This window comes from Dromiciops gliroides, chromosome 3, assembly GCF_019393635.1.
Source record: "Dromiciops gliroides isolate mDroGli1 chromosome 3, mDroGli1.pri, whole genome shotgun sequence".
Classification (NCBI taxonomy): Eukaryota; Metazoa; Chordata; class Mammalia; order Microbiotheria; family Microbiotheriidae; genus Dromiciops; species Dromiciops gliroides.
The window spans coordinates 478904516-480057948 of NC_057863.1; the positions used below are offsets into that span (position 1 = coordinate 478904516).

The 1153433-nt window shown below is 39.4% G+C and overlaps 6 protein-coding genes, 2 non-coding genes and 1 pseudogene across 11 annotated transcripts; 4 read left to right on the forward strand and 5 right to left on the reverse strand.

Annotated features, from left to right (window-relative positions):
* The first annotated feature begins 170593 nt into the window (after positions 1 to 170593).
* Positions 170594 to 176205, forward strand: LOC122747803 (annotated as a pseudogene).
* Positions 176206 to 180191: 3986 nt separating this feature from the next.
* LOC122749501 (60S acidic ribosomal protein P0-like) lies at positions 180192 to 181161 on the reverse strand. Its single transcript, XM_043995903.1, has one exon. The coding sequence runs from the start codon at positions 181143 to 181145 to the stop codon at positions 180192 to 180194; it is 954 nt and encodes a 317-aa protein (XP_043851838.1). The 5' UTR covers positions 181146 to 181161.
* Positions 181162 to 206405: 25244 nt separating this feature from the next.
* On the forward strand, positions 206406 to 284068 carry SLC7A1 (solute carrier family 7 member 1). 2 transcript variants are annotated; one of them, XM_043995879.1, is made up of 12 exons: positions 206406 to 206512; positions 249812 to 250196; positions 252320 to 252475; positions 254847 to 255021; positions 262876 to 263000; positions 266883 to 267105; positions 267870 to 268009; positions 270866 to 270968; positions 273377 to 273591; positions 274770 to 274936; positions 276201 to 276309; positions 278495 to 284068. In XM_043995879.1, exons 2-12 carry the CDS (start codon positions 249827 to 249829, stop codon positions 278596 to 278598), a joined length of 1887 nt encoding a protein of 628 aa, XP_043851814.1. In that variant the 5' UTR covers positions 206406 to 206512; positions 249812 to 249826; the 3' UTR covers positions 278599 to 284068. The 2 variants fall into 2 exon arrangements, with proteins under 2 accessions (XP_043851814.1, XP_043851815.1); XM_043995880.1 differs by lacking the exon at positions 206406 to 206512 and adding an exon at positions 218531 to 218653.
* Positions 271847 to 271953, reverse strand: LOC122752108. The gene has a single exon (XR_006355908.1). It is a non-coding gene; the product is annotated as a U6 spliceosomal RNA (small nuclear RNA).
* Positions 284069 to 290191: 6123 nt separating the features above from the next.
* MTUS2 (microtubule associated scaffold protein 2) lies at positions 290192 to 969973 on the reverse strand. 3 transcript variants are annotated; one of them, XM_043996073.1, is made up of 16 exons: positions 969673 to 969973; positions 949606 to 949683; positions 746965 to 749507; positions 742832 to 743072; positions 706073 to 706270; positions 523825 to 523986; positions 489391 to 489489; positions 474826 to 475037; positions 386590 to 386656; positions 335739 to 335953; positions 324710 to 324815; positions 308473 to 308546; positions 300862 to 300960; positions 296279 to 296398; positions 294482 to 294579; positions 290192 to 292403 (listed from the first exon to the last, which is right to left on the reverse strand). In XM_043996073.1, exons 3-16 carry the CDS (start codon positions 749263 to 749265, stop codon positions 292193 to 292195), a joined length of 4203 nt encoding a protein of 1400 aa, XP_043852008.1. In that variant the 5' UTR covers positions 749266 to 749507; positions 949606 to 949683; positions 969673 to 969973; the 3' UTR covers positions 290192 to 292192. The 3 variants fall into 3 exon arrangements, with proteins under 3 accessions (XP_043852008.1, XP_043852009.1, XP_043852010.1); XM_043996074.1 differs by lacking the exon at positions 949606 to 949683; XM_043996075.1 differs by lacking the exons at positions 474826 to 475037; positions 489391 to 489489; positions 523825 to 523986; ... (3 more) ...; positions 949606 to 949683; positions 969673 to 969973 and adding an exon at positions 406888 to 407321.
* LOC122752147 lies at positions 867707 to 867813 on the reverse strand. The gene has a single exon (XR_006355943.1). It is a non-coding gene; the product is annotated as a U6 spliceosomal RNA (small nuclear RNA).
* A 92459-nt stretch (positions 969974 to 1062432) lies between the features above and the next one.
* Positions 1062433 to 1062783, forward strand: LOC122749993 (40S ribosomal protein S26-like). Its single transcript, XM_043996623.1, has one exon. It carries the CDS (start codon positions 1062433 to 1062435, stop codon positions 1062760 to 1062762), a length of 330 nt encoding a protein of 109 aa, XP_043852558.1. The 3' UTR covers positions 1062763 to 1062783.
* A 1302-nt stretch (positions 1062784 to 1064085) lies between these two features.
* On the forward strand, positions 1064086 to 1082330 carry SLC46A3 (solute carrier family 46 member 3). Its single transcript, XM_043998690.1, is given in 14 exon segments — positions 1064086 to 1065010; positions 1065515 to 1065698; positions 1065701 to 1065730; positions 1070105 to 1070269; positions 1070271 to 1070330; positions 1070332 to 1070355; positions 1070357 to 1070398; positions 1070400 to 1070591; positions 1070593 to 1070637; positions 1070639 to 1070671; positions 1070673 to 1070988; positions 1072235 to 1072318; positions 1079080 to 1079236; positions 1081976 to 1082330. Coding segments are annotated over 13 exon segments (1392 nt in total). The 5' UTR covers positions 1064086 to 1065010; positions 1065515 to 1065536; the 3' UTR covers positions 1082058 to 1082330.
* Positions 1082331 to 1087079: 4749 nt separating this feature from the next.
* LOC122747804 (proteasome maturation protein) lies at positions 1087080 to 1101190 on the reverse strand. Its single transcript, XM_043993630.1, is given in 8 exon segments — positions 1087080 to 1089382; positions 1090984 to 1091077; positions 1095987 to 1096053; positions 1096055 to 1096086; positions 1099088 to 1099150; positions 1099900 to 1099925; positions 1099928 to 1100000; positions 1101128 to 1101190. Coding segments are annotated over 8 exon segments (486 nt in total). The 3' UTR covers positions 1087080 to 1089314.
* Between the last annotated feature and the right edge of the window lie 52243 nt (positions 1101191 to 1153433).

Sequence of the window (1153433 nt, forward strand, 5' to 3'; positions counted from 1 at the left end):
TATATAAATTTTCAGTGCAGCATCCCTAACCATCTGGCCTTTGCTCAAAGAATTCTAGTCATATGGCACTTGCCACTTCCAAAGACAGCCCACTCTCTTTTGGAGCTTCTCTGCTTCATATAGTAAGCAAAAACAGGTTTTTAATATTCACTCATTGGTTCTGTTTCTGACTTCAGGAGCCAAGAAAAAAACGAAAGCTATACCTTCTTTTCATTCTCATTGATAACATGCTAATTATCTTAGTCGCTGCAATAGCCTTCTAGTTAACCTTTTTTTTATGCCAGGATTTCTCCTAATTCATCTGATCTTACTTAAATATTGCATTCATCATTACATCACTTTTTTTTCTCAGTAATAGTTGGTGGCTTTGTGTTTCTTGTCTCATCAAATCTAAATTCCTTTACTTTATTTAAAAGTTCTTTATAATCTATCCTTACCTTAAGGATCCAACTTAATTTTTCACTTCTTCCAAACATGCATCTTTCACTAGTTTTATCAGTCTTCCCACTGTCTCCCAACCGTGTTATACCCATTTCTTCATCTGTGCCTTTGCTCATCTCATTTCCCTTGCCTGGAAAGTCCTCTTTTTTCCCTTTTCCCTATCTAAATCCTACCTATCTGTCGGGCCTTCCCTAACTACCCTAGTTTTATATACATAATTAACAACTCACCTTTCTATCACATTTGGTGATTTGTAAAGCATTCTCATAAGTAGTGGAACTATTATTGTCTCCATCTGATAGATGAGAAACTTGAGTTTCCGAAAGCTTAAGTGGCTTGCTAATAGTCACTCATCTGTTAAGTTATCCAAGTCTAGATTTATACCTTGGTCTAGTGATTCCAGGATGAGTATTCTTTCCACAATTCATTGTTGCACATAATAGAAAAAGCTATGAACTGAGAGACTTAGAAGATCTGGTTCAAAGTAAAAAGTCTGCCATCCCGTGATTATGGAAACTTAAGTCAAATAACCATCTCTTCATTTATGAAATGAAAGGGTTGTATTAGTTTATCTCAATGGTTCCTTCAAAACTAAAATTCTGTGACTCTGTGATAAGTCACTTCTTGATTCAAGAGTGAACTATTGTGCTCATGAATGCACATTCATTTTAAATTCTACAACACCTCTATTTCCTAATACCTTTCCCTCAAAGTTGACAGGGCATACATGGAATTGTTTATTTGAAGTGCTAGGAACTAACCCTCTATAAGCTGGCATAGTGAGCAATTAAATGCTGAAGAATGGAATTTTTTTTTTCTAATATGATAATTCTCCTTAGAGAGAGGTCATTTCTTTATGGATGAAATAAACAACTTGCATGTGTTCAATTGCCCAGAGTACCCATCGGGACCTTCCTTTGGAAAGCTAACACTACTACTACTGAACCAGTCCTAGCCTGATTGGTGACACTCCAAACCCAGCTTTTTGCACACATTCCATGGGAGGCTGATTACCAGGCCCAGAGGAAACCACACACAAACTATACTGGCAAACCCCACACTAAGAAACAATTGCCTTTTGAAACTTTGAGGGAAACATTTCTTTGGCAGAAACATTAAGTCATTGGGTTAAAGCTTAAATAGCTCTTTATTTCAATATGTTGATAATTTAATGACTCTGTGATCTCATCAATGTGGGCACTCCATCCCCCAGGTCAGTTTGAAACTCATCCACAGTTCCTCATCTCTTGGAATTCTTGTCCACGTTCTTTCTTACATCCTCTGTGTCCAACACCAGAGGGCAATGTGGGTGTCAGCCAAACCAAGTTGCCTGTTCTTTTCTATTAGGATCTCAGAGCAGCTGGTTACCTTTCACCTTACGTTCTGCCTCTGCATGGTCGGTACTTACTTCTTAATTCTGAGTCAAGGTGTCTCTTTGGCTGTCCACCAATCAAATCACTCATTTGACCCCACTCACTTGCAATTCCTATTCCCTTATGTTCCTCGTACCAGCTTCAATCACTGGTATCCAGTGTTGTTATTTTAAAAAATCATTTAATCAAAAATGGTAAAATAAACATAAGGATGTTAATATCAACACATTAGCCCTATGCTAATCCTAAAATGAGACATCCATTCAACACTGTTCCAACCTACTCAAACAGCAGGGAGGGCAAAACCCCACAAATTAACTCCCAAATGGGAGCTTAGCCAAAAGGTTCCTACTTGTGAAATGGGCGATCATGAGAGACTGCACAGAAGGAATGCATGAACTATAGGGCAACTGGTGTCTATCTCAAAATAGGAATGCACTAGTATGAATGGGAAAGCAATGGGAGTAACTTCCACTTCCCCCACCACTGTTTGTAGTTTTTCCATTTCTCTGCATTAGTCACCTCTGTCTCTCCCTCCCTCTCTTTCAAAACCCCAAGGCCCTAGCATTGATCTATGCTTTAAGGCTCACCTTCATTAGAAAGCATTGTCTGATACTTAAAGGCACCTAGGTCAGAACACACTGGAGTCCTGTGTTAGGGAAATCAGTAAGTACACCATGATTCATCTTCTTTCTGTCCCTTCCTTTACAAAAGGCTGCTTCCTTGGAGACAGCATTGCTATCACCTTGTCCCCACAAGTCCTTCAACTTGGGAGGAATATAGCTATACCACTGCAACATCCACCCCTCAAGCATACATCTTAAGCACCATCATTTACTATATAATATAGCCAGCTTCATGGCATAGTGGACATGATTATATGTAATACTGTGTACTCCCATGTTAATCTTTGTTAGCTCTTTAAGCATGAGTTGTGCTTCACATATGTCACTTATCTGATTCTCCATCACTCTTTCTCCTCATTCACCAGAAAATTTGACTAACTCCCCAAAGGGCAATAGATAGCTGCAATGTATTGTTTTTATATTTTCTTGACCACTTTCTGGAATGATTTTACAAACTAGCAAGTTGTTCCATTCTTCAGTTACTTGGGATAGAATGGCTTGCCATCCCCTGCACAATGTCCCCTGCACAGTACATGAAGACACTGTCCCACCATAGTTTTTGACATTGAACTTCAATATCTTGTCATTGGTTGCCTTTTTCACAGCTTTTCTGAGATGGGGCCAGGGACCAGTTCTAATTGGTTTCAGCAGAGCTGATTGTCAAATTTCCAATGTGAATATTTATCACTTGTAAATCAGCAAATGCTACAAATCAGGACTTGGTTTATTGTTTTGTTAATTGTCTAGGCCAGAAGTCAGCAAGCTCCAGCCCTAGGGCCAAATTCAGACCACATCTTAATTTAGTATGACCCTTGATCTTAGAACAGTTTTTACATCTTAAAATAAATTTTATTGTACTTAAAAATGTAAAAATCTTTCTTGTCTCTTGGGCCAAACAATTCAGATTAAACTTGAATGGATATCTCCCCCACTCCCCTCACAGAGGTGGTTGGTAAACATTTTTTTTTTTTTGCGGGGCAATGGGGGTTAAGTGACTTGCCCAGGGTCACACAGCTAGTAAGTGTCAAGTGTCTGAGGCTGGATTTGAACTCAGGTACTCCTGAATCCAAGGCCGATGCTTTATCCACTGTGCCACCTAGCTGCCCCGGTTGGTAAACATTTACAAGCACATCCCTGACTGGGGCCATACCAGGGTGATGGGCCTTCAGAGCTGACCAGTTGTGAGATGTATCAGCTGAGTCGCCATGATTTTTCCATCCTCTAAGTCTTCAAAGCACAAATCAATAGATAACTGTGGTTCTTGCCTAAACATCAACAAGTATGGAGGTCAAGTCTGTAGAATCATTCTTGGTAGCATCATATGTATGCATTAAGAATGTCAGTCAATCAATAATCAACAAGAATTTTTAAGTACTTACTATGGGCTAGGCACTATGTTAAATCCTGAGAATACAAAGAGAGACCAAAACATGCTCCCTGCCCCTAAGGAATTCACATTTTAATGGGAAAAACAACCTGCAAGTAACTATGTACATCCAAGATATGAGTATAGAGTAGATGGAAAGCCATATTAGAGGGGAGGAATTAGTGGTGGCCAAGGGTGGGTGGAGTTGAAAGTGTTGAAAGAAGCCAAGGAATATCCAAAATTGATTTTACTGAATCTTCTGCTCAGGCTTCAGTTTCTCCAGCAAGTCTTTAAAATGTGTCAGGTGCCCCAGAGCTTCCATGGACCATACACTTAAATTTCTTGAATACTGCTAGACAGATAAAGACCATTTTCTCCTCATCTTTCTCTTCCATGAAATCTGCTGGCCCTCATTGCATAGGTCCAAAATGGAAAACTGCTGGCTTTTGTGCTAAAAACAGCCTAGGACATCTTGAACTCGTGACTTAGTGTATTGGTCCACACTAGTTCTCCTGTTTAGTGCATGGTATCTTAGACACACTGGGATCTTCCCAGTCTAGTTCCATGTCACCACTGTGGAAGAGGCATATGGACTGGACAACTCAGTGGATTTTCCTTCAGATCATCCCTGACGTCTTCCCACTCAGATAAGGGAAAATCTTCAAGATGATTCATGAGAAGATCAAGAATGGATAAGTTTTGTTACTCCTTGGGCACACTTCCCATCCTATTCATGTAGCAAGAACATGCCAGTCTTTGAAATGAGTTTCTTTCACAAAAGATCTTTGTAGTTACCAAGTGCCTGAGTGACCAAAGTTAAAATTCCCTGGAGGTGGAGAAGTCAAGGAGGAGAAATTAGTGCCTTTCTACCTTTGCCATCATCACTGTTAGCTGTGTTCCTATAAATTTTAGTGCAAAAGCACCGGATTGTCAGGTTGTGTGGCTATTGAGGCCCAGTTCACTGCCCACAGTAATTCTTCCAATATTTAGAACAGACCCGATCAGTGCCAACATGCCAAAGCCACAGTGTTAAGTCAATCAACCAGCAGTTATTAAGTATCTACTAGGTGCCAGGCACTGTTCTAGGAGCTGAGGATATAAATAAAATTTGAAAAAAATAGTCTCATTTCAGGAGCTCACATCCAAAGGGGGGAGACCACACGTAAAAGGCTATTTCCAAACAAGATATGGACAAGGTAATTTGTGGATGATCGCCCAAGGGAAGGCGTTAGCCTTAAGGGAGATGGATTTTAGTTAGGATTTGAAGGAATCGGGGACGGCATGAAACAGAAGTGAGGAAGGGGAGAATTCAAGGCATGAAGGACAGCAGGGAAAATACATGAAATGACTTGTACAAGTAGGGGCCTGGAGGCCAGTATCACTAGATCACAGAGTATGTGGGGGGTGAGATATAAGAAGACTGAAAAGGTAGGAGGAAGCCAGGTTATAAAGGGTCTTAAGAGGGAAACAGAGTTGTTTTTTCAGGGTTCCCAAATTTTTATTTTTAAGCTACTTTTAATTTTCCCCCAGTTACATGTAAAAGCAATTTTTCATATTTTTTTAAGTTTTGAGTTCCAAATTCTCTCCCTCCTTCTCTCCCATCACCCTTCCCTGAGATGGTAAGCAATCTGATATGGATTACACATGTTCAATCATGTAAAAAATTTCAACATTTTGTGTTCTGATACCCATGACTTCCTCAAGGAACTTCAAGCTCTTACTGATAAAGGTACAGGTAGTCCTCACGCAGCCCACAGAAACCTAACCACTTGCGCAGTAGACATAGCTTTTGCAAATGTTTCTCAGAATGACCAGAATACATTTTACTGCTTGAGACCTGCTGTCCAGTGAGGCTTGATGCTCTCAGTCTACAATCTTCAGGATCACTGCTATGAGCCCAGGTGGGAAGGAGCCAGATAAGGCTTCAGTGCAGCTCAGTCTAGAGTGTGGAGTCCTCATTTCCTAAAACCAGGCTGGTCCCATTTAGCTTCAGATAAAGTAACCCCTGATTCTCCTCCTGAGTAGTTATTTTGAATGGAATTTCTCTTTCTAACCTCTCCTGCTGGGTTTTGTTAGTAATATAAAAAAAGGCTGATGATTTCATATCATGTACTGAGCTCAGTAATATTTTGATTATTCTTGGGTTGAATTCTTGGGATTTTCTAAGTAAATAATCAAGTTATCTGTAAAAGGGATTTCCTTCTTCCTTGACTTCTTTTCTCTTTTATTGTTGCTATAGCTATTATTTCTAGCACTATATCAAATAAGACATCTTGCCTTTATCCTTCATCTTTTGTGAAAGTGTCTATTAGAGGTTCTTAACCTAGGATCTGTGAGCTTGAAAAATGATTTGATAACTATATTTCAGCAGAATTGGCTTCCTCTGTAAACCTATAGGCAGCTAGGTGGAGTCAGGGAGACTTGAGTTTCAATCCAGCCTCAAAAACTTGCTAGTTGTGTAACCCCAGGTAGGTCACTTAAGCTCTATCTACCATAGTATCCTGAACTATAAAATGGAAATAATAATAGCACTTATTTCCCAGGTTTGTTGTGAGGATCAAAAGAGATGATATTTTAAAGTACTTAGCAAAGTGCCTGCCATATACAAGGTTCTTAGTAAATGCTCGCTCCCTTCCCTTGTTCCCTATAAGTATTTTATTTTATGTATCTAAAAACAGTATTTGGAGAAGGGATCATGAGACTGTCTATGACACAAAAAAGGTTAAGGACCCATTACACAACCAAGTCTTGGAAAAGGGTTTTTATTTCTATTTTTATTTTATTTCTATTTATTTTTATTTATTTATTTATTTATTTATTTCTATTTCTATTTATTTTATTTTATTTATATATTTTATTTATTTTATTTTATTTCTATGCTTTTTAGTGTTGTTAAGATAAATAACTATTGTGTTTTATTGAGTGCTTTTTCTGTGTCTGTTAATATAATCATGTGTTTTAAAATTATTTTATTTTTAATGCTTCTATCATTTATAGTTATCCTGATGTTGAATCATACATTCATTCCTTTTATGAATCCAATGTAATGATGAGTCTTTTTTTTCTTTTAGTGAGGCAATTGGGGTTAAGTGTTGCCCAGGGTCACACAGCTAGTAAGTGTGTGTTAAGTGTCTGAGGCCGGATTTGAACTCAGGTACTCCTGACTCCAGGGCCGGTGCTCTATCCACTGCACCACCTAGCTGCCCCATGATGAGTCATTTTTAACCATAGCTTTTTGTTAGTATTTTATTCAACATAGTTACATGAATATTCATAAGAGATATTGGTCTTCACTTTTCTTTTAATGCTTTCCATCTTCCAGTTTGATCAAGGACATTAAAAACAACCTACAATTTCTTAGTTTTGTTTATTATCTGAATAGTCGTTTTTGCTTTCAGGCTGGTTTATCTTTCCTTTGATTTTCTGGATTGTTATTTTTATGTATTTCGAAGGATTGTTAACATTTTAATTTTCTTGGTTTTTTTCCAGTTACATGCACAATTCATTGATCTTTTCTTTTTTTAAAGCATTAATTATGAACTGGAAAAATCACCAACAAACATGAATGTTTCCCTATATAAAAAGACAAGAAAAAGAATTTTATATGAAACTGTGAATCTATCATAAGCACCTTGTTTTTATACATACATATACATATACACATACATATGTATGTACACATATACACAGTACGCATACACATGCACACATACACATACATATATATGTTCAATTTAATGGGGAATACCAATGTTGCCTAGCTTGTCTCTGTCTGCTTAACTTATTCCTGCTAACTTTCATGTATTTTAAAATTTCATGGATTCTTTTTCTTCTTTTTTTCATCATTAACCCTAGACCCTGAGCTACCCCCAAATAAAAGCACTCCCTTGTAACAAATGAATATCCTCGAGCAAAGCAAATTTACATTAAATTGGTTGCTGTTTTCTCTCTGTCTCTCCATCACTCTATTGCTTTCTCTTTAGGGCTCCCTATTCCAGCCAGCATAGGGATCCTAATGATGATTGGTATGTAAGCTTTATTTAATCTGTTCTGTTTTTCCCACCTGGGATGATTTCCTTCTCTTTTGGTGGCCTGGTGACCCTCTGCTGCCAGGGGTTTACCAGATTCAGTATAGATGCCCAATATGCTTTTACCCAACTGCAGCTCAGAATCCTGAACCTAAATGGTGCATCAGTCTTAACCTCCCCCCCTGTAGTAGGGATTATAGGCATGCACCACCATGCCCAGCTCTGTTTTATTCTGCACCTACACTGGAGAGATTTCTGGTAGATAGACCAATTAGGAAGAGGAGATTGCAGTAAGCTAGGGCTGATAGTTATGTAAGCAGAGATAAGGGGGATTTGTATTTAGAAGAAGTCATTTAGACATACTAGTCATTGCAGTACATGTTGAATCAATAAGCAAATGAATAAATGTTGAATAATGGAAGTAGATCAAGTTTTTCAAATCTAAGTAGGCTAATTATGAGTGCATCCAGAAGTCAGACAGACCCAAGTCAAAATAAGGCCTTTAGTCTTAGATTTTAAACCAAAATGGGCTAGGATGCAGTGTGGTAGGTTCAGATTTACACATTTAGTAGGAAATTTTTAGTGAAAGTCGTAAATGGCAAAAGCAATTTTGTTTTCAGACCCTCATTGCCCCCTATCCCACTCCAAATACTCTTTCGCATCAAGCTGGCATGTTTTGGAGAAAAAAACAAAACAAAACAAAGCATATGGAAACAGTGATGATTGCATCATCTTGCCTGACTAGGAGCCACATATCTGAGAAGTACATCAATGTACACATACACACCACTGAAGAATGCGACCAGAACCTAAGCCTGGGACCAGATTTGTATTAATGAAATAGAAGTACCCACACCAACACAGGCTGCTTTCTCCTAGCATGTGCACTTCATGGCCTCATTTAAATGGACTTCTGAGTTATTAATATTTGACTGCCTGGGAAGTTAATTGGATCCCACCAGCTAAGGCTTCTTATGAGCTCTGATGCAGGCCCTTACAGACCAGCACGGTTCACAGGAGAGGAAATGGGGGAGTCATTCTGTTTTACTTTTAAAATGGAAGCTTGGATCAGATTGATTTCTTTTAAATGGAAACAAAAAAACACAATTTCTAAGCTAATTATGTTCTACATGCAATTTATGTTAAGGTGGGTGATAGACCTGGCTTGAAAGCCTGCTGTGGCTTCTTCCCACTGCCTTTGAAAAATTCCCCTTGGATTCCTTTTTTGTTTGTGTTTTAAAACAGTCTTGGGGGGTGATATGGTTTCATTCTATTATCCAATCATTTCATTTAACAATAATTCTGAGAGCAAACTCAATTGAATGTTTTGCCTATTCGAGCCAATTGTCGATTGTTTCCATGGCCTAAAAAAAGAACAATACTACATCACCAAGTAAAACAGGGGCTTATTAAGATGTCTTCACGTTTTATCACAAAATCAATTGAAGACAAACAGCCTATTAAGGGTTATGGTGCAATTTAATATTAAGTAACCTTTAAATAGTTGTGAGAGCATACAAAAAGAGTTACCTAATGCTGGGTAAATTTTAAATAGTTCTTGGCAACACCTGTACTATCAATTAAAATGTGATGCTCATCTTTATTTATTTAACACTTCATCAACACGAAAGCATAAAGAATTTGTCTCAATACCTCTAACCTCCGGCCTTCCTGATGTCTGCTGGAGGTGAGAAAGGCAGTACTGGAAGTTAAGAATCCAACAGGATATAGCAAGTTGATGAGAAAGTTGGCATGAAGCATCTAGACATTTGAACCCTTCCTAGTAGTAGTTGTCATTGGAGTAGTGTTCCATTCCCAGCTAAATGAATGAATGAAGAAACATTTATTAAGCAGCTGTTATATGCCAGACACTGTGATAGTCATGGCAGATATGCCTGTTTAAGTAAATAGTGTTTGGAGGTGCTTTCTAATTCTAAGAAGGTGTTTTTGTTTGCTTGTTTGAAATTGTGATTCCTTTGGTGGTTCAACCCAACTCCTTGGTCCTGCACCAAAGTAGACTGGCATTTCTATATACTTTTAGGTTTGCAAATAATTTTGCACGCATTATCTCATTTGATCAGGTGAGAACACTTTTTTTTTCTTTCTGTTTTTTTTTCCCCAGGGCAATGATGGTTAAGTGACTTGCCCAGGGTCACACAGCTAGTAAGTGTCAAGTGTCTGAGGCCAGATTTGAACTCAGGTCCTCCTGAATCCAGGGCCAGTGCTCTATCAACTGCACCACCTAGCTTCCCCCTGGTGAGGACACTTTTAATTGAATCAAGCCAAGTCACTAAATCAGGTGTGGAAAATCTGTAATTAATTTGGAAGCAATGAAAGCCATTGGGTAAAATAACATGATGCTACTCAGGATGCAAAATGAGATTGGCTCAATTGACTCAATCATACCCTCTGGGTCTGAATAAAATGAGAAATCAGTTCAGAAGCCAAGCGTTTGAGTGACAGGACAGCTTAAGAGGTAGAAGCAATTCTAGCCAAGACCGTGAGAGGAAGTGACTTGAGGAGAGGAGCCTCCCTGTCCTCTTCCCTTGATCAGAGGATGAATTTGTGAACTTCAGGCCAGAAAGGTCATGATAGTGCTAATAGTGTCCCCAGCAGGAAGCTAAACCATGCCTAAGAGGAATTTCATGAAGGCCTCATGGAGGGGAGAAAAGACCCTTCAGGAACTGTGAGTAATCCTCTTTCCATCATATACTATTAAATGCCAGTCCCATTTTCCCTAGGACTCTGTCTATACTTGGGGCATCTAGGTGGCCAAGTGGATAGAGGGCTGGGCCTGGAGTCAGGAAGACATCTTCCTGAGTTCAAATCTGGCCTCACACTTACGAGCTCATGACCCTGGCCAAGTCCCTTAACCCTATTTACCTCAGTTTCCTCATCTGTAAAATGAGCTGGGTAAGAAAATGGCAAAGTCCTCCAATATCTTTGCCAAGAAAACCCCAAATGGAATCATGAAGAGTTGGACACGACTGAACTTGTTGGAGAGTGTACCCCTGGTTTTTTTGAAGGTAGGTAGGAGGAATGTTTCATATCAATTTTTCTTACTATATCAGCTTAATAAATGCTTTTTTTTAAAAAAAAAAAGCTCATTAAATCTTGTTGGCTCATTAATAGCCATTAACAATCAATGGGGAAAATATACTTGGACATATAGAACTAAGTTTCTTCAGCCAATGCCAACAAGTAGTGCCATTTCATTCATCTTCAGTCTTTCCAAATTGATTGAGGACTTTCCTTACTTTGATTCCATATTCTTACTGGATTACTGTGTATGTCTTGTTAGTTTTTTTCAAGAGGAATGGGCTGATTCCACACACCCCTTATCCACTGAAGGTGCTTCTGTAAATTAGACTAAAAGAAGGAAGAAGTCTTTGATTAATTTGGTTTTATATATATATATATATATATATATATATATATATATATATAAAATTTGGTTATAATTTGGTCTTGGGCTTAAAAAAGATAAAAGAAGAATCCTTCCAGGGAGTAGGGAAGGAGGCATTAAATGGTTTTGGGAAAATGATTCCTAGGGTACAACATGTAAGTGACTATTGTTCTCTCTGGTGAATCGGAATGCTACCTGAATTTAGCTAGTGGGTTTTATCTAATTGTGATTTTTTTCTTTTGTTGGAAATACCATAAATTGTCATTCCAAAATGGCTCAAGTCAGAGAGGGTATTCCAAAGACTTTGTCAAATAGAATTAGTTGGTCACTAAACAAGCATAGGACAGTTTGGTGGTGAAGCGGATGACATGTTGGGCCTAAAGTTGAGAAGACTCATCACATGCTTACTAGCTGTGTGACCCTGGGCAAGTCACTAAACACTGTTTGCCTCAGTTTCTCAACTGTAAAATGAGCGGGAAAAGGAAACAGCAAACCACTCTAGCATCTCTGCCAAGAAAACCTCAACTTGGAGCCACAAAGAGTCAGACACAATCAAAGTGACTGAATAACAAAAATCCTAGTAGATTTAGCTAAGTTGGGCAGTGCATAGAACTCAGGACCTGGAGTTAGGAAATCCTGCCTCAGATACTTACTAGCTATGTGACTGGGCAAGTCATTTAACCCCTTCCTTGCCTCAGTTTCCTCATCTATTAAAAATGGTGATAATAACAGCACCTACCCCCCAGGTTTGTTGTGAAGATCAGATGAGATAGTTGTAAAGCACATAACAAAGTGCCTGGCACAGAGTGTTATACAAATGTTAGTTGTTGTCGCTATTGATGAGAAGCAACAGGAGCTGGGGAAAGTCTCAGCATCACCCTGATTTTTATATACTCCAATCCAGGAAAAGGGCATGTGGCTGAAGTGCCAAGCTCTCAGAGAGTGGGCCACCTTCTATCCCCAAGCTCTACAGTTTTCTGGGCAGCCAAGATCATCTTATTGCCTAAGGGTTGTAGTTAATGAGGTCTTTGGGGAAATCATCTGCTCTCCTTAGTTGGAGCACCATCTCTACACAGATGGCTACCAGATCTAGCATTCCTCATGAATCCCACATCACCAATAGCCTACTGAACATTTCCAATCAGTGTCCTGTAGGTGTGTCAGCCTCAACATGGCCTCAACAAAATTCACCCTCTTCCTCCCAAAGCTGAGCTCTCATTCTCCCTAATCCAATCACTTAATGAATCTTTCAATTTCTACTTCCACAACATTTTCCCACTCATACCACAACCAACCTGGGTTGGGCCTGATTACTTATTGCAATAGACTCCTCATAGACTTTCCTATTTCAAATCTCTCCCCCCTCCAATCTATCCTCTCTACAATAAGCTGAGATTTTCCTAAAGCACAAGTTGGACCATATTACTCACTCAATAAATGCCTTAAAAATCAAGAACAAACTCCTCTGTTTGGCATTTAAAGGTCTTAACAACCTGGCCTGAACTTAACTTTCCAGCTTTATTATATATTATCCCTCTTCATACACTTCACAGTCCACCAATTAACATCCTTACTTTTGCTTATTTTTAAATATTTTATCTGTACTTATAGAGGTAAATTTGTCTTTCCCTCATAAAATATAGGCTCTTTGAGGGTAAGGATTGTTTTATTTTTGTCTTTAAATTTACATCCTTGGGGTAGCTAAGTGGTGCAGTGGATAGAGCACTGGCCCTGGAGTCAGGAGGACCTGAGTTCAAATCCGGCCTCAGACACTTAACACTTACTAGCTGTGTGACCCTGGGCAAGTCACTTAACCCCAATTGCCTCACTAAAAAAAATAATAAAAAATAAAATAAAAAAATTTATATCCTTAAGTTCCTGATGGATGATTGACATTTAATAAATGCTTGATTGATCCATCAGTCAACTAATTTACAAGATTTTCTGACCTATTATGTCCTTGACCTTGTATTTGCTACCTCCCTTTTGGCTGCCTTCTTAACCTCCTTTCTATCCCAGCCACCATTCAGCTCTTTTCCTAGTACCTTTGCTTCCTGAGCATCCCTACCTTCACATGGGTGGGGGTGGGGTGGTTGAGAGCAGAGAGGTGGGGAAAGATGGAGTGTAGTTTAATCTGCAGTCCAAGACATGGGTCCATTGTTCCATAAAACAGTAGATGACAAAGTCAGGATGATACATTTACTGAGTTGTTGCTGCTGCTCAGTCATGTAAGACTCTTTGTGACCAAAACTTCATGACCTCATTTGGGTTTTCTTGGCAAAAATACTGGAGTGCTTTGCTATTTCCTTCTCCAGCTCATTTTACAGATGAGGAAACTGAGACAAACAGCACTGCCCAGGGATACACAGCTAGTAAGTATCTGAGGCCAGATTTGAACTCAGGAAGATGGGTCTTCCTGATTCCAAGCCCAGTGCTCTATCCACTGGACCACCTGGCTGCCTCCGTTGTCTAAGTAGTGAATATCTATTCCAATGGAAGGCTCAGTACACCCTAACTTTAGTCTAGAAAGACAGCCTACTTCAGAGTTTACAAAAGTGTTCATTTTGTAAGATGGGAAAGTCTATTTTTTCTTTTCTCTAAAGGAAGCATTCAAATAATAGCCAACTCTATCACATGTTGATGATACACTTTCTTTAATTATCTGCAGTAAAATTTTAATTCCAAGATGTATCCCTGAAATCCAGTATCCTTCTGGGTGGCCCCTCCTCAGCGTCTGTGGGTATTGCATAAGAAATTCAAATGACTTCAGCATTAGTCCAAGCAAAATACAATGAAGAATGTTGATATGCTAAAAATAAAAATAAAAAGGACAAAAAACCTCTGCATCTACTTCAAGGTCAATTATAAGGATCTTGTATTGCCCATGCCCCAGGCCTCCTCTCCTAATAGGAGTAATATAGAGAATTGACTGGAATTAAGCAACAACATGCTGTCCAGGATGACTTGTGTGTGAGAAGTGGCTTAATAGGTCCCATTTAGGATGTGGAGGATAAAGAAATTGGGGTTCTTGACTGACAATGAAGAATAACAGAGGAAGCTTGAGTAAAATGCAGTGGAGACCATGAAATATTAAGAGAGCAGAGGAAAGTTTCTACCATATGTTATGGATTCTCTGTAAAGGAAAGAAGATCTAGTGGAGAAATTGTATAGGGACCGAGCAGGTAAAGATGGCTGCTTGTCTGTAGTTGGCAGAGGCATTGGCCACACTGATGATAGAATGGGCCCCCACCTATGGCTCAAAATAACATTGATAAATAATCAAGAGTTAACTTCAATTTTTTTTTCACCTCTTAGTAGTATTTTATTTTCCAAATACATGCAAGGATAATTTTCAACATTCTTTTTCTTGTGTGTGTTTTTTTGTTTTGTTTTGTTTTGTGGGGCAATGAGGGTTAAGTAACTTGTCCAGGGTCACACAGCTAGTAAGTGTCAAGTGTCTGAGGTCGTATTTGAACTTAGGTCCTCCTGAATCCAGGGCCAGTGCTTTATCCACTTTGCCACCTAGCTGCCCCTCAACATTCATTTTTTTCCCTTTTTTTGTGGGGCATTGAGGGTTAAGTGATGTTAAGGGTTAAAATTCTAGCTAAACTGTCTAAAATATCTAATGAGTGGTCGCCAATCAATTACAAGCTTTAGCAAGAGTTAGACTTTTAAGCATTTATTAAGGAGAATAAGAATTTGGTAAAGAGAGAGAGAAAGGCCTAGATTCCTATCTATTAAAGGGAGAGCACATTTCTAGCTCCCTTCTCCGCCAGTGTCCTCAGGAAAGACCCCAGAGTCAGCGCCAGTCTCTTCCTTCCTCCTCCCACTAGTCCGCGTCACTTCCTCCCGCCAAAGAAAAGACTCCTGGTCTTGCCCTCAAAGACCTTCGCTTCATGGGCAGAACTCTTCTACAGTAAGTATCCAGCAGGTGGCGTCATTCCAGTCGTTACAGTGACTTGCTCAGGGTCACACAGCTACTAAGTGTCTAGTGTCTGAGGTCAGATTTGAACTCAGATCTTCCTGAATCCAGGGCTGATGCTTTATCTACTGCACCATCTAGATGTACCCAAAATTTCATTTTTTTTTTTTGGTGAGGCAATTGGGGTTAAGTGACTTGCCCAGGGTCACACAGCTAGTAAGTGTTAAGTGTCTGAGGCCGGATTTGAACTCAGGTCCTCCTGACTCCAGGGCTGGTGGCTCTATCTACTGTGCCACCTAGCTGCCCCTCAACATTCATTTTTGTAAGATTTTGACTTCCAAATTTTTCTCCCTCCATCTCTTCCCTCCCTCTCCCCCAGACAGTAAGCAATCTGATACAGGTTATACATTACAATTATAATAAATATATTTCCATATTAGTCATGTTGTGAGAGAAGAATCAGAACAAAAGGGAAAAGCCATGAGAAAGAAAAAAACAAAGTGAAAATAGTATGCTTCAATCTGCTTTCAGACTCCATAGTTCTTTCTCTACATGTGGAGAGCATTTTCTATTAGGAGTCTTTTGGAATTGTCTTGGATCATTGCTTTACTGAGAAGAGCTAAGTCCATTGTAGTTGATCATTGCACTATATTAACTTCTGTATGATGTGCCTTGACATACAGCTTCTAGCCTCCAGTAAGGTGACTATTAAGTTGACAGGTGTTCAAAGCAAATCCTTACACTTCTGGAAAAGAGGAAAGTGATAAGGCAGCTCAAAATCATGCTGGACAGAGTTGGACCCACCTACTATACTTACTAGCTATGTGACACCAAGACAGTCATTTAACATGTCTGCCTCAGTTTCTCCAGCTGTAATATGGGAGGAGGAGAATAATAATAGCATCTCCTAAGGGTTGTTATGATGATAAAATGAGTATATGTAAAATGCTTTATAATCTTTAAAGCATTATATAAATGCTATTATTGTGACTCATAGATATGTATATGTATATCTATTTAAAGAGTGAATATATATTTTAGGAGAGGTGGATTCAAATCCAGCCTCTGATCCTCAGTGGCCCTGGATACCTGTAGGTTTGTTGGAGGGCTCAGAGCACTTAACTCCCACCTTGGAGGCTACCAGATACCGGTGACTTCCAGTAACCTGTGTGACTTTGGGAAAGTCACTTAACTTCCCTGGGCCTCAGGCTCTTAATCTATAAAATGAGGAGGTTGGATTAGATGAGTTTTGAGATACTCCCAACTTCTAGATCTAGCATGCATTGGACAAGAAATGAAAAGTCCAAGGTTCAGTCCCAGCTTTTCTGCTCACAAGCTGTGCGATCATAGGTAAGTCACTGAACCTCCTTTTTCTCATCTGTAGAATGATTGACTGAAAAAGCATTTATTAAGTGCCTACTGCTTGTTGAGGGCTGTACTACTGCAGTGAATACAAATATAAAAGTAAAAACAATTCCTGCCCTTAAAGGACCTTACATTGTATCAAGAAAAACAACACATACAAGGGAGTGATGGCCAGGGAAGGGCACTTTGGTGGAGAAGTCTCAGAGATGGTAAGTGGAGCTATTAGGGTAATAGATCGATACACTCCATCCAAGAACAATGGCAAGGCTGATCTGATCAGGGTTCATGGTTCTTGGCTCCAGAACTTGAGGAGGAGGAAGAGGAAGGTGTTCAGTGGCTAGACAACTGGAGAAGTTTTGATGGAGATGGCTCAAAGGACGAAATGAAGAAGAAGGGCTTTCTTGAAGTAGTATTCTGGGAGGAGGGGGGTGGTTACCAGTCAGCAGAGGGTACAGATCTGAACTTCTTTTGGGGCATGGTTTCTGGTGTGGGCTGGGAAACAGGTTGTAGAGGGAGCCATTGGAGAGGAGGGATTAAATAAAACTCTTGCCCAACTTACAAGGTTGTTTTAAGGGGGAAAAATGAGATAATGTTAGGAAAAGGAAGTTGTATGTTGTAATAGGCTGTGCAAAATTATGATTAATAATAGCATATATAGCACTTTTAGGCCTGTAAAGTTAGATGTGTGTATGTGTGTAAATGTGTGCATGTGTGCATGTGTGTGCATACATGTGCATGCTCATTTGATTTTCACATTTGATTAGCACCTTGGGAGGCAGGTGCTATTATTCTTATTCTCATTTTACAGCTGAGGAAACTGGGGCTGAGAGAGAGTGAGTGACTTGCCCAGGGACAAACAGCTAAGTATATATTCCTGATTCCAAGTCCAGTCCTTTATGCATTTTGCCACCTAGCTGCTGTTATTGTTGCCATTCACCGCCCCCCCCCCATGCCCCCATCTCTTCTGGTTGGCCTCCTTCCCAAATGATAGTGGGTCTTATCAGATTGTCAGAGATCATAGGCATAGGGGCAGGAAAAGAGAACTATTTAGCCTTGACTCCTGTCCTTCAGAGCAGTTCAAAGGCAGCTGCTCTTGAGTTTTTTCGTCACGTTTTGAGGGGGAGTAGACACACGAGACATGAAAATTGTAAAAAAAGGATCTCAGTTCAAGAGAATTCTGCTACATAATTGAAAATAAGGCAAAATTGTGAGGGTGAGATTGTTCTGAGTGTTTTGATTTTGCAGAATTTACTTTCCTTAAAGTTAGCACATTATAGGAAACTGCCTAAGTAGGAATATTGACTTTATAAAATATAGCTCTATTTTTAAAAAAAGCTTCCAGAGCTTTGCTTTATCTCTTGGGATTGTTTTATTTTGTACTTGCCCTCCAAAACTGCCTGGAAAGAAAACATCTGGAGAAGGGAAGGGAAGGGAAGGGAAAAGGAATTATCATCCAGGGCTGCTTCTCTGACACGGATTTTAAAAGATTCCAGCTCTTGCGTAACCAAAGAAGAGTGGAAATTGGATATTTGGAAAGAAGTTAGAAAGAGATGAAATCAGATGCAGTAGACGTAGGCTAGTTCTCATTTCACCAGCCAATTTCCTTGACATTTTCCTCTCCAGACCAGCCAGCTTGTCCTTATTTGTAACAGGGTCAAAGCACAAAGATGGAATGATGTCCTTGGCTGACTTTGCAGGAACATAGGGTAAGGACTGTTCTAGCTCTAGTAATGTTGGTTCCACAAACAGGGTGGGACAACTAGGCCTTTGACCCAGGAGGCCAAAATATAAAGAGTGCTGACAGCACTGATGTTCATTCAGTCAGAGAGAAGCAACTGAGCTTAGCATTGTTAGCAAGAAAAAATATGATAGAAATTACAGACAGTGCGAGCATTCTCTCTGAAGCTCTACTCCTTCCCCATGACAGAGCAATTTCCATATGTTGTGGGCAGAAGGGGAGGGGAGGCTCTGCCTCTCCAGCCCCTCAATCAATTTTTCCTCATTTACTTGAGGGTGCTTCTTGCACTCTTTGTACCCAGACATTCAGGGAAGCTTGTCCCAGGGAAAAAAAAATGCAAGTGATAGGTCTGATTAATGCTATTCTGTGGATAATAGGCATCTGACCTGACTATCCCTCCCCCATGCCCATCATCAAGATGAAAAACAAAAAAGAGGAGAGAGAGATTTTCAAGAGAACAGAGAATTTTATCTCCTTCTTCTTTAGCCTTTGGGTCCCATTAACTCTCATCATTTCCCCCACTCTCAGCTACTTTAGGCCAGCCACTAGCCATTCAAGTGTGTTCATTCCCATTAGTTCATTTACTAATGTAGAGTGAAACCTTCCTAGGAAGTTCCCACTTAGAAGATTTTCCCAGGTCATATCTTTATATTTCAGCCCTTGTCTCAACCATCTGCTGTCTCTCATTTGCCTTCTGTTCATCTTTACATGGGGTTGTCCTGTCTCTAGAAGCATTAAAGAAAAACTCTTTTGGCAAAACCTGGTCTTGGCAAGTGAAGTGGAGGAAGCTTTTCTTATAGGTTTGAAGAATTCACAGATGATGGGTGATCTTTGTACACAGCAGCCAAAAAACCAAATTGTTTATGTTCTTTTCAAATACCAGTATAAATTTCCTGGCAATAACAAAATTCTGTACAAAATAGAAAAAACACTAATAATTTATAAATGTCATAAATAGCAGATGGAAAGGGATATATTTATTTTTTTAAAATAAAAAATAAGTATACTGCAAAATGGAAAATTTTTAAAGACTGTGGCCATATTTTCTTAGTGAAAATTGATATGAGTGAGTTCAAAGCCTTTTCAGGCTTTGCTGGCCATATTGACACATGATAATCCAGCGATGTGCTTGGGTGATAGAAGACCAATGGCCTTGTCCCTATGGGCATAACTTTGTCTGTCTTTTTCCTGCAACTAATCTATATTGTAGAATAGAATAAATTGGTCAAAAAGCATCTCTGTGTGAGGTGTTGTGTTAAGTTCTGGGAATGCAAAGAAAGTCAAAAGACAGTCCCTGCCCTCAATAATCTTATACTCTGTGATGAAATAATGGGATTTAGCAGATACTCAAAGACCCACCTGGAGATTAATCTAAACTGATTGAATCAAGTGAGAGTGATTGACTGCTGATTAGCCTACTTCGAGTTAACTGGATTGTAATCACACCTGGCTAGCCCTTAAGAAACTATTGTTCTCAGAAGCTAGACTATGAACTCAACTTGAGAACACCTTCAAAACCAATGGATTTGGATGACACCAACCAGTCAGCTTGAAGCAGTGTGTAAGGACCGCCTCTGCTCCAGACCTATAAAAAGCTTCCACATGCAGTTTGAGGGGAGTTCATGGTTGAAGCAGGCTCATGGCAGAGGACTTGAGGAATAACCCAACCAGGCTGGAACTCCAGGCTAGATAGGCCTTTTCTTAACTTTCTGAACTCCATGGGAATACCTGTATGCTTTAATAAATGTTTAATGCCCAAAGACTGGTGCTAAAGCTTCTAATTTAAGGCGATCACACAATATAGATTTTAAACATCACAACTCCAACAGGGGAGACAACAAGCAAACAAGCTATACATACAGGGTAAATCGAAGTGATGAACAGAGGGAAGGCATTAGAATTAAGAGGGATCGAGAAAGGCTTTCTGTACAAGGTGGGATTGTGTTTGTTGTTGTTGTTTTGTCCTTTGTTCTTTTGGGGGGGGGCAATGAGGGTTAAGTGACTTTCCCAGGGTCACACAGCTAGTAAGTGTCAAGTGTCTGAGGCCAGATTTGAACTCAGGTCCTCCTGAATCCAGAGTTGGTGCTCTATCCACTGGGCCATCCAGCTGCCCCTTGTCCTTCATTCTTGAAGAGGACCATAACATCAGGGTGATGTCATGACTTGCAGTGAATTGGATGTAAATGAGGGAGAATCTGTGCAAGGTCACCAACCTCACTCCTTACTCCAGAGCCATATGAGTATACAGGATGACTGGAGACAGCCCCAGATATCTAAGGTAATTGGGACTTACAGCTAGTAAGTGTCTGAGGTGAGATATGAATTAAAGTCCTCCCAACTTCAGTGCTCTATCCACTGCACCATCTCACTGCCCCACAAGGTGGAATTTTAGCTGGTATTTGAAAGATACCAGTCAGTGGAGATGAGTAGAAATAGTATTCCAGGCATGAAGAGTGACCAGAGAAAATGCCCAGAGCTGAGAAATGAAGTATCTTGTTCATGTAACAGCAAGGAGGCTAGTGTCACTGCTTCAAAGAATATGTGGTGAGGGAGCAGCTAGGTGGCTCAGTGGATAAGGTGCTGGCCCTGGATTCAGGAGGACCTGAGTACAAATATGGCCTCAGACACTTGACATTTACTAGCTGTGTGACCCTGGGCAAGTCACTTAACCCTCATTGCCCCGCAAAAAAAAAAAAAAAGGTGGGGAAAACAGACAACAACAACAAAAAAAGAATATGTGGTGAGTGCAGTGTGAGGTGTAAGAAGACTGGTATGGTAGGAAGAGGAAGGTTATGAGGGTTTCTGAATATGAAAGAAAGGAGTCAGTATTTGACCCTGGAGGTAAGAGGGAACCCCTGGAGTTTATTGAGCAGAAGGTGAGATGGCTGATTGGAAGATGCACTTGAGTGGGAAGAGATATGTGGCAGACAGGCCCATCAATAAGTTATTATAAAAGTCCAGGTGTGAAGTGATGAGGGCCTACAACTGGGTGGTTGCAGTATTTGAGGAGAGAAGGAGGTGGATTCAAGAGAAAACCTGAAATTGACAGACATTAGCAACAGATTGAATATGCTGGGGGGTCAGGGGTGGGGGTGAGAGACAGTGAATTATTGAGGACGATACTGTGTGAGTCTATTGAGCTGGGGGGATGGTGATATCCTCTATAATGATAAGGAAATTTGAAAGGTTGAGAGGGTTTTGGGGAAAGATAATAAGTTCAGTTGTAGACATGTTGAGTTTAAGATGTCTACTGTACATCCAGTTTGGAGTGTCTGAAAGACAGTTGAAGATGTGAAACTGGAGGTCAGGGATGGGCATATTTGATAATTATTGCATTGTGATGATAATTAAATCTATGGAATATGATGACATCACCTGATGACATCACCAAGTGAAATAGTGTTAGCATAGAGTAAAGAAAAGGTCCCAGGACAGAGCTCAGTAAGACAGCTATAGTTAGTGAACATGACTTAGGTGAGAGGATTCAGCAAAGAAGACAGAGAAGGAATAGGAGAATCAGGAGAGAGTTAGTGTCCTAAAAACCCAAAGAGAAGAAAGTATCAAGAAGAGGGTGATCAACAGTATCAAAGGCTACAGAGAGAGTAAGAATGACAATTGGTAAAAGGATGTTGGATTTGGCAAGATCATTTGTAACTTTGAAGAAAGCAATCTTAGTGGAGTGATGAGTTTGGAAACCAGATTGTAAAGTGTTAAAAAGAGATTGAGGGGCAGCTAGGTGGCACAGTGGATAGAGCACCGGCCCTGGAGTCAGGAATACCTGAGTTCAAATCCGGCCTCAGACACTTAACACTTACTAGCTGTGTGATCCTGGGCAAGTCACTTAACCCCAATTGCCTCACTAAACAAAACAAAACAAACAAACAAAAAAAGAGATTGAGATTAGAGGAAATGGAGTCACCTGTTGTAGATGGCCTTGTTTAGGAGTTTGGCCACAAAGGACAGAAGTATATGGCAATAGTTAGCAATGATGGAAGGATCAAGCAAGGGTTTTTTGAGGATGGGGAGGCATTTTTATAGGCAGTAGAGAAGGAGCCAAGTGTACAGCAAGAGATTAAAGATAAGTAATAGAAATTGGCAGAGGGTGACAGAGGAAACAGTCTGTTAAAGGAGATGGAATGGAATGGAATTGCTTGTTCAGGTAGAGGAGATTACTTTGGCAAGTAGTGGAGCCACCTTTTCATTTGAGACAGGTGAATGTGGAAATAGTGGTAGGAAGTGTCTGAGTGATACGAAATGAAGAGGAGGACAAAAGAGGGAGCTCTCAGTGAATGGCCTCAGTTTTTCCATAAGATATAATTAAAGGTTCTCAACTAAGAAGGTGGGGAGAAGAGGAGCCATGGGAATTTTGAGGAAGAATGAAAAAGATTTGGAAGAGCCATTGTGGAACGTGGGATGAGTTGATAAGGGAGGTATAGGAGGATTGCCTAGCAGTGGTGAGAGCCCAGGTAAACCACTGTGTAACATCAATTTATAGTGGACTCAGTCAAAATAGTTACATGATTTTTGTCAGTTCCTGAAGCAACATGACTACAACAGAATAGAACAGAATAAACAGAGTTAAAAGGCTAGAGGATCACAAACCTTAAAGCTATTTAGTAGTAATTGGGCAAATGACCCTTATATGGATAATGCCCAGCTATAGTCTAACCTTCAATATAAAAAGTATATGCATTGTTCACTGTGAATGAGCTAGAGGCAAGTTGATGGCGACTCTGAGCCTAGAGACCAGGAAGTTTAGTCAAAAGAAAGACAGACTTGCTAGTTGGATAGGGAGATATGTCTCTTCTATTTGTCCTAAAGGGTTTGTGACCAGTGACTGAGAATCTTTTGAAAAGGATCAGTGATCTCATAGCCAGAATTCTGAAAGGAAAAAAAATAGATTACTCCATAAATGAAAAAACTCAGAGGGTGTTTTCCCTGTTACATCTATTGCCAGTCCAGGTTTGGAGTGATTGCTTTTGTGATTGAGCTACAAAAGTCTCTGGCTTTGAAATAAAATAAAATGGCAGAGATAGTCCAATAGTCAATGACCTTGGATGAAGCCAGAAACTATAAGCAGTGAGAAGTTCCCTAGCCTTATATCCAATGATCATTGGAAGCTACATGTCCATTATCCTGCAGATCAGTGTCCAGTGGGGTAGCATTTAGAGGAACAGTAAGGTAGCAGGCACATAGGCACTTGGGCAATGACCTCCCCCCAAAATAGAAGTGCTTTGGTCTGAGGCACAAATATGCCTTAGTCACATGTATTCCTTATATGTGTGGCTTTCCAGGAATATTCCCTATGTGTATGTATTCCTTCCACTGAAGGTGCATGTATCTGTGACAGAGTATTCCCAAGAGTCTGCTGGAAGTAGCTCGTAAGGTACAAAGCCAAGTGCCGAATTTTCAGTATGAACATTTATACCTTGGAAATCCCCAGTGATATAGATCAGGGCTTGATTTATTATTTGATTGATTGTTTAGACTTAAGAAAGTAATGGAGAAAATGTTAATGATGCAGATTAAATTTAAAAGTATATCTTAGTTATAAGGATCAAATGAGATAATATATGTAAAGTACTTCCCAAACTTTAAAACACGAACTATTTCTTTAAGTTGCAGAAAATTTATTGGTCTATGTTGATTGATAAAGGGAATTTTTTACCAGGCATTTCCTATACCTATGAAATAACAAGGAAAAAAATCTTAGGGTAGCAAGTTGTTACCAGAGAAATATGTTATAGATTTAGAGGGGAAAAAATGAAATAATTAAATTCATATAGAGGAACAAAAGATCAAGAATCTCAAGGGTAATAATGGGTTTTGTGACTTGCCCAGAGTCACATAGCTAGTAAGTGTCAAGTATCTGAGGCTGGATTTGAACTCGGGTCCTCCTGAATGCAGGGCTGGTACTTTATCCATTGTGCCACCTAGATGCCCCTCAAGGGTAATAATGAATCAAAAAGTAGAGATTCTATCAGTACCATATCTTAAACTATTTTATGAAGTGGTAATTATTAAAAATTTATTTGACATCCACTTTTTTAAAAAAAGTGGAAAAGATTAGGTACCCATCTTACAGAAGCAAACACAAGTAAAATAATGTTTGATAAAACCCTCAACCAGGTACTAGGGGAAGGGCTCATTATTTGGCAAAAAGTACTAAGAAGACTGGATAGCAGGCTGGCAGAAATTAGATTTAGAACAGTACTTCATACCATATAGCAAGATAAGCTCTAAATGGATGGAATACTTAATACTATAAAAGGACACCTTATAAACAAATTAGAGGAGCAAACAATTACCTTTCGGATTTTGGGATAGCAATTTTTCATGACTAAACATGTGATAGAATAATATAAGATAAAAGATAATTTTTATGATATAAAATTAAATTTTTTCCCACAAATATGTCATTAAAATGAGAAGGAGAATAGGTAAATGGGGGATCTTTGCAGCAAGTTTCTTTTATAGAGCTCTCATATCCAAGATATATTAAGAACTAATTCCTCAATAAATAAATGGTCAAAGGATATGAACAGGCAGTTTTCAGAGGAAATCCAATCTATCCATGAACATGAAAAAATGTTCTAAATTGCTAATAATTAGAGAAATCCAATTAAAATAATGTTGAGGCTCCACTTTACACCCCTCAGACTAGCAAAGATGACAGAAGAGGAAAATGGCAAATATGGGAGGGAGGGGCTGTGGGAAAATGGGTACACTAGTGTGTTACTGAAGGAAGTTCTAGCAATTCTCAAAATCAATATGATAATTATTTGCAGAAAGTTACCAAACTGTGTATATCTTTTGGCCAGTGATTGGTGTATACCTCAAAAGAACCAAAGAAAGAAGAAAGGGATCTATATGTGCAAAATATTTATAGCAGCAACTTTGAAAGACTTTAGAACTCTGATCAATGCAATAATCACCCAGTAAGTCTGAAAGAATAAAGATGAAACAGGTCCCTCCCTCATCTCCTGCCAAAGAGGTAATGAACTTAGAATACAGAAAAACATACATTTTTAGGTATGACCAATGTGGAAATGTGTTTTGCTAGACTATGCTTGTATGTATCGAGGGCTTTCTTTTTCTTTTTAAAAATTTACTCAATGGAGGGGGGTGGGACAGATTAATAAAAGGAAAAAAAAGTAAGTATAAGTAGCAATGCCATCTTTTTAAAATTTGTACCAAAACCAAATCTCTCTATGCATTACTATTATGATGAAGGCATTTGTTATAAATATCTATGGGTATTATATTATGTTTATTTTATATTTGGTTTGTATGTTGCTAAAATTATAATACATTCTAAAAAGTTAGCAAGTTGTAGCTATTATGAACTTAAATTTTCCCTCACAAATATTGTGTGTTGTTTAGTCCAATTATGCATGAGTGGGACTACATGTGGGATGTGTTACTCAGTGTTTGGACGATGAATAAAAGACTCATTCACTTAGGTTAGCATTTGAATTTATAGTAAGATTTTTATTCTTCCATGTAATTACTACATAGCAATTATGGATTTAAATATTTAGATATGATGAACATCCTAGATAGGTGGCTATATAACATTTGGTAGGGTCGTTTTAATTTATTTTTTTCTGAATCTCAGTTTTTGGCCTTTTTAATAATATTTTATTCCCCTCCAATACATGTAAAAAAATTTTAACATTCATCATTTTTCTTTTAAAGTTTTGAGTTCCAAATTCCATCTCTCCTTCCCTCACCTCTCTCTCTTCCTGAGATGGTAGGCAATCTGATATAAGTTGTACATATGCCATCTTTTTCTTCCTTCCTTCCTTCCTTCCTTCCTTCCTTCCTTCCTTCCTTCCTTCCTTCCTTCCTTCCTTCCTTCCTTCCTTCCTTCCTTCCTTCCTCCCTTCCCTTCCCTTCCCTTCCCTTCCCTTCCTCCCTTCCCTCCTCCCTTCCTTCTTCCCCCACCTTCCTTCCCTTCCTTTCTTCTTTGAGTCTTCTTGCACTAATTTTTTTCTTAATTTAAAAAATAACACTAAAGGTTGGTTCCTAAATGTTGGGGTTGACTTTTTCTAGCTACTGTAGTTTTTTTGTTGTTTTTTGTTTTTTATTAATTTTTTGTTTGTTTGTTTTGTGTGTTTTTTTTGCGGGGCAGTGGGGGTTAAGTGATTTGCCCAAGGTCACACAGCTAGTAAGTGTCAAGTGTCTGAGGTCGAATTTGAACTCAGGAACTCCTGAATCCAGGGCTGGAGCTTTATCCACTGCGACACCTAGCCGCCCCTACTGTAGGTTTTTAAACTGGCATCATTTGACTGGATAATTCACTTCAGCTGCATGTTTGCAGGACTATTCTTTCTGATATTTGGGATTCTGATTACAGGTTGTGGTTTTAACTGTTTGGCTTATTGCAGATGATCCACTGGGCACCACACTAATTTCCACTGAGTTGTGGCCTAGGCTCCTAGCTCCTTCCACAGGATCGTAAAATCTAAGCCAGCCTTGTAGGTCATCTTGTCTAGCTTCCCCCTCCCCACTGCCCCCATTTTATAGATAAAGACACTGAAGCCCAGATAGGATAAGTGACTTGCCTAATGTCACATAAGTAGTAAATAGTGGGTGTGAGATTTGAATTCAAGTCCTCTGGCTCCAAATAAGGTATTTTTTCCCCTGTGCCACTCTACTTTGCCTCACTATTTTTTTGGGTGGGGGCAGGGCAATGAGGGTTAAGTGACTTGCCCAGGATCACATAGCTAGTAAGTGTCAAGTGTCTGAGGCTGGATTTGAACTCAGGTCCTCCTGAATCCAGGGCTGATGCTTTATCTACTGCACCACCTAGCTGCCCCCTTGCCTCACTATTTTTTATTAAACTGCTCACTTCTTTTTTTCCCCCTAAGCAGTTTTTCTTCTACCACCCTCCACCTGCCTTTTCATTCTCTTTTTAAAGCTTTGCCACTTCTATAACCATGTTATTTATTAGCTAATGATATTTATATATACATAATTTACATAATATTGGTTTTTGTTATTTGGCCCCAACCCCATATTTTTGAGGCACACACCATGTTACTGTTCTGCTTTTATCTTCCTTACTCTGAGGACTTCAAGTAATTTTTAAAAATTAACATTATTTCTACAAGTCCATTCTATTTTTTTTTGTCTAAACCTTTAATTTTAAGTCTGAGTAACTCCCAATGTGGAAACTCCCTCTACCAAAGCAGATTGGCAACTTCCCTGAAACCTCTAGTCTTAGTGGGAAGATGCACTGCCCAACCTCATATAGCAAGTCCATATCAAAAGCAAGATATGAACAAAGATCTTATGTCTCAATTATTATCTCTCATTCAAATTCTATCAGAAGAAAATATAATAAATAAAATATTTCTTTCTTCATATAAAAACTGAACATTTAAAAAGCTCTGGTCCTTTGTAAAAATCTGTATTTTACTGTCTTTATTTTGCTATGTCTTGCTCTTAGGAGGCATTTTTAAAATATTGGTTGTTTCTTATTGCAAACAAGATATAACAAACTCCTGCTTCCTTAGCAATGGAAAAGTCTATTCTGCTACCATTGGGACAGTATTTTGAAACTAACATTCAAGTTCTCTTCAATTAATTAGTTTTCTGCATCATACTGTGGGAAGAGTAAATTGATCAAAGTGATAGCAAACAGCAGAATTGTGCATTTTAGATGATTGCATTCCATTTAACTGCACAGATATTGGATTTTCTTCTTGATGTGAAGAAAAGTATCTTTATTGGGCTATCATTTTTTTAAGGGAACATTGCAGTTTAATGTTAGAGATGCTACGGATTCTCTCATTAAATGTCTAACCATAGCAGGTAGATATGTTCCTTAATTTTTAGCTAAAATATTTGAAGTCCTTATATATAGTGAGCCTAAACAAATGTCATTAAAATAAATCAAGACATTTTATATTTTAATATTCTCTAGCATAGTAGTGAAGAACTTTCCTTTTTTCCCCACAAGAAAGACAAAAATTACTCCAAGGAAACTTCTGTCAGGGAGCTAGGGCAACCTATGATGGACAGTGAAAATGATAGGTACAATTAAAAAATATTGTTTTCCCCAAAATGCATGAACCACTTTAAGCCATGAAGAACAGTTGATTTCCCAGAGAGATAAGAAATGTCTAATTCAACTATTAACCTGCTTACTTTCCATTATCAAAATCACTTTCCAATTTGTCCTTATTTATTTTTAAATTTTATGTTCCTTTTTTTATAGCAGAGAGACTTTGCTATTCTTTTTAAATTCCAATTCTCTCCCTTTTCCTCTCCCTCACTCATCCAACGAAAAGGCAAAAAAAACCCCACAGTCCCATTACAAATATGTATAGTCATGTAAAACAAATTTCCACATTAGCCATGTTCCCCAAAAAAGCAAGAAAAATAAAAAATGCTTCAATCTGCACTCACAGCCCACCAGTTCTCTATCTGGGGGTGAATAGCATGTTTCTTCATAAAGTCCTTTGAAATTGGGGCCCATTCTTGTGTTGATCAGAGTTACTAAGTATTTTCGAAGTTGATTGTCTTCACATTATTTCTGTTACTGTGTAGATTGTTCTCCTGGTTCTGCTCACTCTGCATCAGTTGATACAACTCTTCCCATAATTTGTCATTGTTTAAGTGAACATACAAAAACATTACTTTGAGATCTACCCAATTTTAAAAATGTCAATTAAATTTGAATTTTGGATATTCATTGTAAATACATTTATTTGGTAGCATTACATCGTGTGTGGTGAGTCAGTTTCAGAATCCAAAAGATGCGGGTTCTGATACATGCTGGCTTTGTGATCTTTGGTAAAGTACTTAACTACTCAATGCCCCAAGTAAAGCTCTAAGAGTTACTGATCTGCACTGATTCTGTTCAGTCATTTTTCAGTTGTGTCTTCATGACCCCATTTGGGGTTTTCTTGGTAAGGGTACTGGAGTGGTTTGCCATTTGCTTCTCCAACTCATTTTACAGATGAGGAAACTGAGGCAAATGGGTCAAGTGACTTGCCCAGGATCACACAACTGGTGTCTGAGGCAGGATTTGAACTTGGAAAGAGGAATATTCCTGACTCCAGGCCTAGTACTCTCTCCACTATAACTCTGATCTGCATTAGAACAATGAAATCACAAATTCAGTCTAAAACAAAAGCAAACAAAAAACCTGAAACTTAAAATGTGCATGACACAATTATATTAGGGGAGAAAAAATGCATGAGAAGTCTTCCTGGAATTTACTTGTGTGGATACATTTGCACTGGTTTTCAGTTGGGGTTTTGAAAAATTTCTGGAACTGGAGTCAGAACTTGGATTCAAAGTCCAGATTCTCCACTTTCTACCTAGGCTCTGTAAAAATCAACAATGTGATGTGGCCAGCAAAAAATGAATGTGATTTTGGGGCTCCCTCCCCATGCCTAGAATGCTCTTCTTCCTCTCCCCTGCCTTGTAGCTCCTTACTTCTCCAAGACTTAGCTTCTACATGTTTTTCATGACTCCCTTCATAAAGGTTCTCTCCCTTCTGAACTATGATGTATTAATTTTCATTTCTTCTGTATGTACTTATCCATGTACATGTTGTCTCCCCTAATAGAATATAAGCTCCCCGAGGGCAAGGGTTACTTCATTTTTGTTTTCATATCACTAGCACCTAGCATAGCGCATGATAGGTGCTTAATAAATGATTACTGATTGATTACATGGCCTCTGAGCTTTCTTCTAGCTCTCAGTCTATGATCTCACAAAATTAGGAGACAAATAAGTCAAAGAGCTGCTATTAAATTATTATTTTTTTGTTTTTGTTTTTGTTTTGCTTTTTTTGCTTTTGTTTTTTTTTTGTTTTTTTTGGTGAGGCAATTGGGGTTAAGTGACTTGCCTAGGGTCATACAGCTAGTAAGTGTCAAGTGTCTGAGGCCAGATTTGAACTCGAATCCTCCTGAATCCAGGGCTGGTGCTTTATCCACTGTGCCACCTAGCTGCCCCTGGATTTGTAAATTATTATTGTAAAAGGCAGGTAATAAGCCATGGTTAAGTGCTAACATTATTCCCAAGGGGAGGGTGCAGTGCTTTGGTTAATGGTGAGTGAATCAGAGAGTGAATTCAGGCCAAGTAGAGTTAGGGAATGTTTCCTTACTTCCTCTATTTATTCTGAAAAGGTTTCATGGAGTTTAGTGAGACTTTGATTTTAAACAAAACAGAAAAGTCCATCTTGGTACATCACAAGTAAGAAACTAGACCTGGCTCCTACCTGAAATTGGGACAAATAGAAAAACCTGCTAACAGACAACCTCTCTGATTTAACAAGAGACTTGATCCCCCAAAGTGATGAGGGGAAAATAGAGTCAATCACAGAGTATGAAATAATGATAGTGCTTCCCACTGCCATTCACCACAGTTAACACAGGCTGGATCTTCTTTTTTTTCTAGGTAATTAATAATCAACTTATTAATTATGACTAGCAAATAATAAATTGAGGTCAGTGGCCCTCTTAGAAACCAAAGACAAACCTTAGGGTCCTCTGAATGCTTAAATACTCTTAGAAAAGTGGGTGTTCCTTCTGAACACCACCTCCTTCAATATGCCTTCCCTTCTATTAGCCCCACCTCTCTTTTCTTTCCCCTTTTCCTTCCTACTTTTGCCCTCCCTTCTATCAGCACCTCACCCCTATTTTTTGCCTTTTCCCCTTTTACTTCTTTATCAGGTAAGAGAAATTTTTGTACCCAACTGAGTATGTATGTTATTCCCTCCTTGAGCCAAATCAAATGAAAGTAAAGTTGAAACAATGCTCACCTCTCTCTTCTTTCCCTTTATTGTAATAGGTCTTTTGTGCCTCTTCAGTGATATAATTTACACCTTTTTGCCTCCCTTTTCCAGTATAATCCTTTTTATAATCCCTTAGGTTTTGGGGTTTTTTTTGGTATGATCACATTCAAGTCAACTTATACCCACACTGTCTGTCTATATATACTCCTTCTATCTGCGCTAATAGAGATATAGTTTTCAAGAGTTCCCATGTAGGGAACCTTATTTAATAACATGTTGTGTTTTGTTTTTTCCTTATTGAATAACATGTTTTGTTTTGTTTTTTCCTCTTTTACCTTTTTATGCTTCTCTTGAGTCTTGTATTTGAAGATTGAATTTTCTGTTCAGTTCTGGACTTTTCATCAGGAAATTTTTTAAGTCCCCTATTTCCCCTGAAAGATTGCGATCAGTTTTGCTGGGTAGTAGATTCTTGGTTGCAATCCAAGCTCCTTTGCCCTCTGGAATATCATATTCCAAGCCCTCTGATCCTTTAATGTTGAAGCTTCCAGGTCCTGTCTAATCCCCTTTTTATTTAAATTATTTCTTTCTGGCTGCCTACAGTATTTTCTTCTTCACTTGATAATTCTGGAATTTGACTACAATATTCCTGGGAGTTTTCCTTTTGGGGTCTCTTTCAGGAGGTGATTGGTGAATTTTTTTAGTGACTTTTAGTGACTTTTTCCCTCTAGTTTTAAGACATTAGAGCAGTTCTCCTTGATAATTTCCTGAAATATTCTGCCCAGCCTCTTTTTTTTTTTTATCATGGTCCTCTGGTAGTTCAATAATCCTTTAATTGTCCTTTTTGGATCTGTTCAATAATCCTTTAATTGTCCTTTCTGGATCTGTTTTCCAGGTTTGTTGTTTTTTCCAATGAAATACTTTGTTTTCTTCTATTTTTACATTCTTTTGATTCTGCTTTACTGCTTCCTGATGTCTTCCCCTGAGTCATTAGCTTCCATTTGCCATTCTTAAGGAATTTACGTCTCCATAATCAACTCACTATTCCATTCACTATGGAGGCTTTTCTAAACCTTTTCATCCCTCTTGAAACCTTTTTATAAGTGCTCCCCGCTATTCTCTCAGCTGAGAACCTTGCTTCACAATTCACTGAAAAACTTGAGATCATTCACCAAAAGCTCTCCCCCCTTCCTCCTCTCCTCTTCCTCTCCTCCTCCTATCCTTCATCTCCCCTCCACCTCCTCTCCCCTCCCCCTTCCCCCACTATCTCCTCCTTTACCCTTGCCTGTCATGAAGATATAGCCCTTCTCATTGTCAAACCCTTCTATATGCAAAAGTGAGCCCATTCTTTTCTATCCTTTCCAGTTGATTGATCCTACTATCATCCCCAAGTTCTTATCTTCAATCTCTCCCTCTCTACTGGCTGCTTCCCTGTCATCCACAAACACATACATGTTTCCTCTATCCTCAAAAAAAAATCCTCATTTGATCCATTTATCCTTGCCACTTATCATCTTATATATCTCCTCCCTTTTGTGCCTAAATTCTCTTAATGCAAATGCCTTCCCTCTGTTATCTCCAGTTTGTTCTGCATATTTTTGTATATAGTTGTTTGTATGTTTCCCCACACACACACACACACCCATAGGCTATGAGATCCTTGAGAGCAGGGACTATTTTTTGCCTTCTTTTTATCCCCACTGTTCAGCACAGTGCCTAGCATATTGTTGTTGTTCAATTGTTCAATCATGTGGATTCTTCATGGCTCCATGGCCCCTCTGCTATGACAAGGCAGTGATTAGGGGTGGGAGGAAATTAATGACTATGCTTTGGAGTTTATCATGAAATCAGTTTTGAACCCAAAAAACTACAAGTACCCAGCACTCCCACCTCCCTCTTGGATCACCCTTTGAGAGATACTCATTTTTAATTCTTTGGAATCTGTACTGGTTCATGACTTACAGCCACATAACACCAGTGGAATGTTAGAATTAAAAGGATAGGCCTTCACTTCAGGGAAATTTTGGAGTCATCAAAGGAACTCTGCCATTCCCAAGGATCTATTGATCACTAGAGGGTAGAACTCTTGGCAAGACCTTGCTGGTATTGGAAAGTCTACCATTTTCTTCAATTCAAGGCCGTGTTGTAGGTAGGTCACATAATAGCGGTGTAATGAACTCTCAGGAAACCAAGATCTGGTATCTTGTCCCTTTGAAGGAAGACCACCCTGGACAAGAAAAGTTGTTGACTCTCTGTGTGTGTGTGTGTGTGTTTTCAGGTAAGTTGTATTTATTCTGTAACTTTAACAGACATGTCATCTCATCAGTGTGCATTTTCCCCTCACCAAAATTCTAGAATGCGACCTCAAAAGCCATCCAGTCCAATTCATGCCCTTTGTAAGACATACCCAGTAAGGCCTTTGCTTGAAGATGTCCAGGGAAATGGAAGCCACTGTTTTGCAAAGCAGCTTGTTCTACTTTGAGATGATGGCTCTGACCCCTAAGAAATTGTTCTTTTTTTCCTTTCCTTAAATCAAGATGAAATTGGATTCTGCAATTTCCTTCAAGGGACAGGAAAACAACAGAGAGTCTACATGCTCAAGGACCTTACATTATTCTGATGGTAAAGAAGGTAGTGAATTTAGCAATGATAATCATAGCTAACATTTATGTAGCACTTTAAAGTTTACAAAACATGTTGCATATATTATCTCATTTGGAAAGATAGTAGGAGAGGACCTAGCTACTTTCAATGAACTCATAACACCCACCACAGAAAACTTGCATACCAGAATATATAAAGAACCAACAAACATAGTGGTTGAGTCACTATCAGTAGTAACCTTTGAAAAATCAGAAAATAAGAAAGATGAAACAGAGCTGAGAATAGGCAAATGTGGTCCCAATTGCTGCAAAAAAGAAGAGAATGGATTTCTCTATCAGTCATAGAATCTCAGAGACCACTTAGTTTTGGGGGTTTTGTTTGTTTGTTTGTTTTTTGGTGAGGCAATTGGGGTTAAGTGACTTGCCCAGGGTCACACAGCTAGTAAGTGTCAAGTGTCTGAGGCCGGATTTGAACTCAGGTACTCCTGACTCCAGGGTCCATGCTCTATCCACTGCACCACCTAGCTGCCCCTCAGAGACCACTTAGGATGACTTATTTGAATAAGAATCCTTTCTACAACTTACCCAACAAGTATGCTATGTACATATATATATATATATATTCTTAAATGTAGCGGTAGTCTCTCTCCCATTAGAATGTCAAGGCAGCTAGGTGGCATAGTGGACAGAGTACTGGGCCAGGAACACCCAAGTTCAAATCTGTCCTCAGATTCTACTAGTATGACTCTGGGCAAGTCACTTGACCACTGTCTCAGTTTCCTCAACTGTAAAGCAGCAATGTCATCATGAAGATCTGATGAAATATTTGTAAATTACTTAGCACATGCTAAGTAAATGCTTGTTCCCTTCCCCCAGGATGTTAACTCTTGGGGAGTAGAAATTGTTGTAGTCTTAGGCCTTATCTCTCAAGTACTTGGCACATATTAGGTCTTTAATAAACGCTTATCCACCTTTCCTCAAATACCTTTACTGAAGGGGAACTCACTTCTTTTTTTTTCATTTCTCTTCTTTTCTTTTCTTTTCTTTTTTTTTTTAGTAAGGCAATTGGGGTTAAGTGACTTGCCCAGGGTCACACAGCTAGTAAGTGTTAAGTGTCTGAGGCCGGATTTGAACTCAGGTCCTCCTGAATCCAGGGCCGGTGCTCTATCCACTTTGCCACCCAGCTGCCCCAGAACTCACTTCTTCTTAAGGCAGCAAATTGTGCTTTTAGATAGTTCTCTTTGTTAGGAAATCTTCCCATATATTGAGCTGACATTGGCCTCTACAATCTCCATCCATCTCTTGTAGTTGTGCCGTCTATACAATTGATGCAAATCCCCTTGCTCCAGTATTTAGGAGCTGTTGTGTAGCTTTAGGAGGTTCCCCACTGGAGAGGAGCATCTCCAAGCTTAGCTAGATTATTGCCTTAAGTAACTGAAACAATCTGCTGCTAGTCCTCTTCTCAATGCCTCCACAGCTTGGTAGGACCTGTCAGACCTTGCCCTCCTCCAGTGAAGCCTTCAAACACCTAGGATTGCTTGGGGCATTGGAGGAGGACTTTAGAGGAAATACTTATATTTCTGTTGGAGGGGGAATGCTCAACCAACTCTTTTTCCAAAACACTCTTTGGACAAAGCCATGAAGGCTCTCTCACATATTCCGGGAAGGCACTTGGGCTTGTCACCAATGGCAGTAGATTGCATGTTGAGCTGTGCTCAAGAACACTGTGTCCTTATGCCAGACTCCCAGCACTGGAATTGCCAGGGGTTTGATTTAGGAAGGCTTGCGCTGATGATGTGGTTTGGCTGCACTGCAACCCCACTGATGACACTGCTGTGGGTTCTCCTTCTCTGGAAATAGTCTTGAATAAGCTTCAGTCAAATCAGGAGGCAAAACAGTGTTGCTAGTCCCACACACCTCAAATCTAAATAGAAGATGAAGCAAACAGGAGGTAGGGAGATGCAGGATTTGGGAGAAGGTGAAGTGGGAGGGAATGTAGAGAGAGGCTGCAATCACTTTGAAATGGTAATCTTTCTTCAATAAGGAGAATTGTCTGCTTCAAATAATGGATTATAAAACAGTATTTTTTAAACTAAGTTTTATTTTTTCATTTTTTTTCTCTCCCTATCCCTTACCATTGGGGGGAAAAACAGAAAAAACTCATAGCAAATATTCAGCCAAGAAAAACAAATTCCCACATTGACTACATCCAAAAAAATCCGTCTCCTTTTGCACCCTGAGTCCATCACTCCTCTGTCAGGAGGTGGGTAGTGTGTTTCATCATCTGCTCCTCTGGAATCAACATTGTTTATCACATTGATCAGAGTTCTTAAGGTTTTCAAAGTTGTTTGAAAAAATCATTAATTCTACATCAAATAAATACTTATTAAGCAATTATGCTAGAAGGGAAAGAGCATAAAAAAGTGCAAAAAGTCAGAAGTCAGAGCTAACAGACCTGGGATCAAGTCTTATATTTTCTATCGGAGACCAACTCTGATAGCTGTGGGACCATAGGCAAATCACTTAACCTACCTGAGTCTGTTTCCTTATTGCTTAAGGGGGATAATAATGTTGCTGTTATTTACTCTTGTGAGAAAAGTGCTTTTTAAAGTCATAAATCACTCTGTGGATGAATGACCAAAAATTTATCAAATGTTCGTCATATACCAGCCACTGTGGTCAGCACTGAGGATTCAAATGTTGTTGTTGTCCTTCATTAGGAAAGAGGACTAATGACACCATGAGGGTGATGTATTGACTTGTTCATGAATTGGATGGAGTCAGGCAGAGCTGCATAAGGTGATCAGCCTCCCTCATTCAAATGTAGCTAATTGAAACAAGCTACAGGGACCCAGGGCACATACAGGGTTTATAGATAGATATGGCGAGCACATAGCTTGCATAGTGGATAGAATGCTGGGCCTGGAATCAGAAAGAATCACCTTCCTCAGATGAAATCTGGCCTCACACACTGACTAGCTGTGTGACCCTGGGCAAGTCATTTAACCCTGTTTGCCTCAGTTTCTTCATCTGTAAAATGAGCTGGAGAAGGAAATGGCAAAACTGCTCTAGCATTTCTTCCAAGAAAACAATCAAATGGGGTCATGAAGAGACAGACATGCCTGAAACGACTCAATGACAACAAGTGATCTATCTACACACACACATATATATGTATACACATACATATATACATATATGTGTGTGGAGAGTAGGGAAACAGCTGTGACTAAGTGAAATCTTTCACTCTCCTATCTTCAGGAAGGGAATTGGACTAGATGTTAGCAACCATGGGATACAGGGCTCTTTGGGATTCAAAGATAAGATAAAAGCCACTCTCCCTGGTCACTCCAGATATGTAGCAGTCCCACTGCAGACCATGAAGAAAACAACTTAATCTCTGCCAGTTTAACTTTCCTTCCTTCAGATGCTTCCATACACAAAAGACTACTGTGAATAGTGAACACAGTGAAGCAGTTATTGGAGAAGTTATACAGATTAGAGAACAGAATCCTCAAGGGATTTGGGAGTGAGATAGAATCTAAGTTCAATCAAGAAAAAAAAATCTTACCTTAGAACTATACTCTTAGCATTTTCTGGAGGTATAGATGCTGGGAGTCAAGGGATATTTTGGAATACTACCTTTCTCCATATGCCCAGGGCTCCAGGGAGGACTCCCATCTACCATTCTAATTCTGTACCATACTTCTCCTTCTCTCTTCTCCTCTGTCTCTTTCAAATTCCACTTTTGCCCTGTAAGTCTCTCAGCCAATCAGGAGTTATATCTACCTTCACGTATACTGTGTCAAGGAATTACTCAAGCACATCTAGATAGAATGGGGTTACATAAACATAAAAAGTGAGACAGAACACACCTTCAAGCAATTTGTATTCTGTTGGGAGCAGCCAATATATAGAGTGTAGTGTTGGCTAGGGCAAGATATCCTGGGAAGAGGGCTGGATATGATGTGAAAAATGACCTTAATTGGAGCTGGCCAGATGTAATGCACTAGGTAGCTTTGTATTCATTCAGTGACCAATCAAGATGGCTCAGCCACAATGGGGAGTTCCAAAATTGGGCAGATTAGCTTCCCCAAGGATTGGAGATATGGTTTCTAGAGGTCTGGTCCAGAGGGTGCTGGTCCAAGTGGGGAGAAATAAAGCAACAGAGCTTGGACAGAAGGCAAAATGGCTTGGATTGATGACTAGGTGGGACTTGAGTATTGATGTGATGATGATCATTGCAGGAAAAAATAGCTAAAGATATGTTCTATTTATATAAGTTTCCAGGCGGATATTACAGATAGTAAATGCTATCAGACTTAAAAGAAGGAAGAAATTGCTTTAGGCTAGAATGTTCAAGAAGACTTCAAGGAAAAGGTAGTATTTGAGCGAGGCCTTGAAGGATTGATAGGATCTGGATAGGCAGAGAAGAGTAAGGGCATTCTGAGTAGAAGAAATGGTGTGAGTACAGGTTTAGAAGCAAAGAAATATAAGGTAATTTGGAGGGATAGTGAATAAACCAGGTTGGCTAAAGCAGATGGTTTGTATGAGATAAATGGGTGTGTGGTCAGAATGGTATATTGAGTTTAGGTCAAGGAATGACTTGAATGTCAGAATAAGAAGTTTTAATTTTATCCCATAGGCTCTGGAGCAGGAAATTACATGATGGAAGTGGTATTTTAATAAGATTAATCTAGAAGGGAGAGAGAGGAAATACCGGAGGTAGGAGACCATTAAGATGTCATGGTAGTAAAAATATTAAAATAATTTTAAAAAGATGATGTGGTAATTGTCCAGGTGAAAGTTGACACTAGGGTGGTAGCAGTAACAATGAAAAAGAAGGGATGAAATTGACCTAGTAGATAATGGTGGCAAAGGAAAGAGAGGAGTCCATGATGACTGTGGTTTTAAGGGTGAATGACTGGGCAGATGGAAGAGCCATTAACAGAAATAGCAAAGTCAAGGATAGAGCATAGTGACCTGGAATGGTATTGGCCTGTCCTACTTAGAGGAAGTAGTTCAAACCTGCATGCTGGGACAATGCCAAGTAGAATGTACCATCAGGCCTGATCTTGGATCTGTTCCACACTTTCAAACCAGAGATATCTAATTGGAAGGTCACATGCATGCTTGTATCTATAGTGAGCATGACATGCTTTTAGCCTCTCCACTTATATCACCCCACAATGAGCATTTATTAAGTACCACCTATCTAGCACTGTGCTAGGGGCTGGAGGAGATAGTTTAGAAAAGATAGACCCTTTGACCCAGCAATACTAGTACTAGGTCTGTATCCCAAAGAGATCATAAAAAAGGGAAAAGGACCCACATGTATAAAAATATTTATAGCAGCTCTTCTTGTGGTGGCAAAGAATTGGAAATTGAGGGGATGCCCATCCATTGGGGAATGGTTGAACAAGTTGTGGTATATGAATCTACTGGAATATTATTGTGCTGTAAGAAATGATGAGCAGGCAGATTTCAGAGAAACCTGAAAAGACTTACATGAAATGATGCTGAGTGAAGTGAGCAGAACCAGAAGAATCTTGTACACAGTAACAGCAACATAGTGTGACGATCTACTGTGATAGACTTAGCTCTTCTCAGCCATACAATGATCCACCACAGATACAAAAGACTCATAATGGAAAATGCTCTCCATATCCAGAAAAAGAACTATGGGGTCTGAATGCAGATTTAAGCAAACTATTTTCACTTTTTGTTGTTGTTTTTTTCTTTCTTGTGGTTTTTCCCTTTTGTTCTGATTCTTTTCTCACAACATGACTATTGTGGAAATATGTTTAACATGATTGTAATGTATTACCTATATCAGATTGCTTGCTATTTTAGGGAAGGGGAGAGAGGGAGAAAAATTTGGAACTCAAAATCTTACGAAAATGAATGTTGAAAACTATCTTTACATATAATTAGGAAAAAATAAAATACTATTAAGTGAAAAAAACCTAATAATCAAAAAAGAAAAGAAAAGATAGTCCTTTTCATCATGGAATGTAAAGATTTGCTGGGGATATTGACAGGGCAGAGATGACACCAACAGACATCATTTAAATATATATTACACTAGAAAATTACAAAATAAAATGTTACGGTACATCTAAAGAGAAAGATCATTATTAACTGGGGTCAGGATGCAAGTTAGCACCCTGATTAGAGATTAAGAAAATTTTCACAGAGGAGATGGCATCTAAATTGTCCTTTCAAGGATGAGTATTCATTGAATAGCAAGAGTAGCAGGGAGAATGTTCCAGACATAGAGAAGAGTGTGGGGGGAAAAGCACAGATGAGTAAGAGTCCAGTGTGTGTTCAGGGGCAGAGAAGAGCTAGTTTTAGCTAGAGCAAAGAATACATGAAGGGGAGTGAAATGAAACTAGGCCAGAAACATAGGATGGTATCAGATCAAGGACCTTAGTCAATCAATTATTTAATTAAGAAGCATTTGTTAAGTATCTGTTAGGTACTCGGGCATTTTTCTAAGTTGTTGTTGTTTGTCCTTCATTCTTAAAGAGGACCATGAAATTGAGGTAACGTCATGACTTGCACCGAATTAGATTTAAGCGAGGCAGGGCTGTGCAAAGTCTCACCCTTCCCTCCAGAGCCATCTGAGTCCAGTGGTAAGATATACATCAGAATCACTGGAGGTGATCCCAGGTTAAGTGACTTGCCCAAGGTCACACATCTAACAGTGTCAAGTGAATGGGGTCAGATTTGAACTCAGGTCCTCCTGACTCAAGAGCCAGTGCTCTATCACTAGTGGTGCCACCTAGCTGCCCCACTTTTCTAAGTGTTGGGAATACAAAGGCAGAAACAAACAAAGAAACAGACACACAAAAACCTGTCCCTGCCCTAGAAGTGCTTATATTCTACTTGGGAAGACAACATTCATATATAAAAGTATATACCAAATATATGTTACCCAAAACCCAAGACACCCTCTTTTTACAAGGGACCTTAGCTCTTAGCTCACAAGGCCCCAGATTTATCCTTGGAGTGATATCTTTAGTCCTTAAAAATAGGGGTAAGTGTATCAGATTTTCTTTCTTTTTAGGTAAGATATGTGTGGAAACTAATGTAAAAAGTGGTAGTGTGAATCGATATTATCATGGTGGCAGTGGGAATTGAGATAAGAAGATGGATGTGTAAAAAAAAAGAGGTAGAATTGACAGAGATGAAAGTGAGGTCTAATGTGTTCAGAATGACTTGGATAAATGACATGCTGTATCAAATCTGAAGATAACTCCAAAGTGTTGAAATTACCCAATACACCAGGCGACAGAATCAGGAATCAAAAGAATCTTGCCAAAATAAAACATTGGGTAAGATCTAATGATATGAAATTTAATTGGTGTAAATGTAGAGTTATCTTTGGGATTAGAAAGAAATCAACTTCACAAAATGGTGGAAGGATGGTCAGACAGCAATTTGTTTGAAAAAGATCTTGAAATTTTAATGGCCTGCCTGCTCATATGAATCAACAATACTATATGGGGCAATCAAAAAAGTGACTGTAATAGCTTCATTAAGAGAAACAAAGTGTTCAAGACTAAGGCGGTGATGTTTTCACTGTATTCTGTCTTGATCAGATTACTGAATAGTAATTAGGTTCATTTCTGGGTGTTATATTTTTACAAGGACATGGATAAACTAAGGAGGATCAGGAAGGAGACAACCAACGATAAAGGGCTTTGAGTTCAGGTCCTATAGAGATCAGATGAAGGAACTGGAAATATTTAACCTGGAGAAGAGGAAATTTGTGGGGTGGGGAAAGAAGGGACATGATAGCTACTTTCAAGTATTTGAAGGGTTGCCAGGTGGTTGTGGGAATAGAGTTTGACTCTAAAGGATAGAACTAAGGGAAATAGGTAGAAGTTGTAAAGAGGCAAATTAGGTTTGATATCAGGAAAGCAAAATTCCTAACAATTAGAGTTGTTAAATAATGGAGTGTGATGCTTGACTGCCTCTAGAGGTAGTAGGTTTCACTCACTAGGGGTCTTTAAACAAAGGAAGGATGATCAATTGTTTGGTGTGTTATGGTGAGGATTCTTTTTCCCATGTGGGTTGGCCTAGGCAGCAGCTGAAGTTCTGTCTAACTCTGAAATTAATCAATTCTTTGATTGATTCAGGGAGTGGTCTTAGGGGCCTGACTCAAAGATCTGTGGATCCAGGTAGGGAAGGACTCCGAGTATGTTTCATCCCAAAATCTCAAATCCTGCCCATCTTTGAAGGATGCCAGTTCAAGTTTAACCTCTTCTGTGAAGCCTTTGCTGATAACTTGAGGCCCCTTCCCTACTGCCCAACCTTCTCTGAACTCTCATTGTATTCATTGTAGAGACTGCTACTATACCACTCAGTAATTTTGTCCTTGTTCTCTAAAAATGGTTTACATTTTCCCCTGTCCCTACAATGCCCAGAAAAGTTTGGGGCACATAGAAATGCTTTATGTGTTGGATGTTTTATTGATAACCTCCTTTCCATATACCACAAGGGGGCTCTCCACCCCACATGCCATCTCCACTCTCCATTGGTTACATGATCCCACTCTATTACAAGGACAAGAATCAGACTTATAAGAGCATGTGCTGTAGCAAAAGATACTTTGGCATCATTGAGTTTGTTTTTGTCCCCATCATGATTTAAAATTCTATGTTCTCTACTCAGCTGTACAATCGATCTTCCTAAAGAGGAAGTTGGACCATGTCACCACCCCCCCCCCCATTCAATCAATTTTTCGTGGTTCCCTATTGCTTCCAGAGCAAATGTAAAGTTATCTATTTGGCTTTTAAAGCCTTCATAACCTTTCCCCTTCTTAAGTTGTATCTTTACAACTTATTCACCCCTATATATCTGCAATCCAGTGACACTGGACACCTTGCTGTTCCTTGAACATTCCATTGCCTAACTCCAATTGTTTTCACTGACTGTCTGCTTCCTGTGCCTGCAACTTACTCTCTCTCCTCATCTCTGCCTCTGGCTTCCCTGGTTTTGTTCAAGACTCAACTAAAGTCTCACCTTCTTCATGAAGCCTTTCCTGATCCCCCTTAATGTTAGCACTTCCCCTCTGTGTACATAGTTGCTTGCATAACCTTTTCTGAACCATCCTCCCCACCCCCCTAATACTGGTGAGTTCCAGGAGAGCAGGGACTACCTTTTTCTTTTGTATACCCAGTGCTTAATAACACAGTGCCCAGCACATAGTTGGTGGCTTGGTGGTTGTCCTTTGTTCTCAAAGAGGACCAAAATGACATCACTATGTTACAGTCAAGGAACATTATGTCTGACTGTGGTTGATCAGACCAATATGAGCTTGCAAGGTTCTACCACAGGTCAGGCACAGAATAATCCATATGAACATTTGGGATGAATTCTCTAAATTTGTGCATCCTTTGAGCTACTTCAATTCTGCTTTGCTCATAGAGCACAGTGTGGGTACACCATGCTGAGCGTTCTTTTGCCAGCATCTCCCTTGTCACTTGATCATTTCCAAAGTTCTTCTGGGACATAGTAGACACTTAATAAATTCTAGTTGACTGACTGAAGTCTATAACATTGAAGTCTATACTATGGTTCTCACTTTAGATATAAAAATTGCCTTAATAAAGCCTTGCATATATTTTCCTTTACCAATCTCAAAGCACTATTACAGACATATTCTCATCTGTCCCTCAAAACAACTCTATGAGATAGATAGGTAAAATATAAACGATCCCATTTTACAGATGAAGAAATTGAGCTTAAAAGGAGTTAAACATGAGTTAAAGTAATACAGATAGTAAGTATGAGTCAGGATTGGAACCCAGGTCTGCGAAGTTGTGATTTAGACTTGTTTCTATTACACCAGACCACCTACTCTGAAAGAGAGCTTAGATTTTGATATATTTTTGTATCCCATTGTCATAGATTTAGAACTCAGAAGCCATTTAGTATGAACTCCTTACTTTATGGATGAAGAAGCTGTTGCTCAGGGAGGTTTTCACTTGTCCAAGGATCACAAGGGCAGTCATCGGCAGAGCTGGGGCTTGAACCAATCGATGTCCTCTAATTCCAAATCCAGTCTTCTTCCCATGGCACCGAACCCTCTTGGGTAAGGCCAAAGGAGCTCGGCCTCACACTCTATTCTTCTAGGCAGCAAATGGTGCTAAAGTAAGGTTCCCGAGGCCCCTGCTCCTGTCACTACCACAAATACCCTTCCTTCCCTCCACCTTATTATAACTGTAAGACTTTATTGCCCACTGAACACATTCAAAATAGAGGCGTTAAATGAGGCTCTCACCAAAAGGAACCTTACTTTAAGGGAGACTTTCTTACTGGTGTGGATTCAATAATTTGCCTTTAAATGGATGGCATTTGCCAGGAGCCACAGGGGAGTTTTAGATACCCAGATTGAAATGTGCTTTGTTTGGTTGTTAGACCAGCAGGAGAGGTCAAGAGGAGACCAATCAATGGTAGTGACAGGTGGTTAAGCACAAATAGTAGCGACAAGAAGTCAGCTTGGAAATCCTCCTCCACGCTGCTTCTGATCACAACTTCAATCAATTAGTCACATTGAATGGAATTGCCATTCATTCACAGAAATAACTAAAGTCACGATGTTCCTTATTTTGGGAGAAAACTGATGGGCTGGGAACTGGGACACCCAGGTTTTAATCACCACTTAGCCTGACTCCATCTTCTATACTAAAACTACATCTGTACCTGACCCCAATCCCTAGCCTTCTTCTGGAAAGATTCAATCAATCAAACAAAATGTATGTAGAATATCAAATGCTTTGGTGTCCCTTAACCCACATTCAGGGAATCAGTGGATTTGGGGATGGAGGGGACATTCGAGGTCATTAAGTCTAATCCTCAGGCTTTATAGATAAGGAAGCAGGGGCCGAGAGAGGCAAAATGACAGATAGTGAGGGGTCTGATACCTGAACCCCCATCTTCTGACTCCAAACCCATTGTTTTTGCAGCTATACCACAGCTCTCTCCTCTGGGGTGCGTATTGTTTGGAATTTGTCTATGTATATGCAGCACTTCTGTGTTTTCAGATGTTACCCCGAGCTCTGTGGATGTGGGGGCCTCAGCCTCATGAGAGAAGTAAAGTCTTTCATTAGACAAACATCTGTTAAGTGTTCACAATGTATAGTGAGATCATAGGATGAGTAGTTGGAAAGAACCCTAGAGATCATCTAATCCAAATCCCTCATTTAACAGCTGAGGAAACTGAGTCAGGGTTTGAACCTGGGCCTTCTGACTCTAATTCCAATAGCTTTCCCTACTATCTCGTCCTGCCTATAAATGAGGGAGAGACAGTCCTGCATTGGGTTCAATGCAGGAAATATAGGACAGGATCCCTAGTAGTATTCATGAGTACTTTCTAGCTCCCATTAAATAACATCTCTCAATATACTTTCAGGTCTATCAACAATTTCTAGGGAGAACTAGCTCTTGCTGGGACAGATTTTTGCCCAGGTTCTACAAGGGGTTGGCTCCTTCTACCTGGTTCTTCCCTCTTATCCTCTTTCTGTCCCCAGCAGGAGCTGGGGAGACAACTCCACCTTCTGCGTGGTTTCTGTAGTAGAGCAGTCACTGGGTCCTACACCCCAAGGGCTGACTCTTCCACTTCACCAGTTGCAGCATGTCCTGGGGACCAAATGACCCAACCGACTCCTCCTTTCATCCAGCCCAGATGGAGAGCTAATCAACGAAGCCACGTACCCAAGTCATTAATAGGTTTGGATTAGTCTAAGCATGAGCTGGATGGATGGTTGTCATCGTTGTGGTATTTTTTTCAGTTTAAATACTTTCCAAAAATCTCTCTACCCAAATGAGATGACACAGCCAAATGGGACACACAAATAAAACCTCTGGATTTGCAAAAGCAGCTGGAAGAAGTTGGCCTCACCTTCAGTAACAGCAGCATCAGGGTTGAATACAGCAGCAGAACTGGGCAGGGTGGGTGTGCTATATGTTAAATTTAATACTCACTTTAAAACAAACCCAAGCAGTACATAATAAAGATTCATGGTTTCAGAAACAATTTTCCTTTTCTGTTTTTCTTTAAACAGTCAAACCCCAAGATATGCCCACTGGGGTTATGACAGCTGCATTTGAGGGAGAGTTTCATTCACTCTTCCTAATTCAGTTTTCTGGCCTTTCTTAGAATTGATGAGAACCGTTTTGTATTTCCTGTTCCTAATGGAGCAGCTGAGCTTCAGGAGAGCTTGTGGCTTGCTGGTTTATAACTGTGATAAACTCATGCCTCATGCCCCCTAAAATGAAAAAAAAGTCACAGTGACTCCTTTACTTCACCTCTCTTTCTATGTCAACTTATTTTGGTGAGTAGGGCATATCATCTGCATTGATTTTTTAGTCTTTACTGTAATGGCATGGTGGGGTTTTTTTTAAACATCAAAGACTTAATTATATAAGCATCAAGTATCACCAGGTGTTAAATGGATATAAGTTTGAGAGCTCTGATGCTCAGGAACAGAATTCTGTCCCTTTGAAATGAATGGAAATCATATTTTTGATATAAGAATTCAACTGAGGAGATTTTTTTTCAGGAACAAATTACACTGGGCAGGCTGTATATTAAAATAGATCTGTTTGTTGATGTGGGTTAAATTCATAATAAAAAAAGTTTGAAAAAATGTCTTTAAAAGCTATTGCTGAGGAGTGGAGAGAAGATGGCATTTAATGAAAAGAATACTGTGCAGACCTGGATTCAGGTTTCAGCTCATCCACTAACCAGCTGTGTGACCTTGTATAAGTCATTCAGATTCCCTAGATTTTCCTCTGTCAAATAACCAGACAGAAGTCAATGATCTCTAAGTTTTCTAATCTTTTAACATTCTGTGATTCTAGGAAAGGAGAAGGTCAAGGGACTAGAGAGTTTCTACCTTTGGAGAACATCCTTTATCTGGGATCAGTTTATTAGTAGAAACTGGTACCTTGAAAAAAACTAAAGGAAAAGTGAGTGCTGGCCCGAGGGAGAACTAGGTGAAGGGCTGGTTTACCAGGGAAAGGGGGGTGGGAAAGAAATCACAGTCCTTGGTACTCAGGCCCCTGTGTGAGGCCTGAGTCAATTACAGGCAGCTCTTCACCCACCACTCCACACCATATGGACTTGCAGTCTGTTCTTCTCCCTTGCCAATCTCTGATCAGTGAGTGGTTCTCTGGGGCACTCTGGGTAAAGGGACAGTGAGGACAAAGGGATCATGCTTCAGGCTTGGCCTGTACCTTCCCATTTCTCCTTGCTTATGAAACATTAGAACTGAAGAAGCTGTCTCCCTCCCTTGTGTACAAGCTGAGATAGTGTCTTCCCTGTGTCAATAAAACCTTCTGGGCTCCTCAAGTCTCGGAACCTTCCGGAAAGGCTTCTAAGGAAGTCAAGGAAAATTCACTCAATGAAGCTAAATCTCAAAAGGTCATGGTCAAGATAAGGCCTCAGAGGGAACTCTTGAGAGGCCCTTTCTTTGCATGTTAGTCAATCAACAAGCATTTAATCAAGGACCTATTATGCGCTGGACAATGTGCTAAGTGCTGGAGATAGCAGAAAACCAAAAAATACAGTCCCTTTCGCCAAGGATGGCATCCTCATGGGACAGTCAATATGCAAATAGTTATGTACATATAAGATGTGTACAGTATAAATGGAGGTAGTCTCAGAGGAAAGGAACTAGCAGTGAGGGGAGGAGGGAATCAGGAAGGGCCACTTTCAGAAATTGGGGTTTGAAGGAAGGTGGGGAATGGAGTGGGGGTGGGCTGCTATGTGACTCAGTGTGGCTAGAGCCCTGCACTAACTGTGTGACCCTGGACAAATCACTTAACCTTGGTTTGCCTTAATCCACTGGAGAAGGAAATGGCAAACCACTTCAGTATCTTTGCCAAAAACAAAAACCAAAAAACCTCCCATGGACAGTATGGTTCATGGGGTCATGAAGAGTCAAACAGGACGGATCGATGGAACAACAACAAGGGAATGCAGGAGGTAGGAATGAGGAGGAAGAGCCAATGCAAAGGCAGATTGTTGAGAGGTGGTGTCTGGTGTGGGTAGAACAGCAAAGAAGCCAGTGGAACTGTAGATTATGTGGGAGGGAGTTGCGTAGGAAGGGGACAAGTTGTAAAAGGCTACAATACAGAGGATTTTATGTTTGCTCCTGGAGGCAATAGAGAGCCATTGGATTTGATTAAGTGGAGTGGGAGGGGGGAAAGGAGCATTGGGGTAACACACTCTTTAGGAAAAATAGTGTGTAGCTGATTGAGCCATGGAAAGACCCAGAGAATTATTCAGTAGCCCCAAAATAAGAGGCAGATCTCTCAATGGACAGGAGTGAGTGTTGGTATTTTTCCCCCCAAATGGCACAAATGCTTGTTCTACAGGAACTCTGATGAAGTAGTTTCCAACCAGTTTTCCTTCCTTTAACAGACTATTAGAGTGACTCTCTCCAATTTCCTAGTGATCACCACAAGCATTTCCTGTGTTCTTGTTTCTGGTTTTAGATGACTCGGGAGGTGAAGAGGATGATAAATTATATTTGTCATGAAATGTAACTAAAATGAGATAAAAGTTATAAAGTGCTTAGCACAGTGCCTGGCACATAGTAGTTGCTGTGTAAATCTTTACTCTCTTCCTCTCTCCTATACATACATATACATATATACACATACATACACATACACATACACATCTTTCTGTATCTAGCATTAAGGAACTATTGCTGGGTCCAAGGACCTGGGGCACTGTACTTACTTCCTCAAATCAAATGAGATAATATTTGTAAAGTGCTTAGCATAATACCCAGCACATAGTAGGTGTTTTGTAAATGCTTATTCCTTTCCTCTCCCCTATTTGTATAGCTTTATGTATTTTTATTAAGGAACTATTCCTTGGGCCCAGGTGGCTGGAGCCCTGCACATACTTCCCTAAATCAAATCAAACAAATGAACTACAGTATTTGTAAAGTGCTTAGCACGGTGCCTGGGACATAATAGGAACTTAGTAATTTTTTTTTCTTTTTCTTCCCACCCCCTCCCCCATCCTCCCCATTTAAAGGACTCCCTCTGCTCTGGACCCAGGCATATGGTCTAGCTGGGGTTCAATCCTAGAAGAGCCTGGCTTCTAATGAGTGGAAGGCTAGGATCCCTTTTATCATACCCATTGGCTCAGTATTTTCCCTACCCTGGCTCCCTTGGGAAGATTTGCTTATAGCTGAGGCTCATGTCCAGGTGTTCTCAAATCTAACAGTAAAAAGACACTCAGTGTACAATGTAAGTCAAGTATGGGACAGTTATTTATTTTCTATGAAAAAGAAATGCTAAAGGACAGAAAACAAAACAATTTAAAACAAGATCCAAGAACTTATATTATCACAGTTATTAGTCTCCCTATGTAGGCTGATAATTAAAAATCATCAGACCATAAAGTAGTTTGCAGGACTGCTGAGCAGGCATTTTATATTTCACCTTGACTCTGTGCTGTCCAAACTGTCTAGACCTATTAAAGTGGGTCAGGTTTGTATCAATCTTCTTGTGATTTTTCTTCTCCAAGAACAATGGAGTAGTTGATTGGGAGTTCCCCCTTTGTTGCCAGGTAGTTCCAATTAAGAGGATCCAAGACCCTCAGAAGTTTGAGCTCATAAGAGCTCAAGAAGTGGCTCCAGTGAGTGATAGGGTAAACCACTTCTCCTTTTGTTGTTGCTATTGTTTCAGTTGTATCTAATTGGCTCTTTGTGACCCCATTTGGGGTTTTCTTGGCAAAGATATTGGAGTAGTTTGCCATTTCCTTCTCCAGCTTATTTTACAGATGAGGAAACTGAGCCAAATAGGGTTAAGTGTCTTGCCCAGAGTCATACAGCTAGTAAGTATCTAAGACCAGATTGGAACTCAGGAATATGAGCCTTCCTGACTTCAAGCCCAGCACTGTATCCATTATGCCACCTAGTTGCCCCTACTCCTCCCTTACCCCTCATGGAAAAGAGCTCTAAACAGTCCTTGTATCATTTGAAGTTAGAAGAAAAAAAAAGAGAACATTAAGGATGAGGTCCTTTCCTTTTAAATATCCAATGAATCATCAGCTCTTCTTGCTCAATTATCTCAAAGTATAAGTCATTCAGCATCAACTCAGGGGGCATATTAATTTCCACGTGGTCAGCTGGTACCCAGCAGGTCAACTTTGAGCATTGTTCATGGAATAATCCTCATATCAAGGAAAATCAAGGATATCTTATGATGGATGGGTAAGCTTGCTGGAGAGCACATACACTGGAAGGGTAAAACCAGAATGGGCATATCTGCAATGTGAAGAAAGACCCCACAGAATATATTACCTTTCTAAGGTGGCTGTAGCCTGGCTTATAAAACCATTGTCCCAGGGAAGCCCTTCCCAAGTTTCTCTATAGCAGCAATTTAAAAACAATGGTTGGGGGCAGCTAGGTGGTACAGTGGATAGAGCACCAGCCCTGGAGTCAGGAGGACCTGAGTTCAAATTCGGCCTCAGACACTTGACACTTACTAGCTGTGTGACCCTGGGCAAGTCACTTAACCCCAATTGCTTCACACAGGCACACACAAAGAAAACAACTCCCCCCAAAACAAACAGAAACTATGGCCCAGGGACCCCTAAAAGTCCCCAAGACCCTTTCACAGTGTCTGTGAGGCCAAAACTATTTTAATAATAATACTAAGATGGGGCAGCTAGGTGGCGCAGTGGATAGAGCACCAGCCCTGGATTCAGGAGGACCTGAGTTCAAATCTGGCCTCAGACACTTAACACTTAACTAGCTGTGTGACCCTGGGCAAGTCATTTAACCCCAATAGCCTCAAAAATAAAATAAAAATAAAATAATAATACTAAGATGTTTTCATTTTGACCACAATAAATATTGATAGACATAATACACATAATAAAAATTCTTGGGAGGGGATACTCAATAATTTTTAAGAGTGTAAAGGGATCTTCAGATTAAAATGCTTGAGAATCACTCTTCTACAGCATTTCAATGTAGACTCAGTTTCTTCGAGCAATGTTTAAGACAGTGCCTGGTATTTTGGATATGTCAGCAGACTCTACCCAGATGAATATTCTACTGGATAGCCTGAGGCTGAGCAAAGTTTGCTTCTTGTCCATTACCATTATAGGAGTAGTCTGTAAATCTTCTTGGCTTGTAGGCAACTGTGCCTTTTCTAACATAGAAAAAGATATATTTTGACTATCCGGTGTTGAAATCTACTAAATCTGTCTATGACATAATTAGTTGGGAAGGAGTTGAAAGACAAAGTGGGAGTAGTAGATGTAAATATGAGAAAAGGTGCCATGAGATGAAACCAGATAGATGAGCACAAACTCAAAATATGTATAAACAGAAATTGTCGGCAGGACCAGTGGAGAGTATTTATATAAGTTGTCTGAGACAGATATTCTGGAGGCTGGCTCCTGGTTCTAGGAGGAGCTGACTCATCACATCTCATTTGAGAGGCAACATAGTGAAGAGGAAAGAGTTATAACATCTGAATTTGCATCGTAACACAATCACTCATTAGCTGTGTGAGGAAGAGTCAGTAGGGCACAGTGGGTAAAGGACTGGAATTATAGTCAGAAAGATACAGGCTCAAATGAAATCTACCAGTTAGGAATCCTTTAAGTCACTTCCCATTTCTTAGCCATAATTTCTTTATTTGTACGATAAGAGGGTTGGATAAGATGATACTTAAAGACACCTCAGGTTCTAATATTCTAGGAGTCTTCCAATTCACCCCTTTGGGTCTCACTTTCCTTATAGTTAAAATGGGATAAAAATCAACCACTAAACATGTATTAAGCACCTACTATGTGCTAGGTCCAGTGCTAAGTGTTAGGGACACAAAAAGAGGCAAAAGCCCTCAAGGAGCTTATAAAATTCCATAATTAGCTGCCTTGGGCGGGGGGGAGGCAGCTAGGTGGCACAGTGGATAAAGCAGCAGCCCTGGATTCAGGAGGACCTGAGTTCAAATTTGACCTCAGACACTTGACACTTACTAGCTGTGTGACCCTGAGCAAGTCACTTAACCCTCATTGCCCCCCCCGCCCCCAAAAAAGAGAGACAATAAGCCAAGGATTTTTTAGTCTTCAGCTTTGCCAGTTGTTTGACCTTGAGCAAGTCACTTGACCCTTGGGATTATTTAAAAGGATCAAATGAGACAATTTATAAGAAAATGATGTCTTACTATAAAGCCCTATGTCAATCAGCCAATTAATAGTGTTTATTAAGGACTGACTACATGCCAGACACTATGCTAAAGTGCTGAGAAGGAAAAAAAAAAGGCAAAAACAGGCCCACCTTCATGGAATTCACATTCTAATCTGGGAGAAAACATAAATCAGAATATACAAGATAAATACAGAGTAAGCTATGGAAAGTAACCTTAGAAGGGATGGTGCCAACATCTGGGGTAGATCAAGAAAGCTGGGAATGGTGCTTAGACTGAGTTTAAAAGGAAGCTAGCAATTCCAAGAGCCAGAGGTGGGAAGGGAGAACATTCAAGGCTGGGGACCAACTAGTCAGAGCAAAGGCAAGAAGAGAAATGGAATGTTGTGTGCTAGACTTCAACTAGTCAATTAAGATCCCATTCTTTTTACACAAAGGTCACCCCAGATAGTCTCTGGTAGAGGGCTCCAGGAGTCTGTGCTGGATCATGTGCTGTTTACTATTTTATCATAAGATGAACTTTAAGGATAAATGTAAAGTTTTACATTAGGGTTCGAAAGATCAGTTTCACCCGTACAAGATGGGGGAATTATAGCTTGATCATTGTTCTCTGAAAAATAAAGATCTAGAGGTTTTAGTGGAACCCAACCTCAATAGTCAGCCATGTGATTTGGCAGCCAAAAAAAAGCTACCAGGCAAGGGAGTTAGCATTTATATAGCATCTATTGTGTACCAGGTACTGTGCTAAACACTTTTAGAAATATTATCTCTGGGACAGCTAGATGGTGCAGTGGATAGAGCACTGGCCCTGGATTCAGGAGGTCCTGAGTTCAGATCCGGCCTCAGACACTTAACACTTACTAGCTGTGTGACCCTGGGCAAGTCACTTAACCCCAATTGCCTCACTAAAAAAAAAAAAAGAAAGAAAAGAAATATTATCTCATTTGATCCTCACAACAACCCTGGGAGGTAGTGCTATTATGATCCCAATTTTGCAGTTGATGAAACTAAGACAAACAGAGGTTAAGTTACTTGCCCAAGGTCACAAAACTAGCAAGTATATGAAGATATATTTGAACTCAGGTCTTCCTGACTGGATGCCTAATGTTCTATCCACTGTGGGACCAGCTGCCTATTGAAAATGTAGGCTGACTGGTAGGTCTATATCCCAAAGTCATAAAAAAAAGGAAAAGAACTTATTTGTACAAAAATATTTATATTTTTGTGGTGTCTAAGAATTGCAAATCAAAGGGATGCCCATTAATTGAGGGATAGCTGAACAAGCTGTGGTATATGAGCTGTGGTATATGATTATGATGGAATATTATTGTGCCATAAGAAATGACAAGAAGAATGATTTCAGAAAAACCTAGAAAGACTTATATGAACTGATACAAAGTGAAATGAACAGAAGCAGAACATTGTGCACAGTGACGACAATATTGTCTGATGAAAAACTCTGAATGACTTTGCTATTCTCAGCAATACAATGATCCAAGACAATCCCAAAGGACTCATGCTGAAGCATATCATCCGCCTCCAGAGAAAAAAACTGATATTTTAAAAATAGACCTTTAGGAGACAAGAAAGCTAAACTGTGGGGCCAAACTCAGGAATAGCTTTGTTTTCTTTCAGAGAAAGTTAATCCCTAAGGATTATGGGAAAAGGAAAGGCCTGGGAGAATGTTGTTGATGGGGAGAAAGAAGCTATCAAAGGAATTCTGGTAAATGTTAATAATCACTGAGGATAGGATTGATCAATCAATCAAACATGCTTAAAAATAAGAAATTGTAGGTTGCATTGGGAGGTATAGAGGAAGAATTAAGTAATAGTTCTGTCTTCTTTGCCCTAGTCAGACCACATCTGGAGTATTAAATTGAATTCTGGCCACCACATTATAGGAAGACTAACAATTAGCTAGCGAACCTACAAAGAAGATAATGAAATGATGAGACTGATGTAGAGCCTTGAGATGATGCCATAGGTAAATTGGTTGAAGAGTTTAGCCAGGAGAAAAGATTTAATCATTGATGGCATGCAGCTCCAATGCCAGCACTGTCTTGGTTCAGGTTGGATTGTTGGTGGGAAATAGGTACTTGGGAGTCATTGAATGGTTAACAAAAGGAGTCAGGCTTCCTGTTGGAGGGAGCATCTGAGCTGTACCTAAAAGGGAGGAAGAGATTCTAAGATGTTTAATGTGATCCACCTCCAGATAGAGAGGTGATGGACTAGAATGCAGATTGAAGCAATGCTAGGGGGATTTGGCTAATGTGGGAATTTGTTTTGCTTGACTACAAATATCTGTAATGGACTTTTTTATTCTTGCGTTTTCAGTGAGGGAAAGAGGAGATGAGGAGGGAATTCAGAACTGAAAATAAAATTTAATTTTAATTTTTTTTGTTGGGCTATGAGGGTTAAGTGACTTGCCTAGGGCCACACAACTAGTAAGTTTCAAGTGTCTGAGGTCGAATTTGAACTCAGGTCCTCCAGACTCCAGGGCTGGTGATTTATCCACTGCACCACTTAGTTGCCCCCTAAAAATATTTTTAAAATGTTTCCTCTCCACATAGAAACTTATCATCAGGTTAGGATATGGTAAAGGATATTTCAGAAATTCACCAAGTCTGAGAGGTTGTAACTGTCCATGCATAGGACTTTTTAAAAATTGACCTTTAGGAAACAAGAAAGCTGAATTGTGGGGCCAAACTCGGGAACAACTTTGTCTTCTTTTAGAGAAAATGAATCCCTAAGGATTATGGGAAGAGAGGCCTGGGAGAATGTTGATGGAAAGAAAGAAGCTATCAAGGGAATTCTGATAAATGTTAGTACTATCACTGAGGATATGATTGGTCAATCAATCAATCAATCAATCAACAAAGCATTATTAAACGAATAATGTGTGCCAGGCATTGCATCTTCAAGTATTTGAAAGGTGATGTGGAAGAGGGATTAGACTTGTTTTGTTCAATGGTTCCATTGCACAGAATAAGGAACAGAGGAAGAAAGATTTAGGCTTGATGGAAAGAAGATCTTTCTGACAATTGGAATGTTCAGGAAAAGTGGAACAGTCTGCCTCTGGAAGTAGTAGGTTCCTCCTCACTAACAGGCTTTAGGCAAAGGCTGAATGACCACTTGTGGGGTTCTTGTGGAGGGGGCTCTGGTTCAGGTACCAAATGGATTTTAAAAGCTCCTGAAATCCCTTCCAGCTCTGCAGTTCTGCATTCCCACAGAAATGGCAAACCTGTCCTCTTGGTCCAGGATGCATTTTCACTTTGGCTCTACCCCCTGAAAATCCTTCACTTCCTTTTGGTACCGCTCAGGTACTACCTCCAACAGGAAGCCTTCCCTGACTCATCCAGCTATTAGTGCCCTGTCCTTCAAATCAGCTTGCACTAGTTCTTTTTGTGGTGGCAAAGAATTGGAAACTGAGGGGATGCCTATCAATTAGGGAATGGCTGAACATGTTGCGGTATATGATTATGATGGAATACTATTGTGCTATAAGAAAAGATGAGCAAGAAGATTTCAGAAAAAAACCTGGAAAGACTTACAGGAACTGATGCTGAGTGAAGTGAGAAGAACCAGGAGAATATTGTACATAGTAACAGCAGCATTTTACAATTATCAACTATGGATGACTTAACTCTTCTCAGCAATACAATAATCCACGACAATACTAAAAGTCTCAAGGTGGAAAATGCTCTCAAAAAAAGAAAAGAAAAGAAAAGAGAAGAAAAGAGAAAAGAAAAGAAAAGAGAAGAGAAGAAAAGAGAAAAGGAAAGGAAAGGAAAGGAAAAGAAAAGAAAAGAAAGAAAGAAAGAAAGAAAGAAAAACATGCTCTTCACATTCAGAGTGTGATTGAAGCATACTATTTACTCTCCCCCCCCCCATGGTTTTTGCCCTTTTTTTAGTTTCTTTTTTTTTTTAACAACATGACTAATGTGGAAATATTTTTACCATGATTGCACATGTGTAACCTATATCAGATTGCTTGCAGTCTAGGGGAGGGAAAAGGAAGGGGGGGGCAGAGAAAAAATTGTAAGTCAAAATCTAATTTTAAAAATCAGTGTTGAAAACTATCTTTACATGTAATTGGGAAAAAAATGTTATTTACAAAAAAAATGACAAATTAGCTTGTATTCACTTATCTGTGTGAATGTTCTATTTCCAGCCTCTCATCCTGTCCTGCTTCATTTCCCCTGCCCCCAACTTCCCTCCCTAATATACTTACTCTCCTTAAGGGCAGAAGTTGTTTCATTTTTGACTTTGTGTCCCAAGTGCCTGAACGTGCCTTGGACTTAATAGGCACTCAGTAAATATTTATTGAATTGAATAGAAGGATGATGTCTTTGGCTTGATGGTAGGGAAAGTTTCCTCCTTTAATTAAAAAAAGAACCAAAAATGTTTTGCTGCAGTAAAGCAACTCGGTGATTAAACCAGTCAGTCAAATACAAGCGGCTTGTGCTTATTGCTCCAGAGAAATTGTTTAAAAGGGTGCTGTCAAACAGACGGTACCTTTTAATTGAATTTGCGGGGTGGGTAGAAGAACTCAGTCAGGGGGGTGGCTAGGTGGCGCAGTGGATTAGGCACTGGCCCTGGATTCAGGAGTACCTCAGTTCAAATCCGGCCTCAGACACTTACTAGCTGTGTGACACTGGGCAAGTCACTTAACCGCCATTGCCCCGCAAAAAAGAAAGAAAGAAAGAAAGAAAGAAAGAAAAAAGAAAAGAAGAACAACAACAACTCAGGCAAAAAGCCAAGCAGTTAACTAAAAATTGTCAGGTGAGATCTTTTCTTTCTCCTCATCCTGGCTTGAAGACAGCCTGAGGACTCATGTATATGGAAAGCCCTGAGTAGGGGATTTCCAGTTAGAAAACTGAGGATCTTGTAGGGGGTGGCTTCCTGAGGAAATTGCCCTCGGGTGAATGCTGGGAAGCTCAAGAATCAAGCTGGGTGGAGAGTTTGGACGTGAATTGGAAGTTTGGACGTGAATTGGAAGGAGGGGACCACATAGTGCTATGCTGAAAGGAACGCCTAAAGAGCAAGGGCAATTTGGCAGGTCACTGGATCTACAGAGATCCATCAGAGACTAAGGAAGAAGGTGAAAGGGAGGGAGGGCTGCCATTCCATTCATGTTACTGGGACCTTTCTAAAATGAATTCTGTTATTTTGGAAGGAATTTGACCAAAGGAAGGTCATCTGAGCTCTTAGGATGCGTGGCTATAACCATCCTATTTTGTTAAAAAGCTTGGACACAAATCCTTCCTCTATTATTCACTTAAACCTTTTCTATAGTTATTGCTTTGGAAGCCCAATGCTTCCAAGGACATGGAGGGTCCTGAGTGAAGCATGGGCCATAGTCTGACATTTCCAGGACAGACTTGATTAGAGCAAGGAGCCACAGAGATTGTTATTAAAGTGAAAGCTTCAAGACTGTTCTCAGGTCATTTGTTAATACAATGGGAACTACTTGAGGGCAAGAATTGTTTCATTTTTGCTTTTGAGTCTAGTACCCTTTCTGCTACATAATAAATATTTCATACACGCTTGTTGAATTGACTGAAGAGAGGTCTGATGGTTCAACTGACACATGAGTTACACTTGAGTTACAAAAAAAACCTTTCTCCTCTTCCTCTCCCTCTCCGTCTGCCTTTCTCTGTCTCTCTCCTCATCTTCCTGTGTGTCTCCGTCTCTCTCCTTCTGTATCTGTCTCTGTCTCCCTCTTTCTTTCCATCTCTGTCTCCCTTTGTTTCTATTTCTGTCTGTCTGTATCTCTCTGTCTCTGTTTATGTCTTTGTCTCTCTGTCTCTCTTGCCCCCTCTCTCCCTCTGCCCTTTGCTTTATTTCCATCTCTTTCTTTCTCTATGTCTCCTTCTTGGTTTCTCTTTCTTTGTCTCTTTCTCCCCTGTATTTCTCTCCATCTCTGTCTCCCTCTCTGTCTCTATTTCTATGTCTGTCTGTATCTCTCTGTCTCTCTCTTTGTCTGTCTCTCCCCCCTTTCCCTCTTCCTTTCTATCTCTGTCTCTTTCTTTTTCTTTCTCTCCCTGTCTTTCTGTTTCTCTCTCTTTTTCTTTGTCTCTCTCTCCTGCCTTTATCTCTGTCTCCCCGTCTCTCTTTCTTTCTGTCTGTCTCCCTTTGTCTTTCTCTCCATCTCTGTTTCTCTCTCTCTCTCTCTCTCTCTCTCTCTCTCTCTCTCTCTCTCTCTCTCTTTCTCTCTCTCTCTCTCTCTGTCTATGTCTCTCATACTCTTGCTTTTGGGCTCTTTCTCTCTTCACAGTACAAATATGAGGCTTTCCCCAAGATTAACAAGAGCCTGGGAGTGACAGGCACAGTGAGAGATGACCCCCCCCCCACCAGGTGCACTTAATGGCACAACAGTACATAACGACATTGGCCTTTGCAGACTTGTTGTGCAGTATCTCTAGTTAAGCCCCTCTGAGCTTTGAGGTGACTGCACATAGTTCATGTTAGTCTACCCACATTTGTCATGACAGCTTTGTTTTCTGGTTTTGCTTTTCTTTTGGATTCTGCTCCCCTCACAGTCAAATTCTGTGCTTTCAAAATTAAATTTACAACTGCTAGTCCTTGCTCATCTAGTTGAAGGGAAATTATTCTTATTTCACTCATAAATTATGATCACTCCCCATTCTACAAACAGCATGAGAAGCATATGACAAAACAGTCTCCAAGGAGAAAAAACAGCAATCAATTTAAAGAGGTTCTTTGGAGATTTGGATTAGAGCTTGGGGAAGGGAAAGGCTTTTTTGATGAGGGTTCAGGGATTTTTTTGATAATTTTCATTAAACAAAACTGCACTAGGAGGGGGCAGCTAGGTGGCACAGTGGATAAAGCACTGGCCCTGGATTCAGGAGGACCTGAGTTCAAATCAGGCCTCAAACACTTGACACTTACTAGCTGTGTGACCCTGGGCAAGTCACTTAATCCCCATTGCCCTGCAAACCCCCCCCAAAAAAAACCCCAAAAAACACAACACCTGCACATTTCCCCTGGGGAAATACTAATTGAGGCAAATGGTAGGAGTAGTGATGACTTGCCCAAAATCCAGGGGTTAAGCTGGTAAATATTTAACAACCAGCTCTTGGGGTGTGTGTGTGTTTGCAGGACATGGAGTAAATGCTCACACCAATCATTTAACAACAGACTCTTGAGAACTGACAAGATTATACCTCATCAGTAGCAAAGCTTGGATTTGAACTCAAGTCCTCTGAATCCAAATCTAATACCCCATTACTTCATTTTACATATGTGGAAACTGAGGCTGAGAGAGGAAAAGGTACTTCCTCTGGACCACACAGCTAGTAGAGTTGGGATATCTAGCAGAGCTCGATGCTTGTCTTTAGGTATTTGAAGGTCTGCCAGTCAAATGGAAGAAGGATTAGACTTGTATTTGTCCCTGAGGAAAGAGAAGTGATAACTGTAGGTAGGAGCAAAGAGACAAATTGGGGCTTGAAGTAACCACAGAGCTTACCTAGTATCCCCAAATGGGCCAGGGCCTGTGTCAGGAGGGAGTAAATTTGCTTTCCCATCACTGGAGGCCCTTAAGTAGTCTTTTTTATTTCCTTGCAGGACAATGAGGGTTAAGTGACTTACCCAGGGTCACACAGCCAGTACGTGTCAAGTGTTTGAGGCTGGATTTGAACTCAGGTCCTCCTGAATCCAGGGCCGGTGCTTTATCCACTGCGTCAACTAGCTGTCCCTGCTCTTAAGCAAAGTCTTGTCATGTACCTACATCTCAGAGGGGATAGATGTTTGACTCAATGGCCTCTGAAGCCCCTTCTAATACTCATTTTTTTGTTTTGTTTGCAGGACAATGGGGGTTAAGTGACTTGCCCAGGGTCACACAGCTAGTAAGTGTCAAGTGTCTGAGGCTGGATTTGAACTCAGGTACTCCTGAATCCAAGGCTGGTGCTTTATCCACTGCACCACCTAGCTGTCCCCCAAAGCCCCCTCCAATGCTAAGATTCTGCAGCCACCTCCAAATCATGAGGAGGTATCAGAGAAGGACTTCGAAGGAAAACCAGGCAAGAACTTAAAGCATCAGAAGAGAAAGAAGACTAGAAACAAGAAGTCCAGCCTGGGCAAGCAGAAGTGGGGATGAGGGAACAGGGAACAGGAACATTCAGACCATGGGGATCATCACCCTAGAAGAGGGAACAGTGTGATCCTCTTCCTTCCAGGGTTGGCCATCCCCTGAGAGCCCACAGAGATGGGCTCCATGGTTGGGGTTAGCCTAGGGGCAGTGTTTATACCATGGACTGGCTAAGCATGGAGCAAAGTATGAGGATAGTGGAGGAGAAAACATCCCCTTAATCCTTGTGGCCCCATGACAGGGCTCTGCTTACATGTGGGTAACTATTTACTTCCTTCTGTAGCACTGTTCTTCCAATGAGCTCAAGGCACTTCATAAATATTGAGCACAACAGGCTGATAAGAAAAGGTGAGTTGATCACTTTGGGGACCTGTGGTAGCATCCTGAAGCCCCTGTGGTCTGTTTAACCAACTAATTTAGAGAAGACAACCCTTCCCTAATGGTTCCCTGCTACTACATCCTTGCAAATTTGTTACTTTACCATGGAAAGGAATTGAAAAGCATTTATTAATCAATCTGTACAAGGCATAGCACTAAGTACTTGGGATACAAGTAGAAAAGAGAGACAGGCCTTGCTCTAAAGATCACATTCTAACTGGGGGAGACAACACAGAAAGGAGGGTTCAGCTACAGGATGGATGGAAAGTCCTAGTGACTCTTAGGGTCTGATTGGCAAAGCAATAGGGCTGATGGTGAGGACCTATTGATCTCAGAGGGAGCTGTGGTAGGGCAGATGGATGGTCCCCAACCAATGACTCCAAGGGATAGTGGGACCAAGGATTGGAGTGGGACACCGAGCTAACTCAGGCAGTGGTGGAAATGGGGGAGGGGAGTTGTGATCTATGTAGTAGGGGGTGTTCAGGAGGGCTAGCACCTCTCATGTGAGAGCTTGTCCAGCCCTTTTCATGGCTGCTCATCCATCTTTGCCATCCACCCAATTCTCACCTGTGCCTCCAAGAAATTGCAGCATGGGCAATGATCACACTTCAGTAAAAGCATCTTGGAAGCTGGGCTAAATCAGGTTCAGGATAACTGATAGGCTTTAAACCCATTGGTGAGTTAGGAGGACGACTACCCCAAGAATGTGAAGACATCCCCCTGCAGAGTGGGTGGATGAGAACAATTTGTTCCAATGGCCATGAAGGCAGCTAAAGAAGGTACTTGGGAGGGCAGCTAGGTGTTGCAGTGGATAAAGCACCAGCCCTGTATTCAGGTGGACCTGAGTTCAAATCTGGCATCAGACACTTGACACATACTAGCTGTGTGACCCTGGGCAAGTCACTTAACCCTCATTGCCCCACAAAAAAAAAAAAAAAAAGAAGCTGCTTGGAGCTCTTAGAGTTTGGTCAGATATTGAAGATGCCAAGATCCTCCACCACATCCTGAGCCATCACCAATTGTCCTGACTTTCGTCCTGCCACTAGACTTTGATGACTTGAAGAGTTTGATGAGAGGCTGATGATTTTGTGCAACTCTGCCTCACTTAAATCCAATTCACACAGGAGTCAAGTGACATCATGGAGTGATGTCACTCTTTGAAAACAAGGATGAACAACAACAACAATAATAACTAGCATTTATATAATGCTTTACAAATCTTTTCTCATTTGATCCTTACAATCTTATAAAATGCATGCTATTATTATCCCCATTTTACAGTTGAGGAGACTGAGGCTGAGGGAAGTTAGGTGACTTGCCCAGAGTCATACAACTAGTAGACACCTGAGGCTGGATTCAAACTCAGGTCTTCCTGACTCCTGGTCCCAGGCTCTATACACTGCATAAAAACTAAACAAAACAAAGCAGTCCCAAACAAACAAAAGAAACAGAAATGTTTGGAAGTTGGAAGTTGAAAAAGTTGGAAAAAGTTACAAATTTGAGGCAACTAGGTGGCACAGTGGATAGAGCACTGGCCCTGGATTCAGGAGGAACTGAGTTCAAATCCGGCTTCAGACACTGAACAATTACTAGCTGTGTGACCCTGGGCAAGTCACTTAACCCCAATTGCCTCACCAACTTAATTAATTAATTAAATTTTATTTTTTAAAAAGTTACAAATTTGAGGTGATGGGGGAGTGTAATTCAGACATACCAATCAACCTTTGCAAAAGTATGGAGATGGGAGATGGAATGTTGAGTTTGGGGAACAGCTAATGGGAGGGCAGTAGGTCAATCAGGGAAGAAGTGGGACAGTAGGGAGGGTGCAGGTGGTGTGTTCGGGACACTCAGCCAGGTAGCAGTAGATACATGAAGATTCTCTTGGATCTGAGCTTGAAGCTCCACTCAATGTAATTCATTAGCAAACGCTACATCACAGACCCCATAATGACTGAACAAGTCACCACAGCTCCAAAAAATAAGCCATTTACCCCCTTCTAACCAGAAGTCTGAGGCCCATTATTACCTGAATTATCCAAATCACCTTCTTGAGGTCCATGCCTAGGCTAGTTCTCTCAGATGGTTAGAACAGGGTGTTAGCAAGACTCAAGTCCTAAATTTAATTCCCATATGCTTTAATTAGCTCTTCATGGAAGAAAACCTCTACTGCCACAGGCAGAAGCCTTAAAGTCTGCCACCCAAATCACAGATGCAGAGAAAGCAGTGGGGAAAGTTTGCCGCAGTTGATTGTTCCTGTCCACATGCCCTGGGCACCAACAGTGCATTATTACAAAGCCTTATGGGAAAAAGCAGCTTTGTACAGTTCTAGTTTGCATTTTGAAAGAGATGCTCAGCAATACTTTATTGGAAGTGTCCCACTATCCCTGCCCACAAAACTCCTGAGTGAGGCTGAACCAGACTAAAATTTAGTTCCTATCTAATTTTGATGTGTTCTTGTATTAAAAGAAAGAAAGAAAGAAAGAAAGAAAGAAAGAAAGAAAGAAAGAAAGAAAGAAAGAAAGAAAGAAAGAAAGAAAGAAAGAAAGAAAGAAAGAAAGAAAGAAAGAAAGAAAGAAAGAAGGGAGAAAGAAATCTATAAAGATGTGTGGTTTTCTAAGCCAATTTGCAGGATGCAGGAATCCTTATGTATAGTTTAGTGGCCCCTGTTTCTATTTGAGTCTGATAACACTGCTTTAGAACATTCAGAGGGGGAAGCTAGGTAATGTAGTGGATAAAGCACCGGCCCTGGATCCAGTAGGGCTTGAGTTCAAATCCAGCCTCAGACACTTGACACTTACTAGCTGTGTGACCTTGGGCAAGTCACTTAACCCTCATTGCCCTACCAACAAACAAACAAACAAATGAATGAAAGAATGAATGAATGAGTAAATAAATGAAAGGATGAACAAATAGACAGATGATAGATAAAAGAATGAATAAATAAATAGATAAACAAGTAAGTAATTAAGTTAAAAAAATAGAGGATAGAGTTGGTACCATCTATGGATTCTATGAATTGAACGAGGCTGGTTTATTCCAGTTACCAATTTCTGAGGAGTACCCGTTTTCCTCTTTGCTCTGTTCTTTCTTTGATATGGAGTCTTTGCTCACACTGTCTGTCTTCCCTTCCCCCAAACAAATATTCAGACAAGGAAAAGAGAACATTCTACTACATCAGTTTTTAAACTGGAGGTGGATGGGGAACATTTTTCTGGTCTCTCCATCAGGGATATTACTTCCCAGTGAGGCACCAGGAACACACAGCACACGCTTCTGAAAGGATGTATTTCAGGGCAGATTCCTGGGCTGAGTGTCTCCCCTGCAATAAGGGACAGCAGCCAACAGCTTTAGAGAAGAAGACTATAATCTTTCCCTGATATGACAATAATAGCTCAGATGAAATATTGTTCATTCTTTTATGTTGTACACTCTAAATAGTTTTCTTCTGAGGTAAGTATTGCCAATATTGGGAAATCTAGGTGGTCCAGTAGATACAGTGCTGGGCCTGGAGTCAGGAAGTCTCCTCTTCCTGAGTTCAAATCTGGCCTTAGACACTTACTAGCTGTGAGACCCTGGGCAAGTCACTTAACCCCCATTGCCCCGAAAAAAAAAAAAAGAAAAGAAACACCCCCATGGGCTCACAGATAGTCACACATGACTGAATAACAAAAACCTGCCAATATCAACCAAGTCACAAGCATTTGCCAAAAGACTGTATCATGTAGTTTCACATATAATCATCTTTTTTATTGTAGTATGTTATGGAAATATTTTATCCCATAAATTAAAAATAAAATTTAAAAAAGGACTATATCCCAGGTGCTGTGCTCATTACTGGGGATATGAGCACAAAAGCAAATAATCCCTGACCTCAAGGAAATTAATTTTTAGAGGCAGATACATGGTCTACCACTGAAGAATCATTGCTGAAGGCAGAAGGACTGGGCACATAGAGTTAGTGTTGGAGGCATTTCAGAGAACATCAATTTGTGCCCCCCCCCTTATTTTATAGCTAAGGAAACAGTCTCAGGGAGATGAAAAGCTTATCTGACATTAAAGAATTCCTTCTGGGGCACAGGAGCCAGGGTGCTATGCCCAATTCGTGTTCTTTGCCTGGGTCCTGTTCTAGGGAGCCTTCCTCTAATGAGAGGAGTTAGGTTCCCCATCTTCATTTCTTCTGCTCATTAATTCCCCTCTCCCCACTCTTTGCCCTAAGGATGAATTTTCTCATAGTTTAGTCGATGGCTTATGTCCAGGATTTCCTCTAAAAGGGAGAATAAAATGGTATTCAGACTACAGTAAGAATCAGGTATGAGACAAGTTATTAATAAATAACTTAAAAGAAATACCAAATACAAAATACAGCACACATTAATAACTTCTGGTACGCATCTGCTGGTAAAACAACCAGACCTGAGAGATCCTTCTTATCAGCGGCTGGCCTTTCCAAGAGCACTAGAATAACTGTTGGGAACTCCTCTCCTACTGTCTTTTGTCACTAAGCTGTTGCATCCCAGGACCCCCGGATTTCTTGAATTTAGAAGACTACCTCAAAACCTGAACAAATCCATATTGGGTTAGATAAAATAAACATAAACAAGGCATCCCAAATTCAAAGTTAATCTTGCCTAAGGCAGGACATGTGCCTATATAGCATGAATGGATGGATGAATGGCTGGTTGGCTGGCTAGATAGATGGATGGATGCGTGCATGCATATATGCATATATGCATGTGCATATATACACATACATACACACACACACATACACATATATTTAACATATGCTCATGGTCACCTGGGATCCAGAGTGGGGGTGAGGGCAAGCCATCCCTTTGCCCACTCCCTTCTCCAGAATCAGCTCAAAACAGTTTTGATACATCATAGCTAAAAGAAGAGAAGCTGGGAAAGGGGGGAGGTGGATTATTTGTTTTTATATATCCACCCAATCATTAGCTCTTCCAATTGCCTGCTTTAGGTCAACCATGTGGGAACTTTTGGTCATGTGTAACTCAGGGCTACAGGGTCTGCCCTTTGAGATGATGGAGGAACCTCCATTGGTTGATCAAAACCAGGAAGGATAACTCTGAGCATATGCCACTGAATGGCTTCTATAGTCCAATTTAACCTTATACATAAGTATTTGTTTTTTGGTCATTTCAGCTTTGTCTGAATGGTGTCTGACACCATTTGGCTTCTTCTTGGCAAAGATATTAGAGCGGTTTTCCATTTCCTTCTCTGGCTCATTTTACAGATGAGGAAACTGAGGCAAACAAGGTTCAGTGACTTGACCAGTGTCACACAGCTAGTAAGTGTCTGAGGCCAGAGTTGAATTCAGGAAGAGGAGTCTGCCTGACTTCCAGGCCCAGTGCTCTTTTGAGCCAACTAGCTGCCCTTTACATAAGTATACAAAAAGCATATGCTAAGTAGATATAATATAACATTGGGGTAGAAGACATTCATTTTGGAGGTAGCTGGTGGCACAATGTATAGAGTGCTGAGCTTGGAGTTAAAGAGACCAGAGTTCAAATCCAGCTCAGACACTTACTAGCTGTGTGACCCTGGGGAAGTCACTCAACCTCTGATGAGGATCAAATTATATAACAACCAAAAAAAGTGCTTAGTTCAGTGCCTGACACATAGTAGGTGTTATATAAATGCTTTTTTCTTCCCTTCTTTTCTACCTACTTCAAAGATAAGGAAACTGAGGCTTAGAAAAGTAAAATGACTTGTTCTCAGTCACACTGCTAACAAGTAGAAAATATGGTCCTTAAATTCAAATCACTAGACTGCAATATTGGTACAGTGTCATGACCTAAAGTCTCTTCACCATCCTAGATGTCCCCTCTAGGGCATTCTTCCCTACCTTCTTCTACAAAATGTGGTGCTCTGGATGAAACACAGTGTTCAGACTGGTACAGGGGACAGCAGAGCTACCAACTGCCTAGTCCTGGACACCATGCCTGCCTCTCCAAGCAGCCCATGATTGTATTAGCATTTGGGGGCTTCCTTATCACAGTGGTGACTCATGTGGCCCTTACAATCCACTAAAACCACCAGATCTTTATAGATGAACTGTCATCTAGGGGGCAGTTAAATAGAATATAGAGTATTGGGCCTAGAATCAAGAAGACCTGGATTCAAATATGAACTCAGATACTTACTAGCTGTGTTATTGTTTGTTGTCATTCATTCATGTCCACTTGGAGTTTTCTTAGTAAAAATATTGTAATGGTTTGCCATTTCCTTCTCCAGCTCATTTTATAGATGAGGAACTGAAGCTAACAGGGTGAAGTGACTTACTCAGGGTCACCCAGCTAATAAGTGTCTGAGGCCAGATTTGAACTCAGGAAGATGAGTCTTCCTGACTCCAGGCATGGAACTCTATCCTACCCTACTAGCTGTGTGGCCCTGGTTAAATTATGATCTCCATCTGCCTAAATTTACCCAACTCTAAAATGGGAATGATAAAAGCATCTACCTCCCAGGGTTGTCATGAGGATCAAATGAGATCAAATTTGTAAAGCTCTTAGCATAGTGCCTGGCATAGTAGATACTAGATAAATGGATGTTCTCTTCTAATTCCCCACCCCTTCCCATCTTGCCCTACCTTCCCTATCTTAAAACCTATGAAGAGGATTTTTTTTAATCCAAGTGTAAGACTTGAATCTATAATAGCAGCACATTCTATATTTTAGACTCTGACTTGATGAGAAGGAAAAAGTGAAATACTTTTTTCTCCCTTAGGGCTTTTTCTTCCATTTTAAATGATAAGTTACTGAAAATCCTTGGGAACTCCTTATCAGCTATTGTTTTCATAGACTCCTGAGGAGCTAAGTCATAGGAGGTAGAGTAGAGGGTAATAAGAGCTCTGTATTAGTCCCAAAGTTCCTGGCTTCTCAACTTTCTGGCTTCTATTTGCAGTTGAGAAAAGCAAAAAAAAAAAAAAAACCCACCACCCTCCCAAAACAAAAAAAAAAAGGTTTTGAAGTTTGTGAGTAAGCCTGAAACCAAGGAGGAAGGCAGGTTAGTGGGCACAACCTTTGCTCTGTGCCAAGTAGGAAGTTAAAAACACAAACCAAATGGAAACTCTTGTAGAGTGCTCTGAATGGCATATGGCCTGTTGTGGGTGGCTAGTTACAACCTTACCCGTGCTATCTTAATCCTCTGCTGGGACCAGTTAGCCTTACTCTTCTTCCAAGCAATACACCTGACCCTCAGTCTCTTTGACCAGTCTCTTTGAAAATGTGTTGTCAGTGTTCAGTCGTGTCTGACTCTTTGTGATCCTATTTGGGTTTTCTTGGCAAAGATGCTGGAGTGGTTTACCATTTCCTTCTCCAGCTCACTTTGCAGATGAGGAAACTGAGAAAAATGTGTATCCTGCTCATAAAAAAGGATTTTTTGAGAGGGTGGATAAGCATTACTCCTCTTAGCATCACTATTTCCAGAGATGGTACCACCTTCCTCCTAGTCACCCAAGGTCAAAATCTTAGTCACCTTTAATTCTTCCCTTTCTATTACCCCCTCCTTCATCCTCCACATCTAATCTAATCTGAGTTCTATTTAATCTGTCTATTAAATATCTTTCAAATCTTCCCTCTCTTTTCTACTCACACTGCTACCAGTCTAGTCCAAGTCATCTCTGTAACTTCACTTGTATAGCCTCCTTCATTGGTCTCCTTTCCTCAATCTATTCTGGCATTTAGTGGATAGAGCACTGGGCCTAGAATCAGGAAAACAAGTTCAAATCCAGCCTCACACACTTATTAACCATGTAACTAACCTCTGTTTGCCTTAGTTTCAACTGACTTTAAATCAGTGAAAATAATAGCACTTATCTCACAGGTTTGTTGTTTGGATGAAAAGAGACAATATTTGCAAAGCACCTAGCATTGTTGTTCTTGTTTGTCTTTTGTTCTCAAAGAAGACCATGATATCAGGGGGATGTCATGATTTGCACTGAATTAGATTTAAGTGAGGGAGGGCTATAGAAGGTCACCAACCTCACTCTCTCCTCCAGAGCCATTTGGGCCCAGTGGCCAGATATATATCACAACAACTGGAGATGGCCCCAGATGTTCAAGGCAATTGGGGTTAAGTGACTTGCCTAGGGTCACACAGCTACTACTGTTAAGTGTCTGAGGCCAGATTTGAACTCAGGTCCTCCTGACTCCAGGGCCAGTACTCTATCCACTGAACCACCTAGCTGCCCCCAAGCACCTAGCATAGTGTCTGGAACATAGCAGACACTTAATCCTCCCTCCCTCCCTTCCTTCCTTTCTCTCTTCCCTCTCCTTCCTTCCACCCTTTCTTACCCCTTCTCCCTCCCTTCCTTCTTTTCCCCCTCCCTTACCTCCCCCCTTCCCTTCCTTCCTTCCCCTCTTCCCTTCCTTCTTTCCCCTTCTCCTTTCCTTCCTTCCTTCCTTCCTTCCTTCCTTCCTTCCTTCCTTCCTTCCTTCCTTCCTTCCTTCCTTCCTTCCTTCCTTCCTTCCTTCCTTCCTTCCTTCCTTCCTTCCTTCCTTCTGTGATGAAATAATGGGATTTAGCAGATACTCAAAGACCCCACCTGGAGATTAATCTAGACTGATTGAATCAAGTGAGAGTGATTGACTGCTGATTAAGCCTACTTCAAGTTAATTGGATTGTAATCACACCTGACTATCCCTTAAGAAGGTATTGTTCTCAGAAGCTAGACTGTGAACTCAACTTGAGAACACTTTCAAAACCAATGGATTTGGAGGACAGCAACCAATCAGCTTGAAGCAGTGTTTAAGGACCGCCTCTGTTCCAGACCTATAAAAAACTTCCACAATCAGCTTGCTGGAGAGATCGTGATTGAAGCAGGCTTGTGGCAGAGGACTTGAGGAAGAACCAGACCAGGCTGGAACTCTAGGCTAAACAGGCTTTTTTCTTAACTTTCTGAACTCCATGGGAATATCTGTATGCTTTAATAAATGTTTAATGCCCAAGGACTGGTGCTAAAGCTTCTAATTTAAGGTGACCACAATATAGATTTTAAACATCACACTTCCTTCCTTCCTTTCTTCCTGCCACTTTAAAGCATTCTACTCCCCTTCATGTACTCTATGTCCCAGACAAACAACTCCAACCATTCCCCATCTCATTGATCCTTTCCAAGTCCCATGCCTTGGCGTCTACTGTCTTCTGTGCCTGGAATGGTTTTCCACTACTCTTTTTGCCTGGTGAAATCTCCCCCTTTCTTTAAAGCCTAGCTCAAGTTCCTCCTCCATGAAGCCTGTCTGGATTCCTCCCCCTCCTCACAGAAGTCAATTCACTATTTTTTTTTTAAATTTTGTTTTCCAAATTACATGTAAAAGCAAATTTTGACATCAATTTTTTTTAAACTTTGTGTTTCAACTTCTCTTCCTCCCTCCTTCCCACCCTCCACCCCAAGAACTCAAGCAATTCAATAAAAATTATATGTGAATAGTCATAGAAAACATTTCTACATTAGCTAGGTTGTGAGAGAAAACAGATAAAAACAAAACTTCAGATTAAGGAATTGTCAAAAAATAAAAGTGTTTCAGTCTGTTTTCAGATACCATTAGTTCTTTCTATGTAGATGGATTGCAATTTTCATAAGTTCTTCAGAGTTATATTGGACCATTGCCTTGCTGAAAATAACCACATGCTTCCCAGCAAATCATCTTACACTAATGCTGTTATTTTGTATACAGTACATTTCTCTCTGCTTCAATTCATGTGGGTCTTTCCAGGTTTTTCTGATAGCATCCTGTTTATTATAACTTTTATATTGTACCTTAAATTTGACAAAGAATTTTCTTCACAATAGCCCAGCAGAGTAGGTACCATATGTTTTGACATTGTAGTCAATCATCATAACTATTTCCCTCCATCTTATTCCCTTCCAAAGATATTTACTCTATTTTCTTTTTTATTTTGCCCTATTGCTCCTCAAAAGCATTTTGCTACTGCTGGCCCTCACCTATTCTACCCTCCCTTTATTCAGCCTTCCCTCCTTATCCTCTTCCCCTCCTACTTTCCTGTAGGGTTAAATAGATTACTCCTCCCAATTGTGTGTGTGTGTGTGTGTTATTCCCTCCTTGAGCCCACTCTGATGAGGTTAAGGTCTTTGAGCTAATTCTGTTTTCTAAATTTTTCTTCCTCCCTCCCTCCTCAACTCTCCCTATGAAATCAAGCAATTCAATATATGTCATACATGTGCTATTATGCAGAACATCTTCACCTTCCTCTAAAGTGTTTTGCTTTTTACAGCTCTCTCCCCCAAACTTCCCTTCCCTTCTTCTTCTCTTCTCCCCCTCCCCCATCTCCTTCCCCTTCCACTTTTCCTCAGGGCAAAAATATATTACTATACTCAATTAAGTATGTATGTTATTCCCTCTTTGAGCCAATTCTGATGATATTAAGGTTCACTCACTCCCCCACTCCTTCCCCGTCTTCCCCTCCCCTCCATAATCTTTTTTTTTGTTTCCTATGTGAGCTATGTATGGGATAGGTGGACTTGAGTCAGTTCAGATTCTGAGGATCATGTCTGGAAAGTACCCAGCCCCTAGTCCCTGTTATAGTCAGATCATTTTGTTCATGTTCTATTCCATAGATTATAATAGAAATCATGTATCTTGCCTTATTGAACCTGATGTACCTTGGTACCCCTTCCCCCCTCCCACCCTGCCTACATTCCAAACCCCCAGTCCTTGTTATGGGTTAGTTATGCTGTTGCTACAACACACCTCATGACCAGGCAGGAGAAGATGTCTCCTGTTAGTGCTAAAGTGGACCCCACCCAGATACTACCTCCCCTTTTGCATTCCTAAGTCCTAACTTACCCTGGTACCAGCTCCTGGTACCATCACTCCCTTCTTCCCCCTTGCCCCTCCTCACCCGGGTGGAATGGTTTAGAGGGGTTTCACCCCTCCTGTGGTTTCACCCTTTCCCCCTCCCTTGGTTTGACCTTTTCCCTCTCCCCTTTCCCCCAGCTCTTGGACATAGATGAGCATACATTCATACCCTGATCATGAGCTGAACACACACTCTGGGTGAGACAGGATTAGATGTTAGATTGTGAGCTCACTCTATACATGAGGGAACCCCCCAAAAAAAACCTTCAATAAAAACCCAACTCATGAGTCCATTACTGTGCTCCTCATCTCTTCCTTGAGGTAAACTGAGGCAGTTTGTCCCAAACAGCTACCTCTTCCCAGTTCACCTCTCCCCTCCCCCCTCCCCCAGTCTATTCCTCCTACTCCTCAATCTTATTTTAAAGACGTCATCATGGGTTAGCTAGGTGACACAGTGGACAAAGCACCAGCCCTGGGCCCAGGAGGCCCAGAGCCCAAATACGGCCCCAGATATAAGACAACCCACCCTGTTTGCTCCACAAAGAACAAGGATACACAAGAAATAAATGCTTTATAAATGCCATCCTTTCATATTCAGTTCAGACCTATGTCCTCTGTGTATTCCTTACTGAAAAAGTTCTTACAAGTTGGAAGTATTATTTTCTCATGTATGAATGTAAACAGTTTAACCTTTTAATGTCCCTTGTGATTTTTTTTCCTGTTTACCTTTTTATGATTCTCCAGGGTCTTGTATTTGAAAGTCAGATTTTCTATTCAGTTCAGGTCTTTTCATCACAAATGCCTGAAAGTCCATTTTTTCATTGAAGTTACATTTTTTCCTCTGAAAGATTATACTCAGTTTTTCTGGGTACATGATTCTTGGATGTAGTCCCAGTTCCTTTGCCCTCTGGAATATCATATTCCATGCCCTCCAGTCCTTTAATGTAGATGCTGCTAGATCTTATTTTATCCTTGTTGGAGCTCCACCAGTATTTTAATTCCTTTCTTTCTAGCTGCTTGCAATATTTTCTCCTTGACCTAGGAGTTCTGGAATTTGGCTACAATATTCCTGGAGGTTTTTCTTTGGGGATATCTTTCAGGAGGTGATCAGTGGATTCTTTCAATTTCTATTTTAGCTTCTGCTTCTAGAATATCAGGGCAATTTTCCCTGAAAATCTCTTGGAGGATGGTGTCTAAACTCTTATTTTGGTCATGGTTTTCAGGTAGTCCAATGATTTTCAAATGATCTCTCCTGGATTTATTTTCCAGGTCAGCTGTTTTTTCAAGGAGATATTTCACATTACCCTCTGTTTTTTCATTCAGTTGGATTTGCTTTACTATGTCTTGGTTGCTCATAAAGTCACTAGCTTCCATTTGTTCAATTCTAATTCTTAAGCAATAATTTTCATCATACAGCTTGTTTTATCTCCTTTTCCATTTGACTTTTCAAACTGTTGACGTTTTTCTCATGACTCTCCTGCATCACTTTCATTTCTCTTTCCATTCTTTCCCCTCTCTCTCAATATCTTCCTTCTATCTCTTCTACTTTCTCTTCAAAGTCCCTTTTGAGAGCTTCCATGGCCTGAGACCAGTTCATATTTTTCTTGGACACTTCTGACGTAGGGGTCCTGAGATTGTTATCCTGTTCTGAGGGTGCACCTTGATCTTCCTCGTCGCTGAAGAAACTTTCTATAATTCTGAACTTCCTTTGCTTGCTTGCTCGTCTTGTTGTCTTTTACTTAACTTTTAACACCCTACGGTGGGGGGGGGGGTGCTGCTTCTAGGCTACACTACTGTCTCCAGCTTCAGAGGGTCTCAGGTGTTTTTGCTTGAGGGAGGGCAGGTTTTTCTCTCACCTGGCCTGTTCTCTAGTCCAAAGATAACCTCATACCTACTTACTAAACAACCAACCAGCAAAGCTTTCTGTGGTGTGGTTCTTAGCTTTGATGAGCCAGCGTCCCTCCTCCACCTGGGCCTCCTGCCACTCAGGATTTCTTCCTGGTTCCTCACTGGGGTGGGACAGCCAAATTCCTCCCTAGGTCCTGCTGGTACCCCTGCACTTCCCCCCCCCCCCGCTTCCCCCCTGGCCAGCCGTTCAGCCCTCTCACCCGACCACAAGCTCAGTTCCAGAGGATGCTGGTGCTACAGTTGATTCAGAGGCTCAGGGGTTAAGTTCCTCTGGTGCCGTGTGCCTGGGGTCTCTGTCGGCATGATTGTGGGGTTGGACTTTACTTGTAGCCTAGCACAGTCCCCTTTAATCTATTTATGGCTGGAAAATAATCTCAGCCCATATTTTGGTGGGTTTTTCTGCTCATGGGGTTCTTTTATTGCTGTTTTGGGGTAATTGTATTAGGAGCTCTGTGTGTTTAATGTCTTTCCTCCACCATCTTGGCTTCACCCCAGTCAATTCACTATTTATCAAGCACCTACTATGTGCTAGCACTGGACTAAGTACTAGAGATAGAGAGAGGAAGAGCAGTCCATCTCTGTGCTCTCGACCTTTTCATGTCATTTTGTTTGGGCCTCACTAATGCGCTTACCATAGGATAATTCCTGTGTAATTATAAGTGGTAAACTTGGCCCTGGAGAAGAAATGGGAAAATGCACTCTACCCCCTTCCTCCTTTGCAGAGAGGACTATAGGTGTAGAACTCTGCAGAGACTTGCACAGGCTTGGTGGATGTGTTGAGCTCCTCCCCCTCCCATACACCCCCCCCCATCTCTTATGCTTTGCCATATATAAAAGATAATTCTCTGGGCAGGGAGGGAGAGAAGGGAAATATTTAAACACTAAGGTAATTTAAAAACAAAGGTATCTCTAAAACATTTGAGCATGTTATAGCTTCTATTATTATGAGTTTAAGTTCCTTGAGGATAGGGACTTTGCCTTGTACTATCTTGTTCCCTACCACCTAGTTCAGAGCATTGTACACATCAAGTACTAATAAATGTACAATTCGATAGAAAAGCATTAAGTGCCTAATATAGGCTGGGCATTAGGTAGCTGCTAAGGCAAGATGAAAAGCACCAGCCTCTATCCTTCAGAACTTCATCTCCTAGAGGCAGGCTGAGCAACAGTGAGGGAAGGGGGAACATAGAGATACACAACTTCCTGATGGGCAAATAGATTGTTTTACACACACACACACACACACACACACACACACACACACACACACACACACACACAATCTCTATTTTACTTTGACTTCCCATTATACTAATGCAAAAACTGAGGTATACACCCCCCACCCCTACCCCCACCCTCTCATATATATATGTGTGTGTGTGTGTATGCATGTATATATATATGGGATATATGTGTATGTATGTGCATATATGTATTTATGTGTGTCCATGTGTATGTGTAAGCACACACCCTTACATATTTGTTGGTATTGTTCAGTTGTTTTTATAGTTGTGTCAAACTCCTTGTGACCCCATTTGGGGTTTTTTTGGCATGGAGTGACTTGCCATTTCCTTTTCTAGCTTATTTTATAAATGAGGAAACTGAGGCCAACAAGATTGTGACTTGGCTAGGGTCACATAGCTAGTACATGTCTGAGGTCAGGTTTGAACTTAAGAAAATGAGTCTTCCTGACATCAGGCCCAGGACTCTATCCACTAGGCCACTTAGCTGCATATAAATACATATGTAATACATAAATACACAGTGTGTACACACACACAAACATATATGTGTACATAAGCACACCTTTACATGTATACACACATGTGTGTGTGCATGTGTACATGTGTGTATCCGAGCTTCAGTTTCCACATATACATCCATACCTACAAACACATACACACAGAACCAATCAGGTCTAGCCATGCTGACTTTATTGATGTTCTACAAACGTGACATTCCATCTCCCATCTCTGTCTTTGCATTGGCTGTCCCCCTTACCTGGAACACACTCCTTCCTCGCCTTCACCCCAAAGAATCCTTTTTCTCTCTAAGATTCAAGTTCTGCCTTTCCTGACCTCTACTCCCAGCTGCTAATACTCCCCCCTAAAAATTGCCCTTCATTTATTTCCCATTTATTCTGTGTCTGCTTACATAAGTACAAGTCATCTCTCCAAGAGTATGTTGTTGTAAACCCCTTGAGGACAGGCACTGTTTCTGCCTCTCATGCCGGCACATTGTAAATACTTAATAAATGCTTGTTGATCGATAGGTCGATTTAAAGAACAGCAACCCTAGGACTTGACCCCAAAGGAGCTCATCCCTTCAAAAGAAGCCATTCTCACCACACTCATGAACAAGATGATCCTCACCAAAATCACAGGATCTTAGAGGTGGAAGGGAACTCAGAGGTCATCTAATGCAAGCCATACCTTTAAAAAAAATTCCAGGCAACTAATCATCCAACCTCTGTTTGACAATTCCAGATGAAGCCAAACCCATTACATTTGGAGACACCCCATTCCCCTTTTGTATTACTCTAATTACTGGAAAGTTTCCCCTTAAATCAAGTCTAAATCTGCCTCTACAACTTCCACCTTTTGGTCTTTGTTATGCCCTGGGCCAGATAGAACAAGTCTCATCCACCAGACAGCCTCTCAGATACTTGAAGGCAGGTATCATTGTGTGCTGTTTAAGTCTTGTCCCCAGGCTAAACATCCCAAATTTCTCCACCCAATCTTTGAATAAGTTTCCAGGCCCTTTGCCATCTGTCATCCCTGCCACCACATTTGTTACAGTTTGTCTAAATCCTTGTTAAAATATGGCCCCCAGAGATGAATATGATACTCCAGGTGAAGGCAGATGAGGGAAGGGTTCAGTAGGCACCCTGAACCAGCTGTGTTCTGGACACTAGGCCTCTCTTAATGTACCCTAGGTCTTTTGGGGTTCTATCTCGCAATGTCTCAATGACTTATGGAAAGACATTCCTGATACTGCTAGGTTTTCCTCTCTAGGTATTATTCTCAGCTAATAAAAACCAGAGGAACTTGGTGGAGAAAGCTAGAACTCCTTGGGGGAGAGAATAAGATCAGATTAAATTGAACAATAATATCTTTTTTCTCCCCTAAAGGAGGCAGATTGGTGTAGTGGATAGAGCAATGGACTTTGAGTCAAGAGTTCTGATTCTAGCTGTGTGACCTCACAGGGTTGCTTCAAGGACAGGGAGCTAGGTTACAAGTACTCCATAAACCTGAGAGTACTGTAGCTATGTGTTAGGAGAACAAAAGCTCACATTTACATAGCTCTTTAAGCTTTGTAAAAGTCTTCATTTATATTTATGATTTCATTTGATCTTCAGGACAGCTCAGTGAAGTAGTTTATTCCCATTTTACTAATCAGGAAACTGAGTAGCAGAGCTTTTGAATGATTTTCCCAGGGTTTCAGAGGCAGAATTTTACCCTGACCAAGTGAGTTCAACCCCTTCATTTTATAGATGAGGCAACTGAGGCACAGTGGCATTAAGTGACTTGACTAGGGTCACACTTACAAGTATTTGAGGCAAAATTTGAATGCAGATCATCCAAGCCCAGGGATCCATGCTGTACCATACACAAATGCTATGCTGCATCTTAGGAGACTACCCAATCGATCATGGCCAATTGGCGTCTTAGGTCTCTAAACATAGACCACTTCCCCCTCCCATTTCCTTAAATTATTATTCTTCACTCTTTTTCAATGTATTTCATCATTTGAAATGGTTTTTTTTCTTAGTCACTCATACATAGAGGATGCTTCTTCATGATGAAGTTTGTCTGAGACGCAAATTGGGCTTTCCATTTGGGAATAAGGAAGCTATTAGCAAACTGGTTGCCTCCAGTGTCCTCAGACTGTCTGGAGAGATTGCCCTTTATTGCTTTCTGGTGTGCAGTTTTTTCAGTGAGCCCTGAACAGAAATGAATCTATTTCTGACAAAATACTCTAGCAGGGAATATAGAAGGTTGGACATGAGGTCTGGTAATAGCAGCTGGTATTTAGGGAAGGACCGGGGAAATAAAACAGGCCAGATCTACATGGACTCGGGTCTGCCTGACTACAGCACCCAGAAAATGTTTTATTCCTTGACTTGGAGCTTTCCAGCCCATCACAAAAAGTTCATTGTGCTCTTATTGAATACTAGGAAATCCAATTTAATAAGCATTTGTGAAATGCCTACTAAGTGTAGAGCACTGGCAAAGAAAAGAGAAAGAAGTATTGGAAGTGTTTCCTGCCTTCAAGAACCTACAGTTTCAATAAGGAGTCAAGTCATAAATTTATGGAGCATTTGACTAATATTACAAGACGGTATAATGCATGAAAGAGACATTGAGTCCCATGGGAATTTAGTAGTGGGAGAGATACCCGTAGACTAGAGTGGTTGGGTAGACAAAGTGGTATAGTGGAAAGAATCAGGAATCACTGAAACATAGATTTAAAATAGGAAGGGCCTGTGGTAGTCATTGAGTCCAACCTCGTCATGTTACAGATGAGGTAACTGAGGGACAGAGAGGTTAAGAGATTCACCCCAAGTCACAATACTTGCATTAAGTAGGAGAGCTGAGATTCAAGTCTAGGTCTTCTGACTCCAAATTTCACATTGTACCATATTGCCTGAGTTCAAATCCTGGATCTGATACTAATGAACTATGTGACCCTGGGAGAATGACTTTATCCCTCTGTGCCTCAGTTTTATTCAACCTGAAGTGGTTAGAGAGAGGCCATAGTCTGAGACTTTGAAAACATCTCCCTCTGGAGGGTGAGGTCATATCCATTGACACTTCATTGAGAGGACCGAGGACATTTTCCACCATTGTATGTGTTGACCCAATCATACCTCCCTGAAGATGAGTTATCGAGTGTCGTTTGCTGGGGGTGATTTGATTGGCTCAGACAGTTGTGATGAGGAGCTACCTCTTTGTAAAAGACTTGTACCATGAAGCCTGCTCTGGCCTAGTCCATGGAAATCCAGAGAGATCTGTGCACACATCACAGACCAGACACCTGGATCAGAACAATTGTCATTGTTATCATAGAAAACCTTTGAGGAACAGATGGGATGGCAACTGAGACTTGAAGGAGGGTTAGGGCATTCTGGGTAAAAGAAATAGCAGAGACTTTGTTGGGCACTAGGGAACCATTAAGGAAGTTTGAGCAGGGGAGTGACATGATCAGACCTGTGTATTAGATACCTATAATTGAAAGTACTATGAAGAATGAATGGGGGCTGGGTGGGGGGAGGCCTAACTTAGGGAGACTGGTTAAGAGGACACAGTCATATTCCAAGTGGGAGGTAATGAGGATCTGAGCTAGGGAGATGGCAATGGTAACAGATGCAAGACACATGAAGAACCACAGAAGAGCTCTTGCCAGAGTTATACCCTAGAAAGCTTCTCTTGTTCTAGGAGTGGCTTCACTTATAAAGGCAGGAAATGATTCAGCAAGGAGGTAAGGAGGCATAATTGGCTTTATAAGATTGTCTGCCCAAGTGAATAACCCCTGAGGAGTCCCCACGCCTTAGAGGAGTGTCTTATGCCTTTAGGATGAGTGCTTTTGATTGGGAAGGGGGAAGAATTGGGGACCACAGGTCTGGGTAATTTTTATTGACAGGGTCTAGTCAAGACACGTATTGCTCAATTAAAGAGAAGGCTGGTTTGCCTGCATGCCCAGGAGCCAGGATTCCATAGGTCTTAGTTTTCCCATCAGCTTCAATTCTCTTGACAGCTCACGTGGTCTCTCCTTTCGTTTCCTTGGCTCTAAGATGATCCCGACAGGTCCTGCCCCTCTGTCCCCAACCCCCCACTGGTCCTCTGAGTGACATGAGGAAGATTATGTGTTTGATCTTTCCAAAATTCTTTTAAGACCCATGCACAGAAAGTGCTGAGGATTAATATAATCACAAGTGATACTGTATCTTACAATTCCATTGCTCTTTTGAGAAACTTCAAGAGGTTTTTTTTGTTGTTGTTGTTGGTTTTTTTAAGTGAGGCAATTGGGGTTAAGTGACTTGCCCAAGGTCACACAGCTAGTAAGTGTTAAGTGTCTGAGGCCGAATTTGAACTCAGGTACTCCTGATTCCAGGACTGGTGCTCTATCCACTGTGCCACCTAGCTGCCCCGAAACTTCAAGAGTTTTACAGTAGGTAGAGAGAGCTTTCTCTAACAGTATAGTTCAATAGACAATTTCCTAACTGATTCCTAACTGTAGTGTCATACAAGGTCAGTCCCAGGACCTGAGTACCAATAACATCTGTGCAATATTCAGTTATAACCATCCCCCTTTAAGTGCCACCTTCTCCACAGGAAGCCTTTCTGATCCTCCCAGATGTCAGTGCCTTCTCTTTTCTGTCTCCCACAAATTATTTAGACATAATTTATATGTTTTTATAATGTACATATTGTCTCCCTTAGTAGAATGTAAGCTCCTTGAAGACAGGGGCTATTTCATTTTTGTCTTAGTATCTCCACAACCCTACACAATACCTGCCACACAGTAGGTACTTAATAACTGTTTGTTGATTGATTGTTTTTTAAAAATAATAAACATTTATTTATAGTTTTGAGTTCCAATCTTTATCCCTCCTTCCCTCCCTTCCTCCCCTTCCCAGGCGGTAAGCATGTTGATTGATTGTTGATGGGATCTCTGGATTCCATGTGTGCTCATAGGGCAGGAAGTTGTGCTTCCCCTGAGAGATTTTATTTTGCTCCATTTTCTATAACAAAAAGGGAGCTTTTACTGGTTTATATGCAATGTCTGGTGATAAGTAAAATTTATCAAAGTGTACAGCCTTTCATCCCTTGTCCCATCTCTGGAGACCAGTTTGGTTCCAGTATATTCCTGGACCATATTTTTTTTTTTTTTGCCATGGAGCCCTAAAAGACAAGATTAGCTTGGTATTGCCCTCAGGAAATCAGATCCATTCTAATGTTCAGGTATCTGCAGGGCCATAATGTCTTTCCTCATTTATCCCCTCAGAAGAGGCAAACTGAAGTTGGAGGTGGGTTTTGGAAGTAGGGAACATTCCACCTTTTTTATTCTCCAATAAGGAGCTAGTAACTGGATATGTCCCACCCAGGCGCCTACCTACCCCCAACCTCCAAATGCAGGTACCATTCTGCCCTGCCGTAACCATCCTGAGAAATTTTCTCACTGCCTAGACATGTATCCAATTCCTATATACTTTTTCCCTGAAGAATCCCTTCCCACCCACTTCTGGTTCCTCCTTCTCCTGGAGTTTGGGTCAGTTCCAAGTCTGCCCTAGGGATTTGGGTCCATGTTTGGGTGAGGGATGAGGGAAGTTAGACAGAGGCTCCAGGGAAATGGCATGAGATCTAAGATTAACCCAGTTTCTAAGAGCTAGGCTGAACCTCCATAACTTCTTTGTCAAGAGAGAACATCCCAAAGGCCTGGAATTTCATACACAGGAAGATTCCATATTTCTCCAAGAAAAGGTTTAATCCAGTCCAAAAAAAAGTTTTGGCTTCATTTTTAGTGTATTTTTTAGCCCATTAAGAATCAAATTAAGTTTTTTTGATAATTTTTTTTTTTGCGGGGCAATGAGGGTTAAGTGACTTGCCCAGGGTCTCACAGCTAGTGTCAAGTGTCTAAGGCCAGATTTGAACTCAGGTCCTCCTGAATCCATGGCCCGTGCTTTATTCACTGTGCCACCTACCTGCCCCTAAACTCAAATTAGTTTATTTGTGTTTTTCAACATTCATTATGGAATGCTAAATGGTTTCTTTTGTTTGCATGTGTCACATGGAAATGAGCTAAGCAGAACAGGGAAGAGTACTGAGCCATCATGATCCCAAACATCTCAGAATCATAGACAGAGGCTATCCAGTCCAATCTGTGCTTGAACAGAAGAAGAATCTCTTCTCTAATACCAAGAGATTCTGGTAGAAGATGTAAGGGATTCAGACAGGTCCATGAAATAACTAACCAGTGCTTTCTCCATGTAACACTCAGAGATTCATTCAGCTACCTGGAAAAAAAAGCAAGTCCCACATGTGTATGCTGTTCTATTTGTTCGATTGTACATAAATATTCAAGTCAACAAGTATTTATTAAGTACCTACTATTTTTGTTTGGTTTTTGGGGTGGGTTTTTTTTTGCAGGGCAATGACGGTTAAGTGACTTGCCCAGGGTCACACGGCTAGTAAGTGTCAAGTGACTGAAGCTGAATTTGAACTCAGGTCCTCCTGAATCCAGGGCCTGTGCTTTATCCACTGTACCACCTAGCTGCCCCCTTAAGTACCTGCTATTTACCAAACACCATGATAAGCACTGGAGGTAAAAAAAAAAAGAAAGGGGGGAAAAGGCAGTCCCTGGCCTCAAGGAGTTATCAGTCAAATGGGGGAAACAATATACAAACTACCATGTTGTCCAAACAAGATGGAGCCAAGGCATGTTAGAGTTAATCTCAGAAAGTGCTTAATTTACAGACTGTCTGGGAGAAGCTTCCTGTGGAAGGTGGGTCTTTAACTGATACTCTCACATACCAAAAAGGTATTTCAAGGGTTAGATGTTTCTGAAAACAGAAGATTCTATAGTGTTGTGCAAAATTGTCTTCTCCTTGTTAAGAATTTACAAGAACTAAACCTGACTAGATGTAACCTGAGTTAACGCAAAGTCTCCGTACACTTGTTTAACAGACTAGGGAGGGGGAATCCACAACCTCCTGAGGCTCACGCTGCTTTGACACAGCTCTCATTGGTAGCAAACTTTTCTTTCATCAAATCTTGAAATAGAATAACCTAAGAAATAGATTCCCAGTTCCCAAAATATGGACCACAAAATAGTACTGGGACTCATGCCTATACTGGATTTTTTTTTTCTATTAAGGGTTTTTTTTCCTATTAAATCTGATTTTCCTATGCTGCTTTAGAAGTGGAAGAAGCAATGAACTGATTACAGAAAACATGACTTGTAATTACTCTAATGATATCGGCCTTAAGCCATTCTTGTTGTCTCTTGTGTTTAGTTTTTCAGCTTCATTCTACAAGAGCGTTATTCACTGCTCAAAAAGCTGATTGTTGTATTGAGGTTAAATGTCACCAAGTGGGAACAGTACACCAGAGCCACGTGGCCCTAAGAATGAGAATAAAATCATAGATATATTTGGCTTGAAGTTCCATAGTAAGCCTCTCTGTTTTCATCCACTTAATCTTGAATCTTAAATAAAACAGTAATTCTTTATTGATACCTATAATTAGACAAACATTAACTAATCTTTTTTTTTTTTTTTTTGGTGAGGCAATTGGGGTTAAGTGACTTGCCCAGGGTCACACAGCTAGTAAGTGTCAAGTGTCTGAGGCCAGATTTGAACTCAGGTCTTCCTGACTCCAGGGCCTGTGCTTTATCCACTGCGCCGCCTAGCTGCCCCTCAACTAATCATAATTGTTAAGTGAATAGAATGCTGGATGTGGAGTCAGGAAGACCTGAACTCAAACCTGTCTCAAGCACTTAGTTGTGGGACCTTGGGCAACTTTCTTTACCTTTCAACTTCAGTTTCCTCATTTGTAAAATGGAAATAAAGCACAGTGAGAAAGGGTCTCAGCTGGAAGAGAAGACAAAGATGCCCGTCTGGTATGAAGCAGGAAGGCCATTTATTATGATTTTGCAAGAAAGGGCACACACTTTCAAAGAAGCTGTGCACCCTAAGCTGGGCACAGCAAGCTTTTATTCCATGCCCTAATTCAAATTTCCCTCCCTCGCTTCTCCACTGGCTGAATACTCCAAGAGCCCACTCTTCTTGACACTCCTACTTCATACAACCTCCCTGCTATGTTCCCCCTCCTGTGTCATACAACGCATGTCTCATTATAATGTTAAATCTCCACCCAGGGGTATGTTGGGTAATATGTATGAGGTTCATGAATGCTCATCAAGCAGTCGAAGTCAGGGTTTAAGGTCAGTTGAGGGACACTGAAAGACTTGTTTGAGTCCATTTGGGAGGTCTTCTTCTTTCCTTTGGGGGCAATCCTTGACTATATGGAATTCACTGGGTCAACATTCTTATCTTCCTGTTCTTTTTATGATATTGAGGAAGACACAATATACTCATTTCTCTCAGCACCTACCCCATAGGTTTGTTGTGAGGCTCTAACTAAGCAAATGTGCAAAGCACTTTGCAAACCTTAGAGGGTTTTATCTCTTATAGCTGTTAGCGTGTAATTAAAGATGCGATTTTAGAGCAGCTTGCAGAAATAAATACATGCGGTTCAATTCAGTACCTTTCTAACTAATCCTTGGTTTTTCCTATATCCCTCAACCCTGATTTTTTACTTCCTTCTTTTTCATTTATCCTCAACCTCTGAAGTGGCTCTGATTCAACTTGCTGCTTCTAGACAGCTTATTTGCCGAGGGCCCCCAGCTCTCTGTTTCAGACACAGATGGTCCATTCACCCAGTGCAGGCTGTTTTTAAGATAATCAGAGGAGATTTAAACTTCATTTTGGAAACTCCTTGCTCTTGCACTTGCTGCCTCTATTCTATATACATGTGGAGGAAGAGAGAAGACAAAGAGACGGTTCTACGGGGCATCTTGTTGCTAAAGCAGGCGTATGTGGTATCCAGGTTCTCTCCCATCCTGGCAGGTTCTGTGGCTTTTTTTTTTGTTTGTTTAAAGAATTCCAATTTTCTTTTTCTCACCCAGCTCTCAAGTTGGGAACTTGTTCAAACTTGATTTGCATACAAGAATTCCTACTTGTCTAATATCCCCTTAGTACCAGCAGTCAGTCACTTGAGATACTTATCTTAAAGGGCCTTTTCTATTCTTACACAGAACATTTAGAACAAATTTGAAACAAGGTCCTTAAAGGGAAACTTAATCTAGTTTCCCTGGAAGTAGGAAAAAATATATATATATGTGTGTGTGTGTGTGTGTGTGTGTGTATGTGTATATATGTATGTATATATGTGTGTGTATTTGTATATATGTTTGTATATATGTATGTATATATGTATATATGTGTGTGCATGCATTATATATGTATATATATAATACTTAGAGGGGTTTTTGTTATGTTTTTGCTCATAAAACAAGTGGAATTTTGAAGAAAGGATTCTATAACTTGACTGACAATGAGATTCATTTGCCCATCATATAACTAATCATCACAAGCCAATCTTAAATCAATTAACAACAAATGGGGCAGCTAGGTGGCGAAGTGGATAGAGCACCGGCCCTGGAGTCAGGAATACCCGAGTTCAAATCCGGCCTGACACTTAACACTTACTAGCTGTGTGACCCTGGGCAAGTCACTTAACCCCAATTGCCTCACTAAAAAAAAAAAAAAAAAGAACAACAAATGAGCAACAACTGTGTAATACCTTCATGCACACCTAATCCCTAGCAGTTAATGGTGTTGAAGGTTTGGGATTTTATCCTCCTCGAAGATCAGTGAAACCCTAGCAATCATGTAAACTCCTTGGGGAAAAGAGTAAAAAAAATCTTTGCAGCCTCAGCTCCTAGCATCATATATCGCAATAATAGGTGTCTAATATATATTTGTTTAATTGAAGTGATACTGCCATTTTGCAGAGTCTCATACTACTCTAGATTTCTCCAGTGTAATTCATAGGATTGTAGGCTCCTAGATCTAAAGATGGAGGGGCCCTTAGGGTTCATTTAAACCAACCCTTTCCTTTTACCAGGGAAGTTGAACAACTTGCTCAATATTACATAGTAACCTAGTGTAGAATTTGAATCCAGATTTTCTTACTCCAGAGCCAGTGCTCTTCCCACTGTTACCATACCAACTTGCATATTATACCATGTAGCTGGGAATTATCTGCATAATTTTGCTTCCCTACCCTTTGTGGAATTGTTGGAGACTTTGGGCTACTTGGATAATTCCATTTGGTCTTTTAATGGAGGTAATTGAAGAGAAAATGGGGGTACTGGGTCAATTTCAGAAAAGAGAAAGTGTTCTATCTGGTAAAAAATCCACCAGGGAGAGTGGGAAGATTTTATGAACCCTTTATCCTTTCCCAAGAATTCTCACAGGATTCCTGTCTCTGAACTAGTCAAAGATTTGTATCAGGTCATCTATGATGCAGCTCCTAGGCCCAAGTTAATAATCACAGATCTGTGTTGTTCTCAGTTTTTATCTATATGCAACACATACTAGAATTGGGGAAGGTTCTCTCAAGTGGGATCTAACTAGGGACTACGAGTGAAGGTCTATCTTAATGTACTTTGAGTGAGGTTCAGGATCCCAGTAGGAGAGATGGCAATCTCACATATATGCCACTAATGTTTTCAGGGAAAGATCTTGGGGCCACATGTTTGGGGCAGACTCTTAGTCCTGAGAGAAGGGGGTAGGTAGAAATTATCATAGAGCATAGGTAGGGGGCATATACGTATTCCCTTTTCTCCCTGGACCCAATGATTTCCTCATATACCTGTTTGGTTTTCATATTTAAATGCTTCCCTTGGTTTCTGTTTAGTATCAGTCCTGGTTAACAATTGATGCTTCTAAAGAGAAAAGTGGCATGGCTGGATGACAGAGAACCACAAGACAAAACATAGCACAAGGCAAGAGGCAGCAGAGAGAAAGTGAAGGGAACAAGCTTTATTGAGAAGAAATACTAACAATAAGGGATGGTTCTGTAGGATGAAAATAGGTGAATTCTACTAGGTTCCTGGGTAGAATTAGATGCCTAAAACCTGCAAAGCCTCATGGGTTTTTATAGGGTTCTTATTTGAGCCAAATAGAATTAGTCATTGGGTAGAAGGTGTAGCTTTAGGAACTGGTGTTGATTCATGTTGAAGGGAAAGTCTGGGTAATTGTCAACTTATTCAAACTCCACAGAAATAGGAAGAGGAGTTTTTGGAACCCTAACTTTGATGGGTTGAGTCAGGAGATTTGTGTCTTGGGGAGGCTTCCGACTTCCTTATAAGTTGACATACTGCTGACTTTGCAATGTGTCTGGCAGTATTCTGAGTAGAAAGCCCCCCTTTTTTGAGTACTACACAATGGCAAAATTCTGTGCCTTTTGGAAGCAGGTTATACTTAGGCTAAGCCTTCTTCAAACATGTATGGTTTGTTGTCCTGGATTATTGGTCCATCTGTTGATTGTGTAGACGATCCTCCCGGGGCAATAATGTATCTCTGGGGTTCTCATAAGGTTCCAATGATCTCAAGTGTCTTTATACAAATGCCCAGAGTTAGGCACCAAACATGAAGAATGAGAGTTCCTAAAGCAAGGGGGCAAATGTGACCTCATATAGCTATCACTAAGACATAGTGAGATGAAAGCTAGGTCTGGACTATGGATATTGATGTGTATAATGTGTGTGTATGATGTTCTTTATTCAAACCAAACAGGATAGGTAAAAGGGGATAGGTGGGACACCATTGTATACTAAGAAGATATATTAATATAAGAAAATCCAGGAACAAGAAGGGGAAGAATGATAGAGAATATTTGAGTAAAGGTCAAAGGAAGGAGAAACAGAAGTGATTTTGTCATTGGAATATACTAGAAACCTCATAGGCAGAAAGAGAAAATACATTCGAAATTTGGTGGGGCAGCTAGGTGGCGCAGTGGATAAAGCACTGGCCCCGGATTCAGGAGGACCTGAGTTCAAATCTGGCCTCAGACACTTGACACTTTCTAGCTGGGTGACCCTGGGTAAGTCACTTAACCCCCATTGCCCCACAAAAAACAACAACAACAACAACAACAAAAACAAAAAAATAAATTTGGGAAATAGTTCATTAGAGGCATGATATAAATAGTGATAGGGCATTTCAACTTTCCATCTCTCCCTCCTTCTCTTTTTTGAGTTCTTTCTCATTTTTTCTGTCTCTCTCTGTGTCTTTGTCTTTTTCTGACTCTGACTCTGTCTCTGTCTCTTTCTATCTCTGAATCTGTCCGTTTCTCCCAGTAGCAGAGTAACTAAGTAACTTGACTTACCTTAGTGATAATTTCATTTTAGAGTCATCAACAAAGGAAAATTCTATTCTGAATCTGATTTTCACTGGCAAGGAGGAAATTTTTGCTTGTATGGAAATTATGGAAACTTAGGAGGGGGAGAGTGACCTTTCCATTGCAGAGCTTGTGATATATTGGAGGAAATCTGGGGATAGTCTGATACACAGCCTAAATTTTGGAAAAGCAGATTTCAAAGAGTTCAGAGGAAATATAGGAAGATTCACTGTAATAGAAAACTTAAAGAAAAGTCAGATCATGAGGAATGGAAGATGATCAAGAATGAAGTTCTGAAGACACAGAGGGAAACAATTCCAATCAGGAGGAAATGAGATTTGTCTGAAAGACCAGTGTAGATGCACAAGGAGCTCATCACCCAACTTAGATTTTTTAAAAATATACTGAAGATGGAAGAAAGCCCAGGTAACAAAAGATGAATATAAAACCAAAGCATGATCCTGTTTAAAAAAAGTGAGGAATGCAAAAATTCAGATTAGGTCAAGGCTGTCAAGGAAAACTAAAAACAACAAAAAAGGGCTTTATAAAAGCTATCTTTTCTGGGGTAGATAAGGTGATGATAACTGGCAGCAGAGAGAAGACAGATGTGTTCAGTTTTTATTTCATTTCTGTATTCTCTGCAAAGAAGAATGGTCGTTTATACCTGAAATGATAGAACAAAAATGACTAAAGGAAATTGATGCCCAAGATAAGTGAGAAGATAAGGAGGACATCTAACTTTCCAGTGCTTACCACAGTGCCTGACACATAGTAGGTGCTTAATAAATGTTTTTTTGATTGATTAATTGATTGATGCATTTGAGTTATGTTCCCCAGATGAACTTTTTGGGTCCTTAAGGAACAATCAGATATAATTATTGAGTCAATGTCAGTGATTTTAATGGTCATAAAAATGGGAGAGGTGCCCAAGATTAGAAAAGTGAAAGTAGTGTCCTGATTTTCAGGGAAAGAGAGAATCTTCAGACTTTAGATTAGTGAGCTTGTCTTTGACTCTTGGCACAATTCCAGGTAGAATCATGATGGTTGGTGAACATCTAAAAAGGGAAGTAGTCATTACACAAAGCCAACATGGCTTCTTAAAGAACAGGTCATGCCAAACTAACCTAACATCCCTTGATGAGAGGAATACTATGACATAGTTTGCCTATGCTTCTGTAAATTTGTTGATAAAGTATCTCTCACATTCTTGTGGGGAAGATGCTATAGATTAAATGATAATGGAGTCAGCCAGATTCAGAACTGGTTGGGTGGTTGGATTCAAAAGATAGTTGGGAATGACTTAATGTCACTATGATAGAAGTGGAATAAACCATGGAGTTGTGTTTGGCCCCTTCCCTGTTTTAATCAGTGACTTGGATGAAGACACAGTATACTCATATTATGTGCAAATGACACAAAGCCGAGGATAGCTAAAACAGTGGATGGCAAAGTAAAGAACCCAAAAGATTTTGACATGTTACTGCATTGCGCTAAATATAATGAGATTAAATTTAATAGGGAAAAATGTAGTCTTGCACTAAAAAATGAGCTTCACAAGCATAAGATGTCAGAAGTATGGATAGACAACTTTTGTTTTTCGTTGTTGTTTTTTAAAGATGCTGGGCTTTTGGTGGACTGCAAATTCAATGAGTCAGCAGTATGATGTAGCAGTCCCCAAAAAGGTAATTTGATCTTGGGCTTCATCAAGAGAGTCAGAACTTCACAGAATAGTGAGATGATGGTCCCACTTTGTGCTGCCCTCATCAAATCTCATATCTAATATTATATTCATGCCATTGATAAACTTGAAAATGTTCAGAGGGCAACTGGGATGGTGAACTATCTTGAGTTTATGTCATATGTGCTAAAAATGAATATTTGATCCAAACATCAAAGCATTAAAAAGCTATATTCATGCTAGCTATTATACTCCTTCATATGGTTGTTAAAAAGTTTGTATTTCTTTTGAGAAATGTTTGTTCTTCTCATTTGATAATTTATCTATTGGAGAATGACTTCCAGTTTTATACATTTGTATTAGTGGTCTTTATATCGATGCTGGGTTCTTACCAGAGTCTGCAAAGATTTGGTGCAAAGATTGTTTTCACATTTGATCCTTTTTATCCTAGATGTGTTAGTTTTGTTTATCTAAAAAAAATTTCAATTTCATATAATAAAAATTGTTTATTTTATCTTTTCGTGGTTATTTCTGTCTTTTATTTTGTTAAGAATTAATCCCATAGCCATGTGAAGGGTACTACTGATAGATGTGTCTATGTACTTGAAAGTTACTGGTATTCAATAACCAGTTTAGTCAGTTTCATCTAGTCAATGAATGCAATATTCTCCTGATCACAATCAGTTTAGCAAACTTCATCTAATCCCAGTATGTAAGGTTAGCAAACCTCCCTAATTACAATGACCTTGATATTGATAAGGGAGGACAACTGAGCTTTGAGGTATTACTAATTGTTAGCCAAAGGAGCTGGCTTCTGGGCATGCCTTGAGTACACAGAATGGCCGCACCAGAGCTGGCTGGGTGGATACACCACTGTTTTGTTCTCACTTCCAGTGCCCTGATCCTCTGATTCACAAAGGTTTCAGATGTTTTAGAATTCAGATAAGTATTAAATAAACGTTGTGGAACTTTATTGTCTCTATATATCTAGGTGATCTGTTTTGGCAGCCCAAGTAAGGAACTGTTGCTGCCAAAACAAATAGTCAGGGGCAGCTAGGTGGCGCAGTGGATAAAGCACCTGCCCTGGATTCAGGAGTTCCTGAGTTCAAATCCGACCTTAGACACTTGAAACTTACTGGCTATGTGACCCTGGGCAAGTCACTTAACCCCCATTGCCCCACAAAAAAAAAAAATTGGTCAGACCCATCCATTTAATCCAGGGTCCAAATGAAGCCTCTCTCCATTGGCAATTCAGGTTCAAATACAGGGTGGGCCAAAAATCCTGAAGGGGTTCCAATATTTTATAACTCCTTTATTTTTAATTTAAAATACCATAGCATCATATACAGTATGTATGGGAAATGAATTTACATTATGTGTGAAAGATCAAATCTCATAATGACAAATAAGAAAGAAAAAAATTTTAAAGTTATTTAAGAAAAATACAAAAGAAGGCAGTCTAGCAGTACCAGATCTCAAACTATATTATAAAGTGGTAATTATCAAAACAATCTGTTACTGGCTGAGAAAGAGAGAGGTAGATCAGTGGAATAGGATAGAAATTACACTATAGTAAATAACTATAGTAATCTAGTATATGATAAACCCAAAGATCCAGACTTTTGGAACAAAAACTCATTATTTGATAAGAACTGCTGGGAAAACTAGAAAAAAGTATGGCAGAAACTAGGTATAGACCAACATCTCACACCGTATATTAAAATAAGGTCAAAATAGGTACATGATTTACACATAAAGGATGGTAACATAAGCAAATTAAGAGATCATGGAATACTTTATCTGTCATTTATGGGCAGGGGAAAAATTTAGAATCAAAGAATATAGAGAAAGCAAAACAAAATGTAAAATAGATCGTTTTGATTATATAAAACAAAAAGTTGTTAAAACATTGTGACTTTTGGCCCACCCTGTATTTAATTTCTTTTTTAAGCCATGTTTTGTAACAAAGTTAAAAAATAATAAACAGTTTGGTAAAAACAGAAATATATCAACTATATCAAAAAGTTTATGCAAAATTCCATATCCATAGTCTCTCACCTCTGCAGTGAAGGAAGGGAAGTATATTTTCCCACCTCTTCTACAGGGAGAACTTCCAATTATACAAAACTCAACATTGTTTTGTTTTGTTTTTTCTTTCTGTTTACATTTCTATAGACATTATATATGCTGTTTTCCTAGTTCTGTTTGCTATGTTGAGCATCAATTCATATGTCTTCCTGTGCTTTTCTAAAATCTTTATAGTCATTGTTTCTTAGAGAGCAGAATAGTGCATCCATGCATCACAATTTGTTTAGCCATTCCCTGATTGAAGGGAACACTCTATTTACTGGGGGGGAAAAGCGCTATGAATCTTTTAGCAAACATGAGAGTTTTCTGTCTTTTTTTTTTAACCTCTTCAGGGCATATGCACTGAAGTCTCTGAGGCAAAATGTAAAATCCCTAATTAGCAGTCCTGCAAACTACTTTATGTTCCCTCATTTATAATGAGATTTAAGTTCCAGCTTTCCAGCAGATCCTAATAGTAGTTTTAAGTTAATCAATGAGTTCAGTTTTAGGTCATTTCTTTAATGGAAACCACGAGTCTTTTATGTTTAACATAAATTGTATGTCTCACAGCTAATTCATATGGTACATTAAGAAATATTTTTACACCCTTGCCTCATACTCTTTTGGGGGGAAGCACTTGACATGAACCATAGCTTATGTTGTAAGTAAATTTGTCCTCAGGACACCAGGTTAGAGAAGTGTATAGACTCCCCTATAAATTGAAACATGTGAGAACAGGGATCTTAAAGTCAAACTCCCTAGAACTGAACGAGGTCTAAACTGTGTGCTTGGGTACCTGAGCACCTTGATATTATTAACAAAAATTTCATAGTTGGGTTAAAAAAAACCCCAATAGCTGTAGAAGTACAGGACATAGCTAGCAGTCATTCATGTGGGGGAAAAAGGTCTGGGGCTTTTTGTAGACTGCAAGATCAATGTGGGATATTAGGCTTCAATAATAGAGAGAAGGGAAAAAAGTGTCTCCTATGTGCCAGGTTTTGTGCTAAAGATTTTATAAATATTATCTTATTTGATCTTCAGAACAACTATTCTCATTTTACAGATGAGGAAACTGAGGCAAAGAGGCTAAATTACTTGCCCAGGGTCTTACAGCTATTGTCTGAGGTCAGATTTGAACTCAGGTCTTCCTGAGTCCAGGGCCAGGGCTCTTTCTAACCACCATGCCACCAACTGCCTCTAATAGAATTGTAGTAATAACAAGAGAGGTGATGGATTTGCTGTTCTTTGCCTTGGTCAAAAAACAAATAGAATATTGTGTCCCACTGTGGGTTCCACATTTTAGAAGAGACATGAGTTAACTGTATCATATTTAGAGGACAGCAACAATAATGAAATGATGACTCTAAACCCTGCAAAGATTAAGGAGATTAGTATAGAGAAGAGAAACCTTGTCCGGGTAGCACGTGACAAATGCCTTTGAATATTTATAATATTACATATTTTTTTGGTGAGGCAGTTGGGGTTAACTGACTTGCCCAGGGTCACACAGCTAGTAAGTGTTAAGTGTCTGAGGCCAGATTTGAACTCAGGTCCTCCTGAATCCAGGGCTAGTGCTTTATCCACTGTGCCATCTAGCTGCCCCTGCCTTTGAATATTTAAAGAGTTGTCAAGTAGGATTCCATTTGCTCCATTTAACCCCAATGGGCAAAATTAAAACAGTGGGTACAAATTACAGGAAGAAAGATTTAAACAAAACATAAGGAAAAACTCCTAATGATTAAAGCTATTGAGAAGTAGAATGGGTTAATTTAAGGCCTAGTGAGTTCCCTGTTATAAGCAGTCTTCCAGACAAGACTAGATGAACACTTTGGGGGCATTGATGTACATGAAATTCCTGATAGGGATAAGAGATGGAAAAGATAACTCCTTCCACCTCTACAATTTGATGATTCTCAGAAGAAAAGTACTAGAAAAATTAAAATTATTTCTATTAAATGGATGTTGAACCTCAAATCACCAGGTTCTCTCCCCAAACCCTAGTAAAATCCTTCCAGTCTCACCACTAGGGAGTAGAGGGAGGCTTAATAAATAAAATAAGGCTTCAAAAATGATGCTGTGGATTCAGTAGAGGATGGCTTTTACTCAAGGATTCATAGAGACAACAACCCTAAAGACATCACCATATCTTCTGATTCTTAGAGCCTGGAAGGTATAGATATCATAAAATGGAGGCCAAAAGCCCCCTGAGATCTAAAGCCTGTTAAGGCAGCAACATTTTACCTTTCCTGGAAGTCATAAACCAGGGTCAAAAGACAACACTGTACAGAAACTCAATACCATCTAAGAGCTATCTGTATACGTCGCCTTCTTTAGAGAGCTCCCATCTGTTGGATTCTGAGCTCAGGATTGCATTGGTCTTGCTCTCTGGCTATCTGATGCCTCCATCTTCACTCCTTTATTTCCATGCTTGCCTTATGTGCTTTGATGAAGTGCTTAACTTTATTTTCTCCTATCTTACATCTTTACTTGCCCTCACTCTTGGCTTAACTCCCACCAGCTTAAACCCATTCTCATCTGACCAAATGATGACCTAGGACCCAGAATTTACCAACCAGCATGGTGGAGTGGGAAGTGTTCGATTTGGAGTCACAGAACCTAAGTTCATATCCAAGCTTTGCTCCTTACTACTTGTATGACTTTATACAAGTCACTTTACTCCCTCCTTACCCATCCCTCCCCCCACCCTCACCCCCCAAGCTTCAGTTTCTCAATCAATAAAATGAGAGGGTTGGACTACATGACCTCAAAAGCCCATCCCAAACTTAAATCTATGAACTACCATGAGACCTTTGTCCCAGTCTCTTGTGCTTTGGCCTCTGCCATGTTTCTGAATCACAATTACAACCATATGCTTGCCAACCCCTCCCATTCAGCCTGGCCAGACAAGCCCGCGGCTCCACCCAGGGAAGCTAAGGCCAACTGGGTTCATTCTGGGCACTCACCCACAATGATCCTTTCCCTGTTCTTTTAGCTGACTCTGTATAATGGCATCTGAGTAGCCATACCCTGAAGAGAGTTACCTTTATGCAGTTGAGAATACAACAGGTCCCTGAGATTTATAGCTTGGATCCATACCCTATTAAAAACTAGCACAGAGCTTAGACTGAGCACATGAAAGGCGAAGTCTCTTGTCTTTCCAGCCTTCAGATCATCCCAGCTTAGGTCATGCTGCTTCTAACTGTCCTCAGTTCTCTCTCCCACACAAATGAAACCTAGAGACTACTGTGCAAGTGCAGAGGGTATGGGCAATCTGTTACCCCAGGTTGGAATCTCGGGAGTTTCACCCTGCTGCAAGAATGAAGAGAATCAGGGGCAGCTAGGTGGCGCAGTGGATAAAGCACTGGCCTTAGGGATTCAGGAGGACCTGAGTGCAAATCTGACCTCAGACATTTGACGCTTACTAGCTGTGTGACCCTGGGCAAGTCACTTAACTGTCATTGCCCTGCAAAAAAAAAAAAAAAAGAATGAAGAGAATGGGTGATGAATGACTCAGGAAAGAATATAGGGGATGAAGAAAGAATTCTCTCTATCATCTGGGGCTATGAAAACATATGGATGCTGTTCATGAAGCACCCCTCACCACCACCAGCAGCATCACTCCTAACATCATGCCAAGGCAGGACCTTGCCTGGCTGGAACTGTTGTAATAGCCTCCAAACCGTTCCCCCTGCCTCGATTCTCTCCCTTCTCCATCTATATCCATAAGCCACCAAAATGCCATTCCTAAAACGCAGTATGACCATATCACTCTGCTGCTTAAAAAGCTCTAGTTGGCGCAGCTAGGTGACACAGTGGATGAAGCACTGGCCCTGGATTCAGGAAGACCTGAGTTCAAATCTGATCTCAGAGACTAACACTTAACTAGCTTTGTGACCTGGGGCAAGTCACTTGACCCTCATTGCCCCGAAGGGGAAAAAAAAAAAGCTCTAGGAATGACAAGAAGGATGACTTGAGAAAGACCTGGAAAGACATATATGAAACGATATATAGTGAATTGAGCAGAACCAAGAAAACATTATGCACAGAGACAGCAATACTGTTTGATGAAGAACTATGAATGATTTTTTGACTTTTCTCAACAATACAATGATCCAAGACAACCCCAAAGGACTATTGATGAAAGATACAATCCCCCTCCAAAGAAAGAACTGATATTGATGAAACAGACTGAAGTATGTTATTTTTTACTTTCTTTCATTTTTTCCCTTTTAATCAAGTTTTCTTGTACAAAATGACAAATATGGTAATACTTTGCATTATCATACATACCCATATCTGATTGCTTGCCACTTCAGGAAGGGGGGAGGGGAAAGAGGGATAAAATTGGAACCTCAAACTATAAATAAAAATGTTTGTTACATTCTTTTAAAAAGCTCTAAGGTATGCTTATATCCTTTATAAGAAGGGTTCTTAGCCTTTTTCATTTTGTTTATTGCCCTTTGACAATCTGGTGAAATCTATAGACCTATTCTCAGAAAAATCTTTTTAAATGCACAAAACACATAGAAAACAAATTACACTTAAATAGCTTTCAAATATATATATATATTTGTGTGTATATGTTTTATAGATATAAATTACGTATATATAAAACAATTGGATATCTGTATATATACACATACATATATATATATTAAAAACCCCAAAAAGTTCACAGACCTCAGGTTAAGAACCTTTTGTCTAGACTAAAACATAAACAGCCCTTCATTATCTGACTCCAGTCTACCTTTCTAGGCTTATTAAATGTTATTCCTCTTCACACACTCAACAAATGGTTTCTTTGCTGTTCCTCATATGCAACATCCCTTCTCCAAGTCTTTGTAGAGGCACGCCTGGTATGTACTCCCTCTTTTCTTCAGGCCCTTAGGATATAGTTTTCTTCAAAATTCAGCTCAAGCACCTCCAATTACATAAATTACTTTCTGATCCTCTCAGCTGTTAGTGCCTTCCCCAACTCCCAAAATTACTTTATATTTACTTGTTTTGTATATTTTATATTTTCTTATATGTATGCATGGTATTTCTCCAAATGTAATGTAAGCTCTTTGAGGGCAAGTACTATTTATGTCTTTATATCCCCATAGCACAGTACCTGGTATATGATAGGTACTTAAATGCTTATTTATTAATTGATCCGAACTGCTTCTTCCCATTCTCCATGCACCCCATACATGGAATGTTTCTTTTGTAGGACATCACTTTCCTTTCAAGGTAGTCCCCATGTTCATTTGAACTTTATTTCACTTTGAGTGATTTGCAATAGACCCTAGCAAAGCTCCTTTGCATCTGCCTGGTACCAAGAGAAATACAAAATCTTTTGTAGCTATTTTTCCCCCTAGAAGGGTGTAATTTTCCTCATCATTCTTAGTGAAGATGGAAACAACACTTCCTTTTACTCAATTCAATGAGATGAATATGACCTCATAGGCACATCTCAGACTTACTAGAATATGGCCCACTAAGCTCCCTTAAGAACAAGTCACACTAGACTAATCATATTTCCTCTTGACAGGATTACAAAGCTGGGGATGCGATAGCTACAGACTATTTAGCTTTTTAGCAAAGCATTTGATAAGGTTCCTTTTGCTAACCTGAAAAAAATAGAAATCTAGGTTAAATGATAAAACAATTAGGCAATTTAGAATTTCTTGAATGGCTGGGCCCAAAGAGTTAGTGGTTAACCATTAGTGGTTAATCATCAGATCTATTAATGGTTTGATGTCAACTTGAAAGGAAGTCTCTAGCAGAATGCCCCCGACATCTGTGCTTCTTAACATTTTTAATCAATGACTTCTATAAAGGCTTATTAAGTCTGTGCTTACTATAAGTACTTATTACATTTGTAGGTAACTTAAAACTGTGCTTATTCAATTTGTAGATGACTTAAAACTGGGAAGGATAACTAACACAGTAGATGATAGACAGGATCCAAAAAGATATTGACAGGCTAGAATATTGGACCAAACTGAGTAAGACAAAGTTTAAGAGAAAACAAATAAAATCTCACACAAGTTTTGAAAAAATTAACTTTGCAAGTATAAGATAGGGGAGCTGTGACTAGAGAACAATTCATGTGAAAAAAGATCTAGGCAAGGGTGGGAACAGTGTGTGGGTCTAGTCAACTAAAGGTTTGGTATGAATTAACTGCTGGTTTGGAAGCCAAGAAAATGATCACAATCTTCATCTGCTTTAAGAGAAGCATAGTATCTGAATCAGACCACATCAGAAGTGTTAGGGCCAAGAAGTTTCAGGAAGAACTAAGGGGCCATTGTAAAGATAGAGAGCTGGCTTTGAGATGAAGAAGGCCTGCATTCAAGTTCCACATTTTATCACACTGAATATAGGATAACACAAGATCTAGCAGCTTCTACATTAAAGGATCGGAGGGCATGGAATATGATATTGCAGAGGGCAAAGGAATTGGGATTACAATCATCATACTGAATAGGTCATGTCATAAGTAAATCACTTAATTTCTCAGTACCCTAGGCAAGGGCAGCTCAAGAGGTATAGGGGTTAAAGTGCCAGACACTAGCTGTAGGACCCTGGGCAAGTCACTTAAGCCTATTTGCCTTGGGGCTTTTTTAATCATCTGTAAAATGAACTGGAGAATGAAATGGCAAACCACTCCAGTATCTTTGCCAAGAAAACACCAAATGGGGCCACAGAGTTGAAGACGACTGAAAAATAACTGAACAATAAAAGTGATGAGGAGTTCACGCTCTCCTCCCAGTCAATCAGACACTTCGTGGGAGAGGGAGGTAACTCTTTCTTCTGAATTTAGGGAATTGCACCTGTTTGCTTTCTTCCTCCCAACTCGGAAAACCCCTCATATTTCCTCCAATTAGAAATCAGATGACCGGGGGCAGCTAGGTGGCGCAGTGGATAAAGCACCTGGATTCAGGAGTACCTGAGTTCAAATGCAGCCTCAGACACTTGACACATACTAGCTGTGTGACCCTGGGCAAGTCACTTAACCCCCATTGCCCTGAAAAAAAAAAAAAAAAAAAGAAAAGAAAAAGAAAAAAAAGAAATCAGATGACCTAATTTTGTATCATGGTTCACATCCTGTTAATTGTTTTCTTTTTTCTTTTCTTTCTTTTTTTTTTTTTTTTTTTTGGTGAGGCAATTGGGGTTAAGTGACTTGCCCAGGGTCACACAGCTAGTAAGTGTCAAGTGTCTGAGGCCAGATTTGAACTCAGGTCCTCCTGACTCCAGGGTCAGTGCTCTATCCACTGCGCCACCTAGATGCCCAGTTGTTTTCTTTTAATGCATAAAATCTGTCTCCTTCTGTTCTGGTGGTCTGGTGGCAAGCTGTATTATGTATTTGGCATGCATTGCTTAATAAATCTTAATACATCAACAAGCCTGGAAACTCAAACCTTCACTTCCTTAACTATTTCAGATTTCACCAACCACACTCCCTTTGTAACACCTCTTCAATGCAACCTTCTCTCCTCTGATGCTGCTGCCACACTGGTGGAGGCCCCTATCACCTGTGTCTAGACTAGTGCAATAGCCTTCTGATTGTTCTCCCTGCCTCCAGCCTCTCCTCCCTCTAGTGCATCTTCCATTCAGCTTTTAAATCAATCTTCCTCAGAGATAGCTCTGACCATGTCACCCCATCTATACACTCTGTGATCTAGTGACAACTGGTTTTATGGCTGCTTCTCCAACAAGTCAGTCCATCTTCTGACCCCAGGCGTTTTCTCTGCTCTGTCCCCCATGCTTGAAATGCTCTCCCCTCCTCATCTCCACCTCTTGGCTTCCCTGACTTTCTTTAAGTCCCAGCTAAAAGCCTACTTTTTTGTGGGGCAATGAGGGTTAAGTGACTTGCCCAGGGTCACACAGCTAGTAAGTGTCAGGTGTCTGAGGCCAGATATTGAACTCAGGTCCTCCTGAATCTAGGGCTGCTGCTTTATCCACTGCGCCACCTAGCTGCCCCCTAAAAGCCTCCTTTCTGCAAAAAGCCTTTTCCTATTTCCAATATTGTTCATATCTTCCTTCTAAAACTATCTACTATTTATCTCATATGTATCCTTTTTGTACATAGTTGTTTGCATGTTGTCTCTTCCTTTAGGCTGTGAGCTCCTTGATAGCAAGGGACTGTGGTTTGCCTTTCTTTCTGTCCTCAGCACTTTAGCACAGTATCTGGAACATAGTAGGCCCTTAACTAGTGCTTGTTGAGCTGACTAGATCTAGTCCTTCATCCTCATTTTTCAAATGAGGAAATTGAGGCCCAGAGAGGCTAAATGATTTGCCTTAGGTCACACAGGTAATAAGTAGGTGAGGCAGGATTCCAACCCAAGTCCTCTGACTTTTAAATCAAGTATACTTGACACTTAACCACACTACCTCCCAGTATAGGTTAGCATCAATTAATCAAGAACAAGACGAGCCAGACTAAACTAATAACTATTTTAAAAAGATAGTTATTAGACTAATGGATCAGGGAGATTGCTGTGGCAGGATCATAAACAGATGGGATCATCATAAGTGATGCCAAAAATGAAACAGAACTACTCAACCCTTGTTTTGTATCTGTTTTTTCTACCCAGAGAATAATCCTCAGGAAACTGAATCCCAATTTAATTTTGGAGCACATTGTAATGTATGGAGCCATTACTGTTGTTTGTCCTTTGTTCTCAAAGAGGACCATGACATCAGGGTGATGTCATGACTTGTAGTAAATTGGATTTAAGTGAGGGAGGGCTGTGCAAGGTCACCAGCTTCATTCTTTCCTCCAGAGCCATCTGGGTCCAGTAGCAAGATAGACATTAGGATGACTGGAGATACACTATAAGTGTACCTAGATTTTTAGCAAGATATTTGACAAAGTTTCCCATGATACCCTTGTGGACAATAAAGATGTAGATGAAAAAGATGATAGTCTATTTGGGTAGATTTGAAACTAGTTTAATAATAGGAACCAAAGAAGGATATTTCACAACATAGAGGGAGGTATATAGTGAAATAGCATAGGGTATTCTCCTTGTCCTTACTGTGTTCATCATTTGGGTGAGATGAAGGCACAGATGGAGAATCAAATTTTGGCTAATATGAGTCTGGGAAAGGTCACAACTCATTCAATGATAGAATCAGGATCAGGAGATACTCGTACTAGCTCAAGGTGAGGACACATTCATTTTCAGCAAAAAGACAAATAGAACAGCATAGCAAAATAAATGACAAGAACTATTTCCCTTATCCTTACCAGGTTATGCGTTCTCTATGGTTATCATGCTGCTAGTGATGGTGAACACCATACTGGGATGATAGGATCATAGATTTGGAGTTCAAAGAATAATTAGAAGTCATCTAATACAACTTCTGGGAAGTGAAGGCAAGAAAGTTCTCAAATCTAGTCTTGGATGTGTACTCAGATCCTTTGAATTCAAGGCAGCTAGGTGACAGAGTAGATAGAGTGTTAGGCATGGAGTCAGGAAGACTCGAAATCAAATGTGGCCTCAGACACTTACTAGCTGTGTGACCCTGGGTAAGTCACTTAACCCTGTTTGCCTTAGTTTCCTTCTCTGCAAATGAGCTGGAGAAGGAAATGGCAAACCACTGCAGTATCATTGCCAAGAAAACCCCAAGTGGGGTCACAAAGAGTAGAACACAAGTGAAAACAACTGAGCAACAACAATTTTTGAATTCAAAGCCAGAACACTTTCTGCTGTACCATGATGCTAATGTCAAGTAAGTCAGCCAAATCTTTTTCTCCCTTTATAGTTTTCATTAATTTCCTCTTAGATGTAGATCTCTGATGATATTGGAGGATTGGTTCCTTTTAGAGCAGTCTCCCCAGTAATATGATCAGTTTGAAGTATATGAGGAAGGAGAGTGATAGAAAGTAAGGGAAGAAGAAAAAAGAAGAAAGGAGGGAAGGAAGGAAGGAAGGAAAAAACTCCTTTTAAGAGTAATTTCTTTTTGGGAGCTTCATTCAAACTGTAGTTCTCAACTCAGAGAGAAATCTCCTACTGCTGGCTTAGTTCCTTTTGAACTGGGGAATTACTGAAGTTTCTATGCTGTTTAAAACTCCCAGAGGTGTAGTTAGTTTGTTTGGTCAGTCAATCATGCCTTTTCCCTTCTTGACTGAATCCATATTGTTTTCCCAACTAAACCACTGGCTTTGGTTTTTCTAGGATCCATGATTCCATCAGTGTGGATGTAGTACCCCCAAAACTATCATCGAAGCAAATTGTAACAATACTAAAACTTGGTAATAAGTCTTCAAAAGTTATTCCAGGATATATGTGACAAGGGAAGAAATATAGATGGCCATGCATGTGGGGAACTTGTGTGGCTAGATACATGTCTAGGGCACACATATGAGAAGGAACATGAATGATCTGGGAAACTATGCCTCATATAACAGAGCCACCCCTTCTGATGATGTTACTGCATTATTCTCTGCCACTCTCTGCTCTACTGAGTCACTATTTGTTGATTGTCAACTGCAATTCTGGCTCTTTACTGCCACTGCCTTCCACTAACTACCTCAGCTAGTCTTCAGCTGTAACATAGCTAGGTGGCACAGTGGATACAGTGCTGGGCAAATCATTTGACCTCCATCTATCTTAGTTTCCTTATCTATAAAATAGTAGCACCTACTTCCCAGAATTTTTGCGAAGACAAAAGAAGACACTTATAAAGAACTTTCTAAATCTTAAAGTGCTAAATAAATGCTTGTTCATCATCATGATATTATTATTATTTTCAATAGTAATAATAATCATATAGCTTCTTCCCTAGAGAGAGAAGTCTAGGCCCAAGCCTTTCTCTAGCCATTTTATGATGCCTGATCCAACCAACTATGCCTAACTACCTAGCTGGAGAAACCCTTAAACATTTTTATGTCTGACTTTTAAGTTATTTTTTTACTGCTGTTGCTTGGGGTTCCTCAGTCTAAGGTCTTGTTTGAATTTTAATTCCTATAATACTACCTGGTCTCTAGCTTGGTTCCCCTTCAAACTCTCCCAGGGATGCTACTTAGCAAAACTTCTGCAAAGGAGCAGGTTAGTTTAACCCAAAAAATATCCCTGGGTACCATGAAAAATCAGTTTAAGAGCAATGGAAAAAGGGTGGCCAGAGCTTGTGAATCTCCTTTACTTTCCCCTGTTAAGGCTAAAATTCTAGCTAGTCTGTCTAAAATATCTGAGTGGTCGCCAATAAATTATAAGCTTTAGCAAGAGTTAGGCTTTTAAGCATTTATTAAGGAGAATAAGAATTTGGTAAAGAGAGAGAGAAAGGCCTACATTCATCTATCTATTAAAGGGAGAGAGCATTTCTAGCTCCACTCTCCGCCAGAGTCCACAGGACAGAGAGCGAGTCAGAGCACCAGGCTCCCCCTTCTTCCTCCCACAAACAAACATCACTTCCTGATGCCAAAGAAAAGACACACGGTCTTACCCTCAAAGACCTTCACCTCATAGCAGAGCTTTTCTACAGTAAGTCTCCAGCAGGTGGCGTCATTCTAATCGTTACATCCCCAACAACCAAACTAACTATTTTCCCTTCACATATTTTGTCTGTGATCAGTCATATTGTCAACTTGTGAAAGCAAAGATCAAAATCAAATTAGAAGAAAGGATAAAGGAGGGAACGTATGGCCAACCACGGCCAACAGGATGGAGTACATGGCCAACATCATTAGACTCAACTGAGCTCAGAGCAGCCACTGAGGTGGAGATGGGAAGGTACCACTGGGGCAGTTCTGAGGTAAGAGGCTCATCTGGAATAGGCTGACCATAGCCCACAGAGAAGATGGATGCAGCAGCAGGAACAGGCCTGTATCCTACTGCCAGATAAGATAGTTTCTAGATAACTGACAACACAACCTGTTCAATAGCATATTTGGGGGAAGTCCTGGAATAGAGACAAGTTGAAAACTCCTGGCCTCTAATGTGGATTTGGGAGTGTCAGATGTGGGTATTCAGGAATCATTTGCTGAATTTGGAACTCTGAAAAAGGCAGCTGTACTTTATGATTGGTTTAGATGGCACTGAGGAACAGCAGGTGTGCATTTTGAGTGAAAAGCAGATGTTCTGAAGGATATGGAATAGCATAATGATGTCCCCTGGGAGGACAGCACTGTGACTTTTCAATACATGATGTCACATATAAATACATGGTGAAGACCTACACAGAGTGTAAGCAGACATGAGATGACTAGAAGTCATGACAATGGAAGTTCTGGTAATGGAAACAGCACTTAGGCAGTGACAAAGGGAATCAAGGATGAGGCAGAGGAACTGGAAAAATTACAAAACTGCCTCATTTGGCAAAAGAAGAAGATGAACAAATGGAAACTTATGATGCAGGATGGACACTAGTAGAGCCAGAAACCTAATCCTGGAATGCACTAAGAGCCAGAAAACTCATTCTTTACCAGCCTGTTGGATGGGGGAGTAGGTGACTATGGAACCCATAACAATGGTGGATTTGTTCCTTTTATGTTTATAAATTATATTTAAATGTTTTAAGTTCTGAAACAACTATTTTGTACCATTTTTCCTTTGCAGTGAAATTTTAGTAGTTGCTTTTGTAGGGGAAATCACATTAATATCTTTACCATAATAAGATAGAATGTATATTGTTATAGGGCATGCAGTTACAACAGCTTCAATGGGATCTATCCAAACAAGTTGGTGAAACTTCAAAAAATAGGATTCAATCAATAGACAAGTACCTACTACATGCAAGGCATTGTAACACCAAGATAAAGAATGAAACAATCCTAACTCTCAAGGGGCTTACATTTTAAAAAGGTAAATAACATGTAACTATTTAAGTATATGTAGAACAAGGATAAAGAGAATAAATTTAAGGTAATCAGGGATGAAAGGTAGTAGCAATTCAGGTGATTTGGAAAACTTGAATGTAGAAGGTATTGCTTGAGCTGCTTCTTGAAGAAAGAGAGTGAGTCAGAGGTGAGGGGGAGATGCGCTCTAGGCATGAGGAGGAGCCAGTCCCAAGGATCAAGAGTCTTGCCATATGTGGGGAACAAGGAGATCTGAAGGAATTATGAAATATTTAGGCTAAAAGTGAGGGTGTAGATTTTTCTTCTTATATACTCCATTATCCTTGCATGTCTTAAAATTAGGAAGGAAGGGCACTTGATGTGTGAATAAAATGACAGTAGCACTAAAATCTCTGATGAGGGCACCAGTCCCTTTTCCCTCTAAAACTTTCTGGAGCCAGCTTATCCCAGTGTTCAAAACTGGTCCTTATACTACAGGGCAATGAATCTCTGGGGAGTCTAGTTACCTGGGTAACACTCCCTATTGTGATGAGTAAAATCTAATGTGTAGTCGCCTTATTCCTGTCCCAATTGTAGGGAAAACTAGCTAGGGTTTACTGAGAAATCAGAAGCTTTTTTTTTTTTTTTAGTGAGGCAATTGGGGTTAAGTGACTTTCCCAGGGTCACACAGCTAGTAAGTGTTAAGTGTCTGAGGTCAGATTTGAACTCAGGTACTCCTGAATTCAGGGCCGGTGCTCTATCAACTGCGCCACCTAGCTGCCCCGAAATTAGAAGCTTTAGCACCAAGTTTGGCATTAAGCATTTATTAGTGAAAAAGAGAACACCTGGGTCAAAAAGGCAGGAAAAGACCTATCTAACCTAGCATCCTCCACTTCACCCACCAACAGCCTGAACTGAGAACCGAACTGAGAGAGGGAACAGCACTTCCTGCCTCCCCTGGAAGAGGCCATCCTTACACACTGCTTCAAGCTGATTGGTTAGCATCACCCAAATCCATTGCTTCACTGGACTTGAGGGTGGTCTTGTTGTTGAGTTCAAAGTCCTCAGCTTCTGAAAACAATACCCTCTTGAGGGCTGGCCAGGTGTGGTTTCAATTTAATTAACTTTAAGTGGGTTAATCAGCCAAGTCAATCACAAGAGTCAGTCTCACTTAATTCAATCAATCTATTTTTTAAAAAATTCAATCAATCTAAATCAATTTCCTCTGGTTGGGGTCTTTGGGCATTGACAAAAAGCCCATTATTTCTTACACTATGCTGGTGTATGCTCCTGGGAAAGTGTCACATAGAGAACATACTGTATTAACCAAAGTTCTTAACAGGACCCACACTGTGTTACAAGGTCATATAGTCCTTAACCCCCCTTCAAAGTCTTTCCCCCGTTTTCAGGAGGGCCTGTGCTAGAGGCTCAAAGATCTTAAAACCATGGCTGCATAAAGCCAATATTGGCTGTATTCTTGCTACTAGGAAAACTATGAAAGTAATGGTTAGTCTGGGGCTCCCCCCTTTCCCTGCTTCAGCTCAGTCATCCAGTGAAAAGAAGGCATACTGAAAGAATATCCAAATTATCACCATCAATCCCATTGTGAGATTCCCCTAACCAGATTCTCCAACCAGAAAGTTCTTAAGCTGGTAACTTACTGGAAATGGGTAAAGGAACAGATATTGACACCAATAATAACCATGTTTAATATCAGATATAAAGCAGTCACTACAACATGGAGACCAAGGGAGAATACAAGTTGCCTTCATTAACAAATGCTTCCTTGGTCTCCTTGCCAGGTAGAGATAAGTTAGCCTTAGATAGAATTGTTTTAAAATATAAACTCATTTGCAAAACCTTACAAAAGATGGTGGTAAAAATTATAAGCAGTACCACTTCATAAAACAAAAGGATGCAATAGAACAGGTGTAGAAGAAGCTTGCTGAGAGTCCCAATCAAGTCAGATTATCCTGGCATCATTTGAAAGAAGCTAGAAAAAGAACCCATAACAGATGAAAAATAGAAGAGATCTGTCAGCATTTTCTTTTCATCAGTAATGACAATGGAGCAACCATGTTTGGATCCTAACATCTCAATCCACAATGTTGAACAAGAGGAAGAGAAACCAGACTGAGGAACCATGTCACTAAAGCAGATAAAGGCAGGAAGAGCAACCAGAGAAAACCAACTATAAGCAAGGGAGACTAATGCTTGAAGAAACCCAGTTCTCAGGGTATTGAGGGGCTGGTTCTCATGATATCTGAAATAAGGGAAAGTACTGAATGATTGTTGAAAATCATGGAGGATATTCAATCAAAAAGGGCAATCAAGCAGATTAAAAACTACTGAACTATATGTCTACTTTTTTCCTAAATCTTCTTGAGAATGACCTACTCAACCATCAAGAGTATTTTTATGAAAATACAAGAGAGGAATAGGCAGTCTTCTGAAAATGTGTAATCTATAGAAGAACATATCTTTATATTCATATGATTAAAGGGTACAGAGGACATGAAACCCCCTTATATTTTTTTCTTTTACTATGAAAAAAAATTGATTCTCTAATTTATAACAAAAAGTAAAATTAAAGACTATTATCCAGCAAAGTATCTCTCATGCCTAAGTTAAGATCATATAATATTCACTGGATGAAATAAGAGGTAGTTTTGATTAATTATCCTCTTATCAAGACCAGATGAAGTATAAAGTTAGGAGAACTGTATACATCAAAGGTATTTGCCACTCTTGTGAAAGATGTCTAACACAGAGTCCAAATGCAGAGGAATCCCTTACAGATGGTAAGATGTGCTAAATGTTCTTGTTTATAGATACTATAGTTATAAGTACATCAGTCCTTAGAAAATTATAAAGCTGCCTACATGAAATGTCAACCCAAAAGAATTCTGCCCAACCACCCCCACAGAAGAAGCCAAGTGGCTCTACAATGCCCATTGTGCAGAGTATGTAATAGCCCACTAAATTGGTCCCTTCAGATTGTACATAATATATCTTGGTTTGTGTGTGTATTATTGGGTACAGAACTGAACAAAAGGAAAAGAGAAGGCTGGGTTACATTTGGGAAACTAGGCAGCACTTTAAATTACCCCAGATTTCTCTGTGAAACAATAGCCCATCTTTGTTTATTTGTTTGCAGGGTTTTTTTTGGTGAGGCAATTGGGGTTAAGTGACTTGCCCAGGGTCACACAGCTAGTAAGTGTCAAGTGTCTGACTCCAGATTTGAACTCAGGTCCTCCTGAATCCAGGGCCAGTGCTCTATCCACTGCACCACCTAGCTGCCCCAATAGCCCATCTTTTTAACACCAATCTTCTTTGGGTGATACTTTATGGCTGTGAATCATAGAATACCACTTGAAGAATGAAAATTTTGAATCACCTAAAGGGCAATGGGAAAAGGCAGCTTGGTGGTATAGTGGATAGACTGCTGGGCCAAGAGTCAGGAAGACTCATCTGCATGAGTTCAAATCCAGCCCCAGACACTTACGACTGTGTGACTCTGGGCAAGGCCACTTAACCCGATTGGCCTCAGTTTCCTCCATCTACAAAATGAGCTGGAGATGGAAATGGCAAACTATTCCAGTATCTTAGCAAGAAAACTCCACATGGGGTCACAAACAGGCAAACATGACTGAAAATGACTGAATAACAATAAAAAGGGCAATGGAAAGATGTTGGGCAAGTATATAACTAGTTTGCATCATTTTACCAACAATGACTTGCACATGAAGTGATGTAAAAAATACAATGTAAATGCAACAAATCATATTGCATCAACTTATTAAAGTTAAAGCCACAGCCTTCCTTCCTGTTAACAATCTATAAACTAAAAAAATGGAAAGTTATGTACTATCGGTTACAGCCACCCTGTGAGGTAGTTCTGCTGAACTATTTCGGGGGAATGTACTTTGTTGAGTGAAGTGGTGTTGTTGGAAAATGTCTCATTTTTTAAAGTATCCATAAAAGAACAATTTAAGAGCAAAAGACATTAATAAAATGAATCTTTTTAGAAAATATATTTTCTGAGAGAATTATAAATGGAAAAGGAGATGAGATGGTTTTATATCTCAAGAACAAGGAAAAAGAGATAGCCCATATACTGTACTGGCCTCCCAGCTGTTCCATGAACAAGACACTCCATCTCTCAGGTCTGGGCTTTTTCTCTAGTCTTCCCCCATGCCTGGAACCCTCTTCTTCCTTGACTCTGCCTCCTGGCTTCTCCAGCTTCCTTTAAATATCAACAAAATTCCCACTTTTTATAGGAAGCCTTTCCCAACTCCTCTTAATTCTAGTTCCTTTCCCCTATTAATTACTTCCTAGATATTCTTTATATAGCTTGTTTGTACATATTGGTCTATTTTTGTCTCCCCCATTAGATTATGAGTTCCTTAAGGGTAGTGACTATCTTTGCCTGTTTATGTATGCTCAGAACTTGGAACATAGTAGGTGCTTCATAAATGTTTACTGACTTCCTGACTGATACCCATTTAACATTGAGAGACCCACAGAGAGAGAGGGAGGGAGAGGGAGAGGGGAGGAGGGAGAGGAGAGGGAGAGGAGAGGGAGAGGGGAGAGGGAGGAGGGGGAGAGAAGAGAGAGAGAGAGAGAGAGAGAGAGAGAGAGAGAGAGAGAGAGAGAGAGAGAGAGAGAGAGAGAGAGAGAGAGAGAAATCTATAAGCCCCTGGGAATTTGAATGTGCCTCCTTTGGAGTATTTCAGGGAAAATATGGATAAGAACTAGGTAGTATGGTGGGACTGAGGGCCAGACTTGGAGTCAGGAAAACCTGAGTTCAAATGTAGCCTTAGATACCTACTCCGTGTCTGACCCTGGACTAATGACTCATTTAACCTCTCTTAGCCTCAGTTTCCTTATTTGTCCTCACTGTCCCCTTATGGGGATAATAAAAGCACTTACTTCTTCCTAAGGTTGTAGTGAGGATTAAATTAAATGAAATGTATAAGGGCTTTGCAAACCTTACAGTGTGATAGAATATAGACAGTAACTTATGGTTGGTTTTGTTGTTTTTATTATAGGATTTAAAGGCTTGAATGGGGTTGTGATTTGTACCATGGAAGTTGAGGGACTCATGTCAATGAGATCACAAATGCATTGAAGTATAATTTAATACTTCAGAGCATTAGCATCAAATTTTCTTCTAGGACCATTAGTCACATCACATGTTCTAAGGTTGTTGTCCTTCACTCTCAACGAGGACCATGATGACATCACTGTGTTGGAGTTAAGGTACAGTGTGTCCACTGTGGCTGATCAGACCAATAGGAGCTCTGAAGGTTCTACCACAGGTTGGGCACAAATCGTCCACATGAATATTCAGGATGGAACATGTTCTGTAACAGTGTTCCATGGGAACAGTGAAAGATAAGGTTGCAGGAGACTCACAGGATCTCAGAAATAGAAGGGGTATCAGAAGTCATCTAGTACAAACCCATATTGGAACAAGAATTCCCTATACAACATCTCCATCCAACCTTGGCTTCAAGACCTCAGGTGAAGGGAAAACACAATCTCCCCTTCCCCTGGGTGATCCTTTCCAACTGTGGATTGTTCTAATGATTAGGAAACAATTAGATAAGACTAAGAAGCTTAGCTTTTATCTATTGGTAGTGGAGAGCTATGGGAAATCTGTGAGCCAAGTATGTGACATGATAAAAATACTGTGGAACAAAAGTTAGCGTTAACATTAGGAGGCAGTATAGTACAGTAAATGGGCAGCTGGGTGGTGCAGGGGAGAGTGCCAGGCCTGAAGCCAGGAGGAGTCATCTCCCTGAATTCAAATCTGGCCTCAGACACTTAGTAGCTGTGTAATCCAGGGCCCTGTTTGCCTCAGTTTCCTCATCTGTAAAATGAGATCAAGAAGGAAATGGCAAACCACTCCAGTATCTTTGCTAGGAAAATCTCCTGGGGGGGGGGCAGCTAGGTGGTGCAGTGGATAAAGCACCAGCCCTGGATTCAGGAGGACCTGAGTTCAACTCTGACCTCAGACACTTGACACTTACTAGCTGTGTGACCCTGGGCAAGTCACTTAACCCTCATTGCCCCACAAAATAAATAAATAAACAACAACAAAAAAAAAAACAACAAACAAATAAATGAATGAATGAAAAGAAAATCTCCTACAGGGTCATAAAGAATTGGAAATGACTGAACAGCAACAATGGCAAAGCAAAAAGAGATGTCAATGGAGATAGGTTGTTGTTCAGTCGTTTAGTCATGTTCAACACTCAGTAACCCCAACTGGGGTTTTCTTGGCAAGGGATACTAGAGGAGTTTGCCATTTCCTTCTCCAGCTCATTGTACAGATGAGAAAACTGAGACAAACGGGGGTAAGGGTCACACAAGATTAAGAGTCTAAGGCCAGATTTGAACTCATGAAGATGACTCTTCCTGACTCCAGGCCCCGCACTCTATCCACTGCACCACCTAACTGCCCCTGCGCTACCTAGCTGGAGTCAGAGGACATGCGTTCAAATCCTACCTTCGACACTTGTCCAAATTGGGCAAGTCACCAAGCCTTCCTAGGGCTCAGATTCCTCGTCTTTAATGTGAAGGGGAAGGTAGAACAAGATGACCTATGCAGTCCCTTCCAGTGCTGGATCTATAAACCTCTGGGTTATCACTGGAACAAAGCTGTCTTGATAACTTGAATGTTATTCTGGAAATAGCATATGGCTTCGACTCATAACCTCTCTGAGAGAATTCCAAACTGTGGATCACCCATAGGATCACAGAGAGGTCACAAATAGGCCATTGTAGATCATAGATGTGGATTCGCATGCATGAAGAGTCATAACAGATATTGCCAAAAAATGCAAAGAGATCAAGAAGAAATTTCCTGGCACATTGAGTGGACCCCAGGAGAGGACATGCAAGAAGATGTGGACAAGACCCAAATAGGATGAGAAGCTTTTAATGGACTGAAATGAATAATCCCAATGATGAGATCATGGATTCATTGTAGTGTTAAAGTAACATTAGCCTGGACAGATAAACAGAATCCAATGCATTTTATACTCATACATGCACATTAGTTAGTACATGACACCTATTTGTAGGTGTCCTCACACTATTCCAGAGAGGTGGATGCCCTAGGATTTCTAAATGTGAGACAGAGAAATGCTAGGTCAGCAGCCCAGGAGCACTCGGGCAAGATACCTGCACTTTCTATGCATCTTTTTCCTTTCCTTTCCTTTCCTTTCTTGTTTATTTGTTGTATTTTGTGGGGGAGTGAGGGTTAAGTGACTTGCCTGGGGTGACGCACCTCAGAAGTGTCGAGTGTTTGAGGTCACATTTGAACTCAGGCCCACCTGAATCCAGGGCCAGTGCTTTATCCACTGCACCACCTAGCTGCCCCCTCTAGGCATCTTTCTATTAGCTTCTAGTCTGATTCTGTTCCTTGAATCTAGTCTCTGTGTTGCTAATAAGAGTTTTGACTCATCTAGGTCTGGAAGGACTGTTCAATAGAATGTAGTTTTTGCTTTTCAATTAAAAAGAAAAGAGAAGGGCAGCTAGGTGGCGCAGTGGATAAAGCACTGGTCCTGGATTCAGGGGAACCTGAGTTCAAATCTGACCCCAGATACTTGACACTTACTAGCTGTGTGACCCTGGGCAAGTCACTTAACCCCAATTGCCCTGCAGAGAGAGAGAGAGAAGAAACCAGCAGCTTTTTTATGCTAACTTTTTTTTCCCCATACAGGCAGCTCAGAGCAATATTTTCTGACTAGACATATTGGACTAACTATACCCAAACTTGTACACCTCAGTAAGAACTCATTAATGGGGCACTTTAATAGCTCACCACTCAGATTGTGCCTCAGCTGAGGCTAATTAATAATTAATAGCATTGGGGCAGCTAGGTGGTGAAGTAGATAAAACACCAGCCCTGGATTCAGAAGGACCTGAGTTCAAATCAAACCTCAGACACTTGACACTTACTAGCTGTGTGACCATTGTCAAGTCACTTAACTCTCATTGCCCTGCAAAAAAAAAAAAAACCCAAAACCAAAATAAAATAAAAATAATTAATAGCATTTCTCTTTTTAGAAAACAATAGGAATGAAATTCAAAAGCTAAATGGAACAAAGACAAAGTTTGGAGCCGCTCAACAAATGTGGTAACAAGCCCTGTGATTGGCTAAGGAGGTCAGAGTGAAATATGCTAAGTTGGAATAAGAGGAGGTGAGTTTGAATCTCAGCTCTACTACTCACTACCTGTCTGACTGGGCAAATTCCTTCACTTCCTTGAAACTCACTTACCTCTTCTGTGAAATTGGGGAATTGGACAAGATGATCGCCGAGGTCCCTTTCATCTTGAAATCTATGATTCTAGGATTATATGAGGTGATAAAAATAGCTATTCCCCTCTAAAAAAAAAGGAATGAACAATCTTAAGACTGTGACCAAATGAATCATGTCCAGTGACCTCTTTTTCCTATGCCAATCTGCTCTTCCCTTACCTGAAGTTCTAAGAGCTCCCATCTTAGATTCTCTTCCAGAAGTGAATCAATTCTGAAGGGTATAAAAAAAAGGGGAGAGACAGAAGGAGAGAAGTAAATGGTTCATAGTCAGAATATCTGGGTTGCTTCAGGCAACTGGACCTGTCACAACAGTGCTGCTAATAACCAATCAGAAGACCCTCGAGGCCCGAGCTTTAATAACTACCTAAGATGAAGTAAGAATAAATATTTCTGCATAATTTAAAATTAGTATATATTCACAATCTTCTCCATCAACTTTGTTATTTACAGTTTGGAATTCTTACAGTGGTGTCTTTCACGCTGGGGAGAGGTAATAACTGCATCTATTTTTAGAAGAGAGCTTCAGTGTCTTCCACCAGAAACATACCGACCAACTCAGAAAAGGGGAAGGGGAAAAGATGGGTGAAATTTATGTTGTGGAGCAGAAAAAGGAATTCATTTTTACGAATTCATTTTTAATACAAGCAAGAAGACAAGACAGTGGTTGTAGGTTCCCAGCTTTATTTTCTGTGATTTGTAGATCAATTCTTTTCAGGACATTGCCAATTACCTAACTGATGGAATCTTGAAGTTGTATGTCAGACCACAGAGTTCTAAACATTTAATACTGCAAGAATTTATATTAGAGGTTAGATTATGATGTGACTATATCTGTAGACCACTGAACTGTACCAACAAGGAGATATTCAGGGGAGAGGGGAGAAAAAAAGACTGTCTGGTTAGGGATGGAGACTGGAGAGTCAGTAACTGAATATTATAAGCTCTAAAAATACATGCTAAGTAACCACTGTGTCAGAAAATAATACACCACAGAGTTAGGTTTCCCACTTGCAAAATGAAAAAAGGACTCTTCTTGTTCTCTGTTCTGGTGACTATTATCTTTCTCAAAAACCTTCACACTCTGGGGATTCAAGGACTCAGGAGTCTGACAGAGGATTAATCTTAGCCTTTTGCATCTAGGTCATTCATGTGAATGGGATTCAGAAACTTTTATCATACAGCAGTATGCTTTGTTTCTTCCTGAGTCAGCATGGTGGTTTGTGTCTCAAAAGTCCTCAGTTTTGAAGATGCCCAGAGCAAAACACCCAATCTCTATCCTCTTCACATTTGATGCTATTGTTAATTAATGGAAAGTCCACAACTAGGTATTGATCTAGCAATTTTGATATGAGTGGGGTTGGGAATGAGGTGGGAGAGGAGAGGACAAGCACTGGGAAACTGGCCCTCTAATTAATTTTGTAATTTTGATGTGAAGATAATGCACGGAGTAATTAAGTAACTATGAAGTAGCTATAGCAGCTAGGTGGCATAGTGGATAGAACACTGGGCCTGAAGTCAGGAAGGCCTGAATTCAAATCCAGCCTCAGACATTCCCTAGCTACATGACTCTGGCCAAGTCACTTAGTTTCTTTTTGCCTCCATTTTCTCAACTGAAAAATGGGGATAATAATAGCACCTCCTTCCCAGGATTGTTGTGAGAGTCAATTGAGTAAAGCATTTAGCATGGTGCCTGGCACATTTTTTGTTGTTGTTTAGTTGTGTTTGACTCTTTGTGGCCTTGTGGACCATAGCATGCCAGACCTTTCCATCCTCCATTATCTCTTTTTTCTTTTGTCTTCAGTCTTTCTCAACAGCAAGGTCTTTTTCCAATGAGTCCCGTCTTCTTATGATGCAGCCAGAAGTATTTAACTTTCAGTTTGAGTATTTGACCTTCCAGTGAATAGCCTGAATTAGTTTCTTTAAGTATTGACTGATTTGACTTCCTTGCCCTCCAAAGGACTCTCACAATTCTTCTCCAGCACCACATTCAAAAGCATCAGTTCTGTAGCACTCAGCTTTCCTTATAGTCCAACTCTCATGACCAAACATTGCTCCTGGGGAAACCATAGTTTTGACTATACAGACCTTTGCTGGTAAGGCGATGTCTCTGAATTTTAATATACTGTCCAGATTTGACATAGCTTTCTTTCTAAGGAGCAAACGTCTTTTAATTTCATGGCTACAGTTGCCATCTGAAGTGATCTTTGAGCCCAAGAATATAAAATCTGACACTGCTTCCAAACAGTAGGTGCTATATAGATGCTTTGTTTGTTGTTGTTCAGTTGTTTAAATCATGTTTGACTCTTCCTGACTCCATTTGGGATTTTTGTGGCAAAGATAATGGAGTGGTTTGCCATTTTCCTCTCCAACTCATTTTACAGATAAGGAAATCGAGGCCAACAGGGCTAAGTGGCTTGCCCAGGGTCACACAGCTAGAGAGTGTCTGAGGTCAGATTTTAACTTAGGACTTCCTGATTCCAGGTCCAGCACTCGATTTACTGTGCCACCTAGCTGCCCTTCATATAGATACTAGCTGTTATTATCATTATAGTTATCATCATCACCATCATTATTATCATCACATTATCACCATCATTACAAATTCAGTTGAATGGGGGGAGAGGGGTTAAGTTACTTCAATGATTAACAGATATTAAACAATTCTTGGCATAGGAATGTGACAGAATATTAATTTTTATAAGAAAAAACATAATCAATATAGAAAATCCTGAAAAGACCTACACAAAATGATACAAAGTGATGTAAGAAGAATCAGGAAGATAATGTACATAAAGGCTACAACTATGTAAAGGGAAATGGCAGCAACCAAAAACCAGCCCACACTGAATTGTAAATTTTTTAAAAACTTGATACAAAGAAAAGATACAAAAAAGACATCTCCCTTCTCTCTCCTTCCCTCTCCCCTCACCCCAACTCCTTTACAAAATCAGGGTTTATGGATGTGCAACCTTCCATATAATATATATTTTTTTCAAACGTGTTAATTAATTTTTCTGAATTTCCTATCTTACCTTCCTCTTTAAAAAGTGGTTCTTTGGAACTTTTGGGTGCCAGAATGGTGAAGTGAGGCATTAAATACTGGAGCCCTCCCAAATTCCTCTCTAAATAACCTTTAAAAGCACCCCAGAACCAATTTAGGTATGGGGGAAGCAGCTTACCAACACAGTAAGAAAGGTTTGTCTCACTGGAGTGAGAGGGAAGCATGGGGGTGGGAGGGAGCAAGCAACAGTGGCAAAACACACCCCAGGGGGCTGGCAGTGAGGCTCTGAGCCCTGGGGCAAGCCCCAGCAAGGCCCCCTCCCAGTGGTAGCCACTAGTGAGGCTATGTCCCTATTGCTGGCCATTAATAGGACCCAGTTCCCCCACCCCCACCTTATCAACCAGCAGTAAGACCCCATATACAAAGCAAGCCAGCAGCAAGGCTCTGCCCCTGGTATAAGCAAGCAGTGAGCCCTCCCTCCAGTAAAAGTCAGAAAATAGGCCCCACAGCCCAGTGCAAGCTAGCAGCAAGGTTCCAAGCCCTGACACAAGAAGTTTAGCACAGTGCAGGAGCAGAGCACAACTCTTACATAAAAGTACAAAGTCACAAAATAGGCAGAATAATGAGCAAAAAGAAAGAACTTGACTAGAAAAGTTACTATGGTTACAGGGAGGATCAAGGAACCAACTTAAAACAGAAGAACGATATCAAAGTGGCCACATGTAAATTCTCAAATAAATAAATAAATAAATAAACTGTTTCAGGCCCCAAAAGACTGGAAAAGCTAAAAAGGATTTTGAATAGCAAATAAGAAAAAATAGGGGGAAAATTGGGGAAAATATTGAAAGGTAATACAAAAGAAACATGAAAAAAGTCAACAGCTTTGCAAAAAGAAACAAAAATGGAAAAAGATATTTAAAAATTCACTGAGAAAACAACTCCTTAAAAGGTAGAATTGGCCAAATGGAAAAGGAGGGTACAAAAATTCACCAAAGAAAATGACTCCTTAAAATAGTAGATTTAGCCAAAGGAAAAGGTGGTATAAAAGCTCACTGGAGAAATTAATTCCTTAAAAATTAGAATTGGACAAGTGAAAGCTAATGATTCCATGAGACACCAAGAAGTGATAAAACAAAATAAAAAATAGAAGAAAAATTTGAAATTTCTCTTGGAAAAACAACTTACATGGGAAAATAGACCCAGGAGAGATAATGTAAAGAATCATTAGACTACCTGAAGCCATGATCAAGAAAAAGAACCTGGGTATCATATTTCAAGAGTTATCAAGGAAACTGTCCTGATAACCTAGAACCAGAGGGCAAAATAGAAATTGAAAGATTCTACAGATAACCACCTGAAAAAAGATCCCCAAATGAAAACTCTAAGGCATATTATAGTCAAATTCCCAGCGCTCACCAGGTCAAGATATAACAAGCAGCCAAAAAGAAACAATTCACAATATTACCGAGCCACAGTCAGGATACACCAGGATTAGTGTTTTCTACATTAAAGAACCAACAGGCCTGGAATGTGATATTCTTGGGAGGCAAAAAAGCTAGAATGACAGAAAAAAAAACCTGAGCTTACTCCATGGGGGGGGCGGAATGGGTATTGAGTAAAATAGAGGACTTTTAAGCATTCTAATTAAAGGACCAGAACAGAATAAAATTTTTGATTTTCAAATACAAGACTGAAAGAAAGATTAAAAGGTAAATAAGAAGCAAGAACGAGAAAACAAGAGATTCAATACAGTTCATCTGTTTATATACCTTCAGGAAAGATGATATCTGTAACTCTTAAGGACTTTATCTCTATAAGGAAAATTAGAAGGACACTAAATAGACAAAGGTTGTGAGAGTGAGTTGCTAAGATGGGATCGATATCCTCAACAATGCCCAACAATTAATGAGTGAGAAAGAAGATTACACTGGAGAAGAAGAAAGGGGAGATAAAAGGAGGTAAATTATCTCACATAAAAGAGGTAAGAAAAGAGCTATTATGGTGGAGGGGAAGATGGGGGTGGGTGGGCAATACTTAAACTTTATTCTCATTAGATTAATTTAGAGAGGGAATAACATAAACACTCAGTTGGATATTGAAATCTATCTTACCCTATAGGAAAATAAAAAGGATGGGAATAAGAGAAGAGGGTCGGGGGAGAGACTGATAGAAGGGAGGTCAAGTTGGGAGAGGCAATGGTCAGAAGTAAAACCAATTATGAGGAGGGACATGGTGAAAGGTAAGAGAAAGAGAAGGATAAACAATGGAAAAAATGGAATTCAGGGAAATATGCTATTATTTATAAATGTTAATGGAATAACTCACCCATAAAATGGAAGCAGATAGCAGAATGGATTAACAACCAGAATCTTACAATATGCTGTCTACAAAAAACACATTTGAAGCAGAGAGACACCAGACAGAGTAATAGGTAAGGGACTGTAGCAGAACCCTATTATGCTTCAGCTGATGTAAGAAAAAAGCAGGGTTAGCAATCATGATCTCAGACAAAGCAAAAGAAAAAATAGATCTAATTAACAAAAGCTAAAGAAGGAAACTATATCATGCTTGAAAGGTACCACAGACAAGAAATATCAATACTAAACATAAGCACCAAATGCCATAGATCTAAGTTTTAAAGAAGTTCAATGAGCTATGGGAGGAAATAGACAGCAAAACAATACTAGTAGAGGAAGTCAACTTTCCCCTCTCAGAATGAGTTGAATCTGACCAAAATATAAACAAAAAAGAAGTTAAGGAGATGAACAGAATTTAGAAAAGTTAGAAAAATGTTCAAAGAAAATGAACAGTTTTCAGATGAAGAAATCAAAGCTATTCTATAATCATATGAAAAAATGCTTTAAATTATTATTTATTAGAGAAATGCAAATTAAAACAACTCTGAGGTACCACCTAACACCTATCATATTGGCTAATATGATAACCAAAGACAATATGAGAAATGTGGAAGGGGGATGGGGAAAAACTGGGACCACTAATGCACTGTTGGTTGAGTTGTGAACTGATCCAACCACTCTGGAGAGCACATTGGAACTATGCCCAAAGGGCTATTGAACTGTGCAAATTCTTTGATTCAGAAATATCACCACTAGGTCTGTATCCCAAAGAGATAAAAAAAAAAAGGGAGGAGCAGTGGGGGGGGAGAATATATTTGTACAAAAATATTTGTAGGAGCTCTTCTTGTGGTGGCAAAGATTGGAAAATGAGGGGGATGGTCATCAACTGGAGAATGACTGAACAAGTTGTGTGATATAATTGCAATGGAATATTATTGTGCTTTAAGAAGTGAAAAAGAGGATAATTTCAGAAAAAACTTGGGAAAGACTAATATGAACTGATACAAAGTGAAGTGGAAAAACCAGGAGAACATTGTACAACAGTAACAGCAATAGTGTATGATGAACAACTGTAAATGACTTAGTTCTTCTCAGCCATACAACAATCCAAGACAATTCCAAAGGACTCATGGTGAAAAAATGCGTCACCCTCTAAAGAAAGAACTGATACTTCCTGAATACAGGTGGAAGTTTCCTTCCTTCCTTCCTTTCACAAAATGACTAATATGGACATGTATTACATAATCATATATGCTTTTAGGTGGGGTTATGAGGGCTAAGTGACTTGCCCAGGGTCACCAGCTAGTAAGTGTCAAATGTTGGAGGTCAGATTGACCATCAGGTCCTCCTGAATCCTGAGTGGGCGCTTTAATCCACTGTGCCACCTAGCTGCCCACCAATGATCATACATGTATAACCTATATCAGATCTCTTACTATCTCAGGAAGGGGTGAGGGATAGAATTTGGAACTCAAATTTTATAATAAAGAAGGTTAAAATTATTTTTACATGTAACTAGGAAAGGAAATAAATACTATTTTTTAAAAAACAATTCTATATTTTAAAGGATGGCTCTCTGGGAGTGGGATAGGAGGAATGCAGAGGGGAACTTTAGATGAATAAAAACAAAGATATCAATTAGAATTAGAATGCATTTTTAAAAATAATCCTTAGATTGGTAACTTGCAATTTTTAATTAATTATTGTTCTTACTAAGGAGTTGCAAAGCTCCTAGTTAGTATTTCTAAGCTTTTTGAGGAATGCACCTTTTAAATTTTTGTGCCTAGTAAATTTCTTTAATGCCCTCTGGGCAAAACTCCTACTCATCCTTGCAAGAATTACAGTTCTGCCCTAACTAAGGATTCTAGGTGGTCTGTACTAGAGTTGGTAAATTTTTCTCTTCCTGGCTAGGGGCAGCGCTGGGGAGTTCTCAGCTTCCTTCATTTACCCCTCCTACAAACATGTCTGGGGAAGTAGCCCCAAGTAATTCTATTGGGTTTTTTTTTTTAGCCCCAAGTAATTTTAATAACTCCTTCTAGTTGGGCTTCGGAAAGCCTGAGGGTTAAATAGAGAAAAAGATGAAGGTTTCGTTAGGCATCTAGGCTTATGGGAACAAATGGCATGAGTATGAAGCACACATTGCTCACTGTTGATTCCTGGTCTTTCCTTTGTGACTTTGAGTCAAACTGGTCAGTGAATAAGTATTTATGGTGTTCCAGGCACTGTGCCAAGTGCTGGGAATACAGTACCTGCTCTAGTGCACCTCACAACCTAATAGGGCAGAAAACAAGCAAACCAAGATGTACAAGCGAGCTATATACAGGATAAATAGAAAATAAGTAATGGAGGGAAGACATCAGAATTATGGTTAGGAGTAACAGAGAAAACTCAGATTTACCTATGAGCTTTCCAAGCTAGGTGGTAGGGGCAGCCAGGTGGCACAGGCATTCAGGTGGTACAGTGGATGGAGCACTGAGCTTGGAATCAGGAAGACTCATGTTTATGAGTTCAATTCTAGCTTCAGACACTTACTAGCTGTGTGACCCTTGGGCAAGTCACTTCACACTGTTTGCCTCAGTTTCCTCATCTGTAAAATGAGCTGGAGAAGGAAACAATGCAAAACACTCCAGGATCTTTGCTAAGAAAACCCCACAGAGGGTCATGAAGAGTTAGATATGACTGAAAAACAGGTGAACAGCTTTCCTAGCCCATCTAACTGACTAGCAGCTATGGGGAAACCTAAGTAGAATTCTCCCTGGTCCTTGAAATATGGCGCTGTATATTCACTAAGGTTCTGCCCCTGCACCCATTTCTATGACACATGTCACATTTCTTCCTTGTGCCTCTTCAAATATCACTCTAACAATTGCAATACTATTGTCCAGGTCATCTTGCCCCATGACTGTTTATCCTCATTATCCTATCATTGACGCAGTGGAATAATCTTGGCTGTACCCAGGCCAGGCCTTAGGGAACAGATTCTTCCATTGTTCTAGGAAGTTTGCTTGTATGTCAAATGTCCTGAGTCCCTGTTGGTTTAGCACTCCTGTGGCTTTCTGAAACCTTCTATTGATCTTTGATAACTCCTTTTGTATTGATCTCTCCACCCTGTCTTCCTTCTCATAGCAATCCTCAACTCCCATCCTCTATTCCTTGAGATAAATTGCTAAGGGAAATATTGAGGCTATAGACCACTTAATGACACTAGCAATCTCCCTGAAGTACATATACCTTTAAGACCACAGAGTCCCATACTTGGGCATGGATCAGCTACTGCTTCCAACCCCTCTCATTATTGTTTTCTTCCTTCATTTTTTTTTTAAGTGAGGCAATTGGGGTTAAGTGACTTGCCCAGGGACACACAGCTAGTAAGTGTTAAGTGTCTGAGGCTGAATTTGAACTCAGGTCCTCCTGACTCCAGAGCTGGTGCTCTAGCCACTGCGCCACCTAGCTGCCCCTCTTACTTCAAATTTTAACTCTAGCTCCTATACTGTCTGGATCATTGGAGGAAATGGGATGTGAAGTTAGGAATTTGACAATAACCTAATCTTGTATCATATATGGAGCCCTAGTCAAGGATGAGGATCATGTTTGTGTTTCGGACTGCTAAGTAAACTCAAATGTGAATTTAAGGTCTTTGGAAACAATTTGTAAGAGAGACTTTAGAGTCTGACCTGGTGATCTACTCTTCCTGAAATGGTGAGGATGCCAATGGAACACTCAAGATGTCTACCTGTTGTTCTTTATCCTCATTGAATGATCACCCCTTCTTTTCTTCCTAGTACCCATTTTCTTGGTAGCAATTTTTGTTTCTGTTCTACTCTGAAGTCCCTCATTAGTTATATGTTGCAGCCTACTGTGATGAAATAATGGGATTTTAGCAGATACTCAAAGACCCACCTGTAGATTAATCTATACTGATTGAATCAAGTGAGAGTGATTGACTGCTGATTAAGCCTACTTCAAGTTAATTGGATTGTAATCACACCTGGCTATCCCTTAAGAAGGTATTGTTCTCAGAAACTAGACTGTGAACTCAACTTGAGAACACCTTCAAAGACAATGGATTTGGATGACGCCAACCAATCACCTTGAAGCGGGGTGTAAGGACCGCCTCTGTTCCAGATGTATAAAAAAGCTTCCACAAACAGCTTGCGAGAGAGAGTTCCTGATCAAAGCAGGTTTATGGAGGAGGACTTGAGGAAGAACCCAACCAGGCTGGAACTCTAGGCTAGGTAGGACTTCTTTTTCTTAACTCCTTGTGAATACCTCTATGCTTTAATAAATGTTTAATGCCTAAAGACTGGTACTGAAGCTTTTTTTAATTTTTGGTGACCACAATTAAGATTTTAAACATCACACTACTCATATACACTATGCATCTTCCCAATACCCTCTGTGGGATATTAATTTTTAATTCTTCAGAGACTACTGTGTTCTATTTCTTGCAGCCATATAACACTATAGAATGTTGATATTAATAATATGGGCCTCATTTTATAGGAAAAGCTTGGGGTCATTAAAGTATATTTGCAATATTTTTAAGGCAATTTACCCCTTCTTCTCCTGTGTAATTCTCAACTCAATTCAATTCCCATTTGTATGACCTTCTCAACTATACCTACTGACAGACAAGCTCAATAAATGGATATATGCATGTCATAATCTTTGCAATAGGCATCCACTCAGTCTTTCTTGTGTGAATAGCTATGTCACACTCTTTTGAATGGCTATGGATTCCTTCCAGGAAGCTCTGAAATGTTTCAGTGCTTGATCAATCAGCAGTGTCATCTGTAAACAATATATAGCTTATAGTCTTATTATCTTTTTCCACATATAGGAAGTAAACGCAGATAAGTTTCAAAGGTTTTCTAGTACTTATATTCTATAAATATGTAACTAGTTTCTTACCAGCTGTAAAATCTTTTCTTGATCCATATGTCCAAAGTTATTATATAAAGCTTCTATGGACATAGAGCAACATATCTTGGGTGCCACTAACTGCTTCCTGAAAATGATATATATTTTCTTTTTCTTTTCTTTTCATGGGGCAATTGGGGTTAAGTGACTTGCCCAGAGTCACACAGCTAGTAAGTGTCATGTGTCTGAGACTGGATTTGAACTCAGGTCATCCTGAATCCAGGGCTGGTGCTCTATCCACTGCGCCACCTAGCTGCCCCAAAATGATATATATTTTCAAAATTTTATTTAATTCAGAAAGAAAAAAATTAATTGAAATTTTAACCAGGGACAATGCCTGTTATCTACGATGAAGGGCAAGGCTGGTGAATTTCTTGAGCTTAGGAGTTGAGTTGTAGTGAGCTAGGCCAATCAGGTGTACATTAATATAGTAAACTCCCAGGAGTTGTATATCTAACTCTTCATGACCCTCTGTGGGGTTTTCTTGGCAAAGACCCTGGAGTGTTTTGCATTGTTTCCTTTTCCAGCTCATTTTACAGATGAGGAAACTGAGGCAAATAGTGTGAAGTGACTTGCCCAAGGGTCACACAGCTAGTAAGTGTCTGAAGCTAGACTTGAACTCATAAACATGAGTCTTCCTGATTCCAAGCCCAGTGCTCTATCCACTGTACCATCTGAATGCCTGTGCCACCTGGCTGCCCCTACCACCTAGCTTGGAAAGCTCATAGGTAAATCTGAGATTTCTCTGTATTACTCCTAACCATAATTCTAGTGTCTTCCATCTGTTACTTATTTCCTATTTATCTTGTATATAGCTCACTTGTACCTCTTAGTTTTCTTGTTGCCTGCCCTATTAGGTTGTGAAGTGCACTAAAGCAGGTACTGTATTCCCAGCATTTAGCACGGTGCCTGGAACACAATAAATGCTTATTCACTGACCAATTTGACTCAATATTATCACATTTGACTCTCATAACAACACTAGGAGGTAATTACTATACAAGCCAAGACAGCGTAAAACCCCTGTGTTGATCAGAGTGAGATTGGGACTATAAGTAGTCTACTGCACTATGAGCAGTCCTACAGCAATTACTTCTCAGTGTTACTGTGAGAGTCAAATGTGATAATATTTGTGAAGCATTTAGCACAGTGTCTGGCACATAGTAGGAATTTAATAAATGTTTGTTCCCTTCCCCTACTTTCAGCCAGGATAACATAGGAAGACAATAGAAAAAGAAGTAGAGAAGGAGGTGGAAGAAGTGAAATATGTTAAATTTATTATATACTAAAAAAAAAAAAAAAACCCAAACCCAAATTGTACATAATAGAGATTCATGGCTTTACGTATAACTCTTTTTTTATCTTTTCTATTTTGTATATAGAAGTGTTTTCTTTTTTGTTGTTTATTTAATTCAAAATATTTTTAAAGAATGGGTAGGCCCCCGAAATAGAACTTTTCCTGATTACCACAACTTGCAATGAGGGGAGATGAATTAGCTTACTAGCCATCTCGTTACCCTTTTGTTTAATTCTCATCTTTATAAGGTTTTCCCCTACCTCCTAGCTAAATTTTCTTCTTTGTAACTTCTACCCATTGCTCCTAGATTTGCTCTCTGTAGTTAACCAGATCAAGCCTCTACCACATGACTTCCCTTCCTATACTTGAAGATAGCTCTCATGTATCTTTTAAGTCTTCTTCAGATTAAACAGCCCCATTTCCTTCAACAGTAGGTGGATCTAGATAAATAGTTCTTATCTCCACATATATTTTCTTTTCAGCTTAAAGGATCAGAGTGAGACTCACATAGAGAATGAAGTAACAGAATTTTAAAGCATGGAGCAAGGAGAGATGGAGATCAAATGATATTTAATACTTCTACCAGCTTTGCAGTTTTATAACTCTGAGTCATTATTATGAACATTGTCACAATGAAAATCTTTGTATAACAAAATCACTTTCAAGGCTCTAACCAATGTCCCAATTTCTAAAGCCATAATAACATTTCTGAACAATAATATGGAGAGATGTTTGAAGTTCCTTGTAAAGAGACCTGTAGTTTATTTAATTGGTTGTCGTGGACTGCGGATGGGGGTCAAGAATATACCAAAATCAGGGGCAGCTAGGTGGCATAGTGGATAGCGCACCGGCCCTGGAGTCAGGAGTACCTGAGTTCAAATCCGGCCTCAGACACTTAACACTTACTAGCTGTGTGACCCTGGGCAAGTCACTTAAACCCAATTGCCTCACACACAAAAAAAAAAAAGAAAAAAGAAAAGAAAAGAAAGAAAAAAGAATATACCAAAATCTTTTATGTGGGCCAGGCTCTTTAGGTAAGCAAGTCACTCTCAGAGTGGATTAGAAACATGTGAATTATATAAAACCAAAATGTGTTTCTTAAAAGTCTAGAAATCAAGTCTTTTTTAAAACTAATTCAGTGTATCAAGGAATAACACTATATATAGGAGTCCCATAGTAAAACTTTTAATGCAATAAAAAGGGTTTTTCAAAAAATTATAAAGTGAATAATCACACCAAAAATTAGGGTGTAATTTGGACAGTGGTTTTAGAAATTTAGATTTTCATGAATTGGATTTTCTTGGCGTTGAATGCATCGAATTCTTTTAAGTCATTAAATAACCCTTTTTTGCACTTACTATGTGCGTAAGACTGTGTTAAGCAATAAGGATACAAAAAGAAGAATATTATAATGCCTATTCAAGGAGCTCATATTTTAATGAGAGAGACAACACAAGTAGGAGGTTTCAGCAGAAAGTCAGATGGAAAGGCCAATGGTCCTTAGGTTTCAGTGGCATAGAAGATGGCAATGCATATTCTGTTAATGTAATTTTAATCAATGAAATGGGGACAGGAGAGTAGAATGAGATAAGGCTAGAGAAGTGGGGTCTCATCAGATTGTCATGAGCTAGGCAAAGATCAAACTTTGCTTGGTAGGTAGTAGGATGCCGTCAGAGACTTTTGAACAGGAGTGTCATGACCTAACGTTAAGAAGGTAAGTATGAGAGCAATGTAAATGGTTCTTCAGACCAGGGAGAAGCTGAGGAGGAAAGATTCTCTTGTAATATTCCAGGTGACTGGTAATGCAGACTTGTACTGGTTGGCTGCGGAATTCGAAGTAAGGGGTGGAAAGGAGAGATAATTCAGGGGCAGCCTCAGCAGAGCTTGGTACTTGGATATGAGGAGCAAAGCAGAAAGAGGAAAGAGTCAAGGATTTTGAACATTTTTGAGTAGATGAGTGACGATGCCATTGTGATAAATAATGGTGTCAGAGGCTGTGAAGGAAAGATATTAAGCTCAGTTGTGAACATTTTGAGTTTGAGATACCAGGGATATATCAAAGTAGAGATGTCTTGGGTATTTTGAGATGACCTGGGGAGAATATGTGGAGAGAAGAGCAGAGGGCTAAAGGACCAACCCTTGGGGAGTACTCACCATGGGACTGGAACAAGAAGCCAGTAGCTGAGGAAGGAATCATTGGAGACACAAGAATAGAATCAGGGCATCTTGGAAACTAAAAGAAGAGAGAATATCTAGAAGAAGAAGGTACTCCAATAACCTCAGATACTGAAGAGAAATCCAGAAAGATGATGACTAGAAACAAAAATTCCAATGGATTTGGCAATTAAGAAGTTATTGTTGGGGGCAGCTAGGTGGTGCAGTGGATAAAGCACCGGCCCTGGATTCAGGAGTACCTGAGTTCAAATCCGGCCTCAGACTCTTGACACTTACTAGCTGTGTGACTCTGGGCAAGTCACTTAACCCCCATTGCCCTGCAAAAAAACAAAAAACAAACAAAAAAAGAAGTTATTGTTGGCCTTTAGGATAGTGGTGGAGCTGAAATTCAGATTTCAAGGCATTAAGAGGCAGGATAGTGAAGGTTTTAGCTACAGACAACTTTTTCCCTAGAAGTCTGACAGAAAAAAGGAAGAGAGTAACGGGAGGAAAGCTAGCTGAAGTCAAAGTCTACTTTCCAAACTCCTGGAAAGAGGAGACTCTCCAGTTCAATCCAGTCCACTCTTCTCTAAATATCATCAGGTAACATTCTTCCTAGACAGAAGAGGGGGTGGAATCATGAATCACAATTGCAGGGAAATTTGGCTTAGTTCTATGTTAAATTGTTTGCCACCAAATTTTAGAATGCCTATAAAAATTCATTCATCTCTCCATCCATCCATCCATCCATCCATCCATCCATCCATCCATCCATCCAGCTAGCTAGCTAGCTTTTTAAAGAAGTTTAAGTAAAAATGTTGGCTTTCTTCTAAGCACTGTGTAACATGTAGCTAACTATCCCTCCAGGGAAATATTGGAGGAAAAGTGAACTGAGAAAATGGGAAAATCAATGGGAGTCTGAATGAATTAGTTTCATTGTCATTTTGGTCCTACCATCCACTGTCAGTAACCTAATTCTGTACTGCATGTAGGCTTAGCATATGGACAAGTCAGTGGGAGTGTATAGCCCGAATCAGTGGTGGGATGGTGGCCTAGAGACTATGACGCTACAGTGAATATAGATGGCCAAGCGGAAATGGATACCACTGGTTTGATGTTTTCATCTCTGTCCGAAAGAAATAAATGAAACTAGGGGAAAATGCACTCTGAGAACTGTGACATAGAAAAACCAGGAGGCAACTGGGAAAGAAAAGAAAATGACAGAGAAGGGAGAGAATCAACAGAGAGGGAAATGATATTTTTTAGAGAGAAAGATAACAAATAGAAGGATATAGGGTAGGGAGAAGCTAGGTAGCGCAGTGGATAGAGTGCTGGGCCTGGAGTAAGGAGAATCTGAGTTCAAATTCAGCCTCAAACACTTACTAGCTGTGTGACCCTGGACAAGTCACTTAACCTCTGTCTGCTTCCTTCAGTTTCTTCAAACATAAAATAGAGATAATAATAGCACCTACCTCCTAGGGTTGTTGTGAAGATCAAGTGAGATAATATTTGTAAAGCACTTATCACATTACTTGGAACTTAGTAGGCACTTAATAAATGCTTGTTCCCTTCCCTTTCCCTGGTATTCTATTCCTTATACATCTTCATCTCTGCTCTCCATGTTTTTATACTGGTTTCCCGTCCCGTATGCCTGAAATGCATTTCCTTTCTCATCTTCATTTATCAGATTTCCTGGTTTCCTTCAAAACTCGTTTCAATCACCATTTTCTATATAAGACTTTTCCTGATCTTCCAGTCACTAGTACCTGCCACCATCACTTTGTCCCTATTGTATATAGGCTATCTCAAAAGCCGTTTTAAAAAATTTTATTTGTGCTATATAACTATATTTTATAAAGCAGTTTTAAATTTTAATAACTTCAGAGGTAGGAATGCTACAAAATACAAATGTGTCATTTGAAAGTTGTATTATTTAAATATCATTTATACTTAGTTTTGTGAATTTTGATCAATACATTTTACGTTTTAATTTTAACAAGATGGAGAACTTTGTCATTATGCATTGCACGTGCAACAATTTCTGGATGGCACTTTCTCAGACCCGTGGATTGGTAGAATAAGTCTTATTGCTTGGCCACCCCGGTTACCTGATTTGTCTCCATTACACTATTCTCTTCATAGTCAAAACCTCATTCTTTGAATGATCTTAAAGCTCAAATCCTTTCATTCACTGGGAAGCAGCTGATGAGAATTTTTGCAAAGTTTGAAGATAGACTCAAGTGATGTATGTAGCATGACAATAGTTATGTTGGTTGAAAAAGAAACCTACCAGTATTTTTTAAAATGAAATAATGTTTCAAAGTTTATTTTTGTAAGCTTATAGCATTTGTACTTTTCAGGTTATTAAGGCTTAAAATTGCAATAAGACTTTTGAGACATATTATATATACTTTTATGTCTCTATATCACATGCTAATACTTCTCAGGAGCCAGGATGGTTTTTGCTTTTATTTTCTTAAGCCCAGTCCCTAGAATATACTTTTTGTTCAATCAATTCAGTCATGTCTGACTCTTCATGACCCCATTTAGAGTTTTCTTGTCAAGGATCCTGGACTGGTTTGCCATTTCTTTCTTCAGCTCATTTTACAGATGAGGAAACTGAGACCAACAGGGTTAAGTGACTTGCCCAAGGTCACACAGCTAGTAAGTATCTGAGGTTAGATTTTAATTCAGCTCTTCCCAACTTTGGGGCAGTGCTCTTTCCACTGCACCACCTAGTTGCCCCTAGAACATACTAGGTACCTAATAAATACTGCTTGTTTGATCAATTGCGCACCCAGAATATTTCAAATTAACCTCTTTGGGCATCCAGCCCAGGTCAAATTCCATAAGAGCCTTCATTTTTCCTAAGTTGGTCAACCTTAGTCAACCCCAGACCTTCACCCACTCTTCTCACAATCCTTCCTTCACTGATTCTCTCTCTCCTTCTTCTAGGCAATTTCTTCCTTTCACCCATCCCTTACTGCCATCTAATTGGGGCTACCTTGCTCTCTTCCTATTGCCTTTTCCCCATCCCTAGGCTATCATTTACTCCTACAAATCTACAATAAAAATTAAAATGTAGGGGCAGCTGGTGGCACAGTGGATAAAGCACCAGCCCTGGATTCAGGAGGACCTGAGTTCAAATCCAGCCTCAGACACTTGACACTTACTGGCTGTGTGACCCTGGGCAAGTCACTTAACCCTCATTGCCCAACAAAAACAAACAAACAAAAATGTATAGCTACACAATATGGCTCTGGCCTACAGCCAAAACTGAGCATACAAGATACAACCAAGGAGAAGGAATCATCTCACTCTTCTGTTTGAGTTTCCTCTTTAGTGAGGTTTAGGTCCAGTGAAGGGAAGAATTACTCACCAGACAAAGATGGTACACATGGTCACTAACACAGGAGTTTATCTCTACCTCATCCCCTCCAACTTCTATAGGGAACACTAGAAGCCTCTGTAAAGGTGGAGCTGGGTAGTCTAGACATAAGAAAAACTGTTGATCTTTTCTCTTCAAGCCTTGGTCATACCCCATTGGCACTGGGCCTTTGCACACACGGAAAAACTCCTTTGCAAATGTGGGTAAGAGCAGGAATTTGCTACCCCCTCTTCATACCTCTATTATCACCCTGCGGCTTTTCTGTATCACGGTTATATACAGAAAATCTTGAACTTTCTTTGTTGTGACTGGAACAGGATGATGAGTACCAAAAGTCTTGGAGGGGGATCAAGGATGATGAAGGCCATGATGGGCAGTAGAGACAGATTTAGGAATAGTCAGAAGGAGAGAGCCTGAGTTTTAAAACTCCAAGGGAGCTTATGTTTAGCAAAGGAGTTAAGAGCAAGTATGGAAGTGGCAACAAAGACAAAGCAGTCAGGAAAGATGATTCAATTACAGATGGTTGGCCCAGAGCTTAGGGAACCTGGCCTAGCAAATGGACTAAAACATGTGCTGATGGACAGTCTTTATTCTCAGCCCTGCTAGTCATTCCCCTTTTCATTCATACTGCCCCAAACTTGCATGGTTTCTTTTTGGGGGGAGGGGGTGAGGCAATTGAGGTGAAGTGACTTTCCCAGGGTCACACAGCTAGTAAGTGTCAAGTGTCTGAGGTCGGATTTGAACTCAGATCCTCCTGAATCCAGAGCCAGTGATCTCTATCTACTGCACCACCTAGCTGCCCCCACTTGCATGGTTTCTTAAAGGCATGTGGTTCTCCCACTCCTCCCACCACAACCTTATTACTTAACAAATTCCCAATCTCCTTCCCCAAATAATCACCACCCTCCTTGCTTCCTCTGGATTTCCTGGCATTTGTATTCCCTGTATCTTTTGTTTTAATTCATTTTTTGTGTTTCCTTTTTCACACTTCCCCCTTGCTGGTAGAAGAGGAGAGAATGAAGAGGGGTAGGCATCAAAGCAGGAATAGAAAAGGATTTGAATTTAGCATCCTCACTTTCATCTCTCCCAGTCTGCCCCAGAGCATCCCTAAAAAAATAAAAAATAAAAAGTCTTTCTAGTTACTTGCTTCTCCAAAAAGCATTATTTCTCTATTGTGAAAGAATGCAAATCCTCAGGCAGATTGTCTCTGCCATTTTGTAACATTTGAGAAAATACTTCCTTCCTTTAACAAGAATAATTAAGAATTGAGTAGATTACCTAGAATGAGGTTAACAAACTCCAAAGTACCCAGTAGGTGTTCCCTAACTGTAGTTAACTGACCTATAGATTAACTATGGATATATTATTTTTTTCTCTTTTCCCCATGGCCATGGATGATCAAACATTGGCTCTCTTGCAATTCTTGCATTTTGCAGTATGTACATCATTGAAAAAGATCTAATCATCTCTTCCACCGAGAGGTAGATTGTGCCCCTGTTGATGGATCGATACTATAACTTTCCACTGTAAATCAAGAGAGCAGAAACTACTCTTCAATGAAATCTTTGTTCCTTTATTAAGACTGAAAACTGGTATTCTCCCAGCACATTATTTTTTATGTACCTGTAAGCACAGAGCATGATGGATGTTTCTTTGGGAATTAATGTTGTAATTAAAGAATTTATCCCTTATAGATTCTCTTGCTGGTGGCTGCAGGGTATATTTCATCTACTTTTCTCTACAGAATTGATGAACCTTCAGCCTTGTTGCTGTACAATAAAGAATGCTCACAAAAATTAGTTGTAAATAAGAACTATACCTTGAGCCAAGCTTCCTGTCAAATAAGGAGAATACTATGTAGGTAATGCAAAACCTTATTTTCCTGCCAAACTTTCTCTTTTTGAAATGGAAGTTAAATGTATGTTTGGTAAGTTTATAACTATGAAGGTTGGCACTAAGTATTTTTAAAGCAATGTGTAGAATGTATTATATGCTTTTAAAATATCTTAATATATTTTATTTTATATTTTAAAATATTTTATTTTTCCCAATTACATGCAAAAACAATTCTAACATTCTTTTAAAAAGTTTTGAGTTCCAAATTATAGTAAAAACAATCTGATACTGGCTAAGAAATAGAGTGGTGGATCAGTGGAAATACAAAGATATAAGCATTTTGGACAAAAACTTGTTATTTGACAAAAACTACTGGGAAAACTAAAACAGTATGGCAGAAACTAACTATAGAGCAACTTCTCACAAGTATACCAAGAGAAGGTCAAAAATGGGTACATGATTTAGACATAAAGTATGATACCATAAGCATATTAGGAGAGTATGGAATAGTTTACCTGTCAGTCAAACCTATGAATAAGGTAGAAAAATGTGGAAAAGAGATCCAAGGGTAAAGCCTTCTTGAAGCATTCCTCTTATTAGTGTCCTGGACCACCACCCCCTCAACCTTTGATAACCAGATCCCTGAGACCATCATGGAGACTGAAGAAAGTCAGCTATAGAAAAAAGGTGGGAGCCCAGAAAAGTGGGATGGGTAAAGATAGACCAATTTACAACGACCATTCGGAAGGTCCCTGAAGCAGTATCCCAGCTTGTCATCCTCACCCTCTGAAGGCCACAGACCTTGTATGACCCTGAGGATCCAAGAGAACAGAGAACAAACAATGATGATTGAGGAAAGGACACGACAGTACTGGGCTCTCAAAAGAAAAAGGACTGACAATAAGAAATATGTTTTCAGCAAGGACACCATGGAAAATCAGCAGAGTGATTGATAAAGATGGACAAAACCTGACTGAGGATGAAAAATAAACATTAAAAGAAAAGAAAGGTGGCAAAAAAGTGGTTTATCCCTAAATATTGCTCTCTCATAAAGAGTTTTCCAAAAATGGGAGAGTAGGTATGTACACTGATAGCAGGCATTTACTCTGATAGTTTCTTTTCTTACACTTTCTTCATTAAATGTCTTCAGAAAGACTTTGCTTAGTTGAATGTCTTACAGAGTTTCCTTTAAACTGGCCAGATCTTCCATTGTTTCTATCTACTTTCAAGTCAAGTTGACACAAATTTATTAAAGACTTACCTATGTCAGACACTGTGCTAAGCACTTCTTGCAAAGAGCTCACTGTCTAGTAGGGAAGAAAGTATGCAAATAATTATATTCAAAAAAGATATATACAGGATAAAGTATAGAGAATTTCCAAAGGCAGGCACCAACATTTAGAAAGATCAAAAAAACCTTTGTGCTAAAGATGGCATTTTAGCTGAGACTTCAGATTTTATCTGAAGACTTGCTTTATGAGAAAACATTGCTCATACTTGTCCACCATCCTTTGTAAAGTTTTACAAATCCGTTTATGGTTGAAACCAGAGTTGGTTTTGGCAACTACCTTTCCATCTGGCAATTAAGTCATATGCTTGCTGACAAAAGTGAGGGGTTTTTTGCAATTAATATACATTGGTTAAATCTCTGCACAAAATTATTATAATCAGTGTCATTTCTATTGTCTGGTTTACATTTTCCCATATTTATTTTAAAATGCGTTTAAATCATTCAGGATTGAGCTCTTTCAATTACACACACACACACACACACACTATGTGTGTGTATGTATGTATACATATATAAAGTAAAAAGTAAAAACTAGATGGAAGAATGATGATGAAAAATATATATACATATACATATATATTTCTCCTCATTGTTCTTCCTCCTAGCTTTTTTTTTTTTACTAATTTTGGTATTAATTCTGACAAATTAATGGTCTGTCTATACATAGCTGATTTATGAATAACCCCCACATCAATAACAAGCCTTTTCTTGTCTGTTAATTTTTTTTTAACTTTTTGCAATTTGGAGCTTGTCATGTACAGTGCTTGCCAAGTCTTTCCTCCAAAAAAGTGTTCATGATATTAAGGAGGAAGACTTCAATGTAATCTAAAACTCTTAAGCACCTTTCATTCCTTATTTCTCAAGCATGATTTCCCATATATTTTCCCCCATCTTCACTACATTTGCATAGAAATCACCAACTACAAAGAGCCTATGCTGATTTAATTTGGAGGATCTTATTAAATTCTTCATAGAACTATTCTACCTCTTCATCCGTAGCAACTAATATTGGTATTTTTTTCCTGGTGAATTTTGAGAAAATACTTATTAATCTCAAAAAATATGATGTCTAAATAACCATGAAAATGTTGCCTTTAACCAAAGAGAAAACCTACTTTTTTTGGATTCCTTTCTTTGTATCTCTAAGTAGTACCTGAGAGCCACCCTTCCATTTATCTGCAACTTATTTCTTTTGGCATTGTTTATAGCAAGAATGTCAAGATGATATGATTCAGCTCCTCCAGCAATATATCCACTTCTTGGTTATTTGGACATGGACCTCACATTTAAAATACCAACAGTCAAATTAATGTATATAAACTGTCTAAAAACTGTGATTCTTATATATCTGCCCATCATTGCAGAAGTAGATAGAAGCTACACTGGCCTCAGGAACATTTTGTACTTTTCTTTGTTTCATGGGTTACTGTGACCCAAATTTCATCTCAAATTGGTCAGCTTTACTACCATAATTACATAGATTCATCTTCAGAAAACAGATAATACATTGTCAGAATCTGTGAGAGCTTATGATTCTCTGGCATAGCCTTTGAGAATCTTGGATTATCTCCATGCCATGATGAAGTAAAAAAGTAAGATTTTGTAGAAGAAGGTGAAGGTTTCATAAATAATTCAACAAGACTCCCTGAAATGATAATGAAGCAATTTTAAGGACATTCAATAAGGTTCAGAAGAGCAACCAAAAGATTAAATGAAAACATTAGACTTCTGGGTCACATGAGCAACAAAATGGAGGATTAGATACTTTCTCTTATCCCCATGATCTCTCAAACCTCTCCAAAACAAAATTATGCACCAAAGATAAAGCAATTTCATCTGTCTTCATGGTCTAGGACACCCAAAATTCAAAAGAAGGTTGAAAAAAAGCAAATAAATCAAAAATCCATTAATTGATGCTCACTGACCCTGAGCTCACTCAGAAATTCTCCCTTCCCTCCCATACTACTGGCAGTAAGATCGCACTAACATAATCAAAATCAAAACAGAGACTTACAATAAAACCTAACTCCATACCTCATTCCCCTGCTCTTTCTAGGGCAAGGGAGATTCTGGCTCTGGGATGTGGGAATTTACCCTGACTGTGACAGGAAACCCCAGGAGGCTATAGCCCCTAAGGAACAAAAGCCTGCCAGGCTACAACCCTATAGCACCAGTGCTGCAAAGCTCTAAATGGCTGCTGCCAGGGTGGATAACATGTAGCAGCAGCAGAGCTGGGAACTGGATCAACAACCCTGTAATGCCAGCAGAGTCAGTGCTGGTCCAGACAACACTGTAGCACCAGAACTTCAAAATTCTGTGATATCAGTGCTGGGCCAAAGAACTAAGGAATAGAGGAAGTAGGATAAGACACCAGGACAGGAAACTCTGTTTGGGGTGGGAGGGAGGGAGGGTTGTGGGTATGTGTTGCATTCTACCAATCCTGAGGGAAAGAACTCAGCATTTGTGAGAAAATAATGGGATTTGGCAAATACTCAAAGGCCCCAACTGGAGATAAATCTAAACTGATTGAATTAAGTGAGACTGATTGACTTTGCTGATTAGCCTACTTTAAGTTAATTAGATTGTAACCACACCTGGCTGGCCCTTAAGGAGGTATTGTTCTCAGAAGCTAAAGACTTTGAACTCAACTTAAGACCACCTTCAAGTCCAGTGAACCAATGGATTTGGATGACACCTACCAATCAGCTTGAAGCAATGTGTAAGGACTGCTTCTGCTCCAGACCTATAAAAAGCTTCCGCATGCAGTTTGAAGAGAGTTCATGGTTGAAGCAGGCTCATGGCAGAGGACTTGAGGAACAACTAGACCAGACTGGAACTCTAAGCTAGATGGGCCTTTTCTTAATTCCATGTGGTTTTTTTTTCTAATACCTAGTATGCTTTAATAAATGCTTAATGCCCCAAAACTGCTAAAGCTTCTAATTTAAGGTGACCACTCATTAGATTTTAGACATCATAGCTAGAATTTTAGCCCCTTACACATTCAACTGATGCCAGCTCTCACCACCTAAAAGTCAGTTGGGGCAGAGACCTAAATTGATGAACCATGAATTGCTCAGTGTGGGAAGGGACTGGGACATTTTGAAATCCAGCCCAAAAAGTAACTACATGTAGAGGGGAAGGAATCAGAAAGTTAATGATAGGGAAAATAACGGAAGAAAAAGACTGAAATTATCAAAGATTTTAGGAAGAAGAAAATTCAAAGATATTGAACAAAAGCAAATAAATCAATAGGAAAAAACAGGGAAAATAGAAGGAAATATGATGCCTGGATTTAGTGAATGCGTTTAGGTATCTATACATATATACTGCAGAAAAGTGGGGGAGGGAATGATCCATCACTTGAGAGATAGAGGACCCTATGGAATTTGAAGATAACATGGGATCATAACATAATGTTCCTGAGTTCTTCAAAAGAGAAATAAGAATTATAAAAGTAGAATTTATGGTCTGCACCACAAAAATAATAGGCAGAATTTAAAAAAAACCAAACAAACCTGGAATCTGCAATGATAAGCCTTGCTAAAGAAACAAAATAGAGAACAGTGGATTGAAAATGCAAATGTACAGAAATGAACAATAATCTAGAAGTAAAAACACCCAATAACACTAAAAGAATATGTGCCCACTATGCAAGCAAAAAAAAAGGCAAAGACAGGATGTGTGGAGACAATCTAAGGATCATAACATCAAAACACAAAAAGCAATAATTGAAAGGGAAATCCCATTCTTAAAATACCTAAAATATCTGGTAACTACCCTCCCAAAGCACTTAAAGACTTAGATAGATTCAATTACAAAGGGATGTTTAAAAAAAAAAAAACAAAATTCAATAGCTAGAGGAATAATCAGTGCTGATGGCTAGGCCATGACAATATAATGAAAACGACAATACTCCCCAAACTAATTTACACTTTTTATGCTATACTACTCAAATTACCAAAGGAATACTTTACAGAACTTCATAAAATGATAACTATATTCTTTTGGAAACAAGAAAGATTTAAAACATCAAGGGAAATGATAAAAAGAAGTAAGGATGAAGCATTAAGTTTGTACAATGGAATAGAGGTCCTGGAGTCAGGAAGACTCATCTTCCTGAATTCAAATTTGCTCTCAGATACTTGCTAGTTGTGTGACCCCGGGCAAGTCACTTAACCCTGTTTTCCTCAGTTTCCTCATTTGTAAAATGAGCTGTAGAAGGAAATGGCAAACCACTCCAATATCTTTGCCAAGAAAGCCTCAGCTGGGGTCATGAAAAAGTCAGACATGACTGAAAATGACTGAACAACAACAAAACGATGAAGGAGGTATAGCACTTCCAGACATCAAACTATATTATAAAGCAGCAATCATCAAAACCATTTAGTGTTGGCTAAAAAATAGAGAGATAGATCAAAGGAATAGACTAGACAAGGGAGATTTGGAAATAATAGAAATCAACAATCCAATGTTTAATAAAGTGGAAAACATAAAATTACCCAGGGAAAGACTCTATTTTATAAAAACTCCTAGGAAAACTGGAAAGTAGTATGGCAAAAGTAAGACTTAGACTGACACCTTATACCACATTACACAATATATTCTAAATGGATACATGATCTTAATATTAAAGATTATGCTATAAAAAATTAGGAGAGACCAAATCCAAGGGAAAAAAAAGAACTGCGGAGTATAGATGCTGAATGAACCATACTATTTCTTTTGTTTTGGGTGCGGTTGTTTTTTTCTATTTTGAGGTTTTTCATCAGTGCTCTGATTTTTTCTCTTATAACATGACTAATGCAGAAATAGGATTAATGTTATTATGTGTATATGTGTATATATGTATATATGTATATATGTGTATATATGAGTGTATATATATATGTGTGTATACACACACATGCATATATATATATATATATATATATATATATATATATATATATATATATATATAAATAACCTATATCAGATTACCTGCTGTCTAGGGGAGGGGGAAGGGAGGGGAGGGAGGGAGAAAAATCTGAAATTGTAAAGCTTGTATAAACAAAAGATGAGAACTATCTTTACATGTAATGGAAAAAAATAAAATACTTTATTAATTTAAAAAATTAGGAGAGAAACAGATCTATGAGTAGAACATATTTTCTGAACCAGACAAGAGGTAGAGGCAATTACAGTTTTGAATACATGAAACAGAAAATCTGCACAGACAACATTAATGCAGCTAACATAAGAAGGGAAGTGATCAAATGGGGGAAAATCTTTCTATCAAAATTTTTTAAATGAATGAACAAAGGATATGAACAAGCAATTCTCAAAAGAATTGCAAAATATTCATAACCACACTAAAAGATGTTATAGGTCATTAATAATAAGAGAAATGCAGATCAAAATAACCCTCATCCCCACAAATTGGCAAAAATAACCAAAAATTGCATCATTGTTGGAGGAGTTGGAGAAGAATAGGCACATTAATACATTGTTGATGGATCTATGAAATGGTAAAAACATTTTGGGAAGCAATTGGAATTAGGCAAATACATTGACTAAATTTTCCATACCTTTTGAACCAGAGACTCCATTACTGGGTATATACCCCTAGAAAGTCATTTTTTTGTCATTAATCAGAAGAAAGTCACCTTATACTCTAAAATATTTATAGCAGCACTTTTTGTGATAGTTGAGAATTGGAAACAAATAGATACCCATCAACTGGAGAATGGCTAAACAAATTATGGCACATGAATGTAATGGACTATTACTGTTGCTGTAAGAAATTATGTGTGTGATGAATATGGAGAAGCAGAAAATTGGTGTAAACTGATACAGAGTGAAATAAGCAGCATCAAGAAAACAATATGTAAAATGACTACAACAAAGTAAATGGAAAGAACAACAAATATATAAAAAACCCAAAGGTAAATGTTATAAAATTATAAAGCAGAACTTGTATGAAGACAGATAAGATGACACCCACATCCTACCTCTTTGTGGAAGTGGAAAGTCCACAAGTGTTACACACTGCTCATGTTTTCAGACTTCTTCAGCATATCAATTATTATACTAACTTGGTTTTCTTCTCTTAAAAAGCTATTTGCCATATGATATGGCTCTGTGGGAGGGCAGGGGGAGGGGAGGAACACTTGGGACAACTATGGTGACATAAAGTATGGCAATTATCAATAAAAACTTTTTTAAAGACAAAGCATACATTAAGTTTCTGAGTCATCAGAATTTTCTAAAACCTTAAGATCCTTTTATCTTGTACAGAAGCATTCATTTGATCTATTAAATCACTTCAATTCAGTAACAATTTTAATCTTTGTGATAACTTTCTCACTTGATTTTTTTATTTTCTTCTCATAGTCTCTGCATTTCAATAATTCTATTAATTTCTATGGAGTCAAAAATGCTTTATGTCAACTTAATTCAGGTTAAACAAATAATTTTATATAAATCTAAAAAGGAAGGATTGAGAGCAACACAAGAAGACTCACGTGGACCAATGCAAAGTGAAGTAAGCAGCACCAGCAAAAAAAAGTATAAAAATGTATTTTTAAAGTGTCTTATAAACTGTAAAGCACTTTATAAATACTAATTGATATTCCCAATGCTGTTAATTTCTATTGAACTTAAAAAGGTAACGTTCACACACTAACATCAGCTATTATAATAAAATAACGTAAAAAAAGAACATTATAACAAGACTAAATGTACAATTTTAGTGATCAAGGTTGGGCTCAATATTTTAAAAAAATATTCTTCCCTCCTTTCATTGAAGAATTGAGGGACTGTGAATATAGAATATTTCATATGCTTGACTGGTTTTTTATCTTTGTTATAAGGCAAAGTTTTTCAGGGAGGGAACAGGGAGACATATGTTTGGAAATGAATGTGATACAATTCATAATAGACTAGAAATAACTAATGCACTAAAAATTTTAATAGAAACAAACAGTAGGAGGCTCTGTCTTAATTAGACAGCAAAATATTATTCTGAACTTAGATCCCTCTAACAGCACCAAAAGTTGACAATCAGCAGGTTCTACAATATTAGCTTGAACACATACCACAAATATTCAGTTTCCCCCTCTTAGAAGATATATTTGTTGAAAATTAATCAGAGCCAGCTAGGTGGTGCAGTGGATAAAGCACCAGCCCTGGATTCAGGAGGACCTGAGTTCAAGTCCAACCTCAGACACTTGACACTTACTAAGTGTGTGACCCTGGGCAAGTCACTTAACCCTCATTGCCCAGAAAAAAAAAAAGAAAGAAAGTTAATCATACACATTAGCTCAACAGTAGGAGCAAAAGATATCAAGATAACTTTAAGAAGAGGAAGAAAGGTAAGCTGTGGTTAGATGGTGCTAGATTGTGCCAAGTTTTATAATAAGCTGAGGAATTTGCATTTCACCGCAGAGGTAAGAAGGAGCCACTGATGATTCTTGAGCAGAGAAACAGCACGGGAAGACTAGCTTGGAAGATTATTTTAGCAGTTGTATGGAGAATGAATGTGAAGGAGAAACCGAAAGCTACAAGTACAGTTAGGAAGCTACTGCAATAGTCAAAGGAAGAAGTGTTAAGGGCCTATATCAAATTGGTGGTGGTCTGGGTGTATGGAGCAAAGGCTACCATCCTAAAAGATGCTGCAGAAATAGAATTGACAAGACTTGGCAACTGAATATGATTGGGGGTGAGGTGGAGAAGGCAAGCCTCTTCTAATGATTATCAATCTATGATTCCTTCCAAGTGTGTGATTCCTTGTGCAGGAAGAAAATTTATTTTTAGCTCCATTTTATAAATAGAGACTTTTAAAGGGCCAGAAAAAAAAAATGTGATTTACTTGAGTGCCCACTAGTTAATGGGAAAATCCAAGCTAAAATTTAGAAACCCTATCTTCCAAGTAAGATCTCTTTCCACTAGACCATTTTATGTCTAATGCTAAAAAGAAGCATAATTTAAAGATAACTAACCAGCCTCTACTGGAAAATGCCCAACAACACTGATATGAATACATAACACTCCAGTTAGATGCCACGGAGAAAGCCTATTTCTTTCCCTATTGAAGCAATGTTCTCTCCTATTGAACTCACATGTTCCCTAATGAGGACTAAATCACAGACCCCAAAATTTGGGGACTAGCCATATGGGAAATCTACAACCCAGATTTTCCCAGGGACCATGTGATGATAGGACTGGATAGCTGTTATATAGAAGAAGGATTAGCCTTGCTTTGCTTAGTCCCAGAGGACAGAACTAGGAACAGTGGGGTAGAAGTTGCAAAAGAAAGAATCTTATGAACAATCATTTATCAAAAAATGGGATGGAGGCTCAGGAAGCAGTATATTTGGTTCCCCTAACCCCTTTACCTAAAGTCTTCTGGTAAAAGCTGGATAACCACTTTAAGGATATGATGCTATTTGGGTGTGATATCTAGAAGTGTTTATTTGAGTCCCAATTTCTGGTTTCTTTCTTCTTATCCCCAGACTCCAGTACTTAAATGTATCTATCACTTAGGTGGTGCAGCGGATACAGTACCAAGCCTGGAGTCAGGAAGATCTGAGTTCAAATTTAACCTCAGGTATTTCCTAGCTATGTGACTATGGGTAAATCATTTAACCTCTGCTTCAGAGTTTCTTCAGCTATAAAATGGGGATAATAATAGTTACTACCTCCCAGGGTTATTATGAGGATCAAATGAGCTAAAAATTACGAAGTGTTTAGTATAGTGCCTGGCACATAATAAGTACTATATAGGCATTATAATAATTATTATTATCATCTCATTGATGTGGACATTCTTATCAATGATGCATATTACAACCCAGCTGTATTTGTCCATCTGGTGCCTCTCATTTTCATGTAGCTCCTCTTCTCTGACACTGCACCATGGCCCCTGTAGAAGTAAAAGGGCATGGCATTTTGACTTGCCTATTTTTTTAAAGGACTTGCCTACAGGTCAGACAGTCAGGCAACAAATAGTTAGGTACATATTATGTCATAGATACAGTACCAGTTGCCAGGAATACAAAGAAAGACGAAAAAGATGAAGACGGAGAAGGAGAAGGAGAAGGAGAAGGAGAAGGAGAAGGAGAAGGAGAAGGAGAAGGAGAAGGAGAAGGAGAAGGAGAAGGAGAAGGAGAAGGAGAAGGAGAAGGAGAAGGAGAAGGAGAAGGAGAAGGAGAAGGAGAAGGAGAAGGAGAAGAAAGAAAGAAAGAAAGAAAGAAAGAAAGAAAGAAAGAAAGGAAGGAAGAAAGGAAGAAAGAAAGAAAGAAAGAAGAAAGTCCCAGCTCTGTGACCCTGAACAAGTCAATTAACCTCTGGTTGACTTAATCTACTGGAGAAGAAACTGGTAAATCACTTCAATATCTTTGCCAAGAAAACCCCATGGACAGTATTGGTATGCTATGGTCCAGGGACTCATAAAGAGTTGGACACGACTGAATAGCAACACCAAAAACGTTGTGTATATGTCTATATGCCTGTATATCTGTATATGTACATAAGTGTATATATGCATACATACAATATGTATATTTGCTGCATAAATTGTGTGTATACAATATATAATCTATATGTGTGTATCTGCACATGTATACATATACATTATTGTTGTTGTTCAGTCATGTCTGACTCTTCATGACCCCATGGACTATATAAATCTGACATTTTGACTTTTTTTTTTAGTGAGACAATTGGGTTTAAGTGACTTGCCCAGGGTCACACAGCTAGTAAGTGTTAAGTGTCTGAGGCCAAATTTGAACTCAGGTACTCCTGACTCCAGGTCTGGTACTCTATCCACTGCGCCACCTAGCTGCCCCATTTTGACATTTTAATTACCTTTTTCTTAAAGGAGTTGCCTATGAGTTAGTCAGACAATAAATATTTATTAAGTGCTTACTATTTGGTAAGTATAGTGCTAATTGCCAGGGATACAAAGAAAGACCAAAAAAGTCCATATATACCAGGTATATCTGTGTATATGCAAATAAATATATGTATAAATTATGTAGATAACATACATACAATTTACTTAGCATATTACATATTATATGCATATGCATTGTGTACATATGTATTGCATGCATGCATATATGGTACATGTATGGTAAGTTGCCTACTATTGCCTTCTCCCATTATCTGGTATGTCTTGTCATTCTCCCAAAAAACAGCTGCTTGAGGACAGAGACCGCTTCGTTTTTGTGATTTTGCATAACGGCATGATTTATGTTTGGTTTTGGCTGGAGCTGAGCAAGTGAATAAAGTGAAGGTTCAGTGATCTGCTGTAGTTCCTTTTTGTCTTCCTCACAGCAGACCCTTAGGACCTCCCAGAATCCTCAGGCCAGACTAGTCGGAAATACTTTTTTCTTACATGATCTTTCTGTTTGTCAAAACTTTTTGAATCAAGAAATGCTGAGAACAGACAAAATAAATAAAAGAGAGCCTTCCAACCATTTTGGGGGGCTGCAGTTAAGTTCCAAGAGCAGATCGTGTCTCCTTCAAGCTCCAGCATTGCTTCAAGTGAGGCCCAGCTACACTGGTGAAGCACAGATGTCTGGACCCATTAGAACAAAACTCATTGTCATTTCCAGTTTGCAGAAGGCCCCTCAGCCAGCCATTATAGTGTGATATACTTGCCACAACTCCAAAGGATAATTGTTCACTTTATCCCAAAGGATCAACTAAGTATATACCCAGTGGATTGGCAGCTCACATTATAATAAATTCTTTAGATTTTTCACTTGGAGACAATAACTCAGGAAATGCAGAGAATGCTTTACTTTTTGAACTGTGAGAAGCAGTCTGATGAACTAGTGTGGATGGTGTTTGATGGAGTATCTTTTTGAGGGGGAAGGGTAAATTCCCTCTGAAGCTAAGCTAAGCCCAAACTTTATCTGTTTCAACTTGATTCAACTAACAGATACAAGGATGAAAACTAAAACCATATGTGCCTTCATTCAGTCATTTCGGTCATGTCTGACCCTTCATGACCCCACTTGGGGTTTTCTTGGCAAGGATACTGGAGTGGTTTGCCATTTCCTTCTCCAGCTCATTTTACAGATGAGGAAACTGAGGCAAACAGGGTTAAATGACTTGCCCAGGGTCACACAGATAGTAAATGTCTGAGGCCAGATTTGAACTCAGGTCCTCCTGACTCCAGGCTTGGCACTCTATCCACTGTACCACCTAGTTGCCCCATTTCTGCCTTAAAGGAGTTTTTATTGTATCAGAAAAATATTAGTTTGGCAACCTTGAAGCATTCTATAAATGTGAGCTCTTCTTATTCCAATAGAATGAAAGGTTCTTGAGCACAGGGATTGCCAGACTGCAGTCTATTTCCTTCCAGTACCCAAGTTAGTGCTTGGCACAATTGGGAAGAGTTTATGGAGGAAGTTCCCAAGGAGGAAATTCTCCTTACCAAAGTCAATTTGCAACTGTCATGCAATTTATAGTCTTAGAAATTTGCCTATAGCATTAAGAGGTTAAGTCATTAATCAAGAAGCATTTACTAATAACCTACTAGCTGCCAAGCACTATATTAGGTGGGGGAGGTTTCAAAGACTAAGAATAAAATAATCCTGATAACACCTCTCAGGGAAGACAATATGTGCATATGTAAGACTATACTGTACAGAACAAGGTCGAGTGTCTTCATCCAGACTGACAGAGTCAGGAAATGACAAAGGCAGGACCAGGATGCCCCTGTATGGCTCGTGTTGTTTTATTGCTCTTACTCAGTTGTATCTGGCTCTCCATGACCCCATTTGGGGGTTTCTTGGCAGACATACTGAAGTGGTTTGCCATTTCCTTCTCCAATAGCTTAAGGCAAACAGGTTAATTGATTTGCCCAGAATCACACAGCTAGTGAGTTTCTGAGGCTGGATTGAAACTCAGGTCTTCCTGACTCTAGGTCCAGTGCTCTATCTACTGGACTACCTAGCTGCCCTTGTGACTCATAGTAGGAGCTTAATAAATTCTTATTTACTGATCATCATTATTGCAATTATGAGACAAAGAGCATATAGACAGGTTACCATAGAACAAGGCAGGGAAGATAAAGACAAAAGGGAGATCTGACAGAAAGATCTATGAAAATTTGAAGAGGAAGAAAAAGAACAATTGGTCCCATGGAGAACCTGACACCTAAGCTGAGCCTTGAAAGAAAAGGGTCAAATTCTTAATGTCAATCTACCTGTTTCTCCAGTTGTTGTGGCTCAGTTGCTTTTCAGTCACATCTGACTCTTTCTCATCCCATTTGAAGTTTTCTTGGCACCGATACTAGAGTGCTTTGCCATTTCCTTCTCCAGCTCATTTTATAGATGAGAAAATTGAGGCAAACAGGGTGAAGTGACTTGCCTTGGTATCTAAAATTGGATATGAACTCAGGTCTTTCTGACCCCAGCTCTGCAGCTCTATACACTGTACCACCTAGCTGCCCATTCCTCCCCCTGACGAACACCCCACCCATATCGGACCAACCCTGAAGTCTTTTCTCATGGGATCAGAGATGATGGTGTAAAGGACCTTTGAGGGCATCTTGTCATTTTAGAAGATGAGGCTGTCAAGTCCAATCAATAAGCATTTTTATTAAGCATTTACATTATATGCCAGACACTGGGCTAAGGCCTTGGGATGCAAAGAAAAGTAAAACAAAACAAAAAATAAAAACAAAAAATGCAGTCCCTACCCTCAAGGAGTTCACAGTCTAATGAGGGAAACAGCATGCAAAGAACTATATATGAACAAACTAAAGACAGAATAAATTGGAGATGGTCTCAGAGGGAAGGTATTAACATAAAAAGGGACAGGAAAGACTTCCTACAGAAGGTAGGATTTTGGCTGGGACCTGCAGAAACCCAGGGAAGCCAAAAAGAAGAGATGAGGAGGGAGAGTATTCTGGGTATGGGAGACAGCCAGGGAAAATTCATGGAGTCACAGGAGTGAGCATTTTGTTTGAGGAACAGCAAGGAGGGCTCCAATGTTACTAAATGTTAGCGTGTATGGAGAGTAGAGGGTAAGGAGTAAGGAATGAGAAGATTGTAAAGGTGGGAAGGGACTAAGCTATGAAGGGCTTTAAAAGCCAGAGGATTTCCTATTCAATACTGGAGGTATTAGGAAACCACTGGAGTTTACTGACCATGGAAGTGACAAGGTCAAACCTGCGCTTTAGGAAAAATCACTTTGATAGCTAAGAGGACGGTGGACTGGATTGAGGAAAGACGAGGCAGGGAGGCTAACCAGAAGGCTACTGCAATAGTCCAGGTGTGAGGGGATGAGGGCCTGCACTGGAGTGGTGGCAGTGTCAGAAGAGAGAAAGAACTATACAGAAGCAATGTTGTGAAGGTAGAAAAGATAGGACTTGGGGCAGCTAGGTAGTGCAGTGGATAGAGCACCGGCCCTGGATTCAGGAGGACCTGAGTTCAGATATGGCCTCAGACACTTAACACTTACTATCTGTGTCACCCTGGGCAAGTCACTTAACCCCAATTGCCTCAGCAAAAAAAAAAAAGATAGGACTTGGAGAATGATGGGATATAGGGTGAGGACAAAGAGTGAGAAGAAATGAGGAGTTAAAGATGGCTCCTAGGATTCAAGTCTGGGTGAGTGATAGCATGATGGTGCCCTTCATGGTAATAGGGAAGTTAGGAAGAGGGGAGTGTTAGAGGTAAAGAAGAGTTCAGTTTTGGATATGTTGATTTTAAGATATCTACAGCAGGGGGCAGCCAGGTGGTGCAGTGGATAGAGCACCGGCCCTGGATTCAGGAGGACCTGAGTTCAAATCCAGCCTCAGACACAATACTTACTAGCTGTGTGATCCTGGGCAAGTCACTTAACCCTCATTGCCCTGTCCCGCCCCCCCAAAAAAAGCTATCTACAGCAGTTCCTTAAACTTTTTCCACTTGCGACCCTTTTTCACCCAAGAAATTTTTACACAGCCCAAGGTATATAGGTATATAAAATAGGTATACATAACCTTTTACTGTGGCCAAATTTTTCATGACCCCTACATTCAGTTACATGGCCCCATATGGGGTCAAGACCCACAGTTTAAGGAGCGAGGATTTATAGGACATACGTGGCAGGTAGGTGGCACAGTGGATAGAATTCTGGGCCTGGAGTCAAGAAGAATTATTTTCCTCAGTTCAAATTTGGCCTCAGATACTTACTAGCTCTATGACCATGGTCACTTCACCCTGTTTGCCTCAGTTTTCTCATCTGTAAAATGAGCTGGAGAAGGAAATGGCAAACTACGCTAGTATCTCTGCCAAGAAAACCCCAAATAGAATCACAGAGTCAGACATGACTGAAAAAGACTGGATAACAATTTACTAAGATAGGACAGTCAAAACAGCAGTTTCAAATCTTCCTCCCATATGCCTCGGGCATGTTCTCCCACCACTACATAATAGTGCCCTTTCCAACTGAATCAAGAAAACTTTCCACACTTCATAAAGAGATCCAGATAGAGTGTTAATACATTTTTCCCACCACTGGGCTTAAGATTTTATTGGTATAGAGAGTTCTCAGATGAGGAAACTTCCTCCGCCAATGCAGGTTGGCACCTTCTCAGCAATTTATAGTTTCAGAGAGTTGCCTAGAGCACTAAGGGGTAAGGCTCAGGGCCCTGAAACAAGTAGGTCAAGGTCAGTCTTGAACCCAGCATTTCCTCGGGGTGAGGCAAGTTTTTTCTTTTTTTCTTTTCTTTTTTTTTTTTTTTTTTTTTTGGTGAGGCAATTGGGGTTAAGTGACTTGCCCAGGGTCATACAACTAGTAACTGTTAAGTGTCTGAGGCCAGACTCAAACTCAGGTCCTCCTGACTCCAGGACCGGTGCTCTATCTACTGCACCACCCAGCTGCCCCAAGGCAAGATTTCTACCCACTCCATCACCCTGCTTAGTATTTCATTATCTTGCACTTACTTTATATAACTACATATTGAGCTTGGGGATTCGTCAAGGACTGACTTCCCCCCCAAACACTTCTCCATCTATAAATTTTCTTCCTGGAAATAATTTAGTTCTTTGAAAGATGGAAAGTCTATGATTACACCAAAGAATGCCAGCTATCTTGATGCAACTTAATATTTCTGCTCTAAATCTATAAATCTACAATCCTTATCACAGGTTTCCCCCCCCCATTAAAAGTCTTCAATCATTCACATTCCTTTGAAAATCAAGTTAGTCCTGTTTGTAACGATTGGAATAACGCCACCTGCTGGATACTAACTGTAGAAGAGTTCTGCCCATGAAGCGAAGGTCTTTGAGGGCAAGACCAGGAGTCTTTTCTTCAGGAGTCAGGAAGTGACGCGGACTAGTGGGAGGAGGAAGGAAGAGACTGGCGCTCAGTCTCGCGCTCTTTTTCCTTGGGACTCTGGTGGAGAGCGGAGCTAGAAATGTGCTCTCCCTTTAATAGCTAGGAATTTAGGCCTTTTTCTCTCTCTTTACCAAATTCTTATTCTCCTTAATAAATGCTTAAAAGTCTAACTCTTGCTAAAGCTTATAATTTATTGGCGACCACTCATTAGATATTTTAGACAGTTTAGCTAGAATTTTAGCCCTTAACATGTTTGTAGTTGGATAAGTAACAAGTGTATGCACAGAATGATCCCTGTGCAAAGACTTAGTCAAATTTTTTTTTAAAAGTCAACAAAACATGAATGTTTTTCCTATAACCAATCTAGGTCAGTGGATTGTAGCAGCCGCATGTCATATAGGAATCTAAAAACCCCTCACCAATCCAAGTCACCAGACACTAAGCTATAGGCACTAAGAATTAGGACTTTGTCTGCATGCCTACAATAGAGATTCCAGTGGCCAGAGAGAGACAGAGGGGGAGACAGACAGACAGACAGAGACAGAGGGACAGAGACAGAGACAGAGAGAGAGAGAGAGAGAGAGAGAGAGAGAGAGAGAGAGAGAGAGAGAAAGAGAAAAAAAGACAGACATTCACAGACAGAGAGACAGAGAGGGACAGAGGCAGAGACACACACAGAAGAAGAGATAGAGATAAAGAGATAGACAGAGAAACAGAGAGAGAGAGACAGACATGGGGAGAGATAGACAGACAGAGACACAGAGAGAAACAGAGATAGAGAATGAGAGAGAGAGACAAAGACAGAGACATTCACAGAAAGACAGAGACAGACAGACAGACAGGGAGGGACAGAAGCAGAGACACACACAGAGGAAGAGATAGATAGAGACAAAGAGATAGACACAGAGAAACAAAGAGAGACAGACAGACACAGAGAGAGATGGACAGACATAGGGATAGACAGACAGACATAGGGAGAGATAGACAGACACAGGGAGAGACAGACAGACAGAGACACAGAAACAGAGAGAGAATGAGATACACACAGAGGAATTTTTAAAGAACCCAAAGTACAAAGACGTTTTTATTCATCAGAGAAAAAAGGAGAAGCATGCAATGAATGCAGTATGCTTCTCAGCTTAACAGGTGCCTGGCTATTCTCAAGTGCCTCTGTACAATATGTTACTTTCCAAAAGAACATGGATTCATTCAAGTCCAGCTAATTATAATTCTGCGATCGCCATTAAGATTTTTCTCAAGGTTTCACTCTCTGCAAGGCCATTTATGTGAAACAACGTTCAGTGAGCAGTTCTCTTAAACAATCCTTCCTCAAGTTCAAATTATTTAATTACCCTGCTTAATTTCATCCTTGCTTCATTCTTTAAAACCTCTAATTCTCTTTGGTACCCATTGTCATTGAGTGAGAATCCCATACCAGAAACCTACACAAGAGATGAAGAGATATATATGAAGATACAGATTGGGGAAGCCATCTAGGTGAAGCCACATCAGGCAGAATACAAATTGGGCACCAGAGGGGGATACTTTTTTTTAATCATAAAAGTATTTTATTATTTTCCAGTTACATGTAAAGATAATTTTCAACATTTATTTTCATAAGATTTTTAGTTCTAGGGGCAGCTGGGTGGTGCAGAGGATAGAGCACCCGCCTTGGAGTCAGGAGGACCTGAGTTCAAATCCGGCCTCAGACACTTAACATTTACTAGCTGTGTGACCCTGGGCAAGTCACTTAACCCCAATTGCCTCACCAAAAAACAAACAAAAACAAAAACAACAAAAAAAGATTTTTTTAATTCTAAATTTTTCTCCCTCCCTCCTCCCCCAGACAGAAAGCAATCTGATATAGGTTATATATGTACAATCACATTAAACATATTTCCACATTAGTCATGTTGTGAAAGAAGAATCAGAACAAAAGGGAAAAACCTCAAAAAAGAAGAAACAAAAGCAAAACAAAAGTAGAAACAGTATGGTTCAATCTTCATTTAGAATCCACAGTTCTTTTTTTTCTGGATGTTGAGAACTTTTTCCATCATGAGTTCTTTGGAATTGTCTTGGATCATTGCATTGCTGAGAAGAGCCAAGTCTATCACACAATGTTACTGTTACTGTTGACAATGTTCTCCTGGTTCTGCTCACTTCTCTCAACATCAGTCCACTTAAGTCTTGGGGGATACTTTTAATAATAAGTTTTCTAAATGCACTCATTTAGATGACACAAAAATCCAACTCTTCCCGATATGCAGAAAATGACTTTGTGATAAATTGAGTCTCATGTCTCTTTTCTTCTAGAGAATAGTGCCATGTCCCATGGTGAGTAGAAAAGGAAAGGATTTTCCAATCTTGCCTATGTGGCACAAGTGTCTTGTCTTGGGTCTGAGTGGTAATAGCCAGACTGAGAAAAGGAAAAGAAAAAGGGATTTGTACTGACCTTTCAATGACCTAGATACTTCAGGAAATACTTAACTTTTTTCCATTTGCATAATGAGCATATTAAGCTTGATTCTTTCCTGGGTCCTTCTGATTGGAGAAGCTGCTTCTTCTATTCTCATGATGTTGTTGATTAGTTTCAGTCCTTCTGAGTCTTTGTGACTCCAATTGGGGTTTTCTTGGCAAAGATACTGGAGTGGTTTGTCATTTCCTTCTCCAACTTACTTTACAGATGAGGAAACTGAGGCAAACAGGGTTAAGTGACTTGCCCAGGGTCACACAACTAATAAATGTCTGAAGTTGGATTTGAACTCAGATCTTCCTGACTCCAGATCCAGCACTTTATCCACTGTGCAATGTAGGGGCCCCTCTCATGACACTGATTCCTACTTAATTGCTTTCATTCACTCACCTCGGATACTTTGGCTGGCCAGTAGGCCAGTAGGAACGTGAAAGAGCCAGGAATAAGCATTACAGAAGCTCCACAGGGATGCTAGTCCCTTATAATAAGACTGTAAATGTGGATTTGGTTCATTTCTCTGGAATGCTCTCTCACCTCACTTGGTTTCCTAGGCTTCCTTCAAGACTCAGCTCAGATTTCTAGGAAATCTTTCCTGGTTGTCCAGCCTTCTCCACTGCTGCTGCTTTCTCTCCCAGATTACCTTTCATTTAACTGTATTTATCTTGAATATACAGTTGTTGGTTTTTAAAATGTTATCTTCTCCCATTAGAATATGAGCTTCTCCAGGTCAGGGACCATGATTTATTTATTTATTCATTTATTCATTTATTTATTTATCTATCTATCTATTTATTTAATTAATTTTTGTTTTATTTATTTATTATTTATTTATGCTATCTCCAACACTTAGTGCTGTGCCTGGCACATTGTAGTCATTCAATAAAGACTCATTGACCAAAGTGCTGTCAATTTGTTGGTGACTGAATGGTGATTATACAGAATCTTAATGGTCCAGTCATTTATAGATGGTATAAACATACATTGTAGTACTACCCCCTAGCTTTAAAAAAAATTATCAATATATTTTGGTTTTATATTACAAACTTTACAAGCTCCTTCTACTTCTTGAGAGGTTTCTTATACCAAAGTAAAGCAACTAAGTAAAACTAATCATCTGAAAGCACATATAGCATTCTACATCTGTAGTATCTCCCTCCCCATACCTTTCTATTTTTAAAAATTAACTAAAATCTATTTTCTCTACTTTACAGTCCCTGCCACATTTGAGGGAAAATCCCAAATTCTTTTTAATAAACATGCATAGTCAAGCAAAACAAATTCCCTCAATTGGCTGAATCCAAATATATATGTGTGTGTGTAATTTTATATTTGTATATGTACATGTATACATATATAACTTTATATTTATATTTATATATATATATATATATACACACACACACACACACACACACATAAAATTCTTCACCCTAAATCTATCATCTCTCTGTCATGGATAGCATGTTTCATCAGTAGTTTCTTCTATGGTCTTAGGGGAAGAAGGAAAAGGGGATAAATAATGAAGTTCAGAAAAATGTGGAACAACAGGAAAAAGAGAAAGGGAAGGAAGGAAGGAAGGAAGGAAGGAAGGAAGGAAGGAAGGAAGGAAGGAAGGAAGGAAGGAAGGAAGGAAGGAAGGAAGGAAGGAAGGAAGGAAGGAAGGAAGGAAGAAAGGAAGGAAGGAGGGAGGGAAGGAAGGAAGGAGGGAGGGAAGGAAGGAAGGAGGGAAGGAAGGAAAGAAAAAAAGAGGGAGGGAGAGAGGAAAGAAGAAAAGAGGGAGGGAGAGAGGAGGGAAGGAAGGAAGAAAAGAGAAAGGGAAAGAGGAAGAAAAGAGGGAGGGAGGGAAGGATGGAAGGAAGGAAGGAAGCAAGGAAGGGAAGAGAAAGAAAGAGAGAGAATGAAAAAAAAGCTCATAGTGATATTACAGTGTAATGGCTATTTTGTAGACAGGGAGGTCCACAGTATATGTCTGAAGACAGCAAGAAGGAAGGGAGATTTTTGTGATACTATACATACATACATATACACACACACACACATACATATACATACATACATGTCTTTGGTTTTTCTTTATGGCTGACCCAATAAATAATTTACAAGTCAGTAAAAAAAAAAATCAAAGAAACTGCCACAATCTCAGCCTAGAGCAGTTAAATATCTAATGTTTAGATATTCATGTGGAAGTTCCATAGACCCTGCAAACTTACCTCCAAGGGAACAAGGGCTACTCTGTGTCCCCCTTGCAAAGCTCTAGAACTCTATAGCTACCGGAGAGGGGGGAAAAATACATGACGGCAGCATTGGATCTACTCCTCCAAATAATCTAGGGAAACCTTCAGTGGGCTATGCTATTCAATAGAGTACAAAGACTCAGACTCTACTGTTCTCTCCCTCTAGGTAAAGTGGAGACTTACTCATAGGGCCCTGAGGAAGCTACCGACAGGAGAAGTTTGTAGTACAGGCATCATGGTGCATTGCGAAGAGTTCCTAGGCTTGAGTCAGAACAGAGCTATTGCTAGAGAAGAGGACTTGGAATTTTGAGGGCATCAATACCGCTTGAATTTGTTCAGTTTACTATTTAGTATTCTGCTGGAGACAAAGACAAAAAGGAATCAATCCCGATCCTTGAGGAGTTTACAATCTGGCCAGGGTGACCGTGTGTGTGTGTGTGTGTGTGTGTGTGTGTGTGTGTGTGTGTGTGTGTGTGTGTGTGTGTGTGTGCATATGCAAATATATGTAAATATGTACAATGCTGATATAAGGTGATTTTTTTTGGGGGGGGGGGGACACTAGCATCTGTGAATCACAACATTCTTCATGTAGAAGGTGGCACTTGGGCTGAGCCTTGAAGGAAACAGAGAATTCCAACAGACAGAGATGAAGGGCTTTACAGGCATGGAGGATAGTGCCAAGCACAGAGACAGGCAATGGCAAACCATGTATGAGGACCACTATGGTCAGTTTGCCTGAACTGTAATGTGTAATAAGGCTGGAGACATAGGTTGGGGCTAGGTTGTGAAGAGCTTTAAATGTCAAATGGAGGAATTTATCTTTGGGCCTAGAGGTAATAAGGAACCACTGAAGTTTACTCAGTAGTAGACTGACACGGTAAGACCTTTGCTTCAGGAAAAGCACTTTGGTGGCTATGTGGAGGAAGGATTGAAGTGGGAAAAGACTTGAGTCAGGTCATAGTTCAAGTGAGAGATGATGAGGAAATAAACATGTAAATGAAGAGAGCAGCATAGATTCAGGGGATATGATAGAGCTAGAAATAAGATTTGGCAACTGGTTAGATATGGGAAAAGTCTTAGGGTGAGGAGCTGAGGATCATACTGAAGTTGTAAACATGGGTACCTAGAAGGATAGTGGTGCCCCACACAGAAATAGGGAAGATCACCAAGTTCACCTTGTTGTAGAGGGCAATGTACTGGACTTGGAGTCAGAAATACCTGAATTTGAATCTTGCCTCAGATACTTAGCTTGTGACCCTAGGTAAATAATTTAACCTTTTTGAGACTCGATTTTCTCATCTGTAAAATGGGGATGATAGTATCTCTCTCCCTTAAAGAGTTATTGTGAGAATCAAATGAGATTATACAGTGATACAGAAAGCATCTGCAAATCTTCAAGCACTACACAAATGCTAGCTATTATTAGGGGGAGAGGAAGGGAATAAGCATTTATATATCACCTACTATGTGCCAGGCTCTCTGCTAAGCATTTTACAAATATTATCTCACTTGATATCAGTGTTGTTAATAATAATATACAGGGGCAGCTAGGTGGCACAATGGATAGAGCACCGGCCCTGGAGTCAGGAGTACCTGAGTTCAAATCTGGCCTCAGACACTTAACACTTACTAGCTGTGTGACCTTGGGCAAGTCACTTAACCCCAATTGCCTCACTAAAAAAATAAATAATAATAATAATAATATACATTCCTTGACCCCAAAGAAATATCACATGAGAAAAACAAGTTCATTTTATTTGCTAAGTCAAATTATACCTGTGTGCCCACACTCCGTATAATCTCTGAGTTCAGAAAGATCATTTTGGTGGGCTATATGTTGGTAAATATCTATACATACGCACAAGGTCCAATTAACCTACACGCATTTAGGTGTTTTTCATTTGGGAACTTTATACATAACTACTAAGTTTCAAGAGGATGTCAACACCTTCCCGGGCTACAAAAGCTTCTCCCCAAATTCCTTTGGGATTTGGACACTTGGCAGGATGGATTGTTAAGGGAGATAGACATCCAAAGGCAGATCTTGATTTATTTCATCTCCTTCCTTCCCTTTTCCCACTCCTATGCCCCATCACCCAGCCCTCATTCTGTCTCTAATGGAAATCCAAAGGATCGCTAATGGTACTGGCGATAGATTGGCAATTTGCTATCTTTGAAAGTGGCTTCCCCAGACAAGGATAAGAAGCATCTGCTGGGGAAGGGGGGGTGGGGGGTGGGCAGCAGGGATGGCAAACCATAAATGAGATCTCCAACAGCTTCATTCATTACAGAGACTCAATTCAGTGCTTCATATTCAAAATATCACCATGAGTCCTGAGTTGGGGGGAAGGAGAGAGAGGAGCAGAGAGGGGAATAAGTCCCTCTTCCTGTTAACAACCTTTCTTTGCCTAGCAGCAAACAACACTAAGAAAACATTCTCCCTCTACCTCATTGTTATTGAACAGGAGTTTTGTTAACATTAGAACGTTGTCTAAATGTCAGTTGTATTATCACAATCAGAATCAGCACCTAAAAGTCAATATGATGGTTCACTGATTCTATCATAAATACTTATTAAATATCTATGGACAAAGCCAGAGCAGTGAGTGGATTAAAAGAAGCACACAGGGTGGTTTGTTTTGGGTTTTGTTTTTTTAATTTATACAGACTTCTAAAAATGAAAACTTCCTCTGAATTGTGAAGATGTATTACAGTATACTCAGTAATAAGTATTTACTTTTGTAGGGAAAAAATTGATTTGAGTCTAACAAATCCATCCAAATTTGACATGTATCATATATTTAGCAATTTAGCAATATTTTAATGTCATTAATATTATATGGTAGTTATATGGTTTTATTTTAAATCACTTAAATTTAAAGTTACAGTGACCAAGCAAAATCAAAATCCCATGGTATGACTTTTCATTATTAATTTTAAAATATTATCAGACAAGAGGAACTATTCTTTTTTGTGAACTAGGGCTCAAATAAAACTCTCCAGAATGTCTGGTTTATATAATTATTCTTTCTTGCAGAATTCAAAACATAATTTTGGGGAGGGAGGAGAAATTTTTGTGGGGGGAAATAGCTATAATTAGCAACCTACCTTTAAATTTAATAAGATAAAAATTTAATAGAAGGCAACTAGTTAGGGACAGCTAGATGGCACAGTGGTTAAAGCACCGGCCCTGGATTCAGGAGGACCTGAGTTCAAATCCGGCCTCAGACACTTGACACTTACTAGCTGTGTGACCCTAGGCAAGTCACTTAACCCCCATTGCCTGCAAAAAACAAACGAACAAAAAATAAGGTAACTAGTTCATAATATCATAGGTTTAGAATGAGAAGGAACTATAGAGGCCAGCACCCCCATTTTTCAGATGAAGAACTGAGGCCCAGAGAGGTTAGGCGATTTGCCCAAGGTCACATAGGATAGTAAGTGACAGAGGGGGAAATATGAATCCAGTTCTCCAAATCCAGCACTCTTTTCACTGTATTGTTGTAAAGAGAGTCATGAAATGGAGGTGGGTTGATTTTTTCATTAACATTATATTTTCACTTTTCAATGTCCTTTGTTAGTGACAACAATATTGTAAGGATGATCGTCTTGTGAAAGACTTAGTTACTTTGATCAAAACAATGATCTGAGACAATTCCAAAGAACCAGTGGTGAAAAAAGCTGTTAAGCTCCTGAGAGAGAACTGATGAACTCTGAGTGCAGATAGAAGCATGCTTTTTTTTTTTTTTACTTTATTTTTTCTTGGTTGTTGGAGGGGCAGGGCAATGAGGGTTAAGTGACTTGCTCAGGGTCACACAGCAAATAAGTGTCAAGTGTCTGAGGCCAGATTTTAACTCAGGTCCTCCAGAATCCAGGGCTGGTGCTTTATCCACTGTGCCACCTAGATGCCCCCATTTTTCTTGTTTTTTTGTGTGTTTTCATTTTCTTTTGCAACATGGCTATGATGGAAATGTTTTGCATGACTTCACATGTATAATTGATATCACATTGTTTACCTTCTCAACAGATGGAAGAGAGGCAAGAGGAAAGAGAATTTGGAACTCAACATTTTAAAAAATGAATGCTAAATTTTTTTCTACATGTAATTGGGAGATAGTTAATGAAATAAATAAAAAATGTTTTAAAATACCCTGTGTGTTTCTTTTCCATAATTGTACAGAAACATATTTTTTTACTTAAAACTAACCCTGCATCATCTGGAAACATTACATATCCAGTGGTGTGCTGGTAAATGTTTAACAAGGCCTCCAAAAAATTCAGGAACACTTTAAAGTTTAATCTGAATTATTAACGTTTTTTCCATCACTTTCTCAAGTCTAGAAAATCAACAAAACAAGAAATCAAGCCCTTATCTTTAGCATTTGCAAATTTCCAAGTTGGAAATGCTCAAATTTAGCAATTAGGTCTCATTAGTGAGTATGTACTGGCTCCAGCACAAGCCTAGAGTTTTCAGAATAGCCTGCCATTCACAGAATTTTAGAGCTATGAAAGCACTCATGATCACTGAATCAGAATCACTGCATTGTAAAAGTAAAAGAAGCCCCAGAAACAATCTAGTTCAATGCACACCTGTGCAGGATTTTTTAAAAATCTAATATCATGGAGGGCAGCTAGGGGGAGCAGTGGATAAAGCACTGGCCCTGGATTCAGGAGGACCTGAGTTCAAATCCAGCCTCACACACTTGACACTTACTAGCTGTGTGACCATGGGCAAGTCACTTAAACCCCATTGCCCTGCCCCCCCAAAATCTAATATCATGACCTTGGGAAAGTCACTTAACCCTCATTGCCCCATAAAAAAAATCTAATATCTCCCCAAATGATAACAACGATGATAACAGGTAGGAGAGCTTGGGTTTCTAGAGGAGGCAGGAGGAAGAAGAAGAGCATCATGACAAACCAGTCCAGTTTTATTGCATGATTAAAATGTAGAGTATCTATTTGGTTTAGGGGACAAAACTTTGAAAAGAACACACACACACACACACACACACATGTGAAAGGGGTGGCAAAGAGTTTCCAAATGGCACTAGTGACCTCATACCAGGAGACTTGACTTAAGAACATAGACTTAGCCAGAAGGAACATCTTAACACTTTATTTGGCTAAGGAAGCAAAAGGGAGGAGGGGACTCCAAAGGAATATAGTGGGCAACACCCAAAGGAAGAGTAGTAGGCCTAGAGTTTGTGGTTCTTCGTGAACAGTGGACATAGAGTCAAAAGGCCAAAATCTGAGTCCGAATTCAGCCACTTACTAGCCATGTGGCAAGTCACTCCACCTTCTTGAGACTCATTTTCCTCATCTATAAAATGCAAATAATAAATACTTGGACTACTTCACAATATGGTGGTGAGGATCAAATGAGATCACAGAATCAGAGATCAAGACATGAACTCATTTTAAAAATATTGATAACTTCATTTTAATGTAGTCACTGTTGTGAAAATTTCTAAGTCACAGGGTTAGATGAAGAAAAACCAAAGTCTCCAAGCCAAAGAAAATAGGTTTATTGAGGGAGGGATCCTGTCTCACAATAAAGCCAGTCTCAGGTCTAGGACCCAAAGACCCCCAGCCTCAGGATCCACGGATATTTACATGCAATGACTCCTCCCACAATTTAGCACAATCCAAGTGGTACATATACAATAGGTATGGAATAAAGAGAAAGAAACCACCAGTCAGATATCAGCATAGTCACTTGCCATCTTACATACTTTACTTAAAATAGCCCTGTTACTAAGTAACAGGCTCATAACTTAGGAGACCATGTCTTGGAATGCATCTTTGCCATCTTGGATGAAGCCTCTCTTGCCCCATTCTTCTGAGTTGTTTTCTGTTGTCAAGGATTTCCACCATATTGCTTTAAACATGACTTTCCAACTTCTCCCCAGCTCTGATTTGTCCCTATTACTATTTTTGGTATTTGACCTTTAAGCTGATTGGTAGCTATACCTAACCACAATTGGAAGTCAGATAGAAAGATGCTATGTAAGTGATGGAGTAGATAAGTTGGCAATATAGCATTTGTATTTGCTCTACCAATATCTATCTTACTTATTTCATTATTATTTGCTTAAGCTACTAAAGAATATCTAAATATTTTTAAATTGAAGTTTGTAGTCTATAAACTGATTAGTACCATAGTTAAATCACTTATATCTAAGGGGTGAGGAAAATCTCACTCACATTATTTTCCTTTTTAATCCTATGCATTTAATTTTATGCATTAAAAAACGTTATTTTGGGGCAGCTAGGTGGTGCAGTGTATAAAGCACTGGCCCTGGATTCAGGTGGACCTGAGTTCAAATCCGGCCTCAGACACTTGACACTTACTAGCTGTGTGACCCTGGGCAAGTCACTTAACCCTCATTGCCCCCAAAACCAAAACAAAACAAAAAACCCTGTTATTTTCTAAGAAAGGGTTCTTGGGTTTTGCCAAGTTCCCAAAAAGTCTGTGGTGCATGCAAAAAATTATGAATCCCTGATCTAGAACTAAATGGAACCTCATAAGGGTTCTAGTTAAGCTACCTTATTTAGCAAATGAACAAACAGGTCTGGGGGTGGGGCGGAATGATGGATTTAAATTATAAAGTACTACATAAATATGAGCTCTTCTTCTTGTTGCTTCATCATGACTGCACCTATCCTCTTCCTCCAAGAAATGTAAACCCATCACCCTTGAAGATAGGAATTTCTCTACACAACCTCAGACCCTAAGACAGAACAAGATTTCATTACTAGGTGGAGGCATAATGATGAAAAATAGTTCTCATGTAGATTGTCTTACTAGTGACAAGGCTTTCCTCCCAAGAGGAGGAGATAGAGCACAGTTTTTTTTTAATTTCCTGCAATTACATGTAAAAACAAATTCTAATATTTGTTTTTAAGTTTTGAGTTTCAAATTCTATTCCTCCCTTCCTTCTCCTCCCCCATCCATGTGTAATAATATAAAACATTTCCACATTAGTCTTTTTCAGGGGGGAAAACCTTGAACAAAACAAAAAAAGAAAGTGAAAAATAGTATGCTTTAATCTGTATTCCGACACCATCAATTCTTTCTCTGGAGACAGATAGCATTTTTCATCATAAATTTTTTGGGATTGTCTTGGATCATTGTATTGCTGAGAATAGCTGAGTCATTCAAAGTTGTTTATCATATAATATTTCTGTTATGATATAAAATGTTCTCCTGGTTCTGCTCACTTTATCTTGTACCAGTTCATGTAAGTCTTTCCAGGTTTTTCTGAAATCATTCTGCTTGTTATTTCTTATGGCACAATAAATTTCCACTAAAATTACATACTGCAGTTTGTTTAGTCATTCTCCAATTGAAGGGCATCCCTTTGATTTCCAATTCTTAGCCACCACAAAAAAAGAACTATTGTAAATATTTTGGTAGAAATAGATTATTTTCCCTTTTGAAAAAAATCTCTTTGGGATACAGACCTAGCAGTGGTATTTTTGAATCAAAGGGTATGCAGTGTTTGACAACTTTTGGGGCATAGTTTCAAATTGCTCTCCAAAATGGTTGAATCAGTTCACAACTCCACCAATAGGGCCTTAATGTCCCAATTTTCCCACATCCCCTCTAATATTTATCATTTTTCTTTTCTGTCACATAAGCCAATCTGATAGGTGTGAGGTGGTACCTCAGAGTTGTTTAATTTGCATTTCTCTAACCGATAGTAATTTAGAGCTTTTTTTTCTTATGACTACAAATAATTTTTATTTCTTCCTATGAAGAAATGTTCATATTCTTTGACCATTTATCAATTGGAGAATGACTTGTATTCTTATTAATTTGACTATACACACACACACACACATACTCATATTTGAGAAATGAAACCTTTATTAGAGATACTTGCTGTCAAAATTTCCCCCTTTCCTGCTTTCCTTCTAATTTTGCTTGCATTGGTTTTGTTTGTGCAAAAACTGTTTAAATTTTATATAATCAGAATTACCCAATTTACATTTTGTAATGCTCTCTATTACATTTCATAATACTCTCTATGAAGCACCTATTTTCATGGAGAAAGAAACTGAGTATGAGAGAGGTTGAGTCTTGCTTAAGATCTCTTCATAAGTCAGTATCAGAGCTAGGATTCAATACCTAGTCTTCTGTTACCAAATGTAGTGAACTTTGCGGGTCACATGCTGTCTCTCAGCAGCCTTTTTCTTCTTGCAAGGCTAAGTCCCAGGATTTGCTCACTAGTGCCCCTACTGGTTTTTTAGTGCCATCACTGCTCCAACTTCTCTACCACTCAGCAAAGGTCATGAGAAAAGACTCAGCTACTCTTCCTTTTCTAGTTCCCTTCTCCCTGAAAATAGCAAACAACCTTCTTGAGTTTTTGTTTTAAAGGGAATACTGTCTGAGACCATAGGAATATGTATACAGGAGCATACAACAACAAATCAAAAGAGGACCTTACAAACTGAAAATAATACTGAGTGAATCCTTATCTTGCATGCCCTCTACATTTACTCTTCTTAACTCTCTTTTCCTTGCACCCTGACTCCCTTTCTGTCTATTCTTGACTTTGCTGCTGCCTCAACTCTAGGTAGCTCTCTATGTGGTAAAGTTAACTCTAAATGTCTTCAACCCCTAGCAACACTTAGCACACTGCCTGGGGCAGATACCTCTTACCTGCACTCCCCTAGTTCTCTCCTCATGAGCTCCAGAACGACTAGGAGAAAACCAACACAATTGAAATGAGCATAGAGAAGCATAGGCGTTGTCCAAGGTACCAAGATTCAGGGGATTGCACTTCTTCCCCACATGAGGGTTACCCTATCTCACTCCAACCACTCAGTATTGCCAACCCCATTCCCCAGGGTTTCCCTAGGGCCAACAAACCTCTTTAACAGGTATGCCTTCCCACCAGAGCCTCTCACCTGGAGACCTGAGTCACCTGGAGCACCTTGAATCAGTGTAGTGCACTGCAGAGTCAGTTTGCACCAGCTGCTATCCCCACCCCAAATATAACCTCATAGAAAACTCAATCTCAGTCTTCCTATCTTCTTCTGCCTTTTCAGTGTGCCCACTAGAACCCTCCCATCTTATGAGTAAGAGATAACTTCAGCTCACATTACTTCTGTTTTCAGGTGCTCTCTGAAACCTAGCTTTCTCCATAAGACTCACCCCTCACAATACCCTTTCCAGGGCCAACTGGCCCTTCTCTCACATCTCTGGATACACAGGGGCAGGAGGAGGATGCTGGCCTATTCCCTTAATCCTCAATGACCCTTTCAGACCCTATCTCTGCTACTATTACATAATAATAATAATAACTGGGACAGCTAGGTGGCGCAGTGGATAGAGCACCAACCCTGGATTCAGGAGAACCTGAGTTCAAATCAGGCCTCAGACACTTAACACTTACTAGCTGTGTGACCCTGGACAAGTCACTTAACCCCAATTGCCTCACCAAAATAATAATAATAACTAACACATATATCTTCTTAAAGTTTGCAAAGTGCTTTACACATATTACCTCAATGAATGCTCACAATGACTCTGTAAGGTAGGTGATAATTTTATCCCAATTTACATATAAGGAAATTGCAATTGAGTGAGATTAAGTGAGTTGCTTAGGGTCACACAGCAAGTAAGTGTCTGAGGCTGGATTTGAACTCTGCTCTTTCTGACTCTGAGTCCAGCAAGGACATAGTACAGTGGATAAAATACTGATCCTGGAGTCAGGAAGGCTTGAATTCAAATCCAGTCTCAAACACTTCCAACTGTGGAACCCTGAAGAAGTCACTTAACTTCTAACTGTCTCAGTTTCTTCAACTATAAAATGGGGATAATAATGGTACCTAACTTCCAGGGTTGTTGTGAGTTTCAAATGAGATGATACTTGTAAAACATTTAGCACAGTGTCTGGCACATAGTAGACAACAAATATTTGTTTCCTTCCTTCTTTTAACATGTAGCTACCCCACACTTATTCCTTTAAATGCGCTCCATTCAGTCCAAATCCTTGTTGCTGTCATCCATAGATGTCCATGTCATTTTACTCCTCAATAAGTTCAGTACCTGATTCAACCTCTTTTTTCCCTACCTCAACCCTGATCCCTTTCAAGCACTCAGGCCTCCTACTTTCTCAGCCTCCTTAATTCCTATGATATCTTTCTTCAGTCTTTTTCAACTATGTGCTTGGAATAATCATTACTTAAATGTCCTACTCCCATCTTTCTCAATTGAAATTGGTCCCAGGTTCTGGTATTCTTATAGGTCTTCAAACAACAGGTCCCCTGGCCTTACTAGACTGAATAGCAATGGGCAGGAAGAGCATTGTGCCAGAGCGTCCAGAGCTTTGGAGCTGGGTGAGAAAGTCATAGAACAGGCTCATCTTGGAGCCAAAAGGGAAGGGGAAGGCAGTTAGCATTGCTATAGTACCTGCTTTGTCTCAGGCACTGTGCTGAGGGCTTTGCAGAAGTAGGCATATCTAGAGTGTGCTTATTCCCTTTTCCTGCCCCTTTCGCTCTAAGGTAAGCCTATCTTCAGACCTAATGCTTTTCTTGGTTGTTTTTGTTGAGTTCTTTTTTCAGTTGTGTCTGACTCTTTGTGACCCCATTTGGGGTTTTCTTGGCAAAGATAATGGAGTGGTTTGCCATTTCCTTCTCCAATTCATTGTTTATATTGAGGAGTAGAAGCAAAGAGGAACTGAAGCTATGTGACTTGTCTAAGGCCACATAGTTAAGTAAATGTCTGAGGCCAGATTTGAACTCATGAAGATGAGTCTTCCTATGGCACTTTTTTTTTTTTGGTGGGGCAATGAGCGTTAAGTGACTTGCCCAAGGTCACACAGCTAGTAAGTGCCAAGTGTCTGAGGCTGGATTTGAACTCAGGTCCTCCTGAATCCAAGGCCAGTGCTTTATCCACTGTGCCACCTAGCTGCCTAAGATGAGTCTTCCTGACTATGGGCCCAGGACTCTACCCACTATGCCACCTAACTGCCCTTTTGCCTCTCTTAACCTGCTCTAAAGATCTTGGTTGATCTGGTGCTAGAAAATCTCAAGTTGCTTCTTCCTCTTTTCTCTCCCTAGTGGTTGTTCTCTCTCATGGAAATTCTGGTAGCCAGAAGTTGCCACTACCTTTCAAAGTAAAAATAATAATATCAGTGATAATCAAAACACCCAACATTTATGTAATACCTACTATGTGCCAGGCATTACACTAAGTACTGTACAAATGGTATCTCATTTAATCCTCACAAGGACCCTGGAAGGTAGGTAAATATAGTAAGTATATAAGTATAATAGAATTGTCTCCTCTGCCTGCTGCATGAACTGGCCATTGTTTCGGGTGGCTAGGTTGCCATGAATTAGGTTTAGGGTTGCCAGCAAGGGCAGGATGGTGGGTAGAGCCCAGCAATTTATGTGAGAAACTGAAGATGAATTAAGTGTGCAAGTTAAAGAACCTTGGTCAACAATAGCTGGAATTTATTTGTTTGTTTATTTTGTGAAGCAATGGGTGTATTTAAGTGACTTGCCCAGGGTCACACAGCTAGTAAGTGTTAAGTGTCTGAGTCCAGATTTGAACTCAGGTCCTCCTGAATCCAGGGCAGTGCTCTATCCACTGCACTACCTAGCTGCCCCAAGTAAAGTGAACTCAAGCTCACATTTTTTTTTTTTGGTGAGGCAATTGGGGTTAAGTGACTTGCCCAGGGTCACACAGCTAGTAAGTGTTAAGTGTCTGAGATCGGGTTTCAACTCAGGTCCTCCTGAATCCAGGACCAGTGCTTTATCCACTGCGCCACCTAGCTGCCCCAATAGCTGGTATTTATATAGCACTTTAAAGTTGTGAAGCGCTTTACATACATTATCTCATTTGATTTTCACAATAATCCCATAAGAGATATGCTATTATTGTCTCCATTTGACAAAGGAGGAAATAGACTAAGAAAGGTTAAGTGACTTACCTATGGTCATACAGTTAATAAGTATATGAGGCAGGATTTAAATTCAGGTCTTCCTGACTCCAAGTACAGTATTCTATCCATTGTACTACCTAGCTTCTTTAAATCACTCTGCTTCACTGGACCTTGGTTTCCTATCTGTAAAATGAGGGAATTGGACTAGATGATCTCTAAAGTCTCTTCTGGGTCTAAATTCTATGGCCCCTGACCTCTCTGGGACTTAGTTTCCTGCACCTGTAAAATAAAGGGAATTTAACTAGATGATTACTTGCCTTGTAACTCTGAATCTTATTTTCCTGAAATGACCTATATAGTTTAGTGTAGTATAAAGAGCAACGGACTTGGCAACTAATAAAATAAAGAAAAATACCAAATAGCCCTCAGTCCTGAGCAGTCCTCTTCTGCTTCTGAAGTGATTGTAGAGCAGTAGAAGAAACGTGTGAGTATGAACCACATGATTTTTAGACCATCCATCCATTTTAATTTGTCTCTCATGACTCTAAATTGAGGTCCTTGCAGGCTTAGATTATATCTACTCTTAGCGTTCCCACAATAAATGAAGAGAGAAAAGAGCTTCAGTTAAATGGAAGGAGAGATCATAGGTAGTCCTTGAAGACAAGTCAAGCGATTGTCATGTCAGGGGAAAGTGAGAAACACTTCCATGTAGCACATACAGAGGAGGGCAGGGACAAGAGTTTCACAAGCTGGTCGGATATGTATAGGTGCAAACTGGTATCATTGGGAGTACACAGTCGAAACCATTGAGATTTACAGATACATTTGAGTGTTCTTGTTTTTATTTTATCAAACTTATGCTTTCATCAGGTCTATAGCTCGATCCCAGTGAGGAACATCCTCCACCATATTACAATTATTCCCTCCTGAAATTCTCTTATTACTGAGAGTGGTGAGCCACAGAAAGAAAAGACTAGCCAACTCAAACTTAAGGTCAGTCTCTGGAAAGTATTCTCCATCTTCTTTTTGCCACTGCAACCTCTGTCTTTTCATCTATCTCTCCAATTCTCCTCTTCATAGAACTTTCCCAAGAAATGCCAAAAACTTTCACTAGAGTGGAAAACTCTACCTTTCAGTTCTGATCCTCCAATAGTCCAATAGCTTTCTCTCTGCCCAATCAAATAGATAAATCCAACTCCAAGGTACATAGTAACTCAGATCTCCTCATAATACAATCCGGAAGGATTCTTCTAGTTATAACCTTGCTCAAAAACTTTATTTCCGTTTACTCTAACATGACTTACACATATTGCATATGAAGCAGTATTTTCAGGTAGAAGTGCTGTTGAATTCAGAGGACCCATGTTCAAATTCTCACTCTGATTTTTATCCCTGTTTGAATTTGGGCAAATCATTGAACTTTTCTCGACCCTCTTCCACATTTATAAGATGAGGGGCTTTGGCAGAACAACTTATACAACATTGTTCAAACAGACAACTCTGCAAGACTTAAGAACTCTGATTAATACAATAATCAACCATGATTCCATGATTCCTGGATGGATCATGAATCATGCTACCTACCCATTACTGACAGAAAGATACGGACTCAAGGTGCAGAGTAAGAGAGACAGTTTTAGAAAAGGCCAGTGCAAGATTTCATGTGTGTGACCTAACCACATTTGTTATAACGGTTTTCTTTTTCTTTTAAAAAAAAATGGGTTGGGGAGGTGGGAAAGAGAGAAATAAATGATTATTGGTTGAAAAAGTAAAATAAAATTTACGTTAAAATTTTTAAAATAGAGTTAGACTAGATGACCTAAAATTCCCATCTACATACTAAATCTACACATCTACAAGATCATGTAAACTCTTTTTAGATGAAGGTGTGATCGCATTTCATGATCCCTGTTTTCCTCTAATAATTCATCCTGGAATTTTGAGAGGCATGAAAGTTAAGGTAACTGGCCTACAGTTGTTGAAACCTCCATATTTTCCTTCATTTTGAAAATCTAGACATTTGCCTTTTCTCTATCCTTCAGTATCTCTCCCATTCTATGGGATCTGTCATATTCTGCTCTCCCCAAATCTAAGGAGCAGGTTTAAAATATGACCAGTTTTCTTTCTTCTCAGTCACACATCTTAACAGGCAATAATAACTTGGTTAATTTCAATATACCCCTGTTTTTATTGGGACATCACGCCAGTGGGCATTATTACTTGTGTGTGTGTGTGTGTGTGTGTGTGTGTGTGTGTGTGTGTGTGTGTTTCCCCCATGAGTCTAAGTGTTTCATTTGGCTGGAATGAGAAAGACTTTCACAAATTTACAATTGCAGTTTGCAACCTGAGTAGGAGTAGGAAACTGTTATTTGCCCCCTTTGGAATGCCACAGTAATTATAAACAGGAAAGGTCCTGACTGCAGTTTTTCCATTGGTTACATTTCCATTGGGACAGTTGTCAGCGAAAATCTCAATTAGGTGGAGAAGAAAAAATATCATGTCTTGGCACTGTGCTGAATGGACAGTCTGTTGGCCCTACAAGGTGTGGAGAGGAATTTGAAATACATGACTTAGATATTATTTGAGCAACATCAGGGTAAAGTATATTACTCAATCACTCAGTGACTGTAGCTTCAAATTTTTCTTTTATGAGGAAGGATCTTTTTACCCCAATATGTGGATTGGCAACTCATTCACACAGTCAGACTAGGACTGTGTCCCATTAATGGGACCAAGAGATTTGGCCTCTGGAGACAAGCACTGATGTCAGTGCTACACATTTTGTCACAGTGGTCCTCAACTGAGTGGGACTATTACCCAACAGCATGATGCTATTTCCAATAGATTCATTAAAGCTATCAAATGGACCAAGAAAACCCAAAATTTGAATAAATTCAACAATTCTAGGACTAGGAAAGGCCTTAAGGGTCAGATTTAATCATCTTGGACACTAAGAACTGCATGGGCACTAACAGAGACATTACCATACCCTTTGAAAATAAATACTCTGCCTTCCAAACATTCAGGGCTGGCACAGTTGAGAAATAGCAAATACTTTGTCAGCATCTGTCTCAAGAAGGCTATAAGGCAATGAGTTGATAATGGGGACCACAGGAAGATGGAACCCAGCTAATGAATGACATTGTGTTATCTAAATTAAAAATCAGTCCAAAGCACAATAACTTGATGAAGAAGTTCATGGAACATCATATGGAACAGGGATGGATATGTGGGACATAAAACAGGAATTAGGCAGTACTCAGTATGAGCTCTTGAGAAGAATATAGTGAAAAGTGATAGTCTGTTAATCTATATGTAATGTCCCATAATGTTTCTTTATGATCTATTTTAAAATTAAATTGGACATATGTAATAATGTTCTTTAGATTTTATATTCACTTTTACTATTATCAGATATTTAACTATTTATCCCTGTAAGATTTAATATGGGATCAAAACTACCTTTAAGTCTATTTATGTAAATATTCATTGTCCTGTGGCCTTACCATGACACTCAGTTAGCTCAGTTACCTCTGAGGGAGGAAAGAACCAAGAAATTCAATTCAGTCCAACAAACACTTTTTAAAGACTGTGCTAAGTTCTGCTAAAATATGAAGTCACAGACTGAGACCCTATTGCCTGCTTACATGGTATAACTAATGGTGACCTGACTAGGCATGGGATGTCCTGCATAAATTATACTTAAGGCTTCACATAGTAGCTTTGGTGGAATTTGTGAGGAAATTTACAGCTAGTGGTAGTAGTAGTAGCTAGTAGTAGTAGTGCTTCCTTGAATATGGCATAAGATGGAATGTGATTTTATAAACTAATTTATCACCTTCACAAAGAAAATTAACTTGCTCCTAGGTTCCTAACAACTACCATCTACCCCTAGCATTATTTATTTACTTGTTTGTTTGTTTATTGGTGAGGCAATTGGGGCTAAGTGCACTTGCCAGTGTTAAGTGTCTGAGGCCCCGAACTTGAACTCGGGTCCTCCTGACTCCAGGGCTGGTGCTCTATTCACTACACCATCTAGTTGCCCCTACCCCCTACTATTTTCTAAAGAAGTTCGTTCACTTTCGTGGGAATCCATACAAATTGTATGTACTTCCTTAGTTCTGCTGCCCTTCCCCCTGAGCGTCTCCCCACTTTATCCTGTTGTATGTTGTTTGTACTGCTTTCCCCATTCAACCATGAGCTACTTGAAAGCTGGGGACTAGGTTTTGTTATGGTTTATTTTTTTTTTGCCTTTCATTGTATATCCAGTGCTTATTCTGAAGCCTAGTACACAGTAGGTGCTTAACAAATACTTACGGACTGCCTGAGATGGGGACGCAGAGTATACTGTCAAATTTCAGAGAGGACTTCAAAAAAGGAGTTATAAACAACTATTTACCATCAGGAAGATATTAAATCATATCTAGACAGTAACACAGCATGCTCGGAGCAAGGCAAAACTTGGTTCCTGAACATGGGGTACCCAGCTGACACTTCAGCAAAAAGCTTTGGATTTGGAGAGAGACTTTGAAGTACAAAGGGAAAGTATTCAGATGCAAAGTAGACATTCCCCACCCTAGAAAGAGCAGGCTCTTAAATAGCTCAATTGCATATGAAGGGGCCAGGGAGATTAAGAGCTTCCTTTGAGGCCCAGGCTGCATTCATACCTTTGACCCTTTCACTATTCAACTACTTTAGATTCAAAAAGGAGCTTGGGATAGGAACCAACCCGACTGAATTTAGATTGAAAGCAAGAGGCCAAGGTAGAGTACCCTCTCTGAGGGGAGGAGCTTTTAAACCAGAAAGGGTTTTAAAAAGGGCACCTCAGCCCTCAGCGTGCCCAAACAACTGTACCTCCAGGAGAGGTCAAAGAGAAGTTACTTCTGAAGACCCTGCCCTGTCTCAAAGAGTACTCTAGTACCCCAGCTAAAAGAGAGTGAAGTACTTCCCAGGCAAGCAGTTGCTGAAAGATGAAAAAAGACCAGGGCTAATTGACCATCAAAGAGCAAAGCCAAGGAATTCTAGCAAATATGCCATTGTCCTGAGATAAGCCAAGTGACCCTCCCTGCTTACTTTCTCCTCCTAGGAAGATGATGTCCAAAATGCTCATGGATCAAGGATAAAATAATCATAACTTCAATTTTTCCCCTTTAAAATTAAAAATAGGGGCACCTAGGTGGCCGTAGTGGATAGAGCATCAGCCCTGGATTCAGGAGGACTGAGTTCAAATCCCAGCCTCAGACACTTAACACCTTACTAGCTGTGTGACCCTGGGCAAGTCACTTTACCCCAATTGCCCTCACTAAAATAAATAAATAAATAAAGATTTTTTTTAAAAATTTAAATAAATGTTATTTTAATTGCCATTGATAAGTACGTTAACCAATATATACACAAATCAAGATTAGGAGAAACCCAAAGATTGTAGATTGTTGTTACATGTGACCAGAAGCTTCTGTGATTTCTTCATCGCTTTAAAAAACTAACTTTAAACAGCAGTAGTAATAAACATTATCCTGATTTTCATGTCCTTTTCGGTGTTTTAATGTGGCTTTTAATGGTTCCACAGCTGGGCAGCTAGGTGGCACAGTGGATAGAGCACCAGCCCTGGATTCAGGAGGACCTGAGTTCAAATCCAGCCTCAGACACTTAACACTTACCAGCTGTGTGACCCTGGGCAAGTCACTTAACCCCAATTGCCTCACTAAAAATAAATAAATAAATATATTTTTTTAAATTTAAATAAATGTTATTTTAATTTCCATTGATAAGTACGTCTAACCAATATATACACAAATCAAGATTAGGAAGAAACCCAAAGATTGTAGATTGTTGTACATGTGACCGAAGCTTTCTGTGATTTCTTCATCACCTTTAAAAAAATAACTTTAACCGAGAGTAGTAATAAAATTATCCTTGATTTTCATGTCCTTTTCGGTTTTTTAAATGTGGCTTTTAATGGTTCACAGCTGGGCAGCTAGGTGGCACAGTGGATAAAGCACTGGTCCTGGATTCAGGAGGACTGAGTTCAAATCCAGCCTCAGACACTTGACACTTACTAGTTGTGTGATCCTGGGCAAGTCATTTACCCTCACTGCCCTGAAAGAAAAAAAAAAAAATAGTTCACAGCTTTCCACATAACATCCTTGCTTTACTTAGGTAGTCAAAGGATCATTATCACCATTTTGCAAAGAAGGAAAATGAGGCTTTAGAAAGGCTAAGGGATTTACAGCAAATGGCGCCCTTGAGACTTGAACAATATGCTATGAAGGTGGAACAGTAGGCAGCCAGGTGATACCATAGTGCACAGAGCGCTGGGCCTAGAGTCAGGACCACCTGAGTACAAAATTTGGACTCAAACACTTCCCAGGTGAGTGACCCTGGACAAGTCACTTAACTTCAGTCTCAATCTTCTAAACTGTAAAATGGGAATAATGATACCACCTATCTTCTAGGGTTGTTGTGAAGATCAAAAGAGTTAACATTTGTAAATCACTAGCATGCAGTAGGCATTTAATAAATGCTTGCCTTCTACTTCTAACGAACACCAAATGGCAGACAATGCCAGTACTGCAGGGAGAGCTGGAGGCTCTGGGGGCCCCAGAGTTGGAGGCTGAGGGGGCTCCCGAGGTGGCTTCAGAAGTGGGGGGCCAAGGTTGAGGGCAGGGCCACAGGCGAGGGGTCCAAGGAGGAAAGGCCGAAGATAGGATTGGGTTCCTGTCACCAAGCTGGGCCGCCTCATCAAGGACATGAAGATCAAGTCTTTGGAGGAGATCTATCTTTTCCTCCCTTCCCAAAAAGGAATCTGAGATCATAGATTTCTTCCTGGGGTCTTCACTGAAGGATGAGGTTCTAAAGATCAAGCCTGTTCAAAAACAAACTAGAGCTGGACAACGTACCAGGTTCAAGGCTTTTGTGGCCATTGGCGACTACAATGGCCATGTTGGCTTGGGTGTCGAGTGCTCCAAGGAAGTAGCCACAGCTATTCGTGTGCTTTCATTCTGGCCAAGCTGTCCATTGCTCCTGTGAGATGTGGCTACTGGGGGAACAAGACTGGCAAGCCTCACACAGTGCCCTGCAAGGTCACTGGGCGCTGTGGATCGGTTTTGGTGCGCCTGATCCCCGCCCCTCGAGGTACTGGCATTGTCTCAGCTCCTGTGCCTAAGAAGCTCCTGATGATGGCTGGAATTGATGACTGCTACACTTCTGCAAGGAGCTGTACTGTCACTGTGGGCAACTTTGCTAAAGCTTCCTTCCATACCATCTCCAAAACACACAGCTACCTAATCCCAGACCTGTGGAAGGAGGACTGTGTTTACTAAGTCTCCCTATCAGGAATTCACAGATCATCTTGTGAAGACTCACAACTCAGATGTCTGTCCAGAGGGACCCAGGCAGTTGCTGTGGCAACCACATACGATTTTTTTTTTAATAAACAATGAATAAACTGAACCATGCCTGCTTAAAACAAAAACAAAAACAAAACAAAACAAACAAAAACAAACAAACAACTCTTGTTTCCTTCCCCCCTTTTCCCTATGTTTGAGATCCTAAATGGCATGGAATGAATGAAAGGGACTCACATCTATCAAGGTTCTAGAGGTTGTATTGTTACTCAGTTGTTTCAGTTGCATCTGACCCTTCATGATCCCAAGGCAATGGGCTGGCTTGCCATTTCCTTCTAGAGCTCATTTTACAGAAACACTTAACAAGGTTAGGTGACTTGCCCAGGGTCACACAGCTATTAAGTGTCTGAGGCTGTATTTGAACACAGTTCTTCCTGACTCCAGTCCTGCAGCTCTACCCACTGTACTACCTGGTCCTAGGGCATTTTTCAGAGATTGAGAGCAGGAGGCTTGCTCTGTGTTTAGAGTGTCTTTTGGGTGAGCCTCATTCCGTATGAGAGTGGCATGAGACTACAGCACTAACACTGATGCTAAGTTCAGCCCAGTGCACCAAGAGAGAATGACCACTTCCATCATCTGCTGACACAGGAGGCTTAGAATAATACAAGATCTCAAGGTGTAGGGAACCAGGGTGGTAGAAGACTTGAACAGAAAGGGACCCACAATTGCTCTGGGGCCTGAGCCTCAGGGGGGAAGCAAGCGTTAGAGCAGCAGTTCTGAACATGCATTTCATGAATCTGTTGCTTTTAAAAAATTATATTTTGCTCACCACATTTCAATAGAATGTAACTTCGTTTTTAATCTTATATGACTCTGTTTTCCCCTTTCTTTTCATGACAATATGCTCCTCCTGGCTCTCTTCCTACCTATAGGACCTTTCCTTCTCGATCTCCTTTGCTAAATCTTCATCCAGGTCACTCTAGATAACCTTGGGTGTCCCACAGGGCACTCACCTGGGCCCTGGGAAATAGTGTTATTACAACATACTATTTCATTTGGTGATCTCAACAGCTCCAGAGGATTCAATTATTATCTCCATGCTGAAGACAGATAGATGGCTTGGTAGATAGAGCCCAGGGCCTGAAGTCAGGAAGACTCATCTTCCTGAGTTTAAATCTGGTCTCAGACACTTACCAGCTGTGTGACCCTGGGCAAGTCACTTAACTCTGTTTGCCTCAGTTTCCTCATCTGTCAAATGAGTTGGAGAAGGAAATGGTAAACCACTCTAGTATCTTTGCCAAGAAAACCCCAAATGGAGTCACGAAGTCAGACATGACTGAAAAATTACTAAACAACAATAACAATTACCTTCACCGCTTACTTTCATCCTCATTTATTTTTCTCTTCTGATTAGAATAAATAGTAACTTCTTCCTCCTTTCCATTCCATCCACTACTGTGTATGTGTGTATACATACACTACATGTATATATATGTATGTATTACACATGTATATACACATACCCACACATACCACACATATGTATATGTGTGCGCTATACACATGCAGTATATGCATATATGTGTGTCTATTATTACATGTGTATATATGTATATAACATAAAATTTCCCAGGCCCTGAGAGTTTGGCTGTTTATATTCCCTTGTTGATCTTTAGAGAATGGTAAGCATTTGTTCATCTCTCAACTATTTCAAATTGTTGAAACTCATCTACTTTTTTAGATCTCTCTCTCCTCTTCTGCTTGCCATTTCAATTAGTCTACTCAGTTCTGGGTCTCTCAACATGTATATTTTGGATTTTATCTGTCCTATTAAAGGTCTATTGGTTATTTTCTTCCCTCTAGGATTAGGCTAAATTTTGTAAGATGCTCATTTGGGCTCTTTTTTTTTTCCTTTTACCTTATGGTATATCAAATTTCAGATTCCCTATTCCTTCCTTATATTTGCTGTATAATTCTGTGTGAATATGAGAGTTCTTTGGTATGTCATTGGTATCTTTCTGACTACTTGCAGTATTTTTTCTTTGACCTGAAAGCTCTGATATTTGGTATCCTCATTTCTCTATATGTTAAATTTGGAGTTTATTTCGAGTGATTTCCTATAAATCCCATGGAAAATTGCCCTCTATTTCCAGTGGTGGTTGTGGCACATGACCTGTTACATCAAGGCCAGTTCCAGCCATCCTTCCTTTTCCTCCCTCCTCCATCTTCTCTGCAGCTGCCCTGCTATTGTGCGCATACTCTCAACTCTATTTTTTTTTGTTTTGTATTTTTTTTTGTTCTGAAACAATAAACAATCAATACTGCCATTGTTACTGGAACGAGTGTGTCAATGTGATCTCCTGTGACTCCACTCACAATTCCTGTAACTTTCCAAAGCAAAATACCTATTTTCCCGGCTGCCATTCCCCTATATTTGATGTCACCTAGTAGGTTTGGCAAACCACTCCAGCATCTTTGCCAAGAGAACTCCATGGACATGAGAAGTTGGACACAACTGAACAACAACAACAATTGTAATATAAGATCCTTGAAGGCACAAACTGGTTTTGTTTTGTATTTGTATCCTTACTATTTCCTTTTTGAGATTTGTTTTCTTTATTCTGTTTTTTGTAACCCTATAGTTCCTTCAAACTTTCATCCTATGTCTCTTCTCCCTTTTGCAGTCAAATTTCTAGAAAAAGTCTTTTAGACTTCTTGCATTTCCTCCCTTCCCATTCACTTTTTAGCCCCTTGGATTCTGGCTTCTGACATGACTGTCGTTGTGTGTTGTGTTCAGTTATTTCAGTCCTGTCTGACTTTTCATGACCCCATTTGGGGTTTTCTTGGCAAAGATCACAGAGTGGTTTGCCATTTCCTTTTTCAGGTCATTTTACAGATTAGGAAACTGAGGCACACGGGGTTAAGTGACTTGCTTGGGGTTGTACAGCTACTAAGTAGCTGAGGCCAGATTTTAACTCAGGTCTTCCTAATTCCAGGCCTAGCACTTTATCTACTGTGCCAACCTAACTGCCCTTCTGACATGACGACTTGGTTGAAATTGAACTCTCTGGTGGATCAGCAGACTAGAATAGGTAGAAATTACACTAAAGTAAATGACTATAATAATCCATTTTATGATAAACCCAAAGTTGCAAGCTTTTGGAACAAAAACTCATTATTTGACAAAAACTGTTGGGAAAACCGGAAACTAGTATGCCAAAAACTAGGTATAGACCAACATCTCATACCATATACTAAAACAAAGTCAAAATGAGTATATGATTTACATATAAAGGGTGATACCATAAGCAATTTGAGAGAGCATGGAAACTGCCAGATTTATGAGCAGAGGAAGAATTTAGGACTAAAGAAGATATAAAGAACAAAACAAAATGTAAAATAGCATTTTGATTATATAAAATTTAAAAGTTTTTTCACAAACAAAACTAATGTATCCAAGATAAACAAGGGAAGCAGAAAACTGGGGAAAATTTTTGAAACAAGTATTTCTAATAAAGGCCTCATTTCTCAATTATATAGAGAACTGAGTCAAATTTATAAAAATGCAAGTCATTCCCCAATTGATAAACGGTCAAAGGATATGAACAGGTAGTTTTTCGATAAAGAAATCAAAGCTATTTACAATCATGAAAAAATGCTCTAGATTCCTATTGATCAGAGAAATGGAAATTAAAACAACTCTGAGATATCACCTCACACCTATCAGAGTGGCAAATATAACAAAAAAGGAAAATATTGGATGTTGGAAGGGATATGGGAAAACTGGGATGCTAATCCACTGTTGGTGGAGTTTTGAAAAGATCTAACCATTCTGGAGAGCAATTTGAAAATATGGCCAAAGGGTTACAGAACTGTGAATACCCTTTGATCCAACAACACCACTGCGAGGTTTATATCTCAAAGACATCCTCCAAAAGAGAAAAAGACCTATTTGTACAAAAATATTTATAGCAGCAGCAGTTCTTTTTGTGGAGGCTAAGAATTGGAAATCAAAGACATGTCGATCAATTGGGGAATGACTAAACAAGCTGTGGTATATGATGGTGATGGAATATTGTTGTGCTATAAGAAATGACAAGCAGGATGATTTCAGAAAGGCCTGGAAAGACTCGTATGAACTGATGTATAGTGAAGTGAGCAGAACCAAAAGAACATTGTGCACAGAGACAGCAATATTGTTTAATGAAGAACTGTGAATGACAGCTATTCTCAGCAATTCAATGATCCAAGCCAATCCCAAAGGACTAATGATGAAACATACTATCCACCTCCAAAGAAAGAACTGATATTGATTGAACACAGAATGAAGCATGGCGTTTCTCACTTTCATTTTTTTCTTTTATTCAAGTTTTCTTGTACAAAATTACTAATATGGTAATGTTTCACATAATCATACATGTATGATCTATATCTGATTGCTTACCACCTTAGGGAGAGCAATGAGGGAAGGAGGAATAAAATTTTGAACTCGAAACTATAAATAAAAAATGTTTATTATTAAAAAAAAAAAAGAAATTGAACTCTGCAGTTAACAGTAACTTCTGAACTGCTAAATCCAAAGAACTATTCTCAGTCCTCATTCTAGTTAACATCTTTGCAACTTTTGACCCTGTGCTCTTGTATATTCTATTCTCCCTTGTCTTTTGGGAAACTATTCTTAGTTGTCATCCTATCTGTCAGACTATTCCTACTCAACATCCTTTGTCATCTCCCACCTACTAAGCATCTTATCACCAAGAATTTGCTTTGTTTTTCTCCTTACACTCTCACTTTTTGTGCTCTTAAAAACTCCTACAGGTTCAATGATCAGCTCTATACAGATCAATCAGTCAGTGTTTTTAAACTGTCTACGATGTGCCATGCACTGTGCAAAACACTTGGGATACAAAAAGAGGCAAAAGACAGTCACTTCCCTCAAGGAGTTCACAATCTGATGGGGGAATAGTGTGCAAACAAGTACATACAAACAAGCTATATACAGAATAAGTAGGAAATAATTAACAGAGGAAAGGCACTAGATTAATAACTATTGGGAAAAAAAACTTCCTATAAAAGACAAGAATTTAGTTGGGACTTAAAGAAAGCCAGACAAACCAGTAGGCAGAGTTGAGGAGCAAGGATATTCCAGGCATGGGGGACAGCCAAGAGAAAATGCCCAGAGCTGAGAGACAGAATATCTTGTTTGTGTAGAGGTAAGGAAGTCGGTGTCATTGAATCAAAGCATATGTAGTGGGGAATAAGGTATAGGAAAACTGGAGGGGGCAGCTAGGTGGCACAGTGGATAAAGCACCAGCTCTGGATTCAGGAAGATCTGAGTTCAAATCCGGCCTCAGACACTTGACACTAGCTGTGTAACCCTGGGCAAGTCATTTAACCCTCATTGCCTCGCCAAAAAAAAAAAAAAGAAAAGAAAAGAAGAAAAAAAGAAAGAAAGAAAGAAAGAAAGAAAGAAAGAAAGAAAGAAAGAAAGAAAGAAAGAAAAGGAAAAGGAAAAAAAAGAAAACTGGAAAGGCAGGAATGAATTAGGTTAATGAAGTGCTTTGAGTGCCCAACAGGGAAGACAATATCTGATACTGGAGATGATTGGGAGCCACTGGAGTTTATTGAGGAAGCTGGTGACGTAGTTAGACCTGTACTTAAGGAGAATCACTTTGGTGGCTGAATGGATTAAATTGGGGAGAGACTTGAGGCAGGCAGACCCATCAATAGGCTATGGCAATAATCCAAGCATGAGGTGATGAAGGCTTGCACCAGAGTGTTGGCAGTATCAGAGGCGAGAAGGGGGCATATTTGAGAGATGTTGCAAAAATTAATTCTATGGGGGGCAGCTAGGTGGCACTAGCTGTGTGACCCTGGGCAAGTCACTTAACCCCCATTGCCCTGCAAAAAAAAAAAAATGAATTCTATAGGCCTTGGTAATAGATATGAGTGGGGGGAGGGTAAGAGACTGTAAGGAGTCAAGGATGACTTCTAGGTTGTGAGCCCGAGGGACTGGGAGGATGGTGTTACCCTCTACATTAACAGAGAAGGTAGGGGGAAGGACAGTTATGGGGGAAAGATAATGAGTTCCATTTTGGTCATGTTGATTTTAATAGGGGTTCTGCCCATCTGTACAGGCAGCTGGATATGTGAGATCGGATGTCAGCAAAGAGGTTGGAGCAGCATAGGTAGATAATGAGAATCAATAGCGGAGAGAGTAATTAAATCCATGGGAGCTGATGAGATCACCAAGTGAAGTAGTATAGAGAGAGAAGAGAAGAGGACCCAAGGACAGAACCCTGAGGGACACCTATGATTAAAGGCTCTAGATGAGGATCCAGCAAAGGAGCCTGAGAAGGAGCTGTCAAATAGGTAGGAGGAGAACCAGGAGAGAGGAGTTCCAAAAACCCAGAGAAAAGAGAGTATCACACAGGAGAGGGAGATCCACAATGTCGAAAGCTGCAGAGATCTCAAAGAGAATAAGGGTGAAAGGGCCTTGAATTTGGCAACTAAGGCGTTGTTAGTAACTTTGGAGAGAGAAGTTTCCGTTGAATGATAAGCTAGGAAGACAGATTATAAGAATTAAGAAAGTAAGAGGATACTGGGGCAGCTTGGTGGCTCAGTGGATAAAGCACTGGCCTTGGATTCAGGAGTACCTGAGTTCAAATCTGGCCTCAGACACTTGACACTAGCTGTGTGACCCTGGGCAAGTCACTTAACCCTCATTGCCCTGTAAAAATAAAAAATTATAAAAAAAAAAAAAGAAAGAAAGTAAGAGGAAAGTGGAGGCACCTACTGTAGACAAACTTTTCAAGGAGTTTAGCTATGAAGGGGAGAAGAAAAAAGACAGTGAGGATGAAAGGATCAAGTAAGGGTTTTGGGTTTTTTTTAAGGACGAGGAGGACTTGGTCATATTTGTAGGCAGTATGGAAGGAGCCAGTGGACGAGGAGAGACAGAAAATAAGTGATAGAGTGGGGATGGCAGAGGAGGAAATCTGTTGGAGGAGATGGGATGAAATGGGATCCCTTGAGCAGGTACAGGGGTTGGCTTTGGTAAGGAGGAAGGGCACCTCATCCTGTGACACAGGGGTGAAGGAGGAGATAGTGGCAGAAGGCATATGAATGATAGGAGATGGGGAAGAGGGGAGAAGAGGTGAATGACTTCAATTTTTTTTCCTGTAAGACATGAGGCAATGTTCTTGACTGAGAGGGTGGGAGTAGGGAGAACATCGAGAGGTTTGAGAAGGGATGAAAAGGTTTAGAAGAGCCTCTGAGGAGAGTGGGATAGTAAATTGCTAAGGAAGGTGTAGAAGGATTGGTAGTAGCGATGAAGTGAAGTGTTATAACATAAATCGATAGTGGACTCAGTCAGAATGTTTGTATGATTTTCTCCACTTTTGTTCCACTGCACATGTTATAGGAGTGAAGATAGCCAATGATGGGAGTGATCTGAGGTTGTGACTTGGCAGATGACTCTTGACAGATGACATATATATGTACACACACCATACACATGTATACACAGACACATATATACATACAAGTATGAGTGTGTATGTAAGAAGCTGGAGTTCAATAGAGACATAAGAGTTGGATAGGGGATAGATAGATATCCAAACTTCTGCCTGCTGGACATCTCTACCTTTACGTCCCATAAGAATTTCAAACTCAACTTATCGAAAAAAGAAGTCTTGGTTTTTCTTCCTATATCCATCTCTCCTCTAAACTTCCCTATTTCTGTTTTGGGCACCACTATCTTTCTAGTCACCCAGGTTCATGACCTTGAAGTCATCCTTGACTCTTCACTCTTCCTCACAACCCACATTCAATCAATTGCCCAGTCTTGTTGATTGTCCCTCCCCAATATCTCTCACATCCATTCCCCTCTCTTCATCCACAACCACCACAACTAATTCAAGCCCTTATCTCCTATCTCCTAGAATTTTTTTTAAGTGAGGCAATTGGGGTTAAGTGACTTGCCCAGGGTCACACAGCTAGTAAGTGTTAAGTGTCTAAGGCCGGATTTGAACCCAGGTCCTCCTGACTCCAGGGCCGGTGCTCTATCCACTGTGCCACCTAGCTGCCCCTCCTGGAATTTTTTAATAACCTCCTGACTAAATCTTCCTCCATCCAATATCTCCCTTCTCCAATCTGACCTCCACACAGCTGCCAAATGAGAGTCCTAAAGCTCAGTTAGCCATATTACTCCTCTTCTCAAGAAGTTTTATGGACTCTTCCCCACAGCCTAAAATACAAACTCCTCTGTTTGGCATTTAAAGACCCGCCCCCCATAATGAATCCTATCTACTTTTCCATATTTTTTTCATTCCCCCCGCTATCATATACTCTATGTTCTAGCCCAAGCTAACTTCCTTTGAACTTGATATGCTATCTTCTTCTCCGTGGTTCTTTTTTTGTTTTTGTTTGTTGGTTTTGGAAGCAATTGGGAAGTTAAGTGACTTGCCCAGGGTTGTGCAGCAACATCAACAGTTTGAGCCTTAGACCTCAAGACCAATTAAGTCTCTCTCTCTCTCTCTCTCTCTCTCTCTCTCTCTCTCTCTCTCTCTCTCTCTCTCTCTCTCGGTGGGGCAATGAGGGTTAAGTGACTTGCCCAGGATCACACAGCTAGTAAGTGTCAAGTGTCTGAGGCTAGATTTGAACTCAGGTCTTCCTGAATTCAGGGCCAGTGCTTTATCCACTGCACCACTTAGCTGCCCCCAAGACCAATTAAGTCCTTTTTTTTTTCAGAGAAATGAGCACTTTTATTTCTTTGTTTCACAAATAAACTGGCTGAAATAGTTGTTTTCCACGGGCTAATCAACCAGACCAAATCCCATATCTTCATCAGACTCCTCCGACTCTTCCTTAGCTTCCATCTTAGCTGGAACAACAGCCACAGGCGCAGCAGCCGCTGGGGCAGCAGCTGCAGGGATGGCCATGGAAAAAGCTGAAGGGTCAGCCAGGAAGGCTTTCGCCTTTTCACCAAGTGGGAAGGTGTAGTCAGTCTCCACAGCTACAGCCAAGACCGGCTTGTACCCATTGACGATAGAGTAGGGGACTGATGCAACAGTTGGGTAGCCAATATGCAGACAGACGCTGGCAACATTGCGGACACCCTCTAAGAACTGAAGGGGTAGAGTTTCCTCCATGATGTCCAGCACTTCAGGGTTGTAGATGCTGCCATTGTCAAACACCTGCTGAATGATCAGCCCAAAGGAGAATGGGGAGATGTTCAGCATGTTCGACAAGGTGGCCTCGCTGGCACCCACTTTGCCTCTAGTCTTAATCAGCTGCACGTCACACAAGATTTCAATAGTGCCCCTGGAAATCTTGGTGGTGACGCCCAGCGCCTGGAAGAAGGAAGTCTTCTCGGGCCCCAGACCAGTGTTCTGGGCTGGCACGGTGACATCACATGGGGTAATGGCACCAGCATGGGCAGCAGCTGGCACCTTATTGGCCAGAAGCATATCCCTGATCTCTGTCAGGTCTTCCTTGGTGAACACATAGCCCACATTCCCCCGGATATGAGGCAGCAGTTTCTCCAGGGCAGGGTTGTTCTCCAGATGCCCACGAATGGCTTTGCACATCATGGTGTTTTTTCCCATCAATACTATGGCCTTCCCACGGAGGAACATTCGGATCTGCTGCATCTGTTTGGAGCCCACATTGTCTGCTCCCACAATGAAGCATTTTGGATAATCATCCAAAAGTTGGATGATCTTGAGGAAGTAATTTGACTTCCAGGTAGCCCTGTCTTCCCTGGGCATCTTGAAGGTGCTTCAGGGATTGCTACTCGGGTTTAAAGACAATGTCACTGGCACAAGGACGCCTGGAGAGAGAGAGCCCAATTAAGTCTTAAAGATGATTTCATGACTTTCATTACAAAACTATTCTGTCATATGTGAAGGAGATATTGCTCTTATGATCCACGCTAACCCCCTTCCCCCAGGACAATATAAGCTCCTTGAAGGCAGGATCTATGGGATTAATAGATGACCACGTTCTGTCCTTGGTGTCAATAACATATATGGAGAGAAGAGTTAAAATATTTATGATGTTTAACTCCATAAGATAATCAGGTAATTAGAGATCAGTCCTACTTTGTCTCAGCTTGAACCTCTCCTTTTGTTGTTGTTCAGTCGTTTCAGTCACATCTGACTCTTTGTGACCCCATTTGGTATTTTCCTGGCAAAGATACTGGAGTAGTTTGCCATTTCTTTCTCCAGCTTATTTTACAGATGAGGAAACTGAGGCAAGCAGGATGAAGTGACTTGCCCAGGAACACACAGCTAGTAAGTGACTTAGGTCAGATTTGAACTCAGGAAGAGGAGTCTTCCTGACTCCAGACCCAGCCCTCTATCCACTATGCCACCTAGCTGCCCTTGAACTTCTGTAGGAATATGTTATAATCTTTACCAGGTCAGTATATGGCTGACATTGCCTTCTCACAAAGTTTATTTTGCTTTACTCAATGGGAATTAAAACCCATGAGATGTGCAATAGGTCTATATCTCATTTCTGGTACTAGTATAGGTGATAAAAAAACCATATCAGAAGTTGCCACCTCTAAGCTAAAAGGCCCATAATAATTGGTCTGGGCCAGTGCCAGCATTGCCTGGAAATCTTTCTTGTTCCAGAAAATAGCCTGAGTATTCTCAGAGGTACACACCCATCTGCCACTGCTACTATTTTTTTTAGGTTATATGCTTGACTTTTAAAAAGTCTCTGAAGAAACCAGTTCTACCTGAATATGGAAGAACTGTCTCCAATATAGGTGGTAGTAGGTTTCCTATAATGGTCACGTACTATTGATCTGGAGATTTTCCTTCAGGGTCTACTTAGGAGACTTAAAATGTAATTGTGAAGAGACCAAAACATAATCTTCTCATATTATATCTTCTAGGTATTCCCAGAGGCAGCTAGGTATCTCTAGAGTGCTGGATCTGGAATCAGAAAGACTTGAGTTTAAATCCAGCCTCAAATACTACTTACTAGCTATGTGGTACTGGATAAGTCCCTTAACTTCTATTTACCTTGGTTTCCTCAAGGGCAAAATGGGAATAATAATATCACTTGCCTTGCAGTGTTGTTGTGGAGATAAAATGAAATATTTGTAAAGCATTTAGTACAGTGCCTGGCACATAGTAAGCACTTGATAAATGCTTCTTTCCTTTCATTCCTTCCCTCCTTCCCTCCATCCTTCCCTCCTTCTCTCCCTCCCTCCTTGCTTCCTTCCTTCCTCCCCTTCCTCCCTCCCTCCTTGTTTCCTTCCTTCCTCTCTCCCTTTCTTCTTTCATTCCTTCCTTCCTTCTCTCCCTCCCTCCTCGCTTCTTTCCTTCCTTCCTTCCTTCCTTCCTTCCTTCCTTCCTTCCTTCCTTCCTTCCCCTTTCCCTTCCCTCCTTCTTTCTTTCTTCCCTTCCTTCCTTCCTTCCTTCCCCTTTCCCTTCCCTCCTTCTTTCTTTCTTCCCTTCCTTCCTTCCTTCCTTCCTTCCTTCCTTCCTTCCTTCCTTCCTTCCTTCCTTCCTTCCTTCCTTCCTTCCTTCCTTCCATCCTTCCTTCTTTCTTCCCTTCCTGCATTCTTTTCTGCCTTCTAGCGTCCAGCTTCCTTTACCAAGTCCAAATGATTAATGCTCTGTAGTTCTAAAGATTAGCATTTTACATGCTAACAAAAACGGAAGAAATTCATCTATACACTGAATTGTAAGATTCAGGTATAGAAAGTTACACAAAGCATTTTCATGTGTTTATGAAAAACCGCAGGAATATTACAGAGCTGTGCTAGCCCCAATAAAAGACAAAACTATTTTATCTTCAAACATAAAAGTAAATTTTTTCTTGGCAACTTGGGTACAGGGAACCAACTCTCTTCAAAATCCATTGGTGAGAGGGGGGGAGTTTTTAATACGTAGTTATATATGTATATATACATAAATAATACATACATACACATATATACATGCATGCACACATATTATATAAAAGACCATTTGGGCATCTCTGATTATGCTTGCCAATCACTCAGGCTAAGAAGCTGCTCCCATTCTATGTGAATTGACCATTCTTTGAAAGATTTAAGAATCAGTGGCCCCAAACTAGACCTGATCTCCTTTCTCCAGGCCACCAATAAACTCATCAAATTGGAGGTGCTAATATTGAGCACTTTTTGCATTACTGAGGATTTAATGGTAGATACCTTGGTAAAGCCCTGTCTCTCATAGGTAGTCATATTGTTAAGTGATAAGCTGGGACAATCTACTGCGGCACATGTGTATGTAAACAAAGACCCCAAATCCATTGGGGTGGGACTCTCCTTATTGGTGAAAAGCAATGTCCTGTTCCTGTATAAGGGGTTGGAGTGCACTTGGTGAGAGTCAGAAAGAGGGAGAGCTGGTTTCTTGACTCTTTGGGGATTTCTGGCTTCCAGCTCAGAGAATGAACAATGGCAACCCTACAATGGGTTGTTGAGAGGAGAAAAAGACTTCAAGAAGAAACTGGCAATCTTTATTATGTCCCTCTCCCCAGCTTGCTGCACTAGAGACTTTGGGGAATTTTCCCTTTGGGGGAGATCTGGTACTTTCTCTTGGTTAAGCTGAGTGCCATTGTTTCTAAGGGCAGGGCTCTTTCTGTATTATCTGGTATAAATATCATGTGTATACTTTCTCTGATTTCTGTTTTTCTTTCTGTTTCTATAAATAGTCTTTGTTTGTTTGTTTGTTTTGCTATTTATTCTGTGTGTCCATTGTGGAATTGGTATTTTGTGGGGAAGAAGTCAAGTCTTGGATAGAGAGCTTGTGTTCTTCCATTCCCTATTTGTTTTGTGTTTTCCCCCCCTGAGGGCAATGAAGGTTAAGAGACTTGCCCAGGGTCACACAACAAGTAAGTGTCAAGTGTCTGAGGCTGGATTTGACCTCAGGTCCTCCTGCATCCAGGGCCAGTGTTCTATCCACTGTGCCACCTAGCTGCCCTTCCATTCCCTATTAATGAGTGTAACTTGAACCTAAAAACTGTATCCCCTATACTAAAAATATTTAATGGAACAATGATATAGAATTTTATCCCAGTACCACCCTCTTTGAGGAGAATAGAATGGCCAACCTCTGCCCTCCATCTTGCTTTTCTTCCTGGCAGGAATTAAAGTGTTCTCTTAGAGAGAATTTCTTTGCTATTTGCTATGCGTGTTCATTATGGAACTGGTATTTGGTGGGAAGGAAGTCAAGCCTTGGATATAAATCTTGTAGTCTCCTTTTCTCCTTTAATTAATAGCTATCAGAATTTAGCTTGAATTTGAAAACTACATTCCGTATACTAACAATATTTAAGGAAGCAGATAGATAGAATTTCTCCCACACTTCTGAGGATAACAGAATGGTCAGCCTCTACCCTCCACCTCCTGCTTCCCCTCCTGGTAGGAATAAAAGTTTCCCTTGGAAAAGAGTAAGGGGACAAAGTGCTAGGGATATATCCATTCTGGCTTCCCTGTGAGTCAAATCAATCAAGGCAGATTTTCATTACACATATATACAGCCAGAGTCTGGCTAGAGTCCTATAATAGACCCCTGATGTTTTCTTGCTAGAGATCTAATTTCTTCCTTTCTTGGCTGGCTAATTCCTACATTTTATAAGATCAAAGACTATATCATTCCCACTACCCAATTAGAGTCAATATTGTTTTCATTCTTAAACATATCCTTTGATGTGTAGGACTGAGTCTCGAAACAATAACTTTTATGGACTGTATCTTGACCTGTGTCTGAAATAGGTCTATGATTGCTCCAAGGAAGGTACTACATCCAGGTACAGTATAGAAGATGTCAGGTGTGGGAGTGGGTGGGAGGGGGCTTGATGGGAGCCTGAGGCACATTACAATTGCCTTCCCACTTTGCAAACCCTAGCTGCCCTTCCAGAATATCAGCACAAATGTGACAAAAGAGGAAAATGACAAATGTTGGAGGGGTTGTAGGAAAACAGGTACACTAGTACTATGCAATTGGTAAAACAATGAATTGGTCTAGATGTTCTGTAAAGCAATTTGGAACTATGCCTAGAAAGTTACTAAACTTTGCATACCCTTTGACCTAGCTCAACCACTAATACCCACAAAGAAATGGAAGAAAGAGGAATATATGTACAAAACTACATGTAGTCATTCTTTTTTATGGTAGCCCCAAATTGAAAACTAAGGAGGTGTCTTCTAATTAGGGAATGGTTAAACAAACTCTGGTATATAAATATAAAGAAATATTATTGTGCCATAAGAAATAATAAAATGGGCAGCTTCAGAGGAAACTTGGGAAGTCTTCTATGAACTGATGCAGAGTAAATAAGCAGAACTAGGACTATTTAGCCAATGGCAGCAACATTATTAAGAAAAACAACTTTGAAAAATTGTAGACTTCTGACCAATGCAATGATAAACCACAAATCTGAAAGAATGCAGACAAAACTTATTCACTCACTTCCTGACAGAGGAGAATCTAAAATGCTGTAAGAGACATACGTTTTTGGACATGGTTAATGTGGGAATTTGTTTGGCCAGACTACCTATATATATTGAAGGCTTAATTGTCAGGTTTGTGTTTTTTATTTGCTCAATGAGGAAGAGGAATGAGAGGGGTGGATTAATAAAAAATGCTTCTTAATAGAAAAAAGAAAAACAAAGAAACAAAAAGAACACACAGGTCATAACTTCATCCATTTTGATTCCAATGTTCATCCAAGTAAGATGAGGAAAGAATAAATACAGCAGAGACAGATAAATAATAGCACCATGCATTCATGGACACACAGTAACTGGGTAGAAGAACCACCCATAAGCTTACCAGTATTTCCTTCTCCCCACTAGAAAGTTGCCAAGGAGAGAGAGCAGGGAGATTACATCTGATTGTGAATTTTATGTATGTGCTCATTTCTAGATCCTCAGCTAATTAAAAGTCTTTCTTTTTAAGATCATTACGTAGTAAGCTGACAGGAAACATTCAGAGAATACTTGCCTGTGTTATGAATAGAAGAGGTAAAGGCCAACTCTACATTATGCTCTTCCAGCATCAGGTTTACCAAACCTGGGCACATGGCACATGGGTTGATACGAGGCAGGGTATATTCCTCCTTCTTTAAGGCTTTGCCCCTCACTGTCCATCCTCTCATTATACTACAAAGAAAGAAAAGAGTATCTCTCCACTTCAGTTATCAAGGAAGATGAAATATTCCTAAAAGAATGAAACAAAAATAAAAGGTAATCAATGTGAAAAACGGCAGAAAAAGGAATTTAAGCATCGAAGGAAAAACCTACCTGTTCCCAGCTATTCCACCTGTGTGAGCTACCTGTGTGGGCTACAGTTTCCTCATCTATAAAAAAAGAGGGTTGGACTAGATGGCCAAATCTGTCATACTTTGGTCATATGTCAGGAGGTGGGTAGGGAGAAGAATGTCATACAGAGAAGGGGAAGAATATGAATGTCTGAAAACTTAGGCCTGAAAATAAGTAAGTGCTAAAAACAAACAAACAAAAAAACAAACAAACAAAAAGAAAGGGCGGCTAGGTGGCGCAGTGGATAGAGCACTGGCCCTGGAGTCAGGAGTACCTGAGTTTAAATCCGGCCTCAGACAATTAACACTTACTAGCTGTGTGACCCTGGGCAAGTCACTTAACCCCAATTGCCTCACTAAAAACAAAAACCAAAACAAATAAGTAAGTGCTTCTTCCTGATGAGAGGGAACAGAATCACCTGAAAATGAAGCAACCATATGTCTTCCAGAGAATGATAATGTGATTCTGCTGGTGTTTTCAAGTGAGAGATCATGCTGTCAGAGTCAGAGGGACAGCAGGTGACATTGTAGACTGCCCGCTAAGGGATACTGAGGCAACTATCTGCCACACTGATGCCCTCCTCAGGTATTTATTCAGGATGTGACAGAGAACCTCCCAAGACTCACCAAAATAAATTACACCTACCCAATTCTGATCAGTGATATGACTATAGAGCATGCAAATAGCGAGAGCCTACAAGGCATGGCTAAAGATTATGAAGACTTGGACAGGAAGCCGAGGACCTTGAGAGAAACAGGTGGTGTTTAAGAGGAAGTCTGATTTGGGAGTTGAACAGCTGGCTAAGAAAATGATGTCTGAGAATGAGATTGGGATATTTGGACCATTGCTTGAAACATAGGAATCACAGATTCTTCAGCCAGAGATGGATTGCATCTTACAGAATCACAGATTTTTTCATAGTTGAAAGGAACTGAGCAGTCAACTCCAAATGGTATTACCCACAATGACATAGTTGTCACCAAGCTTCTGTTAAAGAACTCTAGTGAGGGAGCAGCTAGGTGTCACAGTGGATAAAACACTGCCACTGGATTCAGGAGGACCTGAGTTCAAATCCAGCCTCAGACACTTGACATGTACTAGCTGTGTGACCCTGGGCAAGTCACTTAACCCTCATTGCCCGCCAAAAAAAAAAAAAAAGGGTATCTAGGGCAGCTAGGTGGCACAGTGGATAAAGCGCTGGCCCTGGATTCAGAAGGACCTGAGTTCAACAGACACTTGACACTTACTAGCTGTGTGACCCTGGGCAAGTCACTTAAACCTCATTGCCCTGGAGAAAAAAGTATTATATATATATATATATATATATATATATATATATATATATATATATATAATAGAGAGAGAGACACACAGAGACAGAGAGACCTCTAGTGAAGGGAAAGACACTACTTCTCAAGGCACTCCATTCTATTTTTGTAAAACTATAATTGCAAGGAAGGGTTTTTTTGACACCAAGCCCAAATTTATCTCTTTTCAACATCTACATATTGCTTCTGAATTTCTGCCATTAGAAAGTCCAATAAAAATATATCTTCTTCTAGTCACACAAATCTAATGAAAAGGGCTTTAAACTGAAAAAGAAGAAAAATGGAGAAAACTGTCTACATATGCCCACCAAACTAGAGAGATGTTTTTTTTTTTTTTTTTAAGTAGCTACAATGTAGGGAGAACAATGGTGAAGGCACCAGCAATTCACAGGGGGCAAAATTCAAGAAAAGAGGTGGCAACAAAATCCATGTCCTTCGCTATCTACATACAAATTCACAAAGTGTGGGTAACAAATAAAAACATGGACGTTCCATTCAATCTTCCACCTTACTGTCAAATTGATGTTAATATATGTACGTTGGACCAGGTCTATCCTCTGCTCGAAAAATTCTTATATCTCCTTTTTGTCTTTGGGATAAAATACAAGAATCTGCTGTATTTAAATCCCTTCAAATTCTTGCTCCAGCATATCTTTCCAATAGGATTACACAGTATTCTCCCTCTTGTATTCTATGTCCTAGCCAAACTGCTATTCCTTCAAATAATATTCCATCTCCTATATGCTTTGTTTGTAATTTCTGTAAAGCTCTTATTCTTTACCTCTGCCTCTTGGAGTTCCTGCCTCCATTCAAGTCTCAACTTAGGTGCCAGCTGCTACAAGAAGCCTTTCCTGATTCCTCCAGCTGTTACTGCTTCCCTCTCCTCATAACTTTGAGTATATATGTACATATATACACATATACAAATATGTGTGTATGTATATGTGTATGCAGACTTATAGGTCTATCTATCCATCTATCTATCTATCCACCCATCCATCTATCTATCTATCTATCCTTCCATCCATCCATCCATCCATCCATCTATCTATCTATGGAAATAGAAGTCACCATGAGCTAGTATGTATTTCAAGACAGGTTTTGCCAGGCATAACCTGTATCTAATATACACACATATACATATACACACAAGTATATATACATATGTGTACATATATGGATTCTAAATCTATATACAATATATGCATATATGTATATGTGTATACAAACACACATACAATCATCACCACTGGGCAGTAAGTCTTCAAAACAGGTTAGGACAGGTATAATCTAATGTGATTTTTTTCTAACAAGGAGATGTGACTGGTAGATAGGGGAATGCTATAGCTATAATTGTAAGCTGATGAAAACCCGTCTGACTGGTATGGCCTCAGCCCCCAGGATGCATCTATGCTAAGGTTCAGATGACCAAGAGACTGGGCATTGCTTTCCCACCTCCCCAACCATTCACTTGCTGTGACAGAGAGTTAAATTTCTGGTTCTCTACTATTACTCTTCATTCCTTATTGGGCAACTCAAAAATACTCTGATTTCAGTGGTTTGTACCTCTCCTGGTCCCTTGCTCCATGTTTGATGGGGCAGCCTCCCATTAGTTCCAGGTCAACACTTGGTCTATAACTTGATATAAGTTTGAGACCTAAGTGTCTTGGGGACTATGGATCAGGGTGTGTGGCCTGTTTTCCATGTCTGAGCCACTAGTTTTCTGGTAGAGCTTGGAACAGTGTGATGGGGGTTCAGGGACACCTTGTCCCTGTTGGCATTGCCTCCTTCCTGTGACTACCATCCCTGTGTGGCAGCATTGATCTTTAGGAACAGTTCCTTCCCCTTTTGCCCTAAAATAGTTTACATAGATCTTAGCAGAGCATTTGAAAAGATTTCTCATTCTATCTTGTGGAAAAAATGGAAAAACGTGAGCTAGAAAACTATAATTAGCTGAATCCTAAAGGACACAAAGTTAAGAGATACAGTTAGTAACTTGATATTAGAATGAAGACCTAAAAAGATCTTGACAGATCAGAACATGGGGCTCAGTCTAATCCAGTGAAATTTTATACTGATAAATATAAATTACACTGATGTTGACAAAATTGGCTTCACAAGGCCAAGATGCAAGAGGCACTTCTAGACAGCAGTTCATCTGAAAAAGATCTAGAGATTTTAATGAACTTTAAGGTCATGTGTAAACAGTATGATATAGGAGTCCAAAAAAATCTAATATAACCTTAATTTTCATTGTGAAGTATTTCATATAGGGCTAAAGAGGTAATAATCCTACTTGTCTTGAAATTGTGTTCTGTGTGCCATGTTTGAGAAAGGTCATTGAAAGACGGAGAGTGTCCAAAGGAAAACAACCAAGATACCATATAAGGAACAATAGATATTTAGTCTGGAGAAGACTTTGGGTGGGAAGTGTTTTCTTCTAGTATTTGAAGGGCTATAAAGAGAAATAAAAATTAGACTTATTCTGCTTAACAGAATTCTGCATGGAAGATGCAGAGTGGCAGATTTAGGACTGCTCAAAGGCAAAAACTTCCTAAGGATTATAGCTACCAAAAAGTGGAATGGCCTGCCTGGAAGTGGCTCCCCACTCACAGGAAAGCTTTTAAAAAATATATCTAGGGGGCGGCTAGGTGGCGCAGAGGATAGAGCACCGGCCCTGGAGTCAGGAGTACCTGAGTTCAAATCCGACCTCAGACACTTAACACTTACTAGCTGTGTGACCCTGGGCAAGTCACTTAACCCTCATTGCCCTGAAAAAAAAATATATATATATACTGGGGCAGCTAGATGGAGCAGTGGATAGAGCACCGGCCCTGGAGTCAGGAGTACCTGAGTTCAAATCCGACCTCAGACACTTAACACTTACTAGCTGTGTGACCTGGGCAAGTCACTTAACCTCAATTGCCTCACTAATATATATATGTATGTGTATATGTATATGTATATGTGTATATGTATATATATACTCCTTTCTTTCACTTTGTCAAAACAATTATTTTATTGATTTTAAAAATTATAGCTGTGGGGCAGCTAGGTGGCACAGTAGATAAAGCACCAGCCCTAGATTCAGGAGGACCTGAGTTCAAATTTGACCTCAGACACTTGACATGTACTAACTATGTGACCCTAGGCAGGTCACTTAACCCCAATTGCCTCACCAGAAAAAAAAATTAATAGCTGTTACTCCCCAAACTGTCTCCCCTCCGCAACCCCCACATACCATTGATATTGAACGTTTCCTGCTAACATAAGTGAAGTTAAGCAAAACAAAGCAACACACTGACTATGTCTGAAAACATATTCCTCAGAGAACTGAGTCAAATTTATAAGAATGCAAGTCATTCCCCAATTGATAAATAGTCAAAGGATGTGATCAGGCAGTTTTCCAAAAAAGAAATCAAAGCTATCTATAGTCATATGAAAAAAAAATGCTCTAAATCACTATTGATTAGAGAAATGCAAATTAAAACAACTCTGAGGTATCACCTCACTACTACCAGATTGGCTAACAAGACAAAAAAGGAAAATGATAAGTGTTGGAGGGGATGTGGGAAAGCTGGAACACTAATGCACTGTTGGTGGAGTTGTGAACTGATCCAACCATTCTGGAGAACAATTTGGAACTATGCCCAAAGAACTATAAAACTGTGCATGCCCTTTATCCCACAATACCACTTCTAGATCTATATCCCAAAGACATAAAAAGGGTTTAGAGCAGCTCTTTTTTTGTGGTGGCTGAGAATTGGAAACTGAAGGGGTGCCCATCAATTGGGGAATAGCTAAACAAGTTGTGATATGATTGTGATAGAATATTATTGTGTTATAAGAAACGACAAGAAGGATCATTTCACAAAACCTGGAAAGACTTATGTGAACTGATACAAAGTGAAGTGAGCAGAACCAAAAGAACGTTGTACACAGTAACAGCAACATTATATGATGAAGAATTGTGAATGACTTAGCTATTCTCAGCAATGAGATTATCTAAGATAAACTCAAAGGACTAATGATGAAGCTTACTGCCTCCAGAGAATGAACTGATACTGACTGAACACAGACTGAAGCATGCTATTTTCACTTTCTTTCATTCTTTTTAAAAATTTGAATCTTGTACAAAATGACTAATATGGAAATGTTTTACATGATTGCACATGTATAGCCTATATCTGATTGCTTATATCTGATTGTCTTAGAGATGGAGGAGATGAGAGAGGAAGGGAAGGAGAGATAGAATGTAGAACTCAAAATTTTTTTAAAAATGTTAAAATTGTTTTAACATGTAATTGGGGGAAAATAAATATTATATATGATTTATATATGTATATATATTACAATTATATATACAAACATAAAAAGCGTCAATAAAACATTAAAGCATTTTTTTAAACCATGAAAAAAAAAATACATGCCTCATCTTGTGCTGCTAGTCACCACCTATCTGCCTGAGGGAGAGAGATTTCTTTCAACACCAATACTCTGGAATCAAGATCCATTGCATAGAACAATTCTGACTTTCATTTTTTCTTTACTATATATACATGATTGTACACATATGTAAACTGCTCTCTAGGATCCTCTTACTTTTCTCAACTTTCCCATGTTTTTTCTGAATTCTCCACATTCTTGGGGGGGGGCAATGAGGTTTAAGTGACTTGCCCAGGGTCACACAGCTAGTAAGTGTCAAGTGTCTGTTGAACTCAGGTCCTCCTGAATCCAGGGCCAGTGCTTTATCCACTGTGCCACCTAGCTGTCCCACATTCTTCCTTAAAGTTCAATAATATTCTATTACAGTCCTAGATCACAATTTTTAGCACATACTTTAATTGATGAGTACGCACTTTGTCTGTATTTTTCTTTGGCTACATTTTCCTAACCTCTCCCATCCAATTAATTGCCAGATCTTGTTGACATAGCATTTTTTGCATCTGTCCACTTCTTTCCACTCACCCAGTTATATCTGTGATTCAGATGCTCAACATCTCCCTCACCTGGAATGTTGTATTTCTAATTGATTTTCTTGCCTTCAGTTTCTTCCCCTTTCCAATGTATACTTCATACAGATTCCAAAATGTAAACATGAATCTTACTATTGTGACAGGTGAAAGATAAAGTGACTAAAGAAACAAGGGTTCAAGGTTCTGAGCATAAGATTTATTAAACAATGCATGCCAATTGCCCAGCAAATCAGGACCTGTAACATTTCTTAGCTTCGACATTGGACCCCAAATATAGAATGAGACAGATTTTTATACATTGAAAAACATTCATCAAATAAGGCCAATTAATTAAAAGGAAACAGTTAAACAGGATACAACATTAGGTAATCTGAGTTCTAATTGGAGGAAAGATTAGGGACTTTCCAAGCTGGGAGGGAGAGTAAACAGGTGAATTTCCCTGAAATCAAAAAAAGGGGTGTCCCACTCACCGCAGGTGTCTGTGAGCAATCAAAGGCACATGGAAAAATAACCGATTGATCAGCATGGGGCCAGTTTTCAGATAAGACATATGAGTTGTTTGGGATGTATAATTGTACGAAAACTCCTTGCATCAAACTTAAGATCTGACTGAATTTCTGGTCAGCACAACCTAGGTCCTTGGTTAAGGGTCTCTAAGCAAGAGGTAGAGGTGGTCCCGCTTCCCAGACATGCAGGGCTAGGTTCAAACAATGCAATAAAGTTTTCTCCCAATTCCCACAACTGAATAAAGTTTTTTTTTTCCCACAAGAAAGAAATCGGACTAGACCTATAATTGAATAGAAAGGGAACTGAGCTAGCTCCAGAATTGTCATAAGATGGAGTCAGTGGGGTTCATTCATTCCCACTACTGCTTGCTACTCCAATCCCTTCAATTCCTTCACTGTCACTCAAGAAGTTCCTATGACTCTCATTGCCCCAGGATCAATTTTTTCTGTTTGGTCTTTGAAGCTCTTCACAATCTAACCCCAGCCTTTCTTTTCAGACTTGCCATACATTACTCATTACTCTCTTTCCATATTCCTGGAATATTGATTACATGAAGGAAAGTAATGTACAATAATAAGTGACTGGAATATTCCAGGCAAACTGAACTATAGAATATGTGAAACAGAGTAATGTGTAATTTATACATCATTGAAAGTTTCCGGTCATACTGGAATATGTGAAATAGAGTCATGCACAATAAATCTGGAAAGAATTTTACAATATGCAATAAGATCTGGAAAGAACTGAAATATTCTAGTCATGCTGAAATATCGACTATGTTAATGGCCATCTAAAGTGATGTATAATGTGCAAACCCTGTTTTCTATACATAGCACTTCAAGGCTTATTTCCATGTACAGACAGTCCCCCTTGCTATGTGGGAATATACTCTAGGTGGTCAAGGTTCAGCTTGAGTACTACCTCCTGATCCCTAGAGATCACTGGTATCTGAAATCTACACATTATTTTTGTTTTTGTTTTATTTTTCTGAGTACACGTTTTATCCATGGCAGACTATGAGGATTGTTTCCTTAGGCATGTGTAGAAAGTGCCCCAGGGATCCTCTTTGGTCCCAGGACACACTCTGGGCAAGGAGTTCCTATAGCTCACCTTGGCATACCACCTGGACACACTTGTGACTATTTTGGTTTTTTCTTTATATACACAGTGCCTAGTATGGTATGTGGCACATAGTAGGAATGGCGAATGCTTCTCGAATGAGTATATAATGTTTTTGTATATATGAGATATTCCCTTTGCCTAAAAGGTCTTTTACTTTCTTGGGAATATATTCCCTTTAGTGATATCACTGGAAGATTATGTAGAGCCTACTGATGTTCTTGTATGTATTTCCAAATTATCTGACAAAATCATTTAACCAATTACAACTCCCTTAACAGTGCATTAGTGTGCCTGTCTTCACATAAGCTCTCCAACTTTTATCATTTTCATCTTTGTTATTTTTATCAATCTGATGAGTATGAGGTGAAACTGTAGATAGTTTTTAATTCCTCTTATTTTTTTCAATAAATCACAAAAGTATTTTTATTATTTTCCAGTTACATGTAAAATAGTTTTCAACATTTGTTTTCATAAGTTTAAAAAAAAATTTTAAAGCAGGGCAATGAGGGTTAAGTGACTTGCCCAGGGTCACACAGCTAGTAAGTGTCAAGTGTCTGAGGCCGGATTTGAACTCAGGTCCTCCCGAATCCAGGGCTGGTGCTTTATCCACTGCACCACCTAGCTTCCCATAAGATCTTTAATTCCAAGTTTTTTTTCTCCTTCCCTCCCTTCCTTCCCCCTCCCCAAGACAGAAAGCAATTTAATATAGGTTATATATGTACAATCACATTAAACATAGTTCTGCATTAGTCATGTTGTGAAAGAAGAATCAAAACAAAAGGGAAAAACCTCAAAAAAGAAAAAGAATAAAAACAAAAAAGTAGAAACAATATGGTTCAATCTTCATTCAGATTCCATCAGTTCTTTTTTCTGGATGTGGAAAACATTTTCCATCATGAGTTCTTTGGAATTGTCTTGGATCACTGCACTGCTGAGAAGAGCCAAATCTATCACAGCTGATCATCACACAATGTTGCTGTTACTGTGTACAATGTTCTCTTGGTTCTGCTTACTCACTCAGCATCAGTCCACTTAAGTCTTTCCAGGTTTTTCTGAAATCTGCCTGTTCATCCTTTTTTTTTTCTTTTTTCTTTTCTTTTCTTTTTGTTTTTTCGGGGCAATGAGGGTTAAGTGACTTGCCCATGGTCACACAGCTAGTAAATGTCAAGTGTTTGAGGCTAGATTTGAACTCAGGTACTCCTGAATCCAGGGATGGTTCTTTATCCACTGTACCACCTCACTGCCTTCTGTTTTTCATTTCTTACAGCACAATAATGGTATTCCATTACATTCATATACCACAACTTGTTCAGCCATTACCCAATAGATGGGCATTCCCTCGATTTCCAATTATTTGCCACCACAAAGAGAGTTGCTTTTAATTTTCTCTTATTATTAGTGATTTGGAGTTATTGTTGTTCAGTTGTTTACCGTTGTATCTGACTCTTCATGTCTCTATTTGCCATTTTCTGGGCAAAGATCCTGGAGTGGTTTGCCATTTTCTTCTCCAGCTCATTTTACAGATAAAGAAACTGAGGCAAACAAGGTTAAGTAACTTGCCCAGGGTCACATAGCTAGTAAGTATCTGAGGTCAGTCTGGGCCTTTTTTATTTGTCATTCTCCCCTCCCCATTTCATTGAAGTTTTTAATGTTGGCATTTATTAGGTGCAAGAAATTCGATAAACTTCCCTTATGTGTGTGTGTATATATGTGTGGGTGTATACATATATATGTTTATATATCAACTAAGCCTGAAATTCCATTAAAATTCATCAATATGTGTTTTTTAAAAGTTAGGAAACTTCCATTCCCCATAATGATCACTCATGTTTCTTTGTCAATCAATCAGCAATCACCTACTATGTGCCAAGCTCTGGGGATACAAATACACTGAATAAAACAGTCCCTACTCATAAGGAATTTAAATTCCAGTGGGATGGACAACAAGCACGTAATTAAATACTGAATAAACATAGAGAAAAGAAATACAAATTAATTAACTACAGGCAGTTTTGGAAGTAAAGACACTGGCATTGGTAGTTGGGGACATCAGGAAAGGCTTCTTCTAAAAGCTAGGGCTTAAGCTGTATCTTGAAAGAAAAGAAGGCTTCTCTTGATGGACGTGAAAAGAGAGTAACCACATTCTAGGCATGGCAGATAGCCAGAGATGGGAGAGCAGAGATGGGAAGTGGAGTGTTGGTTGTGGGGATAGCTTGCCTAGATTGCTGCATTAGAGAGGATTGAATAACTCTAAAGCTGGAAAGATAAGTTGCGTCCAGGTTGTGAAAGACTTTACTATCTAAACGGAAGTTTGTATCTTATACAAAAAAGTGATAGGGAGAGTTTGCCTAGGGGAGTGATGTGATTAGATCTATACTTACCCAGTCACTTTGGCAGCCCAGGAAGAATGGCCTGGAGGCGAAAGACTTGGGAGGGAGATCAATTAAGTGTCCATTGTAATGAAGCTAGAGGTGATAAGGGCCAGAACTAATTAGGAACCTACCATCTTAAGGTGGTAGTTTTATGAGTAAAAGGGGGGTGAAAAGTGATTTTGTGGAGCTAGAAATGGTAAGATTCAGTAAGCTTCTAATTAGCCACTGGACTGACAGTAACACCTTTATTTTAAATATCATCCTAATTCTAAGACATTTCTGAGAGATAACTAAAATGACAATTTCCACATGCTCTCTAACCTGTCTCCGTTTAAAGAAAGTTTGGGGTAACATTTACAGGCATCAAAGAAAGAAAATCAAGATGTAGCAATATAATTCTGGCTTAATATTCTAAATAGATGAGCAACCTTATTTTTTCTGGACCATTTTCCTACAGAAATCAATAGGTTCCCTCCCACACATCTGTATGGATACTTTATTTTTAGATAGGAGATAGTGAGTATGCCTCCCTGAAAATGAATAGGATATCTGCCATGAAGTGAATCCTTGTCTAATACCTTGAGAAGATAACCCCTAGATCTAGACCAGAAGTACTTTAGTTGTTGCATATTGCCATCTTTAAAACTTTTGTTCTGCCCTACTTCAAACTTGGAAGTAAGGAAAGGGATTTTATTAGGCCAGAGGGAAATCTTATTTTATACTGATTTTCAGTTTTACAAATAAGGAATTTTTAAAAATACGCTCTCATATTTTAAACCTGGGACACTCAAAGAAGCATGGTGCTGTCCACAAAAATAGGGAAATTTAGAAGAGGAGTGTGTTGTGGTGGGTTTGGGATTCTGTTTTGGACGTGTTGAATTTGAAATGTTTTACAATGTCAGTTGAATCTAAAATATTTTAAAAATTTGAAATGTCCAATAAGCAATAGGTTATATGGGCCCAAAGTTCAGAGAAATAATGAAGATGGTTAAGATAATTAATTGAACCCATGGGAAGTGACAAAAATACCAAGAGAAAGAGTATACACACATACATACATACATATACACAATACATATATCTATACATTCATACATATATATAGATGTCTATATATTTACATACATATATATGGAGAGAGAAAAAAAGACAGGGAAGAAGGGAGGGGGAGAGAGAGAGAGAGAGTGTAGGGAGCGCAGGGAGAGCCTTGGGGAACACCAGCAGTTAGGGGACATATTATGATTGATGAACCAGGAAAGGAGATTGATATGGAGTGATTAGGCAGGTAAGGAGAGAACTACAAGTGGGTGGTATCACAAATGGTCGGACCAGAGAGAAAATTCAGTAATTAAGAAAGAGGTCATTGGTTGAGATCATGGTTTAATTCCTTAATCAACTATCAAGTGATTTATAATCATTTAGCACAATACCTGGTCCATCGCAGGCTCCTAATAAATGATTGTTCTCTTTCCCTTTCCCTTTTCCTTCCTAAGATAAAATAAGTAACAAAGTCATTGAATATACTATTTGTTAAACAATTAAATCTTTGATAGACATAGACATTTATTTCCAATATTTTATCTGTGAGAATGACTAGTCACTTCAAAACCTCACTGTTCCTTCAGACGACTTGTCTTCACTTTTGAGAACAGTCCCACACCACTTAGTTTATTTGGTATAACAAATAATTTGTCAGAAAAATATTTGCCAGAATCCTCAAGATAAAGTTTATAAATTTCATAAAGAATGTCTTCTTCAACCTTTTTCTCTGTCAGTAAACCAATCAATTTATTAAGTGCCTACTATGTGCCAGGCACTATACTAAGAGCTGAGCAAACAAAAAAGAGGCAAAAGATAGATAGTTCCTGCCCTCAAGGAGCTTACAGTCTAAATGAAGAGATAACATTCCAACAAATATACACAAAACAAGGTAGATACAGAATAAGTAGGATATAATTAAGAAGATTTGGGAAAGGCTTCCTGTAAAAGATAAGATGGACTTTAAAGGAAGCCAGGGAGGACAATAAATGTAGTTAAGCAGGGAAAGTGTTCCATGTTTGGGGAGCAGGTGGTGTGGAAGCCAGAGAAAATGCACCTTATTCAGTATCTCTCTAACCATGACAGGAAAATAGGCTCTTTACCGATGACTTCATTAAATTGTAATGATTACTCTCCAAGCTTCTCTGTGCTTAAAAGAGCCTGCAATAGTTTCTACAGTTTCCAGAGAAGTGGCATTTTGAAACAGAGCAGAAGAGGAGTGGACAGCTTTTTTTTTTTTAATTAATAAAGTATTTTTTCCCGTTACATGTAAAGATAGTTCTCAACTTTTGTTTATACAAGCTTTCAAATTTCAGGTTTTTCTCCCTCCCTCCCCTCCCTTCCCCCTCCCCTAGACAGCAGGTAATCTGATATAGGTTATATATATATATATATATACACACACACACATATATATATACACACACACACATAATAACATTAAACATATTTCTGCATTAGTCATGTTATAAGAGAAAAATCAGAGCAATGACAAAAAACCTCAAAATAGAAAAACATCAGCACCAAAACCAAAAGAAATAGTATGGTTCCTTCAGCATCTACTCCACAGTTCTTTTTTTTTTTTTTCCCCTGGATTTGGAGATCCTCTTCTATCATGAATTCCCTGGAACTCTTCTGTACCATTGCATTGGTGAGAAGAATATAGTCCATCACAGTAGATCAACACTCAATGCTGATGATACTGTGTACAATGTTCTTCGGTTCTGCTCATCTCACTCATCATCAACGAGTGGGTAGCTTTCAGGCATTTGGTGTTGCATTTGCTTATCTAGGTCAGAACACTTGCAAACATCAGGACTCGTTTGACAAAAATGATGGGATGGGGCAGCTAGGTGGCATAGTGGGTAAAGTACCAGCCCTGGATTCAGGAGGACCTGAGTTCAAATCCGGCCTCAGACACTTGACACTTACTAGCTGTGTGACCCTGGGCAGGTCACTTAACCCCCATTGCCCTGCAAAAACAAAACAAACAAATAATAAAAATGATTTTTAAAAAATGATGGGGAAATTTAGAAGTTGCTAAATTAAATACAAAAACTTCATAGGGTTTACCTGCAGGATAGTTCATCCATCCCTAAGAAGGCAGTGTTTAACTCCATCCAAACTAAAGTTCAAGTGAAATTTAGAGAAATTCAGGATTTGGGGCTCAGTAAGAAGGCAGATGATATTGAGTTTTATGCTGATAGTAACCATCCAAAGTGCTTTTATGATACCTTGAAGGCTATTTATAGGCCAAGGACAAATGGTGCATCCCAGCTACTCAGTGCTGATGGAGCCACATTGATTAGTGACAAGGACATAACCTGGAGAGATGGGCTGAACCTTCCAACAGACCATCATCAATCAATGCTGAAGACATTGACCATTTACCTCAGGTTGAAGCCAACACCTCTCTAGACAAATTTCCAACTGAAGAAGAGGTTTTAAATGCCATTAGGCTCCTCTCCAATGGCAAAGCACCTAGTGCTGATTCTATTCCAGATGAAATTTACAAGGTCTGGGGTTCATTGCTCATATAAAAAAATGACTGAATTTTTTTTGGCTTATATGGCAAGAGGAAGTTATTCCCCAGGAGTTCAAGGATGCCTCCATTGTCCATCTCTATAAAGGTAAATAGATTGTCTTGTGCTGGAAAGATTCTTGCCAGAGTCCTTTTTAATCTTCACCTAGAATTATGGTCATCTACCTGAGAGCCATTGTGGCTTCAGAAAGGGCCAGGGAACAGTCAATATGCTGTTTGCTGCCTGGCAACTTGAGGAGAAATGCCAGGAACTAAACAGAGATTTGTGTACAACATTTTTATACTTGATCAAGCTCTTTGATTCTGTTAGTCATGAGGGCTTATGGAAAATGTGTCTAACTTTGACTGCCTGGAGAAGTTCATCGGTAGTGTATGTCAATTTCATGATGACATGCTTGCCTGCGAAATACTCTCGTGCTTTCCCAGTCTCCAATGGAGTAAAACAAGGCTGTGTGCTTGATGCTGTGCTTTTTAGCATGATGTTTTCAGCCATGTTGTCAACTGCCTTCAGTGAAGATGCACATGGCATCAAGGTCAGCTACCACCACACTGAAAGTAAATTCTTCAACTTGAAAAGGCTACAAGCCAAGACTAAAGTGTAGGGAGTGTTTGTGTACTATTTTTTGTTTGTAGATGATTGTGCACTCAATGCAGCCTCTGAAGCTGAGATGCAACAAAGTATAGACCAATTTTGGTCTAACAGTTAACACCAAGAAAACACAGGTGCTTCATCAGCCAGCACCATACCATCCATATGTGGAACCATCAGTTACAGCAAATGGAGAAGTTTTGAATGCTGTGGATAAGTTCACTTACCTTGGCAGTACACTTTCCAGGGATGTACACATTGAAAATGAGGTTGACTCACACATTGCCAGAGCTAGCTCAGCATTTGGGAGGCTCTGAAGGAAAGTGTGGGAGAGAAGAAGTATTAGACTGACTACCAAACTGAAGGTCTACAGAGATGTGCTGACCTCATTGTTGTATGTCTGTGAAACTTGGACAGTGCACCAGCGCCATGCCAGGAAACTGAATCACTTTCATTTGAATTGCCTTAGGAAGATTCTGAAGATCATCTGGCAGCATAAAATACCAGATACTGAGGTCTTCTATTGAGCTAAACTGCTAAGCATTCAAACTTTAGTGCAGAGAGCGCAACTCTGATGGGCTGGCCACGTTGTTCGAATGCCAAAACGTATGCTTGCCTAAAAGACTATTTTATGGAGAACTCGCAGAAGGCAAGCGTTCACATGGTAGTCAGAAAAAGCAATATGACGACACTCTCAAGGTATCTCTTAAGAACTTTTGAATTGATTGCATGACATGGGAGACACTGGCACAGGACCACCCAGCATGACATGCCCTCATCCAAAAAGGTGCTATGTTCTATAAGCAAAGCAGAATTGAAATAGCTCAAAAGAAACACGAGATGCACACATTTAGAGAATCCAACCCAAATGTTCACACAGATAATTTGTGCCAGACCTGTGGTGGAGCATTCCAAGTTCATATTGGTCCGATCAGCCACAGTTGGACACACTGTAACTTGACTCTAACATAGTGATGTCATTTTGGTCCTTTTCGAGAATGAAGGACAATAGCCAACCAACATGTACGGGAATAAGGTGTAAGAGAACTTGAAAGGAAAAAGTAGGAGGAGCTTATGAAGAATTTTGAACATCAAACAGCAGTCTGTATTTGATCCTGGAGGAGTGTGTGTGTGTGTGTGTGTGTGTGAGAGAGAGAGAGAGAGAGAGAGAGAGAGAGAGAGAGAGAGAGAGAGAGAGAGAGAGAGAGAGATGGATATCACTTTAGAAGCTGAATGGAAGATGGTTTGGAGAAGGGAAAGACTTGAGGCGCACAGACTTTTGCAATAATCCAGGCCTAAGGTGATGAGGGCCCTCACTAGAGGTGGCAATGTTAGAAGAGAAAAGCAGGTATGCTTGAGAGATGTTACAGAGGTGAAATTGACAGGCCTTGGCAACAGATCGGATATGAGGGGTGAGAGGCAATAAGGGTCAAAGATGACTCCTAGGTTGTGAGCCTGAGCAAGTGGGAGGATGGTGTTGCTGTCTCTAATAATAGGGAAGGTAGGAGTTGGGGAGGGTCTAGGGGGACAGATAATGAATTCCAGTTTGGACATACTGAGTTTAATACTGTTCGAGACGTCTGAAAGGCAATTGAATATGTTTGAGGGTTGCGGCAGAGAGTGTGGGGCAGGGTAGGTGGATTTGACAGTCATCACAGTAAAGATGGTAATTAAATCCGGGGGAGCTGATGATGTCATCAAATGAAATAGTATAGAGGGAGAAGAGAGGAGGGTCCAGTACAGAATGCTGAGGGATACCTATGGTTAAAGGCCCTGATCTGGAGGAATAGACAGCAAAGGAACCTGAAAAGGAACAGTCAAATAGGTAGGAGGAGAAATGGGAGAGAGTGGTATCCCAAAAACCTGGAGGGAAGAGAGTATACGAAATAATTCGTTTGGACCTTTAATCTATTCTAATTAGTATTAAATAGTTTGATATTTTACATCAATCACATAGGGATAGATAGCTTCTTATAGAGGGCCTCAAACTTTAATGGACTATTCAGTACTTGTTTCCTAGTTATGAAGCTCACTTGTGCAATCACAAAAATGCTGACAAGATATCTCCATCCTATTTTACTCAAATCCAAAGTCCAAACCCAGCATGGGTGGGATGCCCTGATGCTTTGGAAAATCCCCCAAGTTATTTCTCTACCTCCAGACCACTCTCTCTTATCCAACATGAGCAGGTGACCATCTTATCACCATCTGATGACCACTTAGTCAGTGGAGATGTCCCATGCTTTGCCCAATCCAAGACCCCTCTACTGACATACCATTTCTAGCTGATGCATCATTTTTTGGCTTGCAATGCAAGATCTATCAACCAATGGGATTCTTATTTTGTATAGCCTCCTTAGAATGTTCAGGTATCAAATCTGGTATCAAGTCTTATAAAAATAAGGCCCTGGGAGAAGGGGGCATCTCAGATCATGAGGAAGATTTGAGACCAACTTCATTAAAAGGGACTATGGACCCTTTAACAAAGTGTCATTGGCTCAGAGCTCTACCTCAGTGGTTTTCTTGTAGGTTGGGCAATTATAATCCCCACAAGAGTATCAAGGAGGAGAGGGCAATCAACAGTGTCAAAAGTTTCAGAGAAGTCAAGGAGAATGAGAAAAGGCCCTTGGATTTATCAACTTAGAGGCCATAAGTAACTTTTTTGTTTGTTTGTTTGTTTTGGTGAGGCAATTGGGGTTAAGTGACTTGCCCAGGGTCACACAGCTAGTAAGTGTCAAGGTTCTGAGGCTAGATTTGAACTCAGGTCCTTCTGAATCCAGGGCCAGTGCTCTAGCCACTGCGCCACCTAGCTGCCCCAGAAGTAACTTTTTTTGGGGGGGCGGGGATAAGTAACTTTTGAAAGAGAAGTTTCAGTGGAATGATAAGGTAGGAAGCCAGATTTTAAGGGATTAAGAAGACAGTGAAGAGAGAAAGTGGAGGCATCTATTGTAGATAGCCTTTTTGAAGATGCAAAGGGCAGAAGAGATAAAGGAAAGGAACGAATAGGTGAAGGACTTTCCCCCCAGGGGATATGGGTATGTTTGTAGGAAATGAGCCAGTAGACAGGGAGAGATTGAAAATAAATGATAGAGTGGTGATGACAGAAGGGGCAATCTATTGGAGGAGACAAGGCTTCATAGTGTGAGACATGGGTCAAAGAGGAGAAAGTGGCAGAAGGCATCTGAGTGATAGGAGATGGGGAATAAGAGAGAAGAGGGAGTTTAATATTCATGGTTTCATTTTTTTCTGTAAGAGATGAGGCAAGAGAGTAGGGGGAGGGAGAGCTTGGGAGTTTTGAGGGGGGATAAAGAGGAAAGTGGGATAGTAAATTGATAAGGGAGGTAAAGTAGAATTGCCTAGCACTAGTGAGGGCCCAGTTAAAGTTATGTAACATAAATATGTAGTGTACTCAGTCAGAGTGATCGCATGATTTTCTACACCTTTATTCAGCAGCATTTGTGTAGAAGTAAAGGCGACAAACTGTGGGGTTGATCCAAGGCTGAGGTTTGGCTGGACGATATGTTTTTGTTTTTGTTTTTTTGTTTTCTGCGGGGCAATGGGGGTTAAGTGACTTGCCCAGGGTCACACAGCTAGTAAGTGTCAAGTGTCCGAGGCCGGATTTGAACTCAGGTACTCCTGAATCCAGGGCCGGTGCTGGCTGGACAAAATGATAAGGGAACCAGGGATTCAAAGAGAGGACAGTGTAGAGCTGAATTGATTTACCAAGGGGTCAAGCTTGGGAAAATAGAAGAGTGCCTAGTGCAGAGGAGATGGCTTGGAAGTGTATGTAATAGTGAAGTGACTGGAAGTCACAGCCCAGAGGAAGAGTAGGGTTTTGTAAGGGAAGGCAGGGGGAGGGAGGGAGGGAGGGAGGGAGAGAGAGAGAGAGAGAGCCAGTAGGTTTATGATGAAATAAGGAAATTTCAGAAATCTTGAACACAGAGGTAGTACATTTATGAGTGATGCCAAGATCTTGATCTTGGTGGTATCACCAAAAAAGATGGTATCACCATCTTTGTGCAGGGCTGAAGTTGAGTATAGGAATAGCTTATGGGGGAGGTGAGTGAGTTGAAGAACTGAGTAGTTAAGGTATTTGAAAAAGAATCCCTTTGTATGCAGAAGTCCCCTAGTATGAGGGCAGGAACTGGGGAAGACCTCAAACTTGGTCCCTGCATTCAGTCAGCTCCGGAATCTAATGAGAGGCAGCACTGTCTGGCATAGGCACCTTATTCTGCTGAAAGCAGAATGAAATACCTCTTTAAAAAGGGACGCTGGGAGTGCATGGTTTGTGCTGCCTGATGGGATACAAAAATGCCGTTCTCTCTTAGTATCAATTAACCAAGTAATTATTAGTCACCTCTATGTGCCGGGCACTGCGCTAGGCACCGGGGGCACGAGGACAAATACTGAGGCTGGTATAGAGGTGAAACCAATAGCCTGGCAGTGCCCAGGCCTTCGGTCTCCACAATTGTCATTGCTGCACACCGTTCCTGACGGTTGTGCGCAGGGACGTGCAAAGCCAGGAGTTTACTTACTCCCTTTTAAAAGGGGTCGCGTGGGAGAAGGGGCATATGCAACTTCGTGGCGCGGCAGAGCATGTTGCTGCCGAGCCAGCTCGGCCTCTCCTGGGGATAGTGGGCAGCAGGCCGGGCTCGGGACTCCTCTTTCCGGGGCCCGGGCGCGCTGTCCGCTCCCGCAGGATCCAGGGAAACCGGAGCGTAGAGGAGAGACTCTGGGGAGGGGGCGAGAAGACGTGGGCGGAGCCCGCGTCTTGGGCTAGCGGGCGCAGGGGGCAAGTGCCAGAGTAGCAGCCTGGGCTTGATGTGCGTCTCCGGGTGGAGATCAGAGAAGATGCGGGCCCCGCCCCCGCCCCCGCCCGGCGGCCTCCCTCTTCCATCTTTCCCTCCCTTCCTCTGGGGCTCCCCTCTTCATTCTCTCGTCCAGCTTCTCATTGGCTGGCGGGCGTGCCAGCCTGCAGCCGGGGCTGCTGTGTGTGGCGGGCTGAGCCTGCGCGCGTCTCGGAAGCCCGGCCCCTAACTCTTTTCATTCACAGTAGAGCGGGGCGACGGAGAGGCGGTGCCTAAGAGCTCGAGGTGTAAAGAAGGGGAGCCCGGGAGGACGGAGTGAGACGCGCCAACGGCCGGAGCGCAACGCAGTTCCACTCGCAGCACAGGCAGCCGCAGCTCGCCCTCCGGGCCAGCATCCTCCTCGGGACACCGGTCAGGGGCGCGCACCTTCCTCCGGGGCCCCCAGTGACAGGCCCCAGCGGCGACACCTCCAGCCCTCCCTCGGCCCCGGCGCGCCGCATCCCACCTCCAGTCAGGCCGGCTCCTTTGACAGCCTCCCAGCCCCGGTGAGTGCGCGGTGCCCCCGTCCTTCTCTCAGGCTGCTCCCCAGCCGGGGGTCACCTTGGTTGGGTGCCCAGGCACCGGCTGGGCTAGGGGATGGAGGAGAGCGCGCGTGTCGGAGCCGGAAGGGCTCCCCGTCCGGCGCCAGGGGCTTTCGCATCCTCCCGAGAGAGGAGCTGGGCGGTGGGACGGTTTCGGAACCGGAGGGGCTTGGGTCTGGGAGTCGGGGTCCGGGGCCGGCGGGGATGTGCGCGCGAGTGCTGGCTCCACATGCTGCTCTGTCTACGCCGCGGAGTCCATTTTGCCTCCTTAAAGGAGCAGCGTGGTGTATGATGCAATATTTATACTAAGGAAGCGTGGAGAGGCGGGCTCGTCACTGACACCCCAACTCCTTCCCTCGTTCCTTCTGCCCGGGGACCCCCGCAGCCGGGATGCTGGGCCGGGGGTGGGCACCGACGCTGGGCTTAACAGGTTAAAGGCATCACTGGGTTGGTGTGGCCCTCGGGAGGGACCTTCCCTTACATGGCGCTCTGAACGGTTAGCCACCCTGCCACGAGGCCGGGGGATGTGTCACCCAGCCCGGCGCTGCTTTCTTGGATCCCATTTCCTCCCTTTATTCTCCCCCTCCAGCCACCCGGGGCTATCCCGAATCAGGTGGGCGGCCTTCCGGAGCTGCTCCATACGGGTCCAAAGCCAGCTGTGGCTGCATCTGTAGCCACCGCATGCACCTGGTCACTAACCCGAGGTCGCCCTCCGCCCCTCTCCATTTTGTTCTGTCCAGGAATATCTTCCTAGGTGGGCTGGTGGACTCTCTAATTTATGACTCACAAAGGCCTATCTAGTTCTGACTTAGGGACTGATGCGGGGTAGGGGTAAGGAGTCTATTTCCAAGTTCAAGAATCATCTTCATTTTCTTTTTTGCCTAATAAAACTTCACAGACTCAAGTTAGATTATGATTAAAAAACCTGCGTGCGTATAGGAATGGTTACCAAAATGATGGCTGCTATTACTGCTACTGTGTACAATTTTACTCTCTTCCCTTTTTCAGTGTGTGTGAAAGGTCGGAGTTGTTTAACTTTACTTGATTAGGGCTTTGGAAAGTAGTAAAAGCCTGTCAGTTGAGTTTGTTTTCCATGCGTAGGTATAGGAGAAGGTTACCCTGTTTTCCACTGTATTTTTACCACTGGAATGACACATAAGGTAGCTCTCACTTATTTTCCTTTTCGTATTGTTTCATGTGGAACTTTAATTAATCTTTCATTTTATCTTAAAACATCTAGCCCAATCTAGCCCAGTGTATTTACTTAAATAATTGCAACTGTGCTCTATTCCCATGACATTTTCAGTTGGTCTCAGTGGAAAATAGCATTCATCTTTGTGGAAACACACCCTTTTGTCATTAAAACAAAAGAGCTTAAAGAATTGACGTTCCAGACCAGAAACTTGTTAGGCAAAAAGGGCTAAATCAAACAAAATGTTTTAAAGTTGAATCTGACGCAAGGTTATATTTATCTATTTTAAAATATAAGGTTCAATTTGCAAATTAATCTAGGAAATTGTAATTGGAAATGCAATAATCATGGTACAAAAAGACATAGGAGAGGGTTTTATCTGAAAGTAGAACAGAGTGATATTTATTAAATGCCTCTCAAGCACATGCTTGAGAGAAACAAACACAGAAAACAAACTTGAAGACAGGTCTCTGACTTAGGAGTTTGAATTCTAGGACAGATAGATGTTAACTATTTCTAAAGAGGGATATCTACCCAGTGGGCACTTTAATTCATGTCTTTCTTGATATGAATTAATATCTGTAATTTCTTAAACCAAGTACATTGACCCATTTTTAGGATTCCAGAGTTTTAAGTGTACCATTTCTATACCATTCAATTCATCAGATGTCCTAGAAAGAATATGGGCTTATTTAGTTCAGTCAAGAGTTTGAAAAAGGAAGTGCCCCTACCTAACAGGAAGGTGAATCTCTTATCCGTGGGCCCTTTCCCTAATTTTAATCTTTAGATTTTGTGTTAACCTGTAACACAATAGAAAATGATGATGTTAGAGACAATGAGAAACTCACTCCAGTCCGAGGGCCACATTTAATATCTCCTTTATATTAGAGCTTAACGTTTTTTCAGGCTTATTTCCTATCTTTGAGGAAGGTCAGCCATATCTAGCTTACATTCCTTGCAGTCCAGCAGACAGTTAGTTATGTCCTACTGTATGTTGGGCACAGTGTTAGGGACTAGGGGGTTTGGAGGTGGAGATGAAGTCTTCATTCTAGGAGAGCTGGAATTGTTTTCAAAACCCAGGCCTTTTTCCTCCAAGGCTAGCTTTCTTTAATGCACATGCTACTTGTTCTGACCATTTAAGATAGAAGTCAGTGACACCCACTCGTTATTCTAGTCACACCTTTTCCCCTTCAGTCTCTTCCCAAGGATGACCTTGGCCCCGGGGAATGTGTCTTTTTTTTGACATTTTATCTCCATTGCTTAGCACTGTGCTTGGCATATGGTAGGTACTTATTCAATAATGCTTATTAATTGATCCAGCAGAGTCAGATAAGAGTAGTTATGGTAAAAAGACCTGAGTTCCAGTCAGAATTTTAACACTTGCCATTCCATTTATCAAGTATTTAAGAGTCTACTCTGTTCTGTGATGTCGGCTGGGTAGCACAGTGGAGAGAATGCCGGGCCTGGACTCAGGAAGACTCTTCCTGAGTTCAAATCTGGCCTCAGACTCTTACTAGCTTTGTGACCCTGGGCAAGTCACCTAACTCTGTTTACCTTGGTTTCCTCATCTATAAAATGAGCTGGAGAAGGAAATGGCAAATCACTCCAGTTTCTTTGCCAGGAAAACCCTAAATGGGGTCATAAAGAGTAGGACTCGATTGAAACAACTGAACAACAATCTTCTGTGATGAATGTTTATAGCATGTACTATGGATAATAGGTTTTGAGCTAGAGGTTAAACTTAGAGGTCATTTGCCCCTTAATTTTACAGATGGAGAATATGAGGCTTAGAGATATGAGAATATATATATTCCCACGTACACATATATATGTATATGTATATGTATATGTATATGACTTGCCTTAAGGTCACATGAAGAATAAATGGAATCTGAACCTTGGTTTTCAAACTCAGTCCGGCTTCTGTTCAATATTGATTAAATACCTAGTGTTTGCTAGTTCTAAGGCTATAGAGACAAAAATGAAGTAGTTCCTACCTTCAGTGTGCTTACATTCTATTGAGAAAAGTAACTTGTTGACAATATACGTATGTATATATATATACATACACATATACAAGATAAATGTAATCCCCTGTATTACCAGTAGAGGGCCCCAGTCACCTCCTTTGTTACAACTATGACTACCATTAGGAGACAAGGATCTTGGTGGGGGCAAAGATGAGGTAGTGGAGAGGAACCTTTGAGAAGGACTTTGGTTGAATATGAGACCATCTTAGTCATCAGCATATAAAACACTTTAATCTGTCACTTTTCCTGAGGTGGGAGGGCTGGATAACCTCTTCCCTGGTCTTTGCTGTGGATTGCCTCTGCATTCGCCTAGCTTTCCTGATCTCTCATGTTAGACCTGGGAGCTTTTCTTCATTGGCAGGCTGGACATTTCCCCCTTCTCCTATGATTCCCCATAGGATTGACAGTAGTTATGTCTAAACCTTGTACTGTGGCTCTTGCTCCCTAGAGTTGTTCACTGGGGCCAGAGATTATGGCAGGCAGTGCCCCATGGCTTAGCAGGGCAGTCCCCTATTTAGGACATGTATAGTAAAGAACTCTGTCCCTTACTACTGACAGTATGAACAGTCGTAAGTTCTGAAGCACAGCTTTTTAGTCTCCTGCATTTGAGATTTTAGTATATTCCTTCTTTAATGGCATCATATATTATCTATCTTTCTACCTACCTATCTATCATCTAGCCATCTATCTATCTATTCATTCGTTTTTATTTGTTCATTCATTCATTTATTTATTTTGTTTGTTTTTTGAGACAGTCAGGACCACACAGCTAGTAAATGTCTGAGGCTGTATGTGAACTCAGGTCCTTCTGACTCCAGGGCCAGTGCCACTGATGGCATCCTATTTTAAATTATCTAACTTCCAGGTTAGGATAATATTTGCTTAGTTATTTAGCTTTCATGGAGGTTTTTTTTCCCCTGGTAGGTAACAGTAACAATATAATCAAATACTTAGGGATTTGTGATTTCCTAGATTTTGATGTTCTCTCCAACTATGCAGATTGCAACTCATCCATGCTTGCCTATACTGTGGTAACCTTGATTATATTCATTTATATATCCCACAGTAGATCTACCTTGCTTTGAAGAGACATCCTTGCTTTTTCTTGACATTTTCAGGATATGAGTGGGAGCACTCCTGTGGAACACCTTTCATCCTTTTCACCTGCCAGGGCATCAGCCCATTTTCTTTACCTATCATACTTTTTTTACTTTGTGATGAAAAAATAGCAGTACAGAATAATGACTCAATATGTTGTAGTGTATAACTGCTGTCTGTCTGTGGACTTTGTAAGATAGGTAAATAGTGCAGGGATCACTTACAATTGAGGAAAGTGAGGTGTCCAAGAAATTAAACAACAACCATAGTCATCCTGCTTGAAGTTACTGGAACATTGTACTCTTGGGACTGAAACTCAGGTCTTTCTTTGGGGACCTTCTTTTTATCTTACTATTTCCTTATTTCCCCCCTAGTGTTGCAAGAGGTCTTTTTTTAAAAAAATCACATCAGAATCCTAATTTGAAAAAGAAATATTTAATATATTTTATGACCAATGAGTCTTTGGGGAGATTTGCAGGTTGGTAGAAATCTTTTTTTTTTTCCTTGCTCTTGCCTGTAAAGCATTAGTTTACCTGTGGCAGTATTTGCAAGGTTGTGTTTACTTGATTCCTTATTGTTATGAGTATTTCACCGTGGCAACATGCTCACTGTAGGAAAGATTTGCTGTACAAACTAATAAACTTGATTGTAAAGCTTGCCTGGTGAAAGCTTAGAAAAAACTTTGTTAGTTGATTGTTTATAAAGTTAATGACATGGCTTTTTTTGAGCCTGAAAAATTCTACTTTTGATGAATACATAAAATGTAGAGTTAGAGCTTTGTAACTGAATGATAATTATCATAATTGAAAGAAGATGAATTGTGAAGATTTCAGTGTTAATGGTTACCAATCCTTTTGAAATGGCTGACTTCTGCGTGTGAGAAACAATGAAAAGTAAGATTTGAGTGGAAAAAAACATGTCATTAGAAGTCATTGAATCTCAGTGTTGGTAGGGACCTCAGAGATCATAGTCCAGCATCCCTAAGGTCAAAACTATTTTCATCATAATATTAGGATGTTTTAATTTCTAATATGGTAATTATCGATGACTATAAACCACATAAGAGCTCTTTGGGGGAGGGATCCTTAATAATTTTTAAGAATGTAAAGGCATTTGAAAAATTTGAGAACCCTGATCTAGTCCAGTCCATACCTGTACAAGAAACATTGTCTGGGGGCAACTAGGTGGGGCAGTGGATAAAGCACCAGCCCTGGATTCAGGAGGACCTGAGTTCAAATCTGGTCTCAGACACTTGATAATCACTAGCTGTGTGACCCTGGGCAAGTCACTTAACCCTCACTGCCCCTCAAAAAAAAAAAATCATTCACAAGAAACATTGTCTACAGCATTCCTGAGATAGTCATCATCCTGCTTTTGCCTGAAGGTCCACAGTGAGGAGGAGCCCCCCCAGCTTTGGAGGTAACCACTTCCATTTATGGAGAGTAAATTGCTAGAGAAAATTTTTCCTTTCATCACATTTAAATTCCTACTATCACTAACTATGACTCTTTGCTCCTACCTAGTTCCATCCTCTGCCGACAAGCAGAATTAAGATAATCCCCCTTTTGCCTGACAATCCTTCAGATATTCAAAGATAGTTATCACATTTCCCTGAGTTTCTGTTCTCCCAGGTTCTTTCAACTGATATTTAGTCAGTATGATCTCAAGGCCTTTAAACATTCCCATCTCCCTCAAGATACACTCCATTTTATCAAGGTGAGGCTCAGAAAGGGGAATAACTTCTTCCAACTTTACATATCTGGGGTTGGGGAGGGGGGTGTCTGGCTTTTTATCAAAATAAAAACTCTGCTGCTTGTCATTTAGACCATTCATCATGTGGCTCCAATCTGGCTTTCTGAATTTATTTTCCATTCTCACTGCCTGATGTACTTCTCCATTCCAGCAAAACTGGTGTACTTGCTATCTCCCATGCAAGACATCCTATCTCCAGTCTACATGCCTTCATATAGGTTGCCCCAGGGGCAGCTAGGTGGCACAGTGGATAAAGCACTGGCCCTGGATTCAGGAGGACCTGAGTTCAAATCCGACCTCAGACACTTGACACTTACCAGCTGTGTGACCCTGGGCAAGTCACTTAACCCCATTTGCCTCACACATACATATAGGTTGTCCTCTGTGCCTAGAATATTCTCTTCAACCGTTTTGCATAGTTTTTAGTGAAATCTTCCCTACCCCTCATTATTTTGTATTTACTTGTATGCATGTATTCCTAGGGGTAGGCATATTGTAGGTGCTGTTCTTCATGAATTGTAGAATTCCCGACTTTGCCCTCTTTTACTCAGTAGCTTCAAGACATTTGGAATGATTTTCTGAAAGAATTTTCTCATTTGGATTTAGTCTTAACTAGTCTAATATTTAATTTAAGATCTTTATTTTGGTAGTATGGGACAGAGATGTGAAACACTCAGTGGGCATTGATGCTGCTTGAAACACTCCGAAGTGCAGCTTGAGCAAAATTAAAATGTAATTGTAAATATTTAACAAAATAAATAGAGTAGAACATAGATAATGTCAATATGTGGTTTTCTTAGTCAATATCCTACCTCAGTGATCCTTATATATGGTTTATTTCTATTTGAGTTTGATACCACTCACTGGTTGTAGGGGACCCTGGATGTTTAAATTTCCTCCACTGATGCTGAATAATAACTCATTTCAGTCAGTAAGCATTTATTTGCGATGTACCTGTAACTGCACTAAACTGTAGGGATAAGAAGAAAGGGAAAAAGACAGCCTCTGCCCATTAGAACCTCACAATCTAATGGGGGAGAGAAACATGAAGACAACTACATACCGACAAGCTATATTCAGGATAAATAGGAAAGAGTAAATGGAAGGATGGCCACACTATAATTAAGAGAATTAAGGGATTGGGAAAGGCTTCCTGTAGAAGGTGGGATTTTAGCTAGGATCTAGAATCTTAGGGCATTGCTTGGGGGACATGGAGAGTTAAAAGTGATTTTGCCTGGGGCAGCTAGGTCACGCAGTGGATAGAGCACTGGCCCTGGAGTCAGGAGGACCAGAGTTCGGTCCGGCCTCAGACACTTAACACTTACTAGCTGTGTGACCCTGGGCAAGTCACTTAACCCCAATTGCCTCACCAAAAAAAAAAAAAAAGTGATTCAGCCTCCTATGTGTCAGATGTAGGGATCCAGGTCTTTCTGACTCCAAGGCCAATCATCTCTTCCCTAAGCCAATGACCTCTTGATTCATTTATCAGGTATATTTTAAAGAATCTTAACATACAATATAAGGAATGAAGATATCAGTGAAATATGAGTTCCTTGAAAGAGGCTTAAATATTTCCAAGATAAACTCTGTAAAATCTAATTCCATCCAAACTCACAAGCCTGATAAGGATAAACTGCAGTATAGGAGACTCATTGTTTGATCAAGGAGATCACAGATCAAACCCCCCAAAAAACCTATAGAGGGCAGCCTTCTACATAATTACTTGAACTCAGAAGACAGCTGACTCAGCCTTTGCACAGTAGATCAGCTCTGTGTGCTGCCCCTTTGACTTTGTATTGCTTAGATTGAATAGCCACATGTTTATGTATTTGGGAGGAGGATGGTGGTGGTGGAACAGATTTAGAGAAAAATGGCCACAAAAAAATCTTGCTGAACTTCTGCATAAAAAGTGTGCTCAATCAAAAGTTGCTGATTTACCATGTGGACACCTGGTTGTTGATCTGGTTTTTCTGCAGTGGTTCTCGCAGACAGGGACACGGTTTTCTGAGTTGTCAAGGAGGTCTGGAGCTGATGACTGTGTAGACTGGGGGAATGAGTCTCTGCTTCCTTTGGTCATAAGCTGTGACTTATTTTCTCCTAATCCCAAAGGACCTATAACCTACTATGTAGAGTGGCAGAAGGGGAAAAAAATCAATAATAAGTCTTTGTTACCATTAGCTAGTCCCATGGATTCTGTAGGATTGTGGGTTTTTCAGGGTGGCCACATTACAGGCATACTCCACCTAATACTGTTAACTGGTTCCTTAAAAAGGGTTATGTAGGGGGCAGCTAGGTGGCTCAGTGGATAGAGCACCGGCCCTGGAGTCAGGAGTACCTGAGTTCAAATCTGGCCTCAGACACTTAACACACACTTACTAGCTGTGTGACCCTGGGCAAGTCACTTAACCCCAATTGCCTCACTAAAAAAAAAAAGGTTATGTAGTATTATTATTGTATTAACATCATTAGGTAAAATAATCACAACTCTGTAAGAACAGTTTTATCAATGGGTGATTGGCTGACATTAACAGCAGGGTTTCTTGACTCCAGTGGTATTTGGCTAATACTTCACTCTGCCATTGTTAACAATAATGTAGGGTTGATTAGGTTATGGGAGAGATTTTTAACTGGGGGCACACAGAGCCACAAGGGTCCATGGGTAGATTTCAGGGATCCATGTTTATTTTCACTAACTCTAATTGAAATTTAGCATTTCCTTCAATTATTTGAAAACAGTATTCTCTAGGTTTTGAGGGATTCTGAAAGGGGTCTAGGACACGAAAAACATTGAGAGCACCTGCATTAATCAGGTATTCCTTGTGTGTATGGAATAGTAAGGTCCTGTAATATTGTTTGCTTAGTGATTTGCTTATACCTACAAAGATTATAGAATATTTTCACTGGCTATTTTCAAACTAAAATTTTACACATATATGTATATAGATATAGATATATACATATACATAATTTATGCATGTTAGGTAGATAGATAGGTAGATGCATGCATACTCCAATACCATGATAGATCCCTGATCTCTTGACTTGGGTACTCTCATAGGGTCTTTTTTTTTTTTTTTTTTTTGCAGGGCAGTGAGGTTTAAGTGACTTGCCCAGGGTCACACAACTAGTAAGTGTCTGAGGCCAGATCTGAATTCAGGCCCTCCTGAATCCGGGGCTGGTGCTCTATCCACTGTGTCACCTAGCTGCCCCTCTCAAAGGGTCTTTTAATGAAAGTGCTTTGTCAATGTTTAAAGTGACAGAGAGTCACCACTGTGAGAAAAGCTCTTTCCTCCATTTTTTTTCCCTCTCCAACCTGATATCACTATTGAATATCCTAGAGAGCTTTAATTTGGCTGTTCATATCCTTCTAAATAATAACTCATATTTGTATATTGCTTTAAGGACTTGTGAAGAAACTTCCCATTTGCCAGCCTTGTGAGGTAGGTAGGACAAGCATATATTCTCATTTTACAGATAAGGGATCTGAGAGAGGGTAAGTGACATGTTCATGATGATGCAAGTGCGTGTTGGAGCCAAGATTCAAACCCAGGTCTTTTGACTTAAGCCTTTCTAAGTCAACACCATCCTTCTGAGTAGCATGGTGAATTGTCATCATTGGACACTGTATTGTTTGGAAACCTTAGAAGTGTGCTAGCACATTTGGAAAGCAAACACATGAAGGTCAGAACTCTTGTTAGCTCTGAAAGGACAGATGAAAATTCTCTACGCATCTCTGCTTCTCCAGAACGGACTTAAGCATGATGACGAAGTCAGTTGCTTTTGACGTGGAGTCTGTGACCCAGTCTCTCCCAGCCACTATTTGTGACAGATGAGCTTTTGCAAACGAGGCTTGGCTGATGTGCATTAACCAGTGAACATGCCTCGGGGGCCTTTGCGGGGCAGGATGATGGCAGAGCAGTGAGAGATGACTCAGGATTCAGAGCTAGAAGGGACTCCTCCACTCCAACCTTCTCATTTTATAGATGAAGAACCTGAATGAAGCCTGGAGAAATGAAGTGATGTCTAATGTTAAAAAGCAGAAAGCAGTGGAGTTTGCAATCAGAGCCAGTTCTCTGCCTCCAGATCCAGTGCTGTACTGGATTTCCCCGCTATACTGTACAGTTTCTCAAAGGCCCTCTTTCCCTAGTGCCCTAATACAGAGCTCAGCCACATAAGATGCTTGGTGGAAGATGAGAAGAACCTTCTTCCGTGGAGTGCCTTTCCTCAGTTCCAGGAATAGAGATAGGGGCCTAGTGCTGTTTTATACTTATTGTGACGGTTTCTTTATTCTGTGGGTTTCTCTTCTTTCTTCCTCTGTGCACCAAAGAGAGTAACTCAACCGGCTTTTCCTGGACATTTTGTCAGTGTTTAACTTTCAGGGAAGCAAGAGCGTAGAGCGGCCTTTTCCAAGTGAATTATTCCATGGAATTTGTGAACTTGAAGTATTTTGATAGGAATACAGATAGGATTTTGAACCAAGATTTTACTGGTCTGGGAGCCACAGAATTCCAGTGTGGGTTGGCACCTTCTCTGCAATTTAGGAGCCTTAGGGAGGTGCCTACAGCACTAAGAGTTTGTAAGTTACCCAGGGTCATGCGGCTGGCATATGGCAGACTTTTGTGCCTTTCTAAGTTTATCTGGCTCTATCCACCATCCCCAGGCTTTGAGATATTTTGATGGAACCCATACGTGCGCATCTATGGAACCTCTGAGGATAAAATGGGCCTGGAGAAATTTGAGGAGAAAAGCAGGAAACTAAATCTATTTCCAAAGTGGAAATAAAGAGTTTTTGCCTGTAATTGGGGGAAAAATAAAATATTAAATCATTTAAAAATAAAAATCAAAGTGGAAAAATAATATTATAATATCTTTAATCTTTAACAATTTAATGTATAATTTAATAGTTTGAAGGGGATATTCCCACTAATCGAATTTTTCTCTTGGGATCCCTATTCTAGTACAGGATGGATGCATTTTGGGAAATGCTGGTAGTTTATTAGAGGTTCTAGTACTTTTAAAGACCTTCAAAATGTTATACAATGCTCTCTTGCTTGTTTTTACAACTCTTTATCTTTAGAATATAAGGCAGGTGTGAAATAGGAGGATAGAGAAAAACTCAATTCACTTACAGTCACTTGAGTCATTTGAATGACAATCCAATTAGTAGCTTATGCAAAGTGTTTTGCAAACCTTAAGCTCTATATAAATGCTAGGGATCCCTACGTCTTGGATAATCAAGAATTAAATCAGAAAAACTTGGGGTCAAATCCTGCCTCTGACATATACTAGCTGTGTGACCTTGGGCAAACCACTTTATCTCTTAGTTTTGCTGATCTGCATCAGCGGAGGGAGTTTTCACATTAGGAATTCTCCATACTTATTAAATCACTGGTTGGAAACAGATTTTCTGCCACCCCCCCCCTCCAAAAAACAAACAAACAAACAAACAAACAAAAACCCAACCCACCGGACTAGAAGTCAATGTAATGGTTCTTTAGATAAACCAGTTTGGTTTGTGGATTAGGGAATGTATATTATCAGGAGATCAGTTCTCAGGCAGCAAAGGAATTGTAGCTTAAAGCATTTTTTCCCCATCTTTGATGCTTCTGTTTCCTTTGCTGCAATTCTTCATGTGTGGGAAGTGCTTCCACAGCCATGGATCAAAAGCAAAAAATACTATGATGTTACTTCTTTTCTTCTCTCACCCGCTACACCTTCACCTTGAATGAATTGGCCTGACACGGGCACCTTATGTAGCCTCCCAGAATTTGTACACCCTACTGAGCCATACAGCTCTTAACCTGGAAGGGACACGTGTATGTTGGTACTTTCTTCAAAGAAACACTTTGAAGTGCAAACATTTCCTTTCCAAAAAGAAGGGAAATTGAAAATAAAACTTCTTGTTCCGTAGAGACAATGTGCTCTTGGATCAAAGGAGCTTATAAATGGACACTCAGGATTTCGGCCTTGAAATAGGTGTGACTGACCCAGTGTCCACGGATCTTGAGGAACACATTGGGATCTCTGAGTCTGGTGAGAGCGTACTTTGATTTCTAACAAGATCATAGGGTAGTATTTGGGCTATGCCATTAAAATCACATCTAACACTTTATCTAACTGGTACTTTCTTCTGAGTTTTAATCTTTTGATATGCATTTAGGGAAAATGTTTAAGCCAATAGTAGTGCTTTTGTAGGGATGAGAAGAATAATAGTATGCTTAATTTATGCATTAATGTTGCTTTGTACATCTCCCTTTGGGATTAATTCTGTGCTTTGGTTAATCAAATACGCTATGCAATCAGTGAATACTTAGCTGTGTCCTTTTGGGGTGTTATTATCCTTGATAGATAGTGACATTGGGTTCTAAGAGGGCTGAGGAACTTTCCATTAGCAGGTATGTTAACACAAGAAATCAGATTGAAACTTGGTTCACCTGCCAATAGTGTGAAGTCTCCATGGAGACTTTGTCTTTAGCAATAGAACATTATATTTTGCTCTTCTACATTCTATATTATTATTATTATTATTCAATACATTCTATATTATTGCCCTGAAGTTATTTCAGCTACCCAGAAATATTTTCTTTAGTTTAAAAAAGGTAAGATCTCCTTTTCAAATAATGCTGACGTATGGCAAAATGTCCAGTCTAGCTAGAGGTTAGATTTCCTATTGGGAAGGATAGATTCAACATTATGTAGGATGTCGTTTTTATTGAATGCCTTCATTATTACCAACTTCTCAGATTGTCTTTGCATATTCTCTACCTCTCTCTATAAATATACCTCTATTTTGTGTCCATAGTGCTTTATACCCAGGAGGCATTTAATACCTGCTTGTTGATTGGTCGTCAGTGGTATAGCTATGCTCTATTGGATCTATATACTAATACTGCTCAGTAGCATTATAGGAGGTATATCTGCTTGTTTTGAGGTATGGGCCAGGGGTTTGTTGGTATGTGTTGCTATTGTTCTGATGTGAGTGTGACTAGCACTAATAAATGCCTAAACTTTCAGACTCATTCACTGGCAGCATCAACTGCCAAAACTCATAACAGTTCATTGGAAAAATTAGGCTTGAGCCGAGAATAAGTTCAAATAAAAAAGTTGGTAACAAGCTAATAGAGATCTAAAGCAGAAGGGACCTCAGAAGCTATCTAGATCAATTCCCTCAATTTACAGATAAGGAAACTCAGGCCCATAGAGTTTAAGTGACTGGCCCAAGGTCACACGGAAGAGTCAGGGTTTGAACCAGATTCTCGGACTCCAGGGCTACTGCTTTCCATCTTATACCATATTGCCTCTATTGTGTGTGGGGGGGGGGGAAGGGGGGGAGGTTCTCTCTGCTTAAAGTTTCTACAGGGTAAGAATTCTCAGATAAGTATTTTGTGACCTTCAGGCAAAAATCCTCACAACTTAACCTTCCTGTTATCTACTGAAATCAGTAATTATTTCCACAAATGTCATTGTCAGGCTTATATAGCATGCCCTATTTTAAATTACCTCTGTTATCTGACTTTAGTTTACCCCCTTCTACACTGTTGTAGAGGACATCACTGGTCAGAGACCTGCTTTTTGAGATTCTGAGGTGCTTATGTATGGCAATTTTAAGTGACTCAAATCTTTTTTTTTTTTTAACTTTTCTTAGGCTTAATTCACTCAGTTTAGATGTAAGTGGACTCAGTCTCACAGTTCATCCCCTTTGTGAAAGAAGGTACAGGAAAAGAAATCTCACTAAGTGAACCGTAGTTGGTAGAATCTTCATTTGTTAGATTAATATTCAATCAGTCAGCTAGCTTACGTTTATGAAGCACCTATTATATATCAGACACTGCTAAGTTCTGATCAGTGGAAAGAATATTTGTATATTACCTGTAATAATAATAATAATAGATAAAGGGCAATGTGGAATAGCGGATTGAGTGCTGGACTGAGATAGAAAGACTTGGTTGAAATCCTGCCTCATGAGCCCTGTGACTTTGGACAGGATCACTCTAACTTTCCCAAGCATCCGTTTTCCTCATCTATAAGCTGAGGTTAGTAGTGGCTGCCCAAAGGCTTGTTGTGAGGTTTAAATGAGATGATTTTTATAAAGCATTTTGCAAGCATTAAAATACTAGTGTCCTCAAAATCTTGGTGCAGTTTTAAGCTAGTAAAGTTTAGCTTTAGCTTTAATCAATCAGTCAGTTAATTAAAACACTATGCAGGGTGTTCTGAAAGTCTTAGTACAGTTTTACGATTCTAAATCTTAGCTTTAGTTGCAAGAAAGAAATAAATGAAAACACCATGCTGGGTATTCTGAAATGTCTTCATCTTTATGTAGTTTCAAGTTATTAACCCTAAAGCTAAGCTTCAATAGTTTGACACGCTGAATCTACGTTGATACTGAATATCGAGTCCAAGTAAGTTGAAGATTTCATTATTCTGGGTAGCAGTTAGTGAGTTAAATTTTGTCTTCCTTGATAAAATACTCCATAGTGGACATTTATATTGGTAAATCATTTGGGAATAATTTTTAGTGAATAAGGCCACAATGATACTACAAAGAAGGGCAAAAGATAAATGGCTTAGTTCATTGAAACAATGTACTTTTCATTGGAAAACAGTGTTTCATAGTGAGAATTCCATCATGCTTCATTCACAGTAGTCCCGGAATGAACAAGATTGAACACAAAAGTGATAGAAATACCTTACCCTTGTTTGAAGCAAGAGTGACTTGTAATGACAAAGTAATTCCTTATTAATCCTCAGCTTTTAAAATCTCAGCACAGAGCTTTGGGGGATACTTGGAGCAGACCCATCATCTCTTTTTTGAGTAATCAGTACATATATAAATTTAGAAATGGAGCACCTCTTTTGTTTCACACTAGCCAAATTCTTGAGGTCCTCAACCACAAGGTGTGTTCATATACTACTGATAAGCCTTAGTCCTTTCTGAGCCTAAAAGGGGGCTGCTTTTTCTCCTTTTCTATAAATACTTAAAACTTCCTTCCAAAAGCTATGTGCTACTTGGTTAGGGTAACACTGTGGATGGGATGGGGTAGAGTGGGGTGGGGTGGTAAATTGGCAGGGGAGAGCAGAGTATAATTTTATGAAGGTGTAGAATCAGAGATTTCAGAACCTAGTTTGTTCATCTGGAGGGCACAGTGTAGGTAATCCAAAAATAATAATGGAGAAATGCAGAGTGGAAGAACCAAAATAATTGAATTATTTATGGACAGAGTTCAGGTTTCAGACACTTTTACTACCCATGTAGCCCCTAACCTCTCTGTCCTTAAGTTTTTGCATTTGTAAAATGAGGACGTTGATTTCAGTGGCCTCTAAGGTCCTTCCTCTGAATTTCTGATATTATGATTACGTAGCCAATCTTTCAGCCAGATTGGACTGTTAGCTCTTGCTTTCTGTCTCATTACGCCAGCCCCAAGCATCTATACCAGAATTGTCCCATGGTTTTTAAGGGCCAGTTCAGCTGCCACCCTCCTCCCTAAAGTGCCTTCTCTCCTCCTCCCTGATGAAGTCTCCTTGATTTTAGAACATTTTGCGTATTTACTTTGCCTCTTTCAGGCTGTTTTCTAGCTATCTTACTAATCCTCCCCCGCCTCCAATATAACATACTATTTTCTGGTAAACTCCTAGAGGCTGGGAACTATTGTTGCTCATTTTTGAATCCTCAGCCCTTAGCACCGTGCTTTTCACATAGTATTGGATTAGATATGCTTATTGAATTGGATTTTAAAAGCATTGGTGCCCAACAGTATGAACCCTGGTCTTCAGTGAGGTAAAGTAAGGTATAAAGCCCCCAGGCCTCAGTGTTGTGCAGACTACCTCACACATAGTAGGCTATTAAATTTTTATTGACTAACGTGGTGTGCCTTTAAATTTCACTCCCTTCTAGGTCAAAGCTTTGAGACCAGAGGAGGGATCAAAGATTGAAAAATTCAGTATGTGCAAGTAAGGGTGTTTCCATTATTGCGTTTTAAAGGCAAGTTTACCTTGTATAACATCAGTGTGAAGTGAAGCTGCTGGTTTTGATAAGGTGCAAAGTAGAAAAAAAACTGCTTTAAAACAGCAGAAAGACCAACATTACCTCAATCACACGTGCATTTTTATATTAAGAGAGCAACAAGGTGGATTGGCCTTTTACTCCTTTCCAGATTAATCAGTTCTAACCAAGACTTCTCAATTCACAGGAATACCTATGAATTCTATCACTGTGATTATGTTTTTTCACCTTCTGATTTGATATAGTAAAAATAAGGCAGGAATTACAAAGTGGGGCTATAAATACAGGTTTAATGTGATTAGTCACTTTCCCCATTTAATATGTTTATGTAATCAATCAACGAGTAAATAGTAAGCTCTTTCCATGGGCCAAGCACTGTGCCTAAACTTTAGGAAGCATGTTATACTTTGTGCATTTATGTCATCTGTAGTCTGATAACTTGGGTTTGTTTCTGTAAAATGTTGGGCACCTATTCCATTCTAGAGAATGTAGCTCCTTATAACATTGCTATGGGCAAAAGCAACTATTATTAGATTAAGTCATTGATAAGGTCCATTGATAACATTGTATCAGTCTATGAGACTTCATTTCATTTTGAAAATTATACAGTACCTTGTCCAGGAATAAACCCGTAGTAATTGTGAGGATTTCCCATACTTAACATTTTTATATTTCCATTTTCTTAACAATTATATTTCCTCATTCTCCCAGACAATCTGGAATATCAGTTGTAAATCCCTAGTTTGGATTGTTACGGTAATTCTGTTGTTGGGAGCCTAATTCCAGAAGCTTTATAATCACTCATCACTTTAGCAAAGAAGTAAAGCATGGAGTAAGCAGATAACTTTGAGCTGTTCAGTGATGCAGACAGATGGGTAAACTAAGAAATTTGGAGAAACATAGGTCTCAGTCAGGAGAAAGAGCTTAGTAAGTTGCATTGACTATGTCCAGGTAAGAGGACAGTCTCTATCCAAAGGAGCAGAATAGTTTTTTCAGCAAAGAAAATTAAAGCAAATTAGTGATTATAGATAGGTAGTATGAGCCAGTTTATAGAACATTACTCTGAGTCAGGAGATTTGGATTTCAGTCCTTTGCCATTAACTAGTTCTGCACTTGACTTGTTAATTTTGACCTCCTCCTTCATTGGAACAATGATTCCTTATCAATAAAATGAAGGAACTGAATTAGATGTAACAGAGAAGTCCCTTCCATTTCTGTTTTTTGGTTTTTGTTTTTTGGTTTTTTTTGGTGGGGCAATGGGGATTAAGTGACTTGCCCAGGGTCACACAGCTAGTACTTGTCAAGTGTCTGAGGCTGGATTCGACCTCAGGTCCTCCTGAATCCAGGGCCGTGCTTTATCCACTGCATCACCTAACTGCCCCTCTTCCATTTCTAAGGTCTATGATTCTATTCTGTGGTTATAAGAGTGACAAAGCAAAGTGGCTGTCTGGGGAGAAAGTAGGAGACTTTTTGTTTTCTTTCCTTTGTTGTATTAAAGAAGTATCTTATTGATGTTTTTTGTGATTTATTTTTATGTTGATATCATGCCCAACAAATGCCTCCTCTCTCATTAGTACATTTAAGGAAACAAAAGGATATTTGCCATGTCTGAATACATGTATCTCATTACATGTGTTGATCAGTCATTTTCAGTCGTGTCTGACTCTTTGTGATCCTTTTTCTTGGCAAAGATACTTGTGGTTTGCCATTTCTTTCTCCAGCTCATTTTACAGGTGAGGAAACTGAGGTAAACAGGGTGAAGTAACTTGCCCAGAGTCACACAGCTAGTAAACATCTGAGGCTGGATTTGAACTCAGGTGTTCCTGACTCCAGGTCTGGTACTCTAGCCACTGTGCCACCTACCTGCATGTGCTACCAAAAGAAGGGGGTATGATTTGTCATTAATCCAGTTCAATTGAATAAACATTTATTGAGTGCCTACTGTATGCTTGATTTATACTGCAGATATGAAATCAAAAGGGAAGTCTCAGTCCTCAAGGAGTCACCAGGACATGAATACAGATTGCTTCTTCGTTAGATTGTAAACTCCTGGAGGGCAGAGAATGTCTTTTGCCTCTTTTTTTAATCCCCCAAGTTAAGCATAGTGTCTGGAACATAGTAGGCACTTAATAAATGTTCAATGATTGATTAACAGGAACCATATATAAAACAAATACATTTCTGGAGATCAGGGAAAGGGAAGGTCATTATTTCCCTAGTCAGGATTGCTCATTATTGTCTTAATCTGCATACTGTTTTTGGTGTTGTTTTCCTTTGTATTATTGTGGTTGTGTAGATTACTTTCTTATGTTGTTGTTCTGTTCTGAATCCTCACATAAGTCTTTCCAAATTTCTAAGAATTCTTCATTTGTTGAGTTTTATGGTGGAAAAAAGCATTCATTCAGACAGTGTTAGCTAGGGTAATTACAGAAATGTTCATTAAGAGCTCTACATTTGTTGATCTCAGCACAGAAATGAAAGAAAATTAAAGGAGAGTCTTGCACAGAACCACCTGTTACCAAAACAAAAAAGTACCAACCAACTCGTGGAGTGATGCAGGATAAATGCCCCTCTGAATGAAATCTGCTTAATGTGACTTAGGGAAGAAGGGTGCATTTGGGGGACAGTTTTATCGTCTGCAGAAACACAAATGGGCATGTTCCCCTCTGGTGGAAATGTTTGTCCACAGAGAAGGGAAAGAGACATATTTAAAAAGGAATGCCTGTTTCCTACTGTTAAGCATGGTGGAAGTAGCGTCCTGGTGTGCGTAGTGTCTCTCTTCTGAAGGTGTTGGTATCTTGGGATAGTTACGAGAGAACTTTTGGCATCAAAATGATCTCACCAGGGAGGAAGCTTGGGAGAGGTTATTTTTTCAACTGGACTATCCAACACACACACACACACACACACACACACACACACATCAAAATGTATACAAGCTTTATCAAAGGAAAAAAGAATTAGGTATTGTCTATGGTGGCTTGAATTTAAGCCATCGAATTCAGCCATCATCAAGGACAATTGAAGCTGTGTGTTGTGATATTTGGAAAGAGCTGCTGTCTTCTGTTTTGAAATGTCTGCTTCAAATGTTTTTACTCTCTCCTTGGCCCTGCCCCCTCTAGGCAGACACCCTTTTCCCTAAGCAGATAACAGAAATGTGAAAGGTGAAAGATCTGTTTCCTTGGCTGCTCCCAGTTGCCCCACGGATAAGAAAGGACTTATGGTTGACCTTTTTATTGCTGCTTAAGCAAAAAGCACATGTTGGGAAAGTAATCCTTTCATCCAGATATAGGAACATTCTCTAAGTTAGACCTTTAATTGGTGCCGGGTACCTAATGCCAAGGATATTTTTGTTAATTGAAGGGCTGCTTTCTTTGAATATTGATGGAGTGTCCGCAGGCATTGAATGCCAAAAGGCACAGAATGGAATCCTGATCATTGACCTTGCCGTCTCAGTAATAGATAGACCACTGTGTTCTTCTTAAAGAGGGATAGCAGGAAAGAACAGAATGTTCCAGATCCTGATTTTTCTGATTTCTGCTCCTCTCCTCCGAGCCCCCTCCACTTGCAAAAATGCTCATAGGACTTCAAAGACACTCAAGATAGCAATGACCTGCAGATAAGATACATTGACCTTGAAACTTAATCAGCATATCATCCCTAGGTAAGGGATTTCTTTTCTTAGATTTGTTCTTCATGTTATAATTCTGGAGAGGAAACATTGGACTGAATTCTTTTAATCCATGTCCTAGGGCATAGTTGTGTGTATGTGCGTGCATGCCTGTGTGTATTTACATATTGAAGTATGCATGAATACTCCAATACCACAATAGATCCCTGATCTCCTTGACTTGGGTACTCTCTTGATCAATTTCCATCACAGCCCCAAGAAAGAAAAAAAGAAAAAATCTGAATTTATTTATATTTTTATTTGGACCATATCTCTCATTTTATTGGATCAGAGAACTCCCCTGCCAGTTGTAATTGATACTACTTCATCATATTGTAGTCTGAGAGAGTTATCTGGGTAACTGAGAAGTTAAATGATTTGCCCAAAGTCCCAACAGTCAGAATGGTTCAAAAGTATCTTTCTGACTCCTGGCTAGCTCTTTATTTCATGATTCCTCACCCCTCTCCCTTCCCACGCTGCCTCTCCTAAATATGGTATGGTTTTGTTTATGAGTGATCATAGATTTTAAAGTTGATAGAAACTTTATTTTTAGAAGTAATTGGGGATAAACGACTTGTCCAGGGTTACACAGCTGAATGTGTAAGTATCTGAGGTGGGATCTGAATTCAGGTCTTCCTGACTCCATGGCGAGTGCTCTCTCCACAGCACCACCTAGCTGCCCCTGCTAGGAACTTTAAATGCCATTTAGGACAACCCTTTAATTTTCTAGACAAGAAAGCCTAAATGCCCTGCACTAGTAGTTAGAAATAGAAAATAAAGACAAGACTTGAGCTCATTGTCCTATGACTTTAAAGCCAGTTCAGTACTGTATACATATGTACTATTTTAGATCGGCCGCAATATTTGGTTGGGGCCAATTGATATTTTCCCCCTGGAATGCCTATTTTTTTTTCCTCAATTTGGGGATGTATCCTGTATTTGGAAGTGTGCTGTGTGTAATTCAGCATACATACACACATGTATACAATACATAAATGCATCATAAATTGTGTTATAAGTGGCATATAATTAGCTGTCATTGAGTTTGCTTGAAGTTTTTCTAGAAGACAATGTAAATCTATAAAATAGTTGAGTTTTTTTGGTTGTTGTTGTTTTGTTTTTTTTGTGGGGCTATGAGGGTTAAGTGACTTGGCCAGGGTTATACAGCTAGTAACTATCAAGTGTCTGAGCTAGAATTTGAATTCAGGTCCTCCTGAAACCAGGCCTGGTGCTTTATCCACTGTGCCACCTAGCTGCCTCCCAAATAGTTGAGTTTTAAAGCTGAAGTATAAGTGGTGTTTGTTTTTTTAAATCTACTATTTATGTAGAACATCTGATAAGGGCTTTATTATAGTAGGAGAAACATTTAGTCTACCGCTATGAAATAAGTAACTAGTGCTCTTACCTTTTCATAGAATGTCAGGGTTGGCAGGGATCTAAGAGGCCCAGCCCATTCTGGAATAAGAAATTACCTTTACCCCTAGACTTGACAGGGCTCATTTTGTCTTTGCATGAAGACAACCTCTGTAAGGGGGAATACATTATTACTTCTGATGCAGCTGATTCTAGTATTAGGCCACTTATTGTTAGGGGGCTTTCCCTTAGAGACCCAGATCTTCCTTTCTGTAAGCTTCTATTCTTTGGTTCTAATTCTGCCCTCTGTGGCCAAGCCCATGAACCCCGAATTCCCTCTTTCACATTCTAGCCCATGAAATAACCTAAAGCAACCACATATTTTTCAGATAACCTACTGTCTGGTTTTGCCTCTTCCATCTTTTACTAGTGAAGTTGATGTTTTTAATCCAAATATTAAACTATATTTATTCCCTTTTAAATTTCTTCTCCAAGTTGGCCCAAGGGGTCTAGTCTGTCAAGGAATTTTAAATACTGGCTCAAGTATTCAGTGTATACTTCCAAGCTTTGTGTCATCTACAGATTTGATAAGCATTCAATCTATGCCTTTCTCCAAATAATAGACAGAATATTAGTTTAAGCCAAGCAGAGATCCCTAGGGTGCTCCATAAAAGAACTTACAAACTGATATTGCATCTACTTTTTGGATCTGGCCATCGAAATAGTATCAGGACTACTAGTTGTGTGTTCCATCGTCTGACCCTATCTTTGTCAAATGCTTTGGTGAGATCTAGGTTAAACTTTCTATTGTTGTTGCTCAGTAGTGTCTGACTCCTTGTGACTCCATGCATCTTAGCATGCCAGTTCTGTCTATGGGTTTTTCTAGGCAAAGATACTCGAGTGGTTTGCCATTTCCTTCTCCAGTGGATTAAGGCAAACAGAGGCTAAGTGACTTGCCCAGGGTCACACAACTAGTAAGGGTCTGAGGCCACATTTGAATTTGGGTCTTTATCACTCCAGGCCCAGCCCTCTATCTGCTGAGTGCCTAGCTGCCTCTATATTATCTATAGCAGTTCCTTGATCTACCAGTCTTGTAGTCCTGTAAAAAAAAAAAAATGAAGTGAGACATTGTTGATGAAATCAAGCTGGCTCTTTCTTATCATTGCTTTATTTTCTAGGTGTTCACTAACAATTCCTTTAGAATTTTATCCTGGATTAAAGATAAATCTACTTGTCTTTCAAGAGATCCATTCTCTGCCCTTTTTGAAAACATAGACAGTATTTCCCTCTATTTTCCATGATCAGAAATCCAGGCCCAGTATCAGTAGCTCAGCAATCACCTCTGTTAAGATGTACCCAAGGATTTAGTCCCTCTGCTCCTGGTAGTTTGAAATCATCTAGGTGAGATAGGTTCCTTCCCACTATTGAAGAGTCAGACAACAAAAATGATAAGAATTGTTATGAGGCTCAAATGAAATGTATGGAAATTTTGAAGCCTTACAGAATAATAGAAATGTTAATCATACTTAGAGGTAGAAGGAACTTTCCAGAAATCTCCAACCTCCCCATTTTATAGATTAGGGAGCTGAGGCCAAGACAGAGGAAATTTTATCTCAGCTTATACTGGTGACAGATCTAGGACCAGAAGGGAAGTTTCTGGAGTCTCAGTCTACCACTCCACACACTGTGTCACAAGGTATTTGGAGGATGTATGGAGAGAGCTGGACTCCTTGGGGGTGTTAAGTCCTTGGAGCATTTCTCAGTTTGGACAGGTTTTCCGTCACTCCCTTTCTCAGATTAGCTGTTTAATAAGGACGTTTCAATTAGCCTTCAGTTTGGCTAATTCTTTTTCCGTTTATGAAATTTAAGATGGAGCTTTTTCTGCAGAATGGAGACACATTGATGCAGGTGTGCTAAAAAAAAAAAAAAGCTACGTTGAAGAATATCCCTCATCTCCCCCCTCTCCCCTTAGAGAATGTAGGCTTTTTTTCAAAAATATCTTTTTCCTTTTCAAAGTTAACTATTGTTGTGATAAGGTGGCCCTGGGATTTCTGCCAGGACAGATCAAAGGAAATTGGCACAGGGTGGAATAATCATTGTATGCATAAAAAGAAAATCATTGTATTCCTAGATGTTTATTTGATTTAGAGCTCCTGTGATGAAATGAAAACTGGGTCTGCACACATGGACATTTAAATGATTTTTGATCTGGATTTAGGTGTAGAAGTGACATGGTTTCTTTCTTGAGGCAACTGTGGTGTTGTGGATAGACATTTTCTTATGAGCCTCAAAATAGCCCTATGGCGTACCACAACTACTCTTACCCCATTTTACAGGTGAAGAAACTGAAACTGAGAGATTAATTGATTTGCTCATGGTGGTCATCTCTATCTAAGAGGAAAGATTTGAATCCAGGTCTTCCCAAAGCCAATGCTAGTTGCTTGTCTCTGCCTTAACATGTGAGGCTTGGTTTCTTTAGCAGATGCAGTAATCCTTCTGCTATTTTCCTCACAGGGTTATCAGGAGCAAATGAGTTGCTATCTGTTAGTGCTTTGTAAATCATAAAGCATGGTGTAAATGTGAGCTATTTCCGTCTTTGTTCACCGACTTGTCATATGTTTGATGTTGGAGTAACAGGTGGCTTTCATTTCTTCCTTTGGCTCAAGCGTGATGCATTGATCTTGAAAACTGGTTTAAAGAGGAAGGTAACTGAACATTATTGCATATGTCCATTCTCCAGGGTGATGATTTAGTTCAGAATTAAGTAAATCTCTATCACACCATTAAGTCCTCTAGACTAAGAAAAACAAAGCATAGTTAGAAAGCAGGTCATGGCAGCCATCTGAACTGAGGATGCCTTCAGAGTTCCATTTGTACTAGATAAGATAACTGGATGCAGAGCTTAGTGGGTAGATGACTGACCTTGGCAACTAGAAGGTTCATGTCCCGTCTCTGCAACCTACAGCTATGTGACCGTGGGCAGCTCATTGTTACAGACAACTCTTGGTTTTGTGGATTACAGGGCAGTTACTGATGTACTTCATTGGAGAGTTCCCACCCACATCAGGAATTCCCTAAACTGATAGAATCACAGGCCTAAATATTTTTTTGTTCCATTTCTTTAAGGTACTTTCTTTTTTTAAATGTAATTAACATTTTTTATTAATAATTTTGGGTTTCAATTTTTATCACTCCTTTCCTCCCTCCCCTCCCCTCTCTCTAAGGTGGCAAGTAATCAGATATGGGTTAAACATGTATGATTATGTAAATAAAACACTACCATATTTGTCATTTTGTAGAAGAAAACTTGATTAAAAGCAAAAAAATGAAAGAAGGTGAAAAATAGCATGCTTCAGTCTGTTCCAGCGATATCAATGGATAGTATGTTTCATCATTAGTCCTTTGGGATTGTCTTGGATTGTTGTATTGTTGAGAATAGTCAAACAATATTGCTGTCTCTGTGCACAATGTTCTTTTGGTTCTGTTCACTTCACTATACGTCATTTCATATATGTCTTTCCAAGGTCTAAATCTTAAACAAAATAAAACACATAGTCCGTCTCCCCCTCCCCCCCAAAATCAGAGGATCTTCCAGAAGTCCACCTCCCATCCTCTCCAGCCAGGGAAAGGGAAGGGCCCAGGGACAGGGGGTGCTGAAGAGGTGAGGGTTTTCAAGTTGATTTCATCTTACCAAATGATGTTTCTGAACTTGAGTCCAAGAAAGTAGCCCAATGGGAAATGGAATTCCATTTGCTATAATTTTAAAGATTTTATTGATCTTTCTATTTATCACTGTTACATTCCAGTAATTACTCTCTAACAATCCCTTCCCCCCTCAAAAAAAATCTTCCCTTATAACAAGTTCAATTAAGCAAAACAAATCCTCATATTGGCCATTTCTGAAAACGTGTTCTTCATTTCTGGCAAGAGACAGTAAGCAAGCTTCACCTCTCAAGGCAAATTTGGCTGCCGCTTTGATCAAAGGTGTCCTTGAGTGATGTTTACATTAACTTGCTGTCATGGAATAAGTTGTTCTCCTGGTTTTGCTCATTTTGCTCTACATATTTTCATATAAGTCCAAGTTTCTCTGGTTTTTTTATTCCTCTTTCCTAAGTGAATGATAACATTCTATTACATTCATATACCACACATTGTTTAGGTATTCCCCAATTGATGGGCATCCCCTTCCCTTTCATCTCTCTGTGCAAATTTTTCTTTTCATGAGCCCTACCTTACAACCAAAGTAGGGGCAATTGCTATTCTCTAAACTGCCCCTCAGTTTTCCCCCTTTCTTTCTTTGCTTAGGCCCATCCCCTTTGCTTGAAGTGCTTTCCCCAATCTCTTGACTGTGGAAATTCCACTATCCCTTCACCGTAGCTCAAATGCATTTTCTCCATGAAATCTCTCTTGATTTCTCTAACCAAGAGAAATCTATTTTTTCTGAGTTTCCCCAGAACTGTGACTTCTCATTGTATTACATAGTTATGTTCATATTGGTGCTTAATAACAGGAACAGTCAGGTGGGAGAAGCCTTAGCTTTCATTTCATGGCCTTCAGAGCATTATTCCAGCTTAGCCTATATAGAACTAAACACATGGTTTCTCTTCCCTACTCGGTTGTCAGTCCCTTGGGGGTCTTATTTACGAGCAGTGCCCGGTAGATGCTCAGCCACTCTATTGAATGAATGTCTATCTTGGGCTCTGGCCCTAATAGCAAGTCTTTTTCTCTTCTGTCTTGGTATTTGCTGAGCAGCTTATCCCGGGTTTGTGTTCTTAAAGGACTTAACAGTTTTGAGGCTAATTCTTCTGCCTGTCAGTAGCTGCCATCAAGAATCTGACAAGTAGTCCACTTGGAGAGACTTCAGTAGCTATGGTGACATTGGCCATTATGCCACCTGCCATCTTTATAGATGACATTACAGTTTGACCTTTACTTTGTAAATTTTTTTCCCTTGCAGAGATATTTTATGCGTCAAGGCCAACAGAGAAAAATAAAAGAAAAGTAGGCAGAAGTGTAAGTTAAAAGGCAGGAAATAAGACGGACAACAGGAGAAAAAAAAACAGACCTTGAAATTATCCTTTAATCATTTGTTTCTAAAGACATAAAATGGTACATGGAAAACAAACATTTCCAGTCAATGTATACACAATTTAGTAAAATAAATAATATAGCTTTGTAGGCTAATGGGTCCTTGAGTTGAGGAAGAAAGCAAACTTCTGTGTCTAGCCTTCTTTTTCACCCTCAGTTCAGAACATAGGAAGTCAGGAAGGGGGGGAGGACTGTAGGTAAAATCAAAACCTTTCTTTTTCAAAAGCCAAAATTAATTCTTATGTTCAAGCTGTACCCTGAAGTTTTCCAGTTTAGTGGATCAAAATAGTGCTTAGGATGGATTAATAATGGTAAATGTAATAGTCTATAGTTACAAATTAATGTTGAAAATGCAGTTATTTATTTGTTCCTTTCAAGCATCATCACCACTTTACACAGGATGATGAAACTGAGCTTCAGAGAGATTACATGACTTGCCTAAAGCCATACACCCAAGTTCATGGGAGATCTGGAGCTTGAACCCTTGGTTGTGACCCAAGGAACTGGGTAAAACAAGTTAAATTCTAGTTTAGTTTCATGGTATTTGTAGGTCTCTTTCTTTTTCCCCTAGCCTCTGCCCTCAGTTCCTCTTAAGTAGAAGAGGCTCACAATTCTCCCCTTTTTAAAGAATTGCTAGGGAGTTACTAAGGTTGGAATTGGGTCTTAGATAAACTGTCCTCTAGTGCTCTGCAAACATTAAATATTTGGTTAATGTTTGTTGAATGAATAAATCGAGGGAGAAATTGTGAAGGATCTCTTAAACTTGTAATGTTACCCATATTCTTTGTTGTGTTTCTATTAGAAGTAATGAGGCTCCATTTATTTCACAGAATAAATTGGTAAATTTCCAAAATGATGTGCAACAATGCAAATGTTTTTCGAGAATCAGATAATTCAATCAATTAGTCAAACAACAAGCATTTATTAAGTGTTACTATGTGCCACATGCTATATTTAGGTGCTTATTCCATAATTCTCTAATTAAATACTATGATCAATTTTTGGGGGGAGGGGAACAATAAAGGTGTTTTGACAGGATACATGTTTGAACCTTTTTACTCTAGGGACCTTTTGTGAATAAGATGTGGTTTAAGAACAATAAATAAAGATGAGGTTGATTGTTTCTGGACAAGAGAGCCCAGAAGCTGGAACTGCAAGAAAAAGCCAGAAATATATACAAAATAGCTATCATAAAACTCTAGGAAGTCTTTTGTATTTGGGAAGGGGAATTTATATTTTTAAAATTTTCTTCCAAGCAGATGGTTGGTTGATTGGTTAACATTTGTGACCCCTTGGCCCACAGCACAGGATGGTACATTTCACTGTAGGGAAATGCTTTTCAGAATTCTTCTGAGTCTGTACTGCTTGAGGATTAGGAAATGCAGTGTTAGGGAATACAGGTGTCAAATCAGCAGCCCTGGTGTACGGCCAACAGCATAACCCAACCAGATTAAAATATAGTTTGGAAATATTTAACAGAAAAAATAAAACTGTAATAGGGCATAGATAATGTTAATAGCTGGTTCTCTGTCCGTAGGTGGCCTGCAGAGAACCTCGTGTATGGTTTGTAGCCCTCATTTCCATTCATCCAAAGCATTAAGCAAAAATAATTCCTTTCTGAGAAACTTTGTGGGAGTTAGGACACTTAAGGTGTTATCTGCCCAAATTCTATTCAGAGTATCTGATCTCAAAGAATCTTTTCAATTTTACATCCTGGTACTTAACTATACCAACCCTTTGTGGCTAGGCTGGTTTCCTCAAGTCCTGTGAACACACCATGCCCATAGCATCTTCTAAGCTCCTTTCGTCATTCTCCATTCACACATTCATGCGGCAAATATTTCTTGAGTGCTATGTGCAAGGCTTGAAATGTTTCCTCCATTCTAACACAATTGTTCCCTGATGACTCTAGCCCAACCCACATCTCTCTGTCCTCTTCAATACATCTACAATTTTTGTTTATACTACTTATCTTGGTGCCCGATATATTTCTTACCACAGCCTACCACCACCCCTTTAAGATTGTGAGCTTATTGCAGGCAATGGTTTATTTTGCACCTCTCTTAGAACAATGGTGCTATCTTCATCCATTAGTTGTGATCCTTCTGCCTTGCAAGTCCTCCTGTTTCACCACCATAATCAAAAAGTTGAGGCAGTTCTATGTTCTCTCTCTCTCTCTCTCTCTCTCTCTCTCTCTCTCTCTCTCTCTCTCCCTCTCTCCCTCTCTCTCTCTCTCCCTCTCTCCACACATAGATATACATGTATGTTTACATGCACATATATGTATATATACAGATGCATATATGTGCATCTAACAAATACATGCTATTACTATACCTCATAGTAATCATTAGATATTTATTACAATCTATATTATCTGTATACTAAATACACACATAGTTCTATGTATCTGTGTATCTCTCAAGTTGTGCTAGGCCTGGGGAAACAGACAATAACAAAATAATTGCTTCCCTTCAAGAACCTCACGTTCTGCTAGAGCTGCTTTTGCATTCCAAAATGCCTTCTTTTTCTTGGCTATCCCTTTACCTTCCACTTTTCTGTGTGATGCCGGTGAAACCAGTTTCAAAATTTGATATCACAGTGAGCCCCAGTGGATTTATCCTTAGATAAATAGAGTTTAGAGTTGGAGATGACCTTAGAGTTCATCTACTCATTTTGTAGCTTGAGGAAACTGAGGCTTAGAGAAGTGATTTGTTTAAAGTCCTTCAGGGGGTAAAGGATTCATTCCAGGTCCATTGTTCTTTTCTTTGAACTTGTCTTCCAAGCATCCAAGGGAGCAAGTGCCTTCAAGTGCTTAATTTAACATATTATTTTAATGGAGCCTAAGGAAAGTGGCTGAACTAGTACTATAACTTTAATAAAGCCAAAACTTTTGAACCTGAAGGCAGAGAACTAGATCGGAATACAGACATAGCAATGGACCAGTACAGCCCGTGAAGTTCTAAGTTCTTTTAACATACACATCCTTTCTGTTAGGTATAGGTGATGTTTTATTCTGCAGTATCTGACGCGCTTATGGAATAAAGATCACTTGAGCTAGTAATTAGTGTTCATTTGCTTTCCTTTTGGCCTATAAGAATGCTTTTTATGAAGTCCAATGACTGCTATGGAATTTTCAAAATTCCATTTCTGCCAAAGAATATTTGTTGAACTCAGTATTCTTATAAAAAGATAGATGTTTCTAAACACATCATTTAGATTTTTCTTCTGTATGTCTTTAAAAGACAAAGGTAGGGGGCAGGTAGGTGGCACAGTGGATTAAGCACCGGCCCTGGATTCAGGAGGACCTGAGTTCAAATCCAGCCTCAGACACTTGACCCTTACTAGCTGTGTGACCTTGGGCAAGTCACTTAACCCTCACTGCCCCGCAAAAAAAAAAAAACAAAACAAAACTGAAAAAGACACAAGTAGGCTGCTGTGGTTTATTATTATTATCATATTCAACTGAATTAAATTTGATGACTGTTTATTTAGAAATCATTTGGAGAAAATAGAACTCCTGAGACTAATGCAGTATTTTTTTTTCAGGTAATTTGGACTGGGCTATTATTTTTTCTTAGTCTTAAGATGTGAAAGATATTTATCTCATTAGAATGGCAGGACATCACAACCCTAGAATTAATTCACCAAAGTGCTTGTGGAAGTCTGGGAGAGATGTTTGGGAATACCATTCATTTTATTTATGAGAAAATTAACTTAATTTCCCTGGTTTTCATTACTCTGCACTTGTAGAGTAAATTTGGAGGTCTAAGGAATTAAAATAAAGCAATTGAAAGATTCCTGGATTAAAGAAAAGCAGGGGGCTATTTTATTTATTTGGTATACATTGTGGTCTCTCTCCAGTTCAGATAGTTTAACGTTAGTTGGTCCATTATTGGTCCATTACCATTGATGTAGCACTTTAAGGTTTGCAAAACACTTTACCAATATTATATGCTTTGATCTCCACAACAATCTTGGGAGTTGCTGTTATTATCCCTTTTTATAATTGAGGAAATTGAGGTAAACAGGTTAAATGACTTGCCCAGGGTCACACATGTAGATACTTATCCAAGGTCTGATGTGAGTTCAGGTCTTCCTGACTCCTGGAGTTCCAGTAATTCCAAATTATTTCACTTCTTAAAGCATTCCCATATACTAAAGACAAGCAAATGAAACCTAATTAATAGCATGAGTGACACCTAGCTGTAAATTAGGTACTTTAAAGCAAGTAAGTTATCTAGCATATAAGCTTTTCTTTATATTTATACTGCCCCAAAGATCCAAATATTTTATTTTGTGAAACACACAAGGCCAGCGTTGACCCTTTTGTCAGATAAACTATCCAGTGCCCTGAATTCAGCTATTACTAAGATGTATAGAATGACCAGACCCATCATGATTCAGACTTTTATACACCATGCTTGTATGTGCTATTAAAAAAAAAAAAAGAATGCTAGACAGCATACTTGACTTCATGATTGGGAGCATAAAGAGAATATAGATTCTGTAGCCATATGAAAAAATGTTCTCAATCATTATTGATTAGATAAATTAAAATTAAAACTACTCTGAGGTACCTCACACCTATCAGAATGAATAATATGACAAAAAAGGAAAATAATAAATGTTGGAGAAGATGTGGGAAAATTAGAACACTAATGAATTGTTGTTGGAGTTGTGAATTGATCCAGCCATTCTGGAGAGCAATTTGGAACTATGTCCAAGAGATGATAATATGCCAATACCTCTACTAGGTCTATATCCCAAAGAGATCATAAAACAGGGGGAAGGGTCCTCGTACAAAAATATCTATAGTTGCTCTTTTTGTGGTAGCAAAGAACTGGAAATTGAGGGGATGCCCATCAGTTGGGGAATGGCTGAACAAGTTGTAATATATGAATGTAATGAAATACTATTGAGCTGTAAGAAATGATGAACAGACAGATTTCAGAAAATCCTGGAAACACTTGGTGAGTGAAGCAAACAGAACCAGGAGAACATTGTACACAGTAACAGCAACATTATGTGATGATCAACTGTAATGGACTTGGCTCTTCTCAGCAATTCAGTGATCCAGGACAATGCCAAAAGACTTATGATGGAAAATGCTCTCCACATCCAGATAAAGAACTAAGGAGTCTGAATGCAGATTGAAGAACACTATTTTCACTTTTTGTTTTTTGTTTGTTTGTTTCTTCTTTCTTGTGTCTTTTCCCTTTTGTTCTGATTCTTCTCAGAACATGACTAATGTGGAAATATGTTTAACATGATTGTACTGTATAACCCATATCAGACTGCTTGCTATCTTGGGGAGGGGGGAGGGAAGAGAGGAAGGAGAAAAGTTTGGAATTCAAAATCTTACAAAAATGAATTTTGAAAACTGTCTTTATATGTAATTGGAAAATGAATAAAATGCTATTTTTAAAAGAGAGAATTATAGATAAATGAAATCTAAAACTAGTTGTTAGCTCTAATTTTAGCTCTTTGATATACTGTTTCCTGCCAAACTTCACTAATCTAAAGATGACCACCTTCAGAGCCTTTGGGACTTACTGACATACAGTGACAACTAGTTCTCTTCTCTAAATCTTGTGATGATTTTGTGTTAACATTTTGTGGGGGGTTGGGGGGGAGACAGGGACAAAGGTTTATGGTCTGTTTAAGTCTCCTGAAAGGACTTTAAAAATTGCCTCTCATCAAAATTACCCATTTCAGTCTGATGCCACCCAACTCCATTCCATGTCACGGTTAAATTTACACAAAAATGTGCACAAAACTGCCTTTTTATGCCTTTGGAATTCCTCTTATTACACACAGGAGATGCTGGTCTGTTCTTTCCTGTGATCAGCCATTCAGTGATCAGATACTGCTTTAATTGACCATGCTCTTCAAATTCCTCAGAGGAATTTCAGGAATTCAGGCAAATACAATCTTGCTCTTCTGCAGAATAAATTTACTAGGAGAAAGACAGCACATGGCACTACAGAAGCAGAAAGAAAGGTTTTATGTTTGTAGAACAATCCTTGTTAGAAAAACAAGTCCTAGTTGTTATTATACTGTAAGTTCTTTTACTATAGCGCTTTAAGGTTAACAAAGAATTTTCTTCATTGATACCCTGGGAGGTAGGTAATAATATTGGTATACTGATTATACAGATGAGGAAATGGGAGCTTTGAAAAATTGGTCACTTTCTCATGATCACAGAGTAATTGATAGATAAGTATTCTATCATAGATCTAGAATAGACCTAGGCATCTGGGTAGCACCGTGGATAGAGTGCCGGACTTGGAGTCAGGAAGACCTGAGTTCATATGCTGCCTAGACACTTATTATCTATGTGTCACAGAACAAGTCACTTAACTTCTGCCTCATTTTTTTAATCTGTAAAATGGAGATAATAATAGTACTTACATCCCAAATGAGATATTTGTAAAAGACTTTCTATACTTTAAAGCACTGTATAAATTAATGCTAGCTATTATTGTTATTAGACTCCATCTACATCCAGTGTTCTTTCTGCTTCATATAAAGCCCTAATAAAAAAGGCAGATGAGGAGTGGTTCTGTTTACTGACTTTGTCCCATTGGGTGACTTTATCATTTTTCAAACTTAAGCTAAGAAAGTCAGTGGTATGAAATTTAAATGTTTAACATTTGGACAAATTTCTGACTTTTGTGGATACCTACAAAAGATGATTCTAAAAATGGTGGGGAGTCTGCCCTAAAATGTGGTATTTCCTGCTTATGAGGATAAAGTTTCAGGATTATTTATGACTGGTATTTTGAGTCTAATCTGCATGACATAAGCCACATAGATAATTTCCATGGTAACACTGGGTGTGTGTTGCGTATATCTCAAGGCTAATTGATAGAATAACATAGACAGGAAAAAAATCATAGGAAAATATGGCATGTAACAGTATTTTCTTACACAACCTGTTTTGTCCATTGAGCTGCTACGCATAGGGTTCAAAGCATTAAGGATTTCCAGCCCTCTATCCCCACCCTGCAATACTCACATTTTAAAGAAACTTGTTTAAATGATGCTAAGCTTCTCCTTGAAAAAAAGGCCTTTAGTGTTTTTGTTTTTGTTTTTCCTCTGATGGTGGTGTATACCTTTTGAGTCAGGGAACACTCCAGTCACCTAAGAACTGAAGAGGAGTATCACCCCAAAATTGAGATTGAGCCATGGAGAAGAGCATAGTAGGCCTAAGAAGGCAGCAAGGCTTGACAAACAAGGGATCTGGAAGATACAGAGTCAAGGGTGCTAGTAAAAAAATGTGTGATCTTGAAAGAAGATGGACTAGTCACTTGGCAAGAGCAAGGGATAACGATGTATACATCTTATGTGTTCCCCTGGCTACTTGCAATGTGAAGGGTCCTCAGAGTCAGGCCCCTGCCATTATGGGTTCATCGATAATCTGTAGTGAATTTATGGTAAGATTTGGATGCAGTGGATAAAGCTCCGGCCCTGGATTCAGGAGGACCTGAGTTCAAATCTGGCCTCTTGACACTTACTAGCAATGTGACCTTGGGCAAGTCACTTAACCCTCATTTCCCTGCCTTAAAAAAAGGCAGTTATCTGCCTAAATGAAATACCATAAAAAAAAGTGTTTTGCAAACTTATAAGCACTTTGTAAATGCCAGGTATGATGATGATGATGGCCGTGATTATGATTATGCCAAAACCACCTACTCTGTGCTGTGCTCTTATCCCCACTTATCTAGCAAAACCAGTGCCTTTTCCAGTCAAACCATTAGTTCCACTCCTTCCTCCAAGGCCTATCACCCAGCAGAAAGTGAGCCCTCCTTCCTTCTTTATTGCCTATACCACTCATATAGTCTGTAGTTCTTTTTTTGTGTGCCTTATCTCCCCAACCAGATTGTAAGAGGAAAGAGTGTATTGTAAGAATAAAGAATATATCTTAGTATTTTATTTGTGCCTCCTCACCTTGTCCACTCTCCCCCCTTCCGGCCCCCCTCCCAAATGTAGCATAGTACCTCATCTTACATAGTCAGCTATCAGTTAAAAAAAGAAGTCAGTCCTCAATTTGTGAATGAGTGTTGTTCTAACTCATTTGTTTGGAATATGCAATGCATTTTTCTCTAGGGGTAATATTATAAAAAGGTAGTTATCTGATAAAGCACCGGCCCTGGATTCAGGAGGACCTGAGTTCAAATCTGGCCTCTTGACACTTACTAGCAGTGTGACCTTGGGCAAGTCACTTAACCCTCATTTCCCTGCCTTAAAAAAAGGCAGTTATCTGCCTAAATGAAATACCATAAAAAAGTGTTTTGCAAACTTATAAGCACTTTGTAAATGCCAGGTATGATGATGATGATGGCTGTGATTATGATTATTATTACTACTCTGGGTAGCAAAATAAGTAGACTCAATAAGGCAGACTGAATTTGGGTTTCTAGAGTTTCTTCCCTTTCTCCTAGGCCAGAGGGTTAGATTTAGGCTTTTTGGGAGGCAGACTTCCATGACCCAGTGCTCTCCTATTATCTTAATCCTCTCACTAAGTCTCCTAGTCTTGTCTTAACTCTCAAATGTTCAGCATTTAAAAATTACCTATAGTTCTCCATCTCTAGACCACCCCCACTCCCCTTACCCCAAACAAAATTCTCATTTTCTTAGTGAAACATCACAGGGAGGTTTTAGGAGGAAAACAATCTAATTAAACAAATTTGCACTATTTGACGAACAGTGTATTTAGTTTTCTTAGAGGTGTGTACAAAAATTATGGTTATTAATTCAAATTAATCTAATTAATAGAATGCCAGACACTATAGTGCAACCAAATAAAGAGGCTGGGAAAGACATTTAAGGGGATAGGAGTTGCAACCACTGGGGCTGCCGTGCCTTGGGAGTGTGTCCCTTAGCCTTTTCCCTGTGTTCCAGCACCTTTGCTTATGAATTCAGATTCTTTAAAAGCTCCCAAGAATTTTCAGGGGGGCAGGGAGAGCCAGGGACTTTGGGAACCTTTAAGTTGGATGCTTTTAAATTGGGAGCTGCTCAATGAATTAAAGTGAATTAATATCAAGTGTTGGTGTTATGAAAAAAAATTCCCATGGGTTTTGAATGATCATCTCTTTCCATATGACTGTTCATCTTGCTCAGTGTTGAAGTGGTCATTCTAAAGAGTATAAAAAATATTCACTAGGAAGCAGGTTGCTTGTTGCTTGAGGTCTTCAAATACATGTTGGCTATTAAAGAGTAGATCCCTGTTCAGATAGGTGACTTCTCTTTCAATTTTGAGATTCATTGAAAACAGAGTAGAGCTATTAGTGGACAGATTCAGTAATGTTTTAGGCTGTCCAGATGAAACCTTCAATATGGAGCTTATCTTGTGAAAACAGTTCTTTTAGGATGCTCTTCCTGTTCAGATGTCTGTCTAATGAAATTGTATTTGAAAGTAAATTAGACGTGTCATCTTTGTCCTGCCATTGGTGTTTGCCAAATGCCTTTATTGATTTGGGACTCAGAGATTTCAAATCAAGGCATTTTAGGAACCTATTAAAGCATGGGATTGTGAGTTTCCTTGGTAATATTCCTTAAAAATTAAACATGTTTCAAAAGATGTGGACTTGGAGAGTTAAATACCATGTGGAACAGGCTTTTCTTTCTGTCATGCAAGTATTTCTATCCTCTACTGTAGTCTGAGGATCTCTCAGTTGTTCAGGAGAGATCATGAGTCTGTAGAGTAAGAGCTGGAAAGCGTCCTTAAAGACCCTTTAGTTTATAGGTGTGTAGTATCAGTTGAGCTCTCTAAGGAGAGCTGGATGAGAACCGAGAGCCCCAATCCTCTCACTTTAAAAATGAGGAACCAACTGACGCTCAAAGATGTCGAGTGACTTGTTCAAGCAGTTTTTGCCAGAGTCAGGATTTGGACCTAAGAACTAATTCCAAATCTAGATTTTTTAAAAAATTTTTTTATTTTTTGGTACTTCCTCTACTACTTCATCACATTTCTTTTACTGAGCACAAGCTAACCTAAATGGTGGGGGGGGGTGGGGAAGGGGGGTAGCTAGGTGAATAGAACATGGGGCTTGGAATCAGGAAGACTCGTTTTCATGAGTTCAAATCCAGCCTCAGATACTTATTAGCTATGGGACCCTGGGAAAGTCACTTAACCCTGTTTTCCTCAGTTTTCTCATAAGTAAGATAAACTGGAGAAGGAAATGCCAAATCACTTCAATATTTTTGCCAAGAAAGTCCCAAAATGGTGTCATGAAAAATTGGACATGACAGAAATGACTCATCAATAACAAAAACATAAGTGGGAAGTGCATTTGTGCTTTATCAGGGTTTCTTTATTTTAAGGGTTAGTACTGGTGGAGTAGGGGCTTTCTCATTTTTGTGAGTGGGGTCTAGATTGTGTGAACAAGGCCTGACAGACAGGTGGACAAAGCTAAAGAGCGTTTGTGTTGTCAGGATACAGCAAAGCTATGTTTAATTGATGCTGCTGTGATGTGTTAGTGGATCCCATATTTTATCATTGGGGAACTCATCAGAATCTTCAACTAATTATAATCTTTTTTTTGTTTTGTTTTTGCAGGGCAGTGAGGGTTAAGTGACTTGTCCAGGGTCACACAGCTAGTAAATGTGTCAAGTGTCTGAGGTTGGATTTGAACTCAGGTCCTCCTGAATCCAAAGCTGGTGCTTTATTCACTGTGCCATCTAGCTGCCCCCTAATTAGAATCTTTTGTCTGTTTTCTCCTGCTGTTTTGAGCAGGAGGCAAATGACAAAATTAATAATTGGTGTTGGGGGAGAAGAAGAGTAAGAACAAAACAACTTCCAGTTTGGAAATAGCCTCAGCCATTATTCTGTCTCATTAAAGGTCCACAGTACTGAACAGCGAGAATTAGTGTTTAGAATCATGGCCTTGAGGTATTTAGGTATTAGGATTCTCAGGCGCGAGAGGACCATTTCAATTGTCACTATCATTAATGTTAGCAACAAATTATAAAATGTTACCTCTGTTCAACCATTAGGGTGTATGTGTGTGTGGGGGGGCGGTGTTGTCTTTGTACAGGAATTTTGATTTCACTAGCATAGAGAATTCCTAATGAGGAAACTCCCTCTATTCATGCAACATGGCACCTGCTTCTGCAACTTATATATAGTCTTAGAGTTGCATGAGGTGGCTTGCCAAGAAGGACATATATGTCAGTATATGTCAGAGTATATAAATATAAATACTTATTATAGCTAACCAAAGCAGAATCTTTCTTAGGGGAAAGTTATGCCGTTGCTGCCCAAGGCACTTGAAGCTCTGTCCCCGTTCCAACTTTGTCTGGTACATTAAGTGTTACTCAAGCATTTTGTAAATTTTCTAAGAAATGGATCATTTTGTTGAATTATTTGAATCCCCCTAGAATAATTTTTAATCAATCCCTTCCCACTATGTGCCAGGCTTGTGAAAGGTTCACTCAGAGCAGCTGGTGAGCCATCATCTGTGCTACAGAGAGGCCAGCTCAGGATCAATGACATCATGATACTTCAAAAAGGAAGGAAAGAAGAAAGGAAGGAAGGAAGGGAAAGGAAGGAAGGAAGGAAGAAAGAAAGAAAGGAAGGAAGAAAGGAAGGAGGAAAGGAAGAAAGAAAGAAAAAGTAAATGAAGTCTGGAAACAGTATATGCAGTGTTCCACCAAGAAAGGGAGGAGAGGAGATGAGAGGAGAGATGGGGGGGGGGTGCAGACCTGGAAACATTATGTGTAGTGTTTATACCCATAGTTTCCTGCCTCTGGAAAAAAGAAAGGTTGGTGCATTTTTTTCTCATCTCTTCTTTGGCCTCAAGCTCACCCACAGTAATTACAAAGAATTGTTTCATTTCTTTGTTCCTTATTTACATTGTTCTAGTCACTTGTATACATTGTTTTCCTTAATCTGCTTACTTTACTGTGTCGCTTTCCTATGCTTTTCTGATTTCTTCACCATCATAATTTCTTACAGTAATATTAAGGTTAATTTTATAACACAATTTATTTAGTTGTCTGATAGAGGAGCACTCAAATTATTTTCATATTTTTGTTATATTTTGGTGTATATGAGACCTTTCTGTCTTTGATCTCTTTGGGGTATATGTCTAGCAGTGGAATTCTTTGGGTTATAGGATCATTTTCTTTTAATAAATCCAAATTCCAAATAATTCCAAGTTGCTTTCCAGAAGGTTTGGGATCAACTTACAGCTCTACCAACAGTGTTTCTACAGTATTTCCTACATTGACTATTTTCTTTTTGTCAGTTTGCTGGGTATGAGAGTAAACCTCAGTAATTTGGTTGTGTATTTTTTTAAATATAGGGAATGGGAGCAATATTTAATATTTTTCTATTTTTCCTTGAACTGTTTTCATATCCTTTGACCTCTTAGCCATTGAGGAATGGATTTGTTCTTATAGATCTGTGTTATTTTCCTATATGCCTTGGAGAGAAGACTTTTTTCAAAGAGTTATTGAAAAGTTCTCCCCTCCTACTCTTTCGATAGCTTCTGTCTTTATGCCTACTGCCTCGATGCACTTTAAAAAAAAACCAACATTTGTAGAGTATACAAAAGGCAGTTTGATAGTACAGTGGATGGAGCACTAGGCCTGGAGTCAGAAAGACCTGAGTTCAAATGTGACCTCAGACATTTTCCAGCTGTGTGACTCTGCACAAGTCACAGCGACCCTGTTTGCCTCGGTTTCCTCATGTGTAAAATGAGCTGAAGAAGGAAATGGTAAACCACATCAGTATCTTTGCCCAAATGGGATCACAAAGAGTCGAACACAGCTGAAACGACTGAACAAAAGTATACAGAAAAATACAAGACAGGTTTTAAGTCTAATTGGAAGGAATTACATTCTGATTGGAGGAGAAATAGTTAGCTCATAGCATTATAGAATTTAATGGTAGAGGAAGGGACAGTTTGAACATCATTTGCAGATATTCTGAAGATCATTCTGGCTTCTGCTGGAATGTCCACGAATCGTGGAAAAGCTTGATTGTCATCAGCTTCTGCCAGGTGAGGAGGGGTGAAAGCAGGCCAGTCAGCTACCTTTCACATTCCTAAACCCAGTTACTCAGGAGCTTTGCCTCACTGAACCAACTCTATAAAGGAAAGCATTGTTTTCTACACATCGCCCCCCCCCCCCACAAAGGCATTTATAAACTAATAACAGCTTTTCTCTCTGATAAGCCATTGAGGGTGGTATCCTTTATGACAGGGAGGAAAGAGAAGATAAAAACTTGCCAATGAAAAATGCATACTATTTTGCAGTTATTAAAAGGTAGAGTGCTTTCCATCATTTCAACCCTATCTTCACCACCACCTTTATAGGGAGCCTTTAAAATTGGACAAATGAGATAGGCTTTGTATTTGAAATCCTGATCATGAAGCCACTTTGCTTTTTGTTTTTTTCTTTCTTTATTTTATTCCTCCTCTAGCTTTACAGTGGCACTTAGGTCAATTCTGAATCAAAAGTTTATGGAGGGGGGCAGCTAAGTGGTGCAGTGGATAGAGCACTGGCCCTGGATTCAGGAGGACCTGAGTTCAAATCCGACCTCAGACACTTGACACTTACTAGCTGTGTGACCCTGGGCAAGTCACTTAACCCCCATTGCCTCACCAAAAAAAAGTTGTTGAGAAGATAGATTGAGGATGTTCTCTTCAGGCAAGCATGCATTCACTCTTTAATTTTAGAGAAGGTTTTTCTGAGAAGAAAAACAAGGAAGGAGTTGAGAATGGAATGGCATTCTCAACATCATCCCATAATCAGAATTATTGTAATGTTTTTGTTTTTTTCTAGATTCACGGAAAGGGGTAGGTTTGTACTTCATATAAGATCATAGGCTTAGAGCTATAGTGGACCTTAGAGGTCATCAAATTTGACCTTCTCATTTGAACTTGGGGGCTGAGGTGATTTGCCAATAGTTGCAAATAGTTGACCTGAGATTTCAAACAAATTGTATTATCTTTCTCCTGAACCCTGCTATCTCCCATTGATGATTTTATTATAGAAAAAAAAAACAGGTTTGAAGTTGGAAGAAATAAAAAGTCTACCATTGTATAAATTTGTTCCAGAAAAGAAAGGGTAACTTAATTATTTATATAATTGTTTCAGAATATTTCGGCAGCTTTCTATCTAAAAGCACAAGAGAAGGAAGTCTTCCCGTACACCTGACATAGAAAGTAGAACAATTAGGCCATTGTGAACACAGGGAAGTACTTTCATTGTATTTATTGTTTTGGAATCTAACTTTTTTGGAGCCTGAGCGTGCACGTGTGTGCATGTGTGTATGTGTTGTGTGTGTGTGTGAAGTATGGCGAGACCTGAAATTTTAAGTGAGACAAACTACTGTGGATATTAAACTCTCAGTTCCATGATCATAGTATTTTTCTTCAAAAATAATCCTGGGGCTTAGCTCTTAACTTTTAGTGAAGACCTTAGTTCTATAGACAACCCAACAATGGACATCTTGGCTAGAATTTATCATAATTTTGTTTTGATATGTTGTAATATTATGTAATATGTAAAATTACATAGCAGCATTTACTATAGTATATATGTGTGTGTATACTTACATAAAAATACAGTTCACTTTCTGTGAACTGTGAGGCAATTAGGGTTAGGTATCTTGTGAAGGGTCACACAGCTAATAAGTATCTGAGGCTAGATTTGAATTCAGGTCCTTCTGACTCCAGGGCCAGTGTATTCACTGTACCACCCAGCTGCCCCTCAAGATATTCTAATTATATGGGTGCATATGTTTCACAAAACACTTTCCTTATAACATTTCTGTGAGGCAGACAGTGCAGGTACCATTTAACAGATGAGGGACCTGAAGTAAAGTTATATCAAATCAGTTAGACTTCAGATCCAGTCAGTTCTCCTGATTCAAAGTTCAACCCTCTTTCCATTGTTATAATTACTCTTCTGAAAGTGCAAGTATTACAAAAATAGTAATAAAACATAGACTGACAGTTAATTTATCTTCCTGCCCCCAGGATAATGATCAAATAATAAAGCTTTGTGTTTGTTTCATACTTTACAAGGTGCTTTTCCATCTCATTTGATCTGTACTAGGAGCTCTGTCTGGTAGTCAGGACAGTTACTTCCATTTTACAGAGGAGGAAGTTGAGGCTCAGCTGAGGCCGAGAGAAGGGAAATACCCACCTTGACCAAGATTTTGACTTGCTCAAGATGGTAAGTGGCAGAATCAGGACTAGAATCCAGATTGGCCAAATTCCTGATGCAAGACTCTTTAACTATTCCAGAGTTCTGACATCCATGTATATTTTTCTGATGTGCATTTTTAAGGATTGTTCTTGAATTGAATGGGACTCTGTGTACCTATTAAAAAGAAATGGAATGGGGGCAGCTAGATGGCGCAGTGGTTAAAGCACCGGCCCTGGATTCAGGAGTACCTGAGTTCAAATCCGGCCTCAGACACTTGACACTTACTAGCTGTGTGACCCTGGGCAAGTCACTTAACCCCCATTGCCTAAAAAAAAAAAAAAAAAAAAAAAAAGAAATGGAATAAAACAAACAAACAAAAAAACAAAATGGGGGCGGCTAGGCGGCGCAGTGGATAAAGCACCGGCCCTGGATTCAGGAGTACCTGAGTTCAAATCTGACCTCAGACACTTGACACTTACTAGCTGTGTGACCCTGGGCAAGTCACTTAACCCCCATTGCCCTGCAAAAATTAAAAAAAAAGAAAAATAATTAAAAAAAAAAAGAAATGGACTGCATCTGTGTGGTCACAGCTGACTTTCCAAAGAATGCTTTTCTTCCCATTATCTTTGAAAGATCCTTTTTTGTGTGTATTTAGTTTATGTTATCTACAGACACACCCCTCCCTTTTTTTTTTTTTTAGCAATGGAAAAAACAATTTAAGGCTCTCTCATTTTATACATTTTCCTAGTTATGCAGGATAGTAGTAATAGCTACCATTTATATCATGCTTTAAGGTCTGCAAAGAGCTTTATACATATTGTCTTACTGTGTCAAAGTGAAAGTGTCATTGATACCCCAAATTTATATTTTTATATTTAACTGTCAGACACGTCAGATTCAATTCATCAAACCTTTTAAACTTCTATGTGTGGCCCATGGTACTAGATGCCTTCTTCTCCCTACCTCATACTCCCCAAAACTTACATTCTGTTGGGGAGTTCTTCTACCTCCTGGTAAGGCCCCCTTCAGTTTTGTAGAGGGGGAGCCTAGAAGTGGCATTGGGGAGCAAAGAGTATTCCAACTCCCTCAGCTGGAGGGGATAGGTATGAATAAATGTGCAATCAGTGATATCATCAAGAGGGAGCCAGTTCTCAGTGAGTACAAGATGAAGGAGGATGTGAGAAAGGAAAAGCAAGTTTGTTACCTGTAGTATACAAGGCATTTGAGAGGGCACAGTGGAACGAGTGGGTAGCTTTAAATTGGGACAGTGTGGAGGAGGGTGATGGAAATAAGGGATCTGTCAGTGGGGGCATAGTGAACTGGATCTGAATGATAGGCATTCAGAATCACTGGGATGGGGTGGGTATGATGGGATGGAGGTATGTTAATAAGTAAGGAATAAGTTCAGGTAAGTTATTGTTTACAGGTGAGAAAACTCAGGCAAATAGGGTGAAGCAACTTGTTCAGGGTCATCCAGTAAGTGTCCGAGGCCAGACTTGAACTCAGGAAGAAGAGTCTTTCTGACTCCAGGCCCAGCTCTCTGTCCACTGCAGCACCCAGCTGCCCTTGAATTCATCAGTGTAGAGAGCTATAGCGAAGAAACTTCTTTACCAATGAGGATTGGCTCCTGCTTTGCAACTGATTATAGGGTCATAGATCCGGAGTTAGAAGAGACCTCAGGTCATAGTCTAGAAGGGAGAGCTGCCCTGGGGAGCTGAGAACTTATGGGTTGTATGGCTTGGCCTGAATCATACAGCCAGGATGTTAAAATGGGATTTGAAGAAAGCTCCCCCTGATTCTGAGATCGGCTCTCGGGCCATCGTACCATAGGCTGACTCTCATTATTGTCCATCACATGGACAAAACTTTGGTGATAATAGTATCCCTTTCTCTCTTTTTTTTTTTTTCTCACCAGATTTGAACAGTAACCATGGGTTGCAAAGTATTCCTCAATTTTGGACAACAGCTGCTTCGGCGAAAAGTTGTTGACTGCAGCCGAGAGCAGAGTCGACTGTCCCGCTGCTTGAATACTTTTGATTTGGTAGCTCTTGGTGTGGGCAGCACGCTTGGAGCAGGTGTCTATGTATTGGCTGGAGCTGTGGCCCGGAAGAATGCTGGCCCTTCCATCGTTATCTCTTTCCTAATTGCTGCATTGGCCTCCGTGTTGGCAGGACTGTGTTATGGAGAGTTTGGTGCTAGGGTTCCAAAGACTGGTTCTGCTTACCTCTACAGCTATGTCACTGTGGGCGAGCTCTGGGCTTTCATCACCGGCTGGAACTTAATTCTCTCCTACATCATTGGTAAGTCGTTTTAGAACCAGAGCTACAAGAGAGTTGCTTTCAGTTTTGTGCTTTAGCCAGAGACCTGTCTCTTCCTCCAATTTACTAACATCTCACCCTTTCTACTCTTGGGGTGGGGCTACCCTGTCTTTGATTTTAACTATTGCAATGTTAGACTTGGAGAAGATGGAAATCACCATGTTGTCTTACACCTTCCCATATGTGTAGCAATCCAGGAAAACTTTACTGGGTAACTAAGATTCTTACTAATTTGGTCAGCACAGTATAAATTGAGCTTTTCTGTTTTCTTCCTGATCCTGTTAAAATTAAAATAAGATAGGAAGGGCTGGGTGGGTCACAGGTAGTGCACTTTGGTATGTCAAGGGAGTACAGGACTTAGCCCCTCCTCTCAGTCTGCAGGTGAGCAGGCTACTGCTTTCCCAAAGGCCCAGCTGGTGGGCAGGTCAGAGGAACATCAGTTCTGTGCCTGCAGTCTCTGTTGATAGCCAAAACACACTTGATTCTTCTAAGTTTAAAATGAAAACTAGTGACAGAGGACATTTCTAAAAAGTTAAACATTAAAAATTTCTTGCCTTAAATAAATAGATTCAACAAGCCAAAGCATGCCAAACTTTATAAACATGGCTATATGCAATGGACCATTATATCTCCAGAGGTGTTTTCAGGTGGGGAGAGGCAAGAAAAATATTTATTGTGAAGTGTCTGCTCTTTCTTGGCCAACACATGAAAAAAAACAAAACCCAGCCTTAGCTACTAAAAACAGCAAAAGGTAACATATTCAGGAAAGGACTTGTGATTTTATTGATATAGGTTACTCCCAGGTGAGGAAACTCCACTCATCAATGCAGATCAGCATTGTCTCTGAAGCCTTGTCTCACAGAGCACTGAGAAAGTTATATATCTTGCCTGGCATGAGAGACAGACAGAGAGAGAGAGAGAGAGAGAGAGAGAGAGAGAGAGAGAGAGAGAGAGAGAGAGTCAGAAACAGAGAAAGACAGAGAGACCAGGACAGAGAGAGACACAGAGATAGAGAGAGAGAGTGTGTGTGTATGTATGTTCCAGGGTCTGAGGCTAAATTTCTACCCACTATGCCACTGTCACCTCATAATCCAGTATTATAAAACCTTCAGTTCGGTATTGTAATTTTGAAAGTTCAAACAATAGACTGAAAAGAATTCCTAGCATTGGGAAAATTGGAATGAGATCTCTTTGTGTGGATGTGGGGAATATTGTTTAGTTGGGTTATGGCTTTGGAAGATAATATTTATAACAAGTTTTTCATAGGTCCAAAGTATTATGAAATCTCTAATTAATTTTAAAACATTAAGCAATTGAGGGATATTTCTCATTTGTATACTTCTATTAATTCATATGATGGTTATCAGATCTGCCTTTGAAAACGAAGGGCACTCTGGGTTAAGATTTTAATTTAAAGAATCTTCTTTTGGAAAAAACAACAAAGACTTTATTGGTGGATACAGGGAACAAAAGGCAACTTCCATATTTATTTGGCACCCAGTGCTGCTCTATTTATGTGCCTGTCCTTATTGTAAAATGGTGTAAGAAGACTATCTGGGGAGCTGTCTCCATCAGCACATTTCAAGTCCACTGTTTGAAACTTGAGTTGGGTGGGACATACAGGAATCTCTTACAAGTTCAGTGGGGTGAGTAGCATCTTAGAAAGTTGTTAACCTTTCTGTGAATAAAGCAGAGTTAGTGTTCAGAGTACTCTTCTGCAACACTGAATGTGATGGGCCAGTCTCCTTAGGAAAGGTTGAGACCTTTAGATAGATGACCCTGCCATCTTCTTTTTTCTGCAGATCAATGTTTACGTTATGGATACTTCTCACAAATGAGATTTGTGAAGTTGGCATCCTGGATGGACTGTCAGCAGATCCAGGAAATGGAGCCTGCTACTAGCTATTCCAAGGACACACAATTGCCTAGAACCATTAGCTGGACTCTCTACTCTTCCCTGTCAGTGTTCTGTTGGCTGGTCCCTGCCTACCATCCAAATGGGTGCACTTGATGGCATCAGCTGCATTTCCTGCATTGTTCTCAGAGATGAATGCTAAGTGCGTTATTTTCTATGAACTTTCTTTGGTGATTATGTTTCTTGACAGGTACCTCAAGTGTAGCAAGAGCGTGGAGTGCAACGTTTGATGAATTGATAGGCAAACCTATTGGGGATTTCTCCCGAACGCATATGTCTCTGAATACTCCTGGATTAGCTGAATACCCAGACATATTTTCTGTAATTATCATTCTGATTCTAACAGGTAAATGACTACATTAAAAAAATAATAATCTTGGGTAGCTGTTTATGTAACAAGCCCCTCTAGTATTTTTGTTATATTAGCAGCAAAAAGCAAAAATCTTCATTTATTTGGAACTGGGCTTCTGACTCAGTAAAGTTTTATTATTTTTTTTTTTTGGTTAATTGTAAATGTGGACTGACTTATTTAATAGCTGTAGGCCCTAATTTTACTGGTGAGCAGAGTCCGTGAGAGGCTGAGTAACTTGCCTTAGGTCACACAGCTCCAGATTAGAGCCCAGGTCCCATCTTTACAATCCCTCATGTTAGATGAGAAGCTACGTGTTGGATGAAGCTGTTTGTGGCGTAGGATTTCTTCAGCAAACATTTTTGTTTAGGTGACAGAAATGGGATACAAATTACTTAGTAGAACTCTGCCTGGTAAGTAAAATTGTCGAGCCTGGTGATCTTGCCAGTTGATAGAGTTTGCCAGCCAGCAAAATGTGGAGCAATATGGGAGGACTGTGGAATTTGCTCAAGAATTCCTGTTTATTTAATGGAAATATTGGTTTGTTTTGTACCCAACAACTATCAAAACATAGCTTTAAAAAGAAGAAATGTGCTAAATATTAGTCTTGGTCACAGAATTAAAAAAAGATATTTCTGGAAAACACAGCTTGTCTGACACATAAAATCTTCAGACATCTTTAACCACCCGCATGGGAGATTTTCCTCTATGTAGTTTACCTGAGAAAGGAAGAGATTGGCAAACTGATTTATGTGATCTAAATGCCAAGTCAGAAGGCAAGATGGGTCTCATTTAAGGCCCACAAAGTTTAGCTGGGTTTTAAGCCACTATTTTGCTATCAAAGAATTGAAGTCATATATCATCTGCCACTTTCAGTGGCTTAGCTAATAGATCAGCCCCAAATCTCAGAAAGGTTGGAACTTGGGAGGTTTAATTTTCTTTTTTTTTTGGTGGGGCATTGAGGGTTAAGTGACTCACCCAGGGTCACACAGCTCCTAAGTGTTAAGTGTCTGAGGCCAGATTTGAACTCAGGTCCTCCTGAATCCAGGGCTGGTGCTTTATCCACTGCGCCATCTAGCTGCCCCCGGAAGATTTTAATTTTAACCTTGTAAACTTAAGAGGTAAGTAACATTGAAGAGAATGTTGTATAGGAAAATAGAGTTGTTTTCTTCAGCTCACCTTTTAGGGTTGTCGTGAGGGTAAACGTGAGACATTTGTAAAGTACTTAGTGTATGTCTGGCATGCAGTAGGAGCTATATAAATGCCAGCCATACTAATAATAAAAATGATAATGATAAGAAGAATACTTATTATCCTGTTATATCCTAACATTTTTCATCCTCTCCATGCTTTACTTTGTATATGGCCATCTAGGTGGGATAGTGAATAGAGCACTAGCCCTGAAGGTAGGAAGACCTGAGTTCAAATTTCACCTCAGACACTTAGTAGCTGTGTGACCCTGGGCAAGTCACTTAACCCCAGTTGCCTTAAACATCCAGGGCCATCTCCGCTGGTCTTGATGTATAGCTTGCCATTGGATCCAGATGGCTCTGTAGGAGAGAGTGAGGTTGGTGACCTTGCATAGCCCTCTGTCATTTAAATCCAATTCACTGCAAGTCATGACATCACTCCCATGTTTTGTTCCTCTTTGAGAATGAAGGACAAACAACAACTACTTTGCATATTTAAATCAAATAAACTATATAGATGTGGCTAAATTTTGAAAAACTAAAAAATGTTGTTAGAGGACACTTCAGAATTTGGTGGGAGAGGGGGAGGTTCAGGACATTTATTTACTTCCCTAAACTCTGGCTCACAGGGTTATTGTTAGGATATATGCCATTAGAAGACCCGGATTGTAGTTCCAGCCCTGGCACCTTATTAGCTCTGATCATAGATCCTTGCCAACTCTAAATCTGTTTCTTCCTCCCTAAAAAGGAAGGTAGGCAATGTGAAGCAGTGAAAAGAGTATTGGATTTGGGGGACCTGGTTTCGAATCCCAGTCCATTCATTTGGTCTTGAGCAAGTCACTTAAACTCTCTCTGGCTTGAGTTTATCTGTAAAATGAGAAGATGGGACTAGGACTCTGGGTCCCTTCCAGGTCTGAATCTGTGAACTAACGTAGAGGCTTGTCGTGACAATCAAGTGAGATAATGAAAGTTTTGTTTAGTTTTGTTTTTAAAGCAGGAATCTATAAAACCAATGAACAACATTTTAAGTGCATCCTCCATGCCTGGCACAATGTTAGGTAGGCCCCAATACAAAGAACAAAACAATGCCTGTTTTCAAGGAACTTATAAAGGATTGTTTGCTTGATGAAAATTTTATCTTTTAAATTTCATATTTTTTTTTTTGTGCATTTTCCCAGCGCTTTTAACTTTCGGCGTGAAAGAATCAGCCATGGTTAACAAAGTTTTCACTTGTATCAATGTTCTCGTCCTGGGCTTTGTAATGGTGTCAGGCTTTGTGAAGGGATCCATGAAAAACTGGCAGCTTACCAAAGAAGATATAGTGAATGCTTCTGACAATATCTGTTTGAACAAGTAAGTGGTAGGGTTTTGGGAGGCATGTGCACATGTACAGACAGCTCATTTTTCAGATGCGAGTCAAATTTAGGCTCATTTTAACATATTTAACAACACCCTGCTCATGGTATCTCACGCCATGAAACACATTCTTTTTTAAATCTAATTTTAATGAGTTCTATCAATATTCTTTTCCATAATTAAGTAGTCCAAAGGTATTTTTCATCATGTTTGGAATGTATTTTGGGTATATTATTCATTAAAATTGGGTATAACTTTGTAAATTCACACAGTGGTATTTGGAGAGTTAATTCCCCTTTAAATTTTAATATTGTGCAGGTTCACCACATGACCTCTGTTCCCTTTTAAACCTCCACAATAATTATTTCAATCTTAACTTCAGCTTCTTATTTCGGTACCCTGCTTCATTATTGATTCCATCCAGTTTGAGTTAACAGTGTAAAGACAATAGGGATGAATGGTGTACGGGGACAAAAGAAAAAGGAGGGCTTTCTTGAGACATGAATTGTCCTTTTTCATCCAATAAGGCACTCTAAGTACTAGGTGTGTATATATACATATATATGCATATACATATACATACAGACGTACACATACATGTATATATGCATGTATGTATAATATATGTATATGTGTGTATACATGTGTATATATAATATGTATTTCCCCCCAATTACATATAAATACAATTTTTATCATTCTTTTTTTAATTTATGAGTTCCAAATTCTATCCATCATTTCTTCTCTTCCCCCCTCCCCTGAGACAGTAAACAATCTGATAAAGGTTACAGAAAAACATGAGAGAGTCTTTTTCTTCTTTTAAAAGTTATTCATTTTTCATATCCTTTTTAGATTCTTAATAATTATTTGTTGAATGAATAGATGAGTGTCTGATTGTTTGGCTGGGGGCTTTTTGTATGAGTGCCTAATTAAAATTAAAGGAATAACTGTCCTTAGTAAAAACAAGATGCTACTAAAAGAAATACATACTTAACATGGTTCACGTTTCAAATAATATCTTTCTTAGACCTACTTCTACCACAGAAAAAAGTGGCATTCTCGGGCGGCTAGGTGGCACAGTAGATAGAACACTGGCCCTGAAATCAGGAGGACCTGAGTTCAAATCCGGCCTCAGACACTTAACACTTACTAGCTGTGTGACCCTGGGCAAGTCACTTAACCCCAATTGCCTCACCAAAAAAAAGGGGGGGAGGGGCATTCTTTCCTTGGTGGTATTCATGCCAAATATAATGGTAGCCCTTCATTCTCCCACACATTAATACAGAGCGGAGGCAAGCCAATCAGAAGTATGCTTTGAAGGAATAAAGATTGAAAAAGTTTGTAGTAAATATTTCTACTTGGTATCCATGGGACATAGTGAAATGCAAAGCCTCTCTCCTGATCACCATTGCCTATATACTGTTTGACTTTTGTACGTGTCAGTAGATTTTTGTTGTAGTTTCAGTTGTGTCGGACTCTTTGTGGCCCCATTTGGAGTTTTCATGGCAAAGATACTGGAATAGTTTGCCATGTCCTTCTCCAGCTCATTTTACAGAGGACATAACTTTGGCAAAGAGGGTTCAGTGACTTGCTCTGGGTCACATAGTAAGTGTCTGAGGCTGGATTTGAGTTCAGGTCTTCCTGACTCCACATCTGGTGCCATGCGCCACCTACCTGCTTGTCAGGAGATTACTTGTTCCTTGTCTATGTTAAAACTGTAAATGCCTGGAGCTATCTTGGGATCTGTCAGTTTGCATGGCATCACCTTTAGCTTTATCAATGTCTGGCACAGCCCTGCCTTGCTTCAGTCCAGTTCAGTGCAAGTCACGATATCACCTCCTGATGTCATGGTCCTCTTCGAGAATGCAGGACAAACAGCAGTAACAATATCAATATTAACGGTTAGCTTGTGAATCTTTTTGCCATTCAGCACAGCTTTGCCCACTCCTCACCCACCCAGGAAAGTGCAATCCAATTAACAATTTAATTTTTAATAAGCATTCCTCCTCTTCATGTTCCAGCATTGATCATTTAGCCAAGCTAATTGGTCAAGGGAAGCATTTCTCAAACTCTGGGATTTCTGTGATAGCCAGGGCTCCTCATTGCCCTCTGGCCGTATTTCTGTCAGGTGCTCAGATGAAACTACTTTGTTAAAGATAGTTCTTCTGTATTGTAGTTTCAAATTTTATCAACAACTGTATTATAGATATTTTGTAGCCGTATAGTAGATCTCTGCTCCTGCCTACCGCCCCACCACCCCGCCTCGGCCCTCCCCAGTTATTCAGTGTAGCCCTGAATTGAGTGACAATTTTAAGTTCAAATCAAATGAGTTACAGGAGCTGCAGAGAGGAGTTGGATGTGGAATGAAATCTGTGTTTTATTGACGTTATTCCAAACACAGAGATTTTTCCTACCTCTCTCAATGAGAGAATGATATTTCTTGCTTTCCATGGAAGGAGGAGGAATTGCTACGATAGCATTACTGTGTTTCTATCAATTTGCACCACTTTTTTTTTTCAATCTACACACTTTTCTCCATTTCTTTTGACATCATATTCATTTCTGAATAGGTCACGTCCCTCTTCTCTCCCTGGCTAGCCATACTTTGTAACAATGAAAGAAAGGCATGTGTGTGTGTGTGTGGGGGGGGTGCGCACACGTGAGAGAGAGAGATAGAGACAGAGAGAGGAGCAATTCAGCAGAGCTATTATCAGGGGATTTGACACTATATACTGTGTTCCATACCCATATTCCCTCACCTTTGCCAATGATAGGACAGAGATATACTTTTTTATCTCTTCTTGCTATTCTGTGAACATGCCATGTCCCACATACCTGGAATGCTCTTCCTTTTCACCTTCACTTCTTAAAATCTGTGGCTTTTTTTCAAGATTGGTTTCAGATGCTATCCTTTGCAGGAGACCTTTTTCTCATCATCTCTTCTCTCCCCACCATGCTATATAACCTTTTCCTTCTAAGTTTATCTTCCATCCACTCTGTATTATCTTGTATGTACCATTTATTTACATATTCTCTTTCCCATTTGAATGTGAGCTCCTTGAGGGCAGGGACTATATTTGCCTCTTTTGGGTATCCACAGAGTTGAGCACCTTGCCGGGCACCTAATGAATGGCTAATAAATGCTTGTTGATTGATTGATTAATCCTGTGGTCAACTGTCAATTAAATGGGGAGAGTGTGAGATAAGCAAGCTTTGAACTATGTATCATTGTTGCTTCTATTTGAATGTGAGAAAGAGGGACCAATGGTTCTACCAGTTTCAGTGAGATTTAGAAACAGGTCAGTGTCAGTGTCAGTGTCAGTGTCAGCCAGGGGACCAGGGATGGAGCATGTTTCACCCCTTCATCTTTCAGGTGGCTTCTGGCACTGTTCAATGCAAGCAGGATGGCAACCAGTCATTCTTAGGAGAGCCCTTAGTGGTTAAAGAAACCAAATTTTACTTAATAAATTACTTTTTCTCTTCCCCTTTCAGAGAACATATTTAGCAGAGTACAGATGAATGAGCCCCGCAAAACAGAAATAGAGTTGATATTGAATATAAGCTTTTTTAGCGCGTGCCCTTTTTTTAATCCTTTGCCTTCATAGTTTCAGCATAGTTCTTTTTTGGGGGGGGGCAATGAGGGTTAAGTGACTTGCCCAGGGTCACACAGCTAGTAAGTGTCAAGTGTCTGAAGCTGGATTTGAACTCAGGTCCTCCTGAATCCAGGGTCAGTGCTTTATCTACTGTACCACCTCAGCATAGTTCTTAACCTGAGGTCTGTGGGCTTCATTTAAAAAAAAAAAATCTTTTGGTAACTGTATTTCACTAAAATTGGTTTCCTTTTTAGTCCTTTATATTTCATTTTTGCATTTAAAAACATGATTCTGAGAAGGAGTCCGTAGACTTTACTAGACTCACCAAGGGGTCCATGATACCCCTCCTCTTAAATTCAAGAAAGATTCCCATCCAGAAAATAAACAAGGTATCTCTTTGCTGAGGGCAACACTTTTTCTTCAGACTTGATGTGGTTTCTTTCATCTTAAACCAAACTGAGGGGGATTTCTGGGATTTAAAAAACAAAACAATACAAAACAAAAAACTAAATACACAGACCCCAGGTTATGAACTCTTGTAGACGTTTGATTCTATGATATTGAGACTAGAAATAAGATGGCCTTTTGTGTTCCTTGTTGAGCCAGCCTTATCATTTTATAGTGACAGCCCTTGCTCCTGGGTGAGTGTAACAGTGAGCTAGATTTCTCCTACTTTCACAGCATGATTTCCTCAAAGACACTGAATTGTTGGGTGAGAGGAGGCAGCACGAATATTGGTTTATGTTAACTTCTGGAGGTGGGGGCAGGAGGGAGAAGGAGAGGGACCTGTGTTTCCTAGAACCTTAATTGACCCTCAAAACCCTTTCCTGACTTATATATCAAACACATTCTTGAATCTTTCTTCCTTTCCCCCTTTCTTTTAGTTATAGTCAGCCACCTGACCACCCAGAGTGAGGCCTAAAGAAATTCCTTTTGCTCCAGCTTCCAGACTTAGTGCTAATTTCCTGTGCCCATCCCTTTCCCACACTTTGATCTTCCTCAAGACTCCAGTTTATCTAGCAGGAGTTTTTAACCTTGTTTTTTTAAAAAATATTTTGATAACTATTTCAGTATAACTGGTTTCCTGTGTAATCCTATGTATTTTATTTTATGCATTTAAAAAACATTCTGAGAAGTTTTGCTGGACGTACAAAGGGTTTTCTGACACAAAAGCTTAAGGAACCTCGCATCCTAGATGGACCCAGCTTAGAACTTATATCAGTCTTCTCTTCTCCCTCATTTAGTGTTCTTAGTGCCCTTGTTCTTTTCTTTTCACTGAAGATAAAAGTCACAGAACTCTTCTTGGTTTCTTATGCCTGGAGAGCATTCATATCAAACCCACCAAAAGCAGTCTTTCTTTATTTAATCAAAACTACCACCTTCATCACTTGGTGGAAGAAAGGAAGGGTGTGATTGCAGAGCATCCTTGCAGCTCCTGCTGTCCCCTGCCTGACTTGGCAATTATGGGAACATTGGAGTACAGAGAGCCTTTGTTAACAGATTTTCCTACTGTCTCATCATTTCTGTATGCATACGTGAGGCTGAAAGTCTCCTTCTATAAGGAGACTTCCGCAGAAATGCCTCTTGACTTTCTAAGTAAGTCCCTCTTCCTTTTGTACATGCTCTCATTCCTGAGTATTATCCCTGGCAAAATCCTATGTTTGATTTCTTTTTAATTGTTTAGCCTCCTTGTCTTTGTTTTTATCATAGGTTATTTTGTAATGGAATCCAGCACTCCAGGGTGTGCATTCCTTAGCCTTTTGTGTGCACCAAGGGTGTGTCAAGGCAATTGAGGCTTGGCCTTTGGGTCTCAGAAGGTGTGTATATGTTGGCTGAGGAACTAGACACCCCCTGCTGTGTGGTCTTGCTTACTTATTCTCTGGTTCTGAGTATCCCATGATACTCACTCTGCCTTAGCCCCCAAATCCATCTTTTTTTTTCCTTCCCCAAATCCATCTCTTGCCAAGTTTGGTCATCGTCTCTTGCATCCATTCCACTTTCTTTCAGTTTCCACCACCATTTTGCTTCATACATGGATTAATGCTATAGCCCAATTATTGGGTCATCTCTTTATTTTAGTCATAATCCTAAGGAAGGTCAAGTTTTAATGAAATGCTTTCCTCTGCAGCCATCACATAGGCACATCTCAGTTCTCACTCTGTCTTGTACTGAAGTTAAACTACATATGACCGGTGATTTAGAAATGTTTGAATTGAACTGTTGAAAAATACTCAAATTTATAAACTTTGACCCCAAATTCTAGTACTTTAAAGGCTATTAAAAAACAAAAACCCTATTCCTTTGTGGATGTAGTTATTCAAAAAGGAATCAAAGAGCAATTTGGATATCCCTGGGAAAGCTTCCTAAACCAGAGTAATCTTTGTAAACCAGTTTATTAGTCCTGTTAAAAGCAAAGTTCATGAAACTGTGTGGACATGGCTTTAAATATGTTCATAGTATCATGTTATATGATTAAATGACCCTTTGTCATATGGTAGTTGTTTAGTTATTTCAGTCGTGTCTGACTCTTTATGACCCCATATGGGCTTTTCTTTTCTTTTCTTTTTTTTTTTTTAGTGAGGCAATTGGGGTTAAGTGACTTGCCCAGGGTCACACAGCTAGTAAGTGTGTGTTAAGTGTCTGAGGCCGGATTTGAACTCAGGTACTCCTGACTCCAGGGCCGGTGCTCTATCCTCTGCGCCACCTAGCTGCCCCATATGGGCTTTTCTTGGCAAAGATACTGCAGTGGTTTGCCATTTTCTTCTCCAGCTCATTTTTAGATGAAGAAACTGAGGCAGTGTTAAATGACTTGCCCAGGGTCACACAGCTAGTACGTGTCTGAAGCCAAATTTGAACTCGGGTCTTCCTGACTCCAGGCCCGGCACTCTATCCACTGCATCACCGAGCTGCCCCTATGATAGTTAAGTATGACCTTAAAGATAATTCTCTTAAGAGCAGGGACTGTTTGAGATTACTTCCCAATTACACTGTATGTATTTTGCATGTACCTGATTATTTATGTAATGTCTCCCCCATTAGAAAATGAGCTCCTGGGGCAGCTAGGTGGCGCAGTGGATAAAGTACTGGCCCTGAATTCAAGAGGACCTGAGTTCAAATCCAGCCTCAGACACTTGACACTTACTAGCTGTGTGACCCTGGGCAAGTCACTTAATCCTCATTGCCCCACAAAAAACAACAACAACAAAAAATGAGCCCCTAGAGGACTAGGATCAAGTTTTTGCCTTTCTTTTTATCCTCAGCACTTATTCCAGGGCTTTAATAACTGCTACTTGACTTAATGACCAGCTGAAAAGATGATAAGATGGCTTTGGGGAAGGTGGTTGACAAAATACTCAACTTATGTCTACTGAGTCTATGGGGTGGAAGCAGATGCAGGTGGTTTATTTGAACCATTATGAAGCAAAGTTTAAAATAACCTTCCCTTACTCCCTGCCCCAAAGCAAAATGAGTCTACTTCTGGATAGCCAAGGGAGCAAAACATACTGGGTAACCTCCTGGTGGAGTGGAAACCCCAAGGCTTCTAAAAAGATCAGCCCAGTGCCAGCTTGGAACAAAAGCAGGGCAGGAATTAATGACGACTGACTATGTCTCAGGCAAACCGGAGAGGTCAGATAAAAACAGGAGGGGACTGTAGAATACTGTTTCTTGCAAGACCACAGAAGAAAAGAAAATTAATTCTGTACTGAATTGGACACCCATTTTAAATCCAGAAGTTCTTCCAGTCAAAATACATATGGCTAGACTTAAGATTCACTTGGCTTATTACTTAGACAGAAAACACTTTGTGGTTGTCCTTAAAGGAGATCTTGGAGTGGGGGGGAGGTCAGTTAGGAGGACTGGTCTGCTTCTGGGAGCCAGCACATGCCACCAGCTCCAGAGGAAGAGAAGCAAGCTTCTCTTGTCAAGGATAATGGGAAGGAGCTGTGGGGATCAAATGTGTGCTTTCATCTGTGAGTGTTGATGCCCTCCCTCTTTCTTATATGTGATCTTATCACAGAGCCCCTGCTTTCTCTCTTAAGTGACAGGCAGCCTGGACATGGCATCAGGAAGAGTTGGGTTCAGGCCCAAGCTCTGACAATGAAAGCCCTTTAGAAATGTTACATATTATTATTTAAGTGTTCTGAAACCCCTGAATATGGTAGTGAGCTTGATAACTATTCTGGGTTATTGCTTTGTAAAAGCAGTTGAAACATGTAGATTGAAACTTACGTAATGTTTCTCCTTTTTCCCCCTCTAGTGAAACAATAAGTGACAGCTCCATTGGTACTGGTGGTTTTATGCCCTTTGGATTTGGGGGTGTCCTATCGGGTGCAGCCACCTGCTTTTATGCTTTTGTAGGATTTGATTGCATTGCAACCACAGGTAAGCAGATGGGCTTGGACATTGTGCCCTCGGGCTGTTTTGGGAACTAATGGTTTCTGTGACCTTCTGATTTGTCAATCCTCACCTAATTTTATACCTGAATGATAATTTGGCTCTCAGTTAATATGCTTAAAACCATTCTTGTGCACCTCAGTAAATTTGAGGGTTGCAGTTTGCTGTTTATTTATTTCCTTGATCTCTAGTTCAGCTGACAAAAAGAAAACCTCTTATCATTAGCAGAACCAATAATATTGAAAGTCAGTCACATAATCTGATTTTGATTCCTGAGACCTGTAAGTACCTAGCACTTAGATATGTATAATTTAGTGGAAGTATGACAAGTTACATAGAGTTTTCCCTCTGCTAAAGCTTGTAACACTTTTCCTTTCCTGTCTTGAATTGCTTCTCACTCACTACAGATGCTGAAGCTACATCATGCTATTCTAGACTTTGTATTTCTTCTCAGCAATTGTCTTTGGGTTCCCAAAATCCCAAGGGAAAAAAATCTTATTACTGGTACTAAAAGTCTTAACTGAGATCTTTCTCAATATTTTCATTCTCAAATGACAAGGTTTACATTCATTAAATTGAAATTGAATCATTAATAAACTTCAGATAACACGAAAGGTCAACCAATGACTATTCAATGTCCTGAATTAGACTGCTCCCAAACCACAAATACACATTGGGTACCTACCCTTATAAAAGGCACTGTGGTGCTGTAAAAGGTAGAAAATGCAAAGAAATGTAGGACCACTTCCTACCCTTACAGTCTAGTTGGAGATCATATAACTGTTGGGTCAGCATTATAGACCAGAAGTACTGTAGCAGGTCAAAAGAGAGATGGGCATGATCAGAGAGACTTCATGAAAAATGTGGAATCGGGCCTTTGGGGAGTTAAGGGAGTTAATAAGCATTTACTAAACACCTGCTCTGTCTTTACAAATGGTATCTGATTTGATCCCCACCACAACTCTGGGAGAGAGGTGTTATCATTCCCATTTTATATTTATGGACACTGAGGTAGACAGATGTTAAGTGGCTTGCCCAGCATCCCACAGCTAAAAACTTTCTGAAGTCCAATTTGAACTCAGGTCTTCCCGACTTCCTTCCTTCGAGTTCTCTATCCACTGTGCCACCTAGTTGTGTCTGGTCGGATTTATGAAAGGTAAGAGGAGAAGGGAGAGCACCGAGCTGCTAATATTCGTTCCTGCCTCGAATAGCAGGCTCAATAGAAGTTTGGCTTTTATCTTGTAGGTGATGGGGAACAGTTCTTGAGCGTGGGGTCACACATACAAAAGTGTTTTAGTGAGACTTAATGGCCGTGAGGGTGGCCATTCTGGTCTGCATGTGCCTGATCTCAGAAGCAGAGCAGAAATGGGCCCAGGTAGTTCTGGGCTGGGAGTGAGTGTGTCCTTGCTGCTCTGGGCCAAAAATGAGAGAGTAATCTGGTGCCTGCTTCTTGGTCTTAATCGGGCCTGATTTGTTTTCTTGCATTGTAATGAATAAAAAATATGAAGGAGTACACTTCAGTGCTGTATGAAATGACAAAACACCTGTGTGAGGCTTCTTTGCTCAGGCTGCAGAGCTGTCTGCTTACTCATTATGTTGAGTCACTGAATGAGATGGACTCCTCGCAGTAATGGGAGCTCCCGTGGGTCCAAAACACCCAGCCTGGGAACCATGGCCATAGATAGACATGATATAAGCACAGTCTCCTACTAGCTTAGCAAAGTGCCTGATACATCATAGGGGCTTAATAAATCTTGATGGATCAATTGATTAAGAAAGACCGAGCCTGGAGGCAGGGACACATTAGGGATGCTAGGCTCCTCCAGTTGTCTAGATATGAGGCTGCAGGACCTTAGCCAAGGTTCAGGAAAGACACACTGTTAATAGTTAATATTATTCATATTGATCTATACTATAATAACATGTAATTATTAAGAATTCATAGTACTGGAGAGTTTACAGGGCCCAGTGATTGGCTGTGAGAGAAGAATGACTCCGTGGTTAACTCTAGGAATCGTGTTACCACAAATAAGGAAATTCAGGGTTAGGAATCCATTGAAGGGAAAAATGAGGTTTTAACTGTAACAGGTTTGAGATATCCAGCTGTATAGAGTTGCAGCAAGAAGTTGGTAATGTGGGACTGAAGCTCAAGAGATAGAGTTGCTGGATTTGGGAATTGATGGATAGAGTTGCTTATTGAAGCCATGCAAGCTACTTGGAAGAGATCATAGCTCAGAAGGAGCCAATGATCTCTTAGTGGGAGGGAGAAGAAAGTGCAGTCTTATTCTAGCGCTTAAGGAAATGGAGATGAAGAGGTTCGTGAAGCGGTAGGTGTATATGGAGTACATATGGAGGTGTTATAAATCATGTAGTCAGTGGACAGAGTGCCAGCCCTGGAGTCAGGAGAACTTGAGTTCAAATCTTGCTTCAGACACTTACTAGCTGTATGACCCTGGGCAAGGCACTCAACCTTGTTTGCCTCAGTTTCTTCATCTTTGAAATGAGCTGGAGAAGAAAATGGCAAACCATTCCAGTATCTTTGCCAAGAAAACCCCAAGTGGGGTGACAAGGGGTTAGAGACAACTGAAATGACTCAGCAACAAAAAATAATTTTTATAAATGACAAACCTGGGACCTTGAGGGATTGGAGTGGCTTTACTGGGTCTCGTGGATTTAGCAGCAGAACTCAGACAGGAACTCATGTCCCCCGGCTGCTGTTCGTACTCTTTAGGCTCTCCCCTCCCTTTTCAAGAAGGCGATGGGTGAATGCTAAGTTACACAGAGGTCAGGGAAGGATAAATGCTGAGAAGTTCCTTTGGATTTGGTAAATGGGATTCACCAATAGCCTTGGAAAGAGCAGTTTCAAATTACAAAGCAGAAGCCAGCTTCCAGGGTATAAAAAGAAGACCTTAGTGCAGAAGAGGAAGGATGGTGTCATATATATTGTCTGTCTTATAGGTAAGGGTGGCTTAGTGGAGGTCCTTGTGTGTAGTCCTCCAACTTATATAGAAGAGATCTTTTCATGTTTGAAAGCCTTGTGAAGGCCTGGTGAATAGAGAGTTGTCCATAGCCAGGAAGATAGAAGTCCAAGCCTTGCCCTTCATTCATGCTGGCTGGGTGACCCTGGGTAAGTCACCTACCTTCCCAGTGTTCCCAGACACATCACTTCCATGTTATTTAAGACTAGAAATTGCAGAAGAGTTGGAAATCTCTGTTTGTGGAGGGGATTTCCTTACTGAGAATTTAGGTTCCCAGTCCAATGAAATCACAGGAAGAGTCTGAGAGGCTTAGTCTGTTGTTACTGTCAGTAACTACTTTGGGAGTCTCTTTGCCTGAATTTGTGAATTCAGTTGATCAGACTAGGATGTGACCACATAGAAGCTGAGCCTGGACTTAGGAAATAAGAGTCTCAGTCTTGGCTCTGACACTAGCTTAGGCAACTGTACAGTGGAAACAACAATGGATTCCAGTCTGGAGGATCTGGATTCCTGTCTTGTGATCTGTGTGAATTTTGGAAACTCACCTTTGTTGGCTTTAGTTTCCTAACCTATAAATGAAGGGGTTGGACAAAATGATTAGTAAGGTTCCTTCTAGCTCTAAATCCATGATCATCTTACCACTAACCTTTTCTGAACTTCAGTTTACCCATCTGAAAAATTTGGCCAATCCCAAGAGAATTTGGATAATGTCCTCTTCACTGGGTTATAAGGAATATACTTTGTGAACCTTAGAAAAGTAGTCTCCAAAATGTGTGAGTTATTATTTGATCCATCTTTGATTTACCTTTGAAGGTCAACATGTTAAAAGTTTGATACTTTGGGCTGTGATATCCTTTCTTTGTGGCGTATTTCTTTCTTTCTTTTTTAATAGGTGAAGAAGTAAAGAATCCCCAAAAAGCTATCCCTGTGGGAATTGTAGCATCCCTCTTGATCTGCTTTGTGGCTTATTTTGGGGTATCAGCTGCTCTTACGCTCATGATGCCTTACTTCTGCCTGGATGTGAATAGCCCATTGCCTGATGCATTTAAGCACGTAGGCTGGGAAGGGGCAAAGTATGCTGTAGCTGTTGGCTCTCTCTGTGCTCTTTCCACAAGGTGAGTTTTGATTTAGTTTAAAATGATTTTAAAAAACATATGGAATTGCCTGTAAGTGAAAATTGCATCTAGACCTAAATGCTAGTAGTCTATGTCAGATTATTCCAGTTATTCAACAATGAGTCACATGTATTGACTTTTTGTCTGACTGTTCTTGAAGGTTGTATCAGAAAGCAAGGCTCTGTCAGATTTTATGAAACTATGGAGACTTTGAATTTGAGGCTGATCTGTTAGTTGAGGGACTGCCTAGGTAGGTTTGGAGACATTCACAAGGTTCGCTACATGGTAATAAACATCTTGGCCATGAAAACTCTGAAAGACCATTTTGAAAAATGTTGTGATGTGCCTCAGAAGAAGTGGTAAAATACTGGATTGTTTATTTACTTTGTTGAATTTTCTGTTTTACCCATACTTAAAAGAGAGTCATACTTATGACTCAGAGTTGGGGGTTAAGAGATGATGGGAGGGGCAGCTAGATGGCGCAGTGGTTAAAGCACCGGCCCTGGATTCAGGAGTACCTGAGTTCAAATCCAGCCTCAGACACTTGACACTTACTAGCTGTGTGACTTTGGGCAAGTCACTTAACCCCCATTGCCTAAAAAAAAAAAAAAAAAAAAAAAAAAAAAAAAGAGATGATGGGAGGGAAATGGATCAATTATCAGGGCTATGTTCTGTGTCTTTGTTTATAATACTATTGCTTTATTCTTGATGAGCTTATATAATTCTAGCCTGATGAATTTTGCCTTTTTTCATCTCATGTCTAGTCTTTTAGGTTCCATGTTTCCCATGCCTCGAGTCATTTATGCAATGGCTGAAGATGGATTACTGTTTAAATTTTTAGCCAAAGTCAGTGAAAGGACCAAAACTCCAATTATAGCAACATTAACTTCTGGTGCCATTGCTGGTAAGAATTAGAAAAAACTCTACGAGAGAGTAAAAACCAGTGGTATGTTTATTTTCAAAACAAACATCTTGTACCTCATGGTCAGGCAGAATTTTTCTCACAGTTGAAACTAAGTCCACAGAAATGAGACTTTCTTTTGTGAGAATCATCAGAGTTTGACTATTTTTCACTGTTCAATCTGGAGAACCCAAAACACATTTTTTTTCCTCTGAAACCATTCACCTCTACCCTTAGTTGATTCCATGTTGATCTTTTAGCCAGGTGATTTCTTCTTTAACTGTACGGACCAGACATTTGATTTATGTGTATTATAGACTATGAACTCATTGAAGAAAAGGATATTTGCCCTTTGGAACTATTGTTTTGTAATAGGTGCCAAATGTATTTCTGGGGATGTGGACAGTAAGAGGTCATCTCAGTTTAGGAAGTATTATTTTTGAAGTTGTCTTGGCTCAGAACTTGTAAGTCATTTCAGATTCCATTAAGAAGAATCTGCTTAAATCAAAACAGGAAGGAAACTTGACAGATACAAGAAGATAGGAAATCTGGACTTCTCATGTCAGTTTTCTGCAAAATTTGAAAGTGATGATGCCTGCAGTTGTAGTGATATGTTGAGTCTTTAATAATAAACAATATAAAACACTAAAATGAATGAGTTATTTACCAAAATATTGTCAATATTGGCATGTCTGCTATTTACAGGATTTATTTATGTAAGAATACCAATCTATGATTCAGTTAACACCTTGATCTCATTCTTTTTAACTCTTTTATTTGTGGTCAGGTGTAGGTTTTCAGGGATAGATTACAGAAATGGATGAGATGGATAGAAACGTTAAGGGATGTACCAGTTAACTTAAAGAATTGTTTGATTAGAAATGGAAGAAGAGACATTGCTATTTTGCTTTATTTGGAGAGTACTTAATTTGGTCATATGTACAATTTTTTGGATTAGGCTTAATTTTCTTCTTGTGAAGAGGGAAATAAGGGAAAAGTTTTATTGGGAAGTTGTAAAACATGCCATTCACCAAAACAGTTATGTTGTTCTGTTCTGTTTTGTTTTTTTCTGGTCAGCATTTGTTGATTTCATAGTTCTTAGAGTATGAATTTAGGCATTTGTGGTATGTTTAACTTGGCAATAGTTTTAACAACACAGAAGACCATTTGTAATCCTTTTGTTGCTACTAGTAGTAAGTCTTAGGGAGTTACCCTAATTTCTAGTTCTGTCTCTGTCATTTAAATAGTTGTGTGACTTTAGACAAGTCATTTTATCTCACTGGGCTTCTTTATCTGTAAAATGAATATATCGAACTTGGAGATTACTAAGGTCTTTTACTAATCTCCAATTTGCTTCACTATTTTTGGCCAATTGATCAAGAAGTTTTGTTGAAAAGGGATGGTTTACTCTGTTTCCTCCCATATGAAATGGGGCAAATCATACTTTCCAGCCATCTCATGAGTCTGTTTTATGCATCAAATGGCATAATATATGTAAGGTATTCTGCAGAACTTAAAGTGCCTTATAAATGCCAGCTATTACTATTCATACTCCATTTCATATGCCAGTGAGGTAACGTGTGTGTTTTGACAATCTAATTCGTCGGGTCACTGTCAATAGCCAACCCAAACCATTCATACCAAAACTAAAATAAAGTAAATGCTTCAAAAAAAAGAAAAAGAAAAGGGATGGTTTAATTTTATTTTTTAAGTTGCATTTTGTGGTTTCTTTAAATGTATAACTATAATGCCCATTTTTAAAAATGCATACTACTTAAAATATATGTATGTGTATCAAGTTTTCAAATAACTTTAAACCCATTCTTTTACAAATTTCGTAAAGTTGATAGGCTTTATTAGAAATTTGGCTTTTCATTTGGACCACTGTCTTTTCAATATTCTGCCAATGTTCTATGTGTAGGAGACATTAATACAAGTCCCCAAAGACTTGAAGACTTGAAAATGCATACTGCACAGAGACACATGGTGTCCAGGCTGCAATACATGAGCAGTGAGGGACTTAGGGAGATATCAGGGGGCTGACTGCCCAAGAGCTCCATTAGAATCCTTGGGATGTCAAGGGAAATTGAGGTTTGGTTGTACCCCCTGTGCGGAGCAGAGAACACAGTGAACATCGGAGGATGGAGACAAGAGTTGTACAGAATGGACAGGCATGGCTGGGCTTTGATGTGCATTATCAGGAATACTCAAATTGAGATGATGGGTCTGAGTGTTTTCATGAGCCCTGCCTTCCTATAGACCTTTCTGAGAACTTCTTCTAGGAATATATGTAGAGTTTAATTTAGACCCTTAAGTCCCAGTGTTTCTAGGGAACTGTATACTTATCCTCAGGTAGATTTGTGATCTCGTCAATGATCCATACCCACAATTTGCAATTCTTGTCCTTGTCCCCCTTTTTTAAACACAAGAGGGAGGATCCATTAAGTATTTTGAGGGAGCTTCCTCAGTTTCCCCTGATATCTTAAGACATCTACCTTAGTGGAGTACATAGGCTGTTCATCAAATATCTTTTCAAGTTAAACTGGAATAAAGGATACTATTGAAGAAACTGATGGTGGTACCGTGTAACTTTAGGCTTTCCTTAGGTAAAAATCACAAGCTAGTGATTATCCTGAACCATGGCTGACTTTTTAGTTTGGCAGTTTGTAATATAGCTTCTGGTCTTTCTGGTGGTTATGGATTGTTCTAAAAACAGCTCACAGAGAGACAGAACAGGTTCTGTCCCATTTGAGTTCTTTGAGTAGGAAGTCAGGTCTTTGTGGCAAAGCGGGATGGATGGTGGTTTTAACAGCCCATATCTCCAACTTCATCAAATGCTGCTTTCTACTCCCCTTCCAGCTGTGATGGCCTTTCTTTTTGACCTGAAAGACCTGGTTGACCTGATGTCCATTGGAACCCTCCTAGCATATTCTTTGGTGGCAGCCTGCGTGTTGGTTTTACGGTATGAATTTTTTTCTTTTCTTTTTAGTATCACAGAACACATAAAGACAACCTGATTTCTAAGCTGAGTAGGAAGGGTGGGCTTTCTAACAACTGGAAATTAGACAGTGACAAAAATTCATGACAAAGTTAAATAATAATTCCAGTCATGTGGCAAGAATGATGGATAGTTGGCCATATGCTCCATTGGAATTCCCTTGATTTCAAGAAAAAATGAGGAAGGCCCTCAGAACTCTGGGTGGAACATGATGGCAAGCTTAGCAGGCATGGACAAAAGTTTCACAGAATGGGCAAACTGGATGACTTGTGATCTGCATCACTGGGGTCTTGCCCACATCAGCGAGGTCACAGATCTATTTGAGTATTGTATAACAACTGGAATTATTACTTACCTCTGTCATGAGTTTTTGTCACTGTCTAATTTCCAGTTGTTAGTATTTTTTAAAGACAAAAAAAGAGGAAAATTCAGCACAATTTATCAATACATTGAAGAGTTCTGAAAACATGTGCAATGGGCAACACCTATAGACTTTTCACTTCCCTAACAGGGTGTTCTCTCATATCTCTTCATTCAAATCATGCTTGATCTTTACAATTTTACTATATTCACTTTTTTTTTAAAGATAATTCTTTTGGGGGCGGGGGTAGGGCAATGAGGGTTAAGTGACTTGCCCAGGGTCACACAGCTAGGGTAAAGTGTCTGAGGCTGGATTTAAACTCATGTCCTCCTGAATCCAAGGCCAGTGCTTTATCCACTGCGCTACCTAGCTGCCCCCACTATATTCACTTTTGATATTTTTGGTGTGGTTGTTCTTTCCATTTACATTGTTGACATTATTGTATATATCATTTTCTTGGCTCTACTTACTTCATTTTTTAAAAAATATGGAACGCTTCAAAAATTTGCATGTCATCCCTGTACAGGGGTCATGCTAATCTTCTCTGTATTGTTCCAATTTTAGTATATGTGCTGCCAAAGCAAGCACTGCTTACTTCATTTTGCATCAGTTCATATAGATCTTTCCATGTGCCATTTTTATCCCATACATCATTTTTTTACACCATAGTAATATTCCATTATATCCATTTATCACACTTTGTTTAGCCATTCCCTAATTGATGGCCATCCACTTTGTTTTAAATTCTTTGCTTTTACAAAAAAGTGCTGCTATAAATAATTTGGTGTTTTGAGAGACTTTTATCAAGAGTTTCCTTGGGGTAATGGAACCCAGTAATGGAGTTTCTGGTTCAAATGGAAACTTAGTCTCTGTTGCTTTCCAAAATGGTTGTACCATTTCACAGCTTCAACAATGCCTTAGTGCGCCTATCATCACACAACCCTCATCATTACCTTTTTTTTTTTAATCATTTTTGCCACATTGAAGGGTAACAAACTTTGGGGCTGTTTTGATTTGCATTTCTCTTATTAGTGATTTGGAGCATTCTCTTATGGGGTTGTACATACTTTGCAATTCTTTTGAATTGTTCATATCTTTTGGCTTTTAATGATAATAATGATAATAGCTAACATTTATTAACCTACTATCTGCCAGTTGCTTTGCAATTATTATCTCCATTTTATAGTTGAGGAAACTGAGGTGAATAGAGATTAAGTGATTTGCCCAGGATCACACAGCTAATAAGTGTCCGAGGCTGTATTTGAACTCTTGGTCATCTTGACTTCTAGCCCAGTGCTCTATTCACCGTGCCACCTAGTCTTATATATTTATTAATTGCTTATATATCTTAGATACCAAACCCTTAGAGAAATTTGATTTTTTAAAAAGATCCCCCCCACAATTCAACCACTTCCTTTATTTCAGGAGCATTAATTTTTTTCTGTACAGAAACTGCAGTTTCATGTTATCAGTTATCTATTTTTATAATTTTTATTTTGTAATCTAGTAATTGACTGTTTCTTGTTTTGTTAAAAATGCATCTCTTATCCATAGCTGTATATGATCAACTTCTCTTCAAATTTGTTATAGTATGCCAACTTTTATATCATATAATATCTTCAATATTAAGGTAGAATATAGTGTAAGGTATTGGTCTAGGATTAAGGATTGAAAATTGTTTTTATAAATATTCTCATTTTATCCTAGCAAAAGCCCTGGGATGACAATGCTATTACTACCCACACTTATAGATGACGAAACTGAGATTGAGAGAGGTCAAGTGAGTTGCCCAGAGTCATAGTAAGTTTTGAGGCCAGATTCGAACTCATGTTTTCCTGACTCCATATTCAGCACTCTATCCAGTACACCATCTCACAGCTTGGTCTTAAGAGCTAGGAGAATAAAGTAATTTTTATGGCATTTTGGTTGTTAAAGAGTTGAAACTCATTTTTCCCCTTTGACCTAATTACAGAAAGAAGGTCATGGCAGTAACAGTGTGATTCTTTTGTAGGTACCAACCAGAGCAGCCTAACTTAGTATACCAGATGGCCAGAACAACAGAGGAATTGGATCTTGTGGATCAGAATGAAGGAGTGAGCACTAGTGATTCTCAAACAGGATTTTTGCCAGTGGAGAAATGTTCTCTAAAAGCCATATTATGTCCAAAGAATGAAGAGCCTTCAAAATTCTCTGGGTTTATTGTGAACGTCTCAACCAGCCTCATAGGTAATCTCTTTACATAAGGCACCGACACTGTTTGATAAGAGTAGGTGATGACAACTCCCTTCTCTAGGTTGTCAGGGAGCCTTTTCTGTGAGGTGACTAGTGTGGGAGTGTCCAGGAAATGGAAGCTTAGAGAGTTGCAGTTGCTTGCCTGCCCATGTTCACACAACTCCTAAGTGTCAGAGCAGGAACTCAAAGCTAAGTTTTCTTTTTTTTTTTTATGTATAAGGTATTTTATTTTTTCCGTTACATGTAAAGATAGTTCTCAACTTTTGTTTATACATGCTTTACAATTTCAGATTTTTCTCCCTCCCTCCCCTCCCTCCCCCCTCCCCTAGACAGCAGGTAATCTGATATAGGTTATATCTATATATCTCTATACATATACATATAGATATATATATATATACACACACATATATATATACACATAATAACATTAATCCTATTTCTGCACTAATCCTGTTACAAGAGAAAAAATCAGAGCAGTGATGCAAAACCTCAAAATAGAAAAAAAAACCAACAGCACCCAAAACAAAAGAAATAATATGGTTCAATCAGCATCTATACTCCACAGTTCTTTCTTTCTTTTTCTTTCTTGGATTTGGAGATCCTCTTCTATCATGAGTTCCCTGGAACTCTTCTGTACCATTGCATTGGTGAGAAGAATATAGTCCATCACAGTAGGTCAACACTCAATGTTGATGATACTGTGTACAATGTTCTTCTGGTTCTGCTCATCTCACTCATCATCAGGTCACGTAAGACCCTCTAGGTTTCTCTGAACTCTTCCTGCTCATCATTTCTTACAAAGCTAAGTTTTCTGACCCATGAGTCCTGTGCTTTCCTCCACCCAGTACCAGGCTGCATCTCAGTAAGCTTTGTGAGCACTTGTGACCTCCCTTTCAGTATTTTACTTTGTCAGATCTGAAGGGTAATGAGAAGGCACCTTGGTGCCTGCCTAAGGTGGTGATGATTTTGGTGCAGGATTTTAATAGTCATATTAAGAGAGCAAAATGAAAAAAAAAGTTTGAAAAAAATGAAAAGAAATAAAAGAAAAAAACATGCCTTGCCTACCAGCAAGAAGCGTTTCTTCTTCAGGGAGGTTGAGGATGTCTGATCTTGGTCTCTGAGAGCCGAGCAAAGGGTTAAACACCTGCCTCCCATTCCGTTCTCTTCAGGGATTCTTATTGTCATCTTCTGCATCGTCACTGTCCTGGCTAAAAAGGAACTTGAGCAGGTGACCCCATGGGTGATCACTGTCCTTGTCGTCTCAGTTTTCTTATGCTCTGTCATCACCATCCTGATCTGGAGACAGCCCGAGAGCAAAACCAAACTCTCATTTAAGGTAAGCACGTGTTTCCAGGTATGTTCTGCAGAAAGATTCTTTGGAAGATCAGTGACTGTGGGAACTACTCTCTGCTCTGTGTACTCTGCTAGGAGTATTTTCAACTCTGGTGATCTCTGCTAGCCATTTTGAGGGTGAACGACAGTTTTGATATTGGGAACCAAGTGGGTGCAAACTAGCCTACTTATACAACCATATCTACTGGCTCGCTGGCTCCAACCATCTTCCTGGTCCCCATCCCAGCCAGCCAGCCTTCCAGGCTATCTCACCATCTGCTTGCTTCCATGGGAACCCCTTCTCCTTTATTTTCTATATCCTCTCTTACCTCCTCCTACAAAACTCCCTTTACTGGTCATCTCTCTCCTATATGTGTTGCCCTATTAGAATATAAGTTCTATGAAGGCAAGGACTTTCTCTCTCTAAAATAGATATATTAAAAAAATATGTGTATATATACATATAGATGCATATTAAAATATATGTGTTCATACACATACATGCACATTACATGTACACATGTACATGCCTATACATACATGTACATACAGGTATGTGTATATGTGTGCATATGCATGGATGAGTGTACATGTGGATAGATGGATGGAAGGATGGATCCCTAGCACTTAACACAGTGTCTGCCATCTAGCAAGCATGTAATAGAAGGTAATTCTTTCTCTTGTATTCATTAGTGGATGTGGACTTCTTTGGTGCTGTGAGCACTAAGCCTGTTAACAAGGTCCTGGTAAGAGGCAGGAGACAGTTCTTGCGGTCTTTGGGAGTCGTGTAGTGGATATGTAGGGGTCCCCTGTTAGGAGGCTGGTAGAGATCATTATCGCCCATAGCACCACAGGCAATCAGCTGGAAAAGGTCTCAGGCCATTCTAATCTATACTTAAAAATAAGCGCACCCTTTACACCAGACCCCCACGGTCATTCAGCCTTTGCTTGAAGACTTCTGTTGAGGAAGCCAGTACCTAGCAAGGCAGTGCAGTCCAATATCGGATGCATTTAATTGCTAGGAATCTTTTCTTACGTTAAGCCTTTCTTTCAGCAAATGTAGGAATTGGGGCCCAGAGTTAATATGAAGTCTGAGGGCCAAATTCTCAGCTGTGGCATGCACCCTTGTAGAATAATATAGGCATTTTCTTCCCTTCTCCCAGTTCTAGACTGTTCCCTTTGTAGGCAGTCCCCTTGGGAATGTGGGTGTCTCCAGGCCCTGCAGGTGTTCAGAGTCAGTTCTTTAACCTAACCTTGTTTCTTTGCAGGTTCCCTTCTTGCCATTACTTCCGATTTTGAGTATTTTTGTGAACGTTTATCTTATGATGCAGCTGGATGGTGGTACCTGGCTTCGGTTTGCTGTATGGATGTTGATAGGTAGGTGGGAATCCTGGGATGCCTTTCTGCCCCATAGACTTCCCTTTGTTATGTTAAACATCTTTTATTTCTTTCCCCTTTCCCTCTTTCAGGCAGCTGAGCCCTCTTGAATACTTTCTACTTCTTTGTCCCAAGGCCCCTAATGCTACATTGCTATTTCTATCCTCTGCTATATTTAGCAAGAAATTTGATTTATTAGAGGCTTCCCACTTCCCATATTTCATAATAAAATTTAAAAAAAGATTTAGCAATTGTCTCTAAAGAAAATAAATTTCTAGTGGGTTTTTCTTATGGGATACTTTGCATTTTATAACCCAGGCCACTTATCTCAGTTGCTAATGAGGCCAAGGTTATGAGCTTGAACTACATACAAGCTGGTGAGTTTCACTTAGAAGAGAAACATTTCCATGGGACTGTACCCAGAATCCCAGACAACTTATTTGACAAATAGAGGTTGTGGCCACAAAGGGAACTTGTGAGAAACTTGATAATTTGCTACAAACCCTATCATCTGTCGGGGGAGTGCAGGGGGGTGGGGTGGGGAGATGGTGGCCCTGAATGCCAGGCCCCTCCTGTTGGGAGTGACCACAATGACTTCATGTGAGGTGCTATAAAGTGGAGGTGGCTCTTAGGTACTGGGGTATCCCCCCTCCTTATCCCATCGTGGGTGAAGTCACAGCTTAGAGCTATTCAGACACTTGCTTAAGAAGCTGCGGGTGGTCAGTGGCACTCATAGAGACAAGGAGCACCATTACCCTAATGCTACTTAGTAATTTAGGTACTGCATTGGTCAAAAGAATGGTAATGTTAAAACCAAGCTGTTTTCTGTTTGTTGTTTTTGTGGCCCAGGCCAGGTTTCATCATCATCTCTCCCATAGCCTAGAATATATATGCTAGAGTAGGACCTCTCAACTCTAGCTTGATTTTAGCAAGGGGCATTTGCCTGCCCTCTGATCCTTTTCAATCTGGCCCAGCAGTCACTGATTCTCACAGTACAGTCAGGAGAGCCATTTAATATTTCTTCATAAATTGGCATAGCTCCCAGTTCCCCAAGTGAATGAGGAAGGCTCACTTTGTTGAATACCACAGGATGGCCTACTTTTTACAGCCTTAGACCCAGGAGGACTTGAATTCAAGTCCCACTTGAAACATCATCTTTGTGACCCTTGGAAAGTCAGTGTCCTAGGGGACTCTCTGAATTTGAGTTCTGATTTGCAAGAGTAGAGGATTGTTCCCTATGTGAAATCATCAAGTCCAGACCACACCCCTTTTTGCCCCCCCCAAAAAAGATGCTTAGGTGAAGATCTTGTGGTCCCCCAACCCCATAAATAAAAGCATTGGCTCAGTATCCCAAGATGAAACCATCCTGTACCCTGGAGTTTCCTACGAGGGCCTTTTTTGTCCTTAGTTATAAACAGACCTGTAGCTCCTCTGAAGTGAAGCAGCTGGCTACCAAGTCTGCATGGGGAGGACAGCAGCAGGGGCTGCAGGCCTTGACAGATTAGGGAGGTAGAGCGAGGGCATTCACGGCGGGGAGCCTGCTGCTGGGAGCCACATAGCCGTCCAGTAAAATATAGCCCTCGAGGGCGGGGGCGGTTTTGCCTTTGCCTTTATATCCCCAGCATGTAGCAGTGCTGACCACATAGGAGGCCCTTAAGAAATGCCTGAGAAACTGAAGGGAAGAGTCTTTGAGTTCGCCATAGCACCTTGCATATCGTGCTGTTTAATACCATTTAGTATGATGATGTCTCCAAGTGCTCTGAATCTGATTTTAACCAGAGAAATCCGTCATGGTGTGTGTCAGTGTATGCCCCTATTTGAACATTGATTTTTCCTCTTTTAGTTTTATTGGTGCCTTTTGTTTTCCTATCACATTCCTTTCCATATATAGCCTTCCCTTGTACCAAAGATCAAAAATGCAATAACATTTATTTTTTCCAAATATAGTAACCCAGTCCTGGTTGGCCTTGGCCACCTGGAAGACTTACATCTGCATAACCCTGAATTAAATGCTATGCAGATGTCCCTTTAGTGAGCCCATTGTCTGGTTTTGAACAGGGGTAGAACCTGGCTGGGCTCTTTACTGGGGCTAAGCAGCCTGAATCCCCCAGGATTCAGATTCTAGGTTCCAGTGTGTTAATGCTATTTCCTTTCCCTTTTCTTCTTCATCCTCACTCCTCAACAGGTTTCTTCATTTATTTTGGCTATGGTCTATGGCACAGTGAAGAGGCATCCCTGGCGGCTGGTACAGCAAGAACACCAGACAACAGTTCGGACCACTGCAAATGATCCACAGAGCCCTGAACTGTGACGGGGACAGCCACCCCCTTTAGAGAAGAACAGCTTTTGCCTCCATGACTCAGAAACAAGAAAAAACACATGTGTGCCACCCTTCCCCCCTTCCCTGCCCCTCTGCGCCTGCCCTCCCCCCAATACTAACCACAAGGTGCAATTACTTGAGTTGTGTTCTCCCCTTGAAGCTCACTTTACCCTAGAGATGAAACTCCAAGGAATACAGTGGCCCTCTGGTCCCCCTAGACAGGTTATTGCCTGGGCCACTTGGCTGGATGCTGGCTTTGTTTCCTTCTCCCCCTTTGCCTTTCTTCAAGTCAGAAGGAAGCCTCCCCTCCCCTGCTCTGTAGTCAGGGCGACCATGCCATTGGCAGAATGGAGGTCTTTTCTTTGGCTTCACCTCATGAGTTAGCATCTTCCTCCTCGGATTTCATATCAGAACTTGAAAATGCCTCATCTCCATACGTTCAGTGCCCTGTTTTGTAGTTGAGAATGTTGGGTTATAAGCTGCGTGCTGCGCCACAAGAAGGGTTTTTTCCCCTCAGAAACGGGTCCATCCTGGCAGCTAAACTGTAGCTGTTAATTTAGGAGGTAGGAGAGAAAAACTTGGGCATGCTCTTTGTGACCCACTTCTCTTTTTCCTCCTCCCTTTTTCTTCAAGAAAGATCTGCACCAGCTCATCTCTGGTCCTGTTTGCCCAGTTAGCCCCCTTGTCCATCCCTATTCGTGCCTCTGTCACTGCGGTGGAAGATGTATTAGTCACAATTCCCATTGCAAGGACTGTGGTGGTATCATGAATGGCTGAAGTGCAGATATGTACTCTGACTTCCTACTTGGGATGTGTCAGAAGTGAAATGACCAAAGTCAAGATCATCATTGGACCTGCTTCTCATTGACTGGGCTTGGCTTTGAACCATCCTGTAGGAATGTTCCTGGTTGATCTTTGAAGATATCTACCTGAATCAGGGAGGTGTGGGAGCCTTTTTTGACTCTTCACTGACCCTGAATCATGTGGCTGTCTTCTGCTGAGCTCTTTGATGGATGTCTCTAAGTTATTGGGATATCACGTTGAATGAGCGGCAGCTTCAAATTAACGCAGCTCACCATTATTATTATTATTTTTTTTTTGCAGGGGGGTGGGGGGAGGTGGTGGTGGTGATATATAACTATTCACCTGAATTTCTCTTAAATATTTTCTTATAAGTCCCAGGTGGCTGTACTGATTTTTAAGCAGATTAAGACAGATTTCGGCTTAAAGAAATTTAACGCTTTCCATTTATAATTTTATTCTGTATCAGAGGTAAACCCAAGGAGAAATTGATGAGGGTGAGAATCCAGCATGGCTGTACTCACACTAGATGAGCAATTCACTTCTGGACCCCTTTTTATTTACTTGGCTCTTGTGTCTATATTGAGTTACTGACTGCTCGCCACCAAGTTGAGTCTGTCCATAAAGTTGAACATCATCCTGGATGGACAGACCAGTTTTGGAGATGGAGATGTCCCAAGAGCTTAAAGTTATATACCATTCTGCATTGTTGGAGTTGGGGGGGGGGTCTAATTTATACCCAAGTGACTTGGGCTTATATGAGAGCTAACTCGCCTGCATGTGTGGGTTCAGTTTGTTTCTTCTTACATGTGCCAACCTCCTGGGTCTCAAGTGTTGTCTCCAAGAGTCAAATTGGCTATTGCAGAACTGGTATTCCTGCTTAGTGTAGGAACTCAGACTTGATTCACATTTAGGGAAGGAATACACCAACCCACCAAGGGGCATGTTGGAGTTCTTGTCTAGTGCTGCTGCTGCAAGGTTTGGAGCAAATCAATCCCTTCCTGTGCGTCAGGTGTGGGCAGCTCAGGCAGCACTTCATTCCCTTTAATGTAACTTGGCTGCTGAGGGTTGTTTCAGTGTATTTACCTCCAAGAGGCAAAGAAAAAGGTCAATCATTTGTGTCATAGCCAGGCAACATGGAAAGTAGGGGGAAATCCAAACTTTTTTTACCCTTTTCTCCCCTATTTAAAGATAACAATTAGACCCATAATTTTATTGGTATAGATAAGTCCTAGATGAGGATACTCCCTCTCCCAGTGCAAGTTGACACCTCCTCTGCAGCTTAGTGATTTGCCCATAATGCCAGGGGGAGAAGCGACTCGCTGAGGATCAGTCCAGCCAGTATGGGTCAGAGGGAGGACTCAAATCCTCTCTTCCTGGCTCAGAAGTCTTCATTCACTATGTTTTCCTTCCTTTCCTTCCCCCATTTCCCTTTAGGAGCCTTTTTATAAGGCTAGAAGGCTAGAAAGATGCCACAAGGAGCCTTGGACTATGGAGAGTTGTCCCCCATTTGTTGGTCTTTGGTGTATGTAAATATGGATGCCAACAAACCCCTATGGTGGTTGTCTTGCCTGGATAATGGATCTGCCCTAAATATCCAAGACAAGACAAGTAAAGTAAATGGGGAATCCCCCTCCCCCTCCCATTACACTGTTTATATTGAATATTCTTGGCAAATCCTAGATTTCCAAAGGAAAAAAAATCAATTTATGTACCTCTGGTGCTATAAAATAATTCTGATAAATCATCAACTTTTTTTTTTTTGGTTAGGTATTTAATATCTGTTGTCTTTTTGGAACTGGTCAAAGGTTCCCTTTTCTCGTAATGTATTTTGAGAAAATGGAAGCAGTAAGAAGAAAAGGTTTGGGATGGACAATTTCACTTACATTTCTCTTTTTGGCAGAAATTGTACTGCAGGTCGAGCCCTTGTTGACTATATTTAGAGTCGACAATCCACTTCTCTCTCATGAATACCCATTGTCCCCACATTTCAAAAAAGTGAGAAAGTATATTTTATTTCTCTTCAAATTTTCCTTGGAGAACAAATTCATTGAGGATTACTCTTTTTTCCCTTCCCTGTGCCTTAAAGCCTTAGTCAGAAATATGTAGGGGCTCAGAGAAAATGAAGGGACCCTTATTATACCAATCTCCCTTTTTCATTCAGAAGAGTTACCATGTAAATAGACCGCATTGTCACTGTACATTTTTTAGGGAATATTTTGTATAGCTAGCTGCTTGAGTTTTATTTCCCACTGGATAAAGGAAAGAGGAACTGAGAAGTGTTAGCTCAGTTTGGCCAGGGACAGGGCCTCTTCTGGTTACATACTTTTCCATCCCCTCCCACCACCCAGTATCTTTCTTTGTTGAAGAGACCATGAAAACAACCATTTAAAATACCTTGAATCTCTTTCCACAGGAATTTTAGTACCCTAGTCATTGCTTAGTCATTCTTTTCCTCCCTAATTTAGCCTTTGGCTATAGTAGAGAGATCCTTTGGGGAACAATATATGTGCTTTCATCTGTGTACATAGCCAATAATTATGTTCCAGTCTCTATTGCATACTTTGGAAAGACCCATTTAGACTGGTAAGAGCTGCTTCCTTCCTTCCCTGATCCCCACCCCATCCCACCCTTTTGCATGTTTTACTTCACTGAACACCTAATATCATTAATTTAAAAAACAACAACTTATATCCCCCTCCCCTTCAGTGACAGAAAAACAGCCACGGCTGACTGCATTTTATAGTCCTAGGGGGGTATGTCCATGGAGTCTTTGCTTGAAGACAGGGAGTGTTTCATTCTTTTGTTTGTATCCCCATTGGTTAGTACAGTACCTGCTGCATAGTTTGTATTTAACAAATGTCATTTGTCTTGAACTTTCATGAATGATCTTAGCATTCTTACTATTTGATGCTTTGAAGCAAAGCAAAGAATAAAAGAATCGGTTTTATTTATTGGTTTTATTGTTGGGCACAAGTAGACTCAACCTGACAAAGAAGACCATATGGTCTTGGGATCTGATGCCAAAATAACAGATTAGGGTTATAGGTGTTGCTAGATGTGTGCAATAGATTCACTCTGGAAGATGATCTGTTAACTTGCCCCATGGGAGAGTAAGTCTTCCTCACTTGAACACTTTGTTTTTGTTTTTGTTTTTTTGCATCGAAGCATCATTATTCACAATCTATAAAAAACTGCCCACCTCTTATCACTAAAAAAGTATCAACTGATAGACATCATGGAACCAAGGGTGTGGGGCACTGTGAGAGACTCTGTCTTTCTTTTTTTTTTAGGGCAAGTGGGAGGAGTTGTAGTTAGTATTTATGGGCAACAGGAACAATGTGCCCTTCAGTCTCCCTAAGCACCTATGAAGATAAAATGACTTGTGTATAGGTTGTGTATATTACTGATGTATGTAAGTGATGTAGAAAATTGCTACTTAAAATGGAATATAAGTATATATTATAAATAAAATTGTTCATTTGCTGCAGGAAAAGGGGCATTTAGGTAGAAGGCACTTGATGGGGAACAGGAAATGTGCGTTTTACCTGAGTTTTTGTTGGATTTGTTTTTAATTTTTCCTTTAAATACTATATTGATCCAACGGTGCAAGAAACCAACTCTGTATCTCATCACTACAGACATAAAAAAATGCCTATTGGACTTTTAAGGCAAAAAAAGGTCAACTGAGTTGTCACTATATTCAGGGATCTTCAGGAGAGAGATGATTGATTACCTATCTGTGAGTGGCAATCACATCAGGCAAAAAAGCTAGGAGGCATTTATCATCAAGTTTTCCTGCCATGCCTTTGGATATCTAAAAGATACTACCTCCCTTGTTTCCCAGGAGTCTGAATCCTCCATCTTTGATTTGCTTTCTGTGGAACTGGTAGTTTCAAAACCAGCCAGTCTGGGAAACAAACGTGATAAAAGACCTTGCCAGTTAAAAAGTCCAAACCAAAATTTCCTCAGGGTATTAGCACTTGGCCTAGCCACCAGGAAGCAGGGCAAGTGTAAGAAGCATCAGGACTTCGACTGATTTTGCTTCCTTGATGACATAGAGAGTTTTAAGTTGAGACTTGTTCTTTCCGGCTGAGAAATTAACAATCTGGATTTAAAGTTTAAACAATTTCCTGCCTAAGTTGTGCCTTTTAGCTTGAAGATTTTTAAGGAGCACAAAGGATGATGACAGTAAGGCTTGGTTTATTATCAAACCTATATTAAACTTATGTGGTCCCTTCAGTAAAGTTTCCTTTTACTGAAAGGAAAGAATTGTTGAATTTTAATTATATATAATGTATATATTTTTTTGCTTGTTCAATGTCCTATTTTTCTAATAACTTCTTAAATTTGTGATGAGATTTTAATTCTGATACTAAATGTAAATCAAGTTGGTTTTGGCTGTTCTTTAGTTTGTCTAGTTGTTTTTTTAAAAGCTATGTAAGTGTAGGCCATCACTTTTTTTTTAAATGTGAAAACTGGCCCTTCTGGGGGGTGCTGACCTTTCACAGTGACAACACTTTACAAGGATTAATCCTCTTCTCACCTGTTATCCTCCCTTACTTGTAAAAATCCAATTCTTGTGGCACAGCATTAAATGTGGCTTCCCAATGCTAATAAATGATGGCTGTTGTTTCACTTGTGTCTCCTTTCTAGTCAATGTGATCTTAAGAAACCTAATAGCATTTATAAAGCTTGGCCCAAGCTGGACATTATCAGGGGTGTTCTCTGTGTGTTATATATGTGATTATATACATTACACGTATGATTAGGTGGCCCAGTGGCTAGAGGCTTGGACATGGAGTTGGGGAGACCTGAGTTCCAATTTGGCCTCAGATACTAGTGTGACACTGGTCAAGTAACCTAACCTGTCTGCCTCACTTTCCTCTTCTGTAAAAAATGGGGATAGTAACATCACCCACCTTCCAGAGTTATTGTGAGAATAAAATGATAAAACAACTTATAAAGCTCTAAATAAATACTGGTACTAAATTTGTAAAACTTTAAAGTACCAAATATTAGCTATTAAGTCAGAAAACCGCCCCCCTCCCCTGAAATTGCCCTGGTTTTTCTGAATCATTGAAATATGCCCCACTTAGGCTTCCCAGTTTCTTGGAGGGAGGTTCATTTAGCTGTAGCTTCCCAAGGTTGGGGTCTTAATCAAACACTGTTAATGCTAATTGTTCATTTACTCAAAATGTCCCCTTCCCGTGCCTGACTCTGGCAAAGGTAGTTTGCTCGAGTGGGGTTTCCTGAGGTCACCCTCTGTTGTTCATCATGTAAGATCAGCCTGTGTCAGTGGTTTGAGCCCAAAGCAGAATGAACCTGATTTTAACTTGTTTCCTTGTTTCAACCACTGCTACTTCTCTTCCCGCTACTGCTTTGGTCTCCAGCATACTCTCTCTGGTCTCACCAGATATTTTCACCTAAGTATACAACAAAGACAAAGATAAGAAACATTCTGCTTTCATGAAATGGAAAAGAGCAGTGAATTTGGAACTAGGTTGAGTTGGGTTCAAATCCTGTTTCTCCCGCTCCTTTCCTGTCCCAGATTCTTGGCAAGCTGGCTCCTAATCAGCTGGCAGTACCGAGTTCCCAGTTAGTGGTTTGCCTGAAGTGGTGGGCATGGCATGATTTGGGCCCGCCTACCGGCTCTGGGTTAAAACTCTCACAAGGCTTTTCCCTTGCAAAAAAAAAAAAAAAATCATTCATAATTACAGCTTTTGCGAAGCAGTGGATGTTGATTCCTACGAAGGTGGGAATAAACATCTGAAACCAGGAGATCCTTAGATTTCAAGTGTCTGCTACTTACTGGGCAACCATAGGCTGGGTGTGCTGCTTCTGCTGGGTGAGTTTTTTGCCTTACCTTCCTGGGTCTCAGGCCTCTGTGGTACTTTCCCAAGGTCTCTCCACCATGCTTTCTGCTCCCTGGCTATCATCCTCATCCTCTCCCACCAGAACCTTGGATTGTCCTTTGGCTTTCTGGTAACAGATGAGATTGTGCTTTCTCTTGCTGGGGATTCAGGCAGCCACACCATTGCCTACTGTACTTGCGAGATCTTTTCCCATCTTCTCCCCCCCCCCAAGTGTTTATCTCTCCCATTAGAAGGTAAACTCCTTGAGGGCAGGGATTGTCTTGAGCACAGTACCTGGCATACAGTAAGTGCTTAATCAATGTTTCATCTCTGAAGCTCTTTTTTTTTTTTCCAAATGGGATAATACTGAGCACTAGATGCTTCATAAGGGTTATAAGATGAAAGTTGTAGTGATTTAAGCCAATTACTCCTAAAGGTCAGCTGACTGGCAGCAGGAAATTGCCGGTATGTTTTCTAAATTGTCCAGCCATGCTGTAGACAGACAGACACTCAAGCACACACACACGCACGTGCACACTAGGTACTCTCAAAGAGACTGAAGAAAGTACAGTGCGGCGACCCAGCCATTTGCATGCTTCCGTCCCATTGGCATTGGAGCATGTGTTTATTATCAGGAATATATTACACTTATCTGTACATCAAGACTCAATACAAACTCTTCGTGTAATTTGTCAACCACATATTAATCAGACTGAGTAACTCAGATGGTGTGGAAAAAAAACCCCAACCCTTTACATAGGGATGTGCAATGTGTCCACAGGACACAAATGCATTCAGTGCAGAGACATCAAATACCTGATTTTCATTTTTTACTTCCCACCCTTTCCCCCCCTCCCCAAAGTGAAACCGATCATTTCTATGCACCTGATGACATTTTCAGTCATCGGTGAGCTTGGTGTGAAAGGCAGGAACTATTTTTACCTAAAACTCAGCTATTAAAAAAAAAAAAACTGGGGGGGGGCAGAGGGAGGGGTCACTTGTCTGCAACATCCTGCAGCCCAATGAGGAATTTAATTAGGAAGTTAAAAAGGAGAAAGAATCTCCACCCTATGCTCCTGAACTCAAGGATATTCCATTGGTTCCTTAAGCATTCAAGGAGTCAGTCAGGTCTACGTTGGATTCTTTCTGAGGAAGACAGTTGTTGGTGAGTGGGGTGGAACCAATGGATCGAAGATCTGGAGCATTGGGGACCTGACCCCAAAGACTGCTTTGGATGGAGACCAGAAAACAAGCATGTGGTTACAATCCTATAGACAACAGTGCCATCCAGTGGCCTAAGTGGGCTGTGACCCTTTCCTTTGCAGGCAGCCTGAATGCCTAATAGAGGGGCTTTTGGAATCGATAAACAACACAAGCCCAGCCATCGGTGGACAAAATGGATATTTGAGAAGCCAGCCCTACTTGGAGCATTCAGTCCTTCAGCGATGCCTGTCAGATCCAAAGCCATGTTGAGCTTCTGACATTCAGGGTGATGGCATGAGCTCTGACGGGCCCTTTCATGACCCAGGCCATTTGTCTGCCTCACAGGCTCTGGGCCCGATGACACTCCCCAGCTATTGCCAGTTTAGTAGCATTCAGTGGACGTGGCGTGTTGTGTGGGGAAGGGTGGGAAATAGATCGATGTTGCCTATTAACTTCTGCATGGAATAGTAAGGTCTGGCCAGGCTAACCCTCTATGCAAGAGGCCACAGTGACAGGCAAAGGAAGCTTAGGGCGCCACGTGCCGACATTTACAATGAATCATTTCACACCTCTCATTCCCGGCACTTGTCTAATCCTCATAGACTCAGGGCTTTGCAAGGGGCGGAATGGTTACCTATTTTTATGAAGGGGGAAAGAAGAAATATTTTTCCATAGGTGTTTGTTTTTTTCCCTTGCTAAAAGTATTGAGAACATGGCAAGAGTAAAGCAAAGACCAGACAGTCCATCCAGGCTAGCAGCCAAGAGACATTTAAATAAAATAGAGTGTTAAGCATATGGATAATGGACTTGTTTTCAGTTTGTATGGCTGTCCAAGGCTAATGGGATGGAATGCAGTTTATATATCAGGAAAACAAGATAGTGGCAGGCTGGGGCTTCACCAATAAATGTCAGGAGCCTTCAAAACTTCAAAGAAGTCCTGGGAATCCCTGAGTCCAGTACTGCAGGATAGCAAACACTGGTGTAGTGGGGAGAGCAAAAGTCTGGCTGCATGATGGATGGGGTAAATCATCTTCTACCTCCCAGGTCCATCCCCGGTTGCTCTTTTTAAATCTAATGTGACATGAGGAGGGAAGGAAAAGCTACAGATCAGAAAAGTCTATGGTTGGGTTCCAGGTTGTGTTTAAAAACTTTTCTGGGGTCATTCTCCTTCAGGAAGTGGAGTCAACTTTTTGTTATGGAAGACAAGAGAGGTGTGCATAGTCTGGAGCATGGGATGATTCTGAAAGCATTTAAGTTTGGCTTGGAAATGTTTGGACCCATGTGTTGTTTAGAACAATAACATAACACGTTCTTAGAACTGACTTCGATTAAAATAGCGGAAAAACATTAGATATGATGAAAAAGCAGTTCGGAAGCTGTTCACTTGTCTCAGCCTAAATTGTTTTCTATTCCCATGTAACCTTCTCCATCTGGAGACTGACCATCTCCTCTTTTGAACAAACACATGCTGCCAACTTAAGTAGAGATGACTTTTTTTAGTCCTTACTGGGGAGATGATTGAGTATGTGTGTTCCCAAGGGTCTTGGAGGCTCTATGCTCAAGAGGACTCCATAAAGAATAGAATTAGCCTGGCTAATGATCAGTAAAGTGTCTAGGTGTGTTTTTAGAGCAATTAAGGAAATATCAATCAAATTGAAAGCAAAATTCACCACTGAGGATAATCCAGTGTTGACTATACAAACAAATGTAGTCCTGATTCCACTTTATAATGCTTGCTAAAAGTATGTTCCTTTTATCTGAGCAGATGAGAGGGTCAGATAAGCCTTCAGGAATTCGGAAGAAAGCTACTGACCAATGAGTTCGTTTAATACATCCTGAGGGGTCACCTGTTTTGCCCACTTACCAAATCTGTCTTAAGGAAATTGGTTTTTCCTAAAGATAATATAAAAAGTTATCCCCTGTAAATTCACACCCCTGCAAAAACAAAAGAGGAATCCTTCAGAAATAACAAGAAGCTTTAGGCATATCTCCTGGCATTGGGTAGCTTTCCTACACTCTATACAGTTTTGGGGATGGCCAAACGGAAGAATTTGGTTGACATGGAGGGAGCCCTACCTTAGGGGGTAAGTAGAAATATAGATGTTCCTTCTGGGTTCACAGATGATGTTCCTGACAATGAATCTCAGGAGGAATTAAAACTTCCACCTTGCAAGTGTTTACATTTTTTAACCCTGAGGGAAGTAGTCTGACATTTGACTCATAAAACTGTGGTTGGCAGAGTCCCTTAGCTCTCACTAAGCCCTTGATCGGGAATGGGGTCTCTGTGACCAGTCGCTAGGAGCTGCTGTTACTCTGAACACCACATCACTCCCTTTGCCAGAGAAAGGGAGCAGCTGCCAATAGGCCAGCTTCCTGCTTGGCCTGTGGACTGGAAGCCTTCCTCCTCCAAGGGCAGTCTGCTGAGTCAAGAGGTATGTACAGAAGGAAGTTCAGGAGGTTCAGTTTGAAAACAGATTGTGTTAAAAACATCCAACTGCAGAAATTTGCCATGAATCTCCCTTTGCTCCTTTTCTATTGATGTACAATTTCTCTCACTCTGATTGACCAGGACACAGCCCATCCTGAACTTCCCTGAGCAGAACAACTCTGCTCTCCAGAGTATACGAGTTGCCTACAGTGGAACCCATGATCTTGATGGAAATAGAGACTAGGAAATCTTACCCTGCAGAGGTGAGATTTCAGGGGGCGAATTAGGAGAATAAGTTGGTAGAAACAGCACAAGTTCCCATGCAAAAATAGCTCCTTCCTTATTCCTAAAACACTATTTCTCAAGATTAGTTTTATAACACCTAAGTCAGGGGAGGGGTCTTTATCTCAAGGGGCATTATAAGATCCCCACAGGAAAGTTTCAATTCTCTTTAAGTGCTATAGAGTACTTTTAGGAAAGATAGGGACAATGTCATAAAATCTAACAATAATAGGATGCCACAAATCCCACAAAGGTCCCTTGGGAATCGCTACCTCTGCATGTGCATGTGCAGGTAGACACACCCACACACACCCACTTCTTGGGGTTGAGCTTTCATATATAGGCTTACTGATCAGTTAGAGCCCCTTCTCAAGTTTGGCAAAGGGGTCTGAGGTAATCAGAAATGGACCTGGTTGGTGGAGGGAAGTGAGAAGGATGTTCTCTTGAGTATATCAGAGATAGTAGGTAGATTATAAGCCAGAGCTACTCTTCAATTCACCAAGCTGCCTTGCGCAGGACAGGGAATGAAGAGTTCTGGATAGATGAGAGGAAAGGAGTGAGAAGAGGGTTTTTCATTTTCAGGGAGGCCTGAGTTCTCCATGGGCTAGTTGGGGGAACAACTGTTGCTTACATGTCTTTCAACAGAGGCGAGGGGAAGGATGAGCACCGTGACAGAAGGGGGACGACAAAGCCCAGGCCACATCTGTCTCACAAAGCTGGCCAAAGTCAGGTCGGTCCAAAGCTCTCGTAGGTCCGCTAAGGGATTTTGTTCTAACACAGCTACCACTCTTTACTGTAACGTTCTAACACACTGCATCATCACGTAACCTAACCTAATACTGAAATACGTATTGCCTGGGAAGCTGTATTTAGCAAGTGCAAAGTGGAAGCTGCTGTAATAAGGAACTATGCTTGGGGATGTGCGAGTACCTGCAGGTTGTACTTGCTAAGTAAATTACATCTAGTCATGTGTTGCCAAACTCTTAGTCAATATGGCATGATCTATTCTAACTGAATGCCCAACATACTCGGTATCACAGCATCATGCAAAGCCACTAAAAGAAAAACAAATGCTTCTTAAACTTTAACTTAATTTTCATGTCCTGGAATAGGCAAGAGATGTTTGGGGATCTGATGAAAACTCTCTGGGCCAGGGTCCCACAGCTGCCCCCTACATCTACCTGTACCAGACGTGTCTGCTAGCAGCAAGTCTACACCCAACTGTGTGTGCGAGGCCTGTGGAGCACCCTGACATCTCTCCCTGCGCCTTTTCTCGGCTTCCTTTTTCTCTGAACCTGTCTTCTTTGGGCACCAATGTTCTCGACTCAAGCTTGCCCAGATCTGGGCATAGGGAGAAGACTCTGGGAATGGGGGAAGGGGGACATATAGGGCCCTTGCCACAAACACAAAACAATGGCATCACCACCACGACCACCACCATCATCATAACATCTGTCAAAACTAATTTTTTTTCCTTTTGTAAGCCATGCTCCTAATCTGCCACAATACCACAGAACACTTTTCACGTTCTATTCTATCATCCCAGATACAAACACCAGGACAGGCAGGTGGCCTAACCTGGCCCACTTGGGCAAATAACAGAGAATGAATGGTCATCTCTGGTTGTTAATTTTGTGGTTCCCTCTGGTAGAACTGGCCAGGTCAATGTGGGGAATGACCACCATCAACTGCTTTGCAGGTTCATTACCAAATAAGATGTAGCAGTATCTGTGGGTCCCCACGTGATGATCTAGCAAAGCTTGGGGTTGGATCCATCTGGGTTGGCCAGTTCTCAGGAAATCGCTAACACTCCCCCTCCCCACCAGCAGTCCAGACATAGGTAGTTAGGATAGTGGCCTCTAGCATTGGGGAGATGGGGGGGGGGTAAAATAGCATTATGTAGTTTATCCATCTTCAAGCATCTCTCCAGAGGATTGTGGGAAGCTGGAACAAATCAAATCAAAAGGCCGGGACCAGCCTGTGCACTTTGTTCTAAGGGAAACGTCGATTCTGGGAGAAGCTTGTGGAGATGGGAGCCCAAAATGTCTTGGTCCCCTCTGTGGTCTCTCATCTTCATTCTGGAAGAACCACAGCATTTCTCTGAATGCATTCTAGCTTGCTGATTGCTTCTGAAATGTCATTGAGAAACAAAGCAAAGACTTGTGTTTAGGAGAATAATATGAGTCACTGTCATGAAAAACATCTGAGAACCCGCTACAACCCCTCAGGGTTTCTTGCTGCGGTCCCTCATCAACTCACAGCAAGGATAATAATAATTAAAAATCTGCAAATGGAATAATAGTGACCTCATAACAAGTGGAATAAGAAGCTGATTGTGGTGAAGGCAGTTACCATATCACAAATCGCTGGTGTTCATGTTAAATAGGGTTACCACTTGGTGGTTGGCTGAAGGCGCTTCTTCTTCTTTTTTTTTTCTTTTTCTATTTCGGGTAGAAATATTCCTGGGAGGCTAGACAGAAATGCATCTAATTGAGTTATAATTCTTAGGCACAAGTTAGAAAACTGCTGACTATCATTAAAATATATCAGCACTTAGCGGTATAAAAAAATGCAATTCAGAACAGCTGCAAGGATATCCGTACACACGTCTAGAGATACGCGGGCGATGGTGTGGTACATACATGGGGGTCTATTCCAAAACCGAACCATTTGTAACTAACCTGAAATATTGCAGTGAAAGTCCACCTTTGAAGGCTAATCAGTCTAAAGAGCTTTCTGTCTTTTGGCTCTAACTATAGTTAAGGAAAAAAAGAAAGAAAGAAAGAAAGAAAGAAAAAAGTTTGCACGCCAGACTACAAGGGGTACACTTTTCGAGGACATTGGAGTGCCAAGACCAAAAACTTCGTACACCGGAGCCGTCTAGGACACAGGAAAGGCTGCTGCCAAGCATGCAGGCAGTAGCGGACCTCAGGTCTCAATCACCTACTCTGATGAATACTCTCTTGGGATGAAAACCTTGAGTGCGCGGCGCTGTCATCTCGGGGCCGTGCTCATCTTGGCTGGCGACGGAGGTCCCGAGGAAGAGCGGTAAATGGGGGACGTGGGGGAGAGTTTAATGGGGCTGGTGGGGTCCCCGGTTTGGAGTTTCCAAAGCAGCTCCTCATTGGTTCTACTTAGCCTTTTCTTCTCCTTTGTTTCTTTTTCCACGTACTCCTGGAGGTTAGCATTTTCCTCTGACAACTGTCTGGATAGGACAAACAATAAGAGGTAAAGAAATATATCCATAATAATATAAACAATAGGAAAAAGCTGTAACACTAACATCTATGGGGCAGCTAGGTGGCGCCATAGAGCACGGGGGGGGGGGGGGGAGGAGTAGTCAGGAAGACTCATCTTCATGAGTTCAAATGTGGTCTTAGACATTTCCTAGCTGTGTGACCCTGGGCAAGTCACTTAATCCTGTTTGCCCCAGTTTCTTCATCTGTAAAATGAGCTGGAGGAGGAGATGGCAAATGACTCCAGCATCTCTGCCAAGAAAACCCCACATAGGGTCAAAAAGAGTTGGACAACATGGAACAACAACAAAACGCCAACATCAGTGATATAAAGCAAAGGTCAACCCATGGCAAGGGAAAGCATGGATAATAATCCAAAGCCATGGATTCTCTAAAATGTTCCTTGAAACATTTGCTTTCCTTTCTTCCTCTCAAGCCTCTTACTAGAAATACCAACAAAGTAGGTTAATGAAGTCTAGGATCTCCCCTAACATTTACTCTCTTGTTCCCTATGTCAGCAGAGGTGCTAATAATCACTTGTCTAATTAGTGAAAATAATAAAAGCAACTTGCATTGGCCCCATTTATTCAGTGCCCGTCAAGCAGCTGTTTGTGGTTCTTCCTATTTATTTTTATATGTGGGTTGGGAGGGGCAGGCATTACTCTCCTTTTCTAGAGGATGATATTAAGGCACACCGAGACCTACTACCTAAGTGACTGCAGGTGAGCCTGTGTGGGCTGAAGCCTGGGCAGGCAACAGGACTGCCCAAGTCTTCTTTCTCAAAACACAAACCAATGTTTCTTGGAGCTTCCAAGGGTGGTAAATGGGCACACTGTGGCTTCTCACAGGCTCCCAGATAGAAGGTCTCCGGGTACGGAAAGAAAATACACAAGTCATTACCAGACCCGGTCCTGGGTTTCTATCAGACTCAGATGAAGAGATGTCAGTTCTCTGACAGATTCCCAACTCAAGCTCCTTTGCCAGACTGACTTAGGTTTGGGGAGATAGGAGATCAGGGTTCCAGGTTGGGGTGGAAGATCTGGCACATGCCCCAGACTCTGGCTGGGAAGGTGCATCCTCCCCTAGCTGGCTCATCAGGACACAAAGGGCAGTGCTTGATCAGAGGGCTGAGCAGCATGAACTGGGACCCTACTGTATCTATCCAGGCCAGGGCAAGAACACAGACAGATGTGGTGGGAAGAGGGGAGAGGATGTGCCAGCAAAGGACAGGGTAGAGAACAGTGACAGACCAGGAAATGACTGTGAGAGGGGAAACTGGAGGCAGGGAGCTCTCTGATTTGAATATGGGAGGGGCAGGGAGGGTGGAGAACAACATTCTTGTGCACTCTTGAACAGGGTGCATTCCACCCCTAGGCTTCTCCAGGGAACTGGGACTGTGTGCCAGGACTATTTCCATGCCCGTGAGCCAAATGCGCCATTCTGGTCATTTGAAACCAGTGTTAACTCTAGCCTGCATGGAAAGCTGCCAACTTCCCTGTTCCCCTCAGCTGGGCATGCTCCCTCCCTCCTCCTCCCTCCTCTTCCTTCTCAGAGTGTTCTGTGTCCATCTTGAGACTTGGGAAGCAACCTGGCACAATGAGAGTGATGGATTTAGAATCTGGAAGCCCTGGGTTCCAATCCCAGCAGATGGGAAAAAGCAAGAACCAGACACAGAGATAGCCTCCTCATGGAGAAGCTCTTGCAGTTTGGCTAGGGAGGACTAAGGGGGAAGGTGGGAGCAAGTAGCAGATCCTGAAAGCCAACTGAAAGAGGTAAAGAAGCAAGCCGGTGGGCATCCGGCATTTATTTATTCTTTTATTACAAATAGTAAATGTCTGAGGCCACATTTGAACTCAGGTCCTCCTGACTCCAGGGCCAGTGCTCTATTTATCCACTCTGCCACCTAGCTGCTGCCCATTTATTAAGCACCTACTGTATGCTAAGCACTATGCTGGGGCTGGGGATACCAACATAAAAACCTAAATTGCTTCTGCCCTCAATGGGTTTACATTCATTCAGGAGATTAGAGGTTCTCAAACCTACACACCTTGTGACAACAGTGTTCTGGTCAATTCTTGCTTTGAGGTCCTCATTTTGCTGTTGAAGCACTTGGATCTTTTCTTCTAGGATGATGTTCTTTTCAGCCTGTAAAGAATGAAGAGCTCACTGGTGATATGTCCTAGTTAGAGCCACCTGTATAGAAATGGTGACATCACTGGCACACGCTCATCATGGACAATACCTTTCCCAAGAAGGAGGGATTGATCAAATTTCTCTTTCTTTCTTTTTTTTTATTTTTGGAGGTATGTAACGATTGGAATGACGCCACCTGCTGGAGACTTACTGTAGAAGAGTTCCACCCATGAAGCGAAGGTCTTTGAGGGCAAGACCAGGAGTCTTTTCTTTGGCGTCAGGAAGTGACGTGGGCTAGTGGGAGGAGGAAGGAAGAGACTGGCGCTCAGTCTTGCGCTCTTCCCTTTGGACTCTGGTGGAGAGCAGAGCTAGAAATGTGCTCTCCCTTTAATAGATAGGAATCTAGGCCTTTTTCTCTCTCTTTACCAAATTCTTATTCTCCTTAATAAATGCTTAAAAGTCTAACTCTTGCTAAAGCTTATAATTTATTGGCGACCACTCAGATATTTTAGACAGTTTAGCTAGAATTTTAGCCCTTAACAGGTACTTGGGGTGAATGACTTGTCCATGGTCACACAGCTAGTAGGTGTATGAGGTCAGATTCAAACTCAGGTCCTCCTGACTCTAGGGCCAGTGCTCCATTCACTGTTCCATCCAGTTGCCCCCCCCCTCCCCTTCACATTTCTAATATCATGTCTTGAAGGTCTAAGACCTTCAAAGGTGGGAGACAGGCACAGATCACTACCTCCCAAAGCAGCCCAACTTTGGATAATTCTAATTGTTAGAAAGTTTGTCCTAGGAGGCAGTTTAGTAGATAGAGTAGCAAGACCTGAAGCCAGGAAGACCTGTGTTCAAAGCCAGTCCCTGACTCTTATGAACTGTGCGACGCTTGACCTCTGTTTACCTCAGTTTTCTCCACTATAAAATGGGGATAATAGTAATGCCTACTTTCATGGGGTTGCTGTGGGGATCAAATGAGATAATATTTGTAAAAGCTAGTTATTTCCTCCTCTTCTCCTTGCCCTTCTTTACCCAGTCGCCTTTGGTTCTGCCCCTGGGTCCAGACAGAACAAATCTACTCCCTCTTCCCCTTGAGGATCCTTGAAGTACCTGAGAACAGCTATCATTCCACACTCCCCCATTTCCCCCGCTCCAGTCTTCTCTTTTCAAGGCTAAAAACCCTCAGTTTCTTCAATGGATCCTCCTATGGCAGACTCAAGCCCTTCTCTCTTCTGGCTGCCTTCCACCGGACGCTGTAGCTTATCCACATCCTTCTTATCCAGTCACAGCCAGAACTGAAAGCAATGCTTCCCATGAGTCAGATAAGGGCAGAGTCAACGGGATAGGTACTTCTCTATTCCTAGAAGCCATGCCCTTCTTAATGCCATCCAAGAGTGCATGTTTTTGTGGCTGTCTCATCATGCGACTGACTCACATCAAGTTTACGTTCCTCCTCCCCAACCAAACCCATAGATTTTCTTTTGGAACAAACGAGCCGTGACCATGTGTCCCCTGCCCTGTACTTGGGAAGGTGATTTTCAATCTGGAAGATCCTGAGGGCTGAGAAGCACTGTAGAAACACGGCCACTCAATTTCCTTAGGACAGTGCCCAGTGCAGAATCCCTCGCCTAATACCGCTAGCTGACGACCTCAATGAAGATCACAGAAAATGGAACAAGGTAGGCTCTCCTGGGTGGAGGGAAGGACTGACCAGCTTTTCCAGCTCGATGATCTTCTTTTCCTGTTGGTGGATCTGTTGATTCTTCATCTCTAGTACTTGCTTCAGACTGTTCATGTCTTCTTCCAAGTGCTGGTAGGGAGCTAGAGCAACCTACAGAAAGCAGGAAAAGAAGCAATGATGTTGTTACGGCTCTTAATGGTATGAGTCGGCTTCATGGATTCAGCAAATCCCAGGCCTCTGTGGTAAGCCTTCCCATAGGGACAAACTAGGGACTAGACTTGGGATTTTACTGGAAGAAGGAATTCCTGAGTGAAGAAATTGCCTCTATCTCTATAAGCTGGCATCTTCTCTACAGCTCATATGCTAGAGATTGCCCAGAACGGTGGTGTCAAACTTGAACAGAGATAATGACTGTCATATGTATGGATCCCTGAGACCTGAATATTAGCTTTAAGAAGGAATGTTACCTATGTTTTATTGTATTTTCATTTGTTTTGTTAAATTTTTCCCAATTGCATTTTTTTTTTGGTGGGGCAATGGGGGTTAAGTGACTTGCCCAGGGTCACACAGCTAGTAAGTGTCAAGTGTCTGAGGCCAGATTTGAACTCAGGTACTCCTGAATCCAGGGCCAGTGCTTTATCCACTGCACCACCTAGCCGCCCCCTCCAATTGCATTTTAATATGGTTCCTGGAACACTGCTGACTGTATATTTGATACCCCTGGCCCAGAGGTTAAGTGACTTGCCCAGGGTCATACAGCCAGTATGTATCAGAGATGGGACTTTTCTGGCTTCAAGGTCAGCTCTGCATTAACTATTTGTTAATGCATATTTGTGTGGACACTGAGACAGAGGAGAAGTGATGTATGGAGTCCTGAACCCTCCTATAATTCACTCCTCTTTGGGAAATCTTAAGGAAAATATTTATTGCTCTGCTGGAAATAGGAGACAAAGGGCCATGGATTTGGAATTGGTAGGAACCATAGAGACAATCAAGTCCAACTTCCTCTTTTCTCAGATGAGGAACTTGAGGCCCAGAGAGAGTGGGTGACTCGCCAATGGTCACCTAGCTAGAAAGTGTGAGAGATAGGATTTGAACTCAGATCTTCTGGACTCCACCTCTAGCATGTTTTCTATTTCACCACATTGCCTCTCAAGCAACTGTATGGGTAGGGAAATTAGTTTGTCCATTCATTCATTCACATTAATCCAACAAGCATTTATTAATTGTCTACCCTGTGCCCAGCATTGTGCTGAGCACTGGGAACACAAAGATGAGCACAAAGGAATCCTTACCCTAAAAGAATATACATTCTATTAACGTGAAACAACATATACACAGAGAAGTAAGGAATAGACAGGGGCCGGATCTTCAATTTCATTGGTCTGGGCAAATTCCCAGGGGAGGAAAGTCTATGCACTTTTTAAGTAGGCACCTTCTCTGCAACTTAGTGGCTTAGAGAGCTGCCTGGAGCAGCAGTGTCAACCTCAGCTAGAAATGGGGACTACCAGTCTGTACATCAGGGTCCTTGCTGCTCCACAAGGACTCAGTTTTGTTTTTTTTTGGTTTTTTTGTTTTTTGTTTTTGTTGTTTTTTTTTTTGCGGGGCAATGGGGGTTAAGTGACTTGCCCATGGTCACACAGCTAGTAAGTGTCAAGTGTCTGAGGCCGGATTTTTGAACTCAGGTACTCCTGAATCCAGGGCCGGTGCTTTATCTACTGCGCCATCTAGCTGCCCCCAGGACTCAGTTTTAAAATAGAATGCTCCCCAGGTTTTATTGTGCCTTTATTTGTTGTGTTAAACAGTTCTCAATTACATCTTAGTCAGGTCCTACCATCCTCAGGAGTGTGCCCAGAGTACTGAGAGTCAGAAAGATACAGGAAGAGTCTGAGGCAGGCCTGGGACCCAGACCTTTCTTGTTCCGAAGCCTTCTCTCCCCCCATTACCTACAATACCATGCTGCCCTTCACAGACAAGTAAATAGGAAGTTCTTTCTGGTGTCGGAGCAGGCAGGGAGGGCACTAGTAACCAGGGAGGAAATGTTTTAGTTTTATAAATGACTTACAAAATTCAAGAAGCAACTCTTTTGAAATAGACTGTGCAAATAGTGTGACTTACGCAACTTCAATGGCTTTTTCAGGGGCCAATCCTTTCCTGAGAATAGAAGAAGTCCCTGGCTTTGTCTTATTGTGCATGACTGAGAGCCACTGCCTTTTAAGGGACAGTTACCTTCTTCTATAATTTTCAGAAATGGGATCTAATTCTATTGTTCTCCTCCCCAGTGCTCCATATTCCAGCCAGATTAACCTACCTGCCATTACCTGTAAGCCACATTCCACCTCCCATCTCTGTATTTTTGTACAATCTGCATTCTTTCTTTTAAAAATTCTGAACTTGACTTCACCTACAATGAATATTTTTTAATGCAAAGTAAAACAGCAAAAGAAGACATTGCAAGAAGCAGCAAACCTCCTTGGGTGTAGTTATGACTATGACTTTCATCCAGTCAACTCCCTACATGACTTCCAAGCTCAGTTCAAGTGCTGCCTCTCCTGAACTCATTTGTCACTTGTACATCCACCCCCCGGACATTTCTTTTCATCTCCTGTCTGCTGAGGGTACCGGCAGTTTTCCGGTTACCCAGTTCCCAACCTCAGCATTATCCTCAGCTCTTCAGTCTGTCTCACTTCTCACATCCAGTCAGTTGTCAGGTTTTGCAGACTCCACAACATCCTTGCATCCATTCATCTCTCCCACAGACCACTGCAACAGCCTCCCAGCTGGCTTCCCTTCCTTGGTCGCTCCCCTCTCTAACCCATCCTCCACAGAGCTGCCAAAGTCATATTCTGAAGGCACAGGTCTAAGTCACTCTCTTGTTCAAGCTGCTCCTTTGACTCCCTGTTACCTCGAGGACAAAATACAAACTGCTGTATGGCATTTCAAAGCCATCATAGCAAGCTCCAACCTACTTCTCCAGGCTTATTACTCTCCTTCAGACACTCTGTGGTTCAGCCAGACTGGCCTTCTTGTTGCTGCTCCTACATGGCTTTTCATTTCCCATCTCCATGCCTTTGCACGGACTTTGCCGCATGCTTGGAGTGCCCTCCCTCTTTACATCTCTCCCTTCAAAGCTCAGCTCAAACAGGACTTCCTCCATGAGGCTGCCCCCCCAGCCTCCTTTTCCATCCCTCCCCCTCTACCTTGTACTTTGCATACACTTAGGCCCCGTAATCCCCACCTACCCCATTAAAGGTAAGCTCCTGGAGTCCTTCATAGGGATAGCACCTCCCTTTTAGCCTGCACTTATTTTATAGGAACGTAGTTGTTTGCATGCTGTCTCCTCCATTGGAAAAATGAGTCACTCTAGGACAGGGATCTGTTTTTTTTTTACTTTCTTTAACCCTCAGGCTAAGCACAGTGCCAAGTACACAACAAGAGGTTAATAAATGCATATTTGTTGACTGACTTAAGCGTAAGGACAATTGGATTCTGGCCTTTGCATCCCCAGTGCCTCGCACACAGTAGGTATCAAGAATGCTTGATGATGGACTGTGCTGTAGATATTTTGCATTTACTTTTTTTTGTTTACTTATCTTCTCTCTCTAAAAGAATAAAAGACATGTATAACCTATAACAAGTTGCTTACTGCTTTGGGGAGCGGGGAAGAAAAAGGAGGGAGGGGAATTTAGAACTCAAAATTCTAAAAAAAAAATGAATGTTAAAAATTGTCTTTACATGTCATTGGGAAAAAATAAGATACTAGTAAAAACATAAAAGAATGCAAGTCTCCTGCTTGTCTCTGTGTTCCCAGTGCCTGGCATAGTGACTGGCTCATAGTAGGCACTCAAGAAATGCTCACCAAATGAAGGCATGACCCTACAAGGGAAAATTCAGAGATCACCCCAAAGAGCATCTTGCCTAGAGATGTTCAGTCTAGCTCCCCTCTGACAAATGGAATACATGGAGTGAATGCAATCAAAACCATCGCTTGCTTTTAATGCTCAATCAGCACACAGCAGGAAAGCCTTGCCATCAAGGTCCTACCTGACCCAGATGAAGACACCATGATTATGAAATTAGAGAGTAACAAAGAGAGAAAGTTTCAAGGAAAACAGGAATTGAAAAAATGGAATGCAAGAGATTTTGCCTGATTTTCTAGGAATGTGGCCCCAAACTCACCTGTGCATTCAGCAAGTGTGGCTTCCCTGTCCCACCCTGAGCCAGAAGTGGGTGGAGAGGGACAGGGGGGTATGGGAGATGAGCACCAGCAGGGCCCTAGTTACTCTTCTGACTGTCACAGAAGCTTAATGGTACTGGATGGGTAGGTAAGTGGATTGTGGCAAGGCTGACACTAAGACTGATGATACCCAGCTGCCAAGTGTCACTGAGGATAGAACTACATCCAGAGAGCTCAGAGGGTTGGGACTCGCTGTCACTTTGACAAGGAATCAACTCAGAGTCTTTTTCTTTAGTGAAAATAGGGGCCCTGGCAGCTGCTCACAGAAGATGGGGGGCGGGCAGGGCCGGCCCGGAGGAAGATGAACCGAAATCTGCCCTTCCGTTGCCCACGGGGGACCCAAGTAATATCTGGGCATTGGCAGGCTGCTGCTTACCTCCAGCTGCTCCTCAGTGTTTCTTCTCAAAGCCTCCTCAAATCGCTTAGCTCGGTCCCGGAGAGAGTGACTCTGGAACGTGAGAGTGTCCACCTGGTCCTGTAGTTCACATATAAACAAGAACAAGGGAGAAGAGGAGGGAAAGGTCAGCTGGGTGTTGGTGGACAGGGCCAAAGGTCAAAGAGAGCATCTTGGAGGTGGCCCCTTAGAGAAGAAAGCAGGTGGATCTTCTGGTAACAAATAATGCTGTATGTGGGGCAGCTAGGTGGCACAGTGGATAGAGTACTGGCCCTGAACTCATCAGGACCTGAGCTCAAATCTCACCTCAGACACTTAGTAGCTGTGTGACCCTGGGCAAGTCACTTAACCCCAATTTCTTTAAACATCCGGGGCCATCTTCAGTTGTCCTGATCTAAATCTTGCCACTGGACCCAGATGGCTCTGGAGGAGAGAGTGAGGCTGGTGACCTTGCATAGCCCTGCCTTACTTAAAGCCAATTCACTGCAAGTCATAACATCACCTCCTGATGTCATGGTCCTCTTTGAGAATGAAGGACAAACAATAATAATACTGTATGTATGTGCACATGTGCTTTAATTGGAATTTTCTATGTGAGAAAAGAGCTGTGTGGTCAGTGAAGTGCTATACATCACATGAACTCTTTTTATTCCACGGTGGTATAGACAATTCTGAGAGGTATATAGACAATAAAGTGCTGAGCTTGGAGTCAAGAAGATCTGGGTTCAAATATTGCTTCAGACATAAGCTGAGTGTCCCTAGGCAAGTCAATTAGCCAATATGAGCCTCAGGTTCCTTGTTTGAAACTAGGCGGCATAATGGATAGAGTTCTGGACTTGCTCTCACAGATCCAGCGCCAGAAGGGACCTCAAGAGCTTATGCAGGCCAACCTCCTCATTTTATCAGTGACAAAACTGAGGCCCAGAGCACTTAAGTGATTTAACCAAGGCAGTAAGGGGCAAAGGCACAATTTGAACCAAAGTCATGTGATTCAAGAGCTCTAACTATCATGCTACCTCACAAAGATCTGTGTTCAGATCCCACCACAGACACTGCTAGCTATGTGATTCTGGGCAATCCACTTAGCTTTTCTCAGCTTCAGTTTCCTCATCTCTAAAATGGGATAATAGTATCTTCCTTCCAGGGTTATTATATCAGATAAGATCATCTATGGAAAGCTCTTCATAAACCTTATGGAAATGTGAGCCTTCATCATGATCATTATTCATATTACAAAAACAGAGTCCAAAAAAAGTACATCTCACCATCTGTCTGTCTGTCTGATGCCCTGATCTGGGGGTTAAAGATAGAATCCTTCCTCACCAACAGTTGGAGAAGATGTTCTCAACAGTGTCATGTACCCAAGGACCACAATAAACTTTTATAGGTGATGAAAATGACTTTTCATGGAGCCAAGTATCATCTCCATGTCCCAGCAGCCTCCTCTTGCTCTAACTAGGCAGCAGAGGGCACCACCAGTCTGAAGTCTGAGGGACCACCCAGCTCCTGGTGTCAGAAGTGTCTGTCTCTACCTTTGTGGAATCACAGAAGGAGACACCTCACACACAGTTTGTCTGTACCTCGACTGTGGGGCATGGTGACAACTAAACTATCTCCAACACATGAGAAGTCTTCCTCATCTGAAAGCCCTTGCTTGGTGACTTATTCTACCAGGGGATAGCCTTCACTGTCCAGGGAGATTCGTTCTCACATCTCCTGGTGACGACATAACTGCTGGAATAATAACAACGATGATTATAACACCACCATGACAGCAATTGAAGGCTCTGCAAAACTACAATCATGCTCTCATTTGGTCCTCACATCTCCCCGAGCTAGCTGCTGTAATTATTACCCCCATTTGACACAAGAAACAGAGGCTCAGAGCTGTTCAGTAGATTTCCTAGAGTCACACAGCAAATAAGCACATGAAGAAACATTTCAACCCAGGTCACCCTGACAGGTCCAATGTGCTCTCCAGGGGTAGCTAGGTGGTGCAGTAGATAGAGCACCGGCCCTGGAGTCAGGAGTACCTGAGTTCAAATCTGGCCTCACACACTTGACACTTGCTAGCTGTGTGACCCTGGGCAAGTCACTTAACCCCAATTGCCTCACCAAAAAAACAGACAAAAAAAACCATAGTCAACCAATGTGCTCTCCATTATATCAAGCTGCCTTAGGATAAAAAAAGTCCATGCTGATACTATACCTCACTGTTCACAACAGTCCAATAAAGTAGGGAGTACAAGTGTTACCGTTCCCATTTTACAAATGAGAAAACCAAAACTCAGAACAGTCAGTGAACTGTGTTGTCTGAGGACCAGTATTGGGACCTGGATTCAAAACCAGATTGTCTAATTCCAAGGTCAGTTCTCTTCCTGGGATAGCATAGGGTTATAGGTCATCTAGGCCATGGTAGAGAAGGGGAAGTTGAGGATCAGGAAGGTGGTTATTGTTCATTTGTTTCAGCTGTGACTAACTCTTCATGACCCCATCGGGGGTTTTTCTGGGCAAAGATACTGCTTGGCCATTTCCTTCTCCAGCTCATTTTACAGATGAGGAACTGAGGCAAACAGAGTTAAGTGACTTGTCCAGGGTCACACAGCTAGTGTCAGAAGTCACATTTTAATTCAGGTCTTTCTTACTCCAGGTTCAGCACTCTATCCACTTCACTACAGGAAGGTTAAATGTATTTAAATACAGTTTCAAGTGTGTGTGTGTATGGGGAAGAAATTGGGAACATACATGTGAAAATCATTACCCAATTTTCCCAGGCTCCCAAGGGAATTGCAGCGATCTTGTCATACTAACCATCCCCCATCCCCATCCCCATCCCCCCACCCCACCCCGGGGCCCAGTCCTACACAGTAGCAAGGCTGTTGCAGACCCTTGGAAGGGGGAAGGAGGTAAGATAGCTTCTCCCCCTCCTTTAGCCTTGCCATTCACTTAAAAACTTGTGCTTGGCCCCTAACTACCCTGTGACAGGGCTTTAAAAAGGAAGCGACAGAGGTGTTCCCATTACTTCTCTTGGCGCCACTGAAAAGCAGAGAGAAGGTCTTGCTGTACAGAACACTGGAGATCCTGGGCCCGAAAGCTCTGACTGTTTCAGGCTTACTTTTGCTCTTGCTTCAGAACTGAGCAGGGTGTGGTGTGACCTTCCTTGGTGTGTCAAATACCCTCTAGGCCAAGAAGGATGAGGACCCCCTCCTCCCTACAGCACATGTGTCCTGGCCCCAACAGACACCCCATGTCTTCTTTTCTTTTTTCCTCCCATTAATTCCATTTCATTTTCCACAACAAAAGGCCCACGAGGGCATTAAATGCAAACGCAAACACAAACACATTAGGGCAGTATTATTGTCTATGGGATTTTACGCACACATGAGCTGGGAAATGTAAATTATGGCCCATGGCAACTCTGGCTGGGCCCCCCCTCCCCCGGCCTCCAGAGCACATGTATCATCATGCTGCTACCTTCTCAAATATGACTATAAAAATGCCTATCCTCTCCACGTGGCTCCAGCATTAAACTTACTCGGGGTAAACAAAGGAAGAGTATTTTTTCCCCAAAGGCTTATCGCACCCTTCACCTGAAACATTAGGGATGGAATCTATCTGCCTAGTCCCCCCATTTTCTAGCCCCCATCTGGGAAGCTGACAAAGCATCGGTAAGATAAGATAGAATGGCCTCAGGCTGCTACCATCCAGGGGGCTTCTGAGCTAGTGAAGAAAACAACTGTGTTAATTTGCCCATCCAGCTGCCAGCTTACCCCAGTCCCCTTTCCTCCAAGGGTGGCAGGGGGATCTCTGGTCCTTGCTCCTCCTCTCAGGGTCTACTCGATGAAAGTGAAGGAGGGCACAGAAAGTGTCTTGTCAAAACCTGATATCTTTCTTAGTATCTGTGACAGTGCTCTGTGCACAGTAGGTATTTGGTAAATGGAGGTTGAATTTCACAACAAATAATCTAATTCTAAGAGGGCAAATTGGGTGAAGTCCAACTTTGACAGAGATTTTAAAACTACAATGCATCAATTCCCAATTTTTTTTGCCCTAATGGTAGAAATCCAGTGTCATAGATAATGCAAAATAATTTATATTTGTGTTTTGATGTGCTGGTTAGTTGGTTGTCAGGCAGCAGATCTGTCTTCCTGATTAAAGTCTGGCTAGAGCTAAAATTCAGATTTGTCTGTGTTCTCCGAGGACATACATAAGTAGAGGGCTGAGACTGACCAGAGGAGTGTTAGATGGGGGAAGGAAAGGGGAGAATCTTGGGATTAATTCATTTTCTCAAGATAATCTCCAAATTGGACAGTTTTCTGTAGAGACACGTTATGGAATCGGAATGTGGATCAGTAGCCAATTCGCTATAACAGTTTCTCATTTTAGGATTTGTTAGTTATCAGCGTATCTGATGGCTGACGATGCTAACTGTGGTTCCATGATCTTACACTTCTTTCTGACCAGGACAGTGAACATACATTTCCCCCCACCAATGTAAGTCAACAGTGGAAAATAAGCCACTTATTCTCTAGTAATAAATTTTTGATTATGGCTGCCATTTAATAGTGCGTTGAGGCTCTGCAATTTACTTTGCACACATTATTTTATAGGATCTTTATAACAACTAGGTGATGTAGGTACTGCAGGTATTATTATTTCCATTTTACACATGAGGAAACTGAGGCTCAGATGGGCTAAGTGACTTGCCCATGACCACAGAGTAAACAAGTCTGCTAGGAGGCAGGATTTGAACGCTGGCAGAGTAGAAAATAAATTAACTCTGGAGCCAGAGGACCTAGGTTCAAATCCTACCCCCAATGCTAAATATTTGTGGGGCCTTAATAAATATCTGTTGGGTGCCATCAACTCACTGGCCTTGAGTTCCCTTATGAATGAAGGGCTTGGCTAGAGGTGGCCCCTTCTGGCTCTCCTCCTCTGAGCCTATGAGTCTAGGTCTCATCTGATTGTAAGGTCATTGACATTCTTTGTATCACATCGCATTCGTGGAGAAAAAGAACATGTTGTATAAGGCATTAAGGGCCTAGTAGAAACCACAGCACAATTCTAAGACTTGGGTGCACCTTTTCTTTTTGTGGAGGGAGGGAGAAGATGCAGTCTTAATTTCATCTAAGTGGGGCATTCCTGGTTTTAATATAACCTCCACTGTTGCAGAGTTGGGCCCTAGAGAGGCTAAGTGACTTGCCTGGAGTCAGGAAGACTCATCTTCCTGAGTTCAAATCTGGCCTCAGACACTTACTAGCTGTGTGACCTTGGACAAGTCATTGACCTGGTTTGCCTCAGTTTCTTCATCTATAAAATGAGCTGGAGAAGGAAAAGGCAAGCCACTCTACTCTTTACCAAGAGAACCCCAAATGGGGTCACGAAGAGTCAGAATCGACCGAAACCACTGAACAACAATAAAACTATGTGACAGGAACTGTGCTAAGCACTTTGCAAATATTATCTCATTTGATTTTCACAACAACCCTGTGAGGTAGATGTTGTTATTATCCCCATTACACAGATGAGCCTCTCCCCCCTTCCATTTACTCACTTGAATAAAGTACTCTCTTTGCTAAACTGTCCCAGCTGGCCCTAAACAACCTAAAAAAGGTTATTCTATTACACAGCTCACAACTGAGTTTTCTGTCTTTGCTGAACATACAGGAGGGATGTGAGGAATAACAGGAAAAATAGCTATGTGGGCCAGAAAGAGAGGGCGACCTTGGCTGACTCTTTTTGGTCTCAGCAGGGCTAGGTCTCGAGAGAAAGCAAACACTCTGAATAGCTGCTGATTCAGTGAGGAGTTGTGAGCAAAGAGGGGAAGCTATTTTCCAACATCTCATAACAGCAAACACCTCTGGCTGGTGCCAACGGAATAAAGAGCCTGCTAGAAGTGATGAAGCAAAAACCGCAACCCTCTTAAATGGTTCTCACAGCAAATCCCTCTTATTGGCTGTGTGATACTCTCGGTTTTTCTCCCACCTCTGACCATGTCTACTCTGTTCTCTTCTGCTCTGTCTCCTCCTCCTTCTTCCCCCTAGGTAAGTGGGGCATCCTCAAAGCTCTGTCCTCAGCTCTCTTCCATTTTCTCTTTCAAACTAGTGTCCCTTGGCTCTAGGCGACTTGTCCATTCCTGTCACTCCAATGGTCACCTCTAGACTAGTAGCTCCCTCATCTCTGTCTCTATCTTTCCATTGCCAACTGAACATTTTATCAGATTACAGACTTTCACAGTTGGAGCAACCTCAGTGACCAGTTAGGCCAACATATATACCCAAAGAAGTATATGATCAATGTATCTGGCAAGTGGCCAGCCATCCAGTCTTTTCTTGAAGACTACCAGTGAGGGGAGAGCTCACTATCTCCTGAGAAGTCTAGTCCATTTTAAAATGTTTTACTATACATTTCAAACTCAACCCATCTAGAACCAAACACATCTCCCTGACTAAGTCAGCTTCCTCTCTGTATCTCTCCATGTCTAGTACGCTTCTATAACCCAGGCTTAAAACTTTTGATTCACGGGCAGCTAGGTGGTGCAGTGTATAGAGTACTGGCCTTGGATTCAGGAGGACCTGAGTTCAAATCCAGCCGCAGACACTTGACACTTACTAGCTGTGTGACCCTGGGCAAGTCACTTAACCCCCACTGCCCTGCCAAAAAAGTAATAAAATAAAATATAACATCCCCCCCCACCAAAGCAGCCATCTATCCCCTTTAAAAAAACAAAAAACCCCAAAACTTTTGATTCATCCATGACTCTTCTCTTTCCTTTTCCTTCAATATCCAGTTAATCATCAGTTCCTACTAACTTTTCCTTTCTATAGGATTTCTAATCTAGAACCAGATGGGTCATCAGATGTAATATAGTTTAACTGCTTCATTTTATAGATGAAGAAAATGAAGTCCAGGTTGCACTGCTGGTAATTCAGCAGAATCAGGATTGAAACTCAGGTGTTTTGATTCCATATCCTCCACCACTGCTATCATCTGAGCTAGTTTCTAATCAACTCAGACCTAGTGCAGTAGTGTCCTCATTAATTCTCTGTATCTAATGTCCCCTGTCCAATCCATTCTATGCTACATAGTGCTGCCAAGATTAATCTTACAGAAACATCACTTTCACTTCTCATTGCCCACTGGATACAATGGACATTTTTTAGCCTATCATTTGGGATCTTTCACAATTGGACTTCTACTCACCCCTCTTAATGTTGTCTGGCCACGCTTCCCCCTTTCTATCACTCCCATAGACATCCCCAAATTGTTCAGTTTACACATCATGCCTTAAACTCTTCTTGAGCACTTTAACATTCAGAAATCATGTCTTCCTCTGAATGCCCCTGACAGTTACTGCTTATTCTACACACTTAGCATTTTGCATATGCTCTATTTGATGACATTCTAGTACCACCCATACTATTTTCCCAAGTAGGCTAGGAGTTCCTTAAAGGGAAGGGACTTAATGTCTCTTTGTATCTCCTTTGCCTAGCACAGTGGCCCTATATCCTGTGGATGCTCACTAAGTGTTTGATGATGGTAACGATGCTGACACTTCCCCAGCTGCAGTAAGAAGATAATGAAAGTATTAACCTGGAGTGACAACCGCAGTTTTTCAAAACTGTCTTCCAATTCCTTCTTTTCAAGCTCATGGGCAGACATCAGTTCTAGGGAGAAGAAAAAAACACATTGTTAAATTGGTCTCCTGCCTGATATTGACAAAAACCTTAGGAAAAGGGGTAGCTTCTTTCTCACTCAAGTCAGGATGCCACTGCCTCTATACAAGTGAGCCCAATATTCATGAGAATAGGCACTGGGAGCCTAGCTCGGGGCACAGGGCCATAACACTGGAAGGGCCTGAAGAAGTCCCAGAGTCCAACTCTGTCATTCTATAGGTCAGAGAGATTCCGTGACTGACCCAAAGTCACAAAGGTAGGTAGAAGTCAAGTGACTTGCACAAAGTCCCAATGGCAGAGCAGGGATCCCAATCCAGGGCCACTGACTCAAGCACCTTTCCACGGTACCCTGCTGTCTCCATCCTCATAACATTACATATCATTACCGTGTTATGTGACTTGGGGCAGCTAGGTGGAGCAGTAGATAGAGCACCGGCCCTGGAGTCAGGAGGACCTGAGTTCAAATATGACCTCAGACACTTAATACTAGCTGTGTGACTCTGGGCAAGTCACTTAACCCCAATTGCCTCACAAAAACAAAAACAAAACACAAAAAAACCCCACTAAAAAAAACATGTTATGTGACTTGTCTTTGCAATGCTGTTCCCTTCCACAACAGACCACCTGACAGCCCTTCTCTGAAGAAAAAGAGAAGAAAAAAATCCACATTCACTGTCATAGTCAGAGATGGCCCAGGTCTATGATGGACTAGCCAAATGGTTTAGCTTTTCTTTCCCAATTTCTAATTGCCTTTTTCTTCCTGGGACAGAAGAACTCTGAAGAGTGACTCTCCTCAAAATGCTGAAAGACAACAGCACTCTGATCAATGTGGCGATTGCTCTTGACTTCAGGGGACCAGTAGCAAAGCACACCTCCCTCCTCTTAGTAGACAGGTGACAGATCACAGGTACAAAATGAGGTGTACGTGATCATATATAGCCAGTGGATTGGTTTTGTTACAAAGGAAGGTTCTGGAGGCTGTGATTGATCGAGGGGTGGGATAGCAATCTCATTTATTAAAGAACAAAAGAAAAAAAAATCCTCCTACTGAGGAAAAGGAATTGTTTTAAGGTCAGAGAGGCTGCCAGAAAACAGAGGGATGGTTAGGACCACAAAGTGGGTAATCACCCTACTCAAGCAAAGATTCAATTTTAAGATGCTTCTACCGGGAAAAGGACCAGCTGAACCCTCTTTATGGTGTTTGGAACAATTGTTCTCAGTGGGTCAGTGTCAACACAGCAATAATTTGTAGGAGCTAGGCAGAAAGTAATGTCACGTAAATGTTATTAAGAAGATGGGGGGCCATTTTCCCCCAGACGGGAAGAGTCTCATTAGTCAGGGTTCAGCCTATCTCATTCTGACTATGCAAGCAATTTGTTTTCATGTTCTAACTGATGAGAGGAGAGCTCTCATTAATCAGTTCAGACCCTATGCTCAGAGCAGGCTACTGCCGAGGAGCAGCTATTAATTACATTTCTTCCTAGCATGGTCTGCAATTAAGAAGAACTCTGAGGTTTTACATGAATCTGACTAAAGCTGAAGGAAGTCCTGTGTCCAGAAGAGCAGTCACAAAGTGGATTGGAAAGAGAGTGGATTTACACTTAGGGGAAGAAATCAGCTATCATGAGTTCTCAGTATGTTTCACAGGCATCCCTTTCTGGTGTTTGGAAACAGGCATTGAGGAGTATCAATTCCCAGATGATGGGTTGTAGCTAATATCATACATATTGACTTGACAACATATATAAGTCAATGGCCTTGGATAGTGTGACAGAAGAAAGAACTGTTATTGGTCACAATGGAGCTGTTGGCTATATACTGGGACCCATCAATGATGACCATCCAAATGAGAACCCAGAAACAAATGAGCTGCAGTCAGGCCTGTCACATTGTTCCAGATTTGTCTTTTCAGAAAACCACTTCACAACAAGGCATTTTCAAATTAATCCAAAGCCCCTGCTGAAAAGAAGACCTCTTGTTTCTTCCTTCTAACCCAATACCAAATATCTGTGTGCCCTTCCATGTCTTTCTGTGTTTGGGTGCTATACCACACCACTTCACCACCTAACATGGTATTCTGACACACTCTTCTATTTCTGCCTCAAAATAGCTGTTTTTTTCACTCCACAGAGAATATGTCTAAAATCGAGAGCTCCCTTTCTAGTGGTTTGGAAAGGAAGGAGAGCAATAGCAGTTGGGAGGACCAGGAAGGACTTGATGCAGAAGATGTTGCTTGAGCTGCATCTTAAAGGAAGGGAGGACTCTAAGAGGTGGAGGTGAAGAGAGAATGCATTCCAGGTATAGAGATGGCCAGTGAAAAAGCAAGGCAATGGGACACAAAGTGCTGTGTATGAGAAACAGAGAGGACAGTTTGGCTAGATCACAGGAATGGTTTTGGAAAGATATGTTGACTCTGGGTTGCATAAGGCTTTAAAAGCTAAGCAGAAATGTGTATAATACCTTAGAGGCAACAGGAAGACACTAGAATTGATTGAACTTGCAAGGTCATATGCAAGTTTAACAAAAATCACTTTGGCAACAGTGTATAGGGTAGACTAAGGAGACTATCTAGGTGCTGTTGTAATAATCAAGGAGAAAGGTGATAAGGGCCTGAACAAAGACAGTAACTGTACAAGTAGAGATAAGGGCTTGGATATGAGAGGTTGTGAAAATTCGAAGGGTAGATCTGGCAAATTATAGGATATATGGGTTGTGAGAGAATGAACAGTTTGGGGTGATGCCTAGGTTAGGACCATAGGTGACTGGAGGATGATAGTGCCTTTGACAGAGATAGGGAACTCTGAAAGAGGAGAGGATTTAGATGGAAAGATGAGTTATGTTTTGAACATGTTGATTTTGAGGTGTCTCCTCGACATCCAGGATGAAATATCTGATAGGCAATTGATGATGTGGTACTGAAGCTGAAGGAAAGAGACTGGGGCTTGATATATGGATTTGGGAGTTATCTGTATAGAGATGATAGTCAAATCCATGGGAGATGACAATGACGATGACGACAATGACGACGACGATGATGACAGAGAAAGAAGGCATAGCATAGAACCTTGGGAACACCTGCATTTAGGGGTCATAAATATGGCCAGCCAGCATGAGAATGAGGAGTGGTCAGTCATGTAGAATAATCAAGAGAGAGTGGTGCCACACAAACCCAGAAAGGAAAATATCCAGAAGGAATGGTTGGTCAACCATCGCAAATGCCAATCATGGCAGATCAAGAAGAATTAGGACAGAGAGAAGACCATCATACTTGGCAATAAAGACATATTTGGAGAAGCCAGTTTCAGCTGAGTAATGAACTCATTAAGTCAAATTGCAGTCAAGGAATGAATGAGAGGAGAGGAAACAGAAGCAACAAGTGAAAATAGCTTTTTCAAGGAATTTGGCTGAGAAAAGGAGGAGAGATGTAAGACTGTAATTTGAGCGGATGACCAGATCCAGTGAAAGTATTTTAAGAGTAGGGGAGATGGGGGCAGCCAAATGGCACAGTGGAAAGGGCACAGGCCCTGGATTCAGGAGGACCTGAGTTCACATCCGGCCTCAGACACTTGACACTTACTAGCTGTGTGACTTTGAGTGAGTCACTTAACCCTCATTGCCCTGCAAAAAAAAGAGTAGGGAGAACTGGGCATATTTGAAGTCAATATAGAAGTAACTGGAGATAGGGAGAGGAAGAAGATTATAGAGAGATAGGATATGATTGATGATGTCATCTACTGGAGAAGACAGGAGGAATGGAAGCAAGTGAACATGTAGAGGGGTTGGCCATGGCATACAGGGTTATCTCTTTGTCAGAGACTGGAAGAGAGAGAATGGAAAGAGAAGACACTCACATCAGATGTTCTCAAATTTCTCAGTAAAGTAAGAGCCAAGGTCCTTAGCTGAGAGACAGTGGGGAATAGGAAGGCACGCTTTGAAATAGCTCTTGAGGGGAATGAGATAAGGAATTATTTAAAGAGGAGTAAAAGGACTTCCTTGTTGCAGTTAGGGCTCAGCTGAGGTTAGATAACATGCGTTTGTAATGTACCAGTCAGCATGGTTGTGAGATTTCTTCCAGCAGCATTCAGAGGCCCATGAAAAGAAGTAGAGAAGGCAGATGGTGGAAGTAATCCACAGCTGTGTTTTGGCAGATTTGTGCTAACACGACAAAGAGGCGAGGAATTCAAGATCAGATGACGGTGTAAAGTTGAAATGCCTAACAATTGAGATGGGGAGGAAAGTGAAGTTAGAACAGGGGAAATGATCTAAGAAATGACTGAGGGTTTAGAGATCTTGATGAAGGCAAAAAATATGTTTGGGATGTGTGAGGCATAGGGGGAAGTGGAATGATAGAAAGTTATAGTCCAATAGGGGAATATCACCATTTCTAATTAAAAAATGGAAGTTGAGTTAAGTCAAACCAATAAGTATTTATTCAGCATTTACTTAAGCAAGTAATTAAGTACTTACTAAGCATTTATAGGAACTATTCTAAATGCTAGGGATACAAATACAAGCAAAAAAGAAGACGATTTTGTCTTCAGAGAGCTTTCATTATAATGGGTGTGGTAAAAAGTGAAAGTTTTTAACAGTCAGTTAGGATAACTGAAGGATGCCAGTTTTTGAAGGACCACCCTTTCGGGGAGGAGACCTTGACGAATGGCCCATGCGTCTGCTAAGCACTCCACTTCCGGGGTGCGAGCTTAAAGGCAAGGAGAGAACGGAAGTGATGTCTTTTTCTCTCCTCGCCCGCTGGCTTGCTCTGCACACACAGACGCTGACTCAGGTTCGACATTGTGGTCCTTGGTGATCAGCCTGGTCCTCCATAACAGCACGTGCTTGACGCAGTTCTCAGCCTCAGAGGTGGTTTTGGATTTTGGTGAGTTCTATACGGAATATAGACTAAGCTTAGATCTAAGACTATTTATTTGTATTTCTACTTTCCTATCTCTCTAATAAACATCACCTTGTTTTGTTGGCTAATTAATTCCCAAACAATAAAAAGCTCTAACTAAAGCTCAGAAGCTTCTTTCACTTACTGGTCTGGGAGATATATAAGGGAAAGGTTAAAGGGGAGTTTAATGCTCTTGTATCCAATTTTTTTTTTAAAGTGAGGCAATTAGGGTTAAGTGACTTGCCCAGGGTCACACAGCTAGTAAGTGTTAAGTGTCTGAGGCCAGATTTGAACTCAGGTCCTCCTGACTCCAGGGCCGGTGCTCTATCCATTGCGCCACCTACCTGCCCTCTTGTATCCAATTTTAAATCTCACATGGGGGAGTTGAAAACAGGGGGAAGGATGACTGATTTTAGGCCCTTCCTCTAAAAGGAGGTTTCAGGATGAACTCACTAGTGGGAGAAGAGGACTTGTAGGGGTCAAGGGAGAAGGCAGCTGAGGCATGGTGATGATGAGGCACAGAAGTAGATCACTAGTGGGTCACAGTGAGATCTAGTGTGTGACCATCCCGATAGTTGAGGCAGAGTGAAGGAGTAAGTCATAGGATTTATAGAGACTGAGGAATTGGGAGCTGAGAGAGTTTGAGAGGACATTTCTAAAGTACTCTTTTCTCTATACCATCTTGGTAAATATCTTTGCTAAAAGCAAACTGAGATTACTACCTGATAGCAAGTGGGGAGTATAATGATGGGGGCTTGTGAGTAAAGTACTAACCACAAAGTGATCAAAGAAAGGGGTAAAAGGAGCCATATGTCTAAAAATATTTATAGCAGCTCCTTTCATAGTAACCTATAACTGGAAACTAAGGGTTTGCCCATCTATTAAGGAATGGCAAACCAACTGTACTATATGAATGTAATGGAATGTTATTGTACCATGAGAAATGATAAAAATGGATTGCTTTAAAGGAATCTTAACTCTATGAGCTAATGTAAAGAACAGGCTTAGCAATTCATTGGTTTTAAAAGATTTTATAGAATAGTTTAGGCTCTTTACATGCTGTCTCTCACCCTACCTTCATAAAAGGTCTATTCACTTCCTTTTCTAATCCTTACCCTATGTTTATTTCCTCAATAATGCCTCATATACTTCTTCTTCTTCTTCTTTTGGTGGGGCAATGTGGTTTAAGTGACTTGTCCAGGGTCACACAGCTAGTGAGTATCAAGTGTCAAAGGTCACATTTGAACTCAGGTCTTCCTGAATCCAGGGACGGTGCTTTATCCACTGTGCCACCTAGCTGCCCCTCATATAGTACTTCTTAAGCCTAGGTCATCAATGGAATAGGCAACTTCCCTCTAGGACCTATCATGTGATTCTGGCATGTACCTAGGAAGGCTGTGTGACCCTGGGCAAGTCACTTAACCCTAACTGTCCTGCAAAATAAAACAAAACCTGTTGTCATCATTAAGAACAACAGAGACACCCTTTTTGGACTCAACATCATGGTCCTGGCTGTGTTCATAGAAAAGTTAAGAAAACAAGTATGGGAAAGGCTGGCGGTCTAGAGAATGAGTATACAGAGAAGTTAGTGCAGGTGGCTTTGTTAATTGTGAGGGGGACTGAGAGACAGATTTTTACCTTCTCTGGAGAAGAAGAAGATATACACATACATACACATATATATGACCATATTATTAAAAGAAAAAAGATGACCAATACTATATAAGTAATTGCTAACCTATATGCCTAATTTTCCATTTTTTTCTGAGAAAAATCTATACATACATTGGGAGCACCCAAGATGAGGGTATTTGAAGGGAATAGGCTGTCATAGATGGTATTCTATTGTAAAACATAACATCGGGGGCAGCTAGGTGGCACAGTGGATAAAGCACTGGCTTTGGATTCAGGAGGACCTGAGTTCAAATCCAGCCTCAGACACTTGACACTCACTAGCTGTGTGACCCTGGGCAAATCACTTAACCCTCATTGCCCTGCAAAAACAAAAAATCAAAAAAAAACCATGTCAACATCATCACTCACTAGCATGTATATAACACAAGGTTTGCAGTGCACTTTACAAATATTATTTTATTTTATCTCAACTCTGCCAGGTCAATGCTATTAACTATTCTCATTTTACAGATGAGAAAACTAAGGCAAACAGTGGCCCAGAGTTGCACAGCTAAGTTAAGTGATTCAGGATTTGAACTCAGGTCTTCCTGACTCCATGTCCACCACTCTATTCACTATACCACCCTGCATCTTTATTGTTACACAACTGCCTGAAAGATGTAGAGAGAACATACACTCCCCCAGTGTTTACTATTTATTATAATTTTTAAAAATTATTTATAGAGCAAAATATTGCCTTAAGGATTCTCCTTTCATGAGTTATCTTCCTTGCATCCATTAAAATTGTTTCCTTGAAAGATAACAGGGGTAACTTTTTTGATAAACCTCTGGTAATTTATATCAAGCAAGACAAAAAAAGCCCAGAGGGATGTTTGTTAAGCGCTGTCATGAAGGAGATTCAGTATACAGTGCAAGAGGAATTCCCTTTGGAGAAGGAAGAATATCTAGAGGTCTTCTAGATGTCCCTGTTTATGGACAACTTTGTGTTAATTGCATCAAGCCATCAAATATTATCAATCTCATCTAGGAGACTGCAATTAGACAGTTTAGTCTAATTAGCCACGTAGGAAAAACCAAGCAGAGAAAGAATCCCTATAGTCCAAATGGACTATTCAGTTGGATTCACAACCTATAGAGCTTATCCAATTGATTGAACAGGCATCACAACTGGACAATGCTATAGGACCATATTGAACTGAAGAGTGGCCTAAAGTGCCTTGTAATATGGTGCACTTATTAAGTAGCCACCAGCTTCTCCTTTAAACAAAGGCCCATCTTTAAATGCTAATACTTACCCCAGAGCTAATGAATGGTGGACACTCATGGAATACTCCTGTCTCTACGGAATTGAAGATGAAAATCATTCAAAGGTCAATGGTGGGGATGAGCAGACTGAAACACGTTATAAGTAAGGGATGATAAAGGTAAAACGGGATAAAGGATGTCAACAGAGAAATGAAAAAGAAGAGGTGCTAGCCATGTGGCAATAGAAAGGGATCACCATCAGAAGAACCCTTATATTTCACTAGCATCCTAGCAAGGTAAAGAAAGAGTGACAAAGAAAACATATTAGTTGTACCTGTTTATGTTCTAAGAATATCCTTACAGAAGAATTCAGTCTGATTTGTGGATGTTGGGAAATATAAAATCTTTTTGGATATTAGCCTTCCATATCTACTACTAAAGTATTAAGCTCATGACTCATTGTATCATAGAGATGACTCAGTTTTGCCAAGACTATCCCAATGACAAGGCTGACCTTTTTATGCCAACTTGGAAAATCTTGGTCATAACATTGCTTGTCTGAGGTCCAGCACAGCTAACTTCAGAAAAGCTGAAATTAGAAGATCAGTCTCTAAGTGGTGTATTTTTTTCCCTCATGATAACCACTTAAACAGTTTACTAAGGCATGTTCTTTATAGGTGGATGGGGGTTATCCCATAGGGAAGAAATGACTCATCTTTAAAGTATTGAAATAATTATCAATGTAGGAACAAACTGATCCTAATTGTAGAACTAATACCCTTAGAAAGAGGCCTCATAAAAATTAATAGCTTAGCTTCTTTCTGAGGACTTTGTCGAGCCAACTTAAAAATGTAGGGAAAAATACAACCTTTCCCTCAGATTTTATACAGATAGAAAAAAAAAACCTTAACATTTCAGAGGTCCATGAAAAATGACAAGTATTTTAAAATTGGATTTGACTGAAAATGTCAGACACATGATATACTTCTGAAAATTGACTAGGAAAAAAAACTTAAAATATTAATTGCTAAAAATACAAATGTGAAGTTGCCTCTTCGTCTTTTAGGTTACAAGAAAGGGTACTTTTGGATGAAGTTACTTAGGTTTAAACTTTTGTTTCTGCTTGGACTTCTGGTTTCTTTTTTAATTTATTTTTTAAATGAATTTTTATTGATTTTTTTGGTTTAAAATCACTTACATTTCCCAAATTATCCTTCTTTTAAAAATTCTTTCCCCACAATTACATGTAAATTGTTTTAACATTCTTTTTTTTAAAGTTTTAAGTTCCAAATTATATCTTTTCCTCCCTTCTCCTCTCCCTGAGATGGTAAGCAATCTGATGTATTATACATGTATAATCATGTAAAATATTTCCATATAAGTCGTTCTGTGGAAGAAAACTTGAATGAAAGAAAGAAGAAAATAAAAAAGAATGAAGGAAAGGAAGAAAGAAAGAAAGAAAGAAAGAAAGAAAGAAAGAAAGAAAGAAAGAAAGAAAGAAAGAAAGAAAGAAAGAAAGAGAAAGAAAAAGCTTTAGTCTGTATTCAGTTGCCATTAGTTCTTTCTCTGGAGGTGGATAGCATTTTTCATCATAAGTCCTTTGGGATATTGGATCACTGTGTTGCTGAGAAAACCTAGGAACTCTAGTTTGTTTGGTTTTTGCGGGGCAAAGAGGGTTAAGTGACTTGCCCAGGGTCACACAGCCACTAAGTGTCAAGTGTCTGAGGTCGGATTTGAACTCAGGTCTTCCTGAATCCAGGGCCTGTGCCCTATCCACTGCACCATCTAGCTGCCCCCAGAACCCTACTTTTTTGATGATGCTGGCTGCTTAATAGGGGTCAGCAGTTTGTATGCTGATTAGACAGTATATTCTATGGACGTTTTTTATTTTAAATAATATACTATAACATTTTTATTGATATCTTTTCTGTCATCTTAATTTCTCAACATATCTCCTTCCCCAACCAGAGAACCATTCTATATAACAAAGGATAAAAAAAGAGGGAAAATGTAGTACAGAGAAACGAAATACACCAACACAATCTGATAATATATGCAGTATCATATCCATAGTTCCTCCGACCTGCAAAGAAGAGAGGGAGGTACATTTTTATCTTTCCTTCTGGTTCAAACTTGGTCATTCTAATTACATAGCATGCAGTTTCAATTTTTTTTTTCTTTGGTGGTCATTCCTTATATTGTTTACCAGGTTGCACTTCACTTTGTAACAAGCCTTTTCTTCTTCAAAGTCATTTTTTTGTGGGGCGGGACAATGGGGGTTAAGTGACTTGCCCAAGGTCACACGGCTAGTAAGTGTCAAGTATCTGAGGTTGGATTTGAACTCAGGTCCTCCTGAATCTACTGCGCCACCTAGCTGCCCCCAAAGTAATTTCTTATAGCAGAGTAATATTTACATTCATATACTCCATTTTTTTTTTACCCCAATCTATTAGCAACTACACTGTTGCCTATTCTTTGCTGCTACAAATATTTTGAGGTGTATTGGATCTGTCTTTCTTGGTACATGCCTAGCAGTGGAATTTGGGTGTGGATATTTTAATCACTCTCTTTTCCCCATTAGGATGAAAGCTCCTTGCAAATACCGTTGCATGCCTAGCAACTGGCTCAGAGTAGGCACTTAATAAATGCTTGATCGAGCAGGATGATTTCAGAAAAAAATGTGGAAAGACTTAAGTGAACTGCTGCTAAGTGAAGTGAACAGAACCAGGAGAATGTTGTACACAGTAACAATATTGTTTGACGAAGAATTGTGGATGACTTAGCTGTTCTCAGCAATACAATGATCCAAGATAATCCCGAAGGACTAATGATGAAGCAAACTATCTGCCTTCAGAGAAAGAACGGATATTGCTTGAATTCAGACTGAAGCATGCTATTTTTTCTTTCATTCTTTTTCTTTAATTCAAGTCTTCTTATACAAAATGACTAATATGTTTTACATGATTGTACATGTAAAACCCATATCTGATTGCTTTACCATCTCAGAGAGTGGGGAGGGAAGAGAGGAAGGGAGACAGAATTTGGAACTCAAAACTTAAAAAAATAAAACCAAATGTCAAAAATTGTTTTAACATGTAATTGGGGAAAAATATTAATAAAAAAAATAAATGATTGGTTAATGAACAATTCCACATTGCTTTCTGGGAAAGTTGGACTAATTTCGAGCCCTACCAGCAGTGCATTAGCTCACTTGTCTTTTCACAGCTTCTCCAACATTGATTACTATATCATCATCTTTTGTCATCTTGGCCAATTTGCTTGGTGTGAAGCAAAACTTTGGAGTTGTTTAGATGTTCATTTCTCTAACTATTAGTGGTTTGGAGCACTCTCTAATGTGGTTGTCGAAAGTTTGCAATTCTTTTGAGAACTATTTGCTTATATCCTTTGCTCACTCGTCCATTGGGGAATGGCTTTTGGTATTAGCTACTTCTCTTAGTTCCCTAGATCATCTTGGACAATATATTCTTATTAGAGTTATTGGATGCAAAACTTTCCCCACCTAAATTGACTAATTCCACGTTTAGCCCAGCTGTCTTAATTTTGTTTGTGAACCCCCCCCCAAAAAAACCTTTCCAATTCCATGTCATTAAAATGCCTACTTCATCTTAAGTGATTGCTCTTGTTGTTTTTGTTTTTTTTTAATTTAAGAATTCTATTTAAGGTTATAAAATGTACCGTATCTGCTTCTGCCAATTTTTTAAAAATAGCATTTTTATAGCAAAAAAAGAACCATTTAAATGTTAAAAAACTATTTTAAAAATTAATGATTAAAACATTAATTTTAATCTACCATGATAAGCAGACTGGGAGGAGAAAACTGAAAAAGATAAACTTTGTACTTTTTCTTTTACATAGAAATGAATATGCATATTTTTAAAAATTGAAAATGCATTTTTCTATCTATAAATAAGCCTCCTGTAACTTCAACTCCATTCTATTCAATTCAACATGCATCTGAGCATATCCTTATCACATTCCAGTCACTGGGAATAGAAAGATAACAATGAAATGCTTCTGGCCCTCAAAGAGCTGACTTTTTTTCAGGCAGGAAACAATATGTATACTGATAAATAAATACAAATTTTGTGCGAAGAAAGTAGAAAGAAATATTTGGGAAGGGCAGATGGTAGCAATCGGGGGCAGGGAGGGAACAGGAAAGGCCCCAAGCAGGTACCTGGTAGTAGTTTTAAAAGATATTAGTGATTTCAGGCAGAAAGGTAAAGAAAGAGAGTATACCACACCTGGGGCAAAGCCTGTGCATGGGAGTGGAGATGGAATGTTACATTTGGGGAACAATATGTAAGCCAATTTGGGTGGAATGCAGAGTATGTGAGTGGGAATAACACTAAATTATTCTGAAAAGATGGGTTGAGGACAGATTGTTAAGGGCTTTAAATGGATATATAATAGAAATACTTAGGAAGAAATCCAGGAAGTAGAACAAATGGGGGAAAAACCAGGTAAGTGCTTAGTCATGCTTACCTGATTTGATCTTAGGAAGCCTGAATATGAGTTTCATAGAGTCATTATACAGGTTCAAATAAGGGTGAAATGAAAAATAGACAATGTGGATGAATTATATCAATGAGAACAAGGATATAGGAAAGTTCTTCTGTACTGGATTCTTTTCTTTTGTTAAGACATAGGACAGAACATACAATTTTCCATTTTGGGGGGCAAGTAAAATTGAATTTCTCTTTACAGGGAAGTACATTTGCCATCCAACCAAGGGGATCAGTGGATAAAATGGGATATACCTGGGGAGAAAGAAAGGAAGAAAGAACGAGAGAAAACTTGTAAAGATCCTCTATCAACAGAAAGAAAAATCCATTCGATATTTGGTCCTAGAAGACAAACATTTCAAATGAAATTTGTAGATTCCGGTCACCTTCTGATGAAAAGACAATTCTAAGGATCCATTAGCAGTTCCTATATGGGTCTGAATAGAAGGTGACACTTTCTGCCCAGATCTTGCTCTTGTAAAAACTTGAGTGGGGCCAGTAATCATGCTCTTAGAAATGAGAGAAAAGGCATTTTAGAAAGAGAAGTTCCCCATGGCAGATTTGTGGGATGCTGAAAAAAAGACTGCATGACTGTGTGAATGATTATCCAGTCCTCCTCTGTGTGCGCTCAGAGGTCTGACCCTCTTCCAAAGCAGTGTGCCTGCTGGATACATGTAGTGGTCACAGGTCCCTTGAACTGAAAAAGATTGGCACTTCAAAAATCACATGGTTTCATTTTCCCAGTTGGAATGACATCTACAAGGTGTCTCCAGGGTTGTGAGTAGGATATGGTCCACATAGAGGGTAGGATGCTGAAGAATCCAATGGTGGATCTGATGTTCGACTGGATTGAAAAATATGAGAAAGATGATCTTGTCCATATCTCTGGCTTCACAAAAAAAGGTTGGCTTTCAAATTTCATGTATGGTAGTAAGGGAAGCATAAAGGAGAGAACAAATCAAATGGATGAAATAAAGAGGAAAATGCATAAGACACCTGAATGTGAAGGGAAATAAATGTGAACATTTAATTACACATTTCTGATAAATCCATTCTACGTAATTACTTCTCAGCATTGAGGTATTTTACCATGTCTACCTACACAGACACATATTCATCTTCACTCCTCTCCTGGTTGCACTCCTGACTCTCCACCCAGACTTTGTCTACAATACCCCAGAAACCTCTCCACCTCAGGAGCTTCCTCCAGCTCTGCGCCTCACACATGGGAAGCACCCTCCCTCCTCCCACCCCCTCCATTTTAAGGAGGATGCCTGGGCCCATCTCTGACTTCATTCCTCTCTGGGCTGAACTCATGACTTGCCTCCCCAGCTTTCTCTACAATGTCCATCAACAACAACAACAATGACAACAACAATGACAATGACAACAACAACAACATCATCGCTACCACCACTACCACCATCATACTGGGTACTTTTATCTCCTCCTGACTCCTCCCCCCATTTCAGCTCCCTTTTATGTGTTATCTTCCCTTATTAGAATGCATGCTCCTTGAGGACAAAGACTTCTGCTTCTTTTTGTATTATCTGTCATTAACACAGTTCTTGGCACAAAAGTGCTTCAGAAATGCTTGTTGACTTGCCTTGATCTAGCCATATTTTCTATGTCTAGATCATCAAATTACTTAATGGTAACTCTAGGGATTTCATGTTTCTTTCTTTTTTCCCCCCATTTTCTTTTCTTTTTGTTTTTTGTCAGGGCAATGAGGGTTAAGTGACTTGCCCAGGGTCCCACAACTAGTAACTGTCAAGTGTCTGAGGCCATATTTGAATTCAGGTCCTCCTGAATCCAGGGCCAGTGCTTTATCCACTGCGCCACCTAACTGCCCCCATTTCACGTTTCTTAACTGTATACTTAGAGTTGTATTTATCATGATATGTAAAATATAAGCTCAAATATTTTCTATAATTGGCTAAATATTAACTTTTTCATTGCTTTCCTCTTTGAAAGGATATATATGTATAAATACATTATATATACATATATAAATGTATGTATGCATGTACATTTCCTTCCAAAGACTTTTCAGAGAGATTGCATTTTAAGGGTATCACCTATATTTAGACCAGAATGGTAGAGAAAAATTTTCCCCATTGATGTTAATAGAAGACAACAATTGGCCAACACTTTTTGTTTAGTTTGTTTTGTTTTTTGTTCTTTTGTTTTGTTTTTCTTGCAGGGCAATGAGGGCTAAGTGACTTGCCCAGGGTCACACAGCTAGTAAGTGTCAAGTGTCTGAGGCCAGATTTTAACTCAGGTCCTCCTGAATCCAGGGCCAGTGCTTTATCCATTGTGCCACCTAGTTGCCCCATGGCCAACACTTTTTTTTTTTTTTATCATGTTCACTGTGGTTTGGAGAGGTGGTCATCTTTGATGAGAAGGAATGCTTTCCCCCAGAGAGATCACAAATCTTTGGAAGTAATGGAGATATCTTAAGAAGAAAAACCTTATTATGTAAATTGAATCAAGTAAATTTTTGAGTGTGAGAGAAACAGTTATTTCTTTCATATATTAATAATTAATTATTGAATTACAATCAAGCTTTTTCCCATTTTCTACTTCCTCAACCAGAAATCAACCAGTGTAGGAAATCTTGGGAAAAAATTCCCTGACCAGGCTGAGAGAATTGGTGAATTTCTATTTGTTGTGTTTGGTCAGACAGGTCTGGCACAGAAGTGGATTATCTTATGGACAGGGATATGGATACTGATGAGTCTTTTTGACCAAGACTTGGGTGATCCAAGTCACATACCCCAAAGACCCTCCTTAGAATGAGCTCACATCTTATTATAATAATAATTTTATCTTTTAATTTTTAACCAGTTAGAGTTGATTGTCCACTTTTCCGAGGGCATATAAGTTGTGAACCTGCCACCATGAAGGTCTTTGACATTCAAGTGTACCACTGACCTCTTTTATTAATAAAATGTTAGTGTTATTAATAAAATGACTAATTACCCAGAAACTATGTCTCTCGAACTTTTTCAATGTCACAAATGTCAGGGTATATTACTGGATAACCACTGAAAGCAACGGAAAAACTAATATTTAGCCCATTGTAATAAATCCTTCATGGCTTGTCTTGGACATCATGATAAAAACACAACTCAAAGCACACTGCAAGAAACGGGAAAACCCCAGAATTAGCTTTGAACACTCTGATGATCCAGATGAGATACAGAGCATAGAAGAACACTCATGGATACAGGTGGGAGGGTGAGAGAAGGAAAGGGATGTGCTTATAGGGGAGATGGGGGACTTAAATCTTAATGCAAGATTTAAAAAAATTAAATTGAAAAGACTTTTCCTACTTCTGGGCCCCCTCTCTCAAATTAAACTCATTTCAAATGACCACAGATATAGAGCCAGAAGGGACTACAGTGACCATCAACCCTTTCATTTTACCAAAGAAGAAATTTAGACCTGAGGAAAGGAAGTGACTTGCCCATGGTCACAGAGACGATAAGCATGGGATTCAAATGTTCTTTGTTTGTATCTCCAGCACCTAGTAGAGTACCTTGCACACAGTCGGGACTTAATATCTGTTGAATTGAATTGAGTTAAAAGGGCTTACTGCCACCACCAAATGCCCACATCTAGTGCCCTGCCCTCTTTCACTTTTAGAAGTAGAAGCCCCCAAACCTTGCAGGGCTCACATGGTCGGTAGTTACACTTATGCCTTGGTCCCCTACTTCTCCCAAAGCTGCCCATGTGTAGGACATGATGGAAAGATGAAAGCATAGAGTTGGGGCAGTTAATTGAGTCAGTGGGAGGACATGCTCCAGTTGACGGCTCTCCTTGCCAAGCCCAGGGTGAAATACAGGCTGGGGCATTACCTTGGACTTTGTGTTCGTGGTCATCTTGGAGGATGGCGATGGCAACAGAGTGGTTGTTTTCCATCTCCAACAAGGCAGCCTCGTGGGTGGCTGAGATGTCTTCTACCTGGAAGAAAGAGCAGCAAGTATGAGGGTCAGGGAGCATCAGAGAGGCAGAGGATGGGCACCCATCACCATCATTGCCAAGTGAGAAATCCCAGACTCAGAGAGGTATACAGCGGAGCCAGCAGCCTCTGACACCGACAAACCACTGCAGCCTTGGGCAAGGTGCCTGGACTCCCATGTTCTCATTCTTCTCATCCATAAAATTTGAGTTGGACCAGAGGGTCCCTGGGGTCCCTTCTGGAGCTACATCTGGGATCCTAGTCCAAGACCCTCATTTTTATCATTTGGTCACAAATGATATATCAAGTGGGCAGTGGCTGAAAATATCATGTTGGAATGTGTTAACACATGGAAAATGGTGACCAGCTGTCTTCTAGCTCAATGAAGGACTGAGGGAAGAGGGATAGAATTGGTCCTGGTATGGCAGTCCCAGAAGGAGGAATACATCCTCTATAAATATGACTTGTTGCTAAAAGGGCAATCATTAGAAGAGGCAATTAGGTGGTACAGGGGTTAAAGTGCTGGACCGGAAATCAAGAAGATTTGAGTTCAAATCCAGCCTCAGGTACCTATTGGCCATATGATCATGGGCACGTCACTTAATCTTTGTCTGTCTCAGTTTCCTCATCTGTGAAAAATTGGGATAATAGTAGTACCTACTTCACAGGGCTGTTTTCAAGGATAAAATGATAAGAATAAATTGTAAAGTGCTTTGCAAATCTTAAAGCATTTGCAAATGCTGGATTATTATTATAAAATTGCCTAGTCATTTATCCCCAAATGCCAGAGATAAGCAGGGGCTTCGTGGACATATGACGGTGCATGAGCTAGCAGCTAAAAAGGGGCAGATGCCTTAGGACAATGCTATCTTGTCTTTTAGGTGTCTAGACCTTTGGAAATGACAGATGGGACCCCCAGGGTACAAAAAGCAAGGAGTTATGGGTAGATATGGCATAGCTCACAAGATCCTACATCTGGTGCTCAAAGGAACCTCAGAGGGCATTTAGTCCAATCTTTTCTATAAACAAGAATTCTGAAGCCCAAGGGAGGCTTATTTACGGGGAAGTAACCATCAGTGGCGGTCTCTGAATCTGGATCTTCAAACTCCAGAGGACTGCATGTGTCCCCAAGAATCACTTATCCCTTCCAAGATGTCATGTGCATTTGACCTCTCGAAGTAATTAACCACATCACAGCCCCTTTATTTCACGTATATCAGATAGAAGGTACAACAGCTACTCTGAGGTATCTTCTTGGCTTTGTTAGGGATGTGATTGTTTGTCAAAGTCTAACCACATAAGCAAGTTTCCCTCCCTCCTTGTATGTAGGCCACTGACATTTTTTCATGCTTTTAACTTAGACTGGCCTGTTCCTCTCCATTCCCAGGGGTCCTACTCTCAATTGCTTTTCACTTGGGGCACTGATGGGGACACCAAAGTGACTGGTTTCCCACATTCTGTTTCTTTCCCTTTGGATCCATCCTGCACATAATGGCTGCCAGATTAATCATCTTAATTCATGGTTCTAAACACATCATTCACTGCTTGACTATCCTTTAAACACCCCCCTACTATTTAACAAATAAAGTTCTGACTGACCCTGGCAATGCAGTGTAGTGGGAAGAATTCTGAATTTGGTATCAGGATCCAGTTCAAATGCTGACCCTGACCTGCCATTTACTATCTGTGGGACCTTGGGGAAGCAACTTAAAACCTCTCTTGTTCTCAGTTTCTTTATAAAATGAATGAATGGGACTAAATGATTCCTGAGGTCCTTTCTGGTTCTAAACCCTTTGATCCTTCGATAATCTGGTTCCAATTTAGCTTTTTAGCCAAATGAACCCCCTTTATAGATTTATTCTCAAGACAAAGTGGACTTTTTCCTCTGCTTACCCCCTCCTTACTGCACTTTTCCCCAACACCAAATTTAAGTATCTTATTCCTCCCTAAACTCCCCATCCTTCAAGGAATAGCTCAAATGACAGCTTCTGCATGAAGTCTTCCTTGATTTCCCCCACCCCTTCCCAGCCAGAATCACTCCTTCCTTTTAAATTCCCAGGCACTCTATACCTTTCTTTTTTCTCTTTCTTTTTTTTTTTTTTGGCAGGGCAGTTGGGGTTAAGTGACTTGCCCAGGGTCACACAGCTGTCTGAGGTCAGATTTGAACTCAGGTCCTCCTGACTCCAGGGCCAGTGCTCTATCCACTGCGCCACCTAGCTGCCCCACTCTATACCTTTCTTGCACATTTAGTTTCCATTTTGCATGACAGCTGCAGCAGGTGTGCAGGCAAGCCCATCCATCCCTCCTTATTTGGGTTAAGCACTTCCCTCTGCTCTCATTCATGGGGGAATCCCTAGAGTGCGTGTGCAAGAAAGGATCTGCTTCTGGATACGAGGGAACATGTGGACTGTGGAGGAGAGATGATGGAGGGGTCAAACCAGCAAGCTGCACACAGGACCTGGAGGGGGAGGTCTGCTCAACCGCACAATCCCTAACTGGGGGAATCACCTATGAGCTGGGGCCAGAAAGAGATACTATAACAGCTAAAGAGGGACAATGGGAAGGAGCCAAAGTTGCAACCTTGGCCTTGCCAGTGTAACACCAGATTCATTAGCTTCCCCCACAGACACTACAGATCCAGTATCTTTCAAAGGCTCAAGAATCTTGAAGTGACAGTTTAACAGCTCTAGTGTGAGCTTGAATTAGCCTATAGGGGCCATCCCATGGAGCGTGCTCAGAGTTGCCTGCCATTCATAGTTCCAGCGATGAGCTGACTCAGGGCTAAGGGGCTTTCACTTTCAAATGAGGGAGAATGGAATAGCTGATGACTCAGTGTGTGTACACAAAAGGGGTTAAATGCTCTGCCCTCCTCAGCCTCCCCTTTGCTTCTGAGCTGCTTCCAGAGAAGGGGATGGGGGAAAAGGGTGGCTGGCTCTAACCCCTCCAAGCCCAGCCCCCCAATCTCCATGCAACTGTGAGCACATGGCATCTAACGCAAATATCTTTCCTAAACAAACCCGACTCTGGGTTGGGGCTGTGTCTTTTGTGTTTGTTTTATGTTTCTTATTTTCCGACATACCGAGGTGGCTCGTAGGCAACACTGTGAGTTCTAGAGGTCTGGAGGTCTTGAGTCTCATCAGGCCCCAGCTGAATGTTAGCCCTGTGGTTACTATTACAGGGGACTCATCGCTAAGACCTGGACTGTACCAACGCTGGACATTTTACCACCAGACACGTATTGTTGGTGATCTGGATAGTGCAGAGATGAAGAGAACCATAAAATGCCTAATGAGCAGTCCTGCAAGCTGCTTTCTGCTTCTGATGAGGCTTAATCTTCAGCCTCACAGCAGATGTAATGGGAGTTAGGAGTTGTTGCTGAATCCTGTGTTAAGTTGTTCTGTTAATGAATGCTGTGAATCTTTTGTGCCCAGCTTCCTTTGTGTGTGTGTGTTCAGGAATGAATTACCTACCTGCTCAAACTTGATTAATATGGTACACTGGGAACCTTTTTATTCCACTCTTCTGTGAAAAACCCTAAATAGAAACCATGACCTAAACTATATGTAAATCTGACAAATTGGAGTTTAACAAGCCAAAGAAAGTGGGAAAAGGAAAAAATGAAATCTAAACTCTCTTGTTAGAAGCAGGTGGCCCAGGACTGAACTCAGTCCAAACTATACATGCCTTGGTACAGAGCAGAGAATGGGCAGCGTACTCCAGCTGGTGTGGGCCCAGCAATAGTTCCTCAATGTTATACTATCATTCTATGAAGAATCTTTTTTTTGAGGGGGGTGGGGTGGGCAATGAGGGTTAAGTGACTTGCCCAGGGTCACACAGCTAGTAAATGTCAAGTGTCTGAGGTCAGTTTTGAACTCAGGTCCTCCTGAATCCAGGGCTGGTGCTTTATCTACTGCGCCACCTAGCTGCCTCAAGAATAATTTCTAAAGAGACTTTTTAAAAAAAATTTGTTCTGGTTGGAGATAAACTGAAGTACAGAGAAAAAGGATGAAGAGGACTTCTTTGTTTAGAGAACTGTTTTAACTTTTTTCTTTTTTTGGCACAGCAATTGGGGTTAAGTGATTCAGCCAGGGTCACGTAGCAAGTGTCTGAGTTCAAATTTGAACTCAGGTCCTCCCAACTTTAGGGCTAGTGTAGCACCTAGCTGCCCATCATGTTGACTATATAAATCCTAAAGGAGGATGGAACCTATACTGTTTGGAGATAGAAGAGTTTTCCTGACAGCTGAGGGATTTAAATACGAATCCATCCTCTGTGTGTGTGTGTGTTTTAGATTAAAATCTACCCTATATTGGGGCAGCTAGGTAGCACAGTGGATAGAGCACCAGCCCTGGATTCAGGAGGACCTGAGTTCAAATCTGACTTCAGACACTTAACATTTACTAGCTGTATGACGCTGGGCAAGTCACTTAACCCTCATTGCCCTGCAAAGAACCAAAAACAAACATAGAAAAAAAAATCTGCCCTATATTTGATGTCTTCTTAGTATAATTATTTGCAACAGAACTGAAAGCCCATTTTGGGATAGTAAAACAAGGCAGATGTTTCCAAGGTTTTCCTAGGTTTGTGCATGAGCCAGAGAGATTTTGTGAGACACCCTCCTAAATTGTTCCCAGGTCTATTGTGTCAGGGGTTAGGGCTCAACTGATAACAAAGGTTCTGTTATTACTTGACTATGTGTGTTATCTCTACTTTTTATTACAAGATCCTTAAGGGAAGTAACCATGCTGATGTCATATTCTTCATATTAAACCACAAGCTTCTTAGGTTAGGAAGAATGTTCATTTCATATTATTAAAGTGCAACTGTAATTCTAAGCTTCTTGATGATAGAGAGGAAGGGATAAAAAAGGAAAGAGAAAAGGGAGGGAGAGAAAGGGGGAGAACAAATAGGAGAAAGGGGGAGGAAGGAGAGAGAAAAGGGGGGGAGGAAAGTGGAGAGAGAAGAAAGGGAGAGCAGGAGAATCAATGAATTTATTAGGCACATGGGAACATTTTGCTTTCTATTTTAAGTCTCCTCAGAATCTAGCAGAGTGTCTGGTATAGAACAGGCACTGTTGAACAAATAAATGACTGAATGAATTAGACAAGATCCCCTAATTCTGAAACTAAGTTCTTTTTTTTTTTCAGTAAAGAGCATATTATAGCACAAAGAGAGTTATAGAATTAGAAAACCCAAATTTAAATCCTTCCTTTAATACAGACTAGGCAATGGAAGCCTTGGTAAGTCACAGCCTCTGAACTTCAGTTTATTCATCAATGAAATGGAGACTAGAACGCTTGTGTGACCTGTTCCCAAGGGCTGTTGGTAGCAAAGTGCTCTGTAAAGCTTGAAGTACTATGTGAAGTTGAATTATTCTTGTTCCTCTTAAAATTCAGAAGCTATTAGAGTCCCTCAACCTCACAGGAACAATTCATACTATATCATCCAGGGCTTTGCATAGATTTCTCAATCTCTAATGTTTCATTAAGTAGAGCTACATGTATATGTATTTGCATGTACTCATATATATATATATATATCTTCCCTATATATAACTATCTGTAACTATATCCATATCTCTCTATCTCTATCTCCATATCAGCACACATATCATATAAAATATATGCATATGTACATGTATATGTGTGCATATATATGATTATTGAAGCAGAACAATTTCTTAGGGTTCTGTACTTTCTGGGGAGAATTTACTTAAATTCTCCTTTGCTAAGTGACATGGGGCAGCTAGGTGGCACAGTGTATAACGTAACTGGAGTCAGAAAGACTCATCTTCCTGAGTCCAAATATGGCCCCAGACATTTACTAGCTTTGTGCCCCTGGGCAAGTCATTTAATCCCTTTTGCCTCAGTTTTCCTCATCTGTAAAATGAGCTAGAAAAGGAAAGGACAAACCACTTCGGTATCTTTGCCAAGACAGCCCTCCAGTAAAGGTTGGACACAACTGAAACAACTAAACAACAATAGTGACAGAGATGAGAACCATACCTATGCAGGTAGGAACATCAGCAGTCAAAGTCCACAATGTAATACCAGTGCTATTTGTTGTTAGCTGAGCTGTACAAACATGGGGAGAACAGACACCTGCAATGATTCACTCTTATTTACTGAGCATTCTTAATTAAGCAATAATTTCTTTGAGGCCCAAAGCTATGAACATCTCTCTTCCTCTCTGCAGAAAGGCTGAATATGGTCATATTTAATCATCCCAAGTCTTGTTTGAGGGTTGTTGGTTGTTTTTTGTGTTGTTTTTTTCAGGATCACCATCTCAAAGCTGCCTCAGATTAGTGCAGAAATGAATCACTAGTAGAAAGCTGAAATATGTTCTTCTCCTGCTCTGTTATTGAAACCAGTTAATTCTGTAATCTACAACAGCCCACAAATTATGTGGAGGCAAATACACCATGAAGCATAATGCAAAATCATTCAGCCCTTCCCACTACAACATTCAGTTTCTTGTGGTCTCTCTATCTTAAACTGTGAGGAAGAAGGGATGAATAAAAAAATTCAGCTATAGAAGGAAGGAAGGAAACATGCATTTATTAAGCACCTACTACATGCCAAACATTGTGCTAAGAACTGGGGGTATAAATAGAAACAAAAAAGAAAGCTAGTCCCCTCTTTTACATTTTTAATGGGAGGATACAATGCAAAAAAGGGATCTGAAAAGTGGGGTGTGGGGAGTAAATATGCCTGGTTCAGGGCCATGGTTTTCAAGTTCAGAAGGCAGGAACAGGGCTGGAAGGAGAATAAAGGCCCTTTACAAATGATAGGCCCCAGGAAGAATTCACCAATGGGAGAGTGGCAGGGCCCTATAGAGAGATGTTCAAGGTGAAGAAAGTCCCAGGGTGAGAAGGCTCCAGGAAAAGAGCCAGAATGAGATAGTGACAAGGTATGGCTTTGAAGAATGACCCCTTATTGCCTTGGCGGTCTGTCTCTACTGATATTTATTAAGGCTTGTTGCTTACATTTACGATCTGCCATGTGCTGTGCCTTTGATTGCATGGTGATAGAATACCACCATGAATATACTAAGTATGGTGTGATGGTCTCATTTATCCACAAGTGCTCCGCAGAATTATTATTAATGAAATGTTAATTCATTGCAGTGCTGTTGGATTGTTTAACTAGAAAGATGACTAATTGTCCACTGTCTCAGCTGAGTGTCTTTAACTGAAGCTAATGGGTGTATTTGAGCTAAAACTGGTGTATACGTCTTATTACTGTTCAACAATTTAGGAATTCATAGACTTTTGGGGACATTAAAGTGTCCCTACCCACCATGTTTCAGAGAGAAGACCAATGTGCCAGACTCACTAAACTATCCTTCACTTGTTTTATTGAGCTGACCTCCCTCTTTGGTAACATTTCTTCACAAAGTCCGAAAATGATCATCTTCCTCTCAAGCCTCCTAATTCCTTTCTAAATAGAGGGGAGATACTAACACAAAGACCAATAGGTAACTCAGACCCAGCTCTTGGAATCTCAGTCCTCCCTGAAAAGAATAGTAAGATGAGTAAACATTCTGTGCTAATGTCACTAATTGGTTACACATGGCGAAGTGGATGGAGCACTGGCCCTGGAGTCAGGAGTACCTGAGTTCAAATCTGGCCTCAGACACTTAACACTTACTAGCTGTGTGACCCTGGGCAAGTCACTTAACCCCAATTGCCTCACTAAAAAAAAACAAAACCAAAACAAACAAACAAAAAACCAACTAATTGGTTACACAAAAACATACTATGAAGTGAAATAATGCTATAATGGTAGTATTAATAATGTAATGGGGAACTAGAAGGTCAACACTGCAAGAAATGTCTGCACTATAACAAAATGGGGAAGGGGCAAAATGGTATATTAATATAGCGCTTTACAGTTAAAAATTACTTTCTCACAAATGTATAAGGGCAGGAGTGCAATTATTATCTCCATTTGATAGATGAGGGAAAGTGAGGCCCTAAGAAGTTAGAACTACTCTAAAATCATATACTTACTAAGGGAATTTCAATAACAGCTGGAATTAAACCTAGGTCCCTGATATTCCAAGTTCAAGGCTCAAGAGCTATATTGTGAGTAGGCTATGGATGCATGGTTACATCACAAACACAAGCTTCTCTTATGAACCCTGGATCATAATCAAAAATCAGATGCTAATAACTCATCTATTACCAGTTTATGGCAGATCTAACTGGCTTTGTGCCACTTTTTTTTTTAACCTTTTAATCTCCTAAGGGCCCTTTGAGTAATTGCTCCTGATGGCACTCATAAACTAAATCTGGCCTCTTAATACTTTCTCTTTTGGGTTAAAGAGCTGAGAGTGTGTCCTCACTGTCATGACGAGTATCCTATTTAATAAAGGATGGCACATATCTTTGTATTATGTAGCAAACCATCTACTCCCAATGATACATTCTGCTCCCATAGCTGTCTAGTGCACGGTCGTGCTGAATGATAGGGCAGTGGAATGAGGGGGCAGACATAAGTAAAGAGATGCTGGATTAATTTCATTAAGTCCTCTGCAGATTTATCTCATGTCCTTGATCAGAAGCTTTGGCTAATTCATTTAGAGAAGATTTACAGTTATCATGAAGAAATGGGGGCTCTATATTGTCCCTGTTTAACTTGTGAAAGGAATCCCGATCAGCTTAAATTCTCATTTTCCCAAGTCAGAGAAAACTGTACCTGTTTCAGATAAAATAAATGGTGCAGAAGCAAAAATCACAAGGAATGGCTTATATCCTCTCTGCACCTTCCTAGACATACAAGTAGGTTTTTTTTCTCTTCTTTCTGCCCCTGTCATTACAGCCAGACTACTGGTCCCCAGTATGCCTCAGGCCCATCAAGAATGTTTCATTATATTGCAGCACACCTTGGTGTACGTCTTGTGCCTGGCTCACCACAGCCTAGAAAACAGGTACCTTAGAATACCATTGCTTCCTCATTCCCCGGATAAGGAGTGGAGCTGGTGAACTTCTAGGATCTCATTCTGTCTGATGATAGGGGAAGTCTGGTTCCTTCTGCAAACATCTACATGAGGTACGTCCTGGTCCCTCAATTGCTAATACTTCTCAGAAACTACCTTATATTTACTTTATAGATGTTTTGCATATATTTATTTGTGTTCATGTTGTTTCTCCAGATAGACATTGTTTCATTTCTTTCTCTGTAACTCTAGTACCTTGGGCAGTTTCTGTTACAAAATCAGAGCATAATAAATTCTCGTTGATGGATCGATTACTTTGTCAACACAATATGGACTCCAGACACAATGTGATTCAGTGGAGGAAGTGCCTTGAATCCATTCAATCTGTAAGGTGGGCAGAGAGGACGGAGAGAATCATTCCCTTAGAACTGGGCATATACTAATGATCCGGTGAGCAAAAGAAATAGTTAGGAACTCCAGGAAAACAGTAGCATAAGGGCTACCCCCTACCTGTTGTTGTTTTTCCTTTGTTCTAGAAGAGGGGTGGTGTCATAACCTGCAGTAAATTGGATTTAAGTGAGGCGGGGCTGTGCAAAGTCACCAGCCATCTGAGTCCAGTGCCAAAATATATATCAGGATGACTGGATGGATATTTGAGGCAATTGGGATTAAGTGACTTGCCCACGGTCACACAGCTAGTAAGCGTGAAGTGTCTGAGGCTGGCTTTGGACTCACATTCTCCTGACTTTAGGGCCAGTGCTCTATCCACTGTGCCACCCAGCTGTCCCATCCCACTACCTAACCTTGATTGAGCAGTGCCCCAAATGCCAGATAAGTTGGACATAACAGTCAGTCAATAAGCATTAGAGACCTAGCATGTTCCAGGCACTGTGCTAGGCATTAGGGAGACAAAGAGGCAAAAGACAGACCCTACCCTCAAGGAGCTCACAGTCTTATGGGGAAGACAAGAGAAAAAGGTACAAGCAAACTATATAGAGGATAAATAGGAAATAAATAAGAGAAAGAAGGCACTAGAATGAAGAGTGCATTAACCTTTTATAAAATAGTGTAAATTGAGCTATATCTCAAGGAGAAAAAGCCTTTCTCTCCAAGGTCAGGGTAATAGATAGAGTCTATCAGGTGGTGGGACACCAGCTCAGGAGGAATCCCTGAAGGTAGCCTCTGCTTCTGGGCTTTTTAAGTAACTTTGAATCTGTGACACAAACTCCTCTTTGCAACAAAGTAGTGGTTCTTATATGGTTTTTTTTCAAATTAGCCTTCACTCCCTCTAAAACTCCTACCCCTTAGCACAGCTCACCTCTCTCGAGCTACTACTTAGAACACATTTTCAAAAACAAAAGAGTGAACTTTTCCCATTTTGTCTCTCTGTCTAACTTTTATTACTAGGCTACCCTTCTGTGACACTCCTCACTGCTCACCTTTCCCTGGGGCAGCCTTTGGGCATTCACTAAATCTTAATAAGCCAGGCTGCCCAGGATTCTATGCTAAGAAAGACCTGCCTGTCACTGGTTGGAAATAGCTGCTCCCATACTTTTCTGAAAGAACCTTTTAGTATTTTCCTTTTTCAAAGGTCCTGCATCCCTAACCTAGATCTGTCATCATAGCCCCTTTGGGAGTATATGTGCAGCGGGGGCCTAGCTACACCCCAGAGCCTAAAACTGTATCACTAGGCCATCCCATGCCTCTGTTCCCAACTAAATTTCCAACCTTCTATGTGAAGACTTTACCAAACTCTTCATTCTAGTACCTTCTTTCTCTTATTTATTTCCTATTTATCCTGTATATAGTTTGCTTGTACCTTTTTCTATTGTCTTCCCCATAAGACTGTGAGTGACTCAGGAAGATGAGTCTTCCTGATCCTAGGCTTGGCACTTGGGGTTTTCCCTTTCATCTGTCCCCCCTATTTACACCTTGTCAACAATTCAGGAGAGTGAGTCGGCCGGCCAGTGTTTCAAAGTGCTGACCTGCTCCTGGTGCTGACACCTGAGTCTCGTTAGCTGCATGCGGTGTTCCTCCTGTAAGCGTTTCACTTCTCCCACATACTGTTGCTGCAGCCTTTCCTCTAGGTCCTGGAGTTCAGCTTGCTGCTGCCAACGGAGTCTCTTCACCTCGTCTTCAAACCTTCTCTCCAGATCCTCTTTCTCTTTTTGTAATTTCTCACATTTTGCTGTATTGAAGGCTGTGGAGAAAGGACAACAACAATAAAAAAAATTAAATGAGAATAGAAAACTGTGAAATAGCTTTATTGTAGGTGCATCTTCAGGAGAAATGAGACCATCATCATAAATATAAGGTAAGAGATTTAACTGGTCAGGTGAAGATGCCCAAAGAGGAAGACCTTACCTCCTCATTAAAAAAAGCGAAATGAAAAATGTTTCTCAGAAATGAATTCCATTATGCCCAAAGGGCGATAAAGCTGTGCATACCCTTTGACCCAGCAATTCCACTTTTAGGTCTTTTTCCCAAAGAAATCATGGAAGGGGGAAAGGGACCCACATGTACAAAAATATTTATAGCTGCTCTTTACGTGGTAGCAAGGAATTGGAAGTTGAGGGGGTGCCCATCAACTGGGGAATGGTTGAACAAGTTGTGGTATATGAATATAATGGAATACTATTGTGCTGTAAGAAATGATGAGCAGGAGGAGTTCAGAGAAACCTGGAGGGTCTTGCGTGAGCTGATGATGAGTGAGATGAGCAGAACCAGAAGAACATTGTACACAGTATCATCAACATTGAGTGTTGATCCATTGTGATGGACTATATTCTTCTCACCAATGCAATGGTACAGAAGAGTTCCAGGGAACTCGTGATAGAAGAGGATCTCCAAATCCAAGAAAAAAAAAAAGAACTGTAGAGTATAGATGCTGATTGAACCATACTATTTCTTTTGTTTTGGGTGCTGTTGTTTTTTTTTTCTATTTTGAGGTTTTGCATCACTGCTCTGATTTTTTCTCTTGTAACAGGATTAATGCAGAAATAGGATTAATGTTATTATGTATATATATATGTGTGTGTGTATATATATATGTATATGTATATAGATATATAGATATAACCTATATCAGATTACCTGCTGTCTAGGGGAGGGGGGAGGGAGGGGAGGGAGGGAGAAAAATCTGAAATTGTAAAGCTTGTATAAACAAAAGTTGAGAACTATCTTTACATGTAACGGAAAAAATAAAATACCTTATACATAAAAAAAAAAGAAATGAATTCCAGAATCCTATTCAGGAAACCAGAACCAAGATGAATGAAGGAATCAATAAACAAACATTCATTAAGTGTCTTCCATGTACTAGGCAACTGTGCTGGGCACCAGGGCTACAAAGACAAAAATTCAGTCCTCAAGGAGTTAACATTTTTGGACATTTTCCTCCCTGCAACCACTTTGCAACCTCTTCTCCTCTCCTCTCCCTTTATTTTTCCTAGGGGATGCAGGATATTGGTGGAGGCACACTACCTAATTCATGCCAAGAAAGATTTAAAAAAAAATGAAGTGGAGGTGGGGGCAGCTACATGGTGCAGTGGTAAAGCACCAGCCCCGGATTCAGGAGAACCTGAGTTCAAATCCAGCCCCAAACACTTGACACTTACTAGCTGTGTGACCCTGGGAAAGTCACTTAACCCTCATTGCCCTGCAAAAAACAAAACAAAACAAAACAAAAAATACCACCTATCTCCCAGGGTAGATGTGAGGATAAAAAAAAAAATGAAGTGGAGTAATAGTAATTATCAGTACCTTCTGCACATCTCCCATCTTCTCCCCTGCCCCTGGCTTGCTATAGTTTTGATTCATACTTTCCTGAAGTCTGGGAAAATAATGAAACCATTTTATCTTAAAGGCCTCTTATTTTAAGACCTGTTAGGATAGAAGGGTGACTAGAGGACGATGAAAACATGACCATGATATTTACTTTGCATTCTGGTTATTGTTATTATTATTTTTGGAAAGACCTGGAATTCATCAGTGGAGGGGACACCTAGTACGCAGCTTCCTCTTCCAATGTAGACTGGCACCCCCTGTGCACTGTCCAGCCCTAGTTGTCTGAGGGCATTGAGAAAAGTGATTTTCCCCGTGTGACAGTATTTGTATAGGTCAAGCACATAACTTCCTGATGGTAAAGCCCGCTCTCCAACAACCATGCCATGGTGCCCCTTACCATAGCTCACATTTATATAGCCTTTAAGGTTCGCAAATTGCCTTCCCCATGGCAATGTTGTTGTTTATACCAGAGGTGTCAAACACGTAACCCCAAGGCTGCATGTGGCCCACAACATTCCAGAGTACACCAAACCAGTTTAAGATATGATTGGGAAATACTTAACCAAATAAAGAAAATAGTAAAACATGAATACCATTAATATGTGGTTTTTGAAGCCAATGTGCAGCCCACAGGGATCCTTATATACTGTTTGGTGGCCCTCATTTCTATTTGAGGTTGATACTACCGGTTTATAGCACCTGGATTTTGGAGAATTAACTACATAAAACATATGGGCCTAGACCTACATATGTGACTCCCTCTTTATGTAAACCTATATTTATTTGGATACTTCAAGGATCTGGGATTTCATCAGTAAGCTTACCACTAATGTCAGACTGCCAGCCCTCAGTGCCTCAGCCAGGGCACTTCATGAATTTTGTGGCTAAAAAGTATCACAGCCTGGTGGCCTGCTCTCTGGTGTGGAGCCTTTCACATCTTAGCTAGGCTGGTCCTTTGAAGGCATACAGTCGGTTCATCCTTGGGCCTGTCTAGCTTGCTAGGGCACAGCCTTTCAGAATAACCTTTTGTGGCACCTGCTTCTACACTATCCCACAAACTGAACGAGCATTTATTAAGCACTGGCTATCATGTGCAAGGTATTGTTCTAGGTGCCAGGGGTATACAGATTAAAATGGAGTCATTCATCCCTGCCCTCACAAGGTCACAGGATTGGAGAACTGGAAGCAATCTCAGTGACCCTCAAGTCCATCACGGAAGAGATTCCTACTACTATCCACCGGACTGTTTTCAGCTTCCCCTCATTAGAAAATGAGGGAACCCAGTCCCTCTCCAAGGCAACCTGTTCTACTTTTGGAAATCTCTAATGGTTAGAAAATGTTTGCTTATGGTAAGCCTACATTTTCCTCTTTGTTGTACTTTCTCCCCATTGGTTCTGGTTTTGCTGTATGGAGTAAAAAAAACAAGAGAGAGAGAGAGAGAGTGAGAGAGCGAGCGAGTGAGCGCACTTCTTCAAGGATCTTATATTCTACTAGGAAGAGGCAGTGGAAGAAGATTTTAATGGAGGATGTATCTTTTGTATACATATTGGGTTGGATTTCTATCCCATCTTTGATGGCTAGATATATACATGTGGCCCATAAGGCTAGAAGAAGAAAAGCATGGGAGTCTTAAGTCATGACATGAGGGAGCACAAGACCTGGGCTAGTGCTGTGAGTTATATGTATATGTAAATTCCATTGGGGAGAGGGTAGCCCATCAAGATAGCCCATGTACGTTTCCCTCTTGAGAGGAGCCCATGAAATCAGAGGAGTAACCTAAGGCTGGATGTCTGCATGAGCCTTTGGATTAGATTGACCAGAATACTGGGAGAGGGAGGGGCTACCCTTCTAGCACCCTATTTGTTGCCCTTCTAAGGGGAGTCTACACCATAGGGTGCTGCTGTGAAACTGGAGGATTGAGAGGAACTGGGGAAAGTAGGAGATTCTCTAGAGAAGGAGGTAAATAGCATTTATTGTTTGTGGGCTACTGTGGTTCTCTCTCCACATTTCCAATGGCTATTATATATAAAAGAGTGATTATCTCTCACCTTAGATGAGTTCATGATGGGGTCACAACCTGTCAGACTGTAGAACATACTGAGCAATAAAAGCGGGATAGGGACAAAGGCTAGTTTCAGGGAAGGGATTCCTATAAAGAAGTCCCCAGAGAAGTAAATATTCCTTTGCCTCCAGTAAACTTTGAAAATTTCATCTATTGGGACATTTCTTCTACAGAGATTAATGAACATTAATTTGAGAACATCGGGCAATGGGATTCTTACTTCTTTTTTATTCAGGTGAAAAATGGTTAGTGCTATTCCGGGGGAGAAGTAAATTCTGGTAAATAAATCATTATCATAAAAAGCTGGGGAACTCTAGAGTTCACAGTAGATTTTGAGTGGATAGGAGTATATAACTTTTTCACACATACATACACACAATCAGCTGGAAAAGCAAGAGTGGAATCAAGGTCTGAGTAGGGGTTCTCATCAAATATCAGAGCTGGAGGGAACTTCAGAGATCACCTCATCCAACCCCAACATCCAGAGAGGTTAACATCATGCTGCCAGCTAGTTTTAAATAGTAAATGTGAGCTGATGAAAAATGACGCATATGCATTGAAAAAAGATATCAGGAGATATCTCACAGAGCAGGTACTTAACAAGTATTTGTCAAATGAATCCATGAAAATCACTCATCACAACTGTTCATCAATTACCCTCATTTGGCAGGGTAGGTGGGGCAGTGGATACAGTGCTGGGCCAAGAGTCAGGAAGACTTGATTTCAAATCTGGCCTCAGACACTTACAGGCTTTAATTCCCTGGTCAAGTCACTTAAGCTTTGTCTACTTCAGTCTCCTCAACTGTAAAATGGGTAAATGCTTACAGAATCTACCTCCGAGGGTTTTTGTAAGGATCAAATGAAATAATATTTATAAAGCATTCAGTACAGTACCTGGTACATGTGTATTTGGTCATTTATTCAGTTGTGCCTGACTCTTCCTGAGCCCATTTTGGGGTTTTCTCGGCAAAGACACTGGAGTAGTTTGCAATTTCCTTCTCCAGCTTCTTTTACAGATGAAGAAAAGAGGCAAACAGGGTTAAGTAACTTGCCTTGAGTCACACAGCTTCAACTCAGGAAGATGAGTCTTCTGGCTACAGGCCTAGCACTTTATGCACTATACCACTGAGCTACCCTGTCTGGCCTCACTTCCCCTTTTCTAACACTCCCATAGACACCCCCTAGGTTCCTGATTCCAAGCCCAGTGCTCTAACCACTGTGCCACCTAGCTGCTACTGCCTGGTACATAGTAGGTGCTTAATAAATGCTTGTCTGTCCCCTACTCCAGCCCCCAGTTGTAAAGCACTTATAAAAGGTAGGACTTCGTGCACTTGTAACAACTGTCTTGCATTAATATTGTCCTCCAATGCCTCCCTGTGGCTTGGAATTGTCCCCATGGAGGAAAAGCTATAACAGATCCTTTTAAATTGGAAAAGCATCGAGTACTAGTCTGGGAATGAATCTGAAACTTAGTCTTGCTAGGTTTGTTTGCTAGAAGCTGGCCAACAGAGGCTGCCTTTTTTTCTTTTTAAACCACAGCCTCTCATAAAACTGTCTACCAAGGTATGACAAGGCTGTAATCTGTGCCAGTGGAGGGAATGCCTGCATGGATGAAGTCATAGATCATCTGAGGTAAATGAGGTGAATGACTGTGTTTAACATTGACACCCTTGCTGAGCAAAGCTCTCAATAGCGTGGGATCATTTACAAGGCAAGCATCATCTCAACACAGCTCTTAAGTCAGTGAATAGTCCAGTCCAGCTGGCTTCTGGGTCATACATGATCATAGCTAACCAGTGGGATTTCTTTTTTTTTTTTAAATAACATTTTTATTTAAAGTTTTGAGTTCCAAATTTTATCCCTCCCCATTCCCTGAGGCGGCAAGCAATCAGATATGGGTTATACATGTGCGATTATGTAAAACATTACCATATTAGTCATTTTGTACAAGAAAATTTGAATAAAAGGGAAAAAAAGAAAGTGAAAATAGCATGCTTCAGTCTGTGTTCAATCAATATCAGTTCTTTCTCTGGAGGGGGATAGTATGTTTCATTAATAGTCCTTTGGGATTGTATTGTTGAAAATAGTTAAGTCATTCACAGTTCTTCATCCAACACTATTGCTGTCTCTGTACACAATGTTCTCTTGGTTCTGCTCATTTCACTATACATCAGTCCATACAAGTCTTTCCAGGCCTTTCTGAAATCATCCTGCTTTCCATTTCTTATAGCACAATAATATTCCATCACCATCATATTATCCAGTGGGGTTTCAAAGAAACAGTAGGTAATCTCAGGGGCTACAATGCTCAGCTGGCAGATAGCTGTGGTAGAGGGGGAAAGATGGCTGGATTTGAAGATAGATAACCTACTGTAGGTTGGTGGGAGAATCATTTTAACCTCAGTGGACCTCAGTTTCCTAATATGTAAAATGAGGAGTTGGCAAACTACCCAAGGAATTCAATCAGGCCTGTGGCTGAGAATGTTTTTTGTATCATTAAATGCTATTTATTTAAAGATGTAAAAGATGTAGGCCTTACAAAAACAGCCTGTGCCTCAATCCTGAAGGTCCACTGAAGATGCAGAATCTGCCTATACCACACACCTATTAAGAATCCAATCTGGGGGCAGCTAGTGGGTACAGTGGATAGAGTACCGGCCCTGGATTCAGGAGGACCTGAGTTTAAATCCGGCCTCAGACATTTGACACTTACTGACTGTGTGACCCTGGGCAAGTCACTTAACCCCCATTGCCCCACCCCCACCCCAAAAAAAGAGAGAATCCAATCTATGTCTCATTTTCCCCACATGTAAAAATAGGCTATAATAATACCTTGGTTTCTTATTCCATAAATGTGCTAATAAAAGCTGTGAAATAAATTTTCTCTATGATTTGAAGTAAAGCTACATAATAGCCAACATTTATTTGGTACTTAATGTGTATTATTTCATTTGATCCTTACAACAATCTTGTGAGGTAGGTACTACAGGTCTTTTTACAGAAGAAGAACCTGAGGGTCAGAGTGGTGATGTGAATTTGAATTATAGAGCTAGATTCAGAGACCATCTAGTCTAATATATTCATTTTACAAATGAGGAAACTGAGATTTAAGCAAATTGCTGAAGGTCAGAGGTAGGATTTGAACCTATGTCCTCTGATTCCAGAGCATATAATACTGAACTGGAAGAGCCCTTAGAGGTCATTGAGTCCAACCCTCTGTCCCCCCTTTATGAATAATGATAGCACATAGCATTTATATAGTACTTTAAGGTTTGCAGAATCCTTTACAAATATTATCTCATTTTAACACAACAACCCTGTGAGGGAGGTGTTATTATTATCCCCATTTTACAAATGAGGAAACTGAGGCTTAGAGAGATTAAAGTGACTTGTCCAAGGTCACACAGCTAGTGTCTGAGGCCAGATTTGAACTCAGGTCTTTCTGATTTTAAGTTCAATATGCTCTTCATTGTGCTATGCAGAAACTAAAAGGTTAAATGATTTATTTGCCCATGGATGCAAGCTAGCAAATACTGGAGTTATTAGAGATAGGCTAGATGCCAGGTCTTCAGAAGATAGTATTAACAAAGTGAACAGGTGCTCTATTTTCCAGTTTCAAGCTTATTCTATTTCACCATCACATCTGTTCCAAGGATGACTTTCTCTTTAATTCGCAACACACCTGACAAAGTTTACCCTCTGCTGATATTCTTCCCATGGAGAGAAAAATAGGCTGCTGAAGAACCAATGCTGGCTCATTCATTTGGACAAGTCTCTTTCCATTTTAATGGCTGATGCCAATCTCCTGCAGCACACCCATCAATACATCCTACCTTTCTTTACAAAAGGAATCAAGTCTTAGAGCAACCTTTAGTTATTAAATCTCTGCAAAGGAGATTTCTCAGAGAAATTGTTGGTCTGGAGAAAGAGATGTGGAACATAATCACGGGTTTATGATAATTAAATCCTTAAGCTGTATTTTCTGTCTCCTCCCATCCCACCTGCCTCTCCTTCCTTGCCCACCCCTTGCCCCTCCTATCTCCTTCTAGTCCCAGCTAGGCAGTTAAGACTTTCAAATGCTATGCAGCTAAAATGAAAATAGATTCCTTATTTAATGGAATCTCAAAAAGACTTGCTTATTCAAAGGTCAAGTCTTATTAAAACCTCAACTCTCTGTAGAATGGCCAATGAACCAAGGTGCGGCTCGTTCTTTGCCGGGAAGAAAGTATGTGAGGCTCTTTTTTTTTTTTTTTTTTGGTGGGGCAATGAGGGTTAAGTGACTTGCCCAGGGTCACACAGCTAGTAAGTGTCGAGTGTTTGAGGCCAGATTTGAATTCAGGTCCTCCTGAATCCAGGGCTGGTGCTTTATCTACTGTGCCACCTAGCTGCCCCATGTGAGGCACTTTTAAGTTGAATTTGCATTATTAACATTTTCTCCATCACATCCTCAAGTCTAGTTAGTCAGCAAAAGAGTAAGTCAAGTCTTCATTTTGCTCTCTGAGGTGTAAATGTGCATACTGAAAATTTAACTATTGGTTCTGTAAGGAGTTCGGTTCCAGCATGCCCCTGTCTATGATTAGAGGATTCTTAGCTCTCTAAATAGTTGTCACAAAGCCTGAGACCCAAACATCTGGCCCATTATCCCTCAAGCCCTCAAATCAGGTTCTAATGAATTTGATCATCTGATTTCCACAGCAGATTAGAAGCAGGGAGTGGGAGCCTACCTCAAGGCAGGCACACTGAGAACCAGAGAAGAAATAGCCCAGAGAGCCCCTTGGCTGTGACAAAATCAGACAAAGAACTGCATTATCAATAATGGGTGGTCAGTTAATGGGCAGTGTGGTGTAGTGGGCAGGGCACTGAACTTGGAGACAGGAAGAGCAAAGTTCAAATTCTACCTTTGTTGTGTGTTTTGGGCATGTCAACATCAAGCTTGAGTAAGAGTCAGTCCGCTCAGCACCAAGCTCTTGGTGTAACTGTATCAAAGCACCTCATCCAGATCACTTTGTTGTTTGTTTGTTTTTGTTTTAATAGGGATGGAAGGGAAGGTGTCTACACTAAGAATTTATAAAGACTTTAAAAGCTTGTAGGTGGTGCAATGGATAGAGCACTAGGCCTGGAGTCTGGAAGACCTGAGTTCAAATTCAGGCTCAGACATTTACTAGCTGTGTGATCTTGGGCACATCACTTAACTCTGTTTGCCTCAGTTTCCTTATCTGTCAAATGAGCTGGAGAAGGAAATGGCAAACCACTCCAGTCTCTGCCAAGAAAATCCTAAAAGAGGTCACGAAAGAGTTGGACATGACTGAACAACAACATTACAAAGCCTTACTAGATCTGTAACCCTGGGCAAGTGATATAGCTTCACTATGCTTTAGTTTTCTTCTATTTAAAATGAGGATGTTGGCCTTGAGGGTCTTTGAGGTCCCCAAATCCACTATCTTATGACAAGTCTTCTGTTGTAAGATGTATTTGTTTTGCCCAGTCCTTGGGCCCTAAGGGGCTGATTAGATTAAGTTGTACCTTGTTAATTATTTTAAGGGCCAGCAGAATAGACCTTGGGTTAAATGCCTTGGGGGAATCATATAAATCAGTACCAAGAAGACAGGTATCCCCACCCAGGCCACTGCTATTATTGACTTGAGTGTGTTCCCAAATCAAGTCAACAAGCATTTGTTAAGTACTCACCACATGCCAGGAACTGTGCAAACTTGGGGGTGGGGAGGCGGGAATGGCAAAACGAGTCCCTGCCTTCAGGTTAATTTGGGGAGACAACATGAAAACAACTTGATACAAATAAGCTACATACCTGCCAACTGGAGATAGTCTCAGAGAGACAACACTAGTATTTTGAAGGATTGGGATAACCTCCCCACCCCATGGAATGAAGAAACCACTGGGGAGGCTTATGTTCCCAGTCATCTTGCCAAAGTAAGGCCTATGGGTCTGAATGCTCCTTTTCCCAATAATTGGGGAGTTTGAATATCATCTCGGTATCAATTTTCCAGGTGTTTCCCATTCATAATGTGAATTAACTCCCATCCTCCAACCTTGATTTTCTTTCTTTTTTTTTAAATAATTTTTTTATTTTTTAGTGAGACAATTGGGGTTAAGTGACTTGCCCAGGGTCACACAGCTAGTAAGTGTGTGTTAAGTGTCTGAGGCCGGATTTGAACTCAGGTACTCCTGACTCCAGGGCCGGTGCTCTATCCACTGCGCCACCTAGCTGCCCCAACCTTGATTTTCTTACCAGGTCCTGGCTCCCCAACTCCTCCCCACAGTGCCTGATCCTGTAGGAACCAGAGAAGAGCTCTATAAAACCCACTTGTGTCCATCCCCTCCCACAGCCCTTTATTATATTTCACTTCAAAAAAGCAGGCTTGTCTTATTTCCTCTCTGTCTTGTGTGTATCATGCTTCTTTGTATTGTACTTGGGAATCCCTAACCTTATTAAAACTCCTTTAAGATACCAGGGCAGCCAAGAGGCAAAGACTATGAGGTTAGGAATTTCCAGACATGGAGGACAGTCAATGAAAATGTATGGAATCAGGAAATGGAGTGTTTTGTTTGAGGAACAAGGCCAATGTCACTGGAAGGAGGAGTATGTGGAGGGCAGTAAAGTGTAAGAAGGCTGAAAAAGTAGGAAGGGGCCAGGTCATGAAGGGCGTTAGAAGCCAAACTGAAGGTTTCCTATTTGATCCTAGAGGTGATAGGGAGCCACTGGAGTTTATTGAGTGGGGTGTGTGGGGGGGAGGGGGGGATGATATGTTCAGATCCTTGCTTTTTCATTTTGACAGCTGTGGGGAGGATGGACTATAGTGGAGAAAGATGAGACAAAGAGACCAGTCAGAAGACTACAGCAATAGTCCAAGTGTGAAGAGATTTGGTCCGGTCCCAGGGTGATGGCAGTGTCAGAGGAGAGAAGGGGGTATACATGAAAGATGTTATAAATGTACAATTGAGCAGGATGTGGCAATAGATTGGATGTGTGTGTGTGTGTGTGTATGTGTGTGTGTGAGAAGATCAGCAGAGAGGTTAGGGCTAATTAAATAGACCTGAAAATCACCTGAATAGAGATGTTAACTGATTCTATGGGAGCTGATGAGATCACCAAGGAAAATATTATAGAGTGTGAGGGCTCAGGACAGAGCCCTGGGGAAAACTCATGATCAGAGCATGAGGCCTGGATGACAGTCCAGCAAAGTAGACTGAGAGGTGGTTAGACATATAGGAGGAGAACCAGGAGAGAGTAGTGTCACAAAAATCTAGAAAAAAGACCACGATTGACAGTGCCAAAGACTACAGAGAGGTCAAAAAGGATGAGGATTGAGAAAAAGCCATTAGATTTGGCAAAGAAATCATTGGTAACTTTGGAGAGAGCAGTTTCAGTTGAATGATGAAGTTAGAAGCCAGAATACAGAGATAAGAGAGTGAGAGCAAAGGAAATAGGGGCACTAATTGTAGACTGCCTTCTCAGAAAGTTTAGCCACAAAAGGGAGGAGAGACAAAGGATGTTAGCTAGTGGGGATAGATTGATGAAATGAGGGGTTTTTGAGTGTGAGAGATACATGGGTGTGTTTGTAGGCACTAGAGAAGTAGACAGTAGACAGGGAGGGATTGAAGATTAAGGAGATAGTAGGGATATTAAAAGAGGCAATCTGCTGGAGAAGGGGTAGAGGGGTGGAACCGTTTGTGCCAAAGGAGTGGGTGTTTGCACCTGTATGTCCTTACTGAGTGTTTATATTTAATAAAAGAGGCTGTGAAAAATTGTCTCATTGGCTCAATCTCTCTAGAATGTGAACTTCCATTTGGGCCTCTCTATATGTGGTCTAAGATGAAAAGTTGAATTATATCCAATATCTTCTGTTTATGGATGAGAAAGGGAAGGATGTAAGTAAGATCAGAAGGCTTTCCATACAAAATGATCAAAATGTTTAAAGTTCACCCATTTGACAAGCATTTATTAAGTACTGCTATGTGTAAGGCACTGTTCTAGGAGCTGGTCCTTTAAAAAATTTCCTTTAAATCTGAAATTTAAAGTGAAACAGACCAGTACTTACTGATTTTCAGAGACTTCTGAGCGAGAACTGGAGTAAAAGGGGGAATCATTGGGCCTTGAGGAAACCAAGAGATTTTTGTGTACATACATTTCACAGAAGACTCAGGTTTCCATTTCCTTTGCTTTTGGAGACATTTCCATCTAGAGTTTTTATGGGTTGAGAGAGAGGAGGAAGAAGTTGCCACACAAAATATCTCTGCTTTTCCTGCCTTGTGGCAAGGATCAGAGAGCATGGGCATGCTTATCTGAAACCACAAGCAGAGGAAAATAAAACATGAACTGCAAATTCTTTGGAAAGCTATTTATGGAGGTAAAGGAGAATGAGAGTGGAAATATGGGACACTCTGGGTTGTCCCAGACAGCCAGAAGGGGCAGAGAACAGCTGATCCTACCACCACTATGGTGTGGACTGGACTATAACAAAACTAGCAGCTGCCATTGGTAAAATCAAATGGGATTCCAGTGCAGAATTTTCTTTCTTGCTTTGCTTCTCCAGAGTGCTTGCTGAAGAAGTCCCTCTGGTATTTTAAAAACCACCTCATCTTTTCCCTTCTCCCTGATCCTCTAGATCAACTGGGAAGGAAGGGGGACAAAAGAGGGTCCCCTGTGACATTGTTTTGCCTACTGTTATCTGTTCATAGAACCAGTTTTCTGTATTAGGTATTGTGTATGTCTGCCCTGGTGTTCATTTTTTTAAGAACAAAATGAGTGGGGGAGGAGTGGGAGGAAGGAAAATGAAGAATTTTGATGATTTCAGTTAATTTAGACAATTTTCATTTATTAAAAAAACTTCTGTCATATTTTTACATGTTAATTAAGATAATGTGTACTTCAACAAATGGCTGATTTATGATTCTTTGTGTGGTAATGTTTACAATCCATTAATAGGAGGAAGGATTGGGAGTAGGGATCAGGAGATAGGAGAGAACAGATTTGAAAAAAGTGCCTCAGATTTTAAAGCATTTGGAAACTAAGACATTTTGCAGATGTGAGAAATAATAATACCAATTAAAAAGAAAAAAATAATTCTTTAAGAAGAAAATGTTAATGCATGTACTTTATTTCTTTCCCTCCAAATTCGCCTGGACTTGTAATTGACCAATTCCACAAATAATTTTTAAGTGCCTAGTATGTGAAGAACAGTTCAAACTATACATGCCTTGAGGACATTGTGGTCAGGCAATTTTGAAACCCCACCATTGGGGCTGGTATTTTATAGTTCCTTTGTCCAAGGGAACATGTTCCTACTGCTGGGTGGATATCCTTGAATATTTGACCTTGTGTATAAATGAACACACAGCCTACTCTTAGTCTTCTGTGGCAGGACAAGGCATGCTAGGTCATGGCTAACTGAAATCTGCAGGTAACCCTCAAGGATCATTTTCACCATTAAGAATGGGACCATCAGGGGCAGCTAGGTGGCACAGTGGATAAAGCACCAGCTCTGGATTCAGGAGGACCTGAGTTCAAATCTGACCTCAGACACTTGACACTTACTAGCTGTGTGATCCTGGGCAAGTCACTTAACCCTCATTGCCCTGCCCCCCCTACCCCCCAAAAAAGAATGGGACCATCTTTCCTTATCAATCTCACATGGTTCCAAAAAGAAATCTAAGGAGGCTGTCTTCAGTTTTCTTACTTCCCATAAACCCTGTCTACCTACTGGTTTTACAAAAAGAAAGGCTCTTGGATAATTCATAATTTGAATCATCAGTCCCAAAGAACTGGCTATATATAAAGAATGAAGGAAAAAAGATCAATGAAGCCAATTCCAAAATGGTTCCCAGAAAGGCAGTATAGTACAACAAAAGAGTACTGGCCCTTGGGACAGAATACTCTTCTAATATTTTCTGACCCAGGGACCCATGGGTAAGTCACCAAGTCTCTCTGCATTTTAGTTTCCTCATCAGTAAAATAGAGAAAACAATGTTCACACTAATAAGAAGTGATATTTATATGGCTCTTTAAAATTCATAAAGCATTTCCAAACATTATTTTATTTGAACCTAACAATAATCCTTATATAGGCCCTATGAATGTTATTATCATCATTTTATACTTGAGGAAACAAAAGCTTGGTTAGTGTCAGAGACAGAATAAGAAAGTAGGCCTTCCACATCAATGCTCTGTGTGTGTGTCTGTGTATGTGCATGTCGATGTGTATATGTGTATCTATGTATTTTTGAGTGTGTGCACACACAGAACACTGTCCATTGCTGAAATCCTCTACTGCTAGCAGAGAAAAAAGCATATATACAAAAAGAAAAAAATGATATGTATACTAAGTATAAAATGAATGTAAAAATTAAAGAAGAGATATGAGACAATAACTCCTCTGACTCCTTTGCAGAGGTCAGGGGTCCATGGCTATGAAATACTACATATAAAGTCAGGTTTTGTTGATGTGTTCATTGGTTTTATTGACCCCCCCCCTTTTTTGTTTGTTTGTTTGTTTTTGTGAGGCAATTGGGGTTAAGTGACTTGCCCAGGGTCACTCAGCTAGTAAGTGTCAAGTGTCTGAGGCTGGATTTGAACTCAGGTCCTCCTGAATCCAGGGCCAGTGCTCTATCTACTGTGCCACCTAGCTGCCCTGTTTTTTTGTTTTGTTTGTTTGTTTTTGGAACCCCCCCGCCTTTTGCCCTCTTTTCCTTTAAAAAATATTATTTGTTATAAGAGGATGGGTCTCTGGGAGAGGGGGAAGGGAAGAGATACAGGAAGAAATCCAAGCAATATAAAAACAATAGGTATCAATAAAAATCTACAGTCAGTTGTGCTATCACATAATATATAGATTGTTAAAAGTAACCCCACTATGCAAAACCATGCAATAAAAACCATAGGGGTTGGGGGGGGTGAGTGGGGTAATACTCAAAAACTTTATCACTGACACAAAAAAAACCAGAAACCTAATAAAGATGGTAGTACAGTTTTATACATGTTAAATGGTTATGAAATACACAAATACTACAATAGTGGTGGTGCCCAAGGCCTCAGGCTGCTGTTCCAACTATGCCTTGATTTCCATAGGACCTGGGCTGGCAAAAATGAGTTGATATGGGGGATAGGACAGCATTGGTAGGCTGCAAAACCTCAGTTATGCACCAGAAAAATATACAATAAATATAGCACTTTGCCTTGAAAAAGACCTTAAATTTGCTTGTGGAAGTAGACATTGGAAGAGATGCAACTTGCAAGTTTTAAGTTTTGTGAAGGATAGCAATTTTCTGTGTTCTCTCACTGTTTCTTGAAGACTAAATTGAGAGGGGCAGCTAGGTGGTGCAGTGGATAAAACACTGGCAGTGAATTCAGGAGGACCTGAGTTCAGATCAGACCTCAGACACTTGACACTTACTAACTGTGTGACCCTGGGCAAGTCATTTAATCCTCATTGCCTTGCCCCACCCCCCACCCCCCACTGAAAAAAAGACCAAATTGAGCATAAGCAAACATGAAGTTTGGTTTTGCTCATAATGTTCCCTAATAAGTCAGTCACATTATAAGAAACTCACATTTTCAAAAGAGGAGTTTTGCAGAAATGACTGTATTTTACAATGGCAAAGGAGTTGAAAGAAGAGAGTTTAGACACAAGATTGGAGAATCATCGGAGAATGGAGAGAATTTTCTTCCCAAATATGGAGGAAATGGGACTTGAGTTGGACTCTCAGAAAGGACAGAAGATAGATACGGAGAAAGGGAATTCCAAGAAGGGGGAAATGGTATGAGCAAAAGCAGAGAGGCAGACTTAGGCATGGTATTCTGGGGGAACAATGAGTAGACCATACTCTTCGGAATTCACATATGGGAGTATTCATAAAAGGCTGATTTTAGAGAGGCCCTTGAATAAATGCTATTCTGTGGAGCATGAAAAGTTTTTGATTGGAGGTGAGTGCTGTATGTGTGTTGTGATGGGGGGGAGGGAGGGAGCATGTTTAAAACAGTATTTCAAGGTTAATCTGGTAGTGATGTATAAAGTAAATGGGAGAAGACAGACTGAAAGCAGGTATATCAGCTAGATATGAAGAGATGAGGGCTTGTACTATGGCAAAGTGTCAGGAATACATTCAATTTAATTCTTTTTTTTTTCCCAGGGGCAATGAGGGTTAAGTGACTTGCCCAGGGTCACACAGCTAGTAAGTGTCAAATGTCTGAGGCCGGATTTGAACTCGGGTCCTCCTGAATCCAGGGCCAATGCTTTATCCACTGTGCCACCTAGCTGCCCTCCCCATTCAATTTAATTCAATGCAGCAAACATTTACAAGATGCCTACTATGCACAAAGTGCTAGATTGAAAAGGAAGGCATGGTCATGACACCATCAAGGAAGAATCACTGAGACTTGGTACATGTCAGAGCAAAAGGAAGACGGCAAGATTTGGAGCCTTGGTGACCAGATGAATCATGGTTCCACTTAGACTGAGACAAATACAAAAGTCTGAAGGAAGAGCTGGTTTGGGGGACAAATGAGCTCAGTCTTGGATATATTGAATTTTTGGAGCTGGGGTCACATCAAGATGTGGGAATCAACTGTGATAAGGATGAACTAATTGGCCACACTGTGATGACAGAGAGAATATCTACGCTGCTGAAACCACAGACATTTTGAAAAATTGTCTAAAATGGGGAATAATAATTAACGATAATAGCTAGCATTTATATAGCGCCTACTATGTTCCAGGCACTGTGCTAAGCACTTTAAAAATATGATTTCATTTGATTTTCACAACAACCATGGGAAGTACATGCTATTATTATCCCTATTGAGGAAACTGAGGCAAACAGAAGTTAAGTGGCTTGTCCAGTGTCACAATCCAGTAAGTGTCTCAGGCTGGATTTGAACTCAGGTCTTCCTGACTCCAGGCCTATTGCTCTAACCATTATATCACCTAGCTAGCTGCCTCTTCTAACGACTTCCCTACAGCAACAAATCGTATTTATGGAGAATTTATTCTTCCTTTTGGGGTTGTCACACCGGCAACAATCCCATCCCTTTTTCTACAGTAGGTTTAGCCCTTTGTTGAGCTAGACGCCAATGTGTTAACACACATTCATACATGACCCTGGCACTGAAACCAAAACTACTGGTCTGGCACTCTCTGCACAGAATTAGCATGAAGGGATTTGAATCGTTTTAAATAATGTTGTGAGTAAGCTATGGTGGCTTGAAGGTTTAATCCAGAATATCAGAAACCATAAAGCTGGGCATCTTGGGGGTGGCAAAAAGACTTTAATGATCCATCGAAACTGGTTTGTTGGCAGCCTTTGGCTATGGCACAGCCTTGGCTGTTTTGTGGGAGCAGAAGTGGTTGTCTCCTCTTCCAACAATGTGAGAACCTACCAGTTGACCAAGACCACCAAACACTAATGGACCTTTTACTGTAGGGCTGTCCTTAGCTTGTGACTCAGGCTTAGAGATGGGACAGGGGGCAGCTAGGTGGCACAGTGGATAAAGCACCAGCCCTGGATTCAGGAGGACCTGAGTTCAAATCCAGCCTCAGACACTTTACACTTACTAGCTGAATGACCCTAGGCAAGTCACTTAGCCCCAATTGCCTCACCAAAAAAAAAATAAAAATAAAAAAGAGAGATGGGCTAGGAGATTGCCATTGGGGAACTGTCACTCGATGGACCTTCCCAGGGAGACAGAGAGACAGGATTGCCAATGAAGCATGAGTTTGAAAGCCATCCTTTGATATTACTCTCCCAGAATCTTCCCAACCCTTTCATGGGCTAATTGATGGTGGCATCAGCACTGAGCGTGACAACCTTTCTAGTGTTACGTTAAGGCTCTCAAACATGCCCTTAGGAGTAGAAAACATGACCAGAGTTTGCAGAATACCAGATATGCCTAAAGGGAACACAGAAGAAAAGCATTTTACCTGCATGTTCTGCTTTCTAGGGGGTTTGTGTAAGATTTTGTCCCTTGTTATGAATTTTGCTTGATTACTTTTTGTTTTTGCCACCCTTCACCAATAAATAAATGAGATAAGGCCTTTGATGAGAGTTCTCTTTTTCTTCATTTCACACATTCCCCTCATTACCTCCTCCTTCCCTCTCATCTCAGATGAAAAAGTGTCCCTTCCGCATGGCAAGGTCATCTCCCTCCCTCCCTCCTTGGGTACCCTTAAGCCTATTCTCTATTCTGTGGCAAACTCTTCCCACTATCATCCTTACACTCTAATCTTCAGTCTCTCTCTAACCACCAACTCCTTTCCTGAATAACCATTGTCCTTTCTCCTCCCCTTTGTGGATAAACTCCATGATAAGGTGGTCTAAAATGTGCTTCCACTTTCTTTTCCTCTCACTCATTTCTGAACTCTCTGTATTCTGCCTCTAAACACAGCATTCAACCAAAACTACTCTTTCCAAAGTTAGGTGTGATCTTTGATTGAAAAACCTAATGGCCTTTTCTCAGTCCTCACCCTTTTTGACTTAATAGCATCTCCTGGATACTCTCTGCTCTCTACGTAGCCATGACACTGTTCTCTCCTGGTTTTCCTACTTGACTGCTCCTTCTCAGTCTTCTTTGCTGGATTTCTACCTAGATCACACCCATTAACTGTGGTTGTTGCTCAACTGGCCTCTCATGTCTTCTCCTATTATACTATCTCACTTGGAGATCTCAGTAGCCCCCATGGATTCAATTATTGGTTCAGTTAGATTCCCAGATCTATATATCCAGCCCTAGTCTCTCTCTAGAGCCCTGATCCCACACCTAGTTACCTATTTGGATTTCTTAGATTGGATGTCCTGTGGATATCTTGAAATCAACGAGTCAAAAACATCTCATTTTATTTCTCCCTAAACTCTCCCCTCTTTCCAACCTTCCTAAAAACATCAAGGGCATCATCATATATACAGTCACCTAGGCCTGCAGCCTCACTCTCACACAACCTACATATCTCAGCTATTGCCAAATCTTGTTAATTTTATCTTCACAACATACCTCTGACAAGTCCCTATATTTTCACCCCATTATAGGCCCTTATCATCTCTCTCCTGGACCACTGCAATAATCTTCTAATTGATTTCCCTCTCTCGAGTCCCTCCCCATTCCAATCTATCTTCTACTCGGCTTCCAAAGTGATTGTTTATTTCTAAAGTGTAGGTGTTAGTAGGATTATACCCTTACTCAATAAACTGCAGTGGCTCCCTATTACCTCTAGGATCAAATATAAAGTCTTCTGTTTAGTATTTAAAATTCTTGATAACCTATCCCCTTTTTACCTTTCTAATAATCTGACATTTTACTCCCCTCCATGTACTGTATAATCTCTACCTTCCATTTCTGTGTACTGGCTGTCATTTGTGCCTAAGGTGGTCTTTTTCCTGGACTACTGACACCTCTTAGCTTCTCTGGCTTTCTCCAAGTCTCAGTTGCAAGGCAACCTTCTGCAGTCCCCTTAGCTTCTAGTACCTTCCTCTGGAGGATTCCCTTCTAGCAATTCTGTGTTTATTTTGTATATTTAGATATCTGTTTGTTGTCTCTTCCATTGGAATACAAGTTCTTTGAGGACAAGGATTATTTTCCCCTTTCTTCCTATTCCTTAGCGCTCAGCACAGTGCCTAACACAACAGACATTAATAAATGCTCACTTATTGATGGTTATCTTTTATTAAATTTTATAATAATTTTAAGGAACATGCCTTTCTGATGATGGAGCAGAATCTCAGATCAAGAACTATATCACAATGTAGTCAAAGGTACCTCTTTGAGCCCCTTACCAACCAGGAGTGGTAACAACAATAATAACAATAATAACATAGCACCTAGAACACACCTTCTCACAATAATGCCCAGAAAAGCTTTGAGGCAATCGCTCAGCACCAACTCAAAGCTATTGCTTACAAACTTCCCCTTATGTGCTTAATTTTTAACATTTATTCAGAGAAAACACAAATTAAAACCCAAAATTTAAATAAAGTACATAACAGGACAGGGCAGCTCTGTGGCACAGTGGACAGAGCACTAGATCTGTAAATCCAAAAGACTTCTCTTCTTGAGCTAAAATCTTGCATCTGACACTCACTAGCTGTGTGACCCTGGGCAAGTTACTGAACCCTGTTTTCCTCAGTTTCCCATTATTTCAAATTAGCTGGAGAACAATATGGCAAGCCATTCCAGTATCTTTGCCAAGAAGACTCCAAATGGGGTAACAAGGAGTTGGGCACAACTGAACAACAACAACAAAAACAATAGGATCATGGATTTAGAGTTTGAAGGGACTTTAGGAGTCATCAAGAATACATCCTTCATTTTACAGATGAAGAAACTGAGGCAGATGGAGGTTACATGTCTCATAGCTGCTCTGTATCTGAGGCAGAATTTGAACACATCTTCCCAACTCTAAGCCCAGATATATATATATATATATATGTGTGTGTGTGTGTGTGTGTGTGTGTATGTATATATATGTATATGTATACACACATATGTGCATACATATATACATATACATATATATTCCACATGCAAACAGGGATATATATATATGTGTGTGTGTATGTATATAAATATAAAATATAAAATATATATATATATATATATATCCCTGTTTGCATGTGGAATTTATCGTCCCACAGGTTACTTATACCTCCTTGGGGGATGAGGGGAAGACACATGAGAGGAACACCTGTGAAAGGACACAAATGGAGGGAACCTCTGTGGAACCTGAGGGAACCAGGGCATGCATGTGGCTCTGTTGGTGCAAGGTTGTCAGAGTTCTCTGGTGATGTCATTATACTCACTGCTCCCTGTGCACCTCATAGGTCGGCTCTCTACTGGGTGTATCATTTTCATGTTGGTCTTTGTGTTGTCTTTGGTTTGCTGAGCTGTGCTGAACTGCTCTCTGCTGCCATCTGCTGGCTCTCTGCCGCCATCTCCTAAGGTGTGATGGGGAGCTGAGCTCTTCTAGTGCTTTGCTGCTGAGGGCTATCTATGGCCCCACACATATAGCTAAGAGCAACAGCAACCAAAAAAAGCCCCTGGATTAAGATAAAGTCTATTCTTTGGCTTGTCTGTGTCTTGTGCTGATTTGAAGCCTGTGCTCCCAGACAATTAACTCTTCTTTTTTGTTTAAAAAAATTCTTAAGAACTCTCATTTAACTCCTCATGGGTATTCTGTGGCCCCCCCAAACTCATTTCATGATGTTCTGCCATGAAAAAACAAACAATACATTCTCTTTGATTTAATTTAATTACTTTGATCAATGAAATTTGATTTATATTTATTACATATCATTATTATACATAACATACTACATAATATATTAATATGTGTTAGTTATATATTAATTTATAATGAATTTAATTTAAACCATTTGAGAATACAAACTAATTAAATGAAGGTCACTGCTTTTTATTTTCCACATTCCTGCATTTCTTATGTAAATCTGCTAACAAGGAAGAAATTCTTTGGTCCCCTGTTCTGGCTAGCACTTTTTCTCTACAAAAATAACTGAGATTTACATAGCGCTTTAATATATGGTAAGCACTGTACACACATGATCTCATTTGATCCTCACAACAACCCCAGGAGGCAAGGTACCCCAGATACTATTATTCCATTAAGTGATAAATTACCCATGATTGATTACACAGCTACTATGCATAGGAGATGAGGTTCAAGCCCAAGTTTTCCTACTCCAAGGTCAGAATTTTATGGATGGCATTATGCTGCTTTTCTGTGCTGACACAACATACAGAAACCTGGGGAAGGGACTTAGGATGTAGACTCAAACATACTGTGTGAGCTTGGATGAGTCAGAGCATCTTAAACTTTTTTCCACTCATGACTCCTTTTTGCCTGAGAAATTTTTACGTGGATATATAAAATAAGTATACATAACCTTTTATTGTTGCCAAATTTTTCACAATCCCCACATTCAGTTACTTGACCTCACAGTTTAAGAAGGTAGGTTCTAGGCAACTATGATTATAAGTTGCAAAGAAGGTGCCACGGTGCCTAGGTAAATGGAGTTTCCTTATTTCCTTATCTGGGTGAGGTCTCAAAACCAGTAGTATCCAACTCAAACAGGAAGAGATCCCTGCAGGCTGCTTACTGACTTAGAAAACCACATATCAATACTATCTATGTTGTACTGTATTTTAGTTTATTTTGTTAAAATTTCATGATTATATTTTAATCTGGTTCAGGCAGAACTCAGGGTCCCCCATAGTTTGGTGGCTATGAGTTTGACACCTCTTCCTTAAATCAGTGAAATCACAGGTCCAACCCTATTCCTAGTTCAATCTCAAGGTTAGCATGATGTTTTGAACATAAAAGGTACTTAATAAATGTTTAATTGAATCATATTGAATATTTATGTTGTTGTTTAGTCGTTTCAGTGGTGTCTGACTCTTTGTGACCCCATTGGGTTTTCTTGGCAAATATACTGAAGTGATTAGCCATTTCCTTCTCTAGCTAATTTTTACAGATGAGGAAACTGAGGCAAACAGGGTTAAATGACTTGCCCAGGGTCACACAGCTCGTAAGTGTCTGAGGCTGGATTTGCATTCTAGAAGATGGGTCTTCCTGATTCCCAGCTTGGCACTTTATTCATTCTGCTGCCTAACTTCCCTGCATATTTATTTATAGGCACAGATGAAGAAGAGATTCAAAATAAGAGTGATGTAAAGTCCAAAAGAAAGGGGTGTGCATGTGTGTGTGTGTGTGTGTGTGTGTGCGCATGTGTAAATTATAACAAGTCATAAAATCAGACTTATAAAAGAGAAGGGACATGCCTTAAGTTTCTTTGTCAGTGTAAACAGTAGTATTTTCCTCATAATTCTACTCCTCTTTGAATTACAATACCAGTACTATGAGAGGCAGTGTAGTTCAGTGGACAGGGCTTCAGACCCTGAGCCAAGAATAAATAGCTAGGTTCAAATCTCAACCTCAGAGACTCACTGCTTTGTGACTGTAGGCATAACACACAACCTCTCTATGCCTCAGTTTCTTCATCTGAAAAATAAGGGTGTTGGACTGGATGGCTTTTTAAGGTTCTTTCAAGTTCTAAATCTATAATCCTATGATTTTATTTCAGGTAATAATCCCCAATGTAAAGTTTGATTATGATATTTTAAGTGAGTAAATCAAAAAGAGAATATCCCAAGAGTGCTAAGGGAAATCTGGCCAAATAAAAGTTAATGACCTGAATTTAAATGAGCTTCCTTAAAGATTCAACATTTATACATCTGAATGTGCCCCTTTCATCACCAGGAGGAACAAGAGACTACATATTATCTTTACCAAGCTCCTAATTTTGAATACTTTGAAGATTTCCTTTCACCAATTTCTCCTACTGTTAGGTTAGATTTAATCTTCATAAACAACTGGAAATATATTAGGCAACTAAAATAACTAAGGGAAGCCAGGTGGCATAGTGAATATGAATGTGGGATCTAGAGTCAGGAAGACCTAAGTTAAAATCCAGTCTCAGACACTTACTAGCTGGATGACCCTATGCAAGTGAGAAATTGAAAACTGATAGCCCATTTAATTCTGTATTGTTTTAATAAGGCATAGTCAATTTATTCTACATAAATGATCACTCCACTATGCATTGGTTGGCTCCCTCATTATGTGAATCTGTTCTCCCTTGTGCCTATAACTCAAATCTGTGAATTTTCTGACCATGGTGAGGTGGGGAAGATGAGATCTGGTATGTTTGTCCACCAAAAGACTTTCCAGGGGATCTTAGTCAATTCTGCATTTCTCCCATTGTCAAAGAGCTGCTGACTATCAGATACATTCTTGGCTACTGAGGATCCTTGGATCCCATTTATTGGCAATTGCTAGACTTGCTAATAAACTAACCATACTAAGAACTTTGTGTCTCAGTTTCTCTTTATAGCAGATTTTTGTCATGACACAAGTCACTCTCTTGGTCTGTTTCCTCATCTGTAAAATTCAGGTAATGGTAGACCTACCTCCCACGGTTATTGTGAGGATCAAATAATTGTAAAGCTTTTTAGCACATAGTCTAGCATATAGTAAATGCTACATTAATGGTAGCTATTAAAAGAACAGTACCTATCAAAATATAAAGTTAGTTCATTTCTTAGCAACGGATTTTACTCTGTATTTTTCTTCCTTTGACTGTCCATTAATGGCTATTTTGAGCACTATTTAAAGCAAGGATTTAGGAACTTAACATTTCAAGTCATTATTATCCATTTAACTCTTTCCTTCTTGATAAGCCCTATGTTCTAGAGGGGATGGAAAAGAAATGAAGAAGATGATATATTTTTCTTTCAACACTACATCATGTAAATTGACTCATATGATGATATTTCCATAGTTTTTTAGGAAGAACATGGATAGATGATTGAATGTCTGGAGTGGTCTTATTAGAGAGTCAAAAGGCCAGTGGATGTTAATTTCTATTTCTTCTCTCAATGATTGGAAGTGTCTCCCATTTCCATATTCTTCCTCCTCCTCAAGAGAATGCGAAAGGGAAAAGGAAAAAAAAAGAAAGGTCTCCTCACATAGAGTGAACCAGTCCTATGTTAGTCTGTTCATGGCTCTGCTGAGCATTGACCCAAAGCATGACATAAAACCAGAAGGCACATGTATTGATCAGCATTGTGGAAGAGGTTCTGCACACAATCCAAACAAAAGGATTACTTTGCCTACTCCTAAGGCTAACCCTGCTGACCAGTTTTCAATTTTTCTGGGCCTATGAACCCAGCAACTATTTACTAATTATCTCCAAGGGCAACAAATAACAACAGCTCAAAAGCCCCATTGAATCAGTCTGTGACAATTAAAAGCTGAAGGACTAAAAATGGAATTTTTGTGATATAGCATCCATTTCTTCTTCACTGAACCTGTCACTTAAAAAAAAATTAAATAGGCTCTACAAGTCAAGATGACAGCTTACATTCACTTAGTTTGTAAGGATCTATCATCCTATCTGTCTTCTCTGAAATTCAGAAGCACTTTACTGCTGAATATTTTATCTTAAGATTAAATAAACTAAGTTAGAGGAAGGTTAAACGATTTTTCTGAGATTAATCTGAAATGGAAAATGAAAACAATCCAATGAACAAACCACTAAACAATAACGAACTGATTATTTGAGCCACTAAATGACAATCATTACTTAACTTTCCATTGTTAGTCCTTCCAACAAGAAGGAAGTTGTAGCTAGGAGGTTACCTCATTAGAGTACACCGGGGTGGCTCAAACAGGCTATTGAGAGTTGATGGTTAAATTTTCCTTCATTCTTCAGAAACCAGCATATGCTACAAATCAGGGCTTGATTTATTGTTTTGCTGATTGTTGAAGCTTAAGAAAGTCATAGAGAAAATGGAAATAATGGAGGTTAAACTTAAAAGTGTATTGTAGGGGCAGCTAGGTGGCACAGTGGATAGAACACCGGCCCTGGAGTCAGGAGTACCTGAGTTCAAATCTGGCCTCAGACACTTAACACTTATTAGTTGTGTGACTCTGGGCAAGTCACTTAACCCCAATTGCCTCACTAAAAAAAAAAAAAAGTGTATTGTAGACACAGATTTCTTGTTTGTTTGGATTTTTGTGGGGGTTTTTTTGTTTTGGGGGTTTTTTTTTGGTGAGGCAATTGGGGTTAAGTGACTTGCCTAGGGTCACACAGCTAGTAAGTGATAAGTTTCTGAGGTCAGATTTGAACTCAGCTCCTCCTGAATCCAGGGCCGGTGCTCTATCCACTGTGCCACCTAGCTGCCCCATTTGTTTGGATTTTTGAGGGGTGAAATGGTTGTTAATATTTACCAATATATTTCTGATACTTCCAACAAACTTCTCCTTACCAAGCAAGGTTTAAATAAGGGATTCATTTATCAGGTAAGGAATTGGATTAGCTCATTTTCTATGTCCCATCTAAAGCCAAGAGTCTATTTTATTCTATTATATTATGTTCTATCCCATTTTATTTGCCCTTTCACATAAAAATTCCTTGCTCTGTTCTCAAGTATCATTATTTTTTCTATTTTTTGAAGGATGTGAGTTTTCTTTTCTACATCTTTACATAGAGAATTGCAATATCAAGAAGGTGGAGCAGCTAGGTGGTACAGTGGATAGGGTATCTGCCTTGGTGTCAAGAGGTACTGAGTTTAAATCCAGTCTCAGACATTAGGGTGTGACCCTGGGCAATTCACTTACCCCTGTCTGCCTCAGTTTCTTCATTTGTAAAATGAGCTAGAGAAGGAAATGGCAAACCACTCCAGTAACTGTGCCAAGAAAACCTCAAATAGGGTCATGAAGAATAAGACATGATTGAACAACAATAACAAAACTGCCCTATTCTACAGGCTATTCAATAAACAACTCTGCTCCCTTTTCCTTTCTGCAATGGAACCATTTGTATTTCACCATTGGTGAAAAGGCTTTGCAAAACTTTGAAGACATTATGTTTGGGATCATGACTTGAATGGAATCCATCAACAAAATATTTATTAAGCACATACCACATGCAAGGATGTTGTTCTAGACACCATGGGAGACATTCATGATATGTGACTGACCAGTTGCCCCCAAGAATCACACAGCCTTGTTGGAGGAGACAAGACCTTGTTACCCCAAAACAATGAACAGCATAAGACAGTGCATGACGGTGCTATGTGGTATAGCTTGATGTTCCATACAAGTATTCAGAGGAGCAGAATATCATTGTTGATGTCAGGGAAAGTTAAGCTTCTCTGAGAAGGAAGGACTTAAGTTGAGCTTGGATAAGAATCAAATAAGTAGAGAAAACGTGGAGTCCATTCTAGCACATTTAAAGGGGGAATGCACAAGGTACATTTTAGAAGGCAGTGAGCATACCAACTGATCTAGAGTAGGGGGCCCTGCTGGGGCACAGTTAAAAACAGTATTAGAGAGGTTGGTTGGGGCCAAACTGCAAAAGTCTCTAAGTGATTTGATAAGGGGTTCAGACATTATCCTATGGTCAATGAAGAATAAGTGAAAAAAATTTTGAGTAGAGGGACCATTTGTGCAAAGTGATGTGGAAATAGGATGGTGACAATGGGGACAGAAAGAAAACGACAGACATGAGATTTTTTTGAAGGTGACTGACAATATGGTCTTAGAGAGAGGAAAGAGGATCAAACAAAGATGACATCAGGGTTTCTAGCTTGAGTGGACTAGGATGTCAAAAATGGAATACTGGTTGGGAAGCTTTTTTTTCTTTTTAAAAGAATCATGAACTTGACAAATATCAATGCATATTAACATTTTTGTATACAAAGAATAAAAAGAAAATTCTATGTGAAACCATTTATCTTCATTATGTGTGACTTGTTTTTATAGTATAAGATAAATTTAGTACCATAGTACCAACATTGCCCTGCTTGTCTACCTTCCCTCTTCTGAGCTTTCACCTACTCTTTTCTGTGTATTTTAAACTGTTGCATTGATCTCTTTTATTTTATATTTTTGCTGTACCATTATCACTTCTGTATGACTTCCCTTCAACCTCCAGAAAAAGCCATACCTTGGACCAGATACATATAGTAAATAATACCAATTCCATACATGTCTAAAAATGTATTCTTATTCTGAACCTCTAATCTACCACCTTTCTGACAAGAGGTAAAGGGCACCATTCATCATCAGTCTTCTGGAGTAGAGATTGGAAAATGCTTAATCATAGTTCTTGATTCTTTCAGTGTTGCTTTCTTTTATGACTGTTATAGTTGTATAAATTGTTCTCCTGGTTTTGCTCATTCCACTAAGCATCAGTTCATGTAAGTCTGCATGGGCTCCTCTAAATCCTTCCCTTTTATGATGTCTTATGGTGCAGTTATATTCTATTATATTTCGGATGACACAGTTTCTTCATCCATTCCCCAATGGAAGTGCATCCACTCTATTTTCTTTGTTACAGCTGCAACAACAAAAATATGTTCATTCCCTTTTTAATTCTTCCCTTTGGGGCATATGGCTAGACTTTTATGATTCAATGACACCTGCCACCTTGCTGTTCTTCACACATGACACCACCCTTGAATGCCATGCTTTTTTGATGACTGTCCCCCATGTCTGGAATGTACTCCTTCCTGACCCCTAACTCCTGGCTTTCTTGGACTTCTTCAAGACTGAGCTCAAATCCAACCTCCTGAGATAGGTCCTTCTCAGGCTCCCCTTCCTCCCCACTCCTCAGAATGATCTATTTACTCTGTCTATCTCTTGTATGTACATAGTTGTTTGCATGTTTTCTTCCTCATTAGAATGCAAGTTTCTGGAGGACAGGCAGTGTTTTTGTCATTCTTTGTATCCCTAACACTTAGCACAGTACTTGGAACAACTAAGCACTTATTTAAAAAATGCCTGTAGACTAACTAACTGGCTTTATACAACTATGTCTACAATGGCAAACTAGAGGCACACATCCGCTCAAAATAATGGACACAGACAGGAGACTGTCAAAGCCTGGAGACTTTGGAAACCACTGTCACCAAAGATGAGCCAGAATTTTTGAAGTATCTTATTTAGGTAGGCAGGCAATAATCCGACCTATACAAAAATCTTCCTTTAACTAGATTGAGCCTATAATTTACCTAATAAGAATAAAGCCTACTTGTTTTGCTTGTGGCTAGCCAGGTTGGGAACTATGTAAGGAAATGTTTTACTTTTTATTTTTTTTTGGTGAGGCAATTGGGGTTAAGTGACTTGCCCAGGGTCACACAGCTAGTAAGTGTCAAATGTCTGAGGCCATATTTGAACTCAGGTACTCCTGACTCCAGGGCCGGTGCTCTATCCACTGCGCCACCTAGCTGCCCTGGAAATGTTTTACTTTTAAAGGAAATTATTGATGGGTACATGATTTAGACATAAGAGGTGATACCATAGGTAAATTAGGAGGAGAAGGAATAGTCTACCTTTCAGATCTTTGGAAAGGAGAACAGTTTATGACCAACCAAGAGATAGAGAATATTATGAAATGCAAAATGGATGATTTTAATTACATTAAATTAAAAAGGGTTTGTACAAACAGAAGCAATGCATCCAAAATTAGAAGGGAGGCAGAAAGCTGGGAAACAATTTTTATGGCCAGTACTTCTGATAAAGACCTCATTTCTAAAATATATTGGGAACTAAATCAAATTTATAAGAATCCAAGTCATTCCCCAATTGAGAAATGGTCAAAGGATATGAACAGGCAGTTTTCTGATGAAGAAATCAAAGCTATCTATTGTCATATGAAAAAAATGCTCTAAATAATTATTGATTAGAGAGATGCAAATTAAAACAACTCTGAGGTACCACCTGACACCTATCAGATTGGCTAATATGACAAAAAAGGAAAAGAATAAATGTTGGAGAAGCTGTGGAAAATTGGAACACTAATGCATTGTTGGTGGAGCTGTGAACTGATCCAACCATTCTGAAGAGCAATTTGGAATTATGCTGTGCATACCCTTTGACCCAGTAATACCACTTTTGGGTCTTTTTCCCAAAGAGATCATAAAAAAGGGAAAAGGACCCACATGTACAAAAATATTTATAGCTGCTCTTTTTGTGGTGGCAAGGAATTGGAAATTGAGGGGCTGCCCATCAATTGGGGAATGGCTGAACAAGTTATGGTACATGAATGTAATGGAATTCTATTGTGCTGTAAGAAATGATGAGCAGGAGGAGTTCAGAGAAACCTGGAAGGACTTGCATGAACTGATGATGAGTGAGATGAGCAGAACCAGAAGAACATTATACACAGTATCATCAACATTATGTGTTGATCAACTGTGATAGACTAGATTCTTCTCACCAATCCAATGGTACAAGAAACTTCCAAAGGACTCATGATGGAAAAGGCTCTCCAAATCCAGAAAAAAAAAAGGAATGGTGGAATATGGATGCTGAGTGGACCATATTATTTCTTTTGGTTTTGGTGCTGTTGTTTTTCTTTTTTGAGGTTTTTCCTTTTTGCTCTGATTCTTCTAACATGACTAATGCAGAAATACGTTAAATATTATATATACATGTATACATACATACACATATGTGTGTATATATATATATATATATATATAAAGCCTATTGTGGTAAAAAAAATTATTTGGGGTAAAAATTATTGGAGTTTTAGCTGACTCATTTGGGAGGGGCCATACCTAGCCCACCCTGAAGTTCCATATGCTACTGAGGTCAGAGGAAGAACTCTCCATAGGCAGTTTTTGAAGGACCTCCCCTTTTGGGGGAGATTGAAGGCTAGTTGAGGGGAGGTGAAGAGTCACTTCAAGAACTCTCTGGCTCTCTGCCTCTCTCTCTCTCTCTCTCTCTCTCTCTCTCTCTCTCTCTCTCTCTCTCTCTCTCTCTCTTTCTCTCTCTGTTCTTCCTGATGATGCGAGAAAGCTAGCAGATTTTCCAGGTTTTGGTGAAAAAAACCTGCATTCCTTTAAATTAGCTTAATTGGAAACGATCTGGGGATTGCAAAGACTTAGTTTAGAGTTATGAGAATTTATCTGTATTTCTTTTTCCCTACTTCCTTATCTTTGATTTTTATTAATTTCACCTTTGTTGTTTAATTAATTCCCAAGTAATAAAATCTGATCCTTTTGTGAAAAAGAAGCCATAAGGCTCCTTTCTTATTGGCCTGAGAGAAATATCTAAGAGGGCAGTTCAGAGGGGAGGGAGCTTTGAACCTAAAGGTACCTTGTTATTTCAGGGACCCCAATATTTTGGCAAGTCACTCAATTAATGCTCCATATATTAAATTTTGGCCCCTACACTATATCAGATTACCTGCTGTCTAGGGGAGGGGGGAGGGAGGGGAGGGAGGGAGAAAATGGAAATCTTATCTAAATAAATGTTGAAAAATAAAAAAATTAATTAATTAATTAAAGGAAATTATTGGCCTTAAATACATAACTGGACATATAAAGTAGGCAATATATTTATTTGTTTTATTATAAACAGTTTAGTAAGATCTAAATTAATAGGGGGGCAGCTAGGTGGCACAGTAAATAAAGCACCGGCCCTGGATTCAGGAGGACCTGAGTTCCAATCTGACCTCAGACACTTGACACTTACTAGCTGTGTGACCCTGGGCAAGTCACTTAGCCCTCATTGTCCCGCAAAACAAACAAACAAAAAAGATCTAAATTAACATAAATAGTTTTTACTACAAGAACATTTTAACTATAGATAATTTTAATTTCTATGTCACTAAGACTAATCTCATTTCTTACATATACCTTTATCCCATTCTCTCTTGTGTTTTTTAAGACTGCTTCAGCAATAATTTCCTCTCATTCCTCTCTACTAGTTCCTTTCTATTAGCTACAAATATATGCTGGTTTTTCCCATCCAGCTACCATCCCATCTCTCTCCTCCCCTTCTCTACTAAACTTGTTAAAAGAGTCTTCTATACCTGATATCTATACTTTTTCACTCAACTCTCTCCTCAGCTCTTTGAAATCAAGCTTCTGCCTCCACAACTCTAATGAAAATGCTCTCTGAAAGATCACAAGTGACTCCCTCTTCTTTAAATCCATTTGCCTTTTTTTAGCCTATCTTTCTAATGTTTGAGTATTGAATACTCAATCCAATGGATGTTCTCTCCTTCCTTGGTTCAGCGACACTTCATTCTCCTCGACCTCCCCCTACCTGTCTAGCTCTTCTTTCTGTCCCTTTTATTGGCTCCTCCTCCTCTTCCTGAGCTTTTAATGTGAATGTCCAAGACTGACTTGTCCTCACCCCTCTTCTCTTCTCTATTGGCACTCTTTCCCTTGGCCATAGTATTCACTATCACATCTTTAACTATTATGTATAGACAGATGACTCCAAAATCTTTACCTCTATGTCTGAACTGTCTTCTGAGAAATGGTGTATATTATATTATACACACACATATATATACATATATATATATATATATCTCAACCTAAGCCTCCCAAGTCCCAACTAAAATCCCACCTTATGTACAAAAAGCCTTTCATCATCCACCTTAATGCTAGTGATTTCCATCTGTCATCAATTCTACTTTATTCTGTGTATATATATATATATTTGTTGTTAAGTAATTTTTTAGTCATGTCTGACTCTTCATGATCCCAATTGGGGTTTTCTTGGCAAAGATACTAGAGTGCCTTACCATTTTCTTCTCCAGCTCATTTTACAGGTGAGGAAACTGAGGTAAGCTGGGTTAAGTGACTTGTCCAGGGTCATGTAGCCAGTAAGTATCTGAGCCAAATTTGAACTCAGTAAGATGAGTCTTCCTGACTCCAGGTCCAGTGAGCCACTTGGCTGTTCTTATATAGCTTATTTGCACACAATTATTTGTGTGTTGTCTCCCTCATTAGATTATGAGCTCCTTGAGAAAACTTAAAGGTTTCGAAAACACTTTTACAAATATCTCATTTGATCCACACATCAACTCTAGGAAGTAGGTGCTATTATTATCAGCCCCATCGTGCACATGAGGAAACTGAGACAAACTAGATTAAATAATTTGACCTGAGTCACTCATCCAGATCTGAACTCAGGTCTTCCTATACTACATCTAGTATTCTATCCACTGTGCTCCCTAGGTTCCTGTTGACATCCCTTGACTGAGTCAAAAAAACATCATTATCTAGTGATCAATCTCTTGGTATTGGAACTTTGATATAATTTTATTTTAGGATAACATATTGAGAGCTGGATGGAGTTTTAGAGATTATCTAGTTCAGTCCCTTCATTTTTTTTTTGAATAGAATTTTATTTTCCAAAATATATGTAAAAACAAATTTTAACATCAATTTTTTTAAAAAATTGTTCCAACTTCTCTTCCTCCTCCATTCCCACCCCACACCCACTAGAACTCAAGCATTTCAAAATAAGTTATGCATGAGTAGCCATGGAAAACATTCCCACATTAGCTAGGTTGTGAGAGAAAACAGTCAAAAAACTCCCAAAACTTCAGACTGAGGAATTGTCAGAGAAAACAATTTTTTTAAAAAAATGTGTTTCCAGGGGCAGCTAGGTGGCACAGTGGACAGAGCACTGGCCCTGGAACCAGTAGCACCCGAGCCCAAATCCGGCCCCAGACACCCAACACCCACCAGCCGCGTGACCCTGGGCAAGTCACCCAATCCCAAATGCCTCACCAAAAAAGAAAAAAAAAAGAAAAGAAAAAAAATGTGTTTCCATCTATTTTCAGATACTATCACTTCTTTCTCTGTAGATGGGTTGCCATTTTCATAAGTCCTTCAGGGTTATATTGGACCATTGCCTTGCTGAAAATAACCACATGCTTCCCAGCAGATCATCTTACATTATTGCTGTTATTTTGTATACAGTGCATTTCACTCTGCTTCAGTTCATGTATGTCTTTCCAGGTTTTTCTAATAGTATCCTGTTCATCATAACCTAAATAAAGTACCTTAAACTTAACAAAGAATTTTCTTCATATTAGCCCAGCAAAGTCATCATAACTATTTCCCTCCATACTATTCCCTTCCCGTGCTATTTACTCTGTTTTCTATCTTCTTTTAAACTATTCCTCCTCAAAAGTGTTTTACTTCTGACTGTCCCCTCCCCTACTCTGCACTCCCTTTTTTTTCACCCTTCCTTCCTTATCCTCTTCCCCTCCTACTTTCCTTTAGGGTTAAATAGATTACTCCTCCCAACTGGGTGTGAATGTTATTCCCTCCATGAGCCAACTCTGATGAGTTTAAGGTCTTTGAGCTAATTCTATGTTCCAAATTTTCTTCCTCCCTCTCTCCTCAACCCTCCCTATGAAATCAAGCAATTCAATGTCATACATGTGCTGTTACGCAAAACATCTTTACCTTCCTCGAAAATATTTTGCTTTTTACTGCTCTGTCCCCCAATCTGCCCTTCTCTCCTTCTCCTCTCCCCACCCCTTATCTCCCTCCCCTCCCTCAGGGCAAAAATATATTACTATACCCACTTGGGTATGTATGTTAGTCCTTCTTTGAATCAATTCTGATGATATTAAGGTTCACTCACTCCCCAATTCCTTCCCCTTCTTCCCCTCCCCTCCATAATCTTTTTTCTTGTTTCCTTTATGTGAACAACCTCTCCCCAGACCATCTCTCCCCTTCCCCCTCCCCCAGTCTATTTCTCCTACACCTCAACCCTATTTTAAGGATGTCATTATGGGTTAGTTAGGTGGCACAGTGGACAATGCACCAGCCCTGGACCCAGGAGTCCAAATCTGGCCCCAGACATAAGACACCCCACACAGAACAAAACGTAACATCCCTTCATATTCAGTTCAGACCTGTGTCCTCTATTAAATCCTTACTGATATAGTTCTTATGAGTTTGAAGTGTTATCTTCCCATGTAGGAAATAAAGTTTGATCTTTTAATATCCCTCATGAAGTCTTTTTCCTGTTTATCTTTTTTTTTTTTTTAGTGAGGCAATTGGGGTTAAGTGACTTGCCCAGGGTCACACAGCTAGTAAGTGTTAAGTGTCTGAGGCCAGATTTGAACTCAGGTACTCCTGACTCCAGGGCCGGTGCTCTATCCACTGCGCCATCTAGCTGCCCCCTGTTTATCTTTTTATACTTCTCCAGGGTCTTGTATTTGAAAGTCAAATTTTCTATTCAGTTCAGGTCTTTTCATAACAAATGCCTGCAAGTCTTCTTTCTCCTTGAAGTTCCATGTTTGCCTCTGAAAGATGATGCTTAGTTTTGCTGGGTACGTGATTTTTGGCTGTAGTCCCAGTTCCTTTGCCCTCTGGAATATCATATTCCATGCCCTTGGTCCTTTAATGTAGAAGCTGCTAGATCTTGCTTTATCCTTATTGGAGCTCCACAGTATTTAAATTCCTTTTTTCTAGCTGCTTGCAATATTTTCTCCTTGACCTGGGAGTTCTGGAATTTGGCTATAATATTCCTGGAGGTTTTCCTTTTGGGATCTCTTTCAGGAGGTGATCGGTGGATTCTTTCAATTTCTATTTTAGCTTCTGCTTCTAGAATATCAGGGCAATTTTCCCTCACAATCTCTTGGAGGATGGTGTCTAAGCTCTTGTTTTGGTCATGGTTTTCAGGTAGTCCAATGATTTTCAAATGATCTCTCCTAGATTTATTTTCTAGGTCATCTGTTTTTCCAAGGAGATATTTCACATTGCCTTCTATTTTTTCATTCAATTGGATTTGCTTTACTGTGCCTTGGTTTCTCATAAGGTCACTAGCTTCCATTTGTTCAATCCTAATTCTTAGGCAATTATTTTCAGCAGACAGTTTTTTAATCTCCTTTTCCATTTGGCTTTTCAAACTGTTGACTTTTTTCTCATGACTCTCCTGCATTGCTCTCATTTCTCTTTCCATTCCTTCCTCTCTTTCTCTACATCTTCATTCTATCTCTCCTACTTTCTCTTCAAAGTCCCTTTTGAGAGCTTCCATGGCCTGAGACCAGTTCATATTTTTCTTGGAAGCTTTGGATGTTGGAGCTTTGACCCTATTATTATCTTTTTCTTCTGAGGATGTATTGTGGTCTACCTTTCCCCCAAAGAAGTTTTCGATGGTCTTCTGCTTTCTCTGCCTACTCATCCTGGCTTATTATTTCTTGGCTTTTTACTCCTTAAAGTGTAGTGCTGCTTCCAGGACACACTGTTCGTGCTACAGCGTGGCCCAGGGGGTGATTGGGCTTCTTCTCAACCTGTCTGGCTTGTGAGTAATCACAGCTGCTTTCTCTTTGACCCAGAAACAGAAGTCTGATTGAGCTCTGATTCTCTATGGTCGGAAGCTTGGCGTGCTTTTACCCCTCCCCCACTGGGCCACCACCACTAGATTCAGCCCACTGGTTCAGACCCAGGGCGCTTTGCTCCAACTCCAGTAGATACTACCTCCACTTTGCCCCGGCCTACCACCGAACCCCCTCACCAGTCCATAATCAGAGCCTCAGAAGCTGCTGGTGCTGAAGACTCTGACGTGCTGGAAGCAGTGTCCCTGGCTGGGTCCAGACCGCGTGCTGAGCTATTCAGCCTGATCAGTAGGTGATCAGAATTGCCCTCTTTTGCGGAGAAACAGTCTCACTCTGTTCTTATGTGCATTAGGCTGTTCTGGGTTTTGATTTTTACCGCATTATTTGGGCGTGAATGGACAGGTTTATCTGGAGCTTGTGGGAGTCACAGCCTCTCCTCCGCCATCTTGGCTCCTCCCCCCCAGTCCCTTCATTTTATAGATTAGGAATCTGAGTACAAGGTTGGGTAAGGTTTTTGCTTAAGGTCACCCACTTAATACGTGGCAGAGGCAGAATTTGAACCCAGGTCCTTTGATTCTAGAGTAAGTGTTCTTTCTGCTGGAGCCTGCTGCCTCTCCTAATTTAGCTAGGAGGGTCCATAGACAACAGATTCAAAGTTCATCATGGGGTTTTTACTTTCCAACTTTGTGGGAGGTTACACACCACTGGCAATCACTGGAAACTCAGGGTTCCCTCCAAAATGAGGTACTGGAGAACTTTATTGGAGGAACAAAGTCCCCTTTGCTAATTTGGAATAAATGTGACTTGTACAATTTAGTGAAACAATAAGGTCAGCACCTGTGATTTCTTTGGTTTAGGGAATTCCCAGGTAAGAAAACTTCTTTTACTAACATAAGGCCATACCTGCTTTATAATTGTAGTCTTAGAGAGTGGCTGAGGGGGCAGCTAGGTGGCGCAGTGGATAGAGCACCGGCCCTGGAGTCAGGAGGATCTGAATTCAAACCTGACCTCAGACACTTAACACTTATTAGCTGTGTGACCCTGGGCAAGTCACTTAACCCCAATTGCCTCACCAAAAGAGAGAGAGAGAGAGAGAGAGAGAGAGAGAGAGAGAGAGAGAGAGAGAGAGGGGCTGAGACCAGTGAAAGGTTAAGTGACTTGTCTAGGGTAAAACACCCAATATGTGTCAGAGGCAGTCAAGATTTGAACTCAGGTCTTTATGATTTTGAGGCTTTCTATTCACTATACCATTCTACTAAATACTGAAGATTAGAATGAATATTATCAGTGGTACAGTGGATAGAGAGCTGATCTGTTAAATCAGGGAGCCAGCTTATATGGAGTTGTGTCCAGGGAAATATCTAGAAAGCAATGATGAGTTCAACCAAGTAGGTGGCTTTCATTCAATAACTAGATTTTTCCTTGAATGCTTCTACTTGTCTGTTCCTCCTACTAAATAATTTAAATCTCATCCCCCAAGTGTGGGGGGAGAGAGAGAGAGAGAGAGAGCGAGCGACGAGCGAGCAAGCGCACCTATCTCTCAGAGAAGTAGAGGGACATCTCCCAAAGACAGGGGGTCAAGGTGAAATAGGGTGGGTAGATTTAATTAGATGAGTGTATTTTGTCCTATGTTCCAGTGCATTGTATGCTTGTGTATATGTGACTGCTAACTAAGTCTAGCTTTACCCCCACTAGTAATTCAGTTAGCGCCATTAAGCACCCACTATGTGCTAGGCATGGTGCTAAGTGTTAGGGATACAAAGAAAGGCAAAAAATTCGGTCCCTTTTCTCAGTATAACAGGAGAGACAACAATGCTGTAAAATTTATCCTGTAGGCATTGGATAAATTGGAGATAATCATTGAAGGAAGGGACTAGCATTAAGGAGGAATAAGAAAGGCTTCTTGCAGAAGGTAGGACTTTGGCTAAGACTTGAAAGAAGTCAGGAAGGAGGAGGAGATGAAGAGGGAGAGAGTTCCAGACATAGGGGATGGCCTATGAAAACACTCAGATTCAGGAGATGGAGTGTCTGGTTCAGGGAAATAGGAATGAAGCCAGATACACAGAGGGAAGTAAAGTATAAGAAGACTGGAAAGGTAAGGAGGAGCTAGATGACAAAGAGCTTTAAAAGCCAAACAGTATTTTAGATTTGATCCTGGAGAGGCAGCTACTGGAATTTATTGAATAGAAGAGTGATATATATCTATATATCTATATCTATCTATACATATATATATACATATACATACATACATACACACACACACGCACACACACATACACACACACACACACACACACACATATATATATATATATATATATATATATATATGGTCAGAGCTATGCTTTAGGAAGATCAGTCTGACAGCTAAGTGAAGGCTAGACTGGAATAGGGAGAGACTTGAGGCAGGAAGACCAACTAGCAGGTTATTGCAACAGTGGCAGGGTCAGGTGATGAGGATAGAAAGCTTGCCTTTGAGGGTGGTGGAAATAATCAGAAGGTCAGTGGCAAGGTGGAATGATGGAGGCGTCTCAACAGACTCACATTTCAAAAATAGGCAGTTTGCCATAACATTTTAATCACAAAGATTAGCTAAGAAAGCCACCAGAAAATAAGAAAAGAGACCATAAATATTGTTTCAGATGAAGACAAGGGGCAATCAAGGTAATAGTGAAGTGGATAAAGCCTTGGAGTTAGGAGGAATTGAGTTCAAATAGGGCCTCAGACTCTTACTAGCTATGTGACCCTGGGCATGTCACTTGACCCTGTTTGACTCAGTTTCCTCATCTGTAAAATGAGCTGGAGAAGGAAATGGCAAAACACTCCAGTGTCTTTGCCGAGAAAATCCCAAATAAGGTCATTGAAGAGCTGAACACGACTGAAATGATTTAACAGCAACAAAATGATCAAGAATTTTATTTTTGCATTTGATCTAAAGCCTATGATTAATAAAGAAGTGTTATAATTAATAATGAAGGATTCTCACATGGTTATACCATCTTGACATTTAAAGTGGAGTGGGTGATTTCAGCGACTGACTCAATCAATCCCCACACTTACATACCTTACACTGATTTTTGTGCAAAGTACAAGCAGGTCTCATCCTTAAAGGAGGAAGTGAAATTGGGAGGAGCACATTTCTACTTTCCAAATTAAGAGGGAAAATGAAATGTTTCTTGAAAGAGATATTTTATTTCCCCTCAATGTTAACCATCCCCTGGACCATCCACCAAAAACTTCCTTTACATTTACTTAATTGTGTATAGGCTGTTTCTTCCCACTAGAATTAAGTGCTTTGAGGGCAGGTACCATTTCCATTTTAGTCTTTTGCCCAGCATCTAGCACAGTGCCTGGCACAAAGTAAGTACTTAAATACATACATTATTGAATTGAATTGATTTGAATGATGGCAACAGAGCTTCAGGGAGTAACAAAGAAGAAAAGGATTGTTAAGGGGCCAGCAAGTATCTTCACCTGTGTCAGAATGGTGGAGGCTGGGAGAACAGTATACAGAAAAGGAAGAGAAGATAAAGGGCACTGAACATTTGGAATTATATCAGCGTGTGAGGGTTCTCCCATAAGGGGAGAGATTGGGGCCATCGCTGGAAGAAGCAGCTTTCTGTGCTTCAAGGATTGCTGTGGATGCCTTGGACTTCAATACCTCTGGAAGAGAGAGTGAGGCTGAAGACTCTGTGAACTTCTGCTCACTTCAATCTAATTCATGCTGGAGTTAAGATGTCACCCTATGATGTCACTGGTCTTCCCTGAAAGTGAAGGGTGAACAACAAAACAAACAAAACAACTGGGGTCAGATGCCATCAGAAGAAAGGTTACCTTGTAATGGTCAGAGGAACAAAAAATGAGGAGTGGAGGTTGGTGACTACATGGTGAATGCTACCAAGGCAGCTATTTATCAGACTGACATAACCAGCAGAGAGGTCTGCCATCTTCCTGGGACTTGTATGGAGGGTGGGACAGGGCGCCTCCCAAGAACTGTCAAACTTGATGATCACCGTTAGTTTCTGGTGATTCACCCAAGAGTAAATGATACTAGGAGGAGGAACCTAGAAAGTGTTGCCAAGGATTATGAGACCTTGGGCAAAAACCCCTCCAAAACCTTGGGGGGCATCAGTGGTATTTTCCAGCGAAAGGAGATATAGTCGATAAAAGGAGATCTTGCAAGTAAAGAGCTGGCCAAGAAGATGGTGTCTGAGGATTCCTGGTTTAGTGAAGAGTATAGGACTTAGAGATAAGACAGATTTAGGTTCAAATCCTGCCTTGGGTGCTATCTAGTTATAAGATCATGGGCAAGACACATCCTCTGGGAGCCTCAGTTTTTTCATTTGCAAAATGGGAATGTTAATACTTCTGTGGTATGCACCTCATAAGGCTGTGAAGATCAAATGAAATAATGCCTATAAACATGTTGCAAACTTTTAAGTGCTACATAAATGTTAGCAATTATTATTCATAGACCATGACTTAAAATTCAGAAATGAGGTGATCTTGTCCAGTGATGTACATTTGGGGCTCTCAAAAAGCCTACTGGCCTGTCGTTATGCAAATCTAATCAAGAATGCTTTGAACTTGAAAATGAAGAGAAAATTACTCACAAATATCTGATAAATCCAGTAACACAGAAGACAATAACGTATGAGGAAGTAAAGAAAAAGAGAGGACCATTAATTCACTGGAGATAATATCCAAGGAGAAAGCTAGAAATAAAAATTACAGCTTCCAATATCTATATACAAATGCACAAAGCATGGGAATCAAGGAGGATGAATTAGAGATCGTAACATAAAGTAGGAAATTTGACCTCACAATGAACATTAAGACTTAGTGAGCTTAGACTCATAACTGGCATATGTATCTGGAAGGATATACCTTATTCAAAGGAAAAGAACAGATAAATGGTGGGGGGAATGATGGTGGAATAGCACTGTATATTAAGAGATATTGTCAGGAAAAGAAATCTGAGGAAGCAAGGTCAAAAACAATTTGAACAATGAATAATGGAGAAAGAAGGAGAAACAATACTATTGTGGCATGTGATATCCCTGCCAGGATAAAAGGAAGAATTAGAGAAAGAGTTCAGGGAACAGATCACAAACCTGGTGTAAGGGCCTAAAATTCTAGCTGTGATGTCTAAAATCTAATGAGTGGTTGCCTTAAATTAGAAAACGTATAACACCAATCTTTGTGCATTAAGTATTTTTTAAAGTATATTAGGGGTTAGTAAAGAGAAACACGTGGATAAAGTATCCCTATGCTGCCTGTTCCTCCTGCCTCTGCCATCAAACCGAGGTCCCACCTCCTGTGAAACTGGAAACAGGGCCATCCACACACACACACACACACACACACACACAAAGCTCCAAGCTAATTGGCATGTGGCTTTGATTGACAGGACCCAGAAGCAAACTGATATGCAAATATGATATAGTAGCAATGGGGTCTTCAACCATATGAACAGATACTGATTCTTTCTAATAAAATTCAAGAAGTTAGGGAATGGCTGAACAAATTATGGTATATGATGGTGATAGAGTGCTACAAGAAATGACAAACAGGATGATTTCAGAAAAACCTGGAAAGATTTACATGAACTGATGCAAAGTGAAGTGAATAGGACTAGTAGAGCATTGTACACAGTAAAAACAATACTGCATGATGATCAGCTGGGACAGACTTAGCTATTTTCAGCAACCAGTGATCCAAGACAGTTCCAAAGTACTCATGATGAAAAATGCTATCTGCCTTCAGAGAAAGAACTGATGGAGTTTGAATGCTGATCAAAGCATACTGTTTTTCACTTTCTTTACTTTTTTGGTCTGTTTTCTTTTACAACTTGATTAATATGGAAAAATGTTTTGCATGATTGCACATGTATAGGCTATATCAAATTGCTTACTGTCTCAGGGAGAGGGGAAGGAAGGAAGTAAGGGAGAGAATTTGGAATTCAAAAAGGGAATTTTTTTTTCTTGGTACCTGATTGTGATCAGCAAAAAAGAATTAGTTACTGCAGTAGAAATGATAGAAACTCTTGGAGAAAGTGATCACTATCATAGAGTTTGTGATAGAGAAGGGAAAAGCTGAGCAAGGTCTGACATGCACCCTACAATTTAAGAGAGGGCATTTAAAAGGGTTCAGGGAAATCCTAATTATATGATCCAATGGTCTATTACTTTATAGTGTAAATTGGCCCAAGAAGAAGAGCTTAATTAAGAAAATCTGACCACACAGTCAGAAATAGTCCTGATGGGAAGAAAATGGGAAGGTGTCTGAACACACTGATGTGGATAAGAGGAAACTGACTCATTAGCCAACTCAGATTTTTAAGATGGAAATAAGGTCCAATAACTGAGAATGAAGACAAAAAAATAGCATAATCCTTTAAGAATTGTGTCAAGAGTGCCAAGATCCAGAATGAGACAATTCTAGTAATGATGCTAAGAACAACAAAAATGTTCTTTTACAAGTAATGTTTGGGGTGGGAAGAGGAACAAAGAAGAAATAACACTGAGTGGGGTAGATGGGATAACAGATGATGGTGATAAGGCTGAAAGACAATTCTCAATTTGTGTCTGTTTCTCTTCCTTGGGGAGTAATCTCTGTACTAGCAAAGACAGAGCAGCCATTGTTAGCAGGGAGTGTAATCTCCAGATCAATGGGGAGATAGTCAGGTAGCATTGATCTACCTTCAATGAGTTCAAGTTAACATGCTCAGGATGAACCATAACCTTGGGTATTTAAAGAACATGCAGAGATGACTCTTGAGTTTAGGAACTCCCAGCTCGCTGAGCTCTTCAATTCTTATGACATAGCCTTAATGCTAGAAGGCATTCTGGAGATCATCAAAAGCTGCCATGTCTTTTGACAGATGAAAAAACTAAGAGAAAAGTACAGTAAGTCGATCATCTCTCGAGTTTCCTCCCCCCACCCACCCACCACCACTCCATCTGTCAACATCTTCATCAATCCTCTCCTCCTTTGCTCTGGTCCCAGAGGATAAGGTGGAACTTCTCCTTGGCAAGGCTAATTTCTCTTCTCCTGCCTTTGATGCATCCCCTCCCACCTCCTAAGGGAGCTTTCTTTATTGATCATTCCCTCACACTCTTATTTTAATGCTTCGCTTTCTCTAACGTCTCTTTCTACTCCCCTACAAATATGCTTATAAATCTTCTATCCTTAAAAATACACAACAACAACAACAACAATGACAACAAACCCTGTCCTTTACTCCATCATCTACTCAAGCCATCATCTGACGTGTTTCCTTTCTTATAATTAAGCTCCCAGAAAGAGTAGCCTACATTTAGTACTTCTATTTCCTTACCACACAGTCTTCTACTTTTGCTTCTGAACTGGTCTCTAAAGAGTGTCTAATGACATTATTACTACTAAATCCAATGGCTTTTTCTCAGTCCTTATTGTAAGTGACGTTCTGCCAGGATCTAACAATGCTGACTTTCTCTACTGTATCCTCACGCAGGTACCTTCTCTCCCTGCCCTTTTCAGCTTCTTTTTATATATACTATCTTCCCTTCTATTAAAATGTTAACTCCTTGAGGGTAGGGACTATTTTTCTTTCTGTTTTTGGCTTCTATTTATGTACCCACGACTTAGCACAGTTACTGACACATAGTAAGTATGATAATAATCAATAATAATTAATTTTAAATTAATCAATCAATCAATTAATTAATGCTTATTGACTTGACCACTTCCTCCCCCTTGGCTCCTTAAATGTTGCTTTTCTTGAGTTCGACCACTGACCTAACAACTTTTCTCTCATTTTATTTTTGTCCTCCAAGGGTGGGTATCCTTCAGGATACTCTGCTAGGCTCTCTTCTCTCCCTCTCTCCACTCTCTTTCAGTGATCTCATATGCTCCCATGATCACCTCTACACAGACAACTCCCAACTTTATATCCAATGCTAATCCCTTCCCTGATTTCTTGGTCTGCCTATCTGCCTGCTGGACATCTCCACTCAGATGTCCTGCTGGGGTCCAAAGCTGAACTTCTAACTATGACCTTAAAACTTTCTTATTTCTCTGAACGCTGCTACTCTTCTCTTAGTCACCCCCTCATTCAGTCATGAAACCACAGTCATTTGTGATTCTTCCCTCTTCTGTCTACTCTGTAACATTTTAAAAAATTTGTCCCTTTTTATTCTTTGACAGCACCAAAACAGTGGTTCTAGGTATTGTTCTTTGTTGCCTGTGGTTACTTCTGGTTAGTTTCCTAACTGGACTCTTTATTTAAAGTATCCCCCTTTCTAATCCTTCCTTCACCAAGCAGAAGTCTCATTATGTCACTTCCTTGATAAAGAACTCTGAGGAGTTCTGTAAGGCCTCTAGAATAAACTATAGATGCTTTGGCTGGGTTTTTAAGACCTCTACAATCTAGCTTCAGTCTACCTTTTCAGCTTTACTTCCCCTTCATGCACTCTACATTTTAGCCAAATTGGACTACAAGCTATTCCACAAATTTGCCATGCGGTCTCTTCTCTTGTCCCTGGAACAGTCAGACCTGTCCTTTAGGAACATGAAGAGGGAATCTGTGAGGAGGCTGGATTGGAGAAATGGATCTCTTTTATCCTCATCACACCATACCCCTCCCTACCTTCATCTTTGCTTTTCAGAATTCTTGTGTTCCTTCAAAACTGAGCTCAGGAATTATCTCCTCTGTGAAGCCTTCCCTGATTCCATAATCTAATCATTTTCTCTCCTTCCTGATTTTTTTCTACAGAACTTTGTATCAATCAATCAATAACTCTATCAAAAAGCATTTATCTACCACCTGACACCTATCAGATTGGCTAATATGACAAAAAAGGAAAATAATAAATGTTGGAGAAGCTGTGGAAAAATTGGAACACTAATGCATTGTTGGTGGAGCTGCAGACTGATCCAACCATTCTGGAGAACAATTTCGAATTATGCTCAAAGGGCTCTAAAGCTGTGCATTCCCTTTGATCCAGCAATACCACGGTTAGGTATTTTTCCCAAAGAGATCATAAGAAAGGGAAAAGGACCTACATGTACAAAAATATTTATAGCTGCTCTTTTTTTGTGGTGGTAAGGAATTGGGAATTGAGGGGTTGCCCATCAATTGGGGAATGGCTGAATGAGTTGTGATATATGAATGTAACAGGATACTATTATGCTGTAAGAAACGATGAGCAGGAGGAGTTCAGAGAAACCTGGAAGGACTTGCATGAAGTGATGATGAGTGAGATAAGCAGAACCAAGAGAACATTGTACATAGTATCAACATTATGTGTTGATCAACTGTGATAGACTTGATTCTTCTCAGCAATACAACGGTCCAAGATAGTTCCAAAGGACTCATGATGGAAAATGCTCTCCAAATCCAGAAAAAAAGAACTGTGGAATCTAGATGTAGATTGAACTATACTATTATTTTTTGTTGTTGTTGTTTTTCTTTTTTGAGGTTTTTCCTTTTTGCTCTGATTCTTCCTCCACAGAATGACTAATGCAGAAATATGTTTAATGTGATTGTACATATACAACCTATATCAGATTACTTGCTGTCTTGGGGAGGGGGAAGGGAAAAAAATTTGAAACTAGAAATCTTATAAAAACAAATGTTGAAAACTATCTCTATATGTAACTGGAAAATAATAAAATATTTATATGAAAAAAGCATTTATTATGTGGCAGACACTGGGAATTCAAATACAAAGGTGAGATAGTCCCGCTTCTCAAGCAATTTACTTTCTAGTAGAGGACATAAGAAAAATAATCAGTGGCAGGTGGTGGTGGGTACTAATAACTACAGGAATCAGGACAGACCTCTTGAAGGAGGTGGCATGTGAGCTGAAGCTTGAGGTCAGCAAGGATTTCTAAGAAGGAGAAGTGAGGAGGGAGAGAGTTCCAAGCCTAGGAAAAATCTTATACAAAGTCATGCTTTCTCCCTCCTTTTAATCAGTGGCTTTGTGACCGGAGGATGGTGTATGGGGAGGAACAGGAGCCCCAGGCTGGGACTCAGGCTGCCTCTACCCTTACTAGCCCGAGATGAGTCACTCTCTCTGTAGGAGTCAGCAAGTTCTTTGACCTGTCTAAGCCTCTGTTCCTTCATCTGTGAAATGAGGGGGGGTGGGTTAGTTTAATCCATAAGAATGCTGTTAGGTAAGGGCGAAGGCAGTCATCAGCTAAGTACAGGCAGAGGCACAAGGCCAGGGAAGATGCCGAGGAATCCACATCCCATTCATTCTGGCATCATCACCTGCTAGGATGGAGCTAGCTAGTGCTTGTTGTAGCCCAGCTAACAGGTTAGAAAGTCACCCTTCTGTACTTGGAGTGGACACAGTGATGGTACTTGTATTTCAGCAAGGGACCAAGTTATTTGTGTGAGGTAGGAGGATCCAACCCACTGCTTTCGAATTAGAGCAGATGTGATAGGCCTATTTGTTACCAACCTCTGTTATGAGATCATAGTACAGGTACATGTGTGTGGCTGCATGCAAACAAAATATGATACATAAAATCAGGGCAGTCAGGTGGTGCAGGGGATAGAGTGGTGGTCCTGGAGTTAGGAAGACTTATCTTCATGAGCTCAAATCTGACCTCAGGCACTTAATAGGTATGTAACCCTGGGCAAGTCACTTCACCCTGTTTGCAAGTTTCCTCATCTATAAAATGAGCTGGAGAAGGGAATGCCAAATCACTCCAGTATCTCTGCCAAGAAAACCTCTGATGGAGTCATGAAGAGTTGGACACAACTGAAAAACCACTGTAATAGAGTGCTGGGCTTGGCATCAGGAGCACCTGTGTGATCCCTTCACCTTGTATACTCCAAACAACTCCCTAGCACTCACCTCCTAGGTGATAGATGGGTCTGGCATTGGCATTTTGGATTGGCAGAGGACATTTCCACGCCAGAAGCTCCCTACAGCTCCAGGGAATCCGGGAGGCAGATATGAGGAGGGAGAGAATTCCAGGCATTCAGGACAGATAGTGAAAATGCATAGAATTGGGTTTGGAATGTCTTGTAAGAGAAAAAAATAGGGAGGCAAGTGTGGATGGGGTTGGGGGAGGTAGTGGTAAGTTGTAAACAGACTGGAGGTAGGCCCAGGATCTTAGGGGTAATAGGGAGTTAATTGACTAAGGGAGAGAGGGAGGGGGAGGGGGAGAGACCTGCACTTTAGGAAGGTCCATTTGACGGCTGAGTGGAGGGATGGGTAGAATGAGGAAAGATGTCAGGCAGGGAGACCACCCAGAAGACTGTGCAGTAGTCCAGGGGTGGGGTGATGAGGGCCTGCATCAGCTCAGTTCTGATACTTAATCCATGTAGCCTTTTTGCCTCATTTTTTCTTATTTGTAAAATACTGGGTTTGGACGAGATGACCTCTTTTTCTTCCCTCCTCTAAACTCTATGAACCGAGGGCTCAATTAGTTTATGGCCTTAGGGACCCTATTAGTGAAGTAGGAGGGAAAACTCTCAAAGTCCCTTAGTGAAGGGATGATAAATAATTACTATCATTTGAGTGGGTTCTCCATTAGTGACAGAGTAGTGTGTGTATGGGAAGAGGGGCTGGGGGATAGAATGGGGTCCACTGGAAAGAAAATTGCATTTGGAGTCAGAGGGCCTACATTAAAATTTTAACTCTTCTGCTTATTACTCTGTGTGACCTTGGTCAAGTCCCTTTCTTGACTAGAGGTGTTTCATCTGAAAAATGGCTGTGATGACTTCTGAGGACCCTTGCAGCTCTGAATCTTTGACAATATGATGGATACCGAGTTGTCAGGGTTTCTGAGGAGGGCAGACTTCATCACTGAGGGGCTGCTAAGGACCTCCACTAGTGACAATGCCAAGATTCTATTAAGTGACAGGAACACTGGCATCCTTGTTGGGAGAATAATCTGAGGGGAGTTCTTGACACTGAAACTGGAAATGTGGTGGATAATTTGTAAAAGGTGGGTACCAAGGATTGCTGTGAATCCAGGGTGAGAATTATTGCTTCTCCCAGGATTCTAGCCACCTCTGGAGAGGAGAAGAGACAGCTAGTGACCTTTTTCAATGACAAAAGAAGTCACAAATCACATTGAAGAAGAAAAAGACTTTTTTTTTCTTTTAGTAAAGGAAGAAAAACTATATTTAGAAATCAATTTTAAATGAACCATTAAGAGAGGTACTCACCAGCCAAAGGGCCCCAGAGACCATGGTTTCAACACACCCTAGGGGCACATGCTCCCCTTGGGAATCCTGCTATTTCAGGAGACACAACCGACTTTCCTTCTCCTTCTTCATAATTACAAAAGCCAGGCTCTCCTCTGAGAGGCTTATAATCCTTACAATCCTCTCCAACAGAAGCCACACCTTTTCCCATCCCCCCTACCCCCAACTTCCAGGGCTAGGCAAGCAGTGATAGGCAGATTTCTGACCCACCATCCATAGTTCCCGACCATTCTACCACTTTTTCTTTATTACTTTTTCTCTTCTGAAGTTCATGCAAGTTATGCATACCACCCTCTCCCCATCTTGGTTACTGTCATCTACTCATCGCAAGGTCAGTTCAATTTTCTCAATGAATCTGGTACCCGGTTTATATCCCTGACCCCTGTATCGTTCTTAGGGACTTCAATGTTCACAAGGATCACTCCTTTGAAAACCTAACTTCTCAGTTCTTTGACCTCCTCAACTCTCGTCTTCACTCCCGCTTCAGCCACACACCAGTGTGGCCACACATTAGAACTTAACGTCTCTCAAAATTATGTCACCTCTAAGATCTGGAATTTTGATGTTCTTCTCTATGACTAGAACTTTTTATTCTTCCACCCTTTTTTTTGTTTTGCAGGGCAATGGGGGTTAAGTGACTTGCCCAGGGTCACACAGCTAGTAAGTGTCAAGTGTCTGAGGCTGGATTTGAACTCAGGTCCTCCTGAATCCAGGGTTGGTGCTCTATCCACTGCACCACCTAGCTGCCCCTCTTCCACCCTTTTCACTCTTTCACCAACAATGAATGTATTCTCCACCTGTTGGTGACTTCTGGTTACTTGATACATCCCTAGTCCCCATATCCACCCACCTCCAGGGCCAGCCTTGACCACAAGGTATATCATTGATATTTCACTAGAAGCTACCCTAGAATTCCTTCCTGCCTCCCCTTCCCTGCTATGACCTTTTATTATGACTAATCTATAAATAATCATCCCACATTAACCCTTACTTTCTAATTATTTTTTCCTCTCTCCTGGGATTTTTGAACATCAATGAAAAATGACCTTATCCTCCACAAAAATGACCTTATCCTCTAGAAATTTATGTTTTATAATCTTGGCTAGGCCCTTACTGTTATTCAGTAATCATTGTATTTGATCTTATGCCCCCTCCCACCTGACTCCTCATAGTTTCTGTTCCAAACCTCCCCTCCCCTCCGTTTCCTTCTCCTTCTCTTTCCTGCCCTCCCCTCCCTTTCCCTTCCCTGTCCTCTATGCCAGATCCTTCTTGGAGACTCATCACCTCTTTTTTGTTTGTTTGTTTTTGTTTTTTGGTGGGCAATGGGGGTTAAGTGACTTGCCCAGGGTCACACAGCTAGTAAGTGTCAAGTGTCTGAGGCCGGATTTGAACTCAGGTCCTCCTGAATCCAGGACTGGTGTTTTATCCACTGTGCCACCTAGCTGCCCTGACTCATTCTTAGGCAGTTCTGTCATGGCCCGTCTTCTCCATTTTAAACATGGCCAATTCCTTCCACAACCCTAATGACATGAACTCAAGGGCCTTGAACATTTTGCTGCTCCCCTCTGGACCTGCTTCTACTTATAACCTGGCTGCTAACTCCACTCCCCTACTGAAAATGCTTTCTCTATGGTCACTATTACCCCGCTAATCACCAGATTCAATGGCCATTTTTCAGCCTTCATCCTCCTTTCTGTTTCTGACACTGTTGACTACTCCTAGTACTAAATACCCCCTAAACAATGCTCTCCCTACATAAAGATAGTCTAGAAGTCTATTGAAGGGGCAGCTGGAGTCAAGGGGACCTGAGTTCAAATCCGCTCTCAGACACTTCACACTGACTAGCTGTGTGACCCTGGGCAAGTCACTTAACACTGACTGCCTCACCAAAAAAAAAACGTATATTGAAGGGCAAAGGAGAAACAGACCCATATTTTAAAATTCACTGTGGACAATTCACCGATCAGGTAGCCATCCTGTCAGTCATCAAGAATTCATTGTATTCCCCTGTTGGTTACTGTTAGGTCCCTCACAGGCCGATTTACATCTTAGGGCCTCAGTTACCTTGTGTGTTTAATGGAAAAAAAGCAATCTTTTGAAGTATGTTGGGGCTTATTAGATGGTTAAGAGCCACAATCTAGTGTTTAGACTGCTGTAAAAGTTCCTTTCTGTATTGCCAGTACCTGAAGATGTACTATTTCCAAGATATGCTATTTCTATGAAGTCATTACTCCTAAGTATTGAGGGGGAAGCAGGAGTGGATAGAAAGCCAGACTTGGGAGTCAGGAAAGCCTGGTCCACTGTGGTCTCTTACACACGCTAACTGTGTGGACCCTGGGCAAGTCCATGAACATCTTGGTTCTCCAGACAACTCTTCAGACACTAAATTGCAAATCAGTTTCTAATCTTCACTGGTAAAAAGAGTTCTCCTACTAGGAGTTACCTGTATGGGGGAAATCACAGATCTGAAGGGCCCTCTTCCCCTTCAAAGAAGGTCGGATTCCTATGGTTCAGAGACCTAAACCATTCCTATAGCCCTTTATTAACCAGGGCTTGTGAATTTTAATAAGCTCCATATTTTAATCTAACTAAATTTATTTTTTTGACCTTGCTTTCCATCACAGTGTGATATTTTATGAAAGGATATGCAATGAGGTCATGGATTTATATGCATCCTAGAGGGAATATACATTACTATTCACCATACAGCTCTTGAGACTTCTTGCTTCTTTTCAACGATGCGTGACCCAAGCTCTGGCCTCAGTTTGGGCCTATCAGATAGATGGCTGCCTACCACAGACCATACTGACTGATATCTATCACCATCTGTGAGGAGCAGAGTAAAACGCTTGATTAGCTCCTCTGTGTACTGTTAAGAACATGCCTCTGTGACTGCGGAGAGGTAAGAATTACGGTTCCCAGCAAGACCACTAAAATCCACTACTGCGCTCTGGGATAGAGTGTATTTTATCTAGGCAGTCTTTTTCCTCCTAGTAGCTTATTACAAGGCATAATTGCTTTGGTTACACATTCATATGCATTAGGAATGGACATTCTTTACACTACTTATTTTCAATGCCCTACTTACCAACTTCATCCCTGATGTTTGCAAGTTCGATTGACAGCTCTTTTTCTTTCACAAGGGCACTTTCATTCTGAAAAAACAAAATGGACACCAAGTCCCTAGTTTTATCCTGGTTAAGCATTTTCACATGTTTAAGTAATGAACCAGATTAAGCAAATATTTATGAATTTAGCCTTTAAGCAGATTATTTTCTATTATTTGTACTATAAAAATAAAACTTACCATGGAAGCCAAGTCTGACTCATTCATTTCTAGTGGATTCAAAATGTAAACTTCGCAATATCATCAATACATATGGATTATATTTTTCCATTTATAGTGTTGCTTTGGGTATACTTTCTTATCATACCTGTGTGTATACATGCCTAAGTGATACAAATTGATATGACTTTGACTTCTAAAATTAATATTCCATTTGTGAAACATTGTAATTTTAATGGGCAAAGAGCCCAATGAGGAAAACAAGCCTCGGCAATATAATTTTGTCCTTATTATGAAAAGCCACCAACTCAGCTATTAAATGATAAAGATGGGAACATTTTAAAGGAAAAACATAGATTATTTCCTTTATAATAAGAAGAAGCCATTACTAAAATTTAATTTCTAGGAATTATGTGATTCTACCATCTGCATCAAAAAGAAGGAATTGGGAGGATGAGGCACAAAAAGGCAAATGTCACTTAGTGTAAGTGGTGCCACTTTTGAATCAGCATGCATTCTGAGCTGAAATAGAGAGTTCAATTTGTTCATTTGACTTAGTCACCATCTAGTTGTATTTACGGAATTAATATGTAATAAATAATAAGGGCCAGTTTGGTAACATAGCAGATAGAGTGCTGTCTTGGAGTCAGGAAGACCCAACTTCCTGAGTTCAAATCTGGCCTCAAACACTTACTGGTTGTGTGACCCTGGGTGAGTCATTCAACAGTTTCCTCATCTGTAAAATGAGCTGGAGAAGGAAATGACAAATCACTCCAGTATCTTTGCCAAGAAAACCCCAAATGGGGTCATGAAAAATTGGACACGATTGAAATGACTGAACAACAACAAAAACCAATTATTTTTTAGATGGCAAAATTGAATGCTAGAGGGGAGCATGGTACCCTTTAAGTTATAAAGACCAAGTTCTCAAAGAAAACCCTTCCTTGGCATTTACATTCTGTGGAATTCCCTCCCCCTTCCTCTCACCCTGAGCACACCGTAAAGTAATTTTCTGAGAGGTATCTGAGGTTTAAATGTGGAACAAAGGAGACAAAAATATCTAACACATCTATCATTGGGAGAAAAATGCTCCTTGTGAATTAAAAAAAAAAAAACACCTTTCTTAAGCCACAATTGACCTTGACCTTATTCCACATACATGATCCATGCCAATTTCCAACTAGCTTTTCAAATCTTTTTTTTTTCCTGATGGCTGTTTTGCATGGTCATATCATTGGGTTCTGTGTCTCATGATCCAGATGAAAACTTTAAAAAACCGCTCAACATCTGGATGTTTTATGCTATTCCAAGCATCCAGATATTTGGAGACATTCTGACATTTGACTGAATTATTAAGATTTTTTCATTTTCAGTTTTCATATTGTACATCCTATTAGTTCATTTCAAAGTATTTAAAAGTAGTATCACAAAAAGAAGTCATCATCAGAGACATCGACAAGCCTGAAGACTGGCCACTGCTGTTTCATTAACTCAGTGAGTGCCATTTTGGGGTCTCTACACTAATCCATAGGAATTGATTTCCAGAGGTACATGATAACTTAGCAAATCTGATGTTCAAATACATGATAAGATTTAAAAAGGAAAAGAAAAGGTAGTCCAACCTCTGGTACTGTGAGAGCTAGAATGATGTAGTAGATAAAGTGTTGGATCCTGACGAATACATAAGGTTCAAACCCCTTTTCTGACATGAGTTGCTGAAGATTTAAAATCTGAAGCAGCTATATAAATTATGACTGTCACTCAAACACACTCAAACACAATTCTTTCATTCTGCCCTTGCTTGAGTACTGCAATGCACTGTCCATGGTATGTCACAGAATCAGAGAATTTTAGAGGTCAAAAGGATCTTACAGGTCATCTACTTTAATCCTCTCATTTGTCAGATGATGGATTTTATTGATACGAGGTTCTCAGACAATCAAAAGTATATTTGTTATGACAAAAATGTTCCCAAACTCACTCTGGATTAAAAACTACTGAACAGAGAAGGACTGGGTTTTAGTCCCAACTCTAAAAAAGAAGTTATGTGACTCATGGGTAGGTCACTTAGTTTTTTGATCTGTAGAAAGGGGATAGCTACTCCACAGATTGGTTGTGAACAAAGTTCTTACAAACAGCAAAGTATTATGTACATATGAACTATGACATTCATACTCAGGTTCCTATCTTCGCCATAAAGCCCTCCACAGTAACCCGGCCCAGCCCAGAGTGATTTCTCCCTTTTCTGACATTCGTATAGCACCTTTGATCTTTATTATACAACTATACATTTGATTTTTTTTTGTATTGTTCTCTTTTTATCTCTCACATTATCAGTTGCTGGTGCCTCTACCCCTTACCAAATTATCTCGTATTTAATTTGCATCAATTATATACACATATATGTATATATGTATATATATGCATAGATGTACATGTTGTTTCTTCCCAAAGAGTGTAAGCTCCCTGAGAGCAGAGATCGTTTCATTTTTGTCTTTGCATCCCTAGCACCTAACAGACTGCATGGCCCAGTTTAACATATACTTTTTGGTTGAGCATCTCTCCAGCCAAATTATTTCTCTGAGTTTATGAGCTATATCTTACAATTCATTAAATAAACATTTTATTAACCACCTGGTATGTGCAAGTCCTTATACTATGGACCAGAGATACAAATATACAAAATGACACAGTCTTGGTCCTCAGAGAGATTACAGTCTATTGGGAATAAGACAGATATACAAGTAAGCATAATAAAATGTAGATGATGACAGGGCAAGACAGAGACTGATTAAATTGGAAGCGTTGTTTACTTTCTATCAGAGGATTTTTATGTGGTTGGTACTTATTAAAATGAGCCCTATTCATCCTTGAACTTAAGTCCTTCCTGGAATTAAGTTAGGTGCTCTGTAAGGTGAACTAAGTCTAAGGCGACTGCTCTCAAGTTTAAGTTGGATGGCCATCTGTCAAGAATGTTGTGGAGAGGGGCAGCTAGGTGGCACAGTAGATAAAGCACAGGCCCTGGATTCAGGAGTACCTGAGTTCAAATCCTGCCTTAGACACTTGACATTTACTAGCTGTGTGACCCTGGGCTAGTCACTTAATCCCCATTGCTCAGCAAAACAAACAAATAAACAAAACAACAAAACAAAAAACAACAACAAAAAAAGAATGTTGTGGAGGGCATTCTTGGTCAAGGAGGAGTTGGCCAGGACTGATGCTGGGGTCTCTTCCAAATCTGAAATTCTCTAACTGATTAAGTGTATGTCTATTGCTACAAGGTTTGGGTGTCTCCAGAATCTCCTGCCTAATTAATTAGCTGGGTCCAATAGGCACAGAAGAAAATCTGGTTTACAGAGTCATTGGTGTATAAACCTTTGAGGTTTATATAGCCCACCCCAGGCATGGGGTGGACCTCAAATAGAAAAGAACATGTGTTGGTTAGCAGACCTGTAGAAGAGGTCTTCTCTGAACTAGCCTGTCTTCTCAGGCTCAGCTGCCTTCTATACCCTGGAACTTCCCTCAGTGACTGAGTCATTCTCACCCAGAAACATCATATTGAATTCAGGCCTCTTTCTCCCATTGGTGACTTCCTGCCAGGGGCCTCCATTTTTGGGTTGGCCTCATCTTTCCATGCTTCAGTCTTTCTTTTGGCTTGTATTTGCATTCCCAATTCTTAGCAAAATGCCTGGTATATAATAAGCACTTAATAAACGCTTGTTGCTTGCCTGACTGTCCACTCTAGTATTTAAAAACCTTTAATCTCAGTAAATTCTTCCAGCTGATGGTGCAGTGGATAGAGCACTTGTCCTGGAATCAGGAAGATTGTAGTTCAAATCTAGCCTCAAATACTTATTAATTGTGTCACTCTGGGCAAGTCACTTAACTCCATCTGCCTCAGTTTCCTCAACTGTCAAATGGGGGATAATAATAGCACCTGCTTCCCTAGGATGTTTTGAGGATCAAATGAGATAATATTTGTAAAAAGTGCTCAGCACAGTGCCTGGCATATATTAGGCACTATATAAATGCACAGCACTATATAAATGTTCCTCCCTCCCTTCCAGGTAACCCAAATCCTTTAGATTTCACACCAAGTCCATCTTCCTTCATTCTGTCATCGGTGGATGGTGAACAACTGGTTACCATTCTTTATACAATAGCTCTTCTCCAGAAGAAATCATCTAAATTCCACTAGCTTTTCCACATAGGTTCTGTGGTCCAAACCTTTAATCATCTTTGTGACTTCCCTCTAATTTTAGTCCAGATTCTTCATGGCTCCATCAATTTCTGGAGGCCAGAACGAAGCAAGTGCTCTAGCAGGAGTTTGACTAGTGTTGAATATAACAGTTGAACTCTTTGTTCTAACAATACCATTACCTTTTCTTTCTTTCTTTCTTTCTTTCTTTCTTTCTTTCTTTCTTTCTTTCTTTCTTTCTTTCTTTCTTTCTTTCTTTCTTTCTCTCTCTCTCTCTCTCTCTCTCTCTCTCTCTCTCTCTCTCTCTCTCTTTCCTTCCTTCCTTCCTTCTTTCTTTTTTGTGGGGCAATAAGGGTTAAATAACTTGCCCAGGGTCACACAGCTAGTAAGTGTCAAGTGTCTGATGCCAGATTTGAACTCAGGTCCTCCTGAATCCAGGGCCAGTGCTTTATCCACTGCACCACCTAGCTGCCCCACCTTGTCTTACTTTCAACATGTTCTCATAAGCTAATGGGAGAACTTCTATTCTTAAAAAATTAACTCAATTCAACAGTTTTATTTCCGAGAAAATGTGATCAAATGAATCGCCTTCAAAATGTCAACTTGTTTACTCTGATACTTAAGTCTGAAATATTTTCATGTATGTATATATATATATACATACACACACACACACACACATATGTGTGCGAATCATTCTAGTAACTTGCCAAGAAAACCCCAAATGGGGTCACAAAGAATCGGACACGACTGAAATGACTGAGCAACAAGAAGGACCATGTCATTTTATTCACTTACTAGTTTTGAAATGAAAGATGTTTTAAGGGAATTAAAGCTACCTTGAACTCAGTTAAAAGTATCTGAGTTCAAGAAATGACCCATTCCATTGTATTCGACATGACCTTTTCGCATTTACAATTCCTCAAATATTTACCAAGTGCAAGGCACTGTTCTAGGTACCATTACCACATCCAAGACTTCAAAGGTAAAGGATTTGTGATATTGTTGACATGAGTATTTTATTGATGTGAATAGCATTTACTAGGTAATCCTCAAGACTTACTATAGGTGAAAATCTGCCAGTTCAACTAGCCACAGTGGTGGCTTTCTCTGAATGCTCCCTGACTCACCCATTATTTTGGAGGGGATGACACCAGAATGGAGGAAGAAAGCTAGGAAAATACAGAAGGGAGGTTAACCAGGCTATTCTAAAGAGGAGAACCCTCTCAGAAGTTAGTGCAGAAAAGAAAGAACCTGGTTTCTGTTCATCTCTTCTTTCCTCTTGCTGTAACCTTGAATAGCATTTATGAAATTTAACTGATTTTTAACTTGAGGACCACAGAGTTAAAGCTAGAAAGGGGCCATAGAGATTATGCCTAGTCCAGTGAAGAAATGGAAGCTCAGAGAAGGTTAAATGACTTGTCTAGGGTCACACAGGTAATGAGTGGCATAGAAGGATTTAATTGCAAGGCCTCTTCTTCCAAATCTAATGCTATTTCTACCATACTAAATTGCCTCCTAGTAGTTTATGAAATGAATATAATCTGAGTTTCTAGCCAAGCCTGGGGTGTTTGTATCTAATGCATATGTAGAAGGAGATTCCTAATTGATGGAGAGAATGATGATATAAGGTTGTGTGCCCTCTTGAGAGCTGGTATGAGAAATTCTTGGAAGGAGACAATCTTTGGGAAAGAGATTTGCGTGACTCTACACATTCTTAGGATTATTCCAAGGAGGAGAGAGAGAGAAACTTTGGAAACTGGAAACATGTAGGGAAGTGTTAAAGCTAAAATTCTAGCTAGTCTGTCTAAAATATCTAATGAGTGGTCGCCAATAAATTATAAGCTTTAGCAAGAGTTAGGCTTTTAAGCATTTATTAAGGAGAATAAGAATTTGGTAAAGAGAGAAGGAAAGGCCTACATTCATCTATCTATTAAAGGGAGAGAGCATTTCTAGCTCCCCTCTCCACCAGAGTCCAAAGAAAAGAGAGCGAGACAGAGCGCCAGGCTCCCCCTTTCTTCCTCCCACAAGCAAACGTCACTTCCTGATGCCAAAGAAAAGACTCCTGGTCTTACCCTCAAAGACCTTCACTTCATGGCAGAGTTTTTCTACAGTAAGTCTCCAGCAGGTGGCGTCATTCCAATCATTACAGAAGCCAGCTCCTCAAGATGTTAAAAATTTCTAGTTTGCCTTCTAAACATTTCAGAAAGAGAATTTCCCCTTGGGTGAGGCTGGAGTTTCTCAGTTTGAGGTGAGATGTGATCTCAGTTGCATCAGAAGAGCTCACTCACTTATGTACTTTTATGCTATATTCTGATCTGCATCACATCTTTAATTTCTGGTTTTTGCTTTGCTTCGATAAATGGATTTACTTGCTAGTTACTATTTTTGATTGTCTTTTATGTAATCAGTTTTTGATGGGAAGGAGCCAAGCCAAAGGGTGTAAGTCTGGATTACCATCCCCCATTAAGACCTAGTAACTAGGGAAGGGAGTTGGACTATAAGGAAAGCTAAGTGCTGCAGAACTGATGCTTTCAAATCGTACTGATGGGGAAGACTTTTGAGAGTCCCTTGAACAGCAAGGAGATCAAATCAGTCAATACTTACAGAAGTTAATTCAGGCTAGTCACTGGAAGGTCAAATACTGAAAGCTGAAATACTTTGGCCACATGATGAGAGGACAGGGCTCACTGGAAAAGACTCTGATGTTGGGAAAGAGTAAAGGCAAAGGGAAATGAAGATGGCAGAGAATGAGATGGACAGAACATAGTGTCGTGGAAACAATAAACAAGCTCTGACAGACTTTGAGAGATAGTGGGGACCTGGCATGCTCTGATCCATGGGCTTGAAGATTGAGAGAGAGAAGGAAACTTGGAGGTTTTTGAGTACAATCTCCTCACATTATAGATGAGGAAAATGAGGCCTAATGATATTAAGTGACATGCCCAAGGTCATATAGGCAGACCTGGGATTCAAACCCAGGTCCTCTGATTACAAATCTGTTGGATGGATGGACTGGAGGTAGTGGTAAGGATGATAAAAATGTTAAGGAACAACGAAGTGCATGGAGAGGTGGGAGGAAAGGAGAGCTATTAAGAGGAGAGAATTTGGGGGCAGCTAGGTGGCACAGTGGATAAAGCACCGGCCCTGGATTCAGGAGGACCTGAGTTCAAATCCAGCTTCAGACACTTGACACTTACTAGCTGTATGACCCTGGGAAAGTCACTTAACCTTCATTGCCCCCCCCAAAACCCCAAAACAAACCAAAACAAAAAAAGAGGAGAGAATTTATGATTTCAAAATCAAAGAGGTGGCACAATTATAGGTGATGGCATGATCTGAGCTATGATCCTCTCTGGGTGACTGAGGCAAGATGTAGGTCTAGAGAGTTGATGAGGTCAATGTTTGATGGGACATATTGCTATCCCAAAGTATGAGGTCAGAGGTTGAAGTATGGAGAATGCATTCAAGTTGGTAACTGAACCTTTTGAGAAAGGAAGGAGAGGGATCTGGAGATTGGCATATCAAAACAACATGTTTTTTTTTTTAATCTCACACTATTTTCCTTATTCCTGAAATAAGCAGAATAATTCACTCTTTGTAGGTGAATACTATTTCAGAGGGCAACGTTATTTAGCATTACTGAATTCTGAAAGTACTATTCTATCCATTTTCTTTTTTTTTTTTTGTGAGTCAATCGGGGTTAAGTGACTTGCCTAGGGTCACACAGCTAGTAAGTGTCAAGTGTCTGAGGCCGTATTTAAACTCAGGTCCTCCTGAATCCAGGACTGGTGCTCTATCCACTGTGCCACCTAGGTACCCCCTACTCTATCCATTTCTGTGTTCCATAGTCTAGCCACAGGTTGTAGCAATTCTCATGAGCAGTTTAGTTTGCCTAGTCAATCTGACACCATCCCATCTCATTCCCAAAATATGTTGGGTCTAGGGTGTTGATGTGAGAGAATGATTGGCATGTGAGAATGGCCTCTTTCTGATATCATAGAGTTGGATCAGGGTTTCCCTGAAGAGTGGATGAGTGGAAAATTTCCCTACTGGAGCCAAACACATGGGGTCCTGTTCTTCTCAGAAGGGCTAAAAATAGAACTTGATATTAACGACCTAAACTTTCTTGGTGAGACAGTTCAAATACCCAACCACTAAAAGAATGTTTCCTTTGCAGTTATTATCAACCTGATACTGACATTGGCCATTTGAGCTTATCCATGAATGTTCCATCTACCTTGCTTTCTTGGTGACATAGATTTGTTTCTGATGATCTTTAGAGTGAGAATTCTTCACTCTCCTTCAGCTCACTAGACCTCATTTCGAGGGTACTAGAAACATAATATTCCCATGAAAAATCAAGTTGAAAAGAACTACTCCTTAAAACTTGATTTTCTTCTTTCTCCTCCTGTCCCTTCTAAGCACCATTTGTTTCTGTTAAAATGCTCTCTCTCTCTGTATGTATGTATACATGCACACATGTATATGCATACATAAAATGCAATAGATGTATATGTATGTGTACATACACATATGTATACACATGTTATTGTACATACATATATATGAAGAATATGTAATGTTTCCCATAGAATCATATAATCTTCAAGTTAGAATGGACCTCAAAGGTCATTTGGTTCAATCCTTAGCAGATGCTGTATAGTCTTCTTTATAATATATCCTCCTCCAGCCCCCAACAAAGGGTCATCCAACCTCTGCTTAAATATTTACAGTTTCAAGGAACCCATTATCTCATACAGCAGCTCCAAATGTTAGGAAATTATTCCATACAAACCTGAAATATGCCTCCCTGTACATTCCACTCATTTATCCCACATCTCCCCGCCAAAAGACAAAGAAATCTTATCCCTCTTCCATATGCCAGCCTTCCAATCTTTTGACAACCATAACTGTCACCTTCTACCCCACCATCTTTTCTTCTCTAGGCTAAATTTCCTGAGCTCCTTCAACTCGATCTTCAAATGACATAATATTAAGTCCTCTTACACCATCCTGGGCTCTAACATCTGTACACACTCAGTCCAGAAGTATCTAGCTTGGAATGGAGTCTTTGGCACTGTGGGAATATTATTCCTTAGACAGTCAAGAGGTCCAATACAAAGCATCAAAAGGTGTAGTCCTACCTAGCAATACCACTTTTTGGTCTCCTTCCCAAAGAGATCATAAAAAAGGGAAAAGGACCCACATGTACAAAAATATTTATAGCTGCTCTTTTTGTGGTGGCAAGGAATTGGAAATTGAGGGGTTGCCCATCAATTGGGGAATGGCTGAACAAGTTGTTGTATATGAATGTAATGGAATTCTATTGTGTTGTAAGAAACGATGAGCAGGAGGAGTTCAGAGAAACCTGGAAGGACTTGCATGAACTGATGATGAGTGAGATGAGCAGAACCAGAAGAACATTGCACACAGTATCATCAACATTGTGTGTTGATCAACTGTGATGGACTAGTTTCTTCTCACCAATGCAATGGTACAGGAGAGTTCCAGGGGACTCATGATGGAAGGGGATTTCCAAATTCAGAAAAAAAAGAACTATAGAGTATAGATGCTGATTGAACCATACTATTTCTTTTGTTTTTGGTGCTGTTGTTTTTCTATTTTGAGGTTTTTCCTCAGTGCTCTGATTCTTCTCTTATAACATGACTAATGCAGAAATATGTTTAATGTTTTATATATATGTATATATATATACATATATATATATATATATATATAACCTACATCAGATTACCTGCTGTCTAGGGGAGGGGGGGAGGGAGGGGAGGGAGGGAGAAAAATCTGAAATTGGAAAGCTTGTATAAACAAATGTTGAGAACTATCTTTACATGTAATCGGAAAAAAATAAAATACTTTTATCAGAAAGAAAAAAAAGGCGTAGTCCTAAAAGGCTGGTATAATGACATTTTAAAGAGTTCTGTATATAATGCTTAAGGGAGTATCCATCCCCACCCGCCCTTCCCCTTAAAAGTATCCTACGTGGAGAGTATTTCAGAGAATAATGATTCTTAGGATTATCGAATCGTGAGAGTATATCACTCTTCATATTAACTCAGGGGAGTTCAGCAGGAGATCTGTAAAGCTCTTATGTTCTGTAGGTCTCTATCTACATGGTAATTCTCAGCAATAGAGTTTCTGCAGCTGACTGACTGCCTTTGTCACCATTCTATCTCACTCTCAAGATGTAAGTTGGATCGGGTCTATAGAATTCAGACACCATGTTCCATTCTAATAACTTTCCTTCACTATTTGGGAAAGCAGACTTTAATCTTTTTTCAGTTGCAAGAGACTGGCCTGCTCTAGTGTTAGCTAATCTTTCCATTAACCTTCAAGTACCTCAGATGTTTTGCCAGCTTACAAGACCCTGACATGTTCTATTATTTCAAGGGGATTTGCTAATGAAATGTTATCTTTCAGATGGTTGGTAATTCTCATGGAATTCAACTGGATGTGAAAATGCTTCCCCTTCTTGGCCTCATCGGTATGACTCTAGTCTTGAGTATTATATCGGTCTTTTTCCAAAGCCAAAGATCAGAAGATAGCCAGCCTTTTACCAATATGTTCTAACTGCCTTAATTTGAAGCTATTTCCTTGTCACCAAGTTCAGGCAACCTATGAAGCAAGCAGGACCAAATGACCACTGCATAGTTTCTGGTAGCATTCATTTATCACTCTGTAAGTCCTCTTATTCTCCCCTCAACCTTCTTCATGTCTTCCCTCCCTATTTCTTAGTCCTAGCAGTGGTACTCTGATGGAGCCAATCTTACCTAAAGATCCTACTGACTAATATAATCCAATTTTTCTTTTGGTCTAGGGAGCCTCTTCCCCACACAATGTTAAACACACACACACACACACACACACACACACACACACACACACACACACACACACACACTACACCACACCACACACACTCAAAATGCAATCCAGAAAAGAAGGAATGAAGACTCTCTGAACACATTTAAGCCCTAAGGAGATAAGCCCAAATACTGGAATTCTCTTGAGCTCTTTGGAAGTAAAGATGAGGAGAGCCTGGCATTCTATCTCAAATTAAAGAAGCAAGTCACAGATGAGGTCTAGCCTAAGAACTGTGACCCTGGAGGAATCAATAGAGTTCCATTTTCTCCAAACACACCTCAATGCTCAAGGACTGTTTCACTTTACTAGGAGCCCAAGGTGCCTTAGTGCCTCCTTTCCGCTACCTGGGGAGTTGGATTCAGGTTAGCTGGTGACAAGTCTCGAACTCAATAAAAAAAATTCTGCTATATTTCACACAATTTCCTATCACCGCATAGTGAAATGAATAAAAGACCTAACTCCTCAGGATGCTACGGAGACAGTGCCTTTTATAATGACCTCATCTGTTCTCAGTATTAACACTAGCACTAGCCTGCCTCATATTCTGGAGCTCTACGGAAGAATCCCTTGGGATGAGGAGCTGACCTTTTGCCTTTCAATTTAGGGCTGTGGAAGTACTGTGCCTTTCTTGCCTTAATCAATAACTTTATTATTTCTTTCCCTTGTAATTATACTTGAGCAACCCTGGTTTGGGTTTTTTTTTTTTTTTTTTTGCAAAATTATAAGCTTTTCCTTTGCTGAAATGAAATCAAACCCTGCCTAGCCAAATGTGAAACCACATTTCACGCTGAATTTTTTCCCAGCATTACATTGTCTACTGTGTGAAACTGCATGAAGACAAAGCTTACTATTACAGCATTAAGAGTTGCTGAATAAATCTCAGAGCATGAGAATATATTTTTTAAAAAATCCGAGGAAGTGTGCTGATTAGTTAAGAAAAATTACAGTTAACTAAGTAATAGACTTAAGAATGACTGCCATGTACAACAAAGAACAGTTGACAAATTCATCTCTTACTCAACTTCAGAGAAATAAATCTGAAGTAAATTTCTGTTTTCTACCTGTTTCCTGTCTCTCTACCCACCCAAATAAAGCTTAGTTTTCTAAAATACTGCTTTCCTAACTTGACTGTTTGAACCTGCAATAGTTCCCTAGTTTTCATGTCTCAGGCACCTAACGTTCTTGAGACTTTATAATCTTTTTCTCTCTTTTAATTTTATTTTTACTTTTCAAGAAAAAAAAGTCTTAAAAATTAATCTGTCCCTCCTACTACCCCCCTCCACTGAACACATTAAAAACCCCCAAGGGGCAGCTAGGTAGCCCAGTGGATAGAACACCGACCCTGGAGTCAGGAGGACCTGAGTTCAAATCCAGCCTCAGACACTTGACATTTTCTAGCTGTGTGACCCTGGGCAAGTTACTTAACCCCAGTTGCCTCACAAAAACAAAAACAAACAAACAAAAAACCAAACCCCCAAACCAAAAAACTCCCTTCCATAAAACCCAAATCCCTTAATACATATCCACATAATCTGGTGAAATAAATTCCCACATCAGCCATGTCCAAAAATGTATGTCACTTTCTGCATTTTAAGTTCCTCACCCTTCCGTCAGGAGGAAGAGACATATTTCTTATTTTTAAAGTGATTTACTTTTCTTGTAATGAAAATCTACCTTCTTTACCTCCTTCCTATCTGCCCCCCCCAATTGAAAAAGAAAGAAAAAACAAAACTCTTGTAACCAATATGTATAGTCAAGCACAACAAATTCCTTCATTGGCCATATCCCCCAAAATAGATGTCTCAGTCTGTTCTCTGAATGCATTACCAGTCTATGGAGTCGGTGGGCAGGGATGATATATGGGGGGGGCAGTAGAGAACCCATAATCTGTCCCTCTACTCTCTAACCAATCTAACTGTTCCTCAAAGATCTAGTGAAAACCTTCTATTCTTCAGAGGAAGACATCGAAGAGTGAGAACTAGACAAAGCATCCAAAGATCTGGTTTTCAGTCCAGGCTCCACCAGTTCCCAGCTGTGTATCCTTTGACAAATTGTTCCACTTTCCTAAGCTGCAGTTTCCTCATTTGTAAAATGAAAAGTTTGGCCCATATGATTTTTAGGGTTGCCTCCAACTTTAATGCTGTACATTAGAATTGTCAAATACACCAACTGCTGAAGGCTGAAGAATGCAGAGCCAATTTGATTAAAATGTACACTTACCCTTCCACATAGCAACTTTCCCTATTGTGGTTTCAATATACTATCAGTCAGCATAAAAAATTAAATGGGAATTTTGGGAGGCTTTTGCAGAAGCTGTAGACGAGGCAGAAAAAGTTTAGAAACTCAGAACTGCATAACATATACATATAATATTGTATAGTAGCAACTTATTTTATGGTTTTGTGTTTGTTTGTTTGTTTGTTTTTTTAGTGAGGCAATTGGGGTTAAGTGACTTGCCCAGGGTCACACAGCTAGTAAGTGTTAAGTGTCTGAGGCCGGATTTGAACTCCGGTACTCCTGACTCCAGGGCCGGTGCTCTATCCACTGTGCCACCTAGCTGCCCCTATTTTATGTTTTAATACAATATTAATTCAGACTTCTTCTCTGGTATGAAGAGAGAGCCAAACCCCAACCCCTGTGATATGGAAGGGATAACTATAACAAGGAAATAGCAACAAAATAAATAAAAATACAATAAAACATAGATTCTATAACATCTTAAAACTAAGTCAGAAGTCGATCTCCTTTGGTCTACAGAATCCTTTCTAGCTAAGTAAATTCTCTGAGACCCAGATCAGGTCTCCCTTTCACAAATGGGACTTCTTCCCTCACTACTCAAGTCCACAGTAATTTCTCTCTAACCAGACTTTTGGAACACTGCTTATTCTGGTTCTACTGCTGACTGTTTAATACCTCTTAGTATTGTCTTAGCAATTAGATTCTGATCTTTTTAGTGTTCCTTTCCGTGCCTAGCATGGTGCTAGGCATATAGTAAGCCCTCAAAAAATACTTGTTGAGACCTTTTCAATCAGGAAGGAAGGAAACAGACATTTATTAGACAACTACTTAATGCTTTATAAGTATGGGTACTATTATTATTTTGGTTGTTATTTATTCATTTCAGTTATGCCTGACTCTTTGTGATACCATTTGGGGATTTCTTGGCAAAGATGGAGTGGTTTGCCATTTTTTTCATTTGACACATGAAGAAACTGAGGCAAACAGGATTAAGTGACTTACCATGAGTCACACAGGTAGGTCAGATTTAAACTCAGGAAAGCCTAACTAACTTTAGGCCTGGCACTCTATTCTCTGTACCACCTGGCAGCTCACATTATTTTTTTTACAGTTGAGGAAACTGGGGAAGACAGGTTATACAGCTTGTCCAAAGTCACACCACTAGTAAGTAAGTATCTGAGCAAGAATTTGAATTCAGGTCTTCCTGACTCTAGAGCCGGCAATCTGTGCACTATAGCGCCACCTCACTACTGCAGTCGAAAGTACAGGAACTTAATCAATTTGGGCAATTTGCTTTTCTTGAAGTTTTTTTTAAGAGTACTTCTCTAAATGCATTACTTTTCTTATCTAATGCATTACAGTTCTAGTCAAATATTATTTTTGTTTATTATTATTATTTTGTGGGGCAATGAGGGTTAAGTGACTTGCTCAGGGTCACATAGCTAGTAAGTGTCAAGTGTCTGAGGCCGGATTTGAACTTAGGTCCTCCTGAATCCAGGGCTGGTGCTTTATCCACTGCGCCACCTAGCTGCCCCTCAAGTATTATTTTTGAACTAAATGCATTTCTGAAATTATTTTCTTCCTAGGAAGTTAAAGGTATTTTTTTTCAGCTTGGCTCAAGTCCTTTATCATAAAGGCTTTGATTGTGTTTTGGAGGTGACAATGGATTTTTAAAAAAATATATTTTCTAGATTCTAGGATATCAATTGACTTTTATTTTCTATTTGAAGGCAACTGGGGTTAAATGACTTGCCCAGGGTCACACAGCTGGAAAGTATCTGAGGCCAGATTTGATCTCAGGTCCTTCTAACTTCAAGGTCAATGCTTTATCCATTGTGCCATCTAGCTGTTCCATGACCATGCATTTTCAAAAGTAATGCCAGTAGAATAGAAATTCTGGTGGGGCCTTTCAAGCTTCAAAGGCTTAGAATACAGGCCCATGATAAGCCTGTCGTATTGATCTCTTAGCTAGGGCTGGGTTTGCCAAGTTCAGAGAGACTCTTCACCAGTTCTGGCTCCAGAGTGAGGGATATTTTGACCTAAGAAACTTCCTACTGAACTGTGTAGATAGGGTGTGCAGGAACCAGCTTGAACCCAGCTAAAGCTGATTGTTCAATTTCCAGTGTGAGCATTTATACCTCAGAAATTGGCAAAATCTACAAATTGTGGTTTGATTTATTGTTTTATTGATTGTTTAGATTTTTTAAAAGTGATTCAGAAATGTTAATGCGGCAGATTAAACTTTAAAATGTGCCAGTGTACATTTTTCAGAAAGCCAGTTGTTAAACAGTTACCAGCATACCTCTGATTGTAGAGGGGTGTGATATGTACCAGAGAAGGGAACACTCACATTGACAAAAACCCAGAAATGCTTAAGTATTGGCCAGAGCTACCAGAAGCATCTTAGCCTTTGCGTTTACAATTAATCTCTTTTTTAAAAAAGATATCTATTGATATTTTTTGTTCTTACGTTACCTACATTGCCCCCATCCCACTCCCAGATAGCTACCACTCCTAACAAAGAAGGGTCAGGCTCTTTCAAAGGTTATTGAAGCTGGGCTAGCTGGTTGCTAGGTCTGGTTACTAGGGTGAAGATTTTTATTGGGTTATTTAAAAAAAAAAACAACCCGGCATCTACAGTTTCTGGTTGGTCAAGAGCTGTATATAGTAGAGCTTGTAAAGAGTGGATGGTGGATTTTATATATCCTTCATCTAGATTTATAGGAATATAAATGTTTTAGGAGACAGGACCCATTTTAAAAGCAGACTATAGTATTTATTCATGGTGTATTCAGAGCTAAAGAAAATCAACCATTAATGCTATCACCTTATAAGTAGCCGCTTGTCTGGTACCACTAGATTTATGAAGGTCCAGTTATCACAAAGAATGTTGTTTTGTCTGTTTGGCTGTGTGTATGCCATGTACTCTACACCAAGGTCTTATAAGAAGGTAATCTTGGAAAAAGTACTTGATAAACCAGCACAATTCGGCTTATCTTGGGGCTGTCTTTTATGTTTTGGATTTAAAGTTGTAATTTTTTACATTTCTTTCTCAGTAATGAACATAACTTTGTTACTCTTAGGAGATGGGCCTATGCTAAGTACATGAAAACGGCCTCAGATTAGTTAAATACCTGGATTCTGTTAATTTACACAATAAGTACCCAGTGCCTCAGGGTCTGAGTTTAATGGTGTAGGTGTTATCATCGGAAGAACCCTAGACTGGAAGCTAGGGAGCCTGGGTTCTAATCCTAGCTCAGCCACTAATTCATCCTGTGACCTTAAACAAACACTATAACTACTTTGGGCTTCAGTTACCACCTTTAGTAAAAAGGTGGGATCAGATCATTATTACAAGAGCTGACTTTTAGATAGCTCTTTAAGGCTAGCACAGTTCTTTCCGCATTCTGTCTCATTTGATACTCACCACAACTTTTTGAGGTAGGAGCTACTATTATCCTCATTATTCCCCAGAGACAGATGAGGAAACTCAGGGTAAGAGGAGCTCAATGACTGACCCCACAACTAAGTGACCTTGATCCCACAATTAAGTACTGGAGGAAGGATCTGAACTGAGTTCTTCCTGCCTCGAAATCCAGTTTTATCCACTATGCCATGTTATCACAGAAAAGGACCTTAGAGGTTATAGTTATAGTTTTATTTAATATAGCTAAATAATTATACTCAGGTTATGTTTTCTCATTTTACAAATAAGGAAACTGAGGCCCAGAGAGCTCAAGTAGCCTCCTTAAAGTCCCACAGGTAAGAAATGACAGAGTTGGGATTAGAACCTCAAGTCTGTTGACTTTACTACACCACAAGTAAAGTTTTTCCCCACTATTGTACTGTAAGTTCCCTGAGATAAGGATTGTATGGTTTTTCATTTTTGTTGAACTACAATGAAGTGAATAATGCTCATAGCATATATATAATATATACATATCTATATATCATACACATATAGAATGTATATATTTGATACTGCTATATGTTGTATACATCTATGTTATACACATGTAATGTGCACATGATACATACATCTATATGATAACTCTATATATTATATACACACATAATGTATATCTATATTATAGATCTGTGTTATAGACATATCTAATATATACATATATGTTTATCATTTGGTGATATCATTTGACTTAGAAAAGAATGTGGTAACTAGACCAAAAACTTACAATTTCTCTAGGTTTTAAAACCTTGCTGTCGCCCAGAAATCTGGCCCACGATTTTTTTTTAAATCAGTGGACTCCGTCTAGGATTTCTTTAGTACAGGGAACTCTCTTGAGAAAACTCCACCTACCAATGCAGATCCATGAGGCTTTTCAAAGTAGAGTGTTAAAGAGTTGCCTAGGGGTTCTAAGAAGCTGACTTGCTCATATGCACATATATGCAACCTGTGTGTGTCCGAAGCAGGACTCAGGTCTTTCTGACACAGAGGTCAGCTCTTTATCTGTTATTTCAGGTAGTTTCTCATCTGTGAAGATACCTCTCCATAATCTTTTATGGGAGGTTGTTCAGTCATATCCCAGTCTTCATGACCCCATTTGGGGTTTTCTTGGCAGATACAGGAGTGGTTTACAATTTCCTTTTCCATATCATTTTACAGATGAGGAAATGGAGACAAACAGGATTAAGTGACTTGCCCAGGGTCACACAGCTAATGTCTGAGGTCAAATTTGAACTCAGGTCTTTCTGATTCTAGGTCTGGAGCTCACTGTTGCTACCTAGATGCCCCTTTTTATAGGGGACCACCACCCTGTAATTGGGCAAGGAAAAGCCAACAATGAATACAATAACAATAGAAGTCGATAAACTCAACATTATCTTCACAGCTACAAAAAGTTTCATGTTAAATTTGAAGTTTAGGAGTTAAACCACTATATGGTTAATGGTAAATAAATGTATGACTTAGATTTTCCTTCATCTACAAAATATTTCTCATCTAATCTCTCCAAACCCAAATTGATTGAATGGCTATCCTTCATATTTCTTGGACCTTAACTTGGGATAGGAACAAAGAGAAGAAAGAATCCCAGCAAAATACTTGGTTTTTTTGCAGGAAAAAAAAAAATGAATTGTACTATTATAGGGTATTGTAATAGAGACCATGAACTTTATAATATGTACATACATGTATCAATTCTTTCATATTTTTTAAACTATAGCTACTATTACAAAGTACCCTTCAGCTCCTATTACATTGAACATTTTTCTTTAAAATGGTGTTTGGTCACTGCTATATTAGATTCAGGGACAACTGAGTGCCAATGCTTTATATTTCCATTAAAACTAAAAGCACAAAAAACACCCTAAAAGCACATAAATTCACGTCTACTGTGTATATAAATATTTCATCTCAATGCTCATCATTGCAATGGCCAAAATCATTGAAACTGATGTTAAAAATGGAGCAGAGTTATTCCTTTTTCTTTAAAGAAAGTCCTAAGTGACTGTAAAGCTGCCAGTTTAATCATCCTAGGTGGTATGTAGCCATCCTTCAGGTCAAGGTTCACAAGCAGACTGATCACTAAGATGTTCCCCAGGGACCCTATTTTAATGAGTTTTATATTAAGCCATACATTTCCCTTCATCTAGTAACATACTGTCTACCTCAAGCTATCTCACTAACTAATGCATCACTGGACCCAAAGGAGGCAGCTCCAACTTTTTATCAGCCTATCACATACATCTCTGAGAAACCCAGCAACCTAATAAAATACATTACACAGACAAGTGGTCTTGCCAACATACTTTCTATTAAGGAAATTAAAAGCACATGCTCCTTCTCAACCTGTGCAAGCTCACGTGTTTGGGCAAATGTCCAAAGGAAAAAGAAAGAAAAGCTTTGTGTTGGAATCGTCATACAATCCTTTCTCATCCGCACTCTACTGTCAATGCCTAGGTAGGATTTTTAAGGTAAGCCTTTCAGACACACATTGTTACAATAGCACAAATCTCCCACATCCTCTCACAATCTCTCTCTCTCTCTCTCTCTCTCTCTCTCTCTCTCTCTCTCTCTCTCTCTCTCTCCTCTCTCCCCCTCTCCCCCCTCTTCCCTCTCTCCCCTCTCTCCCCCCTTTCCCTTTTCTTTTCTGTCTTTCTTTTTTCTGTCTCTCTCAATCCCTCTGTCTCTTTCTCTATCTTCTGTTTCTTACTGTCTTTATTTTAGAGTTTCCACCAGTATACAATACAAGGAGAACCTTGGGAAACTTAGGAATGGAAATTTAAAGGCTGGACTAAACTGAGGTTACACTTGAAATGATCTAGATTAACGCTCCTCTTCCCCAAGTGTAAGAGTGACCTCAGAAACTCAGAGCTGCAATGACGTAGGGTACCTAAGATATCAGAAAATGCAAGTTAAATCATTCCAAGGGTTCGGAGCCGGGTGTGGCCATGGAACATTTGGGTGGGTGGGGAGTCTTTTCCTTTCCCTTTCAGGACAATGCCCACCTCAAACTGCAAGACCCCAGAATTATGTAAGACACTGCAGTGTGTGTGTGTGTGTGTGTGTGTGTGTGTGTGTGAGTGTGTGTGTGAGTGTGAGTGATATCCAAGGTATCCCTGAACACTCCTTACAATTGAGCCGAATATAAATAAGCGGAGCTTCCCCGGGCTTGGTCTGGCCCACCAACAAAGCAAAGCCGCGCACGCCGGCCAGGGAGGAGCATCAGACTGTTGGTTGCTCGGGGGTTCCCTCTCTGCCCTTTCAAAGCAAAATGCCCAAAAGAGGGTGGGGGTGGGGGAGGAGAAAGGCAAAGTACCGTCTTGTCCAGGCACTGAAGGCAGTAGTAAAGCTTGCAGCAGCACTGGCCCATCACGGCAGGCAGGCTCCGGCACCCAGCGCACCGGCTCCGTTCAGCGTGCCATCATTAGCTCCGGAGCCGCGAGGCTGTCACCAGTGAGTGGCGCCTGCCGCCGTCCGCCGTCCGCTGCCGCCGCCGCCGCTGCTGCTGCTGCTGGGGCTTCCATGGGCTCCCTTATCTCTCAGTGTAACTTCAGGAATTCAGAAGCGGGAGGAAGAGGAAGAGGAGGAGGGAGCCGCCAGCCAGAGCCGGCTGCATACTAGGCTCCGACTGGGGGCGGCAGGGAGGGTCACTTAGCCACTGAGAGCCATCCAGTGGGGCGGATCAATAGGCGCACAATAACTGGGCATTTACCAATTTCATCACCCTCCAAGCCACCCGCAGCCTCTTGCAGCCGCCGCCGCTGTCTCTACTGCTAACTGATGGGTACCACCTTGCAATCCTCATCCCTTCTCCCGCTATGACACACACACAACTGTACACAACAGACAAGCTCGCAAGAGTAGAAGCGCACAAAAGAGCATCCTGAAGGGCCTCACTTCAGGGCTAAGCTGGCCTCTGATTCGCCATCCCCACCCAGGGCTTCTGTTGCTCTCAGAAGTAAATATATTTATAAGTGTGATTTATACGATAAGACAACAGGCCTTCCCTGCCTCATCGCTCTGCCTGTCAGGGTATCTGTTGCCTACTGGGATCTCTAATTGCTCATTTTCAAATCCGTGTACCACGAACGCGTCTTCCCTGTTTGATGAGACCTTTCTCGCATCTGAAATATAATTATGTGTCTGATTGCCTGGGCAAGAGTTACCCTAGTCATTAAAGTGGCCAGTTGATTAAAACTGTGGTATTTGGAGGTTTCCTTTCTTCCAGGCATTTCACAGCTTAAAAGCCTTGAGCGATATGATATGTCGAAGCAATTGGTCGATTTTCATACAGTAGAAAGTCAAAAGAGGAGGGGGAGGGGGAAATTACCCTTCAAAGGAGACTTGGCGTTTTAAAAACATGATCCATACATACATCTGTAAATGAAAGCTATATCTATTCACAAGACAACCATTTAAGGAGATACTTGCACCTCAGAGGAGAAAACCTGAAAGGTTAGGCTCATTAATAATCCAGACATGAGCAAACACACCAAATTTTTATGCTGAACACTGACTTTGCCCAACACTATTCTTAGGCAGTGCCTGCAGGAATCAGGTAACATGAGTTAATTCTGCCTGGAATTCTCCAAAATCCAGACTTTCCTTAGGTAGTTTAACTGGTCTAAGCCAGTTAGATCTCAGGGCTGAGGGAGAATACCAGGATCTTATCAAAGCAAATGAGAGGCAACTAGATCTTTTGGGGGGAACTTCAAAGAAGAATCCTAAATCCTTCTTTGTCATTCAGGTCGGTATGTTTTCATTCTTGGCGTATTCCCTTCATGGATTTCTAGACAGTATCTGCCTTGGAATGGGAACATACGTTTAGAAAATTTATTAGTAAAAACTGATCAAACAATTCAGAACTAGGAGAGGTCATGAAGTCCAACCCTCTCTTTTTCCAGATAAGGAAGCAGAGAAGTTGACAACATCCCTGGGGCTGCACAGGTAATAAGCAATGGGCCTGGGTTTCTAAGCAAGGTGATCAGACTACAGATTTACATACTTTTGATGGTATTTCTCTGTACAACAAAGTAGAGAGCATCATGAATCTCTGGTGTTGAGAGGGCTTCTAATCCTGTTTAGGAAACCTAAAACACATTCCTAGACTTTAACCCAGGGATATCACTACTGGGACTGTGAGGTTATTGATGAAAAGAAAAGATAGCATATGTACAAAAATATTCACATCAGTATTATTTGTGAGAAAATTGGAAACAAGTACATGTCCAGCAATTGGGGAATGGCTGAACAGTCATATAAAAACGTAACAGAATATTACGACATCATGATAAATAGAAAGAATTTAGGGAAACATGGGATCTGAACAGACATGATCCAGATTTGTGGTTTTATTGATGTTGGCAACTCCTGTTGAGGAAATTCCCTCGATCTAAAAGGACCAAGAATTTCTCTGAAATTTATGGTCTTACAAAGTTCCTTGGAATCCTCAAGAAGTTAAGTGACTTGCTGGTGATCACATAGCTGATAGGTGTAAAAGGCAGGATTTGAACTCGGGATTTTCTGATTTGGAAACCAGCTCTTTGTCCGCTGCATCATGATGTCTCTTATATGAAGACAGCAGAGCCAAAAGAACCATATATTTCAATGAAGCCAATAAAGACAAGTTGAGGTGACAGCAAAGATAACTGACAATGTCGACATTATTCCATCAAAATGGAAGCACACCTTCAGTAACAAATAGTAAACTACAAAAAAGGAGCACATCCTGTACTATCAATTGTAACAGGCTGATTAGGCAGGTGTTTTCAGGTAGTGTGGTTTAAAAGGGGTTTGCATTTATGTAAAAAAAAATCAATAAATTAAAATTAAAATTAAAATAAACTGATGGATTAGGCCTGGATGATATCTAAAGCCCTTGCCATCTCAGGAAAAAAAAAGACTCAGGATAGGTAATTAACCTAATGGAAGTAGCTTATCATGGCTAATAAATGAAGTCTGGCTGTTACCCATAGAGAAAAAGGAAAAAGAAATATTTATTCTGGTCTTACTGTTTCCCTTATAATCCCAAATTAATTTTTAAGGGACATTCTTGCCAAGATTAGAGCTCTTAGTACATGAAAGCTTCTCTGGAATGATAATCTTCATCATATGAAATTTGTAAGCACATTTGTGGAAATGCAAACATATTTTCACATACATGCAAGTTTTCATAGGATGAGATACAGGAGCACTTTAAGTGTTTTAAGAATATTTGTACTTTTACAGTGGAGGAAAAGATGGGGGAGGTAGGCAGGAGCATTTAACCTTACTCTCATCAGAATTGGCTCAAAGAGGGAATAACAACCATGCTCAGGTATAGAAATCTATCTTACCCTGCAGAAAAGTGGAGGCAAAGGGAATAAGAGGGAGGGACTGATAAAAGGGAGGGCAGAATGGGGGAGTTGGGAGTTAGAAGCAAAACACTTTGAGGATGAAGAGGGTGAACGGGGAGAGAGAGACAGAGACAGACACAGAGAGACACAGAGACAGACACAGAGACAAAGAGACAGAGAAAGAGACAGAGAAAGACAGAGACACAGAGATACAGAGAAACAGAGAGACAAAGAGAAACAGAGATAGAAACAGAAAATCAGAGAGAGAGAGAGAGAGAGTAGGATAAATGGGGAAATTACACTGTTAATCAGAGCTGTGGAAAAAAATTTAACAGCAAGTAATCTGGTAAAGGCATTATTTCTCAAATATATAGAGAACTGGACAAATTTATAAAAATAAAAGCCATTCCCCAATTGATAAATGGTCAAAGGATATGAACAGGAAGTTTTCAAACAAAACAATCAAACCTATCTATAGTCATGAAAAATACTCTAAATCACTATTGATTACAGAAATGCAAATTATAACAACTCTGAAGTACTACTCTATACCTATCATATTGGCTAACATGACAGATAAAGAAAATGACAAATGTTGGAGGGGATTATGGGGAAATGAAGACATTAATTCAACATTAACTGTTGGTGGAGCTGTGAATTGATTTAACCATTCTGTAGAGCAACTTGTAACTATGCCAGAAGGGCTATAAAACTATGCATACCCTTTGACCCAGCAAGGCCACACCACCAGATCTGTATTCCAAAGAGATAAAAAATAAAAAAGGAAATGGAACTATTTGTATTAAAATATTTATATTTTGTATATTTATATAAATATTTACTCTCTTACTGGTGTCAAAGCACTGGAAATTGAAGGAATGCCTATCAATTGGGGAATGGCTGAACAAGTTATGGTAGATGATTGTGATGGAATACTATTGTGCTATAAGAAATGACCAGCAGGATGCTCTCAGAAAAACCTGGAAAAACTTACATGAACTGATACAAAGTGAAGTGAGCAGAACAAGGAGAACACTGTACACAGTAACAGCAATATTGTATGATGATGATCACCTGCAAATGACTTAGTTTTTCTCAGCAATACATTGATCCAAGGCAATTCCTAAGATTTATGAAAAATGCTTTACATCTCCAAAGAAAGAACTGATGGAGCCTGAATGGAAATTGAAGCATACTTTAAAAAAACACTTTATTTCTTTTTTTTGTCTGTCTTTTCTTTCACATCATGACTACATATTTCCGTATACATAACCTCACATGTATAACCTGTGTCAAACTGCTTGCCTTTTCAATGAAGGGGGAGAGGAGGGAAGGAGAGAACTTGGAACTCAAAATTTTAAGAAACAAATGTTAAATTTATTTTTATATGTAACTGGGATAAAAATAAAATTTTAAATTAAAAAAATAATATTTGTGAAATCACATACAAACAAGGACATTCAGAAATGCTGAAAACTGAATGCCCAAACAGAAGGGAAAGAGCAGAGCTATAACTAGGATGGGGTGACCAGGTTGTTGCCTTAGGATATACATTACTACTTCAGCACAATAGCTACAATTGTACTTAGCAGCTGTTTAGCAAGGATGAATTAACAAGAATGGAAGCTACCAGATGGGCAGATGGCTTCTTTCTATCCTTAAGAATTTGTACTCCAGGGGGCGTCTAGGTGGCGCAGTGGATAAAGAACTGGCCTTGGATTCAGGAGTACCTGAGTTCAAATCCGGCCTCAGACACTTGACTTACTAGCTGTGTGACCCTGGGCAAGTCACTTAACCCCCATTGACCAGCAAAAAAAAAAAAAAAAAGAAGAATTTGTACTCCAGGAATACCCTTCCTTATTCAGATCTGCCCTGCTACTTCTGCACTCCTCCTCCCTTGCCCCTCCAATTTCAAGTACTAGGCTATTTGTCTCTTCCTCTTATCATGCACAGGTTGATATTCTGGGATCTCCTTACCAATATGGCAAGTACACTGAATTTGTCTTTAAAAGTTGATTTTGATGGGGCATCTAGGTAGTGTAGTGAATAAAGCACAGACCCTGGATTCAGGAGGACCTGAGTTCAAATCCAGCCTCAGACACTTGATGCTTACTAGCTGTGTGACCCTGAGCAAGTCACTTAACCCTTATTGCCCCACCCCCCACCCCCTAAAAAGAGTTGATTTTGAAGGTATATTTTGTGCTGTGTGCTTCAGGCATATTCTGTGTTGCTTGCCCTGGATGCAAAAATGGCTAGTTACAGCACTGGCTAAGTAAATACAAATGATCATATGATGAGTCAGAAATAGGTAATTTAAAACAAACCAACCTTCTTAAAGTTGGCATTTCTTGTCTTTGGCTCAGCACCTGAACCAGATTGCCATTGTTCCTATTCATGAACCCTACTGTCTCATTTATTGTGCCCCCAACTATAAAATGAAAAGATTGGATAGTTGGATTAGACAATCTTCAAGGTATTTTCTTTCTCTGTTATTATTTGAGTCTGTGTTTTGATGACTTTTTAAAGTTCTTTCAAAAAATTTTTTTTCTTAGAAATGGTGAAAGTAGCTATATGGTTATTTTGGTTCAGTTGTCCACTCCTTTTTTTCCATGCATCTAAAATGAGTATTTTCTTATTAGCCACTGGCCCTGTCAAAGCCCTTCCCTAAGAAAACCTGCTTTTACAAAATCAAATATAATCTTTGAAGAGATCTTATCTAGTGAGATGGGGTTGCAAAAGGAGAGGACAAACCTCATGTCTTCAAGCTCAAAATGAATAGCCTGAGTGAGTGCCAGTGAAATATACTGAATTTATAGAATAGAGTCTTTGGAAGCATCTTTGATGGAATTTTAAATACTCAGGACGTAGAGAATTAAGATAGAAAGGAAATGAATGACACAAAGCATTTTCTGCTCAGAGATTCTTTTCAAAATGGATGTATAAAAGTGAGTCATCTCTATACAATCACCATGTAAGGAGAGTCTAAACCCATAATGATCTTTCTATTCTAATTTGGCTCTTCTTCAACAGTGTCTGTTTGTCAATGATTCAGCTCACTGGAGAGGCAGCATTCTTAGTAAATTTCTGGATTATGCCAAGTGGGGAGAGATGATTATTCTCTTTAAGGGAGAAACTCAATTGAGAATATTCTTTTGTGTGTGTGGGGGGGCAATTGGGGTTAAGTGACTTGCCCAAGGTCACATAGCTAGTAAGTGTCAAGTGTCTGAGGCTTGGATTTGAACTCAGGTCCTCCTGACTCCGGAGCCAGTACTCTATCCACTGCACCACCTAGTTGCCCCAAGAATATTCTTAACGAGCTACAGACTTTAGAGTAGTCTAGACAAATTTACTAGGAAGGAATGTTGGTCAGTATCAATTCAACAGATCTTTAGATTAATTGCTTTCTACATGAAAAGAACTATGCTAGACTTAGGGGAATATAAAAGCAAAAACAATGCCTGTCTGCAAGGAGGTGACATTTTAGTGGTTGGGAAAGGATGATTTAATAGTGCACAGATGTATACTATTCTCAGGTAATTTGAGGAAGAAAAAAACCCTAACAGCTGAGAGGGATCAGAGAAAAGCTCACAGATCCAAAGGCACATGAGCAAAGTCCTGAAAGAGAATGAGGATTCTGAAGATCACAGATAAAGAATGCATTCTATGTATGGACTCAGTCCTTGTGATACACAGAGGAAGGAGATCGAATGTTGAATTCATGGAATAGCTGGGAGTTTAATTTGACTAGAACAGAGAGTTTGTGAAGGGAAGAGTATAAAAAAAGTTAGAAAGTTAGGTAGGGACCACATTGTAGGGGGCCTTAAATACTAGGTTAAGGAATTTGTATTTTTTTCAAGAAACAATGAGGAGCAACCATAAATATCTCCGTAGTGGCCATGGTCAGATCCATGCTGTAAGAAGGTTTTTTGTATGGAGGCTCTATTGGAAAGGGGAGAAGCTGGCAGCAAGGAAACTTGTCAGGATATTATTACAGAGTAGTCCAACTGAGAGATTAATGAGGGCCTGACCAAGGGTGGTGATCATGTGAGTGAAGAGAAGGGGATGGATACCAGAGAGAGAGGTTATGGAGACAGAATCAGGAACACTTGGCAGCTTATTGGAAATGGTGGTGAGACAAAAGGAAGATTCAAAGATGGCCCTGAGGTCATAAACATGAATATGCTTATGGGAGCATGGTGGTGCCTTCCACAAAGCCTCTGCTGCTCTGCTTAGTTTCAACTGTATAGAACAAGAGTCTCCTCTCCCTTTCTTGCCTCTTTGTGTATGTTGTCTCCCTGTTAAACTGTAGGCTTCTTTTTTATTTATTTATTTATTTTTTTTGCGGGGCAATGGGGGTTAAGTGACTTGCCCAAGGTCACACAGCTAGTAAGTGTCAAGTGTCTGAGGCCGGATTTGAACTCAGGAACTCCTGAATCCAAGGCTGGTGCTTCATCCACTGCGCCACCTAGCCGCCCCCGACTGTAGGCTTCTTAAGGGCAGGGACTTTTTATGAATTGTATCCTCAGAGTGCGCAGTACCTGACACATAGTAGGTTCTTTACAAAGTTTATTGGATTGAAAAAGTGGTGGGGTAAGGGGGTTTGTGGGCTAGATAATCAAGTTTGTTTGTAGCAAGGTGAATTTAACATGTCTGTTGGCATCTAGAAGTCAATATCCAGCAGGCACTTAACAAAGGAGGACTAGCATTCCGATGACATATTACAGCTAGATATATAGATCTGTAAATCATCTGTTCAGTGATGATGCTTAACCTACTCTATGGGAGTTAGTATATGATATCATCAAGGGGGAAGAAGTGTAGAGAAGAGAGAGTAGGACAGAGGCCTATGTGTCACCCATGATAAAGGATTTGGAGAAAGATAATGATGCAGCCAGGGAGAAGAAGGAACCATTAGTCAGTGAGGAGAGGAACCAGGGCTGAGTACAATCATGGAAGCCAAGGAAGGAATGAGTCAATGTCTTTCTGCCTCTGTCCCTCTCTCAATATATAATGGTATAAAAGAGTATTATAATATAAACAGTGTACATAATATATAATGTATAACATATATAATAGTATATAATAGTAAATAATGTATAATAGTAAAACATAACATAACAGTATATATTATATACCAAACAATGCCATATTATTATGCATGATACACTATACAATAATAGGTAATATATTAATATATGTAATGTTATATAACAACATATAATATTAGTACATATAATGGCAAAATGTATACTTTATAATAGTGCATGTGATATAATAAGTAGTATGTCATAGTATATACAATATACTATATTATAGTATAGCATCTTATGTTAGTACATATAATCTATATAATAGCAATCATATAGTCATATATACAACATGTAATATACTATATGATGGTATATAATCTATTAGTGTATATAATATACTATATAACAGTATAAAGTATGCTACATAATGGTATGTCATATATTAGTATATTTAATATGCTTTATAAGAATGTATATACCATATAATAATTTATAACATACTATTTAATAGCATGTAATATATAGCATACTATATGATATACATGTGTATGTGTGGATGTATGCTATGACAAAGAAATAACAAAAGCTCACATGAACTAGGTCTGATCCAGTAGGGATAATTTTCTCTTTGGCTTATTGACCCCACCCAGGGTTTACTCCAGGAATATCTCTAACTATAGCTCATGTCTACCTTTCCACACTAACAGGAGGCCCTCAGTTCCTATATAAGTACTCAAGGTAACACACAAATTGGATATGACGGCTCAATCTCACTCCAGAGAAAATGCAGGAGACACAGAAAATACACAGGAACCCATGAAAGCAGCTAGTTGGGATGGTGGATAAAACTCTGGACCTGGAGTCAGGAAAACCTGAGTTGGAAACTTGTAATGTGACCCTATAGGAATCACTGAACAACTATTGGCTTTAGTTTCTTTATCTGTAAAATGAGGAAAATAATAGCACCTATTTCCTGGCACTGCTAAAGGCTTTGTAAACCTTAAAAAAAACTATATAAATGCTAGTTATCATCATCATCAACAATCATCATCGTCGTCGTCATCAACTGACCTTGAGGCCATCACACTCATCAGAGATGAAAGTGACACATCATTGATATTTTCAGAATCCGGTACCTAGTGCAGAATCTGCACGTACCATTCATGCTTAAATATTTGTTGAATAAAGGCATAAACCTACTAGAGTCTAGTGAGGTCTGAGTCTAGTGAGGTCTGCACCTAGGAGGTACATTGTCATAAAGACCTTGTTAAAACACAACCATATGGCCTACATTAACTTTTTTTTTTTCGGGGCAATGGGGGTTAAGTGACTTGCCCAGGGTCACACAGCTAGTAAGTGTCAAGTGTCTGAGGCTGGATCTGAACTCAGGTACTCCTAAATCCAGGGCCGGTGCTCTATCTACTGCACCACCTAGCTGCCCCCCCTACATTAACTTTTGAAAAGGTTGGCCATCAGATCCACAAAAAATACAAAGAATAATCCCATTCTGGATGTGAACATATTTTCATTGCATTTCTCCCTTGTCATCTCCACCTCTTGGCTTCCCTGGTTTCCTTCAAGTCCCAGTTTAAATTCTACTTCCTGCAAGAAGTCTTCCTTGATCCCCCTTAATACAAGTATCATCCCTATGTTGATGGTCTCCAACTTATTCCTTGTTTGTACATAGCCATTTACATGTTGTCTTCCCCACTAAATTGTGAGCTGCTTCAGAGCAGAGACAGGTTTTTTTGCTTTTCTTTGTATTTCCCTGCATTTAGCACAGTGTGTGGCTCATAGCAGATGTTTGTTGACTGACTATTAAAGTCTTTAAGCAGGGAGGGGAGATTCCATTTAACTTAATTTAATTGAAATTTTTATTAAATGCCTAGTATTTGGAGAACACTCTGCCAGGGTTTGCAAGGATCCAAGTTGACTAAGACACATCTTACATAAAATCCACCAAGGGCACAAAACATATATTAAATATACAAACGCACCAGCTTCTGGCTCTGGAATGATATGGCCAACTGCTACATTTCTGCTGCTGAATGCCTGCCTGGCTACATCACTCTTTTATTACCCATGCCCAGATGACCTGAATGTAGACTGTCTGCCTGTCCAGATCTCTTTCTCTTCCCTGTTAATTTCTATAATCTGAGACAGTGCTACTCTGATGCCTCTACCACGTGCAAATGCCTTTTCCTTATACCTAGCACCATTTCATTCCCTCCTAAGCCTTCTGCTTTATTCGGCATATTTCTCTCATTTGTGGGTCCTGATCATCTGGGCTCTGTCTCAGGTGTTCATCATTAGCCCATATACTGGCATCATCTTAAAGAAGAAAATGGGAAAGCTGACTATTGCAATTTATGCCATTTCCCTGCTTTCTGTTGATGGTAAGAACCTGACTCAGGTCCTCTTGGATCAGTTCCTAAATAACACTAAGCAAGTCAATTTGTTATCTGATTTCAGCCCTCATTGCTCCATGGTAATCCTTTTATTATTCTTTCTTGATTCATGCTCTAGCTCGGGTGTTCCTTTTTTTTTTTTTTTTGGTGGGCAATGAGGGTTAAGTAACTTGCCCAGAGTCAAACAGCTAGTAAATGTCAAGTGTCTGTGGCCGGATTTGAACTCAGGTGCTCCTGAATCCAGGACTGGTGCTTTATCCACTATGCCACCTAGCTGCCCTCAGCTCGGGAGTTCTTAACCAGGGGTGCACATGCCCTATCCCAAAATCTCCAGGGTAGATTTCAGGGAGTCCTTGAACTTGGATGGGGAAAAAAGTACATCTTGATTTCAATCAATTAACAAACAGTTATTAAGTACCTATTATGTTCTAGGTACTGTGCTAAGCAGTGCGGATACAACAACAACAACAACAAAAGCAAAAAACAGTCCCTGCTCTCGAGGAGTTTACAGTCCAATTGGGGAGATAACATACAAACAAATATATAAAAAGCAAGGGATATATAGGATAAATAGGAAATAATTAATAGGAAAAAAGCACAGAATTAAGAGGGGCTAGGGAAAGCTTCCTGAAGAAGGTGGGACTTTAGTTGGGACTTAAAGGAAGCCAAGGAGGTCAGTAGTTGGAGTTAAAGAGGGGGAATATTCCAGACATGAAAGACAGTCAGAAGAAGTGCTTAGCCTAGAGATGTAGTGTCTTGTTCTGGGAGCAGCTGGGAGGCCAGTGTCATTGGATAGAAGAGCATGTGTCAGGGAGTAAGGCAAAAGAAAATTGAAAAGATAGGAAGGGGCTAGGTTATGAAGGGCTGTGAAGGCCAAACAGCCTTTTGTATTTGTTCCTCAGTAGCATACATAACTTCAGGGTGGGCCAGGTGTGGCCCCTCCCAAATGAGTCAGCTAAAACTCCAATAATTTTTACCACAAGGCAATGTGAATTTTAATAGAACTGGCTTCCTTTGGAATCCTGTGTATTATATTTTATGCATTTAAAAATAATAATGATGATGAAAACTAGCATTTATTTAGTGCTTATTCTGTGCTAGGCACTATACCAAGCACTTTACAATTATTATTCCATTTGATTCTCACAACAACCCTGAGAGAATAGTGCTATTGGCCCCCTTTTACAGATAAGAAAACTGAGGAAAACAGAGGGTGAGGGGTTTGCTCAAGATCACACAGCTAGTATTAGTTACATTAGTTATTATTAGTGACATTAGTCTGAAAGGGGACCTACAGGCTTCACCAGATTATCATAGGGGCCTATGATATATAAAAAAAATGTTAAGAACCCCTACCTACCATAACTTTCCACATTGACTTCTGAAACTTCTCTCTCTAAAGGCCTCATCAACCACCTTATTACTGTGAAAACAGAAGCCATCCCTTGTATACCCAGTCCTCTTCCCCACTCCACACCTTAAAACCCCTCTTTATCACTCCTATTCTCGCCTCCTTTGTTCCAGTCTCTGATGAAGGTGTGGTTCTTCTTGCCAGGATGAGGCCTTCCATGTGGGCTCTCGATATAGTGCATCCTCTGGAAACTAGTCTCTTACATCATATCCGTTTCTCTCCCTTCTAATCTCTCCTTCTGCACTAGCTCCTTCTTGGCTGCCAGAAGGCCACAAACACAGCCAAGTCTTCCCAGCCTTAAAAAATAAATAGTTGAGGGAGTTTCTATATTCATGAAATCACCCATTTGTGAAATACTGAAGCAAGGAGTAACTGAGACCCTCCTAAAGAGTCATAAATAATAATAGCAGCAGTAGTAAAGAGTAATAGTAATAAAAAATAACTTTCTGAGATTAGAGACTGTTTCATTTTTGCCTTTGTATTACCAGAACCTAGTATGGAGACTGGCACGGAATAGGCATTTAACGAATAGTTGTCAAATTGAGTTGATTGAAAGACTTGGGGTGGGACAGCTAGGTGGCACAGTGGATAAAGCACTGGCCCTGAAATCAGGAGGACCTGAGTTCAAATCCAGCCTCAGACACGACACTTAATAGCTGTGTGACCCTGGGCAAGTCATTTAACCCTCATTGCCCCCCCCCACACACACAAAAAAAAGACGGGATTATTTAGGCTAAGGAAGAAAAGTTTGGGGTTTAATCTATATTAGAAGGACATAAACCTGAGAGCAATATTTTCACTATAGTTTGAAAACTATGGAAGCTTTGCTGTTTGGAAATATGCTCTGATGCTGAAAATAGGAGAAAATAGGAGAGATGTATACAGTGGAGGAAAATTCATTCTGTCTCTGCCTGTCTGTGTCTCTGTTTCTGTACCTCTCTAATTCTGTCTCTGTCTCTTCTCTATGTCTCTCTCTGAATATGTGTGTATAAATGCATATATATATATATACACACATATATGTAAATATAAGCAAGTATATATACATGTTTATGTGCACATATACATACACACGTATTTTACCGCTTTGGGCTCCATTGTGCGCAATAATTTTCCCTTTGGAGAGTGTCCTTTCTTGATGCTTCCATTTCTTTCTTTCTTTCTTTCACTTTTTTTTGTGGGGCAGTGAGGGTTAAGTGACTTGCCCAAGGTCACACAGCTAGTAAGTGTCAACTATCTGAGGTTGGATTTGAACTCACGTCCTCCTGAAGCCAGGGCTGGTGCTTTATCCACTGCACCACCTAGCTGCCCCTCTTGATGCTTCTCTAATGGATCTTCTGTTTGAACTAGAATTCTGTGGGGTTGGAGAAAGAAGCCACCCTCTCCCAGATGGTGAATTGTATTGGTACTGGCTTCTTCTTCTTTTTTTTTTTTTTGTTTGTTTTTTTTTGGTTTTGCAGGGCAATGAGGGTTAAGTGACTTGCCCAGGGTCACACAGCTAGTTAAGTGTCAAGTGTCTGAGGCTGGATTTGAACTCAGGTCCTCCTGAATCCAAGGCCAGTGCTTTATCCACTGCGCCACCTAGCTGCCCCTGTACTGGCTTCTTTAAGAATGCTGCAATCAACCAAGCAAAAGGAATTTATTGAGCACCTACTGTGTGAGAAATGTGCTAGGCACACTTGAAATGAAATACTCTCTGCCCTCAAGGAGATGATATTCTATTTGGGGAGACAACACACACAACTCAAAGTAGATGCAAAAATATATTCAAGGTCATCTTCATTTATCTATTATCTATCACTCTATTAGGGATAAGCTCTAGTAGCTGGAGAGATCAGGAAAGTTTTGTGGGCTGACCTTTGGAAAGGGATTCAAGATGAAGAAGAAACTCATTTCAGGAATAGTGTAGACAGATGTCACAACAGAGATGGGAGAGGTAATTTTGGGTGAAGAACAGCCAATGGGCCAGTTTGGCTCTGCTGTAGAGTATGTATCAGAAGTAGATAAGTGAAGAGAAGAAATCAGAGCAAAAATGAACAAGCCACTCACTGCCTTAATGTGACCAGGACAATGCCCAGAATGATCAGCCCTGCTCCCAGACCAGTCTAGAGGACTCATGAGCAGAACAGTCATATGCAGTAGCACTGTTTTCCTGCTGTTAAAAGATATTTTGATCTGTTGTTAAATGATCAAGGAATTAGGGATTTAGGTGATCTTGCCTCCTGACCCCGTGGCAAAGAATTAGGCTCCTTGTCTAATGATTAGAGACCACTGCTTTCTACAAAGATTCAAATCGATGCCACAGTTTTCTATTTTCTTTGATTAGTTGTGGGATTTTGAGTTAGTATTGTTTTAGGGATAATAGATAGAGAATTGTTTCTTTAAAAAAATTCTGATGTTGGTAAACTTTATAAAATTCTTAAAATGGGGAAGCCAAGACCTCAGATCCTGAGCAATTCTGTAGACTGGATTTGAAGCTAACATTTTTCATGTGCATTCCTGCAACATTCTTTTAATTAAAAAGCAAATCAAAATGATCAACACACATGCCTGCTTCAAGTCCCTATTTAACAGAACTTGAGCACTGATTATTCAAATGAAGGTAATTTGAATGGAATCCCCCAAGAACATTAAGGTAAGTCTCTGGTGACCGTGAAACCAGGTGGAATTTTTTTATTCAATATCTGGAAAGTAATTGAACATTGGGCAGTGCCTCGAGGAAGAATTTTTAAATTGAAAAAAGCTTGTATTTCCATGGTCAGTATGGCCATGGTGACAAATGAAAAAAAACATATGAAAGGAGTTATGCTTGTTTAATCTGAAAAAGAGAAGTTTAAGGTGAAAATAATTGTCTTCAAGCATATGAAGGTAATTAGCAGGGGACCAATCAATTATTCTGCATCCATACCTTGTTGTTTGCCCTACTTGAAGAGGATCAATGACAGCATGAGGGTGATGTCTTGACTTGCTTATGAATTGGATTTAATTTAGGTGAGGCAGAGCTGCTCAAAGTCCTCTGGGAGAAGGCAGAAGGAAATGGGCTTAAATGAGAGTTCAATGATATATTAATGAAAATCTCTAGGAAAGGAGAGTTAAACACTCAGAGAGGGTGTAGAATCTCTATCTTTGGAATACTTTAAAAATAGGATAGACCAAAGAGGTAGAAAGAGAAATTCCATTTAAAATAACTGTAGACAATATAAAATACTTGGGAGTCTACCTGCCAAGACAAGCCCAGGAACTATATGAACACAACTATAAAACACTTTTCACACAAATAAAATCAGATCTAAACAAATGGAAAAATACTAATTGTTGATGGGTAGGCTGAACCAAGATAATAAAAATGAAAATCCTACCTAAATTAATCTATTTGTTTAATGCCATAATAATCAAACTATTATAAATATTTTATAGAACTAGAAAAAAATAATAAAATTCATCTGGAAGAACAAAAGCACAAGAATATAAAGGAAATCAATAAAAAATGCTAAAGAAGAGGGCAGCTAGGTGTCGTAGTGGATAAAGCACCAACCCTGGATTCAGGAGGACCTGAGTTCAAATCCAGCCCCAGACACTTGGCACTTACTAGCTGTGTGACCCTGGGCAAGTCACTTAACCCTCATTGCCCTGCAAAAAAAAAATGCTAAAGAAGGTAGTCTAGCAGTACAAGATCTCAAAATATGCTATAAATTAGTAATTATCAAAACAATCTGGTACTAGCTAAGAAATAGAGTGGTGGATCAGTGGAACAGAACAAGTATAAATTACACTATGGTAAATAACTATAGTTAGTTTAGTTTATGATAGACCCAAAGATCCAAGCTTTTGGAACAAAAACTCATTATTTGATAAAAACTGCTGGGAAAACTGGAAAACAGTATGGTAGAAAATAAGTATAGACCAACATCTCACACTGTATACTAAAATAAGGTCCAAATGGGTACAGGATTTATACATGAAGAGTGATACCATAAGCAAATTAAAAGAGCATGGAATAGTTTATCTGTCAGATTTATGGACAGGGTAAGAATTTAGGACCAAAGAAGATATAGAGAGCATTACAAAATATAAAATAGATAATTTTGATTATATAAAATTAAAAAGCTTTTGCACAAATACCCCCAAAGTAACCAAAATTATAAGGAAAGCAGAAAACTGGGAAAGAATTTTTGTAACAAGTATCACTGATAAAGGCCTAATTTCTCAATATATAGAGAACTGAATCAAATTTATAAAAATACAAGTCATTCCCCAATTGATAAATAGTCAAAAGATATGAACAGGAAATTTTCAGACAAAGAAATCAAAACTATCTATAGTCATATGAAAAAGTGCTCTAAATCACTATTGATCAGAGAAATGCAAATTAAAACAAGTCTGAGGTACTGCCTCATACCTATCAGAGTAGCAAATATAATAAAAAAGGAAAATTATGGATGTAGGAGCAGAAGTGGGAAAACAGATCCTAAAACACTGTTGGTAGAGTTGTGAACTGGTCCAACTCTTCTGGAGAGCAATTTGAAACTATACCTAAAGGGCTTTAAAACTGTGCACACCCTTTGATTCAGCAAAACCACTGCTAGGTTTATATCCCAAAGACATTCCTGCAAAAGAGAAAAAAGACCTATTTATACAAAAATATTTATAGCAGATCTTTTTGTGGTGGCTAAGAATTAGAAGTCAAAGGAATGCCCATTCATTAGGGAGTGGCTAAACAAGCTGTGGTATATTATGCTGATGGAATATTATTGTGCAATAAGAAATGACAAGCAGGATGATTTCAGAAAGGCCTGGAAAGACTTATATGAACTCATGTATAGTGAAGTGAGCAAAACCAGGAGAATGTTGTATGCAGTGACAGCAATATTGTTTGATGAAGAACTGTGAATGACCTAACTATTCTCAGCAATACAATGATCCAAGACAGTCCCAAAGGACCAATGATGAAGCATAATATCCACCTCCAAAGAAAGAACTGATATTGATTGAACAAAGACTGCTGCATGCTATTTTTCACTTTCTTTTTTTAATCAATTTTTCTTGTACAAAACCACTAACATGGTAATGTTTTAAATAATTACACATGTATAACCTATATCTGAATGCTTGTTGCCTCGGGGAAGGGGAAGGAAAGGATAGAATTTGGAACTTAAAATTTTAAATTAAAATGTTATTACCGGGGCAGCTAGGTGGCCCAGTGGATAAAGCACTGGCCCTGGATTCAGGAGGACCTGAGTTCAAATCCAACCTCAGACACTTGACACTTACTAGCTGTGTGACCCTGGGCAAGTCATTTAACCCTCATTGCCCTGCCCCCCCCCCAAAAAAAAAGTTATTTTAAAAAAAGAGGATAGACTGCCATCTATCCTGGAAAATAAATGAAGACGAGGACTGAGGCAGGAGATTGGCTCACATGGCCCCTAAGGCTTCCTAGCTTTTGTATTACATATACTTTAATTTCTTCAAAGCCACCATATTTACCTCTTCCTTTTATTTGTTTACTAAGCAGTCCTGGATGCGGAGACATAGTACAGACTGCTCAGGATCTCTGCTCCAGAAGGATCTAATCTCTTTAGGAAGAAGACAAATACACATAAAAAAGTTAAGTGTCAGCCCAGGGTGGTGCTTAATAAGGTTCAGAGAAGGGATGAATGTGTTGGCTGGGCAGGCAAGGGTAGAATTTGAGCTAGGCTCAGAAGCAGGATATGCAGGATTTGAATCTATAATGAGGAGAAAGTGGTACAGTTTGCATTAACAGGCCTGGAAGGCTTCAGGTTTCGTTTTTGTTTGTTTGAAAATCTGTTTTTTTACAAATATATAGAAAATTTGTTTCTGTGGTTTTTGTCTTTTCTGCTACAAATACATGGAAAACTATCAGCTTCAGTAGTTTGGTCTTCAAATACAACACTTAAAGGATAAAATTACAATTAAATTTTTTTTGTCACAGTGGGTAAAATGCTGGGCCTGAAGTCTGGAAGTATTCCTCTCACTAAATTCGAATCTGGCCTCGACCTTTAGCATGTGTGACCCTGGGCAAGTTACTTAATCCTGTTTGCCTAAGTTTCCTCAACTGTAAAATGAGCTGGAGAAGGAAATGGCAAATCACTACAGTATCTTAGCCAAGAAAATCTCAAATAGAGTCACGAAGAATCAGACACGACTGAAAGGACCCGATGACAACAATTTTGTTGTTGATTTGAGTATTTATAATGACTTAGTTATTCAAAATTGTTCTTAGAACAATATTGCTTAAGGTGTACAACATTCTCTTGGTTCTGCTCATTTCACTCTTCATTAATTCATGCAAATCTTTCTATGTTTTTCTAAAAATCAACCACCTTATAATTTCTTTTTTTTTCTTTTAACACTTTTGAAAAATGCTTAATTTATAATGTTTTCCTTTTACTTTAATCATTTGTTTTTCATGATTTGGAACTAAGTTCACAAGATTTTGACATATTCTTTAATTCTCCATCATCAAAACACAGTCTTATCATATTGGATATTAAGTGTACCTATGATAAACATTCCATTTTTCATATTTTAGCCTTGATGATAGCCCAAAGATTTTCTTTTTTTTAATCTTAATATCAGCTCATCATTTCTTTTTTTTTAAGTGAGGCAATTGGGGTTAAGTGACTTGCCCAGGGTCAACACAGCTAGTAAGTGTTAAGTGTCTTGAGGCCAAAATTTGAACTCAGGTACTCCTGACTCCAGGGCCGGTGCTCTATCCACTGCGCCACCTAGCTGCCCCAGCTCATCATTTCTTATAACACAGTAGTATTCCATCACAATCACATACCACAATTTGTTTAGCAATTCTCCAACTGAATGGCATCCCCATAATTTCCAGTTCTTTGCCACAACAAAGAGAGCTGCTATAAATATTTTAGAACATATACGTTCTTCTCCTTTTTCACTAATCACTTTGGGAAACAGAACTAATAGTGGTATTTCTGGGTCAAAAGGTATACATAGTTTTATAACTCTTCGGGAATAATTTTAGATTGCTCTACAAAATGGTTGGATCAGTTTCACCAATAGTGAATTAGTGTCCTAATTTTTCCACATCCCCTCCAACATTTGTCACTTCCCCCTTTTATTGTTTTAATTAATCTGATAGGGATAAGATATCTGAAAGTTGTTTAAATTTTCATTTCTCTAATCAGTAGTTATTTAGAGTATTTTTATGACTATATATAGTTTTAATTTCTTCATCAAAAAACTGCCAGTCATATCCTTTGACCATTTATCAATTTTCTTATAAATCTGACAAAGATTTTTATATATTTGAAATATGAGACCTTCACCTGAGAAAGTTTTCTCCCAGTTTTCTGTTTTCCTTCTAATCTTGGCTACATTGATTTTATTAATATAAAACCTTTTGAATTTAATGTAATCAAAATTATCCATTTTACACCTCACTGCCCACTCTGATTCCTTATTTTTTTCATTTTTCTTATTGCTATTGCTACATTTTCTAATACAATATCAAATAATATTGGTGACAAGGGGTATCTTTGTTTTACTTTTGATCTTACTGGGAAGTCTTCTAACTCATTCCCATCACAAATAATACTTGCTGATGCTTTTAGGTAGATGCTTCTTATTTTAAGGAAAAATCCATTTACAGCTATGCTTTCAAGTGTTTTTTAATAGGAATGAGTGTTGTATTTTATCAAAAGCTTTTAATGCATCAATTGATATAATAAAATGATTTTTATTACTTTTGTTATTGATATAATCAATTATGTTAATAGTTTTCCTTTTGTTAAACCATCCCTGCATTCCTGGTATAAATCCCACTTGTCACAATGTATAATCTTGGTAATATATTGTTAAAGTGTCCTAGCTATTATTTTATTCAGGATTTTTGTATCGATATTCATTAATGAAACTGGTCTATAATTTTCTTTCTCAGTTTTTGCTTTTCTTGGTTTAGTATCAGCACTATATTTCATAAAAGGAGTTTGGTAGGACTCCTCATTTACCTATTATTCCAAATAATTTATTTAATATTGAAATTAGTCAATCTTTAAATGTTTGGTGGAATTCACTTTTAAATCCATCAAGTCCTGATACTTTTTTAGGAAGCTCATTTATGGTCTGTTCACTTTCTTTTTCTAAAATACATTTATTTTAGATATTCTATTTCCTCTTCTATTAATCTAGGCAGTTTATATTTTTGTAAATATTCTTCCATTTCACTTGAGTTGTTCAATCTTCATTCATTCATTCATTCATTCATTCATTCATTCATTTATTCATTCATTCATCATTCGTTCCTTTGTCTTTGTGGGGCAATGAGGGTTAAGTGGCTTGCCGAGGGTCACACAACTGGTTAAGTGTCAAGTGTCTGAGGCCAGATTTGAACTCAGGTCCTCCTGAATCCAGGGCCAGTGCTTTATCCACCGCACCACCTAGCTGCCCTTGGGTTGTTAAATTTATTGGCATGTAATTGGGCAGAACAATTTCTTATATGTGTTTCAAGTTCATCTTTTACCTATTTTTAAAAATTTTAATAGTATTTTTTCCAGTTACATATAAAGATAGTTTTCAACATTCGTTTTCATAAGAGTTTGAGTTCCAAATTTTTCTCTCTCCCTCCCTTACATCTCACCTCCCCAACCAAGATTGCAAGCAATCTGATATAGGTTATATATGTACAATCATATTAAACATATTTCACATTAGTCATGTTGTGAAAGAAGAATCAGAACAAAAGGGGAATAGCTCAAGAAAGAACACACGCACAACCAAAGTAAAAATAGTATGGTTTAATCTGCATTCAGATTCTACAGTTGTTTTTCTGGATGTGGAAAACATTTTCTATCATGAGTCCTTTGGAATTGGATCATGGTATTGCTCAGAAGAGCTAAGTGTATCACAGCTGATCATCATACAATATTGCTATTATTGTATACAATGTTCTCCTGGTTCTGCTCACTTCACTCAGCATCAGTCTACTTAATTCTTTCCAGGCTTTTCTGAAATCTGCCTGATCATCATTTCTTATGGCACAATAGTATTCCATTACATTTATATACCATAACTTATTCAGCCATTCCCTAACTAATGGGCATCCCCTCAACGTCCAATTCTTTGCCACCACAAAAAGAGCAGCCATAAATATTTTTGTACATGTGGGTCCTTTTATCTTTTACAAGTTTCTCTGATAAAGATTTCATTTTTCAGATATATAGGAAACTTGAGTCAAACTTATAAGAATACAAGCCATTCTTAAACAAAGTTGTGGTGTATAATAGTAATGGAATACTATTGTACTATAAGAAATGATTGGCAGTTCGATTTCAGAAAAACTTGGAAAGACACAAATTGATACTGATCAAAGTGAGCAGAACCAGGAGCACATTGTACACAGTAACAACAACACTGTAAGATGATCAAGTGTGAATGATTTAGCAATTCTCAGCAAATACAATGATTCAAAACCATCTCAAAGGACTCAATGAAAAATACTATCCACATCCAGAAAAAGAATTGATGGAGTCAAATGTAGATTGAAGCATACTTTCTTTTTACTTTCTTTTTCTTGTTTTTTTTTTGTGGGGGGGAGTCCTATATTTTCTTTCACAACCTAACTAATAAGGAAATATGTTCTGCATGACTGCACATGTATCACCTATATCAAACTGCTGCCATGCCAATGAGGGGGGACAGTAGGGAGGGTGGAAGAGAACTTGAAACTCAAAATTTTTAAAAATGAATATAAAACTTGTTTTTACATATAATTGGAAAATATTAAATTAAAAAAGAAAAAGAAAAAATAAATGAGGCTCCTATCATTTGGGGGGAGGGGGTCAAGAAGCCTTTCAGAGCCTCTTATACAACACAAGCAACCTTCTACTCCAATACCCCTCAAGCCATTTCTACATGCTTACACTTAAGGGTAGTGCCCAACTCTTGAATCCCCTGCATATAGTGACACATTTGTTTTCACGTCCCCTTTCTCATGATCTGTCTCCACCAATGGACTATGAAGCCCTGGATAACACATTCCAAGTCCATGAACACATTTCTCCCATATCTTTCCACAGTGCCTGGAACAGGTCTATAGTGCTCTACCAGGCACTCAGTACATGTTGATAACTAGATGAGGTTTTGGTTTATTTTTTATTGGTTTATTTTTTCCTCTAGCCAAACAGAGATAACCAAAAAATCCAGGTTCAATATTCTATAAAGAACCGAGATTAGCTCATCTGACCACCCACTGAAATTGCTGCCATCCACGAACACTCTCTGTGTGCTATTTATTTAATTTCAAAACTGACAGAATGAAGCAGAGTGACAAGGATTTGTCCCATCTATATCCTACTGTCCTGGTGATGAATTCTGCAGCAAACTAATTCAAACATACCTAGAAAGGCATCATATTTTGAAACCCTAGCATGACAATGTTCCCCTACATAATGAATATATTGATGAGTTCTGACAACAGGAGTTATGTGCCATCCTTTTTACAAATGCTATTTTGGAGAAATGGATAGTTTCATCTGAAGGGTATGTTAAGTTGAAATACAGCATAACCTAGTGGCCTTATCTTAAATCTGGTCTTTAGGTTTTTGAAAGATAACCTGAGCCCACAGATGACCCTCAAGTCTTAACCCATAAAGTGACATACAACAGTGGAAATAGTTCATTTATAACTTAGGGTGGGTTTTTTTGTTGTTGCTCTAGTTTACATTGTTTTCTCAAATATCTATTACTTAAAATGGACGCTCTTGTAATGGGAATAAAGAAATGGTACTTGAGAAATATAATTTCTAAAGAGCTAAATGGTAAATATCTTCTTTCTTTAAGCTTCTCATTTCCAGATAGAGGGCGATGGTTTGTTTTTTGTTTTTGCCGGGCAATGAGGGTTGAAGGGCCATAGTTTGAATTAATAACCTCCTTTCCACTCTCATTTTTAATCACTATTTAAGCTTCTAGCACTAGTTATAGCAACAGGTTCTGCCAATAGCCCAGTGGTAAGATCCAATTTATCTCTGGCAGCCTATTTCCTGAGTTGTTTGAAATATGATCCTATAGGGGGCAGCTAGGTGGCACAGTAGATAAAGCACTGGCTCTGGATTCAGGAGGACCTGAGTTCAAATCCGACCTCAGACACTTGACACTTACTAGTTGTATGACCCTGGGCAAGTCACTTAACCCTCATTGCCCCACTTAAAAAACAAAAAAGAAAAAATGCGATCCTATTAATTTCCAATGCAGATATTTAAAACATATACATTGCTTATACATTATACACATACATTGTATGTTAAGATGCAAGTGTGGCCTCAAGGCACAATTCAGTAGCAGCTCTATGCCTTCTTATGTGATATGGACATGATAACGTCTATTGCATGAATTAATGTTGTAAAATCATTTATTCATATACATACCAGGACATTATTAACTATAATATTAAGAACAGTAACAAATATCAGGACATACTATACAACTATTATTCAAGAGAGTAGAATGCAATACAATTCAGAAAGAGAAGGTGCTAGGCTCTGAAGGGCTGGCAGTCTGGTTGAGCAAATGAGACAACCCCATGTAAAATGGTGAAATAACAATGAAGGGGATGGGAGAAGGGAGTGAGCATTTATTAAGTACTTACTGTGTTCCAGGCACTGAGCAAATATCTCATTTGTTCCTTACAACAACCCTGGGAGGTAAGTGCTGTTGTGATCCTCATTTTACAGATGAGGAAATGGAGGCACAGAGAGGTTAAGTGACTTGACCAGAGTCAAACAACTGCTAAGCATCTAAGGCCAGATTTGTACTTAGGTCTTTCTGACCATAGGTGCAGTGCTGTTGTTGTTCTTCTTCTTCTTCAGTCATTTCAGTTGTGTCTGACTCTCTGTGACCCCATTTGGAGGTTTTCTTGGCAGTGATACTGAAGTAGTTTGCCATTTCCTTCACCAGATGAGGAAACTGAGGAAGTGACTTGTCCAGAGTCACAGAGCTAGTAAATGTCTGAGATCAGATTTGAATTCAGGAAAGTGAGTCTTTCTGACTCCTGACCTGGAATTCTATCTACTGCCCTCCCTAGCTGCCTACTATGTCACCTAGCTACCATTAATGAAAATAGTTATTTCACTACTGATTTGTATAGTAAAATAAGATCTGTAAGTAGATCAAGCAAGTGTGAAGCATCCTCTATGTTCCCTGAAAACTCTGAACCTGGCCTATTATAACATTTAAATAGATTGAGAAGATAAGACAGAATGTCCCAAGTAAGAAAAGTTATAACATTTGTTCCTTTCCTTTTGTGTATGTGTGTGTGTGTGTGTGTGTGTGTGTGTGTGTGTGTGTGTGTGTGGGTGTATTTTATAAATTAAGTGAGAGCAATAAAGGAAAGATTGTATTAGAAGAAAGATCTGGAGAGGGAATTAGCAGTTTGGTACATGAAGCAGAGCAAGGATGTGGAAAAAGAACATGATACGTTTGAGGGGAAAAATGGAGGAGGGATGGCTAACTGAAGCCAAAGGTTGGTGTTAGGTTATCATGGTAAGAAAGACCAAATGGGTAGAAGGGGCCTATTTATGGTTACCAAATACCAAGCAGTGGGTACTTGGGAGACACTAACTATATATTATATGGAAATGATGTGATGATTAGAAAGATTAGTGGGATGAATTATAGAAGGAAAATACTTTAAATAGGGAAGCTGGTTAGAAAACTAATGTTGTAATTTAGGTTTGAAGTATTAAAAGCTTAGGCTAGGGTGATAGCCAAAGGATAAAGAGAGAAGATGGTGACAAAAGGCATCTGGAAGGAAAAGGCATCAGGACCTATTGATTGACCAAACAGAAAAGGTAAAAGAGAAGGATGAGTTAAAGATGACACCATGCAGTACAAAGGACTGAGAAATGGTGGCACCATCATTAGCAATAGGGAAATCTGGAGGGGGAAGCTGGTTTATACTTCTCTTATCATTATTGCTACAAAAAGGCTGGTGCCATCTCTTTGGAATGCACCTGTTTTTATGTTTTGGTGTGGTATAGTGATTAAGGAGGCTAACCTTGAAACCAAGAAGACCCATGTCAAAGTCTCACCTTCAAAGCATAGCAGCTGTGTGACCCTGGGCAAGTCAACTAAACTCCCAGTGGTTTAGACAGTTCTACAAGTTTCAGACAAAGGGCTGGCCCTCTACTGATAAAGGCAGCTCCATGAGGTTGGAGACATCACAGGTCCAGTCCCTCTCTCTCTGATCTCTTCCCTTAGAAAGTGATCCTGAAGGCACTAACTACTTTCGCCTTTTGGAGGGGGGGGGATCCATAGTGCTCAGCATGGTCCCTGGTACACATTAAGCACTTAATAAATGCTGATTATTGATTATGACAGAACTATAGACTTGTATAGTCGAAAGCCTCAGAGTTTATCTGGCCCCTTCCCTTCATTTTACAGATGAAGAAACTAAGTGTACAGATCCACAGTGACACCAATGTAATGGTCAAGGATAAGATGGGCTAACACAAAGTTGTTATAGAAGAAAGTTGTTTTAGATGGGGATAAAATGTTACCTTGCCAATGAACGTTTGTGGCTCTCTTCATAAAGTATCTCCTTAACCTAATAATAATGAGAGCTAGAATTTATATAATACTTTAAAGTTTTCAAAGCACTTTATATATAAGTAGGTGTTGTTATTATTGCCACTTTACAGGCGAGGAAACTAACTGTGATATAGATAAAGTGTCTTCCCTGCTCAAAGTCTCAGAGTTCTTAAGTGTCAGAGACAGGATTTGAACTTATGTTTTCTTGACCCCAAGTCCATTACACTGAACCACTCAGTTGTCTTATCTTAACCGTTCTGGATTTTACTAAAAAAACCAATAATGTGTAGTTTCTTACAGAAGGTCTATCAGGACAGCTTAGCCATAATATGATCCATGGATGGAACAAACTTTTAGGGAAAAATATTGATATTAACAATATCCTCTGTGATTTAGGTTCAAGTCTGCCAGAAACAATTTTTATTTAATATTATGCTGTTCCCAAACCTCTTCTGGTTTGGGGAGAGATATGTCCCAACTGGCACAGTCTCCCATGCCCTCTGACATGACTATTCCCCCAAATGATATGAGGTAACAGTTACAGTAATATTGAAAAATGAAAATATGATACCATATTAAAATACAGTCCAGAATAACCTCCCCACAGTTCCTTCTTGGACAACTTCCCTTAAGGATTGAAAAGAATCTTTCCTGTGATCAATATCTTAATCTTGATGTAAAAGAGAACACCTCCCTTAGGGGGGTCATGACACCAATCACTTCAGGGGGATGGTGTGGCAATAGTATTTATCTAGACAAGAATTAAGACCGATTATCACCATAAATCCATTTCCCTATTAAAGCTTTAGCTTTTGATCAAAGAACTTTCCTAAAGAGAAATGTTACCATAGGGCTTTAGGCTGGAGAAATGTTATTTCTTAATATTCCTAGAGAAACTAAAAGGAGGCTTTTAATATGTTTCAACAACAGGGAATTTGTTTTGGGTTTGTTACAAATGAAGCAAGAGTGCTCATCCCTACTCCCTGGAGGCAGCCAATGATGGTGCAATGGAAGGAGGAGCCAGATAACCAAAATTCTAGTTTTGACATATACATCCTATATAATCTTTTAAACATTTTTTCATTTTTCAATGATTAAGTATGTATTTTCTTCTCCCCACCTTCCTCCTCCCAAAACAAACAAAACCATCATAAAAAATACACGTAGTCAAGCAAAACAAAACCCCTCATTTACCATATCCAAAAAAAAAAAATGCTTCATTCTGCACCTTGAGTTCATTACCTCTCTGTCAGGAAATGCTCCTTATACAATCTTTTTCTTGTTGTTCATTCATGTCCAACTTCATGACCCAATTTGGGGTGATTTGCCATTTCCTTCTCCAGTTCATTTTGCAGTCAGAATTAAGTGACTTGTCCGGGATCACATAGCTAGTCAGTGTCTGAAGCTGAATTTGAACTCACATCTTCCTTATTCTAGGCCTGGAACCCTAAGCACTATGCCACCTACCTCTCTAGGGCTTATTGGTAAATTAATAGGATTGGAACAGATGATCTCTATAGTCTCTTTCAGTCTTTTTTTGTTTTGGAAGGGCAATAAGGGTTAAATGACTTGCCCAGGGTCACACAACTAGTAAGTGTCAAATGTCTGAGGCTGGATTTGAACTCGGGTTCTCCTGAATCCAGGGCTGGTGCTGTGTCACCTAGCTGTCTTAAAATGAATGCTACTGCAGTAACAGTCAGTCAATAAACATTTAGTAAGCATGTTCTGTGTGCCAGGAACTGTGCTATGGCTGATAAGACAAAGAAAGGTAAAAGATAGTTCTCCTTCTCAAGGAACTCAAAGTCTATTGGGGAAGACAGCATGTCCAACAGCTATCTAATAATGAGCTATATACAATATCAGTAAGAAGTAATCACCAGATGGAAGGCACTAGGATTTCAAGTGATTGAGAAAAGCTTCTTATAGAAAGTGGGATTTTAGCTGAACTTGAAGGCAGCCAGGGAAGCCTGGAGGCAGGAACATATTAAGAGTAGGTGGGATACCAGGGAAACAGCCACAAGACATGCTTCCTATTCACTAAAAAGAGATACTTGATAGGAGGAGGGGGCAGGGAAGTTGGCCTACTCCCCACTTCTTGGAGTAAGAATCCTGTGCTCTGTGTTAATTCAGCTGTCAACCCAAATACAGCAGCATATACTGTATCATCATGGCAACCAGATGGGGACTACTGTAAAGCCACCTTGACCAACTGAGCTGGGCCACAGGATGTTAAACGTGGTGAGGGTTTGCTGGGGAAGAGGGAAGGGCCTGGATGGAGAAGATGCCCTTGAAAAAGCAAGATTTTCATGTGTAATAATCCTGAAAAATGACCATCCAACCTTTGTCTGAAGACCTCCAAAAACAGGAACAAACTATGCCAGACAGTCAATTAGTCAGCAATAATTTATCAAGTCCATACTGTGTGTCAGACAGTAGGCTGCATGCTGGTCATAGAAAGAAAGGAGAGAGAGCTCTATTAGCTGAAAACGACCTCCCTATAACTTTTAACCAATGGTCCTAGTGTGACCCTAAAGGACCAGGCAGACCGAGTTTTACCCAACAGTACTTAATATATTTTATTTGATTATTTTTATTTATTTATTTTTGTGGGGCAATGAGGGTTAAATGACTTGTCCAGGGTTATACAGCTAGTAAGTGTCAAGTGTCTGAGGCCAGATTTGAACTCAGTTCCTCCTGAATCCAGGGTCAGTGCTCTATCCACTATGTCCTTTTTTTCATACAAATTATGCTTTTCAATATCAATAACTTGTCTCAATAGGCCCATTTAATTTAATACCATCTTCTTAAAAATTTTTTTATCCCTTTTTCTAGCTTTGTAATCATTTTGATTTTTGCTCTAATAAGTTGGTGGTCTGTACATAGATAGCTAAAATTTAGGAATGATTCATCTCAGTAATAAGTTGTTTACTGTCTCTTGAAATATGATCAGTTTCATTTTTTGTGATGGCATTCAGTTTTCACCATGTCCGGTGTCTATAAATTCTCCTCTCTAAGAAAGTATTTATATTCTACAAGCTTAAAGCTTCTGTATAGTTAATAATTCTTTGATCTCTTTGATTTCTTATTCTTGCTGTATTTTTTTTTCCAATAAATTTCTCACCATCTTCATACTGGAGTTGGATAAGCTATGCCCTTAGAATAGAAGCTATAGAAGATTCTGCTAGGCTAGAAAGATTCCGCTAGGCTAGAAAGTCTTTGTATGTGGACACAATGATGGACTAGATGATTGTTTGATGACTGACCTAGCTAAGTTTAAAGAAATTTAATTCTATACTGGCTAAAGAATAGTGAAGTTTTTGGTCATGGCACTGGGCTGAAGCCATATAATTAGGAAGTGATGGACCATAGACTATACATAATCCATACCTCAACTCTATTTAGTATCCCTGCCATGATATTACACTGTCTCTCTTTAAAAGAATGTAATAAGAAGGTAGATTCCAACTCGCACTCCAAGGGATCCTGCAGACTTGAATATAGAAACTCTGGCCATTAATTCTTCTTTAAAAATTTAATTTTTTAGACTATGTCTCTTCTAAGTTGGAAGTGCAATTGCCATTCACATCTTGAGCAGAAGCATTGATCTACTGTGTTTCTGACCTGGATTGGTTTGTCCTTCTTAAGCAACCTGGAACAAGACCCCGACTGCCCTGGTCCTTGGGCTCCCCATATTGTTACCAGAAATAATGGGAATACCCAATCAGCAGCTCTGAAACTCCTGAACTCAAGCATTCTGTCAGCCTTATCATCCCTAATAGCCAGGACTGTGGCATTAAACTGTCACACCTGTCTCTTTCGGTCATTTTAACCAAACTCATCATTTGAACATTTTTTGAACAGCTTCCTTTTTTCTCCATGAGTGAAGGAAGCTACAATGATGATAACCCAAGCCTAGTTAAGGAAAATGAAGTCATCAAATTTGTAATGATGTCTATGAAATGTTAATAGGCCTAATTCACAGTTTATTGTGTGCTATAATAAAAGGGAAGGGGTACACAGATGATGCCAGCTGGCCCCTTATGAAGTGAGCCATTTCAGAGCAGTTCCATTAAGGAAATATTAGGTAGGCTGCCGCCCAGAGCAAGAAGCATATTATGGGGCATAAAACATTATGTCTCTCAGTGCAAATGAATACAAAGTCTGAGGGCATCCCCTACAAAAATCACATACCAACAGTGACCAATGTCCAATTCCATTCAAAAGATTATGACCCAAATATAATAAGATTATCCAGCAATAATCATAAATAATATACCTTTTAATATGTTCTGATTCCATATTTACACTCACTCCTGTAAAACATTTCTCTTCATAGCCAATTTATACCATGTCACCCCTCTCCCCCGATTATTTCTGCATTGATGAAAAATGATGTCTGACAGAGACATGAAGTTTGCTTTGGATGATTTTGGATGTGGTGAACTTTCAGCTGCTCTGATGATCCAATGTACTAAAACGGACTAGGAGGTGGGATGTCCAACCTCTGCATACATTTACAGCAGATCAGCCCCTGGGGAAAAAGGGTTCTGTAATGCTGACTTTCCTGCCTAGGTTACATAAAAACAAAGGAAAGTAACTGTATTTGTTTTTCCGTCTCAAGTTGAAAATCTGATGTGCTCAGCTGTGTGTCTGCATGTGTGTGTGTGTGTGTGTGTGTGTGTGTGTGTGTATGCAGTCATATCTCATTAAACCCCCACAAAATTAATCGGGTGGTGGTGGCTCTGCTATAAAAATAATTAGAAAAGAACAAAGCCAACCTCCTCAGCCCCACCTTTTAATTTAACTGCTGGCGATATCAGTAACTTCTTGGAGGCCTGTCACTACGCTAAACTAACCACTGACTAATGGAAACACACTGAGATTCATCCAAATTAATTTGCAGAGAGCTATTGTCTCTTTGCCTAATTCAAGCTGGTGGTGTCACAAAGATGCTGGGCCAGCTTCCTGCAGCTGATGTTGGGGGTGGGGAACAGAACATTAATTGGATGCATAACAATTTGCTATGACTTTAAAAGGTGAACAACACAATGCTCTGTCCATTAATTACTTTATCTGTAAAAGTGAGAGAATGACACATTGGCATATGTGCTTCTTCCCTAGTTGTGTTTCTGGATGAAAGAATTCTACACTTATTCAGATGAATAGTTGTAAATAGCTACCCTTAAAATACGAAATTCTAAGACTAACTATAGTCTAGTAGAAAAAGAAATATATTATACCTAATATGTAGTTTGGCTAATAACTGTAGCACTTTATGCATCACTTTAAGGTTTGCAAAGTGCTTTACATATGTCAAGTCATCTGACCATCACAACCAACCTGTGAGATTCTGTTATATATCAGTCTTACAGAAGGAGAAACGGAGGCTGGGAGAGGGTAAGTGATTTTCCCAGTGTCACAAAGCTAATAAACATCTGAGGCAAAATTCAAGCCTACATCTTCTTGACTGTCACTCTAGCACTCTATCCATTGTACCACCTGGCTGCTTGATGAATTGAAATTATTTTAAATTATCAACTTGTTAGTCTCTGCTGTAGGCCAGTTCTGACTTAGGCCAGACTGGTAGTTCAGGTTTGGGACCAGAACAAAATGAGATAGTTAACAAAATGCAGTTTGCTTGGAAACAGAATGGAAAGGATACTCAGCAAGGATCCAGCATTGATTCAGCAGGGAGCAGCAGCTTCTATGCCTCTGTTTGACATGGTGGTCACAAGGTGAATGCAACCCAAAGGAGGAAGCCCCTGTCTTCTTGTGTACTAGCCACCAGGAAGTTCCACTAAGGGTTTGAGTCTTAGTCTTTGGGGCTAATTAAGTTTCAAGGATGTTTTCAAAATCTTAAAAGGAAAAATGAGCCCAGCTTTTGGAAAAACTAGCACACCCCATGTGATAAGAACTCTGGTAGTCATTATTCCTACCATAGCCTGTGGTTCTTGCAATGGAAAATGAAGGCATGACTGACTAAATGAAACAACAAAAAAAGGCACTTACTACTGTGTATTCAACCTTGTGGTAAGTGCTGGAGTCACTGTCTTCAAGAAATTTATATTGTAATAGAGGGAATGCCATAGTAATACACACATACATATATAGATATAATATACATGTATGTGTGTCTATAATACATATTCATATACATATACACACATATATACATATACATGAGGAGATTGGACTAAATGGCTCCCAGGGTCTCTTCCAGCCTTTGATATAGGATCCTATGTTCCTTATCTTAGGGATAAATGATGATGCTCTTCCTTACTTTAGTTTTCTGAGAAAACTTTAAATAGTTTCCTTTACATGAGTGTGTAGAATTCATATATATATATATGTATATATATCATATATAGGCATACTTATATATATATGTATAAAATATGTATGTATGTATGTATGTGTATATATATATATATATGCATAATGTAGGAGGCTTGTAATCAGAGAGTGATGTCTTAAGTTGGGAAGTAACAAGGATCATGAGTGAAACCACTGGGAAGTTGATTGACATTTCATTTCCAGTAGTTTTTTTTGTGTGCGCGTGTGTGTGTGTGTGTGTGTGTGTGTGTGTGTGTGTGTGTGTGTGTGTGTGTGTGTAAGAATGAGGGTTAAGTGACTTGCCCAAGGTCACACAGATAGTAAGTGACAAGTGTGTGAGGTTGGATTTGAACTCAGGTCCTCCTGAATCCAGGGCCAGTGCTTTATCCACTGTGCCACCTAGCTGCCCCCATCATATCCAGTAGTAAGGAAAGTATTGAGTTGATAAAGGATCCTGAAGTAGAAAAGAGATGGGTCATGTGAGGTAGGGAGTGTAGCAAGGGGTAATGGTCTATAGGATGCAGAGGCAGCCAGGGCAGCTGGCAAGAAGAGGAATGATGCAGTCCAGAAGAGAATGAGGGAGGAAGAGGGAGAGAGAGAGACAGAGAGAGAGAGAGAGAGAGAGAGAGAGAGAGAGAGAGAGAGAGAGAGAGAGAGAGAGAGAGAGGATCTCTGACCCTATGTTTCAACTGGCACAGTGAGTGAGAGAAGCCTATGACTTCTCCTAGTGTGGTAGGGGGAAGTAGAAGCATTAAAGCTAAATTTGAATGTCACTGCCTTGGAGGCCTGGGATATGGCATTCATCCTGTGCATGGGCACAAAGTGATTCTGATCTGACACTTGCTATTGCGTCTTTTTTAATGTCTCTCATATTTATGCTCTGTGCCTGATGAATGTTTACTGAATTGAAAAAAAAGAAGACGAATGATGTGAAATGTAAAGCATGGTTAGGGTTGGTTGGATATAGTGATAGATGGTTATATAAAACACTCACAAAGAACAGGAGAGGATAGGAAGAAGGAAGGAAAGGAGATCTCAGGTCAGGGATTCCAGAGCTCAAAGAGTAAGTCCCTCAGGAGGAAAAATAATTTATTGTACCTTCTTTCTTCCCTTCCCTTTCCTTTCTTCCTTCCTTTCTTCCCTCTCATTGTTTGTGCCTTTATACCTCATAACTCCAACACTCCAGGTGGACAAGATCTCTCAAGAGTCATGAGCAAAGATTTTTTATTATAGCAATCCTTATACCTATATCATTTAGTTTTGTAATGCCAAAGGAAAAGCCACATTAAAAGCTTACAGTCTCTGCCCAACGAATTTTATATGACCTCTTTTTCAAACTATGGAGGGAGGAAGTTTCAAGTGTTTCCAATTTTCTAAAGCCTCAGTAAGTCAGAATGTGGGCTATCAAGTCAGCTACATCGCTTCAGGGAAGTAATTAGACAGCTGCAGGAATCCATCTGCTACATAAGGGTAATACCAGTCTGTGAACTGAGAACAACCTCCTTTGCTCATGAAATTTTCCAGGCAAATACCAAGGGAAGTTCTTTTATCTGGTGAGAGTTCTAAACACCTACACACTCATGTAAAGGCAACTATTTAAAGTTTGCTCGGAGGGCTAAAGTAAGGAAGAGCATCATCATTTATCCTGAAGCTAAGGAACAAAGGTGACAGGAACCTCAGAGTCCATCTAGTCCAATCCCCTCATTTTATATATAAGGAAACTGAGGCTCAAGAAAAAGAAGTGGTTTGCCCAAGACATGTAGGTAATAAGTATCTAAGCTAGGATTTGAATTCATCTGGCTCTTTTCATTTTACCACACCGTAGTTCCTTCTGTATGGGAGATATCTCAGGGCTTTGTTCTGCTTGCCTAAGTACTTTTTGGGAAGTTTGAGTCAATAAATAATAAATATGGTGGAAACTTGTAGTCTTTACATCTCTCTGTTAATTGTATGACTATCAAAAGAATGATCTGAGGAAGCTTACCTATTTCCTTACTCAGATTTTCATCAAGTATAATTTCAATATATGCATAGATAATTCTAATAAAGATTTTATAGATATGATAAAGTAAGCCTATGGAGAGGCAGTTATTGTTGCCTTCTAGGTTGCCTTTGTCTTGCCTTGATAACGTCAATGATCTTTTCCATTTGAAGGAATCATTTATTCTTTGAGATGTATTGAAAATACCTTTAAAGTTATGTCACCATCAGCAGAGATTCCTTTGATATGTATTTGATTAAGACTACTTGCTCTTCCCATATTGATTTTTTTTGTGTTATTGCCAGAACACTGAGAATTGAAGTGCTAGAATGCAAAAAGTTGTTTTCTACTGTCATGATGAATATGTTTTGCAGTAGGAACAATAGCAAAATGGTCCCATTTCACATCTATCTCTTGTTCTAGAGCCTTCTATAAATGCTCTCAGGAAGATCTGGTTCAGTTGGGTCTCACACCAAGATTTCCACAAGCTTATTTTCTCTTTTACTTCTTTTTTGCTGTCCTTTTTTTTTTTTGCATAAAATCTCTCATTATTCTCCCCTATAATGTTCTTACAATTCTAACATAATTCTAATTCCAAACTAGTTTTGCTCTTGGTATCATGTGTCTCTGCTTGGCTGAGATAGTTTTTGTTCTTGTCTGGCCTCTTCATTGTGCTGATTGTTTTATGCTGGTTAAAATTCTCTAAGGAAACATTATAATAAAAATCAATATCTTCATCTTTATCCATTTACCATTTTCAGAGCCAATGGTTCACTTAAAAATTTTTGTTAAAACAGCTGTCATTGCCCATGATTTCTTCTCATCTTTGCTCTAAGAGAGAATGGAAAGGTCAATAGACAGATACTCATCTGACCTGGGTTCTAGTCCCAGCTGTGCCACCAACTTGATATGTGACCTTGGGAAGTCCCAATCTCTGTGTCTTGATTCCTATCTGAGTCTTCTTTCAGCTCTAAATTTAGGATCCAATGGCCTTCTAATTTGGTGTGTGTTTTGATCATCGATTATATCAGTCAAGGATCTGAATTCACACAAATAACATACTGAAATAACTCCTGTATTTGTACAATTCACTTTCTGTTCGATAAGATATAGTCAATTTCATTTCTTACAATATATTCCTTAGTGCTCACCTTGACTTTCACTTTCTAAGTCTCTTCTTTAGGTATTTATGATATAATCATTGTTGTTATCATTTATATAGTACTTTAGGATTGACAAAGCACTTTACAAATACTATCTCATATGCTCTTCACAATAACCCTGAGATGTAGATACTATTATTATCCTCATTTTACAAATGAGGGGACTTTGGCAAATAGACATTAAATGACTTGTCCAGGGTCTCACAGTTAGTGTCCGTTGACTTTTTGACTCCAGGTCTAGGATTCTATCCACCATACTACCTAGTTGAATGAGGCTTCCAATAATCTACCTTTGATACCTTTCATTTCTTAATTCCAAAAAACAATTTCTAACATTGTTACCTACCCTCTTTTTCTACTTACATAAAAGTCTTATTCACTCTTGTTCTGACTTCTTACCCCCTCACATCCTTGTCCTTTGGGCAACAATATCAACAGATCCCTGTTTTATTCCTATATATCCTTCATTCCTTTTAGGGCAACTAGGTGGTACAAAAGACAGAGTGCCAGGGCCTGGAGTCAGGAAGATTCATCTTCCTGAGTTCAAATCTGGCCTCACTTACTGGCCTACTTACTAGTTGAAAGACCCTGGGCAAGTCACCTAACTTTGCCTCAGTTTCCTTATCTGTAAAATGAGCTGGAGAAGGAAATGGCAAACTGCTCTAGTATTTTTGCCAAGAAAACCCCAAATGGGGTCACAAAGAATCTGACAGGAATGAGTGAACAACAACCTTTCACTCCTTTTTTCTGCTGATGTCTCAACCTTGCTAATCTCAGACAATGAGTCATCACCACTACCTCCTGCCCCCATCTGCTATTCCTCCTCCTATTTCCCAGTCATATACTATTATTGGAGGCAGTCAAAGAACCCTACTGTCTGGGTCTACTTCAAATTCATGGTGTATGCAGCCAGGTTCTGAAAAATGTGAATAATGAATACCCAGAAATGATCTATGTATTCAAATTAGCGCTATTCAAAGTTATAATTATATAAAATATGGTAATAAGTTCCAGCCCAATGGAAATATACAATGCTAAGCAAGGTTAATCAGGGCCAGGGACCTAGGAAAAAATAAATTTAAGAAAAAAATTCACATTTATTGCCCTCTCCCCATCACCATTAGATTATAAGCACCTTGAGGGCAGAGACTGTTTTATGCCTTTTTTTGTATCCTCAGTGTTTAGCATGGCACATAGTAGGTGCTTGATAAATGTTTAATGACTCCCTTATTTAGCATCTGAATGTTTACAAAGCACTTGACTCATAATGACTCTAAAAGTTAGTGCAGAAGATATTACCAGGAAGAGTCTGGTCAAGTTTAACAGGGTTCAAGGATAAGACTTTTCTGCTGGCATTGTTAGTACTTCTTGATGACAGAAACTATAAATGTCCCCATTGATTCTCTTTCTTTCTTTCTTTCTTTCTTTCTTTCTTTCTTTCTTTCTTTCTTTCTTTCTTTCTTTCTTTCTTTCTTCCTTTCTTTCTTTTTTTGGTGAGACAATTGGGGTTAAGTGACTTGCCCAGGGTCACACAGCTAGTAAGTGTCAAGTATCTGAGGTCGGATTTGAATTCAGGTCCTCCCTGACTCCAGGGCCAGTGCTCTATCCACTGTGCTATCTAGCTGCCCCCCCCCCCATTGATTCTCTATTGAGGATGACTGAGTGAATCAGGGCATTTGAGGATGACTGAGATATGGCTCAGCTGAGCTATGCTGATGGAATTGGGTTTTAAGAGAAAAAGAAGACACAATCAATTGCTAGAGACCAGAACTGAGAGACCCAGGAAGGAGCAGGGCTAGAGGGACTCAGAAGCAATTCTAACTACTGCATTTCTAGCTTGTGCTCCTCCTTTTTGCTTCCTTTGCCATACATCTAATTCAGGCCCTCATTACCTAGTGGCTAGACAATGGTAATAGCTTTCCAGCTGGTCTTCCTGCCCCTGTTTCTCCTTTCAAGCAGTTGCCCAAATAATCTTACTCCATAGATTTGAAATCACTCAAAAACCTTCAATGGCTCCTCATTGCCTATAAGAAAAAATATAAACCACTTTTCCCAGAATCTAAGATCCTTCATAATCTAGCTCAAACCCATTTTTTACATCTTATTCCAGTCCTGTTCCCTTTCTTATGTAACTCTTGGCTTAGACGATTGGTATGGGACTCTCTCTTCATTGGTGCTTATTTTCTGAGTTTGCATTAAGGAGTTGCTGAGAATTGGAGAGAAGAGACTGGTTTTTTGGCTTCCAGCTTCAAGAGAGATTACTTTTCCACACTCTCTTCAGATTACTAAAAGGAAAAAAAGATTCTGGGAAGAAACTGATAGGATCAAAATTCCAGTTCCTTTACAGTCATCTCAGTCATCTCCTTTATCGCACACTTTGGATCTCTGAAAGGAGAAAGACTGGGAAGAAACTGACATGACTGAAGTCCCAGCTTCTCTACATAGAGCTTCTTGTCCCAGAGTCTCTTTCTCCCTTCAAGGACTTGAAGGGCATCTTGAAGGGCATGATTTCTCTCTTGAAGCCTCAGGCCAGAAGATGGAGCTATCTCTTCTCTTCAGTTCTCACCAACTCCACCCCTTAATGCAAATTTGGAGCAAACAATTAATCTCCACCAAAGGAGAGAGTCCCATACCAACTGAACCTTTGAGTGAAGGGTTGTACTTAAATGCTGAATTACCACATTAGACCATTAGCTATTTCCCAACCCTTTTTTGTCCCTTCCATGCATATGCATATGTAAATGTATCTCTTTATTTGTGTGAGCATCTGTTTATTTGTGTATTTTTTTAAAAAAAACTTTTCAGTAATATAGGATATTTTGTCAATATAGGATAGAATTTAGGACCAGCTCAGGACAAGGTTCCTTGTCAAGGCTATCTGTTAAATTCCAATTTAAAACAATCAATAACATTCAATAAGTGCCAACTATGTGCCAGACAACATGCCAAGCACTGGGGATACAAAAAGAGGGAAAACACAGTTCCTGCCCTCCAGAAGCTTACAACTTGATGGGGGAGACAACAAGCAAACAGATGTATACAGGCTAAATAGGAAATAGTTAAGAGAAGAAGGCACTGGAATTAAGAAGGGTGGGGGAAGGCTTCCAGTAAAAGCTGGCTTTTTAGTTGAGTTTTGACTGATTTTAGCCTAAATAGTGAGCCTCAGGGCAGCTAAGTGGAGCAGTGGATAAAGCACTGGCCCTAGATTCAGGAGGACCTGAGTTCAAATCCAGCTTCAGACACTTGACACTAGCTGTGTGACCCTGGGCAAATCACTTAACCCCCACAAAAACAAAAACAAACTAAATAGTGAGCTCTTTAGCCATAGTCTCAAATTAAGGCATTAGGAACATACCAAGTTACAAAAATCCAGGGTTTTAAATGACTGGTGGTATAATGCATAGTAATCTGTTACTATAACAAAATGCAAATGGATTTGGAATTTAAATGGATAAACTTTTCCCACTCATGTAGGCCCCTGACATGGAAGGTGAGATCTTGCTCCGTATGCAAGCTCTTTGGTTGGTCTTGTTATTGCTTCTATTTGCAGTCTCACAAACAGGATATGTTTTACAAGTACATCCTTGCAGGTATATTGCCAGTGGCTATGAACATTTTTGTCCTGATGTTTAAACAAAAAGGCAACACAAAAACAACCCACTAGCAACAACACATTAATCTGAAAGGATTTTTCAAAGTGCAACTCTGTTCCAGGTTTAATTATGCGCAATATAGGTCAAGGTATTTAAAAGGGTTCTCACAATGGCTTCCCCTGAACGACTTTGTGTGTCCTGCATGAGTAAATTTTCCTATTACTGAGAAAAAGTAGAAGCTGAAAATAAAAGAGAAATGAGTCCTTCTGCCCTCTGTCTAAATGGCCCATGAATAATTTTACAGGGAAACAACTTTGGTTTCCCCAGATAAAGTTGGAGGGCAGTACAGGGGTAATGCTGAGCCTGTGCCTGGTGTTCTTTGGCCCTAAGAACAATGAAGTCTCTCCCTCTTCTGAGTCCTTGGGAGTAAAATCTCTCTCCATCCATGAGTGAAGTAGACCTAGAGTTTAAAGAACCAGAATCTCAGTTGTTTCTAAGAACAATGAAGTCTCTCCCTCTTCTGAGTCCTTGGGAGTAAAATCTCTCTCCATCCATGAGTGAAGTAGACCTAGAGTTTAAAGAACCAGAATCTCAGTTGTTTCTAAGAACAGTGAATAATAGCAGGCCTAATGAGAAAGACTCTTAATGGGGATACAAAGTCTCAACTCCCAGGGTGTGAGCATAATTTCTAAAATATCCTTTCCATTTTTCAAATCAGACCATAACTTCCTCTCATATGACCTGAAAGCTAATAAGGATAGTTCCTACATTAATTTTCCCCTTAGAAGTACACTTTTGGAGGGCGACTAGGTGGCACAGTGGATAAAGCACTGGCCCTGGATTCAGGAGTACCTGAGTTCAAATCTGGCCTCAGACACTTGACACTTACTAGCTGTGTGACCCTGGGCAAGTCACTTAACCTCCATTGCCCCACAAAAACCAAAGAAAAAATGAAGTACACTTTTTCCTTAAATATGCAGCTGTGCCTAATATCTTCAGCATGGCCTTCTATTAGATTATAGGCTCACCTAGCCACCTCTGACAGCAGCTGAGCCCTTGGAACAAAGGGGGAAAGTGATGAGAACACATAAGGTCAATCATTTTCCAAACCGTCCATTTTCTCTAGCCCCCTGCTTTTACTTTAACATTTGATTTTTATTTAGGTCACCATTTGAAGCCACAGTGACACATATATACATACACACATAGATACATACTTTTGTGTGTGTGTGTGTGTGTGTGTGTGTGTATGTGTGTGTATATATGTATGTATGTGTGTATGTGTACATATGTATTGATATATAATTGTTGTTGTTCAGTCATATCTGACTCTTTTTTTTTTCTTTTTTCTTTTGTCTTTTTTTTAGTGAGGCAATTGGGGTTAAGTGACTTGCCCAGGGTCACACAGCTAGTAAGTGTTAAGTATCTGAGGCCTGATTTGAACTCAGGTACTCCTGACTCCAGGGCCAGTGCTCTATCCACTGCGCCACCTAGCTGCCCCATATCTGACTCTTAATGACCCCATGATCTATACTGTCCATGGGGTTTTCTTGGCAAAGACACTGGAGTAATTTGTCATTTCCTTCTTTAGTGGATTAAGGTAAACATAGGCTAGGTGACTTGACCAGGGTCGCACAGCTAGTATTTGAGGTTGAATTTGAGCTTAGGTCTTCGTGACTCCAGGCCCAGTGCTCTATCCATTGAGCCACCCAGTTACCTGCAAGCAGATAGATAGATAGATAGATAGATAGATAGATAGATAGATAGATAGATAGATAGATGATATACATATATATAGATATATAGATGATATACATATGTATTTATATGTATTCAATTTTCATGTCATTTTAACTTTTTTTTTTTCTTTTCTTTTCTTTTTTTTTGCAGGGCAATGAGGGTTAAGTGACTTGCCCAGGATCACACAGCTAGTACACGTCAAGTGTCTGAGGTCAGATTTGAACTCAGGTTCTCCTGAATCCAGGGTCGGTGCTCTATCCACTGTGCCACCTAGCTGCCCCTTAACTTTTTTTCGATGATTGATTTGTCCTTCTGTGTGACAAGAATGTTTATATGATATAAAGCAAATAAAATGTAGAAGATGTTTCCAGTTTCTGATGCTTTCTGGGATTAGGCAGCCCCACCTTCTTTAAGGAGCCTTTACTAAGCCTCTCTAGTCCACTTTGATCCTTCCCATTCTGATTTCTTAGAGGCTGGCAAATAAGAGAGAAACCTAGTTCTCTCCTGTTCTTGTACAGCCCCTGAGCTAAGAATTTTATTTTATTTTTTACATTTCTATATATAAAGTTTTATTGCATTTAAAAGGTAAAAATCATTCTTAGCTCAGGCACTGTACAAAAACCTTTGGCCAAAAGGCTTACTTTGCAGACCACTATCCTGAAGCATCCATTTTGGGGGACCTGGTCATAGCCCCTTTCATATAATTTTCTATGTACCTTGTTGTTCTTCAATGAGATTGTAATTCCAGGAAATTGAATCAACACTTATTAAGTTCCTGTTGTATACAAGACACTGTACTAGGTAGAAGGGCTACAAAGACAGAAAACAAAACAATCCCTACCCTCAAGGACCTAACAGTCTACTAGGGGTGAGGGAAAAGGCCAAGGATACAACATGGACACAGATAAGTAAATATGAGACCGTTTGAAGGAGAGAATATTAACAATGGCAGTAGAAGTGGGATCAGGGAACTCTTCACAAGGAGGTTATAATGGGTGAGCTTTGAAGTAAGATAAAGGCTCTGAGAGGCAGAGATGAGGAGAAACCACATTCCAGAAAGAGTTGTAGTCAGCAAATTTTGTTCCAGAACCAAGCAGCTCAGAATGCAACCTTAAATTGTTTAAGAATGAGGAATAGGTGGTAGAAACCCTAGGACACTGTGGGGTGATTCCTGTGGGTGTTGGTGGAGAGAGAAGGATGGGACCAGGCCACAAAGGAGTTTACCTGATCTGTAGTTACCCGGGGGGAAGAAGTCACTATCTGTTAAATTCCAATTTAAACCAATCAATAACATTCAATAAGCGCCTACTATGTGCCAGACAACGTGCCATGCACTGGGGATACAAAAAGAGGGAAAACACAGTTCCTGCCCTCCAGAAGCTTACAATTTGATGGAGGAGACAACAAACAAACAGATGTATACAGGCTGAAAAGGAAATAGTTAAGAGAAGAAGGCACTGGAATTAAGAGGGGTGGGGGAAGGCTTCCAGTAAAAGCTGGGATTTTAGATGAGTCTTAAAGGAAGCCAGTAGGTAGAGATGAGCAGATAGAGAAGATCAGACATGGAGGACTGTCAGAGAAAATGCCCAGGCCTGAGAGATGGAGTGTCTTGCTCAGGAAGAAGCCAGGAGACCACTGTCACTGGATCAAAGAGAATATTTTAGGATAATAATGTGTGAAAAGTCTAAAAGAAAAGAAAAGAAAACCTGGAAAGGTATGAAATGGTGAGGTTATGAACTCTTTGCCAAACAGAGAATTTTATATCTTAACTTGGGGACAATGGGAAGCCACTGGAGTTTATTAGTACAAGTTGACATGAACAGACCTGTACTTTAGGAAAATCACTTTAGTAGCTGAATGGAGGATAGAATGGAGTGGACAAAGGCTTGAGGAAGGCAAATCCACCCACAGGCTATTATAATAATCCAGGTATGAGGTGAGAAGGGCCTGCAACAGAGTGGCGGCAGTGTCAAAAGAAAGAAGGAGTTATATTAGAAAGATGTGGCAAAGGTAAAATTGATAGACCTTGGCAATAGCTTAAATATGAGGGGTGAGACATGATGAGGAGTCCAGAAGGACTCCTAAATTGTGATCCTGAGGGATTGGGAGGTGGGTGTTGTCCTCTACAGAAATAGAGAAGGTAGGAGGTGGGGAGGATTGGGGAGGAAAGCTAATGAGTTCTGTTTTGGACGTATTGAGTTTAAGATGTCTATTGGGCACCCAGTTTGAGATGTCCGAAAGACAGTTGAAGAAGTAAGATTGCAGTTCAGCACAGAGACTGGGGCAGGATAGGTAGATATGAAATTCATTGTCATAGAGGTGGTAATTAAATCCACGGGAGCTGACGACATCACCAAATGAAGTAGTATAGAGAGGGATGAGAAGGGGACACAGGACAGAACTCTGAGGGATTCCTATGATTAGAAGGCATGATCTGGAATATTCAACAAAGGAGACAGAGAAGGAACAGATAGGGAGATAGGGAGGAGGAGAACTAGAAGAGAGTGGTATCCTGAAAACCTAGAGAGAAGAGAGTATCACAAAGGAGAGAGTATTCCACAGTGGCAATGGCTTCAGAGAGGTCAAGGAGACTGAGGATAGAGAAAAGTCCATTTGATTTGGCAACTAAGAGCAAAGTCACCCAAAAACCTCACTCCTCCAGAGTCAAAGCCATCTGGGTCCAGTGGTGAGATGCATATCAGGATAGGGCTCCAGATGTTTAAGGCAACTGGGGTTAAATGACTTGCCCAGGGTCACACAGCTAGTAAGTGTCTGAGGTGACATTTGAACTCAGGTCCTCCCAACTTCAGGGCCAGTACTCTATCCACTGTGCTACCTAGCTGCCACAAGAGATCATTAGTAACTGGAGAGAGCAGTTTCAGGGGAGTGGTAAGGCAGGATGCTAGATTGTAAGGGGTTAAGAAGAGAGTGAGAGGAAAGAAATGGAGGCACCTAATTTCCAAGGAACTGAGCTATAAAGGGCAGAAAAGATATAGAATAATAATTAGAGAGAATGGGAGGAGCAAGTAAAAATAATTATTACTAACTAAATACTATAATCAGTTGTTTCTATGCTTCTGAATGACTTAAAGGGCCTCCTCTTAAATCTGGTGCCTCAGTCACCACCTCCTTATTATAGCTTTGATTCTAGGCATGGAAACAGTTTGTGCAAAAATTCATGGAGGAAGGAAATGGAATGTCAAGTTCAGAGAACAGCTGGTAGCTCATTTTGGCTGGAACAGAGAAGACTTACAATGGAACAGTAAGAGATAAATCTAGAAAGGTAAATTGCAGTCAGGCTGTAGTGGACATTAAAGGCTATTCAGAGGAGTTTGCATTTTATTCTATAGGCAATAGGGAGCTACACTTTGTTTCTGAGCAGAGGAGTGACAAGGTAAGATCTATGCCCCAGGACAGTTACTTGGGAACCTGTGTGGAGGATGACACAGCAGAGAGAGGCTAGAAACACAGAGACTCCTAATTAAGAGGCTATTATAAGAGCCTAGACATCACAGAGAAGGACTAAACTAGAATGGTGGCTAGATAAGTGAGAAGAGGATAGGTTAAACACTAGAATGGAGAGCTCTTTGATGACTATAGAGGGAAGAGTCAAGGATGCTGCCAGTTTACGTTCTCTTTGGGAAGAAATTATGTTCTAGGTTTCTCTTGCATCCTTCACAGGGCTCTCTTAGTTATAGGCACAGAGCAGGTGCCTTACTTTCCTTGGGTATCTCAAAGACACGTAGTTATTTGCAGGTTGTCTCCCTCATTACAATTTGAGCCCCCTAGGGGCAGCTAGGTGGTGCAGTGGATAAAGTACTGGCCCTGGATTCAGGAGGACCTGAGTTCAAATCTGGCCTCAGGCACTTGACACTTACTAGCTGTGTGACCCTGGGCAAGTCACTTAACTCTCATTGCCCTGCAAAAAAACCCAACAACAACCACAAAAAAAAAACAAAACTGAGCTCCCTGAGGATGTTTTTTTGCCTTTCTTTGTATCTCTTAGCACAGTACTGGACACACAGTATGTGCTTTAAAAATGTTTGTTGACTGGCTCAAAAAGTACTTGTTGGATTGAACTGAAAACACAATGGGCAAATTAATTGTTCTAGGTGGCTCCCCGCCCCCATAGTATTAGTTATCAACAAATATGAAATGAAATAACAGTTGTTAAAGTAGCTCTTCTGATTTCCAACTTCTATATACTTTGTTGCATCACTGTCTATGATCTAAGTTCCTTAGAGCCATGGAGATACTGGTTTTTTAACATTTCCTGGTGTCTTTGCCTCAGAGTGCTAGGCTTCCTGGCTGGTTTTTGCCATGGTCTTCCGAAGCTGCAAACTTCCTTAGTCTGCATGTTCATGGTGGCAGAGATTTTCCTCTCTTGTGGTGTTTGTGAAATAAACTCCCTCTCGAGCCATTACCAAGGCAGTGTATTCGTGTGGGTGTTAACCCAGAAACCAGCCACTCTGGGAACTGCAGACTAGCTATAGAAGGGACTCTAGCCAGCTCTGCATTCTAAATTGGTGTCCTCCCACACAATCCCTTCTCCTAGGAGGAAACTAGCTTAATTCAGAAGGGTTTGGGAGAGCTGAATGGCTAGGCAACCGTGCCATGTTATAGCTAGCACGTATAGCTAGAATAAGGCTTTGAGGTTTGCAAAACTCTTTATGTATATTATCTTGTTTTGTCCTCCTAAGCACCCTAAGAGGTAGGTGCTATTATAATCTCCATTTTACAGATGAGGAAACTGAGGCAGACAGAAGCTAAGTGACTCACCCAAGGTCACACAGCTAGTAAGACTGTACTCAGCCCCTCCTGACTCTAGAACCAGTTTCCCATTCCCTGTACCACCTAACTGGTACTCCTAAAGTATGCTATGACTGCAACTGAATAGCTTGATTTTCTCTTCAGTGAGAATGGAAGATGCACCAACCCCTATTAGACTCATTTTCATAGCTTTAATCTACAGCTGTGGATAATTCCTGTCACTTAGTAGCACAATTCAATCTCCAAGAAGTTAAAGTTATAAGGCAGAATTCTTAACCTCTCTTTCTCTTTCTTGTTTCTCCCCTTTTTCCACATTTCCTTTCTGCCACATTTTCCCATCCTTTCCTTTCTTCCATATCATTACTTAGTTCCTTTTCCACTAGGGCTCACCCTCTTGTTTGATGACTGTCTTTACTGGAACCCTATTTCAGAAAAGTTGTGGTCACACTTCATTGTATTCCCTTCTCTCTGGATTCTCCCTCTGCTACATCTTCATCAATAGAGAGCCTCATGAACTGTGACTAAATCAATTCTTTCATTGTTTGTGAGTGAGCTGTGGAAATCTACTCCTTGTGGCCCTGCTCACTATCCTTACAAATTTTAAGATTAGATGACTTTTTTTTTTTTTGCAGGGCAATGGGAGTTAAGTGACTCGCCCAGGGTCACAGCTAGTAAGTGTCAAGTATCTGAGTCCAGATTTGAACTCAGGTCTTCCTGAATCCAAGGCCAGTGCTTTATCCACTGCTCCACCTAGCTGCCCCCTACTATCCTTATAAATTTTTGAACCAAAGTGTTCCTCTCTGGTCACTGCTCCTCCATGTGTGTAATTTACCTGATTAGAATGTAAGCTCCTTGGGGACAGGAACTAAGTTTGCATTGGTACTTAGCATATACCCCAGCACTTAGCATAGAACTTTGCATATAATGCACATTTGATAAATCATTCATTCATTTACTCAAAGTCAATATCCAGTGAGACTGAATGCACATTGTCTCCTTGCCTAGGCTAAGTATATAATATGGGTCAAATCTCACAAACTATGAAAAATTCTTTAAAACAAAAAGCATTTCAACTTGCCCAGGGTCACACAATTAGTAAGTGTTAGCAGGACAGCTAGGTGGCACAGTGGATAAAGCACTGGCCCTGGATTCAGGATGACCTCAGTTCAAATCCAGCCTCAGACACTTGACACTTACTAGCTGTGTGACCCTGGGCAAGTCACCTAACCCTCATTGTCCAGCCCACAATCAGTGGCTCACTTATTTTAAGCAAAGGGGGGAATGGTATGGGAATAACATTTACATAGTGCTTATTATGTACAGGCACTGTACTAAGTGTTTTACAAATATCTCATTTTATCCTCACAACAACACTGGAGGTAGGTGCTGTTATTATCCCCATTTTACAATTGAGGAAATTGAGGCAAACAAGAGAGTAAATGGCTTTCTAGGATCAAACAGCTGGCAAGTGTCTGAGGCTGGATTTGTACTCAGGTCTTTCTGACTCCAGGCCCAGAGCTCTATTCACTGTACCATCCAGCTGCCTCTAGCTGACAGCAGAATTCTAGAACAAAAGAATCTGGATATTCCTTTAAAATCTGATGCAAGTATGCTTGACCATAATTTAGTCACCATGCATCATCCCCATGGTGGAGAAAAGGCCTGCCTTGGAGTCAAGAAGACCTGGGTTTGAATCCTGACTCTAGCATATCCTGGCTATGTGACTTTGGGCAAGTAACTTAATCTCTCAGTAACCCAGGTAACTCTCTAAGGCTGTAAATTGCCAAACAAGCTCTGCTTTGTATTGATAGAGTTATTCTTCACTAGGAGTTCTATCATCCACTGAAATCACAAGTCTGGTGCCATACTATCTCCTCACCACCTCAATTCCAAACAACAATAACAAAGGGCCTTATATAACTGACATTAGCTGTGTCTTTCAAATGCCCCCACCCTTGGTTGTTTTTTTTAACTAGCTAAGACGTAGCTATTCTTCCAGAATAAATGTGCAGCATAGGCTCTGGACTTGTTCTCCCAGTCCCCCTTTTCAGTTACAGGTTGGGTCCCCCAGAGGCTGGCTACTACATCTCCCCTTCAGGGTTCTAAGAGATCCTGAAAGAAAGGGAGATGAACTTATAGGCTATTGCTCATAAGCCCCCATTAGTGGTCCTCCACTATGATTATCAGTTGATATAAATTAGTCAGCCAGACTTAATTAGCTTTTAGAAAAGAGTATATGCTAAGGTGGTTTAGTAAGAACAACTGGTATAAAACATTCCCTCCTCCCAATTCTTTGATACACTATCCTACCAGCACATAGAGAGTCTAGGGGGAAGTGGGCTTAAGCTTAGAGAGTACATATGGCACTGCTCTTGTTTGTCAGAAATCCTTTTTCCTCCTTTATGAGGTATGGCATGGCATAGCTTTTCTCTTAGGCTTGTTGTAAAGTTTTTGAATTTGCCTTTCCTCAGTTTGTCCTCTTCTTCTGCTGCAAACACTGATACCAGCTACTGCTGTTCTAGGGACACTGCTAGGATGCTGATGAAAAAGTCCAAATCCAACAGCTCTCTACAGTTCAAAGGTCCTCATCTGGTCAAGACAGACTCTTCTCCTTTAACCTCAAGCAATTCCCTTTCAGGGGATTGGCTGGCATCACTTCTACCACTATGCTAACACATATTCAAATGAGTGAATTTCAATCACTCAATCAACATTTATTAAGCACCAACTATGTGCCAGTCACTGTACTAAGTACTGGGGATACAAAAAGAGGCAAAAAACCAGTCCCTAATCTCAAGGATCTTACAATCTAATGGGGGAGACAACATGCAAACAAATATATATATATATATATATATATATATATATATATATATATATATATATATATATATAACAAGTGTTCTCTCTCCCTCTTTCCCTTTCTGTCTCTGTCTCTCTCTATGTATATGTATATGTATATGTACATATATATGTATATTTGTGTGATAAATAGGAAATAGGGAAGACACTGGAATCAAGAGGACTTAAGGAAGGCTTCCTGTAGAAGGTGAGATGTTGGCCATTCCTGTCAGCCTTCTTTTACAGATGAGGAAACTAAGGTAGAGATAAGATAAATGACTTATCCAGGGTCTTAAGTTTTACTAACTACAACTCCATCATTCCTCCCACTCTGCCCCAGTGCCTCCAGTATGTATGTGGAGGGGCAGAAAAGAGAGAACTTCTTGTGGGCTTTCATTTGAAGCAAAATATATGGGGTTCTAGAAATCAATTTCAGTGTTGGCCATTGTCCAAGTTCTTACTTATATAACAATAGCAGTCCTATGGGTCTCATTTAATTGCTATCAACAGTGACTACCAAATTAGGACCTTGGCCTATTCCTGTGATTGACAAACGTTAGTTACCATTAATAATTTTGGGGAAGAAATTTGGCCTGGATCAGCTTTGAAAGAGTGTTGAGGGCAGCTAGGTGGCACAGTGGATAGAGCACCGGCCCTGGAGTCAGGAGTATCTGAGTTCAAATCCGGCCTCAGACACTTAACACTTACTAGCTGTGTGACCCTGGGCAAGTCACTTAACCCCAATTGCCTCACTAAAAAAAAAAAAAGAAGAAAAGAAAAAGTGTTGATACGCTACCAGGATGGAGGAAGCCAGTGTAGTTGCCATGTTCAGCCAGTTAATTTGCAGCTGTGGAGTCCAAAGTAGCCCTTGACCTTTCTCCTGAGGACGCATCCTAACTACTGTATCATTACCATTGTCTTCAGGCACCATTACAGGAAATACTGGCTGAAGGTAGAAATCATTATTTCTGCCATGTTAGTTTCTGAGCTGTACCTCTCACTAGGATGTCCCAGAGGCAGAAGAACAACAGTGAAGGGAAGCATGGTAAACTGAGCACTCCTTGAGAACCAGTGAATATAGAAGAATATCCCAAGTCCATGATTCCCTGAGATTTTCTACTTTTATTCCGGTTCTACAGGGACCAGACTAGATGAGGGCATCTTGACACAGAGGAAAGAGCACTGGGTCTAGAATCAGAGGACTTGGGTTCAGATTTCACCTCTCATAGCATCTCTACTTGCATGAACCTGGGCCAACTACCACTTAATCTCCCTGGTTTGCAGGTTCCTCTTCTTTTCTTTTTTTAAAGAAGGAGTTGGGGGCAGCTAGGTGGCACAGTAGATAAAGAACAGGCCCTGGATTCAGGAGGACCTGAGTTCAAATCCAGCCTCAGATACTTGACACTTAACTAGCAGTGTGACCCTGGGCAAGTCACTTAACCCCCATTGCCCTGCCAAAAAAAAAAAAAAAAAGGAGTTGGTCCTCTCCAGCTTTCGATCAATAACTTTATGACTTTGAACCTATGTGAGTTCCCTTCTCATGTTTTTATGATTATTGAACACATGGCAAAAAAAGCACTTTTTATTGAAAGTGACTCTTAGCATTCAAACAAGTGCCAGGAATCTATTTAAGCAATGCGTTACTTTCACCATCCAGATGTGGTACAGTAGCAAAAAACAAAAACCGCTAGGCTTAGAAACAGAGGGTTCAAACAGCAACTTACCATACATAACCTGTATGACTTTAGGCAAGTCACTTAATCTTTCCAGATTTATTTCTTCATCTACAGGGTATTTGGCTTTATGATAGGGATCGTCTCTTCCAGATCTATATAGATAATTCCATGATTTTAGATAGAAAGGTATATCCCACATAAGACTCTAACAAAGTAATTATTAATATACTAAAACCAACCTTCATAGTTAAGTTGTAAAATGTTTCTAAGAAGACAATTGTTGGAGGGGATGTGGGAGGACAGGCACAGTAATTCACTATTGGTGGAAATCTGAATTAGTCCAAATGTTCTGGAGTGGAATTTGAAATTATACCCATGGGGACAGCTAGGTGGTACAGTGGATAGAGCACTGGCCCTGGATTCAGGAGGACCTGAGTTCAAATTCTGCCTCAGACACGTGACACTTACTAGTTGTATGACCCTGGGCAACTCATTTAACCCTCATTGCCCTGCAAAAACAAACAAACAAACAAAAAAGAAAAAAGAAAAAGAAAAGAAATTACACCCCCCCCAAAAAAATCACTAAACTGTGCATACCCTCTGATCCAATAATACCATTTTTTAGGTTTATATCCCTAAAGGTATTTTAAAATGACCATTTATATAAATTATTCAAAGCAGAGTATTTTGTTGTAGTAAAAAACAGAGAACTCTGGGAAAAGTCTGTCAGGGAATGACTGAACAGAATATAACATATGAGTTAAATGGGATATTATTATACTGTAAGAAATGATGACGAGGTAGATTCTGAGGAACCTGAGAAGACTTGTATGAACTGATACAAAATGAAGTGATCAGAACCAACAGAATAATTTATATTGTTACAACATTATAAAGAAAAACACTTCTGATAGGCTTAAGAAATCTGATCAATGCACTGACCAATTGTGATTCCAGAGAACTGATGATAAAACTTATTACCCACCTCCTGACAGAAAGGTGATGGACTAGAGGTGCAGAATGGGACATATGTTTTCAGACATATATTTTTGGACAACATATGGATTTGTTTTACTTGGCTATGCTAAAGTTATAAGGGAGGTTTTTTATTTTGTTTTGTTTTGGTGGGGAGTACAGAATTGGGGGAAGGGAAAGAGGATTAATAATAGTGATGTTCCTCCCCCATCCCAGGAAGATATGGTCACCAATGAATCATTTAAATAAAATGCATAGAAGAGATCAGAGGTTCAGAGGGTAACAGACAGGCAAAATAGTTTTAGAATTAATATGCTCTCTTGAGTGTATTCCTTTTTTTAGGAGGTAACTGGGGTTAAGTGGCTTGCTCAGGGTTACATAGATAATAATTGTGTGAGGTCACATTTGAACTCAGGTCCTTCTGACTCCAGGGTTAGGGCTTTACCCACTGTTTCACCTAGCTGTCCCTCTCTTGAGCATTAAAAAACACACCAACCAACAATAAAAATCCCAAGCTGCATGTAATAAGATTCATACTTTCCTAAACAATCCTCTTTCCTGTTCTGTCTATATAGAAATCCTAATGTTTTCTGGTGTTTGTCAACTTTAGAATGATACAAAATAAAAAAAATAAATGCTTCTATGATATTTAGTTATAGCACATTTTCCTCATAGGACAAACTAACCAACACTGTTTTGACTAATATCATGCAACTATGGGACAAATCTACACTGTCATGTCAACACTTTTGATTATAGCTTTTGAACTTGGCCACAGACATCATAGTACCAGCTTGCATCTTCCACTAGAATTAAACCCTCATTAAAAAACCAAAACCAAACAAACAAAACCTTGCAAAAAGACCTTCCAGAAACATATATGAAGGTGAAAGGCCTATTAATCAGGACATGAGGACAAAAACAAAGATAGAAGATTTTCTTACTCCTCATTTGAGTAAGTGGCTGCAATTCTGCAAATTAGTAGAAAATGTTTGAAAGTAATTAAAGCTAGGCTTTTTTATTGAGGAGAAAAATGGAACTTTCCTTCTAATTACCTAAGGCTGGAAAGACGCTATGAAATTTGTATTCCTTCCCAGGAGAGGTCCTTAGGGTTTGAGAGGATGGAACACACTCTAAATTTTGATAATGTGAAATCTCAGTAAGAAGCAAAGGACCAGGCAACTAGGTGGTGCAGTGGGTAGAACACTGACCCTGGATTCAGGAGGACCTGAGTTCAAATCCGGCCTCAGACACTTGACACTTACTAGCTATGTGACCCTGGGAAAGTCACTTAACCCCAACTGCCTCACAAAAAGAAGAAGAAGAAGAAGAAGAAGAAGAAGAAGAAGAAGAAGAAGAAGAAGAAGAAGCAGCAGCAGCAGCAAAGGACTCTGGACTATGAAATTCCCATGGAAGCTGCTCTCATTATGTCCACCTTGGGCTAATATGTTTGTGGATCCACACCTGGTTGTCAGTGACACGAGCCCTGACAGCATTAACACCAGAACTGACCTTATCATGCTTGCTCTCTGGGCCATTTGGATTTCACCTGGATATTCTTCTGGAAATTCTCTGGCACTCGCCTCAAAGGTGAAGCTGTAGACTCTTATGTACTGAAACAATGGACAAAGACCCCAACAGCCAGAAAAAACAAGGCTGAGTAATACATTCCATTAAGCTTCCAAGAGCTGAATCCCAAGTGACTTAAAATAACTACTGCCTTTGGGTCTTGAGATAAGCTCACATGGGGCTGCTAGGTGGCGCAGTGGATAGATCACCGGCCCTGGAGTCAGGAAGACTCAAATCCGGCTTCAGACACTTGACATTTACTAGTTGTGTGATCCTGGGCAAGTCACTTAACCCCAATTGCCTCACCAAAAAAAAAAAAAGAAAGAAAGAAAGAAAGAAAAGAAAAAGAGAGATATGCTCACACACAATTCCAGTGGAATTCTTGTTCCAGATTCAATTCAAAGTTAGGGAAAAAAAAACTTTTAGAACTGCTTCCAAAGAAAAGTTAGGGAAATCCCATCAGGGCCTATCAGTTTAATGAGTATAAGACATCTGGTGATGACTCTTGTTTTTTCAAAATAATATGGAGCAGCCAATATTGTTCCATCATTCTGAGTCTAATAGCTCCTCTCTAGGTTCCTGACAAGGCAGTGGGAGATAGTTCCTCATTTCCCAGGGGACTCTATTTTCAGGTATAGATTGTTTTGACTGCTTTGTTTGTGCTGTATATAATTGCTTCTGTGAATTATCTCACAGCACACCAGTTACAGTAAGCCACATAAATCTTATTCTTGCTGTCTCTGGAATGTGACTGTCAGGAATAAAATGAGAAAGGAAAACAGCTTGGGTGTTTTCAGTTCCAGAGCTTGCTCCAATTTAATTTGTAGAGCAAATCAGTCTGAAGTTCATGGTATTGGGATAAAGTCTCAGTGATGATGGGGGGGGGGGGCCGGGGGAAGCTGGCTTTCTACAGAAAGAAATCTACAATCCTTAGAATCTTAGGGTTGAAAGAAATTGAAAAGCTGAAGCTGTAATCCCTCCCCCCCCCATCAACAGCACCTCTGTCATGAGATAGTCCAGCTTCTGTTGAAAACCTCCAGTGATGGGAGTTGGGGGGAGATTTATTTTCTTTCTCATTCAATTTTTGGGCAAAGTAAATTGTTTCTTATGTTAGGACAAATTCCAACACACTGGAACTCCTTTGTCTTCTGGGGTGAAGCTGAGAAAAATTCTATTCCTTCCTTCCAAGTAACAGCACTTAAGATATGGGGGTGGGGGAAGAGAAATCATGTACCCTCCTAAAACAAGCTTAAATGTATACAAATGTAATCTGGGAACTCCTTTGGAAGAAGTCCTTCGCAGCTCTGTGGATGAGATTTCACTTCTAGCAAATGGCCTGTAGATGTCACTATTGTCATTCCTTATAGGAGATGGTCTCCTGGATGGATTGCCAGGGAGCTAAAATGCAGGCTGAAACTTTTCTGTTGACTAAGAAGGAATTGGTTGGCCTAGAGTTGTAAGCACCAAAAGGGATTCCTGACAATGAGGCAGATTTTGAAACATGGACCAAAAATCTCTGATCTGTTTCTACGCCTAAGAATATTTATTTATATTCTCCTTAGCTGGGACAGACATGTCCAGAATCATAAAAAAATGGAAGAGCTAATGGGGACCTTACATCATCTCAGGCCCAAACCTTTATTTAACAAGGGAGGAAAGAAACTCAGACCTAGAAAAGTAACATGACTTGTCCAAGGTCATGTAGTTAATTAGTGGAGGTGGATAGGCAGAAACTTGGGAGCTAGCTTGTACTCACTATTTGTACCACTGGCTCCCTTAAAAGTTTGTGTGAAAATCAAATATTTCTAATTTTAAAGGCAACCTCCAATTTAATGGAGTGTTCTGGCAAAATGGAAGATATTTTTCAATCTCCATTAAATCTCCATTAAAAACAACAACTGGGGCAGCTAGGTGGCACAGTGGCTAAAGCACTGGCCCTGGATTCAGAAGGACCTGAGTTCAAATCCAGCCTCAGACACTTGACACTAGCTGTGTGACCCTGGGCAAGTCACTTCACCCTCATTGCCCTGAAAAAAAATCCCAATAAACAAACCAAAAAAACCAACAACCACCACAAAATAACTGATTAATGATAGACTCCTAATAAAGAAGTTCCAGGATAGTGCTGGAACCAGCTTGGACTGGCTTGGGAGAGCTGGTTGTTCAATTTTCAGTGTAAGCATTTGGAAATTGGCAAACATTACAAATTAGGGCTTGACTTACTGTTTTGTTATTGTCTAGATTTATGAAAGTGATACAGAAAATGCTAATCCTTACAGATTAAACTTAAAAGTATATCTTAAAAGTATATAGCTGGTTGTTAAACATTTACCAGTTCATCCCTCTATCAGAGCAGGTTGGCACCCACCTGCACTTCCCCCGTAGTCTTAGAGAGTTAAGTGATGTGCCCAGTGTTACTCAACCAATATGGTAGAGATAAGATTTGAATTTAGGTCTTCCTGATTCTAAGACTAGCTTTCTACACAATATTCTGTGATGCTCATAAATCATCTAGTTCATGATTTAAAATATGATTTTCACATATCACTTTATACCCCACAGCTGCCATGGATTATGTATAACTAGGGGTATAATGTGGCTACAGGGCTAATTAACCTACATTGCTAGGCTACTCAAGAGAGTCCTAGGGATTGCTCATCTGGAATTTCCAAATATTTTCAATTAAAATGACATAACATTTATTTGGATTCCTTGAGAGCAATTCCATAATCACAGATCTTTGTGTTAGGACAGAATATGAAAAGGTTATCTGATTCCACCATTTTAAAATCAGGTGAAATCTTATTATCCCCATTTTATAGGTAAAGCAACCGAAGCTCAGAGAGGTTAAGAAATATGTCAAAGGTCACATAGTAAACAGCAGAGTGGGAATCTGAACCTGGGCCTCCTGCCTCCTAATGTAAATGTTCTTTTTCATCACTTTGACTACTCAGTTTTAAAGGTGGCTGGTGGTGTTCTTGTTTAGTCATTTCAGTCGTGTCCAATTCTTTGTAACCCCATTTGGGGTTTTCTTGGCAGAGATATTGGAGTGGTTTGCCATTTCCTTCTCTGCCTCATTTCACAGATGAGGAAACTTAAGCAAAGAACATTAAGTGACTTGCCCAGGGTCACACAACTAATAAGTATTTGAGGCTAGATTTGAACTCACAAAAATGGGTCTTCCTGATTCCAGGCCTGGCACTCTATCTACTGTGCCACTTAGCTGCCCTGGGTTGAATTATCACAAATTCTGAATCAGAAACACCTTGAAAGAATTTGAAATGTATAAGACAAATCAGTGACTGAATAAAGCAAGAACACGGACCATCCTTCTCTTTATCCTGTGCTGTTTAAAATTTCTTTTGTTGACCAAGAGAGCACTCTATTGTATCATAAACTCTTTTGGACACATGCTCACCTAACTCTACTGTCATCTTATTTTCATCTTATTCACAAAAATATATCAATCTACAATTCTCCAGACATTTACTAGTTCTGTTAAGTTTTGTCTGACTTCATGACTCCACTTGGGGTTTTCTTGGCAAAGATACTGGTCATTTCCTTCTCATTTTACAGATGAAGAAACTGAGGCATCCAGAGTTAAATGACTTTCCCAAAGGAGTCTTCCTGACTCTAGGCCCAGCACTCTATCCACTGAGCTACCTAGCTGCCCTAGACATTTATTAAGCACCTACTATATGCAAGAAATCACAATGAGAAATTATGTTAACCAAATATAATTGCTGAAAATTAGGTATACTATGTCTATATTTTTCCCTTAATTTACAAGGCTACCTTTTTAAAAAAATGAAATGAGGCTGGTCTGCTGTAATTAATATGTTGGTATCTACTGATCACTGCTTCCTATTCTCGCAATCTGTTCTTTGGTTTTGCTGGAGGTGGCTTCTGAGCTACCCTTTTTAGAACCTAACCTTTTTCCTCTTTTTGAAAACTGGAATATTTTCCCATCTCCAGATTTTCAGGGCCCCTCTTGTTTTCCATGGGTTTTCAAAAATTACTACCAGCTAGTGAGCAATCATACCTATGAATTCTTTCCAAGCCCTCAAATGTCATCCTTGCTATTACTCACAGTAGATATTCCATCTCCCAACTCTGGATTTTTCACTGGCTGTCCCTGAGGTCTAGAATGTGCATTCTCTTTCTCTCTCTCTCTCTCTCTCTCTCTCTCTCTCTCTCTCTCTCTCTCTCTCCTTCTCTCCTTTCTGGTTCCTCTGGCTTCCTTCAAGTCTAAACTAAAATCCCACCTTCTACAAGAAGTCTTTCTTATTCCCTCCTAATTCTAGTGATTTTCTTCTGTTGGTTATCTCTAATTTGTCCTACATTTGTCTTGTTTGTACATAGTTGTTTTCATGTTGAACCTCCCATTAGACTGTAAGCTCCCTGGGGGGGAGGGCATCTTTTACCTTTCTTTGTATCCCTACTGTTTAAGCACATCACTTGGCCCATTGAAGAAGCTTAATAAATGCTTGTTGATTGAATGGCTGAAATTTATCTGGCTCTGGAGATGTGAATTCATACAAAACACTTACACTGTCCTCTCACTATCTGCTCATTTATCTTAGTCTTCAATGACTTTTTTTTTTTTTTTGGTGAGGCAATTGGAGTTAAGTGACTTGCCTAGGGTCACACAGCTAGTAAATGTCAAGTGTCTGAGGCTGGATTTGAACTCAGGTCCTCCTGACTCCAGGGTCAGTGCTCTATGCACTGTGCCACCTAGCTTCCCCCAATGACTTCTTAAGTCCCAGGTCCCTTAAGACCTTTCCAAGTCCCACTATTGATCCATCCTGTTAAGAAATCCTTTTTATTTTAACAGTCTGCATGACATGATCTGAGGGCCTTCTTGCATCTCAGTAATAAGAATATATTTCAGGTGTTCTGCCCAGATATTCTCTGTGCTAAGGTCCAGAGAGCTAAAGATCATTATTCTGTAAGATACCTTTGCTTCTGGGCCATGGGACACACTCCCTGAGCAACAATTAATCTGAACCTTTCATAACAGAAGATTCATAACTTTAATTCAACCTGAGTTCTTCATATTAATAGTCTTCAGCATTATCCAATAATACTGTAAGAAATTTTGACCTATGGGCTCATGAGATGTAAAAAATATCCTTTAATTACTCCAGGCTAAAGGACCACAGAAAGATTAATCTTTCCTGCATGCTGTTTAGAGAAGCAGTGGGGGGGAAATCATTATTCCTTCTAAATGGTCGTTTTTATTATTGATGAAAGCACCTTATAAAGAGTGAAGTGGATACAATCGCTATTTGGCGAATTTTGTTTGGTGCACAGTTCTGAAATGCCTGTGTTGACTTATGAAGGGAAAGGCTTCCCTTTCTTGCATCTGAAGATTAGAGGGACCAGCTTGGTCCATGACTCATACTAAGTGTGTCCCATATTATTATCATGTTTTCACTACTGGGATTCCCTTCAAAGCATGAGACAGTCTTGAAGATCTGAGCTTACCAAACAGTTAAAAGAGGTGCTTTTTACTTCTTATTTTATATACACACATATATATATGTGTGTGTGTGTGTGTGTGTGTGTGTGTGTGTGTGTGTGTATACATATCTATATAATTATTTGTTATAATTATAGAATTGTTCTTTTCTCACTCATGAATATTCACTCATCGATTCATTCTTTCAAAGTGGAATATTTATGGTTAGTCAGTTCAATAAGCTTTGATTAAGTGCCTACTGTGTGTCAAGTACTTTGCTGAATGCTGTGTTCCTACCCTGTGCAAGTCATTGTGCTTATGCATTAGGGGCTATTTTTTGCTATTGTTTTTGTTCAAAATTGTGACTTCTCTGGTAAAAGGAATTAATTGCCAGGTGAATTAATTCACTCTGTTAATGCAGACTTTTTTTTTGCAACTTATAGCCTCAGAAAGTTGCTTGGTGCACTGATGGGTTAAATGATTTGCCTAGTCACTTAATAGTGACCCTCTGCCCAGGTAGTAAGTGTTAGAGTAAGTATGTATAAGAGGCCAAACTTGAACCCTGATCTTTATTCTGAGGCCAGATTTCTATCCAATCCACTGGACTACTTCAGAATAAAAACAACATATGATGCCTTATGATTAAAAACAAAAATCTTTTTTCCTAACAACTTTGGGAGAGCATAAGTGTATGCATGTGTTCAAGTACATATGTATATGTATATATGTATATATATGTGTATGTATATATGCGCATTATTAAAAAACCCCACCAAATATTGATTGGCTCAAGGGTTATCTCCTTGGTTGTCCCTGTTAGGAGGAGAGTAGAACACAATACCTTCCCTCTGTCGATTATTTTCAGTTTATCCTGTATAACACTTAGATGAACTCCCAATTCTGCATGGTACATTAATGAGTGTGATTCCCAGAGACTCTCACTTGTGCTAGTTAAAGTTGAATTTTTCATCATCTTGTTGGCTTGTCCTGGGGAAACCACAGTTGCTTACTGACCTACTCTTGAGCAACCTCTAGTGGCTGGCAGGCATGTTCTGTCTTTTACCTTTCTTTGCATTCCCAGTGTTTAGCACAGTTCCTGGCACAAAGAAGGCACTTAATAAATGTTTACTGATTATACAAAAAAACTTTCCAAATTTCTCCAGTTCTTAGAGCTATTTTCTCTTCCATAAAAACACTGTGTATGTACTTTATAAATATTTGTGTCTATCTCTCGCCTGTGTATATACTGCTTTCCCCTATTAGAATGTAAGCTCTTTGAGGTCAGGGACTGGTTGCTGTCATTTTATCCCTAAACCTACCACAATGCCCAGCCCATAGTAGGTGCTTAACAAATTCCTATGGAATTGAAGTGAATGCCATTCCCTCTGCTTCACCTCTGTCAAGCCTCCCCTCTCTCTGCTTCTTTCTTTTGCTTCCTATCCTAACTATCCTTCTAAACTCACCCTCTCTATGAAGCATTTCTGTAGAGTCTAATTTTAACGAGAGAAATCAAGTGACTTGTCACACAGAAAGTGAGCTGTCCACCCATAGTCAGAATCTTTGGCTTCACTTTAGTCATTTTCCTGCTAAATCACATTGTTATTGCCAAAAGCTCAAGAAGTATTCTCTTGATTTTTATGATTCATATTAGCTTGCCTCCTTTCTATTTTCATCCTTTATTTTTAAAATATATTTTTATGGATCTCTTCTGGGATTTTTTTTGCATCACCATAGTTATCCCTAGTATCCATACCTCTCTCCTTTCTCCTCCCAGAGAGAGCCATCCCATAGAACAAATAATATTTTTTAATGACCAAAAAAATAAAAGAAGGAAAAAACTATATATCGAAAAAGTCCCCCAACATGTGCAATGTATAACAACTATGGACCTTCCACCTCCATGAAGGGGTGGGTTGACACACAGTAGGTGCTTAACAAACACTAAGTGACTGACCCAAGTCTTCTGTTTCCAAATTTTCATCCGAATACGACTACCTCATTAAAGGAGGAGCCACAGCCAATTAATGATGAAAATGAAGACAGATCTTCCCTTATTTACAACTTAAGCCAGTTGTATTTGATATGCCAAAAGTTAACCTGTACAACTTTTTTTGAGAACCATTTCTGTAAAAGCAATGGGTGCCTGGACAATATTGAAGCAATGCCTTAGGTCATATGCCTGCCAGCCACTAGAGGTTGCTCAAGAGTAGGTCAGTAAGCACCTGTGGTTTCCCCAGGACAAGCCAACAAGAAGATGATGAAAAATTCAACTTTAACTAGCACAAGTGAGAGTCTCTGGGAATCACACTCATTAATGTACCACGCAGAATTCAACAATTGTGGCTCACAGCAGATATGCCTGGCCTGTGGTCTGCTCGTCCATGAAATGCCTAGAGGCCAGACCTGCTGGAAACTAGCTCAAGTGCCAGCTTGGTGTTGGCACTTAAAAGTGACATCTCAAAATTCCTTCCTAATTCTGGCTGAAGTGTTGTATCACAGCTGACAATTTTCATGGCAGTTCTATGTCAAGAAATGGAGATTCACAGTATGGAAGATAATGTTTTTTATCTAGCCTTTAGTCTTTTTTTTCCTTCTAGTCTTTCCTCCCTTCATTCATGAATTAGAGATTACTCTAAAAAAATGTATTGATATCTTTTGTTTTTACATCACCAATTTCTCCTGGTTTGATTACCTTTTCCTCTGCTTGAGAGCCATCCCATATAACAAATAATTTTAAAAAGTAGGAAGAGGAAAAAAATCAGGAAAACAGATCAATACATTGAAAAAGAATCTGAAAATATGTGCAATTTTCCACCCCTACAGAGGTCCCACTTCCTCAAAGGAGTGGAATAGGTGCACCTTCTTATATCTTTTCTTTGGTCTCGTGTTTGTTCTTTGTAATTTTGCAATATTCACTTTCTAACGTTTTGTAATATGGTTGTTTTGCCCCTTTATATAGTGGTAGGCATTGTGTATATTATGTTCTTAATTCTGCTTTCTTCTCTATTTCTGCTATCTTTCCAATGTATTCCCTATGCTACCTGTATGTTCTGTAAGCTTGTCAACATATATAAAATTTCAAAAATAAAATCTTAAGGGTATTGAGCATCTTCTAGTCTGTTCTCACACATTAGTTTGGGTAGTTGGCAGGCACTCACATATCTGAAAAGCTACAGGGTATCAGGCAAAGGAAGAATTTCCATGAGATAATACCTCTTGTTGAGGGGTATCTTAGTCCAATATTTCTTTCCAGCCCGTCTAAGACAATACCCAACCTGTTGTCGTGGCTTCTCTCATGTTTCATAGCCCACATACCTATCTTTTTCTAATACTTCTTTACTTTTTTTTTTAAACTTAGATTATTGAATAGGGTCCAGTTTTCTGCTAACATCCCAAATTTCAGGGGTGGGGTAGGGTGGTAAAGATGAGTCTAGCTCAGATGTGATAGCTACTTGTACTCAATTTTGTTACTCAAATGTTTCAAAATGTTACTGAGTTTTTAAGTTGTGACTACAATAAAAACTGATTTAACAGATTGTTAGAACTTACACATTCAAGTGAATGTGGTTGTCTTCACAGTAGTTACCCTGAAGGCCATATAGACTTACTCCAAAGATGTTGCCATTTTTCAAAATCTCTTTGGAAGTTCTTTGGAAACTGCCTTTAAAGATAAAGATCATATTCTTTGAAAAGTCCTAAGTGCTAAAAAGAAAAATCATCTTTTGTGGGAAGAATTGCTATTGTGAAACCAGGAAGTAGAGGGCTAGACTTGAAGTCAAGAAGAACCATGTTTGAATCTTGCCTCAAAATACTTATTGTTTTGTGGCTCTGAGCAAGTCGTTTAGCCTCTCAACCTCAGTTTCCTCATCTATAAAATAAGCTGGAGAAAGAAGTAGCAACCACTCCAGTATCTTTGCCAAGAAAACCCCAAATAGGGTCATGAAGACTCAGACATGACTGAAAGGACTGAACAACAACAGAAATGGAAATAATAATAGCATCTACATAACAAAGCTGTTGTAAATATCAAATAGTATCATATAGTAGAGTGCATAGGAAGCCTTGAAGTGCTACGTAAATGCTAATCATCGTCATTACCACCATCATCTCTGCCACCACCACCATCATCTCTGCCACCACCACCATCATCACCACCCCCATTATCATCACCACCGCTATCCTCATCATTATTTCCCCCATCATCATTATCACCACCGGTCTGGTGAATGAGTTTGATGGTCAAACTAGAATATAGCGTGGCGTAGCAAGGGGCAGAATAATATAGTGGAAAGGGTGTTAGATATGATGTCATAGTATGATAGGTTTGGAGCAGGAAGGGAGCTTGGAGATCATGTAGTCCAATGCCCTCACTTAACAGCTGAAGAAAGACAACTAAAAACTCCCTGAGGCTCGGATTCATGTCATATTTAGCATAGAGACTTGTGTATGGTAAATAAATAATATCTGCTAATTGACTTTAACACATTCACATTAATACATTATATCCTTACATTGGTCCTGTAAAGTACGAAGGACAAGTGTTATTGCCTCCATTTCTGTCCTCCCTCAATTGTAGTAGGACCCACTAACTCTCAATCAATCAATCAACAAGCATTCATTAAGTCCTTAAGGTTTGACACATACTTTGCTAAGCACTGGAAATGCAAAGTGTGAGAAAATAATGGGATTTGGCAGCCCCCAGGGGCCCCTCCTGAAGATTGATTTAGAATTGATTGAATTAGGTGAGACTGAGAAACTGACTGAGAACCTACTTAAGGTTGATTAAATCAAGACCACACCTGGCTGGCCCTGAGTGGGGTGTTGTTCTCAGAGGCTGTGGACTAAGATATCAACAGGAGACCACCCTCAACCAATCAGCTTGAAGGGTTTCCACTTTCAGGGAGGGAGAGAGGAACTAGGAAGCTGAGGCTCGCTCGCTAGATTTCTCTCTTTTCGTTCAGGAACCGGTGTGTGGCAGCAGGGGCAGAACAGAGTAGAAAGATCTACTCCATGTGTTCTCTATAGAAGCATGGATAGCTAAATAAAGGTGGCTTTCTCAACTTCTCTCTCTTCACTGACTTCCAATACACTTTAATAAATCCTTAAAAGCCTAAACTCTTGCTGAATTTATCAGTAATTTTAGCTAGCTTCCCCCCAAAACTGGGGGGGGCAGTTAAGACCCACATTAGATTTTAAACATCACAAAAGAAAAAGCAAAAACATTCCTTGCCCTAGAGAAGCTGACATTGTAATGGGGGAGACAACAAATATAAGTACATGTACAAGATAAATAGATTACATGGAAGGGACATATTAATAGGGAAGACCCTAGCAACAGGAAGCCACCTTTCAAAGGTAAATATAAATGACATTTCCATTATCCATGCAGATGAATAAGTGTTGATTATACTCAGAATGATCAAGCAGAAAAAAAAAACAAAAACCTAGATGACAATCAGATCACCAAGTACTTCCTTATAATTTTGTTTTTGGCAGGGCAATGGGGGTTAAGTGACTTGCCCAGGGTCACACAGCTAGTAAGTGTCAAGTGTCTGAGGCCGGATTTGAATTCAGGTACTCCTGAATCCAGGGCTGGTGCTTTATCCACTGCGCCACCTAGCCACCCCCAAGTACTTCCTTATTAAATGCATTCTCAGGGCCCACTCTATCCCAAGCACTGTGCTAAGTGATGGCGACATGAGACAAAAATGAAATGTTTGGGCTCTCAAGGTGTTTACATTTTATCAAGGGACAGAATAGGGCATATATAAGTATATGTAGAAGAAAAAAACAGGGTACTTTTGGGAGAGAGGGCACTAGCAGTTGGGAGGTTCAATAAAAGCCTCATGTAAAAACTGAGTTTTGAAAGAAGTAAGGGATCCTATGTTGAGAAGGGAGGGCATTCCAGCTACGAGGAACAATAAGGGAAATTTGGCTATATTATAGAGTACAAAAAAGAGGAGCAATAAATAATGAAAATGTAGAGGATTTCAAAGCCAGAGGAATTTCTATTTTATCCTAAAGGTAATAGGGAGCTACTATAGTTTACTGAGTATGGTAGTGACATAGTCACTTTGGTGTGGAGGGTGAATTGGAACTGATAGATTTAAATGAGGGAGAGCAATTAGCAAGCTATTGCAATACTCCAGGTGAGGTGAGATATAATGAAAACCTAAGCCAAAGCAGTGATTGTATAAGTCAAAGCTTCTTAAACTGTGGATCCTGACCCCACAAGGAGTTAACTGAATGTGGGAGTCACAAAAATTTGGCAACAGCAAAAGGTTATGTATACCTATTTTATATACCCATATATCCAGGATTGCATAAACAATTCTTGGGCAGAAAGGGGTCACAAGCAGGAAAAGTTTAAGAAGCCCTGGTATAAGTTATGAGAAGAAGACAGTTATAAAAGTGGTTATGGAGTTAGAAATGTCAAGATTTGGCAACCGAATGGATATGCAGGTTGAGAAAGAGAGGAGATGAGATAGTAAACCTTGGAGACTAGAAGAATGAAAGTGTCCACTACAGAAAGAGGGAAAATGGAAAGAGGTAAAAAGGTTTTCGGAAAAGTGGATGAATGACAATATTTTTTATACCACTTCAGGCACAGAGGAACCCAACAGCACTGAGTTTAGAGTCAAAAGACCCTAATTCAATTCCCAGATGTCCATACCTCTATGATCTTGGGCAAGTGACCTAACAACTCTGGAACTCAGTTTCCTCTTATGTAAAATGAGGCTTTCAGGGTCCCCTTCAGATCTAAATCTACAATCTTAAGAAGATCCCACAACCGATAAATGGTAATTCATTTCCTTGTTTAACACTCATTATCAATATGGTTCATTTTTTATAGCTAAACTAAAACTTTCATGATATAATCTATTTTTATTTTGTTTTTCCTTAAGCCGAGATGGAGATGAAGGCGATAAAGAACAGTTTGCCACCATCTGGCGTCCATGCCCTTCGGTTACTTGAAGATGGGAGACATCCCAGGTTAGGGAATTCATTATCATGCTTGCTTTGAAATGAAATAACTCGTTATCTATGTCTTCCATTGCTTCACTTGACATCTTAATGCATCACCATTTTCCTCCTCAGGCATAAAATGAAACACAGGATTTTTTCATATGCTGGCTAACGGTAGAAATGAAGCCTGTGGTCATCAAGCAGCTGCCTTCTATGTGATGCTAACCTGCTTACATGAGGATTAAACCTATGGCCATGCCCTGATCAACTTATCAGGATTACTAACTTGTACTTGTGGGCCCAGGAACATCTTTCCATAACAACTTCCCTGATTTTTCATGGAAATGTGTTCCTCTTTCCCAATGTATCACTCTTAGCTCCACATGTCCTCCTCATCCAGGAGGGTATCATCAGCAGGCCCATGGGAGACCCCTGTGGATCACCTCCATTCTACCCAACAGTAAGTTCCTGTTTGTTTATTTCTTCTGGGCCCATGTTGAAGAACTCAAGAGGTAGTAACAGGTCACAAAGACAAAGAAAAGAAGGAATGGTTTGAGAGGCTAAATGACAAGGCCATTCAGGAGGTCTGTCTGAAGTGGCTTGCTATGATTTAGTGAAAAAAAAAATACTAAATCCATGTCCATCATCCATCTTGCTAAAATGTCATGTAGAGTACAATTCTAGAAGTGGGTAAGCCTGATGGGAAAACTGATAAATCACCAGCCGGGATGCTTTGTCTTTGATTTAAGAGCCATGTAATGCTGCAGAGAAATAAAACTCTTGCCCACTGAACCTGCACCCGGCATGGAGGAAACAATATGTTAACTGACCAAATGCACAATTGACTCCACACACCCATGCCCTATGTAGCTGAACTCTACAGAGATGTATAAGAGTTTGAATGAACCTGAATCTCCATTTATCAGATATGGGGTCCCTTTGGATTAAGCCCTGACTCTGTGAATAGTGTAAGGAAATGAAAAATCCCTGTCTATTCAGAGAGAACATAGATGTTACTAGTGAACTGTTCCTGAAAGATCCTATTTTCCTTTGCATAATTAAGTCACTTGTGAAGCAGGGGGAAGGGAAGGGAATAAGCTTTTATATGGTGCTTATTGGGCAGGTAGGTGGTACAGTGGATAGATTGCCAAGTCGGTGCAGGAAGACTCATCTTCCTGAGTTCAATTCTGGCCTCAGACACTTACTAGCTGTGTGACCCTGGGCAAGTCACTTACCCGTTTGCCTCAGTTTTGTCATCTATAAAATAAGCCAGAGAAAGAAATGGCAAACCACTCCAGTGTCTTTGCCAGGACAACCCTAATGGGGTCATGAAGAGTCAGACACCACTGAAAACCACTAAATAACAAAATAACAACCACAGGGTGCTTATTATGTGCCAGGCACTGTGCTAAGCACTTTATAAATATTTTCTCATTTGATCCTAACAGCAAACCTGTGAGCTAGGCCATTTTACAACTGAGAAGACTAAAGCAAACAGATGTTTGCTTGTGTAGGGTCACAAAGCTACTAAGTGTTTGAAGCTGGAATCAAACTCAGCTCTTCCTGACTTCAGGCCCAGTGTTTATCTGGATAGAAGTCAAAACTAACAATCAGGAAAATCTGGGTTCAAGTCTGGCCTGCTACATAATGGCGGGATGTAGACCTTGAACCCATGCCTTCCTGATTCCAAGGCTGACCCCCCCACCCCTAACCACTCTGCTATCCTGCCTCTTTTGGTACTTCAAATGCCTCAGTTTTTCTCTGCAAAGGCTGGTACTCAGTCAATTCTCAAACACTTAGGTCTGTTCATGTCACTTGTGAATAATGGGGGTGTCCTTCTATAACGTACACATCAACCTCAACCTTAATGCTACTGGGTTGGAAAAAGAAAGGAAATGGTTGAATTCATTCATTCAATCATTCATTCAAAAACCATTTATTAGGCAACTATTGTACACAAGACACTAAGCTAAGCTCAGGGGATACACAAAGGCAAAAATAATGTTTCCTGTCCTAAATGAGGTTACATTTTACTGAAACTAGTTAGCATTGTTATTTGCTTCTGGCTAAAGGCTTTAGCAAGGAAGAAGGTTGAAACTATTTCATTTCAGTCATGTCTTTCAATCACATGCGACTCTTTGTGACCCCATTTAGGGTTTTCTCAGCAAAGATACTGGAGTAGTTTTCCATTTCCTTATTCAGCTCATTTTTTACAGATGAGGAAACTGAGGCACAAATAGTTAAGTGACTTGCCCAGGGTTATACAGCTAGTAAGTGTCTGAGGCTGGATTTGAACTGATAAAACTCTCTCTCTCTCTCTTTATATATCTCTATCTCTATATATAGATATATACATATCTATATTTAGAGATCCCTATATATCGCTATAATACAAGGTATATATTATATAATATTATGTATATTATACAATATACAATATAATATTTATTTGCTATATATATGCTAACTCTACCATGTATTACCACATATGAGGGAGCCTACTCTCTTTCTATATAGAATGTACACGAGAAAAAACCTAAAGTGATAGCTTCTGGACTTTTCTTCTTTTTGGAGGGAGGGAGTAGAAGGTAGGCAGTTAGGGAGGTGGGAGTGTTATAAAAGGTTCTGCAGAGTTCTAACTAATCAATGCCAGACTTGGAATCAGGTTTGAATCCTGCCTGATGTGTGGCCATAGGCAAGCTCCTTGAGTCTATTTCCTAATCTATACAATGGGAATAATGATATGTATAGTATCCAGCTTACAGGGCTGTTATGAAGTTCAAATAAACTTATGTATGTAAAGCATCTTGCAAACTCTAACACACTATATCAACACCAATTATTATCATCATTATTAGTGAAGGGAGGAACCTAAGTGATTGATATCTAATATTACAGGCCTATTTAAAATGCTCCACATTTGCCTCCTTAAATCAGCCATGAAGTGGGATTGCTCAGTTTCTTATTAGGGGAGACTTCACATCGCATTATCACAGCCTCCATAAATGACAGAATAAATACCAGAAATTCCATTCAGGAAAGTCAATTTGGTCTATAAACCACCTGCAAATAACTCATCATGGTTAAGTTCTAAGGTTGGTAGCTACCCAAGTATCATGTGGCCCACATCACAGCTAAAGACAGATGGACTCAACTGGGTACCATTGATGCTGAGAACCAACATTTCCATTTCATCCCAATATTGCAATCTCAGGTTCCACCTTTTAAACTTTCCCATATACTAGAATCAGGCACCACTGGCTACCCTTATAGTGTCAAATATATTTGATTGTGAACCTTCCTCACTTATTAGCTTTTCCCTGATAGAATAAACAACTTGGCTCCCAAGTCGTTTGAGTCATTTAAAAAACCAAACAAGCTAAAATGTCCCCAGCCCCTCTCTGATGTTCCAATTTTGTACTAGAGGACTCACCTTCCCAAAGAAATGCTGAGTAGATACAGCAAAAACTTCAAAGCCTCGAATCGCCCTTTTCAGTTCTCCCTGAATGTAGCTGAGCTGCTTGGATTGTTCTTCACACTTTTCCTTCAGTCTCTGAACAAATTGTCTTTCTGCCTCCCGGGCCTGTAGATCTGGTTTGGTAGCAAACCCGTTTCTTGGAACAGCAGGCCTTTGTTTTGGGTATCCTATAAGGAAAAAAAAAAAACACACACATGAAATAAGACTTGGAATACATAAGGTATTTAGGTTGCATAGTGCCTAGAGCACTGGACTTGGAATCATGATAGATCTGAGTTCAGATCCTACCTCAGATTAACTTTTTTTTTTTTTTGGTGGGGCAATGAGGCTTAAGTGACTTGCTCAGCCTCACACAGCAAGTAAGTGTCAAGTATCTGAGGCAGAATTTGAATTCAGGTCCTTCTGAATCCAGGACCAGTGCTTTATCCACTGAGCCACCTAGCTGCCCCCTCAGATTAATTCTTTTTTTGTTGTTGTTGTTTGTTTTTGTTTTGGTGAGGGAATTGGGGTTAAGTGACTTGCCCAGGGTCACACAGCTAGTAAGTGTTAAGTGTCTGAGGCCGGATTTGAACTCAGGTCCTCCTGAATCCAGGGCCGGTGCTCTATCCACTGCGCCACCTAGCTGCCCCAGATTAATTCTTAAGTAAGAACTTTTTAATTTAAGCTTTCTCAGCCTCAGTTTCCTCATATGTAAAACAGCGATGATAATACCACCTACCTCTGTGTTTTTGTGAGGATCGAATGCAATAATATATGGGAAGCATTTGCCAATGTTTAAAAGCCCTACATAAAGGTTATAATACTTCTGCTGCTGATACATTTGACTAATGCTTTAGGATTTAAAGAGCATCTTCTCAGAAGAAATGTATTTTTTCATTTTTTTTTCATTTTAGTTTACTAAAAATCAAACGAAAGCAACTCAGAATATTCTTCTCATCTATGAGATTCTATATCTTTATCTTTGGGACAGAAGTATGTATGAACAACTAGGAAACCAAATTCACCAAATCTCCCCTGTACCTCCTTCCAGGGCCACTTAGAGAATTCCCTTCAAGGTCAAAAGACCTCCGCAGTGGGACAGCGAAAAGAAAAAGGTGGAATCTGAACTAAGAATAATTGATTCTAGCATCTGAATGTGCTGGAACAAAAATAGTAGACTGTGAGCTTCCTGAGGGCAGGGATGGATTTTTGTTTTGTCCTTGTAACCTTTTATCTGGGTTTAGCCCAGAAATTATGTCCCCCACCCTTTCTTCCTTTGGTCAGAAATTGCAGGATTAAGTAGATGTGCAAACCTTTTTTTTGGTCACCCAACAGGACCTCTGAGGATTTCAAAACCTGAGCTACCAATCTTCAGTGTACAGGATGGCCCAAGTCCTCTATTTTCTCTAAACATTCCAATCCTAAATTTCACCTTCAAAATTGTCCCATGTACTATATTTGGGTAGCAAGTGTTTAATAAGTGCTTATTGAATGAAGTGAAAAGTGATCTCTTTGAACAGTCCAATTTATTCACAAACCAGAGCTGAAGTACATATGCTTATATTCCAAGTGCTTAGCACAGACTGGCATACAATAAGTGCTTAATAAATCTTTGTTGAATGAATGAATGAATTCCTGCTTCTTGTATTGCAGATGCTACTGGTTAAAGCCAGTTGTTAAAACAATTATGGGCTCTCTAACACTAATCCCATTTTTAATGAAAAATGAGACTTTCAGACAAATACATATGATGGTGATTATTTATCCGTGGGTGAGCACTCAACTACTTCTGGGATAAACTGCAAACTTTTCTGTTTGGAGCTTAAAGCTTTTCACAATTTGGTGCCAATGTATCTTTCCTGATTATATATTATGCCCTCTCTGTATTCTCTGATCCAGTCAAACTGGCCTTCTTAATGTCTCTGTGCACAACCTTCCATTAATTCTATTTTTTTGTAATGGCTGTCCCTCCATTCCCGGAATGCTTTCCCTCCCCTTTGATTCTTGGAAACTCTCTAGCTACCTTTGAGGCTTAGCTCAGGCATCCCCTCCTAATTTTCCCAGTTCTCCCACAAAATTACTTTGTATCTATTTTATATACACCTTGTACTTATCTGTGGACATGTTATTCCATGTAAGCTCTTTGAGGGTAGGGGGTATATTGGTTTTGTCTTTGACAGAACCTAGCACAGTGCTGGGCACACAGTACCATTTCATAAATACTTATTGGATTGAGTTTTGCAGGGCAGCACTCAACAGTAGTGTCTGGGACAGAAACAGTATCTGGAATTTCAATCAGTGAGTTCAAATGCAAGCCTTCTCCTCTCCTCTCCTCTCCTGCCCTCCCCTTGGGGCAATGAGGGTTAAGTGACTTGCCCAGGGTCACACAGCTAGTAAGTGTCAAATGTCTGAGGCTGGATTTGAATCCAGGTCCTCCTGAATCCAGGGCCAGTGCTTTATCCATTGTGTCACCTAGCTGTCCCCAAGGCTTTATTTTAAAAAGAACTAACAAACAACAATAACAAAAACCCCTCATGACCTTAATTCTTTACCATCCTCAGTGTAGCATGTAGGCTAGAGAAATGAATCTAAGATTCTTCCTGCATAGTGATATTCTAGGTAAAGGGTTTAGATCAGTCATTTCAATGCAGGGGAATCTACCTTGCCCAAACTCCTAGATTTACAGAAGTTATAGCCCAGGGACCATCTGGTCTAGGTTATTATCTGAAAATTTCTCTTCTACAACATTTCTGACAAGAGGTCACCTAGCCTCCTTGCCAAGTCTTCCAATGATAGAGATCTACCTGCTCACTCTCATTCTGAGGTGTGCCAAAACACTCACTCCTTTTCCCTTTTGTCCCCAAATCCCTATTCTCTAAAAACGATATTGGATGGAAGATGGGTAACTGAATCCAGATAAGAACTGGAATTGTGTATCAAGCATCTTTGCAATAAAGTGTTAGGACCCCCCCCCCCCTTTTTTCCAGTTATATACATCCTACTGATCCTTTAAGGACCAGCTCCAAACCCTATCTCCTCCGAGAAGACTGCTGATTCCCAAAGAAATTGCTTTCTCATCGTCCCATGAGTTCCTTGAGTAATAATTGTTTTTATTTCCCACTCAGCATATACTCTTCTGTTATATATCCTTTTGTGGACGTATCTGCCCCCCCCCCTTTCCCTGCAGGCAGGGTATCCTGCATCACAACATATACTTAGTAGCTGTTTGTTGATAATGATTAGAATGAATGGAGCCTTAAACTTAAAACTCACACTGAAAAGATAAATATTGTTCTGTACTTAAGTAGATCAGACACTAGAGGAAACAACACAGACACCAACAGCATAATAATAAACTATATTGTGGCAAATATCTGCCCCCTCTTCTTTCTTTTCCTGTGCTCTTTTCTCTACAATGTGCACCTGTATGTATGCGTGTGTTCAGGATATAAGACAAAGACAGGTAGGGGAGGGAAGTAACTGGATGACTGAGAAAGTAAAGCCATGTTTTTACTAGAGAACGTATTCTACTGATGAGAATACACAAGTGGCCTCCTACTTTAAAGAAACAATGACTTAATTGATACAAGCACACTTCTGCTTGTTAATTTAATGATAACTATATGCTGATTTTAATTAAATGCTTCCTCTGCTTTTTTTTCCTCTGCTTCTTTTAAAAGAAAAACAAAAGTCCACCAGAGATTTCTTTCTTGAATGAGAGGCAATAGGCTGAAATGATTTCTCAAAACTGGCATGCCTCCGATTATTACAATACCAGGAGAGCAGAGTTGGGAATTCCTGCTGCCCATATATCAGGGAGGAAGGTCAGATTCTAGAGAAGTCACTCATGTCAAATACAAACCAATTTGAATGTTAATGATTACATTTTAATTCTTCCAGATCAGAGCAGGAAAAAACGCAGCTTGAGAGAAAACGTTTTATTGTCTGCACTGAGCTCTGGGGCATGATGTTAGATTATTGCTGCATTGGCAAAGGGGCATGAATGTACTGGCTGCTGGAGTTTATTCCCAAGGAAATATTTTTTCTTTGATGACTGGTTTGCCATTTGCTTATTGTTATGGAGCTTTAAAAAGTACTTGGGTGTTTTAATTAATGTAATTAATTTGTACCTGCTGCCTAAGGTCCTGATAGTGAAATACACATCTTTTTTGAAATATAAAGAAAATATAATTTTGCAGTTGTTTCAGTCATGTCCAACTCTTTGTGACCCCATTTGGGGTTTCCTTGGCAGAGATACTGAAGTGGTTTGCCATTTCCTTCTCCAGCTCATTTTACAGATGAGGAAACTGAAGCAAAGAGGGTTAAGTGACTTGCCCAAGGTCACACAGCTATGAAGTGTCTAAGACTGAATTCAAATTCATAAAAATGAATCTTCCTGATTTCAAGCCCAGTCTTTATCCACTGAGCCACCTAGCTACCACCCCCCCAAAAAAGAAAATATAAAGAAAATAATAAAACCTAATTTGAGCTTGGACACATTTAAACTAATGCAGATATTGTCACCTCTGGGCTTTAGGAAGTTGGAAACCACAAAGAGAGTAAGTGTCTTTATCCAATGAATTTACTATCTTTTAATGGATGGATTAATCTAAGGTCATAAGTAACTGGGGTGGGATTTGAATCCAGGTTCTCGGACTCCAGTCACTTCCTTTTATCCTACCTCCTTCCTCAGGACACTGCGAGTTGGGTAGTATATTATCTTCATTTTACAGAGAAGGAAATTGAGACTCTGGGAGGTTCAGTGACTTGTCCCAACTAGAAGTTTTATAGCAGGACTTCAGAAAAAAGGTCTCTACATTCTTTTCTACCATATCAAATTGTTTCTGCTTAGGTAATAAGATTTTAGAAATAGGACTAGGGTAATTCAGGGCTTGATATGGGAGGACCTTTTCTTATTTCCTTTAGGCAGAAAGGATTTGGAAATTTGTTTTTTCATATAAAATCTATCCCTATCGTTGACTTGTCAATATTATTGTTAATAATCACTTAGTAAGAACCTACCAGGTACCAGATACTGTCTTTGGTGCTGGGGATACAAAATACTAAAAAAATTACTGCCTTCAAAAGAGCTCATGTTCTGCTGGAGAGTAAAATACAACATGTTCATAGAGAAAACTATATGCTATATATATTTATATGTATTTTTAAAACTTCCCCCAGATTACAGAAGGTCTTAAATTGCCAGGCCAAGGAATCTTCATTTTAACACGGAAGTGATGGGGAGCCACTAAAGGTATTTGAGCAGGGGAGTGATATGGTCAGGCCTCTCCATTAAGAATAATATTGGGGCAGCTAGGTGGTGCAGTGGATAGAGCACTGGCCCTGGATTCAAGAGGACCTGAGTTAAAATCCAGCCTCAGACCCTTGACACTTACTAGCTGTATGACCCTGGGCAAATCACCTAACCCCAGCTGCCTTACCAAATAATAATAATAATAACAATATTATTATGGTTAAAGAAGGGAGAGATTGAAGTGAAATTCATTAATAAGGCTATTAAATTAGTCAGATAATAAGTAATAACGTCTGAATTAGGGTGGGTACAGTATGAGTAGATAGAAAGCAATGTATAATTGAAATATTGTGATATAGAATTGAAAGGATGGGGTGTGTGTGTGTGTGTGTGTGTGTGTGTGTGTGTGTGTGTGTGTGTGTGTGGTATTTGAGGGTGATGAAAAGGAAAAAGAAATATGATGCCCTGGTTCCAAACCTGGGTGCTTGAGAATATGCTGTTGGATTGTTTTAGTTGTGCCTGACTCTTCAAGACCCCATTTAGGGTTCTCTTGGCAAAAGAATAGAGTGGTTTGCCATTTCCTTCTCCAGTTGATTTTACAGATGAGGAAACTGAGGGAAACAGGGTTAAGTGACTTGCCCAGGGTCACACAGCTAGTGAGTGTCTAAAGGCCAGATTCGAACGCTAGAAGATAAGTCTTCTTGACTCCAGTTACAGCTCTCTATCCATTGTGCCCCCAGATGCTTGACAGCAGGGTTACCAACAAAAGTAAAGGGAGGTCACTTAACCACTCTGGGCCTCAGTTTCCACATCTGTAAAATTAGGGACTTTACCTAGATGTCCTCTAATTAGTAAACAGTTCTTAAATAAGCAGAGACCTTGGGAGGCTGTGAACACTCAATTTAGGTCATAGATTTAGATCTGAAAAAGATTTTAGAAATTTTCTAGTACAATTCCATTTTACAAATGAGGAAATGAGGAGCAGAGAGGTTAAATAATTTACCCAGTTACACAGGTAGTGACAGATAGCTAATGGCTTATAATCTGTGTAAAGCCTTTGTAAACCTTAGAGTGTTGTATAAATAGCAACTATTATTAACCTTCCCCTATTGAGGTCTTTATAATCATTTTACTTCATTTCATTTCAATTAACAGTTACTGAAATTTTATTTAAATGTTTAAAGTTATAATTTCATCTCTAGAGAAGCAGCATGGGATGCCATATAGAATACAGAATCTGTAGTCAGAGAACCTTGGTTTGAATGAAGGCTACTTGTATGACCTTGGGCAAGTCATTTCACTTTGGGGCCTCATCTGTAAAATGGAGGGTTTAGACTCGAGGGCATCTTAGTTTTTTCTAACTCTGTAGGCTGCCCTGATCCTATGCAAAATCAATAAGATAAGGAGAAGCAACATGATAGTATGGGAAGAATGGGTAGCAAGGTGGTGCTGTGGATAAAAGCTGAACCTGGAGTCAGAGAGACTCGAGTTCAAACCCAGCCTCAGACACTAATAGCTATGTGACCCTGAGCAAGTCACATAACCTTGTTTACCTCAGTTTTCTCTTCTGTAAAATGAGCTGGAGAAGCAAGTGGCAAACCAATCGAATATCTATGCCAAAAAAACTTCAAATAGCATCGTGACTGAAAAATGACTGAATAACAACAACTATGGGTAAAATGCTTAAAATGGAGTCATAAAAACATAAGTTCAAATCCTACTTTCAATAATTCCTAGCTATATGACCTTGGATAAGACAGCTAATGTCTCAGCCTCAGTTTCATCATCTGTTAATGTCAGATAATAATATCCATACAACTTACCTCATTGGGTTGTTCAAAAGGGATTCAAAAGAGATATACACATAGAAGTGGCTGACAAACCTTATAGTGTTTATCATGTCAAATACTACCATGTGCAAAACTGTGTGGGGGCTACAAAAGGAGTCTATCATATATTCTATGTTCTTAAGGAGCTCACACTCTACTAGAGTCAAAATAGTAGAGGAAGTACTTAAAATATTCAATTCAATAAACATTTATAAAGCACCTACTATGTGCCAAGCACTAGGGATACAAAAAAAAAAAAAGACAGAACCTGCCCTTAAGGAGCTTACAATTTAATGACTATGGTACAAGAAAATATAATTAAGGACCCTGGTGCATAGTAGAGATAAAAGGACATATTTTCTATATACTTATTTATAAAGCACTTAGTACAGTGTGTGGTACATAGTAGGTACTTAATAAATGCTAGCTCCTCCCCACTCCGCAGCTGTGCCACTAGCTTGCTATGTGATCTTGGTCAAAATACCTCGCCCCTCTTAGCCTCAGTTTCCTTCTCTGTATATCAAAAAAAGGCTGAATTAGAATGATTTCTAAGGTTCCTTCTGGATCTAACGATCCATGGCCATATTCAACCCTTACTATATAATTTAGCAGTAAAAAGGAAGGGGAACAGGGAAGCTGTTGTTTGAGGAGATTTCTGCAACTGAACTTCTGTTTATTTAAAAGAATCCAACCCCAGTTAAAGTGGCTTGTGAGGTTAAATCAGCCTGTGAAAGCAAAAGGGAGATCTATCAAGGCAACCTTTTATGCATGAGTGAACTAATCTAAACCCTTTGCTCTTCTTACCCTTTTAAGTTCAGTAGAGAGGCAAGAAAAAAATTCTCCTCCTCTTGTCTTCTTATCAATCAACAAGGGCTTATGATGTGTCTCTCTATGTGCCAAGAGGCAGCCAGGTGGCACAAGCACTGGGCTTGGAATCAGGAAGACTCATCTTCTTGAGTTCAAATGTAACCTCACATCCTAACTGTGTGACCCTGGGCAAGTCAATTAACCCTGCTTGCCTTAGTTTCCTCCTCTGTGAAATGAGCTGGAGAAGGAATGGACAACCACTCCAGTATCTTAGCCAAGAAAACCCAAATGGGATCACAAAAAAATGGGACACAACTGAAAAATAAATGAACATGGGCCAGATACTAGACTAGAAGATATCCCTGCCCTCGAAGTATTTATATTCTGTAAGGGGAAACATGTACACATGCAAAATAGGCATTCAATGTTCGTTGTCCTTCATGTTCAAAGAGGACCAAAATGACATCTCTGCCTCCAGGGAGAGGCCAGCAGCCAGAGAGGATAGAAAGCTAACTATGAGAGCCTTGCGTGCCAAGGCTGTACATCTGGGAAAGCATAACCCTTGTAAATGGAAAAAAAGCCTATAAAATATTCATCTGCAGGGATTCCCCTCCCTTCCCAGCATTTTAAATAGAAGGAACCACTTCATAATTTTACAGCTAAGAAGCTGACTTGGCACAAGAACCGAACAGTGCAATATGGAGGCCTAAACACCCCTCGATTACAAAGAAACAGATGCCAAAACTTTGTCAGGTTTCCATCTCAAAAAATCCACTCATTTCTCTCTCTCTGTCTTTTTTTTTTTTTTGGCAAAACTGTGGCAGAAAATAGTGTTTTCCAGGTTGGCACACATCTTCCCATCCATGTGATTCAATGTAGTAGGTGGGAATTCTTTGGGGGTTTGATTTCCATTAAAACAACCCAACTTCATTTCAGGAAAAGTCTGACATTTGGTTTCAAATGTAGTCACCTCTCATCTCAACCCCTCCAACTTCTCCTCCCTGCTTTCCATGTACTCTCTTTGGCTGAGACAGGTACAGGACTGGCAACGATGATTTTCCTGTCTAGCCTTGGGAGCAAGCAAGCTGTCTGACTGGGGTGTTGGGTGGGGGGAGAAAGGAGTGAAGAGGAAAACCTGGTACCCATCATCACTCTTGTGTACAGTAGGGCTTAGCTTAGAACTCTGTTGCACACAGCTGCTAAATGACCACACGCTACCCAAATCCTAGAATTCTATATCTAGAAAGTAGGTGGCACAGTGGATAGAGTGCAGGGCCTGGAATCAGGAAAATCTGAGTTGGAATCTGGCCTCTTCTTAGCTGTGTGCTGGACTCTGTTTGCCTCAGTTTAGTCATCTGTGAAAATGGGGATCATAAAAGCTCTTACCCCCACCCCCAGGTTGTTGTGAATGAAGATCAAATGAGATAAAAACTGTAAAGTACTCAGCACAGTGGCTGATACGTAATAGTAAGTGCTATATAAGACTTTATTAATATTGTTATTATAATTATTAATTTGGGGGCAAACAGCAAGAGTAAGGAAGGAGACAAGGGGGAAGCAGAAACATTATCCAGTGTATCCAAAGTTTACTGAAACCCCACAAATGATGGAGAATGGCTAAACAAGTTGTGGCATATGACTGTGATGGAATACTACTGTGCTATAAGAAATGCTGACAGAGCTGGTTGATTTTAGTAAAACATGAACGGTCTTGCATGACATAATGAACAGTGAAATGAGCAGAACCACAAGAAAGTTGTGTGTATAGGAACAGCAATATTGTTTGAAGAATAACTGTGAACAACTGAACTATTCTGAGTATTATAAATGCTCAAATTTACCACAAAGAACCTATGAAGGAAGATGGTGTCTACCTTCAGAGAAAGAATTGATAAACAGAAGTATGCATAGTATGGTTTTACACACATACACACACATCTGTGCCAAATGGCGGTCTTCTCTAGTGCATGGTGGGGAAGGAGGGAGGGAGACAGTTGGGAACTTTAAAAGTAACAACAAATTAAATAAATAAAAGAAGCTCCACACATGATTAATGTTATCCAATTTCTAGGGATCTTCAACTTTTTAATATGAAGAATTCTTATCTTCAGGCTACTTAGTAGTCTTTATAATAAGTAAGGGTGGGATGGGTAGTGGAAGGGTGTAGGAGAAGATAACAGGAATAGAGCAAAAATAGAGGTTGAGAATAGTGAGTAAAAGTAAGATGGAGGGGGGCAGCTAGGTGGCACAGTGGATAGAGCCCTGGAGTCAGGAGTACCTGAGTTCAAATCCGGCCTCAGACACTTAACACTTACTAGCTGTGTGACCCTGGGTAAGACACTTAACCCCAATTGCCTCACTAAAAAAAAAAAATTAAAAAAAATAAGATGGAGGGATATTTATAAATAGTAATTATAACTTTGAATGTGAATGGGATGTTTATAGCAGCTCTCTTTATGGTGGCAAAGAATTTGAAATTGCAGGGATCACCATCAATTGGTAAATGGCTGAACAAGTTGTGGTGTATGGTTGTAATGGAATACTACTGTGCAATAAGAAATGATGAGCTTAGTGATCTTCGAAAGGCATGGAAAGATTTGCACAAAATCATGAAAAACAAAATGAGCAGAACCAAGAGAACATTGTATACTGTAAGAACAATATTGTTATTATTATTATTATTATTTTGTGAGACAACAAGGGTTAAGTGACTGGTCCAACGTCACAAAGTTAGTAAGTGTCAAGTGTCTGAGGCCGAATTTGAACTCGTCCTCCTGAATCCAGGGCTGGTGCTTTGTCCACTGTGCCACCTAGCTGCTCCCAAGCAATATTATTTTGTTTTGTTTATCTGTTTAATTTTGGGGGGAGGCAATGAGGGTTAAGTGACTTGCCCAGGGTCACACGGCTAGTGTCAAGTGTCTGAGGCTGGATTTGAACTCAGGTCCTCCTGAATCCAGGGCTGGTGCTTTATCCACTGCGCCACCTAGCTTCCGTGTCCTCAGCAATATTATTTTAAGAACAATTTTGCGTGACTAAGTCATTTTGACCACTATAAATACCCAAATTTAAAAAAAAACATATGAAGAAAGATGCTATCTGCATCCAGAGAAAGAACTGATAAATAGAAGTATGTATAGAATAATTTTCCATATATATATATATATATACACATGTGTGTGTGCGTGTGTGTGTATACACACACACGCACACACACACACACACACACACACACACCTATTTTGTCTAATGGTAGCCATCTCTAGGGTGGGACAGGGGAGAGAAGAAAAACAGAAAAAAAGAAATTTACATAAATTTGTTATATATTTAAAAGGAATAGCAAGTTGTACACATTGCATGTTTCATGTGCAGTCATCTTTTTTATTATATTATTATAGAAATGCTTGTTTTATTCCACAAATTAAAAACAAAATAAATAAAAAATAATTAAGGGTATTCTTCTCCAGACAAATTTTGTACTTCTCCGTTATTTCTTTGGAATCAGAATGCCTTAGAATTTCTATTATAGACTCAGAGAATCATAGAACCTATGGGTTGTAATGCAGTTTTAAATGTCTTAGAGGTCATCTATTCAAATCCTTCTTCAAGCTCCGTCTCTTCTATCTGTTGAAATTGAACACTGCTCTGTATATAGCTTAACAATATTAACATAATATTGACATTATGGACACAAATACACTTTTAAACCATCTTCAAAATATCCTGTATATCCTCAATAATATCCTGTGTGACATTGAGAAAGTGATTGCACTTCCCTGGGCCTCAGTGAGTTCATCTCACTAGATGACCCCTCTTGTGCCTCCTGGCTCCAAATCTATAAAGCTTTAAAATCTTTTCAGGCAGTTTGCAGTAAACATTGATTGACTAGAACATCCCAATTAAATAGATTTCTTTGGGCTGTCCTCAGCTTTTTATCTGAAACATACAAAAGAGAAGGAAAACAAGCTGGTATCTGGAGCAAAAAAAATAAAATAAAATCTGCAAGCCAGTCAGTCACAGAATTTATTTATTTATTTGTTTGTTTGTTTATTTATTTATTTATTTTTGCTGGGCAATGAGGGTTAAGTGACTTGCCCAGGGTCACACAGCTAGTAAGTGTCAAGTGTCTGAGGCGGGATTTGAACTTGGGTACTCCTGAATTCAGGGCCGGTGCTTTATCCACTGCGCCACCTAGCTGCCCCCAGTCAACAGCATTTATTAAATGCCTACTACTTGTCAGGTACTATGCTAAGCAACATAAACAGAACCATAAGTCACAGGATAGATTCTTGGCCAGACATATATTTTCAGCAGTTTTATATATCTCTTTATCTCTGACTTAATGAGAATTGATTTTCAAAATTATTATCCTGCAGAAATATAAGCTCTAGAATCATCAGACAAAACATAAATTATGTTTATTCTGTAGTACTTAGGAAGAAAAATGGACTTCTGCTTAGATCCAAATCCAACTTTGACACCAAGTCTGTGACTGCAAGCAGGTCTTTATCTCTGACAGCCTGGACTTCTTCATCTATAAAGTATGGATGATGTTTACCCTTCCTTTCTATCAATGCCATTACGAACTGCAAAACACCATATAAATGGGAACTATTATTTTAAGGGTTAAAACAAAAGGTTGTTTCTGGCTGATGCTAAATGAACCAGAACACCCGGTGTCATCTAGTGGAAAGAGCCCTGGTCTTTGAGTGAGAACATTTGGGTTAATTCAATACATGGTCTTGGGTAAGAACTTCAATTTTCTGAGATTTACTCCTCTCACATATTAAGAGAGGTTTTGTTTACATGATCTCTATAGCCTCTTTCAGCTCTGAAAAACCTATGGACCTCATTCTGGTCTATCGTGGTTTTTTACAACACTATTTATATACTCTAATACTCCAGTGGCTGTGTGGTCTCACTGATGAAGAAAACTCCCTCCAGTAATGTGGGTTGCAGCCCCCTCACAAGTCTGCTCATCTGATAAGACTCATCTACATCCTTCCATAAATCTGAATCAGATTATTGTGGGGCTTTTCTTCATGTTCTCTTGACGTTACAGCGAAGGGGTAAGGAGTAACTCATATATATTTATATGTAAGAACATATAACGATAAAAAAAATAATTCAAGGTAATCACTGAAAGGGCTCAGTGAAGCTTAAATACTTTGGTCCCATAATGAGAAGATGGGACTCATTGGAAAAGACCCTGATGCTGGGGAAAGATTGAAGACAAAAGGGAAGGAGGATAGCAGAGGATGAGTTGGATAAATAGTGTCATGGAAGCAATGAGCATGAACTTGGACAGATTTCAGGAGACAGTGGAGGATGGAAGGGGCTGGCGTGCTATGGTCCATGGGGCCACAAAGAGTCAGACACAGCTGAATAACTGAACAATAACAACAACAATAACAACAAAATAAGGAATACATACAATTATAAAATATATCTACATATCAACACCTACTATGTGCCAGGGACTGTGCTAAGTGTCCTTTACAAATAGTAATTAATTGATCCTCAAACCCTGAGAGTTAGTTGCTTTTAGTATCCCTGGGTTTTTAGTTGAGGAAACTGAGGCAAACAGAAGTTAAGTAACTTGACAGGGTCACATAGGTAGTAATGGTCTAAGGCTGTATTTGGATTCAGGTCTTCCCAACTCCAGGCCTTTCGCTTTATCCATTGCATCAAATGAATACCAGTAGAATACACAGGCTCACCATGGGTTCTTCCTTACTCTTATTATGTGATTTTTCCCATCTTTAAAACTTTTTTTGGTCTTACATTTTCTGATGACATAGTTTCTCCTGCTTTTCATATAATTCCTCATTTATAAAATATTATGGCCTACTCGCATCCTTTATGTTCTTTTCTATTACCCTTTGGGTGGCTCTGGTTCCTCTGAGTATTATGTCTCTGCAGTGTTTTTCTGAGCTACAAACTCATCAATGGCATAACATGATACTCAAGGAGTTAAACTCCCATATTATGACTATTCATAAGTTTTTTAAATATTCCAAACACAATCAACAATTGTTAGCTTAGTCAAATGTGAATTTAAACTAGTGATTTCCTGATTACCAAAAAACAGCATAGATTCTCTACTTTTTCTATACATAGCTTTGTGACTCCCTTATAGGAAATCTAAGCTCTTGGAGCCATTTCTTCAAAGTGTTTACTGTCCAATTCTAGGCTGCTTGACCGTACTATAGGACACTAGATGAATGCACATAATGGTGGACAGTCTTCCCTATAGCTTTTCCCATATTGGTGCATAGTGATGGTATCTTGCTCTTTAGGAATAAATATGTCACTGGGGACAGCTAGGTGGCGCAGTGGATAGTGAACCGGACGTGGATTCAGAAGGACCTGAGTTCAAATCTAGCCTCAGACACTTGACACTTACTGTGTGACCCTGGGCAAGTCACTTAACCCCCACTGCCCCGCAAAAACAAAAATAGGAAAAAAAGGAATAAATATGTCAGTCAAATGATTTTACCTTGGCAATGGTCAAAAAACATGCCCTAGACAAAACTATGAAAATTATATATGCTCCAGGGCTCCTACCATCCATCACATTAGTTGAGCTGGGATGGAATGAAACTCCCAGGTCAAGAGTTCTTCAAAATAATAATGAGCTCCCTTCCCAATTACCTGGTGAGTGAAGTTTCGTAGTTGAAGCTGCCAGTCTTTTAGGGGACGAAACAGCGGGTTTATTTGCTTCTTGATCTTTCTGCACTTCCTTCTTTGATCCTATGGAAATGAAATGAATGGAGAGTCAATTGTACCTGAAACTGTTATATAAGCTGTCAGTGCTGAATAGAGCTGAATAAAAAACAAACCCTTTAAAATAATATTTGGATGACTTGTTGGTGTAGACATTACCACCTTTCCTTCAGCAGAGACTCAATTTTTTTCTAGGAAAAATGATTTGTTTTGCAGCAGTCAAAAGGCCAAGTAAACTGCTGATTCTGATTTGATGAAAGATACCTCCATGTCTACAGGCTACTGCTACCCCGGTGACCCTGTAGATTTAGCTGGGGATTAAAATTTCCTCTCTTCATTCGTGAGCTCTCTCTTCCAACATATTGCCAGGAAACAAAGACTAATACAACTTTCTAAGCATAATTAGTAATGACTTACATATCACTGAAGTCTCCAATTCACCTGAGATTCCCTCAGATTCTATTTACTTTCCACAGTATCAAGTCTACAGAGATGATCCTAAGATCTTTTTGGGCATCACCTCAACACAAAATGCTTAAGCATAAAAACATAAAATTGGCTTCAGGAGAAGCCCTTGTCCCATCTGTTTGTGGAAATAATTGAGTATATCTGGTAATCACTAACATTAAGAGGCAGTGAGTTAGTGGATGTGGCACAGTGCATAGAGTGCTAGAACTAGAGTCAGGAAAACTCATCTTTCTGAGTTCAAATGTGGCTTCAGATCCTTATTTACTGTGTGACCCTGGGTAGGTCACTTACCTACCCTTTTTGCCTCAGTTTCCTCATCTGTATGATGAATTGAAGAAGGAAATGGCAAACCACTCCAGTATCTCTGCCAAGAAAACCCCAAATGGTGTCACGAAGAATTGGACATGACTGAAAAATGACTGAAAATTCCTACTTCATAGCATGATTGTGAAGATCAAATAAGACAATGTCCACAAATCCCCTGGGCTAGATAGAACAGTAGATAGAGCAGAAGGCCAAATTTAGCCTCTGATACCTATTGTGTTACCCTGGGCAAGTCCATTAACTCTATTTGCCTCAGTTTCCTCATCTGTAAAATGAGTTGGAGAAGGAAATGGCAAACCACTTCAATATCTCTGCCAAGAAAACCCCAAATGGAGTCACAAAGAGTTGGACATGACTAAATAACTGTACAACAACAAAAATGGTAGTGGATATGATACTGGACTTGGAATCAAGAAGACCTAGGTTCAAATTCTACCTCGGACATTTACTAGTTATGTAACTCTAGGTAAGTCATTTAACCTCTCTGGGTTACTTGCCTCATCTGCAAAATGGGGGGATTATTCTTAATGGTTTCTAAGGCCTCTGGCAGCTCTAAAACTATGATCCTATGTCAAGGGGTACAAGGAATAACACAGCCAAAGACCAATCCGTGGTGCTCTTTGATTTTTAAATTATGTGGTGGTTCTTTACATTAACTTTCTCTTTAGCTCAACCAAGAAAGACTAAGCCCTGAAGATCAGAATATTGACAAAATGAAATTTCCCTGAAGAAATGGAAACATATGTATGTGTCATCTTCAAACTTGAGAACTGTTGGCCTGCCTCATAGAATTATTAAAATCTAGTTCTGTAATCATTAATGGACTATGCATTATTCCCCCGCTTTCCTCTATAATTTTATTGGGTTACCATTTTCCTTGTTCTCCTAGAATCTATCTATCTGGCTTCCCTCCTCCTCACTTATCTGACTGCCATCTTGATTTCTATTCACACACTTGTTCCAAATGCCCATGTCTGCCTTCACAAGTACCCCCGTGAGCACACAGCTCTACTCCTGTCCACCCCTCTCAGGTCTGAATTTTTCTCAGCTTCTATTCTTATAGCTCTGCTCTTGCTTCCTTGCTTACCTGACTATGTATCATTCATTCATGGTGAATATGGTCTCTATCTTTTGGTCTGGACCAGTTATATCATTGACATGAGGCCGTTAGAATATGGAAACCCATCACATTGAATCAGTTCACCATCTGAAATTCAGTCTTAGGGATGAGAGGTGAGCAGTTAAGTGATTTGCCCAGGGTTACGTTGCTAATTTGTTAGATACAAGCCTCACACCCTGACTGCAAGGTTGTGCCTCCATCAACTATGTTATACTGCCCTTCCAAATACATTTGTGAATATGCATAACATAAAACATAAAAACATTTATATAAAAACTTACAGTTTATAAAGTAGTTTATATGAATTATTTCATTTGATCTTCACAACATTGCAAGGGAGATAATGTAGGAATTGTTGAGTCATTTTCTATCCTCGTCTGACTCTTCATGACCCTATTTAGGATTTTCTTGGCAAAGGTACTGGAATGCTTTGCAATTTCCCTCTCCAACTCATTTTATAGAAGAGGAAACTGAAGCAAACAGGGTTAAGTGACTTGTCCAGGGTCACACAGCTGAGTGTCTGAGGCCAGACTTTAAACTCACGTTGATTTGAACTCCAGGGCAGAGCTCCATCTACTACACCACCTAGCTGCCCTTTAGGCAGGCCTCATTAGGCTCAGCAATAGGCCTAAAATCACATAATTAGTATCAAGAAGGTCTTAAGCCCAGGTCTTCTTAATTCAAGTACAGTTTTCCCCACTATGCCAGATTTTTTTCTGAGACAGATCTGTATATATGCCATGCAAAAAAAAGTTCAGCCGAGGGACAGTATGTTCCTCAAAAGAAACTCCTTTGGGGCAGCTAGGTGGCACAGTGGATAGAGCACCGGCCCTGGAGTCAGGAGTACCTGAGTTCAAATCCAGCCTCAGACACTTAACACTCACTAGCTGTGTGACCCTGGGCAAGTCACTTAACCCCAATTGCCTCACTAAAAAAAAAAAAAAAAGAAACAAAAAAGAAACTCCTTTTTCCTTCTCCTCTTCTCTAATCCCATCAACATTCAATAGACATTTATTAAGCACCTACTGTGTACCAGGAACCTTAAAGCATCTTTGTTTTTAAGGGATAGCATAGTATTTTTATGTTGGAGGGGATCATCATTTTGCTCTTTTAGAATATTAGTTCAGTTGCAAAATGAAATCTAATTGATAATTTCCTCCATGATAGAGGATCTCTCCAAGTAAGAGATAACCAGAAGCTCCTATCACTGGGGTTCTGGACCTGAGGTATGCATACCCCCAAGAGGTAATAGAAGTTTATCAAAACACATTTGAATGTCTGACAGCAGATAAATTATCCTATTGAAATTAATCTCTTTTCCCCCTTTATGTTTGTATGCCAAGTGACAGTAGATTGAGTGTTAGTCTTGGAGTCACAAAGGCCTAAATTTAAATCCAGCTTCAGATACTTGTTTATGTTGTATGACTCTGGGCAAATCACTTAACCTGTCTGCCTTAGTTGCCTCATCTGTAAAATGGGCTAATAATAGCACCTACCTCTCCCAGGGCTGATAGGTTAAAATGCGATAATAAATGTTTAACAAGCCTTAAAGTGCTATAAAAGTCCCAATTGCTATCATTGTTATTGTTGTTGTTATATGCATGATACACTTTAGGATTTATTTCCCCATTTCCCCTTCATGGTAAACTCTAGAATTTATTTCCTTTCCTTAATTGCAGGGATTCTTAACATGACAGACTTTAAGGAATCCAGGGATAGATAGATTTCAGAGAGTCTATGAACTTGGGAGGGGAAAAAATTCCAGTCAATCCACAACTTTTATAGAAAACATTCTTAGAAAATAGCACTAAATTTTAAAAAATGCAAATGTTGACATATTGAACCTATAGAAAGGAGAGGGTTAGATTCCTACAACCACTCAAAACTGTAATCTTTTGCTAGAGATGGCTAAAAAATACTTTTCTGCACACAATTATAATAAAATATTAATTCTGATATTAACTGTTCTGATAATGTACACTGTGTATGTAATTAATTACATAGTAACCAAAAAATGACCCATGAAATGTAGTGCATAAAATAAAATTGTCAACCTACAAAACATTTTTTCTTGCTAGTAATCCCCTAGAATTCTGTGACATTTTGTACTAGTATCTCAATTTTAAAGAAAAACAATATTGATTTTGGATAATATTCATTTTTTGTAACATGAAATCTACAGCACCATACATACCATACAGCAAATAAAATTCTTAAAATTAAAACACTTTTCAACCCAAATATTATCTTCCACTGTGTCACAGAGCAGTGGCAGGGCATTGTTCTATATACTCAGCCACTGTAAGCCCCTCTACCTTGGCCACTCTCTGAAAACCAAGGGAGAGATTGCTGGGACTTTAGTTGCTCCTGGCCAGGTTTGTCCATCATCTCCCATACCTTGTCTTTCTCGACTGGTGTATGGTGTTGGAGATGGTGAAGGAGGCATGAGCTTGAAATACCACATCCTAGTAAGACACCAGCCACTCCACCAACTTGCACCAATGTAAAAGGGAAAATGAGGTTACTAATAGACATGCAAATGATTGAATTCAGGAAAGTTAAAAATGTTGAGGATTGACTGTACATGTCTTTTCCAGCATATCGTTTCCTTTAGTAATCCTATACACTTTATTTGCTGCCATTAAAACATTACTCTGAGAAGGGTTCTGAGAGGCTTTACAAGACTGCCAAAGAGTCAGTCAGAGAGTAAACATTTATTAAACACCTACCATGCGCTAAAGCACTGGAGATATACAGATTGGCAAAAGGCAGTGCCTGCTCTCAAGGACCTTACAATCTAAAGGGAGAAGACAGTACTTTAAAAAGATGCTGAGGGGCAGCTAGGTGGTGCAGTGGATAAAGCACCAGCCCTGGATTCAGGAGGACCTGAGTTCTAATCTGGCCTCAGACACTTTACACTTACTAGCTGTGTGACCCTGGGCAAGTCACTTAACTCTCATTGCCCCACCAAAAAAATCCCCCCAAAAAACAAAAAACAAAAAGATGCTGAGGGAGCAGCTAGGTGGTGCAGTAGACAAAGCACCAGCCCTGGATTCAGGAGGACCTGAGTTCAAATTTGGCCTCAGACACTTGACACTTACTAGCTGTGTGACCCTGGGCAAGTCACTTGACCTTCACTGTCCCACCAAAAAAAAATATGCTGAAAAGATGGAGGGGCGGGTGAAAAAAGGGGTCCCATGATTCAACTAAAGACTAGGATTCCTGCCTTGTTTTTCTTTGACCTTAGAAGACATAATATTGAATAGGGAGCTTGGGAAGGGTTAATGAAAGCCAGGGAGTTCAGGAGCAGAACTTCTGCTTTATCAGCTCAGAAGGGCTCAGAGGCATGATGGTCAAGTGCTTCCCTTGGCCCCATGATCATTCAGCCGGTCCTGTGCTCCTTCCAGACAGGGTCAGTGACTTAATATTTTATGGCCTGTCAGAGTAAGACAGAATCGACCTTCTCCCAACTCCCCTGCCCCCAGGTTCACTTAATCCCACTTAAAGCAGTAACACTTACCTCCCCTGGGCTGACCTAAGTAATGGTCAGTCAAATAGTTGACACAACCTCTACCTGGGTCTCTTGTCAGGCCTTAACCAGAGTGGAAAGTTACTGTAATTGTTGGAAAATGAGCAGCTAGAAAGCTAAATTGACGAAAGCGTCACCAGGCATAACATTTTTTAGTTTGAAGTGGGGTTTGGGAGGTGGGAAACACAAACATTCTATGCTTTCAAATGCCTCCAATGCATTAAAGGGAGAGGGGAGAAGGCAGCCTGAAATTTATTTCAAGAGCTGTCGCTCTGAATCATTTCCCTTCAAACTTCATTTTCCTGAGCTCCAGTTACAAAGTGCGGTCCCAAGAAGCCAGAATTGATTCTAGAGAAGGGCCTCGGAATCATTTTTTGCGTTATGGGCCTCTTTGATACAGTCTAGTAAAACCTTATAAGACAGTTTTTAAATAACTGAAAGTTAGGGATTTGTGAAAATAAAGCTGTCGATTTTTTTTCCATCCAAATTCACCAACACCAAGAAATTGATTAACAGGCCCCTTGATGATCTCTGCTTTAGGAAATCTGTTCATAGAAATTTTCCAGAACTTTCAAGTCTCTTCTCTTCCCCTCCCCCCTTCCTCTTCTTATAGGCTCAGGGTTTGATTCCAGTGTCAGTCTAAGGAAGCTCTGTCCAACTTCCTTGAGGGCCTGGCAAAGCTAAGCTGCCTTTTTGTCATTAAGGAAAATCCTGTCTCTTGTTAATCAAGACATAATTTGTTTGGTCTGTGTTAGTCACTTAGTCTCTGATGGCTACAAATGAAACTGCACGATTTCCTTTTGGTTCTCTATCTACCTCGGCCTCTCCCTAGAAGCTGCTGGGCTTTTTCCTCTTCCTTTTCCGTAGCATACACTGTATCCTAAAGGAAAGGAAATTCTACTCTCAAAAAACATACATGCTATTCCCTCTCCTTGGGCCTCCATCTCCCTCTCCTTCTGTCAGCAACTACACCTTGCTCACCTTTTGTCCACAGATTCCCAGATATACCAAAGTCAACAAAGCAATCTATAAAACAAAGGCAATTCTTTATCTCTTCCAAGGACAAAACTGGAGGTGGTTTGAGTGTCCATGGGGAAGAAGAATATCACTCTCAATTTTTCTCTCAATTATGGGGGCCACAGACTCATAAAGTATAAAGCTTTGTCACTTATGTATGACATTCACTTTTTAAAACACTCAAAAAGAATTTTTTAAGGCAATGCAACCTAGAACAAATTACTCCAAAATATCTGATAGCAAAGAGCAAAGCCTGGAGCCTTCAGAAGTCCCCAAGTTGAAAGATGCACTTGGTTGGGGATCTGTTAAAAGAAGCTCAGATGATGAAAGGGAAAATATAAAGGCTCAGATTCTCATCTGTGATTAGCCTCTTTCTCAGTGAAATGAGTGACATTCACGATATCCCAGTAAAACCATCTTTTGTACCTCACTCCTGAACAAGTTATGAAAAACAAGATTTACCATCATTTCACTTCTGACCGCTGAAGAAAAAGCTCCTCAACATAGGAGCTGGGAGAATAAATAAGGATTATTTTACAAGGTACAGTTTCAAAGGCTCTACCGTCTAGAAAAATGGCTTTTATTTGAGGTTGCCATTATTTTTTTAAAAATTCTACCTAAAAGGGACATATAATATAATGTACAATTCAGTACTATCCAAAGTGACAATCTATGTAACAAAAGTTAGATTCAAAATAATGATTAGAAGTTATTATACACTTTTGACATGACTAAAATAAATTTTTATTGAATTGAGTTGAATTGATCACCTCCTTCATTCCAAAGAAAATAAAAATGAACCGTCATTGGATTTTAACATAATCGGCAGCAAAATCCAGTAAGGCAAATTCCAGTGTCAATGAAATAGGCTAAGAAGAAAGGAGGATAAAGTAACAGAAGTGGAAATAGATAGGATTCTCTGGCAGCATTTGAGTATAAGTCCCATAAAGCCTTTGAACACAGGAGATGGGGCTTGAGTTTTCTAGCATCATTCCACAGACGAGGGAAATAATGGCACAAGGTCACTGAAGGATGATGGAGTAGGGTAAGGAGAAGGATAAAATTAAAAAGAGGTAACAATGCAAGTAATTATTCTTGGAGTCATGTTACTGTAAGGGGGATAAGGGGGAAATGAATGATGTGGTTAGGAAACAGGGGCTTTTGGTGTCATTTGTAAGATAAATCGAATAGCAACATTTCAAGGTGAGATTTACAGGAAGTGAATGGAATGATGAAAGGAAAGCAATCTAGATAGAAGTGATTCAAATGAGAGAGATATATAGAAATGTTAGGAGTAGAAACGGGCTTAAAAAAATGACCGGTTTAGTTTAGTTCCAGAGCATGGGGAAGATAATGGGGAAACAATGGCAATAAACAAGAGTTTAAAAAACCAATCCTCTAAAGCATATTTTAGGATGATGGAGCAACGTGGTAAGAAACAGCCTGGATATGGCAATTTAGCAATCTAGATTATAATTTGATAATATTTGGATAGTGTCTCTCAAATACTAAGGTAGAACTATGCTCTTACCCATTTGCATATTCCTTCCAACGATGCAGACTGCAACCCATCCATCGTTGTCCATCTTGTGTGACTATTGTCAATGATGCACCATAAACTGACCACGTGTCATCCTACACCAGCTTATCCCCTATTCCTATTAAGTATTTCCCTAATATGCTGTTTTTCATTTAAATCCTTCTGGTCGAATGTTTCTGCTTGCTCACAAACACCATGTGCCTCTCCATTGTGGAAACTCTCTGATATTCAATTTTAGCTATTTATTTATTTTCAGATACAGCTTTAAATGGTTATGTTAATGAAACACTATAATATCAACAAATTTTTATTTTAATTAAATGTATTTTAACAAGATGTTTCTAAATAAACCAGTGTAGAAAATAACAAAATTCACCCAGAAAGACATAAGCAGACCTATTTACACCCTTTCATCATTTCTTCTAGAGCTTTATATTTCCATCTGAATTTTAATTCTTCAGAGATTATTGGATTCTATGTTTTTTAGCCATATTATATACAAGTAATACCAATCAACTTTAGTTCTTTTCCCGTGATCTATAGGAATCTAGGAATCGCATAATTTTAGAGCCACTCTAAGGGGACTTAGTGATTAAGTCAAACTCTGTCATTTTATAGATGAGGAAACTGAGGTCTCAAGAAGTGAAGTGACTTAGCCAATATGAGATTTTTAGCATAGATCCATTCTAGTTCTTTGGTTCTAAAGACTGAATTAAGACACTGGACAAATCACACAACTCTCTGGGGCTTGGTTTTACTTATTTATCAAATAAGGAGCTTAGGTTGATAGATAAGCTCCCATATAAGTCTAAGAGCTTGTCTTCTTATTTCAATACTTCCAGCATTTCTTCTCAAAGAACTTACAAAGTAAGTTTAAAATTATGAATCTGATGTGACTATTTGGTCTTAGTTTAGAGAGCACATTTCCTTTTTGAGCACATTTTCAAAATTAGCGAATCTTATCCTTCCCAGCCCTAGATGAAACAGACGCTGAAAGGAAGTGAATTATTCAGAAGCAGGAAAGGCCTTACAGTAAAACCTCTTCCTTCCTTTCTTCTCTTTCCCGTCCCCAGCTTCCCCCTTCCCTGCAAATAATCATAACGAGTCATGTCCTTGTTGAGTAATGAGAAATCCCGGCACACATTGTCTGAGACAAAATGAGCAAAGCTGGGAATATATGATGGATTTGCTGGGATGAGAACAATCTGGTCTCCCGAGGGAATTGGGACATTGTAATGATCTATGAGGCCCTGAAGGAATGTGAATAAGTGGTGGGTAAGGGGGGAAAAGGCCATCTATGTGACAAAATGAATGTAACATATAGTTGACCCCTTCTCACTCTAGTAGCTTCCTTTTAAGAAAGCCACAAAGAAAAGAAAAGGCAAGTATAATTTGGATAAATGTATAAATAATTTACATTCACTTTAATTCAAGAGATTTCTCCCTATGAAGGTAACTGGTTTGATTAAAAAAAAAAAAAACAAAAACACAAATCCTGCTTGGGACATCTCATGAACTTTCCTGAAATGAATGCTTATTGCACATGCCAATATCTTGGAGGCTGATTAAGATTAATGATGATGATGACAGCTAACATTTATATATCATTCCATATGTGCCAGGTATGATTATTATGTCATTTGATCCTCACCAAAATACTGAAGGGAGGGGAGGTGGGTGCTCTTACTATGCCCACTTTACAGATAAGGAAACTGAGGTAAACAGAGGTTAGGCAACTTGCCCGGGGTCGCACAGCTAACTGTCTGAGGCTACATTTGAACTCTGGTCTTCCCAGTTCCATGCAAAGTACTCTATCCATTGTGCCAATCCCTAAGGCAACAGAGATTTCCATTCATTTTTATTTCCTTCAGATCCTATGATCATACTTTTAGATCAGGAGGGGACCTTCAAGGTTATTTTTTCCAACCCCCTTATTCTACAGATGACAAAACTGAGGCTCTAGAGAACTCCTGTGATTTACTCAAGGTCACAGTTAAGCAAGGGGTAGAAGGACGATTCAAATGCAAGTCTTCTTATTCTAAATTCACTCTTCTTTTCCACCCCTCTGGAGTCCAGAGATGATAGATCTGGATGCCAAGTATTAAACTTCATTTTAAGTTTAGCACATTCTGAAGACAGAATGGGAATACATATGGAGCACTGTCTTAGTTTTCACTGTGCTTTCATTTTCTTAAATAAAAATTTTTATTGATCTTTTGTTTTTATATCACTTTCAGTCTTCCAACTATATCCTCCCCCCTACCCTACTCAGAAAGCCATCCCTTTTAACAAAGACCAAAAAGAAAGAATACAAAGATTCAGCACAACCATCCAATACATGTACTGCCTAGCTATAGATGAATTTTTCCATCCCTCAGAAGAGAGAAAGGTATTTGTCTTCATTTTCACCAGTTCTCCTACCAGTGTTAACTGCTACCCACATCACTAGATCTATGGAGCACAAACATTTGTCTGTAAGCAGGCACATTCACTGAGTAGTCCCCCACATATCCAATTTCCCATGAAAATCCAGGTAAAAGGCAGGAAAAGAAGAATCGAGAGGCAACACAGTCCAGTCTTGGAGTCAGAGACCTAGATTTTAATCTTGCCTCTTACACATATTGGCTGTGTGACCCTGGGCAAGCCACCTTAACCTTGGAGTTCCACAGGCTACTCTCAAGATTCTAAGTTCCAGACAAATGGCAGGTTTGCATTGATGGAGGGAGCTTCTACACTGTGTAAGGTCCATATGCCCAAGGAATCACAGGGACAGGCCAAAAGAAAAAAGGTGGAAAACTCATTCAACTGTTCATGACAACTCTGAGTATATGCTATTGAATGACAATTCAACCTCATACATACATATTTGTTGTTCAGTCATTTCAGTCATAATTCGCTCTTTGCAAAATCATTTGGGGTTTTCTTGGTAAAGACACTGGGGTGGTTCACCATTTCCTTCTCCAGCTCATTTTACAGATGAGGAAACAAAGGTAAATAAAGTCAAGTGATTTGCCCACAAGTCTAATGCTGAATAAATTCGAATCCCAGGACTTCTTTCTGACTCTAGTCCCGGTGCTTTATGTACTGTGCCATGTATGAGTTCCCAAACTGAGAGAAAAAAGAAACTAGAAGACACATTGGAATGCCAATGGCAAATTGTGATTAACAGAACAGAGACTCTTTTATTTGATATGCAATTATCTAGTAACACAGAGGGTCTTTACTTATATAGTTATTTCACTTACTGGAACAAGAATTATGAAATGGTGAGGCAATTGGGGTTAAGTGACTTGCCCAGGGTCACACAGCTAGTAAGTGTCAAGTGTCTGAGGCCAGATTTGAACTCAGGTCCTCCTGAATCCAGGACCAGTGCTTTATCCACTGCTCCACCTATCTGCCCGGAAATAAAGATTATTCTAAGATCCTATTACCAGAAACAGAGAAGTTAGAGGGAAGGGTAGGCATCTGGGAGAAGAGGATGAGTTTACTACTGGTGCCTGTGGTCAGTACAGTTACAACCATATTGAGCCAATTAGGCTAAGCAGTGGATAGAGCACTAGCCTGGAGGCAGAAGACCTGAGTTTAAATCTAGCCTCAGACACGTCCTTGCTGTGTGACCTTGGGCAAGTCACCTAAGTTCCATTTGCCTCAGTTTTATCAACTATAAAATGGGGATACTAATAGCACCTACCTCTCATCTCAGAGTTCTGAGAATTAAATAGGATATTTGGGGTTTTTTTGTTTGGTTGTTTTTTTTTTGTTTGTTTTTGTTTGTTTGTTTTGGGGGGCAATGAGGGTTAAGTGACTTGCTCAGGGTCACACAGCTAGTGTCAAGTGTCTGAGGCTGGTTTTGAACACAGGTCCTCCTGAATCCGAGGCTAGTGCTTTATCCACTGAGCCACCTAGCTGCTCCAGAGATATTTGTTTTTAAAAAAGCATCTAGCATAGCGTCTGATACATAGTAGGCACTTAATAAATGTTTATTTCCATCCTCTTCCTTTCTCTGTTATGGTTGTGTGAGGGGCAAAATTTGATATATGGAGCGTTAATTGGGTGAATCGCCTAAATATTGGGGTCCTGGATATATGAGGGACCTTTTAGGTTCACCTTCCCCTCTGAACTGCCCTTTTTAGATATTTCTCCCAGGCCAATAAGAAAGGAGCCTTACAGCTTTAATTCACAGAAGGATCAGATTTTATTACTTGGGAATTAATTAAACAACAAAGGTAACATTAAAAAAATCAAAGATAAGGAAATAGGAAAAAAAGAAATACAGATAAATACTCTTAACTCTAAACTTAGCCTATGCAATCCCCAGATCGTTTCCAATTAAGCTAATTCAAAGGAATTTAGGGTTTTCCGTAATTAACTCACCAACACCTAGAAAGTCTGCCTTGCTCAAGCCACCTCATGGGGAGAGGACAGAGAGAGAGCTAGCGTTCTGAAAGTCCCTCAGCCTCCCCTCAGGGAGTGCTCAATCTTCCTCCCCCAAAAGGGGAGGTCCTTCAAAAACTGCCTATGGAGAGCTCTCCTTCTGACCTCAGTAGCATAGGTAACTTCAGAGTGGGCCAGGTGTGGCCCCTCCCAAATGAATCAGCTAAAAACTGCAATAATAATTTCATCACAAATAATTTTTACCACAGTTGTGAGACTTTGGCAGACAGATGGAGACATGGGACTTGTGGACCTAGGGAGCTGTTAGAGATATACACACAGATACATTTATGCACATATGCACACACATACACATCCATGCACATAAAACACAACATATACAGATATACAGATATGACATATTCACACGCAGCACAAATACACACATTTATAATACACACATATATACATACGTCTGTGTATATACACATCCATATGTATACACGCAGTTTATATTATCTATGGATATAGATTATAGAGATCTTTTCAAAAAGGTGATAATTGAAATCATAGGAGTGTATGAGATTTATATCATATGATTGGTTGAAGGAAATGTGCATTTTTAGCCTGTAGAAGACAGGACTCAAGGGAAATATGAGAATTGTTTTCAAGAAACACCATCACAAGGGAAAGGGAATGGGCTTATTCTGTTTGGTTTCAGAAAGCAGAACCAGGAACAATGGGTGGGAAATTTGTAAAGATGAAATTTAAGTTTGATGTCAGAAAAATCTCCCTAACAATTTTAACTTGAGTTGTCCAAAGGTGGAATGAACAACCTTGGCAGGTGTTGAGTTCTCCCTCAAAGGAAGTCTTCAGGGAGAGGCTGTTGGTATGTTGTAGAAGGAATTCCTTCCGGATACCCATAGATAGGACAAGATGGTAAGTGAGGTACTTTCTAACTCTGAAATATTGTTTTTTGTTTGTTTTCAGTGAGGCAAATGGGGTTAAGTGACTTGCCCAGGGTCACACAGCTAGTAAGTGTTAAGTGTCTGAGGCCAGATTTGAACTCAGGTCCTCCTGAATCCAGGGCCGGTGCTTTATCCACTGCACCACCTAGCTGCCCCCCCTTTTCTCTATTTTAAAAAATTAACAAAAATCTATTTTCTCTCCCTGCTAGCCCATTAAAAAAGAAAAAGGAAACACATTTCCTGTAATAAAAATGCCGAGTCAAGCAAAACAAATTTCCTTGATGGCAGTATATAGTATCTCAGTATATATATATGTGTATATACATATATACACATATGTATAAATACAGTGTATATGCATACATATAATGTATGAGTATATGTAGAACATTTACACATGCAATATACACATACATATACATATATATGTATACACATCTATCTATCTATTCTGCATCCCAAATCCATCACCTCTTTGTAATGGATATAATGTTTCATCTTTAGTCCTCTCAAATCAGTGCAGAAAAGGTTAAAATGAAAAAAAAAGACATGGCAATAACTGGATTACTACTTCACCTGTTCCTTTTTATTTAAGGTTCTGTTTTTCCCTCTAAAGTGCAAAAAAAAAATCCTCTTGCCCTTGTTTTCTTTATTTTGCAAGATCTTTTTCTTTGTTGCCCCATGACATAGCTAACAACACTGACTCAAAGGAAAACATCCTATCCAGGGAATATGACACGTTATATTGAGTTTATATTTCTTAGCAACTTGTACATTGAGTTGTTTTAAGCCCAAGAGTAGAAGTTTACATTTATTCCCCATTAAATTTAATTTTATAGGATTCAGGTAAGATGTCCTGTGAGCAAAAGAAACTGGGGAGACCAGAAGTCAAGGATGAACTCAGAAAGAGGATGCATCTCCACTAACATTTCTTCCTGTTAACACACTTCCCTCTGGCTCACATTCCCAGATCCAAGATAGGAAAATAGGGGGGGTCATATGAAACAGAATTATCTATGAAAACTTCTGAGCTATTGCCCTTATAGCTTTTTTTTTTTTTTTGGTGAGGCAATTGTGGTTAAGTGACTTGCCCAGGGTCACACAGCTAGTAAGTGTCAAATGTCTGAGGTCAAATTTGAACTCAGGTCCTCTTGAATCCAGGGCCGGTGCTCTATCCACTGCGCCACCTAGTTGTCCCCCTTATAGCTTATTAATTAACATGATATTATAACTTTACCTTCTTGTTTTTATTTGGGACTTTGTTTTGTCTTCTAAAGTATAGTGAGAGGTGGCACAGTGGACAAAGCACCTCCTGGATTCAGGAGGACCTGAGTTCAAATCTGGCCTCAGACACTTGACACTTACTAGCTGTGTGAGCCTGGGCAAGTCACTTAACCCTCATTGCCCTATCAAAAAAACAGCAAAAACCCCCAACTATTTGTATTCCTAGGACTAGCATAATATGGCACATAAGCGCTAAGTAAATGCTTGTTGACTACTGAACAGCTTTCTGAGGCCCCTCCCAGTTCTGGGTTGTGAGGCAGCTTGATGATTTAGTGGATTGTGTACCAAACCTGGAATAAGCAAGCCCTGAGTTCAAATTCAGTCTGAAACTCTTACTACCTGTGGGACTCTGGGCAAGTAATTTCACCTCTGTTTGCCTCAGTTTTCTCAACTATAAAATGGGGATTATCACAGCACCTACTTCTCAAGATTGTTGTGAGATTATCAAATGAGATAATATTTGGAAAGCAATTAGCAAAACAACCATTGGCAGGTCATTTTAGGATTTCTCTATCTCGACTCAGAACTGCTTCCTAGGGATCCTGCCCTAAATCCATTCTTTTTTGTTTGTTTGTTTTTGTTTTAAATAAAAATATTTTATTATTTTCCAGTTCCATGTAGAGATAGTTTTCAACATTTGTTTATATAAGATTTCCAATTTCAAATTCTTCTTTCTCAGCAGCTAGGTGGCGCAGTGGATAGAGCACCGGCCCTGAAATTAGGAGTACCTGAGTTCAAATCCGGCCTCAGACACTTAACACTTACTAGCTGTATGACCCTGGGCAAGTCACTTAACCCCAATTGCCTCACTAAAAAAAAAGAAAAATTTCTTCTTCCTCTCTCCCCCGCCTCCCCCAGAAAGCAGGCAATCTGATACAGTTTATGTGTGTGTGTGTATGTATACACACACATATATATACACACATATACACATATATAATAACACTTAAACATATTTCTGCATTAGTCATGTTATAAGAGAAGAATCAGAGCAAAAAGGAAAAACCTCAAAAAAGAAAAAGAACAACACTAAAAACAAAATAAATAGTATCGTCCAATCATCATCCATATTCCACTAATCCATTCTTTATAACACTTCCTGCCCAGATAGAGGTTAACCAATAGTAAGAGCTGATGTGTCTAAAGCTTGCCAATACATAACAAATACTGTACATACATAGTTACCTCAGATGGAGCCACTCAATAAACCAGGTGTGAAGGATGTGATGGGTCCAAGGCTCAGGTCCAGAAGGAGGCTTGATCTCTGGGGTTAGCTCAATCTGGAACATGGTGCTACATTTGGTGCCACATTCTGTCCCCTACCTACCCAATGGCCTGATGGGATTTTTCTCGGAGTCTACCCCTTCTCTGCCTATTATCGACTCTATTGGATAGAGAAAAAAATCTGACTCTCGTTTTAAGCTTTGCACTGTGAAGATGTTTGGCTGTCTGTAAAGGGGTTTCAAAGTATGTTTTGAAAACTAGCTACTCTGCCAATGACAAATAAGTATAATACTAAGCTGCTCCTTAGAGTGGAGGTTGGCTTGGCACAGTAAAGGAGTTATGATATAACTCTCAAAAGACCAACTCACCACCCTCCCGAGAGATCCACTAGAAAAATACCTCCTGTCTCCAGAGGACAGCTGTCACCAATAGGTAACCTAATGTCAAATCCTCTGGTGTACATTGGTCCATCAATTCCAAGAGACAAAGAGGATGTACTGGGAATAGAGACAAAGAGGAGAGTTCTTCTTCTTGTCCTCCATTCTTAATCTCATCCTCAGAACTTTCATTTCCTAACACATGGATTATTGCAAGCCTCTTAGCTGGTCTCCATGCCTGTACTCAGATTTTTTTCCCCCTCTAATATATTCTACAAACAACTGAGAGTCTAGTTTTCCCTGAAATACTGAAGCTGTCATGTTACTTATTGGCTTAAAACCCTTCAATGTCTACCTGTTTCCTATGACATCCAGTCTAATATTGATAATGGTTAATATATATATACATATATATATATTTTTTTTAGTGAGGCAATTGGGGTTAAGTGACTTGTCCAGGGTCACACAGCTAGTAAGTGTCAAGTGTCTAAGGCCGGATTTGAACTCAGGTCCTCCTGACTCCAAGACCGGTGCTTTATTCACTGTGCTACCTAGCTGCCCCAATGGTTAATATTTTAAAAGTACTTTATAACTGGAGAAGGAAATGGACCACTTCAGTATCTTTACCAGAAAAAGCTTCCAATGGGGTCATGAAGACTCAGATATGACTGAAACAACTGAACAAGAAAAAGTGCTTCATAAACACTATCTTATTCGGTCTTCCTGTCGGCCCTAAGTTCAAATCTCGTATCTTATGGTGATGGTTTCCTGCGTGACCTTGGTCCAGTCACAACCTCCTTAGGTTTCAGTTTCTTCATGTATAAAATGGGGGCAGGGGACATCAGAGAGAGCATGGGGTTGGAAATCAAGAAGACTTGAATTCCAATTCAACTTCAGATGCTTACTAGCTATGTGATCCTGGGCATGTCACTTCACCTCTGTCTGCTTCTGTTTTCTCATCTGGTAAAAAGGAGATGATAATAGCACCTATCTCCCAGGGTTGTTGTGAGAATCAAAGGAGTAGGGGGCAGCTAGGTAGCACAGTGTATAAAGCACCAGTCCTGGATTCAGGAGGACCTGAGTTCAAATCCGGTCTCAGACACTTGACACTTACTAGCTTTGTGACCCTCATTGCCCCACCAAAAAAAAAAGAAAGAAAGAAAAAGAAAACAGAAAGAGAATCCAATGAGTTAATGTTTGTAAGGTGCTTAGCACAATGCCTGGTACATAGTAGATGCTAAAGAAATGCTTGTTGTTATTACTATCTCCATCTCCATCACCATCACCGGAGATGGCCTCTGTGATTCCTTTCAACTCTTGATCTATATGATCCTATGAGCCTCACATTATGAGGAGGAAATGAACATTCTGAAAGATAAAGTGGAGTGTCCTAGGTCACATAGCTAATGAATAGCAAAACTAGTTCTGAAACCCAGATTTCCTAATTAGAAACGCACCCGTCTCTCTGCTCCACCATGCTGGTTTTCTACGTAAACTTCTTGACTTTAAAATACAGTGTACTGATACCTTCTGTTTTGACATCACACTCATCTTCAAATATATACGAAGCCTATAACTCATCACCTCATTTTGATGGTACATCCATCCACCATATCCACTAGGGCACAAAAGCCTGAAGATGTAAAGTTCAAAACAGGGAAAAGTAATTCCCTGCTCTTCCTTGTTGGCTACAAAATCTGACCATGTCCTGATGATTATTAGCATAACAATGTTTCTCCAGTGCCATTACCCTGGCCAGGCAGACTTCCAGAAACACATAAGTGCCTACGCTCACCATGGGAAAGCTGCTGGAAGAGGCCATTTGCATTCATTACCCTGGACAAGCTCCTGACCCACTCCTCACTGACAAGCAGACAGGCTAAAATAACAGGTGTGGCAACCTCTTTGGAAACAGTATACAGATTTTTAATGAGAGCTAGCATTCCAGTGGCCTACTTTCTGCACCTCTCCCCTGATCCCCCTACATGGTAGAGAGAAAGGTTCTGCCTCATGCCCGCTGATGAATCTTCCGTTATTTTTTAAACCATCGGGATGAGCTTCAGTCTTGTACAAACAGGTGCTCTATTTATATTGCTCTCTCTAACGAGAGAGTGCCCTGTTCCTGTGATGTTTCCCAGATTACCTAAGGAAAAAAACAACAAAAAACCCCAATTCTCTTGCTTTTGGAAGGCCAATGGTGGTGGAGGGCGTGCCCCCGATATTTTTAACTGTGCTACCATTTAGACTTAGTCTTTCTCCTCTGTGATTATTTTGCTGGGTTTCAATGATAATAGACTGTTCAGCTCCTCTGTGGGCCTCAGGCCTCAGGCACAGGGTGAGACTGCAGGAGGTAAAGGAAAGCATTTCAGAAACACAGCTCTACTACCTGAATATAAATCCTCCTCTTCCCACCCCTATCACAAAATCGACTTTATGTAATGCTTAAAGCTTAGTTCTGCCTAGCTCTCTCAGTCACCCAGGCGCTCATTATACAGTCTGTGACTCTTCTAAGCAGTCATAATTCACATTTATACGGTATTTTTCTCTTAAAACAACTTCGGGAAGTAGAGAACATAAGTATTATCATCCCCATTTTACAGATGAGGGAATTGAGGATCTGAAAAGATAATTAAATTACCCATAGCCAGACAATGTCAGAACTAGGATTTGAATTCAGGTCTCCTGACTTAACACCCACTGGTCTCTCCCCTAGATCATGTTGCATTTTCTTCTCTCTTTCTTGTTATTTATCTTTTGTCCACACAACTGATTACATGCACTTCCATCAGAAGGTGGCAAGTATCAGAACTGGGACAGGGAAGGTGAAATCCAACGTGGCCCCAGGGGGCTGAGAGCCAGTAAATAGAAGGATGGGTGGAGTCAGTTGGTCTCTGGGTTGCTAAGGAAGCGGAGCTGCTGGCAGAGCCTGGGCAAGGTATTTATTTGTCTAAGGGCTGAACATTCTCACCCTGGGTGTCACCATCAACCAGCAGCTTTGAGCCTTCTCTGTAACACCTAAGTCTATTGACTTAACACAAATGTCTGTGCATCACAGAAGAGTTTTTGGTATTAAAATGTGTACATTTAAAAATAATGCTTAAAAACATGAGGCACGGGGCAGCTAGGTGGCGCCGTGGATAGAGCACTGGCCCTGGATTCAGGACCTGAGTTCAAATCCTGCCTAAGACACTTAACACTTACTAGCTGTGTGACCCTGGGCAAGTCACTTAACCCCAATTGCCTCACCAAAAAAACCCAAAACAAAACAAAACAAAAACACATGAGGCACCATGGCACAGGCTGGCCATGGACTCAAGAAGACCTAGGTTGAAGTCCTGTCCCTCTCACATATTGACTGCATGATCCTGAGAAAGTCATTTAATGTCTTAGTGCCCTGGATGGCATCATAAGGCTTGTAAGTTACAAAGAAGGTGCCAACCTGCACTGGTGGAGGGGGTTTCCTCATCTGGAAGCTCCTGATACCATGAAATCACAGGTTTAGTCATCCCTGTCCTAAATATTTTAAAATATGTCAAGGTATCCCTCTGCACGCTGTGTCCTAAGGAACTGCCCAGCGTATCTATCTCTTGTCCTGCCTCTGGTTGCTGGCAAGGAACTGACTTCTAGTGTTGAGAAAACTGTGATCTGAAGAGATAAAACTGTACTTTCAAAAGACAAAGGGAGACTGGAATTCTGGGAGAAAAGCCAATTAAGATGACTGGGACTGAGCTAGGAAAGCCATGGGCAGGGCTAAGTGTAATGCAGGAGGGGTAGGGGATGGGACCAGGATCCAAGCCCTAATGCAGAGAGATCTAAGTGCTGTCCCTGGTCAGTCCACTATTGCTTGCTCCCCTTTATGCAAAAATCATCAGAGTCCGAGATAGTTCTTACATCTGTATGTATGCAATGTGCTGGGAACTTGGCTGGAATGAGAAGGAATTGTCAAATGTTGGTGTGTGTGTGTGTGTATGTGTGTGTGTGTGTGTGTGTGTGTGTGAGAGAGAGAGAGAGAGAGAGAGAGAGAGAGAGAGAGAGAGAGAGAGAGAGAGAGAACGCACACCAATGATGGACACATCTGGATTGATTCACAAAGCAATCTCCACTAAAGGGGAAAAGGAAATTGAAACAATTAGCTTAAAATAGGTGGCTCTTCTGTGGATTACATTGGTTCACATTATCATCATACTCTCTGCAATAGGTAAATGAAGGCTGGGCATCTAGTTGGCATAGTAGACTGAGCATTGGACTCAGTTGGGAAAGACTTGAGTTCAAATCCTTCCACAGACACCTAATAGCTGAATCACTAAACATCTCTGGAGCTCATCTGTAAAAATTACTGGATTAGACTCTATAACCTCTAAGGTCCCTTCAAAGTATCAAACTAAATCTATGATTTGATAGTACTTTGTAGTTTTGGGTCATCAGTTCTTTCTATTATTTCCATCCTTGCTCCTAAGAAGGCTAACCACTTTCCTATTGCTGGTAGTAAATATGAAAAATGTCTATTTTCATGGTAGTAAAAGGGTAGTAAACAGGCCTTCTAGGACACAAAGCAAATGTAACTTGATGAGTAATGCAGTGGATGTAACTTCTCTTGTCCAGGGTTATATTAATCATCTTTATCATCTTTCTGTATCTGTGACCCAAAACAGAGGGGTGGATCTGACTCACTTGCCTTTTCCTCAAATATTATTTTCAGATATATGTCTTTTCACTTTTATACTCCCCTAGCCCTATCTCTGGTGCCCACTCCTGCAGGCTTCAAAGTGACAAATGGACCAATTCAGATTCAGCCTCAGGGAGACCTCGGCTAATACCAACTCCTGGGGTCCAGGACAGTCTGAGGAATCTCAGCAGGGTCTAATAGCTCTGAATCTTCCAAGTCGTGATCATTCCATTCCGAATGCCTCTGTAAGGGTGAGAAATCATTACCAAGACAGATCTTTATTTCTGTCTAAGATTAAGATGCTTATTTAAAGCACCAGAGTGAGATGAAACCAAAAGTCAGCTGGAGCTGCTGTGGTCCTGCCTCCTCCGTCAATGGTACCCTGCTTCCTAATAATATAAGTCCTGTTGCTGATGCATACTAGCTGGCTAATCACCTCTGGATGCTATAGGCAACTTGTTTAGACCCTAAATTGCAGAGAAAGTGGAAGCGGCATTGGCAGAAGGAGTTCCTTCCTTGGAACAGCGCTCTTACCTTGCCAGTCCCCTTCTCCCATTGGGGAGTTCCTTCTGGGAAGAAGGGAAACTCCATTTTGGGCATGGGTCCAGGATGATCATGTTTCATTCCCCTCCTGGTTGTGTTTCTAACTCTATGCACTTCACTTCTCTCTTTCTCCCTTCTTAGCTCACTTTTGTGTGTTGTCTTTCCTTCGTTAGAATGTAAACTCCTGGGGGCAGCTAGGTGGTACAGTGGATAGAGTACCGGCCCTGAATTCAAGAGGACCTGAAATCAAATCTGGCCTCAGACCCTTGACACTAGCTGTGTGACCCTGGGCAAGTCACTTAACCCCAATTGCCTCACAAAAAAAAAAAAAAAAAAGAATGTAAATTCCTTGAGGGCAGGGGCCATCTTTCTTTTTGCTTATATTTATATCTCTAGCACTTAGAGATATTTGCATACCTGGCACATAGTAAATCCTAAATAAATGATTGTTGCCTTGGGAGTTCCCTAAACCAATGAAATCACAGGTCCAAAAAAGCCCTATTTTTGGCTCCATAAAGTTTTTCATTTCAGCAAAACTCCTCTGAGACTTTTTCACTAAAGTCGACTCCAATAATGGTAAGAAATATTCAACCATCTAGGAGAAAGGGTGGTTATATATAGGGCAGTAGAAACACTTGAGATTACACACTCATAAAATTTATGACCAGTGAACATTTACCTCTGCTGGTACTCAAATTCCTATAAAAATTATATGAGATCCAATGCATTAAATACAATTTCTCTTTTCCTCTACCAAATTCATAAATGATGCCAATAACATGTAGCAAATCCCTCTATAATAAGGATAATCTTTAATTTATAGTGTTAAAGTCAGCTTTAGCTTATTTTATTTATGTTATCTATAAGCTTATAATCCATCCCTACCAGTAGATGGGTAAATGAAAATCAGCCCAATTTAAAATAATGATGGCTGCCAAGAGCCAGAGTTGGTATATAGCCCAGGCCCTATCACCCTAATCAGAGTTGGAAATTTTGGCCGGGAGTTAGCTAGATGAGGCAATCAGAATGCTGGCTACCAGCATCCTGCCAGATGGCCAGACATCTAAAAGGTCTTGCCTCTTGGGTCTCATACCTCGAACATGATGGAGAACCATCTATCACTATCCAAGGCAGAAACGATGGTGGGAAGACCTGTGATGAATGTCAGCTCCATCAGAGACAGCATTTTCCTTTTTTTATATCAAGTGCTGGCGATTGGGGATATTTTTTAAAATGAATTTTTAATTGCTGATAATGTAATTTTCTTTGCATCTTGAGGGTGTTGGCATATTAAAAAAATTAAAAACCTTGAAACCAAGTTTACTTTTTTATCTCACCAAAAGTCCCATTTAGAAACAAATATTCCTACTGGGAAGAATTCCATAAGGTTGTCTCATGACTTAGCAAATTTTCCTTGTGAGCAGGGACAACCATTGCTACAATTCCCTGGATCATAAGATTTAGAACTCTAAGGGGCCTTTGGGATAATTCAGTTCAGTTCTTTCATTTTCCATACGGACAACTGAGTCTCGAAAGGAATGTCACACATGGTAAACTTTGGAGGAGATATGTGGACCCAGATCTCCCGAACTCAGGTCCACTAACCTTTCCACTAGGCCACATTACATTTTACCATGAGGAAGATACCTTGAGATGCCAATAAGACAGACCTGATGCTGTATGGAGAGAAGAACATAGTATCCTTTTACAGATTGTTTTATATTTCACTCGTAACTCCCTAACAAGAGCAAAAAAAAAAAAAAAGCTGGCTCTCAGAGGGAGAATATACCTATGCAAACTTTTAAATTTGATCTGCATTAACATTTTTTTTCATCACTTTCTCTTTGTTCTTTTTTTGGGGGGGGGGGCAATGAGGGTTAAGTGACTTGCCCAGGGTCACGCAGCCAGTAAGTGTCCAGTGTCTGAGGCCGGATTTCAACTCAGGTCCTCCTGAATCCAGGGCCGGTGCTTTATTCACCAAGCCACCTAGCTGCCCCCTGATCACTTTCTCAAGTCTATATGATCAACAAAACAAGAAATCAAATCTTGATCAGTAGCATGTGCAGATTTCTGAGCTGTAAGTGCTCACATTTCAAATTTAACAATCAGCTTTTGAGATGGCTCCAGCACAGTCCTATACAACAGCCCAGAACACTATACTAGGCACAAAAGGATTTGTGATTGATGGTTGATTTAATCCAATGATTGTCTTTGATATGTACCCAGAGTCATAATTGTGGAGTAGGGCAGGCTCAGAAGAGATGAATCCCTGAAACTTTTACTCTGAGTAAGAACAGACAGACTATTTGGGCAGGGTCAGTGCTGAAGGACAAGGCTAGCAGAGTTTGCAAATTGGCTAGTTTTTGGTGGCAGACACTGCAGGGAGTGGCCAGTTAAATCTTTGGAGAACTGGTCCCAGTGCTGTAGGACTCAAGGATATTTTCTGAGGAGAGGGTAGTAGAAAGTCTTTGGATGGGACATTCTTCTTTCCTGGATTCTTAATCATCTCTCCATCAGGACAAGAGGGCCTTAACGTGCAGCTTTCCAGGCCTCCATCACCCTCCTGACGACTGGCAGGATTCATGCCAAGGCTGTGTAAATGGCAGGAAAATTGTACCTATGATATTAACTTTTTTTATAAGTGAGGGAAAAACAAAGGCTTAGTGAGGTTAGCTAAACTTTGCAAAGGTCACACAGTTTAGAAACAGCAGCGCTGGAACTGCAACCCATGTCTTGTGACTCCTTATGCCTGTCTCTTGTCACTGACATTTGGCCCACGAATCTGTTTGGCTTTTCTGGGAAACTTCAGCTTCATTCTTCGGTGTTTCTAAAAGCTAAAAGGCCACATTCATCAACCATAACTCATTCCTGAATCTTTGCATAGCACTAGGGACCAACAACCAAATTCTTCTACATTTAGAAAGAGGAGGAATAGGTCATTTCAGTTTCAACTTGTTTTATACATACATACGTATGTGTATATATATATATATATATATATATATATATGTATGTGTGTATATATATATATATATATATATGGAGAGAGACAGAGAGAAAAAGAGAGAGAAAGAGAAAGAAAGAGGATGAGAGGAAGAGAAAGAAAGACAGAGAGAGGAGAGAGGATATACTTTGATTTTTTTTCAGGATTATGAAACATAGATTATACTTCTTTTCAGTGCTGACTACATTAAATCAATTCTGAAGAATTATTGATGTTATCTAGTATACTAAGTAAGCATGAATAGTCATCTTATTCTTACTCAAATACACAAATGTACCTATGATTTTATTGATTTCATCTTCCCTCCAACGTTGTAGATTGTAGCCCATTCTCCCCTACCTATCCTGTGTGATTCTTGCCCTCATTTGGGACAATTGTTTCAGTCGTGTCTGACTTTGTGACTCCATTTGGGGTTTCTTTAGCAAAGATACTGGAGGGGTCCTGCCATTTTCTTCTCCAACTCACTTTACACTTGAGGAAACTTAGGCAAGTGTGTTAGGTGACTTGCCCAGGGTCACACAGCCAGTTCGTGTCTGAGGACACATTTGAAATCAGGTCATCCTGACTCTATTTACTGAGTCACCTAGCTGCCATAGGGGGAGTCCATTCAATGTTCTTGAGGTATCCTTGGCTTTCTTCTCATATCATGCAGCTAGCTAGCACAGTGGATGTCATGCTGGGCTTGAAGTCAAGAAAACCCAAGCTCAAATGTGGCTTCAGACACTAACTAACTGGGTAACACTGGACAAGTTACTTAACCCTGTTTGCCTCAGTTTCTTTATCTGTAAAATGTGCTGGAGAAGGAAATGGCAAACCACTGTAGGATCTTTGACAAGAAAACCCCAAATGGGAGGATGAAGAGTCTTACATGACTAACAACAACCTGACATCATCATAATATCAACCCATTCTTTGGGCCAACCCTTCCCACCTTTGCCATGTGACTAAATCCATTGTCTCTTCCTATCATACTTTTATTATCCGTCATTGACCAAATGTTGCAGTCTGCTCACTGGATGCATTCTGTCCTATTCATTTTCATTTTCTTTTTTTCTTTTTTTAACTGAGGCAATTGGGGTTAAGTGACTTGCCCAGGGTCACACAGCTAGTAAGTGTTAAGTGTCTGAGGCAGGATTTGAACTCAGGTACTCCTGACTCCAGGGCCGGTGCTCTATCCACTGCGCCACCTAACTGCCCCCCTATTCATTTTCAATTCTTCAGAAACGTCAGTTTTCTGTCCTGCAGCCACACAACAGAGGCTAAAATACAGATGTCAGAAAGGGAGACCTTTGTCCCTGAGAGAAGCTTGAGGCCATTTCAAGAGTTTACAATTTCTTGAAAGTAATCCAGACCACTCCCCTTCTCCTATGCATCCCAGTGTCCATTTGTACTTTCTGTCCAGATAGAAACACTAACAGAAAAATTCTATAGGTTATTCATTCAACTTCATGGCATAACCTGACTGGAAGAAGCTGACATCCTTCCTTCAACAGGTTTTTCCAGAGTGGATGGCTAAACTAAACTCTTAGAGTGGTCTCTGTAATAATCTGAGGCTTAGAGTAACCTGCGTAATTCTGCTGGTAAATAGGAGCATCCGAAGGACTTCATCATCCTCAGGGAATCAACTTGGATGCTATGCTTACTTTTACCCTGTCAAAAATTTTCATTTAATGCCTTTATAGCAGTGGGTTAAGTGTTTGGGAAAGTGTATTATGATGACATTTTTTTCATTTGTTTTAACATAAGAGAAAACCAAGATTTAGAAAATTTTAGTGACTCCTTCAAGGTCACACAGTTCCCATGTGGCAAAAGCTGGGACATGTCTTCTGACTCACCGTCAGGTGCATTTTCCTCTATTTGTCATTTGATACATTGATCAGCTTAATAATTTACTAATTGGTGATACAATATTCCAAATGAGTTAGTAACCCTTAAAAATTGCTCTGCCAATGCTACAGACTAAACAAATGCAGAGCGAAACGCGCAATTTTGGACATCATGATGATGATGTTGATAGTATTTCTGCAAAACGCTTTATAAATATTTCATTTTATCTTCACAACAAAACTATCCAGTAGGTGCTATTATTATTTGTGTGTGTGTGTGTGTGTGTGTGTGTGTGTGTGTGAGAAGCAATTGGGGTTAAGTGACTTGCCCAGGGTCACACGGCTAGTAAGTGTTAAGTGTCTGAGGCTGGATTTGAACTCAGGTCCTCCTGATTCCAGGGCCAGTGCTCTATTCACTGCACCAACTAGCTGCCCCAGGTAGGTGCTATTATTATCTCGTTTTACAGGTGAGGAAACTGAGCCCATTCCCACTCCTTCCCCCCCCTCAAAAAAAGGTTAGGTGACTTGCCCAAGTGGCACACCTAGTAAGTATCTAAGAAGGATGTGAATTCCGATCTTCCTGACTCCAAGTCTATTGCTCTATGCACTGTGCCACTCAGCTGCCTCATAGAATTTGCTTTTTCACTGTACATATTTGTTCTGAGTGTTATCTCTCTTTGTCTCCTTTTTGTTCAGATGGAGGAGCAGAAGTAGGAGGCAGAGGAAATAAATGCTTATTAACTGAAAAAATGAAATTAAAAAAAATTGCTCTACATGCACTCTTCAATCTGTGCTTCTGAAGTACAAGGAGATTGCCTTGACTTTTATCTGGGATGGTAGAGGGAATAATCACCCTGTTCATCAAAAGAAATATAGAGAAGATAAAATCTGCACTCCCCTGACCTCTTTTCCCCTGACTTAGGAACTTGAGGTCCGTTAAATCATTGCGTGTCAGCAAGCACAGCTCTGAAGGGCATTTACTTGATTTTCAACAAGGAAAATGATGGCTCATCACAGGCGAGAACATGCAAGTACAGGTTTCAATTCAGTCTCTAGAGAAAACCAGAGCAGGGATGCCTTCTGTGTGGAGGGCAGGGTGACTATTCTCAGGAATATAATGAGCGGAGCTTCTCTGCAAGAGAAAAGAGGAGGTCTCCAGAGGATGTGCCACTCCTCTCCCCCAGAAGCTACTGTATTTGGAATGCTAATGATGGCCATCCTAATACAAATATAACCCACATTCAAATGATGTGCACACTGCTACAAGCAAGAAGACAGAATCTTCTACTTAAAAGGGAACTGGGAGGCTGTCTGGTCTAACCTGTACCTGGACAAAACCACCTCAAAACATCCCTGATGAGTAGTCTTTTGGCCTTTGATTGAAAATCATCAGTGATGGGGAGAGAACACTACTTCCTATTCTAGTCAATTCCACTTTTGAACAGATCTAAATATTAGAAAGTCAAGAAGACCTAAGTTCAAATCTGGCCTCAGACATTTGCTAGCTATATGAGCCTGGGCAAGTCACTTAACCTTATTTGCCTCAGTTTCCTCATTTATCAAATGAGTTGGAAAAGGAAATGGCAAACCACTCCAATATCTCTGCCAAGAAAACCCCAAACTGCATCTTGAAAAGTCAGACTCGACTGAAAAATAGCTGAAAAATTCCCCCTTTAGAATGTGAGGTCATTGTGGCCAGGGACTCTTTTTCTTTTTTTGGGGGGGGGGATGCAATTGGGGTTAAGTGACTTGCCAAGATCACACAGCTAGTAAGTATCAAGAATCTGAGGCTGGATTTGAACTCAGGTCCTCCTGACTCCAGGGCCTGTGCTCTATCCACTGCACCACCTAGCTGCCCCCAGGGACTCTTTTTCTTTAGATTCCCCAGCCCTTGGCATAGTGTCTGGTACAAAGTTAAGTACTTAAAAATGCTTGTAAACTGATTGAGCTTTTACATGTAAAGTTGATTTTTTAAAAATTAAAGTGTTAAGACTTCACATTTATTGCTATTCAATTTCATTATTCAATTTGGCCCCATGTTCTGGCTTGTCAAGATCTCTTGGCATCCTGACTTTGGCATCCAATGTTTGCTACCCCTCTTAGCTTTGTGTTATCTGTGTATTTGATAAGCATACAAGCAGTGCCTCTGTCCAAGTCACTAATCAAAATGTTAAACAGCAAAGGGCCAAGCACCGATTCTCTGGGGCACCTCACTGGAGACCTCTTTCCAAGCTGACAGAGAGCCAGCAACAATGATCATAGTCGTTCAACCACTTCAGAACATACCTAACTGCATTTGTGTCTAGCTTATATCCTTCCACCTTTGCCCAAGATAATGTAAGAGATTGTCTAATACTTTGCTGAATCCTGTTCTTGATGAAATCATGATGATCTTTTGGAATCTTTGCTTCTTCTCTTAGATATTCTAGAATTCTTCCAGGAATTGAAGTCAAGTTCACTGGCTTGTGGTCTACAACTTCAACTCTCTTCTCTTTTCTGAAAATTGGAAAATTATCTACCCTTTTTTATTCCTATGCTATCTCCCATTCTCCCCAGTCTTTCAAAGATCATGGATAGTGTCTCAACTATCACATTTATCAGTTCTATAAGTGGTCTGGCCCTTCCTGGATCATGGCCTTGTCATGGCAAGAGGTGGTAAAAACAGACAAAAGAATGATACGAGAAAGATCTTCACATCACTGGGAACCATAATGATGTGCTTACTGAGTTACAGCCAGACATCCTAGAGAATGAAGTCAAGGGAGCCTTAGGAAGCATTGCTAACAATAAGGCTAGTGAAGGTGATGGAATTCCAGCTGAGCTATTTAAAATCCTAAAAGATGATGCTGTTAAAGTGCTGCACTCAGTATGCCAGTAAATTTGGAAAACTCAACAATGGCCACTGGATTGGAAAAGATAAGTTTATATGCCAATCCTAAAGAAAGGCAATGTCAAGGAATATTTAAATTTCTGAACAATTACACTCACTTCACATGCCAACAACATTATGCTTAAGATTCTGCAAGCTAGGCTTCAAAAATATGTGAACCAAGAATTACCAGAAGAGCGGGCTGGTTTTCAAAGAGGCAGAGAAACTAGAGACCAAACTGACAACATTTTTTGGATTGTGGAGAAAGCAAGGGCACTCCAGAAAAATATCTACTTCTATTTCATTGACTACACTAAAGACTTTGACTATGAGGATCACAACAAATTGTGGCAAGTCCTCAAAGAGATGGGAGTACCAGATCATCTTACTTGTCTCCTGATGAACCTGTGTGTAGGTCAAGAAGCAGCAGTTAGAACCAAACAAAGGAGCAACTGATTGGTTTAAGATTGTAAAAGGAGTATGACAAGGCTATATATTATCACTTTATTTATTTAACTTATATCTAGAGTACATCATGTGAAATGCCAGGCAGGATGAATCAAAAGTTGGAATTAAGGTTGCTGGAAGAAATATCAACAACGTTAGATATGCACACAATACCTCTCTGATGGCAGAAAGTGAAGAATTAAAGAAGCTCTGAACGAGGGTGAAAGAGAAAAGTGTAAAAGCTGGCTCAGTGCTTAAGATGAAAAAAATCTAAAGTCTTGGTAACTTGTCCTATCACTTCCTGACAAATAAAGATAGAAGAAATGGAAGCAGTGTCAGATTTTATATTCTTGGGCTCAAAGATCAGTGCAGATGGCAACTGCAGCCATGAAATTAAAAGATGCTTGCTCCTTGGAAGGAAAGCTATGGAAAATCTGGACAGCATACTAAAAAGCAGAGACATCACTTTGCTGACAAAGGTCCATAAAGTCAAAGCCATGTTTTCTCCAGCAGTAATTGATGGCTGTGAGAGTTGTATTATAAGGAAAGGGGAGCACTGGAAAATTGATGCTTTTGAATTGTGGTACTGGAGAAGACTTCTGAGAGTCCCTTGGAGATCAAAATCAGTGAATAATTAAATAAATTAATTCAGACTATTCATTAGAAGGTCCGGACACTAAAGCTGAAGCTTAAACACTGGCCATATAATGAGAAGATGGGACTCACTAGAAAAGACACTGATACTGAGAAACATTGAAGGCAAAAGGAGAATGAGATGGATAGTGTCATGAAAGCAGTTAACATGAGCCTGGATAGATTTGGGGAGACAGTGGAGGACAGAAGAACCGGGTGTGCTATGGTCAATGGGGTCACCCTGGTATATAGTTTAGGCCTGAAGACTAGGATTCTTCAAGTAAATCTTGGGGTTCTCTTACTACCTCCCATCTTTAATATCAACTCCCTATTAGCCATTTCTGTTCCATCCTCTCCTGTCCAAAGATAATTTTCTTTAGTAGGTCAACAGAAGCAAAATCAAAGTTGAACAGCTCAGTTCACTGTCCTATCCACTGTAAGTCACTATCCTATCCCTCCTTTGATCTCCAACAGGGCAAAAACAAAAAGGAAAACCAAAACCTTCCTGATCCTCAGCTTTCCCCCTCAGGCTCCACTTCTGCACTTCGGAGTTCTTAACACTATTCTTGTAGGAACATGCCTTCTTTCATTCATCCTTGTTTTCCTAGTCCTTATGTATCTTTTTAAAATCCAAGTTGTTACATATATTTTGAAAAATAAAATTCTATTCAAAAAAAATCCAAGTTGTTGAGTTGCCGGAGCATACTCATGGGTATCTTTTTTCCTCTTTGTCAAAAATATTTCATTTTGTTTTCCTCTCTTTTTTTTTTTCAGTTTAGGGAGCTTTCTATCCCTCCTGATCTGAATTCAACATCAAATAATCCTATTGTTATCCTTTAAGCTGGTATTTGCATTGGGTACCACAGGTCTAAATTAACATCAGGATCACTGCATTCCCTTAGTATCAACCAGTCAATCAATCAATCCTTTAGCTAGTGGGGACTCTGTGCTGGGTGATGGGGAGACAAAAAGCCAGTCCTTGCTCCCAAGGAATTTATAGTCTATCTAGGGAAACAGCATGCATATGTATAAGTATATTCATAAGAAACGCAAGGTCAGTTATTTATTTTTGTGAGGAGGAAAGAATTAGCTAGTGGGAGGAGTGGCATGTTGGACAGGAAAGGCTTCATGAAGAAGATGGAACTTGAGCAAAGATTTGATGTAAATTAAGGAATCCAAGAAGTCGGGATGAGGGGGCAGTACATTCTAGGTAGGGGGCAGTCTATGCAGAGGCAGAGATAACAAAACGTCATGTATGAACAAAAGCAAGAAGATCTATTTGCTTATTTTATAATGCAAGGAATAGGACGTAAAATAAAACTGGAAAGGAAGGCTGAGGCCAGGTTGGGAGAAATTTTAAACAGAAGAGTTTCTCGTTAATCCAAGAGATGAGAGGGAGTCATTAGAGTTTATTGAGGAGGGACGTGATGCGGGCAGAGCTGTGTTTTAAGAACATCACCTTGGTGGTTGGAGGAATGGGAATGGGGATAAAGCAGAGAGAAGAAAAACTTGAGGTAGGTAGACCAATTAAGAGGCTATTACGGAGGGGCGGCTAGGTGGTACAGTGGATAGAGCACCGGCCCTGGAGTCAGGAGTACCTGAGTTCAAATCCAGCCTCAGACACTTAGTACTTACTAGCTGTGTGACCCTGGGCAAGTCACTTAACCCCAATTGCCTCACTAAAAAAAAAAAAAAAAAGAGGCTATTATGGGCAGCTAGGGGGCACAGTGAATAAAGCACTGGCCCTAGATTCAGGAGGATCTGAGTTCAAATACGGCCTCAGACATTTGAAGCTTACTAGCTGTGTGGCCCTGGGCAAGTCACTGAAACCTCATTGCCCTACCAAATAGAAAACAAAAAAAAAAAAAGGAGGCTATTACAATAGTATGGGCCAGACTAGTATGGTAGTTGAGTGAGCAGAAAGAAGAAATAGGTGTTACAAAGTTAGGATTAACCAGACTGGGCAAGTGAACATGGAAGGTGGTAACCCAATCAGAAATAATAAAGTCAGAAGAGGGAATATGTGGAGGGGGAAATAACCAATCACATTTCTCCATCATTTTAAGGTATGCACATCTCTTTCTTCAAAACAATTCTATGGGGTCAGCAGCATTCATAGTCTATCAGAAGAGGAAACCAAAGCAGCATTTTTTCCAAATAGTCCATTCTCTCTCTCCCTCCCTCCCCCAAAAAACATCAGGACAGGTTCACAATCAAACAAAGGGCATTCCTTTGTGAAACTTCTCTAAAAGCACAATTTCTTTTTCTCAGGATATGGATTTCATTGAACATGAACAATAATGAAATTGATGATAGGTCTATATAAAAACCCTTGAAACTTTTAAAGAACCTCAGTGGTGAGCATGATAAAAAGAATCTGTCATTTTTCTAATAAAGGGGGAAACTTTTTTTCTTTAAGCTGATAGGAATTTCAGTTCTTTCAGCAGACAGTTTTTGTTTGTCATAGAATCTAGAACAATCCATTGTATGCAGTGATGTAATAATGAGGGTCTAGACCAGGGGTTCTTAACCTTTCTTAACCTTTTTTGTGTCAGGGACCCCCTCAAGTAGTCTAGTGAAGCCTTTTGGACCCTTCTCAGAAGAATGTTTATCAGTGCAGAAAATAAGATATACAGGATAAAAAATCAAACCAATTACATTGAAATACAGTTGTAACGATGACAATAATTGCTAGTATTTATATAATGCTTTAAGGTTGGCAAAGTGCATTACAAATATCACATTTTATCCTCACAACCCTAGGAGACAGGTAGTATTGTTATCCCTGTTTTATAGATGGATTGCCCAGGGGTCACCCTGCAAGTGAATGTCTGAGGTAAGATTTGAACTCAGGTCTTCCTAATTCCCAGTATGGTGCTCTATCTACAGAGATACTTATCTTCCTGGTTATGAAAATCTAAAAAAGAAACGAAAAGAAAGATCCACAGACCCCAGGTAGACAAGCCCCTGTTAACAAGTTCACTTTACAATGTTCTTCACGGATAGTTTTTAGGATGATCACAGACTGGTAGACATGGAGGCGGTAAGCACCTCAGAACCAAAAACTGGCCATAACATTTTCCAAAACAAGCATCAGCGTATGTACAGTCTCACAGAGGGTATCCTGGGCATTTACTTTGCCTGTCCCCCATGCCTGCAACAGTCTCCCTCCTCTGCTGTGATTACTGACCTCCCTGGCTTCCAAAATGCCACCTTCTATAGGGAGTCATCTCGACCCCTCTTAATTACAAGGCCTTCCCTCTGGTAATTATTTTTTATTTAGCTTGTTGGAGTTTTTTACTCACTTTTCAGTCATGTCTGACTCTTCATGAATCCTTTTGGGGTTTTCTTGGCAAAGATACTGGAGTGGTTTTCCATTAACTTCTCTAGATCATTTTACAGATGAGGAAACTGAGGCAAATAGGGTTAAATGACTTGCCCAAGGTCATATGGCTAAAAGCAGCTAGGTGGCACTGTGGGTAGAGCACTGGCCTTGGAGTCTGGAGAACCTGAGTTCGAAACTCACCTCAGACCTTTTTGCTTACTACCTATGTGACTCTGGGCAAGTCATTTAACCCTGATTGCCTTAAACATCCAGGGCCATCTCCAGTCATCCTTATCTATATCTTGCCACTGGACCCAGATGGCTCTGGAGTAGAGAGTGAGGTGGGTGACCTTTCACAGCCCTCCCTCGCTTAAATCCAATTCACTGCAAGTCATGACATCACCTCCTGATGTCATGATTCTCTTTGAGAACAAAGGACAAACAACAACAATTTCCTATTTGTCCTGTTCACAGCTTGCTTTATGTGTATCTATATGCTGACTTCCTGATTAAAGTGTAAGCTCCTTGAAGACAGGTACTGTCTTTTGCTTTTTTTTTTTTTTTTTTTTGGTATCCTCAGTGCTTAGCACTGAGGTGTTTAATAAATATTTGTTTACTGATTGATTCCTTTTGTTAAATTTCCCTAAAGTTTATTTTTTCTTCTTGAAACTGGAACTTTACTGGAAAACCCAGGACATATAGCTGCCACACTCAGGGGTTATTTGTTCTGCCCTTTTACATTGTTAATGTTGAAAATGACTTTAGGAAAATGTCTAGTAGAGTATAGCTATGCTACTTTCCATGCAGATTCTTTAGAATCTTACCAGCAGGCGTGGAAGTTGGTTTTGGTGCAGGAAGCAAACTCCGGCGGGGAGTGGTCACAATGTTGGCTGCTTGTGCTGTGGTCCTCCCGGTCCCCTTGGGTGCATCTTTAGAAAGCACAGCTGCTTTTGGAGCAGGCTGGTCTTCATTTACAAAGCTGGAACCTATAGGAGGCCAAGAGTAATTAATTATAACTTCATGAAAAATAGATTGACTCTGTTTCTATTTGCAATTACCAACTATGATAAAAGCACAGTATCTTTATATCCTGACCTGTTAATGAGAGACCATGGACGCATATGTCTTTGTGTAACCAAATATGCTAGAAAAAAACTCACTTTTCCCAAAGCATAACTATTGTTCCCAAATTATCTCTGCATTGGGAAGAGATAGTTAAAAGTTTAAAGTAGGGGCGGCTAGGTGGCGCAGTGGATAGAGCACCGGCCCTGGAATCAGGAGTACCTGAGTTCAAATCCGGCCTCAGACACCTGACACTTACTAGCTGTGTGACCCTGGGCAAGTCACTTAACCCCAATTGCCTCAATAAAAAAAAAAAAGTTTAAAGTAATACAACAGATTTCTATGATGTAAAGTAACACAGCAGTTCTATGATTCTATTCAGTCATCTAAAATTGATTTTTCATGGGGCTGAGTGGGAATAAGTTTTTGGTTAACATAGGTTAGTTTTCGATTAGATTTCCCAATTGACAAATAGTCAAAAGACACATATAAGTAGTTTTCAGAGGAAGAAACCCAAGCTATCAACTACCATATGAAAAAAATGCTCCATTAATAATTTGAGAAATAGGAATGAAAACATCTTTGAGGTTCTACCTCCCACCCATCAGATTGGCTAAGTTCACATAAAAGGAAAATGACAAATGCTAGAAGGGCTATGGAAAAAGTAGTATTAGTACACTGTTGATGGAACTGTGAACTGGTCAAGCCATTATGGAATGCGATTTGGAGCTACGCTTAAAAAAGTTACTAAACCTTGATCCAATGACACCACTAATATAATAATAAATCATAAAAGCTAACATTTATGTAGTGTTTCTTATCTGCCAGACACTGTGTTAAGCATTCTCTAATCTCATTTGATCCTTATAACAACCCTTGGAGGGAAGTGCTATTATTATCCCCATTTTATAGATGAAGAAACTGAGGCAAACAGAGGTTAAGTGACTTGCCCAGGGTCACAAGGCTGTTAAGTGTTTGAGGTAGGATTTTAATTCAGGTCTTCCTGATTTCAAGGTAGCTGCCTCTACTAGGTCTATACCTCAAAGAAATGAAAGAAAGAGAAAAATGACCCATACATTCATTCATTCATTCATTCGTTTGTTTGTTTTTGTTTTTTGTTTTTGGTGAGGCAATGAGGGTTAAGTGACTTGCCCAGGGTCACACAGCTAGTAAGTGTCAAGTGTCTGAGGCCAGATTTGAACTCAAGTCCTCCTGAATTCAGGGCCGGTGCTTTATCCACTGCACCACCTAGCTACCCCCAATGACCCATATATTTATAAAACCTTTTTGTGGTAGCAAAAAAACTGACTCATCAACTGGGTGATGCTTGAACAAATGACGGTTCGCAAATGTAATAAAATACTCTTATACTGTAAGAAATGATGAAGGGACGGTTTTAGAGATACTTAGGAGGTCTCATATGAACAGATAGAGAACGAAATAAGGAGAACAATTTATGAAACAACATTGTAAAGACATAACATTCTGAAAGACTTAAGAACTTTGATCGATGCAATAACCAAACACAATTCCAGAGAATTCATGATGAAACAAACCACCCATCTCCTGACAGACAGATGATGAACCTGGGGTACAGAATGGAAAATACATGTTTTGGATACAGCCAAAGCTGGAATCCATTTTGCTAGATGATACATATTCACAAAAGGCTTCTTCTTTCTTTCTTTTCAATGGGAGATGAGGTAGATTTGTGATCATTGAAAAAAAAATTTAAAAATGAATTAGAATTCAATATAATCTCCTCCATCTGGCATTTAAAACTTTCACAACCTGACCCTTTCCTGCCTTTCCACTCTTCCTACACACTACTCCACACACTCTAGTTCTGCCATATTGGCTTACTCACTGAAACCAACTAAGTTTCCTCCATTTCCTATCAATGTGCCTTTTCACTTGCTGTGCCCTATGCTGCAAGGTTCTTCCTCCTCCCCTCTATCTCCTAAAGTTCCCAGTTTCCTTCAAGACTCAGCTTAAACACCAACTACTATGGGAATCCTCTTCAGGCCCCTCTCAACTGCTACTGCCTTCTTTTACAAGGCCTCTTCTGTTTGTAGGTGACCTATGTAGTTATCCCTTCTACATTGGCAGGGTTAGGGATGCAGCGCTCCCTCAATCTGAAAAATCCTTATAAAATTGTTTGCCCCTCCCTTCATACCAGAGAAAAAGTCTGAATTTTTACTTTTTTTAATGGGGTATTTACCATACCTTATAAAATTTGGGTGGATATTATACAATCCTATACATATATTTTATGCATTTCTGAGTTTCTAAACTTTTTCTGTGTCATCTGCTGGCTCTTGTAAATCATCTGTGGCTTCTACAAAACTTCCAAAAAATTCCCATTTTATTTCTTATGCTGACTTGTGATCTATAAAAACTGATGGGGAAAGGCGTGATGTGAAAGGGATAACTGAATATCTATCCATATAGACACATGTTGTCTACTGAGTTTTTTCAAGGCAAAGACTGTTTCCTTTCATTTATGGGATCCCTAGCACTTAGCACATTGCATTGTATGTAGTAAGAGCTCAATAGATGTTTATTGGTTGATTGATCTTGAAAGAAAAGGAGCTCACCTGAAATTTAGCTCTCCTGGATGGAAACTTTCTATTCTTTTTTTTTGGGGGGGCGACAATGAGGGTTAAGTGACTTGCCCAGGGTCACACAGCTAGTGTCAAGTGTCTGAGGTCACATTTGAACTCAGGTCCTCCTGAATCCAGGGCCTGTGCTTTATCCACTGCGCCACCTAGCTGCCCCCGAAACTTTCTATTCTTATGAAACTGGGTAGGAAACCTGAGGGAGCTAGAACTTAGTTTTGTTCCAAACACAAGAACACAACTGACTGAAAACTTCAATATTTTTGTTTTTGCTAGAAATCTGAACAGTCATTAAATAGGAGTGTCTTGTGAGAATCAGTTCTTCTGTTCTCCAGTAGAAATGACACATTAAGTTTGAAAGAATAAACATTGGCTTCAGCAATCCACCAGTGTTCAACAGATTCTCCTATTTTAAGTTTAGATAGCAACAAGAAGTATTTATTACTTACTATGCACTAAGCACTTACTATGCACAAAGCTCTGAAGGAAATACAGCATTTGGTTAAGCCATAATTCCTGGCCACTAATATTGAATGGTATAATCCACAATATTATAGTAAGTATGTTAGAATGTTGTGAAACAAAGTGCTAAGTGGTTTCTGTGAGAGAAGGTTGTTACCAACTAAGGAGATCACAGAAGTCTTCCCGGAGAAGGCAGTCTTTGGATTGTTCTTAAAACAAGAGTTAGAGAGTCAAACAACCAAGAATAGGAGGGAGAGTGCTAGGGGCTTAGGGAACAATGGGAGCAATCATGTGAAGATGGGAGAATCTAATGCGTTTTATTTTATTTTTCTGAGGTGGGGGTGGGAGCAGAGATTTCATTCCTTTGGCATATTTTTCTTTTTTTCTTTCTTTTTCTTTTTTCTTTTTTTTTGGCAATGCAATTGGGGTTAAGTGACTTGCCCAGGGTCACATAGCTAGTAAATCTTAAGTGTCTGAGGCCAGATTTGAACTCAGGTCCTCCTGACTCCAGGGCCGGTGCTCTATCCACTGCACCACCTAGCTGCCCCTGGCATATTTTTCAGAAGCCTTTACAGCAGAACTTAATCTCAGTATCCAGGTTTGTATAGAGACAACACAATAAGAATATTTGTTATGTGAAAAACAGAAAGAAATAGCTATACATCCATGTGTATGCTCAAATGTGATAAGTATATAAAATACTCCAGAAACTTGAAACTTACATAAATGCCAGAAATCATCAATATATGTACACACATATAAGGCTGAGAAATTTCAGTTGAAATGTCTATTAAACTAGCAACCGTAATTGGGAAAGCCTACATATCTATTAACCTAGGCCTCTCCTCTCTCCTGAACTCCAGTCTCACATCACCAACTACCCCTCAAACTCATCCTATCCAAAATAAAATCAACGTTCTTCCTCCCCAACACTTCCTGCTTCCTTACTTTTCTATTTCTGTTGAAGACATCCCCAGGTTTTTATCCTGGGGGCATCATGCAACCCAAGTTGGCGTGCTTGGCATTACTATCCTTTCATCTTCCCCTCTCTCTCAACTCTGACATCTAATCGGTGGTCAAGTTCTACTCATTCTACCTCCACGGTATCTCTTGCATTCATTAACACCTTTCTCTTCCCTCACGTGGATACTATCCTGGTTAGGGTCCTTATCACTTCTTACCTGGATTTTGTGATTAGACATTTGTATGTCTCTTCTCCAATCCATCATCCAAACAACTGCCAACACACAGACAGCACAGATCTATGTCATTCCCCTACTCAAAAAGTTAGCCTCTAAATAAGATAAGAATTTCTCTGTTGACCTTTGAAGCACTTCACCACCCAGTTCTAATTGACCTTTCCAAACTCATTACCAATTTGTTCTTGGAATTCTTCTTCTTTCTTTTTTTTGGTGAGGCAATTGGGGTTAAGTGACTTGCCTAGGGTCACACAGCTGGTAAGTGTCAAGTGTCTGAGGCTGCATTTGAACTCAGGTCCTCCTGAATCTAAGGCCGGTGCTTAATCCACTGCGATACCTAGTTGCCCCCTATTTGTTGTTGTTGAGTCATTTCCAGTCCTATCTAACTCTCCAATAATCCCATTTGGGTTTACTTAGGAAAGGTATTGGAAATGGTTTGCCATTTCCTCCTCCAGCTCATTTTATATGAGGAAACTGAGGAAAACAGGGTGAAGTGACTTGCCCAGGGTCACAGAGCTAGCAAGTGTCTGAGGTACAAATTTGAATTCAGGAAGATTAGTCTTCCTGAATCTAGGCCCAGCACTCTATTACCTGCACCACCTAGCTACTTTTTATTATTATTATTATTATTATTGGTGAGGTAATTGGGGTTAAGTGACTTGCCCAGGGTCACACAGCTAGTAAGTGTCAAGTGTCTGAGGCCATATTTGAACTCAGGTCCTCCTGACTCCAGGGCCAGTGCTTTATCTACTGCGCCCCCTAGCTGCCCCCAGCTACCCATTATTACTATTCTCCCGCAAATTCTCTACGTTGCAGCCAAAGGGGTCTACCTGCTGTTCCTTGTACAGAAAATGCTATTTCCCATTTTCTGCACTTTTGCAAAGTCTGGCTCCCATGAGGAGGAAGCGTACATCCTTCTCCCCCATGTTTTTAGGAGCTCTGGCTTCCTTCAAAATGCAATTCAACTGCTACATCCTATGGGAGTCCTCTCTTCACATCCCAAGTTGCTAGTACCATCTCCTGGGCAATTACTTTTTATGTACTTTCTATACAGTTTGCATTTCCTGCACGGTCTGGTTTCAGCTCCCTGAAATAAGATGCCCCTCCCAGGATAAACTCATCACTTCTAAACTCACCATCCTGTTCCTAACTCAAGGATCCATTGACATCACCTCGCTCAGCCTCTTCTCCCCTCGGAATGGAGGGTAGAGTGACAACCTCCTATCAGTGCCTCCCTTCTTAAAGGGCAGAAGAAACTGTACTTTCAGATTACTCCACTTTGCATCTGTTGCCCTGCCATGAAACAAAATGGCCCTATGTCCAGTAACCACCTCCCCAGCCCCCCAGCCCATTTCTGCCTTCTTTAATTAATTAATTAATTTAATTATTTAATTGTTGTTGTTGTTGTTGTCGAGGCAATTGGGATTAAGTGACTTGCCCAGGGTCACACAGCTAGTAAGTGTCAGGTGTCTGAGGCTGGATTTGAACTCAGGTCCTCCTAAATCCAGGGCCAGTGCTTTACCCACTACGTCACCTAGCTGCCCCTCCTGCCTCCTTTTTGCGTTGTTTCTCCCTTTAGACTGTAAGCTCATTGGGGAAGGAACCATCTTTCTTCTTTATTAATTGCATCCCCAGCACTTAGCACAGTGCCTGGCACGTTGTAGGTACTTAATAAATATGTATTGGATTTGTTGGAGTATTTACTGTGCATAGAGCACAATGTATATTATTTTTATATAATTATTATATTACTTTTCAATGTGCATGCCCTTTCCTTCAACATAATAATAAAAATAGCTAGCATTTACATAGCACTTCAAAGTTTGCAAAGCACTTTGAAATATTATGTCATTTAATCTTCACACCAACCCTGGGAGGGAGATGTTATTGTATTTTCTATTTTATAGAGAATGAAGCTGAGGCACAGAGAGGGCAAGTGACTTTTCCAGGGTCACACAACTAGTAAGTGTCTGAGATTGGATTTGAACTCAGGTCCTCCTGACTCTAGGTCCGAAGCTCTATCTACTGTGCCATCTAGCTGCCTAGTTCCTTGAAGACAAGGATGATGCCATTATTGTCTGTGTAGCTTCATTTCTTGGTACACAGTAGATACTCAGGAAATGATTGTTTAACCGAATGAACCAACGAATGAGCAATTACAACATGCCTGGAATAAAACTGAACAGTTACAAGGATGTGATGATTCTCCTAGAAAAAAAAAATGAGCAACAACAGCTGGAAGAAGCATATAGAATTTCAGAGGAAGTGTATTATTTTTATTTTCATCCCTTTAAACAGATAGGAATAAAATTCTATTCAGATAGTGCCTGTGGAGAAATGATAACATTATTAAAATGGTGCACATGTGTGCATGTGCATGTGTATGTGCATGTGCTTGTGAATGAGTGTGTGTGTGTGTGTGTGTGTGTGTGAATGTAAGGATTTTGTTTAGGCTTGTAAAATAAGAGATTTTTTCCCCTCTATTTCTTGCTAAGGCCTCAAAGCATGTTATAAATAATTCTTGATAAGTTGCTCTTTTTTTGGAGTGGGGTGAGGAAGGGTTAAGAAGAAAAGCAAATTTATGGGGAAAAGGGAACAATGAGCTATTTCAATTTGAGAAGTCCATGCATCATTGGTCTTTTAAGGTGGCTTTCAGAGTAAGGTTTAAGTGTGTAACATCCCCATGGATTTATGCAAATGCAGTTGACCCTTACAAGTAACATCAGTGACATTAAAAACTCAATCAATCCAATCTGTGTCAGACTGAGAAAGAGCAGGCCTGATCTGAACCGAGTCATGGACTGAATACACTGAAAAAAGACAATTACCCTGTTTCTGTATTGCAAGGCTTCCTTGCCAGTTTCAGAGTAGAAAACTGAGAATTTCTCTGAGGAAACTTGTGCCATTTTTGATACTGAGGGGCTGATAGAAATCACGTGACATTATCAAATGTCCAACATGTTGACTACACAGTGTTGCTGCTACTAACAAAAAATATTTTATTTATTTATTTATTTTGTTTTTGCAGGACAATGAAGGTTAAGTGACTTGCCCAGGGTCACACAGCTAGTAAGTGTCAAGTGTCTGATGCCAGATTTGAACTCAGGTCCTCCTGAATCCAAGGCCAGTGTGTTATCCATTGCACCATCTAGCTGCCCCTACTACCTAACAATTTAGCTCATAAAGTTTCCAAATCAATCTAAATAAGTGACCTCATTTGAGCATCACAATAACCCTGTGAGGTATTGTTATCATCTCCATTTTACAGTTGTAAGGGTCAGCTGAATCAGAGACTTAGAGTAGTTGGTTGACTTGCTCATGGTCAAATAGCTAATAATTGTAAGAGGCAGGATTGGAACACAGGTCTTCTCAATTCCGAGTCAAATGTCCCATCAACTATACTCCTTCACTTAAATGTGTATTGCTAGATTGACTTAGACAATAAGCTTTCATATGTACAGTTTTTTCCCTCAGTAATTGATTCAAACTCCTTGTGAGGGAATATATATATACATACATATATATATATGTATATATATATATAGGCAGAGTTTAAATGTCTTGTTTATTAATCCCTCTTGCACCAGGCTTTATTCTTTTATGTGAAATTTATTATACTGGGAACATTTCAATTTAGAAATCTGGCTGCTTTCCAGAATGGCAAGTAATTCTTCTGTTTGAAGTATGAGGTACGTGTAATCTCTTCTGAATTATAGAAATAAAACAAAAACCCAACAACACATACACATTCACCACACCTTCGTTTATAGACCACAGAATCACAGAACCAGAAGGGTGGTAGGGACCTCAGTGGACATTTCTAGTCCAACCCATCCATGGGAAAGGAATCTCTGCTCCAAAATAACTTGTAAGTGGCCATCCAACTTCTGCTTGTGGCTTCTACTGAGAGAGCGTCCACTACAGTCCACTGTTGTCCAGTCGTTTTTCAGTCATTTTTGATTCTTCATGACCCCATTTGGGATTTTCTTGGCAAAGACACTGGATAGGTTGGTCATTTCCTTCTCCAGTTCATTTTATAGATGAAGAGACTGAGACCTTGCCCAGGGTCACAAAACTAGTAAAACTAGTAAGGGTCTGAAGCCAGATTTGAACTCATAAAAAATGAGTCTTTCTGATTCCAGACCTAGTGCTCTCTCCAATATGCCACCTAGTTGCCCAGTCTGAGGTAGCTCCAATTCGCAGAAAGTTTTTCCTGACATTAGGCTCCATTAATTGCGACTCTTTGCAAGCTCCACCCATTGCTCCAGATTCTTCTCTGAGACTAAACAGAAGTCTAATCCATTCTTTCCATGACACCTTTTCAAATCCTTATACAGCTATCATGCCACCCCGCCAACCCGTGTTTTCTTCTCCAGCTTAAACATCTCCTGTTCTTTCAATCCTTGGCTCAAGGCCCTTCACCATTGAGGTTGACCTCTTTTAGATCCTATCCAGTTTATCAATAATCTACCTAAAGGGGCAGCTGGGTGGTACAGTGTATAGAGCACTGACCCTGAAGTTGTGAGGACCTGAGTTCAAATCTCACTTCAGACACTTATTGGCTGGATGATTCTGGACAAGTCAGTTATCCCCAATTGCCTTAAACATCGGCAGCCAACTCCACTTGTCCTGATGTATATTTTGCCACTGGACACAGGTGACTCTAGAGGAGAGAGTGAGGTTGGTGACCTTGCACAGTCCTCCCTCACTTAAATCCAATTCACTGCAAGTCATGACATAATCCCGATGTCATGGTCCTCTAGGGGAACCAAGGATAAACAAAACAATGCAATCTACCTAAATGTGGCACCTAGAACTGAACAAAATATGTCCAATATGGTCTGACTATAAGAGAGTACCGTAGAACTATCCCATAGTTTTTCCTGAAAGCTATTCCCTTCCTAACATAGTCCAAGATCACACTGGCTTTATTCCCATATCCCATTTGACTCAATGAACCTTTAGGGCCTGTGGATCTTTTTCAGATTCATTACTCTCAAACTATACCTTCTCTATGTCCTACTTGTGCAGTCAATTTTTTCAGAATCAAATATATGACTTTAAATCTATCTCCATTAAATTTTATCTTTTTTTGTTTTGTTTTGTTTTTAAGTGAGGCAATTGGGGTTAAGTGACTTGCCCAGGGTCACACAGCTAGTAAGTGTTAAGTGTCTGAGGCCGGATTTAAACTCAGGTACTCCTGAATCCAGGGCTGGTGCTCTATCCACTGCGCCACCTAGCTGCCCCCATTAAATTTTATCTTACTGAATTCAGCTGGGTGGCACAGTGCATAGAGGACCCAGCCTGGATTCAGGAAGACTTGAGTTCAAATATGGCCTCAGACATTTACTAGCTGGGTGACCCTGGGTGAGTCACTAAAGCCTGTTTGCCTCAGTTTCCTCATCTGTAAAATGAACTGGAGAAGGAAATGGCAAACCACGACAGTGTCTTTGCCAAGAAAACCCCAAATGGGATCATGAAGAGTTGGACTGAAATGATCAAACAACAAACATGGGGATAATAATAGCATCCACATCCCAGACTCTTAGAGTTTCAAATAAGATAGTATTTCTGCTTAGCATGTATATGGCATATAGTAGGCATTATATAAATGTTGGCTTGCTGTTATCATTCATCTGAATGCATCCTGATTCGGCTGTTTCATCAAGTGTTTGTTTTTCCCTCTCAGCCTGGTGCCCTCTCCAAATCTGAAAAGAACATTTTCCTCCTACCTGTCTGCACCGTCTCAGGCACCTTTGCTGGATCTTGAGGGTAAGGACTTTTTTTTGGCCCTATCTTCATATCGTTAGCACTTAACATCTTGTCTGGCTCACAGTATGTATTTAATAGATGAATGAATGGAGGGCAACTAGGTGGCACAGTGGATAAAGCACTGGCCTTAGGTTCAGGAGGACCTGAGTTCAAAATCTGACCTCAGACACTTAACACTTACTAGCTGTGTGACCCTGGGCAAGTCACTTAACCCTCATTGCCCCCCCCCAAAAAAAAAAGAAAAAAGAAAAAAAGAAGAAAAAGACAAATAAATAGATGGATGAATGAACAAATGAATGAAAAGGCATCTATTAAGCAGTCACTATGTGAGAAACACCATGTGAAGTACTGGAGATATAAACAAAAAAAAATGAAGGCAGCCCCTGCTCTCTAACTCAGGGTGGGGGGATAAAATAGAAAATAAATTTTAGCTGCATGGCAGATGGAAAGATCTGGGAGTTCTAAAGGTGTAGTAGTGGGGCAGATGGCAAGGCTCAAAGGTCGTTAGGTTATAAAGGCAAAAATTCAAGTTTCTATTCTCGATGACTTTTTTTTTTCAGGGCAATGAGGGTTAAGTGACTTGCCCAGGGTCACACAGCTAGGAAGTGTCAAGTGTCTGATTTGAACTCAGGTCCTCCTGAATCCAGGGCCAGTGCTTTATCCACTGCTCCACCTAGCTGTCCCTGGGATCAAAGTCTCAAACAGAATAAATGAAGATTAAATCACATGCACTGGAAAGAGACAAAACAGAGATTTGAGGAGCCTGGATGTTATCCAAATTCTCTTCAAATCCCACCTACTGTGAACCTCCTCTGTTTTCACCCTCTAAAACAGGGGTTTTGATGGTACTCTGGTGATAATTATATCTATCCCTAAGTTATAGGTTTGAATTTCATTTCTAAGACTTACCAGATGACATTGGGCTAGTCACTTCAATAATCTGAGACTTATTTGTAAAATGAGGCTAATAATATCAGTAACACTTACCTCAGGGGGTTCTATAAAGGTTCAATGGAGGGAACATGGATAAAGTTTTGCAAACTCTGAAGTGCTCTATAAATATTAGGTGTTATGAAGATGATGATATCTTACTAATAAAATTTTTTTATCTCTGGGGGCAGTTAAAGAAAAACAGGTACCAGTCACATTCAGACATGTTCAGCTCAGTAAGGAAATCATACTTCTTCTTTATCTATTAGCTGGGAGGATCAATAACATGGTCATATGACTTAAAGTATAAAAACAGAAGACATAATGGAATTAATGGGACAATATTCCACCCCTTATCCCCAAAAGAGCTTCTTTGAGGGAAGGCTATGGAGGAAAATCCCCTTAACTATCATAAATAATCAAATGGAATTAAAATGCAAATTCAAGGAAGCATATTTTACTGATTTGGTATACCATTGCTCCCCAGACGTTAGTGATCCAACTGCCTTCTTCACTATTCATTTTTCATAACAAAATCTATGCAATCAAGTAGTCTAAGGTTCAGGCTGCATAATTCTCTAATTGCTACATATTTCATTGATTTAGCAGATTCTTCATTTGGTGTTACATTTAGATTGATTCTTAAACTTTGATAAACTGGGTGATTCATTTCCTATCTTTCCTGTGCACCATATTACCCGAGTGTGGGCCTGTAATTCAAACAGCTTTTCCATTGCAACCATTCTTTTATTTTATAATTTCTGCCAGAGTTGCCTTGGAGGTCAAGAAGAATATTTTGTCAAAGATATCTGACTGTAAAGATTGTTAGACAGTGGAACAGACTTGGAGGGTGATTCTGGGTTCCCTCTTGATAGAACTGGGCAAAAGTAGGATAGAAAACAAGCCCTTCCTGATGGTTGAGTGCCAAGAAACTACAGGATTGTCTAGGGCTGGTTCTCATAGGATTCAGAGTTGGAAGGGACCTGATTTAGAGATCATCACAGGAATGAAAGTGGAGACTGTTACATATTTGGAATTTAAGACTTCTTTTACTATAAGCAATTCTTGGTTGTGTCAAAGACCTTCCTACCCAGAGCCATGACCAGGAGAAGGTGCCTAAGGTCAGAACATCTGACATTTGGGGTGGGCATAATTCATCTTTCCTCTCTCATCCCTTCAATGATGCTCTCGTTCACTGTGTTCATTTACTGGTTCTCTGCTATACTGCCCACCCCCAATCCACAGTAGAATTTGCTCCAGCCCCACTGTCATTATTCTCCTTTCCTAGAACCTAATAATGACTGTACCACAAGAATGGGATATGACTCTGTGTGACCCTAGGCAAGTCACTTAACCCCAATTGCCTCACAAAAAAAAAAAACCCAAAACAAAACAAAAAACAAAAACCAAAAAACAAAAAAGAATGGGATATGACTGCCTCCAAACACATCCCACTGCTGTACCTCCTGCCTGCCACCTCTCCCCAACACCACCTCCTCCAGGATCTTGGGGTTTCTATCTCCCTGTTTTCCTTGCATTCTTCCTATGCTCTGGCTTTTTTTTGTGGCCCTCAATTCTCCTAAAATCCCTTTACTTACCCTCACCATCCCCTAAAGCTAGAGTTCTATATCTCTTTTCTTTCTCAGAAAAAAAAAAATCTTAACTTGCTTTCTTCCCCTTCCTCTTATGCTGTTCACTTCTAGATCCATGGTAATATGCCTTTCAAATTCCTCCTTTACTATAGCTGCTCTCTCAAAATTTACCAATAATTTCTTTCTAAAATTAAGTTTTATTGATGCCTTTTTATGTATCAACATAATTTCCCCCATTATCTTCCCTCTCCTCCTCCCAGAGTGTCATCCCATATATGAAATGGTATTTTTTTTTTCTTTTGGTGGGGCAATGAGGGTTAAGTGACTTGCCCGGGGTCATGCATCTAGTAGGTGTCAAGTGTCTGAGGTGGGATTTGAACTCAGGGACTACTGAATCCAGGGCCGGTGCTTTATCCACTGCACCACCTAGCTGCCCCCCAAAATGGTATTTTTAAAGACAAAAAAAGAAAAGGAAAAAGTCAGCAAAACTGATTAATACATGGAAAAAAGTCTGAAAATATGTACAATGTGCAGCACTTGTGGACCTTCCACTTCTGCAAAGGAGGGGGTGGGAATGCTGTCTCATATCTTTTCTTTTGGGCTATGCTTGTTCTTTGTCATTTTTTAATACTCACTTTTTGGGGGAGGCAATCAGGGTTAAGTGACTTTCCCTGGGTCACACAGCTAGTAAATGTCTGAAGCTGAATTTGAACTCAGATCCTCCTGACTCCAGGGCAGGTGTTCTAGCCAATGTGCCACCTAGTTGCCGCTTAACATCCACTTTTTTTGTATTTCTTTATATTTACACTGTTGTAGTCATTGTATACATTGTTTTCTTGGCTCTGCTTATTTCACTCTCCACTCTTTTTTTAATTCTTCCCATGCTCCTCTGCATTCATCACATTCATCTTTTCTCACACCACAGTAATATTCCATTACATTCATGTATCACAATTTGTTTAGCTGTTCCCCAATTGATGGACACTTACTTTGTTCCCCATTCTTTGCTATCACAAAAGTGCTGCAATAAATATTTTGGTGGGGACAGCTAGGTGTCACAGTGGATAAAGCACTGGCCCTGGATTCAGGAGGACCTGAATTCAAATCCGGCCTCAGACACTTGACACTAGCTGTGTGACCCTGGGCAAGTCACTTAACCCCAATTGCCTCACCGCCCCCCCAAAATATTTTGGTATACTTGAATTCCAAACATATTGCAATCTAGACAAAAGGTTATGAAGACCTGAACCATAGTAGGTATCTGAGTACAGAAAAAAGTGGCCTTGTTCCTTGCATATCTCAAAAGGTAGTTTGGAATGGGAAGTGAGCAATATTTAATTCTGACTCCTCGGTTTCACTTTCTGGTGCCAAAAGACTCCTGAACAGTTTTGTTTCCAAAGGACAAAGTCTACTGAGCAGTGTCTGTTACAAAAAATAACCTTCCTGATGGCCACTGGCAGCAAACTAAACTATAAGACTCACTGCCAGCCTACAGAACAATTCTCTGATACAACATACATGCCCAGCCATCTGTTCAGGTGGCATTGTGCCTCTCAAAATGGCATGCCAACTTCATCAGGGCTCAGGTGCCAATCAAATAGAGGACTAGAAGGGACAGCTGCCCTACAGGAAAAAAAATGCCTCCCTGATGCCAAGGAATGCCAAATTAGGGCACATGTCAGGTAACAAAGGATGATATCTGTTGGCACTTTGGTGCATTGTATTCACCATAAATGATTTCCCCTTAGTATCTGTTTCTTCCAGATTGCTTCTCTGCTGAGACTCTTATACAAGGAATTGGAAACATTAGGGGGTTGGAGGAAGCAGAGGTACGGTACAGAAGAGGACTTCAAAAAATATGACAGCTGTTTGTTGTCCAGACACTAATTTACAGGATTACAGAAATACTTTTGCCTTTTCAAGAGAGGAGGAATGTCAGGAAATATGATTTCAAATAATGAAACTAACTAAAATATGACAACATGAAACAGTATTTTTCTTGTCTAAAATCTAAACAAAACAATCTCATGTCTCAACTTCACTCTGAAGTCCTTCAGTGAAGATGCTGGTTAGGGTTGGTCTGTTTAAGTGAAATCAGCAAAGTCCTCCAGTATTGCCTTCTAAGAAAGTTATATTTTCCTTTTTAAAAAAATTTTTTTAAAAACACAAAGCTATTACTTCTTCTGTTTTAAGGCAAGTAGCAAAGCTGAAATGACACAAGCTTCCTAGGTTTCTCCTTCTCTTCCCTACCCTGACTTTTGAATCTTCAAGGAAAATGAAATAATCACAAGTTGGGTAGCTTGAACAGGAATTCAAGGATCAGGGAATCAAATCAATCATGATTTCTTAAGTAGAAGCTAAGGCACGGGGGAAAAAAGGATAAGACAAGCTCTTTGTCTTCAAGGATCTTATGATCTATTTGGGAAAACACTAAATAGGAGCTCCCTCGTTTGCACTAATCCCTGCCCTTTCTAATCATTTTGAAGTACTTGGGAGGGACTTTCAGGAGGGACTCCATAGGTTTGCTCCCATAAGGTTTTCTTCTTTTCCCCAGTTTTTCTTTGTCACATCTCAACCTAGAGTTTCTCTAGAGCTCCTAGCCTCTTCATGGCCATGGAAGTCACTGGAAAAACATTTAGAGACATAGTGTGCCTGTGCTGAAGCCCATCCTTTCCCAACCAATCTCCCTACAGAGTGAATCAGAGAAAATCTTATTAAATGGTTGTCATCTGAGCAGTTAGAAACCCCATCATTTCTGCCTTTAAGATCCACTATGCTATTCTTCAAGTTCCTTGATCACCTAGTTATGGTGGATAAATAATGGGCTTTCAATTAATTTCTTCCTTTATCCCCTATTTCCACTGTCAAGTAAATATGTCACAGTCTTTTGAGGAGCCCCAGGAATAATTTTATAAAACAAACAAAACAAACCTAATTTTATACATATTTTGCAAAATTTCTAATGGACTAAATACTAGGTAATTTACAGTGGAATACTGACCTTTAAATTTTGGCCTCAGGATCAGGAGTAATATGGGTTAATCACCAAGATCAGTGTAAAGAGTGTAGAGATATAAGGGCTTTAAAAAGTACTAGAAAGGGCTTACATTGTTGTCATCATCACTTTTTAAAATTAAATTTTATCTTCTGAATGAACAAAAATCAATCTTTTCAAAGTAACATACCCCAAACAGAACTTGTTATCTTTTCCATTAAACCTTCAAACTTTCCTGTTTCTGTTGAAGGTGCTGTCATCCTCACAGTTACTCAGGTTCGTGATCTCAGAGTTGTCTGATTCCTCCCTTTCTCGAACTCCCAGATTCAGTAAATTGCCATCTTGTTGTTTCTACCTGAATAATATCCCTCTTGTTTCCTTCTCTTCAAATCTATGGCCACTGCCTTGGCTTGGGCCTGAGTTATCTCTCACCTGAATTATCCCAATTGCCTCCTACCTGATCTTTCTTCCTCAAGTCTTCCCCTTTCCAATCCATAATCTTCCTAAGGTACAGATCTGATGAGCTCTCTTTCCTTATTAAAAACCTGCAGCAGCAATCTAGCGCCTCTAGGGGAAAATACAAATTCTTAATTAGGCACTTAAGAGCCTTCCCAATTTTGGCCCCAACTTACCTTTCAAGTCTCATTTCACATAACCACCAGGATGATGATGACAATGACCACAACTATGGCCATTGTTGCTGCCGCTGTCACCACCACCACCATTTATATAGGGTAGGTGGGTGGATAGAGTGCTGGGCCTTGATTTGGAAGACTCATCTTCCTGAGTTCAAATCTGACCTTAGTTACTAGCTGTGTGACCCTGGGCAAGTCACTTACCCCTAGTTGTTTCAGTTTCCTCATCTATAAAATGAGCTGAAGACGTAAATGACATAGTAGTAAATGGAGAAGTAAATTCAGTATCTTTGCCAAGAAAACTCCAAAAGGAGCCACAAAGAATTGGACACTACTAAACAACAATAAAATTATATATAGCATTTATTATGTGCCAGGCAGCATGCTTAGCGCTTTATAATCATTATCTCATTTGATCCTCACAACCACCCCTGGGAATAGGTGCTATTATTATCCCCATTTTAAGGATACAGAAAGTGACTAGCCCAGGGTCACACAACTAGTAAGTATCTGAGGCTGGATTTGAACTCAGGTCTTCCTGACCCCTGAGCCAGTGCTCCATCCAATGTACCACCTTCATGTTACCTTTCAGCTAAACTGTCCATATATATCACATCTCTCACCTAGATACCTAATCACAGACTGTCACCAATGCTTTGGCTGCACACCCTCCTCATTCTACTTCTCAGAACTAAGGTGATACATCTTCTGTGAAGCTTTACACAGTTTGCCTTTTTGCTGGTCCTCTTTTGCTTCTCAAATTACCTTATATTTTGTTTGTATTTTACTTTTGATGCAGTTAAATGCTGCCTTCTTAGGGATGGACAAACTATTCTGCAGGTAAACCCTGTGGAGTTCTTGTTTTTCATTTAGCAGCTTCTGAATTTCCCCATCATTTTCATCAAACCAGTCTTGATGTTTGTGTGTGTTCTGGCCCAAATGAGCAAATGCAGCGCTGTACACTAAATCTCTGAAAGCTGGCCATTACTTATCTGCTCCACTGTTGCCAAGCACTCGTTGGCTCAACTATCCCTCCAAATTAACAACTAAGTGTTCCTACTCAGAGAAGTGCTATAACCTGGGGACATTAAAGTCTTCTGGTAGTCATTTTACCTTGGGGCCACTGCTTTTGTTGAATGCAAATATTTAGCTCGAAGAGGATAAATCTATGATCAGTGCCCTCATCAGAGAAGGTGCTGTGCTCTATGAACAAAGCAAAATTGAAGTAGCTCTCAAGAAACACAAGATGTGTAAATTTAGAGAATCGAACCCAAATATTCACATGGATTACTTGTACCCTACCTGTGGTAGAACATTCCAAGCTCATATTGACCTGATCAGCTACAGTCAAACACACTGTAATTTGACTCTAACATAGTAATTTTGGAACTCTTTGAGAATGACGGACAACAACCACCTTATACTTTACTCATGTGAATAGGTGCTATATCTCTGAAGTCTAAGCTTCTAAAAAGCAACCAATGTTTATTTATTTTGTCTTTATGGCCCCAGCACCTAGCATGGTGCCTTTGATTATAGTAAGTGCTTAATAAATGCTATTTGGATTGCAAACAGTAGCACTTAAGAAAACTTCTCCATCTCCGAAGTATTTATTTTCCATCTGGACCATATATAGGACATCCTCCATGACAGTAGCAGACAGCTTTGGTGAGCATATCTCTGTTTTATGTTTTACTAGATATCAAGAATCAGAATATCATTGAACAAAGTTATCTGTGGTAGTTCTATCAAGGAATATCATATGATTTTAATATATGTATAGTGGATACCTTGTTGGAAGGGAGCCTTTAAAAATATGGGTTTTGGGGGCAGCTAGGTGGCACAGTGGATAGAACACCGGCCTTGGAGTCAGGAGTACCTGAGTTCAAATCCGTCCTCAGACACTTAACACTTACTAGCTGTGTTACCCTGGGCAAGTCACTTAACCCCAATTGCCTCATTAAAAAATAAAAATTCTTTTTAAAAAATATGGGTTTTTCCACCAAGTCGAATGGGTTTTTTTTTTTTGGTAATAAGTCAATAAACATGCTAGCATCTTGTATTCACTACACATTTCAGTTCAATACATTATTGTGAAGGGGATACCTACTATAGAAAGTCATTTTGCCAAAACATGGCTGCTCCTTTCACATTTTTTTTATGGATAGATGAGCAAGCATTTATTAAAGCATTTACAATGTGGTAGGCACTGTGGTAAGCATTTCAATTACAAATACAAGTAAACAAAACCATCTACTCTCGAGGAGCTTACATTCTAACGGGAAAGATAACACATAAAGGAAACACAGAAAGCAGGGAGAATTGGAAGAGATAGCCACATTGGAGCAAAGTAGCTGGAGAGGAGTGAGTTGAGCCAGGAGCAAAGTAAGCATGGCCGGGCCTCTGAAGTTATGGTTGTTTGCACTAGGAAATCATGAATCAAGACAACAGACCTCAGGGTAGAGATTTCTCTAAGTGTTCCTAGCAATTATGATCTTTTGTTTGGTTCTTTCACATATTTTAATCAAGGATATCTTTCATGTATTTGTGTGTGTGTAGCTTATTCTCATAAAAATTTTGTAGAGATCAGAAAGTAGGTTTACAGGTCAGAGATTTCTGATATATCCCTATCACTTTTACTTGGCAATGATACAACTGGTATTTTTGTTTGTTTTTTTGTTTTTTTGTGGAGCAATGAGGGTTAAGGGACTTGCCCACGGTCACACAGCTAGTAAGTGTCAAGTTTCTGAGGCTGGATTTGAACTCAGGTCCTCCTGAATCCAGGGCCAGTGCTTTATCCACTGTACCACCTGGCTGTCCCCACAACTGGTGTTTTTTAAAATGATTTTTTAAACACCTTCCCCTCTTTAAGATATCTAGAAAATCATTACTTAATTGATTTGAAAAAATTGCATTACTTATAGCACAATTAACTTCTGTATACAACTTCTTCTAGTCTGGTACCTCTTCTTGACTATGTCTTCCTGAATGCTATGTCCACTTCTTCATTTAGAACATTGATTATTAAGGTATTAAGTGTTTACATTTAGTTGTCCCACTAACATTGATGAAGAGATCAGATCACCAAAGAAACACTAACAAATATGTTTTCTGACACTGCCAATTTTTATCAAGCTTCGGGATATCATAGAACCTGGCCAATGACATCCAAGGTTAGAGGCAGCGAGGTGGTATTACATGTAGATAAAATGGTATACCTAGAGTTAAAAAGATGTGAATTCAAATACAGCGTCAGACACTAACTAGCCGTATGACCCTGGGCAAGTCATTTAACCTTGACTTGCCTCAGTTTCCTCATTATAAAATGTGGATAATAATAACAATTTTTTCCTAGGGTTCTTCTGAGGGTCAAATGAGACAATACTTAATAAAGTACTTTGCAAACCTCAAAGTGCTGTATAAGGGCCTATTATTATTCTTATCAATTATTATTGTTTATAATTTATTCAAAAGAAATTGGCCTAATAATCCACAAAACAAAAAAGCAAATGTCTAAAAAAATGTTTACCCTCTAGACTATGACACTGGGTAGATTATTGAGCAGGTGCATTAGCATACATACCTTAAATGGGTATTACTGAGGGATAATGAGAAGCCCAGAAGTGGACAGGGGGAAGAGAGGACTACAGTGCATCGGGCAAACTGTAGTGCTTTTGCTGATCTCAAGCTGCTCCTTAGACTTAAAATCCCTTCTTTTAGTGTTAACCTTCCTCCTGTGAAACCACAATCTCTGAAGAATTCAAACTCTGAGTGACCCAAAAGTCAATGGAGAGATGGTGGTAGGTGCAGGAAGACTGTAGTATGCTCCCCAATAATTAGTTGCAATGAAGTGGGGAAAAGGGCTTCATCCAGGAAATGTGTGATCATTCTGAAAAGCAGGCCAGTCACAAGCTGAGACTTAGGTAGGGATAAAAGGTAGGTAGTCTCATGCTGCATTGACACCCATGAAATGTGAAAAGACCAATAGGAAGGTTTCTATGGCCTTGGCTAAACCCTTTATGGAAGATGTATGGAAAGGCATAAACAGCTAGGTGTTATGGTAGATTGAACTCTGGGCTTGGAATGAGGAAGACTCATTTTCATGAGTTCAAATCTGGCCTCAGACATTTACTAGCTGTGTGACCCTGGGCAAGTCACCTCACCCTGTTTGCCTCAGTTTCTCATTTATAAAATGAGCTGGAGAAGGAAATGGAAAACTACTCCAGTATCTTTGCCAAGAAAATCCCAAATGGGGTCACAGAGAGTTGGACATGCCTGAAAAACGATGGAGCAACAATAGACAAAAGCAACATTGGATAAGACAGTATGGCGATAGTAAGCTCTTCAGGGTATAACCACATTGATCAAATCCATTGAAGTAATGTATATTGAAATTAGAATCGCCAGGCTGAGACAGACCTTTATTCTATACAAACCAGAATCTGGTCTTTGATAATGAATGGCATCTTCTACTAGAATTTTATTATTTTCATTTTAAATTTGCTACCTCCTAGTTACACACTACAGGTTCATAGCTATAGTCTACATAATTTATTTGGACATAATTATGCTTAGAAGGCAGTTCATTTTTGTCTTTAAAGTGATATCTTACCCCCTTCCTTTTTAAAAACTGGGTGAAGATGGATGTAGCGCCACTCACAAAAGTTAGAAAGGGGATAGAGTGCCTAATATGTTTCCTGCTATCAAAAAATTGTGATTCCAGACATTTAGCTCCTCAGTGAACTGTGGGTAGAGGAAAGAAAGATAGCTGTCTGGAACGGATTAAGGTCTCTAGAGGATTTCCTTTGCTTGAAAATAATCTCACCACCACCATTCTGCATTTAAATATCACCATTTGAGGATCAATGGGGTTAAAGATCTCTCTTGGGGGTACAAATATTCCCTGGGAGGTGTAAGCTCTTTTCCCATTTATATCTCAGTGTAAATTGCTTTAAACAAACCAGCAGTCAATTAAGATTTGTCATAATAAATACGATCTTTGTATGAGGGTTAGGGAAGCAGTAGGGGAAAGGGGAACTAGGGAAAGTTATAAGCCTGCATAAATCAGTATCCTATCACCCCTTTTAGCACTTTCCAAGTTCCTTACTCATAATCTTTATTATGAGTGTGCACTGATACCGATATTCGGTTAAGACACCTAGAACTCCTCCCCCCCCCAACATCCCCTATATATCAAGATTGTCTTAAGATAGCAAATTATCAAGATTATATTTGGGAATTAACATAGTCTTATCTCTTTGTCCATGAGCTAATGATTTTTTAAAAAAATACGTTAAACTTGCTTATATGTGTATAAAGCAAAAGGAAGAGCTGAGCAGTTATGTAGTGAATCAATAGCGAAAATCAGATAATTTATCCAGTTTTTCTCCATAACATCTATTTTTTTCAGCTTGACATGCAGGGAAATTGGCCCTAGACTTAATCCTCTTCTTCCCCTCACCCACCCACCCTGTAAGTGTAAGCTGAAGATAAGACTAATTGTAAACACCCAGATAGCAGACATCACATTCCACATTTATTTGTATACCAATGGTTCCTAGCAAAATCTTATATACAATGATCAACATATTAATGGTCTATATATTTTATAACCACATTGATCGCTTTTCTGTTATTCATTGTGTGTGTGTGGGGGGGTGTGTGTGTGTGGGGGGGGTATGTATGTAATCAGTCCTTCCCTGACTAGCTTTGAGATTTTTCAGACAAACATAGATACAATGGTACAAAACCATTTATTAATAGAAATAATCCTAATTAAAGATTTCAACACATGTTTTCTCAAGTGGGTGGATAAAATCCTGGTTCTCTCAGCCAGAATTATCACTTGTATTTTATCTGGGTCAGAGTATTTGAAGAGCAACTGAATTTTCAAAAAGTACTACTGCAGCCCAAATCATTGGTTAATGGGCAAATATTTCCTGTAAGAGAAAGTTAAGACTCACTCATTGAGTTACTGTAGGGTGGAAATGTGATAATGCATGTAAAGTGCTTTGGAAACCATATACAGATGGCTCTATGCATGGTAGATATATTATTGCTATTGTTATAATAACATATTTCTTCTTCTTCATTATCATCATCAACATTTGGGTAAAGGAGATAAAGGGTCAGAATGGTGTTAGCAATAACTGGGTTCATGTCCTGTCTCTGATACATATCAGTCCTGCAACCTTGGGCAAGTCATCTTCTTATTCAGCACTACCAGACAACTCTCTGAGACTCCAAATTGCATAGTAGTTGCAGGTCAGATTTCATTGTTGTTCTCTTGTTTTTCAATTGTGTCCAACTCTTTGTGATTTCCTTTGGAGTGTTCTTAGAAAGGATACTGGAGGGGTTTGCCATTTCCTTCTCCAGTTCATTTTACAGATGAGGAAACTGAGGCAAACAGGTGAAGTGACTTGCTCAGGGTCACACACCTAGGTAAGTGTCTGAGGAAGGATTTGAACTCATCAAGATGAATCTTCCAGACTTCAGGCCTAGAACTCCATCCCCTGCACCACTTACCTACCTATAAGCTTTGGCAGTGGGTCCCTATTTAACAGAAGCTTCCTTCACTCCTGAAATCACAGGTTGCCTCTGCTCCCTTTTCCCCAAAACAAAACAAAAGTTATCTTTTCCCCCTCTCTTTGGAGTACTAAAGATTATAGATACACGGTCATCCTTTTCTTTTGGAGGTTTGCTTGCTTGAAGATTCCCATTTTCCTTTCCCAGAGGGGCATAACCTACACTGTAATGCCTTTTTTTTTTTTAAGTGAGGCAATTGGGGTTAAGTGACTTGCCCAGGGTCATACAGCTAATAAGTATTAAGTGTGTCTGAGGCCAGATTTGAACTCAGGCACTCTTGACTCCAGGGTCGGTGCTCTATCCATTGCGCCACCTAGCTGCCCCTTCTGTAATGCTTTAAAGGCATTTTTAAAAGTATCAGAATATCTGATCTTTCCTGCCATCTGGCATGGTTTCTCTTCCCCACTCAATACCATCCAATTGGGTACTCAATCCAATGAGATTCAGTGCATATTAAGCCCTGTGGGAAAATACCCCTCAATACTTCCCCACCTCATTCTTACCCCTATAAATCAAAAGCAATTTCTTAACTTTGTCAAGTACTCACAACCAAGAGAATCCCACTGGTCTCAGAATCACGGGGCTCAAAGGGACTAAGAGAACTAGTCAATTCCACTGTCTTCTTCTAGGAACAAATACAACTAAGTAATTTTCAACTCAAGGCACTGAACATAGTTGCTGTCCAGTTGTTTCAGTTGTGTCTTTCTCTTTGAGACCCCATTTTGGGTTTTTTTTTGGCAAAGATATTAGAATGGTTTGCCATTTCCTTCTCGGGCTCATTTTACATCTGAGGAAACTGAGGCAAACAGGGTGAAGTAACTTGCCCAGGGTCACATAGCTAGGACATGTCTAAGACCAGATTTGAACTCAAGAAGATGAGTCTTTTGAACTCCAGGCCTGTGCTCTATCCACTGCACCACCTAGTTGTGGAATGGACAAATAATGATCTGCAAGAATCTATCACATTTTTAAGGTCCATAGAAGAAAGTTCTAAAATGGATATCTTTAACACATTCTAGTGTCTGAAAGAGATGTATATCCTTGCCCTCTGCCAATTCCATTTTTGCAATAATATCAGCAAGAAATGGGTAAGATGAGTTGAAGGGAAATGGAGTGGATAGTATAGGGAACAAAATGTGAAGAAGATAACTATAGTGATATAGGAGGTGATATTAAAATTAAGGATGGTTATGAATCTATAAATGTGAATCCATAATGTGAATCTATAAATCACTTCTGTGTATTTTTGCCTATATCCTATATTTTTAATCCATATACATCCTTCCGTAGAAGGTAAGCTTGAATGAAGTCGAGGACAGAGGTGTTAGCTTTCCCAGGGTCATCGAGCTAGTCATAGAAGATAAAAGCAGCCCTATGTAGCATTTGTCATCACCATCCAGCACACTACAAGGTCTACAAATCTCCTTCTGATAGGAGAAAATTCCTTTTAATACTTAGGAGGTCACATTCACACAGTGGAGAATACAGTGTAACACTGATTTCTTAGACCTTCACTTTCTTTAAAAAAAAAAAAATCAAGGGCTAATAAAAAGAAACCTCCAAGTAATTACAAGCCTTTTTTTTTTATCAAACCTACTTACTATCAATTAGGTCAGTTGTAATAAATCCTTTTTCCCCATATAAAGTACTTAAAAGCTAAACTATCATTTATGAACACTCTGGTTCATCACTGTGTGACTCTTAGGGTAGTTAATGCCTTGGGGAAAATACTTAAACCGGAGCATTTTAATCATATGCTTAATACAGGATTGTTAAAGGATAAGGGCACATCTGATTTGAGCTCAATTTAGAGTCTGCTGAAGTTACTAACATGGTACGAGAAATTATAAAAATGATCAAGGGCTTAGGAACCAGATTAAGTTGCTAAAGCAATAAAAATGTTGAAGGGAGCCATTCTGACTCTTTGTGGGTTTGACCCTGAGGACCCCCAAAATCCACTTCTGTGCTAGGTCTCCTCAGTCACTTCAAGGCTACTGAAAGGGTGTGGAATTTATATCATGATGGACCTCTTTCTTAAATTAGCATGAGGTCAATATGTCAGGTGGGTGAGGGATGTTAAAAATACTGGGAATCTTGGCCTACTTTTGCAAATTGGTTTTCTGAAGTTCTCTGTTCTCCCAAAATATCTGTGATATATATATATATATATATATATATATATATATATATATATCTGTGATATATATATATATATATATATATGTGTGTGTGTGTGTGTGTGTGTGTGCGTGCGTGTGTGCGTGTGTGATGAGATGAGATGAGAACCTTACTTTATAGACCACCCAACACAACATGGAACAAAAGATTAGTAGAAGTTCTGGTATCCAAAACTTATTTTTATTACTATTCTCTTTCTAGAGTAAAAATTAATTTGGAAAACCAAATTTCTTTTTTTTTCTTGGCTAAAAAGTATGTGAGTACAATTTAAGCCTCTAGCTGAAGGGATGGGAACTGGGATTAGTCACCCTTACCCTACCTTGGCTGTATGGCAACTGCTCCCCTATGGGATCTAGAGCGAGCATAAATCATGAGGAGGAGGAGGAGGATGGCACCTAGCATTTACATAGAACCTGCCATGTGACTACTATACTAAGTGTTTTACAAATATTATCTCATTTTATCCTTACAACAACCCTTGGGAAGTAAGTACTATTATTATTCCCATTTTATAGATGAGGCCAATAGATATCAGCTTTGAGGTCAGATTTGAACTCAGGTCTTCCTGAGACCAGCCTAGTGCTCTATGTCTACTGGATCACCTAACTGCCTCTAATAGAGACAATAAACACTACCAAAAAAGAAAAGCTCAACCTTAGTTTGGAGGACAGTGCAAAGCTGAGGTGAAAATGGCTGACTCAGCAACCCCACAAACTGTTTTATGTCCTGATAAGGTTCAATCACCTATGAGAAATAAACACTACTTACAGTATAAGTTAAATTGCTAAATTTGGTTTTAAGTCTTTCTGTCAATGAACACTTATGAGTGTTGTGTGTTTAGCTTTTCTTTTGTCTGTAGGAAATGAATACCTGTCCCATACCTGATTCATATTGAATGTCAAGCACCTTTCTACTTCCCCCCCTTCCACTTTGGGAAGAGCAATAAATATAATCCCAAAAATAAGTTTTAAGTAAATCATCCCCAGGGTGTTGGAGCATGGGATACAATGAGCCAAAGAATATGAGAAAAAGAGCCTAATTCCTCTTATAGAGGCTCTCCCAAGCCTGATCACTTGTATGCCCTTAGAGTAGATCACAGAGCACCTTTTACCCCAGAGCCCAGAAGCAGGATGCTATTATTAGACTCAATAAAAATCTTTACAACCTAGAAGTTTCTAGAGAGGTAATTTAATTCCACAAACAATTCTTAGGTATTTGCTATATATAAGGCAAAGCGCCAGTGGGTACCATACAAAACAATTGCCTCCTACAGGGAGCTTGTAATATAAATTGAGGCAGAGTTGGGGGTGATAAATCATATTGACTAGCAAGGATGAGTATGCTTTAGTGTCTTTGTACTATAGTACTATCCACACTGCCTCTCAATAGGTATGAAATAAGATGGAATATTCTAGGACCAAAGGAGAGATGGAGGCAAAATGCTTTGAAAAATTTTAAGAATGGAGAATTAAGAAGAAAAAAATTCAAACCTTCGCTGAACTCCGAATATAGAGCAAATTGGTCGTTAGGAAGTATCAAATAAACCATGTTGATATGAATATTTTGCTCAATGTGCATTTTTTCCCATCCCTTCCTGTGATTTCAGGAAACTCCTCCTTTCAAAGAGAATATAGAGGGAAGGTTTACTCTCTCCCTTTCTTCAGATGGGTCAGCTTGCTCTTGACTATAAGCTATTAGACTCATATAGCCAAAGCATTTATAGGATTAACTACTATAAGGATAGGGTCTAGACCTATTATTTTATTTGTATAGGGAATTCCAAAGTAAGGAAAGTTCCTATACTCATGCAGGCTAACATCTTCTTTGTGTCTTATAATCTTAGAGAGGTTCTTAGGACACAGAGAGATAAAAGTGATTTACCCAGGGTCATACAGACGGTATTTGCCTGAGATGAAACTTGAGCCCAGGTATTTCTGTCTTCCAGGGCAGCTCTCCGTCTACCACACTCTCTCTCTAGAGTATCTATACCTCCTAAATTCTACTGCAGTGCCCAATGGCATTGTGGTGGCCGTAACGTAATAAAATACCAGAAGACCCCAATCCAATAAAGAAGTCTAAGAGAGAGAGAGCAAATCTTTGCAAAAGTGACTATATCTGAAGGTTGCTCACACCTGTCTGATTAATTCAGTTCCCCAAACAAGATCTGCTCCTGTCTGACTTACCTTGATAGGCAGTAAAGAGTCCTGAACTCACTCTGCTTCTCATTTCACAATCCTCTCTCTGTTGTGCTTCAATTGTAGCGATCTGACACCTGGAAATTGTTTCTTTGACAGAACATTAGAAACAAGATCCTTCTTTTCCTCAGTCCAGTTCTAGTCCAGTTAAGAGTCCCAAGGAAATTCCCGACCTTATCCACAACTTTAAGCCAAATAAATATAATAGCATTTGATTCTCTCAAAGAGCTTTCACTTGTAAACAATAGATAAACTCAGAGGAAAAAGAGATTGTTCCATGTTGTAAGTAATCCAGGGACTTAAACAAAAAGCAAATAGATTGTTTCTTTAAAAATTTATTAAGTGCTAATATCTCCATGTCTAAATATGCTACCTGAAAAGTGTTGGTGACCTGAAAAATTTACCAAAAACAAACAAAAAACCCCCCACCTCTCTGTTCAAAGACATTCAAAAGTGTCATATGTAATTGCAAAAACCAAACCAAACCAAACCAAAAAAAAAATTAAACCAAAAACCCCTGGAAATTACCTAATCATCCAACATTTGGGTTCTGCTTAAACAAATTGTGATACATTCATGTCATGTCATTCTCTAAGAAATTAAGACCCAAAACTATGAGGAATACAGAGAAACCTGAAAATCCTTTATGAAATGATGCAAAGGACAAAAATCAGAAGCAGAAGAATGAACTATCCAGTCACTGTGACATAGAAGAGGAAAAGTGAATGAGAATGAATGGACAAAGTATCCTGATAGGAACTTAGAGGTGCTAACTGAGAAAAGATTGTGATACTTTATTTATTGAAATTAATTTAAATGCAAATTTTTACAAAGCGAGTTCAGTTGGTTGAATTGGGATTCAACCTCCAGCTTTAAATAAGGCATTTCAACAAAAATAAACACCATCAAAATAAAACTGATAGGGGAAAGGTAGATTGTAAGACTTTAGACATTTTTTAAAAATTAAGCAAATGTTGAATGCAAACAGGAGAGACAAGAATGATTGCCTTTTTTATTTGCATATTTCTAATACAGTCATGGAAGATTAATCATTATTCAAGGAAGAATACTAATAATTCATTCCAACCATCTAAATATTTTATCTTTTAAAGACATTGAAATGAGGTATCTGGAGAATAGGGGAAAGACACTTCTTAGACAATATATCAATCCTTCAGTGCATCAGTTGTCTCCCCCATGTGGGATGTTTCCGCCATTGGTCAGGATTGTAGGCCATCAGCTCCTCCTTTCCCTATGCAACTCCTGTTCCTTATCTCCCATAAATCCAACAAAGTAGGTTCACCAAATAAATGATGTGGGAATACCAGTGTAAATGTTAGTCTAATTGTCATCCCTCACTTTCACTATATGGCCCTATTTTCTAGGTACACATGTTGTTGATCATATAAAATTTTCACCATTCCTTATACAGAGCAGAGAATCATTAAGAACTGGACAATTATGTAAACATGACTTACTTAGCCTGATCAACCCCTTAAGCTCAGTTCATTGTCCAATTTTAGTACTTGCCAAAGATGTGTAAACTGATGGACTAATTCACTGGATTGCTTATTCGGTTGCATGTCTTACTTTGAGCAATGTGCATTTTTATTCATTTTTATCCAGTTTTGTTAGGTTAATGTCCTTTGGGTGAGTATGAATTTCACTGAGGTTTTTTGTAGTGCTTGGGGACTTGATACAATTAGCACAATGCCATCCAGCTCTATGAACTTAGGAACCACAAGCTTCAAAATGACTTTGTCAGAGAGGCAGCCAGGAACTGTTATGCTGAATCTTATCAACACCATATCGGATTGTACTCTCACTAAGAAACACCAAGATCAAGGTACCTAACAATTACCACACAAAGTAAAATTTACAGTCCTACAATTCACTGTTCATCCACTCAATCTGTAGAATTTGTTTCCAATAACCAAGGGAAAATATGATGATTTTGAAATATTGGCAGAGTCCCTTAATCTTGTGTTCTATTTTCAGTCACTTTCAATTTTTTCTTCTAAGAAGAATAATATTCAAATATTCAGGTAGATCTGTAGTTTCATCTATGTCAGTATTAATGCTAACAGTGCAGATCATCCATTTCTACTCATCATGTGTAACTTTTGTCCATGTCCTTGAATGTATTTGCCTTTCTCAATTTCTCTTAACATACAAGGATAAGTAGAGTATAATATAGTCTAGCCTTTTTCTTACCACACAACCAGTCCATCTTTTTCAGTCCTACATTATTAGATAATATCTCTATTGTAGTCCACTTCTGTAATTCCTTATGCGCAATTTCCTACTATCTCTTAGTAGTATGCAACTAATAAATAACTCTAATGATGATGATGATAGACTCCAAGTGACATGGAATAAAAATTTTACAAAGTATAGAGATGTAGCTAAGGAGAGCCAAAGCATGCAGGAAAAGGATGAAGTACATCTCATCTCTGTTATCCTTATAAAACTCATCTTACAACGAGATCATGTCAATTCTGAGACATACCTTCTCAGTAGCTTCAGCCCTAGAGGCCTCCTAATGGAGAAGGTGAAGGGTAGAAAGCTCCTTCCAGAGTCTCTATTTAAGGAGGACACTCAAAACAGTCAACTAATCATTTTCCACTTGGCTGTAGGATTTCATCATGTTCTGGGTGCCCGGTACCCACCCTCCCCCACCCCTTTTTATATGCTGTCTTCCCTAAGAGACTGTAAGCTCCTTGAGGGGAGGGACTATTTTTTTTTCCCTTTCTTTGTATACCAACCTGGAACACAATACTTTGTAAATGTTTACTGACTGGCTGTCCTAGAGATGATGTTACACCCTAATAATTCTATTCAACTACAAAAAGCAATTATTTTATCCACCCTGGCAAAAGTCAAAGGAACACTGAGTATGAAGTAAAAATAGTAGAATGGTAATTTGTCCTGAGATTGTTTCTATCTGAACCCCACTAAAAAGGATGAGGAGAATGAGAGAGTAATAATAAGAATTTACATATATACCAAGGGAAGATGAAGCCACCAAAGAATTATATCATATCATAAAGCAAAGAACCATTGGATAGAGCCTTTATCACAGGGAAAAGTCTTTACTTTGGTAGGTTTAACAGTGATTGATTGACAAGTCAACAAGCATTTAAATATTTACTATATGCCAGTTGCTGTGGCTATAAAGAAAGGCAATGCACAAGGCAAAATAAATTTTAAAAAACTGAGGGCAGCTAGGTGACGCAGTGGATAAAGCACTGGCCCTGGATTTAGGAGGACCTGGGTTCAAATCCAGCCTCAGACACTTGACACTTACTAGCTGTGTGACTCTGGGCAAATCACTTAACCCTCACTGCCCTGCAAAACAAACAAACCAACAAAAAAAAAAATAAAAAACTAACCAGATGGGGCAGCTAGGTGGCCCAGTGGATAGAGCCTTGGCCCTGGAGTCAGGAGGACCTGAGTTCAAATCCGGCCTCAGACACTTAACACTTACTAGCTGTGTGACCCTGGGTAGGTCACTTAACCCCAACTGCTTCACTAAAAAAACCAAAAAACAAAAAACAAAAAACAAAACCCTAACCAGATACATACACACTGAAAAAGAAAATGGAAAATTATATGATAGGGTAAGGTATTAGAAACTAAGGGAAGAGAGAAAGGCCTTGTGAAGAAGATGGGATTTCAGCTGAGTCCCAAAAGAAGTTAGGGAAGCTAAGAGGTAGAGGGGAGGCGCTAGAACATTGAAAAGATGGTGGACAGCCAGTATAAAGACATGATGATGTGAAATGTAGTGTTCCATGAGAGAAACATCAAGGAGATCTATGACATTCAGTTCAATTTAATAAATCTCCATAAATATTTGTTAAGTACCTATTATGTATAGGCACTGGGCCAGGTGCTAGGGATGCAACACCCAAAATGAAAGAGTCTCTGCTTTCAAGAAACTTCCATCCTACTGTGGAGATGGGCTGGCATGATAAAGGATGGATATAATATCACTTGAAAAGCTAAAAACAAAACAACTCTAATAGTGATGTCATTTAAAAAAAAAACACACAACACTTTGGGATTAACTTCAAAGTAGCAAAGAAGAAGGCTTGTCTTCAGCAATCTGTGCAGATGTATTCTCTTACCCTCTGAAGTTCCAACCCTAAATTCTGTGATACTATGATCATCTTCACAGGTCTAAATCTTCATTAGCTACTTTTGCCTACATCTGCACTAAAGGCATTCTCAAGTACAATTGCTGAGGACATATCTGGGAAATGCTCATCCCGAGGCTATTATTTAAAGCCAATGCAAATGTACACTGCATAGGGGGAAAAACACCAAAGGGTGTTGGTTTTTTGTTGGGAGTGTTTTTATGCTTTGTTTCTTTTTTTTTTTCTTGAAGCTAAAGAATTCAAAGAACCACCATCTCTGGGGAAAGAAAAATCAAAGGGCACGTTTTATTCAGCTAAACAGTTTTGGAAAGTATTAAAGAAATAATAACAACAATAATGGGATGCCAAGGGTATTATAATTGCAAAAAACAATGAAAAGGAGGAGAAAGAAAGAATGTAAAAGCAGGTCACCCATGACAGTGGGGTTTGACTGGTATTTCAGCTGGCAGTTACATATATTTGTTGATCAACAGTACAAGAAGCTGAGAAAAGGCAGAACTAGGTGCAGTGATGTTAATATGAGCTGGCAGGGTTTCTATATCTCTGTGAAGTGCTATTTTGTTCTCTTGTCAGCAAGAAGGACCCAACAGTAGAAAACAGAGAAAGTCAGGTCAGATGGATGATTCAGAGGCAGGAGAGTCACTTATTTTAACTAGAGACAGGAAAGGAAAGTTTATTTGGTTTTTAAACTTTGGTAACCACATTAGCATTATTCTCTCGCACTGGACATCCATGTCAAATTAAATGTGGTCAAGACTGAAGTACTCAGCTTCCCTCCTTGTCTCTGGCATCCTTATCACAGGAGCAAGTGCTGATATATCACTGCCTTTCCAAGCCATGAGCCCCAAAGTATCAGATTTGCTCAAAATTGCTTCGTTTCCCTGGTTCATTTCTTAAACTCTTCTTTTCCATGCCCTGGGTGTAGCCTTGGTCCAGAGTTTGGTCAATCATTTCTTGCCACCAGGCTGATAATGTATTTGATCCATGGTATTCTGCAGTGCTACTTCTTCCAGAAGACCCTCAGGGAGCTACTGAGGCAGGCTGCTCTGCTTGTAACCACCCAGAACACCCTGGAAAATGTTCAAGAATGTTCACCAAGTTTAAGAACTTAACCTGCTTTATTTAAAGACTTTCACTTCAACAATCAATCAAAAAGCATTACCATAGTCTTAATTATGTCGAGTGCTAGGTTAAGCAGTGGGGATACGAAAACAAAAATGAAACTTTCTGCCCTTGATATGCTTATACTCTATGTACAACATGGATGTAACAGAAGGATATCGAGAATTTATACAAAATAAAACCAAGGCAACTTTGGGAAAGACAGAACCAGGAACAGGGGAGAGAGGTAAGGCATTGTTTAGAAGATGGCCCTAAAGCTGAGTATTGCAGGCAACTAAAACTTCTCAAAAGCAGAGGGAAAGGAAAAAGACTATATGGAAGACAGTGCAAATGCCAAATGTAGTGTTGTGTGTGAGGAATAGCATGGAGGGCAGTTTGTTTGTATCCCATTCAGTGTGGTTTGGACAGTAATGTATTTTTACAGATAAAACCCCAAGTTTCAGAGATGAAATGATTGGCCCCAAATGTATAATGTATAATGGCAAACTAGACAACTTCCTTTTTCTCTTTCCCAACTGTGAGGAAGTTTTTAGGTCAATTCACTTAATTCCCAATTTCTATGGTTAAAGTCACACCCATTAATGTTCATTTCACTTGACCTTCCTTCAATTATTTTCTTTTTAGTGCCTCCTTATTTCCAAATATCAAAAGTTCCTAACTCTTTGCTCATTCACCACTTCATAAAATAGAATTCTTTGCTCACATACAGTATAAGCAGTGTAGCCAATAAAGTGCTGTACCTGGGGTTAGGAAGAACTGAGTTCACATGTGACCTTGGATACTTACTTGCCGGGTGTCCCTGGGCAAGTAAGTCATTTAACCTCTGTCTGCCTCCATTATCTCATCAGTAATATACAGATAATAATAGTGCCTAAGTTCCAAGGTTATCATGAGGATAGTGATAATGATTGATGGTGATGGTGATCATGGTGATGATGATGATAATTTATTTATCACTTAGGTGCCAAGCACTTTCCTAAGGGCTTAACAATTATTATCTCATTTGATCCTCACAACAACCCTGGGAGGTGCATGTATTATCATCCTCATTAATGGGGATAAAATAATCTAATATTTGTAAAGCATTTTGCAAGCTTTAAAGTATTACATAAACCCTGCTGTTATTATTGTCAGTATTATATGACAACATAGTACAGTAGAAAGAGCAATGGATTTGGAATTAAAGAATCTAGATTCAAATGCCATCTTTACGATTGACTAGCCATGTGACCTGAGGCAAATCACTTAACCTCTCCTCATCTGTAAAAAGAGGTGGCTGTGCAAGGTTGTCTTTGGGGTTCCTTCAAGGTCTAAATCTATAATCATATGAGGTTTTAACCCCCTAAGATGGAATTTTAATATCCAAGTATTGAGCTAGAGAATATTTGAGCTGTAAGGGGACTTAGAGTCATCTAATGAAACACTTTTATTTTACAGATAAAAACCCAAGTTTCAGAGATGAAATGATTGGCCCCAAATCATCCAGCTAGTTTGTGACAAAGCTGGTGTTAGAATTCAAGTCTCCCAACTCTTGGGTCAGTTTCATGGTTTAATTACACTATCTTGTTTTTAAAAAGAGGCTTTTGTGGGCTAGAGGTTTAGAATTTCAATACCACAGAAAATTATTTCTTATGAGAAAGTCCATTTCAAACTCCAATGAGGTATACAGAATCTCTCTCTTCCCTTTGGAAATCCACGTCAAGGGCACTTACTCCTCATCCCAATCCTTCACCTAATAGTTGTTTGGAGAGGATGGTCACTTGTGTGAAGATGCCTCTCAGCATCTGGCAAGAGGGAATTTGAGAGGACTTCTTATATAGGGTACTTAGATTTTAGGCACTGAAAGTATTCAGTAACCTAAATACCCTTTATAGCTGCCTGGTGATTTCAATGTTGTGAAATAGATTCTAAACTTCTGGAGACACAGAACCATGTCTGTTTCTATAAAATTCAATGAATATTTATTAAATACCTACTATGGGGTAAATACAATGCAAGGTGATGATGGAAATATAAAGTTTAGAAAAGGCATGTCCCTGGTATTTATGGAGTTTACAGTCTATTTGCAGGCTATGACATACACAGAAACTTTAATACTGAAACATATATGATTAATATGTCTGACAAAGTTTCTATAAATTTTCTTGGTAGGAGGAGTTTGTTATAATTGGGGGCATTGGGAAGGGTTGGTTGAAGTAACTTACTTTGGATATATATCAAGAAAAGTTTTCTTTTTCTTTCTTTTTCTTTTTTTTTTTTTTTTTTTTGCGGGGCAATGAGGGTTAAGTGACTTGCCCGGGGTCACACAGGTAGTAAGTGTCAAGTGCCTGAGGTCACATTTGAACTCAAGTCCTCCTGAATCCAGGGCCAGTGCTTTATCCTCTGTGCCACCTAGCTACCCCCAAGAAAAATTTTCAAGTAAATAATCTAATTATTTGTATAATTCCCAGAACCTAGACCCTCTATTCCTACCACTCCTTTTCCTAGATTAGGTTCTAAATGTTAAAGCACTGTACAGTATATATACAGATCTATGTTTGGTAACAGTAGAATTTCATGAGAATAATCTATCAAATTCAGATTAAAATGAAATATAATGTTAAATAATGCCACTTACAAATTGGGTTACAATAATTCCTTTACTTGATGCTTCAGGGATTTGCAATTTTCCAAGATGGATAGAGCCCACATGATGTAGACTATAACCAAGCTATAATTTAGTAGAGAGTTTTTAAGAGTTGCTATAGCTGAAAAATTCATCACCTGAAGGCCAACCTGTGGATGTACCTCTCTGACCTTAGTTATGCTGTTCTTTGAACAGTAGAAATATAGTTTATCACCAAAGTGCTACTACAAAGTCTTTCTACTTTGGTAGGACCTGAAAGAGCTTATGCTATACTGGCATAGCCTTTTAGGAACCAAGTTCACCTTTGTGCCACAAAAACTTGAGTGGAAGGACCAAAGCAATCCATTTATGCCTGTAACATCCTGTGTACTCTTGTTCATGTCTTCCTATAAAATCACTTTAGCAGGCCTACCCAATGTTCTGGGGCTTTCCTTGCTGTCTGTCATCATTATGAGGATACCAAAGGAATACATAAATGGTCCATCAGTCATGCTATACTATTGCCACATGATCAGACCATCTTTATTTTTGTTCATGTATGCCATTGATGGGATGCCACTACTGATGAGTCTCTCTGAATTTAGCTAGGCTGGTCCCTGTAAAACAGACTCAGCCTATTGCCAAGACCTTTCTAGCTTTGTATTACCTGTCAGAGATTTACTTCCACAACACACTGAAGCATCAGACTAGAATGATGGGGAAGTATTTCAGTTACTGTTCATAAATTTGGTGATAGCCAAAGATTTACTTGTATCCATCCAAAACCAAGCTTTCAAAAGTTCTGAACATGTTCTTTTCATAGATAGAGTATCAAGTTGCATTTTCAGCCAATGGGAAGAATATCTGAAATCCAGGATCTCTAAGGGGATATTTCCTAAAATTGGGAAAAGTTCAAACATTCTTCACTCACCTTGTGAATCACTTTGCATTTTGTTTTCAGAGGAGAAGCAAGCAGGACATCAAATGAAGTGATTTCTTAGGTGTTATGTAGCATCTAATATGCTGTTTAATACTTTGTATGTTAATTAGGAAAAAACATTTTAATTGCAACTTCTGAAAACAGAGAAAAGAAACCTTAATTCAGTTAGACTTAAATGCCTTCTCTGGGTTTACTTTCAATATTTTTCTGAGATACACTACAAGGCCAATATGACATAAAAGCAATCCTTTATGGAAAATGCAACGTAAGAGAGAAGGAATAAGTGAGAAGGGTATTCAAAGGATGCTCTAAAGGTTTCCCTTTGATTCTCACATAACCCCAAAGTACTATATTATTAAAAACTGCATCTCATAGTACTGTTCTGAGGCTAATTAATATTTGTTAACATTTCTGTGCATTAATTGTCCTATTCAAAAATCCTAAAACTGAAAGATAAGGAATTTTAAATGAGAGAACAAAGTGCTGACTTTCATCAAGCCTCACCCCCTAACCCCTGCAGAGGGGTGAGATCCCACTGACCCCAACATAAAGAAGTAAAAGAGAAACTTAATTGAATGGTATTTCTTTTTTCTTCCTTTCTTGCTATTATGCTTATATATTCTTCCCTGTTCATGTTGCTGATCTCCTATTAGCCCCATCACTGAGCTGTGATTTCATGGGCTATACAATTAAGTGACACTTTCTCTGGGTGATCTATCAAATCACACTTTCTTTCTTTTTTTTTTTTAAGTGAGGCAATTGGGGTTAAGTGACTTGCCCAGGGTCACACAGCTAGTAAGTGTTAAGTGTCTGAGGTTGGATTTGAACTCAGGTACTCCTGACTCCAGGGCCAGTGCTCTATCCACCGAGCCACCTAGCTGCCCCCTCAAACCACACTTTCTTAAGAATCCATTCCTAGAAACCCAAAACAACATTAGGCTTTGAGAAAAGGAAATGATGGTGATAAGGCTGATGCTTATGATATACTATCAAGGAAGAATGGGGGAGAAAAAAATATAACCTAAGGAAAATATTAACCAGAAACAGACCTTCATAGTATTCTGTTGTTCATGATCATGACAAAGATTTCCTAGTTCAAATGGAAATTTCGACCCATTTTCTGAGAATACATATTTTTTTACATGTTCCTCTATTTTCTTAATTAACATAACATGCAGAGATGTGCTCAGCATTGGAATAGATACTCAAAGTCAGCAACAGAATCACCTTTATCTCAGCAGCTCATTAGAGATGCTTTCTGTATATTGCTTTTTTCCTTAAGTAGCGCAGAGGATTTGCAAAGGTTATTGTCTCTATGGGAGAAAGTCCTGGTGGTGAGGGCTGAAAAGCTGTGCAGAGAATGGCTTAGAATGAGCAAAACCTAAGCTCCAAATAAACAAAATGTGGAGCTTGAAGGTTATTAAGACCCTGAAGCTAGAGACAAGCTGTCTTTTCCATTAATACAGAATATACTAGGTCTTTGCTTCTTCCTTATCATACTCCTTTAAATGGTCTGACTAATTTAGTCGACAGAATAGAAAGAAAAATACTAAAGTTTATCTTCAACAGAATACCAAAAGGTCCTGGGTGTCATATTAAAAAGGAAGATTTGGTTTACATTGAATCTAGCAATGTGGGAAAATGTATATCAGATGCAGCAAATGTCTCAGAAAAGAAGGAATGCCAATGCAGGGAGGGTAGTTGAGGGGTAAGGAAGGTAAACTTTTTGTGGACAAGGACTCATTGAGGTGGAAACAAATGAGAAGAGATAGGTCTTTTTGGGGGGTAAGAAGTCATTCCACCTTTTTTATGGCCCCTAATTTGCTCCTCTCTTCCTAATCCTAACTTTGAAAAAAGGATTTTCCCAGGAATGGTTGGCAACAAAGAGCTAACTACCACTAAGCAATTATAATGGGGCCTAATTTAGAACATTATGAGGGAGGGAAATATGGGAGGTTTGGGGGTAAATTTTCACTCTCCTTCAGTCATTGTTCATTACTATGATCCAGTCTCAGTATTTTATTCCATCTAAAAACCATCTATTTCAAGGGGAGCATTTCTAGACAGGACTCATCCTAGCTGCCCATAGTGTTACATTTTTCTTTTTGATGGAAACCAAGATTTCATCCCTGTATGGGGTTCCTGACCAAGAACTCCATCTACCAATGCAGTCCCACAACTTAAAGTCTTGGAGAGTTGCCTGGGGGTCACTGAGAATGTCACTGACTTGTCTGTGGCTAGTATGTGTCCAAGATGGAATTTGAACCTGTCTACCTGAATCTGAGGCCAGCTGTCTATCAATTAACTCATGTAGTCTTGGTATTGGGGGAATTAACATACTGCGTAAACATATAAAAAAATAAATTGAATGTTGAAAGTGAATCTTTTTCCCAAACTGAAAGGCAATCATGAAACACTGTGAAGTGTTTAGTTTATGAAACCTCTTTCAATGTGTCCAAGTCTCTTCTTTTGTGGAGCAAGGCATCAGTTACATTTCTGTAAAATAACTTTGTTTGACTCAGGTTCCTTTATAGGGTTAAAGTAGAGAAGTTCAAACCAAATGCTAAATCACGTCCAAAGAAACAAGGGTCATTAAATAGGTAAATAAGGGAAGGCTTTCTGAGGAGAGGGCAGTTGAGTTGGGCATTAGTAGGAAATAAAGCAAGAGTTGGAGGGCATTCCAGGCCTGAGAAGTTGCTTGACCAACAGAAACAGGTAAGCATAGGTTGTATTCCTGGGACAACCAGCACTCTGGGGAAGCTGGAACACGAAGTGTCTGTCTGGCAGCAGCATAGATTAAGACAGGGAGATAATGCAGTTGGGAAGACTTTTTGAGAGGTTATTATCTGGGATACTTAGAGGTTAAATGGCTTGTGCAGGGGTTCATAGCTAGTATGTGTCAGAGGTAGCACTTGAACCCAGACCTTCCTGACTCTGAGTACAGCTCTCTATCTACTATGACATACTGTCTCTCCAAAAACTTTCCAAAGCACCGAATTTTACTAGAAGAGCCTGAAAAAGTGAGACACTCTAATTTCCAAGTAACAATAAATATCGGTAAAATGTGGGTGTTCACTGGAATCTCTCATTCTCTCTTACTCTGTGACTTCCTCAATGGTGGGGAATGCTATGGGTGGTTGATTAAATAACATTATATACCCTACCTCAAGGTATCAATAGTCTTTGCTTACTTTGTATTCAGCTGCAGGTTTTTGCTTCTTTTGATGATACAGTCAATAAAGTGTCTACTATGTACAATTTGTACTGTATGGAAAGGCGAGGATAGAACAAAACAAATGAAGCAGTCATTGTCCACAAGGAGTTTGCATTCTGGTCAATCTTAGCATTGTAAGGGACCTCTGAGGTGATATAAAACCATCTATACCAAAAACATGAATCTCCTATAAAAAATTTTATCCACAAGGAAACAGCTCTGCATTCTTTTTTGACTGAAATCCTCTCCCAGCTTCAGATAGGTTTCATTTTAGGGGCTACCTGATCATTTACATTTATATTCTACTAGTTAAAAGTATTCCCTGGCAGTCACTCAGCAACACTCTAACAAGTAAATAGAGAAAAAACCTGCAACTGGGTCTGCCTTTATGTCTTGTGTATAGGGATAAAAATGAACAGGGATTCATTTTAATATGAAGGAATTTCCTATCTGGTAACTAAATCACTAACATTTCTTGAATTCTTTTCCTGAAGCCTATCTCCAAGATAATATTAAATCCTTTCACCTAACATTCCTCCATAACTTAGGGTAAATTTCACTTTCTAGGACTCTATTTCTCCATCTGTAAAAATGATGGAGTCGGAGTAGATAAAATATGACTCCCTTTTAGCTCAAACATTCAATCATAATTTCTGTGGTCTGTTTCAAAACTGAAAGTAGAAATCTGCATTTATAAGCCAAGTTTACACATTTAGTGAGGCAACCAATTGAATTCACAGTGTTAAAAAGGCAATCTAGCTGGCCAATCAAGATATGTGCCCTGAAAGATCTATCTGTCCCAGATTCACTAAAGAACTAACTATTCAGCTTTCCAATTTTCATTGAGTGCACGGTCTAAGACATAGAATGTTTTACCTTTGCAAAACTCCATACTAAAATAATTGGTTATTACTCTTATTCATATAGAAAGGTAGTTTGTGGCAATATTCCCTTTCAACCTATCAAGCATCTTGTTCAGATGAGAATGACCTTCTGAAATGGGAATGCCTAAAATGGCTCACTTTCCCCCCAAGAACATTCAAAAGAATCATTTTTCTTATTTCCTGTCAACTGCCAGATGATGGGCGAGATTTACCTCCACGAAATTATTGTAGAAATAGTCCCCTTGAAATAGATGGTTTTTAGATGGAATAAAATGCTGAGACTGGATCACAGTAATGAACAATGACTGAAGGAGAGTGAAAATTTACCCCCAAACCTCCCATATTTCCCTCCGTCATAAGGTTCTAAATTAGGCCCCATTATATTAGCTCTTTGTTGCCAACCATTCCTGGGAAAGTCCTTTTTAAAAAAAATGTATTTTTTTCTCCCCCATTCTTCCTCCCTTTTTCTCTTTTTTGCTCCTGTGGTACAATGAACCAATTTCATTGAAAAGTAATCTAAATATGGCCTATAGTGTCCTCTATTCATTTCTCTTTTTCCTGTCTCTAAAAATTGCCCTTTATCATCTCACAATTAGGAAAAAGGAAGATAAGTTAAAGCCATTCTCCAATCCATGTTTTAAATAGCTTCTAAATTTGTTTCTAAAGTACAGGGATGATCAGCTACCTCCCCACCTCAATTCAAGGAGCTTCAGCAGTCTCCTCTTGTCTTGAGGATAAAATACTAACTCCTCTGGTTGCCACTTAAAACCCTACCCAATATGACATCAACCTGTCTTTTCATATTCATTTTACATTACCTTCCCTCCATTTGCTATTCTTTCATACACAGCTAGGTGGTGCTGTGGATAGAGTTCCAGGCCTGGAATCAGGAAGACTCATTTTCCTGAGTTCAAATCTGACCTCAGACACTGACTAGCAAGTCACTTTACCCTATTTCCCTCACTTTCCTCATCTATAAAATGAGCTGGAGAAGGAAATAGCAAACCACTCTAGTATTTTTTGCCAGGAAAACCCCAAGAGGGGGCATAAAGAGTTGGACATGACCAAACAAAAACAACAACAGAGACTATATTCCATCTCTTGTCTCTGTATTTTTGCACCACACTGTGCCCTCATGTATTCCAAGGATGTCCTTCTTCACCTCTACCTTAATGACTCCCTAGGTTCCTTCAAGGCTCAATTCAAGTGTCAATCCCTAAGTCAGGGGATCTTAATTGTGTGTGTGTGTGTGTGTGTGTGTGTGTGTGTGTGTATGATAGATTTACCTTTTGGTAATCTGGTAAACCCTATCTATCCCTTCTCAGAATAAGTTTGTTTTTTTTTAATGCATGCAATAAAATACATAAGCTTACCAAGGAAATACTGAAATGTAGTTATATTTTTTTAAAGTTCACAGATCCTAGCTTAAGAATCCCTATACTAAGTGAAGTATCTAGTAATTAGTATATGCAATTCAAATTACTTTCTACATATTTTGTATTGATGTACTGATATGTTTTATCCCCCAAAGGAAGTAACCATGTCCTTTTGCCTTTGTACCCCAAGTGCTTAGTGAAGTGCTTGCCAAAGAGTAAGTGTTTAATATCCTTCTGCCTCATCATGGTGGAAGGGCTTACATAGTTCAATGAAACTATGAGCCATGCCACGCAGGGTTATTCAAGATGAACAGGTCATAGAAGAGAATTCTTACAAAAGCTGATCCATTGGAGAAGGTAATGGCAAACTACTCTAGCATCCCTACCAAAAAAACCCCATGGACAGTTGGTCTACAGGGCCATGACAAGTCAGATTGAATGACTCAAAAACAATAACAGCAATTGTTTAACAAATACTCAATGACAGAATGAATGAAACTGTGTTAACCTGAAAAGACTTTTTTTTAAAAAAAGCACAACTGTAAGAGGAACATATAACTGAAAGGCAACGAGGCAAGGCAACGAGTATCTATTAAGCATTTTTCAGGAGCCAGAAACACTGGCACATAGTAGTGTGAAAGCAATCTTTCAGTGCAATTAGTTTGCATTTCTCTGTAGTGAACACCCAAGCAGCTCTAATTTTTATTTCCTGGAATTTTGGCCTAACCTCTTGATTTGCCTTTTGAACAGAAGTCACTGCATCACTTAGGTACACTCACTGCCAAGTCCTTCCTAATCCTGTTCAATACACAGTTTTATATGAGAATGACTTAGCTCCCACATTAAAAAGGCTTCGAGTCTCACAAGATTAATGTTGACAATAAGGGTGGCAAGTTTCCCAGGCACCAGAACACAAACATGGATTACTTTAGAATCATAGTTAATCTGAAAAAATATCCCAGACAATACTAAATATTTCATAGTTGGAGTAACACAGCCACAGGTGCGTCCAAAGCCGGCATAGCTGCTTAGTTATAAGTTTACAAAAATTCCAAAACCGCTTTTGTTCAAAGGTTCTGGTAGTTTCAGTGATTTTGTAACAATTATCTGGATTGAAGACTCTGTGTGTGTGTGTGTGTGTGTGTGTGTGTGTGCCCACACACACAGGGAGTGCATGTGCACACACACACACAACACTGAAATATAAAGAGGATATATCTTGGTTCATCATGTTATCCAGAACAACCCCAAAACTTCTATCTGTCAGTACTTTCTCAGTACTATGGGACACTTATCTCCCTCTAATTGAAGAGGTGGTGGTGGTTGTTTGTTCTTCATCCTCGAAGAGGACCATGACATCAGGGTGATGTCAGGTCTTGCCCTGAATTGAATTTAAGTAAGGGCTGGCTATGCAAGGTCATCAACCTCACTCTCTCCACAGCTCTCTGGGTCCAGTGGCAAGATATAGATCAGGATGACTAGAGATGACCCCAAATGTTTACGGCAATTGGGGTTAAGTGACTTGCCCAGGGTCACACAGATAATGTGTCTGAGGTAAGATTTGAACTCAGGTCCTCTTGACTCCAGGGCCAATGCTGTATCCACTGGGCCACCTAGCTACTCCCCGAATCCCCCATTTAAGAAGGGGGCCTGAGGTATCCATCTTATCCTTCTCCACCAGCTCCATTTCATCATGGTCCCACACTGGGTACCTTTATTCTGCTATCTTTCCTTCAGCCATATCTCCAACATTTAGTACAATGCCTAACACACAGTAGGTGCCTGCATCTCGTAGGCAGTATAGTATAGCAGAAATACTGCTGCACTTGTACTACCTCTACTTGTCCATCCCTTGGCCAAGTCATATATCTGCTTTTATATCTGTAAAATGACAGTGGACCAGATGACCTCAAAAGTCCCTTCCAGCTCTAAAATTCGGTAGTGATGGATTTTCTGACTCTGTAATTCTATGAATATAATAATTTCTCCCATTTATCTCTGAACCGAAGCAGACACATGTGATTCATACTAAGGGCTGGAAATACAAAGGCAAAAGCAGAACAGTGTTTGCCCTCAGACAGCTTACATTATGAGATGAGATGACATGAACATACATAGAGGTATATACAAAACAGATATAGTGTATACCAACTAGGGGGAGGACCAGGAAAGGCTTCAGATAGAATGCTGTGTTAGAGCTGAGTCATGAAGAAAACTAGGGATGCCAACAGGCAGAGGTGAAAAGGGGAAACATGAAGACATGGAGGAAAGCCACTGAAAAGACATGGAGATGAGATATCAGGTAAAGGTTGGAAAGAAGGCCAGTTTGACCAGACTGTACAGAGTACAGAAGGAAACAATATGCAATAATGTTGAAAAGGTAGGAAGGGGTTAGGTTGTAAAGAGCTTTAAGTGCCATATGAACAATTTCTATTTGATCTTAGACTTAATATGGAGTCACTGGAGTTTGGGTGTGGGGGACAGATAGGAGTGAGAATGGTATTAGGACAGGGAGACCAATTAGGAAGGTATCTCAAGAGTCCAGGTGGGAGATAATAAGGGTCTGAAGTTGGGTGGTGACTCTGTTAGTAGAGAGGACAAGATAGAAATATGTGAGAGATGTCATGGCATCAGAAATAATAGATTCCCTCAAAAGCTAGAGAAATCAAAGCCAAGTAGTTCCAAAAATGGAGGAGACAAGTTTGACTTTGAAACAAAAAGGAAAAACTCTACAGCCAAAAGTCCTAGTGTTTGTATCCTAGTGTTCCACCACTTACTAGTTATGTGACCTTAGGCAAGTCTCTAAGTTTCTTGACCTGAATAAAAAGTGACACTGTGGCTATTGTCCAGAAAATAGCCTAAATTCAAGAAAGCACATCAACAGAAGGCAGGCCACTGGTTTATCACTGAGAAGATGTTTGATGAAAAGATTAAATGAACCTGAATGGGATTTTGCCGGTTTTGTACAGTAGATCACATCTTAAGTCATGCCTGACAGGTAAAAAGAAAATGACATCCAAGTGTTTTCATTGTTGGTTGGTTATGAAAAAGCATTAGACTGTAGAGGAGAACACAGCTTGAAAGGTTTTCCTCCAGCAAGACATTTGTCCAAGTCATATGAGATTCTTTTATAAATGCAAACAACCATTTAACAGTCACCTGTTGCTATAGAACAACATACTGGCTTGCCAAAGGTATTCACCACTGTCATGGAGATCCCATAAACAAAGTCCAAATGAAAGTAGAATTTTCTATAGTCAGTGACCCTGAGATTGAATCCCCACTCTGCTCCCTACAAGATGTCTGATCTCAAGCCCTGGCCCTTAGTTTCCTCATTTATAAAACTAGGGAGCTGGACCACCTCTGGATCAAGAGAGGATCCTCTTGATGTTACAGTTTGGGATAACATGGTACTAACTACATCAAGACACAAAATAATACATGGTTTCCTCAGTAAGATCCTCACAAAGGAAAAGCCTAATAATTCTCACACACACACACACACACACACACACACACACACACACACACACACCCCTTAAATGTATGCAAAATGCCTCTTTTTCAGTCTGTGGCATGCAGTTAGACACTCAGCACACTGAGTTAGTACAATAGAACATATATTTGGGCCAGAAACCACAAATGATCAATGAGTGAATTCAATATAAAGAGAATGTGCTGGTTCTATTTGGGAAATTACAAAGTGCCATTAATGATCCCAAGCTGTTCTCTGGAGTAAAGACTCATCTTTCAATTGGGATGTTCTCTTGATGATGCTATATAGTTGGCTGGGAATCTCAGAATTCCAAAACTGCCAAGGAATGAAAGTTGTCTGGCTGGCTCCAATAACAGTTCTCTATGCACCATTCCTTGTTGACTCTCACTTTTCATATATTACCTCAAAACACACATTTTTGTTTTCTTAGTCAGTTAGTCATTCTAAGAGTTTAGTACCCAAAGGCACAGATCAGGAAAGAGCAGAGAAATGTCCCAAACTGATAACTATTCTGGTTTTGGTTTTTTTGTCAGGGCAATGAGTGACTTGCCCAGGGTCACACAGCTAGCAAGTGTCAAGTGTCTGAGGCCGGATTTGAACTCAGGTCCTTCTGAATCCAGGGCTGGTGCTTTATTTGCCATCTAGCTGCCAACAACTACTAGCTATTCTGAAAGTCTATGGGAATTTTCTATGAATCATCCAATATAGATCAAATATTTTCATTTTATGTTGAAAGAAATGATAATAGATGTGCATCTTCACAATTTTTGAATTGTGGTCTATTTTTGGTCTATTTTTGGATTATAAATAACTTTTAAAGGATATATATGTATACATGTATATTATATATATATATATTCATGCTCAGTAGCTTTTTCTGTTTACTTAATTCTCACTCTTCCATAGCTATAAAAAAAAGCTTGGAAACATTTTTATTTATACATGGCAAAGAGTTTAATATTAGATAAAGATATTTAAAATGTGAATGAATAAATAATGGCAGTTCAAGACATTTGCACATTTTTATATGTCATAAAACATGCATCATGTTGAACTGAATTCCATGGGCTTAAAAACTTTAGAAGATAAAAATATTAATGCCTTTTCACATGTAAAACAGAGAAAAATAATATAAAATGAACCTATTTCCTACCTTGGGATTGAGAAACCTGAACTATCCTTGAAATGTGAAGTGATAGTAGTACTTTCAACAAAGAGTAGATTATGCAAATCTTAACTTCTGCACATAAGTTTTGACCCTTTACTATTAAAAAAACCAAACTAGTTCTATTATTCCAGTCTTCTTAAGGTGTAAATAAGAACATTGGGAATCTTTTGGAAGGTTGGCACCAGAGTTCAGTAATATTCTTTTCATGTGCATCTAGCAGGGCATATAATCATCACCTTGTAGTATTTCTTTATACCATTTTAAATTCTCTGAAGTTGTGACTTTCTCTATTGAAGTATGTCTAAATGTGATAGACTCATGTGGAATTTGCAAAATTATCTCTTACATTTTTTTTTGTTTTTGTTTTTGGTGATTTGGATAACACTTCCTAAGTACAGATGGTGTGACAACAATGAAATGAGGGCTAATATTTACTTGGCAGGGCACTGGAGAACTGCCATCACCACCAAATTAAATTTAACATGACAGTTGTGGGGGGCACAGAATTAATTCTGTAGGACGTTTCAATTCCCAGTTAATTGCTTCTGTTATTGTAAGAGCATGAACTAATGAATATAAATAGTTTTTGTTAAAAGGCGAAGCTAACTTTTTATTCAAATTATCACTTGAAAAATAGGCGACATAATTGCAGAAAACGTTTCATAATATAAACAAAATGCTTTATTAGGAAAAGCCTTCATCTAAGTTGGCATTTAAACATGTCAGAAGCAACAATATGGTCAGAATTTTATGTGACTTCTTACCTAAATTTGGAAAAATCTTTGGCTGCTAATATGTTAGGATTTAAGTATAATTTTTACATTCTAGCCATTTAAATTTATCAGTGATGTTCATGCTATATGGCTAAGATAAACTATTCAAATGTGTTTCCCCAATCATCTTGCTTGAAATCATCTTTCAGCTGGTATATTATGATATGATTCATCAGAAGAATGTCACAGTCAACTCTGAGATCACATAACAGATAAAAGGAAAGGGGCTGCCTAAGTGTGGTACTATGCCATGTTCTGCTAGGCATGTACTAAGATGGCATGAAACATAACTTTGTAAATAAGTTTTAAAATCCACTGAACTCATATAAAGTTGTTTTTTGGCTTACAAAGATGTCTTAGATGAAATTGAATTTACTACTTAGGATATAAAAAGATCTTGACAGGCTAGAATATTATAGATTGATGACATAAATTTGGCTAGAGAATAATGCACATGGAAAAGATTTACATGTGCTAGCTGACTAAAAGCTCAATACAAATCAACAGTGAGATATGTAAAAACCCCACTAATGTTGAATTAATTCATAGAACTCTGGTGTCCATAACAAGGGATGGATATTACCTTCAAACACTACTCTGATCAAACCCCCTTTGAGTTACGTTGTTCCATTCTAGACATCATATTTTAAGAGGAAAAAGTTGGAAAGTATCCACAGGTGAGCATAATGATGAGGGTTCACAATACGATATCATGGGAGAATCAGTTGAAAGAAATGGGGATGTTTAACCCTTTTCCTTTTAAAATAAATTTTACTCATACCTTTTACTTTGATATCACTCATATTTCCCAAAGGGTTTCTCCCTTTTCTTCCTCCCAGAGAGCTATCCCTTTTTTTTTTTGGTGAGGCAATTGGGATTAAGTGACTTGCCCAGGGTCACACAGCTAGTAAGTGTCAAATGTCTGAGGCTGGATTTGAACTCAGGTACTTCTGACTCCAGGGCTGGTGCTCTATCCACTGTGCCACCTAGCTGCCCCGGAGCTATCCCTTTTAATGAAGAATTTAGAAAAGGAAAAAGGAGGGGAAAAATTCAGCAAAACCAACCAATATATTGTAAAAGTCTAATATTGAGTACAGTACTCCATACCAAAAGTCCCCAACCTCCGCAAAGAAGCATGGTGACAGGCCTCTTCATATCTCTTCTTTGGGTCGGTAGGTGTGGTTATAAAAGGGTAGCAATGCAATGGAAGAAGGAGATCACTTAAGGCAAACTTTACTTCACAATTTAAGGCTTCCCCAATTATTGAGCAACCCTGAGTCTCAAGAGCTGGTTTAAACTCAACACACAACTTTACTAAGCAATCTCAAAATCTGTGAGCTGCAAGGAACCTCTGCGGGCCTTCATCCTTTAGCTGGACAGGAATCCTGTCTAATGACTTATACAGAATAAGTTGTCAAGAACAAGTATAATTGTAAAAGGATGTGGGTCAGTCATTTCCTGAAACTCAAAGACCAGAGATGTAGAGCCCTGGAATTAAAGTAGCTCCTCTAAGATAATAAGAGAAAGAGAGGAAGGCAGATTGTGTATTGAGTTGGTGCTCTACGGAATAGAGGTTGATACTCTATGAATTTATGGAAATATATGAACAAGAATCACAGAGAATTAGACTATAAAGGGTGATTTCAAACCATATTTGTAGATTGTGGAGTGTCTGCAATGATGAAATAATGGATCCATCAAAGTTCTAAGTACCAAGTGTAAAGAATTAATTGTTATTTGAGGTTTTTATGCCTTGGCGCACACTGGCCTGGGGCTCTGCAAACCGCATGGTGCTCCACCTATTGGTTGTAGCCATTGCCATGGCGCTGGCACCTCACGTCATCATCACTCACCGACACCTACATGGGCCTGGCAAAATTATAATGATTGGAAGCCTAGTGAGGGCAGTCATGTGACTGTCAGAGCAGCCAGCCAATTGGCTTGGGGCTATGTGGGGTTTTCTGGGATTGGGGAGGAGAATTTGCCATTCTAGCTGAAAGCTGGAAGGCCACAGGAGCTCTGCTGCGTATTCTCAGCTGATTCCTGGGCAGTGGTATTTTTTCAGGTTGTATAATTTCCCTTTCCCCATTTTATTTCCTTTCCCTTGATCCTACTGATCCTGTTTGTGTTTTTTTTTTTTAAGTTTGTTCTTGTTAAAATAAATCCTGTTCTGTTTTGAGGGAGGCTGCCAGTCTCCTTCCTTGCCTCAATATTGCGGCGAGCCGCTTAGCTGGCACTCCCCAATTAAAAATTGGTCCCCACACAAGTATGATGAAAATTCTCCTAATAATCAAAGCTGTCCAAAAATGACACAAGTTGCCTCCTAAGCCATTACAGCAGTTTAGATAACCCTTTGTTGGGGATTTGGGGGGAGGGAAGACAGAATCCATGCTTTGGGCAAAGACTGGATTAGATGACCTTTGAGGTTCTTTTCAACTCTGAGCTTTTATAATTATGACTTGTTTTCTCCATCTTAAATGAAAGAAAATACAATATTTGTTCATAGCAGGCACATTAAGAGAACAGGTATAGCCACTGACCAAGGAAGTAATTCCTGAAGTACTAAGGGCTCAGTTGAGAATGCAAGATGAACCAAAGAATGGTACTAGTGGTAAGGTTGGTAAAAAGATCTGCCCAGCTACCAAGGGAAGAATTAGCAAGATTTAGGCTCAATGTAAGGAAAACTTTCATTATAGTTAGAAAGCGTGAAAGTAGCACAGCTTCTTCTGGAAATAACACATCTCCCAATCACTGGAAATCTTCAACTCAAGGTTGGATGACCCTTGTCAGGGATGGGGAGGAAAACGGCAACAATACTACTCTCTTCCTCCCAGGATGGCTGGGAGGAAAACATTTTATAAACCCCACAGCACTACAGAAATGTGAGTTGTTATCATTGATGCTGCTATTATTATTAGACAGGATTCCAATCTAGCTACAGGATGAAGGCCAGCAGAGGTCCCTTGCAGCTCTGAGATTCTGAGATTGTTTAGTAAAGTTGTGTGTTGAGTTTAATTTTTTTTTTTTAGTGAGGCAATTGGGGTTAAGTGACTTGCCCAGGGTCACACAGCTAGTTAAGTGTTAAGTGTCTGAGGTCGGATTTTGAACTCAGGTACTCTGACTCCAGGGCTGGTGCTCTATCTACTGCACCACCTAGCTGCCCGCGTGTTGAGTTTAAACCGGCTCTTGACTTAGGGTTGCTCTATAATTGGGGAAGCCTTAAACAGTGAAGTAAAGTTTGCCTTAAGGGATTGCCTTCTTCCTTTGCATTGTCACCTTTTTATAATGGTAACTACCAACTCAGAGGCCCCATCACTCTAAAAATCATGCCCTCTTTGATCCAGTGCCCTTCTCTTGCGACACCCAGTTGTTATTAACTGGCTCCCTGAATTTCACCCTGTCAGACACTAATGTTTTAAACTGGCAATCTGATCAACGAATTTATGCAAATGAAGGTGGGTCAGTCATTTCCTGAAACTCAAATCTAATGAAATTATAGCAGGTCACAGCAGGAAATAAATTTAGTTAGGTATATCTTTTAGTGACTTTAACACAGGCAACCATCTATACATTAGTCTATCCATCTCCATAAATATCTATGTCCATGAAAACCCAATGTAAAGAAAACAGCATGGGGAAGAAACAGAAAATAAAGAATACATATGTATGCACAGGCATACACATTGCAAATACTTAAACTGAGTGATTTACTGTTCACTATACAAATTTTGTAATAGTACTATAACTTCAGTCGAACATTTCAGTACATTAAAAATTGGAAATTCATGATATAAATTTTTTAAAAAGAGAGGCTTCTGGGGCAGCTAGGTGGCGCAGTGGATAAAGCACTGGCCCTGGATTCAGGAGTACCTGAGTTCAAATCTGGCCTCAGACACTTGACACTTACTAGCTATGTGACCCTGGGCAAGTCACTTAACTCCCATTGTCCTGCAAAAAAAAAAAAAAGAGAGAGAGAGAGAGAGAGAGAGAGAGAAAGAAAGGCTTCTGTCTATCAAGGACAATGAGTGTTGTCCTTTGGAGTAAAATTTGGCTTTAAATCTCACCTCTGACCTTTTTTGATCATTTAACTCCTCTGAACCACAAAGCAACTCTGAATTATCAGGAAGGTTATATATATGGACCAGAAATTCAGTTAGTAAGGGGAGTTCCCACATCAAGGATTTCATAGATCTTTTATGCTTTGACATTTTTTTATAACCATCAATATGAACCTTTGTATGATTAAAGCATCTAAAGTTTTGTTAAACCACTGAACACACCAGGAAATAATGAAACATATTAATGACTGGCTAGATATTTTATGTGATTCATGCAATCTCCTACATTCATTCAATCTTTATTCATTTTATAAACATTTATTAAGCTACTATGGGCCAGGTACAGTGCTAAGTGCTGAGGATTAAAAAAAAGAGGTAAAATACAGTGCTTACTCTCAACAAATATAAGAGGTTTGACTGTGGGAAAGTTGAAGGCTAACAAGAAAGTATGTCATTTCCAAGTATTACATGACTGTCTCTACGTAGAAATAGGGAGGAGACATCATCATTGTCATCATGGTAGTAGTAGTAGTAGTTGCAGCAGCAGCAGTAGTAGTAGTAGTAGTAGTAGTAGTAGTAGTAGAAGTACTACTAGTAGTATAAGTAGTACTAACAGTAGTAGTAGTAGTAGTAGTAGTAGTAGTTGGGGAGGGGGGAGGGAAGGGAGGGAGGAAGAAAAATTTGGAACTAGAAATCTTATAAAAACAAATGTTGAAAACCATCTCTACTTGTAACTAGAAAATAATAAAATACTTTTATGATTAAAAAAGAAAAAAACAGAGATAAAGTAAAACATAAAAAGTAGTACTAGTGGGGCAGCTAGATTGCACAGTGGATAAAGTACCAGCCCTGGATTCAGGAGGACCTGAATTCAAAGCTGGCCTCAGACACTTGACACTTACTAGCTGTGTGACCCTGGGCAAGTCACTTAACCCCAATTGCCTCACCAAAAAAAGTAGTAGTAGTAGTAGTAGTAGTAGTAGTAGCAGCAGCAGCTAACATTTATATAGTACTTTACATAAATTATTTCATTTAATCCATACAGCTTTGTGGGGTAGATGCTATATTTATCCCGTTTACAGATGAAGACCCTGAGGCTGGGCAGTTGTTGCACTTACCCCTGATCACACAGAGAGTAAGTTTTTGAGGCTTCAAAGTCTGATCTTCCTGAATCCAGATGCCTCAAGAAGTTCCATGTAATTTTGCACCAACATAATTATTTTTGCATGCTCTGCCTAGAAGTGCATCTCATGACACCAAACATATTCCAATGAGGCAGCATGGTATAGAGATTGAGGACAGTGCATTAGGAGTCAGAGGACCTGGATTCCGATCTGAGTTGTGCCACATATCTGAGTGGCTTTGGATAACTTAACTATTCTGGGTCTAGATTCCTCTATAAAATGAGGCTGTTGAATGTGATGCCTTCTAAGGTTCTTTCCAGCTCTCTTCTTTTGATCCTTTATGTTCCTACCCAAAGAATGTAAGAGCTAAGATCTGGGGCTAAGTGCAGTGAACTTTCACTGTTCACACCCCTGCTAAGACAACGTCCTGCTTAGCCCCAGGTTATCACTGTATCAAACGACCTCCAAGTTATAATTACACCAATCATTTGCATCTCAAGAACAGCAACTCTCAACAAGAGGTACAGTGGGAAAAAAACAACCTCCTGGGTATATAAAGAATGAAAATGCCCATTCTACACAGCCAAGACTTTAGCTTTCTTTTTTTCCCCCCTATTACTATGTAGAGAATCAAACTGCACTGTTTCTATTAATCATCTCTTTTCCACCTTAATCATCATTTCTTACCAGTGTTTTTGCTTCACATGAAATCCTCCTTCTAAATTAGATTTCCTGTGAGTCAATCAATCACAAAACCTCACGTATCTTTGAAATGCTGGCGTATCCGTTAGGGATGAAATCTCCCATGTTCTCCTATTTTGGATTGCTTACAATAGTCTACAAAGATCCTTTTTTAATCTAAAACTGCACAACAGCACTAGGTAAACACTTGGTTGATATTCTGTATACCTTGAGCAAAACATAACTGCATGAGACCCTGGGTGGTGAGCAGAGAATCTTGTGTCCAAAATACCAAATAACATTGCCTTATGCTGCCCCAGCAACAACTCGGTCTTATTTTTCAACAATTCCCTTTTTTCAATGGAGTCCCCATGACTACTCTGATGAAAGCTTAAAAATAAGCCCTTACAGGACATGCCGATACAAGTATTTCAATACCGTATTTTCTCAAGGGAAATCATTGCCATTTGATGTTTTAGTGCCCCAGGGAAAACATTCCGAGATTGCAGATCTTGTGTAAAAGTAATGAAGGCAATACCAAGCAATCCATGCCTTGCTATAAATCTGGTAAAGGGAGGGTAGGAGAGTCTGTGACCCTATGAGTCCTCTGTCTTTTCATTGAAGTGGGTGGAAGGTATTGTTGGAAATAAAGGCTCAAAAAACCTGCCAAGTTTTAAAAATAATTTTTTGCTACAATTTCAGTACTTTAAAGTGGAAGCCGGGCAAATAAAACCCTTGTTTAAAAGCACAATGGGATAATTAGAAAACATTCCACACAGAATCTTCCTTTGACCTAGGTGGCATTAAATGAGTATATTGAGCATTGTTATTAAAATTAACAATAACATTGAATGCTTGCTAGTGTTTACAACTACTTTCATGTTTATCTCTTTGACCCTTATTGTAGCCCTGGGAGACAGGAAAAGGTCTATATTGTTATCTGCATCTTATAGAAATTCAGAGAGCTCATGGAAGAAGATAGGAGTGAGGTGGCTCAGCAGAAAGAGTAATGGGCCTGGAATCAGGAAGACCTGAGTTCAAATCCAGCCTTTAACACTTATTAGCTGTATGCTGGGCAAGTCACTTAACCTCTGTTTGCCTTAATCCACTGGAGAAGGAAATGGCAAACCACTCCAGTATCTTTGCCAAGGAAACTGCATGGACTGTATCGGCATGCTATGGTCCACAGAGTGACAAAGAGTTGGACACAACTGAACAATGCGTGGAAGCAAAACTTGCTCACAGTTATATAGCTAGCAATTGGCAGAGCTGTGATTTGAATCCAGGTCTCCAAACTAGAACATGCTACATGCCTTTCTCATACTTGCTTATATTTTTTCGGAATGGCAATTTACAATTCTCAGAATTTTAAGGTTTCCAATGTGTTTTCCTCAATCCTCTTGAGTTGTGTAGTGCAAGTGCCATTTTACAGTTGAGGAAAGTGATTTTCAGATAAATGACTTACTCAAGGTCATGATAAGTAGTGGAGGTAGGATTTGAATTCCAGTGTTTTTGGTGACAAATCCTCCAGGGGTATTATCATTATATCACAACTTGTATAAACTCTCTGTTATAACCAGTAACACCAGAGTGGGGTTATCCTATAATCCTTAAACAGGCAAACTTTCTAACCAACCAATCAACCCACAAACTTACAAACATTAATTGCCAGATTCTGTGTTAGACACTGGAGATATGAAGAAAAAAATAGTTCCTGCCTTCAAGAAGCTTATATTCTATCAAGGGAAATAATATATACAATGAGAGAAATTATTATTTTGTATTATATTAACAAACTATTATTAATTAGGATCCGGGCTTTTTATTTCTCTATATAGGGACCAGTTTCTGCAGGTCATCCAGTATCTGAAGGATGTGGCTGATTGAGGAGATTGCCCTAATCTTTGGGGTACATGCTCTGATATCTTGAGCAGGATCCCAACCAATTAGGAGACCTCACTTCTGTTTATAGTGTAAACTGAATCTAATCTAGGGAAATTCTTGGCCTTAGGAAATAAGCCCAAGTCCCTGTACCCTCTCCATTGAGGACTAGGGTGACCCAGCTCATGAAAGAGGAAACCAACCACAGTGGTCTGGGTGGAGATGAATTCTACTTTCCAGATTGCTGGAGGTGCCTGAATCTCATGATGGAGCCACATTCTCAGCAGGAGTAGCTGAAGACTTTTAGCACACCTTCTCTTTTAAACATCCACCAATCAGGGTTGATTTTTCCTGTCAGGGGCATTCCTTTTCTTTTCTTTTCTCTTTAAATTATAAAAGTATTTTATTATTTTCTAGTTACATGTAGAGATAGTTTTCAACATTTGTTTTTATAAGATTTCTAGGTTCTAATTTTTCTCCCTCCCTTCCCTCCCCAAGACAGCAAGTAATCTGATATAGATTATATATGTACAATAACATTAAACATATTTCTGCATTAGTCATGTTATAAGAGAAGAATCAGAGCAATACTGTCTTCCCATTTTCCCAGCAGTGGCATTCCTTTTCAAAAACATATTTATGGCATTCAGTGTCTCAATTAAATGTCTTCAGTTACTGAGAGAAAAAACTGACCATCAATTTATTGATTATTAACTAGCCTAGTTAATAAATCAATTATTAATAATCCAGAAACTCTGTCTCTCAGGTTTTTCATTCATCTCAACATACATAGTTCTATATAAAACAGATAGAAAGAGAGTGGTAGGAAAGAGGGAAGGAGGTTAATAGGGGCTAGAGAGATACAGAAAGTCTTCTATGAAGCCAATGTGACTTTGGTAGCATGCAAGAGTTGGAACTTTTCTCAGGGAAGTGTCACTGGAGCCAGGCAGAAGTAAGTCAGTAACCCTCCTCACCACAGGCATTGACTAAACTTCAAAAAAGAAAAACAACAGCACCAAAAAACAAGAGAAATAGTATGGTTCAATCTGTATCCATATTCTACTGCTCTTTTTTTTTCTTTCTGGATTTGGGGAGCATTTTCCATCATGAGTTCTTTGGAACTATCTTGGACCATTGTATTGCTGAGAAGAATCAAGTCTATTACAGTTGATCAACACATAATGTTGATGATACTGAGTACAATGTTCTCCTGGTTCTGCTCATCTCACTCATCATCAGTTCATGCAAATCCTTCCAGTTTTCTCTGAACTCCTCCTGCTCATCGTTTCTTACAGCACAATAGAATTCCATTACATTCATATTCCATAACTTGTTCAGCCATTCCCCAATTGATGGGCATCCCCTCAATTTCCAATTCCTTGCCACCACAAAAAAGAGTATCTATAAATATTTTTGTACATGTGGGTCCTTTTCCCTTTTTTATGATCTCTTTGGGAAAAAGACCCAATAGTAGTATTGCTGGATCAAAGGGTATGCACAGCTTTATAGCCCTTTGGGCATAATTCCAAATTGTTCTCCAGAATGGTTGGATCAGTTCTCAGCTCCACCAACAATGCATTAGTGTTCCAATTTTTCCACAGCTTCTCCAACATTTATTATTTTCCTTTTTTGTCATATTAGCCAATCTGATAGGTGTCAGGTGGTACCTCAAGAGTTGTTTTAATTTGCATCTCTCTAATCAATAATGATTTAGAGCATTTTTTCATATGGGAATAGATAGCTTTGATTTCTTCATCAGAAAACTGCCTGTTCATATCCTTTGACCATTTCTCAATTGGGGAATGACTTGGACTCTTACAAATTTGATTTAATTCCCTATATATTTTAGAGATGAGGCCTTTATCAGAAGTACTGGCTATAAATATTGTTTCCCAGCTTTCTGCCTCCCTTCTAATTTTGGATGAATTGCTTCTGTTTGTAAAAAAAACCTTTTTAATTTAGTGTAATCAAAATCATCCAATTTATATTTCATAATATTCTCTGTCTCTTGTTTGGTCATAAACTGTTCTCCTTTCCAAAGATTTGAAAGGTAAACTATTCCTTCCTCTCCTAATTTACCCATGGTATCACCTTTTATGCCTAAATCATGTACCCATTTTGACCTTATTTTAGTATAAGGTGTAAGACGTTGGTCTATGCCTAATTTCTGCCATACTGTCTTCCCATTTTCCCAGCAGTGGCATTCCTTTTCAAAAATATATTTATGGCATTCAGTGTCTCAGTTAAGTGTCTTTGGTTACTGAGAAAAAAAACTGACCATCAATTTATTGATTATTAGCTAGCCTAATGAATAAATCAATTATTAATAATCCAGAAACTCTGTCTCTCAGGTTTTTCATTCATCTCAACATACATAGTTCTATATAAAATAGATAGAAAGTGAGTGGTAGGAAAGAGGGAAGGAGGTTAATAGGGGCTAGAGAGATACAGAAAGTCTTCTATGAAGCCAATGTGACTTTGGTAGCATGCAAGAGTTGGAACTTTTCTCAGGGAAGTGTCACTGGAGCCAGGCAGAAGTAAGTCAGTAACCCTCCTCACCATAGGCATTGACTAATCACTCATCTAGTATAGGAGGCAGTGTAATTTTGTAAGAGAAATAGTAAATGTTAAGACATAACTGAGGATTTAAAGTAAGATTGACTGAGCTACGTTACAGGGAGAAAAATATGCATTAAGTAAGTGGGCATTTAAACCATTTGCCTTAGAAAATTTCATTTAATCAGTGTCCTTGGTCTTTTGCTCCTTTGTTGGAGCAATCCCTTTCCTAGTAGAAGGAGATTAATAGTTCCAATAGTTTAACTAAAGCAAAGACAGCTTTATAGTTCTAATAACGTGAGGATAGCACATGCATGTAATAGAGGTATACATTACAGATTTTTAATTGCCTCTGGTTGGCAGACAGAAGATCTGCATAATAAAAAGGGTTTTGGTCTTCAACAAATTTGTTCTGAGTTTTCAACTATGAATTCCTGAACTTCTATGCTTCTAAAAGTCATGGAATGTGTCATGCCAAGTTTCTGTCCTCTTCTCTTCCCTTTCTTTTATATTTTAAAATTTTTATTTTTATTATGCTTCCCCCTTTCTTTACCTTCCAGAAGACCAGATCAATATTTTATATAACATAAAGTGTTGTGGAGGGTAACGAACCCTAGATTTGTAATCAGAAGAAACCTATGTTCAATTTCCAATTTTTAACTTACTATTTGTGCGACCTTGGGAAAACCATTGAATGGCTCCCAGTTTCCTCAGCTGTAAAATAACAGGGTTTGACTAAAGGACCCATAATTTCCCTTCTAATTGTAAACCCTATGATCCAAGAACCAGTACTGCATGTTTGTGGGACACAGTGTACATTGTTGGCCTGACTAGACTGAAGGTTTATCTTTGGGAGTACTGCAAATCAGGGGCAAGATGGAACCACACTGTATGTCAAGTCAGGCAGGATAGCTGAAAACTGATGCACCAATTTCTACCTATTGGGCAAGTCACTTTATCTCTTTGGGTCCTCAGCTTCCTAGTTTATAAAATGAGGGGGTTGGGCTAGGCAGTCTTTAAAAGTTTCTTCCAGCTTGAGATCTAGGACTTTACAATCCCTTGGTAGGAAACAGGAAATCACCAAAGGTTTAAAGCAGGGCAGTGAGACGATTAAGTGGTGTTTCTTTGGGTTTTTTTGTTTTTTGCAGGGCAATGAGGGTTAAGTGATTTGCCCAGGGTCACACAGCTAGTAAGTGTCAAGTGTCAAGTGTCTGAGGTCGGATTTGAACTCAGGTACTCCTGAATCCAGGGCCGGTGCTTTACCACTGCGCCATCTAGCTGCCCCCACTTTAAGTGGTGTTTCTTGCCATTTCCCAATTACTCAAGCATTTATTAAAAGTTGCTACTATGTGGAAGGCATTAGGAATATAATACAAAAATGAAAGTCTGTTCCCTTACAGAGCTAAGAGTTTAACAAGCTAATCTGAATATCTGGAGCTCAAGTGAAAGAGACTTTTAACAGCTTTACTGTTCTTGACTACTTCAAAGTCCATATCAGCAAATGGAACTGGACTGGGTGACCAGTTAAGGAAGCTTCAACAGACATAGCCTTGGCCATTTATAAATCCATAAGCTAAGAGGGGTTGAAATCAAACCCTTCTGTACAAAGAATCCTATTTGGGGAGTGTGGCCTCCTCTAAATGGGGAGAGGAGATTGGGGAGGGCTACTGGGTGTGGAGGCTTCTGCAGACCCTCTTCCTCCAGAATGGAAGGTAACACCAATGTTTACACCACTGCAAGCTCAGTGGTTTACTATGGGCTTCTACATACAGGATCTCTTTTGTTCTTCAAAAAAAGCATATAAGGTAGAAGAGAGAGATGCTGTCCTCATTCTATAGGTAAGAAAAATAACATTTAATGAGGTCTAGAGAGCAGTGGCATGAGAATCTCCAAGAGGCTTGGGTTTGTGTCCCTACAATGTCACTCTCTAGCTGTATGAGAAAGCCATAGAAAAGGGGAATTGGATTTAATTGGAAGGAAGGGAACAAACACTGATTAAATATCTACTGTGTGCCAGGCACTGTTGTAAGTTCATTGCAATTACCATCTCATTTTATCTTTACAACAAGCCTGGGAGGCTGGTGTTGTTATTATCCCCATTTTATAGATGAGAAAACTGAGGCCAAAAGAGGGTAAAAATGACGTACCAAGAGTCACACAGCTAGTAAATTTCTGAGGTCGCATTTGAACTCAGGTCTTCCTGATCCTGGACAGCTAGGTGGAGCAGTAGATAGAGCTCCAGGCCTAGAGTCAGGAAGACCTGAGTTCAGATCTTTCCCTCAGACACTTCCTAGCTGTGTGATCCTGGGCAAGTCATTCATTCACCCCTCTCTGCCTTGATTTCCTCATGTATAAAATGAGCCACAGAAGGAAATGGCAAACTATTCTGATATCTTTGCCAAGAAATGCCCTACAAGGAGTCATGAAGAGTTGGACATGACTAAAAAACAACTGAACAACAACAATTTTCGCGACTTCAGATCCAGTACTCTATTCATTGCGGCACCTAGGGTCCAAGATTCATTGGTGCTCTAAAATTACTTCATTCTACACATTGCCCAAAACTACACAGCTAATAAGTGGCAGAACAAAGACTCTGACTGCAAGTTCAGCGTTCTTTCTCCTACCCTACTTGTTTCTTGGCTCCCTGGTGTACTCATCCATCCTAGTTACTAGGGAAACCAGTAGATTTGGGGCAGCCACCACTACCTATGAGATATATGTGGGCAGCCCAGAAATACTGAGATGTACACAGCTCTGGCTGAAAGGTCTAGTGTGGATGCAGTCATCCATTCTACCCACTACTCATGTGAAAGCTGTCATTTGGACTGCAGCTGTTTGCTGATGTGGTTCTGGCTTTGCCTCATGGGCTGCCCATGTTTCACTCAGAAGAGACCACCCCAGACAGCTGCAAACCAACCGAGTCTGTCTGCCTCTGGGGTTCTCAGAAATCTGTAGCTACATTGCTTAAAAAAAGCAGCATAATGACCTGTAGTACAAATGGGAATGTGACTAAAAGTGGAAAACAGGCCAGTTAAACAAAGAGAACACTGAGAGAGAAAGAGGAGACCAGCAGGGAGGGCAAGAGTGAGCCAGATAGAGACAGAAAGGGAGAGACAGAGAGTGGAAGACAGAGATACAAAGAGAAAGAGGGGGAGAGAAAGACAGAGAGGGAAACATGGAGACAGAAACAGAGATGGAAAGAAGGGAGGAAAGAACCCTTTTTTTTCTAAATTAAGCACCCAATATGTGCTAGGCACTGCACAAAACATTTTACAAATGTTATCTCATGTGATCCTCATAACAACCCAAGTCTTCCTGACTCCAGGTTCAGCACAGACAGAAAGAGACAAGAGACACAAATCCAGAGAATGTCTGAGACACAGAGAGAGTGAGGGACGTGGTGGAGAGGAATTGAGAGACAGAGACAGAAACAGAGATGGAGAGACAGAGATAGAGAGTGCACACCAACCATTGTCAGGCTTCCATTGTAAAAGTCAAAGTAAGAAACCAGATGTAATGTTCAAAAGATAAAGACAATAGATAACTTTTAATTATCCTGAGGCACTAACTACCCTCCCAGTCCCCTGGGTTCACAACCTAGGTATCATCCAGTACTCCTCTCTCTCTCTCTCTCTCTCTCTCTCTCTCTCTCTCTCTCTCTCTCTTTCATGCTCTCCCCGCCCCCCCCATCCAATTCGTTGCCTAGTTCTGTGGATTCTACCTTTGCCACATCTCTCATATAAACTCCCTTATCTCCGCCTCTGCCACCACCCAGGTGGAAGTCCTCACCAACTAATGCCTAGACTTAGGCATTTTGTCTTCTGATTAATCATCCTGCTTTAAGTCTCTTCCCCCTCCATCAAAGTGATCTTAGGAAAGTGCAGGTATGACCATGTAAGCCTCCTATTCGACAGATTCCAGTTTCTTTGTGTTATCTCCAGCATCAAATACAAAATCTACTTTCAAAGCCCTTCATAAAGTGGTTCCTTCATACCTTTCCAGTTTTCTTTTATTTTACCCCCTACTCCCTTCCAAGTACTCTGTGAAACACCTACACTTGCTTCCTTGCTATTCCTTTTGCTGGCTGTCCTCCATGTCTCTTCATCTCTGTCTCCTGATCTCTCTAACTTCCTTCAAGTCTGAACTTAAATCCTACCTTTTGGAAGAAGCTGTTCCTAGTCCTATTTAATATTAGTGTCTTGGGGCAGCTAGGTGGCGCAGTGGATAGAGTACTGGCCCTGGAGTCAGGAGGACCTGAGTTCAAATCCAGCCTCAGACACTTAACACTTACTAGCTGTGTGACCCGAGGCAAGTCACTTAACCCCAATTGCCTCACCAAAGTAAATTAATTAATTAATTAAAAAAAATATTAGTGTCTTCACTCTGAGATTGCCTCTAATATATCCTGCATATATCTTGTTTGTCCATAGTTGTTTACATGTTACCTCCCGCATTAGACTGTAAGCTCCTTGAGGGAAGGGACTTTGCCTTACTTGGTATCCTTAGCACAATGCCTGGCACCTGGTAGTAGGCACTTAAAATTCTTGTTATGCTTATTGACTTGACTTTCCTTCTAGACTGAATTCAAATAGGAACATTCAAATAGGAACATATATATGTGTGTGTGTGTGTGTGTGTGTGTATGCACATATGTATATGTATGTATATATGCATACATATACCTATATACACATATACATACACATATGTGTATGTATATATATATATATATAGAAATAGATCTCTGTCTTTTTATCTACAGCAACTAACACAGTACATGAAATACACTAGGACCTTAGTAATTGCTTGCTTGAAGAAATATCTTTCCTTTTGTTTCCCAGGTACAAAATCTGAAATTCTAAGAGGTCTCTTCTAATTTCTGATTCAGCCTCTTTTGACCTCATTTTATAGTAAAATTTTCTTTGAGAAAAGACAGTAGGTTCTGTAATCATGAAAGCAATCCTCAGTTATTACTTTTAAAACTGCTTAACCTGACATTCAAGGCCCTCAAGGGCCACAATGACTCCAATCTAACTTCCTAGCCTTATTTTACATTTTATGCCTTAGACATTTTATTATTTTTAATATGTAATATTTTATCTTTTGCCTCATACATTTTTAGCCAAACCATTATTTTCATTATTCCTCAATTTCATTCTGCTTTTTCTCACCTCTGTGACTCTGTATTCATTCTTTTCTGTTTCTGAAATGATCTCTTTTTTCATCTCTTCCAGTTGGCTTAAATTTTTTTCTTCCTTCACATTCCAACTTGGGTGCCAACCTCTTTTAGGATGTCTTATCTGAGTCTGCCCTTATCACCAGCTATAAATCATTCTTGAATTTTTCATGCAGTTTGGTTTGGACCTCTCCTGTGCATTTATCATATTAAAATTTGTTATTTTAATTATGTCTGTGTTCATCTTATCCTACCATTGCCTTGTAAGTTTCTTTGCCTTCTCTATCTACAGCACACTGTGCCACATGATGTATGGTGTGGGTGACAAATCCATATAGGCTGAACTGAACTTGCAGGATCATTTTGACTAGTGTACTTATGGACCAACATTATATATACACAAAATGATGACCACTGGCTTTCCATTGAACCACTACTAATGGAGAAATGCTGAACAATTTACTTGGCAAATCTCAAGCTAGAAATTGATCTAAGGGACCCTTCTGCTGAAAAAAAAATCTAATGGCATTATGAGTAGATATGATTCCATTTCTCTTTGATGTGGGGATTTACAAAATATGTTTCACATGGCTTAAAAATATTCATTATCAATATTTGGTGAATGAAAGCAGTAATATCAACCTTTGTCCACGTTACTTTGTCAATCAATCAGAAGCCATTTTCCCTCTTCAGTGTCCTTAATACCTGTGCAAAAAAGGTCTGGAAAAACTCATTATCGCCATCACCTCTTAAGAACATGTTTGATTCCTTCATTATGTTGTTGTTTCTTCCATTTTCAAAGAGCCTATTAAATTACCATGTGGAAAATTAAAGGTTCATTCCACTGTTAAGGGAAACTAAAACAAAACAAAACAAAACAAAATAAAACAAAAATACTCACACCTTTTCCTACTTGTAAAAGCAAAATGCTGAACTACAGCTCAGAGTGACTGATCTAATGGCTTGAAGTCAGACTCAAATTAATGTTTTAATGGGTTTCTGTATAACTTGGAAGTCAGCAGGTCTTTAGAATCCTACATTATCAATAGCGTACACTAAATTTGACTCTAATGGGGCTTAAATAATTTAGGGTAGGTTTATTTTTTTATATTTTGGGCAGCACAGTGGATAGAGCTTCAAACCTGAAGTCAAGAGGACCTGAGTTCAAATTTGGCTTCAGACATTTACTCAGTGTAAGACCCTGGGCAAGTCACTTAATCTCTGTTTGCCTTAGAGGCAGCTGGGTGGCTTGGTGGATAAAGTTCAGGGCCTAGAGTCAGGAAGATGTGAATTCCAATCCAATAAGACACTTATTAGCTTTGTGACTCTAAGCAACTTACTTAACCCTGTTTTCCTCAGTTTCCCCATCTGTAAACAGGTGAAGAAGGAAATGGCAAACCATGACAGTATCTTTGTCAAGAAAGCCCCCAACAGGATCACGAAGAGTCAGACACAACTGAACATATTTTTTTTTTATCCTCAAGAAGCCTCTCTAGGTTCTTCTGGAACTCTTGAGATGAGTCATTTAAAGTTTATGAGTGTGAAGTTCTTTTTCTATAATGAATAATGGGCAAAGAAACCTGATCAAAACCCAGAAAACAGCCAAATGAAACTTTTAGATTTAGTTTCACTTTTGTATTATGAGAGAAAATGTACACATGATTTCTATTAAGTGGAGATTATGAAAGCCGTTAAACCTTTCACAGCAATTCAATTTTTTTTTACAATTATATCAGCAATATTTTGGGCCAATTCTTTAATTTCAGCTTTATAGGATGAAACAACAAATACATTCTACATAGTTACTCTTCTGTGACCACTCTTGTCCACTGACCACTGCTAATGAGGAGCAACCAATTCTCACAGTCTCACATAAGAATCCTAGAGAGAAGGGGCAGCTAGGTGGCGCAGTGGATAAAGTACTGGCCCTGAATTAAAATCTGACCTCAGACACTTGACACTTACTAGCTGTATGACCCTGGGCAAGTCACTTAATCCTCATTGCCCTGCCCCCCCCAAAAAAAAAACCTGAGGAAAGTTTATATTATTATCTTTTCTCTCTCTCTCTCTCTCTCTCTCTCTCTCTCTCTCTCTCTCTCTCTCTCTCTCTCTTTGCGCGGGGCAATGAGGGTTAAGTGACTTTCCCAGGGTCACACAGCTAGTAAGTATCAAGTGTCTGAGGCCGGATTTGAACTCAGGTACTCCTGGATACAGGGTCAGTGCTTTATCCACTGCGCCACCTAGCTGTCCCTCTTATTAATAATAATAGTTACAATTAATATAGCACTTTAAGGTTAATCAAGTGTTTTACATATATTTATTTCACTTGATCTTCACAACAATTGGGAAGTAGGTGTTATTATCCATATTTTACAGAAAAGGAAACCAAGGCAGACAAAGGTTAAGTGACTTGTCCAGGATCACACAGCTACCATATTTTACAGACGAGGACAGTGAGGCAAAGATAAAGTGACATGTCCAGGATCACACAGCTAGTAAGTGTATGAGGCAAGATTCAAACTCAGGTTCTCCTAACTTCAGGTCTGGGACTCTATCCACTACACCTGGGATTTATGACAGGGGTTCTTATAACCTAAAGTTAGTAAACTTAAAAAAAATGTTTTGTTGACTATTTTTCAATACAATTGGTTTCCTTTATGATCCTATGTATTTTATTTCATTTATTTAAAAGCATTATGCTGAGAAAGGGTGCTTAGGCTTCTGCAGATTGCCCACAGGGTCCATGACCAAGAAAGGTTAAGAATCCCTAAATGATGTCCTTTCAGGAAGAGCTGATAACAGATATTGAAACAGAAATATATGCTTTTGTAACTGATCTTACTCAGGACTTCAATCAGTACAGGAGTATGGTGATGAAAACAAAGGAAAGCAAAAAAAAAGGCAAATAAAGCTTTATGGGAAATCTTGTGACCTGATAAGGACAATAATATGCTATAAGAAGGACTATACTAATCAGGGCTGGATTGTCAACTAAAGAAACTTATTTGCAAGGAGAAAAGAATTAATCAGATATAGTGTGGGGCAAGGAATATAAAAATTGTCCCTTTTTGTGGATGAAAATTGCAGTGAGAAGAATTTCTATCTGAGGGAGAGCCAGGAATTCTCTACCTATACTATTGCTTAGGATAAGAATGAAGACTTAGGAAAAACACATCAGGGAAACAATGTGACTGAAAAGCTGTAGGAACAGGGCAAAGAATAATGCAAAGGAGCACAATAAAAGTCTGCACCCTGATAAACTGTTAAATGGGAAAAGAAATGTGTTCAGCCTATAAGTGTGCTACAGAGAAGATGACCATCTTAGTTCCAACCTTTTACAGACTTAGAAGGAATTAAACCAATAGAGTTCAGGTGTCAAATGCATCTTATAGTGAAACCCTCTCAGAATGGTGATGTGCACATTGGTGGAGGAGGGGAGTGGCTGGCAATTCTTTTGACAGTTGGTGAAACGAAATTAAAATTCATGTACTATAGCATCAGAGAAGGCTTCCTGAGAACAATTTACTTTCAATTGGTCTTTTAATCTTTAGAACACAAGGTGCAGCATTTGGATTAATTTAACTAAATTGGTTTGGCCAATCAGTCGGAATAATTTTCAATAAAGTAATCAGATAGCAAACAGCATGACCAATTATTACTTTGACCCTCTGGAATGAGCAGCTTTCTCTGCTTGTGGGTAGGTATGTGGAGAAGAGGGAGGTTAGCAAGGCAGTGATTAGGACTACAGGCATACATTTAGCTGAAAGGGAAAAAAAAGTGTTCCAAGCAGCCTTTATAAATTGCCTCACCAAGATTTCAGATATATAGGAGCTTATAGTGGGAAGGGATTTTTAGAGACTGCTTAGCTCAATCATTACTAGACTGAAAATTCCCTTTAGAACATTACCCAACAACTATTGGTCCCACTTCTGCTCAAAGATAATAAGCAAGGGGGAATTCACTACTTCCAAAGGCATTGCATGTGTAGGTAGCTCTAAATTGTTAGTGGATTTTCTTTTATCCAAAGATGAAATCCTGATACCTGTAGCTTCTACCCCATTGCTACCAATGCTGCTCTTTGAGACCAAGAAGGACAAGTCCAGTCCCTCCTCTTATACTTAATAATATTTATTATGTCACCCCTAACTCAGTCTTCTTCTCTCCAGGCTAAACATGCCTGGTTTCCTAATAACTTTTATATAGCCTTTCTCCTTTTTGAGAAAGTATGGTTCAATGAAAAGAATCCTGGAACTGAATTTTAAACATTGGATTGCTACTTATTGCTTGTGAGATCCACCTAACCTTTCTGGGCCTCAGTTTCTTCATCTGTAAAATGAGAAGGTTGAAGAAGAGGCATCTATTTTCATACAGAATATAAAAATAATTGTATCTCCAAGTAATTTTTACTTAAGCACATTCTACTTGCCTATTTTTAATAGCACTAGACCTCTATTATGTGTTTGTTCCAAGAAATTACTGTCCTAATCAAATTTTTGGTACAAATTCTAGATAGTGCTAATTTATATATAATATACACATATATAACATATATATATATATCTTAGTTTAATTCAAATAAATTAATAACATTTGGAACATAACACTCAAGAAAATTACCAAGTCTATCAATAGTCTTTCCCACTGTTACATTCCCATCTCCAGCTGATCAATTCATTTTTGATGAGCTAAAGCTTCTTGTAGGTGAGACTATATGATGTTAGCCTGGCCCAGAGTTAGACCCAAACTCAAAATGACTTGTATTTTGAATCATGGAATTTAACACCATGAGAGAAAAATGAGATCATCTAATCCAACCCATACCTGAAGGACATCCCCTTCAACATATCCAACAAATGATCGTCCTCTCTTTGATTGAAGACCTCTACAAAAGAGAAATCCTCTCCCTCCAAAGGAAGCCCATTTTATTTTTAAATAGTTCTGTCAGGAAACTTCTTCCTTCTGAGAGAAATGATTATTAATAACTGATGATCTGGGGAGATCCAGAATTCCCCCTTTTTCTATAGTCCTCATTTCAAAGTTCAGTGTTTTGAAGGACATAATGATAATGAGATTGAATTGACTCTCCCCAATATGGTCAGAGCCCACAGAAATTTACAAGGAATTTAATCTAAAGTGGGGACACCCATTATGCTCTACACAGATTTGGGTGGAGATAGATTTTTTGAATAGATTGCCCAAGGCTGGGCAAGTTAGAAGTAAATGATACAATCAAAGTTCATTAGAATAGGTCCAGTCCTTCATTGTAATATTCATTATCTCATTCATTATTAACCAATAAGAGTTGATTGCTACCCTCTGGAGCATCAACCTTTCCAAGGGCATATAAACCAAAGCCTGCTGCCATGATTGTCTTTGATATTTGAGAGTGTCACTGACCTCTTTTTATTAAAATGTTAGCATTATTAATAAAATGATTAATTAGCCAGAAATTATGTCTTCCAAACTTTTAAAGGTCACACTTCAAGCTTCCATTTTTTTCATTCTGTTTCAGACCTTCACCCACTGCTGCTTGTTCTGCCCCCTGGGGCCAAGCAGAATGAGTCTAATTCTTCTGTCAGGTGATGACCCTTTAACATCTGCTTCCAGTCATACTAAGACCAGGCTTAATATACTTCAGGTATAAACAACACAAATGGGAACCTTTATCATTGGAGAGTGTGGATCTTCCTATGTGTTTGGAAGGAGCAAGGGAGAAATAGTGAGAGGGAATAAAAAGATCATAGCCAGAAGACAAAAATACCAATCAAGTTTAAAGGGATTTACAGGTGTAAATAGTATGAAGAAAGGCTACGTGGCAAAGTGGATAGACTGCCAGGCTTGAGTTCAAATCAGGTCTCAGACACTGACTCTCTGTGTGACCATGGGTAAGACACCTAACCCTTTCATTTCCTCATCTCCAAAATGAGCTGGAGAAGGACATGGCAAAACACTCCAGTATCTTTGCCAAGAAAACCCCGAATTGGGTCATGAAAAGTCATACACAACTGAAAACAACTAAGCAGCAAGAACTCAACATTAAACAGCACACATTTATTACATGTCATGTAAGGCACTGGGCTAACTCTGGGTATAAAAAAGATGAAGAAAGTGGCATAGTTTCTTCCCTTAGGGAGTTTACAATCTTGCTTTTTCTTCCCTGGATGCTTAGCCCCTCAAGGGTTTTCAAAATAAACCATGGGGAGCACACTAGTTAAGAGGTGGCAATGACCAGCTAAAGACACTCTCTTGGTGGTTTGGCACGGCTTTGGTTCCTTCCCTAACCCACCCCCATGAAGATATTAACACAGGTGAGCTGGATCCATGAGAGAATGTGATCAGGATAAAGGAGGGCTCCTTTATCCAAATTCCTCTTACTATAAGGATGTACGTGGTCAGAGCAATTTGCAGAAGCATGTTGATATAAGGTAGTAGAGGCAGCATGGGTGAGTGGGTATAGAACTTTCTTTGGACATGCGTTCAAATCCCACTTCTGACACTTAACTAGATGTGACCTGAGCATGTCATTAAGCAGCTGATCTGCATTGGTAAAGGGGACTTCCCTCAATGGGAGTTCTCTCTCTTTTTTTTTTTTAAGTGAGGCAATTGGGGGTTAAGTGACTTGCCCAGGGTCACACAGCTAGTAAGTGTTAAGTGTCTGAGGCCGGGTTTGAACTCAGGTCCTCCTAAATCCAGGGCCAGTGCTCTATCCACTGCGCCACCTAGCTGCCCCAATGGGAGTTCTCTTTACCAGTGTAATTGCATATTTATTTTTTTATGCATTAAAGTAAGTCCTATTATAATTGCATTACATTATTCTTTTCTTCTTAGAAGGAAAACATGTATTTAAAAGACTCACTTTTCGAATGTTCCCTATTTTTTAACTGCCTTTGAGCACTGAGAATCTCTAATTAGGACAACTCGAGCATTAGGGGCAACCAGGGGACAAAGTAGATAGAATCCTGGAATTCTTGATTTCAACTCCTGCCACAGACACTCACTATATAACCCGGGTAAGTCACAACTTCTTTCCTTCCATTTTCTCCATCTGTAAAATCACGGTAATAACAGGCACTAACTTTATAGGGTCCTTGTGAGAAGCAAATGCTGCTGTTGTTTGCAAGCACTAAAGCCTATGTAAGTGTTCCTCAAGCATAAGTGAAAACTCAGGGATACCTTTTAAAGTTATGAGAGAGGAAAGTGGTTGCCTTTGTGAGATCCTCATTCTTATGCATTCCTTTGTTGTTGGCTAACAAGGTTTAGGACTGAGGGGGAAAAACACCTTTTTTGACCTGCTAATTATACTTATTAAAGCAAATGGCTTCCAAAAATTCGACTAAATTTCAGCCCCTAGGCTAAGGTATTAACCCAGGCCCAAGTACCATAAGGCTAATAACTCCTCCCTATCACTGACTGTGGCAATTTACTCTCAGAACTGCTTTACAAAGCAGCTGCATTAAGGAGGAAGCCTTCTGTGATTATAATCTGTTCAAAATCCCTAGACATCTTAACACCATATAACAAAGGCATCCGTTAAGGTTATGTTCGCCCAAGGCAGCAATAACTTGGATGTGAGAGAAATTCACAAAGCAGATGGCTGTCCTGCCAACTAACGTATCTTCAGCCAGGTTGCCAGCTCAGTGGATGCCTGGAGATGATAATTCCCTCCCTCCGTCCTGAGGAGATGAGGGTCACATCCTCCACCGCCGGACACCAGTGAGCATGCCACGGACCCATGCTGAGTGTATGCACACCCACACGATGCTATCATGGGCATGGAACAAACGGGTGATGGGGGTGAGTGGATGCTGCTGCAGTGAGAGCAGATGTTCTGATATCCACCCTACTGATGGGCTGTTATATTCTTTCCTGGTGGGCTGGGCTGGCCAGGGCAAGAAAATCCTGATTTTCATGGCATCCCCGCCCCTAGCTCTAGTTAACACTTGGCAACCCATTTCTATACTAGGGGGAAAATGAATGGGAATGGTCTGCCATGTGGTTGGGTTTTTTCCCTTTTTTTTGGTTGTTTTGCCCCCCACTCTGTGTTTTAATCCTTTGGCCTGAAGAAGTTGGCCTATTTACAGGCTGTGAAGAAATGAAGATTTTTTTATGGAAGATATTGAAATAAAATAAACAAGAACAAAACTTAGGAAATTGAAATCATTTTCTTTAATACGGTTTTAAAGGTAAAGGATAGCTGGCTATAAGGTTCTACCATGAATATCTGTGATTGCAGGTCATACATTTCAAGTGGAAAGGGACTTTAGAGATTCTTGAGTCTAAACCTGTTATTTTACAAATGCTAAAAATAAGGCCCAGGGAAATTCAATGATTTGTGCTTTATTATATGGCTGCATATTACTCAGTGAAGCATATTACTAAGGAAGAATCACACAGGAGCATCATAAAAGGTTTTAGAAAAGGAAGTATATTACTGGAAAAGGGAATAACTGAGGAATAACTTAGTATTTTGTTTGTTTGTGGGGTAATGAGGGTCAAGTGACTTGCCCAGGGTCACACAGCTAGTAAGTATCAAATATCTGAGGCCGAATTTGAACTCAGGTCCTTCTGAATCCAGGACTGGTACTCCATCCACTGTGTCACCTAGTTGCCCTCCCCCACCCAATAACTTAGTTTGTATACTTCATTGGCACCTAATGTTAAGAGGGAGACCCCCAAACACTTTTGGTGGACCTGATATAGACAATATACAGGAGAACGTGGACAGGAAGCACACAATCAACCAATCAATTAATAAACATTTATTAAGTGCTTATTGTGTACCGGGTACTGTGCTAAGCACTTTAACATTATTATCTCATTTGATTTTCACAACAACTCTGGGAGGTAGGTGCTATTATTATTCCCATTTCACAAATGAGGAAACTGAGGTAAACAGCAGTTAAATGACTTGCTCAGGGTTTACACAGCTGAGGAAGTTTCTGAGTCTGTATTTGAATTCAACTTTTCCTGACTCTAGAGGCCCAGCATTCTGTGCACTATGGCGCCACCTAGCTGCCCCCAGTGCTTAGTAATTAACCAACTACAAATGCATTAGGCATTGAGTTAAGTACTGAGGATACAAAGAAAAAGCAAAAACAGTACCTGCCTTCAACGAGCTTACATTCTAATAGGAAAGGAAAGTCTATCATGAGGTACATACAAAATTCATAGAGGGTAGATGGAAGGTAACCTTAAGAGGAGAAGGCTCTTGTAGCAGGGATATGAGACAAGCTTCCTACAAAAGGGGATGTTTGGGCTGAGTCTTGAAAGAAGAGATGGAGTCTATGAAGCAGAGGTAAGAAAGGAATGCATTCCAGGCACAGGGGGAAGTTGGTGCAAAGGCATGGAGGTGGGAGATGGAACTTCATGGGCGAAGGTCGTGGCATGTCATCCAGTAGATCTGGATCACAGAGTGCATGGAGGAGAGTAATGCATAAGAAGAACTCTGGCAAGATCAGATAGAGCCAAATCAGGAAAAGCTTTAAGTAACAAACAGATGACATTTATATTCGATCCTGGAGAAAGTAGGTGGAGTCACATGAGTCCCAAAAGGACAATATGATCAGATCTGTGTTTCAGGAAAATCACTCTGAGAGCAGATTTACTAAACAACCTTCCTGATCTATATGAACATGCAGGGTGTGACAAAAAGCTTAGTATAGTTTTTTTTATTAATTTATTTATTAGTGAGGCAATTGGAGTTAAGTGACTTGCCCAGGGTCACACAGCTAGTAAGTGTTAAATGTCTGAGGCTGGATTTGAACTCAGGTACTCCTGCCTCCAGGGCCGGTTCTCTATCCACTGCGCCACCTAGCTGCCCCTGCTTAGTACAGTTTTAAGCCATCACAGTTTAAAGGCAGCTGCCGGTAAGGTGGATAGAGCACTTGGGCTGGAGTCAGGAAGAGTTCAAATCTGGCCTCATACTGATTAGCTGTGTGACCCTGGGCAAGTCACCTAACCTACGTTTGCCTCAGTTTCCTCAACTAAAATGTGGATAATAATAACATCTCTTGCTCAAGGTGGTTGCAAGGATCAAGTGAGATAATATTTGTGTTTGGCACAATGACTACTACATAGTAGGTATTCTACAAATACTCTATCCTTCCCTATAGTAAACAAGGTCTTGGAGAAACTGTGTTTACTGCATTTTTTTAAATGTTAAGCATTTTCTTTTCTTTTTTATTTATTTCTATTTTTTTGCAGGGCAGTGACATGCCCAGGGTCACACAGCTAGTGAGTATCAAGTGTCTGAGGCTGGATTCCTGAATCCAGGGCCAGTGCTTTATCCACTGTACCACCTAGCTGCCCCCACATTAAGCATTTCTTGTTTGATTCAGAGATAATCTCTCTTCCTCCAGGAAGAAGCTCAAGTACCACCATCTACGTGAGACCTCCCTGATCCCTTGGATGGGTAGCATCCTCCCTCCTTGACTACCTTATATTTACCTTCTTTGTAATTATTTGTGCTTATTCTATTTGTAGTTATTCTGTACATACTTACGTAAGTTCCCTTATGTTCTCCTCATTAGAATATAAGCTCCCTATGAGTAGGTATTTCCTCATTTACTGTATCTATATCCCCAACATTTGTCATAATACCTGCTTATAGTAAGTACTTAATACTTATTAATTGATTGATTGACTGAATAGATGATGGTGATCTTAAAACCTTGTAAGAACAAGAAACTGAGTTGGCTATGTGAAAACATTCAACTCACTAATTTATTATTATTCTTATTATTTTTTGGGGTGAGGCAATTGGGGTTAAGTGACTTGCCTAGGGTCACACAGCTAGTAAGCGTTAAGTGTCTGAGGCCGGATTTGAATTCAGGTCCTCCTGACTCCAAGGCCGGTGCTCTATCCACTGCATCACCTAGCTGCCCTAATTTATTATTAAGGAAAAGAAGCAATCGATTTTTTTTCAGGAGAAAACACTTTCTCCCTGAATACAAAGTATACCTTTTTTCTTTCTATCAAGAACTTCTATCAGTTCTGAATTCAATAACCCATAAGTGTGGTGATCATAATTCATACTGAAGAACTTGGCAACAGACATATTCTTTGTGACCTATTTAACGGGGTTTGAGAAGAAGTCAGGTTAAGTGGCTTACTGGGCTATGTGTTTAATGAAAGCGTATCATTTTGAGAGGAGAGAGATCAATTCAAGCATGAAAAAGTGGTTATGAAATCCTGGCCTTCAAGGAATAACTTCCCACTCCAATATTAAAGATGCATAAATTATTCAGTCTTCTCCCAAGGTTTTTTTTTTTTTTAAAGTAAAGGAGGAAACAAAATCTACATATTAATAACCATTAAAGCCTATTTTATTAGAATACTTTCATTTGGAAGCCAACCAAAGAGGGAAAGGAACTAACAAGTTAATAAATCACACTAGGCCCTGGAAGAAATAAAAAAACAAAACCTTCTTCTTCACTTAACATATTTTACTAGCTCCTGATTTGGGCTAAAGCTCGTTCACCTCACACACCCACACACTCCTGCTGCCTACAAACACAGCCACTGTTACTAGTTTTTAAGGAGTTTATTTATAACCCATCCAGAAAAAAATTCTCTTCAGTGTAAGAAATACATTTCTATACACATTTCAGAATGGATTGGCCCAGTTGTTTTGATGCACCAGGAGAGGGAATCAAGAAAATGTGGAAACCTCTATCACTCATCGGTTTAAAAAAAACATCTTAGGCTTAATTTTTATAGTTAAGATAAAGGTGTGGATCAGCTGTAAGCCAGATTTCTGAAAACTGAGAGAGACTATTCAACTCTCAAGTTTTGTTTTGTGTTTTTTTAAAGAAATACTTTTCAAATTTAAACTTGATTCATTAAGAAATTTTAAATCCACATTTAATAATAACAATAATGATAGCAAGCATTTATATAGTGCTTTAAAGTGGCAAAGTTTTTATAAATATCTTATTTTTTCCAGTGAGTGGAAGAGACATAAAATTGGGACATCTGTCTCATTTAGGGATATGTGGGCCTGACTTGGAAGTCTTTCTCCCCCTCACTCTTTCCTTAATTACTTAAAGTTGATGTGTCTCATGACTATTCTTGGGACCCCATGAATTTGAAATTATTGTAGAGGGCTTTGTACCTAATCTCTTGGCTACCACTGACATCCATGCTCACCAGATATCACAGAACAAGAGGGCAAAGTTAGAAGTGTCCATAGAGACCCCTGAGTCCAATTCATACCTGAAAAAGGAATTCTTTCCACAACAGCCTAGAGGGCTAGGGTGATGTGCCAGGGTGACAGAGGACTCAGTCCCCAAATCTCATCTCTGACAGTTAGTTACTCTGATACAGCCTCCCTCCCGCCCTTCCTCCCACCTTCACTCTCCCTCTCCCGCCCTCTAGGAAAGGGGGACCCTTTGCAATGCTAGGATCCAGTTCTCTGCTGTGGAATATTTTCAGTCATGCTGCCTCCAATTACCTCTTTCATGACATTATAGGCTAATGTCTAATTGACCTCATGATTTAAAAAGCCTCCCTTTGAACTTAATTTTCCTTATTTCTTTCTGGTTCTACCGCATTAGTTTGTGCTCTTCCATATTAAACTACATCACAGGGGCAGCTATGTAGCACAGTGGATAAAGCACTGGCCCTGGATTCAGGAGGACCTGAGTTCAAATTTGGTCTCAGACACAACACTAGCTGTGTGACTCTGGGCAAGTCACCTAACCCCCATTGCCCTGCAAAAACAAAAACAAAAAACTACATCTGAGAATTCCTTGTGATTACTGAGGATATGGAGGGGGGAGGGATTATAACCTGAGTTTTCATCTCGTCCTCTATCAGGGACAAAATTGACCTGGGGGGGTGTGGATTATAGAAATCATAACAGTTTGGGAGGTTGGGTTTAGGGTGCTTGTATGGACCAAGTTATTAAAATAATAATTATACACATCATTGTATATGTACACTATACACACAGAGAGAAGGGAATGGCAAACCACTACAGTATTTTTGCCAAGAAAACCCAAATGGAGTCATGAAGAGTCAGATATAACTGAAAAATGACTAAATAATACCACACACATAAGGTTACTGTATAATTTTCTCACAATAATCCTATTAGGCAAGTAACTTGCCCAGGGTCACACAGTATGAGTTAAAAACGGCACTTGAACCTAGATTTTTCCTGCCTTATGGTTATTTTTATTTGGTTGGTTTTTTGCAGGGCAATGAGGGTTAAGTGACTTGCCCAGGGTCACACAGCTAGTAAGTGTCAAGTATATGAGGCCTGATTTGAACTCAGGTCCTCCTGAATTCAGGGCAGCTGCTTTATCTACTGTGCCACCTAGCTGCCCCTGGTTAGGTCCTGTTTTTTTTACTATATTTTATTATGAAATTAAGAAATAAAACCAGAATTTCTGTAACATAGTAGAATAGGAAAAAAAAGATGATTGAACATGTAACTGCAAATCTATAATATACAACTTTCTATTTCTTTTAAATATATAATAAAATAATCATGTAACTTTCTTTTTTCTCATTCCACCTGCCACTCCTGCCCAACAGATGGCTACCAGTAGACACAAATGTATTTATAAGCCTTAAAGTGTTTGTGTGTGTGTGTGTGTGTGTGTGTGTGTGTGTGTGTAAAAGCATTCTACACATCTATTTATCAGTTCTTCCTCTGGATGCAAGTTCTTTATCCCTAACTTTACCAATAACTCTCCCAGGGCCCTCAGGTCAGTGTCTAAGATTGCAAAGTTGCAGAGCAGCAGGTAAAAATATGCACTGGTAGAGGGAATAGCCTTAGGAGATCTCTCTGCCATTCTAGACTCACTGGTCCACAGAAAATTCTGAGGCAGATAGGAGAGCATTTGGTATAGGGGAAACATTGCTGGGCCAATTGATAGGAGAGAACATTGTTCACAGCCTGCTTTTGACCCTTAACTAGCTGACTGTGTGACCATGGGCAGGTCACTGTTCTTCTCTGCAAAGAGGTAGAGAGTTAGATGAATTCTGTGAAACAGATCAATGACTTGTTGGTCAGGGAATATAGTCAGCCCACCAGGATCTGGAATCCTGGCTGATGACACAGCTAGGTAGGCTATGAAGTAGCAAAAGGTCCACCTTGACCACCCTCCATTGATTCCAAGCCTTCTTAGAGGGATGGGGGCCAGGGGGGGTGGGCACAGGAAAAGGAGACAGGCTCAGGTGGAGTGCTGTTGCAAAGGGCTTCCCTCCAAAAAGAAACCAATTCCTTTGCTCACACAAGAAACACTTCCAAGCACTCTCTTTCTCTATAAGGTCACCAATAAGAGTAACTTTTTCTAAACACCTTAAGACTTGTGAAGTACTTTCCCTACAACCGTCCTATATATTGGTTAGAAGAAGCATTATTTTCTCAATTTTATAGACAAGGAAACTCAACATATCCAGAGGGCCAGGGTTCAAATACCATTTCCAACACTCACTACTCAGGACATCTTAGTGTAATCATTTCACTTCCCTGGGCCTCAGTTTCCTCAAACTCTAGACCTATAAACCTACATGCATGTTTGGATGCATCTGTATGCATGCTAGAATGGTGAAATTTGCCAAGTGGCTCTTTCTTTCTTTCCTTCTTTTTTTTTTGTGGGGCAATGAGGGTTAAGTGACTTGCCCAGGGTCACACAGCTAGTAAGTGTAAAGTGTCTGAGGCTGTATTTGAACTCAGTTCCTCCTAAATCTAGGGCCAGTAAGTGGCTCTTTCATAGTTAACAGATCTTTGAGAACTGGACACTCACACTCTTTGACAATGATGTGTCTTAAGCACTTCCTTTTCCATCCCTCAGGCACTGTGTAAATTACAGCACTGCAGCTTTGACAATCATCTCTGTGAGCTATACCTGCTCTGATGGGGAACCACTTGGGATTGATCTTTACCACCCTTTGGGTAGTTTAGCTATAAGACAACAGGATTTTAAGTGCTCCACAGGCTCCCCAAAGAAACCTAAGAGAAGGTGAGAGAACTCTGCTGGAAACTTTCAAAGGAAAACAAACCAAGCTATTTAGACCTGCCTCTGACAAAGCTCTCTCTTTCGATGTGCAGAATTCTGTTGATCACCAGGAGACAAAGCCAAAGGTCTCATCCTACCCGTTCTGCCCTACTGTCCTGCTCCAAGAGAGATAATGGTGGTTTCAACGCATTCAGCAATTCAGCCAAGCACCAGCCTCCAATCATACTTCTCAAAGTCACTGAAAGTCAATACAAAGCAGTAAGGACAGATGCATCCTTTGTTACCAATCACAAGTCATTCTGATCTATCACATACATTATTCAGGGAGTGAGCATTGTCAAATGGACACCACAATCAGCTGCTGTTATTTTCTATTCTGTCATTGCCTATGAAAAAAACAACAAATAGAAATAACTGTAATTAGTAAAAAGGGAGAGCAAATCCATCTCTCCTGGGAGGAGGGGGTGGCAAATAGAATCAAACCCTTTTTTTTCTTGAAAAATTTTATTCATAAATATGTATGTGGTACTGAATTCAGGTTTTCATACTTATGAAAAACAGGGATATAATCTTATAATATATCTTTGCCATTCAAAGAAAGCATTGCTTTGCCTGTCTTTGTAATGACCAAATAATAGAGGTCTGGTGTCCGTTTTCTATGTGAGATTGTCTTCAATGGGAGCAAAAGAAACTATGCCCATCATAAAAAGAGAATTCAAAAGTGAGAGGGTTTCACTAGGAATTGATGTTCACAGTTTGTCTTCCCACAACAATATTCTCCTAAGAAGTCAATATTGTATTCAGTCTCAAAATATCCCTTTGATTTATAGACAGAACATTATGTAGACAGGGAATATGAGGTATGGTGAGATTAAATCACTTATTAACCAGCAAATCAAGTAAGGGGTGACCTTGATGTAAGAACTATAAACTATTGACAGGCTAGTGGAATTTGGAGAATCTAAATTCCATTGAACACTGATGGGGGTGGAGGGGATGACAATTTGCCTAATAGTGACAGAGAGAAAAAACTATTTCTTTCACTTCAGTTGTCTAGTTAATAAGAATAAATGGGAACAATCTTGTCACTTGGCATAGGCCTTATTTATATTAAGAGAAAACCATTTTGATTTGCTGTTGTGCTAGCAAATTGAGTCCTTAGGGCCAAGTCAAATGACAAGAAGGTTCCTAAATGAAGAAAAAATATAGATTATTTGACTAATTCTATACAACTCCAGAACACAAAATAGCATGCAAATTGATGAACATTCTATTCGCATCGTTGGTTTTAGAGTCTACATACAACAAGGTTTTCTCAGCTTAAAATATTTTCAAGTTCCATAATTCAATATGGGTAAGCATGACGCCCACTAATGAACAAAGCATGAAGGCTGATAGTTCACTGATATGTTAAACACAGATGCTTAAAGTGTGTGAAGGATTTCTCAAGGGTAATGCAGTAAATAGAAATGAGCAAACTAGCATGGCCCTTTCTTCTTTGTCGTCAGGAAATTTGTTTCTTGATAATCTCAGAAGTAAACAGAAGGCATTAAGGGTGCAACATGCCACATTATGTAAAATAAATGGTGTAGGCGTATCATATTCCCAGGTAAGGGGCAAACATCTGGGATCGTGAAGCACATTTTCCAATAAAATAAAGAAAAGCCTATTTAAGAGGGGAGGGGAAATGAGAGAGAAACAATAACATGCAAGTGTGATTTTCTTCAAATTCATGGTGGGGGGGGAGGTGACCAACTAGCTGATTTCCTGGGTACTGCATCAGGGTTTCCTATTCATTCTTCAGACTCTAAGAAGCATCAGTCCCATGAGTGATACCTCAGCTTGTCATCTAAGTGCACAGGCAGCTGGAGTGAAAACATCAACAAAAATCTGAGGTTGAGTTTGAGCTTTCACGATATGGTCATGAGCAAAACCACCCAAGATCTCTTCAAATTTCTGGAAACACACCAAGGGGAGCTTTTTGCAGTTTTCCTTGAGCTAGTGAACACACATGATACAGCAATCTCATCACTTAAAACCTTGTAACCAACCCAGTGATAACTTCCTGGATGGGTTTGAGCCATTCATCGTCCTGACCTTCACCAGTGGATGATCAATATAGCTCATTTCCATGTTATCCACCCACTTAAAATTATAAATTTTCCAAAGGCAAAGGAAATACACCCTGACAGCTGTCCTAATGATCAATCCACCTCATTTGCACATCAAAACCCCCAGATATCCCAGGCCCGAGCTGGATAGTAAAGGATCTAATTGAAGAGGGGAATACTTAATTCAATAAACATTTATTAAGTAACAACTGTGGGCAACACTGTGTTAATGCTGGGGATTCCACAATGAAAAATAGTTGCTACCTTCAAAAACCCTAATTAAGCCTCTTAAAGGGATATGTATTTATGTATGTATGTGTGTGTGTATAGACAGATGTATATGTATGTGTATAACATACATGTACACATTAGTGAGTGTATATGTGTTGCATGGGTGTATATAGTGATATATATTATGTGGGTGTATACACACACACAAATTCCAAGGAAGGGATGTGATTGGCTAAAGAAGAAATCTGGACAAAATTCTCTAGGAAAATTTGAAGAGGGAAAGAACCATTTTGGTTGGGAAGTATCACGGAAGTTTTAAAGGAAGGAACTGGTCCTGAATCAAGCCTTGAATCTACTTAAAATTTCCCATGCTACAACTGGGTTGATTTTTGTTTTTGTTTTTTGCAGGTCATATATTTAGTATACAAATACTGGGACTGTGTCTACTTATACATAGTGAGCTTCAAAATTCCAACAATTATCTGAATAGTTCAAAGATAAAAATTTTTTTTGGCCTCAGTTATCTAAATACAACCAGTAAATGGGATTTTTAGGCTTGAAATGACCAGAAAATTGCATTCATTCTCCATTTAAATTATAAAATACAATGTACTTAGAGTAACATCGTGAATTTTGAACTATCTACTGCACAATTTCAAGAAATTTCAAGAAAATGAGTTACAACCAGTAGAAAGGTTCTAAGATGCTTCTGGGGTGCTTAGGTCAATAATTTTCTTTACAGGTACTACAGAATATGCCAGTTGTTTCAACACTGCATGTGCGGGCATAGTAAGCACTAGTAAATTCCCAGAGACAACAGAGGGACAGGCAGTGTGGCAAAGTGGATGTTGAACCAGCCTCTGAGTCAGGAAGATCTGAGTTTCAATCCTTTCTCTGGCATAAACTGGCTGCTGGGTGATGTTGGCCAAATTAGGCAACACTCTGAGACTAGAATCTGCAGCGAGTATGTTGAACTGAATTGCTAGAAGAATTTTCCTTATTGATAGTTCCTTATATCGATGAAATCATAGATTTAGTTTTATTTTTTAAAGCAATTCCTACGAAAGGGACTATCAGGGATATGTGTATCTATTGTGCATGTGCATCTATTCTGTGGGTACCAATGTAGGACTATGTCATCTCCCTCTTCTCAGGATGTAAGCTCCTTGAAGTGAGGGACATCTAAAAATGATTGTCTGTGCCCTGGCACTTAGTGCAGAGCCTGACACATAGTGCTGGTGCATAGTAGTCACTAAGGCCTGCTTGTTGACTGATTGATGGGCTTTTGGAAAATCACATTAAGCAGTAAGCTCCTTGAGGGCAGGTGCTGTCCTTTGCCCCTTTTGGTAGCGTCAGCACTTAATGCAGTACCTGACACATAGTAGACACTTAAACGTTTACTGATGGATTGGGAAAAGTTCAGGAAGACTCCCAGCAACTGGCAGGCTGGAATTTTGTCCATTGGTTTATTCGGTGAGATTTGGGGACCTGATATAGTTGCTCTCTGGTCCACAGGAGTATAAATTTAAATCTGTAGCTCTAGAGATCAACCAGTCCAAATCCTCTCCCCTAGCGGCCCCCCCTTCCAACCCATTTCACAGATGAGTAAACTTAGGCCCAGAGAGATTATGGGATTTGCCCATACGAGCAGCAAGCAGCAAAACCAAGACTCCAACACAAGTTCCCTGACCCCAAATCAGGTGCTCTTTATCATTCTGCTTCTTTGATGCATCTTGAAAAGTCCCAGACCTTACACTGGCCTGTGCCCCTGCTGTTCTACAGGATTTGATAAATGAAGACCATGAGCAGTATAAGGGTCCAAAACCTAAGAGAGAGTAAGGAGCTAAAATCTGTGGTTTCACTTAAGGCCCCTGGGAGGCTTCCAGGCAGGTTATTCCTTGTCATTAGAGAACTCCTGTCTGTCTCCTCCCACCTTTTGATCTCAGCACATGCATTCAACCTGTACCTAAACAAGAATCCCCCTGTAATAATCTGACACGTGGCCTAAATTTAGGCTTCATGCAGTCTAAGATAACATTTAATTTCTCAGATACCATATCCTGTTATTGAACTATATAGAAACTTGCAGTCCAGTAAGAACTACATATCTTTTTTCAGACAAACCACTTTGTAATGATGTCGCCCACTTCTTGCATTTGTAAAATTAATTTTTAAAAAGAATGCAACATTTCCATTGCAAACCATCTTGTACTGAACACAGAGGACTGACTTCTTGACTCACATATAAAAAGTGGAGTCGATTCACTACAGCTCCAAAATGGAAGGTGGACACTAAATAGGGAATGAAGAAAAATGGAGCCAGGGGATGGGAGAGTAGACAATATCATGAATTAGATAGATAATTGAATGGGAAATAAAGAAGGAGATTAGGAGAGCTTTCCATACAGTAAAAAGACTCCCTCTACCTCAGCATTTGAATGGATCCTTTGGGATAGCCTTGCATTCCAAATATTGCAGAGGATTCATGTCTTTAAAAAACCACATCCATTTCATCCAAAGATCTCCTAATGCAACAGATATTTTCATTTTAAATCTTTTCATTCAGCAAGTGTATATGGAACCCCGACCATGTAGGAGGTACTATGGAGATATGAAATCATAGAAGAACAAGTCTCTGGCCAGTCACATTTCTATATCACATTAAAGTTAACAAAGAACTTTCCCCAAAACAACTCTGCCAGGTAGGGAGTGAATGAATTAGTAATTGCATGTTACAGATAAGGAAACTCTGGTTCAGACAGAAAGGATAGCTGATAGTATATATTGTACCTTGCATGGATTAACCCATAAGATCCTGAAAACAATCTTGTGAGCAGAGTACTTTTGTTAGTCATATCTTTCTTTAATTTGGGGGGAGGCAATCAGGGTTAAGTGATGTGCCCAGGATCGCACAGCTAATAAGTGTCTGAGGTCACATTTTAACTCAGCTCCTCCTGACTCCAGGGCAGGTAATCTATCTACTGAGCCACCTAGCTGCCCCAGTCTAATCTCTATTTTAAAAATGTTTTATTTTGTTCTGTACTTAGGATTTCAAGGGAAACAGAAACTTTCAATGAGAAACTTCTACCAATACACATGGGCAACTGTTCTCCATTCAACAGTCTCCAGAGAGTTGCCTGAAGACACTAAGAGATGACATGCCTTGCCTGGCATCAGTCACACTGTCAGCACACTCAAGAGGCCACCTCCGATCACTTTAACCAATTGGATTTGATTGATGTTTGATGAGCCACCTACTGTTTTTAAGAGTATATAAACTGTGAGTCTGCTGCCATGGTTGTCTTTGTTTTTGTTTGTTTGTTTGTCTTCGGGGCAATGAGGATTAAGTGACTTGCCCAAGGTCACACAGCTAGTAAGTGTCAAGTGTCTGAGGCCAGATTTGAACTCAGGTCCTCCTGAATCCAGGGCCAGTGCTTTATATATTGCACCACCTAGTTGCCCCTTTGATTATCTTTGGTCTAAGAGAGATGGCCAAATTACCATACATTTATTAATAAGCTGTTGGCCTTATTAATAAAATTATTAAATTGCCCAGAAATCATGTCTCTCTAATTTTGTAACTGTCACAATGCTGAGCTCTGGGAAAGTTTCACACCAAGGGCAACATTGAGCCATGCTTTGAACAAAGTATAGGATTCCAAAAGATGGAAAGGTTGGGATCACTAGACAAGCAAGAGGAACCAAAAACAAAAATAAAAAATAAACCCAACACTGAGATATTTGGTGAGGATTGGCAGAGGAAAATCCTGAAGGAGAAAGGCTAGATGACCAGGGCCATAGGCTTTCTGGAACCAGAAGGGAGCTTTGCAAAATTGGGTGATATAATTGGAATTGAATCGAGGCAAAGCTATTGGGGAAAGGGCAGAAAAATAAAGGAGTAAAACTCCCTTTTCTGAACAAACCAGCCCAGGATCCAAAGAACAACTATTAAAAAGTGTGAGGACAGAGGCTGGGAACAGGAGGCAGAAGCTACCGGAAAGCAAAAAAGTCAGAAATGTAAGGGACTGTTCAGCAATGCAAGGAAGGTGATTGTAAGAGGAAAAATAAAGAAGGACAGAATTGCATTCCTTTTAAAAGGCAAAGAAACATGCAGTGATCACCTACTTAAAAGGGCAGTTCTGAGGATCAAATGGGAATAAAGGCTTGCAAAGGACTCTTTTTAAACCTTGAAATAATACACAATTAGGGGGCTGCCACCATTAATGAGTTTTCAAATGCCTCAAGCTACCAGTCCATGTCCTAAGAGAAATGAGGCAGCGAAATGCTCATGGTATAATATATAACCTTCCTGCTCGGATGTCAGCCAACACTGGGGACATAGATAATGGTCACTCAGAAACAATATTAATACAAACATCACACACTCAGTGCAAGTCAGTCATGACACAATTTCTCCTACTCTTCGTAAGAGCTGAGATTGTCAGCCCTGTTTACTCAAAACGTTTATGGGTGTCTACACCTCTCCTATCAGGTCTGGGTCAAAACTTTTTTATGGCCAATTGTCACTTAAAAATAGCATGATAATAACTCACATCTCTTTGTTCTATATCAATAATAACTTTGCTGCTACAAACACAACCATCTCCCCTTCTTTCTTTCTGATTTGCCCCATTTAGCATTCTATTCTCTGTCATTTTGCTTAGTTCTCTAATTGTTTTACTAAGCTTTTCTTAAATACCTTACCTTGGCTTGTCAACTACCTTCTTCTCCTTGAATAAACTTCTCTGGGTTCTACTCCCTAATCCTTTCTAATAAGGAAAATTAAAAAAAAATAAACACTTGAGTTGCCATTGGTACAGGACAGCAAGGTGGCAGAGTAGATAGAAGGCCAGGTCTGGAGTCAAGAAGACCTGAGGTCAAATCTGCCCTCAGACACTTCTTAGCTGTGTAACCTTGGGCAAGGTAATTAACCTCTGTTTGCCTCAGTTTCATCAACTGTCAAATGGGGATCATAGTAGCACCCACCTCTCTGGGTTGTTGTGAGCATCAAATGAGATAACAATGTTAAAGTGCTTAACACAGTTATTGGAACATAGTAAGTGCTATATTAATGTTAGTTATTAGCTATTTATTGATACCTCAGAAGAAGAATCTGGGCCAGTATCTGTGCCTTGTCAATATTCTTAAAATTTTCCTCAACTTCTTCCCCATATTGCCAAATTTCTTCACCCAAACATCAACCTCTGTCCTGCTTCCATAATATAAACTCCTCCAGGTGAACCATATGATTTTATTCTCTTTATTCAACTCAAATCTCTGTTCTTGTCTTCTTCCTCCTGCAACTTTCTCCCAAAGAGAAAGGAAGTAGAGTTAAAGTGATTTGTCCAAGGTCATACAGCTAGTAGGTGACATAGCTTTCAGTAGAACCCAAAGTTGATTCAGAGTTTAGGGCTCATACTCTTTATATTGTGCTTTTCCAATAATAATAAAACCTTTATTAATGAAGAACTAAATAACCAGAGTGCCTAAATACTCGGGTTTTTCACCTATATTGCATTTTAGGGCAGAGCAGCAAATGGTAACAAAAACAAAATGATAGTAAATATCTGATTGTTCACAAAAGTCACATTCAGAGTCAAGATAAATTCAGCCCAATCATCTTAAGCTCCTATGTTCAAAATCCAATAATGGTTATTCATGCTCACAATAGTCATCCTGAGACAGTACAAGGTCTTGATTCATCAAGTAGTCTTTATTTCTATTTGTTGTGCTAGAAAATATATATGAATATAGGAGGGGGACTCTTGGGATTTGGGTGAAGAGAAGGAACTCACAGAGGGAGAACTCCCTTCATCTGTTTGAACCAGTGAAGATCTGCCACAGTTTAGGATTCAACTCATGAATCCTAAGGAGCTGATTACAAAGCAGTTGACTTGTTCAGGGTCATTCAATTAGGTTCTGCTGAGGTGGGATTTGAACTCATCCTTCCAAATATAAGCATAGGACTCTATCTTCTTATAGAAGATACTAGTGCTGGGCTTGGAGGCAGGAAGGCTTATCTCCCCAAGTTCAAATCCAGACTCAGACACTTACTAGCTGTGTGACCCTGGAAAGATCACTTAACCTTGTTTCCCTCGGTTTCTTCCTCTATAAAATGAGTCACAGAAGGAAATGGCAAATCAGTCCAATGTATTTGCCAAGAGAACCCCAAAAGGGAGTCACAAAGATTCCGACTCATCTAAAAAAGGACTAAACAACTACAGCAACAATCTTAGAAAGACTTTCAGCGAAGATACAATTTTTAAAAGGGAGAGTTTTTTTTTTCAAATTAGCCCAGTTAGACAGAAAAAAATCATCACATACAAAATTCCTTAAGCATTCTAGTTATTTAAGATATATTTGCTTTATTACTGAATTAGTTTGGCAATATTCTTATAAAGGAGGTTAAGATGTATAAAATGTTTATTTCTAAACTTATGATTTGACCAGTATGGCAAACTCTTGGTACCGGAAAGTCCCTCTACTAATGTAGATCATTTGTTGTTGTTGTTATTGCTGAGTCCTTTTGGTCATATCTGACTCTTCACGACCCTCTTTGGTGTTTTCTTGGCAAAGATACTGGAGTGGTTTGCTATTTCTTTCTCTAGCTCATTTTACAGGATTAAGTGATTTGCCCAGGGTCAGTCACACAGCTAATATTTGAAGCCAGATTTGAACTCATAAAGATGAGTTTTTCTGATTCCCAGCCCAGTGCTCCATCCATTTTGCCACCTAGCTGCCCCATTAATAATAATAATAATAATAATAATGTTATTATTAGCCTTTATCAAGTTCTTTACAGTTTTCAAAGCACTTAACAAATATCTCATTGTCTCTTCACAACCTTGGGAAGTAGATGCTATTATTAACCCCATAAATATCTTACTTTATCCTTATAACCCTGGGAGGTAGGTGCTATTATTATTTCCATTCAACAAATTAGGAAACTAAAGCAGGTGGAAGTTAAATGACTTGCTCAGGGTGAGTATCTGAGACTAGATCTGAACTCACATCTTCCTGACTCCAGGCCCAGCTCTCTAGTCACTATGCCACTAGCTGCCCCAAATAAGCACTTGTTCTGTTAACTTATAGTCTTATGTATCCTCGGGGTACTGAGAGATTAAGTCTTTGTTCAGGGTTTCATAGCCAGTAAGAGCCAGAAGCAGCACTTGAACTCAGATTTTCCTGACTCAATGCCCTACTTTACACAGAAAGACAAACCATTCACAGATCAGAGAGATAGTGTGCTTTCTTCAGTTGACCACTGGGAAAGTAAGAATTGGCAAATCTAGTCTCTTGATTCACAGCCTGGTGGGATATTAAAAGGTTTTCCCTGGAGGATACACCACATAAATGGCTCAGCACACATGTGCACCACACAAAAGGCTTGGATGGATACCACCTTCTAGGATGATATGTATGTTCATTCCTTCTATCCCACAAACCTTCTTAGCCAAACAAGGAAGCATTTTCAAATTATAAGTGAAGATGTACATCACTCCACCCCCTTTTCAAAGTCAGTGGGACACCTTAGCCTACCATCTTACCACTTCCATGAATACATGAGTAGGAAAGGATGTACAACGAGTGACCTGGTACCCCTCTCTGAGTGTGGGTTTGGACCTAGGAGGGATAAAGTCAGAAAATCCAGGTTCAGACTAGAGTGGACCTTGTGCTCCATTCAGTCAGTAGGACTGGGTGGGCTCAATTAAGAATTGTCCTATGGTGGCTCCAGGGATAGGAAAGCAAGGGAAAAAAGAAAGCTTGGACAAGGATTAAATAGCAATTGTGCTCTATTGCGGTGTATCCAATTTAGATTCAGGTTTTTAGTTCTCACGGGGGGTAGATTTAAAGCTTCCCTGGAGAGGCCATTCCATTTTGGTAGACCTCATTAAGAAAAGCCCTCTTTGTACTTATCCTAAATTTTCCTCTCCTTCAATTCATTCTATCCTAGTTTATTACCCTCTGCCCTCTGTTAAATCAGTCATATCATTCTTCAATGCTAATACCCTCCCAAGGCTTCGGAACAGCTTTCTGACCCTCCTGCTTAGCGTTTTTTCCTATGGATTTCTTTTCTGTGTAATCTTTTGCTTCTTTCTCTGTGACTTTTAATCACTGCCACTGCAGTAGCTTCCTGCATCTCTTGTAATTTATAAACATTCACAGGGTAATGAGGTGCTCAGGGATCACTTGGCAGAGAGGCACTTACAGTGTACAAGTTTGGGGGACTCAATAGATAATTGCTAAGTAAAAGGAGGATACAAGAGGCTTGTGGGAAGTATCTATGCAACTATCCTCAAGGCTGCTACGAAGGTCGTTTTTCAAGAGAATTGATGAAATAAACATCAATCAACCAAACTATGTGCAGGCACTGTGCTACATGCTTAGGAGAAAAAGTCAAAAATGAAATAATTCTTGCCCATAAGAAGCTTATATTCTATCAGCCTAACACAACAGAGAGGGAATTCTATTTGTTACATGGGATGAGGGGAGATTCTGGCTGGAATAAAGACTCATCCACTGGCCAGATTTCTAAGTTACAATGGAGAAGCAATTACAAATGATTCAGCAAAAATAGAAAATATGGGAATGGTCCGATATTGGCTAATACTATTATGGTCCCAGGTTGCCAAGATGTAGGATAACAGAGACTTTGAATGGTCCTGTGGGTTCACAGGGATTTTAGAAAATCTCCCCATGACCTTAGAAATTTTGAAGACCATCTTGGAAGTATAGCATATCCTTGGGCTAGAGTGCTTGCAGGTCTTCAGAAAAGCTGGTTGTTGGGGGGTTATTATTGGCTTTGAGAAACAGACTTCAACCTGAATTTAGTAGAACTACATAGGGAAGCAAACAGTTAAGGGTCAGATGTAAGTAAATGAGTTTCTGGAACAGAGAGCATGAGGAATGAAGACAGGGAAGTGGAAGGTGTGGCATGAAACTGAGATCAGAACAAACTGGACAGTTTTAGCAGTTGTTATAAATTAAGATTAAGTCAACTGTTCTTCTTTCCCTAGTTTTCCCAGAGCACAGAGATGACTTGGAGTATGAGTCCCATGTTGTTTAAATGTGTGTCTAGATTTATACATTCCTTTATACTGCTAATAAATTACATAGCCATCAATAGTGATGCCCATCACTATTATATATACCTACAGGTCATAGTTATCTATGCCTGAGTGCCAGGCCTGGAGTCAGAAAAATTCATCTTCCTGAATTCAAATCTGGCCTTAAACACTTCCTAGTTGGGTGACCATAGAGAAATCACTTAACCCTGAGTTTCCTCATCTGTTAAAGGAGCTGGAGAAAGAAATGGAAAACCATTCCAATATCTTGCCAAGAAAACCCAACATGGGATCAAGAACAGTTGGACATTACTGAAACAACTCAACAACAACAACAACAACAACAACTGTGCCTATAAGTTCAAAGTTAAAAATTTAAAGAGGAGAAGCCAGGCCTTGGGAGAAAATATTTCCCTGGTTTATTTCAGGTTAGGACTGAGCCAATTAGATAATTTTATAATTGTGGTATTTTCTCAGGATATTCCAGAAGATGCCTACTTGATTTCCTTTGACCCAACAGAGAGACAGAGAAGTAGAATTAATAAGGAGATGAGTCAGTAGCAGACATATGGGTGCAGGCCGGTGTGGTCATACCCAAGTGCACTTGAGAGGCACTATTCATTCTCTGTATCCTACCTCTACAATCTACACTATTTGGGGATGTCTTGTTGGACATTCTATTAATGTTTGGCAACTAGAATAGTGTTCTATAAAGAGTAGGTGCCCAATATTTCCTCAATAACAAATATATAGGCCCTGTTACCTGAGAATTAGTTTGCCCATGGTGGTGCCATTTCTCATACTAGTGTGCACAATTTGTGAAGGTCATATAAATATCAGAGCCACACAATCATAGTTACCCAGATAATTCAAGTAAAAGACAAGCCAGCAAAAAATACATTTTGGAGGTGGTAAGCCCATTATTTAATTTGATTTGTCTGACTTAACAGCTTGAGAGGGGGATCACATTCATTGTCAGTTTTTTTGTGTTTGAAAATCACAGAATCAGATTTAGTTAGAAGAGACCATACTGGTCATATGATCCAAGCCTTCTTACTTTTACATATGAGGAAACTGACACTGAGAGACAAGAAAGTGACCTTCTCTTTGATAATTCTAAAGATCTTTAAGTAAAATTTAGTAAATACAAATGAATGGTATAAGTAAAAAAAGGCTGACTAGAAATTAACAATGTCCCTGGTTACACTTGTTTAAAAAAAATCTTTCATGAAATATGTCTAACCTGTACTATTTTCCTCCCTTAAAATACATTTCAAAGCCCACCCATTCAAGCATTCAGTCAATGACTATGTATAAGCACCTATCAAGTGCAAACTAATTTCAACTATTTTCTAGCCCCCAAGTACAACCCTTATTCTAATACCTTTCCTTTCCCAGTCTTGAAAAAGATTGTTTTTCTCTGAACCTAACTATGCTGACCAGTAAGCATGTTTCTTTCCTCCCATTAGACTGTAAACTGTTGTCTTATTCCTCCCTGGGAATGATTAACACTCTTTTTTACCCTCAAAATCCAGTGTACTGCACTCAGTGTACCTCTTCAAGGTGTTGCTGAAAGGTCCAAATGAGGTCATGGATTTGTCAGTGTTGTGAAAAGTATGAAATGTAACACACATATAAAGTGTTCTTGGCATTCAATTTACTTTTGTTCATCATTCCTGCTGTTTCATGAGATTTAAGCAAATTCTAACTTTGGCAGAGCTCGGTTTACCCCCTGACATGCCCACTGAACTTAAATTGGGAATGAACAAGCTTTCTTTTATCAAGGGCTCTGGAAAGACCATGGATAGTCAGTCAGTAAGGATTTATTAAGTACCTACAACATGCCAGGTGGTACCTAGGTGGTTCATTGGATAGAGAGCCAAGTCTGGAGTCAGGAAGACTTATTTAAACACTCCCTAGTTGGGTGACCATGGGCAAATCACTTAACCCTGTTTACCTCAGTTTTCTCATCTGTAAAATAAACTGGAGAAGGAAATAGCAAACCACTCTGGTAGCTTTGCCAAGAAAACCCAACATGGTGTCACAATGAGTCCACTACTACTGAAAAAAATGAAAACCACCCAAAACTGAAATGTGTCAGGTGCTGTCCTAAGTGCTAGAGATACAATGAAAGGTAAAAGATAGCACCTGCTCTTGCAGAGCTAATAATCTAATGGGGGAGACCAATATTCAATAAGCTATATGGGGACAGAAGAAAAAGTAAACAGAGGGAAGACTCTAAATTAAGAGAGATCATTGGGAAAGGCTTCCTGTAGAAGGTGGGTTTTTAGCTGGGACTTGAAGGAAGCCAGAGAAATTAGGGAGGTAGACTTAGAGGGGACCATTTCAGATGTGGCGGGGGTAATAAGATGTAAAAACACTAGAAAGGTCAGAGCAGAAGTCATGAAGGGCTTTAGAAGCCAAACAGAGGGTTTTATATTTAATCCTGGAGATGACAGGGAGCCACTGGAGTTTACTGATTAGGGACAGTATAGTAGAATCAGTGATTTAAAGTAGAAAGGAAAATCATCTATTCTAATTCTCATTTTGTAGAGGAAAGTGAAGTCCCAAGAGGCAAAGCAAATTGCTCACGTTCACACCCAGAATAAGCAGCCTAGCTGAGATCTGAAATGCAGGCACCCTGACTCCAAACTCTATCTAGGGGGCAGCATCAACAACTGCATTGGGTATTCCAAATACTAAGTATAGCTACAAATAAAATGGCAGCTTTTAGACATGTACAACTGGGAAGGGACGTTGGTCAGGTGTCTTTCTTCACTTACAATCATATACATACTAATGATAATTACCAGTGGCTTGATTGTCTCATCCTAATGATAATAGTATGTGCATAAATCCATGCTTTTGAGAAATAAATAGTGAACCAACCCGTGTCTCAGATGTAACACATTAGAATTCTTTCCCTCTGGCAAAGTTCAAATTGCAGCAGCGTGTAAGGATTCCCTCTCATGAAGTCTACATTCTGCTTTGAACACTAATAAGGTAACCCCGGAGGATGGGGAGTAAAAATGCAAGGGAAGAATGAAGCAAAGGCACAACTCTCAAATGGCTGGAATATATATATTTTGGCTGTCAGCAAGACAGTTTTCGGATGTGAGTCTCACCTTCTCTATTGAAATCTTGGAGGCTTTTTTGCTTCAGTCCTGTAACAGAAAGATAGCAAGGCAAGTAGAGCCAAGTGAGCTAAGCCATGTGTTGATTTCTGAATTGTGAATTTTCACCCCTGCTCTAACCCTGAATGTGAAAGGGCAATTTGTTTAATCTGTTTCCTCAATTATAAAATGAAGCTAACGGTAATCACCTACCTCACTGGGGTGCTGGGGGAAGAATCCATAAAAGATGATTGAAAAACATGAGGCAAAAAATAAACTGCTTTTACAAGCACTTAACCATCATCTAGAATTACTTGTTGAGTGACAGCTGTACAAGGTGCTTTTCTAGGCATTCTAACATCCGTGGATGGCATCACTAAAGTCTGAACCACCGCCAACATCAACACCAAGCACTTAATTTTGACAGTACTCATAGTCACTGGCTAATGTTCAACACGTATCTATGAAGTCAGCAATTCTGAATTTAACTGCATGTCAACAATAGCCAATGGCTAGTGTTTGAATGTACAGAACAGATGTTTTCACCATGTTAGTTTAATTTTCAATGGATTCCTTGGGTCATTATGATTAGCTGATTAATAATAGCAGCACTGGCCATAAGATGGATATGTAATATGTTAGGGAAGAAAGCACCACACACAATGACCTTCAGCTCTGTATCCTCTCATTTTCTCTTCAAATGCCCCATTTTCTATGCAAAGCCTATATAGGAGGTTGGAAAAGGACAATTTAATCTAAGGAGTACAGGATCAAATCACTAGAGTGTCAGCTCATCATTGTGCCCCAAAAGATGTGGTTCTAAGGCCCATGAATTGAACCAAGCACCCTGGTCAGCTCTACAAGCAGGCATAACCTGCATCAACCTGACCCTAGAACCCAACACAGAACTGATGCACTGACTAAGGCCATATTTAAAGTCCCTTCTTTCATTCCTCTGGCTCCCCAGTACTGGTTTGTAGGCTCTGAAGCACAAATCTACATTCTCTTTTCCTTTACATTTGCATGTGAAGGGTTGGGGGTAGGGGGTTCTTGCTGTCAGTATTCCTCCCTGCCTCCACCTTTGACTTTTATTCAACATCCATTTCATTAACACACTCAGAAGTCTAAACTGGCACCCAATATGCCAAACCATCTCAGCTATTAAACACAATAAGCAGTGGTCAAAAGAGGTCTTGATGCCCTTTTACAGCCCAGGGAAATAATTAGGGATTTCAAGCAACTGAATATTCATACTCCTTCTGAGCTGTCTTCAGTACCCCAGGATTCCTGACCTTTGTGCTAAATATTAGATACAAAATACTAAAAACTGTCATAATATCCCACAAAATTATGTTAATACATCCTTATCACAAGGGTCCTCTGGTGTGCATTTATAATTCTTTTATTAAAAATGAGGATGGAAACAATGATCCAACTAGAGCCCCATATGTTCTCTCAAAAATCCATTACCTTGCTTCTTCTTCTGAAAATACAGAGATAGCTTTGATATGTCATAGTCATGACATTTAAATTTGAGGCTCCTCATTCAGTGTTGATGGTTAAGGCCAATTGATTGCTGTTGTTTTTTAATCAGTAAACTTCAAAATACACATTACTACAGTCATTTCATTATTCAGAAGCACTGAATTATAATTCAGCTTGCATAAGATATTAATTTAATTATGCTAAATTCATTTCTAGGAACATGTTTTTCATGCTTGGTTTTCAGTTTTCAAAAGAACTATGGTGAAGATTCCTGGGAATGAGATCTCAAGATTTCAAGAGAAGTCACCACTGTCATTCATTGCCAAATATTTGGTTTGGCAGATGTTTTTCGTCTTTTTTGGTTTTTTCTTTCTATGAACCCATAAACTGTAGCAATTGCATTAAAGTACTTACTGTAGGTAGGCAAGTCTCCTATTTGAGTTTACATTGATTTAGTGGAATGAACTACATAGCAGTAATTTAGCATAGTAAATGAAATTCATGCCAGTTTTGAGAACCCATATGCATTATAGCTATTAATTATAGTTATACTTATTTGATCTACTAAAGTTTAAAATTAAACTATTTAAGATTTTTGGGTCCTCCTATAATATGTATATGTGTATGTATGTATGTATATAGTTATAGAAACATAAACATGTATATATACTGTTAAGGGCTAAAATTCTAGCTAATCTGTCTAAAATATCTAATGAGTGGTCGCCAATAAATTATAAGCTTTAGCAAGAGTTAGACTTTTAAGCATTTATTAAGGAGAATAAGAATTTGGTAAAGAGAGAGAGAAAGGCCTAGATTCCTATCTATTAAAGGGAGAGCACATTTCTAGTGCCACTCTCCACCAGAGTCCAAAGGAAAGACAGTGAGACGGAGTGCCAGTCTCTTCCTTCCTCCTCCCACTAGCCCATGTCACTTCCTGACGCCAAAGAAAAGACTCCTGGTCTTGCCCTCAAAGACCTTCGCTTCATGGGCAGAACTCTTCTACAGTAAGTCTCCAGCAGGTGGCGTCATTCCAATCGTTACAATACATATATATGGACAAAAAGTTAACTCTATCGAGTATAGAAATAGTGCTAGAAATCTGGATAAAATATAAATATCTAAAACAATGGAAAGATGACAAACTTTTTAAAAGGATAACTGAACAGAAAGATATCTAACTATATATGTATATGTGTGTACACACACATAGTTCTATTAGGACTCAAGGGTCTGTAATAATAACATTATACAAACAAGCTTAAAAAAATCTCTTTCGGCTCTAGAACTGTGCATTCCCTTTGATCCAGTAATATCACTGCTAGGTTTATATCCCAAAGACATCCCCCCAAAATACTTATTTGTACAAAAATATTTGAAGTAACCCTTTTTGTGGTGGCTAAGAATTGGAAATGAAAGGAATGCCCATCAATTGGGGAATGCTAAACAAGTTGGGGTATATGATGGTGATAGAATATTATTGTGCTATAAGGAATTACAAGAAGGATAATTTCAGAAAGGCCTGGAAAGACTTGTATGAACTGTTGTATAGTGAAGTGAGAAGAACCAGGAGAACATTGTACATAGTGACAGAAATATTGTTTGATGAAGAACTGTATTCTCAACAATACAATGATCCAAGACAATCCAAAAGGACTATCGATGAAACATACTATCCACCTCCAAAGAAAGAACTGATATTGATGGAACACAGACTGAAGCACTTTCTTTTATTTTTTCTCTTTTATTAGTTTTCTTATACAACATATTGACTACTATGGTAATGTTTTACATAATCGAATTTGTATAACCTATATTTGCTTACTTCCTGGAGGAGGGGAGGGAGGAAAGGAGAGAAAAATTGGAGCCCCAAACTATAAATAAAAATGTTTATTACTAAAAAAAAAATCTCTTCCAGAGTAAGTAAAAATCTATTCTGGTTGAGCTATGATAATAAAAAACTGCTATCTCTAAAGGATTTGAAGGTTTGCAGAGCACTTCACATAAATAATCTGATTTAATCCCCTGCCCCTCAACATCCCTATGAGACAGATATTATAGGCATTAAGACCTCTCATTTTACAAATAAGGAAGTTGTATCTAGAGAGGGCTCAGTCACTTGCCAACAGTTGCAAAATGAAAGGTAGGATTTGAACATAGGTCATTTGTGTCCCCATGTCCCAGGTTCATTCCACTACGCCATGGTGCCTCTCAGCAAAGAATTCAATAGCAGGCATTAGGGGGGAGGGAGAGAGGTGATGGATCGAAACAGTAGACAAAAAGCAATTAATAAAACATTTTTATGAGCTAGTTAATTTTTTCAGATGTAACTGCCAAGCTGACACAAATTGTGAGGATACAATACAGCGGTACTAAAATAGCATGCATATTTATAGGGAAAAGATGGTAAATTATGTATTTTGTTTTCTTGTGCTCTTGCAGCAGAGGATTGGGGGCTGAAGAAGCCCATACAGTAATGCACAGTTCTTGGCTAACATATCTGGATACACTGACAGGCATCAGGAGTTGTAGTAAGTAGTAAAGCTCGTGGGCTGCCGAGTATACTGCACATCGGCAGCTGTTGTTATGGAAGCCCGAGTTATATTTAGGAAGAAAATGACATTTTCAAGTCGTTTCTTTGAGGAGTTTTATTCACTGGAAGACTCATGTCTTATACTTTCCTTCAGGGCTCATATCAGGGTGGCCTATTCTTCCTCCCTCCTCTTCCTCCCTTCCTCTCTCCCTCCCCACCCCCCTCATCATTACAACTTGGACATGAAGCTGCCTCTTTATTAGCAGGTTTCACATTCAACACCACTAAAAGTGAAATGTAAAGTTTGAGTTCTAGAGAGGTATGCACAGGTGTGGATTGTGCAAAAATCCCTTTCTCCTCATAAGAATGTCTTTCCCCTGAGTTTATCTCCATTTTATCCTATGAAAATAGTTGGTTTGTACATAGTTGTTTCCATGCTATCACCTCCATTAGACTGTGCGGCCCTTGCAGGCAGGCACCATTATCCTGTCAGTCACCCAGGTTTACAACCTAGATGTCACCCTCAATTCTTCTCCTATCACGTCCAATCATTCAATTCTACCTTTCTGACATCACTTATAAGCATGCCCTTCGCTCTTCTGACACTGCCAGCACCCTGTTACTGGCCCTAATAACCTCATGCCTGGACTGTTGCAATAGGCTTCTGGGTGGTATTGCCATCGCAAATTTCTCATCCATCCTCTATTCAGCTATCAAAGTGATCTTTCTAAAGTGTGTACCACCTCCCTATTCTATAATCTATATATATCACACACATATATTTCACATGTGTATATATCACATGTAGATTTGTTTATATATGTGTGTATCTGTATCTATTTATGCCTTCTTTGTACAGCATTGGTTTCATGTTGTCTCTCCCATTAAACTGTAAGCCACTTGAGAGCAAAAATTGTTTCTGGCTCTTTGTATACCCCTGGTGCTTAGCACAGTTCTGTGCACAGAGTTGGTGCTTAATAAATTCTTGTTGACTTGTCATGACCCTGTGAGGTAGGTATTTAAAATGTAGATCAAATGGGATAATCTATGTAAAGCTCTTTTCAAACCTTAAAACACTATATAAATGCTAAGCCATCTATCTAGGCATTGTTATTTTCTCCATTTTATAGATGTGGAGACTACACATTAGAGAGGCTAAGTGTTTTGCTTGTGGCACTGAATAATATATTGGAGTCAGGAATCATTTGAAGTCTCATGTTCTTCATTTGAAGTCTAATGTTCTTTCCATTGAGCCATGTTGACTGCCTTTTAAAAAGGCAAGGATTACACATATGTTATACTTTTATTCTTTTCAGTATCCTAGCTGTGAGTCGTAGCAGGATATGGTAGAGTCCCATTATCACCAACTCCTTTTTGGACATTTCCAATTGGATATCCCATAGACATCTCAAACTCAACAAGACCAAAATGGAGTTCATTATCTTTCCACTAACCCTCTCCAAATTTCCTATTTTTATCAGGGCACCTTCATCCTTCTGTCATCCTGATTTACAACTGCATCTTCACTCTACCTTACCCCAGCATAGGCAACTAGTTACCAAATATTGTTGACTCTACCCCTAGAAAATCTCTTATATGTGCCCCTTTCTCTCTGCTCTACTCTACCACACTAGTTCAAGTTTGTTTGGTTTATTGGAATAGCCTCCTAATTTGTCTGCCCTGTCTCAAGTTTCTTTTTTCTCCGTTCTATCTTCTATACAGTAGCCAAACTTAATTTTTTTTTTAAAAAGTCTTATCACGTTAACACTTTAACTCAGTAAACTCCAATTCATATCTGCCATTGTACCAGGATCTAAACAAACTTTGAAAACAACTCTTCCGGGGCAAATAAACATTTATCCTGTTCAAGGTTTTTATTATTATAATAAAAACTAATTTTTACTCAGGACTTTAAAGTTTGTAAAGCACTTCACATAAATCATCTTATTTAAGCCTTCCAACAGCCTTATTAGGTTTGATCTCTCTAAGATCAAATAAAAACTCCTCTGTCTGCAATTAAATGTCTTTATAACCTGGTTCCAAATGAGCTTTGCAACCTTCTTATACATTATTTCTCTGCATGCTCTCTAAGGTCCAACCAAATCAGCCTTCTTCCTGTTGTTCACACTTCCTCCATCTCTCATCTGTACTTAATATCCCTTGTGCCTAGAACCTTCATTCTCTCTCACTCAGGCCTCTCAGAATCCCTAACTTCCTTCAAAGTTCAGTTTAAAGGCTACTTTCTACTTGAAGCCTTTCTTGATTCACTTTTATTTATTCCTAGAGCAATTTATCTAAGTGCCATGTTGTATCCCCTCACAGAATGTAAGCTCATTGAGGAGAGAGTTTCATTTTTGTCTTTATATCTCTAGAGCCTAACACACTGTCTAGCACACAGTAGGAAGTTAGCTGGTAGAACAGTGGATAGAGTGCTGGGGCTGGGGTCAGGAAGAACTGAGTTCAAATCCAACTTCAGTCACTTACTAGCTAGGTGACTCTGGGCTAGTCACTTAACCTCTATCTGCCTCAGTTTCCTCAAGTATAAAATGGGGATAATAACAGCACCTACAATGCAGGGTGATTGTGAGGATCAAATGGGATAATATCTGTAAAGTGCTTAGCACACCTTCTGGCACACAGTAGGCCCTAAATAAATGCTTATCCCCTTCCTTCCCTTCCCTGTTTGTTTTCAGACTGACTAGAAATTGTGTAGGATATGGAGTCAGGAGCAACTTGGGTTTGAAACTGTCCCCTTAGGGACACCTAGGTGGCACAGTGGATAAAGCACCAGCCCTGTACTCAGAAGGACATGAGCTCAAGTCTGGCCTCAAACACTTGACACTTACTAGCTGTGTGACCCTGGGCAAGTCACATAACCCTCATTACCCTGCAAAAAAAAGAAAAAGAAACCATACCCTAATACTTTGTGACCATGCACAAGTCATTAAATCTCTCTAAGCCTCAATTTCCTAATCAATAAAATAGAGCTAAGAGGGATGAGAATAGTATCTTTAGTACTTTTTCACAGGGCTATTGTGAGACTCAAATGAGATAATGTATATAAAGGGCATTACCAATTTTCAAGTGCTATTTAAATCTCAGTTATTATTATTAATACATCCCGGGAAAGCAATATCCATGAATTTTAAGTTGAAATTATATTCACATGTTTTAAACTGTCATCCTTTCATGTAAAGTATACATATTTAAATAAAAATTTTAAGAGTGTGAAATTTTAATACTTAACCAGGATTCTAGGCCCCAAACAATCATTATATTGATTTCTTTCATTTCCTACTATCTAATAGATAGTATTTAATGAAAAAATCCAAAGAATATTTAAGATCAGTAAGTCAGATTTCACAAAGAGAGAAGATTTCCTTTGAATAATAACTGAAGCTAAAATGATATAATTTTTCAAGTTAAGCTATCTGCTTCCTAAAACCAGTACTCCCAAGTCACAACAATTTGAATTCTGAGTTCCTTATACTGAAGGGATTTGGACAGCAAGTGCTTAATTGTTGTGGGAATTGAGTGAACCACACTGACCCCATCTTGTGACTCAATTCTGGGGTTAGCTCAGTTCCTTTTCTATTCTATTATGGGTCTAGTTAGACCTCGGGCTTGTGAGACAACTTTACTCAATTGTGGGAATGGAAAGAAAATCTTATTGCATTGTTTGAACCTAGCCCTGCATGGCTGGGAAACTGGATCACCTATACTTGTTGCTTAAAGACCCTTAACACCAAGGACCTAGGCTATGCTGACCAGAAACTCAGTCAGATCCGTAGATCGATGCTAGGAGTTTTCTCATAATTTTCTCACAATGACAATTGCAATGTCAAGAAACCCATTTACATTACCTGAAAACTGGCCCCATACTGATCAATCAATTACTGTTTCCATGGTCCTTTGATTATTTATAGATACTTGGGAGGGTGGGATACCTCTTTTTCTGAATTCAGGGAATTACCCCTGTTCACTCTCCCCCTCCTAACTTGGAAAGTCCCTTAATCTTTCCTCCCACTAAAAATCAGATTACTTAATATTGTATCGTTTCCTTATAATTAATTGGCCTTATTTGATTAATTATTTTCAATGTATAAAAGTCCGTCTCCCCCTAGTATTCAGTATCCAGGCCTAAGCTGAGTAGATCTGGTCCCACTTTGCTGGGCAACTGCTATGCATTGCTTAAGAAATTGTTATGCTCAAAGATGAACCTTTGTTTCCTCAGTCATTTTATCTTTTACCCACTACAACAGTAAAAATATCCAGAAAAGGGCTCTTGCTCAAGTGAAAAAGAAAGGTCTCTTCCCTGTCATTTCATGACTCCTGTCTCAGTAGTGGGTCCCTGGGGGTGGGATTTGCACCTGTGCCATCCAGGATAGCATCTCAAAACTATAGCATGTGTTGTCGGGGCAGCAGAACTGGTCTAAACCTGGGGCACTCAAATTTGTTGGCTTCAGCGCCTCTTTATACTCTTAAAATTATTGAAGACCTGCCCTAGAGAACTTCTGTTTATGTATGTTATATCTATTGATATTAATCATAGCAGAAATTAAAATATTTCAGTATTATTATGAAAATAGTTTCAGGACCTCCTGAGAGGGTCTGGGTAGGTGGGCTGTGGGAGTTTGCAGACCACTGGCTTAGACCACCAAACAGTAACCTGGTCTTAAGGACATTCTGTCTCAGTTATGGCAATATCCTAATAATCACTCAACTTATTCAGATTTACATAAGGATGTCTTCTCTGTTTCAGTGAACATCAGTACTATTAATGGGCAAAGAAAGAAATCCATAACAATACTCGATATCAGTGGGTCAGTAAGATGCTACTGCGGAGATATTCATAGCACCAGAAATGGCTTGGGAGCTCACCAGGGTGTGTCAGACCTAAGCCACAAGAAAAAAAAAAAAGAAAAGAAAAAAGATTTCCCTTCTGGGCTAGAAGAACCAAGGCATCATTTAAGTAATGACTGATTTCATGCAGCAAGTCAAAATCTTCCAAGTACTTTACACACGCCCCACAAAGATCCTAGGAGACAAACGCTGCAGGAACTATTATCCCCATTTTGCAGATGAAGAGACTGAGGCTCAGGGAGGTCAAATGGTTTATTCTGCTCACACAGCGACAGAGGCAGAACCTTAGTCTTTCTGAGTCCAATTCTACCACTCTAGCACTTTTTTTTCTTTACCGGGCTGGGTGCAACCAACCAGACTTCTATCTTAGCAGGGGCAGGTGCTCAAGCTGCAGATTTCTGCTGAAGGTGGGTTTGTTGGCAAGGCTCTTTTCGGGCTTCAATCCCCCGTGTGGTACATCCAGGCTTCTAGTCTGGTCCTTCTACTGCAAATGCTTCTCTGGGCTTCAGACACCCTTGGTCTCACTGGCTCCAGACCCCTCTATCTGTCTTCCCATTACTCTCCCTCCCCACCCCACTCCCAACAGATCTTATAATCACTTCCTTCTTTGTGCTTACTCTCTCACCTTTTCCTTTACTCTTCTGACCTTCTGTTTTGTCTCAAGGAAATGAATTGGCCAGCAGTAATGTCTCATTCAGACCATGTGGCCCTAAGGCCTAAGTGATCTTCCTTCAATAACTCAATAAACATTTATTAATTGTCTACTGTGTACCAGGCACTATGTTAAGCTCTGGGGATATACATTTTTTTAAAAAAAGGAAAGAAAGACAATCTCTGGCCCCAAAAGAGCTTACACTCTAATGGGTAAAGACAATACACAAAAGGATTCTGGGTGGGGTGAGGAGTCTACCCAGCACACATCTTATTCAGTGCAGTTTAAACCACACAGAGGTACAGGTGCAAAGCAGAGTGAGCTGGAAGTCCAATTTCTACCGTATGAAGAGAGATTTGGAGAGAAATTTGGTACTCAGCTCTCCAGGGAAGAGGAGGCTGAGGGTATTAACAGGATGGTGATGAGATTAGAAGTGATGAGCTTTTCTGGGAGGGACATCCTGTTCCCTGAGACTGGGTTTCTAATGCTACTCTCTAAAAGGACCCTTCCACCCCACACTTCTTTTCTGGACAATGACCTTCAACCCTGGCCCAGGCAATCCACAAGCTGTGGTCCAATAGATGCTGCTGGCTTTGGAATCGAAGGACCTGAGTTCTAAACTCCATATTGCCTCTTTTTATCTGTATTACCTTGGGCAAGTCACTTAATTTCTCTGGACCTCAGTTTGCCAATCTCCAAAATGAGGGGGCTGGCGGAGATGATCTCTAAGGTCCCTTCCATATCTTTCCCAGTTATCTTTGACCCTTGGCTCAATTACAGAGCTGAAATAATGGACACCCTGAAGCTGATAAACAATTGACATCTTTCTGGGCCTGAACATGACCTGCTTCCAAGTGATATCTCTGAAGCAGCAGGCAGAACATTCTGTTGGAGCCAGAGCATGCCTAAATCCATTGTGTCTTTGGCTTCTCTGATGGATGCAGTACCATGTCAGCATGCCAAAGGATTAAAGGAGAACCAGAATTAGTTCTAAAAACTGCAACTATTTTTGGTAGGACCTCCTTTGATAAGAGACTTGGCTTATCACATTTAATGGCATTCTGATCAAATCAGTCCACATGGTGAGCGATCAAAGGAGTGTGTTATCTCAACAAGGGATAACCCAGAGTGTGCCCTTTATACTGGTATCACAAGTGCCAATGATACGCAGTTGTGGCAGCAGAGAGAAGTTAGAAACCAATCTTGTTGCAGCTACACACACTTACTCATCCAGCCAGCTGCCTGTCAGACTCTTAAGGGAGTCCACTGTTGTGACAGACTTCCAGAATGCTCTAAACTATGAGGAGGAAGTCATAGGCATGCCTCAGTCATCTGCAAACCCTTTTCCTCTGCCTGTTGCCTGTTCATCCTTGCAATTCCAAAAAGCAGCTTAGGCCAATTTTAGATTGCAAGGTGATTCTCATACATTAATGATGCAAGCTAATTGGATCAGGTCCTTTTGCTCATTGAAGGAAAAATGATATAAAGACAGGAACAATTAAACAGATGGGTAACTATCCTGCCCCAACTCCAAAGAAATTCTACAAACTCGTAGGCATAGCCTTATCTGAATCATGCATGATTGGTGCACTTGAAATAGATTGCAGCTCCTCCTGCCTCCCTTTGTATAAGATCATACAGCTCCTAGATTCTTTGAGCACCTAGGGGTCTGATGGTGGGTCTGGAGAGAGCTGCCCTTTTGAGAGAAATTAAAAACAGCACTAGTTAGTCCAGACACCACCTTGTGGCAAAAGGAAGTCATGATCCCTAAAAGCCAGGATCTCATCAATGACAGGATGGATATTACTCTGTATTCATTCATTCATCTATCTGTTTATCTTTTCTACTGTAACTAGATGGGTAGATGAAAAAATGCTATAGACATGGTAAACTGAATTTTCATTGAAGCATTTAATAAGATCCCTTTGTGCTATGGATAAAATTAAGAGATATGTGCTAGAGCACAATTAGGTGTTTGGGGAACTGGTGGAGCTGACGAACCAAAGAGTATTCATTAATAGCAGCAAGGAGGACTCAGTCACACTAGCTGTGTGCCCCTGGGAAAGTCATTTAACCCTGTTTGCCTTAGTTTCCTCACCTGTAAAATGAGCTGGAGAAGGAAATGGCAAACTGCTCCAGTATCTCTGCCAAGAAAACCCTACATGGGGTCACAAAGAGATACACACAACTAAAACAGCTGGACAACAAAAATCAAATTGGAGGGGGATCTCTAGCAGAGTGACCCAGGAATTTTTCTTTGCTGTTCAATACTATTGAACATTTTTTATCAATGATTTTCATGAAGGCATAAATGGCATGCTTGTCAAATTTACAGATGACACAGCATTTTAGGGATGGTTAATAATGCTGGATGACAGTCACAATAAAAATTTTTGATATGCTAGGATGATAGACTGACAAATAAGATAAAAGTTAAAGGGGATAAATATAAAGTTTGGGGAGGAAATCAATTACCCAACAACCACGTTTTAAATATTCACCATATGCTGGGCTCTGAGGATAAAAACCCCAAATGGTAGAAAAATGAAAAGGTTCCTGCATTCAATGAGCTTAAGTTTCTATAGGGAGAGGTATTTACATACATAAATATATAAAATAAATACAAGGTAACTGGGGGGGGCACTTATCTGGGTGGATCAGAAAAGGTCACCCATAGGAGGGACCATTCAAATTGGGTTTGAAGGTAAGTAGGGATTCCAAGAAGCAAAGCCCAGGAGAGAATGCATTCTAGGCATGAGGGAAAACCCTACACAAAGTCAAGGAAAAGGGAAACGGAGTATTTCATAGGAGGAACAGCAAGGAAATCAGATTGGCTAAACTGAAGAGTTTGTGAAAAGAGTAATGTATAGGGAAGCTGGAAAGGTTGACTGGAGCTAGGTTGTGACAAACTTTAAACGCCAAACAAGAGATTATATTGGATCCTAGAAACAACTGGTAGCCATTGGAGTTTATTGAGCTGAACCATTACATATTATTTACTTATTATATACATATTATATACATACATATACATATAATGTATTATATACATTACTTATGCTTTCAGAGCATCAGTTTGGGAGTTGAATGGAGGGATAGATTAGAGAGGGGAGAGACTTGAGACAGAGAGACCAAATACGGGACCATGGCAATAGTCCAGCCAAGAGGAGATGAAGGGATTGAATTACTAGGGTTGTACATGTGTGAGCAGGAGGGGGCAGATTTAAGAAATGTTGTTAAGGCAGAGTCAACAAGAAATTGCAACAGATTGAGTACGAAGGTGAGGAATTATTGGAAGGCCTCCTATTTGGACCAAAGTGATGGTCCTTAAGCAAAAATGAGACCATTTCACTCCTTTACTTAACCAGTCCCAGTGGCTCCCTTTTGCCTTTAAAATCAAATATTGAGGGGCAGCTAGGTGGTACAGTGAATGAAGCACTGGCCCTGGATTCAGGAGAACCTGAGTTCAAATCCAGCCTCAGGCACTTGACACTTACTAGCTATGTGACCCTGGGCAAGTCACTTAACCCTCATTGCCCCCACACACACACGAAAAAATTAAATATCGAGATAAATTATGAATGACTTAGTTTTTTTTAGCAATATGATGATCTAAGACAACTCTAAAGGGCTTATGATGAAAAATGCTATCTATCCAACCCCAGAGAAAGATCTATTGGAGTCTGAATATAGATCAAAGCATACATTTTTTAAACTTTATTTTTCTTGGTTTTTTTTGGAGCAGGTCTATGTTTTCTTTCACAGCATGACTAACATGGAAATATGTTTTGCATGACTACACATGTATAACCTATATCAAGCTGCCTGCCTTCTCAATGAAGGGGGAAGGGAAGGAGGAAAAGAATTTGGAACTCCAGAATAAAAAATATCAAATGATAAAAGCTGTTTTTACATGTAATTGGGGGAAAATAAAATACTAAATAAATAATTTTTAAAAGTGAAATATCAATGCCTCTGTTTACCTTTTATATGCATTTATAACCTGGCACTCAGCCTCTCTTTCCAGTATTTTTTTTCCTTTGAGGCAACGAGGGTTAAGTGACTTACCCAGGGTCACACAGCTAGTAAGTGTCAAGTGTCTGAGGCCAGATTTGAACTCAGGTCCTCCTGAATCCAGGGCCAGTGCTTTATCCACTATGCCACCTAGCTGCCCCCTCTTCCAGTCTTATTAAATATCATCTCCCTCCTATACTTGGGGATCCAGTCAAACTTACCTTCCCTTAGTACCTCACAAATCTCCTGAGTCTCTGTGTTTTACATTTAAGTTCCCTGGATCAGCTTCACAAAGGCAGGCTAGGGGAGGGGAGGCATGGCTCCAGAATAATTCTTTTGAAAAAGATCTAGGATTTAGTGGACATTTTGCTCAAGATGATTCAACCATATGACACAGCAGCCAGAAAAAAAAAAAACAATTACAGAGTCAATATTCAATGGAAAGGGACTTCAGAAGGTATCAATTATTAGGATTAATTTTGTTCATCAAACCTAAATGTATCTCTCTGCATATTCCATACTTTGTTTTAAGTCCTGGATTCTAGGGCCAAGGAGAACACATTATAATTCCACATTATAGTTCTTTAAATATCTTTACTATCTTAAATAGTTCCACATTGTAGTCCTTTAAATATTGAGGAGAAATCTCACGTTGCCACTCCAACCTGTACCAATTTTCTTTTTCGGGCAAAATATCCCCAATTCCTACTTCCCTTACTGCTGTCCTAGGCTTCATTATAAGAAGCAATGTGCTTAGAATGAAGGACACAATGTATTCTGACTTAGACCACAGTTGGAGTACCACGTTCAGTTTGGGCACCATATCCTAGAATGTTTACAAAAATTGGTAGTTAGAATTGTGAGAGGATCAGAGAACATATCATATAAGGATTGACTGAAGAAACTGAGGATGTGTATCCTGGAAAAGAGAAGACCTAGAGAAGATATGATAGCTGTCTTCAAATATTTGGAGGTCTGTCTTGTGAAAGACAGATGATATGCGTTTTGCTTATCCCCAGGGAGCAGAACTAGGAGAAATGGGTAGAAATTACAAAGAGACAAATTAAGGCCTAATACAACAAAAAAACTTCTTAACAATGGAAGTATCCTTAGAGTGGAAGGACTGCCTCAGAAGGTCCCTAAGTAGAGAATGGGTCCCCAATTTTTAGGCATGTTATAGACAGGATTCCTGTTCAGTTGCGGAGCATATTGGATGGTTCTGAGGCCTCTTTATTTTCTTAGGTTCTTTGATTCAGATGGAAATTGGGAACAATTATAACATTTCAAGTTCAATATAAAAAGCAATATAGAGTCACTAGAATATGCTGGGAGGCACTGTAAGTATTGTATAGAGAGAGCTGGTCTGGAAACCACATGAACTGGGCTGAAGTTCTGCCTGTGACATTTGTTGACTCTGTGATCCTGGGCAAGTCACCTAACTTAGAGCTTTAGGCAACTCTTATAAGAATAATTTGATGAGAAGGTGCTGCTGTGCATTGAAAGAGGGAGTTTCCTCACCTGATAGCTCCTCACACCAATGAAATTATAGGTCTAATCTTGATCTCTCTGTGGAGTCACTATCATTTCCTTATCTGGAGTCTGACATAATGAAAATGAGGTTCAACCAGAAACTCTAGCAACAGTATGTTTTATAGATTAAAGTTGGGGGATCCAGATAAAGAAAAACAAATAAGGAGATTGCCTCACTCATCTAGATATGAAGACACAAAGCCTGGATGGTATTGGTAGCTCATGATATTTTGCACCTAGCTGCCCCAACTTGTGAGCTCAGGTTGGGGGTCGGTAGACAAAAATTTACTGAATTTAATGTATAATTTATGAACTTAATCACTGAAACCCTGCATTGTTGATAGTGAGCTCAACTTAACTGAAAAGTTAATACCATATTATTAGAGTTAAATAAATAAATCCACACAAAGGTTGACTCACCTAATACTGGGAAGAAAAAAAAACAACTTCCATAATAGCATATTATTACTGAATCCCTGAATTTCAGCTTTGGAAAGAATCTAGATGACCATCTTTTCTATCCTATGTACAAAAAATATTGACACTATAATTTACCTGCCTTGTGTTCACCTAGCTGTTGATTGAAGACTTCACAAAACAGTTCATTCTACATTAGGACAGCTCTAAATGTTAGGAAGTATTTTTCCCCTTATATCAGGTCTAAATTTGCATCTTTGAAGCTGCTCCTGATTTTGCCCATTGGGAACAAATCATACCAGTGCAATCCCTCTTCCACAATCTACCATTACATTACTTGAAGACTGTTAGTATGTCCTGCTCTCCTCTCTTCCCCAGGCTTCTGTAATTCAGGCCAAGTATCCTTCCCCAGTTCCTTCAATTGAGCCTCTTATGGTATGAAATCAATTTGTTGTTGCTCAGTAGCTTCAGTTGTATCCAATTCTTCATGACCCCATTTTGGAGTTTTCTTGGCAAAGAGATTTACATGGTTTTTCAATTCCTTCTCTAGCTCATTTTATTTTATTTTATTTTTGGTGAGGCAATTGGGGTTAAGTGACTTGCCCAGGGTCACACAGCTAGTAAGTGTTAAGTATCTGAGGACAGATTTGAACTCAGGTCCTCCTGAATCCAGGGCCAGTGCTTTATCCACTGTGCCACCTAGCTGCCCCTCTAGCTCATTTTACAGATGAGGAAATTGAGGAAAAGAGGGTTAAGTGACTTGTCCAGGTTCACACAGCTAGAAAGTATCTGAGGTCAGATTTGAACTCAAAAAGATGAGTCTTCCTGACCCCCTACTAGCAACCATTTTTTGTTTTGCTCCTGCTCCTTATGCTTACACCTCAGTTTAGATTATAGACCTTCCCCATTCTGAGTGAGAATGCACAATCATACAAAAGAGTCCATTGTTTTATGGAGTTTTAATTTGTGATTCTTTTGTGACACCTTTCTTATCTGTTACAGTGGACTTTTTTTGTTGTTCTTTCCATGGTCCCTAGTTCCGTCCTGCACAATGCAGACATGTAATCAAAGTTCACTGGCCAAATGATTAGCTTGTGTTGTGATCTTCCTCAAATCTCCACTTTCTGGTTTGGAGAATGGGGATTATCCAGCTGCCCTATCTGTGGGGGTACTACAAAGATACAGAACCTAATGATTCTAAAGAGCTTTGAACATCCAAAAGGCTAAACATGGTGATTATTGCTAATGATGGAATGTGATATCAAGTTCTCTTGTGGTTTCAAAATTGGTTCAGAGGAAATAAATGAGTACAAACAAACGTCCAATATAAGAAGTTAATGGGGTGTCTCAGGAATTGGTGAGTCGTATTTTTAATAAGTAGTTAGCTCATTGAATTAGCTGACGACATGAAATTATGTAGGCTAGCAAAAACTACAGAGAATTGCAAGAAATTCCAGAAGGATCTAATCAAACAGGACTGGAAAATAGGACAGCAGCTAAATTTTAATGAAGGTAAGTGTCATGCTTAGTATAGGAAATCATTTAAATTTACCATGTATGTTGTCTAACCAGGGGATATTAGGAAAAAGAACCCGTGGCAATTAATGCATACACAAGAGTATTGCATCTACCATAAATATGGGCATTTAAATAAGGATGTAGAGGCTACTTTCCATTTCCTGGCTGTTATATATTTTTGGTTGGTAGTTATTAGTGAATAACTGCTAAGGAAAACTCCTCTATCCTCCTATGGTGAACAGGAGGGCATGGCCAATCAGACAACAAGTACTAGGACAATCTGAGCTATCATAGAGAAAACTCTGGGTCAAAAAACATCCCGCATTGGGCAGCTAGGTGGCGCAGTAGATAGAGCACCGGCCCTGGAGTCGGGAGGACCTGAGTTTGAATCCAGCCTCAGACACTTAACAAGCTGTGTGACCCTGGGCAAGTCACTTAACCCCAATTGCCTTCCTAAAAAAAAAAAACAAAAAAAAAAAAAAAAAAAAAAAACCATCCTGCAGCTTGAGCCTACCTCTTCCTCACAGTTTCCAGCCTGAGAGATTTTTCAGTAGCCCAAGGGAATGAATAGGGAAGAAAGAACACACACACAGGCACTAGGAATCAGTGCTTCTTCCTCGCCAGGGGTTGGTGAGCATTCAGAGGTTGAGGAGTAGATGAAAATAAAAGAGCCGAGAGGCAGGAGAAGAACTGAGGAGGTAAGGGACTTTTGAGAGGTGGGGGTGGGGGTGAATAGAGAGAAGCAAGGCTATAACAACAACACTGAGAAGGACAACAAATCCCAACTCATGTAAGTGGTGCTGCAAGATTTTTTTTTTTTTTTTTGGTGAGGCAATTGGGGTTAAGTGACTTGCCCAGGGTCACACAGCTAGTAAGTTTCAAGTGTCTGAGGCCAGATTTGAACTCAGGTGCTCCTGAATCCAGGGCCAGTGCTTTATTCACTGCGCCACCTAGCTGCCCCTTGCTACAAGATTTTTAAATTGCACTTTGTTCTTCTCAATCCTGTGAAGTACAGGGTACAAGTGTAGTTATTCCCAATTTTCACATTAGGCAGCTCAGGTCCAGAAAGCACAGGGATGGTAACTGTCAGAGTCAAAATTCCTATCCCAGACTCCTGAATCTAAGTCCAACACTCTTTCAAGACCGATTGCATTTTTTACCAGGTGAATTTGGACCCCCAGGAATGTATCATCCATTAATAACACTATTTTGATGAAGAACTAATTGTTCTTTGTAACACTGTTTCACCTCAAGGGGAAGTCAGCAGAAGGAGGATGGAAAACTCTCAAGAATAAAATTCTAAACACATACATACACACATATACACACACAAAAAACTTGGACATGGAAGAAAAAGTAGAACTGTGTGAAAAGACAGATGTCAGTGGAGAGGAAACCCCTCAACCAATTTAGACTTTTTAAAGAAAAATATATGTTCAGAAGATGAAAACAAAGGCATGTAACAAAAACAACAATAAATACAAATGAGTGGCATGGTCCTTTAAGAATAAAGCGTCAGGGGCAGCTAGGTGGCGCAGTGGATAGAGCACCGACCCTGGAGTCAGGAGTACCTGAGTTCAAATTCGGCCTCAGACACTTAACACTTACTAGCTGTGTGACCTTGGGCAAGTCACTTAACCCCAATTGCCTCACTTAAAAAAAAAAAAAAAGAATAAAGCGTCAGGAATGCTAATGCTTAGGGTGTCTGGAGAAATGAGGATCCTAGAAAGGATAGGACCACTGCTTGGGGTAGATGGGATAGTGATAATGGACAAAAGAGAGAAGGAAGAAGTAGTCCATCCCTATGTCCCTTCTACTTTTGTTTGTATTGGTTCATTTTGTATCAAGGATAAATCTTTGTAGGGGACAGGGCAGGACACAATAGCGGCTAACAGGTGGATCACATCTAAGATAAGTAAGGAGTTGCTCTGGGCTGCCTGTGATAACTTTACTTACTTGGCTTGGGTACTACATACTTGAAGATTAGAAGAAACAGTGATTGCTGAGCTGTAACTGATATTTGGAAGATCATAAAGAACAGGAGAGAGCCTGAAGAACTCGAGAAAAGCAAACATTTTCCTACTCCCCATCCCCCAAAAGGGGGAATGACAAAATGTGGTACAGAATTTCTGTCACTGCACATGGAGGAAAAAATCAAAGCCAGTATTTTAGAATCCCCCACCACAAACTATTTCTGAGCTCCAAGCAGAGACACCTGATGGTACGGGGGTTAGAATGCTGAGCATGAAGTCTAGAAATATTGAGTTCAAATCCTGCCTCAGATGTTTACTAGCTGTGTAACCCCAGCAAGTCATTTAACCTCTCTCTGTGTGTCCCCTTTATCATCTGCAAAATAAAGAGATTAGACCAAGTGGCCCAAATCTATGAGCCTATGACTTTCGGCAGGAGACAAGACCTTGGATATCAAGTTATCTTGGCAAGTAGTGCATGGAGGACATCTCCCTACAGTCTTCTTACTATTACCCCCTTCCACGTACTCTTTGATCCAGTAATGCCAGTCTTCTTGTTCTTCCTTGCACACAGCACTCCATATCCAGAGTCCAAGTCCCTTCCTTCACTGGCTATCCCCTAAGTCTACACTAGACCACTCTCTCCCCTCATCTATGGCTTCCCTGGCATCTTTTAATTCTCTCCCACCTTCTGCCAGAAGCTTTTTCCTGTTCTCCTTCACCTTATTAACTTTCCTCTAAGACCAACTTCAATTTCCCATATATTATCTTGTTTGTATACTAAATAAAACAATCCAAATACAAAGGGATGGATGGATGAATAAAAAAGGATTTATTAAGGACTTATTATGCACCAGATACTGCAGTGTCACACCAATGGGACAGCTGGGTGATGCAGTGGATAGAGTGCTGGGCCTAGAGTGAGAAAACAACTTACTGAGCTCAAACCTGGCTTCAGACACTCATTATCTGTGTGACCCTGGGCAAGTCACTTCACCCTGTTTGTCTCAGTTTCTTTGTCTGTCAAACGAGCTGGAGAAGAAAATGGCAAACCAATCCAGTATCTTTGCCAAGAAAATTCCAAATGGAGTCAGGAAGAGTTGGACACAACTGAAAACAACTAAACAACAACAATTACCACTATCTACTACCAACCCCTAAGGAAACCTTGGTAAATTTAAAGACTCCTCCTTATGGTTCTAAGTCATAGGATTTCAGCGGAACCAGATAATCAGCAAATTCTTACTTGACACCTAAAGGGATTTTTTTGTTTTTGTTTTTTTGCAGGGCAATGAGGGTTAAGTGACTTGCCCAGGGTCAAACAGCTAGTAAGTGTCTGAGGTCAGATTTGAACTCAGGTCCTGAATCCAGGGTTAGTGCTTTATCCACTGCACCACCTAGCTGCCCCCTCCACACCTAGAGTTTTAACTAGTAGCTTTAATATTCACAAGCCAGCTAACAGGTGTCACCTCCCTCTTCCCATACCCTTTGGATAGCTCACATCTTTCCCCTTCTTTCATTACCTCCTTGTCTCTGACACAGCTGCTCCTGGGTTCTAATCTCACTGTCTTTCTGACCAGCCCAGTGCATGACACCAGATCCTAAGAATCACTGAATCCAGCCTTTCTACTTGCCCTCTTCCTGAGCTATGCACTAGCTTAACACTCCTGTTTGTGTACCTTTTGCTCGGTTTTATTTAATTATGTTTCATTTTGGGTTCCCCACTAGTTTACAGAATCATAGGTTTGGAACTAGAAGGGACAGTAGAGCACACAGAAGTATAAGGGATAGAGACCATACCTGTGATTTCACTGGTATAAAGAATTCCTAGATATAGGAACTCCCTCTTCCAGTGCAAGTTAGGAGATCTTCAGCAAAATTTCTCCTTAGAGGATTTTGTTGAGAAGTTAAGTAGTTAAGCTTCCCAAGATCACTCGGTCAGGATGTGTTAGAAGTATGACTTGAACCCAGGTCTTCATGGCTCTGAGGTCAAACCTCTATCCACCATGCTTCCTAATACATAATAATTGGTACTTAATGTTTATTGATCTATAATCAAACTTCCTTATTTCACAAATGAGGAACTTGAGGCGCAGAGAAGTTAGAGATTTGCCCACGGTCATGAAGGTGTTGTTGCTCAGTCGTCCAGTCACACCCGACTCTTTGTGACCCCATGGACCATATCATGACAATGTTTTCCACGGGGTTTTCTTGGCAAAGATACTGGAGTGGTTTGCTATTTCCTTCTCCAGTCATGAGATACATGTCCAAGTCAGGATTTGAATTCACATACTGTGATTCCAAGTTCAAAACTCTTTCCCCTCCTTATATATCGATGAACATCTTTACATCCTTGAATTTTATATGTTTTGGGGTGGAAGGAGAAAGAAGGAATGGAATACACTCTTGGAATAACTGCCTAGAACCAACCGTCAGGATGCCCCTTTTAAAAAATTAGTATATGAAATAAAACAAGCATTTCTATAATGTAGTAGAATAAAAAAAGATGATTGCATATGAAATTATAAATCTACTAAGTATGACTTGCTATTTCTTTTAAATATATAATAAAGTTATCATGTAAATTTCTTTTTTCACCTTCCCTCAAACCCTCCCCCCCAAAATGGCTACCATTTGACACAAATATGCATATTTATGTAAAAATTCTATACATACTTCTATTTATCAGTTCTTTCTCTGGATGCAGATAACTCCTTCCGTCATAGGTCCTTTGTAGTTAATTTGGGTATTTATAATAGTCAAAATGACTTAGCTGCTCAATGTTGTTTTTAAAACAATATTATTGTTACTATATACAGTGTTCTCTTGGTTCTATCCCTTTTGCTCTTCATTATTTTGTGCAAGTCTATCCAAGTTTTTCTAAAATCAACGAGCTTAAGACCAATTCTTACAAGTGGTCAGTATCTAGCAAAATCTACTCTCCACTGATTCTCAGGATGATTCAACATGAGCATTGATTTCAATTAATGGCTGGGTTTTCTTAATAATCATTTGATGGGTCTGCCTTGCCCATAGCTTCCCTGATAAACAAATCATTTGTCATCATCATTATTGATGTATTGATCTATTGATCACTTACTGAGTGCATTAAAGAGAACAAAAGATAGCAGGTCCACAGCTCAACCAATGGGGAATGACTTCTTTGTTGAGGCTATTGAAATGTATGAGGAGACAAAATTTCACACTCAGGTTTATCCTTAAAAATAGGTTATGATAAAGTTTCTGCGCTCCAGCAACTCTAAGACTTGTATATCTTATTCAAAAATGTTTAAAGGTAATATGTGCTAATTTACAGAAACATTTTATATACCTTCCTTCTTATACCATAAGAATTTATAGTCTATATGAGATTTTATAAATATTAAAAGGTGCCTCGGGCATGATTAAGCCTGGCGGGGGGAGGAATGAACCCTTCAATTACTGTCTCAATCTAGTAATAATTAAAGTTTCTACCACAAACTATGCTAGGAACTGATTTTAGTGATACTGTATTTTTGCTGGAAATGGGGTAGCCTGCAATTGTTGCATCTCTACCACTAGAATGCAAATACAAAAGCACATGTGCTGGGAAATTACTAGATGCTTCCTGTTGAAAATCATTATATGAAGGGAACCTATGGGTGAGCCATATGCTGCATCCCTTGACTACACAATGCATTTAATTATTTAGCAGATTTATAGCACTCGAAATGATTTAAGATGTCTGGATTGAATTGGATTTGATATGCTTACTACTACATATGATGAAAAATTAAGTTCTATTACCCATGATCAAAAATTAAGTTGTCTTTGTGGTTATGCCTATTGATTTACAGGCTCTCTGCCTGTACTTACTATACATCTTAAGTAGGTGACTCTACACAGAAGCTGAGATCCATCAGAAAACACAGCAAAGTAAGAGAAGAAAGGGAGGGAGGAGAGTTCTGTAATGAGGATTCAAGTCACATGAAAAGGTCCTCTTTATTTTTTCCCAATTCTTAAAACATGTTTTATTTAAAGTTTTGGTTTCACATTCCATCCCTCTCTCCATCCTTCCCCTCCCCCCTTTCTAAGATGGTAAGCAATCAAATACAGGTTGTGCATGTGCAATTATGTAAAATGAAAAGATCTTTCAAAAGAGGAAGGGGGGTGCAGCTAGGTGGAGCAGTGGATAGAGCACCGGCCCTGGAGTCAGGAGTACCTGAGTTCAAATCCGGCCTCAGACACTTAACACTTACTAGCTGTGTAACCCTGGGCAAGTCACTTAACCCCAATTGCCTCACCAAAAAAAAAAAAAAAAAAGAGGAAGGGGAAAGGGCAGCTAGGTGGTACAATGGATAAAGCACGGGCCCTGGATTCAGGAGTACTTGAGTTCAAATCCGGCCTCAGACACTTGACACTTACTAGCTATGTGACCCTGGGCAAGTCACTTAACCCCCATTGCCCCGCCAAAAAAAAAAAAAAAAAAAAAAAAGAGGAAGGGAGAAAAAGGTTGAGCTCAGGATGGCTCACTGGTATCATGTAGGTGTATGATGAATTCACAGGAGGAGTGGTGAGGCAAGAAGGCATCTGAATTTATCTTTGAACGTCTAAATTTCATTCTCCCAAATGACAAAGATGAATTTCCATGTTAGGGATGTTGATTCAGATAACTAATAGTAGAAAGTAAAATATAATATCTCCCTACCCAGTGATGACACCATTTCTGATTAAGACTAAGCATACTTTTATGTTCTTTCAGAGAGACCTGGGGATTTTTCTACTTCTCCAGTAATGGGTTGTTGGAAACAAAACCATACACCTAAATTTTAGTGAATTGAGTTTTTCTCAGTGGATGAGAGCTATATTAAAAGAGGCTGACAGCATTTGGCTTTTCAGCCTCACAGTATAATCTATAGGGGCACTTAGCAAAATAGAAACAGAAAATAATAGACTTATTTTCAATTCTATCATTGGAGACACAAGGAAAGCAGTTGCTATTCCTTGTCTAATAATATATCACACTTCACTGCATCTCAGCACATAAACCAAGCCCTCCTAGGAATAGCAGAAAACTAAGCAAGCCCTGCTCATGGCTTCAGATGACAGGTGAAACTCAGGATTGCAAGATGAGATTTATTTTAAAACTGATTCCCAAGGTATAGTGGTTATACCATGAATTATAGGCAATTAAAGGTTTGATGTCTTGTTCTAAAATGCTCAATAGATTGAATTCAAAAAAGGATTCAGGGGCAGCTAGGTGGCGCGGGGCAGCTAGGTGGCGCAGTGGATAGAGCACCGGCCCCGGAGTCAGGAGTACCTGAGTTCAAATCCAGCCTTAGACACTTAACGCTTACTAGCTGTGTGACCCTGGGCAAGTCACTTAACCCCAATTGCCTCACTAAAAAAAAAAAAAAGAAAAAAAAGGATTCAGAGATCTATACATGTACAAGGTGGTCTTAGAGTAGTTGTTTTAACTTCAATAGCTTAATAGTTTAAGAGGGAACTGAGATTTTGGGACACCCTGTACAACCAGCTGTAACAAACATCCTTGGTCTAGTTACATGACCTTGTGCTCATTACCTAACTTTCTGGAGCACCTGTCTCCCCAGTTGGATTTCTGGGGTTGGCCAGGAGGTCCTTCCATGAGGTTCAGGAAAAGTGGAATTCACAGGTCCTATGAAGATGTCAGAAAACTCCTTCCACATTCCAATCACTCCACATAAGTTCATCACCCTGAACTGAGTTTTCCTAATGATTTGGTACTTGGACCATCTGACCATCGACTCCAAACTTCCCTCCCTGGTTAGGAAGGCCACTAGGTGGCACCATAGTGCACAGAGCTGGGCCTGGAGTCAGGAAGACCTCAGTTAGAATCCAGACACTCATTAGCTGTATGACCCTGGGAAAGTCACTTTATCTTTGTCCACCTCTGTTTTCTCATCTGCAAAATGAGAATAGCATCTACCTTTCAGGGTTGTTGTGAGGATGAAATAAGTTATCTGAGAAGTGCTTTAGTACAGGGATTGACACACAGTAGGTGCTTAATAAATATGCCTTTCTTTCCTTCCATCTTGGATATGCCCCTTGTTCTGACTGATGATGGATCTCCCAATTCTTAGAATTCCTAGTTACTGGACTCTTCATGTTCATCTAGGCTTTACTTTGGCATCTAGTCTGACCAGGTTACTCCTTAACCAAAGGAGCTTCGGTAGCTCCCTATTACTCCTAGGATAAAATCCTCCCTCCTCTCTAACAGTCCAAGTGGATTATTCATTAATACCCCTAATATACTCTGCATTCCAACCAGACTAGTCTAGAACAAAAGGGTCCTAGATTTAGAGCCAGGAGGCACCTTTGCAGGCATCTAGTCTAATCTCCTTTTACCAATGAGTAAAAAATTATTAACAAAAAACTGGAGCCAAGAGAGGTAAGAAGATTTGACCAAGGGTCACGTAGGTAGCCAAACCAGGATTTGAACCCAGAGCTTCTGGATCCAATTCTAGTACTCTTCCCACTTTGCGCCAAACTTCAATTATACCTGAAATGCTTTCCCTCCTCATCTCTGTCTCTCAGAATTCTTTGCTCCCTTCTATGCTCAGCTCAAGCACCTTCAAGAAATCTCTACAATTCTCACAGCAGGCAGTGCCGCTTTCCAAAATCACTTTATTTTTTTTATATATCCTTTATTTACTCAACTGTTAGTACACTGTATTCCCCCACAGAATGTAAGCCCTTCAAGGGAAAGAATTCTCTCTTTTGATTTTTTTATCCACGGTGCTGGCACAAGAAAACTAAAGGAATCGACTGGAAGTTAATTTTAGCTATAGTTTTGGATTGAATTTCACACTCAAGGGAAAGAACATGGCCATGATAAGTAATAAGTCTGGATGATGTCAGTGGTTTCCTGCCAGACATTATCACAATCCTACTAAGGTGGCATGGAGGTGACCCTGAGTTGCCAAGGGTCATACCAAAAGAGAACAGCTCTGGCAGGTACCACCAAGCTGGAAGGACTTGAACGGCTTGAGAAGTGATGCTGCATTTGTCATCTAAGGCGCTCCCCCATCGACAACTAAATTTGGAGAAGTCCAATAACAAAAGCTCTGACATAGAGAGATGGAAATCTTAGCCACTGCAAATAATTGAAAAGCATTTCTGATTTGTGCCAGTGGAGGGAGTACCCAACTGCCCTGATAAAATGATGGATAATTCTAACGAAAAAGTTCATTGCTAATTCCTCAGTCTTACTAATCTCTTGGTTCCTGACCACCCTTGGTTTAATGACATCCAGCACATGGAGAGTCAAAGGACCATATTCTTGGTTGCTTCACACACATGGCAAAAATTAATTGTAATAGAGCAATATGCAGATGGGATAAACTCGGTAGAAGTGTCTTACTTTTAGCACAAGAAAAGAGACCCCAGAAAAGAAACTCAGCTGGATGAGGTAACCAGTAGCTACGAATGAGCTTGCAAGCTTCCTATAATACTAAGCAGCCGTGTAAAGACCTACAGAAGTCTTTCACAATTCCCTTTCATTCTAGCACCATGCCCCTGTTGATTATTTCCAATTTATCCTTCATCTGTCTTGTAGGTATATAGTTATTTGCATGTTATTCCCCTTTCCCCTCCCCTCCCATTAGACGTAAGCTTCTTGAGGGAAAGGATTGTGTTTTATCTTTTTTTTTTATTCCTAGTGTTTAGCACGGTATCTGGAACATAGTAGGTACTTAATAAATGTTTATGAACTGACATCTTAAGACACTGCTAAGATTTCTCTGGACTTAGCGATAGATGTAGATGGGGGAAATCAGATGTGGATTTAGCAGTGATCTCCGGAGAGATCTAGGCCTAGAGACCTGATCAATGATGGAGCAACTCTGTCAGATGGGATTCCAGTCCATAGAAAAGAGTACAGGGGATGGTGATGGTCCTCCTTCTTCTGCTCAAGGTTGAGAAATATTTTTTGTGGTTATTCAGTCCTTTTCAGTTGTCTTCAACTCTTTGTGACCTCATTTGGGTATTTCTGGCAAAGATGCTGGAGTGGTTTGCCATTTCCTTCTCTAGCTCATTTTACAGATGAGGAAACTGAGGTAAATAGGGTTAAGTGATTTGCCCAAGGTCACACAGCTGGTAAGTATTTAAGCCTGGATTTGAACTCAAAAAGATGAGTCTCCTTGACTTTAGGTCCAGCACTCTATCTACTGTGCCACTTAGTTGCCCTTGAGAAGTATATAGTATGCCTTTATATGCATCAATCCTTCTCTAAGACTGACAAATATTCCTTGTGCATTTCCTGATGTGTGATAGTTAACATCCAGGTTTTCTTTCCTTTCAATAAAACTTTGTTTTATTACTTTTCACTCAATGTGCCTAAAAGTGAGGGGAGTTGGTATCTAGCTAATGGATTGTTTAGAACAGAAATTTCCCCCCGAGTAGGGCTTGATTTAACAAAATGTTGATAGTAAGTTAACTGAGCCCCTGCTGTTTCTAGAACAAGAATCTCATATAAAATAGTACCTAGCACTTACTTTAATGCCCCTGAGTTGATGATTGAATTCCTGAGATAGAGGAATTTCTTTTCATTTTCGTCATGTTTTGAGTCTCATTGGGTGCATATCAATTCAGTTTAACCAATGGAGAGGGAGGGCCCAGAGGATTCTGGTCAATTTTAACTTCCCTCTTTAATCAGGTTAACAAGGTTAAAGAAGGAGAACTCTGCTTTGCCCTGAAGATGCCTCCCTGATGAAGCACAAGCTCTCTCTGCCCTGGGTATTCACTGGCCCGGTGACATCATTTCAAGTTGAGTGAATGATTGATTTGTGGTCCAGCTTTTACACCATGGACTCAGCCTTTAAAGGATACTCATAAGGGAAGAGAAGGCTATAGTTCATTGGGTTCAGTGCCCTGAGAAAGAAGCCTACACATTATTTGTGGTCTGGCGGAAACCACATAGCCCCAGGAGGCTTGGTCCATGAATTTGGCATTGATCAGAACATCTCTTCTCTCCCAGATGCTCCATTTTGGGATTTCAATCTTCTCCTGCCACTGCTGGTGGCCAAGGGATTACTCTTTCTCTTCAGGTTATGTGGATCCCTAAGGGGGAATGGGCTTCTTCTCCAAAGAAATGAGTCTGTTAAAAATGCTTTTCCTCCATGAGTCTCTTAGGTAACATCTCCCTGTCTGATTCTTTTAAAGGCAAATGCCGAAGTTATATAGTTCAAAGGGGGTACACACTGTTTTTGACGCAAGCATCCTTAATATAGTGAGTCAACCAGGTTCCCAGGAAAGTCGAGTTTATAGCCATTAAGGAAAATCTCTGATGCAAAACAAAGTCTTTATCCTCTGCCTTGATAACTCAGTCAACAACGAATTAATAAGGAACCTTTACTCAGGTTCCTTGTGAGTAAATCTGTCACACAAATGAAAGTCATCTATAAATGCATTTATCTTGACCAAGAGAACTCGATGACAATTGGTGGACTCTCCTTTTTGAGAAAAAGAATGTGGATCTCGTTAAGAGAGCAGGCAAGGGGCAGCTAGGTGGCGCAGTGGATAGAGCACCGGCCCTGTAGTCAGGAGTACCTGAGTTCAAATTCAGCCTTAGACTCTTAACACTTACTAGCTGTGTGACCCAGGGCAAGTCACTTAACCCCAATTGCCTCACTTAAAAAAAAAAAAAAAAAGAGAGAGAGAGAGCAGGCAAGGGGCCAGCTAGGTGGCGCAGTTTATGAAGCACCGGCCCTGGATTCAGGAGGGCCTGAGTTCAAATCCGGCCTCCGACACTTGACACTTACTAGCTGTGTGACCCTGGGCAAGTCACTTAACCCTCATTGCCCTGCCCCCCCCCAAAAAAAGAGAGAGAGAGCAGGCAAAAAACACACAAGTAAGGGTGTGTTTGGGTCTGTACATCATGAACTAAAAACAGCAGAATGAAAGTGGAATGATTGTAATGACAGCTATCTACATAGAGTAATGAAGCTGTTTATTCTGGGTACTTTAGTCCCATGTGGATTGTCCCCTGTCCCTACCAAACTCTTCCTTGCCTGGGCAACTCAACACTTTTTCCAATGAAATTTCATTTCATAGTGGACAGTACTAGGAAATGTATTGGGGTGGTGGTGGTAGAGAGATACACTAAATTCAACAAACATTTATTCAGTGCTTTCCATGTAACCAGAATGGTGTTTGGCACTGAGGATACAAATTCAAAGATTGAAATAATTGCTACTCTAAAAGAAATATTCAAACTATCTCTACAACTTTTAGGGATATTCTTGAGGAAGCCAGAAAAAAGTATTTAAGTAAATGCTAATGTTAAGCAAATACTGTGTGTGTGTGTGTGTGTATGTATTCAGTAGCATGGTGGAGTGGATAGAAAGCTGCCCTTAAAGCCAGGAGTACCTGAATCTAAGTCCTCTCCTACACATACTAGCTGTGTGACCCTGGGCCAGTCACTAGCCTCTAAGTGTTGTAAGCAACTAAGACTATAAGATGTAGCCTATATTGATAGAAGTGCTTTCTTCATCCTAGAATTCCCTATATCCATGGAATCCAGATCTAGACTCTATCACCCATCTTTATATAAATAGTAGCATGTGAGAAGCTAGAGATGTTTTGGTATAGACCTATTATTTTACTGGTGCAGGAAATTCTGAAAAACAAAAAATACCTCCAGATGGTAACTGTTCAACAGCTGGCTGTTTTAGAGCTTTGCCTGAAGACAATGAATAATTAGGTGACTTACTCAGGGCCACAAAGTCAATGTGTATAAGATCCAAGACTTGTCCCAGCACTTTCTGACTTCAAGACCCTTTTTCTACTACACAATGCTGACTCCTTCAGTTGCTAGGAATGCAAAAATAAAATAAAAATAACCTAACAGTCTTATTTTCAAAGAGATGACATTCCAGTTGGGAGTAAGGGTGAGGGGAAAGATGCAACTCCACACAGATAAGTCCTTAAACCCATGTGACCTGGACAGATGATCCTGAGGCTATGACCATTTAGTGGCACCCATGTCCAGCTAGTCGTGGGATATCACCTGGTCAGATGAACAAGAAAGCCATTGACTATGAAGGTGGTCTTCACCACAGAATAAATGAATAAGCATTTACTAAATATGTATTATATGCTAGGCCTTGTGCTAAGTATACAAGCTGTTGTTCAGTTTTGTCTGACTCTTCATGACACCATTTGGGATTTTGTTGGCAGAGATAATGCAGTGCTTTGCTATTTCCTTCTCCAGCTCATTTTGTAGATGAGGCAACTGAAGCAAACAGGGTCAAGTCACTTGCCCAGGGTCACACAGCTAGTAAGTATCTGAAGCCAGATTTGAACTCAGTAGGATGTGTTTTCCTGACTAAAGACCCAGCATCCCATGCACTATGGCGCTACCTAGCTACCCTACAAAAAGCAAGGAAATAGACCCTTCCTTCAAGGAGCTTACATTCTAATGGGGGAAGACACATATCAAGGGAAGGTAGAAAAGTGATATTGGGAAGTATGTGAGCGGTGCCATGGTTTCCAGCAAAATAAGAAGATTCACCTATCCTGATATGTACTATTGGACAGTCTCTAAGGATAGGGAGAGAAATGAGGATGATGGTCAAAATGTTGCCAGCATGGTTTGGAAAGACGTAGTTACAGAATTTTATTTAGTCTTTAAGGAATTCAAATTCAGTCATGACTTTCCATTCATGCCATCTCCATTAGAACCCATTATTTCCCCACGGCGATTCCCCTCCACTAAAGGTCTATTGTAATGACTCATGATGTGGCACTGGCTTTGGATTCTTAAAGGCAATGCCAACAGAATTACAAGCACCATAGTTTTTGACAATCCTTTTGAGTAACTGATTCTCTAACTTCTTGTCTTTTTTCAAGCCTTCCATTAACCCCCTGCCCTCACCCTTTCAAGATGAGGGCTTCGCCTCATACTTTAATGAGAAAATTTCTCCCTTCCTGGTCTCACAATAACTCAACAGTATCTTCTACTATTTCCACCTTGACCACAGTATCTGGTGGAGAGATAGCCCTTCTCCTCACCAAGGGCAACTTCCCTAGATGGACCTTTGACTCCATCTTCTCCCATCTTCTTCATGAGAATGCCTTCTAATCTTCAACTACTTCATATCTACTATTTCTTTCCATGCTGTGCCCCCAAATATACCAAACACACCAATATCTCTTTCATTTAAAAAAGTGCTCAGTAGAGCTTACTAGCTATTGTTACATTCTCATTCTCTCATTCTCTACCCCCGCCCCCCCGCCCCCCCCCCTCAGCTAAACTCCTTGAAAAGGTCATAAATATTCAGAACTTCTTCCTTTCCTTACTTTGCAATCTGGCTTCCAACCTCATCAATCAACTGAAGCTGGTCCCTCCAAAGTTAGCAATGGTGTTTTAAATGAACAGATTTAAAGATCTCTTTTCTTTTTTGGGGGGGGGGGGTGAGGCAATTGGGGTTAAGAGACTTGCCCAGGGTCACACAGCTAGTAAGTGTTAAGTGTCTGAGGCTGGATTTGAACTCAGGTCCTCCTGAATCCAGGGCCAGTGCTCTATCCACTAAAGATCTCTTTTCAATCTACTTCCTTCTGAATTTATCTGCAGCATTTGACACTTTTGGCCAGCCTCTTTCCCTGGGTACTCTCTTCTTCCTGAATTATTATGATACTTAGCCTTGTGTGATTCTTCTCTTACTGTTCCTTCTTAGTTTCCTTTCCTGGATCATCAATCCTGATAACACTGTAATTGTAGGTGTCCCCATAGGCTCTGACGTAAGCCCTTTTCGCTAAGCTCTCTCACTTGGTAGGTATCATTAGATATCATTATACTCATACTTCAGTTCCAGTCTCTTTTCTGAGCATCAGCCACACATCACAAAGTGCCTATTAGACTTTTACAACTGGATGACCAAAAGGAATCTCAAACTCAACACATTCAAAATAGAGTTCATTATCTTGACCTCCCAAACACCCCTCCCTCTTTAAAACACCCTTATTACTATTGAGGGGCCTACTATCCTTCCAATCACCTAAATTTACAACCTTGCTCTGAGTTCTCAACTCCTTGCTCTCACTAACCTCACATATTCAATCATTTGCCAAGCCTTATCTTTTCTTCTGATATCTCTAAAAATGTTATAGAGATAGAGATATATAGATATGTACAGCTACAGATCCCTATCTACCTATATCAATAGATATTTGTATCTCTAGATACAAATATAGATATCTATGGATATGTAGATATCTATAGTCATCTCTATGTGTATATATGCATATACACATAGACACATACATACACACAGATATATATCACTTTCTTTCCACTCACAAGGCCACCAACTTAGTTTAGGATTTCATCCTGTCACCTGGACTACCAAAATAGCTTTTTAATTGGTCTCCCTGCCTCAAGTCTCTTTTTCACTGCTCTACATCCTCTCACGGTACCCAAAGCTATTTTTCTAAAGTACAGGTCTAACTATACATATCATTCCCCACCCCCAACCCCCACACACACCCCTACTCAGGATCAGACATAAACTCCTCTGGTATTTAAAGCTTTTCACAGACCTGCACCTATCCTACATCTCCAGTCTTTTTAAAAATACATTTTATTGATATTTTCTGTTTCTTACATCAGCATAGCATTCCATGTATCCCTCCCCCTCTTTTTCTCAGAGAACCATCTCAGATGATAAATAGTATCTTTTGGAGAGGAAAAAGAAGAGAACAAAGTTAGCACAACTGGTCGATATATTGAAAAAAGTCTGAAAACGTGTGCAATGTGAAACATTTGTGGACCTCCCACCTCAGTGAACGGGTATAATGGGTATAATGGAAATGTCTTCTCACATCTCTTCATTTGAGCCCCCTTGATCTTTATACATTTGTTATATTTACTTTTGATTTTTTTTTTTTGGTGTGCAGTTATTCTTTTCATTTACATTGTTGTAGTTATTGTGTACATCATTTTCTTGGATTTGCTCACTTTGCATCAGTTCATACAGATCTTTCCATGTTCTCTGTATTCATTATAGGCATCATTTTTACAGCATAGTAATATTCCATTACATTCATGTACCATAATTTATTTAACCATTTTCCAAATGATGGGCATCTAAAAAGTTTCTAATTCTTAACTATCGCAAAAAGTGTTGCTGTAAATATATTGGAGTATATGGGGATGCTTTTCTTATAAGTGGGCTTCCTTGGAGCTCACTAAGGGAGTTTCTGCTTCAAAGGGTATGAATATTTAAGTCACTTTATTGGCTGTACCATTTTACATCTCCACCAACAATGTATGTGTGTCTAATTTTCCACAAGCCTTCCAATACTGACCCATACCATGTTTTTGTAATTTTTGCTAATTTGTAAGGTATGAGGTAAAACTATAGGGATCCTGATTTATATTTCCCTTATAGTTAGTAATTTGGAGCATTTTTTCATGTGGTTGTGAATACTTTGCAGTTATTTTGCTACACAGTATTATGCTTCTTCATTTTCTTTAATCTTTTTTTTTAAGGTAGCCCTTTTCCCACTGACTCTCTTCCCTTTGCCCCTAGTCACTTCTCATCTGATACTCCCATTTCTTCTCCTCCCCTTCAGCTAACCCTGTTCCTTTGTTTTTGTTTGTTTGTTTTTCAGGGCAATGAGGGTTTAAGTGACTTGCCCAGGGTCACACAGCTAGTAAGTGTCAAGTGTCTGAGGCTGGATTTGAACTCAGGTCCTCCTGAATCCAGGGCCAGTGCTTTATCCACTGCACCACCTAGCTGCCCCATTCCTTTGTTTTTAATAGCTTTTATGTACCCCTTTCCAAAAAAGATTCCTCATTCTCTTCATTATCCAGCTTCTCCTGTTTTCTCTAGACACTGATCCCATGAGTCATGACCCCTCTGATCATCTGGGTTCTCTTTTTTCTATATTTTTCATTAAATCAAAGCTTCCAAGATGTTCATTCTAGGCTCTCATCTCCAGTTGCTTTCTGCCACTACCTTTTAGGACTTGCCCCATGGATTCTCCTTTTCCATTGTGCCTCATTTCCAGTTCAATGCCAATTATTACCAGTGTCAAACATCCCCACAGCAGGGCCTCTCCTCTACCACATCTTTGATTATGCAGCCAACCACCATTCTATTTCCTCTCTTGTTGACTTTTTCCCCTCATTTGCCTAAAAATCTTCTCTCAAAGTGCATGTTCCTCCACTCTTCCAGGTACCATTTGCCTACAGGGCTTTCAACTCCACCACCACCCACCCAAGACAAGTACTTTTCAAGCACCAAATTCTCATTCAGTGTATGATTCTCATCTCCCTTCGCTGACCATCTCTCTTCACTCTTAGGAAGATTCATCAGTGGAACCCCCCTCCCACTTCCAAAGTAAGGTCTTTTTCCTTTCCCTTTCCTTTTCAATTTTTCCCTCCTCCTGTTTACCCACTCTCCTCTAGGCTCTTCTCTTTCTGAGACCACAGAAGTCAAATTCCCCTCATTGCTAACCCTTTATTTAACCCAAGAGCATCACTCACTCCTCCCTATCTCCCTGTTTCCCTCCCCACCTTTTATGTACCTCTCATGGTCTGTCTATAATGTCCCTGGTGTCCCTCATCACTGTTACCTCTACCAGGTTTCTGCCTTCACCACTGTCTCTTGTGTACCTTCGTAAAGAAGTCTCTGATAGGTCTCTCTGTTGTCATTCTGTTGCTATTGTTGTCCATGTCTATAGCATTTACTTAATCCTGCATTTGGGGTGTTATAGAGGCAAATAATCTAGTCAGTTCTGGTTTTCTTTCTAAAAATGTTTCAATTTTTTCTTGATTATTGAACACCCATCTTTTGTCCTCTATCGTTAAGCTGAGATTTGCAGAATAGCTCACCCTGTGCTGCAACTTTAGTTATACTGCTCTTTGGAAGACATTCCATTCCTTTCTCCTTTTCCTGGTGGGTACAGAATAGTCTTCTGTTATTCAAATATCTTTTCCTTTGAATATGAAGGTCTTTCTCCTGATGGCTTATAGCACTTGTTTCTGAATTGAAATGTTCAATTTAACCACTATGTGTCTTGGAGTTTGAGCTCAATATGTTTTGCTTGCATAGTGAGCATATTTTTTTAATGTGATTGCTTTTTGCTTCTCTTCTTCTAGGTTGTCCTTCCCTAATGTGTATTTCTATTCCCAGCCTATTGTTTTCTCTTTTTCTTTGGTGAGATTCAAATTTTTCTATTCCGTCCATTATTTTCTGTGCAGAACAGAAATTCTGCTCTCATAATTTCATTTCTCTTTTAAACCATTCAGGAATAGCATGTTGTGGTTCCATGTCCTGCTCAAATTCCATAGAGTCCTTTATCTCATCCAGCACTGGGTCATTTCTCCCTCCATGACCCCCTCCCCTGAAGCATTTGTTTAGATGAGCTCATTTACAAGAGCTGGAAGTCATATTTCCTCCTGCTATTATTAGTCTTCCTATTGTTTTATCTGTTTCTGTTCAAAGGCTTTGAGTTTTCTTCTTCATGAAATCTTGGGTACTTTCAGTCTTTTTCCTCCTTTATTTTTCTTATTGCTCACTTCCTGACTCCTTCCCCTCTTATGGTGGTTTCCTTGGGAGCTGGATCACAAAACCTCTCAGCCTCCTCCCACACCAGGCAATTCATAATTCACCCACCTAAGTCTCTGTTCCAACTAACCTTTGAGTAGTTAGAACTGGCCCCATCTGGATGCTGTGGCTCTTTCCATTAGGCTTTGGTGGAATGCTGCAAAGCCCCCCAGTTCACACAATCCTTTTCTGAAGGCTTATCCCATTGCCTCTGTTCTTAGTTCTTGGGCCCTGCACCAACAGTTCTTCTGAGCCTGCTTTCCCCATGTGACAAATAATTCATTTGGACCTCTATTCTATTCCAATCAGTATTAATCAATTTGGTATGGTTTCAAAGGGGTAGTGATTATAAATTTTGTATATTAGTCCCTGGAGCCATGAACTGCAGGTTGTAAGTTCACTTGTTTAATCATAAGAAGCTAACTAGAGGCCCCCCCCCACTTTTATTTTCCCTTGTCAAGGTAACCAAACCCAGTATGGTGGAGGTGACTCAATTATGTGGAAAGTCCTCCAAAGTATTTTCGTACCTCCAGACCACTCTCTCTTGTCCAACATGATCAAATGACCATCTCATGACGATTTAGTCAGAGGAGATACCCCTTGCTTTGTCCAACCCATGACCCAGCTGATATACCATTTTTATTTTAGCTTATGCATCATATGTCAACCAATGGAATTCTGTACTTTGTATAGCTGTTTTAGAGCATCTAGGTAATAGATTTAGTATCAAACCTTATAAAAACAAAGTTCTGGGAGAAGGAGATATATTAGATTGCAAAGGAGATCTGAGGTCCACTTCATTAGAAGGGGTCATGGACCCTTTGACAAAGTACCATTGGCACAGAGCTCTGCCTCAGTCTCTTTTATTATAGGTTGGACAATTTTAATTGCCACACCTGCATAGGGAGTTCTGGGCTTTGGAACACTGATGCTTCTGGATTGTACCCCCTACCCTCCCTGGCCTTTTCTCCTAAAGGGCTGTCTGTGGCCAAGCTAGCTGTTGAACCCTGAGCAAACTTCCATGAATAGGAACCTGGGTCTTTGTGACACTATGAAAAGAGGGAAGAAGAAATGGGCTACAGGAGTATGTTTTGATATATGTATGTGTGTCCTTTGAGTCTGCTAGTGCAGTCTTGGGGGAGGTGGGGGAGGTTGAGAAGGGGTGCTGAATGGAGTTGGGGTTGGTGAAAATCAGTTCCTGGGTTTGAGGGTTTTTTTAACCTTCTTTTGGATTCTGGGTGTCCTAGACCTTGGAAAAAAAACTGAATTTGCTTTATCTTTGACACAGAGAGGTTGGAATGATCAGAGAAAAATGTCTTGTCCACCATTTTGTTACTCACATGAAGAAATCACTCTCTAGTCTCTTTTTCTCCTCCACTCAAACTAGCCTATTTACCATTCCTCACATATCACTTTCTCTTTCTTGTCTACACTGGCTGTCTTCCATGCCAGGAAAGCTTTCCTTCCCCACCTCTGTCTCATGAAATCCATGCTTTCTCCTTAAAACTCACCTCAAGCATCACCTACGTGAAAATTTTCCTGACTCCCCCAGTTGCCAGTGCTCTCCCTCATAAACTAGCTTGAATTCATTTTGAATATATATCGTAAATTCCTTGGGATCCAGAGTTGTCTCATTTTTGCCTTATATATTCTCAATAGCTTAGCATATTACCTGACACATGCATTCTCAACCTTCAGAATGTCATTGGCAAATGGCAGGCACTTAATACATGTTTGATAATTGGCAAAAGTATGGGTCAGGTGATAGTATATGGTAGCATCAGCTTCCTATGACCCTAGAAGTTTATCATCCAAAGGTTGGCCACCAGAGGCCAAATTCTGTAGGCCACAGCAACCCGTGTAGCTGCTTAAGAAGTCAGGAAGTTATCAGACTGCAGTGTGCATGAACAGAAAGAAATTTCCCACCAATGAAATGGAAATCATGGTTCTTTTGAAAGCTCCAAGTGCAAAACAGACGGAAAAACTGAAATGTTGAGGCACAGATGCCAGAGAATTTCACAAGTACATTTTTCTTTCAAAAGAGAGCTAATGCCTCTTTCTTCCTAGTAGAGAGAGAACTGTAAATCTGTCTGTCCTTCAAATCCACCTAGCTCAAGAGGGAGCCAAATGATTGTATAGACCAGATATCAGACTCAGAAAGATGCAGTGGAGTCTCTAACTCCAGTCATGACTAATGGTGCATAATTAATTTTGTCTCCCTTGTCTTTATCACTACAGTTGTCAAATGGCTAAGGTGGAGGGGGTGGGGAGGCTGAGAAGGAATAAACCTGATTTATTCCACCCAGATGTTTGTCAGAATAAAAGTTCAATTCTCGTGTTGATGAATGAAACATCTGATTTGGCCACAGGCATGGTATTGGGTAGATCTCTGACCTTTTGTGCTTGCATTGTTCTCTCCTTAATAAGTTCAATCCCATCTCTCTCTCTCTCTCTCTCTTTTTTTTTTTTTTTTTGATAGACTATTTAATGCTTCACTAAGCTATAGCAAGAAGACACCATTTGTCAGTCTGGTACAACCACCCTTCCCGCCCCCCCCAAGACAAGGTTTACATAGAAAAAAATCATCTTGGGCACCCTGTACCGTCCTTCAAAAGCCACATGGAATTTAGTCCCCTGCATCATTCTCATTTCTAGTCCAAACCAAGGAAAAAATTTATCTATATAAGTCCATTTTATTTTTGTTTAAACAACAAATACAAGGCAAGGACATGGTAGACTTAATTGAAAAATATTTTTTAAATGGAAACATCACCCTGCAGACTGCTGCGTAGGGGTGTTTGCCTCTTAGAAATAGCATGTTTCTCAGGGTTGCCATAGTGATTTCTTCCCCCTCTGTTTAAATTCCAATAGTAAAATGAATACTAGGATTTCATTCCACAAATCAGAGAATTGGGGAAATGGTGCCAAAAGGATGGAAATGCAGGTTTCCTGAAGCACAAAACTACTGACACGGGCCCTGAAAGGCAGACACTTTCCCTATGGAATCTTAATGTAGTCCAGGATGAATAAAACAGAGTGGCAAAGAGGAGTTACCACCTTGGCAACTCCTGGCTTTATTAGGAATTATGGTCATAAATATTTATAAGGCAGTAGAAATGTTCCTGATGCCAATCAGTCCGTAAAATTGTGCTTGACATAATGATTCAAGACTGAGGAGTCAATCCATGGCCTAACTGGAAGACCTAAAAAAAATCAGAAGTAGATGCCTATTAATTGGTAGATTACTTGAAGAAACCATTGTATACTTACCCCCCAAGGTGGTTGTGAGGAACAAATAAAATCATGTCTGTAAAATGTTTTGCAGACTTTCAAGTACTATATGAATGTTAGGTATTATTATTATTGTTTTTGTTGTTGTCATTGTTATTATTATTATTGTTGTTGCTATTGTTGTTATTGTTATTGTTATTACTGGGCAGCTAGGTGGCACAGTGAATTGAGCACCACGCCTAGAGGAAGGAAGTCTCATCTCCCTGAGTTCAATTCTGTCCTCAGATACTTACTAGCTGTGTGACCCTGGGCAAGTCATTTAACCTCAGTTTCCTCATCTGTAAAATGAACAGGAGAAGGAAATAGCAAACCACTCCAGTATCTTTGCCAAGAAAACCCCAAATGGGGTCATGGAGAATGGGGCACAACAGATAACAACTGAACAGCATTATTGTTGTTAATTGTCAATAATTATGTAAGATACTGTAATCAGTGTACCCTAAGAAACAATGGATACAGAGAATTCAGAGAAATTTGGAAAGATGTGTATGAACTAATGCAGAGCAGAGTAAAAAGAACTCGGAAAACAACACACACAATGACTATAACTATGTGACCAAAACACCACTAAAACAAAGTTGATTGCTATATAATTCTTTATAAAAATTTAATTTAATTTTTTTGCTATATAATTCTAATGCCAATTTTATTCCTAGAGAACAGAGGAAGACATGCATCTCCCACCTTTTATTGGAGAGGTAGAAGACTATGGAATTTGGAATTTTTCCTATCCTTTCTGGTACAATCACTGTGTGAGTTGGTTTTACTTTTCTTTGGTATAAGGGGATGGGGGGGAAGGTAAAGTGAAGGGCTTTATCTGTAAATGGCTGATATTTTTTAAAAGTCAGTAGTAAAGTTTGAAAAAATAGAAGGTCTAGAAAAAACTCTGGGTTTGGGACCCAGAGAACCTTAATTTTCTAAAAAAAATTATTTTAGGCAATTAGGTGTCACAGTACACAAAGCACTGGGCCTAGAGATATCAGGAGACCTAAGTTCAAATCCAGCATCAGACACTTACTAGCTGTGTGATCCTGGGCAAATCACTGTCAAGGATCTGCCAGTCAATTCCTTCATCTATAAAATGGGGATAATGATAGCACCTACACTCCAGCAGTGTTGTGAGGATAAAATGAGATGATTTTTATAAAGTATTTTGCAAACCTTAAAGTACTGTATTATTATTATTATTTTGCCAGGCAATGAGGGTTAAGTGACTTGCCCAGGGTCACACAGCTAGTAAGTGTCAAGTGTCTGAGGCTGGATTTGAACTCAGGTCCTCCTGAATCCAGGGCCAGTGCTTTATCCACTGTGCCACCTAGCTGCCCCCTGCTATTATCATCATCATCATCATCATCATTATTATTATTAATCATCTCGTGGCAATACAATAATCTTTTGATAAAGGGAAACAAAGTTTAGAAATAAATGGCTCTCCTTTTTCCTCCCCCTGTTACTTAGCTCTGGCTTGATTAAGTTGACATGTTTTCACTTTTGCATAGGAATTAAAGACAGGAGGGTCAAAAAGTCAAAGACCATGGCTTAAGCAAATGTAGCCTCCAAAGGTTCCATTGTGAGAAATTTGTTATTAAGGTTAATCTGTGTATTGAAAGCCAATGTGATCCAATACAGAGAAGGAGGGATGGACAATCAAGAGATTTAGGTTAATTTCCAGGTTCTCCCACTGACTTTCTTTGTTTTTCTAACAAATTCTTCCCATTTCTACAGCTATAAAATGGTAATAACTATTACAGTCTCTCATGTACTTTCAGGCACGGGATAGCTAGCTAGAGAGAAAGCTAGATAGCTAGCTAGATGGATGGATGGATGGATGGATGGATGGACGGACGGACAGATTTATATCTCTAGTGTGTGCCTGATGTACCGTCACTTTACATGCTAACAACTTCAAGTCCCCATTTTCCTTTTTAAAGCAAATAGGGTTTAATCTTGTCCCATCTCTTTTATTTCAGAATCTTCATCTTCCGCACATTTCAGAAGGGAGAATAGTGGCAGAAATTAGGACCCAGTCACAGCCTGGGTGGTGCAGCGGATGGAGTGGAAACAAATGAAATAATGAAGGAAATGCAATAATGAGCAAATGAAATAATTTCTGTAAAGTGCTTTACAAACTTTCAAGTGCTATATAAATGCAAGGTCTTATTATTACAGGGGCAGCTAGGTGGCACAGTGGATAGAACACTGAAGCTAGAATCACCAAGACTCATCTCCCTGAGTACAAATCTGGTTTCTGGCACTTAATCCTGTTTTCCTCAGTTTCCTCATCTGTAAAATGAGGAGAAAGAAATGGCAATCCATTTTTGCCATCTTTGCAAAACAAAACAAAACAAAAAAACCACACACACACACACACACACACAACCAAACAAAAAAATCTCCAAATGGGGTCATGAAGTCAGACATGACTGAAAAATGACTCAACAACAACCATAACTCCCATGAGCCAGTGAGAAAGACAAAATAGCACTTTTGTAACCTAGTGTGGGGAAGTTTCCAAAGTCAGAAACACTCTTAATACATTTCTTTCCACTCTATTTTTAGTCCCTTGGATATCTCTGGATCCAAACAATCCAAGAAACTGCCTGCACTCTTAGTGTCCACGTGTTCCTACTTTGACAAAACACATTATCTCATATGGAAAGAGATCCAAAGAATCTTAACCGTCTCCTGGGTACAAAGCACCAGTTCTGAAATAGGATCTTTCTTTGTGTTGTTAGCTTCTAAAGGTAGATACCAATGGCTGTAGCGAACAGCCGTGAGGTTGACATGTGAGGAAGAAAAGTCTGAGGCCAGACCTTTGGAAGCTAAACTAGACAGATGAATATCTAATCAATGGTGGAGACAATTCATTCTCAGTTCAAGTTGGCTTCTCGATTTAAAATCTGAGCACGGTAGTAGTGACTAAGAGGTTAAGCCCGAACTTCACAGTTTGTGATACTATATCACAATCTGCCCTGGCATCTTTATGAGGCTATTTCTGGCCTCACCCTCCTTTTCATAACACATCTCTTGCCTGTACTTAAAAGCAACCTGTTGTGGGAAGAAAACATTCTAGAGGGGGAGGAAGGGAAAATCACCCAGCTCGTTCTACACAGCTGTGTACAAACTGTTCTCCAAATATATTCAACCATGGGGGATGTAGGGGAGTGAGAAGGAAGACAAAACCAACATTCCAAAAACTGGTAAGACAGAAATGTATGGTGAATAAGTATGTGGTGAATAAAAAAATGGATAGAGCATTAAGTCCAATAGGAAAACTGGCCGGTTAAAGATTACAAGCTCGGGCTCTTTATGGCCAAGACATTCAGGGGTTCTAAACCTTTTGGGTGTCATGGACCTTGTTTGTCAGAAAAAAAAATGTCTACTATTTTCCCTTTGGCTCCCAGTTTCTAAACTTTGAATGAGACTGAAGACCTGGCTGGCCTGGCTTATGATGATTAAAAGGTAAACACTAATAAAATGTGGTTCAGAGGATATAGTGGGGAACTTGGAGTCAGAAAGACTTGAGTTCAAAATCTGCCTCACTTATTGTGTGATCCTGGGCAAATCACTTGACCTCTCTGTGCCTCAGTTTCCTCATCTATAATTGTGCAATGATAATAGCACCTACTTCCCAGGGTTGTTGTGAGAATCAAATAAGATAATATAGATAAAAGCAATTTGTAAACACAATAATACTATGAGGCAGTTATACCACCCCTAACATGCTGGTCCTGGAGGGGAAGAAAGATTATTCCTTCTATGATAAAAATTATTTGTGGTAAAGATTAATATTTTCATTTTTAGCTAACTCATTTGGGAGGGGCCACACCTGGCCCACCCCGAGGTTATGAAGGTGGCTTTTTGAAGGACCTCCCCTTTTTGGGGGAGGGGAGATTGAATGCTCCAGTACAGGAGGCAGGCTACTTCCGGTACTCGAGCTCGCTCTCGTTCTTTCTGCTGGGGCCCTTGAGCTGGCGACATATGTTCATTGCTCTGTCTCAGGTGACTGCTATGTCTGCTCCAGTAACCTTAGACTAGCAGGCTGTTCAGTTGTTTGGTGAGTTACAGAAAACCCTAAATTCCTTCAAACTAGCTAAATTGGAAAGGTTCTGGCTTAAGCTTAGAGTTAAGAATATCTATCTGTATTTCTATTTCCTATTTCCTTATCTTTGATTTTTATTAGTTTCACCTTTGTTGTTTAATTAATTCCCAAGCAATAAAATCTGATCCTTTTGTGAACTAAAGCTTAGAGGCTCCTTTCTTATTGGCCTGGGAGAAATATCTAAAAAAGGGCTGTTCAGAGGGGAGGAATAAACCTTAAAGGTCCCTCATATATCCGGGACCCCAATATTAAGACGAGTCACCCAAATAATGCTCAGTATATCAAATTTTGGCCCTCACACTTCCTACCAACTGTAATTTTCAGAACCTCCCCATAATATTTTCAGGGTAGGTAGGTGGCAGAGTGGATAGAATGCCAGGCCTGGAGTCAGGAAGATTCATCTTCCTGAATTTAAATCTGCCCACAGGCACTTGCTAGCTCTGTGACCCTGGACAAGTCACTTAACCCTGTTTGCCTTAGTTTCCTCATCTGTAAAATGAGCTAGAGAAGGAAATGGCAAACCACTCCAGTATCTTTGCCAAGAAAACCCCTAATAAGTGCATGAAGAGTCAAACATGACAGAAACAACTAATCAACAATGACAACAACATAATTATATCACTGGAAAACCTCTCCTTTGAAATTCACAGTATCAAAAATTTTCCACCAAATTCAGATTGGGATGGCTCTTATGTGCTGGTACCCAAAACATTACCTCATCTTTCTCAAGGAATTAAAACCTTGCTCACTATTTTCCTGTCCTCCCTAAATCTTAATCCTATAATAGGGACCTCAATATCCATGTTGATTCTCCCTCAATCATACTTCTCAATTCCTCCTTAAATCCCATGACCAACTCCTCTCTACCTCAACCACACATTGGGATGATCGAGCAATGTATCTCACCATTACCCTCCCATATGCAGCAGATCACATCCTCAATCATTCCCTGTCTCTCTCAAATCTTCAGTATTTTCCTATCTACTGGTTCTTTCCCTACTGCCTTCAAACATACACAAGAATCCACAATCCTTAAAAAATACTCAACCCCAAACTTCACTAAGCCCTTACCATCCCCTGGAGGTATCATCCTACATCTCTTGGTCCTTTAGATGTTCCTGGGTCATCTCATGACACATTATCTCTGAATTGTAAAACATCAACATACAAGTCCCACCACCATCATTCAACAGTTTCAGAAGGTCATAACTCCCATGTCCTTCTCTATATTTCAGAAGACCTTCAAAAGTTGGAGGATTTCACAAGGCAAAGGCTTGAAGGACATTGGCTCTCCTTTTCCTGTAACATGAAATTCAATGCAGTGACTACCAAGTAGCTATCTAAAGTCCCATGACATCAGTATCTAAAATATTCTCCAAGAAATTCCTAACCTTCTCAGTTTGAGAAGCAGTCACCTATCATCACTTCAAGAACTATCATGGTTTATAGATGTCGACTTGTGAACATTTAACAGAGTTGTAAATTTCATCTTTGCCTTGACAATAGAAACACTCTTCATACAGGTTTGAGACCAGAGCAAAATCAGTTTTAATATGGTTTACTCTTCTCCCTGCTCAATCTTAGACCTTTGGTGAACCAGCTCAACTCTACAGTGACATATTTTTGAATCGCTTGTCCCTTTTCCAGTGGCCAATCACACCTTGCCATTTCCTAACCCTGGATCAATCCTACAATTTGCCTCTCTTGCAAAAAAAGAAATAGAGGAGGTCATGAAACTGTTTTGACTAAGTCTACTACAATTTTATGTTATCCGATCTCAACAAAGTTCTCACCAAATCAAGGCAATCCTTATGCTTATCATTAACTCTACTTCTAATTAACTGCACTAATTGTACTTGTCTTCCACTTTGCATCTGCTGCCCTGCTTGATTTTAACTCCACTGAACAAGACACCCCTCCCAGAATAACCTCATCACTTCTAAACTAACTAAACTAACTAAGATAACTAAAGCCTTGCTGATACCACCTCCCTCCTGCTCCTTTCTTCTCGAATTGGAGGGCAGAGTACCAAACTTCTCCCAATGCCTTCCTTTATAGAGGACAGAAACTGGACTCCGTAAATTTCTCTACATTTTAATCTGCTGCTTTGCCTGGTTATAACTCCACAGAACAAGCCTTCTCCTCCTCCTCCTCCTCCTCCTCCTCCTCCTCCTCCTCCTCCTCCTCCTCCTCCTCCTCCTCCTCCTCCTCCTCCTCCTCCTTCTCCTTCTCCTCCTCCTCCTCCTTCTCCTTCTCCTCCTCCTCCTCCTTCTCCTTCTCCTTCTTCTTCTTCTTCTTCTTTGGCGTCGGGGCAATGAGTGTTAAGTGATCTGCCCAGGGTCACACAGCTAGCTAATAAGTGTCAAGTGTCTAAGGCTGGATTTGAACCCAGGTCCTCCTGAATCCTGGGCTGGTGCTTTATCCACTGCACCACCTAACTGCCCTAGATTATAAATTTCCTAAGATCAGGAACTGTCTTTTCATTAATTGCATCCCAGACACTAAGCATAGTGCCTGGCACATTGTAGGCACTTAATAAATGTTTATTGGATTGAAAATTAACTGTCCCACTCACAATAGTGGCTCTTCCAAACTTTCTCTTCTCAAGCCTCCAACCTCCCTCTCAGAGAGAAACCTTAGATCAGATATCACTGAAAAAAAATTCAGGCCGTTCTCAGAGAGTTCCCTCTTTCCCCCTTCTCTTCATTTTATATCCCACTGATATCAAACTTCCTTATTTCAATCTTTGATGAAGTAGGCTTCTCCTTGTCAAAGCCAAACCCTCCCTTCTACATGTATCTTTGATCCCATCCCTTCCCATCTCCAGTCAATTGCCTCCACTATCATTACCCATAATCTCTCTAATCTTTAATCTCTTGCTATCTACTGAATCCTTTACTGTTTCCTACAGCCATGCCCAAGTCTCCCACCATACTAAGAAAAAGAAAAATCTTATTACATCCTACTATGAGGCAATGAGGTGGTGTAGTGGATAGAGCACTGGACCTAGAATCAGGAAGACCTGTGTTAAAATCCAGCTTCAAGTAATCACTAGCTGTGTGACCCAGGGCAAATAACTTAACCTCTGTTTGCTTCAGTTTCCTTATCTGTAAAAATTGGGATAATACCAGCACCTACCTCCAAGAGTTATTGTGAGGATCAATTAAGATAATAATTGCCAAGTGCTTAGCATAATATCAGTATATTGTAAGTGCTATATAAATGTTAGCAATTATTATTACTACTACTACTACCACCACCACCACCACCACCACCACCCCTACGAGTTTGTTTTATATCTCTCCACCCATTTCCAGCTAAACAATATGAGAAAAAAAAATCCACATCTCTACTTCTCCTCCTCTGACTCACTAAAAATTGCTAGACATGTATAGTTAGCAGACGTCAAAAACAGTGAGAGGTGTAGGGAAGGAAGTAATAAAGAGCAAAAAGTTAACAATGAGGAGGAAAAAGATAGAACAGCTCTTTACTTTGTAAGGAGGGATACAAACAGTTATCAACTACTGCAGTACTAAAATCTCTTTAGCAGACACAAAAAGACTACCCTGTGTAGATAGGGTAGTGTGAGGGAAAAATCGATCCTCTTCTCAATATCTCAATAATTCTCAGGAACTCAGCATCGAGGTGACAAAGGCTTTATTTTCTTCTCATGAGAAGGAGGCACCCTAGTGTGCAGCTAGTGGGTGCCCCGAAAGGGGGCTCGCAGGCTCTGTTTTATACACTAGTCCCTAACGAGAATGGACCTTCCCCTTTTTCATCACTGGTGGGAGTTACAATCTACGAGTAAAAACTAGCTAATCAGAACGCAGTATTCCCACCCCTCTTCCTTGTATGGGCAATACTCAGGAGTGGACCTTATACTTCCTTATATGGACAGAATTCTGGAGAGGACCTAATTGAGACCAGGGCTCCTTGAACCATGTGACCTTGCTAACCTGAGGGGGAGGAGGGGATCTGAGACCTTTGTCCTACAAGCAGGTCAGTGGAGTATGACTGACTTGTTATATCCACATTGAGAGGAGACAACTACCCATTTCTCACAGGTAGGAAGCCAAGAAAGTGGCAACCACTCAGTTGCACCTCTAACATCTAAGGGAATCATTGTGACACAATGAAGCCATGTGTACCCTGCAGTGCAGAAGTCTTTTTTGTGCATTTATTTCTTTTTAGAAATAGTAATGGAGAGGACATGGCTCAATGATGTCTTCAATGCTCATTGGGAGGCAGTGGGATGAAGGGAGCTATGGTAGGAAGCATTCCCTGCTTATGGTAATGTGGTGAAAAGTTAAATGATTCATTATCTATGTCTCACACCATTTACATCTACATAGAGAGTACAATTAAATGAGTTACACAGATAGAGGAGTAATGAACATATTTGAGAAAGATTTCCATGGAATGAGAGTTACATTTGCAAACACTGGTATTGAAACTCAGGTCCACAGTGATTCCCAGATGATTCCAAATAACAAGTTTTGTTATCCAAATTCTGCTAGCAATCATTTATGTACTTAACCTAAACTGTTCTTTATAAACATCTTTGTCTACTTCGTGAAGTATTTTTTTCAATCTTATGCTACTTATTCACAAAGAATTACAGATAAGAATGTCCAATAAATACTACTCTTTAGAAAAATACAGTATGTATGCAATAAAGAAAATGATGGTACAAATCATTTGTTCAATGCTACTTCTTTTAGCAGGCTCCCCCCCCCCAATTTTTACAAGAATCAGGATCCAACAGTAAAACAGGGTAAATGACCAATTATATTTTCCATTAACATATGATAGGTGCAATCCATCACTTGGAGGGACCACAGATTGAAGCTGGGCAAAAGACAATTCTCTTGATTTCGAAGAGAAAAAAAAAGCTACTTTCATTTACTGTCATTCTTTGGGGGGAGCCTGGTGAAACACTACAAATTTGAATATTTAAAATGGCTCCATTACGGAGGCCTCTAGACTGCAATTTCAAAAATAACCAGTCGTTTCAGATGGATAGTTTCTAAGGTCCAATCATCTGTTACATTGCTCTGTGCACTTAGGCATAAAAACAATTAGCAGTCTGGCTACCATAACTACATTCTCTATAACCAACAAAAGAAGCACACAGTTTTAAAAAGAAAATAATCTTAAAATGCCATTTTTCTATTTAATGGCTTCGGAGTACTTAGTTAATCTATGCCCTCTCAGGAAAAACAATTAGCTTTCCAAAAGAGAATTGGTTTGGGATTTTCTATTCAATGTAAATATAGTAGAGAGTATCCATCCACACATGGCTCATTTGTATCCTAATGGACAGGACATCGTTTTGCAAATAAAACAAAAATAAGAATTTCTCCGTAAAGACATTGTTGTAAATATAAAAGAACTCTATTCCTGACAAACAAATTGTTTATACCATTCAGTACAGGAAGTAGAAAGGAAAATATTTAGATTTAATATTTCTTCTATCATCTTAGAGACTTTAGAAGATATAAAATTAATAATAGACCTGATTCTGTTGACAGCAGTCATATGTTGCTTGGCAACCCTAAATGTTTCTTGGTCGAATTGCAAACTACTCAAGCATTTATTCACATTTTAACTGATGAAACTGCTAGAGAAATTAAATGTACCTCTTATTGCACATTGAGGCTTTGCATTTGTAGAGAAGGATTAGATAGTTCTACTCTTGGGTATGAAAACGGATTTTCCTTTGCCTCTTCCAAGCTGTCTTCTGAAGGATAGGATGATTCAGATTTCTTCTTCTATGTCAAACACTAGTTTTCACTTTATCTCTCTATATTCATTCACACTACCTGGCCCACTCCTCATCACTAAGGGAATGAAGCTGGCCAAAGTGCTTTCCTCACAACAATCCTTTGTGCTACAAACACAAAGGTGTGAGTTTCTCTTCCCACTTTGGTTGATGTAGCTATATATGATGAAGCTTTAGTGTATGAAAAAAATACATACTGTGACCCCTTTATGAGACACAAGCCTTTTGGACTGGATTAAAAAAGGAAAATCATGACTGGTTGAGCAAACAAGCCAACCATGCTTAAGGGGGCTTTAAATACAAGAGAGAATTTCACTAGTTCTGTTTTGAGAGTTGAGCAGTCTAAGCCTGCGAGTGCTTTGTGGAAAAGATACCTCCAACCTACCCCACTGGCTGTGTTAGCAGAACCACTGGAACAGACAATGCATCTAGCCTAGAGCAGAGACACATACCCTATGGATTTGGAGAAACCACATTAAAATAGCATTTGAGTAGTTCCTTACTTGCCTATTAGTTTTTTTGTTGTTCAGTCATTTCAGTCATGTCTGACTCTTCATGACTTCATGACTTCATTTGGGGTTTTCTTGGCAAAGATACTAGGGTGGTTTAACATTTCTTCCTCTGTCTCATTTTAGAGATGATAAAATTGAGGCAGAGTTAAGTTACTTGCCCAGGGTCACACAGCTAGTAAATATCTGAGACTGGATTTGAACTCATTTCCTGACTCCAGGGCTGGCGTTCTATCCACTGCAACAGCCAAGTCTCACCTATTTCATTACTCTTTAATTCTTACCTGGGTATTTCTCATTTTCAGCCAAGAGTAATCACTTTCTGAGTAATACTCTTGCATAGTTCCACGTAGGCTTCTTACATTCACATTCATTTTGGGCTCTCTAGGGAAGGATATTCTTTGTTTCTTTAGAGATACCTTATATAGCACTTTCCCCAAGGTGGTCATTCCTTCAGCAATTGATGTTGCCTAGCTCACTGATGCCTGTTTCCAGGCATTTTTCTATGGCTCCTTAGTATTTAGTGTCTCCCTTCTTAAAGGGACAGGGGAAGAGGGGAGAAAAGAGAAAGAAGGTCAGAGAGCTAATAAGTATCAAAGGAAGCATCAGAGCCAGGATTTGAATCTAGGCTTCTTGATTCCATCCACCATGCTCCCTCTCCAGAGATGAAATAAAGGATCTGGTAGTTAGTGTTAAATATGTCTCTGATCCTTCAGAAGTTAAACATTAACAAAAGTCAAATCCTGCTTTTCTCAGGTTGCTTCCTCATTCTGAAATCTATACTACATCCTTGTTATATCAAATCCAAACTCCTTAACATTTTCATCAGGCTTTCTCCCAATGGGCCCCCAAGCCCTACTCAATTTTACCATACTCATTTCTTGCTGTTTTCTAGAAGAAATCCATTCCATTCAAGGAATTAATTAGCTCACTATTTTATATACAGCTTATTCCCTTCTGGCTCCATACCTCACTCCACCCACCCAGAATGCCTCTCCCATCTCTTACATTTCCTAGCTCTTCCTTCAGAACAGGGCTGCTCTCAAATCACCTCCTCCAGTGAAACACTCTCTAATTAATCCTGCCTAGTTGCAATTACCCTTCATTATATCATCTTTGTAGCTGATAGTTCTGCCTCCCCATTCAGAACATACACATCACCAACACAAATAGCACACATCCCCACTACTTCTGTATGTCCTCACAATGTACAAAATGTAGGCATGGGAAATGTTGAGTAAATGGTTGATTGACAAAAGCCTTGAGATAGTTATTCAGGAATGCTTGCACACTGATGATTCCAATCCATGTATTTGTGCAGAAACACATACACACACAGAAATGAAAGGATTACAGATCCCTTTTCTTAGCATAGCACTATATACTGATGATGTGATTAAAGAAGTCTGAGGTCATGGGTCAGAATACATCTACCAAACCATTCAGTTAGGAGTTTGCCTTCTTAAATATCTTTGGTAATATCATAATGAGGGATAGGTCTCAAAAGGCAGGAATTTGAAATGAAATATTGAAGTAGAGGTCAATGCCTATAGCCACTCCACCTAAGGTATTTTATTCTTTGCCTTTCTCCCCCATTCACTTGCATGGGAAACCAAAAAGGATTTTGGGACTGAGAAAAATTGAGAGACCTCAGAAACAGAGAATCATGGCATTTTTTTTGTTGGAAGAACAACTTCCAAACTGATGATGTTTGGGTACAGCATAGCAATTAGACATGAACTGAGAGTAGCAAGGGTTTTCTAACCCTAAGTCAGATAAAAGCTGGATACAGAAATGAAGACATTGGTAATCAGGAAGCTGAGGTCAAAAATTTAAAAAACAACACAAATGGACAGTTTGTTGGGACTTGCTTAGCTGGCTAACTATTCTGTGAGCATGGCTCTTGGGACAAACAATCTTCTATTGGATAAGAAAGGCCTATTATAACCAAGGGTCCAAGAACTAATAGAAGAAAGGAAACAACCTGTTTTTTGAGTAACTATTATGTGCCAGACCCATTGCTAAGCACTTTACAAATACTATCATATACACATGTATATATATATATATATACATACGCACATACACACAAATATGTATTTATATATATATATATACATATACACATTATCTTTTAGCTATTGAGAATGTTGGTGTTGGGGACAGAGGATAATGATGCATGCTTTCTTTCACTCAATTGTCATAAGAGGAGGGGGGGGTGGGAGAGGGACAGAGAGAGATGCTGTCCATCAGTCCAACCATTAACAAGCATTTATTAATTCTTATTATATGCCAGAGAGCAACTAGATAGCCCAGTGAATAGAATTCTGGGTCTAGAGTCAGGAAGACTCATCTTCCTGAGTTCAAAACTAGCTTAAGACACTTAAGAGCTGTGTGACCCTAGGCAAGTCACTTAATCTTGTTTGTTTCAGTTTCCTCATCTGTGAAACGAACTAGAGAAAGAAATGGCAAACCACTCCAGTATCTCTGCCAAGAAAACCCCAAATGGGATCATGAAGATTTGTATACATAATTGAAAACAACTGAACAACAATAAACTCTATACCCGGCACTATACTATGCACTGAGATTGAAAAAAGAAAGTTGTTTTGTTTTTTTTTTTAAAGCGAAACAAAACATTGTTCCTACTCTCAAGGAGCTTACATTCTACTCAGGAAGGCAACATGTAAATCTTTATCTACATAGTAGATATATAGAGATTAGGTGAACATTTATTCAGAGGGGAAGACACTAGCACTTGTGAAGTTCAGAAAGTGAAATTTGAGCTGATTCTGGAAGGGAGTCAAGGAAGCCAACTCAACCAAAACAAGTCAACAAGCATTTATTAGGTGCCTACTGTGTACCAGGCAGGGGATACAAAGAAAGTTAAAAATAGTCTCTGCCCTTGAGGAGCTCATGATATAATGGTGGAAATGAGGAAGCAGATACATACAAATAAGACAGATAAGTATGAAATAATTTCCGAGCGAAGGTACTAGCATTGAGGGGAAGGCTTCTTGAAAAAGGGCGGATTTTAGCTGAAACTTCAGCCAGAGGAAGCAGGAAGCAGAGGTTGAGGGAGAATATTCAAGTCATGGGGAACAGGCAGTGAAAATGTCCAAAGTATGGAGATTGCATGTTTCATTCAAGGAACATCCAAGACACCAATGGAGCTGGATCACTGAGTGCATAGAAGGGAGTGAAGTATAAGAAGAGGGAGGCAGGAATCATGTTGTGAAAGGCTCTAAATGCCAAGGAGAAGGCTTTTTAATTTGATCTTGGCAATAATATGGCATTAATAGTACATGGGGATGTGGAAAAATTGGAATAGTAATGCACTGTTGGTGGATCTGTGAACTGATCCAACCATTCTGGAGAGCAATGCCCCAAAGACTATAAAACTGTGCATACCCTTTCACCCAGCAATACCACTAGACATGGTCTATATCCCAAAGAAATCATAAAAAAATGAAAAGGACCCACATGTACAAAATATTTATAGCAGCTCTTTTTGTGGTGGCAAAGAATTGGACATTGAGGGGATGTCCATCAATAGGGAATGACTAAACAAGCTGTGGTTTATGAATGTAATGGAATACTATTGTGCTATAAGAAATAACGGGCAGTCAGATTTGGAGAAAAATTTGGAATGCAAAAAATAGCTTTACATGTAATTGGGGAAAAAATTTAAAAATTAAATTTAAAAATTGTGCATGGGACTAGACTCAAAAGGCACTCCTGTTGTTGAGAAGGATATGAACAGCCAGTTTTCAGATTAAGAAATCAAAGCTATCAATAGTCATATGAAAAAATGCTCTAGATCACCATTGATCAGGGAAATGCAAATTAAAACAAGTCTGAGGGACTACCTCCCACCTATCAGAGTGGTTAATATGACCAAAGAGGAAAATATTGGATGTTGGAGGGAATGTGGAAAAACTGGGACACAAATGCACTATTGGTAGAGTGGTGACCTGATCCTGCCTTTCTAAAGAGCAATTTGGAAGTATGCCCAAAGTGCTATAAAACTGTACATACCCTTTGATCCAGCAATACCATGCTAGGTTTATATCCCAAAGAGATCCAAAAAAGAGAAAAAAAACCCTACTTGTACAAAATATATGATATGGGGAGAGCCGATAGGAGAAAGCACGTGGGTCCTTAGGATTCCTCTGTAAAGAATTACACTCTCGCACAAGACCTAATCAGGAATAAGAGAACAGGTTTATTGGGGTACAAGAGAAACCGGCCGGGAGGAAGGGTTTGCCAGAACAAAACGCTTCCCCCGCACTGACTTGTGGGGTGCCATTTTATAGGGTTTCGATGAGGGGTGGGTAAGAGTCTCTTATTGGGTGAGGGGCTGGTGGTCTTCCCGCGTTGCGCTGTGGTAGGAAGAATCCCTCGTGAGAGATCTGGTGGTGGGTGTCAACTTTGTCCTGATGGGTCTAAGCAGTCTGCTGATGGGCGGTTCCAGGTGGTCTTCTCCTGGATTACCTCATCCAGATGCTTAGGAGGACTGGAATGTGGGGTGATGGTCCTGGAGCATGCTCAGTTCAATCTGTGCCGCTTATCTCCGTTAGGTGAGTGTGTGTGTCCTTGATTGTGTTCAAGGAGAGGCCTACTTGATTTCAAGGGAAAACCCCTGAGGTTTCAAGGAAAAGGTTCCTTGAACCCCCCAGAGAATTGTTGGGGTGACCGGGGCCCATAATCCTCCCATGACATATTTATAACAGCTTTTTTTGTGATGTTTAAGAATTGGAAATCAATGGAAAGCCCATCAATTGAGGAATGGCTAAACAAGCTGTGGTACATGATTCTAATGAAATATTATTGTGCTATAAGAAATGATGAGCAGGAGGACTTCAGAATAACCTGGAAAGACTTATATGAACTGATGTATAGTGAAGTGAGCAGAACCAGGAGAACATCATACACAGTAACAGCAATATTGTTCAATGAAGAACTGTGAATGACTTAACTATCCTCAGCAATACCATGATCCAAGACAATCCCAAAGGACTAATGATAAAGCACACTATCCGCCTCCAGAGAAAGATCTGATATTGATTGAACACACAGACTGAAGCAAGCTATTTCTCAATTTTTCATTTTTTTCTTGTATTCTTTTTTTATTCGTGTATTCCTTTTGTACAAAATGACTAAATATGGAAATATTTTACATAATTGCACATGCATAACATATATGTAGATATGTGTGTAGATATGTATATATGTGTATATATATGTGTGTGTGTATGTGTGTGTGTGTGTGTGTGTGTGTGTGTATGTGTGTGTGTATCCATAGCTATATGATTGCTTGCCATCTCAGGGCAGGGAAAGGAGAGAGGAAGTGATAGAATTTACAACTCAAAACTTTAAATAAAAATGTTAAATTTTTTTTTTTTAAAGAAGGCTTGATATTTTTGAAGGTCAAAACTAGTTTCCTTAAAAATGAGCAGTGACCCTAATGACCCTAAGATCTGCCAGAGAGCTCAAAAAGCAAAAAATGTGATTAGATCTCCAGCCCTTGGGGGAAGGTATGAACAGGCTATAGAAATACAAACAAGAAAGCCGAAAATTCTATAGGACCTAATTAGAGCCAAAGCAGAAATAGGAGGGATTAAAGGATATACAGGATTTGTACGTGCACTCCTCTCTCCTGCCTGAGCCCCCTTGTCTCTCCCTCCTTTTTCTCTATTCTCTTTATACGAATCTGCTCCTTTTCTCTAGAAGGCAGAAAACATACTTAACATTTCTCTTTGTCTCTGTCTCCCTCCTTCCTTCCTCCCCCTTTCTCCCTTACTTCCCTTTCCTCCCTTCTTTCTCTCCTCTTTCTCCCTCTCTCTCCCCTCCTTTTTCTGTCTCTGTCTCTGTCTCTCTGTTTCTCTTTGTCTCTCTATTTCTGTCTCTCTGTCTCCGTGTCTCTGTCTCTCAAGGTATGTCCAACCAGGCCAAGGACAGATACTGATTAGTAAACAAGAGTGATCGATCCTCTTTGTAAGAATGCTTCTGTGTTTGTTTCTGTTGCTAAGACATTTGGCAAAGAATGTGGGCATAAGGTTTTAAAAGATGGCAGCACTGTTGATGAATTTCCTTGTATGCTTGTATCTTTAATGTTAAGGTTAAGGATTATTTGCTCTACTCGTAGGAATCATCTATAATAGATTTTCATTATAACAAGGCAACAAGAGGCTGGGTAGTACAATGGAAGGTGCATTAAGCCTGGGTTCCTGGGTTTTATTGGGGCTACCTAGCAATTACTAAGCAATGTGCCCTTGGACAAATCATTTAACCTCTCTGGGCCTCAGACCCCTCTCACATAAAATGAAAGAGTTGGAGTGGATAACCACTAGGCTTCTCTCCACCTCTAAACCTTCTTTCCTTCCCTCTACAGTCATGTGTTTATTAAGTGAGTTCCACTCTGCTCTAACACCCTATTAATCACTTAAAGGAAAGGTCTTTTGAGAGTTGCTGCCAAGGGAAAAGGAATCAGCTGTGCCCCTAAATTCCTTCCTAAAGAAAGATGATTACAATAGCCACAGACAAGCCTTCCTATTGGCAACACATGGGTGAAATATGTTACTAAATATGATGATAAATAAAATATTGGGGCAGAAGAGCCCTGGTCTCATATTTCCAGGGAGTTTTGAAAGATCTTCAGGACAAATCAGAAAAATATATGAGAGCATGAAGATAATAATAGTTCACATTATACAGTACTTCAGCAAAATACTTTTTATGCATTTACAATCAATTCTTACCATAAACCTATGCAATTGGCAGTACAAGTTTTGTTATTCCATATATATAAATATATAGAAATATAGATATATAGATATAGTTATGTGTGTGTAAGTCAATGTTTTCTACTTTATTGGCTCCCTATAGGAAATAAGGGGGAATTTGAAATAAAACTAAAACATTGATAATGATATATTTTAATTACTCATACAGTGATAAAAATAGCACCTAAGGTAGAAAACTGAAAAGATTATCTGTTTGGCAGTAGGCAATTCAGTTTTGCTGAGATTTTTGAGCCAAATCAGAAAGTATTTTCTATTAACCTTTTAGGTGCCCAGAACTGTTTGGCATTTGGAGAAATTAAAAAAAAAAGAAAAAAGGAAGATACAAAGTTGTGTCCAATGCTTTATGACCCCATTTGAGGTTTTCTTTTGCCATTTCCTTCTCCGGCTCATTTTACATGTGAGGAAACTGAGACAAACAGGGTTAATTGACTTGTTCAAGGTCACACAGCAAGTTAGTGCCTGAGGCCAGATTAGAACTCAGTAAGAGGAATCTTCCGGACTCTAAGCCTGGAGCACTATTCAAGGGGCCACCTACCATCCCTATAAGATACACAGTCCTATTCTTTAAATTATACTCTAATTGGAGACAAAATTTACATGTGAAATAACAAAAAGACAGCATACAGCACCTTAGAATGGAAAGAGAAAAGGATTTACAGGGAGAAACCAGTGTTCAGATCTCAACTCTTCCACTTGTTATATGCACTGCCTTGGGCACACCACTCATCTCCTTTGGCTTCAGTTTACCCATCTGTAAAATGAGGGGTTAGGAGATCACCTCATATATTCAATGTGATCTTTGTTCTAGGTTAGAGGATTCTAAAATACAAAATAAATTGCCCTACTGTTATGGGTCCGAGGTACCTCAGAAGTTTTCTGGGGGAAATCAAGGAACTTTCTCCTAGAGAAGCTAAACCAAAGGACAGACACATCTAAAGAGATGAGCAGCACTGGATCTGAACTGAGATAACTCCAGGACCACCACCCTTCATTCCAGTGTCCCCCACCCCCAGGGAAATAAGATTAGAAGTGGCTGCTGCCTTTATGGCCTAGGCTCAAGAAATCAGAGCCACCCCTCACCCAATTTCCCTCAGCCATCACCATTTTGGGGGATGGTCCTCTCCCAGTAAGGGAACTCTCCACAATCAGATGATCACCCCATGGTCTTCTATAAAAGTATCTGTGTGGGGGTGGCTAGGTGGCACAGTGGATAAAGCACCGGCCCTGGATTCAGGAGTACCTGAGTTCAAATCCGGCCTCAGACACTTGACACTTACTAGCTGTGTGACCCTGGGCAAGTCACTTAACCCCCATTGCCTCGACAAAAAAAAAAAAAAGTATCTGTCTGTCTCCTGCTCCAGGAGAAAAGTATCTCAGAGAGCCACGCCTTTATGCCATGTCTTCTCCCCAAAGAACTTCTCTCTTGGTTTCCTTTCCCTAGCGCCTAAATAAACTATTATTTTATTCTAATTGGATTTGTGTGCAAGAGGGTGTAATTCTTTAAAGAGGAATTCCTAAGGACTCCTACCCAAAACCCCCACAAATTTTCCCTATAACACTGATGTAGGAGGCAAAAAAAGGAGTTAACAGAATAACCTAAGACCCAAGCTCTAATTTAGATCTGAGCTCTAAGAGGGATTCAGACCCCAGTTAATGGATAACTTAAGATTTGAGTCTTCATTTATACAAGTGAGGGCTTAGGTTCTTGTTAACCACATTAATCAACACGCATAACAAGACCATAGAGGCAGGTCACAGAGACCTTAACTATAACAATGATACACAGACAGAATGATGTGGGCAGAAATTTGAGGTCAAATTGATCATGGGTCATCCCAAAAGAATTACAAGACTCAGTGACTCAGTTTCCCAAGTTTTATTGCAATACTGTGGGTGACCACAGGAAGAGAACCAGAATAGTGGAAAGGTATCTCTCGAATAAGGAAAGAAAAGGCAGTTATATTTATAGTATGGATAAATTGATTATCAGTCTCATTATAATAATCTCCACCTTAGGGAGGTACAGGGGAGGGCCTGTCCTACTCATCATAACATTCTCCACCTTTGGGAGGTACAGGGGAGGGCTTATCCTAATTTGGAGTTCCTGGGATTCTAAACCAAGCCCCAAGGCAGGTACCTTTTTCCATGTATTTTGGGGGTTTACATGTCATAAGGTGAATCTGGGGACAAATTTGGACTTTTCTGCTCATGTCCCTTTCTGATTCCCATGGCTAGTTTCAAAACATGATAATTTTTCTTTTATTTCTAGTCTGAATTTCTATAGGCTGTCATTTTATCATTGTTATAGTCTTCAGGCCTCCTCGGCCTAGGTCCCTCTGTTCCCATTATGGGTACTGATTTATTTGGGTGTGGGAACCTAGCATAAGTTATCCATTAACTGGGGTCTGACTCCCTTTTAGAGCTAATATCTGAATTAAAGCTTGGGTCTTAGGTTTTTCTATTAACCCCTTTTTTGCCTCCTACATAAAAGATATAGACATTCTCATTGATAAATGAAAATATTTTGAAACTAGGCATGGGAATGAAAAGGTGACATGTGCAGAAAAGGCCAAATTTGTCTTCAGATTCACCTTATGACATGTAAACCCCCAAAACACACCTTCACAGAAAAAGGTACCCCACCTCAGGGATTGGCTCAAGCCCCCCAGGAACTCCAAATTAGGATAAGCCCTCCCCTGTACCTCCCTAAGGTGGAGATTATTATAATGAGACTGATAATCAGTTCATCCATACTATAAATATAAATAACATAAAGTTATAAAGTTTATAAATATAACTGTCTTTCCTTTCCCTATTTGAGGGACACCTCCATAGTGCTTTCCCTGTGGTCACCCACAGTATTGCAATAAAACTTGGGAAACTGAGTCACTGAGTCTTGTAATTCTTTTGGGACAACTCATGATCAATTTGACCCTAAATCCATCCCACATCAACACTATTTACAAATAACCAGAAAAAAGAAACTAGTGTATGACACAAACTGGAAGTAATGTATTGCAATTTGTAAATACAAGTATCAGGAAGTTAAAGAAATAATAATTAAAGAAACTAAAAGAGAAGGATGGAGAAGGAAATGACAAACCACACCAGCAGCTTGGCAATCAGACATGAGTGAACGACTGAACAGAAACGAAAAAGAGTGCATGTTGAATGTCACAGTGTACAGAATATTTCAAGTAAAGAAAGGGGAATATTCAGAGAACTTAACAAAAGACTGAAGGAAAAATAAAAAACCCTTCACACTAATAATAGTAGGAAAGAAAAAACCTGCAATAGCATGAATCTTTACAAAGTCTTTACAAAAAATTCTTTACAAAAATGTTTTATTTTTTCCCCCCCTCTTAGATAAGAGTCTTATTCTGATCTGTCTGGTGTGCAATTAGGTCTTGGCCAGATTTTATTGAGGTGATTTCTTATCTCAATAAATCTTCCCAACTCACTTCAAAAGGAAGTCAATATGGAATATAAAGACATCATCCTTAGGTTGGGGGGGGGGGGGCTCCTGTCTTTTGAGCTCTATTTCTCTCTCCTTCAAAGCTATACAAATGGAAATGTAATATCACAATAGAAGGCAATCTGATAAGCCATAAGCCCAGGATCTCAATCACTAGCAATTTCTGAAATCAAAGCCTATCTTCCATCTCCATATATTTGCATAGGCTGTCCCTCATACTGGGAAAGTTCTTCCCCTTCTTTGTCGCTTTTCTTATCCCTCCTCTTCAAAGCTCAGATCAGTTGCCACAATCTCCAATTGTGAAAGTCTTCTCTCCTTCCTCAAATTTTCTAAGAGCAATTTGTCTGGACCATAACTTTGTCACCATCACACTCTACCTTCTATTATATTTATCAATACATATGACCTATTTCCTCTAACATCTTTTTTAATTCCCTAGCAACAAAAGGGATACACCTAATGCAAAACCTTGCACACAGTAAGCACTTAAAAAATGCTAAGATGGGGGCAGCTAGATGGCAGTGGATAGAGCACTGACCCTGGATTCAGGAGTACCTGAGTTCAAATCGGGCCTCAGACACTTAACACTTACTAGCTGTGTGACCCTGGGCAAGTCACTTAACCCCAATTGCCCCTCAAAAAAAACCAAAACCAAAAACAAAAACAAACAAAAAAAAATGCTGAGGTGAGTATATTTCCTCTATCACTTCACTTATTCTCCTCTAAACTATTCCCCAAACTCCTACCTGTCCTGACAAAAACGGATTGAGAAATAGGGACTTTGCAAAAGCTACTATTAAACATACAACAATAATTCCTTTTGTCTGTGTTTTTTTCTGTTTAATATATTTTATTTTGTTAAATATTTCCCAATTACGTGTAAAAATTTTTAATTGATTTTTTAAAAAATTCTGAGTTCCAAATTCTCTCCTTCCTCCCTCCCCCTCCTTGCTCCTTGACAAGGCATATCTGGGGCAGCTATGTGGTGAGATGGATAGAGTGCTGGACCTGGAATCAGGAAGACTCATTTTCCTGAGTTCAAATGTGGCCTCAAACACTTGCTAGCCATGTGACCCCAGGGCAAGTCACTTAACCTTATTTGCCTCAGTTTCTTATCTGTAAAATGAGTCAGAGAAGGAAATGGCAAACAACTTCAGAATTTTTGCCAAGAAAACCCATATGGAGTCACAAAGAGTTGGACACAACTAAAACACATGTAAAGCCCACAATATTGTTATAATTCTATAAATTGTTTTCCTGGTTCTGTTCACTCTGCAACAATAAAAGTCTTCCCAGTTTCCTCTGAAATTGTCCATTTTGTCATTTCTTATGGCACCATAATATTCCACTAGCTGCATAGATCACAATTTGTTTAGCTACTCCCCAGTAGGTAGGCATGCTATTAATTCCCAGTTTCGTCTAATTTTTTACTGTTATGAAAAGCACCCAAATAGCTGATTTCTAAAGACTCAGAACAACTTTTCCTAGGCTGCAGGAAGAAACTCAGACAGATGAGACAGAAATTCCACAGGACCTCCGAAATCACATGATGGTTGGAATGAACAGGATCCCCCTTAATCCCTGCCTCCACCCCTTGAACCCAGCTTAGTTAGCACTTGCTTCAGAGAAACCATCTTGAAAAGGTACAGCAATGATTGCAATTCACTAACAATCTTAAGGGTGGCAGGAGTCCCTTCTAATGGCACTCACTTCAGAGGCTTGCCTCAAGGCTGACAGCGCCCGGGACACCTTGGCATTTTTCATTTTTGAATCAAAGGAAATAGGGTAAATGGATGTTGACAGTTGACAGCTGTGGATGCCTGGTGTGTCAATTTTCAACCATGCCGGTCCTCATAACTAGCACCTAGGAAGAGAATAGCATGTCATCATTCCCATCTCATTCTGACAACAGGGTTGTGGCTGTGGAGTCAGTGTTGCCAATTTCCTGCCATACTTCTTCCTTGCATTAGAAAAGATCCTGGCTTGCTTGCAAACACTGCGTGAATTAGCATGAGGCAAGAGTACTGAAGCCCACAAGGGATTCATTTCCTGCTTTATAGAGGGGTGGACACAAGGACAATGAGGGTGCGTATTACATATATTTTATATGTACACACATATACATCATACATCCTTTTGATGGGTGTGCCAATCATTGCTTTATTGTTGACATTTTTTTTTCAGAGCAATGGGGGTTAAGTGATTTGCCCAGGGTCACACAGCTAGTGTCAAGTGTCTGAGGCTGGTTTTGAACTCAGGTCCTCCTGAATTCAGGGTTGGTGCTTTATCCACTGCGCCACCTAGCTGCCCCTATTATTGCCATTTTAAAAGAGCTGCATTTCAAAAGCTGGGAAGGAGTAGATGGTGATAAATCAGAGTAAGTATTAGAGGTATGCCCTCCTGGTACAGTTTATTTTTTAAAACTGTGTTCCAAGGAATGCTGGGGTTTCACAAAGACAAAAGTGATGGGGGTACACATTTAGGAGTCCTCTGCTTTAGAGAACCACAAGATGGGGGGGGGGCTCAAAAACTGAACAGTCCAACACATAGCTGAATGACAATATTCTCTACACTGCATCCAATGAGTAACCATCCAGCCTTTGTTTCAAGACTTCAAGAGAGAAAAAAAATCCATCACCTCCTGAAGCAGCCCATTTTCCTCTAGGGCACCTTGAATTGTTGGGATTTTTGACCTGACATCATACCTCAATTTGTCTCTTCCCAATTCTACCCTTTGCTACCATTTCTATGTGGGCAGCTAGGTGGTGCAGTGAATAGGGCACTGGCCCTGGAGTCGTGAGGACCTGAGATCAAATTCAGCCTCAAACATTTATTAACCATATAGCCCTGGACAAATCATCTGACCTCTGTCTGCCTTAGTTTTCTTGACTATAAAATAGAGATAATAATAGCAACTAACTCCCAGAGATCCTGTGAGAATAAAATGAGAAAATATTTATAAAATTCTTTGTAAATCTTAAACTAAAAAGATGCTAAAGTCGAGCTATCATCATCATTTTCTTCTTATCACCAGCAGCAGCATCTTCATCATCATCATCACCATTTCAGCCCATCAGGACTGGAAGAGGTTTTTAGGTACATCAGCACAAATACAACACTGGCTCTCATCCTCAAATTTCTGCCCTGGCCTGAAAATTTTGAAAAAACAAAAACAAAAACCCTAGACCTTCCTTCCTTTCTTCCTTCCTTTTTTTTTTTTTGGGTGAGGCAATTGGGGTTAAGTGACTTGCCTAGGGTCACACAGCTAGTAAGTGTTAAGTGTCTGAGGCCAGATTTGAACTCAGGTCCTCCTGACTCCAGGGCCAGTACTCTATCCACTGCACCACTTAGCTGCCTCTTCTTTCTTTCTTTCTTTCTTTCTTTCTTTCTTTCTTTCTTTCTTTCTTTCTTTCTTTCTTTCTTTCTTTCTTTCTCTTCCTTCCTTCCTTCCTTCCTTCCTTCCTTCCTTCCTTCCTTCCTTCCTTCCTTCCTTCCTTCCTTCCTTCCTTCCTTCCTCCTTCCTTCCTTCCTTCCTTTTTTGTCGGGGCAATTGGACTTAAGTGACTTGTCTGAGGTCACACAGCTAGTAAGTGTCAAGTGTCTGAGGTTGGATTTGAACTCAGGTCTTCCTAAATCTAGGGATGGTGCTTTATCCACTGTGCCACTTAGCTGCCCCCTGACTAGGTTTTTATAATACTGTTCTCTCTTGGTTCTACTCCTACCTGTCTGACCACTTCCTTCTCATTTCTCTTTATTGGATCTCCATGCAGGTCACATTTGGGAAACATAGGCTAGGATATGACCTGAGTATCCCTTCCTCTTTTATATTCAGTGATCCTATCAGCTCCCATGGATTCAACTATCTTCTCTCTATGTAGATAATATTCAGATCTCTTTATCCAGTTCTAATCTCCCTCCTGACCTCCAGTCTCACATCTCTAACTCCTTACTGTATATGTCAATCTTAAACTCAACATGTCTGAAATTGAGTCTTTCCCCTACAAACCTTTTCTCTTCCTAACTTCCTTATTACAGTGACCCGGGCTTGCAACCCTCTTCACTCCTTATCCTGGATTTATTTTTATTTGTATTTTTGTGTGTGAGGCAATTGGGGTTAAGTGACTTGCCCAGGTGTCACACAGCTAGTAAGTGTTAAGTGTCTGAGGCCAGATTTGAACTCAGATCCTCCTGACTCCAGGGCCAGTGCTCTATCCACTGCGCCACCTAGCTGCCCCGACATGTCACTCTTTCTTACCCTCCCATATTCAATCCATTTCCAAGTTCTGTAGCTTCTACCTTCATAATATCTCTAGCATATGTTCCTGTCTCTACCTTACTCTAATACCACCATTATCACAATCACATGCCTGGACTACAGCAATAATCTGCTGGTTGACTCAAATTTCTCCCCTCTCTAGTCAGCTGTCAAACTGATCTATGTCACCCCACCCCATTCAATCACCTTCAGTGTCTTCCTATTTCCTCCAAGATCAAACAGAAAAATTCTCTGGCTTTTAATGTCATTTATGATATGGCCACTTCCTACGTTTCCAGTCTTCTTACACCTTATGTTACCCACGAACCTTCACACTCGCGCGCACCGCCCCACCCCCACCCCCACACACAATCACCACCACTACCCATCATGTCCTCTATGATTTAGCAACATGGGCCTCCTTGCTGTTCCTCACACAAGATATTACAAGAATTTTCACTGTCTGTCTTCCATGTTTAGAATTCTCTCCCTCTTTGTTTCCATCTCCTGGCTTCTTTCAAGTGCCAGTTCAAGTCTTACCTTCTGTAACTTTGCCAATCATCCTTAACTTTAGTCCCTTCCTTTGGAGATTATCTCCAATTTACCTTGTATATATATCCTGTTTGTACTTAGCTGTTTGCATGTTATTAGACTGAGCAGTCTAATTACGTTGAGGGAAGGTGCCATTTTTTGTTGTGCTTTTTCCCCTTATTTCTTTATATTGCCAGCACTTGGAATGGTGCCTGGCATACAGTAGGTTCTTAATAAATGCTTGTTGACTGTCTGGTCCTTCCAACTACCCTTTAAGGTTGGTCCTATTTATCTCCATTTTATAGATGAGGAAACTAAAGCACAGAAGAATTAAGGTTCACTCATAGAACTAGTATCTGGGGCAGGAGTTGAACTTAGGTCTTATTGACTTTTAATCTAGGGATTTATCTACACTATGCCATTATTGTATTATTTAGTACTATTTGTAATGGGTGTTTAAAAACATTCTTTCATTCATTTGTTCATCCATACCTACATCCAGTTCTATCTATGTATCTCTCCATATATCTATCTGTGTATCTTTCTATGTATCTACACATCTATCTACTTACCTACCTACCTACCATCTATTTTGCTGGAAGGACTCTACAAAAGCTCTGCTTCAAACGATGATTTCTACCCTCCAAGAAAATCCTGCTCGGATGTCTTATTATGAAGACAAAGTAACTCTATAATTGGGCTCTCAAGGATTCTTCCTGAGAATGAAAAGTTCTGTGAAGTCTGACAAGCTAGAAAGATTTTGGATAGATGTTGAGAACTGGTTCTTTATCTGCCTTGCGAATGCCATCCTAGTCAAGTTCAGAGAGGTTCATAACTATCATTTTTTAAACCACGGTAATTCATGAGTCATATCCACCATTGTGTGCAAGGTAGAGTTGAGTTGAGTCACTGAAGGAAATCTATCAGTGAAATCACAAATCTTTGGATGAACTGAAGAGTCCTAACTCTCAATCTTATGATTCTATAAGCAAGCTTTCCCACAGTGCCATTTTTGGAGAATCACTATCTAGGATGTCATGCATTAACACCTTGGTCACTTTGGGTTCCAGAGGCAGTTAGAAAACAAGAACAGCACGCAAGATTGATTCTTTGACCTGCTTTGGGTTCTCCATGCAGTATATGCTTAAATGAATCAAGAGTGTTTATGAACTTTGGGGGTATACTAATATTGGTAGGGAGCAGGCTCCTTGACCATCTAAAATAGGGAATGCCGATGGAGCCACCATCACTATTCAGTATGTCATGTTGGACACACTAGGCTTACATACTCTCAGGGTGTGGTATTTGAGCTTTTCTCACCCAGAACTAAATGACTTAGAAGCTACTGCCATGGGGCAGCTAGGTGGCGCAGTGGATAAGGCATTAGTCTTGGATTCAGGAGGACCTGAGTTCAAACCCAGCCTCAGACACTTACTAGTTCTGTGACCCTGGGCAAGTCACTTAACCCCCATTGCCCTACAAAAACAAACAAAAAAAGAAGCTACTGCCATGCATGAAGATCTTAAAGACTTTATCCCAGGTAGACAAGTACTTCTAAAGAAACAATGCCTCCAGCCTTACATTACCACAGAACTCAAAAGATGGGTTGCAGTGGGGAAAGCCATTGTCCAGTTGATATGAAAGCATCCTTTCCCCCATCAATGGAACCAAGAGAGTGGAGCAGCACCTAATCTGTATGCATCACTGTATCAACCAAGAATGCAACACACCAGTCAGTCCTCCATAACTACAGAACATTCAGGTAGGTGACAGACTGATTTTGTATTATGACTCTAGGTAACAAAGCAGTATCATGACACAAAGTTTTCAATATTTTATAAAATACTGGAAGGGAGCAATTATACAATCACAGGGAAGGAAACTCTCTATTCCAACCCTTTCCTCTTATAGATTAGGAAACTCAAATCTAGAGAAGACAAGGAAGATGCCCAAGCTCATTGCAAACAAGACTAGAAGAAAAGTTTCTAGACCTCAAATCTAGCACTGTTTTTACTAGAGTGTGTTATTAGTTTTTTTAAAAAAATGTTTTAAAAAAGAGGAAAAGAAAAAGGAAAAAAGAAAGAAAAAAGAAAAGAATGTTAAAAAACAACCCCACAAACAGCAGGGAATTCAATAAGATAAAGTATTGTTCAAAAGATAATACTTTACCTTAAATGTAAAGGAAAAAAAAAACCCTTAAATTTATGCCTGTATTTTTCTTGGTGACCTCTCTCAACTCTTGCAACATCTTATGCTTTGCACACTAATCATATTCTATGTTTGAATTCCATTATCTTGGCAGTAGTAATCTCCCCAGCTAAATTCTAGGTTCCTTGAAGGCAGGTCCTTGTTTTAGTTGTGTTTATATATCTCTCTCCTCCTAGCACAGTGTGTTTGCTTAATATATGTTGCTGAAGAAATGATTTAGACAAGATCCATAAAAGCAAAATAAAAAAGAACAATAAAATAAACATCTATTGGATACTTTTCAGTGACTCCAGGCAAAGATTTCCTTTAATCCTTATAGCCACAGAGCATTTATTATTTCTAAATACCACGTAGGGATGGTCACCAAGTAGTCCTGAGGATTAAAAGATTTTTGAATGACACCAAGGCATATTTAAATGGTGGGCCCAACTTTACATCTTCACAAGTTACTCCAGAGATACTTTACCATCAGTTGGTTAGTAAAAGTGTTTAAATCAGCCCCTCAAAGAACCAGGATAATGGTCTCTCCAGTCTGCAAGGATTCAATTGCTTAAATATATCCACCTGAAAAGTCACATAGACAAACTGATCAAATTCACTGCCAAGACACTAAGTGGTATTTGGGGCATCTGCTGACCAGAACCTGCACATTATCAGTACTTAGAGAAACAGTAAGAACAGAAAGATTGCTTATGCACAGGGGCCAGAATATTTCATTGCTGTCAATGACAACTGCTTACAAAGGGTTTGTTTTCCACAGTAAAGAAGATCTAAACGTCAATTAGCCTCTCAGCTTTGCATCTTGTCACATTTTCCATTTAAACTGTCCTTATGTGAGGGGATGGATGTCTTGTTGCATGCCTGAAGTGATTTACTCTAATAGCCCTGGTTTCCTCAAAGCACAGCTCCACATTATCAAATCTGCACTTCACAGAAATGAAGTGTTTTCTCACTCAGTGAGAGGGAAGGTCTAGGCTTCTTTAAAGAAGTTTATTTTTCACTCTGCTTGAAAAACATTTCCTCAAGAGATTAGTATATTCTTTGATTGGAAACAAAAGATGGGTGAGATCCAAGCTAAGCAGACCTGGATCCATGGGCCCTATAGTGGCCCCCAGAGTACAATACCCCACTGTGCAAAGCTAGAGAGAGAACATGTCACCTTGATGGCATTCGTTCTGTCCTCTCAATTGGAGGTGGGCAAACTCTGCAGCCACATGTGGCTCATCAAAGTTTTACATGGAACAATAAGATCCCTTGAAAGGACCCAAAAATGCCATGGTCAACTATATTAATGCTATGGCCTAGGCAAGGCGTGGTTCTGTTTTTGTGTCCACATTGCATAGGACAGTGCCTGGCATATAACGCTCATTGAATGCTTATTGAATAAATGATTTAAAGTAATATCTGCCCTTGAAACATGTAAATTGATATTACATTGTAGAGATGCATGAAGGTAATCGAGATAACCAACATAATGTGATGTGTAGTATTTATATAGGTAAGGTTTGCAAAACACTTTATATATGTTATCTCATTTGATCCTCACAAAAACCCTGTGAGGTAGGTGCTGCCTTTATCTTCTTCTTCTTTTTTGGTGTGGGGCAGTGAGGGTTAAGTGACTTGCCCAGGGTCACACAGCTAGTAAGTGTCAAGGGTCTGAGTCCAGATTTGAACTCAGGTCCTCCTGAATCCAGGGTTGGCCCTTAATTCATTGTACCACCTGGCTGCCACCCTTTATCTTCATTTTTACAGGTAGGAAACTGAGTCTGAAAGTAGTTTAGTGGCTCATATGGCTAGGAAGCATCTGAGGCCGGTTTAGAACTAAGGTCTTCCTGTCTCCAAATGTGGAACTTTAGCTGCTCTCTTTGTTGTTGTGTGGTTGTTTCAGTCATGCCCAACGCTTCTTGACCTGTTTTGGGGTTTTCTTGGTAAAAATACTGGAGTGGTTTGTTATTTTCTCCTCCAGCTCATTTTATACATGAGGAAACTGAGGCATATAGAGTTAAGTGACTTGCCTAGGGTCATCACACAGTCAGGAAGTGTCTGAGGCCAGATCTGTACTCAAGAGGATGAGTCTTCCTGACTCCAAGCCCAGCACTCTATCCACTGCACCCTTTACAACAGAGAGGACACATGCTTAAGGTAAGTATTAGGATAAAAGGCCTCTGGGCCTCCTTCTAATGCTAACATATGGTCAAAAATATATTTATAATAACGAGAACAATTTAAGTATTCAAATATGGATTAAAAATTGTTGTAGCCCTATGTAAGTGTGGCTGCTAAGTTGTAGCTCTTACTATTAGTGAAGTTGCCCTCTCACTCCCCCTTTGCTCTAAACCAACTAGAATAACCACTCATGCCTGTTAAACAATGTTTACAAGGAGTGCTGTAATGGAATAGTTAGGAATAGCATGTGATTTAATTTCACTTTATGAATGTCTCATTTAGCAGAAATTGGCTTGTGATCCCAACTGTGTGTGTTTTCCATTCTACGTACCAGCATTATAAGAATGATAAAAGCATATTTTCATAAAATGAGGAAAAACAAATACAGGTGCAACTGTTCTCCTAGGCTATTAGGCTCTGGCCAATTAATTTTTTTTTCTATCATTTAGAACACTAACTCCCAAACTGCAGCCTCCATTTTTGCATTTCAGAAATTAGACTTTTTAATGGTAGAAAATGAAATGTCCTTGATAATACATTTCACCATCTCCAAAGAGTATTCCTTCAGTGCCTTTATACAGACATCTGCTAAGTGTAATATCACTGACGATAAACAGAAATCATAATAATAACAATAATAGTAATGGCAGTTGATATTTATATAATTCGGTGGGGTTTACAAAGTACTTTGCCTATGTAACCTAATTTGTTACATTCTAACAACTCCCATAGAGCTTCTAATCTAACACTAATGCAGCTAGATCAAGGACATATAAGCAAACATTTAATACATGTGCAATCTTCTTAGAGTCATTAAACTGATCCCATGAAAACATGACTTTAGGTGAAACGATAATGCATGGTGTTGTTAGTTCCATACGAACTAAATGAAAAAGATACATTAAATAAGAAATGAAAAGATACATTCCTACAAAGTCAAATTTTGGACTATAAAAATCTTAAAAATCAGTTTCTGGAGAGAAACTGGGGGATTTGTGGGGAGCAGCCTGGGTTGGATTGGATTGGATTGGGTTGGGTTGGGGTTGGCTGGCCAAACTGGACATATTAATAGATCTAAAGAGTGGAAACTGGAAATTCTGTCATCTAAAGTATTTCTGAGAGTTGCAGACAGTGGAGGAAAACCAGATTTCATTTAGGTGGCAGAGGACAAAATAGAAAGAGCAAAGGACTAGCAAGCATATGAGGACTTGGACATAATTAGCTTGAGGTAAAGAAATAGTCAGGAATGGAGACCTCTTGGAATTTGAGGGGGCATATAAGTAGAGACTGAGTAAGAGGTGTTAAAGATAGAAGTGTTGAGAAGAATTGCTAACTCGTTGCACTCCAAGGATCTTATGCCATATATATATATATATATATATATATATATGTGTGTGTGTGTGTGTGTGTGTGTGTGTGTGTGTGTGCATGTGTGTGTGTGTATGTGTATATATCTATGTGTGTGTGTATATATCTATGTATGTATGTATGTGTGTGTGTGTGTGTGTGTGTGTGTGTGTGTGTGTGTGTGTGTGTATAATTTTAACCAGGCTATCTATAGCTCTATGGGGAAAAAAAAGTTCCAAATCACTAATTAGAGAAATTCAAATTAAAGTAATCCAGCTCACATCTATCTTTTTTTTTTTCTCACATGGAATTCCCTATTGTCCACCTTTTTTTAATCCACACAACTCTTCAAGACCTTGCCTGATTGTTCCTAACCAAATTACTCTCTATTCTGACTTCTTATGGTATTTGTTGTTTCTACCATCCGTCTGGTCCAGTGTATAGACTTTCTTGTCAACCAATGAACTAATGAATGTATTTTCTAAAAATCCAAGTTGTGGGCAAAATAAGTTGGGGATTCACGATGGGAAGCAAGGGTGAGGTGGAGCATGTTTCCAGTGCTGTCCAAAAATGTACAAGAAATGATGTAAAAGATATCACTGAGGAAACATGTTTATTGTAAAGGAGGTGGTAGAGAATGAGGTAACACATGGTCAACACAAGTGCTGTTCTGGCATCCACAAGGAAGACAAAGGAAGGTTTCCAACACATTAGGTAGATCTCCATGAAGGATCTATGGGAGAAAATGGACAAGAATCAAACAGGATGGGAAAGCACAGCTGAAATGGTATAAATAGACTACGCTATACTATACAAATGGATGTTTACATTGGTGAGATCATAGATCCCATATACGCCTGCATACTGAAGCATTATAGAGCATACAAAAGAAGCTAGTCTGTAAAACTAATTGCTCAAGGGTACAGACCATGTGTTATACTTCTTTGTATCAGCTAAGCCACACAGTCAAGACTTCAAAGGCAGCCTCAGACTCTCAATAGCTGTGTGATCTGTCTCAGTGTCCTCATCTGTAAAATGGGGATAATATTATAGCTCCTACTGTCCAGGGTTGTTGTGATGATTGAATAAGATAATATTTGTAAAGTGCTTTGTAAACTTTAAAAGGCTCTATAGATGCTAGTTTCTTTCTTCCTCCTCCTCCTCCTCCCCCATTGATCTTTGCAGAGTGCCTTCTACCTATTTTGTTGTTCAGTCACTTTTTTTTTTAGTCATGTCTAACTCTTCACGTCTCCATTTGAGCTTCTCTTGACAAAGATACTAAAGTGGTTTGCCATTTCCTTTTCCAGCTTATTTTATATATGAGGAAACGAAAGCAAACAGAGCTAAGTGAATTGTCCAGGGTCACCCAGCTAGTAAGTATCTGAGGCCAGCTTTGAAATCACTAAGATGAGTCTTTCTGAGTCCAAGCCCAGCACTCTATGAACAGCACCTAGCTGCCCTCTTGTACCTATTAGGGCATCGATAAATATAATTTATCCTATTTAAATAATTAAGGTTAAAAAGGGTTGAACATATTTTTTTAAATAACTACTAAGATTTTAACATGCATCTGAATATGTGAACTTAAATTAATTTTTTTTTTTTTTTTAGTGAGGCAGTTGGGGTTAGGCGACTTGCCCAGGGTCACACAGCTAGTAAGTGTTAAGTGTCTGAGGCCGGATTTGAACTCAGGTACTCCTGACTCCAGGACCTGTGCCCTATCCACTGTGCCACCTATCTGCCCCCTTAAATTAATTTTTAAGGAAGGGGGTGGATAATCTGTATATAATCTATAGGCCAAATCTGATGTTCACTTTCAAAAATTCCAAGTACAGGAGATGCTGTACTTGTTTGGGCACTTCCTTTGATAGCCTTTCTTTTCTTTTCTTAAAGGACACTCATATCCAGAGGTTTAAATCATGCCTGTGAATAAGTCAAATACAACCTCAAGTAGTCATTCCCTATACCTATGAAGTAATTCTCAGAAATACTCTCTTTCAATGATGCTTCTAAGAAAAAGCCAGTATTTCTACAGAAAGTGTTAGTGAGCTCAATTGGGAAAACTGATTTGCAGATTCTTTTCCTAGCTGCTCATGTAGTCATGTTTAAAGTGCAACTGAATTAAGACTACTAATAAAAATTATATCTCGACTTAGGATATTTAATTGCTATACCTTGGACCCCAAGATTGGTAGGGGCACGAGATGAGGAATGGCCTTAGTAAATGAAATCGTGGTAAATCAAAACTCTGTACTACTTGATACAATTGTGCCCCTTCATAATTAAGAACTTAATCTGATGTCCCGAAGAAATGAATAGGTGTTTTCAGCCTCTTAACCTTCTACTTCCCATAATAGGGAGATTATTTGGGATCTGGCCACCACTGGTAAAATGACCATGAACAAGTCTTCTATTTGGTTTTGGGGTTTTTTTTGTGTTTTTTTTGTTTGTTTGTTTTTAGTGAGGCAAATGGGGTTAAGTGACTTGCCCAGGGTCACACAGCTAGTAAGTGTTAAGTGTCTGAGGCCAGATTTTAACTCAGGTACTCCTGACTCCAGGGCCAGTGCTCTATCCACTGTGCCACCCAGCTGCCCCAAGTCTTCTATTTGTAACCAGAGGCTCAAGCCCATTTACACAAGACTCTCTATACTGGCAGAGATGGACCACTCAGTGCTCCACACCTTTATGAGAAGTTAAAGAGGAGTTAGGGGGAGGAAGAGGAGGAGCAGGAGCAGGAAGAAGAAGAAGATGATGAAGATCCTGATATTCTACCTTTCAGCTTCTAGAGAGAAGATGTGCTGTTCCACATTCTTTTCAGGGAGAGGTCCCTGAAAGGAAAGAAGGACTCTGGGAAGAAGCTGACATGTAGAAGAGTTAGCACCTCAATCATGACCCTATACCCAGTTTACCACCCTAGAGATTTCAGGACATTTCCCTGTGAGTGAGATCTTTGTATTATCTGATGTATTTTCATCCGGATAACTTCTCTGATTTCTGTTTTTTATTGGTTTGGATAAATGAATCTATTTGCTATTGAACAGAACACAGGGCCTAGATTGTCAAGCCCTTAGCAAAGGTATGTTGATATGGTTATCAATCCTTAAGAAAGAGGTGAAAAGTGTGTTGTGTGTGGGGTCCTGGGCAGTAAAGGTACATATACAGGGCAGAGCAGATGTATAGTCTTGGACTTGCCAGACAATCAAAGCAGAAGCCCTGGAGCCTTGCTGGTGACAGTGGCATGCGGCACATCTGAATGAGGTGCTCACCTGCATCCCCTATGTCACTATGTTGTTTCTGAGCTCTGCTGCAATGGGATAAGGTTTCAATTTTGTTGTTGCTAGGCACGAAAGAGTAAAATTGCCTAGCTGTCCGAATTGGACTACCAGATGGGAGAGATTATGCTCTATTCAAGGAGCAGTTAGTCCTGGGGCAGCTAGGTGGTGCAGTGGATAGAGCACCAGCCCTGGAGTCAGGAGTACTTGAGTTCAAATCCGGCCTCAGACACTTAACCCTTACTAGCTGTGTGACCCTGGGCAAGTCACTTAACCCCAATTGCCTCACTTAAAAAAAAAAAAGAAGCAGCAGTTAGTCCTACCTCAGTCTGGGTGGCACTAAATGAAAAGCTATGGGGGACATTTGCAAAGAATAAACCATGGTGTTAGTTCTCAATGAACCTATAGTCTCCCTAGTGGGACAACACAGTTTTGAACCAATACATGAACAATGCTAGAGTTTGTAAAATTAAACAACAAAACATGTAAGATAGGCAATAACTGAGACCAGAAAAGGGCAACATCAAAGGGAATTGTTGTAGTCAGAGAGGGCTTGATAGACAAAGGCATGATTTGAGCTGGTCCCAGAAGGAAAGGAAAAATCTGACTAGGTCACATTTAAAGTCTTCACATGAAGATGTTAGCTCATTCTTTTTTATATTGTGCTTTGGAGGATCCCGCAGACCTTCTTCCACGAAATAAGCAACAGAAGTCCTCTGTCCAAGAAAAGTAGGGGAAGAGCCCAGAAAAATGAGAAGACCAGTTATCACCATGCATAAAGTCGTCTATGCACTTGCCCCTAGACCTATTTGACTGTCTCACATTCTGATCCTCTGATTTCTGATCCCTTTTGTAATTTCCTTAGTATTCCAGTTTCTAGAATAGGCAACGGCATTGGGGAATATCATTAATATGCAGCACTTCAAAACTGATAAGGCATCACTAGCATGCTAGAATCCGCTATCTGAGCTTACTCTTTACTTTGGGAGAAAGGACGTTTCATATAGTTATCCCTTGCACATTGGGGGATTAGGGGCCCAGTGGCCCTATGATCTGGAAAATCCATGAAAAATTCTTTGGCTCTCCCTTCAAATCAGAGAAGAAGTCTGAATTTTTTTTAAATTTTTTTTTTATAGAGTGTTTACAGTACCTTATTGTAAAATTTGGGTTTAGTATTTGGTCACAGGCTCTGTGTCATCTTCTGGCCTTTGCATGTTATCTGCGGCTTCCACAAAACTCCCCCCAAAATTGCCATTCACTTTCTTAATGCTGACCCACAATATATCAAAATCATGATGGGAAAAGTCATGATGGGGGCAGCTAGGTGGCACAGTGAATAGAGCACTGGCCCTAAAGTCAGGAGGACCTCAGTTCAAATTCTGCCTCAGACACTTGACACTTACTATCTGTGTGACCCTGGGCAAGTCACTTAACTCCAACTGCCTCACCCCCCCCCAAAAAAAGTCACGATGTAGAAGGGATAATTGTAATGTTTAAAGAAAATCTATCACATTAACCTTGCCATATAATGAAGGAAATATAAACCCTAAGAGATAAGGCATGGCCGATGACTGCTCCAGGCACAACAATCCCAGAATTGAAGCAGAAATACGTGACAAACACTGAGTTATTCTTTGAAAAGGGTTGGAGGGCAGCTAGGTGGCACAGTGGATAAAGTACCAGCCCTGGATTCAGGAGGACCTGAATTCAAATCCAGCCTCAGACACTTGACACTTACTAGTCGTATGACCCTGGGCAAGTCACTTAACCCTCATTGCCCAGCCAAAAAAAAAAAAAAAGGAAGAAAGAAAGAGAAAAAAGAAAAAAGGGTTGGCAGTGTTGAGTTTTGCTGAACTTAAAAGGAAGTATATTCTACAGTCAAGCTCAAGAGTGTTGGCCTAAGAGTTGGGAACCAAATAGTCTGTATAACTTCTAGGCAAGTCATTTAATGTAGATGCGCCTTCATTTTCTCATCTGTCAAATGAAGAGCTTAAATAGATAGACTCTAAGATCCCTCTTACCTTAAAAATTCCATGACTCTAGGTAGATGTGAAGGAAACACAGTCCAAACTGTATCTGTTGTTTACAGGTTTAGCCAACATCTGCACAAATGCAAGGCCTATAACTGTCTTTTTATCCAGGGTGCTTAGTACAGTAACTAATCCATAGTAAGTGCTTTTGACTTGACTTAATAGGGAGAAATATTTCAGCCCATATCTGTGCACTAAAACTTATTCAGCGGTTATGGGTTCATTTTGATTTAGGAAGTCTGTGAAGAAGTAGAATTCAGATTGTCTTGAATAAGATATTCACAGTTGCAAGAAATAAGTTTTTGTAGAGAGAGAACTTGCTTAGTGAATGTACATCCTCTTAGGTCCTAGTCAACAAATATTTATTAAATGCCTACCATGTGCCAGACACTGCTCTAAGCACCAAGGATACAAAACCCCCACAAAACAAAGAGAAACAAAGCAAAACAAAAACGTTTACTAAAATAAAAACATGTTAGCTCTTTTTAATACATAGTGCAACTGACCCACATTTCTATTTCAGTAGCGAGGGTGTTGGAACGGGAAAAGTCATTGGTGAAACTCTTAAGGCTTGCCTTTCTTCAAATATGTGTCAAGGTTGATCCATTAGGTATAATTTAAACATTAAGTGACACTTAGATGATTTCATAGCTATTATTAAGAGATCCTATAAAAATTTGTTTTTCTTTTGCTCTCAGAAACAGTAGATAAAGAAGAAAACTTTAAAGAAAACTGAATATATTATTATGGGTAATTAGTAAAAATTAACAGTAAGGCTGAGAGAGAAAGAGTCAAAATTTTCCCCTCATAAAAATACTTGGAATTATGGTTCAGAAAAATGGATTATTTATATCCTTCAGTGACATTCTTAAGTCAACCTCATTTAAATGTGTGTGTGTGTATATATATATTGGGGGGGAGCTAGGTGGCACAGTAGATAAAGCACCAGCCCTGGATTCAGAAGGACCTGAGTTCAAATTTGGCCTCAGACACTTGACACTTACTAGCTGTGTGACCCCGGGCAAGTCACTTAATCCTCATTGCCCTGCCCATCCCCCCAAAAAGGGGGTAGAATTTTATGATTACATAAAATAGTCCAGACCATAACAAATGCAATTAAATCATGAGCATTCCATATTTCTAGGGTATTATTACACCCACACCCACACCCACATATACATACACACACACACACACACACACACACACACACACACACACACACACACTTTTTTTTTTTTAAACGGGGCAATGAGGGTTAAGTGACTTGCCCAGAGTCACACAGCTAGAAAGTGTCAAGTGTCTAAGGCCCAATTTGAACTCAGGTCCTTCTGAATCCAGGGCCAGTACTCTATCCACTGCACCACCTAGCTGCCCCCTTATGACCAATATTTACATTGTAAACATACTGTCCCAATGCATAGTGGGGATTAAATATTGCAGTCTACCTCATTTTTCATTCAGTCATTTAGTTTGTGTGCTCACTCTTTTTTTTTTTTTTTTGGTGAGGCAATTGGGGTTAAGTGACTTGACCAGGGTCACACAGCTAGTAAGTGTTAAGTGTCTGAGGCCGGATTTGAATTCAGGTACTCCTGAATCCAGGGCCAGTGCTCTATCCACTGCGCCACCTAGCTGCCCCGTGTGCTCACTCTTAATCTTTCTTTTCCTTTACTTACCTGAAGTGGTTTGAGATTCCTTAATGTATTTGATTAATATAACGAAAAATCTCAGTACAACAGAAATCAGGCTCATTTTAAATGAGGACCCGTGGGAAACCTTTTGCAGACTACAAAATTAAGTGCTTCCATCCTGCACCCCAACCCCTGGCCTCATGGGACTATAAAAACATAGAAATGGGAACAGATACAATCTCATTTCCTATTTTGAGCACAGGTTTTAAATGCCATCAGGGTTAGGCTAATGGGCTCTGTTATTAGTCACCTTTCATAAACATGTTCCACTTGAGAAGAAAACCTAACTGGATTTCTTTCCCTGATTGATGAAACAGAAAGGATTTGGAAGAGTCATTTTTAGGTGTAACCACACAAAAATACAACAGCTTCTTTTTGCCTAACTTTTGCTAATACCAACTGATAAAGTTTTGCCCTTGTGGAATCAGAATAATTTAATATTTCTGAGTCTTGAGTCTGTGTAGAAAACTCACAGACTTAACAGTGGGGGGTTGTAGAAAAAGACTGAATCACAGAACTCCCCCCTCCCCAAAGATACTGTCTCATAGACTATGTGTAAGATCGCAGTTAAGTTGCAAAGCAAAACAAATAAAAACAGTTCAATATAATAAAAAAACGTGGTAGCTCTTTTTAATGAATTATGTAATTTTCAATATTTGTCCCACAAATCTATTCTGGGGAGGGTATTGGAACTATAGAAGTCACCAACCTTTCTGAAACTTAGAGTTTGCCTTCCCTCAAATATGTGTCAAAGTGGATGCAATAGGTGTAACTTAAATATTAAATGAAACTTAGGTGATATCATATAGATTACTAAGATATCTTTTTTAAAAGTGAGGGATTTTGGCTGTCACAACCAGAAAAATGTAAAGAAAACTGAATATAGGATGAAAGGCAATTAGGAAAAAATGAACATCTTTGGACTCAGGAAGATCTGAGATTGAATTCTTTCTCAGATATTTACTGGCTGTATAATCCTGGAAAGTCACTGAGACAACTGCTGTCTGCCTCAGTTTCCTCAAATGTAAAATGGGAATAAAAATAATAACACCTCACAGGGTTATTGTGAAGTTTATAACATATGTAAGCTGCTTTACAAACCTGAACACTATATAATTGCCAACGTTTATAATGCTTTTAGGGATCGGGAGAAAAAAATCAATTCACATTCTATAGTAGTTTCCCATTTGCGTGAAAACCATGTAAGGTTTTTGCAAGTACTGTCAGTCATCACTTTACAGATGAGGAAATTGAGGCTCAGTGAGTTATGTGACTAGTTCAGGATCACATATCTAGTACAAATATGAGTCAGTCATTCAATAAATCATTTATTAAGAATCTATTATGGGGCAGCTAGGTGGCACAGTGGATAAAGCACCGGCCCTGGATTCAGGAGTACCTGAGTTCAAATCTGGCCTCAGATACTTGACACTTACTAGCTGTGTGACCCTGGGCAAGTCACTTAACCCCCACTGTCCCACCAAAAAAAAAAAAAAAGAATCTATTATGTACCAGGCACTGTGCTAAGCACTAAGGACATAAAGACATGCAAAAGACAGTTGCCCTCAAGAAGCTCCCAGTCTAGTGCGCAGGCCCATCCAAGTCTTCCTGAACCAAAGTCTGACCCTCTGTTGGCTAGGACACACTGCCTCTTGTGGGGAATCAGGGAAGGTACCATAAAGGAAGAGGCATCTGAGCCAGGCTTTGAAGGAAAGCAAGGAGAGATTTCACAGATATGAATTCATGGGACCTTCAAAATAACCCTGATGTAGACATGGTAGGTTTTTTATAACCACATTTTACAGATAAGGAAATTGAGACTGAGAAAAGCTGATTTACCCAAAATCACATAACTAGTAAGTTGGTAGGGGATGAGACTACAACTCAAGTCTTTTGACCTTTTTTTTTTTGGGTGGGGGTGAGGCAATTGGGGTTAAGTGACTTGACCAAGGTCACACAGCTAGTAAGCGTCAAGTGTCTAAGGTCGGATTTGAACTCAGGTCCTCCTGAATCCAGGGTCAGTGCTCTATCCACTGCCTCACCTAGCTGCCCCAAGTCTTTTGACTTTTTAAATCTATTTACAACATATTTTTAAAAAATAATTCTCTTCTTCTATAGTCTAATCCTTTCCAAAAAATTTTTGGACAGTGACCTCCTCTCTTCATAGACACAGCTAATTCCTTCAGGCTCTCTAAAGGATAAACAAAGCTTCCAATTAGGCATAAACTTCAAAAAGAAGTAGAAGAGTAGATATCTGACCTCCTAAATCACTAATGGCCAGGCATGGTGGTACACATCTATAATCTTTGCTATTAGGGAAGAGGAGGCTGCTGTGTCTCTTATTCTTGGGAATTTTGAGCTGCTGTGGACTAAGCCAATGGGGTCCCTGAACCGAGCTGCTATGGTAAGCCCCTGGAACATAAGCCCACAGGGCCACAGAAAGAGGGGTGAAAGGGCTCAGGTTGGATATGGAGCAGGTCAAAACTCCCATGGAAATCAATAGTAGGAAACGACTTGTGAGTGGATGCTGTATTTACTGCTGTGGAGGGGAGGGAAGGAAGAAAAAGAAAGAGAGAGAGAGATCTGACCTCATAAATCACTTCAATCTCCCTATTGTATGAATAAAAAATGAATCTCTGTTTGCCAGCAATGCAAGAGATAGGCTAATAGCTGTTTCTGTAGGAGTTATTAATATACCTCTTGTCAACTCTGATCTTATTTAGAATGCATGTTAGACATAGAAAATCAAACGTGTTATGTATGGAAATGTATTTTATAGTAGTCATGACAGTAAATGCTGAGTTAAGATTGCAAAACAGTTTTCATATTAACCTTTTTGGTTAACTAACTAACCAAAAAACTGGCTATTTCCCAGTTCAGATTTTCTCCATGATTGGATTCCTTCAAGAAACTAAAGGAAAATCAATTGTTTTAATTTCATGTGATTAAAGCAGGAAATAAAATTTCCTATAAGCACAGAGGATATATACATATTTACATATGTATATACACATATGTATATATAATATTCATCTCTAAACTGAAAAAAATTCTAAATCTTAGAGATGCAAAATTTCACAACTGTTAAGGGTTAAAATTCTAGCTAGTCTGTCTAAAATATCTAATGAGTGGTCGCCAATAAATTATAAGCTTTAGCAAGAGTTAGATTTTTAAGCATTTATTAAGGAGAATAAGAATTTGGTAAAGAGAGAGAGAAAGGCCTAGATTCCTATCTATTAAAGGGAGAGCACATTTCTAGCTCCCCTCTCCACCAGAGTCCAAAGGAAAGAGCGTGAGACTGAGCGCCAGTCTCTTCCTTCCTCCTCCCACTAGTCCGCGTCACGTCCTGATACCAAAGAAAAGACTCCTGGTCTTGCCCTCAAAGACCTTCGCTTCATGGGCAGAACTCTTCTACAGTAAGTATCCAGCAGGTGGCGTTATTCCAATCGTTACAGTCCCCCCTGTTGTTCCTCAAGAAACAAAATGTTTCCTTGACGGAACAGTAAAAAGAATATAATAACTATTGCTAACTAATAATATGTGAACAACAATATAGAAAAGGAAGAGAGGAAAGTTTTGTCCAGAGGGGCGATTTTTTTTTTGTCCTCATGAACCGACGCTTTGACATTAGTCTTGCAAAGGGAGGGCCTCTGCAGAGAATACATGTTACAGATGGTGTATATTATAACAGAAAAAGAAAAGAGAAAAACCAAACCAAAACAAAACAAAACTGTTCATTTAAAGTCTCTGAAAGTCTTTTCTCAGATGTCCTCTAGGTGTAGTCGTGGAATGGAAGTCTTTTCAGGGGTTGATGTGTGGATACTGGTAATCAGCCAGGAAATTTCCTACAAAATTGAGCTTAACACAACTTTAAAATAGCTTTGTCAATAATCAAATCAAACAATGAAAGTTCTCAAAAACATGTCTAAGGGAATACGGAATCTTAGTTGTTAACATGTGAAACATACAATAAAACAAAAATTGAACCATTCTTTAAAATTATATTATTATTATAGTCCCCCCTTATGGAGAGTAATTGAGAAGACAATTGCTGCGATATTAATTTTTAAAAAATAATTTTTATCTTTGTTTCATCACTTTTTGCATCATCTGCCTAATTATCCTCATGCCATTATGAGAAATTAGAAAATCTAATATAATTGGTAACAGGTGTCAAGGCCAAATTCAACACTGTTATTTATCATGACACCTGAGATAATTATGGGGGTTACCATAAAAGAACAGAGAAATGATGGGATATGAGCATTCCCACACTTGAGCAATATGTACTGTCCATGCAGTATGCCAGGCTTAAAATAGGTGGATGGAATATATGTCCATGCCACCGAACATATTGGAGGAAACTGAGTCAGACTTAATCAGATGCATGGGATTGAGATGTCCATGGCATCAGGCATATAGGAGGGAGCATAGAAGCCAGGTGTAGAAGTGAGATGGGTGGGATGAATACTTCCAGCCATCTGTACAATATTGTGGGGAAAAATAAAATAAAATATTAAACCAAGAGAATCCAACCTCAACATTAGTCAAAAGCCGTTCCCTCGGCCATACCTTGACTTAATGCATGTCTCCCCTCATGTGACAGTTCAGTGTCTGCTCTTGCATGTATTCCTCTTGTGATTGGATGGCATCTTGGCCAACTGGCATCTGATAACTCAGAATAAAGGCAATTAATGTCTTAAATGATAAGTTCCCATAATCCAAGTCTCATATGGATTTAAAAATTGAGGATAATAAATGATTGCAAAAAATGTGAATACATCTTGACTCAGAATATAATATATAATTATGCAACAATTTCAAATAATACCTTTTTTTTACTTAGTATACAATTACTTTTGTGAAAAATCTTAACATATTTAAATACAAGTTAAAGCACAACACAATCCTAAAGAAAACTTTTTTGAAAAAAGAAAACTTTTACAAACATTCCCCTCTTTTTTTTTTAAATATGCTTATCAAAAATAATACTTCTAGAATCAATTTACACTTGCCATGGCAACCAATTTGCCAAGGAAATGCTTTAAAGAGTTTGATCAAATAATCAGTTGAGGAAAAAAAATAACAAAAACAAACAACTCAGAATATGGGAGCACAATACTCCTAGAATTAACATTGTATTATGAAATCAAAACCATGTTTAAAAATAGATAGATGAATGAATAGAAGAAAATACACGTGGAATAATAAAAGACAATGAAATTCAAACTAGGGAAATCTAAATGAATATGAATTTAATATTAATAAGAGTCTTATAAAATATAAACTTGATCACATGACTATAAAAAGCTTTTACAAATATTCTCCTTGTTTTAAAAACTAAGTATAAAACACAATCTCAAAAGCATGAAAATCTCTATGAAAATAAACCCATACCATTAATTTCAAAATGTAGGTGTAATAGCATAGAAATTCTATGTAACCTCTGAACTGACATTAATACTCTGAGTGAATTCAGAACACTTCTGATTTCGGTATCTAAAATCCCCAATACTCATATCAATACCTTGCTGCTTACTTCTACATTTCTGTACAATATATACCCTTCCATGGCAAAAGAAGCAGAGTCTTGAACTATGGTGATGATTGTCATCCTTATTCAGCTTAAGGTTTTCTTCTTTAACCCCTCTATATTGTCTGTCAGTGTTTTCACCATACAAATGCTTTATAAGATTACTAATTAAAGACAAAAGCAGGTTAGCAAAATTATGAACAAATCGAGCATATCTGGAATTTAAAGGGTTTTCTAAGATTGTCTCAGAAGCACAGCCAGGCTGGGGAAGGGCTGAGCCTAAAGCTGCAAATGCAGGTAGAAAAAGTTGCGCATGCGCATCAGATCTCTGGACTTCCCAGGCAGGGGAAGCTATGGGCTTGGCCATAGGAGGAGTAGAGGGTGGGGTCTGGAGAGGAGGGGAGGGACCAGAGCAATTTGAATCAGACTTGATTTTGAACTCAGGCCTGGATTCCTCTTCCCCCACTTTGCCTCCAGGTGCTAGGGGATTAAAAGCTTCTAGAGGGTGGGTCATTGCCTCCAGGCATGCAAAATTAGAGCAACAATTAGTGTTAGAACTGGGAAAAGCTGCGGGAATCTCTACAGGTTTCTCTGAAAAAGCATGGTTGGGAGAGGGAGAGATATTTCCTTGTGTGAGTAAGTTGCTGGCTCTTTTAACAAAAATAAAAAGAAAAATAGAAAATCCACAAAAACAAAGCATTAACATGATCTTATCTCCCATTTGTCTGGTTAAACAGACTAAAATCAAAAATAGGATAATTAGGGAGTTTAAAAGGTCCATTCGAAAAAATTTAAAGGAAAACACAGCCAGTACACCAGTACTTAGCAGTTAAAGGGAGAGGGAGGGGAAATTTCTTACCCAACCAGAAGATCAGAAGAAGACTGAGGTTTAGCTTTCCTCTTCGTGGTCAGCCATCTGTTAAGGGCTAAAATTCTAGCTAGTCTGTCTAAAATATCTAATGAGTGGTCGCCAATAAATTATAAGCTTTAGCAAGAGTTAGATTTTTAAGCATTTATTAAGGAGAATAAGAATTTGGTAAAGAGAGAGAGAAAGGCCTAGATTCCTATCTATTAAAGGGAGAGCACATTTCTAGCTCCCCTCTCCACCAGAGTCCAAAGGAAAGAGCGTGAGACTGAGCGCTAGTTTCTTCCTTCCTCCTCCCACTAGTCCGCGTCACTTCCTGATACCAAAGAAAAGACTCCTGGTCTTGCCCTCAAAGACCTTCGCTTCATGGGCAGAACTCTTCTACAGTAAGTATCCAGCAGGTGGCGTTATTCCAATCGTTACACAACCTTCACAAGGAAATAATATCCTTAACTGTGAGGCTTTAGCATTGTTATTGATAAACAGCATACAGCATAAAAATACAATTTATTAAATACCTGTATAATTATTTCAGTTTACAGTAATTGTCTTAGGATAGGTACATATTTTTAAATGGTCTTCTCTGCTACTTAAGTTGACTAGGTTGGCTGTACTGAATAACATGTTGACTAATGCAGATTCTAGACATCCTTCAAATAAAGAAATTCACAAATACTGTTGTTGTTGTTAATCAACTCTAAAGACCTACTAAGACAGAGAAATTTGTTCTAAGAAAATGTTTTGCATAGTTACCAGGGTTATTTTCTCTTTAAACGTATAAGGGGGGAGAGAGATTGCCAAATAGAAACGCTCCCACTCTCGTCCTCCCTCTTCTCTCCCTCTCCCTCTCCCTCTCCCTCTCCCTCTCCCTCTCCCTCTCCCTCTCTCTCTCTCTCTCTCAGATTCTCCTTAACATCATATAAAAAGCTGGTTCAAAGAGCTGTGTCCCAGTTCCATGCACTATTAGTCAGCAAAAGCAAGGGAGAGGCAAACCTTAGAACCAAAGTAACTCACATGCAAGTCTTTCCAAAAAAACTTTATACAAGGCACTATGCTAGGAGGAGTAAGGGATAAAGAGATAATAGGCCTCATCTCTGCTGTCAGTAAAAGGAGGGAGTGTAGGTATACAAACAGCTGTAACCTAAGGCAGGATTTGATGAAACATCATGATACAGAAGCAGCTAGGTCACATAATGGATATAGACTGCTGGGCCTGGAGTTGGGAAGACCTGAGTTCAAATCCTACCTCAGACAATTACTAGTTATGTGATCCTAGGTAAGCCTTTTTTTCTCTGAGTTCCTCATCTGTAAAATGAGGTGGAAAAAGAAATGGCAAATCATTCCAGTTTCTTTGCTAATAAAACCCCAAATGGGGTCACAAAGAATCACACAACTGAATGAACTCAACAATAAAAATGGAGATAGAACAGGGGGAAATGACTCCTACCTTCATACTCTATTCTCACTAATGCATATTAGTGTATAGTGAACATTAACATATATTATCTGTAGTGAAGGTTTGTCATATGCTAGGTAATGTTCAGAACACACAATTAGACATGGTCCCTGCACCTAAGTTTTTCTTTTGTCAAGTGATTTCCATTAATGATTAATTCAAGAAGGCCTGGATCCATCTACCTTCCTTTCCTATACTCACCTCATGAGGTCCTGATTTTTTAATAAAATATTATGCCTACCTACCCACTGGGAAAATAACACTGGTGCCTCAATGTGTGATTAATATAACAATTAGGCACCTTCATGCTACCACAGATGATAGGGATTTGATGTTGTAATTGTTTTTTTCAAGTCCCTGATTACTGAAAGAAGGCTGACATGACAACTGATACTAGTAATGGGCCATTTACACCATAATTAGGTTCATTTTATTTTCTCCCCCATGAAGGCCAGCAAAATATAGGTATTGGTTATGGGTCAGTCATGAAGACCACAATCAGGCAGTATGCTTTCAAATTAGATATTTCTTGTTTCTTCTCTTCAAACCAAATTAGAAAGAGCTACAAGTCACCAACTAAAACGATTTCAAGTTCCGTGCAAGGCTCAATAAACCAAACCTTTAAATATCACATAAGAAACAGCTGAAGCAACTTGTGGAGTTTAGCCTGGAGAAGGGCAGACTGAGAGGGGTTTAAAGTCGTCTTCATATACTTGAAAGGCTGCGATCTAGGAGAAGGAGCACACCCATTTGTGTTGTGGCACACTATAAATAAAATGCAGACATGGGAGAGAGATCTATTCTCAGAACAAGCAGCCCTGGGTTTGAGTCTTGACTCACTGTGGTGGTTGAGTTCATCCTCCTTTTATTTTACAGATAAATACTCTGAGGCCAACCGACTTGTCTAGAGAAGGAGCAGAGATCAGATGTTACAATGCCTCTTAGTCCCAGCCCTGAGACTCACTACCTGAGCCACTTAATTTTCAGTGCCTCAGTTTCTTCATCCATAAAATAAAAGATTTACACTAGATTATTATTAAGGGCCCTTTAAAATAATAAGACTCTATGAATGAAATTGGCCTCCTGGACTTCTATGTATGTCTGGAAATACACTTTGGGAGATGAGAATGACGTAAATAGATTCTAGTATCATATATTTCACTTTGAAAGGGACCTAAAAGGTCACCTATAGTATAACCTCCTTGTTTAACCTGCTCCAAACATACCCAACATAATCAACCACGGCCTTGAGGCCAAAGTAATGTTCCACAATCACAATTCTGCTCAGATCACTTCCCTTTGCTCACCAAAGTAACCTCCAATTTACTTAATATGGCACACAAGGCCCTTCACAATATAATTTCAGTATGATTTCATAAGATCATAAGTTTACTCAGAAATTCAGGACTCAGGACAAGAAGTGATTTTCCCACAGATTATTGTATAGTAAAGGAGCTAGCTACAGTGTAAACAAGTTCTATGAAGGTGTTTCCTTATCTTCAAAATGGGGAGGATGGTACTAACAGCCCTAAGGATTTGTTGTGGGGAAAGAACTATGGAAATTCTATAAGGCTTTACACATATACATATTAAAAAAAGATCATAAGTTTAAAACTGAAATGAGCTTTGGTGGTGGTGGTGAGTTGTTTCCAATTCTTTATAACTACATTTGGGGTTTTCTTGCCAAAGATGTTAATTTGCCATTTCCTTCTCCAGCTCATTTTACAGACAAGGAAACTGAGGGAAACAGGGTTAAGTGACTTGTCCAGGGTCCTACAACTGGTAAGTATCTGAGGCCACATTTGAACTCAGGTGTTCCTGACTCCAGGCCTGGTGCTCTATCCACTGTGCCACCCTGGAAAGGGCCTGAGAGATCATCTAATCTAACTCTATTTTTTATGAATGAGGAAATAGAGACCAAGAAGAAGTAACTAAGGTTATATAAGTAGTCAAAGGCAGTGTTGGGATTCAAAACAAAGATCTTTAATACTAAAGCCAGTGTTTATCACAATCCATCACACTGCCTCTCTAGCCTTAGTTCACACTCCCTTTCACAACCAGAACTTCTCACAAGTCCCCTAAAGATTCACCTTTTCACACCCCCTTGTCCATTGTCCTGTTGCTCTATATAACAGAAATGGAATCCCCTCCTATCTCTGCCTACTAGAGTTTTCTCATACTTCAGTCTTTGCTCTCCCAACTCATGTGCTCCAAGGACCTTCCATCAACTGGGTCTTGCATAGCATTTTGTCCATATTCTCTCCCATGTGTTTTTATTTTTACTAGTCCTGTGGTTTCATTTGTGGAGGAAATTTTTTGTGAGGTAAGAGAGTTGCTTGAAGGCACTGAGAAGTTGACACTGTAGCTAGCTACTTCACTACACAACAATCTATGGGAAAATAACCTCTTGTCCTGAGAAGTTGAGTGACTTGCCCAGGGTCTTGCTGCCAATATTTGTCAAAGGGAACTTAGGTTTCTCCAATGCCATCTATTTACCCATTACTCTGTACTTACCCTTATATACTTCTCACTCTCTTATTTGCATTATAGTTGGACTCAGAGGCTGGGTATTTTATATACAAAGTTCTCTCATTCAAAACTGCATTCCTTTCTTTGTCTAACTAGTCTCTACAGCCAGTAATTCCTGCCCTGCACTAGCCAGTGCTTAGAAGATATAAGCAATAATAAGCAACTGGTCGCACCCAAAATCCTCTTTCAAAGCAAAAGCCCAACACAAAATTAGATCTCCTTGTAAACGTCAGAACAATGGTTATACATAGAGTGTTATTTTTAAAAAAAGCAATCAGCTACCCAGGCATTGTTTCCAACCTGGCATTGAACTTGGGCCTTCTCAAGCTGCTGCTGATCAAAATAACCTTTGAATATAATATTTCATTAAAGCTTTACAACAAGCATGTGAGACAAATTCTGTTTCATCATTTTACAGCTGAAGAAAGTTGAGGTTAAGTGAATTGTCAAGGGTCACACAATAAGTATCTGAGGTACAATGTGAATTCTGGTCTTCCTGACTCCAAGCGTCAATACTTTATCCGTTACACCATGCAGTTTATCAAACATCCGGTAGGCTCAACCCTTAAGACAGTCAAAAAGCCTGAAGTTTAGTCACAATAATGATATTCCAGTATAAGAATATTCTGAAACAGTGGTTAAATGTATTAAATGATTAAAATGTAAAATAAAAGGCTAAAGAGAGTAATTCTGTAAAGTGAAATGCTCTTAATGTGGAAAATACTTTCTCAGGCATATATTGGGCTCTCTTCTTACTCTTTTGCAGTTGGGGTTAAGTGACTTGCCCAGAGTCACATAGCTAGTAAGTGTTAAGTGTCTGAGGCCGGATTTGAACTCAGGTACTCCTGACTCCAGGGCCAGTGCTCTATCCGCCACGCCACTGTGCAGCTCTGCCTCACTTAAATCCAATTCACACCCATGTCAAGACATCACCCTTGTGACGTCATCGGTCCTCTTTGAGAATGAAGGACAAACAACAACAACAATCCCTGCGCCTCAGAAAGGGAAAAACTAAGCTTCCTCTGCTACAGGGGAAAAAGGAATGCCTTATGCCTATCTAGAATTATCCTCTATGACCTGGAAGGCAGAAACAGCCCATATTCCCTTAGCAATAGATATTGCTCAACTCAAGCTTAATAATTGCCTTCCTTTTCTTATAACCCAAATCTTTCCCTGATTTAAAATAACCACAGATCCTTTACTGGGAACACAAATAAGCACATGTGGCTTCCTTTCATTCCAGCTCTAAATAAGAGATACTGTTGGAAATCATACTTCCAAGATTGAAAATGCAGGTACCCTTCTTGCAGCCTGGAAGAAATGCTGAATTTTCACTTTGTTAAAACCTGCCTAATTTTAAAAAATCTTACACCTCTGACACTATCTGTATAAACACCTCGAGAAGTTGAATGAGGCCTGCAGAAGCAGTTTCTGCTGTATTTGTAGCTCAGACTTTAAGGAATCATCCATGCCACAGATTTACTCTTTAATTATGAAGATGATATTCAGAAGATGAATCTTTTGTGAGAATGCATCAAAAGTACTTTTAGCTATAGCCTTCTCAGAAGGAAGGAAAAAACCTTTAGATTTTAAATGAGTGTCACAGCAAACTCTAAGTTATAAAAGTTATAACTGGTATGAGCAATGGAAGATAGAATGTCTATTTTCTAAAGGCAGAAATTAATATCATAGATGAACTAACCTGTGCACCTTTTTAAAGTCAAAAAAAGAATACCACAGAGAGAATTGGGCCAATTAAGGTTCAGGTTTCTGGTGTGTATTTGTTTGTTTTTTTTTTTTCTTCCTTAACTCAATGTGGTTCAATTTGCTGTAATCCCTTCAAAACTGCCATCCAGCTTCAGACTATCAAGCTTCTGGCATTGTCCAGCTAACCAGAATCTTGGATTGAAACCTCCACAGATCTGATAACAATTGCTTTCAAACTGACATGGATCAGGGAAAGCTTCGTCTTCAAAGCTCGGGCTGAATCTAATGCCTTCAGTTCTTCCTTGAGGCCAGAAGGGTGGCAGACCCTGCTGAGAGTCATTTCATCCTTTAGAGAATTAACACCAGTCACAGGAAACAGCCAGGGGATGATGATGACATCATCTCAGCTAATAGGGCTTTTCTGAGAGTGGAGAACAGATAGCAGCAATGGAAGAGAAAACTGCTGGGCTTCTCTTTTCTATTTTTAACATCAATTATTTAACTTTTAAAAATAAGTCACATGTCACATGATTCAAAGGCATTACAGGTAATCACCAGTAACTAAAAATATTCTTTTGGCTCCTCATCTTTGGAACCCAGTCCCTTTAGTTACGACCAGCACAATGCAGTGAGAAGGCAAATTCTCTAATCCTTCCAGACCTATTTACCTAGAACCTGTCTGATGCACACTGACTACAGGAACCAGTATCTAAAAGTCAATTTTGTAAGGCATTCGCTTTCACCTTTCTCTAGAATATTTACCCCATAAAATTAAAATAATAAACCTGATTTTTAAAAAATGTTCTTTTTCTTCTACAGCTAATAATGTATCACCATTAGGAATTTTTTTAAAATCCTGTCTCTTTGAATTATTAGTTTATTTACCTCCACCAATCCCAGCAACGTAACAGTATAAAATTGTCACATATATTAAATTAATCCATCCACCAAAAGTCTCTATCCAGCATTTTTCTGGTACCCAAACACAACACCACTGACCCTGCCTCACCTTCCTTCCCGGCCTCCCTTCCCCTGACTTACGGTGGGCTGTTTTGTTCTGATCGCTTTGGACACTGTCCGCAGACTGGTTGCTGGAGGCAGAAGAGATGCTGGAGCTCCTGACGAAACCAAATGCTGCCAGTTTAGCTGCTGGGAGACGGGAATATCCAGGCGGACGAAGTCCAGATTTGGGGAGGTTGGCTCTTGCAGCATTTGAACTGGAGGCTTTCTTCAAATCGGCTGCAAAGAAGAGCAAACAGTATAACTGTCTTGCTTAACAGGATGAGGCAAAAAAACCAAACAAACAAACAAAACAGGATGAGGCAGGGAATCCCATAACTTGTAAATAGCAGAAACCATAGTTTGAAACTATATTTGAAGATTTAAAGCTGGAAGGTGCCTTAGGAGTCATCTAGTCCAAATACTCTCTCATTTTACCCACGAGGAAACTGGGGCCCACAGTGGGGATGGTGACTTGCCCAAGGTCACACAGGTAACAAAGAATGGAATTCAATTCTTAGGACCTTAAATTCATTTTCCACTCCCCTGAGCTGCTTCTCAATAAACACTGAGTGGAAAATGGATTTAACTGTTTTAACTTTACAGAACAAAGGTTGCTAGCAGTTCAGGTTAGAGGAAGCAGGAACCGAATGGCATATGCATCACAAATTCACAAATGCTTGGAACAAAATTGTTATCAGACTCACAGAAGACAGGCTGGCAGGATGGTTTTTGGGGATATGTCTTTGGCTCCTTTCCCATTATTTGTCTCTGCTCTAATCTTTGAAACCACTTTGGAATCACATGAAAGCCTATTTATTCCAAAATAGTAACATTCTGTTATACAAAGTTATACCTCAGCATTTCCAGTTTCTACTTCAGGCCATGTGAATGAATGACCACTGGGAATTGGGTCAGGACTCATTGCAAGAAAAGAATCTGAAAAGTTTTTAATCAAGTAATATTCTATTTTATGAAAGTAAAAAAGCCCAATCTTGTGTCATGCTCTTTAATCTGACCTAACACTGGTGAACCTGAAAGCACCCAGTTAGGAAATTTAACAATATTATTCTCAGAATATTCAGTACTTGGTCTTTGAGTATACAGATATCATTTGGTATTCTTCTGAGTCTATATATGATCATCTAGTGCAGTGAAAAAATCAAGCAGAAGTATTTCTCATAGAACTATGGTCCAAATATTGACAAGGAAGAAATAACTAGTCATTTGAGAAACAAATGTGTTCAAATATTAGGCCGTATATGTCTCAGGATACTGAGTGACTGTGCTTGTGCACAGGTTTCACCATGTCATGCCCTTACTCATTAATTTCCACTGGCTCTATTAATTCTAGAATAGAATCTACATTTCTTCTTTTTTTATGCCATTTACATTCCTTCATAACCTGGCTCTTCCCTACCTTTGCAGACTCACTATACATTACGTCCCCTTCCTATATTCTGTGGTCCAACCAAACTGGTTTTCTTAATACTATTCACACACAAAACTCCATCTCCTGCCTCCAGGTCTTTTCCCTGACCATCTCCCATGCCGTGTCTAGAATCAACTCCCTTCTTACTTCTTTGTCTCAAAATCCCTTACCTTCAACTCAAGCTATATATATTTGGGGGGGGGGGGGTCGGGGCAATAAGGGTTAAGTGACTTGCCCAGGATCACATAGCTAGTAAGTGTCAAGTGTCTGAGGTTGGATTTGAACTCAGGTCATCTTGAATCCAGGGCCTGTGCTTTATCCACTGTGCCACCTAGCTGCCCCCTCAAGCTATACTTTCTACAGAAAGTCTTTCTTAATCTTCACTAGCTGCTAAGTATCTTCTCAAAATGACCTTTTATTTATGTGTATATGTATATATGTATGTGTGTATGTATATGTGTGTACGCGTAACATATATTATATACATTAGATATGTTTATGAATATATAGTCATACACATTATGTTTAAGTGTAAACATACATATAAATAAACATGCATTATATATATATAAACATGTATATCATATATGTTTATACACAGTTGTTCAGTCATTTATCAGTAGTGTCTTACTCTTTGTGATCCCATTTGGGGTTTCCTTAGAAAAGATTCTGGAGTGGTTTGTCATTTCCTTCTACAGCTTATTTTACAGACGAGGATACTGAGGCAAAAAGGGTTAAGTGACTTTTTCAGGGTCACACAACTATTTAATATCTGAGGCCAGATTTGAACTCAGGAAGATGAGTCTTCCTGACTCCAGGCCCAGCTCTCTATCTACTGCACCACCTAGCTGCTCCATGTTTGTACATAAACACACATAATACACACACATACATGTTTATATAAAATGTATGCATTTACATAAGCTCCTTGAAGGCAGGAGCTGTTGTATTTTTGTACCCCTGATTCCGAGAACACAGTGGGATCTTAGTGATAAATGTTTAATGATTAATCAATTAACTTCTTTTTTCATTTCACTTAGCCTTTTCTTGTTCCTCTTCTTCTCCATACAAAAGATTAGTTGTTATTTAGCCAATCTAGTAGAATAAGTGGAATCCAAACCTTGGAGCTTGAATATTTAAAAATATTAAACAACATCTATTCCAAGCTATTCATTCTGCTGCTGAAGAAACCAAGACTCAGACTTATTCACAGTGGCATAGTCGTCGGTAACCCTCCAGGACATTAAGTTGCAGAACAGTTACTAATCTGCATTGGTATATGGGGTTTCCTCATTGAAAATCTCCTATACTAATGAAATTACCAATCCAGCCCCAAATAATAAACTATAATGTGTATAATTTTTACAGTATTTCTTTTTGGCTAAAATAGGCTTACCCTGTATGTTGTTGCTACTCAAGTCATTTCAATGGTATTCACTCTTTGTGACCTTGCTGCAGGGGTGGGTTCTTGTCAAAGATACCAGATTTGATTGCCATTTTCCTCTCAAGCTCATTTTACAGATGACAAAACTGAGGCAAACAGGGCTAAGTGACTTTCTCAGGGTCACACAGTTAGTAAGTATCTGAGGTCAAATTTGAACTCAGGTCTTCCTAACTCTAGGCCCAGCACTCTATCCATTGGGCTCTCTAGCTGCCCCTTCTCCTGTACAATTTGGGGGGGGGGGCGGGGCAATGAGGGTTAAGTTACTTGCCCAGGGTCACACAGCTAGTAAATGTCAAGTATCTGAGGCTGAGTTTGAACTCAGGTCCTCCTGAATCCAGGGCCAGTGCTCTATCCACTGTGCCACCTAGCTGTCCCTCTCCTATATACTTCTACACAAGTCTAGATATGTTTCACTGAGCTCTAGGATAAACTCATGGAATGGGTGGCTGAACGTGGTGATTGAAATTCACTCCTTTCTGGACACAGAACAAACCTGATGACTTTGGACATCCCACTATGTTCTATGATTTTGTGAAATGTTTAGGTTTACTCATTCCCAGTTACCTAAATGACTTGAAATTATTCAAGTCTCTAATATCTAAAAGTATCTTACAGAAATCCTCACAAAAGGGGGCTCTTTGAAATGAGTTTTGGTTGTTACTTTTTCCCAAGGGGACCCAAAAGAGGAGAAGCCCTTCACTTAGAACAGTCAAAATTCTGGTTACTCAGGAAGGCAGTTCTGTAGAAGTCCGGAAACACATAACATAGCTCTGTCCTTGGAAAGTGTGAGAAGTGTTGTATATGGTCTCTTTCAGTCTATAACATAGCACATGGTTTAAGGAGAGATGAGAAATCTCTTACAATACTTCCTCCCATCTCCCCTGACACCTCCACCTCAACTATTTCATTCAGATTCAGTTTGGAAAGATTTTGAGAAGACCAATAAGTGTCAGATACAGAACTTGGCCTGTCATTGTGTTTTTTTCCAAACCTGCTCCTAACCTGCTAGGTGAAATACATTATTTATGCAGCAGACCAAAGATGCTTCCCAATGAATAAATCTATCATTGTCCATTTTAAAAGAAATGAAAGACAATAAAAAATAGTTTATAAAAAATTAACTTTTTAGGATTAACTGTTCAAATCCTATGCAAAGCAGCATAAGATAAGTATTCTTTATTTTCTTGAATAAGGCATTACCTTTTGACAAGATTTTATGGGAATAAAAGATGAACAGCCCTGTTTGAATTGAAAAACTGATTTTAGTGTCATTGAAAATTTGAAAGATGCTTTGCTGTTTCAAAGGGAAACAAACCATTTTGTCCTTTTGAAAAATAAATCTTTTGAAGAAAGGAAATTGGCAAATTCGTCCCAAACTTCAAGAGCAGTTTTTGTTGTGCCTTTTTTCTTTTGTTGATCTTCCTTTAAATGTGACACTGTAAATGCTAGAAGATGGTGCCTCAGAATGCCAATCAAAGCGAGGCAGGGTTTTAAACTCTGAATTAACTGATACTGATGAGGTGAGTAGCTGTCATCATGCACCATTTTTTTCAAGCCATAGGCAGCAACACAATAAAAGAATCAAGAACTTGAAAGGCTATGATGTTCAGAGCAATCTAGTAAGTCATATCCTCCATGAATAGGAGAATGCGGGAAGAAGAGGAGATGGGATAGGGGATCTGTCTTTAAGCCTCATTTTTTTTTTTCTATAATTTTGTCAGATTATTTTTTTTACTTCTTTCATAGTTTTCCATACAATGACTATACACACTTTGGATAAACTTAGTTCTTTTATGGAGCTAGGTGGTACACTAGATAGACTATTGTACTTGGAATCCAGGAAGCCAGGTCCAGGAAAAGCTGAGTTCAAATCCAGCCTCAAAGGCTTACTGGCTATGTAACCCCAGGCAAATCACTTAACATCTGCTTGCCTGGTTTCCCCATCTGTAATATGGGAATAATAGTAATACCATTTCCCAAGGTTATTGAGGATAAAATAAGAGAATATTTATAAAGTGCTTTGTAAATCTTAAAGCATCATAATAAATGCTAGCAATTATAATTATTTGTTATTTTAATACAATACAATATAATGTTTTTCCTCCAAAGTATCTTCTGACAGTTAGTAGTTGGGTGGTTTGTGTAGATGAGTGGCTAGTCTTTCTTGTCTTGTTCTGAAACATTAAAAAATATTTATATACACAAATACATACACAAAAATAATATATATGTATATATATATGTATGTGTATATATATATATATATATAATGTGAGTATGTATGTATGTACACACACACATACACACACTGTATATATTAGGACTTCATTAACCAGGGAGAAATCTGTGCTCTGGGAACAGTAAAAAAGCAACAGAACCCAGAGCAAGATTTTTTTCCTGTTACAAATTTGTTGTTCAGTCATATAAATAGTCTCTGACTTTTCATGACTCCATTTGGGATTTTCTTGGCAAAGACACTGAAAATGTTTGCCATTTGTTTCTCCAGCTCATTTTAAAGATGAGGAAACTGAGGCAAATAGGATAAAGTGATTTGCCCAGGGTCACACAGGTAATAAGTGGCTGAGGTTGGATTTGAACTTAAGTCTTCCCAATTACAAGGCCTGACACTCTATCCAAGGTACTACCTAGCTGCCCTCAAATTTGAAAAAGGCATATAAAAGAATACAGAGAACTGGATCAACTAGGATATTTCTATTGTGGGTGGTGGTGGAGATATCCAGTAGATACCATACAAAAATAATTAAATAAAAACAAAAGTATTTATTATAGATCTTTTTAGTACACAGCCTTGCATGGACAATATGAGTTGGGATCAGTACAAGGCTCCATAAAATGAGGTATTTTCTTTAACACAGTATAGGGAGGTCCCAGTTATCCATTGATCAGTTCTCTAGCAGCCTCAGTCTTCCTGGATAACTATGATTCTAAAAGCAAGACCTACCACCCAATAATCACACCCTTTGTCCCCCCCCTCCAAAAATGTTGTAAGGATCCTAAAATGTAAGGCTAGCATGGGACCAGATATGATTACTTGGCTTGCATGCCAAAGAAAAAGAGTTCTCTTGTGATGGCTTGTTATGGCTTAGTCAAAACCCAGTACATCAGAGAAAGCAAAAAAGGAGGGGTAAAAAGTGACATTTTGGGGGCAGCTAGGTGGCGCAGTGGATAGAGCACCGGCCCTGGAGTCAGGAGTACCTGAGTTCAAATCCAGCCTCAGACACTTAACAATTACTAGCTGTGTGACCCTGGGCAAGTCACTTAACCCCCATTGCCTCACTAAAAAAAATTAAAACAAAACAAAAAGTGACATTTTGAGTGTCTAAAATAGGGGAGACACATCCTCTAGTTGAAATATGGTGGTGGTAATGGTGGCAAAAATTCATCTATTACTCCTTTTTTTTTTTTTTTGCAGGGCAATGAGAGTTAAGTGACTTGCCTAGGGTCACACAGCTAGGAAGTATCAATGTCTGAATCTGGATTTGAACTCAGGTCCTCCTGAATCCAGGGCTGGTGCTTCATCCACTGTGCTACCTAGCTGCCCCATCTATTACTTCTAAGAAAAAATGAAAGCTCTTGTTTAGGATTCAAAGATAATTATACTCTGACTCCATCTTACCTTTCCACCCTGATCTCATATTATTCCCTTCATACCTCTACATTTGCTATTTACTCCATGTCATTCAATTTCCTACCAGCATACCATTACATAGCCTCTCCCTCATATCTAAAATATACCCTTTCTTGAAGTCCACCTTGGAAAATTCCTAGCTTATTTCAAGACTCAGCTCTAGTGCCACCCCTTACTTTATACCTCCCATTGTTAGTGCCTATTTTTATTTTGAGGTAGATAGATGACACAGTGGATAGAGTGCCAGGCCTGGAGTCAGGAAGACTCATCTTCATGAGTTCAAATTGGGCCTCAGATACTTACTAGCTCTGTAACCCTGGGCAAGTCAATTAACCCTTTTGGCCTCAGTTTCCCCATCTGTAAAATGAACTGGAGAAGGAAATGGCAAATCACTGCAGTATCTTTGCCAAGAAAACCTCAAATGGGGTCACAGAGTTGGACATGACTTTTTTTCCTGGTAGTCCACTAGTGGCAGACCCAGGCTGTCTACTTGTCATCCCTTGTCCTTTGTCCCTCTTCTCTATCATCTGTTTCCCTAACTGTATTTCTAACACCATTCATACAAAGAAAAAAATGAATATTTCTTGATTTTGTAGTCCTAAGATTCAAATCCCAAACCATGTAACTTACTACCTGCATAACCTTGGAAGAACTATTTAACTTCTATAGCCCTCAGTTTCACAATCTGTAACATGAAGTGGTTGGGAGAGATGATTTCTAAGGACCCTTCCAACCCCAGAATCCTATGATCACAATAGCTGGATGACACACTGAAGATGTAGATTTGCTAGGCAACTGATCAGATGGAGGGGATGAAGGAGAATGAACAGTCTGAGATGACTGTCATGGCCCCACCAATCCCCTCCTTCTTTCCCCTTGGCTCAGAGAATGAAGTGGCACTCTTCCTCGATATCCCATCCATTGACCCAGCTCCTTTGAGTACTTACTCCATGGAAGTGTCATCTTTGTCTCTTCTTTTAAATCTCTGTGTTTCTACAACTCCTTCTCCTATTTCTAAAAATATAATCACACCTTAACTTAGTTCAAGGATTGTGATTTCCCTCAGTATACATAATCCCTTCAATTACACAAATCTCTCTCCCTTTATGACTTAATAAATGGTCAAGATATGCTGGGAAAATTTTAATTACTCTGCAGCCAACTTGGTGATAAACGCCTCTATGAATTTAGCTAGTGTTTTTTTTTCCCCATAGACATACTACCATCATAGGATGCATATTTAAAACTTTTCCAGCTTTGTGATGAAGAGAAGTGGGCTGGAGAACAGCAAATTGTGTCATGACATTTCAAAAATGGGAAAAGAGAAGAGTCTAAGAACTATAGGGAAATGAGTTTTGCTCTAGGAAAACTTCCTTGGGAATGTTTAGAAAAATAAGGCTCACAGAGAGGTTCATCGTGGAAAGGTCATATGTGAGACTAACCTCAATTCCTTTCTTGGTAGTTACTAGACCAGTAGGACAGGCAAATGGCTCAGATAGAAGTTAACCAAATTTTAGCAAAGAATTTGATAAACTTTCATTCTATTCTTGTGAATAAGATGTTAAATTGTAAGCTGGACAATAATATGGTTAAGTGGATTCATAAATGCTTGAACAGCAGGAACCAGAGTGTAGTCACTGATGGTCTGAAGTCACTTTGAAAGGCAGTCCCAAGTGAAATATCACCAGGATCTGTGCTTGACCTTATGCCCTTTCACATTAAAGGCACAAATCACATATTTTGCAGATTTGCAGATTAAAAAAAGCTAGGAAGGATAAAAATCAGGAAGTAAAAAAGTCTTTGTAGACTGAAATATTGGGACAAAGTTAAAAAGATGAAATTGAATAAGGATAAATTTAAAGTTGTATACTTGGGTGGGCACGTAAGTGGTGTAGTGGGCTTGGAATCAGAAAGACATCTTCATTGGTTCAAATCTAGCCTCAGACACATACTAGCTCAGAGACCCTGGGTAAACCATTTAACCCTGTTTACTTGAGCGTCTCCATCTGTAAAATGAGCTGGAGAAGGAAATGGCAAAGCACTTCAGCATCTTTGCTAAGAAAACCCCAAATAGGGTCACAAAGAGTCAGACATGACTGAAATGACTGAACAACAGCAATAAATACTTGGGTTCAAAAGTTAACTTTATAATCGCCAGACTAAAAATAGTCTGGGGATTTGAGAGGACGCCAACATCAATGTGAAGGTTTTGGTGCTCTTAGGTTTCATTGAGAGGTAGAATTTCCTGGATTAGGATGCTGCTAGTCCCACAATACTTTGCCCTGGGCAAACCACATCTACAATATTGTACTAAGTTCTGATTGTCTTACTTTAGGATTAACACTGATAAACTTGAGATCATCCAGAAGAGGTCAATGAGGATAATGAAGGACCTTGAGATCTTACCCCACAAGAATCAGAATCTGGGCTGTTTAAACAGATGTAAAAAGTATTATAGCGGTGGCTGGATAGCCATCTTCAAGTATCTGAATGACTATCATATGGAAGAAGGAATATATTTATTCTGCTTGGTGCCAAAGGGCAGAAGCAGGAACAATGGGTAGATATTGTAGAGAATATGATTTTGGCTAAATTAAGGAAAATTTTCCAATTTTGTTGGTCATATAAGAATAATTCTTAGGTCACAAGACATATAAAAATAGGGGGTTGGCTAGGTTTAACGTTCAGGCAATATTTTGCTCCTCTCTATTTTCCAAAAAAGTGGAATGGCCTACTTTTTTTTCTGAATGGCCTACTTCGGGGTGGGATTTCCCCTCTATGGAGTGATTGAAGCAAAAGTTAAAAGACAAATTGTCAAGAATATTGTAGAGAGAGTCATTTCTCAGATAGGAGTTGGACTAGATGGTTTTTAAAGTTCCCTCCAATTTTTAACTGTGATTCTATAATTTATTGCAGAAAGAGGCCTTAGAGATCATTTAACTTAACCTTTCCTTTTACATATAAGAAAATAGGGACCCAGGGAGGTAAAGTGATAGATGTATTTGGTTGAATTACATTCAAGAAGAATCAGTGCAATTGGAGATGAGACCTAGGTTCTAGTCATGGTCCTTCTATTAACTAACTTTATTCTGATCTGTTCCCTATTTTTTAAAATAATGAAATTAAACTAAATGATATTTAAGGCCTCTTCCAGTTCAGTTATTGTATGACTTGAAGTGGAGACATGTCTTACCAATGACCACCCTATTTGTCATTTCAGCAATAAGATCAATAATGAAATAGATATAACAACAATTGTCTTTCATTCCTTGAGGTCCCTCTAGACCAGGGGTTCTTAACTAAGGGGTCTATAAATAGGTTTCAGGAGGTTCACAAACTTGGATGTGAAAAAGTACTTTATTTTCATTAAACTCTAAAAGAAATTTGGCATTTCCTAACATTACACATATTGGCAACAAAACTACAGGAGTATTAGCACCATTTGTGACTTGGTCATTAATAGAAATAACAGATATTTTCATATGCAATTACAACTGTTGCAAATATCTCTAAATATCATTTACTCTCATCACTACTTTAAAATTAATGTAGATATCAGACCTGCGGCTAGATATTGCAAATTTGAAAAGTTTTATGACTGCATTTAAAAATATTTTTTGTTTCCTGCACATGAAAACTACTCTGAGGTACCACCTCACACCTATCCAATTGGCTAATATGACAAAAAAGGAAAATTATAAATGTTGGAGAAGATGTGGGAAAACTAGAACACTAATGCACTGTTGGTTGAACTGTGAACTGATCCAACCATTCTGGAGAGCAATTTGGAACCATGCCCAAAATGGTTTAAAACTGTGCATACCCTTTGACCCAGCAATACCACTATTAGGTCTATTTCCCAAAGAAATCATAAAAAAGGGAAAAGGACCCACATGTACAAAAATATCCATAGCTGCTCTTTTTGTGGTAGCAAAGAACAGGAAACTGAGGGGATGCCCATTGGGGAATGACTGAACAAGTTGTGGTGTATGAGTGGAATGAAATACTATTGTGCTGTAAGAAATGACAAGCAGATGGATTTCAGAAAAATCTGGAAAGACATGAATTGATGCTGAGTGAAGTGAGCAGAACCAAGAGAACATTGTACACAGTATCAACAACATAGTATGATGATCAACAGTGATAGACTTAATTCTTCTCAGCAATACAATGATCCAAGACAATACCAAAAGACTTAAGGTAGAAAATACTCTTCACACTGAGAAAAAGAACTATGGAGTCTAAATGCAGACTGAAGAACACTATTTTCACTTTTGTTGTTGCTTTTTTGTTATTGTTCTTGTTTATTCTTTCTTGCATTTTTTTCCTTTTGTTCTGATTAATGTGGAAATATGTTTAACTTATATCAAATTGCTTGCTGGCCTCGGAAAGGTGGAGGGAAGGGAGAGTGGGAGAAAGATTTGGAACTCAAAAAATATATTTACATGTAATTGAGAAAAATTAAAAATTTAAAAACAAAAAATTTATTTCCTTTGTAATTCTATATATTTTATTTTATGCAATTAAGGAAATTATTTATAGAAGAAACCCAATAGGCTTCACAAGACTGTCAAAGGGTTCCATGACACAGAAAAGGGTAGGAATCCTTCTGGTAAACCAAGAAATTGTTATTGTTGTTATTCATATATTCAAGAAAAATTATGAATTTAAACTATGCTAGGGAATTTTCAGGAGCATCTAGGTGATGTAGTGAATAGAGTCAGGAGTCAGGAAGACACATCTTCCTGAGTTCAAATCTGGCCTCAGACACTTACTAGCTGTGGGACCCTGTGCAAATCACTTAACACTATTTGCCTCAGTTTCCTCATCTGTCAAATGAGCTGGAGGAAGAAAAGGCAAACCATGCCAGTATCTTTGCCAAGAAAACCCCAAAAGGGATTATGAAGAATTGGATGTAACTGAAAAACATCTGAACAATGACAAGGGAATTTTTAGGAAAGATCTTAAATGTCAAAAATCAGATGAAAAGCATGTTTTAAAATAGCCCTTTGAAAGGCAGAAGTTAGGCTAAAAAACCCATCTCCATATTTGGGGTATCAGAAATTGAAGTAACTATCCATGGTCCTGCCCCCTGAGAAACTGTGTTGCTATAGGAACTGGGTTTCTCTCTCTCTGCCTCAGGGAAAGGTAGGTTATCTACCTACTGCTAAAAGAGATGTGTTACTCCATACTGATACGATCAGCAGGTTACCAAGATTTTACTGTGAAAAAAGCAGTCTTCCTCCCACCTTCCATATATGTTCCTTAGGCCTCATGTCCTTTCTTTGTATTTTTTTTTGTGTGTGTGTGAGGCAATTGGGGTTAAGTGACTTGCCTAGGGTCACACAGCTAGTAATTATTAAGTGTCTGAGGCCGGATTTGAACTCAGGTCCTCCTGAATCCAGGGCCAGTGCTCTATCCACTGTACCACCTAGCTGCCCCTCACGTCCTTTCTTTGTAACATCTCCTTCCCCTCCCTTCCCAAGCTCCCAGGATAATCAATCATTCAAACCAAATGTTAGTGAGGATATCCATACAATGCAGACTAATAGAATTCCAGAATTTGAGAGATGGAAAGGACATCAGTGGCCTTTTACTACAAAATCCATTCAACAACAGAGGTGTTAAATTAAAATAGAAACAAGAACCACTAATCCATACATAAGGATCCCTTAGGCTTCATATTGACTTAGTTTGAAAATGAAATGTTATCTATGTTTCATTCTCTACATGTTTAATATTCATGTTTATTTATATAATATAATAAAAACTTTGTTTTATTCTCTTTTTATTTATTTTGTTAAATATTTCCCAAATACATTTTAATCTGGTAAAAGATGCAATTGGGAGTGTTGAGGGATATGTCTCACAACTCTGTTCTACAATATACCAAATAAGGGATCATTCAATCTCTTTCTGAAGACATCAAAGAAAGGAAAACCTATCATCTCCCAAGGTAGACCTATTTAGACAGGTGGGTAGTGCATTGTTGGCTTTCAAAGCAGGAAGATACCAGTTCAAATTTTGCCTCAATCACATACAAGATGTATAACCACTCTCAGCCACAAGTTTCCGCATGCACAAAATGGTGGTAATCATACTCCTACTTCACAAGATTGTTGTGAGGATCAAATATGTGTGTGTGTGTGTGTGTAAGAATGTGTATATATGTGCACACATATATACTTGCACATGCATATATACAAGCATATATGTATATACATACACACATACATGTATGTGTGTATGTATATATGTAGGTATTTATTGTATAGAATTAATTGTTATTTGAGGTTTTTATGACCCCATCTTTTGGCTAGAATTTAAAAAACCCCAGCGCATGCACTGGCCTGGGGCTCAGGCCACCACCTCCACAAACAGCAAGGTGCTCCACCCAGTGGTTGTAGCTGTCGCCATGCCGCTGGCACCCCACATCATCACCACTTGCCGACGCCTACATGGGCCTGGCAAAATTATAATGCCCAGTGAGGGCAGTCGTGTGACTGTCAGTCAGAGCTGCCAGTCAATTGGCTTAGGGCTAGGTGTGGTCAGCCTGGGGTCTGCTGGGAAGAAGGGAGGTTTTTTGGCATTCTAGCTTGAAGCTGGAAGGCGTCAGGACACTGCTGTGTGTTCTCAACTGATTTCTGGGTGGTGGTGTTATTCAGGTTGTATTATTTCCCTTTCCCCATTTTATTTCCTTTCCCTTAATCCTACTGATCCTGTTTGTGTTTTTTTTTTCTTTTTTTTTCTTTCTTTTTTTTTTATTAGTAAGGCAATTGGGGTTAAGTGACTTGCCCAGGGTCACACAGCTAGTAAGTGTTAAGTGTCTGAGGCTGGATTTGAACTCAGGTACTTCTGACTCCAGGGCCGGTGCTCTATCCACTGCGCCATCTAGCTGCCCCCTGTTTGTGTTTTTTTTAAGTTTATTCTTGTTAAATAAATCCTGCTCTGTTTTGAGGGAGGCTGTTGGTCTCTTTCCTTGCCCCAATATTGCGGCGAGCCGCCTAGCTAACACTCCCTAATTAAAAATTGGTCCCTACATTATTATGTATATATACACACATACATACATATATGTGTGTGTGTGTGTGTGTGTGTGTGTGTATTGCCTTAAAAACCTTAAAGTGCTATAATAAATGTGTGGAAATTTATTTTGATTTGGGGACCCTACCTTTAGGCTGAGATCAGAAAGCCTTAGGCCCTCAGAGTCTCTTCTGTGTGGGAGGGGCTGGTGCCCCTCCCCCTCTGCTTCAGCTGAGCCAAAAAGCCCAGTGGGCTGTACAAGAGGCCAGGTCAGACAGCTGGGTAAAAAAAAGCCCCCAGCTCCCTCCGACCTGAGTGGAACTATCCAAAAGATCCCGGATAGCCTGTGCTGAGGCACATGAGGATGGAGCGCACCCCTCCCCCCCCACCAGCCACAGCCCTGGCTGGAGGATTAGCTTGGTCTGTGGGGGCGCAGGAAGCCCCGAGATTTGAGTGGAGAGAAGAAAAGGTATATATAGACCTGGGAGTTAGACAGCAAGGGGTTCGGACAGATGAGATGAGGCAGAGAAGAGGTCAAGTGGCGGCTGACGAGATTAGAAAGGTTGGAGCAGGGCAGACTAGAGACGGGGCTACAAGGACACAGGAGAAGATGAGAAGGACTAGGAGCCGGGAAAAGAGAGGCCGAAGGGCAGATTGACGGAGCAGACAGACAGACGGTCGGTGAGAGAGAAACACAGGGGTTCAGTGGTGGCAGTAAGGAGAGGAAAGTTAGAAGCAGGGAGATTTACAAAGTGAAAGGGTACAGGAGGAGTTAGTGAAAGTAGCTGAGCAAGTGAAAATACCCTAAGGAGAGGTGGCTAAGGCCCTTATTGTATTAAAAAAGTTCAAAGAGCAGCAGGTGAGAAAGAGACTCAGCAAGAAAGCAGTCAGGTTGTACATTTTATTTCCCTGTATTCTTAATTTTAAATAGTATCTCACAAATAAACTCTGCTTTGATTATTTAGTTAAGAACCTTCTTAATCTTTAGTTTATCAATTCGGGAGCAGTGTGGTGGAACTTTATAAACAGCCCACATTAAATTAATAGCAGTCAGATAGCCAAACAGTCAAAGTCCCCAGATTAGTCCCCCAGTCAGATTAGTCCCTCAAATTAGGCCTAGTCATCAAAAATACACCACATTTGAATGGCGACCGCGGCAGGACTTATGGCCCAATTATAATTTTTCATAAGTCCAAAATTATATAAATTTTCCAGGTTAGATATAGTTATTAATATTTTTTTTACAAATGCTAGCTATTATTATTATTATTCTGCTATTAGGAAGATTTTCTTTGTTGTTGTTTGGTTGCATCCAACTCTTTATGAACCCATTTGGAACTTTCTTGGCAAAGATACTGGAGTGTTTTGCTATTTCCTTTTCCAGCTCATTTTATCAATGAGGAACTGAAGTAAACAGGGTAAAGTGACTTGCCCAGAGTCACACAGCTAGTAAGTGTCTGTGGCCAGATGTGAACTCAGGAAGATGAATCCTCCAGATCCTAAGTCCAGTGCTTTATCCACTGTACCACCTAACTACCCTTAAAAATCTTAAAATATTATAATGAATGCTATTATTTTTCTACTTTTGATAGCTCTATTAGGAAGTTTTTTCTTGCTGTTCAGTTGTGTCCAATTCTTTATGAACCTATTTGGAACTGCTTGGCAAAAATACTGGAGTGGTTTGCCACTTCCTTCTCTAGCTCATTTTACCAATGAGGAACTGAGGCAAACAGGGTAAAGTTAGTTGCCCAGGGTCACAGAGCTTTTAAGTGTCTGAGGCTGGATTTGAACACAGAAAAATGAGTCTTCCTCCATCCAGACCTGGTACTTTATGCAATATGGTGCCACCTAGCTACCCCACAACTCCTAGCTACAATTTTGATGGACTGCTCTTAGTTCTATCCTCCAGGGCTAAGAAGAACCAGTCAAATCCCTCTTCCATATAAGTCCTTCACATTTTTGAAGACAGTTATAACCCCTCCGCCTTAAACTTCCCTCTAATCTATTATCCTCATTCATGATCTCAACACCCTTTGCCATACTGGTCACTGCCTTCTTGATGTTCAACTGCTTATTAATGTCAATACTCCAGATGGGTTCTGATATAGATAGAATACTCTGGGTCTATGACCTTCCTAGTCCTATAAAAAGTGTCTCTCATAGCCTAAGAAAACATTAGTTTTAACTGCCATGGTGCACTGTGGATTTATACTGAGCTTTCAGTCTACCTAAAACACCCAGATCTATATCAGTGTAGCCATGCCTCCTCCCTCTCTATGCTTAGTTATACTTCTAAAGTTGATTTTTTATATCCAAATGTGAGACTTTGCATTTATTTTTATTAAATTTCATTTATTCAGGTCATCCCAATGTCCTAGCTGGCCAAGGTTTTTCTGAATTCTGGCATGCAGTGTGTTAGCTATCCACCCCAGCCATGTTCCACCTGCAAGTTGGCTAAGCATGCCATCCAAACTTTTATTCACGTCATTAATAATAATGTTACAATGCACAGGGTCAAGAACAGATCCCTGGGACACTGCAGGAGAGACTTGTTTACAAGCTTATGTGAACCATTAATGGTTCACTCTTTGGGTTCAGACATTCAACCAAGTTTTTTTGGGGGGGACAGAGCAATGAGGGTTAAGTGACTTGCCCAGGGTCACACAGCTAGCAAGTATCAAATGCCTGAGGCTGGATTTGAACTCGGGTCCTCCTGAATCCAGGGCTGGTCCTCCATCCCCTGCACCACCTACCGGCCCCCTTCCACCAGTTTTTAATTTGACTAATCGTACCCTCATCTTTTGATACTGTTCACAAGAAGAAAATGAGAGACATTGTCACAAGCTTTGATAAAATCTAGGTAAATCAAAGTTACAGCATGACCACAGTCAATTAAGTTTTATTAAGTCTTTCAGAAAAGGTAATTAAGTTAATTTACTGTGATCACAATTTAATGTTTCCATTGGTCAAAATTAAATTCCTAAGAGACAAAGTCAATACTGACAAAAATGGTGGCCTAAAAATAAAGAAATTGGAAACCAGGTGATATCAATGAGTTCATCACTTTTTTTTTTTTCCTAGAACGTGACTAGGATTGAACTTAATCCTTATTCTTTCTGATCCATCAGGGCTTTAAGAATCACTGAAATTAAGATTCCCTGGAACAAGAAAGGTTGGAAAACTGTTCTGCTTGTCTTTAAGCTATATACCATAGGAAGAGTCTCACTCCAAAAGGGTTTTAATTCAGGTTCTTTCATAGTCACAATTCTCATTCAAAATTTAAGGAAAACTTTTTAAAAATGTTATTTATAAGGCACACAATGAAACTGATTTGGCATAGCAAAAACAAAAGCAAGAAAAATGAACTTTTATAATCACTTTTGGGGCACAGCTAGGTGGTGCAGAGGATAAAGAACTGGCCCTGTATTCAAGAGGACCTGAGTTCAAATCTGGCCTCAGACACTTGACACTTACTAGCTGTGTGACCCTGGGCAAGTCACTTAACCCTCACTGTCCTGCAAAAAAAAGGGGGGGGTGGGAGAAAAAATACAATTAGGTGACTCTACCTCTTGGTACTATAATTAATTTTGTTTCATATTCATTAAGTCCTCCATGAAAATGCCCAACCTTGGCTTAGAAGTGACCATGGGCTTTTGAAGGCCACACCAGCAAAACACAACATCTGGAACATCCTACCTAACCTAGAAAGGCTTAAAGTTCAGAGCCTCTGATAGATTATATGTCAAATGTCCAAGGTCATGCTTAGTTTGTTTAAGGGAAGGTCATCACCAGGTTAGTTGAAGAATGGTGAGTTTTCCTGAAGGGAGTTACAATACTAATAAAACTACAGAATTTATAAGTTCTGAAATATCTACTGAGCATATTCTTAGCAATCAATAATTTCTTATAGAATAGTGGGTATTTAATTTTTAGGCAAACCTCCAACCTGACTCAGGAAGGCTTATAAATTCTTTCAGACCAATTTAAAAGCTCCCTAAAATATGTCACACTGGCTCAGTTGTCTACATTTGAGAGTCCTGTTAACTATCTCCTTGTATATTTTAACATAGACAGAGGAGTCTCTAGTATGTCAGACTTCAAAATAAAATTATTTTAATAAGCAGAATTCATTGCAACAAACCTGCAAAAAAAAATAAACTAACAAAAACTGCCCTGACTCCTTGGAGCTATCTGAACTCTCTATTCTATTTATAGAATTGGGTAGTTCCATCAGTACTTTACAAAACAGTTATTCACTGACACTTCAACTGCTTCCATCAGAAAGCATTAGAATCTTTTCCATAGCAGTGGGATGGCACTAGAAAGTTATGCTTGGGGAACCTTAAGGAAACCTGCCTACATCATTTTACATACATTCACCCAGCAGACAAATTGTATCAATACACTCTTGAATTACAGAGAGATGAACATTTTTACAAGAATATTCTAGGGGAATGGGGAATCATTTTCAATTAAAACAAATGTTTCATTAAAGAAGTATAGCATTAAACATATACAGGGCTACTGAAAAGTCAGCATTGCCCAAGTGTATGGAGATCACATGATCCAAGAATTACAGGTGAAAGGGTCCTGTGGCAAGAAGTTGTCCAATCTACTGGAAAAAAGCTCCCTCTCTTTTAAGGGTTTCAGCTCCATTTCTAGATAGTTCAAAGTAGAGAAATAACTAAAGAAGGATGACTAGGGCTTTTTCCTAGGGTGCTGAAATCTAAAAGGCACTAAGATCACTTATGCTTCTCCAGAAAGTACAAGCAACTAAAGGTTTAGTGTGGATAGCCAACATGTGTGAGGCACACTTCTTTCATACAGTGGACCTCTATTTTGTTGTCCCCCTACCTCATTATTCTATGGCAGGCTCAACATCCATGTTAGAACTGCCCTCACTCCTTTATCCGGGCAAACAACTCTTGATTTTTTTTTTTTTTTACTGTTATGCCCTTTCCCCAATATCCAGTGGGCCAAGTGCTGGCATAATGAAATCAAGGGAGATCACCTTTAGCTCCATTCCCAACTACTGAGCCCTCCAGTCTTCCACCCTCCCTTATCTGTCACTCCCACCTTCAGTATCTGTTTCCTCTGAGGCTATTTGGAGAGCTAAAGCGTTGGGGAATCAGATGGTTATGCCTTCTCATGAAATAAATGCATCCAACAAGGCAGTTTGTACCACAGCTATGGCTAATGGTGTGTGTGTGTGTGTGTGTGTGTGTGTGTGTGTGTGTGTGTGTAAGTCAAGGGCTTGCTTAATGGCTCTTATGGTGTAATTATGGTAAATGTCAATGAATGTTGTCCAAGGTAGAACCTTGGTAAAATTTATTTTTATTTGGAATTTAACACCAAATAAAATTAGCATTTCCACATAGATAGTAGGACAGAAAATAGAACTTTGAATCTCTACTACTGGCTGCCTTTGAACCATCTGTCCCCCATCTTTCCCTCCTTACCTTCCCCCATAGCCTTCCTTCAATAGGCAGCTCAAGCATCACCCTCAGCCTAATTCTTTTCCTGATTCCCACAACTGATAATATTCTCCCCCTTATGTATTCAACTACCTTGTGTTTATTTTGTATTTATTCTGTATATATTTATTTATATGTGTTCTCTTCCTCAAAAAAAGGGGAGAATGCTTCTTGAGAGCATAGATGGTTATTTTTTGTCATTATATCCCCAGCGCAGTGCCTAGCACACGGGAAGAGCTTAATAATTGCTTCTTAATGATAGATTAAAGGGTATATAGAGTCACTCAAAAGACTTAGCCTAATTATTCACATAGGAAAAACCAGATAGATAAAGAATGCCTGTCATCTATATTATGTTATGCCCCTGGATGAACAACCCATAAAGTTGATCCATCAATACATGTACTTTGGACAGAAAGTGCAAATGGACAATGAACCGTTCTCAAAATTAAGGAGAAAGAATAGAAGGGTCTGGACTGCTTTCCAGAAACTGTCCCCTATTTTTAGTGACCTCAAACTTATTTCTGAAACAAGGGCTCATCTTTTTAAATATTAATATTCTTCTGATTCAATAGGGTTTTGGTTCATGTGCTGCCAAGTCTCTAAAAAAGTAATGTTGAAGGTCACTCAAAAGGAAATGGAGAGACAAGAGTTAAGTAGAATAAAAATATTACATTAGAATAATCACATTTATTCAGTTAAAGTAAAGTAAAATAACCAAGGAGATTCTACAACATTCTACAAATTTAACAGTATGAATAAGAAAGAAGACATCAATAATATTCATGGATTGAGCTATTTATACAAAAATGTACCGGATTTGGATTTTTTTTAAAGTGACTAGGTATCTTGTCCTAAGGAGGCAAAAATGACTTCAAAGATATAAATGAATCTTTGTAGGATGTTAATTATTACCGTACTGTGGCAATAGATAGATAAATTTCATACAAAATATACAGATTAGAATTCTTTAAAGGCTGTTAAGTAACAATGCATATGTGTGTATGTATACCTGAAAAACCTACGGATAAATGTATATCTAAACAATAAAATGGAAATCCATGCCCTAAAAGAGTAAAATATAGAGAAGAACAATGAGGTAACATTAAACGAAGATATATTTTTGTTGCAGTATATTACTAATCATCCAGCCAGAAGAAAAAAATGGATAATTAAGTCCAGAAGATCAATAACAAAGCTAATAGCAATATCCTAAATATCATATGTGGAGTGTGGAGGTGAAAGGAGGCAAAGGCATCATCTCAGCTTAGCATAGATTCCCCTAGAATGATTCCATCACAGAAGGAGTACAGAGAACAGCTAAACTGAGTGTTGGCAGACTGTTTGTATCAGGATTTTATGTCCTTGTGTCTTCCTTGTTATACATGGGAGTTTTCAGGGCTACCTGTGCCAATCTGGAAGAACTAGGAAGAAAATGTCATAATGGGAAAAGTTCTGTTCTTGGAAGCAGGAGGCCCACGTCTGCTTCTTGGCTCTGCCACTTCACAGGTGTGGAAGCCTGGATGAGCCATTTCACTTTTTTGAGCACTTCTTTTCTCATCTTTAAAGCAGGAAAAAAATACTTCCATAGTAACAACCTAACAGGGGGTTGTGAGGAAGATACTTTTTACATGTTCAGGCATTACAAATATGTACCACCATTATCATCATAGTTGTCCCAAAATGAGATGAGCTACTCTAGGAAGTAATGAAGTGAAACCTAGATGCAACCTACTGGAGATGCTGTGGCAAGGAGAGCTTCTCATGTACAGTTTGATCCATACCAATAGCTCTTGGCTGTCTCCAATATGAGGACCCTTTTTCTTTTTTGCAGGACAATGAGGGTTGTGACTTGCCTAGGGTCACACAGCTAGTACATGTCAAGTGTCTGAGACTGGATTTGAACTCAGGTCCTCCTGAATCCAGGGCTGGTGCTCTATCCACTATACCATCTAGCTGCCCCGAGGATCCTTTTTAATATTAGAATATGGTACTGACCCCTATCGTTACTGCTGTGGTACTATTAGAAGGGGAGAAAGGAATAAGCATTTATTAAGTGTCTACTGTGTGCTAGGCACCGTACTAAGCACTTTACAAATATTATCTTATTTGATACTCATAACTCTGGGAGGCAGGTGCTACTTTAATCCCAATTTTACAGTTAAGTTAACTGAGGCAGACAGAGGTTAGATGACTTATCCAGGATCACACAGCTAATAAGTGTATGAGGCTGGATTGAATCCAAGGTCTTCCTGATTCTGGGACCAGTGTTCTATCCACTGTGCCACCTTATCGCCTCTGATTTACATCCACCTATTTTAAAATGCATAATTATAAAAAGTTGTAATGAATTAAAAATTTTTCAAAAAGATTTCTTTTTCCTAATCACAATGGCATACACATACACACATTTGGAGATATAGAGAACATCCATCCATCTGCCCATCCATCCATCTAGTCCTAGAGGCAGCAAGTGGGTACAGTAGATAAAGTGCTGGGCTTGGCATTAGGAAGACATAAGTTCAAATCCTTCTTCCTACATTACTAGCTCTGTGAATATGGGCAAGGCAATTAACCTTTCTAAGCTTTAGTTTCCTCATCTGTAAAGTGAGGATACTCATAGGGTCTGCCTCAGAGATTCCTGTGAAGATCAGATGAAATAACATTGCTGTTTAATCATTTCAGTCATGCCTGACTCTTGATTACCCCTTTGGGGAATTTTTTTTGGCAGAGTCATGTGCCATTTCCTTCCCCAGCTCATTTTACAGCTGAGGAAACTGAGGCAAACAGAGTTAAGTGGTTTGCCCAGGGTCACACAGTTGCTAAGTGTCTGAGGTCAAATTTGAATTCAGCTCTTTCTGACTCCAGGCCCAGTACTCTATCCACTGCACCACCTAGCTACCCTATGAAATAACATACTACTTTGCAAACTTTAAAGCATTATATAAGTGTAAGTTATTATTAGTAGTATTTGATAAATACTAATACATATAAGATATATAACTTATTGAGTCCACAGTAGTCATGTTTGCCTATTTATATATATTTATACATTAAAGATTCCTTATAAGACTTTTATAAGTCCATGGCCCATGATTTGGGAATCACTGGTGTTGACAACACCTTCTATGAATGGTCCCTTCTAACTTTAAGATTCTATGATTTTCTGACCAAAATGGTAACGTTTTACATAATCGTACATGTATGACCCATATCTGATTGCTGACCTCCTCAGGGAGGGGGGAAGGGAAGAAGGGATAAAAATTGTAACTCCAAACTATAAATAAAAATGCTTATTATTTTAAAAAAAAGATTCTACGATTTTCAAGGTCACAAAGCTAGTAAATGGAAGAGTCCATGAAGAAAACCCTTCTGATTCCTAATCCAGTCTGATTTCCACTAAATACCCCTTCTTTAATTTGAGGAATAGAGCAATGCACCTTCTGAATGTAGAACCTGCAACCTACAAAAAGACAAAAGGCAAAAAGAAATGTTTTTTCTATCTTTCACATATGACATATTTGTTCATCTGATCCATCTCTAGGCAAAAATTGCTACATAGTAAGCACTCCCTCACTGCAAATATTCAATCTCTTCCTCTCACACAAGATACCTTGTACCTACCCTCCTGTAGTTCTTTGACTGCAGAGATTTTCCTTCCCTTCTTAGCCCTTTCCCCCAGCCCCATTCCATGATGCCCTTATCAGGCCTGCACTGCCATATAATCTGCCACAATTTCAAATTCACTCTTACACACTCCCCTTTTCCTCTCCCTCCTCCTTCCAAAAGGTAGAAAATCAACTGCCCCACATTAAGAAGAGATCAGGAGAGAAGAGGAATGATGTTGAATTGAATAAAAAACAATTATGTACATATATGGGGAATGAGGAGTTATATTATTAGAATCCCATAGGAAACATTATGTTAATGTAATTTCTTTACACAGGAAAAAAACTGGAGGACAGTTATTACTTGGAAAGGAAACCCTTCAGATCAGAAGAAGGGAATGAATATATTGAATTGTATTCTTTGACATCCTGCCTAGATGACAAACTCAGCCTATATCAGATATGGGGGTCATGACTTTATTTCTACATACACTTGTAATCAGCTTTTTTCCACTCTCAACTACAAAAGGTATGGAATATATCACTGAATCATTTATTGACTCAAAGATCTGCCATTCTCTTCTCAGGGCACCGAACGTTTTCCTTTTGGAAAAAGTCTTCTCTTTCCTTCACAAACGGAGAAGTTCAGGGTTTGTCAGATTGAAGAATGCGTGAACTCGCTCTCAGCTAACAGAGCAGAAGCAATGAAATTATAGGGCATCACGTCAGAGTGAGATTGCAATCTTTCATTCATATTTGCCGCTGTGCTCAGCCCTGAGTAACATTAAAGCAAAGGGCGAAAACAAATGGCAAGGAGGTTTTGAAGATTATTTATATGTGTCCTTGTTGTGATATTGTCTATACAAGCACAGAGTCATATGGGGGCTCTTTGCACATCAAGAACCTTCTTTATTTCTTTCCACCAGTATACAAATTTTAATTAGACAAAAATCCTCAGTTATTTCTTCTCACAAAAGGAGATATTGTCTTGCCATGTGGACCCTCCATTAAGTTTTTTCTTTTAATTTTTTTGGTTAAATTTTATTTTCAGAAGAACCATCTTTAAATGACAATAATTCGCCTCAGAAGCAAATGCAAAATGACACAACTTTGTCAGCTATAACAAAAGCTATTTGATGTGCTTTGGGCTGCTAATCAATCAACCAGTTAGCAAGCATTTCTTAATCCACAGTGCTAGAAACTGTATTGGGTAATGAGGATACAGAGACAGAAATTAAACTACTCCAGCCATTAAGGGGTTTATACCTTATGGGGCAGGAACTATGTAGCTATATAAAGATGTATAAGATGCATACAAAATCAATACAAGGTAAAATGAAGTGGGACATGAACAGCTGAAAGACCACGAAAGGCTTCATGTCACAGGTTGGTACTTGAGCAGAAATTTGAAGCAAAGTAGAGATTGTAAGAGGTTGAGGTGATGAGGAAATGCATTCCAGGTCTATAGGATAGTCTGTGAAAAATCATGGAAGACAGAATGTAGAGAACTATTTGTGAAGAACAAGAATATCCTAGTTTGGCTAGACCACAGTATGCATGGAGAATAATAATAAGATTGGGAAATCAGATTGGAGTGAGTTTCTAACAGATTTTAAATGACAAGCAAAGGTATATGTATTTGATGCTAAATGCATTGGGGAGGCACTGGAGATTACTGAGCAGGGGGATGACATGGTTACATCCATGATTAAGGAAAATCATTTCATCAGCTCAATGGCAGGTAGATGATATTGGGGAAACCAATTAAGAAACTATTCTGGTAGTCCAAACAATATGTGGACCTGAATTGGGGTGGTGACGATGTAAGTAGAGAAGGTAATGTAGGATGCCCCTAAAACATAAATATCTATTTAAATACACAAATTATAGGACTTGATTTTAATAGATGCTTCTTTTCTCATTGTTGTTCTGTCATTTTTAAGTGGTGTCTGACTCTTCACGACCCTATTTCTTGCCAACGATACTGGAATGGCTTGCCATTTTTCCTATTCATTTTACAGATAAGAAAACTGAGGCAAACAAAGTAAAGTGACCTACACAGAGTCACAAAGTTAGTGTCTAAGGTTAGATTTGGACTTGTGAAGATAAATCTTGCTGATTTCAAGCCCAGCATTCTATCCACTGCACCACCTAGCTGCTTTTTAGCCACATACAAAAACCAGGTATTAACTATTGGCCCACAGGGGTAAAAAAAATCAAGCCACTCTCACATGCAATAACAACTCACATTTATGTAGTGCTTCAAAGTTTCCAAAGTGCTTTGCTCACAACAATGGTGGGAGAAAATGCACAAATTAATACCCATTTTCATAACAAGAAATGTGAAACTTCAAAAGCTAAATAACTTTGTCATGACCACATGGCTAGTCAGTATATTAGGCAAAGATCTGAACCCAAGTCCAAGCATTTATCTAGCACCACCTATTCCTGCCAAGTGAGTTATATGTATAAGGCATTGTTCCATGTAAAATACTAATTCACAATCTCTCCCCTACCATAAAGTTTAGAGTAAGAGGAGAAATAAGATATGTATAAGAATAACTATCAGACAAGGTAAAATATACAAATACTAAAAGATAATTATAAAGTACAATGTTTATCCAGAAGAGGGAGGAAGGATTTCTCTGGCTGAAGGGATTGTGGGGGCCAAATTTGATATAGGGAGAGTTAATTGAGTGGCTCGCCATAATATTGGGGTCCCAGGAATAATGAGGGACCTCTAGGTCCAAAGCTCCCTCCCCTCCAAACTGCCTTTTTAGATATTTCTCCCAGGCCAATAAGAAAGGAGCCTAACAGCCTCTTTTCCAGAAATGAATCAAGTTTTATTAATAGGAATAAAATAAACAGCAAAGGTGAAATTAATAAAATCAAAGATAAGGGAATAAGGAAAAAGAAATATCCCTCTAACTCTAACCTAAGTCTATACAATCCCCAAACTAACTTCCAGTTCAGCTAATTCAAAAGAGCAGGGCTTGTATGTTAACTCACCACCTGGGGTCCATAGCTTCAATGGGAAACAGCTTTGTAGTCAAGGCTCTCAGGACAAAACTGCCAAGAAAGAAACTCTTTCTGCCCGCTCCTGCAGCTCACACCACTGGGAAATAAATTTGCTCCCCTCAGCAAGCGTTTACTCTCCTTCCTCCAAAGGGGAGGTCCTTCAAACTCAATCAGAGAGTGGTTTCTCCTGCTGACATCAGCAGCATACATCACTCAGGACAGGCCAGGTGTGGCCCATCCCAATCAGTCTGCCAAATTCCATTTTACCACAGGATCATGAAGGAGGGTAGATGAAGCTGGTGAGAAAACAGCATTCTAAATGGATGGAATAGCATAACCAAAGGCAAATTGGAAGTGAATAGAATGGGATGTTTGTGGAATTAGGAAATAGATCCATCTGGATCAAGTGTTGGTTGTAAAAGGGAATAAAGGAAGAAGAGGGTTTTTGTTTTTTTTTTTAAATTTGGTACCAAATTTTGGAGGATCTACAACTTCAGGCTAAATTTAGTCAATAAACATTTGTCTGTTTGCTATGTGCCTGGCACTGTGGGAAGCACTGGGAACTCAAAAAAGAGACAAAAGATAGTACCTGGGGGCAACTAGATGGCGCAGTGGATGGAGCACCAGCCCTGGAGTCAGGAGTACCTGAGTTCAAATCCAGCCTCAGACACTTAACACTTACTAGCTGTGTGACCCTGGGCAAGTCACTTAACCCCAATTTCCTCACTAAAAAAAAAAAAAAAAAAAAGATAGTACCTGACCTCAAGGAGCTTATAATCTCATGGGGGAGACAACAAGAAAATAAATATATACAAATACTTTATATATAGGAAATTATTAAAAGAGGTACTAGATTGAAGAGGGGGCGGGAAAGGCTTTCTGTGGAAGAAGGGACTTTGGTTAGGAAGTAGTAGTAGGAATCCAAGGAAGTCAGTAGATAGAGATGAGGAGGTAGAGCATTCTAGGCACGGGACACAGTCAGAGAAAATCCCCAGAGTCAAGAGATAGAGATGGAGTGTCTTGTTCGTGGAATAGCCAAGAAGCCAGTGTCACTGTGTTGAAGTGTACCTGGCAAAAAGAAGACTATTTCTAGGTAGGAGGCTAGATGTGAAGAGCTTTTGGATGCTATGGATTTACTTAACAGGCATTGTGAAAGTTTTTGAGGAAGGAAGTGACCTGATCAGGGCTACACTTAAGGAAGATGTTAGTAGGGCATAACCTGGATGGCAGAGGAAAGAGACTACAGGTAGGGAGAACTCCTCAGGGGGTTTCTACTGTTGTCTAGGTGAGATGTAATAAGGACCTGAATTAGGGTTAGTGGCAAGAAGAATGGGGAGAAGGAACTTTGAGATATTACAAAGCATGACTGCACATTAAAGGGTTGGAGATAAGGAGGAGTCAAAAATAATTTCCAGGTCTCCAGCCCTGGTGATTAGGGAATAGCTGCATCAGGCCACCAGGATACTTAAATTTGCTAGAGAAATTTTAAATAAATCTGGAACATGCAGCCTGAGGTTCAGTCAAAGCTTGGACTCTAGGACCACTGTTTCCATTGCCTGACACTACGGGACCTCCATTGTCCAAGGTGTAGTTTCCTTAACTTCTGAGGCCCTTCTGACCTTGGAGGAGTAAGAACATTCAGAATTTTAGTCCTTTCACATGAGCCCATCAGGGCTTTCCCTATTTATGAAGGCTATACTTTGTTCTCATCACCTAAAAGCTGAACAAACAGACATAGGGAAATCTCCCAGATAATATACTCAGCCTGTCAAATTAAGGAAGGCATGTTGACAGCAAACAGAGGAAAAGCTTCAACTCCTTGAAAAGCTAATAGATTTGTGGTGACCCATAAAACAGTAGGGTAGGGCTGAAATGTCCATCTCCGTATAGATCCCTATCAGTGAGTTGTCACACTCAATAAGGCAGATCTCAAGGAAGTCCTACTGTTGAGTCTGTTTCCTTCACATTAACATACTCATTGTTCAGAGAGCGGGAAAGTTAACTGATCAATCTCCTTCCTACCAACCCCCCCCCCCAGAACTGTATTCACCCATGAATATTTCTCATTCACATATATTTCTTAGCTAAAGCTTAGCACCCCTTCTACAATTATAAGTTAACAAAGAAACAGCACTTGAAATTGTAGCTTCTAAGAGTCTATAAAATGCACTCAAAATTTCTTCTCCTTTCTTTTTTATACTAATCATAAATCCTAAAAACTTAATATGGAAGCTAATTATGCATTTGCAAGACACAAAGAGAACAAAATTCCTTTCTCTAGTAGCTTACAATATAAGTAGTTTTAAAAATAAGAAAAGAGATTATAGCTAGCATTTATACAAAGCTTTAATGTTTGTAGAAGTGTTTTACAACTATCTCATTTTATCCTCAAAACAAACCTGGAACACAGATACAATTATTATCTCAATCTTACAGATGAAGAAGTGGAGACTGAGAGAGGTTAAGGGACTTGTTCAGGGACGAAGAGCTAGTAAGTATCTGAAGCGGGATTCAAACTTAGGTATTCCTGTCTCCAGGTCCAGTACACTAAAAAAAAATCATACTTCCTAATTAAATCACAAGATTATTAATTAAGTTAATTAAATAACATTCTTATTAATTATCTAGCAATGTATCTTAGAGAATGGTGTAGGGCATTATGAGATCTTGTTTCTTATCTATTTCTGACAAGAACTTTTGGTATGATTTTTGGAAATTTATAAAACTTTGCAGACGCAGTTTTCCTATCTGAGAAATGGAGAGAATACCTATCTTCCTCTACCTTACCTCTGCATTGTCGACAACTTGCAACTTTTGAATACTTGGCTTTTTTTGGCTTCTGAAACACTATACTCTTTGGGTTCTCTTTCTGCCTCTCTGTTCCTTTCTCTCCCTTGTGGGTTCCTTCATGGGTTCCCCAAAACTCTGTCCTCACTCTTCTCTTGTCTTTCTCCCTTAGTGATCTTTGCATGACTCCAAATTATCATTTCTATGTGGATGATACTCAAATATGTATCTCCAGACCTAACCTCTCTCCTGGGGTTGGGCCCCACATTTCTTACAGATATCAAAATGGAACCTTAAGCCAACATATTCCAAAATGAATTCAATCTTTTCCCTAAAACTTTCTGAGGGTTTAAGTTAGAGATAATTCATGGTTTCTCTCTGTGTGTGTATGTGTGTGTGTGTGTGTGTTGCTGTCGTTGTTCACAGCATGTATGGTGAGTTTCTATGTAAAGACCTTTCTCCAGCAGTTATATTGACATCATTTCCTCAGAGCACAAGTTGCATTCTTCTCAGGGGATTCAGTTCTCTACATTATGGGAACAATCTCATACCTCATGAATTCTCAAGCCATCTTCCTGTCAGACACCTTGATGCCCAGACTAGAGACCATGCCTTACAAGACTTAACCCTTTCAGCCTTCAGAACCTACTGTTCTGGTTCGTGAGTGCTTTGTGGGGTACACTATACCTCAGCAGGCTCCAACCCTTCACTTTATTCCCCACTCATCTTCTTGACAGCCATGATGATGCTACTCATGTACCCTTCACCCATCTCTGCTTTCCAGTTCTGGGACCATAACCAAATCAACATTCCCATTGCTACTGGAAAGATTATAATAATTATTTCCCCTGTGCCTCTATTTGCCATTTCTGCAACTTTCCTTTTTTTTTAAATTAAATTAAATTAAAGGTTTTTTTGGTGAGGCATTTGGGGTTAAGAGCCCGTGCTCTATCCACTGAGCCATCTAGCTGCCCCAAATGTTTTGATTTTGTTTTTGTTTTTGAGCAGGGCAATGAGGGTTAAGTGACTTGCCTAGGGTCACAAGCTAGTAAGTGTCAAGTGTCTGAGGCCACATTTGAACTCAGGTCCTCCTGAATCCAGGACCGGTGCTTTATCCACTGCGCCACCTAGCTGCCCTTCTGCAACTTTCCGAAAGAAAACATCCCTACTTGATCATCAGTCCCCTATATCTTATTGTTTCCCTCACTAGAAGATATTTTCCTTGAAAGTAGGGAACATCTTTGCTTTTATATTTACAACCCCAGTACTTAGCACAATGCTTGACATGTAATAGGTGTTTAATAAATGCTTTTTTTTTTAAGTTTTTTTTTTTTAAGTAAGGCAATTGGGGTTAAGTGACTTGCCCAGGGTCACACAGCTAGTAAGTGTTAAGTGTCTGAGGCCGGATTTGAACTCAGGTACTCCTGACTTCAGGGCTGGTGCTCTATCCACTGTGCCACCTAGCTGCCCCAATAAATGCTTTTTCATTCATTCATTTATTCATTCATTATCCATTCTGTAACTTTAAATGTTCATTAGTGATTCTTTCCTTCCAACTCTAACACATTCTTCTTCCTTCCAGACTGACAGCATAGAATCCCCCATCCTCTTCAGCTTTTTCATCTCCCCCTTTTATTTTCTCCTTGAAGTGCTTTCCAGGAGAAATTCATTCTTTCTAATAATCAGAAAGTCAAAAAACATTCTTCCATCGGTGCATTCATAGCAATGATTACTGGCAGAAAACCAAAGACTATGTACTGCATACTTTTTATTGTTCACTTTAATTCTCCTTCCCTTCCATATTTTCTAGAAGTGAGATTCTCAATTCTGACCCTTGATGGTTCTTGATGGTGTCTAGTTTGTGGCTAACTTCTATGACTAACTAATAAAGCAGAATTTCATTGCTGTTCCCTGGTGACTCACCTACCAGGAACTCAGTTGTCTCAGGTTCCCTAGTGATGCTTTATGTGTAATGAGTTTTGTGATCTTCCCTCCTGATAGGACATGCTTTTGCACAGACTGGGATGTCCTCCTTCATTTTTGTCTCTTGAAATACTGAAATTAAACTCAAAAAGCATCCCTCTAGTTGTTAGTGATGTCCCCTCCTCCATCCTTGCTCTTGACTACTTTGTATATATTTTGTGTTTTAATTTGTCTATGTTGCTTCCCCAGCAAGCATAAACTCCTTGAGAACAGGGACCATTTTGTCTTTTAAGACCCCAGAGCCAATCATAGTGCCTCGTCCATGGTGGCCACTTGGTAAAAGTTCCTTGAATTTATCTGAATTGATGTTAGCTTCCTCGGGAGCCTTTGATCCATAATATAACACTCTGGCCAACCCATAATGCAAACAGAAGCTGTCATCGTCTGCTGCCCATGAGATAATCCTGAGTAGAAATAAAATTCCCAGCCCCTTCTCATCTCTTCCTTTCCTCCTCTCCTCACTTTGCTAATTAGACTTCAGGCACTTACTCCAGTATGGTTGATTTTGTATTTCAATACCTTCTGGACCCAATTGATGCTCTATTGGACGTCCAAACTCCTCCCTCCAATTATTATTTTTTTTTTGTATCGTTCATTCACTTGTGCGCTGGACAAATCTTTACTAAGCATCTGTGGTGCATCTGTACTCTGGTACTGAGCATCTGTGTGAGTACAAGGCAGTGTGCTATGCTAGGTACTGTGTCAGACTGCTTTTTAAAGTCTTTCCAGCCTTTCTTCTCCTCACTTGTATGGTCGTCTTTGATCCATAATTAAACAAGTACTGCCAAAGCCTCAATGCAAACAGAAGCTGCTCTAAGCTACTGCCTGTGAGACTGTTACCATTCCCCTTGAAAACAGAGGTTCTTTACTTGGGGTCCCTGCAACATAGCTTTCAGGAGTCCAGAAACTTGGATGAGAATCTCTCTTTCTCGCTCTCATTCCTACTCTCTCTCATGCTCTCTCTCTTCCTTCCTTCCTTCCTTTGTTCATTTGAGCATTTTAGGAAATTTTAGCGTTTCCTGCAATTTTTAAAAAGCATGATTCTGGGAACAGGTCCACAGGGCTCACAAACCACCAAAGGGGTCCATGAGCTTTACTCCCTTCCTCAAAAGCCTTCAGTAACTTCCCATTGACTAGTGGGTAAAGCCCAAATCCCTTAGTCTAGCATTCAAGGTCCTCCACAATCAGGCCCCAACCTACCTTTTCATCTTCTTCTCTACAACAAAAATCCTCAATTTCAGGAAAACTTAACAATTCTCTGAAAGCCCAATCCTTGGTTTGTTCATATGATTCTATCTGGAGTGTCCACTACCTTTGGCTTTTTTTTTTTTGGTTTGTTTAAAAGCTTGATTTAATGGTTCCCAAATTTCCTAAGAGCTCTTATAAACAAAAAGATAGAGAGAGAATAATGCTTATTTTCAATATTTTCATTAATTTTGAAAATGTATTTCAAAGTTACTCCTGTCCCAAGCTGTGAAATAATTTTTCTATTGTTTTATGTATAATGTAGGAGTTACCAAGTTTTATTTCTAAATATCTCTTACAGACCCCTTTTAAAGCAACTGATGATGTTAGCTTTTTTTGGTGTTAGCTTTTTTTTTTTGGGGGGGGGGGTTAGGCAATTGGGGTTAAGTGACTTGCCCAGGGTCACACAGCTAGTAAGTGTTAAGTGTCTGAGGCCGGATTTGAACTCAGGTCGTCCTGAATCCAGGGCCGGTGCTCTATCCACTGCGCCACCTAGCTGCCCCTGGTGTTAGTTTTTTATAAAATCTAAAATAATAATAGTAAGAACATTTAACTTTTCAAATATAAATCAACTTTATGTTGATTAAAAATAAAATACTGTAGGTTAAGGATTTCTAAGACTGACTTGGCCATTCTATCTTAAATCCACTCTCATATTTCATATATAATATTTTATTTTTCCCCCAATTACATTGTTTTAACATGCAACTGGGGGGAATAAATATTAGATATGAAAAAACAATTTAAAAACATTTTTGTTCAAGTTTTGAATTCCAAATTCTATCCCTCCCCTCTCCTCTCCCTGAAATGGTAAGAAATCCAAAATAGTTTATACATGTGCAATCATGTAAAACATATGTCTTAACTTATGGAAGAATCAACCTTTGTTCAAGGACCAGCTAAAAAGCCACCTGTCCATGATCATTTCCCTGACTATCACAGCTGGGAACAACCCTCCCTCACTTTGCAATTTTATTTTATACTCTCATATGACATTTCTCACATATTGACTTGCATCATAGATGTTTATATAGTTGTCTTATCTCTTATGTAATATTGTAGATAATATTCTTTGTAGGTATGGATGATGTATCTTCATATTCCACATAGCAACTAGCACTGTATATTTGCTCAGGAAATGTTTGTTAAATTAACAAATGAATAATAAAAGTTAATAATAATAGCTAGGCTATTGTATAACATTTTAGATTTATAAAATGCTTTACAAGTATCATCTCATTTGATCCTCATGACTACTCTAAGAGGTAGGTGCTATTATCATCCTCCCATTTTATAGATGAGGAGATTGAGGCAGTAAGAAGTTAAGTGACTTGCTCAGGGTCACACAGCTACTAAGTATGTATGACTCCAGGTTGAATATTCTATTCAATGGACCAACTTGGTTTCTGGTAGTCATAATGAATAAATGATGGAAATAAACAATCAATGGCATAATAAATGAAATAAAAATTTTAAATTTGTTGTTGCAACCATCATAGCATGGTGATGACACTGGGTTCTTGAAGGCTTTGCCAGTGAAATGCTGACATTCTAAGCTCTAAGTGCTAGCTTTCTTGTTAGAAGACCCAGACCCAAATCTTGTCTCTGACAATTATTACCTGTCTAACCTTGGGCAAGTCACTTGACTACTGGCTCCAGTTTCTACACAAAAGAAATGGGTTATATTTAAATGACTTCTAAGGTCCCTTCTACTTCTGAGTCTATCACTGATTTTACCCAATGGCTGCATGTTTGTTATTAAAAAACCCACCCACGTTCATCAGATAGGCTCATCAGCAAAGTGGCCATGGAATGATGAACTTTTGGTTATAATCTCTTCCAAAGACTATCTAACAAATCAGAGTGTGTGATCAGCATCAATAGGAGGCATTGTTGTAGTGCGGTTGTTTTCAGTCATGTCTGACTCTTCATGACCCCATCTGGGGGCTTTCCTGGCAAAGATCCTGGAGTTGTTTGCCATTTTCCTCTCCAGTAAGTAATGGAAGACATACAAAAGTGGTAGATGCACAGATCCCTAAAATACGGTACTGTAAAGAAATGCAGTAGTTCTAAAGGCTCTGATTCTATTGACATTTCACAATTTCCCAGCTGCCTGCCTGCTTAATTAATTGTGATGTGTATGAGTTTATAAATCAAATTCCAAGATATTTGGTAAACAAATCATATTGCAAAAAATAACCAATTTTTTACTACCTAACCTCATACAAATTCAACCAAAGTTCATCCTTCAAATCTAGCAGTTCAGTATTTCTTAGACCATCCTGCACTGTGAAGCAGCACTCTTCTCTCCCCATCAATGAACTACAGAAATATCAACATACAAATTTTGAGATTTAAGGGACAAGGTCCAATATAAACATCCCCCTTCATCTTTGAGGCAGCTAGGTTGATAAAGCACTGGACTTGGAGTGAGGAATTGTTTGTCTGTTTCCTCATATATAAAACGGGGCTAATAATAGGAACTATATCGCAGGGTTGTTATGAGGATATTTGTTATGAGATATTTGCAAAGCACTTTGCAAAGCTTAAGCTGTTCCATAAATGCTAATTATTATCATCAATAAAATTATTATTGTTATTATGTTTTGAAAATTCCTTTTTTCTTTTATATGAGATAAATTGGGAGAAAAATTGACTTTAAAATCTTGATTATTATTGGAGATTTCTACAGCTTAAAAGAGAAGTAAAAAACTCAGAGAAGTTACAAAGGGGAGTGATAAAAATGAAGGATTGGAAAAGAGGACTCTAGGTAAAAAAGGAGCTGGAAATTTTATTTTTTTTTGAGGGAGCTTTTACAAAGACATCAACTAGGTAGCTAACTGTCAAATACAACAGCTAGGTTTTATCCATTTCAAATAAATAATTATTTTAAAATAGATTGAAACAACAAGATGATTGGTTTAAGTTGCACTTAAGGGAGAATGTGCTAAGGGTAAAGCCTTAGATTAGTTATCAAAGAGAGAGCCAGGAACTCCCTTTCCTTGAGGATCTTTAAAAGCAGGATAGGTTCATCTGTCTAAAATGTTTTCAAAATGAAGCCTGGCTGGTTTAATGAACTTTGGGAAATGAATTGTGTTGACACTTTTGGTAGAGTACCTTCTTCAGTCAAAGGCATTTATGAAGTATATTAAATGTTTCCACAATGTTTTGAGGTCCAAAGTTTCACTCACTGGGAGAAAGTCCCTGAAATTCATCTTCCAGAAATCTCTGTGCAGTGTCTACAAGTGAGATCCTGGATAATAAGTACTTCCAGATGGAGAAGTTTTAAAAAAAAAAAAGTAAACATGGATGAGTCTTGCACAAAGAGTAGAATAATTAGTCACCAGGAGAGGAACAGAACTCCAGGAAGCTGAAGAGAGGTGGAACCAAGGGAGCCTGGGAGAGAGGGCAAGATCAGAGATACAGGGCAGTGGAAAAGCCAGGGGCTTTACACATGATGATGGTGAATGCTGCTCTCTGCCCTCTCAAGCCAAGACTGGAAGGGGAGTTTACTAGGCAACACCACTCAGACTTCAAGCTGTAGTATTAGTTGTTTAGTTGTTTTTTAGTCGTGCCCAACTCTTCTTTGTTTGTTTGTTTGTTTGTTTTAATTGGGGCAATGAGGGTTAAGTGACTTGCCCAGGGTCACACAGCTAGTGTTAAGTGTTTGAGGCTAGATTTGAACTCAGGTTCTCCTGAATCCAGGGCTAGAGCGCTTTATCCACTGTGCCACCTAGTTGCCCCAAAATTTCAAGTGTATGCCCAACTCTTCTTGACCCCATTTGGGGTTTTCTTGGCAAAGATACTGGAGTGGTTTGCCATTTCCTTCTCCAGCTCATTGTACAGATGAAAAACAGAAGCACAGGATTAAGTGACTTGCCTAGGGTCACACAGCTACCAAGTGACTGAGGCCAGATTTAAACTTGGGTCTTCCTGACTTCAGGCATGGCACTCTATCCACTGCACCACCTAGATGCCCTGTATCATTAGTGTGTAGGCTTAAACTGCCTGTGTCTCTTTACCTACAGGGTTGAAAACATCAAGGGAATGAATGGATAAAGGATTCACAGTCTCCCTTGGAGTCAACGGAGGTGATAGATATTCATGAGCAAATGGGCTAGAAGAAAAAGTGTTATCACATGATTTAAGGTCTTTGCTACTACTTTATTATGTTTTATTAAATGCTTTCTGTTTTGCATTTATATGTCTGTTGGTTTTGTCTAGGAGATTTATGCAATGGGGCCTCAAGAGCTGTGGGTTTGAATAAATGAAAAGTCCCCCAAAGAGCCATAAACATGGCGATAGCATTCAGGAGGGTCATACGCAGGAGGCACGGGAGGGGCAAAGATGTCACTTTTCTAAAATCCAAGTCTAAATAATCCTTACTTCTTTCTGCTTGGGCTTTTAACGTCAGATAATGCATACATTGAGGCAAGACGGAAAGAATACTGGCTTTGGAATCAAAAGACCTGAATTGGAATCTCAGCTCTGTCCCTTACTACCTACGGCATCTCAGGTCAGTCACTTAACCACTCTGGACGTCAGTTTCTTTATCTGTAACATGAGGAGCATGGATTACATTCTCTTCTAATTCTATCTATGACCCTATGGCCTAGTAGATAATAAATAATAGCTAGCATTATATAGTACTTGAACATAATGCAGTAAAGGTAAAAAATGTAAAAGGTAAAAACGTAAAAGAATGACAAAGTATGAGTCGATTAACCTGAGAACAATTAACATCCCAGGGGAACTCTCTGGGACCCTAAGTTACAGATGAGTCAGCAAACTGCATCTATGGTTGGAGCTTCCACACTGGGAGATGCCCATACTGATTATCTCATAGGTCCAGACCAAAGAAAAAGCAATTATCACTTATCTCTTGTCCATGAAAAATCAGTATTTTAAAAACTATTTATTTGAGGAGAGAATAATAAGACTAAAGATTGAACAGTAAATCAATAGCAAATGGGAAGGAATGTATTAATCTGAGGTAGCTACATATCCCATAGAAGATACAACCTTGAATGATTAAAAAAAGTTTCCCTTAAAATATCAGTTGCTATTAATAATCTCAGTTACTTCTATTTTATATGTTCTCATTAAAAATATCAGAGAGCAATTATTTAAATATGTACCTGAAGGATCAGAATGATAGAGATTCGTAGCATTTGCAATTGGTCCTGGAGGATGAAGAGAATTACTTGAAGACCTCTGACTTGCAATGAGGATCCTGCTCTTAGCAGATGGCAGCCGGGACATGGCTCCCAATCCCAGCTGGGGTTTAAGAAGCATGGCAGATCGGTAGAAGGTTGGAGGTACTTCATAGTGGGTATATGGGGGTGAACAAAATTCTTCTTTCCCAGGTCTGTCTGCAACCTACAGAGAAAGAAACAATTAAGATGGTGGGGCATGATGGACAAAGGACTCAGGAGGCCTGGTTTCTAGTTCTAGTTCTACTACCAATTAGCTGTGTGGTAAGTTATACAGTTCCTTCATTTCTAAAATGTTTGATATGGTCTTTTCCAGCTCTGGAGCTGAGCAATATACATAATATTAAGAAGTCATAATGGTAATTGTGCGAGTTTCTGCCTTCAGGGTCTTTTGCATGAGTTTATGAGATGGCATGGGAGTGCTTATCCAAATGGTTAAAACAAAGAGGAAAATTGTCAGAAAATCTAAATAATTATGAAAGCTCACTGTTACTGAAGAGATCTCAATGGCAATGAAGCCTTGCAAATAAGCAGACAGATTCTACCAGTTTATGTGAAGAACACCAGCCCATCAGTAGGCAAGGAACTAAGCCAGCATTGGGAAATGCTGTTACCCAGGAAGAGTGGGCTAATTTTCAAAGCTGCAAATGAAAAGCATATTGTTGGAGAGCCTTGCTACATTTAAATGACTAAAAGTTGAAGGAACCTGAATTAGCCCATCATGTTCTGGATAGCAGATACTTCCTCTTATTGCTTTCTCCTATGATTATGGTAATTATTCCCAGGAAAGTCTGATCAAAGCTTCTCTTTCTCCCCAAAATTTAAGATAAGTATTTTTTCCCTGTACTTAATGGTCTAGATTAGAGTCCTACTTATGAAAAGTCTTTTTAAATGGAAAATCTTACTGCACTGGTAAAGCCTATTAATATTTCCTATATCTAATTTTTATTAAAAATGGAAAAAAAGAGGTGAAAATCATGATTCAATTTCCTTTAAAATTTAATCAAAAATAGTGCCTGGGGCTACACATGCAAAAATATATCGGTTAATTAACTCTGCTATAACTTACAATGCATTTAATATGTCAAACTACTCTCTATTTAGCAATTATAAGCATTTAAACAATACATTTTAATAGAGTCTATAACAGCTTTGATCCTAACTGTTCAAGATAGCATCCCAATTTGACACCCTTTTAATACTGAAAAAGATACAAAATTCTCCATATAACTGCCTTTATTGAAGTGAGAGATTAGATCTTCAAAGCTTTTATTATCAGAATTACATTGTAAAATAGACATGATTGCTACAGTAGATATACCAAATACAGAAAGTGTCAAGTTATGTTCTTACAAAAAAATATTATCTCTTTGCTTTCTGATCTTTTGTGGAGGGGGCAGGGCAGGTCTCTGAATCTACTTTTGTTTTCTCCTTTTTTTTTTATCTTTTTCAAATATATTCCAAAAACCCATTTTTAAAATTTTGGTTGCTGACATAATGATCCCTTGGTCATTGACAATGTGCCACTTTCTAAATAGGTGTTCCCATTTAGGCAATTATTACTGCCAAATTAATCATCTTTGCTAGCCTCCACTTCCCCAGATCCATGTAACAATTTCTGTTGTGTTTTGATCTTCCCTGTACTTCCGCAGTTCTTTGGAAACAGATGTAGTTCTCAGGTCAAACTCACTCTTTCCACGATGACCCCAAGGATACCATTATCTATCATGCCTATTATTTTGTTAGAGAATTTGCCTCCAGTTAAATAACAAATCTCTTAGTGTCAGGAACAGAAATGAGCTTCAAATGTAGAAACCATGCATTTTTAATAGAACAGAGCAACCTGCAAAAAGCTTCAAACCACTCACTTTCATCTCTGTTGACAGAGCACTTGAAGTAGTAGAGTCTGGCCATAAATACACAGATCAATATGAAATGCTTCTCCAATGATGGAAATGTGTTCTTATGGGAAAGTTATTAGATAAAATTTCAAAAAGGAATAAAAGCTACTTTAATAATCTTTTTAATCCTGAAATTAGCAAAAATTAAAATTAAAATCTGATTGGATTAACACAAGGTAGCCACCCCACATAAGGTTTAGGCTATTGTCTCCCTACCTTATGCCCTGGCCATTCCTATCAGCAGGGCTCCTCGATCCAGGTTTATCTCCCTTCATGTACAGAACCACCCACTCAGAAATAGACCAGAGGAATGGCCCAGGGGAGTACCTACTGTGCTAATCTCTCTATGTTCATGGCCCTGCTGTGATACCTACAGGGGAAGGGGGCACTTATCAATAAGGATAGGAAAGCTAGCAGTCTGGAGCTTTTTTGTTCCATTCTCATTTTATTAAAAATGCATGGCTTCTGTATTTGAAACTTACTTCTGTTCCTGTTATTCAGGATTTTGTTATCTTACCAGAGGCAAACTGAAGCCCCCCCCCCCCACTTCAGAATCACACTTGGAGAATTATCTAAGGTCTCTGCCCTGAGATGCCCTTTATGAAAAGGAGCAGGGGTAATTGTTCTAGCCTTTCTGAAATATCACATCACCCATCCCTCTTTTCTTGACCCAAACCTAAGTTACCACAATTCTGTATTCCATTGGTTATTTACCAGCTAGACCATATCTGTCTTCTTTAAAAGAACTAAGAAAGGAAATCACTCCTACCCAGTGGCTCCTTGTCTCCATCCTCTAGCCTAAGAGGAAAAACCGAAGGGGTCTGATTCAATTGAACACACATTTATTGTAAGCATACACTCTGTTGAAGACTCTCTGGTGTTCCAAACAGTATGGAAACAGGAGTCATGGTAAGCAAAAGGGCAGGTCAGGCAGAAGGAAGTGAAAAATCCATCATTCCAATCAGCCATGGAGCAGATAATAATGCCCAGCTGAATGATTGAAGCCATACATATGTGCAAATGACTCTGCTTTTCCAAATCTGGGACGTGATTTCAAAAGGCAGAACAAACTTCTGGGGAATATATGCAATCATAACAAAAATTACCCCCCCCCCGCCAGGGCAATAAGGGTTAAGTGACTTGCCCAGGGTCACACAGCTAGTAAGTGTCAGGTGTCTGAGGCCTGATTTGAACTCAGGTCCTCCTGAATCCAGGGCCAGTGCTTTATCCACTGTGCCACCTAGCTGCCCCTGACACAAATTACTCTTAAATGGGGCAAGGGGGATGCAGAGATAGGAAAGGAGAATTCAATTCAATTCATCAGACATTTATTAAGCAACTGGCATGTACAATGCAAGATGATAGTTTGGGATATACATAGAAACAAAACAAAGAAAGAAAAAGAAACTGGAAGGGAATCAGAGAAATTGGTGATAATTTGGTCTTGTCCCTAGACAAGGTTTCTTTCATTGGATTATTGTAACATGAGTGTTTATTCTCAAAAAATTTCTTATTAGGGGAGAATCTTCCTCTTCAAAAATTCAATCTACATACACTCTATGTCAACTCTGTGTGTGTGTGTGTGTGCTTATATGTCAGAGAGAGTAGGGGGGAGGGAGAGAAAAAGAAAGAAGCAGAAGCAGAAGAAAATGAAGAAGATCCCTCAAAAGAAATCTATTCAAATGGAGATTTGAACAATTTAAGGATATTTATGCTGTCTTCTCCTCTTCACTTGCTTGTTTTGTACTAATATAATAAAGCGATATATAACTGGATTATGAACTACTTTTTTGTTTGTTTTGGGGGATTTTTTTGTGGGGCAATGAGGGTTAAGTGACTTGCCCAGGGTCATACAGCTAGTAAGTGTCAAGTATTTGAGGTTAGATTTGAACTCAGGTCCTTCTGAATCCAGGGCCAGTGCTTTATCCACTGTGCCACCTAGCTGCCCCCATGAACTACTTTTTGAACACATTAGATTATGATGATAAAGACCAGAATTTCAAGTCACCTCTCTTCTCCACTTAAAAGTATCAACCACATCCATTAGCATCAGGTACTTGGTAGAGGAAAACATCTAATTGCCAGATATCATTGTAAACTTCCTGTAGGAGGTAAAACCCAAATCATACACACCAAACTGAGACTTTATTCTCTTACCTCCTGCAAAAACTTCTCACTCATTTGACCAAAATGATGAGCTGGAGGCCTGATCCCAGATACCATCAATCCAGAACTGAAGATTCGTGGTTTCTGCAAGTCTGGTTTGAATTTTTCATAGAGGTTGGTGGCTGGTTTGAGGTCACCACTTGCTGTCTTCTGATCTTTTGACAGGGGCATACCACATGATGGAGCGGTATAAGGAAGGCCCATTGGAACCAATGAAGTATCCACTTGGCCAATGGCCTGAGGATTCCTCCTGATATAAGTGATGATTTTGGGTCTCACGTGTTTGGGTTTAGGTATGATAATGGGCTCTGTTTCCATCTTTTCTTCGGGTCTCTCAACAAAGTCACTCTCAGTCTCTCCCTGGTTGGGAAGAGAGTCCTTGGAATGTACCAAGATTGGCTTGGGAATCCCGCTGTTGCAAGCAGTCTTATTAGGCACTTTAGAAGACATATTCAGTAACTGCGCATTGTCAACGGGAGGTAGGATGGTAGAAGATGACCCTGTGTCATTTTGAAATGGGTTAAGGTCCTTCAGATTGCTACTGGATGATGTGGGCTGGTGGTTTACATCCACAGCTGTCACTGCCTGGAATGGTCGAGGGACACTAAGAGAGCCAACCGCTCTTCCTGCGACTGTCTCCATCTCATTTGGTGCTTCATTGGGAAGGGGTTTGTTTTCAGGAGTGGCAGCTGCCTGATGATCCTTCATTGCCTCTAATCTGCTGTCCTGAGGAATGGGATGTTCAACAGGCACAGTTTCACTGTTTGCTTGACCCAAAGGGTCCAGAACTGAAACTGTGATGTTCTCCATGGTTCTGCCAACTACTGTGCCTTTATGCTCATTAACTTTCAAGGCTTTACTCTCAGTTAGACTGTCAGGAGTAAATACTGTGTGACCATCAGCTATGGGAATGCTATCCAGCACAGCTTCACTCAAGCTCTTAGCTGGGGACAGGATACCTTCACCACTCAGCTGATCACATTCTGTCCCTAAGGCAACAGGGATAAGGGCCCCCAGTTTCTGGGCAGTAGCTACTGAACCTTCACCACACAGAGTACTTATTTTCTTCTCATCGTCACAGCTTCCTCTTTCCAACTCCTTAAGTACTTGGCTTCCATCTACATAAGTGGTTACTTGACTTATGACAGGTTCCACTGCTTCCTCACATGGCCCTCGAAGGGGAGGGCCTCTTCCTCCCTCTTTTTCCTCAATCCATCCTTTCTTCTCCGGTGTCACCATGCTTTCAACCTTAGGCAAGTCCAGGCATTCAACTGGCAGCATCTTTTGCTCCCAAACTATCTCAGGCTTCAAGGACAGTATATTTTTCACTTCCAGTTTGGGCCCCTCTTCTCCCTGACCTAATTGTGCTTTTGACTTATTCAAGATCCCCTCGGGTGCTGTAGTGAAAATGAGAGGAGAATCTCTGTGTGCAGGATGGGGTGTGCTATCAATGCCAATATTCGGAGAATTTCTCCCATCCATGTGGGTCTCTGGGAGAACAGTTTCCTTGGTTTCTGAGGTAGATGGTTTAGGATAAAACACAATCTTTTCCTCTGAGGTATTGTCATTTGGATGAAACACTGCCCTTACAAGGTGATCCGCCGATATCGTCTGTGATTTCTCTGTACTGCCAGCAACGTGATGTGATGATGTTTCAATGGATTCAAGCAAAGCAGGCTGGAAGTGTTTACGAGCCAGGCTACTGGCTTGCTCTTTTGTGAATGCTTCCATTTTTGCAGGGAAGCTGCTTGCCCTTTCCAAAGAATGCCTTTTCAGTTCTTCACTACCCTGGGTTTTGGCCAGTTTCTCCCTAGACATGTGCTGGATAATGTCAGCATCATTTAGAGCAAGAACTTCTGGGTGGGCCCCATGCACAACACTTTTCAGACTGGACAGCTCTGGCCCCTGGATCAGCTGAGGAATCGACAGGATATCCACAGCTTCCTCTGTCATGTACTCTTCACTTAGATCCCTATGTAGACTCGTAGAAGCAAGCTTAAACTCCTTCAGACTCATGGGGCCGCTCTGGGCTTCTTTACCATATCCCTGAAGTTGGTGAAACTCCTTGTGTAGTTGGGTGATAGTCTCTGACCCACTTATGTTTCCATTTCCAATTTCTTCTACAAGACCACATCTCTTGGTCTCACCAACAGAGGGACTGACCTCTGATGTGATTTGGTTGGCATTTGTATCTCCCAGGCTTGGGATGCTTTCATTATTATTTTTCATTCCATTTCTGTTGTCTTGCACCTGAGTATAACATGACTTGTTGGGAACCAATGGGGCACTCATTTTAACCCGTCAGTGGGGAGGTGCCTTTCCTGGTAGCCCAACTAAATCTAAAAGTGCTTTTTTCCAATTGCAAAGCAATTAATTAGAAATTGCTTCTCAGGCTGCTTGGAGTCCCATGTCAGAGTCACATTTTTGTCCTGCTTTAATCATTTTAGAACAGTTCCCAGACCCAAACAATGTTCAGGACATATAGCAGGGTAACTTAGGTTCCTTCTGAATGAGAGCCAATTAGTCCATCTGACCTATAAAGAACAAAAACAACATACTGTTATGTTGGAAGAGGAAGATTCCTAGGAATATTATACAGTTTCATAGTTTATACATTTAAAGTTGAATCATTGTAAGATTTATGGACAGAGGAAGGATTTAGGACCAAAGAACATATAGAAAGCAATACAAAATGTAAAATAGATCATTTTTATTACATAAAATTTAAAAGCTTTTGCACAAACAAAACTAATGTAACCAAGATTATAAATAAGGAAAGCAGAAAATTGGGAAAGAATTTTTTAAATGTATCTCTGATAAAGGGCTCTTTTCCCAAATATATAGAGAACTGAGTCAAACTTATAAAAATATAAGTCATTCCCCAATTGATAAATGGTCAAAGGATATGAAAAGGCAGTTTTCAGACAAAGAAATCAAAGCTAGTTATATTCATATGAAAAAATGCTCTAAATAACTATTGATTAGAGAAATGCAAATTAAAACAATTCTGAGGTATCACCTCACACCTATCAAAGTGGCAAATATAACAAAAAAGGAAAATGTTGGATGTTGGAAGGGATATGGGAAAAGTGGGGTGGTAATGTTGGTAGAGTTGTGAACAGATCCAACCATTTTGGACAGCAATTTGGAATTATGACTAAAGGGCTATCAAACTGTGCATACCCTTCGATCCAGCAATACCACTGCTAGGTTTATATCCCAAAGACATTCCCCCAAATAGAAAACACCTATTTGTACAAAAATATTTATAGCAGCTCTTTTTGTGGCAGGTAAGAATTGGAAATCAAAGGAATGCCCATCAATTGGGGAATGTCTAAACAAGCTATGGTATATGATTATGATGGAATATAATTGTGCTATAAGGAATGACAAGCAGGATGATTTCAGAAAGGCCTAGAAAGACTTGTATAAACTTATGTATAGTGAAGTGAGTAGAACCAGGAGAACATTGTGCACAGAGACAGCAATATTGTTTGACAAAGAACTGTGAACAACAACTATTTTCAGCAAAACAATGCATCTAAGACAATCCCAAAGGACTAAGGATGAAACAAACTATCCACCTCCAAAGACAGAACTGATATTGATTAAACAGAGACTGAAGCACGCCATTTTTCACTTACTTTCTTTCATTTTTTTCTTTTATTCAAGTCTTCTTATACAAAATGACTAATATGGTAATGGTTTACATAACTGCACATGTATAGTCTATATCCGATTGCTTACTGCCTCAGGGAGGGAAGAGGGCAGGGAGGGAGGGAGAGATAAAATTTGGAACTCAAAAATTTAAATAAAAATGTTTATTATGATAAAAAAGGTAAATCAGGAAGAAAGAAAGGAAACAAGTATTAAGGCCCTACTATGTAACAGTCATTGCACTAAGTGCTTTATAATTATTACCTCATTTGATCCTCACAACCCTAAAAGGTAGGTATCATTGTGATCCCCAATTGATAGCTGGAGAAACTGAGGCAGACAGAGCTCAGAGTCCCAGAGCTAGTAAACGTTTTAAGCTGGATTAGAATGAAGGTATTCCTGATTTTAGGTACATCCACAACTCCATTCACTCACCGTACCATGTAACTGCCTCTTGATGATCTAGAATAACATTTTGTCCTTCTAGTCCTAAATAAGGAAGGGAAGGCAGAGAAAGGCTAAGTGATTTGCCCAAGGTCACAAAATTAATAAAGTAGAAGAATCAGGATGTGTACCCAGGGCAAGTGACTAGATCAAGCAACCAAATGAACAGATTTATTCACTCACTACATCTAGAAGTAACAAGATAGAGAGGGAAAGATACTAGACTTATGCTCAGAAGAGAGCTAGATTCTAACCTGTTTCCAACATATACTGGTTAGATCAGGATGAGCAAGTCACTTAATTGATCTGAGCCTCAGTTTCCTTTTCTGGAAAGTGGAGATACCTCTCACAAGGTGGTTGTGAGGCTCTTACAAAATCATATATGTAAACAATTTTGCAAGACTTAAAGCTCTCTATAAACAGCAGTTATTTAATTATTAGTGTTTGAATGTGTGTGTGTGTGTGTGTGTGTGTGAATTATTCACTTCTTTACTATAGGAAGATTTATGTTAACACTTAAACGTGGAGTAAGAACTCCAAATAGTAAAAACAACAACAAATTTCAGGTCTCAATTTTACCAGCAGATATATTTAACTCCTGTGAAAAACAATGTAGTTAACCAGCCAGTATACTCCAGCTTCTAATGAATCAGTGAAAAATATGCAAAACAGGTAGCTCCAATTCTATTGCAGGCATAACAATTATCTTAATAAATCACTCCCAGGAAACCCAAGTTATCAAGTACTTCAGAAGAAAACGGAGAGGACTCTCATCTGATGCCCTACCCTCCCCCAATCATTCCATGTGTTTTGTAAATATGATGGCAGTTGGGGGCTTTTATTGTATTGGAATAAAGCATGAACTAAGGTGTTCCATGGGGTATACTCAAATCCACTTTAACTTCTATTCCCCAACCCCTCAATCCCCATATACACACACACACATTTATATATAACATACATACTTACATATATATACACATATAATATACATACATACTTATATATACACACATTTATTTATATCTATATATACTTACATCAATCCACACATATATAACACATACATACATAGTTATATATATACGCACATACTTATATGTGTGTATACACACACCTATACAAAGGTATCTAGGTAACTTGGTGGATAGATCGCTGGGCCTGGAGTCAGGAAGACCTGAATTCAAATCCAGATTCAGACTCTTTATTAGTTAAATGACCCTGGGCAAATCATTCAACATTTGTTTACCTTAATATACCAGAGAAATAAAAGGCAAAGCACTACAGTATCTTTGCCCAAAAAAACATGCATTGTCCACAGGGTCACAAAGAGTCAGGTACTACCAAATAACAAAACATATACATGCATACACACAAGTGTGTATGTTTGTGCAATATATATGTGTATACGTACCTGTGTATACATATACATATTTGTATATACACATACGTGTATATTCACATACATATTGTTTCCCCCATAGAATTTACACTACTTTAGGGCAGGAACAGTTTCATTTCTATCTTACCATCCCAGCCCCTAGGACAGTGCACAGTGCTTAGTAGGAACTCAATAACTCCTCAATGATTGGCTGATAAATGCCCAGAAAGGTCCAAGATTTCCTACTGGATGGAAAACAAAGAGAAGGGAACTCATGGGAAAGAAATGATTTTCAATGCAATGAGACTAGAATGGGATGACATGAAGCACAGGTTTCAAGGAACATCTAGGAGGTTAGGTATGTTGCTTTTGTCTCTTTAGATGCTTGCTAATGGGTTTTCCCTGCTCATCTTCTTCCTTTTGGATATAAGACTTTTTTATAATGAAAGAAAAAAGTATCGGGGTGGGGCGGGGGGGATGCAGAATTGACCACGGGAAACAATGGTTAAAAAATAATGTGATGCACTGTTAGAATACACATACATGTCATATAAAATATCCTTGGAACCTGTCATCCCTTCCTATACACTTGTAGACAGATAATCTTCTCAGTTTATGGACTTAAGGGGTTATTCAAGGATGGGTACTAGACAATGGAAAAGCCCTAGAGTCCTCAACCAAGTTCACATCTAGGGCAGTCTATGGTGGTAATAATGATGGTGGTCGTGGGTGGATGAGAGGCAGCACTATACCATTCCCTATCAGAGGTGTGGGTTTATTTTTCTTTGTATGATTTTTTATCCCCTATCTCTTATTCTCCCCTTGCAATCTCTCCTCTACTACCTCCATACCACTTGTCTTACCTATTCTTTCTTTACACTATCTTTTTTGCTTCTTTCTTGCCTGTCTTAGAGGCATCTGGGTGGCATAGTGGATAGGATCCTGGGTCCAGAGTCAGGATTGTTTTTTGTTGTTGTTGTTGTTGTTTGTCCTATGTTCTCAACGGACCAATGACATTAGGAAGGTGATGTCTTGACTTGCAAATGAATTGGATTTAAGTGAGGCAGGGCCATTCAAAGTCATTAGCCTCACTCTCTCCCCCAGAGTCATCTGAGTCCAGTGGAAAGACATAGGTTAGGATGACTAGAGATGGCCCTGGATGTAGTGGAAGACCTTGGCCTTTTTAAGCTAAGGTCTTTCCCAGGTCTCAGTTTGTCTGAAGCAACACTCATTCAGTGATTAAAAGCTAGGTAAGCACTGAGGCAAAAAATGGCTTAGTTTTCCTACTCAAAAGAATCCATCTGGGAGGGGAGTCAAGAAGACCCGAGATCAAATATAGCCTCAGACACTTACCAACTAAAGGTGCTTCACCTCTCTCGGTCTCACTTTCCTCAACTGTAAAATGGGAATAATAGTAGCACCTCCCTCCCAGAGTAGTTATAAGGATCAAATGAGATAAGGTGTGCACAGGGTCTGACACCTTGTAGGTGCTTTTTATCAATACTCATTCCATTCCTCTCCATTTCCCTTCTCCTCATTCCTCCTTTCCGTTCCCCCTCTTTCTTGCCCACATTTCCCACTTCTCAGTGCCAACATCTTATGAGATTTGGGCTTCCTAGAGGACTGAAGTCCAATCAGGTGGCTGACTTCCCCTCACACCTGACGGTTGTCCTGCCACAAAACACTCCTTCTCCTTGAGTCACCTATTTTTAGCTTTATTAGATTATAAAATTGTTTCCCTTCAGATTTGTCCTTGAGGCACACATATAACAAGCACATTGAAAGACAGCATCAGGAAGCCACGATAAGACCAAGAAGACACCAGTTTTAAAGGATTCTGTGGCCCAGAGGCCAGCAGAGTAAACCTTGGATAAATGCGTGTGAGAGGAATTCCAACTCCCTCTACCCACCCGCCTTCCCATCCTCCTCTAATTCTATCTAGGTGAAGTAAACCACCTTGGCTGGTCTTGATTTCCAGGATGGTATAAAAGAAAAGACACAGAATAGTTAAACTCCAAACCATTTAGGGATATATAAAAGGCAGGGTACGATATGAACTGACCACAGAAACATATGGTTACATAGTACAACATGTGATAGTGCCATAATATACTATACCTATTTTGTTTTATTTTTTTTAAAGAACTGCTAATTTAGGTCTCAGATGTTGATGCCACAATGAACACTCTAGTAAGATAGAAACAGGACGGAAGCTATTAGTCATTCTCTAAAAGCCATACGTCAGCCCATTTGCTCCTTAAGCATGGAAGGAATATAGACATAGAAGCACACATGGAAGACAGGCATAAGAGAACAACAGTCCACCCACTCTTCAAGACCCTCGTTGTAGTCAGGGCCAAGGCGAGATCACAGGATCACAGAGATGGAGCCAGAAGAGAACACAGAAGTCACATTGTCCAGCTCCTTCATTTTACAGATGATGAAACAGACTGAGACCCAGAGAAATTAAAATTCTTGTCCAAGGTCTCATGATCAAAGGTAGCACTTGAACACAGGCCCTGTGCCTCTATAACCACTGATCTCTCCATCACTGAGATCCAACACGGAAGTCAAGGAAAAGACCCTACCATAGACAGCTTTCTGCAGTCATTTGCCCATACTCAATTTCTGCTCACTGTTTATAGGTAAAGCAAATACACACAAGCTAGTGACATTTTTTCCTGGGAAGAATGGTGATAAAATGAGCATTTTTTTCATTGTAAAGTCAGCGGAGTTATTTGGTTGTGTGATGGCTGCTAATTCAGCAAACTTCCAGCAATTCAGAGTCATGGCCCTGAGAAATTGTTATCCCTTGAAGATGTTTTTTCCACAGGTGCTTGTGTGGGGGTTCTTTGTGTCTCCCAGAGGAGTTATTTGCAAATGGCCTTCCTCTCGAGGCAGACTGTCCCATGCATATGTGGGTCCTAATGAGGGCTAAGCTTCTCTGGTCAAAGATCTGTTATGTTATATTCATCTATGGGCATGTGGGGAAAACCCAGAGACTGGCTGGAGTTGGGCACAATCCCTTTAGGTTAGGTAATAGTGATGAAACAGGCTCGCTCTCTCTCTCCCCATTTATATATATTCCTGGTTTGCAGCATGCTGGCACTCTTCCTCTTTCTACTTATGAGAGAATAACCGGGGAATGAGAACATCCCCTTACACAAATCAATCAATAAGCCTTTTTACTGACAGGGAATGGGGAAGCCAAGAAGACTAAGTCTAAAATTATACAGAGACTACATAAGTAAATGGAAAAGCCACAGAAAAACTAGGACATATAATCCAGAAAAAAATACATATATATGCATATCTATTTCTTTGCATATATCTATGTAGCTATGTACATATATATATATACATATGTGTAAATAAAGATACATGTATGCTATATATGTATATGTATCTATATGTAAAGAAATGGCATGGCTGAGTAGGAACAAAGGTAAGCTAAAAGGTAAGAAGTAAATAAGAGAGAGGCAGCTAGGTGGTGCAGTGGATAGAGCACCGGCCCTGGAGTCAGGAGGACCTAAGTTCAAATCCGACCTCAGACACTTAACACTTATTAGCTGTGTGACCCTGGGCAAGTCACTTAACCCCAATTGCCTCACCAAAAAAAAAAAAAAAAAGAAGTAAATAACAGAGAAAAGGAGGCACACTTTGAATAAGAAATAAAAGTAGTTGAAAAGCATTATTCAATTATATGACAAAATTATGCAAAGGGCTTGAATGCATGATTTCTCACAGCCCCATGACACCATCAGAAGATTTAATGTCAAAGTTGATATAAAGAAATGTATTATTCCCTAGTCTGCCAAAGACAAACTCAATTTTTGTTTTTGAGTATAAAAATGTGATCATAAAAAAGTTTTGACCTATAATTTATGATTACATGTAATTAAATAAAAGATGCTAATGTAACAACTCTGGCAATTTTATTTCCCACTAAAGAGAAAAGCTGTTTTATTTTGAAGAACAAAGATCTTGCAATTTAATTGAGCTGGGAGGATATTCACAACAGTAGTATCTTTCCCTAGATAACATCAACCAAATATATTGCATTTGCTTCCTAGAATCAGAGAACTGAAAGGAACCTCCAGGTAGCATCTGGTTTAATTTCAAGCTCCATACAAACTCTTTGCCCTCACATACTCTGACTCCAATCCACGTTTTTAGTCATTTCTTCCAATCCTCCTCTCTCTATATCCTAGAAGTCCAGCAGGTTCCAGGAAAAAAAACCAAACCCTATCTCTGAGCCTATCCTCATCTTGTTTTCTATACATGGAAAGCCTTCTTTCCTTTTCATTTTGTCTACATCTTCCCAATTTTTCAAGAAAAAACACAGAAGTTTGATGAAGCTTCTTTAACTAAATTGTACACTCTTTGAGGTGAGGGACTGTCTTTTGCCTCTTTTTGTATCCTCAGAGGTTAGCATAGTGCCTGACATATAGTGGCTGCTTAATAAATGTTTATTGGTTGACTTCTCTGAGTTTCAAAAGTTCGTACCTTTCTGCTTTACATGCATGGTCATATTGTCCAGGCAACAGACTATACTGAATTTCCATGAACTGGCCTTGTAAAATGCAGAGAGGCTCATCACAAATACTCTGGGGCCATTTCATAATGTATTCTTTTTTTTTTTTTTTTAGTGAGGCAATTGGGGTTAAGTGACTTGCCCAGGGTCACACAGCTAGTTAAGTGTTAAGTGTCTGAGGCCAGATTTGAACTCAGATACTCCTGACTTCGGGGGCCGGTGCTCTATCCACTGCGCCACCTAGCTGCCCCCATAATGTATTCTTTTAACATGACAATATATGAGACAAAGGGAAATAACTAGTGGCACTTACAGTCCTGTATACAACTTCTACTCCACATTTATGGCTGCACCAGTGTCCTCAGATCAACAGAAAATGAGGTGGAGAGTGCTAAGAAACATTGGTTTTGGATCATACACAAACATTAACCTAGAAGTTTCTACTCTAAATGCACAATCCTCCTACCACAACCACTGACTTTGGAATTCGAGGGCCAGGGCTTCTATCCTGGCTCTGTGACTTACTACAAGTGGAATTTCATTCAACATCTCTGCTCCTCAATCCTGCAAAATGAAGAGATTGGATTAGATGATCTTTCAGTTCTGTTCCAGCCCTAAATCTATGATCCTATTATTCCTTCCTATAACAACAACAACAGCAGCATTTTTAATACTTTAAGGTTTGCAATGTACTTAAGTTATGTCATTTAATTAACCCAGTGAGGTAGGTTTTATTATCATAGACATTTTACAAATGAGGAAACAGCCTGAGAGATTAAAGTGACTTGCCCAGAGTTGCATACATTGCTAAATATCTGAACACAGGTCTTTCTGACTCCAAGTGCAACACTCTATTCATTTTGTCACCTTGCTGCTATGCCGTTCTCCATCTATCTCAATCCTATTCAATCTACTGGGCACAATGGATAGAGTACCAGGCCTAGAGTCAGGAAGACCCATCTCCCTGAGTTCAAATATGACCTCCGAGACTTACTAACTATGTGACCCTGGGCAAGTCACTTAACCCTGTTTGTCTCAATTTCCTCATCTGTAAAATGACCTAGCGAAGGAAATAGCAAATCACTACAGTATTTTTGCCAAGAAAACCTCAAAAGAGGTCATGAAGAGTCAGAAACAACTGAATAACAAGTTAATATACTAATGGTGGAAATGAATCTTACCAACACTGATATTCTTTTCATAAATGAATGGTGTAAGAAAGTTGCCACTATATGTAAAGATAATTAATAGGTTCTCTTGGGAAAAGAAAAGGTTAAAAATTGGCAGTTGTTTTTATTGTGTGACCAAAGCTATTTCATGGAATACCTGCTCATCTTACATTGCAGTGCTCGTGAACAGAATAAGCAATATTTTTGCTGTTGTAACAAAGAACTGGGGGAGAAAAGTGGGAACCCATCAACTTGAGAATGCCTGGACAAAGTCTGGCATGTCAACGAGACAGAATGTTATCGCATCATAAGAACTCATTACTAATAACTTAAGAGAAATATAGAAAGACTTGTAGGAACTGATACAAAGTGAAATGAGCAGATCCAGGAGGAATAACTTTTAAAAAACTCCAGAGCTCTGAACAAAGCAGTAAGCTATCCAGAGGTCAAATGACTAATAATGAAGTATGCAACCCCTTTCTGGGCAGAAATATGAAAGACTAGAGATGCAAAATAAGATATGCATTTTCAGAAATGGCTAATGTACTGATTTATTTTGCTTACCTATATATAGGTATAATACATGCTACATATATGCATGTATTATAACACATATGTGTTCTGTAATATATGTATTATCCTACATATGAATTATATATGTAATTTTATATTATATTATATATAACATTTAATTTATACAAATTTATTTCTTAGAAGGCAGGGCTTTAGTTTGTGGAGAAGATGAGTTAGTCAGTAGTGATAGAAATGCAAAAAAGAATATTAAAAATTTATAAAATGCACACAGTGAAACCAAATGAAGTATATAAGGGGATATAACCAAATTGATCAATTTTATTAATATCTTGTTAAATGTAATATTTCCTTAAAAGCTATATTACAGAGGTTCAAAGCTTCTTGTCTTTGTATATTGAAAAGCTTATGTATACTAATGATTATTAAATTCAAAAATTTTTTTAAATCCACATAGATAGAGAGATAGACAGATAGATAGAGAGAGAGATAGAGAGATGGATGGGGCAATGAGAGTTAAGTGACTTGCCCAGAGTCACACAGCTAGTAAATGTTAAGTGTCTGAGGTCCCAATTGAACTCAGGTCCTCCTGAATCAAGGACCAATGCTTTATCCACTGTGCCACCTAGCTACCCCCCAAAATCCATATTTTTAAACCAAAAGAAGAAAAAAATCAAAAGAAAAAGGATTGAAGATAATTATAGCTTATGTGCTATTTATATGTTGTAAAAGATGAATAGGTAGAGAAAATTTACCCAAAATACTAAAAATGATAACAGCAATAATAAATCATTACCAACCCATATCTCTACCCATATTAGCGAATCAAATGAAGTAAGATATGTAAAATTCTTTGCCAACCTTAAAGTCTTAGTGTTGTTGTAAGTATTTAAAACCTTCATAGCTTACAACAGCACTAAGACTTTTGGGAGACCCAATATAAACATGACTACTATTGTTACTCCCAAAAAGGCAAACAAGAAAGTACTAAAAAATAATCATATGATAATAAATAACTGCCCTCATGTGTTTACTTTCTTACCTCTATAAAATCTTTATAAGGATAATTGATATATGTACCGAGGACATCTTCGATAATGGTATTGAGAAAGGAATAGGCAGGCTTTTTAAATGAAAATTCTACAGGAGACCACATCTCTAAAGTCACACAGTTGGCTGAAAGGTACAAAGAATACAACAGGGTTTACTGTTTGTTAGCCATTAAACAAAATACCTCTCTCAAGAGCAGCCTTGAAGGTTCGTTCTTCTCCTAACAAGTGTCTAACTTCAAGTTCACTCAGTCATGATGTCTGTCACACTTCAGGACTTAAAAAAAAAATTCATCTTGGGGTTGGGTCTTGCCTCCATTCCAAACACAGTCACCAGCAAGATATTATGTTTCAGTGATCTGGGGCAGCTGTGAGCCCCTTTCTCCTTATTTATAGGGCTATTTTCCTTTTAATTCCTGCTGCTAACTCTCCATGTGGCCTTTGCCAAGTCACCATCTCTGGGTCTCAGTTTTCTCATCTGGAAGTAAGCTGCAGCCTAGTGTTAAAAAGCCATAAGCCAAACCTAGGTGCCATGGGTTCCACCCCACTAGTTAAGGCTCCTGGGCTCATGTATCACCCACTGGCTTGCCAATCAATCTATCAACTCCTCGTTGACCTACTGGGCTACATCAAGTTTTCATGAAAGATAAGTTGATATTTATTTCCTTTTCACAACCTCTTTAAGATAAATACCTAGCAATGGAATTTCTGGGTCAGTGGGTACAATCAGTTTTCTTACTCTAATATATTGCCAAATCACTATCCAAAAAGGGAACCAATGATGAAATAAAGCATCTGTTTCCTTGGGGGAAGGGGGAATAGGGGAAAGCGCACACACACACACACACACACATACACACACACACACGCACAAAGACTTTCTTAAAATATTTTAGTAACCTTTTAGAAAGATGCTCACATTTCAAATGAGAGTGTGTAGAGGCTAGATTGTACTTTGTGTCTTGGACTTTTGAAATCAACTAACCAAGGGAATCCAAGTACAATATATGGATTCCTCCTTGCCTCTGTGACTATAGGTTTTAAATCCCAGAGATTGCTATCTGGGACAAAGCAATAAATCTCACTAACATCCCCAGGGATAAAGTCAAGATAACCCAAATCTCAAAAGTCTATACAGGGCTCAATATAAGCTGTTCTTACTCATAAATTCAAATTGTTTTTCCTCTGGGATTTGTTTTTCCTCTGGGAGTGAATTTCTTTATGTTGTTAGGAGGGGGAAAGGAATCTCTTTTGTGGCAACAAGGTTCTCTGAGGACCTAATTCTTCGACATGTCCAGGCACGCTCTCATGCATCTTTAACTTCTTCCCTTTGATGTGGGGAAAATAGGGTAGGGGTTTGGGGGTCGGGATAGGGGTTTGCATAGGGGTAGGGGGTTTGGGGTCCTTAGGAATTCCTTTTTTAAAGAATTATACCATCTTGCACACAAAAGTAATTAGAATAAGATAGTAGTTTATTTAGAGGAAGGGGAAGGGAAGGGAAACCATGAAAGAAATCCTTGGACTTCTCATAGGGAGAAAGGCATGGCACAGAGCGTGGCTCTGAGATACCAATCTCCTTGAGCAGGAAACCAGCAAGTACTTTTATAGAGGACTGATGGGGGTGACCATTTGACTGTGGAAAGTTCCCTTAGTGAGGGAGGACCATCCCCCACTGGTGCTGGCTAGAGGAGTTGGGTGACCAGTGGCTGCAGATCTCTCAAGTCATCTCTCTCCTCAGGATACAAAGGAAGCAGCCACACCTAATCTTATCTCCCCAGGGTTGAGGGAGACTACAATGAAGGGTGGGGGTCCTGGAGCTAGTTCAGTAGATCTGGTTCCACTTAGGCGTGTCTGTCCTCTGGTTTAGTTTCTCAAGGAGAAGTTTCTTTGATATGCCCCAGAGAACTTCTGGCATGCTATGGGCCCATAACACCTTCCACTGAATCCTTGCAATTTGCATATTCGAGTCTCCCCACTCCTGACAAATATCCCCTTCATCTTTCTACCCACTAAGCAAATGCTCTCATCTATTTCCTTCACCACTAAACCTCTTTTAAAAAGTTCTCTCTCCCCAATCCCTTCACTTTACCACTACTCATTCTCCCACTTGCCCCTTATAATTTGGCTCATAACTTTGAGTTGGAAAAAGGATTCCAGAGCAATTAGTAGGTAAAAAGAAGTCATTTGCTAAGGGTTCTCTTTCTTCTCCTCTGCCCTCAAAACCTCTCTACATCTTCAAACATACTCTTCTCCTTTTCTTCTTTCCGAGGGTAACCCCCTCTATATATTCCCTAGAAACCATCACCTATTCTTTCTGCCTGGAGTTTTCTCATTGATCATTCTCTCTCTTTCCCTGTTAATCTCCTCCTAGTTACAGACTCTTTCCCCATTGCCTGTGAACATATTCAAATCTATCCTGTTCTTTAAAAATAATTTACTTGGGGCAGCTAGGTGGTACAGTGGATAGAGCAATGGCCTTGGATTCAGGAGGACCTGAGTTCAAATCTTGCCTCAGACACTTGACACTTACTAGCTGTGTGACCCTGGGCAAGTCACTTAACCCCAATTGCCTCACCAAAAAAAAAAAAAATTACTTGATATATAACCTATATCAGATTTCTGCCTTGAGAGCAGGGAGGGAAGGGAAAGAGGGAGAAAAAAATTGGAACTATAAATCTTACGAAAACAAATACTGAAAACTGTCTTTATATGTAACTTTTATGATTAAAAATAATTTACTTGGCCCTTCATTTACCTTGATTTAATCACCCTATATCTTTCCTCTCATATCCAAACTCCTAGAAAGAATTGTGCCCATTTGTTGTCTCTACTTTCCCCATTAGCCATCCATTTCTGTCCCTAGGAATATGGATCACAATCCCACCATTGGACTGAAATTGCTCTGAGATTATCAACAATCTTTTAAACTACCAAGTCTGATGATCTTTTCTCAGTTTTAAATCTTTCTTTACTTCTCTTTAGCTTTTCACATACTGACTACTCCATCTGCCAGAATACTTTCCTTTCTCTTGGTTTCCATGACACCGCCCTCTTGCAGTGTTCGTCCTACCAGTTGGACTGCTCACTCTCAGTCTCCTTTGAGGTACCATTATCCATCTCATGCCCTGTTAGTGGAGGTGTTCCTCAGGGCTCTATCTGGGCTCTCTTCTCTTCTATCACTATACTTTCTTCTTTGGAGAATTCCCATGACTTCAAGCATCAACTCTACCCATATGACTCTAAAATATATATGTATATGTTGTTGTTGTTCAGTCATTTTTCAGTCAGGTCCTACTCTTTGTGACTCCGTTTGGAGTTTTCTTGGCAAAAATACTGAATTGGTTTGCTGATTCCTTCTCCAGCTCATTTTACAGATGAGGAAACTGAGGCAAACAGGGTTAAATGACTTTCCCAGAGTCACACAGCTAGTAAGTGTCTGAGGCTGGATTTGAACTCAGGTCTTCCTGACTCCAGGCCTAGCACTCTATCCACTATGCTACCTAGCTCCCAACTAACTATATTTGCTCTTCCCTTAACTTGACACTTACTCTCTCTTGCTTCAGGGAATTATTTCATTAGCTAGTCCACATCTCTAGAGTGTACTTCTCTCCTCAATTTCATCTCTCAGAATTCTGGGCTTCCTTTAAGGTTTAAATCAGCTTCTGGGAAGTTAAGTGATGCAGTAGAGTGCAAGTCCTGGAGTCAAGAAGACCTGAGTTAAAATCTCATCTCAGACACTTACTAGCTGTATGATCTTGGGCAAGTCACAACTTCAGTTGTCTTAAAAAACACCACTGCCAGTCATCCTGATATATATCTTGCCACTGGACCCAGGTGGCTCTGGAGGAGACAGTGGGGCTGGTGACTTTGCACAACCCTTCCTCACTTAAATATAATTCAGTGTGATGTGGGCTGTAATTTGGGGTCAAATTGATTGTGAGTCGTCCCAAAAGAATTACAAGACTCAGTGACTCAGTTTACCAAGTTTTATTGCAATGCTGTGAGTGATCGCTGGGAGAGTACCAGAAAAGTGGAAAGGTATCTCTCGAATAAGGAAAGTAAAGACAGTTATATTTATAGTATGGATAAATTGATGATGAGTCTCATTATAATAATCTCCACCTTGGGGAGGTACAAGGGAGGGCCTATCCTTCTCATTATAATATTCTCTACCTCTGGGGAGGTAGAGGGGAGGGCTTATCCTAATTTGGAGTTCCTGGGGGTCCTAAGCCAACCCCCGAGGCAGGTACCTTTCTTAGTGGAGGTGTGTTTTGGGGGTTTACACGTCATAAGGTGATCCTGGGGACAAATTTGGCCTTTTCTGCGCATGTCTCTTTCTAATTCCCATGGCTAGTTTCAAAATATAATCATTTTTCATTAGAATTTCTATAGGTTGTCTTTTTCCTTTATTGTTATTTTGACCTGACCCGTTCTGATCCGTTATGGATGTTGATCACTATGGGTATGAGAACCTAACGTAAGTTATCCATTAACTGGGATCTGACTCCCTTTTAGAGCTAAGATCTGTATTAGAGCTTGGGTCTTAGGTTCTTCTATTAACCCTTTTTTGCCTCCTACATCAAGTGCAAGTCATGACAACAGCCCGATGTCATGATCCTCTTCCAGTTAAAAGAACAAACAACAACTCAGCTTCCACTTCCCTCTTAATACTACTGCTTTCCCTCTATTGTTTATCTCCAATTTACTTTGTATATAGCTTGTTTACACATGTAAGTTGTTTGCACATTTTCCCCCACATTGGACTGAGAGAGAGCTCCTTGAGAGCAGGAACTGTCTTTTTTTGGGGGGGGAGGCAATGAGGCTTAAGTGACTTGCCCAAGGTCACACAGCTAGTAAGTGTCAAGTGTCTGAGGCCTGATTTGAACTCAGGTCCTCCTGAATCCAGGGCCAGTGCTTTTTCCACTGCACCACCTAGTTGTCCCCCCAGGGACTGTCTTTTAACATGTTTTTTGTGTGTGTGTGTATCTATAGGTTGGCACAATGCCTGGCACATGGTAGATGCTTATAAATACTTGTTGACTATCAACTAGGCAGAGTACCATTTTCTTTGTACTGCACTTACTTTTGTAGAATGTAAACTCCTTGAAGGTTGGATCATTTTTGTCTCTATATCATCTGCACATAGCACAATACCTGGCAAAAGTAGGCACTTAATAAATGTTTAGTGAATTGAATTAAATTAAGATGGTGCAGTGGATAGAGTGCTGGTCTTGGAGTCAGGAAAACTCATCTTCATGGATTCAAACCTAACCTCATATACTTACTAGCTGTGTGAATGTGGGCAAGTCACTTGATCCTGTTTGCTTCAGTTTCCTCATATGTCAAAATGAGCTGGAGAAGGAAATGGCAAACCACTCCAATATCTTTGCCAACAAAAACCCAAATGGGGTCATGATGAGTCAGACAAAACTGAAACAACTGAACAACAAAAATTCTTTGAAATTTCACTACCATTTGCTGAATTTAATTAACCAGTCACTCCTACTAGATAATGCTCTCCATTGGCTTCAGAGACATTGTTTTTGGCTCTCTTTCTACCCTTCTAATTGCCCCTGATCTGTATCCTTTACTAACTCCTCATTCTCTTCTTCACATCTAACTGCTCTAGTCAATTCTCCAAGACTACATACAAACTGCAGAGGTTTCAACATGCATTAGTAGATGGAGTTTCCTCACCTACGTAATGAAATTACAGATCCAGTCCCTATCCCTAGCCTCTTCCTAAGGGTCAGTTTGGGGCCTTCATTTCTTGTGTCTCCTTTAGCAATATTATTCATTTCCATATCTTCAACAATAATAACAAAAATGATAATAGCATTTACACAGAATACTTTAAGGTTCGCCAAGCACTTAATAAATACTATCTCTTTTTAACCCCACAAAAACCCTGAACAGTAGGTGCTATTTTAAATCTCATTTTATAGATGAGGAACTGGAGACAGACAGATTTAATTGACTTGGTCAGGGCCACATAGTTAGTAAGTGTCTGAGGTGGGATTAGAATTGAGGCCTTCCTGACTGTAGGCAACACTGTTCCCTGAGCCAATTAACTGCCTCTTCAACTACTACCTCTATGCAAACAACTCCTAAAATTCTCTCTCTAGTGCTGATCTCACTGCTGAATTCCAGGCCAGAACATCTCCAGCTGGATGTCCCACTACAATCTTAAATATAATATATCCCCCCAAATCAAGCTTATCTTCTTTCCCCCTAAGTCTGTCTTGATTATTTCCATCTGTGGTATCACTTAATCACCTGTGTTCACAACCTTGGAGTTAACTTTGACACTTCTCATAAATGGTGAAGTCTTGTCGATCTCACTCACAAAACATCCCCACCACCTCTTCTGATCCTTTCTCTCTATTTCCACTGCTACCACCCCAGTGCAGAACCTCCTTATCATCTATCTAGACTACTTCTATATTCTCCTAACAGTTCTCCCATCCTCCTTTCTCTCTTCCCTATGACTTATCCTTCACAACACTGCCCAAATAAATCATCTTCCTTATTCATAGATTTGGTCATGCTCTGCTCAGAAATCTTCTGGGGAGTTCTCTTGCTTCAAATGTAAATTTCAGGTTCATTTTGCCTGCCAAGGAAGGAGTGGAGTGCCACTCTCTGATGCCCCAATGCCTATTCAAGCCTTATCTAATGGTGCTGTTCCCCATACATTCTATGTTCCAGCCAAAATACTTTCATCCCTGTACCATACATGTAGCATACAGCCTTCTATCTCTATGCCTTTGGTGATATTTTCTCTGTATGAACTGCCCTCTGTAACGATTGGAGTGATGCCACCTGCTGGAGAGTTACTGTAGGAAAGCTCCGCCATGAGGAGAAGGCGTCTGAGGGCAAGCCATGTGGTCAGGTCCTTGGTGCCAGGAAGTGAGGTTTGCTCGTGGGTACTGTCTATCAAAGCTACCAGTCAATTAGCTTGGAGCTGTGTGTGCGAGTGGAGGGGATGTTCCCAGTTTCACAGGAAGCTTGTGGGATGAAGGGGGTGTGATTCTCTCTCTTTCCTCGGACTCTCATGGAGAGCAGAGCTAAAATTCACGCTCCCTGAGATAGATAGATGCAGGCATCTAGGAATCTTTCTCTCTCTTCACCAAATTCTTATTCTCCTTAATAAATGCTTAAAAGTCTAAACTCTTGTTAAAGGTTATAATTAATATTTTAGACAAACTAGCTAGAATTTTAGCCCCTTACACCTCGATGCCCTTCTTTGCCGACTGAATTCCTATGAAATTTAAAAGCCCAATTCCAAAGCCATCTTTTCCAGGAAGCCTAACCAGATGTATTTCTTTAGTAATGATATTACTCAGCTTCACAGAGCATTTCAATATAATAGGCATCCTTGGTTGGTGTCTTATACCCCACTAGAGGCTAGGGACTTTATCTATATCTCTCCCAGCACTCAGCTTGGGGGCTATTATTTAATTTTTTTTTGTTGTTGTTGTTTTTTTGCTGAATGAATTAGATAAAACTTGGTAGAAGGGATGTATATAATCATGAGGGAACCCTGGGACAAACCTGCCCAAATATCTATCTTAAGTGATTTTAGGACTATATAGGAGCCTGAGATAAAATGGAAAGGTGCATTTTATTCAATATCTCTGTGCCTTGTGATTATATCATGAATTTCCTAGCCCTCAAAGGCAGTGTTATCTAATGGCCAAGGTATGCATCATCATCATACCTGAAATGTCTTTACACTAAAGGAGAGATAAGAATTCACAGGAGGGAGATAAGAAGAAAAAGGGGAAAATAATATTTAACCAGGAATCAAGTTAGGCCTAAAAGGTCTCCAGAATAAATTGAAAGATGGCCCTGATTTAAATCAATCATTCAAGCTGTGTTAATTAAGTACCCATCCACTATGTGTCAGGCCTCTAAGAATAAAAATACAATGAATGAAATAATCCTGACTCACAAACTTAGACTCAATTGGAGAAGACATATATGTGTGTATGCATACATACATACATATACACATATATATGTATGTATATATATGTGTGTGTGTATATACGTATATGTGTGTGTGGGGAGAGAGAGAGAAGGCTTCCACTAGTCGCGGATGACCATGGATCAGCACCTTGAAGAACCACAGGACACACACACACACACACACACACACACACACACACATATATATATACACCACACACATGTATGTGTGTAGATAGATATACAGAATAGATATAAAGAAAATAAATACCAAGTAGTTCAATACTACCTTGTATTTAGGAGGGATTCAAGAGAGAGAATACTAGAAGTTGGCGGGGAGGGGAAGCTTCACATAAAAGGTAGTGCAATAACTGGTTCTTGAAGGAATAGATGGATTCTCTGAGGCAGAGGTGAGGAGGGAGTTCCTTCCAGGCCTATGGGCAATGGCTGATACAAAGTCATGGAGGCTGGAGGTGCTGTGAGCTATGCATGAGGAATAAAGGTGGTTTGTCTGAATCACAGAGTACAGCAGGGAAAAAATGTTCAATGAGGCTGGAAAGATAGGTCAGAGCCAGGCTGTGTAGGGATTTAAAACCTAAAGAGAGGAGTTGGTATTTTATCGTAAAGGTACTGGAGTTGATTGACTAGAAAAATGACATGGTCAGATTTGTGCTGAAAGAAAATTAGTTTGCCAGCCCTACATAGGATGGATTGGAACAGAGAGAGACTTGAGAGAGAGATCAAGGCTGTTGGAATAATCCAGGACAGAAGTTTCGAGGGGCTGGTCTAAAGCAATGGCTCTGTTAATAGACAGAATTGTGTGAGTAAGGAAAAGGGGTCCACTGTGAGACATATTGTGGAGTTAGAAATGGCAAGATTTGGCAACTGATTGTATATGTGAGGTGAGGGTCAATGAGGGGCAGCTAAGTGGCACCGTGGACAGAGTGCCTAGCCTGGAGTCAGGAAGACATTAATTCAAATTTTACCTCAGACACTAGCTATGTGACCCTGGGCAAGTCACTTAATCCTGCTTGCCTTAGCTTCTTCATCCGTAATATAAAAAGGAAATGGAAAACTGCTTTAGTATCTTTGCCCAAGAAAACCCCAAATGGGGTTACAAAGAGTTGAACATAACTGAAATGACTGAATAAAAATAAGGAGTTAAGGATGACAAGGAACCTGTGAGGCTGGAAGAATAGAGGTGTCTCTGTAGTTTGGAAGAGGAGAGGGTGGCAATTCTTTCTATATTTGCTCCAGGAGTCATTAATAACACATTACTCTGGTTACTGCTTGGTGGTGCTGGAACCCTTAGCCAAATCCTCAGGAACAGATGTAACATGTCCCCTTTTTGCTGATAATTTAATAACGATCTTCAAAGACCAATAAGTTTAAATGAGTTTGAAGAGCTGCCCTAATTACTAACTACTTCTCAGTGCACAATCCCTTCCCTGTGGATTCAAGGGTGGAAATCCAGCTCTCCATTTTGTCAAGTGTAAGGCTTTGAGATTATAGATCCTTATCATCAAAACAGAAAGTTTCTTTGAATAATAAAAATCAAACACTGTTCCAGAAAGCACAAAGCTGAATAATTACACATGACTAATTCTAATGTTTTCAATATTTTAATTCACATTTTAGAAATCATGACTAACTTGAGAGACTCTGAAAAGGCAATCCTTTTAATCAAAGACTCAAAAATCACAAGTCTCTGATCTTCTATACAAAGGCAACTATAAAGCTAATGAGTGTCGATTTTATTTCCTCCACTAGTCACTATCAGATAGCCTCCTATGTATGCATATGGTTTTTTTTTTACTCCTGAAATCAGTCTACTCCTTTCACAATAATAACTCACATTAATACAGCAGTTCAAATTTTACAATGTACTTTCCTAACAAAAATACTATAAAGCAGATGGTCCAAGTATTATCAAATGCTCTCCTTCTTTAGTTCTTGAATTTCTGGCTTCCTGAGAGAGGGAGTAGGTGGAGGAGAGAAAGGAGTGGGAAGAGAAGAGATACAGCAAATATCAAGTGCTTACTATGTTCAGGGCACTGTGCTAAGCATACAGGTGAGGATTCCAAAAAGTCAAAAATATAGTCCCTGCCCTCAGAGACCACACACACACACACACACACACACACTTAAGAGGTGGAAGGGGCAGAGTCCCATTCCTAAGTGGGGAAAGAATGGAGATGATGGTCATAGTAGACTTGAATGTTGCCATATGACTGGAGATGTCTAGAGAGTATAAGATGGAGGCTTGGAACGTTGCAAGATGGCCAGCTCATCAAAGCTCCGTGTGTCTCCCAGGCTTTGCACATTAGCGTTTCTGGCTTTCTTAGAGCTTCGGCTTAAGCATCACCTTTTAGTGGTGATCTTTCCAGGACCCACCCAGCTTCTAGTGCCTGTCCCTATAGGGCTATTTTCTATCTACTAAATAAGTATTTTTTCAGTGTTGATTTATTCACAAGCTCTTTGTGGTCAGGGACTTTCTTTAGTTTTTTGACACCTGCACAGAGTTTATCCTTGTACTCTGCTGATGCAGTTCCTCATGGAGAAGAAGCTGGAAAGTCTACTTCTTGGAGATTCACGATGCCATGTAATGAGCAAGTCTTGGAGGGAAGTTAGAATACACCTAGATATTCTATAACTGGTTCAGATCTACCTATTTGATTGGATGCAGTTGTGGAACTGGCAGTGTAGACTCCTTCAGAAGGCCTTAATTGGTCTCAGGCCCTCACTTTGTTGGAATGCTGTTCTTGATTTGACCCCCTTCAAATGAGTTCAATGAATTACTTCAATAAGTAACCCACTGAGTTATAATACAGTAAGGGGAGAAGCCTTGTGTGCTCTCCCTCTGAGGCCAACACGTGACCTCTTGAATACAATCCTCAGTTCTTTGCTCACCTCAATGACTGTTCTTTTTTAACTTTGGTGAAGAAAACTGGGAGCTAGGACCTTTTGAGTTTAGAAAGGTCCAGAGAACATTTGAAAGGTGTCTGCAGGAATTTGCAGCCCGCCCAACATCAATGCCTCAAGGAACAAAGAATGACCTTCATGAACTGCCTCCCCCAACAATAGTTGACTCGTCTAACCATGACTCCATTGCTGTACATGAACATGAAGTTGGTGACATCATTGCTATGTAGAAACTGTAGTAAGTCTGAGCTCATTCTCACCAAAGACTGAGGTAGAATATGAAAGAATATGTCTCCCAAGGTGTTGGGGTATAGGGGATTTTTTTTTTGGCATAGTGCCTGCTATGAGACAACAGCAGTGGGGAAGAGACACCCAGCTCCTCAAGGGTACACCTAGAACCCTGAAGACAGATGTAATATGCTAGCCCTAAGATGGTGAACCCAGAGCATATTTGTGATATTTGTATCCCTAGAGTATAAATGCTAATTAAGCACAAAAGTATCTAAGAAATGCTTGTTGGTTGGTTCACTGTTTTTACAGATGAGCAGAATGAGTCCCAAAGAGGTTAAATGATCTGCCTAAATGGATGTGAAGATAGATCTTCTGGACTAAAGTCCAAATACTGTCACTCAAATGGGGGTGGGGTGGGGGACAGGGGGTCAGAATCAGGTTGTAAAAGCAGTAATGCCATTAGTCCCTTAGGAACCCAAGATATTCTCTCCTGAGGATGATATTGATATATTCCAAGAAACCTCTCTTCTGATAGGTCAATTCACCACAGATTTCACAAGCACTTCACAGCAAAACCTGTACTACAATTGCCTGGATTAGTGTGTTTATGATTGATGTTCTAACAGCTGGTGAAATTCTCTGGGCATCGTGGGTGTTGGAAATAATGGTCTGGGTACTTGTGGAGTTGGTAATAATGGTCATTTTAGTAGGAAGTGACCATTCTATCTTAGAATTTGCAAGAGGGGAGAGGAAAACTGAGCATATCTTAAATTTAGGAAAAACAGATCTCAACAAAAAAATACAAATAGGATCTCATTGTGTAAAACTACAGAAAGACTCAAAGGCCTCTCAAAAATGTATTATTTTATTAGTAATATATTTGTTTTATTATTAATGTTTGCTATTAATATGTACTTTTTATTATTAATATGTTTGCCATCTACATTTTCCAATATATCCCTCCCTCTCCCACCTAGGAAAACCATTCCTTATAACGAAGAATAAAAGGAAAAAATGTTTTAAGAAATGAAGCAATTAACCAACATACTAAGAAAAGTATGCTATCCACTATGATTCATACCACTGCAAAGAAGGATGGGATGTGCACTCCTATCTCCTACCTTTCCTTTGCTCCTTCCCTGACCACTCTCCTAATCAGCCCAAAACAAAACCCAAACAATTCCCTTCTCTTTACCCTCTATCTGGGTACTGAGAACACTTCCCGATTGCTGCACTGCCCACATCACTTAGATAAGATGAGAGACAACAACTCAATTCTTCCATATGAGAAAGACCACCACACCTCATTCTGCTGCTATATCCTAAAGTCCTCTAGGATTTACTGCTGTCTGTCCTGCCTCCACACCAGCCAGACCCCCCCAGCACCCTCATCTGGCCTCCTAATGCAACCCAAGGAACCCTCAGGGTGCCTGAACCTTCCCATCTTCCCTGAAGCAGAACGTTCTCTTCTGTGTTGTTCAGGGTGTCTGAGGAGCCGCTTGTTAAACATCTACTGTCAACAGAAGCTTTGAAACATAATCATAGGTGATATTTACATGTTGAAAATCTGGGTTCCATAAGTGAGTCCCTGGATGTTGGTGGTGCTATCACTGTAACTGATAAGGAAGTCTTCCCGTCTGGGACCCATGTCCCACCCTCCCAAATAAGACCGTATCATTTACAGATGAGATGCAGGCCTGTACTGATGGAGTGAGTACTGATGGAAGTGGAGATCCAGGCCCCTACCTCTCCTATACCACCCTAGCCCCAAATGCTGTGATTCAATGGGCTAAAATCACTGCAAAGCAGCAGGTTTATTCATGAGATAACATGTTTGCATAGAACACAAGGAGTCTCATAATTTCAGTTCTCTAAATCTGGGCCTGAAGAAGAAGGAGGCCCTACCTTCACAGAACATCTTTAAAATCAGGTGCCAGCAGAAAAGTGCTGCCAAATGAGTCTGGCACTTGCTGCTTTGGCAACAGAGTGGGTGAGGAGGGGAGAAGCAATGCAGGTCTTAGACAGGAGTGTTTCACTCTGCTCTTTCCAAGTGGATTAGCTGTGTGTGATGTCATGGCACTGTTTGAAGGCGTCTGCTACAATACACTTTGTCTATATTCAGGTTACTTGCCAGCCTAGCTGGATGGAACTTGATGACGGCTTGAAGTAAACTTCAATGTTGCCAGAAATTACTGGGTAACATTTCCCAGGGTTTTGATTCTGGCATCTGGGTAAGACCAGGTAGAACCAGATCTATAGCTAATGGGCTATGTTTGTATAACAAAGTATTCACCTAAGGGCTTCAGGATGGAGGGAAAAAGGGAAGTGAGGCAAGCGGCAGCCATTCTGCATTTTCCCTACCTGGAGAAACACCTTAGTGTGTTTTTACATGATGTATTTAAGGACCTACCTTAGCCTGACATTCAAGATGGAGCTGATGAAAAACTTCAACTGGAACCTATTGCATTTGTTGAAGAGTGCATACTTAGGTATAATCAGATGTATAATCAGAGCATTTCAAGTAGCAGGAGATTTTCCTCCAAGTGTGAAATACTTCTAACATCTACCTAGGGCTTTCGTTGTCTCCTTCGTGATATATGTATGCCCAATCTTGCCTCTGCTTTCATCCTTTTTCCTTCTTCTTCTTCTCCTTCTTTTTTATTTTTTTGTATTCTTGCTGTCTGATAGTCTATTGAGTCAAGTAGAATTCTTTTATCTTACCCTGGGGAATAGAAGAAAAACACCACCAAAAAAGACAGTGGATAGTGTGGGAAGTTCAGTCAGGAAGTTGTTCTTGTTGTTGAGTCATTTCAGTCACGTCTGACCCCATCGGGGTTTTGTTGGCAAAGATACTGCAGTGGTTTGACATTTCCTTCTCCAGTTCATTTTATATATGAGAAGGTGAGGCAAACAGGGTTAAGTGACTTGCCCAGGGTCACACAGCTAGTAAGTGCCAGGCCTGGCACTCTATCCACTGAGCCACCTAGCTGCCCCTCAGGTAGGAAAATCTCAGTTCAAATCCTGCTCATATACCCTTACTAGCTACATGACCATGGTCAAACCACACAGCTACCCTCAGCCTCAATTTCCTTATGCATCACTATTAATAAGCTACAGCTTATTTTTCCATCACCATTTGAGAGTGGAACATCAAAATATTCCTGATAATTGGAAGTACTCACTCCTTGAAATAGTCATTTTTCTTTAAAAAATAATTCATTATCAAATATTAAGTATTTTGCTACATCCTTGGTGTATATGAAATAAATTTTAACCTTCTATTGATGAGTCAGGGTATAGAACTGAATCAATGGACTGTGCTATAAAATACAGATGTCATAGTTACTACTGAGGTCTATGGGGCTATTAGTCTCTATATTAAATGGTAATAGTAATAATAATATTAATAACAGCTAACATTTATATAGCACCTACTATGTTACAACTTTAAAACTATTATCTCATTTGATCTTCACAGCAACCCTGACAGGTAGATGCTATCATGATTCCCATTTTACAAATGAGGAAACTGAGGCAAACAGGATAAGTGACTTGCTCAGGGTTACATATCTAGTAAGTGTCTGAGGTCACATTTGAACTCAGGTCTTCCTGACTCCAGGCCCAGCTCTCCTAGCTGCATCTAGCTACTATTCTGGTACCACAATGCTGGGCTTTTTTGAGTTCTCATGTCTACTTTTTATCGATTTTTTTGTTCTCTTCCCTCAAGGCAAACACTAACCATCACTATTTAGCACTATCTCATCTGTTTCTGTTAATCCACTGCCTACTTTCTAATTTGCTGCTTATTATCTACCTGGTTTGGCAAATCAAAGAACCATATTCATTAGGGCTCTTTCTAAATGAAGATAAACATGCTCTGAGTGAGGGTCCCAGGAACTTGTCTATGAATAAGCATCATGAACTTACCTATGCAAACATTCTGACCACTTTGCTCACAAGACCCAGTCATCCTGAAATCCTGTGATTTTTTTTTCTTCTCTACTACACTCCCTCGCTTCACAAGTTGTGCTTAAAAGCCAGGCATTGCCTATCCTATTAAAATGCCTTTTGATTAACACTAGCCTAAGTCTTTTATAAATTGAAAAGTATCTGAAATGTTCTCCCTCTTGGTTTCAGAAAAAGGAAATGGATTGGACACTTCATGATAGTCTGTCATCCAAAGAAATTCTTTTGTGACTCTATTGTGAGCTGACAAAAAAATTCAACTGGAACCTATTGCATTTGTTGAAGAGCACATACTTAGGTATAATCAGATGTATAATCAGAGCATTTCAAGTAGCAAGAGACGTTCCTCCAAGTGTGAAATACTTCTAACATCTACCTAGGGCTTTCATTGTCTCCTTCATGATATATGTATGCCTAATCTTGCCTCTGCTTTCATCCTTTTTCCTTCTTTTTTTTTTTTGTTTTTGTATTCTTGCTGTCTGATAGTCTATTGAGTCAAGTAGAATTCTTTTATCTTACCCTGGGGAATAGAAGAAAAGCACCACCAAGGGGAAGCAACACAATCACTCCATGTCTCTCTTTTCTTACTTAACTGCAAGTTCTGAATATTGGATGCTTGGGAACTGAGGATACCCACCCCACGCTTCATTACTGTGGGTATTATTTTTTTTTTTAGTGAGGCAATTGAGGTTAAGTGACTTGCCCAGGGTCACACAGCTAGTAAGTGTTAAGTGTCTGAGGCCGGATTTGAACTCAGGTATTCCTGACTCCAGGGCCTGTGCTCTATCCACTACGCCACCTTGCTACCTGTGTGGGTATTTTTTTAAAAACCAGCACCAAACCTAAAGAAACTCCAGACAGCGGGAAATTCCCCCTAATCTAATGAGTGATGCCTGAAAATTAAATCTCTCTGTCTCTCATTTCCCTAAGTATGTACAAAAATCATCCTCTTCCTCATCTCCCTGCTTGTACCATAGAATCATAAAGCTGGAATTTATTTTAGGGGTCAAGTATAATACTTCTGTTTTAGAGATGAGAAAACTTATCTCTTACCAAAATACAGTCTCTCTTTGCCCTACTCTCTAGTCATATAGTTGTCACAGTAGTTCAAGACCTCACCACTTTTTTCTTGACAATAGCCTCTGAATTGGTTTCCCTGTCTCCAGTCTCTTCCTTATCATGTGGTCCATCCTCCAAACAGCTGCCAAAGTGATATTTATAAAATGCAAGTCTGACCATGCCCCTCTCTTGCCCAAGAAGTTTCACTTGTTCCCTTTTGCTTTCAGGATAAAATAGAAACTTTTCTATTTGGCTTTTAAGGCTTTTCACAATTTGCCCCCAACCTATCTTTCCAGGTTTACTGAATATAATTCTCCTTTACAAACACAACATTCTTCTTACTCTTCCTCTTATAGTATATCCCATCACCTATGTCTGTCCCTTCACACAGGTTGTAGCTTATTCCTGTAATACACTCTCTCCTCCCCTTGGCCTCATAAAATGCCAAGAATCTGTCAAGGCTCAGCTTATCTGCCATCATTCTCTCATATGTATATGTATATGTGTATATGTATATACACACATATACACACATATGCCATCATATATCTAGTGTGTATATCTAGCAGTATATTATGTATATGTATATAATGTATACATATAAAATATAGAAATGTATTATATATATATATAAAATTCTGAATCATCAACCAATCCCCCATGGTACTAGTATGCCCCCTCCTCTGAAAATTATTTTCTATTTACTTTTTGTATATTATATGTCTCCTTTTCTGTGTACATGTTCTTCTGTCCTGCCCTACCCCCGCACCCACAACAGAATTTAAGCTCCCTGAGGCAGACTATTTTATTTTTATTTCTGTATCTTCAGCATCTACCACAGTGCCTGGAACATAGAAAACATTTTATAAATGTTTGTTGAATGCATGAATAAATACACCTAATAAATTACAGAAATGAGACAAACTCAACTCAATGGAACCTGTTGATTCTAAGTAGAATGTTCTTTCCACTATTCTATATCTAGTTCCTTTAATTTTTTTTAAAAAAATAACTAGTTAGGTCTCTGTCTTCCACCCCGGTTCCATGGAAGTTGACTTTTTGACAGTACACACATCTACAGCATCACCTTGATTTGATCCCAACGAATTTCCTTTCCTCCCCCTTTGCTGTTGTCACCCTGTATTTATTCTGCCCATACAACCCAACTTTGAGCTTATAGCATGTCTCATAAAATGCTAGTATTATATAAATATAAACAATAAACTGCCATTAACAAGAGAGGTTTAGTTAAAGGACTCATTCTAATGATATCAGAAGATCTGAAGTTATGTTCATGTATTTTTCTACTTTTGGTAGAATGGAAAAATGGTCCAAGTATTCTGGATTTCAAATTGAACTTATACAAGAAAAGTGACCAACGTGTCCATACTCTTTGACCAAGATATTTAGGTAGAAAAGAATGGTAAAAAAACCCAAATGGTAAACAGATCCATGACACATGAAAATTATGGCATATTATTATGTAGCAAGAAATGACAGGGGCAGCTAGGTGGTACAGTAGATAAAGCACTGGCCCTGGATTCAAAAGTACCTGAATTCAAATCCAGCCTCAGACACTTGACACTTACTAGTTGTGTGACCCTGGGCAAGTCACCTAACCCCCATTGCCCTGCAAAAAAAAATGACAAATATGAGAAATTCAGAGAAACAAAGGAAAATTTGCATTATTTAAAGCAAAATAAATAAAACCAAGAAAAATACACTCAACAACTATAATATCTAAGTGAAAAAAGCTCACTAGAAGGAAGTTGAACTGTTAGCAAATGAAAAGGCAAGGAAGCTCCTTGAGAATGGAAAATAAAATATAGCTCTTTCCTCATGACAGTGAGGCAAGGGACTACAAAGAATACCACAGATGTTGTCAGATATGTTCATTATATCGGATGCTTTCATTATATTATTTTGCTTTATTACAAGAGAGGGTTCAATCTGGATAACAGGAGGGTTGAAATGACTGTGATATGAAACATGTATTTCTTTAAAAATATGCAGCAAAACTGTATTTCTTCAATGACACCTATTTTAAATAATTAATTGCAACAGTTCCATATACATACAACACATCATCTTCCTGACTTCCATCCATCCCAATTAATAGTACCAACATTTTCTCAGTCACCCAAGCTTGAAATCTGATACTTCTCTTACTTCACCATTACCTTCTTCTACAAGTAATCAATTGCCAAATCTTGTCTCTTTTCCTTTACAGAAAATGCAGGAATTTGTTTTGCCTTTGGCTACACATATTTACAACAGATTTTGTTTTTCTTGCTTTCTCAATGGGAAAGCAAAGAGAGATGAGAGGAAGAGAATGGAGATTTGAAAATAAAATTAATTAAATATGAGGGGGAAAAAAGAATGATGAAGAAGCTCAAATCACTCCTCACATGATGCTCATCTAAGGGAAATAAAGATGTGTCTGGAGAAGAAAAGACTTGCCTTTCTTTGTATCAGCAACTCCTAGCATAGTGCCCAGCACACAGTAAGTGGTTAATAAATGCTTAATGATAGAAAGATTGTCTTCAGATCTAAAGAGCTGTCATGTGGAAGATAGATTAGGCTCATTCTGCTTTGGCCCAGAGGGCTGGTCCAGGATCAATAGGTGGAAGTTTTATTGAGTCTAGCAGAGGTCATGGCTATAATGAAGAACTTCCTGAATAGCAGAGCTGTATAAACACAGAAAGGATTGCCTCAGTAAGTAGTAAGGTCCTTGTCAATGAAGGTCATCAGGCTTGTTGGAAATGCTATCTAGGACATTCTCATTTCAATGAGGTTGAACTAGTTGGCCTCAGAAGTCCCTTTCAATTTTATATTTCTATTATCCTATGAATTAATACTTTATAGCCAGCTTTGATATTGTCATTACTTTAGTACAAAAAAACTTTAAACTCTGTAGTCTGGTATTCAAAATATTTTTGCAAACTTGTCCCATTGTAGCTTTCCAATTTTATCTCCTACTGCTCCCCTACAGGTTCCACTGACCCTGCCAAACTGGGCTATTACATGACACCTTAGCTTTCACTTTTCCCAACTCCACACTTTCCCCCATTACTCAGGATTGTCTTCACTTCCCCATATTTGCTTGTCAGAATCCAGCTCACCATTGGAAGTCTACTTTGGATGCTCCTCCATTAAGTCTTCTCTATGCACTCTAGCTGAAACAAATAACCCTTTTGTCTGAAAACTGTTCCTTTAGCTTCTTGTTTCTACCACTCCAATGGCACTTATCATGCACTGTCTTATATTGAAGCTATTTATGTAAATGCGTCTTGTCCCCTAGTAGACTGTAAGCCTCTTGAAGGCAGGGACTGTACCTTAGCCTCCTTTGTATGTTTCTCAGCACTTTTAGCATCTTGATCTTAGTAAGATTCTCAATAAATGTTTCTTGAATAAACTTATGTTTGTATACTCATGCTCAGAGTATACTTAACTGCTCTATCCCTTCAAGAAACCAGAAGTCTAGGATCCCTCTCAGTGCTGAAATCTGATGTTTCTCTGACTTATACCCCCTCTATACTTGGCAGGGAAAATGAGAATAGTAGCTGGAGCACAGGTGAATATGAAGGAGGAAATGCTCCTAATTCTCTTCATTTCCTCAGCTTGGGTCAAATATTCTCCAGTTTCCCTTCCCAGGTGTTCCACATATTTCCTAACAGTAGCTGAATTTTGGCATCTGAGTCAACCTTTTTTTCCCCCAAGCATAGTCTAAACCTTGGCACCTAAAAGCCTGAATTTATGGTACAATGGCTTTCCCGTAGCTGCTGCAGATGGCTCCTTGTCGTTCTGAGAGCTGCCCCAGGTTGTAGAATCACAGCTCCCCATTCTTTTCACAGTTTCAGGAATTATATAATCATGCATGGGAAGATATCTTAAATTAAACAGAGTAAATCCCCCTTTGAAACCAATGACATGAAAATATTTGCATCTCCTGATCCAAATTTGGTCCAAGACCAAATGAATGGAAACACTATGCAAATGTTTTACAAACAATTGCTTCTGAACACCAGGTGAGCCAAAGAGGCAACATGTTAAGGCTGTGAACAAGAGCATTCTTGGATCAAGTCAGTTGTTGTTGTCGCTGTTGTTGCTGTTCAGTCATGTCCAACTCTTCAGGACCCCATTTGGGGTTTTCTTTATGAAGGTATTAGAGTGGTTTACCATCTCCTTTTCCAGCTCATTTTATAGATGAGAAACTGAGGCAAACAGGGTGATGTGACTTGCCCAGGGTCACACAGCTAATAAGTGTCTGAGGCCAATTTGAATTTAGGAAGATGAGTCTTCCTGACTCTAGGCCCAGTACTCTATCCACTGGACTACCTAGCTGCCCCTACTAAATTAGTATTTTAGATAATAGCTTTTATCTCATTTTTAACCTATGTTATCCCCCTGTGCAACTTTATTTATCACTAAATTATGCAGAACTTTCTCTCACTTCTAATGTGGAAAAAATGTTCCACATTAATAAAATGGCCCTTATGAATAGTTTTGGCTTACTATAAATACTTTAAATCTTTTATGATTGCGGGGATTTCCAAACTTTTATGTTATGCTCAGAAAGCAGTTATGGATGTGTTCACTCAAGAGTATTGGTGTGTCCAATTAACAACTATTGTTAGAAGGATTTAAACACTTCTATGGAGCCTTGTATGGTTCCAAGCCTCCTACGGAGGAGGGAGTTAAAGGGACCCTGAAGCTGATGAACCACTTGAGCTCAGGAGTTCTGAAGAGCAGTAGGTCTAAAGCCCATCCACACTGAGTCTGGCATCAATATGGTGGCTTCCAAGAGCAGGAAGCCCCCAGGTCAGAAACAGAACAGATTCCAAGCCAATCAGCAGTGCATGGGCAGGGCATGAAACTTATACACTTCGAGCCTCAAAATAAAAAGCATATTTTTCACTGATCTCTGTCTTCTTTCCTATTTATTAATGATATTTAGGCTTTTCAAAAGTGAATTAACTTGGGGGCAGCTAGGTGGCGTAGTGGATAAAGCACTGGCCTTGGATTCAGGAGTACCGGAGTTCAAATCCAGCCTCAGACACATGACACTTAACTAGCTGTGTGACCCTGGGCAAGTCACTTAACCCTCATTGCCCTGCAAAAATAAAAAACAAACAAACAAAAAAAGTGAATTAACTTCTTTGGGAGAAGGGGAGTGGAAAGACAAAGATAAGAAGGTTCTTATACTTCCAAAACTGGACAGATTCATGATTTCATTCATGTCTCCCCATCACAGAAACAGTCTCTGAGCAACTTCTCCTGGGTGAATTTTACTCACGTCTTTCTGCGCACCCTGAATAGAGCATCTATCCAATTTTCTAGAAGGCTTCCAATTTTGTGGGTTAACAGATAACTAACATTAAGCAAAGTACAGCAATGCTAAGAGAGTACTTAATTATCTTCAGGCCATCAAGCACCCACACTCAAATTATGTCCTGCCTATGCCAAGGCAGGCAGGACTAGAACAAGGGATAACACATAGTGCAGGCTACCTAGAATGCAGAGTTTGGGAAGGGGAGTAACATGAAATAAAGTGGTAATAATACCCAGGGTATTTAATCATAGCAATAACAATAACACTGATGGTAACTGAAACTGGTCACTGAAGTTCTATGGAAACAGTGCAGAAGGCACCCACTCAGAAACACCCTCCATCATGCCAACTCCCTTATCCCATTGGTGAGATCCTTCCAAGTCCTCCATTTGGGGCATGGCTCTGTCTGGCTGTGGTTCATTCCCATCTTGGCTGTGCTTCTGATTCCAGACTTTGCTACCACAAAGGAACCTCCTCTCCCCCTTGCCCCACCTTTTTAGCTCCCTTTTACATCTTTTCTTCCCCCATTAGAATGTAAGCTCCTTGAAGGTAGGGACTCTCTTTTTGCTTGCATTTGTATCCCAGGCACTTAACACAATGCCTGGTACATAGTAATGCTTGCTGTCTGCTATGAAGCAACAGGTATTGGGAGAGACCTGGGGCATAATGTGATCACAGCTCAGAGAATGATGGGAACCCTAAACCTATAATTCTAGTGGGTGAATTTTGTAATTCTCAAGGGTTTCATTATAAGGATAGAACCCAAGAGGTGAGTGTGTTTTGTGGGAAAATAGTGCTCTTACTGGTCCCTGACTTTTTGGAGGAGAAGAAGAACAGGACATTTTAAATCAAAGGGTAAATGCTGCCCCATCCTCGATTTGCCCCCTGGCTCAGCGCAGTCCTGTCTACCTTAGCGTTCTTACTGGGCTATTATCTCTGCCTTGAGCTGCTTCCTCCACAAGAAGGACAACAGGAAAAGACCGCCTCTCTTCTTCCACAGCCAGGGTGAAAAGTAGACAGGTCCAGCAGGAGCAATGGGGGGAAGAACAAGAGATTTTGTGGCCAGGGAAGAAAAAGTCCTGGAGATGGGGCATTTCTGCATGACAGTCAAGTCTCCCAATGAAAGATCTCCCTGCACAGGTACGCAGTGGTAACCTCAGGATCCTGCCGCATTGGGCAGGTTGCTCACTCCTCCCTTCCCTGGGCTCAGACAGCTCAGCAAGCAGTTAACTCATGTCTCTAAGTTCTTTCATTTGCTTTTTAGAATTTTTCTATTAGAAACAAAGTTGTCACTTCTTGCTATGATCATTAAGTCTGCTTGTAGCAGTCCCACTTTTCATTTTTAATTTTCAGCCTCTAATCCCTTGTGGATGTAGAAACCAAATCATCGAGCTCATCAGAACTACTTGTATAAAATTAGAGTGAATTGACTCTATGGGATCGCCTAGTCTATAGATTTTGTGACATCTCATTCCGCTGCCAGGAAGGCCTCCCCCCTCCCCCAAGGAAGTAACTCTCCATAGAGGAGAGAATGTTTGATTTAAGGAGACTCAAGGGTTTGGGTTCTGACTGACCAAGAGCAAGTCACTTAACTTCTCTGGAACTCAGTTTCCTCACAATAAGGACTGCATTGTCGACTTCTTCTTTTTTTTTTTTTTTGGTGAGGCAACTGGGGTTATGTGATTTGCCTAGGGTCACACAGCTAGTAAGTGTTAAGTGTCTGAGGTCGGATTTGAACTCTGGTCCTCCTGACTCCAGGGCCAGTACTCTATACCCTGCACAACCTAGCTGCCCCTGTCTACTTCTATTTTAAGGGCTAAATAAGTTGAAGTTTTAATAAAGATAATATCTCTGATGAAAATGTTGATTAAACATAAAAACAAACTACTAATGATTGAGGGAGGTTTTTGGTAGATTTATTGCTAAAGAATTTTACAACCAGAAAAGAAAATCAATCCTTTGTTATGTTTAGGAAACAGAGGGTTGGACTAAGTGATTTCTTAAATTTCCTTCTATATTAGTGTATAGAGTACCAGTCCTGGACTTGAGAGAACCTGAGGTCAAATGAGACTTTGCACACTTACTACCTGTGTGACCCTGGGCAAGTCACTTAATCCTGACTGCCTCCCCCCCCCCCAAAAAAAGGTCCTTCTATATCTAAGACTCTATGAACCATTTCTTAAATAGACTGATGATCACTGGCATAGGAATTCCCAGTAAGGAAACCCCCTCTGCCAAAACTGGTTGGTACCTGCTTTAAGATAGATGAAATCATAGCCTCAGAGAATTGTCCGGTACACTGAAAGGTTAAGTAATTTGTCTCAGTTCACACAGCCACTAGTTTCAAAGGCAGAACTTGAACCCAGGTATTACTGATTCCTATGCTGGAGTTCTTTTGAGAAGCAGCACGGTAAAGTGAAAAAACTTCCCAGGGATGACCAAACCAGGTTAATATGTCATTGAGAAATGTTTAACAAATTAAATCAAAATATGACACTGGTAATATTACATTGTGTTTTTCTAAGTTAATATGTAGAGGCAGGGAATCCATTTCTATTTGACACATGTGGATATGACACTGGACTCGGAGCCAGAGGGATCTAAGTTCCTGTCTCAGACACTTACTTGCCAAGTGACTCTGACAAAGGCTCTTTTCTTCTGTGCCTCAATTTGCTCATCTTTGAAATATGGATTCTTCCAGCTCTAAATCTATGATTGGTTGTATCATCTATTAATTAAGCAACATTTCTCAAGATTCTATGGTTATTGCCTTAGAGACAGCCGTATGATTCAGTAAAAAGAACAATAGACTTGGAGTCAGAAGATCTAAACTCTAATTCAGCCTTAGGCACTTACTAGCTGTGTGATCATGGGCCAGTCATTTAACTTCTCTCTGCTTTGGTAGTAAAATGGAGATAACAAGAGCAATTACCTACCAAGGTTGTTGTGGGGATCAAGGGAAATAATAATTCTCATTTCTCATGTGCTGGTGGAGAAAATCATGCACCTGTTCTGAACTGATTCTACTACTAATTTATGTTACATAACCTCAACTGGGTCCTACCTGCTGCTAGGCAATCCTGATATACCAACCTTATTGACTCACTATTCCACTCATTAGAGTGGCTCCTCCACTTGATCTTTCCATCACTGCTAACTATTGTACTATCTCTCTTCTGCCTTTTGTAGATAAACTCCTTGAGATAGCCATCTACAATAGGTGCCTCCACTTTCTCTGCTCTCACTCTCTTCTTGACTCCTTACAATCTGGCTTCCTATTTAATCATTCCACCAAAACTGTTCTCACTAAAGTTACCAATAATCTCTTAGCTACCAAATCCATTGGCCTTTTTTCAATCCTCGTTCTCTTTGACCCCTCTACAGAGAGGAGTATGGAGGAGATATGGACATGTTTCTAGGCAGTAGAGCCAACAGAAAGGTAGAGGTTGAAAATAAACGATAGAGGCAGCAGCCAGGCGGCGCTGTGGATAAAACACGGGCCCTGGATTCAGGAGGACCTGAGTTCAAATCCGGCCTCAGACACTTGACACTTACTAGCTGTGTGACCCTGGGCAAGTCACTTAACCCTCATTGCCCTGCAAAAAGAAAAAGAAAAAGAAACTGGCTGACTGGTTTCCATACATGAAATTCTACCATCCACCTCAGTACCTTTGCACCTTTCCACCTTTTGTCTGTAATGGCTTCCCTCTTTAGTGCCATCTTTATAATCCTTTACTCCCTTCAAAGACATTTCAAGTGTCAACTCCTTTATGAGTCATTCCTGGCCTCCAATTAGCCATGTGGTTATTCGTATATATACTATACTTAATTAATTTGCGATCATGTTATATCCTCCAAGTAGAGTGAAAGCTTGTTAGGGGAAGGGTTTAACTTTTAGATTTGTATTCTTATGATGCCAGCACACAGTAGGTGCCTAATAAATACATGCTGAGTCAATAGGAGGCATGTCGCTCCTAACATGTGCTACAGTTGCAAAAATGAAAGAATGCAGGCTCTAGGCAATAGTTTCTGACTATAAATGACACTTTAGTGTAACAGTATCCCTCGGAGTTGGTTCAGTGTTCTCTACTCATCATCCTCTAATTTATCTTCATGGACTTTTATTTCTCAAGGGTGAGTTCTGTAATTCTCAAGGGTCTTTCCTGATGGGTCCATTCTCAGTCTAATGTGCTATGAATGCCTCCCTTCATAGCCACTCCTTTACATCTATTTATAAATATGTACCAGTGCCTTTGAATTTAAGAAGGGAAAAAGAGTGTCCCCCTTCACTTGTCTATACTATTCTGCCACAATCTCCTCTGTCTTCACCTCACTGTCAAAACTGAAAATGCCATCTATACCAAAGGAGAATAAGACAAACATATGCTATGCATTAGCATACAGTATTACATGACAGATGTATTAGAAGGGCTCAAGAGGTAAGAAAATTGATGAAATGAAGGAGGGAAATCAGGGAAGACTTCATACAGGAGTCTTTTAAGATTAGATAGAAATTGGGGTGGCTAGGTGGTACAGTGGATAAAGCATCGGCCCTGGATTCAGGAGTACCTAAGTTCAAATCCGGCCTCAGACACTTGACACTTACTAGCTGTGTGACCTTGGGCAAGTCACTAAACCCCCATTGCCCCACAAAAAAAAAAAAGAAAGAAAGAAAGGGGAAAAAAAAGATCAGATAGAAATTTAGCAGAAGTGGGACAGAAAGGCTATGCCAACAAAGGAACTGAAGTGAACCATGGTCCAGAGACAAGAAAGAATGGAGCCTGCTTAAGGGACAGAGAGTGGTCCAGTGCCACCAGCAGGAGTGAAAAGAGAACATAGAGAAGAAATCTAAAATAAGGTTGGAAAGATAGGATGGCACAAGGTTATGGAAGGCCTTGAATGCCAAGCAAGAGAGTTTAAAATTTATTCAGTAAGCTGCAGGGAACCACTGAAGATTTCTGAGCAAAAGAGTGATGATCAATTCAATGCAAAAGGAGAACTCAATATGCAGGGAAATAGGAAAGCAGTTTGGAGTGGCAAAAATAAAAATAAAAAATCCATATATATATCCGATTTCCATACACACACACACACACACACACACATATAATTAGGAGATAGGAAATCTAGTTTCTGAACCCAGTTTTAGATTAAAATAATAATCACTATAATTGTGATAATAATTATTATTAATAGGCAGGGAATTAGGAAAGTAGTATGGTATGGCAAAAAATTAGATTAGGTGGTAGAAGATCTAATTTCCAAATCCAGTTCTGGGAGATAATAATGACAATTATTATATCATAATTGTTTTATTCTTATTATAGCCAATATTTATACTGTACATACTATGTGCTGGGCACTGTGATAAGCACTTTACAATGATCTCATTTGATCCTCACAACAATAACCCTAGGAGATAGGTGTTATTATGATGCTAGTTTTACACATGAGTTAAAGAGGCAGACAGAGGTCAATTGACTAAGGATCACACAACTAGAAAGTATGTGAGCCTGAATTCTACGCCTAGCGTGCTATCTACTATATCACCTCACTCTGTGTGATCTTGGCAAATAATAATAAGCAGCTCACATTTCTAAAGCACCTTCAAGTTTACAAAGCAATTTGCTGGACACTGAATTTGAGTGTTAATTTATTTCTGTTGACCTCAGTTTCTTTCTATATCAAATCAAAGTCTGATTTTCTATTAATCTAAGCATTCCACACTCAAACTGCAGTTCCTTTCATCCTCAGGAAATAGAGCTTCTACATTAAAAAGAAGAAGAATGATGGCTTCTCATTTAAGTAAATCACTGTTCCTTAAAGGAATCATGTAGGCTCTCAAATTTTCATCACTTTATTCAAAACCAAAAATGACATACTCATTTTCAGGATGAAAAATGACTGTTAATTGAGTCATTAATTCTTTCTTCTAAAAAGATGTGTTTTATTGTTATCATAACAATAAAGATAGTGTCATCTATAATTAAAAGAGATGGATGAAATTCTTCAAGTTTTAGTTTAATTTTACTACCATAAAATTCCCAGGTTCAGCTGCTGCATGTTCAACATTCAACATCAACAGCATCTTGGCCATACAAGTGACAACTATAATCCCAGAGAACACCTAATTTCATACTTCTAGGTTTTGTCTAAATACGTCAGCTTCCTTCACTCCAGGTCATGTTCACTCTGCCCACCTCCTTATAAATGTCATTCTACCCATAATTCAACCACTTAATATGATCATTTAGAATTGTCTTCATTTCCAAGCCCATTTCTTCTTCTATGCACCACTAATTATGGTAATTATTGATGAGACTTGTTCTGTTTGGTACTGGAAGAAAGAAATAGAATAAGTGGATGAAAGTCATAAGGAGACTGACTTTGATTGAGCTGTCCAAGAACGGAATAGACTGGTTTACCAAGGTCCCTGTCACTGCACCTCAATAAACATTTCACTCTTTGAAAGGTCATACATGAATCAGTTGGTCAGTTGATAACATTTGTCAAGCATCTATTATTTGGCAGGTACTATGCTATAAGCTGAGGCTACAAAGAAAGGTTGTGGTAAAATATGAAAGTTTTTAACAGTCGGTTAGGATAACTGAAAGACGCCAGTTTTTCAAGGACCACCCTTTTGGGGAGGAGATGAACAGTCCGCCTGCTGCACATGTCAGACTGCCTGCCGGGTTTTTGACTTCCGGGGTGGAGAGAACGAGAGTAGGCCCTTTTTGCCTGCTTGGTGGGACTCCTGACGGTGCGGCACAGACTCTCTCTCTCCAAAGGTGGCCTTTTCGGTTTGGTGAGTTTTTATAAGGAATATAGACTAAGCTTAGACTTAAGACGATTTGTATTGTGTTTCTACTTTCCTATCCTTCTAATCAACATCACCTTGTGACTATCATAACTATAAATAAAAAGGTCTATCTAGAAAACCAAAAGCTTCTTCCATTTACTAGTTTGGGAGATAAATTAAGGGAAAGGTTAAGTAGGGGAGATTTATGATCTAATATCCAATTTTAAATCTCACAAGGTAAAGGATTGTCCTTACCCTTGAGAAGCTCACAATCTAATTAGGGTGACAGAATGCAAGCAACTGTATGCAAATAAGTCATATAGAGCACAAACTGGAAACAGTCAACAGACAGACGACCCTGGCATTCAGGGGGATTGGGAAAGGCCTCCCTTGGAAGGTGGGCTTTTAGCTGGGACTTGAAAGTAACCAGGGAAAGCAAGATGTGGAGATGAGAAGGGGATGCATTGAAAGCATGGCGGGGGGGGGGGGGGAGCTAGGTGGGACAGTGGATAAAGCCCTGGCCTTGGATTCAGGAGAACCTGAGTTCAAATCCAGCCTCAGACACTTAACACTTACCAGCTGTGTGACCCTGGGCAAGTCACTTAACCCTCACTGCCCCACAAGAAAAAGCTTTGGGGAAAGCTAGTCCAAGACCCATGACTTGGACAGAGGTGGGACTAGATAGCTTTGGATGTTCTTGCCAGTTCTGAGACTATGGGATTCTATGACTGAGGTCATAGAACCTCAGAGGTGTGAGGGAAGAACCTCTGCTCTAAAACATCCCTGAAAAGTGGTCGTCCATCTTCTATTCAAACCCACACCTCTTAATTCTTGTGCCTTCCCTCTGTTAATTATTTCCTATTTATCTTGAATATAGCTTGCTTCATATATATATATATATATATATAATTTTGGCATGTTGTTTTCCTAATTGGACTTGAGCTCCTTGAGGGCAGGTACTATCTTTTGCCCCTTCTTGTGTCCCCAAAACTTAGCCCAGTACCTGGCACATAGGTAGCTGGCACATAGTGTCCCCAACTTCTCCCAGGGGTTGCAGTATGTGAGATGTGGCTGGGGGTGGGAGGAAAGCAGATCGATAGGAGAATGCTCTCTATTTAGTGTTTCCCTCTCTGTTGGTGGGTGCTCAGGGTTTATCTTATGTCAGGGGAATTTGAGCCCTATTTCAGCTCTGTCTGAATCATTTTGTACAACAGTTATCCTTTCTGATGTATAGAGAACTTAAAACCATAGCAACAGTTTCTACCAGTACGTATGGGCTGCACTGAACTGATGAGGTGAACCAGCTTTCCTTTCTATGATCTTAATACACTTTAATGATTGTTTGTGTAAGTATAGTCAGAATGATTACTGAAAGGAAGAAGGGGCACATATGACTTAAGAAAGGTAGCAGTTGAGTGTAACTTTGATTACATGGTAGGAAAATTACATTTTATTTCATAGTACAATGTCACACTTTTATCATCACATTATGTAGTACAAGTCACTTTTATGTGACAATGACCATTTCTTCTTGGATGTAAATCTATAATGGGACACAGAAAGGTACACTGCAGCAGTCCTTTTAGAGGTCTGAATTGGATTTTTTGTTGTTGTGCCTATTTTTTTTTACTTATTATTCACTTCTTTCTCTCTTGGAAGATGTGAAAACTTTAAAATTGTATAAGTTCTCAAACAAAGATGACAACCATTTTGGGTGTGAGGACTAGAGTCTCTAAAACAAAGTAAATATTGAGCTCCCAGGATTAGCAAAGGTATTGTTTTTAATTACTCCTTTCCTTATTTTCTTCATCTTAGTAGACTAAAAGAAATACATATTTATTTGTTACTTTGATTTTGTAATGGTGATCCAACAATTTGAAATCTCTGCTAAGTCATTTTCAATGGTATAATAATTAATTTGCACCCAAACTATGAAGATTGTTGATCACAATATCCATCCTGCTAAGAAAGTCTTACAAGTGGTGACCTCCAACTAACAAATACGTTGTGTTCCAAAAGTACATAGGCAAACCAATTATTTGTAACACAGAGTACATTTTTTGAATAGTGTCATAAATCAAAGTTAGATTCCAAGGTTATACCACAAAAGGAGGAAGTTTTAACCCAAACGGGATGCCATTAAGCAAACAAGGGAGGAAAAAGAGATTTCTTTTTTCCATAAAAGTATTTTATTATTTTCCAGTTACATGTAGAGATAGTTTTCAACATTTGTTTTTATAAGATTTCTAGTTTCAAAAATTCTTCCCTCCCTCCCCTTCTTCCCCCCTCCCCAAGACAACAAGCAATCTGATATAGGTTATATATGTACAATCACATTAAACATATTTCTGCATTAGTCATGCTGTGAAAGAAGAATCAGAGCAAAAAGGAAAAAAACTCAAAAAGGAACAAAAAACAGAAACAGTATGGTTCAATCTGTATCTAGATTCCATAGTTCTTTTTTTTCTGGATTTGGAGAGCATTTTCCATCATGAATCCTTTGGAACTATCTTGGACCACTGTATTGCTGAGAAGAGTTAAGTCTATCACAGTTAATTAACACATAATGTTGATGATACTGTGTACAATGTTCTCCTGGTTCTGCTCATCTCACTCAGCATCAGTTCATGTAAGTCCTTCCAGGTTTCTCTGAAATCTGCCTGCTCATCGTTTCTTACAGGACAATAGTATTCCATTACATTCATATACCACAAGTTGTTGGAAAAAGAGATTTCTTACCATTTCTTAGGCAAAGGGTAGATCCTAGACTAGGGGATCTTAACCTAGAGTCCACAAATACCCAAGGGATCCATGGAAATATTTTAGAGATATCCATGAACATAGATGGGAAAAATACACCTTTTAACTTTTACTAATCTCTAACTGAAATTTGGCATTCCCTTAGAACATCATTTTGCAAAGAGGTCCATGACAAACACTTCCTCCAGTAGTATTTGGTCACTTGAGCATGGGAATAAAGAGGTAGATGGTAGGAGTTACTCAGGGTGGAGGTTAGTCAGATGGAAAGGGTGAAAGGTTTAGATAATCAATTCACAAGCATTTATTAAGTCCCTACACTGTGTAGGTGCTGGAGATAGAAATACAGTAAATGGAAAAAAAAATCTTACTCTCAAGAAGCTTACACTCTAACAAGGGAGGGAACAATTATATTTATACATCTGTGTATACAGACACACATATCCATCACAACCTCTATCTATAAATATCTATTGATAGATAGAAATATAGATAGACATGAAGATGGAGATGGAGATGTATATACAGAATAAATAGGTAGCAGTGACTGGGTAATGAGCAAGAATGTTCAAATACTCCTATTTCCTCTTTCTCTGCCCTACTGGTTCGTTGTCCTTCATGCTCCAAGAGCAACAAAATGACATCACTATGTCAGGGTCAAAGTACAGTGTGTCCTACTGTGGTTGATCAGACCGATACAAGTTCATAACACTCTACCACAGGTCAGGCACAAATAGCCCATATGAACATTTGGAGTGGAGATATCTCTAAATTTATGCATCTCACATTTCCTTTGGGCTACTGCAATTCTGCTGTGTTCATAGAGCCCAGCACCTTCTTTGATGTGGGCACATCAGGCTGGGTGGTCCTGTACCAGTGTCTCTCATGTCTCACAACTGATTTAAAAGTTCTTCAGAGAAATGTTGAGAGTGTCTTCTGCCCTCCATGTGAGTGCTTGCCTTACATGAGTTCTCTGTAAAATAATTTTTTAGGCAAACATATGTTTTGCATTTTAACAACGTGGCCAGCCCACCAGAGTTGTGCTCTCTGTAGTAGAGTTTGAGTGCTTGAGAAAGGACCTCAGTGTCTGGTACCTTGTCTTGCCAGGTGATCTTCAGAATCTTCCTACAACAATTCAAATGGAAGCATTTCCATTTCTTGGCATGGCATTGGTAGACTGTCCAGGTTTCATAGACATACAACAATGAGGTCAACATTTTTAGACCTTCAGTCTAAATATCTCTCCTCTTCCTCACCTTCCTTTAAAGCCTCCAAAACACTGAATTAGTTCTGGTAATATGTGCATCGACCTCACTATCTTTGTGTACATCCCTGGAAAGTATATTGCCAAGGTAAGAGAACTTGTACACAACATTAAAAATTTCTCCATTTGCTGTAACATGGTTCTACATATGGATAGTGTGGTGCTGGCTGGTGGAGAACCTCTGTTTTATTGTTGTTAATTGTAAGGCCAAAATTAGCACAAGTGGCACAGAATCAATCCATAATCTGTTGCATCTCAGCCTCAGAGACTGTATTGAGTACACAGTTATCTGTGAGCAAAAGGTCATGTACCAACTCTTCCTTCACTTTAGTCTTGGCTTGTAGCTTTTTCAAGTTAGATAGATTACCATCAGTACAGTAGCTGACCTCGATGCCATTTTTGTTCTTGTTGAAGGTGTCTGACAACATCACTGAAAACATCATGCAAAAAAGCATGGTGGCAAGCACAGAGCCCTGCTTCACATCACTGGTGACTGGGAAAGCATGAGAGCATTGTCCATTATCCAGAGCCCATTGCTAGCATGAGAGTTAAGTGACTAGCTAGTAAGTGTCAAGTGTCTGAGTTCAGATTTGAACTCAGGTCCTCCTGAATCCAGGGATGGTGCTTTATCTACTATATCACCTAGCTGCCCCAGGCAAGCAAATTTTGCTGTGATCTTCCACAAGACCTCACAACTGATCATACCAAAGGCCTTGGCCAGATCAGTGAACATTGTGTATAGACCTCTGATCTGTTTCTGGCATTTCTCCTGGAGTTGTCAAGCAGGAAACACTATATTGACTCTTCCTTGGCCCTTTCTGAAGCCACATTGGCTTTAGATAATCATCTTCTAGGGGAAGGATCAACCTATTAAGGTGGACTCTGGCAAAAATCTTGCCATCAATGACTAAGAGAGTGTCCTGTGACTGTCACAGGATAATTTATTTCCTAGTCATTTGTAAAAATGGACAATGTAGCATCCTCAGACTCCTAGGGGATAGCTGCCTCTTGTTATATAACCTGGAATATTTCAGTCAGCTTTTGTATGAGCAGTGGACTTCCTGCTTTGTAAATCTCAGCCAGAATAGAATCAGGACCAGGAGCTTTGCCATGCGAAAGCAGCCTAATGATATTCAGAACCTCTTCTTCAGTTGGAAGATCAGCTAATTGACAACAAATGGCCTGAGGTAGATAGTAAATAGCTTCAGCATTGGTTGGTAATTATATGTTGAGAATATTGTGGAAGTGTTCAGCCTATCTCTCCAGGATCACATGGTTATCACTAATCCATAAGGCTCCATCAGCACTGAGTAGCTGAGATGTATCATAGGTCTTTAGCCCATAAATAGCCTTCAGGGCATTATAAAACCACTTTAGAGTGTTACCATCAGCATAAAACTGAATTTCATCTGTCTTCTTAGTAAACCAAGAATCTTGTATCTCTCTAAGTTTTACTTGCACTTTACTATTTATACCGTCTTCTTAGAAATGGAAAAGTTATCCTGCTGTTAAACCTATAAAGTTCTCATTTTTCATTTAGTAAGTTCTGAATTTCTCCATAATATTTTGTCAAAACAATCCTGATATTTACAAGTGTTCTGGCCCATATGAGCAAATGTGGTGCTGTACACCAAATTTCTGAAAGCTGCCCACTCCTTTTGTGCTCCACTGTTGACAACCATGTCAAGCTTCCCTCCAAGTAAGCAACAAACTGTTCATGCATGTAGAAGCACTCTAATCTGCTGACATTGTCTTCTGGTAGTCACCTCGACTGGGAGCCACTGCTTTTGCTTAATGTTATTGCTTAGCTTAGAGAAGATAAGTCTAAGATCGGTCTAGCACTCTGCACCACACAACACCGTCATCACTCTCATATCCCGTCTCTTCTCCTTATAATTACATAGTTTATTAAATGCCAGTGTTTCCTGAAAGGGTACATCCATGAAGTTTTATTGCATTTAAGTAAAGGGAAGACTGTGTTGGTGATGAGAAAGTCATGAGATGCACAAATCTTCTGTAGTAAGTGATCACTACTATTGCTCTTTCTGACTCCATTCCTCCTAAGGACTCCCTGCCATGTCTGATAGTCTGTGCCTACTCTGGCATTAAAATCACCCAGAATTATAAGCTTTTCTTCTTTCAGCACGTTGATGATGAGGGTCTCAAGGTCTTCATAAAATTTTTCTTTGACCTCATCAGAATTCATCAAGGTGGGAGCATAGGCACTAATGATGATGGCGCATCACTTTTCTACAAGTGGCAATCACATTGTCATAAGTCTGTCATTCATTCCTTTTGAAAGACATACAACATGTTAATTAGATTAGATTTGACTGAGAAACCACCAGCTTCACAGTGCTTTCCATCATGTTGCCCACTCGAGTAATATGTGTATCCAGGTCCAATTTCGGTAATCTGGTCTTCATTTGCCACCCTCGATTCGCTCAGGGCTGCTATTTGGATGTGATACCTGCTGAGTTGTCTCATGACAAGAGCTGTTCATCTTTCAGGCCTACTGGATTTTGTACTGTCCATAAGCATGCACAAATTCCATGTATTAGTGGTGAGTGGAGTCATCTTCACAAAAGTTTTTGTGCATTTTTTGTGTTCTTTGACCACAGGGTAAGCTCCCTGGCTGAGTCCCCTCAGTTACCTTCAACCTGGTTTAGCCTGTTTGCCAGAAGAGTTTTAATGGGGTATAGCTACTGAGCAGGCTCCATCTTCTTGGAGCCACAGATGAGAATTGGGTGGCAGGTGAACACCAAAATTGCAAAGCAGACTCACAGCCCTCACACCAGAGGACTTCCCTGAACATCCTGTACACCCCTGCTCTGTTTCTTATATTGCCTACATATGTGTGGAAGCATAACAGTCTCTTCTGTGCTTTGGGGATGATTAATGTTGGGTTTTTTGGTTTTGTTTTGTTTTGGTTTTTTAGTGAGGCAATTGGGGTTAAGTGACTTGACCAGGGTCACACAGCTAGTGATAAGTGTCTGAAGCCGTATTTGAACTCAGGAACTCCTGACTCCAGGGCCAGTGCTCTATCCACTGTGCCACCTAGCTGCCCTATTAATATTGTTAATAAAAACAAAGTAAAAATTTTAAACAAAAGAAGGCAAATAGTGAGAAAGGGAGGGAGGGAAACAAGAAAGGGAGAGAGGGAGAAGAGGGTAGGATGATTTGGGGGGAACCTACAGAAGATAATCCAAATCATTATCGGCGAATTAGGAGGAAGAGAGAGTAGAGAATGTCAAAGTGTTTTAGATGAATATGTTAATTAATATACACATTTCCATAATTAATCTATAACACATAACAGATTAATTTATATGCTTATATGTAAGCATATAAATGCAAATGCAAAGTATGTAAAATAGAATAGGTAGAATATAATTGGGAGAGGCATGGGCAGCTAGGGGACAGACAGAAGAAAGGTGAGCAAAGGGGGAAAATACAGGAAATATTGTGGAAGTAGATTGTACAAGATTTGGTACTTGATTGGATATAGGGGAAAATGGTTGAAGTGTTAAGAATGATTCCTAAATATTAACAATTTCTCTCAATGTAACAAGGTGAAGGGGAGGGGGTACTTGAATAATATGGGGGAATACCTGGTTAGGAGGGTCACCATTTAGACAGGTTTTTCCTGGGAATCTGAGTTTGAGTCTCTTCCCTTAATGTGTTAATGGATTTTAACATTTTGAGACCAACAACTCTCAACAAAATCCCAGTTGTGTCCTCCACCCCAACCTTAGCCAAGTGGCTCCCACTGAGAGGGAAAGGGAGGTCAATGAGGATTGTGGTAGCCAGGGGAAACAGTATAAATGAGATGGTCCTTGAGTAGAGTCTTAAGATTCAGTTACAGGGAATAATACTAAAAATAGCTAATAGTACCTAGCATTCATATAGTGTTTTACACCTATAGAAATTTAGGTTTGCTAAGTGCTTTACATGTCGAAGTAGGGGCTCTTATCATCTCCAATTTACAGATGAGGAAACGAAGAGGAAAGAGGTTGTGTAACTAGTCCACAGTCACACTGCTAATTATTTGTACTCGGGTCTTCCAGATTCCATGTCTAGCACTATGCACCAGAGGGCAGCTAGGTGTTACAGTGGATAAAGCACCGGTCCTGGATTCAGGAGAACCTGAGTTCAAATTTGGCCTCAGACACTTGACACTTACTAGCTGTGTGACCCTGGGCAAGTCACTTAACCCTCATTGCCCCACAAAAAAAAGTAGCACTATGCACCTAACTAGGTGGAACAAGAGAAAGTGGTAGGCTTGGAGTCAGGAAAACTTGAGCTCAAATCTGGTCTCATATACTTCTTAACCATGTGACCATGGGTAAGCCATTTAACATCTGCCGGCCTCAGTTTCCTCAATTGTATAATCGGAATCATAACAGCACAAGGTTGTTTTGAGGATCAAATTAGATACTATCTGTAAAGTGCTTAGCATGACACATGGCAGGCTACTAATAATCTCTTGTTCTCTTTGTCCCTTCCTTTCCCGCCTTCCTCTCTCTCCTGTTGGCTGCGTAGGTTGGAAGCAGAGAAGGCAATTTCCAGATGAGAACAATATGAATGAAAGCACTGAATCTAGACTGCAAATGGAAAGGACATTATGGGAATCTAGTTCAGCCCATATTTGATTTGGAATCTCTTGAAAGGAACAGGTCCAGCAGTTAGCTTTAAGGAGGAAAAGAAAAGACAAGGTGCTGTGAGACTGAATGAGAGGAGAGGTATAGAAATAGAGGCAATGAAGGGGTGTTGGGAGAACCAGAGCCCTCAGAGGACAGCCTTCAGTCTTCTTAGTGAAGCAGGCGGGCATCTGCTGCAAGGGGGGCCAGAAGTGTGACTCTAGGGATAGAAACCTGAGAAAAGAAAAGGTCTGGAACAGCTGTTGTGATGCATTTGCTCTGGAATCAACAAAATGCATTAAAGGAATTATGGGCTGTGGGAAGGACCCAGCTGAAATTGTATAACATATGCCTGCCCTGGGAAAGATCTACATAGTTAGCCATTGTATTCATACCACACTGGTGGTATTCTATGTCCTTGGAGCAAGAATGGAGAAAGTAGACAGAGGCGGTGATGCAGGGTTGAAGATTGACAAAGTGTAGTATCTGTTAGCATCACAGTCCAAGGTGGTGGAAACATACTCAAAGTGTCTTTTTTACAGTTAAGAAATTTATAGCTTAATTTATTCTTTGACATTTCTGAAAATTGGGGCTGAAAAGCATGCTAAAGTTCAGCCCTATTGTTGTATTCTCCTTGTAACATCTTTTGTACTGTCACCTGAAGAGGCAGCTAGGTAGAACAGTGAATAGAGAGCTGGATCCAGAGCCAGGAAGAACCAAATTCAAATCCTACCTCAGACACTTACTAGTTATGTGATCCTAGGCAGATCACTTCCTTTCCCCTCAGTTGTTTCATCTGTAAAAAGAAGGTGGTAACAATACACAAACCTCCCAGAGTTATTGTGAGGATGGTGTTGTTTGTCTTTCATTCTTGAAGAGGACCATGACACTGGGGTGATGTCATGACTGACACTGAATTGGATTGAAATGAAGGAGGGCTGCGCAAAGTCACCAGCCTCACTCTCTCCTCCAGATCCATCTGGGGTCCAATGGCAAGATATACATCAGAATGACTGGAGATGGTCCCAAATGTTTAAGCCAATTGGGGTTAAGTGACTTGTTCAGGGTCATGCAACTAGTGTCAGAGGTCACATTTGAACTCAAGTCCTCTCAACTTCAGGACCAGTGCTCTATCCACTGTGCCATCTACCTGTTCCTATTGTAAGGATAAGATGAGATAATAATTATAAAGTATCTTTAAACCTTAAAGTGCTATAAAAATGCTAGCTATTATCATTATTACATCAACATAGTTAACTGGGTTGTAATGATGTTGATTGTTCCAGAATTCCCTATGTCCTACAATTTGATCATATGCTGCATCCGAAACCTCATTTTCTTCTGCCCTGTTGCTAAAGAATTGTTATATTTCTTCCCACTAAATCCTCTGGGAATGAATAGACTCCAGATGTGCCAGTCATAAAGGTATTCTATTCCAGTAGTGCTCCATATTTTCTTTGCAAAGCTCTTGTTTTCTTTACTGCTCAGCTCCCCCAACGCCTAAGCTATCAATGTGCTGAAAGTTCTTTATAAATCAGAATCTCCCTGCATAGCATCGTGGATGCTCAGGAAGAGTTTGTAGGTGAATCATGAATTGTCTGGGGATAAGAAGGGACTTGTTTTCGGTATTAGCCTCTTCACAAAATAACATCCTAAAACTAACAAGTATTAACCAAAGCTTTCATTGTAAGACCATCAACAATAAGGTCCTTGAAAGCTTTATGTAGAATGGAAGGCTTTTATGATTCCCCCAACATTCATGCACGTGTCAGATGTTGTCTAAGGTCTCTTCCTGCCATAATAGTCTATAAAGTAGACTTAAATACAATGATAATACAATAAAGAGGTAAAATTCAATGCTCGTATTTTGAAAATTGTCTAGTTATTTCACAGTTCTGTTTCCTTGAGTAAGTCTAAGGAAAAGACAGAGAGGTAGGTACTACTTGGAATACTTGTTTGTGTTTCTAAGCTTCTCTCAAGAGATGAAGAGCAAAAAGACAGCAGCACCAGGTAAAAGAAATAAGACCCTGGAATTGGGGTTGGAGAGGCAGGAGTCAAACACCTGCATTTCATTCTTGGTCTGGCCCCTGGCCCACTGTGCAATCTTGGACAAATCATTTCACCTTAGTGTCCTCATTTGCTAAGCAAGGAGATTGGCTAGATCAGTTTAAATATTTAAATTTAATTTAATTTAAGAAATAACCAGGGGTGGGCAGCTAGGTGGCACAGCCCTGGATTCAGGAGGACCTGAGTTCAAATCTGGCCTCAGACACTTGACACATACTAGCTATGTGACGTTGAACAAGTTACTTAACCCTCACTGCCCCGCCAAAAAAAAAAAAAAAAATTTACCAGGGGTGTGCTGGAGCCTGCTTGCACTGGCTCAAGAGAACCACTGTTACATGTTTAGTGTAAGCTTTTACCCCCTGGAAATGGGTAAATCCTCAACAATCAGGACTTGCTTTATTGTTTTGTTGATTTGTTTAGGCTTAATGTTAATAATGCAGATTAAATTTTAAAATGTGCCATGATACATTATCCCACCCCCAGAGCCAGTTGTTAAAACATTTAGCAGCACACTCCCAGCTATAACTCACACAAACAAAAAGTCTTGGAGGGAGGGGGAAAGAGGTAAGGTCCTCAGTAGCTTCTTAGAGTGTAAAGGTGTCCAAAAACCAAAAAGTTTGAAAACTGCCAGAATAGATAATCTCTGTTCTTGAGTAAGGAATCCTCCCTTGTAAATGTCAAAAAGAAATGTTTAAAGCTCTACTCTCACAATAATAGTAGCTAAGTTATTAGTAATCTTTAATTGAGAACGCACAAGGTAACGAAAAGTTACTATGAATTTAGTGACCCTTTTTGACTGAATCTCAATTATATCAATCATATTACATTAATTATACTATCAATTATAACATTATTATATTGTTAATGATATTAAGCTAGATATTTGGAAAAATAGTGATATGTATAAAAGCAAGATATTATTTAAAGGTGTGTTTGCTTATTTATTATACTGAGTGACCTCAACAGAGTTTGTTAAAGACTAAAATGACAATGATTAGTGCTCGTAGCTTTTTGAAATAAAAATATTTTAAACAATAAAAATACACCACATCCCCCCTTCCCCAACCACTGAAAAAGAAAGAAAAACAAAAAACCTGTTACAGACACATATAGTCAAGCAAGACAAATGCCCACGTTGGCCATGTCTAAAAGATAAAAATAAGTCTTTGACTGAACTGATGAATACATCACCTCTCTGTCAGGAGGTAAGTATCATGTTACATCATTGCTTCTATGGTTTCATGGAACCCATTAAATTATCCACTTGGCCCTCCAGAGAACCAATGATTTAAACACCAAGTAGCTTTCTTCAAGGCTAGAGATTCTATTTCCCAGGGGAAGGAAACAAGCAATTTATTAAGCACCTACTACATGCCAGATACTAAGCTAAGTGCTCTGGGAGGTGAGTTGTTATGATGATCTTCATTTTACATATGAGTAAACCGAGGCAGAAAGAGGTTAAGGACTTATCTAGGACCATGCTGTTAAAAAAAAAATGTCTAAGGCTAGAATTTAATTCAGGCCCAGCCCTCTGTCCACTGCTGTCTTTTGGGCTGCTTCTAACCTCCTTCTTCCCTGTTTTAATATCCCAAGTTTTCCGCTTTTTGTACACTTAAGGGCTTTCATAAATGTGAAATGGAGACAGTTTCACAACTGTCTGGAGCTACATTTGACAATACCGACTTCTTTTCCTAGCCCTTTAATAATGATTAGAATCAATCCTCCATCCCATAATTTCTTTTTAGACAGCTACCAAATTTCAAAAGAGAGCTGTTTCTGTAATGCTTCAACAGACAATTACAGTACTTCTTGGGCATCTATAGAAGACTTTGGGTTTTGTTTGTTTTGGCAAAAGCAAATGGGTTGTGAGCTTAAAGGTAGAACTTGAATAAACAGTGTTATTTTTAGAATAATTTCTCTTTGAAACCTTCTGGGGGTTGCTTTGGGTTCCTGAGCATTTCTGTTTTTCTAATGCTCAAATATTCTAAACTATATCCTAAAGTATAAGTAGTCGAAACATTGTGCACTGCTGAAGAGGCATGATTTTAGCTGACTCCTTGTACAAGCCAGGCCATCTGGCAAAATCATAAAGAACTTTGCAGAGACCAATTATTTTCTGGATTAATATTGCTGACTGGTTCTTCACAGTGGAGAATGCTAGAGGATGGGGTGAAGAGGGTTCACTCTTTCATGGGAGAGATCATTCATTATTGATGCCTATAAATGTGATAATTCTGTACCCTGGCCCCTGCTCCAAATATTGCCATCTGTGTCTAATGGTCTTACAATGCAGGATGGGCCAGGCCACGAAAGGCATCTTTGTCTTTGCAGATGTAAGAAGCAAGATGCGATTCAAATTCAGTTTGATCTAAGCAGAGTGAGATGCCTGGATGTAAAATGTAAAGGAACAGCTGTCTTTTACACATTGATCCTGCATCCTTCCCCCTAAACAAGCCTTCTCTTCATGTGAATTTGGAAAGCCTAAGTATTACCCAAATCATCATTTGGAGAAGAGTTAATTTATTTGGCCATTTGGAAGTGAAAACTGATGCCATGCTATGAAATCTCTGGCACTGGCTATTGCCACTTTTATCTCAATTCTCTATTTTCATGGATTGTTTTTTGCTTATGGAGAATGACAGTATTCTTAAAATATATGTGATCTATATGCTAAATAATGTAAAGAGTCATGTTGTCATACAGTGAATTCTATTCTATGTTCACATAGCTCCTAGGATTAATTTCATTATTAAAAAGCAGTATTATCTCCATTGGACATGATTAATCTGACTGCTCTGTCAGTTCTTTTGTAGTTTGGGAAAAACCAGGGGCCAATATTTCTTAAGATTAAAATATCAGATTTCCCTTAGAATGCTTACTGTGTCTATGGCTGGTTAGCTTCATTGATTAAAGTACTGTGCTAATGAGGCCAATGTCATGGAAAGTTAATCCCATGTGGACCAGCTAGCAGTTCTCTCTTCTGTGGTTACAGACTTCACCCCAACTCCAATCACTTAGTTCACATATGGGTGTGAACTTGTCACAAGGGGTATCAAGTCAGAAGTGGTGGTTGACAACACAAATCTATCACTGATACTAACAGAGCTCTGAAGATATGAGGTCAGTAGGAATAGCATCTTTATCTGGGAAGGAGATCATTATTCAGTGAATACTTGGCTCATTTAAACTAAAATATAACCTTAAAGCAAGTCACAAAATTATAGTGCTTTCACATCCTATTCAGTGAATCCCCCATGGAAAACTAAACACAAATTATTAGATTTTTGTATTTAAAAAATGCATGACTTTGTGAATAATTTCAAGATTAAAACAGGCAATTTGTTTTTATCTGTTGAGTGTTTTACTGTTGATACAAGGTCTTTTGAAATAAAGTACAAAAAAAAGATCAATCAAATGCCTGTTTCTTCAGATGAAACTTTCCCTTTCTCTAGAATAAAATGCTCATTGTAAATTGATACATATAGCAAAAAACCACAAATGTAACATGGTGTAACGTAAAGAACTATGTGGTCAGAGATAGGAGGCCAGGATTATATCTAGCTCTAAAACAGAGTAGCCCTAAGCAAGTGACCCTATCAGGCACCTCTCCCATAAAATGGAGACCCTATTACTTGTCCAACTTAACAGGTCTATCCTGAGGCAAGTACTTTGTAAAATGTAAAGCTCTATACAAATATTATAAATAGAAAAGGGATATTTTTGTGGTCTGTTTTAAGCAAAGTGGATTTAACTACAGAACAAAATACCAGACAGAGAGGCAAACAAGAAAAACCTTTTTCTCAAAATCTCAACCTAAAAAATACAGCAGGATGTTAGCACAGCATAGTAGGCAATATTGCTAGAACACAGATGCCAGAGAGATATAGGTTGGGCTCCTTGGCAAATGCATGCATCAGGATTTCTGTCCATATTGACACTTTATTCAACTATGACAGGGGTGCTCAAACTTTTGTGTGTGTTTCATGGACCCTTTTGACAATGTGGTAAAGTCTATGGACCTTTTCTCAGAATAGTTTTTAAATGCACAAAATACGCAGGACTACAAAAGAAATCACCTCTATTGAATATCATTATAAAACAAAAGACAAGGAAGTTTGTGGAATCTAGGTTAGGAATGCCTAAACTGGGGTAATTAAGAAAAGGCTAGGGGCAGCTAGGTGGTGCAGTGGATAAGGCACTAGTCTTGGATTCAGGAGGACCTGAGTTCAAACCCAGCCTGAGATACTTACTAGCTGTGTGACCCTGGGCAAGTCACTTAACCCCCATTGCCCTGAAAAAAGAAAACAAAACAAAACAAAAAAAAAAAAAAAAAAAAGAAAAGGCTAGTGCATTGATACTAGCTCTTATCAGCTAAGAACATAGAGCATTTGATAGTACTCTGGATGGATAGCCATTAAAAAGTTACTTTAGGGACAGCTAGGTGGCACAGTGGATAAAGCACTGGCCCTGGATTCAGGAAGACCTGAGTTCAAATCTGGCCTCAGACACTTGACATTTACTAGCTATGTGACCCTGGGCAAGTCACTTAACCCTCATTGCCCTGCCAAAAAAAAAGTTACTTTAGTATTGCTCATGATTCAGTAAACTCCATTATAACTAATCACTTGAGATTTTGCTATGAATCCAAATAACTATAACTTGTAATGATTCCTCCTGGGGAAACCTAAACATTGATTCATAGAATTTGGAACTATAAGGATTTTTAAAAATCATTTAGTTCAACCCTCTCCTTTTATAAATTGGGAAACTGATGTCAAGAGGTTAAGTGACTTGCCCCAAACTGTAAATCTATAAAGTTGCAAACTGAAGATTTAATCCCAGGGACACTGACTCCAAACCTTTCTACCACATCCTCTTCCTGAATTGGAGAAGAAATTGCTATGTAATGGAGGCAGACTAACCTTTGGGAGACCATTCCTTGGAGTATGAAAAAAAATATTCCTTATCTGAGTCCAGTCCAAGTGAATACATGGAAGTCTGAGATATGTCTACTTCTGGCCATAATGACTTAGGACAAGGAAAGAGAGATAGAGACTGAGACAGAGACACACAGATGGAGACAGAGATAGAGAAGCAGAGAGTGAGAGAAAGATGAAGAGGCAGATCAACCCTTTTGTATGTCCATTCAAATGCAGTTCATGAACCCCTTTGTTGTGAATTCTTCTAGCTATACAGCCAACCGGAAGACTTTTTATCATCATTTAGTAGCAGCCCTCAAATCATGATGATCTAAAGTAGGCTCATCCCAAGCTTTCACATGGTGCCTTATAATAAAACCAGGCAAAGGAATATCTATGTAAATGTAATATAAATGAGATTTAGATCTAAATTTCAGAACAGGTGCCAGTTTTACTAATTCATTGGCCAAGCTTTGGGTATTTAACCAAAAATGACTTCCTGGAAGTTAGGCAAAAGGTTCATCTCAAAATATCTCTTAGGGGCAGCTAGGTGGCACAATGGACAGAGCACCGGCCCTGGAGCCAGGAGTACCTGGGTTCAAATCTGGCCTCAGACACTTAACACTTACTAGCTGTGTGACCCTGGGCAAGTCACTTAACCCCAATTGCCTCACTAAAAATAAAATAAAATATCTCTTGAATTGAGCCAAAATATTTGAACAAAAATTTAAAACCCAAAGGGAAAAAAAATAAAATACATTATATTCTCAGATTTTTATGGTGCATTATTTTTGTGGATCTCCAAAGCATGAAATGAGCAAACAACCTGTCTTTAAGCAATTCCCCAAAATAAGAGGTTGTGACAACCAGAACCACTTCTAATAGCTTTTCTTCTAGGAATTAATTACCTTTACCTACTTTTCTGCTGAGAGGAAAAAGACCATTTGCTGGGGACAATACTGGGAACCATTCTTGAAATGTAATCGTAATTAGAGTTTTCACTTTGGTCAACTACTTTATTACAGTTCAGCTTTTAATGGATACCATATTAGTTCATTAACACTGTGAGGGCAGGGGTCGAATCTTCTAGAACAGCAATTGTTTTTTCAAAGGTTCCAAAGACCTTTCCTTAAAAGTGATTGTGCTTCAGGCTCCATCCACCTATTAAAACACAAAGGGATACATGCCTGAGTGGGGTTGCCAATTTTTTTTTTAAAGAGGTTTTTCAAGAGCCAGTTCTCTCTCCTATTCAAATATTAGAACTGATTTCCAACTTTAGTAATGAATACTATTGCATACTTAAGGTAGCAAGAGTTGGCTTAGCACTGAAGTTACCCCATGAGAGAAAATTAGTTTTCATAGACACACACAGATCATATCACAAAGTCGTGATGTGTAATCAAAGATGTTTTCCAACCACCTTAAGCAAAAGAGAAAGTTGAAGATGCACATGCCATGAGGCCATTTCAATTATATTTCTGCTCATCAGCTAAGTGGAACAATCTCATATAAATCACATTTCCCAAATGGGAACCACATCCCATGTGATGCAAAAGTTTGGTATTATCAGATATATATTGCACAACACGCACCCCAGCTGTGATGAGGGGGATTCAGGATTAGGAGCATATTGCATTCTGTTCACAACTGCTACAAAGGAGTCTCATCTCTTATCAATAGGTGGAGCATTTTAGAATCTCTTCCACATGTTTTCCATATCCAAGGCAGAGTTTTACAATAACTGACATTCATATAGCACTTTTAAGTTTGTAATGTGTTTTACATACAATAAGGAAAGGGACTAGATTTATAATTTAATTAGCCTATGGGGTTCCCCATGAGGAAACTGCTATCAATGGAGACCTGTACTTGCTCTGCACCTGAGTCTTATGGAGTTACCTAGAGCACTGACACATTACGACTTGCCTAAGGCCATATGGTGATATGTGTCAAAGCGGGGACATGAACCCACATGGTCCTGGTCCACAGGTTAGCTCTCCATCTATTATGCTAGATTTCCTTTACATGTATTGTTCAATTCAACTCAAAATGCTCATATTAAGCACTTAGTAAAAGCCAGGTGAGGGAAATAATTATTTATCTCTTATATTAATATCGGGGAGAGGCAGCTAGGTGGCGCAGTGGATAGAGCACCAGCCCTGGAGTCAGGAGGACCTGAGTTCAAATCCGACCTCAGACACTTGACACTTACTAGCTATGTGACCCTGGTCAAGTCACTTAACCCCAATTGCCTCATCAATATATATATATAGGGGAGGTGGAAAAGCCAGGTTTTTTCGCCCTTCCTATTTCCTCATTCTCTACTAAGTCAAATCAGCCCCTGGAGGACAGGGCTGATGATGAGATTTGATTTAACATTCTCCTCAATCTTGGGCAAGACCCCATCCAGCTGGGGAACCTTAGTTCTGATTCAAGAGTAAAAGGAAGCTGATTTAGGTAAATTCTAGCCCATTGCTCAACTAGTAAGTGGCTTGGGTAGAGGTGGATCCTTTGCCTAGATTGCTGAGGCAGCGTGTGGCCTAGGCGTAGAGGTATATTCTTTGTCCAAGAGTGACATAATCAGACCCAGGTCCTCATTAGAACAAGTTCACCTTTCATTATAATACTCATTCTCTCATTAATTATTAACCAATCAGAATTGATTTCTGCCTGTCATAAACACCCACTCTTCCAAGGACATAAGTACTGAGCAGCCTCTATGATTCATCTTTGGTTTATGAGAGAAAGCCAAAGGACCATTATTTTATTAATTATCTGCTTATTATTTACCCAAAATCTATCTCCTGAACTTTTCATAAGTCACACAGGTACCATGCTAGGCACTGGGTTTGCAAAGAAGGTAAGGTAAGGGAATAAGCATTAATATTGTTCAGCCTTTGTTTCAAAGGGGATCAATGACATCATGGGGTGATGTCTTAACTTGTGCATGAACTGGATTTAAGTAAGGCAGAGTCACACAAAGTCATCAGCCTCACTCTGTCTTCCAGAGTCACTGAGGTCCAGTGGCAAGACAAAAGTTAGGACAACTCCAAGCTCCAAGTGTTCCACAAGCATTAATATAGCGCCTACTACATGCCAGACACAGTGATAAGCACTTCATAGATACTATTTTATTTGATCCTTACAACAACCTTGCAAGGTAGATTCTGTTAATATTTTACAATTGAGCAAAACTGGTACAAAAAGAGATTCAGTGTGACTTGCCCAGGGCCACATAGTTAAGTGCCTGAGGTCAGATTTGAACTCAGGTCTCCCTGACTCCGGTTTCAGCTCTATCTACTGTTCCATCTAGGTGCCAAAGATAGAAAAGTAAACAGTTATTGCTTTTAAAGAGCTTACATTCAGCAGAGAATAAACATGTAAATGTAATACATATCTAAAGAAAATACAAAGAAATGGGGGTGGGGGGAGTTAACAATCAGATTATGAAAGGCCTCTTGTAGCCCATGAGCTGACCTTTTAATGGAGCTAAGGATTCCATGATGAGGGAGAACATTCCAGGCATGGAAACAAGATGGTTGTTTGGTCTTCACAATAACCCTGTGAGGTTAATCAGTTCAAATAATAAGCTACATTTGATGTGACTGAGGCTCCATCAGACAAATATCCATCAGCTCCAATCACATGAAATCATTCTAACTGGACAGACAGCAAGATCTGTGATCTGGTGAGAGCACACAAGTACAAACTGCATGACCCAGAGGAGCAACAAATCCTGACCTGGTGACAGATATTTGGATCCCATTTCACAATACTGACTTCCAAAGCATGGAGGAATGGATGGAGAGCAGGAGGGAGGAGGGTAGGAGAGAAATTGGCTCTGTCTTCACCATATTGCCACCCACCTAATTTTCTTAATATTGGTGGTGATTGGGGGCAGCTAGGTGGCACAGTGGATAAAGCACTGGCCCTGGATTCAGGACTACCTGAGTTCAAATCTGGCCTCAGACACTTAACACTTACTAGCTGTGTGACCCTGAGCGAGTCACTTAACCCCCATTGCCCTGCAAAAACAAAAAACAAAAAACACCAAAAAAAAAAAGTTGATGGTGATTTCCAACAGCTTTCCTCTCCTTCAGATTAAAGAGCATTAAAGGCTTCTCAAAACACTTTTGTAGCTCGTCTTGACTAACCAAGATTAGCACCTCCATTCTCATACATTTTAGGCTGTGATAACAACTCAGAATTGAGACAAATAATTAAGATCAGATCTAGTCAAAGGCAGGAAGAGTTGTATCCACCTTGGTGAATTTAAACTGTACAAACACACATTTTAATACAATGAGGTTTTTTGGGGGTTTTTTTGTTGTTTTTAGTGAGGCAATTGGGGTTAAATGACTTGCCCAGGTCACACAGCTAGTAAGTGTTAAGTGTCTGAGGCCAGATTTGAACTCAGGTACTCCTGACTCCAGGGCTAGTGCTCTATCCACTGCGCCACCTAACTGCCCCTAATGCAATGTTAAAGGATAATTAGAGGAAGCCCAGAGAGACACTAGTTCATAGTTTCAAACCCCTATAATGATTGATGCATAGTATACACCAACTAGAAACAGGAAAACATCTTCTTGTTTTGTTTTATTTCAATGTAATATTATCCCTTTTCTCCTTCAGCAAATAGAAGTCATTGAAAGGGAAGTGAAGACATCTAGCAGAATAGGGGAGGTAGAAATAGGTGTTGAGATGTGTGTGGAAGAAAGTGAATAGGCTTAGAAATGCTTATTTGAGACATACGGTAAGTATATTGGAAAGATGTCAGTGAGTTTTGCTTGGAAAGTTGAATTTTATCATTGTGAAGTAGAAGTTGGTATTAAATTTGGGTTAGAATAAAAGGTTATTCAAAAAAAAGAAAGAAAAATGCCAATATTCAGTCTTTGTTGTGCAACTGGTGCTAGTGATTAGAGATGAAAATGACAGGAAACTGGCAAAAGAAATGGAGCTATTTCAGCAAAGGACTAGAAAGTAAGAAAAAGAACAATGATGTTGACTTGAAGGTCATCAGAAGACTAGACCAGTGAATGCGTTAATCACATCACTGCCTGGCTCAAGAAACTACTATGGGTCCCTAATAGTTACTGCCTAAAGTCCACATATTCAATCTGGCATACAAAGCTCTTTATCATCTGACCATCGTTATATTATCTTTCACTTAGATGGACTTTAGGCAATTTTCTTTCCATTTCTGTATGGGTCATGTTCAACCTCCTCACCCCGAGCCTTTGTCCACACAGTTCCTCCTCCTAGAATCTTCTCCTGCCACTGCTTCAGTGCAGATACCACACCTCTCATTCAGTGCTTAGTTGAACTGGGCTCAACGATATAGAGCAATGAAACATGAAATAAAACCTGATCACTTACTCTACACACATTCTTTCTTTCCTCCTCCAAAGTCCTGGTGTACCTATAACCTAAAAGTGGATAGAGAGATGGCCCTGGAGTCAAGAATATCTGAGTTCAACAATGACCTCAGACACTTCCTAGCTGCACAAAACTGAGGCAAAGTGATTGTGATTTGCCCAGAGTCACACAGCTAGTAAGTATTTGAGACTAGATTTGAACTCAGGAAGATGAGTCGTCCTGACGTCAGGTCCAGCACTCTAACCACTGTGCCACCTTGCTGCCCATGTATATACCTATATATGTACATATTGCCTTCCCTATTGGATGCAAGCTCTTTGAGGACAAAGATTATTATTATTATTATTTCTTTTCTCTGTATCTCTAACATTTAGTATAGTGCCTGACACATATAAGTGCTTAATAGATACCTCTTGCTTTATTGATGGACCAGATTCCATGTATATTTTCTGGACAAGGCATAAAAGATTGAACAATATACCTTGAACTGTATGTGCCAAGGGTAGGCGTTTGAGATCCCAATACACCTACTCCTAGTGCCATGCTGGTCCCACTACTTCAAGCAGAGGAAAACCCCTCTATGCCTTAGTAGGCAATGAGTAGCTATGACAAAGAAGATAAAAATAAAAATATAAAATCATCCCCTGATGAAAAGTCTCTCTTAATTTGGTTAGTTTGGCCCTAGTGTTGTTTATAACCAAGTTAACACTCAAAGCCTTTCTGACATGGCAGGAACCTGGAACAGATTTTAAGAACTTGGGGTCATTCAGATGCCATAAAATCAAAGGAAGTCTTTAGGGGAGACTAGACTTTTAATAAATTTGGACTTACTTGCTGGCCTGAAGTGAGGTGGCAGGTTGGGAGAAGAAAGGAAGAGAAAGGAGCAAAGCAGGAAGGAAGAAATTCCAAAGGATGTTTTCACATCTAAGCCCAAGTGAGAGATAACAAATCATCACCAAATAGTTTCTGAGGCTTCAGTGTGGTACTGAACCTTCTGATAATGCAGCCTACATCATGATAAACTATATTTTCTGGTATAAAATTTTTAAAGCATCAGTCCTGGATTTATATCTATTTTTACTTACATTATACATCACTCTATGTTTTCCTAAGTTTATGTGTATACATACCCTGTTATTTTTCTTGGCATTAGATCTGTCACTTCTTTGGGGTAGAGTGAGAAATGTATGCTACCAGTGCATGTTGGCACCTTTCTCTGTAACTCATACTTCCATGGAGCTGCCTAGGACACTGAAAAGTTAAGTGACTTGCCCAGAGTCACACATCTGGTATAAATTATTTTTTTCAGTTTCTATTTATTTTTAATTAATGGAATAAAACAATCATTTCCATAACATAGCACAATTTTTTTTTGTTTTTTTGTTTTTTTTGTAGGGCAATGAGGGTTAAGTGACTTGCCCAGGGTCACACAGCTAGTAAGTGTCAAGTATCTGAGGCCACATTTGAACTCAGGTCCTCCTGAATCCAGGGCTGGTGCTTTATCCACTGTGCCACCTAGCCATAGTACAATTTTTTAAGAAAAGATGGTGGCATATGAAACTGCAAATCTTCTAGTATAAATTAGAGATGGGACTTGAATTAAAATCTTCCTTACCTTACAGCCATCTTTCTGATAACTATACCATGCTGTCTCTCATATCCTAGTATATTAAGTACATTAAATATATAGAGACTTAATTACATAGAATGATACAAGATTAGAGGTAGTCAATGGGGAGATTGGAAAACTGCAAAGGAAAATGTTCCTAGCCCTTGAATCCTCTGGATGCATTTCATCATTTAAAAAATTCACATTTGGAGGAGTAAGAATACTCATTACTTTGAAGAATAAAAATACTGCACTCCATAACCTTATGTAATGTAAGGAACACTGGACAGGGAGTCAGATAAGAGAGCTTCTAGTCCCAGTCACATTTAAAAATTGGAAAAAGCAGACTTGTATAGTGGATCCAACACTACTCATATGCCTCATGACTTTCAGCAGAATGTGAGTTCCTTGAGGATGGGTTCTTCTACCCTTTGATCTCATTCAAACATTCAACAAGCATCAATGTGCTTGTTCTCTGTGCAAGGCACTAAGTCAGGGCCCTGGGGTTACTTTGACATTTCATTCCTTCTATGATCTTATCAATATGGATATTTCTTCCAGCACCATTTCTGATCTACCACAGGCTACAAAACAAACAACCTAGCTCTCTGAGACCTCTGTTTAAAAGAAGGGAAAATAGTTTCCAAGGTGCCTTTGTATGTGAACTCATCAACATCTGTTACAGCAAATCAGAGGTCTGTCCACCATCTTTGGCAGTGCTGAAGTTACTGGACAAGTGACATCAGGGTAAGTGAGGCATGGCTATTTTAACCAAAATCAGTAGACTAAACCATATATTACTTATTAAGACTTAACCACCTTGAGTGATCTCAGGGGAAAAACAGGCAATCTGTGCTATGGCTCATTGGGAAAAAATTGTCTCATTCCATCCCCCACCTTAGGCAATACCCACATTGGGCAATCTTGTAGTGGCTGCAAATAAGGTTTCCAGAGAAATGGTAGTAAGTGATGATCACAACTCCAAGTGGAAAAGCTTTATCAGAAGTTAAGTTTTTTCTTAATATACTACTTATAACAGTATAGGCCCAGCTGATAATTCAGCACAGATGGGTCTTAACTGGGATGCTTGTTATGCTTTTGGGATGTGTTACACTCAGCAAACTTGCCCCAGATACATTAGTTTCCAAGAGACTTATGCAAATAATTGGTTAAAGGCTAAAATTAGAGCTTGTTCCAATACTGCTTATACACATACATATCACACAAAGGCAGAACTGTGTGTGCATGCTAAATGACATATGCCGAATCCACTGGACCAGAAAACAGCTGACATCATGTTAAGCAAGTGTTAAAGAAAGATATTCATGAAGAAGCTGCTTACCTCCTCTTCCAAGAAAAGAAAGGAAGGGGATATTGCTTGAGCTAAGAAGAAGGTCTTGGGATTACCCAACCAAAAGACCAGTTTCTCCCAACCAAAGAACAAAGTTAGAGCTCATTATAATGAAAAGGACATCAACCTCCATGTATATCCTTGAACACATATGTAAACACAGATACAAAATTCCAGATTGAGGACTCCACTCAAACCTGGAAAACTTGAAATGTCTTTGGTGGCCATTCATTCTTCCCTTTCTCCCCAACCACAACTTTCTCTCCTGAGTTTTTTCCTTAAATATCATTTACCTTTTCCATTGGCTCTAGTAATTAATTCCCTACTGATTCTGAAAATCAAATACAAACTCCTTTGTTTGTCATTTAATACCCTTCATAATCTACTTTTCCAGCTTTAACTGACTTTGCTATCCTTATAATACATTTGCCTTCACACACTCTAATGGCCAATCAAAATGACCTTCTCGCTATTCCTCAAATACAAACAACATTTTAGCACCTGCCAGCTGGGTCTTTGCACAATGGTTTACCACGACAAGGATGCTCTCCTTCCTTGGCCTCTTGGAGTCTCTAGTTTCCTCTGAAGTTCAGCTCAAGTATCATCTCCTACAGGATGGCTTTCCTTATTCTCGCAGCTGATGATGCATTCCATCACACCACCAACTGGCCAAATTACTTTATATAAGGTAAGATAGATTAGATAGATAGATATATAGATGGATGGATGGATGGATGGATGGATGGATGGATGGATGGATGGATGGATGGATGGATGGATGGATGGATGGATAGATGGATGGACGGATGGATGGATAGATGGATGATAGATGGATGGATAGATGGTAGATAGATAGATAGATAGATAGATGGATGGATGAAGGATGGATGATAGATGAATGATGGATGGATAGATAGATGACAGATAGATAGATAGATAGATAGATAGATAGATAGATAGATAGATAGATAGATAGATAGATAGATACACATGTTTCTATGCTATTTTGCCTAAAAGAAAATTAGAGCTATGAGGGCAAAGACTCTTCCATCTTTGTCTTTGCAAATATAATGCCAAGCATAGCATCCATCATATGATATTCCCTTAATAGATGCATGTTGGTTGGCTGGATAGCTGAGTTATATACATCCACCCTTAATCACTTATTTTCAGCTACCAACTTATCCTGTCTCCATGTATTCTATTTCCTCCTCATTTGTCCACTCTGCCCTTTCTCATTGATCTTCTCTGGGACCTAACCATGTCCTCCCATTCTTTCTGGGCTTTCCACCAGCTCTACACTGTGAGCCAAAAGTCATGAAGGGAATTTGATATTTAATAACTCCTTTTTTGTTATTAATTTACAATACCATAGCATCATATACAGTGTGTATAGAAAATGAATTTATATTATGTGTGGAAAAAAATCAAATCTCATAAATGGTGAAAAGTAAAGAAAAAATAATTTCAAAAAGTCATTAAAACATTGTGACTTTTGGCCCACTCTATATATGCTCTGAGGTGTGTGGAACAGTAGATAGAGAACTGGTCTGGAACTCAGAGGAACCTGAGTTCAAATCTCACCTCTGACTTATCCTAGATGAGTCATGTTTAACCTTACAGCACTCTAAGCAACTCTCTAAGACCACAAGTTATAGAGAAGGTGCAGTTCTTCACTGATAGAGGGAGTTTATGCACATGGGAGTGCTCCATATCAATGAAGCCACAGGTCTGTTGAGTCTTTATCCTGAATGATTTGTGTCCTACAAAAAGGTCCAGTCTGAACCTTTTTCCCCTTTTGTATTCTTTAAAGAAAAGAGACATTGTTAAGGGAGTCAGACCAGTAATCCTGAGTGTTGTGATTCTGGCTAAGAGTGGGGATTGAGGCCCTAAATCAGAAATACAAGGAAGCTGAATTCCTTGGAAGAGATCTCAAGGGGGAATCCTTCTGGTACTAAATAGAAGCCAAGCCATTACTGATCCTATGAGGTAGGTCTCCTGGTTACAGGAGCATTAGGAGACCTGAGGGCTGGCTGGTATGTGCTGTGGCATTCCAGGTGTGATAGAGCTGATGCAGAGTGTGAGCAGCAAATGGAAGAAGTAGGATATAAATGAGACCTTTTCCAAGAATGTTGTTGGTGGTGTGGTGATGGTTGTTGAGTTGTTTCAGTCATTCCCAACTCTTTGTGACCCCATTTGGAGTTCTCTTGGCTAAGATACTGAAGTGGTTTGTCATTTCCTTCTCCAGACCATTTTATAGATGAGGAAACTGAGGCAAACAGGGTTTGCTCAGCTAGTAAGTGTCTGAGGCCACATTTGAACTCAGGTCTCCCTGACTCCAAGCCTAGCACTCTATCCATTATATCCAAGAATGAGGAAGAATAATGGCAGAAGGTGATTAGTTTAGCATATGTCTTTGGAAGAAAAAAAAATCAGTGTAAGCCACTCCACACATGCCTGATCAATTTTTTTCCCCTCCCTGGGTACAAACATTTAGAAAAATATAATATAGATGGGTTGGCTTGAGATAATCAATTATGGCAGAACCTATTATGTACTACTTATAGTACATTAATTAAAGAGAGCAGCTTGTCTGAATGAGTTACCACACACACCTTGGTATTACACTACTTATTATAATGGAATGTGTGAAATAGAAGAAAGTGAACAACTTTTATTCCCTCAGGTGTCTGCTTCCAGAAAACAAGACAGCTCCTATTTGCTTATATTTTCTTTTACAGTCGATTTTCAAATACACAAGGGATAGTTTATCTATAATTTTGGGAAACTGAGAAAAATAACATTAAGAAATTGCTGTTGTTCAGTCATTTTTAGTTGTGTACGATTCTTCACGACCACATTTGGGATCTTTTTGGAAATAATACTGGCGAGGTTTACTGTTTCCTTCTCCAGATCATTTTACAGATGAGGAAACTGAGTCAAACAGGGTTGTGACTTGTCTAGGGTCACACAACTAGTAAGTATATCTGAGGCCAAATTTGAACTCATGTAGAAAAATGTTCCTGATTCCAAGTTCTATGCACTGCAACAACTATTACATTAATATTTCATTACAAAGCAAATAAGTAGGGGAGCTGAGATTAAGATTATGGGTAGTATTAAGGGCTGTTAAGGGATCCCCTGAACTAGTCTTTTTTAGTTGCCATATTTTCTAATGCTTCTACACTTCTACAATGCTTCTTCACTGTAGTCGATGTTATATTCTGGGCACTTATTGCCAAGTTCCTGTTTCTAGACATTTGTAGTCCAAAGACCAAGCTAGCGAAGTTTAGAAAAATACACAACAGTCTCACTATATAAGGTGATGCATATTCACTGACAGCAACCTTCAATGTTTGTCCATTCATGCCTATCTCTGTGAAGGTAAAGCTGAAGAAGACATTGCTAAGGTGATCTGGAGGGCTATGGAATCATTAAGAAGGATAAAGACGTCATTTGGCGAGTGTAACTTTGGGAAGACTTGAGGAGAAATTGAAGGAAGAGAAAGACATGCTTAAGGAGAAGGAACAGAAATAGAGGAAGCAATTCATAGAGAAAGGCATGAGAAGAAGAATCTGAGGAAGAGAAAAAGAAAGACCAAGTGAAAGAGGGGGATGAATGACTTAAGGAAGAAGGTAAAGGTAAGTAAAACAAGGAAAGAGGTAAAGTCTAGTTGGGAGAGAATTTGAAACTCAAAATCTGAAAAAACCCACCAAATGTTAAAAATTGATTTAGACATAATTGGAAAAAAAGATTTTTAAAAAGCAGTAAATTCCACAAGGTGGTTCTACAAGTAGTTACATCAGTCAAGATGCTAATAAGGTAAGAATTACAACACTAAACTTCCAAAACTTCCAAAACAAATCTTTCACATTTCTCCAAGGGAGTGATAAGCAAGAGATACAAATGATAAAGACTTGTCTTCTAGCAAGTATGGACAATAGGAAGAATTTTGTGATTATCAGGTTTCAGTCTGTAATTTTTGTCTTTCTGCCACAGCCAATGACTGCTATCTATGCTCGAAATACAAAATGGTTCCCTCCTAGGTGGTAAGGTAAAGACAGGGGCAAGAGGAATGCTTCTCCCTTCTCCAGGTTATCAAGGAGAAAGAAATATCCTTTGAAAAAATGGAATAAAGGCTTCAGTAATAAAAACAAAAAAGGAAAAAGAAATTAAGAGAAAGAGCGGATCCTGACCTGTTTCAGGGGATTGATGGGCATCATTAGGTCACATAGTAAGAAGGAAGAAGGACTACTGACCGCTTGGTGCTAACCAGCAGGGATTCTCAAAGAGGAGGGCACTGAAGCCTCTAAATACTATACTATCTTTCAAGAAGTAATGACTTGGATTTAGAGATGAGAGATCATTCAGTAAGGGTCAGAGTAAAAAAGGGTATTGGAGCTCTAATAACTGCAAGAGAAAAATCTGCTACCTTTCTGGGGCATGTACCCTACTTGTGAAAGAGAACCAAGAAGATTCTAAGACTCAGCAAATGTGATGACTACGACTGATTCCTGGTGACTCGTGTGGACCCAAATACTGCCAATTCCTTCCTTCCTTTACAGAAGTGGGTAATTTTATTCTGTGAGACTCAGTTGGCTAGCCTTACTGAAATGTTTCCCATCCCCCTTTTTCTTTAAAAATGTTTTTGTTATAAGGCATGGTTCACTACGTAAGGGAAGGATGAAGGATGTATTCAGAAAAAAATGTGATGTAAAAACTAAAAATAAAATTTCAAATTCTAAATAACAACTTTAAAATATGGTGCCTACCCAAAGAATGCTAGGAAGCAATGCTAAAGATGATGATGCCATTGTCAGGAAACTTGAGACGTTAGGGACACAGGTGGTACATTCATCATTCCTAACCATCAAAGGCAAAGTCTTCAGAATGAAAAGAACCATTTCAGACATGAACAGGTTTTTACAAAGATGGTGTATAAGAATAGTATTGGGATTTCTGGACTATGGCCTAATATAAAGAAATGACAGGCTTTCAGCCAGAGATGTAGTGTAGCTAACCACTGCTGGTACATATATATATATATATTTGCCTACAGAGTCACAGCTAGGTTACAGAGAGGATAGTGCACTAGGACTCAGTTAGATCCAGGTTTGAATACGGCCTCAGACAGTTACTAGCTCTGTGAGGCTGGGCAAGTCACTTAACCTTGTTTGCCTCAGTTTCCTCATCTATAAAATGAGCTGGAGAAGGAAATGGCAAACCATTCCAGTATCTTTGCCAAGAAAACCCCAAATGGAGTCACAAAGAGTCAGACACAACTGAAACAAGTGAAGAACAACAGAGACTCACAAATATAATCAAAAGGGCTTTAAACTGAAAAGGATCAGCTAAGGGTATTTCATTAATCTATCAGATACCATAGTTCATAGCTACAGGGCAGGAATAAGAATAGTAAAAACAATCAGAAATTCCTAACACAGGAAGTTTGAAAAAGGTCTAAGCAACAAAAACAATGGTCTCACATATATACAAAGGTATAAAACATGGCTAATAAGTCAATGAACTAGACAGATACTGATTCAAGGGGGCAAATTTAACCACATGACTGCACAACAAAACATACGATATCTTTTTTTTTTTTTTTTTTTTTAGGAAAACTCTGTTCTCTTCCAAGTGATAAAAACTGACCCCATCTTGCTTTTTTGCAGGTATAAGCTTGCATACACTCTGCATCCTGAGAGTCATTTCCTAACCATGATATAATATTGTCATCATTAATGAGATCACGGCTCTGAAAGCTGTGAAATACCACTGAAAGAGAATAACCTGTTTAAAAAAAAAAAAAAGACCAGACAAGGCAGAAGAATATCACTGTGTATTAAAAGGCATATTCATATGAGGAAATTCAGGAACTTGATGGGAGAAGCACAGTGGAGATCATTTGGGTGAATATCAAAGAAGGTAGAAGCACTAACAATATTGTCATCAAAATATGTTTATAAAGTCCATGGACAGAAAGAATAGAATAGGGATTTAGAAGATAGAGCTCTAATCTATCAAGGAAGCATGGTATTATAGCAATAGAGGAGTTCAATTATCTGGTCAGTTGGTGGAGTACCTAACAATAATTTATTTTAATATTTTTATCCTTTGAGAAGTATATGAACCAATAGGAAGATATTCTATTCTAGATCTATTACTCACCAAAATGAACATATTAATTACTGAGGTAGAGATTGCAAAAAAAAAAATTAATGAAAAGGTAACCACTCCTGTGAGAGAGGGAAAAAAAGAAACCAGGAAATAGTCAGCCATGAGCCCTAGATTTCAGGATGACATATCTGAAAGAATTCAGAAAAAAAAAAAAAAGAGAGGATCTCATGAACTAAAATTCTATAGGGGAATCATCCCAATGTAAATGGAAAACACTCAAGAATGAAATTCAAAGATGAAGAAACCATTCTGATGAGGGAAAAGGGAATAATTATCTAAAGAGAATGATGTGAATTCCAGGAAATTAATCAACCAAATTAGATTCTTTTCTAAATTTAAATTTTATTTAAATTTAATTTTTATTCAATCTAAATTTCATTTAGATTTAAAACCATGAAATGAGAACAGGTTCAAATAATGTAGAATGAATTTTTAAAGGTGTGATATAATCCTGAAGAATAGGGATAAGACAGGAAAAGCTGACTCTGACAAGGAAATCTAAAGATAATTGGAAGGATTTTGTTTAGGGATTATTTTTTTAAGTCAAAAAAACTACTATAAAAGAAGGGAGAAGACTTTCTTGGTGTGACTGAGACAATTGAGAGCAAGCAGAACTTAATACTTGCATTGATTCAGTTTTCTCTGACATGAAAAGGAGGAAGAGAATAAACATTTATTAAGCTTCTACTGTATGTTAAACACTGTTCTAAATGCTTTACAAGTATCATTTTATTTGATCCTCACAACAACCCTGCAAGGTAGATACTATTATCCCCATTTTATGGTTGAAGAAACTGAGATACAAAGTGGTTAAGTGACTTACCTAGTCATACAATTAATAAGTGTCTGAGGCAGAACCTGAACTTAGGTCTTCCTGACACTCAGGAGTAGCACTCTCCTGTGCCACCAAACTGTCTCTACCTTACATGGAAAATAATCTTTGAATTGGAAAGAAAAAGGAAAAAATAGATAAAATCTTAATACTCATGATAAATGAGTTAGTAAGGGAACACCTATTTGTTCCTCAGAAGTTCAAGACACCAGAATTAGGTGAATTCTATCTCAGTATAACTAATAGTATGAAAGACCATGAAGACTAGTAGAGCTGCTATAGGATCAGAGAACTATAAAGGTCCCAATTTTCAAAAACTGGAAATGAGTGGAACCTGAAAACTATAGGCCCAAACACCTTGCAATTCTAGAATGTCATGTATAAGAGTTAATGAGTCATCCTTGAAAAAGATGCTGTTGGGGCAGCTAGGTGGTGCAGTGGATAAAGCACCAGCCCTGGATTCAGGAAGACCTGAGTTCAAATCCCACCTCAGATACTTGACACTTACTAGCTGTGTGACCCTGGGCAAGTCACTTAACTTTTTTTGTCCCGCCAAAAAAAAAAAGAAGCTGCACATCAATTAGAGAATGGCTGAGCAAGCTGTGGTATATGATTATCATGGAATGTTATTGTACTAAAAGAAATGATAAGCGGGATGAGTTCAGAAAGACCTAGAAAGACTTGTATGAACTGATGTACAGTAAAGTGAGCAGAACCAGGAGAACACTGCACAGAGATAGCAATATTGTTTGATGAACTGTGAATGACACTCTCAGCAATACAACGATCCAAGACAATCCCAAAGGATAATGATGAAGCACACTATCCACTTCCAAAGAAAGAACTGATATTGATTGAACCCATACTGAAGCATGCTATTTTTCACTTTCTCTCATTTTTTTCTTTTATTCAAGTTTTCTTATACAAAATATGGTAGGGTTTTACATAATGGCACATGTATATCTGATTGCTTACCGCCTCAGAGAGGGGCCAGGAGAGGGAGGGAAGGAGGGATAGAATTTAGAACTCAAAACTTTAAATAAAAATGTTTATTATTTTAAAAAGTGGGGGAAGCTAGGTGGTGCAGTGGATAAAGCACCGGCCCTGGATTCAGGAGTTCCTGAGTTCAAATCCGGCCTCAGACACTTGACACTTACTAGCTGTGTGACCTTGGGCAAGTCACTTAACCCCCACTGCCCCGCAAAACAAACAAACAAACAAACAAACAAAAAAAGCTCATATGGCAAAAAATGGGGGAAAAGATGTTGCACAAAGACCCAACTTGATTTCATCAAGAACAGGTCATGCAAGAAGATGGTGGAGGAAAGGCAGTGAGCTCCCGAACTCATGACACAATCCAAAAAACATCCAAATAAGGTCATAGGAAAATGCCCGGAACAGCAAAAGTCACAGAAGAATGTGCTGAAATCATCTTCTAAACAAGAATGGCTTGGAAGGTCAGAAGGAGGGAGCTGCTGTGCTGATACAGGAGATGGGCCCAACCCCACAGTCACCCTGACACAGATCCAGTCTCAGGAAGTCCTCACCAGAGAAGGAGACCCCCAGAGCCTCTGAATCAGCTGAAGCACCAGTGTCCTCTGGAACTAAGCCCACAGTCTGGTGAGTGGGCTGAGCCCTGGGCAGGGGAGAGACTACAGGGGTCTATGCTGGTGTTAAGGCAGAACTTGGATTTTACACCCCTGCTGAGAACCAGGTGGTAGGCTCGAGTAGCAGGGGCCCAGGTCAGGGAGGGGCACAGGCTCGTCAGAGCTAACAACCACAACACACAAAGCTGGTTGATTGGCAAGTTGGTCTGGGGTCATCTAGGACCAGGAAACAGGCCGGGGGAGGGAAGAACCTCATTCGCCTTAAATCATACCACCTGGGATTTCTTAAACTTGGGATACTGCAGCCTGGAAACAGGGCCCCACTTTAAGGAGCTAAAAGTCTAGTAAAAGAAAGGCAAGATGAGCTGACAGAGAAAGGTGAAGACCATAGAAAGTTTCTTCAGTAACAAGGAAGACCAAGGGGCACCCTCAGAGGAAGATGTCAATATCAGGGCCCCTGTATCTAAAGCTTCCAAGAAAAATATGAATTGGTCTCAGGCCATAGAGGTGCTCAAAAAGGACTTGGAAGATAAAGTTAGAGAGGTAGAGGAAAAAATGGAAAGAGAAATGAGGGTGATGCAGGAAAGACATGAGAAAAAAGTCAACAGCTTGAAAAGTCAAATGGAAAAGGAGGTACAAAAGCTCTCTGATGAAAATAATTGCCTAAGAATTAGGATTGAACAAATGGAAGCCTGTGACTTTATGAGAAACCAAGACACATTAAAGCAAATCCAAATGAATAAAAAATAGAGGGCAATATGAAATATCTTCTGGGAAAAACTGCTGACCTGGAAAATAGGTCCAGGAGACATAATTTGAAAATTATTGGTCTACCTGAAAACCATGATCAAAGAAAGAGCTTAGACACCATCTTCCAAGATATTCTCAGGGAAAATTGCCCTGAAATTCTAGAAGAAGAAGCTAAAATAGAAATTGAAAGAATCCACTGCTCACCTCCAGAAAGAGATCCCAAAAAGAAAATCCTAGGAATATTATAGCCAAATTCCAGAGCTCTCAGGTCAAGGAGAAAATATTGTAAGCTGCCAAAAAGAAAGAATTCAAGTACTGTGGAGCCCCAGTCAGGATAGCACAAGATCTAGCAGCTTCTACATTAAAGGAGTGGAGGGCATGGAATATGATATTCCAAAGGGCAAAGGAAATGGGATTACAACCAAGAATCATCTACCCAGCAAATCTCAGCATTATTTTTCAGCAGAAAAAATGGGACTTTAATGAAAAAGAAGACTTTCAGATATTTGTGATGAAAAGACCTGAACTGAATGGCAAATTTGACTTTCAAATACAAGACCCTAGAGAACCATAAAAAACTGGAGCTGGGGGACATACCTGGGGTCATACAGTGGGCGACTGTCTTGTGTCTGAGGCTGGGTTTTGGCTGGGATCCCCCTGGGTCCAGGGGTCATGATTTGTCCACTGTGTCACTTAGCTAGGTGATGACATCTATAGGATTAAATTGAGGGGTGAAGGGAATTCACTGGGGGAGGGGGAAGGGCAGAGGTGAAATCCTACATGAAAGAAACAGAAAAAGGCTTATGGAGGACAGGAACAGATAGGAGAGGAGCAGGTCAGTAAATGAATTTTACACTCATCAGAAAAGGCTCAAAGACCTTAAACTCATCAGAGCTGCCTCAAGGAGGGGCTAACAGACACACCCAACTGGGTGGAGTAATCTATTTAATCTGGGCAGTAAATGAGCCTAACACTCACCAGAATTGGCTCAAAGACTTCATTTTCATTAGAATTAGCTCAAGGAGAGAATAATGTACACATTCAATTGGATGGAGTAATCTCTCTAACCCTGCAGGAAAATAGGAGGGGAAGGGGGATAAAGAGAGAGGGGCAAAAGAAGTTAGGGCAGAGTGGGGGAGGGGACAGACAGAAGCAAATCACTTTTGAAGAGTGATAGGATGAAAGAAGATGGATAATAGAATAAATATCATGGGGAAGGGAATAGGATGGAAGGGAAACAGTTAACAATAGTAATCATGAAAAAGAGAAAAGGGGAAAAATTGTACAAAAATTATTTATAGCAACTCTTGGTGGAGGCTAAGAATTGAGAATCAAGGGAATGTCCATCAATTGAGGAATGATGGAAAAAGCTGTGTTATATGATTGTAGTGGAATGGACTTGAGCTACAGGAAATGACAAACAGGATGATCCCCAAAAAACCTTGAAAGACTAATGAACATCGATATATGGTGAAGTGAGCAGAGCTGAGAGGACACTGCGTGTAGTGACAGCAGTATTGTTCAATGAGTAATTGTGAATGACTTAGCTACTCTCAGCAGTACAATGATCCAGGACAATCCCAAGGAACTAATGAGTAAGCATACTATTCACTGCTATAGAAAGAACTGATAAAAAGAACACTTGTGGATTGTACATATATAACCTGATTGCAATCTTGTGGAGGGGGGAGGAAAGGGAGGGAGGGAGGGAGAAAAATTTGGAACTCTACATCTTATGAAAATGAATGTTGAAAACTACCCAATAAAAAAAAAGAGAGAGATAAAGTGGATATAAAAAAAAATTAAAGAGCAGGTCATGCAAAACTAACCGAATTTTTGTTTTAACGTTGTCACCCAGGTCATGCATACCCCCTGTACCTGACTGTTCCCAAGTCAGCAGCAGTTATAGCTGCAGTAAGACATGGAATGAAGTACTTGACAGCCATGGCCATATTTAGAATGATGGCAATCATCTCACAATGCAAAGGAGCTTCAGGGTCTACTCTAGAGACTCAGCAAAATGAATAGCAGTTGTCTTTCTCACATTATTTGAAAACAGTCGGACCTATGTTGGAGATACACACTCATTAACTTTGAGACGATCTTCCAGCTCTATGAGTCTAAATAATAATAGAAACAAATTGTTCTGTTCCTGGAAATTAGATAATTGGATACTCAGTGATTTTGTTTATACAAATACCACAACTGTGAAAACAACAAGCCATTTTTCAACAGGAATTTAGTCTAAGAATTAAGTATGAAATTTTTCTACTAAATTGCCCTCAGGGTAAAAACAATATACTTGAATCAATTGTGTTCTCAATCCACGAACTAGAATTATTTTTCTGAAATCTAGTCGATTTCTAAGAAATAGTATTTTCTTTTTATTTTACAAGATGTAAAAAGCAAATTTAAATAATAGCTTATCACTAAACAGTAATTTGAACTTTACATTGCTTTTTACACATCATCACTACATTATGAGGGGCAGATAGAACGCAGGGCCTGGTATCAGGAAGACCTCAGTTCAAATTCCACCTCAGGTTCACCTGTGTGTCCCTGAACAAGTTACTTAACTGTTTGACTCAATTTCCTCATCTGTAAAATGAGCTGGAAAAGGAAATGGCAAACCATTCCACTATCTCTGCTAAGAAAACCCAAAATGAGGTCATGAAGAGTCAGTCAGGACTGAAACAACTCAATAACAATAATCCAAAAGCTACTTTGTATCCATTTTACAGACCAGGAGACTGACAGTCGGAGAGGATAAAGTGATTGGCCATGTTTACAATTAGTAAATAACAAAAAAATTTAAACCCAGGGCTTTCTATATTACTACAATGATTTTTGTTCTATAAGTTTTTCACCTGCAAGAAATGTAAAGCAATGATAAGAACAATGCATTTGGGATAAGAGGATATCAATTCTAAACCATGCTGTGCCTAATTATGTAGGTGACCTTGGGTGAGTCACTTTCTGTCTTTGATCCTCAGTTCAGTCCACTGTACAGAAGGGAATTAAACTGAGATAACTTGCAGCATGCATTCCTGCTTACTAAGTCTATGACTAAGCACTTGCTAAATTAATCATGATGATCTCTAAAATACTGTTGATACAATTGTCACACTATTGATTGAAGCACTGTTTAAAATTTTCTGAATGGGGGGGAGAGAAGGAGGATGAGAGGAGAGGTATTGAATAGGATTAGACACCACATTTTAAATTTATTTTTTAAATATATCAATAATTATTATTAATTTTTTTTGCAGGGCAATGGAGGTTAAGTGACTTGCCCAGGGTCACGCAGCTAGTAAGTGTCAAGTGTCTGAGGCTGAATTTGAACTTAGGTCCTCCTGAATCCAAGGTCTGTGCCTTATCCACTGTGCCACCTAGCTGCCCCCACACATTTTAAATTTAAACATTGTTTCTCTTTGTCTCTTTTATTCCAGAAGAATGAACTTCTATTCCATTTCCATTACTAGTTATAGACATTATTTTGTAAAACCTCTCTCTGTTTTTGTTTTTGAACTAAAAAGGGACATAGCTTATGGTTTAAGTGGTTTAATATTCCCTTTTAAATTAACAAAGCTCTGTGGGGAAAATTATTGGACGGTGAAACTACTTAAATTTCCCTAGGACATCATTAGTGTAATCCTTTCCGATAAAGAGGAAATACTATTCACCATTAGCTTCTATCAAGAACTTCCTTTCCAGAAAGCCCACGCTCTCTGACCAAAAATGGCTCCCCCAAACAGATCTATGTCACTAAACTTTTGGGGGGCCATATTACTCTTAATAAGTTTATTGTTATATTTTGGTTTTTACATCACTATAGTTTTCTATAGTATCCTTCTTCCTCACCCCTCCCAGATAAATTGCATAAAACATTTCTTTAAAGACAAAAAGAAAAATCACCATAACTGATTAAGATATCAAAAAAGTCTCAGGATAAGTACAATGTACAACACTTGTGGACCTCCTCTTACCTTTACAAAGGTGGGTGGAATCAAAATATCTTCTTATATCTCTTTTTTTTTAACCAAGCTCTATATAATTTTTGTGTAGTTGTTCTTCCCTACATTGTAGCAATTGTGCATATTGCTTATTTTTTGGCAGAGCCATATTATTTAAGTATTTCTAAATTCCCACAAGATACTAGACACCTGTTGTTAGGGACAAATGAAGCCAATGCATTCTTTGACTTCCAGAGGTTTACCACCTTGTAAGATGCCTTCCTTAATGGTAAAATCATGAACTAGTTTTCCCTTCGAACTGGAATTGTAATTAAAGAAACCCTTGGAATCCAATTAAAACACTGACATAAAGTAATACAAAAATCCGTGCAATCCATAGTCATGAAGTGGAATTCAATCACAATAAAGCATCAGTTACTTAGTTAAGGAAACATACTTTAATTAGTGTTGGGTTTTTTTCCCCTCCAAAGACGCATATTGGCAGTGCCCAAAGACAACAGAATATTCCCAGGGGGTGAAATTCATCTTGAGGAACAACACAAGACTAGCTCTTCCTCTACTATTCTGTAGTCATTTGCTCAATTTTATTTCTCCAAATACTTGCATGTGACCCACTTCTCACACAGACTTTCTTCAGGAGAAGCCCTGTTCTTTTGATTCTCCAAGTATTCTTTGTAAAGAAAGCTGTTCTCAACTGGATTTGTCCTATTTTATTAGGAAAGCATTTTACACCATTAATTTCTTGATAGGCTTTCTCCTCCAATGCAATGCTGGCAATGATCACACTTTGTTCAAGCACCTGTCCTCACCTGGCAGCCAGCCATCAGCCAGGAGGTGAGATCCATAGGAGGTAGAACACTATTGACCCAGACACTTCAAACAAAACAGCAGGTATTTTGGCGACTTTGAAGAAACGATCTTGCAACGGCTTCTAGGGTACCTCATCTTATTCAATGTTTCAAGGAAGTCACATTGTAATCAGTGAGGATGGTACCACCAGCAAGCAATTTGTAACCCCATACACACTACACTACACTAATCTGTGCATACAATACCAGAATGGGAATCATACCCAACCAAAGTATTGTCCATATGTTAATCAATAAATAAACATTAAGTGCCTACTACTAAGCACCAGAGTCAGTAATGACTCTATAAAGTCAGCAATAGCAGCCACACCATGCCGGGCTAGGAATTCAGCAGCTTTCACATTTAAAACAATAAATCTTGGCTGAAATGTAATACAAGATGCCTGAAGATGGGAAATGTTTCGTTATTCTGTTTGTATAGACTCATAGGTCTTGGTAAGTTACTATGACTGGGAAAACAAAACATCACCCTGTGACCAACTTTTTGATCATGAGCATCTTTGTTCTTTTTTTTTTTTTTTGGTGGGGCAATGAGGGTTAAGTGACTTGCCCAGGGTCACACAGTTAGTAAGCATTAAGTGTCTGAGGCCGAATTTGAACTCAGGTCTTCCTGAATCCAGGGCCGGTGCTTTATCCACTGTACCACCTAGCTGCCCCCGGCATCTTTGTTCTTAACTAAGCCAGTCCCATAATGTAAGACACAGTCTTTACAATGGTTAAGTGGTAACACTGGAATTAATGGCCTCTGAAGTAATTTCTAGCTCTATACCTATACCTATCCTACACCTATCTTCATTTTTTTTAGTAAACATTTTTATTTATAGTTTGGGGTTCCAATTTTTATCCCCCTTTCCTTCCCTCCCTTCCCCTATCCCTAAGGCGTCAAACAATCAGATATGGGTTATACATGTATGATTATGTAAAATATTACCATATTTGTCATTCTGTACAAGAAAACTTGATTAAAAGAAAAAAAATGAAAGTTAAAAATAGCATGCTTCGGTCTGTTCTATCAATATCAGTTTTTTCTTTGGAGGTGAATAAGTATGTTTCATCAATAGCCCTTTGAAATTTTCTTAGATCAACATAGTGTTGAGAATAGTTAGGTCATTCATTCAGTTTTTCATCAAACAATATTGCTGTCTCTGTGCACAATGTTCTCTTGGTTCTGCTCACTGCACTATACATCAGTTTATATGAGTCTCTCCAGGCCTTTCTGAAGTCATCCTTCTCATCATTTCTTATAGCACAATAATATTCCATCACCATCATATACCACAGCTTGTTTAGCCATTCCCCAATGGATGGGCATTCCTCTGATTTCCAATTCTTAGCCACACAAAAAAGAGCTGCTATAAATATTTTTGTACAAATAGGTGGTCTTCTCTCTTTGAGGGACCTACACCTATCTTCAAAACCTTTCAAGTTTGGTAAAACCTGCCAGGCTAGTGAATACAACTGGCATGACCTTTATGAATATTTTTAGATCCTTTTGTAATAGTAGAAAATTACATGGGATTTAGTTGGAAACTACAAACTAATACCCAGCTGTTCAAAATTATAAAAACTCAAAGGCAAATACTCAATCATGCTAGTATTCCCTGGAAAGAAACCTAGGAAGCAAAGGAGAAATCTGGTTGAAGTGATCACTGTTGGTTGGAAACCTGTTGGTTTCCAGGTGCAAGTCAAGGTTATTTTGCCAAATTTCCTCATCTGTAAAACGGGAATAATAACACCTACCTCATAGAATCCTGAATTTTAAATGAAACAATGTTTGCAAAGGTTTTGCCAGTCTTAAAATGCTATACAAATGTCAGCTGTTGACACTGTAGTTATTATCATAAGGCTGACAGGATGAAATAACCCAGAGGTTACTGCACACCAAAGAATATTATTTAAGCAGCTGTATGGTGCAAGGGATAGAGCATAGAGCCTGGAGTCAGGAAATCTTATCTTCATGAGTTCAAATGCAGCCTCAGACACTTAGTTGTGAAACTGGACACGTCATTTAACCTTGTTTGCCTCAGTTTCCTCATCTGTAATGGGATAGAGAAGGAAATGGCAACCCATTCCGGTATCTTTGCCAAGAAAGCCCCCAATGGGATCACAAAGAGTCAGACACAACTAAACAACAACAATCATTAGCTGTACTTTCTCTAATTGTCCTTAATTTTGTTTCAAGTAAATGCAGTTCCTAAAATGCTTTGGTAAATATCAGGACTGAGGTGAAAGAGAAACATGCCCATATTTGTGGGTGATAGCATTTATTCCCATGTCCCACAATGCAAACTTCACAACTTAATTAAAAAGCACAACAGGACACTGTCAAAAGAAATATCCAATCTTACTGGCCCCCCAGCCAGCTATGTAAAACATGCTAGATATCTAACCTCCTTTGAGAAACAGAAGCAAAATGTGTTTCTCATATAAACAACAGAAATCCTGGAAATTTTTAAGCAGCTGAAGAAAATGTAAATAACTTGTTTCCTTATTCAGGTATATCTCCAATTAGTAAAATCAGCTCAGCAAGGAACTAGAATCATTAACAGCTAACTGTTAATGACTTCTAGCAACTGGGTGTGGGGAGGAATGATAACTTGGATCTGGTTTACCACTATCTCATTTCATTTTCATATTGTGACAATCCCAAGGCAGTAGGAGAAACTGAGGCTCCAGTAAGCCAAGTGGCTGCTGGAGTCATACAGCCAAAGCCACAGAGCCAGGGCCTGAACCCACATCTTGCTCCATTTTTCCCCACTGCAACCGAAGTAAAACAAGCATGTCTAGGCCTTAGGACAGACTCTCAAGAGAAAACTGTCCCCATTTGGATCACGGTTTCTATGGCTAAGCAGCAAGCCAGGTATCACCATACTTAGTCCTGTGTAATAATTTCAATTGTTCAAGGCTTTGGGGGTAATATGGGGCTTTTCTGATGTGGAAATAAAAAGACTGTTCTCAAAGAAAGAGATTTTAGACACTAAGAACGCATACTGGTGTGTGTGTCTTTTTTTTTTTTTTAAGTGAGGCAATTGGGGTTAAGTGACCTGCCCAGGGTCACACAGCTAGTAAGTGTTAAGTGTCTGAAGCCGGATTTGAACTCAGGTCCTCCTGACTCCAGGGCCGGTGCTCCATCCACTGTGCCACCTAGCTGCCCTTTTTTTTTTTAATAAGAGATAGTGATTAGCAGATAAATCAAAAATATAATCATCCCACAGTCTGGTTTCTACTCTGGGTTGTAAAGCTGACCAAGAAAAACGAGTTCATCGCCAGCCAAGCTCCAATTTATGTCAAGAGTGAGCCCCGAATTCCTTTTATCTCAGTGTTTATTTACATCATGCCCCTCTTTCTCTGTGCGTTGAAAAACGTGCAAATCACATGAACCAGGTGTAATGGCCGCAAGCATCTGACAGATTTTAGCAGACTTTTTCAAATGAATGACAAATTCTGAATCTCAGATGTACAGAAATTCTGAACAGCTATTTTTAAAAGCTGGCACCAAAACACAGAAGGCATATTTTGTGACTCTAACCATCCTCTGCCTGTATGATCACTATAGTAACATAGCACATTATCAGCTGGGGGGAAGGGGGAGAAGTTGGGGAGGGGAAGAAGACTGGAAAAGGAAGGAAGCAATGCATGCAGTTTTATGAAAGAAAAATAGGATTTGGACTTAAGGGACTTGGATTCAAATCAAGGCTCTGTCACTCACAATCTGTGTGAGCTTTGGCAGGTCATTTAAATGTTATCTGGGCCTCAATTTTCTCCTGTGCAAAATGAGGGAGGTGGACTATATATGACCTGTAAGATCCATTACTCAATACTATAGCACTAATTAATAGAAAATTTTGATTTGGCAAGGGTGAACTCATGTTTCACCACCTGGGGAAATCACCCTTTGCCTTCAATAACTAAAATCCGTGAGTAGATGAAAGGGTAATAAAGATTTACACGTGTGAATCACAGTGGTTTTCCACGGCCTCGAGAGAGTGGCATCTTCCTCTTTTTCTCTTTCCTTCAGAGGCAACAGCTTCTGTTTAACCTGTTTTAAAATGCCACCTTTCAGAAGCTACCTTCCACATCTAACTAGATTGGTCACATGATGGTATATTCAAAATGCTCCTTGCTTTAGTTTTCCTATTAGTTAGGAATGGAGGTGTCTATTCTCAGCTCCTTTAAAGATTAGTTACAAGATTTTAGAACTACTTAGAAACTGAGGTACACAGTCTTTCCATCTTGTTTTACAAAGACAAAGAAGGGGAGGAAATGTCTGTAGCTCTTAACAAAATATTGGTATGAAAAAGAGTTTTGATAAAGCAAAGCCTAAATATAATATTCTTATGGACCTGTATACTCTCCACCCAAACTAACTTGGGATGGTAGGGACTTGTGAGGCACTTCAAATCATCCCTAGACTTTGTTTGTCTCACCTGTAAATGTTTAGATGATCTCTAAGACCCTTAAAGCTCTCCTATGACCCTTAGGTAAACTGTTCTCTTTAAAAAAAATATTTTTTTTCCTCTATACATCACTTTAATTACTCAGTTTCAAGATGCTGACTTCCTTTTAGACATGTCGCTTCAGCAATTTAGGTGAATAACATCTCTACCTTTAATGATCTACCTGTGAAATTTTACCTGCCTTTAGCAAATGGATAAATGCCTCGTTTAATAACAAAGTTTCACCTAAATAAGTTCCCAAGAAAATATGCGCTTGTATAGTTCAAAAGTATTAACTTAAAGAACCACATTTAAGAGGGAGCCAAACTATGAATGTTTAGGATAAAAATGTCAAGTTTACATTGAACTACCAATAAGTGCTCAACAAATTATTGAATAACAAGAGCTGAAACTCCCTTTCAGCTTCTGTTCTTAAGAGTAATAAGCTGGGCAGCAAGGTGGCACAGTGGATAGAGCACAAGCCATGGATTCAGTAGGACCTGAGTTCAAATTTGGCCTCAGACACTTGATACTTACTAGCTGTGTGACTCTGGGCAAATCACTGAACCCTCATTGCTCCCCACCCCCAAAAAAAGTAACAAGCTAAAATGTGGATAGAAGAGAATAAAAGGATGTGAGAATAATACTGTACATCTTTAAGGTTTACAGAGCACTTTACACACCTTATCTTGTTTGAAACTATTAACAACCTATTGAATAGTTATCATAGGTATCATCACCTCTTACGAATGGGGAGACTGAGGACAAGTTATGTGACATAGTCACAAAGCTAGTATAAGATTAAAAACATCTGAATGAACTTGTAATACTTAGATTGGAGATGACATAAGACATGGGTTGTTTTTTCCCCCTAAATATGTGAAAAGCCCAAATTACACAGATAGTAAGGAGCAGGGAATTTAACTCTCTCCACCTCAATTCAAAGTACCTCCATTTAAGTACCTACTCTGTTCCAAGCACAGCCCCTGCTCTCATGAAACTTACATTCTATACATCCTCCTCTTCATTAAGAGAGAAATGTCAACACACCCCTTTAAACACTTTAATGGGCTTGGTGAAAACACCCAACTGGAGCAGCTAAATGGTGCAGTGAATTGAACACTGGGCCTGGAGTCAGGAAGACCTGTATTCATATTTGCTCTCAGACACTTGCTACCTGTGTGACCCTGGGGAAGTCACTTAACCCTGATTTTCATTATTTGCAAAATGAGCTGGAGAAGAAAATGGCTTGCCATATTTTGGTGAGATTTAGTTTGGTAGAAACAATATTTAGATGTTCTATACTTGAAAAATGAATCAGTGCTCCAGCAAGTGTGACACTGATTACTGTGGTCTCCATTGCTGATTAATAAGGTAAATTACATTTCACCCTAATCTCAGTGTGTTCTCTGGTACCCTTAAGGAGGCTGAGAGGATGGATAGTCCCTGCCACTGGTTCAAGCCCCTACTGATGTTGTTCTCCCAATTTTAGGGGTGACTTCACAGTAGGATTTGGTCATTATTTGATGAAGGATATTATGAGGAAACCACCTTGATCAGACACTGCACTGTCATGTGTACTAATGGCTGATGAAATATAAAATTTGAAAACTACTTTCAACATTTTTTTTTTTAGTGAGGCAATTGGGGTTAAGTGACTTGCCCAGGGTCACACAGCTAGTAAGCGTTAAGTGTCTGAGGCCAGATTTGAACTCGGGTACTCCTGACTCCAGGGCCGGTGCTCTATCCATTGCGCCATCTAGCTGCCCCACTTTCAACATATTAAAAAGAAAATAGAGGGATAACAACAAATTGCACAGAGGTTTTTGAGCAGGTTACTGGGTCCTGGTAAGGATACCAGACCACTGGGATATTGTGTAGTTTACATTTGAAGCAGCACAGGTAAATAGTATGCTATCAAGAACTGTGTATTACCTTCCTGTGCTTTAAAGTCTGGTACCAACAATCTCTAGTCAGAACAGGTCCTTTGTTTCCAATGTGCAAGATTTAGCTTCAAAATTGTGCTCAGTTCTGAAGCACTCCCTTCCCAGCAGGAAAGAATCCAACTACATCCTTTAAAATAAGCCACTGAGGCCAAATATTTTGATGCTATAAAAATGCTGTAAAAGGCTCAATCATTCTTTAAGAGCATAGTATAAAACTCAGACACAGTATAAAACATCATAGGTTAATCCTAGGGACAGAGCAGATAATATTTTTTGCTACCAATAAAGTCACAAATAAAACACTATTGATTTTCTTTGTTTTTATGTAGTATTTTTTTTAAATCAAAGAACACAGTTCCAGAACACAGTCATCTTCCTTTCCAAAGGTATGCCACAATCTTTTTTTCCACTCCATATATTCTAAACTAGCCAAATTGGACTAACTTCTGTCTCTATACGTTGTACGTTCCCACTGCTTTGCCTTTGTTTATACTGCTCTCAATTCTTGGAACGTCCTTGCCTCCCTAAGCCCTCAACCACACATTTCCACCTGTAGAAATATTATCGATACTCCAAAGCTCAGCTCTAATGCCACCACCTCCATGAAAGTTCTTCCCTTATCACTCAGCTAGAAATAATCTTTTTCCTTGAGTCTCATGTAGAAATTTCTTTGTATCCCCTTTTGTGCACTTATACTGTTGTACAAAATATAATCGTTTGTCTCTATCTTCTATCTAGCTACTTCAGTGTAAGCTCCATGAGGAGAGATATTCTGTCCTTTGTTTTTTTTTTTCTGTTTTTCCCAAAACCTAATGCCCTGCACTGGTCCAATCAACAATCTTTCAGTATGTCAATGTCACTACCTCACAGCCAGCACATTAATCTTTGAAAATCAGCATGTCCCTCATTTTGCCCTAACGTACTATTTTTCCCAAGTGCACTAGGTTTGGGGCAAAATTAAAAAAAAATAAAGAGGTCACAATCATTGTCCTCACAGAGCTTATACTCTAGTAGGTAAACAGAAGACATAGACAAATAATTATGTTGCGTAGAACAGTATAAGTGCATAAAAGAGGGTACAAAGAAAGAAGTTTTGTTTTTCTTTGACTTCTCAATAGGTGGGAAAGAATTCAAAACTAAAAATAACACAAGATCAAATTAGAAAAATTAATTAAGCAAGCCTTTATTAAATATCTTCTGCCAGGTACGATGCTAAGGGGATAAAAAAATAAAAATGAAACTATGCCTGTCCTCAAGGAGTTTACATTCTTCTGGGGGATACATGCACATATGTAAATATATATAAAACATAGAGTTAGAAACTTGGACCTGTGATTAAACTAATATAGGGGACTCTGGTGAAGAAACTCCCCTACCATTGCAGTTCAGCACCTCTGCAAATTGCCTAGAGCATTGAGAGGTTGAGCCCCTTACCCTATCATGTGTCAGAGGTGGGACCTGAATCAAGGTCTTTCTAGAGGAAGCTGGATGTCATTTAATCTATGACTCAGTTTCCCCAATTATAAAATGAGGATAATAATAGCACCTACTTCAAAGAGTTGTGAGGATCAAATGAGATGATATTTACTTAGCACAGTGAATTAATAAATGCTTCTTCCTTCTTTCCTTTCTCCTTCCTTTTTTCTCCTGGATCTGAGGCCATCTCTCTATCTGCTAGATCATGCTGCCTTTGCATATAATTTGCATATTAATACATACAAAATAAATGTCAGATAATTTTGTCCCTGGGAGGATCAGGGAAGGCTTCCCATGGAAAGCAGACCCTGAAGTGAGATGAGCTTTGAAGGAAAATAGAGATGCCAAGAAGTGAAAATAAAGCAAGTGGACATTCCAGACACAAGACAAGCAGTAACAAGGAATGGAGGCTGAACAGGGTACAAAGAATAGAAAGAAGACCAGGCTGAACCACATAGTGTTTGAAGGGTACTAATGTGCACTGGGGCTAAAATGGTGGGTTTGAGTCACAGGAAATTAAGATGGTAAGACCTGTGCTTTGACATCCATCTGTGTTGAAAATGGATATACTGACTTCATCTTATGGAAAATGTACTTCAGAAAATGGGACAGTTTGAGAGAAAAGATGACAAATTCTGTTTTGACCATGTTGATTTTGGGATACCTACAAGAATCCAGTTCAAGATGTTCCAAAAGCAGTTAGTGATGACAACTCAAGCTTAAAAGGCAGATTCGGACTAGATTTAAATATCTGGGCCGGGGGAGTGGGGAACAAGCCTCTCTTTAAATCGTACCACCTTGGACCCCCTAAAGCTTGGGATAGTGCATCCTGGAAGCAGTGTCCCATTTTTTTTTTTTTTAGTGAGGCAATTGGGGTTAAGTGACTTGCCCAGGGTCACACAGCTAGTAAGTGTTAAGTGTCTGAGGCCGGATTTGAACTCAGGTACTCCTGACTCCAGGGCTAGTGCTCTATCCACTGTGCCACCTAGCTGCCCCAGTAGTGTCCCATTTTAAGAAGGAATTAAAAGTCAAGAAAGGGGTTAGGAAAATGAGCAGACAGAAAAAATTCGGACCCTAGAAAGTTTCTTTGGTGACAAGGAAGATCAAACTACACCCTCAGAAGAAGATAACAAAGGCAAAGCTCCTACACCCAAAGCTCCCAAGAAAAATATGAATTGGTCTCAAGCCATAGAAGCGCTCAAAAAGGACTTTGAAAATAAAAACAATCATTCTTATTATAGATGGTGCTCTGAAAAGGGAGAGTGGGAGGGACATGGAGGGATCCTAGGGGGCATAAAAACAGTAGCTATCAATAAAAATCTATTTTAAAAAATAAATCATCTGGAAGGATGTTTTTTAAAGAGTGAAATCACTGGTCACTTTGGAGAGAACATTTTCAGTTAAATGAGGAGGTCAAAGGGTAGATTTCAGAGGGTTTAGAATAATAGAGTAAGAAGAGTTGAAATGGAAGCACTTAGTGTGTATGGGTTTAGCAGAGAAGAGGATGAGTGATATAGGAAGATAGGTAATGATCATGAAAAGTTTTTCTTTGTTTATTTGTTTTTTTTAAAGGATGAAGGAGATAGGAGTTTATTTGTAGGCAGCAGAAAACAAGCTATTAGATAGAAACTGATATTAGAGAGAGGAAAAGGTGATTATTAGGGCAACCTGCTGGAGAAGTCAGAAGAAAATGGGATCAAGTGCATATGTAAAGCGTTGGCCTTTGCAAGGACGATAGCCACCTCTTCATCTAAGACAACAATAAAAACTGTACCAAAAATTCCCTTTAGGGAAGAGGTCACAAACAAGTAGTCAGAGGATCAAAAATGATAGGATCGGGGCAGCTAGGTGGCGCAGTGGATAGAGCACCGGCCCTGGAGTCAGGAGTACCTGAGTTCAAATCCGGCCTCAGACACTTAACGCTTACTAGCTGTGTGACCCTGGGCAAGTCACTTAACCCCAATTGTCTCACTTAAAAAAAAGAAAAAGAATGATAGGATCACAAATTTTTAATTAGAAGGGACGTTAGAGATCAACTCATTTTAGAGATAAGGAAACTAAGACCCACAGAGATTATGTGACTTGCCAAGGTAACACAGATAGTAAGCAGCATGGCTGGGATTTGAATTTGACTCATCTGACTTCTAAGTATACTTTCCACTCTACCATCCTGTCTCTGGTCAAGAATACAGTAATTCTCTGGGTATTATAATGTATTTATAATTTAGTTTGACCTCTTCTTTTATCTACTCTTTTTTCACATTTTAAATTTTATTTTTAATATATGGAATAAAACAAGCATTTCTATAACATAAGTATAATTTTAAAAGATAACTGCATATGAAACTGAAAATCTATTATGTACAACTTGCTATCACTTTCTAATATGTAATAAATTTATCATGTAAATTTCTTTTTTTAATCTAGTATGTTATAATTAACCATCATGTGTTTTAAAATATAATTTATTTTTCTTATGCTGGTTATCCACTAAGATAGTTAAAAATAAAATATTTTGAAATGATGCACTAATTTTTTTTTTCAGTTTTTCCCCTCAAAGTATCAGCAAACACCATTTGAGGAGGAGTAAAGCATTGCATACAAATTGTCTGTTGGACGTGGCATGTGGGAGCAGAGTAGACGGAGCGCTGGTTTCAAAGCCAGCAAAACCTGGGTTCAAGTCCTCCCTTCTTTGTATGACCAGCTCCTATCACTGTGTGTGAAGTAGAGTAAGTACTTAATAAATACCTGCTCATTGGCTGAATTAGTAGCATATACATAATTAGAGTCATTTCCTCCTCATTCTAGTGAACATGACTCACTGGGGGCCATTAGTGTTCTGGCTAAAGGAAAATGGGGGAAGGGGTGAGCCATTATCTACTCTATATTGCAAGCAGATAAAGGTAAATGGATTACAAAATTGCCACAAGGGAAACAAGGCAGATCCCTAATAAAAAGCCACATGAGGAGTAAATAGCACAATTGATGGCATTTGAACTCCCATGCTCTGGCTCCAGCCCTTCTAGTTTTCATAAGACTAACAAGCACAGTCCCATAGTTCTTGGCTTCAATAACATTATACCAAATATTCTCAATATGGTAGTTAATATAACAATTATTGTTGGTTAATTAATGTAAAACATACATTGTGGATTATTATGACCCTGGGCAAATCCCCTAACCTCTCAAAATTGCAGGAAAAGTAAGTGTGTATGCATGTATGTATGTATGTATGTATTTAGGTAGGTATGAATCTATGTATTGTGTAAGTATATACACACGCACACATGTGTGTTGTATATATGTGTTACATATTTATGCATGTGTACATATATATCCATTATATACATGCATGTGTGAGTATGTGTGTATGTATATGCAATGGTAGTGAGGGTTCTCTATAGTAATTAAATTAATAGTCCAGGCCAAAAAGAAGTAATTATTAATGCAATAATTAGTTAGCTCTTACATATATAATGAATATTAAAGGTGTTTCTTAAATGGTTATTGAATTTTGTTGAATTTTGGGTTGTAAATTGAGGTCATAATGCTTCTTGTTGTGCAGGCTAGGTGGTACAGTGGATAGAGCACAGGCCCCAGAGTCAGGAGGCCCTGAATTCAAATCCAGCCTTAGGTACTTACTAGCTGTATGACCCTGGGCAAGTTACTTAACCCTGTTTGCCTCAGGTTCCTCATCTATAAAATGATTTGGAGAAGGAAGTGGTAAACTACTCCATTATCTTTGCCAAGGAAACCACAAAGTGGGTCAGGAAGAGTCAGACATGGCTGAAAATGACTGAACAACAACAGCAATGCTGCTGTGATCTTTCCCATTCTTGTGGCATCTTCTGAAGGGTAAAAAGGAAAACCTGGGCTAAAGTCCCATCTCTGACATATATTGTCTAAGTGACCCTAGGCAAGTCACTTGACTTTTCAGGGTTCTTGGCATTCTCTAAGATTATAAGAAAAACTGCCAACCTATAATGGTAAAGGCAGTTTCTTGATGCAGGGCATTCCCTATGACAGTGAAATCATAGGCCCAGTTCCTATCACACTATTCCCTTGGAATCTTCTCTTTTTTTAAGTCATCTTGAAACTGACCCCTGAGAACTTTTTAAAAATTAAGTCATCTACAAAAAGCAATGAGTCAGTCTTACCTTCTCAAGTGTCAACACCAATATATATGATTTATTATAGATGTGTTAAGTTTCCAATGTAAGGAAACTGGATCTATGCGTCAAAGATTAGTAAACTGTTCATACCCTTTGACCCAGCTATACTGTTACTAGGCCTAAACTCCAAATAGATCAAAGATACAGAAGAATTACCTATATGTATAAAAGTATTTATAGCATCTCTTTTCCTAGTGATTCCAAACTGAGAACTAAGTGGTAATTCCTCTACAGAGTAATGGTTAAACAAATAAAGACATGAGAATGCAATGTAATATTAAGAAATGACAAGATAGGGGCAGCTAGGTGGCGCAGTGGATAAACCACTGGCCCTAGATTCAGGAGGACCTGAGTTCAAATCCAGCCTTATACACTTGACACTTACTAGCTGTGTGACCCTGGGCAAGTCACTTAACCCTCATTGCCCTGCAAAGAAAGAAAGAAAAGAAAGAAAGAAAGAAACAGAGAAAGAAAGACAGACAGACAAGATGGACAATTTCAGAGAAAACTAAGATATTTATGAACTGATGCAAAACAAAGTGAGCAGAATTGGGAGAATGATTTATACAAAGACAGCAGCATCAAAGAAAAAAAATAACTGAGCATCTTTAGAACTCTGGACAATACAAATACACAATAAACCAGGAGTCCAGAGGATTGAAGATAAAATATGCCAGTTACCTCTTATCTGAGAGGTTATGAACTTAAAAGATATGCATTTTTAGCCATGGCCAGTGTTGGAATTTGTTTTACAGGACTATGCATGTTTAGTATTGGGGTTTGATTTCTTGGGTTGTTTTTGTTGTTATTGTTCAGAGTTGGGGAAGAAGAACAATGAAAGGAAAGCATATTAAAATAAAGAGGTTGAATAAAAAGTGTTCAAATATGATAGATCAACTATTATCATCAGTGATAAGAGAAAGCTATGGAAATGCAAATAAATCTGTCTCATTTCCCATGTGTTTGCTGTTCTTCCAGGTTCAACCATTAATGTACCTCAGGATTAGTAATCCATCAAATATGGAACGGTGCATTACTGTTAGCCTGCTAGACCTTTAATCAGGGGTGCCTACCTTCATAATACCATATTAATAACAAGGTTCCTTCCTTCAAAGAGCCTAAAAAATCCATCAGCATAAATAATAACAAATACAACAAATTAACAAGCATGGAAGGAGGAATATATGGCACATGGTACATAGATGATAATACAACAGCAAGCATATAAATGAGCACAATTTCAAAAAATCAATAATCTAAATTTTGCACAATGATTAGAATATTTTCTATGTTGTGATGAACAACGAGCCCATTGTTTACAGGGATATATCTTAGATTTATTTCACTTCCTAGCAAGATGTCTTTATGGGTTATTTAATTATGGCATTTGGTTGAGTTGGGAATACTGACTCCTCTGATATCACTCCTGGGAAGAATCTCTTGGCACTTTAATCTACCCATAAGCCCATGAAACCTACAAGATTTGTTGCATTTTACAATTTATATAAGCCAATTTCCCAGTTTACTAACCAAATTAAATAAGAGGACAGCCTGGATTTGAAGTCTTAGAATCATGAAATTAATTATGTTTGTTAGAGACCAATGTGAATAGCAAATCTCAGAACCGAGGGCCCTCTCTCACCTGAGACTTATTTCATCTTCCTTTGTTAATTCTTCTGTAGATGGGAAAACAGCCTTAACTACCATATCTTGCCCTCAATTTCTAAAAATTACTAAAGTAAATAGCCACACAAAAGGTTCTTTTTCATGCTTTATTTGTATCTCCCATTAATTTTATAAAACAAGAAAATATATTCCAGACAATATCCTAACCAACTCCAATTAGCATAAAGACATAACTCTCTGAAATGCTAAATATACTTCAGAGATGGGAGACATTTTCCTCCTCACTAACAAAAATACATCATCTAATATCACTCTTACCTTTTAACATTTTCTAGAATACAGATCCCCAGTAGTTTGGAGTTAGAAAAGTTTACTTGCCTGAGACTTTAGATTATGAAAAAATATAGTTATTAGAATTCTGAGTCTTCTCAGTAAATATGCAGAGCAGGGCAGCTAGGTGGTTCAGTGGATAGAGCACTGGCCCTGGATTCAGGAGGACATGAGTTCCAATCCAGCCTCAGACACTTAACACTTACTAGCTGTGTGAGCCTGGGCAAGTCACTTAACCCCAATTGCCTCACAAAAACAAACAAACAAAAAAATATGCAGAGCAAATTCTCTTTACCGAGCCCTGGAAACTCTGGAAGGGAGAAGCAGGGCATGTAATGTTGGATAAATCACTGCCTCTCTAGGTTTCAGTTTCCTTATCTATAAAATGGGAGGTTGGGAGGGGAAGATCACATAATCTCTCTGGTCCCTAGTAATTCTAAATTTTACAATGATGTAATAATAAAGACATGGTTCCCACTTCTCACAAGGCATTACATATCATCAATTTATAACCTGAAAAACACTCCCAAAATGGTGTCAAAGCAGATATAAAAAAAAGTTCTCTTCCTTAAGTTTTGAGCATGGCAAACATGGTAGATTCATATAAGAACAGCTTTTCCCTGTTACATGTGGGCAAAGACTAAATACCCGTTAGCATCCATTATCAAGGAAGAATTACTATTAACAGATTCATGAATCAGTCTTCTATTTATATGAATAATCAAAACAACCATGTGTTGATATTCAGTCCTTTCAATCATGACCCCATTTGGGGTTTTCTTGGCAAAGATACTTGAATGTTTTGCCATTTCCTTCTCTAGCTCATGTCCTAGATATGGAAACTGAGGCAAAGCAGGTTAAGTGATTTGCCCTGGGTCACAAAGCTAGCAAATGTCTGAGGTTGGATTTAACCCAGGTCTTCCTGACTCCAGGCCCAGTGATCTAGCCACTGAATCACCACCTACCTCCATCAACCTGTAGATTCAAGATACTATGCATAGAAAAGAGATTAAAGGAGTTTCTATTTTATAAGTAAAATAAATATTGATTATCCAGGATCCTCAAGTATGGAACACCACTGGAGACCTAGAAACTGAAAGATCACGTTAGGTACAAAGTCCCATTAATGACTATGGTTGCAATAATTTAAAAAGTCTTCAATGTATTTTAGTGGGATGATTCTTTTCCCATGAAGTGAAATGCAAGCAACCTAGATAAGTTAAAGCAGATTAGAAATTTAAATGGTTGCTGATGATGAAATTAAATATTTTGAATACTGCTGAAAATTCAAAGGACACTAATAAAAATCAATGTAGATGTAAATTCTAAGCAAGAAAATAATGCAGGATGATGCTATTCATAAACAATGCTTGTGAAAGAAAATCATGACTTACTGACAAGGTCATAAATGCATATTATACATTCTACTTAAACAAGAAAGAGTCAGGAAAACAAGGTGACCATGAAGGACTTATTTAAAAAAGCAAATTCCAAGCTATACTTCTGGGATCCAAAGAGATTCAGTCCAATATCTGAAATCTATGTTTAAAGTACAAAGCACTAATTATAATGATGACCACAGGCCATCAGGAAAAGGCCAAATAATGTAAATTACAGTGTGTTTACTAAAGTAGAAAGACGTATAACATATTTTAGGGAAACAGTACATTTCTATTTAAAATTTTGGAATAAAAACTTTTGAATCTTAGTTTACCTTCTATTATATTTTTAAAGAGTTAATAATCTTGGAGTCAGTCAACAAGCATCTATTAAGCACTATTTCATCCTCCCAATATGCCATATAACTGAAGTATTTACCAGATGCTTGAATTTTCAAAAATTCTCCTTGCAGATCAGGAAACCAGGTCAAGATAGTTAGCTCTGGGAACACATCTTCCTGGTCAAGGCTGAAGGCCTTAACTTAACATTTAATTTTGAAAATAGTTTCCAAAAAAGCACAATAATTAACTTATCTGTTGTGGACATTAACCAGCATTTGGTCTTTATCACTATAAACAGATAAACTATGGATCTCTTTTTTTTAAGTTTGTCAGGGAAAAGCATCTTAACTCTCTCAGGAAAAGGGAGATAGATAAAGAGAGAAACAGACATAGGTATAACACTCAGGAACATGTCATGTCGGACTTCTAATAAAGGCTAATGAAAGTATTCCTTAAGTTAGTATATATTATATTATTTTAATTAAGGGCAAAAAACTCCACAACTTCCTGCTGACAATGAGAGTGGTGAATGGGTATGGATGGAAGGACCAACAAATGTGAATTTCAAGGATCCAGATGCATATTAGAGTACAAATTATAATAATGAAATTTCTCCCTACTTCCCAGTGCCTAATTGCATACTGTCAGAATAAATGTGAGTTATTATAAATTAGTATGTTATATTGCAACATACCTATTTCTAGATAATTTGCAGGTCTTTATTTCATCACATTGTTGTAAAGTAACTGATCCCAGTCTATTTTTATAGTACCAGAATTTGAGGGACAAATGAACTGGCCTCTCTCTGATCCAGCAGAAAAGAGTTATGACTGTTGTCACCAACTATTTGACCCAGGCAACCTGAAACTATGAAAGATTCGTATATTGTTTCATTAAAAGCTAAGCCAATTATCAAGGCAGAGCTTATTCATAAATCTGGTCAAAGGTGATTAAAAATTTGAATATATTTAGTAAATACATTATTCATTTGGAATTAGTGTTAATTTGACCTGGACTGAAGCAAACTTTTATATTATCTATGAATAAAGGGTTTGTAAGCAAATTGAGCATGTAAATGAGACTCCTGGGGGTATATTTAGCCTACTTCAGAGAGCAAAATTTTCACTAAATCCCACTAATCTTACTTCCAATTAGGGAGATTTTATTGAATATGTATAGGTAAAGAGATTAATGAATCCATAGTGTACAGCTTTAGGAAAAAAAGGGGGTGGGTTAGCTAAACATGAGGTACTTTTATTGTGACAAAGATGAACTCAGTAGAAAATGACCATATATTTTTTTCTACACACTGTTGAACTAAGCAAATGTGATCAATGATACTGTTCTCTGCCCCCCTCCACCAAGAAATAATGATATTCTCAGAGCAGTTAGTTGGCAGAAAGTGATACACAGGTTGTTTTGATGTGGGATGGAATTAGGATGATCAAATTGATCATGAGGCGCCTCAAAATAATTACAAGACTCAGTGACTCGGTTTCCCAAGTTTTATTGCAAAACTGTGAGTGACCATGGGGAGAGCACCCAAAAGAGAAAGGTATCTCTCAAATTGGGAAAGAAAAGACAGTTATAGTTATAGTGTGGATAAATTGATTATCAGTCTCATTATAATAATCTCCACCTTAGGGGGGTACAAGGGAAGGTTTATCCTAATTGAGAGTTCCTGGTATCCTAGGCCAACCCCCAGGTGGGTACCTTTTTCCTGGACGTGTGTTTTGGGGATTTACTCGTCATAATGTGAGCTGGGGACAAATCTGGCCTTTTCTGCATATGTTACCTCAACTTGCCAAGGTCAGAGTGTCCCTATGTTTTTCATTCCCAGGCCTAGTTTCAGGGTATTAATATTTATCAATTAGGATTTCTATAGCCTGTCTCTGTTTTTGTTGTAGTTAGGGTCTCTGTGACCTGCCTCTTTATGTTCTTATTATGAGTGGTGATTAATGTGGGTAACAAGAAGAACCTAGGCCCTGACTTGTATTAATGAAGGCCCAAGTCTTAAGTTATCCATTAATCCCTTTTGGAGCTGGGGTCTGTTAAGTTATAGCCCCTTGGGGGCAGCTAGGTGGCACAGTGGATAGAGCACTGGCCCTGGATTCAGGAGGACCTGAGTTCAGATCCAGCCTCAGACACTTGACACTTATTGGCTGTGTGACCCTGGGCAAGTCACTTAACCCCAATTGCCTCACACACACACAAAAATTATAGCCTCTTGTGGAGCTCAGATCTAAATTAGAGCTCGGGTCTTAGGTTTTCCAGTTAACCCCTTTTAGGTACTATTGATAGCTACTATTGAGAGGTTATCTGTTAACCCTTTCGGCCTCCTCCATCAGTTTTAATGTTGACCTTATGGACTTTTACATCCCAAAACTTTTCAATCGAAGTGATTCCATAGTTTTCTTTCAACTATTTAACATGGAATTACACTATTGCTTCTAAAGCTCTTTTTCTTTTTTCTTTTTTTTTTTTTTGCGGGGCAATGGGGGTTAAGTGACTTGCCCAGGGTCACACAGCTAGTAAGTGTCAAGTGTCTGAGGTGGGATTTGAACTCAGGTACTCCTGAATCCAGGGCCAGTGCTTTATCCACTGTGACACCTAGCGGCCCTAAAGCTCTTTTTTCAACCAATAACAATCAAGCAAAACTTACACACTGGAAATATAACATGGTTAGTACATTGGTTTTTTAGTGTTACTTAGTCATTCTAGTCATGTCCAACTCTTTGTTGACCCCACTTGAAGTTTTCTTGGTGAAGATACTGGAGTAGCTTGCCATTTACTTCTCCAGCTCATTTTATACATGAGGAAAACTGAGGCAAAAAGGATTGTGACTTGTTTAGTAACTGTCTGAGGCCAGATTTGAACTCAGATCTTCTTAACTCAAAGACCAGCACTCTAGCCACTCTAGTCATCTAGTGCATAGCAAAGGTATAACAAACCACTCCCTGCTCTCAAAGAGTTTACAATCTAATTTTGGAAATAAAAACTTACAAATGAGATCATGAGAGAACAATGTATTACTTAGGAATACTTGAATATAGTTGCTCCCAAACCACTTCATCATATTCACAGAGGAAAAACTAAATAATATACGGCTTTTTGCTGCTGTTGCTATGGCGTACAGTTGGATGGCATGCTAAAGAGCTCAATCATCAGTATTATATCTTAGACACTGAAAATGCAATAGCCTGGACCCACCAGTGAATGGGAAAAAGAGAGAAGGCCGAGTTACCTCAGGGAGAGAGCATAATTTCGTTAATAACTACAAATTTCTGTCTGAAACAAAGAACCATATTTTTAATATCAATATAGCTCTAGTGGAACTGGATGGCTTCAAGTCAAAAGTGCTACATTCAGGGCAGCTAGGTGGTACAGTGGATAGAGTGCTAGGCCTGGGGCTGGGAGGACTTGAGTTCAAATCCTGCCTCAGACACTTACTATCTGTGTGGCTCTGGACAAGTCACTTAACTCCAACTGCTTCCAAAAAAAAAACTGTTACATTCTTCCAAGAAATTATGTTGAAGATGTCTTGAACAAAAATGGGGGTGGGTAGGAGCAGGTTGTAATGCATTACAAATGAAGAATTTATACAGAAGCTTATAGGTATAAAGGATATCATCAGAAAAGTATATGTAATAACATCATCATCATAGCGTGCACCAACCACATTACAAGAGTGAGGAATAGGGGGGCGGAGCCAAGATGGCGGAGAGGAAGCAGCAAGCTGCCTGAGCTCTCCTTCTGTTCCCTCAAAACGAACATTAAATCAAGCCTCTGGACGGATTCTGAAACTACAGAACCTGCAAAGAGACAGAGAGACACAGTCCTCCAACCAGAGATAATTTAGAAGACTTCAGGAAAAGGTCGGTCTGACTCGGGCAAAAGGGAGGCCCAGCGCAGGGCAGCAACCCAGCGCCGAGGGGGTCGGGGCAAATCAGCAGGAGCTGCTGGTCACAGCCGAACAACGGAGGCTCCCGGAACCTGGTTCAAAAATCTGGTGGCCAAGAAGGACAGTGGAAAAACTTACCTGCACCGGCCGAGAGGGCCACCAACGGCGGGATCAGACGCCGGGGTCTGGCGCCTGGCTGGCCGAGCACAATCAGACAGGAAGTGCAGGACAGGGGATCTCCACACACCATAAAGGCCTCAGAGTAAAAGCCCGGTCACACAGCACCTATACACCTGCACAAGAAGCCCAAAACAGGGACCCTGGTGCCCCCAGAGCAGACCTCAACTTAAAGAATAAATAAATAAGCTGCAATAATGAGTAAGAAGCAAAAAAGAGCCCTCTCCATTGAGAGCTTCTGTATCAATAGGGAAGAAGCCAACACAAACTCAGATGAGGACAATAGCCTCAAATTGTCTACATCTGAAGCCTCACAAGGGAAGGTGAATTGGTCGCAAGAACAAAAAGCCTTCCTGGAAGAGCTCAAAAAGGATTTTAAAAATCAATTGCAAGAGGTAGAAGAAAAAATGGGGAGAGAAATGAAAGCAACACAAAAAAACTATGAAAAAAGAATCAGCAGCTTAGAAAAGGAAGCTGAAGAAAACAAAGCCTTAAAAAATTCACTTGGCCAAATGGAAAAAAAGCTGCATAATCTCACTGAAGAAAACAATACCTTAAAAAATTCACTTAGCCAAACGGAAAAAAAGGTACATAATCTCACTGAAGAAAACAATACCTTAAAAAATTCACTTAGCCAAATGGAAAAAAAAGGTGCATAATCTCACTGAAGAAAACAATGCCTTAAAAATTAAAGTGGGACAGTTGGAAGAAAAGGAATCCATGAGACACCAAGAATCGGTCAAGCAGAATAAAAAAAATGAAAAAATAGAAGAAAATGTGAAATACCTCATTGGAAAGACAACTGATCTGGAAAACAGATCGAGGAGAGACAATTTGAGAATCATTGGACTGCCTGAAAGCCATGACCAGAAAAAGAATCTAGATACCATATTCCAGGAAATTATTAAGGAGAACTGCCCTGATATCATAGAATCAGAGGATAAAATCATCATTGAAAGAATCCATCGATCACCTCCTGAAAGAGACCCCAAAAGGAAAACTCCAAGGAATATTGTAGCCAAATTCCAGAATTATCAGGTGAAGGAGAAAATACTCCAAGCAGCCAGAAAGAAGCAATTTAAGTATCATGGAGCCACAGTCAGGATTGCTCAGGACCTGGCAGCTTCAACATTAAAGGACCGCAAGGCTTGGAATATGATATTCCGGAAGGCAAAGGAGATTGGATTGCAGCCGAGAATCTATTACCCAGCAAAAATGTGCATTTTCTTTCAGGGGAAAAGATGGACATTTAATGACATTGGGGACTTTCAATCTTTCCTGGTGAAAAGACCAGAACTGAATAGAAAATTTGATCTCAACATACAAGACTCAAGAGAAGTTTAAAAAGGTAAACAGAGGGGGAAAAAAAAAGTTACCCTATTAGGTTAAACTGTTTATATCCCTACACAGGAAGATAATACTCATAACTCTTAAGAACTGTAAATGTATTTGGGCAGAGAGAAGGACTTTATATAGAGGGTATAAATATAAATTGTCTTTGATGTGATGATACAAAAGAATTAAGGAGATAAAAAGGGAGTCTATGGGGAGGAGAGGAAAGGGGAGGTGGAATGGGATGAATTATATCATATGAAGAGGTGGAAAAAAACCTATTATAATAGAGGGAAAGAAAGGAGGGGGGAACATGGTTTCAACCCTATTCTCATTAGATTTGACTCAAAGAGGGAATAACATATACGTTCATTGGGATAAAGAAACTTAACTCACTCTTTAGGGAAACAAAAGGGGAAGGGAAAGGGGGGGACTGAGAAGGGAGGACAAAAGCAAGGGAGAAAAGGGTAAAGAAAAGAGAGGGGGGTGATAAAAAGGGAGGGCAGATTGGGGGAGGCAGGGGTAAGAAGTAAAACGTCGGTGAGGAGGAATAGGGTGAAAGAAGGGGGGAAAAGTACAAAGGGGGTAAATAGAATGGAGGGGAATAGACAGTCAGTAATAATAACTGTGAATGTGAATGGGATGAACTCTGCTATAAAACGGAAGCGAATTGCAGAGTGGATTAAAAACCAGAACCCTACAATATGCTGTTTACAAGAAACACATTTGAAGCAGAGAGATACACACAGAGTAAAGGTAAAAGGCTGGAGCAGAATATATTATGCCTCAGCTAAAGTAAAAAAGGCAGGGGTAGCAATCCTTATCTCAGACAAAGTGCAGGCAAAAATAGATCTCATTAAAAGAGATAAGGAAGGAAATTACATCTTACTTAAAGGTACTATAGATAATGAAGTAATATCAATATTGAATATGTATGCGCCAAGTGGTATAGCATCCAAGTTCTTAGAGGAGAAGTTAAATGAGTTACAAGAGGAATTAGATAGTAATACTATACTAGTGGGGGATCTGAATCTCCCCCTCTCAGAATTAGATAAATCTAGCCAAAAAATAAATAAGAAAGAAGTGAAAGAGGTGAATAGATTACTAGAAAAGTTAGACATGATAGATGTCTGGAGAAAATTGAATGGGGATAGAAAGGAATATACCTTTTTCTCAGCAGTACATGGCACATTTTCAAAAATTGACCATGTATTAGGGCACAAAAACATCATAGTCAAATGTAGAAAGGCAGAAATAGTAAATGCATCCTTCTCAGATCATGATGCAATAAAAATTACATGTAAGAAAGAGCCAGGGAAAAGTAGAATGAAAATCAATTGGAAACTAAATAATTTCATTCTAAAGAATGAATGGGCCAAACAAGAAATCATAGAAACAATCAATAACTTTATCCAAGAGAATGACAATAATGAGACAACATACCAAAATCTATGGGATGCAGCCAAAGCAGTGCTTAGGGGAAAATTTATAGCTCTAAATGCTTACATGAATAAAAAAGAGAAAGAGGAGATTAATGAATTGGGCATGCAACTTAAAAAGCTAGAAAAAGAACAAATTAGAAATCCCCAATTAGACACTAAATTAGAGATCCTGAAAATTAAAGGAGAAATCAATAAGATTGAAAGCAAAAAAACTATAGAACTAATCAATAAAACTAAGAGCTGGTTTTATGAAAAAACCAATAAAATAGATAAAATACTGGTTAATTTGATTAAAAAAAAGAAAGAAGAAAACCAAATTACCAGTATCAAAAATGAAAAGGGTGATGTTACCACCAATGAAGTGGAAATTAAAGCAATAATTAGGAAATATTTTGCCCAACTGTATGCCAATAAATTTGACAATCTAAATGAAATGGATGAATATTTACAAAAATACAAACTGCCCAGGTTAACTGAAGAGGAAATAAAATCCTTAAATAAACCCATATTAGAAAAAGAAATTGAACAAGCTATTAATGAACTCCCTAAGAAAAAATCCCCAGGGCCAGATGGGTTTACGGGTGAATTTTACCAAACATTTAAAGAACAATTAATTCCAATATTATACAAATTATTTGGAAAAATAGGTGAAGAAGGAGTTCTACCAAATTCGTTTTATGACACAAATATGGTGGTGATACCAAAACCAGGCAAAGCAAAAACAGAGAAAGAAAATTATAGACCAATCTCCCTAATGAATATTGATGCTAAAATCTTAAATAAGATATTAGCAAGGAGATTACAGCAAGTGATCACCAGGATAATACACTATGACCAGGTGGGATTTATACCAGGAATGCAGGGCTGGTTCAACATTAGGAAAACTATTAACATAATCAACCACATCAATAAGAAAACCAACCAAAATCATATGATTATCTCAATAGATGCAGAGAAAGCTTTTGACAAAGTACAGCACCCATTCCTAATAAAAACACTAGAGAGTTTAGGAATAGGGGGAGCTTTCCTTAGAATAATAAACAGTATCTACCTAAAGCCATCAGCAAGTATTATATGCAATGGAGATAAATTAGAGGCCTTCCCAATAAGATCAGGGGTGAAACAGGGATGTCCATTATCACCCCTATTATTTAATATTGTCCTAGAAATGTTAGCTTTAGCAATCAGAGAAGAGAAAGGAATTAAAGGAATTAGAATAGGCAAGGAGGAAACAAAACTATCACTCTTTGCAGATGATATGATGGTATACTTAAGGAATCCTCGAGAATCAAGTCAAAAATTACTTGAAACAATTAACAACTTTAGCAAAGTAGCAGGATATAAAATAAATCCACATAAATCATCAACATTTCTATACATGACCAACAAAGTCCAGCAGCAAGAGATAGAAAGAGAAATTCCATTTAAAGTAACGGTAGGTAATATAAAATACTTGGGAGTCTACTTGCCAAGACAAACCCAGGAACTCTATGAACACAACTACCAAACACTCTTCACACAAATCAAATCAGATCTAAATAATTGGAAAGATATCAATTGCTCATGGATAGGCAGAGCTAATATAGTAAAAATGACAATACTGCCTAAATTAATTTACTTATTCAGTGCCATACCAATCAGGCTACCTAAAAATTATTTTATACAGCTAGAAAAAATAATAACAAAATTCATCTGGAAAAACAAAAAATCAAGAATATCCAGGGAAATAATGAAAAAAAATTCACAGGAAGGTGGGTTAGCGGTACCAAACCTGGAGCTTTACTATAAAGCGGCAGTCATCAAAACTATCTGGTACTGGCTAAAAAATAGAGTGGAAGATCAATGGAATAGGCTAGGCTCAGGAAATGCAGTAGTAAATGACACTAGTAATGTAGTGTTTGATAAACCCAAAGACTCCAGCTTCTGGGATAGGAACTCAGTATTTGACAAAAACTGCTGGGAAAACTGGAAGATAGTATGGCAGAAATTAGGCATAGACCAACATCTTACACCTTATACTAAAATAAGGTCAAAATGGATACATGATTTAGACATAAGAGGTGATACCATAGGTAAATTAGGAGAGAAAGGAATAGTGTACCTATCAGATCTTTGGAAAGGAGAACAGTTTTTGACCAAACAAGAGATAGAGTATATTATAAAATGCAAAGTGGATGATTTTGATTATATTAAATTAAAAAATTTTTGTACAAACAGAAGCAATGCATCCAAAATTAGAAGGGAGGCAGAAAGCTGGGAAACAATTTTTGAGGCCAGTGCTTCTGATAAAGGCCTCATCTCTAAAATATATAGGGAATTAAATCAAATTTATAAGAATCCAAGTCATTCCCCAATTGAGAAATGGTCAAAGGATATGAACAGGCAGTTTTCTGATGAAGAAACCAAAGCTATCTATTCCCATATGAAAAAATGCTCTAAATCTCTAATGATTAGAGAGATGCAAATTAAAACAACTCTGAGGTACCACCTGACACCTATCAGATTGGCTAAAATGACAAAAAAGGAAGATAATAAATGTTGGAGAGGCTGTGGGAAAATTGGAACACTAATGCATTGTTGGTGGAGCTGTGAGCTGATCCAACCATTCTGGAGAGCAATTTGGAATTATGCCCAAAGGGCGATAAAGCTGTGCATACCCTTTGACCCAGCAATCCCACTTTTAGGTCTTTTGCCCAAAGAAATCATGGAAGGGGGAAAGGGACCCACATGTACAAAAATATTTATAGCTGCTCTTTACGTGGTAGCAAGGAATTGGAAGTTGAGGGGGTGCCCATCAATTGGGGAATGGCTGGACAAGTTGTGGTATATGAATACAATGGAATACTATTGTGCTGTAAGAAATGATGAGCAGGAAGAGTTCAGAGAAACCTGGAGGGTCTTACGTGAGCTGATGATGAGTGAGATGAGCAGAACCAGAAGAACATTGTACACAGTATCATCAACATTGAGTGTTGACCTACTGTGATGGACTATATTCTTCTCACCAATGCAATGGTACAGAAGAGTTCCAGGGAACTCATGATAGAAGAGGATCTCCAAATCCAAGAAAAAAAAAGAAAGAAAGAACTGTGGAGTATAGATGCTGATTGAACCATATTATTTCTTTTGTTTTGGGTGCTGTTGTTTTTTTTTTCTATTTTGAGGTTTTGCATCACTGCTCTGATTCTTTCTCTTGTAACAGGATTAATGCAGAAATAGGATTAATGTTATTATGTGTATATATATGTGTGTGTATATATATATCTATATGTATATGTATAGATATATATAGATATAACCTATATCAGATTACCTGCTGTCTAGGGGAGGGGGGAGGGAGGGGAGGGAGGGAGGGAGAAAAATCTGAAATTGTAAAGCATGTATAAACAAAAGTTGAGAACTATCTTTACATGTAACGGAAAAAATAAAATATCTCAAAAAAAAAAAAAAAAAAAAAAAAAAAGAGTGAGGAATAAATTATGCACAGTATATATGCTCCATTTGCATCTATGTAATAGCAAAATAGCTAAAGGATCCCCTCTCCTTCTCCCCTTACCCCCACAAGTAGATACCTATAAAGGATTTATGAGAGGATATGTATGAGTATGAAAGGGAAGGCATGCATAGGTTGTGATCTCTATCATTGCAGGGAATGTCCTCAACCAAGAGGTCCCAGGTCCCCTGCAGTATTAAACCTCACCCTGGAGTTAGGGGCACTTCTTTTTTAAAAGTAATAAACATTTTTATTTATAGTTTTGGATTCCATTTTTTTATCCCTCCTTCCCTCCCTCCTCTCACCTCTCCTTGAGGTGGTAAGGATTCAGATATGGCTTATACATGTACAATTATGTAAAACATTACCATATTAGTCATTTTGTATAAAAAATTTAATTAAAAGAAAAAAAGAAAGAAATTGAAAAATAGCATGCTTCAGTTTGTGTTCAGTCAATATCAGTTCTTTCTTTGGAGGTAGATAATATATCAGTACTTTTCGATTGTCTTTAAGTCATTCACAACTCTTCATCAAACAAGATTGCTGTCTCTGTGCACGACGTTCTCTTGGTTCTGCTCACTTCACTATGCATCAGTTCATACAAGTCTTTCCAGGCCTTTCTGAAATCATCCTGCTTGTCATTTCTTATAGCACAAGAATATTCCTTCACCATCATCTACCACAACTTGTTTAGTAGGGGCATTTCTAATGCTCTTCTGCTTCTTGGTGTCACTTTAAATCTTTGTTCTTTCTTTAGGCTATTAAGTGTTAGTGAATTATTAAGTACTTTCTTTAAAAGATGGGTCTTGTTGCAGTCACACAGAAAAATAAACGAAATCAAAGCAGCAGTCATTGTTGTTGTTTAGTTGTGCCCAGCTCTTATTCTACACAATAGAATAGTATTAAACCCTCCCAATCTGTGGAAGACCTTGTTTTGTTTTGTTTTTCAAAAAGAGGAGGCAGTTTGAGACACCATGTCCAAGGCCTAAAACTGATCTGAGTTTTCTCTAACTCCAGAACATAAAGTAAAGGTTAAGGAATTCTTGAGGCTTCCTTTCCCCATCTGCATTCCAGGAGGTTGTTGAGTCTTTGCTTCTTGTCCTTTAACTGCCCTTTTCCCCATCTCACTGTCATTCTGCAAGCTGTCAGCAACACCATTAGGGAACCCTCTGATGGTCTGGTGTGTTGTCTTTATACTTTGATGTTACGTATATCCAAGCCTTCCAACCTTGACTTAAGACAGTGTCACTTCTATACCATGACCAATATTAAATTATATCTCTCATTTGTAACAGTGTTGTGACAGAATAAACAGTACCTGAAATACTGTGCAGGGCTAGTTAAGTGAGGCATGGCTATATTTATAAAAAAATAGAATTGCATGATGAAAAATATGTATATGCATATATATGTATAAATATTAGAAAATTATATTCAACCAACAATTAAATTTAAAATGTATAAGCACCTGAACACAATATAATTAATACTGTTGGGCTAGGAAGGGAGCCAGTGTTATGCTGATAAATGTCTATGTGCTGGCAATGAATGGATAGATAGATAGATAGATAGATAGATAGATAGATAGATAGATAGATAGAAAGAAAGATAGATAGATAGATTCCATATATATATATATATATATATTTAACTACTAGCTTTCCACATATATATAATAGATATGTATTTTTAAATATGGTTTTTTAAGTTTAATCTGCATTATTAACATTTTTCCATCACTTTCTTAAGTCCACACAATCAATACAACAATAAATCCTGATTTGTAGCAATTGATGATTTGCAAAGTATTTGTAAAATGCTCACACTGGAAATTTAACAGCTGGTTCTAGCAGGTAGGTTAGAGGTGAGGGGAGTGCACCAGATCTGTGATTTCATAGATGTAGTAAATTCCCTGAGAGAAATGATTACTAATAACAAATGATTTGGAGAGATCCAGAATACCCTCCCCCCTCCCCCCCCCACACACCCTTTTTAAAGTCCTTATTTCAAAAACTCAGTTTCTGAAAGTTAAACTAACTGTCTCCTCAATAGTGGTCAGACCCCACCCAACTTTACAAGGGATCTCTCATCTTCTTGAATTCCTTCCCCTTGTGTTCCTCTCAAGCAAGTCTGGGTAGAGATAGATCCTTTGTCTAGATTGCCCAAGGCTAGGGGTGGTCTGAGTGTAGAGATAGTCTCTTTGTCCCAGAGTTGTCACTCTTAGGCCTTCATTGGAGTGAGTCTACTTTTCTTTGTAAAGTCCACTTCTCATTAATTGTTAACCAATCAGGTGGATTGCTGTCTGCTGGAACACCCACTAATACTGGAGCATATACACCTGAAGAAGTGGCCATGAGTCTTCTTTTACCCAGGAGAGAACAATGAGCCCTTTTAGTTAACCATTTGCCAGCTATGGTTGATAAAACTGATGATAATTTACCCAAAAACTTTATTTCTCAAAATTTATTTTTGACTCACCACATCCCATTGAGGAAAAACTTCAACCAATGTAGATGGTACCTGCATTGTAAGTTACAGTCTTAGAAATTTGCCTGGGACAATGAGTGAATAAATGCCTTACCCAGGGTCACAGAGCCAGGATATCAGATGGGGACACCCTATTATGCCTCCAACTCTTCAGTCACCACAGGACACCAAAGCACTCTCTCAACAACACAGTTTATCTAGACTTAACTGCTTCAAAAATGAATATTAAAGAAAGTAGAGACAAAAAACCTGTGCCCTTGCTCCATAACATCTACCAGAGTTCATATGATTAAAATGTGAAGGAGAATTTACCTAATTAAACCAAAGTAAAAATGTGTCTTATTCGATTAGCCCTCTCCTTCACACTCCCAGATAGCATAACTAAATGTCCGGGTGCAGTCCAATATAAGCAGCTGTCATTTTAATAAAAATATCCTTCAGTAAATTCAGAGAATTTACCATCCACTCCTAATGTTAATCCATGTCAATCCCATTTAACAACCAGAAAAGCCATTATGAGCTTGTCAGCACTTTAATTTCCCTAAATTATTTTAATTGACTTTTATTAAGCATTCGCCACTAACATCATTTCCCCTTAATAACAAAGTATAACAAAATTAAACCTCATAAATGCAAACTACTTTTTAAGGCCATGCCTTTCTGAAAAAGCAGTTGACAGGCCTATTGAGTGTGTAATGTCTTGTCTCCAATTTCAGAGCTTAAAAAAATAGAATAATAAACAGATAATAAGTAACACCATTCTTGGATAGGGAAGGGAGCAAAGGCACTGGGCTAAAAGGGCAGCTCCCCAGACTGCCAGACCAGAGAGAGCTCAAAGTCAGCATGCCTACTCCTTAGTCACAAGTAGCCCTGAAGTACTGCCAAAAGAAGTTATATAACTGTACTGATTGGGCCCGCTACAAAATCATGCCACCATCTACAACAGAGATGTCCCAGGAGGCCGCATTTGACCTGCAACATCTCCTAATTCAGCCAAACCAGATTAAAAAGTCATTTGGAAATATTTAACCAAATAAATTAAAATACAATAAAATGTAGATAACATTACATATTAAAACTAAGTCAGTCTGTGGCCCACAGGAATCCGTAGGTTATGTGTAGATTAGTGGACCCCATTTCTATTTGAATTTGACACCATTAATCTCACCACTACATCAGCTATTCTTCTCTAACTGACCCCATATCATCGATTCCTTGGCTCTTCCAAACATTTTCTTTAAGCCCCCAAACTCTGCTTCTGCCACCCTTAACAAATGACCTCACTATTTTCCTGAGAATACTGAGTGTATCCTTTGTAAGCACAGTTATCTATGCTCCTCCATACCTCCGAAGCCTTGTTAGGCATGTATTCATCCTCTCTCTAATTCTCTCTGGCTTTAGAGGATGAAAGGCTTTCCACCAAGCGAGTGCAAGTGCCAATCTTACCTCAGATATGGGAGTTCATTACTAGATGTGTGGTTCTGGGAAAGTTACTAAAATTTTCTTTATTTATTTTAATACTTTCCATTTTCCTTTTTTAAAAAACTTTTTCCATTTTCACTCCTAAACTCAATGATCTCTAAGGTTCCTTCTAGTTATAAATCTGTGATCCTAATCATAACTTTCTATTCATTAATTAGATTATATTCTCTCCCATATCTTCCAGTTCCCTGCCTCACCTGTCTCTCACCTTGAATCTCTATTTATCTCCTGGCTCTTTCCCTTCTACCTACAAATGTGCTCTGGCCTGTCTACCCTGGAGAGGCAGCTAGGTCATACAGTGGATAGTGCAATGGACCTGGAGCTGGAAAGTCCTGAATTCAAATCCTGCTTCAAACACTTACTAGTTGTATGACCTTGGTCAAGTAATTTAATCTCTGCCTGCCTCAATTTCCTCATCTGTAAAAGGAAAAAAATAATAGTACCTATCTCCCACTGATATTATAAAGATTAAATGAGATAATATTTTTAAAGCATTTTGCAAACCGTTAAGTGCTATATACATGTTAGCTGTTACTACTATTTTTTTTTTTTGGTTTGGGTTTTTTTGTTTGTTTTGGTTTGGGTTTGGGTTTTGTTTTTTTTGCAGGGCAATGAGGGTTAAGTGACTTGCCCAGGGTCACATAGCTAGTAAGTGTCAAGTGTCTGAGGTTTGATTTGAACTCAGGTATTCCTGACTCCAGGGCCAGTGCTTTATCCACTGTGCCACCTACCTGCCCCTGTTACTACTATTTTTTTTTTTTTTAGTGAGGCAATTGGGTTTAAGTGACTTGCCCAAGGTCACACAGCTAGTAAGTGTTAAGTATCTGAGGCCGGATTTGAACTAAGGTACTCCTGAATACAGGGCCAGTGCTCTATCCACTGTGCCACCTATCTGCCCCCTGTTACTACTATTTGTTTTTAAAAAAAGACTTCCATTGTCATTGCTACAGCAACTCTCTCAAACTACTCTTCTATTACTCTACTGTTGCTACCCAGTCATTTTTCATGTTTTTATGTCTGACTCTTTGTGATCTTATTTAGGGTTTTCTTGGCAGAGATACTGGAATGGTTTTGCCATTTCCTTCTCCAGCTCATTTTATAGATGAGGAAACTGAGGCAAAGAGGATTAAGTGATTTGCTCAAGTTCGAATAGCTAGTGTTTGAAGCCAGATTTGAACTCAGGAAGATGAGTCTTCCTGACTCCAGGCCTGGCACTCTGTCTACTGCACCACCTACCTCAGCATCTATTCATCCTCTCAACCTCACAAAACCTAATTTTGATCTATCTCCATCATTTTTAGGAAAGCACACTATGCAAAGTCACCAATGACATCCTGATTACCAAATATAATGGTCTTTTCTCTGGCCTCATCAAACCTGTCCTCTTCTCATCATCTGATACTTTTCATCAACTTTCTCCTCCATACTTTCTTCATCCTTAGTTTCTATGACATTGTTCTCGCCTGTTCCTCTGGCTATAGTTCTGACAACTGTCTTTATCTCTCTTGCTGTTTCATTTTCCTTCTAACCTCTAGGGTGGGAGTCTCCTAAGACACTTCACATGGCCCTCTTTCCTTCCCTCTCTCCACATCTTCCCCTCTTAATCTTAATCTCATCGATTTCTATAAGTTCAATTATTATATCTGCATTTATACAGATAAGTAAATATAAAATAATTTGAGGAGAGTGCATGCTACTATTAGAATGTGTATTCCAGAGCCAGTAACTATTGTCTTCCTTCATTTTTATATCCTCATTTCCATGCACTTCATAGATACTTAATAAATGTTTGCTGCATTGAATTGAAATAAGGCATAAAGCTAAAAAAATTCATGGGGATTAGATGTGCATTCCCTGTCCAGGGTGCTGAAAGCTTTGGTGACCAGAAACAATTATTTTTTAAGTATTTATGTCCTATGGCCATAAGCACAATATTTTAGTTTTCTCAAAGTAATATTCTGTGGTCCCATGATGCATCCATTATAAAAACCAGGAGGATCTGGGGGTGAACATTAATTGGATTCACATATCAGGCTACTATTTATACAGTTCAGTACACATAGTAAGTACTTAAAATATATGTGGCATGGGGATTAATTTGCATTTCTATTTGAAAGATAGGCATATTTTTAAAAGGCTTCATAATACAATAACAAATATCAGCACATATAGATGAAATATAAGACAAATCCCCCCAAAAAACCTACATTCTCATTTACTTGTGAAAAATTACTGATTTTAATTAAAGTAGGACATTTTAACTAAAGAAACAATAATTAGTCTTTAATAATATAAATGTAATTCATATTTATGTTCTTCAGGAATGAAGGCCAACACCAAATACTCATGGCATTGCTAAGGTGCAGACACTCAATTGTTGTTGTTTTTTCTTAAGCTATGATAAACATCTGACAAATTTATTAATGAAATCCTTTTCCATCTCCCCTTCTTCTTTGCTAAAGGTGGAGAACTATGGCTATGGAATACTACATAGAATTTCACATTTTCTGATGTGTTAGTTTTCCTAAAATGATTTTCTTCTCTTTCCTTCTGTCTCTGTCTCTGTCTGTCTGTCTGTCTCTCTCTCTCTCTCATTACAAGGGATGGCTTTCTAGGAAGGAAAGAGCAAAGGGATACATAGGGAAATAGAGGTGACAGAAAAATAAATGACATCAATAAAATTTCCTTTCAAATGTGTCATCAAGCTTCCCAGCTGCAAAACTAGTCACTATCAACATCCCCTTTTGCCCCTCCGATACCCCACAAAAACATGGCAAGGTACTTTTGGATCAAAACACTAATTCAATAACATTAATAGCTAGCAGTTACATAAAGCTACAAGGTTTGTAAAGCACTTGCTAAATACTGTTTATTTAAACATCACAACAACCCTGTAAAATAGATGCTCTTACTATCCCTCTTTACAGATGAGGAAACTGAGACCATGAGGTTAAGAAACTTACCCAGGACCACACAGATAGTAAATGTCTGGGGCAGGATTTGAACTCAAGTCTTCCTGACTCCAATTCCATTATCACCTGGCTACTTTTCAACAAAAATTTATTAACATAAAACATGAAAGTAGAGTCAAACTTTGCCCTCATCTGACACAATCCATGCTATGGTGCTTGGGCAATTGTCCATGATATCCATGTTATGGCCTAAAAACTACTGATTCTTAACATTGGGGTGGGGGGGGCATTTGGGGTTAAGTGTAAAATTGAAATGACCTCCTTTCTTTTCAACTCAGTATATGGTGGAATATGCCTAACTACAATTTCTCTTTGGAAAAGACAAAAATCCTAGTTTATCGTTCAGCCCAGAAGGCAATATATGTACTTTTATTTAAAAGAAAAATGACCAACAGATGGGGAACTTATGGCTCTCTGCTGACTCCCTCCAAACTTAAAATGATTCCCACAATTTCATTTCCTTCCAGGGTCTAACATGCAGGAACCACATAGAGATAAGGCCAAAGATATTTCTTTGACTCAGGGTTACTCAGCTTGCCCTAGTTTGATATAAACCAGGAGACAGAATTACCACTACTTTTCCCCACAGGTTTCTGTCTACACAGACCTGCACAAGCCCCAAGAATGGGGAAAGAAACTAATGAGAGTGGAAGCTATTTATGCTGCTCTGACCACAACAGCTCTAAACCTTTACTCAGCTATCTCCATGTACATACAATTCAGTTCATTATTTCTACATGAATGTGAAGGTGTAGCTTAACATCAATAAAACAGGTGGAGCCCCCAGAATTCCATTCTCAGACAAATGAAGCAGAGCTAGAATCTTTTGTTGTTTGAGAACAAGATATTGTCTGATTAGAAGACCAATGGAAGAGCTTTTAAGGTAAAGGGAAGGAAATTGGGAAACATTAATAGTTTCATAAGAGGAGTACATGGGAGGGAAGGTACCAGCAGGATCCCGAAATGTTCCCATTGACTGGTGTGTGCCTGGTAGGAGATGGGATGAGGAGGTAAAGCCTGTTTTAAGAGGCAACATCAGAAGAGTCAGATAAAACCTAATGACAAAAGGAAGGGATGCAATGACCCAAGTTAGAGAAACAGCAGTGGGTACTGAATAGAAGAACAGTAAAGGTAGATTATGGTAATTATGGACTGACTATATGAAGCAGAGCAGAAAAGACAATTCCCATTCTCTAGACCCTAAGAAAATTCACCGATGAAGGATGAGTTCAGGACAGGACAACTGAAGGACCTTGTCCTTTTTTATCCCAAACTGGGAGGTCTAAAAAAGAGATCTATTAGGGTGGTTAGCACAGGTCATTTTTGTTTTGGTTTTTTTAGCGAGGCAGTTGGGGTTAAGTGACTTGCCCAGGGTCACACAGCTAGTAAGTGTTAAGTGTCTGAGGCCGGATTTGAACTCAGGTACTCCTGACTCCAGGGCCAGTGCTCTATCCACTGTGCCATCTAGTCGCCCCTAGCAGAGGTCATTTTCACTGTCTCCCATACCCGGAATTTTCTCTGTCCTCTCCTCTACCTCCTGGCTTCCCTGTCTTCCTTTCAAGCTTCCTCTAGAGTCCCATCTTCTGCAAGAAGCCTTCCCCAGCCCTCCTTAATCGGAAGGCTTCCCCCCTGAGATTTTACTTCCAATTTATCCTGTGTATATATTGTTTGCACATGGGTATCTACAAGTCTCTCTCATTAGATTAGAGCTCTTTGAGAGCAGAGACTGTTTGGTTTTTGCCTTTCTTTGTATCCTTAGGGCTTAGCACAATGCCTGGCACACAGTAGGTGTTTAATAAATGTTCACCAAGTTAATTTGAATCAATATGGTTAAAAGAGCATGGGGCGGCAGCTAGGTGGCAAAGTGGATAAAGCACCAGCCCTGAATTTGGGAGTACCTGAGTTCAAATCTGGCCTCAGACACTTGACACTTACTAGCTGTGTGACCCTGGGCAAGTCACTTAACCCTCATTGCCCTGCAAAAGAAAGAAGGAAGGAAGGAAGGAAGGAAGGAAGGAAGGAAGGAAGGAAGGAAGGAAGGAAGGAAGGAAGGAAGGAAGGAAGGAAGGAAGGAAGGAAGGAAGGAAGGAAGGAAGGAAGGAAGGAAGGAAGGAAGGAAGAGCATATATTGTCCTTGAAGTCAGAGGAGCTAGGTTCACTTACAATTCTTACCTGTATAATCTTGGGCATATCTTAGTAGCATCTAAGGTCCTTTTCCAAGTATAAGTCTATGATTCTATTATCCTAGGACCTGTCAAAGTGTTTCTGGTTGAAAAATTGAGAGAAGTTAGCTTGAAGTAATTGAAGTGTCTTTGGAAACAGTGGTCTCAAGCCGGAGTTAGGTGGTCTGGGTGTGAAACTATCAATTTTCTTGGAAGCTTTAGATACAGGGGCCCTGATATTGACATCTTCCTCTGAGGGTGCCCCTTGGTCTTCCTTGTTACTGAAGAAACTTTCTATGGTCCTCACCTTTCTCTGTCGGCTCATCTTGCCTTTCTTTTACTAGACTTTTAGCTCCTTAAAGTGGGGCACTGTTTCCAGGCTGCAGTATCCCAATCTTAAGAAGTCCCAGGTGGTATGATTTAAGGAGAATCCGGTTCTTCCCTCGCCTGGCCTGTTTCCTGGTCCTAGATGACCCCAGACCAACTTGCCAATCAACTAGCTTTGTGTGTTGTGGTTGTTAGCTCTGACGAGCCTGTGCCTCTCCCCAACCTGGGCCCCTGCTACACGAGCCTACCTCCTGGTTCTCAGCAGGGGTGTAAAATCCAAGTTCTGCCTTAGCACCAGCATAGACCCCTGTAGTCTCTCCCCTGCCCAGGGCTCAGCCCACTCACCAGACTATGGGCTTAGTTCCAGAGGACACTGGTGCTTCAGCTGATTCAGAGGCTCTGGGGGTCTTCCTCTCTGGTGAGGACTTCCTGAGACTGGATCTGTGTCAGGGTGACTGTGGGGTTGGGCCCAACTCCTGTATCAGCATAGCAGCTCCCTCCTTCTGACCTTCCAAGCTGTTCTTGTTTAGAAGATGATTTCAGCACATTCTTCTGTGAGTGCTGCTCTGGGCATTTTCCTATGACCTTATTTGGATGTTTTTTGGAGTGATTGTGTCATGAGTTCAGGAGCTCACTGCCTTTCCTCCGCCATCTTGGCTCCACCCCGGAAGTCCCCTCAAATACTTAGAGTAATAGTTGTTACTCTGAGCAATGTGGTGTGCCAATTTCTGACAGATAAAAAGATGAATAAAACAGAGTCCCTGCATGCAAGGAGTTTATAATGAAGTACATAACTAACCATAACACGATTAAAAGTCATGTGATACTGTAAGAGCAATGGAAGCAAAGTGCTTTGGGACTGTAAAGAATGACCAGAGGAATTACACTTCAGAGAGGATGTGGCATTTAGGTTGGGTCTTGAATGATGGAAAGGATTTTGATGTAGAAATAGAGATTAGTTAGATGAGGAAGATATCCTAAATGGAAGAACAGCAAAAGCAAAAATATAGAGGGGGAAAAGACTATTACAGGTTTGTTTGTTTTTTTTTTTTTTTTTTTTTTTTGCGGGGCAATGGGGGTTAAGTGAGTTGCCCAGGGCCACACAGCTAGTAAGTGTTAAGTGTCTGAGGCTGGATTTGAACTCAGGTACTCCTGAATCCAGGGCCAGTGCTTTAATCACTGCGCCATCTAGCTGCCCCCTTGTTTGGGTTTTTTAATAGCTAATGGTTAGAACATGAAAGTTAGGCATGAAAGTGAGCAGTTGGAAATAAAGTGCAATAGGTAAACTGAGGTCAAATAAATGTAACCTTAGAATGCTAATTTTTACTTTGTTCCTTGAAGGCAGGAACTGTCTTTTGCCTCTCTTTGTATCCCCAACACTTAAGCACAGTTCCCGGCACACAGTAGGCAATGAATAAATGTTTATTGATTGATTAATAGGGAGTGACATGATTTAAACGGAATTTCAGGAAGATTACCCAGACAGCAGTGCGCAGCAGATTGAAAATTCATTAAGAGTCATCAGTTTCCTCGTTTGTAAAATGAGACAGTTGGACTAGAGGATCTCTAGAATCCCTTCCAGCTCTAAACCTATAATCCTATGAATAGGGGGATGCGGTGGTCAAAAAACCTAATGTACTCTTAGGCTTCATTAAAGGGGATTTCACTTCCCGGATTAAGGAGGGAATAGTCTGGCTCTGCTCTGCCCTGGCCAAGGCACATCTGCAGGATTGCTTTCAGTTTTAAGCAAATGGCTTTAGGAAGGGTTTAGATAAAGTGCCCAGAGAAGGATGACCTGGAGTTCATCAAACTCTTAATCGTGCCACATCAGGTTCAGCTGAATGAAGTGTGGTTTTTTTAGCCTTCAGAAGAGAAGCCTGAGAGCATGTGGAAAATGCCTCAGAGTTCAGAATAAGGAGCTATGGGTACAATATGTAAGGAGTCCAATTCTAGCACATGGGGCTGCTACAGTAGGCACCAGTAGTCTTCCAGCAAAGAATGGATGACCACTTGTCAGATAAACCATGGAGGGGACTCCTGTTCAGGTAAAGATTGATGGAAATGGCCTCTGAAGATTCAAATTCTGGGATTCTGGGACTTTCAACAGTGTCACTCACCAGCATCACTGCATTTAGTTGTGGAGAAAGCATGTAAGAGTGTTTTCTCAGGGTTAAAAAAATTATTACCCAAGTGTAGCCCTGAAGGGAAATATGTGATGCGAGGCACTTGGGACGAGATTGCTATCTTGTGGTAGGGTTCAAAGCTGGAGGAGAAGCAATCAAAGACAGGAGGGGCCTGATGAATAAATGAATGATTCAATACACAAAATGCATTAATTAAGTGTTTGCTGTGTTCCAAACACCATGATAAGTGCTTTGAATACAAAACCAAAAAATCCAAGGCAGTACCAACCCTCAAGGACATTACATTGTAATGAGGGAAGGCAACACGTTAAGGGGAGGGGTAGCCAGGAAGGAGTGTTTTGACCAGGGAAGTCAAAACGCAGTTAAGTAGAGTCAAAGGGCAATTGACTCTCCCTTTCTAGAAATTCCTAGAAATAATAATTTACTATTATTCCCAGAACAAAAGGAGAGAAGAAGGTGATAGAGGTATGTCCCTGGTGACTTAATTTCATTACAGCATGGTAGATCTGGGGCTGGCTAGATTTGGTAAACTTTCACCCATCAAGAAGGTATAGTCCCAGGGCAAGAGGTGGGGGATCCCTTCTTGTTGATAAGAGGTAACCCGATGACAGAAAGAATACTACACTACAACAAAAGGAAGGAGTACAGAACCTGAAGCATATTTAGTAGAGATGAGAAAGATGGAGCAATAGATACTCAGCCACATCAAGCTGGATTCTATGCTTGAGCCATGCACCCAGAATTGGCTAATCTGTTTATAGCTCATGTCTTGAATTTCTGACATGTTGGCAAAGTATATTTAAAAATCTAGCCAGGTGGGGCAGCTAGGTAGCACAGTGGATAAAGCACCAGCCCTGGATTCAGGAGGACCTGAGTTCAAATCTGGCCTCAGACACTTGACGCTTACTAGCTGTGTGACCCTGGGCAAGTCACTTAACCCCCATTGCCCTGCAAAAAAAAAAAAAAAAATCTTGTGTTACAGGAGCATAATTATGTTTAGTCTCCAGGTCAAAATCTAAAAGGGAAAATATACCCACCCTATTCCCATGAATACCAGTGGCAAACACGGGGAGCCTTTGTTTGATACATGAGGGAGATTTATCACAGGAGATGATGCAGACTCATAGGAAATGATCTATTCTCATGATCAAATTATAAATTTTAGTCACAAAATGAACTATGAACATAAGGGACTTTTTGCCTTTCAGCATGCCAAAAAGATGAGACTATACAATAAAATGTGGTTTTCGTACATAGCACAATATCAAAGTGCTATTTTTTCCCAGGGAGAAGCAACAAGAAACACAAAGGGTATCTTCTAGTCATTTGCTACATTCCTCATCTACCAAGAATGCCATTCAGCACATGGGTAGTATTTAAACTATGAATAGATATTTTATATTGCAGTTATTTTATCTTTTTTCTTTAAAACTAGAGGCAGAGAATAGAACTTTTCCACTTATCTCATCACAATGTCATTTATTAGAATGTGAACACAAGCAAGCCACAACCTCTCTGTTACCTCAGTTCCTTTATCTGTGAAATGGAGGTAATCACAGTGCCTAGAATCATGGAATCAGGGAGTTAGAAGTAATACTCATCTAAAGCAAGAATGAATAAATAAATCAATGAAATGACCTTTCAAGTTGTCATCGTTGTTGTCGTCTCTTCCTCCTCCTCCTCCTCCTCCTCCTCCTCCTCCTTTTCTTCTTCTTTTTCTTCCTCTTCCAGGGTAATGAGGGTTAAGTGACTTACCCAAAGTCACACAGCTAGAAAGTGTCGAGTGTCTGAGGCTGGATTTGAACTCAGGACCTCCTGAGTCCAGGGCCAATACTTTATCCACTTTGCCACCCAGCTGCCTCCCCTTTCCAGTTTTCTTACCCCATGCTCCTTTCCATGTACTCATACATTTATACATGTGCATATGCATATACATATATGTACATATATATGCTAACATTTACACAGTAATATTTTGTGTCTGGTACTTTATAATCATTATCTTCACAATAACCCTGGAAGGTAGGTGCTATTATTATCCCCATTTTACAGATGAGCAAACTGAGGCAGAGATTTTTTTTTTTTTAGTCTCGCCCACAGTCACATAACCAGTAAGTGTCTGAGACTGGATTTGAACTCAGGTCTTCCTCATTCCAGACTCAGAGCTCTATCCACCATGCCACCCAGCTGCCCTATAATAGGATCCAGTGAGTTTTTTCCTCTCGATATGGGGGGGGGGACAGGCATATTTTTAGGCAGCAAGGAAAGAGTCAGCAGTAAGGAAGAGATTAAAGATTAGAGAGCATGGGTAATGGAAGCAATAGGTTTGGAGAAGACAAAAAGGGATGGGGATATCCAGGGTGCATGTAGAGGGAGGATTTGGTCTTGACCAGAAGAAACCCACCTCTTCATCAGAGGCTTGAAGAAATTGTGAAGGGTGACAACAGAAGGGTGTAAGATAAGGAGAAAGAGCAAAGTCTCCGAGAACAGCTAAATTTAAACTCAGGTCTTCCTGATTCTAGGTCCAGCACTCTACCCACTAGCCATCCAGCTTCTCTGTTTGTAGATAGTGGTTTTTATATTGTTTCCCTGATTAGAATGCGTTCCTCAAGAACAAGAACTGTTTTTGTCTTTCTTTGTATCCCTAGCCATTACCATAGAGACCAGCACATAGGAGGTGCTTATTAAATACTAGTTGATTGATTGAAAAGGCATTTATGACGCGCATGTTATGTGATAACTAATGTGCTAGACACTTGTGATAGAAACAGAAAAAAGAGAGACAAGAAACCCCTCTACAACATCTCTGGCAAGTGTGACAAGCCTGTGCTTGAAGATCTCTATGACAGGGAAATCACCATTTCTCAAGGTAGCTTATTCTCCTTTTATGCAGCTTTCGCTGTTAGGAAATTCCTTCTATTGAACCCAAAATCTGCCTTCCTAAACTTCTACCCAGTGGTCATTATTTTCTGACCTCCCAGGCCAAGCGGTTTAATCCTTTAACATATTTGAAGACAACTGTCCGGTGGATGGCTGGGTAGAGTAATGAAGAGAGGCTAGACTCAAATCAGCAAGAAATTTGAATTCCACCTCAGTCAGTTACTGTGTTAAAATTGTTTCTTGTTCTAGTCTCTCTGACTACCACCACTACTCCTTCTAGTTGGTATGGTAAGTAACTTTATAAGTATCTAGTATAAAGTAACAGTAGTAGGGAGTAAGATTGCAAAGGGGAACCTAGAAGTCATTTACACACTGTCCCATAAATTAGGAGTGTATAGGAGTCACTGGGAATTGCCTCATAAATTAACTACAACCACTTCCTGAGACTATGTGCTAAATCAGGGGAAGCCTGACCTAAGATGCTATCTGGTCCCAGCCCTTCAGCTTTTCAGTAAGGGGCTCTCAGTCCTGCTAACTGCCTATGGTCTGCAAGCCTCAGATAAGCTCCAGATGTGAGAAGTAAGACAGAACACCATGTGTTGCTGATAACTTTGAGATGATGTGGACTAACCCTAAGGTGGGTAGTTAGGTGGTACAGTGATAGAATACCAGACCTAGAATCAGGAAGACTCATCTTCCTGAGTTCAAATGTGGCCTCAGACACTTACTACCTCTGTGACTGGGGAAGTCACTTTAATCCTGTTTGCCTCAGTTTCCTCATCTGTAAAATAAGTTAGAGGAGGAAATAGCAAAACCACTCCAGGCTCTTCTCCAAGAAAATGGGGTCACAAAGAGTCATATAAATGACTGTTGTAAAACCTACAGTGGCATGGATAAGTTTCCCCTATCAAAACCCTATAAAAATGAGACCCTCAAACTCACCTCCACCCAGCATTCTTCCATCTCCTATGGGTCAATGCTGCCCTAGCTCTCCCAACCCTGATCCATTTCATGAATTTGCGTGTCATCCTTGCACAGGGGCCATGCTAATCTTCCCTGTATCGTTCCAATTTTAGTATATGTGCTGCGGAAGCGAGCACCTTGATCCATTGTTATGTAAGTGACTCTGTACCCTTCTTCCTCCCCATTCTTTCTTCACTCTGTCTCCCTCCACCACCCCATCCCTGACCCCACACCATTTGTCTGCTTCTGTACTCTCTGTGCCTTATTAAAATGGGATTAAAGCATTACTCCCTGCTTGCTGCCACCATGGTGTTTCCCAGCAAGTATCCAAAGAAGCAAGTGTGTCTGCCCCCTGCTTGGCCCAGAGGGACCCAATGGAACCTTGTATTCCCATTCCCTTAGTCACAATTAATAATTTCATAAATTAACTAGCAATTCTGCTACCACCTGCATAGCCATGGGTGAATCACTTGACCTTTCCCAGTTTTTCATTCTCATCTATCATATGGGGATAGTAGCAGCCACAGTACATATTTCAGAGAGTTGTCTCAAGGAGTAAATAAAATCATGTATAAACCAGTTGTGATGTCAGTCATCATTATCATTTTTCTTCTCCAGTCCAAGTATTCCTAGTTCTTTCAACCCACTTTCATATAGATCTGAATCTCTTTACCACCCTGGTTTCTTCTCTCTTCTAGAATCATTTTAATTTGCAAATGTCTCCTAAGAAGTGGCATCTAGAACTGAACAGACCTGATGTAGTCTGACCAGGGCAAAGTACACAGAGACTATCACCTCCCTTGTTATGGACACTATGCCTTGAGATGCAACCTAAGGTTGCACTTTCTTTTGGGGTTTATAGATTTAAAGTTGGAAAGGACCTAAGATGCTATCTGGTCCCAGCCCTTCAATTTACAAATGAAGAAATTCTATTTCTGGGAGGATAAGTGACTTGGTGACAGTCACACAGCAATAAGCATCAGAGGGCCGGATTTTAACACAGGCTCTCTTACTCAAAAGCCAGTGTTCTGTCCTCTGTACCATGCTTACCACACTGCTGGAGACACTATCTCTATTTCCCAGGGATGTTGTGAAGCTCAAATGAGATGAGAAAATATAAGTATTTTGCTATCATAAAGCACTAATAAATATGAATCATTATTATTAGTAGTATAGCTACCCTGTGGGGTAGGCAAATATTATAATCTCTACTTCACAGAGAATGAAACTAAAGTGTAAAGAAGTCAGATAAGCAGCCAAATTATCACAACACAAAATTGGGATACTAAATGAAATTAGAATTCAGGCTTCCTGGGACTTAAGGAGAATGATAGCATACTAATTGGAGGATGCATGTATATGATTGACTTTATTTTGTGGTGTCTTCTACTTCAAGTATTTGGGGGGGGGACTTGATTAACAAAGTGCCACAATAAGGAATGTTGTGTCGTACCAATGAAGTGTTCAATTGGGGTGTGAGTAAGGCTTCATTGAAAATGCCAACCACAGATTAACAGTGACCATCACCGCTAGTTACAAGTTGGTCTCACCTTCAAACTCAGATTCTGTGATCTAAGTAGAGTAGGCAAGGGGATTCTTTTCTCTAAATTGTAATATCAGTTTTCTTTTAAACATCTTGGCAATGATCGGAACAAAAGGAAGAGCTATATTATTGTGATCATTCAACAAATATTTATTAAATATCTATGAAGAACCTACCTGCTGGCCAGTTATAACTATTATTATAACATTTATAGAGGACTTTAAGGTTTGCAAAGTGCTTTACATTTACATGTCATTTCATTTAATCCTCACAACAGTCCATCATCTCCATTTTTTACAGATGAAGAAACTGAAACTGGAAGAGAGCCCACGACTTGCCCAGATGATAGCTAGTAAGCATCGGAGGCAGGATACAAAGTCAGGTCTACCAGCACTCTATCCACTGTACCACCTAGTTGTGTGAGGTATAAAAATAGATACAACATAGTCTTCTCTCTCAAGAAGCTTACAATACAATGAAGAAAAAGACAAATGTGCATGTCACTGATACAAGAAAGAGAGAGAGGGGCAGCTAGGTGGCAGAGTGGATAAAGCATCGGCCCTAGATTCAGGAGGACCTGAGTTCAAATCCAGCTTCAGACACTTGACATTTACTAGTTGTGTGACCCTAGGCAAGTCATTTAACCCTCATTGCCCCTAGAGAGACAGAGACAGAGACAGAGACAGAGACAGAGACAGAGACAGAGACGGTGACTAAGTACAAAGGAGACATTCAGCAAGTGCTATATAAAAAGTAAAGGAGGGAGATCATGGGAAAGGGACTTTGTGAAGGGAGCTGGCCAATCAATTGGGTCGTATGTTATTCCCCTCCATTGTGCTTGGGAAATAGCACCCTGGCAGGTAGGTGTTATTATTATTCCCATTTTGCAAATGAAGAAACTGAGGCAAACTATGGTTAAGTGACTTGCCCAGGATCACACAGCTAGTATGAGTCTGAGGTCACATGTGAACTCAGATCTTCCTGAATCCAAACCTTGTGCTGTATCCACTTCACCACCTACCAGGACAAGTGATACAGCCATAAAGAGATGGGGGGGGGGGGGTTTAGAAACTTATTATAGAAAAGATAAACTTGCAACCCAGAGAGTTTGTGGGAAAAGTACTTTTTAAATCTAAAAATGTTATATAAATGAGCTATTGTTCAACAGTCTATTTAACCTAATTCTATACAATGCCAAGACTATTCCTCAGATTATCAATAATCTTGTGACCCGAGTTAATGTACCTAGGGGGTTTTATTTGCAATGAAGGCATTAAATGGTATTAAGTTGAATAGCTACTTCTCTCCTACCAACCAGCTTAATAATAAAAGAAATATATTTTTCTATATTCTAGTAACAATAAAACCCCGATACATACATATATATATATATACATACACATATACATATATAGTTTTTGAAGGTACAGGTTTGGATTCACCACAGAACAAGTCATATCCCTGAAACAGAAATGCTACTTCAGCTAGATATGGCAAAAGTCATATTATAATATAGGCACACTGTGACACCAGTATCATAGAAGGATTCTCTTGTATTTCCTCTATCGAGTCCCATTTTGTCTTAGAAGGGGCTAGAATTCAGCTACCAAGAAAAAATAGTTTTTAGGATTAGAACAGACAAACTAGTTTAGAATTCCCACCACCACCCCCATTTTCATCCCCTTTGGCCTATCCTTCCTCCACCATGATTTAAACTAGGAGCTCTCTTCTAGCTGTTTTCTCTGTAGTATTGCAACTGAACTTTGCACAATGAACTGGCATTAATCATGAACTGTGCAGCCTATTAATCATGATCCCATGCACAAGAATTTTTCAATTTAAACACCAACCCAGTTAAATCACCAATGCCTCAAAGTTTCCACACTTAGAATAACCTGCATCCCAGACTCCCAGAGCTTAAGTGATTCACAAATAAACCCTGTCTGCCCCTTTACTAGTCTACCACAGACACAGATCCTAAAAGCCAATCTATACATCAGTTTGTATCTTTTGCCAAACTAAACTGCACCTAAATAAGGAACAACGCAGCCTCTCTGAGCAGTAAAAATGAGGCAATGAAACATTAGAAGCTTCACTCTTGGTAGGAAGGCAAAGGCTAGATCTATTGAACTTAATGTTAATTCTATAAACCTAGGAAGAGACTGCTTGCAACTGCGGAATTCCAAGTCCTTGGACCGGGATGGGGGTGGGGGGGAGAGGCAAAAATGGATTTCTATTTGGATCTAGGCTTCATAATATATTCTCTGTAACTCATAAGATTTATTGACAAATCTGCACATGGCAGGAAATTATCTTCAGAATCAAGAGGAATGGAAACAATTATAATCATGTTCTATTCACATTGGTGATTGTTTAACCTGCTTTCCCATTTAAACAGTCGTAACATTTAAAAAAAAAAATTTGGAGGATACCTTAAAGACACACTGACACAATGTGCAGCAACTTTCCTGGAATTTGAATTTGTCTGGTCAAAGGTACAAAGACAAGGTGGTTTTTTAAAAGCAACTATATGCATCATATTTTTTTTTCTTTTTCAGAAAATGTTTCAGAATTGGAAAGCACTGGCATAATCAATCATGCTGGACTTAAAATCAGGCAGGCCTGGATTCAAATCCTGCCTCTGACATTACCGTATGAGAAGTCATTTGAGTTCTCTGAGCTTCAGACAATGACTCAAAAGCTGTAAAAAGATCTCACGTTGATGAAAGCACAAATTCTTACATCATAACATTTCAGAACAACTGGTGCTCAAAACCAAACTAAGGAACCATTATTAAGAGAATATCTGAACAAGGAGGATATTACACTAGGCCTTTGAAGGAAAATATTGAACCTTCCAACCTCAAAGGTACTTACGTTTTAATACTAACAACAAGGTAAGAGATCCTCTTGTGGGTATTTAATTAAAGCAGGATGCTAATGGGCCTGAAATCATAGAGTCCATACCTGAAGGGCAAATGATCTTTTCTCAGAATGGAAAAAAACCAAACAAACATGTCCTATGGCCAGACTAGACCCCTACTATCTTAAATGCATTCTCCATACTTAGAGACACTCTTCACTTACATTGAAGACACTGGTGAACACCAAATTTCCTTTTAAATCTTTAGAAAGAAGACTCCTTGATGAGCCAAGCATCCTTTAATGTCCCTAGCAGCAGGAAAAAGAAAAGGGTCTTAAATGTTCTTTTTTTTTTTTTACCAGACCTGTGATTTCAGTGGTCTAGGGAGCACTGAATAGGGAATTTCCTCTGCCAGTACAGTTTGACACCTGATCTGTCTTAGAGAGCTGTCTGAAGTATTTGGAGAGGTTAAGTGACAAGTCCAAAGTCACACAGCCAATGGAAGAGCCACAGATTGCCTAACTCTGAAGCCATTCTCTGTCTACTATGTAATGGTGCCTGTCAACTCATCATAAAATTAAAATGGGGGGGGGGTGGAAAGTAGGTGGCACAGTGGATAAAGCACTGGCCCTGAATTCAAGAGGACCTGAGTTCAAATCCAGCCTCAGACGCTTGACACTAGCTGTGTGACCCTAAGTAAGTCACTTAACCCTCACTGCCCTGCCAAAAACAAAAAATTTAAATGGTGGGCAGGGGTGTGGAATGGGGAAGGGGATGGAATAATTAACATTTCTTCACCTGTGAAACCTGGCATAAAAAATGTTTGGTCTTGCTTATTACTATTCTGTGCTAGGAGACCCTACTGCCTCCCCTTTACCAGTTCAGGTCTTTCACTTCTTTTTTTTTTTTTTAAATAAAGATTCAATATCTCCAATATGCCTTCCTTGGCTAAACTCGCCATTCTCTCATTGATTAAGCACTTGCTACATATGATTCACTGTGCTATGCACTGGAGAAGATACAAAGATAAATAAGATATGGGAACCTGCCCTCATAAAGTTTATTATCTACTATGAAATCTATTACTACATACAAAAAATTGTTTGCTTGTCAATCAATAATCATAATATACACCAGCAAATCCCCCAATTATTATCTCTTTATATATCATGTTTTCCTTAGAAGAGAAAGTAGGTCAACTAACTAGATATTTTGTATTCCCACTGCATATGCACTCAGTAATTGCATGATGAATTAATAAATAATGTGGAACTCAATTAGTAATAGCCTTATAATATCTGCGCTTTTAAAAAGTACTCTTCACCCAAGCACTCTTAGCCCTGGCTTAAACATTTGGTACATGCTTTATTCATGTACTTATTTTATATTCTCTACTGGACTCCAGATTTCTTGGTAGCATAGCCCATATTTTATTTACTCATCTTCCCTAACATTTAGCAAAGTGCTTGACACATGATAGACACTTAATATATGTTTGTTGATTCACTGAATAAGTGAATGAATGAACATTTGATGAACTTCTGAAACCACAGGTTAAAGTCGCCTCGAGGCACTGTTGCATATGAAGCTGTTGAAATCTTCATACTTTTCAATATTTGTGCTGTACTCTCTTATTCATGACACAGGGAAACAGGCAGAAAGTATAGAAAGGCCTTTCTCCCTATCTTAATCATTTTCCTGATTCACTTCCAAAGCTACTAGTTCTGCACAGGATACTATATGCAAAAACAAAGCAAAAAAGAAAAACTTTGATGAACTCTAAATTAAACATTGGGTTTTTCTAAAACCCAGAAAAATATAGGGGATTCCTTGATGCTCAAGAATCTTCTGATGTCCCCAGTAGTCTTTTTCCTTCCCTGCAGCCAGTCTGATTAATAACCTGGTACCCTACTAAGTTTATATATAGCTGGTGATGGTCATGTGTTTAAACTACATGTTCAGTAAGAATGAGAAATAATTGATGGGGTCTTTGTGCCATGGAGGGTCAGCATCATTATTAACAAGAAGCCAAAGGAGTTTACACATGGGTATTACATTCAACAAAACTAGAGTTGATGCATGAGAATTTGGAATCATAAAATGAAAGAGGTAAAAGGAACTTGAGGAACTGTATAGTTCAAACCCCTCAATTTTTTTATAACAGTATTTTATTATTTTCCAGTTGCATTTAGAGATAGTTTTCAACATTTGTTTATATAAGATTTCAAATTTCAAATTTTTCTCCCTCCCTCCCCTCCCTCCCCCCCTTAGACAGCAGGTAATCTGATATAGGTTTTATATATATATATATATATATATATATATATAATATATTTCTGCATTAGTCATGTTATAAGAGAAGAATCAGAGCAATAAGGAGAAACCTCAAAATAGAAAAACAACAGCACCAAAACCAAAAAAAAATAGTATGGTTCAATCAGCATCCATATTCCACAGTTCTTTTTTTTTCTGGATTTGGAGAGCTTTTTCCATCATGAGTCCTTTGGAACTTTCTTGTACCATTGGATTGGTGAGAAGAATCTAGTCTATCATAGTTGATCAACACATAATGTTGATGATACTGTGTATAATGTTCTTCTGGTTCTGCTCATCTCACTCATCATCAGTTCATGCAAGTTCTTCCAGGTTTCTCTGAACTTCTCCTGCTCATCGTTTCTCACAGCACAATAGAATTCCATTACATTAATATACTACAACTTGTTCAGCCATTCCCCAGTTGATGGGCAACCCTTCAACTTCCAATTCCTTGCCACCACAAAAAGAGCAGCTATAAATATTTTTGTACATGTGGGTCTTTTTCCCTTTTTATGATCTTTTTGGGGAAAGACCCCAAAGTGGTATTGCTGGAGTATGCACAGCTTTATAGCCCTTTGGGCATAATTCCAAATGGCTCTCCAGAATCAACCCCCTTGATTTTACAGATGAAGAAACTGAAACTGGAAAATTTTAGTGACCTACCCAGAGTCATATAGCCAGGTAGGAACCAGGAAGTCAAGACCTAGTCTTTCCACTACAGATAACAGACCCATTAAAACCTTAGTCCAAAACAGATAAGCCAAAGCAGCCATCTTTTGAAATAAATCATTTTAAGCCTGTTTGCCATTTTCACAAAAGATGTATGTATACTTCATACTTCTAGGTCATCCCCAACAGAAGCAGAGAATGTAAAAGAGTTTTTTGTTGTTGTTTTTTCATGATGCTTCAAGAAATCTCAGATAAACAATCCTTTCCTGTGTTCTCATCTCTGGATATTTCAGAATGCTTCTCAAGCCAGTATATAGATTCTACCCATCACTAAAACGATGACCACACAGGCTCCCACTGAAATGAATAACCATAAGAAACTATATAATGTACTATTTATACTATATAATGGGACATAGTTCATCCTATGGAAGTTAAACCACTACACTGGGGCATTTAAAAGCTAATTTGAAAGATGTTACCCCAAAAAAACCAACAACCTAGGTAGTACAGTGGCTAGAGCAATGGATCCAGAGTCAGGAAGAACTGAATTAAAATCTAGCCTCAGACACTTACTAGCCTGATGACCCTGGGCAAGTCACTTAACTTTGATCTACTTCAATTTCCTCATCTGCAAATGATAGAGCCTAACACCCAAGGTTGTTGAGGGGATTAAATGAGATAATATTTGTGAAAATCCTTTCTGAGATTCTGACAAAAAGGGAAAATAATACAAGGCTTTTTCCTAAACTGTTTAGTTTTTATAAGGAAGTAAACTTACATAATTCTGATGTTTTGCCATAAGTTCCAAAACAAAAATAAAAAATTCCATTCAATGAATATGTATTAGCCACCTATTAGGTGCCCGGCACTGTGCTTCAGGTTTAGGGATACAATGATGGAAAAGAGTCCTTGCCTTCAAGAAGCTTATATTCAGCTGGGGGGAGGGGGGGGGAAGAAAGGAGATAGAGGGAGAAAGAGACAGAGAGAAAGGGAAGGGAAGGGGGAGGGGAAGGGAGAGAGGATGATTTCATTCTTTGTGTTTATATTGCCAGTGTCTGGCATTCAATAAATGCTTAACAGCTGAAAGTGGATTTATTGATTGATTGATAAGAAAACGAAAGGTGACCTAACTAGGGAGAAAGCACTAAGAAGGAGGGGAATCCAGAAAGCTTCCGAAAAAGGGAAGCACTTGAACTGAGCTTTGAAGGAAGCTAAAACTCCTACAAGGCAGAGATGAAGAGGACGCTGCCTCCAGGCAAAGAGAAAAAAAGATGGTGGCCGTGAAAAGGTGTACAACAGGGCAACAGCTGTCAAGATACTCCAAAGCAGAAAGTGTGGAGGCTAGAAAAAAACCTAAGAGAACTGCCAATTAGAGAACCCACTTACCCTCCACTCTGCTCAGTCTCTAAAAAGTAGCTTGTACTACATTAATACCTTGTTCTACAGTAACACCTCCATTAACCAGTATGGCTGGAAATGATTCACAGACTTAAGGCCAATTCTTTAAGCAGCGCCATCTTTTCTTTTTCATTCCATGAAGAAGATTTTTCTAAGATGCCCCTGTCTACTCCTTTCTTCCGTCTTGGTAAATACAGCATACTGAAGACAGTCCAGTCCCTCTTGGATCTGTGTTGCCATATGGGAGAGCTGAATTTAATTACCACTCCTTAGCCTCTCACTGCTTAATGTCACATTAAAGAATAGTAACCACAGGCTCAATAGGGAATGCCATTCGGATCTGACCAGCAATGAATCAGGGATTCCAGTGTAGACAGGAGAGCAGAAATATCACACAAAGAAAAGTGTGGGATAAGATACAGACACCCATCTGAGAAAGATGATACATTAGCTCTCTTCTCTCACCCAATCGTCCCTTCTCTTCTGTTCTCTGACCCATGAGGGACTCTACTTTTATTGGTCTGTTAACAAATCAACCAGAGCACTGACTTCATTATCGGTTCTCAGACTCATAAAAGGTTAGTACTGAAAGACCTTAGAGACAACCTCATTTCTTTTTTTAAATTTTTTTAAAATTTATGAAATAAAACAAGCATTTCCGTAACAGAATTTTTTAAAAAAGATTGTACTTGAAACTGCAAATCTATTATGTACAACTTGCTATTTCTTTTAAATATATAAGAGTTATCATGTAAAGTTCTCTTTGTCCCCTTTTTCTTTTCTTCTCCCCCCCACCCCCCCTGCATATAATTGAGATTACCTCATTTTACAGATTGGGAGGCAGGATGATAACCTGGATAAAAGCACTGCCTCTTGAGTCAAAAGACCTGCATTCTAATACTATTCTCACATTCACTACCTGTGTGGCCTTGGCCAAGTCACTTAACACTCACTTTCCTCGTGGGTCAAACTCAAGGGTCTCTGAGGTTCCTTCTAGATGTAAGGTTGGTTCTAGATCTAAGGGTGTCCCACTAACATCTTAAACTTGACAAGTCTAAAACTGATTCATCTTTCCCCTAATCCTTCCCCCCCTCTTCCAAATTTCCCTTTTTCTGTTGAGAACACCCCATACTTCCAGTGTCTCAAGTTCATAATCTCCTCACTCTCCATCACCTCACATACTCAGTTACCAAGTCTTGGTGGTTGTACTTTCATAACATCTCTCACATTCCTATTCACTTACTTTAGTTCAAGTTCTCATCACCTCTCACCTATATTATTACAACTACCTCCCAGTTGGTTTTCCTGCTTCAAGTCCCTCTTCACCCCTGTCCATCATACACACAGTAATTTTCTTTATGCAAAGATCTGACTGCACTAATCCACTAGATCCACTAATAACCAACCCCAGGGGCTTCCTATTGCCTCTAAAATAAGATACAAACTCCTCTGTTTAGCTTTTAAAGCACCACCAACCTGGCCACAACCTACCTACCTTTCCAACCTCGCTGGACGTGACTCCTCCAGCATTCTGTGATCCAAGCTGAATGGCCTTCTCTCTGTTCCTCACTCACGACAGTCATCTCTCCTGACCCCATGCCTTCATATCAGCCACCCTCACACAGGCCTTCTCTTTCTTTAAGATGTTGCTTAGGGGCGGCTAGGTGGCGCAGTGGATAGAGCACCGGCCCTGGATTCAGGAGGACCTGAGTTCAAAGCCAGCCTCAGACACTTAACACTTACTAGCTGTGTGACCCTGGGCAAGTCACTTAACCCCCATTGCCTCACTGAAAAAAAAAAAAAAAAGATGTTGCTTAGACATCATCTTCCACATAAAGCACTTCTTTATCTTCCCAACTGCTAGGCCCTCCCTCTCAAACCACTTTGTAATTAACTATTTTGCTGTAAGCATAAATCAAAATGATATATAAATATTATATAAAATATACAGATTTCTATAAAATATAATTGTATATACATTATATATATGTGTATATATATATGTGTGTGCGCGCGCGTGTGTGTGTGTGTGTGTGTGTGTGTGTGTGTGTGTGTGTGTATAGGTACTTATCTCCCCCATAAGCTCCTTGTGAAGAGGGATTGTTCATTCTTTCTACTTGTATGTGTGGTGCCTAGCACAGAGCCTGACAAATAATGGGCACTCAATAAATACTTGATTGATTCATCCTATGATCTTATAAGATAGTCAAAAAGGTTAAATGATTTGCTCAAGGTCACATGACTACTTTAAGAAGAAGAGCCAATAACAGAAGCCAGGCTTCCTGGTTCTCTCAGGTGAGCAGCCTTCTTTCCATTCACCACATTACCTCCCTTCTAAGATAATTTATCCATTCTGAACATTTCTTGGAGCCTCCATAGTTATAGCTTCTCCTCAGCTCCTATTTGTGGCTTTAAATTGAAAAGATGGTTGTGGCATTTGGAGGTTTGAGCCACCTGGGGCCCAGGTAAACTGGATTTTACTGAAGAAGATTTCACAACAATAATTTACTATCGGCACACTTGCATGTCAAATTTTTCCTTATGATCAGACACGGAGAAATCCCAGAAATAAAAACTGATATTAAGAGGTAATACCATAGAATGGAATGTGCATGCATGTACATGCACACACACAAGCACACACACACACAGAGCATGAAGCTATGTTAAAAAATTAAGAAAATCCAAAAGACTTTTATTACTCTTCTGCTGGCAGGGCATGGCTCTGGGTCTCTTTGGTCACTAGATCTATCTCTTGCCAATCCCCCTAAATCATTTTGAGTCCAGAGTCACTGTCATCATCTGTAAAAAGGTGGGGGGGGGGGGGTAATAAGAGCACCTACTTCCTACGGTTGTTGTGAGGATCAAGTGAGATATATGTAAAGTGCTCTGTAAACCATAAAAACTATATAAATGCTAGTAGCTATTATTATCTAATATACTACAATTCTTCTAAATTTAAAACAGTTCTCTTTTTCCCTCTCCTCCCACTTTATATGAACACACCTGAGAAATGAAAATGTCACAATCTCGGGGAAATATTCAAATTAAAAGCAACAAGAACATGATGTCAAAATAAAATGTCCCTCAGAAACTAAATTGATATCTTTCCCCAGAGGATTATTTGGGGAGAGGGGAGGGAAGGAAGAAAGAGAGGGAGGGAAGGAGGGAGGGAGGAAGGGAGGAAGGACGGACGGAAGGAAGAAGACAAGCCACATTTAAGGTAAAAGATGGCAAGTGATTAATGGAACAAATTAAATCGAGATACAAGAGCTCTGAACAGGAAAGAAAAAAAGTAAAATTATTATCTCCCTGAAAGCACACAAGAAGAATGTATGACAACTCTCCAAGTAGCAATATGTCCAAGAAACTTGAACCGATAGTATTATCCTTAGAAAGAACAGTGAAAATTTGACATTCCTGATGCCGAAACTTTGTCCTCTCTTATAGGACCATCTCTTTAATTAAGTTATTTAGGGCAGGAGGGGGCGGCTAGGTGGCGCAGTGGATAAAGCACCGGCCCTGGATTCAGGAGTACCTGAGTTCAAATCCGGCCTCAGACACTTGACACTTACTAGCTGTGTGACCCTGGGCAAGTCACTTAACCCCTCATTGCCCTGCAAAAAAAAAAACAAAAACAAAAACAAAACAAAAAGTTATTTAGGGCAGCTAGGTGGCACAGCGGATGAAGCACCGGCCCTGGATTCAGGAGGACCTGAGTTCAAATCCGGCCTCAGACCCTTGACACTTTCTAGCTGTGTGACCCTGGGCAAGTCACTTAACCCTCATTGCCCCAACAAAAAAAATTTAAAAATAAATAAAAATGGGGCGGCTAGGTGGCACAGTGGATAAAACACCGGCCCTGGATTCAGGAGTACCTGAGTTCAAATCCGGCCTCAGATACTTGACACTTACTAGCTGTGTGACCCTGGGCAAGTCACTTAACCCCCATTGCCCTGCAAAAAAAAACCAAAAAACAAAAATAAATAAAAATAAAAAAATTAAGTTATTTAATGCCAGCAAGATCTGGCAGGGATTCTTAACCTAGAGTTCATGACTTTTTGGGGTTTTTTATATTTTGATAACTACATTCCAATGTAATCGGCCTCCTTTGAAATCTTACATATTTTTATTTTGTGCACTAAAGAACATGATTCTGAAAAGGGGACTCATTAGGGTTCTAGAGCCGGCTCAAACACATGAGCCAACTGTTAAATTTTTAGGGTGAATGTTTACATCTCAGAAAATCAGCAAATGCTACAATCAGGACTTAATTTATTGTTTTATTGCCTTCTAGGCTTATGAACATGATAGAGAAAATGTTAATAATGCAGATTAAGCTTTAAAGTGTTACAAAAATGTTAAATGTCCACATTTCCTGCTCCCCCAGAGGCTTGCCAGTATCTCCCTACAAGAGTTCCAAAGGTTCCACCAGACTGTCAAAAGGGTCCGTGACAGAAAAAGAGGTGAAGAACACCTGTTCTACAGCATTCTCCTTGAAGGTATTCAATGAAGGATGGCTTTTAATAAAGTTTCAACCAGTGAGGGAGAAAAATGGTGAAGCTTCTAGAGCAAGATAAGGACCTCCTGCCAAAACTCAACCTAAATTTCAGTTTTCTTTGCAGTTCCACACTGGAATATTGTGCATCATCAATAGTAACTACGTGACTCACTTATTAATCTTTAATGGATTAGCTAAAATTGGAAAGTCGGATATAACCACACTTTACTTACAACTTTAGTTGAAGAGGAAAAAAAATGTTAGTGTGGAAATAAGTGGAATTACTCCAGGGCCAGGAATGCATGTCTTAATGCAATCAGCTTTTACAAGTCATGTGAATGCCTAGGAGGGGAAGGCTCCCCCGTCCCTTTAATGGAGCTATATAGCACCATAAGATTTTTTTTAATTTTTATTTCAAAGAGAGAGAGAAGTAAAAGCATGGAGAACTACACCTCTAGGGAAGAGCCGAGTAGAAGGATACAATGAGCCTGTCATTGACATCACCACAAAGAATTAAAAGTAAACTAAAACAAATGGGATACTTGGAACACTGAGCAAATGATAATTACTTTCTAAGTAGGTTCTTCAGTTATTAAATTTCACTATCAATTAACATTTTCACTTTGGAAGGGAAGGGTTCAGCTTGACATACAATCGTGCCTGGCTTTCTTTAATCAATCATTCTAAATGATGTTCCCAGGCCTTTAGCTCTGCCCTAGACACTGATGATATGACTTGATTGCCAAGGATAAGACTGACTATAAAATCTCTAAATACTAGTCTCCAGTTTTCCATCTCTGAAAAGTCCAAACTTCAAAGCTACTTCAAAGTCCATGCAAGGCACTGAGACAGAAAAACAAACAAAACATTGGCATAATCAAAAAGTAAGGCTCCTAGAGAATGCCAGGTGAATAAGGAGGAGGAGGAAATGAAAGAGAAGGAGGGAGGAGAAGGATAATGATGATATTTTTGGACCAGATCTGTGATTTCCTTGACCTAGGGAGAGCAGGGTAAGGAAACTTCCTTTACCAATGGCTTGCCTGGGATACTGAGAAGCAAGGTAACATGGGTCACACAGCCAGTGTGTCCCCGGAGTGAGACTTGAAGCTAGGTGTGCTTGATGCTCAGGCTGGCTATCCCTCTGCTATACCAAGTTGTCTCTATTGTGATGATTATCACTATTATGATTATAAGAGACAGCAATGGCTGGCTTTGGAGTCAGGAAAACCCAGGTTCAAGCTCTGTCTCTGACACAGACTAGCTTCGTGACTCTGGGCAAGTCACTTATCTCACTCATATAAGATAATAAACTCAAGTTTTTACATGGGGATTTTACATGGATGAAATCACAGATCTAGACCAAAAATAACAATAATTAAACATTTGCACAAATGTGTTTCAATCATCTGGTGTAAATCATCCTCTTGGAAGATTACTATCCTGAATCTCTACCTAAGGTGACTGTTTTAAAGAACTTATCCTATACCTGTCAAATAATAATCTTACCTAATAGCTATTTTTTTTAATTGGAAAACTAATGTATTTTAATCTAGAGGTTCCAGAATTACTTTCAGGAATAGCAAGCAGGTTGTTCTCTTTTAAAAATTCAATTATGTTCACACCCTTCTATGTGGAAGGCATGGTACTAGGTCACGGAGATAAAAAATAAATATGAAGGGGAGAAATCCCTCCTCTCAGAGCTTCTGGTGATAGGTTACATGTACACAGTTGAGTAAATACATGGTAATTGAGGAGGGGGAGAAGACTAATTAGAGAGATCAAGGGGTGAGGAAAGTCTTGGCATCTAAGATGAGACTGAAGGAAGGTCAGCATTCTAAGAGACTGTTGGGTTAGATTCTAGGTATGTGGAACAGCGTGTATATGTGCACATGCACACACACACACACACACACACTAATGGGAAGGACCAAACTTCCTAGAACACTGCTTTCAGCATGTTGATTCCTCAATCAAAAAACCCTCAGTGAGCAAAGTGACATACAGAATGAAGCCTGAATGCCTTCATTCAAGGCCTTCCAAAATTTGGCCCCAACTTTATTTCCCATTAATGATCTCCCCAACATAAATCCTTGGCCCCTGCTTACGTCACCTACTAAATAGTCTTTCCATTTATCTATGTCTTACCAATCGTTCTAATGCATTCTCCTTCATGAAAAGGACCTCCCTCCCATATCAGTTCCCAGATAGCCCTTATAGTCTGTACCACTTATCACAAGCTACTTTGCATTGCTAATCATCATTCTACACATATGTCTTGTCTCACAGACTAGGCTGTAAGATCCTTGAGGACAAGAAGAGATTAAGCTTCATGATTCTTTGTATACCCTATCAGGTAAATGCAAACTCAGTAAACATTAATAGGTTGAAGAATAGTTGGTTGTCACCCTTTGGGCTTGAAAAGGACTAAAATATCATTACTATGTTGGATTCAAGGTACAGTGTATCCAGCTGTGGCTGATCTGACCAATACAAGCTCAAGAGTATTCTACCACAGGTTGGGCACAAATAGTCCATAGGAAGGTAAGTATGTAGGAATTCAAAGGTTATATGTAAGCACAAGCTAGGAAAAGACTTTGTGCCTAGTTTGTGCCCACTACAAGAGTTGTCCAAATGGAATCTGGGAATTCCTGGGCTTCAGAATTAGGCCCAAGGCAGAACAACACAAGAAGCCAACCTGATGTGCTTAGTCACTAGCCAGGCTATTGATTAATCAACATTCCTCTACACCACAGGTATCATGGCCAAATTGTGCCTGCAATGCTACTGAGGGCATCCTGAAGCATTTTATAATATAACTGGGAAATATTTAATAAATAAATAAAAATACAGTAAAACGGAGATAATGTTAACATGTGATTTTTCTGAGTCAATATGGTGTCCTGCAGGAATCCTTATGTACACTCCCTATTTCCATTTGAGTCTGACACCACAGCTATACATCACTCAGTCCTTAAAGATGTTTTATTAATCAAGACAATGCTACCTACAATCTCCAACTATTATATACTTTATTAAGCTGTTTCCCCTACAATGTCCTAATAACAAAGGGAAATTAGAAAATTATGGAAACATACTTCAAAAAATAGAATTCTTCAGAAAACTCATTAATATTTAAGGAATATGAAAAAAGAATACAATCATTATGAAAAAAGACAAAAAAGCAGATAAATATTACTTTTCCTAAAATGTACTAAATTAAATAAAAATAAAATCTGTCAAGATGATGCATTTTACATTAGAAAAGTACTAATGGTTTGGGAAATTATATGACCTGATGTCGCTCCAAAGCTGTTGCTGTTTCTACTAGATAAAATGTCAGGCTGGTTCTTTGGGACAGCTACTCATCTAATAAACAAAGAAACTTTTCCTTAAAATGGCATTTCCTGAGATGTAAAAAAAAAACCAATAATTATTTTTAAGTTTACTTTTATTGAATGGAACCCAGAATTCCCCCAGTGTCAGTAAGTATGAGCACAGTCCTCTACGATTTTATACATCCATCAGTGAGAACCAAGAATTCTGTTGTCAGAAAAGGTCAGAGAGAGCAAAGAGTAACAACAGATGAAGAGACTGAATGATGCATTAGAACCTCCAAAATGTATAAGCCCCAGAAGACGGGCTGCAGAACACTGGACAGATCCTATGCATGATCCAAAAGAGCACACTGGACAAAAATCACTCAAGTTGAAAAGGCTTGGCAGGCTACTATGGAGGCAACACCCACATCAATGAAAGCATGGGCATACTGAAGTATGAAGATATGTATGCATATATATGTATAGACAGACCCATGGGCAAACAAATATGACTTTTGAGTGTAGCAAGTTAGACTGTTGAATTATCTGCTGAAGGTTAAGGGATGATAATCTGTATTGGTAGAGTACCCACACAAATTAAATCATAGATCCTTGAAATACTGTGTATATGACTACAAATAAACATTCTTTTTTTGTGGGACAATGAGGGTTAAGTGACTTGCCCAGGGTCACTTACAACTAGTAAGTGTCAAGTGTCTGAGGCCAAATTTGAACTCAGGTCCTCCTGAATGCAGGGCTGGTGCTTTATCCATTGTGCCACCTAGCTGTCCCCAGCAAATAAGCATTCTTAAAGAAAGGAATCAGGCTGCTACATTGTAAGTTTTGAGTCATGTTTTCTATAATCTTTATTTAATTTTGGAATATAATGTTAATTACACATGAATTCATCATGTTTCTCTCCTTTCATTGTCTCATGAACAATGGAAAGCAACATAAACCCTTGGAATATGATGAATAATAGTTTATTTTTTAAAGAAAAGCATAAACATCTCTCCAGCTTAATTGTTTTTCTCTCTGTCCCTTTCTTTTTGGTTTTTAAGGCAAAACTCAAGGAAAGGATTCACATCATGCATAATTACAACGTGCTTGCGGGATACAAGGACATCAGAATTTTTTCCACAATTTCCATTTATCTAAGGAAGGGATGTTTCTCCTACTTCATCTGTCTTAATACCTGCTGAGTTTCATACATTTGGGGAGGGAGGGGTTTACAATGATTTATGTTACTCTTGTGCAAATACTCCTTGACTACCATCCAATTTGTGTGCAAAAAGGAAACAGTAAAAAGTACGTGAAAGTGCACTAAGATTTCCATTTCACTAAGAATGAAGACTTTTAACACCAACATATCATTGAGATTTACAATGATGTTTGAGCAGATAACCAAAAGAACTTCAAGAGACATTACAGGAAGTAAATGGGTACATCTACCTCCCCCCCCCCCCATGACACTCAATCTTCCCCAAAAGTAGACTCTTTCTGACTCTAAATCTAGCAATCATTCCATGATGCCAAAGAGCTGTCCCAAATGAAAGGTTTGGACTAGAACAATCATCCCAATCAGTATTTAGTAAGCCCTTAACTATGTACCACATTAGGTGCTATGGATACTGATATGGGGTTGGGACATATCAAGGAATTTGGGACTATTAAAGTTGAAACTGGCCAGCTAAGCAAAAGGACTGACACACCTTGAGAAGTAAAGGAGATAAACCCATTAGGTGTGGCTGCTGCCTGATCAGTGCCTGGGGACAGAGATAACTCCAGAAGTCAGGACCACCACCTACCTCTCACTCAAGCTTTCCCCACCCCTAAAGGGAACTTTCCATAGTCAGGTGGTCACCCCATCCATCCTATCCGGACACCATCTGTCCTCTATAAAGGCTTTGGCCTCCCTTCCAGTTGAGGAAAAATGCATTTCAGAGAATCATGTCTCTAAACCATTTTCTCCCCTCATGGTTACTTTCTTTTTTTTTTTAAATAAAAGTATTTTATTATTTTCCAGTTACATGTAGAAATAGTCTTCAACATTTGTTTATATAATATTTCCAATTTCAAATTTTTCTCCCTCCTTCCCCTCCCTCCCCCCCTTAGACAGCAGGTAATCTGATATAGGTTATATATACACAATAACATTAAACATATTTCTGCATTAGTCATGTTATAAGAGAAGAATCAGAGCAAAAAGGAAAAAACTCAAAACAGAAAACAGCACCAAAAACAAAAGAAATAGTATGGTCCAATCAGCATCCATATTCCACAGTTCCTTTTTTTTTTTCTGGATTTGGAGAGCCTTTTCCATCATGAGTCCTTTGGAACTTTCTTGTACCATTGGATTGGTGAGAAGAATAATGTTGATGATACTGTGTATAATGTTCTTCTGGTTCTGCTCATCTCACTCATCATCAGTTCATGCAAGTCCTTCCAGGTTTCTCTGAACTTCTCCTGCTTATCATTTCTTACAGCACAATAGAATTCCATTACATTCATATACCACAACTTGTTCAGTCATTCCCCAATTGATGGGCAGCCCCTCAATTTCCAATTCCTTGCCACCACAAAAAGAGCAAGTATAAATATTTTTGTACATGTGGGTCCTTTTCCCTTTTTTATGATCTCTTTGGGGAAAAGACCTAAAAGTGGTATTGCTGGGCCAAAGGGTATGCACAGCTTTATAGCCCTTTGGACATAATTCCAAATTGCTCTCCAGAATGGCTGGATCAGTTCACAGCTCCATCAACAATGCATTAGTGTTCCAATTTTTCCACAGCTTCTCCAACATTTATTATTTTCCTTTTTTGTCATATTAGCCAATATGATAGGTGTCAGGTGGTACCTCAGAGTTGTTTTAATTTGCATTTCTCTAATCAATAGTGGTTTAGAGCATTTTTTTTTCCTATGGCAATAGATAGCTTTGATTTCTTCATCAGAAAACTGCCTGTTCATATCCGTTGACCATTTCTCAATTGAGGAATGACTTGGATTCTTATAAATTTGATTTTGTTCCCTATATATTTTAGAAATGAGGCCTTTATCAGAAGTACTGGCCATAAAAATTGTTTCCCAGCTTTCTGCATCCCTTCTAATTTTGGATGCATTGCTTCTGTTTGTACAAAACCTTTTTAATTTAATATAATCAAAATCATCCATTTTGCATTTCATAATATTCTCTATCTCTTGTTTGGTCATAAACTGCTCTCCTTTCCAAAGATCTGAAAGGTAGACTATTCCTTCTTCTCCTCATTTATCACCTCTTATGTCTAAATCATGTACCCATTTTGACCTTATTTTAGTATAAAGTGTCAGATATTGGTCTATGCCTAATTTCTGCCATACTATCTTCCAGTGTTCCCAGCAGTTTTTGTCAAATACTGAATTCCTATCCCAGAAGCTGGGGTCTTTGGGTTTATCAAAAGGTACATTACTAATGTCATTTACTACTGTGTCTCCTGTGCCTAGCCTATTCCATTGGTCCTCCACTCTATTTCTTAGCCAGTATAATGGTTACTTTCTTTAACGCCCAAATAAAAAACTTTTAATCTAATTGAATTGTGTGTGAGAGGGTATAATTCTTTAAAGAGGAATATCTAAGGACCCACCACCACCTATTTCCCCCATAACAGATACAAATATAATGAATGAAACTGCTAATATCAAAGAGCTTACATTTTTGCAGGAGAGACAAGGGGAAATAGATTTATATATGTGTGTGTGTTGTATCTGTGTATATAGATGTGTGTATATATAGATGTATATGTATATATGGATGTTTATGTGTGTATGGATGTAGATGTGTATATCTATGTGTATGTATGTATATATACTTTGTGTGTATATATGTGTATGTATATGTCTATCTTGTGTATATATGTATTATATGTGTACACACATATCTGTGTGTATGTATATATATCTGTGAATGTATGTATACACGTGTGTGCATGTATGCCCACATGTGCATATACATGTACATGTGTGTACATGTATATGTTTATACAAAAGGAATAAATATAAAATAAATACAAGGAAGAGAAGGAGGGCACTAACTGTATGAGGGAAGGCTTCATGCAGAAAGTTATACTTGAGCTGAGACCTTAAGTAAGAGAGGGAGTGCCTTCCAGGCATAAGGAATGGCTAGTGTCAAAGCAACAGAAATGGGAGATAAAATATTATGTGTGAGGACCAGAGAGAAAACCAGGTTGGTTGTATCCCAGAGTACCAGAAGGGGAGAAATGTACCATGAGCCTGGAAAGATAAATTGGGGCCAGGTTGTGGATGACTTCCAATATCTATTCCATCTCTAAATGCAGAACCTATACAAAGTGTTATTCATGTAATATTTTTCCTGGATGCTAAATAGACTTTAAATGGAAAGGAAAGGGCTATTGTTGATATGGAAAATCTAGCTGTGGTTATTTCTCTAAGATATAAAAATATCTATATACCTTCATTAACAAATTATTAGCAAGACACCTTCTAAATAAGAGATCTTGTTAAAAATTCATTCACAAAAGTGTCACATGATAGACATAATTGCATTAGTTACAGAACTTCTGGTCATCTCTCACAAAATTGGTATCTTATAATTGAAGCACAATCATGTAGTAATAAAGGATTTAGTACTGCCTACCAAATGTCATCAATATAATTCTATTTCTATAGTATACTTCCACTGGCCTATAAATTATAATAATGGGTCACAGTCTCATTCTCAATGTTAACAGAATGAGCCTCGTGCCTAGAATATGCTAGCAAAGTTGTCTGAATCCATGTTAACCAAGTCAAATTTGACAGTATCATTAATTGCTCATTAATTAGCTATTTGGAACTCCTGCTATATTGTGTGCATTTATAAGCTAGCATTTACATAGTGCTTCACAGTCTGCAAACCTCTTTACATGGATTATCTCATTGACCCTCAGAATAACCTTGAAGTAGGGGCTTTAATTATCCCCATTTTGCAGATGAGGAAACTGCAACCTTCAGAGGCTGTGACTTTTACTGGGTCACATAGCTAGTAAGGGTATGAAGCAAAAGGTAAAACTCAAATGTTCCTGACTCCAGGCCCAGTCCTTTTTCCACTATGCCACCCAGTTTCCTCTTTTGAAAATCAAATACCAAAAAGTCTTGAAAGCTCTAGAAAGAATCAAAATATGTATTAGCATTATGGATCCATATATGACAATGAGGATATTAAACCTATCATCATTTTGTTTGCACAAGAAGACTCAAATAAAAGAAAAAGAATGAAACAAAGAAAGTGAAAATAGCATACTGCAGTCTGTATTCAATCAATATCAGTTTGTTCTCTGGAGGCAGATAGTATACTTCATCATTAGTCCTTTGGGATTTTCTTGGATCACTGTATTGCTGAGAACAGCTAAGTTACTCACAATTCTTCACTGGTTGTTACAGTGTACAACATTCTCCTGATTCTGTTCACTTCATTTTGCATCAGTTCATGTAAGTCTCTCTGGGTTTTCCTGAAATCCTCCTGCTCATCATTTCTTATAGCACAATAATATTCCATCACAATCATATACCACAGTTTATTTATCCATTTCCCAATTAATGGACAGCTTCTCGATTTCCAGTTGTGAGAAATGAATATTTCTCTCTTGTATTTAATAACTAATTACTGAATCAGGACCAAGGTTTTTCCCCTTTTCTACTTCCTCATCCAGAAACCAAGTGTGGAAAATCTCTCTTTTTTTTTTTTTTACATTTTTAAAAGTTTAATTAATGTTGAAGTAATATTTGATCTTAGAGTTGATAAAGGGCCATAGGAATTTATCGAATAGGATGGGCACATGGTTAGACTAGCATTTTAGGAAAATCATTTTTGTAGTTGTGTGGTGAATGGATTGGAAAAAGGAGAGACTAGAGGCAAGAAAACTTACAATTCTCTAATTATTAGTGATAGGGAGCATTTTTTATGTGATTATAATACATAACCAATTTTTTCCTTTAGAAACTACATATTTATATTCTTTGAACAGCTATCCAGTGGGGAATGGCTCTTATCTTTTTTATAAACTTAAATCAGTTTCTTATACATCTTGGAAATGAGACTTTTATCAGACAAGCTTATGTGCCAATAAATCTGATAATCTAAGTAAAATGTATGAATGTTTACAAAAGTATAGATTGCCTGGATTAACGGAAGAAATTGAATACTTAAATAACCCTATCTTAGAAAAAGAAATTGAACAAGCCATCAATTAAGAAAAAATCCCCAAGTCCAGATGGATTCACAATTCTAACAAACATTTAAAGGACAATTAATATAAACTCTTTAGGAAAATAGGCAAAGGAGGAGTCCTACCAAATTCCCTTTATGACACAAATATTGTGCTATTACCTAAACCAAGAAGAATGAAAACAGAGAAAGAAAACTATAGACTAATCTCCCTAATGAATATTGATGCAAAAATTTTTAATAAATTACTAGCAAGGAGATTAAAGGATTTCACAAGGATATCACAAGGATCATATACTATGACTAGGTGGGATAAATATCAGGAATTCCAGGCTGGTTTGATATTAGGAAAACTATCAGCATAATTGACCATATCAATAACAAAACCAACAGTAGTCATATTATTATCTCAATAGATGCAGAAGAAATCTTTGACAAATTATAATGCCCGTTTCTATTAAAAAACACTAGACAGCAAAGAGTTTCATCCCTGCAATTAACTGTTTCCTTCATAATTTTGGCTGCATTATTTTTGTTTTTGCAAAACTTTTTAAATTTTATAAATCAAAAGTCCACATTTTATCTGTGTCCCTTGTTTCATCATAAATTTTCCCTCACCTGTAAATCCCAAAGGAAATTTCTTCCTTCTCTAATTTGTTTATGATGTAACTTTTTTAAATAGAATTTTATTTTCCTAAATATACATAAAAAACAAAATTTTAACATCAATTTTTAAAAAGACTTTGTGTTCCAACTTCTCTTCTCCCCTCCATTCACACCCCCACCCACAAGAACTCAAGCATGAGTAGTCATGGAAAAATTCCCATATTAGCTAGTTGTGAGAGAAAACAGTCAAAAAAACCAAAGCTTCAGATTAAGGAATTGTCAAAGAGGAAATGAAAAAAATTTTTTAAATGTGTTTCCATCTGTTTTCAGATACTATCGCTTCTTTCTCTGTAGATGGGTTGCCATTTTCATAAATCCTTCAGGGTTATATTGGACCACTGCCTTGCTGAAAATAACCACATGCTTCCCAGCAGATCATTTTACACTATTGCTGTTATTTTGTATACAGTACATTTCACTCTGCTTCAATTCATGTAGGTCTTTCCAGGCTTTTCTGATAGTATCCTGTTCATCATAACCTGTATACAGTACCTTAAGCTTGACAGAGATTTTTCTTCATAAAAGACCAGCAAAGTAGGTACCATATGTTTTGCCATTATAATCAATCATCATAACTATTTCCCTCCATCCCACTCCCTTCCCATGACATTTACTCTATCTTCTTTTTACCTATTCCTCCTCAGAGGTGTTTTACTTCTGACTATCCTCTCCCTCACTCTGCACTCCCTTTTTTCACCCTTCCTTCCTTCTCCTCTTCCCCTCCTATTTTCCTGCAGGGTTAAATAGATTGCTCCTCCCAATTGGATATGAAAGCTATTCCCTCCGTGAGCCCACTCCAATGATATTAGGGTCCCTGAGCTAATTCTGTGTTCTAAATTTTTCTTCCTCCCTCGCTCCTCAACCCTCCCTATGAGATCAAGCAATTCAATGTCATGCTGGTGCAGTAATGCAGAACATCTTCATCTTCCTTGAAAGTGTTTTGTTTTTACTGCTATCTCCCCCAATCTGCCCTTTCCTCCTTCCCTTCTTCCCCCCTCCCCTTTTCTCCCTCGCCACCCCAGGGCAAAAATATATTACTATACCTACTTGACTATGTATGTTAGTCCTTCTTTGAGCCAATTCTGATGATATTAAGGTTCACTCACTCCCCAACTCCTTCCCCCTCTTGTACTCTCCTCCATAAGTTTTTTTCTTGTTTCCTTTATGTGAACTACCTCTCCCCAGACCATCTCTCCCCTTCTCCCTCCCCCAGTTTATTCCTCCTACACCTCAACCCTATTTTAATGATGTCATCATGGATTAGTTAGGTGGCACAGTGGACAAAGCACCAGCCCTGGACCCAGGAGGCCCTAAGCCCAAATCCAGCCCCAGACATAAGACACCCCACCCTGTCTGCCCTACAAAGAACAAAACATAAATGCTTTACAGATATCATCCCTTCATATTCAGTTCAGTCCTCTCTTCTTTGAATTTCTTACTGAGAGAGTTCTTATGATTTCAAAGTATTATCTTCCCATGTAGGAATGTAAATGGTTTGATCTTTTAATATCCCTCATGAAGTCTTTTTCCTGTTTACCTTTTTATGCTTCTCCAGGGTCTTGTATTTGAAAGTCAAATTTTCTATTCAGTTCAGGTCTTTTCATCACAAATGCTTGAAAGACCTCTTTCTCATTGAAATCCCATTTTTGCCTCTGAAAGATTATACTCAGTTTTGCTGGGTACATGATTTTTGGCTGAAGTCTCAGTTCCTTTGCCCTCTGGAATATCATATTCCATGCCCTTCTGTCCTTTAATGTAGAAGCTGCTAGATCTTGCTTTATCCTTATTGGAGATCCACAGTATTTGAATTCCTTTTTTCTAGCTGCTTGCAGTATTTTCTCCTTCACCCGGGAGTTCTGGAATTTGACTATAATATTCCTGGAGGTTTTCCTTTTGGGATCTCTTTCAGGAGGTGATCGGTGGATTCTTTCCATTTCTATTTTAGCTTCTGCTTCTAGAATATCAGGGCAATTTTCCCTCACAATCTCTTGGAGGATGGTGTCTAAGCTTTTGTTTTGGTCATGGTTTTCAGGTAGTCCAATGATTTTCAAATTATCTCTCCTAGATTTATTTTCTAGGTCAGCTGTTTTTCCAAGGAGATATTTCACATTGCCCTCTATTTTTTCATTCAATTGGATTTGCTTTACTGTGTCTTGGTTTCTCATAAGGTCACTAGCTTCCATTTGTTCAATCCTAATTCTTAGGCAGTTATTTTCATCAACAGTTTTTTAATCTTCTTTTCCATTTGGCTTTTCAAACTGTTGACTTTTTTCTCATGACTCTCCTGCATCACTCTCATTTCCCTTTCCATTCTTTCCTCCTTTTCTCTTCGTCTTCTTTCTATTTCTCCTACTTTCTCTTCAAAGTCTCTTTTGAGAACTTCCATGGCCCGAGACCAGTTCATATTTTTCTTGGAAGCTTTGGATGTTGGAGCTTTAATCCTGTTATTATTTTCTTCTTCTGAGGTTGTATTGTGGTCTACCTTACCCCCAAAGAAGTTTTTGATGGTCTTCTGCTTTCTCTGCCTACTCATCCTGGCTTGCTATTTCTTGGCTTTTAACTCCTTCTTAAAGTGTGGCGCTGCTTCCAGGACACACTGTTAAAGCTACAGCGTGGCCCAGGGAATGGTTGGGCTTCTTTTCAGCCTGCCTGGCCTTGCTTTCATTTGATTTTAAACTCTCCATTGGGGGGTGTTGGGGCGGCAGGGGGGGGAGGGGGAGGGGGCTGCTTCTTGGCTCTGCTCCTGTTCTTAGCTTCAGAAGGTCCCAGGTGTTTTGGGTTGAGGGGGGGCAGGTTTTAATCTCACCTGGCCTGTTCTCAGGTCCGGAGATAACCTCAGGCCTACTTACTAAGGAACCAACCAGCAAAGCTTTTTGTGTTGTGGTTCTCAGCTTCCGATGAGACTGCTCCCCTGCTCCTGGGTCTCCTGCCGCTCAGGATTTCTTCCTGGTTGCCTGCTGGGGTGGGACAGTTGAATCCTTCCCCCCGTCCACTGGTACCCCTACACTTACCCCCCTGGGCCAGCCGTTCAGTCCAACCATGCACTTGGTTCCAGAAGACGCCTGTGCTACAGCTGATTCAGAGGCACTGGGGAAAATTCCTCTGTCGGGTGTCTGGTGAGTCAGCCCAGTTGCGGGGTTAGGTTTTATTCGTGGCCCAGCACGGCCCCTTGAAATCTATCTATAGCTGGAGAAAACTGTTAGCCCATATTTTTGTTTGTTTTTCTGCCCCAAGGGTTTTTTATTGCTATTTTGGGGGTGATTGTATCAGGAGCCCTGTGGGTTTAATGTCTTTCCTCCACCATCTTTGAAAATCTCTCTTAAAGATTTACCCATACTTTAGAAATGTAACAGCAGAAAGCTGGGAAACAATTTTTATAGCCAATATTTCTAATAAAGGCTTCATTTTTAAATATATCAGGAACTACACCAAATTTATAAGAATCCAAATCATTCCCCAATTGAAAAATGGTTGAAGGATATGAACAATTTTCTGATGAAGAAATCAAAGCTATCTATTGCCATATGAAAAAATGCTCTAAATCACTATTGATTAGAGAAATGCAAATTAAAACAACTCTGAGGTACCACCTGACACCTATCAGATTGGCTAATATGACAAAAAAGGAAAATAATAAATGTTGGAGAGGCTGTGGAAAAATTGGAACACTAATGAATGCATTGTTGGTGGAACTGTGCAAGTCTCTTTGGCTTGTCACCAAATCTCAGAGTTGGAAGGGACCTCAGAATCCAGCCTATCTACAAGACATCCATATACCACCATCAGAGTACAGCCAACCACCACGTCCTAACAAGTGATCACCCAGCATCTGCTTGAAGCCCTTCATTCACTGGGGGGAAGAGTTGGCTATGACCCAAACCCCTCTGTCCCAGTTTTAGATTAGTCTAATTGTTAACAAGTTTTTTTTTTCCTTTATAGAAATGAAAATTACATGGACAGACACTGCCAAAATGAATTTTCAACTTCTGGCATCTTAAAAGATACTAAAGCTATAACTAACCATCCATTTTATGTAACATTTTCACTTTTGTTTGAATTCTCATGGTGAATATGAGATTAGCATAAAAAACAAATGAACCTCAACTTATCATTTCCTTAGACCATCAATTTATCATTTCCTTAGAACATCAGAACCTGAATAATTGCATCTCTGTGTATTTGTATATCCATAAGATATGAAAAAGTCTGAAATGAATTTGGCCACTATGGAATTTTTCTGCAAAGTGAGTCAAATCACAGCTCTCAACAATCCATTTAAATAAGTACCATTTTCTTAGACTAACAGAAATCATGAAGCTATAAGGATTCTATACTTTCTAGTGTCTAAGCATAACCTACATATTTTTTAAAACAGCTTTAATTAGACAAAATAAATTATGCACAATGACCTCTAATGTACTGCAAATCACAGTAAAATCATCACATGAGAAAAACACAACTGCGTTGCATTTACTTTGCAATTGCTTTGTATATACTTATATATGTACATGTTGTTTACCCTTATAAAATAAAATAAAATTAAAACTTCAAGGAGTGGGGGAGAACTGTTTCATTTCTGTCTTCATATTATTACTTGTGTCTAACACATAGTAGCACTTAATAAATACTCAGCAGTTGATTAATTAATAATGGGTATTCTTACTTAATGATAAAACCCCAAAACAAACTAACCAATTTTTTTCTTGGAAAATAGAAGTTCATTTTCTTTTCTGACCCAAATTATTGGAAGAATCAATATTTTTCTGGGACATTGGGTGATCCAGGCCATAATTCAACATTCCTCTCCATTGCAAGAAGCTAAGTCTACACAAATCAATGCATCTGTTACTGTCCTTTTTATTTATTTATTTTTTTGGTGAGGCAATTGGGGTTAAGCAAATTGCCCAGGGTCACACAGCTATTAAGTGTCAAGTGTCTGAGGCCAGATTTGAACTCAGATCCTCCTGAATCCAGGACCAGTGCTCTATCCATTGTGCCACCTAGCTGCCCCATGTTACTGTCCTTAAGGGCAAGTCTCTCTGGAAATTAAACAAAGATATTAAGCCAGAATGCCTAAACTATGACCTTACAGAAAGAGATATATGGATGTGCCCTAAGGCAGTAAAATGAAAACAAAATCTTGATCTACGTAGCCTAATCTTGAAACCTGGTGAGATTCACTAACACAGATGCAACTCATTTTTATGGTATTCCATACTATGTACTCTTATTAATATATGCTTTCTCTGTAATCTCTCTCAACTGTACTTGCCTTTCTTTACCACTTACCCCATTACCAACCTTATAAGGGTTCTCACTGTGGGAATCTAGTACCTGCATTATTACAAGAATGACCTAATTGGTCTCCCTGCCTCCAATTTCCATCTGCTCCAATACATAGACTAGTGCCAAATCACAATATCATAGGGTCATAGCTGGAAGGGAATTTAGATGTTACTGAGTCCAACTTCCTTATTTCTTTTGGATGTGGGAAGGTAAGATTATTTTAAAAGGCCTAAAATACTAATTACATCTCTTGATACTCCTGCTGAATAACCAAGTTCAAGAGTCAGGCACTGGCCTCTCAGAAAGATAAGATTACTTGAATAACAAGGTTTACTGAAGAAAAGAGGACCCTCCCTGGAGGACAGCCCTGTAGCTAAAAAACTATAGCCATGCCATGAGGGGTCAGGAACTCTTGACCTTGCCAGCTCTCCATGGTACTGCTGGGGGTTGCTTAGACACTGCAGGTCCAAGGCGAATGGGAAATAGCTATTCTGCAGTTCTACAAAAGATCTTTACCTTCCAGAGAAGTCTAATGAATGTAACAAACAAACTGAGTGCTTCATGTTTCTCTGCTGTTTTAAGGGCCCCTGTGAATCCTTTGCATATTGAACATTTTCTATACTGGGTGAAAGAAGGCCTATCTCATACCCAACAGCTTAGTGGTACATCGAATGACTATATGGGAGTGGAGACCTTGTATAAGGCATATATAAGCCTTTGTTTTAGAGATTTTCCTGGAGTTCTGATCTGAGACTGGATTGTTTAAATATAGAGATAGATATATAAAACAATCCAGTCTCAGATTAGAACTCCAGGGAAAGATAGATAGATATATACATACATACACACACATATATACACATATACACATGCATACACATGCATATGTGTATACACACACACAAATATCCAATAAGAAAAACTAACCTTGTGGGGTGGGGAGGGCTGTTAGGTGCCTGAAATCAAACCTAGCCAGATATAAGGTCAAAGTCCTTGAGGAAGGCCTTAGGCCATAACAAACAGTGACATTCTGTTTCTCCCTTCTGTCTCTCACCCCTGGAATGACAACAATTATATAACAACAATAATAAATAATTTCTGATATGTTTATGTATCATATTATCTATATATCATCCATGATAATTTATCATGTATTTATAGATTATATTATCCATTTGTATTTATATAGTTATGTAGCAAATGACATAATTATGTTGCTATATGATTCAATTATTATACAATAACCATCATATAATAATAATCATTATGGTGGTGGTTCAGTTGTTTTTCAGTAATGTCCGACTCTTTGTGACCCCATTTACAGTTTTCTTGGCAAAAGTACTGGAGTACTTTGCATTTCCTACTCTAGCTCATTTTACAGATGAGGAAACTAAGGCAAACAGAATTAAGTGACTTCCCCAGGATCACAAAGATAGTAATGTCTGAGGGCAGATTTGAACTCTGGAAGATAAGTCTTCCTCAACTTCATGCCTGGCACTCTATCCACAGTGCCATCTAATTTCCCCATATAATAATAGTAATAGCTAACATTTACATAGCACTTTAAGGTTTGCTGAGCATTTTTTTTTTTTTTGCGGCAATTGGGGTTAAGTAACTTGCCTAGGGTCACACATCTAGTTAGTGTTAAGTGTCTGAGGCCGGATTTGAACTCAGGTACTCCTGACTCCAGGGCCAGTGCTCTATCCACTGTACCACCTAGCTGCCCCTTTGCTGAGCATTTTAAAAATATTATTTTATCCTCACAACAGTCCTGGGAGGCAGACATTATTATTAGCTGGGAGGTAAGTTATATTATCATTCTCATTTTACAGATGAGGAAACTGAAGCAAAGAGAGATTAACTGACATTGCCAAGGTCACCTAGCTGATAAACTGAGGTCAAATTTTAACTGAGGTTTTCCTGATTCTAAAAATCCAGTGTGTTATCCAATGGACCTCCTAGCTGCCTCACCTAGAATGTTCTATTGCCTCACACCTGCCTCTTGGAATTCATGGTCCTTCAAAGTCCACCTCAACCACCCCTTCTTACAAAAGCCTGCATCCTGATATGGCCCCGATTGTTGGCACTTTCTACTTCCAGAATTCACTTTGCATCTGTATATCTTTCCAGTAACAAAATAAGTTCTTGGAGCAGCTAGATGGCGCAATGGATAGAGCACGGGCCCTGGAGTCAGGAGTACCTGAGTTCAAATCTGGCCTCAGACACTTAACATTTACTAGCTGTGTGACCCTGGGCAAGTCACTTAACCCCAATTGCCTCACTAAAAAAAAAAAAAGTTCTTTGATGCCGAGTACTATTATTTTTCTCTTTGCATCTCTGGCACCAGGCACGTGGTTGCTGTCCATTCTATATCTTTTCAAAGAGGACCAATGCCACCATATGTATTGTCTTGTGAGTGAAACAGATTTAAGTGAGGCAGAGATGGACCAAGTTGTCAGCCTCACTCACTCTTCCAGAGTCACTTGAGTCTAGTGGCATGACAAAAGTCAAGATGACCAGTGATTGCCCAGGATGCAGTGGATAACCTTGGTAGCATAGAGACCTTACCAAGCTCTAAGTCCACCACAGCTACCATCATGGGCATGAGAGCAAACTGTTCTCATCCACCCATTCTACCAGGGGACATCTTTACATGCTTGTGGTAGACATCTCCCTAACTCACGGACAGACTTGAGACCTATCGGTTTAGTCTATCTGGCGAGAAAGTTTTACTGGGGTGTAGCCATTGGCATGCTATAACTTCTTGGCACAGGTGAGAGTTGGGGGACAGATAGACACCAAAGGTGGATGAGCAGCTCTGAAAAGGGCTTGGCAAGCCCTCACACCAGAGAGGCTAGTTCTCAATGAACACCCAAAACACCTCATCCAGCACATGGTAGATGATTAATAAATGTTTATCAAATTAAATTGCTCCTATAACTTATTTCAGCCCCCTAAGTCATCCTTTTACCCTAACTTCAAATGGAGAGAGAGAAAAATATTTTTAAAAGCTTTGCTCAAACCTTTAGAAGAAAAGAAATGACTCAAGATTTATCGCTTTTCTCCTCAAATACCACCATTAGAACCAAGGAATTAAAGTATCACAGACTTGAAGGGCCACTGGAGGGAATAATTCAAACTTAACTTAAGCATTTACAACGTTCACATCAAGTCATGCAGCTCCTTGAAGACATCTGGTGACAGGAAACCCACTTTCTCTTAAGGCTGCTGATTTTTAGACAGTTCTATTTCTTCCTTGGACTGGACCCCAATTTACCTTACAGGAAGTTAGGTATAAATCTAATGCTGCTCTACTTCTAAATTCTCTTTAATCTTTTCTGCACCAGATTAAACACAGAATCACAAACAGAAGTAAGCTCAGAGGTTTCCCTGATGTCTTCCAATGTTTTCTCAAGTGACATTCAAATCCCTTCACTTCCTTGGTTGCCAGCAGAATTCAACATCTAGATTCTACCCCAAGTCTCAGGCTCCCTGTCTCCATCTCTAGGGCTCTACCATCAACAAGCGAGAGTGGCTCTGTTAATATTCCCCTGGGCTAAAACATTAGAGCTTCCACTTATTACTGTATGTTCTGATGTCACTAGCTAAAAACTAAGCCAGAGCGACAAAAGCCCTAAAAACATGCAAGGATGGATGGATGATTGGTCACAAGCTATAACACACTAAAGTAACAAATTGCATGCTGTTAGACTAAATTTTGGAGTGATGTGCCATTAGGCTAAACTGTATATCCAAGAATTACTTAAATACCATACTTGGGCCAAAATTGGGGGGGGGGTTCCATTCAAACTCTTTTTCCCCTTCTAAATCAGTCCCTGTGATCCCTTAATCCCTGCCACATGGAGCCAAGAATAAATTACATAAATGAAAAGTACTTTGAATTCCTGTGGGTGGGGACATTCTCATTACTGGATTCTCTTCCAGGTGTCTTTAGTGTGCTAATACAGGGATGCTTCAAGCCCAGTGCTGACCCAGGAGCCCAGGCCACAGAATTACTCTTTCCACAGAGGTGACAGATGTGTAGAACAATTAAATTATTTATAATTACTCTGCAGGGTAACCATGCTGCTGTTTGATAAACTCAGAAGTCTTTAAGACTGAGTGGAACCAGCTGAGTACGGAATCCACATGCCAGAAACAACCCAAATAGAACAAAAATCATATCCCCTAGGTAGTTAACATATTTATGTGAAAAACCACAGAAGCTCCACCAGGTCAATACACTGAGAATATTCCTCAACATTCTTTACTGAATGAAATCCCTCCATAAGTCATACTATGCATCAAATTTACCTGAAAGGTATATTCATGAATCCATGGCTTCATCATCAGCTTTCTAAAGGAAATAACCTGATTAAATATTTTTCTTTTACAATTTTAATCTCCCATCATAAGCATAAAGGATTTTGTTATTGCTGGGTTTTTTAAACTTCCTATTGTTGTAGGACAGTGGGTTTAATTGATCAGATTGCTCATGAGGCATCCCAAAGAATTACAAGACTCATTGACTCGGTTTCCCAAGTTTTATTGAAAGACTGCTGACCACAGGGAGAGCACAATGGAGACAGGTGTCTTGATTTCCTCCTTGTGGGAGGTTCATGGGAAGTCTTATCCTAATTTGGACTCCCTGGGGTTCTAAGCCAACCCCCAAGGCGGGTACATTTTTCCTTGGAGGTGTGTTTTTGGGGTTTATATGTTATAAGGTGAACCTAAGGACACATTTGGCCTTCTCTGCACATGTTCCTAAAGACATGCTTAAACTTGTCAGACCCAGAGGGTCTCTGTGTTTATGATATCTCTTTACTTAAGATCTGGTTTCTAGGTGTCCTGTCATCTAGGAATATTAATGGCTATTAATGGTTAATGGTCCCTAGTTACAGTCTCTGTTGATGGTGTTGGTTGATAGGGACACAAACCTTAGTTTGTTAACCCTTTTATGTACTATTGATCTTAGATTATTTGTTAACTCCTTTTAGCTACAATTGATAAGTTATCTGTTGACCCTTTTAGCCTCCTCCATCACTATCTCACCTAGGCTGGAAATGCAATAGGTATTTATTGTCCAATCCCAACACAAAAGCTGTTTTCCCCTTCTGAATTATTACCACCCCTATCTCTCCTAGAGGCACATCTTACTGATGCAAGACTTAATAATCCCAAAGAGATTTTTTCAAAAGAGGATGGGGGAGGAATCTATTTGTACAAATATATTTATAGCAGCTCTTTTCATGGTGGCAAAGAATTGGAAATTGAGGAGATGCCTATCACTTGTGGAATGGCTGAATTAGTTGTAGTATATGATTATAATGGAACACTATTGTGCTAATAGCATGATGGTTTCAGAAAAATCTGGCAAGACTTACATAAACTGATGCAAAGGGAAATGAGCAGAACCAAAGAACATTGCATACATTAACAGCAATGGACAACTATGGATGATTTAACTATTCTTGGTAAGAGAGTCATCCAAGACAATTCCAAAGGGCTCATGTTGTTGTTCATCCTCTGTTTTCAAAGAGAAAAAACTCATGATTAAAAATGCTATCTACCTCCAGACAAAGAACTGGAGTCTGAATGTAGATCAAAACAAATCACTTTTTATTTTCTTTATTTTTATAGAGCATTTTTTGGTCTGTGTTTTCTTTCACAATATGACTAATATGGAAATATGTTTTACATGACTGCACATGTATAACCTATATCAAATTGTGTACTGTCTCAGGGAAGGGGGAGGGGAATCAGAGAGTAAAAGAGGGAGTGAATTTGGAACTCAAAAAATTTTTTTAAATAATGTCAAAAATAGTTTAAAATGGAAAATCCTTGGGCCAAATAAACAAAAGAGAGCAAAACCAAACTCTAAAGCAGGCATTTTTAACTTAGGGGTCCATGAACTAGTCTTGTTAAAATATTTGGATATAATTGGCTTCCTTTGTTATCTTATGTATTTTATTTTATGCATTTAAAACATTATTCAGAGAAGGGATCCAGGTGTCCCCAGATTTCCAACCAGGCTCAAAACAATAAAAAAGTATAACAGCTGCTCTAAAGGATTCAGCAAAAAGAAAAAGAAAAACACAATAAAATTTAAATATGAAAATGAGGTAGTTTCCCAATTCTCAGATAAAACTCTCTTTTAATCAAAAAAGGAGTATAAACAAATTATCTATTTATTTCAAGGAATATAATTTCTGACAAAAGTATATGAACATTAAAACTTTTTTGTTTCTCATTTAAAACTGATATTGTGAAATGGATAATTCTATACCGGAAGGTATAAGCTACTTAAAGTTTTCAGAAACCAAATTACACTAGTTGCACAGGGACCAGGAACCCAACAATCATTGAAGTCTTCCTTTATTTAAGAGTCAAAAAGAAGGCAGTGGCAGCTGAGTGGCACAGTAGGTAGAGCACCAGCCCTGGAGTCAGGAGAACCTGAGTTCAAATCCTGTCTCACACACAAGTCACTTAACTCCATTAAATACAAACAAAAATTAGTCAGGAAAAGTAACAGCATTATTCCTTTTGTTTACACCACACATTCACTTGAACCAACATTCTGATGTGGATTTGTGCTTACCAGCTGTTTGGAAATCAAGGCTATGATTTTCCAGCCATCTGAATTTCCTGGAACCATAAGAGAAGGAAGAAGGGGAGGCAAGATGATGCAGTAGAGGGGCAGCTATGGTTAGGAGGCAGCTAGGTGGCACAGTGGAGAGAGCACTGGCCCAAACCCAATTGCTTTAAAAAATCTGGGGCCATCTCCAGTCATCCTGGTGTATATCTTGCCATTGGAACCAGATGCCTCTGGAGGAGAAAGTGAGGCTGGTGACTTTGCAGAACCCTGCCTCACTTAAATCCAATTCACTGCAAGTCATGACAACACCCCAATGTCATGGTCCTTTTTGAGAACAAAAGACAAAACAAGAACAGCTATGGTTTACATTAAAAGAGCTAAATTCAAATCATGGATCTAAACAGAAGTCAACAGCACCAATTACCCTTGGCTCAGTAGCATATAATAGAAGCAAAATACATATGTGTCCCACACAGATGGAAAACCTCTCCTTGTTTCTAACATCAGAGCCTGGAGAGGCACTAAACTGTGTCCTTCATGAAAAATTTAAAATATCACCAATTGAAAAAGAAGTTCTCATTCCTTGGCTCAAATTGGGGTCTTTAAAAGAAAATGAAAGTATTCAAAAACATCCTGTTAACCTGTGAAAGAGGGAAAGCCGGATGACATTCATAAACCATAGCATCCGAAATAGAATTTTCCACCAGAGATGAGAAAGGGTGGTTTGTTCTCAGATCTGTTTGCAAGAAAACATTCTAGTTCATTCAGCTTGGAAATCACCAGAGAGCAGCAATTACAAAGAACTGTGGCAGCTGAGCATTTCAGCTTCTTCCCTCCCTCCAAGACACCCTTTCCCCACTAGGATGTCACAATGGGGAAAAAGTGATACCCTAGGAGCTCCGGATGGAACAGCTCTTTCTGCCCTGCTACCATCCTTTGGCTAATTCTAAGTGAAATACCCTGGAAATACCATAACTTATTTTATTATAGAAAAGACATCACCTACTAAAAATCAACAGTCAACACTGATTTGTTAAACACGTGTTATACCACAGTGGTTATATTTTCTTCCAAACTTTAATCTGATAGCATACAGTAGATATGGGATACTACCATCATTTGCATAACTAAGCATAAGCTCTCATTACATATTTACAGTAGAGTGATAATATCACACTTGGAAATGGGAAAGGTTTTGAATGGCATGGCAGGTTGCTAACTTCATATTACAGATTTAATCCTTTCTGGGAATTACAGTGTTTATTTGACTCAGATCCATTGAACAAGAGCCCTGAGCAGAAGGTGCATGGGCAAGGACCATAACTAGACTCAAAAAAAAAAAAGCTTCAGTGTTCATGCTGCTATCTAATGCTTTAGGATTTGCTTTACATGCAAGACTGGGAACAAAAAATACCATGAAAGGAAGTACCAGAACAAGAGATTTTCAATGATGCATAAAAGCTACATGAGTATTTTGAGTGTTGATCAGCCCAGAACTTTGGTTTCAGGATTGCAGGTAACCAACTTGGTGACTTTTGTTGGTCAATGAAACCTTCTAGCCCACAGTGATGTCACCCTCTCCTGAACTCCCAGAGGAAGGAATTAGCTGTACTGCTCAGAATCAAGGAATCTACTATTAGAAGCAACTTCAGAATTCATCTGGTCCAAACAATGCCTGACCCCTCTAAAACACACCCAACAATTGATCATCCAGCCTTCATTTCAAGCCCAGTGATGACAAAATCCACTATGTTCCAAGGTAGTCCTTTTCACTTTTAGATAGCTCTAATTGTTGGGAAGTTTTGCAACCCTCTTCCCCTTTGCCCCTGCCCTTTAATCAAACCTAAATTCCCCACCTTTGCAATTTCCCCTTTATTCCTACTTCTAGCCTCTGGGAGCAAAGAGAGCTAAATTAATTACTATATTCCAGGTGATTTACCCTTCAAATGTGGCTATGTCACCCCATCCTAAATAATTTCTTCTCTTAAGTTCAATCAAGATGCTTTTAACCCATCCTCATAAGGTATGATGTGGAATCCCTTAACCATTTCTTAATGTTTTTCTCATCATTTGTATGACTTTTAACCCCTGTCTGATGACATTTCTTTCTGTGGTAAGCTTATTTTTAAAAAATCAGTGTCACATTTCTTTCCATCTCCCACAGAGCCTAGAACAGTACAAGGAAACACATGCTGGCATTAATATGCCCTCAAATAAACACTGAGTGAACGAATACACCTCTAGAATATTCTGTTCTTTCTAACTCCTCATTTTATGCTTGCTTTGTTATTATTTTTAGAGTGTCTTTTTAAAGGAAAATAAACCCTTTCTTTTATATTCTTTGCATGCTGAAGGCCTCTACTGAGATAATTGTCAACACACATGAATAAGTCACTTAGATCTAAGCTATACAAAACAGCAGAAGTTCTCAAATTTTTGGTCTCAGGACCCCTTATATAACTCAAAAGTACTGAAGACCCTCCAAAGAGTTTCTGTTAGGTGGGTCATATCTATCAGTATTTACTCTACTAGAAATTAAATCACCTTAGTTTTATTCTGAAAATAGTGCTGACCTCCCAGAACCCCTTAAATGATCTCAGAAAATGGCAGGGTCCCCGGATCAGATTTTGAGAACTGCTGGAAGAAACAGATAATATCTCTCAGTCTATCAATCGAATCACTCAGAGAAAAGATTTTTTTTTTTCAGAGAGGAGTAAGGCCAGTAGTGAAATACAAGACTTGTTTCCTTGTATTATATATCAAGTGTATTCATTACATGGTTTGTGAGGACAAAACTAAACATGCTATCCAATGACAAAGAACAACAGTAGCCCATCCAAAGGATCAAACGCTGAGACTTGCAGCTATGATGGTGGGTTACACTGAGCCCTCTGCACTCTCAAGGGAGCCCTCCCAGCCAACACCATGGATTGTAAGACAGCTGGCTGGTGTTGGGGATTCTGTCTGTGATCATGGAATTGAGTTCTTCTCTGAGTGTGTCTAATTGGGCCATATGGAGATCGAACCCACAACCCTGAATTAATTAATCCCACTGTATAATCAACAGAGCTAAGCGCTTCACAACCTATTTCGAGAGGTTGGAAAAGCCTGGTCTTCCTTCTTACTCTAGCCACCCCTCACCACCCGCTCCTGATTGTGAGACATGCCAACACTCCCAGGACACCCTGGTACAGTAGCTGGTCTCAACACCTCAGATTACTGATATAGGAAATGTTGCAAAGCAACTGGATCTACTATATTCTTAGACATTGAGGTAGGTCCAGACAAGCCAATGACTCTTAATTTGATCTGTTGTTGAATCAAGATCAGATAGGTTTAAAATCTTTACACATACACACACGCACACACACGCACACACACAAACACACATTGACCTCATTGTATACTGTAGACATATTACTGGGAAGTTGTGTGTAAATTCTGAGAATACTCCCATGGAGAAAATTTTGATCCTAGAATATAATAAAACACTCATTTAGTGCAGAGAGCATTTAGATGGGTTTTTTTGGTTTTTAACTTACAGTTTATAGGTGATTAATTCACTCAATGACTTAACAAGGGAGGTGGCATGAAAGACAGAGCACAACACTCGAAGTCAAGAAGACCTGAATGCAAATCTTGCCTCTGACAATTATTATCTATGTAGCCCTGAAAAAATTACTTGTTTTCCTCATCTATGAAATGGGGATAATAATGGAATTCGGCAGACAATATCAAAAGAGATAAGACATGTTTGTATAATAATACACTTTGCAACCCTTATGGTCCTAATAAACCCTAGCTATCATTTTCATTACTAAACCTGCAAATAATTTTAATGGAAACTCAATTGACGTGATTTTTTAAAAAAAATCCCTGGGGCAGCTAGGTGGTGCAGTGCATAAAGCACCAGCCCTGGATTCAAGAGAACCTGAGTTCAAATCCAATCTCAGACACTTGACACTTACTAGCTGTGTGACCCTGGGCAAGTCACTTAACCCTTATTGCTCTGCAGAAAGAAAGAAAGAAAGAAAGAAAGAAAGAAAGAAAGAAAGAAAGAAAGAAAGAAAGAAAGAAAGAAAGAAAGAAAGAAAGAAGGAAAGTTAGTTTATGCATAATAGTAAAAGTGTTATTGTTCCTACAAGTCGTCCAGATACCAATAAATGTTTACTGACACTAATGACAAATTTTAACAAATGTCTAACTAACCTCTACCATAATAAAAAGGCAGATGAGGAGGCAGCAGGAGTTTTTCTGTAACTCCCAGAAGTAAAAGGTAGTTAGAAGAGGAGGACATAAAACTTTCTGAGAGCATGACAAACCTGGTCCACCATGGGACCTACCAAATCAGGCACAAAGGATGCCACTGTTGCACTTTACTAAACATGTTAGTGTAAACCTTAAGCCACATATGTATTCTCATAGTGATCTTTGGCATTGTGTAATTTAAGATTCTAAATGTGGATTCTAATCTGTTCCCCCAATTTTTGGGGGAAACTGACTAAAATCACTGATAAAACGAGTTTAGGTTTTTAAGGGTTTATTGGAACATAGAAAGAAAAAGATTGAGAAACAGAATTCCAACAGCCTGGCATTCCTATCTTTCCTCAAATTTCCTGTGAAGTCCTCTGCCGCCGCCACCACCAAGTCAGGAACCCAAAAAGCGCCAAGCGCTCTCCGCACAGGCTCCCTTTCCTCCTTCCTGTCTCCTCCCAGAAAATAGGAGGCTCCTCAAGTTGATTGGCTGGTAGCCTTGATAGACAGCACCCATGAGCAAACGTCATTTCCTGACGTCAAGGAAAAGCCACAATGCCTCTGAGGCATTTTCCTCATGGCAGAGCTTTCCCACAGCAAGTCTCCAGTAGGTGGCATCATTCCAATCATTACAGCATCAATAGTAACTAAGTGATTCATAGAACAAAAGACACCTACAGTGGCTTGTGCTAAAGTCTGATTCTTCCATCCTATTCACTGAAACTTTGAGATGAATAATAGGAGGGAAGGGTGGACAGCAGAAGGTATCAGAGTCTAGCTAATCTGACTTCAAGTTACAGTTCAATCCACAGTTAAATGGCTACGACTAATACAATTGTTTTTAAATGATTTCTTATATGAGGCTTGTATCTAGGAGGCTTCACGTTTATAATCATGTTGTTTTAGCCAGATCAATTCCTGTTCTCTCCCCAAAATTAAATGAAATCTATATTCCCTCTTCATTCATCACTCCCTTTTAATTGCACTTTACTCCCGTGTAGGGTCTGCATGCATCAGCACAAAAGGGCAGCCAGTAGCAAGAAGCCAAGTTAGACATACCACATCCCCTTAAAAATCATCCTACTATTTGAAAATTGACCCAGACCAGAACAATCATATGGAACTTGACACAGCTCCATTCCTTCTGTTTTAGACTGCATCCTCAGAGCAAGGGGCAATATGCCCTCTGGGTTTCCATGAAGATCTGTGAAAGTGGTCCAAGAGCTTTAGAAATTATAGTTTCCTTTCTATAGGAAACTAGGCTCTGCTCTTCCCAGAAGGATTGCATTCAAAATTGAAACCACTGGCCAGAAACAGGATTCATTGGGTTTGCAGGTGTTAAAGGCACAAGCTGGTACCACTCGGATTGTACTCTCTAAGATGATGCCCCATGAGTAAAGCTAGGCATGCTTGCACAGGGCACAGAACTTCCACAACAGGAGAGCTCACTAAATTGCAATTGAGCAGATTCAAAATCCACCTTCCCAGAGATACTATAATTTATCAGTTGTTTATCCAACCTATAGAAAACAAGGGCAATGTAAAATATAACTTACTCCCCTAGGCCCACAGATGCTGAAACAGGAAGACTCAGAGAGAAGTGTAATATCAGCAAAATTAATTCTGAAATCAAACCTTATAGTGTCTGTCTTTCTGCTTACCCCGCTTGTTTATGTGGAAGCGTGGCATAAAATTAATGCTTCAAGTCCCCTAGTCTGTGCACCAGCAATCTGTTTTTCATTTGATTGTTTGCCCTTTTTCCCACTTTGCTTTTGCGTAATTTTTTTTTGTTACAGCATCACAAGTTGCTCTCAGTGTCTCTTGCCTATTATGTCATTATCTTGAAAATCTAGCATATTTTTTCTAAAATTATAAAGTTTTATTAAACTCAATACCAGATATTTCTACTTCAAATTACACTGAATTCTTCTAAATTATAAAAGAAATGCATGCTGCATACATGTAAATATAATCTAGCTATGAATCTAGAGCTAAAAGAAATCAGGGTAAATTTTACAAATTTTACAAAATCAGAGAGGAGTTCAAAAATTATAGCAGGGGCAGCTAGGTAGCACAGTGGATAAAACACAGGCCCTGGATTCAGGAGAACCTGAGTTCAAATCCAGACTCAGACACTTGACACTTACTAGCTGTGTGACCCTGGGCAAGTCACTTAACCCTCACTGCCCCCACTCAAAAATAAAATAAAAAACCTATAAGCAACCCACTTTCATGAAGCCCCAAGTTTCTGAATGAGTTGTGATCCAACCCAAAAGTTTTCTTGTGATTCACTCTTCTGGGACTCTAAGTACATTTTACATGGAAACAGTACTATCATACACAGTGGTTAGGCTCCCAGGTCACCTCAGGAAAAGCCCATTGAATCCCAACTATATCCTAGGTGTGTAATACTGGAAGTATTATAGGAGCTAACTATATCAGGCAGTTAAGTGGTATGGTGGATAGAGTGTCAAAGATGGAGTCGGGAAAAACTGATTTCAAATCCTGCTTCAGATGTTTACCAGCTGTGTAACCCTGGACAAGTCACTCAGTCCTTCTTAGCCTCAGTTTCCTCTCTCTAAAATGGGGATGGTAAGAGAAGCTACATCCTCATGCTTTAGAAACTACACTTTACGAAAATCACATTGGCAGCTGAGTGAAGAATGAACTGGAATAAGGAGAGATGAGGAAGGAAGGCCAATTGCAGAGCTATAGCAGAGTCTAGACGAGAGGTGACAAAGGCCTGAACTGGGTCACAGAGACGGGAACACATATGAAAGATGCAGAGAAGGAAACTACAAGATTTGGTAACTGATTAAATATGTATTGTGATCAAGAAAGAGGAACAAAGGATACACCAAGGTTTGAAACCTGAGAGATTCAATATTAATAAAGAACCTGAAAAGAGGAGGCAGTTTGGGAGGGAGAGGAAATAATGAATTTTATTTTGGAGATGTTGAGTTTGAGATGCCCACCTTACATCCAATTCAATAAGGCAAGAAGAGAACCAAGAGACAGCAGAGCCCAACAACCCTAAGGGGAGATAGTATCCAGGAGAAGAAGGTGCTCAACATCGTGAAATGCTGCAAAGATCATCTTTTTCGCTTATAAGATCAGGCAACTAAGAGATCACTGGTAACTTTGGAAAGAGCAGTTTCAATGGAGTGCTAAGGGTCAGGCTTGTACTTTAGGAAAATTTCTAGAAAGGTATTACTTAACATTTTTAGATCACACCAGTCTTGTGGCTCCTATAAAAATCTCTTACCTCATAGCGAGTGTTAAATTTAGCCTGCAGTCATCAACCTGCAAGGCACTTCTAAAAGTCCTCTCATCCCATACAAGTGCATTCTTAAACTCTCCTGGCCACATAGAAAGTGATCAAAATATGAAGCATTCCAGCTCTGTTGTTGCTATAAATCTTCAATAACCTTGGGATGAAAACCTTTACTGTTCTTGCTTTTATATGATCAAAAATCATTCATTTTTAAAGCTAATTTGCCCTTATCTTACCCTTAATGAAAGCCATCACCCACAACATGGTAGAAACAACATTCAGGTAAAAAACAAACACCTGAATATAAAAAGCAGTCCCTTGGAAATACTGGTTCCCCCATCACCAACAAAACTGGTCATTTATTTTCTTTAAAAATTCTCTTTGTACTACTTTTTGGTCTATTTAGCTAGCTGACACACAACTCCATATCTAAATACAAACAAAGTCGTCGAACAGATTCCCCAGGATAAGTGGCAGAGCTCCAAAGCAAAGAGGCAGATGTGAACAACTGCAAACATCAGCATTAGGAGTTGTTGCTGGCAAAGTGAGAACAACAGCAGCCTTCGTTTTCAGCTGAGAGACCATTACTAGAGCAGCTTCAGAGACGACTCTGCCTGCTCTTCTGTTTGCTCCACCAACAGCATGGCCAGGCATCGGGCCCTTCCACAGATGTTTGGCCTACTCAGCTACAAATTCTGACCTTTGGGATATCTGTCAGCATTGACATTTTCAATATCGAGTGGTTTACTTGGCTGGCCTCTGGTGCAACTCCACAGCTGTTGAAGACCAATCTGAAGGATATAACCCTGATATTCACTGATAGCTTATCATATGATTTTATCCAACTTTTTTTTTAACAGTTAAGAAAAATTATGCTGTAAAAACCAACGTCTCTAAGGATGAAACAAAAAATTGGTAAACCTTAGCCCAGCATAAATCTTTTACAGAACATTCAACAAACATTTATTGAATGATTATTATATTCAGAGCACAAAATTAAATTTGATGTAGTCCTTGCCTTCAAGTAACTTACAATTTACTGGGAAGAATCGTTGCTTCATATTTCACTGGGGAAAAAAAGACATTCACCAAGGCCTCCCTCTTAGCCCCTCCTCATCATCTCACATACCCAAGATCCTTTCCACAACTATTTTCTCCTTCGCCCCTATCTCACATGAAGTAGTGACCCCTCTTGCCAAGGCCTTCCACATGAATAAGTGATCCCACTCTATCCCATCTTCTCCAATAGACTGGCCTTTCTATCATCCCTACTCTCTTATTAATCCTCTGTCTCTCCCTGTATAGCATTTCCCTGCTGCCTACATATGTGCCAATGACTCCCATATTCTCAAAAAAACCCCTCATTTGAGCCATGTATCCCAACCAACTGTGGCTTCATATCTTTCCTCTCTTTTGTGATCAAACTCCCTGAGACTGCCATCTATAATGTCTGTGCCTCTACCTTCCCCCTCACCCTCTTATTAAAAGGCTTCTTAGTGCATCATTCAATTGAAACTCCTTGTTGTCCAGTAGCTACAGTTGTGTCCAACTCTTTGTGAGCCTATTTGGGGGTTTTCTTGGCAAAAATACCAGAGAAGTTTGCCATTTCCTTCTCCAGCTCATTTTACAGATGAGAAAACCAAGGCAAGCAAGGTGAAGTGACTTGTCCAGGCTCACATAGCTAGTAAGTACCTGTCTAAGGCTCGATTTGAATTTAGGTCTTTCTGATGCCAGACCCAGCACTCTATCAATTAACTGTACCATCTACTCTCTTCCAAAGTAATCGATGATCTCTTAATTGCCAAATCTAATGGATTTTTTCTCAAGCTTCATCTTTCTTGCCCCCTCTGCTACCTGTAGGAGTGTTAATCACCCTCTTTTCCTTATCTCTAGGTTTTCATGTCTACTGGTTCTCCTCCTACCTTCTCAGTCTTCTTTGCTCCATCTTCATCTAGATCGCTGCTGCCGTGGGTGAACCCCAAGGCTCTGTCCCAGGCTCTCTTCTCCATCTATCCCATTTCATTTTGTGATCTCATCAGTTTCCATAAATTCAATGATCATTTCTACACTGATTCCCAGATCTACTGATCCAGTCTTAACCTTTATCCTAAGCTCCCAGTCTTGCACCCCCAAATGCCTACTAGACAACTCAAATTAGATATCTTACAGACAGCTTCAACCTAATATGCCCGAAATGAAAATTATTTTTACCCTCTCCATTAACCTTACTCAATTCTGACCTTTTCTATTACTGTGAAGGGCAGCACTGTCCTCCCAACTGCTCAGGATCACAACATAGGAGTTATCTGGATTCCTCACTATTTCTCATCCCCCTCCCCCATATCCAAGCCGTTGCCAAGGCCTGCTGATTTCACCTTTGCAACACCCTTTGCATATGTCCTCTTGTCCCCTCCTCTCCTCTGACACTGCCACCACTCTGGTCATCACCTCACACTTGGATTACTGCATGAACCTGCTGATTGGTCAGTGTCTCCCCACTCCTCCACTCAACTGTCAAATTGATCTTCCTAAAGCCTAACCCCATCTCTCTCTCTCTCTCTCTCTCACACACACACACACACACACACACACACACACATCATATATTCACACACAATTCAATAATTTGTGGGGCTCCTGTGGCATCCTCATCATGTCAAGGATCAAATGTAATATCTTCTGTTTGGTTTTTTAAAATCCTTTTTAACGTGGCTCCCTCCTAGCTTTCTAGTCTTCTTACACTTTATTCCCCCCACCATGGATTCTATGACCCAGACACACATTGGCATCTTTGCTATTCATAGAACAATATTTTTCATCTCAGGGTTTTGCATGATATAGAAGCACTGAGGAGTCAGGAAAGCCTGAGTTCAAATCCTGACTTAGACATTTCCTATTTATGTGATGCTAAGCAAATCACTTAATTATTCTGAAATTCAGTTTCCTCATCTATAAGGAGAGGATAATGATAATAGCACCTGCCCTTTGGGGCTGTCCTGATGATCAAATACAAAGCACTTTGCCAACCTTAAAGCACTCAATAAATCTATGCCATTCTTATGTAAACTACAAGGTGCTAATGAAGCATAAACTATTATTAATGATAATGGTATTAAGCATTGCTATTTGTGATACAAATTTTTATAATATATATATATAATATGTATAATTTGTATTATATGTATAATATGTATATTATTTTCATTGGCAGGTCTGGAACTCATTCCACCAAAATGAAGATGCTTGAAAAATTAACAAACAAAAATCTGCCCCCTCCACTTTTTTTTTTAATTTTTTTTAATTGAGGCAATTGGGGTTAAGTGACTTGCCCAGGGTCACACAGCTAGTAAGTGTTAAGTGTCTGAGGCCGGATTTGAACTCAGGTACTCCTGACTCCAGGGCCGGTGCTCTATCCACTGCGCCACCTAGCCGCCCCCCCCTCCACTTTTTCTCTACTTTCTCCCACACCTAAAACTAAGTAAAATACTTGAGTTAAGCCTGAAAATTCTATATCAGTGATAAACTAAAATATCAGACTTATTTTGGGTAATCTGTCACATTTACAAAGGAACAAGTAAATAAGGAGCAGCTTTCTGAAGAATTTAGAAATTCTACAAATTTTAACAGCTTTGGCCAAGTAATGACAACTAACAATGATAGCTAACATTTATGGAGTATTTTTAAATGTATACATCCTCTTTATATATGTTCTCTCATTTGAGTCTCCCTCCCCCACACAACCCTGTGAGGCAAATTTTATAGGTATTAGTAAGTATCCTTATTTTACAAATACTGAAACTGAGGTTCAGAGAGATAAGATGCCCATGGTCACATAGTAAGCATCACAGGCAACATTTGAACCCAGGCCTTTCTGATTGGAAGACCAGAATTCTTTTCACCATGACACACTGTCTCATTTTTAACTCCCCAAAACAATTATAAAACCTGAATAATAACAATAACAATAACAAAAATATAACAATTTGAAGATTTAGTTGAGTTCACAACTCCAATGCTCTTGGGAACCAATCTCCTTAATCATTCCAGACCATACTTCTTCCTCTGCTACTTTCCCCAACTGAAGTTCTTTTCTTCCCCTCTGCTATCCAAAATCCCATCCATCCTTCAAGGCCTTTCTCCATGAAGACATTCCCTGATTGTTCTAGCCCATAGTAGCCCTTCTTTTCCATTCTTTGTCCTGCTTTTTCCACTTGTAGTCAATTCAGCATTTAGATATTATGGAGCGTGTTTGTCTTATCTCCCCAAGAAAACTATAAGTTTCTATGCCTTTTACTTCTTCTGTAGGCCCAGTACCTAAGTACAGGTACATAGTATGTACTCAATAAATACTTGCTGGTTGAACTTCAAAACATTTAATAAAGGAAACACTAAAAACAAATAATTCATTGTATTTTTGATAGCTCTCATTTTTTCTGACCTAAAGCATGAATTTCAGTTCTCAAGATGAAGCTAAACTCATCCCCAAACTGCCTGATGAGAAAAATAGAACTTGACCCAATTACTTCTCTATAGAATGTTTTAAAACCCCTAAATTTTCTAAAATCAGAAAAAACTTAGCAAATTAAATGTAGACCTTGAAACCCTTCCCTTGTGGTCTCCTAAGAAAAGTTAGCCTGGATTCATGGTAGTCTGAGATTGGCACCAAACCAAAAGCAGAGTTAATGCTAGCTTCTAACAATAAGTTTACTTTTGCCAGCCAAAGAACATGTGAGTTCAGAAAAATACAAATAATCAAATAGCAGAACTAATAAAATGACAACAAAAGTTTCCTCCATATACATGGGGAGTGTTTTCCTGCAGGTCACCACACCATCAGAAGTGGGGCAGGTACACAGAAAGCATAACCCACAAAAAGTACGCATGAAGGAAATACACGTGGTAAGGAAACAATCATAAATGAACACACATCAACAGGGCACAGTAATAATGGAAGACTTGTATGTGGCCAAGGTAAGACACTTCTGACAGCAAAGAGCTACCAATGTCCACTGGTGATATCATCATACTTGCTAGCAATAACATCTCTCCTGGTTCTTATCTCTATCCCTCTTATAATCGACTATCACCTACTGGGCTTATGATCTTCAGGAACATCTGCCACTCCCTGTTACCATCTACTAGGATATAAGGGCTAGAAAGTAATCACCCTGAAAAGTATTAATTGATGTGCTTTTAGTGCATATCTAACATCTATGAGTTACCAAAACCAGAGAGGCCGCTAACAAAAACCAGCAGAATATCTCAGGCTAAGATTAAATCTATTCTTTTGACAACCTTGGACTTAGGGTACACAGACTCAAGGTCTTTGGTTCTTAACAACCATCTGATTCTGAGGGAGAAAATGTCTTCTTACTTCTGCTGAATTCTGATCATGAGCCTATATCCTGTGGCTCAGATAAACTCACAAAAAGTGTGCAGAGGGGGCAGCTAGATGGTACAGTGGATAAAGCACCAGTCCTGGATTCAGGAGGACCTGAGTTCAAATCCGGCCTCAGACACTTGACACTTACTAGCTGTGTGACCCTGGGCAAGTCACTTAACCCTCACTGCCCCGCTCAAAAAACAAAAACAAAACAAAAAAAAGAAGTGTGCAGAAACTAGGGTGGTGAAGGTTTCCCTTATTCTCATGTTTCTCGTTGATTAGTATGCCATTGAAGCTAGGAGTAACAGTGAAAAGTAGGCAAAGCAGACATGACCACTGTCCTCTGGGCTTCACTGTCCTACTTGCATGATGTATAATTGACAGCATCAAAATTTCTCATCTTTTTTGTACTTCATTCTGGCTGACGAAAAAATTTGTAGTTATCCTTACATAAACAAGGGTTAAATAAGGAGATATAGTTGTCGAGTGTGGTTCTCAAAAATCTAAGCTGTGGTTCTTTTTAATCACCACCACTGTTGGCAGAAAAAATAGAAAAGACTCTATAGTTTGCACTCCCACCCCCCCCCACTCCCCCGCCTTAGTTTAGGAACCATTCCCTAAGAGAAAAAGCTATATCAACATTTGACTGTTTATAGATATGAGTTACTTTACCCCTTCCCCCTAATTAGTCAATATGCATTTATTAGGGATTTACTATGTACCAAGCATTGTGCTAAGCTTGGGGAATACAAAGAATGGCAAAAACAGGATCCCTGTCCTCAGTTTACATTCTAATGATAAAGAAAAAAGGCAACTTAAAAAGAAAATTAAAATGTGAGAATCTTGGTGCTTTAAGCGGAGTTTTCAAAATAATTTCAATTCAATAAATTTATTAAGTTCCTACTATGTCCTACTATGTCTGAGGTACTATGCTGGGGATGACAAAAAAGAAAAAAAAAACACCAGTCACTGCTCCTAAGGGACTGACCTCTTGAGAGAACAGAATACAGAATATGTACAAAGAAAAATAGATTGTAAGCTCCTTGAGGCAAAGACTGTCTTTTTTCCTCTTTTTGTATCCCTGGTGCTTAGCATAGTGCCTGACACATAGCCCCTTAATAAATGTTTATTGATTGATTGACAGATATAAGACAATTTAAAGAAATAAATGACACTGATAATTGAAAGCAACAGAGAAGTCTTTACTCATAATATTTGAGATCACTCAATAACTCAGAATAATATAAGACATCATCTGATTATTGGATTGGATGGTGGAGACAACTTTTCTCTATGATTTCTTAAAGTTATGTTTCATCAGCTAGTAAAGTTGTCAAATAACCTCTGATTGGTGGGTCTTATTTATTGCCAAGCTGACATAGTTTAGAATGTATTTATTTTAAAATAACCACAACAAAGTATTTATACCCCTCTTTTTTTTCTTTTTATAAGTTAGACTGCTGGTGAACATAAAAACACAGCTACAAAAGTCAGAAGGGACCCTAGAGACCACCCAGTCCAATTCCTTCACTGCCTCTCTGTGGTTTCTTCATCTGTAAAATGGACACAATAGCAGCACCTCTCTCATAGGTTTGTTGTGAAGACCAAATAAGATACTATCCATAAAGTGCTTTCAAGAGCTATGTGAATGTTAGATGTTATTTTTTAAAATAAAGTAAAATCCGTAATGTTTTACATAATCATACATGTATAACCCATATCTGATTGTTTGCCACCTCAGGGAGAGGGCAGGGGGAGGGAGGGAAGAAGGGATAAAAATTGGAACCCAAAACTATAAATAAAAATGTTTATTCCATTAAAAAAAAATAAAATAAAGGGGGCAGCTAGGTGGTGCAATGGATAAAACACTGGCCCTGGATTCAGGAGGACCTGAGTTCAAATTCGACCTCAGGCACTTGACATTTACTAGTTGTGTGACCCTGGGCAAGTCACTTAACCCTCATCACCCCACAAAAATAAATAAATAAACAAACAAATAAATGAATGAATGAATAAATTAATAAAATAAAGTAAAATCCATCCTTACACCTTCCTGGTAAACAAAACAACATGACAGAGCAGGACTGTCTCATTATTCATATTCCTTTTGTTTACAACTCAAACAGAAGTTATCTTGTCAAAACCAATTTGCAGGTTAAAAATATGTAAATATCAATTTTCTCTTATTTCCACTCTGCAAATTTCTTTATACCGACACTTTTTTTCCCCCAAATAAGCAGATACTATTGCTGGTAAGTAGCTTAATTTCTTAATAAGATTTAAGGAAAACAACATAAAAAATAACATTCATAGCAAATATGTTCCAAGCACACAGATTCACATACACTTTCAGCTAATTTGAATGCATTTCAACTTGCAAAATGGTCCCTATATATTGGCAGCATCTCCCCTTTCCTCTAAGCACTGAGAAATGCAAACTGATACACAAAGAAGGAAATTTTCATCTAAAAATAATTGAGAACATGGTAAGCGGGGAGCAGAATACTCTTCACTATACAAAATCAAGGTGATTATCCTTGCCTAGAAACCTCCTAATATGAATAATAAACAATAAGATGCAATAAAGGTTCTTAAAAATTAATGAAATATGGCCATCGGAATGAATTTTTAAATGGCGGTGCATCAGCTGCCTGTGTTCATCTGTAAAACTTAAGCAACTGGCCAAAGGCCAGATAATTCACAGGTCTCTTTAGAAATGCCCTACAGAGAGCAAAGGTCATCTACTATACAATTATGTTTACAAGTCTCTCTCCTGTCTTTCTACTACCCAATGTGTTAATGTTAAGAAAGTCCTCAGGGCGATTTATGTTTTTAATATCACTCTCCGAAAAAGAGCTGATCAAAACCCATCGCTGTTGGGAATTGTAGACAATATTGTAAAAATCTAAATGGAATCCTGGGAAAACCTCCCTGGTGAGGCTATCAAAGGAAGGACTGACTCTGGCCAATTAGCAGAGAATCAGTTTTTTCCCAGCCTTGGCAGGGACCAGAACCCACTGTAAACTTCTAGGAGAAAAGGAATATTTATCATCCAATCAAGGGTCCCAGGTATGTGGAGAATCGATATCATTTGATTCAAGACACTGTTGAACACAGTGCAACATGGATTCTATGTACTTGCACAGGAAATATATGAACTTCCCACTCGATTTAATTTCTTCCTAGTTTTTTATTTTAATTCTAATCAAGCCAAGTCAATAAGCATTTAGTAAGTACTTAACTGTATACCAGACATTGGGCTAATCCCTGTATATGTAAATAAAAGCAGGAAGTCTCATTAAAAGGAAAAATAACACACAAATGACCATATATGAAGAAGATATATACAAGATAAAGTGGAGATAACCTCAAAGGGAAGGCTCTAACAACAAGGGGACCCAGCAAAGGCTTATGGCTGAACATGGACTTGTAGCGGACCCTTGAAGGAAGGCAGAAGATAGAGATGAGAAAGCAGAGAACTTCAAGTATGGGGATAACCAGTAAAACTGCACAGGGTGAAGAGGTGGAATGCTTTGTACAAGGAACAGCAAGGAGTCCAGTGTCACTAGATTATAAACGTATGGGGGGCAGGACAGAGTAAAGCATAAAAATACTGGAAAACTAAAAGGGGTCCAAGTTATGAAGGGTTTTAAGTGGCAAATAGAAGATTTCTTTTTTGATCCCAGAGGTAATAGGAAGTCAGAGTTTACTGAAATGGGGGTAAGGAGGTACAGATCAGATTTGTACTTTAGAAGATCGGTTTGGTAGCACAGAGGATGGACTGGCATGAGGATAGATGTGAGGCAGAGAGACCAGCTAGCAGGTTATTGAAATATTCCACGTAAGTCGTGCTCAGAGTCTGAACTAAGGTAGTGGCAGCAGCAGAACAGAGAAGGGGGAGTTACCAAATGACTGATGAATGACTGGATATGCAAGGTGAGAGTGAGCAGTCATCGGTACCATCTGCAATAATAGGGAAGTTAAGAAAGGCAGAGGGTGTGGGAGGGGAAGGGTGCGTTGTTTTGGACATGCTAAGTTCAAGATGTCCAAGGGATCATTGGAGATGCAAGTCTGGAAGTCAGGAGACAAGTAAGGTCTCCATATATAGATCTGAAAATCATCAGCATAGAAATTATGACTGAATGCATGGGAACTGATGCACTGATAAGACCAACAAAGAAAATGATATAGAGGGAGAAGAGAAGAAAGCCTAGGGCAGAGCCTTGGAGGACATGTAATGTTAGCAGGTGCGATTTGGAGGAGGATCCAGCAAAGCAGAGGAGTGGTCAGACAAGTAATAAGAGAACTAGGAGAGAAGAGAATATCAAGGAGAAGAGGGTGATCGACACTGTCAAAGGCTGCAAAGAAGTCTGGAGGAATATGAGAAAAGGCAATTAAGAGATCGTTGGTGACTTCACTGGCCAAAGAGAAAGCAATGAAGTAAGGAGAAAGAGAGGAATTTGTTTTATGTTTTCTCATTTGTCTGTCTTCCCTCTGCAGAAGATGAGGTCACAACAGCAGGTCTTCCCAACCATCAATCAACATCTCTTCATTGAAACTCTATCCCAGGGGCAACTAGGTGGCGCAGTGGATAGAGCACCAGCCCTGAAGTCAGGAGGACCTGAGTTCAAATCTGGCCTCAGACACTTAACACTTACTAGCTGTGTGACCCTGGGCAAGTCACTTAACCCCAATTGCCTCACTTAAAAAAAAAAAAAGAAAGAAAGAAAAAAAAAAGAAACTCCATGCCAGTGCTAGAAAGTATTCCAGAAAAACAATCACTATAATAAGGCAGTGTTTTCCAGTAAATAGAATGCCAGCCTTGGAGTCAGGACCAATTAATGTGCACTCCTCAGGTGAGCAAAAAATATTTCACAGAATCTCAAAGAAGTATGCATTTGACTACGCGTGCATGCACACAAACACACACATAGAATTAATCTTAAATTATTCTTCTCTTGTCAGACATTCTTAGCATTTTTGTATATTGGACCTCTTTAGCAGTCTGGTGAAACTTATGGATCCTTTCTCAGAATAATATTTAAATGAATAAAATAAAACACAGTAATAAAAAGGAAACCAATTATATTTAAATAAAGATGTAATTTTTCCTATTCAAATTCATGGACCCCATGAAATTGATTCACGGACCCTAGGTTAAAAACTACTCCTTTTGATGAATCATCAACTACTTTGGGTTCAATTACCTATATGAGGATGACTCAAATTCAAATATCTAGCCCTAGTCTCCCTCCTGATTCCAGTCCCACACTGTAGGGAAAATGAAAAAAGCCATGGGTTTGGAATCAAGGGACCTGGGCTCAAATCCTGTCTCTGCAATTATTATCTGTATGACTTTGGGCAAATTCCATGGGTGTCAGTTTCTTCTTCTTTTAGATAAGGGAATTGGAATCATCCAATGTGTGTTCAATACTTTCAGCTTGATTTACAACAAATATCTCAATTTGAACATGTCTAAAGTAAATTTGTTATCTTCCCCTTTAAGCTAAATCCTACTCCTAATTTTCTTTTAACAAATCAATCAATAAACATGTATTAGGTGCCTAATATGTGCTAGGCACTGTGATAATCATTAGGGATTCAAAAAGAGCATCCTTGCCTTCAAGGTGTTTACAATCTAATACAGGAGACAACATGTTAACAAATATATAAAAAACCCAAATATATGCAAATAAATATATATATAAAACAAATAACATATATACAAAGCAAGCTATATACAGGATAAATAGGAAATTATTAACAGTAGGAAAGCACTAGAATCAAGTGGTTAGTGGAGACTCCTGTAGAAGATGGGAATTTAGTTGGGACTTAAAGGAAGCTAGAAACATCAGTAATCAAAGTGGAGCATTATAGGCATGGGGAACCAGCAGAGCAAATGTCAGGAGCTGAGAATGGAAGAGTCTTGTTCTTAGAATAGCCAGGAGGTCAGTGTCACTGGATTGAAGAGTACATGGAGGGGACTAAGATATAAAAAGACTAGAAAGGTAGGAGTGAGCTAGGTTATGAAAGTCTTTGAATGCCAAACAGAAAATTTTGTATTTAATCCTGGAAACAATAGGAGTAACTGGAGTTTGAGTAGGGAGATGATATGATTGAACCTGTGCTTTACAAATATCACTTTAGTAGCTGAATGGAAGATGGACTGGAGGGGTGAGAGACTTGAGGTAGGCAGACCCACCAGCTGACTATGGCAATAACCCAGGTTTGAAGAGCCTGCACCAGAAGGGTGGCTGTGTCAGAGGGGCATGTATTCTAGAGATGTTGCAAAGCTGAAATGGACAGCCTCGGCAACAAATTAAATGGGGAGGACCAGATCCTACCTTCTTAAAATGTGGGCTGCGACCCCACAGGGGACCACACAACTGGATGTAGGGGGGGTCACGAAAAATTTGGCAACAGTAAAAGGTTATGTATACCTATTTTATATACCTATATACCTGGGGTCTCATAAAAATTTCTCAGTTGAAAAGGGGTTGCCAGTGGAAAAAGTTTAAGAAGCCCTGGGGCTAGATCGGATGTATGAAGCTTGAGGCCACAAGCGGACAGCAAAGTTCCAGGAGTGAAACCTGAACTAGATTAAAATGTAACTGGGAAATGTTTACCAAAATAAATAAAAATACCACTTAACATGTATAATGTCAATTTGTGGTTTTCTAAATCAATATGCAGGGATCCATTTCTATTTGAGTTTCTAACACCTGGACTAGATGACCTCCAAGGTTGATTCAAAATATAATTCTTTGATACCACCTCTCTCCCATTCACAAATTTCCCACAAATCAAAACGCATAGCACAGTGCCTGGGATGTTGTAGGCACTTAATAAATGTTTACTGATTGACTGATTGAAAAAGTCCTGATTGACTTGTTTACCTGTTATTCTCAGAACTTGATATTCTATTTCCTGCTTCCATGGTTTTCCAGTGGTGACTGAATATATAGATGGGTGTGTTCGGTATCGGAGGCAATCTTGGGGGTTCAAGAGTTCCAGAGGCCCTGGGGTCCCCCTTTTTTAGAGCTCACTGGCAAGAGGGATAGTTTCTATATCAAAGAAGGCAACCACCAATATAAGAAGAAAGTCGAAAGAAATGAACTTTAAGGAGACCTTACAAAATCAAGGTTAATTGTAACAATACTTATCTAGCTATCCTGTAAACCACCTTATGTTCTGATGAGGAGAATGTAATAGTAGCTGTAAATTACTGAATCTTCTTTAAGTTTTCCTCTTATGAGCATTTTATGCTGAGCATTTCTTTTTTGGTAAGAAAATAGATAAATGCCCCAAAATTGATTGATATTATGCATTGAGTACCTTTCTATTCTGCCCTTGGAAAGACTCCAAAAATAAGCAGAAAACTAAACCATAAGCATTTTTTTTTTCCTGAAGGTACTAGGGTAAGGGGTTTAATGATCTGAGAAATATGAGAAAGGGAGTATGGTGCCTCTTCTGAGTGATCAGACTATTCTCAGCACTGAATCTGCTTGGCCCAGAGCCTGAATCAGGGTTGAAAGTGGGCCCTTAAGGAAATTGTTTTCTTCTATCTGACCATAGTCAGAGAGTCAGAATTAAGCTTGTGTTTTCAAATAAACGAGCTAATTTTATTTTTTCAAACTTTTATTGATTCATTTTCCTGTTATAACATATTTATTCATAAATAGTTCTCTTCCTCTCCAGAAAGTTGTCCCCTATAACAAAGTTATCTGTCTTTTTAAAAAGAAATTTAATAAAACCAACCAATGCACTGACCAAGGCTAACAATATATAAAATATTCCACACCCAAAGACCCACCCACTCCCCCTGCCCAACCTCTGAAATGAAGGAAACTACATTTTCTCAATCTTTCCCTAGGACCAGTTTTGACACTCTTGCCCTAAACAACATTAATTTTTGTATTACTGAAATTTCCATTTATATTGTTGTAGTCATTGTGCGTGGAGGCAGCTAGGTGGCTCTGTGGATAGAGTAGTGGGTGTGGAGATAGGAAAACCTGATTTCAAATCTGACCTTAGACACTTATAACTGTGTGAACATGGACAAGTCATTTAACTTGTGTTTGCCTTACTGCACTGGAGAAAGAAATCTGGCATCTTTGCCAAGAAAACCCCATGGGCAGTATGGTCCAAGGAGTCACGAAGAGTTGCATTCAACTGAAAGACTGAACAACAATAGTCATTATAGGTATCATGTTCCTGGTTCTTGTTCCACTTTGCATCTCATCAAGTAAGACTTCCCAGTTGTCTCTAATTCTTCTAATCTGTTTTTTATATGGTACATTAATATTCTCCTACATTTATGTACTATAACTTGTTTAGTCATTAGTGAATAGAGACAACAACTCTGTTTTCATAGAATCAAAAAATCATAAATTTAGAACCAGAAGGAGCCTTTGATCTCAGTGAGTCCAACTCACTCATTTTATAGATAAGGAAGATATGGGGCAGCCAGGTGGCACAGTGGATAGAGCACCGGCCCTGGATTCAGGAGGACCTGAGTTCAAATCCAGCCTCAGACACTTGACACTAGCTGTGTGACCCTGGGCAAGTCACTTAACCCCAATAGCCTCACCAAAAGAAAAAGATTTAATCAAAATAGATAAGGAAGATAAGCCCAAGCCATACACTAGTTTGCCAAAAGATGTGGAACTTTAGAGAGCTATTTGGACCGTGCAGAAGTGAAAGTGATATGGTAGTTTATAATATTCCATGTTTTAAGCATCAACTTCCAGGGAGAATACTCAGGTAACTACTTCATGTTTTAAGTTATCATCAATGCACATGTATGGGTCTTTTGTGTTTTAAGCATTACTTTCCTGTAGAGGAAATAAACAGCTGTCCTATATCGAATCTACATTTTACATTAAGTACTTTTCTGATCCACTTTGGGTAGACCCTAGACATGAACCTAACCTAAGTTTTAAATTGTTTTCCCCCGGGCTCTAGGATGGGGTCATAAGAAGCAAAGACAAGCTCTTTTTAAAGACCAGGCTAACCCAGGACTAAACCAGGCCAATGAGAGTCCCAAGCAGAGGCCCTTTAGTCAACAGTCATCAGTAAACAAGAATTTATTAAGCACTTACTATGTTCCAGGCATGGGTGTACAAGGAATGACAAATGACAATAACAACTCAAAGGGCTCAAAGTCCAACAGGGAAGACAGCATGCAAACAACTTTGTACAAATAAGACATATCAATATCTATATCTACCTATATATCTATATCTAATCTATATCTACATCTAATCTGATCTATATCTAATTTATATCTATATAGATATAGGATAAATAGCAGATATAATCAATGGAAGGATAGACTTAGCATTAAGGAGATAAAGCAACTAGTTAGCATGTAAGGATATCCCACAGTCCCCTGGGCCACCAGCAATTTTGTCAGGTGTTCAATAAAAACAAGACAGACCCCACTTTCCTTGAGTTCACACTTTACTAGACTATAAACTCCTTGATAATTACAGCACAATTGTCTGTTACTCAATACCTTGAATCTAGTGTTAAGGGTTAAAATTCTAGCTAGTCTGTCTAAAATATCTAATGAGTGGTCGCCAATAAATTATAAGCTTTAGCAAGAGTTAGGTTTTTAAGCATTTATTAAGGAGAATAAGAATTTGGTAAAGAGAGAGAGAAAGGCCTAGATTCCTATCTATTAAAGGGAGAGCACATTTCTAGCTCCCTTCTCCGCCAGCGTCCTCAGGAAAAAGCCCCAGAGTCAGCGCCAGTCTCTTCCTTCCTCCTCCCACTAGTCCGCGTCACTTCCTCCCGCCAAAGAAAAGGCTCCTGGTCTTGCCCTCAAAGACCTTCGCTTCATGGGCAGAACTCTTCTACAGTAAGTATCCAGCAGGTGGCATCATTCCAATCGTTACACTAGCATCTGCTTGATCAAGTTGGTTATATTTAACTGACAGAAAATCAGAAAGGAAGGAGGGGAGAGAATGGTGTAAAAAGAAAAAGGAGCTACGGAATGTGTGGGTACAGCAGGTAGGGAAATTTGATGAGAGAAAAGGAATTACTGTAGGGAAAGAGTAGGAGATAAGGTGAAGAGGTAACAGTTGTTAAAATAAGGCACACCAGGCATCCCTAGTGGTTCAGTATTGCCAACAATGGCATTCTCGTGAATGTGCTGTTCAGATGCTGTCCAGGTTTGTTATTTGATTCCAACAGTGTGCTGGCTCACCACGGTTACTGACAGTGCTTACTCTGAGCTAAGACTTTCCCTTTATTCCTTGGACTATTTGCCTACTGGCTTTCTTGTTACCAGTTTTATGTTGAGTTTGCTTTCAGGCCCAGCTTCTTCCCGGCAGCATATTCCTTTGTGGCCTTCATCCAAGCAGTCTTTTGTGTATTTTCTGCTATTTGCTGGTTCAACATATGAGACCTACATAAGCACAAGAAGGCTAATGCTTTTCCCAATTTCCCAACCATTCCCCAATGGAGAACCAAGTGCTTTTTTTTTTTCTGGGCCTATATTTTCTTTGAAAGGATGTCCCTAGAGTTTTGGAAGAACATTTCTCTCGTATATATATCATAAGAGGAGTACTAGGGAATAAGTGAAATCCTGGGGCCTTTAGGTACATAAGCATTTACAAGTAGCGTTCTCCAAAACTAAGTACTAACAGACTAGAAGGGCTCTTAAAGATGCCATACACTCAAAGTGGCCTTGATAAAAAGAGATCTGAGAAAGAAAACAAAATTAATTAAGAATGAACTCTATGGAGACTTCCAGTCAAAATGGCAACCTTAACATGTAGGGCCACCTAGTTCCCACTTATCTACTCCAGCAAAACCCTGAAGTTTGTACCAGAATAATCATTGAGCAACTCAATGAAAAATTAGAGTTAAGTAACATCTTACACTCCAGAACTACACAAAACTGGCCACTTTTCCTCCCTCCAACAAAGCCAGCACTAGCACAAAAGAGCCACTAAGAACTACCAAAGAGAGCTGGCAAGCCTCTCTGTCTGGAGACAGCAAGAGTAGAGGGTTCCCCTAAGAAAGCCCTGGGGTATTCAGGTTGGGAACCTTGGAAGCCCCAAGTAACAGAACCAGTACCAGTCCAGTACCCTGGTACCAAGTACCCCAGCACTCAAACTGGAAGAGCCCAGGCCCAGTGGTTGTGAGATCCCTAATACTCTATCCTGAAGTGCCAGAGAAGGTTCTGAAGAGCCTTTAACCTTAAAGATGAGGTTAACCCTATCAGAGAAGGTCAAAAGTTTTCGAGAAAAAAATTGAAAAGAGAATAAGTTGATTATTTTTAAAAAGTAGTCAACTTTACCCAAAAATAGAATTCTTGAAAAGTAGAATTAATCAAACACAAATCAATGGCTCCACAAGACAGCAAGAAACAGTAGAAAACAATTAAAAGCCTGACAATAGAAGAATATGTATAAGATCAAACATATCAAAAACAATTGATCTGGAAAAGAGATCAAAGAGAGATAATTCAGTTGGACTCCTTGAAATCAATGTTGTTGTTTTTTTAAAGCCTAAACACTATATTTCAAGAAATCATAAATGAAAACTGCCCAGATTTTTTGAACCAGAGGGCAAAGATACAAAGAATCTGATCACCTACTGAAAGTTATCCCAAAAGAAAAAGTATGAAATGTGATCACAAAAATCCAGAGCTTCCACATCAAAGAAAAAATACTGCAAGCATCTAGAAAGAAGCAGTTTAAGTGTCAAGGAATGAGTCATGATCATACAAGACCTGGCAGCTTCTACAAAAAGCCATAGGAGATCTTGGAATGCAATATTCCAAAAGACAAAAGAGATAGGCTTACAAAAAGAATAACTTACCCTATAAAGCTTAGTATAATTCTACAAGGGAAATAGGCGGATCTTTAATAAAACTGAAAACTTTTAAGCATTCCTGATTAAAAGACTGCAGGTGAAACAAAAATTAGAAGAAAAGCAACAATCTGGGAAACAATTTTTACAACTAGTATTTCTGATAAAGGCCTCATTTAAAAAATATATAGATAATTGAATCAAATTTATAAGAATACAAATCATTCCCCAGTTGAGAAATGATCAAAGGGTATGAATGGGCAGTGTACAGATGAAGTAATTAAAGCTATCTAAAGCCATATGAAAAAATGTTCTCAATTACTACTGATGAGAGAAATGCAAATTAAAACTACTATCAGAGTGGCAAATATAACAAAAAAGGAAAACGTTGGATATTGGATAAGATATGGGAAAATTTGAACAGTAATGCATTGTTGGTGGAGTTGTGAACTGATCCAACCATTCTGGGGAGCAATTTGGAACTAGGCCCCAAAAAACTATAAAACTGTGCATACCTTTTGACCCAGCAATACCACTGCTAGGTCTATATCCCAAAGAGATCATAAAAAATGGAAAAGGACCCACATGTACAAAAATATTTATATCTGTTGTTTTTGTGGTGGCAAAGAATTGGAAATTGAAGGGATGCTCATCAGTTAGGGAAGAGCTGAACAAGTTGTGGTATATGAATGTAATGGAATACTACTGTGCTGTAAGAAATGATGAGCAGGCAGATTTCAGAAAAACTTGGAAAGACTTACACGAACTGATGCTGAGTGAAGTAAGCAGAACTAAGAGAAAATTGTACACAGCAACATTTTGAGATGATCAACTGTAACAGACTTAGGTCTTCTCAACAATACATGATCCAAGAAAATTCTAAAGGAGTCATGATGGAAAATGCTCTCCACACCCAGAAAAAAGAACTGTGGAATCTGAATGCTGATTGAACCATACTGTTTCTATTTTTTGAGGGTTTTTTTTCTTTTTTGAGGTTTTTCCCTTTTATTCAGATTCTTTTTTCACAACATGACTAATGTGGAAATATGTTGAATATGATTGTACATATATAACCTAGATCAGATTGCTTTCTGTCTTGAGGGGGGAGGAAGAAAAATTTGGAACTCAAAATCTTTTAAAAACAAATGTGAAAATTATTTTTACATGTAACTGAAAAAATAAAATACTATTAAGACTAAAAAAAAGAACTATGGAGTCTGAATGCTAATCAAAGCACACTATTTTCACTTTTTATTGTTTTCCTTTTTTAGTTTCTTCTTTCCTGTGGCTTTCCCCTTTTGTTCTGATTCTTTTCTCACAACATGACTGATGTGGAAATATGTTTAACATGATTGTACTGTATAACCTAAAAAAGAAAAGACTGGAGCTGAATAGAAAGCAAATTACAAATACCAGAGTCCAGAAAGAAGCCTCTTTAAAAAGGTAAATTCATTTGGGCATCTCAGAGGAGCTATATGATGATGTAGTGTTAAAAGTATGATAGAAAGAGAAGAAAAAAATAGAAATAGAAGAAACAAGTATGCCTTCAGAACCTTATTTTATTTAAAAGGTATTCAGAAAATAAGAAAAAAGAAGCCTTGCTAGTAGATTGGTTCTGTTCTGAGGATCTGAAGAAGGGGAAAGAAAAGAGAGGGCAAAAGGAGGGATACACAAGTATAGAAAGAAAAAAGGGGGTAGAACTTGACAATTCTTATAATTGGAGTACATGAGAAGACTATAGAAACATGGAGGAAGGGGTAGGGAGAATGGCATCAGATGAACCTCACTATTATCTGAAATGGACAAAGGAAAGGTAGAATATGTATACATATATTTTGCTACAGAATACATAAAACTGAACAGAGAACCAAACAGATAGAGGCAAGGAGTGGGAAGATAAATCAGGGAGGGAAAAGTCACAAACAAAATACAGTTCCTGATCCTAAAGGGGAAATCAAAAGGGGAAAAATAAAATCAAGAACTGGAATCTAAGGGGGTACAGGTACCTTGGAATAGATTTCTTCTTAAAACAATTAGAGAATGGCTAACAACATTGTGGCATATGATACAATGGAATATTAGTGCTTTGTAAGAAATGATAAAGGAAAGGGCAGCTAAGTGGTACAGGGGATAAAACACTGGCCCTCGAGTCAGGAGGACCTGAGTTCAAAGCCAGCCTCAGACACTTGACACTTACTAGCTGTGTGACCCTGGGCAAGTCACTTAACCCTCATTGCCCCCCCCCCAAAAAAATAAAGAAATGATGAAGGAGATTAAATACACAGAACTCCTGATACAATTACCCCCCCCAAAACAGCAATAAAAGAACCCCTGGAGCAGAAAAACCTACAAAAATACGAGTTGAGATTATTTTCCAGCCAAAGACAGATTAAAGGGGGCCATGTTGAGCTACCTGTAAAGTCCAACCCCACAATTGCACTGATGACTTCACCTTCCAAGAAATTGTAAGGGAAAATTGCCCTGATATTCTAGAAGCAGAAGGTAAAATAGAAATTGAAAGAATCCACTGATAACTTCCTGAAAGAGATCCCAAAAAGAAAACCTCCAGGAATATTATAGCCAAATTCCAGAGCTCCCAGGTCAAGGAGAAAATATTGCAAGCAGCTGGAAAAAAGGAATTCAAATATTGTGGAGCTCCAATAAGGCTAAAACAAGATCTAGCAGCATCTACATTAAAGGACCGGAGAGCATGGAATATGATATTCCAGAGGGCAAAGGAACTGGGACTACAGCCAAGAATCACATACCCAGAAAAAGTGAGTATAATCTTTCAGAGGAAAAAATGGGATTTCCATGAAAAAGAGGATTTTTTTTTTCAGGCATTTGTGATGAAAAGACCTGAACTGAATAGAAAATTTGACTTTCAAATACAAGACCCTGGAGAAGCATAAAAAGGTAAACAGGAAAAAGAAACCACGAGGGACATTAAAAGGTTAAACTGTTTACATTCTTACATGAGAAGATAATACTTCCAACTCATAAGAACTTTCTCAGTAAGGAATACACAGAGGACACAGGTCTGAACTGAATATTAAGGGATGATATCTGTAAAGCATTCATTTTTTGTTTATCCTTGTTCTTTGTTGGGCAAACAGGCTCAGGACCTCCTGGGTCCAGGGCTGGTGCTTTGTCCACTGTTCCACCTATCTAACCCACGATGACATCTTCAAAATAGGATTGAGGGATAGGAGGAATAGATTGGGGGAGGGGGAAAGGGAGAGGTGGAATGGGGAGAGGTAGGTCACATGAAGGAAACAAGAAAAAAGCTAATGATGGGGAGGGGAAGAGGGGGAAGAAGTTGGGGAGTGAGTGAATCTTAATATCATCAGAATTGGCTCAAAGAAGGACTAACATACATACTCAAGTAGGTATAGTAATATATTTCTGCCCTGTGGAAAAGCGGATGGGGAAGGAGATGGGATGGGGTGGGAGGAGAGTAGAAGTAGGGAAGGGAAGTTTGGTGGAGGGAGCTGTAAAAAGCAAAACACTTTCAAGAAAGGTGAAGATGTTCTGCATAACAGCACATGTACAATATATATTGAATTGCTTGATTTCATAGGGAGAGTTGAGGAGAAAGAGAGGAAGAAAAATTTAAGAAAACAGAATTAGCTCAAAGATCTTAACCTCATCAGAGTGGGTTCAAGGAGGGAATAACATTCACATCCAATTGGGAGGAGTAATCTATTTAACCCTACAAAAAAGCAGGAGGGGAAGAGGATAAGGAGGGAAGGGTGAATGGAGGGAGGGTAGAATAGGTGAGGGCCAGTCAGTAGCAAAATGCTTTTGAGGAGCAATAGGGCAAAATAAGAAAGAAAATAGAGTAAATATCATTGGAAGGGAATAAGATGGAGGGAAATAGTTATGATGATTGACTACAATAGAATGAATAGAATGAAGGGAGGGTAGAGCAGGGGAGGGGGCAGTCAATAGCAAAACACTTTTGAGGAGGAATAGGGCAAAATAGATAGACAATAGAGTAAATATCATTGGAAGGGAATAGGATGGAGGGAAATAGTTATGATGATTGACTACAATGGCAAAACATATGGTACCTACTCTGCTGGGCTATTGTGAAGAAAATTCTTTATCAAGTTTAAGGTACTATATAAAAGTTATGATGAATAGGATGCTATCAGAAAAACCTGGAAAGACCCACATGAAGCAGAGAGAAATGTACTGTATACAGAATAACAGCAACAGTGTAAGATGGTCTGCTGGGAAACACGTGGTTATTTTCAGCAAGGCAATGATCCAGTATAACTCTGAAGGACTTATGAAAATTGCAATACACTTACAGAGAAAGAACTGATGGTATCTGAAAACTGACTGAAACACATTATTTTAAATTTTTTTTGGACAACTCCTTAACCTAAAGTCTTGTTTTTATCTGTTTTCTTTCACAACCTAGCTAATGTAGAGATGTTTTTCATGACTACTCATGTATAACTTAAATTGAATAGCTTGAGTTCTTGGGGTGGTGGGTGGGAAGGGAGGGAGGAAGAGAAGTTAGAACACAGTTTTAAAAAACTGATGTCAAAATTTGCTTTTACATGTAATTTGGAAAATAAAATTCTAAACAAAAGAAATTATGAAGGAGATGATTTAGAAAATCCTGAGTCATTTAAACTGTCATAGACTGAAGTTAGTAGGACAGAGAGAACAATTGATGATGGTGGTGGTAGTGGTAGTGGTAGTGATACTGTTATTCAGTCAATCACTCATGTTCAACTTTTCATGACTCCCTTTTGGGGTTTTCATGGCAAAGATATTGGGTTGGTTTGCCATTTCATTCTCCAGAGGATTAAGGCAAAAAGATGTTAAGTGACTTGCCCAGGGTCACACAGCTAGTAAGTGTCAAATTTGAACTCAGGGCCTCCTCAATCCAGAACCTGTGCTTTATCCACTGCGCCACCTAGCTGCCCCTGTCCTGCTTTTTTTTTAAGCAAGTGATGTGAAATGGAGATTCATGGTATCATATAGAATCCCCTATTTTGTTCTGCTGTCTTTACAGAAATACTATTTATTGATGTTTCAAGTTCAGAATAAGAAAGTACATATTTTATCATCTAAGTGTTTGGCACGGGGTCTTATATGGAACATATACTTAATACATGCTAGAATCAATTTGTTTGCAATAAATTTTGTGGTGATTTCTCGCATCTTCTGGAATCTTTTGCGGAGGAGCACAGCAGATTGTGCTCGGCAGATTGTCTGGTGAATTTTGTTAGTGTGAAGTAATCATTTGTATAATTCGCCTTCTGCAAAGGTGTAGCATTCTTATGACTTTGAGGTGGCTGGTGGCTCAGTGGGTTGATCACTGCGCCTGGAATTGGGAAAATCTGAGTTCAAATCTGGCTTCAGAATCTTAATGTGACCCTGGGCAAGTCACTTTAACTTCTGCTTCCCTCAGTTTCCTCAACTATAAAATGGAGATGATAATAATAGAAACTACTTCTCAGGGTTGTTGGAAAGATCAAATGAGACATTTGTAAAAACACTTATCACAGTGCCCGATACATAATGGGTGCCTAATAAATGCTTATTGACTTCTTTTTCTTTCTTCTACATATCTTACAGCCAAACTCTCTTGCATTCAGGCTCCTCTGATAAGAATATGAACTGCTTAAAGGCCGGGACAATTTCAATTTGGTCTTCATAGTTTCAGCGTTTATCACAATGTCTGGCACATATTGAGCACTAAATAAATGCCTGTTAATTGGCTATTTCAGTTGGCTCTAAGCATGACCACGAAAAAATAATCTTCCATTTGGAAGCTTTACTACCATCAATCTGCCCAAAGCCCACCATCACCTCCTTCAAACACTTCACAGATTATATAGAATCCTATTTGGAAGCTATCTAATCCAACTTCCCACCAGGGCCAAGATGTCCTTTAAGATATCTCTGAGAAAGATTCATCTAGCTTCTGCCACCAGAGATCTTACTCTAAGGTATCCTATATATGTTCAGTCTTTTCAGCTGTGTCCAACTCTTCATAATCTCATTTGGGGTTTTCATGGCAAAGATATTGGAGTGATTTGCCATTTCCTTCTCCAGTTCATTTTACAGTTGAGGAAACTGAAGCTAACTGAGTTAAGTGACTTCCCCAGGGTCACACAGCTAGTAAGTGGCTGAATTTGTATTTGAACTCAGGTCTTCCTAACCACAGGCTCCGGAACTCTTTCCACTGCACCACGTAGCTACCCTGACACTACACTACCTATCAACATTCCCAGAGAGGCAGTTAAACAATATATTAGAAAGGATAGCTGGAGGACCTGGGATTAAGTCCTGCTTCATCATTTAATAGCCATGTGAATGTGGGTAAGCCACTTAACTTCTTGGCCTCAGTTTCTTCTCCTATAAAAATAAGCATAGTAATAATATTTGCACTATCTACCTCAAGGTTTTATTATAAGGAAATTGCTTTATAAGCTTTAAATCCCTATACAAGTGTGAGCTACCCTTATCTTTTGTTCATTCAATTAGCTATAAATTTACTTAACCCTATTAGCATCCAGCATCTCTCCATCTAATATAAAGGAGATCATGAGAGACTATCAAGTTCCTTGGTTGAAATCAAATAATGATCACTCTTTCTGGACTTTCTTCTTATGGTTGAAGAAGATTCCATAGGGAAGGGCAATTATTTTGATTTAACCACCTCCCTTTAAGTGTCCCTTTTTCCTAATCTGTATCTATTTTTTCCTTCTCTCCATCTCTCCCACCTTTTCCTAGGTTAAAACAAACAAACAAAAATGTTCTCCTCCCATGAATCTGTGGTCATATTCTTTCCACTCCAAGCTTTAACTCTAATTCCATGCTATACCTTCCATCCTAAAACCTTCTCCCAGCCAGTCTCACTGGAGCTGAGTCCTGAAGGATGGCTAGGTAGCACTTCTACAGATGGGAATGGGGGAGGGGTATAATAATGGACTTTCACATGTTTTCATATACAGCTATTAATTTGCTTATTTTGGTGTAGACTTGTGACTTCATTAGTTCAGGGACCTCTCAGCATAGAAACTCCTCCACCAATGCAATGGTTATTACACATGGATAACCTATATTTGATTATTTACTGCCTCAGGAAGGGGTGAAGGGGAGGGAGGGAAGAAGGGATAGAATTTGGACCTCAAACCTTTAAATAAAAATGTTTATTATAAAAAAAATAGCTTGTGGGACAGCTAGGTGGGGCAGTGGATAGAACACCAGCCCTGGAGTCAGGAGGACCTGAGTTCAAATCCAGCCTCAGACACTTGACACTTACTAGCTGTGTGACCCTGGGCAAGTCACTTAACCTCAATTGCCTCATTAAAAAAATAGCTTGTGGTTTGAGAGAGTCCACGATCACATAGTTGATGTGTGTTAGAGGCAGGAGATAAAACCAGGTCTCAATGACTCCAAGGCCAGTTCTCTGTCCCCTACATCACTACTGCCTCTCTTACATATTTATTTATATGCCCTAAAAAATGAGGGCAACTTAAAACATAACTTCTAGATGACATGGATTGACTTGCATGCAGGACTAAAAACACTGAAATAGATGTTAAATGTAACTGTGACTCAAAGACCATTTGCATAATAATATTAATGCAATAAAATAACAATACTGGTAAAGTTTGACTACTTGGTACTAAATCCTTGAATGAGGGGTGGCATTGGTGAGAGCTTGGAAGAAGAGAGATTCTGATCTTCTGGCTTCCAGCTTCAAGAGAAAGAAAGAGAAGACAAGTGGTTCCAGACTCTCTTCAGGTCCCTGAAGGGAAAGACTGAGAAGAAGATGACATGTAGAGAAGCCAGCACCTCAAATGCTTTTATTCTCAATTTGCCATTCTAGAAACATCATGGAATTTCCCCTGAACAAGATCTGGTTTGCACGTGCTCATGCTTGCTCTCTCTCTCTCTGTCTCTCTGTCTCTCTCTCTCTGTCTCTGTCTCCCTCTCTGTCTCTCTGTCTCCCTCTTTCTCTCTGTGTGTCTCTTTCTCCCTCTCTCTGTCTCTCTCTCTCTGTGTGTCTCTCTCTCTGGCTATGATAAGCTCACTCCCAATGAGAAAGCTCCTTCACTTTGTGCTTTTCCTGGTGTATTTATCCTCATCTGTATATCATCTCTGATTTCTGTTTGCCATCAAGTAGAATATGTAAGTTTATCTGCTATTTGCTATGTGTGTTCATTGTGGAACTGGCATTTAGTGGGAAAATAACTAAGCTTTATATATAAATCTTAGAGTATTCCTCCATTAAGGAAATAGCAAACAGGAACTCAGTTTAAACTTAAAAATTATTTCCTCTAGACAAAAAAATATTTTGAGGAAGATGGATAGATATACTTTATCCTGGTACCCTTTATCTGAGGGGAATAGAACGGCCAACCCCTAGTCCCAACCTCCTATTTTCTTTCTGGCAGGAATCAAAGTCTCCCTTAGGGAAGGATAGACATAGAAGACCCTTTTTTTTTTTAAAGTGAGGCAACTGGGGTTGAGTGACTTGCCCAGGGTCACACAGCTATTAAGTGTTAAGTGTCTGAGGCTGTATTTCAACTCAGGTACTCCTGACTCCAGGGCTGGTGCTCTATCCACTGTGCCATAGAAGACTCTTAAAGATATCTATCCAAGCCACACATAGAAAGACCTATGCAGACACACATATCCTATATGGGCACACACACACACACACACACAACCTCCTTACATAAAAATAATGGATTTGAATGCTATTTCACACCTATCTAAACTCTCTTTACTGGCTTGGCCAAGCCAAAATGTAGAATTCTTGTTAGAAGAGGTTACATTTTATCTTAATTCAAACTATATAGTCTCTCACACATTGTCTTGAAGCCTTAGGACGATTAATAAATGACTGGTAGAAGGAATGTATTTCATTATAGTTTGAGATATATCTCCTGTATTAAAATAGGAATTAATTAAGCAGTAAATCAGGAAATACATTTGATAAATTTAAAAACTTGAAATAAGGTGAACTGACAATTTTTGCCACCAAAAAAGTACAAAACTACTTCAAAGAAACTTCTGCTGGGTCTCACAGCATAAATGTACATATGATTTTTATTTTGTTAAATATATTATTTATTTGTTAAATATTTCCCCATTACATTTTAAATTTTTTAATATTTTTAAAGTTCCAAATTCTCCCCCTCTTTCCTGCCCTTCTCCCACACTTTGAAAAGACAAGAAATATGCTACCTTTATACAACACATCTGACTTTCAAAAGAGAATTAGAAGGAGGAGTTGGGGTTCTACAAGTAACAAAAAAACCAAAGTAACAAATCTGGATGTGCTCCCAAAAAGGAGACGTTGAAGTGTATTTTTAAATAAAATAAGTTGAAGGTTATGGACCTATCTAAATTTTAGTAGCAACTATAATAGACTTTAGAGATGGTAACATCCAACCTCCATCAGCAAATTAGTAAATTTCATCCTCATTGCAAGCTTTAATAGCTTGTTAATTTTTTTTAATTATCTCAAAAGTGCTCCATTGAACTAATTAGTTTTTGTTTTTATTTGCCTTAAAAATAAAACGAAGGCATAAGCACAATTGATCACGTCCTAGGATCACAGATTCAAGTTGGAAGAACACAGAGAAGTTATCTAATGTGAACCCTTAATTTTACAGATGAGGAAACTGAGACCGAGTGAGATTATTAAGTGCCTGGCCCAAGGCCACAGAGGTAGTGAGTGACAGATCTGGGACAGCAATCCTGTTCCCCCAACTCCACTTCCAACACTTTTTTCCAGTGGATTTGAACTGTTGGACCTTGCAGAATCTGGCTTCTAAGGAGACAGATGCTCTGAGTCCAGCTCTGGGTTCAGCTGGGAGTTACAGGAGCAGCCAGATTCTTCTCTACCATCCCTTCCCCTTCCCCAACCAACTTCAGAGAAGTCGCCGAGGAGAAAGTTCCCCAAGCTGAGAAGATCTCACCTCTAATTCTTGAATTCAAGGGTACAAATAACATCAAATAGTCTAAGAGTGGCTGCATCTCAACCCAATGACCCAAACACATTTTTGAGGGGCAATGTAGAAGGTGCAGAGTGGTGATGATTAAAAATTTGATTTCAAGCTCCTGGCATGTCTTGCTACCTCTTTAATAGATAAGCCTTTGTCATCCCAAATATGGTACCCTGCAGTGAGGGAAAGGTATCGCAATGATGTCAAATTTAAATAGAAATGGATCCCCCAAAAGCCATATATTGACTTAGAAAAATTACATATTACCATTATCTACATTGTATTGTACATTTATTTGTTTTATTAAACATTTCCCAATTACATTTCAATCTGGTTCCCCCCTGCTATTTGAAGTCAGTTTGACACCTCTGGCATAGACCACTGAGATCAGCCTTTAACAATCTTCTCCAACTGCAATCGACCAATTTACAAGCTCAGTGAATATAAAGTACCAGGCCTGGAATCAGAAAGACTCCTCTTCCTGAGTTCAAATGTGACAGCCTCAAACATTTACTAGCTGTGTGACCCTTAGACAAGTCACTTAACCCTGTTTGCCTCAGTTTCCTCATCTGTAAAAAGAGCTGAAGGAAATGGCAAACCACTCCAGTATCTCTGCCAAGAAAGCTGCAAATAGGGGGGTCATGAAGAATTGGACAGGACTGAAACAACCAAATACATGGCTGAGGCATATAACAAGTTTGGGGATAAAAACACTCTGAATAGATGTACCTGGGTGACAGATGATATATTAAAGGAATGAAACGATCCCTACTAGGAAGGAACTTAATTGTAGTAGGGGAGACAACCTGTAAATAAATAGCTACATATAAGTGACACAGAGAGAGGAGGCAGATTTAGAAGAGAAAGTAGTGGCAGCTTGGAGGACTATGTAAGGCCCATGAAAGGTCTTCAAATGAAGGCAGTATTTAGTCATGGAATCCAGTATTTTGTGTGCTTTTGTCTCCTCCTGGAATGTCCAGGTATACAGCAGTAGTCCAGTCATCAGATAAACAACACAGTGCTTTAAACCTTACAAGCCATTTCCCCCATCACCACCCTCTCTGTAAGGAAGACAGTAAGACTCTTCCCTAATTGGCAATGTCAGAAAGCCTAGGGGGAGAAAACTGATTTTTTTCTTCTGTTTTATTTAAGTATTGCCTTGGTCTCATGTTCTTTCTTTACCAGGAAAAGAAAGTGAAGAATGGATCTGTAAATGTATAGCCTAAAAGCTGTTTTGTTTTCTGAAAGCAAACACTGTTTCTACATTGGAGGGAAAGGAAATATACATGACATCCACCTGGAATTCATCCATTCATCGGACAATGTCTATTAAATAAAATGCAATGCAAGTGGCATACTATTTGTCCATTTCAGAACCATCTATGGGGATCAAACTGTCCAGAGAATATAATTCTTCCTTTCTTGGGAGAAGAAAATGAAACAAATAATGAGAGTATATTGCTGTTGGCTCCATGCATTCACAAGTGCCTCTATGAGTTCTGATAGAGAGCAAAGCATGTGACTATTCCCAGCATTCTGAACCACCCTTTTAGAATTTATAATCAGTCGATTGTTTCGGATCTAATTCTTCCATACAGTTTTAGTTATTAGAGAATACTATTCCTTTAAACTGCACCCTGAAGAGAAAGCTGTGCACAACTGTTAGCTTTCAGCAACTACCCAATTTTAGATTCCCCAAGGCTTTTGCTCTGAATTTTAAAGCTGAACTCCGCATATAAGAACAAACTTCCCCCTCAAACTAATTCAAAACCACTCAATTATGTGGAGACCTAATCACTGCACATGCCTCAGAAAAGAGTCAAATCACAAGACTTCAGGCATGCTACTCTGTGTGACTGAGTTCAAGCTAACCTTTGCTCTTACTGAGGGAAAAATACTGCATATATGTGAAAAAAAATTCAGACACATTAGCAAGGGCACCTGGAAAATGAAGTGACCCATAAAGCATGGTCTTACCATCCTGCCCTGCATAATGTTGGCTTGCAGAATTTTCTGTACAATAAATACAGGAGGAAACCAAATTATCAGGTATCCTGAAACCTGTTGAGACTGTTAACTTCACAGAATTGGTGATGTAGAGCTGAAAGGGCCCTCCAAGGCCAGATAGCCCATCCACCCCAATTTTACAGATAGGGAAACTGAGGCCTGAGGGGAAGTTAAGTGACTTACCCATTGTCACACAGATAGTTATTATCAAGGATGAAGTTATACAGGAGTTTCTGTTCTATAATAGTCTCAGTTTCTTGCTTCAACTTCCCAAAATGCCTAGGTGCTACCTTAGTTTTAAAAAAACAAAAACAAGGGGCAGCTAGGTGGCACAGTGGATAGAGCGCTGGCCCTGGAGTCAGGAGTACCTGCGTTCGAATTGGGCCTCAGGCGCTTAACATTTATTAGCTGTGTGACCCTGGGCAAGTCACTTAACCCCAATTGCCTCACTAAAAAAAAAAACAAAACACAAAAAAACCCCACAAAGCAACAACAACAATGGAATACATATGTAGTCCTACTCAGTTGTGCTACCAAGTGTGGCATAAAGAAAGTACAGCTCTGTGGAGACCCAACAAGCCAGGTAATCTAAGGAACCCACAACATGGCCCTCAGAAGCCTGAATCATGAGCAGGGGCAGCTCGGGTCTCCTGAAGCATCACACTCAGAGCACACAGCAATGTTCAATCTTCCCTGCCTTGGCCTTTTAGAGTCCCTAGCTTTCCTCAAAATTCAGCTCAACTGCCACCCCCCTTACCACATGAAGCCTTTCTGAATGAATGAACAAATAGACACATATTAAAGACCTGAGGTGCAGATAGAAAAGGTGAGACAGTTCCTGTCCTTGAAGATCTCCCACTTTAAGTTTGGTATACAAGACATGGATCGATCAATATTTATTCAGTACCTACTATAGGCTAAGCACAAAAGAGGCAAAAGACATCACTGAGCTCCCACTTTAATAGGGGGAGACAAGACACCAATCAAGTAATCAATATTTACTAAGTATCTACCATATACCAGGCACTGTGCTAAGCACAAAAAAAGAAGCAAAAGAAATCAAGGAGCTCTCATTTTAATCGGGGGGGGGGGGACAACATTTTTTAAATTCAGCTATAAGACAAATAGGCCCAGAAATCCTAAGGGAGCATCACTGAGGTGGATGCTGGGCCCTTGGGTTACACAAGCATATCAGATGGAGAAGGGGAGGAGGGGAAGACATAGAGCAGAGGTTTTTAACTGTGTGTGCATGTTAAGAGCCCATTGATAATCTGGCAAAGCCTATGTACCCCTTACCAGAATTATGTTTTTAAGTACATGAAAAATACATAGAATTACAAACAAAAGCAATTATATTGCAATAGTGTTATGAACATATTTTTAAAAGCAAGTTCATGGACACCAGATTAAGAAGCCCTGAAATGGAGGCAGAGTGGATGTAAGGCCTACTGGGCCTCCATCTCATCAAAAGGAAGAGTTTCATTGACTCATCTCATCCGAGGCCCGTGGGGTGTCAAGCAGCAAAGGGGCAGGGCATCCTGAGTGGTGGTGGCTCTTCCCCTGACCCAGTGCCATCCTCTCCAAATTCTCATTTGCTTGATGTGTATTTTTATATAATTACATATGCACATGTTATTCCCCCAATATCATGTAAGTTCCTTGGAAGCAAGAATTGTTTCAGTTTTATCTTCCTAACCCTAGCACAGCACCTGGCACATGCAGAAGATAAAATGATGAATGCCTAATGTCTCTTGACAGCCCTATATTTTGCCAAGTGGTGCAGCTCTCTTCTGCCTGCTGAGAATGTTTCCACGGCACAGGTGCCCAGGTGGGGTGGAGGGGCAGAACAAAGAGAGTGACACCTTACACTGTACATCCCCATCCTCCGCCTGGGTTGCCCTCCCAGGTACCTAAGAGATGGAAAAATTGTACTCTTAGTGCATCTTTTTCCCTACATTATGTGATTCCAAATTTAAGAAATTAAGAAATTTCTTTAAGAAATACAATGAGGTGCACCCAGAATAAATAATAACAATAATGAACAATAAAGCAAGCTAGACTTCTTGTAGGAAATTGAGCAGTGCTTTTGGGGGGGGCGGGGCAATGAGGGGTTAGGTGACTTGCCTAGGGTCACACAACTATTATCAAGTGTCTGAAGCCATATTTGAACTCAGGTCCTCCTGAATCCAGGGCCGGTGCCTTATCCACTGCACCACCTATCTGCCCCTGGCAGTGCTTTTTATGACACCAAGCTCCTCCCAGAGAAAAAGAGAAATCATTTTAATCATCATATTCTTGCCATGGTATCCTCAGCATCATGGGACAATGATGATGGTGGTAACTAATGATTAAAATTATGATAACGATGATAGCCTTTATAAGTACCTATGGCACTGTGCTAAGTGCTTTATAAATATTTTCTCATTTCGCCCTCACAACAACCCAGGGAGGTTATTATCCCCATTTTACAGTTGAGGAAACTGAGGTAGACAGAGGTTAAATGTCTTGCCCATGGTCACATAGCATCTGTCTAAGGCTAGATTTGAACTCAGGTCTTCCTGACTCCTGGTGCCACATCCTACCCAGCGTGCCAATGATGATGGTGGTAGTGGTAGTGGTGATGATGATGGAGGAGGAGGTGGCATCGGATATGATAGTGGTAGTAGTGATGATGGTGACTAATAATCATATAATACTTTAAGGTTGGCAAAGCACATTACAGACATCATGTCATCTGATCTGCCCAACAATCCTAGGAGATGTGTACTATTATTACCCCCATTTCATTGATGAGGAAACTGAGGCAGACAGAAGTTAAATGGATTAGCCAAGGTCATAGGGCTCATAAGTACCCAAGGGAGGATTTGAACTCAAGTTTTCCCAGCTTTCTATCTAGCACTAGGACCTGAATGAGATTCCCCCACAGATGGGTTGTGATCTTCTTTACTGGAAAAAATATGTCCTAGAGGAAATGGAGGAAAAAATTCCAGCTGCCCCAGTCAAGAAGGAAGAGGAGGTATCAGTAGGCCAAAAAAGCCTGTTTCCAAAGGAGATGATTCTGCAATAGGATCAACAAGTCTTGTAGAGATCAGCCTTTATCCTATACTGGCATAAAACAAGAATCTGCCTTTGAGCTGCTAAATAAAAACATTATTTAAACAAGCCAATTAACCAAGCAAAATTTATGAAGATATTATTAACAAACTTTATAGCATGGAAATATAATAGTGCTTAAGCATATACCTCAGGAACAAGAAGAAATCATTAAAGGTCAGCTAAGTCATCTTTCTTGCTTTGGGGCAATCCCACAGTAAAACTCTCAATTTAGAAGACTGGAAAGAACAGCTATCAAACGATCCCATCCATTGGGCTCTTTCTGCTACACAGGAGTTTCTTGCCATGTGGCTTATATTTATAGCTTCACCGAATTTTTAAAAGGAAGCAATAAAACCAGATTCTATTAGAAATGTGCAAGGTATAGTGATGGCTATGTAAAAGAATAACCCCATCATGATTAATCCTTTGGGAACTTGCCGTTAACAACTGCAGACATGATGAACCCTTTTGACATAACAGAAGTATCACAAGTCCTTTTCCAACCATTTGTAATTCAATATTAATTAACTGGACTGCTGTTAAAGTGTTACCCAATTGCCTGCTATCTGTGTCTAATAGCAGGCGAGAAGATGTTCCATTTATCTTCTTGAGAGTTTTCCAGTTTAATTACCAGAGATGATATAGTTCTAGCATTCTACAGCTGACCCAGGGCCCTTTGAGTATGCCTTGAAAAATCCAGCCATCCTGTCAACTGTTTCACATCAAACTGTAATTTCCTGTCACAATTGTCAAATGATACATAATACATCTTAAAAGCAAAACAAAGGAAAAAATAGGGACACTCTTAATGTGTTACTTTAAAACTGACGATATAGAAACACTGATATATCATATACTCTAAGTCTTTCTTTCTGTGCAGTCTAGAGACTGTGTTATCACCAGCAGCCAATGACTTAAAAATTTGGGGTCAAGAAATGGTCATTTTTCAAAGCAAAAAAAAAATGCCTTTTGATCTCTGCTTCCCATGACTTTTTTTGGCCTAAGGTTAAAAATGGATTTGGTAGAAGATTAGTCTTACTCTTCCTGAAATAATATGCTTTGATTGACTAATGCTTCTAATCTTTCCTTGTGAATAATTTTCAAGCGATAAAATATGCAGCTTATTAGGTTTTCATCAATTAACTGTATTCTGAGACAACTCTATCTTAGTTCTCTTTGTCATCCAGTCAATTCAGAATTACAGAATCTTCTTCAGGGAGGGGAAAAAAACAAACTCATTGTCTTTTTATCTCTAAGGTCCTTTAGAAACAAATCCTAGTTGACAATTCCCTAACATCTCATTACACAGAGTAAATTTGCTTCCAAGATTTCTCTAGCCTTGTTCAGCTGGTGCCCGCTGATGATTAAAACCCAGAGGGCAATCCTAAATTCTTGTGCCCATGAAGTCAACAATGCAAATTGAGGACTTAGCCTGAAATTCACAGAAAATTTATAGAGAATGTATTACGACCAGTCTTCCAAAAGAACTGCACCTGTACATTCCAAAGTGGATGATAATCATAAATGTGATTGCCTTTTCTAACAAACCCTTATCAAATATTTAATACTCTGTGCCAAAGCTAGAATAGTCCACTAAACTCTTAGATTAGATAGACAGATGATAGATAGACAGACAGACGGATGGATGGATGGATGGATGGATGGATGGATGGATGGATGGATGACAGTTTTCACAAGTACAGGATGAGAAAGGCATAGCTAGTCAATAGTTCATCTGAAAAAGATCTGTGGGTTTCAGTGGACTGCAAGCCCAAGAATATGGAGGCCAAAGAACATAATGTGGTCTTGAGATGTATTAAGGGAGGCTAGGTCTTCAGGAATAGGGATGGTAGGGTCCTCTTGCACTCTATTATGGTCAGACTACATCTACAGAACCATGTTTAGTTCTGCTACATTTTAGGAATAATATTGACCAGTTAAAGAAGAAGTCAATCAAGATGATAAAGGACCCTGAATTAATACCATATCAGACAGGCTGGAGTAGAGATGTGACAGCCATCTTTAAAAGCCTGACACATAAAAGAGAGATTATACTCTGTGAGAAAATAATGGGATTTGACAGACACTCAAAGGCCCACCTGGAGATTAATCTAAACTGATTGAAGTAACAGAGAGTGATTGATTGCTTATTAGCCTACTTAAAGTTAATTAGATTGTAACCACCCTGGCTGGCCCTTAAGGAGGTATTGTTCTCAGAACCTAAGGACTTAAACTCAACTCGAGACCACCTTCAAGTCCAGTGAACCAATGGATTTGGATGATGCCAACCAATCAACTTTAAGCAGTATGTAAGGACCGCCTCTGCTCCAGACCTATAAAAAGCTTCCACACTCAGTTTGAGGGGAATTCGTGATTGAAGCAGGCTCATGGTAGAGGACTTGAGGAAGAACCCGACCAGGCTGGAACTCTTCTTAACTTTCTGAACTCCACGTGAATACCTGGTATGCTTTAATAAATGCTTAATGCAGCTAAAGCTTCTAATTTAAGGCAACCACACATTTAGATTTTAAATACCACACACGCGTTTTTTGCTTTTGTCTTCTCTTTCTGGGACCAGGCCCTCAACCACTACTTCCCAGTTATCTATCTTTAAACTATGACCCCTCATTTCTACCACCTGCTTATGTATTATTGCCTTCCTCATTAGAATGTGAGCTCCTTGAAGGCAGGAACCATCTAGACACATAGTAAGGACTTAATAAATTATTTTTTACCTGCTTGTCCGTCCGTCTTTCTTCCATGTATATTGTTGAGAGGATGTGGGTCCATGTTGGACTAGATGGCCAACGAGGTTACCTTCCAACTCTGAGATGCTATGATTCACTGATTCTCTTGTTGGAAAGCTCTCCTTTATCCTTAATCTAAGTCTTTTCTCCCTCCTGGTTTATGCCTCTCTTTGTCACCCAAAAGCACACAGAAACAAGGGCAAAACTATCCAGTGTGAGCACACATCTATTATTTAGCCATTTAATAAGAACATTTCTCAAGTCAAAAATGAAATAAGAGGTTGAAGGGCAGTAAGAGGCCTTGAGCTTTGTGAAAAAGGACTTCTCGGGATCCTGGTGATTCTGGAAATGTATTATTGTCAGTGTTTCATTAATCGTCACTATGGTCATTACTGATGATGTTTAGTGATTTAATGATTAAAAACTTTAAAACTTACAGAACACTTTTTCCTCGCAGCAAATCTGTGATACGCATAATATAGGGAAGTGTTATTTTTACAAATGATTATAAGTTAAGTAACTTGACAATGGTCACACAGCTAGTAAGTGAGAGATCTGAGAATTAAACACAGGCTTCCAGACTCTAAGTATCAGACCAGAAGGCCTCTGAGGTCCCTTGCAACTTTCAATCTATGATCCAAGATCTACCCAATGGGACAAAGGCCAACATAGGCAAGGCTGAATCTGATTTCCTATCTCCTTCATTGTACTCGTGCTGTCCATGCATTAAATACAAATAAAGGAAAACCCCTGCAATAAGCAAATTCACAAAAAAAACCAAAACCAAAGTTATTAAAGCAGTAGTTGAATTAATTTGATTAATAGAAACAGATAATCGATATAATTTAGCCTCCATCCTTCCATTTAGAGCTTGGCACACTGGACTGTTTTTGTATTGTGTTCTATACCCAGTTTTTCTCATCAAAACCTCTCCTTCCACAGCTTATCTGTCTAATCTTCCCAGGTTTATAGCTATCTTTGCACAGCACCATTAGATCACATAAATAGAGGAGATATATCCCACATGAAGAAATGGCATGATCATTTAGTTCCATTTTAACAAGAAAATCTTCTATGTCAAAAGTAAAATGAGACTTAAAAATAGTAAGAAGATTTGAGTTTGGCACAAAAGAACCGATTGAGTTCAACAAAGCAGCTGAAAGTATAGTCTATTCTGCATTATTCCATGTTGTCATAATAGACATCACTTTTATTTATTTTCCTAGACATCTGTACACCATGATACCCGCCCATTATCCTCACCTCCTCCTTATCACTCCATCAACTAGAACCTCGGGCCCCATCTCTGTTACATCAGTCTCTGATGAGTGAACTTCTTCTACCTTACCTAGCTAAGAACTAGGCTTCCACATGAGGCCCCAGCCAGCTATACACTGTGACATTATGCTGCCACGAAACCCCCTTTTCCAACTCCCTTCTATGTATTTTCTCCCCCCTCCCCCATTAGAACAGAACCTCCTTGGGGCAGCTAGATGGCGAAGTGGATGGAGCACCGGCCCTGCAGTCAGGAGTACCTGAGTTCAAATCTGGCCTCAGACACTTAACACTTACTAGCTGTGTGACCCTGGGCAAGTCACTTAACCCCAATTGCCTCACTAAAAAACAAAACAAAACAAAACAGAACAGAACCTCCTTAAGGGCAGGGTATGCTGCTTGTCTGTATTTGTAGCCTTAGCACCTAACGCAGTGCCTATTATATAGTATGTACTTAATATTGGCTTTAATAAGTTAGCTATTAATCATGATGATGCTATTTCAAATTTGTACAGCAGAAGAGTACAGTTTATTTATATATATATATAAAGTATATATGTTACAGCATATATATACATATATGTGTATATGGTATATAAGTATATACTATACTATATAATATATTATGTGGTACATATATAAGCATATTCTATATAAATTTATATGTGTGTATATGCTATGTTGTATGGATACATACAACATGACAGACAGACAGACAGCTATGGGGCTCCTAGGTGGCACACTGGATAGCGTACCTGTCCTGGAGTCAGGAAGATGAGTCTTCCTGAATCCAAATCCAGCCTCAGATCTCACTAGCTGTGTGACCTTGAGCAAGTCAATTAACCCTGTTTGCCTCAGTTTCCTCATCTGTAAAGTGAACTAGAAAAGGAAATGACAAAGCACACCAGTATCTTTGTCAAGAAAATCCCAAAATGGAAACATGGAGAGTCAGACATGACTACAAAACAACTGAACAAAAAATATATACATGCATGCATATGTGTATATATATATATACATATGAACATGTATGTGGGTATGTGTATATATGTGTGTGTGTGTGTGTGTGTGTGTATAAATACACAAGTTATTCTTGCTACCACTTAAGCCCCAAAGGAAGTGACATCTTCTGGGTTCCAAGACTTAGAACTTCCTGAGTTGTCCTCAACCTTTGATTTTCCCAGTCTGGGCCGAGAGCCACATGAGTTTTCTTTTACTGATTGTTAGCTTTAACTCTGTGAATTCTTTTAGCTCTTCTCAAAGGCTATAAACCCACTGCAACTCAATTCACCCCATCTGCTCTTCTCTAACCTTGTTTTTCTTAATAAGCCTATTTTATCTTGACGTCTATTTCCATCAGTCACATACTCCCCTGGAGTCCTTCTTCCCTCCAGGTTCCCAGATGTTGTCTGCCTCTCCATCATCCTGTTTCAGTCCATTAACCTCTGCCCCATCATAAAAATTAATTTCCACAAAACCCACATTTATGTAAAGATGAATTGGACAATTAGTGTTTATAATCACAGGCCACATGATGCTACAAATATCTGTGCATATAACATATATAATATGTGTAATTATATCAGACAGCTGTGATGTCATGGACAGAGAGCTGGACTCAGAGGTAGGAGGACCTCACGTCAAGACCCACCTCTGACACATACTTGTGCGACACTGGACAAGTTACAACCTCTGAGTGGCCCCAACAACCCTGTAACACTGTCAATCTTGCAGCAGACACTGGTCTGCACCAGTAGAAGGAGCTTCCTCACTGGAATTCCTTACACCAATGAAATCACAGGTGCCACTGTACTTAAGTGATATATACTTTTAGAGCCAGAAGAGAATTTAGAGTGACCTAATCTAAACCCTCCTTTTATAAATGAGGAACCCCAGAATGGTTAAGTGATTTGCCCAAGATTGCACAGTAGCCTAGCTCAGATTCACAGAATTTAAAGCTAAAAAGGAATCTCTAAAATCAGTCTAACTCCCCCATTTTACAGCTAAGGAAGACTGAGATTCTGTGAGATTCCAAAGAAACTGTTACTTTCCACAAATCACCCAGAGATAAAACTTAAACCAAATCCTAGAATCCTTAATCTATTTTTTCTATTATATCACAAAGAGCTAGAGCTAGAGCTAGAATTAGTCAAGGACTCCCCTCACTATACCAGTCTGGCTTCCCTTCCCTTCCTTGACCTTCAGTACACCTGTGATTGCATCCATGTAGGTACTCTCTTCAACCATACAAAACAAAACCATTTTTGACTTCTCATTGTATATCAATGGTGTCCAAGCGCTCCCATTAATCCACAATAGAAAAGGGGGAGGAGGAGCGCTGGAAACATCTGGGCAGCACATCTGTTAGCTCTCACTCTCACTATTTTACTTACCACGTACTAAATGGTTTCATACATCAGCAAAGAAAGCAGAACCTGTTCTAGAATCAGATGCCAAAGCTATTTGTTTGAGCTCCTATTTCAGTCAATAGTTTGGAGTCTTTCCCCCAATAAGAATGCGTCATCAAATTGAGCTTTTGAGTAAAAGTTAATTTTCAGCGGTTCCTTTGCTCCTGGTTTACAAAATGTGATGGTCACATGTTTTATTTGAATAGCACCTAATGTGATACACACCACTATCAATGCGATTAAAGACTTAAAATCCAAATGGATTAAAAATCAATAGAATGGGGGGAAAAACTCACCCAGTACACCAGAAGACAAGTTTTACTGCCATTGGTGACAATTTGCCCTAGTAGACTACCAGTCCAGCTGTTGGAAACCTTTAAAGCAAAAGAAAAGATAAAAGACTTTAATAGGAAGAAAACAAATTTAGGGACCTAAGTGCTAAGTCCATGTAAGCACCTTTCCCACTTAAAAAAAAAAATCAGACCATTACTGGAGGCATATTCCCTTTACATAAGCAGCTATGTTCCCTGGAAAGTTATGCATTAATGTAATTTGTATAAATTAAATAATGTGTCCATTGGCTGACAGAATTCCAGAGATGCTTGATCTGCATTTCAGACTAATCTCCAGTAGTTGCTAACACGTCAGATTTAAGTTCTTTTGTACCCTGGTCTTTCAAGTAGTTAATGAACTGAAAACATGTCCTTCTATGCCCCAAAGAACCTCAATATACAAATAACTTAACTTTTAAAATCTTCCTTTGGACTAGGGAAGGAAGAATTCATTGTAAGGTGATCTCTCGATCTCTCTCTCTCTCTCTCTCTCTCTCTCTCTCTCTCTCTCTCTCTCTCTCTCTCTCTCTCTTTCTCTCTCTCTCTCACACACACACACACACACACACACACACACACTCATACCCTGTCTTTAACCCATTTGACTTTTCTTAGATTGCTAAAAATGGAACAGCATCTCTCCTTTCTGAAGCTGCCAATCCCTATTGTCTTCAAATCGGCAATCACAGGATTATAGATTATTGGTCAGAAGGGACTTTGTAGGCCCGTCTTCCAATTTTATAGAGAGGACAGAGAAGTGAAGGAGTGACATGAGGTATCCAAAGTCACACAGGTAATTAAAGTGGCAAAGTCAAGATTCAAACCTACAGCCTCTGACTGCAAAGTCCAAAGCTCTTTCTATTATAACCACGTTGCCTCCCTCACCTTGTTAGATGACAGATCAAGGAGTTCTGAACATTCTGGATTTTGTCAGAGGCAATAGATAGAGGGTTGGGCCTGGAGTCAGGGAGACCTGAGTTCAAATTCTGGCTCAGATACATACTAGCTATGTAACCCTAGGCAAATCACTTAACCTCAGTCAGTCTGTCTCAGTTTCCTCAACTTTAAAATAGTGATAATAGTAGCACCTACCTCCTAGGGTTGTTAAATAGCCCCCTCCTACGGCTGTTGTGAGACTCAGATGAGATAATATTTGTAAAGGGCCTAGCACAGTGTTTGTTATATAATAAATGCTTTTGTCCTTCCTCCCTTACCACAGGCCTATCCACTTTGATTAATTCAACAAAAAACAAGGGCAATGTAATTCTCTGAAAGGAAGTCAAGGTCCATGGTGGTATGGGCATTAGATATGACCTTTTTAAGGAACACGATTGATAAATGAATGACAAAGCATTTATTAAGCACTTAACATATACTACAGATAGTTTATCTCTGACAATACACTTAAAGCAAGCAAGATAGTCCCTGGCCATAAATAAGACTTTACTAGTTTCTAATAAGGGAAGACATCACATAAAGGGGAGATGGAAGAATGATTGGGGGGGGGGTGAATAGCATACACCTGCGCCATAGTGTAGAAATGGCCGGGAAGGGGCAGCTACATGGCACAGTGGATAGAGCACCCACCCTGGAGTCAGAAGTACCTGAGTTCAAATCTGGTCTCAGATACCTAACACTTACTAGCTGTGTGGCCCTGGGCAAGTCACTTAACCCCAATTGCCTCACTAAAAAAAAAAAAAAAAAGATGGCTGGGAAGTGAAGTAGAGGCCTGGTAGTGGGCAAGCTAAGAAGAAAGCTTATCCATCAGTCTAGCATCCCAAGAAGGAGTCCAATGTTTCAGTGGGGGTGGGGGTGCGGGAAGGACTGGAATACAGGGGCACGCTATGGAAATGTTTGGGAGATTATAATCAGAATGATGAGGCAAAATCTCACCTATTGGCTATGACCATATGATGGAATTTTTTGACAGAGAAAACCTATATATGCGGGCAGCTAGGTGGTGCAGTGGATAAAGCACCAGCCCTGGATTCAGGAGGACCTGAGTTCAAATCCGGCCTCAGACACTTGACACTTACTAGCTGTGTGACCCTGGGCAAGTCACTTAACTCCAACTGCCCCACAAAAAAAAGAAAAAAAGAAAAGAAAAGCCATATACAACCAAGTTGCCTTTTGATGTGGAGAAAGATCATGAAGGAATATTTAACTGGGAGAAAAGCAATACTGAATGTGAAGAAATAAAAAGCAAAGGAGACTATGGATCTCCAGGCTTCCATACTCACTTAAGCACACTAAACCAGGTTGGTTTTTTGTGGGTTTTTTGGTGTGTGTGTGTGTGTGTGTGTGTGTGTGTGTGTGTGTGAGAATTGGGGTTAAGTGACTTGCCCAGGGTCACACAGCTAGTAAGTATGAAGTGTCTGAGGCTGGATTTGAACTCAGGTCCTCCTGACTACAGGCCCAGTGCTCTATCCGCAGTGCCACCTAGCTGCCCCAGGTTTTTTTTTCTTTGGGGCATTATCTTGCTCTCCTCTCTCCCCTACAGTGGTATTATTTCTCATCCAAACTGTCCAAGAGAAAATTTGTGAAGAGAACATCAGACTTGGAGTCATGAGCCCAGAGATCAAATCCAGGCTTATAGCTTTTTCACATTCACATGATACTTGGGTGACGTTGGGCAGGTCACTTGGCATCTCAATTTCCTCACCTGTAAAATGAGAAGTTAGACAAGCTGCCCTCTTAGGTCTCTTTCTAACTACAAATCTATGACAATAAGTAATCAGTTCTCCCAAGAATGGCTATTACAGATATTCTATCAGTAGGTACCACTGTCATCTTGAGGTCTCATTCTCTTTCAACATAAATCGCATTCCCAAAAGATAAACTAATTGCTAAAATTCTTTTGGAGGGTCCTTGTGTATCTCTACGTCCCTCTCTCTATAATTAAATCTCTATCCCCTCCCCACCTTTTTCTCAACTTCCTCATCTCTAAAAAGAACAGCAACAACTTATAAATAAGAGACAGGGAGTTGGGGTTCACTTTGTTTTCTTTTCTTCTTTTTTTTTGCTTGTTTTGTTTTTTTTTTCTTTTTTTCCACTTTGTTTTCAAAAGTCAGGAAGAAGAAACAAGGTGAAGAACGAATAGAGAATACTTGTGAAAAGAAAGTTATAAAAGAAAAGGGACAAGAAGGAAGAAAGAAGTTCCCTTGAGGCTTGAGGCTTCCATTGTAGGATGGCATCAGAAGATATTAAGAAGGTTTCAGGGGGCAGCTAGGTGGCACAGCAGATGAAGCACCGGCCCTGGATTCAGAAGGACCTGAGTTCAGATCTGGCTTCAGATACTTGACACGGACTAGCTGTGTGACCCTGGGCAAGTCACTTAACCCCCATTGCACCAACCAAAAACAAAAAAAAAGATATTAAGAAGGTTTCAGAAGGGTAGGAATCCAGAGACAGCAAATATTCCTGTGAGTAGACATCTGTCAGAGGGACACAAGTTCTACTTGTTGAATGTTCTAAGTGTTCAGATAACCCTGGAGAACACTAGGGTAGAAGGTATTTCTCTGATCTACATTCAGTCATCCACCAACCTCAGCTTCCCACAATAACAGAAGTAGCAAGCCTACTGAAATTCAAAATGAAACAGAAAAAAGACAGACATCCTTAAAAATAACTTATGCACCCAAAGTCTGCCTCTTTCCAAAGGGTCTGAGTGTGTTTTAAATACATTGTTCCTTCCACCAGAAGAAATATTAAATCAAGGTCTTGGCATAAATTGGTTTTCTGCATGAAAGAACAGCTATTTGAGAAGGAGACCTTTTGGTATCCCCTTTTTGGGGGCTATTCATTCATTTCTCATACCCTGCTTAAAAATTATGAACTCCCTAGGGACTATATTATTTCAAATACCATATTGTAAAAAAATGGATAGGAATCATAACCATGCTAATAAGTGTAACTTATTTTTTGTTTTGGTATTCAATAATCATTTATTTATTCCACAGTAAGTTTTATTCTTTTTGTTCTTATACCTTAGTCATTTGTGGACAAATCTCCACTCCCATGCAATAAGTCCTCCATTTTAACAAAGAAAACCAGTAAAGCAAAATCAACTGTATCTAGTGATGGATATGCTTTCCTGTACCTCTAGTCTCCACCTTTCCTTTCTCCATGTCTTCTCTGGGGCCAAGGTTGGGCTTAACAATTACAATTCTACTATATTTTAATGAAATTTTTTTTGTTGACATTATCCCAGACACTCTGTATATTGTTGTCTTGGTTTTGCTTACTTTATTCTGCATCAAGTCATACAAGACTTCCTGTGTTTCTCTGAATTACTCATATTTGTCATTCCTTATGACACATTAAAAGTCTATTATATTCATATATCATTATTTATTAAGCCATTTCCCAAATCTTTGGCTGCCCACTTTAGTGCCAATTTCTTACTACCACAAATTGAGTATTTACTATCAGTATTTTGGTATATATAGGACCTTTCCATCTTTGACCTTTGGGGGTATGATGAGCAGTTGGATCCTTGGGTATGAAAAGTTTCACCACTCCTCTCACACAATCCTAAATCATTTTTCCAGGATGTAGGACAAATTTTCAGCTATTCTGTGCTTGTCTTCCCATGGCTTCGTTGTCAAACACTGACTATTTTTGTCTTTTGTCAATTTTGCCAATTTGCTAGCTATGCGGCACAATTCACTTAATTTGAATTTCTAATATTTTCACTGATTTGGAGGGATCTTTCATATAGTTGATTGTAGTTTGCAATTCTTCTTTCAAAAGCTGTTCATGTCTTTTACTTATCTATTGGTAAATTTCTCTTGATCTTATTACATATTTTGGATATCAGATTTTTATCTGAGATACTTAAGGCCAAAAAAACACTTTTTCCCCAAATTCAAGAAGTGTTTATTTGAAACCTAAACAAGTTAACAAAAGGAGGCAAAAAGTGAACCCAACCAAAAAAAGAGAACTATTTTTAAGAGAATTTTCATTTTAAATACAATATATTCCAGTCATCAAACCCCATATAGAATGTTAAGGCTAAAAGGAACCTAGGAAATCAATCCATCTATTCCCCTCATTTTATAGTCTAAGGACAATTTTGGCTATAAGACACAACATCTACTACATCTTGTCTCAGTTTTTAAGGGGGAAAACCGTGAAGTTCCATCTCCAAATGAAACAATTGTACTTGTATTTTTTATAAGATTAAAAACAATCATTCGCAAAGAGTTGGAGCTGCCAAGTGGGTCTTCTGGCAGAGATTTGGTGTTACCAGGCATAAAAGCAGCTCCTCTAGCAACTCTATCACTATTTTACTATTTAAGGGTGAACATATTAACCCAACTTTTATAATATAGACTACTACTTCATTTCACCATCATTTGGGGGTCTGTGAGTGATTTCACATATGTCAATTTTGCAGATAATTAAAATGTATCCCTTTAAATACTGATTTTTAAAAAATGCAACACTGTTACAGAAAGCCTTTTAACTCATCTCACATTTCCCTGCCTTCTCTCACAAAATACACTGGACATCATTTTTCTAGGTGATACACACACCCAACCTGAGAGTTGAAAGAGATCTTGAAGACTGTCTAGTCCAATTCATATATAAACAGGAATCCCCCTCTATAACTTCAACATCATGGGTATTAGCTATTATACACGGAAATATATCGTAACGACATTTTGAATATAGTGTATTTAGTATTATTTGAATTATATTTTGATGTAGTGTATTTAGTATTGTATCTAGTGATTTTTGTGCTTACTCTAAATAACCCCAGACTGCTAGGCTTTTATAGCCCTCTTGTCTGTTTTTCATAATCTTAATTCTACTGTCAACTTTTATTTTTATCAGAGTATACAGAATACTTTTCAAGATGGTGCCTTTAGACACACATATAGGGACATACTCATGTGATCCCACATCCATAAACTCTGGACCTGTGAACAGCTTCAATTCTCTCCTACAGACTAAAGTGCACAGACTTTGTCACAACTATTGTCCTTACCCCTCAACTCAGAGACCTTTCTTGCTCATATATAGGTTCATGGTTATGCTAAACAAGGACAAGATTGTTGGAAATCAAATCTTTAGACAAGGGGGAAATTACCTGTAATGATAATTCTGAATATGGCTTCAAAATTCCCCATACATTCTCTTTTATGCCAACAAATAAATGTTAGTAATATTTCTTCCAATCAAGAAACCTCTATTAAGCACCTATTACAAAGCAATACCATGAGGGGGCAGCTAGGTGGCGCAGTGGATAGAGCACAACCCTGGATTCAGCAGGACCTCAGTTCAAATCCGGCCTTAGACACTTGACACTTACTAGCTGTGTGACCCTGGGCAAGTCACTTAACCCTCATCGCCCTGCAAAAATAATAACAAAACAAAACAAAACAAAAACCCCACAAATCAATGCTGTGCTGAGCACTAGGAATACAAAGAGAAAAACAGAAGAGTCTCTGATCTCAGAGAGCTTACAATGACATTCCATTGCTATATATCAGGGTCCTGTGACCAACTACATAATAGGTACTTACCTACAGAGCTAAGAAAACAGAGGGAATGGGGTAGGACACCAGACCCTGCCTGAAGCAGAGGGTATCAGCATCCAGATGTGGCCAGTTCTCTCATAAGTCACTTGGAACAGAGATCAAGGCCAATGAAATAAAAACTGTCCAGACTGGGAAAAGATGAGACAGCTCTGAGGTCCAGATTCCAGACAAACAAAGAGGAAGGAGTCAGAAATGGAGTAATAAGGGGATATAAAGGGAAAATGACTAAAATTTCCAAAGGTCTCAGAAGGAAGAAAACTCAGTTAAAGGCAATGAGTATAAACCCATAAGCCAACAGGGAAGATAATAACAGGAGGGAAGATGGCCTCTTGATCAGCTATATGAGTCTAGACATCTATGAATAAATATAGTAAAACCAAAGAAAATTAGCTAGTTCCTGATAAGGCACAGAATCCAATAGATTCCCAAGAGATCATGTGAACACAGCAGGATGCTTCTGAATAGTTTAAAGGAGAAATAAGAATTGTGAAAGCAGAATTTATGGCCAGCGTGGTAGAAAAAATTGGCAAGATTTAAAAAAAAAAAAAAACCAAAACTTGAATCCAGCATTTCAAGTCTCACAAAGGAGAGAACGATTGATTAGAAATGGCAAATATGCAAAAGTAAAGAACATGCCATTGTCATATTCTGGACTCAGGCTGAGAAAGGAAAACCTTGACATGTATGAGAAAATAAAGGGGTTCTGGGGACCCAGGACCTGACCTTTCTTAAGATCAGTCCAGAGTCAGTCAAGTTGGACTTTGGGCTGTGAATACAGATAATAGAAATTAAATCCACACCTACCTGAAAGCCTTTCCCCTTAGAGGGTCTGTGCTCTGAGACTCTAACCTCAGCACATACTGCTCATGGATCACCCTCAAGTCCAGTAAACCAATAGATTTGAATGATGCTAGCCAATTAGCTTGAAGCAGTATGTAAGGGCCACCTCTCCTCTGGACCACAGGAAGCTTTCGCTCTCTCACATGCTCTCTTGGCCTGGGACTCAGAAGGAGCAGCAACGTGGCCCACTATCTCTGTCCCTTCTGAACTTTCTAAGCCATGTGCTCTCTCTTTACTAATATTTAATATGCTTTAGTAAATGTTTAATGCCCAAAACTGATGCTATAGCCTCTAACTTCTAAGTAACAATATATTAGAAACCCCAGCTAAGTTCTCTAAAACTTGGGACAGAGATAGGCAACCCCATATAATTTCAAATGACACAAATGGAGGTTATGAATGAAAATAAGGGAGTCATTAAATTTAGCCTGTAAATTTATGTGTAAAAGAAATGACTAGTTCTCACAAACCCCATCACTGGTTAACTAGACCAAGGCTTCTTAAACTTTTTCTACTTGTCACCCCTTTTCACCTGAGAAATTTTTACACAATCCCAAATATATAGGTATATAAAATAGGTTTAAAAATCAAACACTTACTGCCAGATTTTTCATGACCCCCCAATTCAGTTATACAACTCCATATGGGGTCGCAATCCACAATTTAAGAAGTTAGGAACTAGACTAACAAAATGTAAATTCAATGATTAATAGGAGTTGGAAGCTTTAAGAAGTTAAAAGTGATACTGTCCACATCCATTCAATTATCATGATGTCATTCAAAATGATGGAAAAACTCTATCAGGCAGAATAATATGAATTTCAACCTAAATCATTCTCATATTTTTGGTCATTAAATGAGACTATCTCGGAGGATAAATGAATTTCAACAGCAGCATCATGAAGCAAAGCAGGCTTGATTTTGGAGGCAGCAGATTTTCCAAACTTAGAATGCTTTGTGTAGAGGGGAAAATTGCCTGTCTTGGGAAAATGATGCACTCCATGAATGATTTCAACAATCAAGTGTAAAGATAATTAATGCTGGCTGATTGAAGATTACTTCTCCTACACTGTCATCTAGCATAGATGGCATACATATTAAGTTTCTAGACTAGCACTTTACCATAGAAGAGTGGTCTAGTGTAGAAAATTTGCTCCTGCATGAACTCTTCATTATTTGCTTCTTCTATTTTATCAGTATTTCTCCTAGCCCCTGACTCTCTTCTCCACACTGTATATATTTTTTCAAGGCCATTAAGAGCCACAAAATCCACATTAGCAAGCTTCAGCAATCCACTTGCCTTGTTACTGTCTTTTTAGAATCCTAACACACCACCCTAGCTTTTTAGTTTGGCAGGTGATCCTGCCTTTCTAAAGACTGCTGGGTGTTCTAACTCATATCATTATCCTATGTTACAGATGTGCCACTCATCCCATCTGCTGCCAACTTACTCTTAACATGAAATAATAAATATAACCAATGGAAATGCAGTGTTGGGGTTTTTTTAGGGGACTGAACCTGAGGCTTGTGTGTAAGAATCATAGAGCTCTTCAGAGTTCATCTAGTCCATTCTTCCACTCAGGAAGGACTCTATTTGGCCTGAAAGATATGAATCAATCTTTTTTTTTTTTTTTTTTTTGGTGAGGCAATTGGGGTTAAGTGACTTGCCCAGGGTCACACAGCTAGTAAGTGTGTAAAGTGTCTGAGGCTGGATTTGAACTCAGGTCTTTCTGAATCCAGGGCCAGTGCTCTATCCACTCTGCCACCTAGCTGCCCCCAATCCTATTTTAAAATATCTTCTTCTGACAATCACTCCAAAATCTGCCATCAATGTGAAGAAATTCTTATTTCTCTATAAACTAGGTCCTTGGGCTGCAGTGGAGAGTCTATCTCCAGGAACAGCAGACAGTAAAAAAGAATAAATATTATTAGATAAAAGGAACAGAGGAGTGGTATGCCTGAGAGCACTGGAAAAGGAAGAGACGTAAGATCCTGACAAGACAACAAAGAAACAAGGTCATAGAAAAAAGTAGTCAAGTCAGGAGATCAATGAACATATTCTTTCCCAAGTATGGTATGATGCACATGTTCATTCACCTTTGTTTCTTAATGCCAGTAGCATATTTTCTCAAATTGAACTCCATCTCCACTATTAGGTATTAAAATACTCTGTAGTAATGGTTACAAGCACATTAACATCTGTTAATATCGCTCCTATGAAACGTCACTTCTTTGGTTGCACTGAGATATGATCACAGCAAAGAAGTTGAAATTAAAAAAGATGTTTATCCACAGGGAAATGGTTAAATAAATCATGCTACATGAAATTAAGTAATATTAATATGCCATAAGAAATTATTTATAGGACTCATTCAGAGAGATCATGAGAAGAATTGTATGAATCGATACAGAGTAAAATAAGCAGAACCAGGAAAACAATCAATATAGTACAATGACAACAACAATATAAATGGAGAGAATGATATAAAGAAACTGTAGGCCATATAACTATAATGACCAAGCTTAGTCCCAAAGCTTAGTTCCAAATGGAGTCACTTATTTAAGAATGACACCTGAAATTATGGATGAGATGACCAGCCAACAGAGTATACAAGGAGAATAAAGGAGGTACCCCAAGAGAGTCTTATGGGATACCCATGCTAAAGAGTAGAATATAGATAACAATCCCACAAAGGAGACTGAGAGGAAATATTCAGGAAGGGAGAGAGGGAACCAGGAGAGCATGTGTCACAAAACCACAGGAGCACAGAGTGTCTAAAGGACTTTGGCTGAGAAGGGCACAAAAAGATACAAGATGAAAGTCAGTAAGGAGGGTAAGATTTAGTACATTTTGTTTGTTTGTTTTTTTCAGCTGAGGAAGCTGAATGTATTTATAGCCAAAAGAGAAGGAACAAGTAGGTAGGGAGAGATTCAAGAAACACACACACACACACACACACACACACAAATACACCCATGTATTTCATCTAGCATTCTAGTTTAATTGGTACAAGGAATTCCATAAATAGAAATTTCCTCAATACAGATCAGCAATTTGTCATTGACTTATATTCTTAGAGAGTCTCCTGACATTACTGAGAGGTTAAATTACTTGCCCCTGGTCACAAGGCCAGCAAACATCAACGGTAAGACTTTAACCCACATCTTCCTGACTTCAAGACCTGCCCTCTCTATCCAAAACACAACACTGACTGTCAAGTAACATGCTGCCTTAGAATTAAAGACAAAATATTGTAATTTAGAGGATCTTGTGACTTCCAAAGCTGTAAACATTACAGATTTGTAATTAACTTATTAAAGCCCAAAAGTGACAAAAATATTTTATTTCAGTTTGTGTCATATCCAATGAGCAGAAAAATCAAGATTAAAAAAAGGTGATCAAATCATCAAGCATTTATTAAGCACCTACTACATGCCAGGTAGTGTTCTAAGCACTAGGGATACAAAGAAAAGCCCAAAGAAATCAGTCCCTGCTCTCAAAGAGCTCACAGTCTAATAGGGGAGACAATATGGAACATGACTGATAATATCAAAAGGTGCAGAGTAAAGACCATTTAATTTGGAAATTAACTGATCACTGGCAACCCAGGAGAGAGTAGTTTCAGTCAAATGTTAGGGCAAGAAGATAGACTTTAAGGAGATGAAAGTGAACTGTACAGTAAGGACGTAAAAGCAGAGTGTATGTGATTCCCTCCAAGATACCGGTGACAAAAGTTAGGAGACATTTAAGAAAATAAAAGCTTGGGTAAATGGCTGGGCCAAGTGGAGATTTTTTAAGGTTTAGAGAAGCCTGCTTGTGTTTGTAGACAGTGGAGGGAAGGACTTGAGAAACAGGAGAGAAAATAATCAATGGGGCAAAACTCCTAGAAGAGATGGCAGGAGATGGTACAGAAGGGACATGGGTAGAAGGTTTGGTCTTAGCAATGACAACAGTCACTTATTTCTCAGACACGGGAGTAAAAGTTTCCAGTGTTTCTTCCCATGGGTATCCAGGAAGACTGAAGGAAGTAAGGTCTCCAGATTCCATCACAGAATAACTTCCTCTTATAGTCAAAAGGGACCATAGAGGCGATCTTGTCCAACCATCTATCTGATTAACCAATTTTCTTGACAATCTATTGACAGATATTATATTATATTACATATTATATAATATTACCAATGGTGGGAAACTCATACCTTAAATTGGGCCTGTCTCATTGTCAAATGGTTCTAATTGTCATAAAGATCTTCCTCAGAGACTGGGCCAAAACATTCCTTCTCGTAATTCCATAGTTTTACCCTCTGAAGCTACACAAAGTAAATGTAATCCTTCTTTCACATGAGGGCCCTTCAAATATTTGAAGTAAGTGGAAAATGTACTTTGCTGTTCTGAACTAATTAACTGAAGTTGCCTTTTATTTCAGGAAATACTTTGATGCAGCTGAGTGGCACAGTGGATAGATAGCTGGATTTGAAAGGGCTTGAATCTCCTCTAAGATACCAGCTTCATGACTCTAAGCAAGTCATTTAAGCTTTCTCAGCCTCAGTTTCCTCGTCTGTAAAATGGAGCTAATAACAGCACCCACGTAACAATGTTGTAGGGAAGACCAAATGAGATCACGTACATAAACCCCTTTGCAAACCTGAAAACACCACCTAAATGTTTGATATTATTGCTGTTGTTATTGTTTCCTCCTGTAAATGATCTATGAAAAGCACACTTGGTTCTTCAGTACTAAGGGGTGATGAAAAAATAAAGAAGAGTGGAGTGCTAGAGCCAAAGTCCTTCCCTAGCCTTTAGGTGGGGGACGAGAAGGAGGGGGCTGCCCTAAATAAAACTACAAGGGCCTGATTTTTTTCAGTAAGTCCATCAACAGCTAGGACCCTTTGTTCTATCTTCTACAATGGTTTCCTGACTTGGCTCTGTACAAGATCCACGACTTCCCAGAACCAGCTTTGGACCTGTTGCTCCTAGACTCATCTAGATTTGCTACTTTGGGGGATTTCTGGCTGTGATCTCAGAAGTACTCATCAATCACTCTTTTGGATACTTGCAAGGGCCTGCCTGATGAGCACACTGCTTTCCCCCAGGTTTCCTGACACTCTTTCTTCCTCTTAAATGCCCATTATTTATTCCCCAGCATTTGCACCCACCATTCCCAGATAGAGTAGCAACAGGCATTTGGGAGAGAAGAGGTTGTTCCAAGTTTTGATCATAAGTAGAACATCATACTGACCTTTCACTGGCTCAGAGGCATTGGGCCAGCAATTTACTGTAGATTTTTAAATAAAACCTAGTAATAAAGAAACCATTAAGTCTTCTTTTTTATAAACATACACAATTCTTTCAGTCAGTCTTGATAATAACATGGCTTCAAATATTCTTACCGTCCTGTTTGCTTCCTTATGGATGCACACTTCAGTTTGTCAATGACCCGCTTAAAATGGATTAACCAGAATGATACAAAATCCTGTAGGTGTGGTTTTTTACCAAATAGAGGATGATGGTGCTATTGATTATGTCTTTAGTATGGATATTAATGCATTCTAAGATTGCATTAGCTATTTTTGGCAGCCACATCATGCAACTCACTCTCATCATCCTGATGGTTAACAGAAATCCCCAAGTGTTTTTCTTATGAACCACTGTCTAGCCCCAGAACTTCCAACCTAAATGTTTCCAGTTATTCTTGAACCTTAGTTTAGGGCACCAATGAAATCATGGTTGCTGTCAAAAGAAATACAGAATCCACACCTAACTAAATCTCATGTTTTTAGATTTGGCTCCATCACAGCTTGTTCTGAGCTCATTCATTATGTCTTCCAACAAATCAGCCATCCCTCTCAGTGGTGAGTTCTCCTCAGATCTGGCAAGCAAACCATCTAAGCCATACAGCTCCATCTAAGTCATCAATAAAATTGTTGAATGGGACAGGGCTTCTCAGCAGCTATCTCTTCAGAATGCCACCAGAGACCTTCTTTGGCATGAAACTCATTTATTCCTCAAGCCTAGATGGTGACCTTTACCAGTTTTGTAACTAATACGGGTTCTGCCTGTCTGCAACAGCAGGAGTTGTCCCTTTGGCAATCCTAAATGTTTTTCCTTTGTAGAAAGCCTCAGTCTGAATGGAGTACTCTAGGTGTGGAGGACTGAGGTCTTGACTGTTTATGGGCTTAGCTGTAAGAGGTTTTTGTTGGATGAAAAAAAAAACTCAACCTACAAGCCTTCCTTTAATCGATGTCATAAGTTCCTATGCAAGCAACAAGGATGCAGCGCCTCTTTTTTATGTTGTAGAAACCTACACAAAAGACAAACTTGGATTGTTCCAGGGAATGAGTCAAAGAGAGATACTTTTCATAAGAGGTCCCTAAAATTGAACCCAATCAATCCAAACATTTTGTAATTTGTAGAATCTGCCTTCCCCCCTTTTCTGTCCAAATTGAATCTTCTAGAATCAATTATTCCTACCTAGGACTCTTCAAAAGATCATTGAGAGATGTAATCTTTCCTCCAAGATCTTTCAGCACCCTAGGATATAATTTTGAGCCCAGTGAAAAATTCATTTAGATGAACTATACACCATCTTTTTATCTCAGGCTTAAATTTCTTCCTAACCACATTTGCTTTATCAATTTCTAGTCTAAGGATCTATCCAGAGAAGATACAAATGGAATAGATAATGAGTATTTCTGCCAAATCCAGTAAGATGGATTTTAATAGGGATAAATAAAAAATATTATACTTAAATGAAAATAAATCCTAGACACAAGTATAAGATGAGGAAGGAATCGCTATGCAGCTGTTAATCAGAAAATGACCTGGGAATTTGCAGGGCTGCAGGCTCAATGTTAATCAATATTGTGGTCTAGCAGCCAAAAATGCAGTCTTGGGTTGAACTTCTTTGTTCTAGTGTCTAGGAGTTGGACAGGAATTGTACCGCTGAACTTTGCTCTGGTCATGTGACATGGTTTTGCTTCTGGGCCCCACATTCTAGGAAGGGCATCAATAAACTAACACTTGGGCAGAGAAGAACAACCAGCATGGTGAAAGTTCTAGATTTCATACCATGTAAAGATTAATTTAGGGCTTCAATTATTCTGGAGTTGTTTTGACTGGAAAAGAGAGACAGTTTAGCATTGAAATTAATGTGCTACCTGAGGGCCAAGGAGACATGGATTTAAATATCAGATATTTACTAGCTAATTCCAGGCATAAGACATCCCAGATAATCCTCAATAGTTGATGTATCCATCGCCCTAGTCAACAAACTCCAATGGCTCACTATCACCTCTAGAACCAAATACAAAATCCTCTGTTTGCCTTTTAAAACTCTTGATAACTGGCCCCTTTCCAGTCTTCTTACACCTTATTCCCCATCTGTGACCCAGTTACACTGGTTTTCCTAATTTATGGTTCCTTCTACCTGACATGCCACATCCCAACCCCTGGCCTTTTTATTGGCTATCTCCTATGCCTAGAACTTTTTCCTTCCTCATCTCTGCCTCCTCACTTCTTTCAAGTATCAGCTTGAAGTCACACTTTCTTAAAATGTGTTTTTGTTTGTTTGTTTGTTTTGAAGTCACACTTTCTACAAGAAACCCTTCCTGGCCCTCCTTAATCCTATTCCCTGGGGGCAGCTAGGTGGCGCAGTGGATAAAGCACTGGCCCTGGATTCAAGAAGACCTGAGTTCAAGTCCAGCCTCAGATACTTGACACTTACTAGCTATGTGACCCTGGGTAAGTCACTTAACCCTCACTGGCCCTGGATTCAGGAGGACCTGAGTTCAAGTCCAGCCTCAGATACTTGACACTTACTAGCTATGTGACCCTGGGCAAGTCACTTAACCCTCACTGCCCCGCAAAACAAAACAAAATAAAACAAACAAAACAACGACAACAACAACAACAAAAACCTAGTCCCTTCCCTCTGTTGTTCACCTCCAATTTATCTTGTATATATCTTATTTGCACATTCAATTTATTAAACACTTACTATGTGTCAGGTATTGTGATAAATGCCGGGGATACAGAAAGATACAAAATACAGTCTCTGCCTTCAAGAAGCTTACCTAATTGTTTACAGGTTATCTACTCTATTAGATTGTAATCTCCTTGAGAGCAGGGGCTGTTTTTTTGCTTTTCTTTGTATCCCCAGCATTTAGCACAGTGCCTGGCATATGGTGGACGCTTTGGAAATGCTTGTTAGGGGACAGCGAGGTGGCTCAGTGGATAAAGCGCTGGCCCTGGATTCAGGAGGACCTGAGTTCAAATCCAGCCTCAGACACTTGACACTTATAAGCTGTGTGACTTTGGGCAAGTCACTTAACCCTCACTGCCCCCCCCCCCAAAAAGGAAATGCTTGTTAACTTGACTTCCCATATCCCCTTTCTCAGGGAATTCTGATTGTCTCCAAAGATGGTTTCAGATATTCCATACTGAAATGGAACTTCCAAAACCCCTTTCAAACTCAAACCAGTAAGAAACTCCAATGAAGAACCCTAATTTCCATATCGATTCCAAAAGTTTCCCAACTCAAACTGGCATGATGTATTTTTCTTGAATAAGTGGGAACCCCCTAAGACCCACAAGATCCCAACCCCCTATCTTGTGACAGAAGTTATTCTAGAGTATTTAGAGTCATTCCTAAGTTGGGGGTGGCACAATAAAATAAATTTTGTAAGAAAAAAGTGTGTTTTTTATAACACACTCCTAGATACCTAGAACACTGAGAGCCTGTGTGCAGCAGAGTTGGAAAGAGAAAATCTGGCAGACCCACTTATGAAATAAGCATCATTTTCAAGAAATAAAAAAAACAACAAGAAGAGCTCCCTGTGGATACAGTGCATTCCAGTTAATCATAAAAACTGAAAATGAAAATTATGCAATACATCTCCTTGTCTATGTTCAAATGGCCTTTGTTCCCTACAGAAAATTTTGTAGATTTCAAAAGGGAATCTTCTGTAGTCTTTAAAATTCTTTTTAGAAGAAAAGGTGCTCTTCTAGGGAACATTTCTAGGGTAGCAAGTCCCAGAGTTCTCTTCTCTTAGGTCCCAGTCATTTTTTTTATTAATCAACATAGAGAAAAATAAAACATCTTCTAGTGTACTTTTGGTTTTTGCTTAAGCTCCCTCTCTTCTGCAATCAATCCTGAGATGCTGGAGAGCCCTAACTATATTATTTCCCCACCCCCACCCTCATCTCAGTTTCCCTAATGCTCACCTTCACACAAATCACTTTCAGTGCAAATCACAAGCTGATAATTTGTTCTCGGTGTTACATTGTGATTTCATTGGCTCTGCAAGGCCCTAGAGCTTGTTTTCATTCCCAACATTCTCAGCCAGGTCAATGACAATCTGGGTCAGATTTCTGATTGGCCTCACAAAAGCAAAAAATTAGAAAAAATCAATTTGCTCTTCCTGATGATCTTAATTGACAGACACAGCGGCCCAAAAGGCTTTTTACATCAGCACTAAAATCTTTAGGAAGGTCAGCTAGGTGGTGCAGTGGATAGAGCACCAGCCCTGGATTCAGGAGGATCTGAGTTCAAATCCAGCCTCAGACACTTAACACTTACTAGCTGTGTGACCCTAGGCAAGTCACTTAACCCAAATTGCCCCACCAAAAAAAAAAAATCTTTAGGAAAAGGCTAATAAATAGAACAGGACTTGTACTTATGTCATCTTCTAGACTAGTAATTGCCAAATTATTTTTGTTCCATGAACCCCTTTCGACAACAACCAAAAAAAGTTTTGAATTGCCAAGATAATTTAATATACTACTCACAATACTCTTTACAATTATTTAGTGCTTAAGGTATCATTTAAAAATTTAATGCAAATTCCTTGGACCATTGTTGAGAATCTGGATCCATGAACCTCCCAATGGGAACCCCTGCTGTAGACAATGTACTTATTTCTCCATTCCCAGAAACAGTTCTTCTCTAATTTGGCAGCAGCAATTATTACAGGATTAGGTCTGATCAACTGACACTGAGCACCTTGTTTCCCTATTTTTGACTTTAATAATTTAGTTTGTAGATAGTTATATAATAGCCAAACCTGAGTTTCGTAAAATACCCTCAACACAATAGCACCTTTTATATAATACTCCCCATAAAACATCTTGTTTCCTGAAACCTGACACAAAATATCTAAATCTAGAGGTACAATAGACAAAAATTTTTAAGCAATTGAAGCTTTGTGCCCCACTCAATTGTCTGTGCTATTTTATGTCAAAGGAAACAATAAGTTTTATATTTGATAGAGAAAATAATGAAACACTTAATGAGCATTGGTTCTGTTATTTTGTAAGCAAATAAAAATACTGACATTGCTGTCTAACCTGTCACTAACATCTCCAAAAATTAAAAGAGACTATGGTGTATTCAGAGTTTTAAAAACAAGATCCTGGATGCTGCAAAGAATTAAAGGTCACAAATATATACAAGTCCTAGCAAAATAAAAGATCTAACATGCCTGCTTCCAAAAAGACTACGTTAAAAAGTATATGCAACAATTCATCAATTCTCCTTTGCTTTGCTAAACTTTATTTTTACCCTTCTTTAATTACTATTCAAAAGGTATATTAGTTCCTCAGTCAGGATGGCCTGGGTTCAAGTTCTTGCATCTCTGATACAAATTAGCTATATAGGACCAGGTAAATCACTTAACCTCTTAGTGATCTCCAGGAAACTAAGTCTTTAAGTCACAGAGAATGTGTTCAGCTGCATTAATAGGTAGAGTTTTCTCACTGGGAGTTCCGTATACCAATGAACTCATCAGTCTGGGATTCCTCCAAAAATTTTTATTAAACTAGATTGTTTCATTTTGTTTTTATATTTTGCTTTGCTTCTGAGCCCTTTAGTCATAACTGGGGTTGGGACATAGTAACCAAAAGTGAAATCTATCACAGAAAGTAAAAGAAAAATCTGATTCACACAAACCCACAATTAGTGGTGATAGTTTATTGTGCATCTTATCCCTTGCCTTTTGCCAAGTATCACCTGTTGGACATTGATTCTCCTGATTATTGCAAGTCACTGAACAATCCCTGCTTGGAGCTGGTCACAGTGATGCCTGTTATCTTTTGCCTGATGAGATATAATTCAAGAGCTGGGTTGTGCTAGTGTGGGGTTTGTGGGGTTTCTATCTCATTGTCTAGAAGTTTAGCCTTACAATATATTTTAATGTCATAGTTAGAAATGATGAAAAGGTAACCAGAAAGCCCTTCTTTTATCTGAATTCAGTTTTAGTTCAGTTACTTTGACTGGCAATGAATAGTTACTAAATTTCTGAGACAGTTTCTAAAAAAATAAAACGAATGTTACCAACTTTCCAGCACTAGCATGTCAAGGCAAATATTCTTACCAGACTTTGCAGGCTACTGAACAATCCCTGCTTTATTTAATTCTCCTAAATGCTCTGCAGTGTTTTCTGCTTTGTAGCTCAGGTATTCTTCCCACGATTGAAATGCTGCCTAAAAGTGTCCTGCACCATCTTAAAAGAGGACCTCAAGCTAGACATGCCCACCCTTTCTGGTACGCTTTTGTTTTGAGGATGAGATGTCCTTAGCTTCTCTCCCAGCTTCCCCTAGAGGCCTTGGTGATCACTTTACGTTCTAACCAATGAGCAGGTATTTTTAAATGTACTTGCATAACAGTGAGTATGGGTTTCTTCTGGTATCCTGCCAAACACACTTATTCCCCCTGTTTGTATTTAAAATAGAACGGTAGTACCATCGCTTCCATGTGCCAGAAATCCCTTCTGTGCATATCCTCCCAACTAAACCGTATGGATGGAAGAAAAAGAAAATAGGGCTCCTTATAAAGTTCAAAGGAATTCGCATGGCCGTGCTAAATTAATAGTACGGCGGCAGACCAAAACATCCCAGGCCGGGAGGACGCTCCAGTCTTGAACTAACCTATCCCTCCCCTAGGAGATCCTTGTGTTACCCAAACAGTCAGCACGTGTAATGCGCCATATAGCCATACGTGCAGTGCAATCGCCCAACACTATTCAAGAGGGAATCAAAGAGCTCCTGCATCTTAATTATCTTTATGCGGTTTGCAAAGGGCAATTCTTCTAGCAAGGGGGAAAGGAGGGGATGCCGTCTTTCGGGAAGTGGAGGAGGATGGGAAATGCCCCCCATGCTCTAAACTCTGTTTCCTCCCACACCCACGAACGTGGGAGCCAGGGCCAAAAATAAAGAGAAGGCGCCGAAGACCCCCATCGGTTACCCTATTCTTAGCAATTCCAGAAGGAAGCAAGGAAGATGCCCAAAACTAAGCACATGACTACACTTAATTAGGCTGTAGCCACAAGCTAGGTCCCGAACTCCCATCGTCAAGTGTTTTCCAGCAGTTGGGGGCTGGAAGGGGGCGAGGGTCGTGCTGAGGGTTCAAAGGCTTCGGAGGGGGAAAGGGTCAATTCAGGTGCCAAGGCTAAACGAACTTGCCAAGAGACACGGGAGAGGAGGGGTGGGCCGGGAGAGGGAAAGGAATGGAGCCACACCTGGATTGCACTTCCAAACAACTGTCACTGCAAAACACCTCCCACGCATCCCACTTGCAGATACCGCGCGGAGGCAGCAGCAAATTTCGCAACCGCCTTAGCCTCTGCCGGACTCCCCCCCTTTAAGACTCACCTGTCCGCGGGCACCCACCCGAGGAAGCTACGGCCGCCCACCACGGGTCTCCAAGCGCGCGGCGCAGAGCCGGGGGAAAGGGGCGCAAGATGATGGAGGGCTCCGAGGATGCACCTGGTGCCGCAGCAGCAGCGGCAGCAGCAACAACTCCCCCTCCCTTCTTCCCTCCCTCCTTCCTTTCCCCGGACAAAGAGAAGCAGTGGTAGAGGTGGAGGCGGCGGCTGTGAAGCCGGCGCCTGGAAACGTGCGGCGGAGCCGGTGTCTCTCGCTCCAGATTTACTGCCCTCGCTTACAGCTTGGGGAGCGGGCGGGAGGGAGCGGGAGGCGCGCACACCCCCACAACGCGGCGGCCGCTGCTGCTGCTGCAAGCACTGAAAGCAGAGGGCGCCTCCAGCCACCCAGCGGTGCCCAGGGCTCGCTGCCGGCTGCAGCCACAAGCCTGGAGACGAGCAAACAGCGCCCTCTGCAGCCCCCAACGCCCTCTGCGCCGGCGGTGTCGGGAACAGTGGCCGTCCTCGCACTTTGTGTTTTGAACCTAGGCACCCAAAGCATGGGAGTTTTCATTCACACCCCTTCTGCGCTTGGGAATCCTGTCCTGGCCCTCTGAACTGCAGAGTATTTAAGTCTCGGAATAAAGGAGAAAACTGAATAAAGGCACTCATCCTCAGTCTGTATATGCAAGGATAGCACTATGTAGGATGTCAGGATCAACAGTAATTAACATTTAGAATAGAAGAGGCAGTAAATTTAAATGCTAGCAAGAAGAATTTAGTTTAGGCGTTGGGAAGAATCTTAGACTCAGGCTTATGAGAGGCAGGAACATGCCGTGAAAGGGAGACTGTAATGCTAGTAAATATTATTAATAATAGGGATGCTTTATGCATCTAGGAAATATGGGAAGAGGTATTTGTGTACTCTTTTCCTAAGCATCTAAAGATGCTTAGAACTCATCTGGAATACTGTGTTTAGTTCCAGGCATTCTAAGCATCTGCTTGGGAAAAGAGTATACAGCTCTTCCTAATATTTCCTAGAGGCATAGAATATTAGTATCACTTCTATGAGACATAAATCCCCCTGCAATATCCCAAAGGGTCATAGCAACATAGATTTAGGAACAAAAAGGGTCTTAAAAGTCCAACTCTCTCATTTTGCAAATGAGGAAACTGAGGACCCCGAGGGGAAGTAAATTACCCAAGGTCACAGCAGGGGTAAAGAGCTCACTCAAATGTCTTGTTGACTCAAAATCCAGTAGTCTTTCCCATCTGCCACCATCATCCAAACCTACCCTATTTTAGCTGGCAGGGGGTTAGGAACACACTACTTCCGCACTACCCATTCTAATTTTGAACAGTTCTGTGATGTTATGAAGTCATTTCTAATATTAAGCCAAAAATTGTCTCTCTATAATATCCTGGTTCTGTTCTCCCGGTCCAAGTAGATCTCAAATATTTGAAAATAGTTACCATGTAACCCCCCAAATCGAAATAGTCCTGAATCCTTCCAGGACATGTTTTCAAATCTCTTCACCATTTTTGTTGTCTTTCTCTGAATCCAATACATTTTGTCAACGTCTCTCTTAGAATGTGATGCCTAGAGCTTTATCCCAGGTGAAGTCAAACAGGGAACAAGATCATGGAGCTAACAGGTCTTTCTGGACAAAAGAATTCTATTAATACAACTGAAGCTCGTATTATCTTTTTTGCCCAACACATTACACTATTTATTCACTATTTACTTTACACTTGAGCTTACAGTACACTAAGACCCCCGTATCTTTTTATCATATCCTTATTCATTTAAAATTTTTTAATTTTTAAATGTTTCCCAATTATATAAAAAACAATTTTTTTAAATTTTGAGTTCCAAATCATTTCTTTTTCTCCCACCAGTCCCCCCTCCTTGAGAAGACATACAATTTGATATTGATAATACATGTGAAGTCATGCAAAACATATTTCCATATTGCTCATGTTACAAAAGAAAATAGAGACAAAAACAAAACAAGAAAAATATTTTTTAAAGTAAAGGAAGTAAAAAAGGTATGTTTCAATCTACATTTAGAGTTCTTTAGTTCTCTTTCTGGATTGTGGATAGCATTTTTCATCATGGGTCCTTTGGAATTGTCTTGGATCATTGTCTTGATCGGAGTAGCTGTCTTTCACAGTTAATTATCCTTACAGTATTGCTGTTACTGCATACAATGTTCTCCTCATTCTGCTTACTTTGCTTTTCATAAGTTCATATAAGTCTTCCTAGGTTTTTTTTTAACTATCCCGCTAATAATTTCTTATTGCACAATAGAATTCCATCACTATCCTATACCACAGCTTGTTCAGCCATTTCCCAATTGATGAGCATCCCTTTGATTTTCAATTCTGTGCCACCAGAAAAAGAGCTGCTATAAATATTTTTGTACAAATAAGTCATTTCCCCTTTTCTTTGATCTCTTTGAGATAGAGACCTAGTAGTGATATTGCTGGGTCAAAGGGTATATATAGTTCCAGATTGTTATCCAGAATGGTTAGACTAGTTTACAACTACACTAAGTGCATTAGTGTTCCAGTTTTTCCAGCATTTTTTCCCAGCATTTTCCCTCCAGCACTTGTCATTTTTCTTCTCTGTCATATTAGCCAATCCAATTGGGTATGAAGTGGTTCCTTGACATTGTTTTAATTTTCATTTCTCTAATCGGTAGTGATTCAGAGAACTTTTTTTCTTCTTCAGAAAACTGCTTATTCATATCCTTTGTCCATTTACCAACTGGGGAATCGCTTTTATTTTTATCAATTTGACTCCATTCTCGATATATTTGGGAAAGGAAGCCTTTATCAGAGAAATTTACTCTAAAAATTTTTTCCAGTTTCCTGTTTTCCTTCTAATTTTGGTTCCATTCATTTTGTTTTGTGCAAAAAGCTTTTTTAAATTCATGTAATCAAAACTTTATTAAAATAGATAATGCTTGCTCTTGATTTTAGATAAATACTACTTATTTTGAGAAAGGCTCCATTTATTCCTATGCTTTCTTGTGTTTTTAATAGGAATGTATAGACCATCAGGTCTTTTTCAAATGATCTTCTGTCAGGCCAAAGGTAATCAATCATTCCTATACTTGTGCAATTAATTTTCAAAGCCAAGTATAATTCATTACATTTATTCCTAAGGAATTTCATCTTAACAGATTCATTTAATCATTTCAAGCCACCAAGATTTTTTTAGGATCTTGTATTATGTGACCTTTTTCAACTTTGTAAAATCTAGTGGAAATAAAGAATTCAACTCATTTAAGTATTAATTAAATGGGACTTTGTACCCAGCATATTGATGGGCACTAGGGTGTTTTGTCTGCATACCTCCATAACACTCACTTAATGCCATTCTTATTTTCCACCATACTCCATAAGTTCAGAGGTCCCAACTTCTCTGGGAAAAATTAGTCTAGGTCTGGAGAAGAATAGATGAACTGACAAGACCTGATGAGGAATCATCCCAATCTCTATTTTAATAAAGTTTATATTGAAGATGGAATGGAAGGTGGAATTTTTCTATGTAAGTTATGAAAATGAAATGATTGCATTTAGTCTCCCTATAATGAATAAAAACAGGTGTTTCTTGTTTCAAATTAAACTTCCTTAAAATTTCATTTTTTTAATTATGAAAAGTGTAATTATGAAGAGTGTAATATGTTTTGGAAAATAAGGCAATATTTTTACTTGGCATGCCAGAGAGAACACAAGTGAAATGTTGAGAATCCCCTATGGCTTTGACTCTGCTAGCTCCTTTCCCCATTTATAAATATTCATAAATCTCCACAATCTTAATTTTTAAAAAACCACCCTTTCCTCTACTCTCCTGCTCCCTTAAGCTACCAGACCATGTCTCTTCCCTCTGACTATTACTTTTCTGGATAAAATAGTCTGTGCTTGCTGCCTCCACTTCTTTACCACCAGTACATTGTTCTTAAGCTCCTTGTAATCTGACCTCTGTCTTTATCACTCTACCAAACATGTTCTCCAAAAGTCAATCCATCAGTCAATGGGCATTTATTAAGCTATGTGCCAGGTACACCATGATGAGCTCTCAGAGTACAAAACCAAAAGTGAAACAATCCCTGTCCTCAAAGGGCTTACAGTCTAGCCATGGGAGACATATACATATACAATCCTGGTATGTGGAAAATAGACACAAGATAATTGGGGATGAGAGAGAGGCGCTAGCAGCTGGGAGAATTGGGAAAGATTTAATGTAGAAAATAGTAGTATCTGAACTGAGCCTTGAAAGAAACTAAAAATTCTAAGAGATGGAGGTGAGAAGAAAATACATTCCAGGCACAGGGGAAAGACGATGTAAAGGCACTGAGATGGGAAGAATGTTATGGCTTTTTTTTTTTTCAGGGCAATGAGGGTTAAGTCACTTTCCCAGGGTCACACATCTAGTAAGTGTCAAGTGTCTGAGGACAGATTTGAACTCAGGTCCTCCTGAATCTAGGGCCAGTGCTTTATCCACGGTGCCACCTAGCTGTCCCCCAGGGATGAATATTATTATGAAGAACTATAAAGGGTAGATTATAACCAGGTTGTGAAAGGATTTAAATGTACAGTTCTGAAGATTTCACCGTTTCCTTACCCCTCCATTATTTCAATGTGAACTCCTAGAAATCAGGAACCCTGTTTTTACTTTTATGTCCTTAGCAATTAGCATAGTGCCTGACACATAATGATCAATTTAAGGGCAGCTAGGTGGTTCATTGGCTAGAGCACCAGGCCTGGAGTTAGGAAGACTTGAATTCAAATTCAGCTTCAAACACTTTCTAGCTATGTCACCCTGGGAAAATCCCTTAACCTCTATTTGCCTCAGTTTCCTCCAGTGTAAAAAGGGGTTAATGATAGCATTTTCCTCCCAGAATTGTTATGAGGATCAAATGAGAAAATAATTATTAAACACTAAGCACAGTGCCTGGCATAAAGTGCTATATGACTGTTAACTATTATTATTAAGAAAATCTTGTTGACTTTACTTCTTGCTGGCCAATGTCTGGAATTTTTCATCATAGTATCATTGATTTAGAAATGGAATGCACCTTACAGATTATCTGATATAACCCCTTCATTTTACAGTTGAGAAAACAAGATGAAGCCAAAGAGGGAAGTAACTTTTCCTGGCTTTACCCAAAGGGTTAGTAGAAGTTGTTTAGTTGTATCCAATTCATCATGATCCCATCTGGGGGTTTTCTTGGCAAAGATACAGGAGTGCTTTGTCGTTTCCTTCTCTAGCTCATTTTACACATGAAGAGCAGAAGCAAAATGGGTTAAGTGACTTACCCAGGATCACACAGCTAGTAAGTGTCTGAGGCCAAATTTGAAATTAGGAAGATGAGTATTCTTGATTCCCAGCCCAGCACTCTATCCACTGTGCCACCTAGCTGCCATAATAGAGGAGTAAGGATTCACAGGAGAAATTTGAAGGAACTTGAGTTAAAGTTGATACCTGAAGTAAAGGAGGAGTCGGTAGAATATGGATGTCTAAAAGGGTTAAGAAGGACATGAATAGGGGCAGCTAGATGGCGCAGTGGATAAAGCACGGGTCGTGGATTCAGGAGGACGTGAGTTCAAATATGGCCTCAGACACTTGTGTGACCCTGGGCAAGTCACTTAACCCCAATTACCTCACACACACAAAAAAAAGGACATGAAGAGTAGGGGAGGGATGAACTTCAGGAGGAGAAGGGTATTGGTAAGAAAGGGTAAATGAAACAAACAGGTAAGCCAGGTAAGAGGTGAATTAGAGAATAGACGTTGAAAGTGGCTGTCAAATTGTCAAATGTAGATAAAAGTGGAATTATGATCACCCATGGAAGACAACATTGTTGTTATCTGTCTAATAATAGCTACCTCCAGGTCATCTCCTTGCCCTGCTGCAGATGTGCCCTCTTCTCCACTTCCAAATCTAGTTCTGTGAATAGTAATTAAATCAATACTACCATTTGTACTAAAGGCAGCTGGTGGAATAGTGGATTGAGTGCTGGAACTGGAATCAAGAGGACCTGAGTTCAAATCCAGCCTCAGACATCCACTAGCTATGTGGCCCTGGAGAAGTCATTTAACCTCTATTTGCCTCAGTTTGCCTCAACTGTAAAATGGGGACAATAACACCGCCTACTTTCCAGGATTGTTGCAAGGAGCAAATGAGATAATATTTGTAAAAGTGCTTAGCACAGTGCCTGGAATATAGTAGAAGCCATATAAATGCTTTCCTTCTCCCTTATTTCCCTTTTTCATTTCTGAAAAAAGAAAGGAGGAAAAGAAACAAGTGCTATATATGATTTACACAGGCACAAAATAAGACTGCCAGAGGAACTTGGAAAGCATTCCTATAGATTATGATGTCTTGAGTAAGAAACTTATTATCATAGTACATAAGTAGTATTTTACTCACTGCTACCCATTGAAGGCAAAGGATCACATAAGGGAAAGGAAAATATGTAAAGTTAACGCCTAGTTAAGAAAATGGGATTTGATAATGGGATTTGGATTTCTAGATCATGACCTAAAATATAGGAATGGCAGAGTTGTAGACAGAGATGAAGTGGTACATCTGCCAAAAAGTCATCAAAAAAGTATTTGCCTACAAATACTACAAGTATTTGTTTTGAAAATCTAATTAAAAATAGGCTTAAAATTGCCATGGAAAGAGAAGGGAGATGACTGCCAACATATAGGTACCATAATAATATGACATAACTAAATACTATTAAGAGTAGCTCAAGAATAATAAGCTCAAGAAATTAAGACACCTAAGAATTACAAGGACACAGAATCCAAGAAAGGAGTCAGTTGTAAAACTCATGGACTCAAATATCTCTATAAAAGTATAGCAATATATGAACTAAGAAATAAAATTAGAAGCTGATTTTATGAAAAAACCAATAAAATAGATAAACCATGGGTTAATTTGCTTTAAAAAAGGAAAGAAGAAAACCAAATTACTAGTATCAAAAATGAAAGAGGTAAACTCACCACCAACAACAAGGAAATTAAGACAATTGTTAGGAGCTATTTTGCCCAATTATATGTCAATAAATTTGAAAATATAAATGAAATGGATGAATAACTAGATACTAAAATAAGGTCAAAATAGGTACATGATTTACACATAAAGGGTGATATCATGATCAAATTAAGAGAGCATGGAATAGTTTATCTGTCATATTTATGGATAGGGAAAGGATTTAGGACCAAAGAAGATATAGAGAACATTACAAAATATAAAATAGATCATTTTGATTGTGTAAAATTAAAAAGCTTTTGCACAAACAAAACTGATGCAACCAAAATTATAAGGAAAGCAGAAAACTGGGAATTTTTTAAACAAGTCTCTCTGATAAAGGTCTCATTTCTCAAATATATAGAGAACTGAGTCCAATTTACTAAAACACAAGTCATTTCCCAATTGATAAATGGTTGAAGGATATGAACAGGCAGTTTTCAGACAAAGAAATCAAAGCTATCAATAGTCATATAAAATATTCTAAATTACCATTGATCAGAGTAATGCAAATTAAAAGAACTCTGAGGTACCACCTCACACCTATCAGAGTACAAAATATATAAAAAAGGAAAATGTTGGGTGTTGGAGGGGATGTGGGAAAACTGTGATGCTAATCCACTGTTGGTGGAGTTGTGAACTGATCCAACCATTCTGAAGAGCAATTTGGAACTATGTCCAAAGGGCTATCAAACTGTGCATACCCTTTGATCCAGCGATACTACTGCTAAGTTTATATCCCAAAGAGGTCCCCAAAAAGAGAAAAAGACCTATTTGTACAAAAATATTCATAGCAGCTCTTTTTTTTTTTGTGGTGGTTAAGAATTAGAAACCAAAGGAATGTAGGGAATGGCTAAACAAGCTGTGGTGTGATGAAATATTGTTGTGCTATAAAGAAATGACAAACAGAATGATTTAAGAAAGGTGTGGAAAGACTTTTATGAACTGATGTATAGTGAATGGAGCAGAACAAGGAGAATATTGTACACAGTGACAGCAATATTGTTTAATGAAGAACTGTGAAGGACTGAAATATTCTCAGCAATACAATGATCCAAGACAATCTCAAAGGATTATTGATGAAACATACTATCCACCTCCAAAGAAAGAACTGATATTGATTGAACATGGACTGAAGCATGCTATTTTTCACTTTTTTCTTTTATTCAAATTTTCTTATACAAAATGACTAATATGGTAATGTTTTACATAATTGCATATGTATAACCTATAATTGCTTACTGCCTCAGGGAGGCAGGAGGGGAGAGAAGGAAGGAAGAATAAAATTTAGGACTCAAAACTTTAAATAAAAATGTTTATTTTTTTAAGTATAGGCAATATGAAAGAGGAACCAGAGGTTAGAATGGAAGAAAACAATTGTAACCTCATAAATTATCATTGAAGTTTGTTGGCATGACTGCATATGACTGGGTAGGTACATTTTAGTCAAAAGAAACAGAACAGGTAAATGGTAAGGTATAGTAGCATTGTTTCAATCAATCAATATGGGGAACTGAAGGAATCTGAAGAGGAAAACATGATGGAAAGCAAACAGGTGAAAATAACAAGAAGGGGGACAGCTAGATGGCATAGTGGATAGAGCATTGGCCCTGGATTCAGGAGGACCTGAGTTCAAATTTGGCCTCAGACACTTAACACTTACTAGCTGTGTGACCCTGGGAAAGTCACTTAACCCCAATTGCTTCACAAAAAAAAGAAAGAAAATAGCAAGAAGGGGTATTGTCATCAGCTCATACTACGGACCACCTGAATGAGATGAGAAGTTTGCAAAACAGATCACAGTCTTGGTACAGAGTCATGATATAGTAGTAATAGAATAATTTCAGTTTTCCAGATATTGTCTGGAATTTCTCTATGTTAAAAGTAAAGGGTGGGCAGCTAGATGGCGCAGTGGATAAAGCACCAGCCCTGGATTCAGGAGGACCTGAGTTCAAATCCAGCCTCAGACACTTGACACTAGCTGTGTGACCCTGGGAAAGTCACTTAGCCCTCATTGCCCCCCGCAAAAACAAAAGCAAAACAGAAGTAAAGCAGTTAATAACTTCCTGACTTGTTTTAATGATAATTTTATCCCTCAAAAGGTGGAAGAATCAACAAAAGGAAGCATTATTTTGGACATGATTTTCACCAGCAGAAAGGAACATTGGTCACTGGGTTGAAAATTATTAGAAATGACCACCCCCTCCTAGAGTTTGTAATAGAACACTGGAAAGTCAGACATATTCTGACATGTACTTTAGATTCTGAGAGTAAATTTTAAGGTGAGTGTGGTCAGAGACAAGTTGAGGAAGCCGTTGGCTCAGTGGATATAGCACTAGGCCTGGAGTCAGAAAGACCTGAGTTCAAGTCGAGCCTCAGAAAAGTCCTAGCTGTGTGACCCCAGGGAAAGTCACTTACCCTCTAATTGCCTCATAAAATGGATCCATTAGAGAAAGAAATGGCAAACCACTCCAGTATCTTTGCCAAGAAAACCCCAAAAGGAGCCACAAAGAATTGGACACAACTGAAAGGACTGATCAATGACAGAAAAAAGTTATAATCTCATGGACTAAAATTTTTATGGAGGAAGTCAACCCAAGAGGGATAGGAACCTCTGAAGATACAGAAACAGTTCTGATAAGGAAGAAAAGTTAGAGTTGTCTGAAAAGACTAATATGAACAAATGCAGAGAGAACTTACCTGCCAACTAAGATTTTTTTTAAATGTACAGGGGCCCAGCTAGGTGGCACACTGGCCCTGGATTCAGGAGGGCCTGAGTTCAAATCTGGTCTCAGACACTTGACACTGACTAGCTGTGTGACCTTGGGCAAGTCACTTAACCCTCATTGCCCTGCAAAAAAAAAATGTACAGGGGGCAGCTAGGTGGTGCAGTGGATAAAGCACTGGCCTTGGATTCGGGAGGACCTGAGTTCAAATCTGACCTCAGACACTTGACACTTACTAGCTGTGTGACCCTGGGCAAGTCACTTAACCCTCATTGCCTCACAAAAAAAAAAAAGAACCAAAAAAACCCCATATACAGAAAATGTAAACAAGGACAAGTAAAACAATGAATACAAAAGGATGGCAAAGTACCTTGAGAATAGTGTCAGCAGATTGAAAACAGAATGAGCTAAAGAATAAGCAAGAAACACTAAGGCCAATGAAAATGGTATGAGATGGGAAGGCATGATTAGAGTGCAATTTATTTGAAAAAGATTTGGGTGGTTTAGTGAACTGTAAGCCCAATATGAGTCAACAATGTGATAAGGTAGCCAAAAATAGCTAATGCAGTCTCAGGCTGTATTAAGAAAGGCATAGCTTCAAGGAATAAGGATGTATTCTTCCCATCTCAGACCTCATCTGGAGTATTATATTCCATTCCTGGACATCACTACTTAGGAAAGATATTAGTATATGATCTTTGATCTAATAATACTGGTCTTCTTGCTATTTATTGAACAAAACAATTGATCTCCTAACTCCAGGCATTTTCACTGGCTGTTTCCCATTTCTGGAATGGCCTTCCTGCTTATCTCTGCCTAATGGCTTCCCTGGATTCCCTTAAGGAAAAACTATAATCCCACAACTGATATTCATATGTCATGAACTCAAAACCTTTCACCATCCTGGCTGCCTTCCCCTGGACTCTTTCCAACTTGTTAATGTTCTTCTTAAACCATGGTACCTAGGACTGAACACGATACTCCAGATGGCTTCTGACAATGGCAGAATACGGTAGGATTATAACCTTCATTTTTCTCAAAGTTATACCCACTTCTAATGCAGCCCAAGATTCCATTTGTGTTTTTGGCAACCATATCACACTCTTGACTCATTTGAATTTGTAATTCACTAAAACCCCCAGGCACTTTTAAAGACAATTATTATCTATACGTTCCTCTTCCCATCCCCATCTTTTATTTAGGGTGTTATTTTTTTATACCAAGTGCAAGACTTTACATTTATCCTTAATGGATTTCATCTGACTAGATTCATCTTCACACGAATCAGATGAATGCTTCAAGATCCTTTTGAATCCTCACTTTGTCACCCATGGTGTGACCTATCCTTTCCAGCTGTGTCATAAGCAAATTTGATGAGCATATCATATATGCATTTATTTAAGTCATTGATTTTTAAAAATTAGACCATACAGGGCCAAGTAAAAATGCCTAGGGTACTCCATAATAGACCTCCTGCGGCACTGACTTCCACCATTAACAATGACTCTGAGTCTAGCCATATGACTGGTTCTGAATCCTTGTAATAATGTTGTTGTTGTTGTTCAGCTCTTTTCAGGCTTGTCTAACTCTTCATGATCTCATTTGACATTTTCTTGGCAAAGATACTAGAATGGTTTGTCATTTCCTCCTCCAGTTCATTTTAAGGATGAGAAAACTGAAGCAAACAGTGTTAATTGACTTGCCCAGGGTCACACAGCTAATAAGTGTCTGAGGCCAGAATTGAATTCAGAAAGATGAGTTCCTAACTTCATGCCTGCAGCTCTATCCACTATACCACCCAGCTGTACTCACGTTATTCTTACTCATATCTATCTTGGTTCATCTTTTCCACAAGAATTATATGAGTGGGGCAGCTAGGTGGCACAGTGGATAGAGCACCGGCCCTGGATTCAGGAGGACCTGAGTTCAAATTAGACCTCAAGACACTTGACATTTACTTGCTGTGTGACCCTGGGCAAGTCACTTAATCCCAATTGCCTCACCAAACATAAATTCAATACTTTGGGCAGCTAGGTGGCACAGTGGATAAAGTACCAGCCCTAGATTCAGGAGGACCTGAGTTCAAATCTGGCCTCAAGACACTTGACACTTACTAGCTGTGTGACCTTGGGCAAGTCACTTAACCCTCATTTCCCAGCCCCCTAAAAATATAATGATATGAGATACAGTATCAAAAACCTTACTAAAATCTAGATAAAGTCTATCAATGGCTTTTCCCACTCCCATTGAAAAAGGAAATGAGATTAGTTTGACATAACTTGCTCTTATTTAAGTCTTGTGGCTCTTTGTAATTACTGTTTCCTTTTCTAGATATTTGCCAATCATCTTTTTAATGATCCTCCCAAAATTTTTCTAAGACTAGAAATCAAAACCACTGGGTTAGAGTATACAGGTTCTCTTCTCTTCCATTTTTGAAAGTCAGGACTTCTGCCCTTCTCCACTCTTGCAACACCCCTTCTGTTTTCCATAAACTTTCAAATATCACTGACAGTTGCTCAACAATCACATTTATTAATTCTTTCAAGACCTGAGGATACAGTTCATTTGGGCTGAGTGACTTCAATCCATCCAGGGCAGATAAGTGCTCTCTTACTATCTCCTAACTTATCTTGAGTATCAGTGCCCTGTTAGTAATTTTTGTTCTATCATTTTTAGGTGAAAAGTAATTTTCCTATTCAGAGAAAACAGAAACAAAATACAAACTTAGGTCTGTCTTATCAGTTCTCATCATTTTATCCATCTTAAGAAAATAGATGGGGGCAGCTAGGTGGCGCAGTGGATGGAGCACCGACCCTGGAGTCAGGAGTACCTGAGTTCAAATCTGGCCTCAGACACTTAACACTTACTAGCTGTGTGACACTGGGCAAGTCACTTAACCCCAATTGCCTCACCAAAAACAAGAAAATAGATGGCATGAGAGCCCTTCCTTGATCTTTTTCTCCTAATATAACTAAAAGAGACCTTTTCGTTGTCCTTAGCTTCCCTCAAAAGCCTCAGCACATTCTGAAGATTAACATTCCAGACATCAATTTTCCAGGTCTCTATGACACATTTATGTTCACCCTCTGCAACCTCAACCTGACTTTGCTTCCACCTTCTGTATTTTTCTTTCCCTTTTTTTTTTCATAACTCAAAGTTGGTTGGTGAATTCCCTGCACACCCATATGGTCAGAGTGAATCCATTTTTCCTTCTTTGTATCCCTTTGTTTCCCTATGTGTCGTAAGAATTTCATTCTTTAACACCTCCCCTGCCTCCTGGGTTGATTTCTCCTGAAGCTTTTTATTCCATGGAATCCAACCTATCTTCCCTTTGAACCCAGTGAAATCTGCTTTTCCAAAATCTAGGCTACGTTTCAACTATGCCCACCTGTCCTCTCCTCTATCATAAGTTCTAAGATGGACTGGTCACATTTGCTGCCAAAGTTCCCGTCACTATCACCACAGCAACCAATTTATAATAGTAAGAATTGCATCCAGAATATAATCTCCTGTTGTTGATTCCTTCACTTTTTGAAGGATGAAATTATCACCGAAGCAAGTCAAGAAGCTATTAGCTGCCTGACTTTTGCCAGAGAAAGAAATCTCCAGCAGATGTCTAGATAACTGAAGATCCCTTTACTAATACATAATGAGTCTATACCAATCTTGCAATCCATTGCCAAACTCATCTATTTCTTCTTTCCATCCAGGTGGTGTGTAGTATACCTCAATGGCAAAATTATCTCTATTGGTCACTTCTTTGACCTTTACTTAGATGCTCCCCATCATTTTCTCTTCTTCAGATTCCTGTATTTCTTCACAAAACCATACCTCACCCTCACCCTCTTTTGCTTATATTTTGAATAGTATCTACCCATCCAAAGCTATGGTCCAATGATGCATTGCATCCCACCAAGTCTCAGTGATAGGTAGGAGGTCAAATTAGCCCATTGAGTTAGAATCTCTCTTTGTCACCTAAACTTAGGGCATTTGTGTATAAACAACCTTAGGCCATAGTTTTTACCTGGGTCTCCTTTCTTGGGTTTTGTCTCACATGAATTTCTGGGTGCCTCAGAAGGCATTCTTCTTCCTTTTTTGAGGATACTCCCTATATCAAGTGTTCTTAACCTTGTTTATGGTCATGGATCCCTTTGGCAATCTGGTGGACCTGGTAGGCCCCTTCTGAGAACAATGTTTTCAAATGCATAAAATTATGTGTGTGTGTGTGTGTGTGTGTCTGGATGGATAGATAGATAGATAGATAGATAGATAGATAGATAGATAGATAGATAGATAGATAGATAGATAGATAGATGGATAGATGGATGATAGGCAGATACACATACATACATACATGCAGGCAATGAGAGGTTAGTGAGAAAAAAATATTTTTTCTCTCATCCAAATTCATAGACCCCTCCTCCCTGAAATCTATCCATGGACCCTCACTTATAGAATCTAAATTTGGGGCTATACACTGGCAGCTTGTTCCCCCCTTCTACCCTTCATATCTTCTTTAGTTTAATGTCCTTTATATTAGATTTGCAACACATCTGTCAAATACATTCTTCTTCTTTTTTTTTTTTAGTGAGGCAACTGGGGTTAAGTGACTTGCCCAGGGTCACACAGCTAGTAAGTATTAAGTGTCTGAGGCTGGATTTGAACTCAGGTACTCCTGACTCCAGGGCCAGTGCTCTATCCACTGTGCCACCTAGCTGCCCCTGTCAAATACATTCTTAGCAGCCTTTGTTAAGTATATGACATCTTTGGCCCAGAATCTGTCAACCTCATATTATAAGCCATAATCCAGAAATATGAATCTCATTTTCAGGCAATACCTTCTTAGTGAGTTGTTCACTTGCCAAGGTATTATTTTTTTCTTATGCCTCCTTTGCCTTTAAGACAACAGGGAGAAAAATGTGCCTTGGGCTCCTATGGTCTTCAGTTTCTTGCTCAAAACGTTATAATAATAAAAAAAAACCCCAACAAACCCACCTCTTTTTAAAGGTTCCTTCTGATAGTGTCATTTTGATCCTCATGAATCCCCAGAAGTGAGTAGCTATCCTCCATTTTGATAAGTCTAGGGAGGTTCTCTGTTATATCTTGGATACTTGTCCCTGAAAGACAATAGGTATCTCTGTTGTTGTTAGATCCACAAAGAGCTGCCTTAATACCTACTCGCAGGGAATCTCCAACTACTCCCATTCTCTCTTCTTTCTCAGCCCCTTAGTGGATGAACACATAACTGATAGTTTCTGTGGCTCTTTATTATAAAATTTTGGGGAGGAAAAGCAAGCAGCTTCTTCCTAAGAGCACTCAGCTCTTTCTTCTTCAGGAAGAAACTCACATTTATTATTAAGATCAAATCGTATAACTGTCTTTCTTCCCTTTCACCTCTATAAAATTCTATCATACTCCTTCATCCGGAAGAGAGTCATCTCCCCTCCTCCACCTCAGATTTTTTGTTCTTCTACTGAAGGCTTGTATCTGTTTCTTTCAGGAACCATTCATTCCTCCTAACAACTTGGAGTGTGGAGAGACAAGTCTTCAAGTACCTTCACCTTCTCTACTATAGAGAAAAGATGAAGCTTGGAACACAGGTAGAATTTTCTCAGCTGTGGCAGAAATACAGATACAGGCATAGCATACTCAATGCAAGGGACTGAACAGCTTCCTTCGTCCTCCACAATGGTTGAGATTTTCAGCCTTGTTTCTTTTTTCCTTTTTTTTTTTTTTTTGGTGAGGCAATTGGGGTTAAGTGACTTGCCCAGGGTCACACAGCTAGTGTCAAATGTCTGAGGTTAGATTTGAACTCAGGTCCTCCTGAATCCAGGGCCGGTGCTCTATCCACTGTGCCACCTAGCTGCCTCTCAACCTTGTTCCTTAAAACTATTTGTGGATTTTTACACATCAGCTCTACACCCTGATTCAAACTTTACAGCCCATTATCACTTCTAAATGTCATGGGGTGCAGAGCACCCCAGAAGTTCTCTGGGGCACAACCAGGAAACTTCTCCTTGAGAAACTAAACCAGAGGACAGATAAGCCTAGAGAGATAAACTGAACCAAATCGGACTGAGCTAGCTTCGGATTCCTACCCTTCATTCTGGTCTCCCTTACCCTGGGGAGATAAATTTGGGTGTGGCTGTGGCCTTCGTGTTCTGGAGAGGGATCTGTAGCCACCCCTCATCCAATTCCTCCAGTCACTGCCAGTGGGGGATGGTCCTCCACTCCTCACCCAATTCCCCCAGCTACCACCAGTGGGGGATGGTCCTCCCTCACTAAAGGAACTTTCCACAGTCAAATGGTGACCCCTCCCCCCATCAGTCTTCTATAAAAGTACCTTCCAGTCTCCTGTTTGAGGAGATTTGGTACCTCTGAGCCACGTGCTTTGTGCCTATCTCCCCATGAGAAGTCCAAGGATTTCTTTCATGGTTTCCCTCCCCCCACCCTTCCCTTCCCTGGCTCCTAAATAAACTACCACCTTATTCTAACTACTTTTGTGTGCAAGAGGGTGTAATTCTTTAAAGAGGAATTCCTAAGAACCCCAACCCCTAACCCAACCCGTACCCAATTCCCCCCATTACATAAATAACTCAACAACCCCACTCAAATGCCTTTCCTTTGTCTCAATAATTCCACAGGCAAAGACAGACTTGCTTTCCCTTCAGTCTAACTAGTCATTTTTAAGTCGTGTCTGACTCTTTGTGACCCCATTTAGGGTTTTCTTGGCAAAGATAGTGCAGTGGTTTGCCTTTTTTCCTCCAGCTCATTTTACAGATGAGGAAACTGAGACAAATAAGGTTAAGTGTGAGAAATGGGTAGTTGTCTCCTCTCAATGTGGATATAACAAGTCAGTCATACTCCCCTGACCTGTTTGTAGGACAAAGGTCTCAGATCCCCTCCTCCCCCTCAGGTTAGCAAGGTCACATGGTTCAAGGAGCCCTGGTCTCAATTAGGTCCTCTCCAGAGTTCTGTCCATATAAGGAAGTATAAGGTCCACTCCTGAGTTATGCCCATATAAGGAAGAGGGGTGGGAATACTGCGTTCTGATTAGCTAGTTTTTACTCGTAGATTGTAACTCCCACCAGTGATGAAAAAGGGGAAGGTCCATTCTCGTTAGGGACTAGGGTATAAAACAGGGCCTGGGAACCCCCTTTCTGGGCACCCACTAGCTGCACACTAGGGTGCCTCCTTCTCATGAGAAGAAAATAAAGCCTTTGTCACCTCACTGCTGAGTTCCTGAGAATTATTGAGAAGAGGATGAATTTTTCCCTCACATTAAGTGACTTGCCCGGGGTCACATAGCTAGTAAGTATCTGAGGCCAGATTTGAACTCAGGAAGATGAGTCTTCCTGACTCCAGGCCTATCACTCTATCCACTGTGCCTCTGTTGTGGGAATATAGTAGGACCCCAAGAAACCTAAAGATCTCAACCCCCATGGAATCTTTAAACTTTCCCAAGGGAAAAAACAGCTCTGTCTCCCACCCCAGGAATGAATGTTGCCTAGCACAACCCTGGTATGCTGATGAGCAATACCAAGGTCTGCAAGATGATATGCAGGATATGGATGGATGCTGCATGTCCTACTGATACCCCATTATTCAAAGATACCATCCTAGTTATCTTGCCCTTCCACGTTTTTGCATTTCCTCTTGCTTTGTAATTCCCTCCCCTTTCTTTGTTTTGTAAACATACAAAAAACCAGGTCTTCTCTTATTCCTGTGGGACAGCTTTCCGCAGTGATCTGTCCCAGACCATATAATCCTCTCTCCTAATAAATCTCTTTATTTTGCAAGATTTGTGGTGAGCCTCCAATTCTTTGGGTGAACTACTCTCCCAATCCAGGTTGCAAGTCCCCCTAACACCTCCTAGGTGCTCCAGGCTAACCAATATCCTCTCTATTTCATTAATTTCCCTACTCACTGAAGTGAGCAGAACCAGAAGAATATTATATGTAGTAACAGCAACATTGTGACATGGTCAACTGTGATAGACTTAGCTCTTCTCAGCAATACCATGACCCAAGGCAATTCCAAAAGACTCATGATGGAAAATGCTCTCCACATCCAGAGAAAGAATTATGGAGTTTGAATACACAGTGAAGCATACAATTTTCACTTTTTTGGTTGTTTTTTGTTTCTCGTGGTTTTCTCTTTTTGTTCTGATTCTTCCTTCATAACACAACTAATGTGGAAATTTGCTTAACATGATTGTACATGTATAACCTCTATCAGATTGTTAGTTGTCTTGGGGATGGAAGGAGGGAGAAAATTTTGGAACTCAAAATCTAACTGATATAGTGGAAAATGGGGTACGGGTTGGTGGGAGGGGTTCTTGGGAATTCCTCTTTAAAGAATTACACCCTCTTGCACACAAAACTTAGTTAGAACAAGGTGATAGTTTATTTAGGAGCAAGGGAAGGGAAGGGTGGGGGGAGGGAAACCATGAAAGAAATCCTTAGACTTTTCATGGGGAGATTTGGCATAAAGCACATGGCTCAGAGGTACCAAATCTCCTCGAACAGGAGACCGGAAGGTACTTTTATAGAGGACTGATGGGGGTGGCCCATCTGCCCATGAAAAGTTCCTTTAGTGAGAGAGGACCATCCCCCACTGGTGGTAGCTGGGGGAATTGGGTGAGCAGTGGAGGACCATCCCCCACTGGTAGTGACTAAAGGAATTGGGTGAGGGGTGGCTACGGATCCCTCTTCAGGACACAAAGGCCGAAGCCACACCCAAACTTATCTCCCCAGGATAAGGGAGACCGGAATGAAGGGTAGGAATCCCAAGCTAGCTCAGTCCGATTTGGTTCCTCTAGGCGTTATCTGTCCTCTGGTTTAGTTTCTCAAGGAGAAGATTCCTCGGTGTGCCCCAGAGAAATTCTGGGGTGCTCTGCGCCCCATGACATTCCCCACTTCTCTATATATAAGGAAAGGGGACGAAGATTCTTCTGAAACTGCTTCATGCTGACCGGGGTCGAAGAAATCACGGCGCAAGGGAGGGGGAGGGGAGAGAAGTGGAGAAGGCCTGGAGTGCGTGGAGTTGTGTGGGGCCCAGAGAGTCCAGAGGCAACACATAGGCACAGTGTCACGAATCCTTGAGCCTAGACGGAACAGACTTAAACAAAAAATTAAAACTGACCAGAGCAAAAGGAAAAGGGACTTTATCAGATCAGGAGTCAAGTGGGACCTTTTTGCAGGACAGGGTGTGGCCTGCTTTACAGGAGGGAGTTCAAGCCTAATTCTGTGATAGGCAGTGTCTGTCTACATTAAGGGTCCTTTTATCCCATCCCCACTTTGTGCCTTGATTGTATGCTAGGACCTGAACCAGAGAGTAAGACAGAGGTCGCCCCAAAACCATTCCTAGGCTTGCCTCCTATATCCAGCTTGGCCATAGGCCTGACACGATGCTGGTCAGGAGAGCAAGCTGCAGAGCCCTGGATTTTTGCTAAGCCGATCTCTCGGGTGCTGCCCTGGGGACAAAGAGGTAGGAGAGCTGACCTCACCTTCGTGCGGCGTCCCCCACTTCTGTGTTCCGGTTTACTGCAGCTGCCAGAATCTCGGCCAGCCAGAGTTCTGCTGGTAGCAGATGTGGTGATGGCTGCTGCTATTATATGAGCTTGGTCTATGGAGCGGGCACGAGCCATCTTTTCTCTCTCTTTGGCTACGGCAAGGTCCCTGTTATTAAAAATCTTAAAAGCAATGTCAAGGAGTTGTGAGGATGGGATCCGGGGACTCCAGTCTAACTTCTGGAGCTCTCTCCTAATGTCAGGAGCAGACTGGCTGATAAAATGAATATTGAGGACAGTAATTCCTACATCTCTTTGGGGGTCTAGGTTAGTATATTTCTTCAGAGAGTCTGCTAAGCGGCTCATGAAGACAGCAGGATTTTCATCAGACCCCTGTGTTATCTCCCTCACCTTTCCATAATTGACCTGTTTCTTAACCCCCCTTCTCATTCCCTCAACTAGGCAGGTGATCATGTGATTTCTACGAGCTCTGTCTTCCCTGTTATCATAGTTCCATCTCGGTTCTATGACCGGGACAGCTGTAAAACCAGGGACCCCAACCCAATTTCCAACCTGCGAGTGTTCATCCCCAACTTGTACCGCCAGGTCCCAAATCTGTTTTTTCTCATCAGGGGTACAACAGCTGGCAAGAATAATTTGCAAATCAGTCCAGGAAAGGTCAAACTCCAGTGTCACAGACTTAAAGCCATCTATGAACTTTGTGGGGTTCTCTGAGTAGCTCCCCAATTTCTCTTTAATCTGAGATAACCTGCTTATAGAAAAAGGGGCATGCCTTACTGTTGTGCCCTTCCCAATGGGAAATTCCCTTAATGGAAGCAGGGAAGTAGTGGGAGACGCTGGTAAGGACCTGGGTTGGGGAGATAGCTCAGGTGGAGACAGAGGATTGGGCGCAGGGCCCAGTGGGGGAGGGGTGACAGCCTTTGGCTGTGGAGTAGGTGGGGGAGGGGAAACAGTCTTTGGCTGCAGCATGGGTGGAGATGGGGAAAGGGAGATAGCCGTAGGTAACTGCAGATTAGGTAAAGCAGATGGGGTTGGCTGAATGGAAAAAACAGGAGAAATGGGAACATATTGGAGTTCCCCCCGATTGTAAATGGGGTAGAGCAGGATAGAAGGAGACTGATATCCACTCCCCGTGTGGCACAGGGAATTGGTTCTGAGATCAGCCGGTGGGCAAGGAGAGGTCTCAGTCATAGAGTGATATGACTGTGGTTGACCCATAGGTATGGAAGCAGGCGAAGAAGGAGTGGAACGAGAAACAGGTAGGGAATGAGTTTGAGGAGGAGGGGAGGCTGAGGTCTCAGAGTAGGTGCCCAAAGAGTTAGCGAATTGCTTGGGCTTGTGGTGATTCTCAACCGGCAAGGGGACCTCATCCTTTCCCTTTGACTTCTGGCTCAAACTCATAAAAGCCGATATGTATGGAATCTCTGTCCATCTCCCTTCACGCTTGCAAAACCTGTCCAATTGCAAGATGGTATTATAATTAAGGGTGCCGTGTACAGGCCAATTTCCTTCACTTCCTAGAGGATAATGTGGCCATAAATTGTTACAAAAATGTATCATGCACCTCTTTCTCAGGTTTTTAAGTTCCAATTTAGTCCAACCTCTTAGAATGCACCCCAGAGGTGAATTTTTCGGAACACTCCCTTTCTGTCCCATAACTACTGTCTAAGGAGAATAGTCTGAACCAAGAGCAGAGAGCTGGTAAGGGATAGACACATAAGCATAAATGTTCTTACCCAGAAACGTGTAGTCTGAGGGTCCTAGCGTGGTTCGGACATCTAGGAGTCCCAGGCTGCTCTCTGCTGTCGTACAGACGCCAACCGTCTCTACCTCTCTGTGACTCAAACGGGAGGTTGAGTCCGGTGGGAGAGGGAGAAGAGAAACCCAGAAGGTAGGGTCTTACCTCCAGGTTTTGTGCCAAGCGTGGTCCAGACGTCTTTTTGAGCTTTCAGCGAGGGAGGGAGACTCAGGCTGCCCTCCACTGTCGCGTGCGAAAGCTGACCCTCTCTCTACCTCTCTGTGACTCAAACGGGAGGTTGAGTCAGGCAGGAGAGGGAGAAAGGAAACCCAGAAGGGAGGTTCCCACCCCCCAGTTTTGTGTGCTAAGAGGAAAGAGGAAAATCCCACGTCCCTACAACGTTCGGGCGCCAGATGATATAGTGGAAAATGGGGTACGGGTTGGTGGGAGGGGTTCTTGGGAATTCCTCTTTAAAGAATTACACCCTCTTGCACACAAAACTTAGTTAGAACAAGGTGATAGTTTATTTAGGAGCAAGGGAAGGGAAGGGTGGGGGGAGGGAAACCATGAAAGAAATCCTTAGACTTTTCATGGGGAGATTTGGCATAAAGCACATGGCTCAGAGGTACCAAATCTCCTCGAACAGGAGACCGGAAGGTACTTTTATAGAGGACTGATGGGGGTGGCCCATCTGCCCATGAAAAGTTCCTTTAGTGAGAGAGGACCATCCCCCACTGGTGGTAGCTGGGGGAATTGGGTGAGCAGTGGAGGACCATCCCCCACTGGTAGTGACTAAAGGAATTGGGTGAGGGGTGGCTACGGATCCCTCTTCAGGACACAAAGGCCGAAGCCACACCCAAACTTATCTCCCCAGGATAAGGGAGACCGGAATGAAGGGTAGGAATCCCAAGCTAGCTCAGTCCGATTTGGTTCCTCTAGGCGTTATCTGTCCTCTGGTTTAGTTTCTCAAGGAGAAGATTCCTCGGTGTGCCCCAGAGAAATTCTGGGGTGCTCTGCGCCCCATGACATAACAAAAATGAATGTTGAAACCTGTCTTAACCTGTAATTGGGAAAAAATAAAATACTAGCAAGTGAAAAATAAGAAAAATAAAAACCAATTAATTCATCCAATTATGCATTCATTCTGTTATGAGCCCATAGCACCCCAGAAGTTCTCTGGGGCACATCAAAGAACCTTCCCCTTGAGAAACTAAATCAGAGGACAGACACACCTTGAGAGATAAGTGGAACCAGATCAGAAAGACCCTTCATTCTAGTCTCCCTCTATCCTGGGGTGATAAGATTAGGTGTGGCTGCTGAGGAGATGGCTTGAGAGATCCATAGCCACCCTTCACCCAACTCCTCCAGCCACCACCAGTGGGGGATGGTCCTCCCTCACTAAAGGAACTTTCCACAGTCAGATGGTCATCCCCCCACATCAGTCCTCTATAAAAGTACCTGCCAGTCTCCTGCTCGAGGAGATTGGTATCTCAGAACCACGCTCTGTGCCTTTCTCCCCATGAGAAGTCCAAGGATTTCTTCCATGGTTTCCCTTCCCTTCCCTTCCCCTTCCTCTAAATAAACTACCACCTTATTCTAACTGCTTTTGTGTGCAAGAGGGTTTAATTCTTTAAAGAGGAATTCCTAAGGACCCCATACCCCTAACCCCTACCCCAAACCCCGTGCCACATTTTCCCCATGACAATTCAATTAATTTGTTTCTCTGCTTACTTCATTCATCCTATCTTATCTTGTCTTGCCACCTGGCTTCTCCTTATCCTTCTTGAGTCTTCCTCCTTTGAGAAATGAATATTTATCTCATATTTAATAACTATTGTATTAGGACTAAGGGTTTTCCCCTTCTCTACTTCCTCATCAAGAAACCAACCAGTGTGGGAAAGTTCTCCTAAAGATTTACCCAGGTCAAGATCTAATCAGACAGTAAAAGAAATTCTAAGTTTGGGCTAATAGGTGGATTCCTGCTTATTGTGTTTGCTGAGACAAGGCTGAAAAAAAATGTTGATTCTCTCTATTATGAAGACAGGTGATATGAAAATTTTTGTCTCTTTGTCAAGGTATGGGTGACCTAAGTCACATACCCCAAGATAGCCCACCTCTCATTGTGTTAACCAATCAAAGTTTATTAGACACTTTTTCAGAGGGCATATAAACTGTGAGCCCACTACCATGAGGGCTCTTTGGTCTAGGAGAGACGACCAAATGACCATTCTTTTATTGCTAACCTGTTGGTCTTATTAGTAAAATGAATAAATTATCCATAAATTATGTCTCACAAACCTTTTTAATCATCACACTCCTCAGGTATGACTTTGTTCCAAGCACTGTGCTAAATTCTGGGGATACAAAGAAAGGCAAAAACGTGATGTCTGCCCTCAAAAATCTCACATTCTGATGAGGGAGACAAAATACAAATAACTATAAATACAAGATGTATACAGTGTAATCAGAAAGTAATCTTAAAGGGGACAGAGAGGTGTGGATGAGTAAATAGTTCCTGTATAAGGTAAGATTTAAAATAAATCTTAGGGGAGGAGGGAGGGAGAAAAATTTGAAATTGGAAATCTTATGTAAACAAATGTTGAAAACTATCTCTACATGTAACTGGAAAATAATAAAATACTTTTATTAAAAAATAAATAAAATAAATCTTTGGGGGCAGCTAGGTGGCACAGTGGATAAAGCACCAGCCCTGGATTCAGGAGGACCTGAGTTCAAATACAGCCTTGGACACTTAACACTTACTAGCTGTGTGACCCTGGGCAAGTCATTTAACCCTTATTGCACCCCCCACAAAAATCTAAAAAATAAAATAAAATAAAATAAAATAAAAATAAATCTTAAAGGGAGCTAGGAAATCCAGGAAGCTGAGCATCCCAGGGATGGGTGTGGGGATGGGGTGGGGCACAGTCAGTGAAGATTATACAGTCAGGAGACAATGCAACGTTTAAATGATGGCAAAAAGGGCCAGTATTGCTGAATGATAGAGTACATAAAGAGGAGTAAAGTATAGGAAATAAATGCGGGGACATCCAGGTGGTGCAGTAGATAGAACACTGGACCTGGAGTCAAAGAAGAATCATCTTCCTGAATTCAAATCCACCTTCAAACACTTACTAGCTGTGTGACCCTAGACAAGTCACTTAACCCCTGTTTGCCTCAGTTTCCTCATCTGTAAAATGAACTGGAGAAGGAAATGCCAAACCACTTCATTATCTTTGCCAAGAAAAGCCCACATGAGGTTATGAAGAGTTGGATGCAACTGAAACAACTGAACAACCACCATCACCACAGTGACTCAATGGCTGGGCCATTCTCTGTTGCCCCTACTATTTGAGTGCATATTGAGGTAGGGGACAAACTATGGACAGTTTGAATGGAGAAGTAGCAAAAAGGCAACTTTAGGCTTGACATAAGGAAATCTTCCAATCCCTAATAATTCAAGCTATGCAAAAGTACAATAGACTGTTCCAGGATGTGGCGAGTTACCTCTTGCTGAAAGTTCTTCAACCAGAGGCCTTGTCAACATAGGTTTGACTGACTGGTAGACTGTGCTGGGAATTCTTCTTCAGATATAACACCTTCTAACTGTGTGAGATTCTCAGGGACTCCCTGATCTGTCAAAGATGGCACTTGTTGGTATTTTGGTTAATTTAGTAAAGAGAAGGGAATGAAAGATAAATTCTTCAAATAGACCACAGATAATCTCTAAGGTGTGTTCTAAGACTAATTTTTATAAGTCCTATGTTCTATGTAAAGATGTCAAACTTGTGGCCTACCAGGTTGATTTGGTCCATAATACTTCCAAGTGTAGGCTGAACTAGAGTGAAATATAATTAAGAAATAATTTTTAAATGAATAAAAATGACAGTATACATAAATAAAATAAAAAATACGACAAAACAAATAATATTCATTTGTGGTTTTCTAAGATATTATGTAGCCTGCAGGGATCCATATTGAGTTTGACCCCACTGACTTGTAGTATTAAAGCTACTCCATCCTGTTCCTCTCTAAATTAAATACTTTATTATTATCTTTGTTCTAGGCTTCTGATTCCCATTTATCTTTACTAGCTGAAATTTGCAAACTATGGACATTTAGAATTCTGTGCTTGATTGACAGCTCAGAATACCTAGGCCATAACTGGCAAGGTTAGTATTCAAATCAACTTGGGGCAGCTAGGTGGCGCAGTGGATAAAGCACTGGTCCTGGATTCAGGAAGACCTGAGTTCAAATGGGACCTCAGACACTTAACACTTACTAGCTGTGTGACCCTGGGCAAGTCACTTAAACTTCATTTCCCCACAAAAAAAAACCCCAACAATAACAAAGTATTCAAATCAACTGTACTCCCTCTTGTTCTGTTTCCCTTTAACATTCTTTTATGTCCCATTTGGAGATGTATTCTCTTTTGTCACCAGTGTGCTGGAGTGTGGTGAATTGGGTGCTTCTAAATCTGTTCTTAGTTCTAAACTTTGCTCCTTAGTACCAATAGTAAAAAGGCCCTGGGCCATTATGCTTAACATGACTGAAACATCAGGAGGGTAAAACTGAATGATTGCAATTCTGCAGAAGCTATTTGCCTTTCCAGTGCATTATGGCTCACTTGAGTAAGTGCCGAAGTAATTCAGGGTTATAACTAGAATGCCATATAATGAAAGGAGTGTTCTTTGTTTCCATTTGTTTGCTTTATGTTCTTAGAGTAGAAGAAATTTCTGCTATTATAGCAAAGCCCATTGAGCTGTATTTATAAACATTGTTATATACTGTACAGGATTAAAAACATTTTTGTAGGGAACTTTGGTATATTCAAACAAATGCCCCTGATGCCCAAAGTTGTGCAATTATTGCATATTTTCAAATCTTTCTGATATACTTCTGTTGCATATCAGCTGACTTTACAGAATATGAATGCTGAAATACCACCCAAAAAGTGAATACAGAAAATTTCTGCTGATTCAGAGCTTGCTTGTTCAACATAGAGATTTTCTAGGAATTTGCCATTTTGGCCATTGAATCATCTACCCTCTGGTGTACAGGAAAAGGAAAAGGAGAAAGTCAAGTCTTGGGGGTAATTAGGTAGGCACTGGAGCTGGAATCAGGAAGACCTGAGTTCAAGTGTAGCCTCAGACATTTATTAACTGTGTGACCCTGGGTAAGTCACCTAACTGCTTTTTGTCTCAGTTTCCTCACCTGTAAAATCTGTATAATAATATCATCTACCTCTGGCCTCAGATACTTGCTACCTGTGGGACCCTGGGCAAGTCACTTAACCTCTGTTTGCCTCAGTTTCCTCACCTGAAAATGGGGATATTAATAGCACCTACCTCCCAGGAGAGTTGTAAGGATCAAATGAGATAATTTAAAGGGACTGGCACATAGTAAGGGCCATATTAATGTTAGCTATTATTTTTGTTATTAAAATAGTCCCTACCTTCAAGAAGCTTGCAGTCTAGCTGAGGAAGACAACATGTACATATTTATGTATATATAGTACAGACAAAGTAATGGTGGAGAAGATACTAAGCAGTCAGTGGAAATCAGGAAAAGCTTCATTTAGAAAGTAGTGCTTGCAGAAGCAGCTACGTAGGACTGGTCCTCCAGTCAGGAGGACCTAAGATCAAATCCAGCCTGGGCAAGTCACTCAATCCATATTGCTCAAAAAAAAGGGCGGGGGAAGGGAGGAAGTAGTGCTTGGGATAAACCTTAAAGGAAACTAAGTATCCTAAGAGATTGAAGTGAGGAGAGACTGCATTTCAGGCAGGAGGGACAGCCAATACAAAATTAAGGAGGTGGGGAATGGAATTTCCTGTATGAGGAATAGTAACAAAGCCAGTTTGTCTGGACCCGAATGTACGTAGAGGGGAATAATATGTAATTGTGCAGGAAAGGTAGATTGTAGATAGAGAAATCATTTTTGTAATTCTCTGAGAATATTCTGAAGTTTTTGGAAGGGCTAAAAATTTACCTGTGCCTGTTATCAGAGAAACACTTAAGGTTCATCAGGAAGAGCACAGAAGAAATTTACTCTTTTAGCTAAAATGTTCATTTTACTTTATAATTTTAATTAAATTAGTATGTTAGTTCAGCTCTTCTGATTACTTTTTGCTTAACCAAATGAAATTCATCTCTGATTTCCTGCCAAATCCCCCATAGGATTTAAAAGCCACCAGGGTCTTCTAATAATCCTCATCTATATTTCTTCCTAGCCAAAGTAATTTAGTTTCCAAAATTGTATCCTTATGAAGTATCTTGCACAGAGCAAGTGCTTAATAAACCTTTGTAGTACTGAATTAAATTTTAAAAGAGCTTCATTAATCCCAGTTTCTAAATTAATCACAAAGTCCTCATTACTGTTCATTTGGGGAATCTGATCAGTAGAAGGTATGAGCAGTAGTGTCATACAGTGGAAAGACTCATAGGGCCTCAGCAAATCACTTCATATCTCTGGGCCTCAGTTTCCCCATCTGTAAAAAGAGGGAATGGACTAGATTGTCTCTGAGATTCCTTCCAGCTTTATTACTATGAGTCTTGTGTATAGTATCCCCAGATATTCAGCCTAGCCCCTAGAGCCATCATCTGAGGAAGAAGCCCCTGTGGAGATGAGACCAGGCAACTATTTCTGCAGATGCCCCATCCCCTGCAAAAACTCCAGCTACTGAACACACAGAAAAGAAGGTTCTTTAAAAAAAAGTAATAAACATTTTTATTTATAGTTTTGGGTTCCAATTTTTATCCCTCCTTCCTTCCCTCCCTTTCCCCCTCCCTGAGGTGGTAAGCAATCAGGTATAGGTTATACATGTAAAACATTATCATATTAGTTGTTTTGTATAAGAAAACTTGAATAAAAGACAAAAATGAAAGAACGTGAAAAAGAGCATGCTTCAGTCTGTGTTCAATCAATATCAGTTCTTTCTTTGGAGGTGGATAATATGTTTCATCAATAGTCTTTTGGGATTATCTTGGGTCATTATATTGTTGAGAATAGTTAAGGAGAAAAGAAGGTTCTTAACACCAAGTCTTTGGCACTGTCTGATGAGGGAACAGGAAAGGAAGAATCATTTATATAGTGCTTAATGTGGGCCAAGCATGTGCTAAGAGCTTTTTACAAATATTATCTCATTTGATCCTTACAACAACCCTGCAAAACAGGTACTATTATTATCTCTATTTTATCATTGTTGTTGTTGAATTGTTTTTCAGTTGTATCTGACTCTTCATGATCCCTTTTGGGGTTTTCTTAGCCAGAGGTTAAAGTCAAGTGGGAGTGACCCAAAACAAACTTTCTGCTCTAGAATTTTGCCTCAGAATGGTAGTAATTCTCAACAGAGTGGCCTGGACTATGCTTTAGATGGTGCTGGTCTTAATTACACCGTATTGACCTTTAGATGGGCTTAGCCATGTGGGCAGGACTGTAACTTGAAATAAGGAAGCCAATCATCCAAAAAGACTAAACAAATAGAAGAGGACCTCCAGTCAACAATTCTTTTGTACTGTGAGAAAATGATGGGATTTGGCAGACACCCAAAGGCCCTACCTGGAGATTGATTTAGAATTGATTGAATTAAGTGAGACTGACTGAGAGACTGACTGAGAACCTACTTAAAGTTAATTAAATCAAAACCACCCTGGTCAGTCCTAAATAGGGTATTGTTCTCAGAAGCTAAGGACTTTGAACTCAACAATGAGACTACCCTAAAGTCCAGAGAACTAATCTAACTAATTAGCTTGAAAGATGGCCTCTTCTGGGGAGGGAAGCAAGAAATAGGAAGTAAGGCTGGCTCCCTGGCTCTGTCTTTTTTCTGTGGCTGGGACCTTGGGGTGGCAGAAGAGAATCAAGTAACATCAAAATTCAAAGTTTAATATTTCTATAAAACTGAAAGCTGAGCTTCTTTGACTATACTTTGACTCCTGCTTTGACCCTGAACCAGAAATGTACAAAAATCTTATAACTAAAAGGGATCTGATGGTAAAGCACTGGCCCTGGATTCAGGAGTACCTGAGTTCAAATCCAGCCTCAGACACTTGACACTTACTAGCTGTGTGACCCTGGGCAAGTCACTTAACCCTCATTGCCCTGCAAAAAACAAAACAAAAACAAAAACAAAAAACAAAACAAAAAAAAGGGATCTGAGAAATCATCTACTCCCTTCTCAACTCAACAAGTATTTATCAACATATATTAAACACCTCCTACATGTCAAGCACTGGGTTTGGGGACTACAAAGACAAAAAAATAAAAAAGGCTTTGACCTCAAAGGGCTTGCATTCCACAATGGGGGGGGGAAGGGGGGTGGACAGAGATGGGGTATAACATGCAAACAAATGAGCAAATAGAAGATAATTTGAGGCAGGGAGAGCATGAACAATTTGGGGGAATGGACAGGGCTTCACCTAGAAAGTGACAGCTGAGGTGAGCCACTGAGGAAACGCTGATCTAAAAGTTAGAGGTGAGGACCGAGGGTAATATTCCCAGTTATACAATGACAATACTTCAGACAGGAGTAGAAATCATAAGCCAATGTTCTTTCTGTGATACAGCCTGACGAAAAGGGCATGTCTTTGAGACTGGCTTTTCATCCTTTCAAATGCCATGAGGGAAAATTGATTCAATAACTGATTTTTGGAACATCAAAATGCTTGAAAATTCTTGAGCCAGGATTCTATATATGAGTCACAGTAAAAAGCAATACCTTGGTTATCCAGCAGAGGGCAATGGGATACATAGGAAAGCATCCAATAGCCAAAAAAGCAATACATTCTTGATAGCAGAAAACTCTGACAAAGTGATAACTTTTAAGTCTTCAAAAAATTGTCTTTTATTCATTTGTGCCCTGATTCAGGAAACTTTCCATTCCTATGTGAAAGCAGAACTACCTGTAATGTGGAGTTTATTTAAGGATCTCAGTTGGCAAGAACAATGGAGCAGATCTGGTAAAATTAAATATGATAGAGATTGATACAAAGTCCTCCTCTTAAGGTAAAATAAAAGTCAACTGCATAAGAAGTGCAAGATCTGAGAGTCATAACTGGACCAAAGTCTGTGTGAGAAAGAGCTAAAAGTCTTACTGGACTGTGAAATTAACATGAGTAACCAATGTAATATGGAGGCCAAAAATAATGAATGCAACCTGACTAGGTCTAGGGAGGCAATAGGAACAACTGTATTTTTTTTGGTCAGGTAACATCTGGAGTATTATTTTTCAGTTCTGGGCCCTACATTTTCAGAAGGTCATTAACAAATTTCCATGGAGAGTGTCCAGAAGAGGATGATGGTGATGGGGCAGGTCCTTGAGATAATGCCGTAAGAGGATAGATTAAAGGAAAAAAAAGAGACGATTTGGGATGGGGAAGGGAATGAAGGAAGGGGAGAGAGTAGGGAAGGGCAAGATAACCATTATAGCGATCCAAATTCAGTCAGTAAAAGTCCAAAATTCAGTCCAAATTAAAAATAATAATAATAATAATAATTAAATTCCCCTTCACTAGAAGCCTTCAAGCCAAGACTGGGTATTTATTTTCTGGGGATGTTGTAAAGGAATTCCTAGGTCAGATATAGGCTGATTAGATGACCTCTGAGTTCTCTTCCAACTCTGGGAATCTCTGAGCCTACTTAACAACCCTGAGTCATGAACCATAAATGGCACAGTAGACAGTGTTGGAATTTGAGTCAGAAAGATCAGAGGTCAACTCCCACTTCAGACACTTGTTAGATGTGTGACCCTGGACAAGTCAGTTAACCTCTGTTTGCCTAAGTTTTTTTCATCTGCAAAATGGAGATAATAATAGCATCTATCTCCTAGGATTGTTGTGAGGATCAAATACAATAATAATTACAAAGCACTTATCATAGTGCCCAGCACATAGTAAGCATTTTATAAATGTTAGCTATTTTTATTACACTATTGGTTATTATCAGTGCTGGAACTAAAAGCCAGGTATCATAACCCTTATTTTTATCTTTTCACTAGATTTCACAGGATTCCACTGCCTCTGGCATTGAACATGTGTCATGTGCCATTGTCTTGACTTTTAGTTCCTTTCTAGGATGTGGAAAAGCAGCAGAAGCCTGCTTAGTAGCCTAAGAATTTACCTCCCATGTTTGTGCAGGTCATTACTGAATCTTAGTTCCTGCCCAAAATGAATTCTTTCTTCTCAGATTTATCATAGAACATTATTTATCTCTCTAAGGCACATGTTGTATTCAATTTGCGAACATCTATAAGGAAAGTAATCTTTGAAAGCCTATTGCCTAATCAGTGATGGGCTAGTAAATGTTTAAAAACTGGCTCCAAAAAATAATATGGGTGGGGGGTGGGGAGCAGCAGCTAGGTGGCACAGTGGATAAAGCACTGGCCCTGGATTCAGGAGGACCTGAGTTTAAATCCAGCCTCAGACACTTGACACTTTACGAGCTGTGTGACCCTGGGCCAGTCACTTAACCCTCATTTCCCTGTAAAAAACAAACAAAAAACCCACAACGCATGTAACCACGTGCTTTTTAGTTTAATCTGCACTATTAACATTTTCTCCCTCCCTTTATTAAGTTTAGACCTCAAAAATTGGTAAATGCTTTACCTTGTTTTGTTGATTGTCTTAACTTAATAATGGGCTTTGAAAGCTCCCTGTGTACAGTGATTGCTGTCTTGTTCACCTTTGCATTTCTCAGTGCCTATCACTGAGCTTTAGAGTAGTAGATTATAATTGTTAAAATGTTGAAATGAATGTCAAAAATCAAATTGAATCTAACAAGCATTAAAACTTTTTAAAATGCTAAAGCAGAGTATATAGTTATCCCAAGCAGTTACATAGCTAATTCCATGACTTTATGCATTCTGAGAAATAAAAATAATCATGCATGTTCCAAATTACATGGCACCAAACATTTGGTTCTTGGATGATTACTGATCTCTAGCCCCTAAGGAATTTATTGTTTAGTCATAACCAAAAGCATTTATTCCAGTCCATTTATTTTATCTAATTAGCCATAACTACATTTCACATAAGACTTTCTCCATGGTGAGTTATATTCAGCTGGAGTAGACATTGCATTACTTTAAATTGGATTTACTAACTACATTGCTGATCGTAATTGTTTAATTACTCTTGAAATGAAGACCGTAGATTTCATCATTGATACATAGAATGCATCCAATCCATTCCAACAACTATTTATTAAATTCCTACTACTTTCTGTTGCTGTTGTGTCATGTTTTACTCTTCATGACCCCATGTACCATAGCATGCCAGGTCCTTCTAACCTCCACCATCTCTCAAATTCTGTTCAAGTTCATATTCATTGTTTTCATGACACTATCCATCTCATCCTCTGCCTTCTCTTCTCCTTTTTCCTTCAGTCTTTCCCAACATCAAGGTCTTTTCCATGAGTCCTATCTTCTTATTATATGGCCAAAATATTTAAGGTTCAGTTTCAGTATTTGACCTTCCAGTGAATAGTCTGGATTAAATTCTTTAAGTACTGACTAATTTGATCTCCTTGCTGTCAAAGGTCAAAAATTTTCTCCAGCACCACAATTCAAAAGCATTGATTCTAAAGTGCTCAACTTTCCTTATAGTTCAACTCTCACAGTCATATGTTGCTACTGGAAAAACCATAGCTTGGACTAAACAAACTGTTGTCAGCAAGGTGATATTTCTGCTTTTTATGATGCTGTCCAGATTTTCCATAGCTTTCCTTCCAAGGAACAAGCATCCTTTAATAACATGGCTGCAATCCTCATCTACAGTGATCTTTGAACCCAAGACTATAATATCTAATAGTACTTCTATTTCTTCTCCCTCTGCTTACCAGGAAGTGATGTGACCAGTTACCAAGATCTTAGATTTTTTTGATGTTAAGCTTCAAGCCAGCTTTTATGATCTCCTCTTTCACCCTCATCAAGAAGCTTCTTAATTCTTCTTCACTTTCTACCATCAGAGTAGTATTGTCTATGTATCAGAGATTATTTTTTATGTTTCTCCTGGCAACCCTAATTCCAGCTTTTGATTCATCCAGCCTGGCATTTCACATGATAGAAGCTAAATAAATAAGGTGTCAATATATATCCTTGTCATACTCCTTGTCCAATCTTAAATCAATCAGATGTTCCATGTTCTCTTCTAACTATTGCTTTTTGGCCCACACACAGGTTCCTCAGGAGACAAGTAAGATGATCTGGTATTCTCATCTATTTGAGGACTTTCCACATTTTGTTGTGATCCACACAATCAAAGGCTTTAGTGCAGTCAGTGAAACAGAACTAGATGCTTTTCTGGAGCTCCTTTGCTTTCTCTGTAATCCAGTGAGTGTTGGCAATTTGGTCTCTAGTTCCTCTGCCTCTTCAAAAAACATCTGGCTCTTCTGGTAATTCTCAGTTCACATATTGCTGGAACCTAGCTTGCGGAATCTTAAGTATAATCTTACTAGTGTGTGAAAGGAGTGCAATTGTTCAGTCATTTGAACATTCCTTGTTATTGTCCTTCTTTAGCATTAGAACTTAAACTGATCTTTTCCGATCTAGGAGCCACTCTTGAGTTTTCTAAATTTTCTGGCATATTGATTGTGCATTTTAACATCATAATCTTTTAGGATTTTAAGTAGTTTAGCTGGAATTCCATCACCTTCACAAAGCTTATTATTAGCATTGCTTCCCCAGTCCCACTTGACTTCATCCCTCAGAATGTCTGGCTCTAGATGAGTAACCACACCATCGTGTTAATTGACGATGTTAAGATCTTTCTTGTAGAGTTCTTTTGTGTATTCTTGCCACATCTTAGTCTCTTCTGCTACTTTCTAACTCCTCTAAATCACTTTTTAAACTTTGGCAAATATAAATATGGTACATTTTAGGCTACACAGCTTTCTGAGCAATTTCAGACTCTTTGTGGGAGAAATGCTTAGGATACAATTGTATTAGTGTCTGATCTCTAAAAGTGACTGAAAGTACAAACTCCAATTTGAACCGCTTAATGGTCCTTGTGAAATTTGTCTCATACTCTTCTGTGAACCCCAATGGACCTCAGTTTCTCTATATTTAAAATGGAAGAAAGTACCACATCCATATTTACCCTACAGGAATATTGTGAGGATCTGTTTAATTTTCTGACAGCAAACATTCTTTATTTTAAAATGTTATATAACAAATACAAGCTGCTACATAATTATTATTGTTGTTGTTGTTATTATTCCTTACTTCTTACCTGTGTATAACTATGTTGAAGGTGAGCGGCTAGATTTGTAGTTCATAAAATGTTAGACAAAATAGTCTGACACAGCCAGTCTAGCACAATTACTTTACAGATGAGTAAACTGAGGCTCAGAGAGATAATCTTGTCAAAGGACTTGAGGTACTTGCTTGAAACTAGTTATATGAGGAGAAAGCATTCCATTCAACAAATATTTGTTAAATACCTATTGTATACAGAGGACTATAGTAGCCACTGAGCAAGATACAAAGTTCAGAAGAGACAAAGTTATGGAACTTTCTCATGAAACTTTTCTGTCTAATAAGGTAAAGACTACATACACCGATAACTATAATACACAACAATATATGGTGAGTACTTTGAAGAGGTACAAAATAAAAGTGGATCATAGGATTTTAGAAATGGAAAAAAACTAAAAAAGGTCCAAAAAGAAGGTCATTAGTGATAGGGCATCCGAGAATGTTTCGTTAATACTTTTGGGTCAAGCATTAAAGACAGGTAAGACTTTAACAGGTGAGGAGAAAGAGGGCACAAGGGATAGGAAAAGTACTTGATGTGATCAAGCAACAGGAAGCAGGAGAAGCATAGATGTCTGCATAGATGACTTTTTGGCTGGGACATAGAGTACATGGAGAAGAGCAATTTGTGATAAGACTGGAAAGATAGTTGACACTGGTGATGTACTGGTAAATATTTAATAACAGGCTCTCAGGGGAGAGAGATGTACATAAGACATACTTTTAAGTTTAATCTGCATTATTAACATTTCCTCCATTACTTTCTTCAATCTAGACAGTCAACAAAGCAATAAATCAAATCTGGATTTGTAGAATTTGTCCATTTCTGAGGGTGTAAATGCTCATGCTGAAAATTAAACAATTGATTCTCAAGAGTGAATACAGCTGGCTTCAAAACACCACTGGGTGGCACCAAATAGTAGAAGCCTTCAATGACAGACATGGGAGTTTGAAATTTACTTGGTATGCAATAGGGAGCTACTGAAGAATTTTGAGAAGAATAATGACATTACCAAGTCCTTGATAATGTATGTGTACCTGGAAGGTGATAAGAAGGAGACATTTTAAGGTGGGAAGATCATGGAAGCAGTAAATCCTATTTGGAGGTGAGGGCTTGAATTTGAGTGATTGTAGAGGAACCAGAGAGGAGGGGATGTATGGAAGAGATATAGCAAAAGTAGATTCATCAAGATTTGGAAAATGATGAAATGTGTAGAGCAAATATGAGTTCTTTGGGTAAGACTTGTTGGGCTGGTTCCCTTGAAGGGACACCTACATCCTTAAAGACCTAGGGAGTTGTGTTTCATCTCAGGATGGGAAGAGAAGATGCTAACTCTAAAAAGGACTAGAATTACAGGGTTTCCCTCTACAAGGGGAGTTGGAAGTGAAGAGAGAGGGGAGAGAAAGAAACAGAGACAGACAAAGACAGAGAGACAGAGACAGAGAGACAGACAGAGCTAGACAGAGACAGAAAAACAGACAGAGGTTGACAGAGACAGACAGAGACAGAGAGACAGAGAGATTCAAAGACAGAAAGAACATGAGTAGAAAAAATTGTTGGCAATATTCCGACCCCTACCCTCCACCCTCCACATACATAGACCATCTGCTGGATGGCCAATGGCAGCAAGATTGATGTTTCCTTACTCAAACCCAAGCCTCCATGGGAGACTCCAAGAGTTGAAAGCTAAAGGGACAAGGGGTGAGATATAAAATTGTGGTTTTGTTTTGTTTTGTTTTGTTTTTATTATGGACAGTCACTCAGATAACTGGAGCACTAAGGAAAAAGCAGACACAGTGGAACTAGTGATCATTTTGCTCCACCTCTAACTTGGGCAATGGGCACTCATTCCTTAATCCTGTCTTTTTATTCTGTTAAAGATAACATCTAAACCGTCTAATCCTATTTCTCATCTGTGACTGACACTCTCCTTTGCATTGTGTCCCTTTGTTAGTGGTATAAGGATGTGGGCCAGCTCTGATATAATAAATAATAATAATAGCTACATTTATATAGCACTTTAAGGTAACTCTTTATATCCTTCCCCAAAGTAACTGTTTCATAAACTTTTGACCTTCCTCTTAGCCCATCTCATTAAGCACCTATCATGTGCCTGTCACTGTGCTAAGTGATGGGGTTACAAAGAAGAGCAAAAGACAGTTCCTGACCTCAACGATCTCATAGTCTAATGGTGGAGATATGTAAACTGCCATGTATAAACAAGCTATATATAGGATAAATTGGAAATAAACATCAACATCCTAACTACTCTGGAATGATATAGCTTCCTGCTTTGCTAAGAATACTGAGGTCATTCAACCAGATCTCTCTCTCCTTGACCATTAATGGAAATTTCTCAGCTTCATCATCAAGTTCTCCTTCAGCCCTCTGGTTACAGAAGAAAGGATATTGCTATTCCTCGCTTAGTATTGCCATCTTCTCTATCTCTGCCCTTGTGTCCACAGCATCCTCCAGGACCTTGTTCTAGCAATGATACCTTTCTCTCTCAGTCATCTTCAATCTCTCTGTCTCTACTAATTCCTTCTAATCTACCAATAGGCATGCTCCTCATTCTAAGTAAATCTCTTTGACCTCAAAGCAGCTGTCTCATTACTTTTCCCATAATAACCAAGCTTCTTTAAAGATTTCTATACATTATGAATCTATTTTCTCCCTAACCACTATTTCTAATCACTAATAATCTGATTTGGCCCTCACCACATTAATGAAATAATATTTTTCTGATGGATCAGGAGGTTGTATCAAAGTGAAATGAAAAGGCAGTGAAGCCTATGAATCAATACTACACGAATTAAGGAATAGCCATATTTAGTTCAGCATATCAAAAACAGAGCTCATTCTCTTTTCTCCATAGCCCTCAGCCTTTCTGAACTTCCTTCCCTATTACTACTGGAGTGCCACCATCCTCCCATTCATTCAGGCCCACAAAGTTGCTGTCATCCTCCATCCCTCCCTCTCTCTCACCCCTCTCATCCAATCTGTTGCCCCCTTTTCTTCCTCTACCATGGGAACCTTCCTGCTGTAGACCCTCATCTCTTCAGTTCTGGACTGTTGGTTGACCTCCCTGCCTCATGTCTTTCTGCACCCCAGGCCGCATTCTACTCAGTTATCAAATTGCTTTTTCCTAAAGTGCAGGTCTGACTTTGTCATCACCCAGCAATTTCAGCCGGACCCATTGTTAAAATCTAGTGGTTCTTTATCATCTTCAGGGTCAAATATAAGATTTTCTGTTCAACATTCAAAGCCCTTTGTAACCTGGCCCATTTCCCACTTTTCCAGTCAGACCTAAGGTTCTGACACCTTAGTCCCCCATGTACTCTGCTATCCAGTGACATCGGCCTCCCTACTGTTTTTGCATAAGACACTGCATCTCCCTACTCTGGTCATTTAATTGGCTGTCTCCTATGCCTGGAGTGCCCTGCCTCTTTATCTCTACCTGCTGGCTTCCCTGGCACCTTCTGCAAGAAGCTTTTCCCAATCTTTCTTATTGCTAACACTTTCCCTCTGTTGATTATTTCCAGTTTATCCTGCATATGGCTTGTTTGTCCATAGTTGTTCACACGTTGTTTCCACCATTAGACTATGAGATCCTTGATGTCAGGTCTGTCTTTTGCCTTTCTTTGTGACCCTATCATTTAGCAGGTGGCTTAATAAATGCTTGTTGAATGACTAATGCAGAAATATCTTTAATGTGATTGAACATATATAACCTATATCAGATTGCTTTCTCTCTTGGGGAGGTGGGGGAAGGAAGATAAGAAGGGAGAAAAAATTGGAATTCAGAATCTTATAAAACCAAATGTTGGGGCAGCTAGGTGACACAGTGGATAGAGCACCAGCTCTGGATTCAGGAGGACCTGAGTTCAAATCTGGCCTCAGACATTTGACACTTACTGGCTGTGTGACCCTGGGCAAGTCACTTAACCCCAATTGCCTCACCAAAAAATAAAATAAAACAAAACAAAACAAAATGTTGACAGCTATCTTTATGTGTAACTGGAAAATAATAAAATACTTTTATGATTTAACAAAATAAATACTTGGTGACTTTCTGATTGACTTCCTCTATATAGAGTCCTGTCCTAAGTGTTGGGGGTACAAGCAGGGAATCAAGACCATCCTGATCTCAAGGAGTTCACTATTTAATGGGGAGGAGGAAGGGAGGGAGAGATAACATGTCTGCAGGGTTTCAGATGCAAGTGAGATAGAAAAACCCCATGGTCTTTAGGATACAGTGACAAAACAGATGGTAATGCTGTGATGTCATTTCCACTGGTAAAATCATGACAGTTTTGACAGCCCCAAGGACGTTGGTAGCAAGAACTTTCTTTTCTGGGCCTTCAGTAGTTTTGGCTACAGCACTGGCAGAAACTGCTGCCAGACTGCAACTCCACTGGTGCTTAGCACCAGTGCCTAGCATGTAATAGGCATTTACTAAAAGCTTGTTTCCTTTTTTCCTCCCTTACCTCCTCTTCAGGATTCATTTCTGGTTTTTCTAATTTCTCCTCCATGCTCTATCAGCTTTTTTCCCCTGAAACATCCTTGAGTCCTTTTGACATCATCCTCTGACTCCTGAGTTCATCCAGAAACCTCCATTTTGAGGAAGTTCCCTATGCTCCTCCCCAGCCTTCTCCTACACATCCCTACGTGGGTACCACTCATCTTGCTCTCCATCCCCCCTCCCTATTCAGGTCCTTTTTTATATGTGTTGTTTTCTCCCATTAGAGTGTAAGCTGTTTGAGGGCTGGGGTTGTCTTTTTCTTTATTGCTCTTATTTTCAGAAAAAAAAGAAAAGGGCCTAAGACAAACAAACACATAACAAATGCTTGTTGTTGTTTGACTTAATTTGTCACAGGCCTGAGGTCTATTAAGATTGATCATATGCATGTCAGAGAATCAGAATCAAGCAGAAGCTCAGAGATGATAGGAGGTTTGGGGGTTGTCTAGTCCAGCCCATACCTGAAAACAACCTGGCCCCTCCCTACCTTTCCAGTCTTCTTACACATTTCTTCCCTTCATATACTCTGCACTCCAGCCACACTAGCTTACACAACTACACATGATGCTCCATCTTCTTCCCCAGGACTTATGTGCTGGTTGTGCCTTGTGCCCAGAATTACCTCCTCCTCACCTCCAACCCCTGGAATCCCTGGCTTCCATGTGCCAGACCCTCAGACATTTGAAGACATCTATTTTGGATCCTCTCCCCCACATCTCAGAGTCCTCTTTTCCAAGTTAAATATTCCCAGTTCATTTAACTGATCTTAGGTGATGTATACGCTGTCCCCTCACCATCCTGCCTACCATTGTTTAAACATATCAATTTCGCATCTGAGATATGACACCCACAATTCATCACAACAATTTCAAATGTACCTAATTATACTATCATTTAGCCTCCATCTCTCCTTCTTAATTTATAAAGATACCATGAAAACCTATCAAATGCTTAGCTGAAATCTATGTAGGTATTCTATATATAGTATGTGGAAGTGATTTTACCTAATCTATTTTTAGAAACTTTCCATTCCTCTTGTGCTAACTTCCAGTGGAACCCTCATTATTCTTCATCTAAACAATCTGAAAACCACTTTCCTAAAATGGAAGGTGTGTGCCAATATATGCATGGGTCTTTATCCCTTCAATCATGAATTTTAAAGTGGTCTTATCCCAAAAGGCTCACATTGTTATGTTTTAGCACCCCATTTTCTTTTCTTTCCCCACAAAACAGGTCAAGATGAGCCTTTCCCTTCATGAGTTCTTTTCCCTTTTAAAGCTTCTAGCATCCTGCCCCATTGTCTAAACAATGCTCCCCCCCCCCCGCACCCCATTTCGCCACAGAAAGTTAGGAACTTAATAAATTCTTGTTGAGCTGAGAATCATTAAGGAAAGTTGAGAAGTCACTGACTGTTCTGCTTTTGGCAAAGAGAAAGCTACAGTGTAACTATGTGGATAATTGGAGTCCTCTATCACTACATCATCATGCTTCATCTCCAAGCTTGTGACCTCTTTCCCAAACCCCTCATCTGTTTCCTCTGGTCCAACAGGTCTGTAATATAGTCCCATGACAACAGGACTTTTCTTTTCTTTTTTGTTGTTCTTCACCCAAATGCTCTCTGCCATGGTTTCACCTTGGGCTGTTGGATGCCCATTTTCTTCCATATCCTTAACAAACAATACCTCACCATTGCCCCCTTTTAACAAATATGTCCTTTTGAAACAAAACACACTTTTCCATTGTTATATTACACTCATGAGTACCATCTTACCAAGACTCTACTAAGGTTAAATTTGCCTCTTTGCAGTATGACATTTGTAATGTCCCCCTTCAAGTAAACAAAGGATCCCTTGAGGAACCACAAGACCCCTGAGGTTACCCTATCAGAGCAAGACCAGAAGTAGGAGGCCAAAAGCACTTACCAAGAGAGGAGAGTTTGAATATCAACCTAGGTGCCAATTCCCCAAGAGTCTTCCCATCCCCTCCACTACTAGCATGTATCAGCACCAATTGCTAGGTCTAGTCTTCTTGGCCCCTTCCACCAAATGCCTTGTTTTGCTATAATCAGATAAGAACCTTATAAAAACCCAACAGACTTTCTTAAGTTGAAGTGCCTCATTGCTTCTAATTCCCTCAATAAGGTGAATCGAATTCTAGCCAGATTTCAGTAGACCTGGACTGTTTCCACCATCCTCCTTGACCGTTTCTTTGAAATTGTAAGTATGTCCCCTCAATAAAGTTGACTTGCTTTACTGTCCTGCTGTGTTCTCCATATTTCTCTGTATAGGACTTCAGTATTTTGAACTTTCCTAAATCTTCACTAAGACGACATTTAGTTCACTTGTTACTTACATATATTTTGTGCATCTATGTATATTTGGGCCCTGCATTTCATGCAGAAACAAAAATTTTTTATATCCCCTAAAGGTTATTGCAAACTTGCCTCGCACTCCATGCTTGTTAGAAACAATCCTTAACCAGCTATTGTCCTTGCTGGTAGCTCTCCCATGGCAAACTGCCATGCTTCTTCCTTATAAGGGAGGGCACTTAATAGATTTAGGACAGGCTCCCCTCTCTTTTTTCTACCAGATGGTACTAGGTCAACCAACTCCTTTAGCATATGCCTACCAAGCCTTAATACAAGCCTTAATGAGACCCTTGGATACCCTGTAGGCTGACGGTCTCAAGAAGAAATACAGTTATCAGCAAGACTTTCTCTAATTAATACAATTACCTATTTAATCTCTATTCTTCCTACATTGAAATAATTACTTTTACCCCACTAAAAATATGTTCTTGGTCCTCAGTGGGAGCAAGGCTTAATTGATTAGAACGGTTGGGCATCTTACCATTTCTCCTGGTATGAGGTTAGCTCACTCAGGTGGTTTGATTGGTAATTAGGAGATTTTTTTTTACCAAGTCCTTTCCACTTTTCTTCCTAGTGAAAGATTTTAGAAACCTTTTTAAGCTTTGCTGGGCATAATATTCTTTGTAAGGACACAGAGAACAAGGAAGCTGGGTGCCAGTTTCAGTAACTAGCTCTGTGACTCAGCAATTTGAATCTTGACCTCTGACTCCATTGGGTAACAACTTAACAGGAATCTAAAAAATTAATTCACCATTAACAGCTGTAATAAAGTCAATCATAAAAAATTATTTATCAGTGTTTTACTTGTTTATTTATTTGGAGAATATTTTAGAATGTGTGATAAGAATCTACAGTATAGCTGAGCTTTGCATGAGTAATAAATACCCACCATACAAATATTTGGAAGATTCCATAGTTTTAACATCACATGGACAGATGAAACTGATTAGTCACTAACTTCTTCAAGTTTTATGATGATATTTTGATGGCCTGTAAGCTTTACTGGGTGCCCATAAAGAGGCTGGGCATGGGGAGAAGAGAATTCTATGATACTCCCCTCTGAAGGCCTAGAAATTGAGATGAGGCTTTTGTTGCTACCTAGACCTTGCAGCTTTGGGGGGGGGTGGAGGTGGGGCAATGAGGGTTAAGTGACTTGCCCAGGGTCACACAGCTAGTGTCAAGTGTCTAAGGCTAGATTTTAACTCAGGTCCTCCTGAATCCAGGGCCAGTGCTTTATCCACTGTGCCACCCAGTTGCCCACAGACCCCACAGCTTTTAAAAAAGCCATCTCAAAATAAAAGTTTGCTAATGGTGTTTCTGCATGTACATCTGTGAGTATGTATTCATATGTATGTATGTTCATATATACAAGTATGTATTTGCATATATTATATGTGGGTGTAAATACGATCTACATAACCAGTTATGTTGGAAATAGTCAATATTTAGATAGATAGATAGATGATAGATGGATAGATAGATAGGTAGTCAGAGGTATGTTGGAGCCAGTTTGAACCAGCTCATGAGAACTTCTTGGTGTGTGTGTGTGTGTGTGTGTGTGTGTGTATGTGGACCTAGCTAAAATGCTTGTCATGACTTGCACTGAATTGGATTTAAGTGAGGGAAGGCTGCACAAGGTCACCAGCATCACTCTCTCTTCCAGAGCCATCTGGGTCCAGTGACAAGATATATATCAGGATGACTAGAAATGGCCTTGGATTTTTTTAAGGTAATTGGAATTATGTGACTTGCCCAAGGTCACACAGCTAGTGTCTGAGATAAGATTGGAACTCAGGTTCTTTCAGCTTCAGGGCCAGTGCTCTATCCACTGGGCTACCTAGCTTTTCCATAGTATCTCATAGAGAGTTGACCAAAAGGCCAGAAAGACCTAGTTTGAGTTACTCTGCATACAGTGGTTGTGGTGTGGCCCTGGGCAAGTCATTTAACCTCTCAATGCTCTAGGTAGTTCACTAAGACTATAGTTAGTTAGAAGGGAAGGTGGTGGCCTACATTTGGTAGAGGGTATTTCCTCAGCTTAGATTTGCCTATCCTACTGAACGCCCAAGTGTGGTCCCCATCTGTCCTTAGCCTAACTTCGTCCCTCACTTTCCTCATTTATAAAAATAGGAAGTTGAAGGAGATTGGGCCTGATGTATTGTAGTGAAAATCAGTCTTAATACATTAATAAAACAGTGGGAATAAGTTTTTCAATTTTGTTTTAAACTCCATTATCTAATTGAACTTTTAAAAATGAGAAGTTTCTCAATAATAAGATAAGCACTTGTGTGGCACAATGTAGTAAACAAAATGTGTATATTCTTAAAAAACTGATAAATAAATGTGGCTCCTCAGATAAGACAGACTACTCATTAATAATAAAATAATCAGCTTTATGTAATTTGTGTAGCATATTACCAACCAAATTATGTGGTTAACCCACAACCCATAGCTAGAACCATTAAAAACCCATCAGAGGTCCCAAGAATCACCCTGTGTCTATGTCATAATTGGGACTGTCCCCCTGTTTGAGGCTCAGCAAAGGCTGTGTTTACTGAAGGGCAGTGTTGATTGATTGACAAAGATCATTGCCAGATTACCTCTTTGGAGGAGAAACAGCCTCTGCTTGAATGGAGAGGAAACTTTATCAAGAGTCCAGTAGGAGAGAAGCTTATCAGAACCTTTAAGACTCGTTTGTTCTTAAAGGAATGTGTTATTTGTATTATTTTCTTGTATATGTACTAAAGCTTGCATGCATTGAGAAATGTAAGTCTAATGTTTCTCTCACATTAGATAGCATATATAATATTAAGTTGGCTAAAAGCATGCACTGTGAATTGCAGGCATTGTCAGGTTAAGTTACTTGCCAAGACTCACAAGTCAGTTTTCAGAAGAAGAAATAAAAACTATCTATAATCTTAAGGAAAAATGCTCTAAATAACTACTGGTTAGAGAAATGCAAATTAAAACAACTCTGAGGTACTACCTCATACCTATCAGATTGGCTAACATGAAAGAAAAGGTACATGACAAATGCTGGAGGGGATGTGAGAAAATTGGGGCACTAATGCGTTGTTGCTAGAGTTGGGAATTGATCCAACCATTCTGGAGAGCAATTTGGAACTACACCCAAAGGGCTAAAATACTGTGCATACCCTCTAAAACAGCAATTAGGTCTATAACCCAAAGAGATAAAAGAAAAAGGACTTTAATATAATATATATATGCGTGTGTGTGTGTGTGTGTGTGTGTGTGTGTGTATAAACAACTCTTTTTGTGGTGGCAAAGAACTGGAAATTGAGAGGATGACCATCAATTAGAGAATGACTGTAACAAGTTGTGATATATGAATGTAATGGAATATTATTGTCCTATAAGAAATAAAGAGGATGCTTTCAAAAAAACCTGGAAAGACTTACATGAAGTGATGCAAAGTAAAATGAGCAGAACCAGGAGAACACTGTACACAGTAACAGCAACATGATATGATAATCATCTGTGAATGACAGCTATTCTCAGCAATACAATGATCTAAAGCTATCCCAAAGGACTTAAACTGAAAAATGCTATCCAATCTTGAGAGAAAGAACTGGTGGAGTCTGAATGCAGACTGAATCATACTTTTATTTTTACTTTCTTTATTTTTCTTGTTTTTTGGGGGGGGTCTACATTTTCTTTTGCAACATGACTAATATGGAAATGTTTTGCATGATTGTATATGTATAATGTATACCAAATTACTTACCTTTTCAAGGAGAGGGGGAGAGATAAAGGGAGATCATTTGGAACTCAATTTTTTTAAAATGTTAAAAGTTTTTGTTTACATGTCATTGAGAAAAAATAACATTTTTAAAAAGACAAATTTGGTGATTGAAAGGGGAGAGGTGTAGGACAGAGACCTCAGGATACCAACGCCCTTAGCTAAATACTCCAGGATATTATGGGTCTATAAATAGGTAGGTTTGCTGTTTAACATTTTCATCAATGGCTTGGATAAAGGTATATAGATGGCTTGGATATCAAATTTTCAGATGCCACAAAGCTAGGAAGGATGGTTCACATACTGGATGACAATGAGGATCCAGAAAAATGTTGACAGACTAGAACAAAGGTGTCAAACATGCTGCCCATGAGGTATATTGCAGCCCTTACTTTCCCAGGTTAGACCGAAACCAGACTAAAATGTAATTGGGAAAAATTTAACAAAACAAATGAAAATACAATAAAACATAGGTAATTGTATGTGACTTACCATGGGTCACATAGCTAGTAAGTGTCTGAGACTGCATTTGAACTCAGATCTTCCTGACTCCAGGCCTGGCACTCTCTCTACCATACCACCTAGCTGCCTTAAATATGTGGTTTTCTAAGTAAATGTGCTGCTCTCAGGGATCCTTATGATTTAGTGACCTCATTTATTTTTTTTAAATAATAAGCAATTTTTTTAGATTTGAATTCCAAATTTTATACCTCCTTCCCTCCCTCTCTCCCTGAGGTGGTAAGCAATCAGATATGGGTTATACATGTGCAATTTTGTAAAACATTTCCATATTAGTCATTTTATACAAGAAAACTTGAATAAAAGAAAAAAATGAAAGTGAAAAATAGCATGCTTCCGTCTGTGTTCAATATCAGTTCTTTCTTTGGAGGTACATAATTAGTCCTTTGGGATTGTCTTGGATCACTGTACTGCTGAGAATAGTTGTCATTCACAGTTCTTCATCAAACAATATTGCTGTCTCTGTGCACAATGTTCCCTTAGTTCTGCTCACTTCACTATATAACAGTTCATATAAGTCTTTCCATAGTGGCCCCATTTCTGAGTTTGATGCCACTGGCCTATAGCATTAGACTAAAAACTAATAAGATCAAATTCAAAAGGAAGAAGCATAAATGACTATTCAGTCATATCAATCATATTCTACTCTTCATAACCCTATTTGGAGTTTTCTTTTTTTTCTTTTTTCTTTTCTCTTCTTTTTTTTTTTCTTTTGAGGGGCAATGAGGGTTAAGTGACTTGCCCAGGGTCACACAGCTATTAAGTGTCAAGTGTCTGAGGCTGGATTTGAACTCAGATACTTCTGAATCCAGGGCCGGTGCTTTATCCACTGCAACACCTAGCTGCCTCCTGGAGTTTTCTTGACAAAGATACTGGAGTGGCTTGCTATTTCCCTCTCCAGATCATTTTATAGATGAGGAAACTGAGGCAAACAGGGTTAAGTGACTTACCATGGGTCACATAGCTAGTAAGTATCTGAGACTGCATTTGAACTCAGATCTTCCTGACTCCAGGCCTTGCATTCTCTCCACTGTACCACCTAAGTGCCTTAAACTCTTATAATTGGGTACAAAAAGACAGTTCACAAATACAGGATAAGAGAAGAATGGTTAGACACAACAGTTCTGAAAAGATGAGAAAAGAAGTGTTAATGGATTTACCAGCTTGCTATATATATGTCAGCAGAGTGATACAGCAGCCAAAAAAGCTAGTGGGATCTTGAGGGGCATTGAGAGGCATACATTCTAGGAAAAGGAAGGTGATGATCCCATTAGACTCTGCCATTGTCAGACCCCACCTGGAGTACTGTGTTTCATCCCGGACATCATGGTTTCAGAAGGAAAACCTTCCTATCAGAGCTGTCCAAAAGTGGGAATGGCCATGTTGATGTTGGCATCCTCCTCCTCAGAGGCCTTGAAGCAGAGGCTGAATGTCTGCTTGTTGATTCGGATAGAGTACACATTCTTGGGTGAATTTTCCAAGGTCACACAACTGGAAGAATAGCTGACACGGGATTCGAATCCAGAACTTCCTGATTCAAAGGTTAGTATTCTATCCATTACACCACGAAGCTTCAAACTTAGTGATGAGATCGCTTGATTTAGTAAGAAATAGCAAGGTTTTTGAGTAATGAAGCAATATGATGTAAGCAGATTAGTCTGATGAAGGTGTGTAAGCCTGGAGTCAGGAGGCCAAACAGAAGATTTTTGCAGTAGTTCAGGACTTAGATTTTATGAGGGGGAAAAATAGAAATAAATAGATAGATAGATAGATAGATAGATAGATAGATAGATAGATAGATAGATAGATAGATAGATAAATAAATGAATGAGTGAATGAATATATATACACACACATATACATATATACACAAATATACATGTAGACATATCTACATACATATATAATATATATACGTACATAATTATGTATTTGTTGTTTAGTCATTTGTACAGTTATGTCTGATTCTTCATGACTCCTTTTGGGATTTTCTTGGCAGAGATACTAGAGTGGTTTGCCATTTCCCCCCTCTCCAGCTCATTTTACAGATGAGGAAACTGAGGCAAACAGGGTAAAGTGACTTGCCCAGGGTCACACATTTAGTAAGTGTCTGAGGCCAGATTTGAACTCAGGGAGATGAGTCTTTCTGGCACTCTATCCAGTGCCACCTAGCTGCCCTTAAAAGTTATATGCTGGGGCAGCTAGATGGCACAGCAGATAGAGCACCGGCCCTGGAGTTGGGAGGACCTGAGTTCAAACCTGGTCTCAGACACTTGACACTTACTAGCTGTGTGACCCTGGGCAAGTCACTTAACCCCAATTGCCTCACAAAAAACCACAAAAAAACAAGTTATATGTTAGCATTAGCCTTTGCTCCTACACTCATTTTGATGCTCATCTCTCCAGATAGAAGATCTGCCCCAGAAGTCCAAATTGAGGCAGTACTTGTGGCAGCCATGCTCATTTCTAAGTCAGCACAACACCATGACTCATCCTACTACTTTTCTACTCTCTGTCACTTCCACCTTTCACTTCACTTGGTGATCTCATTAGCTTCTGTGGTTTTAATTACCATATTTATACTAATGATTCTCTCGATCTACTTTTCCTGCCCCAGTCCCACTGTTGACCTCCATTCTCACATGTCCTTTCATAAATCTCAAACTGGATGTACAGTTGACATCTTAAACTCAGTAGGTCAAAACAGAACTCATTATCTTTCCCCCTAACCCCTCTCTCTCCTTTTCTACCTTTCCTATTACTGCAGATGGCAACCCTATTCTCCCAGTCTGAGGCTCACAGTCTAGACATCATCCTGGATTCCTCACTGTCTCTCACCTCCCGTCATATCCAAGATATTGCCAAAGCCTATCAATTTCACCTTTGCAACATCTCTTGAATATACCCCCTTCTCTCCTCTGATAGTGCCACTGCTCTAGTGCAAGGCTCTCATCACCTGATACCTGGATTATTGCAATAGCCTGCTGGTGGGTCTGCCTCCCTCAAGCCTCTCCTGACTCCAATCCATCCTCCATTCCACCCCTAAATTGATTTTCCTAAAATGTAGTCCCAATTATGTCACCCCCTACCACCTCCCACTCAATAAACTCCAGGGGCTCCCTATAGCTTCCAGGAGCATTACAAAAAGCTGTTAGACATTCAAAGTCCTTCATAACCTAGCCTCCTCCTACCCAGCCAGTCTTCTTACACTTTGCTCCCCTCCATGTATTCTTTTTTTTTTTTTTTTTAGGCAATGGGGGTTAAGTGACTTGCCCAGGGTCACACAGCTAGTAAGTGTCAAGTGTCTGAGGCCAGATTTGAACTCAGGTACTCCTGAATCCAGGGCCGGTGCTTTAACCACTGCGCCATCTAGCTGCCCCCTCCATGTATTCTTCAATCCAGCAACACTGGCCTCCTGGTTGTTTCACAAACAAGACACTTCATCTCTCAGCTCAGGGCATTCTCTCTGGTTGTTGCTCATGCCTTCAATACTATCCCTTCTCTACTCCAGCTACTGACCTCCCTGGCTTCCTTTAACTCCCAACTGCAATCCCATCTTCAACAGGAAGCCTTCCCCAAACCCTCTTAACCCTATGAATGATTTCCTATTTATTCTGCATATAGCTTATTTTACATATTTATTTGTATTTTTTTCTCATCCATTAGATTGTAAGCTCCTCGAGGGCAGTATCTGCTTTAAAAAACACACACCTACAAAAACTTGTATTTGTGTTCCCAGCACTTTATCTATCTTTCATCTGTCTAGTTACACCCATCTAAATACCATAGCTCCAGAGGACCCAAAAGTTTGGTTATTGTCTAAACCTTGCATATTGGGAGGGAGACTTAGCTTGGCCTTAGTTAGTAATAGATTTCTATTCTCAGGGGAAGACAAACTTGGAAAACTATGGCTAAAAGATAGAAGTATAGAAATGATTCCTGGCTTGAGAACTTATAGACCCTGATTTGTATAATAATCAACAATATATCTAGAGAAAAGATTTTTTTTTCCTTGCTGAGAAAAACAATTAGCATTATGGGGAAAAATAATTGGCTTAAAGCATATGAAAAACAAGGCAAATGGGGATGTGGATGCTTTTAATCAATAATCATAAAAGCATTTTCCCTTTCATATTCCACACCTGCTGCGTCACTGAAGACCGGAATCATAAGGCACCATTCAAAAGACATCAATTATACCTGACAGCTGAAATGTTTCTTTTCCTGCAAAATCTAACAAGATGCTTTAGCCAACTCTGCAGAAGGCTCTGTCATTCATTGTATACCATCTAAGTTGTCTGAAAATCATCTCTGAATGGGAAAGTTTTAGCAGACTTTGCTGAACCTAGCATGCTCACATTTTGTTGTAGACAAAAAAAAAATACAATGTGAGGAAAATTTGCATTTATAGGATGTATGTCTTCCCTGCCAGGGTGGCACAAAACCTATGAGACCTGTATGGAATAGTGTAATTCCTGATTATTAAGAGGCTAATTGTGTTCTCTATTCAGGGTTATCATTTCTCCTCCCCCCCCCTTTTGGGACAATCACCATTTCTGCTTTTCAGTTCAACAAGTAAAAGTAGCAGGTAGAAATATGACTAATATTAGCAAGTCAGTCTGGCTCTCAATTTTAATTCTAGTAAAAGGTTGGACTACCACTCAACACAATACCTGGCATGTACTAAGTGCTTAATAAATATCTGTTGATTAAATGCCTAATAGATAAAATCAAGTTTGGGGATTGCCTGCGGATTTCAAGTCTTCAAGAGAGGCACTGTGGAATAGTAGAGAGAAAGCTGGTTTCAGAGCCAGGAAAACCTGGATTCAAGTTTTGTCCTGACACATATTGGCTGCGTGACCTTGGACAAGTCACATAAGTTCTAAGTACTCTAGGCAATTTTCTAAGACTATAAAATGAAGAGAAGGTGCTAACCTGAATGAGTGAAGGGAATTTCCTCATGTGGAAGCTCTTTACACCAATGAAACACAGGTCAGATGCTTACTCCTTCAAGTTTCTATGTTATATTCCTGTCCCCATTATCACAATTGATAGAGATTAATTTGGTCTGTAATTATATACCAGAATCACAATATTGTATAATCATAGAGTTAGAAGGGATCTCAGAAGCCTTGTAGTTGCACTCCCACCAAAGGTAGGAGGCATAGCTAACACATGGGATAACAGCATCAGGATTCAAATTATCTCAGTGACATAAAAAACAGAAAAAGATGTACATTTTCAAACACGGATAATGTGGAAATTTCTTTTGCTGGACTATGTAGCTATTTATTGAGTCTTTTAAAATTTTGTTTTGGTTTTAGTTTTTGAGGGGGGAAGGGAGGAAAAGATCAATTTTAAACTACTTGCCAACTGAAAAAAGTTAAAATTTCAATTTAAAAAAGAAAGAGCCCAGAGTTCCTATTTGATTCAATAAGGAAAAAAAGGAAACAAACATTTATTAAGCAACCACTATGTGCTCAGCACTTTACAAATGTTAACACATTTGATCTTTACAACAACCCTGGGAGAAAGGTGCTATTATTATTTCCATTTTAAAGATGAGAAAACTAAGACAGACAGAGGTTAAGTGACAAGCCCAGGGTCACACAGCTAGCATGTGTCTGAGATTGAATTTGAACTCAAATCTTTCACTCTCTAGGCTTATTGCTCTATCCATTGTACCATCTAACTGCCTCATGCATAAATGGTTTGTTGTTGTTCAGTCATTTTTCAATTGGCCAATTCTTCATGACCCTATTTGGGGTTTTCTTGGCAAAGATACCGGAGCGGTTTGCCATTTCCTTCTCCAGCTCATTTGACAGATTGAGGAAACTGAGGGCAAAAGGGTTAAGTGACTTGCCCAGAGTCATGCAGCTAGTAAGTGTCTGAGGCCAGATTTGAATTAAGAAAGATGAGTTGGTCTGGGGTCATCTATCCACTGTACTACCTAGCTGTCCAAATAAATTATGAATCTTTAAAAAAAAAAAAAAAGGTCTCAGTATGTTAGAACTTTGGACCATATCTAATTAAATAAAATTTAATAGAAATGAATGTAAAGTCTTACAGCTGGATTTAAAAAAAACAATTTCACAAGTGCAAGATGAGAAATATGTAGCTAAAAAGCAGTATTTGTGGAGAAATACACATATCTATGTTATTTTTTTCCCATCAGATAGACCCCATTCACATAAAGTCAAATAAATCTTATAGCAGTGATCTCAAAAAAGTCCATGGAGAGAGGATTCCATGAATTCTAATGGTTGCCAAGGCTATTCTTAGTGGAATCAGATTCCTTGCTGACCTTTAAATTCCTAGGAACATAAGGAACAGAGTCCCAAGGGTCTAAAATAATCTTTCTTATAAGGAGATCTAATTAAAAGTCTTGAATAAAAACATCTCTGGCTGCCCCTCTACTTTTCCAGTCTTCTCTCATCATCTCCCAACAACTCAGAGAATTTAGCCTCTTTTCTACTAGATAAATGGTCAAAGTAAAAATTAAGGTAAACCGAGGCACAAAGTTCTAAGTACAATCAATTTATTAATAAGCATAAATTTACCAATAAATAGGATCTCAGCTTCCCCAGGAAAGCTAAGGCCCTGAAGAGGGAACAGCTGTCTTCTATAGTTTGGGGAAATATAGAAAATAAGAAGGTAAGCATCATAGATGGAAGACAATATGATTAGGTGGAAATTTGGAATGAGGGCTAGCAACAGCTCTCTCCTTCCCTCCTGTAACTAAGAAATATTCATTGTTCGAGTCCAGCTGCATTGACAAGGACAGAGATAATAAACCAGACTTCTTTGGATAACAAACCAGACACTCTTGAAGGATAGATTGGTGGTGTAAAGATAGACTAGACACCCTGATGTCCAGCTGCCTCCTTCGAGGGTAACAGACTTCCTTGATGCAAGAACAGAACAATGATTAACAGGAGAACTGGATTTCTAGACAGCTGAATTTCTGAACTAAGTTCAGAGAGAAAGAATTATGACTCAGGCAAATACAGGACAAAATCAATCAACTGTAAATAGGAGCAATTTTTAAAAGACAGTATCAATCTGATTATTTCATATATAAACACAATTTTCAGAGGAAGAAGTCCAAGCTATCAGCTACCATATAAAAAATGTTCCTAATTACTAACAATTAGAGAAATACAAATTAAAATAACCCTGAGGTTTTCCCTCACACCTGTCAGATTGGCAAAGATGACAAAAAACGGGAAAATGACTATTGTTAGAGAGGTTAAGGGAAAACAGGCCCACAAATTCACAGATGAAGTTATGGATTGACCTAGCTCTTCTGTAAAGCAATTTGGAACTACGGACAAAAGGCACTAAATTGTGCATTCTTAGTCCCAAAGGTACCATTATTAGGCCCATATCCTCAAAGAAAAAAAAAGAAAGAGGGAAAGGACAAATGTGTACAAAAATATTTATAGAAGCTCTTTTTGTGATGGCAAAGAACTGAAAACCAAGGGGGTGCCCATCTATTGGAGAATGGCTAAACAAGTTATGGTATATGAGTGTAAAGGAATACTATTGAGTTATTTTTTTAAATGGAGATGGTTTCAGAGAAACCTGAGAAGGCTTGTATGAATTGATGTAAAGTGTCAGTTTCGCTGTTCAGTGGATAGAGCACTGGATCTCAAGTGAAGAACACCTGAGTTCAAATCCAGCCTCAGATACTTACTAACTATGTTACCCTAGGCAAGTCACTGAACTATGTTTGCCTCTGTTTCCTCATCTGTAAAATGAGCTGGAGAAGAAAATTGCAAACCACACTTTAGTATCTTTATGAAAAAAACCCCAAATGGGGTTACAAAGAGTCTGATATGACTGAAAAATGACTGAACAACAACAACAGAGTATAAAGTGAGCAGAACTGGGAGAATAAATTAAACAATAACAACAACATCATAAAGAGAAACAATATGTATATGTGTATGTGCGCATGTATGGATACATTTGTGCATATATATGCATATGCAATGTATTTTTACATATAGTCTATATCTTATGTATATATATGTTAGATATGTATGTATATATACACATGTGCCTTGCTAACTTTAGAATACTACATAAAACTACAGCTTTTATCCATCTCATCACTGCTACCCAACTTTCCAGACACTGGGTTGAGGATATGAATTAGTTGTATCACTATTGAAACAGTCTGGCCAAACTAGGCTCTCAGAAGGAGGAGCGGGACCAAGTAAATATAAACAACCAGAGAGCCTGATATGATAGCCAATGAGTACCAAATTGTGTGTGCATTCTTATCTGGCTTACATCTGCTTGGCATATTTAAAGGAGTCTGGGGTCTGCTTGCCTTTATACATTTATAAAAGGTATTGTTCACCCCATAATATGTTGTAATGTCATACAATGTGATTAGTACAATATCATATAGAAGAATGTGTAACATAACAGAACATGTTATATCATATAATATTGCATAATATAGGGTATTCCAAAAGTCTTAGTGATTAAAAAATTTAAAACTACATTAGACTTTTGGGACACTATATAATATAGCATAATATAACCAATAATAGTTACTATATAGTGCTTTATGGTTTACAAAGCATTTTCCAGAAATTATCTCATTTGATTATCACAACAACTATATCAAGTGTGATCATTATTCACATTTTACAGATGAGGAAACTGACCAAGGTTAAGTGAATTATGCAGGGTTTCACAGTTAGTAATTATGTAAGGCAGAATTCAAACCCAGATCTTCCTGGCTCCAAGTCCAGTTCTCTATCCACTATGCCACCCAGTTAAGCCAATCAGGTGAGTGCAGAGATGGAAGAGGAGATAGGTTTCTGGCTATATCTTATATGTGCCTTGTTGTGTCCTAGAATAGGACTAAAAGACGCAGATGGTTATGTTACAAGTTGACTCAGATCTTCACTATCTTCTTTATTTTTACATGAATAATATTATTATATTATTTATTATTATTACATAATTATTATGTAATTGTGTGTTGTATTGTAAGTAATATATGAATGTGTATTGCATGTAATGTATTATGTAAAATGTTATTATATATTATTATATTACACTATTATTACATTATTTACATGAATAATATTAGCTGGCTAAATTGTTTGTAAGTATGATCCATCATCATACTCATTATCAGTGACTCCTATGAAAAGGGTCCTTTTAGAGGAAAGGTGTCAACATTAGTAAAGTAGGGCAAACCCTTCATCACTTCCACATAAAGATAAATTGTAATATAAATCAAATCAACAAGCATTTATTAAACCTCTACTATGTGCCGATTACTGGGCTAATTGCTGTAGACACAAAAGAAAAAGTCAAGAAATGGTCCCTGCTCTCAAGGAACTCACAGTTTAATGGAAGAGACAACATGTAAAAGATTATGCCCAAATAAGATATTTACAGGAAAAATTGGAGGAAATCTAAGATGGAAAGAGCATTAAGGGGGAGCAGGAAAAGCTTCCAATAGAAGGTGGGACTTTTTTTCTGAAACTTCAAAGAAGCTGGAGAAGCCAGGAGTTGGAGATGTGGAGGAAGAGAATTGTAGGCATGGTGGTCAGCCAGTGAAAATGCAGTCAGGAAACAGAGTGTCTAATGCAAGGAACAGCAAGGAAGCTAGTGTCACTAGATCATAGAGGGGAGTCAAGTGTAAGAAGACTGAAAAGGTAACAAGGAATTGCCTTATGAAAGACCTTAAAACAGAACACACACGTACATATATATGTATGTGTATAAACATGCATGCATTATACATGTGTGTCTATGTATATATCTCTATCTATTTATTATATCTCTCTGTCTCTTTCTGTCTCTCTCATCTAGGACAACCAAAAAAATACTTCCTGGGCTTTCAGTACAACCTTTTAGGAATATAACTACAACTACTTCCATATTTTTACTACAATATTTGAATAAAATCAGCATTAATAATTAGCATGGAAGAGGCTGAATATTATACTTGGCACATATTAAGTATTTAATGAATGTTTTTTCATTCATTCACTTATTCATATTATATGTTCATGTGTAGCTTAAGAAAGCCATATAGAACAGCACCTGTGGAAAATATATACAGATTTTATTTTTATTTTTCACCTTTTTTTTCCCTCCCTCCCTTCCTACCTGTCTTCCTTTTTTCTTTCATTTTCTTTCTTTCTTTCTTTTCTTTCTCTTTCTTCCTTCCTTCCTTTCTTACTTTCTTTCTCCACCAAAAAAAGCATCATATAGAAAAGGTGTTATAAATTACAACATCTGAGAGATGCATAGCAAGAAAAGAAAATGGAACAGTCCTGACAAGAACAAGGTAAAACCCAAGGGATGAATGGTCTGTGTTTAATTGGTATCCACATTATGCCAAGAGATCTGGAGCACATCTGGTATATTCCCTATGGAAGATATACAAGAGGATATGAACAGAGAGCCACATGTTATAAGACAGTACGGGTGGGTAAGATAGCCACCATTTGAAGAATATTGATATTTACAAGCTAAAAAATTCCTGGAAATATTGATATAGAGATATAGAGCTAGATATGTAAAGAAAATATAGATAGCTATAACAAATATATGCTTCTGACTATAAATCTATGTGCCTATGATCCTAAAACTAGATCTGCATGTACATATGTTTATATATGTCTATAGGCCCATCTCTTTACATACATGCATAACTATACAGATACATATTTATATGATGTGTACATATAACTTTCCACTAGTTCGAAGTACATTTCAAAGTTTACCAAACACCCTTCCCAATAACAATTACAAATAATAACCATGCTGATGAAGAGTTCATTTCTACAAGTTCATTCGGTCCAAATATTGATTTTTGGGTGGAGTTGTATAATGACTCAGCGCATCTATAAAATCTTAGGAGACCTATAGACCAAGAGAAAGCAATATATTCTCTTAATATAAAACCCTTTGTTTCCAAATATACATAGGAAACTGCACTGTTCCAACAAAGGAAAGAGACAAAGACAACCAAACTTGGAATTTTGGCTTCAAGGAGGCCATTTGACTGGGTCCTTCTAGTACTTAAAAGATAAAAATCATACTACATTCCTCGTGTAGCAGGTGGCTCACAATGCATTTGCATAAGACTTTCCTCATTGGTGGAGACTGATTACTCAATCATCCACGCCTGCATGAGGGGTAGAATTAGTGAAAGCCTGAGAGAGGAGAGATCCTGGTCTTCTGGCTTCCAGCTTCAAGACAAGATGTAACATTACCATTCCAGACTTACTTCAGGTCCCTGATGGGAGAAAAAGACTCTGAGAAGAAGCCAACATGTAGAGAGGTCAACAACTTTTATTGTGTCCTTATCCCCAGATAACTACACTAGGGACTTCGGGGGATTTACCCTTGGGTGAGATCTGGGACTCTCTTGGTTGAGCTGAGTTATCTCACTTCCACTGAGAGAACTCATTCACTCTGCATATTGGTTGGCATATATCTTAACTGGTATATTCTCTCTGATTTCTATTTGTTATCTGTTTGGAGAAAGGGAGTTATTTGCTATTTGCTATGTATGTTCATTGTGAAACTGGCATTTGGTGGGAAGGGAGTTAAGCCTTAGATATGTAGCTTGGGGCACACCTTCCCCATTAAGGGATAGCAATCAGGAGCATAGCCTGAACCTAAAAATTATTTCCCACAAAGTGGAATATTTAAAAGAGCAGAAAGATATAATTCTAATCTGATACCCCCTCTCTCTAAGGAGAGCAGAGTGGCCAGCCTCTGGCTCCTACCTCATACTTCTCCTCCTGGCAGGAATCAAAGTTTTTCTTGAAGAAGGGTGGGGAGAGGAAACTTTAGGAGACAAGTGGGAGATAACTATTCTTGCCTTCCTGTGAGCCACACCTAGATAGACCCATGTGGACATGCATAACTGATGTGGGCAAAACATATCACACCACCCACATATCCTACCCTCCTATTAACTTGTGTTCTGCTTCCTACCGTTTAGATATTTTTGGAGACCACGTAGACTACAGGAACTTAGAAAGCGATGTGGAATTTGTTGGAAAGTAGGAAAGGAAAGATAGCAATGTCTCTTCAATTCCCAAAGGCTTCTAAACATTTACAAAGTTTCACAAGAGGAGTATCTAAGCCTTCCTGATAATATTAAAATAAAATAGGAAGCAGACCTGAAGATATGTGATGTATGTGTGTATGTGTATATATATATGTATATATACATATACACACACATATATGTATGTATGTACATGTGCACATGCACACATATAAAACAAATCCAAATACCTGTAGTCTAAATACAACACAAAGTCACTTTTCAACTTCCAGTGCAAAATATATCTCATATCAGAAAGAATGCAAAGAATTAACCCAAACAAATCTCTGTTGGACTAGCTGGAAAAGATCTATGGCAGTAACTGAAGGATAGATTATGGAGTATTTAGAAGAACTAATGGAAGTCACAAATTTATTTTGTCCCCAAGGAAGTTTGTTTATTGTGTGACTTCTGGGAAACTACATGGGATAATTGTCAAAAATAATTCCTGGGCGTTGCATTGTTGACAGCCAGGATAAACATCCCATCCCCCTGGATCAAAGAAACTGCACCATCAAAGAAAGAACAGCCAACATCAGGAAGCAAATCCTTTTGACCACCTGAGAAATGTCTTCATGAGAAAAGTACTGCCTAAAATATTTTGGAAAGTATCATTAAGCTTTTGGGATCCCTGCAGTCTTCTGAATACAAATTCATGCAGGAAAAGATTTTCCTGGATTACTCATATAGTGTCTAATCATACACTGAGTAATATTGGTACCAGCATCCTTGGAACAGGTTAGAAAGGATGAATGAAAGCATGGGGCAATGGATAGAGTGTGGAAACTGGAGTTAGGGACTCTGGGCTCCAATCTTAGGGCTGCTATTTACTACCTGTATGATTTTGAGCAAACTGATTTATCTCTATGGACTTTAGTTTCCATGCTGGATAGAGTGCTGGTCCTGAAGTCAGGAAAACTCATCTTTCTGAGTTCAAATCTGGTCTCAGACACTCACTAGCTGTGTGACCCTGGGCAAGTCACTTCTTACTCTGTTTCCTTCAGTTTCCCCATCTGTAAAATGATTTGAAGAAGGAAATAGCAAACCACTCCAGTACCTCTGCCAAGAAAACCCCAAATGGGGTCACAAAGAGTTAGACATGACAGAAAAAGACTGAACAACAAAATCAGGTGGCTGTAGGGGGCAGCTAGGTGGCACACTGGATAAAGCACCAGCCCTGGATTCAGGAGGACCTGAGTTCAAATCCAGCCTCAGATACTTGACACTTACTAGCTGTGTGACCCTGGGCAAGTCACTTAACCCTCATTGCTCCGCAAAAAAAAAAAAAAAAAATCAGGTGGCTGGACTGTTGTTATTTGTCCTTTGTTTCAAAGAGGACCAATGATGGGGTAATGTCTTGATTTACCATGAACTGGATTTAAGTGAGGCAGAGCTACACAAAGTCATGATCCTTACTCTTTCTCTCCCAGGGTCTCACAGTCCCATGGCAAGAGTCAGGACAACTTGGATGCAGTGGATGAACTTGGTGTCTTCAATGTCTGACTGAGCTCTGAGAGCTCCACAACACCTGCTTCAGCCACCTTCATAGCCACTGGAACAAATTGTCCTCATGTAGTCATTCTACCAAGGTAAGTCTTCACAAGTGTGTGATAGACATCCCCCTAATTCACTGATGGTTTTGAGGCCTGTCGGCTACCCTCAAGCTGGTTTACCTCATCTGCTGAGATGTAGAATGGGAGACTGGAGTGTGACTGCTATGTATGCCCCAGTTTCCCAAAGCCAGAGATGGGAATACCTTCACCCAATTCTCACCTGAGGAGGCTAGACTAGATAACCTCCAAAATCCCTTCCAGCTCTAAAATATTTTCATCTATGACCCTATGTTTTCCTCACTTAATGATGTGGTAATTCTAAACCCTTGTGCAGAGAATTTAATTCATTCAATAAACATTTATGAAGTGCCTACTATGTGCCAAACACTGTGCTAAGCATGGGGGATACAAAAAGAGGTAGAAGACAGTCTCTGTCCTTACTACAACAATTCAACAAACATTTATTAGACATCTACTGTACACAAGACACTGGGCTAGGTGCTGAAAGATACAAAAGTAGAAATGAAAAACAATGCTTACTAAAGTTATAATGAGGAATACCCACATATGGAGTAAGTACCATGCCCAAGGCAAGAACTATAAAAAGTGTTCTCAGCTGATATGGGGCAGGGATAACCAGACACTATCCCACAAGAGGATGACAGAGACATTAGCTAAGAAGCATCCACAGATGTAGAATGAATAGGAAATAGTATGGGCATTAAAGGAATTCACCACAATGCACTATCTGGTGACTCTGCCTTAGTTACAGGTCTAGTGCCTTCCCTTAAATGACATATATTCTATTTGGGGATATACACTATCACATTGGTGAATAAAAAATGATTTGAGGAAGGAGAGAGCCCTAGCTAAGAAAACTGAAATGACTTCCTGTAGGAGGTAGCATATGAGATGAATGAAGAAAGCTAAAGATTATAACAGGTGGAGCTGAGGAGTGAGTGCATTCCAAGCATGGCATACCTATACCAAGGGAAGAGGTGTGAAATGGAATGATTGTCAGACACAAGGAACAAGAAATGGACTAGCTTATTAGGAATGTAGTACATACAGGGAGGCAGGTAATGTCCAAAAGGGCTCATGGAATTTTCATTAGCTGCTGTAACTGCAACATAAAATGAAAATGAACCAAGCAAGATGAAATGTTGTGGGCTGGTTTCTGTTAGAAAGCAGAAATCGTGTACTAGAATAAGAAAATAGCAGAGGTACACCTGAATGTATGTTACTTATAAATCTAGGCCCAGCCAAAATCATGTTGTTAATTAGATTTCCTAATTCATCTAGGAAAAATAATTACACTTTTACTTAGGTCTACTTATCGCCAAAGTATGCCATCTTCCTTTGAAGAAGGGGTGCTATCTAAATATAACTTTGAGAGGATTACCCTTCACTGTAGTCTATGTCTATCAGTGAAGATGAAGTACAAATATGGATTTAGATACATAAGGACAAAAAGAGAACTAACAACACAACAGTGGTGACTCCAGTTTACACTGAGGCAGCACAGCCCCTGAGTTTCAGCTCTTAACAGAACTAAGAGCTATGGAACAGGGTCAGAGGCAGTGTAGTCCACAAGAACGAGCCTAGACTTAGAGCCAGGAGACCTGGGTTGAAATTCCAGGTCTGACACTTAGCTGTAGCACTACAGGCAGGTCACTAGTGGTGATGGTAATATACATGCTATCTACCTCACAGATTTCATAGCATCATAGATTAATTAAGAGCAGGAAGTGGGCAGGGGGAGGGACTTAAGGCTCAGACTCCTAATTTTCCAGATGAGGGAACTAAGGCCCAGAAAGGTTAACTACAATTCTCAAGGTCACACAGAGGCAGAGACAGGCCTTCTGACTCCAGATCTAGCATTTTGTCCATTGTGCCATCCAGGCTATGAGGATAACACTGTCATTTCATGTGAATTATTTCTATTCTCCTGTTTGGGAAGCTAAATAAAGAGGTTTCTCAAAGGGGATGTGAATAATTGTGGCTTTAATTAGAAGAGTTTCGTAAGGAACTTGAAAAGGGTAGGAAAACCTTTCCCTAAAAAAAATGGTTTGATGGTAAACTTAGTAACATTTACTGATCTTTTTCAAGTGGAGAGTGAAGGAAATATTTAGGGATGTCAAAACAGGAAGCATCTAGTCTCAGGAAGGTGCACAGAGTCTATTATCTTTAGCCATCCCAATTCATAGACTTAAAGCAATAGTTGCAAGAGGGTATTGACTCATGACTGTAAACAGACATGGTAGCTGTTTCTGAAGTTCATTTCATGTGACTAGACTTTTCCTCCCATGTACTTCCTCCTTCTTAACTTCTGCTAATCAGCCATCTCATGGAACCTGCTAAGCACTAGGGCAACATAGCTAAAGAATTGATGCCCCTTTCCCTTCTAGACCTGGGCTTCTATAGAGCATTGAATACATTACTAAAGAGAGAAGACAGGTAAGGAAACAAATCCTGAGATTTGTCCTTGAGCCAATGACCAAAACATGTTTTAATGGGGAGAAACCCTATGATAAAATGAGAAGAATGTTAGTTTTTAACTAAAGATGTCTGGGTTCTAATCCCAACCTTGCTACCGATTCTTTTTATTAGTTTGGCCAGTTTACATTTAACTCTAGGGAAGACTGGATGGCTTTCTCTGTTTCTCAGCAAATGTGATATTACCAAGCCAAAACACTAGGGAGAAATCCCCTCTTATTCTAATAAAAGTATAAAGACTTTTCTTGATTAATTTTTAAATAAAGTTTCTTTAATAAGACCTTGTGAAATGCAAACAGGTTACTTAGCAAGTACTTTTGGGGCTCTAGCTCACTGGAATTTCTCCCAGCCTCTCTTTCTAAGGTGGGATTTTTTTTCTTTCAGGAACATCAATCCTCTACAGCATAGAAGCCTCAGTCCCATTAAGACTTCAGATATTCAGCTGTCAATGGCAAACTTCATTCCTCATTTTGCAACTTGTCTGGAAAGAGCAGAGTAAGCCATGAAATTACAAAAGAGAGGCTAAGGTCCATGCTGATAAAGAGGGTCAGCAGTATGGAAACTGAGAAAGCTACAGACAATGAGTGTAAACAGATCCTGACTCTGCTCTCACAAGGTTGTATTATGGGACTTTAATGGAATCTAATGCCTGTCTCCCTTCCCCGCTTCACATTGCCTTCTGTTTTAAGTAAGGGCATATTCAGGGGTCACAGCCCCTAGAGAGCAAAGATGAGGGAGTTACTTCTCCAATGGTGCAGATGCCAGCTAGTAAATCACAAGTGGAACAAAGAGTATATGTGTATGATAAACAATGTGTGCATATATGGTATACGACAATGTATTATAGGTATGCGTATTTCATATATAATGAAATATATAATATATATGCATATACATGTGTGTATATATACATATCACATTATATAGCATGTCCCAAAAGTCTTATTGCCATTTTAGCAGATTTAAGCTTTAATAACTTAAAACTGCACTAAGGGGGCAGCTAGGTGGCGCAGGGGATAAAGCACTGGCCCTGGATTCAGGAGTACCTGAGTTCAAATCCAGTCTTAGACACTTGACACTTGCTAGCTGTGTGACCCTTGGCAAGTCACTTAACCCCCATTGCCCAGCCAAAAAAAACCCCAAACCAAAAAACTGCACTAAGATTTTTGGGACACCCTGTATATTACATATACCTACTTCACATGGGCTAGCACTCCTATAGGTACCTGCAAAAAAAAAGGCTACCATGCCTACAAAGAAGATATGTGTATGTTTATGACTGAAGAATCACTGACTTAGAACTGGAAGCCAAATTAGAGGTCACATAAGTACAATTCCCCTCATTTTGCAAAGGAGGAACTGAGGTCTAGAAAGATTCAAGTGATTTTCCTGAAATCACATGGGTCATAAGTGACAGAGCCAGGATTCAAAGCCAATGCTCTGCATCCACAGTTAGTACTGCTTCTTTAATTTTATCAGGTCTTTGTAAAAGCAGATTGGTAGTTAATAGTTGCCTCCACTTACGTGGTGTTTTGAAATTTGCAGAGGGTTCTACATATATTTGAACCCCCCAATATCACAGGTCAGTGGGTAGCTATAGGTATTATTGTCATCTGAATTTTTGAGAAAACTAAGGCCCGAAGGAGTTAAGAAACTTGCCCTTGATGTAGCAGGAGGAAAGTTTCAGAGCTTAAGCCTAAGTCCAGCATTCTGTGGACAACAGCACACCGCATGTCATGTGCTCAGGGCCTCTCTCATGCCTCTAACAGCTGAGTATCTAACTTTCCTAAGCCTGTCGTGCCTTAGGCTCAGATTGTCACATGTGATTTCCAACATGATTTGTTGTGATTGTTGTTGTTCCTACCCCAGAATGAGTTTTATGTAGATAGATGTCCTGATAGTGTTTGTGGCAGAGACAGCTATGTTTATGTTTTTCTTCATCTGTAAAATGGGGGTAACAATAGCACTTATATCCCCATATCCTAAGGTTATTGTGAGGATCAAATGAGATAACATACATAAAGCATTTTGCAAACCTTAAAGTGATACAAACATTCTAGATAGCTACCTATGGCGTTTACCCAAGTTTTAAAACAGGACACTGTAATTTATTTCATTTGAAAGTAACTATTCTTGGGCAGCTAGGTGGTACAGAGGATAAAGCACTGGCCCTGGATTCAGGAGGACCTGAATTCAAATCTGACCTTAGACATTTGACACTTATTAGTTGTGTGACCCTGGGCAAGTCACTTAACTCTCATTGCCCTGCAAAAAACAAAACAAAACAAAACAAAAACCCCAGAAAGTAACTATTCTTACATGGGTAAATAACTATTTTTTGAGTTGAATATATATGTGTATAAATACATATTTACATAGCTGTAAATATGTATACATATGTATACACATATACTCTTTTTTTAACTTGCCTTCCTTACCTGTTGGGGTTTAAGTAATAAAGACAGGAGGGAAAGAGGAAAATATTTGAAGCAGAAAGAATAGGATGAGCCAAGTCTTGGAGTTGCTAGTGAAAATAATATGAATGATAATAAAAATAGTAGCTAGATGGCACAGTGGAGAGATAAAAGACTGGATTAGGGTTAGGAGTCAAAGAAATCTGAGTTCAAATCTAGGATCAGACACTTACTAACTTTGTGATCCTGGCTAAGTCAGTCTAAAAATAATATGTTTTTCTGTTCCTATCCAATGAGAGCAGAAACCCTTTTAAGGCATAAGGAGAGAGAAAGCTTAGGTGACCAAATGTATATATATGTGTGTGTGTGTGTGTGTGTGTGTGTGTGTGTGTGTGTGTGTGTGTATACACACATATACACACACACATATATACACATATATATAACATGCACACATATACATATGTGTATGATGTACACATGTATTTGGATACCTATATTTTATATTAAAAGTTTTAGAATTATATCATTATAGTTTAATTTGAAAATGATCCTAGCCATACTCTGAAACATGTCATGGTCATACAGGAGTATTCATTCAAGGTTCACCTGCCATCTGGAGTACTTTAGTGACTCTTAACTGTAAATAGACATAGGGCCTGACCCCATGAACCTCATGTTGTTTTTGAAAGAAAATGTCCTGCCTCTCAAATACATTTATTGCCGTCAACCTTAGGCCTCTCCTCCCTGTCCTAAAGAAGTTTCTTTGGTATAATGACGACAATTCTATGTTGTAAACTTGTGAGAAATAGTAGTAATAAGACACGTTCCCCAGAGGTTCTGCATGACACAGTGTTCTCCATGGACTTTGGATATTTCTAGTAAAAGCGGTAGGAAAAAGGCTTCCAGGTGGCAATGAGGATGGAAATGATGTGACGTCTGTACGTGATATGATGCTCATTTTTCTGAAATAAAGAATCTTGTGAAAGGAGGAATTATGACTTGTATTTATAACTGCTTTTCATAAACATCCCCAAATTCCAAGCATAAAACAAAAGACATGAATCATATCACAGCGGGTGCTAGAGCTGGGGAAGTGGCCCTTGTGAAGATTGCTTCCGTAATTTGGGCTCCATAATGCCTGAGAATTGCTCTTAAAAGATCTGTAGGAAGCTGATAATGGCTTATTTAACTCTAGTATCACTGCGAGAGATCTATTTTTTAATCAAGAGCATTTCCTCAACTAAAAAAAAAAAAAATGTCATGTGTCCAGACTCTGACTTAGTTTCATTTGGTGATGATTGGAAAAGCCTTCTGGCTGGTTCTCCTGCCTCAAGTCTCTTGCCACTCCAGTTTCTCCTCCAATCAGCTGCCAAGATGATCTTCCTAAAGTGCAGGTCTTCCCATATCACCATTCCCCCCCCCCCGCTCCCATTAAATAAATTTCAGTGGCTCCCTATTGCCTTCAAGATCAAATATCAAATCCTCTGTCTGGCCCCTTCTTACCTTTCCTGTCTCCTTACACTTTATTCTTGGCCCAGTGGTGTCAAACTCAAATAGAAACTGAGAAGTTTAAACCATATGTAAGTATCCCTGCAAGTCACATATTGACTTAGAAAAGCACACATTAACATCATCTATGTTCTATATTTTTATTTATTTTGTTAAATATTTCCCATTGTGTTCTAATCTGGTTTGCAGCACTAGGGAGTGTTGCTGGTCGAGGTGTGTATGACGCCTCTGATCTATAATCCAGCAAAACTGGCCTTGTTGCAGTTCTTTCTACACTACAATCCATTTTCGACTCGGTGATTTTTCACTGAGTGTCCCCCATACCTTGGATGCTGTCCCTTCTCTACCTCTTGGCTTTCCTGGGTTCTTTCAAACCTCTGCTCAAATTCCGTCTTTTGCAAGAGGTCTTTTCTGGTCCTCAAGTGCCCTTCCTCTGAGATTAACTCCCATGTAGACTACATATATCCTGTTTGTATGTGGTGGTTTGCATATTGTGTCCCCCAGTAGGATGTGTGCTACTTGAGAGCAGGGACTGTGTTTTTGCCTTTCTTTGTATCCCCAGTACTTAACACAGTGCTTGGCAGTGGAATGAATAAATTCTTGTTGACCGACTGATTATTAAGCAAACTGAAGTACCAGGGACAGAGGGAAGATGCGTTCACCCTTTTGCCCTCTCCCAGTGGAGTGGAAAGAGAAAGAGGAGTCACAATGGAAAATGTGGTTATAACAAGAAGACAGCAAAGGCATTCAGGGCACCTGAGCAATGGAATCAGAAAAGAGATGAAGCCTCCAGGAGCCTTGAAGGATGACAACAATCCCTCTTCTAGGTTAGAACCACCCATAGAAATAAACTGAAGTATAATAAGATTTCCCTGTCAGCATTTTGGAAAAACTAACCAATCCTATCCCTGTTGTATAGGAGAGAAAGAGAGAGACAGAGACAGAGAGAGAGAGAGAGAGTGCCAGGTGAGGCCTCATCCTGACAGAGCAGCATACCTATGAGGTTGTGGTACCAGCTCCTGGTTATCCTTCCCTGTAGTCATTGTGGTGGAGCTTCTGATTGCCCATCCATAGCTAGGGGATAGGGATTTTCCCAAGGCAGCCAATTCCATTTCCAAACAACTGTGATTCTTAGAAAGTGCTTCCTTAAATTGACCCTAAATCATATATTTGGGTTTTGTTTTGTTTTGTTTTGTTTTGTTTTGTGGGGCAATTGGGGTTAAGTGACTTGCCCAGGGTCACACAGCTAGTAAGTGTCAAGTGTCTGAGGTCACATTTGAACTCAGGTCCTCCTGAATCCAGGGCTGGTGCTCTATACACTGTGCCACCTAGCTGCTCCCCCCAATCATATATTTGTAATTCAGGCCCATTGGTCCTAGTTCTGCCACTTTGGACCCAGAAAGAACATGTCGGTTCATCTTCCATATGACTAGCCTTCAAATATTTGAAGACTGAAACGATATTTTCCCTTGAGGTTTTCCTTTCCAGGCTACATATCTCTGGTTCCTTCAAACCAACTTCATAGGTAGCGAGGTAATAATGGATAGTATTTGGACTTGCAGTCAGGAAGACCCAAGTTCAAATTCTGCCTCACAAACTTACTTAGCTCTGTGACTGTTTTCAAATTACTTGACCTCTCAGTCTGTTTCCTCATCTGTAAAGTGGTGATAATGAAATAATTATAATAGTCCCTCTTTCCCAGTATTGTTATGGGGATCAAATAAAATAACATCTAAAAGGCTCTTTGCAAACCTCAAATTACTATAGAAGTACTAGTTATCATCATGATCATAATGAGCATGATGAGATTCCTTAGTATCCTAATTTCCCTCCCTTGGATACAATCTATTTTGTCAGAGTTCCTCCCTGCATTGTCCAGTACTGAGAAAAATACTCTAAATGTTCTCTAATCGAGGCAGACTTTAAGGAGGTCCTAACCTCTTTTGTTCTAGACACTAGATTCCTATTGATGCAACATAAGATAACATAAGCGTCAAGTCATCCTGATGACACATTGAATTTCTATTAAATTTCCCATGTCTTTTTCACATGAATTTGTATCTGGCCAAGTTTACCTTTAATCTATGATTCTAAAGTTGATTTTTTAAAGTTTCTGTTAATTTTTATTAAATTTAATTTATTGGGCTTTGCCTAATAATGATATAATGGAATAATGATTCTAGCTTGACAGGAATTTTAGGGATCATAGTTCTCATCCAGAATATCAACTATTCCTCCCAGCTTGTTTCATTAACAAATTTGACTCTTAAACCATCTATATTTTCATTTAAATCATTGCTAAATGAGCTGAGCTGAAAGGAGCATGAATGGACTGTGGTATATCACCAGAGACCTGGATCCAGGGTGATATTGACTCTTTAGTCTATACTTTTGGAATCAGGACATTTAATCTGCTACAAATTCACCTAACTGTGCTGTAATTCAGCCCAAATCTCTCCATATTATTGGCAAAGAGGTAGTAAGAGAACTTATCAAATGCTTTACCTTAACCCATGAACATATGTGTGGAGTGTGGGAAAGGTCAGTCATTTCCCTCATATAACAATTTCCTTGATGTCATTTCCCTGATCTACCAATTTAGTATGCCTTGTCAAGAAGGAAAAGTAGGTTATTTTCCCAAGGACTTCTCAGTGAAGTCATAGTGGCTTGTGATGACTACCATTTCCCTTTCTAAGTGATCCTTAGATCATCTCTTTCACAGTCTGTTCCAGAATTTTTCCAAGAATTTGTGTCAAGTTTATATTTACAGAATCTACCTTCTTCCACTTTTTGAAAGTCACTTTTGTCCACGTCAGTCACTTCCATTTGAATTGTTTTAGGAAGATTCTGAAGATCACCTGGCAAGATAAGATACCAGATACGGAGGTCCTTTCTTGAGTTCAACTGCCAAGCATTCAAACTCTACTGCACAGAGGGCAACTCCATTGGACTGACCACATCGCTCGAATGCCAAATGTACATTTGCCTAAAAGATTATTTTATGGAGAACTCACACAAGGAAGGTGTGATGTTCAGAAGAAGCAATACAAAGACACTCTCAAGGTCTCTCTGAGGAACTTTGGAATCAATTGAATGATGTGGGAGATGCTGGCAAAGGAGTGCCCAGCACAGTGCGCCCTCATCAAAGAAGGTGGTATTCTCTACAAATGAAGCAGAATTTCAGTAGCTCAAAAGAAACATGAGATGTACAAATTTAGGGACATCTCCACTCCAAATGTTCATATGGACTATTTTGTGCCTGATCTATGGTAGAGCCTTCTAAGCTTTTATTGGTCTGATCATCCACAATTGGGCACATAGTACTTTGACCTTAACAGAGTGAAGTCATTTTGGTCCTCTTTGAGAACAAAGGACAACAACCACCACCTGCAACATTTGTCATCCCATGACTACCTTCTTGTAGCAGCTTCTTAGTTGGCTTTGCTGACTCCCATCTCCCCTTCTATTTCTTTCTTCCTTCCTTTCTTCCTTCCTTTCTTTCTTTCTTTCTTTCTTTCTTTCTTTCTTTCTTTCTTTCTTTCTTTCTTTCTTTCTTTCTTTCTTTCTTTCTTTCTTTCTTTCTTTCTTTCTTTCTTTCTTTCTTTTGGTGAGGCAACTGGGGTTAAGTGACTTGCCCAGGGTCACACAGCTAGTAAGTGTTAAGTGTCTGAGGCTGAATTTGAACTCAGGTCCTCCTGACTCCAGGGCTGGTGCTCTATTCACTGCCCCACCTAGCTGCCCCTCCCCTTCTATTTCATCCCACATACTTAATGACAGTATTTATCTTTTTTAAACAACGTTTTCATAATTTTATTCTCTGACTTAAAAAAGTCTGAATGGATGACTACTTTCCATAGGCAGTCCAGACTTTTTTTTTTTGCCTTACTTTCAAGGCCTTCCGTAACCTTACCTGATTCTACCTGTCCAAACATATCTCCCATCACTACAGATAGTATTTGTACTTGGAATCAGGAAGACCTGAGTTCCAACATACTTGTCTCTCCAATTTAGACAATCATAATAAAAGCAACAACAATAGAATTCAGTGATTATAGGTTTCTGAAGCATTTTGCATGTGCTATTTGAGCATCATAATAAAAATAGCAATGATAATTAGCAATTAGATAGCATTTTAAGGTTTGCAAAGCACTTTTCAAATATCTCATTTGATTCTCACAACAAAACTATGATATTCAGATGTTGTTGTTGTTTTTTAATTTAATGAGGAAATTGGGGTTAAGTGACTTGCCCAGGGTCACACAGCTAGTAAGTGTTAAGTGTCTGAGGTCGGATTTGAACTCAGGTACTTCTGACTCCAGGGCCGGTGCTCTATTCACTGTGCCATCTAGCTGCCCCATTACCCACATTTTTCAAACAAGGAGCCAGAGGCTATGAAGTTAAGTGACTTGCCCAGGATCACAAAGTTAGTGAGTGTCTGAGCCTAGATTTGAACTCCGATTTCTCTGACTCCTAGTTCAGTCTCTTATCTCTCCACTGTGCCATCTAGCTTCTATCTTTATTGTCACTCATATTATTTTCATTACAAACTCCAAGACTTTGCTCATTCTATTCTTTCTGCTTCAAATATTTTCTTCTTTCCCCCCTGTCCTTAATACTTAAACCCCAACAGGTATGGAAGCCAAGTTGTAATAACAGAGTATATGTGTATGTATATGTACATATATACACATATATATTCAACTCAAAAAATAGTTATTAATGATCTACTATGTTTTGGTACTATGATAGACACTGGGAGAGATTCAAAGTTTAGATAAGATATAGTACCTGCTTTCAAAGAGCTTAATGTCTAGTAAAAGAATAAGGTAGCAGCCTAAGTAGCTACAAGATACAATATTACAGGATAAGGATATGTTCTATGAGTTCCAAAGTGGAAGATCGTTATCCACTTGGGGATCCGGGAAGGAGATATCATTGAAGTTGGGTTTGAATGAATGCTTAGGGATTAGCCAATTAAAGAAAGGGAAGGAGGACATTGCAAGCATAGAAAAAAGTGGTGGGCAAAGTGTGGAAGCAGAAAGTAGTTCAGTTAGGCTATATCATTGAACATGTAAAGAAGAGACAATGGGTCTAGATTTTGGAGAGCCTTAAACTCTAGGAAAAGAAAGTTAAACTTCACTGTATAAACAATAGGGAATCCCTGAAGTTTTTTTGAGCAAATAGGTGATATGAACTATTCTATGTAAAGGAAAAGTTATGTAGGAAGTAATGAAAGATGGATTAAAGGGGGCAAAGAGAAGAGAGGGAAGAATTGTTAGAAAGCTGTTTCTAGTAGTCTGGGTGGTTGATAAGATCACTTTGGGTGATGGCACTGGGAACTGAGAAAAGGACCCATGTGTGAGATATTGTGGAAGTGGTGTCAAAAGCACTTGGCAACTAGATATAAGCAGTGAGGTAGAAGGAAAAATCAGAATTCCCTATTTAAAATATGAAAAGTAGGGTGAATGGTGGTCACACAGAAATGGTGACATTAGAAGGGTGAGTAGGTTTAAATTTGTGGTGTCAGTAGAACATCTGGAGTGGGGTAGAGATATCCTCTAGAGAAGCTGAGAAGAGGGCCTGGATTCAGAAGATCGGTGCTAGAGATATATACTGGGGGACCATATGGAGTTAATGGTTGAAATTATGGGAATGGCTAAGATCACCAAAGAAAAGAGAAAGGGGAAAGAAGAGAAGAGGGGCAAAGGTCACCCCTTGGGGAATGCACACAGGAAAAGGTTGAGAAGAGATGGAGGAGAGAGTAAAGGAAATACAGAAGGCACCGTTAAAGAGGTAGGAAGGGAACTGAGAGAGTGTAGTGTCTTTCAAGTCAAGGAAGGAGAAAATATCGAACAGAAGAAGATTGATAGTGTCAAAAGTAGCAGAAAGTTCAAGGCAGGCAAGGATGTTTTTTTTTAAGTCATTGAATTTGATTATTAGGAAGTCATTGGTGTCTTTTGAAAGAGTCACTTTGATATAATACTGACAGAAGTCAGGCTAAATGGAGGTAAGGAGAGAGTGGAAGCACAAGATGTAGGTAACTTTTTCGAGATGTTTAGCTCTGAAAGAGATAAATACAGGATGATAACTGGAGAAAGTAGAAAGTCCAAAAAATTAAAATTAGGTGGGTGTTATCCTAGACAGCTAGGTGTCATAGTAGATAAAATGCTGGAATTGAGTCAAGAAGACCTGCATTCAGGGGCAGCTAGTTGGCACAGTGGATAGAGCACCAGCCCTGGATTCAGGAGGGCCAGAGTTCAAATCCAACTTCAGACACTTTACACTTACTAGCTGTGCGACCCTGGGCAAGTCACTTAACCCTCATTGCCTGGGCGGGGGCGGGGGGGGGGGGGGCCGGGGCAGAGATCCAAGTTCAAAGTTCAAATCCTGCTGTGAACATATACTTGCAGTGTGACTTAAGGGAAATCACTTAACCTATTTGACCTCCTCACCTATAAAATAAAGGGGAGGAAAATTAAGGGAGAGGATTGAACTTAACTTTCAGTTCTAAATCTATGATCCTAGAATCCAAAGACAAAAATTTACAACATGGAAATAGGTCAGGGGGCAAGAGATACAAGAGTGATAAATGAGTAGGTGCTGACCATGGGGTTGTGGTTTGAATGAGGGCAAGTGAAGTTACCTTAGTAGTAATGGGAATAGAGATAAGGGAATAGAGAATAATGGACCAGAGGTCATAATGAAGATGAAGAATGGGTTTAGTGTGAGTGAGAGTGGAAGAGTTGGAAGTATAGGACACTGGGGTTTAAAACTGGACTTTGAAAGTTCCTTAGATTAATGGTGGCATAATACTAAGGGATGGTGATCCTCTCTGGAAGTCTGGAAGATATCATGAATGTAAGCCCCAACTCAAACTCATTTGCTTAAGACTATCCTCATTGGTGGAGATCACTCAATGCTCTATGCCTGAGTGAGGGTCAGAATTGCTGAAAGCTTGGGGCGGGGGGAGGGGGGGTGGGGGGGTGGGAAAGATCCTTGTCCTGCTAGATTACAGTTTAACTCTTAAACTCAACTTTGTAAGACCTTAAAAAAAAAAAGTTTAAACCTGCAGAAACTATGACAAAAACTATAAACCTTACTTGGGGTCTGCCTCCTTTCCTCATATTTATCAACACTGTTCTTTTTTTGTTTTTCTTGTTCCATTATTGACTTTGTTAAAGTTATAGATAACACCTCTTAACATTTAATCAGTCAGTTAACAAGCACTTCTTAAGTGCTTATCATGTATGCTATATTAAGTGTTGGCTAATACAGGTAGAAAGATAGTCCACGCCCCCAAGGACTTTTTTTGTTTCTTTAAAACATTTTAAAATTAATTTTTTAACATTCATTTAAAAATTTTTTTGAGTTCTAAAATCTCTCCTTTCCTCCATGCTCCCCCAGTCAACAAGAAGGCAAGCAATATGATTTCAATTATATTTGGCAAGTTATGCAAAATATATTTTCATATCACTCGGTCATTTTCAGTCCTGTCCAATTCTTCATGACCCCATTTGAGGTTTTCTTGGCAAAAATATTGAATTGGTTAACCATTTCCTTCTCTATCTCATTTACAGATGAGGAAACTGGCATAAACATAGTTCAGTGACTTACCCAAGGTCACACAGTCAATGAATATCTAAGGCTAGATTTGAACTCAAGGTCTTCTTGACTCCAGGCCTGGCACTCTATTCACTGTGCCTCCCAGATGCTTTAAATGGAACTTCCACACCTAATGAAAATGATTCTAGCTCCATAGAAGCAAAGCTGCTATTACAACATGGTCGCCAGTCCTGACATGATAATAAGACACCAGTAAATGTGCTTCTATTGTTTTAAGTTCAAGGCAACCTCTAGAAAGCACAAGCTGTTCAAAGATGCACTGAGTTAATGGAAAATGTTTGTAGAAACCTTATTGTAGCTATACACATTAGTAATGATTCTTTGGAATCATCCCATGGGACTTTAAGAACTGAACATAGTGTAATTTTTATCTTCCTTAAACAGGGTGTTGGAATGGAAAACAATACTCATTTTCTCTGCCTGCTCTGGGCCCCTATGGGTCAGCCTATATTGTATGTGACAAGATGTCTTTGGCAATAGGGAGATCTGCTGTATTTCCCATGTCCTCTGAACCAAGGAGCAGTACTGTGCAATAAAGCTGTGGGAAAGTATTTTAATAAAGAACAAAATGCAGGCTCATGAAATGCTGCTTGATTGAATTCTAAAGCAATAGAATTTGATTTAAAAGAATTTATATCAATCTGCTCACCCAAAGGGGATCCAGAGCATCCTAATATCTAGGCAATCAGCCAGGCTGGGACGCATTACACAGATTCAGGTCACATTTCTGAATCTCATGTCAACCATAGAGATGCTGGACCCCAAGTCACGGAGTAAGGGCAGAGCCCAGGATCCCTTTCAGAAACCTTCCTCTGAGGCTGAACTGTCTGGCAATCATCTGGACCAAACTGGAGCCATGCTTCCTTCTGATCTCAGGCACCTGGCACTTCAGGGGATGGGGGAGGGGAGTTGGAGCACAGTGGAAGAGCAATGTTTGTAAATCATAGTGTGAGCCAAGCTGGGACTGTGCCTAAGTCCCTACTGATTTTTGTACTACAGATGGAAAACCACTTAGGGTGTAGAACTGTCAAGATCTTTGTGATAGCCAGAGATCATGGAGACTGCATCCATGGTTGAGATCAGTGTGACACATCCACATTTCAATGCTTTGATTTGTCTGGGATTTCATGAATGTGGACACTCCTTCCAGTGGGGCAGATTGTAACCCATCTGTACCATCTCCTCCTGTGCTACTCTCATCACAGTCTTCACTTCAATTAAGTAAAGAGTTACTCACTTTTTACTGCATACAGAGCACCATATTAGGTACTAGGGATGAGTATTGGAATTTCCATCTCATTGAGAGAATATAGCATGTATACACTCCGATGGTGCCTTCTTAAAACTTTACTTTCAATTAGAAACACCAACTTTGCCATGTTTACCTAATAATATGGTTTTGCCTTTCTTTATATTGTCAGCACGTAGTATAGTACCTGACACATATTAAATGTTTAATAATGCTCAAATTAAGACAGCTAGGAGGTGCAGTGGATAGAGTACTGGACCTGAGGAATCAGGAAGACCTGAGTTCAAATCCAGATTCACATACTTACTTAGTTATGTGACTCTGAGCAAGTCATTTTACCTGTTTCAGTAGCCTTATCCATAAAACAGGGATAAATAATAGCCCCTTCCTCCCAAAGTTGTTGTATGGATCAAATGAGATATTTGTAAAGAACTTTGCAAACCTTAAAGTACTACATAAATTAGTTATTATTGTGGTGGTTGTTGTTGTTGACTTGTTTAAGGGCATATGACAGTTTTTACTTGATTAACAATTTAATTATTTTAATTAAATTAAATAAATTCAGTGATTTTGGTGTCATATAAACATAGTCTATGAAAGTAGTATATTCATACAAATACAAAGAACATCTAGGTACAGAGTAGAAAGAACCCCAGGCCAGGAGACAAGGAAGACTTGAATTCAAATCCAGCCTCAGACATTTACTAGCTGTGTGACCCTGGACAAGTCACTTATTCTCTGTTTGCCTCAATTTCCTCATCTGCAGAATGGAGATAATAATAGCCCCTGCCTCCCAGAGGCATCATTTGATGATCAAATGAGATATTAATTATAAAGAATTTAGTATACTTCCTGGCGCATAGCAAGCACTATATAAAATTTTGCTGGTGGTATTGTTGTTGTTGTTATTGTCACATATTCAAGAATATGAAGTGTAGTAGAAAATTGGTCGAACTTGGAGTCAGCCCAATTGGTTATTAATCTAGGTTCTGACATTTACTATCAATGTGACCTTGGGTATCATTTCACCTGTTTCCTTTTTCTCATCTGTAAAATGGGAATAATAATATTTGGGCCACCTATCTTAAAACAATGTTGTCAAGAAAATGCTTTACTTTAGAGTAATATATAAATATGTATATATGTATATATATACATACACACACACACACACACATATACATATAAGTGTTGTCTCTTCAGTTATGTCATTCTTCCTTTCCTTATTTGAAGAAATTTCCTTCCTTATATGAACTTTGGTTGAAAAAAAATGCAAGACTTTTATTGCTCCTGATGATAGTTTCATACAAATTTGATGGAGCCAATCACTAATTTTATTCAGATAAGATGAGCAATTGTAGCATTTTGGATAGGGACTGGACTTGTAGTTTCATTGGTGTAGGGAGCTCCTGAGTGAGGAATTCCCAATCTAATACAGTTTGGCAATTTTTCTTCAAATAATGGCCTCAGAGAGTTGTCTAAAGTAGTTAGAGGTTAGGTGACTTGCCTGGCCTCCGCCGGCTTGTATGGGTCAGAGTCAGAACTCAAACGCAGGTTTTCCTGACTCCAAGGCCAGCTCTCTATCCATTACACAGCTAAAGGAAATAAATATAATGTTACTATAGAAATAGAAGGTATTGGAGCTATCTGATGTGCCATTCATTTGCCCTGTGTGTCTGTCACTCTTTTAATCTGCGGTATTGAAATTCAGTTGTATTTTCTTCTCCTTCTTCTCCTTCTTCTTCTTCTTCTCCTTCTTCTCCTTCTTCTCCTTCTTCTCCTTCTTCTTCTTCTTCTTCTTCTTCTTCTTCTTCTTCTTCTTCTTCTTCTTCTTCTTCTTCTTCTTCTTCTTCTTCTTCTTCTTCTTCTTCTTCTTCTTCTTCTTCAGGAACACGACGTTTCTTTCTAGAATGGTTCTCCTGTAGTTCTCCAGATGGCAAGAAGATGGAGTAAATAACCTCTTAAAGTGTTTTTCGGATTCTAAAAAAGTTTTCATCTTTGAGCACTTCCTGTATCCCTACATAAGAAAAGTATTTGGCTCCATGTGCTTTTTTTTTTTAAAGGCCATATATAGGACTGCTAGAGGAAACAGGACAGACATAAATATACTGACTCTTTGTTGAGGATTTAGGTGGTATGAAAAGCAATTTTATATGAATAGGACACTAAAAGCTATGTAAACCTTTTGTGCTATAAATATATAATTTAAAGCCCTTTGTAAAAAGTATTCATTTTGGCAATACATTGCATAGATCTCTAAACCATTGGCCCACGACTATAAAGTTTTCGATGCCCAGCCAGAGTTCTGGGCTGTGTTCTCTAAATTTGGACTGTATCTGTGGCTGAAATTGTCACAACATCAATGCATCTGTGATTTCTTCAGTGTGGACACTCCCTCCAGTGGTGCAGATTGCAATCCATCTATGCCTTCTCAACCTGTGCTATTCTTACATATGTCTTCAATTCAATTTAAGAAAAATTGGTTAAGTGCTTACTGAATGCAAAGTGCTAAGCTAGGTACTGAAGATATCTAAAAGCCAAAACAAGAGTCCCTAGACTTAGGGAACTTACAACAACATGTATACAAAACGCTGCATCATATCATGTAGATCTTTCCATGCTTCTCTGTAGTCATATTTATTTGCTCTTAGGGCAACAGTAATATTCCATTACACTCATGTACCACAATTTGTTTATTTCCCAATCAGTGGACATTTACTTAATTTACAATTTTTTGCTAACTTGAAAAATGCTATTATAAATATTTTGGTGTATATGAGGACTTTTTCTCAATCATCTCCTTAGAGCATAAGCCTAGAAGTGTAACCTTTAGGACAAAGAGTATAGTTATGGGGGCGGCTAGGTGGCGCAGTGGATAAAGCACCGGCCCTGGATTCAGGAGTACCTGAGTTCAAATCCGACCTCAGACACTTGACACTTACTAGCTGTGTGACCCTGGGCAAGTCACTTAACCCCCATTGCCCTGCAAAAAAAAAAAAAAGAGTATAGTTATTTTAGTCACTTTATTTGCATAATTCCAAGTTGCTTTCTAAAATGGTTTATTCATTCATAGCTCCACCAACAATGCACTACTAGTATGTCAAATTTCACACAACCCCTCCAAAATTCATTCTTCCTATCAGTCGTCATCTTTGCCAGTTTTCTGAGCAAGAGGTGAAATCTCCCGGTTTTGATTAGGATTTTTCTTATTGTTAGTGATTAGGAACATTTCTTTCTTATGATGGTTAATAGTTTACCATTCTAAGTTCATGTTCTTTGATCTGTTATTTATTAGGGAATGGCTGGTGCACTCTCTCTCTCTCTCTCTCTCTCTAAATATATATATGTACACACATACATATATACATGTATATAACACATATGTAAACACTCATGTATGTAAACATGAATATACACATATATTGCTTTGCAGATTTCCACTTTAATATAAAAAAGTTATCTATTTTATCTTTCATAATTGTCTCTAGAACAGCTAGGTGGCACAGTGAATAGAGTATCAGGTCTGGAGTCAGGAAGACTCATCGTAATGAGTTCAAATCCAGCCCCATTATGACCCTGGGCAAGTCATTTAACCCTGTTTGCCTCAGTTTCCTCATCTATAAAATGAACTGGAGAAGGAAATAGCAAACTGCCACAGTATCTTTGCCAAGAAAACCTTAATTGGTGTCACTAGGAGTCAGATGTGACTGAAACTACTGAATAACAACCAAAAAAAGTGTCTCTATCCCTTGTGTGGTTAAAAATAAATCTCTTGCCCATAGCAATGAAAATTATATGTTCTACTTCTCTTCTAATTTTTTTATGGTATAATCTTTAATATTGTTATATATTCCTTCAGAATTTATTGTGATGTGTGGCATAAGGTGTTGAAAGCCTAATTTGTGCCAGACGGCTTTCTGGTTTTCCCAGAAGTTTTTTTTTTTTTTTAATCAAAGAGGGATTTCTTTCTTTGTTTGGTTTTTTTTTAGTGAGGCAATTGGGGTTAAGTGACTTGCCCAGGGTCACACAGCTAGTAAGTGTTAAGTGTCTGAGGCCGGATTTGAACTCAGGTACTCCTGACTCCAGGGCCAGTGCTCTATCCACTGTGCCATCTAGCTGCCCCGAGGGATTTCTTTCTTAAGTAATTTATATTTCATAGTTTACCAAACACTGGGTTATTGAGTTCTATTGTTTCTGATTCTGTCATGTAGAGTCTGTTCCATTATCTACTTCTCTCTTTTTTAACCAGTACCAGATGTTTTGATGACTGCTGCCTTAAAATACAGTTTGAGGTCTGGAAGTGTTGTTTCTCCTTTATCCCTAACTGGTTTAATTAATTCCCTTGATAGTCTAGATATTAGCAAAACAACAATAGAGGAGTAGCAGTCCTTTGCAGTAGCTTCTTGGGAATTATTTAATCCAAAAGGATGGCACACTGGAGAGGTAGCAGTGCTATTTCTGCTCACACATCATCACCCAGCACTACACAGTCTAAAAGAGTTCTTTTGCCTCCCTTTCCTTTGTCTCTTTCCATCACCTTCAAAGCTCTTCTTTTGTTAGAGGAAGTGAACAAATCACTGTGAGTATTGTCACCTAAAATTACTAAATCACATGTTTCAGACCAGCTTTATAAATAAGAGGCTTTCACACTTTCCTTGCTTAAAATTGTGTCCTGATCTAGAGAACAGGAATTTGAGAACTTTGTTTTCAGACACGTTTTGGCAGAGAATATCTTGGAACTTAGTGTTGCTTGGTGGTTCAGTAAACCCTGGCATGTAGTCACAAACCCAATTAGACAGACAAAGACATAGAGAAGTGTGATTATTCTGGGCAGTTCCCAAGGCAGGGTGGGGGTTGTGGGTGGGGGCGGGTTTAAAACCCTTGGCTTAATGCACGTCATCATCTATTCTTAAGGAACCTAACATGGTCAAGTTATTTCGTCTCTTATAAGACCAAAACTTACACAGTCTGGTAAAAAACCCTCACTGTCATTTTTTGGAGCATGCCATTGTTTTCAAGAGTATTTAGGACTCATTACTTCAGTGTTGGAAACAGGACAGGATGATAAGGCACAGACTCCAGTAGAATTTACTGATGTTTAGTGAACTGTGGGAATATAATTTGACCCTCCCCAAATGTTATATTCCTAAAGCAGCTGAAGAACTTCAAAGCCATCACAGAGGGGCTTTGAGTCAGAAGACCTGGGTTCAAATCTGGGTTCTGCTATTTACTACCTACATAAGTTTAAACAAGCCATTTATCATGCTTTAAGTCTCTTACCTGGATAGCCAGGTGGCTCAGTGAATAGAGTGCAGTAGGCCTGGAACCAGGAAGACCTGAGTTCATATCCTGCCTCAGATACTTACTAGCTATGTGACCCTGTGCAAGTCACTTGACCCTGTTTGATGTAGTTTCCTCATCTGTGAGGTAAACTGGAGGAGGAAATGGCAAATTACTCCAGTAACTTACCAAGAAAACCCCAAATGGGGTCATGAAGAATCAGTCCTACCTGAAATGACAGAACAGCAAAAGTTTAAATGAATCTTTTACCTTGCTTTAATTCTTTTATCTACAAAATGGGGGGGGAGCGGGGATAGTTAGAGGAAGAAAATTAAGTAGAGGATATCTAATCCTATGATCTCTGTGAGGAAAAAAAATTCTCAGGAACTTGCAAAAATAAAATAGAGAGTCTGAATATTTTCTCTAAGATCTATAAGAGCTCCACAGAACTTTTGTATTTATACTAACTGTAGTAAAGGACAAACTGAAGCCTCTCAGCAGCCTCTCATCTGAGACACTGACAAGAGAATTTTTCTATTAACACTGTAATGAAAATCTTCTATTAAAGTTGGATTCAAATTGAGACTGGAAGGACTGGAGCCCTTTCGCCAGCTGAAAATCAATTTCTTAGAGCCCAACAAAATTGGCATCATATCTAAAAGGGAGTTTCATTTCAACAGGATTCTAATTAAATTGGGATCTATTTTCTGGAAAACTCTTCTGCTTTATTGGGCTTTCACTCACAAGACAAAGGATGTCTTTCTTTTAATGAAAATCTCATGCTGTTCAATTTTTAAGCTCTCTTTTCTCTTTGAAATGGTATACTTTCGCTTCCCTGTTACTTTACGGAGAACTCAGTCAGAAGAAGGCATACAAGAGTGTTCTCAAGGTCTCTCTGAAGAACTTTGGAACCAATTGGGAGACATGGGAGACATGGCACAGGACTGCTCAGCATGCTGTGCCCACATCCAAGAAGGTGCTATGCTCTGTGAGCAGAGCAGAATCACTGTAACTCAAAAGAAATACGAGATGCACAAATTTAAAGACATCTCCATCACAAATGTTCAAACAGACTATTTGTGCCCAGCTTGGCTCATATTGGAGGGCTTGCCCACCATAGAATGCACTGTACCCTGACCCCAACATCATGATGTCATTGGTCTTCTTTGAGTATGATTGACAAACAACTTAACTTCCTTGTCTCTGTGCCACGGTAGCATTACAGGGGAAGGTGTTATATAAGGAAATGAAAGATGGAAGCAATTATAGAGTACTTACTATGTGCCAGACACTGTACTTAGCTCTTTGCAAATATTATTTCATTTGATCCTCATAATAACACCATAAGGTTGGTGCTGTTTTGCAGTTGAGGAGAGTGAGACAAACAGAGGGTAAGTGACTTGCCCATGGTCACACAGCTAGTGATCGTCTCAGGCTGCATTCAAACTTATTTTCCAGATTTCAGGCCCACTGTGCTCCATCCAGTGCCCCACTCTGCTGTCCACAATGTAGCAGCATTTGGGGGAGTACCCACATTGCAGCTCAATTCATTTTAAAGGTCTCCCTCTTTGTAGAAATCAGACAGCTGCCAACTTTTTATCACTTCACCTCCGTTCACCTTAATCTACCGGAGAAGGAAATGGCAAATCACCTCAGTACCTTTGCCAAAAAACCACAAATGGGGGCACAAAGAGTCAAATACACCCAAATTACTGAACAACAACAGCATGTGCCAAGCACATCAAGAGAAGGAACTGATGGAGTCTGAATACAGATTGAAGTATACTATTTTTACTTTTAAATTGTTTTCTTTTCATGTTTTTTTTCCCTTTTGTTTCTTTCACAATATGAGTAATATTGGGGCAGCTAGGTGGCGCAGTGGATAAAGCACTGGCTCTGGATTCAGGAGTATCTGAGTTCAAATCCAGCCTCAGACACTTGACACTTACTAGCTCTGTGACCCTGGACAAGTCACTTAACCCCCATTGTCTCGCAAAAACTAAAAACCAAAACAAAATAATATGAGTAATATGGAAATATGTTTTATGTGATTGCACATATATAACATATCAAATTGCCTACCATCCTATGAAGGGGGTGGGGAGGGAAGGAGTAAATTTGGAACTCAAAATTTTATATTAAAAAATTAATGTTAAAAATTAAAATGTCTATTTTTGTATGTTTTATACCTAATATATTAGTACCTGGGTATGTGTATATAATTTATACATATTAAATATACATATATCTGGGATTTATAGTACGGAGCTAGATAGCATGTTGCTTAATAAGTCCTCTGGAATCATGGGTAGTCATTCCATAAATCACAGTTCTTAAGTGTTTCAAAGTTGTTGTCATTGTTGTATGAAATGTTCTCCTGGTTCTACTCACTTCATTTTGCAAAAACTCAAACATATCTTCCCAGGTTTCTTTGAAACCATCCCCTTCATCATTTCTTTTTTTTTTTTTGCTGGGCAATTGGGATTAAGTGACTTGCCCAGGGTCACACAGCTAGTAAGTGTTAAGCATCTGAGGCCAGATTTGAACTCTGGTCCTCCTGAATCTAGAGCTGTTGCTCTATCCACTGCGCCACCTAGCTGCTCCCCATCATTTCTTAATAGTATTCCAGTACATGCATATACTCAGCCATTCCCCAACTGATAGACACCTCCTTAGTTTCCAGGGTTTTTTCCCCAAAACAAAAAGAACTACTATTTTGTGCATGTGGGTTCTTTCCCTCCTTCTTTGATGTTTTTGGAGTATAAACCAAAAAATAGATTGTCCAAAAAAGGGAAGAGAATGGAGACTTCACCCTCTCAACCATGATTTGACTTTGACCCTGGCCAAAACCTAGACTGCATTATTAAGGAGATGGTTAATGAGCATTTAGAAAAGAGAAGCAGGGATTGCCAGGATATAGCATGGTTTCATCAAGAATCAATTTTATTTTCACCTTAGACAGGGTTACTAAACTAACAGATAAGGGGAATGCAATAAATAATAATTTACCTAAATTTTAGCAAAGCATTTGATAAGGTCTCTCATTTTCATAAAAGATATGGAGAGATGTGGGATAGATGGTTTTGAAATTGGATAAATTGGTGGTTCCAAAGAACCACAGAACAGTCATTGATAGTCCATTGTCAACTTAGAAGAAAGTCTCCAAAATCCAAGGGATTTGTCCTTGGTCCTGTATTGTTTCATGAAGCAGGTAGAACTGGGAGGCATGGCAAAACATCCTAGATGATAAAGGTCCCAAAAAACCTTAACAGGTTGGAACATTGAATTGAATCCAAAATAGTGAATTTAATAGTGATAAAGGTAAAGGTTTACACATGGATTCAAAATATTGACTTGATGAGTACGCGATGAGTGATGCATGGTTAGACAGCAGCTTGTCTCAAAGAAGATCAGGGATGAAATGCAAGCTCAAATGAGTCAACGGGGTGATATGGCAGAAAAAAAATTAATTTCATCTTTGGCTGCATTGAGAGCTTGGCTTTCAGAAATGAGGAAGTGGTACTTCCGTTGTACTCTACCCAAATTAGACTACATATGAGGTATTCTATTCAGTTCAGAGCACCATATTTTCAGAAGGATGATACAAAGCAGGAAAGTGACCAGAGGAAGGCCACCAGGAGAGTAAAGGAATTCCAAGTTCATCCCACATATGAAGAGATCAAAGGGAATAAAAAGATTGGAGAAGAGATTTATGGGGAATCTTTAAATATTTAAAGAGCCATCAACTGGAAGTTGGATTAGATTGTTTCCAGTCTGGATCCAGAGAAAAGAATTATGAGCAATGGGGTAAAATTGAAAACAGGAAAATTTAGTCTTGATATAAGGAAAATTTTCCTAATAATTAGAGAGAGTCAAAAGTGAAATGGGCTTCCTGGGGTGCTAGTATATTCCTCTTCCTCAAAATTCTCCAAGAAAAAAATCTGGACAATTACTTATTATGTTTGTTGTAGAACAGATTCTTGATGGGAGGGATGATCTATATCTATAGCTATAGTTATAGCTATGTCTAATCCATATCTATATCCATAGATATATATATATGCATATGTATACTATAGTATATTTATGTACATGCATATATGTATTATTAGATGATCTATGAATGATGTATGCTATATTGATAATATATACTATTGCCATGTATTATATATGATTAAATATTACATAATATTGGTATATAATTATGTATTATAATAATGTATAATGTATTATTATGGTTTATAATAATTATATTATACATCATACATGGATAATTATTGTAATGATTATTTAGTGGTATTATAACAATATTATTGTTTTAATATAATTAATATATAGTATATAGTACAATACATTGGATATAATATATTTGATATAATATGTGTGTGTGTGTGTGTGTGTGTGTGTGTGTGTGTGTGTGTGTGTGTAAGTTACTGAGGTCTTCTCCAATTCTGAAATTCTGTCATTTGAGCAGGTCTTTCCACTGTAATACAAAGCAAGCAACAGTGAAGCCTTCCTTTGGCGCATGTGTTTTCCAGGCATCTGTTTGGTGAGGAGGAGGTCCTAAACCCTTCTCTACCAGAGAATGTCTGCAAAAGGTAATGTTCATTTGGGAATGGTGTGGAGGTGAGGGGGAAAGTACTGAAAATAACTCCATTGCTTCATTTTTCTTATTTCTTTACTTTGCTTTTATTTCTCAACAAAATACTTTGCTATTTGATTTACAATTCCTATCTAATCTGTTAACAAAGCAGGTGCTGAACAAGGGCTCAGACCATATATTACACCTACCTTGAAACCCAAAACTTGTTGGCAACTTTGGGATTTCAGAGTGAGTAAAATATATTTGTTACACAGATATTGATTCTCTATTGACTCACTTTGCTAGAATGAGAATAACCCAGGGTGGGGACATTACTCCTTTTTTAAGGCAGATAGATGGTAGAGTAGCTAACTTGGCATCTGGAAAATGAGTTTCAATCCAAACACTTGGTAGTTCTATAACTCTGGGCAAGTCACTTAACCTCTTAACCTAGTTTTTCTCATCTGTAAAACGGGGATAATAACAGAATCTATGTCACAGAGTTGTTGTTCAGTTGTGTCCAATTCTTCGTGAATCCATTTGGGGTTTTCTTGGCAAAGATACTGGAGTGCTTTGCCATTTGCAGCTCATTTCACAGATGAAGAACTGAGGCAAACAGGGTTAAGTGGCTTTCCCTATGTAGTGTCTAAGGCGAGATTTGAACTCAGGAAGATGCATTTTGAGTTGTCTCCAGGCCTGGTGCTCTCTCCACCATGCCACCTACCCGCCTCAAGTTGTTCTAAGGGTCCAGTAAAATGCTTTGTAAACATTAAAACATAAATATTAGCTATTCTAACCCTCCAAGATCACTGTCTCAATAGAAATCATCAGACACTTCTGTCACATGACAAGACCATTCCTGCTTTCTTTCAGCTTCTATGTATGAACATAATGTCTGAACATTTGTGTTAAGTTCATCTATGTCATTACAATAACTGAGTTCTCATAAATCCTTATCAAAGGTAATTTCTAATTGTCAAAATGTGCTTCATATAATAAACTCCTTACAATATTTTTGCACTTGACATGCAGCTGAATGTCCTGTCCCATGTTCATTTTCTCTATAAGGAAAAAGAAAATTGCAAATTCTGGTCTAGATTCAGCTTTGTTCTACTGGGAGACCTTTCCATTTCTCACCCACATATTTTAAAGTTATCAGATGATTCTCTGGATATTGGACCAACCCTTACAGCCAAGTCCCCTCTTTAGATTGGCTTCCTATAAAGATCTTGGTTTATTATTGTTACCCAAAGCAGGAAGACTGAGCAATTGATCGTAACTGTTGTCAACAGCCTCCCAAGGGCACTGGCCTCTTTCTTCTTTTGAGATGACCTATATCCAGCATATGAAGGAATGAATGAAAAAGTTCTTATTAAGTATTTACTATGTGCCAAATTATGAGGGTGCAAATGTGAAAAGCAAGAAAGACTCTGCCCTCAAGGAGTTTACATTCTAATAAGGGAAGACCACACATGTAGGGGAGTGATGGCCAGGGTGGGATACTTGATTGGCATTTCCTTTATAGGAATTACAGAACTGATTTGATTATTGTTCCCAAAGCAAGATGAGGAAAGGTAGGAGAGGGAAACACTCATGAAGCAACTTGGCAGAAAGATTACCAGAGTGCCATGTGGTGGATATTGGACATGTTCTCACCAATCAAGAGCAGAGGTTCCCTGGGTGGGAACTAGAATGATGGGCTCACTAGATCTGCCACCAGGCTGCATCTCACTATAGAAAACCATTTCTCAAATATCTTATAGCTAATGTTTTATGGTTTTAGTAGCTAGAACCCTGGGCCTGCGGTCAGAAAGACCAGAATTCAAATTCAGCTTCAGATACTTAGTAGTTATATGACACTGGGCAAGTCAATGAATCACAATCTGCCTCAGTTTCCTCAACTATAAAATACAGATAATAATAGCACCTACATGGCAGGGTTGTTGTGAGGTTCGAATCAGGTAATATTTGTAAAGTGCTTTGCACAATGCCTGGCACACAATAGGCATTTAATAAAGATGTATTCCCTTCCCCTTAAAGTTACACAAGGGGGCAGCTAGGTGGCGCAGTGGATAGAGCACCAGCCCTGGATTCAGGAGGACCTGAGTTCAAATCTGGCCTCAGACACTTTACACACTTACTAGCTGTGTGACCCTAGCCAAGTCACTTAACCCCAATTGCCTCACCCAAAAAAAAAAAAAGTTACACAAACAGGGGGCAGCTAGGTGGCACAGTGGATTAGCACTGGCCCTGGAGTCAGGAGGACCTGAGTTCAAATCCAGCCTCACACACTTGACACTTACTAGCTGTGTGACCCTAGGCAAGTCACTTAACCCTCATTGCCCTGCACCAAAAAAAAAAAAGTTACACAAACATGCTAAGCTTGGTGCTCAGTGACAGTAGTAATTTGACAGGTCAGAAATGAAAACTTAATTTCTTTCCCTAATATTTCAATTCAAAAGTGACTTATCTAGCATACTATGCTATATGTTGAAATAACTTTGTGTTTACATGTTCTGGCTTTGGCTTTGGAGATAGTGACTAATGATGTATATAGTGGACTATGCTATTAACAAGGAGAGCCAGTGACTTGGATGGGACTTCCATGGAGCTTTGGAGAATATGATTACTTGAATGAATTTTCCCATATGTTCCCCTGTCTCTGCTGATTTATCCTCTATGTAGCTTGTTTATTCCCAGTTCCTTGCATGTCGTCTGCTCTATTAGATTGTGAACTCCTGGAGGGCAGGGACTATCTTTTACCATTCTTGATATCCCCATTGCTTAGCATTTAATAAGTGTTTATAGACTGCGTTGGAATAAGCCATTCTCTATCTTCTAATCAGTTCTTTAGAGAGTTTTTATCAAAGAGTGCAAATAACTGTTGAGTTCCATAACTCCTCTTATAGGCATGCTTTAACAAATTAGAGAAGGATTCAGAAATGATTATCAGGGATGCAGCCATTGCTGTCTTTGGAATACTCATCATCCCTCCTCAAACTCCTTGGTATGTATGTATATATGTATGTATGTATGTATGTGTATAGATAGATATAGATAATATAGATATGGATACAGCTATGGATACAGACACAGATACAGATATAGAGATAGATAGAGATAGAGATATAGGTATAGGTATATATATATATATATAGAGAGAGAGAGATGGATATGGATACAGATATGGATACAGATATGGATACGGATATAGATATTTGTGTATCCATATATGTATATGTGTATCCATACATATATAAATATATACATATACCTACAGATCTATCTATCTATGTAATCTTGCCTTAAGATTTCCATCAACTTGTAGGATCCTTTCTGTATGATTCTCAGTCAGTCAGTCAACAGATGCTATTATCCCTAAGAACACTCTCTGAACTGCTCACCCTTCTTAAAAGGCATATCAGTGATCATGGACTCAGAGATCAAGTACTCTGACAGGTATTACTTCATTTTTATGACATACTAATTAACTCCTGAAACCTTGACCAGCATACCTTGATTTGAACCATTCTCTAGCCCTGCAGGAAAACCATTTATTTATGAGACTGAAGGAATTCCAATGGGCCCAAGAAGAGATTTATAATGTCCCTAAGACACATTTTAAGTCAGCAAGATCTGTGAATGGACCTTCTGAAAAGTTGGAGGCTACATAAACTTCAGTGGGAGTTCTCATGTCAATCAAATTCTACCCTAATTTCTGGGCTTCCTAAGGTACCACTGTTGTTTTATTCTGAAATTGTCTAGATTTTTGGCATCCCTCAAGGATCCACTTAAAGTATCTAGAGCTCTTCCACTGGTAATAGAAACTGCTAATGAGCTCAATCAATAAGTCATCTATTAATAAACATTTATTAAGCACTTGCTATGTGCCAGGCACCACACTGAGCTCAAGCAGTGTTTAACCTCTACTCCTGTGTTGGTATATCTGGAGCCTCACAGATCCCATCTTGGTTGAAACCAATGTGCCTAAAGTCATGATTTAGGAGTCAGTGAGGTAGCACAACAGGCAGAGTGCTGGACATGGAGTCAGGAAGACCTGAGTTCAAATCCTGCATCAGACACTCAGTAGCTATGTGACATGGGGCAAGTCAGAGCCTCAGTTTTCTCAACTGTAAGATGGGGATAATAGTAGCACCTATCTCACAGGGTTGTTGGGCTGATAAAATGACATAATACATGTGAACCTTAAGGCTAACTCCCAGACAAGACCAATCTTGGAAGGCCATCCCCTGCCTCTTGTACAGAAGCCAACCATACCTTTTCCTCTTCCTTTTTGATCTCCCAGGACTCACAGAACACATCATTATCCCTTACAAAGTAGAACCTTGAGGGAGGACTTTGAATAGATTAATTACCTGGCTCTCTCAAAACACTGCTCTTTAGCCACTCGTACTATCTGGACTCATTCTTCAATGGTTAGTATACTCCTACCCCGAATATATTCCTCCCCCCAATAACTCTGAACTCCTGACTATAACTATAAACAGCATGACCTATCTCATACTGCCTATTCCCTTAGGGGCAGTTACGTGGTGCAGTGGATAAAGCATTGGCCCTGAAATTGGGCAGATCTGAATTCAAATCTCACTTCAGACACTTACTGGCTGTGGGACCCTGGGCAAGTCACTTAACCCTAATTGCCTTAAAAACATACAGGGCCATCTCCAGTCATCCTGAAGAATATCTTACCACTGGACCCAAATGGCTCTGGAGGAGAGAATGAGGTTGGTGACCTTGCATAACCCTTCCTCACTTAAATCCAATTCAGTGCAAGTCATGACATCACCTCCTGATGTCATGGTCCTCTTTGAGAACGAAGCACAAACAACAACATCCCTACCCAGCAATATCTCATTAGAGATCTACCTGCTCCTTTCCTTGTGCCCTCAGGAATGCCTGTTCCATAGTTAGCAAATTACTTTCATATTAAAAACTTTTCTTTTCTTACTCCTTCCGCTGAATGAAGATGGAAAAATCACACAACCTCTACTGTGTTCTCACTGCTCCTAGACAAGTCCTTCCACCCTATCAGCTCCCTATCCCACTCTTCACAGCAGTTTTTGGGAACCTTTTCATCCCCCCCCCATCAAAACGCTCACAACTCCCCCCACCCTTCTCAGCTGAGACCATTGCCTCATGTTTTACTGAAAAAAAAAAAGAGGCCATTTACTGTGAGTTTCCTCTTTGCCCTTCTTCTTCATCTTATATTACATAATAAACTCCAACAGCTCCCTATTACTTCCTGGATCAAATACAAAATCCCTTTTTCCCCCTGGCTTTTAAAACACTTCTCAACCTGTCCCTCTTCTTGCTTTTTCAGTATTCTTGCCCTTTACTGCCCTCCGCAAATGCCATGATCCAATTACCCCAACTTTCTTGGTCTTCTTCACACAAGACACTTCATCTCCCAGTTCCATGCTTTTTCCCTGCCAGTCCCCCATTGCTAATGCTTACCCTCCTTGCCTCTGCCTCTTGGCTTCCCTGGCCTTCTTCAAGACTCAGTTTAAATCTCACATTCTTCAGGAGGCCTTCCCCTTCTTTCATTGCTAAAGCTGTCTCTCTGAGAAGAATTTCCATTTAATATATAATATATGGGTATATTAACTTCCAGTTAATCTGTAATACATATTTATGCCATCTATACATACAAATATATAATATATAAAAGATAATATTTATGCTATCTATACACACAAATATATAATATATAAAAGATAATATTTATACCATCTACACACACATCTATACATACATATACATATATATATAAAATATGTACAATTTTTTGCTCATGGTCTTACCCATTAGAATGTGACCTCCTTGAGGGTTTTTGTTATTTTTGTTTTGTTTTGCTCTTCTTTGTATCCCCAGCACTTAGCAGAGTACCTGACACACAGTAAGTGCTTAATAAATGCTTTTGACTCCCTGAAAGAATGGAAGCATAGATTGTTGGTGGAGTTGTGAACTTATCCAATCATTCCAAACAATTTGGAAATATACCCAAAGGTCTATGGGACTGTTCATACCCTTTGACCCAGTGGTACCACTGCTAGGTCTGTGTCCCGAAGAGACCATAGGGAAAAGGGAAAAGGACCCACATGTACAAGTAATGGAATACTATTGTGCTATATGAAATTATAAGCAGGCAGATTTCAGAAAAACCTGGAAAGATTTAAGTGGACTGATGATGAGTGAGGTGAGCAGAACCAGGAGAACGTTGTACACAGTAACAGCAACATTGTGTAATGATCAACTGTGATAGACTTGGCTTTCCTCAGCAGTGCAATGATCTGAGACATTCCAAAGGACTCATGATGGAAAATGTTCTCCACATCCAGAAAAAAGAATTGTGGATTCTGAATGCAGATTAAACCATACTGTTTCTACTTTTGTTTGTGTTTTTTGTTTTTTTAGGTTTTTCCCTTTTGTTCTGAATCTTCTTTCACAACATGACTAATGCAGAAAAAAAAAAAAAGAATGGAAACACAGGCAGTGAAAAACTCAGATCAGGAGCTTTGGTTTCTTGCCCAGTACTCCACAATCCCTAGTAATGCTTTCCAGCTTAATTCTGGTGCCAACATTTGTCCCTACTTGAATGATCTCTGATAGAGTCTTGCATGACTTCAATGTTTTAGAGGAACCTTCAACAGATTTTCTTGCTGAATTTTGTTTTTATATCACCTTCATTTCCAAATATACTACCCCTGGTTCACTGTCTCAGAGAGTTGTTCCTTATAACACAGGATAAAAAAAAAAGGGGAGATAAAGCAGTTAAGTATAACTAGACAACACATCAACCAAGTCTGCAATATATGTATTCAATGTTACACAGCCATAGGCCCTTATCTCTGCCAAGAATAATAGCTAATGTACTTATTATGTGCCAGGCACTGTGCCAAGTGCTTTACAAATATATTTTATTTGTTCCTCACAACAACCCTGTAAGATACATACTGTTATTATTCCCATTCATAGAGGTTAAGAGACTTGCCCAGGGTCATACAGCTTGTGTCTGAGGTCAGATTTGAACTCAGGTCTTCCTAACTCCAGGCCTGGCACTATGTGCACTGTGGCATCACCTGCTACCTGTATGAAGAGAGAGAGGTGCATTTCTTCTCTTCTTCTGAACTGACCTTGATGATTATACTTATAAAGCATTCAGATTCATTTGTTTTTGTTGTTCTTTCCTTTACAGTGTTGTAGCCATTGTGTATGGGCAGCTAGGTGGTGCAGCGGATAGAGTGCTGGGCCTGTAGTCAGGAAGCTTCATTTTCCTGAGTTCAGATATGGCCTCAAATGCTTCTGCCTGTGTGACCCTGAGCAAGTCACTTAACCATGTTTGCCTCAGTTTCCTCATTTGTAAAATGAGCTGGAGAAGGAAATGGCAAACCACTCTAGTATCTTTGCTAAGAAAACCCCAAATAGATTTCAAGAAAAGTTGAAAATGACTGAACACATCATTGTGTATACTGTTTTCTTGGTTCTGCTGACTTCATTTTCATCCACTCCGATATATTTTCCTATACTTCTTGCACATGCCACAATTTTTTTAGCTATCCTCAATTGATTCTTATTTCTAGTTCCTTGAAACTACAAAAACTACTTCTATAAATATTTTGGTATATGTGGGTCCCTTTATTCTATCTTTGACCCTGTGGGGAATACTTAACTAGAAGTGGGATTTTTGAGTAAAATATATATATATATTTTATTTTTTCTCTCGTCTACTTCCAAAATGCTTTCCAGAACGGCTGGAACAATTCATATCTCTACCAATGAAACATCATTGTGCTTGTCTTTGCAAACTGACAATCCTCACATTTTGTCATCTTTGTCAACTAGCTGGATTCAAGGTACAACTTTAAAGTTGTTCTTATTTGTATTTTTCTTATTAATGGTGATTTAAAGCAATATTTCTTATAATTATTAACAATTTGTTAGTTCATATCCTTTAACCACTTATCCAGTGAGGAATAGCTCTTGGTCTTATGTACTGTATCAGCTGTACTGTATCTTCCAGAGTAGTTTTCAACCATGTATTGACTCTGGAGAGTTTTGTCAAGTTATTTGCATTCATTTATCTTCTAACTTAATATTAATTCATATGCTGCAGTTATCTTCATTCACATGGGCATATTCACAGAAGCCACCTTCTATGCCTTCAGTGCACTTGGTCTTCCTTCATATTTACCTTTCAGAATCCTTATTTTCCATGAAAGCCAAATTTAGATACTATTTCTTCCATACTTCATTCCAATATATTCCCAGTTGTTAGTTTTCTTGCCCATCTCAAACCTTCCTACAGCTCAGATTTCTTCTGTCCCCACTTCATGAAAGCAAATGAATCCTTACACTAGGGAGACACCATGAAGGTAGAAATGGCAGGATTTAGCAATACATTGGATATGAGGAGTGAGAGGGAATAAGAAGTGGAGGATGAAACTTAGGTAGAAAGCTTTGGCTTTTTCAGCTTCTGACTTACAAGATGACCAAGAAGAGGAGGAACAACGGGCGGGCCAAGAAGGGCCACAGCTGCACCAACTGCGCCCGCTGCGTGCCCAAGGACAAGGCCACCAAGAAGTTCATCATCCGCAACATCGTGGAAGCCGCGGCCGTCAGGGACATCTCCGAGGCCAGTGTTTTCGACTCTTATGTGCTTCCCAAACTGTATGTGAAACTGCATTACTGTGTGAGCTGCGCGATCCACAGCAAGGTAGTGAGGAATCGGTCTCGTGAGGCACGAAAGGATCGGACACCCCCACCCCGCTTCAGACCTGCTGGTGCTGCCCCCAGACCCCCTCCAAAGCCAATGTAAAGATCTATCTGCCTATCAAAATTCCTGAACTAATCAGAGGAAAACAAAATAGTTGGTTTACCTTAAAAAGAAAGAAAGAAAGAAAGCTTTGGTGACTGGAATTGAAATGGTAGTGCTCTCAAAAGTAGGAAGGAAGTGAAGAAGAGGGGTGGGGCATGAGGTAAGAGATTATGAGTTAAACTTAATAAATATTTCTAAAATACTAAGAATTCCAAAATATTAATAAATATTTGTTGATTGGAATTAACTCTCATAACTATATCATTTGATCTTCAACATAATTCAGTGAAGAAATCTAGGGAGATATTGTTATCTCCCCTTTATAGATAAGGAACCTGAGCTTCCAGCAAGGTTATAAGTGACTTGATCAAGGTCACTCTATCTAGTGACAGAGCCAGGATAAGAGTCCAGGTTTCTCTATGCCAATGCTCCTTCTACTCTGTCATAATGCCTTCCCTTAATATTACCTAATGAAAGAAGAAAAAGTTTGATACACAGCTCTCATCTCAGAGGTGGGTAGCCAGAGAGTAAAAGAGCTGAATTTAGTCTGAAAATGGTTTCTTCTTTTTTTCTATGAATAAAAGAAAAATAGAGAGAGCCAAGAATGAGAATATATATATGAACTTTCTCTGCCCCTGTGATACATAGATGGGGAAAAAAAACCTATCAGAACACATTTTCTTATTTTTAGCTTTCATGTTTTAAGGAGAATGTGTTTATCTGGGTTAATTCTGTTGGCATTGGCCTAGGGGCAGACCCATTGGGTAGTTTCTTTATCCAGGGATTTGGACAGCCAGGGGAGGTTGTATCTACACCACAGTTGCACATAAAAAGTTGGAAGTTGGCCCAGAATTTAAAGGCTTGTGTAGAGGCCACTAATTTTCCCTCCTGTGTCCTGAAATAGGCCGGGACCCAGCCTGTGACCTGGGCTGAGTCCCCCATCTGGGACTCAGGTGTTTGGTGCTGAAACAAGTATTTAGACCCGGAATTGTCTCATAGAAACAAACAAACAAACAAAAACATTTGACCCACAAATCGCACTCTACAAGAGTACTAAAATAGGGTAGGGCTAAGGTTTACAACCCGTGGCACTAGATTTACTGTAATTAATCCGTCTCGGCGGCCTTCTTACTTCCCACCCCCACCAAAAATTTCGGCGGAGAGCACAGACTCTGGCACACAATTTGACAGAGGGGCGGAGCTGGGGCGAGTGAATGACATCGCCCAGGCCAATGGCTGGGGATCGGGAAGGCCGCGGGGCCCCAGTCATCAGGTCGGGCTCAGAAAGATAGCAACAGACACCCCGCGCTCCCTCCCCAGCATTGCTAACGCTCCCGTGTGTGAGGTGCTGGCCCCTCTCCAGTCCTCTCTTGTCCTCGGGGCGGGGCTCCAGGGGGAAGCGGGCCGAGGCTCCGATTGGGCAAAGCCGCAGGAGGACGTCACGGTCTTTGTCACCGTCTAGGGCAGGAAGGAGGAAGGGGGCGGGGGGGGGGGCAGCTCTCTGCCCCGCTCCGGTGGAATGGGGTGGAATGAGTGACGGAGGAGCTGCTGTCGCTCCCGGGGGAAGAAGGAAGTGAAAGGAGCCGAGGAGTAGGGAGAGCCCCAGGAAGGGGAGCCCACTTTAGGTGCGAGGGAGACGATCTCATCTGGCAACGGGCTCCAGAAGATACCTGGAACCGCGACTCCTGTTCAGGCACGGTTCTATGTGCTAGATCTACACTGCAAGGGAGACCCCGGGCTAGGGGGGAGTAATCAGACCACCCCCCTTAAAACCCCCTCCCCCCACCCCCGTAATTGTGCGTGTCCAAGTGGAATTCGCTTCGTTTGTGCGTTTAAAGAGCGGCCCTGAGGGTCCTAGGTGAGCTTAGTGAACTCAGGTTGAGCCCCTGCTAATTTCACTTTGGCCGCCTAGACCTGGCCACACCGATTGGCTGCTAAAGGTGGGTAGACTGGCCACACCGATTGGCTGCTTCGGGTGGGTAGACTGGCCATACCGACTGAAAGCTTCAGGTAGGGCGGAGCGCATTTTCCCTCCTCCTCCTTCTGCTCCTGCTACTCCTCTAGTTGCCCATGACTAAGAAGTGGGGGAAGCCCGGCTCACCCCGAGGGACAGGTGAGTCTTCTGCCTCCCACAGGAGTTGCCATAAGACGGCTAGGAAGTACTGGTACTGAGAGCCAAGGATGAAACTGGAACCCTAACACTCAAGACTCCTGCCCTGCCGGACCAACCGCAAGATCTGAGCTTAAGGTGAGTCTCAATAATCCTCTTTTAGCTTTTACCATGGATTTGTCCTGTAATAATAGCCCTTTGTGCGAGAGAATGGCAAATATGCCAAGATCAATATGTTCGATTAGGCAACGGTGATGTCCTGAAGGGCTCTTGTAATTTGTGCCACAAAAACTAGTAGGCAAATTAACTAATTTAAATTAAATTAAAAGAATTAAAAAGCAGTAATCTGAAACATGATGGGTGGCCACAGTCAGTGATGATATTTAGTAAAGGTTGTTTCCAAGCTATAATTCAAAAAAGTACCTCCTGTTAAAATAGAAAATCTGAAGTCTTCCAATTTACTGAGACTCCTGCTCCTAGGTAAAATAAACTCTCCTTTGGTCAAAAGTAAACTCCCTGAGATCTCCTTAATTTCCCCTTTGCTCCACAAAACTTCAACTTCACATTTGCTTTTTTTTTTTTTTAAGTATACTATTGATACTGAAATACATTTGATTACTGGTTTCCTTTTTTTTCCCCCAGAGAATTAAACCAGACCTTCATCATGAAGAAGATTTTATTCATAGAACCTGCCATTTTCCTTAGTGCATTTGCTTTTGTCTTTGACCACCCCACTGACAACCCAATCATTTATCAGAGGATATGGAAGGAAACAAGCAACTATAGCTATATAGATAATAACAATATTTCTGAATGTGAAAGCAGATAAATAGCAATCCAATTTATGAAATCCAAAAGGTAAGAAATGAAAGATGACATAAACAGTAATAATGTAATGTACATGTAATGATCGAGAAAATAACTACATGTTCTCTCCATTATCAACAAACATTTGGGAAGTGGGGACCAGAAGTTCGATAACGGGGATGTTGGCTGGTATGCACAAGCTGTTCGGATATAATTTCATTTTGCAGAATAAATCTCCCACCTAAACCTGATGGTATTGCATAATCTGGAAAACAAAGTCAGGAAAAGGGAATATGGTATTACTACATGGGCCATTGTCTAAATATACAATGGCTACATCTTAGGCCTCAAGTAATTCTATCCTCAAATCTGTTTCCAGAAATCGTTCAATGGAAGAATTTCAGAGTAGGGAAAATCATGCTAGTACTCCCACAGTTGTGATCCAATAAAGTGCTCCTCGGGCATATCGATAAGAGTGAGACTCAACATAAAAAAAACAACAATCATTCATTTAATATTTCACTTTTGTGTTGGACTCATAAACTTGAACTCAGACTCAGGAAGGCCTGATTTCATATCCTGTCTCAGATGCATAACAGCTGGGCTATCCTAATTAAGTTGGGGAGGGGGAGGAAAGAGATCTGGTTTTTGTACCAGAGGGCCTGACTTTGAATCCTGATTCTGCTACTTACTATCTCCCCTGTGACCTTCATTTCTGTCACTTCATTTTTCTGGACCCTCCTTTTCTTTTTTTTGTTGTTGTTTTTGTTTGGTTGGTTTTTTTTTTTTTTTAGTGAGGCAGTTGAGGTTAAGTGACTTGCCCAGGGTCACATCAGCTAGTGAAGTGTTGTGTCTGAGCCACGATTTAAACTCAGGTACTTCCTGACTCCAGAGCTCTATCTATCTATCAAATGCTCTATCCACTGCAACATCTAGCTGCCCCTGTGGACCCTCCTTTTCTTCATCTCTAAATTGAGGAAGTTGGGCTAGATGATATAAAAGGTTCCCTCCAGCTTTAAATATATAATTTTAAGTCACCTAGCCTTTCTCTGATCATCAGTTTTCTCATATGTAAAATGAAGATAATAATAGCACCTGCATCACAGAGTTGCACAAATCCAACAATTCAGTGATAGCCTTGACAACTCAATCAATTAATCAATATTTATTAAGTGCCTACTGTGTGTGTGATCAGGCCTTATGCTAAGTGCTATGGATATAAAGATAAAGATGAATTATAGCCCCTGCCCTTAAGGAACTTACATTCCATTGGAGCAGGGTAAATATTTTCTCAAAAGTATTGTTTCTCTATATAATACCTTTCTTTACAGTCTTTACTGTTACCTTTTTTAAACCAGTCTTATAGTGATTCTATGAGCATATAAAACAATAATAGCGAAGTTAAGAAAAGGAGTGAGTTTTGGGGGGAAGGGGGGAGATGAGTTCTAGTTTGGGATCACTATGGGACATCCAAGGGCAGATGTCCAGCAGGTAGTGGGAGATTTGGGGTTTCAGGAGATAAATGAGGGTTCCATATATAGATCTGGGGAGCCATCTAATGAGATGCAATCAGACTGGAAAATGGCATATATATATATACATATATATATATACACACATATACATACACATATGTATACATATATATATATATACACACACACATACATACATACACACACACATATTCAGTTAAGAGCTGTTGACCTACAGGATAACAAAAGTAGTGTTAGCCACATAAATATAAAACAGCTTAACTTAGGGTTTTTTCTTAAAGAAATATAAATTCTTCTATTTGTTCATTAAAATTAGGAAAGTAGAGCTTAAAATAATAAAAATTATTCAGGAAACCCTTGTCATTCCTGGAAATGTGACTTATTATTTTAGATATTGTGGTATTTGGATCCAGACAGATGGCACAGTGGATATAAGGAAAGAAGGCACTGTGCTAAGCACTTTAAAATTATTATCTTATCACTTACCTCCCAGGGTTGTTATGAGGATTGAATGAAATAATAATTTTTAAGTGCTTAGCACAGTGCCTGGTATATAGTAGGTGCTATAGAAATATCTCTCTCTCTCTCTCTCTCTCTCTCTCTCTCTCTCTCTCTCTCTCTCTCTCTCTCTCTCTCTCTCTCTCTCTCTCTCTCTCTCTCTCTCTCTTTCTTCCAGTACTGTTTCAGTCCAGTATATTCTCCCACTTAGACTTGCCTTCATCCTGGGCTACTCCAGGCCTTTCAGTATTGAAAAAAACAAAAACAAAATTCCAAGCCTTCATACAAGCAGGCTTTTCTCTAGTTACTTACTTATCCATGGAAGATCGATAAGATAAGAAACTTCTCTTAATTAGGCCTACAGTTAACTTCCCTAGCATAGGTATGTAGATTGCTGGCTCTTTCCAGGGACTTAAACCTGTGGAAAGACCTGCAGACAGAAAGATAAAGGTGACTCTTGTTCCCTTAGAAGTCACTTCTGACAACTTTCAATTTTGAAGATCCTTGCTAGCTTGGAAATTATTCTGCATAGTTCCCAGTAATGGCTAACATATACCTGAAAGGCTTTGAATTTTTTCCCCCTTAATAATATTTTTATTATCAGTATTTGGGAAGATTAGTTAAGACATCTTTATCTGGTGTGTGTGTGTGTGTGTGTGTGTGTGTGTGTGTGTGTGTGCTCGCTCGCGCTCTTGCAAGCTCACTCTCCATATCTGTCAGTATCCTCCTTAAATGTGCCTTGCCTTCTCTGTTCCTTTTCTGAGTCTCAGCCTTCTTCTCTGTCCCTAGGCTTATTGATCTTTCTCCTTCTGCCTCTGACTCTGTGTATGTCTCTGCTTTTGTTCTGTTTGTCTTTCCCATCTTTACATCCCCAAATCTTCATTTTTCCTTAAACTGATAAACACATCCATACCCTTTTACACTGAGTAAAGGGTCTTATTTAGCCATATTACATTTTTCATATCTCCATGAAAACTTTCAAAGCCAAGTGGTATTTCCACAACTATAGACATATTATCCCCTCCAGAGAAGCATTTTTGGTGAGGTAGAAGGCCTGTTTCAGATCAGGGACACTGGATTCAGAATTCCCTACTCTGAGATATCTGGCTAGAGTCTTGGGCAAGTCACTCCCAAAGGCTGCTTGATATACATTGATAGATGGAGTTTCTTCAAGGGAGTTTCCTGAATCAACATAATTATGGGTCTGAGCAAACAAAGCAAAACAACAAACACCAAAAACCCCACTTCTATACTTAACCTGTACCAAGGGTATTAAGTCATAGGCTGAAGCAGATTTGTGGGGTAAACAGTTTCTTTTTTCTTTTTTGTTTTTGTTTTGGTGAAGCAATTGGGGTTAAGGGACTTGCCCAGGGTTACACAGCTAGTAAGTGTCAAGTGTCTGAGGCCGGATTTGAACTCTGGTCCTCCTGAATCCGGGGCCGGTGCCCTATCCACTTCGCCACCTAGCTGCCCTGTAAACAATTTCTTATCCTCCATTTAAATTCAATCTCAAGGAAGCTGTGCTGAGTTTATCCTTTCTAAACCTCCCCAATATCTATATTGGATTGATTTGTATTGCTGTTTCTCTACAACACTACTCACCTGATGCCTCATTGTGTCATGGATTAAGAGCTTGGTTAGGTGTGGCGTGAATTATGTCTTCCATGCCAGGGATGCTCTTCCTCCTCTCCATATCACCTGATACTCTGACTTCCTTCAAGACTCAGCTCAAATCCACCTACGGGAGGGCCTTTTAAGGTCCCTTACTCTTCTACTCCCTTACTGGTACCTTCCCTTGAGATTACTTTCCAGCTACTTTTCTTTATCTTGCATGTAACTAGTTATTTGTATATATTTTCTAGCCCTTTAGAATGGAAATTCATTGAAGGGCAGAGCCCTTGTTTTTTTGTGTTGTTTTTTTAACTTTCTTTTCATTCCTTGCATTTAGCACACTACTGCCACATAGTAAGCAATTAATAAATGCTTTTGCCTGACCCGCTTTTTGACTGAGGGTCTACCATGTTGGAAAGAGTTCAGATAACTGGCCCTGTGATGTCTGTGATGATCTGAGGCCCAGACTCACCAAATTCAGAAAGGTTCATTTCCAGGGGTTGGCCACCAGATGATGAGTTTTTTTGGCCATAGAAATCCATCAGACTATCAACTTTTGCATTAGTGCAAGGGATGAAATGAGTATCCTTTAAGGGTTTTGTTTTTTGTTTTTTGTTTTTTGGTTGTTTTGCGGGGCACACAGCTAGTAAGTGTTAAGTGTCTGAGGTCGGATTTGAACTCAGGTACTCCTGAATCAGGGGCCAGTGCTCTATCCACTGCAGCACCTAGCTGCCCCTATCCTTTAAGGTTTTTAAAGCATCCTAATAATACTGATTGAATACATAATTATTTTGATTTCTTTTTTTTTTTTCCTTTGTAGAAGATCTCAAAAGAAAAACCTCTCTTTTTACGTCTTCAGATAGACTTAAGTGGATTGATTCCCAGCATTGTGGTTACCTTCATTCTTTTTGTCCAACAGTGATGAAAAAAGGACGCAAATACCCCTCTGGTTTTGTCTTCTGTAGGTGCTCTTGCAAGCAGCATATTGGTGTTTTTTGCTCTCATATTTGGGCTTACCCTAAGAACTCCTGGTAGCATCCACCTTAAATCAGTGCATTTTGTGGTAATTCCATCAGCCTTTTTGGGAGGATGCTTTGCTTATATAGTTGACCAAATGTAAACAAGAGAAACAGAAAACTATACGGATAGCCATCATTGACTTAATACTTGGACTTGTTACTGGATTAACAGGACTGTCTTCTGGTTACTTCATCAAAGAACTTGGTTTCGTGTGGTCATATCTTATTACTTCATTGGCTCTAGCCGTTAACTTGATATATATTGTATTTTTTCTTGAGGACCCAATTAGGTGTATCTTCACATCAGGATTCTTCACGTCATGGAGGTAAAAACCTTAAAAAAATTATTTTTGAGAGCTTATATGCTTTTTTAAAAACGTGCCTGGCAAACAAAGGACTTTGCTCTGTTTGCTACTTTTTACAATGATTACATATCTCTTGTAGTAAATGGTTCATCTCCTATATTTTATCCTTTATGAACTGAATTCACCTCTCTGCTGGAATGAAGTCTACATAGGATATGGCTCATCCTTAGCAAGCCTATCTTTTTTGACTAGTTTTCTAGGGATATGGATTTTTTCTTATTGTCTTAAAGATGTTTACATGGTCTTCATTGGAATTTTGACCACTACTGGAGGAATGGCATTAGCTAGTTTTGCCAAAACAACGCTGATGATGTTGTTAGGTGAGTTCAAAATTCAGCCCTTTAAGGCAGCCACACCAAAAGGGAAAACTTTAATTATAAGATGTCTGTTATCTATATAGTGAGGATGGGATTTAAAACGCCATTGGCTCCTTGGAATCAGAACTCACCAGGGGAGGCAAATTATCTAGATGTTCTTTAAATAAAACCAGAGCTTAACAAATAACAAGGCAAATTACCAACAGATTGATGAATGAATCCATTAGCTGAAGAAGGCTTATGCTAACCCAAAATTTAAAAAAGGAAAGACTGAGCTCCATTTATAAACAATTGAACAACTAAAAGAGGCTTATTTAACTGAAGAAATTTAAATGCATGAATTAATCTTGATTTACATTCAGGCCTCAAGCTTTTAAGAAAGCTTATTCTGGAACTATTGGTGTATATTAAAATAAAACAATCCTGATACACCAGTTCATGCCAATAAGAGTTTATTCCAAAATTCCTATTCCAGTGCTTTGAAGAACCCAAACTAAACCAGTACATGCCTTATGCTTAAAAAATTAATTAATCACCTACTATGTGCCAGGCACTATATTTGTTCCTCTGATTTAGAAAAAAAACTATTTTAAATTTTCTTGAATTTGCTGTACATAAGGATAAATGTATGGTTGCACTAATATTTACACATGTCATAGCTAATGCTTAAATTATTAATCATTAGAAGGCAGCCTGATACAGTAGAAAGAGCCCAGGATTTTTAGTCAGTGGACCTGCCGTCAAATCTCAGCTTTCTCTGCTCATTATCTGTATTACCCTGGGCAAGTTACCTAACTTCCCTGATCCTAAAGTTTCTCATCTGTCAAGTGAGGGGTTGGAGCAGATTATTTATTTCAACATGAAAGTAACAAGTGGCTGTTGTGTATTTTTTTTCAAACCAGACTAACAAGCATAATGCCCAGCACATGGTAGGCCCTTAACAGATGTTTACTGATTGATTCTTAAGCTCAAGGTATGCACTGATTTCAGTGGAGTAACACCTCTGAAATAAACCATATAGTAGGGGTAGAGGTGGCTGGGTAGGGGAGGGATGTTTGTTTTTAATTATTCACCAGAGATTGACAATTGGCTAAATCAAGTCAGTCCTTAAGGTCTGAAGAATAAGATTTTTTTTTAGAAGGGGAAGGGAATATACTGCGAGACAGTTTTGTTTAGTTTGGTTTTTAGTTAAACATTCATCAATTTCCTTAATAAATAAATGACTTTTAATGATTTTTTTTTCCCCCAGTCAGGATCCCTTTCCTCTTTACCTTCATGCCCTTGTCTGTTCTTCGATCCATGTTATCCAAAGTGGTTCCCTCGACTGAACAAGGTGAGTTTAATATATGAAGAGACAGATTGTTCTCACTGTTAAGTGATCTGGGATTCCAAATCACAAAGGATTAGTTCCTACTTCCTTACTGTGCCCTACAGCTTTTTTTTTTTTCCAGTTTGGTTTAGTTTTTGTTTTGTTTTTACCAAACTACATTTTAATCAAGTAGCAAACTGTTAGGGAGAGGCATGAGAATATCCATTAAGGGAAGGATGTGGAGGGAAGGGATGGATCTTTACCGGTTTAATTTCACTAGTTTAATCAGCTCTCCATGAAAAAATTCCCTCTACCACAGCAGTTCCTCAATCGTCCTACAGTTTATAAAAAGGGTTACCTAGGGTACCCGGAGGTGAAGTGATTTGTTCAGGGCCCTGAAGACAGGACATGTCTGGGGGCTGCTTGAACCCAGATCTTCATGACTTCAAAGACCAGTTCTCTATCCCCTATAGAAGTCAATCCACTGTGTTTCACTTACTGTACTGGGGTTTAACGTCTACAACTGATAACTTTAACTTCAATATGCTATGTATTTATGAGAAACAGTGTGATTGGTGGATGGGAACTTGGCTTTGAGTCAGGAAAACCTGCATTCATGCCCTGCCTTTGACACTTATTAGCTATATGAGCCCAGTGGACAAAGCACTTCTCAGTGCTCTCAAGTACTGAGACTGTAAGGTGTTGGGTAGTGACTTGCAAGAGTGGAGGGAGCACTATAAATTAATTAAATATTATTGGTCTAGTTTAAAAGAAAGTATTTATATGGCTTCATGAATATCCTAGAAAAGTCCTATCATAATCTTCATTATCAACTTGTTCTGGATGATAAACTTAAAAAAAATCATTTGATCCCTTTATAGCTGCTATAGAGACAGCTAGATGGAGTCAGGAAGATCTGAGTGTGTGACCCTAGGCAAGTCATTTAACTTGCCTGCCTAACTTGTAAAATGGAGATCATAATACTACTTAGCTCCCAGGGTTGGGATCAGATTAGATAATATTTGTAAAGCACCTAACCCAGTGCCTGGCACATAATAGGTAATTGATAAATGCTCATTCTATTCCTCCTTATTTATAAGAAAAAAGTTACTTTTTGTGAAAATGTTGTGACTTTACATTAATCATAGGGAAGGGGAGAATCTTACAGATGTAACATATGGTCAATGTCCCCAAGATTTCATTGATTACTATCATCTTAAAGAAGAAAAAAGTCAGAAAACTGACCATGACGGGCATTGTGGGATTGCTGGGCACTGGACTGCAAGCGGAACTCTTAACCAGGGTTCCCTGGATTAGCTACAGTCCAATGTCAACCATATTTCTCCTGCTTTCTCAGTACCTAGCACAATCCAGCACTGAAGTCCCTCAAATACAGAGAAAATGCAGTAAAACACTACTTCACTGGTGTCACTGACTTTTTAAGAAGCATTTTACTTGACAATTAGTATTCTGACAGCTGTTATATAGGCCTGGCTACCTGGAGAGGTTCTTCAACACAGTTATACACACGGTGTGCCTTCTGACCTATTTCCCATCAGAAATTGACTCCAGCATTAGTGTATAATAATAGACCTAGTGCTATTCAACCTACTCTGTCCAGCAATATTCATGGATATAGTTATGCATCTAGAAGTTGTTAGAAAAAGTTTTCAAGCAACTGAAGAAAATGGCTTCCATCTCAGCCGACTCGAAGAATCATCATATATCCTAGAATCAGTATTCATGGGTATATAGCAACTGGGCTTTTGAATTACATCAAGAAATAATAATACTTGACTTTTTTGTTGTTGTTCAGTTGTTTCAGTCAAGTCTGACTCTTTGTTACCCCGTTTGGGGTTTTCTTGGCAAAGATTTAGGAGTGGTTTGCCATTTCCTTCTCTAGCTCATTTTACAGATAAAGAAACTGAGGCAAACAGTATTAAGTGATTTGCCCAGTGTCACACAGTTAGTAAGTGTCTGAGGCAGAATTGAACTCAGGTCTTCCTGACTCCAGTCCTGGCATTCTATCCACTGCCCCACCTAGCTGCACCTGACCTTTACATAGCACTTAAAAGCCTGCCAAGTGATTTATTTACATTATTTGATTAGGACCCCAGAGCAACCCTGTGGGTTAAGTACTATAGGTATTACTGTCCACATTTTACAGATGAGGAAATCAAGTCTCAAAGAGGATCAGTGATTTGCCCATGGTTACATAGCTAGCAAATGTCAGACGTGAGGGTTGATCCCAAGCAGGTCGTCCTGCCTCTGAGTCCAGCATTCTTGCTATACCATGCTACTTCTATTAAATAGATGTGGAAATCATCCTGGGTCACTTTACCAAATAGGTACAATGAATGGTACATTCATAGGCCCTCATTAGAATAAATCTCTAATTTAAAAATGCAAGCCAGAGAAAACATGGGTTGTTGTTCAGTAGTGTCCAACTCTTTGTGACCCCATGGACCATACTTTCCATGGGATTTTCTTTGTAAAAATACTGGAGTGGTTTGCTATTTCCTTCTCCAGGGGATTAAGGAAAACAGAAGTTAAGTGACTTGCCCAGGGACACACAGCTACTGAGTGTCTGGGGTAAGATTTGAACTGGTCCAGCCTGACTCCAGGCACAGCATTTTATCCACCTCTTAAACAGGGAATTTAACTTTAACTTTACTGCCAATTCGCCTGAAATACAACGGTGTGTGTGTGTGTGAAAGAAATACATTTGTAAAAACAACCAAGACACAATAAAGAAAGGTTCTTATTCTGTTTTTTATTGTTCTTTAAATCTACTTTGCCCCATATAAATAACGTGGATGCCATGTAAAAGCCATTGGTAAACAGAAGTTAACCCACAGTTTAAGAGACATTGAATGACTAAAATCATCTTCTGTCCCCTCCCACCAATAAATCAACATGGATCTGTTCCAGTTTTGTTGTTGCTGTTTATTAAGCACCTACTATGTGTTAGGCACTGTGCTAAGTACTGGGATACAAAAAAGGACAAATATTGTCTCTGCCCTCAAGGAGACCACATTCTAATGGGGAAGACAACATGTCAATAACTAGGGACATACAAGATAAGTCCTTTTCAAGGATGACAACGATATTGTGAACCTGAGTGACTGTGGGGAGGGTAACTGCTTCAGGAGCAATAGGGAGGTTTAGAAGAGGGGTAGGTTTCAGAGGAAAGATAAATTCTGTTTTGAACATGTTTAGCTTGAGGTGACTCTGGGACATCCATCTTGAAATTTCCTTTAAGCAGATGATGATAACAGAATAGCAGAGAAAGACTAGGGAAAGAGGCAAGAACTCCATATGTCTGGGAATCATCTGAACAGAGATGATAACAACTCCTATGAGCTGATAAGATCACCAAGCCAGATAGTTTAGAGAGAGAAGAGAAGCAGTCCCAAGACAGTCTTAAGACATTCCCATTATGTTCCCACCCCAAGCCATTTTAACAACACTGTATACAATTTATGGGAAAATGATCAGATGTTAATAGGAGAATTGGGGTATACTGAATAAGTAATTGGTATTTCCCATTGGCACATACTAAGGTCTTTAAAAAATTTTGTGATTTGATTTCTTAAAGTGGAGCAAAAAGAAGTCAGGATTATTTTTAAAATTATTATTTAAAATTAATTTGCTGTACATGTGACACTATATAGAATATTAGAATAGCTTAGCATCTGAGAGATGTTTTTTCCAATGCCTTATGAAATGGATTTCTTTTGGGAATAATCTAAGCCAGCAAGCATTTATTAAACATTTATTTTTACTACAAGGGCAGCTAGGTGGCACAGTGGATAGAGGTCTGAGCCTGGAGTCAGAAATACTCATCTTCCTGAGTTCAAATCTGGCCTCATATACTTACTAGCTGTGTGACCCCTAGGTAAGTTGTTTAACTGCCTGCCTCAGTTTCCTTGTCTGCAAAACGATCTGGAAAAGGAAATGGCAAACTACTCCATTATCTTTGCCAAGAAAACCCCAAATGGGGTCACAAACAGTTGGATGTGACTGAACAACAACTGTTACCACACACCAAATTATCTGGATTTTTTTTCTTTGTTTCATGGGCTAGAACCTCTTCACACTTAGGCTTATCCTTTAGACACAAACCCAGTCTGTCACTGGGACTGTTCTAAGCCTTTCTGCCTTAAAAGAATCTGCCTCTTATTTTGAGGGATCTGTGACATTATTAATAATTACCATGATAATAATAGCGAACATATAGAGAGAGCTTAACATGTGCTGGGCACTAAGCGCTTAAACAATTATGATCTCATTTGATGCTCACCACAACCTGGGAGATAGATGCTATTATCCCCATTTTACAGATGAGAAAACTGAGGCAAACAGAGATTAAATAACTTGCCCATGCTTATACAGCTAGAAAACATCTGTTGGATTTGAATCCAACCCTGACTCCAGCCTGACGCTTTCTCCACTTCTCCACCTACTACCTTATCATTGATGTGGGAGCTCCTTCAATGATACAGATTGCTACCTATCCACACCTTCTGTTATGCAACTCTTCCCACCTAAATCTGCCAAGGAGCCCCACCCATCCTACTAGGGGTCTTCTAGTTAGTTCTCTTGACATTGTGTGAGATGCCTGTGGAGTACCTGGGCTTTCTATTGCTTATCTCTTGTTCTCAATTCAAAACTGCCTGTTCTCTTCTAGTCAGGCATCTCCCTGATGACTGCCTTTAAGATGCCAACCTTGATAGTAGGGAGGCTAAGGCCAGTGGGTTGGTTGAGCTCAACAGTTCTGAGCTGCAGCCCGCTAAGCCAATTGGGTGTACAAAGTTCAGAATTAATATGATGAGACCCCAGGAGTGGGGACCACCAGGTTGCCTAAAGATAGGCAAACCAGTCCAGGTCAGATGTCCTGTGATGATCTGAATGAGATCGAACCTGTGAAGTGTCCCTGTACTTCTAGCCAGTGTGAGGTAGGGAGACCCAGCTTTAAAAAACCAACCAACCAAATGTCTCCTTTCCTTGTTCCATGCTTTGTTGGTAACATGTTGTAGTCTACTTAGAACCAGTATTTCCCTCAATTAATTTTTTTGTGAACCGTTGTCCCCCATGATTCACAGCTTTATTGGGAGAACTTTGGGGTCATTAAAAACATTGTACAGTTTTCTTAAGCCATTTCTACCTGTTTTCCTCCTTCTATTCAATTTTGGGCCTAGTTGGTTGTGCACCCATAATGTCTGTTCAAGATAAGTGGGTTGGTGGATGAGCTCATGGGTTTTACATACATCTGTATATTAGACAGAAGTCATTCTTCATTGACTTATTTTTTCTCATGGGGGTAAAGGCCAAGCTCTTTTTGAGGCCAAGCTCTTTTTGAGGTAGTATGAATTTCACTTAGAAAACTCCAATATTTGGGGGCTTTAAATATTCAAAAACAATCTCAGCCACACAATGAGATCATTTGGAGGGCCTCAATATCTATAGAGGGTCCCTCTCCCATTTGTAACTTGCACTGGACTTAATTTATGAGAGTGACAAGTGCCTTTGGCAAGCAGGTATCTCCCTATTCTATGCCTTGCTTACTGTAATCAAGCAAATAAATGGGAGATATGTTGTTGGGGGAAGAACCTATAAAAAACATTTTGTTATTTTAGAAATAGTGAACGAACAGAAGCCCAGGAGGGTGTTGTATTCTCTATATCTTCCAGCCAATTGTGTGACTGTAAAGATGTGGTCTGCTCTAGAATACCATTCATTCATTTATTTTATTATTATTATTATTATTATTATTGGTGAGGCAATTGGGGTTAAGTGACTTGCCCAGGGTCACACAGCTAGTAAGTGTCAAGTGCCTGAGGCTGGATTTGAACTCAGGTCCTCCTGACTCCAGGGCCCATGCTCTATCCACTGTGCCACCTAGCTGCCCCTAGAATACCATTTGAAAAAGCTCATTTCTTAGTCTTATCTTCAAGAACTTCCTTAAGGCATGGGTAGATTACTCCAATAAATATTTTGTAGAGATAGGAAAGTAGGCATATTTTTATTTTCTCAATTGCCTTTTATAGGGGAAGGGTAACAAGGTCCTGAAACCCTTTCCAAGCTTTTGGTATGTACCACCCTCTCAGACACCTTGAGACTTGACAACTCAATGCTTTTTATAGCTGTGGTATCTCCACCATGGACCTTCTCTGCACATACTTGGTCTAGTCCATTTTTGTTTTATTTAGTGCCATTTCTACTTCCTCATTGTAACACATTGAAAGTATTGGGAAATTAGGGTCCAAATGTGATAAGTTTCCCTAGTATTGATGGGAAAAAGGAATTTGTTATAGAAATATTTGTAGATTTTATTGATTTTGTCTATTTTTTATTTTCCTTTCTACAGATTTAATCCTTAAATCAAATACTTCAGGAGGGGAAATGTCCTTTTTGTGGACCACTAGAATGGAATGATATTTTAATATAGCTACATTAGCTTTATGGGTTAATACCTGACATAAGTGGAATTCAGGATGGGTGCTTGGAGGGTGGGGACAGGGAATATGGATAAACATAAAGACCAAATTTATGACTTATTTTGGTTATTTTAATAACTAATCATGATTACATGACTTTCAAAGATAAACCTGCCTTGTATTAATGCCCACTTTAGTGAAAAGCATTATAGCAACATTCATGAGACTTTAATGATATAAAAGTTTCTAAAATCAAGGAATTCAGTAGGTAATGGGACCAGATATTTTCTGATTCCCTTCTACCCCACCGAGTCTTTCAATTCAGTCATTTGTTTCCCCCCCCAGGTACCTTGTTTGCTTGTATTGCTTTCTTAGAGACGCTGGTTGGAGTCATTGCAGTTTCTGCATTCAATGGCATTTATTCAGCCACCGTTGCTTGGTTTTCAGGATTCACTTTTCTGCTCTCAGCTGGTCTTTTATTAATTCCAGGAATCAGTCTATGGTATGTCAATATTTTAAAATCATTTAATTTAAGAACATGAAAGTCAGCATAAGAATGTGAGTCTCTTGACCTAGCCTACCAGTCAGTTTACATAATTTGCACAAGTTGTGCATTACAATGAACCCTTCTTAAGAACTTTTAGCCTTAATAAAATTTGTCAATAATTTTAGAGTGAAAAGACATAGAGATAATTGTACAAAGAAAAAGGTAGAGATTAATAGGGAAACACAAAAGTGTTAACTATTATATTCTTAAACCAAAAAAACCCCAACGATCATATCCTTAAATGTAGTAAAAATTATTTGATTGGAACATGGGGATAGGAATGTATTTTAAAACCATATGAAGGCACTTTAATATCAATTCAACCTTTGACAAATCTTTTAAGCTCTCATCACCTCAATTTCCCATTTGTGAAATAAGGTTAGACCTTTGCTTCCAATTTGGACATTCTTCTATTGAGAAGGATACTGATTTCAATAATTTCTTTCAAATAATATTCCCTAAGCCTGAATTCTTGGCCAAATTTATAAAACCAGATGGTTCACTGGGCAGAACTATCAGGACAGCTGAGTTTCCTTTCAAGATCAAGTGCTAATAGATTCCTATGTGACCCTATCTTTGTGTTTGAATATAACAAGAAAAGAATCTAAGAGCTGGAAGACCCTTAGAGAGCACTGAAACCAACCCTTTCAACTTACACATAAGGAAACTGAAGTACAAAGCAGTTAAGGGTCTCACCCATGGTCACACAGCTAGTGAATGTTGGAAGTGGGATTTGAGGGTTTTCCTTCCTGCAGATCCAATGCCTTATCTGCTATGCTATGTGTATGTAAATCCAACATTATGAGAAAGTGTTGAAGAATCAAGATCAGAAGCAAGAATATAAGAATATGTTTACATTTCCTTTTACTTTCCAGATGCCCCAAATCATGTCATCTGGATAATTGAAACAAGGAACTGTCTATGGTACTATTGCTATTCAATATAGCTTAAAAACAGATGTAACATCATTACACCATGAACCCAGCAAATCAGTTATAAAAGAATAGATATCTGTAGCTCTATAGATATATTTATATGTGTGTATATATGTATATATGTGTGTATGTGTGTGTATACATATACATACACATATACACATACATAAACACACATATGATTGTTAGGGGACGGGCAAAATGCTTGTTGTCTTCTGGTTTACTAGATGTATGCAAAGAGCCTGTACTCCATGCATCTTGATTATTGAGATGTTGTTGTTGTTGTTGTTGTTGTTGTTTAGTTGTTTCAGTCATGTCTGACTCTTTGTGACCCTATTTGGGGTTTTCTTGACAAAGGTACTGGAGTGGTTTGCCATTTCTTTCTCCAGTTTATTTTACACATGAGGAAACTGAGACTAGGTTAAACAACTTGCCCAGGGTCATACAACTAGTGTCTGAGGCCAGATCTGAATTTAAGTCTTTTGGACTCCAGTCCTGGCATTCTATCTACTATGGCACCTAGCTGCCCAATTGAGATATTACAGTGGTTTAATAGAAATTAAAGTTCTCTTAAATTTCATTAAAAAGAATTCTTATTGGAAATCTTGATTTCATTCTTTTTATGATGTACTGTATTTTTTATTTTTTAAACATTTCTCAATTACATTTTCTTTTTTACATTTAATTTTTTTCTCAATTGCATGTAAAAAAATGTTTAATATTTGTTTTTTTAAATGTTGGGTTCCAAATTCTCTGCCTCCCTTCCTCCTCTCCCCCTTATTGAGAAGTCAAGCAATTTGATAAGATTTTACATGTGCAGTCATGCAATACATTTCCATATTAACTGTGTTGAAAATCTTTAAATATACAATATATAGAAGCCATTTGTAGAAATAGCCCATGTAGAGTCTTACCTAAGATGAGATCAATGAAAAGGTTACCTGAAATATTTTTATCCCTACAAAGCTAAAATGTATTACCAGCCCCTCTGGCTGTTGACAATAGTCAAACAAGTGGCTTCAAATCATCTCAAAAGTGTGAGAGATGTAGTGTCAGATGGAAGATAAGGCTGAACCAGGTCTTCCATCAAACCAGTTCTTTTGTTCTTTCTCCTTGCTGAGGCTTCCTACTGAGGCTGCCTGAGGAGACAGGTAACGAAACAGAGGAGCAAGAGACACAGGATCTTAGATTTGAAGCTTTAAAGCATCTTAGAAGTCATTGAGCCCAACCATTTTGCAGATGAGGAAACTAAGCCTCAGGCTCACAGAACTATTAAGTCATGCAGTGGGGCATAATCTGAATCCATGTCTTCTTTTTTATTTTTTTTTAAATGAGGCAATTGGGGTTAAGTGACTTGCCCAGGGTCACACAGCTAGTAAGTGTTAAGTGTCTGAGGCTGGATTTGAACTCAGGTACTCCTGACTCCAGGGCCGGTGCTCTATCCACTGTGCCACCTAGCTGCCCCTGAATCCATGTCTTCTTAACTCCAAATCTGGCATTCTTTTCACTATACCATCTTTCTTCCATCCCTTCTATTTCATGCATGAGTCTTCTTTCACTGTCCTCCAAGACAGTTAACTATTTTATTCAGAATGACAACAAACATTACGCCTTGATATTGCACAATTTGATAAGAAAACTGTTGGCTAGCATAGCTGGAATGCAAAGTACTGATAGACTCAGTGGATTGCCTTATCTGTTTGAAAACATTTTATTCATCCATGTGTTCATTTATTTATTTATTCTTTTTTTTTGGCAGTGTTATAATGTGTACTAATTGGCATGAAGACCGTGAACTCCTTATACAAGGAAAACCCGGGGAAGACGACGTAGTCAACTGAGCCATTATGATTTTTTGCTTCTTCATTAGCACTGTCATAATGCTCTACCTCTATGCTAAATGAAGTGATGGAGCACATGTCTATCACACTGCTAATTAACTAGCTGTTGACCAGAAAACAAGCCCCTACCAATCAGGAACCATGTTTTCTTTTTGCACTAACTTTTGTAAGATGTTATCTATGCACATTGAGCACTTAGTATTAGAGTGATGCTTACAAGGATATATTAATACCAATACAGAGATGGAATTTTTCAGTGAGATTTGGCCAGGGGCGGGGGGGGGGGGGGGGGGGGGGGGGGCGGGGATTGCCTAAAAAGGGATGTAAAACATAAAGCCAGAGAAACCCAGAACTGTGAATTCCAATCCTGTGATGTCAATGTTCACCTCCTGAACAAAATACAAGCCATCTCTCTACCCTGGGCTTTTCATCTGTGTAGCCTGTCAGGCAACACTGACCTACCTCTCAGGGGTGTCCAGATAAGTAACTAATGGAAATAATGATAATAAACATGACATAGCAGCACCTAGCACCTGAAATAATGCTTTGCACTTAATAATTGCTTAACAAATGTTTATTGAATTGTCTCTACTGGCAGTTACCACAATTGGAACAGAATTATCTCTAAAATTACCTACCATTGTGTGATGGTTAACCCAAATTTGGTTGATATGTCTAAAATTATGAAACTCCGAAGGACAAGCCTTCTGAGCACTGTTTTTGTTTTAATCTTTCAATTTTTTCTGGTATGTTTTATCAATGTTAATCTTGGTAGTACTCCTAGTTTTGCACATAGGGATGGTTTGAAAATCAGAATGTGAGCTTATGAAATCAACTTTTAAAACATTCTGAAAAATTAATAAATTGAAAAATAATGTGAAACTTGTTTTGTGTGACTATGCTCCTCTTTTCTGCAAAAGATGTTCACACTATCTAATTTCTACAATTTTAATTCCATAAACAAAGCCCAGAGTAAGTGCTTAATAAATGTTGAAATAGAAGCTCTTCCAAAAGTCTTAGTGCTGTTTTAAGCTTTCTATAAAGTCAAAACTGTAAATGGTACAAATTTACAAAACCATTTGAAAGGTAAAGAATTTTAAAACATTGTCATTTCTTAATGAATTCTACATAATCACTATCTTGTTTTATTGTATATTATTTTTGTTTGTTTTTTGTGAGGCAATTGGGGTTAAGTGACTTGCCCAGGGTCACACAGCTAGTAAGTGTTTAAGTGTCAGAGGCCATATTTGAACTCAGGTCCTCCTGACTCCAGGGTCAGTGCTCTATCCACTGCGCCACCTAGCTGCCCCTTTGTATATTGTTTTACTGATGAATACCATGCTGTTATAAGACTTAACACATTATAATCCCACAATAACCATTAAAAAAACATTAAATAGTGTTTTAAAAAAAAAATCCATTGTGGGGGCAGCTAGGTGGCACAGTGGATAAAGCACCGGCCCTGGATTCAGAAGTACCTGAGTTCAAATCTGGCCTCAGACACTTGACACTTACTAGCTGTGTGACCCTGGGCAAGTCACTTAACCCCAATTGCCTCACTTAAAAAAAAAATCCATTGGGGGGCAGCTAGGTGACACAGCAGATAAAGCACCGGCCCTGAATTCAGGAGGACCTGAGTTCAAATCCAATATCAGACACTTGACACTTTAATAGCTGTGTGACTCTGAGCAAGTCACTTAACCCTCATTGCCTTGCAAGCAAGCAAGCAAGGAAAGAAAGAAAGAAAGAAAGAAAGAAAGAAAGAAAGAAAGAAAGAAAGAAAGAAAGAAAGAAAGAAAGAAAGAAAGAAAGAAAGAAAGAAAGAAAGACCTGGACTCATATGAACTGATGTATAGTGAAGTGAGCAGAACCAGGAGGACATTGTGCACAGTGACAGCAGTATTATTCTATGATCAATTGTGAATGACTTAACTACCCTCAGCAATACAATGATCCAAGATAATCCCAAAAGGCTAATGATGAAGCATACTATCCACCTCCAGAGAAAGAACTGATAATAACTGAACACAGACTAAAAAAAGAAGAGTACTTGTGGATTGTACATATATAACCTATATCAGATTGGTTACTGTCTTGTGGAGGGGGGAGGAAAGGGAGAGAGGGAACAAAATTTGGAAATCTAAATCTTATAAAAATTAATGTTGAAGAAAAAAAAAGGTAGATAATTATTGGCTGGTAATCAGAGATATAGCAAGGGCAAAACAACTGGGGCTTTGTCTCATGTCACCAAAATTTAGGAGGTGCAAAAAATTGGATGGGTATTCCATCTACAGCACTGAAGCCACTAGTCACTACTCTTTATTTTCCTGCTCAGTAGAATTTGTCTTAATTATTTTTTGCATTATTTTGGCATCAAGAATCACAGTTGATTTAAGGGAACATCATGTATTATTTGTCCTGGGTGGCAACATTACAAATTAGAACTGTGTTAGAATTTTAAGTTGAGATTTTACTTCCCCTCTCTCCCCCCCTCCCCCATAGGTTCCTTTAGGTTTTCCTCAAGTCTTTTGAAATGTGGGAAAATGATCTTCACAATAATTACATAATAATTTTGTGATCTTATCTTATTTCTTCTTGTTTTTCTTCCCATCCTATGCTTCTCCTGAGCTAAAACAAGAGTACATTATACTAGAGAACTTCTAATTTCCCTTGTTTTCATAACTGGTTTGTTTTGTATCTAGCAGATTTTTAAATCCTAAAGCAAAATCCATGCTTATCTGATAGAGAAGTTAGTGTACTCTGGAGTTCAAAAACAAGTCATGAAATTACATGAGATGATCTCTAATGTGCTTCTAGTTCTAAAACTTTGTGATTTCACAATCTTTTATGAGGAAAGTTCACCTTGGAGGGTTAAAACAAAAATGTTCTAAACATAAATAAGACTAGCTGAACTTGAATCACATTAGACCTTAGTTCCACGCTCTGTGGCACTGAAGCCATAGCCTCTCCATAACGTGGGAAACTGATTTTCGTCATAAACAGTGTATGTCCTTGTCCTAAGGCCATGAGGTAATGACCCTCAAAAAAAGCAAAAGGACAAAGTACAGCTAACACATCCACTGGTCCTACTAATAAATCCAAGAGGAAAGATGATCTGCAATCAAACTTTACATGGAGGAAAGGGGAAGATTTTATTTTTCACCTTAAAAGGACTGAAAATGTTCTTTAAAATGTCTCCAAAATCGGAAGAGGCAACAAATAATACAAAGAGAGTATGTCTACTAGAATCATATCTAAATTCCACTCAGTACATTTAGACTAAACTTAAAATGGATCGAGGTTAGACAGTTGGTTGCTCATTAAAATTACATTTGAAGCAGTTGCAATAATGGTAACTAAGCATTTATAACACTTTAGGATTTGCAAAATGCAAAACTTTGGGATACAGGGGCTATTATTGTTATAGCACAATTGACACAGAAAATACTCAGCCAGGTACTAGAGGTGGAGAGAGATTATTATGTGCAGACCCAAAGTGGGTTTCAAGCCTCCAACAATGGGCCAGCCAGTCTCGTAACCCACCTGGTTATATACAAAAGGAGTAGGTGTGGCATAGTGGCAAGTTTATCACATGAAGATGAGGTCAGTGGTTTAAGGAGGCTTGGCATTGCAGGTAGGGTACTGTTAAGGGAGGCTTGGCCTTGCAGCTCAAGGGTACCTCAAGGCCAGAGCCTGTCTTGAGACAGACAAGGTCGGAAAGCAGAAATTACAGAGCTGCAGCTGTGGCTTGGAACACAGCATGACCAGGGTCTGTTTGACATAGACAAGATCAGAGGCTATGTGTGATTTTCTACATCATTATCCATTTTGCAGGCGAGGAAACTGAGGCATCCAACATGACTCGCACCAGGGTCAAACAGCTATTATCTGTGCCCCTAGCTGCTACAAGAATCAGAAATGTAGACTAAACACAGAATCTAAGTACTGATTCTGTCAAGGTCAGGTAAGATGAACAGTGAAAGCTATTTGTTTTGCCTGATGTAATTAACAATTGACAAAATGCTGTCTGACTGAATTGAATTAACCTACCTCAATATTCTAAATAATTGACTGGTGGTCTCAATTATAGCTTCCTAAGAAATTCAGAGCTAAAATGCAGATGTAGACCACCCTACCTTCCAAACATGCCCCAGCATGCTATTAGACCTTCCTACCTTCCAAACATGCTATTATCTTAGCCTTTTACATTATTGCCCAAGATAAATGTCTAATTCTTCATAAAGTAGTAAATCTACACATCTCATTTATTTCACAAATGCTGACATGAATTTTAAAAAGTTCTGAATTACTTAAGAATTGTACTTTGCAGACAGTTTTCATAGGTTTTAATACGAATAGGCATTCGATAACTACGGTGACACCACTAAGTTTTGCAGGCTTAAAGACAGAATTACTTAATGATGATAAAGCTAATAATAAATGCACTTTAAGATTTGAAAAGTACTTTGCATATGTAACCTTGTTTGATCCTCACAACAACTGTAGGAGAGAAGTGCTATTATTATTCCCTTTATGCAGATGGGAAAAGTAAGAACTAAAGCAAGCAAAGGTTAAGTGATTTAACCAGGGACTGTGTGGATTGAACATACAGCTAATAAGGTGTCTGAGGCAGAATTCGAACTTGGGTCTTCTGACTCCATGACTAGCTTTATCACATTTAAAGCACATATTCCTGCAGATGTTTTAGTTTGTGATTCCAGTAGAAACTACAGACAACAAAAGCACAAAAAGCATTGGAACAAAGTGTTTCTTAAAGTAGATATAGAATGGAGGGTCTTTAGGGGAATGATAAATGATGAGATTTAAGGAACTGTTAACAAGACACCCCTGAAAAGTAATGGGATGCTTTCATTTTGCTTCTTACCTAGTACTGTTAAGATTGGGATTCACAAGCACCATCCCATCTCTGTTGTTAGATTCCAAATGATTCTTTCTTGAAATAGAATTGACTTTTCTCCAGCATGCCTCAGGACTTAAAATAAATGAGACTGAGCCTTTACAGATAATTTGGAATGTTTTATTACGGATTTTCCTGTTTTTCCAGATTTTAAGCATAAAGTACAATTTATTTTTTGTAAAATAACAGGAACCTGGATGCAATTTACAAAAGTAAAACAGAAACAAGGGAAATACTAGATCGAACACTCCATAAGATGAAGGCGGCTTACAGATGCCTCTAATAAAGTGGGAATTGATTGAACCACACTGACTCCATCTTGTGACTCAATTCTGGAGTTATCGTTCAGTTTCTTCTCTATCCAATTACAGGTCTAATCAAGTTTCAGTCCTGTGAGAAAACTGTGTATTATCCAAAGATGGGAATTGTGAGAAAACTTTTTGCATTATTTGAACCTAGCCCCGAGTGGCTGGGAGCCTGAACCGCTTCTACCTGTTACTTAGAGAATGTTAACCAAGGACCCAGGTTCTGCAGACCAAACTCAGTCAGATCCAAAGACTGATGCAAGGAATTTTTTCACAATTACATCTCAAGCAATCACATGTCTTATTTGAAAACTGGCCCTGTTCTAGTCAGTTACTGTTTCCACGTTGCTTTGATTGAACAGACACTTGGGAGGAAAGAGTGGGGAATAGCAGGACTTTCTGTCCTGAGAGAAAAGTATGTATTATCCAAAGATGGGAATTGTGAGAAAACTTTTTGCATTATTTGAACCTAGCCCCGAGTGGCTGGGAGCCTGAACCGCTTCTACCTGTTACTTAGAGAATGTTAACCAAGGACCCAGGTTCTGCAGACCAAACTCAGTCAGATCCAAAGACTGATGCAAGGAATTTTTTCACAATTACATCTCAAGCAATCACATGTCTTATTTGAAAACTGGCCCTGTTCTAGTCAGTTACTGTTTCCACGTTGCTTTGTTTGAACAGACACTTGGGGGGGAAGGGGTGGAAAAACAAGACTTTCTGTCCTGTGAGGAAATGATATATTATCCAAAGATGGGAATTGTGAGAAAACCTTTTGCATTGTTTGAACCTAGCCCTGAGTGGCTGGGAGCCTGAACCGCTTCTACCTGTTACTTAGAGAATGTTAACCAAGGACCCAGGTTCTGCAGACCAAACTCAGTCAGATCCAAAAATGAATGCAAGGAGTTTTTTTTTCACAATAACATCTCAAGGAATCATATGTCTTATTTGAAAACTGGCCTTGTTCTAGTCAGTTACTGTCTCCATGTTGCTTTGATTGAACAGACATTTGGGGGGAGTGGGACACCTCTTTTTGTGATTTCAGGGAATTAGACCTGTTGGCTCTCCCCTTCCCAATTTGGAAAGTCCCATATCTTTCCTCCAGTTAGGAATTAGATTACCTAATGTTGTATTCTGGTCTGTATCCTGTTAATTGTTTTCTTTTAATGCATAAAAATCTGTTATGCCCTGCATTTGGGGTCCAGTGCCAAGCTGAGAAGTCCTGGTCTTAATTTGTTATGCAATTGGCATGTTACAGGGACAATGAAAAGCATTCATTTCATTTTCTTTTGATAGTAAGCTCACTAGTCAGTACCCTTTACTCGCCAGGAGGTTAACTACCATAACTAGAGCAAAATACTCAAGAGTAAAGTAAACCTTAATGCAGCTCTCTTCTAACATAGCCAGGAAATGCTGATGTCTTTGCAACCAAAGAGCCCTGACTACTTTCATATATTGTGTTAATATTGTAAAAGGCAGTGAAAATATTTTAGGTTACAAATTTTAGACTCATGTACTAATTCAAATAGGAATTTTAATTCTGCTTGGATCAGCTTTCGATTTGGCAATTATGTTATACAAAAAATACAGCAAGAGAAGAGAGATGTCAGTCTCTTCCTTTGCTCAGCAAAGCCCGTTAAAGTTACGGAATTGAAGGGCTTTTTGTCCCCGAAAAGGTAATTATTTTCTTTAAGCGATTTTTAAAGGGTGTGGCCTCTATTGGGCATCAATGCTAAAAAGGATTTATCAATATAAGATTAATTAGAAAACCTGTCTTATGCCAGAAAGAACCTTATGATGATGCCTCTCTAAATATACAACAAAAATAAACTTTACAATATCCAATTACTCAAAATAATATGGTTACATTAACAGTAAAACATGGACCCAAACAAATTCAAATTACTGATAGTACATATTAGCTATAAGAGCATTTATGTAAATATCAGTACCTTTAATGTTATACACTTCAAACCATAAGAAAAAGAAAATTATAAAAAGGATGCTGTTCCTCTTTTCATTAGCAACATACTTCTCTTACAGTAAACCAAGTTTGTATTCCACCATCATGTGTGGTTCTCCCATTATTTCACTCTGCGATGGATCTAAAAAAGAATGAAAATAATTAATGTAGTCTCAAAAAAGAACCAGATGTTTTACATAATTGCGCATGTATAACCCAAATGTGATTGCTTACTGCCTCATGGAGGGAGGAGGGATAAAAATTGGAACCCAAACCTATAAATAAAAATATTATGTAAAAAAAATTTTTTTTAAAAGGACAACCTGTAGCACTCACCCCCCTCCCCAAAGCACAAAACAAAAACCAGAATAAAACATTCACCTATGCTTTCTTACGCTAACTACTTCCCAAATTTCCTCATACTAATTCTGACCCACACTGATCACTACTCACTCTGACAGTGTCCTCTATACCCTAGATACCCAACAGAGACCAGAAGTTGAACTCTCATTAAATGTTACAACTGAGACCATAGAGGTCAGCTAATCCATTGCCCTCATTTTAGAGATGAGGAAAATAAAACTCCCAGAGAGGGTAAATAAATTATTTGTCCAAGGTCTCACAGAGCCAAAATTTGAACCCAGGTCTTCTGACTATAAATGAAGCACTTTCCAACTCCCTTATGTGGACAATAAGGTCTGGAGCACTTACCCAATGTCATACAGTTACTGGGCAAAAGAAGTGGATTTTAAGCTCAGGTGTTCTGACTCTCAGCCTAACATTCCTACCATATCACAATGCTGCAAGTCTTCAAAAACCTGGGGGTCATCTCCATACAAAAGCACTGAAGTAGGACTATAGCAAAAGTGACCCTGGCTTATCATTGTGCCCCAACCCATTTAAATACATCACAGAACAATTCTACATTTGTTTCCTTTTAAATTATTCATTATAACTTATATGTTTTATATAATACTTGGGGTAATGGAAATAAATCCCAGTTATATGGCTACTAATTGTTATCCCTCAGACTTCAAATCCCAATGCAGTGGAGTTTTAAATAAATGCTTTTATATAATGAAAGCATCAGAACAAACAGAACTAAACTTTCTTCTTTCATTGTAACAGGAGTTTAACAGAGTCTGAGACCTTAGTTTTTTCTGCATTTAAAAAATTACTGTAGCAAAGATTCTCAGAGAGAAGGATTCCTAACTATGCTGCTGTTGTGTCCCTAGCACTTCCTCACCGGCTATTAGCAGCAAAGCAAAACTGATGCAATCCAATTAGAATTCATTTTGTCTGTTTCTATAGAACTGCTGGGGTCACAGAAAACAGAAATAGTATGCCTGTCATTATATTTGTTTATTCTCCTGGGCCCCAGAAACAGTAGAGGATGCTGCCTATATTATTTTTCGACAAAAGTAATTTACATGCAAGAACAACAGCACTCTTTGGGAAAATTTGGTAAAAATGACCTATTTTCTCCCTATACTCTATCATGCTTCCAGAATTTCAGGAAATAACCAAGAAGGACAGAACGAATTTTACTCCATTTGTGCCAGTGTCATTTTTTGGTTAATATTCATTAATTTTGTTGCTGGCCATGTGATATAGCTAAGCAAACAACTTAATGCTTATAATGAAAATGTGCATGACAACAATGAACATACTCAATAACTGATTTAAAAGCAGTAAAAGTTAATTTAATTTTAAAATTTCTGGTATATATGACAATATACCTACCATTAAGAATATCTTCAAATCCAATACTCTCATCATTACCCCTCAAAATATCCAAGGAGAGGTGTGAGCTCTGAAGAAATGGAAGACGCTGGACCTATTAAGAGATATAATGTAAAGAGATGTAAGTTAAAACAAACATAAATACTCAAATCCAAGGAAAAATGTAGTTGTACAATTACATGTTCTTTATACTACATTTTAAAAATACTATAACCTGCCAAATAAAACATTCATTTAAAGAGCACTGTCTCTTTCACTGTATTTCCCAACAGCTCACTCATCAAAATTGGTGCTTTGTTCTATTAAATAAATGAAAGCTAAAAATATGCCAAATTGTCTTCCACACGAAGGTACAAGAAAAGGGTTAAGAAAATCAAGTCTTATTTTTTTAATTGCACAATTATACCCTTGACAATAGGATAAAAATGTCATAAAATACTTATAAAATGTAAAACTATAGCTTTTTATTGTCCAAGTTGACTCTGCTCTATCAGTCTGATCTGACAATTGATATTCACATGTTATGAATGAAATGCTATCAAGCAAATTCTTAGAAAAACCCAATTCTGTGCAAATGTTGTATTTAGTCAAAATGTCACATGCTGGTAGGCATATTGTTTTGTACCATTAAATGTATAAAAGAAAAGGTGTATAGGATCCTTTAAGAAATGTTGCAGCTTAGAACTAATGATCTCATTAGTGTTTAATTTGTAAGCAACCACAAATAACAATGAAAGATGAATATATGTATGTGAACTTGGTTCATGTTGGTAAGACTTATAAAAGTTAAGCAGGCATATTTAATGATTTCCACAATTTGTTATTGTGCAACATGATAAATAATCATAAACAGCAAAGGACTATTTGCCATTAGTAAAAAATGACTTTTTAATACAGCAAAATCAAATTTTTACTGTTTTTTCTCCTTTCTTTTTTAGCTCCCCAATATGTCAACTTATGTTGACATTTTCCCAATACTATGAACCATTACACAAAAATACACTTGACAAGGTCTGTCTTTTAAGATACCATCAGTTTTTAATACCACTCTCATTCCCCGACCTCCCCCCCCCACCCAAGAAATATCCTGAGTGACAAAGGACTGAAGGTAATAGAAACTACGGTTGCCCCAGCAGGGTCTGCTTCTAAAGCATGATCACCAGGCTATGGTGGTAGGAATTGGGAATGGAATGGAAATGGTCAGGGAAACAGGAACCAAGGAATATAATGGTGGGTAAAGGCCATAGTAAAAATAGGTCTGGATGCCTGGCATACGGAAGTCTTAGTGACTAAGGAAAAAGAAAGGATTAGGAGATGGATGAAAAAAAGGGAATCAGTGCTCTGATAGGGAAGTATCATAGGATCTAGAATTTGAAGAGACCTTAAAGGTTATATATTCTAAAATTTTCCCTTTAGAAATGAGAAAAGAGCAGTTAAGTAACCTACCCTAAATCACAGAGAAGGTAAGTTCCAGAACTAAAACTTGAACTAAGATGCTCTAGCTCAAAAGGCAATGTTTCCAATAAGAGGTGTCAAGGAAGAGTATGGAGAACAGAAAAGCTGGCTAGGCCAACCTACACTGTGACTAGAAGATAATAATCCCTGAACAGACCACAGAATTATGGACTATTGTTATCCCACATGGACACTGACAACTTCAGAAAAATTATGCTTTGAATCTTATGACCTACAAGAGATAATCTAATCAAAGCTAGGAGAAGAGGAATTTTGACAGAAAAGGCACTGATGACAGGACTTGTGAAAAAAAAATGTCAGAATAGGCAAAATGATAAAAGCATACACCTGTTTTAATATGTAAAGGAGAGCTCTAAATATGACTCAGTTAATGGGGAATTAGGATTTTGGAGTTTAGTGAGTACCAAACATTCCCTAATTCTGACCTATATTGTTGCTATGTTGCTCTCCAAGTCCTAGTCAATAATCTATGAAGAAAATGACAGCAACATCAGGCCAACTGTAGATAACTTAAGGTTAATTTTAATTGTAAAAAATAGCTTTAGTTTTAAGGAGGAAAAAAGTTTTAATAGGCATAAGGGAAAACAAAATGGCAGTGAACATAATTTATTTAGTGTTCAGATGTTATTGAAATCCTGTCCCAAGAAAGGGAATAATTGAATGATACTGGATGAAAGAATGATTAAAATATAAACGTGTGTGTGTATAAATATAGAAATATATAAATATATATAAATACTGATTTAAAATGGAAGTGAATTATGAAAATGTAAATATTCTATGATCTTCCAGTCCATGCTATCTCTATGCTTGTGGTTTATACAAATCTTCTAGTCACATTAGTCAATTAAAAAATCTGACACCTGAAGGCCGAGTGACAGTAGAACCAAGAGACAGTAAGATTATTTTTTAAAAAAATAAACATTTTTATTTATGGTTTTGAGTTCCAAATTTTCTCTCCCCTCCCTGAGGCAGTAAGCAGATATGGGTTATACATGTGCCATTATGTAAAACATTGCCATACTAGTCATTTTGTACGAGAAAACTTGAATAAAAAAAATGAAAGTGAAAAATAGCATGCTTTAGGAGAAGGATGAAAAAAGGAGGGGACCCAATCAGTGCTGTGTTCAATCAAAACCAGTTCTTTTTTTTGAAGGTGGATAGTAGGTTTCATCAATAGTCCTTTCGGATTGTCTTGGATCACTGTATTGCTGAGAATAGTTAAGTCATTCAGAGTTCTTCATCAAACAATACTGCTGTCTCTGTGCACAATGTTCTCTTGATTCTGCTCACCTCACTATATATGTTCATATAAGTCTTTCCAGGACTTACTGAAATAATCCTGTTTGTCATCTTATAGTACAATAATATTTCATCACCATCACATATCACAGCTTGTTTAGCCATTCCCCAATTGATGGACATTCTCTTTGAATTTCCAATTCTTAGACTCCACACAAGAGCTGCTATAAATATTTTTGTACAAATAGGTCTTTTTCTCTTTTGGGGGATGTCTTTGGGATATAAACCTAGCAGTGGTATTGCTGCATCAAAGGGTCTTCACAGTTCTATAGCTCTTTAGGCCACAGTTACAAATTGCTCTCCAGAATGGTTGGATCTTTTCACAACTCCACCAACAGTGGATTAGTGCCCCAGCTTTCCCACATCCCCTCCAACATCCAATATTTTTCTTTTTTGTTACATTTGTCACTCTGATAGGTGTGGGGTGATACCTCAGAGTTGTTTTAACTTGAATTTCTCTGATCACTAGTGATCTAGAGCATTATTAATTATCTAAAAAAAAAAATGAAATGTGGAAATGAATACTTGATATGATTTATATGTTCAAAAATAATGAGCATGGGGGACAGCTAGGTGCGTGCAGCGATACTAAGCACCAGCCCTAGATTCAGGAGCACCTGAGTTCAATATGATCTCAGACATTTAACACTAGCTGTGCTGACCCTGAGCAAGTCAATTAACCCTCATTGGCCCCCTGCCATGAGCACTCTTACACTCTCATGAAGCATTTACTTTCATATCATAGATCTTATAAAGCAAAATGGAACATAGATACAAAAGGTAAAAAAGAAATTCTCCTACTCATTAGAATATCCTCAGGCCTGCATTTCTGACAATTCTTCTAATTTTCTTCACCAAGGATAATTCTAAACACAGATTGTGAGTTCCAATGCAGGCAGTTGGTTCTTCCAGGAAACAGTTTCCAATCCAGCTGCTGCAAATCGCCACTGTCTACACACACACACACACACACACAGAGATTTATATATAGAGATATATCCATATCTATGTATATTGAGTATTTATGTTCAAAGATGGTTCAGTACAGGAGAAAGAGTTTTAAAAGAGTCAGAGACCTGGGTTCAAGTCCTGCTTCTGTCACTTATTAGTGGCACTGACTGCACAAGTTACTTAATTTCTGAACTTCTGCCCTGCCTAAATCCCAGGCTTGCTGTGAAAATCAAATGAGGTCACTTTTCTGGACCCTGATTTTATCATCTATAAGATCAGATATATTCAACTTTAAAATCTATATGAGAGTGATTTGTAAAGTGCTCTATAAAGATGTATTATTATTACATGATATCAAAATAGGGTTGGCATAATAGAAAATTACGACTGCCACAAAATCTCTAAATTCTTTTGTGCTAGCTTATCCCACCTCCTAATTTTGTCTCTCTATAAACAGCATAATACGTGGTTTGTTGAAAGCACTGTCAATAGGGAAGGATGACAACCCTACACTAAGAGAGGCTTTTACAGTGGTTTTAAAATTTCCATTTCTATGGACATCACAAGTTCTTGTTCTGTTTGGTGCAATAAAATAGATGGAAAGGGGATGCAGAATGTCAATCTTGTCATAATGTAACTATAGATTGCAAGAGCTGGCTAGACCCTAGAGAGATCATCTAATGCAACCTCATCATTTTATAGCTTAAAAAAAGGAGACACAAAAAAGGTTTAAGCGATGTTGATCTTTAGTGGGGAAAAACAAAGAAAGCAGCTTAGCCAAGCACAGAATTGTGGAAACTTTAGGAAAAAAAAATAAGCCCTTTCTACAACCTGGCTCCTTCTGTACCCGGGTGCCCTGAATGCATTCCATCCTCATTCCACTTCTGGTATCCCGGTGTCTTTCCTTGACTCATTTCCAGAGCTACACGAAATCTTTTGTTAATCCCCCACAGCTGCTAATGCCCTTCTTCTCCATCAGCCTTTGCCTCTGTTGTACATATTACATGTGCACAGGTTGTCTCCCTCATAGAATGTAATGCTCCAAGGCAAGGACTGTGAACTCTATAACCTCAGAGCCTAACACGGTTCCTTAAACACAGGAGAAGCTTAATGAGATAAGAGCATTAAAAATTCCAGCATGACTATTTTTAGCAGATAAGCTATTTGCGATGCTCATGGAAGAATATAGTGTTAGAGGATAAATAATTTAATTTCTCAACTTTTTCAAAGAATCATTAGGACAAAACATCTACTGCTGAGTGTGACAAACCTACCTGTTTCACTGCCTTGAATTCCATCTGTAACTTCAAGGGAGCATATAGCCCTTGGATATTCTCAGTGTGGAAAATTCATTTTATCCTGATTGAGCTGGAACTACAAAAGACAAGCATTTTAAAATGTTGCTTGAGTCTTTCAAGAAACATCAGTGAATATTTGTGAAAACCTATGTTGTATTAAACATATTATTCACTATAAATGAAATAAAATAGTTGCTATAATTATTTTAATCCCTTAAAAAATTAGAATATATTACACACACATTTAATAGGTATGTTTGGTAGCAAATGCAGATTAAATTCTTACTTTAGGCAAAGGTGTTAGATGAAATCGTGATCGCTATAAAAGCGGTAAAATGAGTTTTGTTCCATATTATGTAAAGTTACTTTCATTTATAGGAGGTGACTACCTCCCAATGTAAGCTTCTTGAAGGCAGAGATTGTTACATTTTTTACTTTGTATTTGCAGCCAGAAGACCTAGGTTTATCTCTTACCTTTAACATGCAAAGTCTGACATATAGACCTGTGAATTGACTATAAGACCCTGGACAAGTCACTTAAACTCTCAACAATGTTCTCAGGATGAAGTGTCAAGCAAAGTACCAATTTGCATTGGTAGAGAAACAGGTATGGTCCCAGTCCCTATCCCTATCCCAATCCCAAGTACCCAGAACATACTAGGCACTTAATATTGCTTATTAAATTAAAGGATAAGGTTAAAGTAAAGCTATCAAAGAATGTCAGAAGAAAGTGAGAATCAATGGCAGGCTGCATTTTAAATCTATCAAGGTAACGGAATTTACAAACAGCATAAACAGGACACAGACATTCTACAAAGCCACACAGACAAAATGACAGAACAGATACTAATCAAGACAAAGCTCACAGTTTCACACAAACACTATTCAATCAACAGGCAGCATTCTACAAAGACAGATTAGACCACAAATTCACAAAGCGCACAATTACAATCTCAACTTAACTTTAACCCATTCAACAGATGCACACAGTTTGCAAATTTTAACTAGAGGTGTACAAAAACCAGAGGCACACAGTTATGAATGGATATCCATCTTACCAGTGATCCAAGATGAATCACTAGAGGGGCACAGGGGATTTTCCTCACAAAGAAAAGGTGAGAGCTCAGAATGGACTGAAGCAGGAAGAGGCCCTCATGGATTTGCCAGACAAGGAGGAAACTGGACTCTGGAGAAAATCTCTTCATGGCACCTAGCCCACTCTTGTTGGTCTGGAAAGTCCAGTTGGCCTGGTTCCATGTTCAGTTCACTCCCGACACCAAAATATTAACTGAACCAGAACCAGTTTCTAACCTATATATGGCCAAAGCCACACAGAATAGGATAGAGACAGTGGAGTCAGGGATTAGAGAGAAGTTTTATTTTCAAAATGAGGAAAAAGGCTTACAAGTAAAGAGGAGCTATAGAAACATGTGCCAGAGTCCCGCCCCTAGTGGTGGTGGTGGGGGCTGAGGCAGTGTAGGGAGATCTCAATACTTATACTAGTGTTGTCAATGAGCTGTAGCCCTGACAATGAGGAATAGCAAGCATGTGACAAGTTTGATTCATTGCAGGACCCCCCCCCCCCCAGTTTGTCCAGTGTTTGTCTTTGATCAGAGAACACCTGGTGAATTATGTGACTAGCCCAGAGGGTAAGATCATCCAGAGGCTGACTGCAAAGGATTCTTGTCCTGCCAAGCTCAGGGCAGTTTTCCTGCTGGGTCTTAGCACTAGAAAACCAGGGGGGGTCTAAGTTTTATTTTGTCATGTGTTAACTCCGAAAATTTATATTTCACTGATCATTCATTACCCTCCCCATCTGAATACTCTCTAGGTTTCTATGACAATGTTTTCTTCCTACTTGTCTGACAACTCCGTTCTCTATTCTTGCTAGATCTTCATCCAAGTCATACCCACTTACCATGGGTATCCCCCAAGGTTCCTGACCTCGGCCTCTTTTCTAATTCTCTCCCTACATCCTCCATTTGATAATCTCATCACTCCCACCAGTTCAATGATCATTTCTATGCTGAGGATTCCCCAATCTAATATACACCCCCTACTTTCCCGAGTTCCACATCACAACTGCCTTACCGCACCTTGAAATGAACAAAGAATCTCAAAATTCAACACGTTCAAAATAGAACTCATTATCTCTCCCCTGAAACACTCCCTCTTTCTAACTTTCTTTCCACACATTATCATTACTGTCAAGGGAAGCACCAACTTCCCAGGCATCTAGGCTCACAACTTTACCCTCAACTCCACACTCTCACCATATATCAAATGTCAGATCGTGTAATTTCTACCTTTAGAACATCTCATCTCTCTGCTCACACAGGTCTGTATCACCTCTCACCTAGACTACAACAGCTTTCTAACTAGTAATTCTTCCTAAAGTCTCTTCCCAATGCAAAACCATTCAGTCTTTTGTTGCCAAAGTGATTTCCCTAAAGCACAGGTCTGATCACTTCACTCCCTCCTTGCTCAATGAGCACCAATCACCTCTACTACCTTCTGGATCAGATATAAACTCCTGTTTGGCATTTAAAGCTCTCTGCAACCTGGCCTCTCCTAATTTTTGCAATCTTTGCTCCCCTCTATGCACATCACAATCCACCTAATCTGGCCTATTTGTTGTTTCTCACTCATAACACTAGCCCCCACCTCCATGCTGTCGCCCAGGTCTGGAATGCTCTGCCTTTTCCCTCTGACTCTTAGCTATCCTGGCTTCTTCAAGACTCAGATCAAATCCTACCTTGTACAAGAGGCTTTTCCTAATCCATCCCTCCATTTCCACCCCCTACCCTTACTCGTCCCTTCTTTATTTTTCCATCTACTCTATATACATATCTTACATGTACAGTTATTTACATGCCCCTCTACTCCCTGAATGTGAGCTCCTTGAAGACAGTGTTTTTGCCTTTCTTTGTATTAACATTTATTACCTAAAAAATGTTTAATGCTATTCCTTGCAGTGGAGATGCTTTAATACAAACTATATAACAAGTTTAAATGTTAGCAGGTGAATTAATTTATGGATAAGAATAAGAGAATCATGAATTCATTTACATACTCACATTTTTTTCTGATAATTCAAGAGGATGGCTAGGCAAAAAGTTCATTTTTGACCAGAAGAAAAACTGAAAATATAAGATTAAACTAGTCATCATGCAAAATTCAACATAATATTTATTTAGTTACTTTTAAGGTACATTCTTGAAGGTAAAGCATATTCATCACAGGAAAACAACTTAGACTAAAAAACTGGTACAAGACTCCCCTCCCCGCTATACACACACATACACTTTTTTTCGAAAAGCGCTTATAAATGCTTAATATGAATGCATAATAGTTTTCAGTTTCCTAATGGTGATTTGACATCTTGCAAAAAAAAAATTCAGTTATAACAATAATTTAGGTAAGAAATTGATCAAGCTTTTGAATTCTATAAAGGTCTATATATTTTAAATTGTATTTTTCCCATTTCCTCAGCCCTGGAATTATTTCTTGCTGCAACCAAGCTATATAGCTCCATTACTATTTTTTTCCCATATGAATGGAGAGTTGAGAGTTTACTACAACCAAAAACTAAAAGATTCATTTTATATGTTCTGTAAGTCAATAATTTACTTCCCTTTTGACACCCTTGGGACTTGCCCATTTGTAGTACCATCAGGCTTCTAATCAACCAAGCTCAAAACTTTGGAGTCATCCTTCACTCTCCTCCTATTTATATCCATTCAATCAATCCAAAACCCTGTACAATCTTCCCTTCCTAATGCTCTCAGCCATCTTCATTCCTTCCATTTCCTCCTTAACTGAACTCCAAATTTCTTATGGAGGCTCTCACTTAATTTCATTACAATAAAGCCAAGCTTAGTAGTATGACATACCCTCTCCGAAGAATATCATGGTCTCCAAAGGACCACTAGCTGAAAGTTCAGAAACTGGAATACTGTCCTTCAACTGAGATCCAATTCCTCTGGCATTCTACAAAATGAAATAGTTAATTGTTACCAATTAGCAATGAGTAAGTTTATGTGTTCAGTTCTAAAAAGGTTAAGGTGCTGTTTAAAAAAAATGACTAGTAGATAAATCACATGGCAAAATACTATAAAATTAACTGTTTAATGTAATTCAATTTCATTATAGGTAGTAACCTAAAATCTCTCAAACTATTTATTGCTTAAGTTCCATTTCTGCAGAAAATGTTTTTAAAACACTGACAAACTGGATTAAGTTTGGTTAGTATTCTATTATTAAATTAATAGTTCCCTATTGTACCTATTTTATCAGCGATGTTACTAAACTACTTTGTGTAGGTTTTAGAAACCAGAAAGATCACATTAATAGTACTTAATGTTTTACAAAATGCAAGGTTTTTTTTTGTTTGTTTGTTTTAGTTTGGGGGGGGGGGGGGGAGACCAGATCTGTTTGTTCTAATGTATAATTATCTCAATGAAAAAGATGGCAACTTGTTAGTAACTTATAAGTGTTAGTTGCTGGGACAGTAAGACGATAAATGATTTGCCAAGATCACATAGCTATCAAGTGTTAGAAACAGGATTTGAACCCCCTATTTTCTTTTACCTCAAATCCAGTTTTTGATATATTGTCCCTCCTCCCATAAACAGCTTAGTAATTTCTATCATGCACAAAAACATCTCGGATAAAAAACTGAAAATTGCAGGTAAAGCTTTTTAATGGGCAGCCTGCTCAATGGACCTTCAATGGCTCTGTATCACCTTGAGTAATCCCATCTTCTCTACGATGACATCATTTTCCCAAGTTACCCAAGAAACCCCTCCCTTTCACTCTTCGTATCCAATTAGTCATCAAATCTTATTATTTTCTCTTCAAAATTTCCCTCCCTCTCTACTGACACAACCATGATGGAGAAGGAGGGTGATGAAGAGCTTGGGAGACAAAGGGTCTCTTCTCCAGCCCTAAGAAAAGCCCAAGAGGAGAAAAAAATTTGACAGAATATTTAATAAAATAGCTAACAAAAATATTTCACTCATGCATGATGCATCCATTTCTCCATCCATCATTTATCTAGCCATCATCCATTCATTCATCCATCATCTATCCATCCATCAATCCATTATCCACCGTACATCCATCATCCGCGCCCGTCCATCCACCGTCGTCCGTCCGTCCGTTCCGTCCCATCCATCCATCCATCGACCCACCCACCCCACCATCCGCTAGGCACTGCCGTGCTTTACAACTATTATATCACTGGATCCTTGCAACAACCCTGGGAAGTGAGTGCTAGTCTTATCCTCATTTTAGAGGCAAAAAGGGGTCCGCTGACTTGCCCTGAATCATATAGCTACTGTTAGCGGCTGGATTGATTTCAGGATCTGAACTCGGCTTTTCGACTCAGGCCCGGCGCTCCCTTCACTGCGCCACCTGGCAGCGTCACATTTCACCTTGGATTTTGTCCTTCCCAGCTTGAAAGCCGGCAGGCCCCAAAAGGGAGGCCTAGGGGGAGAGGAAGGCCAAAGACCTTGTCAAACCCAATGTGGCCGCTGCTGCAGCGGCGGCTGCCCCTCTCCATGACTCAGCAGAGGCCGGGCACCGAGTCTCAGCCCCCATCCCGCGGTACCTCGGGACGGACATCAAAAAGCAGAAGCCACCAAGCGAGCCGTCGACGCCATGACCGTTGTCCCCAAGCACGCTCGGAAGGCTCTGGGTTTCCCTTAGCGCGACATAGTCGCTACACTCACCATCTTCGATCCACCTTCCCGTAGCCACTGCCACCAAGCCTCGTTCCCGTCCGCTCCCACGACCCATTTCCGTTTCCGCTGCGGATTCGTCTCTCCCTCCCCCCACCCCCTGCGCCCCGCCGACATCCGCCGGAAGTGCGTCAGACCGGGCCTGGAAGGAAGATGAGGTTCGGGCCGTTCTGAGGAGATGTTGGGATCGTAGGCTCCCACGCTGGCGCTTCCGGGGGCCGTGGGGAGGGGACCGGAGGCTCTCCGGGGTCTGAGGCATGTGTTGGAGCAGGCGTGTGTCCTGCGCATCTGTGGATAGGGAGGGGCGGGCGGCTGAGGCTCACGACCCCTCCGTGACCTTTTTGTAACTATATTTAGACTAGTCGCGTGCGTTGTGTAGACGAAGCCTGAGAGGACGGGAGCCCTGGGGACTGTGTCCCCGCCGTGGGTGAGGAAGCGGGGAGAAGGCTTGGAGCTAACCGAAAAAGGAGACTTAGGTTGATTTGAAGCAGCTAGGTGGCGCCCTGCATAGCACGCTGGACTAAGAGTGAAGACCTGAGTTCAATCGCAGACTCACCATTCCTGTGGCCCTGAGCAAGTGACTCAACCTCTCTTCGCCTCCTGTTCCTCATCCATAAAATGAAGATGATAATATCACGCATGTCCCAGGGTTGTGATGATGCTTTACAAACATTCAAAGCTCCATATACACGCTAGCTATTATATTATTCAGGTAAGACATTACCCCACAGCTAGCTCCCTGCCTGACAGTCTTTGGGGATCCAACAAAGCATCTTCCGGAAGGTGACCGTTCAGATTTGCAGTTTTATCAGTCAGTTAGTAAACAAACGTCGGATCACTACCTTGTGGTAGGCACTGTGCTCTAGGGATACAAAGATTTAAAAAAAAAATCCTGCTCTCAAAGAACTTAACTTTGTATCAGAGGCTTATAACTTGAAAGGAATAATTTTTAAGCTAATGATTTCTCCAGAATGTGTTTGAAAAGGAGAAGGGTGGAGAGAGTCAGCACTTAAACCCAGGTCTTCAAGACTTCAAGGTCAGTTTTTTTTGGTCTTGTCCAAACTCTTTGTGACCCCATTTTGGGGTTTCTTGGCAAAGATACTAGTGTTTTGCCATTTCCTTCTCCAGCTCATTTTACAGATGGGTAAACTGAGGCAGACAGGGTTAGATAACCTCCCCAGGGTCACACAGGTTATAAGTGTCCGAGGCCAGATTTGAATTCAGGGAGATGAATCTTCCTGACTCCAGGCCAAGTGCTCTATCCAGGCCACTTTAGCTGCCCCTTGATCAATATCAGCCTACTTTACCATGCTGCTTTTCAGTGCACTGTTTACCATGGGGAAAATATCCTTTAGCTTAGGTACACAAGAATGAAGCTTCTTTTTATTACTACTAATAATAGTAAATATTTTCTATGCCATTAATTGTTTACTTAGAACACTCTGAAATGGATTGCCACAGATTGTACTTAGTCTCATTTAATAGATGAGGAAACAGTTAATTGTCAAGAAAGTCTCCAGTGGAGTGCCTTAAGGATCTGTTTGTTTCTGTGCTATTCAACACTTATTAATCACATATCAAGGGCTGTGGATGATGCAGAGCCGAGGAGAGCTAGTATACTGGATAACAGGATTCAAAAGGGCTAGAACTGGTTAGGATATTGGGTTCAATCAAATAATATAAAAATGTTATAGGAATAAGTATAATCGTATACTTTGACCAAACAAAATTTACTTTCATTAATATAAGTTAGAAGAAACAAGGTTAGACCATCTGAAAAATAACTAAGCGTATTACAGACTCAGTATGAATAACAGTTTGCTATGGCACCAAAAAATGCTAATGCAGTAGTTTTAGGCTGCGTTAAGAAGGCATACTATGAAAAAAAAAGAACTATGGAGTATAGATGCTGATTGAACCATACTACTATTCCTTTTGTTTTGGGTGCTGTTGTTTTTTTTTTTTCTATTTTGAGGTTTTGCATTACTGCCCTGATTTTTTTCTCTTATAACAGGATTAATGCAGAAATAGGATTAATGTTATTATGGATATATATATATATGTGTGTGTATAGATATATATATGTAGATGTATATAGATATATAGATATAACCTATATCAGATTACCTGCTGTCTAGGGAGGGGGGAGGGAGGGGAGGGAGAAAAATCTGAAATTGTAAAGCTTGTATAAACAAAGTTGAGAACTATCTTTACATGTAACGGAAAAAATAAAATACCTTATATGTTTAAAAATAAATAAATAAATAAAATAATAATAAAATATTATGGATTCAAGAAAAAAAAAGGCATACTATGGCTGAAACACTGTCCTAAATTCAGGAGGACCTGAGTCCAAATGCAGCCTCGGACACTTGACACTTATTAGCTGTGTGACCCTGGGCAAGTCACTTAACCCTCATTGCCCCCCCCCCCCTCCCCAAGCATACTGTCTGGGACTAGGGAGAGAATCAATATTATAGGGTTTAAAGTTGATTAATCAGATTACTGAAGGTTCTCTGGATTGTGTTGTACAAGGATCTTTTTTTGTTTGTTTGTTTTGGTTTGTTTTTTTTTGCAGGGCAATGAGGGTTAAGTGACTTGCCCAGGGTCACACAGCTAGTAAGTGTCAAGTGTCTGAGGCCGGATTTGAACTCAGGTACTCCTGAATCCAGGGCCAGCGCTTTACCACTGCGCCATCTAGCTGCCCCCTACAAGGATCTTTTAAAGGGAGAGAGTATATGTTTAGTCTGGAAAAGAGAATTATCAGTGGGAGAGGAATGATAACTTTTAGGAAGAACTAGAATTAAGGAATAGAAGTTTCCAACAAGGCAAATTTAGGCAAAAGTGAAAAGGGCTACCTTGAGAAATGATGAGCTTCCCAGATTTCCAAGCAAAACTTTGGCCAATGTGATGTGATTTAGAAGGGATTCTTGGGGTTGGACTAGATAGTTTCTAAGGACTCTTTCATCTCTCCCATTCTAAGAGAATTTTAAGTGACCAGCCCCACAATTACCTAACCTGTCAGAGTCAAGGTTCAGACTACAATTTTCTTTCCATTACATTAAGGTACCTTTTAAGAATAGCTACATTTTAGACCCATTAGTGTGTCTCTGGGTATGACCCTGGACAAGTCACTTAACCCTGTTTGTTTCAGCTTTCTCATCAGTAAAATGAGCTGGAGAAGGAAATAGCCAACCACTCTAGTAGTTTTGTCAAGAAAATCCCAAATGGGGTCATACAGAGTAACAACAATTTTGAAATTTAGAAGTGAACTAACTCACTATAAGAAGGAAAAATTGATTTTCTATTTGTCAGATGCCCACAATACATATAATAAGCATTGAGCTATACATTATGGTTCCTAGCTTGTAGAAAAATGACTACAGATGTATGTGTATTCTTGTATCTCATCATGGAGATTGATTCAGCTTTCAGATTCAACACCTGAGTACCCTGTTGTCTCCCTCTGCTTGGTGAGCTAGAGAATGGAGCAATAAATCCCTCCAAAAGCCTTCCTTTTATAAAGGGGTCGGAATTATTCCAACTAACTTCATTTGCTTGGGCTTTGACTCCATGTGCCTTCTGATTACCTCCTCCCCCTTTGATTTTCAGCCTCCATTTGTGTATTGTAAGCTGCTTGAGGACAGAATAGTAGGCAGTTAATATTTATTGACTATTGTTTTGTTTTGCAGGGCAATGAGGGTTAAGTGACTTGCCCAGGGTCACACAGCTAGTAAGTGTCAAGTGTCTGAGACCAGATTTGAACTCAGGTCCTCCCGAATCCAGGGCCAGTGCTTTATCCACTGCACCACCTAGCTGCCCCTTTATTGATTATTATTGACTGTGTATGTGTATGTGTACGTGTATATACATACATACATACATATATAGAGAGAGATATAGATATATGTCTATTGTGAGAGACCATGTGGTAGAAAGTGTTGGATTTAGTGTGAAGAGGACATTTAAATCCTATCTCAAATTTACCAGCAGTTTGGCATTCTGCAAGCTACTTGGCTACTCTGAGTCTTTGTTTCCTCTTTTATTAAATAGGTTTAATAGTAGTATCAATATTAGCAGGGTTATTATATTAAATGAGCTATTGTATGTAAAGTAACTTCACAAACCTTAAAATTCTATATAAAGGCCATCAATTATTACATGTATATTCAGATATTATAGATATAATACATTATATACTCAACTATATTTTTCATAATTATATAATGCGTTAAAGTTTGCAAAACTTTATTCCAGCTCCAAATAAATTGTTCCATAGGTACTATAGTTATCCCTCTTTTGAAGATGAGAAAACAAGCCTAGAGACAAATGGCGGTACAGTGGATTGACTGCTAGGCCTGGAGTCAGGAAGAACTGAGTTCTAATATGACCTCAGACACTTAATGGCTGTATGACCCTGGGCAAGTCAGTTAACCTCTGTCTGCCTCAGCTTCCTCAACTATAAAATGAGGATAATAATAGCATCTTCTTCCCAGGCTTTTTGTCAGGAACAAATGAGATAATAAAGTGCTTAAAAGAGATGAAGACTAAAGAGATTGTAAAGTTCTTAGCACAGTGCCTGGCACATAGGGGAGCATATGTAAATGTTTTTTTCTTCCCCTTCCCATGGTCTCACAGCTAATAATACCTTCTGACTCTTAAGTTCAGTGCCCTTATCACTATACCATCTCTCTAAATATAGTTGTAAAGATAGTTGCACTAAAAAAGTCTATTTGCTAGATCATCAGCAAGCTAATGAAAAATAATAGCTAGCATTTACATAGTGCTTTACAGTTTGCAGAGCTTTATATGTTATCTCATTTAATCCTCACAACAACCCTGTAAAGTAGGTGCTATTCCCCATTTTACAGATGAAGAAAGTGAGGCTGAAAGAGGATAAGTGATTTTCCTAGCGTCACACAGTTGGAAAAGTATAAGACCATATTTGGATTCTAGGTTCCAGGTAAAACATTCTACTCATTGTGCCACACAGCTGGCTCAGACTCATTAGTATTGTAATGATTGGAATAACGCCACCTGCTGGAGACTTACTGTAGAAGAGTTCCACCCATGAAGCGAAGGTCTTTGAGGGCAAGACCAGGAGTCTTTTCTTTGGCGTCAGGAAGTGACGCGGGCTAGTGGGAGGAGGAAGGAAGAGACTGAGGCACTCTTCCTGAGGACGCTGGTGGAGAGGTGAGCTAGAAATGTGCTCTCCCTTTAATAGATAGGAATTTAGGCCTTTTCTTCTCTCTTTACCAAACTCTTATTCTCCTTAATAAATGCTTAAAAGTCTAACTCTTGCTAAAGCTTATAATTTATTGGCGACCACTCATTAGATATTTTAGACAGACAAGCTAGAATTTTAGCCCTTAACAGTATCAATGACCTCCATGCCAAGAATGCTCTTCCTCTTCACCTTGATGTCTTAGAAACTCTCATTCCCTTCAGAGTTCAGCTCAAGTGCCACCTTTTTCAAAAGGTCTTTCCTGATTCCCTCAGTTGTTACTGCGCCCCTTTGCAGTGTATTTTTATACAAATCCTGTATTGACTTATCTGAACATTTACTCCCCTCCCCTAGTTGAATGTATTTTTATGATCCTTGAGAAAAGGGACTATTTCACCTTTGTATTCGAATCTTCAGCTACTAGAGCAATACCTGGCACATAGTAGGTGCTTAATAAATGCTTCTTGATAATTAAGCTATCTTATTTGTGTAATGTGCTACATGAGAAAATAGAAATGGTACCTAAGAGATGAAATCAGGAAGAATAACTGGACCAGATCAAGATAGAATAAATCTATACCAAAGGTAATATTTTGAAAGTGCTAAAGAATTGATTTTCAAAATAAGGGAGAATATTAAAAGAATAGGTAAAATAGATGATATTACCTAACAAGTTACTAAGGAAATATCAGCAACTGATGATCCAGATACCTACTTTTTGAAATTTAAAATCATGATGAGAATTCTTTTTGCATTTAAAAATATAAGAAGGGAAAATGGCTTTTACTGATGATTTTCAATAATAGACCACATTTTCACAGCCACACTATTGACTGAGAAGTAAAAATAATATAAAATTTCACTTTTGGTTAATTTTAAAAACATTTGAATCAGGAAAGCAGCAATCAGCCTTAAAGGCCCTCTTCCAGCAAAGTGTCTGTCTCTGTAGCATATGTTAAGGTCACACAGAATTAACTAAACAATGAAACATGGAGATGTAACTTAATTCAGCAACCCTATCATCATCAATATCAAAAAGTTATAAACAAAGACCATACTTAACTAAACATTTACCATTGTGATATAGAATGTCTTACACACAGAACAAAAAGGACAGTAATATCCTGTAGAAAGCAAGATCTTTTCATTTGATTATGACTATTAAGATAGTTCCTTCAAACCCCAGAATATAACAGCCTCCTCAGTGAGAGCCATAACCATTCCAAAGAGATTGGCATAACAATATGAATAGAAGAAAAACGGTGAAGAATGTCTATTAACTATATTAAAAAATAAAGTTGGGGCAGCTAGATGGCGCAGTGGATAAAGCACTGGCCCTGGATTCAGGAGTACCTGAGTTCAAATCCGGCCTCAGACACTTTACACTTACTAGCTGTGTGACCCTGGGCAAGTCACTTAACCCTCATTGCCCCACAAAAACAAAACAAAACAAAAAAATAAATAAAGTTGGATGACTGGTTCATTAAGTTAGTCTATCAGTACATATATGTTGAACACACCCTGCAATGGACAATGAGGAGTACCCATCCTGAATGAGAGAACTAGATTAGTTTGGATTGCCTGTAGGAGATTGTGTAATGCTTTCGGCAGTCCCAAATTAATTTCTCATGTATACACCTCCCCTTTAATACAATTTTTTTTCCTGGCTATGCTATATGGCTACCACACATGGAATACTCTGATTGATCCTCAAGGAAACAAAATTGTGGGTTACCCAAAGGGCAGTGCAGACAGAACAGAAATAAGCTTAAGCATATTAATAAATAAATGAAATAAGTAGATTAAAAATACCAATTAAAAATGTATGATTAGAAAAGGTATTAAATAAGGGATAACAAAGGGCAGCTGAATGCTACACTGATACCCACAAAAGACCTTATGTGTTCTAGAACAAGGTTTCTTAAACTTTTTCCATTCAGGACCCCTTTCATCCAAGAAATTTTACATGACCCCAGGGTATATAAGTATATAAGATAAGGTATACATAACCTTTTATTGTTGCCAAACTTTTTGTGACCTCCACATTCAGTTAATCCCATATGGGGCTGCATCCCACAGTTTAAGAAGCTAGGCTCTAGAGGATTTATAGGAAGATGTTAACAAGAATCAAGTAGGATGAGAAGATATGAATGAGGTATGATTCTCTAGTAATGGAAGGGATTCTTACATCAGTAAGATTACAGACTCACTGAAATATCCAAGCGTAAACAATGGCCAAATTAATACCACTAAAACAGGTAGAAAAACAAATATAAATAAATTTGAAAATCCAAGATTTGCCAAATGTTAATTTTCTAAAGAAAAATCTTTTCTAAATTAATTTCTAAAACAATTTTATTATTATGAAAAGTAACTTGAACACCAACTAAAAACTGCATTTTAACTCCATAGAGAATAGAACAAAGAAACCCAGCTTAAGTTAAAGTGAAACTATAATTAACAGCAGAGGAGTTTTTCCTCAGCTCTAATTAATACTGTGCTTATTGAATACCTACTTTGTGTAAGGTGCTACATTAGATACAATATGGCTCACAAAAATAATTATGATACTTGCTTTCAAGGAGTTTACAATTTACAAGGAGAAAAAGATACTCAAATTCTTCAAGGCAGTATAACTAATAAACATCATGAGTAGTATAAACAAGAGGGGTGGAATTTCAACAGTTTGGAATGGTGGTATGGCATTCTGTGTGAAGGGACCAGCATGAACAAAGGCACATAAGAGAATATGTAAGTCATGTATGAGGAAAAGCAAAAAAAAAAAATCACTAAAGCAAAGAGTTTCTATATAGAAGCAATGGTAGACATCTTGAAAGGTAAGTTGAGGTAAGATTGTGATGGACCTTGAATAGCAAGCAAAAGAGCTTGGATGTTATTTAATAGGGAGCCATTGAAGCTGCTGCTGCTGCTCCTCCTCTTCTCCTTTTTCTCCTCCTCCTCCTCCTTCTTTTTCTGAAATTGGGGTTAAGGGACTTGCCCAGGGTCACACAGCTAGTAAGTGTTAAGTGTCTGAGGCTGGATTTGAACTCAGGTCCTCCTGAATACGGGGCCAGTGCTCTCTCCACCTTGCCACCTAGCTGCCCCCATTGAAGCTTTTTAAACAATGGACCAACACCATCAAGATGCTGTAGAAATTTAAATGTGATGGAAATGTGCAGGATGGATTGGCAAATTAAGAAATGACCTGTGTGAGATTATAAGGACTTGAAACTAACAGTATTTGGAAAGTGTTAGATATCAATTCAAGACAAAAGAAGAAATCAAGAATGAGTCCCAGTTTAAGTGACAGAACAGACAAGATAAAACTAATAGGGTTAATTGCACTGTTTGCATGAAAATCAAATCATCCCAACCATTATTATAATTAGAAAGTCTTCCTTTCCAGTAGTTTCTGCTTATGACCAGAATAAGTCTTGGTTATAGATGGCAACTTGACAATGGTAGTACCATTAATAGTTTTGAAGAAGGCAAAAGGAGTAGCCACTTTAAGGGAAAGATGATGTGTTGTTATTTTTTATGTGTTGAGTTTGAAGTACTAATGGAACATCTATGAGGAAATGTCCAATGAGCAGCTGAATATTCAGAACTGGATTTTTTAAAATAGAATTTTATTTTCCAAAATATATGTAAAAACAAAATTTTAACATCAATTTTTTAAAAACTTTGTGTTCCAACTTCTCTCCACCCCCTCCATTTGCACCGCCCACCGATAAGAACTCAAGCAATTCAAAATAAGTTATACATGAGTAGTCATGGAAAAAATTCCCATATTAGCTAGTGGTGAGAGAAAACAGTAAAAAAACAAAACAAAACCCAAACTTCAGATTAAGAAATTGTCAAAGAGGAAAAGGAAAAATAATTTTAAATGTGTTTCCATCTGTTTTCAGATACTATCAGTTCTTTCTCTTGCAGATGGGCTGCAATCTTCATAAGTCCTTCAGGGTTATATTGGATCATTGCCTTGCTGAAAATAACCACATGCTTCCCAGCAGATCATCCCCTACTATTGCTGTTATTTTGTATACAGTACATTTCACTCTGCTTCAGTTCAGGGAGGAAGAACAATTTAGAACAAAGAATTAGCTCAGGGACTCTGATCTCATTGGAGTGGGCTCATTTTGGGAATAGCTTTCATACCCAATAGGGAGGAGCAATCTATTTAACCCTGCAGGAAAATAGGAGGGGAAGAAGATAAGGAAGGAAGGATGAAAAAATGGAGTGCAGAGTGAGGGAGAGGATAGTCAGAAGTAAAACACTTCTGAGGAGGAATAGGTAAAAAGAAGAGAGAGTAAATGTCATGGAAAGGGAGTGGGATGGAGGGAAATAGTTATGATGATTGACTATAATGGCAAAATGTATGGTACCTACTTTGTTGGGCTTTTATGAAGAAAATTCTCTGTCAAGCTTAAGGTACTATATACAGGTTATGATGAACAGGATACTATCAGAACTGGATTTTAAGAGAGGTCAGGATTGAAATTTATTTGAGAGTCATCTACAGAGACACATGGTAATTGGGCCTTTGGAGTAGATTAGATCGTTGAAAGGACAGACTATAGAGAACAGAGCTAAGAAGAGAACCTGTAAAAATTCCCACATTTAGGAAGCAGAAGCAGTCATTGGAACCACTGAAGGAGATAAAAGGTGTCAAGAGTTGTAGAAAGCAAAGCAAGATGAAGCAGTATGACCTAACTCAAGATAGGAAAAAGGGTGGTCAACATTATCAAGTACTACAAAGATGAAGAATGAAAAGTAATATTAAACTGGTAATTAGGAGGATACACCCCCCATCCCCCACCCTGGACCTTTATGGGGCAAAAGCCAGATTCTAAGGTTGTAAGTGGTAGAGTCCCCATAAGGAAAGTTTGTAGGCAAAAGAAAAGAGAGGTTACCTTGAGGGGTTATAAAGATTAAGAAAGGGGTTTTTTAGAGTAATGGATATTTGAGTAATAGGAGCCATCTATGCCAGTACATCCTTTTAGGGATGCTTGAACATAGACTAAATGACCAATTGTCAGGTATGTTGTACAGGGGATTCCTCCCCACTGGGCTGGAAGTTGGGCAAAATGAACTCCAATATCCCTTCCAACTCTGAGATTTTATGACCATTTTAGTCTATTTGTTGGTAGAGTGAAAGAAGCTATTGTTGATGAAAGACTGAAAATCTAAAAATTGAGAACAATCTAGCAAGAAGGAGGAGAATGACATTCAGAGTATGAAAAGAAACTTGATAGAAACAATCTTTTTTTCTTTCTCTCTTTCAGTCAAGAGATAAAGAGAGGATGGGTGAATACTAAGACATTCCAAGGAGGAAAAGAGGGAAAATGGACCTACATGGAATTAATTTTGGTAAAGTCAAGTCAAGAATAAGGGACCAAGGGGTGGGCCCTGAGGGAAAAGGGAGAGGTTTGTAAAAGCTACTATAAAGAAGTTGACAGGAAGTCAGAAAGAGTTGAAGAAAAGAGTTTTCCAGCAGCAATGAGAGCCCAGTTTGCGGCTAGAGAAGATAAATTATAGGGGCCCTAATTATCATTTCTTTGGTTTTTTCTCCAGTAATGCTTTGTAGCTTAGAAATTCAATTCAACAAGCATTTATTAAGTAATGGAAAAAGTCAGTGGTAAGACAATTTAGATGGATTGTACTAGATATTTTCTTAGAGATTTTTAAGGATAGAAGAATATTCCCACTTTGAATGATTTGTTATGCCTAAAATAGGAGTTATGAATCTGGGGTTCACAGATAGGTTGAAGGGGATCAGTAAACTTGGATGGGGGGAAAAAAGGAATATTTATCTAAATGTAATTGGTTTCCTTTGTAATCCTATGTAATTTATTTTATGCATTTAAAAACATTGTTCTGAGAATGGGTCCATAGGTTTCCCCAGACTGCTAAAGGGCTCCATGACACAAGAAAAACTGAGAATTTTGGCCTGCAGAGTACTAAGTACTACGATGACTTCTTGATTTTCCTCCACAAACATTAAGTGCTTACTATAGAGCAAAGCACTGTGCTAAGTGATTTATAAAGATAATTATGACACTGCCCTGAAAACTTAGTGTGGAGGTAATAGAACTACAAAAATAACTATATAGAATAAACACAGTAAATGCATGGGAGGTACCAAAAAAAGTTTAATAGGGTTAAAAGGAAGGAAAGACAACTTTTGACTTTTAGAAACAGGAAAGTCTGTGGATGAGGTGGCACTGAGCTGAGTCTTAAAGGATGAGATTTCAACAGGCATAAATGATAACTCATATGGTGCTTTATGGTTTGAAAAGTGCTTTTCTCAGAACCCTATGTAGGTATCATTCCCATTTTTATAACAGTGAACTTGAGGCTCTGAGAAGTTAAATGACTTCCCCAAGGTCTCACAGCTAGGATGGAACAAATCCAGATCCTATGATTCCAAGTCCTGAGTTTTTTCCACTATGCCATAGCTGTGGTGATTTGGAGATTCCATTCATAGAAAACTGAGACTAAGGTATAGAGAAAAGCATGTAATGTGTTCATGGAACAGTACAATCTGGCTAGAGCAGGGCTTCTGAAACTTTTTTCACTTGTGACCCCTTTTTGCCTGAGAAATTTTTACACAACCCCAGATACATAGGTATATAAAATAAGTATACATAAACTTTTACTGTTGCCAAATTTTCACAACCCCACATTAAGTTACACAACTCCATATGGGCTTGCAACCCACAGTTTAAGAAGCTAGGGCCTAGGGGGCAGCTAGGTGGTACAGTAGATAAGGCACCAGCCTGGATTCAGGAGGACCTGAGTTCAAATCCAGCCTCTGACACTAGCTGTGTGACTCTCCAGCAAGTCACTTAACCCTCATTGCCCCACAAAACAAACAACAAACAAAAAGAAGCTAGGGACTAGAGAATAGAACACAAGAGAAATGAATAGTGAAAGATAAGATTGTGAAGCTAAATTGGCTTCAGTTTGCAGAGGGCCTTGAATGCCAAGCTAAGGAATTTGAATTTTATTTCTGTAAAAGGCTTTTGAACAATGGAATAATCTGATCTGTTAAGATAGAAATTTTATCTGCCAGGACCTATGGAACTACTTTGAAAATCATTAAATTTACAGATATTAATTTCTGAGGGCCTCAAATTCTAGTCTATAGATAATGAGCCAGAATTTTAACTTTTAAATCAATCTGCATTTCTGTGGTTTTGGGAAAGGTCCAAAGCTTTTATTCTAAATCACCTCCTAAGTGTTAAAAATGGAGAAATCCTAATATATCACATTTCTTTGGTACACCCTTTCTCTGGATTCTAGGGAACAAGTCTCACATGCTTCCTCTGAAACATTTTCCAGAGTTTGACTTTAAATGGAACTGATTTTACAAAGTCTTCTGATAAGTAAGAGTTTTCTTTAAACTTGATACTATTAGGGAGCTAGCTTGATTTATTTCTTTTAGCCCCTTGATGAAAAGCTGAACTAGTGCTAGTACATAGAAGGCTAATTATTTTGAATCCAGAAGCCTTAGGATTGTGGGCTTTAGAGCAAGAAGTGATTTGTTTTACTTTTTTATTGCATTAGGCACAATCAAAGTAGCATCATGTAGTCCACACTATAGAGTTTCATGAGTTTGTCTGTATTTTAATGACAACTTATATTTTCTACAGCTCTCAATTTATCTACATACGGATCATCTAAGTTTTAGAACACATTTCATAAACTTTTAAGACAAGCAAACCTCTTTTATCTCTTAGTACACTACTAAACCATCTTTTTTCAACTCCTAGCCCTTACGTGGGAACATGAACTACAGACATTTTAACATCAGTCTAGGGAAATGTTAATATAAGGGGTACAAATGATTTTTGGATTACTCTTTGTTTTGGACCATCAGTGTCATTGCTCTTGTCCATTTACATGAATGGCTGAGAGTTTAAATTTCTGGGTTTTTCAAATGTTTGTTATGCCCTAAGGAAATTTAATAATTTGAGAAACAAAATCTTGGAAGTGCTTAGAGTCCAAAGATGACCAGAAAGAGAAGAAAGTGATAATTTAAAATGAAAATTTATTGATGCCTTTTGTTTTTACATTATGGTCATTTCTGGATACTTCCCACCCCATTCGATTATACTTACCAACTGGATACTTACCAACTTTGTAACAAAGAAAGCAGGTAAACAAAAGACAACAGATTCAGTGACCCACTCTAACAGGATTTTCAGCTTCTGTCCCTATCGTCCTTTGTGCAAAAAGGAAGAAGATATGTTCTCTGGAGCTATTACTAGTTTGCAATCATTCAGAGTTCATCTTTCCAGCACTGTAAGATTACAAATGCCATTTATATCCAAGATGTATACTGATTAGAAGCAAAAACCTGATGGAAATAGACCAAGACTATCTAATTCTAATATTGGTCTGCCTGGTTTCCACACAAATAGTACAGTTTACTTTTTTGGCTTTATCTATTGCTTTTGTCAATATAACATTGGAGCCTTAAAGTACATCCTTCCTTGACTTCTTCATAAATGTCATGTTACACGTAGGCTACTTTTAATATTTTCATTGTCAGCATAGTTACATACCAAACAATCTCTATGAATATATCCTGAAAGTATAGATTCTGTTCCTTTGACAAGGAAATGCTACTTGGACTCAGCCATACAATTGGATTTGTGGATGTTCCTTTTGTTCATGTTTTCTCACTGCTTCAGGATCAGGGATTGATGCCATAAGCTATTCTTCTTCACTCCATTAATTAGGTTACAGGGTAGAATTAATTGTACATAATGAGCCTTAGGGGGAAAAAAGACCCCCTTCGGTCATGGCACCAGATAGAATGATTAATGAAATTTCAGGAATACCATAGTTAGTTAACTGGGTAATGGGGTACCCAAAATAGTGGAATAAACATGGTAGAATATTGAAGCCATAAAAGTGTCTGGGGGCAAGAAATTAGTCCCTCTGTTGATATAAGTATCAGTCATAGATTTGTAGACTCATTAGGCATTAAAGCTCAAAACAAAACCAATAACAAAAAAAGTTAGACTCTAATTCAATACCTTCTTTTTATTTATATTTTTAAGTTTTATTGATGCTTTCTAAAATAGTCATTTCCCAATATTTCCACTACTACCACACCTACTCCCACTGAATTTTCCCATGTTATGAAGAAAAACAGTTAAGCAAAATACTGGTGCCTATGATTGATCATATGTGCAATATGCTGCCATAGTCCCCTACTTCACTGCCAAAAAGATAAAAAAATGAGACTAATATTGGTCATTATTATTCATTTGAATTTGGTTGACTTCTATTTTTGTTTTGTTTTTTGGCACCCTTCATTTTATGTTTGTTTGTTTTTGTTTTTGTGGGGCAATGAGGGTTAAATGATTTGCCCAGGGTCACACAGCTAGTTAAGTGTCAAGTATCTGAAGCCGGATTTGAACTCTGCTCCTCCTGAATCCAGAGCTGGTGCTTTATCTACTGCACCACCTAACTGCTCCCTTTGTTTTGTTTTTTTACATTGTTCTAGCCACTGGGCTTATTGCTCTGGTTCTATTTTCTTTATCAATTCTATTGGCTTTATCAATTGCCCCACCAAACAAACAAACAAACAAACAAAACATTCAGTGGGGATAGGGGTAGAGGTGGGAGAGATATTAAGAAATGATTTTGGGGGGGGTGGGGCAATGAGGGTTAAGTGACTTGCCCAAGGTCACAGCTAGTAAGTGTCATGTGTCTGAGGCTGGATTTGAACTGAGGTACTCCTGAATCCAAGACCAGTGCTTTATCTACTGCACCACCTAGCTGCCCCCAGGAAATGACTTTTTTATTTTTTTTGGTGAGGCAATTGGGGTTAAGTGACTTGCCCAAGGTCACACAGCTAGTAAGTGTTAAGTGTCTGAGGCTGGCTTTGAACTCAGTTCCTCCTGACTCCAGGGCCAGTGCTCTATCCACTGCGCCACCTAGCTGCCCCAGGAAATGACTTTTAAAGCATTAATAAAACTTTTAAAATTAAAATGAAGGGGTTAGATTAGAGGATCTCTAGTATTTTTATTGTTTGTTTTGCTTTGAACTCTAATGTTCAATGATTCTATAACACAGTTGTGTTCCATTATGTTTATACCCCCCAATTTTGTTCAACTATTCCCTAATCGAGGCAGCAAGGTGGCACAGTGGATAAAGTACTAGCCCTGGATTCAGAAGGACCTGAGTTCAAATCCAGCCTCAAACACTTGACACTAACTAGCTGTGTGACCCTAGGCAAGTCACTTAACCCTCACTGCCTCACAAAAAACCAAACAAAAACCAAAAACCAAACCATTTCTACATTGGTCATGGCTTAAAAAAAAAAAGGAAACTATTCCCCAATGGATGCCAGCCCTCTCATTTAACAAATTTATAAAAACCCCAAAACTTAGCCCCATTCATGATTTAAGCTTTCTTTCTTTTTTTTTGAATAGAATTTTATTTTCCAAAATATATGTAAAAATAAATTTTAACGTCGATTTTAAAAAAACTTGTGTTCCAACTTCTCTTCCTCCTCCATTCCCACTCCCTACCCACTAGAACTCAAGCATTTCAAAATAAGTTATACATGAGTAGTCATGGAAAACATTCCCACATTAACTAGGTTGTGAGAAAAAACAGTCAAAAAATCCCCAAAACTTCAGATTGAGGAATTGTCAAAGAGGAAAAATATATTTTTTTAAATGTGTTTCCAGGGGCAGCTAGGTGGCACAGTGCATAGAGCACTGGCCCTGGAAACCAGGAGCACCCGAGTTCAAATCCAGCCCCAGATACCTAACACCCACCAGCTGTGTGACCTGGGCAAGCCACTCAACCCCAATTGCCTCACCAAAAAAAGAAAAGAAAAGAAAAGAAATGTGTTTCCATCTGTTTTCAGATACTATAACTTCTTTCTCTGTAGATGGGTTGCCATTTTCATAAGTCCTTCAGGGTTCTATTGGATCGTTGCCTTGCTGAAAATAACCACATGTTTCCCAGCAAATCATCTTACACTATTGCTGTTATTTTGTATATAGTACATTTCACTCTGCTTCAGTTCATGTAGGTCTTTCCAGGTTTTTCTGATAGTATCCTGTTCATCATAACCTAAATAAAGTACCTTAAAGTTGACAAAGGATTTTCTTCACATTAGCCCAGCAAAGTACGTACCATACATTTTGCCATTATATTCAATCATCATAACTATTTCCCTCCATCCTATTCCCTTCCCATGATATTTACTCTATTTTCTATCTTCTTTTAAACTATTCCTCCTCAAAAATGTTTTACTTCTGACTGTCCCCTCCCCTACTCTGTACTCTGTAACGATTGGAATGACTCCACCTGCTGGAGACTTACTGTAGAAGAGTTCCGCTCATGAAGCAAAGGTCTTTGAGGGCAAGACCAGGAGTCTTTTCTTTGGAAAAAGAAGTGACGCGGGCTAGTGGGAGGAAGAAGGAAGAGACTAGCGCTCTGTCTGGTTCTCTTTCCTGAGGATGCTGGTGGAGAGCGGGGCTAGAAATGTGCTCTCCCTTTAATAGATAGATGAATGTAGGCCTTTCTGTCTCTTTACCAAATTCTTATTCTCCTTAATAAATGCTTAAAAGTCTAACTCTTGCTAAAGCTTATAATTTATTGGCGACCACTCATTAAATAGTGTAACGATTGGAATAACGCCACCTGCTGGAGACTTACTGTAGAAGAGTTCTGCCCATGAAGCGAAGGTCTTTGAGGGCAAGACCAGGAGTCTTTTCTTTGGTATCAGGAAGTGACGCGGACTAGTGGGAGGAGGAAGGAAGAGACTGGCGCTCAGTCTCAGGCTCTTTCCTCTGGACTCTGGCGGAGAAGGGAGCTAGAAATGCGCTCTCCCTTTAATAGATAGGAATCTAGTCCTTTCTCTCTCTCTTTATCAAATTCTTATTCTCCTTAATAAATACTTAAAAGTCTAACTCTTGCTGAAGCTTATATTTATTGGCGACCACTCATTAGATATTTTAGACAGACTAGCTAGAATTTTAACCCTTAACAATAGTTTAGACAGTTTAGCTAGAATTTTAGCCCTTAACAACTCCCTTTTTTTTTTACCCTTCCTTCCTTGTCCTTTTCCCCATATACTTTCCTGTAGGGTTAAATAGATTACTCCTCCCAACTGGGTGTGAATGTTATTCCCTCCATGAGCCAACTCTGATGAGTTTAAGGTCTTTGAGCTAATTCTGTGTTCCAAATTTTCTTCCTCCCTCTCTCCTCAACCCTCCCTATGAAATCAAGCAATTCAATATGTCATACTTGTGCAGTTATGCAGAACATCTTGACCTTCCTCAAAAGTATTTTGTTTTTTACTGCTCTCTCCCCCAATCTGCCATTCCCTCCTTCCCCCCCCCCCTATCTCCCTCCCCTCCCTCAGGGCAAAAATATATTACTATACCCACTTGAGTATGTATGTTAGTCCTTCTTTGAGTCAATTCTGATGACATTAAGGTTCACTCACTCCCCAATTCCTTCCCCCTCTTCCCTTCCCCTCCATAAGCTTTTTTCTTGTTTCCTTCATGTGAACAACCTCTCCCCAGACCATCTCTCCCCTTCCCCCTCCCCCAGTCTATTTCTCCTACACCTCAACCCTATTTTAAAGATGTCATTATGGGTTAGTTAGGTGGCACAGTGGACACTGCACCAGCCCTGGACCCAGGAGGCCCCAAGCCCAAATCCGGCCCCAGACATAAGACACCCCACAAAGAACAAAACATAAATGCTTTACAGATATCATCCCTTTGTATTCAGTTCAGACCTGTGTCCTCTGTTAAATACTTACTGAGATATTTCTTATGAGTTTGAAGTATTATCTTCCCATGTAGGAATATAAACAGTTTGATCTTTTAATATTCCTCATGAAGTCTTCTTCCTGTTTATCTTTTTATGCTTCTCCAGGGTCTTGTATTTGAAAGTCAAATTTTCTATTCAGTTCAGGTCTTTTCATAACAAATGCCTGAAAGTCTTCGTTCGCATTGAAATTCCATGTTTGCCTCAGAAAGATGATGCTTAGTTTTGCTGCATATGTGATTTTTGGCTATAGTCCCAGTTCCTTTGCCCTCTGGAAGATCATATTCCATGCCCTCCGGTCCTTTAATGTAGAAGCTGCTAGATCTTGCTTTATCCTTATTGGAGCTCCACAGTATTTAAATTCCTTTTTTCTAGCTGCTTGCAATATTTTCTCCTTGACCCTGGGAGTTCTGGAATTTGGCTATAATATTCCTGGAGGTTTTCCTTTTGGGATCTCTTTCAGGAGGTGATCAGTGGATTCTGTCAATTTCTATTTTAGCTTCTGCTTCTAGAATATCAGGGCAATTTTCCCTCATAATCTCTTGGATGATGGTGTCTAAGCTCTTGTTTTGGTTATGGTTTTCAGGTAGTCCAATGATTTTCAAATTATCTCTCCTAGATTTATTTTCCAGGTCAGCTGTTTTTCGAAGGAGATATTTCACATTGCCCTCTATTTTTTCATTCAATTGGATTTGCTTTACTGTGTCTTGGTTTCTCATAAGGTCACTAACTTCCATTTGTTTAATCCTAATTTTTAGGCAATTATTTTCAGCAGTTTTTTAATCTCCTTTTCCATTTGGCTTTTCAAACTGTTGACTTTTTTTTCTCATGACTCTGCTGCATTGCTCTCATTTCTCTTTCCATTCCTTCCTCTCTTTCTCTACATCTTTGTTCTATCTCTCCTACTTTCTCTTCAAAGTTCCTTTTGAGAGCTTCCATGGCCTGAGACCAGTTCATATTTTTCTTGGAAGCTTTGGATGTTGAAGTTTTGACCCTGTTATTATTTTCTTCTTCTGAGGATGTATTGTGGTCTACCTTTCCCCCAAAGAAGTTTTCAATGGTCTTCTGCTTTCTACTCATCCTGGCTTACTATTTCTTGACTTTTTCCTCCTTCTTAAAGTGTAGCGCTGCTTCCAGGACACACTGTTCGTGCTACAGCATGGCCCAGGGTGTGATTAGGCTTCTTCTCAGCCTGCTTGGCTTGTGAGTAATCACAGCCACTTTCTCTTTGACCCAGAAACAGAAGTCTGAACTCTGATTCTCTATGGTCAGAAGCTTGGCGTGCTTTTGCCCCTTCCCCACTGGGCCACCACCACTGGATTCAGCCCACTGGTTCAGACCCAGGGCGCTTTGTCCCAACTCCAGTAGATACTGCCTCCACTTCACCTGGCCTACCGCAGAACCCCCTCACCAGTCTGTAATTGGAGTCTCAGAAGCTGCTGGTGCTGAAGACTCTGATGTGCGCTGGAAGCAGTGTCCCTGGCTAGGTCTGGACTGTGCGCTGAGCTGTTCAGCCTGATCAGTAGGTGATCAGAATTGCCCTCTTTTGCAGAGAAATAGTCTCACTCTGTTCTTATGTGCATTAGGCTGTTCTGGGTTTTGATTTTTTACCACATTATTTGGGCATGAATGGATGGGCTTATCTGGAGCTTGTGGGAGTCACAGCCTCTCCTCCGCCATCTTGGCTCTGCTCCTCCCTAAGCTTTCTTTCAGATGTATATGAATATAGTATTTGATTTTTCCATTGTACATTTTAAGAAAACAAAGCATTTTGTCAAACAGCAGTCTTGAATCATACCAACTGCACTGTAAAAAAACAACCTTATAAAAACACAAAATTATATATCTATCTAATGATTAGCCAACAGATTAATCCTAGAGAGGAAAATAAAAATATTTCTTGAAATTCTTTTAAGCAGAAAGCTTCAGGAGTATGCAAAAATAATAATAATGAAAAGTATATTAAGGGCAAAGATTAGAAAGCTATATGAGAAACTAAAGGAACAGGCAAAGTACAGCACCATTCCACTTACCTGTTCATCAGGTTGTTAGCAACCTCAACCATCTTTAACACAGTCTAGAACCCAGGAGAAGAACATACATTTCATGTATGTGGAGTGGGAAAATGCCCATTTATTTATTTGAGCCTAGCCTAGTCCTATTGTTTAAAATTATAATCCTTATCTATTTTTAGTTTGATTCTGAAATTCCAACAACAGAACATCCAGAATTTTGTAGCTAGAAAGGGTGTTAGAGACTAATTTGTCCATGCCCCTCATTTAATAGGTAAGGAATCTATGTCTCAGAGATGTTAAGAGTATTGCCCAAGATCATGCAGTAGATAGGGAGCTAAGACAGATTACAGGTGGGCAGCTGTGTTCAAATCTGGTCTCAGACATTTGCTAGCTGTATGACCCTGGCAAGTCACTTAACCTGTTTGCTTCAGTATCCGAAACCATAAAATGGGGATAAGAATAGCACCCACCTCCCAGGGTGGTTGTCAGGATCAAATGAGGTAATAATATACTTAAAATGCTTACTTAGCACAATGCCTGGCACCATGATGGGTGCTTTAAAAATGCTTGTTTCCTTCCTTCCTTCTTTTTGTCTTTTTTTTTTTTTGTGGGGCACTTGCCCAGGGTCACACAACTAGTAAGTGTCAAGTGTCTGAGGCTGAATTTGAACTCAGGTCCTCCTGAATTCAGGGCTGGTGCTTTATCCACTGCACCACCTAGCTATTTCCATAAGATTTTTTATTTGTTTGTTTGTTTTTGTTTTTTGCAGGGCAGTGAGGGTTAAGTGACTTGCCCAGGGTAACACAGCTAGTAAGTGTCAAGTGTCTGAGGTCAGATTTGAACTCAGGTACTCCTGAATCCAAGGCCAGTGCTTTATCCACTGCACCACCTAGCTGCCCCCTTCCTTCCTTTCTTATAAAATATGAACTACATCAGTGGTTCTCAAACTTCTTGGTCTCAAGTTCTTTTTAACGCTTTAAAAAATTGTTGAGGATCCCTTCATTCTCTTAAAAATTATTCATGGTCCAAAGAGTTTTTGTTTATATAGTCTTTTGATGTTTCTATATTAGAAATTGAAAGTTGTGTCAAGATAATGGAATGTCATAGATGAGATTTAGCAGATACTCAGGGGCCCACCTGGAGACTGGTTTAAACTGATTGAATTGGATAAGGTGACTGACTGCTGATTAGATTATTGGCTTACTTCCAGTTTACTGGATTGTAAGCACATCTGACTTGTACTTAACAGTACTTAGGAAGGTGATTGTTCTCAGAAGCTAAGAACTTTGAACTTTACATTGAGACCACCTTCAGGTCCAGTGAAGCAATGAATTTGAATGACACTAGCCAATCAGCTTGAAGAACCTCCCATTTCTGGGAGGGGAACAGGAAGGAGGAAGCTGACGCTGGTGAGAGAGCTCGGCCTCTTTTTGGTGAGAGAGATCTTTGTGGTGACAGAGGGCTGAAGTGGGAGCTTAGGAAGGTTAGGATTGCAAGGTTATAGGAAATCTGTTCTCAATCTTTTTCTTTTACTCTACCCTGATTTTCTAGCAGTTTTTCCATCTCTTGCTTTTGGTTAAGAAAGGATGCTGAGGTATTGGCTGGAAGTGGGTAGCTCTCCTCTTTCCTATTCTGATCTGGAGGATGTGAAGAAGCCTTGGAGGAATGCCTTTTGGAATTTTGAAAGGATTCTGAATGGTTCCTCTTCCTTTTCTTATGTTTTTTTGTGACCAGAAGAGGAAGAGGATGCTGAAGAAGAAACCACCTGGTCAGTTGAAGAAACACTTGAAGAGGAGGAAGTACATCTTTTTCTTTTCTTCTTTAACCTTTTTTCCTCTTTTAAGAGCTTATGCAATTTTTCTACACTATTTTCTTTGATTTCTGCTTTTCTTCTTCAGATTATTTTTCTCTTAATTCCAAAGATTTCTGCATATGCCTGTGAAGCTTCGATAATGCATCCTCTGCTTCTTTAAAGTGTCAAACAAAGCCAAAGCTTTCTTGTGGTAACTTTCTGCATTTAACAATTTTTCTTCTTCTTCTAGCTAGCCACCTCTTTCTACAAGGGTCTGGCAGAGGCATTTCCTTGTGTTTCTGTGGGTTGGACAGGTTTCCAATGCTACTTTAAATTACACAAAGTGATAACATTTTATTTTGTTTGTGTTTTTTTGTTTTGAGGAGCAATGAGAGTTAAGTAAGTTGTCCCAGGGTCACACAACTAGTAAGTATCAAGTGTCTGAGGCTGAATTTGAACTCAGGTCCTCCTGAATTCAGGGCTGCTGCACCACCTCACTACCCCAAAAGTGATACATTTAAAAAATATAAATCATTTACAAATATTAATAAATCCATTGCATGTTAATATAAATAACTTTAATGAAAAACAAGTAAATTTCCTAAAATGAAAAGCTAACGAGAAGAGTATCATTATTTTAGATATTTTTGCAAATCTCTTTAATGACTGGCTTATTGGAAAACAGCTATATTCTCATATTTGTATTAGCATTCAATTTGTTTTGATATGTTGTTTTGTTTGAAGTAGATTAAAAAAATCTGTCTTTATACAGATATGTAGTTGAAAAAGGGAGGAGTATTTTAATAGGCAAATAACATCTTAATATTATTAGGAAAATAGTTTTGACTTTGTGGATCTCCTTGTAAAGGTCTCAGGGACCCCTTGGGGTACTCAGACCATACTAGAGAACTGCTAGACTGGTTGATCTCAATTTATTCCTGTTAAAATGCAAATACCTCTGGGAAAGGTAACACTTTAAACTACTCAAATATTTATTGTTTGGAGAATTTTGCTAGGCTTTTAAGGGAATGTGAAGGTGAAACAACTCATGCTCCTAACATTCAAGGATTTTATAACCTTTTAGTACAGTCTAGTCTTACTTACATCTTAGTCTGAATATATTTTACATCTTTTTCCTGAGAGTAGATTTTTTTTAATGTATTCTTGTCACTGTTTTTTTCACCTTTATCACTTGAATTATTCTCTTACAAAGAGTACATAAGGACAGGCTACAATTCGGGTTTTGTACAAATTCCATGTTGGGGTAGGGATGGAGAATGGAGGGTGGCCTGTATTTGAACCAATATGGTATTTTCTGACTGTCCAGCAGGTCCAGCTATTCAATTCTATTCAACAAACTCTTTATTAAGTCCCTGCTACTCTGAAAGCACCATACTAGAATGGTGGAAAGGTAACAATTTTTTTTTTAAAGCTTTTTTTAAAAAGACTTCTTTTTAAATCAGAATCAGTCATATCCCAAAGCCCCTGTTCCTTCACATACACACACACACACACACACACACACACACACACACACACACACTCCTTTTTACAAAGAAAAACAGTTAAGTAAATATAGCATTTGTCTACATATACAATACTATTCCCACAATCTCCCAACTCTCTCCCTGGGAGACAAATAAAGCATATTTCATAATCCATACTCTGGGACCAAAATTAGTCATTACAATTAAAGTGATGCAAATTTAGGTAATACCAGCCCTGCCCTCTAGAGTTTACAATCACATAGGTACCAAAGGTAAATCTTCAATAATCCCACTCAACTTCTCTGCATTCCCTTATGTTATCTTCTTGAAGATCTGAGTATAGTATTATTGGAAGATAAGAATACTTTAATAACAGTACTACCCTAATACACAGTGTTATCCTAAATAATGCCTAGCACCACCCAATCTAATCACAAAAGCATTTATTTATTCATTTATTTATTTGTTTGTTTGTTTGTTAATTATGTTGCCAGGCACTGTGCATTTTACAAACTCATTTGATCTTCCCAACAACTCACCATTTTACAGTTGAGGAAACTGAGGCAAGAAGGCAGAGGTTAAGTGACTTGCTCGAGGTCACACAGCTGGGAAGTGTCTGAGGTCACATTGGAACTCAGGTCTTCCTGACTCCAGGCCCAGCATTCCATGCACTGTGGCGCCCCCTAGGTGCCCCACAGAGCACGGAGAGGTTAAATAACTTATCTAATTACATGACTACTTTGTGTCAGAGGCACGACTTGAATCCAGGTCTGTTTGGCTTCAAGGCCAGCTATCTAATCACTAAGTCATGCTGCTTTTCACAGTAACATTTATACTAACCAAAAGCCTATTTGCTGTGTGCAAGGATAGAAAGAGAGCTGACCCTGTAACTGGGGAAAAGGAAAAAGGTGAGAGTGTGAAATTCTCTTTCTTCATATATGGCTTATATATATATATATATATATATATATATATATATATGGCATTGCAAGGAGTGGCCCACCACCTCCCAGTTCCCTGTCTGCAGTATCATAGCATCCTAGCCCCAAACTCAAGTGGTATTCAGTAATGAATGGCACGCTTCCTACCAAACTCTAATCAGTCCTGACAATGGTGCCCCTATTTATGTAAGAAACATCATCATAATGATAGCTCTCTCTCACACACACACACACACACACACACACACACACACACATATGTAAGAGCATTTTACATTTTGAAAAGCTCTTTAGATATATTAACTCATTTGATCCTCACAACACCCCTGTGAGGTAGGTGGTTATTATCCCCATTTTACAGATGAGGGAACTGAGGCTGAGGGAGGATAAGTAAATTGCACAAGGTCACACAAATCTGAGGCAGGATTCAAACTCATCCCTCCTGAGACCAAGTCTAGACTCTATTCACTTTTCCATCTAGCTGCCATGGACCTTAAGCCTAACAGAAGGAGACAGATAGCCAGACAGAGAGAGATAGAGTGTGTGTGTTGGGGGTGGGGATGGGAATGGGGATGGTAAAGGAAAGGATTAATTCTTTTCTACAACCAACTCATTTTACATCAGCAGGTATGTCATTGCTTAATAGAGCACTAGTATTTAAGGTCTTCTATGAGATGCATTCCCTGAGAGTAGATTTTAACAGTGAGAAGAAAAGCCATGGAATCATTAAATGTTTTAGAGAATCCTGAAGAGGTGCCATCCAGAGAAGAATGTGGCAAAGAATGGGGCACCTTGGAATTCTGTAAACAATATACTTCATAATTTTGTATAGGATTCATCCTGGCCAAAAGTTAACAAAAGAAAGAAAATTGAATATTGTGAAAAATGATTGTCACAAAGGCTATGGATGTTACTCTGTAAGCAGAAGGTGGAACTATACTTAGGCTTCTACCCAGTATTATTGATTTAGAGTTATGTATTGATACCTCATCTTGTTAATATCCTTCTTAAAAGGCAGCATAAAGAATCGAACATATTATTGCAGACATGGTCTTATGAAGACTTATCATTTCCTTATATTTCCATTAGGGTAGCCAAAGATCATATCAAAATATACACAATGACTACAATAATATAAATAGAGCAACAAATGAAATTGAATGCTGACTACTTATAATGGCTAAGATTCACCCTAAAGCAGCAATAAGAAAATGTATTTCCCTTTCTTCCTTGCAGAGGTAGAAAATTATGGATGTAGATTGTGGGAAAATGTGGGCCCCACCTCAAAAGTTGAAAATGCTAATGTCTACTGTACTACTCCCAGTCTAAGAAAGGGCTGACTCCCCTCCCCCTCCCCGTGGAACCAAATCACATGATGTGGGAGATCCAAGGCTGGTCTTGTGGGGGGAGGAGTTTAGAGGGTTGTCTCTGTTACCTCCTCCATTGGCTGCACTACGTTCTGATTGGCTAGTTTTTGTGGCCAGTGCCTTGGCACACAGATTGTAACTGGGGAAGAAGGGAGGGGCCTGTTGTGTTAAAGTATAAAAGGACTCAGGGGCCCGTTTTCGCTGCCATTCCATTAGGGCACGGCCCATTCTCCAGAGAATGTAAATAAAGACCTTTGATACTTCTCCAACCCTGAGTCCCAGAAATTTTTAAATGGGGTTTCTCACATAGATTATTGAATATGTATTGTTAGATTGTTAATCAACAGATTAGTTGTGTTGACATGTTTTTTTGTCTCTGTCTTTCTCATCCTTTGTTACAAACAATGGTTCTTTAGGGTGGGGAGATAAAATGTTGTGCAAAATATATCACTATGAACTTTAAAAGAAGATTAAGATATACTTAGCCAAGGAAACCCAATACCCAGAGTAAGGAAAGCATGGTGGAGAGTATTGAGGTAAATCTCAACTAGGTGAGAAAAATAGCTTATTATATTGTAAAGGTATGCCTGGATAGAAGGAGCAGATAAATGAGGAGTTTGGAAAACATCATCAGCAAGAAAGTATAAAATTATAGTGATGGGGAAATTCAACTACTTAGATTTCTATTGTAGTTTTCCCTCTCCCTTACCCCAAATAGACCTCAGATAAATTTGTGATTTCCTCTAAAAATAATTTTACCCTTCAAAAAAGTAGAGGAAATGACTAAAAGAATCTGTCTTCTGGAGCAGGTTCTGACCAACAAGAAGGAACTGATTACTGAAGTTGAAATGACAGGAACAATGGGGAGAATAACTAACTTAGCATTGTTTGTGAAAGAGGAGAGGAAAACCAGAAACATTCTAACATTACATTTTGGAAGAACAAATTTTAAAGGGTTCAGACAAAGGACAGGTAGGATTAAATGATGTACTATCTTGTGGGGTAAGGCAGCTTAAGGGGTTTAAGAAACTCTCCAGAATGAAATTCTGAAAACAAAGACAGAAGTAATTTGACTAACAATGAAAAGATATAGGAGCCTAAAGATATGCAAGTGAACACAAAGGAAATTTATGGAGTAAGTCAGATGTAAAGGAAACTATAAAAAATAGAAACAAAGGCAAATAACTGAGAATTAATACAGGTACGGACCTGTAAAAGTAGTTCTAGAGCATTAAACCTAAAAATTAGTTGAGGCTGGTAAGAGATGCTAAGGATAGCAAAAAAGGCTTTTTGAGAATAAACATTTTTATTTAAAGTTTTGAGTTCCAAATTCTATCCCTCCTTCCTTTCCTCCCCTCTCCCCTCCCTGAGGCAATCAGATATAGGTTATACATGTGCAATTATGTAAAATATTAACATATTACTCATTTTGTAAAAGAAAAAATGAAAGAAATAAAGTAAAAAATAACATGTTCCAGTCTATGTTCAATCAATATCAGTTCTTTGGAGGTATATAGTATGCTTCATCATTAGTCCTTTAGGATTGTCTTGGATCATTGTATTGCTGAGAATAGTTAAGTCATTCACAGTTCTTCATCAAACAATATTGCTGTTACTGCATACATTCTCCTGGTCCTACTCACATCACTATACATCAGTTCATATAAGTCTTTCCAGCCCAAAAAGAGTTTTTAAAACCTACATTATTGTTGTTTGTCCTTTGTTCTGGAAGAGGATCATGACATGGGGTGATGTCATGACTTGAACTGAATTGTATTTCAGTGAGAGAAGGCTGTGTGAGGTTACCAATCTCACTCTCTCCGCCAGAGCCATCTGGGTCCAGTGGCATCAGGACTACTGGAGATGGCCCTGGATGCTTAAAGCAATCAGGGCTAAGTGACTTGCCTAAGGTCACACAGCTAGTAAGTGTCTGCAGTAAGATTTGAACTTAGGTCCACCCAACTTCAGGGTCAGTGCTCTATCCACTGTACCACCTAACTGCCCCAACCCTACATTAGCTGAGAAAGGGAAAGAGGAGGATCACTCCCTGGAAGATTTTGTTGTTTGTCCTTTGTGCTCGAAGAGGACCAAAATGACATGATGATGTCAGGGTCAATGTACAGTGTATCAAGCTTGGGGTGATCATACCAATGTGAACTTGGAAGGTTCTACCACAGGTTGGGTACAAATAGTTTATATGACCATTTGTGAAGGAGATGTCTAAATTTGTGCATTTGATGTTTCTTTTGAGCTACCACAATTCTGCTTTGCTCATAGAGCACAGTGCCTTCTTTGATATGGGGATGCAATGCTGGGCAATCCTGTTTCAGTGTCTCCCCTGGCTCACAATTGATATCAAAGTCTTCAGAGAGACCTTGAGAATGTTCTTGTATTGCTTCTTCTGACTACCATGTGAAAACCTTCCTTGTGGGAGTTTTCCATAAAATAATCTTTTAGGCAAACATATGTTTGGCATGTGAACAACAGGACCGGCTCATCGGAGTTGCATTTTCTGCAGTAAAGTTTGAGTGTTTGACAGTTAAGCTCAAGAAAGGACCTCAGTATCTAGTAACTTATCTTGCCAAATGATCTTCAGAATCTTCATAAAACAATTCAAATGGAAGTGGTTCAGTTTTCTAGCATAGAGCTGAATGACAGTCCAGATTTCACAGGCATACAAGAGTGAGGTCAGCACAGTGGCTCTTTAGACATTCAGTTTAGTGAACAGCCTAATACCTCTTTTTCCCCATACAATCTCTTGGAGCCTCCCAAAAGCTCAGCTAGCTCTAGCAATGAGTATGTCAATCTCATCATCTATGTGTACATCCCTGGAAAGTATACTGCTAGGGTAAATTAACTTATCCACAGCATTCAGAATTTCTCCATTTGCTATAACCAGTGGTACCATGTATAAATAGTATGGTGCTGGCAAGTAGAAAACCTCTGTTTTTTGGTGTTCATTGTTAGGCCAAAATTAGAACAATTAGCAGAGAATCAATCCATACTTTATTGCATCTCAGCCTCAGAGGATGCTTTGAGTATACAATAGTCCATGAATAGAAAATCATGTGCCAATTATCCTTCCATTTCAGTCTTGGCCTGTAGCCTTTTCAAGTTAAGTAATTCACTGTAACTGTGGTAGCTGATCTTGGTGTCATTTTTGTCTTTACTGACGGTATCTGACAATACCACTGAAAACATTGTGCTAAAAAAAAGATGGGAGTGAATACAGCCCTGCTCCACTTCATTGATGACTGAGAAAACATGAGAACATTGTTCATTATCCAGAACCCATGCAAGTATGCTGTCATGAAACTGTCATACAATACTGATGAACTTCTCTGGGCAATTATATTTCACCATGATCTTCCCTAGGCTCTCACAACTGACAGTATCAAAAACCTTTGTCACATCAACAAACATTGTGTACAGACTTCTGTTCTGCTCCTGGCATTTTTCCTGGAGTAGTCAGACAGTAAATACCACGTAAACCATTCCATGACCATTTCTGAAACTCACTGGCTCTCTGGTAGATGACCATCTTCCAAGTGAAGAATCAGCTGATTAAGGAGTACTCTGGCCCGAATCTGGCAAGCAGTGACTAAAAGAGAGACCTCTCCTTCCCACATCATGATTGTCACAAAACAACCTATTTCCAGCATACTTGATCTCCTGGGGAATAACCTCTTGCCATATAACCAAGACTTCCACCAGCTTTTTTATGATCAGGGCCAGGTGCTTTGCCACACAAGAGGAGCCTAATGGCATTCAAAACCTCTTCTATAGTTGTAAGTTTGACTAAAAAGCGATTGATTTCAACATCATTGACTTCAGCATTAGTTGATGATGGTCTGTTGAGAACACTATGGAAGTATTCAGGTGGAATCATATCCTTATCACTGATCAGTGTGACTCCATCAGTACTGAGTAGTGGAAATGCACCAAAGGTCTTTGGCCCATAAATAAGCCTTCAGAGCATCATAAAAATGTTTTGGGTTGATACTATTAACATAAAACTGAATTTCATCTGCCTTTTTACTGATCCAAGAACCTTGTATCTCTCTAAGCTTTGCTTGTACTTTACTTTTGATAGAATTAAAACACTGCCTTTTTAGAGATGGACAAACTGTCCTCCTGATAGACCTTGTAGACTTCTGGGTTTTTTTATATTTAGTAACTTCTGAATTTCCCCATAATTTTCATCAAACCAATCCTGATGTTTATGAGTGTTCTGGCTTAGATGAGTAAATGTGGTGCTATACACCAAATCTCTTTTTTACTCCACTGGTTTTTTTTTTCTTTTGACTTTTTTACTCCACTGTTTACAACTGTTAAGAACAGTGTTGTTGATTTGATTTGTTTAATTGTATGGATCCCAAGTTTAACCACCAGGTGTCAAGAAGGACTCTTCAGAAAAAACCAGATACAACCATAATCCTCCTGCAAAATATAAACTTCTTGAAGCCAGGGGCTGTTTCATTTTTGTTCTTGTATCCCCATCGTCTAACACAGTTCTGTGCACATAAGTTTATGAATCTAGAGCTGGAAAGGACCTCATTAGTGGTTTAATCCCCTTTTTACAGATGAGGACATAGGCCCAAGGAAGATAGCATGACTTGCCCAAGGTTACACAGGTAGTATTAGAGGTGGGATATCCTCTGACTCTAGAGATAGTACTTTTTCCACTGTACCACACTGCTTTTGGTAGATCATAAATACGCATTGGATTTAATTTAAAACTACTTGCTCAGAACATGCACCTTAATGCATCTTTTAGAATACCTACACATTTGAGCCTGTGTTAATGTATATGCATATGCATGTGCTTATGTGCATACACACATACAAACACCACCACCCCAATTTACAAAGCTAAGCTTCTATATTCTTATAGAGACCCATATATCATTGTGGGCACCTTGGGGTATAGCCCCAAGGGAAAAGTTCCCATTGCCAGGGTAATAAATAGAAGCAGGGATTCAGAAAATATTGGTCCATGGAGGCTGATTCAAGCTTGGGAGCTGGTGGAGGGTGGAGGGGGTGTTTTCTTAACTTTTTTGTGTCCTAGATCCCTTTGGCAGACTGGTAAAACCTATGGCCCCCTCTCAGAATAATGTTCTTAAGTGTATAAAATAAAATACATAGAATAACAAAAGGAACATTATATTGAAATGGTTATCAAAATATTTTTAAAACTTCTTGTATGAAGAATTCCTGTGAGAATTTTTTTTCATTTTTTAGCAATCACCAAAATCACAAGCCAATGAGAGAACCAAGAGGCCTGAAGAACATGATAATACTGGCGTTTGGCACAGTACAGTAAAGTGGGCAGCATCTTGGTCTGCTTTGCAGGGAGGAAGACCTACTGTAGCACTGCTTTGGTGTCTCTCTGCCTCCACTGTGTCCCTGCTCATTAAAATGGGGGATCTCCACAGAACTAAAGGTTAGTTCACAAAGGAAATACACTCAGTATTAGTACAACAAATGCCTTCCTTTCCCTGGCTATGAAAGAACAGCACTCACAGCAAGTCGTGCTATGCCAGAGTGCTGTCTCTTCCCGTTCGGATGCTAATAAGTCCTGTACTTTAAAGCCCCTGACCTAAAAAGGGTACTGATTCAAGAGTTTCTTTTGGTCATTTTAAAGCGAGCAAGACCAGAAGTGATCTATTTCCTTGTACAATTAGATAAATACAAGAGGAAAAAAATGAATCATTCTGAGTTTCTAACTTTAATTAACAGAGACAGGGCATTACATAACAACTTCTCAGGAAGGGCCTGGATGGAACTTAAGGTAGAGAAAACTTGCACACCAAAACTGAAGTTTCATATGTCAAATTTATGTAGAACCCTAACTTGTACTTTTGTACAACTAGGACAAGGTTCCCAAAACATATCCCAAGCAAAAGCACACTTTGGGCAAATTTTACAAAATTTAAAAGAGGGCAAGTAGCATGAAGAACATCCTCAAATCAAAATTTTAAGACAAATCAAATTGGATACTTCAAGGGAGACAAGACATTCCTCCTCTCCTTCTCTAGACACAGAAATCATAGAGAGGCTGTTGTTTGAGGTGAGGCAAACTTGCCAAGGGTGAATTAGTAGACAGGGAGAAAGCCCCATTTGAACTGATTAGACTTGCCAGCTAGGTGCTAAGCTTAACTTTTGGAGTATACATGCTGAAAACCCCTTTAAATTTGTCAGTCTGGGCCAAAGCCCCAGTCACCCTGTTCTGGTTAGAACTCTGGAGTTCATCTACCACTTGTCTTTTTTCTGATGATTTGATTAACTACAACAAGTATGTAAAAGTCTTCATAGTAGAAATAGTCCACTCTTATCACACAGATTCTTGTTATTCAGATTCTAATAAACCTTGGGTCAAATCACATCCATGACATTAGAAACTTGAACTAAATTGTGAAACAAAAATTGGAACAAACTACTCTAGGTAACCAAACCCAAATGCTTAAATAATACATTGAAATAATGTTGCTGTTTTTTAAAAACTCTTTCAAACATCTGGCAAACTAATTGGAACCAAAAAAGTGTTAGACATTCATGCAGCATATATGCAGATAAATAATATTTAAATTGAAATAAATAATATTCTAAAATAGTTTCGAAAATGATTCAATTCTGGAACATTGAAGTATTCTCTAAACTGAACCAAATCAGTATTTCATTCATTCAGTTCATGTCCCTGACCAAAATATAATAGTACCATAAAATTTTTCTCACATGAAATTTAACCTATGATACACTTAATAGTTCTCTTCTTCAGCATTAGTATATAAACTTATTACACAGCATTTGTCTATGTAGTTAAATTAGATTATTTCTGCGTGCATTTTTTGCTCCAGTGAGTTTCCCTCTGTCAATTTTAGTTTTCCTGAGCCCCTTTGTTGTCCAGAGGATTTGAAAAATGCAATAAAGCCTAATATAGGGCAGCTAGGTGGCGCAGTGGATAAAGCACCGGCCCTGGATTCAGGAGGACCTGAGTTCAAATATGGTCTCAGACACTTGACACTTACTAGCTGTGTGACCTTGGGCAAGTCACTTAACCCCCATTGCCCAGCAAAATAAATAAATAAACAAACAAACAAATAAATAAATTTGAAAAAAAATAAAGCCTAATATGTCCCAAAGACTGTAGAATTCATTAAATATTAGTCCAAAATAACTATTAAACTTTACACATTTTTTAAAATAAAAAAATAATCTAAGGCAAAAGTACTTTACTTAAAAACATAAAAAATATTCTTAGCTTATAGGAATATAAAAATAGCAGGTAGTCCATGGACCAAGTTTGCTCACCCCTAATCTAAGATATTTTACAGTCAAATAGAAATTATTTTTGATTATCTGTTTAAAAAAAATTTTCAATGTAACTGAACTTCATTCTTAAGATACATTAAGCCTTTATTTCTTTATGATATCTGAGGGCATTGACACTGATAAATTGTCATATCATACACAATAGAATTTATAGTTTATTAGCCTAATGTCAAAAAGTTTTTTTTTAATTACAACACACAAAAATTCTTTTTAATTTGAACATTTTGTACCACTGGTCAGTTGCCCACATGGATCAGAACCATCCCTTACCCTTTCTTAGTCATCCTGACCTTTTACAGCTCCTCACATCATTAGATTACAAACACATATGCATATGTCTACAGAAGGTACATTCTACTACTCTAAAAGGACTGTAACATAAAGGAAATAAATAAAGAAGCAGGCTTATATTAAATTGCCCTTGGGCTCTGACTGATTATCTTTAGGTTCCTATTTATGTTTCTAAGGCCTTTTTCCTGGACACATGGGCTTTTTGCTTATGTTTAATATGAAAAAATATTAACACAATAACAAAAACGTGTATGCCACAATGTATACAGCTCTAAAACACATATTGAAAGCATTACTGAGAAAACAATGACAAAAAAGCATTTGGAACATTTTGAAAACACATGTGTAACCTGTGGTATTTGTGGAGGATGATGGTATTATGTTGTTTCAGTGTTAAGTGAGTGACAGAAAAGAGCCTTGAGTGTGTCCCTAAAGGGTGTCAAGGGGCCAATTGGGCACATTAACCAGTAATGCTTCAATACTGCCACTATTTCAAGTCAAAGTAAGGTGAACTTACTGAATATTTCAGGAATATCCAATTCTGCCATAGTTTTTAAGATAAGACCTTTCATGGTCAAACTTTCAAGGAAACTTTAATGACTCCATAATGTTATGGATATGGACACTTTCTCCAGTGCTGACAATTGCAACCCATTTTCTTTTTTTTTGTTTTGTTTTGTTTTTTTTTTTGTTTGGTTTTTTTAGTGAGGCAATTGGGGTTAAGCGACTTGTCCAGGGTCACACAGCTAGTAGGTGTTAAGTGTCTGAGGATGGATTTGAACTCAGGTACTCCTGAATCCAGGGCCGGTGCTCTATCCACTGCGCCATCTAGCTGCCCCAACCCATTTTCAACTGGTAGAACTTCTACCATTTATTTCTGCCTAGACCAAAGTCACCTGTGTGATTTTGAACAAGTTGCCTCTCTGGACTTCAGTTTCTTCATCTGCAAAATGAAAGGAATATAGTCAGGCAGTCAAAAAGCATTTATTAAGCACTCAATATGTGCCAGGAACTATACTATGGGATGGGGATATAAAGAAAGGGGAAAATTTGATCCCTGCCCTTGAGAAGCTCATATTCTAATTGGAGAGACAACATGCAAATGACTACATATATATATAATGTAAGTGGAAGGTAATCTCAGAGGGAAGGCACTAAAAGTGGGAAGAACCAGGAATGGCCTCCTACAGAAGATGGGATTTGAGTTGGGTCTTGAAGGAAGCTGGGAAAACTAGTAGCTGGGATGTGAGGAGAGAGGATTTCAGGGATGGAGGATAGCCAGTGGAAAGGCCTGGGCATGGAGATGGAGCATTGTGTATGAGCAACAAGACAGGACAGTGTCACTGGATCACAGAGTATATGGAAGGACTAAAGATTAAATAGACTGGAAAGATAGAAAGAGACCAGGTGGTGAAGGGCTCTAAATGTCAGACAAAGGGTTTTACATTTGATCCTGGAGGTAATAGGCAGCCATTGCAGTTTGTTGAGTAGGAGTCAGTAGGGCCAGTTGGACCTGTGGTTTGTGAAAATCAATTTGAAAGCTGAGAAGAGGATGAATTGGAATAGGGAAGGAGTCAAGGAAAGCAACCAGAAGGCTATTGCAATAGTCGAGCCATGAAATGATGGGTCTCTATAATACCTTTCATTTCTCAATATATGATCTATAATTCTATGGCCTTCTCATACTATTCAATTCTTATTCCATGGCCTCTCTTAGATCTTCTACAGAGGGTCCACCCAAAGCATTGAGGGCCTTCCTATACAAAAAACCTAATATGTCTATAATACTTGGTATTTATATAGCACTTACGGTTTCCAGAACACTTTTGCATGATGTTATGTCATTTGCTTTCTAGATGTTTAATATTAAACAGGAATCAGTACAGTTTGTCTCTTTCTACCTATTATCCTCTACAAAGGATTGATTGGTCCACTTACTTTTCCTGTTACAAATCACTTAGGAGATAACTTTTACACATCCTTATATATATCAACATTTTTTTTTATACCCACCACACATCTATCTATTGTCCTTTGGGTGGTTTGCAATGTTAATTCTTTGGAAAGTGCGATATCTGTGATTTAGGGCCATGTAGCAAGTCCAAAAGAATAAGGATAGTGTATAGTGATTGGAACTGTGTTTTTATTGATATAGCAGTTCCCAGATGAAGAAACTCTCTCTACCAATTCAGGTCAGTACCTTCTCTGCCACTTAATCTTCAAGATTTGCCTAGAGCAGTAAGAGGTTAAGTGACTTGCCCAGTGTCATACAGCCAGTAGGTGTCAGAAATAGGCCTTAAACTGAAGTCTTTCTAACTCCAAGGCCAGCTTTCTACTCTTCATGATACCTGAAAGACAACTGGTATTAAAAAGACATGCTTTTGTTTAACTGAAAACTACAATTTCTCAAAAGCAATCCAACCACCTCTCTTTATTTTGTTCAGTTCTGGGTTCATTTCATTTTCAGTGTATGTCTAAGTTACATAGATTTTCTGAAGCAGTTCACTGGTCCATCTATTCAGCTGGACAATAGACTTGTGGGATCCACTTGGTTTTTCCTGTATGTAAAACTCATGTATGAACCTCATTTATGAGGCCCAGTGGTATTCTAGGACTTGATATAGTCAACACAATATAATTTGCTAATAGAAACATAGCTGACAGACCTCACCATCTATATGAAATCATTCTTTTAAAATCCTCTGGTTTCTCAAGCCTTCATTATCTGGTCCCTTCCTATATTTTCAGACTTCTTATACCTTACTCCTCTCCAAGTACTTTGATCCAACAACACTGACCTCTTTGTTATTCCTTGCACATGGCACTGCATTTCCTAACTCCATGCATTTTCACTGGCTGTCCTACATCACTGGAATGCTTTTCTCCTTCATTCCTACCTCTGGGCTTCCCTGGCTTCCTTCAAGCTAAAAACCCACCCTCTGCAAGAAGCCTTTCTCAATTCCTGCTAATGCCAGGACCTTTCCTCTAAGATTATCTTCAATTTATTCTGTATATATCTTGTTTGTACATAATTATTTTCACATTATCTCCCCTGTTAGACAATGAGCTCCTTGAGAGCAGGGACTCTTTTTTCACCCCTTTTCTTTGTATTCTTCACATTTAGCGCAGTGCTTGACACATAGTAGATGCTGAATAAATGCTTGTTAACTTGATCTGACGACTCTGTGCTGGACAACTTCCATAATGGTAGCAAACTCTTTTGCTTAAAGTGTCACCTTGTTTTATGCCTCACTTAGTATTAAAAATATGAAAAATCCTTGAAAAAAAGTAAACTTTGTTAAAGTAGCTTTCACAGAATTTTGTGTGATCTTACAATATGTACATGATAAGACTTTTTTGGAGGAGAGTCTCTAAGGCTGCACTTTGCTTTATAAAATAACATGCTTTTGTATGGCTAATAAACAGAGGCATGTCATATTCATTCTCTGTCCCTTTAGCACCCATAATATAACTAAAGATTTGGTCTGTGTGTGTATGCATGTGTGTGTATATATATGTGTGTGTGTATGTATGTGTATATATGTTTCTCAAATTGGAATGTGAGCTCCTTGAGACCAGGGATTGTCTCACTTTTCTATTTCTATCTCCTGAATTTAGCCTAGTGGTTGAAACATAGTAAATGCTAAATAATTTTTTATTGGATTGACAGAAAAAGAAAGAAAGAAAGAAAGAAAGAAAGAAAGAAAGAAAGAAAGAAAGAAAGAAAGAAAGAAAGAAAGAAAGAAAGAAAGAAAGAAAGAAAGAAAGAAAAAGAAAGAAAGAAAGAAAGAGGGAGGGAGGGAGGAAGGAAGGAAGGAAAGAGAATTTAAATGCTTATACTATGTGGCAGACACTGTGCTAAGCACTAGAAATATAAATACAAGCTAAGATGGTCCCTACTCACAAGGAGAGTACAATTGAAAATGAGAAGACTATATATCAAGGAATGCTGGAAAGTGGGAGTAGGGTGGCTTGGAGAGAGAATACCTTCACAGATATTCACTGCTCTCAAGGATATGGAGAAATCTGGAGAGTGAAGAATGGAGGACAGAGTGAAATTAATATGGCCTGGGCACCTGATGAAATGGTGATCCAGGCCAGGGACTGACTCACCAATCAAAAGAAAAGGCCATAAGACAGAAGCATTTTCAGGGCAATGAGGTTGTTGACTTGGAGGTAGAGAAGTCTGGAGAATGAGCTGTGGATCTGGGAACTTATTCATTCATTCATTCATTCATTCATCCCTTCTTGGGTTGGTAGTTATTGATGCCTTCTCAATTGCCTTTGCACAGATATCATCTGTAATTTTTTTCTACAGTTTTGTATGCTTTCAGATATCTTGAGGATTGATCCCTCAATGATCTAAAATTGTGTTAGCTTAGGGGCAGCTAGGTGGTGCAGTGGATAAAGCACTGGCCCTGGATTCAGGAAGATCTGAGTTCAAATCCAGCCTCAGACACTTGACACTTCCTAGCTGTGTGACCCTGGGCAAGTGACTTAACCCCTGTTGCCCCACAAAAACAAAAACAAACAAACAAAAATTGTGTTAGCTTTAAAACAAAACTCCTTTGTGTATCCCTGGTATGATCCGGATAATCTGTCCATCACCATTTTCTTTTCTTTAGCACCATTTTCATTTCTCATTAAGGACTAAAATGTTAGATCCCAGAAATGATGGCTTCATTTTCACTGGTAAAGAAAATAGTTTGCCATAGAATTATTGGCATAGCTTTTATTGTTAAACCTATTTCTTGTCCTTACAGTTTTATCTTTTTAAAAAAATATTTCAATAAAAGTAACAAAGGTATTTATTAGACAGGACTACCTGTTGGGTCATTTCTAATTCCATGACTCTATAAGAGTCCTTTTTAAAAAAAATCTTTATTTTAAAAAAATTTGTGATACATAATTAAATTGTATACACATATCAAATGTAGATATATACACATACACATATATAACATACATAATGTATATTTTCTTTCTTTTTTGGTTTCATTCTTTTTCAGATTAAACATTTTTATTTATATTTTTCTGTTCCAATCTCTATCCCTCCCCTCCCCGCTTCCCGAGGTGGCAAACAATCCAATATGGGTTATACATATATGATCATGCAAAACATCATCATATTTGTCATTTAATGAAAGAATGTGAAAAATAACACGCTTCAATCTGTTCCATCAATATCAGTTTTTTGGGGGGAAGTGGATAGTATGTTTCATCAATATTCTTTTGGGATTGTTTTAGATTATTGTATTGTTGAGAATAGTCAAGTCATTCACAGTTCTTTATCACACAATTCATTACATTCACATCACTTTAGCATTGAAGTTACAAATATTAATGTATACATTCATTTGAGGGGCACATAAGTCATAATTATCTCCATGGTGGTCTTTTTGCTTGTGCTCATTAATAGTACTGCAATATCAAATTACCAAGTGTCCCATGAAGTGTTTTTTGTTGCCTTTAGATTGCTAGTAAAGCCAACTATACCAATTCCTTTATTTACGTTTCTAGAGATAGTCTTCCATTTAACCATAACTTCCTTATAGCTTCTGGTTTCAATTAGAGAATGTTAGCATCAACATTCACTGCTCCCAGGAGTATGTCAACTTGTTGGGTGATTTCATATCATAGCATAACCAAAAGCTAAATTAACATCTACTGATGGTCTTAAAACCATGTAAAAATTACAAAGCACCCTTTGTTCCTTCTTGCCCCTTTCCCTCAGTCTGCCATTATCATTTAAAAAGAAGGGGGTTTCATAGGCTGACGTATCATCTTGTATTTTTCTTTGTTACATGGAATGTCAAGGATAAGAACACATAACCAAATGGCTTCCACCAGTAGGTAATGAGCTTCTCTGTACTTAGCTTGGCCAGTCCTTAGGAAAAAAGCAAGATCTAATCCTGGGAACATACTCAAAGCCCTTCTGGTCTGTTGGAACTTTTAAAGCTTTCACTCCAGTTAACCTTTGAAAATCCAGGATCACAGGTTACTTCTGCAATAAAGGAACTCAATCTATGTCATAGTGGTAGGATGTTCGTTTCATCACAGCTTCAAAAGAAGGAAAAGTCAAAAAAGGTAGTATGGTATTTTGGAAAGGGTGATAGGTTTGGAGCCAAAAGAAATCTGACTCTCAATATCTGCTCTAGTTATTGGATATGTGACTGAGTCATTTATTCTCTTTCAACCTCAGTTTTCTTTTATAAAGAAGGGAGGATGGATGATATTTGGATTCCCTATTTCATAGGTTTGTTATGAGCACCTAGTAAACCTTAAAGCACTAAAGAAATGTGAGTTCTTTAATAACATTGATAGTCATTTAGGAAAATACTATTCAGTTGGCAATTCAGCATACAACTTTTTAAAATGTAGTACCAAAAACCCCCCAAAAAACAAAAACAAAAAGACAAAAAAAAGTAGTACCTTTTATTATTGTCATTGTTATAGTTACTATGATTACTTTTATTTTAATACTTTCATATAGATCTATTTGTCAAACCTGTTGATGCAGCTTCCAAATCATTCATGCCTTTTTATCCTCTGTGTGTGTCCCTTGTTCTTCCATAAGTCTTTCATAGAGAATCTTCACAAGTCACATCGGGTAGCTATTATATATATATATATATATATATATATAAATCACGATGTACAGCCATAAAGACCAGGGTCATCCTCAATTATAATTCTTCTGAGGTTGTGATGTTTAATGATTTTTAGCCATAGAGCGTATCACATTGAAAAGAGCAGCTTTTGTTTCAGAGAAAAGCTGGAGAGCATTCATAGTATAGTCCATGGCTACTTCACTATTCCTAAGCTTTCCAAGATCTCACATCTTTTTGGTGTGGGTATTTCTTCCACTGGTATAGACGGCATTGCATTCACATCTTCTCATCCTATATCACTGATATACATGCCCTCATAGATCCACTCAATGTGCTAGAGGTCTTTGTCTAGAAATAAATGAATGAATTGGGGAGAGAGAATACCCATGCAGGAGAAGGAAGTGGAGAAGTATTGAGAGTAAGTTGAGCCAAAGTGAAATGAGCATGAATGAAATACCTCATGAAACTATGATCTGGGAAAGAGACTCACTGATCAGGAGAATGGGCCTAAGATTAAGAAGTATAAATGGTATGATAGAAGATGAAGCTGGAAGAGCAGCCAAACCAAAACAAGTAAATATACAAAGAGGAGAGCTATACTGTCAAGAAAAAGCATAGAAGATATTATACAGGAACTGTATGATCAGAAAAGGAAGTGGTACAATCTTATATCAAGAGTGAAGGCTAGGGGGCAGCTAGGTGGTGCAGTGGATAGAGCACCAGCCCTGGATTCAGGAGGACCTGAGTTCAAATCCGAGCTAGGCATTTGACACTTACCAGCTGTGTGATCCTGGGCAAGTCACTTAACCCTCATTGCCCTGTCAAGAAAAAAAGAGTGAAGGCTGGCAGATATCCAAGTGTCCCAAAAAGTCAAAAGATTTCTTCTCACCACCAGCCTTGCTACCCAGACATGGAGAACTTAACTCTTTCAGGTCCTGAACTCCTTTTCTGGGGCCCTGATTTCCTGAATGATGAGGCACATTGTAATGCTTGATAAATGTTTGTTGACTGACTGTTGTTGACTGATTGATGCCTCATGTGGCTCACTATATCCAGGAGACCTTGCCGTACCTCACTTTGTCAAGGTGTGCATAACCTCTTCCTGTGCAATCCTTTGCTTTCCAGTTCTGGAAACTTAATCAAGTCTGTACTACCACTGATACTAGAAAGTGTGTGTTTATCTACTCTCCTATGGCTCCTCTCACCATCCTTATAATTTTCCAGTCAAAATGCCCCTCCCTGGCCATTACTCATATATATGTATGTATAATCTACCCCTTATAGAATATAATTTTCTCGACAACAGGGACTATCTTCACTTTTGTATTTGTATCCTTTACATTTTGCATGGGGCTTGGCACATAGTACTAAATTCTCTCTCTTTCTCTGTATCATCATCATCTGTCTAATCATTATCTGTCATCGGAAGTATGTGAAGTATTCAAGGAAGATTAGCACCTTTGGTGTGAGGGTTTGCTAAGCTCTTTTTAGGGCTGATCCACTTTAGGTGTCCACCTGGTATCCAACTCTCACTTGTGGCTCCAAGAAACTGTAACGTGGGCAATGGCCACACCCCAGTAAAACTGGCTTGGCAGACAGGCTAAACCAGGTTGAGGATAAACAATGGGCTTCAAATCTGTTGATGAATTGGTTGGGGGGGGTACCCAAACATGTGAAGACTTTCCCTAGTAGAATGGGCAAGTGAGAAAAGCAGGTGCTGTGGTTAGACATCAAAAATGCCAAGATCATCCACTGTATCCTGGGCCATCACCACTTGTTTCAACTTTTGTCTTGCCACTGGAATTTGGAAGAGAGATGGAGGCTTTGTTCAACTCTGCCTCACAAATCCAGTTCATACATGAATGAAGATATCATCCCGTGATATTGGTCCTCTTCAAAAATGAAGGACAAACAAGAACATCTATCATCTCCCTCCCTCCCTCTCTGTCTACCTCACTACCATCTATCTACCTACTTAGCCTGTCAATGTATCTACTTATTTATTATCTAGAAATCTATCAATCCACCACCTATCTATTTATCCATCTCTCATAAATCTCTTACAGCAGTGAAATGTAAAGACCAAAGTGACAGTTCCATAATCATTGACAATAAAAACTTTGCTATGAAACTGCTGTCAGATATTTTGATGTGCTTGTTATCATCCTTTTAGTTTCATCCCAAAATACTTGAGGTAATCTGCTTTAGCTGGTTTTCACATCAAGTTTCCTGAAGACACAAGATCCACCTCTTCTTGCTCTTTTGTAGGCAATAGTATTGTCTCCATTTTACAGATGAGGAAACCAGGCCTTAAGTCTGAGTTACCCAGGATCATGTAGCTGACAAGCAGCAGAACTGGAACTAGAACTCAGATCTTCTGAGTTTCTCAGCTCTTTGAGCAATTTCTTCCTGCTTTGTGAATCTGAATAGTAAAAAACCTTTATCTCCATGGGGGCAGGAAAGTAAAAACATCTTTTAGCCTTTTTAACAGCCATTCAGAATCCCTTAAAGTGAAAGTACATGTTATTTGTCTTTGGCAAATCAAACAAACAAAATTCCTTTGATCTTTAGGAAGCCCTTTCTTGTAGAGGTAACATTCTGCTTGACTTTTATGTTTGAGCATTCATTGTATACTTAATTATTTGTAAAAGTTTTGTTTTAAATTATTAAACCTTTTCAGTATTTAAGATAAACATGGACATGCTTTGTTAAAGATTAAAAATAAGTTTCACAAAACCTGCAAATTGTGGCAAAGATAATAATACCGCAGAGGGGGTCGATATGTTCCAAAACATAACTCTCTTGGGGCTCCTCTGGTTCATTAGAATATTTGTTCTGCAAAGCTTCAGGAAATCCCTGACTCTAACCCACCCTTTCCTGAAACTGGTGAAAGTATTAAAAAAAATTACCACCACCAAGAAGAAGAAACTCAACACACTGTTGGAGCAGGACATGTGCATCCTTTGGGAAGCTCCTCCTTGCTTTCAGGATCTGTTGATTCTAAACTTGCCATCTTGAATTGCTCTGAAGCAAAGGGGAAATGGTTCGAGCAGTCCAGTTAATTTTTAAATGCCTTTTCAATATCTCTTTCATTAGGGAAACATACGAAAGGTTTCTTTTAGATGTCAACTTAAAATCTTTTCTCAGTTTTTGCCTAATAAGAACAGAAGGGTCTTTCTCTTACTTCAGACCAGAGCTGTGATATACAAAGGAGCTTGTTCCTCCTGGATGAGCATCGATCAATCAAAAGCTAAATGCAACTTCAGTGACTATCTAGTGTAGTCTCCTCATTTTCCAAACTGAGATCTAACAATGTTAAGTGACCCACCCAAGGACACACAGGTAGTTAGAATCAAGGGCAGAATTTGAACCCTGGTTCTCTGATTCCAGAGTGTTCTTTCTACTGTAGCCTGATGGAAGCTTTGAGTCTTTCTTCTCTGTAACACTTATGATTTGAGATTAGCAAGAAATATAAATCAATATCATGGGGAATGACATCTTCTGGCATTAGAAATATATGTTTATAAAAAGTATATTAAATAAAAGTATTACTTGCTCCACCCTTTTATGTAGGACCTTAAACATTTTCTACTTCTGTGCCTCTCATTGCTTTTTTGTTTTGGTTGGGACCTGGCATCGAACAAAGTCTCCCTTTTATGGAGGAGTGCCTAGCTTTTGAATGGGAACTGTTTAAATAAACAGCTGAAATTGACTGAAGTCTTTGAATTTTCACTTGCTCTTCCATGTTATTCTTTCCTTTCCAACATAATGCCAGGTTTTTGCCCTTTACTAATGGAAAGCTGGTCTAAGACATGAGAGAAATTTCATCAGTCAGTCAGTAGGTGGAGTTCAATAGCCATGCCTCTTAACTGGTTTTTAAATCAGAGATGTAGAAGTTAAAGGTATGAGAAGTCAAAAGTCATTTATGTGATCTGTTGCCTTCTGCAGACAGCTAGCTCCATGTAGAAGAGAGAACTGGACCTGAATTCAGGGAACATGAGTTTCTATTTCTTTCTTAGCTATTTTCTTCTTTAGAAATAGGAATGTCTCTCAGCTTTGGTTCCTCACTTGTAGCAGGGGAATAAATTATGCCTCAATTTGCCTAATGTTGGAAGAATTAAATCTTACTTTGGAGAATATACATACATACATGCACACACATATACATACATATGTGTATGCATGTGTGTATGTATTTATATCTATATCTCTATATCTATCATCTCTCTCTCTCTCTCTCTCTCTCTCTCTCTCTCTCTCTCTTTCTCAGGAGTTCCCTGAACTGATGAAATCATAGGTCAGTACCTAAATGAGTGAATGGATATTGCTGGAGACTATCAGGAAAACCCTAATTAATTTGACAAGTCTCAATAAAACTTGATGAAATTACATGGCACATACTTATATCAGAAAGCAGCACTAGACATGTTCAGTAGCCCTTTGCTGAAAGGATACAAACTCCTCAGAGACTAGGGCTTCTTCCTGTCCATCTATTGACTAGGGCCTGGGAGAACAGACTCTTGTCAGAGAAATTCACCCTCTCTGTTGTCTAAAAGTGAGTTGTGAAACAGCTCTACTCTTTTGTACTCTGATCCCTTGCAGTCAAGTCGACAAGCATTTTAAAGCACTTGGCAATAGTGGGGTGGGAGACTTTTCTCTCTTCCCTAGAAACAATAGAAACGAGAAATCTGAATGAGAAGCACATGTCATATAGACAATGCTTACTGAGATTAAACTGAGACAGAAGTTTTGTGGACCTCAAGCTCCTGAACGATTTCTCCCACCAATTTCCTTTTCTTGAGCATGAGTTGCGCACCAGTTGCCCAGAGGGAGATTTCCTTTATATCAATCAAGCTTCTTGGGGGTGAGAAATACCAACAGAAGAATCTGCTAACTAAAGGACTGCAGACATGCCATGGCTAAGCAGGAGATCTGAACCTTGCCAAATCTCCATAATTTCTTGGATATTATAAGACTAAGGCAAATAGGAAATATTTGTTTAGCAGTCTCACAAAGGGTCTTTGCCTTTGAAATACTGTTGTTCAGTCATTTTCAGTTGTGTTTGACTCTCTGTAACGACATTTGGGGTTTTCTTAGCAAAGATTCTGGAATAGTTCACCATTTCCTTCTCCAGCTCATTTTATAGATGGAGAAACTGAGGTAGACAGGGGTAAATGACTTGTGTAGGGTCACACAACTAGTAAGTGTCTGTCTGAGGCTAGATTTGAACTCAGAAAGATGAATCTTCCTGACTCTAAGCCCAGCATTCTTTCCACTGTGACTCGCCTTCTAAATATGATTATATAATGAGTGTAATAGACTATTTAAATGTTTTATGTTTCCTAAACTTTTTCATACATTCCTTTTGAATCATATGCATTTTGTGGTGTGGAGGACATACAAGGCTATATTATACCCGAGGCCTATATTGTACATCTAGTGTTTTTGTGAGAGGGGGTAACACTCGGGGATGCCTAGACATTAGCCATAGCCAAACTTAGTGATTTTCAAAAAATTTTCCTCTGGAGGTGGGGACAAATCCAAAGAAACTGTTCCCCTTGGGGGGGTGGTTAAGACTTCAGGATTAAACCCACATTTATGGATCCCCAGTATCCTTTTGAGACCTCTGGGGTCCCTCGACCACTGGTAATGAATGTAAATAGCTTATGAAAACTTTAGAATTATTAATAGCTCTTTAGTAGATGCTTTCCTAAGCTGTAGTTCAGGGCTGGGACTCTATAGGGATTTCTCTATAGGGACTAATGAAGTTTGAGGATCTGATGTCTCTATAAGGAAGCCGTTAGAAAATGGATTAACTAAAGAAGTCAAATGTAAGTTTATTATACTCAGTTCTGGGTGGAATGTGATAGGTAATCAGAATGGAATGTTAGTGGGCTTCACTGGAATGAGCCTGAGTTATCTAGTTTTCCCAGAAACACAAATTGGTAATCAAGTTAAATGTAAAATTGTTATTTATATAGTGGGTGGGGGAGTAGATGAATGCAAACCCGACACAAAAAAATTAGAGCAAATTCACGTCCTGAAATTAGGGCACCCAACATCCTGTGAGGAATTCAACTAAAAACAAATTAATTTAGGGTTGAATGAGACTGAATCTGATGAATAGGAACCCTTAAGTAGAGTTGAAATCCTGGAAATTTAGAGATCATTTAGACTAGAGGTGTTAAACAAAAAGCCAAGCCAGATTAAAATGTTATTGGGGGGGGCAGCTAGGTGGCACAGTGGATAAAGCACTGGCCCTGGATTCAGGAGTATCTGAGTTCAAATCCGGCCTCAGACACTTGATACTTACTAGCTGTGTGACCCTGGGCAAGTCACTTAACCCCCATTGCCCCACCAAAAAAAAAATGTTATTGGGAAATATTTTACAAAATAAGTAAAAATTCAGTGAAACATAAACATCACATTTTAAAACTAAATCAATCTGTGACCTGCAGGGATCCTTATGTATAGATTAATGGCTCCTGGTTCTATTTGAGTTTGACCCTACTGGTCTAGACCAACTTTCTTCTCAGTACTGAATAGTTTCATTTTTATATCCTAGCATCTAGCATAGTGTCTGGCATGTACCAGGCACTTAATCAGTATCCTTGTTGAATTGAAGCCTTGAGAGAAAATCACCTAGCCTCTGCTTGAATCTTCTTGGTATTTGTTCTATAGAACTTCAGGTAAATGAAAGACTATGAGGAACTTTCTATCTTGTAACTTTCCCCTTATTGTTGTCAGGCAACTTCTGTTGTGACAAGGATCACAGGACTGACTATAGTTTTAGAGCCAGTATCTTACAAAGTTCTTCCTTTATAATGATATGACATTTCTTTCCCTCTAACTTTTACTCATTTGTCCAATTTCTACCTTTTGGAACATTGAAGAGTAAATTTCTCCTCATTCCTTCCCTCATTGTGTCTATATTTCAATAGCTGAAAAGATCCATCATTTCGTTGGTATGGAGATTGCCTCCTCTGGCACAGATCACAGTGCCTTAGTATTTTTGTTTTTTGGTGATGCAATTGGGGTTAAGTGACTTGCCCAGGGTCACACAGCTAGTAAGTGTCAAGTGTCTGAGGTCAGATTTGAACTCAGGTCCTCCTGAATCGAGGGCCGGTGCTCTATCCACCGTGCCACCTAGCTGCCCCTACAGCCTTAGTTAAAAGTCTCAATAAGTGAGTGGCTAAAATATTCATCACCCATTGGTCAAACTTTCTGTTGTTGAACTTTCATGTTTGAAGGCCATTTTGTTGTTATTCAGTCGTGTCTGACTCTTTGTGACCGCATTTGGGGCTTTCTTGGCAAAGATACTAGAGTGGTTTGCTATATTCTTCTCCAGCTCACTTTACAAATGAGGAACTAAGGCAAACAGGGTTAAGTGCCTTACCCAGGATCACATGGCTAGTAAGTGTCTGAGGCCAGATTTTAACTCAGGAAGATGATCCTTCCTTACTTCAATCCCAGTACCCTATCCACTGTACCACCTAGCTGCCCTACTTGAAAACCCTATGTATTTCATATAGGATTCATGTTTCTTCACTCACCTCCACCCTCCAGTTCCCTAAAAATGTTCCTCAAGTGATATTCTCATCTAAATTGGATACACATTTGTTAAGTGACTGAGATAGTCTGGTCAGATTAAGCACATTCCTTCAGAGTGAAAAACAAATGAAGTAAAGACTGAAACAACCAGACTGAACACCAAAGGAGTTAGCTTTGTCATCATAGGTGCAATTCAAAGGTACTTAAAGATTGCATACTTGAGAATGGTGCATTTATAAAAGGTTTCAGATCCCTTGACCTCTTATGTATAAAACAGTGTATGCTCCAGTCTTTAGGAGCCCCTCAAGTCAGGACGCAGCCCAGGCAGAGCTTCAGAGAACCCACCTCCTGGTTGGACTTCACACTTTACGTATGATATCAGGACAAAAGGGTCCCAGATGTCCTTGTCACAGACTGATTTATATCTTCACTGTGTTCTTTATTTTAATACCAATAAATTATCTATGAGGGACAATTGGGAGTAGTGGATAGATAGGCAACCTTGGAGTCAAGACATCTGAGTTCAAGACTCACCTCTGGCATATATTAACTTTGATCTTGAGCAAGTGACTTAACCTCTCAATGATGCAGGCAACTCTCTAAAACTGTTAGTTGCAGAAGAATTGACACTCTGCACTATTAGAGGGATTTTACTCAACCAGAAGTTCCCTATGAAATCACAAGTCTAGACTATGTGTATATATGCATATGTATATGGACTAACAGCGAGGGGATCAGGACAGGCTTGAGCACCCTCCTCTGCATCATTAAAGTACTTTTTGAAACTTAGAGTGCTATATAAATGTTAGCTATTATTATGATTATGATTTGTCATAAAATCATAGACTCAGAGTTGGAGGAAACAATAGAAATCATCGTTTTCCCTTGAGTTTCAGAGAGTAAGGTAGCTACACTCCTTGCCATGGATAACTTTAGCTTCTGTGTCTTTGATTTAATTCTCTAGGACCTTGTTTCATCAATTATAAATATGCATCTTCTCTCTCTCTCTCTCTCTCTCTCTCTCTCTCTCTCTCTCTCTCTCTCTCTCCTTCTCTCCCTCTCCCCCAGCTCCTTTTTCTGCCTGAAAACATGCTCAGATCTTCCTCAACCTAAAAATATATTCTCTTGACCCTAGTACCCCTTCAAGCTATCCTATTTTCCTCCTTTCCTTCACTGCCAAACTTCTAGGAAGAGGAACCTATGCTGGCTGCCTCCACTTCCTTCCTCTCCACCCATTTGTTTCCTCAGCCTCTTGAAATCTGGCATCCACTTCCCACATTTGACTGAAATTTCTCTCTCCAAGGTCACTAATGCCCTCTTTTAGCCAAAACCAATGGACATTTTTTTCAGTTAACATCCTTCTTGACCTCTCTGCAGTATTTGAGACAGGGTGCTTTCTTGATACTTTTGACAGTAGTTATGGAGTAATTAAAGAATTCAACAAGTAGCATTTATTCATCCCTTCTAAGGACTTATATAATACTAGGTGTAGGATATATAAAGACAAAGACAGAAACATTCCTTGCTGCCATGGAGTTTACATGATATCGTGGGGTGGGGTGGAGGTAGGAGAGAACAATGTGTATACCAATATACATAAAGTATATAAAAGATATCTACAAGTTAATTTGTGGGAGATGGAAAAAGTAACTGGGGAGTGATGAGTATCACCTTGTAGGTAGTCAATTGAAGAAAACAAAAGATTCTACAAAGCAAAGATGAGGTAGGGGCATTCCAAGCATGAGGATAGTCTCTGCAAAAGCATAGAAATTTGAATAGCAGGGGCCAGGGAATAGTTTGAAAGTGGAAGAATTGGAACGAATGGGTTAGTATTTAAAGGAAGAAAGATTTTGTCTCAGTATAAGTAGCATAGCATATTGGAAAGAGTAGGGAATTTGCAGTCAGAGGAAATGGATCCAAATTCCCACTTGGTTACTTACTATGTGACTCTAGGAAAGTTGTTTTTTTGTTTTTGTTTTTGTTTTGTTTTTTTGCGGGGCAATGGGGGTTAAGTGACTTGCCCAGGGTCACACAGCCAGCAAGTGTCAAGTGTCTGAGGCTGGATCTGAACTCAGGTCCTCCTGAATCCACGGCCGGTGCTCTATCCACTGCGCCACCTAGCTGCCCCTAGGTAAGTTGTTTTTAATCTCCCTTGGCCTCAGTTTCCTCATCTATAAAAGGAAGGAGATGGGTCACTTGAACTCTAGGGTCTAAATATTTAGATTTCTAAGGTTTAAATCACAGGGGCTAATGTAGCATGATCTGGAGTTATCTTTCCAACCCTCATTAATATTGGTAGTTGAGTCCCTAGAGGAAAGTTATTATTCTGATTCTAGAGGCAGCCTTGCGAGGTGGGGGTGATTCTTCTAATACTATTACTCATGAATCCCCATCTTATATATTTGCCCTAATATCAATCAACCAATTACCATCTCAGTATTATATAACCAGTGATTAACACCCCAATGTCATTTTAAAAATAATAAACATTTTTATTTAAAGTTTTGAGTTCCATATTCTGTCCCTCCTTCCTTCCCTTCCCTTTCCCCTCTGTGAGGCAGTAAGCAATCAGATATAGGTTATACATGTGCAATTATGTAAAACATTACCATGTTAGTCATTTTGTATAAGAAAACTTGAATAAAAGAAAAAATGAAAGAAAGTGCAAAATAGCATGCTTCAGTCTGTTCCATCAATATCAGTTCTTTCTTTGGAGGTGCATAGTATGCTTCATCATTAGTCCTTTGGGATTGTGTTGTGGGATCATTGTATTGCTGAGAACAGTTAAATTATTCACAGTTCTTCATCAAACAACATTGCTATTACGGTGTCCAAAGTTCTCTTGGTTCTGCTCACTTCATTATATATCAGTTCAATTAAGTCTTCCAGGCCTTTCTGAAATCATCCTGCTTGTCATTTCTTAAAGCACAATAATATTCTATTATAATCATATACCACAGCTTGTTTAACCATTCCCTAGTTGATGGGCATTCCTTTGATTTCTAATTCTAAAGCTGCTACAAAAAGAGCTGTTATAAATCTCAGTGTCATTTTGACCAGTAAATATCTCCTTGATATCACTGACAAGTAATTAACATCATTAATTTTTATACAGGAATATTTACTGAGAAGTTATAGTACAATCCTAAATACAAAAACTTCCATAACCCATATTGCCCATTCTAATCTACCACCTCCATCTCTAGAGAGAGTGGGATCAAAAAAAAGGTTTGCTATAAACATTTCTACAGAATTAACTTCTGGATATGATAATGCTGACTGGAGTTGCCCATTTGCTTACGAGTGACACAGTGACTTGGCTATGAGGCCAATTTACTACTGTGGTAGATCACATTGGTGACCTCAGAGCTGTACTCTCTCCTTGTCCTGCTTGACTGCTATAATAGTCTTTGCTTTGGACTCCAATTACTAGACCTCTAATTCTTCTGACTTTTTTAAGCTCACTAAGTTGTGGTCTATTTCATCTCCACTATTCAGTCATGCAAAAATAGGAAAAAAACAAACACAAAGAGATAAAGAAATAGAAGCATTGTATGTTCTAGCTTCATGGTAGCCTGGGTGGGAGAATATGATTGGAAGAAGGGAGGGACAGTCTTCTAAAACATGCGCATTATATTCTTCCTGGTATCAGCCCACAGGAAGGTGTGATAAGCCCTGCTTCTGGAAATCCATATGACTTGTAATAATGAGATCTTGCTCTTAATTCAGAGCATATGCAGGTATTATGCTTGTTTCTTGGTGACTTACTACATGATGAAAAACCTTTTAATTGATTGCTGAAACAGAACTAAAAAAGCACAAACAGATGAAAACTCTCTCTCTCTTCTTAAACATCTTTTAAGTGAGGGAGAACTGCAATAGAACTAAAGCCTCAGATAGGGGAGAGGCCCCAAGCTTTTCTGCCCTATTCTGTCCTAGAAAATACATGTAAAGTGTTTAGTAAGGATGGTAAGGAAAGATAAAGACATCATGCCACAGTACCTGCTATACAAGAGTCATTTGACAGAAGTGGGAATATTTAGGTGAGAGTGGAGAAGACTCAGCAGCAGGAGGACTTGAAAATAATGATATGTGGCTGAGTAAAGGAGTTTCAGAGTTGTTAGTTATGACAGTGAAGATTGTTACCATCTTTGTGTGTAGCTGAAGTAGAGTTGAGCAATCAGTCGTACGAGTTGGGGAGATCAGTGAACTGGGATATGAAAAGTATTGGGGGGGGGCAGCTAGGTGGCGCCACAGT

What these genes read in the sequence shown, in the direction of transcription:
- LOC122749501 (XM_043995903.1), bottom strand. Translation starts at nt 181,145, where the DNA reads ATGCCCAGGGAAGACAGGGCTACCTGGAAGTCAAATTACTTCCTCAAG.
- MTUS2 (XM_043996074.1), bottom strand. Translation starts at nt 749,265, where the DNA reads ATGAGTGCCCCATTGGTTCCCAACAAGTCATGTTATACTCAGGTGCAA. An exon ending in TCAGAACAAAACAGCCCACC is followed by an intron (nt 523,987 to 706,072) that starts GTAAGTCAGGGG and finishes GGCCTCCTATAG; the next exon opens with GTTCCAGCTTTGTAAATGAA. An exon ending in TACGAAACTTCACTCACCAG is followed by an intron (nt 475,038 to 489,390) that starts GTAATTGGGAAG and finishes TTTTCCTTATAG; the next exon opens with GATACCCAAAACAAAGGCCT.
- SLC7A1 (XM_043995879.1), top strand. Translation starts at nt 249,827, where the DNA reads ATGGGTTGCAAAGTATTCCTCAATTTTGGACAACAGCTGCTTCGGCGA. An exon ending in AATTCTCTCCTACATCATTG is followed by an intron (nt 250,197 to 252,319) that starts GTAAGTCGTTTT and finishes GTTTCTTGACAG; the next exon opens with GTACCTCAAGTGTAGCAAGA. An exon ending in TATCATTCTGATTCTAACAG is followed by an intron (nt 252,476 to 254,846) that starts GTAAATGACTAC and finishes GCATTTTCCCAG; the next exon opens with CGCTTTTAACTTTCGGCGTG.
- LOC122749993 (XM_043996623.1), top strand. Translation starts at nt 1,062,433, where the DNA reads ATGACCAAGAAGAGGAGGAACAACGGGCGGGCCAAGAAGGGCCACAGC.